This window comes from Psittacula echo (genome assembly GCF_963264785.1).
Source record: "Psittacula echo genome assembly, chromosome: 3".
Taxonomy (NCBI): Eukaryota; Metazoa; Chordata; class Aves; order Psittaciformes; family Psittacidae; genus Psittacula; species Psittacula echo.
In genome coordinates, this window is record NC_137736.1 from 103,302,744 (window position 1) to 104,456,176 (window position 1,153,433).

The 1,153,433-nt window shown below is 39.4% G+C and overlaps 4 protein-coding genes and 1 pseudogene across 9 annotated transcripts in view; 3 read left to right on the forward strand and 2 right to left on the reverse strand.

Annotated features, from left to right (window-relative positions):
- Nucleotides 1–16,562, forward strand: part of DCLK1 (doublecortin like kinase 1) — a gene marked incomplete at its 3' end in the record, with an annotated part of 248,532 nt that extends 231,970 nt beyond the window's left edge. The window contains exons 15-17 of one of the 2 annotated variants that reach the window (XM_080612417.1): nt 1,226–1,339; nt 7,009–7,082; nt 16,398–16,455. In XM_080612417.1, the coding sequence (XP_080468543.1) occupies nt 1,226–1,339; nt 7,009–7,082; nt 16,398–16,455 (246 nt within the window). Of the gene's footprint in view, nt 1–1,225; nt 1,340–7,008; nt 7,083–16,397 lie in introns of both variants that reach the window. The other variant, XM_080612416.1, reaches the window with a different exon arrangement.
- Nucleotides 16,563–89,145: 72,583 nt separating this feature from the next.
- Nucleotides 89,146–615,627, reverse strand: NBEA (neurobeachin; the record flags this gene model as incomplete). 4 transcript variants are annotated; one of them, XM_080613292.1, is made up of 59 exons in its annotated part: nt 89,146–89,236; nt 91,597–91,748; nt 92,433–92,629; nt 95,880–95,981; nt 106,413–106,583; nt 107,476–107,631; nt 109,534–109,605; nt 113,889–114,081; nt 115,549–115,638; nt 115,973–116,035; nt 138,127–138,294; nt 150,126–150,278; nt 161,096–161,215; nt 169,702–169,842; nt 179,225–179,337; nt 188,803–188,918; nt 194,493–194,595; nt 195,394–195,511; nt 260,758–260,894; nt 274,496–274,639; nt 295,237–295,361; nt 337,247–337,413; nt 341,057–341,165; nt 351,852–351,916; nt 365,810–365,871; nt 383,564–383,691; nt 387,174–387,300; nt 391,534–391,688; nt 402,930–403,368; nt 419,448–419,543; nt 420,925–421,093; nt 423,280–423,387; nt 424,709–424,839; nt 426,209–426,389; nt 428,843–428,866; nt 435,482–435,635; nt 436,897–437,114; nt 441,260–442,279; nt 442,545–442,737; nt 443,067–443,190; nt 443,384–443,465; nt 445,251–445,359; nt 448,878–448,970; nt 451,004–451,101; nt 451,209–451,271; nt 452,047–452,126; nt 462,110–462,278; nt 463,090–463,242; nt 465,684–465,792; nt 477,656–477,789; nt 478,200–478,397; nt 485,615–485,761; nt 488,459–488,578; nt 497,961–498,087; nt 506,510–506,631; nt 510,364–510,459; nt 510,697–510,797; nt 517,114–517,345; nt 615,352–615,627. In XM_080613292.1, 59 exons carry the CDS (start codon nt 615,625–615,627, stop codon nt 89,146–89,148), a joined length of 8,904 nt encoding a protein of 2,967 aa, XP_080469418.1. The 4 variants fall into 4 exon arrangements, with proteins under 4 accessions (XP_080469418.1, XP_080469419.1, XP_080469420.1 ...); XM_080613293.1 differs by lacking the exon at nt 115,973–116,035 and adding an exon at nt 272,194–272,232; XM_080613294.1 differs by lacking the exon at nt 428,843–428,866.
- Nucleotides 256,895–258,410, forward strand: MAB21L1 (mab-21 like 1; the record flags this gene model as incomplete). The annotated part of the gene is made up of 1 exon (XM_080613859.1): nt 256,895–258,410. The coding sequence occupies one exon, from the start codon at nt 256,895–256,897 to the stop codon at nt 257,972–257,974; it is 1,080 nt and encodes a 359-aa protein (XP_080469985.1). The 3' UTR covers nt 257,975–258,410.
- Nucleotides 615,628–1,047,033: 431,406 nt separating the features above from the next.
- On the forward strand, nt 1,047,034–1,064,101 carry LOC308218491 (putative tRNA methyltransferase 9B; annotated as a pseudogene). The gene is made up of 2 exons: nt 1,047,034–1,047,504; nt 1,063,093–1,064,101. The product of its transcript is annotated as a putative tRNA methyltransferase 9B (transcript).
- A 10,434-nt stretch (nt 1,064,102–1,074,535) lies between these two features.
- Nucleotides 1,074,536–1,086,146, reverse strand: RFC3 (replication factor C subunit 3). The gene is made up of 9 exons (XM_080613636.1): nt 1,086,035–1,086,146; nt 1,084,857–1,084,994; nt 1,083,481–1,083,548; nt 1,080,534–1,080,631; nt 1,078,258–1,078,439; nt 1,077,890–1,078,026; nt 1,077,661–1,077,759; nt 1,076,516–1,076,585; nt 1,074,536–1,075,003 (listed from the first exon to the last, which is right to left on the reverse strand). The coding sequence occupies exons 1-9, from the start codon at nt 1,086,119–1,086,121 to the stop codon at nt 1,074,812–1,074,814; spliced, it is 1,071 nt and encodes a 356-aa protein (XP_080469762.1). The 5' UTR covers nt 1,086,122–1,086,146; the 3' UTR covers nt 1,074,536–1,074,811.
- Nucleotides 1,086,147–1,153,433: the final 67,287 nt, after the last annotated feature.

Sequence of the window (1,153,433 nt, forward strand, 5' to 3'; positions counted from 1 at the left end):
AGAGATCCTGCATATGGAGATGTCTCTGCTCATTGCAGGGGTTGGACTAGATGACCTTTGAAAGTCCCTTCCAATCCAAACTATCCTATGGCTTCTATACTATGATATTCTGCTAGCAGGGAAGTCTCACCAAGCAGTGGCTTTTTGCACTTTTTTTCAGGCATAAGGCTCTTAGCAGCAATTTCTAAAAAAACCCTTTCTTCTCTTGGGCTTGAATTCAACCCACTGACTTACACAGGATTGCAAACTCCCTTCTTTCTGCTAGGGTTCTGCTTCAGCATTGAGAATGCCTGCATGCCTTGGTGCAGATAGACAGTTTTGCCCTACAACGAGTGGTGTTTCAGCTGGGAGAAGGCACCTTCTGGCCCAGCTGCATGTCTTCGGGGCTGGAGCTCTCTCACAGCCGGCTCGCCTGGCGTGCACAACAGCAGAGCATGTGTCTGCCTCTGGCCATGCAGTTGTGTGCCTACTTTCACCTTAGCTCAAGTTGAGAACATATGTCTTTCAGCAAGGAAGAAGAGGCCACCCACAGCTGGCTCTGGCCCTTCTCTGCATTCCCAGGCAGTCTGTACCTCTGATTGTCCTGTATCTCAGCCGTGGCATGTCTCAGCTTCCCTGGGTTTCATCACCATAGGACTCCCTGAGCTATGGCTGCAATATTCATCAACCATAGAGTCCCGGAGTTTGTAACCTTTTGATGAGACAAGGATCTTATTGGTGTCTCTCTGGCTTTTGGAGATTCTTTCCTGCATCCTACCAAAGCAGGGCCTCTGGTTTCTCTAATCTCTTGGGCGCTTTATACTTTTGAGGTCATTATCTTTAAATTTATGTGATGAGTAACCAGAATCGTAAATATCTCCCAGCTTATCAAAGCTTTCAAGCTTTGAAATATTAATGAACCTAAAAATAACTGGGCAGTGGTAGTTACGATGTGTTAGAAAGAATAATAAAATATTTAACAACTGTTATTAATTAACATTACTTAAAGTTTGAGAGGAAGGTACTGGATAAATTGTTTTAAAAAAGGGAGGCTGGTTCATGCCATTATATGATGTTATAAATACCTTAGATATGAAGACAAAGATTAGAGACAAAGATTAACACATATTTCATTAATAACTTCTTGTAAACTTTTCTATATTGACAGGTACTGTCAGAATCACCTCACAGTTCCTTTATTTCACCTTTTCTCTCTGAAGTTTTATCTTGCTTTACTTCTCTGCAGGATGATGGCCTTCCAGAGAATGAACATCAGCTCTCAGTAGCTGGGAAGATAAAGAAGCATTTCAACACAGGCCCTAAACCGAACAGCACAGCAGCTGGAGTTTCTGTCATAGCAGTAAGCATCTGAAATACACACCCGCAACACTTAAATTTATGTGCTCACAAGGCAGTGTGTGTCTAGGACATGCCACCAAAAGAAACTGGAGAGGGTTAATCTTTAGATAATTCTAATGTGTAATTAATATAAACATAGTTAGACTGGTATTCTGCACAATTTCTTCATTGATTCTCCTTGTGAGTCACATTGTTATTTAACAGCTGCAGGAGATATAGTTCTGTACACACACTTCCACATTTTACCAGATCAGTAGACCTAACTCCAGTGTAGATTCAACAATTTGATCTATGGGATCATGACATTTTACTTGGCAGGAGAATCATCACATGGATTGAGGCCACACACAGGTTGTAAAAGGACAGCAGAATTTTAAAATTATAATTACTTAAAATTTGTAACAGAAAATCTGTATGGCAGCCTAAGTTTCTCTCCTCTGAAGACATCAAAGAGAGCTATGATTCCTCACTGCTACCTTCATAGTTGATATGAGTCTAGCTCTGCAGATTTAGCTCAGCAGCAGCAGCATTTTATTGTACATGCAAAGTGCTTCCCTTTAGGCATCAGAACTTAGTGGGGTAAAGACTTAATGGAGCTCCTTGCTGCCTTCTGTCATGTTGCAATTCCAGTCTAGGCATTCCAGGTTAGAATGTGTCTGAGCTTCTGAAACCAAACTTGACCAGACTTTTGACCAAGCTTTATTGAGGTTTCAATGGCATCCTCAGGGTAGCATGCATCACATACATTTATATTTTTTCATCAAAGATGAACCTGTTCATTAGATATACATGCACACAGAATATATGCAGTGTATTATGAGATTATTCATACTAATGCCATTGAAAAGTAACACGCACATCCTTCACATTTTTGATACATCTGCCTGTGTTTGTAAGCTTTTCTTTATTACTCATGGTAATGTTAACACTCCAAATAGTCACTGAAAATAAGTGACATGTTAAACATAACCATTCCCATATCAGATTACTCAGTGTTCATTCCCAGCTTCCATAAATTGCAGGTGGTGTGACTGCACATGTACTTTCTTGTACTGTTTCCACTTTCATGTTTCTCAGCTCAGCCCCTCCAGTGGTGAGTTAAATCAGCATGAAGTAAACTCAGCTCAGCACGTGCAATCTGGCTCACAGGTGTGAACTGTTTGTGCAGCAAAATGGATATCTCTCAAAGTTACTTGGTTTAAGTACTTAAAATTTCAAGCTGTGCCTCTCTCATATTTTTTCTTTACTCTTTCCAACCCTGAACGTCCTCAACATGGAAGCAAGTTGTTCTTCATGCTTTTCCTAGATTTTCTCAGTCATCAGCTAACATAGCCAGCATTTATTTATTTTCATTTTTAAGCAATAATACTGCAACAGCTCTCCCACAACTAAAACATCACATACCCATTGCTCATCTGAAATGCAGGTATGTTCTGTATAGCCTAGCTGAAACTGTGTACCTTTCGAATGGACTGCCAGCACGCTTGTCCATGAGAATTACTGCTCAGATCCTCCATGCTAATAACTTCAAAGCTTAAAAGCAAGAAATGATGCCTTTTTCCTCATCCATCCCTTGCCTCCTTTATGTTTTTAATTTCTCCACTCTCCTCTTTTTTTTTCCTTTGCCCCAATTGCTCTGCCAAGGAATTGTTTACAGCAGTTTGACACTTGAGTAATGAAAAAGGCACTGTAGTGAATCTTTTGAATGCAAAACATTATACATTAGGGGGAAAAAATGTATATGTTTAATTATATTTTTAATGGCTTTTATTTATTTTTTAGTGTTTGAAAATTTAACAGATTATTTTTAGTGATCATCTCTGTGGGTGAACAGCATACTCTGGCATGATTAATCCTGCAACTTGGCCTATAAAGTAGAAATGATTAGAATATTTTTACAGAATTTAGAAAGCAGTTTGATTAGCTTGTGTCAATTATTTCTTAAAAACTTAGAAGAGATGGGGAAGTATAGACTTCTTTAGTGTTTTGGTAATGATCCACAAAGCTGGATAATTTTGATTTTAAGAATAAATTACCTTTATTTTCTACAAAGCTAATTTAATAAGTAAAATAAAGCCAAAAGGAAAACAACAAAGCTTTTAATTGTTGTTTCTGCATTTGAAAGCATATTTAATATACAGTTGATATGTATGTCATCAGGGTTTTACATATGGGAATCTTCCTTTAACTGTGCAATCTTAAATATCATAGAAGTAAACCCTATTAATGAAGACTGCTCTGCATTTAGAATTTTCACAGTATGTACAGATGCTGTAACATATTGTTCAGCACTAAAGATGTGCACTAATTATATTTTCAATTAAAACACTGTTTTATTGTGCCTGCCTGTATGTTTACTGTAACTTTTTGAGACAGTGCTTGTGTATATAATATATAGAGATGCTTTCTATATATTACATAACACATCTTCTTGTGTGTGTTTGTGGAAATATGTTAATATGTGGATATATTTATATAGTTACTTAATAGTATAAAAGATAAATATTAGTATTATTTTTGAGTTTTATAACTCTATTTATGCATAGAGATAGCTATTCTGTGGTATTTAGTTATTAATTCTTCCTCACACTGATATGATATTATATGCCTGTTTTCTTCAGTGGAAATAAGTAACACACCTCAAAGATCTCAAATGTTATTTATCATATGCACCAATTAAAACTATAACACGAAAACTAAGTTTTTAAAGATGTGTTTGTGGTCACTTTGACCTGGAGGAAGTTTGAAGCCATGTGCGTTTTACATACATCTACTGTGGCTACTGCTTCCTTTAGCAATGCCCAAAACCACTGCATTGACTCCTTCAGTGCAGACTGATGTCTGATTTGTTGATGTGGCAATCTTCAGTAAAAGTTTTCTCTGACCATTCAGGGCAGAGACATCCTAGAAGTTCTTGTGCAAGTGTCCAGACTTCACATTGTCCAGATTTGAAAGGGTTTGTCATTTTGGACAAGCTACCATAATGAACATGTTGTGCATGCCTAGCAAAGTAGTTCCTTTGCTGACGTAGCAGAAGATGAATCCTTAAACAAAACTAACTGTACAGGCAAAAAGACTTTTCTGTTGATACATTAATACATCATTAAAAGTTCTGCCAGCATAACTATGTCAGTTGGGAAAGGAAGTCCCTTAAATCAGCATAGCTTCACCAGCAAAATTTTGATTGGAGAACTAGCTTTCAAAATAGCAAGAGAACTAACAAGTCTCTAAAAAGCACTGCTTGCTGATGGGAGCATATGTAGGAGAAAGATCACTTAACTTGCCCTGTTCTTAAACTCTCATCATAATCATTGACTACTGGTCTCTGTAGGACACAGGGGCTGGGCTAGTGCCCCTTCCATCTGTGTCAGAATGGCCACGTATTTGCAGGATCAGGTTTCTCATACAGCTTTCAAATAGGAACAATACCTTGTAGTTCCGTGATGTTGTTTATAAAACATTACCGCAGTGAAAACTTGAAAACAGACTTTTACTAAATAGTCTTTTTTAAAATTTGGGGATAGATTTTCTTTTCCTTCAATTGTCCAAGGATGTCATCCCTTTTTTTTTTTTTCTTTTTCTTTGGACATAAAAGAATATCCTGTGGCTTTAGTGAATACCCTCTGGCCATTAGTGACAGTGGCTAAAGCAACCAAGAGCCAAAGTCACTTTTTAAGAATGCTTCTGTGATCCAGAGGTGTGCTGTAATTCCTTGTATGAACCAAGCATTGTTTAATTTGTGTCCTTGTCTGAAGTGTTAAAGCTTTGCCTGTATGTTGTCACTTTTGTGCTTGTATTTTTGCCATTGTTAAGGCAGAGGAAAGACTAATAATAATCTTCTGTCAAAGTTATATGAGGTCTCTGTCTTGGCAATGAGAGTGAACTCCAGCTGGAGAACCAGATGAATTGAGTAGGCCAAAAGAGAAAAGCTGCTCAAAAATTTGGTGTAGCTTTGCAGAGTCCTCACTGGGACCACTGCCTGCAGTCCAGCAAGGGAAAGGGAGAGGCTGGATCATTGCCCTGCGATCTGCTGATTTTAAAATAAAATTGCAAATTACAAGTGGCATTTTTAGAGGTGAGATTTCTTTGGTGGTGTGGAAGAGGAGCCGAGCTTAGTCTGTGAGTTTTGCTTGGCTTAAAGATGACCACATGCCTCGTCTATCACTTCCCAGCTATTGTCTATGTTATCCTGGTATTGTTTGTCCACAGTCAGTTTTCTCATGGCAGGATTTCCACACCGACTAAATTGTTTCAGCTCGTGTTAGGAAGCAACTCTCCCTATTTTCTCTATATTACTTTTTAGATATTCGATTTTAGGGCAATATTTTTGATCTGCTTTTCAAGAAAACATCCCTTTTGTGTATTTTATGTGCAACATACAAGGGGGCCAGTAGATGGCAATAGTAGACCAGTGTACTTAAGCCAACAGAAAACTCTAGGTAAGAGGTTCTCATGGTTTTAAACAGGAAACGTCCTTTAAATAATTCTAAATAAGATGAAAGCGTTATTATTTTAACATAATGGAATAAATTATCAAAATCTATACTTGCAGGGGAGTCATCAAGAAAAATTTAAATTTGGAGTTAGCTCCTAGCTACCCTTGAAGTGTTTGGTAACTGAAAATGTGTTGAACTGCTTTTCTGAATTTAGAATTAGAAGCTGTCATCAGTATTGGAAATATATGCCACGCTCTTATTGAAGCACAAAATGGCCTTTTCATAGGGCAAACTATGAAAATCATCACAACTAACAATTTTAAAGCAGGCAGTGTGTCTCCCTCAAGATATTTTCCCCTAAAATTTCATTTAACTTGGCTAAATGATGTCTTCTTCTCTGTTAGTGCAGAACAGAAGGGTTAGAGAAAACAGCATATTTTCTTTGTCCCTATACACATGATTCTGCTAATGATGAATTAAACTTAAAAGATCTGTATTCTTCAAGGAATGGCAGGAGCACACTTTCCTGGACGCAATGTTAAGTTCATTTCCATTTTGACTTTAATTGGTGCAATTTTAAACCAAATAGTTTTGTACTGTTATCTTTTTGAGCATGAGGTGTAAGCTGAAATGATAAACAATGTTATTCATGGCTCTGAGTAGTTCTACTCTCCAAGGTTAACACATTTTTAGAAATGAATTACCATGATTGATGTGGTATCAAAACCTGATTCTTTTCATCTTTACACATTCCATGATTATGAAGCAGTCTAATTTAAGCCTTGTGTAGTCTGTCTTGCCTGCTCCTTGTGATGGTTGCACTGCATTTAAAAAAAAAACAACATTAAACCTCTCAGTTTAATTGCAAAAGATAATTTTCCATTACTGATCTGTGCAACTTAAAAGGGCACTTCCGTCTTTGGAGGTAACAAGATATTTTGTCAGATTTTTAAATGAATGCATAATGCATATTAAGTAACCTATTTCACTAACTCCATTTTAGCTTGAATAAATTGGCTTCTAATTTAGCAAGACTGAATCTAGAGTTAGCATCTTTTTCTTTTATTTCTTTACTTTCTTTTTCGTCTCCAGTACGTAGCTTTAGGATGTTAGATAAGTGCCTTCTGAAAGTGAAAACAGTAAATATGCACTAAATAAGGAACAGCTTGCTCTGGAGTCTGAATTCTTTAGCCTAACGTCGATCCACTGAGTTGCCCCATTTCTCTCTGCTCAGCTGGACCACGGGTTTACCATCAAGAGATCAGGGTCTTTGGACTACTACCAACAACCAGGAATGTATTGGATAAGGTATGAGATGGTGCAGCACCAACAGTCAGTGTTTCCATGGCAACGTGCTGGCAGTCTCCATTAACCAGTTCCTTCAGTGGATAAACATGCTTTTTGATTTGTTATCCGGTCCATATGCTGCTTTATCAGTTTCATTTTAATCTTGATTGAGATGCCACACCCCTTCATTCCCTTTCTTCACCCATCCCTCACACTCACATTGCCAGCTTTCTCCTCATCGCACATGCTCAGTATCAATTTCCCTTATAATTAAAAGGACAGTGTATATAGAAAATGTACTAGATATGCTGAAGTATGCACCCTCCCCCTCCCTATTGCTTGTTAAGGCATCTGTTTCCCCTATGCTCCTGTTTTGAAACACAGGGAGCAGCAACAGGCTCTCAGCATATATTTTCCTCTTTTTCCATGCAAGTGGAGCTATATACTGTCATTTTAAATCCACTGAACACAATCCTTACCTTAGATCGAACAATGCATTTACATAACACGGGTGGTAGAAACTCTCCCAAGTTCAATAAAATACAATGCATTGTATGTGCTGGTAAGCTTGTGTTTCTAACAATGCGTTCTTTCTCTTTTCTTTTTAAACCCCTTCTGATACCTATTTATTTTGATTTTTTTTTTTTTTTTTAATATTGCATGAGTCTTTTGAATATATTTTTCTTCATTGTGTAACTGTGCCAGGGTTGTTGTTAGATGGCTTGACCTGTATGACAAAATGGGACTCTGGGTGGGAGGGGTTTATTCTAGCATGAGGGCAAGGAAGAATCCAGGTCTGATGGCCCACACAAGGCCCACACACCTCAGTGAATCCAGAGCCCTGGAATTTCCATGAAGTGGTTAATTGCTGGCTTTTTTCCTTCTTGTTACTCACAACCCGCATTTTGATAGCTGGGGATATTTTTACAAGTTTCTTGCAAAATCTGCATTTTCTAACACTGCAGTAATTGAAGCCTTTAAAAATTCATCTGTGAGGTGTTTGGAAAAACTCAGCAAATTAACCACATTAGTGAAACTGCAGAGATGGTCACTGCAAGTATTTCCAGTAAATTAAAACTTCCACCCTGGATCCCTTCACCGAGTGCATGGATTGGGCTACAGCATGGTTTCCATAAAACCTAGCACTTCCCTGAGCACACAGTGAGGGTTAAGTAGATTTTGATATGGATGTTCTGGGGAAATAGCTAAAAAAAAAAAAATCCTTATTTTCAAGCAAAAAGTAGAGAAGTGGTTCCCATCCATCAGCTGAACTCTGGCTAGCAGGAATTGAGAAACACTTTCACTCCGAGTGCTCGAGTGTGTAGCAGGACCTGTAATTCTAGCCTATCACACTTGTGTTGGTGGTTATAAACATACCATGGCCTGCAAGATAATAGCAAAACCTGGTCGGTCTAGCTTGTCACTTGGCATCATGCTTCCCAAGTTCCATCCCTGTAATAGAGCTGAGAGCAGCACAATATAAGTGCTTTTCTGGTATGGAGAAGGGGAGAATAGATTCTGAGTGCCCAACTTTAGTTGAGTGTGGATTTGATAGTGTTAGAGCAATTTTTCCTTTCTGCTTACAATAATGGCATTTTGTGTAAAACAGGACTTTGTCAAATAGTTGCAAATTTAATGCCTCCTCTGTAGAATGGGGGAAAGCTCACACGACCTTTATTTATCTTTCTGGAGCTGAATTGCTCTCCATGATCAGCATACACTCCTCCTCTGCTTTATTGTTTTTATTTTACACAAAAAAAAAAAAAAGGAAGAAATCTGTCTTTCCATTTGTTATAAAACTGTGTTTGAATCTTTTAAAATGCCAGCTTCAGGGGAGTAGACCACCAGAAAAAGGAGCCTGTGATAAAAGCGAGGATCCTCTCAGATTGGCCTTGACTCAGTTTAACTGCATAGCCCAGATTTTGAAACAAACCGTATGCATTTTGAGAAGGTGTGTGGGGGGGGAGACTTTAATTGTGAAATTCGATAAATAAATAAACGCTATATATAAAAAAAAAAATAAAGGCTATTTGACTAAAGCACTAGTAATGGCTACCTTCAGCATACAAAATGACACATTCCTGAATAATGGGCTGGAGCAGATGGGCGATAATCTCTCTTATTCATACATAAACTGCTCTGTTTTCCAGCTGGGGGCAGTAACAACAATGTTTATAATTAGTGCTTTCTAAACAGAGCCCCTACTGTGGAAAGGCAAACTGGGAGAGCAGGGCTCCTAGGTGTAGATGCTTAATTAGGAATTACTATAAGAGGGGAGACCTCTGAACAAGCGCTGCCCTATGTTCTGTCCTTATTCATCTCGAAGGAACAAGCAACTGCTGGAGTGACCAACATTTTAGTTTAAATAAAACCATTTTGGTGTAGCAAGTGTTTACTTTTTAGTAGCGCATACAAAAAGGTTCATCAGTTCCTGTCTATAGAACAGTTAATTTATCACGGGCCTATGAAAATTAACCTAAATTCACAAGTACAACCAGGTCCCAAGGAGTATTTAATGCTCCCTTTGTTAGTGTTAAACTGTTCGTTTCTTCTCCACTCCTTTGATCGTTTTCATCCCTAGCAGTCTTCTAAAATATCTTTTTAAATGGCACTGTTTCCTCCTTCAGTCAAACTGAAAAACTTTCCCTTTCACTGCCTAAAAGATTTTCCTATTCAAAGGGTCTCAAAGTCCTAATTTTCTATGCACCTATTCTGCATCCTGATTTATTGCCTTTCAGTAGGATAATATGTGCAAAAGTGAATTTTTTAAGATACTAAGATAAAACAAACATTATGTACAGTGATAGTTGTTGTAGCAGGTAAGAGATATAATGCCTGGAAAATCTTACATTGGTCCTTGAATATGAGGAACAGAAAAAACACAGGGATCAAATCAGTAGAATCATTTGGAACCCAGACTGATACATGTTTTATGATTAGCCCACCTGATGCTGTTGGGACATCAGCCCTGCAATCAATAGTGCTGGAAAGGCCAAGCCAGTGTCAGTAGGGGATGAGACCTGGAGGTCCCAGTTAAACACCAGCAGTCTGCACTCCCCCAGGGTTGGTGAAACATTGTTATTAACAGCCAGGAAAGCCAGCCTTGGTATAGGTAGGTAAAGCCGATGATGCAATCACATCTTCATTCACCCTAAGTTACTAATGTCAACTCAAGTCAAAGACAGCAGGGATCACCCATCTCTAAGCAGAGATACTATGTTTGCGATATTTTTTTTTCTCCAGTCAGCCCATTCTCTGCTAGATCTCTTTGTAAAAAGGTTAAAGCGAATGCATTCATCTTTTATGATTTCTCTCTAGTGAAATTTTGCAGCAGTGACCACAAACAGTCAAAATGGCACCTGCATTGTCCTTCAGAAGTATCATAAATGATAGATTTACTTTCTTATAAGAAACTTTTCTTTAGGATGTACTTAACTGAGGCTTTTAAGAGGGTTTTTTTGGCTTTCTTGTAACTAAGCCAGAATATTAAAAGTATTTCAAGCCTTCCCTTTAGTCCCGAGTGTTGCAGTGTTCAGTCCAGAGCCTTCTTCAGCTGCTTTACCTGTACCTCCTAATGGCAGCACATTCTGAAGGCAAAACTTTGCATAACTTACCAATGTTTTCTTTGACCGTGAATTTCCTTACTCCTTCTGGTTTATATCTAAATCTTAACATTATTTTAATCTGCTACTGACAGAATGTCCTGAATTTTCTGCCTTCTCTGGGCTGATTCTGAACATCAAGGGAGCACCAGAGTGGTTTTATCTAACATAGCAGGAAATATATGTAGTATTTATAATATATGTAATATTAATATATAAGTACACAATGTTAGCATATGTTATATTCTATATATCTACAGATACTATATAAAAGGTAAAGGATCAAAATAAAACCAAGGAAATACATGGGAAAGTCATTAATGATATTATTCATGTAATGACAATAGAAAGGAGATGAGTTACATTGGATGCTTAACATAATCATCAATCCAATCAATTAATAAAATACTGGATTTTTAAAATACAGTTCTCACTATCACAGTTTTAAATGTATCTGAATAGCTCATTTAAAAACCCATAGTTCCATCCTCCATGTTTAGTTCCTAATTCCCACTACTTTGCATCTGTCGAGTTGCTTACCCCTCTCCCCAGTTGATACAAGTAATTTTCAAGTCAAAAGTTACATGGGGCTTGACATGGGACGAGGAAGTTGGGAATCAGTCTTGCTATCTGTAAAGTGCCATTTTGAATACCTTGAAACCCTCTGTAAACTGAGTATTGGTAAAAACAGGCAAACATCTAAATTCATTTAAAATCTTTCTCCTGCTCTTTGACTAAGAAAACCACAACTGATTCACAACCTATAAATAAAATTCACCCATGCAAACAACTTGGCACTAAGTCTCTTGCACATGTAATTGAAACCAGCTGAGGAATTGTGTCTCTAAAAAGGAGGGGATGTCAAACAGTAAACACAAACTTAAATATAGGAATAGGAATTCAGCAGTTATATGTGTAGAATACTTGTCTTTGTATTCACCCACCAATACAGTACAAAACATACATCAAATTTATTTGGTTTTCTTTCTTTTTTATTTTCATTTTAGCTAAGTTTTGTGCCAGAAGTTACATGGTGTGCTAAAGCACTGGCCTTTTGTATTTGGAGGTCTAGGTTCAAATCCACTCGATTAATTTGTCCCCTCGATGTGGTCATTTGCACATCTCCAAATCACCGTGTAACTTGGGTTAGTTATAGCTTGTGCCTGAGGGGCAAAACTAACCTGTGTCTTTCACTCCTGGACTGAGGTGCATTGCTAAGTTCGAAGTACTCTCCAAAAAGCGTCTTGAATCATGACTCGATCATATATATATATATATATATATATACATATATATATATATACATATATACATATCTATGTATATAAAACTTGAGAAACCCATGGAAAATATTAAAAAAGGCTGCCTGGCTCATGCCACAAGCATTGTCTAATGGTCGTTTTTACAGTAAGGAAACCTGCTGATGCATATCTCAAGGTATTGAGGTCACTAGCCAGAAGCTTAAGGAAATAAAAAAAAATTATCTAGGTGTGAACATTTAAATATGTGTGTACACATACATGTATGTAAGAGAATGCACTGAAAGAAAAACATCCGTGTTTCAGTGCATATGCCTGTGTAATTACACACACTAAACAAAGCAGCACAAAAATTGCAAACAAATTGCAAATATGCTGCTGCAGAATGAAAGCGATTGAAGGGATGGTTTTCTGAGATTAATGTGTGAACAGCTGCATCCCCAGTTCAGTCTCCTGGCTGGTATGAATAATGGATGGGCTAAGAGGCAAAATGCACAATAATGTTCTTTTATTAATGAAATGAATGTATATCTATATTTGGTGGCTAGCAGTAAATTAAGACAAATGAAAAGAAAAACAGTCACTTCTCACATTCATAAAATGCAGTTACTTCAATACAATAATTACTGACCTGACAGAAAATACCACCCCACAGCTAGAGTAACGTGCTTCCCACTGCAAATCCAACACGTATATCAAAGCAGTTGTAGGTTTTGAGTGTCTGTTCATAAACACAGGGTTCAATATTTTCCAAGGAAAAAAAAATAATTTGCAAGGCCCTGGAGTCCTGCAGCATCAAGAAGTAGGAATCAAGGTAGAGACTGTCCATATGGCAAAATCCTGGAAAAATGCTAACTACATCTTAGCATAGAGGTGACAGAAACAAGGATTTTAAACTAATGCTACATTACTTCAAATTAAATGCATTTCCAAAAATTGCTTGTTAACCATTTGGTACTGGGTGTCAGGATTACTAAATGTTGATGCAAAATACATTAGCGCTAAATGAAGTGCTTCAGACACATCAGCACCAAACTATTAGAGGCAATCCACTTATCTGCTGCTGGATAAGAAGCTCTACATTTCCTCATATGGATTGTAGGAGGACAGCTGCATATCTTAAATGAGAATGCTATCCTTACATTTTAGTTGCTATTGCTATCATACAGTGCTCAAAGTTCTCACTCTCTCACCTTGAGCCAGGGGAAAAAAATGTCGAAATGTGATAATGAAAATCTGGGATTTGCAGCCCTGTGTAGCGTAAGTGCACTTCAGATCCTCTTATTATTTATTGAAAGAGTAGCTTCAAGCTGAAGTGCCATAGAAATCCATAATGGACTGGTTCATGGACCGGTGAACCACCCAGCTGAATAGTAGATGAAATAATGCATCTCTTAAACCAAGGCAATATGTATAAGAGGCCTGTGCTACAAAACCAGTAAGAATAATGAAAAAGCTGATTTTTGGAACATACTATGTGCACAAGAGGGTACAGTAGATGACAATTGCTTGTACAAAACACATGTGGTCAATACTGAAATATATCTTACCATCTCTGCATTCCAAACCATTAATCTATTATATTTTAAAATTCTTTAGAGGTAAAAAGTAACCATGACCTCATTAAGTGAAAAATAGTACTTGTGCGGAATGTACAGTGGCAATACCACCCAGCAGTGCATTAGACACTGGAAGTGCAAAACATCATCAACTGGGTAGAATAAGCCAAATCTTGCAAGTTCTGTAAGTGCTCTGTCTGTTGCCAGAGGTGACCTGTTCTGTGGTTCTGGCATGTTAAATGCTAAAAGTTAGAATACAACCTGTGTATTTTTGGTTTCTCTAGATACATACTTCCTTCTTTGGCTCTCTGTAACTTTATACATTTTTATTCTATAAGCTCTTTGGGTGAGAAAGACTGCGAATGTCTCAGCTCAGGAGAATAACCACGGCAATGCCCCTGAGTCTACAAGCGTGTCTTTGCAAAGACCAACTAAATGAAATTTGGTGGAGATTTTGGATGAAAATGTAACAAAACTCATTGTCTCTAAGTATCTCAGGAAGTTTCTGAAGTGTTAGGAAGCCAGAAATAAGGTGCTGGATCAGGTGAGATCATCAGGATATTTTTGCTTAATATTTTTCATTATTAAGTCAGGAAGTGCCTTTACATTTATCTAAACAAATGCATTTAAACAAAAGCCCCCAAAGCTTCCCCAACAATACTAGCAAACTAGTATCTTGGGGTCTGTTTTCTTAAAGACACCGTTAAAAATGTGTCCTTATACTTAAGTATGTAAGTACTTTTGCTATTTTAGAATTTTGTCCTTTAAAAAAAAATCAATGTCCTAGGCTAAATTTCAAAATGAATCTTTTATTCAAAGTATTCTATTCTGTGTAACTTATCTGATTTTAAATACCTTCAGATTTTGCATACACATTTACCATTCTCATGTAGCAGGTTTTAAAAATAAATTTTGAATTTAATGCAAGTATTTTTATTTATTCAACCAGAAATGTTTAACTTTCTCAGAGGAGAGTATCTGTTACTGTGATATGGTTTAAACTTTAAATAAATGCTTATTTCCTGTAAGCATAAAAAATCTTCTAAATAGAAATCTGTATTTTATAGAGTGGTAATATATGCCATTCTTTTCAATTTTCACACAGAATTACATGCTGTATGCTATATTCACTTTGTCTAAAAGATCTAGGTATTTTTCTGTTTCACATTAAAAATAATCAAAAACTGAATTGGTTCAAGGCTAAGAAACATAGAAGGCATTGAAAATGCTAATTAGAGCTCTTAACCGAAAGATGAGCAGTAAACAAAGAAATTCTCAGCAGATGAAAAGTGTTGCATTCTGTAGCAATTATTATTTAAAATATGGGGAAGAACTTATCAAAGCTAATTATTTTAGCCCTTTAAAGTAGTGCTATGTAGGTTCTAGACACAAAAATAATAGTTCAGCCATTTAGCCTAACTAAATCCGTTTGCTATAGTAGCTCTGTACTCTTGTCCATCTTTCCGTCTCTGATACATCATTATTGAATGCTGATTGCATTATTTTTGAGCATGGATTGCTATAATGCTATTCTGCACCAGTATGATGGATTTAGTTTTCATTTTGTTCTCAAAAATATGTTGCCTATAAATACATCTCTGCTCTCCTATGAGGCTCACACTATAACTGGTAAATTTGCTAGAGAAATCAGTCATGTATGTCTCAAGAGGACACAATAAATCCTTTGAAGCAGAATAACCTTTTGGCTGCATTCTTTTAAAAGGAGATTTTCATACTAGGGGTGAATTTTACAAGCCTTACCAGTTAAACCTATTCAGTGCTCAAAGTTATATTTGCCTCCAGTAGCACGATCACATAATTGTTTGTTTTTTGTATGTCATCTTAGTAGCCTCTTTCTGTTTTGCTTTTTTGAAAACAATCAGGAGCCATGTTTTAAGAAGGCAGCCCTGCTCCAGAAGACAGTTAACTATGTGTCAAAGTGCTCTTGCTGAATCAAGGCCATCCTGCTGAACTTGTAATTTTACAATGATTTTAGGGACTGCAGTCTAATAAGCCATACTCAAGAAAACCAGTCCCATACTTGAAATCATTAGTCAGACATTGGCTGCCCTTATGTGGGTTGCAGTTTCACCATGTAAATGTTCCAGAAAAGCAGAAGAAGGGATGTGGCTGGAAGTTACAACCATCTTATCGAGACTTGCATTCTCAGTAGTTGCAGCATGAGCAAAAAATAAAGCCCATGAAGAAAACATCCTTCTTTCCCATTCCTAGAAACTCTAGGTAGACCTAGATAAAATTAGTGGAGTATTTAATGTGATAGACCTTGGTCAACAGGAGGAGACAGGGGATCAGGATAAATGGGTCTTTCTGTCAGAATTAAGCATTCTCCCTAAGAACATCCATAGGGCAGCATGAGAAGGTGTCAGAGAGTTGGGTGGGCTAGCTCCCTTCAGTGTTTGTTTTTCTCTGTTGTCTGACAACTTCATTACAATTCATCTTTCTTAGCTGATTGCACTGACTTGAACATGAGTAAGCGTGGATCAGCCTTCATTAAGTCAATTCAAGAATGAGTATCTCTGCCTTGCCTGTAGAAACAGATATATACGTTGAGAAGGCTGGGGGGAAGGTCATTTGGTATTTGGCTTGAAATTTGAATCTATTAAAGGATGAAATTAATAACATCCAGAAGTAGAACATATGGCATCCATATATATGGTTCTGTATCTGCTTGATGATGTCACGCTACCTCTTCAGGTTTGGGAAATGCACTTGCTAAAGCATTTAGCTATGTTGTGGGCTCAACCTTTCAGACCTGAATGAGACAGAACAGGTTTAATTTGATCTGAACATTTATTATCCCTGGTATTTGCAGGCCACATAAACTCATGGTTTTCATTATCTTTGCATTTCACACACAGCCTAATTTCATTTATTCTTATTTTATGCCCCTGCCAGACCACCGCTCTTGATAAGGAGAGGCAGGTTTTCCGACGAAGACGCAACCAGGATGTGAGGGGACGTTATAAGGAACAGCAAGCTCCACCTGAACTCAACTCCGAATCGGAAGACTATTCACCAAGTTCATCCGAGACTGTTCGCTCACCTAACTCACCCTTTTAATAAAATACTTTTACTCAAAAGTCTTGGCTTTAACCCTTTGAGGCCCTGAAAATCCTTCAGACCTGTATGAAGTGATTACAGCTGATCTGTCCAGCAGTAAACACTGGGATGGTGGAACACAAAAGGGTGCTCACAGAATCTTTGTAAGAATAATTTCCTAATTGATTGAAGTATTTGTTCTGTCCTTAGATTGCAACTTGCTGCTAATATGATCCTCAAAGGGTTAAGGCTATTTTGCTTTTTTATTTAAAGATAGAAGCAGTGAATGTTTTCATCAGTGAAGCTAGGAACTGCAGTATGTAATTTTAGCCCATGTTAGCCCTCTGAGTAAACGATGAACTTAAACCTTGACAACCCACATTAGAGCTTTATTCGGGGTTTTTTTGCTTTTATACACACATATCTTTTGTATACCCAAGAGTTCCTTGCCTGTTCCTGGCCAAATCAACACACTATTGCTTAGGGGTTACAAATATAGGCTTTAAAAATGAAAATAAAATGAAACAAACAGTATATTCTGTAGCAGTTATTTCTAAACCTGCATCATACTTCCACAGGCAGTGACTGTTGTTGGAGGATATTATGCAGGCTAAATGGGAAGTTCAATTTAGGGTGGACTCACAGTTTACAGAGTATGACATGATGATGGCCACAAAAGGTTGCTTCCATATCGTTTGCTGCTAATGGCAATGCAGAGTCTTGGGAAATGGCTTGAGGACACGTTCTGTGTATGTATGTGGGTATGTAATGATCTAGCTGAGAATTTCCTGGTTCCTTTGCCTCACATTCAGAAATGTTCAGGCAACCTCTCAACATGACCTGGTTATCCTGGGAGAGTCATTTTTAGAGATTTACATTGAATAACACTTAAAATAGCTTAAGTACTCCTAAACTGGGGAAAATACAAGTAATTTCATATATATGCAAAGCCTGAAATGAATTAGGAAAAGTTCTGTCTTAGAATGGACCAACTAAAAATGATCACCAGTTATATTTGTAATATTTAATAAAATGTGCATTAACATAGAGTATACACATTTCTGGTTTGTTAAAATCTCAACACAGCATTATAGCATTTTATTTAACCATTGTCCTAAAGTTGGCTTTCACAGAAATATTACACTTTGTAGACTTTTGCTTCAAATGTGATAATTTGAAAGAAAAAAAATATGAAGTTACTCAGAATTTCACTTGAATGAAAAAGGCAACTTCCAAACTCCAATTCTAAAATAAAAAAAAAAAAGTGAAATTTATATTTGTTTTTATTACTCATGTAAAACTGAAATTTTCTGCTCTAAAGTTAAAATTTTCTCACAGTGTTTTTAAAGAGTCACATAGATGTGTTTGCCTCTCTCTCTGTCTCTCTCTCCTTGTTCTTTTTCTTTCTCCCTTTTTCTTTCAAATTATACCACTAGAAATATCAACGTGGTGCCCAAAAAGATAAGCAGACTTTTCTGATCTTGCTAGGAAGTATAAATAAATTTTGGAGGAACAGGGCAAGTTGCCTACAGAGTCACTTCCGTTGAGCTGTATTTCCTCAAGGAACTGTCCCTAAGAGCAGCTGTGGCAGCAAATGTGTACCTGCAGCTTGCTGGAGCTAGTGTAATGCTCTTTTGCATTTCTAGTTGGAAGTATAATTTGAACTGTATTTCAAGAAACATTGAAATTCTTTTGTTTCTCCACCCTTTGAAGTGCATCTTTCATTGCCTCATAATAAAAATTTATATACAAAAAGCTCTAAATTTTTTAAACACAGGAGTTTCATCTTGTGAATCTTCACACAAGTGATGCAAGCATTTCATACAGAATGCTTTTAAATTCACCCAGTGTTAATAATCTAGAAATGAGACATTTAATAGAAACCAAATCTCCAGATTTCCTTGGTGGTACAGAGGTATGAGCATTTCCAGATTTGATTCATCTCACCTATCATGGGCACGCATTTTAGGCAGGACTCATGCTTTGATTCACTTACCGCTCTCCATTGATGGTAGAAGAAACTGCTAGTGGAAGCTTATGTCAGACACCAAACTTCAGATTTTGAGTGTAGTAGAATGAATCTCACCCTAAGTCATTGAAAGACTCTGATCTCTGAACATACATCCATGAGCAGAAGGACTGTGTACAGCCTCTGTTACTGGAACCTGAGTGATAACATATTAACCCAAGTAAAGCAAATAGGTGTCTTGTTGGAGAACTCCACGGAGGCAAAGGTGAAAGGATAAAGGAACTGCTATACAAAAGTTCTCATATTTTAGATTTTGGGAAGGGGCTGTCTGTGGCAGATGTGTGCCCAGCTGACCCTAGAGTCATATCAGAGAGAAGACCCTTGGTAGATAGGGCACAGCCACTGCCACTGTGATGTTATTGGTTGTAGTTTGATAACATTTGGATAGGTCAGGGATTATTTTTCCATAGTGTCAAACCTTCAGCCAAGGTAAAGCCTCCCTTGCCACTTACCTTCATCAATTTACTGTAGGTCGGGATTAGTCACATGTTCTTCCAGCGTTGTTCTTTCCACAATATATCACAGCCTTCCCTTTAGGACAGATACAACTCAGCCATGTAAATGAAATATATTTGGTAATAAAAAAGTATCTGTTAATACCATATGCTGCTTGACTGTTGGGAAAATTTGGCAGTTTTAAAGCAAAGGCCGATGTTCATTCTTCTTAATTAGAGAGGGAAGTAAGGACAAAAACCTCAATATAAAAATATGCTTCACCTTATGCATGCAAAATATTATTTAAAAACCCATCTGGTATCTTCCTATCACCTTTGCTTTGCTTTGGAATACAGAGTTATCATTAAAATAAGATGTTTGGCTCCTTCATCTTACACCATTTTGTACTACTTAAAATGAATGTAAAAATAATCCTAGATCCTGACAACCCTACTCTTCCCCAGCATCTTCCATGTTTCTGAACTTTGGTTCATGTTTTATGAACTTAACTGTAAAAATACATTTTTTCTTGTTATTTTTTAGGTCTGTGAGAAGTGGATTTCAAATTGCTGATAGCCTCTTTTTTGGGCTTTAAGAAAAGGCATCTGAATATTTAAGCTGATGAGAGTTTGCAATGATGTTTTTAAATATATTCGTGTATCCATATATATTTTTAAATATAGCCATATATATGGGTATATGTGTATCGTTTCATGAAAATAATAATGGTTCAGGCTTGTTTGGCAGTGACTGCCCTTTTTCTTGTCTAACCTCTGAATTCCTGGGGGTAAGTGAAGACAGAAAATGTGGCCCTAAAAATATTTGAAACACCAGTGAAAACAAGAAATCAAAGATAATAGATTATTTCTAATGTGATATTCTCTGAGAGCAGAGAGCATATAGCACAATGTGGTCATTTTACTGTAATACATATCAGTCCTGACTTCTTCCTTCATTTCCCTTTTGAATCATTGCATCGTATTGTTGCTAAATATGACAACAATTTTTTTTCCTAATGCTTATTATATATACAAGGCCAACTTCCTCCCACAAAGCCTGTGTAGTTAGCTGAGATGAATGGCGGTCCTGGTAGGGACTGTCTATCACCAGAGAGATGGAGAGGAGCACTTCCAAAAGGTGATTCAGGTCATCTAATATTCGGCCTCTGGAGATGCCTGACAATCCGATCTTAGTATTACCAAAAGTGTAGAACAGGATCACCTCCAGCTTAAATCCTCTCAATTAAATGTAAATGGGGATAATGTGGACTCCAACCTGTGTGCAATATTTTAGTGAGCTTATAGTCAGTGAATAAAATTTGATGTGAAAATGTAGTACTGATAGATGATAGCGCAGGATTAGTTAAATGGCGCCGAGCTCCACATTGTCTCATCTAAATGCATCCACCTAATAGTTAAGCATCAAATCTAGGGCAATCATCTAAACTTCCCTTATAGTTGCTAGAGACTGGCTTCTTCAGTGGATAATTAAAACTTGAGAATAGCTCACTAGATGAGGTGTCTAGCCAAAATATATTTAGATCATGATTCATTAAGTCATGACATATAAATTAATATTTCTGTAGGTTATAGTTTTCATAGCATTAATGTACAAAAAAAAAAAAAATAAATCCAGAAATCCAAAATACTATGGTTTTACTCAGAGGGTTAACAGAAAAGCACTAGGCATGCTGATTACATTGGTGTATCCAAACTGCTTTGCTTTTTTAGCCAGTGTTTGCTGATTTTTTCAGAAAATTCTTGAAAAATTTCAAGTTTGAAATAATTTAAGTGTTGTTGTTTAAGGAATTTCTATAACCAAATCTTATTTTTAGCTTAACTTATCACAGGAATAATATGTATCATTGATGCAGTGTAAGTCTGTAGTTATCAATTTTATTAATTCCACAAGTGACTCCAGAAATTTCTCTTTTTTTTAAGTACTTACTATAGAGCTTACGATGGTGGCATAGGTGACTGAGCCTGTCTTTCTTATAGGTAAACAAACAATATTGTAATTTCAAGAAAGTTCTAAGAATCAGCTTTTCAGTTTGGTAGTGTACTAGTTAGGGGAAAGCTATCTCATGACATGCATTGTGTAAATCATCTTTGTAGATGAAGATTGTTCATATTAATGAACACATTCTTTTTCCTTGACATTGTAGCAGAAACTGTTTACTTGTTAATGAACAACCAATACATTAATTTGCTTCAGACTGTTAGAGGGGAAAGTGAGATTCCAGTCATTGATAATGTTATTGCTTTACAGTAGCCCTCATCTAATCTAAATGTGGTGCATACTACAATAAGCAAAGCCAAACCTGTGAATAAACTCCTGAAAAAACCTGGTGGGTCTTTATTCAGTTGGGTGCTTGCATACAGTAGCATGTGGCAGCAGGAAGGCTTTCAAGAATCGTTGAAATGAAAGCGATATATTCACAAATAAGAGCTAAATTGCAATCCTTTCCCTATGGGGCATATATTTTAAAAGAAAAGGGAAAAAACAAAAAGAAAGGAAAAATTGGCTCAGAGGTTTGCAGTGCCACTGTATTACCACAGGGCAAGTACATTAAATCATTGTTATTTGCTAGCCTGGGATATATGTTAGAAAATGGCATCTTTTTTATTTAGTGTAGATAGTGGGCAGGGAGAGCTTTCTTAATATTACTGCAGTGGCTGCTAGTGCTGCCATGGTTAAGGATGTGTTAGTATTTCTATTGTAAACTCTTAGTCTCAAAGGTTTTTAATTTGATTGTAGAAATTTGCTTCAGGCAGAAACTTGGCATACAATTTTTCAGCTCAGAATGATTCTTTTCTTAAAATATGAGGGAAATCAGCTTGACCTCTTTGACATTTATTTTCTAAGTGTACACAAACTTTGACACACACAGACATAAAGGCAGTTTTTATGCAGCTTATTTCAGATGTGTTACGTTTTCAAGCATATCTCACATGTCTTAACTACAAAGGTGACAGCTCAGAACTTTTGGTCATTTTGAAAACCAGGGAGAAAACTCAGTGATCAAGAGCAAAAATGTTCCACATGTGGGAAAGTTTTATTTTGACGTGACAAGCATTTAAAGTCTGTGCAGCAATGGGTAGGTATATACACCCTGCTGAGTGCTCGTATAATTCCTAAATCCACTAGTTTAAGTCATTCGTTGTAGCAAATGCTAAATGTGAATATGCTGATTTTCCCTGTAAGACTGGGAGAAGAAGCAGTTTCATCTTGTATCTTAGAGTAGCACCATGGACAAAGCTGATGTTACACCAGCCAAAAGGGTCCACAGGAGAAGAATCAAAGGAACATGTTTTCTCTTAAGGGGAAAAAAATTATCTGAATAAGACAGGTTGAAAGCTCACACCAAATAAGGCAGGTATTAAAAGCAGTTTAAAAATCATAAGTATGGAATAATTTGAAGCTATAAAAGTGCAAGGGAGGCATGCAGTGTAATGAATCCATGTGCAGAGCCAATCACCTACTAATCTGGAGCAAATTTACAGCTACAAACAGGCATAATTAATGTACAACTCAAACACACCCAGAGGCAGATGGAATTGAAATCCCAGGTCTTTTAGCAAACATAATGCAGACTTCTTCCTCATATATTCACTAAATGAGACCGTGTGTAGCTTTTTGAAGTAGTGTTACACACAGGCTAGTGGGGAAATTAGGCGTTTAAAATATGACTGCAAATTAATTGTTTTTAATAGGAATTCTGCAGCATGCTTCTATCTTAATGGGTCCTTTTGGGAAACGACAGCTTTCAAAAAGTGATGTCTATGCATTTTATAATTGTTTATATATATATTTGAACAGTCCATGCCAAACAGAATTGAGTTGCTATACTGAGGCTTTGTTTTATCTGCAGTTTTCTGCAGCGGGGCAAAAGGAGGGAAAAGAAGTATCCATGAAATAGAGTTCATGGAATGAACCAACTGTGGTGGAGATGTCTTCCTGATCCTTATTAGTGATTGACTTGAGCGATGAACCACAGTCTTCGGTCGTTTCCAAAAGTTTTCACCCTACCTAAGTTGGGGGGGGAGGGACACTGGCCACAGTTATGCCATATTTTTGGAATCTGCCTGCAGTGCTGCACATCTGTCAAGCCATGAATAAATGTCGGGTTGAGAAAATAACTCTTTATTCTAAATGACAGAGCTAGAAAAAAGCATATAGGTAAAGATTAGCCATAAAAAATGTTGACTGGCATTTGGAAGATGGTTTCTGACCAACTGATCAAACATAATTTCAAGTTTTTTTCCAATGGAACCGTTTGAACCAAGGAACTCCAGTTAATTTTCAGGTGGAACTTGAACCGTTGATGAGAAACTTTCTTCTTGAGGGGATTCTGATATGTCCTCATATCTGTTTCCTATTGTAGAAGACACTGGGCTCAGAAACCCAGAAGATACCTTGTATTTCTGTGTTCGTAACAGATTTTAAAGCTAGTGGTGAGTTATACATACACATTTAATTTTAAGTGCCAGGAGAAAAAGGCAGTTATGAGAAAGAAGCCTAGCTTACTTGTCTAGAGCTACTCTCAAGAGAAGCTGACATTCCTACTATTGCTGTTACTGCTACTGCTGTTACTACTACTACCATCATTAACACCACCACCTCTGCCATTGCTGTTAAGAGATAATTACTTTTTTTGCCTACACATCTCATTAGGTGCCTGGAATGCTTCAAAATCTGCTAATACGACCAGAAGGGTCTTACATGACTAATAGCACCTATAATTTGATTTTCTTTTCCAACAGAATGCCCACAGCATAGAAGCTGGGATGCATAATATGGTAAGAGTTTGAGAACTGGTAAAAGAGGAATTGACAAACTGAGAGAGAGGATTATTTGTAAGGTATAAATGCAATGGATCATATGTCCAAGGGAATTCCTGGTGCTGTATCTTGCAAAGGAGAGCGATTGATATTATTTTTTTCTTCAGCAAATCCAAGCACATAGGAAAAAGGCAAATTAGCCTTTAAGATATGAACTTCTGACAATTTGGCATTCCTCATGAGTCTTAACTACATGTAGTCTTGGTGAGATTACTTCAGTGTAATAGGGAGTTAAAATTTAAGGTTGGTAACATGAGATCTTGACAGCTTTTGTCATTGATAGTTAAGGGGTGGGAGGAATCAAATTGACTGACTGATGCTAAAACCAGAAGTAGTTCATGCCTTCAAAGAGACATTTCCAGAGAGAGTTAATCTGAAAAAAAAGGGAGGAGGAGTACTCCTGTGTAATTCCCAGAGGTCAATTTATCACTTGCTATTTGTGCTGATCTTTGGTGTCTTATCTGAGGGGAAAAAAATTACTCAAAGTGGTCCAAGGTTAAAGACATATCAACTACAACTTATTTTTTATTTTATTAAGGAATTAATAATAACCTTTTATATTCTGCCTGAAAGTGTTAAAGGATTAGTTGAGTGTGAAATTAAATAGCACTTTCCTCATGCATGCTAAAAAGCTATTTAAGGAAATGTTGGCCTTTAAAAAGTCTCTAAATTATTTAATTTAGAAAAAAAAATCATTTCTTTTTGAAAAATAAGAAACTTAGGAATTGCTGTGTGGTTTGAATAGCTTGGATGAATCTTTAATTTTCAAGGTACTAATTAAATGATTTCTAGATGATACATATTGCTGCAAAAATAAAGAAGGAAGCCAAATGGCATTTTTCAAATCCTGCCACTTACACTAATAAATGTAAAGGAACAGGAATGAGATTTGATATTATCACCTTAACTTATAAGCTATTTGTTGCTTAATTTTATGTAAAATATTTGCTCTAAAATGGTAATAAAAGAGTAGAAATGGACAAATCACTTAATACTTGAACTCTAGTCTCAACTTCTAACAAGGTCATGTTTCTTGAGCAAAGGACCATTACAATACATTTCAATTCAGTCATCACAAGCAAGCCACTAAGGGGTTATATCCTGCTGCACGCCTGAGAAGCTGTGCACAGGCTTTACAAATTAGTCATGCAGCCACATCCTAGTTTTCCCACATAAACCTCTGCACCAAAGTGAGTCTTGATGAACATGATTATAAAAAAAAGAAGCAACTATTCAAAAAATCTGCACTTCATGTGTTAATTTCCCAGCACAGGAGGTGAGTTTGGATAAGCGTATGGAAATCAAATATAGTTGTGGACTGACAGCCTTTGTATCTTGTGCCATTCAACAGTATACATACCAATTCTCATGAGAAATGTGAATACTGTTTTACAGTGGAAGCCTGCTAAATCCCACTAATGACTGGAAGTTTCATTGTAAATGGCTGGATTTTGGGAATTAGCAGGTGAATGAAGAAACACAATAGAAGACTAGAGAATAATGCATTGCATAGTGTACTTTTTCATTTGTTCTGACAATTGATTTAGTTTTAATTTCATACTTCATACATTATCAGCAAGTGTGCTGGAGTGTAAAAGCTAACAAATAAGGAGTGTGAGTAATATGAGACCCCATCAGGGCTCTCTGATTATTTTTGCTGAAAGGCAGAAAAAGTGCTATTTTATCTATGTTGATAAAAACGTGTATTTTATACTACTCTCATTTACAAGTTAATAGTTGCTATTTAACAGCTGGTTTATGGAATGATTCTTGATGCATAAGATAGCTGCAAAACTTAGAGTCTGTCAGAAGATGTCTGTCTCAAAGATGATTTTTTGTGTTCACAGAGATTATGAACTGACAATAGGCATATGGTACTTTCCCGTTTGGACTTTGTCTTCCCAAAGACAGTATCCTCCATCTTACTGACAGTAAAAGAACTGGCATGCTAAAATGAAGGCTAGTGATATGTAAAAAGCATAAACTTCCATGAACCTTTGCTGTCTTCCAATAAGACTTCTCTGCTGGAAGAACCTCCACACACCACCAGTCCCTCCAGGCCGCTTGTTTCTTTCTCCTTCCTGCACTCCCTCTTTCTTGGTCAGTATAAGTGTTGTACATCCATGTGGTAAAACAGATAGGAGAAATTGCTCCAAGCAAATACAAAAGTTTTAGCCTGCATTAACTACCTAGTTCTGTTCGTTGCTCTAATACACCAGAATGTAAGGAAAAAGGGCATTAAAATAATGACTGCTGCAGTGGGAAGATGGGACTACTTTCAACAGCAGTGATGGCTTAAATTGTAAATGAAAGTAAGGGGCAAGTATCGTGTCTGTTGGGATATCATTCTAAACTTTTGTTCTTTACATCTGGATCTTTCAAGGCATTTTTTGTTTTGAATAATCTGAAAGAGTGGGGTGATGTGAAAAAAATAACAATAATGAAAGAAGAAAGACTTGGAGGAAATTGCGACACAGTAACTTATGTTTAAACGTTACATATGCTCAGTAAAACTGGGAACACGTGGAGAAGGAGGAATCCTATATTGCCTGCAGATTGCCTACTTGCTTTAGGTTTTTCTGATACTTTCTAAAGGACATTGACGAAAGACACACACAGACTCTATCTTGCAGTCATTTGCCCCAGGGTGATAAATGACACATAGCTTTATTATTTGTTGCCACTTAACCTTCAAGACAGGAAAAGGAAGTTGCTAGAAACCTGAAACCTAGATGCTGCCCTGGTTGTAGCGTTCTGCTCTGCCTCAGAGCTGCGCTGCCTAAGCAGTGTTTTCCAGTCACTGTGGTGTAGGTAGAAAACTAAACCCCAGCCAACTCTATGCCATCAGGCAGGCTTTGCACTTCTGGTTTCTGCCAGAAAACATCAGCATCTGTGAGGTTCCTCTGTGCTGTGCAGTCAGCAACAGCTTATAGAACCATAGAATCATAGAATGGTTTGAGTTAGAAGGGAACTTAGAGCTCATCTAGTTCCATCCCCCTGACATGGGCAGGGACACCTTCCACTAGAGCAGAATGCTCAAAGCCCCATCCAACCTAGCCTTGAACACTCGAACACTTCCAGGGATGGGACATTCACAGCCTCTCTGGGCAACCTGTTTCAGTCCCTCACCACCGTCATAGTGAAGAATACACAGTAAATATATAGAGAAGAATACCTTCTGACAAGGTAAAAAATTGGTGATGCCTTAAATACCTTTAGTCTGGCTAAATGAAGAGCAGTGAAATGTTCCTTTGAAAACGTGTTTGAAACGATGATAATAATGCCAGGTGTTAGGCACTAAACAGGGACCCTGTGGGCAGCTTCCAAGTCAGTAGTAAATGGTCACAGTCTTCCACAGAAAGCAGATGGATTTGGGGTTTGCTTTTGTTCTTTTAAGCAGGAAACTTTTTCAAAACTCAAACTTACTCCTGTTACCTTTTTGCTGTTATTTCAGGGAAATGGGACTTCAGAAACAAAAAAAGAGCAAAAACAATTAACAGCTTTACATCAAAGAACCAACCAAATCTTATCATTATTCTCCAGTTTGGGCAACAGGCAGATGAGAAAGGTAAGACCTAGATTATGTCCAGCTGCTTATTCTGAAGTACAGACATATTGCACTCTAGGCAGATAAATCACCTAAATGGAAACCTTGATAATTCACTATTCATTTCCTTTCATGTAACATGGAGCTTAGTCTTGTTGTTTTATATGCAATTGCCACATAGTCAAATCTATGGTACCATAACGTTCGAGGATATCTCCGAGATTGGTGTCTTTTTATACCAGCTCTTGGTATGCACAGGTAGCAGATTTAATAAATGACATTATAATTCTAAAGTTAAACTTTTAACACTGAGGCAGTTTTCTGTTTTCAGAGATTGCTGGATTTTTTATCAAAACCATGAATTTGCATGTATTTGAGCAGACACTGAACTTTGAAAAATAGGAAGTTTAATTATGCAATGTAGTAAAAAAAAAAAAAAAAAAAAAAAAAAGAACATTCGTGATCCAGAGCTTCTCAAATCACCTGCATAGAAAGAAATCAATTTATTCTTTCCTCTTAGATGCCTGATAAGATAAATCCACTGACCCTGAAAATATCTCTCTCTCTATTCTTGGCCACATCCATAATCCTCCTTTCTTAATAGCTGAGAAGAAATTCATAATTAATATGCCACTAGAGAGTTTTCATTATTTCTTCAGAATTACCTCTTAATTTACTAGATTAGCTTGATTAAGTAATGAATTTGTCAGTTCCAGTTTTTCCATAAGAATAAGAAATATCTCATTTTTGACCAGCTGATGCTGAATTAAACTGCAACAGAGGAAGACATTTTGGCCTAGATTTATTGTGTTAAAAATTCTTTAAAACCATTTTCTTAATACACAACTAACTACTGAAATCTGCAGAGCCCCACAGACCCTCTTTACCTGCAGACTTTGCAGCCACTGAGCTGGAAGCAAAGCACAGTGGCCTGGCAAGCTCTTCCTCTTCAATGACAGCCACGACACAAAGGGAGAAAGGGTGTTGTAGACCACAGTGCTGCTGCTATGGCACAGCAATTTGGTTGTTTACTGAAATGCTGTGTTGAGGTGCCACTAAATATATGCAATCACTCCTGCAGAAGCAGTCCCTTCCATTGGCTGGAGGAGGATAAGATTCTGGGTTTCTTTTTCCCCAGTATAGGTCAAATTTTTTGTGCATCAATAGAGAACACCATCCATCATTCACCAATGTGTAGAAAAAAGTTTTGTTCTGTTTCTGTGTTCATTGGATACGGTTGACTTTCTGGGCTGTGAGTGCACACTACCGGCTCATGTTCATTTTTTCATCGACCAACACCCCCAAGTCCTTCTCTGCAGGGCTGCTCTGAATCTCTTCTCTGCCCAACCTGTAGCTGTGCCTGAGATTGCTCCAACCCAGGTGTAGGACCTTGCACTGGGCATGGTTAAACTTCATAAGGTTGGCATCAGCCCACCTCACAAGCATGTCGAGGTCCCTCTGGATGGCATCCCTTCCCTCCGGCATATCAACCGAACCACACAGCTTGGTGTCATCGGCAAACTTGCTGAGGGCGCACTCAATCCCACTGTCCATGTCACCGACAAAGATGTTGAACAAGACCGGTCTCAACACCAAACCCTGAAGGACACCACTCGTTACTGGTCTCCAGCCGGACATAGAGCCATTCACCACAACTCTTTGCGTGCGGCCATCCAGCCAGCTCTTTATCCACCAAGTGGTCCACCCATCAAATTGATGTCTCTCCAATTTAGAGACAAGGATGTCGTGTGGGACAGTGTCAAACGCTTTGCACAAGTCCAGGTAGATGACAGAAAGCCAACCGTATCCTGGGCTGCATCAAGAGGAGCATGACCAGCAGGTCGAAGGAGGTGATCCTGCCCCTCTACTCTGCTCTCGTGAGACCTCACCTGAAGTATTGTGTGCAGTTCTGGTGTCCTCATCATAAAAAGGACATGGAACTGTTGGAACAAGTCCAGAGGAGGGCCACAAGGATGATCAGGGGACTGGAGCACCTCCCGTATGGAGACAGGCTGAGAAAGTTGGGGCTGTTCAGCCTGGAGAAGAGAAGGCTGCATGGAGACCTCATAGCAGCCTTCCAGTATATGAAGGGGGCCTACAAGGATGCTGGGGATGGACTCTTCATCAGGGCCTGTAGTGACAGGACAAGGGGTAACAGGTTCAAACTTAAACAGGGGAAGTTTAGATTGGATATAAGGAAGAAATTCTTTACTGAGAGGGTGGTGAGGCATTGGAATGGGTTGCCCAGGGAGGTTGTGAATGCTCCATCCTTGGCAGTGTTCAAGGCCAGGTTGGATGAGGCCTTGGGTGACATGGTTTAGTGTGGGGTGTCCCTGCCCATGGCAGGTGGTTGGAAGTAGATGATCTCAAGATCCTTTCCAACCCTAACTATTCTATGATTCTATGATTCTATGATTGTTTGAGAATTGTGGACTTTTCCCTTTGGTGTTTTTGTTGTTGCTAAGAAAACACCTGTGGGTAATTAGTTATAATATTTTCTTCTATTTGTGAGTCTGTGGTGGATCAGAAAGTGTCGTCCTTTTCTCTTTACATGTCAGGAGAAACTTGTCCGTATTCCCTGCAGTCTTTCCCATTTCACCCAAATGGATCGGTTAAGTAGCTAACTCACTGACTGCATGTATTAATGTGCTCAGTAGCCTAATTTGTGTAAAATATATAGTGGTTGCCATTAAAATGTCAACCTTTACCCCTTATAGCAGCTATACTAGGAAGGAAGACTGTAAGATTCCTGCCTGTCACTCAAGGTTGATGGTACCATAATTGCCATAGGTGGAAATTTTCTAGGGCCATTGGAAAGGTTCAATGACTGGCTCTGTGCTCGTATGGGAATGGAGACTGGCAGAAACTGGTACCGCTGGTAAAACCCTGAGAGAGGCTAAGAACTCAGTCTTAGGAGCTGGAGTGCGATGGAGACTGGTATACATATTTATACATATAAACAATGATAGATGGAGAAAGCCAAACCACAAATAACCATGTGGCACTGAAATCCTACAGACCAGCAGTTCACAAATCAAGAGAACATACCCAGTGAAGAGTGATGAACTGAAAAGAAGAGCACAAAAACCTGACACGCTGTGAAACAAGCAAAACTTTCCAGACTCCAGGATTTCAGTGACTCACAGTATAAGGTTTGACGTGCAGGAACCGGTGAGGTCTGGCCAGCTGTTCTGGCTGCAGAGCATTTCACGCTGCACAAGCGTGCAAACCATATAGTGATGGTGAAGTGCAATGCTATAATGGGAGAAGCAGTCCATACGAGAGTGGGGGCAAGAGCTGGTTGCCCCAGCTCCCCTCTTTGAAGGACTAGACTTCATGTTTTCAGCTTGATTCCCAAACCTGTGGATTTTTTTCTGTTAAGCCAAGTGAAGAGGTGACAGCTGCTTTTGTTTTAAACCTCCTGTTTGCAGCTCTGATGTTGTGTTTGCGCTACAGGGTTACGCTCTGCTCAGGGGAGACTTCACAGCAGCTGGTGCAGAGGAAACCCTGAAAGACATCAAATGAATGAAGACTTTTAGAAGTAAAGCTCTAATGGTGAGCATGTGCAACTCTCGGTGCTCAGAAACTTTTCAACTTGCCCAAATCACAGGAGCTCTCTCTGACCCCAGTGAGCATCAGCAGAGTGGCCAATTTTATGTCCTTGCAGCAGAGCACAGAGGTACTAGAGCTCTTCAGATACACAACAGGAAAATGAGTTGTCAGTTTGAACAGCCAAGGCATATGTGATGGCCAACATCTGGTTTATTTGTTAATTTTTAGCTTGAGAGGTGTTCTTCAGAAAGGTGGTGGTCTGTGCTCCGCCGAGCCATGGAGCACACAGAAACAGGGAAACTGCTGAAGACAGCAAGGAACAGTCATGGCTTGATCTCAGCAGTGGTGGAAAGATGAGCTGGAGGAACAAAATATGCTGAGCAGAGCTTGCTACAACCAAAAAGCCCTGGAGTTGGCTGAAGCAGAGGCAGAGTCGAAGGATTTATCTGCAAGGACACAATGGGCAGTGGGAGGTGTGTTGATAAACCCTTTGCATTTCTATTCTGTCTGGCATAATCACTCTGAGCTTAAAGTAAGTTGGCTTGCCCATATCTGGGCAGTTCAAGGGCTCTTCTGGGGCCTTCTTCCTGAAAAGAGTAAGTTTTGGTGGGGCCAGCTCAACAGTGTCTGACTTGGGACAGTGACATTCAGGGAGACCTTGGCCCTCTTTAAAGTTTTGCATGTTTTCAAGCCCTTGCACTCCATCTGTTCTCTGCTATTCTAGAGGCTGGGTGCCGCTGCCAGTTCAGAGAGAGGAGCTCTCAGCTGCCTGCTTTTCGTCTCAAAAAAGCCTTTGAACAGACTCCACAACGATTTTCCAGTCAGTTTTATTATGAAGAAAAGAAAAAGACTGGGGAGGACCCCAAATCCAAACCACTGAGTATTTTGCAGGTCTTTAATATTATTCCTTTAAAGAGATCCACACAGGCTGACTACACAAGTGACACTGTCTTGCAAGCTTATGTGAACAGTTCCTTGGCTAATGCTCATCTATCTGAGGCAGGAAACCAGGCGAAACACTGTGAAAAGCTGACCCTGCTGCTTGTCCCTGTGCCATATGGCAGCAGAAGCTGGCATTGTTCTTTGGCACTCAGACCAGAAAGCTCTTTTGCCCCAGCCTACTGCTGTTTACAGAAATAGTGCTTCAGCCCTGACCAGTAGTGACGTGCATGTGCCAGATGACAATGCTGTAACCTGCAGTAACCTTGTAAACCTGAGGCACAACACAAACACTGGGAGAACAAACACACTGTAGCATTTAAGTCAAAAACTTTAATTTTGATGTGGTTTAATTTACTGGAAATGAGTAGAAGGAATTCTGCTCTATTTCTTATAGGAGAAATTTGGCTTGAAAGAATCACAGCTCTGTCTGGACTGGGCCACTGGCTTTATCAGAGTGAATCCACCCCATGTAGAAATGTTATAAGCCTCCCAGTGTTCTTTAGTTCCATTGTTAAATTCTTTGATAATTGTATCTTAAACTATTTCTCTTGGTAGTCTGATCTTTAACCAAATAACCTTTTGAGTAATCCTTTTTTTCTTGTCATCCAGCTTAAATCTCATCTTTCTTAAATTTTAGTTTATGTCTGCTTCCTTTGTCTGCTTTTCCTGCTGAGCCCTCAGGTTTATAGGCTGAGTCATTCCTACTTGAGGTTTCTTCCCATTCTTTGCTTTGTTCTGCTAACTTAAGCAGTATGTTTCTCTTTCGTTCAAGAGCTTAGAATTTAAGAAACTCTTATTATCCTCGCCATTTATTTTCCCACTTCATCATGTATCTAACCTACCATGTAATTCAACCCCCCTCCAGTGGCCTTATTTGTTCTTTTACAGAAAAACTGTATCTGGGATGTGAATGATCCAGAGTTTGAAAAGCAACCTCTTGAATATTAACGACTGCCTTTTTATCTCCAGGATGATAGACGGTCAATATCCTTCCTGACAGTAGGTTACCATCCACTTCAGCTTGACATTAGTCATACTAATTTGATGACTTTTAGTTTAAATGTTTACTTGTTTGTTTGTATACTGGATCTTTTCCCTCTCTTCCCCTCCATACTTTTTTTTTTTGTTACCTTTTTGATAGTTGGTTGATTAACTAGACAACAAGTGTTCCCCTGACTTTGAGCTTCTTTTCGGAAGTATAATCCAATAGGTATGTAACATAGACTTTGCAGCATTTCAGTCTCTTCAGAGTTGTGTAACTTTGCATGTTTTCTACCTTGGTGCCCCTCTTTTTCTGCCTTCTGTAAAGTGTGATTTAGTCTTCATGCCTAACCTGAAGCAGTGAACCGAAGCTATTTTAGTCCTTAATCCAGTTTGAGCAAAGGATTGCTTTCCCTTACTAATATTCTTTAATAAAAAATAGAGCTGTAATCCCTGGCTTGTGATCTCCTGATGTGCAGCAGGTCAGAGCACCTACTCCTGATTAAATGAGCTTGTCAACAAAATATGTCCTCGTTACAAAGGGAAAGAAAATAACTAAGCTGTCAAACCTTTCTCCTCAAAGGCAAATAACCAATGAAACCAATTCTTCTTTGTTCTGAATCCATGAGCACCTACAAGGCTCAGAGTTGAAGATTCATTCCCCCATTCTCATCGTCCTTTCTCAGATCCATACATGGTATGTGCCTCATCTTTCTCAGTGGAAGTTCAGGACTAGTCACCCAAAACCCATTGCTGCTTCACTGTGACTGATTGCCAACTTCTCTGGGCAAATATTAGTAATGAATTATATATAGTCAGTATGCTATAAGCATGCAGGTTTCTAAGTGTGAAATGATGGAGAAAGCGGGTCAATGAAAGATGTGTTCCTCACCAAGTCACACCAAGAATCTGCCAAAAGGAGGGGGCAAGAAGCTCAGACCCCATTTAGCCACAGTCCTTTAGCTATCAGTTAAGAACAGCAGGTGACTCCTAATGTAGCACTCTTTAAAATATTAGGAACTACTAACACACTATAACTAATCCAATAAACTACTGGTAAAACACAAGAGCAGATTGGAATTTATATAACATTGCTGTAGCTGGGAAGCAACCTTTATTCTGCTCATGAAGGTGAACAGCCGGTCTCCTACTTCAGGCACAAAAAGTAGCATTTAGGGGTGAAAGTTGAAGCAAGTCTATCATTTAGGAGGTTTAAAGGGTCTATTGGCTGTAAAAGTTGAGCTATCCATTAAAAAGGAGGCATGGGCAAAGGCAGAAACTGTCATCTCATTCAGGAGGTAAACAGCAAATCTGATGAATAATGGAAAGAGGGAACTCTCTCTTGTTGCTTTGGTATAAGCAGCTTAAGCATATTTTTGCTTTTATATTTTTCTGCCTACATCTTTTATAAACATTTGTGGCTGTGTTGTCTCTTTTGAATATTATGAATAAATGCATGTTTGTGTCTTTGCTTAGCCTGAAGTTAGGGGATTGCAGCTGGTTTACACTTGTGTCTCAGGTCATCCACCAGCAGCAGCGAAGTGTTGTTCTCCCTGGCCCTCTTTCCTACACCTCGTCCACTGCATCTAAGGGATCCAACAGATCAGGCTCATATGAACCTCATGGGGAGCTAACACAGGGGTCAAGAAAGACAGAAATACCCTCCAGCTCTCCGCTGGAGAAGCAGAGGCTTCCCGCCGTGCTGAAAGGTGTCAAAAGCATCCCTCTGGCTCAGGTATCACCGTGGCAGAGAGTGTTGCATTGGAAACAAAAGAATCAAGTTTTTCTCCACCGTGATAGTGAATTTATTAAATGTCCCAAAACAAAGCCATACTTTGACTCCAGCCTGCATGGGAGTGTAGGTTGCCTGGCTAAGGGAGAAAAAAGATCCACAGGAGGCAGGGTACGACAGCACAGCTTGGTCCAGGCCTGCACCAAGCTGTGGTGTCTCACTGTGGGAAGGTCAGACTTTGGTACAGGCTGAAGAAATACTGACCAGTTGCAACTGCTGGTAGATGCTCCACAGATTTAACAAGAGGCCTCCAGAGGCAGAGGTACATGGTGGTCCCTGGGGAGGCTCTGTGACCTGGCAGTGAGAGAGGTCTGCCTGGTTCTTGGAGCAGGCTCATGGAGAAACACAGATCAGCACCAAGTGGGTGTCTAAGTTGGAACCCATCAGTCCAATCTGCATTTGTAGTCGATGCAGGGAAACAGGCACTTACAAAACATGACTTTTCTCATCTCAAGGTCACATGAAATCTGTCAAATGAATGCTGTATGACTTGCTTGGGTGTAAACATCTATAAGACTGCCCATGGCAGGGGGTTGGAACTAGATGATCTTAAGGTTCTTTCCCACTCTAACCTCTCTATGATTCTATGATTACTTGGGAATAATCCTTTCCAATTTCTCTGCTTTGGTCCACTATGTTGTTTACCTCCCAAACTCCTCCATGATGTTCCCATAATGTTTTCTCAGTGGCAGAATTCCTCTGCATTTCTTGGTGTCAGGTGTTGTCAGCTCAGTGAACAATCAGATGGAGCCTGTTCAAACCACCAATAACCGAAATCTTTATTTCAGTATTGTCCTGGGTTCAGCAGTAGCAGTAATTTTTCTCCTTCTTAGTAGCTGGTGCAGTGCTGTGTTTTTGACTTTCAGCCTGGGAACAGTGCTGATAACACCAATGTTTTTAGTTGCTGCTCAGTAATGTTCACTCTGACCAAGGACTTTCTGAGTCTCACGCTCCGACAGGGAGGAGGGGAAGCCGGAAGGAAGTAGAAACAGGGCACCTGACCCAAACTAACCAAGGAGATATTCCATGCCACAGCACGTCATGCCCAGTATATAAACTGGGGGCAGTTACCCGGAAGGGCTAGATCACTGCTTGGTCAGGCTGGGTATCGGTCGATGAGTGGTGAGCTGTTGTATTCCCTCCCCTTGTTATTTCCCTTATCATTATTATTATTGGTGGTAGCAGTAGTGGTTTGTGTTATGCCTTAGTTACTGGACTGTTCTTATCTCAACTCGTGGGAGTTACATTCTTTCGATTCTCCTCCCCATCCCTCCGGGAGCTGGGGGAGTGAACAAACAGCTGTGTGGTTTCTGGGTTGCGCCTGGGCTTAAACCACGACAGTTCTTTTTGGCACCCAACGTGGGGCACGAAGGGTTGAGATAACAACAGATCTAACCAGAGTGTGTCTAATTGTATTCGTGGTAAGCTTTCATTGTTTCAGATTAATAGTCAGTAGTCACAATGCTGATTTATTGGCTCTCAAAGTTGTTGCTCTTGATCTTGGAGTTTCAGCATGTCGTACCTTACTTACTTAAGCCAGTATTTGCTGTCTTAGTGTTTATTGGCTGGGGGCCTTGGGCTAAGGTTCTTGTTTCATTGTACTTTCATGGTAATGACTTGTAATACAATAGAATCATTGATCGTGAAACTGATCTGGCTTGCGTTCCCAGTGTGGTCACCACCTCTGTACTTTGGGAAGCATACAATAGAAGTGTTCAGCAATTACACATCTTTTTTCCACTCCTCGGATGGTCAATCTGTGAAGGAGACATTCCCTTACCTTCCCAGCTCCCCCACCAGACTGTTTACAGCATCATTTGAGAGTTCTGAAGGTTTTGAATGGCCTTTGAGTACCCTTGATAACTGTCTGCTGATTGTGATGGGGATCACCATGTTGGCACGCATACAGAGTGTGTTTTACCCATGACCATTTTGTCTGATCTCGAAAGTTAAGCAGAGTCAGATTTGGGCCTTGTCTAGGGTTAGGTGATGATATAGGACGACAAAGAGATTTTCCCCGAGGCTGGACAGTCATGAGTGGCAGGGTGTGTGGGATATTATGGGCAAGTATCTAGGCCAGTGGGCTCCTCCAGTGCTTTGGAACTTCATCACTGAACAAGCGTAAAATCCAGAAAAATTAGTAAAACATTTAAATGAGGTGAGTTATCATCCTGGTCATACCAGAGAGGGACAAATCATGGCAATGTGCTGGGGCTTGGCCTATGCTTACAGAGCCCTGTTCAACATCATCCAGCACCTTCAAAGGGAAAAAAACGTCCCTGGATCTGATGGCAAAGCAACCGACAATGCAGCCACTGTAACTCCAAATACAGCAGCTACACCAGCCTCAGCGACAAGTACAGCAACTACTCAAACTCTGACTGCAACAGGCAGTGCAGCTACTCCAGCTCCAAGCACAGCAGCTACACCAGCCCCAGTGACACGTACAGCAGCTACGCAAACCCTGACAACAGATACTGCAGCCACTCCAACCACAGTGATAATCACTGCAGCTAAACCAGAGGACCAATTTGTGCCAATATAGATTGCCCCTGTACGCAAAGGGAAAAGCAAAAAAGAGGCAAGAAAGATGAAGCAAGATGAAAAAATAATGTACTCACCACCAACAGCATGTGACCAGGAGTTATTAGTGCATGAATCAGAGGAAGAAGAGAAAGAAGAGGTGACTTCTCTACCCCAGACTTCAACCGAGCTATGGAATATGCGAAAAGATTTTACCCATCAACCAGGGGAGCACATCATCACCTGGTTGCTCTGATGCTGGGACAATGGGGTCGACAGTCACGAACTAGAAGGTAGAGAAGCCAAGCAGCTGGGATCATTTGCTAGAGAAGGGGGAATTGACAAAGCAATTGCAAAAGAGAAACAGTCCCTCAGCCTTCGGAGGCGACTCTTGGCAGCTGTGAAAGAAAGGTTTCCATAGAAGGACGATGTTACGAGTCGTTCGGCCAAGTGGACTACTCTAGAGAAAGGCATCCAGTTTCTGAGGGAATCAGCCATTGTAGAGATGATCTATCACAAGCAGGATGCTGGGAAATGACCCATAGATCCAGATGAAGTCGAACGTACACGACCCATATGACGGAAATTTACAGTGAATGCACCGTCATCATATGCCCACTCATCGGCAACAATAACCTGGAATGATATAACACCACCAACAGTGGATGAAATGATTCTTCAACTCCGAGAGTTCGAAGACAATCTCACCTCTTCCATCATTTCAGCTGCAGAAAAACTGTCCCAGGATCTCAAACAATTGAGAGATGATCTATCCGATCTATCCAGTTCCCCACGTGTACCAACCCACTTCTCAGCTATTAACAAAAGGCGTCCTACTGCTCGAGAGATAAGATAGAGGAGGTATACGCCATGGGCCATCCCATGGTTTTACCTGCTGGATCATGGAGAAGACATGAGGAAGTGGGATGGAAAACCTACTTCAGCTCTGGAGAAATGGGTGCATGATTTGAAGAGGAGAACAAAGGCCAAGGATGATCATCCCATGAAAGCTGCGGCTTCAGTCTCTGGTGAGCAGGTTCCCAGGTGGAGTGGAAGAGCTGATTTTACTCCAGCTCCTGTGATAACGAAGAATAATCCCTTTCTACAAGACTAAAGTGACCAATGTGATGACTATTAGAGAGGCCCTGTCTCCAGCCAGGTGGAGGTAGGGGACAATTGGATTTCCTGGACTGTGTGGATCAGATGGCCTGGCACATCAGTCCCACAGAAGTATAAGGCTCTAGGAGATACCGGTGCACAGTGTACCCTGATGCCGTCAAGCTGTCAAGGGGTGAAACCCATTTATATTTCTGGAGTGACAGGAGGATCCCAAGAGTTGACTGTACTGGAGGCTGAGATCAGCCTGACTGGAAGGAAATGGCAAAAGCACCCCATTGTGACTGGTCCAGAGGCTCCATGCATCCTCGGCATAGATTACCTCAGGAGAGGGTACTTCAAAGACCCAAAAGGGTACCGATGGGCTTTTGGTATTGCTGCTTTGGAGACTGAGGAAAATGAGCAGCTGTCCACCTTGCCTGGTCTCTCAGAGGATCCTTCTGTTGTGGAGTTGCTGAAAGTCGAAGAACAACAAGTGCCAATCGCGACCACAACAGTGCACCGGCGGCAGTATCACACCCACCGAGACTCCCTGATTCCCATCCATAAACTGATCCGTAGACTGAAGAGTCAAGGAGTGATCAGTAGGACCCACTTACCCTTTAATAGCCCCATATGGCCAGTGCGAAAGTCTAACGGAGAGTGGAGACTAACAGTAGACTATCGTGGCCTGAATGAAGTCACACCACCATTGAGTGCTGCCGTACCGGACATGCTAGACCTTCAGTATGAACTGGAGTCAAAGGCAGCCAAGTGGTATGCCACGATTGATATTGCCAATGCATTCTTCTCAATTCCTTTGGCAGCGGAGTGCAGGCCACAGTTCGCTTTTTCTTGGAGGGGCTTCCAGTCCACTTGGAACTGACTGCTCCAGGGGTAGAAACACAGAACACAGCCCTACCATCTGTCATGGACTGATCCAGAATGCACTGGAACAGCTGAAAGCTCCAGAACACCTGCAATACGTTGATGACATTATTGTGTGGGGTGATACAGCAGAAGAAGTCTTTGAGAAAGAGAGGAAAATAATCCAACTCCTGCTGAAAGCCAGTTTTGCCGTAAAGCAGAGTAAGGTCAAGGGACCTGCACAGGAGATTCAATTTTTGGGAATAAAATGGCAAGATGGATGTCACCAGATCCCCACAGATGTGATCAACAAAATAACAGCAATGTCTCCACCAACTAATAAGAAAGAAACACAAGCTTTCTTGGGTGCTGTGGGGTTCTGGAGAATGCACATCCCAAATTACAGTTCGATTGTAAGCCCTCTCTATCATGTAACCCGGAAGAAGAATGATTTTAAATGGGGCCCTGAGCAACAACAAGCCTTTGAGCAAATTAAACGTGAGATAGTTCATGCAGTAGCCCTTGGACCAGTTCAGACCGGGCCAGATGTAAAAAATGTACTGTACACCGCAGCTGGGGAGAATGGTCCTACCTGGAGCCTCTGGCAGAAAGCTCCAGGGGAGACTCGAGGTCGACCCCTCGGCTTCTGGAGTCCGGGATACAAAGGATCTGAGGCTGGCTATACCCCAACTGAGAAAGAGATACTGGCAGCCTATGAAGGGGTTCGAGCTGCTTCAGAGGTGATTGGCACTGAAGCACAGCTCCTCCTGGCACCCCGGTTGCCCGTGCTGGGCTGGATGTTCAAAGGCAGGGCCTCCTCTACACATCATGCAACCGATGCGACATGGAGTAAATGGGCTGCACTAATTACACAACGAGCTCAAATAGGAAATCCCAGTCTTCCAGGCATTCTAGAAGTCATCATGGACTGGCCAGAGGGCAAAGATTTTGGAATGTCATCAGAGGAGGAGGTGATGCGTGCTGAAGAGGCCCCACCATACAATAAACTGCCAGAAAGTGAAAAGCAGTATGCCTTGTTTACTGATGGGTCCTGCCATATTTTGGGAAAGCATTGGAGATGGAAGGCAGCTGTATGGAGTCCTCAACGACAAGTTGCAGAAACTGCTGAAGGAGAGGGTGAATCGAGTCAGTTTGCCGAGGTGAAAGCCATCCAGCTGGCCTTGAACATTGCTGAACAAGAAAAGTGGCCAGTACTTTATCTCTATACTGACTCATGAATGGTGGCAAATGCCCTGTGAGGGTGGCTGCAGCAATGGAAGCAGAGCAACTGCAATGCAGAGGTAAACCCATATGGGCTGCTGCACTGTGGCAAGATATCGCTGCCCGGGTGCAGAACCTGGTGGTGAAGGTACGCCATGTAGACACCCATGTACCCAAGAGCTGGGCCACTGAGGAACACCAGAACAACCAACAAGTGGATAAAGCTGCTAAGACTGAAGTGGCTCAGATGGACTTAGATTGGCAACATAAGGGTGAATTATTTTTGGCCTGGTGGGCCCATGACACTTCAGGCCATCAGGGCAGAGATGCAACATACAGATGGGCTCGTGATCGAGGGGTGGATTTAACAATGGACACTACTGCCCAGGTTATTCATGAGTGTGAAACGTGCTGCAATTAAGCAAGCTAAACAGTTAAAGCCTCTTTGGTATGGAGGACAATGGCTGAAGTACAAATATGGGGAGGCCTGGCAGATTGATTATATCACACTCCCACCAACCCGCCAAGGCAAGCACCATGTGCTTACCATGGTGGAAGCAACCACCGGATGGCTGGAAACATACGCTGTGCCCCCCGCCACTGCCCGGAACACTATCCTGGGCCTTGAGAACCAGATTTTGTGGTGACACAGCACCCCAGAGAGAATGGAGTCAGACAATGGGACTTATTTCTGGAACAGCCTTATAGACATTTGGGCCAAAGAGCATGGCATTGAGTGGGTATATCACATCCCCTACCATGCACCAGCCTCTGGGAAAATCGAACGGTACAATGGGCTGTTAAAAACTACAATGAGTGCAATGGGTGGTGGGACTTTCAAACATTGGGATACACATTTATCAAAAGCCACCTGGTTGGTCAACACCAGAGGATCTGCCAACAGAGCTGGTTCAGCCCAGTCAGAACTTCTACATACTGTAGAAGGGGATAAAGTTCCTGTGGTGCACATAAAGAATTTGCTGGGGAAGACAGTCTGGGTTATTCCTGCTTCAGGTAAAGGCAAACCCACTTGTGGGATTGCTTTTGCTCAGGGATCTGGGTATAATTGGTAGGTAATGAGGGAAGATGGGGAAGCCTGAAGTGTACCTCAAGGGGATTTGATTTTAAGGGGAAGCAGCCAATGAACTCAATTGTATGCTGTTGCCTGCTATGTAGCACTTTTGTAGCCCACCAACTAGATATCTTCAGGTCACCAGTGACTGGCCCTGGTTTCTCTCCGACCATCATCCCAACAAAGAATGAACTTTGATGAAACCAGACAAGTTCTGTGGTATCATCAGCAGGCAACGATCCAACACTGCACACAGCCTGTCCTGCCCCAAAAGACTGTTACAAGAAATGGAGCCCAACATCATGGACCGGCTGGACTCAGCAGCTTTATAGGGATTGGTCCATGCACTAAGGAATGATATATATCTCTCTCTCTGTCTGTGTGGATGTATATATATATACATATATGAGATAAGAGTGATGGTATATTGAAAATGTGGGTTCTGAGCATGACGTGAACGGTATGGAATAACGGGTGGATACTGTCCTGGGTTCAGCATTAGCAGTCATTTTTCTCCTTCTTAGTAGCTGGTGCAGTGCTGTGTTTTTGACTTTCAGCCTGGGAACAGTGCTGATAACACCAATGTTTTTAGTTGCTGCTTAGTAATGTTTACTCTGACCAAGGACTTTCTGAGTCTCACACTCTGACAGGGAGGAGGGGAAGCCGGAAGGAAGTAGAAACAGGGCACCTGACCCAAACTAACCAAAGAGGTATTCCATACCACAGCACGTCATGCCCAGTATATAAACTGGGGGCAGTTACCTGGAAGGGCTAGATCACTGCTTGGTCGGGCTGGGTATTGGTCAGTGAGTGGTGAGCTGTTGTATTCCCTTCCCTTGTTATTTCCCTTATCATTATTATTATTGGTGGTAGCAGTAGTGGTTTGTGTTATGCCTTAGTTACTGGACTGTTCTTATCTCAACCTGTGGGAGTTACATTCTTTCGATTCTCCTCCCCATTCCTCCGGGAGCTGGGGGAGGAAGGGGGGGGTGTGAGCGAATGGCTGTGTGGTTTCTGGGTTGCGCCTGGGCTTAAACCACAACAGGTATTAAAGTCATTTTGCACCCTCAGATGCAATATCCTTCAGTGATTGCTTCTGATTATTTAGGTACTAACAGGATTCCCTAAGCACTCAGTCAGCCATGGGAAAAAGCTGGTAGTACAATTCCTTTTCCCTCTGTCTCTGAAACAAGGCATGCACAAACCCAGGAGAGGTGCAGCAAGCAGTACAGCTGTTTTGGGATCAGGGGGCAGTACAATGTCCAGGGGACAAACAAGGCAATGAGAAAGATCTGCAGCAATGCTATGTATGACTCTGCTGCCCACAGGTGTGACAGGCATGGACATGATTTGGTTACAAAAGACAAGGGAGACACCTCTTGAGGTCTTAGATCTCCTCCTGAAACCCTTCCTGCAAGCACTTCTGACAGGGCAAAGGTAAGCAGCAAAATCTTTGTGTGCAACCTCTGAAATGAAACGTGCTGAATAAGTCCTGGTAAGTTAACACAATAACCTTGTACCGGTAAAGTACCCAACAGCAGTTTTATCTTTTTTAATTATATTGGATGGGTTGATAAAGAATGCACTCTTCCTATACAAATACTGCAGTAATTCCTGGCTCTCACAGCACTGTTACTGAAAGGTGGAATTATATCTTTAGGACTATTTCAATTAATTTTTAAATTTTTTCTTCTGTGATCTTGTTTCATTCCTAACAGGTTGTGACACATCTTATAACCTGGCCCTGCAAAAAGAAATAATAATACATATCCTCTTCTACTAGTCACTTACGTGGCACTTTTCTCCAATAAAAACAGGACAAGAAATCATTAAATGAGAGCATTTCAAAGACCCTTAGTCCATCTAATCTAAGGTATACTTTAGTGGAACATATATTTTCCTGCTACAAGCATTCAAGAGAAAGGGTATAATCTTACGTCAGCCACAAACCCTACAGTTTTGGGGGCTGGAAAAGCCATTCCAAGGGAAGCACAACACCGCAATAACAGTGCTTCCTCCACACCTTTCTGATCTGGTATCCCACAGTGCTGGGGACCTCAGCCTCAGCCCCAAGCTGCCATTAGCTTTAGGGTTAGTTTTCAGAGAGCCACAAAGTCTATAGCTCCAGGGACAGTGGGGCTGGAAACGACATACCCAGGGGAGCACTGCACTGCACCAACATTTTTGCCTCCACATGTTTCTAATCAGGGCCAGTCGCGTTCCTGGTGACCTCGGCCTCAATCAAATCTACCATTAGGGTTAGGTTAGGGTAAAGGTTCAGAGAGCAAAAAAGCCCACAGATCCAGGTATGCTGGGGTAGGAAAAGGCATGCCAAAGGGAGCACAACACTGCACCAGTGTTGCAGCTTCACAGTCACCCATAGTGCTGGGGACCTCTGCTTCAGCCCCAAGCTGCGATTATCATCAGAGAGCCACAAAGCCTACAGCTCTGTCTTGTTATGTTTTGCAGGGAAATTAGAACTAAATGATCTTAAGGTCCTTTCCAACCATAACCATTCCATGATTCTATGATCTCAGTTGAAGTGTCTGTTTATGGTGAGCGCTGTGTTCTTAGCTCCTCAACTTAAATGTTGGCTTGTTTTTTCAGAAACATCATGTTTAACTATCCATTAAAAAACTTGTGCTTGAGAACCATACTGCAAATTTTAGGGATAGAAAGAGGAAATAACCTTAAGGTACTTGAGAATCTTGGTTATGATTTATCCTCTGTGATATTGTACACTGAACTGCTATGTCAGAGATACGTGAAATCTCAGAGTTCTTTAGGGAAGGAGGGATGTATGTCTCATACCTGTGTAAATGCATCCAAGTTGCTAGTGCTTGTACAGTCAGTTTGCGGAAGCAGCCAGATGGGTGAGTACTGTGAGGTGCTTTATTTGCCTCACAATTTGATGACAGTGGCAAGTTGTGGGTGGTGATTAGTTAGCCAAAGATGCTTTGCCAGACCTTTTTGTTAGTGAATACCTCTGAGAAATTGAAAAGCTTTTGAATGCTGAAGAGCCAAGTTTTGTTTACATCTGGGCTACGGAACTGCCTTCCCAAGCAATAATTCTCCCAGTGATTTGGTCAGACAAACAGAAATAACAAAGACATGTGGGTAACTCTCCCTTTCCTGCTGTGGTCCTCTCTTCACAACCCATTTTCAGTCATCACAGGGACTTTTTTCACTGCTGCCAGTCTACCCAGTGATCTGTGGTCTCTAGGAAAGCTCTTCCCATTATCTTGGAGGTTGGACTCTGTCTATCCATTGCAGCATTTTGTCTTCATGCTTGAAAACAAGCAGACTCACCTACTGGCTGTGACTTCTGTCATGTCAGCTGAAGCCTCAGGATGCTGATCTGTGGTGGTGGCAATTTCTGCTCTCCCTTGGAGTCCCACATGGCTCAGTCTCCTCGCAGGAGAATCAAGGAGTTGTGAACAAGAAAGGAAAAACCACAAACCCCAAGGACTGTCTGTTACCCAAGGTAGCAGCATTTTCATGGTGTAACTTATTTACAGAAAAGTGAAGAAACCATATATTGTAGTCATCTGTTTCATGCTTATTTTTGATTATATCTACTGGGCATTAAGTGCAATGAGTATAAATGATCTAAATTTAAAAGGATTACAAATAGTTTCAGGGAAAGAAAAGACCTCTGCACCTACAGAGTACGAAATTAGCAAGGGAACATTTGTTTCAGCTGATATATTGTTTTGTGACAAGAATTGGGTTATGGGTTGATCTGAATGATAAAGCTGAGATATGAAGCTACTTGCTTCAGTTACTGAAATGTGGTTTTAAGCTTTGAATTGTGCACCTCCTCATGGCTGAGAAACAAACTCAAGTACATGAGTACATGAGCCAACACTGTGCCCTTGTGGCCAAGAAGGCCAATGGCATCCTGGGGTGGTCAGTAGGTCGAGAGAGGTCCTCCTTCCCCTCTACTCTGCCCTGGTGAGACCGCATCTGGAATATTGTGTCCAGTTCTGGGCCCCTCAGTTCAAGAAGGACAGGGACCTGCTGGAGAGAGTCCAGCGCAGGGTGACTAAGATGATTAAGGGAGTGGAGCATCTCCCTTATGAGGAAAGGCTGAGGGAGCTGGGTCTCTATAGTTTGGAGAAGAGGAGACTGCGGGGGGACCTTATTAGTGTATATAAATATATAAAGGGGGAGTGTCATGAGGATGGAGCCAGGCTCTTCTCAATGGCTAACAATGATAGGACAAGGGCTAATGGGTACAAACTGGAACACAAGAGGTTCCACTTAAACTTGAGAAGAAACTTCTTCTCAGTGAGGGTGACAGAACACTGGAACAGGCTGCCCAGGGAGGTTGTGGAGTCTCCTTCTCTGGAGACATTCAAAACCCGCCTGGACACATTCCTGTGTAACCTTATCTAGGTGTTCCTGCTCTGGCAGGGGGATTGGACTAGATGATCTTTTGAGGTCCCTTCCAATCTCTAACATACTGTGATACTGTGATACTGTGATACATATGGTCTAGTATAAGGCTGAGGCTTCCAAATGCATTTTCTTCATGAGAATTTACTTTCCCTTCCCCCTTGCCTTTCCTGTAAAGTAAATTTTCAGATTGGGTTGAATGTATCTCCAAACATAAAGGAGAAAATTGAGTTTTATAAACCCTGCCAGGATTCTAAGAGCTTTGTGAAAATATAGATAAATGTTTCTTGTGATTTTTTAATCTTAGTTCCTTAAAAAAACAAATGAAACAAACAAACAAAAAAAAGGCAAAAAAAAACCCAACCCCAAATCCACAACCAAACCAAAAAATGCACACACCCTTCCATCCTCCCCCTTTCTCTCCCCCCACAAATCCTAGGCAAGCTCCATAAGGAAAACAAAGTTTCAGCAGTTTCTGGTGAATATAGGCTGACTTTTGTGAGTCAGCCATGGCTGATTATTGTTTCATGTGGAAATTGGGCAAAACTCTGTTTTTCATGATGTCATGCTTCACACCTAGATTAACCACAATGGTTTTAGCTGAGTTTAATTTAGTTTCTTGTTTGTTCAGTTCCGAAGCGTTATAAAACCAAAAAACTATAAGGGGCACGACCCCTGTAGAAATGAAAACACAGCAAGGTCTTGCACTAATAGCAGTAAAATACTACTGCTGAGTTCAGTGTTGCTTTAGCAAATTCCCTGAACTTTTCCAGTCCCTCTTTATTAAAAAGTAAGGATAATTCTTCTATTCATTGCACCTGCTGCTCATAATATATATATACTTGTACATGTGTGTATATTTATACACACATATACATGCATGCACACACATATTATTTTTTATGTATATATTATATACATGTATAGTGTGTCTTTCTACTTGAGTAGATTGGCAAAACTCTTTGATTAAAGCTTGAAGACTCGCTTTAGAAGTTCATGTTAGTTATTGATGATCCAGCTTACACAGGACAAATGGCCAGGAGAGGTACCTACTGCGCAGATTTAGGGACTGGAAAAGAAAACAGTTTGTGTGTTTAATTCCTGTGAAGTGCCATGACACTTTAACTGAACTGTGTCTATGTTGGCTAAAAAATCCTCTGAAATAAATCTGAATTGGGAAGCTTTTGCTATTGCCATAAAGCAACTCACAGAAGCACCAACCACAAAGCAGGATCTCGTTGCAGATGATGTTACAAAAGAGAATCAAAGCTCATGACTGTTCTGAAAAAGTTAGAGGTAACAGGAGACAGTACCTAAGAAGGAGCTGAGATTTCAGCTTACTATACAACAGTTTTTCATTATTTCTTTTTTTTACATACCACTTCTTCCACCCACCCTTTTGTTGCCCCATCCTCCTGTTAAATTTGTCAAAATGGGGTTCTAGATTTAGAAGACCTGAACTGGGATTCTTTACCAGTTTTCTTTTTGTTTCAATTTGCCAATGCAGTGCTCTTTAAGGGGTAATAAGACAAGTAATTTTTACATTATTCATTGATTTCATATATGTGCTTAGATATTAAGTGAGATTAGAAAGCTGAGAAGAGCAGAAAATTTCAAGGCATCAGTGCATAAGGACTGGACAATTATAGTTCCTATCTGCATGCAAAGGAGAGGAAAATCACTAGACTGAAAACAAAAAACAAAGGTAATTTATAAGTAGGGGTTGGTGAAATAATTTGTAAAAAGAGAAATTATCAATGTGGTTTTATCTGTGTGCATGTCAAGGTTCTGCATATGCCTCATTGAGATAGTTAGCTAAACCTTCAATTCTGAAACTTGGTTTTGTTCTCAAATTTTCTGAAGGCTTTTTTAATTACAATGGGTACCACATCATTTATTGGGTTAGAGGGATGCTGTAGATTCAAGGACAAGAATAAGGTGGGCCAAATGAAGGTTGCCCCAGTTTTCCTTGGTTTTGCCACTTGACTTTGCAAGCTTACTCAGACTATTTTAATACAGTTTTTGCTTGGGTTTATATGTGTTTGAATCTTTTTAAAGGTATGATAAAACTACAGTGTTATGGAGCCCAGCACATCTCTGTTTTTCATTTCAGTTAGTAAGTTAAACAACAGTTCCTCTCTCTTCTAGCTAATATCAGAAAAGGCAGTGATGTTTTAGGAAACTTGGAGATCAGATGAAGAATTCTGTCTTGCCAAAACACTTGGCTTTGATGGAGTCCCAGAAGTATTATGTAAAGATTTTTCACAGTTGCTTTTCCATCTGATAGGGAATAAGTCCAGTAACTCTAGAGAAAGTGGCTATTTGCCATGCAAGAATTAAGTATTTTAGCTAAATCTAATAAATGCCCATAATGTGATGCTTATTTCCTGATTTCACTAAGCAATGTAGATGTAAAGATTTGTATCGAAGATACTGGGCACTAGTCTTCAAGACACTATCAGAAAATCAATTCACCAGGATGATATTGGTTGTGTTCACCCCAGACATGTGTTCTGTAATGTCAGACAGTTAATTAATATACCCCAGGTCTCCTGTACATCTAATCTCCTCTCCGTCTGTGTCTCATCTCCACTGATGCCGAAGAAATATTTGAGAGTGAATTTCTATTTATAACTTTATGTTCCTTTTCAGTTCCAGAGCCATGTTTTGTTACCTGCAGGGTCTGTAATCTGAGTCTATAAGTAAGAATCAAGTGATTGTATCCAAGACCAGTCTGGCTGTAGATAACCATATTAAATAATCTATTCTCTGGACTTTTCTTGTAAAATCTGCCTCTACAGTTAAAAACCTAACATTAGATTAAGGGCTATGTCTTCTTAATTTATAAATTTTATTTTATTTTTACACAAAGTTATTATCTTATTATTATTGTTTACACAAAGAAAATTATTATCTGTTTCTCATTCTATACACCCAGAAGTCTAAGCTAGAGAAGAATATACTTAAAAAAAACTTAATTGCTTATCAGGTTGCAGGGGCCTGGAGCAGCTGATATATACCAAAGACCATTTTTCTGTATGTTTAAAAAAGTCATAAAGTCATTTATGTAGTAGCCTCAAGAGTATCCGGTTCTAAATGAAGTTTTAATTAGTCATATGCCTTGCTGAATTCTAAATTAACTCAGGAAAGACACCTGGGTACTATTATGGAAATATAATTATGACTTCTACCCAATGTGCAAAACCATTAAAAAAACCAACCTCAGCAATACTTTAGAAAAAAGACAATGATAATTCTGGAGATATTAGAAAGTCACCTACATAAATCAGCGGTTATTTCAGAACAGAAATAGTAATATATAGCATGTTTAGTTCAGGTTATCTCATCAGGAAGGGATATATTCATGACAAGCATTTAGAAAAAGGAGAATAGTTAATTCATATGCTGACATGTTTTGTTTAGGGCAGAAGAGAGAGAAGAGTTATAATAAAATATATGAAGAAATAACTGATAAACACAAGATGAACAGGCACTATTTTTACAACCATTCTCAGAATACAGAGATAACAGTATGCTCAATGTAGTTAGAAGACAGTACATATCAAATGGATGTGAAAAAGCATTTCCTTTTGCTGTACAGTCTGCAGCTATTCTGCAAGATTAGAAATAGCTGAAAAACATGCAACAACTTTTTAAATGGAGTTGTAAAATAATCTCAAATACAGTAGAAACTTTAAAAGCAATTCTCTAGGGAATATTTTTAATAAAAGTTTGAAAGCATAATATTTTTGCATGCTTCAATGCATGATCAAATTTACAAATGGTGGTAGGTAGAAATAAATGTCACCAGTAAGTCAGGCCATGACTGGTTCTCAGAAAGTTTCTTCTATCTTTCTTGACTGGTATGGCAACACCGTTAATATAATCTACAAATTATTTTCCTTATAATCCTTCTAAGCCCCACCTGTCTTGAGAAAAACAATGGAAATTCAGTGAATCAAGGAATCTGGTAAAATCACAGCCACAAAACTAACTCCAGTGTTAGAGAATTTACTGGGATTATAAAAGAATTTACTATAAAGAATGTAAATACTGTTCTTACTGTAGAAGAATTTACTATGTATAAAACCTGAAACAGTAGAAAAGGCATCCTTTAGTTATTAGGTGGTGTATTCATTACATATGTACACTATTTCTTCTTTCTAAACTTCGCAAAAGTACTCTGTGTTTGATTCTTTCCACACTGTCATCAGATGCTAATGACAGTTCAGCATCAACTAGCTCTGAATAGATCTTGGTCAAATCTTTGTTCAGAGGATACACTTCTTCCATTTGTACACTGTTTATTTAACCCTGTTTCATTTACCTAAAAAAGGAAAGATTGCAAACTGATTAAGCCTCTTGGCACATCATAAGTAAATAACAGGGTTCACTGTTGTTGGATCTGCTGTAAAACAGAAGTGCAGAATACAGCTGCCTATTAATTGGAAATCCTTGCAGGAAGTACTCTACACCTGTTCTCTGTAGCATTTCCTGGTTTCCAAATTGTGTTTTGCACTATTATAAGGAATTGTGTTTGATGCTGTAACCGCTTTGGAAACCTACAGTTCTGGTTGTTTTGGGATTTGCTTTTTCTACCTGTCTGATTTTGGTAGAGTTGCAGCTCATTTTGCATGAGAAGTGACTGTCGGTGCGTAGGAGTTTCTGATGAGGATTCTTTGATCTCAGACTTTTATCCCATCTTTTAATCCCATTGTGTCTTAGTTTGTTTACTTTGTGGTTTGACAGCAGAATTTGCATCTCCATATTTTCCTGAGTCAGTGAGATTTAAATATTGTTACTAGCTCTGTTTGAATAAGCAACACCTGCATATGACATTCAAACCAAAACTATTGTCTTAGCCAAAGCTATTCCTTTCTAAGATGCTTACTACACTGGCAGCCCTAGTGATGCATAGTTAGCGTATCACCTTATTGTCCTTTTCAGAATCTCAGACTTGGAGCAGTTTACTAAGAGCATAAGTAAATGATTATTTGATAACTCATTTTGGAGACTGTGAAAAAGGAAGAGATTCATCAGGTTATTGCAAGAGCTAATTCGGGTGAGGAATGTAGAAGCCTCAACTTGCTTCTAATCAATATGAATTCTTCCAGGGAAATATAATGATTGTGAACATAACAAAAAATGGGTAAAAATGAGGAAAATCTTTATTAGAATTCTTAGTCATTCTTTGTCTGAAACATTCTACCTCAATAAAGGGATAACCACTATAAAGAAACTTTGAGACTATAGAGACTTTGTGCCATCTAAGTGCAGGAAACTCTTTCTAAAATATAAAATTATTTCCAAGACAAGAAAGTCACAGGTTCTTGTAAGTGTTTAGAAAAATTCATGAGTGACTATGCACCAATAGGCAATGAGGAATCTGATGGAAAGGAGACTTGGCAAAGAGTGAAATCAAATGAATTCTTTGCATCTGTGTTTTTTGTGGAAGGTGCTATTCAGAGGGTATTTCCTATGGGAAATCAGACATTGGCCTTAAGAGAGATTGCAGTCTCTCAGGAGGAAATTATGAAGCAACTTGAGAAAGACAAATGCAGTGAATTGCCAGAAGCAGATGGTATTAATCTGAGGAGCCTGAAAGAAAGGAACTGTGAAACAGTGGGGATACTGGTATGATCCTTCCATGTACAGTGGTTGTTTGGGGGGGCTTAAAAGTAATTTGATTCAATTAATTTGATTTTTTTTTTTTCCTCAGCAGAGGATTTTTTCCAGGATCTACTGCCTGGGTGGGCTTCCTTGTGGTTTTTATGCTGGGAGGATCAGTAGAGTGCAGGATGTGAGGAAGGGTAATTCAGTTGGCTTAGACCAGTGTGGCTGCTGCAGAGGAAAACCTTCAGTGCTTAGACTTAAAAGCAGGCAAAAGGAATGGGGAAAAACTGATTCCCAAGTTAAGTCATGGGAAAAGATTTTCAATGAATGGCTGTTTGCTAGTGTCAAGATGTCAGTACTGAATAGGGAGTTTAATAAATCTGTAGAAGATATGTGATTGTGGGAACTAAAAATTATAGAGAAATAGGAAATACTCTAAGCAGATTTGCATAAAGTGTATGTGTGCTAAGAAATAAGATGTCGGATAAGGTAAAATCAAATAAGTCAGGGTTAAGGAGTACGTCCAGTATAAATAACATATCTCCTTACAGAGCAATAACTGGTGAATTCAGGAAAGACTCTATGCAGGAAAAATGGAAAGTGTCAGAGAAGGCTGAAAAATACAAAACTTGAATTGCAGCAAATTCTTGTGTGGAACACATTAGCTGAACAACAAAGTGCTATGCAGCAAATGAGAGTGAGAATTGGAAAGGCAAAGGTTTTATTCTGACAGCTCTTCACATAGACATTTCCTGTGAGCAGAAAAGCCATAGAAGTGAAAAGTATCAGAAACTATTTTTCCTGAAACATAATAGTGGGATGATAGTGATAAACATTGTATTTATAAACTACATCAATGTGGATGTTTTCTGTAAATGTTTAGCTGTGACACTGAAAAGAATGTTCCTTGTATAACTGCCATTTTGCTGATCCTGACTTCAGATTATGTATTTTTAATGAGATAACATAAAGAAAATAGGAAATGGAATTAGGTACCTGAAAGACTCTAATAAATTATGTGTGGGATTTTCTTTTCTGCTTTCAGAGCAGGAATTGAGGAAGGGATATGGCTACTGGCACAAAAATTGACTGGATTTTGGGGAAAAAAAAAAAAAGGAACAGAATCTATGAGGCTTGTGTTCTTCTAAAGTGGGTTTTTAATGCTCCAGCAGTAGATGGGACAGTGGATTTCATAGTGAAGAGGGTCTGCACACAAGCAAAGTCCAAACAAAGATATGTGGGAGTCAGACAGCTAGCTAAGGAGAGCATAGGTGGCAAAACATGCTTAAAGGGAGAAGACAGAGTTTGCCTAGTGAAGAGAAATAAAGTTTTGGGTAGTTTTGCTATGCAGAAGAATGACAGGGACAAACAGAAAGAAGATAGGTAACAATGGAAAAAGGGAAACTAGCTACCATGGAAAAAGAAGGCAGAACAGTCTATGTAGTCTGAGACTGGAGTGTAAAGAAGAACATAAGATACTGTTCAGGTAATTGTCACACTGAGAGAAATAATAAGACAGAATGATCTGAGGACAGACAGAAAACCATTAAAGAACATGAAATTTGCTTGAACATAAAGAATTGAGGTTTTTATTAACTCAATGGCAACTCGTTACTGTAAGATGTTAGGCCTGCACTAAATAGCTGTAGAGAAAAAAAGGATGTGCTTTGGATGCACATGAGGCTAGAAAGGATTCTGGAAGAAAATCTAAGGGTCAGCCTTCAACTGAGGGCAGATGGTACTCCCACATTCTCCCTGAAATAGATGAATGATAATTACCTGGGCTGGCAAAGTTACTCAAAGAAACAGAAACTCCATTGACCCTCTGAAGAATTCTCCTGTTTGATAGAAAAGCAGGACCAAAGTTTGACAAAGCTATGAAGACTGTATCCAGGTTTAAATTTTTAGAGAAGCTTTGGGACACTGACAAGTAAGAGGAATTCACACAGGGACAATATTTTACATTTCTGTACATGCCTGTTAAATACCCAAATTTCTGGCTTTAGGGACTTAGGCTAGCACAACTGGTAGGGAGATCTCCAGCCTGGAAACAGAAAAACAAAGTCAACAGACACTTTTAGAGTCCCTGTGCTTAGATTTAATATACACAAATATGAAAATCTAGCAAATGGAAAAAAAATTATAAAGAACTTCTGGTGTCACAAGTGCAAGCAGATTTCAAGGGATAACAGAAACAGAACAGCTACATTGGTCATAGGTCAGCTGCTGAAGAGTGCACACAGTTTAAAAAAACAGAAGTTTTTGTAAATGTGAAGTTAGAAGGGTAGATTGTATATAATGATATGGTAGGTAAAGACAATATAACGAATGGTAGTATGGACAAAGTGTGAACCAAAATTTTGCCAGTCAAAAAGGGGTATTTGTTGGAGTGCTACAAGGGGTTATCCTACAAGTGGTCCTACAGTCTTCACTGCTTTTGATCAAAGCTGACAAAGTCACAAGACCTTTCTGTTTCCCTTGGCTTGCCTTCCCATTCCCCTTTGGCTTAGAGTGCTTTCCCCTAGCTTTACCAAGAAGCTTCTTGCTAGTTACTCCCTTGAGACCACTGGGTATCCTGCTGGCCAAAATAATTTTGCTCTTTGATAGAGTCCCTTGGCTGTGTGCTTGCAAGGTCTGTCTCTTACGTTACTCAGTTTGTGAACTTTTCAAAGCAGTCTTTGTTTGTATGCCACTCATTTCAGCAGTGTGCTGCTTTGTAACTTTAAAATATGAGAATTTCTGGGTTGTTAAGAAGTGCTTGTAACTTGTATAGTCATACACAAAATCCTAAATTGGGAGTTTCTGGACTCCATTCTTGTGTGCAGTTCAATAGCATACCACAACCCTGAGAGGGAAAGTCAAATAAAGTGATGATAGGTACTTCCTTGTGGCTTCAGAGATGACATGCAACCAACAATGTGAACAGCTTAAGTTTGTGAGTTCCTGAAACCTTTATCACAAAGCTAGAGATGGTGAAACATTTGAAATGCTGCATCCTGTTCCTTTTAATAGGACATTCTAAATCATTTTGGGTCATGTCCATGCTATAAAGAGTCTTTCCTTGAAATTCTACAACTGTTCACATTCTTGGTCTGACTGATATATTTGCTTTGTTCTATTACAGCTTAAATTTTCCAAATAAAAACTATAAACCTGCATTTGTATGATGTCAGCATCTTCTGCAAGAGGCTAATAAAATGCATCTGATTTGGTTTTGCTATAAATTTTTGCTTGATTAGTGGGTTTAAAGCATCCTTTGACCCAACAGCTGTGAGGTTAGAGAAAGGAGGAAATAGAATCATACTTCTTTTGCTCCAAGGGGACTGCGGAGATAACTTGCTGAATCAACCAGCAGGATGCTCAGTACTTTAGCTAATCCAACTTGCATATAGTCCCACCCTCAAGATGCACCACTTTTCTCCAGATACATGCTGTATCTGCAGGAAGACAGAGGCCTAATTATCACTAGGAGAAATCTCTGCAATCATGGTATTTTTTCCCCTGTGCGAATACAGCTGCTCTTCCTTTCTGTGTTTGCATTATACCTGTGGGGGAGCACTAGCTTGACAGATCATGGATCATCTCTTACTCCCTTGTATTGCAATGGAGCTTGATTAACCATAAACTATTTCCAGGTTAGTCAAGTAAATTTGCGAACATATTTTGTGGCAAGTTGCTGGTGTTACTTAGGAATGGTAAAATTTTAATTTGATCTATAGTATCTGAAACCTGTACATTTTAGGTTAATCTGTGTGTCTGGCTACCTTATCTGGACATTTTAATCAACTTCAAATGCAGATGTTAGGCTGTCTTTTGCCTGGTTATCATCAAGCATTTAACATAAAATGCAGGGGTCTGTTAAGGATGTGAAATGCATCTCCTTCTGCAATGAATGGGGGCTTTTCCAGGAGGGGCATTTTTTATGTGGGAGATAAAACTGCCTCTTCTACACCCAGCTCAGACAAAAATAATCAGTTTAATGTGAGTGTGCGCTGTCATGTGGTCAAGCTTTAGGTGAGAGCAGATTTACACAGAGAAATCAAAAGGAAATGGCAGGAGCTGTCTCTTGCTGGATTCTGTGACAGTAAGTGGCCACTCGATGGAAAGCTGCCAGCTCTAATCTCTAGTCTTTTCTCCAGTCTCAGAAAGTGCTCTTTCATTTTATAGAATATTAGTTTCAAGGCACCCTTCTGCATCCATTAAATATTGATTATTTTTTCCATTATAACAAGGGGTGTATGTAAACAAAGAATCCATATTCTAAGGAGCTTAAATGCCCCAGAGAATTATATTTAGTACAAAGATTTAGAAAGCCAAGTATCATACATCAGCTGTTAGAAAACAAGGTATTTGGATGCTTAAGATGGATAGACATCTCAAGTCTTCAAATACTTTAAGGTATATATGTATGGAAGAATGGGGAAGTGCACTTTAGGTATATCAAAAGAAGCATAAAGAGGAAAAGAAGAGTGGAAAACACTGAGAAAAAAATGCTGAGGAAAAAAAATATTACAGGGTGTTTGGCTGAGAAGTAATCTCTTCTGGGAAAGGTCCTCTGAACAAAGAAAAGCAGGCCAGAAAAAGGGCTATAAGAAGTCCAAAATTATGTGCTGAGATATAATGGCTGTAATTGTATTGGTTTTCTTGTTTGTTTTTCTTTCTCACAGCTCTTGGAGTGGGTTTTGCAAGGGAGCACAAGCTGATTCTGGTAGGGGCAAAGACCCAACATTGTCATCTACATGTCACTGGCAGCATTACTTACTCAGCAGCACAAAAGGGATTGTGGGCACGGGAGGCCCGTGAGAGGATGGCAATTTTTTCTTCTCACAGCCGAATGGGGCTCCATGCTCCTGGCTGCAAGCAGTGCAGATAAAGAGAAAAAGCATTATTAAGAAGGAACTTGTGGGACTGGAAATATTTACAGGGCCCTACAACTAGCAGCCACCCTCAGGAAGTTCCTCAGCCCTTGCAAGTTGTTTGTCGCAGTTGGCTTTGTGCCTGCCCTCCTTGCCCTGCTTCTGGCCAGCTGAAATGGAAGAGTCATCGAGGAGCGGCAAGGGCAGCTTGAGCAAAAAGAATGGCAAAAACACAACGGAAAAACAGGGCAAGAAGGTGACTGATAGAATTGCAATAGATTCTGGGGCTTGTTGCTTTTTTAATTGCTAGTGAATAAAAATTTTTATGTGTGTGGGGGAAAGAATTGCAGGTCTCTCTACAGAAAGGTCTGTGCATGGGGCTAATGTGGACAAGAGGCTGTTGTCTGCTGTAACAATTATGCACAGTAGGAATGACAATAGGTCATGTCTTCTGAAAAAAGTTTTGGAGAACAAGGTCTAATTTATGCACCTGGGTACCCTGTTACAGTGCTGCTCAGTGTGGTATCTGGGTGCATATCAGACATCTTCAGCTCCTGGGACTGAGACATTCACAAATAAAGTGAGACAAGTGGAAGTTGAGGAGAGTTTGCTAGGGAAGACTTTCCAAAAGTAGATTCTTTCCCTGTTTCACATCTCACCCCACCCCCGTGCATTTTTGTAGGGTTTTCACTCTAAATCCAAACATGCACCAGAGAAAAGAAGCAATGAGATCTCAGGGTCAAAGGGTGAACTCTGCTTGTTGCAACATCTGTTCTTGCTTACACAGGGAAGTTACATGGGTGTAAGGAAGAGAAATCAAAAGAAGTACTTAAAAAATGATCATGAAATGCTGGAGAAAATAATTTCTTGTTCCTGTCAACTCTCCCCTCCCCCCTGCTGGTGCCCTTTTGGAAATCCTTAGTCACATTTTTGACTGAAGAGTAAGAAATGGATTAGAGGAGACTGTGACTAAATGCAAATTGGCAAAGAGAAGGAAAAGGGATTTTAGCAAAAGCAGAAGCGTTCCCATTTTTAATAGAAAAAGGCAAGCTTCCCTGTTCAGAGGATTTCATTGATGCATCCAACTGAGGAAACAGCACATGGTTTACATAATGAGTTGCAGCTTTATTAATACAAAAAGCAAAATAAATGACAGGCTCATTTTTTTGTAGCTCTAGATGGGGTTAGACCTGATACAGCAGTCCTTGATTTTCATGTTCAGCCTATTCCTTGCCACCTAACCCTCTGAACCCTCTGCCCAGGTGCTGGGCTGTCATAACACGCAAACTTTTCATAATAACATCACTGGCTTATCCACTGACTACTGAATTTCAGAGTCCCTTTTAGCCCAAAACATTGAAATATAAAACAAAGGCAGAGCTGGTCTGCTAAACTAGTAAAAAAATCTGTGACCTTGTCTCTGGGAAAGCTAAGATTAATGAAGAGAGCAATTCAGAACAGTAGCCAGTGGTCGTATCGCAAAAGTGAGAGTTATCTGCACTGTGATTGCTGGGAGAATATCCAGCAAATGACTGCCTAACATGACAGTCACTGTCAGGTGTCTTGACATCAAACACTTTACTGCTACAGGACCTGTTAAAGGGCAGGACGCAGCTTCACAATCCTTGTTCCTAGGAAGAGATGTAAAGTAAGACGGCTTTCAGATATTAAAAGCTGTGTTCTTCACCCAGAATTGAATTATTTTACCTACCTGAATTCATACTGCACCTTCACTTGCCATAATAGTTTCAGACTTTGTCATTGACTTCACTTGGCCTAGACTGACCTGTTTAAAGGCTGTAATTTCCCTGGTGCAACATAGTTTTAATAAGATGAATCAACAGACATAGCTAGGAACTAGCAAAACATACACATATGTGCAAACACACACAGCTACAGACACAGACTTCATCCTTAGTGGTGCTTTGCCGCAAGTTCAGGAGAAGTGGCACTGAGGAAGCCCACTTGTTTGTAACACTGTAGTGGAGAAGGTGTGTTGTACTGTGGTGCTCTCTTCAAGGCCTCTGTTCTCAGCACAGCAGCACTCACCTCAGCTGCCAGCTTGTGGGTTTGACTGCTAAAATGCTAAGTGCCTGAACACTCAGTTTTGTGTGCGCTGAAGTGAGGAACTCAATATTTTAATCCTCTTCCTTATACTTATTGGAATGTCCACACCACACGCATTAGTGGGGGGGTGTAAAGCATTTTGTTTTGGGCCATCTTCTCAGTGGCTTTAATATTGGGGATTTTTTGCTTTTATGATTTTTTTTCCTTCTCCACCTTGAGAAACTGTCTATCTACAAGTCATTGTTCTGCTTTCATCTTCTCAGGCCTGCACTGCCAAGGTAAGCTCTATTTTGGAGTAGATCATCAAAAATCTTGTATTTTAAACGTATAGACAAAAGTAGGAAACAGTTGGAGTATCTGAAGCACCAGAGAAATTTATCAGTCTCTTTTTAATTTGGGATAAGAGTAGACAATTTCACAATCCCACTGGACATTCTCTTTGCTTGATCTGGTCATCTCTGTGTCAACTGGTCTATTCCAATCACTTCTGTGAAGGAATTTTGAGATGTGAAGAGAGATAATAAATACATGCCATGGTTCACTGCAGCTTTTTAGATGCTTTCTATAACTTAGATGAAGTAGTGTGGCTGTCTTTTCCCTGTAACCCTCTTTTGTCAAGTCCCCTATGCAGAAGAATGACAAAGTTGAAAAGCTTTATCAGTTATACATCAGCAGGATTTTCAGTATTTTCCAGTTACTTTATAAACCGGTGATGTTCCATCTTGTGTGACCTTTTCCTGTTACTAGCAATCAGAAGCTGATACATAAAATGAAAAGACAAAAATATAATTGATTGTTGTTAGAGCTTGAGACACAGGATAGAAGAGGGATGCTAAGAAAATGTTTAAAGATCAGCTTTTGCATGGGAGCGAAAGAAGGTAGAATCCACGTATCACACCTTGCAGTGGTCACAGAGAAGAGTAAATGCACAGCCTGATCTCTGTGGCTGCCTACAAGCTTTGGAACCAAATCTGACCTGAAGCTGAAGGCTGGCACTGCTGCAGTGGTGGCTGAGTGAATTCCAGCTTGACCTCACGTGACACCTGCACAGTGAGCAGCACTGAGAAATGCAGTGAGACATGTATTTTAATACCATTCTTGTAGACATGGTCAGGCCTAATGCACTGATGTCACAAGAAATATCTGCTGGGTCGACTTCCTGGAGCAGCTGAGGGTTTTGTAGGTAGAAGCCAAGAACCTATTCGGTGCAGTTTGAGGTCTGATTCCCCGTGAGAACCACACGAGGAAACATTGACATGGAACTGCCTCAGCTCAGGCCCTAAGGGAGTGCCATCCTCTGCCAGCCCTGTGTAGTGGCCATTTGCAGATGCTGGTTATAGTTACCATGTTGGCTGACCTGCCAGGTATAGTTTACTATAATTCTGTCAAAGTCTTGCTGCTGTTGCTTGGTTCCCTGCTGAACAAATATGCAGCATTTTGTACTTGTCCTCATTAACAAAAATGACATTGATAGGTTCAGCTGCTGTTTTCCAGCTCACCCTACAGATGGGTGAGTCAAAGGCACAGCATCCTTTGGGGATGACAGTTGCACATGTTGTTCTGATCCATTCCTGATATGTTTTGGGCCTGGTGTTTTGAACTCTTGGATCTCAAATACTGCTGATGATAAAATGTATATGCTGCTTTACTGCTACATTGTTTCATTCAGTGTTGAATGGATTACTCAAGCAGAAGTCACTGGAATTTGAACCAAACTCATGCCTCCTGAAATTTTAGTGGTGGCTTTATTTACGAGTACAATTTCTATTCTTAGCAGCTATCCTTGTTTGAGCAGGGTAGCACATCTCTGGAACCACTTTAGCAATACCTATAATAAATGATTTTGTCCTTCAAATATTAGATCCTCTCTGGCTTAAGAATAAAGGGTAAAGCTTTGTCTTGGAGTGATGCTCCTCCCTCAGTGAGAGGCATAGCTTGTTTCTTTGTCTTGTCATAGCAAAGAGAGATATATATGAGCTAGGAAAGAGGGAAACATTCTCCTTAACAGCACCCAGTTAGAGATAGACCAGAGATACACGTGGTCCTTCAGGAGGAAGGAAATGAAGTCTTAAATCACTTTGTGGCTTCCTGGTTTCAGATTCAGTGAGTGGAAGGTCTTTGTCCTGCCAAACTGTTTACACAATGACAATGTCCCTAGTCCTTGCCCAGCTCAGTCTGTACTACAGTTCCACCTTCTGTGAAAGCTGATGGGCAGGCACATGCACCAGCCCTGCCTGGAGAAGTCAGGCTGGATGGAATTCCTCTTGCCTGACTTCTGGTGTCCACAATGCAGATGTTATTTTTGTCCATTCATTAAATGAATGCTAAAGTAACTGGTCAGCTGAAGCCCACGTGGTCACTCATTTGCACAGTGTGGTGGGATAGGGTCCTTTTGGATGTATATGAAGCTGTTATAATATGTGGAGGGACAGATCCTGTATGTTCTAGATATGTTTAGATATCATGAAGTTTGACGATTACCAAATATCAAGTTACAGAATACAGATTAAAAGCTTGTGTGTAAATATGTTTCTTCAATAGTATACATGTATAATGATGATCTGGAGATTGGTTTTTCGTGTACATAACCCTCTAGTTATGTTACTTTATTTTCTTAAAATAAAACCTAGCATCTCCATGAAGGGTAGATATTTATTGAATACTGATGACATGCAGACCTGACACAGGCCACCTGCTCTTAGTATTTCTCCTCTTGAAGGCAATAAAAACAATAAAAAGTCAAAACAGAAATCCAGGTACAGAATTCATGTTTACTTTTGCTAGACATGGAAAAATTACTTTTATTTTAGGAACCACGGTCCTGTGTTTTGATACACTGATTGAAAGTTTCATGGGAGCTCAGGTAGGTGGCAGAGAGCAAAATAGTGAAGAAAGACCTGATTTTTAAAAGAAATCCAGAAAATGCCCTATGCTGAAGCTTAGTATATCAATGTAACTTCTATGATGTTTTGCATGTAGGATCAATAAACTTGTAACTCACTAATAATATTATATAGAGATATATATCATATCTGTACTGAACAGGGATAGTCATAAGGCAGTCATTGCTCACCCTTTGTTTTAGAATCATAACATCATTTAAGTTGAAAAAGACCTTTAAGATCAGTGAGTCCAACCATTAACCCAGCACTGCCAAGTCCAGCACTAAACAACTTCCCATCCATCCATGCCCCCCCACCCCCTGCCACATCTACATATCTTTTAAATGCCTCCAGGCATGGTGACACAACCACTTCCAGGGAAGCCTCTTCCAGTGTTTGACAACCCTTTTGGTGAAGAAATTTTTCCTAATATTGAACCTAAACCTCTCCTGGTGGAACTTCAGGCAGTTATCTCTTGTCCTGTTGTTTGCTACTTGGGAGAAAAGATGGACACCCACCTCACTACAGTCTCCTTTCAGATAGTTGTAGAGAGTGATAATATTACCCCTGAGGCTTCTTTTCTCTGGGCTAAACAATCTCAGTTCCCTCAGCTGCTCCTCATGAGACTTGTACTCAATGAACATTGTTTGCTTTACTTGTCTGACATCCTTTCTCTTTTGAGAGCTTGCTGGCTCACAGAGCAGCTCCCCTGTGGAGTCAGTAACAAGTTTCCACAGTGACCCTGTCACAAAACACTTCTCATTCCCAGTGAGGTTAGAAACTTCACTTTCACAAATCAGAAGCGGTACAATATTTGCTATGAGAGCTGTGCTGACACTCTTCTAACTGGTCATTTCAGTGGCTTGAGAGTATGAAGTCCCAAATGATCAAATAAGCCAGAGTGTATCCATGTAATGGGAAGGATTCCTGTTTGCTTATTCAAGAAATTTCCCTATGCAGAACAAAATATTTTTAGCAGTATTTTAACTGTATATGTTGGAAATGGTTCACATATATCACTTCTGTCATGTGGTGATTAGATCTGTGGCTGCGTCTATGACCAAATATTGAGATATAATGAACAACGTAATATGGAAAATATGCTTGACCATTAAATAAAAGTGAGAACTGGAACTCACAGTGTAAGTCTGCTCTCTGTGTTTGCCTAAAGCAAACCAGCAGAAAAGGAAAAGCATTCATGTGGAATGTGGATGAAAATAATTCAACAAGTTTTACTGCAAATAATGTAGAAAAGCATTGGTGAAAGCAGATATAATTCTTATTACAGGCAGATCCCAAGGGCTGTAACACCAAGGCAGAATATACAGAGAAAAAACGAAATAGTTTGATTTAATAGCCTTGTGTATATACTATGGAAAGAAGTAAGTCCTTCTACTGTCATAGTACTTTCAACAGTTTTCAGAACAGATAAAGGATCTTTTTTTCACAGTCCTTTTTCAGGGATGGCAAAAAATTATTTGCAAATTAGCCTGTGCAGGTTCTTTCTAGCAGAAAAGTACGTGAGTTATTTTTCAAGATGAGGCACACTTGTGGTTTTTTTCAGGTTTTACAAAGCCATTGTACTGGATTTTAAATATTTTCATATATTTCCTTTTGTATTTCATATGTATAAAAAAATATATATATTTAATAATTCCAGTTATCAAGAGGAAGAACTGCTATTAAGAGAAAAGCCTATTTCATTCTTAAGTTTAACAGAAACTGTATAAAACCTCTTTTGATTACATAGAATTGCCTTTAATTTTCTTTTTTGTGGAAACCATTTAGCCCACTGCAGTACCTTAATTATTTCATTTACACAAAGGAATTGGTTAGAGTCTAATATGTGATTTTGGTAGGCAAATAATAGAATTAACTAGAATTACTAGGCTCCTTCTTTGAAGACTTACAGATGTTGCTTGCTACATAGGACTGGGGGCATTCTTTATTTTTAAGAGAAAGGAAATGTTTTTGACCAGATTACTTCATTATGGAAGCATTGCAGCTGCATTTTGATAGTGTTTTTTGTGTATCTACTCCATGTTATGGCTAACAAACTGGAAATTCATCTAGCTGATACAACATGAAATACTGAATACTTCCAAAAGACACATAAGTGCTATTTTGTAAGGTGCTTTGCTTCACAGGCCACTGCTGTGGGTAAGCCAGCCATATCTGACCACAGCATTTGCTACATGAGAGCAAAATGTGGCAGGTATCAAATTTGTTTGCAATTGTATTTTCTTAATCTTGAAAACTGTGAAGTCTCCTCTGTACACCTTTTCTTCTCTGCTTCCTTTCTTTGTGTTCCTCTACATATAATTTTAAAGTGAAAACATATGACTTACAGCCAAACTCTGTCCATTTACTCAGCTGTACTTACTTAATCAATTTAAATTGGAAGGAGAGTTTACCAACTTTCAAAAATAAATCCAGGACCAGTGCAGAGTATTTTATAAACAAAGGTCTAATTTAATTTTTACTTCTTTTTAGAAAAAGAGTGTCTATGGAGAAAATTCTACAAATGACCTTTCTGCTCAGAAAAAAAAGTAATGGGAACATGGTGGTTCTTTACTTGGATTGTTCCTCTTCTAAGGCCACAACAAAATTAACAAGCCCTGAAACAAAACTGAACATTTAAATTAATGACTTCTGGCAAACTGTCAACAGATATTAACTTTATCATTCACCACAATGACAGTTTGAAAAGCTTAAAGATAGGGCCTTTGAATGTTAGAATCCTGGTTAACAGATTAAATGAATTCCACTTTATCTTCCAGTCCAGTACCATGGGCCAGGACACTTGACTTACTAATCTTCTCTGACTTTTGGGTGAGAATCACTGACTATAGCTTCGACTCAGACCATCATAAAACAGATGAAGATAGCACGGCGGATAGTTTAGTTGCTCCTCTCTAGCAACTATTTTGCAGTTTTTGCCTGCCAGTTTAGATCTCATAAATGCTAATACTGAAATAGGCTCATGACACACAATCCTAATCTATGTTTCATGTGGCCTGAATTTTCCTGGAAGCAGAGGTTTTTAAATATTGATATTACATTAGCTTTTAGTGTCACTAAGCTCCATGGGCCAGTCTTGCTATGTTTTGTAAAAATATTTAGTTCATGTAGCCCTCCTCCTAAGGTGCTGCTGTGCTTCATCAATGGCAGAAAGCAGTATGCTCTCAAGCCGGGGCCAATGACTGGCTTGTGAGTGTATGTTTATTCCCATTGTTAAGTCAGAAATCTTTATAGTTTGCCAGCAAATACCAGCAAGTTTTGTTTATGTTATTGTTAAGCAGGAATGGTTTCATACCTAATGTAACAATGATGTCTGCAGTTTTCCCAGGGATCTACTTTTGTTTAAAAAAATAGCCACTTGCAAATTTAAAAAGTATTTAGGAATTCAGATGCATTTAGAACACAGATGCACAGTTATATTTGAGGCTTTCATAGAGGTGTTTGTATACCTGAATGCAAAAAATAGAAAGATTAATTTCATAATCAATTTTGTCTAGTGCTTGTAACAGGCACATGGAAATAATAACACATGGAAAGGTTAAAACTATTCTGAGGTCCAAACACCTTTGTTTGCAAAACACGGTTCTCACATTTCCTTTATTTTGGAAGATGAATATTTCAAACAGCTTCATTTCTGTAAGGAATTACCATGTCATTGAGACAGGTATCATTGTTTCAGGACAATTGGAAGAGAAAATTAATCTTTGGATGAATCTTGGGGTGGGATTCTTCACATCATGTTAAGCTGTCTCCATTTGAGTTAGTCATACTGAACTTTGTGTATGAAAGAGAGAAACAAACATTTTAAACCAGCAGATTTCTCTTTTAAGTGTTTGCTTTAGAACGTTAGGAATTGTGTTCTTGAAACTTGTTTATCACCTCTGTCGGTATAGGGAACTGAACACCACTAGCTCTGCTGTGGATGTTCATAGTGCATATGGGTTGTACAAACTGAGTTGCATCTGAGCACCTTCCATTTCTTGCACTGTTGCTGTTCCCACGTACAGATAGGTCCCAATACATTCTTCGCATTCACCTTCTGTTCTTTGATTTCTCTGTAGATTAAAATAACAGAATCTTGAAGATGATAGACAGATATTTTCCACTATTCAGGTTTGCCTCTTGCATGTCTGGTAAATGACATCTACATTTTCACCAGTGACAAACTTACTGGGTTTGCTGTTTGCTCTAGAGCTGCTCTTTCAGGAATATGTGCCTGAAATGCTGTTCCTTTTTAAGGTTATTTTTTTTGCTCCCTCTCCAAAGAAGGTAGTATGTGTTGGTGAGGCCATGACAGTTGATTAACTGGTTATCAGGATGCTTTCTTTATTCCTGTTAAGTCTCTTGCAGATGTGCGGTTCCAGTTTATCACATCACTTTGAAAGGAGCATCATTGTGCTCTTTTGACCGTTCGACAATTCTTCATTAAAAATTCATTGTTATGCTTCCCCCAAGAAACGTATATTTCTCCCCAACCATGTTTCAGCCTTGGAAAATACTAAAATGCTTTTAAACCTTTTTTCCCACCCGGAAAAACATTGTGAAACCATGCTTCTGCAGCACCTCCTACCTAAGAAGGCCAGAGTCCTTCACAAGCATGAATACATGAAAGAAAAGGAAATATCATATTCAAAAGATGGACAATGAAGTAAAAGACTTCTTAATTTGCCAAAACTCACACAGCAGTACCATATTGGTATATAGTTCTTTTCACATGATGCTCTGTTTTCTGACATCTCCTGTACCTTAAGCACAGCAACCCATAGAAACACATTCTCCTCTCTTTTCTGAGAACTGATTTATCATTATAAGGACAGTTTATTATACAGCCTCATGCTGTAAATCTTTCCTGCTCTAATGGCTTATAGAATTCTAGCACCGCAGTGAGTTCCTGCTCATTTACTTTCTGGATATCAGGTACGCTGCTGATGTGAGAATGAGCTTCCCGGGAAGTCTCTCTTAATACAGAAATGTGAGAATCAAAGAATTTGATTCTGCTGGGATTTTTCTCATTAATCAGGGTTCTAAATGATTTCACAACCCTTTGTTTCTTTCATCTTCATTTTTTGCATCACAGGTTTTATAAGGAAGCAATAAGGAATCAAAAAACTAGAAAACCACCAAGCAATAACTGTGAACTATTGCCTCAGTAGGACTGTTTGTTCAACACAGTCACACAGAGGCAGTCTGCTTTAAAAATGTGTACAGCTTCAGCTCTGTTAAATATAATTTGTCTTAATGCAGGAAACAATCAGCACTGCATACATCTGTGAGGGAAGAAGGAGGGCTGAGAAGGCAAGGTCTCCTACATATACTTTCAGATTATTTCTGTAGTCTCATGAATTTATTTAGGGGCTTGGAAAGGCTATTTAACTCACTACAGGAATTGCTCGCCAGTGCAAGCAAGGCTTAATTCATAAGCAGTCTGGTGTTGTAGAATGCTTTACAGTCCTCATATTGAAGGTGCCCCTGTAGTGCAAAGTACTGTCAGCATGGAGAAGTGACACAGTAACATGAAGGATGACTCTTGGAGGCTATATCTGGATGAAAGTCATAAATGTAGCTACAGCTCATGTAACCATGCCTGAGATGACTGCAAATAGGCTGTTCTGGGTAAGGCTGGCCCCATGTCCACCCCAGCCTGAAAGCTGACAGGGCACAATGGAATATGGCAATGACTTTTCCCTCTCTATAATTTTACCTGTGTAAAAAACACTGGTTACAGTTAAACTCTAGAAAAAAGGATAAAACTGTTAGGATCTACAGTGTCTCTTCCATAATATCTATATTACAGGGTACTTGGTCTCAGTGGGTTTCTTGTAGGTCCATCCAATACAACTTGTTACAAGACAGAAAAAGTCTTAATATCTGTGTCTGTTTGTGAGTGGCCCAGTGCTAACCAAGCACAAACACCAGGACATGTGCATTTTCATACTTAATCATTGCCATTCAGTCTATTAAGTGGGGAAAGTTTTGCACTTACAAAACTCCCAGAGATCCAGTTACAGTGGGTTGTCCACTGAGTGATGTGTCAATGTGAACAAGACACAGTTTTATGTTTTCAGTCTTTTTTTTTAATTTTCTTCTTCTTTTTTTTTTTTTTTTTTTTAATTTCAGGTTGAGTTTAGAAATGTCTGTCCCGTGTTCGGAGCTGTTCTTTGGGAACAGTTCCCACTGGAAAATTTTTGCCCACAGCAGCTGCCTTTGCTGGGACCAATGTAACTGGCAATGAGCTCAGGGGAGTGTGTGTAAGGCAGCCCCCTTCCCACCACATCCGGGAAGGGACTTTGGAAAAACTCCTGCAAGCCACATTACATTGGACTTAGTCACTCATAAGGAAAATGTGTGGCTCTTGACACTGCAAGCAGAATCCTCTGCTAGTGTCCTGCTTAACCAGGCAAGGTCCATGGTGGGAGGGATTTGCAGTTTGTTGCTATAGTAAAAGTGGCCCCTCTGACATCCATTCATTTCACAGAAGGCTCCTCCTCCACTGGGAGATCTTTTACAGGTGCTGAGTCTCCTGGAGAGGATTTTTTTGCTGAACACTTATCTCAAATAACCTTCTTTTTCCTGCTTCAGCTGAGCTCAGTGTGGTTTCCACTTTGCTCCTGCCTCAGCCCAGATGTATTGAACATCTTGATCACATTAGGTTGCAACATAAAATAGGAGAATGGGAGTGTGTTGGGGGATGGCAGCTCCTAATCAGCTTCTTGGTTAGGAGGAAGATTTTAGGGAGGTAGGCTTCCAAGTGAAAGGCTGCAACCTTGGGAAGGGTCAAGGAACTTCTGGTGCAGAGGGGTTTGAGACTGATTTTCTCACAATGAGGGCTGCAGAAGAAATTGGTGAAGTCCATGTGGGTTTCTCTACACGTACATTGTTTTTTTGTGAATGTCAGTTTGGAAAACAGGAGTAATTATTTCAGGACACTGCTCTAGGGTTCTTTGATCAGGTGGGGTGGGGTATTCACAGGCCGAGATGTCTCTTATCTTCCTTTAAGCATCCCCTTCTGTGTTGTGTCAGACTCACAGCAGCTCTCTGATCTGCTTCCCATCCACAGACCCTGCTATATCTTCCCAAAAGTTGAGTTTTAGCCTCCATTATTCTAGGTTGGAGAAACCTGTAAGATTTCAGTTAGCTTAATCCCTTTCTTATGGTTTACCCTTTCTGCATTGTATTGTAGCTGAAGCAAGTAACTGCAGATTTCACTGAAGGAGCTCTGAAGCAGCTCTGGGTTTCTTCAGACACCACAGCATGTAAGACAGAGTTAAGGAGAAGCAGAGGCTCATCTACATCACCACTTTGGACTGTTCATCAAGGGTTTGATCTGTTTCCATTTAAGATTACTGGTCATTTCCAGATATTTAATTTGTCTTGGTAAGAGCCTCTTTAAGTGTTATGAAGCTTAGCACTACGTGGGGAAAGGCACTACTTGGGGAGAGGCACCTTTTTGTCTGCAAACACCAGGAACTTCATCAGTGAAAACCCAGATGCTAAGACAGAGCCAGTATCTATAGGTTTGAGAATGGCAGTGGTAAGGGTGCACAGCTGTAAATACTTGTGATTTGCCTTAAGTCTAACAGAAGCACTCGAGACTAGACCTATAATTTACTCTGGTTTTGTGCATATATGAAGTATGGCTTATCACATGATAGCTTTTGGATAATACTTCTCCCACTTCTTTCCACTGGAGTCACTGGAGCTCTACTGCCTATGGGGGGGATAACAGCAATGTGCTGTATTTACCCAGTTGTGACCAACAGTTTGTTTTCTGTACAACTTTCCTGAATAACAGGTTTTGGGTTTTGTTAAGAAGGCAAAGGATATTTACATGTTCAAGGTTCTCCCTCTATAGAATCGTAGAATAGTTAGGGTTCGAAAGGACCTTAAGATCATCTGCTTCCAACCCCCTTGCCATGGGCAGAGACACCTCACACTAAACCATGCCACCAAGGCTCTGTCCAACCTGGCCTTGAACACCGCCAGGGATGGAGCATTCACAACTTCTCTGAGCAACCCATTCCAGTGCCTCACCACCCTCTCAGTAAAGAATTTCTTCCTTATATCCAATCTAAACTTCTCCTGTTTAAGTTTAAACCCATTACCCCTTGTCCTGTCACTATAGTCCCTGATGAATAGTCCATCCCCAGCATCCTTGTAGGCCCCCTTCAGATACTGGAAGGCTGCTATGAGGTCTCCACACAGCCTCCTCTTCTCCAGGCTGAACAGCCCCAACTTTCCCAGCCTGTCTTCATACACAAGTATGAAATATATGAAATAACTACTTTCAGGAATCTAAAGGCCACTGACTTTTAGAGAACTCATGTTACTAATAAAAGGAAAAAAAAAAAAAGAGACATTAATTTTGTTCATATTTAAATGCAGATAAGTACAAGTTTGGGCCACGAGGATGATCAGGGGACTGGAGCACCTCAAGAGGCTGCGTGGAGACCTCATAGCAGCCTTCCAGTATCTGAAGGGGGCCTACAAGGATGCTGGGGATGGACTATTCATTAGGGACTGTAGTGGCATCACAAGGGGTAACGGGTTAAAACTTAAACAGGAGAAGTTTAGATTGGATATAAGGAAGAAATTCTTCACTGAGAGGGTGGTGAGGCACTGGAATGGGTTGCCCAGGGAGGTTGTGAATGCTCCATCCTTGGCGGTGTTCAAGGCCAGGTTGGATGAGGCCTTGGGTGGCATGGTTTAGTGTGAGATGGGCCTGCCCATGGCAGGGGGGTTGGAACTAGATGATCTTAAGGTCCTTTCCAGCCCTAACTATTCTATGATTCTATGACTATAGATTACTAGTTTCCCTTCAGGTTTATCTTTGTTTCATGAGCCATTAGGTCAGAACATGAAGGAGGTGATTATTCTGACCCTCTACTCTTCTCTCGTGAGACCCCACTTGGAATACTGTGTACAGTTCTGGTGTCCCCAAGGTAAAAAGGACATGGAACTGTTGGAACAAGTCCAGAGGAGGGCCACGAGGATGATCAGGGGACTGGAGCACCTCCCATATGAAGATAGGCTGAGAAAGTTGGGGCTGTTCAGCCTGGAGAAGAGAAGGCTGCGTGGAGACCTCATAGCAGCCTTCTAATATCTGAAGGGGGCCTACAAGGATGCCAGAGAGGGACTGTTCATCAGGGATTGTAGCGATAGGTAAGGGGTAATGGGTTTAAACTTAAACAGGGGAAATTCAGATTAGATATAAGGAAGAAGTTCTTTACTGTGAGGCTGGTGAGGCATTGGAACAGGTTGCCCAGGGAATTGGTAAGTGCTCCATCCCTGGCGGTGTTCAAGTCCAGGTTGGACAAAGCCTTGGGTGAAATGGTCTAGTGTGAGGTTTAAACTAGATGATCTTAAGGTCCTTTCCAACCAAAGCCATTTTATGATTCTATGTAAGAATGAACAACCAAAATGGAGATTACTTCCTAAAGAAAGCCATGTGTATTTGTGTGATGGTCACTGCATCAAAAGGAGCGTGACCAGCAGGTCAAAGGAGGTGATCCTGCCCCTCTACTCTGCTCTCAGGAGACCTCACTTTGAGTATTGTGTACAGTTCTGGTGTCCTCAACATAAAAAGGACATGGAACTGTTGGAACAAGTGCAGAAGAGGGCCACGAGGATGGTCAGGGGACTGGAGCACCTCCCATATGAAGATAGGCTGAGAAAGTTGGGGCTGTTCAGCCTGGAGAAGAGAAGGCTGAGTGAAGACCTCATAGCAGCCTTCCAGTATCTGAAGGGGGCCTATAGGGATGCTGGGGATGGACTATTCATCAGGGACTGTAGTGACAGGACAAAGGGTAACAGGTTAAAACTTCAACAGGGGAAGTTTAGATTGGATATAAGGAAGAAATTCTTTACTGAGAGGGTGGTGAGGCATTGGAATGGGTTGCCCAGGGAAGTCGTGAATGCTCCATCCCTGGTGATGTTCAAGGCCAGGTTGGACAGAGCCTTGGTGACATGGTTTAGTGTGAGGTGTCCCTGCCCATGGCAAGGGGGTTGGAAGCAGATGATCTTAAGGCCCTTTCCAACCCTAACTATTCTATGATTCTATGATTCTGTGTTCATTTCCAGTATTGTAATTTGCAGGACCCTTATTACCTGACAATGGAGATGATACTTCCTTTAAAGGCATGTTAGTAGTTTATTGCATTTTCTGCATCAGCTTAGATATGCTTGTTGGTCACCATAACTGCTGGAAATCTGCATACTTCCTGATGTTTAGAATTCTATGTACAATGATATGTATAACATGAAAATTATGAATATAAAGAACAAAAGTCAGCAGGGACATGTATAATTTCACCTATTTTTAGTGCTCCATCCAAACATTTGTTCAGTAATGTTTCTGTCTTTTCCCGTGGTATCCCCTCCCTTCTATGTTATATGTGTATGTTGTGCGTGCCCTGCCTGACAGCACTGGAAACTGGTAACTCTTGACAATTTGATGGCAGACAGAGGAGGCATCTGTTGTATGTCGTGGGGTTTTTTGATGCCTGGTGATAACGCTGATACAGATACTTTGATCTTTAAGCAGTTTGACTTCATGGAAGAGATTCTGACTGTATGGACGCCTAAGTAACTTCCATCAGCTCATAAATCCAAATAATTCTCAAACTCTCCTACTGGTTTTATGATGTCCTAAATTATACAGTCTTAAGTATTTTTCAACTGTTCCACATTTCTAACCAAGTTTTTGGAGATGGTGAAAGCTGAGACTTTCATGTTCTGTTTCTATGGCAGGAAGAATGTAGGCAGCATTTGTAGGCCTGGGCAGCTGAAGATGGTTTTCACCTGCTTTGTTCTTGGGCAGATGTTTGTCAGGCTTAGCATCCATTCTACTTCTACGCCTTTATTACAAACTTACCCTCCACACAGCATAAATTTTGCAGCCTAGTTGGGCTCTCATTGATGTTCCAAAGATCTTTCCATGGCAGAATAAGGGAATAAGGGATAAGGGATAAGGGACAGATATTTTAATGTTTTTTGGTAATGACTTCTATGGTTTAGGACAAGTTTATTACCACTGGAATGCAGCAAAGCCTATTTTTGAACACTTTTGATGAAGGGTCAGCTCCTTCCACTCCTGTATGTGTACAGGGGTATGTGAGCATTACCCACCCAGAAGTCAGACTCTGCTCAGTCTTCTTCAAACTGGTCTTGACATTTAAAAACTTCTCTGAGTTAAGGACTCCCTCACATTGCAGATCAGCACCTTACAGACACGACTCCGGGCTTACTTTCTCTGATAAAATCTCTATTTGAAAAGATGTTTCTTCCAGACTTCTCAGATTTCAGAAAAAATGTGTTTTGTAGAAGAAATTCTAGTTTGCCAGTAATGTCATGATTAGGCACAGAAGGAAGAGGAGGAGGAGGACCTCTCTCATTGACCTCTCCCCCTCCTCTGAGCTCTGTGAGGCACTGACTACTGAGTCCTGGTCTCATTCAGACCAAATATGAGTTTTGGCCAAATTTGCTCTGTAGAACGGCTCCAAGTAGAGCTATTTCATTGTATTGTGTATCAGCAGGTTAAAATTGCTTAGGCATCTGTCAGAACACAGTGACGATCACTGCTTTCTTCTTATCCAAATCCTGTGTGGCCAGCAGCGGCACTTTGCAGCCAGAGGGAAACAAAGAGCCATTACTTTCAGTGTGCACTTCTGATCAGGATATATATTGATAGTGCTAGGAAAAAGGGTTTATGAGTGCCTCTGGCAACTGGTGGTGTGAGCTGTGCACCTATAAATTTTAAGTTGGCAATATCAAACAAAAAATATTCTCTGGCTATAGCCTGAGGTGACAGGGAGTGGGAAAAGCCAAGCTGCACTACTAATCCATAACCACAGAAATTACTTCCATTCCAAAACAAACGCTACATAAAATTTTAAAATCTGGCCAGCCTAATATATGTATTAAAGTGTCAGTAGTATAATTCAAACCAGCCTGAGAAATTGTAAAATATTGCATTTAGTCATTTATACACTTCTGTATCAGCATTAGCTAAGAACAAAGGTTGACAGCTATTCAAGAGCTTATTCTACTCAATGAATATTACCACCAAACCATTCTGCTTTCATGGTAATATTTGTTACCATTAAAAAGTAATATGCTAATGGTGATGCTTTAATGGCAATACTTGTTACCAGGATGCACCTACACAAAACCAGAAATATACCAATTTTCAGAATTTAGTTTCATTTCAAATATCATAAACATTTGTGAATTTCAATATAATTATTGTGGATTTCACAGTGTTATAGCTGAGAGATGACTAACCTTAGAGATTTGGCAGCATTTGCATTAGAGAAGTGATAAACCCATTATATGCTCAGTAGATATGCCCCCATCTGTTGACAAAATAAAATTATAGAAAACATTGTACTGAAATCAAATGTTTTTAATAACCAGTTTTCTTCCCCCTCCAACAATAAAATAAATTCAGTATAACAAATAAAATGTAAAATGCACAACAATATAAACAAGACAATTTTTATTGTTTCATAGGAGATTTTGAAATTTCCTCTGTGGAGTTTCTCCAGGTATTTCAGGCAGGTGTTTGTGCTGTTTGCAAGGCTGTGTTTCTGTAGTGAAATTCATTTTGTGGGAACGTACTCAACTCACCCCACTTAGTTAAATTATTTAACAAATTAATTCTGCTTTGTCTCTGTTTGCTGCATCTGAGCTAAGGAACAGAAAAAAGAACAGTGTTGGAGCTGTATATTTCATTAGCCTATTAAGTTTAAAAGGCAGATATAAAATACAGAAAATATATGTTATTTTCTTATTTCTTATTAGGGCCTGACACTGTAAGTTTTGTTTTTGTCCTTCAATATGCTTCCTGCCTTTAGACCAAAGGTTTGTTGGAGCATGTTGAGGCTTCTCTTCTGTTCAGACTGCAAACTCCTACTGAGGATACAGTACTCCCCAGTATGTGAATAAAGACACTCCCTTACATGAACGTTTTGAATCATCAGAAGTTGCACAAGCTAATGACATATCTCTGGACCCAAGCATGCTCCTTAAATACTGCTAGAAATGCTGGAGAAATTTCCTCACTATTACTGGTATCTGGGAGACACTGCTTCACCTGGTCCCCGGATTGTGGTCTGGCTAGTGTGCCTTCTATGGAGGTGTGTTTAGCTCTTCCTTGGAGACTTTCAAGTAGGGTTTTAGTGAGTCTGGCACTTATTTCTGTAACATGAGCTTGTGGTTTAGATTTTCTGTATCCTGTGTAAAGAATTCTTTGTTGTAAGCAGGGTGCATTAAATCATCTTTAATTTAAATCAGGATGCAATAAAATGCAAATCCATTTATTCATTTACAGCATGCTAACAGAAATCACAGTTACATGCACTTAGAAAAAAATAGAGAAGGAAAAAAATCATGCTGAAACTACTGCCACCAGGATCCAACTAGAAAAGTCCTTCTCTTTGTATTTGCCTGACTTGCAGTATATGCTTCCCGGATATATTTCTTTGAGCACAACATGCTCCTCAGGCTTTGCTCCCCAGCGACAATTTGCTCTTGGCAGAGTATGCCAGGTTTTATTGCTTACCCCTCTCCTCGGGTCCTTTGTATTCCTACTCCCACCTCCCACCTCTCTGCACATTATCTCCTTTGACCTTATACCAGAGATACCTGCAACATGGCCCAGAGAAGGGGTGGTTGAACAGTGTGGCTAAACTTTAATCCATCCAGAGAACTGATCCAGCCAAGAATGAAGCCTGAGGGGAATGAAAAGGCAGAGAAGGTCTCTCTTCCCACCCTGATCCACTTCCTTACCCACTTCACCTGGCAGATGGGAGAATAAGCCATATCCGTAGTACAGAGAGTCCAGGTTTGGCTGGATCAGATGGAAGAGAGGGGCTGGATGGCCAACACCAGTTTGAAATGCCTTAACTTTTATCGATATGAGGTATTTACATCTAAGCCAGCCGCCCAGGGTGCATTTGTTACCAGTGAAGAGAAATAAGTATGTAATACCACAGGAAGATTTCTCTCACTAGTTATGCTAGATATCTAAGACAGGCATCTCAAATAGTTCAAATGACTCTCTCTCCACAAGTGCCCATTTGCATCTTTCCATTGACAATAAAAGTATCCTGGGGTGATATGTACTGATTTGGATATCTGATTTTGGCTGAAGCATTGGGTGAAACAAATACTGGGTTTTGTGGATGCATTTCTCAGCTGAGCATGTCCCAACTAATGGACTTGAAACCCACCTGCATATTGCTAAACAGCTAAAATACATGAACATATGTAACAAGTTCCTTACTTGATGTGCCTCAATGGGAATCAGTTCATTTGGGAACATACTAGGCTAGAATTGGTAAGCTTTGAATCTCGGTCTTCAGGAGATGTTTTACAAGATGTTACACTTCAAAAGCTGATAAATCAGATATTCATTCCGGGGATCACCATAGACTTTTGTTAGAAATTCAGGCTTCAACCTAGTTCTCTTTTTCACTGGAAGATACTGAGAAAACTATGATAAAGTGTTAAGCGTGATATACAAATAAATGTTGCCATGAGGTGTGTTTCTCAGGAATTTAACCAAGTTTGTAAGACGTCCTATCACTATAATCTAGATTTAGTAGTGTTGAAGTAAATTTAAAATGTTTGCCTTCTGCATCTAAATACCTGTCAGTCTTCTTTTGCATAAGATCTGTGTGATTAAAATTTTTTGAAACATATGAAACAATTTTAAAATTAAAAAGCAACCCCACAATGTGTCACAACTAGCTTGCAGGCAAGTGTCATTTTCTACTTACTGTAAATAGCACTGAGCACTGATCTCAAGCTTCTAGCGTAGTAAGTGTCTAGAGTCCCTTTAGCCTACGCATTCTCTATTACACATTGATTTCTAGTGTAGTGGATAGATAAGGACAAGTGAGCTTGTTAGTGAAATCAAGGACTACATCTATTCTTTCCTTAATTTACATACAGACTTTCTGAGAACCATTTAGCCTAACATTACCAAGTGTCACTTTCTACTTATCAGCTGGAACTGGTGCAAAAGTGGACTCACCAGCTCCGCTTTGTGGTTACAGTGACTGGTTTTGAAGATAGAGTTCAGTTAGGCAGTTTTATGACAGCTCCACTCTTATTTTCTTCCCTGATTTCACAGTGGTCTCCCCAGATAAGGCTTTGAAAGACAGATCTAATCGGGCGCTTGTCAGCAACATGGCTTTACTTGTTAAGAATCTTGGGGCAATTGTGTTGCTCAGAGGATGGTGGTGCTGCTCCACAGTTTCTTTCATCTGAATAGTCCTACTTCAGGGAACAATATGTTGAACAGTAGTGTTTTGTATGATTTCTGCAGGACAACCTGATTCTTTTGCATTGAAAAGAGGACAATATGGGGCTGCTAGCAAAGCTTTGGAAAGCCATTCAAGGGTGTGAGTTGTCCTTTCTCAGTATCCCATGGGAAAATTGGGTTGCTGAAGCACCTATTTGTGCACTTCCAGTTCCCCGTGTTCGTTTTCTGTCTCATATCATATAGTGCTGATCAGCCCAGGTCCTGTTGGCACATCTATCCTTCTTGGAAAATGCCTTTTTGGAAACAGAGCTGTACAAACTATCTGTTTGCTGCCTGTCAATCTTTGCTGAGTAGTTTATTGATGAAGTTGCTCCTCTTACTTGTCCAGTCCATCACCATTACCAGCAGAAAAGAATTTTTAAAGATTGTACAAAAAACCTTCATGAAACTTGCAGTATTTGATCACCTCTGCACTTCCATAATAAAACCAGTAAAAGTGATAAGTTTTTCTCTAGGCAATGGCCAGTATTTCTAGTAATTGCTGTTTAAACCAATAATAACCTTAGAATATAATGTAACTTCTTTTTTTTTTTTGCTTCATTTTATATATTACATATTATATGCTTATAAATAAGATTGCACAAAAAAATGTGAATAGAAAGAAAGGCAAAATTTAAAATTATTTGAGATTAAAACTTGCTTTACCAAAACCATGGTTTTGAGCTAAAATTGGCTATTAGAGTTAGTTGAACACTGTTGGGAAATACAGAGCAGTGAGGATCCCATGTTTGACATACTTTGCACATTTAGACATAGCTTGTACTTATGGACTTAGGCCTAGAATTCTAGATAGCAGATGAATGGATAAATGGTAAATGGTTAAAAATATTTAATGAACTCTGTATTTTTGCTGTTGTCACTCTAATCCTCCTTTAGCTGTTGCCTGTACATGAATAGTGATATTCTGTAAAATCCTCTTAAAGTTCCATAGAGTCTTCTTAGAAGTGACTTTATATGTAAAAATATTTCTTAAATTTATTTTTTATACTTATGCAATACCCAGTTTATTACAGAAAATAATGCTGATCTCATTATTTGACACTTAGATTATTTCAAAATCCAGGTTTTATATAAAGTCTCTCCCCTCCCAACATCAAAATGCATTGAGATTGATATCAAACTGAAAAAGGAAAGGTGAAGTATTCACAAGTTCATTGAGAAAAAAATGTCAGACAGGAGCAACCATAATGCCCCTTCAACCAGTCTTGCAAATGCGGAGTTTTACTTCAGGCTACAAAGGGATCTTGTGCATTTGCTTATTAGCATGTGTTGCAAGACACGTGTTACTCTGGACAATCCCAGAACATATGCAGAAGATCTCCAGTCAGTATACATCATCACTGGCACTTAGGACACTTATTAAACTGGAAGATATCTTCTTTTTTGGAGTAACAATTCTTCTGTCTAAGATGTTGATAGATACTCATCTGCAGTGACATTTATAAGATTGCCTTTTATATTTTCATGGTTTTCTCCTCAGTCATTCATTTTCCAGTCAACCACTGTACATTCCAGTACATTCCTATCAGTCCTTTATTTTTTTATTATAAAAGATAGCTAGCTAGCTCTTATAAATACTGTAAATCCATGAAAGCAGCTTTTTACTATTTATATTGTTGAAAGGCCAACCTGTACCATAATGTGCATAACTGCTTAGTCCAACAAACAGGTGGGCCAGATCCAAATGAAGAATTAGGTGGACTGTAGGGGTTGTCCCATGCCAACCCTGGCAGTCCCAGGAAGTGTCCAGTGCACTAGAAATTTACCCATCATGTGTTCAAAATTACTGTCCTCTTCCAGCCTTAAGTGGGCATGTGGCTCCCTTGGAGGAAGGGTTTGAAACCCCACTTTCTCTTCAGGGCTGTTTCACACTGCTGGCTTGAAACAGCTATGGGTTTAATAACCAGACGGAAATGAAGGAGCAGAGAGGGTGTCAGTAAAGTAATTTGATTTAGCTCAGGTGTTTTGGCTCCAAACCTTATTGCAGCCACTGTGCGCGAGGGTCACCAGTGCCGCACGTTGGCGGGGAGCAGCTGGTGCCTCTTACACTCCATCAACATAATCGCATAATGAGTTCAGGCAGTGACACCCGCCTGGCCCTGCCACTGCACAGGGATTACACCCCTATCACAGCCAGCCTAATCCAGGGCCTGGGGGACCACAGGTGTAACTGAGTACCTAATTTGGCCCTGAGGCACTGTTATGATTGGAGATGTGGAAGATGGTTCAACCTGACACTTAAAGCGGGGAGCCTGCGAGTGAGTCAGTAACCAGAATCTTCCTTGTTTAGGCCTAGAAATTGAGGGTGTTTGGGACACAAATGTGAAATCAGTCCTAACACGTTTTTCAACATTTTCTGGACTTCCAGCCTGTGATATAAACCTTTGTATCCTCTGATCTGGTATTCGTATATTCGTGCCTTTGGTTTAATAAAACAAGCATTTGGGTCTGCAAGTAATCCTTCCCCAGATTTTTTTAAAAAAGCCTTTTATCACACTGTCATGATGAGGAACATCTCAGAGAGATGGGACATCTTCCGGTTTCCTAGCAGAAGGTAACTGCTCTGGATGTCTCTACGCTGTTTGATTGTTTGACAAGAATTGGTGTAATCAACCACTATCTTTCAGAAGGAGAAGGTGCTTTGGTCTGACTTTAGCAACTCTTGTTTTCCACGTTGCATCAATGAAGCCCATGAAAGCAACACAGGCGGTGTCAGAAGACAGAGAATGCCCTGCATAGCTGCATATTCACCTCAAGATATGGTGTCATTTAGTGTTGTCCTGGCTGCCATTTCTGCCACTTTTTGTAAGAACAGGTTTCTTTCCAACACTGTTTCCCCCCTCCTCATTTCTTTAGTTCAGGAAATGTAGTGAAAGGCTTTAATCGAAATAAGAACTTTTCTATAGGAGTGTGCAGTTTTAGCTGGGGTAGAGTTAATTTTCTTCATTGAAGCTGGTATGGTGCTATATTTTGGATTTGTGCTAAAACAATGTTGATAAAATAGGGATGTTTTAGTTCCTGTTGAGCAGTGCTTACACAGAGCCAAAAGCTTTTCTCACCCCACCCCACCACTGAGCAGGCTGGGGGTGCACAGGAAGTTGGGAGGGGACACAGCCAGGACAGCTGACCCCAACTGCCCAAAGGGATATTCCATACTGTATGGTGTCATGCTAAGCATGTAAGGCTGGGGGAAGAAGAAGGAAGGGAGGAATGCTCAGAATGATGGTGCTTGTCTTCCCAAGTAGCCATTACACATGATGGAGCCCTGCTTTCCTAGAGATGGTTGAACACCCGCCTGCCTATGGGAAGTGGTGAATGAATTCCTTGTTTTGCTTTGCTTGCTCATGTGGTTTTTGATTTGCCTGTTAAACTGTCTTTATCTCAACCCACAAGTTTTCTGACTTCTACCTGTCTGATTGTCTTCCCATCTCAGTGTGGGGGAGTAAGTGAGCAGCTGTGTGGCGCTTAGTTGCCATCTGAGGTTAAACCACAATGGGGAGAAAAGCCTCTCTCAGCTAATATGTAAATTTTATTTTTCTCCAAAGGTCTTGTTTGAAAGTCTCACAATGGTTTCAGGAATCAGTAAAGATAACTCACATCCACTTGCAAATTATCCACACCAGAGAAAAACATTAATACTTCAGCCCCAGGATAAAGTGGGTCTGATATTCCCACTTGCTGGTGGAATTTTGGTTGTCTCGAATGACAAGAGAGCTGAGGACTTCTTGCAGAAATCCCTCTAGCCTGGGATGTTACACAAGGCAACGAAATGACCTGTGGAACTGCAGAGGTGGCACTATATTGTTGTAGCAGTTCTTAATGAAAATACTGTATTGGTTTGAACGCTAAAAGTAGACACTTCTCTCTTAGTAAAAATCATAAATTAAATAATACAGACTACCTAATTTCTACATGCTTGAGGTTCTGCTAATGTAAAATGTCTCAAGCCAGTGTATTCTGTAACTTACCTCAAAGAGTTTAAAGGATCTGGATGTCTTTTGAATTATTGATTTTTGCTTTATATATATATGTATAAAATGATTAAAACACAAAAATCACGATATATTAAAAGGAAAAATGGATCAAATTATGACAGGATCATCCTGGTACAAGCCCATGGAAAATAGTAGTTAATACAGAATTTACAGATGAGTTAAAATAATGAGCTTATTTGTTGTCACAATAATTTGTAAAAAATAGACAGAGTTGGAATAGTTTTGAGGAGATTACAAATGTGTTAAGAGAAATAACAGTGGTTTTATGAAAGGTATTTGACTAATATTGCATAATATTTTGATGAAGAAATAACAATTGCATCCATGTCAGTAGAACATAGTTGTTTCAAACATCCAAAATTTAGCTGCTTTTCTTCTGGAATCCTACAGAAATGTTTTTCATTAGAAAACTCCTGCCAAAGGCTAAAAGCTATGGAAGATGTAGCAAGAGGGCACTCTGATTGTCCCGTATTTGCCCAAGGCAGAATCCCATTTTTCTTATTTTATCTGCTGTCAAAAATAGATTTGTTTCTGAGTTCATAAATTTCTTGTTGATCTGAGATTTTATATATTTTCTTTTGGAAAAGGCTTTCAGTGGGTCTACTTCAGAGTTATGTAAATGTTTGCTCAGGCTCTTAACCTTTTATTCTTTGAAACATGTATAGTCTGCATTTTAATGCCAATTTTTATGGGAAGTCCAGAAATCTTTTAGCTGTGTCGTAGAAAAAAGTATTGTAAGAAGGAGGACTTCTACTGAAAATATGCTTAAAAGAAATTACTGCAGACATTGATGTCTGTAAAGAAAAACAGTCTTCAAGAAGGACTGGAGATTTTATGCATTTATAAGTAGATCCACATTAAACGATTAGAAATGGACATTTCCAGGAGTTGCAGTCCTGATTGTTTACAGGCCAGATATAGAGAGATACTATATTCTTAAAACAAGTGGTGACAATATAAGTGGTTTACCCTTCAAATCCTATTTTTGAATGGCTACATCTGTTAATCTGGAACGGTTAGGGGGCCTACAAGGATGCTGGGGAGGGACTATTCATCAGGGACTGTAGTGACAGGACAAGGGGTAACGGGTTAAAACTTCAACAGGGGAAGTTTAGATTGGATATAAGGAAGAAATTTTTTACTGAGAGGGTGGTGAGGCACTGGAATGGGTTGCCCAGGGAGGTTGTGAATGCTCCATCCTTGGCGGTGTTCAAGGCCAGGTTGGATGAGGCCTTGGGTGACATGGTTTAGTGTGAGGTGTCCCTGCCCATGGCAGGGGGGTTGGAACTAGATGATCTTAAGGTCCTTTCCAGCCCTAACTATTCTATGATTCTATGATTCTATGGTTCCTATTCAAATCCCCAGTTTATTCTAGAATTGTTAGTGGAGATGCCTCATTTCTTTTTGCCTCCAGATATAAGAAATGGACTTGGCCTTGTGCTTCTTGTTTTGCCCCGAGCCGAGATCCTGTTAGATTCCATGACTAGAATTTCCACTGTTCCCTTTATCCTCCTTGATACAATCTAACCTTGAGATTTAATTATTTCTTTGGGTTCTTTTGGCCTGCTTTTTGCTTGAAAATTCATAAGTAGCATAACGAATGATCCATAACTGAGCTGCCTTGCACACCCACATGCTTGCACACATACTTATGCTGTAAGTACCTCTGAAAGGCACAGTGGTCCCTTCCCTCCCCATTGCAAACACACGGTGACAAAAGGGATTCCAGAAACTTCAGAAACAGGGAGAGACTTAGAGGAGAGGGGTTGAGCAGTAGGTTGAAAATGTCCCTGTAGGCAATTTATCTTGAAGAAAAATTGCAGGCAAGCAATCTTTTTTTCAACTTTATGTACATTGAGAACCCATCCTTTCACCCCTCCCTCAATTAAGACTGTACTTTGCAGAAAACCATAACCCTTGAGCTCTCTAGTTCTGTATGTGTTGAGTTGTCACATTCATTATGGACTAACATGGAACTCAGAAGGTACTCCTGACTAGTGTACTGGCCAGATCATCCATCAGTGGAAAAGGATCAGCATGCCTTTGGGACACTAATCCCAGCCTACACGGAATGTGGGGTACATGAGTACACTATCTGTAGCAAGCTCCTGTGCAGGATCCATATTCATTCATTACATGTCTAGAAATTTATGTCCCAGAAGAATGCTTCCCACCTTACATTTGTAAGTAAGTGCTGCAGTAGGTGTCTGGCAAGCAGGCTTATCTCCCACAAGATAGCTCTTACCATTGAGGTACTTTGCAAATTAGGGCATAGGCCTCTGCAATGAGGCTCTGACAATGGAGGAAGCTATAGCAATGATGATGATATCTTTTTATCAATTTTCAAGGTATCCAGTTTCATGGATCTGAAGCTGGTATCAATGAACTTCATGAAGGAATGACCAAGGAGGACCCCTGACCAGCAGAAGGTTTTTCCAGTTGATATAGGTTTCCCATAATGTACAAGTATACATAAGGTAGCACACAACAGGACAGCAAGACTGACAATGCCAAAAGCACTAAGGTCTTAATGAGCTGAGCACCTTTTATGTAAGTTTTTTGCAATAGCTGTAGTCAGTGATCCAAAACCTGTACTCACAGGGTGTAGTGTTTAAACAGGATAGAGTGGTCTTGTGGCTGGTAGCTAATACCAAGTCCCAAGCTCCATCTATCAAGACTGCAGGATATGGTTGATAAGCTGATGGTCATGGAGCTCAGGGGACTCCTTGTAGGTGTCTTGGCTATACCTAGCAACTTGAGCAATTAAAGGTAGAGGCTTGGGAACTGTCCTGTGCTCATCTGCACAGTGTAGCTGGCACGCAATTAATCTATCACCCTATAAACAACACCCTGCAGCATGCCTGGGCTAGGATGTGTTAAGGGCTGGTCCCAGGGAGTCTGGTGGCACCGCTAGAGACTGTCATGCCGCTTGCTTTAGGGTCAGAGAAGGGCTCTGACCTGTGTTAATTACTAGAATAATACTCCCATATGACCACTGGTTCTGCTTGAATAGACAGCTGAAAGATAGGATATCCTTTTAATTTCAGGTTTTTACCTCCTGCAATTCACACTGGGACAGCAACGAGCATGGTAAAGAAATTTGTATGGGTCTCCTGGAGCTTCACATGCTTGTGCTTTAGGCTGAATTTTTTTAGCCCTCTGCAGCAGTTAAGGGGAGAAAGGGCATGTGATGGATACCAAAAGAGACATGATTACTGGAGAGAGAAAACCCAGCTTATAGCCTGCTCTTCACGCCGACTTAAAACAAAGGATCAGAGGGTCTAGTAGAGGAAAGAGAGAGAGGGAAGAAACATTGCAGGAGCAGCGCTGGGACACTGTTCGGGCCTATTTGGCAGAAATGGACCAAGTGTTTTGTTGTAGATGAAATCTGTCCCTCTCTGACTTTTCTCCAGCCTCTGGCCCATTCCCAGAGTCCTGCTGCTTTCCTACTAAAACAGTTTCTTTTTTTCATTATTATTATTTGAAAAGATGTGCATGCAGGGACACTGGCCAACAGGCACCTTTTTATTTCGTGCTTGATAGCTCTGTACAAACTAATGTATCTGAACAGCCTTGGACACTGTATTGGGGGTGGGAACTAGACGATCTCAGGGTCCTTTCCAACCCTAACTATTCTATGATTCTATGATCTGTAGGTATAACTGCACAAGGAGACTGAAACCACTTTCAATCGTGCTTGATGCCGTTTCTAGAAATCACTAGTGCTACACAGTGAGAGAAACTAAGCATATCATTCTTAAATTTGCACAGCTGTCATACTAAGATTAGCTTTGCCACAGGGTTTGGTCATTGCAGCATCCTGCCAAGACTAAGTCTCTTCAAAGTATAAACAGACATGAAACTTTTAAGTCAATTCCATTGGTGCTAATAGCTTTTATCTGTCTGTAATCTTCTGGCACCAGAGGATTTTTTTTTTCTTTTCTCTAGTTTTGTATATAAAAGCATATTCTCTGCTTGACATTAGGAATACTAGGCTGAAAGTAGTTTGGCATTGTGGCACCCTTTGGCACACAGAGCCCTTTAATGATGCCAATCCTTTAATGAATAAAAAGCACTCCAGGCTCCAAAGTTTGCACATAGGTATTCATGTTAGCTACCTGGGTCCTTGTTTCTGCAAATGAGGTGCCACTGACAGAAAATTGCTTCTAAATAATGATACAGAGCAGTAGCGCTGTTTAGGCATGATGTCACCATAGAGGGACCCATAAACCAAGTCAGTTGTTTGGCAGATTTTCCTCTACGCAAATCCCTCTGTAAACTAATCATATGGATACAGCTTATAAATTTTACAAGAAAGCAATCTCCAGGCTTGTTTTCCTTGTTGGTTGCAGATCTCGAAATTTAACTGTAGAATTTGCAAAACTAATCACTGGGCTTAGAGAGTCTATAAACTGTACTGTATTGCATAGACATATATGTTTCCAGTACTTATTTCCTTCTTTAAATATCAGCTTATGTTTTAGTCCATTCATTTTTAGGGTTTGCAAGTAACATACACCCCCCACCCCCCAAAAGCTTAAATAAAACCAGTCCACAACTAAATTCTTGGAAAATGTGAGCATAAACTCCAGCTAGAAGTCTCCAAATGAAATATTTATATGTACTAGACATCTTGTATCTGGATGGGGTTCGCCTGCTGTTATCAAAAGTCAGGCCTTCACTCCCTGTGTTTGCTTCAAATGCTTTTATCACTGGCAGCACTAAGCTTGCTTCAAACATCCTGCTTGCTTGTCAGCAGGGATGATGCACTGTATTGTAACAAGCATTCAGCACAGCTGTTTTTCACAGGCAGCATTTTTAGCTCTACAAGCACAACCCATGAGGTTCTCTATCAACATAATCATTATTTACCTGGCTTTTCCAGGAAATTGAGCCTAACTAGTCTTTTCTCAGGGTAAAATGCAGCAGCCTTTCTTTTATTGTTGCTCTGTAGAGAAAGCAGCATCCTCCTCTATAGTGATAGCATCTGGGCAAGGAACAAGGCTTATTGCTGTTGCCTCATCCTTCTGGTTTGGCATTGGCTTATAGTTCAGTTCTTAGCGTAGGACTAACTGGCAGAAACACAGCCAATAGCTGCACATTATTTTCATTGTAGGTATGTTTTAGTTGCACCATGTATTCTTAATGCTTCATCTTTCTTGGCTGGAAGATTGAGAGTTGAGAAATTGCATTTAAGTGGTTTGGTCAAAGCTGCTTCATCTTCCACAAATAGCTCTCAGAGACTCCCTGGAATCAGTAACTCTCATTTCTATAGAGTAAAAAGGGCAAGTCAGCCCAGCTTTCCTTTGTGGTAGAAATGGGGCAACTGAAGCTTTGGAGTAGTGTTGTGAAACAAACTGCAGATCTCTGCATTTTGGGTTTTTTACATTAAGAGACATCGTAACAGATAGGCATATGCTAATGTAATTAACACAAACTAAAAAACAAACAAACCAACAGAAAAAAAACCCTAAATCTAAACCCCTAAAACAACAAAGAAAATTAAATATTCTGGCACAATTGTAACATTTTTCCCTTAAAAAATTAGAAATTAAATAGAGAGTAAAAGGTAACAGTGGTGTTTCACAACAAAAAACTGTATCAGGCTGGTCTATGTGACTATACCAGCCTGTTAATACATTCTCCTGGTCCTGTGCCTTTGTGGAAACTCCATTTTTTCAACTTAAACCATAATGAAGATGGCATATTATTATTGTTATTGTTGTTACTTGTTTGAGTACCCCTGACTATGAACATCATGCAGTAGGATTTTATTTTTGTAACCCATGGCCAATTTCTCATACAAAAGTTTGCTTGGGCATAAAACCTTCTAATCTGTGACTAAATCATACTTCACATAATGCTGAGAGACTTCATGCAAACAACAGTACTAATTAAGATTACAGTAAGACTATTCTTTTGTTTAACTGCAATGGTGTATTTTTTCAATCGATTTGTTGAATAAAATACGACATTAGGGGTGACAATTGCATAATAATGGAATGGAGGTTACGGCATATCAATCAACCGTTCCACATGCCATTATTAACATCCTCTCATCTCCTTTCTCATCTCTCCTTCAGACCAAAACAATCAAGTTCGGTTATCTATCTACTGAAAAAGCTTTTATAAACAGATATCTGCTAAAATGTATACTGTATTCTAATCAAGGGTTCAAATATTGGCTTTAGTTCATTTTGATAATTGTTTAAAAAACAATCTTTAAGTGGAAAGGCAATGAGTGGGGCAACAAATTTAAGTGTTGGTTGTTATCTTGCTTTTTAGTCAATCTGGGGTTTTCTAATCATAACGAATGCATTTTGCTTACCATTGCTACCTTAAATTAGACATGTGACATTTAGATAACTATCTCTACTTGCTTTAACATTTTTAGGGACCTCAGCATTTCCAGAAGGCAATTTATCTCACCTGTTTTGTTCTGCAATGCAGGGAGTGTGGATACCTAACTTTCAATGCCCCAAGTTGATTCAATTTTTTTAGACATTGAGAGATACCCAAAATGGCTTTCATCAGATCTTTGCTTTCTGAGAGGCCTATTATACAAGGTTATTGCTTGTTCACAAGGATCCACAATATCCCTTAAAGGCTTTGGTTCTTCACTTCTGCTGATCAAAGTATTTTTAGTAGCTTCTCTTCATGTACTGACAATCAAAGGAGTTGCAAAATACACTCTGTAACCTCTGTTTTATTTCCTGAGACCCCAGGAAATACAACTACCCAGGCATGCATAATTCTTGGCATATACATATCATATAAGAGAGGATTTCTTAAAACAATTGTTTGTTTCTAATGGTAATGTGAACATTTTGACAAAAATTTCATTGAAATGAAAAACAATTACTGAATTCTTTGCATATTTTATTTTTCTTTTTGATTTCCAACTCACACACATCTGGCATATTTTACATCTTTGCAATAAAACATGGTTACAATAGCTTAAGGAATTTATATATCCAAAATATTTCACCATGATCTTAAGATGAAATGAACTTGTCTTCCAGATGTTCAATAGTCTCCCAATTCTAAGCTACAAACTCAAGATATTGCTTACAGACGGGTGATGAATAACTTAAATCATTACACTGATCCCCATGATTTCCGAATCTGATAAATACAAACAACAATGAAGAAGGAAATTCAGTGCTAAACTTACTAATACAAGGTGGATAACAAATAAGTAATCACATCAATAAATAATGATATGTTTTGGTGCAAAGTGCCAATACAAAGAATCCATTATCTTTTTAAATAAATGACTGCAAGTGAGTGTAAATTCTGAGAAAATTACATTCCTGTTACATGCCTCATAGCCCTACCGACACAATATGTACATCTATGACAATACAGTCACCAAATATACAAAGAAGAAACATGAATTAAAGTGTATGTACCCCTGGGTGTGTAATTTGATCAGTACAATGTGCAGAAAAAAATATTCCAATAGTTATCATTACGGTATTGTAAAACATGAAGTGCCTTAGTCTGAGTAGCTTCAGGTGAGCTTTCAGAATTACTGAAAAGAATAACCTCGGTCACCTTTACAATCAAGCTAAGGCTGTCAAATAAACCAAGCTGCTCAGAGCAAAGGGAAAAAATCACTGGGAGCTCTCTTGCCCATGATTTTTTAATAATCCAGAAGTATAGTACTTTGCCTGTATTGGGAGTCATCAAGCATTACAAAACGTTAAACTGAACTTCCCTCTTTGCTCCCTTTCTGTCTAGTCTTTGAATTTTAAAGGGAGGAATTTAATTTCTATTGTATAAAGTATAAATATGGCAAATGATGGCTTTTTATCCAAATGCTTCATGAGCAGAACTCCACTTAAGAGGGGTAAAAGTTTAGATTCAAAAAGCAAAAAAAAAACCAAAACTGTTGGTGGAAATGTCAAATTACTGTTTGCGCCCAAATTCAACCCTTTAACACAAGCTGTACCCTTAGGAGATCTCCAGTTCCATTTGTGTGAATGCACTTGTTCCATCAAGACATCAGGTTTAAAGTACATGCAAGTTGTAACTCCACAATAAAATTAAGAAACAGTTTTGTTCTTTATACAAGGTTTTACTTTTACAAAAGTATCCCTTTAAAGTTAAGATGTGCATCTGATGTACAAAGTATCAAACGTATTTTTTTATCTCAGCTTGAAAAGAGGCTGGAGATGGGATGCATGTTAGGTTCAAAGCCTAAACATTGAAGTAACTGGAATCAAGGTTCCCCAGAATTTTCAAAAGTCTCTTGTGGCGCATCCTACTACCTTTTCTCAATAAACAAAGATATATGAAATAATTACCAAAACATCTCCTAATTCATATAATTTACATGATACAAGCTTGCTTTTCAGCAGCTGGTGTTCAGTTGTGAAAAAACACACAAAGTAAAATGGTTGCTGACTACAATGTACAGCTATTGCTAGGTGTAATGGAATGTACAACGGAGATCAATGCAGACGCGGTTTTCCACCAGAGACTACACCTTTCATTGCAGCACTTGTGCTCTCAGCTTTACCTGGGCTTTCGGTTCTTCATTCCGCTTCAGTATCTGTTCTGATGTTCATAATGCCACCGGTTAAAATCTATATTAAAAGCTACGATGCTGCCAGAAGCCATGCCAGTAATCAGAGTTCTGAAAAAGATGGAAACAATGGTCCTGTTAATATTTTTTTACCTTCTCAAGCAATGGCTTAGCATAAACAGTAAAAAAGCTAGAAGAACAAGGCAAAAAGTTGCAGCACTGTTTGAAGATTAAGTTCATGGGTGGGATTCAGTTTGCAGTGTAGACACTGCATTTGGGTGTTGACATATAAGCCAAATTTCTACATTCCCAGTATAGTCAAGGGAGATCACAGAATCACAGAATGGTTGGGGTTGGAAGGGATGTCTGAAGATCATCTAGTCCAACCCCCAGCTAAAGCAGGTTCACCTAGAGCAGGTTATACAAGATCACATCCAGGTCGGTTTTGAGTATCTCCAGAGAATGAGACTCCACAACCTCCGGGCAGCCTGTTCCAGAACTCTGACACCCTCACAAAGTAAAATTTTTATTCATATTGAGATGGGACTTCCTGTGTTTCAGTTTTTGTCCATTGCCCTTTATCTGTTGCTGGGCACCACAGAAAAGAGACTGGCCCCATCCTCTTGACACCCATCCTTAAGATATTTGTATGCATTGAAAAGATACCCTCTCAGTCCTCTCTTCTCCAAGCTAAACAGGCCCAGCTCTCTCAGCTTTTCTTCATGAAAGAGTTGCTCCAGTCCCCTAATCATCTTCATAGCCACCTGCTGACCCTCTTCCGTAGTTCCTTGCCTTTCCCAAACTGAGTAGCCTAGAGCTGGGCACAGTAGTCTAGATGTGGCCTCACCAGGGCAGTGTAGAGGAAGACAATCTTCCTCCACCTGCTGGCCACTCTTCCTAATGCACCCCAAGATACCATTGGCCTTCTTGGCCACAAGGGCACACTGCTCTTGGATCATGGTTAACTTTGTCCACCAGGACCCCCAGGCCCTTTTTTGCAGAACTGCCTTGCAGCAAGCCATCTACTCATACCTGAGTAAATTAGGCACATATCTTATTTATAGGTGATTTTGTTGCTTTACAAAATGGGTACATAGCATAAGAATGCTGAAACATGTAAGAAAAATAAACTGAAATGAATGCTGTATGATGTTTCTAATATCCTGTGAATTCTTTGCATATCACGAGTTTGTATATTAGTAAGAAATACCAGATTGATGCATGATGCAAACAGCAAATCCACTCACCACCCTGCAACATATAGACTTACATTATAATCACATTACAATAAAAGAGTGAGGGACCATTTTCATATATCTTTTATATTTACAGTTTGCATTTTAGTGACATAGCAATGACAGCAAAAATCTAGGCTGCATCCTCCTTGCTCAAGAAGATCAAAGGAAAGGACCACATTCACTCCTGGTGAACGGATACACTGATAATATTGCACATTTACAGTCTAGATGCAACCCCATGAAATCCTCAAGCTCTACATGTATCCTGGGCTGCATCAAAAGGAGCGTGACCAGCAGGTCAAAGGAGGTGATCCTGCCCCTCTACTCTGCTCTCAGAAGACCTCACTTGGAGTATTGTGTACAGTTCTGGTGTCCTCAACATAAAAAGGACATGGAACTGTTGGAACAAATCCAGAGGAGGGCCACGAGGATGATCAGGGGACTGGAGCACCTCCCGTATGAAGACAGGCTTGGAAAGTCAGGGCTGTTCAGCCTGGAGAAGAGAAGGCTGCGTGGAGACCTCATAGCAGCCTTCCAGTATCTGAAGGGGGCCTATAGGGATGCTGGGGATGGACTATTCATCAGGGACTGTAGTGACAGGACAAAGGGTAACGGGTTAAAACTTCAACAGGGGAAGTTTAGATTGGATATAAGGAAGAAATTCTTTACTGAGAGGGTGGTGAGGCACTGGAATGGGTTGCCCAGGGAAGTTATGAATGCTCCATCCCTGGCAGTGTTCAAGGCCAGGTTGGATGAGGCCTCGGGTGGCATGGTTTAGTGTGGAGTGTCCCTGCCCATGGCAGGGGGGCTGGAACTAGATGATGTTAAGGTCCTTTCCAACCCTAACTCCTCTATGATTCTACGTAGCTGAAAATCAAAAATGCACCACAAACTCATGTAATTGATTAAGGCATTGGTTAATAGGCACTTCTGCACTCTAATCCAGTCTGACTATTCCTGTGTTGTTAAGTTAATGCAATTTCACTCGTATTTTGCTAGCTGAGTCTCTGGCTTACTGACTTCAATGATGTAAGACCTCATCTTAATGTTAAGTGTTTGTGCTATGAAACTCAGGGAAAAAATGCAGTCAGAAAAATCAAGAAGATAATAATTAGGGCAATGGTTTTGTACCTGTTAATGACTGCATACCATAAATTTATACCTTCAAGTTTATGTGGATGTATAATTTGTAAAATTTTACCATGTACGTACAAATATTAACAACAAACTCACCTCTGATCATGAGACAGGTCCATAGCTCTTATGCCAGCATCACAGCCAGGGTAAATATAGAGCTGCTTGAAGTCACAGGCCTGCCATACTTCCACTACACCATTGTCTCCCCCTGTCACCAAGTTCTGCCCGTCACTGCTCAGGAGGATGGCCTTCAGGAGAAAGAGGCAAACCCAATCACACAGTTAGCTTTTATGGAAACAGGTCAATATTACAAAAAAAAAATCAACTTATAAGCATCTAGTTTGCTGTGCCCACTTAAAATTTGAAGAAAAAGGCTTCCACTCCTCTTTCTCCCCAATCAGAAAGTGAAACAATTGTGTCATTATAAACATGATATATAACCAAAAGGTCTTTAACTGAATCTGCCAAGACTTGAGTTCAGCACATAACATTTCAATGTTTGCGCTACAATACTCAGTGCCATCACTAACACCTAAAGAGGAACAGTGATCTGCATTGCTAATGCTACTGCAAGTGCTAGTGACAGAGCAGAGCCCTGGAGGCACAAATTCATGTCTTCGCTAATAAATGAAGAATGGACACTTTTCAAAGCATTTTGTTTCAAAGATGTATTTCCCACTGAAATTTAATTGAAAACAAAAATTCCAGGAATCATGTGGGACCATGAACAATTTCTTCTTATTTACTCTGGAAAAGTTCAAGCGTATTTTTGCATTTGGAGATGGAAATGAAAGGATCTGTGTTTGAACAGGACAACAGGAGGTGGTAATTTTGCATATGTGATTTCCTTTAAATCACATGGCACATAAATTCAATTTATTTTAAGAAATAAAGGTGAGACACAACAAGTGCTTGTTTGCATTAAGATTTACCCTGGTTGAATCATTGATCTCCATCTGAGCTAAGAGTTTGCCATTAATGCTGAAATTGCTGAACCGTCCTCGTTCATAGTAGATGATGCAGTGACCTTCACTAGATACTGAAATTAAGCGAGGATACAAGCAGTTTTCTGTTCCTTCCAGAGCTCTCAGCAAATCTCCAGTAATTGTGTGTACCAGACAAGGACCTTCTGTAGATGAAAACATAATATAGTATACATTTCCTGCTTATACGAACTGTATATGCTGTGCACAAAGGCAATGCATAATACACATTTATATCACATGTTTGCTGAAAGAATTTAAAATACGCAACAGAAAAGGAAATGCACGAGCTAGCATATTAAGTAAATAGATACAACATTCCTAAAAGTTGTAATTTATTATTCACTCAAACTGGTAGAAGTTTTCATTAATCTATCTTCTAAAATATTCTTTCCTCTTTCCAAGCATTTAGAAGCCTCCGTCTTACTGTTTTCCTCCAACAACATGAACTCTCTTTAGTCTGCCCATTCACATTAAACAGATGGGGCCCTAACAGTGACTAGTAGGAGCAAATCCCAGAGGGCATATAATCGTATCACTGCATATTTCTCCTATAGCCAATGGCAGTTCCTGTAGGTCCTCTCCCCCAGTGATACACTATATGCACAGATTTCAGTTCTGAATTGTTTTAACAATGGGAGTCATCTGACAGCCAAGATATGATATTTGGACTATAAGAGCTTTTAGGAGATCAAACTATAACTGCACTACTCCAAAGGGATTTTCATATGAGATTTTAACGTCTTTTTATTACTTTTGATGAAAGAAAAAAAACACTATGAAAATTAAAATATACATTTTAAGATGGAAAACTAGGCTATTTCCATTTCAAGATCTATGAAAAAGCTCTTTTGAAAGTGAGATCTGTATTCCTACTAAGAAAAAAGAGTTTCTTCTGTGATAAATGTAGAGTCATGGTAAATACTAAATGTTTGTTTTTATGAATCACAAGATACTCCTGGACAGCACAGTAATCTCTTCCTTATACAACTGGCTCATGACCCTGAAAGTAAATTCATAGTGGCAGATTCAGACACCTCACGTTAAGCCTTTCTGACTTCTCTGAAATTCACACAGCAGCTGGGTTTGCCCAAGTAGAATGAATCACAGCATCAGTAAATTCGTGTGTAAGCCCTTCTGGTTCAGGTTTTTATCTGTGTTTCCATAAAGCCTTATGCAGAGAGACCTCAAGCTTGTCTGGACCCATGGGATATGACTGCAGTGGAATTAATTTATTTTCTCAAAAAGCTGAGTTTCAGCTTTGAAAATACTGAACTGCCAAAATGTTACAAGTGATGCTTCGACCATTAGGATAATTACAATGTTAGATTTCTCAAAATAAAAAAGTAATGCCTTCATAGCTAAGTGGTCATGGACATGAAAAGACACGAAGAAAATACGATTTACTATGCTCTGTGAAGACGTACTGACTGACTGCTCTTTTTTGGGGTTACTGGATAAGAACATGCAAGCATCAACCTGATGCACAGGAGTTTTCTCAGAGGAGTCTTATATGTGTGGTTTCTCTGCCTCTGCAGATTCTCAAGCATGTTATCACAGTGTGCAGCAAGCTTCAGTGAGACAGCCTCCCCGTGAGGGAGCACAGCAGCACTGAGGAAGGACAGCAAAGCAACCAGCAATGCCACGAAATGCAATCTGAGAAACTGGAAAGGGACTGGAAAGGGCAGAAACTGAAGCCTTAAAGCAGGCATCTGCTGGAAACCAGCAATAAAAAAGGGATTTTCTCTCTGTGTTTATATATGCACTAGAATTTCAAAAGGAAGAACATGAGAAGAGTAACTCAGAGGACAGGCAGGGCCTCCATTTCGGTTGATCAATCACAAACATATTATGGATTTGATGTAATTTGGTCCTCCAGCAGCCTTTTCCTCTAAAATTACATAAATTACCAAAACATTACACACTTAATGAAGCAGAAGATAACAGAATACAGATTCCAGCAGTAAGAGTATATAAAGGTGCCTTAAGAGATAAGAGATAGCAGTACTGCAAGAAAAAAAACTTTAGGTTCAGTATCACTGTACATTTTTTTCATTAATTACTTGACTTTGCCTATGGCTGCTATGTAGTATGTCATTACAATTAATGACCCATTAGGATTTCCTGTTAAAAATGCCTTTACTCAATAGTTTCACACTCAGCTTTGAAAATAAACGTTGAGCTCTGAGGCAGTATAAAAGATGATAACCCAGGAGCTCAGGCTGTGAGCAAAACCAGGCAGAACAAGCATCGCATCTGTCTTAGCCTCAGAAGCAGCAAACTGTTCAAAAAGGAGTACAAAGATATACATGGAGATGAATAAAACTGGCATCACTGTAGACAGAGAAAAGCAAGTAGCCAGATGTGGATGTAGGAGTGGAGTGGAAATGAGATAGGAAGATATATAATGAAGAAGAACCTTAAGGGAGGACAAGAGTAATGTAAAGAAAGGAAATGTAAAGAAGGGAGAAGAGATAATGTAGCACAAAAGAAAAGAAGAGAGAAGGAAGAAAAGGGAGAGGCAAATAGAAAGGTGAAAAAAAAAAAAAAAGACACAAAGTTTGCCACATTAAGAAAAAAAACTGAATGAGAGAGGGCAGTGGGGGAAGAAAAGTGCACATGGAATTAAGGAGAAAAGGAGAAAATGGGCACAACAAGCAAAATAGAACAAATGAAGGAGAAACAGAATAAGGAAAGATGAAACAAGCATTCATTGAGGCAGGTGCTTCATTTATGATGATTAACTGCTATACAGAAGAATGCTGCAGGTATGGAAAGGCATTTTGAACATTTGTATTAGCAATTGTTGGATACTCTGGACTCCATTGATAGGTATCAGGGAAAAAGTCTGAATAGATGGTAAGAAAGTTTAATAGAACCTGCAGATTTCTTACTATTTTGAATCCACCACAAAAAAAAAAACTACAGGATGAAGTGCTGTCCACAGATCAAAACCCAAGCAAATTAACCCTGTTTCCCTTGCCAAGGAGACTGAGGTAAGTCCTATAAACTGCCATTCTATTAAGATCAAGGTAGGAATTTGGAGCTGGCATTTCCCTACCTATAGGTCTCTATCAAAAGGGGTTTCTTTCTCCAAATCATTGGATTTTATTATGAATTATTGTATAAAATTTTATTGACTACTTTTCCAGACCTGAGGGGAATAGTAGCACAGGCTGATAGTTGGAAGGAACTTAATTTGTGTCCAAACCTGGTAAGTCCAGGATAGTAAGCAATTAACATTCAAAGTTACTGTAGATTCCCTCAGAAATACAACACATCTTAGCAGAGGAGACTTTGACTGCTTAAAGTATATGTGGCTTGCGGGAATATTGAGAATTACCACAAAAAAGGCTCTAAGAATTTTAAGACTTAAATCATAAAAACATTTCTGACCTTTAGCACCACTGATAACAAGTCCCAGCTCTGCACAGACCGACACGCAGACAACTTCATGGTCATGACCAGTTAAAACAGCGCGAGGAGCTGGGTAATCACCTGTTAAAAAACAAAACAAAACAAAACAGAACAAGAAACACACAAGAAGAAAATAAAAATAGGATACAACAGAGGAATGGCAAACCAGACCTGTTTTATCAACAAAAGAACTTTACCGTAATTTTCCTTAAGGTGCTTCCTTTCAGTAAGCACCAGGGAAGTATGGTATGCTTAAATATCTCATACTTAGGTTTCTGAGCAAAATACATTCAGATAACATAAAGTTTCATAAGCTTCCCAATACATTAAGAGAAATGTTTTGGTTTAGAAATTACATGTTTATAATACCCAAATAACAATACATAGCTGGTTTATGGCCTAAAAATAATGTGTAAATGCATATTTCAGATTAAGAACACAAAGTGTGGTGGTATTAAAAGAAGCTGTAATGTACAGGTCTGCTGTCAAATATATGTCTCCAGACTTCTGCTAGTAATCTAACAAGTAGGATGACTTAAGGATGTGTATTAAGAATCATAATGTGTTTCATGAAATTGGGGGTAGGAAGAGAGGAACAGCACTGTAGTAGAAAGATACTACTGTTGCATAAACATTATTGATTCAGAGACACGTTGAATGCTTACAGATTAAAATTATACCTAAAAATGGTTATGGGTATACATCATTTTATATGTATCACTATGGATACCTATGCCATTTTTATCACATTCAATGTATTAAAAAGTAAGATAAATGACTCCCTAAATATTTATTTTTCATATTCAGGAGTGAAATGTATTTTATTTTAGGTTCAAGCAATTGGGCATTTATGGGGTGTTTATATGACAAATAGCAACATTTCTGTTGTTTCTAATAATAACAGATGCTGACATCTTAAAAGTGGAACTCCTATATGCAGTGAAGGAATTAGTCAGTATTTGATATTGCTTTGCCAGTCAAAGTTAATCAGTAACAAGAATTAGCAACTTGGTAGATATCACAGATTTCATCTGGTTATGATGAAACATAGAAAATTGGGAAATCCCAAAGGACTGGAGCTCCGCCAGTGTAGTTCAAATACTTTAAAAAGATAAAAGAAATTACCTGGGGAACTACAGATGAATTACTGTAACATTAATCCTATGCAAAATAACAAAATGGTTAATTCACAGTTTTGTCAACAAAGAATTGGAAGCAAAAATTTCATTAATATCAGTCACTGCAATGAGAGTCTTCTCAAGCAAGCTCCTTATCTATTTTTGACAGGATGACAAGTAGAGTTGATAAAGATGTCTATGTTAAAATGGCTTCCATGTATTTTTTTCAATGTATTTGTGTTAGCAGAACAATGTTTTGATGTAAACCCATTTGATATGAAATCGACTGTGGACAACAACATGGACAGAAGCTGGTTCAATGACAGATCTTAAAATTTTTTAACCACAGAAAAGTATCTATTATTAGCTGCATATCAGGATATTGGCAAGTAGGATGTCCAGTTAGGAGCTGGGAGTTGATTCTTGATCAAATACTAACAAATAAGATAAATACAGTATAATATAAAATCCTTGCTGATAAGATATGGTTGCATATAAAACTGAAACAAAGATTCATGGGCAATGGTAAAATGAAGAGACAACATTCTTTGCACTGCCTAGCTAAACTAAAAGGTAGAAAAATTTTCTATATTTTGAATACGGCCAGGTGGAAGGTTGATGCTTCTGCCCAAGCACAAGCTCTGCCCACTGGAGAGGACATTCTCTTCAGGAAGACAGTGAGACAGAGAAGGATTTTTGGAGCCAGAAAGGAAAACTTCCTCCACATTAACTTTCAATGCAATACCCTAGAATAGCAAATAGGTGTTGAGAACTATCCTGCCACCGTAGACCAGAAAGATGAAAGTCATGTACCCACATTTATAGAAATTAGTTTAAAGGAAGGTCACACAACTGATACAGACAATAAGACAGAAGGCTGCACAGTGTTCAAAGTGTTTTCTTTCTTCACTACACAGAAAGCAAAGCAGTGACTTGACCAGTGTAGCTGGGAGTCACAAGCGTAAAAGATGTCAAATAACACAGAAATCTATCTTGCAGCTAATGGCACAGTGAGGTCCAATGGGTGAATGGCTGCACACATTTCAACCCTGTGATAAAAATGCAGTTTCCTAACTGGAAAAACAGTTAAACACCAAAACAAACTAAAAAACAAACTACCCGAGCTGCTAAGCAATATTGCATGGTTTTCTGAAAGACATGCATTAGGAAAGGAAGCTTGGATAGACTTCTGTGGGTCTATGAATTTAGTCTTTTTTATTGCAGACACTCGCATCACATAAACTTGTTAATAAATTAATGAAATGTCTATCTGGGTATATAACTTCGAAGGATGTTCCAGACCTTTCCTACTCTAAAGGACAGAAATATTCTAATTTTCAGTATGAATTTAATTCCTGTCTACCTTGTATCTATTTCTTTGTGTGTCAGCATTGTCCTTTAGCATTAGGTCTTCTCCCTCTCTTCTGTTTTCCCCTTCCACTGTACTTACAGAACAAATCAGCCCTCTCGGTCTTTCTTTCTTCCTCTGTTAAACAAACCAAACTCCTTTGAAGTGGCAGGCTTGCCATTTTTTAGTCATTGCAGCAACACATTTCTCTGCCTGTCTTGCTCCAGTTCTGTCTTAAAATTTGGGTAGCCAGAACTGTATGTAACAATAGTTCTTGAAAATTTAGCATGAGTCTACAGTATTTCTTGCCAAACCTTAACATTTTCCCTCATCAAAATTTTAATAAGAATTCCATATATTTTACCATCTTTCTGAACCAGCTGAGAACTATCAACCATGGATTTAAAGATTCCAGTTTTGATGCAATAGTACAGGGTGGCTCAAGCTACCTGGTTTTATTGTTGCATAGCACAGACACACTAACACTTTCCTATCATTTATGAAAATAGCTACCCCAGTAAATCCTAGTTTCCTTATCTTTATCTCAGCCTGCAAGAAAAAAATTGTTCTCGTCTGTAAACTGAAGATGTGAACAGAAAACTGAGCTTTACTGCTGGGGAAGCATTGTAGTTGGAAGAAACAGAAAATGTAACTCATCAAAGATTACCTACATTTTGAGATTTAGATTTTTATAATTTCTCCATCAATGTTGATGTTCAGAATCCCATCTCCTTTTGATTTTTTTTTCTCCAAGTGTATAACAGAGAAGTGAGGGGAAAAAAGAAATTCTATTAAATTCAGAGCTTTCCATCTTTCTTTTTCCTTCTGTATGTCCTCCTGGGAAAAAGAAAATTATGCTTAACAGTCATCTTGGCTTAAGCTCTGATTATAGAGGTATATACAGCAGCATCATCAGACTGCAAGGGTGAGAGACTAAAATTATTAGATGGTTAGAAATTTTTTAAGGGTAAAGAAATAATGCAACTTCCAAAAGGGCATTTTCCTTAGTGTTTCCTAGGAAAACACTTTCATATCATGAAACTGTAAAATGCCTGAATATGAAAAATGAACATATTTAATTGACTTTTTAATTTTTATCAGAAACAACTGCTTATGAGAAACTGCTTTTAAAAAACAACTGCTCTGAATTACAGATCTTTGAGTCCTATTACTCAGTAAATACAAATTAATAATGGCATATCATTAATAGGAGTAACAGTCTAACAGTAATTGAAAATGGGATTTTTCCTCTTAGGGCTCTGTGAAAAAATGATTCAGTGATACTTTCTACAGGAAAAGCATGGGGAACAGAACGTCAGTCATATTATATTTTATTGCTATGGACAGAAGCTGTGAACTCCAGGAATCATTTGAAATCTAGCAAAATATTCTGTCACTGTCACATCACCACTGACAGAAGCAGCCAGAGGTCAAAGGCTGAAGCTCTGAGAATTGCAGGTGAAAATATCCTACCTAAAGACTGAGATACCATCACTGTAAATTCCCTGTAATTTTCCCAAAGGAGCACCTTTGAACTGAATTACTAGAGGGCAGATAGAAAAAATAAAGATCTGCATTGTATTTCAAAACAAATAAGCTTTTCTACGAAGTCTAAACCAAAATACATCTTCCCTTCTCTCTGAAAAATTTAATGCTTAATTCTATTGTAAGGTTCTTCTGGAACAAATGGTACTCTTGCATTGTAATGAAAATAAAAGAAGAAAAGAATGAGAACAGACAGTGTTACCATTTCTCTCATACTGTTCTTTTCCAAGAATTATGTATAGATGGCTATGGACACATATCTAGGAGTTTTCTGTGTAAAGAAACATAAGAGTACAAGGCAAATTTCAGCCTCTATTTCATTTCTGACTTTGACAGAAGAAAGTACATTGCTATAGCTAAATTATGTGTTGAAAATAGTTTAGTTTACTATTTACTTTACTATTAATACTTTTGAGGGGATATTCATCAGAAAAAAAAGGCTTAGAAAACACTATGGCTTTCATGGAAGTGAAGATGTAACAGCCTTGAATTTCTACTCTCAGAAAAAAAAAAAATCCTTTAGTTTGGCGAATATATAAGTCTACGGGCAATAAATAGGAATATTTCAAAGTAGAAAATATCCAATAACAATGTCCACTTCAGAGAGCAATGGTTGTAAAAGAAAGATTTCTGACCAAAATATAGTCATATATTCAAAATATTCCCAGCTTTGGCAGAACTGGTTTATTTGCTGAAGAATGTGAGCAGCATTGCATGTATCTAAAAACAATTCACCCAGGTGAGTGGAATTTCAGGTACCTTGCACCTATCCAGGCCTTAAAAGGAAAAAATACAGTGGAGGAGAGGAGAGTAAGGATTTGCAGCTTCTCTTCCTATTTCTTCCACTAAATTGCTTGGAAGCTTTGGCAAGTTGCTGAACCACCCTGCACTGTACAGCCCCAGCAAAGCATGGAAGCAGATATCTGTTGGTAAAATGTTAGACATAACTGCATTAGTTCAGGTGTATTATTGGCTCATTTATCTTTGCATAGCAGTCTTACGAGAGAGATGTCTTTGGATACCACAGGCAGTGTCAGTAAAAATTACACACTTGTTTTCAAAGAGCTCCTACTCTGGCCGAACAGTACTAAGATACTGCATTTTAAAAAATAATACCTAAATTGTACAAACATAAAAGTACCATAATAACTCTTTAACAGCCAAAGCAGATTGCATGTGTGCCAATGTGCTTTGCACAGGACCTTCAGACAGCCATCCAGTCCATTTAACACAGAACACTTGGGTAGCTATTTTGAAACTGATGCCCTTTCAAAGTCAAATTAGGGCAGATTAAAATGTAGAGGGATATAAAAGAATAAGTGAATATTCTGAGTTCAGAATAACTATTCCTTCAAGATACAAACTCATGAAGCCAATGATGTCCACAATTTAAAATTGTTTAAAAAATATGTTATGCAAAGGGAACACATAATGCTATACTTCATGACAGACTTTTTAAAAAAGTGCAGGTGAAGTGCAGGTTAACTTAACGAAGATCTTTTTTGGTAGCAATTACCCTCCCTTTCAGGTATATACAGAATACACTCACTTGCAGTGGATGAATTATTAGCACCTCTGAGGATTATGTTATAACGCTAAACAAACTCAGCGCAGGGCTGACAGACACAATATTTTCCAATGGTCAGCACAGTTCCCATTAGGAAAAGCAGGGTTAACTCTCACACCTCTTGTGACCATCCTCTTGGAAGCTACAATAGGTAATGAGAAATGTCAAGTCCTAAGATCAACGAAATTTCAGGCTCTAGGGACAAAACAGGAATAGCATTGATCCTTTTAAAGAACACCAGTCAGAGGATGAATGTAATATATTGCACAGAGAGACTCAAGAGGATAAACGGCCAAGTCCAACATACTTACCTGACAAAAAATTCAATCAGCTTTTAGCACAAGCTGCCTAGCCTTCCCTTCTTTCATGCAGGAGTCTGATTCCAATTAAAGTGTGAAAATTAATTTTTATCACTTCCAAATTAGTTTCTGAATTTGTGTCTGTTTCAGATAAAAGCATCTGTCTTTCACTTTTCTGCAATTCTATCATCCACTTTGGTATCTGTTCAAAGACTTGGAGATAAATCTCATTTTCAAAGTCACTTGTTTGAAAGCAACATTCAATAATGTAATCATAAAAATATAAAAATAAAACAACTACAATGATACATGTTGAACTCCAGGGCATATCATGCACTCTCTTTGCTCCTTTTTATGATTACTAATACAGTTGCTATGTAAAACAAATTTGTATACAAATTAGCACTCAGTTAAAACAAATCCCTATATTTTGTAAGAGAAAAAATGTCAAAACACAAATTGTCAAATGCCATCACAATAATTTTTCTACTCAATCTCTTAAAATGGCAAAGATTTACATTTGCCAGATCACTTCAGAGACTTAAAATAAGCAAACTATGTCCTTTGCATGTGCCATGTCTTCTTAAAGGAAAACAGATTCCTTTCACTGTTCTCTCAACTGCAGCAGATTTACATAATGTGGTCATTAACTTAATAAAGTGAAGATTCAGATTACCTATTTTAGATGGGCAATTTTACTTAGAAAGTAGGTATCTGACCATGGCAAGATGACTAAGCTTCATTCAGTTCAGTGTTTTTTCCAGAGGTGATACTTACCTAAGCAAAAATAAAGAAATAAGGGGACTCCCAAATATACATAAAAACCTGCATGCAGCTGCCCTTCAGACTAAAGGAATTTGTACCATATCTCCCACTTTTCAGGAGCATCCCCAGGCACCAGCCTCTAGTCTAGTCTGGAAAAGGACATTTTCTATCACTGCCCTTGGAGGTTAGCCATTGCATAGTCATGAAACCCATTTTTGCTGAACCAGAGAAATTACAAGTAGGGAGATTTGCCCTACATACTGCTGCTGCAGTTCTGGTTCAAACTGCAGTTTTGGTTCCTGATTATCTTGATTCAGCTCTATTTCTATCCAATCATTGTGTCTCATAAGATCCTTAAAGATGAGCAGAGAAAAGAATTTTGCTTTCCACCAAAGCTGAAGATTCACAGCGTGCCCCTCCCACATTAATTTATAACCTAATAGTCAACATATGCTTGTGAATATGGGCATGTGGGTTTGAATTCCCCCAGTCTCTGGAGGCCAAGAACTGGATTATCAACTTCCTGGATGAACATTCTAACCATAAGGCTTTTTACAAGTAATTTTTGAAGTCTACTTCATGGAAAACATTATCTTTAAAATCTGGTAAAACTTGACTCTTCTCACAGTAATTGTAAGAAGTGTCAATAAATTGTGACAAGTACAAACTGAACCAGAAACTCCTTTTTGATATTTGTTGTAAAGTGGTAACGTAATCAATGCATTGATTGGAAAAAATATTTTTAAACTATAAAATGAAGCTCACCATGCTGTGATAGGCAAATTTTCAACTACTCCATTCTCCTCTTTAAACCACAGCTGATTCTGTATTTCTCACAGACAGAGCTGGGGTCACCTTCTGAGCACATGCCCACACAGGTATTTCAGGAGAAGGCTCTGCACAAGTCCAGCAGGTTGGGTTATTGACATACATGTTGTTTAATAAAGATTTTATCTAACCCTTGGGTATGGAATTTTAGCAGAATCAGTAAGGCTTTCATCCTGACAATCTTCTTCCCCAGAGTATTTCACAATAAATGACTGTGATTACTATATTTTCTAATGAAACGGTATCTACGTTTTCTATACAAATGTTAAATTACATAAACTGTTTAGGACAAGGGCTTGCTTCTCTCTCACCCCCTCCCCCCCGCCTTACATTTTCTGAAACAGCTAAGTTCCTTTTGGTAATTGGATGCATTGAAGCTGAAATTGATAATTAACTGTCTTTCAGCTTAAAAGATCATTATAAAGTCAAGCATATGACCCAGATAATTACTATACCTGACATTTTTCTTTGAATTCTTCACCTTCTTACAGCCTGTGGTATAAAATACCTTATCTGTGTCTCCAGATGACAGCTTTTAAAAAACCTAATCCCTCTTTTTTCCCCCTGAAAATATCATCTACATCTTTCTGGAAATTCATTCTAAAGATGTTAAGTAATTGGATTTGACCTACAGTGAACATCTCACTTTCATTTTTTCTACAAGATAAATCATAATCTTCTACCAGCAAGTATATAAGAAGAGTAGATTATGAAATATTTTTTTACTACTTTGGTGGTTGTAACTATGAAAAACTTCAAACATATTTTCACAAAGATTGTTAAGAATGCTTCACTCCTGGAAATAAGCATCCAGGGAAACAGTCATATAACTATCATGCCTGTTCATATTAGGGAATAGAATCTAGTAGGTATTACTTAAGCAGAAAGATTTAGTAATTGTATTAGTTTCAAAAGGCAGAAGGTCCTTCAGGCACACAATCACTCGTGATCTATTCTTACTGATGAATGTTCATGACAGGTCAAAGTAGCTATTAATAAGAATATGTTTACAACACATGAACTTCTGGGTTTAGTACAGTACTAGTACATAATTAGCATATCCATAATAACTTTATTCCAATTATTAGAGATAGCAATAATAGTGATGATATCATTCTTTCTCAGCATGAGTCTTCAACATGTCTGCAACAGGAGTATTAAAAAATTTGCTCAATAGATTGAAGTTACAACAGTGGACTTAATCTGGTATTTAATCTTCCTGAGTTCTGCTACCTATGCCTGCGAGATGTCATTTGCCTGGACATAGCTGCAAACACAGTTTCCCATTACCCTGACATTAAGGTATTTTTCTTCAGAGAACCAGTGTCTTACACATATAAAGGTAGAGACAGACAGCAAATCATACAATTTGGTTTTGTTTCCACTGATTTCTCTCAGCTGATTGATATCCTCTTTTCATAAAATTAAAGATCTCCAAGGCAGACACTTCCACAATTACACAGCTAAGATATTGAAACTGAGACTCCAAAAAGTACCACTTTCTTGCAGTTAGATATGGTCATGATGACAAAAAAGTATTAGAACTAAAATGAACCTATCTGCAAAAGAACTGGTGCAGCCTGTATCAGCCAGTAAGGAAATGCTAATGGCAAGGCTGTCAAAGTCCCATATAATCAAAGGAAGTAAAGGAAAAGTCTTCATTTTCTTTTCTTTAACAAAAGAAGCAAGCTCTTATTTTTTTCTGATTTAGCATAGAAATTATTAATACTTGATACGAATCACAAAGCCATTCAAAGAAGTAAAATGGTGTCAAGAGTGCCCTGACATGAAATTCCTTTTCAGACTGAATTTCTCCCTATCTGAGAATTAAGTGCTAAAAAAAGCCCTGGAATATACATAAAAAATAGATAAATTTGTTACGGGGACATAATTTTGCACACACCCACCCCTCCACCCCCCCACCCCACTTCATTCTCTCTCTGTTATAAAAGCAAATAAAAGTCAGGTGAGAGAGAGGCTTGTATGTGTCTTCTCTTTGCTCTGCTTACGGAAAAATGGAAGAAAATTAAAACACAATAAAAACCCTGCAAAATTAACAAAATATTTACTTTGTAACAAATAAGACACTTTTCTACCAGACATTCAGCTGAAGAAATACTTTCACTTAGATGTCTGTAACTGACAGGTCTACAACTGCCTCCAGTCAGTACTTGAAGCAGAGATCAAAATTGATACTGATGGCTTTTTCCATGTTCATCCAAAGAGGCAATATCCTTGTGCTGAAAATATTCATCAGAATTCAGAAACTGCTTTAAATGAAAGTGATTTAGTGTTGTACAAAACAGCTTTAGTATATGAATAAAAGTGGCTCTTGTCTTTAGCTGTGGTCATATTACTAGCTTGGGTGAAGGGACCTTGTAAATTAGTTGTGAGCTTTAAATGCCCTCTTACATACATTAGTATTATTATTATCATGCCCTCTTCAACCTGCAAAGCAGTGATAGCTAGTTCCCTACAAATTAAATGTAAACTTTTCCTGACATTTTATATTTTTCTATTTTTATTCAGTCACATTGCTTCACCAAAGGTTTGCTTCCTATAGAAAGACCTTTCTCACAGAGACTCATTTAATTCCATGGCATGTGAGATATTCCTTTTTTGAAAAGGCAAGCAGCTGATATAGCATGCTGTAGCACAAAAGAAGCAAGTTAAAATGCCAGAAAGTATTTCTGAGGAAAGGAAAGTCAAAATATAGTGATATACAGCCTGTCACTTAAAGGCCATAACCGTCTTGCTCTAATTTACGATGACATGATGCTGTAAGTGATAAAGGCAATTATGAATTTAAGAATTACTCCCATACAATTATCTGTTACCATGCACAGACTGTTTAAACATTTTTTGGGCTAGTACTCAATGAATTGCTTAGCATGTGGTGCTCTTCTTACACCAACTTTCAACCTGTAAGAGAAGTAATGTATATATTGGGTAATATTTTCTGAAGCTGACAAAAGGAATACTAAGAATGAATAGGTGTGACAGAGGTCCTTTCAGGAAGGTGTGTTTCTACAGGATACTTACTGCTGTTCGGATTGTCACCTATAATATGATGTCGGCCACTCCAGTACCAAAGCAGCAATGTAGCATCACGAGACCCAGACACGATGTAGCAATCACCACCAATGTAAGACTCTGATCTGGCAAGGCATGTCACAACATCCCAGTGGCCAAACACAATTTGAGTTAATTTTCCTGGTGGGAATGCAAAGTGATACAAATTCAGGTTTTTTAAGTACCTGCAGCATTTAGAAATCATTCACTAACTCATTAACAAATATTCAGTTCAAACTTAATTTTTGCAATATTAGTCCCCTAATTAGAGTTCACTACATGCTAGAACAAGATTAGAAAACTTTTTTTCTCTCTTTTATGTTCCTATTGAGGGCTGTGCCCTGTGCCAAACCATAGCCTAACCATCATCTCTGAAAATCAAGACAGTGCTGCCACCACTGACTATTAAGTGGAATTACTGCTCCATCAGTATTTAAGCAATAGTGTTAGAACATTATTTGTGAATTTCATGAATGATATGCATAAGCCAGCACATGAACTTTTCCATAATGGTGCTACATTATTATATTAAAAATATGTATTTGTTCTATGTTAATGTCAAACTAAGTTTTACTTAATTATCTCCTTCTGTCTATTATCACATGCAGTTTTTAGCAATACACTGAATAATATTAGACTCTGCAATCAAACAAAAAAATGAAATATTGTTTCTTGGTAGAAAGCTATGTAACCTACTTTTTTATTACATGAAATAAATAAAGATGGAAATAACACAGCCATAAAAATATTGTAACAAAAATTTTGCTTTATCCTTTTTATCTGATTGATTTCCCGAATATAACTGTTTTTCAAAATTTACCACTAACAAAATTGTATGCCTGTTTTCTTTTACATCCTTTATCTTCCATAAAATAAGCATTTTAAAGCCTTTATGCTCAAACAATAATGAAGGGTATTATAAAATGCCCTTTATCATTTATTGAGGGTGAAGCACAACCATTAGATAAGGCAGTATTAAGACAAACATCCACTTTATGACGCAAGGAGAACAGGTAGTTGTATTTAGGGTCACCTGTTTCTGTAGAATAAACTCGAAAGCTCTTGTCCCAGAAACCACAGATAAGAATATAACGATTATCTGCTGTGACCACGAAGCAATGTGCATTGATCTGGATGCTCTGATCCACAAGGTCTGTGATCTGTCGTTTGTTCACACCCGAGTTATTGGCTGTAATGACATGCAAAACACATTTTACAAGTAAGCCATTCCAACACCTTCCTGTCATCCACTTACAGGAGAAAATGAATACATTTAACTTTCAATGAACTGTGAATTTGTTGTTGAGTAAGCATTTTAAATATGAACACTTAGAGCTGTCTATATGGGTGTCAGAAATACAAAATTATTGCAAGATTTCTGGTTTCCCTCTGCGTAAGACAAAATATTTTACAGGAGATGACAATTTCTTATAAACTGCCTGATGCACTGCATAATAAGTGGTAGTATTTTAGGTGCTCTGCGGAAGTACTCTAAAAACCCAAACTGAACTAGGGGAAAGTGATAGAAGCCCATTTTAAATACCAAGTCAATGCTAACAATACTGCAGAAAGTATATTCTAGATGATTGGCATCTCACCTACAGAAAATCTCCCAGTTTGCATTGTGTGACCTTGATATCCCTTATACCTGCAGACACTCAATCAGATCAAAGAAATAAGGAATCAACCAATGAAACTATTCAAATCTAACATGCTTTTTCAACACTCTCTTATCCCTCAAGCAGAGAGCCAGGCCATGGATGTTAATGTCAGAAGAAGCAATGCCACCTGGAAATGCCCTCAGAAGGAGGGAAAGGGAATGGTTCATGAAGAATCCTACCACTCTGACAGTCAAATTGAGCTGCTAAGAAAGGCTGGGTTAGGTGAAATAAAACTCATTCTGAGAGACATGTTTTGTCCTAACATAACAGGACTTAATGCAGATAATATTCTCAAATTTCTTTTGTCCCTATTTTTGGTTATTCTACTTAAATTGCTAAAACCTGCATGAAATAAAAAACTCAGACAAATAAAACCCTCAACCAATTTTAAATTTGCTTGTAAAAGTTAATATTGTGTATATACACATTCCAAGAACACATATTTAAATTATCAGACCCTCTATGCCCATCTACTGAAAGATAATGAATGAAAAACAAATAACTCAGATTTCCAGAACAGGTGGGCACAATATTTGTGCCCTAGCTTTTGAGAGGAAAATCTGAAGAGAAAAACATTGTCATTATATGAGCAAATGAAGCATACAGAATGCGAAAGCTAACTCTCCTCAGGTACTTGTATATAAATCTTTCGACCGCGAATATTGACACAGACAAAAAAGGAACTTTTCATCTGGAGATGTTTAAAAATGCTTTTTTTTTTTTTTTCTCACCAACGTTGCAAAATTGTCTCTATCCCCAATTTCTGTTTCAAAAATATGCCTACTGCAAAAAAAAACCCAAACAACCCAAAACAAAATAAAAACCCCAAACCACCACAAAGCAAATAGTTGCAAAAGAGAAATAATGACCACTAGGAACACAAGTCCTGCATTGAATAGGTTTAGCAGATGCTGTTTCTCAAAATACTTCACTTTCTCAAATATTTTGGGATTTGAAAAAAACAATCATGCCTTATTTTAAAATCCAGTCTTTCATATATTAATTTAGTAATGCTAACTAAACCAATCAAAATCGTAAACTCAGTGAAAAGAAATAGATCTGCTTCTGCACTGGTATATACTGTACTAGCTGTAAAAAACTGAAAATATGTGAACTCTACCAGATCCTCACATTTTGTTTTGCTAATGTGACCTGCTAAGAGAACAGAATTATAGATATGGGTTGACAATGTAACTGACTTAATTGGTTGTTTCTTAAATACCATCTGCTGATGATGTTAATAATAAATAGCACTCATGTAAATCATTCAGCATCAATAGCTAATGCTCTTAGCTCTCCAGGACTGACAAGAATAAATATTTTCCTATCTACTGTGTTAAATGAAGCATAATATATATATATATAGTTTAATCAATAATTCCTGAAAATGCCGTTTTCAAATATATCGCTACATTCTCATCTTGACATACCAATCAATGGATCCATTTCAATTGGAAGATGATGGGCTTGATCCAAAGAATATCCTGGGGCTCCCCGAAGGCCTACACATGAAAGTAAGAATAAAGCACATAGGAACTTTGTTGTCTAAATTTTTATATGATTTTTCTAGGTTTAAAACTGCATTATTGGATATATAAAAAAGCAACTTCTTACTATTACCACAACTTCGTTCTATGAATCTTTTAAGACTCCTTCCTTTGTGCTACATAAATATGCATTTGTTAATTTTTCAGTAATGTTATAGTAACTATTAATGTATGAGTGCGAACTTCATCATGATTTCTGCAGCCATAAACATTCATTAAACTTCATTAACTCTTTTGAAACTGTGTAACAGAGATTATTTTTTTTTTTTTTACATTTAAGCACTGGGTGAGATCTTATAACACAGAAAGACAAATAATTGGATTAATCATTGTTATGAGTTTTTTACACATGGAAGCGATAGAAACTTGGACCTTTTCACACATTTATCTAGAATTTTTAGCAGGGAACTTGTGGGCTACAGTAAATTTGCCACAATTATTCCTATTATTTGTATCCTGAGCAGTTCTTAAGCTATTCAAACGTGCATCGGGGCTGCATGTTTAGTGCTATCTGCTCTCATGCATGGATGGCATTGCTTTGGCTCTTCTGAGCACTTTCCTTAGCACATAAATCACAATGGTCACTAGTAATAACACATTTTTTATCAGAAACTGCCGTGTTGCACAAGAATATCCTCTATAAGAGGAGATACAGAGTTTTGGAGAATAAATTCCATCTTCTGCTACAGCAATAGTCAACTGGATGAAGTAAAAGAAAACAGGGTCTATAGCTGGCCCTGCCATCTTCTGGAAAACACTGCTATGAGAACTTCCATTCTTTTTCTCCTTTCAAAACCAAAGCAGACTGGGCTTTTATTAGGTTTGCATGGCAAGTTATTGGTAATGGCAGGGGCTACAGTGGTGGCTTCTGTGAGAAGCTGCTAGAAGCTTCTCCCATGTCCGACAAAGCCAATGCCAGACAGCTCCAAGATGGACTCACTGCTGGCCAAGGCTGAGCCCATCAGCAATGGTGGTAGTGCCTCTGGGATAACTTATTTAAGAAGGGCGGGGGGCGGGGGGGAAACTGTGCAACAGAAACTGCAGCCAGAGAGAAGAGTGAGAATATGTGAGAGCAAACAGCTCTGCAGACACCAAGGTCAGTGAAGAAAGAGGTCAGAAAGTGCTCCAGGTGCCAGAGCAGAGATTCCCCTGCAGCCTGTGGTGCAGACCATGGTGAGGCAGGCTGTACCCCTGCAACACATGGAGGTCCACACTGGAGCAGGAGGGTGCCCGAAGGAGGCTGTGACCTGTGGGAAGCCCACACTGGAGCAGGTTTGCTGGCAAGATTTGTGACCCTAATGGGACCCACACTGGAGCAGTCTGTTCCTGAAGTGCTGCGCCCTATGGAAGGGACTCATGCTGCAACAGTTCATGAAGAACTGCAACCCGTGGGAAAGACTCATGCTGGAGAAGTTCATGAAGAATTGTCTCCAACATGACACACGTTAGACCCCACGCTGAAGCAGGCGAAGGGTGTGAGGAATCCTCCCTCTGAGGAGGGAGGAGTGGCACAAACATGAGATGAAATAACCACAATCCCCATTCCCCTGTGCTGCTGCACTGGAAGGAGGTAGAGCATTTGGGAGTAAAGTTAAGCCCAGGAAGAAGGGAGGGATGGAGGAAAGTGTTTTAAAGATTTAGTTTTGATTTCTTATTATCCTACTCTGATTTGACCTGTAATAAATTAAACTAATTTCTCCAAGATGAGTCTGTTTTGCCCATGATGGTAACTGATGAATCTCCCCCTGTCCCTATACCAACCCATGTGCCTTTCGTCATATTTTCTCTCCCCTGTTCAGCTGAGGAGGGAGAGTGATAAAGTGGCTTTGGTGGGCACCTGGCACCCAACCAACAACAGGGACAGATCTTTGCTGATACTAACTTGGATTTGCTTGCTTCTGTTGCAAGATGGCTGTGCAAATCCCTTTTATTGTGTATAAACTCTAAAGTTCTACTTACATCCCACATCAGTAAAAGTGGTCTGTGTATACATTTCTGTAGATGAACCTATCCTTTATACTAGAGCTGTGATTTATTAAAATATATTATGGTAATAGTAGGAAATTGATACCCTGTCCTGGATTAGCCTTTTGCAAAATGAAAGACTTTGCCAGGCAGAATGTAAAAGTTAGGAAAATCATTAGAAAGCGTTTTGATTCTTCAAATCACAGTCTTGTTTTCATGTCTCTTCCTGTTACAATATATCCAGAAAGCATTCTCTTTGAAATTTACAACAGAGGTTTTCAAATGATGTAAAATTTAGTACACGGTTGGTTCATGATGTAAATTCTGCATGTTTGCAACACGACTTACATTTTACAAGAGTATTTAGGTAAAAACAAAGCAAGAGTACATATGAAAAACTAAAACATAACAGTCACAGGCCAACACAACTTATACTAAAATGGATGACTTCAAACAGCAGTTGTTAAGGAAATCCTTTAAATCCAGGATACAGCACTACTGGTAAGGTATTGACTCCTTTCCAGTAAAGTATGGGTAGGAATTTTGGCTTCTGCTTATTTAACACCCTGAATGAGAAAGGGGTACTCAAGTACTAAAAAGCCTCCTCAAATGGAGGAGACGTGAATGATGATGGGTACAGAACACTTGGGTAGCATCCCTGAAAAATCCAGAGAACTAATTAGGAATTAGTCATTCCATGTTAGTCAAAAAAGTATTAAAATAACAGGCGACAGTTTCTGTACCTCTCAGTAATTTATGACATTGGGCTCTTCCTTTGAGGACACTGTCATAAGTATATATATATGTGTGTATATATATATATATATATATATATATATATATAAAATTGTCTTTTTTCCCACCTCTAAATTTTTTGCTTTCATTTTAAAGAAATGGGCAAAACATTTTTATATCTAATGCAGTTGCACCTGATGGAGTATCATAAATGCATGGATTTGTGAAAGGCAATCAAGTATCCTGTTCTGTTCCTGTTGTATTCTCTAAACCACCACACAAATTTTGTTTGTAAACAGAAACAAGTACCTTGCAAATAAATATGAAATTTAATATTCATGGTAACATTATTTAAATGGTCAGAATATAAGTAATACTAAGCCTTATATTATTATTCAAGAATTCAGAATTGTATTAACTTTACTTGCTCTGATAGTTCCTTTAATGTATGCCTATAAGGGAATTCCCGTTCATTTGTCTAATTAGGGTTTGTAACACCAGTCTTTGGCCAGCCTTGTGCATAAGAGGTAGGATCTATTTCACCTGACTTGAATTATTCACTGAGGAGATGTTTACATTTTAGCCATTGAAATCCCTAGGTAATCTAGAATCTGATGGAGGTAGATATCTCACCTAAATATTACAATACTCTCTCCAGGGGTTTCCTTCTGTGTGTAAAGAGTGGAGGATTTTTCTTTTTTTTTGTCTACTCCCTACAAAATTCCTAAGCCGGCTACTGAGTCACACTCTCAAATACCAGGTACTTTCTTGTTTTTCTCAGGTGGCAAGAAACCTTTAAAAAATTCCAGATACTTCATCATAGGGGCTATCACAGCAGGAAGCTGCCTTAGAAAATGAAACCTGTTCATTCCCTCATGTACCTCATAGCCTCACCACCTGTTTAGCAATGCCTGGGACAACCTCAGCACCTGCAGGTCCTAAGGAGACAGGACAGTCCTAGTGGCAACACAGAGAGGTGAACAGAGGATCTGGAAGGGAAATTTGGGATGACCTTGTTAGATGGGCTTTTGGGAAGAAATGAAGAAAAGTTCTCTTCTGTATAGTTTGGTGTCTAGGTGCTTAGACTTCCTTAGGGTTCCACATTACCTAACAGTGATCCAGAAGAAGGCTTATGACAAGTTCCTGGACGGACCTGAAATCCCTCTCAAGCAGCAGATAGTGATGTATGCTCTCTAGCATGCCACTATGTATTCCTGAAACCTGGGACATTTTAATATTGGCTGTGTCAAGAACAGCAGCACTCCCCTGGAAAGCATTATATCAAAAGGCTGATCCTGATGTAACCACAAATCGATTGGCTGCCATGGTGATATGCTGCTGTTAGGGAGAGTGTTTCTAGGAATGACACCAGAGAAAACACAAGCTTTGATTATTTGACATAAGCCAGAAAAAACAATACATTTTTGTGCACAGGCAGGTGAGTGAGATTAACCCATAGCTGGCTAAATTGTACTCAAAATTAAAGCTGTTCTATTAAGGTCTTCAAATTTGAATGAAAGGTGCCAATGAGAACCTACCTACTGTGTTGTGCCAGCGATTGACTGCAAACAGCCTGCTGCAAGTGACGGTCACCACGGCAGGAATGGTCAGGTGTGGCAATGTGTTGGCTGCCACATGTGTGACAGGGGAATTTGATGGGAACTTCAGCACCATGATGACATCCTGCTGCATCTGATCTTTAAACATGAGTGGGCTCTGTGGAAGGAAACACTGTTGAGTAGAAAGGAGAAGAGAGCAGAAGAAAACAGAAGGGATAACACAATTAGTGAGGAGGTCTGAGGGAAAACGAGGTTAAAAGAGAGCAGGCAAGCATGTGCACATACAGGGAAAACAAAGCTACCTGCACATCTACACTAGTGATGGAGGACAGCAAGATCAGAAGCTATTATGGGATCATTACATGAGGGCAAGTAGAGAATAGGTATGGTAAGGGTTATCATTCCAGGTCACAAAATTACTATTAGCATTAATTAATATACAGTAACATGGAAAATTATACAGCAGTTAATAGCCGCACAATAGAGATAAGAGTTAATGCATCATAAATATAAATGCTATAAACTACAGTGGTTGAAAAATACATTTTAAGAGGGACTACAAAACTCACAGAGATTGAACTTTTGCTTATGAATTCTTTATATGAAATACGGCACTTCTAAACATAGTCAAATTAATTCCATGTAAAGCATATACTTATTAGGGTGTCTTTAAATAATTATAAACCAGTTTGATGATTCTACAAGTGACACAGTTTCTTGTACATGGATAATATTACTAAGTGCTGATTTTAATGTTATTATTTTCAACCACTGTTGAAATTATTTCTAGAAGTTCAAATAATCATTTCTACTTGTCTTTAAATTATTATTAAAAATATTATCTGTATCTTAAATATAGAAAATAAGTATTATGTACCTTTGACATCTAGACATTACTTAAAATAACACAGCTAGCACTTTCAGATCAATTCCCACTTTTGCAGTGTACAACTAGATAGAGTGATTTCCTTGTAGATAGATAAAATGATTGAAACTACTGCACATCTTACAGTCAATTTACAAAATTTACAAGATAATATCTAGCTCTAAGCATTTAGTCAAAGGCACTGAGAGGCATAGAGATCTGTCTTGTTCAGTCTGGCTATTTCATGTAATTCTTTGCAAGCAGCACAGATAAGAATGCATTTGGAATGAATTTTGGAGTTCAAATTGAAATTTGAAATATACATTGTATTCTCCTGGAGGAATAGGCAGGAGGATTCCAGCAGGATTTGAACTCCAATAATTTTTCTCAAGCAGACACTGTTTATAAATCAGCCCCTAACAATGCATCCTTTTAAACAAAGCAAAACAACATGCTCACCCTAAGAAAAGCCTGCAGTCATTCCCACTACTTGCAGAAATAAGAATGTAAATATGTATTTTTCAGCTGTATATTTATGAAGATAGGTTCTTTTTATACAGTATTAGACAGGAAAAGCCCCGACTGTAGGAAGCTAAAGCTATTCAAACCTCCACCTTACTCTGTTAGAGCACTGCAAGCCCTTGTTGCCAGGAGAAAGTATGGCTGCATGGGCAATGGAGGGCATTAAAGGTGTTGCTTAATGGGTACTTTATAACCTAAAAAGCATCCTCAGGTTCAAAGGGAATGCATTCCCAGCCATCAGTTACGTCTCACCAGGTGCATGGCAGAGCTCCGAGGTGGATGGGGCTCAATAAGCAACTGCGATGGCGTCTGTCCAAAGTTCTGTATCTGCGCCTCCATGGCCTGCAGGCAAGGGAGAGGGACTGTCATGACCAATACGCATCAAGGAGAGAGGTCAACACACTGTGTGACAATGCAGGCATATCCCAAGTCAACCATGAAAAAAAGTCCAGAAAATTCACCCAGTGCTCTCCTCCCAGGCTGCAGACTCATCCAAGTGTTAGTATTTTGTAGACAAGCTTTGCTTCTCCTTTCAAGCATGCTTCAGTTAACAAACTAACCATTCTCATTTCCAGTAACTGGCGTTATATGTGAAAATGTTAACCTGTGAGGACATGCGGTTCAGCTTTTGAGAGAGAGCTTTTTTTTTTTTTTTCACTAAAAAGAACATATATACCTTAATAAAGTCCTTTGTAAGGAGAAAAGTATGAGGATCTCTAATAAAATAAGCCTCTGGAATCTTAAATGGGAGGAAAAAAAAGCAAACTGAGAAACAAAATTCATGTATAAAATATAAAAAACCCAAAATAATTATTATTTTAACAACAACATTAGTAGGCTAAAACAAAAAAATGCCAGAAACCAATTCTGACAGGCATATTGAGACTAATATATAAATCTTTACAGGTTGAATACATTCACTGAGTATTTCATGCTTAATTTTATTGGTTTTGGTTTTTTTTTTCCATGGGCTTTTAGGCTTCACAGGTTTGAGATTAAAACTTAGCAATTTCAGTATATTCTTCAAGACTTAAATCTACTTGCAGAATAAATCCGGAGTGATTCGATAAGAGTGGAATACAGCCCATATGCAGAGATGCTTCCACTACGGAAATAGTTCATTTAAAAAAGTATATATTTAAGATATTTTCTTTAAAATGCTGGTAAAAAGATTGCAGCTTGTAAAAGAAATACTGTTAAAGAACACGCCTTATTTTTCAGACAGATGTTATTTTATTTGACCTTGTAAAATTGAGAATAAAGCTTTCACAGAAAACTAAACTGGCAGATTTTGAAATGCACTGTGCATTATGTACCTATATATCTACTGTAACCTGCACTACTGACCCTTAATATTTTTCTTGTGAGCTTTATAAATTTTTCATTTGCTACCACATAAAAAATACAAAAAAGCACCAGAAACATCACTCTTGGTAAATGACATTATTTCTTTCAGACATAACATGGTAAGAAGCACAATAAATACTTCATGATAAAGAAGAATTCTTTTAATCTATATATTTTGTAATTCCTACAAGCCAATCTGTGCTTTCCTCCACTTCACAGGATAGATTTAAGAACAGATGTTAGAGAGAGATTTCCTCACAGGTTACTAATGTCTACCACTCTTGATGCCCTGGATTGACAGGTATATAATGGAATACCACAAACATTTGGCAAAAAAAACCTTAAAGCAAAGTCCAGTAAAGCAGCTGAAGGACTTTCAATGGGTTGTAGCCCTAGTGCATTTGATGCCGTAATTATCTCAGTACAGGTGATTTCTTGTTTGCTGACTAATTCAGAGTGAACTTCATACTTCAAGGCAGAGCGTTTCTTGGGAACTGGTAAGCATCTTGGGTTTTATTAACATTATTTAATGATAAATTAATTTTAAATAATAGAATAATTTCATACAAAATCAACACGTGTGTGGGCATATGTGTATACATGCTTACATGTCTATACAGCAGCTATCTATATGTAACATACCAACAATATCTCTTTACACACACTTGTAGACATCTTCATTCATGTAGCCACTTTTTATACAGGAACGTAAAATTCACATCATGTCAAATCGAAAGTAGTATTTTCTATTTCATTCAGTACTTAAGAACTGATCTGCCTGGTAGGGAGAAGGGAAGGGAATGATACCTGTTTGTGAATTTCATTTTCAAAATTACAAAGACTAATACTAACAGTATCAGGCACTGCGTAATATATGCTTCCATGCAGATCTGTCAATAATATTTTCAGAAAAGTAATTTCCATTTTTCTTTTTTCAAATAATTAACAAGGTTAATTTAGCTTTAATTTTTTTAAGAATTCTGTGTTGAAATAAGAGTGTGAATAGTCTTTGGCAGCAATCCTGAACAGAACGCAGATATTCCTTTCCCACCCTTTATAGTGATCTCTTAAATGATACTTCTGTTTTCTCACAGGCACATTGAAATGAATTATTAATTTTTTTTTTTCACTGCAGCCCAATTCTAATTTATACATTTCCTTTCATCTTGTCCAGTATTTTTATTGTCCAGCAAGTTCTAATAGTTTGCCTGTAAATACTGCACACGTAAACTTTGCCTGCTCTGCCTCCCAGTTCAGGTGGATTTATGATAGTAATGAGAGAAAGAGTAAGAGAAGTAGAATACAAAAGCTTAAGATAGAACTGTCAAAAGCTACTGTTACTTTACAGCTGAAAATATTCTGGTAAATACTCACATACTTTACACATCCATCATTTACATTAAACATTTAAAAACATTTAAATTAATGCCAAGTCCTTCTGTATCCAGAACAAATGCACAATCAAGACCTTCATATTCTGGGGAATACTGAATATTTTTGCTGGTTTGCACTTAACAAGACAACCATCTCTCCCCTACTGAATGTATAGTAATATTATCTTTTTCTTTCAAAAGTATCATTTGTAAAACTGATAACTCTTAGAAGCAAATGATGTTTCTTATAAAATACCTGTAAAATTCATCTATGCACTGAGACTATAAACTGCAAACCCCACAGCTGTGCACAGCTACAACTATTATTCCTTTCTGGAGCTCACAACACTTAAGAAGGACAGAAAAACCTTGTCAAAACTTAACACAGAAGACAAACATAAGCATAGGAGATAACGCGACTGGCCCAAGGGTATTCTTAATGCTGCCTCCTATCAGATCACTTAACACAAAATAAAAAGCAGGTACAGAACAGATCTGTGAATAATAATGTAATACATTGATTTGTTTAGAAGAGAACTCTGGCTATATCTGAAATTAATCTGAAAACTGGTAAATATACACCACTTCTTCTTGAATTGTAAATCATCAAAGTCTATTTAATGGTCTTAAAATTTTCATTCCAATTAATCAATTCCTTTTCTCCCATCAGATCTTGTGTATTGTGAGCAAAGTGCTACCCCACTCCCTGAGACACTCATTCTAGTCGATTTTATACAAATTTTAATAAAATAAAGTTTATTTGCATTTCACCTTCAAAGGTCCTTCATGTAGAACCAATATAAGGTTGGAATTCAGCGGCTGCCAGATTTGGCAGATTTTGGAACAGCAAATGACAACTATATTAGTATTTGTTTTCTTAATAAGGTGTTGCAGAAAAGCTATTTAGTGAGGTGATTTGAGATTCCCTACTGCTTTTAATCCACATAAAATGAGATTTGTATTCCAGATACTCAGGGAGTACCTGTTAGGATCTGATAATGTATTGCAGAAAGATAAAATGGGTCTTAGCCTAATAATCATAGGTCAGAACAAGGAAAGAAAACTTGCTGACAATTCAAAGTTTAAAATGAGTTGATCTCATACATCCTAATTTACGCAATCCAGTAAAACACAACTTAATAGCACTTAATATTGGCCATTTAACAATTACATAGATTTTTATTATACGTTTACAGTATCACAGTATCACAGTATGTTAGAGATTGGAAGGGACCTCAAAAGATCATCTAGTCCAATCCCCCTGCCAGAGCAGGAACACCTAAATAAGGTTACATAGGAATGTGTCCAGGCGGGTTTTGAATGTCTCCAGAGAAGGAGACTCCACAACCTCCCTGGGCAGCCTGTTCCAGTGTTCTGTCACCCTCACTGAGAAGAAGTTTCTTCTCAAGTTTAAGTGGAACTTCTTGTGTTCCAGTTTATACCCATTACCCCTTGTCCTATCATTGTTTGCCACTGAGAAGAGCCTGGCTCCATCCTCGTGACACTCCCCCTTTATATATTTATATACACTAATAAGGTCCCCCCGCAGTCTCCTCTTCTCCAAACTATAGAGACCCAGCTCCCTCAGCCTTTCCTCATAAGGGAGATGCTCCACTCCCTTAATCATCTTAGTCGCCCTGCGCTGGACTCTCTCCAGCAGGTCCCTATCCTTCTTGAACTGAGGGGCCCAGAACTGGACACAATATTCCAGATGTGGTCTCACCAGGGCAGAGTAGAGGGGAAGGAGGACCTCTCTCGACCTACTGACCTCCCCCCTCCTAATACACCCTAGGATGCCATTGGCCTTCTTGGCCACAAGGGCACAGTGTTGGCTCATGGTCATCCTGCCATCCACTAGGACCCCCAGGTCCCTCTCCCCTACACTACTCTCTAACAGGTCATTCCCCAACCTATACTGGAACCTGGGGTTGTTCCTGCCCAGATGCAGGACTCTACACTTTCCCTTGTTATATTTCTTCAAGTTTCTCCCTGCCCAACTCTCCAGCCTATCCAGGTCTCGCTGGATGGCAGCACAGCTTTCTGGTGTGTCAGCCACTCCTCCCAGCTTAGTGTCATCAGCAAACTTGCTGATAGTACACTCAATTCCCTCATCTAAATAAATCATTGATGAATATATTAAATAATACTGGTCCCAATACTGACTCTTGAGGCACTCCACTAGATACAGGCCTCCAACTAGACTCCGCCCCATAGACTACAACTCTCTGGCTTCTCTCCTTCAGCCAGTTCATGGTCCACCTCACTACCTGATCATCTTCCTCAATTTAGCTATGAGGATGCTGTGGGAGACTGTGTCAAATGCTTTGCTGAAGTCAAGGTAGACCACATCCACCGCTCTGCCATCATCCATCCACCGTGTTATTTCCTCATAAAAGGCTATGAGGTTGGTCAAGCATGACTTCCCCTTGGTAAAGCCATGTTGACTGCCCCTCATAACCCTCTTATCCTTGACATGCCTTAAGATGGCATCAAGGATAAGGTGTTCCATCACTTTCCCAGGGATGGAGGTGAGGCTGACCGGTCTATAGTTACCCGGGTCCTCCTTCTTGCCCTTTTTGAAGACTGGAGTGACATTTGCTTTCCTCCAGTCCTCAGGCACCTCTCCCGTTTCCCAAGACTTGGTAAAGATGATGGAGAGTGGTCTAGCAATGACTTCCGCCAGTTCCCTCAGCACCCGCGGGTGCATCCCATCCGGACCCATGGATTTATGGATTTCCAGATTGCTCAACTGGTCCCTAACCCATTCCTCGTCAACTAAGGCAAACTGCTCCAGTGACCTGACTTCATCTGAGGTCTCAGGAGTACAGGGCTCTTCAGGACTGCCTCCGGCAGAGTAGACAGAGACAAAGAAGGCATTCAATAACTCTGCCATCTCTGTATCTTCTGTCACCAGGGCACCCATCCCATTCACCAGTGGGCCAACCTTGCCTCTGGTGTTAGTTTTATCAGCTATGTATTTGAAAAAGCTCTTTCTGTTGTCCTTGACCCCTCTCGCCAGATTTAATTCTAAGGAGGCCTTAGCCATCCTAGCTGCCTTCCTACATCCTCTAGCAGCAGCCTTATATTCCTCCCAAGTGGCCAGCCCCTCCTTCCATGACCTGTAAACTCTCCTCTTCCACTTGAACATACCCAGCAGTTCCTTATTTAGCCACGCAGGTCTCCTGGCCCTCTTCCTTGACTTCCTACGTGTCGGGATGCTCTGCTCTTGAGCTCGGAATAAGCAATTCTTGAATGTCAACCAACTATCCTGAGCCCCTTTACCTTCAAGCAGCCTTGCCCATGGGATTTCCCCTAGCAATTGCTTGAAAAGGCCAAAGTTTGCCCTGCTAAAGTCCAGGGTTGCAATTCTACTTGCTATTGTACTGGTCCTACCACACAAGATCCTGAATTCCACCATCTCGTGGTCGCTGCAACCAAGGCAGCCCTCAACCTTTACTGCTTCGACCAGCCTCTCCTTGTTAGTGAGGATGAGATCCAGCAGCGCTCCTCTCCTGGTTGGCTCATCCACCATTTGCATGAGGAAGTTATCATCCATACACTGGAGGAACCTCCTGGACTGTGGCTGGGTTGCTGAGTAGTCCTTCCAGCAAACATCAGGGAAGTTAAAATCCCTCACAACAACCACGTCCTGTGACTGTGAGGCCGCTCTCAGCTGCCTGTAGAAGGCCTCGTCAACTTCCTCACCCTGATCTGGTGGCCTGTAACAGACACCCACAACAGTATCACCCCTGCCAGCCTGCCCCTTAATTCTCACCCACAGACTCTCAACTCGCTCGTCCCCTGTCCCTGGACAGAGCTCAGTACATTGCAGCTGCTCTCGCACATAAAGAGCAACCCCACCACCCCGCCTGGCTGGCCTGTCTTTCCTGAAAAGGACATAGCCCTCCATGAGTATATTCCAGTCATGTGAGCTGTCCCACCACGTCTCTGTAATTGCCACCATATATTACATATATTTAGGTCAAGAAATTAATACATCAAATCATCCAACCTTATGAATGATACTAATCTTACATACAATGAGCTATATCCTCAATGTATTGTGCTCAAAGGAAATAAATTATTGGTTTTCAATTTTTATGTTTAAAAGTAGATGTACATTCACAAGGACGCTGGGATTCTCCTCTGCAACCTGGAGGATCCATCCTTAGTGTCAGCTTCCTGGGGAATGAAGAGTTCAATACATCTGTTTTGCTCATTATGCAGTCTATTGAAGTATTTGGGTTTTATTTCTTAATTCTGGTTGAAAGAAATACAAATCTAACAATAATTAATTCAAGCAATGTTTCTTTAATTCTACAAGCTATTTTTAGTGGTCAAAGGCAATGACTCCAACAGTAAGCAGTGTAACTCACCATAAGTAGAGCTGCAGAGTAAAAGAGTTGGTCCCAGAATAGACTATGATATTTCTTTATAGTTGGAAGAGACCTGAAATGATTCCACTCTGTGACTGCTGACCAAAATTTAAAGCATGTTATAAAGGCGTTTTCCAAATGCCTCCTAAACACTGACAGGCTTGGGGCATCAAACACCTCTTCAGGAAGCCTGTTTAAGTGTCTGAGCACATTCTCAGTAAAGAAATGCTTCCTAATGTACAGTCTAAAACTCCCCTGGCGCAGCATGAAAATCATTCCTATGTGTCCTACCACTGGATACCAGAGAGAAGAGGAAGCCACCTTCCTCTTGAGGAATCCATATTTATACTGCCCACTGCAGGGTTTTCCCACTAGGCTGGCTCCAGGATGGGCTGCAGACCCCAACAGTAGATGAGCTCTGCTAGCTTCACTCCTGGAGCACACTGCTTCTGTGGCTTATAAGCCAGTTCAGACACTCCAAAACTGCTCTGCAGCATGAATGAAAGCATGATCGGCAGATTCATTTCAGAAGCATACACCCAATCTAAATGAAAATGCTAAAGCTGACGCATCTGAAACGTCACAGAAGTGAAGGTTTTGTTTGCTTTTTGACATAGCTTTGCAAAAAGGGTGAGTCATGAACCAGTTTACTTTTAACATACTTTTTCTCTTTAAAAGTTTTTTTTTTTAAATGGAAGTAAATCACCAAGGAAGATATCCACAGTTCATCTCATTTGCAAACTCCTTTTGCTGAGAGGGATACCTGGTGACTACACAAGAAACATAAGAGCCAAGCACTTTTACTTGGAATTACAGAGGCAAGAAAGAAATTCCTAAAAACAGACTGCATTGCTGATAGTAACACAATGGCTTTATTCTTATGTGAAGTGGCCTTGTTTTATTCATCTTCACTGATTTCTACCATAATCAGTTAAACTTTCTAAAATATGTTTGATCTGATTTTCCCTATATTTTTATTACTTTTTTTTAATATATTGAAACTCTATTTATTACTAATTCCCACAATCCTGGTGTATTTTGTTTCTCCTGTAAACCACATTCAGGCTTTTCTACAATCCATTTTCCCCTGTGCACGGGGGCTGTATCCAATGAAGAGTGAAAATCTGGAGGCATTTGAGAAATATGCACCACAGCAACAGTCATCCAGCTCTGCCTTCCTGAAAATTTATTTCATTTTTGCATCCAAGTGAACACAGGAATCCTTTATGTGCTTCCCCACCTATTCTGCCAGCATGCTCAACAGCCCCCAAGCACTGTCTTCTTCATAGCAAGCATGACTGACAGCCCTTTGGTGGGTAGCATAAGCAGCTTGAAATGTTACTATTTTGTACAAGTGGTGTGAGATACTGCTTTTTTATTTGCATCTACAGCTGCTAAGCAGCATCAATATCTTCATGATTTTTGATAAGTTAGGCTAAGAGTATTAATTTCCATTTTATTATTGAATGTTTGGAGTAAAGAAGTGTTGTAGTTTAAACACAAGCAATGACTCAACTAGTCTGAAGGCTTCAATACATTCAGTTATTTAATCAGGATATTCAAGGGACTGGAAGATGGGCACATTTCCCCACAGGTCTCTACTTTATTAATTTAACAATGGAGTAGGGGCAACCTTAAGCTCCTTCCCCTCACAGGAGGTATCTCATTGGATCCTGTGTGCAATTAAATGGCTCCCTAGCAGAAGACTGATAGCTCAGAGCTGAGCTTCAGCCTCCTCCCAGAGTGAGCCCACCCCTGAACTTCTTCTTCATTCCCCTGTGAAAGGAAATAGTACTACGAAAGGAATAAGAATGTGAAAGGCAAGATCTCACGTTCTCTTTAAAGGCATGAATCACATTGGTGACCTTATTTGTCTCAGGAAGCGCTACCTTTTAGCTTTCACATTTACCTCATTCAGCTACTAATTGTGATACCTAATTCTTCCCTTTCAAGAAGCCCTGGCAGTCCAATATGCCTTTCATGATGCAAAACAATTTTAAACACTCTGCCAGCTTAAGCAAGCATTTGGTTAATCACTCCAAATGGAAAATGAATTCAATACATCTCACAAACAGCAACAGAGAAGGTAAAGCAAAAATAACATAACAATGGATATCCTGCAGTCAGGGCAGGCTTAGCTGAGAGTGTTGCTTACTTTTTCAGACATACTCTCATTTGCAAAGATCCTGTGTGTCTGAGCACAAATACTTCTTCTCTAGCAGCCCACTGCCCTGAAAGTCATGGAAAACTTCCTTACACTGAAAAGGGCTGATGTCAAGGAGTGAAATCCTCTCCTTCATTCCCCTCCAGAACAGAATAGAATAGAATAATCTCAGTTGGAAGGGACTTAAAATGATCATCCAGTCCAACAGCCTGACCATTTCAGGGCTGACCAAAAGTTAAAGCATGTTATTAAGGGCATTGCCCAAATGCCTCTTAAACACTGACAAAATTGGTGCATCGGTCACCTATTCCAGTGTTTGATCACCTTCCCAGTAAAGACGTGCTTCCTTATGTCTAGTCTAAACTCCCCTGGCACAGCTTTGAACCATTCCCACATGTCCTACTACTGGATACCAGAGAGAGGAGACAAGACCTCTCTCTCCCCTTCCCCTCTTTAGGAAGTTGTGGAGAGCAATGAGGTCACCTCTCATATAGAAAACATTTTATTATTCTCATTTCATGCCATTATTTTCTTCAGTTGAACTGTTGCATTACTTATATTAGTAATAATTCCTGTCCCACACAGATTAGTAACATTAACTGAAATTCTTATGTGCTCACTGATGTCATGCCAAATGAAGTCATCTCTCTGTCATCATTCACCCATATCTATATTAAGTTTATAAAAGAATATGTTTATTTCTTTGATCAGTAAGTTACTGAATACAACAGTAAAGATTTTACTGCTAAGTTACTTTTGAGAGACGTAATAGCATGATATAATAATTCATCAAATATGTAGCTTCATGCCATGAATGGTTCAGGTTTTGAAAAACCTGAGCAATCAGGTTCTTTTTTGTTTGTAGATGACTGATAGTTTCCTTGTAATAATTTTTGTATTGTTATGTAATGGACAACCTCAGAAACTATTCCTCTCAGACAAGTAGTTTTATTTTTTCTGAAGGCATTCTCTCATTTCTTTTAAAACAAGTATATTTGTTGTTGTTTTTGGATAATAAATATTTAACAGGGCTGACTGAAATAATTTCTCATCACCTAAACTCTACCTATATAATAAAACATTTCCATCGGCTTTTTTTGTAATTTATGCAAAACCACTTATTCTTACATTCAAAAGGCTACATGGACAAAGGCTCTATGTGATTTGTTGGGTGAGAGGCCAGACTAGATGATCTTTCCCATCTGGTGTTAAGGTCTATAGAACAAGCTTGTCTTTGACATCTTGATTCTGCAATGCAAATTACTAAAATGTGCACCTACAACACAAAATTTCCCCTGTTGATACTAGTCCTTCGTATTACTCCCTTACATGATGGTAATCAAAGCATCACAACATGCAGAATTGTAGATGTGTCCTAGGTAGTATTTGCAAAACAAACCAAACCAGTTCCATTGCCTCAATGTGCCTCCTGTTGTATAAATCATGTCATTAAGAGGGAGCACTCACTCTTAGATCTTAGCAAGATCTTGCTCAGAATATCACCTTCTATTCTGGCCAAACCATTACAGTCTTAGGTTTGTCATACCTCTTCTTGATATCCTACTCAGGAGTTTTGCTCTTAAGCTAAGCATTCCTTTCCTCTCCATTATATCATTCTTTAACTAACTTATTTTTCTCTTTTTGCATATAAAATACAAGGCAGGATGCTGAAATCTTAATTTATGCTTCTGAATCTTTGTGATGGAATTTTATTTCTGAAACAGAGCAAACTTATGACACAAATATTCTTTTCTGAAAAGGCTGCTAGGATTCCAAGCACATTATCTCCAATAGTGAAAAGTTATTTCATGGCTTTTCTAAAGCAGAGATAAATCAGTTAATTTCCTTGAGTATGAACTGAAAAAAAAAAATCCTCTGAATTTTTAAATGTAGTTTCTCTTCTGACTGGAATCACTACAGATTTTCAAAGTCTACAAAAAAGGAACTGAAGGAATAAAAACATTATATTAAAACTGTCATTAGCATCCCTTAGTTGGCAGTCACTAAAATTTACAGACATTTAAAAAAAACACTGCTGCTGTCTAGGATGCTAGAATTGTTTCCACATGTGAAAAGCAGTGAGAAACAGACAGAAAGTGTGAAGTTCTAGTTGTGCTAGTCTAAAAATTGCCAGTAGTATTTTTCAAAACACCATCAACTGCATTTAGAAACCTTCTAAATTTTACAAGTCAGAAGTACTTAAAGCCTTTTGTTTTGTTTAGAAATGCCTAACTAGATTATATTATACAGTATCTCATTTAATTCACTAATGAAAAAGGAAGTCTCCAAAGTCAAGACAAAAAAATCCCCAAAAGCCCTGGGAAGGTCACAAACATAATTTCTCTGCAGTAACAACCATATCAAGATCTCTCTCTTCCTACAGTAATTCCTTCACTTCCTCTATAAGGCTCTCAAGGACTGCCTTCCTAACCTTTTCCCTTCCTCCTCTCTGTGTCAAGCTCCAAGGTCCACCTGGCTTCTCATGCTCCTATAGCACCTTGGCCTATCTACCTTCTTCCCTCCCTCAAGAAGACAGTAGTTGTGCAAATGCTCATTGGCCCACGCAATTCCATTTCCCCTCCTTCATGCTTCATTTTTTATTTCAGACATGGTCATCCTGACCTGTTAGGTTAAACACTACAGCATATGCCAGGCTTTATTCTGGGCAAAAATCAAGGTAGTTTTAATTTCCCTATTATTTATAAGGAATTAAAAAAAAAAAATCAAGCTCACACATCACTGATCCATCACCATTTATATTAACCCGAATGTTGAGCTGAAAAGAGAAGCTAGTTATTCTGTGGCAATGAAGACAGTGTTGTTATTATTATGCCTTTATATTCGTACAACAATAAAGCTCCAGGTATTTTGCAGAAGTAAAAATGGTGCAAAACAGAGATGGCCCTTGTGAAATATCCAGTTGCTTTTCCTCTCCACTGAGGCAGAGGAAAGAAGAAACTTCTGTTCCTGAAGATCTCCTTGGGAAAAAGACATGGAGCTACCTCTGGTCTGGACAAAACAGCAAAACTGACCATCCTTTGCTTATTCCATGGCCTGGTCTGGAAAGCATAAGCAGCCTACCTGACCTCCACTCACAGCTTTCAACAGGCCAATGCATCAAGCAGAAAAAGCAGCAGTATTTTTTGAGGAAACTGTGGGAGTGACTATTTATGAAAGACCTGCAACTTTCAAGCTGGGTGACCAATGGCTTGTGAGTTCTGCTAGCTAAGAAAGACCACAGAAGAAGAAAAAGCCTGGCTTTGCTGGTACCCTCACAGCTGCCAGAAGAAAAGGGAAAAATAATCAGGATGAAAACAAAATACAAGTACCCTAGACTTGTGAAGTGCTTTGGGGAGTCATTGGGAATGAAGCCAAGGAAGTAGCATCGGGCTACTTCCCATGGTTTTAAGGGAGGTTGATGTCAACTTAATAGTGCACTACCTCTTACACATAGAGAATTTTTACTCCATGATGTAGAAGGGAGAATTTGTTAGGGACCACATCAGGTTTAGTACTATTTATTAGCTCCCCTGGCCTTTAGTTTTGTTTAAGACACCATATACGTTTTTAATTGCCATTTTTAGGAATACAGAGGCTTCTAAGTGTAGGCATCCTATACATAAAAATGCCACAGTAATATCAGCAGGAGGCTTCACTGAAACTTTGAAACTTCATTCACTCTTTTCTAATTAGTTTTTTTTCTTATAAGTAAGAGCTTTAACAGTGCATGCTTGCAGCTGGTTTTAACTATGCTTTTTATTTTAAAAGCTAAACTGTGAGCTTTACAAATTCACAGTTAAACTTTTTAAAATCAACAATGAATGTATGTGAAGTTTCTGCATGATGAGCTTATTTTGGGAGGGAATCACTTTTAAAGAACAAAAATTCATAAATTTCCCCACTTCATTCCATAAACTGAACTTACATCATTTTTCAGGAAAATGTCTCAAGTTATTTCCTTACTCTTTTTCCACTTCTGTTATACTTCCCTCCTAAATACCATTTTCTTTCTCTCTATCTTAGGTAATGCTCATACATTTGCATTGTATGCTATAAAACTACTACACATTTACACATCTTGTGTAACATTCTGGCAAAATTTTCAATGTAAGAAATTAAAAAGGAAATGTGAATATTTAGGACAGCATTTAATTTCTGTGACTTGGTATAAATTACATGCAACTGAAAAGCTCCAAAGAGTTAAAGTGACTGACAAAATTTCCACCTATACCATAGCAATTTTTTAAAAAAATAATTTCTACATTAAGTATTAATTTGTCAAAAAATAAAAACTTATCAAGGTAATCCCTAATTAAAACAAAAAAGATGCAGTGACTTATGATGGAAATTAATGTAATCATAAGAGGCACATACTAATGCGATTACTGACAACATAGCCGCGTTCATGTTATACTTAGAGCTATCACCGTAACAGAACACAGCAGAATAAAAGATACAGGTGAAAAAGTCCAAATTATTCTATCTTCCCACAGTATACATTCTTCCCAACAATGCACTTTTACTGTGTTTGCCCATTCTAGTTTGAAATGAATCATTTAATAAAGCTTCTACAATTTCTCTTTCAAGACTGTACAGTCAAATTCCAGCCCACAGACCTTAGGAAACTTCTGCCATTAAGCCTGAGCTTTCCTGCCTAAAGTTGATCCTGTAACTGCTAGTTATTCTGGCACCAGACCAAGTAATATCCCTGTATCAGCTGGTATGAGCAACCCTCCATATTCCTGCCTTTCTGCTACATGTCCCCTTTCACTCTGTTATTTTCTGTCAAGCTCTTGAAATCCTCTTCGTAAGACAGTCCTCTCTAGCCTCTCATCACTAGGATGCTCTTTTCTGAACTCTCTCAAATCTTTCTGGTAAACCAGCATAGAGAATAATGCACCATGCTCATGAGGAAGTTCAACCAAAACATGAGAGAAAGGGGGTCCATTAGCGACTGTTCATACCCCATAGCAATTTGGCCAGTAGTTGACAAGAATTCAGGAGATCATAAGCAGGCAGTCTTTTGAACTACTGGGACATTGACATGTTTTGAGGCAGAAGTAAATAAATGAAGGTATAGGATCAAGTCTATAGAATATAATTGTCTTGCAAAATAAACATTATTAATAGCTCAAATAACAAGTAATCTTTACTTCCAGGAGGGTAACTTACACGTTTCAGAAAGCCATTACACAGAACACAGTCAACATACTTATTTCTACTTATTTTACTATTAAGAACTTTCCCTGTAAGAAAACAAAACAAAAAAATAATATGAGGAAAACAGGGAAGCAAACAAGTGAACAGGCCTTCTGACAGCTTGCAGTAATAGAAGAGGAAAGGGTACTTAATCATTAAAGAATGCATTTTAGCTGTGACTTTTTTTCCTCTGGTTTATTATTGAAATAAAACATGGCCACTGAAGGCATTTTTTAATGCTCAGAAAGCAGACCAGACTCAGTAAACTAAAGTATCTAGCATGCATATTTTGTTCTTGATATAAAACTATTCAAAATTGAAAGCGTGACTTCATGTTCTACTGCTGCTTTGTCAAAAAGAAAGCAAAACTCCTAAGTAAAATCATTCTACATTAATGAATAAAAAGGATTAAGTTAAGAATGTGGTAATATAGCATTAGTGGCTCTTTTTTATCTGAATGGAAAGTAAATGCTGGCTTATCTCTTTGCTCTCAGCTTTATCTTTCTATCATAAATCATTTGCCTTGTTCCCACCGTAAGAAGGTGCACTGAGGTTTACCAAGCACATACTCTTGACTACAAATTGTGATTGTGATGAGGCTCCAACCATCTGCAAGCCTTCAATTTATCCACTGCAGGACACAAGAGCTATCTCAGAGAACAGGCAGACCTTCAAAACTAACAGCTGAAAAAAGGACTGACAGGGAAGTAGGTAAAACATACATACTGAAAAGTGTCACGTATAGCATTCATGAAGCTTCAGTATATATTAGAATTTCAGTTTTGGGAACAGGTTATGCTGTTGCATTTAAAATAAATGTGCTCAGTTATTTTCAGGGTTTAGCTTATAAAGAAATAATTCTGTTTGGATTATTTCCCAGAACACATTCTTCAAAACTTCACTTGGTTCTTGACATAAATTGAAAACAATAACACAGATATACTATATATGGCCTTCAAAATGGCATTAAAGAGGCACATTATCAATATGTTTAAAACATTTAGAAAGCTCAGCTTTGCATCTAAGTGAATGACTAGATACTTAGACTGAGTAATATCTGTTCCAATAAACTGCTGTGTGTAAAATGCTTTGAATAATAGTTAATTTATGCTGAGGTAATGACAGCGTAATATAACAAGTCTGTGCTAATAGGAAAAAAGAAGCCCCTTCCAGCTATTTCTGTTACAATCAGCTGCAGTTATTCTCACCCCAGTTCTCTCTCTCTCACATAAAATATTACTTTAAATGTATGTTAAAATCTTTGCTGCTGATTTTAAAAATCAATAATTGGTACCCGTCATCCATATGGAGAAAAACAAAATAACCAGACAATAAAGAAGAAATTCTAACGTACAAGACGTGTATTTTATGTATTTCTGCAATAAAAGAGAGCAATTGTGGTTAATGACGTTCTTTTTATATCAGCAAAACATTAAACTCAGTTTGGGTAAGACTCCAGGATGTTCTGAAAAAAATGCATATGAAACTTCTACTGTAGATGAGAACTGGTGAAACAATTTATTCCAAAGAATACTAAAAGTAGGTTGAGACATTTTTCTGGGCTATGTGTTATTTACAGACTCATCCTAGTACTCTTTTGATGAATTAGTTACCTTAAATAGCTATCAAATAGCATGGTTGAACTCTCATCAGCTAAATAAGTTATGGATAGTCTTCAGTTTGAATGCTCAGTGCATGATTGGTGATGTGCATTGAGTGGCAGTGCTTAGCTCTGTCTGGATGGTGAGCTTTTTAGTCACAAGTACAATGAATAATAAACAAATCCCAAATCTAACATGCATTTTGGAACAAAAATCACCTATATGCCACAATCTGATTTACTTCCAGGAACAGCATATTTTCCTGGCTATGAAAAGATTCTGAAGTCCCATAAACATGTAACGCCATGATCCAGGAATGGTCATGAACTCAGATAAGCACAGATTCACTAAAATACTGATCATCTCCAATACATTCATTAACTGGAATTATCATGATCAATCATTAATGTAAGTGTAAATTGTTTTAAGCAGTGGTAGAAAGATGTTTTTAATCTGGAATCCTATAGGACAGATTATGATTTCTGAATCCTTCTCATAAATGCCCTGCGTTACTTAGGGTAGGTGCTCCCGAGAAGTTACTTTGTGGTAAAATTGTATGAACAGCTCAAATGTTTCAATCACTCTGCAGAAAACAACTTCTGAAAGCCCTTTCCCCTGAACAGTAAAAGAGCTCACAATTGGGCAATTACTGTGGGGTAACCAACCTGATGCAATTTACACTAATTCCTTATTGAATATTCTGATTTAAGGTGTCTCCTCCTGCATTCAGTGTCTTCTGCAGGAATCTTTACCTACAGAAATAAGTATCTTTTACCTCAAAAAAATCCATGTGTTTTTCTCACTGATCTACAGAGAGTTATCATAACAAAATGACAGCAAGTAAAAACTCTTCCTTTCCTATTTACAGAAGAGGATACTGAGCTCCAAAGCTCACGAGAAAGACATAAAAAGTATTATATCTATGGATGCTCCCAGAGTGAAACAGAAAAATATTTTAGTTTTCTGTTGATGATGTCTTAATGCATACCTAACAGACCCATGGGCCAAAAATACTTCAAAATAATCAAAGCGGTTTTCCCTAAACCAATACAAATTTTGGGGAAAAAAAAAAAAAATCCCTATTTTGCATGTCTGGGAAACACAGTATTTGGGAGTGAAGGTGGTCTAGGCTTCTCAACAAAAATCAACAAGAGTTGATGCAAGTACATATTTCTTAGAGAAGAACCGAGGTCTTAGCATATAAGAAAATAATTTCTATTTTGAAATTATTTCAAGCTTTTACTTGAATAACTGTACTTACTATACAGATTCCTTCAATTAACTTTTAAAAAAGTGGATATTGATATGACTTAGAGGTTCCTACTTATTTCACCACTATGTGTATTCATGCCTAAGCAGGACTGCTCCTAGAAAGGAAGCACAAACCAACCCCTTGTATGGAGGCAATTAAGCACAAGTGAACATGTGAGTGGCCAGTGCTGTGGGTACAATTCAATCAAGCAGATCCATAGGGGTGGTTTTGATATCTTGTCACATCAAAGAAATTGCGCCCAGAAGAAAAAGATCTAACAAGTTAAAAATGAAATCAGACTAAATAAGAGTAACTCTTGAGCAAAAGCAAGAACAAGGACATGGTTGCAAGGGCTGGAGTTACCTTGAAAGCATTATATAGTGCTATTAAAATGGTGTAATAGTGTGTTAATTTTTTCCTCATAAATTTGCCAGGTTCAGCCACCAGGGAAAGGCTTGCATTCCAACTCCCTTTGTTAAAGATATATCTATCTTGCTGAGTCTTGACAGCCCTATCATGTCAACCCTCTGTAGTAGCAAAGAGTGTTTCAGCAAGGAGGGGAAAAAAAAGCAAAGGAGAAAAAGAAAGAAGTGAAAACTGATGTGATCTACTCTGCTTCCTGTGGGCATATTTCACTATAGCAGATCCAGAGGGATGCTTTGTTATTCCTGTCAGATCAAAGAAAGAGATAACAGAAGAAAATATAAAAGGAAAAATAACACCCAGAAATGAGGGTAGCTGAAAAGCACTGCAAGACTACTGCATCATTATGACTTCTCGAATTATTTAAATATGCTAAATATCTAGTCATACCAAAGAAATAAATATTGCATAGGCCATATGCTCTGTTAGCTGCCAGCAAAACTGTCCTACTAGGATTAGTTTACGGTCACAGCAACTGCCTGTCGAGCACTAGCAATGTTAATCAATTTTCAATATGCTGTATGAGTTGCAAGTATGCTCAGGTATTTTGACAGGTGGCTGCTGAGAACAAATATGTGAGTCCAGTAGATTCACACTGCTTCGCTTTCCTGTGCGCTTGCAATTCCTTTTGGACTGGGGGGATACAAGCATTTGGTGAAGATGCTGCAATCACTGGAAAGTCACTGTACTGCAGTGCTAAGCTGTATTTGCAACTCATAGAACACGAGGATGACACATTAGACTCAAGTCTAGTGCAAACCAATAGCTATGTAATACTTCACTTGATTTTTTTCAAAACATTTCTAATCACAAACAAGCTGAATATCTGAAACAAAAGAGAAATACAGATCTGGCTATGATTTTAAATAAATAAACAGAACACCCAAAATAGTACTTTTCTTCACACTAGATGTGCTTTCAGTACTACCTGTGATTAATCTATTGTGCATTGACTGCCCACTTATTTTGTGTTTAATCTACAAGGTAGTACTGAAAATAATTTTAACTTTTCTGTTGCATTTTCTAATGATCAGCACAACTGTGCTGCTCCCTTTCAGTCACAGTACTTTGTGTCATACAGAAACAAGTTCCTAACTTGAAAAATCCATAACCCTATTGATTTCTGAGTGTCCAAATTTCCAGGTGGTTGGGAAAAATTAGGCTCCTAAAATCAATAGCCATTCTGAGAGAAAACAGGGGAGGAACTATATTTGCCTAAAGAAGTGAACCAATAACATTGAAGCACCATAACTACAATTCTGATACTGTTCTTTATACATAGCATTTTCAGCATCAAGCCCCTGAAGTCAGCCAGATCTGTCCAGTGGACAGAATTTGGATTATGATGTAAACTAACAGTAAAGACAATTCCAAATAACATTTGATGTCCGATATAACTACTGTTTACATATTAAAAAGAGATACAGGCTTTGTACCAGGGATGTTCTGTCATGTTTCACCACAGGAGAAGACTGTCATGGTAAAGTTCATTATCAATTACTGCTTTACAAGTACAAGATGAGTTAAGCTGTCATAATTTTCTCAGCCAGAAATCCTGTGCTGTCAAAGAATGTCAATTTTTAATCTGACAAAAGGAAGAAAATTATCTGCTATTCTGACCTCTAATTTCTTGACATTTTAATGGTGTAATTGCTGTGGCTTCTGCTGCAACTATGATTTCACCTGTCAAGTAAGAATGTATCAATATCCTTAAGCTGTTCTTCAAGTTTTATCTTTCACCTCATTGCTTTTACTTTAAAACAAGAAAATTTTACAAATAGACTGTAAAAAGTTGCAATAATAAAGAAAAAAAGGAATAATTTGGGGCTTGAAAAAAAAATATTCATCTTGTAATACATTTTTTGCTCCTCCTTATTCCAGCATGAAAAAAGAATTGCAGCGTGCAGAATAAAAGAGACCGTTAGAACTGATAGAACTGAAGAATTTCCCAATTTGTAATCATAAAAGATCCAAAACACAGAATTCAATTTTATACATTCTGTGGAGCATATAAGTCAGGACTTTCACGTTGCCCTCATCACCATTTGAAATAAATTATAATTATCAAGTATTTCTTGTGTTATCAAAAAATTACAAAGTGGTTTGAAATATCAGAATCAGTATGTTTAAATGAAATCAGTATATTTTCAGTGCAGATCTTCAGTTGCCAAAGAGTTATTACAGTGGCAGATGTATGTGATTTCATAGACTCCAGTTATCTAAAACAATGCTACCCCAGCATTCCAGTTTCACACATTTTTCCAGTGTTAAATAGTAGAGTTCTTAGAGGACTTCCCCATGCACGTGAGAAAGGTGTAAGAAATGGCAGGCATGAGTTACCCCGTCACTGTTCATTTTGCTTCAGCAAAAAGGCTACTGTGACTACCATTCTTCATTCAGCTAAGAATATATTCCTCAGTGGTTAAGTGAGGTGCTCAAAAAACAGGTGAAAGGGCCAAGGTATAGCATGAACAGGGCACTGGGATCTGTAATTTTAAATGATGTCTTTCTAACACATCAGACCTAAATGAGAGGGTTTTTTATTTGGAGCCTTATTTCAATGGACAGGTTCTACTGGGACTCAGCTCAATATGAAGTTAGTTATGGCCATAGTTTGAGGAGCCTACTGCCATATCTGAGCCCATTGGCCTGATAATGGCTCCTGCCAATAAGGTAGTATTGATTGGCTTATTTTATAGCCATTTATTGGGAACATTCACCGGTTTCTGTGTGACAGAACAAAAATGTTTATTTAAAAAATACACATCAAGAGCAATTTGGATACTGAGAGATGTATTTTCTTGGATAACTGTAAAGTTCAATTAATTTTAAATTGCAGTGATTCTAATATGCTAGATACCACCACCTGCCACAGTATAACATACAGTGTTTTAAAGTGCTAATATTCCTACCTTTATATTTCTGCATTTCTTCAGAGGCTTTAGAAGATCTTTTTGCTTTTAATTTCTTTTAAAAAGCCAGAATGAAGTTAAAAAAAAAAAAAAAAGCCACACCAAGACCCACCACCTTCCAAAAAATACAACAAAACAATGTACATAGAATATCTTCGTATTTGTAACAGAAACATGGCAGCCAAATACTTGATCTACTAGATCATCAAGATGTGAAATGCTTTATTACTGGCCAGCAAAAGCCTGCTAATTTCAAAAATAGAGCTCAGGGAAACAGAATATGACTCTAAATCTGTCTATATTTACATGAGTATTGTAAGTTCTCATTAAAAATAATAAAAAGTATTTTTTAAGCCTTTTATGGCAAACCACAAATCATCATTGTTTGAGATCTCTTGGAGGCGAAAATGTGCTATTTTTAAATGCATGCATACAAGTTTAGGTATCTATATATAACAAAAATTAGGATGATTTATGTTTTCTAGACATGTTACCTTCTCACTGCTAACAATAAATTTTATTTACCAATGTATCTAAATTGTGGCAATGAAGATGAAGTTGTGCTTTTTATAAGTTTGCATGGTGTAAATAACCTAAGAGGTTTATACCCTATTGACTGACAAGGCATGGGTTAGATGTATAAGTGAGTGAACAAAAACATCTCCATGAATATCCTGAAATTTCTGATGGCAAGTTCTGCATGTAAGTACAGCCATAGGAGAGCTGAAGAGTCTTACCATGTCATAAAATGATAAATAAGGTGCACAGACAGACAGATAGACCTACAGATCCTACAAACAGACAGATCCTAAAAACCTGTGGAAGTAGACTCTTAGTCAAGACATATGGGTCTCCCCATGCAAAGCAGGACCTGAAACCATGCAAATCCCTTGTATTTATGGTGCTTGGCACCTGTTTTATACTTTAAAAAGCATTTGTCCTTCATGTATATCCACTTTTGCACCTTACTGATTCTTCTTGTGCCCAAAGTTTTAAATCCAGAAAGCCATTATGTAGATTTTAACATTAAATATTTGAGGCAATAAGATCAAAGCAATTCTAGCCATTCTTAAAACTAATCAAACACTAACTGTTTACAAAATATAAGCTTTGCAATGCATGGTGCGAAAAACCAGCTCTAGGAAGCTAGGAGTCTAAATGTTGTTTTAGTTCTGCTCCTCAAAAAGCATCACATGTAACAAGACGCAACACACTACTAAAAAACATGCCAAAACCCAATACTTAGCTGCATACGAATGATAATCTAGAATCTACTCCTTTCTGAAATCTGTACATTTCTGTCTCCAAGACCGGAAAACAAACAAACAAACAAAAACCCATTGCCTGGCAATGTATAAATTATTACTGTTTTGCATACAGCAGATGGCAGCTATCTGGGGGAATGGAAGATTGTGTGTACAGCTTTATCACAGCGGTACTCATCTAGCAGCTGTTGCTTCTTCACACTTTTCACCAGATTTCAATTGTTTTAACCAATGAATAGATGATATTAGAAAATGATCATTCAAATTAATAGTCTTACTAAAAACAAATATAGTCACTGGAAGGAAGAATTTATCAAGATAGCTAGTACAATATTTTTTTAATGTACTGATTAAAATGCTTCCTTGTACATAAGCACACATATATACATATATATTTCACAGATACATACATGCACAACATAGCAAACATTTTCTATATTAGTAAGAGTCTGATTATACTTTACGTGATTAACATAAAGCAATCTGAATAATTGCTACTATCACTCTAGCAAATATATTCTTTTTTCAGATACACATTCTCACCAACGTTACGTAACTGAAAAGGTTACATTTTTTTCCCTATGACTATAACGCAGCTTTTTTTTCAGCTTTTCCGTTCTACTAAATGAACTTAATAAAATTATTAAAATCTAAAGAATAGATATTACTGAATATACAATACATAATTTGCCATATCATAAATAACCATTAAATATAGCAGTAATTTCAAGCAAACAAAATACTTTGGGACATGTGTTTTACTGCTAGTTTAGTAATACTTGCCTCTGAAGTCACTTAAGGCCTAAGTTCTGAATCAAATCACACAAAACAATTTTCTTGAGCAGTAAAAGATGGAAACAGTACTATTTCTTGTGAGATGACAGCAGTGTTTAGAATGAAATGGCAGTAAACACCTACCTCCCTGAGGACAGGATCAGTGATACTGTCCAGGTTCACAGAGCCTTCATATGTTAGGTAGTGGAAAACGTTGAGTGCACGCACTGCTTCTGGTCCTCTTTGCTTGTAGCCAAATATAAGATCAATCCACTGATGAAGCTGGCATGATACAAATTCACTTTCCAGGGCCTGTAGGTGAAATTCAGAGTTAGAAAATAAATTCTATCTTGCAATTTCATGATTAAATTATGTCTTACCTTTTCCTATTAACTGAGGAAACATAATGGATATCATTACATTTCCTGTTCAGGCTTATTTGATATATTTTAAATCCTTCAAACATTGAAAAACAGAACTAATTATATTCAGAGAAACACTAAAAATATGTTATTCTTTGCTTCAGCTTTATATATGCTAATTTTCTTCTCAGCTACTGGGTTTCTCCTAGCTGCAAGGGTTTTAATTATTAATTTTTTGGGCTTGTCAAGTAAGTTAGGTAATTTGTCAAGAAAAAGAAAAACAATTTAAAAAAAAAAATCATAAAACAAAAATCTTCCAACTCATTTTCCAGCTATCAGTTATTGGTCTTAAATCTAAAATGGAAAATTGATTATTAAGAAGCTGTACCAGCAAAATAAGATTCTGAACTCCATGTGCAAACTGTGACTGATTTCTCAAAGGCAAAAAGCATTTTTCACACTCATTTTTGACATTTCGTTGGTTCACTGGAGAGAACACAGTCCATGACTACTTAGTTTAAAAATGGATTCAAGGATTACTATTCTTGTGCTCGACATATGGAAAAAGATTATTTCTAGACAAAGGAAATGATGATAGTATTACCATTGAACCTGATCCAACCAATGTGCCTTTATCAGACATGATTGGCATCCTTAGTACATATCATTGCCTGAACTGGAGCTTTTGAAAGCTGAAGTCATTATACACTTTCCTCATACCCATTTACCTGTCGTAGCTTCCCCTGAGCCTGTACCTGGATACACAAATTATTCTCGTATAAAGGTGGCATCCTGGCACACTTGCTCCTTCTTTCCCAATGCTACCTTCAGAGAACTGTGATAAACAGGAACTGGTGTTAAAATAAAGATTTATGGTTCATTGACCAAGTTTTTATACATGTTGTTGATCACATGTCCATCACAGTCTTGATTTTGTATGGTGTCATATACCTAATTCCCTTCCATCAGAACTAGTTCAGTTCAGTTGTCAGATCCTAGGAACTAAGTTTTGCTGTAAAAAGAAAAACCACAGAATCACAGAACAGCTGTTTGGAAGGGACTTCTGTAGATAACCTGGTCCAACACTTCTGCTTAACAAGGGCCATCTAGAGCAGGCTGTCAAGGGCCATACCCAGACAGCTTTTGATTATCTTCAAAGATGGAGGCTCCACAACCTCTCTTGGCAACCTGTGCTAGTGCTTGGTCATCCTCACAGTAAAAAAGTGTTTCCTGATGTCCAGAGGGAGCCTCCTGTGCTACAGATTGTGCCCATTGCCTTGTGTCCTGCTACTCGGCACCTCTGAAATACCAGTGTAAATGCAATTTATCATCTAAACATCTATGTCAAGCTTACTACTACTTACTGCATACAGGCAGAGCTGGCAGCAACCCTCTATATTATCTTTCAATTCTCAAAAATTGTGAACACCCCACCCCCCCCCCCCCGAGAAATCCTAATTTCTCTATTTTTCATACACTATCCAGCACAAACACCTTCCAGCTAGGACAAGGTTTCATGTCTGCTCCAGGAAAATTCATATATTATAAGGGAATAAACTTTGGAAAAAATGTGGTTTCATTTTATTCATTTACATCCAAAGGAGGCTGCCTCAGAAATAACCATTGGACATTGTAGTACCATCCCATGCACTGCCCACTGGCAGCAGTTCCCTGCCCACCACCCCACATGCAGGAATAGCCACAGACAGTGCAAGTCACGTGAGACTGGCTCCATGAGTGATCACGCAGTTGTTCCTCAGACATTCTGTAATGGTCCACATGGAAGAGGAACTCTCTGCACTTTGGTGGAAAACTGGACCCTTTTCTATTGAAGTCAGTGACTCTTATTTCTGACAAAATGGATGAGAAAGCTCAAGCTTAATAGCTGACATGTAGCTCAGTTTTCAAGGGCTTAAGTTCAGCATACCATAAGCAGCTAGAAAGAAATCTTGCAGAGAACCATACGAAAATTTGTTTGCTTTTCAAAATTAGAGGTCATCATATGCAAATTGCAAGTTATATTATTTAAATAGCATTAATAATACTTAATGCTAAAAGAATGTCTCTCAATAAATACTTAAGAAATGCCAGATCCTTAATTATATTGTTTTGTGTGCATGCAAGGTCATCTCGTCAGTAACTACATCATTCCATACAATCTTCATATGACTTTTGTCTCATTTATCATGCAGGATGTTAGCATGCAAGGATAAAATTAGGTATGTCACACCAACCATAAATAAAGTATTTCTTAACTTTTAAATGCTCAATTTTTAATGTTCCTTTCCATGTAACAAAAATTAAAACAGAATTAAATCCTGTTGTCAGCATTCATCTCTGACCAACTTAAAGCAAGCAGCCTGTTTTCTTCCTCCTCCAAATTCTGCAAATTTATAAGTTTTTTCTGCATCTGTATCTATCATTTATTTATTAAAAAGTATATAAAAAAAAAAGTTGAGTATTTTCTTTGGTAAAAGACAGCATTGTTTTTTCTGGAATGCAGGGAGCTTTTCAGGAAAATGGCAAAACTTTTGACTATTTAAAGGTGGCACAGTAATTTTGAAAAAAATTAACACTTGGTTCAAGTGAGTGTATTTCATCCATTATCTCCTCTAACATCCTCACCCTGGTGTTAGAAGCAAAGAATCATAGAACAGTTGGAAGTGACCTTTAAAGGTCATCTAGTCCAACCTTCCTGCAGTGAGCAGGGACATAGAATGACAGAATCATAGAATAGTTCGGGTTGGAAAGGACCTTAAGATCATCTAGTCCGAACCCCCCTGCCATGGGCAGGGACACCCCACACTAAACCATGCCACCCAAGGCCTCATCCAACAACATCTCTGGGCATCTCTCTACCTCCTCTTTGAGCAACCTGTGCCAGTGTTTTGCCATTCTCATCGTAAAAAATTCCTTATTCCTAGTCTAAATCTATCCTCTTTCAGTTTAAAACCATTACTACATTACAAACAAGCCCTGCTGAAAAGCTTGTACCATCTTTATTATAGGCCCCCTTTAAGCAATGTAAGGCCGCAACAAGGTATCCCTGGAGTCTTGTCTTCTCTAGGCTGAACAAGCTCAACTCTTTCAGCCTTTTCTCATAGGAGAGGTGCTCCAGCCCTCTTAGCATTTTCACCGCCTTCCTTAGGACCCACTCCAACAGATCTTGAGGGCTCCAGAGCTGGACACAGTACTCCAGGTGGGGTCTCACAAAAGCAGAGTAGAAGGGTAGAATCACCTCCCTTGACCTGCTCGTCATGCTTCTTTTGACACTTCTTTTGCGGCAGCAAAATATAGGATACAGTTGGTTTGGTGGGCTGTAAGCCCACACTGACAAGTTACGTCCAGCTCTTTATCCAGCAGTACCCCCAAGTCCTTCTCCACAGGACTGCTTTTAATACCTGTATTGAAATACCCCAGCCTGTATTGAAACTGGGGGTTGCCACGATCCAGTGTAGGACCTTGCACTTGGCCTTGTTGAACCTCATAAAATTTGCATAGGCCCACTTCTTAGGCTTGCCCAGGTCCCTCTGGATGGCATCCTGTCCCTCAGGTGTGTCAATCACACCACTCAAGTCGCTGTCATCGGCAAACTTGCTGAGGGTAAACTTGATCCCGCTGTTCATGTCATTGAAGCTACTAAATAGCACTGGTCCCAGTACAGATCCCTGAGTGACACCACCTGTCTCCATCTGGACACTGAGCTATTGACAACTGCTACACTCTGAATGTGACCATCTAGCCAATTCCTCATCCACCCATCAAATCCATATCTCTCCAACTTAGAGAGAAGGATGTTGGGGGAACTGTGCCAAGGCCTTACAGAAGTACAGACAGATGCCATCAGTAGCTCCTCCCTTGTCCACTGACGTAGTCACTCCATCATAGAAGGCCACTAGGTTGGTCAGGCAGGACACGCCCTTGGTGAATACATACCAATTGTATTAAATCACCTCCCTGTCCTCCATGTGCCTTAGTATGGCTCCTAGAAGGATCTGTTCCATGATCAGACAGAGAGATGAGGCTGACAGGTCAGCAGTTCCCAGAGTCCTCCTTTCTATCTTTTTTTAAAAATGACTGCAATGTTTCCTTTTTTCCTGTCACCAGAGACTTTATCTGACTGCCATGACTTTTCAGTTGTCATGGAGAGTGGCTTGGCAACATCAGAAAATTCCTTCAGGACTCGGGGATGCATCTCATTGGGTCCCATAGACTTATATATTCAGGTTCCTCAGGAGGTCACAAACCTGATCTTCTCTACAGTGAGAGGGTCTTTGCTCCCATAGTCCCTGTCTTGCAGTCTATCCACTAGAGAGGTGTGGAAAGACAGGCTGCCAGTGAAGACAGGCAAAAACATTTCTGAGTACTTTCGACTTCTCATCCATTTTCACCAGTTTCCCAGGCTTGCTCATAGGTGGGGGAGTACACTTTCATTGACCTTCAAAATTAGGAGAGTTATGGGAGTTGAATGCCTAGGTTATGTTTCCCTGAGGCCGTTTCTACTTGCATGACCAGCCCTTCCTCAGCAGCTTGTCATTCCAGAGAAGGTCCTACTGATCCTGGCAGGTTTGGAAAACTTCAATTTCACATGCCTCTTTAATAACTTACAAAATAAATGAGCTACTTTTTAACAGCAGTGTGTCATGCCTTTGTCTCCAGTTCTTTAAGCATATTTATTGCCCTACATTTATAGGTCTAATGATTCTTTAAAAAACCTTCAGGTACTCAGTTCCTTGGAGAAGAACGTTAGTTTCTACAGGAAACATCAGTGAAATTTGGAAGGAGTGAATTTAATTATGTTGAACTATAAATTTCAAAACTCCACACAAAATTGGAAGTTGGAAGAGTTGCTGTGAGGATGTTGGTGGCAGCAAGGGGACTAACAGCACTGTACCTGCGAGGCACAGTGTGGTTGAAGACTGGTATGGTGTGGGATTTAGGGCACAGACCAGAGGGGAAGGTGGAGAGAGGAGCCAGCACTGTGAGGAGAGTGATTCTGCATGGGCCTGTAACATTACATAGCCTTCAGCTGCAGGCTGTGATGGCACTGTGTGAAGTTCATGGCCTCCCCATCGGGGTGTCCTGTGGGGTATAGTGCTAGGCAAAAACAATAGGCAAAGTGCACTCAAGAATGGGCCACCAGAAGGCCACAAAGTCCCACCTGGACCTCAATGGGGACAAGGCTCCTGATTTGAGTTTTAGCCAGGAGAAAGCTTCTAATATCACATATGATCTGGTTAGCTGGTGTTCCTCTCAAGTACTTCTGCAACACTACTCATGCGATACTTGCAGAATCTTCCCCCTAATTTGCTCTAATGCACAGGCTGCTTTCCCTCTGTAAGTGTCTCCTGAAAATTTATGAGCTGTTCATTGTTGACAGTACATCATTTGGTTTCTCAAGAATATGCAATGCTCAGTAGGGAATAGGGTGAGGGATTCTTCTGTGTAAAAAATAATTTGTAGATACAGTAGGAACAACATGCAGAAAAAGAAAACAATAATGTCCTTAAATTAGGCTGTTGTTAGCCCTAAAAACCAGTATTTTTCAGTAATATTTTCAATTTTAAACATTGTGGCACTTATTTTTTTGAGTATATTTTTAATGTGACATATAAGGAAACTTTTTTTTTTAGAAAGACAACAATAATTATTACTTCTTCAATCAGATAACATTATTTATGGTTTCTAAAGATTCTTACTGTTAAACGGAAATGAGATAATATCCAGCTTATTTTCTATTATAACTGAAGTATACAGAGAACAGTTTTATTCAGGCATTCTCGAACTTGCTTGAACCACTGGTATTAAGGCTTCACTTTCAAATAGCATTTGAGTCAGTATTTTTTCATGGATTTTGTTGTGAGGAAGGAGCCTTCGCATTACTGTTTTCAATGCAGTGACTTTTACTGCCAACAGGTAAACCACAAGGGTTATTACACATCTAGGGTGTGTATATATATACAAATATATTTTCTGTATATATATATTTTGAAATAAATGTACAGTGCTTTTTGTGTGTTTGCTGGCAAGTGTATGCACACGTGTTCCATAAGCTGAAAATGAGACCTGTAGCAGTTATAAAATATAAACAGGTATTAGTAAACTTATGTTTATGTATAAACTAAATAAAGTTAATATAAGTCAAGTTGCTGCTTGGTGGGATCAATCACTATAACGCTTTTCAGACCTTTGTGCAGTACGAACACTGCACACTTGCCACTCATCCTAATTTGATGTTAAAGTTATTTTTACAGAGATTCCAGTAGGAGGCACTGGGTTTTATTTTTATGCATACTATGTGCTGTGTAAAGTGTCAAGAATTATGGATTAATGAAATATTCTATTCCAACCTCTTTCTAACACAATGTTTTGTGTTACCTGGGTATTTTGTGTATCCGGAGCAGAGGAAAGCTCTGATGCTGCTCCTCATCCAGATCACAGCTGCACCTGCCCGCCCTACTTCTGCAGTTCCTGTCTTGTTTCCTTCCCCTGCATAGCTATATGCTATCTGTCTCTCCAAGAAGTCCTGCCACAGTACCTTGTTATTAACTTTTATTCAGTATGTTTAAAAATATCTTCTTAAAACTACTCTGAGACACTTCAGTTCTGTAGATCTGCCCAATAACATACCATTAGCTGTTTCACTAGCTGTGAGTGGGGTTTTTCTTCTCTCCCTTCACATCCATGCTCCTCTGCAGCAATTGAATACACAGAGTTTCTCTGGCTAGTATTTCTCTGCCTCATTTACCATTTCCTGTACTGTGGAGTAAAATCTTTGACTGTTGTCTTAAAATAAACCAGGCAATACTAATATCTGAAATTACTTATGTTTGTTTAAACAAAGGGATATTTTCATAAAAGTGACAGAAGTGCATTCTACAGATCTGGGTTTTTCAGAGATGTCTGCACAGAAACTGATCCTTTATGTGTGTGTCTTCAAGATGTAAATAAGATTCTTCAGTCAGATACACATAATTAAAAAAAAAATCACTGCCATTTCCAAATTGCATCGAAACCCCTATTAGCTGAATGAGTTTTAATTGCACTGAGGACAAACCTTGGCAATACACAAAATAAAATCAAAGCTACTACTGAAGAAGTAATATCAAATCTTATCTACTGCTTATCTGGTAAAAAGGAATGTCAACTGCTGCTGAATGGTGAGGAGAAAAGACATATCTTCCAGAACCTCATAGCACAGAGATTTCATAATAGATGTTTCTAATGACTATTCAAGAAGCTTTTTAATTATGAAATACTATGCATGCTTCTGAATAGCCAGGGAACTGTACAAAAATGTAATTGGCAGCAGTAGAAGAGTGCAAACAAATCATTTCAAAGACAGAAAGAAAATTCAGTCTTAGTAACAGTTATGTAAATGGAACAAAATATGTATAACAAAAACAGGACACCATTTAGTCTCTCAAAAATATAATTTACAGTGAATGCATTTTACTCAACACTGCAATTTGTAATATAATATGTGCATAAGCCATAATGAAAATATCATTATAATTAACTTTGAATTACACAATCTTGCATCTTTTGTTTCAAAACTAAAGAATGCTTATCATAAAAGCTCTGCTTCAGTGTTTCACAGTGGTGTTCCCTGCCTTGATTGAACATGCTTGACTTACTGACTGAATCTGTTCTATTTCTGGCTCTCAGGACTGCTCTAAGTCTGTGGGGACTGAGAGGCTGAGTAGGACTACAGATGCACATCTGCGAAAGGTTTTATGTGTAGGGTTTTTTTTTCCTGGTAAACTGGGAGATTATGATTGATGAGCCCAGCATTAGGGTAATGTTATCAGGGACACTTTCTGCCTCTGTCCTTTGTGGCATCACCGAGGTCAAACCATAATCATGTTAGCATTGAACGTAGTACTTTATTAATGTTTCATGAGTAACTCTGTAGTAATCAGTCTAGCTTTGTATAGATAAACAAAACTGCTACAAAAACCCCTGATCTATACACTGACTGCTTTAGAAGCTACTGCAAAAAGTCTTAAAAGTAACTTGACTGAATGTCTTTTCCAGCCTTTACAACAAGTCTAATTTCCACAAGTTTGAAAGAATCTATTATGATGGAAAACCATTTCCACTGCAATTTCTGTGTTTAGTTAGAATTGTAAAACACACAGCTGAAAAATCATATAAAACAACACTGAAATCCTGCCTGCCATTTATTAATTTGCACAGAATTTTAGTAAAGCTTGTTAACCAGTTTGTTAAATCACACTGATTTATGCCACTGTGTCTCTGTGATGTTTTCTAGGCCGTCCCCTGTTTGCTTTGGTAAGTCTAAGGATGAATGCTGAAATTCTTTCTGTTATTTAAAGAAAATGTTTACATTCATAGATGTGCAAGTATATAAGGATTTTTATTTACTCCCACATAAAATTAAACACTATATGTGCCTGCAGTAAGCAAACAATATGCATGAACAGAAGGAAATAATGTCAGCTAAAGGAAAACAAGATCCCATTATATGTTCCGCAGTACCACACATGATCCTTTCCACTGAAATTAAACGACGACCACTGATTTCATTAGACAAGGGATCAGGATAATGCCTATTTGAAATATTCCTCTATTTTCTGTGGCTCTCCTGTAAACATGTTCTCTACTTGCTTGGCTAAGTTGCTGTAGAAATTCCAGGCTTGCACAAGCTTGCTGTGTTTTACACGTCAGCACCACACCCAGGCTTTTTTTTCCCTGAAGATAGATTCTTGTATAACAGCCAAAGCTTGGCCTGAGGATGACCTAACAGAGTAATACATCTGCTGGCTGGTTCAAAACATGGAATCAGACATGAGGTAGGGAATGTCAAACTTTCCAATCCCCTTATATTTGTTACTTACTTTGACCAGTACAATGCCAGTGACCAAAAAGAGCATGCACTGGCAGTTTGCTGGATACACTAATAAACCCCTATGTGGGGAAGGTTTCCTGAGAAACTATTATACACTCAAGCCACTACACTTTCAAAATGTAATTCCATTACTTGCTACTACACAGACTATCTGCATTTTCTTGACAGGGATTATCCTGCTTTAGCTACTTGCTATTTTATAATGAGCTTTATTAAAAAAACTATGCATAAATCACACTCTTTAAACATTCCAAAGTTATCCACTTCAATTTCTATCCTCTGAACTACATCCAAATGTGAATACTTCTTCTGTCATCTAGTCTCCCAGAAGTGAATCCAATATTCCAGGTGCAGTCTCAAAAGAACCATAGACAGGTACAACTATTTCCATTCTCTGTGATGCAATGATTTTCCATAGATGGCATAAAAATACACTTATTTCTGGTGAACGGAGAATTAGAGTTTTATCTAATCACATTGTTGCTCTTTGCCACCCTTCCCCTTGCTACTGCTCTAGTTTTGGTACTATTTTTGTTTCCAGACTTTGTTTGATTCCTATTGAGTATCTTTAATTCTTTCCTCTCAAGGTGATTTTCAGTGTATTTTCTGCATCTAAGTCAAATAAATCTATGCCTCTTTCTTCTGCTTTCTAGGCAATTCTCAACTTTATTATCATTTGTGAACATCATCAGACTGCACACTTGAAGATAGCATATATCTGTGTAGAACTGAATTTTAACTACTAATCATGCTTTGCTAAAAGTAGATGCTGGGGTGAATAAAAGCCATGCAGAAACTGCCTCCAAGCAAAACTATGTAATAACGGCATGATGCTCACATCTATGGGGACAGGAGTGAAAGACAGTGTAGGAAGGGTATGATGCAAAAGTGAGGTAATTTCTGATGTTAGAAAGCTGAAAAGTACTCAATTAGTTGAAGACTGTAATTCTAATACTATTCTAATCTTAACATCAGTTTGTCTGTCTCCTGGCAGTCTGAGCATAATTCCACACATATGGAATCAGTCCTTAGTGCTACTACAGCTTAAAATTTAAAACGCATTTCCAGCTTTTAACTATTAGACTTTCTTGAAAGTATAGTCCTGAATGAGCATTAAAGCTACACTCTAAATTCATGCAAGTTGTTTTCTTCAACAGCACAAAACATTTCTGTAGAGAGCTCCTATGTGATTTTCAAAAAAGCAGAAATTTCATGAGAGAGATCAAATAAACTCAAGCTAGCACTTTTCTTCAAGTGATCTCATGTCACAGCGCCTTTTATCCTCCTATTAATCATTCCATCTTTGTGGAAAGATGGAGAAAACACAATTTAGGATACAAGAATGAACACTCTTTATAAAATTTCCCAAAGGGAGTCATTAATATGCGTATCTCATTATATTCCCCAATAGGTGGCAGCTTGTTTATTCTTTTTCACTAAAGTACCACACTTCTGTTCTTACAAATGTCAAAACTAAATCTCTTGGTCAACTTTAGTCTTCTTACTCCTGGGCCCAGTTCAGGTTTAGCCACAACCACAATCTAAAAAAGGGCTAGGTGCAGCAACATGTGCACTCTGGAGACATGTACCTGTGACTGTGCATCCCACACTTGAGAATGTGAATGGAATGCAGTGATCCTTTGAGGCAATCTCCATATTTGCTAGTAAAATTGAATTTATTGCTACCAGCTGCGACAATTACTTGCTTTTAAAAATAATGTTACAGTACATGCACCTATAAGAAAGATCAGCCAAAGAAAAGACGGAAAATGTTGTTCAGGTTCATCGTGCCAACAAAGGGCTACTCCCTGGAACACATTTCTCATACTTTGGGAAGTGCATCTCAAATATCCCAAGTGATGAGGTTGCCATCACTTCCTTAGGAGACTGCTATACAAATATCAAACCATTTACTCTTCTAAATAGAGGACACTTCTAAATTATATACATCTAGGAAGAGATTTGGTTTTATAATACTATTCAGTTCTTTTGAATTTTAAATGGCTACTTTTTCTTTCAAGTCCTAAAGGACAATTTTCTTTAAAGAGACGGTTCTTGAAATTAAATTGCCAAAGTGATTAGAAGAAACACAACACTGCTAGACTTACAATGCTACTACAAAAGCACTATATATGCAGTAACGCATAAGCTGAAAAGTTCTGCAACTGTATGGAAACCCACAGCTTATTCAACATATAGTCCTAACTCTGTAAGCAAGACAAGCAATATGACTTTAAGGAAGATCCATTTCCAGAATATAACCTTAAATTGAACTATTGCTGGCCAAAACATCAGAATATACCTTGTTTTCCTAAAAAATACAAGAAGCATATGTGCATATTACCTCTATCATTAAATAAAATGATTATCAAATTAATCAAAAAACGTACAATATAGGTAAATATTTTTCATGCTTAAATTTTGCAGACTTCATGGTGATTTACATCAGAGCAGTTCTTTTGCAAAATTTATTCAGAGACTGCAGTTATTGGCTTATGTTCATATTTCTACACTTCCAGTTCATCTTCGAATAGGAAGTGCCTAGCTTCGGTCAAGTAAGGAATACAATATATCTTGCAAGATACCAGCATTTACAGTAACCTTTTTTTTTTTTTTTTGATGTAGAAAGTAGTGAGGAGGAACAGACATATTTTTCAGGCTATTCTGTATTGTCCAACTCATGCCCATCTGATGTTTTCTCATGAGAGAACAAATAAGTGAATTTCATTTTCCATGATTTGGGCATAAGGAAGGAAAATCCACTCTAAAATAAAGCATTCTGTCAAGACAGAATGCAAATTCTCCTTCATTTTTTATTTCTATAAATCTAGTTCTAAAGCGATGAAAAATGGCTTTAGTTTAGCTTGTTAAAACAGAGAACTCATTACTTAGGCTAAAGTGCAGCTTACCATCCTGTTGATACGGACAAAGTCTTCAGGCTTCTTGGCCCATGGGGGGAGATCAACATCATTCACAACAACTTCATCTTCCCTGATTCCTAGATTATAGCCATTACTGTTGACAAACATCTCTGGTAGGTAGTAAAACTCTGGAATCAACTCCTAGCATGGAGAAAACACACAATGAGAGTTCACATTTATACAGAGATGTTTAAGAGTGCTGCCAGAATCAGGCTCTGCTATACAAATTAAAGCTTTTCTGGTTTTGCTTATGCACACTTGTTTAAATATTTTATAATCTGTTTTTTGTACTTAGAATCAAATATATTTTTTCATAATGAAATATGCAACCTTCGTTTTGCCCATAACTGTTATTATGAAAAGTACAACTTTTGAAAAGCAGAGCATACCAATAAAGGACACCTTTTCAGGATAACAGGTAGGAGAAATTGTATGCTTAGCCTTCAACATTATAAATAATGTCATATTTTTTAATCACTATTTAACTGAAATACTTAAAGGGGGAGAGGGAAGGGAGGAAGTTCCTAATATAACACTGTCTCAAATTTACTTCCTCTATATTCTTTAATTGTATAAAAGATTATGGCAACTTAATTACCTATATAAGGAGAAAGAATTCATGGTGAAATTATTTTTCTACTGTAAGAAAAAATTAAAAATACATGGAGGAAAAAATGTCAGTACCAAAAAATGTCCTTAAAACAAACACATGATATATAAACTGTGAAAGATCAATAACTAAGTAGCAAAGATCATCTGCACAGCATTAATACATTATAGATAAGTTAGTGTGAAGGTTTCCCAATTTCCAGGATAGCTAAACAAAAATGCATTTTGACATAATAAATACTGCCATTTGTTGCTGTCTATCATTTTAGCAGTAAGTATTGAACTGCAATAACAAAAAGCTTTCAGGCCTCCTACCTCTTTTCTAATATCCAGATATGGAGTAAATTCACTAAATTACATTATTAAAACCATTATTATATTCAGTTGTGTAACATGATCAAAACTGATGACACAGCAGGTGAAACCTGAACCTCTTTGTGGTTCTTTCAAAGGCTGCAGGCATATGAAGCATAAAAAAAATCACTGCAGACACAAAATTATCTAATTAAAGCTGATCTGCAACTCCATAGAGAACAGACCAGTTAAAGCATAGATGGTCTTTTCAAATATGTTGATTTTTTTTAAAAAAAGGTAATATTTATATTACAATTTTAAGTATGTTTAGGAAGGCAATTTACTTGCTTCTTTACATTATTTTTAATATACTGAAACCAGTCTGAACTCAGATTAGACTTCAATGCAATGCAAATCAACACCTTACAAGTGCAAACACTAACCAAGTGAAACATGCCTAAGCATGAATAGCTTATTTTGAAATGAGCTATAATTTCAAAAAACAAAAAAAAAAATATTAAAAAAATATTGCATGCAGTTAATAATAAAACAGCAGCTAGAGCAAAGCCAAACTAAAATCAATCCTGAATATCCTATAAGATAAATGAAAAAATACTATTTTACTGACAATCTTAAGTTTGATTATATACCTCTAATATACTCAGAATATTTCTAAAAATAACCTTTGCCCCTCTCCCCTAGACAGGATTCGCTAACTCTCAGGTTCCTGAGGAAGCCCTTTGGCTTTCTCTAATGGAACCCAAAGAAGAATGAATGGTCCTCGCAGCAGGAGAAAACTGGACATTAATCTTTCCAAAGCTCAACAAAGAACTAGTAACTTGGGCCTAACAGCTGGCCACAACCCAACATGGACTACCATAAAAATCATTGACAAACTAAAAGCATTGCTTTAAAGAAAAGAAATATCTATAAGGACCTCAGAATGATAAAATACTAATAAGTAAAAATTTAATTAAAATTTAATATTTAGATGGAATGGAATTTATTAAAAAAGTAAGCAAAATTAATTTCTATTTTGTACAGAAGACTTGAAAAACATACCACAGTTTTTTAATTATTACCATTTTGCATGCAACTTGGTGGTGTACTAACCTGTAATGTCAAATATCAAGCAGTTTTAGATTCCATCAAAGATACTTTAACTCTAAAATTTCCTTTTTCAGTTTTAAATATTCTAGGATCTAATCGTGAACTTTTACATGTAACAAATCTGAATTCTAGTAAACTTCTGATTTCAGGGGATCTTGAAACAAAGGGATCTAAGTCACTAAGTATTTTTAATGGTATTTCTATTATTTTTAATGGTATTTCTATTTAGTAATTTTATCTTTGCTGCTATTTGCTTTCAGTGTAAGTTAATGTTCCTTTGCCTGGTACAGCACAAAACGTAAATAGAAATAGAATAAATAGAAAGCATGCAATTAACTTTCTTCATAAGATTTATTGTGTTGTATATGTTTAGTTTGACCTGGCTTATTCCTATGCTCTGGAAATTAACCAGTGCCAGACATCTAAATCCTCTTCAAATAACACTCTCTCTAGAACCCTAATCTTTTCAGTTACAAATCTCCTGTTAATTCAATTTTATTTTTTAGTCAAAGTAACAAAACTAAACATAGCATTAAAAGAAAAAAGTAATAAGCCAACTATGTCATAGCCTCAGGATTCTCTTCGGTGTTACTTTTAGTGCAGCCTGCAATTTTTTGTGCTTATTTGAGTACTATTTAGCACAAATTGAACCTTTCCTTGATATACGAACAATTTTCCTTGTGGCCTTTCACAGATACTTACCTATTTCCTGTACTTTGCACTAACCATGTTTTTGATATTGTTTGTGATATTCCTCTTCCAATTTTGCTGTCTCCCCTATTGATTAGACTAAGAAACCACAGCACTTAAAAATAGCTCAGATAAATTCACCCTCTTTTAATTTCTAAAGAATGAATGAATATAAACTAAAACAGAGAACCATTATGAAAACTTGTGGCACCCTGTAAGTATGAATTTGCTAATAGCTGGAAAAATCTTCAAAATGCATGTTTAGCTACTTAGAAGCACAGAAAATACAATTCATCTGGAGAACTGTAATAGAAAGGTTTGGTGTTATGTGTTCACTTTTTATTCTGCTGAGAAAAAAAATTGAAGAGGTTTTCTCTTCTACCTCATGCCAATGGCAGGTGCCACATGAGAATGGAAAGGTGAAGATTCACTTCCCTAGGGCCCCTGAGCACTCTTCTCTAGGAGAAGTACAAGCTGGGAGAGGCAGACAGAGGAAGGATTATCAAGGACAATGCAGGCAGCAAGGATGGAGGCTGGGAGGTTGCTAGGAAAAGGAAGGAGCAGACAGGAGCGAACCTCAGTGGAGACAGTGAGATGACAACCGAAGGCCACAGAGAATTTCTTTAAAAAATAAGCCACTGAAAGTTGCAAGAATGAACACAAGAACGAAGGAAAGGATAACACTAGCAAGGGCTAGAGTTATTTTTGAACCTATTAACATTTTTCTTAGCCAGAGTTTGGCTTTTTTTCTTCGTTTCCTAAGTGGGTTTGTGCCAGTTCATATTCTAACAAAGTTTATGGCTAGAGAGAGACAGCTGTTTTGGTGCTTCAAATATCTGTTTCAGGGTTACATTTGGAGAGGCAACCTTGCTCATTCCTCCATTCCAGAAGACATTCAACTACACAAACTTTCCTGCCAGGTATCTGTCTACCCTGTTGTTCAAGAATTTGAGTGACAGTAGCTCCACAACCCTTCCATCAACTGATTTCAGCACTTTTCACCTGAGGAAGTTTTACCTATCACCTGGCCTGAATCATTCATTATACAATCTAAGCCCATTGTCCCTTGTCCTAGCTATCAATCCATCCCAGATACAGAGACCAAATTACTGTTTTCTATTTGCACAGTCTATTAAATGTTTGGAAAGCATTATCCTACAGCTTTACAGCCTTTCAGTTGCTACAAGTCCAAACGAAGAAAAATTATCTTACCTTCCATATCCCCACATTGCTTAAGTTTTAGTTACAGATATGTAAAATATGATTTTAATCTCCCCAAATATCCAGTAGAATTATTCCTATACAATGCATAACTTAATTTACTCCTATATATACTTTGGCATTATTATATTTTGTCACACGTTCATCACACAGAAGCCAAAATAAATGTTTTTAACAACTTCTGTGGTCTTTAGATCAGAGATTCAGATTGCATGCTTTTCTGACAGCATCTGCTATTTTTCATTCATTTTTATGCACAGTGTAATTCACCATACAACACAGCTTCTCACAAATCACCAACTCCATACTTTAGAAGCGTCATTGTTAAATTCATCCTGAAGGTAGGGAAAAGGAGACTCAGAAACTAGCAGGGGAAAAAAATTTATCTCAAGGATGGTATTTACACCAAGGGATGGGACAAAGAGGACCTTCTGTCTCCCATTCTGCTTTCCACTTGACAGACAGAATAGCTGATAAGTGGACCCTTACAATTCTTAGTACACCTTCAGTGGCACTACTGGTAAAAGGTCGATGCACAGTCAGGTCTATGCAAAGGAATGCTTGTTGGAAGATATCATGATTTTGAGAAGTTTATGTTTCAAGCTACAAATGTTCATGAAAGACAAATCTCAAAATATCTTTTCCTACACTACAAACATTGACTTAGCCAGTGTAAAGACATGAAGAAAAACATCAAAAATAACAACATAAAATATTTCTCAGAAGTTATAGCAGTTTGCAGGCATAAAATAAGGGAGTGCAAAGAAAAGAGACACCAAAGACCAATACCTTTAAAAAGTAAGGTATTTTTTAAAAGGTTACAGACCAATTAAGCATTTTATACATAGTTATTGTAAGTCATTCTGCTGATACATAATTTTGCATTAACTGATGCAATTCAGTAAATGTTATTGATTTCTTTGCTCTTGCCAAAACATATCAAAGGTTCTAAATAAATCTTTCTGACTACATAACCTGTCATGGGTAATTTCTTACCACAAGAAATATCTAGAGTTCAAAGAGTTAATAAAAAGAGGGATTCTAGTGATCTAAATCTATTTGCAGTAATTTCTGTCTAGTTGTCCTTGACATTTCACAAGCTGGTAACCTCCTCTGCTCCCCCTTCATTCACAGTTCTAATAAGACAGGTTAGCTTTCTATCATTTAATAGTCAGCTACCTTTCAAACTGCCTGAGAAGCTTGGCTCTTCTCAGATGAAGAACAATGCAATAAAGCTACTGACGGGAGTTAAAAAAAAGGTAAAATGAATATTATAACAGACATTTCTTGTCTGTAAATGAGATCTCTAGTTTATTTTAATAGCTATACTAAAACCCCAAGGTATAGTTAACAGTATTATATGCCTTGTGTCTTCATATAAGAAAACATCCCCAAATGCATTTTCTAATTTACAAGCCTGTGACAAATCCAAGCTGCTGAGAAATTAAACTTTAAAAGTATGTCTTGGGGTGATAGAGGACCACTATTAACACTATCATAATCGTACACCACTTGCTTCAAATCTGACATTTCTGTTTAATATGTTTTGCTAAGGGTATACCATTTTATGGACTCCCAATGAAATCAAATCCAACCCAGACGTTTTCACTTTTCTACTATAATTCACTTTAAGGTTTTAAAGCTGCCATTTCTTTTTCTTTTTTTTTTTTTTCCTCCAAAAAGGTTGATCCCCTGGCATCCATTAATTCCACAAGAGCCTAGTACTAGGTCAATGAGTCACTCATGAGTACCTCTATTAACTGCGTTAATTCACACTAGGCACCTTAATGACACTTTTGTCAGAGCTACCTTTCTAAATTCTAAACACGCTTTTCAAAAAGTAATATAACAAGTTTGAGAGGCATTAGGAAAGATTAGTGCCTGAACAGGAGGTTCTGGGGAAGTCAATGTTACCAAAAACTGGAGCAGGGGGGAGGTGGAAAGTTAAAAATGTGAAAGCTGACTGGCCAAGTTATGGTCATTTCCGGGTGACTTGCTCAAAGGTCACTCCATGAACATTCATTCTTCCTCCAGCTTGTACTGATTATCTCAAGAGAAGGTCGATGTTGATAAAAGGAGACACAATAAAATAAACTGTTATCCAGGTTCTCCCTTGTGTGTTACAACTCTAACATACTGCATGCCGTATTAATTGTGTTTCATTCACTGTAGGTGAACAGGTTTCTTTGAAAATGAGAGAAAACAGTTGAAATGTCTGTCCCAAAGGAACAAAATCATCTAAGCAGATCTTTAATCATCCATTGAGCAATAATTTATCATATATTATGTTTTTCAAAGATAGAGTACCTTTTGTCACAATTTGAGATGTAGCAATTATGGCTTGTTTATCAGACTCATCAAACTACTGCCATAGCCCTATTTTCATTACCTTAGAGTGAAACAATTTAGTTCCTGAGAAAACTGCACATACACAAAGGGGGAGAAGGAAGGAGAAAGGGGAAAGGGAGAAATAGATAGAATGTCAGAAAGGATATGTGTGTGAAAAAAGGAGACTGACTGACAGAAGTGCAGCTTCCTAAAGAGATATTCATTCTTTTGCAAATGTCAGGTATTTGTTTTTAAAATATTAATGCAGAATTTCTGAAAAGTGGCTTGGATGGTTTTTTAAAACTATATTGAGGCTGCAAAAGAACACTGTTGTGGGAAGTGTCTGCTTCGCTTAAAAATCTGTTTACCAGTTAAAAATGACGTACTTCAGAAATTACTTAAGCACTTAAGAATAAAGCACCTGATAGTCCTTTCTTAACTGATGAAAAAAAATCAGAATACAGATTTTACTTTCCTAAAAAAATTAGTTTTAAGAGGATTTTTTGAATTAGATCTTTTTAATAAAGAATTAAGGCAATCCATATCATTATTTAATATGGTAGTTGAAAGCAAAAATTGTGGCCATCTTATAACACACGGCATTGAAGAATGTCAGATTAATTGATTACACATGCTGTTTTAAAATTATTTCATAACCTGTGCCACAGTAATTAATGAGATTAGTGAGATGAGAAATTAAATGTACTTAAAGCAGCTCAGATGAATTTTAGATATATGAGAAGGAATGCATGAATAATGAACATTTGCTATTCTTAACAGTTTTCAAAGTTTGCTGCTTTGATAGATAGCCCATATTCCACACACTTAGTATTTACTATAAAAACTCAAAAAATCTTTAGGATGGGAAAACAATCTACACTATGCATGTCACATTGGAATCCACAAAGGCCCCCATTTACCACTGTGTGTGCAGTGCAGCCAGAAAAAGCTACACAAATATGCAGAACACCTTGACAAAGTACAAGATTTTGCACTCACATGCAACCTCTATACATCTTCTCTTTTGCATACTATCTACTTTCTTACAGGACTGCTAGATAAATATTAGAAGTTGCCAGATTACTGAATATGAAATTTTGGATGTTTCACACTTCAGAGCTGAAGGTCCTTGTTGTGCAAGACAGTGGTTGCTGCTCTTGGGAGAGTGGGCAAAATAGGTAGAGATTTTGAGGGGGCTCCTAGTGGTTCCCCAATCCTCACTGCTTTTCGAGTCTGTGAAAACTTGACCGAAACGGTCAAAAAGACTGTAAGGCATTCCAAGCAGTGGCACAACTAAACTGAAAAAAGTGGGGTATTTGTAGTATTAATAATAGTTCAGTTTCCCATCCCTTTGCAGAATGAACTCCAAGGCCTCAGGGAAAAGTTGGCCCTGATGTCATGGCATCGAGAAATGCAGTTCATTAAGATCTTGAGCAACAAACAACAGCAACAATTAGCTGCTATACTCATTCTTGATTTATCGCTAAGAAACACAGACTCTGCAAATGGAAAGGGCCTAAAGGGTCAATTAGCACATCCTCTTGCCAATTCATGACTGTCCTCGATGCTTTTCCAGTATTTCACCAGTCTACACTTCTAAGAAACTTGAGACATAAGGCGTTTACTACTTCTCCTTGCAAGGATATTAAAATTCAGAGAATAGCCCATTTCACTTCAACTTTGCATTCTCTGTTGGTTAAGTAAACATTTTTTTAACTCTTATCCCTTTCCTTTGAGGTTTACCTCTTTGTTCCCTGACAAACAGTTCTTCTCCCTTTCATATGTTTGCATATTTCACAGTATTTATGTAACCAAGTCTTCACTTTTAGACATTAATTACTCCACACATACATACATACACACATTTTTCTTCTTGTATCCAACTCCTTAATCTGCTGGTTTTCTTATGGCTCCCTCCAGCTCGGGTATATACTTCCACTAGCTAGTTCTCAGCACTAAGAATTTGCTTTATCCAGCATGAATACATGCTAAAAATTAAAAAAAAAAACAAATCCAACAAACTTGCCTTCTTGAAGAATGTCAGAGCTCTGAAACAAACGAGTAACTAATCAGACTGTTTCAAGTGGAATTTAGATGCCATGAGATATTCTAGTTGTTAGAATGCTACGGATACAACTTTGGTCTCACTATCAGCTTTCTGCCATTCTGCTGATCTTCAAGTTTTCTTGTTAAACTGAACACTAAACAGCAAGACAGTGACATATATTGCTTAAGCTACTGAAATATATTTCAGTAGATTTATTCCAGTAGTGGCTTTGTATTAATATATAATAATTTGATGATGCAATACATTGAATGATGACATTAAATACATTAGAAATTCTTTTCTCCTTTCTACATTTTTTTTTTACTTTTTGTTTTTTATTTAGATAGCTTATGAACTTTTTCTCTTTGCTTAAAAGATTTAGCTTTTCATATTTTCAAATTTACTTTTGTTTATCTATCTTGAGCTGGATCCACTCATAATAAATCAATTCAAGGTCAACTTCTAAACCCACTTTAGCTGTATCTTCATTAATTAACAAAACCATATTTTAAACAGCATCTTTAATCCCGAAAGTATCCCTGAACGCTCAGGTCAGGGAATATCTGGAGAAAATATTTATTGGCTAACATACCTCATCTGTGCCTCCCGTATTAGATTTTCTTTAATGATTTAGCTCCAAGTAGTATTTCTCATTCTAATGGCCTAACAGAAATATATATATATATATCTAAATCTGACTCGGGGGCTTTACGGCACACTACCAAACATATTCCAAAATACATTATTTTACAATCTTTTCCCCAGTGTAACTCTGACCCTTAATTGTTACTATTTCACCCAAGTTATCCCCAACTCCCTTTTTTAAATTTAATGACACTAAAGGATATAGCTACCCCACACCTTCAACTTTTGTGTTCCTTTTCTGAAGGTGAGTATTCAGTTTTGAACATCTTTTTAACACTAATTTTATTTTAGTAACTAACTTGGGAATTTTTAATATAATACATTGTGTAATGCAACCATTATTCCTCCATAATTCCCACATCCTTGCAATAGTTTCCGGCAGCAGTTTATATTACTTCACTTGGTTCACAAGACTTTGTTTCATTCAAACATTTCAGTTCTTTTTTTTACGGACAACTCATCCAGTTGCTATTTTAGGAACAATCCTTCCACTAATTATATACCCTAGTTGAATACCATCCTTCTGAATGTCCACAAATATTACTCTATCTTTTTCAATGCTTCCTGTATTGAACTGACCTCCTCCTGTGTACTAAAGCCAGACAAGAATATTACAGTCACTTCCATCTTATCTTTTGTTTCAGCACCACTACTAGGAAGACATTTTCCCAGATACTCTGGTGAAATTCTAGGAAAATCAGATTTCATTGAAAGGAAAGATCAAAATGCCAGCAGTCTGAATTGGAAGAAATGGCTGCATTTCAAAGACAGCAGATATATACTCAAATTCCTTCCAAGTTCTGAAATTTCCTTTGTTTTAGTACTTAAAATACTATTGAATTACAAATTAGCATAAAAAAACATGAAAAGGCTTTATTTCTCCTCTTTAAAAAGCATTTTCTCCCATATGTTAAGTTGTCCATACAATTTGCAATTCATTATTCTAACTAATAACTGAATAATAACAAGAAGACTTGCCCACATACGCATATACCAGACTGCTGGTTTATTTATGCAAACAGGAGTTCTGGAATAAAAATAAATCAACACATTTACATCTTCTTCTTTTGTCAGGTTAAGTAAAAAATACAATGGTAATGTGATCTTAACTTCAGCATTTCCTCATTTGAGTGGCAGTATCAAAATAGAAGAGAGATATATTCACTTTAAAAAGAAAAATTTCTAAAACAGCAACTAATGGTGTGCTGCAGCATTTGCCTACTTTATTACTAGAAAATGAGAATCAAGAAAGGACCATATTATTCAAAATATTATTAGATTTTGCTTTCTTTCTGGTAAGGTCCCACGTATATGAACAATAACCCTTTGTATTTAACAATAGGTAAGGAGTAACAACAGTAAAATCCCCCTGCTCTCCAGCTGTTTCTGTATATCATGTAGAATTTGTTTTAATCTAATGTGTATTGTTGCATAATATCCCCAGGCACATTCAAGTAAAAGCTAAAGCTGTACAGAAAAGCCAACATTTTAATGGGTCTTGTCATTAATGCTTTATTAATTGCCCCAGGCAATGCAACCCCAGAGCTAGGCAAGCTATAACAATATGACACTTTAAGGTCAAATCCAATTCCTGCTGTGTTTTATGGAGTGGGCCAAATATTGAGTTAACAGCGGGAAAGAACAATTTATTGGGCTTTTCTCCATCTCCTGATTATCTGATCTAAATTAGATCAGTTAGGTTGTTTTTGTATAAAAACAAAACACCTTTTGTCCACTCAACTTCAAAGAATCTTTGATTCTTCCTATTAGGGCAATAATCTTTAGTAACATTTACCTTTTATTTAATGTACTGAATATAAAGATATGAAATATAAACTCTTCTTTATCCCTACAAAAAATAAAGTCCATAAATGAAAATCCTCATTTATCAGTTTATTTAATGTCTATAGAATCACATAATAGTTTGGTTTGGAAGGGACCCTCAAAAGTCATCTAGTCCAAACCCAACGCAATGAGCAGGGACATTTCAACTAGATCAAGCTGAACATGTTACCTTCACATCTGAGGTATCTCTTTGGCTGTTCCTCCAAGACCTGGCTACTGAAGAGAAGGTTCGATCTGGGTGGTCAAACTTGCTATCATTTGCATTTAGAAAGAACGTTGTAAAGGGCTCCTGTAGTTAATGAAATGAAGACAGATTAAGAAAACAGCAGAAGGAATCATGATGCAGATTTCTAATAAAATCCAAATACTTTTGCAAATCAAAATATTTCATGAAGCAGAATTGAAAAGTATGGCACCACATAGTTACAACTATGCATGGGTATCTGTACTGAATGTCTTAGTACATTTATTGGCACTAACCCATTTTGCACACACAAACACCAAGTTCTGGCCAGAAAGGATATTTTAGAATCATAGAGGAGTTAGGGTTGGAAAGGACATTAAGATCATTTAGTTCCAACCCTCCTGCCACGGGCAGGGACACCTCACACTAAACCATGTCACCTAAGGCTCTGTCCAGCCTGGCCTTGAACATCACCAGGGATGGAGCATTCACAACTTCCCTGGGCAACCCATTCCAGTGCCTCACCACCCTTACAGTAAAGATCTTCCTTATACTCAATCTAAGCTTCCCCTGTTTAAGTTTGAACCCATTACCACTTGTCCTGTCACTACAGTCCCTAATAAAGAGTCCCTCCCCAGCATCTTTATGGGCCCCCTTCAGATAATGGAAGACTGCTATGAGGTCTCCACGCAGCCTTCTCTTCTCCAGGCTGAACAGCCCCAACTTTCTCAGCCTATCTCCATACAGCAGGTGCTCCAGCTCCCTGATCACCTTCACGGCCCTCTTCTGGACTTCTTCCAACTGTTCCATGTCCTGTCCATGTTGAGGACAGCAGAACTGCACACAATACTCCAAGTGAGATCTCCTGAGAGCAGAGCAGAGGGGCAGGATCACCTCCTTTGACCTGCTGGTCACGCTCCTCTTGATGCAGCCCAGGATACGGTTGGCTTTCTGGGCTGCGAGCGCACACTGAAGCCGGCTCATGTTCATTTTCTCATCGAACAACACCCCCAAGTCCTTCTCTGCAGGGCTGCTCTGAATCTCTTCTCTGTCCAACCTGTAGCTGTGCCTGAGATTGCTCCGACTCAGGTGTAGGACCTTGCACTTGTCATGGTTAAACTTCATAAGGCTGGCATCAGCCCACCTCACTTTATATATTGACTCTTCCGTAAGACTAATTACTCATCCGTGGCAGACCTATGGAGCTTAGCTCCAGTTCACAATGGCTGCCTACTTCACTGCAACTGTCATAAACACCCTCTGTGTTTTTATTATTACAATGTGTGGGGTTTTTTATTACAACGCTTGTTTACCCCTTGTAAGATGTTATGCCAAAATAAAATCTTGCTTCTCTTCCATTTAACTTAAAAGACCTGAGCCTCACGGTGCACAGAACTTCTCTACAGTCATGATGATGCAGACTATGGTTGCAGGTTATCAAGCTCTATCAATACTTTGGGGCAGAGGTACAGGGAATGAAAGATTTAGTTTTTACTTTTGCTAATTCTGTCTGAAACCACACTCCCAATACTCAGTAAGTGGACACAGCTATTAACTTCTGGGTAAGAAGAGCTCAAATCTTAGACAGTCTGGCGAACCCATTTTTATGTCACTGCATTCCACCACAGGGCAGGGGTTAACAGGGAAAAAACAAATCCTTAATTTGACAGCAGAACCTGAATACTGAAATCATTGCCAACTCCCTGGTTTTCCAACACCATTCCATAAATTCTCAGATTAAACTAATACTTGGCAATATAACCACATAGAAGAAAACCACTTCTTCCTATTTGCCAAATTCTGATAGGAAATGTTAGTAAAAGCATCTCTTTCTTTAAATTCACACACAAATTTATTTCTTTGCATGTCCAGAATATCTGGAAATTTTGTTAAAAGAAACAGTTCATAATTACCATATTGGAATTCTTATTACAGTATTACCCACCTACTATTTTAATTTTATTCTATATACCCTCTATTTCCCTTTATGAAACTTGTGAAGCAGGGAACACCTCCATTAATACAGACATTCCAAGGGAATTATTTCACATTGTAGATATTGCTTTTAAATTACCAAAGAATAAAGAACACTGAAGTAATTAATTTTCTGTAGCATTCAAGAGCAATTAAAATAAACATAAGCAAAGTGTGGACACAAAGGTAGTGAAAGAATCCAAGAAGAGAGGGAAAACAAAAGAGGGAATTCAGACTTTCAGAGACCATTGTTTCTCTAATCTTTACTCTGCATGTTTTCCCAATTAATCTTTCCTATGATGCACAACAGTCAACACAGACTACTTTTTTTCAGTAAAGAGAAAAACTTTAAATTTCACTTTCTAAATGATAAGGAATGGCATATCTTTCTTATTGTCATCATAGTGTGCCAGTACTATTGAAGTAGCTTAAGGGAATTGTTTATATTTGAACAAAGACTTTTTGTTCTTTTCTTTTGAGCCAGAACAGTACCTTCACTTTCAGTGTCTGCTGGTGCAAATATAGGATAATTTTCATTATAATAATGCAAGACATTCTACTGCTAATTGTATAGTGGGTTTTCTTCCCATAGCATTTTGCCACTTAAAACATTGTAGATTCACTTTAAAAGGATAAAAGAATAGGTAACAACCTAAGAAATTTACTTTCATCAGTACATATGTTCCCATCATAGAATCCTATTATGTGTTATTATAATAAAAATAATCAAATTAAATAAAAAAATTGTCACAATATAATTTCTTGTTGGAGGACTCTAACAAACACCCATTGTACAACGACTTTGCTTGCCCTTGTGAATATTGAAAGAGTGTGTGGCAAGTGAGGAAAAGCTTTATAATTTGAACAGAATATTAATATTTAACCATAGCTAAGCTTGGTGAGCAGCATAAAGGCATCACAATGAACTGAAATACTGAAAGAAATTAAGTTTTTATGTATCCAGATTTGACAGTGAGCAGTAAAATATAAACGAAAAAGAATATAATTTAGATGCAGAACTAGCAACGGAAAACAATAAACACAGAAATTGGATTATATTTAATTTATCCTAAAATTCTAGTAATATAATTTTAACAATAAATGTACATAAGTTCTTTTAAAATTAGAATTATTTTGGTTCTAACTAGATTCCTCCCCAATTGCAATAGCAATCTTTGCAAATCATGCTATTTCTCTAGCTTACCCATACTGAAAAACTTTGTATATTGATCTGAGCACAAATAATTCTGCCTTCTACCAACCCCCATCTATCACTTTTTTACTTCATAGGATATATGTAATTTGTTGTGGATATCATTGTAGAGCAGACTGTGGGTCACTGTTGAGGTTCTGAAATCAGCAGCAGTTGATGGATTTTAAAACAGCAGAAACCAGACAAATTATGTAATTACAATACATTATGTAAAAATATTAATCCAAAATTCCATTACAACATTATTTTAAGCATCCGAGACAAACACACAAAAGCAATAAGATTCGTAATCAAGGATTAAACTTTTAGTAGCTGAGCACTACAGGGTGCCCTATTATGTTATCCTGCTATGACCTGTTGTGCCTATCTTTCTGGATTTTTAATCCTTAGAAGAAATTCAGAGCTTTCACTTGCTTTATCTCAAACCTCTCACATAATTCTAAGGTAATTTTTATTCTCTGGAAAGTCAAGTGCTTACATTATAGAAATACAATTCATATCTGTATTCAATACACTCATTTAAATACTGTTATTCTATGACACCGAATACTGTCATTTAATGTAAAAGTTTTGTTACTGTGAAAGCTATAAAGCTGCACAATCTTTTCATTATAACCCCATCTCACTCATTCCTAATATTCTGAATAAAATTCACGCCTTTTTCACTGCCAACAAAAAGAGAAATTCTTGGGGTACTTGGTTATGATGAATACAAGCTTGAGCTGTGGGAACAAGGAATTTTTCCATTCAACAGCACTTCTCTCACATTTTCACAGTGCCTAGTCCCATCTGAATCAATTCTGGTGGGAGTAAGGAAACCAGGAGGAAGGGATTCCTCATTCTAAGACATCTTACATAAAACAAAAATGTCTTTTCAGCCATTGTAAGAGAAAAAGAGAGTATTTTGGGTTTTCTCAGAGTGATCCACAACTTTTGTCTGATAGATCTTCCACTGCCCTGCTCAGACTTATCAAAATGAAGGCTCCGATTCACTTATGTTTAGAAAAGGATTTCAAGTCCTCCTCACCTTTGACCTTCACTTAAAACTGGTTTCAGCTCAATCAGACCTGATGCATAATAAATCCAGATTTTCTTATTGTACAAGTACTTAGTCATTGTAACAGTAACTGGAAACCAATTATTCTCTACAAACTTCTTAATTACTATGTTAGAGAATCATGCACGTTAATACTGCTCTCCATTTCAATGAAGATGTATCTGATTCACACAAACACAACTTCTTCAACAGCAACTACTGAGAGCTTTTTGCACCACAACTCTAGCGTATTTCACCTGAAAATCTGAAAACAATGCCGATATTTAGATTGTACATGATTCAAGCCAGAATTCATTCTTCTGTCTACTTTCCTCTTTTCTTCTCTACTTTTCAGGTTGAAATTCAAGTCACTGGAGTATATGTCATTCTGATGCAGTAGTCTTGGATTAATCTATTATCCCATCTGAAACTTAGATACTTACTAGTCCAGGCAGAAAACATGAGGAAAAAAAATGGCTCTTGAATGAGGTAATAAGGCCACCTAGCCATAAATTACGAATATTTAATTTATTAAAAAATTGGACTATGTCAACAGAACAGAATAGTGAATCCCCTTCCAGCATACCTTTTTGTCACAGTTTAACCTCAGACAGCAGCTAAACCCCACACTACCACTCACTCACTCCCCTCGGCTGGGATGGGGAAGAGAATCAGAAAAGTAAATGTTTGCTGGAGAAAACTGGTGAGTAATCATAGAATAGTTAGGGTTGAAAAGGACCTAAAGTTCCAACCCTCCTGCCATGGGCAGGGACACCTCACACTAAACCATGTCACCCAAGGCTCTGTCCAGCCTGGCCTTGAACACCACCAGGGATGGAGCATTCACAACTTCCCTGGGCAACCCATTCCAGTGCCTCACCACCCTTAAAGATTTTCTTCCTTACATCCAATCTAAACTTCCCCTGTTTAAGCATTAACCCCTTACCCCTTGTCCTGTCACTACAGTCCCTAATAAAGAGTCCCTCCCCAGCATCCTTATGGGCCCCCTTCAGATACTGGAAGGCTGCTATGAGGTCTCCACGCAGCCTTCTCTTCTCCAGGCTGAACAGCCCCAACTTTCTCAGCCTATCTCCATACGGGAGGTGCTCCAGTCCCCTGATCATCCTCGCGGCCCTCCTCTGGACCTGTTCCAACAGTTCCATATCCTTTTTATGTTGAGGACAGCAGAACTGTACAGAATACTCCAAGTGAGGTCTCCTGAGAGCAGAGCAGAGGGCCAGGATCACCTCCTTCGACCTGCTGGTCACGCTCCTTTTGATGCAGCCCAGGATACGGTTGGCTTTCTGGGCTGCAAGCACACACTGCCAGCTCATGTTAAGTTTGGTTCCTATAGGATAAGCAGATGTTTTTTGGCTTAGATGTGCATAGGACACGTGCAAAAATGCTTAACCACGGTTTAATTTCAGTAACACCTCAAAGGACAGGAAGACAATATTATATAAATTATGCTGTTCTCTGTTAGCTTTCATCCTCATTATTAACCTGACTGAACAATACAGTTGACTTTCACATTCTTGATCTCTGTAAAGTAGTTATCTAATTTTTAATCTACTTCTAAATTTAGAAAGAAAGCTGATAAGTTTCAAGAAACAGATGATTTTGGATATAAAGTTCATGTTTCTGGAGATCAGTGGGATTAATTTGTAATTATAGCATTAAATATTCCTAGGTTGAAAAATTTATTAGTGACAAAACTGAAGCAGAGATTGATGATATCAAAATCAATTAAAAAAGACAGAACTGAGGCTGAGGCATAAAGTGCCTTTTATAAATGTAGCCTGGTACATCACATAAAGGAAAGCAACAGAGGGACATATAAAGCAGTAGTGAGCAGATTATCACAGAATTGACTCAGAAATACGATATTACAAGCAATGTTTTGAAGAAAATTGACAGGAACCAGATTGCATCTGTCAAAGCCAAAAACCAAGATTAAAAAAAAAAAAAGGTCTTCTGGAACACTATATATACATACTTCAGAGTGACTGAAACTTTCTCTCCTACTGCAACTACTGTTTTCTCCAATACAAAGGTCTAGGCATATAGATTATATAGTTTCTCCCCCTGGACTCCCATTACTCTACCCTGTTTTGGTCTGCTTCTATCTAGACTATGTCATTCCCAGTATACTTTCTGTTGTAATTTTTTGTTTGTTTATTTGCTTGCTTGTTTTCTCTCAATTTATCTTTTTTTTCTTTCCTTTTCTTTTATTCTTTGGTCTATGCAGCCCCCACCCCCTGATTTCACTTCCACTCCTCTCTTTCACTCTCAATTTGTTACCACTTTCTACCAAAAGCTGTTCTGTAACAAATCTCTTACAATGAATCTTCTCCAATCTCTTGAAATACTGAAAGCATTTTTCTGTCTGAATCTCTGCATTTCTTATTGTCACTTTCTTCTTCTGCAATTTACCTGTTATAAATGTTCTTACACAGTCTTTTTCACAAACTCATACCAAAACAGTAGCTCAAGAAATTCACAAGCAAGAAATCCTATTTTAACTTCCAGAAATCTCACTTAGCCTTATTTATCACCTTCACTGGCATAATCTTCTCTCTTAGGATTTTTCATCTTTTATTTTGTAGCCAAAAATATTGCTCCATGGAATCCTATGACTTTATAATCCCTGTATTTGCAATCTTTTCCTTCTTCATACCAACATATTTTCAAACCTTTATTTTGGGTTTCCATATGCAGCCTTATCTGATCTCATCAAGTTACTTCTTTTTTCCCTTTTGTTGATCTTTAAACTTTCCCCACATTTGTCTCACTTTTTTTGTCTCCTCCCATCAGAGATTTCTGTTCTTAGCTCATCACTCCTATTTAAATAATCTTTAAAATACTTATCTAGGTGTGCCCATGTACTGAAATTCTCCCATTGTTGTTTTCACCTTCTTGCTATCAGCAATCTCTTCCCTGAAAAATACTGTTTTTCCTTTTCTTTTCTGCTTTATATTCTCACATATATTGTTTGCTCTAACGTGCAATTTGTTAGGTCTATATCGCAAGGCCACCAAGGCAGAGACCTTGTTCTCTTGCTCCTTTAGGGCAGAAGGGAAAGAAAGCAAAAACACCTACAGTACTACATAAACATCAGTAGTAAAAATGACACAGCGTTAGCCTAATGCAGGAAATGAATACTCCTTGGTGTGTTGTACATTCAGCCTGTAAGCACTTTCAGACTTTTGCTGACTAGCAAGAGGGGACCTTTCGTTGAATAGCAGCCAAAATTAATAGATAAACATGCAAATAAAACTACTGTTTTTAATATACTTTAAGGCAACAAGGAAGCACATGTGAACCATAAAATGTATTCACAGTACATGAATAATTTAGCAACACTCAAAAGCAGCACAGAGATCACCTCATATAGGAGTGTAATCAACGTTTAGTTTCCCACGGGTTAAGAAGTATATCCTGAACTCATAGACACATGACTTCTTCCCTCTTGAGCTGAAATACAAGCTATGTCTAAGGAAAGCCGAGATGAGTAAAAACTCAGACATCAAGCCTTGTGTAGCTCTGTTTTGCTTGTTCATGTGCAAAACATGTTTAGAATACACCTTATGCAGCAGATTTTCATTGGCAGGGTGCAGTCTGAGCTCAGTAACACCTAGTGACTCATTAGTTACATAGTCACATAGCGACCCAATTTTTCATTCATTCAGGTTTCTCTATGCAACCTTAAGTTTCTTATTCTCTTTTTCTGTAATTCATTGTGTTAACACGTAAACTGAGTTCAGATTCAGTCTATCTTTGATGTTTGGTCCCCTCCCTAGATCCGATTTTGAAGATAGATTTAAGCATGAGATTTCCAGAACTGAAATATAAGTTTGAATCTGTATTTCTGCATTTCTGAAAACTGTATTTTTTAATATAAATATATATTTATAATGTAAATATATATAAATATTATATTCATAATATGAAACTGGTTCTATAATTCCCCTATCAATTTGACATAGTTTAATGGATTTTTTTACAAAAGGTTTTTCTTTAATGTTGTATATATCTGTCGCTAGCGGAAAATAATAAATGGATATCTGAGTACTATCAGCTTTTTGCATGGGCCAGAGACCTTTTTAGATGCATTTTCTTCATTATATGTGTCCTTACACCACAACAATTTTGTGCCTAAATATATTTCAGATTGTTTGGGTAGGAAGGACCCCATATCATTACAAATGAGTATACCCAGTATACCTACAGAATTTCTGAGATTTTAAGGTCTGGAAGAGCAATGAGATTGTGATAGAAGAATATTTTCATGAAAAAGATAAAAATAGTGATGACAGAAGAGATGTGTAACTACAGACATTAGGAAAACCAGGATCCAGAAATACTTACAATACGAACAAGCCAAGCCAATGTCGAAGTAGATGTAGAGTAGTGGGTGTTGTAATGATAAGGTGGAGTCTGGTCATCTTCCCATGTCTCGTATCGTTCTGCATAAAAGACTGCCCTCTTTGGGTTCAAAGCACCAATAGGCTACAAAGGGAAAAGAGGACAAATATATCATCAGCTGAAGGGCAACATGGTTGCTATGCTGTAATTCTGCATTGCCATTCACTACATAGGAGGCTCTGCAACCGAACTATAATAATCCCTTCAGATTGCTATAATCTTAGAATTTCTTTTCAAAGGATTTCTGTACTAAAAGTCATATGACTTTTCTTACTTTAGTTGAAAATATAAGTGATCAACATCCTCAAAATTTCAAGATCTTCTTGAAGTATGAGTTATTCCCCAATTAATTCAGTAACATTGTTCTAGAAATCAACTTCTAAAACTGCATTTAAAATGCACTGAGGCCAAACTAATATTTCTGTTGCTGTCATTCACCATAATCACACAGCTAATGAAAACTGACTTTTACTCACACAGGATACTTTGTAATGCATAGTTCATGATGAAAAGATTTCACGCGGAACTGCTGATGGTGTCTGGTGATCCTAAGCAGGAATACTTAAAAACCAAGCATAGTCCTGCAGGACTGGATGTACTTTCTGACTAAACAAAAGCCATGTTTTACTGAGCAAAACAAACAAGCTTTGTATTTAAAACCAATAGAATTTGAAAATTATTCACAAATTTAAAGTCCATTCCGAGCATACTTAACAGAGAATCTATACAAATTAGGTAAACAATAAAAGAGATGTAAGGCAATAATAGCAACTGTTTGCTTTCAAGTGTCTACTTAGAGGCATATGCTTTTCCATGGTTTTTTCACCCACTTTATCTCAGATTTTTTTTCCAAAATGTATTTGTTCTGGAGTGATACAAAAGTCACTGGGTTGAAAGAATACAACAGAAAGCAACTAAAATGTTGAAATAAATAAATAAGTGATCTTAAATGTGTTTTCCAGATGAGACAGTAATAGTGTATTTACTACTTATCTGCAAAGAATGTTCAGATTTTAGCTTTTGTGGTAAAATTTACCAAACACACACAGTTTAATACTTAGAGAACAGCACACTCCACACCAAATAATTATATAAATTAATAACAATTTTAATAATTACTTGATTTATATTAATAAAAAGTAAGAGTTAGAATTTATATTACTAAGGAAATTACAACTTCAAACCAAACATATTATCAAGGACTTTTCAAGACCCTTTTCAAAATGTTAACAGGTATTCTCACATTCCATTCCATCACACAGTTTTTCTACTGAATTAAAATCCATAGTAATTTGGAATCGAAATACCAGTACACGGTCAAATCAGTGTGTTTCACTACACTATGTAAGTAACTCAACAGTTTTAAAGCTGCAGGTATTTTATTACTTCAGTGCTGCTATATTTTTAAGATGGCTGTTAAAATGCTGACATAGAACATGATATTGTCTAATTTTTCATAGTAGAGCTTGTTTTTAAATAACATTGTTTGATGAACACTTACATTTTAAAATATTACAATTTCAGTATTCTTCACATGAAACACTCTAGATGCTTAATACTTTACTGTGTCATGGAGATGTTAACTTTCTCATAAGTGCAAAATGGATGAGTAATCCCTAAAGATCAGTGTTATCTGGTGCAGACTGCACTCACAAAACATTCTTGAAAAAGAAGTATGAACCATTCCCTAATTCTTTCCAGGCTTATTTCTCAACTATTGGAAAAAGAAAAAATCAATATTTGCATTTTTGTTATGCTTGGTTTTGTTACACATCCTGCCACTTTCAGCAAACGTACTGGCATAATTATAGCCTAAATTTGCAATATATAAAAATGGTTGTTTGACTACTTCCTTGAAAGAGTAACTTATTAAAAGACAGTCTTTACCTATTTGACTGACAAACTGTGCACTCTGCTAAATTAATTTAGGGTTCTGTGTTGCTTTGGGGACTGCATGGGACCTACTGCCCTCATTAAGGTGCATCCACTTCTCTGGCGGAATAACTTCTAGTCCCCAAGAGCACATTTCAAAATTTAAAGCAGTAATTCACACTCTAGTTTGTTAACAGGAAACGTTCACCCCCTCTGAGAAGGAAACCAAAAATTGCAGAGAAACTGGTGAGACTGAATTTTGTAACAGAAAACTACCCTGAGAATCTCTCTTCCTTCCACTGTGAAGGTGCATCTTATCCTACACTGCAGCAAATTTTGAGGCTATGGAAGACAGAGGCACCATCTGTCACAATATTATTGTACATATACAATTGAAGGCAAAGTAGACATGGGATATGGTGATTAATGCAAGAAAATAAGCTTTGTGTTTTCACTCTTCACTGTGAATTGATTACAGTAACTAGAACTGTGAAGCATAACTGCTGCTCAAAAATAATTACAAGGTATTTTATGTTATAGACCAGCAAAATTTTAATGATGGTTTAATCTGTAGCTTTAAAAAACTTCTTTAAATATATATATATACTGTTGTACTTAATGGAAAAATTACTTTCTCTCAAGAAATTGACAATAATTCTCCAAATTCACATAAAATACTAACACAAACACACCATCATGTTTTCTAGGTTCTTCAGGGAGAAGTGCTATTTCAATTTAAAAGATAAAAGATACAATGTTTTAAGATGGTGCATTCCCATTGTCATATAAAAATGTTTGCACAAGTAGCTAAAATAATCTACTTTCAGAAACACATGTTCAATGTATTAAATGATAAACCTAAAAAGCTATATTCTGAAGATTACCTTCATCCTCATCAATATTCTTTTCAGAGTCAGAATCCATTTTTCTTTCAATTACTTTGGGATTCATTTCAAGAAAAATGCTGAAATGCCCAAAATATTTCCTGCAAAAAAATGTACTTTTTAAGTGAAATATCATGAGAGTCATCTCTTCTTGCTTGATATGGAAATTTTTTGTGTGAAAATCTCTGGGAAGAATCTTTTCTGGGAATTACCCTTCCTTGCCACAGGGATAAGGAAAGAAAGAAAGAAGTGAAGGGGTTACGTAGAGCTTGTTTTCAGCTAGAAAGTCTCACCTCAACTTCTTGGGACATATCCTGAATCGGATGAACTAGTGATCTGGACGGTAGCCTGGGATTTGGGTAGCATAGGTTAATTTCTGTCATTCCACAAGACTTACAGTGTTCATGGGTAAACTGCTTAGGTATGACTAGCTTTCAACACAAAAGCGTGCAAGAAATACCTGTGCTAGCTCTAGAGGGGCTGGCGTGCAAACATGGCACCATTTATGCGATATGACAACTGAAATCTCGGAAGCACTGCAGAGGGAGGAGAGCTGGGAGCTGCCCATCCTCAAGCAACTCTGAAGCTTCTGGTTCAGCATCATACCAATTATCTCTGGCCTGTAGTGAAGAAATACAAGCAACTTCTGATCCCCCTTTTCTGTGCAGTAATGGAGACCCCCTATGTGAACCACTTCTCTGCACATTAATGGAAAGGACTTAAATCTCCGCTGATGTAGGAACCTATACAAGTTGAAAATGCTAATGGAAAGTGCTCAAATGTCTTTTTTTGTAGTGTAATTAAAAAACATTAACCACAAATAGATCAGCTTGTGTGTACCAAGAAACCAGGCATTTTCTGAAAGTGAAAACTTCCATCAATAAAAGAGCATGGAGTAAATGCAAAGAGGTCTACCCCCGGCTTTCTTAGTGGTCTTTTTTAATGTCCATTTGGCAAAATGCTGTTACTTAAAGAAATGGTAACAGTTCATCCTTCAGTAAAGACATATTTTCTGTAACTAATTTAAATCTCAGTTGTATAAACTAACCCAGTTTTACTCTGATGAGGCATGTGTCCTGCTAGATAGCAAGTTCTGCAGTAAGTGTAGTCCTTCACATTTCGTGTGAAATGCGTACTGTCTATGGAGTTTTGATCAGTTTTCCATAGAGTTACTGTGCCATTCTCAGTCCAGAAAGTCAACTACTACAGCTTTAATCTGATACCATGGCTATAAACTGGAGGTAAACTTTATTTATGGATCAATCCCTGTATCTTCACGTAATGGAAGAAAATAATTCTATTTCCATTTCAGTGTGATTCTACCGCTGTGTGAGCTTCTTAAAATGACTTGCAGAAAAAATACAAAAGCATAGCTCAATCCATGTATCATGTCTCAAGTCAGTGCCTTTGCCATAAGACTAATAGAGAGACTGAATTAGAGTAAAAAAATTGTTCCGAATATTAAATGTTTTAGAAAGCGTTTTTGTTGGGTTTTTTTTTACATGATTGTCTTTTTCTTTATAATAGTCCTCTGTAAGGACTCATAACAAACAGAATTAACTTTTCATAAAAAGTTATTCTTTTACACCATCCAAGCAAAACAACTCACTACATGACAATGTCTGTTCAGCCACTTTACCTCTGATGTACTAAAAGCTGCTCTTAGAGTTTATTTTATGCTTCTTTTTCCATTTAAAAACAAAGTAATCATTTACTTTAACATTAAAAACACACTGCTATTCATGTCATTCTTTTTTACCTGGCTAATCTCTTCAGACATCTGGCCTTTGAACCAGTGTATTGCCAATACCTCTAGTGTTTATATCCACTGGACATGTTATGTTAGCTCATGTAATATTTACTGTTTTGCCAGCTATCTTCATAGAACTACATTCTCTCATGAGAGCAGAACTGAACGTAGCATCCTATTTATCCAGCCACTGAAATATCCTGTTTATCTTGACTTTAATTCATGCAGCACCTACCTTATCTGTTTATCTCTGGTTTTTTTTGGTAATGTATTGCACAAAAGTGTAGCTGGGTACAAAAGAAATCTTGAGCATGGCTTTACTTGGCTCTGGCTGAGTAAACACTAAGCTTTTCCTCACTGCTTCTTTTTTATTAAAAAAAAAAAAAAAAGCACCAAACAACAACCTTTAGGTAGGACATCTTAGGATGGTAGTTTAAAATTTAAAATAAATTCTAATTTTATCTAAATCTGTAAACAGCTTTTCTTTAGCATACCAATCTCAACATTATCAAATAAGAGTACTGGCAGATTCAAAGTACCACAGTCTCACCCCAAACTTTTTTTTAAGAAAAGAAAATGTTTAATTGTGTGGCTTAAACCAAATGAGAATCGAACTAATTTTAATTCTGATTAGGTAGAGTTGCTTGTGGTAAAGACAGAAGTTTAAGTTACAGAAACTGATTTCATTTTTTCAGTGAGAGTGGCTCTTGATAAGCCTACAAACTCCATTCCACAGCATACACATTTTTGGAAGTATTAAGTGTGGTTTGCCTTGAAATATTCACACTTCAATGCGTTCATTTGCATTATTACATTTAGAAGCCTTGGGGCTTTATCACTTCCTTTTCTTGAAATGGCATAATAATAAGGAAAAGTGGTTATGCTTATCACCACCCATCAGTCAAACACCTTCCATATTAACAAAATATAATTTTTTCCACTCAATGAATGGGCGTGTGATGTTTCATACACATGTCAATATTAGTATTACTTTTCCTGGTGAAGAAATAATTTTATTTAACAGGATGTATCACTGGAAGTAAATGAGGAGGAATTCCCATTTACACTTTAATGAGTAGGGACAATGCAGCATGTCAAAACCATGCATTCAGTATAATTTAGGAGTAAAAGTCATACAATTTTGCACAAAACCCTATACCATGTTGTAAGTATGGTGAAACCCCAAAAACCTCAATGTACAGTAAGGGCTGCATATACTTTTCTTGCACTACTGTTTAATACCAGAGGTATTCTTCCAAATCTCAATAAAGAAGAAAATAAGCAGATCACCTGGTGGTTTGATAGTGAAAAGATAATCTATGTATCTATGACAGCCTCTTTCATTAGCTTTTCATTGTGTCAAACAATAAATGTAACCTTTAACCTCATATATGTAATGAATAAAACTTGAGCCCACACTGTCTAATCAAATAAGAGGTCCAATATATCCTACTGCTATAGTACCTTCCATGCCCATGGGCCCTGGTTTTAATCTCCAACTGTACGCAAAAGAAAAAAAAAAACAAAACTAAAAGCCTTGATATGGGAATTTCCAAACACTTCAAAGAAAAAGAGCAGAGGAATTTTCAGACTAATATTTAAATATAATTGTTCTGAGAAAACAAGCCACATCTGGATGCAACAGCATCACAATAAGGAGCACTACATAAAAACAGAATAGAATGGAATGGAAGGAAAGGACAAGTTACATGTTCAAGATGGCTCTGCAGAAATGTAAATATTTAAGTTTGAGCTAAATGCAAAAGGCATATGTTTTACTCTGTCACTGACATCATAAGCAAGCCAAACACATCTAATTTCATTTCCACAAAACATATGTATTGCATTTGTTGCGTATGTTCACTTAGGAATTGTGATATCACAAACATGGTGTATCATAACATATCTAGAAAGCCTAAGAATCAAAGATTAAAAAATTTCAAAATTATCATAATTGACACTGGAGCTTTGCATGAACTTTGTGCAATAATACACAAATTATTTATTTTTTTAAGTTAGATTTAGCATCTGCTTTTAACTACCAAAACTATTTTAAACCAACAAGACAAAGTATGATAGGTGGTTTCTCTTTTAATTTCATTGATTTTGTGGGCTTTTAGCACATACATAATAATGTTAAAATTCTAAATAATTTCAAAAGATTGCCTGAGGGTTATTAATTGCTCAGTATTAAAGACAGAGGCTTTGTGAAACTTAAGAGGGGCAAACTTGCAGGAAGACAGAAGGTCAGGAACGGACAAAGGAGATTTTATCCATCAACAGCTTAGCTGGAGGTTCTGATCTGCCATCTAATCTGCAGGAACATTTTTCCATTGCAGGGTAAAATCTGACAGAAGGAAATGGCTCCTCATGGAAAGGATACTGTGTGTGCCGGCCCCAGAGGTCTGTCTGAGGCTTGATAGCACACCCCAGTTCAATAATGTGAATAATAAATCACTAACTCCTGCTTTTAAGCACTAGGCTACTCAGGATTTACCTCTCTAACAAGGAAAGAAGGGACTTACTTACATATACAGGACAATATTGAAAATGAAGACAGAATTGCCAAGGAAATACTTCATACACATTCTGATTTCGAAGAGTTTTACTGATAATGCCCAAATTGAAACAGGATGCAAGTAATGTGTAACAGCCCAAGTGCACAAATTAAGGCATTTCATATTAACTGGCCACTGCCTTTTACAAAAAAATCATTAACCTATTTTTTCTTTTAAAACCATTGTGAAACGAAATCTATCAGATGTTATTATAATAAACACTGGGAAAAATTTGCAATTACATCCCGTTTATCCTGAGGGAACCCACAACACTTTACAGATTGCACATGTGTTTTCTCACATATCCATGGGACAAATGCAGCCGAGATATTGCCAGAAAGGAAAGACCATTCTTAACTAGCTCTGCGTAGGCTTTCTTTTAGTGGTCAAAATCCAAGCTTTTCCAGAGGAAATCACTGGTAGCTTTTGAATAAGAGAATGCAGTTATCAAACTGGGTAAGTAAAGGTCCTCAGGCAAAATACTGCTGTGCACATTGCATGTATTCTTGAAGAAATATAAATAACCAGGGACTTGATTTTACATTTCCTGTCAAAGAAGAGCACTCCTAGGAGCGCAGTGATACTTAAAAAGCCATGCAAGCGCTAATTCCATAATGAGTCTTTACTTACTCATGAGGAAAACATATCTATGCAAATATCACACTACTTCCTGTAGCATTTACAAACTTTGATAGGCTGCCATAAAAATTTGGATTCAACCAAAACTAAGTACCTAATGAAGGACTCATGAGACACTATCTGATCCTGCTGCACTTCACCACATGCAGTGCTATTAATATTATAAAGAAGGGAGCTTGAGAGATTTTGGTAAGTGTAAGTATCATAATGAAAGGTTTATCGCTATAAACAATTTTAAACCAGAAATATCTTTACACACGCTAGGCAACAAGCCAGTGAATGATGATCACTGGTCTTTATTTAACTGATGTCTGTGCATTTTCTTTCATTGTTCCTAGCACAAACTACAATGGTCTTACAGAACTGAAAAACACATTTGTGAAACATACCTGTAATATCATGAAAGTTCAGAAGTTCTGCATAACCTAGGTACAATTCTCAACCAATTTGTTTACAGTAGAGGCATGCTGTGAATGCATTTTAATGTCTACTTTTATTATTTGTTTAGCTAAGAAAAAAGGGAGAGGAAACTTTAGTGTGTCCTTCTGCTATTATGCAGTCAAATCCTACTTAAATTATTTTAGAAGTCCCACAAAAGCAGGCTTCCAGGAACTGTTACAATACATCTGGAGGTACTGAACGCACACTCTTTCCAGCAGGGATATGGCACTGTGAGATAAACAGGGTGGGATTCCTCCATTGCTTCCTATGATATGTGCTTGCAGGATGGGGAGGAAACAAAAGCAGACTTAAAGGCAGAAGCCCCAGAAACAATATCCCTGACTAACAGCAGAAGGGAAAGCAGGGGCTGCAGCAAAGGGCTGCAGCACAGGGTTTGTTTAAGGGGTCATTTTCTCGCCTCCAGCCTCATTTGTTAAGTCAGCGAGTGATAGTCTCCTGTGGTTTGAGCCTCACTCAACTTGTATGAGCAACTTCTCCCTCCTGGCTGAGTAACCATTGCAAGGATGCAAGAAAGCTGTCATGCCCAAACAAAAGAAACCTCACGCTGGGGGTATTGTAAGGCTATCCACTTTGACTAGTAACAAAATACAAACTCTTTCTTAGTTGATTTGAAACAGGAAAGATACTTCCCACATCACAGTTTCAAGCCCTGGTTTTCGCCTTTATTGCAGCTAGCCAAAAGTAGAGCCCCTCCATATGCTTCTACTATGCTTGGCCAGGACACACCTTCTCCCCAGTCTGTTGACACAATCAGAATACCAGAGCTGGGTATAGATGGCAGTCTGGTGCTATTAGAGAAACAGATACTAGGAACTGCATCATTACAAAGCACCAAATGCCCAAGTCCAGTGGGAAGACAATACTCACAAATAATGATAGGGACCATATATTTCAGGGTCTAACATACAAAATACTTGTTTACGGAATAATTATTAAACCAAAAGGAGGTGCTACTATTATATTACTTATCCAGTCATTGCAGAAGTCCAAACATTTATTCCCGAAGGATCAGCTTTCATAAACTAAGGGAGACAATTAGTGAGATCAAATGGTCTAACGCACTCATGATCTGTCAAGTCATAAGGTACGGAGGAGTTGCAGATCTGTTGGAACCAGATCAGTCAAGTACGAGGAAGTAGGATAATATAGAGATTCAGTATAAAATGATTCTAAAATAGAAAAGTCTATTTCAGACTTTTCTGACTTTATCTTAAAGACCTAACTTAGCTAGGCTGTAAATATAAAACAAAATCTCTTCCTAAGAGGGCTGTCTGACTGTCTTTAACAGGTTTGAAGCATACCTTTGAAAGATCTCTGAAGTTGCCTGGAAGGGTCAGGTCTAGCTCTTCAGATTCATAGTTTGTTAAAACCCACGGAAATACAGGGTACTGGTTCAGATCATTGTATGTTCGTCCTGTGAAAAAAAGGAAATATTTTAAGAATTAGGAAATAATGTCCACTTCTCCAGATGAAAAGCAATCTAGCAGTTACTTTTGTTGCCTCCGTTCCCACCACTTCACAGAATCAGGTATAAAGCTTCTAGACAAAAGTATCCATTTAGATGCACTTATCTTGAATCAGAAGTCAACACAGAAATCAGCATAAGGAGCACAGTACCTTTCAAGATCAACTAAAATGCACCCTATGCCAATAAACCCTTTCTTTTTTATTTCCATGAACATGTTTTCATAGCCTGAATGTTGAAATTTAAAACCACTAGACTATTATTTTCCTAGCAACTGTATGCAGTATCATTAGCTGGCAAAGATTAAATGAGACTACAAACAGCAAGGGACATCTGAGATTTGCAAATCTAGGTCTGTCCTAGATAGACCATACTAATCCATTATTCCCCACAGCTTTTCTTCACTGAAGAAGTGGTGAGATTTCACTGCAGTAGTGGAATTAAAGTGGAGGAAGTCGTATTTGCTTTAACACTATTTTATAAACACTTTGGAAATTAAAAAACATTTTCAGCCCCGTAGAAGGCAGAGCTGACTGCCCCAGGCCACTCTCACCAAGTATAATGAAAGAAACATTGCTACTATCCCAGCAACTCAAATGTGCAAAAGCCATCTTTATAGTTCCAACAGAACAATCTGCAACTGAAGTGAACTGGAAATTATGAATTCATCACAAGGAAAAGTGTTTGGGAAAGGCAGTTATTTCTGTATCAGCTGGCATTTAGTAGTATCTAACATTTCAGTGACGAGACAAATGAAGTTGCTTAGTACAGAACCATCAACCCTATTGATTTACTGAGAACCACATAATATGCAGCATGACTCTTAAAAACCAAAATCAGGTCATAAAGATATGTGTGTATGTATTTATATAATACAATTAGCAGACTGAAATAACCCAGGTTAACAATTCCCAGTCCTGCGGCAGATTTACAGCCCTGTCTCACTAACTGCTTCCTTCCAGATTCTGGACAGATTCCTGGGGTATAAAACCCAGCACAGGAAAACACAGGCTTCCTTGTTCTTAGTAGTATTTGCAATTCTACACAAATTCAACTCTGCTTTAACGAAATGTGAAATTTTCACTGCTTTACAAACACCTTATTTTTTCAATAGAAGTTGATGAAGAAGCAGCATGTTTCTATTTTGTACATAGCTTCACTGGAAACAGGAAAAGTACATATTGTTAACAACTGTGTGTCCTCATTTTCACTTTATGAACACGTAGATGTTCACAACAATATAAAAAAGTAATTGAGGTGCAAACCCAACTTCATTAAAAAAGCACTACCAGCACTTTTTTTGTGACAGAGATAAAGATGGATAGAAACAAAACCACTTCTTTAATATTGACAATGGACGAGTGCAAAACCACTCCTGGACAGAATGAGAATGTATCAAACAATTAAATCAAGAAATACATCAGAACCCACGTAAGGGAGGAAAACGAAAGGCGCTCTCTGGCAGAATATTAATTGTTTTAGCTTTTTTTGGGGGGAGCTCTATATGTCTTAAGGTAAGACAACTCTGCCTCACTTTCCACATCCATCAAATCGGAATATTATTCTCCTCTTTAGCAAGGGATTAATTACATACGAAATGTAAAATTTCTTGAGATTGTAAAATTTAAGGTTCTATAAAATATGGCCTTTATAAAACTATACCTTTATATAATTAACATTTTTCTTACCATCAGAATCCTCAATTAAGTTAACTGAAGAGTATGTAAAAGCTTGCGCAAAAGAAAGACATTTGCATTTCTGTAGGAAGCGGACTAAAGGAAATTTGAGATTCGGAAAAAGAATGACTGAGATGACTGTAGTCCGTTACAAAGCATAAGTAAAATAATGATTCTTCAGAATCAGAAGTTTCATGGAACACAGTTCACAGTGATAAAGACCTTCAGTTGAAAACAATTTATAGAAATATTTGGAGAGGTGAGAACATCCTCTCACAGAATTTTGAAAGGAAATTTGGGGTTATCCAAGATGACCTTTTACTTCAAAACTGAGATTTTTATTTAATTTTTATATTCCCTTAATTTCAATTTCAATATTCAGTGAACAGGATTTTGACTTTCTGTTCCTGTTCCATTTGGGAACATCATAGCATGAATAGCACAAGAACATCATATTACGTGAATAGCACAAGAAAAAAGCAACCCTGAGCCTCACTGCTGTATGTGAGTTCTTTCTTGCTGTATGGTTTTGTTAGGTAACTTACAGTATTGACACATGAACAACTATCATGTGGAATTAGCTCCATGTCAGGACACTGCCGTAACTCCGTGCATATTTTTACCCCACACTGAAAAATAATTTTATGCAGCTTAGGTAGGGTAAGTCAGAAACAATGGAGCCTTTATGATTACGCATTTGATAAATATAACCATAGTCTTGTGAAAAAATAAACAAAGTATTTACTTCTCTCCCACTTCAATATTTATGGACCATGTTTTACTTATTAAGAGATTCACTACTAAGAATAGCTATTCATTTGTTTGCTAATGAAGTTAGTGATTTTGTTCTCTCAGTTCAACTATTTTCTTAATACCAACAAATAAAAATGACTTGAGAAGATCATTTGTAATTTAAATAGTGAAAGCAGACCAAACCTACATGATAAGACCACACATCTATGCTTATCTGAGTGGAGGACAGCGATCTAGGCCTATAATGGGATTACAATTCCCTAATTCTAAACATGCATAAGTATTAGTGGTTTAACGTTATTAGGAATGCTTTCTCAATCAGTTCTGGCTTCACAATGATTATTTTCAGAGTAAAGTCAGACGATGAATATATTTAGCCATCTTATCAATTGTCTGCTGCTTCCAACAAGAATTATTTGGTTCTTTATTTGGTGAAATAAACATCAAACATAAATCTGCACCACTACTGGTAGTCTCTATACCTTTTCAGAAGCTTCAGATTTCCCTCAAAGTAGGCTTACAGAGATTAATATTAAAGACTGAATATTAAATATCGCAAGCCTGTGACACTAATCTACTTGAACAATAAAACTGAAGCATAGTAAATGAGACCTCAGAAACACTTGGTATGTTTCTTCATTAAAAAAAAAACCAAACAACTTTTTAATTAAACCATCCAATTTAATGTTTTTATATGGCATTTTAGTTTTGAAGGTAAAGTGAGCTAGAGACAGCTGACAAAGAAATTATAACTGCAATTCCTTGGTGAAAATGTTAATGACAGCAAAATATTGTTTAATTAGATGATTGCAGCATCTGGATTAACACTCTTTAAGAGCGATGTTCCTGTGCTTGTCTGCTTCTTCACACTTTACAGACATTTTGTCATCTCTAGGTCATTAGGAAAGAATTTTTAATGATTTTTCTAGAAGCAAGTAGTTCCAGTTACATCTAATTAGATGACAATAATAAGCCCAACACATGCAGTAGCTAAATATATACATAATTAACCAGTGAGGGCTTGTACATCACAGAGTAGAAAAGTGGAAAATGCTAAACAGGATAAAAAAAAAAAGGGAGGGGGAAGAAGTTTGTCTGAATTTATTACCTGACTGAAGATGTAATTTTTTATTTCATTTTTCACAAACCTTTAAAAATAATCCCTTTCTACTAGAAGAAATCAGTTACAAATATCATGTATATAATTTGTCTCCACTTCTTTTAAAAGCTGTGGCAGGTAGGATTTAAAAGCATTAAAATTTCAACAAATACAAACTCAAACATACATTTAATATACTACAATTTGAAAATAATTAAAAAAACCCAACAACAACAAAAAAAAAAACCCCGAAACAAAAACCAGCAGAAATCAGTTACATACTGAGAAATAGACTTCTGAGTAAAATAGTGGGCACTACAACCATATTACAAAACACATTTTTGTTCCCACTCCTCTCGATTCCTTTTGATGTGGTGGGATTACTGTTAAGTACTTCTTTTAATAATCTTGTAACTGAGAATAGTAAAAATTACTTGTTCCCTATATCACCCAGAGGGTTCAGTTGAATTACACACTGTTCATATACAATATGGTGTTTTCTTTTGTGCCTGAAGAAAGGGCAATTAGTATAATCATAGCTGCTTCCAAGCTTTCAAAGGATTCCTAAGAAGGTGGCCAGGAGCGGAAAGGTGGGCAGGAAGGCTTATGTCTACACAACCAGGACAAAAACCAGGGGCAAGGAGAGTATAACACTGAGACTGATTGATAAGCAGCAGAATGCAGTGTTTACCTTTGGGAGAAAAACCCAGAGCTGTAAACATGATGAAATATGCTTGAGTCAGAAAAGAGGGCAAGAAAGAGGTGAAGACCTTGGAAGCAGAATAGGGACGTGAGAAAATAGTTGGCTAGAGGGCCAGAGAAAACAGGTTGAAACAAGACTTTAGAGTTTGAAAATGGAGAGGCACTTTGAATTGAAATTGCAGTAAGTCATCAGGCTAGCACAAGTGATGGTAATCATATATCCCTGGATAGGAAATTATCTAGAAAGAGAGAACTATGACAGCTGAAGTAGACAGTTACTAAGTCATGAGTATGGACCACAACAGAAACAGGTGAAATAAAATGAAGCCGGGTAATGTTTCAGAGGTGGTAACAGGGTGATGTAAAAGTTATTAAAAAAAAAAAAAGTCATAAAAAGATGGATTTTTTTTTCCAAGGGGACACTTCAGTACTTCAAACATCGATTAAGAACTTAATAGCCAGGGGCCACGCTTGTCAGGACAGACATATTGGCAAACCAGGGAGAGATTTAAGAAGAAAATAATGTATTTACTTCAGTGGTTCTGTTCTACAGAGACCAACAGTCTGTGTAATTAAGAGTATTCACAAGCAAGCAAAGGAATTCTTGTGGGAAAGGACCCAGTTGCATGACACAAATGAAAGAAATGAGTTGGTGCCAGCAGTCTCACTTCTGAACATCTCTCTTCCAAGGCTGCTATTTCTTGAATAATTTCAGAAAAGGATCGCAAGAAAACATGAGTGATTTTTGTAAAGGGCTAGATGCTAATTAAGCACCATTGGAATAAGAAAGGAAGCTACAAAGACTTGGCAAGAAGTGTACTCAACCATTTTGTTAGTGGACCTCTATTTGTTAGGAAGAGAAGAAAAAACAATGAAGGGACTTATGTATCACTTAACAGCAGAAAATCCACATTTCTTAAGTGCCAAACCTACACGTTTCTTAAGTGACTAAATTACAGCTCAGATACACTGCATAAGACAGCAGGAGCTAAATGGCAACACAAATAAAAAAATTTTGATGCAAATATTTTTCAATGGCTAACAAAATGATATTGTTAGAAAAGAAGAAGCTGCTTCTTCCTATCTGCAAAGAAGTTGTATCTTTTAAGGAAATATTTCTTATGGGATCTCATTACAAAAGAGTATAATTAAAAATTTACTTGTAAATTGGATTTCCAAGGAAGAAAGAAAATACATGTATCCTCTTTACTTTGCAAATAAGATCATGAATATATTCAATACTCTATCTCTGTATACAAAATAGAGAATCCTGTATTTTCTTCTGACTGCCAAGGATCCTGTCTACAGTGTATATATGAATTTGCTTCTGTTTAATACAGATGTATTTGGACAGTTATCAGTTCAGTGTTATCAAAACAAGGGCAACATGTAGTACAGGCACTCTGCTTCCAGTTCTGCATTTCTGGTAGAGACATTCTTTTTTTAGTGCTTCATTACAAAATGCCTATTTGTTGTAAAGGAAATATTTTGAGAAATATCTTTCAACAGAAAATTTACAGAAATACAGGCACAGCTGTAAAAGCAGTGGTGTCATTCAGGCTGCCTCACATCTTTCTACCCTGCAGTTTCCCAGATCTCAGGCCCTGGCAGTAGAGTGCCATAAAACAGTGGAGCCAGGATACAGCCTGGGGATGTGAGAACTTTCAGGCTTTCTAGCATACATTTATGTTTTGAAGTATTCTCCACTGTCACTGGACTTGTAGCTCACTTGCACTCCATCATGGGGCTGGGGGGAGGTTCTGGCTTTCCAGGAACTTTATTAGTAAATTCATTCCAATACTCACAATTTCTTGAGCCTTTGGAAGTCAGCTTCCTAGCTGAAGTGCAAACTTCATTAGGACTACAAATCCAGGTTGATCTTTCAAAAAATAACTTCGGTGAATTTTTGCTTCTGTCAGGAAGTTGGAAAATTTCAGAATTTGTTCCAAACTAAGATTAAAAATCTGTTGTCATGTGTAGAACTGGCTGTTGGGCCTCGATCAGTTTTAGTTCTCTTATGTTGTTTTCAGTAAAGGTTGCTTGTGTGTCATTGGCAGGGAGTTCAACTATCGAGGATAAATTTTATTTAAATTTGCAAAGAAACATAATGAGTTTATATGAGAGTGCATCAGTGAGTGCAGATATCATAACGACATTAGGGTCATTTTTCTATGTTCATAGAGACTATGAATCTTCAAAAATCTTAAAAGAAGAAGCAGAAATAGAAAGCACATAATACAGCAATGCAATCATGCTTTCTTACAAGCTCTTTGTATTGAAGGCCATTCTAACATGCAATAGTAATAGTTGATGTCAGCAGGACCCTTTATTTCACTAATCCTGACAGAACACTATCAGATGTGACAGCACTCTTGCTGACTGGGAAAGCATCCAAGGATCTCAGCTGCTTTTAGACATTCCTCCAAAATATTTTATGCAATTGTACAGTGATACTGTCTTCCCAGCATAACATGATGACTGATACCCTTCTAGGGAAACAAAACCAGAACAGAAAATAAATAGATTGGTAAGGACCCATTAGCAAAATCCAAGCAATGCAGATGGGTTTAAAATAAAAATCAAAGTATGAGATAATTTTTCTAACAAGGAAAATTACCTCAAATGTTACTCAACACCTTGCTCACACCTTGGCAGAACAGCGTGCATCAGTATTCATTTTTATTTCACCAATACTGCTGTCTTCCAAAACTTTAAAAATCTGCATATTGTCTCCCCTTCAGAAAAAATTTATCCGTTGATCCAAGTGACCCGAAAGCATCATTAAAAAGAATGACTTAAAATAAATCAGTCAATACAAGATGGAGACAAAGAGGCTGAATTTCTTCTGAAGACTCAAATTTACCTTCCTCTCCTTTGGAGAATATGGTATTTACCTAAATTTGAATTTGAATTTGATCACGCACTGCTGAAAGACTTCATAAGATAGTAGGTAATGCTGTGAAAATAGGCAAGTGAGCTTATACAATTAGCAACAATGAGATTACATGAACAAATGAGATTTACCAGTAAGAAATTGATACCAAAAAATCTTCCAGAAATTAAGTGCTTTGAGTCAGAGAAAGACACTACAAAGGTACTGACCAAGTTGCTGGAAGCTTTTCCAAATAAAATACAAGTTCATAGAATCACACACACAAATAAAAATATAGTCAGTAATCCTCCAATACCTCCTTGGGCATAGCAGGTGGTACATGGAATGAAAATGCAAGGCCATCCTGTTGTAAGGCAGGTGGATGACACTATACGACATTAAGAGAAACATGTCTCATGTGACCACCCAGCTGTTTGGATATAAAGCCTGTGCAGCAGTACTAGTATCAAACAACAGCTAAAGAAACATTTTTCTTGAGACCTCTGAGAAGCTGTGAAGGAATTTCTTCAGGCTGAAGCTTGTTTACTGATAAATACTTCAGTGTAAGTGTCACTGCAATTCCTAATTGAATTCAGACATAATGATGTCTTCCAGGTTTGGATGCTTTTGTGATATACCTAAAAATAAATGACCTTGATTTTGATTAAAAATGTAAAGTAATTTATCAAAAATGGCTCAGCTCTTGTCTACTCTTATTTGAAGAGTTTAGACATACTGCTTACAGAAGAAATGAATACATAAAAGGGAAATTACAAGTGAAGGACACTTCTGTCAATAATCTATTGGACAAGGACTGAGGGGGCCTGGGCTAACTTCCCATCTCTTCACTAAACCCTCCAAGTTAGGGTGAGGCAGTCAGGGAGCCTGAGAAACTCTGCCTGCATTTCCTCATCAGCAGAAGGGCAGCGGATGTGCAAGAGACACAGAGCGGCTGGAGGCAAGCCAGTGTCCAGAAGCAGGATAGCAGCATTCTTGTGGCACTGCGCCAGAGGTAATAAATGCTCAGCAAGGCTCCTTCCTTCAGCAGAGATCTGCGGGACTGTGGCTAAAATGCCTGCGAACCAAGCTGGTGAGCCTGCACTGGACTGCACCATATGGACTTTCCAGCCCAGGGTCTCCAGTAGCTTCAGGGACTCTGCTATGTGCTCCACTGCGCAAGGTAAACATGCCCTCAGATTTCCAACTGTTCAGTGGTAGCACTTCTGTATCACACTGGGATAATTTGATGACACATTTATTAACGTCTGTAAGACTGGATGCACAGAGGATGACTACCATATAAAAGCCTAAAACTTCAAACCAAGTGAGTTTGACAGCTCCTGAGTTCTGTCACTGCCCTAATGGGTAGAATGCTGTGACCGTCCTCAGACTGGTCAGCATAACAGGTGTTACCTTTGGGTTTCACACTTACATTTGTCTTATGTCTGGCCTGAGGGTAACCTCAAGCATAAAATTCAAGACGAAGTAAAGATGAGAGTTGTAACACTGGAGTAAAAAGTTATGCCTGGTGGAATTTAATTTGGGTTTCAAATTAAAGCTCACTGGAGTGAAATGTCTGAGGAAGGCTCTCCTCAGGCAGATTCGTAAGCAGCATGTGTGCTACAGGCAGGAATTGTAATAGCAGACAACCTCCTGAAAATCTTTGTATACAACGTAGAAAGCTGCTGCTTTTCACATTTAAAATTACCACACAAGTTAACACATAGGAAACAGAAAGGTGAAAAGAATAATGCCATCATGAATGTTTAATTAATGACAATTGTCAGGAAAGCTCTTCTTTTGCCAATAACAAATGATGTCTATGGCAGTTATCCCTCATTTAAAATACTTAGCTGATATTATATTTCAGCTCAAAGAACTAAACGAGAAAAGATGCTGTAATCTAATCGTACCACAATCCAGGTGACATCTGTACTAGGCAGAATACTGTTGTTATTCTGCTGTCTAGTTGCTGTTGCTGAGAATGATGAAGTAGCGAAATTACATTTTCCCATTATTATTTCCAGACACTCTCTGGCAATGGTTTGTTGACTCTAATAAAGCCTCAGACAAAGCTGTCAGCAGAGGAAATGGCAGAAGGGGAGCAAGGAACAGTCTCCACAACAATATATGAATCTAAAGTCTCAGTGATAGGTAGTGCATTTCCTGATAAAATTTTATGTGTGTTTCAGAATCTATCATAAAGCTGCAGCTGAATTCTAGCGGGATAAATGTATGCTATCAAGTCACGGTGCTTAAGACTTTGACAAACATAAACATATTATGAAGGATTACAGAGTTAGAATCCTTACCTGCTATAGTGTTGAGGAACATCAAGTATTCAAAGTTAGATATCTCCCGTCTCTGCCAGCGCTGAGTCATGTTGGAGGATTTATAAAGCTGTCGGGGAGTGGCCAGAGAGATTCTCCTAGGAAATATATTTAAAGAATGATTTTTTTTTAAAGCCTCATTAAATGTTAAGATGTAGGGCAACGTCATTAGTGTGATTAATTTCAGATTCTGTCAGAGGCTTTTTTATTTCATTTAATGAAGTCAAGAAGACACTATTACCCTTATTTGAGAAATGACTAAAATTAACAGCTCTATTTTATTTTTCCAGTACTACAGCATAGCAGTAATTCAGAATAGTATATTTTGTGTTTTATTTTATTCTGAATCTGATTAAAAGACTGGGAGTAAAAAAATGCAGACCTCCTGGTGCCTGGCTTATCCAGCAGGAATAAAAGAGAAATACCATCTCCCTGTTTCAAAAGTATATGTTGAGATAAGTTCATTAAGGTGAGTGAGTGATAGATTAAAGTGCCATATATTTCCAGCACATGGATTGAAGATATTTATTCCACAATTTGTGCACCTCCTCCATGGTCAGCTACCCATGATCCTTTCCTATATCCCAGTAAGCGTCAAGATTTCTATTTATAGCCTGGTTTCTGAAAGAAATAACTTTTATTCATTTATCCACTCACATGTCCATCTGCATGTCTCTCCATAATAACTTCTGAATTTCATTTCATTCAGATTTGGAAAAGGAGTAGACACTTCTAAGATACTCAATTTCCACACATTTCCTAAAACTTACATGACTGAATTAAGGGAGAAGAAAACAAACCACTGTGCCAAGGAAGAGAAAAGCAGAAAACTTCAGCTCTTCTGTATTCAATTTGATATCATCACAGTAACCAAATACTACGCACCAAATTCTAAATTACCCATAGCATATACTGTCCATGGTTGGTAAAACACAGGGGACTAGATTCAGTCTGGATTAATGCATCAAAGAAAAAAAATCTGCAACAAGCAGAAATAGCCTCACTGCTCACAACTCATTTTTAAGGAAAACAGTCATTCCTGAAAAAAAGACATGGAAAACCTTTGGGAGAAGAAAAATTTCAACTCCTGAGATACTTATTTTTACAGAAACCTAAATTTTACAAATGGATGAAAAGAAAGAAGATGTTTATACCTGCTTAAAAAAAAAAAAAAAAAAAAAGGAAAAAAAAAGAAAGGGGATCCTTTAGTGTGTAGCATGTTCATTAATTTAAAGAATGTATCTAGTATTTATATGGCTTGTAAAGAGTAAAAAGGACCCCCAAAGCTTTGGTTTTCAGTTGTACATTAAACATTAAGCGTACTATTTCTAGACTCTGAATGCTGAGCAGTTTCTTAAAATAAAGTCATAAACAAGGTGTCAAATTTGGCAGCAATTATAAAAATGTGGACCACCTACTTCTATAGATACATGTACATACTCCTATGTACTCACTAAACCCTATTTCTGGAGGAAGTATGAGTGTTGGTTTGTGACTGGGGTGTACAGGTATCAAAATTATATGTCTAATTGTCAATGGCACACAACAGACATTACAAATTTTTTTTAAGTTGTTTCTATTGCACTTCTGAACAATTTACTCGAAGAATTATCTGAATGTAATCACACTTTATATTGCATTTTATAGAATAACAATTACTTATACAGTGGAACTTTCAAAGACATGTTATTCCCAGTAAACTTTGAGTAATGCTACACACAAATTAATAAATACTGAAGACGTCATTAAATTTACAAAGCATTTCTTTCCCAGACTATCTCTTCCTCCCATGACAAAACAACATTTACACATCAGTACAGCTTCGTAGCTCCTTTTAGACTTTACTCACAATCTCCCAGGGAATCTCAAGTCTATAAGCTTTCAAGTTCTGGACTTCACATTTGAATGCCTGATTTGAGCAAAATCTACAGAAACTCAAAATGTATTAAAAAAGCTCCTTATTTACTCTATATCTAAAGTATTTGAAAGGTCTGCAGTTATTTCAGCAGAGACTGGAAAAATAATGCACAATAAATTGGTTCCACATCTGCTTGTTTAAGTTAACATAGGAAGACCCACTGTTTTGTGTTTTGCTAAATGCACACAACTTTGATCAAACCATTTCTCTCCTTCGATATGCCCTCACCAATATGAAGATGCACAAATGAATGTGCTTCCTTTGTTTCTAGAGAACAGTGAAATACCTACTTAAAGTCGAAACTGCAGAAGATTCTCTGATGTACAAGGGGATGAGCCAATTTTTCAAGATTCATTTTTCCCATTTTATTGAGGGAACGGATGTTATATATCCCATGACCCACCCCCTTTCACAATCACTTTTAATTTAGTTAGCTACAAGCCAATCTCATACAAAGAATCTTTTAAGTATCTTAGAAAAAATATAGCACCTGTGTGGGGTTCTGTGGTGTGTTGCTCCTGTTCAGAAACAAAAAAATCTTGGGAAAGTCACTGACTTTTGACAAGAAACTCATCAATATTCACTTTTAATCAAAGCTCTGAAAGGGGTTTCATGCTTTGATGACAACAAATCTTAGTTTTCCTAACCCTCTCCCTTCTCAAAATCCCAAAATCCAGCTTCTGGATCTGGAAATCCATCACCAAGCTACTGATGTGGAATAAATGGCAGAGCTGAGCTGACGTTAAAAATAGTTGATGTACTAGACAAAATACACTTCCATTCAGCAAAAACTACATAATTTTTGTTTCTTAGATTTACTAACTGAAGCCATTGTTTTTGCAATGCATTAATAGCCCACAGAAGTTCAGTGGAAGGTGCTAGCACATGTTTAGTGGAGAAGTATGATACTCTCTCTTTTACCAATTCTTTGATCTCTATATGCTTACAAAACTATCAGGCAGCTCACAGTTTCTAAGCTGTCATGTTACCCTCAGTAAAAGTGTATCAGTAAATTACACCTGAGGTGTTAGAACCTAAAAAGTGGTCTGCTAATAGCATTGTAAAAATGAAGATATTTACCTATGTAAAATCATATGGAGCTGTAGAAATAAGTAAAATATAAGGCACAGTACTGTCTGCCCAGGTGTCTCCTATAACATGTTTCAGGAACATTTAAAATGTGTTTATTAAAGACAGATTAATTTGATTGCTGATCAGACCAAACTTTTCAACATGTGAACAGTAATTTTAAGGACATAATTACTTCTCTGTAACATTATGCACAGGCTTGAATGCTTTGTTGAAGCAAAGCATTAGACAGGTTGTTGGGAAAAGTAGTAAAGAGGCAATCTGGAGACATGCTTAAAACAGCAATCTGTAACAATCTTGGGAAGAGATACTAGCTCATCTGCTTCTAACTCTTTGTGCCATCAGCAGATCATGAATATTGCTTTTTCTTTCTATTTCCTTCCTTCTTTATTAATCGCAGGAATTCCCCATGAAAACAGAAATGCGTTTAAAGTCCAAGTAATGCATTAAAAGTAATATGCTCCTTTAGAACATTTCTATCATGAACATAATTCTTTATGATAATGTATATAACTTTAGATGAAATGTTTATCAGAGTAGTATCAGAGAGGAAGTATTAATTACAAAAATTAACTCAGAACTTAAGCAAAAAAACCCAAAGATCTGTTTTTTGTTAAAATATTTTAAAGCACAGCTGAATCTGGGAAATTGTTCATAAAAAAGATAACGTTTTACTCAGCATAGCAGTTCTTTTTGGTTACTTAGCATAACTTCTCCTAATGTTAGATATACAAATGAACAGAATTTTTAAATTACCATTCCAGAACAAACATATTCATAGGAAAGAAAGCTACAGTCTAGCATTAACAAAATACTAACTACCAAGCAGTTAAGAGCCAGATTTTCCCTCAGTTACTCCACTGCAATCCTACTGAGGACAATAAGGGTATATAGATAGAAAGAAAACCCCAAAAAACATGATTACAGGGTCTTTATTGTGCATAAATCATACCATGATTGGCACAAAAACAACTTCGCTACCATATGCTAGATTTATCCTGAAGGCTACCAAGCCCATTTTTGATTCAAATTGAAATTCAAGCAAAAAGGTATCGAAATAACTGCATATACTATTGAAGATGAATCTTTTCTAAATAATTATACATCCACAAACTTTGTCAGACAATTATTTACTGAATAAGGCACAAAGGGTATGAATTTCAAAAGCAAAAAATGTCACTGTAGATATAAAATTGTGATTGAGGAATTAGCATTTTGTTTGTTGTAGACCATGTGGCCATTTGTATTTCAGAAAAGAGTACTATTACTTTCCATTTAGAGACAGCAGTTCCTTTAATCTGAGTATTTGGAAGAGCAATGCAAATGTTAACAAAATGCACCTTCCAAGGAAATGCCTCAGCTTCCCCTTAATCTCAGTGAAAACTTGAAAAATTTGGCAGTTTGCCTAAGAACTTCAGCACATTCAGGAGATCAAGCCTTAGGCATCATGAGACTCTTGAGATCACGACAGGGAATGATGTTCAGCTGGGACTGAAATAGCTCTCCAATCCTACAAATGCTTTGACGCTTCACACTATTTCCCCATTCTGCACTGGGATAAAACAAGGACAATATGAAGTTTTAGTTTGTAGAAAATGACTTAAAGAAAGAAAAGGCACATCCCAGACACCACACTGATGATTTAGACACTGGCTTTTTGCCAATCATTCTTTTGTCAAATGGAGACCTGAACCCTATGTACCATATTTTGTGAATTTCCTGCTGTTTCCACACTCACTTATGTTTACTTATTCTTCATTTTCTTCATTTTATTATTTCATTTTGACCAGAAATTAATTCTGAACCTAAATATTTTTCACCAAACTTCTGTGGATACACCCTCGAAACCAATTTTAGGTCTGAGCAGACATTTCCAAACAAACACTCAAAAAAAAAAAAAAATTGGAGACAGAAACACACCCCCTCCCAAACTCAGTGAAGTACATACGAAGACCTTATCCATCACTGAAATATGAACACTTTTATAGTACAAGATCTGACAATCCCCAGCCTTTTCCTGACCTGATATGATATTGATGTTGAAACTGCACTTGTCCACAGACATGAAAATCTATAAAACTGAACCTTAGTGATCTTTTCCAAAGTATGTATCCTCCTTAATTTTGGAAGTGGAAAGAATAATGCATTATACTAAAGAATGGAAGAATTTGGAAATTGCAAAACAGCCACTATACTTGATGACCAGTGAAGTAAAACCCACACACATTCATATCAAAGGCAAGTGAGAAGACATATAAAAAATTCTTTTCATTCATCAGCTACAAAATCCAGTCAAGTTTAGTTCCATCTCCTGCATACCAATCACAGCAAGGATGAACATTCTTCATTGCATTTTTAAAACCTGACTGAAAACCATGCTTTGAAAAGATAAGGTATAAGGTGTTTTTTTGGCTCTTCACTAGAAGGTACTTATATTCTGTAATTAAAATAAAAACCTAATTTATAATAGTTTTACTTCTATTCCATAACAGCCCATATAGCAAATAAAGGGTATTGTTTCTTGAATTAAACTTAAGAAACAGAAAATCTAGAATCTCATTCTAGAATATATATTATAAAGAATATTTTAGTATTGATATGTTTAAAAATATCATTTGTATAATGCAGAAAGCACAAAATATACAAACTATTTTAATTACATTACCTGGCTTGTGGCAAACCATAGCTGGTTCCTACTCCAACACGTGGTAAGCTGTACACAACTTTCTTCACTGTTGCTTGGTCAGGAAAATTAAACATAACAGAAGCTAAATGAAGAGAAAATATGGACTAGTAAACCATCTCAAGAAGTCTGTTTCTCCACCTGCATATATTTTTACAATGCTCTTTGATTTTTATTTGGGAAGAGAAGTCAAGTTCTACTTTCCTCCTCCTGGGAATCCAAGTTAGAACAGAAATTCCTGGCATATTTCATGCCTATGTATCATTAGCACTAACATTTGTCACTAACTCTCCCATTTTGCAGAAGACCTGAGCGAGGCATCCTTCAGAGGCACTGAAGCTTACCATTAACCCATATAACCTCTTACCAGGCTGGGAAGCTGTTCAATAGCTGGCACAAAACCACACAGGACCAGAAATTGTCTAATTCCTTCTACAGCTGAAATCAAAACTTACATCAGAGCTCCTCGGGGCAAAAGACTACAGACACACCCCACAACCTCTCAACTCTGATTCAGAATAGTACATACAGAAAAATGAGTGGATCCATTTATTGATCTGGTCCTTTTTACTTCAACTAAGAAAATGGAGCAGACAGGTGAGATCATAGAAAAAGCAAATTTCCTATCAAACATTTGAAGAATTTACCAATTGCAATTACCTGTTTTTATAAACAAATATCTCTACTATGCAGAAAGCAGTGAGATTGACTTATGCGATTGATTTTAATATGAAATGCAATGAACACATGGAAGGGTATGCATTACTGAACAGACATGAGCACTTTATCAAAGGAATCACAGAGTTCAAATTCTAGAATTAACAAGTAACACACAAAATAACTACTAGCATATTTTTATGCAACAAAATAAACAAAAACATACTTCTGTTTGCCATAAACACTTCCAAAGCTGTGTTCTGGAGAAGGTAGCGTCTTGAAAAAACAGCCCGAATCTCACTGAACATCCATTTTCCATGAAGACCTTCTGTATAGGCAAGGACCTTTAAAAAAAGTCAAGGTAAGAGTTATTAGCAGGAGCTTTTCATTAAAGTATTGCATAAGAACATAGTAAATTTCACCCATTAAAGTAGTAAACTTAATTGTATTTCTTTAACACCTAAAAACCATGACTTAAAATGTGAACATAAATGTGTTTTTTTTTAAATACAATGAAGTATAGCTGTTAGAAGAATATCATAAGTACTGTAACATGATACTCCTAAGATCTATTTCTTGTAAGTCACATTAACTTATTTCCTTCAAACTCTACAAGCAAACACAGGGTAATGGACACAGTTGCAATTATGCTTAGCTGTATATTCTTCCAACGCTCTGCATGACACAGTTGTCATGTATCGGATAACAGATTTACTTCTGAGACTACCTTATGCAAAGTACAACCAAAATAATATAACTTCTTATTCACGTTCACTTCAGGGTCATACTCCCTCCATTCCATTAATAAATATAGAAATTAGCTAGAACAGTACATTGACACAATATTTTTTCTAAAGTTAAGTACGACATGCAATATCCCAAACTATGAACAAAATTTAACAATTTGTACTTTTGCATTTAAAAATTAATGTTTAAAATAGTTAACAGTAGCATTTATTTCCAATGTATCAGTTTCTCAGTTGAAGTTATTGTTTTAAGACTAGATAGCAATACCTAAATTATTTTTTTCACTCCTCATTCATTGTTCTGAATGTTCAGGAAAACAGACAAAAAAGACACAATTTAATTAGGTATCAGCTTTATTAACTTTTCTCATCTGTGAATTATCATCCCAGCAGTATCATGCATTGAAGAACTACCCTTTTCCAATCCTTTTCATCAGCTGGAAGGCCGTTTTCAGCCCTCTACCTCTGCTTAGATAGGCTCTGTCCATAGCTGAGACCCTGACTTCATGCTAGGAGGAATCAGTTGTCTGGAACGGTTATCATTCCCTCACTACACCCAGCTGCATTTCTTAGGCTCTGTAGACTGCACCTTCCCCTATGCTGCAGTTACCGAAAATGCTACAGCTTCAGTGGAAAAAAGTAACACAATGAAAACCTTTGCTAAAGGGAAATGTAAAAACAAAGTTTCGGATTGGAAAGACTGAATTTCTCTGTTCTCTGTTAGGTATGTAGAAACTGTTGGTACACCAGCATGCAATGCTTTACTCACTCAGTTGAGGTCTTTACTTTTGTTATCATGACCTCCTCCAGCTTCTGAAAACGGAAATGTTAGGGAAACCATATGTTGCTGCTGTCAACAATCCTTCATGCTTGAGATAATGGAAATTATATTCCCTCATTTTTTTCACTAACATAGCTTCAATTTTGATACATGTCTTCATATATGAAAAAATTGATTTAAGTTTGTGTACTTTATGCTAAAAGAGCTTCACGGATTTTTATTGATTGTTCTCCATAACTTTTTTCTCATAACCAAGATGAGGCAATCTCAGAGCTGAAAGTAACAGCAACAATATAAATGTGCTTCAGCACACTTAAGAGGATTCAAATGTTGCTTCTGTCCTTGATGGAAACCGGACAGAGGAACACACTGAGCCCTGTGTTCTGCGTACACGAGAAGTTGCAGACAAAACTTAGAGCAACACTGTGGTTGACAGCCCTGTTTTATTCAAGTCAGTTCTCCACACTAACTAAACACAGCCTTGAAGAAGGGAAGAGGTTGATTTCTTTGGAGGTCCCCAGACACAAGCAAGAGACTATATGCTCCCTTCATCCAGTCAGCTGTGGAATTACTACCTCATATGCTTAAGTCTTGCAGTGGTTAAAAATCCGCACCTGATTTTTGCTTTGAACCCTGTTGTCTTCAGCTTCTAGCCACTAGATCTCATGACACCTTTGTCTGTGAGATTAGAAAGTTTTCTCGGATCAGATAGGGACAGATTTCCTTGTGTCAGTAATTACAGACTGTGATCTAGTCACTGCTTGGCTTTCTCTTTGATAAGATAAATAAACCAAATTTTCTTTCAATCTTTCATTGAGATGATATGCTAGGATACAGCTGGTATTGTGTATGTGAAATTCAGGTGGCTAAGAACAATGACCGAAGATTTCAGCACCCTCCTTCTTTGAATGCCTTCTGGTGCTCTCTGATAAATAATTTTTGTAAATACACAGGTTCTTAAGATACACAGAGAAATTGGGAAGAAAACACACCAGTTAAAAAAGCTAAAAGATGAAAACAGTCTCCGAGAGAGGAGTTTGAATTTTGTATAGCTGCAACTAAATCTACAGTAGCCAGCAGATTTGCCAAAGAGTTAGTTCCTTGACAAAACACCATGCTTCAGGAATTCACTTTTTGTTTCAAAAGCATTTCTAGTTGTCCTTTTCTAAAGAAAAATGTTTAATACTGACTATATCCTGTGTATTAACATCTTAGATGATTCACAGTAATAGTTTTACAATGTCTTAATGTATACCATGGCTTAGTTGTTATAGATTAACACTAAAAGCCCATTGTATACTGACTATATACTGCTTTTTTCTTCCTTCTCTTTTTACTCAAATATAAACCAAGCGTAACTCCACAGAGGTACATTCATCCTTTTATGACATGAATGACTTAAGACAGCACTCCAGTAAAGCAGATAGATAGGAAATCAGAGGAAAGGAAGGAGTTTCTAATTCAATTACTGTCTGAAATTACACTCTTCTTACCTGTCTATTAGTCCTACAAATATCAGATTATCATGTTGATATCAAATCATCTCAATTATTTATTTCTGTTGTATTGTTTTCCTGTCCAAAATATACTACCCAATTTTGCTATCCTCCATAACATCTGTCTAACACTACTTTCAAGCATTCATTATTAGGTATCTACAGTTTCCAACAGAATTTACTGACATAGCTGCAAGATTCTTTCTTGTTTGTGTTGTAAAAGCCAAACCAAAGTAATTTAAGTTTTCCGAATTTGAATCCTTTAAAACATTTATACTTTTTTCTTCCATGATGATTTTTAGCATTGCACCTTCTCATATTACGTGAATGAATGCCTGCATGTATTGTATATTTCATTATTCAGAAAAACATGGAAATAACCACTTCATTCACCAAAAGACACTGAAATTATGTTACCTAGCTATCTGAAGCCAAAATTACCATGTGCTCTGTCCAATATCTCATTGTTTGTAACTAAAATCAGTGCTCAATATTTTGATAGATTTATGAGTTTTTTTCCTAAAAACAGTCATGAAGACTTTTTGTTCTTAATGGCTAAAATTTTATCACAAAGCATAGAATTCTAAGTGTATCTTAAACAAGCTTGTTTTAATAAAATAAAAACCAAACAAAGTCTATATTTGACTGGGAATTCTTTTAATTTTTAATATCAACTGTGATTGTTTGGTTTAACGTTCACTTCTCCTTACAAAACCCTTTCACTTACTCAGAAATATGGCCACGTTTTAAAGATAGTAATGGGGCCACTGGGCAGACGATAGACCAAGAACAAAAATTTGCTAGGATGCATTGCAGTAAAATGAAGCTGTCAGCCTAACAGGGAAATGAAAACTCTCTAAATCTCAGGATTCTGTAATATGAAAAAACATCTATTGGTGACACTTACTTTGATTAGATTAGTAAAGCATCTTGGGATGTTCAGATGGAAAGATCTACAGAAGAGAAGCAGAACCACTACTTAAGTGCTTTCCTCTTGGCTCAAATGTGAAGGCTCCATTTTAATTTTATTTCTGATATGATCAAGATATCTCCCTGTTGATTTCTTTTTTCAATTAAGAGTCAAGGCATTTATAATCATAAACATACTTCAGTAATCAATAAGTTATTGATAATGTTTTAGTTGTTAACTAACTCCTGGAATTTTGAGATACTGCATTAACAAGAAGACCAGAATTACTAGTTTCCATTTCACTAGAATTGCTGATAGATTATCTCTATAGGAAAAACACTTAGTGGTTCATAACACTTTCTGGTATCTCATAGCACCAGACACAGAATGCAAAAAGATATTCTGGCCCTTTTCTTTTGATTATTTTTTCTGGAATTGAAATAATCACAAAATCAGATGCTACAAAGAAATTGAGGAAAGCAGCCTGTACAAGTCCTATCTATTCTCACATGCAAACTTTATGGTAAGAACGGTCACTTCTCCAGTGTGTTGTAAAAAATTGTTTCTTATTGGGAAATACTTCCGTTTTTTCAATTAGCCCTTTGGGGTGATTCATTAATGCCTATGTATGTGAATTTAATCTACTGTTTTCAATAGGAATTCATCACTTTTTTTTTTTTTTTTTTTGAAACAAGATTTCTGATTCAGGGTATTTTAATTTGTCGTGGTTTAAGCCCAGGCCGTAAATCAGAACCACACAGTCTACTTCCCCCTCACCTTTCTTCCCTCCACTCCAGGAGGGAGGGGGAGGAGAATCGAAAGAATGCAACTCCCATGGGTTGAGATAAGAACAGTTTAATAACTAAGGTATAACACAAACCACTACTGCTACCACCAATAACAATGATAAAGGAAATAACAAGCAAAGAGAATACAACCGCTCACCGACCAGTACCTCACCACTCATAGACTGACACCGATACCTCGCCCCCCACCCAGCAGCGATCCAGCCCTTCCGGGAACTCCTAGCTCTATCCTGGGCATGACGTGCTGTGGTATGGAATACCTCTTTGGCTAGTTTGGGTCAGGTGTCCTGTCCCTGCTTCCTCCCGGCTTCTCCTCCTCCCTGGCAGAGCATGAGACTCACAAAGTCCTTGGTCAGGGTAAACATTCTGACCAGCAACTGAAAACATCGGCTTTATCAGTATTATTTCCAGGCCAAAAGTCAAAACCACAGCGCTGCACCAGCTACTAAGAAGGAGAAAAACTGACTGCTGCTGCTGAACCCAGGACATAATTCTAACCTGATTCATCAAATAATGTATCAACTGATACTTGTAACATCTGTGAATCTGTGTTAGCACAAAATGCATATATCCATTAACATGCAATATAACTGGTCCTGTGGGTTTTTTTATTTTCAAAACACTTATTTCCTGATTTTGTTCATTATTATTTACCTTTTGTACTAATAATGTCAAGCAACAAGAGCAGTAAGGAACATGGTTGCCTTGTACTCATGTATTATATAATTGGGGTTTTTTTTTAATCTGCATTTCCACAGATACATTTTAAAGTTCCTACAGTTTTTTTTTTTTTCAAAGTCTGAAAATGATCCTCAGTCATGCTTTCTGAAAATAAATAAATTTTTAAAATGGCCATTTCCTGAAATTAAATATATCTTTTTCTTTATCAGTAACCAAAAAGCTTCCAAGAATACTGTAATTTTGGTACTGAAGACACTTTTTCATTCTATAAAGACAGTTTTATCCAGTATTTAAGTGCATCTACTATTATCTTTAACTGCTGGACACTGCTATTCTAGTTAGTACATTAAAGAAAAGAACTCTGTCATGTCCTTAGTTTAGACATCAAAATCCCATCTATCTGTTAGACAGCTCTGTTACTCGGCAATGCAGGGTATTGCCTTTGCCATGTGTTACTTACTTCATTTTCTTTTTCCTATAGACATGCAATAAACTTCTATGAATTTATCTTTTTTCCTCTTTCTAAGTTTACTTTTTCTACTTCTTTAACTTTAATCTTTTACATTTCAAGAAGTATTCACTCTGCATTTGAACAGACTTGACTAAGGTCTAGTGGGATGCTGTTGCATCCTGGTAGCTCAACCCAAAGCAACCTTTCATGGGTTTTTTGATTCAAAGGTTTGGAGACATACGCTTAAAGGCACTGTATTGTATATTCACAATCTGTCCCTCCAACAGTCCAATAACCATAACAAATTTTTCAGGTCTCTCTATTTTCCAGTGGTTTAAGTGTTCTGAATTACATGCCCAGTTCTGCAACTTTCACCAAACTCTGCATGTCTTCCTCAACACTAACTACAACTATTTTATTTATGCACTAACTATATGGTTGTCTTTTTGTCTTTTTTTTTTTTTTTTAAACTAAGCTTGCAAAGTTGTGTTTCTTCTAATATAAAATAAGCCCTGTGATCCACATATACAGTGGTACTTTAGTCTGAACAGGATTTTTGTTTGTATTTCATTCTTCATTCCCCATCACCAATTTCAGTTGGAAGACAGATTACCTGTGAGAGCCAAGTATGAGCCTATCTATCTTATGAGTCCCAACCTTGAATGAAAGACAGGAAGACAAAATCTTGATTCATTTCAGTTACGCTGCAGTTCCTACACCTATGTTATCAAAAAGAACAAAAGTAAAATAGCCCTGGTGTTCCAGGTTTCCAGGTCAGGAGCCTGTATATAGTTTCTCACGACAGACTTTTCCGTTAATGCAGTTGGCAAGGAGAGAAGAGAAACTCTCAGAAGCTTCCTCATCCATTCTTGTCAAATGAATATTTAATATTCCCTAAGGTTGAGAAAGTATTTTCTACAATGAAATTCTGGTGTAAACTTAAAAAAGAAGATACATTTTTGTTAGCCTGATACTATCCTCCTGAAAAATAGCCAAACACAGTTGTGATGGACATGAACTATGCAAAAGGGTCTGCTCGGGTCTTCTGCCTCCCTGTTGTCTGGTGGAAACGGTAGCTCTTGCTTTGGGTAGATAATGAGCTAAGAGGTCCATAATGAAAAAGCTAAAATCTATATTTGTGGTCACTTCAGCTTTTTCGTATATGAATAGGCAGGAAAAAAAGAAAAAAAAAAAGCCAAGGAAGTGAAGAAAAAATTAACTATCATTGTGGGAAAAGCTCCCACCCTTTATAGTTATATTTGAAACAGCAGAAAATAGTATGCTTCAGTCACAAAGCAGCAGCTGGTTCATATTAACCATTTCATGGTAATAATAAAATTCATGCAACTTATCTGGTACATAATGTATATGCTTTCAAATGAGATGCTTTCAAATTTGCAACCTCAGATACCCTGCCAATAAAACATAGAGTACTTCATGAAAACGAATCACAGTAAACAGATATTTCATCAGAGAGTTGTCTAGAGCCAGCTACAGAGGAGTGCATATGCACCTGACCCAGACAAACAGCAGGCATTCATAAATTAGTTTAGCATCATGGTACGCTTTTAGAGGTTATAGAATCACAGAATAGTTTAGGCTGGAAGGGACATTCAGAGGTCATCTAGTCCAACCTCCTTGCATTCAGCAGGGACATCTTCAACTAGATTTGGTTGCCCAGAACCACAAGAAACACCTGAAAATGATTACAGAAAATCATTCTCTCCTGACAGAGATTTGGATTTCCCTTTTTCATACGTATTCTAGCATCACCATTTGTTTCAAGGAAAATGTGAAATTCTAAATGCAGATCTTCATAGGTTAAAAAAAAATGGCTCCTGTACGCATACAGCAAACTTTCTTCTCCAGAACCATCTGACAACATGATGCTCACTACAAGCACATAGCAGGTTGCATGATTGTTTCATATATTCTAAATACAGTCTGAAATGACAGACATTAATGGCATGGAACCAGACGCCTAAGAATTTATGAAATACCATATTGAGTAAGCATTATATAATTTTAAAATATCTGATGAAGTACTGAATATGATCAAATTTCAGATTTAGCAGGAAAAATACGCACACACTGTAACATGGGATATATCATGTCAAGATATGTAAATGTATACAGGAAACATTTACTAAGAAATTTCAAAATCAGGTAACTTCAAAGAATGAAACACCTTGTACTTTCCTTTTCTGAAATGGGAAACTCAGAATATAAGTAAGAAGGACAATTCAAATTAATTTAATATCCTAGTGTTTCATTGACTTCTTACTATTCTCTTTTTATATACATTTAAGCCACCTCTCTTCCTCAATTCCCATAGTCACATAAGAATATGCACTTTTAATATCTCAACAAATACCATGTTATAATTTTTTCTTTGAAAGCTTTGGTTTAGTAAAATGTTTTCAATTTCTCCTTATGTTAAGGCCTCCTTTTCCCTTACTTATAAAAAGCTTCTATCTAAAATATTTCTTTATTTGTAAGCCCTAAAAGCTTTCTTCCAAGTACCCTTTGTGATGCTATGTTCTGCAGGATGAGCTGAGTATTATATGCCATTATAATTTCTTCATTCACATCAGTTTTTAAAATCTTTTTTAGAACTTCTTTTCTTTTTTTTTTTTTAAATAAATATTGGCACTCCTGCTTCATTTTTCTCTTCCTCTCAGGGATCTAAAAAATGCAGATATTATTTTTGTGGTTTTGGGCTTTACTTCCTTGCCAAATTTTCTCAGCTTCTACTTTCAATATTTTTTTAAGCTTTCAAGAGGCCCCTTTCTTGAAACATGAGGTTCTGTTCGCCCCAACCTTCTCTAAGTTTTATTTCTCTGATCAGCATAGTGCTTCAGTATCCATTAAAACAATGCCCACTCAGCTAACACTAACTGAAGCTCTTATTCCCACATTCATTTTCAGTAATCCGAAAAATTATTTGAAGTTGGCCCATTTTCAGCCCATTTTCCTCTTTGCATTGGTAAAATGGTTTTGCATGTTATGATTTTGTGTTTCAGGAAAGTAATGGAAACGCTATGGGGATTTCTTGAGAAAGAGCCACAGAAAGGTTAGCAGAGTGAAAAAAAAACACTCCTCAATATGGAAACACTGTTGCTAAATGTTAACCTCCAGATCAAAATAATTCAAAAAGAGTATTTTACTTATTCTAAGTGCACTATTTCTAACTCTGCTTTTGTGAAACACCAATCCATAGTTTTAAACACAAGGATAAGGGCTACTGAGATGGTAAAATACTACCTCTGTGAAAATATAATTCTGAATAATAATTTTTATCATTCATTTAATGGGCATTACACATTTGTGTGCTTTGCATGACTTTCTTTCTATGCAATGTCTAAACAGACTGTCAATTTAGGCAACTCCAGAAATGCCAGCAATAGACTTAAAATCTTGGGAAGAACAGCATCAGGAAGGGATAGCAGATTTAGACATTACGACCTTAGAAAAGGTAGGCAGAGACCTGTTTTAGGGCCTACTTCCAAATTAAATTCCAGCAACTACTGTTTTAATCAGAAGTTTCAGCTGATTTAAGGATTCTAAAAGCAGGAATAAAACTGACGGTGCCAGCTGGGGCATCAGTGGAAGTGGAGAAGCACAAGACAAATATATTTTAGTGCCATAGAAAGCCATATTAGAGTACAGCCCAACCCAAAACACAGAGGTTGAGGAAACACATATTGGGGCAAAATCTGAAGTAGAGAAGCTCAGTTAGTTCTAGTTAGCAACAGGATTGAAGCAGACTGTGCCTGTTACCTCACAAGATTTAACATGATTTTGTGTTGACTTTGGCAACAATAGGATGTCAGACTCAAGTCTAGTAAAAAATCTTAACAGAACTGCTGTTTCTGTTCTCACTCTGCATCTCATCCTTAGAGATTAATCCAAACAGGCAAATGGTAATCTCAGTATTTACACTCAGACCACTCTGAGCAATTCTCCCCCAGCACCACATTCACTGAAATGCAATCAATTTTTTTCAACTAGAACTGCACAAATTACATTTTAAGTAGCATGGATAAGCCAAAAAAGACATAAAATTAATATGATCTGAGCAAAAACAGAGAACTTTGTTCAGGATTAAAAATGGAGAGCTTGTTCTTCTGTCAGCTGCTTCACTCTGGACCTCCTTCGCAATAGTAAAGCAATGGAAAGTAAGGACTTGTAAATTTACAAATACAGGGTGAAGACAGTGTTGATAAATGCTTGTAACCTGAAACCAAAGCTGGAAATTTATTCTTTAAATAGCTATTTGGCAGGATAATGCAGTTTTCTTAAACTTGAAGTATCAGTGGATTTAACAGAATTTGTGAAAGTTTCAGCTGGGAAAACTTAGAGGACTAGATTCAACCACCAGATGAAAACGAGTAAGTTCTCTGTTGCCTAAAGAAAATGCTGTTCTAGGGACTCAGATTCAGTTCCCTTCTATCAAAGCTATGTGAATGCAAATGACACCCCCAACAGCGCTGTCTACTCTACCTCACACCATGCTCTCTGTGAGCAGCTCACAGCTGGATGAGTGCTCCTCGCTGGTCCAGGATGGACAGTGCATGAGTGAGCTACATCAGCTGCCTCAGCTGCATGCTACCCAGGGAAAAGCTAAGCAGCTCCTGGCAACTCCTACACACAAATGACTGAATAAGCAACAGAAGGAGGAAGCTCCCTGACTCCTGTCATGTTTCTGCAAGGATTACAAAGCAAGCACTGATCGCTGGTCATGATTTACCAACACAAGGTAACCTGACTCCCAGGTTTCCAGGTGAGTGTGCTGATCATCCAGTTTTGGAAAGGAATAGAAGAAACTCATGCTCTTCTATGTTCTAAAATTTAAAACTGTGTTGTCTTCTGGTGCTTACTTCATCCTCACATGTATTAGGTTTTCCACTGCACTAAGGATAAGTGACTCAGTCGAGCTTTCAGACTCAGCAAAAGCAAAAAACATAGGAATAGTTTGAATATCCACATATGGTATCCACAACTATGAGACGTGTTCTTTCCCAACTATAAAGAGTAAAGCTGTCATAAAATCCTCAGGGTTTTCTTTTGGTTTGTTGTTTTTTTTTTTTTTTTTTTTTTTTTTTTTTATTGGTTGGTTGGTTGGTTTTCTTTTAGAACTTACATACCAATGTATTTAATCAAAAGTGTGACGCAATAAAAAATGTTCGAAGACTCAGATGTATCCTGATCAATTAACATTATAACTGAAAGGACTGTAATTGGTCTTGAGAAAAGTGTAAACATTGAGTTTGGTTAAACATTACCCATTTCCTATCTAATGACAGGTAGAAAGATAGGTTTATGTCCCTCCTTTTACAGATGTGAACTCAAGGTGCAAGTGTCTTGGATTTTAAGTTTCCCATTTGATTTATTCAGTGCAGAATACATATGATCTAATATCTACAACAGTACTTAGAAGATCCCATTTTTTTCTACTACAGAGCTTATTTGTTTTATGTTTCTGTTCTTAATATCTCTTCCTATAAAGGCTGATCATAAACCAGTAACACTTTTTAACTTCATATACAAAAGCTGTTTCACTAATCCTAAAATTTGGGAATATAATTGGAGTAATCTCTACTGCTGAAATTTTAGCAACAAAGTTAAAATTTATTTTTATGAGCAAAAAGAACTATACGAATAAAGTGATGGATATTATACATCTGCAATATCCCCATCATCCTCAAAATATCTGCATTGATGGCTTGGCTTTGCGAATGAAGATTTGGGAAGGGCATTACCCACACTCACTACAAGCACGATGACTAAGGGCAAGTGTAATAGGCAAAATTGATTGGAGAAAAGCTGCATAGGCAATCAGAAAGATTCCACACGAGACTGTCATCTCCTGGATCAAGCTCGAGCGACCAAAGGCCTGAACTGCCCGGAGGCAAGGTTGGACCTGCAGCTTCCAGTGCACCTTGTCATCTGCCGTTTCGATACTCACCTGTTGCTACAGGGCTTTGCAAGTGTGAGTAAACCCTTCCAGCCTGCGCAATGGATTTTTTAGGTGAGGTGCAGTGTGCGCAGAACTGGCCCCACCCTTTACACCTGAGGTTTATCTGCCATGGCCTAGATAGCTAGGACGGTGACAGCAAAGTCCTCAGGTCATAGGTTTTGTAAGAGTGTCCTTCTCTGAGACGGAAGACCTTTAAAGGCTAGACAAGCTCCATCAGCCCCGGTTTGAAGATAGGAGTTTTCCTTCTCCGATGAGGATGGCATGTCTTCGCTAATGAAGATTTGGAAAGGGTTTTACCCTCGCGTTCTGAACAAGACTGTCATCTCCTGGGTCAACCTCAAGCGACCAATGACGCAATAGCACAACATCAAGCGTCTAGGCGGGATTCTGACTCTAGAAGCGTTCAGTCATAAGCCCGCAAATGGTAGCCTTGCGCCAGTGGCTCCTCAGCCAAGCACACACACCAGGGGTTTGAACCTGCGGTTCCTCTCATACTGAGCAAGATTACTATTGCAACACATCTTCAGTAGGGTAAAACTGACTTAGAGGCGTTCAGACATGTCGTGGTTTAAGCCCAAGCTGTAAATCAGAACCACGCAGTCTACTGCCCCCCCCCCTCCACCTTTCTTCCCTCCGCTTCTGGAGGGACGGGGAGGAGAATCAAAAGAATGCAGCTCCCACGGGTTGAGATAAAGACAGTCCAGTAACTAAGGTATAACACAAATCACTACTGCTGCCACCAATAATAACAACGACAAGAGAAATAACAAGGGAAGAGAATACGATACCGCCCGCCGGAAAAGACAGCCCGACCAAAAAGGGGACGTGCCCTTCCGGGTAGCTCCCAGTTACATCCCCTGGCATGACGTGCTGTGGTATGGAATACCTCCTTGGCCAGTCTGGGTCAGGTGTCCTGTCCCTGCTTCCTCCCGGCCCCTCCTCCTCCCTGGCAGAGCATGAGACTCACAAAGTCCTTGGTCAGTCTAAACATCAGTGTTATCAGTTTTTGTTCCCAGGCCAAAAGTCAAAAACACAGTGCTGCAACAGCTACTAAGAAGGAGAAAAAAAAAACAACTGACTGCTACTGCTGAACCCAGGACAGTATCCACCCCTTGTTCCATACCATTCACGTCATGCTCAGATCCCACATTTTCCATATACCCTCACTCTTATCTCGGTGCACTGTTATCTTAGTGCACGGACCAATTCCTATAAAGCTACTGAGTCCATTCGGTTCATGATGTTGGGCTCCATCTCTTGGAACAGTCTTTCAGGGCAGAAGAAGCTGTATGCAGTGTTGGATCGTTGCCTGCTGATGCTGATCATTCCTTTACTGTAGAACTCACCCGGTTCTATCAAAGTTCATTCTCTGTTGGGATGATGGTAGGAGGGAAGTCAGAGCCAGTCGCTGGTGCCCTGCAGACTTCTAGTTGATGGGCTATAGCAGGCAACAGCGTACAATTGAGTTCATTGTCTGTTTTCCCCTAAAATCAAATCCCCTTGAGGTACGCATCGGACTTCCCCATCTTCCCGCATTACCCACCAAGTATAGCCAGGTCCCTGAGCAAAAGCAATCCCACGAGTGGGTTTGCCTTTACCTGAAGCAGAAATAACCCAGACTGTCTTCCCCAGCAAATTCTTCATGTGCACCACAGGAACTTTGTCCCCCTCTACAATATGTAAAAGTTCTGACTGTGCTGGGCCAGCCCTGTTGGCAGATCCTCTGGTGTTGACCAACCAGGTGGCCTTCGGTAAGTGTGTATCCCAATGCTTGAAAGTTCCCCCACCCATTGCTCTCAGTGTAGTTTTTAACAGCCCATTATACCGTTCGATTTTCCCAGAGGCTGGTGCATGGTAGGGGATGTGATATACCCACTCAATGCCATGCTCTTTGGCCCAAGTGTCTATAAGGTTATTCCGGAAATGAGTCCCATTGTCTGATTCAATTCTTTCTGGGGTGCCATGTTGCCACAAAATCTGGTTCTCAAGGCCCAGGATAGTGTTCCGGGCAGTGGCATGGGGCACAGCGTATGTTTCCAGCCATCCGGTGGTTGCTTCCACCATGGTAAGCACATGGCGCTTGCCTTGGCGGGTTGGTGGGAGTGTGATATAGTCAATCTGCCAGGCCTCCCCATATTTATACTTCAGCCATCGTTCTCCATACCAAAGAGGCTTTAACCATTTGGCTTGTTTAATTGCAGCACATGTTTCACACTCATGAATAACCTGGGCAATAGTGTCCATTGTTAAGTCCACCCCTCGATCACGGGCCCATCTATATGTTGCATCTCTGCCCTGATGACCTGAAGTGTCATGGGCCCACCAGGCCAAAAATAATTCACCTTTATGTTGCCAATCTAAGTCCATCTGAGCCACTTCAATCTTAGCAGCTTTATCCACTTGTTGGTTGTTCTGGTGTTCCTCAGTGGCCCGACTCTTGGGTACATGGGCGTCTATATGGCGTACCTTCACCACCAGGTTCTGCACCCGGGCAGCGATATCTTGCCACAGTGCAGCAGCCCAGATGGGTTTACCTCTGCGTTGCCAGTTGCTCTGCTTCCATTGCTGCAACCACCCCCACAGGGCATTTGCCACCATCCATGAGTCAGTATAGAGATAAAGTACTGGCCACTTTTCTCGTTCAGCAATGTCCAAGGCCAGCTGGATGGCTTTCACCTCGGCAAACTGACTCGATTCACCCTCTCCTTCAGCAGTTTCTGCAACTTGTCGTTGAGGACTCCATACGGCTGCCTTCCATCTCTGATGCTTTCCCACAATATGGCAGGACCCATCAGTAAACAAGGCATATTGCTTTTCACTTTCTGATAGTTTATTATATGGTGGGGCCTCTTCAGCACGCATCACCTCCTCCTCTGGTGACATTCCAAAATCTTTACCCTCTGGCCAGTCCATGATGACTTCCAGAATGCCTGGACGACTGGGATTTCCTATTCGAGCTCGTTGTGTAATTAGTGCAGCCCATTTACTCCATGTCGCATCGGTTGCATGATGTGTAGAGGAGACCTTGCCTTTGAACATCCAGCCCAGAACGGGCAACCTGGGTGCCAGGAGGAGCTGTGCTTCAGTGCCAATCACCTCTGAAGCAGCTCGAACCCCTTCATAGGCTGCCAGTATCTCTTTCTCAGTTGGGGTATAGCCAGTCTCAGATCCTTTGTATCCCCAACTCCAAAAGCCGAGGGGTCGACCTCGAGTCTCCCCTGGAGCTTTCTGCCAGAGGCTCCAGGTAGGACCATTCTCCCCAGCTGCGGTGTACAGTACATTTTTTACATCTGGCCCAGTCCGGACTGGTCCAAGGGCTACTGCATGAACTATCTCACGTTTAATTTGCTCAAAGGCTTGTTGTTGCTCAGGGCCCCATTTAAAATCATTCTTCTTCCGGGGCACATGATAGAGAGGGCTTACAATTGAACTGTAATTTGGGATGTGCATTCTCCAGAATCCCACAGCACCCAAGAAAGCTTGTGTTTCTTTCTTATTAGTTGGTGGAGACATTGCTATTATTTTGTTGATCACATCTGTAGGGATCTGGCGACGTCCATCTTGCCATTTTATTCCCAAAAATTGAATCTCCTGTGCAGGTCCCTTGACCTTACTCCGTTTTATGGCAAAACCAGCTTTCAGCAGGATTTGGATTATTTTCCTCCCTTTCTCAAAGACTTCTTCCGCTGTATCACCCCACACAATAATGTCATCAATGTACTGCAGGTGTTCTGGAGCTTGCCCCTGTTCCAGTGCATTCTGGATCAGTCCATGGCAGATGGTAGGGCTGTGTTTCCACCCCTGGGGCAGTCGGTTCCAAGTGTACTGGACGCCCCTCCAAGTAAAAGCAAACTGTGGCCTGCACTCTGCTGCCAAAGGAATTGAGAAGAATGCATTGGCAATATCAATCGTGGCATACCACTTGGCTGCCTTTGACTCCAGTTCATACTGAAGTTCTAGCATGTCCGGTACGGCAGCACTCAATGGTGGTGTGACTTCATTCAGGCCACGATAGTCTACTGTTAGTCTCCACTCTCCATTAGACTTTCGCACTGGCCATATGGGGCTATTAAAGGGTGAGCGGGTCCTGCTGATCACTCCCTGACTCTCCAGTCTACGGATCAGTTTATGGATGGGAATCAGGGAGTCTCGGTTGGTGCGATATTGCCGCCGGTGCACTGTTGTGGTTGCGATTGGCACTTGTTGTTCTTCGACCTTCAGCAACCCCACAACAGAGGGATCCTCTGAGAGACCAGGCAAGGTGGAGAGCTGTTCATTTTCCTCAGTCTCCAAAGCAGCAATACCAAAAGCCCATCGGTACCCTTTTGGGTCTTTGAAGTACCCTCTCCTGAGGTAATCTATGCCGAGGATGCATGGAGCCTCTGGACCAGTCACAATGGGGTGCTTTTGCCATTTCCTTCCAGTCAGGCTGATCTCAGCCTCCAGTACAGTCAACTCTTGGGATCCTCCTGTCACTCCAGAGATACAGATGGGTTCCACCCCTTGACAGCTTGACGGCATCAGGGTACACTGTGCACCGGTATCTACGAGAGCTTTATACTTCTGTGGGACTGATGTGCCAGGCCATCTGACCCACACAGTCCAGTAAATCCGATTGTCCCCTACCTCCACCTGGCTGGAGGCAGGGTCCCTCTAACAGTCATCACAACATTGGACACCTAAGTCGTGTTGAAAGGGATTATTCTTTGTTATCACAGGAGCTGGAGTAAAATCAGCTCTTCCGCTCCATCTGGGAACCTGCTCACCAGAGACTGAAGCCGCAGCTCTCATGGGATGATTAGTCTTGACCCTTGTTCCTATTTTCAATTCATGCACCCGTTCCTCCAAAGCTGAAGTAGGTTTTTCCATCCCACTTCGTCATGTCTTCTCCATGATCCCACAGGTAAAACCATAGGGTGGCCTGTGGTGTTTGCCTTCTATATCTTCTGTCTTGAACAATAGGACGTCTTTTGTTAACAGCTGAGACGTGTGTTGGTACACGTGAGGAGCTGGATAAATCAGATAGATCGTCCCTCAATTGTTTGACATCCTGGGACAGTTTTTTCCACAGCTGAGATGATGGAAGGGGTGAGATTGTCTTCGAACTCTCGGAGCTTGTGAATCATTTCATCCACTGTTGGTGTTACTATGTCACCCCAGGTTACTGTTGCCAATGAATGGGCATATGATGATGGTGCATTCCGTGTAAGTTTTCGCCACATGGGTCGTGTACATTCGACTTCATCTGGGTCTATGGGTATATCTCCGTTATTCGGTTTGATGTGATAGATCATCTCTACAATGGCTGATTCCCTCAGAGACTGGATGCCTTTGTCTAAAGTAGTCCACTTGGCCGAACGACTCGTAACATCATCCTTGTATGGAAACCTTTCTTTCACAGCTGCCAAGAGCCGCCTCCAAAGACTGAGGGACTTTTTCTCTCTTGCAATTGCTTTGTCAATTCCCCCTTCTCTAGCAAGTGATCCCAGCTGCTTGGCTTCCATACCTCCTAGTTCGTGACCATCGGCCCCATTGTCCCAGCATCGTAGCAACCAGGTGATGATGTGCTCCCCTGGTTGACGGGTAAAATCTTTTCGCATATTCCGTAGCTCGGTTGAGGTCCGAGGTCGAGAAGTCACCTCTTCTTCTTCTTCGTCATGGGATGATGACTCCTGATCAGATGGTGGCCAGGGTGGTGAATACATTGTTTCTTCATCTTGCTTCACCCTTCTTGCCTCTTTTTTGCTTTTTCTCTTGCGTACGGGGGCAATCGATATTGGTACGAATTGGTCCTCTGGTTTAGCTGCAGTCATTATCACTGTGCTTTGAGTAGCAACTGTACTTGTCGCTGGGGGTGGTGTAGCTGCTGTGGTTGGGGCTGGGGTAGCTTCGCTGTCTGTTGCAGTTGAAGTTTGAGTAGCGGCTGTACTTGTCGCTGGGGGTGGTGTAGCTGCTGTGGTTGGGGCTGGGGTAGCTTCGCTGTCTGTTGCAGTTGAAGTTTGAGTAGTGGCTGTACTTGTCACTGGGGTAGCTGCACTGTCTGTTGCAGTCGAAGTTTGAGTAGTGGCTGTACTTGTCGCTAGGGGTGGTGTAGCTGCTGTGCTCGGAGCTGGAGTAGCTGCGCTGTCTGTTGCTTCGCCCTCAGATCCAGGGACATTTCTTTCCTTTTGAAGGTGCTGGATAGTGTTGAACAAGGCCCAGTAAGCATAGGCCAAGCCCCAGCACGTTGACATGATTTGTCCCTCTCTGGTATGACCAGGATGACAACACACCTCATTTAAGTGTTTTACTAATTCTTCTGGATTTTGCACTTGTTCGGTGGTGAAATTCCAAAACACTGGAGGGGCCCACTGACCTAGATACTTGCCCATACTATCCCACACACCCTGCCACTCATGGCTGTCCAGCCTCGGGGAAAATCTCTCGGTCCCCCTATTTTGTCGTCTAACCCCAGACAAGGCCCAAACCCGACTCTGCTTAACTCTTGAGATCAGACGTAATGGTTGTGGACAAAACACACTCTGTATGCGTGCCAACATGGTGACCCCCATCACAATCAGCAAACAGGTCTCAACAATATTAAAAGGCCACTCAAAAACTTCAAAACTCTCAAACGATGCTGTAAACGGTCTGGGAGGGGCACTGGGAGGGTAAAAGAATGTCTCCTTCATAGGTTGACCACCCAGGAAGGAGAAAAAAGATGTATAGTTGCTAAGCATTTGTATTATATACCTCCCAAAGTATAAAGGTGGTGACCACACTGGGAACATAAGCCAGATCAGTTTCATGATCAATTTTTCTATTGTATTACAAGTCATTACCATAAAATACAATGAGACAATAACCTTAGCCCAAGCCCCACACTTGAAAAACACTAACACAGCAAATACCGGCTCTAAGTAACCTACGGCATATTGAGACTGTGAGATCAAAACCAACAACTTTGAGAGCCAATAAATCAGCATTGTGACAAGTGACTATAAATCCAAAACACTGAATGCTTATCACAAATACGATTAGACACACTCTGGTCAGATCTGTCGTTATCTCAACCCTTCGTGCCCCACGTTGGGCGCCAAAAGAGAACTGTCGTGGTTTAAGCCCAAGCTGTAAATCAGAACCACGCAGTCTACTGCCCCCCCCCCTCCACCTTTCTTCCCTCCGCTTCTGGAGGGACGGGGAGGAGAATCAAAAGAATGCAGCTCCCATGGGTTGAGATAAAGACAGTCCAGTAACTAAGGTATAACACAAATCACTACTGCTGCCACCAATAATAACAACGACAAGAGAAATAACAAGGGAAGAGAATACGATACCGCCCGCCGGAAAAGACAGCCCGACCAAAAAGGGGACGTGCCCTTCCGGGTAGCTCCCAGTTACATCCCCTGGCATGACGTGCTGTGGTATGGAATACCTCTTTGGCCAGTCTGGGTCAGGTGTCCTGTCCCTGCTTCCTCCCGGCCCCTCCTCCTCCCTGGCAGAGCATGAGACTCACAAAGTCCTTGGTCAGTCTAAACATCAGTGTTATCAGTTTTTGTTCCCAGGCCAAAAGTCAAAAACACAGTGCTGCAACAGCTACTAAGAAGGAGAAAAAAAAACAAAAAACTGACTGCCACTGCTGAACCCAGGACAAGACATAAGCCCGCAGATGGTAGCCTCGTATCAGTGGCTCCTCAGCCAAGCACACGCACCAGGGGTCTGAGCCTGCGGTTCCTCTTGTACCGAGCAGGATTACTATTGCAACAACACATTATCAGTAGGGTAAAACTAACCTGTCTCACAACGGTCTAATCTCAGCTCACGTTCCCTATTAGTGGGTGAACAATCCAACGCTTGGTGAATTCTGCTTCACAATGATAGGAAGAGCCAACATTGAAGGATCAAAAAGCGAGGTCGCTCAGACAAGCGTAATCCTCCAGAAATTCAAAATTTTACAGCTGCTACACACTCTGCTGTGCCTAGAAGTGCTGGTTCTGGAGCACTGTGACTCCTGGAAGTCAATTTGCTTGGTACTGGAATTCAGAGCAGATTCAGGGCTATTCTATGTTATGTCAGCTTCTAATGTCCCCAAAGAACAATTACACTGCCTGTGAATCATGGTGAACATACATAAAAATTTCATCTTCCTAATATACTGTGATATCAACTGATTCATTATGATAACTTATGATGAGCTTCAGATGAGTTTCTTTCACATTGCTGGAGAAGACAACAAATTATAGCCCTCAGAAAAACTTAAGCCACAGCTCCAATAGCAATCAGAATTCTACTATGTTTTTTCTACTATGTTTTTTATTATTGTGTATGAAACATTATCACATATTACTAAGTGAATGCAAGGAAGAAATAGCAATGTTTCTTCCAAGAATTTTAACTCGGAGTGCTTGCAAACTGTCTGCTACAACTAAAAAATAATTTAATTAGCTTGCATTTCATTACACTTATTTTGCTTTAGTATTACATGAAAAGTACCTATGCATTCTATACATGCTATAAGGAACATTTTTTTTGCAGATACAGTAATTAAGCACTGAAAAATAAATCTGCACAAATTATAAAAAGTGCAGAAATTAACATGTATCAAGTGAAAACTGCATATAGAAACTCCATAAATGATTTTTACATTTATTCCAATAACTGAAGCCACATTTACACAATATTCTTACTACATGCATTCTGTATCTTCTATGTGTACTTTCATATAATTAACTACCAGTTTGTTTAATTTGAATAATGTAAAGGTCAAAGTGATAGATAAGTACAACTTTTTGGGGGGTCTAATCCTGTCAAAACAATGCTCATGAAAATTATTATGAATATTAATAGTCTACTGAGCAGGCTACCAAAAATCAATGCTGGGGCACATATATAGTTCTCTGATGTCTGCAATAGCTAGAGAAAGAAGTGCTATAGCAGATTTGATATACAGTTCCCTCTTCGGATTTCTAGAAAACTGGAATGTAAACTTGCATGTTATAAATTTGGGCATACTCACAGGCTTTCCTGTGGTGAACCCTAGGTTCCCAGTATAATATTACTGGCACACCTGTCAGCGTGTAGAGATACTTTGTGTGAATGTGCCTCTCTTTTTATCCACTACAAGCTGCTCCACAACAGAAGGCATTTAGATTTTATGGACTTCTGGGTACTACATGACTATGAAAAAGTGTGCCAATCCCAGTCAAAGAGGATTCCCTCATATAGACTCAATTAATTTATTCTTAAAATTAATTAAAAAAAATAATAAAATGGAATTTACCTCAAGCTTTACAAAGAGATTTGATATTTCCACTTTTATTTAACAGATTGCAACAGCCAACTATTCAAATTCTCCTATTAATCTAAATTCTACTGTTCTTTTATGTGGGTAAGAGGCTAATTGCTTTAGTAGACAATAAACCCTATTAGCTTGTATAGACAGATTACTGCCAGTACTGTGATTGGTTCCATTTCTGCTGCCAGTAAGCCCAGGTCTGATGCATATCACATTCCTTCTAAAGAATACAAGCATCCCCTAATACTCAATCTCCGATAGACTCAGTTTTGCAAGATGCATCTCTTCTTTGCAGCTGAGTATCTGAACTCTTACTGTTTGGAGCATTTGGAGTTGAAGCGAAGAGTACTGAGCATCCAGACAGAGAGCTCAGCATCTTGCAAATTTGCTTTTCTTTCATTGAAAGACAAGAAAGTCAAATATAAAGAGGGGAAAAAAGGAGGGGGGGAATAAAAAATAAAAGCTAAGGATATTAATCATGTTAAAATGTCTTAGCTCTCTAATACGCAATGCTGTCCAACATATATTGAAAAACTGGAAAATATACAGTGATCCTCAGTTTTACTTTAGTATTATAAAGTTCTTTCACTTTAGAAGTTTTTTGTATGCATACCTATTTGTGAAGGAAAAAGAAAATGTTACAAAAGGATCTTATATTTTAATTAAGTGAAGTGATCATAAGAATTCAACAGTTCAATAGTTTACAATCATGTTCTAAGCTTCTCACTGTGCAAAACCAGAAAGAAGTCTTCTGTTACTGTAATTGTTATATGACTATTTTTGGCTGTTATGCACGAAACAAAAAAAAAATAGCTAGTGGACACATGTTAATAGCAGAGTCTACAATGAAATATTTGCTTTTTTAAATTTATGTGAAAGGGAATTAATGATGAAACCAAGCTAAAATAAGTCGCTACTCAACTTTTTAGCAGAGGGACAATTTACTGTTATAGCAGTCTTAGAGAGAAAATCCAACACAAGCCATTTTGACTGTTCAAAACTAATCCTCACTCTGCTTCTACTGCTTTTTATGAACTGCAATGAAAAGTCCAACAGACATCCTCAGATGCGTCTCAAGTCCAGTACATGCTTTTCAAACTTAATCAAGGGAATATAGAAATGTATATAAAAAGATGAAAGTGTCTTTGCCTTTATATGTGTGGGGAAAAAAAAAAAAAGGCAGCAAAAAGCTGGGGAAAAAAAAAAGTGAGATGTTTCATAGGGGAAGGTTAAGTCTGATGCTAATGCTTATTTAGAATGGTGACAGTCTGGAGTAGTGAAGCCTTGCTGGGCTGCTTTAATTTCTCCCTGGAATAGCTCTCTCCCAACCTTCGGCAGCACATCAAAGTCTCTGGAGCTCAATTAAAATTGGATTATATTGAAATGCTCTATCTATGGAACCGTGTGCTCACTAACACTTTTCTTTCAGTAATACTCAGATGACAGTTGCCCATCCCAATTTAAACAGTTGTCATAGAGACCATGAACTAAAGCAGCAGTAACTAACAATACAAAGGAAAGGTAAGTGGTAGGATTTCTGTGAATGAAGGGCTCTGTTTCCAGTCACAGTACTCACAGTGCAAGCAGCTAAATACAGAACGCATAAAAGGCTGCAATGCTCTCTGCACTCCTATGCAGAAGGGCAAGGTAAGAAAAATAGTAAACATTTTTATTTTTTTTCCAGTGACTAGGGAAGTGTTTTACACACCAGCACATTGTAGCTACCTAAAATGTCTAGAATTGAGCGATACCCCATAAGAAAAACAGCAGGTAACCCTAGAGTCAAACTACAGTCACCAATCCATAAATTAAAAGTCAAAAAATACTTTATCATTGCAATAGAAAAACTAAGGTATTAAGTGGGTTTTCTTTTAAAAAATATTTTATAGGAGATTCTTTAGTTATAGATGATGTACAAATCCTTTGTCTTTATGATAGAAATCTAAAGTGAAGATCTGATACAAATCTGTAAGATATTCAGAGTTTGAACACATTTAGTTAACACTGTGACATTCAATATGCCTAATGGTTTCAAATCGTTTTATTACTGTTTTATATTGTTTTATAACTATTAGATTTTTGATGTGCGGCACCAAAGCTTCACAATATCACCAAAAAACTCTGGCAGCTTCTAAAAAACCCAAAATAACATAAACATCTTACGTTTTTGGCAGCACCAGAGAGCAATATATTTCACAGCACAGATTGCTAGTAATGATACTATTTTCTCATGTAGATGACATGTTTCTGGCACTATAAAACTCTTAACCTTTCTTGTAATTGGCTTATTGAGAGTCCCAAGGTTGTTTTTTGTGCCATTGGGCTGATCACCATGGAAATGAACACTTATTGCTGTTTCACTGTACTGCTCTATTTTTCTTCCAAGCCCTCCACAAGCATCCTCCCTGCTCTCCCGGGAAGGCAGTGTTAGGATTTTGAAGCAGCAACAAGGCAGAGTGCAAAGAGCGCAGGCCAAAGGGGAAGAAAACAAAAATGTGTCAGAAAATCTAAAAACTGCACAGATAAGAATTTGTCAAAACAAGGCCTTGGTTTAAACCAACAAGAGGGCCTCTACAGCTTGGGCTTCGACAAAATGTGGCCTCTTTTTTTTTCTTTTTTTTCTTTTTTTTTTTATTTATTTTTTTTTATTATTATTTTTAGCCCAGCTGTAGAAAACACCATCTAATGAACCTGTCTGGGGCTGCTGTCCCCATCCTGTCAGGCATGTCAGGAGATGACAAGCACTGGGGACAGGCCGCCGCCAGTCACAGACAGGCCTGCCAGCTGGAGAGTTCAGCCCCAATCTAATCACACCACCAGAAAATAACTTCCACGCTTGCAGCCTGACAGGATGGACTCAAGGAAAAAAAAGAGAAGAAAAAAACACAAATAAAAAAATTAGGATCGAGACAATGCTTTTGTTCCAATTACATACGATTTGAGAGGAGGGGGGAAGAAAAACATGTAAAAACTACTAGCAGTTTATGCTGATTTCCACTAGTGAAACTGTTTCTGTCTTTCCTTTAACAAAAAGAAGGCCAGTAAAGACCCTAATGGCAGCAGTTACAGAAGAAGTGAAAATGAGACAGTATTTGTGGTACCTGGATATGGTTTTCCTGTATTTATTGCTATGTATATACACTCTTTTCCAACATTATAGATATAAAAATATCTGTCACCATTGGCAAAGCTATAGTTACAAAAATGTGTGACTAATGGTATGTGTTTTTATTATTTCCAAGCAGCTGGGTTCATTGAATAATGTATCTCTTCATAACCATCACTCAAGGGTTTGTATTATCATTTGGGCAAAAGCTCCCAAATATCTAATGGCGGGGCTGTTTGTGTTCCTAAAATGGAAATGAATATTCATACACTAAGAATAACAATTAAAAAAAAAGTTATTAGAGCCCATGGCCTCAACGTAGGTGGTTCAAAGGGGCTATACTGAAAAGGTAGTAATATACTGGTAGGCATCCTGTCTTTTTCATTCGAAAATTGTCAACACAAACCTTTGCTCCAGAATTATAATAATCAAAAATTGCTAATGTAGATCTCTGCTCCAGAAATCCAATAATCAATATATCCACAGAAAGAAGAGTGAAAATTATTGCTAAAAAAAGTAACAGCATTAAAACAAATTATTAGGTATAGACGTAAACAAAAGTACTTAAAAATAACACATTCAACTAAAATGAATGGGCAAACTGTTAACTAAGCGTATCCTAACTATTCCTAAATGTAAATCAAAGTATATGTATTTTCTACTGTATGTATCTTAATATGTACATCTTAGTAAATAATTTGCATTACTTGGAAGGTAACTGGGATGGAAAATGACTGGTTCATGCAGTACTTAATAAATATTTTAGGAAGAAATTGTGAATGAATATAGGTCCATCTAATCCCTATAAAATAATAAAAAATGAAGATTTGTTACTGCATCCTGCCATTCATTCACTCTCTGCTGACATTACAGATGTCAGAAAGTCTGTTTAAAAACTTGCTATCTCTATTCATCTTTGTTTCTGGCATGAAATACAGACTACAATAATCTTGTCAAGACCACATTTAGACACTAATTTATGACCCTCTGCTACAATATAGAGAAAATTCATACATACATAACTCTTTTAAAGCAAACTATGACCCCAGACGGAAGGGTAATATCTAGATTCAGCTGACAAATATACATTGACTAAAGCCATGGCTACCCTGATGTTTCTGTATGGATGAGATGGTCCAAACCAGTAAAATGCATTAACTTTTTTTTTTAACCTGAAGACCAATCAGGTTTGTTTGGTGTGGGGTTTGGTTGGGTTTTTTTTTTTTAATCCATTTTTGAGATATTAGGTTTTAAGTCAGGCATCATCTTACTTTCCTGGGAAGAGAAAAGGAATTGTTTCTTTGACAATTTAGACTACAGCTAGAGAAAACAGAAGTTGAGACTGGATGCAGCTCCCACTGCCAATGCTATCAAGAAGTGGTGACCCTCAACCTTCCAGCAAAGCCTAAAACTCTCCAATAGGGACCCAGCCTGCAAAACTCGTGTAGGAGGATACATAGCAGAGCTGGCCACTACTCAAAACCTATCCATAGACTTGAGAGGACAAACTCAAACAGAAATGCGTTACTGCTTACATGCAAATGGAAATGTCTGCTGTTAGAAGTCTAGATACAAATGCACTTCTGCAAGGAACCTAGATACAAACATAAATATACCTCAACCTACAATTGCCTAACCATCCGTGAAATCTGAAAAATGGGACAGGAGAAGCAAATGCTGTCACAGAACCTGTTAGTTCTTGGATACATAAGCTACCTAGGCTGCGAAAGTCCTTCAGAGAGCAGGAAATAAGAAATCTGTTTGGGTTTGTTATTGTGCGGGCTTTTTTAGGAACTTTATTTTGATTAATTTGATTTAAAAAATGGAGAAAAATATGCTTTTTATTGGACAAACAAAGGTACGTGACACTGGTCACGACGACAGCAAGCCAGCTGCCGAGCTGTGCCTGTCAAAGGTATAGATTGACATGATGAAGGGCAATGATACTGATATATTTCCTATCTCCTATATTTGGTATTTTTGTATGACTAGTTACAGATTGATGCAATGTCTTATCTTTATTGACATGCACAGGGCTTACTACACACTGACCACAGAAACTCAGTCAACTGTTGATTTAGGATGGGGAAACATACATATCATACACTAATTGGGCTATGAAGTGGTACAGAATTGTATATCCATCTGAAATTCCAGAAATTTCTGCTAGGCAGAATATAATTATTAAAATTGTAATTTTCTCTGAACATCAGCATTACCACGTTTTTAATGATTACAGATTATTAAATTTAAAAGCCTCCAACTGAAAAAGCAAAGCTGTTCTATTTGAAAACAATTGTAATAATAAAATAAAAAAAAAAAACCACTGACTTGAAACAGCATTACTACAGATTTTTTTATCATAGACAGTATTTTTCTCAAAACCACCAAGTACTATTTTATCATTAGCTTATATATTGCTGCTTTATGGTGGTATTATTTAATTTATTTCATTCATGTTGAAGCAGAGAGCTCTGGCCTCTTGACCCCAATTTTCACTTAAAGAAACAAATTTCTTTTTTGCAAACTAACTCAATTTTTCTCCTGTCAACCTTTAGCCTCCCTTTAAAATATTAACCTTTTTCCTATCATGATAAGCATCCAACTTTCTTCTATCCAAATTTAATGTTAATCACCATATCTTATGATAATGTTATATTCACTTTTAGCTACCTCTGTCAAGCACACAAAAGTAATTTAAATCTATACATCCTCTTGGAATGTAGTAGCACTGGGAGTTTATCTGTAGATGTGAAAACCACACAATCCCCTTGAAAAAAACATTCTTTCTTTTGAGTACTTGTTCGGGTTTTTTTCCATTTTGTACTCTAAAATGTTAGCTAAAAGATATGTTTCTCCTTTGAAAGCAGAACAGGAAACTGAGACAAGACTAAGAATACACTTCCAAAACAGAAAGCAATGCAAAATTACCACAATCATTCACCTGCCTTTTCTGTCAAAAATCATTAGGCAAAATGAAAACATAGCAGAATTAGGGAGAGGAAGCCTGAACTGGAAGAAATTTTTTCCTACATTTATTTTGATGCTATCTCACCAAATTAACAGAATGAGCTCCATCAGTGTTGCTGACAGAAGAATCGATTTTATATAAATTACTATAAATAATTTAACACCACAGGAAATAAATAAGAGAATTTTTTACATCATCTCTCTAGAAGCAGTACCTAAATAAGACACTATAAATATTAATGCTGACTTTGAACTTATTCGCAAAAATATTGAGTGCTCTAAACAGCTGTTACACCTGGAAGATTGAAGTAGAAGCCAGAAGTACTTCAGAGAGTCCAAATTCGTTTCACACACAGGTACCTAGTCTCAGGTACCTACAGAGTGACCTTACTTGCTTTTCCCAGGGAGGAGTGTTTCACCCATGTGTAATTGCTGAGAAGAAACACCTGTTTGCTTCATGAGGAGAGCTGGATATGTACTTTCTCCTTCCTGGTATTAACCACTTATCCTTAAAAAAAACATGGTATCATTAATTTAAGAGATTGCAAAACATAAATGAAACAAGGCCATAATAATTTGTTAAATACCTCAGTGAATGAAAACAGTGACCCTCTCTTCTGGCCATTTCAGTCTTTCAGTGCAGCTGCACCATACGAACATGAGTCTCCTGCATCATTATGTTGTAGCATATTTTTCATGGAGAATAAGATAATCAAGCTGTACTTTAAAAATACCTAGAGAGAGGTATTCTTGGAAGAGCTTTTTAAAAATCAGTTGGTTGCTATTGGAACAGATTTCCCTACCAGCAAGAAAACTTTAGGTACTTTTATTATTTATGAAAAAATAGGAATTTTTTACAATGGAAAATGCCAACTAGTTTTATAGAAACCCAAACACTTGTAATACTTTTTGTCATTTTATAGTGGAATGAATCAAAAAATATGACTTTTCAAACTTATTATTAAAACTTAGAATATGAGAAGAGTCAGTCTGGACCTGCTGCGATCTTTATTATGTCATCTTTATTATGCCACTGAACAAAATACTCCTAAAAAGATTTAAATTTTTTGTAAGCTTACACCAAATAACACCAGCAAGTAACATTTTCTTACCTCACCAGAAACTAAAAAGATTCCAACTGAAAAGTTAAACAGCCCAGGACCAATTTTACATGAAAGCATCACTTCATGTAAAGAAGAAAACCTTATGGGTAATGGCTGTCCCAGATGTGTCAAGCTCTGAGAATAAAGAGCTCATTTGTCCACTAGAGGGCAAGGAGGTGGAAAAATTAGATATTGAACTGAAGCATCATAAATTTAAACACATATTTCAAGCAAAACCGCTGATAGCATAAACAATAACATAACAGGAGCACAATTCAAATTAGCTGGAACTTATTAACTATCTCAGTTTTTCTCCACGATGGCCCCATTTGGATGATGATGGCAGTACTTTTATGCCTCTGGAACCCACTAATGTCTAAGGATTTTCATGGACATTTGTCGCGGTTTAAGCCCACGCCGTAAATTAGAACCACGCAGTCTAATTCCCCCCCCACCCTTCAGCATCACCCCAATCTGGGGGGGGTTCAAGGCAGAGAACCCCTGAACCCACACTCAAAACCACAGCACTGCACCAGCTACTAAGAAGGAGAAAAAATGACTGCTACTGCTAAACCAGGACAACATTAAACTGCAAAAGGTTTGATCAGAATTGCAGAGCTGCTTGATTTTAGAAGAACTGAGCCTTATACAAAACCCACTGAAATAATTCCAGGTCTTTCCACCAATTTCAGTAGCTCTGTATTGAAAGGAACTCTAATTGGAGAAATATCATTAAAAAGTAGGAGAAGTAGCATTAAGCACAACGAAAGCAAGAGAGAAGGACAATGAGCATGTTACTATTCAAATTACTAAGTGATAAGAGAAGGGACATTTGATAAACAAAACACAGCCATAATATCCTGCTTTTTTTAAGTGTTTCTTCATTCTGTAATTACAGGCTGAAAGGTGAGGATGCCATACAATGAAGGCATCACTGTTTTGTCAGGACACCCCTCTGCTTCCCTGGGCAGGATTTAGTCTGCAGTTTAGTAAGAACACATCAGTTCAGATACTTGTCCAAAACTTTCTATTGAGCCGGTTTTGCAGTCAGTGTGTTCTGCTCCACTTAGTTCAGGCTATGTATAAACAGTTTGGGTATCAGAGAATGATATTACTTATATAATGATGAGTCAAGCAAACTCACCTGAGAATCCCATTGTCAAGCTGGATTCATTCCTGGTTGCATAAAATCACCAGTAACTGCAAGCCACTTGAAGCATATGCTATGTGTTGACATTGTAAAATTGAGGTGTACAGAATTTTCATTAGAGAAAAAAGTGCAAACTTGGTTTTGTCTGCATTTTACCTGCAAAGCTAAATACATTTCCTAGGCTTAGGTGGCTGTGGTTAAAGACAATGAAAAATTCCACTGTGCTCTTCTGAGCATTGCTAATCGTAGCAAAATAAAATCTCCACAGGCAAAATGCTTTTCTCTCTGCCTCCTTCCCCTTTAAGCTCAAAAAAGTCAAACAAACCACACACTGAGCCATGATGGGACAAGCAGAACACTTTCTCCATGATTCTTGATCAGTTCTGCAGGGCTTTATTGAAAGACATGACACTGCTAAATACTGGAACAGAATAGGCCAACCTAGGGGAAAGGTAGAGACAATGGACCAACAGACTTCTCTCCCTCAGGATGAGAAGTGGGTATTAGGACTAGAATCTTCACATCCTCTCACAAACATTTACCATGTGTACTGCGAAAAGATGATGCTGATGTTACAAAGCCTAACCACTAGCACTGTGACCAAATCACCACAATGTGTCAATATATTTTTTTAATTTAAACTTAAAATAGAAGATACAAGATTGACACGAATCTCTCCAGTCAGGTATCTTGTGAAGTCTGAATTTGCTTTGAACATAAAAAGAAGAATTCACAAAGGTAATCTGATCATTGCCATTATCTATTGATAATTATTTATTGATAATGGCACTGATTTTAGACTTTTAAATATAGCAACTGAACTATATATTATGAATAAGTAAAATCCACAATAAGGAACATGATGTGAACTATCAAGCAGAGAAATGTGTTCTGCCTATAGGATGACCTAGTTTCTAAGTTACATTATTGAAGCAGGCTATTGTGACAGATACTGCGATATATCTTGCATGAGATCCTGTAGATTACTAAGAAAACCCTTGTGATGAACCTGAACAGAGCTCTCTGGTCCTGTGAGGCTCCCCACAGCATCATTCGATTCCTGAACAGAGCAGCATTCACCCTGCTAAAACAACCTTCTCATATTCTTGTGTTAATGTAACAAAGCATAACACTGAACAGAATTGCTATCTACTCTTTCCACACACATATTTATCACTGATTGATAAACCCGCTGCAATAAAGTGCAACCCCCTCACACCTAACCCAACTCCCGACCCTCTTCTGTCCTACAGTACTCCTCTCTGTTTATCTTGCTATTAGGCATGAGGCAGCAGAAAAAATCCTTCTACCCCCATGTCTTGGTTTCAGACTGCAAGTGAGTGAGACTGTTCTGTTGACCTTAGCTGTTCTTTTTGGAATTCTGTATATGCCCCTTACCATATGTGAGCAGTTTAGTTTAAAAAATATACAACTTTATGAAATCAAACCCAGTTTTCACTACTAGAAACAACAATCAATCGAGGCATATTCCCCATTATTTTTTTTTCTTTATCAAACTGCAGGATTTCCTCTGTGTCCCTTACAGTACTAAAGTTCTTAAAAAACCATCTTTTTTTACCCTCAACAGAGAGCAGCTGAGAAATTAATTTCTTTTGGTTTCAAACCTTTGGAGTTATTTTTATCAGTTCAGAAAAAAAAAATAAAAATCCTCTGTTAACTTCATCAAAACCACTCTGAAATAAACACAGACATCAAGGAAGCTGAATACTTTTGAAGATTTTAAATCTTTGAAGGTTTAAAATCCAGAATCCATTCTCTGAATACAAATCAATATATGTTCTTAATTATCTAGGTCCCTGACATTCCTTTTGAAATTATAATGTGCACAGAGAAAACATCATTATCAGGTGAAAACATTGTAAAAGTATAGAATATTTAAATAAATTTTAAAACTGTATTATATACCAAGATGTTTAAAAGCAAATAGGATACTTTTAAAACTACATTCTGCAGTAAAATCAGCTGCTACTTGGAGAACGTATAGAAAATAGGGATGGTAATTGAAATTATTGACCCAGTGATAACTCTGAGTAAGCAAACTTGACTCTGACAGGAATTATACTTAACACTGCAGGATTGGTCTGCACAATTGCCAAATGACTTCCCATTTTTCAATTTTTTATATTAAAACCTAGTAAAACCTTGATATCTTGATATGATTTTATGTTGTCACTAATGTTACAGAACACTTCAGCTTGCCTTTGTGTTCAGAAGGAGCCCTTCTGCTGACATCTATTATGTACAGTCTGCTTCCATTTGCAACTGTGCAATGCAAACAATGAGTAGGGAGCGACCTATTCAGTTCCATATCACCAACAGATAAAACTGCCGAGTTGGGAAGCACAATTAAAAACAGCAACTGTGATAAAAAAAGAACATCCCATCAGTTTACTGTTCTGACCACAGGAAGACTGCAGGAGTAATAGCCATTGTGTGTTTATTGAAGCAGGGAGGTGACTAAAAAGTGCCCTGTCAGTTTTCGGCTCTACATTAAAATGCAGCCCTGAGCAATTTTTTTTTTTTTTTTTTTTGTGTCTGGAATTTCAGGAGCAGAGAGTACAAAAGAGCTGATGAGCAATGAATGCTTCACCCTTCCTCAATTAATCTTGTCTCTCTACCTTTGCTTTTGCTTTCCCTCTACATGAAGGTAATAATGACACCCTCATCCATTATCCTTTTATCCCTGTTATTCTCGTGAAATTGCTTAATAATATGTTACAGATTCGTCTTCACTCACATAATTCTTCCTGTCATTTGCAGTATATCATCCTGCAAACATACAGCCCACTTTCACTGGCCGTTCTTTGAAGATTATTGTCAGTGACATCTTCAGGATGCGTTTGGAATCTGGAGCATCATTTCCGTTGCAATGGGGAATTACACTGACTTATCTGTCATTGCCAAAAGCACAACAAGCAATTCAGTGTTAATGCAAAGGTAACACAGGTTTTTATCATGCCGCCAGAACAAGAGCACTTGTAAATTTATGCTAATATGGCCCTTTTATAGTTTAATAACCTCCTCCCCTACTGGAAAAAGGAGCACATGCACACGCACGAGCACACACATACACATACGTACCCACACACACTGTAGTTTAATAATCTGTGTCACAGTGTGGTAGGTAATTTGTAGCTGATCCTCTTGTAATTATTTACTTTAAATCTTTTTATGAATGCTAATCTGATATAGTACAGTGGACCTCCAGTTTTGTTAGATACATGGAAACTGTAAGAACCAACTGAACAGCTTCTATTTCCAACAGTAGGTATCAGCCATAAATAATTCCCACAATAATAATTCCCTATTTCTCAATAAAATAACAACAGATAAGGTTTCAGCTGGGTTTTTTTTTTTCTTTCTTTCTTTTCTGCAAGGTTATGGCTTCTGATTCCGTTTGCTTTCCTCATCAAGAAATCCACAGTACTACAAACGAGCCCTTCTCCCTGATCCAGGACGGCATTCCAGAGGGACCCTGGAGATCCTGCCAGCATGCCAAATCTGACAACACATGACAAGCTGGTCGGCGTGCAGTAATTTGACTAATTATACCGGATTAGAGCATATTAATGCAAGCTGTTTTCTCCAGAGTTAATGACCTGCTGACTGGGTTCTGTAAGGCCCCACTAGGTCTACAGACAGCTAAAAAACAAAACCCTGCTTTCTAAGCCCTCGTCATTTCACATCAGCAAATGAGTATATCAAACTACTGAGCAGCAAAATTCAAGCGACATTTTGTGTGCTACAAACCCATGCAGTTTTCCCTAACTTTCCACCTCAATGGTTTCTTTGATATAAAATGAAAATCTATTTTTTTTTTCTCATTTATTTCCTTCCTGCAATGCAGAGTCTAGAAACTGAGGAATTTTTTTTCTCTAGATTTTCCCCCATTTTTTTATTAATGAGCACAGGAGTGAGAAAAATAACTTTCAGTGACTATAATGCTGCCATGTGATCTCATTATTATGTTAAGATTTTGCACTTTTCCTCAAATAATTCAGTATTATAAACAACTTTATGAAGTGATGTTCTCAAATTAAATGTGTTTGTCAGGAGATTATACCCCTTGAGATGACTATTTTGGGATTGATTTTTTTGTATACTTTTTTCTAGCTGAATGACTTTTTCACAGAGAGATTGGCTGTTGTTTTAAAATATTTTAAGCCAATGAAAAATATTTTTCAAACTTTAATTGCATAGTTTAAAAATAATTTAATTTTAAACTTTGGCTTGTTTTAAATTCATGTTGTAAGAACACAATGATTTTGACAAATATGAAACAATTGGGCTGAAATTCAAGGTTTTCCTCCCCAAAGAGCCTACATTGCCTTTAGCAACATGACGAGGGCTTTGCATGTACCTGTGTATATGATGTGGGTTCTCATATTCTGAAATACAGAAACAAGTTTTTCATTTATTTATTTTAATGCATACATAACTTACTATTCAAATACTTAAATCATCCATTAAGGATTCAAAAATAAATTCACTTGTGGAGCTCTGCATATGCACAAGCTTGTGTATTCTTATTTAGAGCTTGGAATATTTCAATACTCCATTGAATAGCAAAAATATGCCCATTTAGCAGAAGACAACAGTTACTTCTTTTCCTTCTTTTTCAAATGTCGCATTTTAACACACTTTCTGGAATAACTTTCTGGATTTAAATTCAGATAAAATATACTTTTATTTACTTCAATATAAATATAGTTTACTTCAATATAAATATTTACTTCAATATAAATATAAAATATATTTTATATACTTCAAATAAACTTTCTGGAATAAATTTCTGAATTACTTGCTGGAATAGCTAGAAATATAAAATCAAATTCCTGGTCCATTTTTCTCAAAATACATACAGAAGTGGGCAACTGAATCACAGCTCAGACACACTAAGCACATATTTCCAATATAAATGTATCACTGATGCAAAATATGATAAATAAATTTATTGCAGGGAACAAGCCAGAGCTTCTGTTAGCACTATACTATTTGATCCATTATAATTCTGCATGTACATTTGTTTCTTATGTCTCATAAAGCACCAAGTACATATATCCAGTACATAAGTTATACACAGGGAATCAAGTACCTTGCTTATGCCCACATGTGTATCTAGTGTAACACAAATGGAATTTAAACTTACTTTACTATAGATGAGATCAGAAACATACTAAATGAGCCCGTAAGGTCTCTGAGTCAAATTAAACTTGGTAGAATCCACTACCAAATTAGTTATGCTTTGCATTTTGCAAGCCAGAAGAAAATTGGGCTATTTGTGACTCGTGATTGCAGAAAGCATTCTTTCCTTTCAGTGAGTAAAAGAAGAGGATCTGAGGAACATGAGTAGTGCTGTAAAAAGCCCTAGAGGACTAGCTCAGTCAGGAAATTTGAAATGGGCTAGAGAACTTGACTCTAATTTACAAGGCTATATACAATAATTGAACCAAATCCTGCTCTTGCCTTTAACTATCTTAAGACTTCTGCTTTGCCATAACCCCAAAGAGCCCAGAAGTTATCATCCTCAGGCTGCTGTGCAATAATCTATGGAAAATGAGATACCCACTGCAACCTGAAAGGCAGTTATCAAATGTTCAAAGCAAAAAAAGCTCCGCCACCCTGGCAGTCTTGTTGGCACTCTCAGTAGAGGACTGGAGGAGTGAATAGGTATGAAGGCTACTAAGCTGTCACCCCCAAGGGGGATCCTACAGGTCATGGGTGAAGCATATCAGGAGGGCAGTGTGGGAAAGGCAGAACTGTTGCTGCTCATGCATAAATAAAAGACTTTGCTCTTCAGGCCTGTCAATCCAGCATCTTTCAAGAGAACTAAATTCATTATACACGAAAAGTATAGATAGCCCTTCCAAAAAGGAATAAAGCTGGCATTTGATCCTCCTCTGGATAAGTATGTAATCAATTTTATACTGATGTTACTTTGACAGTAAAACTAGGTTTAGTAAATGGTTTTGTATGTTAGAAGAAGGAAAAACAAAACAAACAAGGTATATGGTGACTTTGTGCAATAAGAATCCAAATAACTTCATATTTCAATATACATTATGTTCTACACCAACACATAAACAGAAGAAAATTTGAATTTTAAAATGAAGGAAACATCTGTGTCACACTAACTGGTAACAAAAATGTACACACCAATACAGGATATCTCAAAGTTTAGATTAGCAGCCTTTAAAGCTTCATAGCTTTTAAGAATTTATGCAGTACAGACATACTGTAATTGAGAAGAAGTATTTGCTTCCTGCCATTACGTAAGTTCTGAATCTGTTTATCTAAAATTCCAACCTTTGTAGTTGATAGAAATTTTCAGGCTTTACTTGAACAGCCTGATTACCATTTATACCTTCAGATCTCTGTGACACTGGCATGAAATGGTGACTGGGTGATTTCCCAGAAACTTACACAGATGCATAAATCTTGCTGTTGTCTTTCCTCTTATGGTTACGTAAATCCTGGTAGTGAGGGCAGAGGGTCTGTGGCACCAAGGTCCACTCTGACAACTTCCCAAGAGCTCAAAGGTTGCATCTAATTTACATAGAAATGTCCACATGTATATTTTTAAAACAAAATCACAGAATCACAAAACTGATGATATTTTTTTTTCTACCATTGTGTTTTCTGGTAGAGAAATAGGAACTAAGGACTGGTAATGTCCACCCATCACAAGCCTACTTTTCCTTCAACCTGTAAATTCTGCCATTGCAGCTGTGAAATCTGTCCTATTTTCTTGCAGACCACCTATATTCTAAAGCAGGTAAAGTGAAAAAAACCCACAAACACAAACATAATAGAAGTATGCAGGAGAAAGGCAAAAGGGGACTTGAACTCAGTAAAGGAAGGTGTTCACTAGTTTTATTCTGAAGGAATAATATAGCACTTTTCAGCCTATCAATCACAAAATATCAGACCATAAAATACGTTTTATGTTACGGGAGTTATTTCATTAGCACTACAATTCTTCACTTGAGTTTGTTACAACTTTATAAAGCGCATCAGGATGCTGAAATTATAAAATTAAATAACTTCCAGGATCAAAAAAACGCAGGACTAGCATGTGATGAATATATACATGTAATGGTCAGTTAGAAAGACAGCATACTACAAATCAGTGATGGAAGCTTTCTTTAACATAAAAATATCTGTTGATATCGTATTTTACCTGGGCATGGCAAACAGTACCTTCTGTGAACGAGTGACTGGGTTCTCTTTAGAATCATAGAATCATTGAACAGTTAGGGTTGGAAAGGACGTTAACATCATCTAGTTCCAACCCCCCTGCCATGGGCAGTGACACCCCACACTAAACCATGCCACCCAAGGCCTCATCCAGCCTGGCCTTGAACACCGCCAAGGATGGAGCATTCACAACCTCCCTGGGCAACCCATTCCAGTGCCTCACCACCCTCTCAGTAAAAAACTTCTTCCTTATATCCAATCTAAACTTCCCCTGTTTAAGTTTGAACCCGTTACCCCTTGTCCTGTCACTACAGTCCCTGATGAATAGTCCATCCCCAGCATCCTTGTAGGCCCCCTTCAGATACTGGAAGGCTGCTATGAGGTCTGCACGCAGCCTTCTCTTCTCCAGGCTCAACAGCCCCAACTTTCTCAGCCTGTCTTTATACGGGAGGTGCTCCAGTTCCCTGATCATCCTCGTGGCCCTCCTCTGGACTTGTTCCAACAGTTCCATGTCTTTTTTATGTTGAGGACACCAGAACTGCACACAATACTCCAACTGAGGTCTCATGAGAGCAGAGTAGAGGGCCAGGATCACCTCCTTCGACCTGCTGGTCATGCTCCTTTTGATGCAGCCCAGGATACGGTTGCCTTTCTGGGTTGTGAGCGCACAGTGAAGCCGGCTCATGTTCATTTTCTCAACGACCAACACCCCCAAGTCCTTCTCTGCAGGGCTGCTCTGAATCTCTTCTCTGCCCAACCTGTAGCCGTGCCTGGGATTGCTCCAACGCAGGTGTAGGACCTTGCACTTGGCATGGTTAAACTTCACAAGGTTGGCATCAGCCCACCTCAAAGCGTGTCGAGGTCCCTCTGGATGGCATTCCTTCCCTCCGGCATATCAACCGAACCACACAGCTTGGTGTCATTGGCAAACTTGCTGAGGGCGCACTCAATCCCACTGTCCATGTCACCCACAAAGATGCTGAACAAGACCGGTCCCAACACCAGTCCCTGAGGGACACCACTCGTTACTGGTCTCCAGAGAAACTAGACTAAGGTTAGACTAAGGTTAGACTAAGGAAACTACATAATAAAGACCAAGATCTATGACATTCCGAATGTCCTATCATTGTGATCCTCTTGGATATATATAGCTCAGAACAGCCTGGATATACACAAATAGGCTTATATCACACAATTTACATTAACTTCATTCATTCATGATACTAATTAATGGAAAAGCCCTAAAAATGCAGTAACTAAGGAAACAAACAAACAAACAAACAAACCAAAACACACTTCCCCACACCATTTGTTATTATTGTAACTCTCTTGTTCCAGTTAGGCAGCAGTTTTGAGGTGAAAAAAAAAAACAAAAAACACCACAGGAGACATACATTATAAAAAGAATTGGACAGTCAGGATTTTTATTTCACCAGTCACTATGCATACCACCATCTGATCAGAAAATACATTTCCATTTTGATAAAGAAGTTGACAGGACAAGTTTTAAATTATTTCTTGTTACTTCCATCAGACACATCATATTAATAATTCACTGAGAGCTGAGCATTTTAAAAATGTAATTATTTCTGGTTGTCCAAAGCCCTAAAGCCAGCTATTCCTGTCTAAATGTAAACAAAGATCTGATTGACTACAAACACAGACTACATTAAACTCAATCATCATTTATTATGCAGGGTTTACTGCTGAAGCTAAATTCTTATCAAATGAGATTCAAGAGATAGGTCAAAACTTTTTTTTTTTTTAATCATGTTTTAAGTGGCATTTCCTAAAATTTAAATTCAATAGAGAATAATTTATGTAGAGTTTTTGATCTGGCTTAAGTATTATCTAATAATGACAGTACTAAATAAAAATCACTACAAAGCTATAGCATCTGCAAGACAACAAAAAGGCTTACAGCAGAGACTCCATGAAACATTTAGCTGGTATTTTCCACACACTGATCCAGTGAAAAAGGGTAAGCTGTAAAAATGTGCTTCTGAGAGTTTCAAACCATATTGTACGGAAGTCACATCAAATTAATACTGAGGACCATTTAGAGCTTTTATTCTGAAAAGCTTTTGAAAAGGGATTAAACTATGAAAACTCACATGATACTAAAGTACCTATTAATGGGTTTAGGGGGAGAGGAACAATGAAAGTGTTATTTTTAGATAAATCATTACTTTGTATGTAGTAGCACAAAGCATTTGCTAAAGAGACACTGCAACAGTTCTCCAGCAATATCCCACACATCTAAACACCGATTAGTAGGAGAATTTTTCTTGTCATTAAGAACAATTTTACATAGAAAAGAGGTTCTTATGGCTTTCTTTTTAATTTTCAACAATTTCTATAAATAATTCATTAGAAAGATGTAGTCATAGTAGAAATCTGCACACGTAAAACCGGCAACGTTTTTAGATCACTTGTTATTGTAGAAAACACAACTGCATGTTTGTAGTCTTCCATAGGCACATCTGACTATCGAAAGCCTGCGAACAAACTACTTGTATAAAAAAAAGTTCACACTGTACAATACTCGTAACACACAAAAAAAATATGTTTTCAAAAAATAACAGGAAACAGCATGAGCAGTGAGAACAAGGAACTGGGTTAGTTGTCATCTCATCAAAAATAATGAATGCTCAAGAGATTTCTAACTTCATCTCTTCCCAGTCATTTGTCCGATAACAATAGGCTACCAGGAGAGAAAAGACTAGGCACAGAGCGTGCTCTTCTTCTTTGGCTCTAGCTAGCACCTGTAACCTCTAAACAACTATGTACCAGCTGAAATCCACACGACGACAGCCCCAAAAGACAACTGGAAATGTTGTTCCTAGCCTGCTGTGCCTCCATTCAGCAACGGGATGCGCCACATGGTGGATGACAGCTTTGTGTCTGCCCCATCTTGCAGCCTCCCCTCCTCCCTCAACACACAGTCGTGCACACACAGAACAGTCTTATGGCTAATGATGCAAACATGAAGTGTAAAGTCTCCTTAATTTGACCCTTGTTAAACTCCTAATTGGATTGAGGCGGTCTCAGAGTGGAAAGCAACCCTGGATTATTCAAGAAAGCTTTTACAAAATGAAGACCAAATTACAAAAGGCTTCCACTCTGGCTGCAGGACACCACAAAGAACAGGCAATGAATTGCAGCTGTCACTTAAGTTAAAAATCTAATCAATTGCCTTTTTTTCAAACAGGTAACTTTTTGAACAGTTTCTTCATCGTGATACTCTTCAGAGTGCGCTTGACCCAAATTTAATAAGCTGCTATTAAAGCAGAAGAGCAGCTGTAGAGCAAACACTGTAGAATGATACCATGCATTCAGGCTCTTAATGATTTTAAAATGACTACAACCATTGCTTCATTCAAGAGGAACAAAGCCCAGGGCTCTTTGCTCAACAATGTCTTAACACAAACTGTCTGAACAGACAGCATTCATTTGTCCTTCATGAACCCAAAAGGTCAGCTGCATTGCTGAGAACATCTGAACAGTTTAATTGTGTTTCTCCTGTAGGAAGACTGAGGGGAGAAACTTGGGGATTCCTTGTATATGAAAACTAGCCTTTCTTTTTTTTTTTTTTTTTTTCTTCCGAGGAAATATACAGCTTAAGTACAGAGACAAGGGGTGCATGATATGCAGACAGGTGTAAAACATGAAGTAATTATAGAAGCTCAAATTAGTTCCTAGGCCTGAGGCAAAAAAGAGAACAGTGCCTTGACAAAAGGGAATAGCAAATAAGGATAGCAAACAAAAAATGGCTTGAATGTGTAAATTAGCAAGAAAAATGAGACAGAAAAGCAGCTTTACTCTACTATTATTCACCACATGAGAACAGAGCAGCTGAACATGATCAAGAGGGCTTTGGAGGAGAGAGGCAGGCATCAACACCGAAACGAAGCCAAAGAGTGGCAGCTCTGCACTTTCTAGTCAGTCACTCATTATGTGGTGAAGTGCTCTTGAGAAGTGCCTCTTATACTTGACCTATCATATTACTTCTTCTGTAAACACATAATCCCTGCTTGTTAGGTGGTGTCAACACTAGCATTCATTCACTGTGGTAGTCTTTTTGTGTATAGACACTTTAGAAGTGCTGCCAAAACCAAAGAATTGACACCATAATAAAACAATTTGAATTTCAACCAGGTAAACAGATCCTATGCGCTTCTGTAAAATGTACTGTGCAGAGCATTACATCCAGGGTTCCTTATCTGGGACAAAGCTGCTTTCTTATCACAGAACTATTTTCTCTGCATGTCTTTTTAGCCAGATTAACAACCACCTAATGATTAACATTAATAAATGAACAAGGTTTAATAACAGGAATTACAATCACTGCAACTTATTTGACTCAAGCATAAAAAAGAATTAAAAAAAGAATAAATAAAGCGTTTGCATATTTTTAATACCAGTCAGCTAAGCAGAAGACCCCAAAGAAAACAAATTGTGGTTGTACAAAACTGACTGCCTCCTCCTACATGCAACTTACCACTACCATGAAGGTCACACAAAAATCATAAAACCAGCCAGCTTTTATGCCAGAACTTCATCCACTCGTAGAGATATTTTATACTCTAATGTCTGTGGGAACTTATGTCTGATTATTATAGCTAGATATGCAGACCTTCCACTCAAAGATTATACTTTGTGTTGTTCAAGGCAAAAAGTCATATTTAAGAACACCTCTTTTAACAAATCCAGAAGTATAAATAATTGATTCTGTGCTTCTGCATTAACAGAGCTATCCTAGACAGGATATCAGCCTAACATTTATGAAGTGCTCTGAACACTTTTGCAGCCTGTATGACTAAAAAGATGAATCATTCTTTCATTCAACTCTCAACAAAATATGAGTGAACTTCCTGATGTATCACCAAGCATCAATGAAACGCAACACTAGAATGCTAGTTATTGGGAAATGGGAGTCCACAAAGATATATAAAAGGAAGACACAAGATATGTAGCGCACCACCTCTCAAAGCCATGTTGGCACTGGGTACATCAAAAGGAGCAAGAAAGTAGCTGATGATGCAGGCCCGATGTTGCAACAAAGTGACATGATCCATTACGTCAGCCATGCCTAAAAAATAACATACTATCATGTAATACCAGTGTCCTCATCCTGCCCATGATTGCCAATATTTTTTTGTTGGGTTTTCTTGGGCAGCAAATTGAGCCTGCATTACTATCCACATGTAAACTTTGCAGCTGAACATTTTGTATTCATGCATTGAACTGTGCATTTTTGGGAAACCTTGACAACTGTAGTGTTTGGCTCAGTTAGCTCACTTAGCAGGCAGTAACATGCAATTTGCCTACCATTCGGTCTTCAACTCATCCACCTGGAAGCAGGAACAGTGAAATACTCCTACCACTAGTACTAGCCACTGCACCTCAGACACCTCTCAGTGAATTCTCAGCACCCTCAACCAACCTCAACAAACATTAAATGGAAGTCTAATTCTCACACCTTCTACTTTTGTCTTTCAAGAGTTGCTTCTCCCAGTCATAACCCTTAGAAAGAACTTCTCTACATCACTGTCCTTTCAGAGATTCCATTTACACTGGCTTTAAGAAAATTAAATACACAAGCTGCCTACATAATATAGTAGCAAGCATTTTTTATTACAACCTTTTTACCTTTTCCACTACTTCTTCTTTTTATTTTTATTTTTTTTTCACAATATCTTGCATTGGCCAAATTAGACTGTAAAATAAGGCCAGAATCACATAATTTTTATTTCTCTAAGGCAACATGGAAATGTGTGTCACTCTATAAATATTAAACAAGACCAGTAACGAATAATGTAGGCTTGTGAACGAAGGCCTCATAAGTCTCATGTTTAATAACATTAATTTAAACAGTTCCATGCAATACGAGCAAGCTCAGCAGTTTGTGCATCCAAAAAGGTCCTGTTCAGTCCTACTCATTAGGACGTAATTTAGAAGGTACAGAAATGACAGCCAAGGTGCCAATAAAATTATCTATATTTTTAAAGATGTGCCATGAACTTCATTACATGTGTTCCCTCTCAGCTTCTGGAAACTCTCTGTTGCCTCCCTCAAACATATCATGCTTCCCATCATTATAGAGTTTTCCTTTAGAGTTTTCCTTTACTGTATAGACTGCATAACCTACAAGTCAGTGGAGGATGCTGCAAAGGCTGCTCTTTTCAATGTCTGGGGCTCTGGAAAGCAGCTCTTGGAGAACTACCCTCTTTGCTTTCACAGAGCAATGACTTCCACCCACAAAAGCAGCAGCTACATTGAGATTGCCTTGTTTCAAGCACAGTCAAGAGTAAGCCAAGAAATGCTCATGCTTTCCAGCATGATTCACATCAGAGACATCACATGGGCCAACTGTGCTTATGTGCACTGAGAGATTCCTTGAAGTTGGGATTTCTGCTTAGTATGGTATTTACCTTTATATGAAGAAAACCGTGCATGTTTGCACTTTATTTCAAACTTCTTTAAGCAAAGAACTACTTCTTCCTTCATAATTTGTCCTCTTATTTCTCCCTTCGGTTCTTTATAATGGTTTTTTAGTCCCCTTCCTTTGATAAACAAATTTTGCCACAATTTTTCAAATTAACTTTTTCCTGAAAAGTTTTGAGGTTTTCCATTTCAAACTCATTCTCTTTGACTTTTTTTCCCCTGATCTTCAGACCATCCTGTCACCTTGTTTTCTAACCCAAGCACATCATATTTTTTGGTTGTCTTCTTGTTTATGATCTATTCCTCCTATTCCACAAAGCTGCATTAACTTAACTAGATTGATATAAAAACTGGGTTTTTAGTTGAATCACTATCATTCTGGCTGCATAAGTGATCATCAGATACAGTACCACAGGGTCAGTGTGCGGTTGGAGTTCAAATTCTTTATGCATTCACGCAACTCCCGCATGCCAGCATTTGCTTTACAAGTAGTCTAGCATGTCCACTGTGTGACTGAGGCACTTATGGAATATGGCAAACACTATTCTGTTAATGCTTTTTCAGAATTTCAAGAAAACATATGGTTCAAAAAGGCAGCCTTGCCCCACAAGTCTGGGAGACTACCAGGGAAAACGGAACGGCACGGCTTCACAGTATCACAGTATCACGGTATGTTAGAGATTGGAAGGGACCTCAAAAGATCATCTAGTCCAATCCCCCTGCCAGAGCAGGAACACCTAGATAAGGTTACACAGGAATGTGTCCAGGCGGGTTTTGAATGTCTCCAGAGAAGGAGACTCCACAACCTCCCTGGGCAGCCTGTTCCAGTGTTCCGTCACCCTCACTGAGAAGAAGTTTCTTCTCAAGTTTAAGTGGAACCTCTTGTGTTCCAGTTTGTACCCATTACCCCTTGTCCTATCATTGTTTGCCACTGAGAAGAGCCTGGCTCCATCCTCGTGACACTCCCCCTTTATATATTTATATACACTAATAAGGTCACCCCTCAGTCTCCTCCAAACTATAGAGACCCAGCTCCCTCAGCCTTTCCTCATAAGGGAGATGCTCCACTCCCTTAATCATCTTAGTTGCCCTGCGCTGGACTCTCTCCAGCAGGTCCCTGTCCTTCTTGAACTGAGGGGCCCAGAACTGGACACAATATTCCAGATGCGGTCTCACCAGGGCAGAGTAGAGGGGAAGGAGGACCTCTCTCGACCTACTGACCACCCCCCTTCTAATACACCCCAGGATGCCATTGGCCTTCTTGGCCACAAGGGCACAGTGTTGGCTCATGGTCATCCTGCCGTCCACTAGGACCCCCAGGTCCCTCTCCCCTACACTGCTCTCTAACAGGTCGTTCCCCAACCTATACTGGAACCTGGGGTTGTTCCTGCCCAGATGCTGACAGTACACTCAATTCCCTCATCTAAATCATTGATGAATATATTAAATAATACTGGTCCCAATACTGACCCTTGAGGCACTCCACTAGATACAGGCCTCCAACTAGACTCCGCCCCATAGACTACAACTCTCTGGCTTCTCTCCTTCAGCCAGTTTGCAGTCCACTTCACTACCTGATCATCCAGACCACACTTTCTCAATTTAGCTATGAGGATGCTGTGGGAGACTGTGTCAAATGCTTTGCTGAAGTCAAGGTAGACCACATCCACCGCTCTGCCATCATCCATCCACCGTGTTATTTCCTCATAAAAGGCTATGAGGTTGGTCAAGCATGACTTCCCCTTGGTAAAGCCATGTTGACTGCCCCTCATAACCCTCTTATGCTTGACATGCCTTAAGATGGCATCAAGGATAAGGTGTTCCATCACTTTCCCAGGGATGGAGGTGAGGCTGACCGGTCTATAGTTACCTGGGTCCTCCTTCTTGCCCTTTTTGAAGACTGGAGTGACATTTGCTTTCCTCCAGTCCTCAGGCACCTCTCTTGTTTCCCAAGACTTGGTAAAGATGATGGAGAGTGGTCTAGCAATGACTTCCACCAGTTCCCTCAGCACCCACTGGTGCATCCCATCTGGACCCACGGATTTATGGATGTCCAGATTGCTCAACTGGTCTCTAACCCATTCCTCATCGACTAAGGCAAACTGCTCCAGTGACCTGACTTCATCTGAGGTCTCAGGAGTACAGGGCTCTTCAGGACTGCCTCCGGCAGAGTAGACAGAGACAAAGAAGGCATTCAGTAACTCTGCCATCTCTGTATCTTCTGTCACCAGGGCACCCATCCCGTTCACCAGTGGGCCTACCTTGCCTCTGGTGTTAGTTTTATCAGCTATGTATTTGAAAAAGCTCTTTCTGCTGTCCTTGACCCCTCTCGCCAGATTTAATTCTAAGGAGGCCTTAGCCATCCTAGCTGCCTTCCTACATCCTCTAGCAGCAGCCTTACATTCCTCCCAACTGGCCAGCCCCTCCTTCCATGACCTGTAAACTCTCCTCTTCCACTTGAGCATACCCAGCAGTTCCTTATTTAGCCACGCAGGTCTCCTGGTCCTCTTCCCTGACTTCCGACGTGTGAGGAACTTCCTATGTGGCTTACCAGGAGAATGTCTGCTGCTAACACCAATGAGCTTAAAAAGTAAGATTTATAGCCCCAAAATTACTCACCTTCTTGGTTCCAATTTCTGCTAAATGGTTATCACTGTAGGTACTAATGAGTACAATTTGCTACTATTTTCTAGATACTCATATGAAAAATTATTTTCACTTACACATAACTGATAAGCATATCATATCATAGAGTAGAATAATTAGGGTTGGAAAGGACCTTAACATCATCTAGTTCCAACCCCCCTGCCATGGGCAGCGACACCCCACACTAAACCATGCCACCCAAGGCCTCATCCAGCCTGGCCTTGAACACCGCCAAGGATGGAGTATTCACAACCTCCCTGGGCAACCCATTCCAGTGCCTCACCACCCTCTCAGTAAAGAATTTCTTCCTTAGATCCAATCTAAACCTCCCCTGTTTAAGTTTTAACCCCTTACCCCTTGTCCTGTCACTACAGTCCCTAATGAAGAGTCCATCCCCAGCATCCTTGTAGGCCCCCTTCAGATACTGGAAGGCTGCTATGAGGTCTCCATGCAGCCTTCTCTTCTCCAGGCTCAACAGCCCCAACTTTCTCAGCCTGTCTTCATACAGGAGGTGGTCCAGTTCCCTGATCATCCTCGTGGCCCTCCTCTGGACTTGTTCCAGCAGTTCCATGTCCTTTTTATGTTGAAGACACCAGAACTGTACACAATACTCCAAGTGAGGTCTCACGAGAGGAGAGTAGAGGGCCAGGATCACCTCCTTCGACCTGCTGGTCATGCTCCTCTTGATGCAGCCCAGGGTACGGTTGCCTTTCTGGGCTGCAAGTGCACTCTGAAGCTGGCTCATGTTCATTTTCTCATCAACCAACACCCCCAAGTCCTTCTCTGCAGGGCTGCTCTGAATCTCTTCTCTGCCCAACCTGTAGCCGTGCCTGGGATTGCTCCAACCCAGGTGTAGGACCTTGCACTTGGCATGGTTAAACTTCACAAGGTTGGCATCAGCCCACCTCAAAGCGTGTCAAGGTCCCTCTGGATGGCATCCCTTCCCTCACAGCGTATCAACCGAACCACACAGCTTGATGTCATCGGCAAACTTTCTGAGGGCACACTCAATCCCACTGTCCATGTCACCCACAAAGATGTTGAACAAGACCAGTCCCAACACCAATCCTTGAGGGACACCACTCATTACCGGTCTGCAGCTGGACATCGAACCATTGACCACAACTCTTTGTGTGCGGCCATCCAGCCAGTTCTTTATCCACCGAGTGGTCCACTCGTCAAATTGATGTCTCTCCAATTTAGAGGCAAGGATGTCATGTGGGAGAATATGCACTTGCCCTATCATAAATAAGTTGCTAGGTTCAAGGTGACTCCAGTAGTCATCTCTGTCACAAAATTCATGTGAAGTAGCAAAGGAATGGAAATGAACAAAATTAATGCAGCTTACAGAAGAAAGGAAAATAGCACAGCGAATGAAACTACCACTGCAATTCCAAGCTTTTGGACGGCCACATTTTGCTCTGACACAAATCTTGCAAAGGCTACCTAAAATAAGACCTAAGTTCATGCAAAGAAAGTTAGTCAGCACAAAAGAATGATATGTAAGCATCACTGACCCAGCTACATCTGATGTAATTAGCATCACTGTTTTAGCTAGTGCTTGATTTGGACCATTAATCTTAAATATTTTATGAAATGTTTAAAATTATAAAGAACAGATGTACTCTGACTAAATATGAGTAGATTACTCAGCAAACAACACTACACCTGGCAACTGCAATATTTTAATAGCACAAAAACATAATTCCAGCTAACTGTTCTTTAAATGTTTGACAATCTTTCTCCAAGGAAAACAACTGCGCATTTTTAGGCATTTTCTAATATACCAGTCACTGTAGCTTGTCACTGTCCTTTGACACAAAACAAACAAAACCCCAGAAAACTTTAAAAAACATGCAAAATACTGGTTTTCATCTGTGATAAGTATCCTACCTAAGGATTTCAATGATAAGTATGCATTCTAAATTCAGCAAACCTGGCATGGTAAGCAGCTAATATGTGTGCTATTCCCGAAGTCAAAAGTATCACAAGTGGATCGTCAGTGAACCCAAACCCAGGTCAGATTTCATATCGCCATAAATCATTGTGTGAAGATTGTCCTCAGAACATGCTTTTATATATGAAAGAAATCAAGAACAAAGAACAAAGCTAAACATCCTTGTTGCCACAGTCCAAAACCAAATTCTGTTTATTTAAAACAACTTAAGCATAACTGCTACATTATGATACAATTGTTCTCAGCAAGTCAGTCAGTGGTATGTTTCTCCACACGCATTACATACACTTACATTCACACCCATTATATGCAAACAGCTTCTCTCCAATGCTCTTACCTTCTGATGGTTATCATCTTGGGTACATAACACTTCAAACTCTTACTAGAAGAACATGTTACACGCAAATTCAGGTGGAAGAATGAAGTCACTGGCAGACCTGTCCACTTTTAAATTCATGGTTGTGAGAATAAAAATCAGTTTGAAATTTTGTTTTGTTTCCTTCCCTTTTCTACTGAAAGTACTGATTTTGAAAAATGCTGTTGGTACTACAAACTTCACTGACGGGACAGGTTAGGGCACCAGCAAACTTCAGGTCTGCTGGTGACTCCATCCTCTTGCTTAACATGCTAGCTGAGGAATGTCATCTTATACAACTCTGAGAACCAGCGATACCTTCTCACCCATCACGCTGCTAATATTGCCCTGAGCATACCCCAGGTTGTTTTCACAAAAACAGATTAAAAGAATGATTCATTCTCAGTAAAACTATTTTTCTGCTCATGCAGCTAGTATGTGAACTATATTTTCTAAGCATTTGTTTTCCAACCTCACAAAATGCTTTTTATGAAGTGTGTAGAATCATAGAATCATAGAATAGTCAGGGTTGGAAAGGACCTTAACATCATCTAGTTCCAACCCCCCTGCCATGGGCAGCGACACCCCACACTAAACCATGCCACCCAAGGCCTCATCCAGCCTGGCCTTGAACACCGCCAAGGATGGAGCATTCACAACCTCCCTGGGCAACCCATTCCAGTGCCTCACCACCCTCTCAGTAAAGAATTTCTTCCTTAGATCCAATCTAAACCTCCCCTGTTTAAGTTTTGACCCCTTACCCCTTGTCCTGTCACTACAGTCCCCAATGAAGAGTCCATCCCCAGCGTCCTTGTAGGCCCCCTTCAGATACTGGAAGGCAGCTATGAGGTCTCCACGCAGCCTTCTCTTCTCCAGGATGAACAGCCCCAACTTTCTCAGCCTGTCTTCATACAGGAGGTGCTCCAGTCCCCTGATCATCCTCATGGCCCTCCTCTGCCAAAATAAGTATTTATATCTCTTCTCCCATTCCCACAAGTCCTATATATTTTAACCCCCCTTTTTTCTGTGAAGGAAAATTGTTTAAGCACTAAAAAACCTATGATGATAAAGTCTTCTAAATCTGGATACAGAGAGAGTGACGAAAGGAGAAGCTGATATAACTTAAGACAGATATAATTGAGGACTATCATTACTGAACACTGATGCTGAGATATTTGTAAAAACATCCAGCCTGCTTGGATATCAGTGAATCTGGTAAATGAAGTGACAAACCCTGCAACTTCCGTGTGCCCACTACTTCATGACTTCAGAGGTACGTTAGCATCTTGGGAAAAAAAAGATTTTTAAAACCATGTTGGCAAACAAATTATGATGCACAATTGTACATCTTGTATATAGGATGAGTCCCACTAATGTCATTGAATTTACTTGCTGAGAAACTGGTAAATCAAGACAAATTAGGGTGAGAATGGTACATCTAAGGTTAAATAAAGGTTGACACCCAGGCATCAGTAATGCTATTTTCATTGTTGCTTTCTGAAACCTGCAAAGCTACAAGTTATTTCCTTCCCAACTTTTAAATCAATCTTTACACAAGATGTTGTCAGAACAAAAATTGCACAATAAAGTCTGTTTTGCTAAAAGGTGTAAGGGGAACCAAACCTTAACTTACAGGGTTCAGAGGGACTCTGAGGCATTTAACAGCAGTACATCTAAGGGGGTTACTGCAAGTCTCAGAGGAGTAAACAAATAAACAAGAGTCATACTAAAGTCAATATCCCTAAAGTTACAGATCCCATTTATAATTTCAGTTCATCCCTATATTTTTAAACAGATGTACCCAGACAATGTATTTGTAATTAGTCCGTGGTACACTGAATAGCAAATTTTCTCAGATGGACTCAATACCACATGCTCCCATACATGTCCAAAGCGGAAGGCACAATATAACCATTTTACAGAACTCTCAGGAATCAGACAGGAGCAGAATAAATCACTCTGTGAACAAGCTGTGTACCAGGCTTCATTAGTTATAATTACCCCCAAAATATGCTCAGCAGAATGCACACGTGTCATCTGGGAGTGACACACAATAGAGTGGGCAACTTATAAACTCCTCCAAGCACAGAAAGAGTCCATAAAACAACTGGCTTGTGCATTTGGATTCATGTGATAAGACCTCCTATTGCATAAGCCACCAGATGACACAGATGGGGCAAATCCAAACAAGGAACATTTCTTTTGTATAGGCACTGGACTTCATTTGATGCCCATTCAACCAACAAGTTGAGAAAGCTGACTATGAAACACTAGATCTTTGTCTTTTTTATTTCCCAGATAGTGCTGCACTTGCTCGAAATAATGAAATATGTATAATTTTAAATACTTAGTAATGACTTAAAGAAAGAAAAACAAAGTGAAACAAAACAAAACAAGATGTTGCATTTAACATACTTATGCACAGGCAAAACCAAACACTCTCTCCCAAACTTTAAAAGGAAACATTTCAAATATAATCTTAACCAGAATCTCCCTTTCATACATCATATTACCAAAAGAGGTAAGTATTGACTGAAGCTCTTTTGGGAACATACGCATCAGCAATCAGACCTATTCTTGTCTGGAGAAAAGAATATTACTTAATATTATATTCATGGATCAGATTACCTTTCCTTCAATGATTATGACAGAACCAGCCATTACAATTATTGCAACATTGATTCACCCCAACTTTGCTCTGTAAACGTGATAATTTTTTTTCTGCTTCCTGCACTTTCTGCCAATCATAATAAATATTTTCTGTCTGGGACATTCCAGTCTCATACCAAACGCACATTTTTTCCTCCTATTTTTGTTACTTACTTCTTTGCATCCATATACCATAGTGTTCCTGGTCTTTTCATTAAATGCCTTTTCACACTTTTTCTGTAGTTTTCTATTACTGATCACTGTAGGGAGGTTTTATCATGTCAAAATATTGGAGGTAAGTACTTGAGTACTTTACTCAGAGGGAAGCATACTGATATAGAGTTCACTGTATAGAGTGTTTTAATGGCAAATATAATGTGCAAGTTAAACATGCTCATATATGCCAGTATCCTACTATAGACACAGAAATATATATTGTTTGGTTGTTACATGCATAGGCTAGTGCATGTGTACATATATTGATATGAATGCCCATGTGTCTACTTACTTCTATATTCAAGTAGATAAATGCATACAAATAGACCCACACAAAAATACATACGCATGTATGTGTACACACTCAAAAAGCACCCTACACCTTTAGGTGGCACATACGGTTGCTTACAGTATGTTATGTTTCTGAGGCAGTGTTAAGGAACTACCGTAATGTCCTCACATCTGTTAGCTACTTCCAAGAATGCCCAGACTCTGACTGAAGAACATATTTAAACTACTAACTCAACATTACTCACATGACACTGAGTTCTATGAAACCACTCATGCCCACAAAATAAATACTCAGTTATTTTTATACAGTGGACAGTAACTGAGGTTCATAGACTTATAAGGTTCATAGACTTATAAGATTCATAGACTGAGGTTTGTAGTGGTAACATGAACTGTCATGAAGAGAGCTGAGTATATCCACAATATGTGAGATCAATTAAGGTCTATTATAAATAGCATCAGTTAACTTGTGATCTGCCAAATCCCTGCATCAGTAACACTGTGTCGATGTAAGCAAGGATAGAATTTGGCCCACTTGGCTCCATTTCTCTGTAGTGCAACCAAGAGGTCAGCGCCAGTATTCATGTATACAGCATCAGCAAATTCCATATAATGCTCGCAGGCGCAGTGGCAGCAATTTCCTATTTTTATACATCAGAGAAGCATGAACAATTTGCAAATACAAGCTGCTGTGGTATTATTTGAAGTCACCACCTTCTTCTTTTCTTTTTTTTTTTCCTTTTTAAAGAAAGAGATATTGAAACTATCCCAGATAATAATCTCATTCTGACACTAGAGTTTAAAAGGTTAAGTTACTATCTGAAGAAAGGTAATCTGACTGCCTTTCATAGCAGCCTGCAAGCTCTGCAATCTGCATAGAGAGGGGCATTTGTCATCATTAGCTGAGCAGTGACAGCTGGCACCTAGGGTGTCCCAGATTCAAGAAGTGGCAAAGGCACTCTTTTACCTTAAGTTGCCACTAAGTATAGCATGCTTCTAAGGAGCAATATTTTCTTTTTGTTACAGAGCATGAAATAACAGCAGTGAATGCATCTTCACCATGAAGAATGGGCTGATACACAATTAGCAGTTGCCTTTAGACAACAAGACACCACATTTATTGTATGAGCAAACATCCAATTCATGTCACTTAAAAATAACTACAATTGGCTCAAAATTAGGGCACTATATTTTCGTTCAAAGATATTTCAGGCTGATTGATTTGTAAATTGTATTTATGGACATGACAAATCGTGAATAAAACACAGTTTTTAACTAGAGGTATCGTACTGCCACTTCAAGCTAGGAAAGCCTAATTGCTTAAAACAGACAGGTTATTAGATACAGGGAAAAAATAGTCCTACACTGGCATGCAAGCTAATGCATTAATGCTTTGAAAGAATACCTGCTGGAGCACTATTTTAATAGCAGCATTAGAAACATAAAGTATATTCTTATAGTGTATTTAAAAGCTAAGTTTGCTGCCAAAACACTTCCATGAGATTTTGTAAATGTATTCATTATATTTAAGAGCATATTTAATAACTGCAATGTGCAAAGGTGTATGAAAGAAGTAGTTTTCATGCTACCATCAATTATTCAATCTATGAAAGACTGAAGAAATGGTTTATGAACATTAAAAGACCCTGATTTGTTTCCTTTTATAGAAACTAAACACAAACCTAAAAACTAATATGCCTTGACGTTAAAAACCAACAACTCAAAAAACAACCAGCAACAAACAAACCTAATTTTTTTAAAAAGGAGAAAAAAAAATTGATTTCTCCAGTCTCTCAAATTTGGGACCATAATCCATAACGCTAGATTTTGCATTATTATGTAAACTAGTTTTTCACAAATAAAACTAATTTTTGTGTTAATGTAAAATCTATGCAAATACATGCAGTCATTTATCAGAGAAGCTGACAAGCATTCCATATTGGAGAGGGAAAATGAAACTGCCTCAAGAATAGAGGCAATTAATTATTTCTGTATTTTCTCTTCCTCTGTCTTGAGGCACAAAAGTTATCCATCCAGTTAAAACAGCAAATGAAATAAAAAGATTTTTTTTTTTTATTTAAACACATATGGCTTTTGCCTGCAATACTGATCACCACAAGGTCTACAGATGCCCGTGGCTAAATTGTACACTGGCAGATGCACACAAGGGAAAACTGTGTTAATGCAGCGTGGTGAACAAAACAAATGAAGAACTGAATTTGGGGGGGTGAGAGAGGACTTCTTTTACCTAGTCGAGATACACAGTTTGCCTACCAAGAGTGGATTAGGTTAGTTATAAATTTAACCTGAAAAGTTTTTTTCACCCCCTATGTCAAAAATCTGAATAGTACAGGCAGAAGAAAACATCCATACAGATCCACACAATTTTAAGGTTCAGATTATAAATAATGGGCTTGCCAAGACAAATGGTTATATTATTTCATCTTTACAGTTAAGGACTAATAATACATAATGAATGTACTCACATAATGCAATGAGAAAACTGTTGTCCAACATACTTGCTGTAATTTTTTACTTCCTTAAAGAAGTAATGCCTTGAAGTATGGCTGAAAATTATAAGCATTACGGAACAACCTAGCATATGCATATACTCTTCTGTTCTTCAGAGGGCTAATAAGAGTTCTGCACTTGTTATTTGTTCCTTGTGATAAGGTTATTTAAAAAAAAAAACTGAAGCCAAAATTAGCCAGTTCATTCCTGAAAATAATTTGCACATTCATTTAAAATAAAACATAATTATGTTCATCACAGTAACCTCTCTCTTAATAGGCCTGTACATACTGCATAACTTTAAAATTACCACTGTGATGACCACATAAAAAGTAGTAAAGAATATATTTACAGTCCATTTTTGACACATATTTTGAGTATGCCACACAACATAAGTAAATCCATGCCATTAAAACCAGCCTTGACAAAAAAAAAGAAAAAAACAATCTTTTTTTTCTGGAAATTCTCCTTTAATTTTACAAAATAATTATTCTGTATCAACTGAAAATGTGTATAAAGAAGGTTCAGAAATGCTAAAAAACAAAGATACCTCCTTTGCCTCATCTAAAACTAAAGAGACTTAAAACATTGTCACTACCGTAACAGATACACCATCTTTTCTTTTTCTTCTTTTCGATGGTACTAAAGTATTACAAACAATAACATAACCGAAAGGCAAGGTCTATTCCTACTATTAAGAAAAATCAATAATAATATTTCTATAAGATAAACAGATATTTCATAAGCAGCTAGTGTTTATTTCAACAATTTGATTTGAGATTTATGAAATTACAGGACTGCATGTCATTTCTCTAGTCTTTCTCATTTCAATGATACTAGCCCTAAGCTGCAAGGGATCTAGTTCTGTATATTCTGTCCTACAGCTAGGCTTAAAAAATGGTAGGGAAAAGTAGGAAGGTCAGTAGGTGATCTAGGTTAAATTTTCAAACCCAAGAGGAGAACTAGAGTAATTTGCTGCTCTTAATAAGAGACTCAATTCTCCCCTAGATAAAATATTACTCTCTACAATGACAATGTTCCACCAGTTCAGAAAAAAAAACTTTCAGAGTAGTGGTAGGAACACCAATACATTTTAAAGGCCAAAAGAATTAAGTATCAAGTTTTACGTGAACAAATCTCTCCCCTTCTTCCTTAAATACTAAGTTTGTTGACACATTTCTACTACAGTTACAGTTAGGGTATTTTTAGAAACAATGAATAAGTGGTTTTAGCATGTAGGTTGCTTATATTTAAGCCTGTTAAAAGATTCTGTACCTTTTGCAAGTTATAGAAATAGTCCTAAATATGCCAAAGTACATGAAAAATACAGTTAAATAGAGATTTTTGAAAACCTAATCTTTCACTCATTTCTCTGAATACCCACCCTCATCCTTTTCGTAAAGCTTTAGAGCAGACTGGGGAAAGCATTTTTGTGGAAGCATCTTGTTAAAATATGGACAAAACAGCACTGTCTCAAGAAGCTAATTTAACACTATTGCTAGAACACAATGAACTTAATGAGGAAGTTCTGCTTGAAAGAAGACTAGATATTTGGGCCAAAAATGTATTTCCTCGACAACACATGTACTTAATGCATTAGGTATTTTAAAGGCTTACTGTATTTCATCCTATTCAAAAGTAAACCTCTGAGTGTTATCCCACTTTGGCCTTGATCCTGCAAATAACTGTCCGTGCACTTAACTGTGAGCCTAAAGAAGCCCATGACCTCACCAAAACCAGCTGAATGTTTCACTAGCCATGTGTGCACTGGAAGGATCAGGGTCTTCATAAGGTTCAATGAAATGTATTAATCACTGGCAACCAACTCACTCAACTCCTTCCTTCACCGTTATTTGGAAAGAAAATATCAGAGAGCTATACACTACATTAAAAATTAGAAGTCTGCATTGAACTATGTTAGCCATGTCTTTTTATAGCTAAATCAAGATAAAGTGAGTTACACAGGTAATTTACCATACCTATGCTACTATAAGGGGAGAGGGCAAGTTTCGGTTTGAGTTAGAGGGATTTAACATGCCCAAAGCTTTGGCAGCATGAAAATAAGCAATAAACACCTAACATGTCAAAATGTATGTGAAAAAATGGTGCTTATTTATAGTTTTATATAAGTTAGTGTTCAAGGATGCTAAGCAACATCTTTTCTGCTTATTTCAATAGCTCTAGCAGCTATCTACAAGATAACGTAGTTTAGTTTGCTAATCGAGATGAAACCAGCTTACATAAAAACACCAGTCACAAAAATAAGTGTCTTCAAGACATACCAACCTCCCATTTCGACTGGGCTAATAAGATGCTGGGTTACTCATAAAACATAGCATGAACAAGCTGAGTGATGTCATAATTTATATAATGATGCATTTCAAATGCTCCCACACTTTGGTTCCGACTATTGCTCTAGTCCTTTCTCAAACAGTCTATTCTAGGGCTACAAGTTGCCAAACGAAAAGGTTAGTCATGAAGCTTGGGAAGTTGCTCATCCAACACTTACAGCTTTATTTTCAAGGTCAACGTTGAATATTTTCAGTCATTTAATCATATACAGCATGTGAGAGTAATGAGAGTTCTGCAGTGTTGGATGACCTACTACAGATGTAGTAGATTAAAAAGGTGCTAATCCCTACTGATTCCACACTCCTCTTGCAGTTCAGCAGAAAAGAGCATTCTCCAAGCAGATCTTAAAAAAAAGAAGAAAAAACAACCAGTGCTGACTGCTTAAATAAAACACTGTACCTTAAGGAATGTCTGGCTTCAGAGAAGCTGATGGAGAAGTGAACCAAATGAATAATTCAAAGCATTTTTTCTCCTGCTTGAATGTTTCTGCAATTCTAGCTAAATTACAGTTGTGAAACCTGCATGCTTACTTTTGAGACATAACGTTTTATAGAAAACAAATCAATTACTGTTTTTTTCCCTTAACAGATTGCAGATTAGAAGAACTTAAATCATTAACAGTTCATTCAAAAGACCTAGGATGACTTAGTCCAACAATACTGCAAACTATTTTCATGTTATATAAAAAATAATAATTTTTATTAGTATTATTTTTAATTGGAAGAGAATACATGCATGTATTAAGTTTAGCACTAATGAATGGTAACTGTGTACTGTAAAAAGTAGCTACATCCCAGTTTTTTAAAAGAATAAAAAACATTTGCAGAATATTGTAGATAATGGAAGAAAAATAACCAGAAATTTATGCACGTTTATTAAAATTGCACTTTTGCAAATACTATAGCAACTTGCATTTAAACTTTTCATGTGCTTCTAAATTTGAATGTGAAGGCAAAAAGGAAACTACAAAATAAGAATACAGAAAACCACAGGTACCATCAACTTCTATCATCAAAAATTGATGCTGCCTATTTTATATAACATGACACTTAAAGCAAACTTGGCACAAATATATGTCTTTAGTTTTCCTACTTGGAAAAAAGTAAATATATTGTTGCTGGCAGGATGATATGGATGAAATAACCAGTATGAATTGAGGAGGGAAGGGGAGAAAGAAGAGCCAAGAAATCAGATACATTCAATGAGCCTTCAAACTCACTTCACCAGTAGGGATAAATAATTTAATCAACTCAGCTTCATTTTTTCCTGGCTCCTTAGTGCAATAGGCAGATATTAAAAAATAAAACTTTAAAATTCATGAGCAGTTGTGTGTGGAATAACCATCACTATATTATAAGAAATATAAAGTGATATCAATGCAAGCACTTTGTGTGTATATGCATCTGCATGTGCATTTTAACTACACTTTTCACCATATGAAATTATTGGTGAAATTTATATATGGCAATTTTCTTCTTTTTTCTTCTCTTTCATTTTCAAATCCCATTTGAGGGGTGTGGGCAAGTACCTGCAGTCAAAGATTTTCAACATCATTTGGCTTTTTGGCTAACATGAGCACTATCTGACAAGGCACTGCAGTTTGAAAGATGGGAACTAACAAGCAGAGTTCCACAACTACTGTTATAGTACCCCTAATTAGGGGTAAGTATCTAGAAAACAGTAATTTAGTAAAAATTACCCATATCATATGGTACCATTATCATGACAAATGATCAATCATAATTTTAATGAGTTGATTTTAATACAAATTTTCCGAAACGATACATATAAAAATAGAACTTAGTGACGAAAAGGTCTACTTTCCTTTTATAATTTATGAAGGACATGTTAACAGAGAAAAACTAACTGCAGTAAGTGGTCAGAAGCTTCGAAAATATTTATATTTTGTGTCATATTTAGTCAAACAGATAATAATTTTCAGAATCTAAACCAAACCACCGACTTCTTGTCATGTTAAACGATCGAGTCACCTAAGCAGTCACATTTCAGTGGTTGACTGGTGTCAGCGATGCCTAAATCCACAAATCTCCAAACTATCAAATGTTTATTGTGTACGTGTAAAATGAAATGACACAGTGACGTTAATACCAACCTTCTCTGCTAAACACCGCCCAGCCAAAACTAAAGCTAGTGTTTCCTATAGCCACCAAGACACAGTAAATACATATAACCTGCATTACTTGATACCGTAGGTTGATCTTAGCATTATACACTGAAAGCTCGTAGGATATGACGTAATTTTAATTTAAAATAAATTTTGCCACATCATGAAAATTAAGCCTTCTGACATCTTAAAGGTACGACCTGTCGCCTTCTGCCTGCAGCAACTGGATTCACCGAGCTAAAACTACAGGGCAAAAACAAAACCTCGCCGAAATGCTGCCACCCCCAGCGTGCAGCGCCGGTGCGGCCGAGGGGCTAGGACGAGACGGGGAGGGATGGGGAGCCGAGGGGATGAGGAAGGGATGGAGAGACGAGGGGATGGAGAGGGATGGGGAACCATGCGGCTGGGGAGGGAATGGGGAGCCGAGGGACTGAGGAACCAAGGGGCTGAGGCCAGGATGGAAAGCCTAGGAGCTGGGGAAGGGCTGGGGAGCCCAGGGGTTGCCCCAAGGACGGGCTGTTCACCCGGCGGAGATGGGCGGGGAGAGCAACCTTTTTTCCGTCAGCTCTAACTTTCGTTTTTACACCGCCGCGTAACCTCGCGGGGAAGGCGCTCTTTCTTATTTAAATAGCAAAGAAGCCGCCCGGACCAGGCACGGCCGGAGATTCGCGATGGCCGGCTCCAGGGCCAAGCTGCCGCCGCCGTGCCGGGGCGGCGACCAGGGCCCTGGCCAGCACCGCCGCCGGCATCCCCCGCCCCACGAGGTCCCCGGGACCCGCCCGCCAGAGTTAGACCCAACTTCGCCGCTCTTCCTTCCTCCGCACATCCCGGCCGTGCCCTGCTCCGACGAACACCGCACCCGCATCTGAAGGCAGGGCGCGACCGGCATCGCCCCAGACCCGAGGGGCGGGCGGGGGAAGGAGGGGTCGTCTGGGCCCCATCGGCGGGGGAAGTGGGGCGGGATGTACGGAGCCGGCTAGGTGCCTCCCCGTCCCCGCCCGCCGACGGGGCCTGCGGCGGTGCCACCGAGCCGGCTGCCGGGAGGGGGGCGATGGCCGGTCCCCAACCCCACCGCGTCCCCCGCCGCCGCGGCAGGTTCCGCGTACTCCCGGGGGCAGCCGCCGGTAAGAACACCGGGGGGACGGCGGCGGCAGCGGGGAGGCGCCCGGCTGTCCCCTCCGACCCAGCCAGGAGCCCCGTAAGTGCCAGCTCGGGGAAGGCGGGGGGAGCCCAGGTTCCGGGCGGCGGCTCGGGAGGCGCCGGGACCGGCGCGGTGTGTCTCCACTGGCGGCGGCTCCGCCGCGGCCAGGGCGAGCCACGTGTGTCGCGCCGCCTGGCTGGGAAACTAGCCGGAGGAGGGAGAAGACCTGGCAGGAAACCAGCTCCTCTTCGCCCGAATAGCCAAAAAGCTGCCGCCTCTCCGCCGTCGGCAAGAGGGGCTGCTGCCGGGGAGAGGAGAAGCTGCTTCGGGACGAGCTGTCACCTGCAGTTCTACAGCGTGGCGCTCCATGACAGCCCCAGCCCGGATTCACGAATGGGCAGAAAATTATTCCCGCATCAGCTTCTTCCTGGGAAGCGGCACGGGGAGCACCCGTATAAACGCCAGACCGAGCGAGCCAAGCACAAAATCAGAAATTCTCCGCTATGTCCAATAAAGTTGGTCTCATTAATACGGTGAATAAGTGCGAAATGTTCTTTGTGGTATGACTTCTTCTTATATATGTCTGTGACAGTGACTTTAAGAATTAGTAATCGAGCAGAGGATTCAAGATTCCAAGCGATTAAAAACTTTGCTCCTGTGTATAACACACACATGCATTTATAATTAAGGATTCTTTTTAAGTGAAGCTCGGTAAATGCTGCAAAGCAGAAGACTTTGCCACTCCAGCTTATTTTCAAATAAAGGTCCCGGTTCCTCACACTTAAAATAAAGAAGGCAAAATTTGCTAATTAGGCATCACACACACGAAACCCCAAACTGTCAGATTAGTAGCATGCCAGCATGTATGCAGTTGCTAGCATGCCTCCCGTGCGCACATTTACTAAACACAGCTTGCTAGCGGAGCTCGTTATACGATAAATCGTCCAGGTTTGAAATTAATAGATAGTTAGAGTGGCGCCTCAAAAAGCAGCTGAGCATCCACTCTTCACAATATATTGGAGTGCTATTCGGAATATAAAAACAAAGCTAAGAACTGGCAGATGAGATTTACCGTTCATATCTGCTACTTCATTTCTGGAGAAATCGTGAAAAAGACCTGACAGATAAGTCTAGCGATTGATTCTCCCTTGCAAGGTACAAACACAAAAAGCCAGGCAGAGACAATGCCGAAATGCATTAAACCTCAAAATCGATTAGAGCCCGTCAGAAGATCTTTTAGAACAATACAAATCGAGGACTTTTGCATGATACTTTATTCCAAAGGACACTAAATTTGCCGTGAATCTGCTGCCTTGTTCACTGGCCGATTCACGAGAGGAAAAAAACCTCACGAACTTCTCTCTTGCAGTTAGAGGCAACTATCGGGAGGAAAGGACAGCGTGATGTGCTGCCGAGTGTGAGTTAATGACCTTACGTCTCTGCTCCCGCAGGAGCGAGCCAGATGTGTGGCTCCCGAGGTGGGGGATGCCCGGAAATACACCTGCACCCGCGCCGCGGCCCGGGGGAGGCACGGCGGGCTCACTGCGGAGCAGCACCCTTCTGTCAAATCCCTTCGAAACGTCAATACCCTGCATGTTACACCCCAAGGAGAGCGATTTCTCCCGGTTTCCGAGTGCACAGATGATCGAGGCGGTTTTTCAACCAGTAACCTTCTACCTCTCTATATGTGCCTGTGTGCGTGTGTGTGTATACATATCTATCTCCTAGAGAGGGATTAATTAGCCGGGTTTGAACTGAAAGAGGCTGCAGTGACGAGCCCAGTGGCGATTGGCCGCCCGCCTGCCTGGCCCTGCCTTTATAATTTCCACACGAGTGCATCTGGGCTCTTATACAAACCAACAGCCAGCTTCTTCTGACATATACACACACACACGGCACTACCCCCCCCCCCCCCCATCTGATTAACCACCCTGCATACACACAGTGATTACTACGGGAAAACATAAATAAATACGAAGAGGTTTTATTATTTTGACTACTGGAAGCCTCACCGTGCCTCAGTGCAACTTTTGTTTTTCTTGCTGCGGGAGAAGGTGCAGCTCTCGATGCTTTCCTCTCACTTACGGACCCTTTAAAAAAAGGGGGAGGAAAAATATCGCCCCCTCCAGTCCCCCGCCCCCCACCCCCCTCTCCCCGCCACACACACTTCAAGACGGCTGATCTAAAAAAGCAGGAAGAGAGCATCTGAGGAGCAGCAGCTCCGGCGCATTTTGAAAAACATTTGTTACATTTCAGAGTGCGGCAGCCTGTTTCTCCTCTGAAGTTGGCTCCAGCCTTAGCAGCCGCATTGGATCCCACAGCCTATTGCGAGACTCCGGTATACAACCCGGATCTCTGCCCCAACATGATCGCGGCCCAGGCCAAGCTGGTGTATCACTTGAATAAATACTACAACGAGAAATGCCAAGCCAGGAAAGCTGCCATCGCCAAAACGATCCGAGAAGTCTGCAAAGTGGTGTCGGACGTGCTGAAGGAGGTGGAGGTGCAGGAGCCTCGCTTCATCAGTTCTTTGAACGAGATGGACAATCGCTACGAGGGGTTGGAAGTTATCTCCCCCACGGAGTTTGAAGTCGTGCTGTACCTGAACCAAATGGGGGTGTTCAACTTCGTGGACGACGGCTCCTTGCCGGGCTGCGCTGTGTTAAAGTTAAGCGACGGGCGAAAGAGGAGTATGTCCCTCTGGGTGGAGTTCATCACGGCGTCTGGCTACCTCTCCGCTCGCAAAATCCGGTCCAGATTTCAGACTCTGGTGGCTCAAGCCGTGGATAAGTGCAGTTACAGAGACGTGGTAAAGATGGTGGCGGACACCAGCGAAGTGAAGCTGAGGATCAGGGATCGGTACGTGGTGCAGATCACTCCGGCGTTCAAGTGCACGGGGATCTGGCCACGGAGCGCTGCCCACTGGCCGCTCCCCCACATCCCCTGGCCGGGACCCAACAGGGTAGCCGAGGTCAAGGCGGAAGGCTTCAACCTCTTGTCCAAGGAGTGCCACTCTCTGGCCGGCAAGCAAAGCTCGGCCGAGAGCGATGCCTGGGTGCTGCAGTTCGCGGAAGCCGAGAACAGACTGCAGATGGGCGGCTGCAGGAAGAAATGCCTCTCTATCCTCAAAACCTTACGGGACCGTCACCTGGAGCTGCCGGGCCAGCCCCTGAATAATTATCACATGAAGACTCTGGTTTCCTACGAGTGCGAAAAGCATCCCCGCGAATCGGACTGGGACGAGTCGTGCCTGGGGGACAGGCTCAACGGGATTTTACTGCAGCTCATCTCCTGCCTCCAGTGCAGGAGGTGCCCGCATTACTTCTTGCCCAACTTAGACCTCTTTCAGGGCAAACCTCACTCGGCCCTGGAAAACGCGGCAAAACAAACGTGGCGACTGGCTAGGGAAATACTTACCAACCCGAAAAGTTTGGAGAAACTTTAGAGGGTAACTATAAAACCAGCCCTAACGACAAATCAGCTTACTTCCCGATGAAGTTTAACCTGCCTGTTCGAAAAGTCAAACGTTTCCATTTGACAATACAAATAATGTTCTCTTTCAAAAAGGAATATAGCTTAGGCTCTTCACAAAGAAAAGCAAATAACAACAGCAAGTATCGTTCCTCTCTTATCTTCGCCACAACTTTGCAGTTCCCCTTGAAAGGAAAACAAAACAAAACAAAAAAAAAAAAAACCAAAAAAAAAAAAAGGAAAAAAAAAAAAAAAGGAAAACAGTAATGATAAAAAAGTATGTTACCTAGAAAAGAAAATTGGCCGTAATTTAACTTGATTGTGACCATTCTGCCTAGAAACGGTACCAACGGATTATAATAAACCCCAGTATTTTTATGTAAACCCTCTGTGAGTAAAAGCTATTTGGATATGCCACCTGAACAAACCCTAATGTACCTTTGATTTGTATCAAATATTGTGATCTCACATTGTCTTTGAAATTGTGGATGTTGGTGTTTTGTGATTTGGTGAACAGAAGTTAAATTGCCATTTTGGATACTTCAAGGACATTTTCTGCTAAAGAGAAGATACCGTTTAAAAAGGTAGATTTTATCATGGTACTTTTGTTAATTGTCTTTGGAAGTGTCTGAACTTAACAAGTTTACATTTTTCGTTTCATATATATTGCTTGTTCTATTTCTAACATTCCATAAATATACTTGAAATGTTATTTAAATATATTCAAAAGAAATTTGGATTCTGCTTATATAATAACGCTTGAATATTGGAGTTATATATTTGAAAATGCACTTGAAATACACTGGAAAATTACCTTTCATGATTTAGATTTTAATTTCTGTTGCTGATTTATTTAATTACAAGCTAATAAATGAAGTAAAATGCATATGGGTAAGCGTTTCAATATCGGATCAAGTTTACTACTTGAAAAACCAGAGGCAGTTACGTTTTGTGAATTTTGCCTTCTTGTGTATAGTTGCTTAAACCCTGTAAAGCTGAAAACTTGAGGGCAGCCGCCTGATTTTTGCATTTTTAATAGTTTTGTAGAACAGGGAAATATTGGTGCTCCAGACACATCAGAATTTAGAAGAATTTAGCTTCACATGACAATCAGCATCTGTCAGACACCGATGTTGTTATTCATGCAGTAACACTTTTCAGCCGTCAGAAAAGAAATCTGTTTTCGAAAGGTTTACTATATGGCACTGATGTGTTTCTGCTCGGTGCTGAGCAAAGCTGAGGAAACACAACGTATCCCTTCAGTAGCCAGTGTACCGAGAAAGCCAAGCAGTGAATCCGATAAAACTCATGTTTCTGCACAAGTAGTAATAAAGAAGAAAATAAAATTTATAGGTGAAAGGTTCAAGCTGGCACCAACAAAGTGAACAACAATATTACTTCTGACCTACAAATACGTTATGAATGTGGTAAGATTGCCAGCTGCACTCTTAGAAATCAAGCCCCTGCGCTTTCAGGGCATTCAGAGATAATAACATGTGTGTGTGGCTACAGAACCGCAAGCGATCCAACGTCGCCTCTCCGTACTGCAGCGCCTGGTCCTTCTTACTGCGCCTTTCTTTAAAACGGCTTTAAAATCAAAACGTAGAATCACAACGCGGAATCGGTTTAGTACCCTGACAGTCAACAAGTGCTGAAAGAGGCCGATCGCCTGTGTAACACCCACTAGCAACTGTTTCCAGTGGGAAATATTTCCCTAACGAAACCGTTATCCCAAATGATTCTGACAGTTGTTTTTCCCCAGCACTGCAAAGAAAGTACCGAGTTTGAGAAATTATTCGCAAAAGAGAAATCGCCATATTATAAACATATTCAGACGAGGTCGCTAGAATTTTCTTGGAAATTATTTATGATATTTCTGCAGGAAAACCAAAACCCAAACAAACCCGAGGCACCTCCCCATTTTTTCTCTTCTAACATTTCCCAGCGCAGTAACAGCGATAGGGCTAAAAAACACCCTGTAACAGACGGCCCCTCCGCACCCCCTGACACCCTCACCAACCCCCCGCGGCAGCCCCTGCTCCGCGCCCGCGGGAGGAAGCTACGGAAAGGTTTCCGCTCCAGTCACGCACCCCTGCTCTGCGGCGGCTGGGCTGGAGACTTCCGCGGAGGGGGGGAGGAGGCGCTGGAGAACTGGTAGTAGTAAATGACTTCAGAAAAAGCCCAGAGCTTTCCCAGGAATCAAGTCTTGGGCACATGCCTATTTCCCTTTCCTTTTTGCTTCTTTCACCCCCCCCTCCCCCCCGAAAATCAGCATGAACTTGCATTTCAGCAGTCAGAGTGTTTACAAAATGCGCCGTATTTTCTTACACGGAAACTAACGTTCTTGAAATAACGGGATTCTACGATATCCTCGGAAGGGCAAAAAACCCTCCGCTCTGCCTAGAAAAGGCTGAGGGCTGGGGCTGGGGCTGGGGCCGCTGCTCTCTCCAGGGATTTCAGAGCAATTGGCTTAACTGCTAAATCTGACCACGTTCACACAAAGGTACCGAGCGAAAGGCTGTTGGAAAACGCGCACGCTGCGTAACAGAGGATTTAACATCATTAATACATAGCGCTTTTTTTTTTTTTTTTTTTTTTTTTCTGTAAATGAAACGCAGCGAGAGGCGGTAGAAGGGAGTTTGGAGCGGGGGGAAGGGCAGCCTCGGGGCACGTGTGCGGGGACCAGGACCGGGGATGGGGATGAAGATGGAGATGAAGATGAGAAGGGGGCCCGAGCCGCCCGCCGGGCGCACTCACCTTGGGGTCGATCTTCTTGAAGGCCGGGTCATCCTCGTCCACCTCGAAATAGATTTCCGTGGTGGTGATGGACAGCGTCCCCTTGGCCACCACCACGGGGGCGATGAGCTGTGCCGGCGTGCTGAGTACCACAGGGCCTGCAAGGCAAAGCGAGGGTCAGGCTGGAGGCGCCCGCCCGGCCCATTCCCGGTGGCCCTTCCCCTCCCCTCCGCCAAGCCAGTGCCCGGCGAGACCCCTCATAAACTCCGTTTGTAAACCTCCGTGTTTATTCCCTTCCTGCCCGCGGTCAGTGCTTTGAACTCCGCGGTCAGGACAGAGGCGAGTTTGCGAGCTCCGTGATTGCGAGATAAATCAGCCAGCAGCGAAATTTAGAGGAGTTAGAGTGAAAAATAGCTGCCTCTTAGAAGTAGGTCCCTTCTCTTTTCATGCCCCTTTGCTCCTCGTTAACACTACCGCTGTTTATGTGCGATAGTGGCAACTCGTTACATCCAGCTTCGACCTGGCAGCGATGGGTTCGGGCCGTGCCGAGCGGGTGGCAGAGCAGTCTCCGGCCGGCAGCCCCTGCCCACCACACCGGTCCTGCGGAGCCTGGGGACATTATTATTAACTCTGGGTCCAGAGTTCAACTCCAAAAGCATGGCGAAAAATTGTGGAGTTTTTACCTACTTCCATGCCAAAGGCACACAAAGGCTAGCATCGCTAAACATATTTACGGCAACATCATTTTTATTTCAGCTTGCTGCCACTTAATCCTCTTAAAATTACGGTAACAATATTTCGCTCAAATATATTCCATATCAAGATGCTTACACGGGCACTGAAAAGATGGGGCTGGGAAAACCTATTATAAAAGGCAGCTTTTTCTGCACAAATTGTTAGGTTTTAATTCAGGGAAAAAACTTCTGCTTTAATACGAAAGATAACGGGATGCTTTTTTTTCACCATCTTATCTTCGATACGAATGCAATCTACTGTTAAAGGTGATGGTGTCAATATATAGCAAGATCACTTGTTCTAATTAATAGATTGAATATAAACCACTTTTCAAGATTTAACCACTGAAGTATGCAGGGTAATTTGTACACACATATATAAACACACACACACACATCTGATGTACAAATGATAAAGCCTCAGTACTGAGAAGCTGGGTACGACATGACTGAAGCACCTTTCAGAAACTGGCAAACTGATTATCCTAGTGAATGCTAAAAAGGATTTGCTTGGCTTATGCAGTTGAATTCTCCTGTGCCCTAAAGAAGACCTTGCTCAGACGGCAGGGTGGGCCTGCAGGCCCGGACACCCCTCTCTCGGGGAATGATGGCTCTCCATGCTCAGGGAGCCCAGAACAGTGGAGGTGAGCCCTGGGGCGCACTTGGCACCCAGACCAAAGGCATGGATGCAACCTTTCCTCCTCTGCCAGTACCCCACATGCTTTACTACCAGATCCTGTAAGCAACACTTCCAATTACTCACTTAAATCAAATTAGTCCTATATCAGCGCATCTAACTGTCATGTTATGTTTTACTTTACTGTAACACCCAATTTGAGCCCGTATTGCACAATGTTTTGTCATTTACTCTGCAAAATAAATAAAGCGGAAGGCACGGGTTACTGTGTATACAAGGGGAAGCTAAAGTGTGTAGTTTCAGTGACAGCTTTCAGCAGCCCAGCGTGGCAGGCTCGATAATATTGATACAAACTCTATTTTCTTTCATTTTATTGTTTTCCATCTCCTAATAAACCAGGGTAGCCTCTTGACCCTAGTCAGCTGATCGGAATCACACGCGCCGGGCTCGCTTTGCTGCTCCCCCTGTCTCGCCTCCATCTTCCCTCCCTCCCTTGGCGGTGAGGAAGGAGCCGAGCCGAGCCGAGCCGAGCTGGGCCGGGCCGGGGAAGCCCGGCTGCAGGCTCCGCAGGGCAGGGTGATCGATCCGAAACGCCGCGTTAAAGCCTCATCAATCTTCATCAAGGCTGCTCGAGTAATTACGCCCGATTCCCTTGTACGATTACAAGTGGATTTGGGTTTCTATTCCCCAGGCCCCCTTTCTTTGTGTTTACAGAAGGGGGGTCTGGGCGGAGTGCGGCCCCCTGTCCTGCAGAAGCACTTGCCTTCTCAAGCACAGCGTCCCAGTCCCCCCTCGACCTTCCTTGAGCGCGGCCGGGAGCCGCCCCCCGGCGCGGCGCACGGTAATGGGCTCCCGGGCCTTTGTGCGGGAAGAAAAGCGCCTTCGGAAGATGGGTCGCGGAAACGACCCGGTATTCTATCATATTAAGGAGGCGTTTGTGGGCCTTGCTTAATCCCAGAAGGAAGACCATCAGTTTAATCCAATAACCGCTTTTCCCTGGTGCTGTGCGGCTAAAATAAAAATAAAGCCACCGCTATTTAGTGATCAAAAGGCCAAACCCTACAACCTGACACCCAGGAGAAGACAGTAGGTGCCTCTAGGCTGGCGGCTGTGCTAGCGACAGGCACTCGCGCACGGAGGAGGGTGCCGAGCTGCAAGGCAGGGGCTGGGTGGGGAGGGAGATGGGACATTCACTTTTGAGCCCACTGCTGAATGCAGGGGAAATAGGGGATTTCTGGCTTCTTCCTCCTCCTCCTCCCGAAAAAAGGCTCCGAGCTCCTAGACCGGTACCTTGACGTCTGCCCCGCGTTCTGCTCAAATGACACCCTACATTTGTTGCAATGTAAACGTGTCAGAGGTGTTAAAACGCAACAAGGGATAAGCGTTATCGTACTTTCCAGATGAGAAAACGTTTGATGCCCCCCCCAGCAAAAAAGAAGTAGTGAGCACAATGAATAGCAGTCAAATTACAGGATTTCGGAGGACGGAGTGTTCCAACTAAGTTAAAAAAGTCTTTGCAGATCTTTTTCCTTTTCCTCCTGAAAGCACGAGAAAAAAAAAAAAAAAAAAAAAAAAAAAAGAAGTCGGCATTAACAGTGTGTCATTTTTACACTTGTCCTTTGGAAATCTCCAATTACAACTTCCAATTCCATAGCATGTTTAAGGAGCACAGAGTCTTTTTGTTGTAGCCTTCAGGGAGCAAGCCAGCCACTGAGAGAATACGAAATTAATCCACTACAGCTATAAAGAGAGAGGATTATGTTTTAATCCCCTTTGGGGCAGTCTCCGGATTTTAAGGATCCGATATTAAAATGTTTACACAGAGCATAATCAAAACAGCGCAGATTTTCCATATGGCACCTCACTATCGGGAAGCTTTGGATCTCCTTCCCAACCTCAATTGATAATTTAATGGAACAAAAGCCGGGCACACCTGAGCCAAGAGCCGCGGGACGGGCTCATTCGCATGCGGGAAAGATAACGAGCTCCGGCTACCAGTCTTGCTCGGCTCCTCGGCGGCGGCGAGATGCGCTTTTTCAGGGGATGTAAATATTCATTACCAGGGCTGCTGCAGGGGCCGCGCAGTGCAGGGGCTGCACACGGGGCCGCTGCCGGGCGCTCCCTGGGCAGGTCAGGAGCCGCCGGCAACAAGGAGGGCATTCCCCTTCCAACTCCGGAGGAAAAAAAGCCAACCTGTGGCTGCTCAGCTTCGCCAGACAGCTTGGGGGTTGTGGAGAGGACTCGTGTCCAGGGCGCCTGTCAGCTGCTGGGACTCTAAGCAAGAGCATCTCTTTTTAAGGATCATTTCGTTGCCTCTTCCCAAGCTCTCTGAAGTGGCCCACAGCAGAAAAGCAGAGACCTAACAAAGAAGTTCTGGCCTTAGAGCAGAAATCACTTCAAATCCACAGGTCTTGTAATCTGTTCAGAGGGAGAATTTTCTGCTTTGCCTGATCCCTGTGGTCGGCACATGTGATTTACATTTCTAAAATAAACGCTACTGCGCATATACTTTTAAAAATAATATTTTCCTTCCAAAAGTAAATGATCGTGAGATTAGAAGGTCCCAGTGAATAAAAGGAGAATGTAAACTCTCTCCTCCCCTCCGTTAATTTTTGTTAAACAGGGAGTTCAGACCTTGTATTCAGTTGTTTTACTTGTATCTTAGCTCTTGTATTTTTCAAGTTGAAGTAAAGAAAATCGATGCCAGTGAAAAGTTCTATCAGGTGAATGAGTTGGCTATCTGTTAAAGTAATATCAGTAAAATTGCACCTCTTATGGAAAACTCAAATAAAGTGCTATTTTGAATTTGTTATGTCAAACGTTTTCCTGAGTAGTCGTTTGTATTTGTAAGAACTGAATATATGTTATATTTATGAGCCCACAAATTACACCAGAGGTATATTTTCTGAGACAATTGAGCATAATTATTCCTAAGTAGGAATAAGATATGTGCTTTTATAGACTGAATTAAAAAACCAAGCAATTTACCTACGGCAGACTTAAAAATCTAACTTTTAAAATAATATTTTGGTGATTACTCACACATTAAAAAATACTAGCTGGGAAAAAATACTTTGAACACATATCTGATCAGATTGACCAATTAAATTTTACAATTTACTGGTTATTCTGAAAAAAAAAAAGTGAATATTGTCATGTGCAATTTTTAGCTGACATTGTTTTAAAACAGAAAACATATCAATCTTTTCTCATATGCTGTTTAACATGGAAAAATATAAAATGGATTAGCTGAAACTAATAAATGCACTATGTAAAATAGTTTGCATAAACTACTATTTGTAATTTGATATGATGCTTAAACAAGAATTTTAAATATTAATATTAATAATTAAAAATCACTCACAAGCTACCTGAAATCAGACAACTGAAATTCCCTTGGCACTTTAAAGCCAAGTGCATTTGACACTGACTTGCACTTAAAATGACTACAAATCCCTGTAGCTGAAACAGGTTATACGTAATGCACACTCATGCACACAAACCCTGCAGTTTCTCGTAATATAAATCACATAGCAATACAAGCAGAAAACAGGTATAGGCACCAGAAGCCTTTGGGAAAACCTCTGTAGTCAGAAAATTATATCAACCAATTAACACCATCGATATAATACATGCACTGCCATGTAAATAACAAGCAAACAATATAAGATTCCTAAAACCCCTATTTACAAGATCAGTCTTTTTTTGTTACTATTGATATCATAAATCTGATCTGAACTGCCTTTAAAAAGACTTCTGCAGTAAATATACTGAACTTACATAAGGATGGTTGCCCCCAATTTGTTCTCCACCATTGCAGATATGGGGAGTAACTCCTTCACTCAAACCTGGGCTTTTATAAGAAGGTACATACCCAGCTCCCTTTACATATCACTTTGAACAGTTTCAATAAAAAGAATAATTTGCACAACTTTTTGATTGCAGAAACCAGAATCTAAGTCTAAACATGACTGTAATCTTGTTTTTCTCCTCCTCCACTGCATAAACCCCCCAATTTCTTTCCCGTATTTAGAGATATCCAAGGTTATTTTGTTAGCTTTTTACTCTTGTACAATCATATGTTTCATATTGTGAGGGAGGGATTGATTTTTATTGTTTGTTTAAATGTCATTGCCAGTGTGGATAGGCCCCTGATATCCAAAATTTTCCCCAGTTTTCCCCCCTTTCCTCCATAAAGTACATAACACTACTACTAACATCAAAGATCAACTTCAATGGTCTTTTTCAACAACAATAACTAAACAATTACAGCAACTCAATTCTCTTAAGTGGTGCCATAACAGCAAACATATGTGCTTGATTAAAATGAAAATGTAAATAAAAAAAATCTTACATATTAAAACTCTGAATAAAATAGTAAGAAATGTATTACATTTTTTAAATGAGAATGTGAAAATAGTGTTACTCAAGAAAAAGGAAGTCATTTTCTCTCAAACATATATATGCCTTCCATATATTTGAACTGACACGTGCACCTCCACAAACAAATCATTATTTTAATTCCATACCTTCCTGCTTACATTGAAAGAAAATATAAAATAGTACTTATTCCTGAGGGAAAACATGTTTCACAATATTCCAAGGAATAAGTATCTCTTTCTATTGTTCAAACTGTGATAGAAAGCAACCACTTAATCGAATGGTTACAGAATATGTAGAGACAAGCTCAATACCATAGCAAAGTCAATCTTATTAGATATCTTCTCACTGAAGGTCCCATGTAACAATTAGCTGTGTGTCTAACAGCCTAAAGCAACTCAGAAAAATCAACTTTTGCCTGCCTTTGCAGGTAAAGTGTGATTTACTCTGTGGCATACATGACAACCTCTGAACTGTGCTCAAGCTCTGAGTGGCTTATGTGGGTTTAGTATTGTTCCAGGATGTGTTCGAGCACCAACCTGCCAGATGATCCGAGTATTAATAATAATTAAGACTCCCCTTAATGGTTTACAGCTGGCCAGAAACTCAAATGTTTGGGACAGAGACCTCACTACTGCGATGCATATATTTGCCATTTAAAATTAGATTCATACAGAGTGCTCTGCCTGAAGCTATACATAGGAAGGATTGAGTAAATTAAGCTGGTTTGTAAATGAAGACCTTGATTGTTAAGCAGTGCATCCAGATGTGAGTATACTACACTAATGCACTATGACCTGTGCTAGCTTCCTCTTCATTTTTAGGTAAAATTTAAGGTACTTTTTTCAACCTAGAAAACCTTAAGTGATGCTGAACACGTCCACATAAGTGATAGGTTTCCTCTCTGAGAAAGCCACTATATCTGTCTATTTAATAAAAATGTAACAGAAAAAAACCAATACCTTAGAAAAGCATATTTAATTTTGGAAGAAAAAGAGAAAGCAAAGAAAGCATCCTGCTATAGCAGTATGCCACCAAAACAGGAACTCGCTGTAATGAGTCAGGAACATGAGGGATCAAATTCCAGCTGTCAGTCTGAGTGAACCAGACTTGACAGGTATCTCATACAGTCCAGCTTGTGTACCTGGGCATGCCAATAGAGCTCAATTGATTAGAAATGGAGGAAAGATGTGAGCCCTCAGCTTTTATTTCTTCCAGTCTCCATTCTGGAAAAGCTCTTCAGGATAAACTGTAAGCTTTACATTTCTTGAGACTGCAGTGAAGGGAATTGTTATGTTCAGTTAGCCTGTGATGTTTCACAGTACACTTATTTTGTTAGCTACTCTTATATGTGTGTGTGGAGAAAGAAATAAGTTGTTTAATCACCATATAATTTGCTAGGTGTATTTTGAAGAATCACCTGAGATGCAATACTTGTAACTTCAAAATTTTCTGAAAATATTAGTATCTCTAAATACCACCAGAACTGACAGAGAATGTTTTCTAGTGGCAATTGTGCCTACTGGTTGATTGCATGTTTTGCTGGTCCACAGTGAGAAACTTCTGAAGACTCTTCCACAAAGATTCTCTGGTACCTAATAAAAGGAGAGCCAATGTGGCAGGCTGTGTCATGCAGGTTTTTCCTTTCCTTAACAACCTGATCTCACTGCAGGAATTTTATTGCTTCTGAAATCCTTACTCCTGTTGAAGTTTGCTCAAACTGGCTTCCAGGTTCAGATGTTGCAAAGGTAGAGGCTGACAGAGGATGCTCACATAAACCTTCTTTGGTTAGAAAGCCAAGCTAAAAGCACTCCTGTGCTAAAAGGTAGCTAAAAGGCTACCATTGAGGACTGTTCAAATGCACTGGATTGGCTGCTTCTTGATTGCCTTTTTTTTTTTTTTTGCTTGCTTCTATAACAGCAGTGAAAAAAAAGACACAAAAAACCCCAAACCAACAAAAGGGCAAAAAAGCAAAAATTCTGTCCTGAAAGTGCTTAGGTTAAACATAGGTTTATACAGTTCTGGATACATTCCTAACACTAATCTATGCAGGTCTGTCCTTGTATGTTCTTACAAACATTACAAACATTCCCATTTATACATGGGAATCAACTGCATAGTGAAGATGAAATAAGGTACAGAACAGTGAAGTCTGTCTCCTTATGCCTAGGCCTTTCTTTCTTTTATATATTACTCTCTCTGCTATTTATGCCAATTTTTCTCTCTCCATATATCAGGTAGCTCATCAGCTTGCCCTTTGATAAACTAACAAGCTCCATCCAGAGTGTAGTACCTCGGGACAAGGGAGAAGCTCCAGACTTACGCATCAGGCAAGTGTGCAGTCTAAGGCTCTACTGTAGTCTAATTTTGTAGCCTTAAATAAAAACAGTTTTGGAAGTTATGGAGGAACAAAATAAGAAATTTAAATAGAGCACATGAAGGACTCTCAGAGCCATTCAGAAATACAAAACAATGAAGTTTGAACAATTTCATTTTAAAGCTCGGAAAGCAGGAAATCTGGTTGCCACTTTAAAAACTGAAGATGCTCAGACTTAGAGTGTGGTGCAGTAAGGCACAAAGAGCTCTTCAAAGCTGTGCTTAGGAGCACTATCATATATGACTGGCAACCACCTTATAAAATATTGAGCTACTTTGGATAGTAGTGTGGAAAAAATTATTAGAATAAACACTGAGAGATGTCTAAAAATAGTATGTTAAGAAACTGTGAGGCTTTTTTTAATTTTTCAATGTGAAAGCCAACTACATATCAAAAGTATAACTGTTTTCAGTCTATGCCTGAATCCATACTCTGAATTAAACTCATACAAATATGTTTTTCTTTTTTATGCATAGACTTGAAGATCAAAATTGAATATATAATAAGCAGAAACTATGATAATCTGACTGAATTAAATTTCCATGTTTGGAAGTATAAGGATTGTGTGGTTACATATCTACCATAAAAAGAGAAAAAGAATCACTCTTCTTCCACATTCCTGTCCCTTCACTGAACAAGCAATCCCCTGCAATGAAATTCCTATCTTGAATACTAATTTGCAAGAAAAATTGAGTTTGAGGGGAGAAAACTACTCAGTAGCGGATATGCTTAATTCAGTGAACAGTTTCCATTGGGAAGCTTGAAAAATGACGAAAAATATTTAAACATTTTTTGGCATTTTCTAATGAAACTTTGCTATTTAACTGACATATCTGTGTGTGCACATGTACATACATTTTTCTTAAAGAAAAAAGCATAAAACATGGAGCTTAAGGTACCTTAGCCACCTCCAGAGAGAAAAAGAGAGTGAGAGAAAGAGAGTGCAAGCCAGGACAGAGAGAGAGAAAATGAGGAAAAAAAAGAAAGAAAGTAACTAGCACCTCTGACTCTGGAAGCCTCAGAGGTACAAGCTGTTGGAGGCTGAGAGAGTATTAGGAAGCATCACTGCATACTTGTTACAGTCCTTCCTGGGCTTCCCCTGTGGTTGCTGCTTTCTGCCCTCAGGACCCTCCAAGATCATCAGAGCTACTGATGTAAGGATGGCAATCGCTGTAGTGGGAGGAGAGGATGTGATGGGTGGCAGGGCTCCCTCAGTCTCTCAGGAGAGAACACACCAGGTAGAGAGGAGAAGGGCTGGAGATGGAAGATGAGACCACTCTCAGAACCACTTTCATGTTTCTCTCTCCAGTAGTTGAGAGGGATGAAGATGATTCTTCTCTCCTCCAAAATCTCCTGGGTAGGCTGGAGATAATGTAATGTGCTATCTGGTCCTTTCTTTCAATTTATTACTGATAATGTATCAAAACTAAAAATATGCCCCTCCATTACTCCTTAAAAACAAGTAAGACAAAGTTGCAAACAGCTTTGCTTACCAGAGATTATCTACACTGCTCAACTCTTGTAGAGAAAATTCAGGGTCAGGCTTTGGCCATACACATATTTGCAACTAAATATGCATATGTCTAAATATTAAATGTGTCAATCATATTTAAGTTTTCCATCCCAAATACTTATTTTATGATCTTTCTGAGGCTTTAGATGCAGTTCCTTCGTGTGTTAGTGTTTTTGTTACTGCATCTAGTCCTATGCAAGGCTTCAGAATAATTTAAGAAATGTAAATGAGTGCTTTGTTAGAACCTGGAATAGAAAATTCCCCTAAGGGCTAAATGATTTACTTCTTCTTTTTTTTTTTTTTTTCCTTAGGTACTCATACACAATCTTAACTGCAACTCTATCTAGTAGAGCTTTGGGCACTATTCCAATTTCTTCCAATGACACTGTCAAATATGTTTTTAATTGGAAAAGGCTGAAATGAGACAAAAGGCTTATTTTGCATAGGCCAAAAAACATGTTGATAATGTTTGGTTACCACCAGTCTTGTCTGGACTTCAAACACATGACCTGGAAGTGAAAGGTCTTATATCTCATTAATAATAATATACCCTGTCAAATCCTCATGACCTGGTGTGTTCCTTAGCACAGGGCAGTAAGTTAGTACTAAGACATCTAGATAGAGCATTTAACATGTTTAGTGCTCAAGCCAGTTGGACTAGCTACCCATTCTGGCTTGGATGGAAGATCAGCTCTTGTTTAGCAGTACTGCCTTCTAGAATTATTTCTATACTGAAGTTGAGTTGCTAAAACTTAGAGCAGTGCTGGGAAGCTGCATCTCACTCAAACCTTCCTGGCACATTTGCGTGGTGGGGGGTTTTCCTTCCAGCTAGAGACAGATGTACAAGGACAAAAGATTCTGTACATTAAGACTAAGATGCATTAAAGGCAGGTAGTGACTTTCCTTGGGTTTATTTGGATGAGTTGGTCAATCTTCTGATATAATGGAGTGCACAACATGTATTTATTCTTGCAAGACTGTCGTGAGATTGTAATTCACCACGGCTTATGAGTAAGTCAGATTCTGAGTTGATTGAGCCCATGAAATAATCAGACAGATGCCTGCCAAAGCCTTCTGTCTTCCCAAAATAACCCAAAGCCTCATATCCTCTTATTTTTATTTCCTTTTTTCTTTCTAGAAGCTACTCTTTAAAGAGTAGCAAAAGACTTCAGGGATGCTTTGTTCGGCTAGGACCTACTTGCTGTTGCCACCAGCCATATGATAAAATAGATGAAATATGCTCCAGTTACAGAACATGTATCTTTCAAAAATGTCATTAAGGCTAAATTCTATTCTCAGATGCACGCAAACAATTCTCAGCAAGTCATCTGCAACTTCACAACAAAGAGAAGAGAATGTATTTTTAAAATTCATGAAACCTGAGTGGTTCAATGATTATTCTTTTTTCTTTCTCTTTCTCTCTCTTTTTTTTTTTTATGATGTATTTTAGTGCAAAATCAGTACTTAAAAAAGTTTGGGGAAAGAATATTATCCATTGAAACATATTTCCTTTTGAGAATGCCAGCTTACCATATTAGAACACATCCACATTTAACTTGGAAAAAAATCATCTATTAAGCAGAAGACAAACGGTTAGAAAATATGCATTCTCAAACTTTTAAGAGAAAAGGTAAGTATTTAAGAGCCCTATTGCAGCATTAGAAAATAGGAAAGGAGAGGAAAAGGAGAAGAGTTAGTAATATCAATTGACTACAACAGATTTGATTGTATTATCTGCAGATTCAAAATGTATCAGAAAACTATTAAAATTGACTGGGCTATCTCAATTATTAGTTCTAACAGAGATGTGACTTGCCTCTTGAAGTGAACAGTCTGGGAAGAAAAGGAGCTAAAACTGAAACAGAAAAATGTAAAATATTTTAATATGTAAATGTTAAAACAAGATCAAAATCTTTTGATAACTCATACTGTAAGACAGCTAAAATACTGCTTTAGTTAAAAATCTTGATGCGAACTTAGAAGTCATAATTCTAAGACTATAATAACATGGAATCTAATTTTTATATTTTATTAAAATGCTATTTAATATAATGAAATCTGCCATTGCAGCATATGGAATACTGAGGTTATATAATAAAAATATTCAGACTATAATTATTTAAAAATTCTCCATCCCATGTGTAATTTATCAAGGTGAACTTTACATTGATTTGTGCCACATGGTTGATGAAAAACTATAGAGTCTCTGAAAGAAAAGGTATGTTCAGATAACTTTGTACGAACAGTCTCAATCTGTTTCAAACTTTCCCTTTTTTAGTTTTAGCTTCACAAATCAAAATATTGTAGTATTTATGTTCTCTTAGTTAAAAAATTTCTAAAAACTAAGGACTCACCTTTTTAAAAGGTGCTCAAGTTTCATGGAATAAACAACATTAAGTTGTTTTAGTTAAATGGGAGCAATCTTAAATCAATTGAAACCTGGTTTATAATGATTTTGTTTAGTTCCTATCCCTTACTGAGACAATCCAAATCATTGTAAACCAGGTTTCAATTGATTTAAGCTTTAAAGTTAAATCAGAGGCATATCTGAGTATAGAAATTCCGATGTGTCATTCCACTCTGAACAGTAACTAGATGTACATGATGCTCTGAGATACCACAACTTGACATATCTCAAAGATTTCCAGATCACATACACTGAATCTATGTAACTCTTTAGAATTAGACACGAATGGGCAGTGTGGTTTTATCAAGACCTGCTCAGAACTGTCAGAGCTACTATACACATGCTTAGTTGGAAGCACTATTCTAAAAACACAGTTCTAAAAAACAGTGCTTCTAAGAATTTAGCCAAAGTAGTACTGACTTTTCCTTTTAAAGGAGAACAGGACATTGATCAAGTTATTCCAGTAATGGTCCTGCTTGATGGACTATTTTATTGACTGAGGACAACAGTGTCTCAGCAATGGTTAGCAGCAGATTGAAAAAGCAAGCAGATTGACATATTAACTGTTATAACCATATACTGAAGGTTGCTCCCAAATAAAAGCATTTATTTGCTCCCTCTGCTCTGCTCTAGTTTCAAAGCATAAGACTAACTTTCATGTAGGCTTTTTTTCTTTTTTAACTTGTTTTTCTATTTTTTGTTTTGCCTTTTTTTTTTTTTTTTTAACCATCCATTTATAATCTTATCTTTGCTACAAATTTTCACTACGGCATCAGAAGAAAGTACAGGAGCAAAAGTGGCTATTTTAGTCATTCAATTATGCAGAAAAAAATCTGAGACATCACAAAACTTCCCCTTAGTGGACCAGTTTAATAAATATATTCCTAAGTAAATTAACCTAAAAAAAATCATACTGCATTTCACAGTTCTCACATTCTTATCTTGTCTGAGAAGAGATTGAGTTTTCAACTTTCAACATGCTTTTCTTTCCAGACTACTTCCCCATGAAAGTATTGCCTCAAGACAAAGCTGTAACAAAACCTGTTAGAAGATGGATAAAACTGAGACCTCACTGTATACTTTCACCCAGGGAGAAAGGACCAGAATGGCTCTCTCAAGTACATATATACTGAGGACTCATTCCCAGCTCATATGCTAATGAAGTTCATGGCTTGGTTACAGTTTTTCTTTCTTAGTCGCACCTTACAACAGGCAACTTCTTCCCTTGCTGTGGCAGATGGGTTGAGATGCCACTTAACCCCTGAGAGAAGTGGGTGCCAGGAGGAGCTCAGGTGTCTCTCCACAAGCTGTGTGGCACTTGGGATGAGGTCATCAAAGCACACAATCGCTCTCTGACTCATAAAACCTGAGTTGTGGAATTAGTCCTCATCTCCATTTTAACCAAAAGAAAAGAGACGTTCCACAGTTGTTTTACAGAATTTTCAAAAAGTCACAGGGAGTAGTAAAAGCATTGAGGTATTGCACTTTCTCGCATCTCTGCTGAAAGACAAGGCAACAGGCACATGCTTTGTAATCAATTCCCCTAGTTCATGGAACTAGGACATCATATTAAATCTAGAACACAATCCGTTCATACTGTAATTATATACTTAGCTGTCAATATTAAGACACTAATCACAAAACTTAAGAAGCAACAAGTTTAAAAGAGCCTTTTGGCTCATACCTCAGTTGTAATGAAAAGCATAATTACCTGCAAGGTTGTCAATCTCCTTCTCTTGGAGCAGGCTAACAGCATCATCATCTCCTTCCAGCATAAGCTCTGTCTCTGCATTTTGATTTACCACAGCTTGACTTCGGAAAGTTTTCTTTGACTTCACTACATCCTCTTCAGTGCCTAAAAAAGTTACAAATGTTGTCAATTTAGCTGAATAATATTTTAAATATAAATCAACCACAGTCAAGTAGTAATAAGATATAAATGATCTTTATTGAAAAAGGAACATTTGCTAAAACTTTTATCAAGGTTTACAAAATATGCAGCTTTATTCTGTCTTTCAAAATATATCTTGAATAAAATACAAACTGTTTCACAAAGACTATCCTGCTTTTAATGATTATTATTTACCCTGCTTTTAATAATTGCTATTTACTTTATGTTCAGTATTGTTCCATTTGTTTTCTGTCTGCAAGAAATTCAGCAGGAGTTTCTTTTGGGTGTCCTGACTCTGCCCTCTGACAACTCAATCCACCTACTCTAAATTAAAGGAGTTGCTTTCAGAAATTCAAAATCTGTCATCATCTTTGTCTTAGAGATAGCACAGACAGGATGGTGAAGCAGGCTTATTTCAATATACAAGGTGTGCTATGCAGAGATTCAGAAAAGACTGAAAAAAGACAAGCACAGTGAGGGAACTTTGGTGTGCATCTGTGTGTGTGTTTCTAAGGAGCACAATAAAAATGTTGGTGTATGGGCATGTGGCAACTACGTCAAAGGACTTCACAGGTAGGTCTCACCCTTCCGTCTTGCTTATAACTGACTTTTTCTGCTAAGACTGACATCTCCTTACAGCAGGAACCTTCTTAGGTTTTGAGAAGTTCCTACTAGCACTTGCCAGAGTTCATTCTCATGATATAAAAAATTAATCATAGTGAATTAATCATAGTGTGGTCAAATGACAGAATCATAAGTAGCTTTCATATCATAAATAACTTTCATGTTCCTGTTGTGACATCAGCGCAGTGTTTCCTTCTTAGCTGGGGAGAGGACATTAGCTTCATTTTCAGTACTACAGACCCATAGCAGCCTTATGCAAGAAAGCTTTCTGTTTTTTAACTAAACAGAAAGCCCTGCATCTTCACCTTGGACCATACAAGGTATGGGCAGAGAAGAGATTCAGAGCAGCCCTGCAGAGAAGGACTTGGGGGTGTTGGTCAATGAAAAAATTAACATGAGCCTGCTTCAGTGTGCGCTCACAGCCCAGAAAGCCAACCGTATCCTGGGCTGCATCAAAAGGAGCATGACCAGCAGGTTGAAGGAGGTGATCCTGCCTCTCTACTCTGCTCTCGTGAGACCTCACTTGGAGTATTGTGTGCAGTTCTGGTGTCCTCAACATAAAAAGGACGTGGAACTGTTGGAACAAGTCCAGAGGAGGGCCTCGAGGATGATCAGGGGACTGGAGCACCTCCCGTATGAAGATAGGCTGAGAAAGTCGGGGCTGTTGAGCCTGGAGAAGAGAAGGCTGCGTGGAGACCTCATAGCAGCCTTCCAGTATCTGAAGGGGGCCTACAAGGATGCTGGGGATGGACTCTTCAACAGGGACTGTAGTGACAGGACAAGGGGTAACGGGTTCAAACTTAAACAGGGGAAGTTTAGATTGGATATAAGGAAGAAATTCTTTACTGTGAGAGTGGTGAGGCACTGGAATGGGTTGCCCAGGGAGGTTGTGAGTGCTCCATCCTTGGCGGTGTTCAAGGCCAGGCTGGATGAGGCCTTGGGTGGCATAGTTTAGTGCGGGGTCCCTGCCCATGGCAGGGGGGTTGGAACTAGATGATCTTAAGGTCCTTTCTAACCCTAACTATCCTATGATTCTATGATCTCCAGTTCTACCAACCAAGAAATAAAACTCAAACATAATCTCTCCTTTCTGTATGACAATTTGGAATTTTTCCTCCTACTAAGTTACAGAATGATGGGTGAAATATGAGGAAAACCAGGCACATGTAGATTTTGCTTGTCTTCTACAAAGCCTGAACTTAAACATGATTGAATACCATTATAGGAGATGTAAAAGGATGAAGTGAAGCCTAGTAAGACTCCTGGTCTTATATTAATACAGGACAAGTAAGAGGAATATAGTAAGTAGATAGATCAGTGGAGATAGATGCATGGATTGGCACTGAAATGTCCGGCAGTTTTGTTATTACAAACAGCGGGGAAGGTGTTATGATTTTGTCTCCTACTCTTAGATGAGTCTTCTAATTAGTTTACTCACAGGAGAGTCACATACAAATAAAAATGCTGGAAGCATATCTTTCTATGAGTGTGTTTACTCTGAAGATCACTATTAGCATGGTGGATATCAGACTATACTACAGGCCAAGCCAACCTCATGTTTTGCAATGTCTAATATTAACCTTTCATATAGTATTGCTATTCTCTCAATTTCCATTTCTGAAACGATAAAGCAGGCAACGATAAATAAGTAAGCAATCCCCCATTTTTTTCTCCAAGCCCAAAATGCAGGACAGAATCTCTCCTGTTTGTTGCTCTCTCCATTAGGACCATACAGATAGTGACAGTAATTAAGACAGTATCAGTATATACTAATATGCTGTGTTTTGCTGTGTCCAGTTATCAGGCTCATTACCGTACTTGCATAGCTTATTACTTAGTACACTAATTATTTACTTAATTTAAAATTGAATCAAGTATTATGTCCAAGGTTTTTTCCTTTTTTTTTTCCTTTTTTTTTCTTCCTTTTTTTTCCCCTCCCAATTCACAAAAAGGATCAAGAATTGCAGGAGTTTGGAAAAAAAGAAAGGAGTAACGTGCTGTAACAGACCTTCAGTTTTGTTATATCAGATTTGTTGTGAGTATAATTGCTAGATCAGGATCTTGTTACACTTGTGTTTACTTCCAGAGAGTTTAGCATTATTTGACACAAGTAATAGACCCTGCTGTGAACATTTGACACTAAAGGAGACCACGCCTTGGATTAACTAGCAAGGGGGAGGAAGGAAGCATGAAAACACTGTTCTCTTCCTTTTTGCTAGTTCTAGTGAATGTTAGGAAAGTTTCAGAGTTTTATAAAATGTGATAATCTTCAAATGAATTACTTCAGAAATACTAATATAAAGTAATCATAGAGTCAACACTTCTGCAGTAACTGATTAGTGACAGTCTTTTAAGATTATTTATGCATGAAAATGTATTTTTAAAATTACAAGGAAAATAAGTTCAAGCCCCAAATGATTACCAACACTTAAAATGCATCAGAAGAACCTGCAATTTAGTATATTTTAAATCCCTCGTGGTGAGGGTTCCAGTTACCAGATTACAGAAATATTGCCAGACTCCGATGTAAGAAATGTGGTAGAGTAGAAGGCATTAAATTAGTTTAGTGAATTTGGAGATTAGCAAAAAGATAAATGTTTCTAAAATCCATTCTGCTTTATAATATTAAACATACATTTATCTAAAAGAAATATAGTAAATGGCATTTCTTTGTCTTGATGGAAAAAAGCTCTGGCTTGGCTGTTGTCTAAATTTATCACTTTGTTGAGTGCACCTCAGTTTTGCTGTACTGTACCCAACATTTATCTAAATGAAAGTGTACGAGACCCGGAGTTGCCCTTCAATCACTATATCCTTTATGAGTTAGAGTTCCATTTATCAAAATTACAGCAAGAAGAGTAAGGTCTCACAGGGCTGTCTCATTACAAGGCTTGTAAACACTGTCCTTACAAAGAAATGGTTTAACACCTAACAAATCAAAAACTGATTGGGAATAGAATTTATTTGAGATCATCTATCTTCAGAAGATGTGCTGTACCGAGTGCACTTCATGGCCTTTCTAGCCATTCATCAAGAAATTAACAAGTAAATACCACAGACCACCAGATCTTTTTGGATCCTGAAATGTGAAATATATTCAAAACAGATCTGTCACAGATGTTCTATTTTTATATTTCAAGATGACTTCAAAAAGGTTTTAAAATAAGAGAACCTCTCCAAATAAGAGAAAAAGAAAAACAACTTGTCTCTTTAAAACCAGACAACAAACTGAATAAAAAATTATATGACATAAAACTATGTCTAGTATTGTTAACAATGATATAAAAAGGAAAGACAAATAAATTAATACTTAATATTTCAGTGTGCTTGGAAAAAAGAAAAAATCAAACCTAAAATTATTTTTTTTCAAAGCTCCAGCAAAATGACTATGAAATTAAATCCATTTCCAGATATTCCATTTAAAACTCTTTTTAGGACACAAGGAGTTTGTATTTTAAAGACACAGTATGGAATTGTACTAATGTCAGTTCCTAAGTCTAATTAGAATATCCATTAAAATAGGAACAAAGTAAAATGAAACTAGATATAATTTCAAGAAAGCAACATTTTGACATTGGTGTATACAGTCTGGAATTTGCAGATGCTATCAGTTCTTGTCCTTATCAAGCTGCTTCTCAAGGGACATTTTTCTAGAACAGGATTTGGAGAGAAGCCTTGAAAAAAGCAGCTAAATATTTCTTAACCTTGCAAATAATTCAATGGAAATAAGTCACTTGGCTCATACTGAAGTCCAAATGAAATTGATGCCTTCTAATTTCTTGAAACTTGAAGGCTCTGTCTCAAAGATGCTTGAAAAGAATGTATGTATAGGATTAGATAAGCTATTAAAAAAAAAACAAACAAAACTGTCTTTTGTTACACCTGTTATCACCTTGATAATTTTTTTTAGATGTGCATGTTAAAAACTGGCTTCCTTCAGTAGCTTCAGAGTAACTGGAAAGAGCCCATCTTTAAAAGAAATTAATCAACCACCACTCCTCTACAAAACCCCTACTTCCATGAGAAGGTATTTTATATTTCTGAAAGATTATATGAGCTGCACAGTAAAATCATACACTATTGCCAAGAATTTACTAATCTCTCTTCCAGTGGCATTACTTTTTCTTAAACAGAAATTGTTAAGCAGACAAAAACCCCCATACCAAACCCCCATAAAAACCTAATAATTTACCAAGAACTGAAGAATCTCATGTTATTTTGCAGCTACAGCCTCTAGAATTATTTAATATGGACAATATCTAAACTATTTGGGGGTGCGTGTTATTGTAACATCTGAATTTTTGCCTATTTTTAATTAAGTCAATAAATTTCCCATGGGGTTTTGTAGGTCGCAACAGGTTCTAGGGATTCAATCTAAATTTTAAAGACACTGTAACTGTCCAGAGGCACAAAAACTATCCCTAAATAAATTTTTAAAATTAGCAGTACAAACATAACGTATTTTTGATTACATTTATGCTTATGTATGCTTATCTTATTAGATCATACACTAATTACTACAATTTGGTTGAGCACAGGGAGTTTCCAGTTCACTATTTACTTCTATCCATTTATTATATATTCAAATATAGTGTTTTAAATCTTTTCTCTCTGTATTTAGTATAAAATGAGGTAAAAAATATGGTTAATTTTAAGGAAAGTTTTCTTGGTAATACTGTAACCAACAAAAGGAGACTACTGCTTCTTATAAAGTTGTTTCCATAGTTTACTTCAACGAATTATCGATAAGGCAATTTATGCAGTGAGCGCTCTTTGATCTTTGAAGAGGGATGGCAGAATGGAAAGTTAACCTCATTTTAATGTTACCTAAATATACTGACAGGAAATTCTAATGTTTCCAAACATCTGGAAATCTGCTTCATGGGATGGCATTCTTCTTTTCTATAAGGAACCTTTTTCATATATTGTCTTTTACAGTTTTATGTGGCTTCTAAAGGAGCATTTTGACATAAGTAAAGTCTGTTCTCTTTACAGTAAAATGCTGCATTTAATTAAAATCTCTCTTTTATAGCAGCTGAAGTACAGTGTTTGTGAAGCTTAGCTCTCCTCAGAAACTTTTAAGGATTAAGTTGCTTTTTCCTCCTTACAGATCACGGGTATGTGCTGCCCTATAAAACACTTCTTTTGTTGCTGGATTTTAATCACATAAGGTAGTTTTTAATATTTTATTAAATAAAGGAATTCAGAATTAGTTCCTCACAAGAGGCTACCTGATAGGTCATGATATGAACCATGAAATTATATTGCAGGTGAAACAGAATTTATCTTAGTTTGAAAGAACTAAGCTTTTCCTTCTGGTGCTTTTTGTTTATCACACAAACAAACTTTTACAGGAATAATTAAGATCATGTGTGCACAGGATTAGAATGCAACACTATTTCCTACTTTTTCATTCATGCAATATTATTAATAGTTGAAAATACTTTGAAAAAAGTTCTGCTAGATAATCTTCCTGCTTTATATATTCTAACAGTTTAAACCCCTGCTTTCATTGCTAATTTTTACTAACTTGATTAGGCACTGGGACCCTTGCAGCAGTCACAGTTATGGAGAGCAGCTGCTTGGGAGTCTGTAAACTGACCTCTACAAAACCCAGCAAGATTAAATCATCGACATGATGACTATTTCACCCCAGCCTAATATCTTTCTGCAGGGCTACAGAGTCAGCCCTCCTAGGACTGCATTTGCTCCATGGGAAACACACACCAGGTATCCCTGAGCCTGCTCAGAAGAAGGCCTTCTGGCTTTGAGTAGCAGACGGGTGCTGGCATATCTTGATGAACTGTCCCCACCTGTGTCTGCTAGAGTTGTTATTTAAATTGCTACGTGTTTCTGGAACTGGCAGCTTTGACTGGCATATAATTAAGCTTCCCTAGAGAATGAGAGAAGTGACTGTTATTAAAGAAAGGTTGGTTTTAATAGATTTAATAAAAGCCAGAGGAATCTAAATAATATTTTTGTTATTAAGGATCTTTGAAGAAATGAGGGAGAAAAAATCTATGAATTCTAGAAAATTCTATGCAAATTGCATAGAAAGTAAAAATTGCACACATTTGTTTTGGAAATCACTCTATGCAAAGTAAAACCAAATCACATTTTAGTTTTCTATAATAAATACCTTAAAATTTAATCATAGACATTCCATAACTTTTTTCCTCCAATTTTGATACCTAATATCTGACCAAATGATCTTCTTTATATGAGTCCTTTGTAAATAAATGCTTTACTGTTGTGTATGTTTTCATATTAAAAATTCTCAGGAGTTCTGCATTGTAAAAATGAGACTGATATAAACTATGCCAATGAGGAGACTGAGAATAAGGGCAAGACCAAAACGAACACAATTCTCAGATGAGGCTGAGGGCTTTTAAAACAATAAGTGCTTGCAGTTAAAGTCAAATTGTTGTATATTTATATAAAATGTCCTACATAAAAATAAAGATGAAGTTACCATGTTGGGCACTTGTTATTTTTTTAGTTTACAGATAGGAGAACAGAGCGGTTACAAAATTAATTTTAGAAGTTGTCACTATTAGCATTATATTTATTTGAGTTTTCAGATATTCCGAGCATATGAGAAAGGACCCTGCACTAATTCAGCACTGACTATAAACAGCCAGCGGGTAACGAAGTCGGATATGCCCAGTCCAGCAAACATTACAAGGCATTTCAGGCTCCTGAAGGGCAGTCTTTATTCTGACTGGAACCAGAAGTAGTCCTTCTAATGGGAATTTAAAACACTCAAATGTTTATATTTGGATTAAGATGTAGCTTGCCATTGTAACTTGTACACACAAGAATGGATTCATATTTCATGACTGTTGACCTTTACAAATCCCTGTCAGTTTGAGATGCAGCCTCTCGGTGCATACTGTAGTTTGATAAATTGCAGAAGGAAACCAAATTCTCTGATACACTGTGGATCACTTAATCAGGCAAAGATGATACACAAGAAAAATAATCAAGAGCAAAAAAAAATTCCTAACTGTATTTCCAGCTATTTTACAGAAGTACAGTAATAGCTGAGAGGAAAATAACTACATCACACCAACAGTTATTGCTCAGTGGAAAGGACATCAAGGACACTTGCAAGAGAATTGGATCAATATTAACGCTATTTTCATTTCATGCTTCCCCAACTCCAGTAAGCTGACAATATACTCTGATTATGTGAACTGCCTCTGAGTAACATAGAAAAGGTTATTAGAGCAAGGGGTGGAAATGGAATGCACTTTTTATATTGACAGGTCTGCTAATAGAGTGTACTGATTTTCAAAGCTGTGCAATGCATTTTCACAATTTGGTTTTGACAGCAAAAAGGAATTTCATTTGTCCTTAATTCAAAATATTCACATATAAGCAAAGGTTTCTTAAGGCAGGCCACGAAAGAGAGTAATAGAACTATTTCAACAGAAAAATGTAATCAATAAGGTAAGAAGCAAAAGGTGATTGAATTTAAATATGCATGGCATGATAATGAAATAATGAAATAAATCTGCTAAACAATGTATTCTATGCTTTTGAAACAGCATCTGATAAAGTGCTTTTAAGATAACACATAAGTGAAGAATACATAATGTCTTAACATTCAGGTCTGTATTATGTCTGGATTGTTTTAGATTAGTTCTGAATTTGAAATACCTAACCCAAGCACGCATTCTCCAGGAAAAGCCATGTTCTGACTTTAGCTGCTGGCGGAGCTTAAAGACAGGATCAAAGTTGTTGGACTTCTAAAGAGGCACACTCCACACCAAGGAATTGTGCCCACATATGCTAGCCTCAATTTTGCTTCCTGCTCACAAAAACATTCTATCTGAAAAGGCTAACAACAATAAAGCCTTGGGAAGAAATTATATGCTCTCTGGAAATACAAATGCTTGGTGCATGCTAGCAGCTCAACAGCAATGCAGTGGCATGTGAGAAATGTGATCTTACCTCCTGTACTGTGGTGTTCTACATTAACACTTTTAACTCTTTACCTAACATTTAAAAATTAGAGCCTCCAACCCATAAGATTGGTCCAAACTCCAATATTTTTTTCAAAAGAAAGATATATGTGTAATACTGTGGTCTGTCTTCTAATTTCTTAGTTCTCCCTCTCTGTGGCCAATGCATGGTCGATTATGTCTTTGCTAGGACAATTTTGCCTCTCACCACTTCAGTTTTTGCTACCAGATCCAAACAAGATCAGCTGTCTGGAAACAGCCATTGTAGAGAGACATAATAGGACAGCTAAAAAATTAATTCTCTAGTGCAGGGAATGAAGGTGTAGGGAGTAAGTTTAAAATTATTTTATAGTAGCTATTGTAATTCCAGTAGTTAGGCAACTGTTTTAATTTCTATAGAGACTATTTATTTACAGAAGAAAGCCTCAACAGCTCATGATCAATGCTTCGAGAGACCCATTTGCCGACATATCTGAAATGATTTCTGCTTTCTAGAATGGTAATCTTTTTAAATGAAGTTCTGCTCTTTTGTGACATAGAGAAGGAACATCTTATGCAGTCTTTACACAGAAAAAATCACCTATACATGACATCATGTCTCCTGTAACTGTTTCTTAAAAGGATTGTCCGCATTATATATAAATAATAAATTTGCCAATATAATACTGTCATTAGAATATCTGGATTTACTTGACAGTACTTTGTCTTTTACTACGCACAAATTTCATTTCACTCTCACACAGATCAGCGCATCTTAGAACTGGCATACATAATTTTCACTTCAGGAGCAAGAGTAACTGGTGGGAGAAACTTTCTATTTTTGTGTAGATCAATGCCTACAGCAACACTAGACAAAGGGCAGCACCCACAGGATATACTCATTTGTGAGGCAGCAGTGTGGACCTAACACTGGGATATTTGTGTTTAACTCTTAGTGCTATTAAGGGACTATGCACTAGTAGTGACAGCACTTCTATTTGGGCCAGGCTTCTGTTAATAGACAAGCTCCTTTGACACAGTAATCTATCTATCAATAGCAATTATGTATAAAAATTATCTATTTAGAGAGCAATTATCTATGTAATTAAAATCAAAGCTATTTACGTGATTTAGGACAGAATTTTACTCTGCTTTTGCTGTTTATTTTTTTAAACTATATCTGCTGTTATAAAACATCTTGTTTCATGCAGATGAAAAGTGAAACAGTAGCAGTACACAAAATGTCATTGAGATAAAGCAGATTCTGAGGGTCTGTTATTGAAACAGCTCAATGAGATAATCGACAAGATTTTTACCTTTTTGCCTCTGAAATAGATAAATGGTAATCACTGCCCCAGGTACAAAGCCTGTGTGAGTATTAAGGAGAGCTAACTCACAGAAATCTTAGCAGCAGTCAGCAGTAAAGAAAAAAAGGAGAGCAGTATTTTATTTCACTTTCCATTAAGCTGCCATGTGAGGCCTGTGATGTCTTTCATTCTGCTTCATAAAGATTGTAAGAGAATGCAAACCTTCCCTCAACTGCAGGGATAACTGTAAAATGTCTATGTCTATGTTAAATCTGCAAGCACTAGCAACACTATTTTCCATTCAGACTGGAACCGAGATGCTATTCAAGCAATATGATCAGCTTTTTTAAGGGCACGGGATTGAATGACTCATGCTGTATGGCAAAAGAGACGCCAATAAAAACACTCTACAAGCATCAAGCATAGTTCTTTCAGCTGGGAAAGTTTACCTGTTGTAGATGATGTTCAGGGCTTTACACAAATACTCTGGCAGATACACTCTTTAGGCATACAACAGGGATAAGAAAAAAGTCATGTAATGATGCATCATACATGATATGGAAAACAAAATTAAATACGTAACTGGAAATGTGTATAATATGCTGGCTGATAAAATTCTTAACAAGGTGTCTCTTCCTTGTCATGGTGGTTAGTGGTATATTTGAGAACTTTTCCATAAAACGTATTTGGGTTTTAATATGGTGCTTTCACTAGATGTTTCTGCTTCCCTACCTGTAACTTGCACAATGTTGAAACTCATAAAACTTTCCAGTTTATTTCACTACACTGGTACTTTTTGTGTGTGTTTCAAAGCAAACAGTATAAAATGAGTAACATAAAATTAGTGGTATTAAAGAACTCACAGTACTTGTAGGGATATGGAATAGCCAGGGCACACATACATAAGTCTTTGTTTCTTGTGTCCAAATCTTACTATTTACATAAAAGCTCTATGATAATTTTAATGTGATATAATAGAAATAGATTTTTTGTGATAAATGTAAAGTAGTGCAATGTAAAAAGATCAGTAAAAATACTTCGGTATATTAAAATATATATTGTCTCTGAAAATGAATTGATTTATTTTTGTAATCTGGACATACCGGTTCCATTTGCTTTGTGAAAGACAAGGAGTCACCTATATCCAAAATTCTTTACCTTGCAAGTAGCCCAGAGGCTCTCAGAACCTGAGCCCATTGCCTGAAAGCCTGTCATGCCTCCTACTGGCTGCCAGAAAGTAAAGTCTTTTAAAATCTATACTATGAAATAATGGCTCTCCATTTCAGACATGTGCTTGGCAGGCTGTCCCAGCCAGGTCTTCATTAAACACCTTCTTCCATACAGGCAGAAATGTATTTTTAGACCCATGTCATCCAGCTTTGGCTTCTTTACTCAGTTATGCGTGTTACTAAATATTTGTTTCACATAACAAAATACACGTATTTTCACTTACTCATATACAAAGTGGAGAACAGAGACCTGCAGCTGAAGAGACATCAAGAATAAGAACAGCGGAGAAAATGTAAAACCAGACTATTTTTGCACTTTTAACTAGCCAAAGATGATTTATAGTGCTGTTACTCCTTAATATGGAGTCTTAAACACAGAAAATAGGAGGTAAGAAAATCACACAGTAAAACCTGAGTCCCAAGAGCTACATTCACCCAGCTGTGAAAGGTGTCCCGAAGGACTATTATTAGACTTTTCACTGAAAGAATGTTCTTCCAAAATGTTTCTGAGATGCACTGAATATACATGGGTCAATAACTTCTTTGTCAATTAGCAATAGAATTGAATTAATAGAACAAATACACCCTTCATGTGGGTTTGAAAACATTTCACATCATAGTAATTTATGGATTTCAGTAAGAACATTAATTTTGCAGAACGGACTGATATTGTGTATTCTTTTCACACGACAATGTAACAGTGGAAGGGAGAAAAGTGCAGGTAGAATTCTAAGACTGGCAATGGCTGCAATATTTAGGTCTTAGGAATGGTTTTGCAGGCCAATTTGATTACTTCAAGAACATTCTGAAGTCATACGCTTTCAGATGAAGAAACAAGAAATAGAAGTAGTTAACTGCTGGTAAAAAGCCAGAAAGTTCTACAGTAAAATCTATTAGCTCAGACCTGTAACAGTAGCTAAAATCCAGGTCATGCCAGCTAACCTGAAAATCTCAGAGGAAAGGCATTTGAAACCATTACAGAGGTTCTGAAGGAAAACAAAAGTTTTCATATCCTATTTGGCTCTGTGAAAAGCCTGAATAAAAGTCAGTATCAATATTCTGACATTCAAGATTTGAGGAAATAATTACAAAAATTCAACTACTTCATGAATCTGTACTTAAAACTTATTATAAAGCTGCTGTAGAAATTCCTGTGCTAGAAATAGCATATAACAGGAAGCAGACATTTAGAGACTGCAAAAGACTGTTGGGATGCAATTGTAACTCATTTCCGTCACCTAGCCAAACAGCAGAAGGTCAGACACTGAGTGCTCGATACAACTTGGCACAGTAGTGTGCAGTACTCTACCTAACCAAATTCCATTACAGTTTACACCTTGAAGGTGTCTTCCATTACATTACAATGGGTTATAAGAATCATCATAACAGTAGATATATTTAATGAGAATATACTTACAATTTGGGGGGGGGGGGGGGCAGGGCTAAGAAGTACTAGAAAGACCAAGTTAAATCTAGTATTTCAGATTTAATTATTCTCACGATTAGGATTTTGTGTTGCAGATCCTGAGTAATACCTGTTGTAGGATCCTATTCCTGGACCTTCTCTAAACAAATTTCATTTTCATCTGTATCTGACAATTACCATGTAAAATATTGAGATGACACAATTATCCTGTCATACTTTCCCTATAACCCTATGAGGATGAAATGTTTGGAAGTTTATTTGGAGAAGCAGTGGATGGCACTGTTGGGCTACAATTATAAGGCTGTAGATGCAAATCTAGAATTGTTATACTTAGAAAACCACACAGTGACTTCTTCAGGCACACAATTTGGACATAAACACATCCAGAATACATTCGAGATTTCACAATCAGTGTGCAAGTTAGCTCATATAGTGAGCTAACTTAAACAGGGAGAATTAGGTTTGATATAAACAAGAAATTCTTTACTGTGAGAGTGGTAAGGCACTGGAACAGGCTGTCCAAGGAAGCTGTGAATGCTCCATCCCTGGCAGTGTTCAAGATGCAGGCATAAGTATATACCGGGGCTACCCAGATGAAAAGCAGCTCTGTAAAAAAGCACCTGGGGGTCCTGGTGGATAGCAAGTGGGACATGAACCAGCAATGTGCTCCTGATGCAAAGGTTAATGGTATCCTGGGCTGCATAAAGCAAAGCATTGACAGCAGGCTGATACAGATGATCTACTGAGCACTGGTGAGGCCACACCCGGAATGCTGTGTCAAGTTCTGGGTTCCTGAATACAAGAGAGATATGGACATACCAGAGAGAGTCCAGCAAAGCACCATGAAGATGATGAAGGACTGAAGCATCTCTCTTATGAGGAAAGGCTGAAGAGAGCTGGGACTATTCAGCCTGGAGAAGAGAAAGCTCAGGGGAGATCTTATCAGTATAGTAAGTACCTCAAGGGAGGGTGCAATGAAAATAGAGCCAGGCTCCTTTCAGTGACAGGACAAGAAGAAATGGGGGAAAACTGAAAAGAGGAGGTTCCCTCTGAACATTAGGAAACACTTTCTGACTCTGATGGTGACCAACCACTGGCATAAGTTGCTCAGGGAGGCTGTGGAGTCTCCACCCTTGGAGGTATTTAAAAGCTTTCTGGAGACAGTCCTAGATAACCTGCTCTAGGTGGTCTTGCTTGACCAGGTCCCTTCCAACCTCAGTAATTCTGTAATGATGTGTAAATCTGCATTTCTCAAAAAAGTTTTATGAAGATTAAAATAACTTGTCATGGATTGCATTTCTAGTATTAATCAAATTTTTCTGCTCTATTTTTAAGCTCATGAGAGATTACGTAAGATCAATCTTGAACATCAAGATACAAATAATCTAGAGTTTTAAAAATACTACTGAAGACAAAGTTCTGGCAATTGTCTACTTTAAGCTCTGGCTCCATTATAAGAATCACAGAATCTCTGAGGCTAGAAAGCACCTCTGGAGATTGTCTAGTTCAATCCTCTGCCCAAAGCAGGGTCAGTTAAAGCAGGCTGACAAGGACCTTGGCAAGCTGGGTTTTCGATATTTCTAATAATTAAGGCTATTCAACTTCTCTGGACAACCTGTTCCATTGTTTGACTGCCATTACAGGAAAAAAAAAAAGTTTTAATTTATGTTTAAATAGAATGTTCTGTATTTCTGTTTGTGCCTGTTGCCTATAGTCCTGTCACTAGGGAGAGAAGTCTGACACCATCTTCTTCATTCTATCCCAACAGATATTTATACACAACTAGATGGCCCCCTTGAGCCTTCCCCCTGAGCTAAACAAGGAATATCTAAATAGTATCTGGATCAGTTTAGAAGTAAAAGAAGGCTACAGAAAGATCTACAAACTCAACTCTGACAGTAAATCTGTTCATATAGATATAGTATAGAAAGCAGTATTACACAGACAGAACTGAAAGCACAATTAGGTCTTTAAACTCTTACATGCTACATCCAGGATGCTCTAACTGCAGACACACCTAGAAAAGTACTAGGTTTTATGCATCTAGTGGGCCTGCTAGCAAAACTCTTACAGGTGATGATTTGGTATCTATCAGTTGTCTTCACTTTGCTTTCAGTTCTGCATTAGTTACTAAAAAATGCAGCTTTCTTAAAGATATATCTGCAATTGGTTTTGTTGAAACAGTTCTGGAAATATGGTAGGCATATTCAGTATGTACAGACAAAAGATAGGGTGAAGATAATGCAGTTAGAGGGCATTATGAAGCTGAGAAGTAAATGAATGTTGTTAGATATATACAATTTATGCAGAGTTTATTTCACAATTTTGAAATTACTGTAAATAATGGTGGCATTTTTACAAACAAAAAAGACCTCTAGGTTGTCAGCAATGCCACTAGTGCCAAGTGCTAATGCCTAATATATCAAAGTGTAGAAACCAAAATGCAGGATGTCTGGAAATGAAGACTAGCTTTTAGGTGGGTATTCAGACTTCCTAAATCAAGGCGTTTGATTTTACAGCAAAGCTTCTGAAGAGAGATGAAATGGATATCTCCAGTCCATGGGACATTTTTATTTCTTAAAATGTCTGCCATCTGAAAATGTCGAGTTTGTTTGTAAAACTGACTTAGCTTTCTGGAACAACATTTGATGCATGCCAAATTAAACCAGCTTCTTACCAGTTTCTCTGGAGTCTCCTACCTCTATCTTGTTCTAACACTGGCTGAAGTAGGCAGGAAGCTCAGCAGTTCAGGAGATGGAAGTCAGGAGTTGCGGGAATCAACTGCTCTGGACTTCTCAGCACTGAAGGTTTGCTTTAGAGTTACAGTTACTGAAAGTCCATCTTGCTACACTTTTCTTTAATACTGAGGACCCTCAAAAATTGAATCTTTCTTTAGGGACACCCCGAGTCCCTGTTCTGAAGACAGTCTCTGACTTGAGAATGGGTTCCCATGGATTTCAGACTTCCAGTTTCATACCAGGGAACCCACGCAAGGTAGTGCTTACCTGAAGCTAAATGGTCTGTGAATATAAGTCCTTCAGCAGCCTGAAGGAATCATGCCTGCAATTCTTTGAAAGTCTATCAAAATCCAGCTGCTTTTATGAAAGCAGATTTCAGATTTGCACATTTCAGATTTCAAAACCTGATGTTTTTTGATTGTTTATATAATGAAACCATATTCCTGATAATGAGCATGCATAACATTTTCTGAAACTCAAAGCACTAACGGCAAGTCCCTGAAGGAGCGATATACAGTCTGCTTCAGCTAGAACCACTCTTGAAATAAGGTTGCTAATTAGATGTCCAAATGCATAATGGAATGAGTAACTTAAAATATGCAAGATCAAAAGCAATTTCCATATTGCACATGTAAGACATATCTACAGCTTTGTTTCAAAACTTGAATGTATTATACATTACATTATGAAGCATTATGAAGGCTTTTTTTCTTTTATAGTTTTGTTTTTTCTGGTTTTTTTTTTTTTTTTTTTTTTTTTTTTCCATGCTAAGCATTCAGGATCTGTCACAATAATTGGCTTAACAGCCCAAATATTCTTGAGTACAGACACTAGAAATATTTGACCAGCTTACATACATATGTTTAGAACATGGGCACTGAGTTACTCATATTCATTTCCTCCAATGCAGACTAGAAAATGTGGCCTTTCTTGGACACCCTCTATGTGCAAACAGTTTGTGAACCACAATCTTCAAAGACTGAAGGACCCAAGCTTAATAAATTAACTATTTTGCTCTTCAGATGACCTCTGTGGAGCAGTATTCTGTCTCACTGGCAGGGTGGTACAGTAGTGTCTCATCTATACTAATCTTCAACAACTGTAAACTGTTAAGGTGATTAACTGGAACAGGCAGTTCTTTCACCACATGTACAGAATCACTGGGTCATATCTGCATATGTCATGCGTTTATTGGTAGCAAAATTTGGGGAAGTAGAGTTTATAATGTTTTATACAATCCTTTTTTCTTTTTTCCTTCTTTCTTTTCAGTCTACAGTTTAATCAATTACATTGAAATGTTATCTAAACTTCAAATAAAAACTGTTTAAAATCCATTGACACTACAGAATTAAAATCCATTGACAATATAAAATTAAAACTCTACTAAGTAAAGTTTCCAGATAGTTCAATATCCCATCATAGTTTGCATTTTGATACTGCAGGAAGTAGTATCCCTTCAGCTTCACAAAAGGAAGAAATGAATCTATATTTCTATTTAAGTAAGAATTTAACTAAAAAGGATGCAGCAGATGATGCAATGCTGAACCAATTATGCACGAATTCTAAATCTAGATATGAAAGTAATTTTAACAGATTACAGACAAATTCAATGCCTAATAGCAAATCTTAGAAATAGAGGAGACTAATCCAAAGGCAAAATTTCTCCAGTACATCTACTGTAGATGCTGCTATGACTTGGATGTACCTACAGTTTCAAAGGACAGCTAAGTACTTAACCATGGGAATAAGCTATAATTTTTTAAACACTTGTATATAGCCATATAAATATGTTATAATTTCTCACTGCAATATTTTTTACTTGTCAGATACTTCAAACACATGTATGTGTATGTGTGTGCCTGTAGATGCACACACGCATACATATATGTATGTATATTATATTTTATCAAAACCAGACATTTGAACATGCATACAACAGCTGACTAACAGACTGTAGTTAAATAGAAGCTTCATTCACTTGCCCTGTAGTAGACATTTTTTGAGAGAATACTGTTTTCCAGTAGTAGATTATACATAATGTTTCCTACAGGAAGTAGTCACTTATCAGCTAAAATTACAACTTTTTTTTTTAAATAATATTTTTAAGGTAGAATTTATCGTTTGCTGTATTTTCTCTAAAACAAACATACAGATCACAGACACAGTTTTCATTTCCAAGACTCTTCTATTCCTTGATGACTGCAAGTATTATACAATTACAGTATCCATACATCCACCATCAACTCTGATTTAATACTAGAATGACTGTAGAACACTTTTTTATTTATCAAGGTCACATTCTGATGGCTGCAAAAGCTTAGACAAATCAGGTGTTAAGCAGGCACATCTCCAAGGTATCTGGAGATTCTCTCATCTGCAGTGCTCAGCACATCTTATTATTTATTGCCAAAGAAATGACTGATTAATTTTGTCATCTTTGCTCTGTGATTTTTGCTCAGCTGAAACCGTCTGCCCTCTTCTGCAATGCCTGATCAGACCTATTTAAGCTGATGCCTTTGATCGTAGACACTGAGGAGATTGCTGACTTAGGCTTTGACTAAACATTCCTCCATTGTGATATTTATGCACAAAGTCCTAAATGATAACTGACAGTCAATGTAGATAACAAAAACTTGTGAGATGTTTCCACTATTTTACTGTTGCTCAAAATAGCTTTACTTGTACTAGAGGTATCGGTCAAGACAAAAAATTGCTACTAATATAACAAAAGCCCAACAAATTTTGCTGAGACGAATAGTTTATTTCTCACAAACAAAATGTCTGAGGTCAGAAAAAAAACCAGCAAAACTGTTACTGGAAAACTACGCAGTATGATTTTTTCAAAATGCTTTAATTTCTTTCTGTAGTGTGATATCATGCTTAGTTTTGGAAGCTAAGGGCATTGTTCAACCAAACTGTTCCAAACAGAATTATCAAAACAAATCTAATAAAAAAAACCCCACAATGAAAGTTAAGCCCTGTGGAAAAAAAATCTGCCTCCAGCTCTTTATTAATCACATCGCAACACCAGAGGCTAAAAGTACATCAAACTGCACCAAATCCTTTTCACATGACAACCTCATAAATTATTCAACTCATTAGTAACACCAAGAGGCATAAAAATAACATCAGTGTTAAGGATGTTTTCTTACAGAGAAAGGTCAGCTAGAAAGTTTCAGTATCAAAATCCAAAGGCTTAAGCCTCTCAAAAGAAAATACATCTAGATAGAATCCACAAATTATAACTTTAATGCATGCTGTTTTAAAATTCCAGATGTTAATTTTAATACATGTCAAAAGTTAGAATGATTTGTTTTAATTCTACATTCAAGACAACTTCAGTCTATTGTGATTTTTATGCAACCACTAAGTTTGATGCACACCACCTCTAAATATACCTGGACTTTAATTTTCCTCTATGCTGAATGCACTAACAGGTGAGTAGCATGAAATTATATGGAAATAATCCAGTATGAAACCACTTCAGTTTTTCTATTTCTTTTTCTTGTAGCTTTGTCTTTTAGACTAGCTGTACTACTAGGCAGCTGTCACCTGCACTAAAAAACTAGAAAACAAAACTACATAAATGGAGGCAATCTCTGCAACATGCTGAAATTGTTTAAGTGCAAGCTGTATGGTAGTTCTTATAAAAAACGCCCCAAACAAAACCCAAACCATTTCCAGCATCCTTTGAGAGCAATCTTATCCCAAAGATACAACACTCCTGCTCTAAAGGCATGAAACAAGTCCATATAAGTAAATGGAAAGCTACCGTTATTTTAAAACCAGGATAATACCAAGGCTTAAAACTTTGTAATAGCATATAAATCAGATTTTTTCCTATTTTAATGTTAGTTTAATATAAAAATCTGAAAATACGTTTAAGTGTTCTTATACCTGTATAACATGTAAAGCCCATGATTTTGATGATTATTTGCTTACAAAAAGCAACATAGCAACTAGCACAGTTTTGTATCTGCCTTTCATAAGATCTGTATTTTGATGTTTTAGAAGAATATGGTGAATATAACCCTTCGTCAAATATGAAATACTATATACTACTGGAAGAAATATCTTCCTTAACCCAACTTACAACAGTTTATGACTGAAGTCCTGCATATGATAGTCTTCATGTTTAAGTAAGTATTAAATTACACTAGCTAGTATAACTGCACACACATATATTCATTTCTACGTCTAACCTTGTTTGAATCCCAGCTATTTGCCTCAACAACCTGCAAAGCTGGTGAAATGTGTAGGTCATACAGAGTTAGCTTTACATCTATCATATTCAGAACTTCTGGCAACATTAGCCTTTGGCTACAGATCAGCTGAAAGGTTCAACTTGCTTTGGGCAGATTACTTCAAGTTTTTACTCTGAAATTCTAAAGAAACACAGTATTTTTTTTCAGTACTACTGACTTGAATAAAAAAAAAAAACCTGATTGAAGAAAAAAGAAGGACAGAAAGCATAATATTCTTTAAAAAATTGCTTTCCTTGATATGTTAGCGAGATACTCCAGCTTACACACGAGAAATATATTTGCTTTAGACTTCTGGAGTACTCAGATTCAGTCTGCTGTACAGAAGTCACTAAACATACGAAACTTTTAGATTATATAAGGGAATTTGTAAGCATGTTCCTCCTTCCTCTTTTATACTTTAGCTACCTCTCCAAGAAAATCAAACATCATCTAATCTTTACGTTTCTAGAGCCTCCTTTGTAGTCAGTTCACTATTCAAAGCATAAGTATCCTTAAAATAATGATTTTAAATAAGTTCTTATGTATGTCATGATTTGCAGGAAAAAAAAAAAAGTACTTTTGACTGGGATTATTCATGCCAGGATAAAACTTCTGATAGTATTTAAAAACACTTAATTCCTCATCCATGAAAAGTCTCGAATGGAACTATTACAACACATAAGTTTGATGGCCTAACTATTTTGTTGTCACTTCAGAGAGACAAGTTCAGTTACTTTTACTGGTGTCTCAAAATCAGTGTCTGGGAATGCTAGAGAGGTATAGTGTGAATCTCTTGGGGATCAGATAATTTTACAGCTGACAAGCTCAAGTTTTCTGGTTCATTAAAGTATAAGAATTGAAAGAATTCCTTTTCTAAGAATATGTTGTCCTAGGAATTCTCAGCACAGTCCTTAGAAAGCAAAGGACACAACTTGATCTTAAGGTCCTTTCCAACCCTAACTATTCTATGATTCTATGATTTTCAAGGATTCATGGATATAAAGAAAACATCATAAGCTATATTTTTAAGCAGGAGTTAGTACTGACCATATTCCACAGCAGCTTTTAGGAGAGCATCAGCATGAGTAGACCCAAAAGCATTGCGAACAAATCGCCTCCGCCGGCGCAAATCGTCTTCCCAGTAATCCAAGCGCCAGAAGTCATGCAGTTGGCTATGAAATAAAGAACACACACATCAGCACCTACCACAGCTTGAACTGTATTTACATACATTATAGTATAATTTCATTGCTGCTTTTCTATTTCAGGAATACAATCTTGTAAAAACACGTATTACTAAAACATACAATATTCTAATGTTTCTTTACACGCATTTATATATTATAAACCTCAGCCCTGCCTGTCTCAAAATGTTCTGCCTGCTGCTAAAAACATTAATCACGCTGAGCCCATTAACAAATGCAGCATCAAATTACAAGTATTAATGGCACAGCTTGCTTTCTTTTACAGTGTTTTTAACAAGACTTGTAAATCATAGAATGAACCTCAGTGCAAATAGTTTGCAATTTAATGATTATGGTCCCTTAGCAGACTGAACTTAGAAGTATAAAATATTGCCCACTTGAATTTTGTGGAACTATGATTAAACTAATGTGCTGAAATATTCATTGAAATAATTCCCTACTGCCCCTAGCAACCTGAGAAAATTGCAGTTTTATTCATTATTAATAACACTGAATTAGAGCAGCAAAAAAATTCCACCATGTGGTAATTGTCTTGGTAAATTATTATGCCAGCACTAACAGAGTACTAGGATGATTTTATAGCTTTCAGCTAATACAAACCATTAACAACCATGGCCATCTTTGCATCACATTGCCTTTTTACATTCAAAAGCCATATTAAAGTTTTGTAGAATGACAGAAGACATAGTTAACCTATACTTGAGTCAAAACATGCATATATATAATCATCAGGTATTCAGCTTTGGTTCTAAAGAAATTACCATCTCCACTTTCAGACAACTTCTTGATCTTATCAACACTAACATCTCCCACATCAATTTTATAAGTATGTTGTGAGGTATTTGGGCTAAGCTGTATTTTAAGCCAACATCATAAAAATTTTTTCGATTACTATCAAATACCCAGAATGTTTGCGGATGCATCTTTAACATCAAACTCTTAAATGAACACAGAACACAGCTAAAATGATTCTGCAGATCACGACCTTTCATACCATAACCAGGGAACAAATGCTTTAAACCACTTTCAGTCTATCTGCAGAATCCTGGAGGTGTGTGGTCAAAAGGAAGATGAAAAAATAAAGGAAAGTTTTCAACTCATAAGTATGGGCTACATCTTTGCTAGATTTTACCATGTGTCACTTCAGCCACTGTTTTCTATATTGCATTCATTTTGAGAAGCTACATGCTTGTAGCCTTTTCCAGAGAAAATGCAGAATTATGCTATAATGTAGAACAGACCTTTTCATTTTTTACAGTCTTAACCCTTTTTTTTTTTTTCATGCTTGCATGAGTTCTTGTCCAATTTTACTAACTGCTGTCATAAAACCTGGATCAGTTCTGGAGCACACAGCACCAAGGGGAGTGGATGTTCCAGCATACATTCTAGTTACAAATTTTAAGAAGCAGCACATCATAATTTTTAGTCAGTGTTGGGCTTTTTTGCATTCTGAATGACATTTTCACTATATACTTATTGAGTCTGTATGAAGATCCTACTTTCACTGCTACCTTGCAGAGCAGGCATTTTACTTATCTACAAGCAGTAAGGAGGCAACTTCAGGAGTTCAGTGGGAGCTGCTTCCTCATCGAGAACAATTCAGAACATCTTGTGTAAAGGTGAGGCAGTGACTTTGAGCTCCCATGGTGGGAAGATGCAGCATTAATAGCCTAGCTTGTGTGCTTTGAGATAGAAATATCTTGCTATCTTGACTGCCAGTTATCTTTTGCTAAGTAAAATAGCCTACTTTGGCTTTGTGGTATGGTACAGTTTCTGCTAGACTTGTCCTGTTAGCCTGAAGTATCAGTTCACCATTTTTCCTCCTACACTGAGCACTGATTAATTTTACTGTGACTTGACCCATATGTGATATGAATGCAAAAATGAGTAGGTAACTGCCCCATGCTTTAAAAGACAAAGCTTAAAGACTCCTTGCACACTCCAAGTATAGATCTTAAACTGATGGTATCAAAGACAATTCAGAAGTTTTTATGACAGTGATTTTTTTAAAGGATTTCCCTTTTTTAATTTTAAAAATGTTTCCTTTTTAATTTCATCTAAGAGTAAGTAAGGATGGAAAGGAAGCAAAGATATTAAAGAAAACACTTTAAGTACGAGAGTTCTCTGAAATGACATTTGTCTCCACAATATTAATAAAAAAAGGCTGTTAGGTTGATAAGAATTAAAAACTTTTAATGAAATTAAGAAATATTCAAAGAATTAAAAAAATCTCATTTTTAACTTTTTCTGTGTTTTAATCTGGTAATCCATTAATTTCATTAATCATAGAATCATAGAATAGTTAGGGTTGGAAAGGACCTTAAGATCATCTAGTTCCAACTCCCTGCCATGGGCAGGGACCTCACACTAAACCATGTCACCCAAGGCTTTGTCCAACCTGGCCTTGAACATCACCAGGAATGGAGCATTCACAACTTCCTTGGGCAACCCATTCCAGTGCCTCACCACCCTCACAGTAAAGAACTTCTTCCTTATATCCAATCTAAACTTCCCCTGTTTAAGTTTTAACCCATTCCCCCTTGTCCTACCACTACAGTCCCTAGTGAAGAGTCCCTCTCCAGCATTCTTATAGGCCCCCTTCAGATACTGGAAGTCTCCAGGCAGCCTTCTCTTCTCCAGGCTGAACATCCCCAACTTTCACAGAATCACAGAACATTAGGAATTGGAAGGGACCTCAAAAGATCATCTAGTCCAATCCCCCCTGCCATAGCAGGAACACCTAGATGAGGTTACACAGGAAGGTGTCCAGGCGAGTTTTGAATGTCTCCAGAGAAGGAGACTCCACACTCAGCCTTTCTTGATAAAGGAGGTGCTCCAGCCCCCTGATCATCCTTGTAGCCCTCTTCTGGACTTGTTCCAACAGTTCCATGTCCTTTCCATGTTGAGGACACCAGAACTGCACACAATACTCCAAGTGAGGTCTCACAAGAGCAGAGCAGAGGGGCAGGATCACCTCCTTCGACCTGCTGGTCACACTCCTCTTGATGCAGCCCAGGATGCGGTTGGCTTTCTGGGCTGTGAGCGCACACTGAAGCCAGCTCCTGTTCATTTTCTTATCGAGCAACACCCCCAAGTCCTTCTCTGCAGGGCTGCTCTGAATCTCTTCTCTGCCCAACCTGTAGCTGTGCATGGGATTGCTCCGACCCAGGTGTAGGACCTTGCACTTGGCATGGTTAAACTTCACAAGGTTGGCATCAGCCCACCTCAAAGCGTGTCAAGGTCCCTCTGGATGGCATCCCTTCCCTCCGGCGTATCAACCGAACCACACAGCTTGGTGTCATCGGCAAACTTGCTGAGGGCACACTCAATCCCACTGTTCATGTCACTGACAAAGATGTTGAACAAGACCGGTCCCAACACCGATCCCTGAGGGACACCACTCGTTACTGGTCTCCAGCCGGACATCGAGCCATTGACCACAACTCCCTGTGTGCTGCCATCCAGCCAGTTCTTTATCCGAGTGGTCCATCTATCAATTTGATGTTTCTCCAATTTAGAGACAAGGATGTCATGCGGGACAGTGTTGAACGCTTGGCACAAGTCCAGGCAGATGTCCCTAGTCTTTTATTTGCAATGTAATGATAGAATCCTTTCCTGTTATCTTTCACATCCCTAGCCAAGTTTAATTCTAACTGGGCCTTAGATCAGTCTGAAGAATAAGGTGTATTCTCAGATGAAAGTAAACCAGCTCACTCTTTTAATGAAGTCATTATTTTTTTAAAGTCACTATTTTAAGTGCTAAGTAAAGAACTGATGAAATTGTCAGAGGACAAAGTCTATTTTAGGGATCCAGAAAAGGGTCAAGTTCATCAGAGATCAAAGCGTGAAATATGTAATGATTGTGCAAAACAAAAATTTAGAGATAACGAACGCAAACCTTACCTCTAATCACAAATTATAAGGCTTTTTAAAACGCAACTGAAGTTCTCCACAGGGTTCTACAGGAGTCTATCCCACAATGTTATTACATACTTCTGGATATTGTAAGATGGTATCTGAACCCTGGAGAAAAGGTTTCTGAATCATCACCAGTTACCGTCTGATTCACCCTTGTCTCTTCAAGCAACATCTTTAATAAAAAGACAAGATACCTTCTCCCACCCTACAGTTAGCAAGAAAGCAGACACCTGAAAATCTGGTGGCTATATTTACAGTTTTGAAAGTTTTGAATGGCTGAGATTCATCACTTGCATTATAGACAAATAAACTAGTGGGATTTTCCTAAAACGTTATATTATTAAGTTTTTTAATTAGATTAAAAAATACTAGTAAGTAGAAGACTGAGGCCACAAGCTGCCACCTAAAACTAAGAATTTAACTTGCTTTAAAAATCCAGAGCTATAGACTGAATCAGTATTAAGTTGTCTAGTCCTAGATTACAGTACTTTAGAAATACTTACATTATAATCCTGTGGATATTATTCAGGCTTTAAGATTATTCAGGAACTTAGGTAACTGAAAGGTAATTCTAAATGATGGCTGTAAATCAAGCAGAACAACAACTTCTAATGCTGTATCAGGCACAAGTCAGTCTAGAAAAGAGCACGTCTGCAAATTGTCCAGATCTGTTTGTGCTACAATCCATTTTTCCTAGAAGCGACTTGTCTAAATCAAGTAATTTTAGTAATTTATCTCTGCAACAAGTACCATACAGGTTTTACTTTCTTAAATAATGTATATTATAGAATCAAAGAATAGTTAGGGTTAGAAAGGACCTTAAGATCATCTAGTTCCAACTATCCATCTAGTTCCATCTATCCAACTAAGGATTATTGATAATCCTTATTTCCACACCAATTGTGTAATTTCTTATTCCCCCATATTTTATACCAGTTAAGTGACATTTTGAATCAGGCTTGTTTTAATGAAAAGGTGCATATTAAGTATACTGTAATGATTTTTTTTTTTAACAACTAAAAGTTCATATCATCATTCATGAGCTACTTCTACATATTTCAAAAAAAAAGAAATATATCTGTATCTGTTTAACTGAACAGTTATTTAAAATGCACCCTAAAACACATAATCCAAAGAAATCTGCACCGTGAGTTTAACTCTCAAGATAATTTCCTTACAAACTGTAATATAATCCAATATAAACCTTTCTCATCCTTATCATAATGGGGACTGGCATGAAACTAGTGATATTACAAAACTTGTTTGGAGTGGTGTGCATGTTGCAAATTTAAACCTGAATTCCAGATTTGCAGTCTTTCATAAAGTTAATACAGACACAAAGTGCAAATGTTTCAATGGAAAAAGCCTTATTTTACTACATTTACTGAAGGACTGAAAATTATGTTTCACTGCCACCATTATCACTGGTGCCCACTTAGCAGTTAGCTATGTACATTCTCCTACTTGGAACAGCATTTTATCTTGTTAAAGACCAGCACAGGATGGAAAGTTGTGTTATGGTATCCAAGGTAGCCAAGGTGGACTTTGATAAGTTAGACCAAACAGCTCTGAAGTCCCCCAAGGTCAGATTGCTCTAAAACTCAGAACTGCCCAGAATTCTGTATAATTCTCTTTGCTCCCGTACCACACACACCTTCCATATATTTGGGGACAGAGATTACTCAGACAGACCAAAGTATTTCAGATAACCAAACCTACTACCACTGTAGACGAAAAATCGTGTAGCGCCCTTCTACCAAAATTATTTAGAAGAATATCAAGCAGGCCTGTGCAGCAAAGTCCTCCCTGCCTTTTCCCAACATTTCTACAGCTTGAACTTTTTCAAGACAACTTTTGGAAGCATTTTTCTGTTAACTCCTATGGCCACAGCTCTGATGAATTGTATGGGAAGGTTTTTGTCTTTTACTTATGAATATCATCTATCCTGAATATCATCTATCCTAAATATCAAGCCTTTGTGCACCCTGTGGGCAGTCAGCATCTGTGACAGCAGCTCCGTGGCTATGAAACACAGTCCCTGTTAACGTATAAATAGGGTTTGCTGGGTGTCACCTAGAGCTACAGCAACTAAAGGCAAATACAAGCAGTGGAGAGTAGCAGTACACATGTTCATAAAAGATCTTTAGACTGCAGGCCAAAGGATGGGCTGCCAGATGGAAGAGATTAAGTTCGAATATGTTAATGAAGAGGAATGAGCCTGCAGGCATGGGGGAAGGGGAAAAAGTTGTTTGGAAAAAGAGGTGGGTCACAGAATTAAAAGGATGTCAGAGAATCCATAGCCTTTGTAATAGTGGGAAACTGCATAGAAAAGGCAAGGAACTGATGACCTATAATTTCAATAATTAGTCCTGGTTGCTTTTATGTAACATATTTTAAAAAGCAAAAAAAAAAAAAAAAAAAAATTCTTTTTACAGGGTGGAATTGTGACTGTGTTTCGAGAAATAAGAAAAAAAAGTATGTTAGAAAAGTATAAAGCATTTCCCTAAGGTAATATGAAGAATAGAAAATCCATATTTTTTTTTAAAGTAAAATAAAACTTGAAAACACAAAAAAAATCCAAGTAATTATTACGCAGTATTAGGGTTTAAAAGTATAAGCCAAAATATAAATCTATTTGCCAGAAAATCTAAGTAATATTGTCTTTTGTATCAATGAAAGAACAAATAACTGTTTCAAGCAGTATAGCAGCAGATACAGTAATTGCATTAGAGTGAAGGCTTTTCGCATTGTGCTTGAAACTGAAACAGTGACTACTGTTTTTATCAAGATGGTGAGACAGGTATGCAGAAATCATATTCTGCATTATAACGGCTAAAACCAAAAAACACCCTATTGCACATATGTATCAGAAGCCTTAATTAGCATAACTAGTATAGTTACTCTACACAAAAAAGACATTTTGTTACAAAAATCACAAAGCTCCATTATGTTTTTCCAAAAAGCATGCTAGAGAATCACAGAAATAAAACTGGAAATACTGAAAACTAACAATAATACTAAACCCAGGAAACACTCACGCATATTAAAATAAAGATTTCAATAACCTGAGGAACATCTAATGCAGAGAAAGTTCAAAAAGATAGTAAAAGATTTATAAATAGGAGTTTAAAAAATCTTTAGGAATTCTTAACAATATTTTTTATCTTAAGTACACATGCAGAAGAATAATAATTGTTAAACATCAGTACATATTTGGCAGAGTTTCAGAGGAGACGGGAAAAAGTGTCAGAAAAAGAGCTTACCATTTAAATAAAAGGATGATAAGTACTCATAGAAATATAGGTCAAATTTAATATTTTAAAAGGTGTTTTTTTATGAATACAGTGTTGAGTGACTCAATTCATAGAATCATAGAATAGTTAGGGTTGGAAAGGACCTTAAGATCATCTAGTTCCAACCCCCCTGCCATGGGCAGGGACACTCCACACTAAACCATGCCACCCAAGCCTTTGTCCAACCTGGTCTTGAACACCACCAAGGATGGAGCATTCACAACGTCCCTGGGCAACCCATTCCAGTGCCTCACCACCCTCACAGCAAAGAATTTCTTCCTTATATCCAATCTAAACTTCCTCTGTTTAAGTTTGAACCTGTTACCCCTTGTCCTGTCACTACAGTCCCTAACGAATACTCCATCCCCAGCATCCTTATGGGCCCCCTTCAGATAATGGAAGGCTGCTATGAGGTCTCCATGCAGCCTTCTCTTCTCCAGGCTGAACAGACCCAACTTTCTCAGCCTTTCTTGATAACGGAGGTGCTCCAGCCCCCTGATCATCCTCGTAGCCCTCTTCTGGACTTGTTCCAACAGTTCCATGTCCTTTCCATGTTGAGGACACCAGAACTGCACACAATACTCCAAGTGAGGTCTCACAAGAGCAGAGTAGAGGGGCAGGATAACCTCCTTCGACCTGCTGGTCATGCTCCTTTTGATGCAGCCCAGGATATGATTGGCTTTCTGGGCTGTGAGCGCACACTGAAGCCAGCTCCTGTTCATTTTCTTATCGAGCAACACCCCCAAGTCCTTCTCTGCAGGGCTGCTCTGAATCTCTTCTCTGCCCAACCTATAGCTGTGCCTGGGATTGCTCTCACCCAGGTGCAGCACCTTGCACTTGGCATGGTTAAACTTCATAAGGTTGGCATCAGCCCACCTCAAAGCGTGTCAAGGTCCCTCTGGATGGCATCCCTTCCCTCCAGTGTATCAACTGAACCACACAGCTTGGTGTCATCGGCAAACTTGCTGAGGGCACACTCAATCCCACTGTCCATGTCACCGACAAAGATGAACAAGACCGGTCCCAACACCAGTCCCTGAGGGACAACACTCGTTACTGGTCTCCAGACGGATATTGAGCCATTGACCACAACTCTTTGCATGTGGCCATCCAGCCAGTTCTTTATCCACCGAGTGGTCCATCTATCAAATATATGCATCTCCAATTTAGAGACAAGGATGTCATGCAGGACAGTGTTGAATGCTTTGCATAAGTCCAGGTAGATGATGTCAACTGCTCTGCCCCTGTCCATCAGTTCCGTAGCCCCATCATAGAAGGCCACCAAATTGGTCAGGCAGGATTTCCCCTTAGTGAAGTCATGCTGGCTGTCACCAACCACCTTGTTGCTTTTCATGTGCCTTAGCACGCCTTCCAGGAGAATCTGCTCCAAGATTGGGTGGCATGGTTTAGTGTGAGGTGTCCCTGCCCATGGTGAGGCGGTTGGAACTAGATGATCTTAAGGTCCTTTCCAACCCTAACTATTCTATGATTCTAAGATTTTGCCAGGCACAGAGGTGACACTGAATGGTCTGTAATTCCCTGAGTCATCCATTTTCCCCTTCTTGAAAATGGGGGTTATATTTCCCTTTTTCCAGTCGTCAGGAACTTCACCTGACTGCCATGATTTTTCAAATATGATGGCCAGTGGCTTAGCAACTTCATTCGCCAGCTCCTTCAGGACCCACGGATGGATTTCAGCAGGTCCCATGGACTTGTGCACGTTCAGGTTTTTAAGATGGTCTCGAACCAGATCCTCTCCTACAGTGGGACTAGGGTCTTCATTCTCACAGTCTCTGCGTCCGCCTTCCAAGACTTGGGTGGTGTGGTCAGAGCTTTTGCCAGTGAAGACCGAGGCAAAGAAGTCATTAAGAATCTCAGCCTTCTCCAAATCCAGGGTAGCCAGTTCTCCTGATATCTTCCGTAGAGGGCCCCTGTTGTCCCTAGTCTGTCTTTTATTCGCTACGTACCTATAGAATCCCTTCCTGTTATTCTTAACATCCCTAGTGAAGTTTAATTCTAACTGGGCTGTAGCTTTCCTAACCTGGTCCCTAGCTTCCCAGACAACATCCCTGTATTCTTCCCAGGCTGCCTGTCCTTGCTTCCACCTTCTATAAGCCTCTTTTTTCCTTTGAATTTTCCTCAGCAGCTCCTTTTCCATCCAAGGAGGTCTCCTGGCCCTCCTGATGCACTTCCTTCTAGTTGGGATGCAACACTCCTGAGCCTGTAGTAGGTGACCCTTGAAAAACAACCAACAGTCTTGGGCCCCCCTGCCCTCTAGGGCTATATCCCATGGAACCTTACTAAGCAGGTTCCTGAAGAGGCCAAAGTCTGCTCTCTTGAAGTCCAGGGCAGTGAGCTTGCTGCACGCTCTTCTCACTGTCCCGAGGATCTCGAATTCGACCATCTCATGATCACTGCATCCAAGGCTGCCCTGAAGCGTCACATTTCCAACCAGCCCTTCCCTGTTGGTGAGCACGAGGCCAAGCATGGCACCTCTCCTTGTCAGCTCCTCTATTACTTGCAGAAGGAAATTGTCTTCCACACAATCAAGGAACCTCCTGGATTGCTTGTGCCGGGCCGTACCTTCACTCCAACAGATGTCAGGGTGGTTGAAGTCCTCCATGAGAACAAGGGCCTGTGAGCGTGAGGCTTTTCCTATCTGTCTATAGAGTGCTTTGTCCGCAGATTCCTCTTGATCAGGTGGTCTGTAACAGATCCCCACAGTAATGTCCCCCATTGCTGTTCTCCCTTTAACCCTGACCCACAAACTCTCTATTGACTGCTCACCTGTCCCCAGACAGAGTTCCATACTCTCCAGCCTATCCCTAACATAAATAGCAATTCCCCTTCCTGGCCTGCCGGGCCTGTCTTTTCTAAAGAGCCTGTAACCTTCCATTACAACACTCCAGTCGGAGGAGCCATCCCACCATGCTTCTGTGATGCCTATTATATCATACCCCCATAGACGTGCACTCATCTCTAATTCCTCTTGTTTGTTCCCCATGCTATGGGCATTTAATCTTCAGTTACATGAGCCATCAGAAAGGACAGTAATATTAGTAAATGTGAGGATGAGGCTGCAGCAATAGAGGTGTTTCTTTTAGCTGTGGTAGTACCTGAAACACAGACTTCTAATGCAGTTAATTCTCAGGTCATATTGTATGGGCCAGTAACTTGCTTCTGATCATCAGGCAAATTTATAAAGAATGCAGACAACAGAGTCTGAAGGAACAAAATGGTAACAAACACACAAAGAAGGACTAACAATTATGCTGAAGTCCAGATTTTTTACAAAGCTCAGATCTCCGGAATGAGATGCTCATTCTAAAATGGCTGCTATATATTAAATAGTAGTAAATTTATACCAAGAAGCAGTAGTTTTAGGGAAAGAAGACTAACCATGCATAAAGCTATCTGGGAAAAAATGTAAGAAAGAGCCAGGTACCTGTTGAAAAAATAGCAGTGAAAATGACAATAAGTCAAATGTCTACAAAGTAAAACTATAGGTAAACACAAATTTTTAATTATTAACTTGATCTAACATAAAACATAAATTTACAGTAATATGAGATATTTTTGGCAAATCAATCAAAAACCTAATGTGCAACAGTAGGACATTACATGTAGTAAAGCTAAATGAAACGATACGATTTCCTAAAGTTTTATACTCCGTTCCTTTCAGTTAATCCAGTGACATTAAATTAACAACTGAGGCATCATAAAAAGTTGATACATTAACTGTCAGCATTTAAGTCACCAGAATCACAATGGGTTTTTTTTAAAACCAAACTATCAATAACAACAGAATGCAAGTGAACCATATTCTAGGAAGAGTAAAATGCATCCCTGGAAACACTAAACTGCAATACATTTTAAGGTTACTAAAATTAAGACATATAGCATGGTGGTTTGTTCTACCCTGGGAAGGTGACTAATTGGTTGCAGTAAAAAACAAATAAACTGGTGTGATGACCACTGGTCTCTTGTAGTTATGCTTTGCCTTTGGTATAGCATCTTATCAGCTGACTCCCTTTCTGCACAAAAGTTAGTAAAAAAAAAGAACAAAACCTAAGTCCCCAGAAACAATCCTTGCCCATCTAACTGTGGTTCGGTTGGGGTTTGGTTTTGTTTTTTAGTATTATATGCTTTGTTCAGGTGTAGCACTGAAAAGGGAAGACAGAATAATTTATTCAAATCTCACATAAATACCCTTCTCCTTTGCCTTCTGCATGAATGCTATCTTTTCTACTTATGTAAATGATAGGATATTTTGCTCCTGAGAGAAATGAACACCACTAGATCTTTTAATTAGCTTTTTCTATCTTTTCTGGTAGGAAAAAGAAAATAAAATCCATTTTCCCTTTGACTTCTGAATACTACTGCATTAAGAAATTCTGATAAGCAAAGCTGGAGGCTGGGGTCCCTCCCTAGGTTGTTGTAAATGTCAGCCCCATACGGTCCACATCAGCACAGCATGGAAGTTCTGAGATTTTGCAGTTTTGATGAAGCAGACACCTTTTACAAGAAAACTAATTTAATCTGTATTTCAAGATTGTTCTCTATCATATCAAATATACGCTGGGTTTTAAAAAAATCTAGGCTTTTGTGACTTAGCTGCAATTCTAGAAGAGTAAAATACCAGATAAAAGTTGGTTCATTTAGGATTACTGTGCTTGAACAAGTGAAAAAACAGTCCCAAGTTTTCAAAGTGGGCATTCAAAGTAAATGAGTTTGCTGAAGCTCTTGAAAAATTAGATGCCTTATTGGCTTGCTTGTGGTGATACACAAAAGGCTCAGACTTGTAAGTAGGGATAACATATGTGACTGCTGATGAGGATGCTGCCCAAACTGTCTGCTCCATTTCAGATGCACAGATTAAGGTGTCTGAATTTCTCATGTAAGAACTACTTAAGAAGCTACTGAGCATATCAATTACAGTCCAGTTTCAAGGCAAACCAGCAATGGCTTGTCAAAAAATCTAGACCTGTACTTTTAACATAAACTGCAGGGTTGCGATTGATAGCTACGACTCATTATCTCATTAGTTACTCGTGTTCATAAGTCACAGCTTGAAGGCTATAGCATCCAGGAATAGAAATTTGGTCTCTCAAAACCTTTAATTAGAAGAAAGAAAAAATATTTCATCTAAATATTTTTAAAGTGTTATTCTAAAATCCCATAATGAATTACTGTTTCAAACCCTTACAAATTATTCAAGCTGCAACTGTTTAAAGACATCTAACCTATAAACCTGGCATTGTGATGAAATAATTTGCTTCTTTAAGGCTTATCAATGAACAGCAACAGCAACCAAAACCTAATAAATAAATAATAAAGTTTTACCTAGGCAATTATTTTAATTTCCATCATGCCCAGCTGTTTATTAAAATGCAAGTCTAATAAATACACTATTTCAACAGAATAATTATTTTTGCAAAACGTTGTTTCAAGCTTGGTTATTGGAAATCTTTGCATTAAAAATTTATAGAAGTCTAAAGTTTTAAACTTTCTGCAAGTTTTTTGGGACAGATTTCTTTTTCTCCTAAGTATCATATGGAAATAAAGTATAAGTTAAGACAAAGCATACATCTAGCTTTAAACCTAATATTGTTCTTAAGGATTGAAACAAAGACATGCTGGTCCTGTTAGTGGATATATATTGACTGGTGTATAAACAGTTATTCCTATCCACAAATGCAACTTGTATTGATGAAATAAACATTTGCCAAGTGGCATAGCCATGAGTGCTACAGAATTTACAGAATTTTTAATAGAGACTATATTTACAATACTATCAAATAAATGCTCAATAATCTTAACTTTGATCTTTTTCATTCCTGGGAATTTTTTGTAAGAGCTAAGAAACCAGCTTTGCAAGTAAATATAAACTGTTCTATTTATATATTATTTTTGAAAGTCAAGAGGTTCTTTAGAAGTATAGAAAAGGTCTTCTATGAAATATCCCAAAATATATCAGCGTGACCTAATGACTTATTTTTAGCTTTGCAAAACTCATGGGAGAACAAGCCTACATGACATGAAAAGAAAAAAAAAAGGAAGAAAACACAGAATTAAAACTTCCTTGTTCTGTGTCTTGAAGAAAAAAAAAATCTATTTCTGTGGGTTTTGAAAAAGAAGCAGCATAGGCTTTACAGAAATTTTGCATACAAAGTATTTGATAACTCATTATTCTGGAAATACTTTTTCATGTTTTCCTGTCTTTTAGCTACTTAATCTGTTAAGCAATTCTGTGTAACAATCATGAGACATAGCTGACTTTTCCCTTGTTTGTAGCACAAACCTGTGACATGACTACATGTATTTTCTGCATTTTCCATGTACTTTCATAGTTCAGTTGATATTGTATAGTATGATTTCCTATACGGAGTTTCTTTACATATATAATATAGAATGTACATTCGGCTGTATCTTACTTAATACCACAGTTAAAGAGAAATCAGTAGCAACAATTTAATAAATTTATACAAAATCCCACCACTTCTCTGTGTAGAATCACCATGAGGAATTACAATCCTCACCCTTGTTCAAGATGATTTCATCTATTACACATTCATTGCAAGGGTTCTTTTTAAGACTTTATTGCTATAGTTTGCATGGAGAATGAGAAACAAGAATTCAAAACCATCTATTATACCAGAAAGAAAGTTTACTGACTGGATCAGTACTAAGGTAGACCATTGATGGAGGAAGGAACCATAATTCAGGGAACAGAAGGATGTGCTGCTCTGCCTTAAAAGGTACCTAAAAAAGGTAGCCAAATTTCCTGACCCAAGAAAGCAAAAATCAAAAACTTCACATGACTGTGAAATAGAAGCTATGTGTTGAGAAGTGACAATATTCTAGGAGTAATTCAAAAGTGGGAAAAAGTGAGACAAAATGGAGCTGGACTCAGCCTGTACCTCTGTTTGAAGCCTATTTGGTGATGGTATTTTTTCTGGCTTACTTTCTCGAAGCTATGAATCTGATCATCCAGAATAGTTTTCTGCCAAAGCTCTTTGGACACAAGTCTGGCAAGAGAGTTGAACATGAAGTGCTGAAAAGTCACATGTGGCTTAAGAGCCATGGAACAGGTTATGCCAGTCTCAGAGTTTCTCCAATTTCTAATGATCAACTTGGAGGAAATTGTCTGGAGATGATGCAAGGTTGACTATCACCTTATTTTTGGAAACTGCTTTTTCTACAGGGACCAAACTGCCTATGACCGCATAAAATTTGTTTTCCTTTCTCGCAATCTGGGAGGCACAGTTCAATTACTGGGAAGTTAATACTAGCAATTAACAGTTGTAATTTACTGGAAGATTAAAGTTGTCAAATTATGCCAAATGATAGCTGTGTTGAGTTCCTTTTATCTAACTTAAGATGTCAACATTATTGACATTTAACTAATCAACCCAAGCCCATTTCATAGGCGATGGAGAAAACTATTTGCACCTTGGGAAAAGTTGGGTGATAGGAATCCTATTGCTCTTGTCTCAAGTAACAAAGGTCTCAACAGCAGAGAAAGTAAAACCTGGAGTTCTCACAAAAGAATCTGGCATCTAAGACTTGTGTGGAATTGTCAAGGGAAGGATCAGGTAAAAAAAATCACATGATTGAGTGAAATCCAAGAGGCAGGATAGAGAAGATGAGATTTATAGGCTATATGGATACTGTTAAATGAGAGAGCTGGAGAAAGTAGCAGATTGACTTGTTCCAGTCTTATATCACTACAAGTTACAAGAAAGCATCTACTCATCACCTGATTGACTTCCTAAAGGGAATCCTGAAATATTAAATAGACAAAAATCACAGAAATAATCTCCTCTGTATAAACAAATAATAAAAAAAATCAAAGTTCCTCTTTTAAAGAACAAGCTTATGACTTTATTGCTGTAGAACAGCAATGGACAACCAGAGGGTCAGCATTCAAAATCCCCAGATTCAGACTGCCAATGCCTTACTGGAAACAAAATTCTTTTGAGCTGACACAAAATAAGGAGCATAAAAATATTTACTCAGGAAAACAAAAACTATATAAATTCAAGCAATGGAAATAAAAGCTGACATGCTCAAAAGATCAGACTATATTATTAAAGCAATCAAGAAAGCCTAAGAGTTAAATACTTAAAACCAGAATATTCTTTATTATGCATAATATGAAGTCAAAAAATAGAAACCATTATTTTGGAGATTCTGAATCTGTGGTGTAGTATATGCATATTTTTAAAGACAAAAAAAAATTAGGCAAAAAAATTAGGCCAAATTCTAAAAGGAAGTATGAGTTTGTTTAATTATACACATATGAAAAATCCTGTTAAAGTCAACAACATTTAAACTGAGACATGTTTCAGGATGTATGTCAGGGGCTGAATTTCACCAAAATTTGAGAAAATGCTTTAAACTACTGGCAGAATAACTATGTATTTTTACACTGCAGATTGAACACTGGTAGAAAAAGATTTATAGTAACTGTTCTTTATTACATACAAATAAGACTTTAGTTGAGGTTATTTTGTTAACTTTTTTCTGCTTTCTAAAACAGCTCTTTGTTAAAGAGGCAAGCAAACAAACCAGAAAGCCAAACTAGTGAAAAGCTTCCAAAATAACTAATAAGAAATTGACTGAATTGACAACAGTGTGAAAAGCTGCTAAATCAGTCTGAAAGATTATTAATGTTTTTATACAGAAAATGAATACAGATTCTATTCTCATATCATGCTTTATAGGACTTTATTAAATAAAGAACTCTAATACATTTCTAGAATAGCTTTTGTTGAGCACCTCACACTTTATTTAAGCAACCAAAGCAACATTGGACTAGGGGGGTGAATATACACATCAGGCCTGCACTCTGTATCGCTCAACAGCTGTGGGTTGTTTTTTTTTTCCCTAATGTTTAACTGAACAAGCATAAGGCTCCTTGTCCTGCCAGCAGAAGACCAAATGCTTCAGTTTTTTCCTCTATATTGTTCTGCAGATAAATATTTATAGATTAAGACCTTTTGTGACAATTTCTTTTCCAAACTACTAGGTTGTTTTGGTCATACTCATATTATCATCAACTTGAAGCATCCTTGTCTTTCTGTAGCTGGTCTATAACCTCTGCAGATAACAATATGGTTCCAAACTGTTCATACAAACAAAAGCACAATATGTAATGGATCTACTATTGTTTTAATAGCCATATCCCCCCACGGAGTAGTAAAGCTGGATTATGGACCAAGAAGAAAGCTGCTATTTCTGGCTTAATATTGAATCTGTAAAAGTTTCTTTTGTGGTTTTTGGAAAAAAAACCCACAACAACAACAACAAACAAACCCCCACAAAAATGTGCTCTTGCTCAGAGCAAAAAAACCCCCTAAAAACATTCTGCTTTAATTTAACCTACCTCTTGAAAAATATTTAGCTTCAGGGTGAGCTTAGGAAAATGATATTGTGCCATGATATCTACATACAATGCCATGAAACTACTCTTGCTTTACTTTCCTCCATACTTACAACATTATGTTAAAAATTAATTCCTGATAACAGCAATATTATCTTCCAAACAGGCAGTACAACTCAACAGATTGATAATGAAAAAACCACAGTTAATGACCGAAGTGATTTGGTGACCAGTGAGAAGGCAGTATGATTCAGAATTTACTCCCTGCCAGTAATTGGACTACTTCCTATAATTTCTGTAATTGATAGAGTCTTGTTGATGCTGTCTGACAAGCCTTTGTTCCCCAGCTGAAATGTCACCTCTTGCACAGTGAAGACCATTTTGCTGCTAACTCACAAATATCTGTGCAGCCTTCAGCATAGCTAACATAGTGGAAAAGAAACACACTAAAAATCTCACACTCATGGAAACACAAAGTTCAGACCTGACTCAGTAATGCACGCTTGTCAGACACTTATCTGCTAGAGTTTTATCAGCCACCAGTTAATAGTCACAAATGGACAGATCCAGTCATTTTGTCCCTTAGGGCCTATTCGGCCATCATGAAAAATGTCTGATGGCACAGAACAGTCTGCCTTTAGAGCAGTTAGGTTCACAAGAAACACGTAACTCAGAGTAGGAGGAAAACACAGAAAACATCACAGAGGATTCTTGGATGAGCTGGCAAAAGTTCATTTTACTTACAATACTTAGTGTTTTCACTGCAATGTTTATAAGAAGTGCTTAGTGAACATCTCCAAAACCTTAATTTGCCTGCAGCAGGCCTTTGAAATAAAGTGGGAAGCAAGCAATCAGGTTAAAGCATTGCTCTTTCTGATATTAAATACTTCTCTAGAGTGAGATACAAATTTTTGGAAAAAACTCTCTGTGTTCTGTTTCACAGGAAAATGTTCGCAGCATACCAGAAGAACAAAATGAAATTAGCATAATACAGTCATAAAGCTTCAATGATCCTAGAGCAGCAGTAGATCCAGCAGTAGGACTGTAGGGAAACATTTACAAAGATGAAGAGGAATCCTTCTCAATTTTGGGAGGTCTCTATCCCCAGGTAACCTTTTCTGCCCTAGAGTCACTACATGTCATTCAGTGCTCAAGGTGTACGCACTAGGGGAAGGATTGTGGTTGCTGTCCCTAATTTTCCAGTTAAATTTGCAAGCAGAATATTTTTAATTTGTACATTGTGTATCAAAAATTAGAGAAACCACTATACACCACTGTGAATTACACATATGCATTAACTTCATCAATATTGAAAGACACCAGGATGCAATTCACTATGCAGCATGAGGCCTGCAATCTTCTAGAGATACTCTGAAAGCCTGAAACAATATTTTTTTTTTTTCAGGCTTTGTCAATGAAGTGTTTCTGTCTCAAACATACACACTAATAATAACTTGTGCCTAGACTGTTACTGCTGATTCTATCTGAAAGCAAATACTATTATACAAGAAAAGCTATGGCAGAGACAACATGCTTCCCCCATGAATCACCAAAGTCTTGTGGAATGGAACACTGTCAGCCTTTTCTGATGATGTTATCTCATTTTGCACTAGTAAAATATTATTTGTAATGGGGAGTGAAAAGACTACAACCATATGGCTCCAGGCCAGGCTCATCTCTTGCCACATTGCTCTAATTCACAATCCAAGTCTTTACTATATTTCCCATTTTGAAAATATTGAGTCAGTGTAGATGTGTGGATTTGGTTGGGGAAGCTTTAGTCATTCCTGGTCTGCTTCCTAATGGCAATAAAGCTACAACCTGGCACATGACGATGGGGGAGGGGGGGTGAACGGGAATGAGACAGATGCAAGCACATGTGTATGTCATTCTCATCTCTCTGCCTATTACACAAAGTAAAATATCTTCATCTGGAATGATTAACAGAGACCTGCTCTAGAATAAGCTACGGCCTGCAAGGGGAGCCTGCAGGGAGGTGGACAAGGCCATTTCAGACCTCCCCAGCTAAAGCGCAGAGCCATAGCTGAAAGGGATATGATAGTGATCTTTAATATGAATGGCACTAAGATGGTGAATTGGCAACAAGGACTCACTGATAAAAAAAGACCTAGGGAGAACATATAGTCATCAAGCAACAAGTTCAAAACAATGAAAGTGCAGTTTGTGTGAATTTCTCACAGAGCATAGTCAAGGTGTGGAACTCAATACTATGCCATATCATGGACAGCAAAATTTTACATGAGTTCTTAAAGAGATTAGACATTTCCTTTCATAGAGGGAAAAATAAAACTACCAAAAGTTATTAAATTCAAGGATATCACCTCAGGCTCAGGAAGTTCCAGAGCTACAATTTGCTGAAAGCTGTGAGGATATGCTGGGGGAGTATCATGATAAAGTCAGCTAGGGAAATACTACTCTCCTCCCTAGGCCTCCTCTGCTGGCAGCCAACAGACACTCGAGTAGCAGACTTGTAACCTGATTCTTGTAGTTTGCTGTTTTACCATTTTCTACTGTTGTTTTGGGGCTGATCCCCCAGTGTCATCAAAATAGCCCCATGTCAACCAAGTTTCAGGCAACTACCTTTCTTACCCAGGTTAGCAGCAGTACTAAGTAACTCATGCCATTGCTCAGATATCGAGCATAGAACAGCATGTTCCCAGCAGGAGGATATAGGCTCTGTAATTAGTCTTTAGAAGAATGTAGATTTGGCCCAAACCTTTGAAGGTGTTCATACAATGCATAAGATGCACACATACTGCGAAATTAATTGGTCTTGAAATATAAACTATTATCTAGTATAAAACCCTCTAAATTTATGAGCTTTTAATTTAAAAAAATGCCATCTAATACTTACATTCATTGCCACGTCACAAATAGTATTCTATTAACAGTTGAATGAGATAACTGATATATAACCTTAACATTTATTTTTTTGGAGTAAGTGCAGTAAACACAACCATACACTGTTAAGTAGGGGAAATTAATATACACACGAAAGAAAATCACCAAGCTTTATCAATACTATGGTACTTTGCTAATATGAAAGAGAAATCACCCTAGCTGTACTTTAACTGATGAAATATGCAATTCACAATTTCTTTTATATGTTATTTTTGATCAACAATACTTTTTCATTGCCATTTTTTAAATGAAGACAATAGTAAAATCATTAAGCTGTGTAAGACAGTACATATTGTATGATATGTATAGTTTAAGATCATTTATGAATGTCTTTAACAACTAAATTTCATAGGGTTAGACTGCAATGAAAATGTTACACATAAAACATCTTCAAAATTGGAAAAAAGTGACTTGTTCAATATGTAACTGCAAACTGTGAAACAAAAAGAAAGTGAAGTTAAACAAAAGAAAAAATCAGTACGCTTAGGGCAGCAGTTGATCCATTTAAAAAAACACCACTTTATCTGTTCTCTTTTCCTTTGCAAAATCCAATAAACTGCCATTGTATTCCTTTTAAATGGTTCCATTACAAGGATTCTGTAACAACAGACTAATCTCTTGATAATTATAATAAATGCCTGTAATCAAAGCAGGAACCATTTAAAATAAGGAGAAAGGCTGTTTTCCATCAAACTCATTGTAGTTCTGTGACCTTTGAAGCATTAAGCTACATCATACGCTGCCACCTCTTACTGCAACATAGCTTTCCTACCAATCTTGCTCAAATAAAAATAAAAAGGATAAGAGATCAATGGCAACACAGATTGACACATGGTAAGAGTTCTTACTTTCCAGCTCTGAGCCATGTAGAACATAAACCCTCAATTCACAAGATTCCAAAGGCTCAAAGCTGGCAGGATTCAGCCAGCAGCTTTTTGACGGGCTTTGATACATAGTGCTTCCCTTCAGGAGGGAACAGGCGAAGGAGCAGACTGGTATTTTAAAAAGTTATGCTATGGCAATGTCAGCTGCATATCACTATTAACGCTTCAAAAAGTATTCCTTTTCAGAAAGACAGGACATTTTATCACAAAATTCGATATTGTATTCACATGAACAAACAATGATTTCCAGAGATCATTTAAGAAACTGAAGGCTGATAAAATTACGGGAAATGACTATATATGATCAGAATGGCTTTCATCTGCATTTTGTTAGACCCAGCATTGATTTCACTTTTCAGCTGTGAACAGCAAGAGGCCAGCTGTGGCCAAGGGAGAGAACAAGCAATGAACCAGGGTCAAAATAGAGGCTGAGTTGTCAGAAAATTTAACACTTTTAATGACTAAACCTCAAAAAAAATCTTCGAGTTACAACCATTTAAAAATTATATCCAGCAGGTCCCAAAAACTGTCAGAGAACAGATTCAATTTATGACAAAGTAAAACCCTTGAACTCTAGTTATGTGAATAAACAGCATAATAAGGGGAAAACAAACAAAGCAAAGAAAATATAAAATACATTGCCTTCAAGGCAGAAACAACTACATTTTACTTTGTATTCCCAGATGTGCTAGAGGGAAATTTATGACAGCATACTGAAAAGCAAGATTCCCATTGTGAAACCCTTCACATTTATTTAACTAAGCACAATCATTGAAAATGACCTTTATCCAAACCCTTCACAGCTGTCTTGAAATGATCTAAAACTATTGCCAGATTTTCTTTAACTAACATTACTTAACAAAAAGTCATTACCCCAGGGCCATATTACACTACTGGCAAGTAAACACAAATCCATTTTCAACAACATGCTACGAAGTTTTAATGAAATACCGATAACAAATTGAAAACTCCCCATTAAAAAGGTGCCAAACAATACAAATCATCATAGTTTTTTGTTCTAGCAGTAAAGACAATTTCCTTATTTCTGATAACATTTGTTAACTATTAGATGTACATGTGAACAGAAGAATGACTACTATTAAAAAAAAATTACATTTAAAACTGTTAAATGTGTCAGAATTATTATAAATGAAACTATTCTAGTAGTATATTGTGAAAAGATACCCTCATCTTTTCTCAAAAGACAGCATATCCAGAGTGCACATTACTCTACAGAACTAAAGGGCTACCAATAATAAGTTCATACATCAGTTTTCACTGCACTACACTAATAATTCACCAGTGCGTTAATAATGTTTGATCCAAGACTTAAATGTGTCAAAACTACAAATACCTTAATCTTTCTCCTTTTTCTATAGAAACACTAAACACAGAGATTAAAAGACTGTTGCAGGAGCTGGCCTGCTGCAGATCAATTGACAGGGGTTAGGGGAAAAAAAGTAATAATACTTGTGGATTCAGAACAGTTTGGTTTTTAAAATAACAGTATAGAGCCACAATTAAAGCATGTGTATACTGTGGGGAGGGAGGAAAGGACTTTATTAAGGGGCTGGTTAGTTCAGTAAATCATGGCTTTCAGATAAAGATGATTATGGTGGCTCCTTGGTGTGAGGGAGAAGAGTACGGGAGGTTCATTTCACCACCAAGTAATTATGCTGACCCATAGTGTTACCATTTATCATGGCTGAAAGATGACACTCACTGTTAGCCAAGGGAAACTGCTAGTCAAATGCTTCCATCCAGATCAATACACACCACATTTTTCTACAGCCAAAAAGTAATTATACAACAGCAAACTTCACAATCAATACCCACTTGAGCTAACTTATATTCTGTGGTACAGACATGAAGGGATGGCACTGCCAACTGTCACTAAAAGCTACTGCATTTGACCCAGATTAAAGGGTTTCCTTCCACCACTATAAAAGATTTTGCTATCTATTTTCTAAGTAAAAGCAAATATATCTTTTTTCCTTTATCATTTAAAACAATAAACAACCATGCAAGTTTGAAGGACATGTTGCAACCTGCAGCTGAAACTGATGTTATCATTTCATAAAGTCTCACTTAACACAAAATAAAAATTGGTCAATTAAAGAAAAATCAATCTTCGTAACCACTGAAAGCTAAAATACTTTCTGGAGCATTAGTTTCTAAAAGCTGCAGTTGAAGACCTGACCTGTGTGAACTCCATGGATCAGAAAAGAGAAAAACATTAGGTATTAAATCAATGCCATTTTCAGTATTAAACATATATTCATGTTTGTTTACACAGAGGTACACACATAGGATTACCAGCAAGGCAGCTAGTGGACAAAATTAAGCTTTAAGAGTTTAGGTTTTGTTTCAAAATATATCTAAATGTCAGTTTTGACAACTGCTTTTGAAAAGGCAGAGCTTAGTCTTATAAACCAATCAAACACATCAAGAAAGGTTAGAGAGCAGAAAAAAATCACTACTTCAGTAAAAAAAAAAAATTGACATCCAATTTTCAAGCTGATTTATCAGTGGAAAGCTAAAATTGATAGTTTGCCATTACTGGCTAGCAGGCTGTCTAAGAAAGCTGTTACAAAGCCTTTCATTTTGATTTAGCTACATGGATCAATACAAACCTATACTGTTTCAATTTTACAATTATTGATTTTCTGATATAACCTCTGTGGGAGAACATTCATCACCTGCCATGCTAAAAAATATTGAAATTTATTTTGTAAATTTTGATTCTCAACAAAATATAGTGTTCAATTGTGTAAAATGAAATCTATTTTTCCAGATAATAGCTAATCACTGCTAAAATGGTATTTTGAGTAACATATTTTTGCCTTTAAGTTTCAGAGTCTGACTTACACTGCTAATCCTTCAACTGATTTCACATCAAGAAAGATCATAAAACTTCTCTTTGTTTTTTGATCAAGTGTCTTGAGATTCTTTTCAGTTTTCATGAACAGGAGGAAAAGCTAGAACTTCAAATTAAAATATTCAGTTACAGTGAATATTAAATTTGTACTCTAAGCTGTTTCCCAAGCCTAGAAGCACCTAATGCTTCAGGAGGATAATTTATTTTTTTTTTTCAGATATAAAAAAAAAAAAAAGGCAAATTTTTTAGTAGAAACAGCTGATTTATCAAACAAATCTTTGTCTTCTACACAATGATACTATTTTCACAACGACACAGGGTTTTACCCACCTTAGGCTCTTCTAATCTGCTTTTCGTGTTATATACGAGCTCTGTTGTTCCTCAGCATTCAAAACATGCTATGTTTTTATGTTACTTTACTCATATATAGCTACTGTTTTTTGTGACAGCTCACTGAAACTAAGTACCGATTCGTTAAAAAAATTGTAAGACAAATTTTAATTGTACAGCTTTTCTTGTTCCGAAGTTTATTGAGTGTGCCCTCAGCAAGTTTGCCGATGACACCAAGCTGTGTGGTTCCGTTGATAACGCCGGAGGGAAGGGATGTCATCCAGAGGGACCTTGACACGCTTTGAGGTGGGCTGATGCCAACCTCATGAAGTTTAACCATGCCAAGTGCAAAGTCCTACACCTGGGTAGGAGCAATCCCAGGCACAGCTACAGGTTGGGCAGAGAAGAGATTCAGAGCAGCCCTGCAGAGAAGGACTTGGGGGTGTTGGTCAATGAAAAAATTAACATGAGCCTGCTTCAGTGTGCGCTCACAGCCCAGAAAGCCAACCATATCCTGGGCTGCATCAAAAGGAGCATGACCAGCAGGTCGAAGGAGGTTATCCTGCCCCTCTACTCTGCTCTCGTGAGACTTCACTTGGAGTATTGTGTGCAGTTTTGGTGTCCTCAACATGGAAAGGACATGGAACTGTTGGAACAAGTCCAGAGGAGGGCCACGAGGATGATCAGGGGACTGGAGCACCTCCCATATGAAGATAGGCTGAGAAAGTTGGGGCTGTTCAGCCTGGAGAAGAGAAGGCTGCGTGGAGACCTCATAGCAGCCTTCCAGTATCTGAAGGGGGCCTACAAGGATGCTGGGGATGGACTCTTCAACAGGGACTGTAGTGACAGGACAAGGGGTAAGGGGTTCAAACTTAAACAGGGGAAGTTTAGATTGGATATAAGGAAGAAATTCTTTACTGTGAGAGTGGTGAGGCACTGGAATGGTTTGCCCAGGGAGGTTGTGAGTGCTCCATCCTTGGTGGTGTTCAAGGCTAGGCTGGATGAGGCCTTGGGTGGCATAGTTTAGTGTGGGGTCCCTGCCCATGGCAGGGGGGTTGGAACTAGATGATCTTAAGGTCCATTCAAACCCGAACTATTCTGATTCTATTCTATGATTCTATAAAGTATTTCAGCAATTCCGAGTATCTTATTCAATTAATAGTAATAAAAAAAAGCTTAAAAAATAATTTATAAGTTTGAACCAATGATTTCCTTTACCCCCCCCTTCTTTTCAATTCCTAGAAAGCCCCTTTTGAGCTGCATAAAGAGGACCACGAACATTTCTGAGTGCTACACTGTTGTTGGTAAGTACAGATACACTATCCAGGCAGGGCATCAGCACAGAAAAGACAGTGAATAGGTTTTAGGATGAAATACGCTCTGTATAAAAGTGTAAGAATTTTCTCAGCAGCATATAAGAAATAAATGAGAAAAATCATAATCCTGTGTTGGAAGGACACAAGGATGAGATTCAAGCAACACCCAAGAGTGTTTAGATTAGTAAGAGCACACTCAGAACATTTGCTGGTAACACAATGCCATTTAGATTAGCGATTACTAAACAGGACTATGAAAATTTCCTAAATTATTAACATAGACACTACATGAGCGAAGTTCCTAAAATAAAAGCAATAATATTAGAAAGATTATAATAAATTCTAAACTTTCCTGTAAATGTAATGTCACAAAACCAGAGTCGAATTTCTTTGAAGACTTAGGGCTAAATATGGCCAATCTGTCTATTTAGAGAATACAGAATGTTATTTCTACAATCTGGATATTAAATTCATCTTCCCATATGTACCTGAAATCAAATAATACCATCAAAATATCTGAATTTAAAAAAAAAAAAAGTATCACAAAAATTCTGTAGGATAGACAGATAGACAGGTGCGAGAGAAAATCAAAGAAAAGAAACAAACCAATTCAACTGAATACAAAAGTAAAGAATTGATAGTCAAATCAGATGTGCCTTTTCATCCTGTTGCAAAAATGCCACAATCAAATTTTAAGTGCAATGACAATGGCTATATGCAGCTAGAAAGGACTCTATACGAGCCATCACACAAACCCATCCTGTTATTATTCAGATGGTGATGCTGATTCAGATGCTGATGATTTTAACCATCAAAATTGAACACAGTGAATATGAGGCACTGCAAAAACTCATTGAAGAGCTACACAAGTAAAGTATGTTTAAAAATAAAGCAAAGCAGCACTAAAGATTTAAAACTGTTCTCTTAAAATAAGATGATAATTAAGGACTATTTTTAGGGCTTTTTTTCCATCACCAGATCTCAAATTACCCTCTTACAGAAGTACCATATTTCACATATTACAGATGGGGAAAACCAGCAGATAGATAGACTGAAATGATTGGCACACCAAGATTCTAACTTAATTATTTAGAACATAGAGTGTCTGCATTCAGAGTTGAAAAAAGAATCTTGCGTTCCCATATGAACTGCATTATGAATTCTGGAGGGGAGAGTGGGTGGAACGCTTGGTATGTCTTGGTCAGAAGTGCCATGAATTGCTGTTCTGAGTTGTTAATGGCACTTATTAAATCCACTAGCCCCATAAAAATGTGTATTTTCAACAAAGATTTAAAAACTACAAAAACTTGAATAACTGCAATTCCAATCTCCATATATTATACAGTTTTTTAAAAAATAAGTATTTTGAAAATATAATTATGTTTATCACATAATAAAAATTGTTCTTGGTGTAAAATTACATCTAATAATTTTTGAAAAATAATTCCTGCCTAACAGGGCTGGGTTGTTTTGGTTTGTTGTTGTTCTTGGTTGGTTGGTTGGCTGGTTTTTTTCTAGGGAAAAAATTAGGTCTCTAATTCTCATGGTCTCTAGTTTGTTTTCCTGGGTTATTTTTGGCTTTATTTTTTAATTAATGAAGAAAGAAAGAAAAAACCAGAATCAAAATATCTTGTTGACACTTGAGCTGCTATTGTATAACCACAGCAGCAAATAGCTAAAAAGAAAGCATTTGTATCAAGTATGTTTAAAGAACCTTTCTTCTATTAAGGCTTTTCTGTACTTAACTGTATTCAGAACAAGAAGAGAATGACCTTCTAAAAAGTAATGGTGGTGATTATCTACATAATGGTTGCAACATGCAAATATACAGCAGCCATGTAAAGGAACAAAAATCAGGCAGCAACTTCACAATGCTTAAGGGCTTCATATTTCACAGTAGCAGCATTAATGGAAAAGTTAATGTAGCATTGAATAACAGTGAGCTGCTCAGCTGCTGCTACTGCTGCAGAACATTTAGATCATGGAAATAACACATCATTTTTTCACTCCTATTGCTTTCTTGACCCATGGAAAAAACAATTGTCACCCACCCACAAAATCACATGCAAAATATTCCTGCATTACCCAGTTGCTTAAGAAATATGTCCAAGCATATAATTTTTAAGACTGAACATATAAATAATTAAACCACAAAACTAAAAATAATTAAGCAACAGTGCTGAAGAAAATATCAAAAACTATACTTTCTGACTTAACTCATGCTGTGGTAGAAATGCATGCATGAGCACAATCACTTAATGCAGTACACAGAAAAAACAGCATTTTACAGTACTTTTACCTCTTAAATCCCAACCTCTACACATGAAATAGGCAGACAAATTATGCATGTTAAATTCCCTTGTTTTCACTATACTATAAACACTACTGAGTCCACTGAATATCATGTAATTTAAAAACTCTTTGATCCAACTCTACAGGAAAGTTTCGGAAGGTAAGCAACACCTATGTACTGAAAATGGAGGCTCATATTTGTCTTTAAATTGAATTGCATTGACAAGTGTGCTTAGGGAGAAATCTGAGGAAGGGGCCACAGACGCTATAAATCTTGTAAACCACGCTCCTCCTTCATCAATGTTTAAAAAAGAAAAGGAAAGGAAGCTGCTATGTAAATACCGAGCAAATATTGGAATATATCAGCAATCTTTTCCTACTTCATAAATTCGGGAAATGACGCTGAGAATTTTGCTCCGTCTTGATGCAAACTGCAAAATGTGAAGACATATCTTCACATATGCCTTAATTTATTTATGAAGACATATGTGAATTTAGAATTCACATTAAGGAAATTAGTCCTTCCTGGAATTCCTGAAAATTATTCCAGCTCATAAAGGACTTCAAAATTTATTGCTTCTTCATTGATGTTGGACTAGTAAAACTTTTCCATTTTGTTGTTGATGGTCTTTTTTACTATCAGGAGAACAAAGTGAAGACTCGTGAGCATGGTTATGGAAAGAAGATTCACCCTTTTTCTGCTCTCAAAATAATAAAAAATGGTGCTACCAATCCAAAATTCAGGTAGCTCCAAAAGTAACACAAATGCTTGACTGATACTTTATAGTTTCACTGTTGATGCTAGATATGAAAATAAAAACCGGAAAGTAAGGACCATTGGCTTTCAGATTCTTCTAAATGTGGTTGTCTGCCAGGTCTAAACTCAAAGCTTTTGTAAAATGACTGTTCAGTCACCCCTACAACAGTTTCTGTCAGACACTATTTGTCAGGTAGTTTGAAGATCTTCCTCTCCCTACTTTAGTTCATTTGTTTTAGGTGTCCAAGTAACATCAATTTTCTGAAACTGACACCATCACTCAGTTGTATTTCATAGAATCATAGAATAGTTAGGGTTGGAAAGGACCTTAAGATCATCTAGTTCGAACCCCCCTGCCATGGGAAGGGACACCTCACACTAAACCATGTCACCCAAGGCTCTGTCCAACCTGGCTTTGAACACCGCGAGGGATGGAGCATTCACAACTTCTTTGGGCAACCCATTCCAGTGCCTCACCAACCTCACAGTAAAGAACTTCCTCCTTATATCTAATCCAAACTTCTCCTATTTAAGTTTGAATCTGTTACCACTTGTCCTACCACTACAGTCCCTGATGAAGAGTCCCTTCCCAGTATCCCTGTGGATGTTAAATTACAAGCAGGTTTTGAGATATTAGTGAATTGGGATTCCTGGCTGCTGGCTTCTTGGGTTCTCCATTGGCTGTAGTACTTAATCCTAATACCAGAGAACAAGAATTTAGAAGTACAAGGAGGTTTTGTTTTGGTGTACACAAATCCCAGTTTTGTTGATTACTTTTAAAGAAGTGGAACCCTCTAAATAAATATTGCATTAAGAGAGCCACCCTTAGTAATCTGTCACTGTGTCACTGAAATAAAGGAGCTATTCTAGTACTTTCAAAATAGGATACTCCTAAGAAAAAGTCTCTGTCTAAAAAACGGTGTCCAAAAGACCATTTAGAACTTTGTGCACAATTGGAAACAACCTTCCACAGCTCAGCTAAAGATTATCAAATGATCCAGATATACAAGGAATACTGTAGCCAGAACCCAACAGATGACCTGTAAATTTAGTTTCTGCAACATAGACATTGGAAAAAGTGATGTACTTGGCCTCAACTTCAACCGGCTGTCCATTCAGAAAGAAACATGTCTGTTTCTTTCCAGGGAAGATAATACATTCATCAATAAACAAGAGCACCAATATATGCAGTATCAGTCAAAAAAATAAGTCAAAAACTAAGCCCAACTATATTTGATAAGCTAAAGAACCATTTGCACTAACAAAAAAACATAGTATGTATATAAAAAGTAATTTCCTTGTTTTGAATGACAATTCATAATATTCCTCTAACACTACTGAATTGTACATAAATTTCAATCTTTCATACTAATTTTAATACTTCAGTTTTATTCCATTAGGCCTCAAACCTTTGTAACACTTTGTTTGTTAAGACAGTACAGCTTTCATTGAGGCCATAATTAGAGAAATTGCTGGCCATTCCCACAAGTTTCCAGTCACTGTTTTTCTACATTTTTAATTCCAAGACTTAAAAATTAAAAGTAATATATACTTGGGGAACAGTTAAAATGTTTGTCTGTCTGGGTCCTCTGAAAGTATGCAGAGATCTTCATTAACAATTTGTGATGATCTCAAATGGGAAGTTTCAAAAGAAACTATTTTATTCTTATTTAACCTTACCTGGCATTTAGCCAAATAATGTGGTGGGTTTTGTTTTGTTTTGTTTTGTTTTTTCTCTTATGCTTCTCAGTGGTACTTAATTGAGATTGAATCAGAAAGAATAGGAGATGCTATTTTGTTCTGGTGAACATATATCACATCCTGCTCCTGCTCCTGGCTGCTCTTCTCTCCTGACAGGTTTCACTCAATTAATTTTCATAGAATTTTAGCTCAACAGTTCAATATGAAACTCTACCACTGAAAACACTGTCTGAATTTCACTACATAAATTTCCTTTACTATTAAGCTGTCATCAACTTTGAAACCATCACTTTCATTCCAGAGGTTGGGGCACTATTTAGTGTAAAAGACTACTGTGTGAGTGAAAATAATGCATTATTAGCTAGCAGAAATTGGAAACTTGAATGCCATTGAAAAAATTAAAAATGAACATTTTTTAAATAGTAACAGGACTTGCACTCACCATGAGGCAAATATATCATGCTTTATTTTTCTCCATGTTTTCACATAGCACAAGATATATTATGCATAAAAATTAAGACTCTCTTATGACAAAGTATCCCAAAGGCTTCAGTAGTATTTCTAAATTAGGCCTAAGAGATGTTGAATTTAGCTTCCTCTTTATGTATGTTTTTATTGCTTCTTACCATTAGTGCAAACATTACTTCTAGTAAATCATCAAAGGAAATTTCTTACACATGAAGATTGTGTGTGTAATAAAGCCAAAAAGCATTCAACCCAGTAAATATAATTTTTTATCAGGAAAGAAGAAAAAAGGACAATGGGAATCTGAAAAATAATTAAATTTGAATTTTAAGAAATTGCTTCATTTTAATTTTAGTCTATTGGCATTGTGTATACACAATATTTTTTAAAACAGTGGTTAGAATTCTTAAATTGAACAGTATGTACATATGTTTGAATCACAGTACATGTGGTTTATGCATTTTTTTGTGGATTTTCTAATAATCTAGGCAATTGGACAGTTCACTACATTACTGGGTTTTAAAATGCTATTTCAATGCTACTGAATGTTTAAGAAATACTTACAGCATAAGGCAGTATATTCCTGAAGCTGAAACAATCATTAGACAGTGACGTTCATCTATTTAATGGGAAGGGAGCTTTATGGGCATACTATCATGTCAAGGTCACAGGATTAAGTGAGCAGTCATGTCATTAAACAAACCTTTTCTGTATATTCTAAGGGGTCTTACTGAGTTACTTAAAATGCCATAAACATAAATAAACTCCTATCTCTACAACACATCCATGACAGATGACTTCAAAATATAACACTTGAGCAATGGAATTTTATAACCTAAACAACAGCTTATATTATTGACAACAGATAACAATTATACTGGGGAGCACAAATATTGGGAGAAGCTTACAATCTGTCACCATCAGATATTTTATGTCTGTAAGTGTACAAGAAATACATATAAATGTTAAACCTTTATGTGAACAGGTATTACTGCTGAAAAATTCCAGAGCTTACAGGTTAAGAAAAAATGTGTTTATATAGAAAAAAGTAAATACTATAATAACAAATGTTCCAAATCTATACATGTAAAAACAGATAATAAAACTAAATCTATATAGTACTTTCAATATACACTTGAATGACTTAATCACTCTTTTTGAGTGCACTGTGAATTACCATATCTATTTTATCAGTGAGGAAAGCAGTATAATCAAGTACAGCAATGTCATTTAAGTCATGGGAAGTCTATGACAGACATGGTGCTGCTGAATCAGTCAAAATAAACCCGTGCAAACTTTTTTTTTCACTCTTTTAAACAAAACAAAAAAAAGCCCAGAAATGATAAATTGAAAGAGAAATGTCTGCTGGGAATATTGTTCAGAAATGAGAAAAGTGATTTGTCTAGAAATGATCTTCATAGCTTAATATCTGTGAACATACAGACTATACTAACAAAACACATACAGCAACACCAAACCCAAGGAACTCTCCTGCTAAGCTATATTGAGGTTGCTGGCCTCTGTGTCCAGAAAACAGGACCTCTTATGTGTCGCTTGGGAGCAGCAGCTGCACATGACCTTGCCTATCACTCCCCTGTAATAACACTGCAAGATATGACTCCAAGCAGATCAGCAATTATTGCAGAGTGAGAGAAGATAAAGTGAAATAGGCAGAAGCACAAAGTATTTTTGTTTGATGGTTAAGATATGGATAGATGAAGGCTGCAGATTATAAGGACGATGGAAAGGAGAGCTTTGATTTACTCAAATACGGGACTATGAACTGAAACAAAAACCTGCTATGCAGAGATATGCAGAGAGAAAAGATTTTCTTTTTAGCATCAGATGACCTGTATGATTTATGCATTGACTTAGGAAAGCTCTAAACTAGTGTGAAGGAGGATGATATTGTACTACAGACAAGCAAAAATGAGGAAAAACTCATCTTGAAGGTTGTTTGCTTGTTGTTTTTTTTTTTGTTTTGTTTTGTTTTTTGTTTGTTTTTGTTTTGTTTTGTTTTTTTGTTTGTTTGGTTTGTTGTTGTTTGTTTTTTTTTCCCTTGGGGGAAGATGAGGAGGTGAAAAAAACAACAGCTGAGGAGACAAGAAAAATGGATCAGCCTATAATGTATCTTCACTGATTACACATTGTAATGGGGGGCACAGAGGGGGGGAATGGGAAATACAGGAACTAAAAAATATTAGTATCCAGAAGACAAAACTTTGGCTAGCATTACAGAGGCTTGCCAAGAGAAATGTTTGTTCCTGTGAAAACCAAGAAAGAAGTACTTTTTCCTTAGCACATAATAGTTTACTTCCTCTGAAGTTCATAAATAGGCATGAAATATTTATTGGAAGTCTGGGTAATGTTAAAAGAAGGAAAAAAAAGGTAGCACTGCACTTAGAGATATAACAGAAAAAAACTCTACCACCACCTCCGAATGAGGATGGAGACATGAGATATTTTAGTTTTTCAAAACAACTCAATGAGAAAAGGCCTAAGTCAGTGGTAAAGGGATCATTTATCAAAACAATCTTAAATAAAAAAGAAGTTACAAAAAGATGCATGTTTTGTGTACAAATATATAGGTTGAAAAAGTAGCTGAAGTTAAGGATGGCATTTTAGATTTGATTCTGACTAGTTCAAAGGAATTTTTAAAAAGAAATATATTTTGAATGAAAACAATCACTGAAACAAAGAATTCCTTTTTCCAAGGAAAAATGTTAAAGCTACAGAACAACTAAGTTTAAATCCCCCAAACTTAGAAAATTTCAGGAAACCGGTGGATAAGCCTCTGCTAAAATAAATTTTCCACAATACCTAAAACTGAAATTACGCACACAACACCAAAAAATTCTGATGTGGAAGGAAGATAAAGTATAATAAAAATACCAATGTGGTTGTAATCAGGCGCTCGTTCATAAACTCACATAATCAAAAAGGAAACGTAAGAAGAAAAAAAGAGGAAGAGGACAGGGCAATCCCTCATCATTTATTTAGCATTTCTCTGAAAATTTATGAAGGATAAGTGTGATTCCAGATGACTGGAAGATACTATTATGCAGTCTTAAAAGGGGAAAAACATACTAAATGCATTATAATCTAATCTTTATCCTTGATGTATGCAAGGATACTAGGAGAATTTATCAATCAGCTGATTAATTTGAAATGAGTAACGTGGGTTTATTAAGAACAAATAATTTCCTGTACACCTTTGCCATTTTATTTATTGGTTTATTCATCCATGGCATAATGAGAATAGTGATCTTTTAATACAACAGAACTTACTGTTTGCATAGACTAAGAAAAATATGTAATAATATGATAAATGAATACATGAACAGTTAAACCCTGGGGTTTTATAGCATATGTCAAAGGTTCATGACCAGATTGGGAACGTTTTTAAGTGGGAGACTATACAGATTGTTTCCTGAATTCTGCTGTATTAAACATTTCATTACTAACTTTGATGAAGAATCAGAGAAAATCCACAAAAAGACCTAACGTAATAACAAAGAATTGTAAGTATAGTGTGGAAGAATAATAATTCAAAATTACTTAAAAAATTCTAACTCTAAGATGAATGAGACAGACACCAATTTTAAAATAATTAGAAGCACAGATATAAAGCAGCGATTGCCAATTAGTAAGAGTAAGAGCCTGCAGAGTGGTTCTAGGAAGTACTGACAGAGCCTACAACCTCATTTTAGGCAGTTAAGATATAGTGTGAAACAACCTTAAGTAGCATTGTGCATTGTTGAGGCGTCACCCGCAATCAAGGGCCCAGATTGGAACACCTCTTTCTAAGGAAGATGTAGGCAAATTGCAGGGAATCTACAGCAAGACACCAACATTATACAAGATACAGACAACTGAACCAGTAAAGGAGCACTGAAAGGACAGTATGAGCTTCCAAAGCCTTTGAGAAAGGCTAGGTTTAAAACCAGGTATAATAAATCTAATTTGTAGCAAAGAAAATGATCCTATAATGCACATGAAAATTCAACATTAAAACTATCAAAGACATAGAACGAGTTTTCCAAGGCATTTGCAGAATTCCACTCTCCTCTCCTCAAAGAAAGAAGGATGCAAAACATGTAATAGGGATGTACCAGACTATGCCTACCTCAGTCAGTGCTTGAGGATGATTTAGTCTTCAGTTCTTTTCCAGACCCTGCTCTGAATATCTCAAATTATTTTACAGACATACAGTTGGACATAAATGCATTTTGAATAAAAAAGTACAAGACACATTAAGGTTTTGAGAGGAGGGGAATCAAAATGGTTCCACTGGGTTTGCACTTCCGGTTAAAGTTTGCATTTCTGATGTTTCTAACAAAAATATCTGAGAAGTCTGTCAAAACATTACAGATGTTCTCCTAGGAAAAAACCCCCAACATTTTCTACATCTTTGCATCCATCGTCTGTAATCTACTCGAAGCATGACATGGGAAAGAATCTTGGAGTGTAATGGTATTACAACAGCACACTGTAAGTTAAAAATATGACGTTTTTCACCTATTTTATGTCACAAAATAAAGAATAAATCAAAGGATTTTAATTTCTGATTAAAAAAAGCCTCCTTAGGAACATAAAATTACTTTTTCAGAATCTTCTACTCTATGGCTTTTGTTAATTTTTTTTTCTTTGCTTTTTATACTTACATATAGAGAAGATGGGAAATCAGTGCTATACTGCACATGTATTGCTAGGTAGACATGGGAGAAAAAAATAAGAATTATCTAAGGGAAGTGTTATCTGCCCAATGAGTTTCTACCTCTACCCAAATAGGAGTCAGTGAAAGAAGGAGTGCAGATGCCTGCCCAATACCAGCAACTGTTAGTCCAGTCTACTGATACACCTTCAGAGGCTGTTTGCACTGCAGGATCTAGGACGAAAACATGAAGAAAGGCAGCTGGATTTTGAAGGCCTACTGAGATGTGGAAAATTTAAAATCAGACTGACTGAAAATGAGATTCCTCTGGAAATCCTGAGTTGAAAATTCAAGGAGTCTGAGTGTCAGATGGACCTATCGTGTCTACTTGTCCTATCTTTCAGTTTCTTGAGATTCACTTACAGCTGAAGACAGGTTAGGGCTAAATGGACTGCTAGTCTTGAACCATTATGGCTGTCCTTGTGACTGGCATCTTGGAAACTGAATGGCTGTTGAACATGATAGCTCTATGGATAGATTTACAAAGGAAGAGAAGTCCCTTTCAGTTTGCTAAGGCTGGCCTTTCTCTCAATTTAGGTATATTTTAAAATTCCCTTGTTATTGCTACAATACAAAAATACATACAGTAAGTTGACTGCAAGCAATTTGGATATGTATTCTGATTGTTGTTCCAGTTAAAGACCCTGCTGACATCTGGAGGTCTGCTGTTTCTAAAGCTTAAAGAAAAATAGTATTGGCAAATCTTTCCTGTTTGTTTTTGCCATGAAGAAAAAGGGGGAAAAAAAAATAGGTGGAAAGAGAGAGCATATTCAAGAGAAGTTAAAAAAAACAAGAAAAAATAATTCTCTTACTGCAGAAGTAATAATGTGAAACAAAATGTAGAAGCCTTCCTTCTTTAATATGAAATACAATGTACTGTACTTCATAGAGATAAACAAGTCTTTTCACTGAGTTGAACAAGTTCTTCCTGAGTACCATGCATTTCCCAACACTGAAAATGTTACCTCTTTCCAAAGAAAATATTTTATTCTGAGGTTTCTTCCAGTTGTGGGAAAAAATCCATAGTGAACAGCAACATGCTTCAAAACAACTGAGTAACCCTGCACAAACACAGAACTGAATAAATCTCATGTAAGCACACTCTACACCCACTTGTAGAGCCCATCCCTGGTTATACAATACTGCTTTCTTGGCAGGTGTCTGTATGCTGCAAATAGCATTCCACACCTAACTTCCTATTATGAGAAAAGGATACAGAATTCTTTTGGCTCCCTTTTTCCACTGTGCTCTTCAAATGCCACAGCACCATTATCAAGAGCTTCTTCAACTGGTTTCTGCCTTCCACCACAGCAGTAAGCAATCAGGGAAGGAGGAAGGAAGAGGGTACACAGTGGTAGGGGATGCACTATAATGAGTGCAGAGCAGCAGGAGCAGTACAAAATTGAAAGCATAACAAGAAAGATAAGAAGGGAATAGAAATAGTAAAATACTACAAAAAAGTTATCAGATTAGGAAAATAGTCCCACATTTATGTTTAAATCCTGCTACAGAAGGATGACTAATACTGGATCTAAAATGTGAATAATAATAATGACACATTTACTGATCTCAAGTAGCTCAGTCAAGTAAAAACGACAGAAGGCAGAAAAGCATTTTCACAATGTCTGGTTGTGATGAAATCATCTCAAACAAAATATTTGGAATTTGTAGTCAAGATAGCTAATGACTGAGCTGAAAAATGCGCAATTCCATCAGATCTATCTGGAAGGATCTACTCTGCAAACAAAAACAGATTCCATTAATTCTAGAAACATACAAAAATTCATAGTTCATATGTAGAGAAATGCAATACCTTAACAGGCCCTGTAACAACAGGCATGTCAAACACACTTCTGGATCCAGCAGACAGGCCCTTTTCCACTGTTCTAAAGCTCATTTTTTAATTTATGTCTAGCAGTTAAAATGAGCCAGAAATGAATGAATAGCTAAACCAGATGAAGCTGATTTGCAGTGGGAGACAGGATAGGTTCCGTCTCTCTGAACTTCCTAAGACAGCAGCTAGTATAGAGATGGAGTCAGAGCATGCCAAGGGCTGGCTGTAAGGGAAAGTCCTTCTTACTAAATTCCTGCATTCTGGTCTCCCTTGCAAACTGGAAACATTTGGTTTAGAAGCACTGTCATCTCAGAATCAACTTATTTAACTGCCAAGCCCCACAGACTCACAAAAGGGGAGTTCCCCTCCTTACACTCTCCCTCCCTGGTCCCCAGCAGATCCCAGCCTCTGCAGAAGCACAGGCTGTAGTGAGAGGCAAAACTAGCTGTCTGGCAAGAAACTTTTTATTTCCAGCCTGTCTCCCCAGACGAATTTGGTCTTCACCACAGAATGAGACTGACAGCTCTGCCCTCCACCATGAATGATTAATTTGTTATGGGTGTCTAGTTTATCCAAAGACGGATTTGAACAGAAAAAGCCCTTGTATACTTGCTATTTGATAAAGCTGCTTTAATGTAGGTGGAACCTCCTTTATCAAATCATGGAGAACCAAGTCTCATTTTTAAATGTCATTTTTCCCATTATGGTAACCCTCCTGTGTATATCAAAACTGTTCATGTGAAAATATCTATGACAAGTATTTAATATTTAGATTTAGAACACAAATTGGAACTCAGAATTCCTTGCATTGCCCTAGATTGCCTTAAACCTATAGTAACTGTAAGACAGAGCTGTTATGTACAGTATTCTTGAATAGAAGTTTTTGAAAAGTTGAGATATCTGATTAAACCAAGCAGCTGAGATAAGAGCTGGTAACAGATTATGGCCCAAAACACAGGCATGCATATGGTTGAGAAGGAATGTGAACTGTGTGTGCAGACAGGTTTTACAAAACTTTTTTTCCCCCAGAAAGATGTGTAAGGGGAGAGAAGCAGATGGGGAGAAGACAAGCACCATATGAAGCTGACAGAAGACTGAAGGAAGCATATGTTGTGACATGAAGACTATAACCCTGAAAAGAGCTAATGGTAAGTGCTGTTTTAAAGCAGCTTTGAACACTACACTATGAAACACCCTGTTTGATTTTTCCTCAGTTCAAGGAAATAGGATGTTGCATATTCATTCTGAATAAGTGGCAATGCATCAAAGAAATATCCAACTCATCAATTTCTCATCTGAATGGGAAAAACCTGCAGGATTCTAGTTTTGGTATAATGCTGAAATTTAAAAACGGGAAAACAGTCTTGTTTAGGATACGCTATTACGAAGATACCTGTAAGTGTCAAATTGCCGAAATGAGGAAAATAGAACTAGTTTGGTTTAAGGGCACAAACAGGCTTTATAACAAACTAACAAGATTTATTTTGAAATCTATTTTTTTTTTTTTTGTCTGAGATATGTAGGAGAAAGTAAGATGATTAATAATTTCCTTTTGCTGTATAGGAGTTGATGCTCACACCCGCAAGACATTGAGGAAAGAACTTTAGTTTTCACTTCGACGTGAAGGGAAAGGATTTGTGAAAGGGGAAAGATGCTAAAAATTACAAAATCACAAGCAATACAAAATAAAAGATTCTTTTCCAAACTTGTTGTTTATCATATTTAAGCAGAAGGAGATAAAAGAATGAAAAGGCTTCCAGACCAACTCTAACTGTCCTGATTAATGTATGGACAGGGATAGGTTGTACAATGTTAATGCGTTTGTATGTGTTTAGTCAACTGGTGGCGCATTGCATATAATTAATTTCTCCTTTAAAAATTAATAGCTAATTAAGGTAATTGAAATGCAAGTCACTTACGATTTTGTTATTTGTTATAATTCAACTATCTCTATGTGACTATAATCTAACTCAGAATTGAAAGTTTCACATGGCATTTTGCTGACTCACACCATTAAACTTCATTCTTGTTTCTTTGGTAATTTTGAGAAGAGTATATAACATGAGCATGTATGTTGAAGAACTTAAAATTGTTCTTTATCTTGAGGAGATACAAACACACACACATATATATCTCAAATGCTACAATCATCAGTAAATTGGTAGCTGCAGATTGTGAATGTGACAGAGAATTGAAGCTTTTAAGAATCACTCTCCTCTCCTCCTCCAGCAGTTTCATACCTGTCTTATCTATTTTGGATGTCAAAAGGCACTGCTACTGTCCAAGTATTTATCACACAGAAGCAGCTGCCTCTTTCTCCCTCTGCTCCTTCTGGGCCTGTGAATGATCTTCCTAATTCACCATTTCAAGATTGGTCTCCAGCTCCAGAGGTGGACAGGAGACCAGCAGTATGCCTTAAGAACTGTGGGAACACTCTTCCCAACAGAAATGATGGAGTCACTACAGAGGTCTAGAGGTCTGGAGTGTCAACATTTTTATTTATTTATTTATTTATTTATTCAGTGTAACTGTATTCCAGACAGGCTGTATCTCGTGGGGCACCACTGAAGCAGCAGTTTTTAAAGAGACTGCTAACACTGTAACTATTTGTCAGGTATCAAAAAGGAGACTTGGGGCCTGCTGTGTCTCCTGCTGGCCAGCACCTGAGGTATGTAAAATCTGAGAACCCATCTCAATTTCCATCATATAAGAAGTACAGGAAGAACTACCTAATTAACAAAAGTTTTTGCCTTCTGTGTCTACATAGCTTAATGAGACCCCCTGTACCTTCTGTGCTTGACGCCTTTTAAATCTGCCCAGCTAGAACCACTGACCTTGCTCCTTAACAAGGCTCAGAGGCTCTCCCACTGGGCATCTCTGCCCACTTGCTGCCATCCTAGGGCTTCCCATTCACAGTCCACTGGTTCTCATGACAGAAGATACACTTGCATGGTGGACTGCACAGCTGCCATGGCACACACAGTAAGACCTGCAGTGCAAGGCCATTTGCTTCCTGATCAGCACCTGCAAATAGGGAACCCCACTTGGAGACATCATGCTGTCACCATTCTCCCCTTCTCCAAGTTAAGCAGTAGCCTGCAGCTAAAATGCAACCAGGCCAGTGGCTGCACCTAACACAGTGAGCACTGAAATAGGAAAGCAGCACTGCAAGTAATTGAGAAGCGGGCACATGGGGTAAGTGGCATGACAGGAATAAAATAAGAGTTCCTTTTGCTTGATGTAGGAATTTTCATAAGTTTGTCACAGAAGTCAACCTGCTTCGTGGCCCATCAAAACCTTTCATGGACTGAAGAGCAAAAAAAACCCTGCAGCAGTGGTCTGTTGCCATTTAGGATGCCTAGCAACCCAGGAGAGGAAGGTTATCTGGCCCAAAGAAAAGAAGGTCTCCTGAAAAAGCTAGTGAGCAGGAGCTGACTTTAGCCTTCAAAGTGTCTCCAGTCATTCACATACTTGAGCAACATTATTTAAAAATTCTAAGATATTAAAAGGGCTGAAAATTGCACTTATTTTCAAAGGTTCAAGTCTCCATATACACAGCTTTAAGCCTGAACTAGAAATAACATGAGCATCCATTATGGACTCAGGCTGTTTTGAATTAACAATATCACCATCTTCTATTTGTCATTTTTGTAATTTCCACCAGAACATCTCTGTTGCTAGACTACAGAGTTTCTGCAAGACCGAATTTCCACACTTCCTACCACCTTAAAGAATGAATACATCTCCATTATAATTCAGGAAATAGTGATTTGTTTAGCAGATATAAGGATGATGAACATTAAAAAATTATTTTTTTTAACACTGTATAATTGCAAAACCCAAACAGAATTACAAAAAGAACAAACAGTATATGTGGTATTTATTAAACCTTTTTACTGACAATGTCCAATTTATTACTTGGCAATATTTCTAATAGGCTTAAGCCCTACATATATATTCAAGCTAAATTCAAATAGATTTTCTGAAAGAAAATTTTTATCTAGAGAAGTTTTTTATTAGTCTGTATTAGTCCATCAGCCTCAACTAGATTTTTACTGAAAAGGTTTTTCAGAGCTAAAAATCTGACTTTCTATTCTGCCTGACTTGGAGCAGACTTAAACAGGATTTATGTAGAAAATCATGCTGTAAGAATTTGGGTATTTGGGAGCAGAACTTCCTTGATTTGTCCTGTTTGAGTTATTCTACTCTGAATAAATAATCAAGTATTTGTGGATAGAATGCATAAACAACAGCATAAACTTGGCAGTCTCTAGTTTTGCAGACACTTACATGGCAGACCCAGGTTGAAGTCCTTGCTCTGGGTGAAGGAAAGGAGGAATTTCAGCTCATGTCTTCCACATGGGGGTCAGCACCTTAGCCAATGGCTATTTTTGTGATTCAGAAGACTTGGTGGTTTTGGTTTTTTTTTTTTTTTCTCTGATTAAAACCTCAAATAGTATAATATCACTTACATACAGTAGAAATTATGTTTGGTTTTTTATTTATTTATTTTTAATAGGCTTACCTGCAGAACTGAGCTGCTCTTTGCTTAAGTTCAGCTTTGTACATGCTACATTTAAGTACAATGTAAATTCTGCTTTAAGCATACATGTCTGGCACTGACTACTGTTTTGTTGTAGTTCACAGTGGATCTTACCAGTTTATTACTTGCATGGAAAAGCGGATAAACAAAAGAAAAGGGTCTAAACAAAAGAAAGCATCAGACAGTGACTCAGTGACTTGGTTCTGCTGGTTGTTCTAATAGTGACTCAGTCTGTAATACAAGTAATTTTGATTCTCTCTTTATTTCATGCTTCCTCTGTTGACATCTATAAAAGAAATCTCTACATGTCTCAATATCTCATTCAGAACATTTCACTCTAATACTGATAAGAGCCTCAAAACCTACTGATATACCAACAGTAAAACTGCATTATAATCAACAAATATGCTAAAATATTATGTTTCCATTCTCTGAGGAAGTTTGATCAATGAATCTTTAGCAAAGAGGACTTCTCAAGAGTCAGCTGAAGAAAAGACAGAGAATACATATTTTAGGGATACTAGCTCCTAATACATTCATATCTGATTTATGCAATGACAGCTTCTCTTAAACTTTGAAATTAACATTTTAAACCCAGATATTTTACATTTGCAGCTTACCTATCAGAAACAGCTCCCCAGGCACCATGCTTATTTGTTAGTATGTTGAGTATCTTCTGTTTCAGCTGATTGGCTGTAACATGATCTCGATGCTTAGCAGCACTGATAAGATGATCACACATCTTCTCCTCCTCTCTTCTGTCAGCAGCATACTGAGCACACTGTGACTAGGAATGAAAGCACATCCACTTCATAAAAGACTAGCTATTTAGAATTGCCTCAAAATGGTGATTTACCAACACTCTTTAAACATGACAAGAATTCATTAAAATACTTTTAAGAGAAATAGGACACACCATTCAATTGAAAGAGTTCTGTTACTATATATTATCCATGAAGAAGCACTCAGAGCATGTAAAAACTGAAATATCAAGGGCTAAGACAACTGAATTGCAGTTAGAAACATTTAGCTAAATGTTTCTGTGTGTATATGTGTGACCACGGATATGTCTTAAAAGAGGATCTTTATTTGTAAAAGTTTCATGTGTTCTCAGGTATAAAATACAGATATAACACACTTAGCATAATATAACGGAAAGAATTATGTACAGTGGTTTTGACTTTTAGATGTCAATAAAACTTACAATTAAAAAGCTAGTTGATAATTTTATTAGTATGGATGCTGAAGATAAACGCCTTTAACTGTGAAATTACTGACTATATTTTCTATTTCATATCATGACATGAAAAATTTTCGTAACATACTACATTTCTAGAAAACGCTAATGCTCAGCTTTTAAACTGAAAAAGAGCTAATGTTCTCATCATGCTTCCTTTACGAGATAACTACCTCTAAAAAAAATGCTGTGGTTACTGACCATGCAGATTTGTTTCCAAAACTGTCAAAATTCTACAACGTATTTTAGCTTTGATAAATCCTTTATGTGTAATAAGCACAATGTAATTTTTCCGTGTTTTTCTCAAAATAATCTGAAGTTCAAATCAATTTCTCCTCCTTGTAAAGATCATTCTAAAATGTCTAAATAAAGCAAATGTAGCCATGCAAATTAAAATAATTAAAATAAATCCATTATACGTATTGTTTTCTAGGTATAAATTACAAAAGCGAGATAATTCCCAAAACTGCTATTTTTAAAATCACCTTTTAAGAGATATTTTTGAATGCAGTTATTGTGCACCATTTTAGAACATCTAGCCAACACTCAATGCTGTAACACAGTGCTGACTAGAATCCTACTTTCTAGTATTCAAAATAACAATTAAAAATAAGTTAACCTCATGCTAAATTGTAGTTTATTGTTCATATTTCTGCACACTACCTTGTTAGTACAAATCACATTACCATTCAGTGAGATTTCAGTAGTGGTCTTTCCACTGTGTTACAGCATTATTTCAAGTAATCTACCAGGAAAAGAGCAATCATTACACTTATTCATAAAGGGTTAATTCATTTTTCAATTTATCTTCTTGTACAGGGAAGCACCAATTAGTACAATGGTATGCCTTAGTAATGAGGTTAATATTTCACCAGCTCATTGGACAGTAAAATTAAATTTTCATTTTTCTTTCTGAATAATTACAAAGGTTAACAAAATGAAAGTTAACTGTGGGAGGAATTTCCCTGGCCCTGACTGCAGCTGGAGTCACAGGATACAACTCAGATGCTTATCCATGGCCTCCCCCCTAGGCAGGAGACACAGTAACTCAGTGCAGCTTGGGCCAAATAAATTCATCCATCATGATTCAATTAAAATTTAAAAGGTAAAAAAAAAATAGCCACTCACTTCTCTGACTGAGAGCAGTGATTAACATGTACTAAACCCCAGAATATATACCAATACACCTTATTAAAACAAAATGACAGATTTACAATTATGCAACAGAAAATTACCAGAAATCTTTTTCCCTACTACTTTCAAGTAGGATGAATAATAAAATGTTGTTATATACCTACAATTATTAAAGACAATATATAAAACATTCTTTCAGACTTTAACCATTACTTTACTTAATCTATCTGAGTTTCATATCTTACACAGGCTACATTTCATAATTTTCTTTTATGACTTGCAGATTTTATCTTACTCATCTAAAATGTGCAGCTAAGGTCCTTCACGTGACGAATATAATGGAAGTTTTCATATATGAAAAATATGTTGGTTTCTTTACCAGACAATAAGACTGACTTAAGGCTATTCCTTTAGGGAATTTAGTTAATATTCTAAATCCTATTTGCTAACAGAAGTTGAAAGTTAATTGAATATTCTCATTTTGTCTAGAGTTCTGACAGATCTTATATCTCAATGTAGTCTTCAAAGAGCAGATAAGTCAATCTTCTATTGTCATCTTAGGTTACTGCATGATGCTCTGATAAATATCAAATGTTACGTATTGTTGAGGCAATACGAAACTTCTCTCTGACACACATTTAATTGTAAATGTGATTTTATCTAAGTTCAAAATATCCAGTATATGCTTGGTAATAAAGTTGTTGCAATCCCATATGACAAGTGTCTGCTGTCTGCTCTGACAAAATGAAGTAAAGGTTATGTGTATTCAAAATGACAACAGATATCTCTGTGTCTCACACTTTTCAGATAGGTCAAGGAGCACAAAAACTAGTACATCAAAGTGCACATTTAAGAGAGCTGTTTCAAGGAGATAAAAACCTAATCAAAACTGAGATTACTGGATCCTATTTCTAGCCACCAGGTGCTTGTTGGCATTCCCTGACAGTTGAATAAACTGATATAGCTATTTGCTATCATCATCAATACTAAGTCAGTCTATCTTAAAAATAATGTTAGGTCATTTGAGCATTAAAACACGTAGAAACGCATGTTTGTGTATATATGCTTACATGTACATAAATACATGCAAGCACAGGCAGGTTTGGAAATAAAAATTAGTGATGCTGAAAGGCTGCATAGGGTAAAAATGCAAAACCATGTTTGATAAAGTCATGTCCAGAATGAAATTTTAACTTTACTCCACAATTTTTTGCATGAAAGTTTTTGAATAGGAACAGAATTAATCATGAGGAAATAATAAAAGCCCTGTTAAACTGAGTGCATTTTAAAAGTCAGGGGGGTTGTATATTGCTATAATTTTCAAGGAGTATAATTTAAATCGTATACTACAACACTCATTGATGAAAAAAACAACTGAATGTTGACTCCTTTTGGGAGTAAGAATTATAGTCATTAAAGAGTTATGGGAGTCAGCTGCTTTGTTATTTCATCCAATACTTAAGAGGAATAGACATTTAAACCACAATCGTACTCTAAATAATTAATGATTCTTGACTAGAAAGATATGTAATATCATATTTCGATATAAAAATTATAGCAAGTGAATGTTCTAAGTGCTCCAAAATGCAAAGTGCTCTAACAAAATTACCTTAAAATACTAATTCTGTTTAACAAAACGTTTCTATTTCTTATTTTTCATGAATTGCCTTCAGTGTATTAATAGTTTTCTTTCTTGCTAAACTCATATATACTGCTGATAAAATCCAACAAAAATAATTGCTAATATGATTTTAATTATTATTCACAATAAAACAAAATAGTTCTTTGTGAACCTAAGGGTCTACCATATCAGTTTAGACATTCTGATTAAGGAATTTCTTCAAGCTGTAAATATTTTCATAAATTTAAGTGAGGAGATGAGAAATTAAACCCATTCCTTGTGTTTGACATTTACCAAAGCTTTTAAAAACTAGTTTTGAAATGCCTTTAATGTAAATTTCTTTCTTGGAAGAAAAAAAATTTTATTGTATGGGGTTACAGTCGAGGTGACAATTGAGTGAAAACAGAGAACCAGAAATGCACCAGCTCTCAGGCTTACCTCAAACTCAGCATGCTTGTGGACATCTTCAGCTCTTTGTCGGTTCAAAATAAATTCAGCTTCATTCGCAACACGCACTATATGGTCTTTCATTGCATGACACAATAATCTAAAACAAGAAAAATAAAAATCAAACTTTATATTTGATATACGTTGAACAACCTATTTCAGAAGACTTAAAATGGAAAACTTAAAATTAATGAAACTTCTGCAATGTAATTGCCAAATTAATTGACATCAAAAATTTTATTCTACCCAAAATCTACTGCATTTGTGAAAATACAAACAAATCATGTTATATGGAAAAAGCTTGCTATTTATTATTGAAGGGAAAAGTTCCTTTTGAAAGTATTAGATTTCATATTTTTTAACAGCAGTCTCAATATGAATATGAATTCTACACTATCGTTAAAAAAATCTAGACTTCTGCTTAAACTCCTATTTCAAAGTCTTAAAAAGCCACATCAATGAGACTGAATCAACTTAAACTGTCTTCGATGTTACCCAAGATGTTACCCAAGAAAGTCTGCAGGTGTTTTCACACCATACCCCTATGTTACATAGATAGCCCCTATGTTACTGCAAACCATCTGAACTAAACAGGCAAAAGAGTAATAATAACTTTAGGTGGAAGAGGAACCATACAGGCTTGAGGGAAGACCTGGACTAAGTGCAGATGAATTAAGACCTGGACTACGTGTGGGATGAATTAAGACATTCTGATCTAGTGTCACCTTAGCTTTGGAAGGAAAGTTACTATAAGGTCAGGGAAGCAATTCCTTACAGAGTTTTTTGCAAAGGAATTTGCTTATGTGTTTGCTGTACTTGCTCAAGGAAACTTGTTACTATTTTGAAATATAAAAATACTACTTAACATTAATTTTTCGTACTCATTTTTATTTCTAAAGGGAAGCTATCCCGCATTCTTAAACTATATTTTTACTACGCAAAAGATGGTGAAAATGTTATTATTGTTGTATCTGGTTTAAATCATAGCCAGCTAACTCTGATTCAACCTCAAATTCATATAGACACAGCACAACTCTCCATACTGTCCTAATGGGGTTACACCTCATGACATGCTTGGCAATGTTCTAATCTTTTGAATACTTACCAATTTATCTAAATCCTTACAAACTCAACCATATGCATAGCATAAGACAAAATTAAAAAAAAAAAAAATGAAGAAAAAACCTTATACTTTTCTTGTACGAGAAAAAGCGCTTACTTTTTTTGGTGCTTACTATATTTTGGATTCTCATAGAAAAAAAACAATAGAAATTGTTCAGAAAGGATCCCAAACCAGGAAAATCTCACACTCAGTAGTATCAAAGGCTAACAATATATCAAAAAAATAGCCGTCTCCCTTCACACACTGCAAATAAGACAAGGGAACAAGAACTTCTAGGACAGCAAATTCATTCCTTCACTGCAACACCCAGCCACGTAATACAAACTCTTTCATAAACTATTTTTATTTTATAAAAGGCATTTTCATGAAATCTAGCTCATGAAATGCGTCTTCAGTTTATGAAAATGTGATCGAGTTGCTTGTCTTAGGCACAGCTTTGGCAGGTCCTCTGAAGGTTAAAACCCTCTTTCCAATCCAAAAGTATTCTTCAGCAGTCTTTACTGTTTCATTTTATTTTGAGATTCGTTTTACTTTCTGATATTACATCTATTCGTAATTTAATAGGCTAAGTAAATCAGGTCTCTGACATTCCTTGTGTGGCAAACAAGTTAGTAAAAGAGATTGCCTTTTGGGGTTTTACTAAGTTCATACACTGATTTTACCTTTTCTGACGTGCACAGCTAAAGCTGTCAGCGGTATTCCAGACAAGTTCCAGTCACCATTTACATAGTAATATTAATGCTGCCTTATTTCAATGGCAATACCTTTGCTGATGCAATTCTAGAATTGTGTTTTCCTTTCTCTTAGCCCTATAGTCTGAGTTTGCACAAGAAAGTTTCAGTGTCAGATTGGTCCTTTACCTCCTCACACATTTCCAAAAGATGAACCAACATTCTCTAGCATATATTCTCAAAGAACATGAACTCCATGTACTGTTATGCTGTAAAATATTTACATATCATATTACATTGTATAATATTTGTATTAATGCAGGTTTGAAACCCACCCATTATATCCTGATTCATATTTCAGTCATCTGCCCAACTAAGTTTCCCATGCACAGAGTTTAACAGAGCACTCCCTTTTGGAGAAAAGTCTATCCTCTGCATCTTTTACAAGCTATCACCCTGTACTACAGTGACCAATCCAAGTAAGAAGGAGCTTGAGGCACAAAATGCTAAAGAGAGGGAATATTTGAAATTTGAGAGCAGTGCCATTTTTATTCTCCTCTGGAAATAAAACATGTTATTTAGTGATATCACCTTTTCACTGACAACTGAACATTTGTTGTGACAGAATTATAACCACTGCTCTCATTCACCCTTGTAAATCCTCATCCTGCCTTAGCAAGCCCCACTCACTAAAGACCTAGTAGATAGATTGATGTTGAGACAGTGTTGAATCAGGCCTTCTGGTCATTCTTATTAATCTTTATAGAAGCAGTCCCCCCAAAGGGCTAAGGAGTCGAATGAAAAGTGTCACCACAGGCTTGGTGTACCTTTTATACTGTTTTCCACGAATTCATGATATACCAAGAGAAAAAATACACTGATCGAGAATAACATTTGGCTTTATCCTATGTGACCATTTCTTCAATTGCACCACTGAAACTCCTACCAGAATGGAAGCCAAGTGTGCTTCTGTGTCCTTCCCTAGCTGCGCTGATCTCAAGCAGGAACTAATGACCAGCAAAAATCATCCTCGTTGAGTGGCAATTCTTACTGCATAAGGTAGTGACTGAACACTGGCTTGTTAGCTTATGGTTTCTCTTTACCAAGACAAGCTTGATTTCTATTAACGCCCACAAATTATGAACCACAGTTAAAGCTCCCTTACTAGGAAACAGGTCTGATTTAGTTGAACTGAATCAAAGAACTGTCAGTAAGGAACCGACCAACAAAGCAGTCTGAAATCACTTGTGACTCAAATCCTGGCACACTTCTAGGGACAAATTAGCTTTCTGAACTTTCCAGCTGAACATAAGTAATATGGAAGCATGACAGGACTTGAGTATCTGTAGGAATAAGAGTAAACAGCAGGCTCTCTGTTACCTAAAAAATGAAGTCTCAGACTTCTGAGTGACAGCAGATGAGGCAAAGTACACATCAGGACGTGCAGATTCATAAATACGAGTTATTTTCAAATGTTGCAAATAAGGAGGTAAGAAACTATTTTAAATCCATCAGGCTTCCTTTCCTGAATTCTTTTTTCAGCAAGGTTGCTTTAGAAGTCTAGAGTGCTTACAGGTTAAACAAAATTGTGAAAAAGTATACGTAATCAATCAGAAGCCCCTGTTTTTCACATACTGAGGTTTAAAAAGGCTGGGTCACGTAATCCAACATTCCAAGAAGTCATTCAGGTAAATAACCAGAGCCTGGGATAATTTTTTTTTGTTTTGTTTAGAGTTTTGGAAATGAAGTTGGTGATAAGACTATATTCAAACTGTCTCTGAAACATGTAAAAAGCATAAAATATTTGCAACACATTTATATGTGGATTGGAATAGACTGCTGGACTGTGACAAACTGTGGTATATGCACACCCATCAGAATTGAAGGATGAAAACTTCTATCTCACTAACTACTCTGAACTGACTTTGCTATCCTTTAGTCAGTTCTTCCAAGTAATAATCTCACACAGAAAGAGGGCTTGTAGCAGTTATGCTGCTAGATAAAACAATTGTGCTTATGTTACCCAATCTTTCTTTTATTTGAGATAAACTAAAAAAGCAGATCATTCCAAAGCAGCAATTTTCAAAACAGATTATAGAATGAACATTTGTTATAATTTAGCTAAGGTCTTGCTTCCTCTACTCATTCCAGAAGTTCTGCCAACTCTCATGTCCAGGGAAGCAGATGTTTCTCTGACTTACTTTCATCAGATGCCCATAGCTTAATTTTTCCAAGAAGCAGCCTGGAAATATGCCACTTTTTCACTAAACACAGTTGTTTTGACAACTATTACTCTTAATCGCATTCATAAGAAAAGAAACCTATTGTTGCACTTTCTATCTATAATAGGATTCAGAAACCGGTTTTACTTGAAGAGTTCGAAATTGCAGTAACTGTAAGATGCAGTACTGCTATAAATACTTTGAAAGTAAACTCCTATAAACTTGGGAAGGTAATGTCTAATACAGGGTTCTGATTTCTAGCAAAAGGATAATGATGAAGAATTTACTAGAGAAAAGTTTGAAATTATAGCATGCAAAGACTGGTCACTGGACTACAATATGAGCATATTAGCAAGATAAACTTCAGGAAAGGTTAACCAATATTTCAGAAATGCCATAGAAGCTATAGCAGACTCAGTGAAAATCAGAGTTGACTACAGAGTGAATTACAGAGTTGTCCACTCCTCTAAGACTGTATTTTGCCTAGCAATTTTATAAATCAAGAGGAATCTGTCTGTATCGGGTTTGCATGGCAAGGTTTTGGTAAGAGTGGGGCTACAGGGGTGGCTTCTGTGAGAAGCTGCAAGAAGTTTCCACTATGCCCAGTAGAGCCAATGACAGCCAGTTCCAAGAGGGACCTGCCGCTGGCCACAGCTGAGCCCATCAGTGATGGTGGCAGCATCTCTAGGATAACATAGCTAAGAAAAGAAAAAAGTTACTGCACAGGAACATTTGCAGCTAGACAGAGAAGTGAGAATATGTGAGAGAAACAACTCCACAGATCTCAAGGTCAGTGAAGAAGGAGGGGAGGAGGCGCTCCAGATGCCAGAGCAGAGATTCCCCTGCAGCCCATAGTGAGGCAGGCTGTCCCCCTGCAGCCCATATAGGTCCATGGTGGAGCAGATATTTACCTGCAGCCCGTGCAGGACCCCACACTGGAGAACATGGATGCCCAAAGGAGTCCGTGACACTGTGGGAAGCCCACGCTAGCGCAGAGCAGGCTTCTGGCAGGACCTGTGGCCTCATGGAAAGAGGAGCCCGCACTGGAGCAGGTTTGCTGCAGGACTTGTGACCCCATGAGGGACCCATGCTGGAACAGTCTGTTCCTGAAGGACTGCACTCACTGAAGGGACCCATACTGGAGCAATGCATGAAGAACTGCAGCCTGTAGGAAGGACTCACACTGCAGAAGTTAATAGAGGACTGTCTCCCGTGGGAGGGACCCCATGCCTGAGCAGGGGAAGAGTGTGAGGAGTCCTCCCCTAAGGAGGAAGGAGCAGCAGAGACAATGTGCGATGAATGACCGAAAACCTCATTCCCCATGCTTTGTCTAACACAGACTATTAGTCTGGAGGGAGGGCAAGGACAACTGTAGTAAAGAGTATGAGATTATAGAAAAACCACATCTAACGGACCTCAAGCTCACACCTCAGCTGGAGCAAAGATACAGACATGCACTGCCCAGTTTTACAGAAGTATCTATGACAGGAATCCTCTACCAGTGAAAGATGACATTTAGGAAGAATTTCTATAAAACAGCCACTCACAGTTGATAACAGGATTCCTCCAATCAAAACTTACACTTGGTGAGGGTGGCAATACAGAAACAGAATCTTGTTACATCTGTTACAAACAGAATAATCAAACATATTTATAATATGTATAAATATAATATTTATATATTGTAATATATAAGTTATATATATTGTAGCTGAGTGCTGCTGTTTCCCCAGTGTTATTTTTCACATGGATTTGCATATACTGGATTTTTCACATCAGACTGGAATCCTTTGCAAGTTGTTCTGCTAGCCCTCAGCAACATACTATCCATGAGGTCTGAAGACTAAGTATCTTGCATTCCTGGATGATTCAGATGAGATCCCTTTCTGACCTCAAGGTTCCTGTGATCAAGATCATTGTCAAGATGGAAACAAGAAACAGCATCCTTTCTCCATCCTTCTTGGACTGAAGCACTAATCAAGTGTTTCAAAGAGTATCCAGGGATCCAACTGTAAATGTGCGTTATAAATCAAATATGGCAAATGGCACCACAGATATACAGGGCCTGAACATTTAAGTATTGCAGACAGTGAATAATGACTGTGAGCTCATTTACCACAAACCAAACATATCAGAACTGCCAAACTGCAACAGAGGACGTCCAAAAGAAAATTTTCTGCAGTTACCAAGAATCCTAGTTGAGGTAACATGGAAAGAATGTAAGTCTTTATTAGCATCCTTTCAGGATTTAATCAGCAATTCATCTAAATTTAAACAAACACGAATATCCAGTCTATCTAAACATTCTGCTACTCTTTCCAGGAAATTAGTGAAACCTCTGAAAAAAACAAGGTTTAAAATAAAAAGGCCTCCTGTGAATTTTAAGTATGCTTGGATGACCGGTTAGGTGGATACGCAAAAGTATATATTTTCACGGCTAAAGGCAGAAAGCAGATTTAGGCACAGAGATGAAATTACAGAAACAAAGTTTACAATTTTAAATCTGAGATGAAAAATACTTTAATGTTTCCTCAAATTTAAATTATGATCAGACAACTCCTGCAATTTAAAATGATGAAATTCTGTAAAAAACATATTAGTTTAAACAAAAGGACAATGCAATCTTTTTAAGAGGTGAGTGTTGTGAAAACATAAAAGGGGAAGGAAATGGAAGATGAGGATAATAATCCAATTCTGAAAGACTAATGGATAATGATCTGTAACATCCATTTCTTAGGGAGGGTAGACCCATGGGATACCCCACCTGAAGAGGGCATCCAGGTAGGGTACAACCAATTAACCACATCCCTCAGAGCCCCATTATGTAGCCAGTTTTCTACATATTTAGTTGTCCATCCATTCAGAATATAGCATTCTAACTGATACATTTGTGGGACACAGTGTGGAAAACTTGCCAATGTGAAAGTTAATGATGTTCATTGCTCTCCTCATGTCCACAAATCTAGTTGTTGCATTATAAAAGGCAAACAGGTTGGTCAGATTTACAAAAGCTAAACCATTCCTATGTTTATTCTCAATTACATTCTCCTTCATGTGGCCAGAAATGTGTTCCTAAATGACTTGCTACATGGTTTTCCAAGGGACAGAAGAAAAGCTGACCAGTTTATAGTTCTCTGGCTTTTGTGGACTAGTTTAAAGATGGGTGCAACATTTGTCTTTCTCCAGGCACCTGTGACTTGCCCCAGTTTCCTTGACCTTTCAGAGATAATAGAGAACAGCCTTGCAAGCACTTTCCCTGCCAACAGATGTAGCCCATCAGTATTATGGATCTCAAGGAATTCTTGACTCAATCTTCATCCACTGCTGGTTGTTCTCCTTGAACTCTTTCACTAAAGAGAGAGGCTTGAGAAACCTTGGTGAAGACTGAGGCAAATAAGGCATTGAGCTTACCTGTCACTAAATTGTCCATCCGGTTTGGCAACAGGCCACTGTCCCTGACAGACATACTGAATTAGTGGTCTGTAAGAAACCCTCACTATGCTGTTACCCTTACTGGACTCTCATCCTGTCTTCTAAGTTATCAACCAGACTGTCATCCATCCCACTGAGGAGCTCCACACAACTGAGCTGATTCTTCACAGAGAATGCAACATAATCACAGAATGGTTGAGGTTGGAAGGGACCACTGGGGATCATCTAGTCCAACCTCCCTGTTCAAGCAGAGTCACTGAGAACACATTACTAAGGAATGTCTCCAGACGGGTCTTGAATACCTCCAGGGGAAAAGACTTCTCTGCCTGTCTTTCCTGAGGAACTTATATCTGACCATTGCAGCACTTCTGTCAGATAGTGCAGGCTGTTGCACAAAATCTCATTCATTCCAGTGATGTCATAGTTTTGTGATAGCATGTGGAATAATTTCTACTGCTAGTTTCATTGCTACAAATGAAATGCATGCTTCAAATGCTGTATGGATTTGTGTACATACTTACTTGACCTGGGTGTTCGTATCTTTATCTGTTGTTCCTGTCACCCTACACCCTTTTCTACTTAAATGTGGGTTATAATCTCCCTCCCACATCATTCCTGGAGAACTCTTCATGTCTCCTTTTACAGCCAACATGGCAGATGCATCCAGCTCTTAAATTAAGAAGTCTACTTACATGTATACCCAAATGTAAATCTGTAATCCTAATTAAGCTTCTATCAGTAAAGCTCTTGACATGTGTGATAACCTCAACATCACATATTCATAGCATGAGTGATTAAAAAGAAGCATAAAGTTCAAGATCATAACCAGGATGTCTCTAAATTTTTCAGGTATATTATAGTGTTATTCTACAATTCCAAATTAAATATCTTCGCATATGTTTCCATTGAAAGTATTTAAATCTAGAGGCAGATATTCTTTTTATACTAAAACCCGTTATAACACTTCCTACTTTTAGAAAGCTGCATCAGAGTGTTTGTATGGTGAATTCTACAAATGTGTCATTCAGACCTTCCTAAGAAAACAACATCTAAAACAAACGAACAAAACCTGGAAATAAGCACAGTTAATAAACTGATTTAAAATTAAAATGCAGTTTATTATGGTGACAGGAATATAGATTTTTTTAAAGTACAATTAAACTGAAATATTTTATTTCAGAACATTTCTAATAAAGTTAAAGATTAGAAAGGCACTTGAATTATTTAAAGGAGAAAAAACAAAAGTTAAGTAATCAGAAAATCACCTTTTAGTGTCCATGTATTAAACTAGATAGACTTCTTCATGAAGATATTAAAAACTCTTTTCCTCTGCATTGCATCTAAACCTTTTCCTCCATACTCAAAAAAAAAAAAACCAAAGCTTTCACAAAACTGTTGATTTATTACCCAGGTCTCTCAAACTCTTAGCCAGAAAGTCCTTCAAAATATTCTTAGTCTTCATTTTGCTTTTAATAATTTAAAATTCATTCATTATTGCACAGCGATTATACGCAATTTTACAACCCATTAACCCTGCTTTGTTTTAATTATAAAGATCCTTTGTTAGATTCCTTTAAACGATTCAGTTTATAATTTCAGGTTATCCTAGGGAGCACTTTAATTCAGCTGCACATTCATCAACTGTTTATGTCCTGTTAATTGTTGACAACTGCACAATTGCATTCTCTAGCTATGATTGATGAATTGCATTCACAAGTTTAGCTATTAAGTAGAATAAATATTTATAACAATTTCCAGTTAAAGGATTATCTTTATACCCAAAAGGGTAAATTAAAAACAAATGGGCTGATTGCAGAGAAAAGCACTCTAGCAATGTGTACACACTTGTTCTAAAACACCTTTCTGATACAAGTATACGAAGGAACATGTGTCTAAGTGCAGTTTGATTAGACATTCCTTTGATCAGATTTAAGCAGCAGTTCTTAAATATTACTTTGTTTGAAAAGTTATTGTTAGAAGAGAGTAGAAAGTCCACTGATATGTTAATATCTGACTGCTAAAGATACGCAGATACAGGATTTGTTCAGAATGAGCATTTTATTAATAGTGAGCATGCAATCATATCTGACTTTACTAGCCTGCCTGAGAAAATAAAAAAGGTCAGAATGGGATTGTATGTTGCTATCTGAGAATAAAAGCTACAAACTTTCTATTATTCTTCACTCTATTGGCAGGTAATATTTATTGTATAATGTGCAGTAAATTACCTACTCAGGTGAGCCCTATTATGGTGTAAAAACTCATACTGCACTGCCACTTTGTAGCAAGAAGAATTTCCAAAGAGGACTACATTTCACATTGCTTCAGTGTGCACAGTGAATCTAATGAGAATGTATAGCAACCAAAAATTGGATAATAAGCTACATGCCCCTGTTCTGCAGATACTCATATTCCTATATTCCTATACTCTGATGTTTTCTAAACTTCATTTTAAATAAATGCATGATTTAACCACTGAAATATCAGCCAGACAAAAAATATCCCATAATAAAGAAAGGATTTTATACTTTGGTGATGATGTACCACTGGTGAAAAAAGGAAATCACATATAAAATGACAACAGCTCTTCAACAGGCTTATAGCTATATATATTTTTCTTTTTTCAGTTGCACATATCAAGACATCTAGATTCAAATGGTTTTAATGCACTAGCCAATATGAGTCACACACATTACACACACAGCTCTGCTTGTCTGTGGCATTCCACTACCAGGAAGCCCAAAGAGTCCCCCCCTGGCCGACCAGCTTGCTGGCTGGGAGTACCAACAAACATTGCACAGAGTAGAAGATAGATACAACATTAAAATTACTTAAGGATTAATAATAAGTATCTTAACAATTTGCAAAGCAAAGCAGCTCTAAATATAATATCCTGTGTGGTTTACAGGACTCAAACTGGACCAGAAATTTTAGATAAAATAATTTTTCATGAAATGATAGAATAAACAAGTGCATTTGTACAATGAACATGCTGCTTCTAAAACAGATGGAGCAGCAGATGGGTTTACAGATTGGGCTCCCTGGACTGTGTGGGTAAAACAACCTTGCTGCTCTGGAAAAATGGTGGTTCAATTCTCAAATAAACCCAAGCCTATATACAGTTCATGGGAGCAGTATTTCCTTCTGCCAATAAACAAAATTTTCTGAATTTACACATTTGCAAATTAAATATTTACTATATAAAGTAACTATACAATAAACCTCTTAACTAAAATGGCTTTTTCACAATCTTTTTGGAACAGATGGTGAGGAAATTTTATCACCCAATGGAATAAATGCAAAATGACTACTTGTTCAAAAGGTTTAAAATTAATTACCTTCCTTCATTGATCAGCTCAATAAATGCAAGTCCTGCATTCTTCTGAATAGAATTTTGCCATTCCTAAGAAGATAAAATATAACATGATCAAAACCCAAGGATTTTAAACAACATTTCTGATGCTGACCCTGATGACTTCCCTAAGGAGCCTGAACTTAGGCTGAACTTCTTAATGTAATGCCTGAAAAACCCCAAACCAAACCAAAACTCTTTTTTTCCTTTTTTTTCCAAAGAAGTATGACCCAATTATTTCCATTCATTTCCAAAAAAATTTTAGATGGTCTTGTTCCCTGTTTTACCTTTAAGCAAGCTTTAGTTTCATTGCCTACAGAATATGAAAACACATCTTGTTACACACAGTAGGCCAATGAACATATTAAGTGTAAGAAAGTACAGCAGTAGCAGTTTCTTCATATTGCTTCACTATTACATTTTGTACATTTTGTCATATACAGCAGGCAATAATCTGTGTACCGACCACCCCCCCTTGAGTTCGATCTTTATTTCTTCCCTATTATAAGTGAAAATAAAACCATTTGCTAATAACAAAACCAGCTGCTAATAACGAAATTATTTTTAAAATTCTTTTACCGTTAACATGGATTTCTAAGATAAGTTTTGAAACTTATTTAAGCCACTTAATAGATATTAAAAGATATCTTTATTTCATATACCATGAAGTTCAAGAGAAAATCCTCAATACATCATAAGCATACAACTCACTGCCTCTATCACACCAACAGGCTTTTGATACCTGAGATGAAAGATTAATAAATCTCTCCAGCAAGTAAAGTTTCCTTTCTTTAGGGATAATTTCTTGAAAAAAATTTTAAGAGTAGTAAATATTTCCTTTTCATCATACACAAATAAATATCAAAATACATTAGCTAGATTACAGTTCAGAGAGAATTTTTCTAGTCTGAGACTTCATTTTATGAACAAGAATAAGTAGAGAAAGTTACAGTTACAGAACTATTCTGCTTTACATTTATTTTTTTCCAGGAATGAAAAATCAGACAGAAAATTCCAATGCTTGTTTCCTAATATGGAAAAAAAAAAAAAAAAGAAAAAAAAAGACAGCTTTGCACAGATAGACAAATTTTCTCAAAGAATAGCTGTGAAAAGTAGTCACTAATCAGCAAGGTGCTTCTTACTGATCCTATGAAAATACACATATCTTATCGAGTCATGCATCTTAACATCCATCCCCCCCCCCCCCCCAATAATCTTGTAGTCATGTCTGGTTTCATAAGAGGCAAGTTACTAAAATACAGATACTAGAATACCCAAATAACAAGCATATTTTTAATCCATTACTAAGCAGGTAAATTTTCCTTAATGAAGATGGAGTATCAGAATTTGAGCCTCTAGCATGTGTGCTAAAAAAACATTGTAACAGGTCCTTTCTTCAGTGCTGTTGATTTTGTTCTTTTCCAAATCCAGTAACTGAAGCAAACCTAATGATCTAATTTTTGAAGCAACTGAATCACCTAGTACAATGTCATAGTACAACGTCACTCTGAGAAACTAAGGTCAGGATTCAATTGCGTATACGTAGATATTGTGGCATTTTAAGAAACAATAGCCTTTGATAGAAATAGTATTTGCTGTGTAGATTTTTTCTTTTTTTTTTTTTTTTATTTTTTTATTTAATCAGAGCCTTTTACAGTACTCTATAAATCCCCCCGCTAACATTTTCTTTTGGGATACTTTTCTACACCACAGCTGCTGTGACTTTGCAATCAGGAAACAGAAGTGGTGTGACTATAATTTAGGAAAAAAGTTGAAAACAGAGAATTAAAAAAAAAAAGCTTCCTAAGACAGCTTGAAGAAAGCATGCTCATTAATTTTTTAAAGAGAGACAGTGGGTCTACGTGTGTCTGCAAAAGACCAAAAGATTCTTGCAAGTCTTTTGTCAGATCTTCCTGCTCAGCACAAATGTCTCAGATAGATACTGCGGGAAATTCAAAATGGCTAACCGGATTTTTAGGTGAGATATCTTAATGTACTTAAAAAGCCATTAGATACCTATGTGGAAGCAAACAAATCTCTTATGTCTCCATAGATGGAAAATCTCATTAATTTATCAAAACTAATTATCCATTATAAAAATGTGTGAAAACTGCCCAACTATCTACCAGAAACTAGTGGGAAACATCATAATGCAGAACCAGAAAGGAACCATTACTCATGGTTCACGCACTGCTTCACTAGAAACTGACTACTACAAAGTTCACTACAAACTCCTAACTCTCCATTAATCCACAAATAACGGGATAATTATTACTACTACAATTTCCTCCAAGTTTAAGGCATAGTTTAGTATAATAGATTCATGATCCTGAGACGTGAACTGTACTTGTGAAGAGGCAAATTTTTTCTTTTTTCCAGTTTCTTTTTAGAAGACCCAAATAATAAATGGAAATGCCTTTAGTTGCCTTTGCAATGGCCATTCAGATTACTGCATATACTTTAAGAAGAAGATTAAGAGGTGGAGTTACATGCTCAAAGACTGTACAGCACTTTTGTTTATATTATCTTAGATTGCACAGAAAATATTTCTCTCTATCAAGATGCAAAAAGCAGAAAGATAAACAACAAACACAATGGATGTAGTGACAGTGGTTGGAAAATTTATGCTATAGGAAAGTAGAATCATAGCACAGACATGTGGTTATTAGCGCTTAAGTGCTTGAATGACTACACCATATTTCAAGTGGTTTGGTGTAGTTCATATCCCGAATCTTCTAGGCCTTAAAACAAGAGCCGGGAGATTTTTCTGCATCCCGAAACGCTGATGCCAATTACATGCTGAAGTAATGGAAGCCTTTGACAAAATTGTGTACCTGTTTGATAGAGCAGGTTGAACAACAATTACAGTGCAGCTCTTAGAACTAGGTAGGGTGTAGAAGACTCAGAAATAGAGGCATATTTAGAGACTAATACAGATGGTATTCAAGAATGATGACACAACTCTTTGTACTAAAACCAGGATGAAGATAGCAAATTTCATTTTAATTTTACTCATGTAGCAACAAATAAAAAAAATTGTCTTTATACACAATAAACAGACATTATAATTTTAGATAGTCAATTACTGTCCAGTATGGTTTTGTTCTAAATACATTATATTATGCAAACTTCTATTAAAGACATCAAAAATGTACTAGATTATTAGGATACTGGCAAATGCCACCTCCTTGTTCCCCCTTAACTTGGCCTCCCTCCTCCTCTATAATTGGTTGAAAAGCATCACTGCAACCAGAAAGCATCTGCACACGTTCCCTGACAGAAGGTTAGACTGAATCCTGTTATGAAAATGTCCATGCAGAAGAGGACAGGAGATGAATAGAAGTGGGATAAGAGTAAAAGGCTAAAAATCCTAAATAATAAATGATAACACAGTAGATTGTAAATTGTTTTTTTTTTTAATTTCAAATCATGATATACATTTTCCTACTCTGCTATTCTTACAATTTTTTACTTTTGAGTCTATTTTCCTAGTCCTATTTCTTTAAAATTCTCCAATCCCTGCTACACTAAAAAAAAAAAAAACAAACCAAAAAACCAACTCAAAGCTTACCAAAAAAAGAAAAAAAAAAAGGGGGGGGGGGCAGAGAGAAATAACGCATTAACAAATCTAACAAGGTGTTAAATTGATACCTGAAAATTTGCACAGGTAGAATATAATAGTGAAAGAGCAAAGAAGGAACAATTAGGCTTGGCATGCTAAAAGCTTTTCTTTATATTATATTTCTTTCCAAGCCAACTTTGGCATACAATACTTTTTTAATTTTTATTCATGATGATCAGAAAATTTCTGTTAAAGTATCTTGCAATAATATTAAAAATTGAATAATAAATTTGACATAAAATGTTTATTAAAAAAAAAAGGAATAGTGATTTTCAGAGTTTTTGTAAGTTCTTACCCTTTCCACTTTCTGCAAGGAAGTCTAAAACTGTCAAATTACTAGCTTCTCAACAAACTGCAGTTACTGAATAGACAGGAAACTATGTCTTAAACTATCCAAGTTATTCTTTTTCCTTTTGTCATACTGAATATTTACCGAATTGTCTAGTCTAAGATATTAATAACTCAGTTGATAACTCAGTCTTCAATCACTCTATTTTAATCATAGCTTCCTGATACAAATGATATTCTATTACACTGACACTCTTCTTTCTAGACTCCTGAATATGTTTTGAGAAAAGTCTTGTACAGAGCTGAACAGGTGCTACCTTTGATCAGGAGAAGGGAGAAGAAATTTATTAAAATGTGTTTGCAATTCACAACATGCACGTAATTTAGCTTGGGTTTGAACTCCATGTTGTGAAGTTACCTTCTAAAATTAACAAGAGCTTGCTTTATTTAAGGGAAAGATTCAAAGGAAATGTTACAAGATTGAAGGAAATATTTTTATGGCAAAAAACTATGTCCAGTAAAAGTAGGTAAAACCAGAAAACTCAACTGATTTCAAGATACAGTCTCATAAATTTTTGAGTAAATCACTCATAAACTTTTGAGATTATACAGCTTTTAAGACTGTCCCTACCATTCCTAGAAGAATTTATCTGAAGATATTGGAGTCTTAAAAGCTCCCATTATTTGTTGGAATGAGAATCAGATCTAAGAATTGAAATTCTACTGCTTTTATCCTGATCTCACTACTCCTGATAGTTGATAAATAAAATTATTTTTGGTCTACTCTTTAAAGGAAATCTGGGATAAATTTTAGGATTTTATGATCAGTCATCCATTTTAATAGTGGCTATCTCCAACAATAAGGAAGCTGCAGAACAACTGACGACATCCTCCTGGAAGGCAAAACTGCAAGCATTCAAATGCACTGGGCTTCTGGCCAAATCACAGAAAGGAAAAGAATGTGAAACTTTCACAATACTATTTATGTGACTATGACTTTAACAATGCAGCAAAGGTAGTGGGAAGTTTTAGATTTCACTTTCACAAGACTAAAGCTTCATTTTTCCTCTAAGTTTTCTGACTTGGAGTAATACATTAATTTTTCCCCTTCTTGGAAACACATATACCCATTGCCCTTGTGATCACCTGTGGTAATTGCCCAATTTATCTTGGAAATGAAGTCAAATGTTCCCAGAGGAACATTTCATTGGTATCTTAGAAAAGAAAATAAATCCACAGTTGCAAAATATTGTATATTATTCAAGCAACACCAGTGAAATGCCCAAATTTTTTTTTAAAATATTAACCTTCATCAACTTGTAGGAATTTTGTGTATCTTCTAATAGAAGATATGTGTTAGAAGGTACACACATCTCCACAACTTCTAGAGCTTACTTCATTACTGGAAAAATATTTCTTCCTTTAAGAGACACTAAAATTATTATTAACGTCATGTGTTGCTACACATGGGTATTAATCCTAAAAGCTAGTCCGCTTGTTACTCAACAACCTATAATTCTGATGTTTTAGGTGGATAACTAATTCAGCATCTTCCAAAATGCACCATTAAAGAGAAGACTTCCTGATGTACAGAAAACTACTCCTCACATTGTCTCCATTACACATATAGTGAACCCCCTCAAAGCTATATTTATTAATAATGATAGCCTCCAATAATGAGCTTTTGCACTGTTTCTCAGCCCTTTAAGAAATAACAATTGACTCCTGACTTTCTAGGTGTTTTCCTCTGATCTAAGATCCTTCTCAATTGTAGGCAACTTAACAGAGCAGTCAGAGGAAGACACCTTGACATATCAGGATATGGAGAAAGTAATTCTTACAGTTTTTTGATCCTGCCTCTTTTGCCATGAATCTAGAAGTCGTACAGGTCAGCATCTCACAGATGTGTAATAACTGCACTTTTTTGACAAAAATACTCTGACAAGGAGAGACAAGAGACTAGAAGTTCCATTATGACTATGGTGTAAGTAAGATATTGAAGAAGAGATCCTGCTTATTACTAAAGGCAAACCATAGAAGTAGGTTTCTGAGTGAACAGGGGTCTGGAAGGATATCTCACAGAAAAATCAATGAAGTAAAATTGTCCAACAAGTAGGAAAGAATACATTGATGGTTTCCATCTGAAAGTTAGATTATCAGAAGCAGATGGCCGAGAGATGAAGACTGAGATTGGCCTGGAAGACATTCCACACATGGACAAGGAATTAATGCAACAAAATGTTCTGACAACCCTTTAGTGTAAAAAAAAAGATAATGCAAAATGATCATCTTCTGGAAAACTTCCAGAATTCTATGAAGCAAGTGGAGACACCAGGCAAAAAAAAAAAACAAACAAAAAAACCAAAAACCCAAAACACATCCACCAACACCTGTAAAAAAAAAAAAAAGAAAAAAAAAATATATAAAAATGAAAAAGTTTTCCACTTCCCCTTGTACTAGAATTCATTTCTGCTTTTTTAAATTACACTAACTGTATGTAACAACCTATTTCGTGTATAGGCCATGTTCTGGATTGTGAAGAGCCCTAAATCACCATCAGAACATAACTACATTTTTGAATTATTTGTGCCATATATGATGATGGATAAGGGCACAGTAGAAATGTTGTTTCTCTCTTGTTGGACCTTTATAAAGTCCAAACAGGATGACAATATTAGAGAAAATACTAACTTCAGCTACAAAGACTTTATTTATTGAAATTAAATTTGAGCCTGTGGTAAAAGGTGAAGGTACCAAACCTCAGTCTGGAGCTACATAACTGATGTTTTCATACACCTTTCTAGCACTTTGTCCAGTGTACGACAATCCATGCATTATTATATAGATATTTTTTTTCTTCTTCTCCATCAAATGCCAAAATTATTTTCTTTTTTCTTGACTGCCACAGAGCCAGCCTTTCTTTCGTACAGACCCAGACATCCTACCTGTCACCTGCTATAAGCTATTGCTTTCATGGCTACTCTAGAAGTGTAATCTATCAAAAATTACTGTTTTATCTAGAGTTACTTCTTTTTTTGATGTGGCTGTTTCCATCATCACATGTATTGGTGAAAGGGAACAAGCAAGAATATGGAGCTGGACATGGAGAAAATATGATACCTCTGCCAGTGTGATCTGGGCCAGAAAGAAGGCCAAGCTGATAATTTGAACTGCATCCTAAGAGTATGATTCCATTAGATGCAGAGATCTGAATTTACAGATTGCTGCCATGAAAATATGAGTGGTGGTTTCTCTCTTCTCCTCTGTGCTCCCAGATTGCAATCCTGAGTTCTTCTCTTTGAGTATCTCTGGTGACTTTTGAACTATGGTCTTGACCAGCTTAACCCACTAAAGCAGGAAACAAATGTCTGAACAGTTTTCAGATGTGCTTGTGAGTTAGTCTTACAAATATCAGCACTGATACAAAAGTTGCAGGACAGCAGCAGTGTAGCAGATCCAGAACTTTGTTAAGCTAAATATTTTCTGGAAAAACAGATTATCAAAACAATGAGTTTCTGTATATTTTCATGTGTGTTTCTATGTGTCCTTCCCTTCTATAAAAATTTGAATTCAGACTTTTGCAGTGATATGATATGCATCTCCTCCTAGTTGCACAGGCACAAATACAGAGACAGTGCATAATCCAACAGGACAAATTGGAAAATACAGCCAAAGGTAAAAACATACAACTTGTTTCAGAGAAAAAAGAAAGATTAAAAATTACACCTCCACAGGAATTTGCATAACCAACCTCAATTTCACCATTGAAGTTACATCAGACTAACTTCCTAAGCAGATTAAGCCCCAGGTTCATTATTTAGATTTAAGAGAAACATCCATTATTTAACTTGTCTTCAGCCTTCCCACACAGTTGGTGTCAAAAAGACAAATAGCAAACACTTTTGTTAGTGTGCTGCTATCAGAGTTACTATGCAAGAGCTATCCTTTACCAAACAAAAGTTTAGGAATATGAGAACTATACAAATACCTCTGGAGGGAAAAAAAAAAGGACTAATAGGCATAATTAAAGTTTAATCTAATACTGGCAACAATAGTAAACAGATACAAAATTATTTCAAATAAATCTATAATGAAAATTAGAAGGTTTCTAATAATGCATAAAATTAAAACGTAAAATAGGCATACAAACAGTGTAGTACAGAAATTGAGCTAACTGTCTTAAGATACTTAAGATCTTTAAGATGTAAGGATTGTGCTTGATAAAAAGGTACTGTACAGCAGATCTGGATTATTATTACTTAAACTTTTCTAGAAAGCCTTGAATACAGTATGTTTAGTATCAAGGAGCAAGATTTTGTTTCTATTATATGAATCCCACATTTCAGGGCTGCTTCTGGTCAGCTGTAGGGACCACAAAAAGATTTCTTTTTCTGCTTGATTTCTGTGTTGGGCAGCTGCCAGTTTCTGAAGCCCAAGAGCTATTCCACACTTCGAGGCAAAATGAACATCTACATGTGCTAGTGCATGCTGAAATCTCTCCAGTGCCTGGTTGATGGGTCTTCCTATATTCTCAGAGTTAAACCTATCACCACATTTCCTCAGTGAGAATTTCATTCAAATTTGCATTGGCAAGGCACGCTGTTTGTCTGTTTGCTTGTTTTCCCGCTTCTCCTTGGAGTGAGGTTAATTTCTTGATACCGTTTCAAATTTTTTTCTTGCTGCTTAGGACAACAGGCAATGCACTCATTTGCCTTTCCTTTTCCTGCCTTCTGCCCCATTTTGCCAATTTACAGTTTTGATTGCTATGGTATATATAGCGGTATACAACTGCTATGTCTTACACATGTCAAACTGCAGGGAAGTGTTTTATGGACTGTGCTGCATGGGCACAGATCCTTCACAGATCTTTTCTGATTAAGTATGTACTGAATGGCTGCTTGCGATATGGAGAGAGAGAGTAGATTCAGCCCAAATAGTTTCTAAGTTTCCAGGTTAACAGATAACACAATATGGACAGACACAGCTCATTTATGAAGCTCACACTGCTAGCTAACATTTGAAAGGCTTAGCTGAAGTGCAGTTTACCCATTAATTACATAATGGCGTTTGTCAAGTTACGGATATACTCTTGGTATAGCTTGCTTTATTTAACATACTTCTAAATTCTACAATTTTTCATAAAAGTAAACAATTTATAGATTCTATTTAGACCTTAATTATAAGAGGGACTCTGTGTTATCATTTATTTGAGAATCTTCTAACAGGTTTAAATTGCCAGTTTCAAGTAGAATATTTTGTGGCTATGTACACCTTTTTCCTCATTCCTCATACAGTTTTTCCAATAAAAGCCTATTTACAAGGGACAGAATCTAAAATAAATCTTTTTCCTCAATACAGTGATTCAGAAGCAGGTTGACAGAAGTGATCCTGCCCCTCTACTCTGTTCTCATGAGACCTCACTTAAGAGTATTCTGTACAGTTCTGGTGTCCTCAAAATAAAAAGGACATGGAACTGTTGGAACAAGTCCAGAGGAGGGCCATGAGGATGATCAGGGGACTGGAGCACCTCCTGTATGGAGACAGGCTGAGAAAGCCTGGAGAAGAGAAGGCTGTATGGAGACCTCCATAGCAGCCTTCCAGTATCTGAAGGAGGCTTATGAGGATGCTGGGGAGGGACTCTTTATTAGGGACTGTAGTGAGAGGACAAGGGGTAATGGGTTAAAACTTACACAGGGAAAGTTTAGATTGGCTATAAGGAGGAAGTTCTTTACTGTTAAGGTGGTGAGACACTGGAATGGGTTGCCCAGGGAAGTTTTGAATGCTCCATCCCTGGCGGTGTTCAAGGCCAGGTTGGACAGAACCTTAGGTGACATGGTTCAGTTTGAGGTGTCCCTGCCCATGGCAGGAGGGCTAAAACTAGATGATCTTAAGGTCCTTTCCAATGCTAACTATTCTATGATTCTATTTTCATTCGATATTTGATATTTCCTTTGGAAGCTCCTGAATTATAATCTTGATCAAACTTCCAACACAGGAGAAGGGAAATCAACAAAATAACTGACGTATTGAAAACTAAAAAATCCTGAAATTTGTCAAATATTCCACATATATTCTACAGCAACAAATGACAAAGTATTATTTTTTCCCCAAACATAACCATTTATCCATTATAATATTTATATTTTTAAAGAGGTCAAGTAATAAAATGTCCTAAATACTAAGACAGTGTTTTCTATTTAAGAAAATAAATTTCCCCTGTTAATATATAAGGTACAGAAAAACACAAGTGGCATGAGATAAACCTCCTTTGGGATAACATCATTCAGTTTCTGCAGAAGCTGTACTCCCAAAGAGAAAAAATTGCAAAAGATCTGGAAGTAATTGGAAACTATTGTATTGTTTTGCACTACAGGAAAAAAAAAAAAAAAAAAAAGCAATTGAAATCTAAATCTGATGTAAGAAGGAACTACACTGCAAAAAATCAATGTTTTTGTGGTTTTTTTTAAATTGCATGGTGTATTGAAGAAATCTGCCACTCCAACAGCGACACAGCTGTGACATGCTCAACTAGGCTGAAGGAACAAAGACCTTGAAATAATCAAGCACAGATCTTGTCAAACAACCCATATTCATCCATTTCATGTTAAAATACACTACACGCCTATTTTACCAAAAGTGAAAATCATTATATATATACTACGAATTATCTAGAAAAAAAAACTTTCAAGTACTTGAATGTATGTTTTTCATTTATGTAAGAAATAAAGAAAATAAAACCTTCAAATTAACCTCAATTTCAATCTAGTTATGTAGGTGATACTAGGAAAAAATAAAATTGGTGAAGCGAAGCAAGTTACAGTACAAAAGAGATTCTGAAAATACAAAGAGTAGAACTTTTTGTTCTTCCCCAAACCCACAAATGATGCACTATCCCTACAGGAGTTCCTTTAAAACTTAAAATGTATTTTTCACAGAAACTCCAAATTCCTTTGGGGGAAAGGCTTGATTGCATATCCCTCAGAGTCTAGAAGGCTGCCATATGAACTGAATTATCCATGACATGTACCTTCAGACATTTGTAATGTGATATTTCATGTAAATTTAGACCATACCTTGGACGTGAGCCGCTGGCAATGTTGATTTTATTCAGGAGCTCAGATAAGAAAAAAATCCTGACATCCTTGCTAATCTGTAGTTGTTAACATGGAATTTCCAACATAAAGAGCATAAAAGCACCTAATTTGCTGTAGCAAATGAAAGGAAAACAAACTTTGCATTTCCCTTTCCTTTTCAATGTCTAAAGTTACTTTGTTCTGTGCAAACAAAATTGTACTTCTCAAAGGTTTTTTAATATTGGCATCTATCTTTTGAGTGACATATTTCAAACTTCCCCACATAACTTGTAAAATGTCATTCAATTTGAATATGAAGGATTTCCCCATGTTAGGAGGAAAAGCCCTAGTTACATTAGGATTACTGAAAAAGCACAGTACTTTATACAGTCTTTAAAGTTCATACTACTCAATTTATCATATGGAAAAGCTCAGGTAGCTATCTCTCTTTTTATAGACATGAGTTATCCTCAATTGCTGCAGATGACATCTCCTAGAACTCCAAATTCCAAATTCTGTTAGCTATAGGGTGGATTACGGTATTTGTCTGTCTGCCATTCTCTTTTAGCCATGTTATGGATCTGTATTTTCATAGTGTTTACCTTCTGTATTCTTTTGACAAACATTTTTAACATGTAAGCAATTTTTTTTTTCTCCTGCAGTTAAATGGAACTACAGACCTGATTGTTTTGCAAACCTATAGGAATAAATGCAATATTCTGTGGAGGTGTAATTTACAGAAGCAATACTTTTGGAGTTAGGAAGGTGAGGGGAGGAGAACGCAATTTGCACTTCTACAGCCCCCTGTTGATGAATTCCTGTAGAAACATTTAACATCAGCGAACACAGCATTAGCTTCTCAAGTACATCAGGATACAAAATCTTCCTTATTTAGAAGACATGAAAACAACCCTGAAGTATCAGATGGGCTATGCAAACTATAAGCTTGCAGTTTCCGTGAGTAATTGGGTAGATAGAAAATAGATCTCCTAAGCAAACGCTGAAGGGAATGAATAAATGTTCAAAACTTTAAAATGATCAGGTTCTTCACAGTATTTCAGGTATAAAATTAATCTTGTTTTTTAAATAGTAAAATATTTTGAAATAATAACTAACATGTATAATAGTAATAAAAATAACAAATCGATTTAGCTGCATTTGTTACACAGCTTTACTGAGATATCTAAAGAAAAAGCATTGCACAGAGCTTAAATTTCTCTCTCTTCCTTTCAATCAATATTTGAGGCAAAGTTTCATCTCTAGGGCCCTTAATGGCAGGAATTCCTGGAGCCAGCAAATGAGTAATGTTAAACCTATGATTAGATGATGAGGCCATCAAAGACACTAGACCTTAATGCTACATTCCACTTTATTCCTGAGAACTGCAGTAAACCCAAAGGCGAGAGAAGACTGTAAGTTATTCCTTTCCTCATGAAAATGTTTCAAAAACTGCTAAAAAAAAAAAAGAAAAAAGAAAGAAAAAAAGAAAAAAAGAAAAGAGAAAGAAAGAAAAAAGTTGCATGACATGAAGATAGAGCTCAAAAGCCTTAATGGACCTTTCGGAATTTTCCTGGAACCCAGGACTTCACCATTAGGTAACAAATTTTTCAAGTACCCTGCTGGAGCAAGTTTGAAGTTTAAAACCCACTGTGGATTCCTGCCAGGGATGTTTTTCTTTTACTTTTCCCTAACCAACATCCACCCTGGCTAAAAGAGAAAGGAAAAAAAAAAAAAGGAAGAGGAAAAAAAAAGGAAAACAAGATTTAATGATTTCCTTATGACACAAGCTTTAAGAAAAGCAACCTATGGACTGGCAAACAGCAGGTAAGTTGGAGCCCCCTCCCCCACAATCAGTTGTAAATGTTAATTATTTTTAGACAGATTTCTCAAAAGTAGATCTTAATTTCAATTACCCCTAGGAATTAATTGTTTTCAGTACATTTTTGGTGCATGTTCTTAATGTGCAGCAGTAAAGACACAAACAAGTACTTTCCCTTGATAATACTAGAACAAGTTAACCTGAGTATTTTTATATACTATCTTGGTTTGAATTTAACTTGTATTATATATCTATGGGGTACTTGGCAAATTAAGCACTGTTAGTAAGTCTTTAGAAAAATATAAAAACTTATGAAGTTATTTGGATGTTTTGGGCCATCGTTTTTTTCTTACATTTTACAAAGCGAGCACAATTCTAAAATGTTTGCTGATAGCACTGGCAGTTTAAAGTAGAAAACTGTATATATATGAAATCAACCAATAACACAATAACACTTCTGTCAAAAAAAATAACATTAAAAATTGAGATATAAACAATCCAAACAATATGATGAAGTATTTTAGTTTTGAATTTTTTGCTTATGAAAGTAATTAAAAATGTTAATTTATTCAGATTTCTGAGAAACCCATTCCTGCTTTGCTAAAAAACCCCCAACAATTAACCACAGTATTTTTAAAATAGAAATACTCCACTTCTGCCTGTTCTTGAGGACAACCTAAACCATATTCTTCTGCCTTTTATATACTGACAGCTACATAAAATATCCAGTAAATTATATCATGTATATCAAAATTAATACTCACCTCAGAGATTTTAAAAAAATACTTATTCAAAGACAGATTTCAACATAAAATTATGACAATAGTATCCTATTTATGTATTCTGAATAAGAACTGGCTTGAAAGAGAGTTCATGGCCAGAAAAAATGCACAATGTACATCCACACACTTTTGTAAAACAAATGCAAATATACACTGTGTACTCTGTGAATACAGAGAAACTATGGAACTTGAAAAAAAAGAAAAAAATCTAGACTTTATATGCTACCAGAAGAGATTAATTGTATCTTCTTATACTGAAATAGAAGAATGAAACAAACAGCATGATACAGTTCTTAGCCTGGCAGCAATCCAGCGATATGCAAAGAAACTAATACAATTAAAAGCCAGAGAATGTCTTACCTGTGAACAAAGTAGCATAACAAGTTCGACCACTGAAGTACTTGACTTCATGCAAACCAGACCTGCAATAAATAGTTAAAAAAAAATTAATATTGGTGATATTAAGTTATCATAACTCCATGGCTTCAGAAATTCCATTAAGTATCTGTAATGTATATTTATTATCACTCAAATTCACTAAAACAAGTTTAAAGCACAATTATCTGAGAATTTGAGAATTCAAATACACTTAAATGTTCAGAAAGCATCAAATTTTCACCAATCTATACCAGCTTCAAGACAGAATGTTTTTTAATCACTGCCTAATAACATTGCCACTATTAGAAGTATTTGTTTGCAGCTTTGGAAATGCAAATTTACCTTCTGAGAGGGGGACAGCATATTCAAGTTTTTAAAAGATGCATTGTAAAGAGACATGGAGAAAATTACGCTTTACAGTTAACTTTATATAGTAGCTTCTGTTATCTAAACTCATATAGAAATTAACATGATGGTTTCGGGCATAGAAATACTTTGGGTGTATTAAGTAAATGAGAAATTCACAAATGTAAAGCTTGCAACTGAGGACTAAATAGGAAGCTGAAAAGCAAACTGAGGTGTTTTAAGTAGGTTTCTACAAACAGCGATTAGAGACAAAAGCACTCCTACACAATAGCACGTATATTTATTGTGGGTAGTGGATAAATACCCTTTTGTGCCCATTTTGCTAACAACCCCATCCTTATTGTATAGTACCACAGAACAAGCTGTAAGAAGCTACTAGGATTCCATTCTATCAGATATATGGGCAGACAGTTAACTAATGAAATAAGAGGCAGATGTGCAAAGCTCATTTAGGGAGACAATTGCTGTAACTGATCAGCTATTCTCAAGCCCTAGAGGAGCAGAAAGATTAATGGGATACTTATCACCTGCAAGCTACCTCCACTGTTAGAAAGCTGACAAAGAAAATCCAAACAGAAGACTCTATAGTTAAACAAATGCAGGTAGCAGAGACATATCAAATATTTTATCATAGGATGTTATCTGGTTTATTTTTAATCCACCTCATATTCTGTAGAACTAAAAAAAATCCTTCATGCCCTCACTTGTCATCTTTCAAAATCATACCTCAGATGTATTAAAATATGACCAAGGCAATATAATGCTCTTACAAACATATTCCCATACTACAGTCTTCTAAATTGGTACATGTTTTCACCTTCTGATTTCACATCAAAAGAACAAATGTATCCAGAACAAGCATCAAACACAGCTACAAAAAATTATCCAAGTAAATTACATAGCTAATATTATGCATAATCAGTAATTTCTTTGTATCTTCATCAGGTTTCCAAATAGAAAACTCGATACAAAATATACATATTAAACTCATGAGTATTTCCTGGCTGAATCTAATAAATTTGAAGTTCTTAACTTTCTGAGACAGTTGTGTAGCTGTTGTCACCTGTGTAGCTTCAAACAATATGAAAAGAAGTTTGGAGCATGGCTCAAACCAAACATGCCTAAATGGCAAAAAAGCTAGGATAAGTACTTACGATTACAGTTCAGATAACAATAATGATCTAGTCTTAATGACACAAAAGCTGTATACGTAATAAAACAGGACTCCCTATATGAAGGATATAATAATTACATTAGTGCAATTACAGTAATAATTTCTATATGCTATATATAACTTTTTAATAGTTGGATAATCCTATAGGCTTGAGTAAAGTGGTTGTCTGTCCTAAAATTATTTTCTCTATTTGTCTAGACATCACTTGATAATTTTTGTATTTCACATTTAATCAATTGCCAGCTTGGATGCAGTTTTCTAGCATTCATAAAGCAAATCAAACTGATTTTGGTGAAATTCAGGAAGAGGAGGATATAGTTATGGTTACAGGACCTAGTTAGCACATCAGCAGGCCAGTTCTGTAATTGCCTGCTGATGAAAACAATCCACTGATAATAGCCATTAACACCTCTCATAACTTCAACACTTGACATTCTAAGAGGCTGGCTTTTATGTAAAAAAGAAACAAATAACTACCTTAGAGACTAGCACTTTTCACATGTGAAAATACAGAGGGAGATAGGAGAGCCTCAGAAGTTCATAGTGTCAGAGATGGATGCAAGGAATAGCTTTTGCAGAGAGCTGTCTACATCAGAAATTAACTGTGCAACATTCCAATTATAAGTAAGCAAAAATAAGGGTAGCCATGACAGAAAATGGGGAATACCATGCAACTTGATGGGTAGGAAGAAGAAAATAGAAACAGAAATATTTTCTATTCAGCTTTAAGTACTCATACCATACATTTCTTGAAGTAAAAGTGAATACAGAAACATAAAGCATTCATAAAAAGAGCCACCTTTTCACACTGTAAGTTTCTTGCTTATCAGTCTCAGTCTCACTTCAGGGACTCCTTCCACTCAAAGCATGAGGAAAAGTGTGTGCCCGCCATTATATGCTCCATTTGCTCCTTCCTAGCTGCCAAAGGCTCTACTGTGCTTCTTTCCTTTTTTGCTTATTCATGATTAAGCAGTTAAGATTTGAATTAAATAAAGATTTGCTTTCTGTTACGCAAACCACAATTAATCATCAGAGTTTACTGTGAGATCTGTTGTGGAGTCAATAGCAGAGAATGACAAAACCAGTTCAGACCTAATGGAGGACAGATCCATTTCTGCCTACTAGGAAAAGCTGTCAGAACACAATCTTTGGTTTATGAAGATTCCACATAATCAAAAGTTGTAGGGGCAAATAATAAATCTCTTCTGCTTAACTTATCCTACACACAACAGAAAAAAAATAATTTTAATACTCTTTTTGTTTTTAAATTTGCACAATCCTCTGTTCTAGGAAGTCAAACTTCTGCAAACTGCCTTACTGCTTTTAGCATGGTACAGACACTGAAATGATTTACTTCATTAGACAGTATATTTTCTAACAGACAAAAATGGAAAAGGAGGAAGAAAAAGTCCTGCTCCCATTTTACAGACAGAAGAGAAGATACAAACTGGTATCTTGACCAAAATCAAAACTAGAATTTGTAACATGAATCAGAATAAAGAAAAATTTCCTAAGCCCCAAACACACTGACAGCGGCATTTGTTCTTTCTCTTTACTGTTTCACAGGATTTGACAGAGACTTTTAGAGTGTGTAAGATTTTATTACTTTTAACATAACGAGAAACAAAAATGGTAAAAAGCTTTGAAAAATAATGGTTTCTCTGATTGAAGAGAGCACACATATCTATTTTCAGTTCTCTTCCCTCCCTCCCCCCACTTCACTCCAGTGAAAAAAGTATTCGCATTTCAAACTAAAACTGTTGCCTGCATTCTTGAGCCACAGATAAATTCTTCCTATGCCATCTGTATCAAATGCCATTAAGGAAGCTAATGTAATTACTAAAATACAAGTGGATATTTCCTGCATACAGGAAGGTTAAAAAGGGCACTCTTTAACTGAATGGAGTACGTGCTCTTTATATTTGCTGGGTTTAGTACTTTTCTTCATGGTCTATTCTCAGCCCTTTAAATATATCCATCAAAATTTAGCAATTTGATGGCAACAATGACCACATATATGGATGCAAAAACTAGGAGCATCAAGTGCATGACCTTAGCTAATCTGGAATAAATGATGTATGTCTGGCAATTATCTTGAAAAGCTCTAGTTTACTTGACTTCTTTTTCAGTGTTCTGTTGGCCCAGATATGCTAATTATTTCTTTTCACTATGACTTATTAATGTCTAAAAAAAGATAAATTTCAACTACACTATTTCAGTCATGCCTGTGGCATTAATGAAGTCATGGGTTCAAAACCTCAAAGTCATCATGCTGAACTGGTCAGTGTGAATTTCTATTGTGAAGAAATATAATGTAGGCTGATAAAATCAATTTAAAAAAAATCCTTGTGAAATAAGATCATGGTTTTGAACTTCTTTTTATTATTATTAATACAATGTGTGTATGAATCTAAGTGAATACCACCACAGTTTCATCTGGTCTTTATCAAGGTTTGCCTGCATTTTCTGTCAATGGTTTTACTTTGTGTCAACCTAAACCTTTATTGGAACTGGAATCAATTGTAATATTAGCAAAACCAAAAGTTAAATAGTTTTATATCTTATGTTCAACTTCAAAAAAAGAATGCAATTAACTATACTTCACAGCCAGGAGAAACCTTTCACTCAGTTATAGCTTATACTTATCTTAAAGTCTCAGGTATGGCTAAACAAAAACTTGAGAAAGTTTAATCCATTTAACCCTGTTCACAGATAAACCTTGGCCTTTATTACTCCTGTATAGCGTGGATCAAAGCTACAAGAGCTTTGACAGAAAAAAAATGCTTATGACAAAATAAAGACATGCTATAATATGCATTATTTTATTAATATATGAAAAGTGCATAAAATATACTTAGAAATGAGCATATGGTCCTAAAAGTAGTTAAAAAAAAAAAAAACCAAACCACAAAAAAACCCAGAAAATACTAGAATTAATCTTTTTAACATATATTTTGGTAAGGTCAGCTATTTCTATTTCCTAGTGATACAGTCTTCATGTACTTCAAACAAAACTGTATTGCTTCAAATTGGTCACTATAATTACTGGTAACTCATACCATGGTATCTCTTCTCAAAGTCCTTACTGACTTATGTGCCCAATGAGAGAGTAGGAAATTTCCACTGGTAACTGTCACTCAGAACTTGCGTCTTCATTTTTGATACACCTACACCCTTATACATTTTTGATACCCTTATACTCTTTTCAACATTTGTTACGAATTTGTTAGGAATGGCACAACAAAGTTTCAAGGACAGTTCATGCTGCTGACAGAAACTAAAGTATGTTTGGCTGTGACAGTGCTAGGAAAAAAGTGATGGTAATATTTTGAATGTAAATGCGAGTTTTCCTTCAAGTTTATTTTTTCTTAAAAAATGTCCGTCTTCTGCCAGCAAAATCTTATGATGAATGTTTTCTTGAAATATTTGCATAAATCCAACTTAGAATCAAAGAAATAAACTTGGGATTTCTTTTTTGAATGTAAATTAAAATTACTTGGATAGGTTAAATTTACATTATTCCCTCTCTGCCACATTTGTCGTTCAGAGAAACCTAGATTCAAGTTGATGTTTTTAATCAATTATCAAGTTACTGGTGAGTTCATTACAGATCTGAGAAGACGGAGGTAAAATGTAAAGATAGTTGAAAAGTTTTAAAGTAAATGCTAAGTATGTAAAACTCTTAACTAAAATGACAGATGTTCTTATTCCAAGCAAAGCAATTATTAGGAAAAAAAAAGGCAAGATGTGTATTAAACAGAATGTAATGTTTTGCAAGATTACTCTCAAAGTTTTTAGAACCATACACATGTCACATATTTTGTAGACATTTAAATTACGCTAATGGTCTTAATTTATGAAAAGCAAAGGCTGGCAAATATTCAGGAATTGCAGAAAGTCTGCAGATGGAAATCACAGACTTGCTGCAAAATAATTACAAGTTCACTTTTACCAGATGAAAGGAAATGCTATTCCAAACAACGTAACTCACTAAAATACCGAAGTCAGGGTTATGGATTTAACAATTCCCTTCTGCAGCCTTGATTGGCAGAACACAACATTACCACGAACCCTAGGGACCATGAAAGATGGCTGTATTAGTACTCCAGACCATACTCTGTATGGATAGATCTACTTTACCGAGCAGAAAAGTGACACAGAAAAACATGATGAATGTGAATTTGACTCAGTGCTTTTGTAGTTGATCAAGACAGTTATACTTCTTTTATGATTTTTTGTTATGGTGAAAAGCACTTCAGAACACATCCAATTTTCTTTATATCCAGTACCTGAAAACCTAGAAATGGTATCATCCAGGCTACCAAATGAAATACCTTTAAAATATTATCAGAAATCTTTAGAATTTATATCTTAATTTAAACACCTCAAATAAAGGCAGACAGATCAACATAAAAACCTGATTTTAATCTCTTCAAACCCAGCTCTAATGGTTTGGCCTTTTAATCAAATTTGTGAAATAAAACAGGTCTTAATACTAGGATAATGTTTAAAAGAATAAGAACGTTATGTAACAGTTTCTTGAATTATTTTATTATAGTAAGACAACCTATACTTCTTCACCACTGCAGTTACTAAAGGGAATCTGAATGGGGACTATAAAACATCCAGATGGAATCACAGAATGGCAAAAACCCTTGAGAACATACCCACAGAGAGGGGATTTATTACAATGTATACATGATTTACTTCATAAAATTCCAGACTTTCATACTGTGATCTCATGTGCTGTAATGATATTGACGAAACTAATGTTGGTGCCCCATGACTCTGAAAAGTCCAGCCTTATACCAACATGTGGAATTTCTGTCAATTTTGCATTAGTTAACGTGATGCACAAATTCTCATTCATTATCTAAGAAGGTGATCACTTAATTGACAAAATGAAATCCACTACCACTGTTCAGTTTCACCTCTCCTTGAAGATTTTAAAAACTGATCTAGTTTTTAACTGTTAGCACCTGTGGTAATTTTTTTCTTGGCCAACTGTCCATTGGGATTTACTCAATATAAGCATTTCTATTTCCCTGTCCTCCTCTTAAAACTGTAACTTTTTGGATAGACCTCTTTTCAAATAATTGTTGAAGCTAACTAATATGCTTATCTAATTGCTATACCAGAACAGATCTAAAATTCAGAAAAAAACTTCGACAGAGTTTCTGGATAATCCAATCTTATTTATCTAGAAAGAATCGCAATGAAAACCATTCCACTTTTTTCTAAACACCCAACAGTCCACTGTCAAAATAAAAATAGAATCCTGACTGTCTTCTGATTTCCCCCTTTATCCTATGATATTACTTAATAAAGTGGCTCAGAGTTGTGGCTAAATTTCTGCCACAGCTGCTGCCCAGGATGCTTTATTTCAATGGATGGAATAAGGCCAAAAAATAATAATAATAAAAAAAACCAAACATAAAGTTAAAATACTTTTCCAAGTTTTGTCTTGATATTTTATCAAAATGCCATTCCTTTCCTGATCAAGGTGCTATTCTTGTGATGAAATTTGTAGAAAAATTACTAAATGAAAACAACCAATACCATAGAAGTTGCCACATATTCAATACATCTGGGAAAAAAAACCCAACTATTTCATGTTCTGCCGATCCCTCACATTTTCCTTATTTAAATGAAGAAACATCTACCCCTCCTTCCTCTTTTTTTCTCAGTCCTTCACCTCCTCTCAAATCTGTGTTAGAGAAAATACATTTTGGAAGAATTACCTCAACAGTGAATTCTTTTCAAAGAAGTACACAACCCAATTTCACTCATTAACACAAGAAAACATTTGTATATTGTACCTTCACTACACCTCTTCACTACACTATGTTTTCCCTTCACCTCAAGAACCTCTTCCAATTCTTTCTAAAGCTGTCAAAAGTGACATCCTGGACAAGATGGATCATAAGTATGATCCCTAATGACAGTCTCTAGAATATCATGCTTTCCTTGAAAGTGCATTACTCACTGTCACTTTTTCTTAAGTTTATAATTTTTTTTTCCTTCTTTCTACTACTACCTTCTAGTTCTTTGTTACATTCTTTCCTACTATAGGGGGAATATTATCATCATGGCATGACACAACTAAAATATGTGTATGGCAAATGATGACAAAAAAAGAAGGCAAGAAAGTAAAACCACTTACTCATTACTAGTCCTCCTTACTTCTTACTTCCTTATATTTCTTCTCCTTGGCAACCTTGGGGCCATACTGAGAGATCAATGAGTAAACTAGAGCAGCTTACAAGTACCATGACAAAGCGTAACGTCACAGAACTCATGCAGCTTCCTAAATTTGTAAGGCCAAGATGACCATCTTTGTATCTAGTTGAGCACACTGTTGGTGAACTAATATTTTGTTTAGATAGTAATTGTTTTCTGAGACTTTGATAACAAGTTAAAAAAAATATTTCAATTTCCACACTGAACTCTGCTGACCTTAATTGGCAGCCATCAGGTCTTGCTCCTATCCTGAAGCCCTACTGACAAATTGTGATCATTCTAACACAGTGCCGCTCAAAACAGAACCACCACAGTCATAGATCTCTTGAAATAACTTGTATTTCTTGTGTTTCAGTTTTCTTTATTTACTTGACAGTAATATTGTTATGGGCTCTCCCTAGACCTGTTTTGACATCACTCTGCCGCCTTAATTTGACAGATCACAACTGTCTTTGCTGTCTGACAAGTTCTTTCACCATGAGGGTTTTCCATCGAAAGAAAATCTCCACATACAACATCACTATCAGTATAAAAAGACTGGCTCATAAAATTCCACGTACCAACAGACAAAATTAAGACATGCTATAAACCAATATATGTTTAGCAGGTTTGGTTTTTTGGGGGGAGAGGTAAATTTTGACATAAAATTACACTGAACACAGTAAAGATATATTCTTTTAGTCCTTGCAAAAATAATCCCAGATCTGTAGAGAGTCTGTTAACATCTAGATAAATCAGGCTTGATGGTTCATTAATGTTTATGTTATCATTAACGTTGTTTTCTATCAAAACCAAAAAGGTCTATAAACAGGCATATTTTTAAGATTCAAGTGTAGTAGTTTCTCAAGATAACTGATTCAAGAGTTCTTGTGGAATATTCTTTCTTTATGCCATGCAAACAAGCACATCCATATCCAATAGAATATGGAACTGTATAAGTGCCTTTAAATTGTTAGGACAAGTAAGGAAGTTTTGTAAACTTGGTCAAGGCTTAAAAGGTTTTAGTCTGGGTCATAAAAGCAGGTGGTAAGTTGAGAGAGAGTTAAGGAACACAGAAGGAGAAACTTTGACCAGCCCTAATGAGATTAGTTTTGTAAAGAATCTGGACATATAGCTCAGGCTAGACAGAAAAGGATTATTAAACTGTGCTTCACGAGAAATACACCTTCCAGGGCAAAATCTGATACAGAGATATTATTTTCACCCTATAGTTTATCAGAGTTAGGTAGTTTGGAAAATACTGCTGAGATAATAAAGTAGATTGATTCCATTTTTAAGCCTTTACAGGCCAAAGGGTGGGGCAAATACCAGCCCAACTGTTTCAGCTCCAAAATCAGGCAGAGTCCCCTGCTGAGTTCTGAATGATGAATTAAGTGGAATAAGAACCAGAGAACCTCTGCCTGTGGGGAGCTTCAGTCACAGCATGAACATCCTGTAGATACTGAATACCTTTCTGGCATACCACCTCGTTTTTCTTTGGACCTGGACAGTAGAGGAGAAAATAAAGGGGGAAAAGGTGGCTGTTCTAAAAAACAAATTGCACAACTTTGTCCAGTGTTACCATGCAGCACTGTTGTATATCTGATATGATGATTCCACCTACAGGCTATGTTACAGTAGCGACTGTACATATTAAGAACTTCCTCAAGAATCTTAAAAAAATTATTTCCTTGAAATAACATTAAATAAATTTCTTGCTACTCTTTTTGTAGTAGGAGACAACCTTACTGAGAAAAAAATGGGAAAAAAGAAGACTGTTTTCCATGAAAGCTGAAAGTTAGTACAAGAAGGGAGACTTCTGACCTGGATGGTATTAGGACAAAGAAGTATGAAGTCCTCAGGGAGGGTGTTCTTCTAGGCAAAAGACCAGTCCTTCCCAGGCCTTATGGCTTGCAACTGGAACACAGGCTACTAGCTTGAAAAAGTAACTTGTGAGAAAGTGCTCAATACTGCTGAAGGTAAGGGGGACCCAAAGGCCACAAACAACTCCTTTTCTTGCTCTTTAAAGGTTCCAGTATTGTGTGTATTTCTTTACATTCTTTTAAAGAACAGCAACTGGTATTGTTTGGTTTCTAATTATGTAATTTTTATAGTAGCACTTTCAACAGTAATTTAGCAACTTCAAACATCTAGTGGCTTTTTATTTTCAAGGATAACTAACAGAGTTTCTTTTCAGCAAACCTGACTACACTGCTACCAGCTTTTGTTATCCTGAGGGCATATATTTTTTTTACTGCTGCACTATCTTAACCCCTTCCATTGAATATATGTAGCTGATTCTAAACTTTACAATTAGTCTCACATTTTTAGTAATTTTTTCTCCATTGGTAAAGCAACAGACCCACCCCAACTTCTGCCTAATGGGAACTCCATACATTTTGGGTTGTAAAGACATCTTGATTATTAACTAATGTAATAACGATAATATAATCAAGGACATATAATCTGAGTGCCAACAACAATTTCAACCCTTAAGTTATGTTGGGACCACACAAGCCAAACACAAAGGAGAAGGCATGAGCAGTTAACCTCTGCTACATAGTCTAATGCATCTTAGTAAGTGTCTAATTCATTAGACAGGGACAGAGTGGCTCATATGTGTAATTAATAATTGGCAAGTTTACTTTCAAAAAGGTGCCAGATGCTATGCAGTTCCTAGTTGCTGTCTGGATCTCTGATCTATAATGTTTCCTGCCATGTTAAACATCTGTTCAGAACATACTTCTGCACACAGGAACTTCAGTAATTCAAGAGTTAAATCTTCAGAATTGAATGAATGTGTCTCCTCTTCACTTTTGGGTGTTTGTAATTATATCCCTTTAAAGACATCATAAAGGAATATTATGTGAAAGAAAAATGTTCTGTAACTGGTGTGAGTGTCATTATAGCTTGTGATAAACACTGTAGATAAACAAGAGAGACTTCTACTGTGGCGCCTGCTCTTTAGTTCTTCTTCTGAATGCCAGTATTGGGATCTGTCTTATCACTAGTAGCATATTTTGAAAAACACAGTGGAAGTTGTAAAGCTTTGAACCCTGGTGCTGCTGGAGTATGTGTAAATAAATAGGCAGATTTGAATATCCATTTAACCTTTCATAATTTCTTTGTTCCTACCCTACAGACTCCTGGAAAACTGGTGTTGTTTTCTGTCTCCATGTGTATCAGACTCATCAATGTTTTTTAGTAAGAAACACTTTCAGTCCTGAAGTGTTTGCAGAAACATGAACAGACTGTGAAGCCTTTCAGTAAGATACTAAGAACTAATCACAGAAAATTTCTTACAACAAAGTTCTTAAAAGCCCACAAGTAGCAGTTTGAAATTAACGATTTTTTTTTTTTTTTCTGTCTATGAAGGGATTACAATATGTGTAGGCAAGATTTCAATTAGCAGCAGCATTTCGAATTATATCCATCGGAGGATTTCAAGGGTTTTCATGTCCTGTTTCAGAATTACCTATTATTTTCTTGGTAAAAACAGAATTACATTATTTTCTTGGTAAAAAACAAATCTTGCAAATTACTTGGGAAAATTCATAAAATAATAAAGGAAAATAATTAAAAATATCCCCCAGTGCAAACCAACACTCAAAGCTTGAAACGATATGAAGTTATTCAATGTCTTCTTAGTGATGATGAATGGTTTTAAACTTACTAAAGCAAAGCATTACCTGCAACTCATTAGTGTTCAAACCTTACTATCTAAATGGGGTTTGTTTTCAGACAGTAATGTGAATTCACTGGGATCCTTTTACAAGTATTTACAGTGTGAGATAAAAAGAAATCTTTGAACAGGAATCCTACTACCAAAAGTTAAGGAAATCTGTCTTCCAGAAGATTGGGTCACGCAATTCACTGGCTTTAACTGCACTATGCTAAGCCTGCAGCATAACATCTGACTAGAGTTAGAAAAAGTGCACCTAGGGCACATGGAAAGAAAGGAGTGGGAGGCGGCATGGCAGAGAAGAAATATGTTATGAACTCCTTAACCTTGAAAACCAATGCAGTGTTCTTGCCCCAGTACAAACCAAACAGTCCGTAAGATTCTTGACCCTGAACTGAACTGAGTGATCATGTAGACTGAGACACACACTGCAAATGACACTAGCCTGACCTCCCTGCAGAAAGAGTTTTCACATTCACCTTGATTTCTAACAGGAATTCTCTCATGTCTAACTATAGCTGGCACTAGCTTTATATGAAGCTTGTCTGAATGCAGAGAAAGGAGAAAATGTTATATACTAAAATGAGCTTCAAGGTAATGATTAAAGAACTCCTTAAAAATAAGAATCACTTTCTATATATATATACACACATACACACAAACACACATAAAAATTCAAAACAAAGGCTTGTTTCATATAGTGACTTCAACACAGACCATCTTTGACGCCTCAAGGGAAGATGATATATTCTTGACTTCATCTGCAGTTGAGAGGCAGTCAACCACAGAAAAAGGGAAAAAACACTTTTTTTACTGTTCTGTGCAGGTGGATAGCTGACTTCGAAGGACATCTGTCTATGACTGTGTGAACAAATGCAGTGACGGCAATGTTAGAGCAAGTTAAGGTTAATGGCACATAGGAAACTGGGATTCACAGGCTCTCAAGCCACAAAGATGCTCCAAAACCATTCAGCAAATACATGACATTCTTCCTCCTGATAAGCTGGATCGAAAACTATATTTAGAAAAAAATGTATAAAATAGTCATAAAGATCACAAGTAAAATCCGTCTCAATACTTGATGGTAAGCCCCAGTAAATTTTCCAATGTTATTTACCCTATCAGGCATTCTGTTGATAGAAAGGCTAAGACATCCTGTACCATCTAACTTCTTTTTATCTCTTCTCTTTGGTACATTGAACCAATCAAACCCCTTACACTGTACTTCATATAGTTTATCTCCCATCCATCAATCACTCTTGTGGCCTGCTCTTCTGTTCCCTCTGCATGTGCGTGCATCCTTCTTGAAGTGCTGGCTATAGAATGGTCTTACCTCCAGATGGTAAGGGTTAGACTGAAGTTATGCACAAAAATGAAATCACCTCCTCAGCTATTCTTCCTAGGCATGCAAGTATTGCACAAGTCCTTGTTGCCTCAGTGCTGAGCTAAGAGAGCCCAGAGTATGCTAATTATTATAACAATCCCTACATTCTTCGTGTGGGTTTGTCCCTCATCTCCTACCCTCCAGATATAGTCTATACTCTTTGATCCTAGAGACTGGATCCAGCATTTGTCTCTGTTGAAATTTGGCTTTTTATTGAGTTTCAGTTATTCCACAAAATAATTCAACATATCTCTCGAGTGGAATGCCTTTGCTTCTCATTTTGTATATCTCTGCCTAAGCAGTTAGCTTTGCCAGGAACAATTCTGCACTGTAATAAAGATAGCTAATAAAAATACCAAAGTAGGATTAAAAAGTGGCTTATAGAAATTTCAGCACTATGAACAGCTTCACATTTTACTTAAGTGTTCTTAATTCCAGTTAATACAAATTTGAAAATCATAATACTATTTTTAAATTCCCTTTCTTTCTTACTTGCTAATATTTATTTTGATCAGAATGTTGGCTACATGCTGTGCTACAGACTGGAAAGCAAATACCCAAAGTCACATTAGTTGAAAGAAGGCATGCCTGCACACACAAACAAAAATATTTTGGAAATGGCAGAGTGAGAGTAAAGAATGAGAGAACAATATGCATGGAAAATTAAGTTCTGCAAGAGGATGCACTCACAGATGCTTTATAGTATCTGTGCTCCTGAGCACAACAATAATACAAGGGTTCTCAGAAGCTTCCAGGAGAAAGCCAAGGGCCATGTTAAGCCCCAAAAAAGTACTTCCTCACCCCCCCCACCCCCCTGAAAGCATATGGGATTTCCAGATTATTACAGTATCTTAGGAAAATGGTTATTGCAGTTTTCCTAATACAAAACTCAGTATTGTTCAAGGAAATCAGGAACTGATTGTGCCAGCGGTAGTAGATGCCACACTTGTGGTCTTTGGGAGCTTTTAGTAGTGTCATTTAGCACCCAAGTTCTATTCAGTTCTAAAGGATTTTTTTTGGCAATTTTTCAGTTGTTTCAAGAAGCCTCCTGTCAAATAGCATACAAAGCTACTCCATCATCACTTCTACTGAATATTTTCACAAGGCTGTGTGGTGTGTTAATGAGAAGAAACAGATTCTGCTCCTATCAGCACACAACCATTTTTTGTTTCATCTGATTTGAATTGTGCATGTATCAGAAACACATCAAATGCACACCAAAGAATTCTTAGAGAGCGCTTTTGGAGAAAGGCTACCTGGCTGACCTTCTATGCAGCTAACGATAAAGGAAAAGAAAAAGCATTTCTAATGTTTGTTTGGTACTTCCTAAAAAAAAAATAAAAATAGGGAAAGTGTTGTATGTGACTATGTTTCAATCTTGGACCTATTGTTACCGTTCAGGACAGTCCAAGGATGGCTGTGGTGAAAATATTTTTGCACATCTGTGTTTGACAAAAAGAAGATACAACTTTTCTTTTGGCTACAGATTAGATTACACTCATCTGTAACATTTTCACCTAAACCCTAGAATGTTGTAATGCACTTTACATGGAGGGAATTTGCAGACCATATGCAAACTAGAATTACTGAAAACATATCTATGCAAGTGTTAAATGGAACTCCACAATGAGTATAGTTAAGCTCAAAAATGTGACCTACACGTATTGCATGTTTGTTTTCAACTGGATTCTATATGGACAATTTTAACCTTTGCAACTTCTGTTCTGTGAGGCATTAAAAGAAACTGAGTTGATGAACCATACTAGGCTGTTTTCAGTACACTCTGTTTGAAGCTATTTGCATTCCATTGCAAATCAATCCTTTTTAACCTGTCATTGAGGAAAAATTCCACTTACATTCTGAGAAGTTGATGAAATATTTGAAATTCAGTCGAGTGCAAGAACTTGCTTTAGAAAAAGGAGCGAAAATGAGTACTATTTCAGTGAAATTGAGAGTTTTACCAATAGATATCTATTCTGCAGTGTCAGATTACTACTTGATAGTGTTCCTTTGCTACAGTTGGGAATTTATATGAACAAAAAACCAAAACAATTTTGATTATGAGTGGCCCTTGTTTTTGGTCTAGACTGACCAGATCATTGCAGCCCTTTTATTTCAACTCCACACAAAAATTAAAAAGCCACTGCTTAGATATTAAGTATTGTTCCCTCAAACAATAAATCAGCCAGTCTTCCATGGGACAGAATGATGACACAAGATAAAGGAAAATGAGGTGGCACGCTATGACTGCAAGATTTTTTGCCAAAAGTTTGAGACAGCTCAGCTACTACAAAAAAGTGAAATCATAACTAAGTTGTGTACACATTTCCAAATATATATTAACAACATCTATCTCAAAGCATCAGCAGGAAAAATTCCATACCATAAAGAAATATTGAAAAACAGCAAGAAGAGGACAGGTATTTTTATATTTCAAGCTTGAATATTCAGAGAAAGAGGACATGCTTCATAGAATGCAAGAAATACTTTTATGGTGATCAATCTGAAAAGCAGATAGCACCTCCAGACTTGATTAAAGGAAGTTTATTTGATGCTTTTTGATTATTGTAACTAAAACTTTTACACATAAAGCAATGAATTAAACTATTTCATAAAAAACTGACAAGCTAATTATTGCTTGCCAGTAAAAACCCAAAATTTAAATTATCAAAATCCCACAGGAATTCTATGTACTCATATATCTTGAATAATGCCACTAAAACCTGTGTTTTGAGGAGTCATGACATGGAGAGCACTTTAAAGCACTTCAGGGACCACCATTGGTGCTTTTAATAAATAATGGCAGGAAATTTCTCAAAGTAAATCAGGTATCAGACTAGGAGAAAATTGAGAATTCTCTTTTAAAGGCAACTTAACCAGGCAAGAATTCAGTTTAATTAAGATCAAGGGTCTCACACAGGCAATGAAAAAAGAAAAGATGAGAAGTACACAGTGACTATAAAAGCAGCTTTCTGAGTTCTCTGCTAAGAAGAAAAAAAGCCCAACTATTCTAGAGGGAGCAAACAGAAATTAGAGTCCTGCAGTGTAAAATCTACAGTGTGCTTGGATTTTTTTCTTTATAGGTTGCTATTTCAATATCTGGGGAAGAAATGACTAGTTTTTAGAAATGAGAGAAATGTGAGTGATTGAAGAAAAGGTTGGACATAACATTAAGGAAAAATGATGGGAATGACAGTCCTTATTTTGGAACTCGGTGTTTGGTCTGTAAGTAATGATTCCCGAGACCCAATTAGGTGGCTGATTCACAGATGGGACAAAATTTGGAACAGCAGTACAAGTGGGTATTAGCAGAATGCTACAATAAAACCATGTCTCTCTCTGGACAGACAATGAGATAAACTCATGCTGCCTCACAGTTGTGAGGTTCCTGTGGTCTCTAGCTTTTCAGTCTTTGTCATATGCTGGGAACTGTTGTAGTCTTGTTCTTGCTATGACTGACCAAAAGGCAAAGTTGGAACAGCATTGATGAAGGATTTTTTTTTAATCTATGAAAGAGCTCAGGCAAAGCCAAGATAATTTTAGTTGTATTGTATAAAAACTATAGTGCAATTAATCAATTGTCAAATGGAGAAGGAAAACACTGCTACATATTTTGCAATCAACTTCATTGAAATAAGAGACTTAAGAATGGAATCTATCAAACATCTTACAGTCATCTCCACGTTCTCGATGACTACCTCAGATCATTAACTTCAGGTGCCATTAAGTAAGAACTGCGCCTTAAGTGAGAACTGCACCCTACTCATAGCTATAAAATAAACTGTATAAAATACCTGAAGCTTCTGAGAATTACCAAGCTGCTATACCATTCGTTTGTATTATTAAACAATAATATTATTAAATAATAATGAGACAGCAGAAAAAGGCTACTTAGAAGTACTTCCAGCATTAAAAGAGGGCCAACATTGTGGAGAGCAATAACTGAGACCATAGAAAGATGTACACTAATATTTAGATAAAACACATGTATAATAGAAGGAGTTTTAGAATTTGAACACAAGGCTGTATTTTTTCTTTGCAGTTCTTCACACATTATAAACTTTGCCTTAATGAGACTTTTTCTTCCCAATAAAGAAGAAGATTTTGGGTTAAAACAATTCTGGAAGGAAAAAGGTTACTTGGCTGTATGTATTCGTCTGGATATATGATGTAGGAGCAATGCATACTCATGCAAATTGAGCAACGCATACTCATGCAAATTACCCCATCACTATTTTACCTGCATTCGCACTGATTCATTACTTTCTGCATGAGCTTGCCGTATTTGCAATTTCTGCAATACCTCCTGCCTTACTTACAAGGCAAATTTTCTAACTATGAAGTAATAAAGTCAACACATAAAACACTACAAAAATCCTTAAAAGTGTCCAAGGGCAACTTTCTTTAAAAAATCATAATTTTTCATTCCCCTCTAGGGACAACTCTTTATTTGCCTGTGTGAATCCAACTGACCTGCATGAGCAAATAGTGTCCCTACCAAATATAGATATACGTATCAATAATATCAGAGCACAGTCTTCAATTTAACTTGTTCTATGGGAATTGATTACACTTTTTAATTGTATTTTTCACTAGTTTTTCAAAGTCAGGCTGAAACACTTACATCAATATTCTGAGGAGGAAAAAGCAAACTATAAAAGAGTTTTTTTCATTCCAAGATGACAGGATGTATCTTTACACAGCATCTCACTTAGGGAAAAAAAGGGGTATAAAAGCTATCACTTTTCATTTCTTTAAATTAAATTAAACGCAAGGAAGTGAAATCAACAACACATTAACAACTGATTCATTTATTTATCAAAAATAGTTATAAAAGGCTAGTGAAAAAGAAAAACTGTTCATATCAAATGACTAATAGCTAAAATATATAACCTGATAACAGAACCGTACCTTCAATCAACAGCTCTTGTCCATGACTGCCCAACAATGTTCGGGATAGGAAAGGGGCAAAATCAACAAAAATTTCTCGCAGGAGAGGGGCCACCTTTTCTAAGGCTCTTTCAAGCTTTGCAGTGATACTGTGGAAGAACAGAGACCGTGATTGAAAGAACACATAACAACAGAAACTAAATTATGTCAGATCATACCTGTTTTTAAAAGTTGCGGTAAGCTTCTTTAGAAAAGAGGATGGTTACCATTTCATTGAACTTCATAGTGTTTAAATGGCTTTAAGGAAATGCAAATGTCATGTCAGTCAGCAGTGCGTCAGCCTTATAAAGCCTACAGCATTTACAGAGCACTCCTGAACAAGTAAAATTTTTATTCTCAGTTTCAAACATTGTAAGCAGAATGCCAGATATTTAAGTGTAGGTCTATTTCACCTATCTCAGCTTATATGCATCTCATAATCCTACATAAATTTGAAAACTTGAAATTTTTTATTTACCCAAAGAAAACACAAGTAACTTGTTTATTTGTTCAAGCTTTCAAATAACATTGTGAAGGCATTCAAATTGCATGGCATTGCAATGCTAGACAAGGGAGTGTATGAGAAAGTGTTCTAGCACAGATATGAAAAAAAACAATATTCTTTTCTCCCACTTTGAGGAAACATGATCCCAGATAAATAAATTTTCTTTGCATTTATACTCCTCTGCATGTTGAGATAATACAGCCTTTGAAGCATGGAACATTTCTACTTGTACAATGAGGTGTTGTGACTTCTGATGCTTCTTAAATTTCAGAAATAATATACCTTTGTTTGAAGATACAAACCTAGCAATAGTATGTGAACATCAGCATTGTGCTAAGGATTGTACCTTTTAAAAGTCCTTCCCTTGAATAATACTTATGCCCTCTGAAACTTTTTTTCCAGGATTAAAAAGCCGATGTGTTATCTTAATGAACTATTACTTAAAAATAGAAAAGAAATTACAGATGCAGTCTCATCTACCAAGAATTTTTGCTGTTCTCTTTCCGACTACTGATTGGGTTTTCTTTGTGCTTGAATTACACCACCAAAATATTATTGTCTTTCAAAAGCACCATTATAGGCAGAAGGTTCATTTTTTGACAGAATCAAAGAGAATGAACATTGATATTTAACTTTTATACTTTATCTACTATCTATAAACACTAAATAAATGTGGATATTTTAATTCAGATCACATGATGATCCCTACATTTAAGAAGGAAGCAGACATTATAAATGGATTGGAAGTTTTCCTTCATTAGCTTAAAAATATTTTACTGAATTCCTATAGCTTGCTTTCTTTCAATGTGCTGCTTTCCCATTTTGAATTCAGATATGAATTTTCTAGTATTTTAAAAGATGGATTCATATCACCAGTCTTTGTTTTAGTGAATTTCATTATGCTAAAGTGTCTATTGACTATACTTGAAATACAGGTGACCAGACTGGAGTTTTTACTTTGCATCATGAATCCACCCCAAGCTTTTGCTGCTAGGGATAAAAAGCCTACTATATTAATTCAGATTTCTCTAAACCTTGTTTTAAATAACGGTTTCACTGTAAACTGGTTTCAAAGGCCTAATTTTTGAGTTCATTTCACTTTCAAAGCTCTACATACAATAGAAAAAAATTCAAGTTCAAAAGTTTTTAAAGTAAGACCAATTTTTATTTAGGAATCAAGTAATATGGGAGGTGTGGATGTGCTATTAATTTACACTTTGGATGAGCTATAAATAAACACCTTGTTATCAAATGGATAGCTGATAAATTTTGTATCTTATGCATCTACTAGTGGGCAATTGGGAATATTGTTTTGTGAAAACATAAGATCAAAGCTTAGCACTGTTTAAAAATGCATATCAAAGAACAGAAATTAATATTTAAGCAGAAAAAAAATATATCTTTTTCCTTCATGTAAACCCCTGTGCTGAAAACTGAGTTCTGGTCCTTCAGTTTCAAAAAGCAGAATTAAAAAAAAAAAACAAACGGACACAGAGATCTCAAAAATGTTCTAGGGAAGCACGTGGCCCATCTACTGACTTTCCTGCATGAACACACACAGAGGAGAGAGACCGATATTATTCTACAGCTGCTTCCATCATCTCTTATACCTTATAATGCATCCTGCAATGATTAGGGTATGCCACCTTCCCAGCCTCATTCCAGGCCAAACCTCTATGTCTCAATCAAGACTACTAAATGTCTAAAAGTCTAAGATCATTCTCCTGCTTGCTTCCCTTTGCTCAGTCTACAGCCATAAGCAGCACTTTTCCTATGCAACTGCTGTATGGGAAAGGCTTAGATAGGTTAATTTTCACTTCATGCTCTCTGCCCCCACAAACAACTCTGACTTTTAATTTCCTAGAAGCTAAAGCACAATGAATTCAAAGTAAGAAAAAAAATAATATAAAAAAAAAGTTGTTTTTTTTTTTTCTTTTTTTGGGGGGGAGGGGAGAATGGGGAGGGGAAAAGCAAAAAAAGCCCAGAAGACATTTCTTGGGTTGATTAGATTTGAGTTATCCGCATTTATGATTTTGTGCTCCTCCTATGGGTTTTTTTAGTCATAATTTCAGTTACTGCTCAGAGTCCAGCTACTTCTGAGTTCAAATGGAATTCAAAATTTGAATTCTAGATTATGCAACTGAAGTTTTTCTTTGACTACAGGACAAAAATGCTTGTGAAAAAACCAAGAACACTGCATTGGTTAAAACAACTGAAAAAGAAACTGATTAACAATACAGTTTAATTTTAACATACTTCATTATCTGAATTTTAAAAAACATTTCACCCTCAGTGAAGCACTGTCCTAACATATTAAGAAGAAGCAAAAGGAGTGGTTTAATTACACCATAACGTTATTAACTTGCTTGTAACACTGTCAAGCAATAAATAACATCATACAGATGGTCATTCTCTCCTTGATTACTCACACCTTTTGGAATGGAGCCAAGAGTACTCACACTTTCAGGCTGGGCCCTCACTCATGTCTGTGATTCCACCTGCAACCCTCACTTGACGCTTGAGATGTGACCAGCAAAAAAGTGCAGAACAACTGTGTGTTAAAACACTGAAGCACCAATACTTTTATTTTACAGATTACCTAGGGCCCTTGATTTAAGTTTATTTTCTTCTTAGTTCAATAAGGAATGAAACTAACTTACTCATGAGCTAGCTTGGTTGCTGTCTCCACTCCAATCTTCTTAAAAACATACCTCGAAGTGGCCAGACAACTAAGGGACACTTGGCAACTTGGCAACTCCTTAGTATAACCTGTGTCACCTTTTTAGGGCAGACAGGTCAAAAATTTGTCTTTGAAGTGTGCTGTGGCACAAGTCAATACCTTTACAAAATAATAACCTATTATACAAAGATATTTAACAGAAATTTCAGAGGGCGTTTTCCTGGCTGCCAGTGTAAGAGGGGTATTAACGATCCCACAGCATGTGTCTCTTGCACACCAAGTCAAATCTGGTGAACCATTTAGTTGGCTGCACAAACACATGTCTGGTTTCATCCTCTCCAGTTTACATACAAGGCTGGTATGGGAAGAGAAATTATAATTAATGTTAAAAGATAGAACTTGTGTACCTCATGTTCTCAGCTGAATCCTCTGGCATTGGAGCAACAGTTTGGACAGCTGGAAGATTTTTGCTGGTAGCACCATTCACAAAGCTGGATGACGAAGAGGAAGAAGAAGATCCTGAGTCTACTGCACCTGTCCCCCAAAAAATACAGGTCTTAATTCAGTCTGAGGAAATATAACTTTGAAAGACTTTTAATAGGGTCCTTGTCTTATTCATCTACTTTAAGGAAATAATGTTACTTATTGTAAAACAATTAAAACCATCGCATACACTATCATATAAATTTATACCTTATTTTTCTAGCATAGTAAGAAGCTTAAACAGTTATCAAAAATCAGGCAAAATAAATCCTTACCTCATTTCCATTATTCCCAAATTATATTCCAAAGATGAAAACATTTTTACATCATCCTGTAAAGCAAGATCTTTCTAAAATAAAGGTATATTTAAGATGACATTGAGTGGAGAATAGAAATTTAACTTTTTTTTTAAATATACATATATACACACACACTTCTTGGCTGCCCAGTTGCAACTACAGGGAGTAAGAAAAAAAAAAAATCAAATACGACAGAGAAGATAGATAGAAAATGTATATTCCTTCAGGAACCAATGGGCGAAAGTAGCATCTGAGGAGTATTAAGATCCTAATTATAGTTTTTCTGTTTCCTTCCTTGAGTCAAGGAGAGTTTTAAGATCTTAGAAGTAGAGAGGGCAGTGGGGGTATCATTGTAATGGCTGTGAACAGCTGCCCAGAAAAAAGATGCAGACAGAGCATACATTTATACTTTAAGTGATCTGGGTCAGAGCTCAGGGCTAAACTTAAGACTCTAAATGCCAATCTATCATGTTTGCTGAAAAAGCACTGTGAGTTCAGCCTCCCTGAGTCAAACCAGCAAAGGCTCAAAGTGACCATGAACTGCATTGAGAGCACTGTGAAAAATGCTGTTCCTGTTCCTTGTCCCTGTTGCACAGTCCTTGTGCAACACGCCACTGCAAGAGAGGTAGCAAGGGGCAGTTTTGTAGTCGGAGTTCAAAGCCTACGGGGCTGCATTGCTACGAGAGACAAGGGCGACCAGCAACAAGATCTATCCAAGTTAGCAGCGAGGGGTGGAGAACCCAGTTTAAAGATCAGTGGCATTATTCTGCCATTTAAAAAAAAAATAACTGGTAACTCCCTGATGCTTGTCAGTTTCAGCAGTTCTTTTGTCACTGTCCTTTGCATTACACAGGTCTGCATTATTTTTCAGTTTTCTGCAAAGCTCTACAAAGCATTTATGGTTTTTTAGCTGCTTAAGCAGCAGCTGACAGTGAAGTAGAGGTCAAATGCTGGTTATGGTGAAAAATTCTCTGGCAGCAGGATGAATTTTTTTTTTTTTTAATTTAATTTGGCTTTTTACTGCTAAAAGAATTACAGTAAAGATCAGAATTTGGACTGGCTCATTTAAGAAAAGTTGTATTCAAAGCAGCATAAAAAAGCAGCAGGATTTGCTGGGCTTGCTGACACTGGAGTAGCTGGTGAGGGTCAGGATTTAGAGTAGGAACTGATTTAGTTTGCCGTTTTAATAGCGAAAATGGGAGGTGGGTTGTGGCTTACACTGCGGGTTCTGACTTGAACTAAATACAAATTGTAAATGTACCCAAACACACTAAGAAAGAAACACAATACATATTGTAGGCTATCTCTCTCAACCTAGGAACTACAGCAACTTAGCTGGGAATAGGGTAGCTTAAAAAGGAATAAAGCTTGCTATATATGTGCATACGCATGTGTGCATGTGAGTATTTATATTATTTATATACTTAAATGTTTTATGTATTTATACTATTTTCATATTTATTTTCATATATACCTAGATAACACATATTTTTACTGCTTCTTTCCTTTCCCTTCCAAATTCAAAGTTTCTTCATAAAGGTTGTTGTCTAAAAATGCACTTGCTAAGTTGTTTAACCAGCTAGGGTCCCAGAAGAGGTCGAACAGACCTAGAACTACTAGATTAACATACAAACAAGAATCAGGATATGAATCACAGAAATTCCAATCTAAATCCCTGTAAACCCAGTTTCTTACATAAAGAGATGAAGGAAGAAAACCTATCATCTCCCAAAGCATACATTCAAAGCACTAAAAGGACTTCAGTAACATACAACTCATTACATTGTGACAGTGACATTGACTACGACAGTGATGGCAGATGGAATGTAAACACCGACTGCAACCCATGAATAACTGAAAAAACACTTCAAGCACAAGTCCAGCACAGAATATACCTCAAGGATAAAACTGTATTTCTAGAGTGTCTGTAACATACTGTAAAAAACCCTGTAAATAGGTTTGGGGGGACATCTAGTGTTTCTAAAAAATTCTTTATCACAGGAAAAAAAAAGAAAAAAAAAGTGCCATTCAATGAAATTCTACATACTATTTTAAAATCATTAATAAATAGATAATTTCACAAACTACAAGTATATAAACCAGAAACTATCTGAATACTTTATGCATATATCTCAATACTGACACAAACGATCACTTTTTTGACTACCGTAAGCTTAGTAATAAAAAATGGCAAACCCAAGCATTTTAATCTAAGGTATATTTACATGTTTTCAATGTGATAATTTTTTTTACTGTCATCAATGTGTTTAGCATTTCTAAAATGTGGATATAAAATTAAAACTTTTTAAAAAAGGAAGGGCTTCTGAAACTACTTCTTAAAAGAATTCATCAATAAAGCTCATTCAGATGAATTCAGACATAAAAGGATTTACTAAAGATCTTATGTAACATATAGTTCTAATTATATCTGATACTTGCTGAAAGTCCATTGGATCAATACTTTAATCAAGCTAATCCATAGTCTAGGAGACAAAACCATTTGCATTAAAAAAAAAAAAAAAAAAAGTATCTCGAAGATCTACCAAAAAAAAAGAAGCATCCTTTAATCCACAGTGACTATACCATGGTATTTGAAATACTGTCCTTGACTAAGAACAGTATTGAGGAAATAACTGATTTTTAAATGCAATTACTTACAAAGAAGAGCTACTACATTCCAGCCAAAACAGTTCAGATCTTTAATCATAGAGAAGATTGAAAAGCTTACACTATCCAGTATAATTTGGAAAAGAAGATTTCAAATGTATGATTTTTTTTTTTGCGTGATATAAGAGTACCTAAAAGGAAAGCCATGCAAGATTAACAGAAGTGGCTACACAAATAGAAGTGATAACATTATTCAGAGCATTCACTCCTCCTGTCTGCCTCAGGATAATTATAAGATTTTTATATATATATATATTTATCCTTAGAAAATCAAAGTTCTATTACCACGCATTAAAGGTAATCTGCAAAAGGAAACAAAAATAATGAGTGTGTATTCATATTATTCCATGAAGCAGAAGGATGCCGAAAGCTTCCCTCTCCATTTTCTGCACACCCAGGGAGATTTTCACTTTCCCAACCCTTGACTGAAGTTGTGATATCCATGAAGAGAGCTCTTCTCTCAAGTGCTTTTGCTTAGTTTAGAAAGAAAACAGACCATAGCCAGACATTTCAAAGGAGTTTAAGTAAACATTAGTTGCTCTCAGTAAGGATTTCTGAATCCAAACCACCGTCTCCATTGTCAATGGGCTTCTTCATGACAGACAATCCCATTATTACTTTTATAAATAATTTAAAAAAGTTCTTGTCCTCCTTCTGTAGGTCACAATAAACAAGTATCGATAATACATGACTACAGTTATGTTAAGTGGGTTCATACTGAAAAAGCTTCAAAAAATATCAGCATAATTTTCGCTGACAAATAGTAATTGCCCAGAATGTTAACTCTACACAATCTATGATATATTTATTAAGTAACTAGTTGTTTAAGGAGCAGTTAATTGGTATGTATGCATCCCTGGCGGTGTTCAAGGCCAGGTTGGATGAAGCCTCAGGTGGCATGGTTTAGTGTGAAGTGTCCCTGCCCATGGCACGGGTGTTGGAACTAGATGACCTTAAGGTCCTTTCCAACCCTAACTATTCTATGATTCTATGACTCTATAAACATCCCCTACTGCAGAGGACTGGAGAAGTTAGCTCATTTCAATTCTAAACTATGCTTATAAAAAAGTATTATGGATATTTATTCACTTATTTAAGGCTGTGCAAATCCACTGTGCACCATCAAAGATTATAAACATACATGAAGAGGAAACACTGGCTCTAATAAAGGCCAAGATTTAATCTTCCTACGTTTTTATTTTAGAAGTACAAAAACAGTAACAAAAAAGATGATTAAAAAACAAAACACCACTTAAAGTAACAAAACAAAAAAAACAAGAAAAAAAATGAGGGTCACAAAAATATTTAAGGACAATACCTGTTGTATTAATCATACTTTTTGGTGTAGCTCCTGTTGCAGCAAATATATTAGGTGTACTACCCGGTGGCAGTCCACTCCCAGCTGTGGCAGCTCCAACTGTGGTAACAGCCAGACTACCGGGAGGGGGTTTCTTTACTGGTACAACAACACTCCTGTGGAAAAAGAAATGGCAAATTACTAAAACTGAACAATGGAACCAGCAAGAGTTGTTGTTTATGATGGGTTTATGCTGAGTTATAACACTGTTGCTGAGGAACACATAATAATGTCAATTTTCTTAACCTTTCTGAAATAGGGTAAGACTATGTTAAAACCATGCTCCTATCCTTTGTCCACAGCTTCATGTGATTCTGAGAAAATTAACTCATCTTTCAGTGCCCACAAAATGGAAAGACAACACCACTGCAGTGATATGTTGTGAACACTGCTATCACCTGTAGTTTAGATTTCCAAAGACAGGGCTGAGTGTTGGAAATGACACCAGCATACTAGCAGCCCATATACATGCAGTCTTAATCTGTATGTTAATTTGTTGATCTTACTGAAGTTATCTAATATGACAATTTTGTTGCCAGTGATCTGAACATTTGAATACAGTAGTTGATTCTTCAGCACCATGTACATACTGGTCTTGCAAATAGAGTTGACTAACAAACATAATCTTGCACTCAGCCTTCTGGAAAACTTTCATAATCGTTAAAATCAACAGCACACTTAAAATACAACACAGTAAATATTTGCTTTCACAATACTGATAACATGCCCATTTAAAAATAAAGTTTGAAAAGCAGTCTTGAGAAATTGAAGCTTTTAAGGAAAGAAAGGGGCTTTCATACAAAAAGTCTGACACAATACATATAGACGACACTGCATTCAAACACACACATTCTCAGATAATCTTCAACCACTCTTTTTTCTTTTTTTCAAATCTCATAACTAAAAGACTTGCTATATGTGCTAAAAGGGAAGAAGAATGAAAATATTCCAGAGACATTTAATTAATATTTTTTCAACTCTGGAGTGCTGTCATAGTGCAGACAACTACATTTACAGGTTTCCATTTAATATTTCTATTTAGCTATAAAAACTGCTCCTAAAAAGTCCATTTCAGTGTAAAAACTGAGGAGAGAAAAACAAAAAAAAATCCCAGAAAAAATTATATCCATAAACATTAAAAAATATTTTTCCATCCTAATACGTAACTTTTCTGGTAAAGCACATAAAAATTAATCATTGTGATCAAAGAACAAAGCAAGAAAATGCAACTAATTAGGGTAATAGGTACACTTCTGTCTAAATATGATGGCACATGATGGATCAAAATGTGCAGAACAAATTTTACAGTAATGTGGTTTGTTCATGTATTTCTAAATCCTCAGTCTCCCTGGATTTTGAAGACCGGTGATGCAAATTGTCTTGATGATGCCATTGTTAGGATTACATACAAGTGCTGTTTTCTGTGATATCCTCTTATATGATGCCAGTGTACAGAACTGCAATTTTTTTCTCCCTCTTTTACAGGGGTAGCAGTGCCAGTTGTCTCCGTATTCTGAGCAACAGCTTTACCACCACCCTGATGCAGGTACTATGAGAAATGTAATTCTAGGCATATCAATGGTCCCCTTCCATTTATATTAGGAGAAGATGAGTTTGCACAATGCAGTAGTTATCGATTAAGATACATGACCCTATAATAATTGCTTGATAATCTCTTACAATTGTTGCTGATATGAAGTGTTTACATAGCAGCAGCTACACCTGAATAAAGACAGGTCTATATGGTTTAATCTGTTCCATAATGCCATGAAATTTCCTAAAATTAGCTCCTATGCACACACAAATATCTTTGCTTCATTAATACTTCAATCAAATACTTGAGTTCTGGTTGTTCAGGAATATCAAGTAAGTACTCAAGAGCAGAGCTCCTGTAGTGCCACAGAAACACAAAAAGAAATTAGGATTTGTATCTTAAGTGGGATCATCTCCTGGTTATATTAATTTAATAAGAAAACTACAATCACTACCTATAGTGTAGAGAACTGCAATAGAAAGGCTAAGATTGGTGTCAGTGAAGAATGAACAGGAATATTTAGGTGATGAGACACAAGAAGGAACGACACAGTAGGAAAAGGTGTCTTAGACCAGCCTACACTGATGGCACACAAATTATCAGGTCATCAAGCCACAGGTATGTGTGTAGCTTCACAAGATAACCAGACCTTGGAGACAAAAACAGTGAACAGTGATAACTCAAAGAGGTGGGGAAAGACAGAGAGACTGTTGGCTTTATTTTTTAAATCCATAAGGATTTACCTGATGGAGCCAACCTATGAAAAATAGTTGCCAGCCTATGATGGACTCAGAAGATGTGAGGAATACTTGACAGCTGGTGTCCCATGCCACCATCTGCAGATCCTGGACCTAACATCTGGACACAAGCATGGGGGGTGCCTGATTGCTGGACTGACTCATTAGACACACCCCCATTCTAATGTTTACAAAAGTGAGGCAGAGTGAGTGAGATCTGGTTTTTTTTGGGTTTTATTTTAAGTAAAATAATTTTTCCCTCCTCTAAGGTCTGGTATTGGTATCTGATAAATTGCTGATACAATTGCTGCAAAAGTGTTTCCTATTTTACCACTACTTTTCCAAAGCAGATGAAGCTAAATTCAGGGTTTGCCTCCTTACCTTCAGACAGCTCAGTGCTCTTTCAGAATATCCAAAAGACAACCTAACTTTCCCCAGAAAAGACCACATATGTCAACTTAACTTCTCAGACGTAACAGAATGATGGAATAGTTTGGGTTGGAACGGACCTTTAAAGGTCATCTAGTCCAACCTCCAAATGCACTGGCCTCCTATAAAGGCAAAAACTCTTTTCTCAAGAGTGTAGTTTAAGACTGAAAATCATCTCCTGTAGCACAAAAGGACAATCCTGCCTAGATCCCACAGGTACTAATGCTTTACATATGGCTGACAGTCTTTTGTAGGTCTAAATCAGGACACTAAGACGGGTCAGGTGTTGTCAAATTACAAGTTACCAAGAAACATCAAGAGAAACCTCTCTACCATAAGGATAGGCAAAAACTGTGATACACTATCATCCCAGACTGAAAGAAAATGCAGTTTTCTGACATGTCATACCTGGTGACCTTGTCAAAATGTGTCATTCCTATTGATAAAACAAAATACAGCAAGTGAATACAGAATGACATCCAGTTGAAGGAGACTGAAAAACTACACAAACAGCACAATAGTGGACAAAAATGTGCAAAACCATCAGGGGAACAGCAGAACAAGAAAGGCGAACGAGGATGACCGACTGCTTTCAAGTAAAAATCCCCTTCTTCTAACAAATCAGACCACTCAAACAGCATATTCAGTGAAAAAAGGCAAATCAAAACAAATTAAATTTATGAAAGAAGTATAGCTATTTACCTGAGCACAGTACAAATGGAGGGAAGAATTTAAAATTATAGATACCTTATATGTATCTGTCAGTCATTCATGATTTTTTTTCATGGAAGGAAAGAAATCTACAGACTAGAAGAAAATGTACACTTCCATCCTTTCATTTTAGGCCTTGTTTTACAGAACCTATTTTAGACTTCCTAAATGTTCCAAACTGGTCCACATTTTTCTGAATCATATCATCATGGATTCAAATGATCCTCAATGACTTAGTCAGCAATTGGCTGTAGCAACTGATTTTATTTCTCTTTTCCGTGGGTGGTTTACAATTCCAAAGAGAATTGTGACTACTAATCACTATTCTGTTACTCTATGAGTATCCTTCTCAAACTATAAACCTAAGTGTAAAATCATCGTTATTCATACCATGCCTAAGATAAGCATTATTGGTTCGACCTGTATACTATTTATGCATTCCTGATTCATTAAATAACCTCAGCAAATGGCTACAGGATTCTTACAGGGTTTAGGAAGTTGCATGAAATAACTGTACAGAAAATAATACTATCAACGTGTTGAAGTGGAAAAAGAGAAGATGGAAATTAAAAAAATATTTTCTCAAATTAACTTTCCTTAAAAATTTAGCTACCCAGTGCTGGTGACAGACAAATCAGGTGACATTGCACTATATTTTCTCTCTCTTTCTCTGTGAGCCACATTCAGTATCTCTTCTACATTTAAAATTCAAAGGCCTTCCAACCTATCACTCTGGTCAATCAAGAGGTCAGAGATAAGCCTCCAATACTGAATGTCTTGTGCTACCTATCTGAGCTGTGGCAATTAAATTAGAATCACTTTATGCTCTTCTGGGATATGTGAAACCTCTTACGGCTGAATTAATATTCTTGTTCCTCCCTCCCTCCCCCACAACAGCAGAACGCAGTTTCTTTCTGACTTCAGCCCCAGACTGTGATTTGAGTCTGTAGCAAGTGATTATTAGTACGTACTGACAACACATCTTGAATCCTACTTTAGACAACCTCCTATTAGGATGACTGCATTAAGATAAGATTCATCTGAAATCAAGGAGGAAAGACATAACTCAGAGTCAAAAGCCATGGAGAAGAAAAGTTGGATTAAAAAATCGTAAAGTATACTGAAGAGATATGGAAGGCTCACAGAAGGATGTAATCTTTGAGACTTATACAAATGAAACATAGTTTCAGCATTAGTGCTGAATGCCCAGTTGTTACAGATTCTGTCAATAATTTGATACCATATATTCATCAAAACATGCAAATCTTAAAGTCCATAAAATGATCCTAACCTACTAAACACAAATTGCTTGTTTCTAAATAGAAGAAAATGAATCATCTCAGGTGTGGTTTTAGAACAACGACATAAAGACCACTGATCTTCCCTCAAGCTGGAGAGTATTTACCCCCAATGAAATTCTCAGTTACTAGTACCCCCTTTGCATTCAGGATAAATTAGCTGAAGCATCTAAAATGATCTAAAATACTGACAAGAAACAAGGAAAAACCTGTAAGAGATGAAAAGAAAGCTAACTATCAAGAAAGACAAATGGTCTTAGCTGAACAGAGAAATTGGAAATACTGGAAATCTAATAAGTCTGAATAATGTGAATGCAGTATAAATGAAAATGTCACACATTAAATGCCACAAACAACACTGAATAAAGAAAAAACATAAAAAAGCATCAATATAGACTACAGAATGAGGATGGGTAATCCTGCATATATGATGCAAACAAATCAAAAAAAGCAGAGCTAAAAACCAGCAGTCCTGTAAAAGTCAATACAGCTTTAATAGTGATTTTACAGATTTGCCTATTTGGGTAAAAAAGCAAGACAAAAATCCAGTACAATTTTCATCTATATATCTATTAAGTAATACTAGAGAGCAGAGATATACTGGTTTCTCCTGATAAAACATAAATAAAACTTCAGTTGAGATCTATCTACAGATCCATGTATATGAATATGAAAAGATGTACATCACATGGGTTATAGGAGGAGTTTTGAAAGAGCTACCTTTGTACAGATTGCTAAATGATGGACAAGGGGAATACAATTACAGCTTGATGAAAATACTGAGGGTTAATACACCCAATTTTAGTTGACTTGAACCTATTCATAAATTTACGATGAATTTGTTCTAAATGAACAGCTAAGGTAGAGGTGCATTTCAACCTTCTCCCCCATTTTATTTAGTGAATTAGTGGCCAAGACACTCTCTAGGAGTACAGACAATGCAAATTCAGCTCCCTTCTCTGTATAACAGGACCTGAAATCATACCTCCCATTCTCTGCAGTGTATTTTAACTGCTCCCTTAGAAAAGACACTCTTGAGAGAGGAACTCTCAAGTCTTTCCTTTGGACCACAACTTCCACTGCACAAAGATGAGTAAAATTATTGAAAGTGAACTGGCACCCCAGATGAGCCACTTAATTCCCACACTACTGATTAGTTTGTTCATTCACATATCCACAAAATACTGTGATACCCAAAGTAATGGGAAATGCAGTGACTAAGTACAGATGGCACCTGTCACTGTCCCTTCTTGATTCATGGGAAAAGTGCTTTGTTTTCTCCAATTATTTTTTATTACAAACTTTAAAAAGCAATCTTTTCTGTTGGGAGAAGAATAAACCATATTTATTTGTATTTCATTTTTATTAAGTTTTCAGAAAATATCAAATCTATTTTTCAGCAATCATCTTTTGAAGAATCTGATGACTGCAAAAGGAATATAACCTCTCAATTTATCTATTTTATTTCAATGACTCTGTGGACCAGAGAATATAAATGATCTCCCTAAAGTTGGCAATAATAAAACAAATAGTGAGCCTTTCTATTTGAACCTTCAGTGCATCTTCCTTCACAGTTCTTGTCTGTTTTATTCCAGCAAAAACACATACATTTTCTGAGTAGTCCTTCTAAATATAGCCTACATATATAAAACATACTAAATATACTTTTTGAAGACCTTCTTTCTCAGTACTAATTGCCATGTACCAGCCCTGTTTGGATTTTGCAAGATGTCCACCTTTTCTAGCATACAGATATTTTTAAAACTGGCCCCAAGGACCTTCTATGGGAAGAAAAAAAACCCAACAAACCCAAAACCCCAAGATTATAATACTTTAGAAGTGTGTCCTCCAAAACATTTCAAAATAAGCTTGGTAAAGACTTCACTAAGCATGTAAACTATGCAAACCCACCGTATTCCAATTTATGAAGTGATAATGGATTAAAAGGGAATCAGGTATTTAATAGCAGCAAAAATAACTGATCTCATTTCCAGGAACTCAAGATTTTCTGCTTATGCAAGCATGCGTCCTATTGAAATAATTCAGCTAAGTACAGAAAATATATGTAAATTACCTCACTTTGAAAAAATAATGAGACAAAAAAACCCACAAGCACTCTCAATTTCAATAACAGCAGCCCTCTAGAAAAAAGGAGAGCAGAGCAAGCGTAAGCTTCAGAATGCAGTACTGGGTAGAACCACAAATAAATTCACAGACGTTAATGGTCTAGGTTGTGTCTAGTGGGACAAATGCAAATTGACAAAAAAACCCCCAGAAACAAGAAATTCACAAACCCTAAAAGTCAATAGTGGGGGCTGATTTTTGTCAGACAAAAGATGAGAAGGCAAAAAGGAATTATAGGTGAGTTATGTTCCATTAGTTGCAAATCTAGGTGAAATAACCCTTTCTGTTTGCTTCTAAAAATGTCAACCTGGATGCTATTTTCAAGGAATTCAGTCTGACATTAAAAGACATGTCATAACTTTGAGGATCCAGGCTCCAGCGTCCCAGAAATCTGTTTATATAGCTCATAATATAATTACAGCTGCCTTAAGACAGATGAGGCAGAAGGCAGGGATATATTGAAAACTAATTGAAAAATGCAGTTGTCCAGAAGCACTTGTGGGGAAGAGGTCTCTGAAAAGCTGCTCAAAGCTTCAGAGTTTGAAGTGAAATTTTTGATGTTGTCACTCTCAATCTATTGAAGAGCTGACAGACAATCAAACCCGTCTGGCTGGCTGGCAGCTCATTTTGCTGGCAGGTGGCAAACAATTAGACACACCAATTTGTGCCTCCTGATGACATTAAAGCATGAAACTAAGTTGTATGCAGGGCCTAGTGATTTGTGTGAAAGCATTTCAAAAATAATACTCTTTGCCGTGGCAACTCATTTCAGACTGCCACCTCCCATTATGGCTTTGAGCGGTGAAGACGACAGACTTGAGTTACGTGTGGTGCAAGGCCGCTTCTGTTCAATCCGTCATCAGCGCCCCCGGAGACCTCAATCCCCTCCTTTCATCAATATCACCTCATCATTTACATTCGATAGTACTTGAACTGCTGCATACATTAACTGCAAACCAAGTCCTACTTGATAAAATATGTTGGCCACATTTTCTACTTTTATGTTTCATTTCTGGCTGCACAAATACTACAGAAATATAAACGGTAGCCTATCACACAATGACTTTTACAAGGATATTAGCAATGTACAATTAAAAGAATACACACAACAAAACAGAGCACATTAAATGATAAAATAAAATTCTTAACTTCAATTCTATTTACAGGAGTTTGTTTTATATGGTATTTACCTACATGTAAGATCAGTGATTACAGTTAGAGAAATATCTTTAAAACAAAGAAGATGATAATATTATCTTTCTATTAATTACCTCAATTCTTCTTCTACAAGGGACTCAGCCATCCAAATGCAAAAATAAAATAAAAGTCTAGCCTCACAAGGACTAAGAATATCATTTGATTAAGGTGAAAAATACACTTCTCCAACCTAGATTTACTTATAAATATGGAATCACTATATATATTTTATGAAAACTGAAACAAACAAAATCTGATGAAACAATACACTCTATTGCTCAAGATTCTCTAGAGAGAATAAACACGATCAATAGCCACATTGCTCAGTGAAGTACCAAAAGCTCCATAGCTCCAGCAACAGAAGATACTACAGAAATATGTTCCACAGGGATAGCGTTAGCCTTTAGAAAATATGCAGTGTATATTATTTATTATTTGATATCAGTAAACACAATTATATTTACATGAACAAGTAAAGAAAAACAATTGTAATTTGCTTTCAGCTTTTCAATGATAATTGGGATACTAGCAGCAATGCAAAATGTTAATAAACCACCACAAGCTAAAATTCATGTTGCTTTCTCAATATTTTAATTAATTCTAAAATTATTTCAAAACACTATTCAAAGTTTTTTTATCCTAACCTTTGTTTCATCCCCTATAAAGAGTTATTGGGTCAGGATCACAATCTGGTCCTCCTTTGTAATTTGAAAAAGCAAAGCAACACCACCACCCCTCTTCTGCCTTGTGGCAAAAAAAAAAAAAGAAAAAAGAAAAAAAAGAAAGTACTTTAAAATATGAGCAAACTGCATAGAGAAATATTTGCCTGAACAATGGTCGCTATTCAGTAATGTTGCCATGAGGTGCGACCAGACAGTTGAGATAATGTGGACTAAGAACATCAGTATTTTTATCACAATGCCCACAGTTTAAATACCATTCATTTAGTTGGAGGAAAGAATTGAACACTTTCGATCTTCTGCCTGAACCTGCCTATTTTCCCTTCCTAATTGTTTGCTATATTAAAAAGCATGATCTACATTACTCTCCAGTAGGATTATATATTTAAGAGAAAATACCACAACAAAATGAATGTAAAGGAGTCTTCTTTTGCCTAAACTTCAACAATTATCACTTGCTTTGCTGAAGAAGTAAACAAAGCCAAGGGATGAAAAGGTACAACATATGCTACTAAGATACAAACACAGGTGTACACTTTGTACAAGAAATCATGGAATCACAACTTGGTCAGCAGGGTAATGGGACAGGAGGGAAAAAGGATCACTAAACCTTGTAGAACCTAAGCTAACTTTTAAGTATAAAATTCTTATCAAAATCTACCAACCATGTAGAATAGTTCTTGTTCATAGACATGAAGCACTTCTCAAGTAATTCCATAATTCTGTATTAGCAAGTACTAATAATGATGTTCAAAATGTACAAGCAGTCACATCATTGCAAGAAGAATCTAGTGGAGGTGCTCACACTAAATACAGATTATGGCCAACTTGCTGCAGCCCTTTAAAGTTTTTAATGCTTTCTTACAAAGCTATAACTTCAAAATGCAGAATAAAACACATCTCTTCAATCACCTTGATGTTAAGTTCTTTCTAACGATGACAAAGGCATCTCATGAGGTGGTATGCTCCATTTTAATTTAGGTGTCTAACATTTTGTGAATTAAAAACAATCCTCTGAAGTATTTTTCTTAATTAACTCAGTTAGAAATTCCAAGGAATAGTTTCAACTACAGTAATCTTTTGGTGGTTGCAGTTAGCTGTATTAAATCTACACACAGCACAAATTTTTGTACTGCTTAATGTACAAGCATGCATTCTGGAATATAATGGTTCCTCATAGAGGAAAAGGAAAAAATCCTAACTATATAGGAAAAAAAGTATTTTTTACTTCACATTGAAATCACTCTAAAATCAAAACATGTACACTGATGAACAAAAACCAGTCTATTAATGAAACAATTGCTAAATGAGCTTTCTCTGGAATGGTCTTAAGACCTAAAGTATTATTAGAAAGGGACATATACATTGCTTCTAATGCATATTTCTCTTTTCCTGTCTTGATCCAGTCTTCTTTTTTACAACAGATGCTATCTGACTGCTTATTTATTTTTTTCAGAAAAGCAGCCTCAGTACTAATATACAGACTAAAAAGCATCAGCTTTTCTATGGAATTTGAAATGAAAAAAGTCTTTTAGTCTGAAATTCTGATGCATCTTCTTGTACTTTAGTGCTTACATTATGCTTAAAGCATTCCTTCCATATTGTTTTTCTTAAGACTTTAATGAAGACATTTCTGATATTTTTGCAGGTTTTCTGTAAGTGCAGATGGATTTTTCTCATAAATCACAACAGCCATTTTCTTTTTTTATTTTTTAATTCCTCCAGAATTTTAATTCTTGTACCTGCATAATTAACTAATGTATTTCTACAAATTTGCTTAAAAATTTGAGACATGTTTTACCATATATTTAAGTTTTTATTCCATTTTTTTACCTTTTAAAAAGATTTTTATGAAGAAACTGCAGGGATCTTGTCATACCGGAAAACGTAACCACAGCATCACTCATAACGTTAGTTCTTTTCACAGGTTAAGACTGAACCCACACTGGATCGGGTTACCCTTTTTCTGGAAGGATGTTATTAATTGCACATTTTACCACAACTTCTATGTTCAGGATAACTTGAGATGGACATTTAAAGAAAAGTATATCCATGAGAAGCTGGGAAGCTACAGACTAAAAAGAGAAACAAAGGACTCTCTGAGGAAATATTTAGCAGTTTATTTTTTAAACACTAACTCTTGAGCGTATTTGCTGTTTAAAGACCTAAAAGAAAACTGGTTTCTACCATGACTGTGCAAACAATTTGTCATGGTCAAAACATTTCAGTACCAGAAAACAGTGCAATGATGGATCCAATTAAGATTTAAGCCTTTGAAAGAATATTTGATTGAATTTCTGCAGTCTGTTCTGTATCAGCAGATATTACCCCTCCTCCTCACTAAAATGCTTTTAACTAAAATGTTTTAGAGGAAAAAAAGATTCTATTGCAAAAATATTTCTTTACAACAGGCTTGTTTTCCAAGTACCTTGTAGAGTTTTATTCACTGTTGATAGAGAAAAACAAGGTGAATTACTTTTCTCTGTACTATATGGTCCACTTTGGTAACACAGTAAAGGAGAAGTAATGCAGCTGTTTTTTAACAATCTAATACAAACCAATAGAATAACCATGTCAAAAAAAAAAAAAAAAAATCTTTCAAACTTCTGAATTACATCAATATAAAATAATGAATCCAGCCATATACCTGTCAAATGAGTGAAACTGCATGGGAAGAATAGCCTGAGCTTCTCTCTTCAGTGCAGGATCTGGGTAAGGGATCGGATCAGGACCACATTCTGCAATTTCAACAGGGGCTGCCACAAGACTTTTCAGTATTTCCTTGACATTGATGCCTTTACTTTGGCTGATACTGGATATCGATGATGCAGGCTTCAACATTTCACTGGGGCTTTCTGTTAAGCTCTCCTGAGATTTCTTCACTTCTGAAGACAAAGTAGACAACAGCTCGCTCATAGCATCAGGGCCTGTGCTGGTCTCCAAGTCTGTTCCATTCAAAATGCTGGGCATCTGTTCATCTCCAATTCCAGAATCGGTATGAGGAATAGAGCTTTCCAACTGAATATCTTCAGCTGGTGTTGGTGTTTCTTTATCTTTGATATTTTCAGGAAATACAGTTGGTGTCTCTGCAGTGAAACAGAGATTATGAACAATAATTATAATTTAGTTTGTTGGTTTTCTTTTTTTTAAAAAAATGTGATCATAAAGTTTTACAAGACAGAAATGTGTTAGAAAGTCCGTAAATCTTAGTAGATTGAACCTTAAAAATTCATTTTACATACAAAACATTTTGCTTTTCACAGCTATTTGGCATATATAAAGGCTTGGAAGAGGAAGCCCAAAGTTGCATTATGCAAGCTCAGTGACATTTAGAAATTACAGCCCACTACTCACACACTAATCAAATAGCAAAATGCCACCAGCAAAAACAACATTAAAAATCATAACCTGTTGACTGCGTATCTGTATGATCTGTGAGACTACAGAAAACTGCAATCACTTATGCTTTAGGATTACTATAAAAATCAGGGGTTTTGTTGCTGCCAGCAATTATTAAGCTTGTATTCAAAAGAAAACTACTAGACCTTTTGTTTGCTTTGTCTTTGTTTAAAAAAAAGTATTATACACATTTTTTTACACATATCTCATTATATTGACTATAAATTTATTTATACATGAATGATAAAAAGAAGTACTCTTGTTGATTCTTTAGACAACACTCCATTCCCCACAAAAGGTAAAATTCTCTAATTCTTTCAGGTAAATGTTAAGAACAAAATAAATACAGCATTATAGAGACAGGCAAGTGAAATCCGTTGAGTTTGGAACATTTCCAGATTGAAATGAACTCTACAACATCTTGTAACCGAGAAGAGTGTACCTCTATCAATTGCTTCGGTGAAACAGACACAAGACTTTCATTAAATAAGAATAATTTGCTATGCTTAGTGAAAAGTTAGAGTTATGAATAACTTCCATATTCATCTTTTTGGCTATATGTTTTTAAAGCAACAGACTGTAGCTAATAGTTGAATATCCAATTAGTGTGTGAATATCAACAAAAAGCTTGCACTCAAGCTGATTTTCAAATTTATTTTCAAACTACCTTACTTTCATTGGATCACCTTTCTTGATTGTAAAATTTAGCTAGCCTGTATATGAAACAGGTACAGTTTTGGGGTTTTTTTTTGGTAGTGCTGTTACAGCAGTTTAGGTATTATAGAAAATATTTTACAACATTCTTAGATGAAGCCCTGCCCTTTTAACTATTAGAAATCTATAACTGATCGTTTAATACAATCAGGTGTAAAATATCTACATATTTACCACATGGACATAAGTGTGTGTATGCATGCACACATAAAAAATTCTATATGAGATTATTTATGTGTTTGAACTAATTGTAGTGTAAACCTCTTTGTGTATAAGTATTAACAAACTAATACTGATAAAACAGAAGAAGCTTTTAAAAACGCAAATAACCAAAAAAAATAACCCATTATAAGGAGTACTGCTTTCTTCTTTTAACAGCCATAAACACTGAAGCCACTTCCTTCTTCTCTTTCTCCTAAGTGCTTTAAATACATCTTATCAAATAGATATGAGCCCTGCTTTGTGAAGCAGGAAGTAGAAACTGGATTTATGAGCTGCATAAAATGCATTTAGCCTCTTCTGGGTCAGGAAGCAAAAAAATCCTTATCTACTTAGTACTGCCTATATTTGGCACAGAGGGACATCTGATCCACAGCATGATCCTAATGATTTTTATGCTTATTTGTCTCTTTAAACTCCATCCATACAAATACAACACTTCTCAGCTGAAGGGAAGAGTAGGACTAGACTGTCAGTCACGCACCCTTTATAATGTACGGTAAGTAAAATAGCATAATGCTCCGCTATTATGTAAATGAGAACAGGGCACTGAAAAAAGAACATGGTCCACTACATGGTGAAGTTAGAGTACACCTACCCTCAATTTTCATTAAGGTCAACAATGCTGAGCAGAAAGCTAAAGACAGAAAAGCTACTAGAACTGCAGTCGTGGAAATCCAAATACCCATTGAAATTAAATGCATTAAAATCATGAGAATGAATGGATTCCAAGCCAACTTTGAAAGAAACAGTCTGTGAAATTACTGGTGCAATAGCAAGCACTTTTGCTGCACAGGTATGTGGAGATAGCAACATACATCTGGAGAAAACCACGCATGGTTTCCCTTTTTAAGAAAGATGAGAAAATGATCTGAACTGCAAACCTTCAACAGTAAGAAAGATACAGGATTTATTTTGGAGTAAAGATAGTAATGGAATGGAACAAGATAGAGTAAAAAATGGCTTTGCTAAAAGAGCCTTTAAAGTATTTATTGCTCAAAGAAAATAAGGGCCAATATACAAAAATGCAGTAAAGCTGGGGTTGTTAGAACAGATAATAATTTAGTCAGGAGAATCTGGAAATTAATAGAATGTGGGAAAAAAAACTGACTAAGAAGGAACCAACAAATAGTTCCAAAAGAAGAAAAACATCAGACAGAGAAACTATCACAGAAATTATCTCATTAAAAATTTTAATAAAAATTTGAGGTTAAAAAGTAAAAACATTCCAGTGAAATTTCCTGATGACAAAGTCACAAGGCACAACTGATAGCCACAGAAGGAAGTTTAGAAGAACGCATTATAACGGAACTGCAAATTACATGTAAGAGTGAAAAGCTATGCATCCAGTGACTAACACAGATATTCCCATCATAACTGGAATTTGTCAACTGGAAATGACTGAAGAGAAAAACCTGGATACATCAGTCACTGGGTAACAATTCAGTTATCAGTACAATACTGACATGGAAAAGGCAAACATGATTTCAAACTTTTCAAAAGAAGTAGTTTCTGCAACACTTAAGTATGAATGGCATTAGAGCAGGCTTTGGTAGAGTTCATTATGGAATACCATGTACGCTGCTATATTTGAGAAAGATGGAAGTTCCATTATGGAGATTCACAGTGATCTACTGTTGCAGAAAAAAAAGGGTTTGGCCAATACAGTCTGGCTAAACTAGTACTGCGAAGGTACGCAACAGCTTTTCCACATGTATTTTCGGGGTGCAAACACACACACACACACACACACAAAAAAAAAAAAAAAAAAAAAAAATTACACTGAATGGAAGAGTTGGACAGCTATGAATATTGAATTCAGATTCTGGAATAGCTTTCCAGTCAGAGTAGCAGGTCCAAACAACAGAACGAATTTCAAGACACTATAAATAGGACTGTACTTAATTACTCAGCAGGTGCCTTGTAATCATTTGTTCCCAAATGAGATAAAATGTCTAGGTGACTGCACCATTTGAAGCCAAAAATGGAAGGAAAATTAAATCCGTAGATATAAATTCTAGATGTGACATACTATACAATGCATAACAGTAACTAAAATTATATGGGGAAAAAATATCAAGACAAGTTATTCTATATGCAGTTAAGTTTATGTATACTTGATTTCCACAGAAGTCAGATTTGTATTTTTACTTTTCTTACTGTGCCTCCAGTACCTAATATGAATACGCTGCACTATGCCAATTAAGTTTAATCTGATTTATGACTATGAACAGTCTCTAAAAACTACCTAAATCCAATGCATTAATTCTCATTTTTAAAATATCAAGCAAGGTAAATGAATATGGATTTAAAAGGTCTGATTTATTTTTTGTAAATCAAAGGAAAATAATATCAGAATAGATAAAACTGCTTAATAACTGTCATTCAAATAAGAATAGTAGCTATTTAGTATTTGTGAAATTAAGATAAATATGTCTGAAAAGATGTATTATGAGACCACCTGCATCAGTATTAGTATTACTTTAGGCAAGTTATAAACTTATCATAGGTCATGAAACCCAGCCAATTTTAGTTATAAACTACACTGCTACATTGCATAGCCACAAGTTTTATTCTATGTTATTTTTTACTGTGTCACAGCACTTCTGTTGCCTTCAGAATTCAGGAATAAAGAATACTGTTTCATAAATTTACTTAGAAAAATCTTAAACTGGTAACACATATGCGTTTATAAAAATCCTAAATACTCAAAACTTAGCAAAATGATAAATATGAACAGAAGCAAAAATGTAACTGACTGCACTTGCCTAAGTTATAACATTGTGACAGTAAGCCTGTAAATTTTCAGCAAACCTCATCAGTTTTCTACAGCACAAGGCCGTGTCAGTAGACAAAGCACAAACATTACTAGATCTAGTGATCTTAACCCTGTCAGAAATAGGCAGTTGGAAGCCAGATGCCTCCTTCTTACTGTTTTTCATTGTAACTAATGAGTTCATCTACTACATTATGGGAAAAATATGGGCTTAAGTTAAGTAAATGACATATTGTATATCTGGTGACCTCATCCGTCATGCTCCTTCCCTAAAATATCTTGTTTGCTTGTGATTTATGAAGTGTGTTGTAATTGCTTTAACCTACCGAGTTACCTAAATAGCTCTTGCACTGCTTCCATATGCCTAAAAAATACAATCCCCCCACGTTTATTAATCTAATAATCTAAAAATGAGATATTTCATATCTGTGGAAACAATATGCAATTTTTGCCATTTTAAAAAATGGCAACACAAAATATTCAGCTCTTAATCTTTATTTACTTTAACAAAGGAAAAACTGTGTGTATATTCCTGTGGACTTTTTTTTTTTTTTTAATTTTTAATTACATGAAATCTCCCCACTAAAAACCAGCTGAAAATTTTCAAAAGTAAAAAAGTATGAACATTATTATTTTTAACTGCTTACAATATGGCTGAAAATTTATTTGAAAGTCATTCTATCCTAAATTAATGTGAAATTTCTGCTGCAAACAATATAGCACCATTTGGCAATGAACGGTTTGGAGCATTCTTGATATAGGAGTTGCTGCCACCTTTCAGTCTGCATGTCATCCATGGAAGTGTTCAGGGTGGTTGGAAGAAGATGATCTTTACAGTCCCTTCCAGTACAAACCAGTCTATGATTCTACATTCACTGGAAAATTTATGAGTTGTTTTCTGTATAGCTGTCTTGAGGCATTGATAATAACCTTACTAGCTGCCTTTTATATACTCCTTTATTGTATTTTACAAACTTTCAAGGACAGGACACTACAAGATGAAAATGCTTTTAATCCATCCAGGCAATGATATTATAGTTTCCTCCACAGGTGGCAGAGTCAACTAATCAATTCCTAAGCCCTAGGCTATAAAGTGAAAAAACTCTTCCTAGCAACATCAATCTACTAGTTATCATATATGAGAAGCAGCACGATTAAAATTGTGATGAGAAACAAAGTATGGTGACAAAATCAAAGAGTAATAACGGTCTGATTTGAAAGTACATTGAAAGGAGTAACCAAGAGTAGAGTTGCAATGGAAATGTCCTCAGAGGCCAAGGCACAACAGTAGGAAGAATCACCGTAAAAGAAACATTAAGATGCCAAGCTGCTCTGTATCCACTCAGGACCTTTTGTCCTCTTGGCATTTCTATTTCTGTGTGAAAGTTATAAAAACACCAGTGGAAAAATTCCCTGCATAGTGATCCTGGCCATGGCTCATCATGTACACTCATTTTGGCAGCCTGGCCAGTATGATTCTTCTTACGATAACTATGCATTAATAGGCAAAGTTGAGCTCCACTGATGGAGTTTATGGGATTCTCTTATTGCTGAGGCAAGGCTATCTGAGCCACACTGACTTTTATTTTGCAGAACTCATTTGGTATTCAAAATTTTTTTAGGCAAGTTTTCTTGTTAATTGAATTGAAAAAAAAAAAAAAACAACCCAAAACAAAACCCAAAAACAAGACCAGAAAAAAACAAGCAACCCAAACAAACAAGCAAAAAGAACCTGGTTTAGGGTTACTATTAGTCATTTTTGCTTTCTTCTAGAAAAACTTTTGATAAATGCACCCTGCATTTAGCCTGCATCTGTTATTCAGCCAGACCATTTATCCAGGTTTCTGAAATTCCTTCCAGACCAAAGGCCATTTTCTTCTGCAAGGGTAGCAATGCAGCAGCATGGATTCAGCTGTTTGTCTAACAGACCGCCAGTAACTGCACACAAGAAGAGGTGGAAGTAGAAAGCATGCCGTGGCAGCATCTGGCTGGGAAGAATAAAAGCCACAAGCAGGTATACCCCGGGGCTCTGACATGAATGGCTAAGGGCCTGAGGAACACAGCTGAAAACTGGGGGACTGGGGAAGGTCAAATATGAAAGACTCTTGGGTGGGCTGGCAATTGGAAGGGAGCAGTCTTGAGAGAGGAGATTTAAGACAGAGGGCTGGGAATTTCCTTTTAATTGGTGTGGATTTGTGAGGAGAAAGGATGTACCTCTAGACCAGGAAAAACAGAGAAATGGGAAAGAAAGGAGCAGGAGAGACATAGGGTGGTGAAATTAAGGTTGGGAAGTGATTGGAGAGATCCCTTTTCACAGCTGGACACCTGTAAGTGCATGTCTTCTCTTTTTGTTCACTATAAATTGTTTCTATTTGCTCAAATTCCTCAAAAGTCTTATGTGTTTCTGTCCCACCAACTACTCCTGAACTCAGGTGGGCACACAGGGCACCTCCTTCTACCTTGACCAAAAAAAGAGTATTAAAAGAGCACTTATGAAAAACATAACACTTGATCTGTTTGGGCAATGTCTTAATTCTTACTTACAAATCAAACCTCCCTCACCCAGTGCTTGACAGATATGTAACATCAGTCTGATTGATTACCTGGTTGGCAAACAAAATGTCAGTAGTCTTAAAAGAAAGCATGAACAAGGCACTAACAACAAAGACATAAAATAAATTTAAGAAAACGGTAAGTTGTATTAAATAAATGTCCATTTTAGAGTATAAAACTAGCCGTTTACATTTGCAAAACCAAACAACAAAAAAGGAACATGTTAGTATTTTTTTCTAGCTGAATTTCCCTAGTTTTTGCCAGTTTCTATTTTTTATTTTTTATTTTTGTCTTGTGTAAATTCAAAAACACATAATGAAAAAATAGATTAGTTAGCAGTTACCTGTGATAATGCCTGTATTTCTGACCCACGCTGAGAAAGCTGATGGTTCTGTGATTAGACATTTCTTGCAAAAGAAATTAAAAAAATTCTGGCACTTAGATTACAGTATCCAGCAAAAGTTAACAGTGAAGCACAGAGTATATTCCACATATATGATGAAACTTATACTAAAAATGTTTTATATTAAGCACTACTTTGAAAAATCAGAAGTTTCAAAACATCTGTAATTTGTACAAATGAAAATAAGTATTGATGTTACATAAAAAAAACCAACCTCACAACCTTTTACAACTGTTCCATGCTTACACCATGACTGATCAATTAAAAATTAAATATATGTGCAAACCTCTCTGCTAATGCCTTAAGTAGTTGATGAAGGGCAATATTAGATCAAGACATATTTATTTCTATCTATCTCATGATCTTCACATGCATGTCCTCTCAGAGGCAGTTGGAATAAGCAGCATATATTTCATCAGGAAAGCAGAAGGCAGAAATTCAGCAGAATTTAAATTTTGATTCTCATGATCATCATCCATGTCCCTTACAACATTTCCCCCAGCTTCTTGAAAACACATGTATAACTAAATTTTGGGGAAGATTAAGCCATAAATTTTGTCAGAACTTTGTGGCGGCAAAGGACATTTTGTCAGGCAACAGAAATTAGTCCTTTAGTCCACTTCGCATAGCTAGACTGCTATCCTTATGCAAAATACTAGTTTAAAAATGGGCTGGAAACCTTTATGCTACTACATTAGGAATACAAACACTAGTGTAGCAATGTACGATATCCAGAGTACTGCATGGCTATGACACCAGGAAAACTTGATGCTTTTCTTGTCTTCAAAGGAAAAGCTGTTTCTGCAACCTTTTAACATAGTTCGTTCTGTGAAGGAAAAAAATCAATAGCTTCCAGTCCATCCGCAGCACATACCTTTAAGAAATCTGTTCATTTACAGTGCTTTTGGAAATATACAGACAGTGATAGCAAGGGAGTTGAAAAGCCAATCCAGTTTTGATTAAATGTTGTGATAAGCTACATACTGATTTTCTTTGCACAATATGTTATCAGGTGAATTGCACTGTTGCAATGCTTTAATTTCCGAAACGCTCCTGAATAATGATGAGCGGAAACATCAATTTTCAATAATGGAAATATCTTTCCATTATTTGGTTAACATCAATTGTGTTCTCAAAAATTAACAGGCTGACAGCTGACTGTAAAAAAAGAGTTTATTCACACTTTTCCACTGCTGAAGATGTGGAAGCACTGTTGAAAGAAACAACAGTTTGACAAACCTTGAAGGTAAGCAAATATAGTTTCAGTAATGACCAGAATTGAGAAAATTCATGTTAGACGATCCAGACCACCACAGTTAAAACTACTTCAAAATTGTGACTGTAATTTGAAGAGGTTACTTGGTTTTACATGATAAAGGCTGATTAGCAGCTATTATAGAATCATAGAATCATAGAATGGTTAGCGTTGGAGAGGACCTTAACATAATCTAGTTCCAACTCCCCTGCCACGGGCAAGGACACCTCACATGAGACCATGTTGTCCAAGGCTCTGTCCAGTCTGGTCTTGAACACTGCCAGGGATGGAGCTTCTACCACTTCTTTGGGCATATCTGTTCCAGTGCCTCACCACCCTCACAGTAAAGAACTTCTTCCTTATATCTAACCTGAACTTCCCCTTGTCCTGTCACTACAGTCCCTAATGAAAAGTCCCTCTCCACCACCCCTGTAGGCCCCCTTCGGTTACTGGAAGGCTGCTATGAGGTCTCCACACAGTCTTTTCTTCTCCAGGCTGAACAGCCCCAACTTTCTCAGCCTATCGTCATATGGGAGGTGCTCCAGCCCCCTGATCATCCTCGTAGCCCTCCTCTGGACTTGCTCCAACAGTTCCACTTCCTTATGTTGAGGACACCAGAACTGCACACAGTACTGCAAGTTGTGTCTCACGAGAGCAGAGAAAAGGGGCAGGATCACCTCCTTCGACCTGCTGGTCACACTCTTTTCGAAGCAGCCGAGGATACGGTTGGCTTTCTGGACTGTGAGCGCACACTGAAGCCGGCTCATGTTAAGTTTCTCATCAACCAACACCCCCAAGTCCTTCTCTGCAGGGCTGCTCTGAATCTCTTCTCTGCCCAACCTGTAGCTGTGCCTGGGATTGCTCTGACCCAGGTGTAGGACCTTGCACTTGTCATGGTTAAACTTCATAAGGTTGGCATTGGCCCACCTCACAAGCGTGTCGAGGTCCCTCTGGATGGCATCCCTTCCCTCCGGCGTATCAACCAAACCACACAGCTTGGTGTCATTGGCAAACTTGCTGAGGGCGCATTCAATCCCACTGTCCATGTCACCAACAAAGATGTTGAACAGGACTGGTCCCAACCCCAATCCCTGAGGTTGGTCTCCACTTGCTACCCGACTTGTTACCAGTCTCCATTTGGACATTGAGCTGTTGACTGCAACTCTCTGGGTGCAGCCATCCAGCCAGGTCTTTATCCACTGAGTGGTCCATCTATCAAATTGATGTCTCTCCAGTTTAGAGACAAGGATATTGTGCGGGACATTGTCAAATTTTGCACAAGTCCAGGTAGATGACATCAACTGCTCTGCCCCTGTCCATCAGTTCTGTAGCCCCATCATAGAAGGCCACCAAATTGGTCAGGCAAGATTCACCCTTAGTGAAGCCATGCTGGCTGTCACCAAGCACCTTGTTGTTTTTCATGTGCCTTAGCATGCCTTCCAGGAGAATCTGCTCCAAGATTTTGCCAGGCACAGAGGTGGGACTGACTGGTCTGTAATACCCCAGGTCATCCATTTTCCCCTTCTTGAAAATGGGGGTTATATTTCCCTTCTTCCAGTCATCGGGAACTTCACCTGACTGCCATGATTTTTCAAATATGATGGCCAGTGGCTTAGCAACTTCATTTGCCAGCTCCTTCAGGACCCACAGATGGATTTCAGCAGGTCCCATGGACTTGTGCACATTCAAGTTCTTAAGATGATCTCAAACCAGATCCTCTCCTACAGTGGGCCTAAGGTCTTCATTCTCACAGTCCTTGAGTCTGCCTTCCAAGACTTGAGCGGTGTGGACAGAGCTTTTGCCAGTGAAGACCGAGGCAAAGAAGCCATTAAGAACCTCAGCCTTCTCCAAATCCAGGGTAGCCAGTTCCCCTGATAGCTTCTGAAGAGTGCCCACATTGTCCCTAGTCTGTCTTTTGTTTGTGATATACCTATAGAAGCCCTTCCTGTTCTTTCACATCCCTGGTCAGAATCAATTCTAACTGGGGCTTAGCTTTCCTGACCCGGTCCCAGCTTCCTGGACAATGTCCCTGTATTCTTCTCAGGCCACCTGTCCTCGCTTCCACCTTCTTTATGCTTCCTTTTTCCTTCTGAGTTTCCTCAGCAACTCCTTATCCATCCATGGAGGTCTCCTGGCCTTCTTACCCTTTTCCTTCTAGTTGGGATGCAACACTCCTGAGCTTGGAGCAAGTGATCCTTGAATAACAACCAGCCTTCTTGGGCCCCCTTGCCCTCTAGGGCTATATCCCATGGGACCTTATTAAGCAGGTTCCTGAAGAGGCCAAAGTCTGCTCTCTCGAAGTTCAGGGCACTGAGCTTGCTGCACACTCTTCTCACTGTCCTGAGGATCGTGAACTCGACCATCTCGTGATCGCTGCATCCAAGGCTGTCCTGGAGCATCACATTCCAAACCAGCCCCTCCCTGTTGGTGAGCACGAGGTCAAGCATGGCACGTCTCCTTGTTGGCTCTTCTATTACTTGCAAGAGGAAGCTGTCTTCCACACAATTGAGGAACCTCCTGGATTGCTTGTGCCGGGCCATACTGTCCCTCCAAAAGGTATCAGGATGGTTGAAATCCCCCACGAGGACAAGGGTCTGCTATTAACAGAAGGTGCCATGTTCCTCCATTTCTTCTGTGACTTATTCCAATAACAAGACAATCAGCTCCCAAAAGATGTACTGATTACCCTCTACCTGGTAAGAGAAAGGGCTACTCTCAGTTTTTCAGTTTCAAACTCCACACCTTTCAGACAAAACAGAGATATTTTCATACCAGATTTGGGAAAACATCCTTATCTTACCACAGAGATCAACCAAAATGAAAACACTACTTTCTAAAGCTTGTCTAATTGCTGCTATTCCAGAAATATGAATTTCAGCATTTTATGCTCAGTTCACAAGGGGGAGTTCCTGCTGACTAGAAGTACACACCACTAACAATGCCTTGACTTACACAATTTCATCTGAAAATGGCTGTTGGAACTGGCTAGTTCCACTGCTCAGAGGCATTTTCAGAATATGCCATTAGGTCAGAAGCCTTGAAAGAGTCTTGATAACTCCTACAAAAAACCTGAACCTCCTGTGACATTAAGAATAATTTCATGTGTTTGCTTACAAAATATAAAATAGAAGCAGCTTCCATGGAAAGTAGCTTTGCTTACAGGGACATGTTCATTCTTCTGAATTTGAAAAGAAGCTTTTCAAAGGACTTGATATCATCTGCCACCACCAGGAGTAGAAATCAAGCTTTAGTACTGCTTCTCTACTAAATACAACAGTTAGGATTTCTTGCACACGATCTTTGTGGAAGACACTACTAAAGATGAAAGCCAAAGATTTTTATAAAGGGGTTTACTAGTGCATCAGACTGCAAGGAATAGTTTACTTTGAGGACCTCAAGCACTCAGCAGGCAAAAAAGGAGACTGAAAAAATTAAAAGACAAAAAAGAACAAAACTGAAAATCTATACAATGAAACAAATCAGTATTCAAAAATACTTTACAATGAAGAAAGGAGATTAGTTGCATTGCACACTGTTAGATAGGTAGAGAAGAAACAGGGGCTATTCTAGGGATAACAATACGCATTACTTAGATTTATTAGATGTCAGGTACAAAGGGAACATGCATGCCAATCATTAAACTGAAGACATTGCATAAGGGTTTAGATGGATATATAGTCCCTACTTTCAAACCATATACATGTAGTAGTCATAAAGAAGAATATATATCTATGAACATAGATGTAACAAATTATAGCTATCTACAGGATGGGGATATTACTAACGCACATAATGTCATTAGACTGGATTAAGTGTCTGAGATCAAAGAATTTCATGTCAGCTTTTGTCATAAAGGAAGTTTTTGGTCTAGAATTCAGTTAAGCCTAGTCAAAGGAGCCAGGATTAATCTGACCAAAGCAGTGATCTACAAAGACATCTACAGCGAATGGAAAAAGATAAGAATTTCTAGTGCCCTATTTATCTCTCATTTAAGCAAATCTCTAAAGCAGACCAGATGAACTGTATCTAACTTCTCCCACCTATTAAAAAGTGAGACTAAGATGACTAGCTCAGACATTGATTCACTACTCATATTTTCCAGAAAGTATAACTCACACATGACTGATGATTTCATGATAAAAACTGAAAATCTAGCACAGAGCTTTTGGTCATGTTGGAGTCACAGAGATGGTGAGAATGATAAAGAATGTTTCCATCATTTTCGACTATTCAAGAGAAGACAGCTCTGCCCTTTTGATAAAGACATTTTTAATGCTATTCCCATAGCTATACCTCCATATTTTAATATAGCTATATTTTAATTACATTGAAGAACTTATCTTCATTGCAGCCAGTTGAAGAAATCAGATGAATGAAAAGGTCTGTAGGCCAGGCAACTTTTTAGATCACTTGACAGGCTCTTGCATCTAAATAATTATTGTCTCCCATTTTTAAATTTTCAGAAATGCAGAGAAACTGAGTCATTGGACATCTCAAAAACCTACCTTATTCTAATTCTTTGGTATTGTGAACATAAAGAAGCAAGCCTGGCAATATTTACTTTTGTAGGACTGTGTTTTTCAGATGTCTGTCAGATGTAAGGGAATAGTTTTGATCTGCTATTTTCCTTGAGAATGTGATAATAAATGGCTCCAATGAGTAATAATGTAATGACCTAAATTTAAAAGAAAAGGAACTTTCATTTCATTTTGCAAGTTCTGACTGAACAAAGACTATTTTAGAAGCTACAGACCCCTTAAAGTTACCAGAAACTAGAAGAAACCCAAGAACTCACAAAAAAAACTTATGACAAGGAGTAAATCTACAGATAGAGACACATCTTTCTCCTCCCCATGGATCTGGCTAGAAAGAAAACTAAATAGAGAAGTATAGAATGTTATAAAAAAATAAACATTTTTATTGTTAAATGGTAGTCATGGACACCATTGGTTTATTTTTTCCTTCCCAGGTGTGTCCCTTCTCCTTTAAGCAGTGTAAGATAACATATAGCTTGTGAACAATCTATAATTAACAGCAAAAGAAACATGAAATCCTTATTTTACCACTTACAAACATCTGTAAGTAAAAGTAGCATAAATTTCTCTGCAAACCATATTTTAAAGTCTTTTTATTTCAATACAATGTTTTATGTGGATACAATATCATCAACAAACTAGGCAAGGGTCAACATTTTATATGATGTTGAAGTGAAAAGTTTTATATTAAGTATAATGTTTAGAATTCTTGTAACCTGCACTTGACATCAGCTGCAGTTACTCATAAGAAGTATACACCAATCACATATTGTAATGTGCCTAACACAAGCAGGATTTCGCACATACTTAAAATATATTTTAATTAGAGATACTGTCCCATGCAAAGAAAAAAAAGGAAGCACCACTAAGAAAATAAGTATCTATCTCACTTACATACTGACAATATACCTACTCCTATCTTACCCAGCAAGTTTCCTGGCCAGATAATTAGATTCCATCTACTAAAAATAGACTGATTTCAAGCAACCAATCCCTCTCCCTTAATTCCTAGAGATCTGTCCCAAAGAAGTCTTTTATAGTTCTAACAATAATGTTACAATTTGCTGTAGTGAATTGGAACAACAAAGGACAAATCCTTTACATCCATTTAATGTCATATGGAATGAAAAAAATGTAGACTCTACTTCCACATAACAACTGAATTTTTATCAATTTTTTAATAAGTAGGATTTTGCTTTAAAATATGTATTTACTAATAATGCTACATTAAACCTCTCAATGACATGTCAAAATAACTTAAAATTTAAAATAATATCCAAATCTTACATGCTCACTACCAACATATGAACGTATGTCAGATCACAAAGAGGAAAGAAATTGGCTTTCTTGAAATGAAAACACAGGTTTTGAATTTTAGCCTTTTCTGACAGTGTTGACAATTTATTTATTTATTTATTTATTTTATTTCACTTCATGCTAATGTTCAAAATGGAGGAACTGGGATCAGAATATAAAAAGCAGAAAATATTTTCTTCTCTTACACATAAAATGGCTAGTTGTAAGAGGCTGAGACCTCATGAAGTTAAAACCTTGAATGATGTGATTTTATCAGCAAATAAATTGCACATAACAAGCAGCTGCACACAGCAATTCCTTTATTGAACAATTTGTTTCTAGAGCCAAAACACTTTTCTTTTGTATCCTGCTAACACTTTTACTATAGCTCTATTGAATTATTTTAAAAACAAACCTGTATTTTACTTTAACTCAAGGTAAAACAAGTATTATCAACAATAGCATAGAAGACACAATTCTTAAAAAATGCTTTATCAGAAATATTCTTCTGAATTTGTATGGCTGCCTCCATTTTTTCTTGAACTTTTTTCTGCTTTCATTAGGTATATTTTAGGCATGTACTGTATGTGGATAAGAAAAACTATTTGGTTTTCCCCGTCTTTTGTCACTTACAACAAATACCAAGATTTGCACAAAAGACAATATAATCTATGTTGTTTAGGTTATTTTTCTTTCATTAAATTTGAAAAAAATAAAATGTCTTTGTGTCTTGAGGCAGTCTAACAACCCCCATTTTCTAGCAAAGTTGGTTAAAAATAAAATATCCTATGCTTTATAAACAGAAACATGCCCCCCTCCCCCCCAAAAAAAAAAAAGAGGGAAAGCAGTATTTAATAAAATTTGAGGGTCTATTCTATTATACCACGTAGCACTGCAGTACTCTTCCGAACTAAGAGCAAATGATTCCTTGTTTTATCAATGACAGATTAAGTCATGTAAATGCAACTACATCACAACAAAGAATATTACATCAGCAAATTGAATGATTTTTTTTTTCATTTAAGAAATTCCAGATTAACATAGTGAAAGTTTAAGTTGGTGTAATGAGTATTTTAACATAATGCTCCAAGAACAGCATATGATAAACATAATGTTTCATTATTACTAAAGTAGGCAGTTAACTATTTCTGTTCTTTTACACAGGATGCAATTTTAAACCTCTTAAACTTCTTATAAACTAGTCTTTTTAGCCACTGAGATTTTTTCAAAATTATACCAAGAACATTTTAATCAGATTAAATTTTTAACCTATCTTACATTTCTGTGTTTGCAGCACAGTGCATGCAAATAAATGGGGCAACGTACATGCAAAGTTGGCTGAAGTTACATCCAGGTAACTCTCTCTTTCAAGGAATGACATTTGAAAAACACGTTCCCTACACTATACAGTATCTATTAAAACAAACAAACAAACAAAACAAATCAGGCCCAAAACATATAATAGTTGCTCTGGTCACAAAAGCAGTTTCCTTCAAGAAAAACACAGCACAGCACATTAACTAACAGGCATAAAATAATTCACAATACATACAATATCAGGGGTTTACATACCATCAAGAAGGCAAGAAAAAAACGAGAAAGGCAAACAGCAGGAAAAGATATAGGGAAAGGGAATACTACGAAACCACTACATGCTTGTGGTACACAATATTTTTAATATAGGCCTGATTTTATTTTTATGGACCTAATATTGTAAAAGAATAACCACAAACCAAAAGCATTTGAAAATTTCTAGATTCATTCTCTCCTCTTGACGGCCTTTTTTTTTTTTTTTCCCACATAACAAAGTTAATAAATGGTAGTAAAAAGTGGGAAAGAGATTTCCTGGACAAATGTAGGCAGGAAGTTAAAGTTTTAAAGGTATCATCAGGTCTGATCTCCATGTAACCTGAGGCGTATATTTATTTAGCAACAATTACATCACAGTTAGTTCTTGAATTACATTACATTAAATAAGAACACCCAAACAGGTTAGGAGATGATGTTAATATTACCTTTGTAAAATGAGTGGGCAAAGCTCTGCTCAGGAATTAACTTGGCAAGGAATCCATGGTTCAAACTTGGGTGAGGGATAGATGGTATGACCACAACTGTGGAGAAAATCATGGAATCAAATGTGAGCCAGCTAGTAGCATTCATGTGTGGCCTGGTCCACTGCGGATCCATGACAGATATCCTATCTCACTGAAACATGCAAATATGGTTTTATCAACAAAAATTTCTAAAGGAAGAAAACAAGTTCTGTATCAAGAGACAGGAAACAGCATACCTATTATTTGGGCACTTCAAGAGCAACATTCATGGGGAAAAAGAGACACAGAGATATATATATATTTATATATATACAGGCACAGAGGCAAGACAGTCATGGCTGATACAGTTCACTGAAACCAGCAGTTTCTGAGTGCAGAACCATAACATATAACCAGGAAGGCACAAAAAATTTATTATTTCTCATAACTGACAATGTTCATGTACATTTAAAATGGAAAGCCTACAAGTACATGGACTTTAAAAATTACGTATAAGTAGTAAATGAAAATATCATGATGAATTAGAAAAAAATGACTAAATATAAATATGACACAAATTAGAAGATAAATTCTATGAAGAATGAAAATTAGCAACCCCATAAATGAAGTAATCAAAGATCAATACAAGAAGAAAAACACACATAAAGAGCTTCATACACAAATCCAATTACTGGCTTCAGCTCCTTAAACACAGAAGGTACAGCTATAATCAGTCCAACCAGACTTGAAAAAAATTACTGAACTGTTTAAAATATTTAAAACAACGCGGGGTAATGTCTGGATTCCTAATTTCTGATGAGTTCTGACAGCTAACAAACTCCCTCTCAGATTGAAGAGCACATGCTAGCAAAAGCCAGTACTACTACTAAAAATCATACACAGCTCAGTCAAAGAAGGCAACAAAAATATTTCCTTTTTATCATATTGTTTCCATAGCCTTTTAAATGCAAGGACCAACACAGCAGGACTCCAAGAAAATACTCAGTCCTTCACCAGTACCCTTTCACAAACCTCCTCACTCAAACAAAAGGAGTTCACATGGGCAAACAGCTGTGTTTGCTGTTTATACATTTCCCGGTATAGAGTTAAAGGTATCTGTTTTTCCTAACAAATAACAGATTAAGGAAGCTGTGCTGATCAACTATCTTGTACTTTACAGCTTTAACTTCATCAGGCACCCTGCTTCTTTTTAATTATTTTCAAATTAAAGAAAAAAAAAGCATTAAAAAGCACTATACACATACAAATTAGTTATAGCCTATAAGCAAATAGAATAACAGGAATCTGCCAATGGATGTTAAAGAACCAAATGATTATAGAGCAAGAAAGTAGCAAATATTTTCTTAGTCGGATCTTAAGCTACTCATTAAAAATACTTTGTAGTAAAATAATTACAGTTCTAATAAAATCAAATAACATTTGAAGAAAACAAAAGTACCTGTACTTGTTGGTGAATTTATTTCTTGTCTGATATTTCTACCTGCCTGGCTCCCAGACCTTGCAGTTTCTCGTTGTGGCTCTAGGATATCACGGTATTTGGAGACCATCAGAACGGAAATAAAGTAGACTACAGCCAAAGCTAAGAACTGAGCCTGCTTGCTGTCATCCTGTGTTGGTGAAAAAGGAACAGATCTATAGTATCAGACATTTCCATAGAATTTTCACACAAAATCATCACAAGACGTAATAAATAATACCTTTCTGAAATGTTATACCTGTTAATATAGTAGCAAATAGATTATGTAGAGGATTTAACAGATTTTCAGTGGAGTACTATGCACATAGAATATATTAAGTACTAAATTTTACAGGTAATTTGGCAACTCAAAAATCTCTGGGACTGTGGAGTCAATGAGCTTTTCAGAACAAAGGTCTGACTCTGCTCTGAGTTCTTTCAAGGCTTCCCAACTGCAAGGGCAACTGATTTTCGCTGCCACAAGGATGAGCCTCTGAAAGCTCCCGCCACAAGAAGTTAAGGGCTACTACTGCTAAGAGAGAAGATAAAGCTCACTGATGCTTTTCTAGCTAACACTGGACGCATAGCAGGCATAACACCTTACGGTAACATGTAAAAGCAGGAAGGATATGACCACTGGTTTTCTTCCAGCAGTAAATCCCAGCTCCTATATTCTGACTTCTCCCTCAACAGGATTGTCCGCAGCAATCCTAGTTTTCCTGGACTCTGATTTAAGTAAATGTCAGGACCAAAACAACTTTGCTGTCTTCTTTTCCTCCCACGCCAGCCTGCTGTACTATGTAAACTATGGCTTAGATATCATCCTGACTGAGCTTAAGTTGCTGCAGTTCAACTGAAAAGTATTTTATTATTATTATGGTGTAAAACCCAACATGGTAGAATTAAGACTTCAGCCTCTCTCTACTCCTATAGCAGTTTCACCTTGTCTCAATTCCACAAGTATGCAATTTCTCTTAGAAATCCAGTGCCTGTTTTCAATGTTTTCTGGGTGTTATTTAATTTGGCTGCATGTCTTTGCAATTATTAAAATAACAAGAAATCCTGTTAGTAACTTCTTTCATAGGAATGTCAGAAACAGTATTTCCTCTATTCTCCTCTAGTTAAGAAAAGAGTAAGTGACAGACGATCTCCAAATTCAACCCTTCCTTTTCAAGGTCATCCTGACAGATGTGGTTTTTTGTGTCATGTACTACCTTTTTCTTTTCGAATTTATTTCTAACTTCAGTTTTTACTTCAATACACTCATACTTAAGTTGGAGAAGTTTAAACATAACATGTATTTGTATATATATAATAACAATTCTTATTGTACTACTTTCAAAATCAAACACATCGTGGTGCAATTTCATGCAAAAAATAGTTGCAGAAAATCTGAAAAACATTTTAAAATACATTTATATATGTACATATGTCCTGGGTTCAGCAGTAGCAGTCAGTTTTTCTCCTTAGTAGCTGTTGCAGCACTGTGTTTTTGACTTTCGGCCTGGGAACAGAGCTGATAACACCGATATTTAGACTGATCAAGGACTTTGTGAGTCTCGTGCTCTGCCAGGGAGGAGGAGAAGCCGGGAGGAAGCAGGGACAGGACACCTGACCCAAACTAGCCAAAGAGGTATTCCATACCACGGCACGTCATGCCGGGCGATGTAACTGGGAGCTACCCGGAAGGGCACGTCCTCTTTTCTGTCGGGCTCTTTTCCGGCGGGTGGTATCGTATTCTCCTCCCTTGTTATTTCTCTTATCATTATTATTATTGGTGGCAGCAGTAGTGATTTGTGTTATACCTTAGTTACTGGACTGTTTTTATCTTAACCCGTGGGAGTTACATTCTTTCGATTCTCCTCCCCATCCCTCTGGGGGGGTGGGAGGGAAGTAGACTGCGTGGTTCTAATTTACAGCTGGGGCTTAAACCACGACAACATGTATGTTTAGCAGAAGTAAAAATTCTTTTTCTAAATCAACTTAATGCACTTCTGTAATACATATAATAATTCTTCCTCCTACCCTCGTTCGACAAATAACTGACACCTTTAGTAGTGTAGTTTTAATCAACACAGGTTATAACTGATTTATTCTGGCTATGATTATTTGACTAGTATAAAGTCTGACTGTTAACTACTAACCTCAAATAGCTTACCAGTATGATTTTGAAGTGCAGAAAGTGGCTGGTAGTTACAAAGCCAAGAGCAGACGGTTTGCAGATAATATAAGAAGTATAACACATGAAGGATATTTTTAATTCTGGGACAATCAAAATCTCTTTCAAAATATAGTGATGATTTTGCAGAAGAAAGGATTATAGCACGTATTACTCACCACATCACGAAAAACAACTGCTCGTAGACGATTAATATCAACATCCTGAAGAAGCCTATCAGGGTCTTTTATAGGAGAAAGATTGCCAGGGACATTTTCAAGGGGAGTCTAAAAATAAAAAGTAGTGAGATTTAGCTCCCTCACAAATATAAAAAAATTTCTGTTAGGACTTTAATTTGACACCTTTTTTAGATATTGCATCAATCTTACATGCTTTTTGCTACCAATATCCTTCCAACATAATACTCAGACAAGAGTTCTAGAAATAAAGCAATATTATTGTCTTAATACTAACTACTTAGATATAAACTGTTACATCTTCTAAGTACCTCAGAACATCTGTATCTCTTCCCAGAGTTTAGATAATAATTTGCACACAAAAGGTTATTTCAGATTACAGTTGTTTCATTGCAGTACAATAAATTGTTTCTAATACATGTGTTAAATTTAGAAACAATTAGCATATTTTAAAAAATCAGTTCATGTTCATTTTACTGAGAATTATTACAGACTACTTACAGAATAACTGCTATTACTATGAAAGCATAGAGCAGTATGCTTCCTTTAAAAAATGACAATGTATTAGAAACAAGGCCTAAATATCTAAAAGTCTCCTTACAGAGATTTGCTTTGCACTAAATGTGATAATGTGGAGAAATGTAATGTTTTTAGTGAGATTTAATGAAATAAGATTGTGAAAAGAGCTGAATTGGTAAATGCTATCTTAAAAAAGTTTTTAGAGAAGAAAAACCACTGAACTTAGTAATGAAAGTATAGTAGCAAAAAAAAAAAACGGAAACCTTTACATCAGGCAAAGTATTGTACTTTAGTCATGGAACGTGTTAAATTCTTTGCGAGTTTAGCTTTAGGACTCTCAAAGTCTTAAAGCAGTACACAAGTTTTGTTTTTCAGTTTGTTTTTGTTTGGTTTTTGTTTTGTTTTGTTTTTTTAAGAAGGAGATTAACAATGAATTAAAGAAGCTGGAAGAACTAAGCTGTACTTGAATATTAGACAAGTTTAATTCATAAAATTGGATAGAAAATACTGATGTCTAATATACACACAAAGGTCTGTTGAAGTTACCGAGACCCAGATGTTTCACCAACAAAGATGTGATTGCAGGATTTCGTCAAGACTGCAAGTGCTCTGACAGGTTAAAAAAGCTATGCAGGTATATATGACAGAGGTGAGTAATGGGACTTACTCTTTGAAGCAGACCATGCAAGACTGAAAAAGCCGTTTAAAATTGTTTCAGTCATACTACTGCAATTAATGTTTTCTTCTTTCAGGCAAACTCCCTCAAATACTTTTATTTTAAACCAGTTGAGCTTTGGCTAAATATTTGAGAAGGCAGTTACAATTATTTTCTGATCCTATAAAGCAGTGGTACAGACTTGTCATTCCTACTGGTAACTGTAGACTGGGTTACCTTGGTTGCTGCTGATGCAGTTACACCCTGAAGGGCATCCTGCGTCTTACTGCTGATTAATGATGTCTTGTTGACTCTCTCTCTCTGCCTTTGCCGGCATTCTAAGCAGTTTCTCACAGCCACACAACAAACTGAAAAGTTATGGAAATGCTACACATTAGAATATTTTCCATTCTTAAATTAGTAACAGTCTGTACATCTAGTTTGATATGTCAATAATCATGTCCAAATAGTAAGTGCAACATAGTTAGAATCATGGAATCATAGAATCATAGAATAGTTAGGTTTGGAAAGGACCTTAAGATCATCTAGTTCCAACCCCCCTGCCATGGGGCTCCTCCCACTAAACCATGCCACCCAAGGCTCTGTCCAGCCTGGCCTTGAACGCTGTCAGGGATGGAGCATTTACAGCTTCCTGGGCAACCCATTCCAGTGCTTCACCACCCTCACAGTAAAGAACTTCTTCCTTATATCCAATCTAAACTTCCTCTGTTTAAGTTTTAACCCATTACCCCTTGTCCTATCACTACAGTCCCTAGTGAAGAGTCCCTCTCCAGCATCCAGTTCTCACATTAGACTGTCAGTACTAAAGAAACCATTATGACGACTTACTTATTCCGTTCTTTATTGGAACAACTGTTTTATATGTGTCATATCACTATATTAAAATCTGAAAATTATTGGTCCTTGAACTGCAGCTCTTGTACGTTACTGATCAGTTATTAACAGTTAAAATCTGAAGTACTTACATACAGCTAGAACAGAAAAAAATAGTAGAATTCGAGGAAAATTGATCACTGAGAATAAACTACATGTTTTATCCTAGAAGCAGTATAATTATCACTGACATAATAACTGGTATGAATAATAATAGGACTGATTACAAAAAATATTCATCATTTCAGAAGTGAAAAAGTATGTGGGATGTAACATTAGGAAAACAACATTATGACAGATGACAGTCAAAATTTAATGTTCACAAGGATAAAGTGATGTAGTTCGCATAGAATAGTTTGAATTATTCATAAATATTTAAGTTTCCTAAATTAATTGTAACAGTGTATAGCAAATAATAAACAGTGAAGAGAGGTGCCAGACTGTTGCAACATATATTAAGGACTACAGAGTCTGCACGTGCATCCTATGCTTTTAGTCTTACATAGACTACAAGTAGTCTTCCAAAACCTTGGAGAAATGAATAAGGAAACCTGAAGCATGAGGGCAGCAAAACAGTTGTAAGGAAAAAAAAACAACCTGTATTTATTTACTTATATTTAATATTTTTACTCCCCCAAAACATAAGAACAATTTGAAACACATCATTTTAACTTCTTCTTCTGCCTAAATTAAGCTTAAAATGTATCAAACAAATAATAAATGAGATTTTTATTTTATCACATCATAGTCAGTACAACTCCTTTCCTACATGTCATTATCTGATCCATCTATAGTGCATTGATCTGTAAGTAATTATTTAATATATACTGTCTGCTGACTTACCAAGCCTTAGGCACTGTCGCATTAGTCCTCCAGAAGACATGTTTTTTTCAGCTTCAATCTCACTAAAATTTAGAGAACTGGCAAATACTAGTACATCCACCATTGCCATCAGACGGCTGAGAAAAGTTACTGCTGTCTCTGCTGACATTCCTTGTGTCACTTCAATATTTTCCAATTCAGTCTTTAAAAGGAGAAAATTGAATTAAACTATTTGAACACAACTGAAATATAAAGATAGCACACACACACACAAATCTAAGTTGTTATGCTTACTGACAAATACATTGAAAAGTTATTTTAAAATCTCCTACTGTTACCATTAACATAAGTGGTGAGTCAAAGTAGGACAGCATGAAGAGTGAGAAAATTATTTACATTTACATGCTTTAATAGATAATTAAAAGTGTAATATATATGAGAAAATTATTAGCAATTACATAAAGACAAAATGTGGCCAGATAGTAAAACAATGCATGGTATATCAGGGTGCAATGTACTCCATAGGCTAAGCAAACTGTCAGGTAACATGAAAGCAATTACTGTTTGTATAGCTTTTACATTCCTTTAGATAAACAAGTAAATGTGAGGAGTGGAGTGGAAAAAATCAGACAGTTTTGCCCTGTTTTTATGAATTAATTCTTCCTGGGAATGCTTATACATACAGGAGCCTGACAGATTCCAATTCTCCTTGAGATCAGAAGAGAATTTACTCCCTTATGACAGCAACGAGGGGAAGTAAAAAGGTGACAAGGTATAGGATGTGCAGCTCATGTTTGCCAGAGAAAGGCCATTTCTTTCCTAATTTAGCGTTGGACTCTCCTTGATGGGAATCCACAGAAAAATGCTGAATGAAGTCCGTATTTCTGAAATCTAAAAAGGGATTATGTTTTTCTTAAAAAATATACTTAGATGCCCTGAGTCATGTTTTCAAATGCATTCAGGTACCGAACAGTGCAGATAAATGAGGAAACAGTAAGTTCAATTAAAAAAATAAATACCTATTTAAACACTTTTACCTCTGGAGGCAGGCAAAATTGACAACAGGATTTAGTACTTGAGTGTGTCCACATTTATATGCCTAAATACTGGTTTTAAAATTGTTTACAGATGGCTGATTCTTATTGACTGTCACAAAATTTCAGATTACAGGGCTTTTCTGAACACAGAGTTCAGCCTCTTTGAAAAGTATTACTTTCATTATGTTTATTTGAATTCATTTGCTTAGAAGTATCTATGAAAAAAACCACATTATATTTCATGCTGTTAAGGCCATTTCCTTCCAAAGAAAATGAAATACAGAAAAAAAAAAGGCTTACTTCCGTACTTTTAAAAAAATTAGTATCCTCACTCATGAGTCACTTTTTAGAATGTTTTCCATATAAAAGTGTGAACTGTGCAAAACACTATTAAGGAAACAACTGTTTTGAAAGATGAAGGATATAATTTGGCATGTGTCACCACCATGATAGATACCACTTCATTTAATTTCTCTTAGGATCTAACAAGTCGGTTACATGAGTGATTTGGGAAGGGCTGTCGTCTGTCTGATTTGCCCAATAATATCAGAAAAATGGTAAGATGACAACGCTCAGAAGAATGATTTCCAGCCTATCTATCTTCTTTAGCCAGGTGTCTGCTGATTACTGAGGACTGTGTTCCTAATTTTTGGAAAAATCAGTTGCTGTTTTTTTATAACATCATTTTTGAAAGCACTCATCCAAAGAAAATAGATTTGAAAAATCTATACCTATAACAGTCTGCTAGAAAAACTCATAGGTGGTTATAGAAACTTTAACTTTGAACTCATGCTAGAAACAACATCAGGCTTGCTAGCAGCCAGCTGACTGCCTGCTGTTGATATTTTTCGAGCTCCCACTGTATTATATCAATCACAGTCTTAAACCTTCTCAAAATACTGACTTTTTTTTTTTAATTTTTGTAAGTTATATAATAAATTCATTTTTTTTATAAAACTTGTGTATTTTACCAAGATTTTTGTAACCTTTGAATTCAAAAAAAAACCCCAACAACAAACCAATCCTCTTTTTTTTTTGACACCCCAAATCTCCCTAGAATTCTGCTGCATGGAATCAAAAAGGAAGACCGGAAGTTTTTTTACAGCAAAACTTACCATCAGTTCTACCTGTTAAATACAGTACGTTGATATTCTAATAACATTTTAAACAAACTCAACTGTTACCAAGCTGCCTTCAGGTATTAGTAGTATTTTAAATAGGTGTAGCTCAAAAACTCTTTAAAAACGGAACCAATCACCATTTCATAACTATTTCATACATAATCACCATTTCATACTTTAAGATCATGCTTAACATGTCTCCTCTATAATAAACATATTCAGGGCCTAAAGAGTTTTTCCATCGACAACCACATTTATAACTTAATTCAACTCACAGACCTGTCTACATTCAGTCTGTAGCTAACAGAAAGCATCATACTTAGCAATGCATTAAGTTACTCAAGGGACACAGGTGAAGAAAAGTTAATGATTACACCCAATATATTCCTATTTAGATCCTACTATATAAGAAAATAATAATAATAATAATTAAAAAGCCAAAATGTTAGATGATCAAAAATAAGGTATTTTTGAAAATCCAAAAAACTGAAACTTACAGCAGCAATACTAACCTTAGAACCCTGGACATGCAACAGACAAAACAGACAACAGATCACAACAATAAAAGAAAAAGAAAATTATTTAAGTTAACAAAAAATACCATGTAAAATTTAAACAAATTAGTATATTGGAACTATACATTTGTTTGATTTATAATTAGAACAGCAAAACATTACAGCTCAGCATGAACATTTGAAAACAAAGACTTCTAAGAGATATCTATGCACAAGGAAAACTATAAATCTTGTATTATTATGGAGTTCCTGTAAACACTGATTCTTCCAAACCAATGTACATATTTTATATCGTACATAGAGCAATTTTACGAAGCAATGTAAACCAAAGTAATGTTTTCACTGATTACATAGAAATAAAATGAGTGTTTTATAACAAGCCACTCAAATGTAATGTAATAAAGTAGTTAATCCTTGTATGAGGACACAAATATGCTTAAAATGCTTTGACAAAAAAAATATAAATCACAAAAAGCAAACTGGTTCTTCATGCATAATGCTCCTTCCTTCAAAGCAACACAAGATAGCTCATTATATATATTATTATATTTGGGAGCAATTTCTTCAATCTAAACCAAGATCATACTGCATATCTGAATGCTTTTGAATCACAGAAATACAATGAAAGATTCACTAAGCCCCGAGATTGAATCAGTCTTCAAGTTCCATTGTTTGCAATTGAACAGGTGTTTTAAATTTTTGTTTTAGTTTTAGGTAGAAGGACTTTCTTATCACAAAGGGCTAGGAACTAATTCTTAAGTTTTCACTAATTATATTTTAAAATGAGAAAGAAACTGAATTTTCAAGAATATGTCAGTAGTTTTGTAATTTAAATAGTGAGAAAATGTAATCTAACAGAAAGAAAAACAAGCTGAAACTAACTGCTTTTTTTTTGGAATGGAAAATACCACATTCAACCAATTTTTAAATGTGTCTTCCTCTTCTGTAGCTGGATACATCTTAAGAATTAACCTGTGGCTATTATCTCTTGATTACTAGCTGAAAGGGCTTACATCAGTGGGCCACTGCTGTTTCTGGGAATTGTTATAGATCACACAGCACCTTTGACATCACATGAGTCAAGAACACGATAATGCTAATAATATATACAGGACATACAGAAATGTATCACATAATGGCTTTTAATCCACATTACTAAAATAAGGCCATTTTAAAATGTTCAATTGAGTTTTACAGACAGCTGTTCATGTAACTCCAGCAGCCCTCACATCACAATTTGAGAGCTGCTGTTTTAAATGCTCCAAGTAAGAATCAGAATTATAGACTTCAAAGAACAAACAGAAAAAAACCCTAAGTGCAAGGAGTCTGGAAATTTACTCTCAATTGTCACATATATGTAACTCCTCAAATTTCTTTTGCCTTAATATCCTCAAGTCCTTGACATATCTGCTATCCTTGTAGTAAGCAATAATTACTTCAAATTCCTAGCTTGTACACAAAGTGCTTTATCTGAAAACCAGCTACTATTAACAGAAAGCATCTTCCACAAACCTTTTTCCTAACAGCTCCCAAATATGTGTTTTTCACACTTGCACACCGTCTTAAAAATATCTTCCTTATAGTTGTAATTAAAAAAACATGCCTCAAAGGCCTCCCCCACCGAAAGCAAAAAAGGAAACCAGGATTTTGCATTTAATGTCCTCTCTATAATATTGGCAGAATTATCTAATATCCCCAATTTAATAATATGACATCAAAATCAACACAGAACACATCCCAGTTTATACTGTAAACCAAAAAAACCTGGTTATATCTTTTTTCTTAATATTTGCTTTAATTTCAAATTGTTTCATATATGTAATTGACAACCCTTTAAAAATGTACAGATCCTGAGACAGGGGTAGTATAGAATTGAAATCAAAGGAAATATTAAAACATAGATCAGTGTGAATCACAGTAAATTTTCCCATGTATTCCATACAAACATATAATCTTCATATAATATCATATAATCTTCATACAATCATATAATCTTCACTGTACTCAAGTCACTCACAGATTTGTGAATGGTTTGTTTTCACAGTTAATACATTTTCCCCTTTCATTTTACTATTCAAATTTAAAGGCTCCTGTCCACAGCATTGTTCAGACCATCCTAGTCTAAATTAAAAAAAGCAAGGCAAAATGCAGATGTTTATTACAAGATTCAAAGTGAGGAAATTCTGTAATTAGGATTGCCTGTTTTACAGCAGACAAGAGATTATGAAGTAATCTTCCACCCAGCCCAGAAGAATGGCCATTTCACTCCAAATCCTAACTATGTAAAGGAAGAAGTCTTTTTGAAATGGGAAATTCCCCTAACATTCATCTTTTTAAAGAAACTGCAACAGTACTGTTTTTTACAGAAAAGGAGGGAACAAAATACAGAATGTGTTGGAAAAATAAAATTAAATAAACAACCCTGCAACTCCTCTGATACTCTGAAAGTTATTTTGCTAAATTCAGTTCTTTTCCGCATATAACCTTAGTTAATTCAAGCATCCAATATTCAGGATCTATTCTACTAATGAAAAATCGGTGAAATGCCTTTAAAAAAATGAAAGGCAATGGGACACATGTAACAGCAACTACCTCTATAGCAGGTTGTTGAGAGTTTTGTAACAAACATTTAGGACTGTTTAAGAACGAGCAGCCCAGGATGAAGCCTTACTTGAACTCAGGACTGAGAAACTGAAGTCAAGGAACTGTGCCTAGGTAAGGCTCTGACATTAATACAAGAACCATGTGTTTCTGTCTGTTACCTTCTCCATTGGAAAACAGATAAGCTAGCTTGCAAAAAAGAGGCTGGATTCAGCTCCAAGTTAACAATCATTGCAGTTGGTGAACACTATAGATATTTGGCTGGCCAGTCACTAGATATCTAGTACATCAGAAACAGCTGAATCATTTGCTTCTATTGAGTAGATCTCCATTGGCTAGAAATCTAGTCCACATGTAAGTAGTCCAAGTGGATATGTAAATTTACCATAATCTCTTCCTGAATTGCATCCCATTCTATCATACTGAAATTAAAGGCTGGAATGACCTTTATTGTCTCTTCTATAGCTTTGCTCTCATATTTCATTATTCCAGACCAAAAAGTAAATTAATTTTTGGAATTAGATGTAAACACCTGTCCTACACCATAAATACACATTAGGAGGAAACAATTAAGAACTACTGCTATAAGATTTCAATATGGGCCCAAAAGGCCTTCAGCAGGGTTTGGAACTAGATGATCTTCAGGTCCTTTCCAACTCCAACCATTCTATGATTCTATCATTTTAGAGTCACCATTCATAAACGTAAAAAAAAGAAGAAATTAAGTAAAATGAGCTCATACTTGGTAAACTAAACATATGTATTCTACAGGACCTATAAAATGTGAGGGTTTCAACACTGCAGAAAAGCTCCACAGAAGAGAGATAATGGAAGATCAGAAGCTTCCAAAGACAGAGACTAAACAAGATTAAGACTCTACAGATTAATACAGGCACATCAGGAGATACGACTCAAGCTTACAGTCATAAATGATATGGAGATGAATGAAGATAAAATTAACCACTCCTTTTATAGCATAAAAGGTAAGGCACATAGTAACTTCATATATTTAAGCAGGCATAAAAAACCAAAGAAGTGTTTCAAAGGTTATATAATTACTTTGTCAGACTCAGTGCCACATGGTATTATGGATGTTAAAAGCATAAGTAACTTCAAAAAAGGTTAGATGAAGTCTATAAGGATAAATTCCCTGGTAGTTATTAAACATGATATCTTGGATACCCTTTCTAGCTGTTAAAACCCTAAATGCTGAGATGAAGTATCACTAGAGCAATCAATATGCTTGCTCAGAGTTTTGTATTATGATGTAAGCTGCAAACAGTCACTGTTGGAGGCAGAATGTTGGAGGCTAAACCAGATGGGCCATTGGGCCGACCCAGCAAGGCAGCTTATGCAAATAGTGAACAGCTGGCTTTTATATGCATAGCACAATACTTGACTGGACTTCTACCAGTACCCAGTTTAGATTACAGAATCACAAAATCATACAGAATCACAGCACAGTTGATGCTGGAAGGGATTTATGAGTTGCAATACCAAATTTGGATTTGTGGAAAGAAACAATTCATGAATGTAATTAATTACAACACAGCAGGTTCTATCTGAAGAACAAGAAACACTTTTTCACTGTAAGGGTGACCAAGCACTGGCACAAATTGCACAGGGAGGTGGTGGAGGCTCTGTCTTTGGAGATACTTAAAAGCCATCTGAACACAGTACTGGGCAACTGGTTGTAGGTGGCCCTTCCTGAGCAGGGGAGGTGGACCAGATGACCTCCAGAAATCCCCTTCCAGCTTCAAACATTCTATGATTCTGTGATTCTTTGAATTAGTAAGGGAGAAAGCATATTAGATCTTTCCTTTCTTGAGAGTTGCTCTGATAGAAAAGTGCCACTAGAAGGCTTGCCATGAATTACGCAGTGAGACATCATATAAATCTCCCAGTTTCAGACCTTTTTTCCAATTAGTAGCTCTGAGAAAGAGAGTGAGATAGTCTTGTAAGTGATTGTAAGCCCTGGACTACTTTGCCCTTTCAAGACTGAGAAGACACATATTCCTAACAGCAGTCCATCCACTTTCTCCATAGCAGTTCAAGGATGCAAAAGTATTAGAAGTCTGAGAATCAGTACAAAGCTTCATTCATCATATGATGGATATTCAGAAGTGGTCTGATGCCCAACAGAGCATCTGATCCCTTCATAACTGCGATTCAGAACAATATTCAGGGACAGCACCCTCTGTAATAAGAACGACATGCTCAGCTCTTTGTGTCTGCAACAACTAATAAACCCACTTTCCTGCTAATGTTTATGGATCGGCAATGATGGAAACAGGAATGGAGCTGAAAGGGAGGGAAGAAGCTCTCTGCTAGGTGGAAATGATTATGAAATCACTATCTAAATGGTAACAGTTATTTCCAGGTGAAGGGAATCTGTGACTTTATCAATTACTTCACCCTATCTGTACATCTGGGACAGAAATAAGCCTTTTTTTTTTTTTTTTTTAATTTCACAGAGTAGGAATAATTCAGTTTGAAGCCAGCTACTGATCTTTTAGTGAATTAGTTTATTTCACAATCTATTTTTATTTTATTATCCTAAACAGATGACAAAATCAAGCATTTAAGTAATACACACAGTCCCCATGTAGTGGAGAAATGCATGCATAATATAAGAATTTGAAAATGTAGTCTTCTGTATCAATGCATGAAAATCATTGCTGTTGTTGCAATGCAGTATTAACACACAACACTTTAACAAGTAGATGTGTAATTTAGAAAGCTGTATCAGCTATCTATCTGCACACACAGACACACATATATATTTATTACCCAGAACAAAATAGAGGGAAATGGTGTGCACTCTCTTATACTTGTCAATATTTACAGTGAAGCACTTGCAAAATCTTTTATTCAGCAACCTTGAAATCATTCTTGTGACTAGAGACAACTAAAGTCATTCCCATGAGTCTTGCGTTCTTGCTTACAGCAAACATTTTCCCACTTAACATAGTGAAAATAGTAGACACATTATTTTACCATTAATTGCCTGACTGAAAGTCGTATCAATGTTTAGCCAACTGCTAGTCCACACATTCATACCTTTCAAATAATACCATGCAAACTTTTTTTTTTTTTTTTTTTTTGCACTAGCTAACTAGAAGTAATAGTAGAGGTAAAGTAATCTTATTTGCTGAATGGCTAGAACAAGGTATTGAGCTTCTACTACCAAGCTACATTTGTAGCTTCCAGTGCCTACTAGCCACATTACTTCAGAGGAGTCTCTCTGTCCCTTCTGGGCCTTCTTTTCTCCCATTTCAAAGATCAATATTAACTGCAGATGCTTATGGGATGCTCAAGATAAAATATGTAGTGTTAAAGAGTTACAGATATTATATGCCCAGACAAGACGTCACATTCAAATAGTATAATTACTATTGACAATAATGCCATATTTACAAAACATTTCTCCTTTTTTCATGAAGCACTCTGTTAGGCTACTCTGTCTACCTGAACTACGTTCACCTAAGAACTTACAACTTACTAAGAACATTGGAGTGGATAAAAATATCAGCCTATTTCAATGCAGGATTTAAAAAAAAAAACCAAACCCATGAAAAAATTTTCAGTATCTACTGAAGGAAGAAGTAAAGAGAGTAGTGAGGGGATGGCTTCCAGTAACATCTGGCATGCAAATAAATGGTGGCCATGCAAAACAGATTTATTAATATCAATATCAATGACTAGCCATCATAAAGCATGTGATTTTGTTAGAGTAGTCATGATTCATGACCATGATCCTAATGTTCTTCTCTTTCAAACAAAATATTAAATTCCTATGAAATATTATTCTTAGTACTACTTCTCTAACAAAATTATAATATTGCAAATGCAAAATATATATCAGAGCGTAACATTTTCAATTACAAATGTAATTTTTTTTGAAGGAATTAGCAGAGAGGCGACACGAGTCCCTAAATAAGAAAAGTCAGCTGCAAATTATGGTTTGTATTATTAACAACAATTTCTAATATGACCACTAGGTGGAAATATTGTACTTACAGTTGGGGATGTGGCTGCTGACAGCAACGGTAAAATTCCTCCACAAGCAATAATAATATTGTCTACCATCTGGGAAATGAGGTGTATTGTGTTGTGTACAAAAATAATATTTTCATTGCTATTGACAAAGTCCATCACAGACTTTGTGGAGTGACTGCAAGAACAGAAGAAAGAACAAATTAAAAAGAGTTAGAATAAAAGTTCAGATAAATTCATTTTTTGAAAGCAGACCCGAATGTTTCTTTGAGATCAAGAAAAAATATGGTCTACAAAACTTTGCACATAAATGGTCTAAAAATATGAACAGGACTAGCTTAATGAACAAATTGACTGCAATATATTTTCACACCAGGATTTGTTTCAGATACCCAGTTGAGAACAACAGCTCATAATCTTTTATTCCCATCAACCAGTACTTCACTTTACAGGCAGTTCTGCTGAAAGCAGTGGTGTTGGTATTTTTCAGTGTGAAAATTATTAATTAGAATTAACAGTTCAGGGTGCCATTTGAAGTACCCTTGGTAACTCCTAATGAGAACATCTCATAGTGTTTTACAGGAGAAACTTGATAATTTGGCGATACCTTGATCTATTATTAACTTTATTAACTAATATTAAATTTAGCATTAGCAATTCCTTTGCAAGCCACAGATGCCAACAAGATTAGATGAAATCTCAGCAACTCCTAATTGGTGAGAAATTGTCCCATGAACCAGTTACTCCCCCCAAAATACAAAACACTGCGTGAAAATATTAAGTAACACTCAGTCTGCAAGTGTATTCTTTTCCCAAAACAACATTGTTGCCAGCCAGTAAACAAAAATTAAAGGCTTTAATTGAAAATAGACAAACTGAATTTTAATCTTCAAGCATTACCTGAACACAAAGTATAAACCCCACATATTTGGCCAAAACCAAATTACAGAATTCTCTATTTCTTAGCAACTATCACAGAACAGTTCACCAAACTGGAAATTAAATGCAATATAAATTGGTCCTTGGATAGAATTATGCTCAAGTTTACTGAAAATGAACTATTCTTTCCTGGAAATCAGATTAGATAGTATCTATTATACCTAAGGGTTCTGATAACAGTAAGTTATTGAGTATCTCTGTTGAAGTGTACAAAAAGAATGCAGAAGTAGCAGATTCTCACGCTAAACAGGCTGAAAGAGTAGTTCATTTTAGTTAGGTATGTATGACTTATACAATCCTTCAAGAAAACAGAAATTGTTACCTGTGAAATACAGCAGTTATAGGCTGAGAACGGGTGAAAAGAGAAAATACAAGATATAGAAGAGCGTTTCACTTAACACCAACTCTTTCCCTTCCCACTCTACACCCTCTCTACGACACATCTTATTTTCCCTTATTAATAGAAACACCAAGGAGTTAAAGAAGAAGCAACCACCTACCTTCTCCAAACATGTACATCTGTTTCTAGTGCAAAAAGCAAGTCTGTCAAGAGTCGCTGGTGCATAGGAGACCATTTAAATTCTGGAATACGAAACATAGTTGTGCGTGGCCCTGGACTAAACTGTCGTCGCTGCTCTTCCGTCATTGGCATTCCTCGAAATCCCAAGTCAACACGTAAATCCCGGTCTTGCTGGGTAACAGATCGACCCTGTACTGCCTACATCAACAAGAAGTTTAAAAACCATGTTAACTTTTTGTAAAGTGTTCTTGAATGGATCATAGAATTTGACAAAGGATGGGCTAGAACTGGAATCAAGCACAAACTAAAGGCGATATTGATATTTCAAAGAAGGAAGTATCCTTCAGTAAAAGAGCTGTTCCAATTAAAGTAAACCAGCACTTAGGGGCTATGGCTGGCCTTCTTTTCAGCTATACATCAGTGTTTTACACTCAGATTTTTCACTGGAAGTATTACAAAAAAGACCAAATGCAGCATGTACAAGGTCAGCAGTTTCAAGACTTTGCTTTCAGGAAATAACTATTCTTTTGTGCTAATAACACACTTTTCTTTGAATATCTGAATCAAAACTACACACTGATGGCTTCAAGGAATGTGTGTACTTTTCAAAAGTTCCTTGTTTTCCAAACCGATTTTTTAATATGGTCTTTTCAGCAGGATCATTAGGGAATCAAATTTAGCCTCCCAAATCTCATTTTGCCAATTTTGTTCCACGTTGCTAACTGGTTAACAGCTTTATGGATTCTCAGGACAATCTTAAGATCCTCTTCACTGATGGTAGATGTGAATTTCATTCCCCTTCAATACTCACATAGTCTTGACTGTTTCCAGTTGGTGATAAAAGACAAAAGTAAAAGACACGCGTATTATGTGTACACACACTGCTATGATGGAGAATAACATGAAGGAAAAAGAAGTAAAGAACAAATGTTTTGACTGAACTTGAAGCAAATATTCATAACAACAAAATTACTTATAATGTGCAACATCTCTGAAAGGAAGAAATATAATGTCTGATCCTTGAAATTATTTTAAGTTACTTTAGATTAGTTTAATACTGGCAAAATAAAAAAAAATATAGCTCACATTTGCTCACATATTCATTTTCTGATCTCAGCATACTGTTTAAAATCTGGACATTTAAAAGCAAAAAGGAAAAGCTTCTTAGATCTTTAGTCTGATTTTGACCTTCTGCAACCAGCATTCTGAGAGCAGAGCAGGTTTCCTTCACTCGATCTGACCTATTGGGATCAAAACTGGTACTGTGGCTTTCATTTTCTGTTTTTCTTTAAAGTTATCTTTAAGTTTTTCTTTTTTTATTTTTCAGACTTGTATAAATATTCTGCATAGTGCCTTCAATTCTATTTTCAGTCTTTCCTAGTTGGGACCATAAGAAAGAGTTGATTTTATAGTCCTAAATATATGGTCTACTAATGATAAAGGCATTAATTCTTCTTAGAAGTAAGTAGGAGCTCCTATCTCTGCTGTGCAATTTGCTGCTTCCTTTCAGTCCTTTTTGACAAAAGACAGCTTACTTCTTACTGATAAGGTGGGGAGCTGATTGTAGATCCGGTATTATAAAATTTGAGGTTAGCAACTCCATTCATATGTCAATTGTTCTTTTTTTGAGTACAACTACAGGTAGCTGTCAAGTCTGCAGCAGTAATAGTACCATAACAGAAGAGTTTTAATTTAGTCAAGAATACTGTATTTGCAAAAATGGGTTTTGATGTGCATTGCATAAACCATCATGAAACCCAACTATCTACACTTGGGTGGCCGGTCTTTAAGTAATTTTCAGTTTTCTCAGTGGTCTCGCGACCTCATGACAAATCTATTGTGGGAGTTCCCACATGCTGCAATCAAAATCCAACCTGTGACTCCACTGTAAACATGTTAAAATTAACATTACTATTCACTCATGAAAACAATAATGTTTTATTTATGTTTTATTTAATAATATTTTAATCTTTTTCTTTCCTTTTTTAATTTTTATAATTCAAGTGTTATGGGTGAAATTCATCAAGAAAAGAGGTTAATGAACAAAAAAGTCCCAAAGTCACACTGACAGAATTTTCTACACTAGCTAGGTACAAAGACAGATTATCTTTTCCACTCAAGATTTATCATACAAATTCACTGCTTATGGGTGCATACATCTACATAGCAAATGAACACTAACATTTCAATTGTCTTCTATTTTTTAAACAAAATTCCACATTTCAGAATAAAAACTGACTGCTCCTTTTTCTTGCTATCCTTCATTCATTTCATTTATCCATTTCCACGGTATTAACAGTCCTAATTTTAAGATGTAAAATAAGATGTTTGGGAACTGAAAGTAATAGATACACTATTCCTATTGAAAGCTTGTTCTTTATTACACATAATACTTCAAATTATAAAGAACCCTACATAATGCTTGATAGTCCATCACTGATGTTAGAAGGATTCTCATAGTTTTGACAGAATACTTATAAGAGAACACCAAACTTTTCTTACACCTTTCCAGCAAATGCAAGAGCTTAATCTCCTTTTCTCTTCAAAAGGAGGTTATTGCTATAGGAGAGAGACTTAGAAGAGAGTGTTCTCTCTGTATGTCAGAACCCACTGGTCTGAGTAACCAGGCTTTTAATTGTTTTGTTGTTTGTTTTTTTTTTTTTTTTTTTTAAAGGGAAAGGATCTGCTTTAGAAACCCTTGTTTAAATAGATTGTCTGTTCAGTGGAGTGTCCTGGGTTCAGCAGCAGCAGTCAGTTTTTCTTCTTCTTAGTAGCTGGTGCTGCGCTGTGGTTTTGACTTTCGGCCTGGGAATAATACTGATAAAGCCGATGTTTTCAGTTGCTGGTCAGAATGTTTACCCTGACCAAGGACTTTGTGAGCCTCATGCTCTGCCAGGGAGGAGGAGAAGCTGGGAGGAAGCAGGGGCAGGACACCTGATCCAAACTAGCCAAAGAGGTATTCCATACCACAGCACGTCACGCCCAGGATGTAGAACTGAGGGTGGGGGCGAGGTACCGGTCAGTGAGCGGTTGTATTCTCTTCCTTGTTATTTCCTTTATCATTATTATTGGTGGTAGCAGTAGTGGTTTGTGTTATACCTTAGTTATTAAACTGTTCTTATCTCAACCCGTGGGAGTTGCATTCTTTTGATTCTCCTCCCCGTCCCTACAGGAGCAGAGGGAAGAAAGGTGGTGGTGGGGGGGAAGTAGACTGCATGGTTCTAATTTACGGCCTGGGCTTAAACCACAACATGGAGTTTTTCTGAAAGTATTATCTCCCTGAAGAACAAAGCAGGCTGAACTGTGTTCTTTCATCAGATGATGTGCTTTTACTTCACATGAGTGTATCTCTGAAATTCTTGAGACAATTTGGTACACACTACACAGTAACGGGCAGAGCAGTTTTTGCAGTTTTTGTTTGGCTCTTCTTCCATAGTTTAAGGAAGTCTGCTTGACTTCAAAATCCTAGAAGATAAATTCTGGGATACCTACGGGACATACAGTCGGCTAGCAAAATCTTGAAGGTAGTCAATTCATTTACCTGATAATACCCTTTAAACAATCTTTGATTATGTGCTATGGTTTCTAAATAATTCCAGTGGGGGAATTAATCCTGTGCTTTGAAAGTTCAAAGTGATCCTGTACCTTGCTGTGCATACAGAGAAAAAATTCATTCAAATACTAGCCTTCTGAATTGGCCTTCCTACTTTATATAATGCTATGGCTCTCACAAAATCTCTAATTTCTCAGATTTTTTCAGAGGGAGACGCAGACAAGAAAGGATCTCCAAAAAGGAAGAGATATTTCTTATATTAATCATCTCTCCTCTGGAAATCAAGTTGCGCTTTTTCTTTCATTATCCCTAAACTATGCCTTTTCTTGTGTTAGAATCAAATACGGAGATTATTTATGCCAGCATTCCTGCAGAAGAAGAAAGATGGTGTACTAAAGTGCTGCAAGACTACACTCTGAAAAAGGTACAGCAAGAGTAAAAAAAGCCACTTCAATGTATATTTCGCAGTAAAATATAGATACTTCTAATCTTAAGACATAGTAACAAGAAAGTCTAAAGCAGAATTCTAGGAGTATCAGTTAATCTGCCCAGTAGAACTAAGGAAAATAGATGGTGAGAGATTCTCTTAGCTGAGTTTTTTTTAAACTAAAGAATCCACAGATGCAATATGTATTTCCTATATAGACATGAAAGACTTGAAAATAGGCTTGGAGGATGGACACCTTTCATATAATTCAAGGAATATACTTCAAACACCTTTCAATTTATCCAGCAGCAACAAACAGTGATTGTATCAGACACATAAACAGCTACAGCCCTTGAAACTTACCTGGGTTGTGGTAGTTGTCTGGATCTTCCGTATCTCCTTTCCTGCTTCCTTACCATCATCAGATCTTTCTGTATCTGATATTATACTTCCTGCATCAACACTAGGTACAGTTTTGCTACCAGAAGATTCTGTCTCAAGAGTTGTGGCAGTCATTTCAGCATATTCTAATCCTTTAGATGATGAAGCCAGCTCCCTCTCACAAATGCTACTCATTCCATCTGAAGTTGTGTGAATCTTAAACTCCTTGTCCTCTATTATACTTGAAGAACACGTTATATCTACACTACCCGTCATATGTGCAAGCAATCCCAAATCATCATTTACACCAAGATGCATCTGTGTCTCTTGCACATTTGGAATAGAAATGTGATTGCTTGAAAGTTCAGGTAGAAGTTTTTCCTCTTGACTAGGTATTTTATCAAAGAGAAATGAGGTACTGTTAGTAGAAGGTTCATCTTTCTCATCAGCCAAAGTTATTAATGGTCCATTATCTTTTTCCTCATTCTTCTTAATGATACCCACACTTCCATGAACATTGTTTTGGAGCTTCTCAACAGCAGCACTATATACATTGTCTAGAAGAGATTCGACTTCTACAAGTGCACCATTTTCTCCAGTTACTAGTGTCTCTGGTGATAAATCCATATCATCAAGTTTTACTTCAGTAGCTTCTACCTTTTCAGCTTTTATATCAACTAAAAGGTCATGAACTTCCACATGAACTCCTCCTCCTGGTCTCTCAGCACTTCCAAGCACATCATCAGATACCTTTGTAGCCATGAGCAAGTCCCTCGTATCTGTACTGACAGGGTAATCTGTTTCACTTTCTGGACTTTGACTTTGTGAAAGGTCTTCTATCTCTCGAATTTCCATTCCACCTTTCGCTCCTGTTGTCTGAGAGGAAAGACCTGAGATGGTGCTCACATTCCCCTTCTTCCCCTTTTTTATGTTTTCTTCCTCTTGTCTTTGATACTCTTCATACATTTTTGCTAGATACTCCTTGTGAGCTTCATATGTGACCTTAAAAAGAAAAGAAAAGATTATGTGGATGAAGAGATGCTACATGAACTTGGACAAAACCTAACAAGAATCTTAACATACATTATAGACAGACTACAAACTGTTTCACAGCAAAGGACCTACAACGATGACAAAAAATGACATCTTGATATGTGTGAAGACAGCCACAAGATGGCACTAAATCACTTTACATCTCTTAGGATATTGCTAGTCCCTTTGCGGGGGCTGCCACAATAAAAAGCAACATCTACGCGCCATTTCTTACCTTGGAATGAGCTATAGAAAGAGTATCCACCCACACTCTCCAGCCTCCCCATTCATATTTTATCGCATGATACAAGAGAATACGGAAAATGTTGTACACCATCTCTGTGATCTTCTGCTCTTCAGAATTCTTAGGGTTAATGTATCCCAGAGAAAACATCCAGTCCTGCCACACTGAACACTGAAGTAAACATCTAAAGTGAAATAATTAGGTCAAAATATATCCACAAAAAGCTTCTTTATTTTAAAATAATGATGGTTAAAATGGGAGGAACATCTCCTCTGAACATCAATCCAATGGTAGGAAGAAACTCAAAAATACTTCAGGATGAATAAAAATTTGAAGCATATTCTAGACAGAAGAACCTAATACTAGTTGCTGAACTGAGAAAAGTTACCATAAACCTATTCCATTTACTTTTCATGTATTCCATTTAATATACAGTATAAAACTTTACACAAGAGTATAACAGAGTGCTATTACCCATAAATTGATGATAAAATACTATTTGTGGTGACATACCTTCTGTTTTCACGGCTATTACTAAAGAGTTTTATCATATCAGATAAGAACAAGCGTCGAACTTCCATCAGCTCTGCACTTGGCGTGGAGTTTTTTAACAGCGTTGCCACCACCTTAAGAATCACTTTGAAAGAATACATTAGTTACGTAACACATTTTAACAACACTAAAAAGTTGCTGACAGCAACTAATGTAAGTAGTAACTGAAACCTGTATGTATTTGAGATACACTAATGAATTATTCTTGGTTCTTGAATCATATTCTTTCAGCCTCTAGGCAATACATTTATCATACAAACATAATATATCGTCCTTACTTGGATTCTGAATTTTCACTGTAGAATCTGGCTCTGGATGTGGTTTATGAACAACTTGAGTGCATACTTGTTCTGTCAAAATCTAAAACAGAATATTAAGTTCCTTTTACCATTTTTATTAAACATTACAGCATTCCTTCGCTTTTTTAAAATTTTTTAAAGAACAATTACTATGGCCACACTGTAACTTCATATAAAACATTTTGGTAAAATATTTTTATTCTTAAAGAATGGAAACAAGCAATTCCTCTATGCAAGGATCAGCATTTTCATGCTTGTACAGTATCTGGTTAACTAGCTTTTTAGTTAGCTAACTAAATATACAATAATTTTTTTTTTAAGATAATTTCATTTCCATTCCTTATAGTGTTATACTTTTGTGGATAAAAAATTCTTTTGTAAGCACTGTACACTAGAAGTCATTTTCATACATTCCATCCATAACCAAACCAAGTAATTCTTGAAAGTGGGTTTGTTTTTCTCCAGCTAGGAAAGAGGATAGTCACAGACAGCATCCCTAAGAATAATCCTGGGGCTTCCCATACTGAGTACGACAGATCATTGTCCTGTTTCACACATTGTACCTGAAAAACTAATTCATCTGTATTGAGGCAATGCCACAGACCTGTCACGCTGGCATACCTGTTACTGGTTCTATGCATGCAACTTTAAGAACAAACTAAAAATGTAATGATATTAATATGGGTTTCTCAGTAAGTACATTCAAGCAAATATATTTCAGAACAGAGTAATTTCACTAGTAATTCTGATTAATTTTAAAGCAGAACTTCAGCTCATTCATTAATCAATAATCAATACTCAAACTAATGCCAGCTGTAAATACAGTATCTTTGAATGGGTCTTTACATAATGGTATTTAAAATAGAAAGCAAGTATGCCATTGCTTTTTATGAGAGAACAGAGAAAATACCTGCATCATTTCCTTAGGAAATCCCTTGTACTTATGGCACTTAACTCGTTTTTTGCCTCTTCTGGCTATTTTTAAAATGTAAATGTCTGTGGATGCTGAACTCCATGAGGATTTTTATTTTGTCACTGACTTATGTGTTTTCTGAGCAATCACAGAAGCTCTCAGAAATATGAATGCAGTGACGTCTAGACTGTGAGACCCAAGTGGTCAAAACATACTGGGTAAGCTTAGATACGTGCAATACAAAATAATTTGATGGCTGAGTAAGTCATTAGCAAACAGATGACATTTGTGTTTTTACAATCATATGAGAACATTTTCTAGGTTATTCAGACTCAGAACTCTAAGGTTTCTACAAGTACCTTACATGAACATTTGAATGCTTCGAGGTCACATTCACTCACCTCAAGCAGTATCTATTACATGAAAGTGGTTGAGTTCAGTTATCATTTTGTAATACAATCAGCATTTGTAGTTAAAAAATTAAAATTGCACTTAAAAAAATTTTGTAAACTTGAAAGGGATGGAAAAAAAGAAAATGGAAAAAAAAAAAAGGCATCTCTAGCTTGAACACTTTCCATTGCAATGGAAAATGTCCTCCAAACAATGGAGGAGAAAGAGCAATTGAAGGTGTACAATAACTTTGTTGTTGTGGAAAGCAATGAACATCTTAAATAGCAGGATCTCTTACATCTATATGCAATGCTATAAGTGGAAAGTTTTATAGAGACTATGTAAAAATTATGACATTTTTAATAAAAATATCCAAAGCATTGCAAAGTACATTCTGAACACAGAAATCCTTTCTTAAAATTTCTATCTAAAATTTTCTCAAAAGTCTTTTGAGAATCATGATATTGCAAAGCACTGCCACAACTAATTAAGTCATATTTTTTTACAATAGAGACTACAATCTCTATGTTTAATAATTTGTACCTCATAAAGTGTGTTATATGTTGTAACGGTCACTGTATTTGTATGTAGCATCAACCTTTCTCCAAGGAGCGTGAAAAGACTGTGGGTATGCATGATTTCAACCTTTCGCCTGGAAGAGAAAACAAAAAACTTTAGGAAAATGCCTTGAATATTTTAGTAAATGCAAGAAAATCCAAAAGCCAACTATTTTGAAGTTGAACTAAATAGGTCTCGAACTTTTTATTCTGTAAACGTTATAAAATAAACATAATTTAAGATCTTTCCCAATATGAACACAATTGCAGTAATACACAAAGGTTCTCAACAAGAAAATGTTGTACGTAGAATGTGCCTTTATATGAAGTATATCACACACTATTCTCACCCTTCATGATTTTCACAGTGGAAAAAGACAAAGGAATCCCTTTCTATCTTAGTCAGGCTGAAAGAGTGCAAGATGTTCACAGGCTGGATAAAATGCGATCACTGCAGAATATATCATTTGTCACTCTTTCACGGATTCAGGATAATCCAACCTCAAGATCTTTCAACATAAATATGAACATATGCGGATATAGCAGTACTGCCATTCTTTTTATATAGCATTCTCTTTTGCAGCCACAATAATTAAATCCTGGAATAACATGCACTACAATGCAAAGAAAATAAAATCCTGAAAAGTTACAAAATTCCAAATGATTAAAGTGCATGGTCATGGGGAAGGTCTAGTGGAAGGTGTTCCTGCTCATAGCAGGGTGGTTGAAACTAGATGATCTTTAAGGTCCCTTCCAACACAAGCCATTCTATGACTCTATAAATTCTACAGATAGGGTCAAAAACTACTTGAATCTTAAAAAGAGGAGAAAACATCTTACACCTGTGAATTTGATCTGTCCCAGAACACTACTTGTTAAAATTGGATATAACATCATTAATAAAGAGTACTTCTTGTAAGCAGAAGCATCATTAAATTTACCTACTATTGTAACAATTATGAAATGAAAAACATTATTCAAAGTAATTAATAATCTATATTAAAGCAGTAGAAAAAGCTGAAATAAATTAAAATACAGTAAAGTTTCTGCAAAAGTTTATGTATTGAAAATCTGAGAAACTCTTTTCATTATTACTGATGATAACAACACGGGTTCAAATTACATATATTCTAAAAATTTTGAAATTAGTAGATTATATTAGAATTTTTGAATAACCACAAAAGAGAATGGCAACAAAGTACAATAGTGTGTACTCTTCTCCTCACAGAAGAGAGTTCATGAGTTGCTTATGATGAAAAACTACAGGTATTCAACCTTGTGAGCTATGATGTATCAAATGGAAGTAAAAATTCTTTGGAAGGTTCAAATGTCTAAGTAAAAAAACAAAAGTAAATAATGGACTATGATTTCAGTGGTGGCACAGAAAGAATCAAAGCTGGCAGAGAAAGAAAGGACAGGATTTTTCCAACTGTTAAGGTTAGACCAAATAGTACATCATCAGAGATCACAAATTGTAATAAGTTATTCAGGCTCTCATCTAACACAAGAATCAATTACCTTCACACTACAGCTTAATCTGTGATGAATATATATGAACTACAGCAATGACAATTTCTTTTGTACCTACACATTTGTTATTAATATTGTATCATATCAAGTTTCACAAATCCCATTATAACATCTCTATGCAGTTCTGCTTTAGTGTATTAAAATACAATGCCTGTTTTCTGTACTGTGAAACAGAACTTAAGTTTTATACTTTTATTTGATTTATAATTTTATAATCACTTAGATTTTCCTGTAGTTGACTACAATTTAATAAAATCATGTTTGCATATATACGTATGTGCACAAATAGGTCCAGCTCGTACACACTACCATGAAAACAGAGGGCATTTTTAATCGCAGAAATCTACATAAAATGTAAACATTTACAGATGTTCAGAAGTCTGAAAATATACCAAAACATTTGAAAGTTACACAGAACATTCAAAGTGGATTTCAGTTACTCCAATTACATGAAAACCAAAGTTAATTTTGTGCCAAGTACCTACTTTCACTCAACAATGGAAACGACACTGATACATCCATAATGACAAGTAGATGCTAAAGGACTGGGAAATAAAATTTTAGCTTCTGAATAATCTCACTTTTCTTTTTCTGTAATGTTCCACTGACAGAGTTTGCTATTTGATTCACTGGATAAGCAGTGAATGCTCTAAACAAATGTACTTATTTGGACACAAGCAGGCTTCTGCACAAGTCCAACATTCATCTGGTGTATATTACTTAATCCAACTCCTATTAATGTGAATGATTTTTAGTAAGTAACGCTTGAAAAGCCCTTGGAGATTCTTGAGTGGACTATCAATTTGCTTTATTAAGTCCCAGAACACTAGTTGGCTTGCTGGATCCTGAAAGAAAAATCCCATTTGGGAGCATATCCTCAGCTAACTGTCTCTCAATTATACAGACATACTTTATTGATCTTACTGAGAAAAGTGTGTCTAGCAATACCGCACTCTGGCTGGACTCCTAGCTCCCTTCGCTTCTAAGGAGGTTTTGCTTGACAAATTCTCTTGTGAAGCACATGGCTAATTTTTATACTGCACAGTCTCCCACTGAAATATCATTTTGGGTTGAACCCAGCAGGAACCTAAACACCGCATATAGAAGGGGAAAAGTACGCAGCAGCAGGTTACAGTTACTGCATGCTTTTTAATTCTTTCTTAACACAAAAATATTTCTCAACACTAAAAGATTAGACTAAGCATGTCTATTTAATGACCTTTTTTTTAATGTGAACATTTCTTGCTTCCACATTTTACACATGAATATTTCTTGCACAGAGGTATGTCCTTACCTCCTTCTTTTATAATCATTTACCTAGTCTGTTTAATTCTTTTTCTGAAACTTTCCCATGTGAACAGCATATTGATTTTCCCATCATTTTAAAGCTATTTTTAAAAGTCCTGTCCTGAAGCTTCTATTTCAATGACAATGAAAATTCCAACAAAAATTTCTTGATGACACTCATATGTTTCCTGTTATCCCTAGCTGAACATGCAAAATATGTTTATAAAATGTTTTTTTGGAAAAATTTTTTCAACTGTTTTAAAACTTGGATTTCAGCATCTAATATATTTGGCAATCACTGTTCCTTTTCAAATGCCACAGTAGCAACAAGTTACAAGAGGTAACAGCCTCATGGTGTGCCAGGGAAGATTAGATTGGATATTAGGAAAAATTTATTTACAGAGACGGTAATCAGGTATTGGAAGAGGCTGTCCAGGGAAATGGTGGAACCACTGTGCATGTTCACTGTGCAGTTCACAAACTATGTGGATGAGGCCCTCAGTGACATGCTTTATGCTTTAGCGCTGGTCTTGGCAGGCCTGGCCTAATGGTTGCACTTGATCTTAAAGGTCTTTTCCAACCTAGTTGATTCTATGATTCTAAGTTAACCGGAAAATCAGTTTTATCCTAATGTATAACGGCAGCAGAGTATGCAAATCATTAATCAGAAAACCTAACAATTTTATTTAAAGTAATTTCTAAAGACTGTCAAAGACTATACATTAATCATGACAAAAAGAGAAGAATTGTGAACTTCAATACACCATTTAAATAAAACAAAATAAAATACACTTACTTATGACCCAAGTGTTTAAGAAAATACCCAAGGACTTTCAAAGCTTGCACCCATATACTCTCACTTTTGGAAGCCAATAACTTATAAATTACTCTAAAAAACAAAAAGAAATTCAACAATTTTTCATTTTATTAGTAAACACCATATATATAGTATTTAACCGAACAGGGATATTTATTAACAGAGAAAAACATAAAAATAGCAATTCACATAAAATGAAAAGATATACTGAAAGCACTGAGCACAGCATAAGAGTTTGATTATGAATTCTTTAAGTTAGAGACACAGTCAGTTTTGGATCAGTTCAAGATTTTGTAACAGAAAGCAACAACCTTATCTTATACTTTTACACGGGAACAATCAAATAAAAGATGGCCTGAGAATTTGTAGCCTAAGACAACAGAAGAAGACCAGAGAACAGAAGGTCACATCCTGGGGATGCCTGGAACAGCTGCATTCTACAGAAAAACTCCTTTCATTCTTAAACCCCCTACTTAATAGCCTTTCTACACAGGAAAGGGTACCTGCACTTAATCACAGGATGTTTATACTAAAATTTCACTTGTCAAAAGTGAAATATGGCAATATGTCATACAAAATCCCATATGCATTTATTAAGCCACATCCTCATTGCATCAAAATTTTAAGGGGAACCCTCCCCCGCACCACCCTCTGTTTTTAAACTTGTGATAAAAAAGACTTGAAAATTTAACTACTTTGATTTATTACTAAGGGCTCAAGGGCAGGCTGGATGGGACATTGAGCCCATGAAAAAGAGGTTGGAACTAGATGATCTTTAAGGTTCCTTCCAACCCAAGTCATTTTATGATTCTCTGATCGGTTTAAGGCACAAATTCCAGTCTTTCAGGCAGGAAATCAGCCTTGATTTGAATGGACTAAGAGACAGACAACATCACCCTTACCCTAGACTGTTCTTCAATAAATTTTTAAATTTATTTTAGTTTCTCATTTTAATTAGCTGAGCTTCAGTTTTTAGCCACTGCCTGTAGTCTTCCACTAAAGGCTGCTTTAGCAGACAGTATCTTGCTCTTTTAAGAGGACTTATGCCACTATCAAATAACCTCTGAGCTTTTGTCCTCTGATAATCTAAGCAGATGAACCCCTAATCCTATGTAAGGCTTTTTTTAATACAAGAATAAACAAATGTTGCAACCCTGTGCATTCTCTCTAAGTTTTTCAACACAGACTTCTAAACACAGAAACTACAACACCAAACAATTTTAATACTGGTGCCACAAATGTTACACAATATGATCATCTAGATCATTCCTACCCTTCTTCAGAAGGTATCAGGAATAGAATTCTAGCTCCATACAGACAACTACAGGCAGAAAACCAAGTCCTAGACCTGAATACAATAAGCCTTCCTTTCAACAAGCATGGTCATGCAGTTTTAAGTCCAAGTATTTGTACAAAGATCTTAGGGTTTTTTGCAAAATGGTAGATTATTTTTTTCTTGTTGTTGTTGGGGTTTTTCTCTGGTTTACTAGCCCTTTGCATTTTCCAAAGCATTTTCAGAATGGCACAGAATAAAATTCTACAGTCAATACTAAATTTTTAACACAAAAATTATTACTCTCTGGGAAAAAAATAAGCATTACCAAGTTAGGCATAAGACAACAACAAAAATACTGCTTCTCTGGGAAATAAGAGTTATGAATTTTACCATCAAACAGATGAACATATCAATTCCACATATAATTTTTTAATCTTTTCAGAAAGAATTTGCGAGATTAGGGCACGATTTCTCATTTTTCTCTTCTCCCCTCCAGATTATGCTAAACCTCTGAAGACAAAACATTCTAAATTACTCTGAGATAGATGCTTGGCTTTGTGATGGATCTTGTTAATTATTTGAGATTGAGAAGCAAGTACAACAGTACATTTACCTTCAAATATCATAATGATAACCTTAAGCAGAATTTTTTTTACTCCAAGCTACAAAACCCACTATATTTTGGAAAAAAAAAAAAAAAAAGCGCCTAAGTTAACAAAACTGTAGTTTGAAACATCAGCAAGTGTGGTATCTATGTGAAAAAGCAATAATCTGGAGAGTGATGATATTGGGACACCTTTTAAGATATTTTCTCACTTCACTGTCTTACCGTATCCCATTTCTCTGATCAAAGGCAGGTATCATGGATGCTGGATGTTCGGACATCAGTGCCACTAGCAGCTGCAGTACATCATGAATATTTTCATCCTGTATGACAAGCATCAATGTTATTCTACAAACTAACCTCAGCAGCAGGCTTCCCATAGAGCTGGTACAACTGGTTACAGTAAAGATAGATAATTACAGAAATATACCTCATGCATTGTTAATAAGTAATTTAATATGCTCTGTAGTTCATCTTCTTTCACTCCTCTGTCCTAAAAAGAAAAAAAAGAGGGGCATTATTCAGAGAAAATACATTCTTTAGATTTAGCTCATGAAAAACTTAGATGAAGTCAAACAATCCTACAGTTTTTTCTACTTAAACTCAAAGGACTAAATTCTCTCTTTCATTACATTGCTTTTCCTTATCACACTGACAATTCGAAACAGTATGAAGTCAGCCCTCAATTCCTAGAAAGACTTCTGACAGTGAGGGCTCTGAGCCACTATAAGCTATTACTGCCACTCCTCCAATCCCTGAGACAGAAAAAAAAGAACACAGAAGGAAAAAGCCAGGCTAGAAAATACTGGATTTCGGTCTAGTCTCAAAAGGCAAAGCATACCTCAAAGACTAGTGTTCAACTGTAACAGAGAGAAAGAGTCCTAAACCATTTCAAACAGTGCTTGAACCAAGAAAAAAGGGTGAAACAGTAACTAACTTAACAACTACCATTACCTTTTTCATTTGATCTATCAAGCAACCATCTACCATCACACAAAAAAAGCACATATACCTGAAAGGTTCCATAGTGTCATACAATTTCTGCATGTACATTTAATAAAACATGTCTGGCATAGTTTGGTGAGGTTAATACAAAATATTGCATGGATTTACTACCTTTATGTTGATTAAAGTATGTGCATGGACATTAAAATTAATCAGAAACAGATACAATACATGACAGGTATTGTCTATTTACTACTGTGAAAGATTCTGTTACATGTAAATAATAGAACTCAAAGTTCTTCATCTGGAACAGACTGTTTTACCTTCAATATAAGTTGTTTCAAAAACAGAAGCATAAATGCCCTTAGTGATATGATTTCTTTCTGTGAGGGCCGAGGACCATCTGGAAGAAGCAAAATATACCACATCTAAATATAAACTAATTCCTTTAATGACTGCAGCTCTTTACAGAAATCACAGTTTCTACAACAGATTTAGCATTCTATTCATCATATAAAAGTTTTTATTTGCAAATAATATCATCTATAACCTTTCAGAATCACACTTTACAACAATATACATAAGTGATATTTCATTTTGGAAAAAAAGAAATCCATGTTTATATATTTAATTTTATTGTACAAAGACACAGGAAAATGAAAGGTAGTAATTATGTCTAGACTCACACAACTAAATAAGGTGTATGTACTGTAGGTGTCTTTATATGAACCAGGAGTTTTAAATCCCAATATAAGCAACTACTGTACTGACTGACTAGACATACTTAACCAACCCAATGTTAGTGCCCAATTCAGGATTAAAATTATGAATCTAAAAAGTAGGTTCTAATGACTACATTGAGTTGAATTCCACTGGAAACAATGGGACTTTAAACACCTACTATGAGCTAACTGTGGACATGTTAACCTAAAAGGGTCTGAACTCAAAGCTGAATCTCACCTAAAAGATGTGAGAACAACTTGTAATAATAAAGCCAGCATGTTAAATAACCATCTGAATGAAAAACAGCAGAGAAAGGATTAATGAAATATTAGTGGTGGCCAACACCTGTGGCAGAAATTGAAGCTATTTAACCAAAGAGAAACTACAATCTGAAGAAAATATTAAACAGTACACCCCCCCATCCTGTAATCCATAATTCCTTTTGTGGTTGAGAAAGTACATTAGGAAAACAGAAGTATCTAAAAAATTGAGTAAGAAACAGAGCCTGAACCATACTCACTTGAAACTTGCTCTATTGCATTTTCAATTCACCCCTTTCATAAATAATTAAGATTGACCTTGAAATTCCTTTGTTAAATTCCTATTTTTCAAAAAATGCATGTCATAGACTTAAATTTTGCATACTGAAAACAAATGCAACCTAATTTATTTTTTTATCAACCATTTCATCTTATGCTGATAAACACATACCAAAGCTTAACAGTCTACATCTCAGTATTATTTCCAATCCAGATTAATGTAACTTTTTAGTGAAAATATTTTTATAGTCTCTGGTGCAACTCTTGAAGTGAAGCCACTTCTGTACACACAGTAATTTAAGTCTGCAACAAGGGCAGACCTGAAGGTAAGTTACACTTGTTTGACTAGCAGGAGAAACAAGAGTGGTTAATCCTCTCAAGTCTTCTTCCATTTAGGAGTGGAGAGAGGAGAACCGGGTATTTTCCAGAAAGAAGCAAATAAATCTCAACCTCTCCCCACCATCATGTGTAAAAGAAATATGAATATTGTTGTAAAAAAACCTGTCATATAGGCTTTAAAGCTATAGGAATCATTTCATATCCATACATTCTAACAGCACCATGAAACATCTAAATCCCATTGTAAAAATAGAAGTAAGTTAGATTTTTTGGTACTAGCTGCAAGTACATTAAATATTGCATGTGTTTTTTATGTCAATGGTGTGCTTCTAGCCAACAGCTATTTTTTTCCCTAATTCAAATGCAGATTCAACTCCTCTAACTGCATCACAGAAATCTGTTTCTTTGCACACCCTCTTCCATAAGAATCTTCCATAAGAATCTTCTTCCAGAATCTTTACTGGGATTCAATATCAGACAATATCTGAAAACCAGGCCTATGAACTAGGGCATTTTGTGCTGTCTGGAACACTGTAATTACTAAAGCAGAAAACAGAACACTAAAGCAATGGGTTCTGCAAAGTATTTCTGTAACAGAAATTTTAAGGAGGTATTAGAAAGAAGATATCCCAAATTAGTCAGGAACTTGTTCCAAGAAGTTTCATACTTCTTATTCCCATACCCACTAGTTTCTCTGGAGATGTGTGAGAACCCTGAAAAGGGCTCTTCAACATGCAAAAGATATCAAAGAAACTGTTGCTTGCAGGTTATATGCCATGCAGGCAAAATGGCACTTTTCCCTTCAGTCCTCAAGTACTACTTATTCCCTATATTTTAGTTGTCTTGAAGTTTCAGTGCATTAGAATCAGAATAAGGGGACAGCCTGTACCCAAAAGACTACATTAGTTAGAAAAATTTAAGATGACTTGTAGAGAAAAAGAAGAAAGGCTGGAGAAACTGGAGGCTACATAACCAGTAGACAGCTGCAAAGAGTGGAAGAATGACTGCAGAAATAGTAATGTAACAGTCATCTGATATGTATCAAATGGAATTAATTAACCTAGGAAGTTGTAAAGCTACATAAAATGCATTTGCTACTATAATTGCTATGTCATCACACTTTCTGATTTCATGACTAAGTGAAGAACTTAATTACAACTTGCAGATTTATTTTTATTCTAAGAAATGCATTATTGACCAAGCAATAGTATAATTTATGCTATAAATAAAAATATACATTATACACACATATACTGAGGTAGAGAGAGACATTGAAAAGTAGTTTTCTTTACTGTCAATCTTTGTGCCCATCACTGGATATAGGCAATTCAGTGCCACCATCACACAGAAACCGATAACAGCACTGCTAAAGACTAAAATCAAACCCAAACCAAATCAAAAACAAAGATAATCCTTTTAAGATCTTGTACAGCAACCATAAGTCCCTAGTAAAAAATAGCAACATTCTTATTAACTGGCAAAAAGAAAGGATGCCTCCCTTTTCCCACACCAGGATGAGTCACTAAATCATTTACTGCTTTTAGATTCTTTATGTATGCATTTATTGCAGATAGCACATGATTTGCATGATATTTTTTTAATATACACTCAAAATGAGAGTTAGCCAGCTTTATCCAGACAAAAACAAATGAGGAAAAAAAACCCCATCTTTGTAGCACAGACCAATTATAGGACATAAACCAGAATTAATTAAGAGGGAATAAGTAAACATATTCACAAAGTAAAGTACAATCAGTGCTGGTGTAAAATAATGACTGGGAGCTTTGAATAACAAAAATAATGATTTATAATCCTGTCTTTGGAAATAAAACGTTCTGCTATCAGTTCTACAAACAACCAAATGCAATATTTTTCCATCTGGCTTTTTCTATATGTAAAAATCATGATTCTAATCCTTAAATTAATAAAACATGACAGAAATAGCAGAATCTGATAGCCATGCATGCATAAATAACATAACGTTATGTGGCTCACAGTACGGCCTACTTTTTCTTACTGCTGCAAAGCTAATGAGAACTGAGTTATACTCTAACCCAGCCCTTGAAATTACTCTGTGAAACATTTTTAAACACACAAAAAGAAAAATTATAGCTACTTTCTCCTTGCAATAATTTCTATAATTCCCACTTTTCTTACTTGTGTTAAAAAAAATTAAACATTACAAATGTTCTTAAAAACTATTTAACATGAGTTAACTTGGGTATTAAGAACCCTCTATCCTGTAGCAGGAGGCAAAATACACATCATAAATGTCTGTTCAGGATAAGAGCTGGGAAGCACACAGGAAACACTAGTAGAGGAAAAGAACTGCTTGGCCAAAAGCTCATGAATGAACTACATTACTCAATAGTCTGGAACCTAGATGCACATTTCTCTCATACAACAAGGGGAGTCTTGAAGCCGCAAGTATTTCATAAGGATGCTCCGTAACAGGGTCCAAAATTAGAATTTTGCACACTACATTTCTAAGAGTTAACACTCAGTATCCTAAGTTAATTTTTCTTAGTAAAAAACCCCACCACAATATTTAGTTTGTTTTTCTGTTATTACCTTCATTTTATACCTTCTCATTATTTCCCCACTGTATTTTCAGAGAATACCATGCAGTTGATAAGTCATTCAGTGAAGATTTTTCAAAGCATAAATATCCTGTTGGGCTCTAATGAGTTCCCTCTTACATTGCAGAAATTGTATATCAAAATAATTCAGCAACATGGAGATTACTTTTTAAAAGTGTATAAATGTTTTATTTTTCCTTAAAAGGTTATCAAAGAAATTAAACTATCCAACAGTTAGTAGACTCCAAAGATTAAGTGTCTTTAAATTTTTCTGTTGCTTTGATATTAAAAATGTCTGGTTTGCTCCTTCTGAAAGACAATCACAGCGTAGCTTTTCTTTAAATATCAGTCTAGTACCTATACTGAAAAGACAAAACATTAAAAAAAGAACAAAGACTGGTGACATAACGTTAAGACTTCTCTGACAGCTTGAAGTATTACCATTGAAGTGCATCATCTACCATTGATGGTGCAAGATAAAGAGCTAAATCTCTCCCCACTTATCTTTTTATTCATTCCCAAAGTCCACAAAAGGCAATGGAGAGAAGTAATAAAATTTTAAATAATTTTTACTCAATTGCCTGCTTCACTGTGTCTTTAGATGCTGCAAGTATTGGGTAACCCTAAGATCTTGTCCCACCTTCATATCTTATTCTGTGTGATTCAACAAAATGTTAAGGCATACATGTGACAAATAAAAAAAGAATAGCTATAATCATAGTCCAAGTGTAAAATTAATTATTAAGTTTAGAGATACTTTCCTGTGGAAACTGGTTTGACTTTTTCTGCTCTTCCTGACATGAGAATTGTTTACAAGTTCACCTTTAATATGGTATTAATAAAAAAGTCACTTTTGTCCTGCCACCTATTTATGACTGGTAATTTAATTTAAAACAAACACAAATACAACACAAAAAAATAAAGTAAACCTCATAATTTTAAAGAGAAAAATTGCCTCCACTATGTGGATCTATATCTATAGCCCACTAAGAATAAATATCAAACTAGCTGATAAGCATAATTCTGAAAAAAGTGTTTCTAATACTTCAGAACGAAGCAAAACAATACAAATTTAATATATTGACTCAAAGAAGAAATACCAGCTTGAAACAGGAAACCGATAATGAAAGAGAAGATACAATCCCAAATTTGAAATACGTATTTTAGCCTTTTAAATAATTTGAAAGATTTACACCTGTTTTGTGAGCTGAATATGAAGAGAAGAATGGGGTAAACTTTCATTTTATAAGAAAACAGCATTAGCTGAATAAGAAGCTTCAATATTGGGCCACCTTGGCTTTGAACAAAGTATACTGAAGTGTCAGCACACAAAATTCACCCGTTTTGTTCTTTATTAAGATAGGTGAAGGCAATAAAACCTTGAAGCAGAGTAATAGTAAATCAAACTACTAATATTAAAAAGTGTTTTGGTGTATCAGCATAAAAAATGATATGCCTAGAAGACAAGAAAGCATCACACTACTAAAATGTCTGCATGAATAAGCTTACTTTCTAATATGACAGTAAATTATTTGAAACCACTACAGCACATACAGTCAAATTTTGGATACTGGCAAGTTTTCCATCAGTCTTCTTCAGACCTGAAAATTCTCATGCCCAGTTAGCTTAGAGCTTCAGTTACCTCTGATAAAGGAACATTTTTATGTTTCTTGCAGTAAATTTACTGTTCATAGAAAATGTATTATGTTCTTCCATTTTGAAATATCAAATGCTACTAATATGAAGCAACGCTAACATTCACACTGTTGTATTTTTACAGTCTTTCTTACTTTTACAAACTTCTTTTTATACGTGGAGACCTCATAGCAGCCTTCCAGTATCTGAAGGGGGCCTACAAGGATGCAGGGGATGGACTATTCATCAGGGACTGTAGTGACAGGACAAGGAGTAACGGGTTCAAACTTACACAGGGGAGGTTTAGATTGGATATAAGGAAGAAATTCTTTACTGAGAGGGTGGTGAGGCACTGGAATGGATTGCCCAGGGAGGTTGTGAATGCTCCATCCTTGGCGGTGTTCAAGGCCAGGTTGGATGAGGCCTTGGGTGACATGGTTTAGTGTGAGGTGTTCCTGCCCATGGCAGGGGGGTTGGAACTAGATGATCTTAAGGTCCTTCCCAACCCTGACTATTCTATGATTCTATGATTCTACAATTATTCGATATTTTAACAAACAGGGCTGGATCACCACTCCTATGAAGACAGGCTGAGAGAACTGGGGTTGTTCAGCCTGAAGAAGAGACATTATAGCAGTCCTTCAGGACGTAAAGGGCGCTACAAGAAATCTGGAGAAGAACTTTCTACAAGGGCATGTAGTAATAGGACAAGCGGGAGAATGGCTTCAAACTGACAGAGGGTAAATTTAGATCAGATATAAGAAATAAATTCTTCATTACGAGGGTTGGGAGGCACCCAGAGAAGTTGTGGCTGCCCCATCCCTGGAAGTGTTCAAGGCCAGGCTGGATGAGTTTTTGTGAAACCTGGTCTAGTGGAAGGTGTCCCTGCCCATGACAGGGGAATGGAAGTAGACGATCTTTAAGATCCCTTCCAACCGATACCACTCTACAGTTCTATGAAATCATGAACTCCCCAGGTACATATGGCAGTAGTGGCTGTATGCCATCTAATAAAAGCCAACATAAAACCAAAATCCTGGAACATTCAACTTTTTAGAATATTAGCACTGGTGAAGTTATAAGTTGCTGAAAATTTTCCACAGAGGTGGAGAAAAGATAATCATTAAGCATATTAACTACAGCTCATTATATTATTCTAAGACAATAAGCCTGAATAAGCCAGACCTGCATATCACATTGGCAGATTGCATTCAATGTTAAAAGAAAGAGCATCTGGTGGAGAAAAGCAATGTAACATCCAGGTGATTAAACATTTTGAAAAGTTTTCAGGAATATTATCTATTGAAAGCAATTAATGTAAATTTGATAAAAAACTAATATGAAATTAAGTTAATATGAAATTAAATTTAGCAACCCACCACTTCAGCAATTATTTTACTTCCACAGTCATTTGCAAATCACCACAGTTATTACAGCTGTATCAGAAGTAGAAGTTATCTGTGAAACAATAGCAAAAAAATTCCTAGGGCTGATTTGCATTGAGAAAATTCCATAGCTATGCTGCACTTGCACATCCATTGCTATGCCACTGATCTTCCTCCCTGATGACTTGACATTCTTCAACTCAATACAAGGAAAACCATTTTTACAGACAGGAGAGTATTATAAAACACTTTATTAGTCGTACCAATTACATGAGACTTTCTGCAGCCTAAGCAACAGGAAGAAAGGAAGAGGATAAGGAATATGGAAGAAAGTTGATACTAACCTTTAAAAACATCAAGTTTATCTATAAATCTAACTAAACAAAAAAGGAGAAAATTCAGATATAGTGGATAATAATATGTATTTTGAAAATGTGCATAGTGTCACAGTTTATCAAATGCCTTCCCAACTACTGTACGAAAGTGTTGGTAATTGTGATTACGAACATGCCATCTAATAAAAGCCAACATAAAACCAAAATCCTGGAACTGTTATTGTTATACTGCTATTCCACACAACCAGCAATCTGCAGTATCTGATTACCTTTCAGCGACCTGCATGGCTGCCTTCCTGAGAAAAACAGAATATTGCCTGGAAGTGACACAAATGTTAACCGAATGTACTATATCCTTAAAATAGGTAAGACTGAAAGAAAAGGTAGGGATGTAAAACAGCCATATGTATGCTAATTTTGAGTTACCTGATTTACTTCTCATTCCTAAATTTGTGTCTTTGTGTACCCCATGCCTTCTGTTCAGGTTTTGATGAGCACATTACATACTTTTTTGCAGCTATTCAACTGGCATTACACATACAAATACTCCAAAAATACAGCTAACTTCAGAGATGCAAATCTGGGCAAGACAAAAACAAGCTACACCTCCTACAGAAAGAAATGTCACACTGTTTCCACAAAGCGCAAGCCTAGCTAAGAGGGTAGTCTATAATACGCAACACATTTTCAATGTGGTGCTAGATACCAGTACCGTAACACAGAGGTACAGGAATTAATTTAATTAAAAAACCAAACCAAACCAAAACCAATAAAAAAATGTCAAGCCAAAATAAGACCCCAAAAGAATTACAGCAATAACAAATAGACAATATTATCAAACTTACAGTCTCAAACTTGTTGAACAATTTTCAGGTCTCTGTCTAGGTGTAAATATGGCTGACATCTGGAAACTTTACCTTCCAACAGATGGTCATTCAAGAGTCACAAATACAGTGGACATAATATAAGCTGATCAGCCAAGTTTTTAACATCCTAATTCCTACTGAGCTCAGATATGATTAACCTTTCCTATAATGAAACTGTCCTATTGTGAAACCTATGCAGCTGTCCTGGGTTCAGCAGTAGCAGTCAGTTTTCTCCTTCTTAGTAGCTGGTGCAGTGCTGTGGTTTTGACTTTCAGCCTGGGAACAGCTCTGATAACACCAATGGTTTTAGTTGCTGCTCAGTAACGTTTAGTCTGACCAAGGACTTTCTGAGTCTCGTGCTCTGCCAGGAAGGAGGAGAAGGCAGGAGGAAGCAGAGACAGGACACCTGACCCAAACTAACCAAAGAGGTATTCCATACCACAGCATATCATGCCCAGTATGTAAACTGGGGGCAGTTACCCGGAAGGGTTAGATCACTGCTTGGGTCGGGCTGGGTATCAGTCGGCAGGTGGTGAGCGGTTGTATTCTCTTCCCTTGTTATTTCCCTTATCATTATTATTACTGGTGGTAGCAGTAGTTGTTTGTGTTATACCTTAGTTACTGGGCTGTTCTTATCTCAACCAGTGGGAGTTACATTCTTTCGATTCTCCTCCCCATCCCTCTGGGAGAGGGGGGGGAGGAAGGGGGGAGAGTGAGAGAGCGGCTGCATGATTCTCAGCTATTGGGCTTAAACCACAACAGCTCTTTTTTAAAAAAATGGAGGACCACGGGCTCCCATGATGCCCATCTCCCCTTTGGCACCTGGAAATCCAGGTATTCCATCCCAGCCAGGTGGTCCAGGTGAACCCTGAGGTCCTGGGAGACCAGGGGGTCCTGGATATCCTGGGGTTCCTCAGTCACCTGGAGGACCAGGATCCCTTTTCTCCCCTGGAACGCCCTGCAACCCTGAGAGCCCAACAGGACCTGGAGGTCCTGGATATCCAGGTGGACCTTGACCACCAATGCCAGGGATGCCTGGCAGGCCTGGAAGTCCTGGTGGTCCACCTGGCCCAGGGTCACCTTTGGGCACTGGAGTTCCATCAAAACCTGCCTGTCCTGGGAGACCAGGGTTTCCTGGGAAGCCAGGATCACCTTTAGGTCCTTGAACTCCTTTTGTGTCTGGTGATCCTGAAGGATCAACAGCATTATCCTGAACAGAGCAGAGCACAAGTAGCCAGTGAGACGTAATGACATTACAGCTCAAGTGTGCAGGATTAGAATGATTTGATGCTTTAGCTAATACACATGTGCTACATACAGTGTTCAGTCCATATGTATTATTATATTTTGTTGTTGCCATCATTCAATGCTTCCTGAGCTAAGCTAAGCACATGACTTTAAAGTTAAACCAATCTCTATTTTGAAAGGGCAGAGAAAAAATATTATTGAACTGGAAATACAGCTTCAAACATCTTGGCAGTGAGAACTATAAGTCTTCATCTGTTTTCAAGGTCATTTAACACTACCAATCACACAAACCACACAAAGTTTTCTTTGCCATATGAAATTTGCTTAATGTTTCCTCTTTGTTACAGAAAAACAGTGATTTTAATGTTTTCTAAGTATGCCCACATAAGTATATGGGATGTGAGCAAAGACCAGAGTTGGAATCTTCTGGGAATACATATAAATATAAGGAATTATCATCAGAGATGTATGATACACTGAAAGTACTTGCATAGTCCTACTGTTGACATCCCAGGAAGTGTTCAAGGCCAGGATGGATGGCCCTTTGTGAAACCTGGTCTAGTGGAAGGTGTCGCTGGCCATGGCAGGCCCAAACCATTCTGTGATTCTGTGATCACTGGGGGTGATTATTGCCATTTACTTACCTCGTCTACAGATCTGAGAAGCTTTCACACATTTACATCATAAATCTTCATATATAAGAATTGCTTATATTTTCTCTCTTATGTTGCACTTACCTAATCCTTTAGGAGTAATACCACTGCTATCTGCAGGATTAACCACCCAGTAGTAGTATTTCAGTGTGTGCATTAACTGCAGTACTGTTCCTACTCTGCGTATAGTGTTATAGATTGTAGCAGTTCCAATGAATTCAGCTGACAAGTAGGTATACAAAGACAGCTGCACCTGAAGAATGAAACAGTTAGTTCTATATTAGTAACCTTAAGTTGCAGGTTTTTTAGGATTTATTTTGGATATGATTTACAAAAAATAAAATATAATTACAACTGTAGCTAGGTCAGGGACTGGACTGACACCTGGAATGACTTCCCAGAGGTTTCTTCCAAAATCGATTTTCTATGATTCTATGATTTAAGTCATGATAAATGTACTGTTCTGTTTGGTTTTCTATTCAGGCCTTTTGTTACAAAAAGTATATGTTTTCAGATTTTAGGACCATGTCACTTTTCACTTAAGTTCACATTCCTAAACACTGATTATTTAGGGACACAACTGATTCATTTCTATCAGAGACAAGTGATAATTTTTTACAGTTTTTATCAATCCAAAATATGTAATTTCAATTAAAATGAAAGCTTATGTGAACGTGTAAGAAAACATTTATCACTTTTTCCTTACAATTAAAAATACGTACTTCTATGCTTAATCTCTAGGAAAGCAACGTGATGCAAGCCTGAAAAAGGGACTGGGTTTTTAGAAACAGTCTTTCAAACAGAATCAGCCAGAACCTTAGGCAAGAATGTAACTGGTTTTAGGGGGTTACAAAAAGACACTGGAGAATACAGTTATGCAGGGTACACACTTCATAATCTAAAAAATCTTTTCTATCACCACATTTTAAAATTAAAATAAAAAAAACCCAAAAAATAAAAACCAACCAAACAAAACCCAAACCCCCAAGTACTATGGTATAAAAAAATACTAGCATTTCATTTCACTGTAGGAGACTTGTAACATCATTCAACTGTACAATTACCTTTGCAGGGGTGTGTATCCAGATAGCAGGATTAAAAAGGATGTGATCACATAATTGCTTCAGTAGAGGTGCTCCATGAGACAATCCATCCAAATATTTTGCAAATGACAAAAATTGTTCCAGAACTGCTCTGGTTATATGAACTCTGGATGACTGGGGAAAAATTGCCAGAAAGAGCAAAGGTAAAGAAAAACCTTGTTCCTCAGTATACTTAGAACAGGCTCATCTTTACTAAACACATGCAACGTTGCAATTTTTTTATGTCATTGAATATGAAAGTGAGAAAAAAAGTTATCAGCTACTTAAATTTTCTAATAATTCACAACCAGCCTAATGGCTACACACAGGTTAAAAATATTTGTCAATAACTGAGATTAAATCCTTTTGGTTAAATCCCCCTTTTTTTTTTTTTTTTTTTTTTTTTTTTTTTTTTTTTTTTTTTTTTGAGGGGGAAGGAGGGAAATGAGTGTTGGTTTTGGTTTATTATAATGCAGTCAGGATTCTATATTTTACAACATAGTGCCTTAAGAAATTAATCTGAAGTCCTTAATTCTTCTTCAGTTAATGATGTGTCTTGTTAAAATTGTCAGAATACGCAAACACACAATAATGGTAGACTTGCTTTTGTTTCTTAAACGTAAGTAGGTATCAGAAGAATGTGGGTTCAAGGTTTCCTCAAATTTCAAGACAGTCCTTCAGTTTCATATCATACGCTATAAAATCACTGTTGAGACTTGCTCCTATGCAGTAACATGGCATGTGGAGTTTGACAAACTTCTTTATATACCAAGTTAACAAAAGGAACTAATAGGAAAACCCACTAAACATCCTTCCCCTGGCCTGCTCTACAAAATGTTCCAATTACTTTTAATGCTGTAAGTGCACATTCTCAGTAATGCTGGGAATATGCAAATATTTGTTATTTTTTAGAAGTGAAGTCCATTTGTCAGTAATACAAGTTCAGCCTGAATGCTGAGATTAATTTGGCTTGTACATCACAATTCACAATAAGTAGTCTGCAACTAATAAGAACAACAATGTTATTTTGAAGTTCAAGTCAGAAAAGAAAGCTTTCTGTCCTCTCTGAAGTATTTGATCACATGCAAATGAACAACAGATAATTTATAAATAATAAAATTGAGCTTGGCTAGGAAACAAAAGGGTATTTTCCTGCCATGTGTGCCAAGTGAATATAAGCATCTACTGGAAATACAAAACACATCTTTTTGAAAATTGTAGCTAGGGAGAATATAGCATAAAATCTCCCAGAAAAAAGCATATGCTGTAAGAATCATGTTGTGACAAAATCAATCAAAATCCTTTAAATATTCACATACTCCGAGTGTAATGATTGTAGCAGGTGCTATTTCACATACAGAATTCTAAATTGATGTATTCAATGTGTGTAAACCATAGTGCTCTATTCTAGTGAAAGGACCCCATGGAGGCTCACTAGCTTGCCTGTATATAACTTACAGAACTGGAGCTAACAGCATTGTAAATTTATTATTTTTAAGTCACAAGAAAACCTACCAGTAAAAAAACCCCAACACTTTAGACTAGTTCTTTGACATTCTAAATGACACTTGCTCAGTACAGAAAACACAGAAGCATAGAAAATAATCTGCTTTTAGATGTTACTTCAGTGAAGCATTTCTGCTACAAGGAAGTACTTCCCTAGCTGAAAATAACACAGGGACCAGAATAAGAGAAATTATTTATCATTCTACAAAATTTAGTACCTTTTTAAAGGTGAAATTATTGTTATTTAATTTCACTACTGGACAACACAAAGCTCTTGTCACAACTTCTCAAATGACTGTTACACTGACTGCATGCTAATGAAAAATACAGTAGCAGACATTAAAGAATGTCAGAGCAATGAGATTCAATCATAGGAGTATTACTGTATTAGTACAGCAAACAGTAGCTTTCAGATTATTAAATCACAGTAACAAGGTTTCATGAGGGCTTTGGGAGGAGGCAGGTTATGAGCCTCACACAAGCATATGAGCTGGACCTCAGTTTTATGATAACTGCTCATCAGGTCTGAAAATGAGCAAGTAAAGGGAATGCCCCTTGCAAATGTTTCTTTCAGAAATGAACTTATTTTACAATTTTTCTTCTTCAAAACACAGAGCAACTATTTCAACAATTCAGCAATTTCAGAATTGAGCCACAGAGGATTAACTTAATTTTTATTAACATATACAAGAATAAAAAAAAAAAAAAGAAAAAGGAAATTTAAATTATGACATGTTGTGATACACTTGTACAAACTGGGAACAAAAGAACTTTCTCAAATGAGAGTCTGGGTTACAGCAAGTGGAGAAACACAAGTGATTACATATACTTGAATGCTTCACAAACAGACCTAAAGAAAATGCATAAATTAGACAAAGGCAAACAGGATCAGCTCCAGAAAACTGATTCTTCCAATATTGGCATATAAGAGGATAACTATAAGTATTATAAATCAAAAATTACTTATGTCACAAATACACTTTATTCCACCAGTCCTTTAAACTGACTGCAAATACCACAATGACAGCTGAAATACTAAGAACAGAGACAAAAAACCCAGCCAAACTTACCTTTTCAAGGAGGTAGCCAATGACTAGAAAGCCTTTTCCACCAAGCATTTGTTCTTGCATGGCTACAGAACTCTTAAGAAGCTCAACCAAGAAAGCCAATAGGGTAGCACTGCATGTAAAGAACAAGCATTCTTTTTTCAGATTACAAATGTAGAAAACTCAATCTATCACATTCTCAATCTTCCCCAGCTATTAAGTGAACAGAAACAGGCTTGAAGTAGTGAACGATTCCTTGAAAGAACACAAATTGCACTTTTCCTGTTGACAAGTTTCTCCAATGATTGCTCACATATTACAATGGTAGAAGTGGGAGTTCATATTCAGACAGAAGTGCAAAATTATTTTGTCAGTTCTCCTGATTTGACCATGACTAACTCAGTTTTAAATATCCAGTCCTGCAGCTTGCAGTTTTAGCTAAATGTTTTGCAATTGGAAGACGCATCATATGATGAGTGTGATCCAGCTGACAGCGCTAGAATGATGCAGGCAGGGGCCGTGTCATCCATTTTACCATCCAGACTAACTATGCTAAACTGCAAAATTTGCAACAACTAGGTATATCATCCTTCCACACTTTCAGCCCCTCGAGTCACTACTATCACAGAAATGAGGCATAAAATGGTTGAACATGCACATGGGCAACAATGCCCACCACAAACCACAGTGGAACAATAGCAGGATGGAGAGATGCCTTCACACTGTCTCCAGACCAAACATGAGAATAATTATCTAGGCCTGACCAAATAAAGATCGAGAATCACTTTCATCCAGCTAGGAAAGCACAGAGAGACTCCATAGGTCTCAAGGAAACCACCCAGAAACCCATCCCAGAAGTATCTGTAAGGGAGGTGTTCAGAAAGCACAGGGAGGGGACAAAAGTGCTCAGAAAAGGTTACAGTTTAGAAACAGAATAGATCTGAAAAGCTTCAGGCAACAGACTCATCAAAGAAGTGAAACTATGTTATGAAATTCAATAGTGGAAATATATCACAAATCACTGCAACATGAACAAAAATTCACAATTGACTCTTGGGTGGTGAGAGGTTAACAACAACACACTCATCTGGTGCTGAAAAACCAGAGGAAAGGGAGAAATTAAAAAACAAAACAAAACAAAACAAAACAAAACAAAACAAAACAAAACAAAAAAAAAAAAAAAAAAAACCACAAACCCACATTTCTGACAGAAAGGAAATATTTAAAATTATTTTTAAACTACCCCTAAAAGGCAGATGAAAGAATGCACTCTAATGCATATACTGGGGGTTGGACCTAGATGATCTTAAGGTCCTTTCCAACCCTAACTATTCTATGATATACAATGCATACATGAAGTCATTACTCTTTTTCTAAAAATAAAATCGGTATATCAATTCCTAGCTGTACAGATAAGTATCTGCAACCAGGAAAGTTCTCACACAGGTGGTGAGCACAGGCAAGGGTGAAAACTGTGGCTTATGCAGCAATGAAAAAGTGAATTAAAGAAAATGTCCAACTTGCATTTTATAAATTTCACCTTTATGTTAAGCATCTAGTCAGCTAAAGGTTTGCTTGCTCACCAAATATAATCTTTTGACTTCAAAATATCTATTGAGATTGGTTAAATTCATTACAGCACCAAAAAAAAACCAATGTGCTGAGGAAAACAATATTTACTCCTTCTGGTGAGCAAGGCTGCCATGCAAAAAGTACACAGTGTAGGTAAAGTACATGCTGTGAACATGAAATAGTGCCTTGTCTTCCTTCATTGTTGAATGGTCTCAATAATCAGTCTAAAATCACATACAGAATGCTCCACAGTGTCAGTAATAAAAGAACACAAATAATATCCATTTACAGTACTCCAAAGCTTTTATCAAAACAGCCTGTCAAGCTGTCACATCAATTTCAAATCAAGTTATATGCATCATTTTTTTCTTACCCTGACTGAAAGTTTCTATTGTACTTGTCATCTAAAATAAGATACTTATCATTTTTAGTATATGATAATCCATAAGAAGCTCATCTAAAGGACTGGAGTCCTATTTTTGAGACTTTTTTGGTTTAAATTTAGTAGGTCAAAGGAAATTCCAAATAGATGGTGCTTACCATCATCCTTTATGAATAACTTGATGACTTAGGAGGATAACTAATTATGCATAAAGTTAAGAAACAGTATACATCCTTGCAGGATTAGGACCTAAATTACAACTATAAATACTATTAATATTATATTAAAAAATCAAAAATATTCTTAAAATGCATTTAAAAGATTGTTGTACCATGAATATGGCACTAGACATAAGTTTAAAATGTACTTCCACACCTGTAAGTGATCTATCAAAAGTCCATTTCTTTGTATTGCAGTTTATTTGTCCATTCTATGAACTTAGATGCAAACTCTTGGGCTGCAGTTATTCTTACCTCATATTAATACAATCCCTACACAACTGTTACACATCCTGACAGAAGTCCAAATACAACTTATAAGACACACTCACACCCTAACAATAAAGGTTAGGGTTCAGGTCTCATTCCTTTTAAGTACACATAAAACACAGCAGTTAACTTAGAAATAATCAGTGGACAGTTAATATTTAGCTGTGCCACAGACAGAAACATACAAACTGGTTCTATGCAAGAAAGACTGAATTAAGGAAGTTTCTTAATTCAGATGCTGACAGAGCCCAAATATCACTTTTTAGACATTGACCATCTTTATGTGGGGTATGGCTGAACTAATTAATCCTGCCTGACTGCATTAGCTCTGCACAGACCTACCTTAGCTGTCACTGCAAAGTGATGCCAATATTTCTATCTAGTTCCAGGAAAATGTGTTAATTCAGCCAATACCTTTGTGAATGAGTTATGTCTTTTCCCAAGTCCAAAATGGCTTTTAACATCTATTGAACCAGACACGTAAAGACACCACAAGCCAGCTCTGCAGCATCAGCTTAGGTGTGCAATTAGTAACTCTTAGCTTCTAATCCTTCTGCATTATCCAAGATTGCCACTATAAAAAAAGAGTTGACTGTGGTATATAGTAATTCAAATCTTGGGATATCACATGTGAATGCATCATTACACTTTACACCTTCAAGCACATAAAAAATTCCAAGTACAGAAAAAGCAGCAGTTAAGGAGAACCACCTGGTAGTCACACAGAGGTACAATGAAGTTTGAGATTAATACTGTATAGTACCACAGTATTGATAAAAATTTGCACTATAATTAAATGTAATTAGCAGTTTGTCTTGCAATTTGCAGGATGTGAAGTAATAAAAAGATTTGCAATATTTTAACTGATAGAAGAACTATAAAGTCAAAATGGAAGTGTTTGTAAATTTTCATTGCTTGTACAGTACTGAAACTATTACTACCTAAAATGATGATCAGAGATAGGCAGAAAACAGATTACATGCTTAGTCTGATTTTTTTTTTTCCAGAAATCTTGCTTACACTTGTTTCAGGTGAAACTTCTTTTTTGGAGGAGGAAAGAAGAAATGAAACTGCACTAAATAACAGCTGTTGCACAAAAGACTGTTTTTACATGTAATGCTCTCTATCTTATTTACTTTATGCCAGAGAGAATTCAATTTGCCTGAAAATACCCAACAGTTAACAATTCTCAGATAAGCCTTCCTAGCCTCTTCAAAGCTTCTCTTTCCCTGCATGTTTAGACTGACCTCAAGCGAACATCTAAATATATGTGTGTGTATATAGAAATCCATACTCACATAATAGATCTTTTCTCCTCAATGTTGCATTCTAAGACTTTAGTCTTCTAGACAACTCACTGCCTAATTTAGAAGATTGTATCCAGAACTTTTAACATATTTCTAAGGATATTCAATTTCTGTAGTCATCTTTGCAGCTGAAAATAAATTAAACCTGAATACTTTAAATATAATAATTTTTATCAGCAGAGCCAGATTGCCAAAATTATGCCTTTAAAATGGTTGCTGTTGACACAGGGGAAATAATATTGATTAGAAGACTGTCTTCTAAGATAAACACATTTTCAAACAGAATTAACAAACTTACCAGTAACTAAAATGCATCAGATTGCTGCAGGGCTCACATTACACTTGCAAAATTCTGTGCACTGCCATACAAAATTTCTCTCCATTCTTGCCTATTTTCAACTCCCCTAGATACAAAGGCAAATATAAAGGATACTTCAGCCCATTCCTACATCTTCTCTATACCACACCCTGCCTAAAACACATCAGTTTGGCTTCAAAATTCCAAAATATGAGAATTTCTACTTGATTTAAAAAAAGAATAATTACACAAATACATATTTCATTTCCACTGCCCATTTATATTAAAGGGATAAATTATTACTATTATTATTATAAATTATTATTATTGTTGTTGTTATTACTCCTACTACTACATCTGCTAGCTGCCCATTACATCTCATTGCTAGCAAGCAGTTTAAAATGAGTTTGGCTGATTCATTAAGAAATTTGTTATTACATTTGTTATTACTAAATATTTCTTAGTATGGACTTAGAAAATCCTCCGGGAAAAGCATTAGCAACATTCTAACAATATATTTAGATGCACAGAACATGTGAGATGATCTCCACTTCCTTACTTCATTCCTTCAGGAAGAAAATCAAATCATAAAGAGTAAGCATGGATTTCAGAAACTGTTTTGACTGCACTGGTAATATAGGTTGGGAATACAAAAAAGGATTTTTATAAATGTGAATTCACTGTTAAAGCATGAAATCAAATATTTGTGCATATTTTAACGCAGTGAATTGCTCTGTTGCTACGTTACTAATTATTCATATTCATTCATTCACATTTATGAAGTTATGGCCACTAAAGCCTGTATGCCACAAAGCCAAGAAGGGTTCCCCTAACCAGGCTGGGTTACGGTAAGGTAAACTCAGGGCAGAAGAGACACGGACAGATGGAGGGGATGGAAAGGAAGTTTCCATGAGCTATAGCTGTGGCAGCTCTCTAAAGTGCTTCCTTAGCTTCCAGCTTAACTGCATTTTCTTTTTGTAAGCTTTTCAGAGAGAAAAGAGAAGCTACTTCTCTCTTCTCCCTTTTCAACTTTTTTTTTCTTGTAACATATGATGAGGACAGTAAGAAAAGAATACTAAACCTGCTTCATCCAAACTGATGCCACTAAAAATGAGTCAGATGAATAGGTGTCATGTGGGAGAACCAGAGTCAAGTCATTACACAACTCTGCTTGCAGGCATCCTATTTTGGGATAAGGACTCCTGTCATAAATTAGCCACCCTTAATAGTCCCTGGATTTTCTGGAGAATGCAGAGGTATCACAGTTTGGGAGTTTACAAAGGATTTCTACCACATGATATAGTAACTGTATTTTCTTTATAAGTTATGGTCCAGGCAGTCTCATTTGGCAAGTCATATTCCTGCTTTCACAGTTTGGGAATATTCTAGTACAGCTGATTTCATCTAAGCACAGGCAGGTTATACTAGAGATGTGAAATTTCAGGTGCAACGTTCAGCCTTTCCTTGAAACGCATGAGAAGAAAGTCACTGGCACCCCATTCTGCAAACTCTACATTGTAGACTGCAGGCAACGATGGACTGAGATCTTGGCTCCCCATCAGAAGCACAAAGGTAAACACAATGACCTCAGAAAGGATGACTTTCATACCTAGTCTCAAGTTTAAATACCTAGGCCAGCTGCGGCAAACAGTAAAATTATTGAAAGCCAGTAGGAGAGGACAGGTAATACCTGGCATTCATCTTATTTACTACCATGACCTTAAAGATAAATTCAATTAAACTAATGACATTATCAAGAATTACTGGAAACTCACAGATTTTTCAAATTAACCTAATAAAAAAATCAAGACATCAAATTTTATCTCCTATCAAGCTGGGTTATTTTCTATCTGTGGAAGCTAACAGAAAAACTATCTATCAAACTATTCATGTATCAAATAGTAGATGCAACAACACTACTGTTTACAGACAAGAACACAGTCATCATCTGAATATTAAAAAAATACTAAATAAAATCAGTAAAATATACTAATTGATTAAAAGAAAATACATTTACAGGAAAAGATGAAGAACATGAGTTGAAATATTATTATTGCCTCCCTCACTAATGCTTCAATTTCACTAACTTATTCACAATAGCTGGGTAATATATTCTGTAACAAGGCCACATATAATAAAGAGTGAAAATAAAGAAAGTAATAAAACTGATTGAAAAGATGCCTATGTTTACTTGCTTATATGTTAGGTGGATGTATATATCACCTTTAAGAAAATTAAGGTGGGCCTTGGCACTGCATTTATTTAGTATGATAAACAATATTTTTAATTTTTATTGCATAGTATACAAGATCTAGCAAGTCCAGTTAGTAACCTCTAGAATAAATACTTAAAAGGATTCTTGGAATGACTTCACCTATTGAAGCAAACAGCTACATCTCCTTCTGCTTTCAAATATCTTCCCAATATGGCATAGTCCAAAGCAACAGTCTCATCTTAAATAACACTTGTTATTTATTCTGTGATGGAATTGGGTCATTGACAAAGACTGTACACCCAGCACCTTGTCAGAATCACTCTATACGTCAGTGTTCAGCAGACCCAAATTCAAAACTGTACATGAGAGACCACAAATGAACGAAGCATGTCCTTCCTATCATATTATGCATATAGGTATAATCAAAGGTAATAACATGAGTATAATAACATTGAAAAAATACTGTATTGGGTTTGTGTGACAAGATTTTGGTGGGGGGGGGGCTACAGGGATTGCTGCTGTGAAAAGATGTGAGAAGCTTCCCCCTTATCTGGCAAAGCCAGTGCTAGCCGGCTCTAAGATGGACCCACTGGTGGCCAAGGCTGAGCCTGTCAGTGACTGTAGTGGCACCTCTGAGGTCATATGTTTAAGGAGGAAAAGTTACTGTGCAGGAGCAATTGTAGACAGAGAGAGTGAGATTATGTGAAAGAGCTCTGCAGACACCAAGGCCAGTGAAAGAGGGGCAAGAGGTGCTTCAGGTGCTGGAGCAGAGATTCCTCTGCAGCCCCAGTGCAAATCATGGTGAAGTAGGCTGTGCCTTACAGCCCACAGACATCCACGGTGGAGCAGATTCCACCTGCAGCCCATGGAGGACCCTACGCTGGAGCAGGGGCTGCCTGAAAGAGGCTGTGACCCTGTGGGAAGCCCGCACTGGAGCAGGCTCCTGGCAGGACCTGTGGCCCCATGGAAAGAGGAGCCCACACTGGAGCAGGTTTGCTGCAGGACTTGTGACCCCATGGGAGACCCACACTGGAGCAGTCTGTTCCTGAAGGACGGCACCCATGAAAGGGACACACGCTGGAGCAGTCTGTTCCTGAAGGAACTGCACCCATGGAAGGGACCTACACTGGAGAAGTTCATGAAGAACTGCAGCCCATGGGAAGGACTCACACTAGAGAAGTTCATGGAGGATGATGTCATGTAGGAGTGACGTGACGCTGGAGCAGAGGAAGAGTGTGAGGAGTCCTCCCCCTAAGGAGGAAGGAGTAGGAGAGACAATGTGTGATGAAAAGACCACAACCACCATTCCCTGTCTCCCTGTACTGCTGGTGGAGAGGAGGTAAAGAATTTGTGGGCAAAGTTGAGCCCAGGAAAACGGGAGGGGTGGGGGAAGGTGTTTTTAAGATTTCATTTTATTTCTCATTATTCTACTCTGATTTGATTGGTAATAAACTAATTTCCCCAAGATGAGTCTGTTTTGCCTATGACAGAAACTGGTGAATGATCTCCCCGTCTTTATCCTGACCTAACAAGCCTTTCTTACGATTTTCTCTCCTCTGTACAGCTAAGAGGAGTGATAGAGCAGCTTTGGTTGGCACCTGGCATACAGCCAGGGTCAACCCATCATCAGCCCTCTGTATTTCTTTTTATAAAATAAACACCATATTGACATAAACAGCTAAACTATCTAATCAGAGTACTGAAAAGCAGGATGAAAAGTAGCAGTCTTGCTATTCAAGTTGAAGGATCACCTCTGAATAGCAGCAGATGAATTACTTAATCTAAGACCACATACTTAAGATATGAACTTAGCTTCTGCTCTTTTAATTTCAGTGTACGAGAGCATAAGAATCTATATTGTGCTCAAAAAGCAAAATTGTAGGTTATTTCAATATTTAGTCTCATGGAAGATGTAGATAAAGCACAGAGAAAGAAAAAATAAAATATTAAAGAAAAAAGAACATTTACAAAGAGTAACATTACAGCACGAAGTTCCTATATGCATATTTCCCTGCTTCATGATTTGAAATTTTGTTCACAATTGATCTATTAATTTAGAAAAGATTAAAACTGTAAGTGGATCAAGATGATTAAAAAGCAAGGTGTTCCCTCATAGTCCTGTTAACAATCCCTTTCTAATGTTAAAAAACATAATTAAACAAGTAATTGTGTACCTTGAAGTTATTAAACAGATTTTGATATGTTTAGGAGAGGATTCAGAAAAGTAGTCTGGAAAGCCTGGACACTTATACTGAGGTACCAAGCTATTTATGCTTCCTACCTCTCAGGAACACAGTAGGACAAGAGGCAGCCCAGCTATGCAAGTGACAACTTCTGAGTTTCCCAAATTGTTCACCAGAAAGAAAGAAATTCTACAGACTTTACATACATAATGGTTTATGGTCATCAAGCATCAGCCGGACTTGTTTCTTTTTTCAAAGCAGCACCAAGATAATATGTTTATAAAAACATACATACTGAAATGTCTGAATGTCAACTACTTTTCAGGAAGAACTGATGCAGACCTCTGTGCTGGTGTAGATACATTTTCATAGATAAAAATGGTATAAACAAGCATCAGACAGAGTTCAACAATCATATTTTGGAAAAGAACAAATAAAGGGAGAAGAGTCAAAAAAAAAACCGAAACCACAACCAAACAGCAAGGGGAAAGAAGGAAAGGACTCATTAAGTATACTTCTTCCCTTATTCCACTCCACAAACGAATCTTAAATGTAGCCCTGTTTTTCATGTTTAGCCCCCATTCTACATTATATCCTTTCTATGTCCCCAGAAATATTTTATTCCTTTATCTGCCTACTTCTTTCTTCATTTAAACTATTATTTTTCTCAGTATCTATACCCTGTTAAATTACATGTAAGAAAATTATGCACACACACCATTCATACACATAAATTACCAAAGCTATGGTAATTCAACAGTCCAGTTAGATCCCATCGAGCAGTCATTTGCTTAAAAATCTTTTGAATATGTTCTTGAGTTAGGATTATAACTTGTATTATGAATTAGTAAAATCATATAGCATAATGAATTGTGTATCTCTTTTCAGAATATAATTATAGAAGAAATGCATTGATTATTACGGAACAATTTTTTTTTTCTACTTACAGTTCAACTAAATCCAGAAATGCTCTGTACATTTTAAACTGAACTTTATGAATGCTCTCACTCACTGGAAAGGCCACAGACTTGGGTACAATTAGTCTTTCTCACTGTCTTATAAAAGTTACATTATATTAGCTCTCCATTTTTACACAGACCTACTTACTGCTTTACCGTTTATTACAGACTATGTGCATTAAAGAATTTAACACATATTTTATTCATATGTATGGGCACATACACACATAATCTTCCTTAAATTGGAATAAAGCATTTTTCCCTCTTGCTGTGCCAGTAAATAAAAACATACTTATTTTTCCAAATTTATTTCAAATCACTTATTTTTTTTTTTATATTCCCTTTACTTGGTCAATGTCTCGATGTCCGGCTGGAGACCGGTAACGAGTGGTGTCCCTCAGGGATCGGTGTTGGGACCGGTCTTGTTCAGCATCTTTGTCAGTGACATGGACAGTGGGATTGAGTGCGCCCTCAGCAAGTTTGCCGATGACACCAAGCTGTGTGGTTCAGTTGATATGCTGGAGGAATGCCATCCAGATGGACCTCGACACACTTGTGAGGTGGGCTGATGCCAACCTGATGAAGTTTAATCATGCCAAGTGCAAGGTCCTGCATCTGTGTCAAGGCAGTCCCAGACAGAGCTACAGGTTGGGCAGAGAAGAGATTCAGAGCAGCCCTACAGAGAAGGACTTGAGGGTGTTGGTCGATGAAAAAATGAACATGAGCCGGCTTCACTGTGCGCTCACAGCCCAGAAAGCCAACCGTATCCTGGGCTGCATCAAAAGGAGCGTGACCAGCAGGTCGAAGGAGGTGATCCTGCCCCTCTACTCTGCTCTCGGGAGACCTCACTTGGAGTATTGTGTGCAGTTCTGGTGTCCTCAACATAAAAAGGACATGGAACTGTTGGAACAAGTCCAGAGGAGGGCCACGAGGATGATCAGGGGACTGGAGCACCTCCCGTATGGAGATAGGCTGAGCAAGTTGGGGCTGCTCAGCCTGGAGAAGAGAAGACTGCGTGGAGACCTCCACAGCAGCCTTCCAGTATCTGAAGGGGGCCTACAAGGATGCTGGGGATGGACTATTAATCAGGGACTGTAGTGACAGGACAAGGGGTAACGGGTTCAAACTTAAACAGGGGGGGTTTAGATTGGATATAAGGCAGAAATTCTTTACTGAGAGGGTGGTGAGGCACTGGAAGGGGTTGCCCAGGGAGGTTGTGAGTGCTCCATCCTTGGCGGTGTTCAAGGCCAGGTTGGATGAGGCCTTGGGTGGCATGGTTTAGTGTGGGGTCCCTGCCCATGGCAGGGGGGTTGGAAGTAGATGATCTTAAGGTCCTTTCCAACTGTAACTATTCTGTGATTCTATCACTGACAAAACTTCACAAAATTGATTAATTCTTGAGTTGGATTGAGATAAGTGATCTTTCATGAGAAATTATACCAATGTAACACTTTCAATTAAATTTTTCAAAATGGCCATTGATTTTAGTATTATTTAATTATTTTTCAGTTAACTAATTTATTACTGAAGTATCTAATGCAATAGAAAATCTCTAGAACAATTACTAGCAGAATGTTCTAAGCAAGAAAATAAGCCATGTACTCTGCATAATGCACCTATTTTATAAATTTATTGAAATAACAGAATCAGTTTATGCTGCCCCTAAACACTGTTTTCTAGCAGGTTTTGGTTACCTACCATCCTATATTGAAACACCGTGCCAGTTCTTCAGCTTTACCTTTGAAGTTTTGCTACCTCCAGAGGTTTAGGCAACACACTTTGCTCTGACAAGTTTAGACATCTTGTGTTGCCACTAGAACAGGCAACTGCCTTGACAAACAGGTGGCAAGGCATCTTGTTTGCAAAAATAACCAGATCTGAGCTAGCTTTGAACAAGTAGACACTTGTCGACTGAGAGACTGGCACTGACAGACTTCTAAGCGGTCATTTGCAGGCTATGCATGGTAGCATTCACCTGGTTTCTGTACAGGCTTTTCAACCTAGGGATTATTTCCATAGTATCAGACACTTCATGTGCCCCTGTTTAAAACTCCCTTGATATGTCTCTGGTCACTGTTGCAACTGTAATATCAAAATAACCAATCATAGCTCTGTGACTTTCTGACTATGTATTAATAGGGACAATATTCTTCATTAATTCTGAATGTTATGAAATACGAATTCAAATTACACAGTCTTTGAGAAAGTAAACAGCATTTCACTGTAAAGTAAAAGCACACTGGTTTCTTTTAGAAGTCGCAGGAACTGCCACAAAACTGTCCTTTAAATACTCTAGAGTGATTTGAATGGCAGGCTGTTGGAATTAGATGATCTCTAAGGTCCCTTTCAATCCAAACCATTGTATGATTCTATCCAATCATTTTAATGCCAGTTCCATCTGGAATCTCATCAGATTAATATAATTTACACATGTCTACAATAAACTGCTTTTAAAAAATAATGTAATTTTCAAAGAAACAAGGGCAAAATGTAAGTCACAGCATTTACAAGAGAAAATAAATCAAACATTCACACAATAAAACCAGAAACATAATTAAATTGATTTAGCATTTATCTTGCAAAAAAGCTTACCAAACTGTTGTTTCCACCTGACTGTCATGCAGCTGTCGATTGTCTAACTGGGCAAAGAGAGGAAAAAGAACTTGAATCCCTCCAATAGAATGAATTGCGCTGTGAATGGAGTGGGTTACGATAGCTTTCACATCCTAAATTAATAAAACAAACAAACAGAAGGAAAAACCTCAGTTATTCTGATTTTTAAAGGAAAAATCAGAGTAACTTGGGAACACTTTAACAGTAAATCAAGTACAAACTAAATCAGACTTGTTTTAACTTACTTTCAATATTTAAGTTTCAATTATAATCATTATAATTAAGGGCAAACATTAAACAGAAAAACTTCAGTATCATGGCAAACTGTGCCTTATGAAGTACGCATTTCTTAATGAAGCAACAATAATTTTCTTCTCTAGAAAGTCAGCAAATAAAGAACAGTTCAAGTGACAGGTATACTAAGAGATAAAATAATACAAAATAGCAACTTCTTTGTACACTAGCACAAAAATCCTTTTATTATCCAAATAAGGTCATATAACATCAATTTAGTAGCACAAACCTGAAGCATAAGAGCATGTGGGGAGTGTACAAAAATTGAAGGATTTTCCTTTGGTGAGGATTCAAGGCATAGCTGAGCATCAGTAGCCTTCGCATTATAGGTAAAAGCAATGCTACTTGCAAGTTTCCCATCATATAGCACTTGTTTATGGTGCTCAGCCAGATGAATGTCACTCTCAGATTTAAATTTGAATGTGCTCTGAAAAAAAGAAAAGTTTTACCAAGCACATATTTTAGACAAAATCCTTGCCACAAAATGTGCAAAAAAGACATTGAACTTGAGAGGGAATATACAAACTGCTAAACTTTGTTTTAATCTTCCAGTGGTTTAATGCTACTGAACACTGAGACTACTTTTTATTTACTCCACTCCACAATAACATCAATATAGTATCTGTATTTTGTGTCATATTATTTCTGTCTCATTTTATCATTAGTGTTAACAAGTCTCAGAAATAACTAAATGAAAGAAATTACATACTAAACAGCTATAAATAGGTTAAAATAAAAACTTGAGCATAGACTGCATTAACGATGAAGAACAAGTTAAATGCCTTCTATTTTAGTTCATGTAAACTCACTAAAATGACAATATCAAATCCTATACCATTCTGATAAAAAGAATAGTTATTTTTAAACAGCATTAAACCCCATGCTTCATTAACAGTCAGAAGTATATATAAACAAGCTACATACCCTAAAAAAAAAAATCCAAAAAAAATTATAAATACCTTTTTTCAAATTGGTGGTCCTCAAAAATCAAAGCTTTTACAAAGGAAGACTGAATATTTCTAGTATTGTTCTTAAACATACCAAAATTCATATCTGATCTAAACCTAGCTTTGCTGGCAACACCGACAAATCAATCAAGCACAAGAAGTTAGATTTCTGCCCTTCTGCAAAGCATTATCAAATTTACTTGGCACAGAACTACTCTGGCATGTAATAATCATTTGACAGTGGCAAAAAGACAACTAGTGGTAATACACATTGCTGTACTGATGCAAGTACAGCAAATTTATTGGAAATGCCCATCATTTAATTAATGCAATGTATAATATGTTGCATTTCTAAAATTTTAAAATAATTTACTGTTGAGATTAAGTATGAATATTTTTGCTTGTTTTCACTACATATAGCCATCCAACTCTCATTATCCCTTTGTAGTTACCAAATCTTTCCTTCTCTCCCCTCTTACATAGTAAGAAATCATGTATCATTAACCTACTGAAAGTACTATCACTAGGGTTTTGGTTCTCAGGTTAGAAGAATTAAAATAGGCTACTTCCAGGCTATCAGTTGCTCTTTCCAAACAAATTACAAGTTCTTACTGATTATGTAAACTCATAAAACCCATTCAGTTTTTCAAAAGCTATCAAGGCTGCTGAAAACCCTGAAAGAATTCTCTTGCTTACAGCCAAATGATGGGAAAGCACATCTGCTCAAGTGACTGACATACAGCAAAATAACATCTTGTGATATGCATCCATTTGCATATGGCTCGTAAGATTGACGCAGAGTGAACAAACCGGGCACCTGACTAGCTGCTGGAGGACCCCTGGAGGAGATATGTTCCATGGTGGGTGATGTCAAGCAGAAGGGAGGTAGCAGTGCCATGCTGAAAATGCATGAGATGCAGGTACCATGAGAGACTGCAAGTAGGAAGGGCAAAAGTAAGTGAATGGGAAGTCAATGGCTCTATCTGCATTTGGCAAAAAAGGATGTTATTTTTAGCTGTATTAGGAGGAGTGTTGCCAGCAGGTAGAGAGAGGTGATCCTTGCCCTCTACTCAGTACTGGGAAGGCCATACCTGGAATTCTGGGCTCCCCAGGACAAGAGGGCCATGGACTTACTGGAGAGGGTACAATGAAGGGTCATTAAAGTCATGAAGTGACTGAAGCATCTCTCTTATGAGGAAAGGCTGAGAGAGCTGGGACTGTTCAGCCTATAAAAAAGAAGCCTCAGAGGATCTCATCAACATGCATAAAGGAAATTGCAAAAGAAGATGGAGTCAGGATCTTTCCAGCAGTGCCCAGTGAAAGGACCAGAGGCAATGAGCACATACTGAAACACAGGAGGTTCCCTCAGAACATCAGAAAACACTTTTTCATTGTGAGGGTGCTCAGCAAGGTGGCAGTCTCCATCTTTGGAGATATTAAAAACCTGTCTGGACTCAGTCCTGGGTAACTGGCTGTAGGTGGCCCTGCCTGAGCAGGGGGTTGGATCAGATGACCTTCAGAGATCCCTTCCAACAACCTGAACCATTCTGTGATTTGCATTTGAGTCTGTTTTGTAGGAAAACTCCCAGTGATCCCCACTTACTGCTCTGTTCATAGTGCAAAGCTCTTCAGAACCAGAGACTTCCTTTTGGCTGAAACTTAATGTCCTCCAACTGGTGGTAGCCATTGAGCCCAAAATATCAGACCACAACCAATCTGAAGTAACCCTCCACAAATATACACACTGTGGGTATTCAGTCCTCAGCACCAAATGCTTTAATCTAGAAATGTGTTGATACCATGCCACACTAAATATTAAAGTAGAAAACCCCAAAGAATGTTATGCTCGGAGCTTGCGAGCTGGCTGTCTGTGGGTATGGCTGGCTACATCTCACTTATTGGGAAGTGATGGCTACAGATTACAGATTTGTCCTGAGGCAGGTGATGATATATTTTCCCCCAGAAGACATTTTTAACTATAAAGATAAATCTCTGTGCACTTTCTGAAGAGACAGAAATAACTGAGTGATTTCACTGATTTCCAAAGATGTCTGTATTCTGTATATACTATATTTTGATGTTTTACCACACAAAAACACTTCTTACCTTGAAAATTTTTCATGCCTCTGAGCTTTGTCAGATTCCAAAGCTCAGAATGTTTTACCTCAATACAGTTTTTCATAACTTTGCTGTCTTAAATATGTCAAACTGTTTCAAAACAGAATTTGTATCATTTCATTACCACGAAATTTCACAACTTACTAAAATGATGAAGTCAAAATAAAATCAGTTTTATAAACAAATTTTGCATTATTCTACCTCTTAATTTTCAGCTTTTACTATGCCTTAAGAATTTATCAGAGATCACTATTTGAAAGTCAGGCACAAATAAGTTAGAAATCAATTTAATGCCACCTCACATTTTTTGGCAAAAAAAAAAAAAAAAAAAAAAAAAAAAGAATTAAAGGGGCATTTTGCCATCAAATCCCAGCAAAAGTGACCATAAATTGGAAATGCTGTTCTCCCACACAAAAGATTATTATAACAGAATTGAAAGACAGGCTACAAATTCTGATACATGATATTTCTTTATTACTAACATATATCTTCAGAAAGAGAAAAGCAGTTCAGTATATGCATACTATACCAGGAACTTGGGAAAATATAACCACAGGAGGATAGCAAAGGCTGTCAAGCATATAAGCTCAAATTGCAAGTGGTTAGTTACTTGTCACTGAAGTAATGCAACTTTAAGATCTGGTAAAAGCAGTGTTAGGGCATAAAGATGGCAAAAAAAAAAAAAAAGTTTAGATTTAAAATACTCTCTCTGTATGGTAAAAATATATACAGGATCCATAAAGAAGGTATAAAGATTAGTTGCTCCTACAGGAATGGGAGAGGGAACAGAGAGAGCTGAGAATGACTCCAGCACTGTTTTCTCTCGTAAAAGAAGGTGTGCTTTATCAGGACCACTACTCAAACACCAGCAGCTCTCTATTTTCCTTTAGCAGCAGGAGAGCTGCTTTCTGATTTATCATTCACCTCATTCACCTACTACAGCTCAGTGATCATACATAAAATATTTTCTTGTACTATATAACTGGCTTAAGCAAATTTGAATTTTCGAGAGTATTTTGTGTGTATTTGAATGTATATGTATGAATGCATCTTTTTCCTCCAACCTTTGTACATGACAAAAAGACTGATACCGCAGCACTGATTAAAGGCAAACTCAGATGCAGCAATATACGAAAGAATCTGATAACTTGTTTTGAAATGTGCATGGGAGGGATAAGAGGAGTGGCACAGACTCAACGGGGCTATTAGGGTTTTTTTGCAACATCCAATTAAAACCAGCACCAAACTCTGCTATTAGATGCATGTGCTCCTCCCACATTGCCTTCTTTTCCCCTCTATTCTGTGTTTATCAGCCCTTCAGGACCCCAACTGAGACATAGTCCTCTCTCTTCTTTGCTGTCTGGGAACAAGGATGGGTAGCAGAAAAAGCACAATGAGAGCAAGAATGCTGCTCTCATTTCCTTTCTTCAACCTCCAGCAACCAAAAGTGTCAACATCGTAGGTAAAAGTCCTGTCAGCAACTGTAAGTCTCAAAATGAGCATGTTTTATGACAAATAAAACCTAGGAATGCAAATATTGAATTCTACTAAGTTTCTACTAAATATAATTATGGATGAATTTGGGAAGAGACAAATAGTTTTACTGCCAGTATATTTTTCTCCCTTCCCCTCTTAGAAGTTTGATTACATGCCATTTTTATGCAATAGTTAGTAAGTGTGGCAGCTTTTCAATATTGCTGCTCACATAATCAATGTAAATTTTTTTGTTAGAAAAAAAGGCCTTTTGCTACACCTGAAAACTTAGAATTTCAGACTAACCTATTTGCTTAATAAATAATTTTTTATTTTAAGGCAAGCTGGTTACAACTACATGCATTCAGAAGGACATGTTGACAAGACCAGCATGGAAGTATTATGAATTGTTTCTAATGTTCTTTAACAAGTATGCAATGTGCAATCAATAATATAAATACTATATATATGAAACTATATATACTGTATGTATGAAACTCTATAAATATTATCTATAAATAAATAAAGCTTCTCTAGTTAATCCTAAAATACGTTGCTTCTACCTGCACCACAGAATAGGGCTGGAACAAAGTGCAACAAATTCACTTTTCTTTGTAGATCAAAATCTGTCTTTTCCTGAACTTTGCTGGAACACTACATACTACATATATTCACATATATGTGCTTACTGCACACACATCTTATTACACATCTGGTATGTTAGTAGAGTAGGCAGATTTCCCTGTATTCAGAGGTCTTAATGGCAGTTGTACACTAGGGACATAATGAATGATCGTGAGGGCAGCAAAATCAGTCTCTTGTCATATGCAAAGCAGGGAGAGCACTAAATAAGAGATGGTTGCTTTCCTGAAAGAATCCAAAACCTGGGCTGGTGCACTAGAGTAAGATTAATAAATCAAAGGAACTAGCACAAGCAGTCACGGGAAAGAAAACACACAATGTATGAAGATGTTGCCTAAGAAATTCTCAGGTATTTTGAATAACCCTCCTTTGGGAGAAAAGCTTTGGCACAACTGGAGTTCACAATAAATCTAGAATAGCTGCTTTTTTGGAAAAGTTGAACAGCTGATTGTCCCAGTTGGCTGACAATACCAACAATAAGAAAGAATAGGACATGTAGTGAACTAAAGAAAAGCTTCTGAAAGGCCAGTTTGTGTCAGCAAGCTAGGTAAGAGCAAGAATGGGGTCTCTAATGTCCAGCAATTTGAGCTACATGCCAATTGAGCCTCCCGTGGACTATGAAATAGCATACTGAAGTGTTCTGAACTGATGGACCTTTGCATCCACATACAATTTGAAAAAAATTAAGAAATAAACTTAACTGACACATGAAAGAGGCAAGCTTTCAGTGAAAGCCACAATCAGTGCACTGAGATAGTGGAATATTTGCTGGAAATAAGGAAGTTAAAGAAAGGAACTGTGTTATTTCCAAGGTCCTGCTCTAGAAACCTGTTGTTTTTAATGGCTATTAGTAAAATGTACTTTCAGATTCTTAGACAAGAGAAGAAACTACTCTAAATACTAAGGGACCATTAACATGCTGGGAACACAACCGAAAACTAAAAACACAACTAAAAACTAAAAATATACCAAAGAAGAATATCCCTAAAGTATTACATCTTGTCTGACATTTAAAAAAAAAAAAAAAAAATCACTGAGAAACTACAGTTGTGAAGAAATGTAATTTAAGAGAAGCCTATGAATCAAGCAAGTTAGTTTGACAACACTGTAATAAGGTTAGTGCAGTAACTACCGGAAATGTCATTTAGCATGAAAGCGCGTATACCTTACGAACCCCTCCAAAGCTCAAAAAATGCTACATAATAATTTTCACTTCTTGAAATAAATGAAAGTGTTATTCTTATATCACTCCAGTATGCTTCCTTTAATCCACGAACCTACTTAATAAAACCATAAAGATTTACTGCATTTATTATTAAGAAGTATAAGGTTACATTATATTGTTTTGTATGACTAAAAAAACATTTGCAGAAATATTTGTTCAAACATACAATACAGTATTAACTTTGGAATAAAGTATTCCTTATTTGCACAGGCATTTGCACTCTTGTCTGACTGAATATTTTTAATTTCAAGGCAGGTTTTAACCATCAACCGTATGCAACAGAATTCCTCTTCTCCAAGTAACCTTGACATATATTTGGCTACTCATACTACATACATACCATGGAAGATATTTTCAACTGTCGCTGTCATTCAGTGTTAGCTGTTTTCAAACAATTTAAAGCAATTCTTTTCAGCTCGCTAAATTAGTATTATTAGAATCTAAATGTTGATTATTACTTGCAATTTCAAAAAGTTTTTATTTTCAAAGTATATGATATGTACTGAAAACCTGACAATCCTGACAGTCGCCTTCAGATGATACTGCAAATTTCACAAATTAGAAAATGAAAATATGGGAATGATTAATGGTAGAAGTTCAATAGTGGGTTAGGTTAATTTTCAGGCCTTCCCTACCAGGCAGTTTCTGCAGACTTCTGCAAAGTATCTGCGCAGTTTTTCTTGATGAAATAAGACTATACACAGTCATTCCAAGATATAAGTGATTGTTCACACTAGAGATCCAATTTTATGCATGCACCATTAATTTGTCCAAACTGTCCCCTAAATGTCACTGGCAAAGCATGAGTAAAAAGCTCAACTTTTACTTCAACAGAACTGTCTGAAACTGTGCATTTGAACAAAATTTGTTTATTATGCCTTGGTGAATGTTAATCTGCCTTAAGTCAGGTTTTAAACACAAACAGTAAAGAAGAAAGTCATTCCCCTGGTGCTCAGTACACCAAATATGAAATTGCCTTAATCTGATTAAGATCCAAAGTCATAAATTTCACATACAAACATGTTTCAGCTATGCTTTAAAGAAACAACTTGCATCTTTCAAAAAGCTGGTGGAAATTAAGGTTAGTTTAGATATTGAAGAAATATTCTTTCACTGAAAACAAGTCACATAGCTCTGCATGATACTAAGGGGAATATCTACATGCATACATTATCTTCCAGGTATACTTATCAATTATTTTCTTTTTTCAGTTTTACATCTTTTAAGATCCATTATTACCTTATATCCAGGTCCTAACTGATGTATTGCAAAAATTTGTGCTGGGTTGAGCGCTTCAGTGAATACATATACTGCTCCAAGCTGGCCACAGAACACTCTATTAGCATCAGCAGTCTCCGAAGAGCCAAGAAAGCATTTATCATAGCTCTGTATCAGAAAGAGGCAATGTTAACAAAGTTTAGTCATATAAACTATACAGTAAAATAAAATTCATGTACAGCTACTAAACCAAAAACTAAAGGGAGACTGTAATTAAGAAAATAAATAAATAATTTATTACTTCAGCACCTGGTTTTCTGCAGTGAACAACTTCATTTGAATATTGTAGCATTAAATGTTTTACAGGTCAGTATTACGATGCTGTTATGACTGGCTGTTAGATTTTGGTTTTTATTAATTATTCAACATGCAACAGAGAAAATTAGGAAAATACATTCCAGCACCAAATAATCTTTCCTATTGCCTATTAATGGGAGGCGAGCAATAACTCCTGAACTTACAGTAATTTTTATTCACTTCTTTTCCAGGTGCCACAAAGGCAATAAACCTGATTTATGTATTTATTTATCTGAAAATCAGCATTCCTAGCTCATTTGGTCTTCCTCTAATTATCTCACATTTGTAGTTTTAAACCTAATGGACACCAACTGATCCAAGTTTGTTTGTCTATTTCTGTATATTCCTGGTAGTATGTCATTAATGACCCCAAGATCAGGTGATGGACATATCTGCTTCATTCAGTGCCTTAATCCAAATCCTCCTATTTTATTTAGATAAAAAAATTAAACTCTCTGGATTTATGGATCTTGTTAATTCATAAATCCTTTTACAGTTTTCTTATTTTACAATGGAAATGTAAAGTTCTATGAAAGACATCACAACATCATCACATTGATCTTCATCCATCTACCTGAATAAAAATCTTTCACCAAATACCAGTATGATCATATGCTGCACCTTGAAGAGAATTCTTATGCTATCTCTCATGTTACTTCTCATAACTGGGGAAAATTCAACAAGAACTCAACCTTTACATGAAACAATAAAGTTCTAATACAATTATTATAAAGGACTACATGATATAATCAGTAACTCAGCCAAGATCCTCTGAGACCTCAGCTAGTTTTTCAATCATCGCATTCTAACCTATCACAAAAATGTTTATATTACCAAAGAAAAAAAAAGCTCTGCAAAAAGTAAAAGGCCTGGCTTTTCTTTCAAGTAGAAATGCTGCCAGGAAAGTAAAGAATGATGATAGAACCTTTGGCAAGCAGAACTCTCCTACTTTAATAAACATTCTCACTTTCAAATCCAACTTTGCTTCTAGAATTTAGCAAGAGCCAGTCCATTTCTCCTTAAGTACAAAAGAGCTTCCTTATACCACACAGGCAGTCAGAAACAACTGAGAATTATATCATAAATAAGAAATGACAAAAGTGTAGCAAGCTGATGAATCAAGCATGTCTGAAAGTCTAGCACAGACTTAGCTGAAGGGAAGCACATGAAAATCATTTTGTCTGCTTTCCCCATCCGAAAATTTTGGGCTAGAAAAGAGTGTCTATTTTCTGCACCATAAGGTGTAGACTCCCAAACCTTCCAAAGCAGAAGGTACAAGAAGGGAGGAAAAAAAAAAAAAAACAAACAAAAAAAAACCCCAAACAGATTTCATTAAGAGAATTTAAATATATTTTTTGTATTCAAAAAACTGATGCATTTCCTGTAAGAATATACTGTTAATTTGAACGCGTTCCAATTAATAGATACAGGTATACATGCAATCTTCTCAAGGTAAAAATTACTGGTTTTCTGCCTGTGGGACAAGCAGATCACCATGTTTTTGCTCTGAGCTGCCTGGTGCTATGGAACTTTACATCTATCAGTATCTTTTAATCAGTTCGGACGGCCAATAAGGGAGAACATCTCTCTGAAGTTTATTACCCAGGAAAACAGCTCAGTATTAAAAGGAATGAAATTTTGTAGCAGTTAAATTGCATTTGCCAGCAATATTAATTAAATATTAATACCCTAAAACTTAGCGCAAGGTTTTTAATATTGGTCAACTGTCTACTTACTAATGTCAAGTCAAACAATTAAAGGCAAAATATGCTTATTACTGGAAGACAGATGCAAGACTTCAGACTTTGCATAATACTATAATACTCCTGACATTTCTCCAGACTTTCTGTCTACTTTGTTAGTTTAAAATTATAAACTCTGCACAGAAGAAAAGATCTCTTACTATACTTGTACAATGCTTAAATCCATATGACTCTGATCATAGTTCAGGTTACTCAGTTCTACTGCAATTTAAAAACTTACCTAAAATTTTATGTTCAGTAACACAAAAAAGCATGGAAATCTTCTAACTCTTAAAAGTATTTCCTATTGTATCCAACACAGAACTTACTGCAGTACAAAAATGAGTACTTTTACATACATTATATGCATTTGGCAGAATGAATCAGTTTATCTTAAAGACATTTCCCAAGCTAAAATGGTAAAATCTGTAATCCTATCACATTTTTCTAATGAAAAATATTAATCCATTGTTATTAGTTGTCCTTTATACAGTATCCCATATTGAAAATACTATCTCTAGCAGTCTCTCCAAACAGAATCTTTGAAAAATTCACAAAAATAGCTACACAAAATACAACCAAAAACTTCTCAATATTCAAAAAATATTGTCATATAAAATCAATGATCTTACATTTTATTAAGAACATACCTAAGGAAGAAAGAAGAAAATTTATAAAGATTTAAAGAAAAAAAATAGTACCTTTTTTATGTTTCAATTTACTTTAAAACAAAAATCTATGAGAAAGTTAAAAAATGAAATCTTACATCATTCGTGTTAACATGCCAGGCCATGTCACCATAGGATACCAGCTGACCGTTCACGTAACATCGTATTTCACTGTTTCTCCATCGATTATAGATGTGTACAATGCTTATCATGTACCACTGGAAAGACATGGAAAATCAGTATACAGCAGCACGTTTCGTGCTATAAAACATAAAGTTAATGAATAGCAGTGACCAGTCTTGTAAAATTTACAAACAGATGAAGCCTTGCAAACTCATAAAATTAAACATCAAGTCAGTGGAACTTCAAGTCTAGCCAGTGGAACCATGCCTTAATGTAATGATGTATCTACCTGAAGCCCTTTATGGGATTAGAGCTAAAAATGCGTACATATAATTAAAAAGTTGAATACACTTCCATTCCTGAAAGTGTAACTTAACCTAAACACTCTACGCTGTTACACAAAACATCACTGAGTTCTGATGGGAAATCTAGTTCTATGTGCACATATCTTAACAAATTTGTACTACATACCTCTGCCATTTTGTCATAGCTCTCTGTCAGAAATTATTAAATAAAAGGAAAAGAAATCACAACATCAAATTTTAAAGGCTGATTTACAGATGTCAGCCTGATTGTTTCATATGATTTTCCTCCTCTATTATCATTTCATTAATTTTTGGACAATTGCCATATCATTAAAAATCCATTATATACTCAAAGAGAGAAAGCATCACAGTAAAACATTTCCAAGTAAAACTATGGTAATCTTTCAAATAACCTGTTCAACAGGAATCATTATGTTCATGATGAGTAAATTCAAGAAGAAAACCTTCACTTTCCTTTAAAACCAAACCTTAAAACTCATCTAAGACTAGGAGTGTAAATTAAATCTCTTAAGATCTGCAAGTCAACTCATACTTAATTATAATGGGTGTCTGTACTATTTCAAAATATATACAAACCAGACAAAAGTGGACATACTGGAAAAGTCCAGAAAGGGCCACAAAGATTATTAAGTAATTGACATATGAGGAGAGGCTGAGATATGGGTCTGTTTACCCTGAAGAAGAGATTTAGGGGAATTGTATCCATGTGTATTACCACTTGATTGGCAGGGCATAAAGATATTGGCAGGGGATAAAGATGTAGCCAGAAACTTTTCACTAGTATCCAGTGACAGGACCAAAGGCAATAGACATGAAGTGAAATACAGGAAACTCTTTTTAAACATATGTAACAAGGGTGGCAGTAAGTAGCAAGGAAAGTCAAATACTAGCACAGGTTGCTCCGGGAAACTGTGGAGTCTCCTTTCTTGGAGATATTCAAAACCTGACTGGACAACATCCAGAGCAACCTGATCTAGGTGTCCCTCCTTGGAACAGGAGATGAGACTTGTCTGTCTCAACACGTTCCTTTCCAACCCTACTGAAAAAGTAAGCTCATCTGCCCTGAAAACATAATTTCATATTTTAATAATTTGGAATAATAATTTACAATTTACTTTTCTTCCCCTTCTTGGTATCTGTTTCAATTATTATCTTTTGATTTCTACATTCAGCTAAGTCTCTTTTCTTCAAAGCAGAGAACGACTGCATCCCTGAGAGCATTATTTTAATAAGTCACTTGATGACTTGCTCCCTGAGCTGTGGTAGGTAGAGACAGAGCCTACTAATATAAAAGTCTGCCTCTCTGTAACAGAAAAATAAAAGCATAAATTTTTCAAGTGTTGATTTTGAAATCAGACAGAGCACAGAATTACAAATAAAAAAAGCATGCAGCAAAATATATTTTTACAAAAATCATTGTGTTGCAGTTCTCAACTTGAGCTATATCCTGTTACATAATACCTATATATATATATATATATATGTTTCTCCACATCTATTTCCAGGTCTTTAAAAATACATTTTTATTTTTCCCTCCTTAAAACCTACAACAGAAGTGGGAAAAACAACACAACAGTACGTAAGAGTATCTCACTTCTTGCACATCCAAATAAACAGATTTACTGGGCAATACTAGATTAAGCATTTACGCAACAGCTTTGGCTTCTTAAGTCACACGTGACCCATCTTTTTTTTTTTTCAAGCAACCATGAAAAAGCTATTTTTGTAGGACACTGCCCCCACTCTCCTCCAAAAAAAATCAAAAACCAAACCCACAACTCAATAAAGCAAATGCTATTCCCCAATTTGTAGGCACATTCTATTTCAGAAAGTAGTCACCACCATAAATTCAACAAAATATTCGTAACTCAATGTCTAGAAGCTTAACTGGCGCCTATGCTAATTGGAAACCAAGTGCAAACCACATGACTAGAACTCTGCTTTCATCAACACTTCTTTTCCAAAGCTTCCAAAACACCTAACGTAAATTTCTTAAAATTTCCCCTGTCCTCTTTCCTTCAAAGGTTAATTTACCAATAATCTCCGCCAAGTGATGACGATTTTAAATACTTTCAATACTGCCCAGCAAACAGGCATTCTTTGCAACAGAATTCAAAGCTGTATCTTTTATAATGATTTATTCTTATTTCCAGTTGACATTTTTCTAGCAGAAACTAGCTGACATCCATAATCCCCTCGTTTTTCCATTTATCTTCTATCTGTGATTTTTCTTTCACAGTGTGAAGATTTCTGACAACATACCAGTTTGTACGACTGTCCCTGTGTGTAAGCTTAAGCTTAACAGATGACTCACCACTTGGAAATAAATAGTTCATTACTTCTGTACATGGCCCACCGAGCCTGTAAGGAACTAGAATGAGCCATGCTATTTTGGGAGAGCTTTGGTGGCCGTGTCAAACTTTAGGCAAATGATATAATCTACTTTTTATAGTCTGTCTTTTTTTTTTTTTTTCCCTCTGTGTTAACTCCCATTCATAGAATCATAGAATTAGAGAATGATTTGGGTTGGAAAGAACCTTAAGATCATCTAGTTCTAACTCCCATGCCATGGGCAGGGAAGCCTCACCCTAGACACCATGTCATTTGCTGAGGTGAGGATGACTTCAGCACCCGAGCATGGGGAAAACTCAAGTGTCCAGAAGCCTGGCTCCTGAGCAGCCAGAACCACCGAGGGAGCCTCAAGCCCTCATCAGAACTTGCCCAGGAGCCACCAGATCCGCTGACGCATGCAGTGACTCACAGGGGGTGGCACCAGAAAGGATGGCACCAGCCCTGAGCAGGTAAAAAACCGCCCTAGGGGACATGAGCAAACAGGAGCACGTGACTGGGGGCAGGCAGTCAGGGTGTGGTGCAGCAGTTGGCGTAGGCAGGTGATTATTCACCTCATGGCCAGGACCCAGGACCGCGTCTGGGAGCTCTGCTCTGGCTGCTCTGGCAGTGGCCAGTGTCTGCACCCAAACAGAACCTATGAGAAGGGATGCTGCAGTACAGACCTCAGAGTGCAGAAAGTGTCTCAACTGGCCTCTTGAGGCAAGGGTGCACAACGGTCAGGGCTGCACTCGGTGAGCCCTGGTGGAGGTCCTCCTGCAGCAGGTGACTGAGCTGCAGGAGACTGTGAACAGATAAAGAGATGTCAGGGAAGCTGGAAGGGAGCTGGACTGCTTGCTCCAAGCCCAAACTGTGCAGGGGCCACAAGCATCCACCAGAGTGCACACAAGAAAGAAGAAGGGCGTTAATCAGGAGGTTGGGAACTTTTAACAAAAAATAATTAATTAAAAATGGGCAAACCAAAAACAAGAAGACAACAATAAAAAAGGAGGAAGAGGACAATTACAAGCAAGGGGCTTTCTCCAAAACCTGATGTCCCAACCAATAACCACTTCACAGCTTTGCAAGGGGCTAACGAGGCAACTCCCACCATACTGGAGGAGCAAGCAGTTGTCACACCAGTAAAGAGGATCACTACTACTGCATGGAGGAAAAAGCAGGGGATCATAACAGGTGACTACTTTGAAAGGCAAAGAGGCACCCACATGTCAGCCTGACCCAGTCTCGTGAGAGGTGTGCTGCCTACTAGGGGCTTGGTTCAGGGATGTTGTGGAGAGGTTGCCTGGCCTACAGTAACTCCTACTGTTACCTACTTCTTGTGGTCCATGTGGGTGCTAGTGATATAGAAAGCAGTAGCCTAGAGAACATTAAAAAGGACTACAGAGCCCTGGGAAAAGTGGTTAGGGGCTCTGGAGCTCAGACAGTTTTTTCATCGATCCTCCTAGTCACAGGGGGACCTTAAAAAGGCCAGGTAGATCTTGCAGGTTAATAAGTGGTTACTATAATAAGTGGTTAGGGGGTGGTGCCATACTCAGGGGTTTGGTTACTTAGACCATTAGACCACAAGACTTGCTTTGGGAATTCAGGTCTACTGGAGGCTGATGAGGCTGGTCTGACAAAGAAGTGGAAGAACTGCTTTGGTGGGAGGCTTGCCAGGCTGGTCAAGAAAGCTTTAAACTAGATGTGTTGGGGGAGGGGGCAGTGATCCATCCCTGCCAGTCAGATGCCAGCACCTGTAAGAAATGCTCAGAGCAATGCAGAGCTACTTCAGCCACTCCAGCTAATGAGTTAGCTTCATTCAGAGCTCGGCTCAGATGCTTCTGTACAAATGACTGTAGTATTCATCCACAGACAGCTTTTTCTAGACCAAATCTCCTTTCTTTCATGCAATTACTTTTTGATCTTTAGCACTGCCATTGTCAGAGCACTACCTATTTCTATTACTCTGGCCCACATGGCAAGCTCTACAAAAAACACTGAGCTTTTTTTCTCTTGAATACTTGTGCATATACACATGCACACAGAGTACCCCAGCTTGTTGTCGTAACTACCCCAGTAAAAAAAAAATTGCTCTTTTGCCAACCTGCACTTGAAATATCTAGATTTACATCTTAAACTTAATTTCTTTTTAGCCAGGGAAGTATTCAGGTATTAAAAAATGGTTTACTCTTTGTGTCATATTTGTCACTAGGATCAATCTAGATAAAATGAGTAACACGGGTTTTCAAAGCTAATTCCTAAAATAGAGGATGACAAGCTCCACTGAATTAAGTCCTTAATGCAGTCTTATTGACAGGAAAATAAAGGTCCTTCTGAGATTCCTGCTTACTCACTTGATTTATATCCTTCCATCCCTATATTTTAACAAATATAAATTCAATTACTGCATGATAGCATAACTTCTTTAGCACTTTCAGAGAAGTATAATGCCTGAAGTTCTTGGGAAATCAACATAGCATGTACCAACTGGCTCACAAACTTCTTCTTACGTATAGTAAGAATCCTTGAAATAATTCAGCAGGTGTAGGAGACAAAGATTTCTAGTGCAATAATGGGTTGCTCTGTCCTCAATATGTTATCTATGTGCTTTCTAATAATTTCTTTCTCTTTTTGTAGCTTCTACTCCATTTTAATGATTAAGATATCAGGCATGATACTATGTAATTCTAATTATCAGAATAGCCTTTTTCTAAAATGTGTATAATTTTCCATGACCCATTTGTTTGACAAAATAGGTTATATATCACAATTAAAAGACTGGTAAACTTCATATTCAAATTTCTTTGGAACTTGGGGTGCTCAGTGTCCTGGAAGTGAATTATTATCTCTCATATTGATTTCTATACCTCTTCTGCCATTTCAATTTCCTCTGACTCATCCCCATTGACTCATCTTGCAGTAAACAATGATGCAATTTATTCACTTATTTTTTTTTGTTATGACATTATATGCTTTGAGGGCTCCTATAAAGCCTTAGTCATCTAATTGCTCCTATGAACTCGAGAAAAGAATTGTCTTATCAATTTACATGCAATTTGCTATAACTTACATTTTTCTAAGTACTCTTAATTTTGATACAATTCTTTTCTGAAGAACTTTTTACTTAAAACAGTTCTGCTATTTACTTATGCACAGGTACATTGTGAGGAGCTTTTAAACTTTCTATTGGATTTTTTTTGACTAATGGGATATTTACTCTTAGATTTTTGTATCTTTGCACATAGCAATTTCTCTAGCACTATCAAACACCTCCATCTTTAACTGCTCCTCTTAATTTTTTTTATCCTTTTTTTAAGACCTAAAGTCAGCTTTTTGCAGTTCCTCCAGAAATAAAAATAGCAAATCCTGCATATCCAAGCATGCTCTGCATTTTTCAAGACAAAATCAAGTCATTGTCTAAATTTCTAAAAGTTTCAAAGCAAAATAAATCCAAATGCTTCTGGTATTTAAAAGTTTGAACTTGTGTTCTAATAAGATTCCACTCAGTATATAGCAAAGTAAAGTAAGCTTCTTTATAGTAGTATGCTTTCTTATCTTTGCTAGTTCATCACAGATCCTGTAACCATCCTTATAACGCAGCTAACAATTTAATATGAGTAGTATGGTTTTCCTACTTAGTTACAGATTTTCTGTACACAGAAACTCTGTTATTTATTGTCACAATGAACTTAATTATCTGATTAGGTTAAGTCTTGAATACAAGGCATCACTCTATTGGCAAGACCTGCCTCAGCTTCACTCGGAAGTACAGTCTGAAATGAGTGTCCACTGATGGTCAAGACAACAAAGTTTCTGATACCTCTATTGTGTCAATAAATTAATTTAAAATAGATATTCCAGATTCTTCTATATTTGTTTTCAGATATCTAGAAACAAGCACATATATATGTCCTATAACTTTCTATTATCTATTTCTCATTTATGTTCTTTGCTGATGTTATACAGGCATTTTGTTGATTTCCCTTCTATTCTGTACCTGTGAACATGGATTTCAGGACTTTACTACTACACAGTGAACCAAACCAAGTTGTATAGTCTCACAAACAATTTTTCTCCAAGTTTTAGTTGAAAACTAGTTTTTGGTTGGTTTTATTTAATTTTTTTTTTAATTTTTTTAATGTTCAAAGTCAGTAATATAGTTTTAAGTTCATCTTACAGTTTCCTTCCCTATAGAATTTTCTCAAAAATGCACCAAGACCATGCCTCTGCTATAACAACAGCTTCCCTAGGTGGTACTCAAAGACACTTTAGATAACAGCCTGTCCATTTTTTATACTGCTGAAATCTTTCAAACTTAATCACCCACTGCTGAGTAAGTCATACTCCTACTCCATACCACAGTACACTAAGACAGATGAGGCATCACACAAGAAGTATTTCCAAAATATGGAACTTATTTCAGTTTATACTGCTATTAGTAAAGGTGTTCAGGACCAGAAACACCAAAAAAACCCTATTTGTTCTTGACTACAGTGCTTTCCTATTCATACATTTATGAGGATTGATACTGAGGCTGGAATTCAAGGAAGTGAATGAAAATTACTGGGGGTTACTAATACACAAAAATGTCACTTTGGAGTCCCAAAAGTACAGACATATTAAACACGACACTGCTAAACATAGTTTAGCTCTGCTGAGAGGTCGGTCTGTTATACTACAGCCACAATTTCTATTTGGGGATATGAGAATCAAATTTCTCCACGCATTTTTATAAATACTTGCCTTTATAATGTTGTAAAAACACACTAATTAAAACCTTAAGGAATTACATGACACATCGTAAAGTTTTAAATCAATACTGTATACATACTATTTTGTGAATGGTATCATATAGTTAACAGTGGAAGATCTTCACATGAACATAGTATCTTTGTGAACTGCCTACATAAAGCTTTTGACCAGGTGGCTTGAATAAATATTTTTATTGTGTTTCAACAAAAAAAAAATCAATAAACTTTATTTTTAAGTTTAATGAAGATGGTGCTTCTGCAAAAGCTATTGCTGAAATGTCTACGCCTATAAGCAAATGGGTAATAAATAGTATATCTGATGACAAAAATCACACTTCTCAAGTTCACATTTGGACAGAGAGCTGCTTTGTAAACAGATACTTTTTTTTTTAATACATACATACACATTCAATGCTTGCACAATGGAACCAATGTAACACCTAAATAACATGAAAAAAAACAATCTACGTGTTAAACAGGGTATGTTTTGACTTGTTATAGCCAAGAATTCTATTTGACAGGTTTTCTTCCCTCCATTATGTGTTATGTACCTTCCTACATATGTGTACATTCAAGTTATTAAGGGAAAAAATATACATCATATCAAACCACTTGCACATATATTCTAGAAAATTTATTTCAAACACTCTGCAAATCTGATATATGACCCAAAGTGTATGAAACATGATCTTTGAGATATAGGAGTTATATTTGGACATACTTCATCAGATCAGCAGATTATGATTCGAAACCGATGCTCATTATAATGAGATATACATATACTAGTATTTAAGAATTAACTATTTTAAGTAGAATAATATGAGCTAAAATTTGCCAGGGATGGCATGAAGAGAACTAGTCAGTCATAATAAAAATTATCAAAATAATATTTTGCTAAAATATGAAAGGCTGCTTCTTCATCAACCAGGAAAGAAATGATCAGCTAGGTCCCAAAAGCTAGTTATCGATAACATAATCCAAAAGGTAACAATTCAGTTTGTTCCTAGGCTGAGTTTACCACTACTACTGATCAGATGTGCTACTTTAAAAGAAAACAGAAATGTAATCAAAACTTTTCTAGCTATAAAATTAAACAAAATTTGCAAAATAGAATTGATTAATTTCAATACTGCCAGCAGATATGTCTTTATAAGGCTTAATACATCCTTGAGTAATATGCTTTGAAAAGGTATTACTATGTTTTAAAACACCACAAATGACCTCAAAGCTACATGACAGAATTAGAATCAGTGATTTTGAATCACAAATACATACCAAGAAAAACAGAACATAAAGCTGATGACAGAACAATGGCATTCCCTCCCTAAGAGATTAGTTTGTCAAAACAAAACAAGCACTGAAATTCAATATACAAATTCTAAGGCCATAAAAAAAGAAATAAGCCTCACAGCAAAATATATACAAGGCTGCTATCAATGACAAACACATAATGCTCACTGTACAGAAAAGTTAGTGCTTCAGTTAACTAACTGAAATATTGAAGTCAGCAGAATCATTGTTCTCCTAGGACTACTAGGCATACAGTAGAAATGAACACTAATATGATGTAGAGAAATAATCAAGATTTACTATGAAAAAAGAGAAATCCCAAAACACCACTGACATAGAAAGTTCAGAGCCTTATGTTCCCCAGCAACAGATAACAAATCTTTAGCATTGCCAGAAAATTGATTCAGACATTGGCACCAAGGCTACAAAGTACAGAATGTTCATAAATAGAATAATGACCTTTTAAATATAAAATAGAGACTTTTAAAAATAAAATAGAATCATTTTTACAAATACCCAGAATTCTTCTGTCTCTGAAGCTAACTAAGCAGTATTTTTAAGAAGTAGTTGAGTTCATAGAAGTGTTACTTACTAAATTACTACACTTTGAATTGATTCTGGGCTGTAACTGACATAAAACTTTGCACGACCATCAGAGAAGCTACTTATAAATAAGAAATTATTAGTAGCACTATGGCACTAAAGGGCTTTTAGCCCTTCTTCCCAGAAGCACTTTGTCACTTTTCAAAGTTAGTCTTTATTGTAAATACCATTTTGCTTACCTTGCGTGGCTGAAAGTCATACTTCACACAGTGCTGGAAACCTTTGCCTTTTGACTTCAATGATGTAACTATTAAGCAGTTGCCAACAAAATGAGCAGAATACCCAACACCTTTGCTAGTGCGGAAACTGAAAAGAAAGAATTATTAATGAAATTGGAAAAAGGGGAATTCTTGTATGATAAAAAGGCCCAATATTCCTTTAGATTGCCATGAGAAAGAAAAGAAATTTGTACCTGGAACAATGAACTTAATTTCCTTTATATCTTCTCTCCACACCATTTCTCTGGAGGGGAACTACAAACCTTCATCATCTACTTGATTCTAGCCTACGCCCTAAAAATCAGTACTTTGGGTCTTTTTTTCCTTTCAAAAATCCAAGATGGTAAGTACTGTATCTATCACGTTTTCCCCTTAGTTTCCTAATTCATCATCATTTAAAGTTGTAAAGAAAAGTTAATCACAGAACAAATGTGAGATGCCTTGTAATTTTATGGGGTTTGGAGAACAGTGTGGCCAGTATGTCATATGAATTTGCATTGAAGGTAATTATTATGCACAAGACTTACTTCTTTTTCAAGACTTATGAGTTACTTAGTCTAATGATCTATGAAGTTTTAATCATCTGATTTTGTGGATTTATTTTCATTTGTCAAATTGATAAAGGACTACAATTTTAACAAAGTAAGTTTAGTAAGGGTTTCCAGCTTTCTTGTGGAAATATCATAAAGACAGATAATGCAGAAAGCTCATATATTTCTCTACTTATATTAGAAAGCAAAAGCATTATAAAGATAAATTCTGGACTTCTTAAAAAAACATTCTCAAAGGTAGCTGGTAAAAACTCATGAATGACATTACACAGAGCACTTTTAACAAGGTAAGTCCATATCTACAGCTATGTCACTTCTTTCTGAAAAGATACAACAAAGAGAAATCTTTGTTGTGGCATTATCCTTAATATGGAGCACACTTTATACAGCTTTTAGTCAGTTTGTTGTTTTGTTTTAAAGTTACAATCAGGTTATAAAAATAAGCAATGGCTGAAGTACAAGATCTAAATAGTGAACTTCATCCATAAGTTCTGAAATGAAGCCTTTCCAAGTATAAGAAAAAATGACAACTAATTTTCAACATTTATATATACACTCCTATGGCCCACTAATTACACTTTCTTTTTAAAATACTTTCATATTATTACAATAAATATTTTTAAAATTATTTCATTGTTGTAACTTTTTCATCAAGTGTTTTTACTAGGTTTTCCATAGTAACATAAGTGGTGAAGGGTATATGCAAACACTAAGTTTATACTTCATCTTGCTCAAATTCTACATCTTTCATCTACCCCACTACACAAACACAATCTTTATCCTAATATGCAGAAAAAATACATAGAGACGTTATTCCATCTTCAGAAACTTACAGTAAAATCTGTCTGTGTATATTACTGAAGGAGAAAGTCAGATTCTCCTCTTTTCTCTCTGTCAAAAATATAGCTGATAAACCACAACTTTCAGAAAAATACAAACACCTTACACGATAGGTGTTGTGACTAGGCCCTGAGGTGGCTTAGATGTCCCCATAAGGGAATCTTTAAACAAGGTCAAAAAGAGAGATTCACATTCTAGTTATAATTAGTTTGAATAGTTCTATTTAAATGTGACAGTGATCAAACTAAACAGAACAGCAGTGATAACATCTACAGATGACTCTTCTCCACACTAATGGGCCCTTGCACAGAGGTCCTTACTTCCAATCTTGATTTCAGTCATCCTACAAATTGCAGCACACTATACTTGATGATGATGATCAGAGATCATCAAGGTGGTTCTGTTGGCCTTGAGACATGCCTTGGTTCACTCTTTCCCTTAAATAACTTGTTAAGGTGCTGCAGAAGCTTTATTTTCCCAAATTCAGGCTGTGGATTCCCCATTTTTCTGTCTGTCTCTATAGGTCATATGCAATTCTCTCTCCTCTCAATCTGCTGCACAGGCAAGGAGCATTATTCCCCGACGCAGCCTGCATAGGTGTTGACAACAAAAGGACACCATTAAGAACCTAAAAAGTCCTCTCTAAATAAACCTAAGATCAACATCTTTGTCGGTGACATGGACAGTGGGATTGACTGCGCCCTCAGCAAGTTTGCCGATGACACCAAGCTGTGTGGTTCGGTTGATACGCCGGAGGGAAAGGATGCCATCCAGAGGGACCTCGACACGCTTGTGAGGTGAGCTGATGCCAACCTTATGAAGTTTAACCATGCCAAGTGCGAGGTCCTACACCTGAGTCGGAGCAATCTCAGGCACAGCTACAGGTTGGGCAGAGAAGAGATTCAGAGCAGCCCTGCAGAGAAGGACTTGGGGGTGTTGGTCGATGAGAAAACGAACATGAGCCGGCAGTGTGCGCTCGCAGCCCAGAAAGCCAACAGTATCCTGGGCTGCATCAAGAGGAGCGTGACCAGCAGGTCGAAGGAGGTGATCCTGCCCCTCTACTCTGCTCTTGGGAGACCTCACTTGGAGTATTGTGTGCAGTTCTGGTGTCCTCTGCTTGAAAAGGAAATGGAAACTGTTGGAACAAGTCCAGAGGAGGGCCACGAGGATGATGAGGGGACTGGAGCACTGTCCTGTATGAAGAGAGGCTGAGAAAGTTGGGGCTGTTCAGCCTGGAGAAGAGAAGGCTGCATGGAGACCTCCACAGCAGCCTTCCAGTATCTGAAGGGCGCCTACAAGGATGCTGGGGAGGGACTCTTCATCAGGGACTGTAGTGACAGGACAAGGGGTAACGGGTTCAAACTTCAACAGGGGAAGTTTAGATTGGATATAAGGAAGAAATTATTTACTGTGAGGGTGGTGAGGCACTGGAAGGGGTTGCCCAGGGAGGTTGTGAATGCTCCATCCCTGGTGGTGTTCAAGGCCAGGTTGGATGAGGCCTTGGGTGTCATGGTTTAGTGTCAGGTGTCCCTGCCCATGGCAGGGGGGTTCGAACTAGATGATCTTAAGGTCCTTTCCAACCCTAACTATTCTATGATTCTATAATTCTATGATTTTAAGATGGATTCTAAGAATGAGGAGAAAAATTACATACTGTACATCACACTGACCTCAACAGCGAAGACAGTTTATAACACTGCCATTCCCCAGCATCTTTTGAAGGCTATTTTTAACATGGATCGTTTCAATGATCTGGCTTCCACAATGACCCCACAAAGCAGCTATACCACACAACAAAAAGAACTGTGAAGAGCCTTATGGGAGAATATTATTCATACATAAATATACATATATATATATAGCTTGCATTACCTAGATACACAAATAATCTGCACAGCCACAGTAGTGAATTTTGTACGATAACATGAAGGTTAAAAATCTTAAAATACAACTCTTACAGTAAGAATAACTGAATGTGTTGTAGGCTAGTTTGAGACTTTGATTTACCTCCTTGGGCTTTATGGCATTCAGAGAACATTTCACCAGGGAGCTTCATCTCTCACAATGCCAAATTTGTTTCTCAGCAATGTAAGTCATCACTACAAGCTAAAATTATTTTGGCTAACAGAATCCTATTCTGAAGGATATTGAAAAAAATACACAGATTCACTATGTTCCCACATATGGTGTAGAAGTATTTGATTAGAGAAGTCAAATAAAGTATTTTTTTTCTTAAATTACCAACAGCCAGTCATTGTAAATACCATCATGGTTTTATCTAAGATTATTAAAATTGTGCAAAATACATCCTACTACTTTGAACAGGAGCTAGTAAGCATTTTGTTATACACTAGAACACTGTTAACAACAACACACACAAAAAAAAAAAGGAAAAAAATAGAAACAAAAATCTGCTCTTGAAGAAATGTCTACGCCGTTAATATTTTTCCCTTTCCTAACTGCCTCCCTCCTTCTCCACCATTACTGGGCTGATTTTTTTACCATTATGGTCAACTACACTGTTCCTGAGATTTTAAACACTGAATTGTCCTTACATATGTAACTTCCTGGAGTTCATCTTAGAAAGACAAGAAAACAATGCAACAATGAAAAAATAGCTCATTTGTTAGCAGGGCTCTTTCTCTTCATCTTGGAATAGAGCAAATGATTTTCTACACAAGAAACTTAGCCAAGATTTTATTTTCTTTTTATTTTTTTTTTCATTCACATGAATTAGCATTCTAATACAACAGTAATTGAGAAAGTGAGAACTCAAATGTTCTCTGTTTACCTCAACATTATAATATATAGGTTATGCTAATCTTATTTTTTGCCAAAGGTAAAGCAGTCTAGGACTAGTCTCTATGATACTGCACAGAAATTCTCTTACCAATTAGCTACACATGCAGAACTTGCCACATCCAAAGATGAAATGCACAGAGACAACATGAGTAGTACTGTTAACACCCATATGGTTTTATGAACCTTTAACTACCTCCCATAGCAGCTGGTATACTGTTTTACTACAGATTGTTCATAAACCCCTTATAGTTATGTTTGGTTTCAGCTGGTTTCTCAAAGCAGCTACTGGATGGTATTACACTTCAATAGCAAGTAAGCATTCTTCCATCTACTGGTGAAACTGTTTAGTGATTCTAGTTTCATTAGCTTAGGATTTTATGCGCAATTTAACATATGATCATGGCACTGAGATTAAGAAGGTAATAATTCATTCTTTTCTATTAACTTTGGAATTCCATTACATGCTTTTGCAACTCTTCCATATCTCTGTAATTATTAGCTCTAGAGAAGAACTGAAAAGTCTAGATAGTCTGCTTTGTTTTGGGTTGGGGTTTTTTTCTTCTATTTTTTTTTCTTTTCCCTAAATCAGTAAAAATAAAATTTAGAACAGTCTTTCAGAAGTTTTAGCCATTCTTCCATTAAATGGTTGTAGAAGCATTTGGATGTTTTAAGGACAAAAAGCAACAATTATGACAACCAAGTCTCAGTTCACCCTCTAATTCTTTTACAGCATCCAATACACAATTTGAAATAATGTATCTCCTAAAAAACAAACAAACAAATTACAGAAACCTCACCAAACAATAACTGGATTGATTTTATCTAATTCCAGGCCTTACTTAGAAGTAATGTCACCCCATGTCGGTTTTTAACAGAAACAAATATGGAGACTTAGAGGATGGAGGCTTGCCAGTTGAGTGCACTTATGGTTAGGGCTAAATTCCTAAAATTGCACTGTCTTTATGACAAAGAATCTATATATCATTTTTGAAGAAGCATTTTCAACTATTATACTCTGGTTATTATGATCATTACTACTATACTGCATCTTATAATTGTGATATTTAAAGTGACCATAGTATTGTGTGTCAGAGTTGGAATTTACCCAGTTCACTTTCTACCTACTGGATCTCAGATTAAACAATCCATCAGCATCAGAATTTTGCATAAATTCTGAAAACAGAAGTTGAGAACATACCTAATTTCGTAATTTTATTTTTCTTGGAAGGTTTCATTATAAAATTTGTTTTCCAGAGCACAGTTCACTCCAGAGTGTTCTTTGAATAGCATCAATTTTTTTCCATGGTCTCTTAAAAGAAGCAGCAATTTTTAATTGTAAATGGTATTCCAGTAATGCTTTCGCCAAGATTGCAGGAAGTGATCACATCACCTTTACTCTCTTCTCTGTTCAGACTACTATTGAAGAGATCACATTAGCTCTTTCAGCTAGAGCAATGAAAAAGCAGTTTATGGTCAGTTGGTTACCTACAAAAAGCCTTAATATCCTTCTTAATTACTGCTTTGTAATAAATAACTGCTAACTCTGTAAGCATAGCACCATTATTCACTGCTAGGTATACATCACTGGCTTGCTTATACTTTGTGCTACAGAATTATGAATCTTACCATTTGAACCTGACTGCTCTACAAAAAAACTTTCTCCTTATTGTCATTTATCATCCATGCAAATGCCAGAGACTCCTAATTTTTCTTGAGGATTGTCACACTCATTTTGTAATTAATAAGAAAGTGACAACATGGTTCCAATACGCAAGTATTAATGGGCTGTCACTTAGCAGCTGCCCAACATCATCCTCTTTTTTTTTTTTGGTGGGTTTTGGTTGGTTTTGTTTTGTTTTGTTTTGTTTTTTTTGAGAAAAACCAAATTGGCTTACAATTCTTGAAGCAGCACTCAGCGTTCAGCTAATTACAGAATAGCAGCAGTTTTCCCTCACATCTGGCAAATGTGAAAACATTTCCTTGCTTCCTTCCTCCATTTTTAAGCATTAGTTTTCACATCATAGGCTGATGTAACAGCTCTCTCTCCTGCCAGAAAGGCCTCTGTCACATCTTTCTGCACTCACTTAAAACCTGGATCATACCTTAGTACATACCTTGGTACAGGTTTTCCAGTGAGGCTGCAATGTGTCAATATTCAAAAACCCGACAAGAATGTCCTGAGGAACCAGTTCTAGCTGATGCTGATTTCAGCACCACTGCTTCAAATCAGTCTTTGAAGTTGTACATACTACTAAGTTTTAGCTTTAAAAATAAAGCTTTAAAAGACAGATGACTTTTAAGAATAAACTGTGAATTTATATGTTAATTTAGATGTTTTTCACCTAAATAGAAAAAGATGCTATATGCCAAAAAAAAAAAAAAAAAGCACATTGAAAGAAAACAAATCTTTGCTTTGGTATCTTCCTCTTGGTAGTGGCTGAGTGTGACTCAGCCTTTCATGTGGCAAAGTCTAAAATCTGTGTAGAGAAGTTCAGATGGATGATTTAGTTTGAATATTTTTTCCTGTTTTTAATTATTAACTATGGTTGGTTTCAGACACTGTATAAAAATGTCAAGAATTAGCACTGTTCTTAATTTCCTTCTGAGGCTGGTATATTCAGTTTCTCTGATTTCTGTAAGAATAACTTCTTTCTGTGGCTCATATGAAGCACTTGCAAAGTTCTACCTTATTAGTCACAGAAGTTTTATTTTCCACTCTTGATAAATACTCTAATTTTACATATATTCCATAACAAGAACATGAGAAATTGAGATACTGAACTGTAAAGATCTGTGTGTGCATGTGTATGTGTGCGAGTCATCCATATATATATATATATCTATTGAGTCATCCATTCAGAATAGGTATGCCTAAAGATTACTTGAAGAGTCTGTGCATAATACCTACGTTTATTAGAAAGGTTATTCTTTATGTACTAGAATTAGAGTTGAAACTCTGTATGTTTTGAGGCTATACTTTTTCGCTTGATTTCCTAGCTGCAACAGCAAAATATAGAAGACATTATTTTGGTATGTTCTGGCTTTTAAAAACAGAAAAAAAACACAACAAAAAAAAGCACACATCGACTATGGGGAAAGGTAAACTCATAGGAAAAAATGTTTTCTTACTCTGCTGGACTCTATTCCAATCAATCTAATAACAGGTATTATATTAAGTTACCTACTAGAGGTAAATTATACTGTCAGTGGACAATTTTAAGCAAACATGGAAATGTTAAGGTTGTAGATAATAAGAAGTATATTAATTAAAAAAACTATTCTTTAGAGTATAATGTTAAGGTAAGACCTAGAATTATTTTGAAGGGAGAAATTCAGGTTTCTTTGATAACTCAAAGGGCAGCTTTATGGAGTTTATTCACTGACATATTCAAAACCAAATAATCTGATAAAGGAAAAATCTGTTTATTAAAGACAGTTGTCTGAGTCTAATTGGCAATTTTCCTAAGCTATATCACTTCTCTGAAGCACTGTGGCTAGCGAAAAGGTCTAAATCAATATACTTATAAATGGAAACAGAAGTAAATTCCCTCTGACAAAGACAATAAGTATCCACAAATATTCAAGGCAGCTTAACACATGGAGTATTTTAAAGTATTTCAGTGCAAAAAGTACATTAAAAAGTATGCTCGAAATCTTAGAATTAAATAAAAATTGTAATCAAATAATAATAAACATCAGAACTATATCATAGCAAAAAAAAAAAAAAAAAACAAAAAAAAAAAAAAAAAGCATATAAAAATAATCAAACATTTCTATTTTCATCACAACAGCAAACCTAAGTAAACCAAAATTATCTCTCCTGCAATCACTTTACTATGAAATACAGTTTCCATTTTTGGGAACAGGTGGTCAGTGAGACATTTTTAAATTCACAGATGACCTTCTATTACCTCTAGCTAATGTGCAAACAGTGCGCTTTGATTATAACAGATTTGTTTTGTACTACTGGCATCAGCCAAGAATCTTAAACACCAACAGAAAATTGACATTCTTAGAGTTTATAACTCTAAAAAATGATGTATTTTGAAATTCCTAAAGAAACCATCACACTAGATTTTATGGTTTATCTGCAAGGCACATATCTTGCATCCATGGATATACAAATTGTAGAGCAAAAAGGACAGATGACTTTGTATGAGTTTCTATACAGTAAGCACCCATCAAAATCTGTACGTATTTGAGGGTCAAAAAGCATGTCAGAAACTAAAAATAATGAGAAAAATTAAATGCAATTAGGAAGCCAGAGGAAAACAAAACAAAACAAAACCTGTAACTGCAGTATTAGAAGTTACTTACCAATAGAGATAGGGTTTATCCTTATCTACATTGATATTGTTTAGCGGATCCATACGAAACCAGGTGTTAAGAGTAAACCCATTTTGATAAGGCCACTTAGCAATAGGAGGCAATGCAATTGCCTGGAAGGAAGGAAAACACCCAACAATGAAATAGCATGTCAAAAATGAATTTTTTGAGAACCATTGTTAAAGGCAATCGCTTTCTAAATTCCTGTCATTCTAGATCTCCAAATCTGCTTAACTTTCAAATGTTAAAGAGGAATATAAAAAAATCCAGGCCTTCAAATAGTGCTTTTGAATAAATGCATTAGTTTTCCATCTATTTTAAAATACTTCAATTTTTAACTACATAAATTCTACCAATAGAGGACATGAAATTAAATTTGTGAATGGGTAATATTAAGAGAAAAAAAAAAGTAGAAAAATTACTTCTCTAGAAATTAAAATATAAATTCAGCTTTCAATAAGTATTCACCTCATCAATAGACTAAAACATCAAGATCAAACTAATTTCAACAGATAGTACAACAGAGATTCACTGTTAAAACTACAGTATTAAAAAAGTAGTTCTCTGAGATTTAAGAGCACTATCAGTTTTTTTTCCTTTCCCATGAACGCTCAGTAAAGTAAGAGACTGAATATTTTACCCCTGTTCTCAGTTAGATAAATTAATCTTAAGGCAAGGCCTAAGAAAAAATTTGATTTTTCAAGATTTCATATTTATGTGCTGATGGAAGAAGAGGTTTCAGAGAACTCTTTATCCCTGGGCAAGGCCCTGAATACCTGATCTAGCTTTGAAGTTAGGTATTTTTTAGGGAGGATATCAGGAAAGATGAACTTCAGAGGTCACTTATAAAATGTTTTCTATGATAACACTAAAAGATGAAAACAATTTTTGACACAGCATAAGAACTATACACTAAATTAAGTGATTTTAAATGAAGTAATTTTAAAAATGTAAGAAATTAAATGTTTGCAATGACTTAAGAGATTACTGTAGTAGCCAATAATTACAATACATTCTTTCTCCATCCATCAGACAAAACATAGAATATTTTATACAAAAACAGTTAAGAAATAATAGCCTTTAATAATACTTCTTGAAATAAGTTGTATATGAATGCAAAGCAGAAGAAAATAATTTTATATATAACAATAGCATGTTATTTCTAAGTGTATTTAATTGATATTTTCCAGTTTCCATAAAATAATTTAAGCTCTTACTACACTTTGAAATAATAATGATTAGATAATTAATCCTTGCACCATTGTTTTCTTATCAAAGCTATCAGTGATACTGACTGAACACTGGCACAGGTTGACTAGTGAGGTTACGTCTCCATCCTTGGAGATGTTCAAAAGCCATCTAGACACAGTCCTGGGCAACCAAATCTAGGTTTCCCTGCTTCAGCGTAGGCGGGGTTGGCCAAGACGACCTCCAGAGATCCCTTCCAACCTCAATCCTTCTATTATTCTGTGTGATACCTGAGTCACAGTTGGAAATACTTTTTCATGATTGCTCAAATGTTGTGCTGTCCCAATTTATACCGAGGACTACAAGGACTTGCAGAAAACTCATTCACTGCTTAAAATGAGAATGGACATGAGTCTCTGGGCAGTAGTCAGAATAATCACATCAGGATTGTATGTCGATGTAGAAGTATGTAAAAAAAAAAGGTACAGAATAGGACTGACTTTTCATCAGCTTTACACGAAAGGCAATTGCAGAAAGGGTTTTAAAAACAGAGACATAGGTAATTAAGAATGATAGGGAACTCAGGGTAAATTTTTAAGTTACATACAGCAACATCCTCAGATTACACTAGTATCTGACAAAAGTAAAACTGATTCTCCTGCTTGCCTGGTATTAACTGCTCTGTACAAAACATTCCAAGGAACTCCTTCGGGACATCACTCCTGCCTCCTTAGAGGGAGTTCCCTGCCTGAAACAGGAAAAGAGCTGCTTCATGACAAACAGGAACAACATCTGGGAATAGGATGGTCACCACAAGATGTCCTGCTAATGGAGTGACTAATGGGCTGCTTATACAGGCTGGCAAACATGTAACACAGTACTCAGAAAAGCCCTTCAGTTGGGATAGTGAAGCAGCTCTCACCAGCAGACAAAAAGCAGGCTCTTCTATACCGTCACTGAACTCTTGATTATACAAGGAGCACGCGTCCAACTTTGAACAGGATCAAGCTGGTATTTACCATGAGAAGTAAACATTATGCTGTTTCTCTGTCTGATGTCATCACCATGCACCACACCTTAAACCCTGAACTCAGTACCAGTAAACTACGGCCTATCTAGTGTCTTTCTTCTAATGAAGTATTTTGATGTTTGGGTCATTTTAAAAGAAATCACCCTAGGCTCACTTCAGAGGATGACTGCTGTCCAAAACTTCATAGTGTAATCCAACATGCACTACTTCAGAAATGTAAATTTGAAATTCACATTTCTTGATTTACAGGGTGCAATTAATCAATGATGAGTGGTACATAAAACAAGATCCTAATCAAGGAAAAAAAAAATGCTCATTTTGCATTTCAATAAAGACGCTTTATACTCCTGTAATTGATGTCCCTCTTTGGACAGAGAAGAATATTTGAAATTATTCTGCAAAACCTTTTTTGAACCTGTGATACAAAATTAAATATAAGATAGACATTTCATAAGGGTTTGCCTCTGAAACCCAGAAATGTCAAAGCAGTATATTTCATTGTAGACATTCATAGTCTGCAACAGCTGTCTTGTTGCTGCATGTACTTTTAGAAGAGCTTAACTGTGGTTTTAATTCAGCAGTAGCAAATGAAACTCTCTTTCAGAACTCGGTAATTAATTCCTTACACAATCCACCCTGTGCATTTTGCTGACGCATCTGTGCAGCTGAATATCAAACAAGACCAAGGAAGTGATCTAGCCAAAAATAACCTAGGTGAAAACCAGTGATTTTCAGCCAGTTTATTCCCTGATGCAATCTGCCACACCAGCAGCAGTATTCACAAAGAACAGGAGGTGGTGGTGGTTTATTCTTGAAGAGTAATCTTAGTGCTATTGAGGAAATACATGCAGAACAGCCCAAGAGAAGCTCCTATCACCCTTCATGCACTGGCATGAAAAGACAGGGATCTCAGGATTATTTCCTCTTAACAGATTCCAAGTTTACCATGAGCATATGCTATTCCATACCAGAATGGAACTGAACCTCAAATCCACATTTCTCAGTTTTAAGCATTCGTATTTACTGCCTTAATAATTATATTCATAAACCTGTATCCAGTACTTGAATTTATTTGTAGATACATGCAGTGAATGAGAGAGAGAATTTCTATTTGAGAAGGTTGCAAAAGGAATACAATTTCATCACCTTAAGTGATCATAAAAAATAAAGCCAAAAGAAGACTGCATTTAACTCTCTGCCTTGAGCAAAAGGAAACAGCTGATGGAATTCAGATAAAAAGACGTAATAAAATTTATCAATAAGTTGTCACTGTAAACAGCTGTCACTGTAAAAGCTCATCCCTAGATTTTCATCAACCCTCTGCTCAGTATAATATCAATTATATTATTCACATAAAATACACCATTCTCTGGAATTTTCAGGTTTCACTTTTATGGTAACTTTCCCAAAGAAACATCTGCTATTTGACACTCCATCCTCATAAGTGCAATTTCGCAACACTACAACTACCTTGCAAACTCACAGAAGGCAAGGTCTACACTGTTCAAGCACGTACTCCTCACCCCTTATTTCCTTTTCAAGAATTTTCAAAACCAAATAAAAGGAAATGCAAATGATGAGCAATTTATTTGTTCCTCAAGCTTTATTATTTTGTTTGAAAACTTACTGCAGCACTACAGCCTGGGAAGTTGAAAAAGGTATCAGGCCCATGTCTCTGTGGCATCTGATTAAGGACTGATAATAGTTTAACTGCATGTCTTGGCTGTGAAAACAAGAAAATGGCACAAAAGTCAATACGACCATTTTTGCACTCTCTAGACGGTTTTCAAACAACACAGCAAATTAACTCTAAAGTAGTTAGCAAAAATACTTCGTAAACATACGTTCAATCAACATTAAAAAAAAAAAAAAGTCAAGTTTATATGTCCCAGGAGACAATTTATGTTAACTTCAGGCTCTAACAGAATGACACTTAATGCTTTATCTGATCACAGCTTACCCAGATTCCATTTTCGCCTCGAAGCATGCTGAACAAAAGCTTCAACTCTTTGACAGTGATGCTGTAGCTGGCAAGAACCCCCAACATATCAACTAGGAGATCTTCAAAGGAAAATAAAGTTATTCTGAACTCTGCATTTCATTGTTTTGACAAAAAAAGCTGAAAAAGTTAATACCTTTAAGAGTAAGTGTTATTCACAAATTTCAAAAATCAAACTTAATTGCCCTAAATATTTTACACAGAATTTCATATTCTCACTGTTCCATTTATTTTAGAAAAAAAACCAACAAACGTGAAGCTTTAGAATTTGCATCACATTTGTAACAAAGTATCTATTAAACTTATGAAAAATTAATTCTTCCCATACAACCACATTCATCATAAATTACAACCTTGCTTGCTTGGCTCCTTTCTGTCACATACTTTTGAGATAAGGCTTTCTTCATTCCTCTGAAGTTAGTATTTTCCAAAAATTTATGACCTAAAAGATTCTTGACATTATTATTTAACTTAAGCACAGCGTTACTGAGAATTTGTAGAGTTCCCACAGTTTTGCCACAGTGGTAATGCTTTCAAGTTTTACCTGAATGAAAGGCCAGGGAAAAACATTCAAACAAAACCAAAACAAACCAAAGCAAACAAACACACACATAAAAAAACCCCAAACCACAAACCCACAAAAACCCCTCACAAAAAAATAAAAATCAATAAAGACTACAATAAAAAGATTAAAAAAAGTGATCAAAATTTATGTAATATGGCTTTCATTGAAACTCCTCAAAACCCATATATTTTTAAACTAATACAATTATATAGCTGGCCTTTCAAAGAATAGCAGGTCTAAAATAACTGCTAGTGCTTGGACCTTTATTTCAAAACACAGAATTTAGTTTTCATAATTTTTTAGGTTGTTGTTGTGGTTTAAGCCCAGCTGAACCCACGACACTTGTGGGATGCTGGACCTCACCTTATACTTTGCACTTTCTTTTGGAATAAAACACACTACTAAGAATTACTACTTCCTCTAGAAGGAGGAACAACTTTTTACTTATCTTCACAGATGTAGCATATGAAACTTAATTCAGAGATAAAGCAGTGAAGTACAGAGATTTAAGCACACACAAAAAAGGGAGGACAGGATAGAATCCGCATTAACAAACTTTCAACGTGGTCAAAAATCAGAAATTTCCCCCATAAAACATGAATAAGCATATATCTTATTTGCAGGACTACATGCTCTCCTTTAGAGAAAGGATGAGTCTTATGGGTGCTGACGAACAGTAGTCTTGAAAAGCATCCATCCTTTTTGAGATTTTGCATTGTTATTTTGTTTTAAAACAAACCTTCTCTCTGCAAATCCCTACATATGTATTTTTGAGTATGACCACCAGTATCTATTTAACTTGTTCCACTGTGAAACCAACCTCTGGTCCTCAGTCCGCAAAAAGCATGTGTGAAGACTGAAATATCATTTAATTTACAGGAGATATATAATAAGCGGTTCTGTGAATAAAACTATGTCAAGAAAAGCAAAAGAAAAACCGTGTAACTTGCAGTCATTTTCATAATAAGATCTGAAGATATTCCTTATGTTCAAGTATAGACTTTTTCCCCTCCCTTTTTTTAAAGAAAGAGTTTATTTAATCTTCCCTTTAAAATTAGTGCCACATCCTATTTGTGACAGAATTTCTTACGGAAAACCAAAATACAGCTAAGAAAACTAAAACCACATGTCATTTATGATGGTGAATTCTATGACTCAGCTCCTCATCAAATACCTACAAGCACCTGCTGCCTTCACTGTACAGTCTCCAGCCTGTAATGTGAAGCTGGCAGTGATTGCATATATTGTATGTGATTAGAAATTGGGAACAGTAACACAATGGAAACTCAAAAAGGAAAATCAGCACAAGTGAATACCAATTTTTGGCTGAGAATTCTCCAATTCTTATTTTGTAGTCTTAGCTTGCTTTTTAAATCAAACTACTTTAAATTTTGTTTCCTTTAGAGAGAAAAACTGTTGTGTAGAAACAAAGTTGTTAGGTGAAAATCAGAACATTATTTAAAAAAAATCTTCTAACGTAGATGACAAAAGTGTAAATTAATGCAGTCAAACACATACATGATTGACAGGTTTTTAAAATTACTGAACATGTGTTGTTTTGTATCATCATTATAGCCCTGTGCTGCCTTGTGGCACAGAAAATTTCTTATTTCTGCTGAAGATGTTGATAATCCGCAGGCATTAGAAATACATATTTATAAATAATGAATAAAACATTGATGGAGAGAAATAAATGTAAGCTCCCTAACAACATAACTCTGGGTAAAACAAAGACCTGAAAAACTGAAGCCCAGTAGGTAATATATAAAGAAAAGAACACATGTAGAAAACAAATCCCTAACTTCTACTTTAAAATATTGCTGTAAACATACCTAAAGAAGGTTTGTTTCTTGTTTCAGTATAACAAGACATAAAAAGAACTGCACTCTATTACATAACTTTATTCATAGTTATTAGAAAACTCATATAAAAGAGTCAGTCCACATCTGGTTTATAATTCCTAATAATCCACTCATCTAAAAACAGAGAAAGGTCACAAAACATACTACAATTGGATTTTTTTACTTTTTTACTTCATTTTTTTATATTAAATATGACCACATACATAACTGATATCTATGATCTCATTTCAGAAACAAGATTTTGGAAAATGATATTACATTCAGAAGGAGAAAACAGGCACCATTTCTCATTTTCAGTGCCTTTCTAAAATGCACTGAATGCAACCAATTTTATGCCTGTTAATGGCAACTTCTGACTACTTTTATACTAAGCGTTTTATATATGATCTATAAATCAACAAGAAACCTTGAAGGAATGCTTAATTCCATCATCTAATATGAAAATACAGTGGTAAAAGAGCCTGTCTGTCTTTCAAGTAACAGTGAGCTTGTAATAAAATGAATGGTATGGCATTAACTTTAGAAGACATATTAAACAGCATTGGAAACACATTAAACAGTTCAGGAAAACTACCTTCATGCCTCCTTAACCTTTTAATAACTGATTGCGATGAAATTGTGAATTTGAATTCTGTCAGTGAATTAATTTCTACAGGTTGGCAAATCGTGATAATGTTGAAGCTTTTCTTACAGAACCAGTTGAAAGAGAAATGCTTGTTAACAAATCATTAATGACACAGCAGCCAAAACCTAGATTTTTACTTAAAAACTAGGAACTGTTTAAGTGCTTAAGAAATCAGTTCCAGCAATTTTAGAACAACTACCTACAGTATCACAATAGAACTGCAGGAAATAAAATGAGACTTAGGGGAGACAGCCACACTGTATGAGTTCTGGCTACTTTCTCATCCATCATTCAGACTTCTCTGAAGGCACTACAGACACAAAGTCCCAAAGGGTCTCTCACAGCAGATGATCTGCTTCACTACTCATCAGCTGGAAACAGAGTACCTCAAAACGTGAATCCCTCAAGGAAGATCCTTAAAATAAAAAAAAAAAAAAAGTGCCAATCGCCTATGCAATTATTTTAGCAACCTTTTCCCTTAACCACTGATAAAATGGCTGACCATCTTCTATCTTAGTGTAACAGATTATCACAGTACAAAGACAACTTCTGACAGGTGATGTTTCTGGAAAGCAAATGGGAATACAAGTAGCAATGATACCACCTGGACTGCAACTGAGACTTTCAAGGTGATTAAGCTTTTATTCTTGACCACAAAATTTGTGAAACCTCAAGAAGTGAGATATATAAAATGCTGAGAAGCCTCACGAATCTGACAGTCATAATCTAAACAGAGAGAAGTTCTTCTTCTCAAAGAAGAGTGGCTTCAGACTTAGTCTGGTCCTGAAAGTGTGCTGTCAGAACATAAAGAAGAGATTATGCCTGTCTTGTCTATTTAAACCTTATCTAGGTCTAATCACAGCATTTCACAAAGGAACAAGTGAGATGACCTAAAAACAAACAACTCCCAAAAAACCCAAATAAAAATCTGTACCCTTTACAGACGATAAAAGTCAATTGCAAAATATAGGGCTGACAGAGTCTGAAGAACTGTTTTACTAAGAAAGTTGTACTAAGTTCCTAGGAGTAAGCCCTAACACAGCTTTTGTTCAAAACATCCCCCCTGTATGTTAAAAATCATTTTACCACCAAAATTCTTACTTTATTCTCTGGGTTTGGAAAGTTCCTAGAAGTGTTCGGGGCAAAGCAGCTCTGTAGTTCTGGTGTCATTATGACTCTACACTGCATAGCAGAGTTAGGGAACACAGATACTGCATTAGTTGTCACCAATTTTGTCATCAAGTGCCTACCACTGAACTAGTTAATATCTGACCATAATTATTACTTATGACTTATTACCAACATTTTTGCCACTTATAAAAGGGAAGTGAAATGCTTGCATAAATCAAGAGACAAAAGCAAAATGATGAATTTGGTTGCTTCCACACCTTTGTCAGAAAAATCCTAAAACCCCCACATTCTCATCTATTTACAATTATCAAAGAAAGACCCTACAAAGCATAATTCTATTAAATCCTTGCTCATGATACATAGAAGAGTATTCAGATAATTTGACACACATTGCAGAACTAAAATGCCAACATAATTCCAATTTTTAGGTTTGATTTTACATTACATGTGCTCTCTTTGCCTGTATAAGTATACAGAAGAGTAAGCTGAGTCATGTTTTCTCTGCAAAAAGTCTGTTCCTGAAGTACTGTGTGATGACTCTCAAAAAAAGATTAATGGGGTAGAGGCTTCATTATTTTTTTTATTAACATACTACCCCTGGCTTATATTAATAGCTGTGAATTCAGAGTCATTTTCCAATTACCAAATGTTCCTGGGAGCCAGATCCTATACTCTTGATTTCTGTTTCTACAATTAGCTACACAGTTTTATAAAATGGGTACATCATTACAGTTGCATATGCCACATACAGAAGTACTATTTAGGGCAGCTCAAACTGGATAAATTTTATTGATAATGATTACTGATGTAAGCATATTATTTCCATGAGTGAAACAAGACAGAAATGTTTGTTTTCATCAACTAATATCTTCTATTTAATATGGAATAAAGCAGTGTCTTCACCCTTATACTATACTGACGAATTTACAAGTCCTGCAAAAAAGCCCCATACTTGGCAAAAACAATTGGTTTGTAAATACATTGATTTATTAGACTTCAGTCTGAACCTTGCAGAACAATATTTAGCATAAGACTTCTGGTTTTTGCATTTACATATACATTTCTAATCAACAAGTTGTTCACTAAGGCTTGCTTTGAAATACAAAATGTAGCTTTTCCAAACACTTTAATATTAAGACACATTTATACTGAAAAAGAAAGATGAGGACAAAACCATTCCTGAACAATACAGCTTTGATAGATTCTTCTCTTGTTTCTGGTCTGAAATCCTTGCTGGTTTACTGCTCCCCAAACCCTACATATGTGTTAGGAATCAGATTATGGACCAAAATCTCAGGATTATGGAAGACAAACCTCTTCAATCTTTTAAAAATGCCTTACAATTTAAGTACATTACTATAAAAAAAATTAAGAAACACTTTCACATTGAGTTGAAAGAAACTGGCTTAAGTTTTTCCCCAAGAAAAATAAGGAGTAGATAAATACTAATCATAGGTAGCTCTAGCCTACCATATTTAAATGTGACAACAAAACCTGTTCCTCCAACCAAGTAATTCAGGATTACAACCTGAACCCTACTACTGAGAGATACAGCACGAAATATAAAATCCTACACTGAAAATGCTGTGCAACAACTTTATCACTTATTTTCAATAAGTGAACAAAGTATGCAACTTTTTTAATGCTGCAAAAAAATTATAGATGTTAAAAATCACAAGTATAAAACCCAAGGAGTTATTATAGGGAGCACAGCTATACACTATGAAACTACTGTTTAATATAATTCAAGTGTCCTGCATTCAAACCTGTGAGTAATTTCTGATATGTTGTCAGATGTAGATTATGTTTAAACTGAATCATAATAACAATTTTAAGATCTGAGTAAACCAAAATTATCAATACACTTAAAAGCTAAAACACTACCTTGTCAGTTGTGAAGTCTGACATGCACTGTTCTTAATTATGTTCAAAATTGCTTTTTTATCACAAAGATGTTATCTCCTCAGATGAATTAAAAGGCAATTATTTTAAACTAAGTATCTACATATATTTTATACTAAGAATATATTTCTGTCATTTTTCTGAAATTGATAAAAAAGTACTTCTGACTCAATAGCAGTACCAACCAAAATATCACTTTAAGTAAAAACCAAGACATCCCAAGCCCTTCCATAATCCCGTAACATTGACAGTTCAAGAATGCAATAATTATTTTATCAGTTGGCAATTTATACCTGCAATCATGTCGTCCACAGTACTCATCTTCAGCAGTACCTGTTCAATTAAGCCAACTTCTGTGCTAGTCTGTAAATTACGGACGCTTTTACGTAGAATTGCTGTGAACATACTCCAGATTTCTGCTTGGCACGTTACATCACAGTGCTCCAAAAGCTCTGACATGCACGTAATGCTCTCTGCATCCTGGATTATAAAGTTCATCTCTAGATCAAATTCACCACCAACCAGCTACAAAAGAAAACAAGAACAACATTACAATGTGAAAAAAATTGCTTAGTGTCTTTCATAATCTTCATTGTGACCAACACTGAATTTTTTTTTGCATTATGAGAGAAGTAATTTAGATATGAGAAACTCACAGCTGATCTGTATACAGCAAATTATAAATCATGCTATGCAAAATATAGCTTGTACAAAATCTATACACTATCATAAAATACTACCTTCGATTTTGTCATAGTGTTGAATACAACACTTCCATAAAATAAATCAAAAGATATTTGAAATATTCCTCCCTGCAAAGTAACTGAAATGGCAGCCTGGCCCAGAGAGATGTAGTGCAGAAGCTGTAGAACTTGGAAAGCTCACAAGCTCTCCTGATACAAGTCAACATTTGCCCTTAGTTACATGTTTGCTGTACCACCCAAACAGTCATGCTCAGAAAAAGTATCAGTGACATGCTCTGGACCAATGCAGACTTGGAAAACTTGTTCAATTATATCACAGATCAGCTTGTCATGTGGCCAAGGAAACCCACTGTCAGCGCAAGGCAGAGACAGCACCAGAAGAACAAGCACTCAGGTGAAAAGTGATTTAACAGCAGTACTGATGAAATTACAGACTGACTCCTATCTACTGAGATACTTGCAAAACGCTATCAGAAGTCCTGAGCTCCCATTAAATAGCACAACTACCAAGCACATTTAAAAATCAATCTTACTCCATCTAATGGCAAAACCATCTTTCATTTCTGAAATAAAGCATGACTCTCATGCATCCTACTTTATCCTAGTAGCCTTGAAGAATTTTGAAAGCATCAATGCTAAATTTCAATAACTGCAAATACCAACTTTAGAAAGGCAAACCAAAAGAATAATTCTAAAATAATTTTAAGACATTATTTTCTATTTGTTGCAGAAAAATATGTAATTAAAATTGCAATAATATATTTTAAATTAAAGATATTCAAAGAATTCATCTGTGTTTAATTTAAAGTAACTTTTAATAGAAGGCTGTTTCATAGTCTAAAAGCAGTTGCCATTGCCTTCAAACTGAACTCCAAACAAGAAGCAAGCTGAAATCCTATGCCAACTTCTTTTTGACTGTTGAACCTATCCAAATAATTCAAAGTCTTCTTTCAGACCCAGTCATCAGGCAAAATTATTAAAACTAAGCAAGGACTAGCTTTGGCTTCTACCGTAATTCATACTTTTCATCCACTTACAAATTACTTTTTCTCTGTCAATTGCTAACAAAAATTTACAATTTTCTAACCTAAAGCCTCTAATATATTAAATATATAAACTGTCTTAGTTCTCCTGAGACATTTAATTACATTTAAATAAAACTATTATCCTAACTGAAAGTGGGTAGATTTAGATTAAACATTAGGAAGAAATTCTTTACTATGAGGGTTGTGAGGTACTGGCACAGGTTGCCCAGAGAAGTTACGGCTGCCCTATCCCTGGCAGTGTTCAAGGCCAGGTTGAATGGCGTTTTGAGCAACCTAGTCTAGTGGTAGGTGTCTCTGCCCATGGAAGGGGGGTTGGAACTAGATGATCTTTTAAGGTCCCTTCCAGCACAAACCACTCTATGATTCTATGACTATGATCAGTATTTTAGTTTAGAAATTGTGACTTCATATCATATATTTGAATGTTGGCTAAACACATAATGTGTACCAACGGCAGGCAATGAAATGGTCAAAATTAGAAGTACAGTTCTTCTACGATTATTCCTTAGAATCATTAAATAGTTTTACAGCGGAAACCACCACACTTTTCAAGAAATCCTGGTGGAGTTTCTGTTTCTGAAAACAGCAGTAACTGCTGCACACTTCAAGAGCAATCTGGGTGTTTTTTTCCAGTATCTCTCCACTTGGATGAGCCTTTCTGAGATTGTTGAAAACACACAGAGGTAAATCAGGCACCTGTAGAAGACATTCAGTTAAACTCTCTCAGATGCCTATTCTAAGATGAAATGAACCCCTTCGGGAAGTGTCTAATTTTTTGATTTCTTTCCATGCAGGAAATACAGGACTAAAAATTGCATTTGTGCAGTCTGAATCCTTGGATACATTCAAAAGCCACCTGGACATAGACCTGGACAATAGGTTCTGGTTGTCCCTGCTTGTGCAGGAAGGTTGGATCTGAAAAGCTCCAGAGATCAATTCCAACCTCAACAATTCTATAATAACATTTAGATATACAACTTTCAGATACCTAATTTAGGAGAGATGAATTTGTTTTTGATAACAGATAGACCTAAAATCAAGGAAAAAACTAGTAATACCTCAGGTGGAATGCAAAGGCTCAATACAGACTGATCTCTCTTTCCTCAAACACTATTCATTGTGAAATTTGTGCTAAACAGATTGATTAACATAGAATGGTTAAAAAAGACTAAAATAAGTCAAACTGTACTTGCTTGCTAATGTAAACCAATATACTAATATGTGACCATTTAAAAGACTGAAATAGACCTCACTATTAGTCTGAAGTGATGGGACATTTCAGTACTATTAAAAACAAGCTGCCTGTATATAAAACATCTCAGAGAATCTGAATCAAAAAATACACTGAATGCTAGTAAAATTGGATTTATGGAGAATCTTCTACTGGGATATGGATTATCCGGTAGGCACTACAATTATATGACTTGTCCAACTGGCAGTAAGAGATTTATAATCTACCAGAACGACTGCTTAGTTCCACAAAGAAAACACTAAAATGTACCTGATTTGCCCTTAACTGCAGTTTAAGCCTATTTCAGCCTCTATCAATGATCACAGTTATGAAAATCAACTTAATAAAATAAACAAATTGACGAACAAATTAATGTTGATGGCAAAAACTTAGGGTGGCAGGGCAGTACTTTTAAAAAGTAGCCATCCTAAAAATCAACATAAATTTAAAATATTAACAGTCATGATAAAACGAAGTTTCAGAAGACTTAAAAAGGAAAATTTTAACAAAAACGGAGCATACAAAAATAATGACATAAATTATGCTCAAGAAGTAATACAAAGCAACCACTTCTGCTTTAAAATGTGAAAAATAAAATATAATTCAGACAAGAAAAGCAGTAGAATATTCACTACAAAGAGAAGCGTTCTCTAAGAATATTTCTGCACTTTCATTTCTCAAGATAAAGTGGTAGGTAAAAAGGAATAATCAGTCAGTCTTCACAACAGAGGGAGGTTATCAGTGGAGAACCACAGCAATACTGAGTTGATGACAAGTATGGATACTAATGAAAGGACAAAGTTTGCTAAAGAGCCAAAAATAATTAAATACAGTTAGAATCCACCAGCTACTGAGGGCTGCAAAGATTTTCTCTGATATCAAGTGGCTGGCCAACTACATGTAAGAGTTCAAAGTTAGTAAATGCAAACTAATACCACATTATTATAGTTTTACCCATATGTACAAAATGTCAGGCTCTCAAATCTGCTATTATCACCCATAAAAGAGATCTTGGTGTCCCTACGGGTTCTACTTTAAGTAACCACAGCACACTAAAAACTGTCAGTAGGCAACTACAAATTCATAATAAATCTGCAACTTTATAACTTGGGTACAATTCTGGATGCAATACCACACAAAAGAAAGTTAAATCATACTGCCATAAAGTAACTTAGTTTTAATATAACATGTAAAGATCTCTGTAGTAAGACAAATTTCATCTACAGTACAATATGAACTCTAAGATAGAAATCCTTACAGGAACCAGTATACCATACCATAAATCAATGTTTTTTCCATATCATAGATCTCAAATACAATCTTTTTTCTAATGTCACTCAGTCTTACTTTGCATTTTTCAAGTGAACATTTAATACTCAGTAAAGACCATGCTTTCACTGTGATTAAGTATCCTGAATAATTGCCTGTACTTTGTCAAGCTCATGTATCACTTTAACTATTCTGCATCTTTCACAGCACAACTGTAAGACATGGAGCAGCAAACTAATGTTCAGCTCATGTTTCCAAGTCAGATGACTATCGCCAACAAGCTTAACTCCTCCTGAAGAAGTACTGACCTGGCAGTTATAAGCAAATTAGGCTTTACTATACTGAGGTTGTTTACAGGTTGATGCTGCTTGCAAATTGTTCCAAGAACTTACCTTATCCCACACTACCACCCTCAAAAGCTCACTACTCAGAATCTTGGTTTTTTTTGAATACTGTGGCCATTCCTCAGTAAGCATCTGCCATTCGCCATGCTACGCAATAGAAGTGTTTGTTCCTGAGTTGCTGCATCTACACAGAACTTAGGCTTGGTTTTTGTGCCCTTTTAATCTAGCATAGAGGTGAAATACTCGCACAAAATAAAGAAACTGTCTACATATGTCTGATTTTATTCAGATCAGTTCTCAAAATGGAGCAAAGTATGTGCTGCTGAACATCTAGAATTAAATGGTTTACTTGTGAAGATTGGAACTCTTCAGAATCAGATTCTTCAAAGCAAGTTCTGAAGAATGGATTGAAATGAAGAGAGAACAGAAAAGAATATTTCAGTTGGAAGGGACCCATAATGATCATCTGGTCCAAATGCCTGACCAATTCAGGCAATTCAGAGTTGTCATGTTATTAAGCATGTTATTAAGGACATTGTCCAAATACCTCTTGAAAACTGACAAGCTTCAGATATTGACCACATCTTTAGGAAGCCTGTTCCAGTGTCTGACCACCCTCCCAGTAAAAAAGGCCTCTTAATGTCCAGTCTTCCTGTCCTTCCCTGGTGCAGCTTTGAATGGTTCCCACATGTCCTGTTACTGGATACAAGGGAGAAGAGATCAGTACATCTCTCCACTTCATCTCCCCAGGAAGCTGGAGAAAGCTATGATGTTGCTCCTCAGTTGCCTTTTCTCCAATAACAGATGGCTTCTCAACTTGATAATTCATCAAATGAACACAGAAGGAAAAGAAAGATAGCAATCAGTCTTGGGAGAAATAAACAAATGGAACATCAGGATGAAAATCCTACTGAATGGCAAAAAATCAAAGACAGCAGAGGTCAGAACTTATTCTAGGAGGATTTTATGAAAAATTCCTGAAGACATGAAGACTTTTCAACACAACTTTGTCTGTGATTAAAAGAAATGAAACAACCACTAAGCATAAGGATTGTAAGAAGTGTGGGAGATGCAAAAGGATATTTGAGAGGCACTTGGCATTTTTTTGGTTAAATGAAAACCATGAGTGCATTCTGCTAAAGTAAGAAAAATACAGTAATGCAAATACACAGAAACACTATAAAATGTGAGAATCTCAGCTACAGGAAGATGTCTAAACACTTTTGGTCAGGCAAAGATAATTTTTCAGTTTTATATTAATGAAGATCTCTTTAAGTAGAAGCGTTTAGAATGCTAAATTAAATAAACCAACTTTTCAGTGAACAATATATGTGCTGACCATATGCACCTGTTAACCTAAATGTATCAAAACAACTACACAAAAACCACAAATAACAAAAACTTAAAGTATTTTCCATAATCTGCATATATTTCTCTTGAAAAAAAAATCAATTTTTAAAAGCTTAATCGTTGAATGAAGTTCTTCAAAGATCTGAATTACAGGTATGTGTATCTGCGGTAATTTTCAAAATTCTCTTTACTTTCAATGGAACCTAAAAGGTGCTTCTGGGAAGTGATTCATCTCACTGGCTTTAGATGCAACTCACCTGGTTTTAGGATGAAATAAGTATTTTCCTGGAAATCTTGTACTTTTCACTGACTGTAAAAGGATAACTAGTTCAGACAAACACATCTAAAGTTTAACCTTACCCAGTGTGTTCACAGTATGGATTATAACTGAATGACAGCAATAAAAGGACTGATTCTCATGTGAATCACTACAACAGCATCTAATTTTCCACATTACCATACCATTGTTAAAGGAGCTTTCCTTTATTTTAGCTTCAAAAACATTTTTATCCTGAATAATGCATAACACGCACACAGCAGTGTGCCACTAACAGAATGCTACCTCAAATTTATTGACAATTTAGAATTATTCCAAGAAAATAAAATAATTTAAACATCTTTTATACCTGCTGAGAATACGTGACTGAAGTAACACATTCTGCTTCACTTCTGGTACTTTCAAACACAAACTTGTTATTATGCAAACTTAAAAATATTTCAGTGAAATATTTACCTTTAATTTCTTAATAGTTTATTTTGGGGAAGGAGGACACTCCAGTAGGTTTATATACTGCCTCTGCCTAAGATGGAGCTAATTTTCTTCATGGCAGCCCATATCATGCTGTGTTTTATGCTTGTGACTAAACCAGTGCTGATATCACACCAATATTTCAGCTAATGCTGAGCAGTGCTGAGACATTGCCAGAGCTGCCTGTTTCTAACTCTGCCCTCTCAATGAGTAGATTGAGGGTCTGTAACTGGTTGGGAGGGGACACAGCCAGGACAGATGACCCCACTTGACCAAAAGGATATTCCACACCGTCATGCTCATCAAGAGCACTGGGGTAGTCTTTCCAAACTAGTGGTTGTACAACGTGTAGCTGGGGATCAGTCTGTTAGTGAGAGGTGATAAGTGATGGCCTTTGCATCACTTGTTCCCCAGACTATTTACTAAACTGCCTTTATCTCAACCCAGGAGTTTTATTCCTTGCTTTTGCTCTTCTGAGTATCTCCCCCAATGTGGTGATGTACAGGGGGGAGCATGTAAGGTAGCAGGTGCTTACTGCTCTCTGGGATGAAGCCATCATGGTTTAAGATTTTTGACTTCTGTCCTCCAATTTACTTTACACAGTTTTGACCACAGAGCATCACTGCTCAACTCAGTAAACTAATGAATCTCACATAAGTGGTCTTAAAAAAAGTGCTGAAGGGAAAAACTGTAAATTACAGTGTCAAAATATATTATGATACAGAAAACTTGCCCAACTAATCTTGAGCATTGCCTGCTGAGTTCTTTGAAAAACATTACTTTTCAATGTTGGTTTCAGAACATCAAACCCCCAAATTTTCTGAATACACTATAAAGCATGTTTCCTGATTTCAAACAAGCACCAGTCCCAGTACCAAGCCCTGAGGAAAACCACTTGTCACCAGTCTCCACTTGAACATCAAGCCATAGATCGCAACTTTGAACCATAGAATCATAGCATGGGTAAGGGTTGGAAAGGACCTTAAGATCATCTAGTTCGAACCCCCCTGCCATGGGCAGGGACACCTCACACTAGACTGCCACCCAAGACTCCCTCCAACCTGGCCTTGAACACCGCCAGGGAGGGAGCATTCACCACTTCTTTGGGCAACCCATTCCAGTGCCTCACCACACTCACAGGAAAGAACTTCCTTTTATGTAACCTCAACTTTCCCTGTTTAAACTTAAGCCCATTACTCCTCATGCTATTGCTACAGTCCCTGATGAAGAGTCCCTCTCCAGCATCCTTGTAGGCCCCCTTCAGATACTGAAAAGGCTGCTATGAGGTCTCCATGCAGCCTTCTCTTCTCCAGGCTGAACAGCCCCAACTTTCTCAGCCTCTCTTCATACAGGACAGTGCTCCAGTCCCCTCATCATCCTCATGGCCCTCCTCTGGACTTGTTCCAACAGTTCCATTTCCTTTTCAAGCAGAGGACACCAGAACTGCACACAATACTCCAAGTGAGGTCTCACGAGAGCAGAGTAGAGGGGCAGGATCACCTCCTTCGACCTGCTGGTCACACTCCTCTTGATGCAGCCCAGGATTTGGCTTTCTGGGCTGCAAGCGCACACTCCTGCCTCATGCTAAGCTTCTCATCAACCAACACCCCCAGATTTTTCTCCACAGGCCTGCTCTGAATCTATTCTCTGCCCAACCTGTAGCTCTGTCTGGGACTGCCTCGACGCAGATGCAGGACCTTGCACTTGGCTTGGTTGAGCTTCACAAGGTTGGCATTGGCCCACCTCACAAGCATGTCAAGGTCCCTCTGGATGAAATCCCTTCCCTCCAGCGTTATCAACTGGACCACATACTTAGTGTTGTCAGCAAACTTGCTGAGGGCTTGCTCAGTCCCACTGTCCATGTCACTGACAAAGATGTTGAACAAGATCGGTCCCAACACCAACCGCTGAGGGTGTAAACTTTCATCTTTGTAGAGTTTTCCAAACAAAAGCAAGCACATCACCTCAAAAAAAAAAAAGCAAACACCTCACCTCCATCCCTGGGAAAGTGATGGAGCACCTTATCCTTGATGCCATCGTAAGGCATGTCAAGGATAAGAGGGTTATGAGGGGCAGTCAACATGGCTTTACCAAGGGGAAGTCATGCTTGACCAACCTCATAGCCTTTTATGAGGAAATAACACGGTGGATGGATGATGGCAGAGCGGTGGATGTGGTCTACCTTGACTTCAGCAAAGCATTCGACAGTCTCCCACAGCATCCTCATAGCTAAACTGAGGAAGTGTGGTCTGAATGATCAGCTGGTGAGGTGGACCACGAACTGGCTGAAGGAGAGAAGCCAGAGACTTGTAGTCTATGGGGCGGAGTCTAGTTGGAGGCCTGTATCTAGTGGAGTGCCTCAAGGGTCAGTACTGGGACCAGTATTATTTAATATATTCATCAATGATTTAGATGAGGGAATTGAGTGTACTATCAGCAAGTTTGCTGATGACACTAAGCTGGGAGGAGTGGCTGACACGCCAGAAGGCTGTGCTGCCATCCAGCGGGACCTGGACAGGCTGGAGAGTTGGGCAGGGAGTAACTTGATGAAATATAACAAGGGAAAATGTAGAGTCCTGCATCTGGGCAGGAACAACCCCAGGTTCCAATATAGGTTGGGGAACGACCTGTTAGAGAGTAGTGTAGGGGAGAGGGACCTGGGAGTCCTAGTGGATGGCAGGATGACCATGAGCCAACACTGTGCCCTTGTGGCCAAGAAGGCCAATGGCATCCTGGGGTGTATTAGAAGGGGGGTGGTCAGTAGGTCGAGAGAGGTCCTCCTTCCCCTCTACTCTGCCCTGGTGAGACCGCATCTGGAATATTGTGTCCACTTCTGGGCCCCTCAGTTCAAGAAGGACAGGGACCTGCTGGAGAGAGTCCAGCGCAGGGCAACTAAGATGATTAAGGGAGTGGAGCATCTCCCTTATGAGGAAAGGCTGAGGGAGCTGGGTCTCTATAGTTTGGAGAAGAGGAGACTGCGGGGGGACCTTATTAGTGTATATAAATATATAAAGGGGGAGTGTCATGAGGATGGAGCCAGGCTCTTCTCAGTGGCAAACAATGATAGGACAAGGGGTAATGGGTACAAACTGGAACACAAGAGGTTCCACTTAAACTTGAGAAGAAACTTCTTCTCAGTGAGGGTGACGGAACACTGGAACAGGCTGCCCAGGGGGATGGTGGAGTCTCCTTCTCTGGAGACATTCAAAACCCGCCTGGAGACATTCCTATGTAACCTTATCTAGGTGTTCCTGCTCTGGCAGGGGGATTGGACTAGATGATCTTTTGAGGTCCCTTCCAATCTCTAACATACTGTGATACCGTGATACATGTTAGAATGTGTAATTATAGATAGTAACAAACACAAGGTATGTCTGTCAAGACCTATTCAGTCCAGTCCTATGATTCCAGTATTTCCCAAGTCCCAGAAGAAATTTTTGCCAATTTGATAAGCCCTGAAAAACAGCAGTTGTCAGTACTTATCTAATGATAATGGTAATGCTTAAATAATGGCAATGGTAACATTAAGTCACTTCAGCAAGCTGTCCCAAAGGAACTGTACCTAAGAAAAATGGTTCCTGTCTATTTAAACTGAGTTACTTTTGTCTTAAGATATTGTTCCAGATTCTCATTGATTCTTACTATCAAATTCATAAGCTGTAGTCTTATAAATACTAAGAGACAATTTTAGCCAACAGAAGTCTACAGTAAATAAAAAGACTTAGTTTCTAATTTTTATTTTAATTTCATTTAGTAGTTGTTATTTGAACATACTTGTCAAAGCAATTTGTTTGTTTGTTAACTCACAGATGCATTCTGTGACTAGAATAAATTTCAACAATACAGTTAATGGAATTTTAGTCTTGGAAAATGGTGGATTTTATTTCAGAATAGGCTGTGGGATGGTTCCCACATATCAAGGACATACAACTTAAAGATCATAGAAGAAAAACATGATAAAGGATGTTAACCATGAGGATTGTGGTCTATGTTGTACCTACTTCCTTTGGCTAAGATATTAAAGTAGTCATATACCATCAGGAGAAAGTATAGTAGCCCCTTTTCTTCTAAATAGCTATCATGTATTAACCCTTGGCCTGTAAATCCAAAATGAATAGCCTGCATATTCTCTTCCCGTCTCTTTCTTTCCCATGAGGTAGTCAGGGATGCAAAGCAGTTGCTCTCTGCTGGCACTACCTGCTTTTTCCTCAATGTTAAGGACCCCTCTTGTGTACCCCCTCCATCAGCACCTCTTCTGCAAGCTCCTTCCTACTGTACATACTGGGCAGACCTCGCCCCACCCAGGCCTCACCTTTCTGCTCTGCATCCCCTGCAAACTTATGTGGTTCAACCTGTCACTCTATCACCATTATGAAGCAGGTCTCCATCCAAAACACTCTAACAGGATCAGGACAGCATTAGGTTCCGTGTTTTTCCTGAGAAACTATAGAGAAAAATATTTCCCTAGTTACCTGTTCCATCATATTAAGTGAAATTTTGTTACCTGAGATATTCAGCAGCTAGCCAAGAAATCACCTATGTTTTATTTTAAAGGATATGACTATTTGAACATAAAGAAAAAGAAGTTTAACCTAAGGAGCTTTCATACTGCAATCAGGTTTCTATAGCATAATCGACAAAAGCAATTCACTTACCTTGCTAAATATTAATTGCCATTAACCCAGCTTACTTTTCTATACCACCGCACTGCTGTTTGGTAAGAAAAGGAAGTATTCACTTTCCTCTCAATAAGATTAAGCTACCTATTACCTATTTTAAATTTAAATAATCCATTTTTAAAGTGTCCCATTCTTGAGGGTCATAGAATCATAGAATAGTTAGGGTTGGAAAGGACATTAAGATCATCTAGTTCCAATCCCTCTGCCATGGGCAGGGACACCTCACACTAAACCATGACACCCAAGGCCTCATCCAACCTGGCCTTGAACACCACCAAGGATAGAGCACTCACAACCTTCCTGGGCAACCCATTCCAGTGCCTCACCACCCTCTCAGTAAAGAATTTCTTCCTTATACCCAATCTAAACTTTCCCTGTTTCAGTTTTAATCCGTTACCCCTTGTCCTGTCACTACAGTCCCTAAGGAAGAGTCCCTCCCCAGCATCCTTGTAGGCCCCTTCAGATACTGGAAGGCTGCTATGAGGTCTCCATGCAGCCTTCTCTTCTCCAGGCTGAACAGCCCCAACTTTCTCAGCCTATCTTCATACGGAAGGTGCTCCATTCCCCTGCTCATCCTCGTGGCCCTCCTCTGGACTTGTTCCAGCAGTTCCATGTCCTTTTTATGTTGAGGACACCAGAACTGCACACAATACTCCAAGTGAGGTCTCACAAGAGCAGAGTAGAGGGGCAGGATCACCTCCTTCAACCTGCTGGTCACGCTCCTCTTGATGAAGCCCAGGATATGGTTGGCTTCCTGTGCTGTGAGCGCACAGTGAAGCAGGCTCATGTTCATTTTCTCATTGACCAACACCCCCAAGTCCTCCTCTGCAGGGCTGCTCTGAATCTCTTCTCTGCCCAACCTGTAGCTGTGCCTGAGATTGCTCCGACTCAGGTGTAGGACTTTGCATTTGGCATGGTTAAACTTCATAAGGTTGGCATCAGCCCACCTCACAAGTGTGTCAAGGTCCCTCTGGATGGCATCTCTTCCCTCCAGCGTATCAACCAAACCACACAGCTTGGTGTCATCGGCAAACTTGTTGAGGGCACACTCAATCCCACTGTCCATGTCACCCACAAAGATGTTGAACAGGACCGGTCCCAACACCAATCCCTGAGGGACACCACTCGTTACCGGTCTCCAGACAGACATCGAGACATTGACCTCAACTCTTTGCATGAGGCCATCCAGCCAGTTCTTTATCCACCGAGTGGTCCACCATCAAATTGATGTCTCTCCAATTTAGAGACAAGGATGTCGTGTGGAACAGTGTCGAACGCTTCGCACAAGTCCAGGTAGATGACGTCAAGTGCTCTACCCCTGCCCATGAGTTCCGTAGCCCCATCATAGAAGGCCACCAAATTGGTCAGGCAGGATTTCCCCTTAGTGAAGCCATGCTGGCTGTCACCAAGCATCTTGTTGTTTTTCATGTGCCTTGGCATGCCTTCCAGGAGAGTGTGCTCCAAGATTTTGCCAGGCACAGAGGTGAGACTGACTGGTCTGTAATTCCCTGGGTCATCCATTTTCCCCTTCTTGAAAATGGGGGTTATATTTCCCTTTTTCCAGTCGTCGGGAACTTCACCTGACTCCCATGATTTTTCAAACATGATGGCCAGTGGCTTAGCAACTTCATTCACCAGCTCCTTCAGGACCCGCAGATGGATTTCGTCAGGTCCCATGGACTTGTGTACATTGAGGTTTTTAAGATGGCCTCGAACCAGGTCCTCTCCTACAGTGGGCCTAGGGTCTTCATTCTCACAGTCCCTCCATCTGCCTTCCAAGGCTTGGGTGGTGCAGTCAGAGCCTTTGCCAGTGAAGACCGAGGCAAAGAAGTCATTAAGAACCTCAGCCTTCTCCAAATCCAGGGTAGCCAGTTCTCCTGAGAGCTTCCGGAGGGGGCCTACGTCGTCCCTAGTCTGTCTTTTATTCGCTACATACCGATAGAATCCCTTCCTGTTCTCCTTCACATCCCTAGCCAAGTTCAATTCTAACTGGGCCTTAGCCTTCCTCACCTGGTCCCTAGCTTCCCGGACAACATCCCTGTATTCTTCCCAGGCCGCCTGTCCTTGCTTCCACCTTCTATAAGCCTCTTTTTTCCTTTGAATTTTCCTGAGCAGCTCCTTATCCATCCAAGGAGGTCTCCTGGCCCTCCTGCTGCACTTCTTTCTAGGTGGGATACAACACTCCTGAGCTTGTCTTTGCTTTTATTCTGAAATGAAACGTTTCCTTCTTGTCAGAAAAGACAAGATATAAAACCCCGACACTCTAAGACTCTGAAAAGCCCGGAAACTATAAATCATGGTTATGCGGTATTTAAAATCAGAAAAACTCAAATGAACTTAGTTATGATAGTGCCATTTTCCAACTGATACATATAGGTGTCAAAAGTATCCTGTTACTGACAGTATCCTAAAAGTATCCTATTACTGACTAATGATAGGGTGAGAGCCCAGGAGAATCACAAAGAAGGGATGGACAATCTCAAACAATACTGCAGTGAGACAACGGTGGTCTTATCCTCTACTTCAAGTTGCTGAAAAGTGGCAAGAACAAGGAAGTGTCCTTAATTCTCGACATCCTGCTGCTTGCTTACATCAATAATTTTGAGATACCTAGTACCATTTTTTGCATCAATACTTTGAAACTTTCTTTTTTATGAAGTCCTTACAAAAAGCTCCTTTTGGTCATAGAGGCAAGTGCTGACACTTAGACTTATAAGATGAAGGGTTTTTTTTAAACCAGATTTGTCAATATTAGGCCTATTTTTCTTCTCTAAATAACTCACAGGGTAGTGTGAGATAATTGTTCTGGTTTATGACTGGTCTTCCATGGGGTTTTAGCTGTCATGAATGATTTAAGACTTTTTGTGCAAGGATAAAACCCAAAAACTCAACCACTAAAGGAGACACCACAGAGACCACAATGACGGTTGTTTTACAAAGCCAGAAGTGCATCCTAATTGCCTTTCCCCCACCCTTTTTAATTTATTATGTGGTTCTTCAACAAATGAAATAATTTCTTTAATCTGTAGAAGATAATACAGTCAAAAACACAGGCCAGAAACATACAGTAAAATAGGAGAGGTCAATAATGCAACTCTAATAATAATGCAACTTTACCACAAAAGATAATATGAAAGGAAGAAACTGGGAGGTTGATAAACAAGCATAAGAAACAATTTATCAGTGCTCAGACACCTTCCCTAATGTAAGAAGCTTGCTGGATCTCTTAATTGTTCAGTTTTCCCACTGAACACCATTTTACGCATAACTGCTGGCATTTTCCACTTTTTTTACATAATCCAGAAGCAAGGGCAATGTAATTAGGGTTAGGTGCAATTATGCACCTACAGCCAAGGTAAGAGTGAAAGTTTTGGTTTATTCTAATACTGTATGTGTGTTCCCTATTTTTGTTACTTAGCATTATGGCTTTAGTTTGTCACACAAAGTATCCTAGCACTTGAAAAATATACACTCATCTTTCTATAGATGAAACCCATGAGGAAATGAAACCAAACAACTGCAGTAGGAAATCTACAGAGAAGGTTATCCCAATATTGCACTAGTTCTCTCACTGTGTTTGCCTGGTGTTACTATTTGAACTACTGTTCAAGAAAACAAAACCAGCAAAAAGATCTATCTAGCCTATCCCTGTGGCAAAATGCCAGATATCTACTAAAAGGTGTAAGAACAGGATAAACATATACTTGATTTCCTCCATTATACAGTCCCATTCTCCCACTGCTTGTGACACAGGAATTTATTGACCCAGAAATAATGTCTTTGTTTCAAAAAGCTGTTGGATTTCCTTCCATTAATTTCTCTGATTAGTTTCTGAACTCTCATCTTTTTGGATCCTCAACATCCTACAGTTATTATGTTTGGAGATGCCTAACATATTACTCAATGCAGTTTCAGAAAATAAATTAGAATACAAAGGCATTTAATACACCTTTATTAAAAAGACAAAAACCCACCATTCTATTCACCTAGTTGATATGAGAAAGTAAAAAAAAAAAAAAATCATATTAGGTCATACAAGGCACCAGTCAAACTCATTAACTGGTCCTGCAGCATCTTACAAGCACTTACACACCCTTCATTTTGATGGAAAAGTAAAAATTACTAAGAAGTAATAAAAACTAAGGAAAGGACTTCTAAACAAAGCCTCCTCAGGTGGCTGGATTCAGTTACCTTGTCTCCCCTTTCAATTTCTTACACAATTTGGAAAGCGAATAAAATATAAGAAGGAACTGTAGATACAGTTCACTCTTTCCACACAGTATTTTTAATATTTATTTAATGCCATAAACCCCGCAGGATCTATGAAAAGAACTTTTCAGATCTCATTTTAAATATCCCAAATCGAATCTTGAATATGTGAAATGTTAAAGAGTCACACAGATACTTTGTGAAAAGCAATCTGAAAATATTATTTTTGCTATTCTGTATTTCTACCTTATGAAATGCACTGTTTTATATTAATGCAGATTTAATATTAAATTATTTATAATTCATTAATAAAGTATAGTAATTTAAATATATATTAAAAAATTTACAAATGTTTTCAGAGACCCATGCCTTAGACCATCAGGATTAACACAGAGAATGGGTTTCCCCTTTTGGCTTGTGTAGAACAAAACTGGTTCTTGATTTAGGTAAAAATGATTAAGTTGTTCTATTTTTGGTAATTTATAATCAATGGATTGCTTTGTTCTGATTCTGAAGGTCTAAGTAATTAACCAAATATTCTACGTTTCTGTATTTTCAGTACATTTCTCATTAAAAAAACCCATAAAAGAAAATATACTTACTCATAACTAGCTAAACAGAATTAAAAAGGACAAAATGTTGCAAAACTAAATTCTGACTGCTTTTAACAACTGAGAGAAAATAAATAGCTCAACTGTAAAGTGGGCATCACTCCCAAAGAAAAAGAGCACAGGCTCTGGAAAACAGATAAATTGCTGGGACAAATGAAGTAATGTCAGTGTCAAAAATGTTTATTACTTGAAAGCACCCAAATCTGTATCAATTTGTCCTTCAAGAAGTGCCAGTGAAAATTCTGTTATCAAACTTAAGCTTCACTTAACCTTAAGCAGCACATATTGCTCCCTCTTTAGTCCAACATGAGACTTCAGGGTTTATTTCCCAATGTTTCTCCTATGGAGTTCTATGTGGAAAGAAATATCAATTGAAACAGTGTCACACAACTTCCACGTCTCCTCTATGCTGAAAAGTAATCTCTAGTACTGTAAATACTACTACTTTCAATACCAGTGACAATACTGATGCAAATTTTATCTGGCTTAGACACTTCCTGCTTCCTCTCTTGATGACTCAGATCAGCATTTTAGTAACACGCTCCAAGTTTGACTGACATGGAGAACTTAGATTTTTCCCTCATTAATAAAGATGTTCTGTTTTACCAGCCTCCCTCCTAATCTGAAGTCAGCCAAAGCTAAGTAGTTACTGCAACACAAGAGCAGCTTAATGCATGCAAAATCCCCCCCACTGAAGTTCCCATACCAATGGCCATGCTGGAGGGGCTTGTGCAAGCTGACAATCCGACTGCAAAGAGAACCACGTGTCCACATGGGGAGAAGCTGGGAGGTGAGAGCGAGGGACGATCACTCCTGGTGTTGTTTCTCTCTGGTTTAAGGGCCATGTCAACCACATTATACCGGCACTACAGGAGGAGGTTTAATTTATTTTAAATTACTAAACACTGCAAAGATTACAAAGGTTGATTAAGATTATATTGCCTCGGATTAAGTATTTTTGGAGGTGGGGTTTTTTTTGGTTGTTTGGAACAGGTGATTAAAGGTCTGAGATTGGAGCATCATGGACTGAATGCTACTAGATCCCTTCTTGCTCCTGGTACAAGAGAGAAGTGAGGAGGGCCACAGATTCCCTAGATTTTACAGACTTGAACCAGAACAAATGGGCCCACGGTGTGCACCGAGCATACTTGACTAAAATTATCCAGTTAAGGCATGAGTACATTTAAAACAGACTCCATACTGACAAACATTCAAGATCCCTTATTATGTGAAATGGTTTTATTAGAACATTTCCTCTAATTTTAAGTTAGAGCTTTAATAAAATTTCTGTGTTTCAAAGCAAAAAAATCACATTAATTACGTTTTTAAGAAGTTATTTCAGAGTTACTCCAATTAAAATAAAAATTTTACCACAAAAAAAGCAGCCTTAGTATAGGTCTAATAGTCTTAAGTGTATAAGAAATGCTAAGTTCACATATGAAAATGCCTCACAGTTTGAAGGAGATAATAAGCAAGACAGCATGCCCCTTCATTAGTTGTAACAGGTAAAAAAATAAATATAAAAATAAATCAGCTATCCAAACCACCTTTAACAATACAGGACAACACAGCAAGCATGCAAAAGCAAACAAAGTGGTTGGAAAGCACCCTATTACAAAAATTGTCATAACCCTTGCTCTCCTACCTCAAGTCATTTTATGTATCTTAGTATCGCTACCAGGTATTTAAGTATCTTAGATGAATAGTACTTTCCACATAGTTCTGTCATCTGATTCATTTTTTGATATGCCAGACCAAATTGCATTTATAACGTAATTTTCAAAAGACATTATATAGTTCCTTTTAGATATTACTTCACTGTTAATTATTTTCAACTTACATAAATTTCTTGAAAACCTTGAACTTAGAGGATTCTTAAAAATGCATCAAAACTTATTAAAGTATTTAGCATGCTCAGTCTTAATAGAAGTGTAAAAACACTGTAATCTTTCATCTAAGCATTTACATCTTTAAAGCACAGGCGTATATGCATTTCATGTATAATTAGATAACCTAAGTAGTATTTAATGTTTAATTCAGATCACTGGTAGGATGGAATTTTAAAAAATCTTCCAAAATGCTACAAGAAATTAATTTTTTTCCACTTTTTATTTTGTTGGTTTAGGATGCCCCTCTTTTTAATTCAACTGTTTTAATATCTGGGACACTACAGTTGTATATAAACACACATATTGAACAATCTATATTTAAAAAATAATAATTAAGCCACTTCAAAGATATTTAACCACCAACACGAAATTTATTTTTCCTAGATAAATAACATTAATTTTATTGCAAACTATGAAAACTAGGAACACAAACAAATGAAGATTGACTGTAAATGCTGAATTAGCTGAATAAGACTTTTTCTAATTCAAAAGGTTTACCATCAACTGGAATACAGGTATTTCATACTTGGTACATTTGCTCAAGGGGGGCCGCTGAGGGGGAAGTGCTGATCTCCTCTGTGTTCAGCAGTGATAGGACACAAGGGAATGGAGTGAAGCTGCATCGATCAGATTGGACATTAGGAAAAGAATCTTCACTGAGAGAGACTGGTCAGTGGAACAGGCTCCCCAGGGAAGTGGTCATGGCACCAAGCATGTCAGAGTTCAGGAGTGTTTGGACAATGCTCTTAGTCACATGGTTTAGCTTTAGGTAGTCCTGCAAGGAGCAGGCAGTTAGACATGATGATCTTTAAAGGTCCCCTCCAACTCAAGACATTCTATGGTTTTATGATAATTTGTATCAAAGAAATTGACTGAAGAAAACATGGTTTGCAGTCTAAATCAAGCTTACATTTTAGTGCATATGGTTTTACAATAATTTGTATCAAAGAAATTGACTGAAGAATAACATGGTTTGCAGTCTAAATCAAGTTTACACTTCCGTGCATTTGAAAAAGGGTAAGAATTCATTACGCATCTTTGTGCTTCAACTCCCAACAACATCACAGGACACAGCCAAATTTCATTGGGAAGACATTGCAGAACATTGAGTCACTCAGTTCTCACAAGACATGGACTCATAAAGTATACGCATATGTAGCAAAGTAGTACATTACTACCTCTGTCATCAAAACTCAGCAACTACCCAATCTCCCTCCAGATCACACACCTTCTACTACTTCTCTAGACAGATCTCTACACATTTTTTCATTTTAAAATTTAAAATGGAATTTTCTATATCAAGCACTTCACTCAACTTCTGGAGGCTTCGTATTAATAAGAGATTTGCTGGAAGCTTCTCTGTCATACACAGTTTAGACACTTAAGCTACTTGCATGTAAAAGAGCTATTTAAGTATTTTCCCAGACTGACAAATGTACTTCAGATTTTAAATGCTATTTATTCTTTCATGCATCATGGTATTTACATATTTACAGTTACAACAGCAACCAGAACCACAAGACAGCAATCATCAACTTGCAATCACATTTAATAAAAATTATTAAAATGGCCCAAGTTGCATGCTATGAAAATAATAAAAATGATAGTTTTTAGAAAAGGCATGTTAACATGTAAGTGGTCATAGCCAAACTAGACTTTAACACTCACAGCATGTGAAAACAAGGAGTTTTGTGACAGAAGACATAGATGACCAAATGCCATATTTATCACATTTTATTAAAAAAGCCACTATGGTCACTATGCTTACACAGGCTATAGGACACTGAAGTGCCACAGATTATTTTTCCTTCTGTTTTAAATTGAAATTCTCAAATCCAGAAAAAAAAAATAGAAAGGAAAGTAATTTCTATCTTTTCAAAGAGTAAAAATCATCAGCAACAACACTTTCAGATTACAGAAAACAGAATATTCCACATAGTTACTAAGTAAAACTATTAAGATGTCCTTACATGAGTACTGTCCAAGTATTAGCTGTCTTGCAACTGGTTGTGAAAGACAAGATCCAATCTGACAAAATTCTGGAAGTACTTGTTCAAAATTGAAAATACTGGCAAATCTTTTGCACTGTTCTGCTAGAAGTAAACACTACATGAACTCTTTAGTAAATAGTGATTTACAACATGCAGAAATAAGCTTAAATGCATATATTAAGCATGCTTCATGTTCTTTTTTCAAATATTTTCAGAAGATGCCCGCAGTTCGTCACATTGGAAATGGGAATACAGTCAACACTGGGTAACTGAAGATGACATATAAAAGAGACATATACCAAGTTCAGGCACAGGAAAAATGCTAGGAAAGCCCCTGATAATGTTCCTTACATACTATCTCCTAGAAGACAGCTGTCTATGAAGTGACCACACACTAGTGCTTCTCCAGTTACTGTAGGGAAGCTCAACTTCTTCCAGTTCTGCTCAGGCTTTTGTAAATATTAATCCTGCATAAAGTGCATGTATCTAAATGTAGGTAAACTAGAAGTAAAAATCAAATTGATACCAACATTTCAATACAGTGAGGTGTTTGCAGAGAGAACAAAAAGCTATGATTCATACTGCAATTAGTCAGGTGAACATTCAGCCAGATAAGAAGATAATTCTGGATGGGGACCACAAGAACAGACTGCAGCAAATCAGCAAGGGATTGTCAAAGAGTGAGCTTCAATCTAGCTGTTACAAACAAAAATTAACTACACAATCTGGAGTATCAGTAAACGTTAGGAATTCAGTTTATGCATGCCCTCATTTAACAACACTTAGTACTCCATGTAATGTTGTGTAATTAACATATCAAATTATTACAGCTTTACAATTTTATTAAAAACAATCTACTCAAAAGACTGCAATAGGCAAGACAGACAAATTTCTGCTTAATGAACTTCAGAACATCTGTTTAACCAAATTTTATAAACCTGTCTGCAGAAAGAGCAATCTTTCCTTGCAGAAGACTTTTTTAAAGCATAACAGATAGACAAAGTAGACATTTCTAATATAGTTATAACTAATGAACAGGAAAACCCCAGTAACAATGAAAAAAAAAAATTATGATAGTATTTCTGTAATTCAAACCAACTAATACAGGAGATAACAGACTGACTGGAAACAAAGGAACACCAGATTGTCCGCATTAAATATTTTACAGTGACATAACTGGGAAAAAAAACCAAGTCGCTTTATGATGGTCAAGATACCTCCCCTGTAAAATTTTTGAAGTCCTTTGAAATAATTGCTTAAACATCTGACATTAAATGTGCATTGATTTTACTCAGCAAGCTCTAAAGGATATGCCTGCAAGCAAGGTAATGAATAACTGTATCGATCCATCTGTTATTTTCTCAGATTTCCTGAAGTTTCCTTTGGTTTTCTTTTTGGTTTTCTTTTTTTTACTGCTATTGTGTTTAATAATCTGATTACCTGTTCCAACATGGTGCATTAAAGCTACGAGTCTAAGATTAAAAGGGAAGAGGAAAATAAATAAATTCCATTTTGTTTTCTTTTGATACTCACTGCTGTGATACAAACTACCCAATTTCCAAAATACAGATGAGAATTTGCTAATAAGGAGTAATGCCTGTGTTAAGGCATTTTCATTACAGAAAATATACACCCTTGGTTGGTGCTGGAAAAAGACTTTTAAGGGGGTGGAGGGGTGGACACAGCAGAGAGTAAGAAACCTATTCCCTAGGAAACAAGAGATCCCATGAGACAAGTAGATACCTTCCCAGTAATTAACAACCGTGAAAAACAAAGACTATAAGATTTGAAGCACCAAACCACTTCTAGTTATTTTTAGGGGGGGGAATACTTTCCCCCTTCCACATGCACTCCCCTCTCCTCCTCTTTTTTTTTTTTTTTTTTTTTTTTTAATCGCTTTGGGAAATAAGCATCCTTTTTAGGGAAGAGTGGCTGGAAAGCTGGCTCACAGAAACTTTGGGGATGTTGGTCGACAGTCAGTTTAATCATCCCAAACTTTAAATAAATACCCCACACATACACAGAGACTCCAATTCCACAACTAGATGAACCCAAAACTTTCCAAAAAGTCCAAGTATGCTTTTCAATGAACAGAGAAATGTACTCCCCCAAACTCAAGCATCCTGGATGTCTGTGCATACCTCCTGTAGGTGAGAGACTGTGGGTGAAGTTGCCAGCGCAGTATTTTTATACACAGAAAGTAGAAAAGTTCCTATTGTGGCTCTGAAGGCTTCAGGGGAGGAGGAGCAGGAGGAGCATTTTGCTAAGTAAAGCTCCAACAACACAAAAATAATACTCTTCTAAATTTTACTTTTGATCAGCTAACATTTTCTGACAAGTTACTTATTTGAAATTGCCTTTGCCAGATCAGGTGGAAAGTTCCCCAAAGTAGCCCTAACATTATGTTCCTAATACCACCACACTGCTTCTGAGCTATTTCCGTGCTAGCTCCATGGAAACAAAGACATAATTGTTCATTCAAAAGGCTGCTGAAATTTCCATTACAAAATACGCTTATAAAAAGCCTTTACTTTGTGTTTTTATTATGAGAAGGAGAAGAGAAACTAGGTTATTTTCTGTTCTTTACTGCAAGCTTTAGAGACTTGTGTACAGATTTAACCAGCACCATTGCTGTAGTAAAAAATTAATTCTGATGAAGCTTAGCAAACTTTGTACAATTAAGAAATCCAGTTATGGCTGATGACTTCATTTAAGTTTCAGGGTTATTTGCTATGTCAATCATCACACTGAGAAAACAGAATAAAAACATGTATGTGACTTTATTTGATCATAAATTTGGCATTAAACTGTTAAACCATAAGTGGGTTTAGAGAATTAGTATAAAGTATTAATATTTATATATTCTTTATGTAATGTTTCTAAGAAAAAGATATTACAGCTTTCCTGCTGCCAAAACTTCATTTATATTTAACTGATGCCCCTCCACATCAAGAACACCTGTAAGAATGCCTTTCATTCCTCAAGTCTTCCACCTTGCAAGATAATATTCTTCTACCCCTTTACTTTGATTTATGCCCTTTGTCTCTCATGAGAAATTTCTGCCTAAAAGGATATATGATTAAAAAGACTATCCATTGTAAAAATGTTTTCCTCTGGTTCCTGCATACAGAAAAGTGAATACCATTACACTGATCATACAAAATTACTCACCATAGTCATCGTTTTATCAGATGGGAGAACACCAAGAAAAAATACCTTATGTCACAATATAGTTCATAAATATCTCCAATCAAAAGTAATGTAAGACCTAAGTTCTACTACTCTACAACAAAGACATTAAGAACAAAAACAGGGACAGTAAGCAAAAGTTCACATCAGCTGCAGAAACCTTACAAAAATAATCAGTGGAATGAGCTCTATTTCCATGTGACAGCTTGATTATAGCCATGTTCAAACCCCTACTTACATGATGGTTACACTGTAACACTCAGAAAATCCCTGTTCCTATGGGGTTCTACGTTAAGGACCTGATGCTGAAATTAATATACCAAATTAATTATACCAAATTAATATACCAAAATTATTTTACCAAATATCTGCTCTGGACTGAAAACCTGTGACAGTGTATTGCCAAAACAGCAATGGGGGGAAAAAAATTGCATCCTTACAGTCACTTCCTGGAAAACCTCTAGTTCGCTTTTTGCTGAAAAGTATCTTAAAACGCAGCAGTTATCAGAATGCATTTTTGCTTTTGTATTGAAATTTAAGCAAATTATAAAGTCCTTCCAAAGAAACGTGTTTGCCTGTTCTTAGATTTGCTAAAGATCATATAAACACATCAAAAATCTTGATTTCAAAATGTGTAATAAGAAGACATGGATACTCTACTACTCCTCCTCCTGGGTAAATTGATAGATATAGTGGCTTTATACTCTATTAAAAACGTACATCTCATTTTTAATTTGCCTGGTCACAGCTTGTGGCCGTTTGTTCTTCTGATGTTTTTTGTCACTAAGTTAATAAGACTTTTAGAAACTCTTACCACAAAGAATTCCCTACACGCTTCAAATGAACTCACACCTCATCTTCTTTGATAAGTTCATTTGACTGAGCTTTATGTCTTTTCTTGCAAGATATTCTCTCACAGACATGAAAAGAAATTACTTTTGAAGGCTGGGGGGGTGGTGGTGGTGGGATTAAAATGAAGAAGCTCTAGGCATACCAGAGAATGAAAGAAAAGGAAAATAAAGAAGTATGATATATGAATTGTTACAGAGAATCTTACATGAGCATACATTTTAAAAGAATTTATGCACAAATACTTGACAAGAGAGAAGTGAAAAGGAAAGAAGAATTGGAAGAAGCTAACCATTTACCTTCACAACTTTGTACTTCCTTCAACAGCAAACAAAAGATAAACAAATGCATAATGAAAAATTTGTTCTCCTAAGTGACACTCAAGTTACCTTACATGAAAATAAACAAGAAAACCCCCTCTCAAATCACACTTTTTACTTTTGTTCTTATGAAAAAAAATGCATCTCAAGAGTTCCTCACTCATTCTAGCCGAGCAAGTGAAAAAACCTTAACGACATTTAATTTTGTCAAAATTGTTAACGGTCTCAAGTATTTTTCTTCCATGCAACCTTAATGAAGATACAAAGAAGGTCATCTCTTCAGTCCCTCCTCCCCTTGCTCCTACTGAAAAATGTCCCTATCTTCTTCCTTCCTAACTCACTGTTCTTTCTTCCTCATATTATTCTCCTACTTCTTGGTAGTTATGCAAGTTCCTTTTCATCCATGAATACAGCCAAATAACAGTATTCAAGATTTGTTTATAAAACCAACATTAACAGTTTAACTTTTAGTTCTATTATGTTCTTAATTAATTCTAAAATAGCTTTCTTTTTGTATTCACTTGTTGAACTGGGAAGAATTTTTCTGAAGATGTACCAGAAGAAGAATCACTGAAATTGCTGTAATTACTGAACACATCTAATTTATGTAACAGAAATACATAAAAATATGCATGGAAACACAAGAAACAGTTTATTTATGTGGATTATATGTTAATGTTTAGTATTACCCGTATATTGGTTTCTAAATGCTCTTTTATTTGCTATTCCCTGTTCACGAATTTACTTTGTTTCCCTATGCATAGGCAACTCCCCAGAGAACAATGGTTATGTCTACACATGTACTGCTTTTGCCTCTTTTTCAAAACCCTGAAGAGAATTTAACAGAATTCCAATGTGGCCCTTTTGGGGCCATTAGGCCGTTCTTTCAGCCATATGTTTTTTAAGTTTCACTTTTATGTAAATAAATTTACATTAATCTAATTCTTGAAATGTCTCTATCAAAACAGTGTAATTCCCAAGATTTACAAGAGGAAAAAATTACTATAATTTTGAGTGAAAATACAATACATGCCTTTCAGTCCATCCCTTAAAGTTATCTAGCCCAGAAATTCAGTACCTAAAGGAAGTGTTGTAGCTTTACAGGACTCTGTTTTTCCTATACATTCACTACAGATTCTCCAAGTTACCTCTGTGGTGAAGATCCGCCACTTCACAAATGGTTAATTTCCTATGTGAACAGGAATCAAAAATATGTACTATTAAGCAGACTTGTCCCCAAGTTACAAAATAAGTGCAACCTTCTTGGGTTTATAGGCTGTTCATGCTTTGCCATTTGAAAATGACGTATACATATATACAATATCTACCTCACCCTGCAGAGCTCTGATATTATTTGGAACATACGAAGAGGATTGTTACCTTGAACAGTAATGTGAATTTTGAACAGATTTTTCATTTTAAAAAGTAAATAGATATGCAAAAATTAAGAATTCCCCAAGGTTCAGTTCAGTTTTCCAGTGGTAAAGGAAAACTTCGTTTAGAAATAGGACTGATTCTTCCCCATACAATTTGTATTTAAATATAATAGTGTTGATGAACTGACCATGTTACAGTCTGAGTATTTTAATAAACATTTAATTAGTAAGCTTAAAATGCATAGTGTTTCCAAAGAAATTTCTGGATTAACACACTTATTATCCAAGCAAGAAGCCAGCACAGCAGCATTTTCACAGCTCTTAGCTTTACACGCCAGCACAGGGTTGGAGCCTGAACCATCACAAAACTGACAACATAAAAAATAGGCACAGACAAACAAAATAAAATGAATAAACCTGTTATACACTCAAATCAGAGACACTGTGAGTCCCAGGGATGCTACTATATTGATGAACATCACTTCTGCTACACTTGCTGTTCTGACATTTTGCACATTCTGCAATAATGCCTAGTTTTCGGGGTTGGTTTATAAAGTACTCCCACATGTAAGGAACATAAATAATTCTACCACCATTACAATGCTAAAATCAGCATTAAACAACGGGACATTTTGACACTAAATATACAGAGGTTGCATTCAGTAAAAGGAAAAAAAAAACCAAAACACAACAAACCCACCAAAAAAAAAAAAAAAAAAAAAAAAAAAAAAAAAAAAAAAGTAAACAAAAAAAACCTCCCACTCTGACTGAAGCCAAAATCCCTCCTCCTTTAACCAGCTATTCTTACCTGGTATTAGCTCCATAGCACGGGACCTCTCTCAGTTATGCCCTTTAGGATGACACAAGCTGCAATAGCTGGAGAAGTAAAGTAGCTTAACCTGGAGAAGGACATCTTCAGTCAAGAACATCCTCTAAGAATTTAACACTTCCCAGAATGAAGAAAGCTTAAGAAGAATTATGGTGGCACCAAAAAGCATTCAATGTAGTGCAGTTGGCACTGGCAATTACGTGGGCTTTAGGCTCAAAAGCAAAGCCATGCAGGCAATGCTGGAGGGAAGCAGCTCTCCAACAGCTCATGAGCAAAAGACTATCAGCACTATACTTGATTTCTTATGATGCAAGTACAGAGCTTTTCTGAAGCCCAGCAAAATGAAAGTGTGCATAAACATGGATTCAAGGTAACAGACAAAATTCTCCAACCTCTGACAGACCCTCCAAGTTAAAGCAACATAACTTACCTGACGAGTTGCTTGATCCACACATTGAAATTTTACTGAATTCACACAGTATTTTTACAGGCCTCATGCTACTCCATTTACTCTTACACCTCCTCCTTTCATCTCATACTTAGCTTCCAAAATAAATGACACAGAAATCCTACAGACAAACGCTGTATATGTACATGGCATAGCTAGGAGGGTTTTGGTATTAGGAAGCTACAGGAGGCCTTGTGTAGGAGTGGCTGTGAACTTCCCTTGGCTGATCACAACCAGTTTCCTGCTGGCTCCAAAACCACTGTGAGTTAACCTGTCACATCCCAAAACAGCACACATACCCTCCTCAAGCAGAATGCTGATCCTCTGCTTGGGTGTCTGTAAGCCAGAGACAGCAGCCGTAGGGACAGGCAACAACATGTACTTGGGGTGATGTAGAGCTCTCTACAGAAGGCATGTGCACCCCCTGAGGGACAGCAGCCATGGGCAACTCACACTGGGGCTGACACCATGAGGGACGGCCATTGAGGGCAATCATGTCAGAGGAAAACCTGAAGCAGCCCTGTGTAGTAGGCGAAAACTATTAATAAGCAAAGAGCCACAGGAAAAAAATGAGCAAGCGAAACACAGCAGAGGAGGTCACTAAGAAGCAAGAATTGATGGACAGAAATCATAATTCATAATCATAATTGCTCAGGTGAGTAGCTCAAGAGAGGACGCCTTCAACACCTGAGCGGGGGAAGCTCAGCGTACAGGAGCCTCAGTTCAGAACGGCAAGAGCCACTGAGAGAGCCTCAGGTCCTGGACAGGACTTGCCCAGGAGCCGGCAGCTCAGCTGACGCGAGCAGCTGACTCACAGGGGGCGGAGTCAGGAGGGACAGCACCAGCCCTGACTGGTTAAAAACCTGCCCCAGGGAGCGCAAGCGACCAGGATGGGTTGAGGCAGTTTGTGCGGGCAGGTGAGCGGGATGGTGAGCACCGGTCGTATGACCAGGGCCCGGTCTGGGAGCTCTGCTCTGGCTGCCCCGGCGGTGGCCAGCGTAGGCACCCAGACAGAGCCGATGAGAGGGGAGGCTGCAGTGCAGAGCTCGGAGTGTAGAGAGTGCCTGCACTGGTCTTGTGAGGGAACGGTGCCAAATGGGCAGGGCTGCACTCGGTGCTCCCTGGTGGACGTCCTCCTGCAGCAGGGGCTGAGCTGTGGGATGCTACTAATAGGCTGCAAGATGTCAGGGAAGCTGAAAGGAAGCAGCACTGCTTGCTCCAGGCCCAAACTGTGCAGGGGCCTCAAGCATCCACTGTAGCTCATGGAGGAAAGAAAGAGGCCGTCAACCCAGGAAGCTGGGAAATAGTAACAAAAAAAAAAAAAACAACAACAAAAAAAGGAGGAAGAGGACAATTAAAAGCAAGGGGCTTCCTCCTAAATCTGTTGTTCCCACCCAAAACAGCTTTGCTGTCCTCCAGGGGGCTAATGAGGAAACACACTCGCACCAGAAACAACCTGCTGATGCACTGGTAAAGAAAATCACTACTGGTGCTGCCAGGAAAAAGTGGTGGGTCGTAGTAGTAGCAGACTCTACATTGAAAGGCACAGAGGCACCCATCTGTCCGCTTGACCCAGTCTCAAGGGAGGTGTGTTGCCTGCCAGGTGCAAGGATCAGAATGTTGCAGAGAGGCCGCCTGCTCTAGTAACTCCAACTATTACGCACTTCTAGTGATCCATGTGGGTGCTAGTGATAAAGACAGTAGTAGCCCAGAGAACATAAAGAAGGACTAATGAGGCCCGGGAGAGGTGGTTAGGGGCTCTGGAGCTCAGATGGTCTTTTCATCAATTCTCCAAGATACAGGGGAGGACCCTAAAAAGGCTAGGAGGATTGGCCAGGTTAATAGAGGGTTAGAAGGGTGGTGCCATAGTCAGGGGTTTGGGTGTCTTAAACACAGGATGCAAGTTAGTAGGCCAGGTCTACTGGGGGCTGATGGAGCTGGTCTGACGAAGAAGGGAAAGTGTGTTTTTTTGGTAGGAGGCTTGCCAGACTGAGCAAGGTTGCTTTAAACTAGATGTGTTGGGGGAGGGGGGCATCATTCCATCCCAACTCTGCCAGTCACTTGCCAGCACCTATAATAAATGCTTGGAACAATGCAGGGATATTCCAGCCACTCCAGGCAATGAGCCGGCTTCATCTGGAGCTCGGCTCAGATGCCTCTATACAAACGCCTGTAGTAGGGGGAATAAACAAGAGGAATTAGAGATGTGTATATCTATGGGGATATGACACCATTGGCATCATGGAAACATGGTGGGATGGCTCCTACGACTGGAGTGTTGGGATGGAAGGTTATAAGCTCTTTAGCAAAGACAGACTGGGCAGAAAGGGAGGGAGTGTAGCTATTTACATCAATGACAAGCTGTAGAGTATGGAACTCTGCCTGGCAATGGGTGATGGGCCAACTGAGAGTCTGTGGACTTAGGGTTAAAGGGAGAACTTTATGATGGGGGACATTACTACGGGTGTCTGCTACAGGGCACCTGATCAGATGGACTCTGGACAAAGTGCTCTACGGACAGATAGGAGCAGCCTCACACTCCTGTATCCTTTTCCTCATGGGGGACTTCAACCACCCTGATACCTGTCGGAGGGACAGTACAGCCTGGCACAAGCAATCCAGGAGGTTCCTCGATTGTGTGGAAGACAAATCCCTCTTGCAAGTGATAGAGAAGCTGACAAGGAGAGGTGCCATGCTTGACCTCGTGCTCACCAACAGGGAAGGGCTGGTTGGGAATGTGACGCTCCAGGGCAGCGTTAGTTGCAGCGATCATAAGATGGTTGAATTCAAGATCCTCAGGACAGTGAGAAGAGCGTGCAGCAAGCTCACTGCCCTGGACTTCAAGAGAGCAGACTTTGGCCTCTTCAGGAACCTGCTTAGTAAGGTTCCATGGGATATAGCCCTAGAGGGCAGGGGTGCCCAAGACTGCTGGTTGATATTCAAGGATCACTCGCTACAAGCTCAGGAGTGTTGCATCCCAACTAGAAGGAAGTGCAGCAGGAGGGCCAGGAGACCTCCTTGGATGGATAAGGAGCTGCTCAGGAAAATTCAAAGGAAAAAAGAGGCTTAAAAAAGGTGGAAGCAAGGACAGGCAGCCTGGGAAGAATAGAGGGATGTTGTTCGGGAAGCTAGGGACCAGGTGAGGAAGGCTAAGGCCCAGTTAGAATTGAACTTGGCTAGGGATGTGAAGGAGAACAGGAAGGGATTCTATAGGTACGTAGAGAATAAAAGACAGACTAGGGACAACGTAGGCCCCCTCCGGAAGCTCTCAGGAGAACTGGCTACCCTGGATTTGAGAAGGCTGAGGTTCTTAATGACTTCCTTGCTTCGGTCTTCACTGGCAAAAGCTCTGACTGCACCACCCAAGCCTTGGAAGGCAGATGGAGGGACTGTGAGAATGAAGACCCTAGGCCCACTGTAGGAGAGGATCAGGTTCGAGACCATATTAAGAACCTGAACATACACAAGTCCATGGGACCTGATGAAATCCGTCCGTGGGACCTGAAGGAGCTGGCGAATGAAGTTGCTAAGCCACTGGCCATCATAGTTGAAAAATCATGGCAGTCAGGTGAAGTTCCCGACAACTGGAAAAAGGGAAATATAACCCCCATTTTCAAGAGGGGAAAATGGATGACCCAGGGAATTACAGACCAGTCAGTCTCACCTCTGTGCCTGGCAAAAACTTGGAGCACACTCTCCTGGAAGGCATGCTAAGGCACATGAAAAACAACAAGGTGCTTGGTCACAGCCAGCATGGCTTCACTAAAGGGAAATCCTGCCTGACCAATTTGGTGGCCTTCTATGATGGGGCTACGGAACTCATGGGCAGGGGTAGAGCACTTGACGTCATCTACCTGGACTTGTGCGAAGCGTTCGACACTGTTCCACACGACATCCTTGTCTCTAAATTGGAGAGACATCAATTTGATGGTGGACCACTCGGTGGATAAAGAACTGGCTGGATGGCAGCACACAAAGAGTTGTGGTCAATGGCTCAATGTCCGTCGGGAGACTGGTAACGAGTGGTGTCCCTCAGGGATCGGTGTTGGGACCGGTCTTGTTCAACATCTTTGTCGGTGACATGGACAGTGGGATTGACTGCGCCCTCAGCAAGTTTGCCGATGACACCAAGCTGTGTGGTTTGGTTGATATGCTGGAGGGAAGAGATGCCATCCAGAGGGACCTTGACACACTTGTGAGGTGGGCTGATGCCAACCTTATGAAGTTTAACCATGCCAAGTGCAAATCCTACACCTGAGTCGGAGCAATCCCAGGAACGGCTACAGGTTGGGCAGAGAAGAGATTCAGAGCAGCACTGCAGAGAAGGACTTGGGGGTGTTGGTCAATGCGAAAATGAACATGAGCCTGCTTCACTGTGCGCTCACAGCACAGGAAGCCAACCATATCCTGGGCTGCATCAAAAGGAGTGTGACCAGCAGGTTGAAGGAGGTGATCCTGCCCCTCTACTCTGCTCTTGTGAGACCTCACTTGGAGTATTGTGTGCAGTTCTGGTGTCCTCAACATAAAAAGGACATGGAACTGCTGGAACAAGTTCAGAGGAGGGCCACAAGGATGAGCAGGGGAATGGAGCACCTTCCGTATGAAGACAGGCTGAGAAAGTTGGGGCTGTTCAGCCTGGAGAAGAGAAGGCTGCATGGAGACCTCCACAGCAGCCTTCCAGTATCCGGAGGGGGCCTATAAGGATGCTGAGGATGGACTATTCATTAGGGACTGTAGTGATAGGACAAGGGGTAACGGATTAAAACTTAAACAGGGGAAGTTTAGATTGGATATAAGGAAGAAATTCTTTACTGAGAGGGTGGTGAGGCACTGGAATGGGTTGCGCAGGGAAGTTTTGAATGCTCAATCTCTGGTGGTGTTGAAGTCCGGGTTGGGCAGAGTCTTGGGTGAGATGGTTTATTGTGAGGTGTCCCTGCCCATGGCAGGGCGGTTGGAACTATCCAACCAATCTTAAGTTTCCAACCCTAACTATTCTGTGATTCTATGATAACACAAAGGACCCCGACTAAGCTGCCCATGGCCTGTTGGAGGGACTGGGATGAACCCAGTGGAATGCACAGGGTCAGGAGGCAAGGTAGGGCTGGGGGATTACAGTTATTTAGATGCCCTCCTGTCTTTGGCAGGTGGAAGAAAGTGTTTATGTAAGAGTTGTATTATTTAGTTCTCCTCAATACCCAAATCCACGATCAAAATTCTTAATAGTCTATAAATTAAGTAAAAAATCCCCAAGACAAGGCCATTTTGCCCTTGACACCTTAACAGATAGGCAGACTACTGCCTTTACTCAGGCTTTTGCTAAGAGATGGAAGCACTAGATCAGAACATGCAACCCACAAGGGCACCTAAGCATTTGACTTTGTAACTATAAGAAAAACTACACTAGTAATGGAGCAATAGTAATCCTTTCAAAAATCCTATCAGTCCATAATCCATTCTTCTACTAACTGTAAGTCTCTATGCAGTAACAGATTTGAAGATGTGGTTGATTAATGACTGGAGGCAATCCCTCTATGCAAGCTGGTTCACCTGACTTCAAACACTTTTATTAACTAGAGATAGAACACTTTGAAGAGAAGGAAAATCAAATAATGGTTCAAACTGAGAACACTATCTGAAGCTAATATACGAAAAAAGAAAAAAAGGTGGGAAAAGTACAATTTGTAGAGACATGTCCCAAGAACCAGACCTCAGAGAAATGGTTACTTTTTGTCTTCATTATCATATTATAGAGAACTTCATAATCCTGCCTAAAACTATTTTCAGTTACGATCACATAACTGTTCTATTTTATTTACAGAAACGTCAGATCAAAGTAATTGATTTATGCATGGAAAGGTATTTTAGATAGCTGATGAAGGAACTGTTGGCAAAGTGACTTAACTATTGAGCCTGGTTTCTTGGTTTTATTTAAGCAATTCATTATTTCATTTTCAGAGATAAGAACCTGTCTATGCAATTATAATAACAAGTGCCTTGTGAGGTGAAGCATTTACTAGGAATTTACATATTACAGTATAGTCAAGTTGCATGCATTCCATACAGAACTACAAAGCATAACTCAACATTGCATACACAAATCCTAGATACTAAGTGACTCAAAAGGCATAAAGATTTGTTTCTTGTTTTAGCTTTGCCTCTATTTCACCATAGTACACTTGAAAATTGTCATGGTAGAACATATAAAGTATAATATTCATGTTCTCAATTTATTCACTGCCTTTTTTACCACTGCAATTCTCAAACCTGTGTTTGTAATTACTTCCAGCATTTCCACCTGCTTCCACTGTCAGCTGCCCTTACATTACGCTTATTAAGCATTAAGAAAAGAGCCTCTAGTATCCCCCAGGCCCTTGTGTCTCACTGTTCTGTGCCTGTTCTAAACGACCTTGCTGTAATGCAACCAGGGATACACAATGGTGTCTTTTGCCCAGGCCCAGCTGGCTTCCGCTTGACTCCTTTCTCTGAGCACACACAATGCTGAAAGAATGAAAATTTTTGTGAAAAAACTTTACAGATTTTCATAGGTAACAAAACTATTTACATAGAAACTGTCACACAAAACTAAACATACAAATATTTCCTTTGTAATATTTTTTTTTAGATCTGGAAAGAGAAACACTTCAAAGATAAAAGAATTTTTCATGTCAAACCATCAATTATTTTAATTCTGCAAAGAAAATATATTATTGTAGCTTTTTATTAGAAATATTATTTACTAAATGTCTGCATTAAAAAGATTGTGGAGTCAACTACACGTATTCCATTTAACTACTTTTTCAAGACTTATCTTTTTCAAAATTGTGAAAAGGTTTTGCTTAGCCTGCCTTTTCAATGACTCAAAACAAGGAACCAAGCATTTATTCAAAGAAATTATTTAAGAAAGAGAAGAACATTCCCTCAAGGAAGAACACACTTCTTCATAACATATTTGAGATTTTGTCCTTCTCTTCTAGACAAACTATCCATCTGGAACATGAAAAGTTTTTGAGCTTATATTCTTATAGTAGCGCCTTAAAAATTTCCTGCATCAATAAAATCATTGCAATGCCACAGAAACCATGGAACAGAGTGTAACTTTCACTATCAGGACTGATTAGTCCGACTCTTTTGAAAAAGTACACAGCAGTGATAAACACTTGGCTTGTCAAATACAAGAGCTTTGAGAAAAACACGGAGATTATATTTAATTTTTTAATATCACAAAACCATTAAGAATAATTAGAAAAGTCAAACAATGTTCTGTATTTCAGCAAATTCTACAGGCAACTCAGGAAGTGTGCAAGACCATCCAACCAAGGTATGGCAATGGTGAGCAGCCCAGGCATTGGTAGCTAACCCATTTAGTTTTCATGTTCTACCATGCATGAGCAGCCCCCTTCTCACATAGGGGCAGGGGCAAAGCAACTGAGGCCTAAAGCAATTTGGCTAGATTTAGTGACAAGTACCTGGAAACTGTGTAAGAGATCAAAAAAACAAAGCAAAGCAAAACAAAACAAAGCACAATGACAGTTTTCCCTTTCTTTTTAATTTTTTCTTCTTTTTACCTTGCCTTCCTTTCTCTTCAGCAATATAAGTAGAAGTTTAATAATATTCAGCAATATCTAATGGAACAAGTTAAAACAAAGACTTGAAAGATTTGGAAGCAATGAGGTTTTCACTGTTCTTTAAGGTAAGTAAATGTGAAATCCCATAGCGTTCTGATGCAACTCCCTTAAGATGTCTGATCTCAGTTAACATTAAAAAAAAAAAACCAAAAAAAAAAAAAAACCATAAGCCAGAACATAGAAAGCAAGTGTCACAGGTTAAAAAAGACTTGAACAATAAAACATGAAACTTATCTCACATCTTTATAAATCAAATCTGTTCATAATCTGTAAGACTGTATTCCAGTAACAAACACCTTTAACATGAATAATAAAATTAAGTAATTCACACAAATTTTACAGTTCTAGTTTATAGATTTTACAAGAGAGGTAAATTAAGTTAGAACACCTAGAAATTCACTGGAAAGTAAAAGAAAATAACTCAGAAAACCTACTGTGTTTCAAGCACTTACACCCATTGTAAGACAGTAAAATAGCAAGAGCTACAGTCCCAGATTCCCTCAGCAACAACAAGGAATTATATCTGAAAATGAAGTGCAGAGAGAGGCAAACCTGGAAATGAGAAGCAGTGATACCAGAGCAGCAGGCCGAAGCTAATCACAAATTACAAAGCACATATCAATTACCATTACTGAAAGTATTACAATAAGAAGCCCTGTAACTAACCCCCCAAAATACTGAAGAGCATCAGTCTTCTGAGTTTGCTTCCCAACACATGCATTGGGGCCACAAGCCACATATCTTTGTCTAAAGGAGCCTGAGTGTATTGCTGTTGAAAATAAGACAAAAAGTAAAACAAACAAAAAAGAACCCCAAACAACAACCAACCAAACAAACAAAAAAACAACCCACACACCAAAAAAACCCAAAGCTTATGCTATTAAAAGTTCCATTAGACTGCTCTTTCTGATAAACTTGTAAAAATATGCAAGTTTCTGTATTATTTCCTATAATGATTATAGCAAGCCATCACCTGAAAGCTAAGGGCTTTACCACAAAATCTCCATGTAAATCAAATATACGCTGAGGTTTTGTTCGGTTTTCACCTTTCTTTCAAATTGCACGAGCACATTGGTTTTTAAACGTAAATTGGTTTTTAATCTTAAAATATAGTTTAGGCTGCAGGACAGATCACAAGGTGCCCTATGAAGTGTTCTGCAAGCTAGAAATCAGCAGTGTACTTTGAAAAGAAGTCAGTACTATTTATACAAGATTGGGAAGAAAACAACATAGTTCTCTAAAAAAGCCAGAAGGGGCCAGGAAGAATAAAAGCTGAGTTGTATCAATGGCAGCATGCCAGTCTGACAGTCACTGAGTAAGTACGTTAGTTCATCATTGACCGATCTGCTATTAAACTGAGGATTTTATATTCAAAAAGAAAAATCAAACTAAACTCACTAAACAGACATAAAATGGTTTAAGATACAGCTGGGATAAATGGAACGCATTTGGACTAAACAGTGAAGTTTGAAGAATGTATTTTAACACAACACAGATGAGGTTACAATGATGTATTGTCACTTTGGTTAAGACAGAAATAGAAACAAAAAGAATGAACATAATTTTAACAATGATAGAGAACAAAAGAGGAAAAGCCTTTAAAATAGAAAAAAGGGAAAAAAGCATAAATTGTCAAACAAGACAGAAGAACAAAAAACAGACAAGTTTTATGCTCTTGACTATGAAAAATATGTACTAAAAGGAAACAAAAAATGTTATGTGCAATAGAAGTGAAAACGAGATCTATGATTCCCCATAAATATTAAAAGAGCAACTTGGAGGAGATAAACACCACACCCTAAAGAAAATATAGGCACACACACAAAAAAAAAAAAAAAAAAAAAAAAAACCACGTTGTTTTAAAATGGGACTCAAGTGAAATCATCTGGAGACTTCTAATCCACTAAGAAACCTGGATGGGCACAGCTTAGACTGGAACCAATACTAGAAAGTACTTTAAGGTCTTGTAGGAATGCCAGGTGGAACTTTGGTACAGTTTAAACATGCTCTTAATTTAAATATCTACACATCAGCTGCCTATGTAAGCACTTATACTTGACAGCTAAAATCTAAGCAATTCAGTCGGCGAATCCAGAGAACTACTGAGCCAGTCACATAGATCTGCATTTTATGATGATGCACATAGATGTCCGAAAAATTGCACAGACAGCAGAAACAGAGTCAGCCAGACAGCTGGTCCTCACTGAAATTCTGCAACTTTTCACTGCCACAAGGATATCACTTCGGGAGTTTAGTGAAAATGTAAATTGTTCTTTTTCAAATCACCAATTCAGGGGTTGTTGAGAAAGCTGGGTTTGTGGGCTGTCCTCATACTTGTTTTAAAGCTGTATCACCCCAGACTAATTCTACTATGAAGACAAAGGTTTAAAATAAAACAGTACCTTAGCAACTTGGTTAAAAGAGATTTAGTCAAGAACCAAGGCAGTCCAATATGAATTTTACTTTTGAGCTGCTAAAAGTAACATGTTTACAAGTTACACCTGTTTTGCTAGTTTATTATTAAAAATTCAAAGGCATATCATAGAATCACAAAATGACTGGAAGATGGGCATCATGTCAACCAGGCCAGGCAACCTCTTCAATCACAGAATAGTTAGGGTTGGAAAGGACCTTAAGAACATCTAGTGCCAACCCCCCTGCCATTGGCAGTGACACCTCACACTAAACCATGTCACCCAAGACTCCATCCAGCCTGGCCTTGAACAATGCCAGGGATGGAGCAATCAAGGCAGATGGCCTCCTCAATCAAAGCCACCTAGAGCCAGTTCCCAGGACCATGTCCAGGCAACCTCTGAATATCCCCAAAGTGAAACACTCCACCACTTCTCTGAGTAAGCTGTACCACTGTTCAGTCACAAAAAAGTGTTTCCTGTTCAGGAGAAACCTCCCATGTTTCAGCTTGTGACCTAAATATTGAATATTCCCTCTCCTTCCAAACATGAACAAACATGCCTGCAGTAATTTTCTCTATCCAGGCATTTAGTCAGTTTTGAGAACTTCAAAGCAGAAGATGATCTTCTGAGATCATCTTGAGTTCCAAGATCGTTGCTCTTGTAGATGCTGCACCCAATTACTCAAAAGTCTGTGTTGTTCTCTCCAGCATATTCCTCAACCCAAGTGATAAGTACATTTCTACGTGGCTGTTAGTGACAGCAATCTTTACAAGAAGTTCCTCTAAGAACAGGCATACTACAATGGAAATTTCGTAGAAAATCTCAGAATGAGGAGTAAAGGAAGATAGACGTAATATGACAGAAAGATGTTCACAATCATTCAAATGAAGTCTTTAACAAAGACAGCCTCATGACCAACTTAAGACAGTCCAAGAAGTCACTCCAATGAAAGAAGCAGTCTTAGGAGCTTTTCTCTAAGCATAAATTCCTATAATCTCTCACGCTGGATGAGTTTTCTAGATTTATATGTTTCACCACATGACAGCAAAACTATTCATGTTGACTGCAAGATCAAAGTCCAAAACACTATTGAACAGCAAGAAAGCATCAGATTGACCTTAACTTACTGTAAAATCTCATAATTTGTTAACATAAATACCAAAAAATTGCCAAGAAAATTCTCCTTGTGATCAACATTCTAGTCTTATTTGGGCTTGGGTTTTGTTACAGTAGGATAAGCTCAAAGTGTATTAACTTCTACCAGATTTGGCTCATTTCTCAGTTTAGGTCAGCTGACTGTAGTTCTACTTTTTCCCGCAATGACTTTCATGCAGACAATTTAGTTATGTTATGACAGGGGTCAGCAGATGGCACTATTACTCATTTTTTAATACTGCGCTTTTTACTGGTAAATATTAACAGAAACCCTTTCTGATTTGCTGTGTGTACATGTGCAAGTGTGCATACAAAAGAGAAGATCAATTTCAGAAGAACAACTCTAACATTGTACTGATGTTCAGGCTGCAGTTTATGAAAAAATCTGCCTATATAAAAATTACCTCTGTCTCAAGGTTACTGCATGTTAAGCACAAATTATGCCTGACACACACCTAAACTCATAGCACATTTTTTCTCTAATAAGAAGCAGACATGAAAGCCACAATAATTACTACTGCAATGAAGTCACATAAATCACACTCCAGCATGGGACTTCCCTTTTCCTCTATAAAGTGGAATATCTAGCAGACTCTAACAGTTGTATTACAGAATACAGACAGAAAGATAAATATTACTTACATTCTCTAGCAGTCATCCAATTCACCCCTTCCTTTCTATAAATTAACAGAGTAATTATCATATCATTGTTTATACAGGGATCATATCAGCTTTCCCCCAAATTAATTTCAAAACACTGACCAAATTTCATTTCACTGACCAAACCCAACAATTTTACCCTATTCATCTAAAACCTTACCTATATATGTAATTCGAAATGTGAATTGACAGCATTTTTCTCTTTAGCCATGTATTTCATCCTTGCTTACTATATGCATTCTGACCTCAAAATTTCTGCCTATTCAACTATTCTGAATGAATTCAGCTCTTCCATATTGCTAGTTTACTGCAAAACACATGCAATCTGGAGAAAACAAATATAATTTCTATTTAAGAAGAAGCCATTAATGGTGTAAACTAGTTTAATACAATGGAAACAGAAATATATGTATACATTTTCTTGCTATTAATGCAGCACCTTTTCCTGTAACAAAGTCATAAATCAGAGGTGTTTGCACAAAGCAGAACACTGTAAATCTTGCCAGACCAGAATTTTCCTCATCCTTGTTCACATAGCCCTCCTCTCCTCCAACTAGCTTCATGCCCGTTCAGTCTTCTGTAATCTCCATGCAATCATCTCTCCCCTACATCTAAGTGACACCGATATTCAAAGGGAATTCAGAGTGGCAAAAGGGATTAAGTTACTGCTTCAGAACTTGCTTCAGTTACAGAAACAGTCAGAGGCCTGTGGTGGCTGGAATGACAATGCTTGAGTAGAGGATAGCACAGATTACAGGATGCTACTGATGCTAAATGGCTAGAACAACACCAGGATGAGGGCGTAATTGCTGATCAGTGAAGACTGTGGAAAATTGCTGGGATGATATAAAGCAACCTTTTTTTCCCTGAACTAACTGTGCTGCTCTACATTCCCTGTCTTCTCAAGCTTTTGTTCCTGTGCAAATCATTGAAGACAAACTTGCAGAAGCAGTTCAGTAACTCAATCACAGGATGCATCTTGCCAGGTTGAGCAATGCAATCTGCTTTCTTCCCTTCACCTTGTTTTGAACTAGAATGAGGAAGAAGTACCTGAAAGTGAATGAAAAGAGCCACCAAGACCATAGAGGTCCTTCTCTGTTCATGCTTCACTTACATGTCATAATCATCAATTAACACTGACTTGTCTGGCAAACAGTCACAGCACACAGTTAAATCATCAACTTATATTTGGATGACTGCATTGAGCTCATTTTAACTGAGCAGACCAGAGACAGAGCTTGGTCAGCCAACTCTGATGGTATTTTGAAGGCCTTCAAATAATCAATACATTCAATAATGCATTAACTTCAAATATAATGACATTCAACATAAATTATGGATTTCAGTTTTCACCTAAGGTAAGAGATAATATTGAGAATTATGATGGTATCAAAATAGTAATCTTGGACTTTTAAACTCCTACTTAACCACCTGTTTTCATTCACAACAGTGTACAATAATTTCCTTCAAAACCTCAGTAACAGAAAGTGATTTATGAAGGACATTATTCAAGTAAGTGTTTATAAGATTTATATAGACAACTTGTTGCATTTTCTAGACTCCAGGAACTAAAAGTAAAATTATCAAATGTATTATGTGGGTTTGGAACCAAAACCATATATTAGAGAATGTACTTCAAGTAAATGTGTTATGTTTCAGTATAGTAAAATAAAATTGTGCATGACATATAATCTATGCATCTCTAATTTAAAAGGCAAATTTTTTAAGTTTGCATTTGAAATTCAAAGCAAAGACATTTCAAACATTTCCCTGAGCAATACATACTTTTCTGATTCTGTATTGGTATCACATCTAAAGATTTCCAAGAGATTAAAATTAGACAGACTACATGTCTTCATCTAATGAAAATTCTGGATGAGACTTTTGAGTAATTAAACATTCATTACTTTTCTCCTCAATTTTATTTTAGTTCCCAACAAATATAGGGACTGTGTTGGCCAGCTCTTCTTTTAGTTACTGGAATTATTTTTTTTCTTAATAGATTAAGGCCTTCAAAAATTTTTCATTAAGTATTTACTTCAATGTTGGAATAATCTAAAGGTATTCTCCTTTGGCAAAAATTAGTACTTTCAGATCCAAATTCCTGAAAAGCACACTTCCAACAAACTCTGTGCCCATTATTTGAATAAGACTCACATTTTTTTTTTTTTTTTTTTAATTTGGAATAAAACACAGAAGTTAAAACTCAGCTATTACAATATACAAAAGTTTACTGAATTTCAGAAGCAAAATAGAAGTGATAAATTTACTTATTTTATATTTTTGGCAGTTTCTCTTCTTGGACTGATTAGTAATTTCATAGTCACTTTTTTTTCCATCTATCTGATCTAAATAACCTAAGATTTCAATTTAAGTCCTTAATCAACCATGATACCTGAACTCTGAAATGAAGCTACAGCAGGGCCAGTGTAGTCTAGAAAAAGGAGTAAAACTCTCAAAGTGAACTGCCTAGACGTCTACTATTGTCAACATGATAAGACACCAACCAGGAATTTTAGGCTCAGTAAGATGCACCTAGAATCAATAATTTGCCACAGAATTTTTTTCATTTAACTTATTTAATTAATCTAAGACTTGAAATTACATCTTTAATCAACTCTGATAGGTGAACTCCAAAATGAAGCTACAGCACTGACAGCATAGTCTAGAAAACATAGTCAACCTGCCAAGTTTAACTTCCTAGCATGTCTACTGTGGTCAATGTCAGAAGACACCAACCATGACTTTCAGGTTCTTTTAAGATGCGTCTAGAATCAGTATTTCATGATAGAGCACTTACAAAACTTTGCATGCTCTTGAAGAATTTGTGACTTGATGAAAACTATAATTTCTAGCTAATAACTATCATTCTAGCTAAATAAAGAACATATTTCAATAGAATCACAGAATCATAGAATAGTTAGGGTTTGAAAGGACCTTAAGATCATTTGGTTCCAATCCCCCCTGCCATGGGCAGGGACACCTCACAATAAACCATCTCACCCAAGACTCTGCCCAACCCGGACTTCAACACCACCAGGGATGGAGCATTCACAACCTCCTCGGCAACCCATTCCAGTGCCTCACCACCCTCTCAGTAAAGAATTTCTTCCTTATATCAAATCTAAACTTCCCCTGTTTAAGTTTTAACCCGCTACCCCTTGTCCTGTCACTACAATCCCGGATAAAGAGTCCATCCCCAGCATCCTTGTAGGCCCCCTTCAGATACTAGAAAGTTACTATGAGGTCTCCATGCAGCCTTCTCTTCTCCAGGCTGAACAGCCCCAACTTTCTCAGCCTATCTTCATACGGAAGGTGCTCCAGTCCCCTCATCATCCTCGTGCCTCTCCTCTGGACTTGTTCCAACAGTACCATGTCCTTTTCAAGCAGAGGACACCAGAACACAATACTCCAAGTGAGGTCTCATGAGAGCAGAGTAGAGGGGCAGGATCACCTCCTTCGACCTGCTGGTCACGCTCCTCTTGATGCAGCCCAGGATATGGTTGGCTTCCTGTGCTGTGAGCGCACACTGAAGGCAGCTCATGTTCATTTTCTCATCGACCAACACCCCCAAGTCCTTCTCCACAGCGTTGCTCTGAATCTCTTCTCTGCCCAACCTGTAGCCGTGCCTGGGATTGCTCCGACTCAGGTGTAGGACCTTGCACTTGGCATGGTTAAACTTCATAAGGTTGGCATCAGCCCACCTCACAAGTGTGTCAAGGTCCCTCTGGATGGCATCCCTTCCCTCCATAGTATCAACTGAACCACACAGCTTGGTGTCATCGGCAAACTTGTTGAGGGTGCACTCAATCCCACTGTCCATGTCACCAACAAAGATGTTGAACAAGACCGGTCCCAATACCAGTCCCTGAAGGACACCACTCGTTACCAGTCTCCCGACGGACATTGAGCCATTGACCTCAACTCTTTGCGTGTGGCCATCCAGCCAGTTCTTTATCCACCGAGTGGTCCATCTGTCAAATGATGTCTTTCCAATTTAGAAACAAGGATGTCATGCTTGACAGTGTCAAATGCTTCGCACAAGTCCAGGTAAATGACATCAACTGCTCTATTCCTGTCCATCAGTTCCGTAGTCCCATCATAGAAGGCCACCAAATTGGTCAGGCAGGATTTCCCCTTAGTGAAGCCATGCTGGCTGTGACCAAGCACCTTGTTATTTTTCATGTGCCTTAGCATGCCTTCCAGGAGAATCTGCTCCAAGAGTTTGCCAGGCACAGAGGTGAGACTGACTGGTCTGTAATTCCCTGGATCATCCATTTTCCCCTTCTTGAAAATGGGGGTTATATTTCCCTTTTTCCAGTCATCGGGAACTTCATATATATTATATATATATTCTAATATATTCAAGAAAGTTGAAAGGAGGGGCAAAATGCCATCTCACAGTACAAAACAGAATAGAAATGTTCTGTTTATTACATATGTTTGGGGTTTTTTTTTTCATTTTATCATGAAATGGATTAAAAAACAGATTTCATACCTTCTCAAGAAATTACGATTTCAAATGCTGCAGTGCTTGCTCTCTAAGCAAACAATATTTGCCAAAGCAGAAGAATTTCAGGACAGGATATGGATACTTTTTTCCCACCCAGTGACAATGGTCAGTGTTTGTACTTCTAAATGCAAAGTCACCAGAAAGGTCCTCCCAGGTTTCCTTCAGTAAGCAGGAGACAGTAAAAAGGCACACTCCTAATTGACCAAGATGTAGTCAGTGAATTTCCCTATATTACTAAGTCAGTTAAAAAAAAAAAAATATTTGAAATATCAAAGCAAAACTAATTGTTGAGTCATTTCTCTGCACTACAGAAATGCTACTTCTAATGTGTCATTTATGGAGATGATTAGCACAATTTACATCTTCCTCCAGAAGGTGCAGATTGTGCTTGATTAAAATCAATGTCCTTTATATACAGTTTTCTGCAGAAACTGATAAACATTGTTGGACTATATTAAAGTTTCTGTCCTTCAGGCCTTGTATAGAGCCTCAGCACCTTGCTAGGTCTTTCTCTCTTCTTGGATACCTACTGTTTGTCCTTGCAGGAAAGACAACAGCAGATAAACCAGCAGCTAAAACTTGCCTGCAATAACACAAGTCTCTTTCTGAGAAGACCTACAGATGCTGTGCCCTGAAGGATCATTATCAAGACTTCCAGCAGAGTAAGATTCCCTGTATATAAAGCAGCACAGTAATTGCCCACGTGACAGACAAAAATCAATCAGCGAAAACAGAATTTTCTGTTGTTCTTCCTCAGTACTTGTAGCAACAAAAGGCTCCTTCCTATTTCTACTGCTACAAATTAACTACTTGTATTTAAGTGCTTAACATTTTGATTTATTAAAAAAGGTGCAGAAGGAACTCAAGCCACCAAAATTGCGGATACACTATTAAAAGTTATTCCTACCTTTAGAGAACATGGCCTAATTTTCAGAAAGAAGACAAAAGAAGAGAATATCACATATCTGTAAGCCATTCTAGATCACACCAACAAATTACCACTTATCTAGGTCAGTTTAATTCCTTGCATTTAGAACTGCCTAAATATTCAAGACTTTTATTTTTTTTAATAGCAAACAATTATTAAAACTCAATTTAGCATTACATTTGAAATTATCACATAAGCTTGGATCTTAAGTAAATACATTTTAGTAATGCTCTAATTAAGTAGCACATCTGAAATTTTAGAGATACATGCCTACAAAAGCCACTGGTTACCTGTCAAAGTCTGCTTGCTGAAGGGCTAAGTCACCCCTTGACACAGAAGTCTTTTGTGAAGAGAAAAACTTTGGAAAGTACCTAATTTTAGTCTGTCTATTATTAAAATTTATTAGTATCTTCATCTACATCATTATCAGTTCATTCAGACTTCTGAAATGGGCTAAGATACACAAAAAGTACACCACTTCCTTTTTTAATCTATGAATGTAAGTGAAGAGGCAGATCTACTAGTTCTAATGTCAAGAACCAGGAACTTAGTCAACTGAGTATCCAACCTCCTGCACTATTTTTGAGGCTGTTTTAAATTCAAAGGCAATTTTGAGGAACTGTAATCAGAACACCTGAAGTTATACATACTTACGAACAAAAGCAGTTCTAAAATACTAGACCTTGATGCTCACTGACAGAAAGGCAGCATCAGGCTCAGTAATGTGGCTTTATTTGAGGATACATTAGAATATCTTAATGTCCTTTATGAAGCATAATTGAAAAAGCACAAAGTAGAAGAAGATACACCGACTGCCTAAACACAATTAGTACAATTTAGATATTCTGAAAATATACATTTATTACTTCCATTTAAAATAAGATTATGACCTAATTTTAGAAAAATAAGTCCTCTTCAGACTCAAAAAAGGCTTTGATATTTGCAGCCTTCCCCCACAAAAGTCTCCAGAAATTAGCATATTCAGCAAAGTATACCAAATCACTAAATTGTTGTATTAAAATTGGCTCTGATTTCTTAAAATTGGCTCTGATTTCTTAATGAGAATCCTGGGGTTTATCTTAAAACCATCAACACTGGGGGTGTGGGGGCAGAGGGATAAAAAGGCAGAACCATTAGAAATCCCTGCAGTTTCTGTCTAGGGTTGCAGTCAGCCTTAGTTCTGACAACTAATTGTAAGCACCGATTTGATTTTTAGATGCAAGAAAATCTGCTCTATGGCTTTTTACAAACATCTTTTGAGAAAAGAAAAGAAAACAAGCTAAAGCTCTAAAAACCAGGCCCTGAAAACAATAATGCATTTTGATGCAAGTCCAACAAAGAGGCTTTACCAGTAGCAGTACTGGAGAATTGTGAAGTTCATTGTACCTCTGTTCGTTACAGTACTTGTACATAAAAGAAACAGAGATCTTTTCTCCACAGACACTAGAAGCCTCTTCTTAGTTCTGTACTCAACATTCTAAAAGGTAAAGACAAACAAGACATTTAAAAATACATTTTAAAATATTTAAAGCCCCAAATTATTCTTTTGTTAGATGTATTTTTCCTGGTTTAGAAAACTGCCATAATGATTGTTCAAACCAACACTTCATTTGACCTAGAAATATTTCCTGTGTTCTTTTAAATGAAAAAGTTAATGTGAGCTCCTCTTACTGACAGCCATTTAGAATTACTATCCTATTATCTGGAAGGAATCTGTAGTAATTTTATGGCATATATTTAGTCAAGAGTGAACACTAACAATTGGGGAAGAAAAAAATAATGAGGCCATTCTGGATACTTGAAGCAAGCAATAATTACGCTTACATTTTTTAGTATGTACATTAAAACTATGACAAACCAAGTACCATCAATTTAATGTCACAAAGAAAAAAGGTATTAAAGCTTATTTCACAGAATTATAGAATCATAGAATAGTTAGGGTTCGAAAGGACCTTATGATCATCTAGTTCCAACCCCCCTGCCATGGGCAGGGACACTTCACACTAAACCATGTCACCCAAGCCTCTGTCCAACTTGGCCTTAAACACCGCCAGGGATGGAGCATTCACAACTTCCCTGGGCAACCCATTTCTTCACTTGTTTTCCTTTTTTCCCCTAATGAAGCTGACTTTCCTGTCTATGGAAAAGGAATATGATCGCTTTCAACAAACATGGACATTCTTGACTCTTCTGGAAAAATTCCAGGTACCTCACAAAACGATCATTCCATATCTGGTTCAACCTGTGTGTACCTTATATCCCATCAGTGCTCTGGGAAAATGGTGGTCAGAAGCCCCTTCTGCTTTTGAGGTCTTTCTGGCAACATCTTTTCAGTATGAGAGAGTTATTCACAAACTGAAGAGCATTCACTTTGCCTTACATAACTCTATGAGCCACTGCAGACATCCTTTATGTAGACTGCTTTTTCCAGAGTACATATAAGCCTGTGGAAAAGAACCTTTGGATACTGTCCTGGGTTCAGCAGTAGCAGTCATTTTTCTCCTTCTTAATAGCCGGTGCAGCACTGTGGTTTTGACTTTCAGCCTGGGAACAGCTCTGATAACACCAATGTTTTTAGTTGCTGCTTAGTAATGTTTAGTCTGACCAAGGACTTTCTGAGTCTCATGCTCCGCCAGGAAGGAGGGGAAGGCGGGAGGAAGCAGAGACAGGACACCTGACTCAAACTAGCCAAAGAGGTATTCCATACCACAGCATGTCATGCCCACTATATAAACTGGGAGCAGTTACCTGGAAGGGCTAGATCACTGCAGTTTTCCCGGAAGGGCTAGTTCACTGCTGGGTGGGGCGAGTTATCGGTCCTTATCATTATTATAATTATGGTAGCAGTAGTGATTTGTGTTATACTTAGTTACTGGACTGTTCTTATCTCAACCCATGGGAGTTACATTCTTTTTGATTCTCCTCCCCATCCTTCCGGGAGCAGGGGGAGGGAAAGAAGGGAGGGAGGGAGAGAGAGACTGCATGGCTGATTTATGGCTGACTGGGTTTAAACCACGAGAGATACACACACATACACATTTCAAAACCAAAATCTAGAGCCACTATTAAGTCAGATCAAAGGTGATTGTACATATTTAAGATAAGGGATCAGAACAGAGCTTTCAAGCATGATTTCCTTCAAATTTCCCTTTCTCTTCCTGCCACGAGTGAAGGACTTTATTTTAACAAATCATATTATCAGTGAAGCAGGCTATTCTTTTTTCATACTTCTCAACAGAACATCCATGACAAAATGAACAACATCCAAAGCATCCTTTCATATTTTGTTTCTTATGAAGGATTTGATTAAGAAAAGATGTATCTTAGCATTCAAGAATTCCAGGCTCAGAGAGACCTAGACGTTATGCAAGATCCTTACAAAAACAGAAATGCTGGAACAACAATGGAACACAGCTCTACTGTAACCAGACAGAAATTTCTATGGAGAAGAAATCTGCTAATAAGTAAGTACTAGTTCCGTACACAAAATAGGGATTAACCTATTTTCCTCTATGTACCATCTGGTTGCTAGGCAAATGTAAGTCTCTTTTCACTTTCTACAAAATTTATACACTTATTCATATTGTGCTGAGATCTGTATTAGAGATGCTGAACTTCATATCCCATTGCATTAAAACTCACAGCTATTCCTGCATGTTTCGTATTCCCAAATACTAACTTGAATTCCCTGCTCTGTTCAACAGGTGAGTGTTACAGGAGTTAAAACCTTATAAAATACAGTAATTGTTTTTATTGCAGAAACAAATACAGAGAGAAAAGAATCAAGAAATGGACTACACTAGTTTACAGCTTTTTTTTATATGTTCAGGTTTTAGTTAACATAAAACTTTTTAAGGAAAATGGCCCAAATCAAGATGCACATTTCAAGAGACTATGAAGTCTTACATCTTTAACAATAATCACCAAAGACTTTTGCTCATTTCATAGAATAATTTATGTTGACCTTTAAATGCCAGCATAGAATTTAAAAAAAGTACTTTCTTTTAGCACAAGTACAGCCACAAAAATAAAGCTGTTCTTTTTGGACTGTTCGATACAGTATTTAGCTTTCACCTCTCCTCCACAGTTGACACACAAACCACTAAATTGCTCTCTTTCAAGCAGAAAAGCTACTAAGGATGAGCTCCACTGTCAATGAAGAAGAGCTGATATCCACAAAAGACATCACACCTACCTCTGCTATAATCTTTGAGGTGCACTAAAAGACCATGTAAGCAATTACATCTTTCATTTTGTATCTGGAATTCAAGAACTTTCCCAGGAGGATTTAGGCTTCATTTACTGTCCATTTTATACAAGAAAAGGAAAAATGCAACTGGCACAGCAAAGTGGAGTCAAACTGCTGGAGGTGATTAGAAAGATCCTCTTTCACAATCCTCTGATCTTTAAATACGTTATTCAGGTGATAAACATCTTGAATGATTTAGCCAATATTTGTACAGAAATTATGTCTTACAGGCAAGAGTATACTACAGTTGACAAGTTTATGAAGAAAGGAGTTGCTATCAGTTAAAGGCTTTCCACCAGATTAAAAATGTTCTAAGTTGTTGTGTTTAGCAGACTGCTGTTGTGTTTATTGCCTATGTTATGACATAGGTAGATCTAGATATGTCTCCTGAGCAGTGCTCATTAAAAGAAATTATGCCCCATCTTCATATATTCATTAACTGAGGTAGTATTACAAGTTAGAAATGATGAAATCCTTCAGTAAGCTAGCCACGTATCCATCAAGGCACTGATAAATGCCCAGCTAAAATGAATCAGGCACATCATCTGGATTAAAGATACGGAAATACCCATGCAGCTCCTGTACAAGCAACTGCAGTTCAACAAGACATAAACATATGTCCACAAGAGTAATTGAGAGGCCTAAACTGGGAAACAAACAAAAACAAAAACCGAACTAACCAAACAAAAAAATCACAAACAAACAGACAAACAAAATACAACTGATCTGATACTTCTTTCTGAGGCTTTCTCTGGAAACAACCAGTAACTGAGAGAGGATAGAAAATGCAGACTTCCTTGACCAGAATCTTACAGAGGACATGTTCTTCAGACAAAAGCAGGCAGAGTCAAAACAGTTTATCCACTGTACAGTGAAGTGACTGCTTATCCCCTCCTTCTCCCATAAAGAGGAAAATCATATTCAACTAGGAAGAAGACTCACATGATAACTTTATTAATCATAGCATTTATCAGCATAGCTTAGGAGTAGCCTGAGAATAGTGCTGGCAAATTAATGGATGCTGTGACAGAAATCATAGAAATCTGATCCCATGTTTCCCCATATTTTTAGTAGATCCCAAAAGAGAAGGGAAGCAAGTAAAAAAATGAGATATTTAACTAAGCAGCAGTATCTATGAAAAAAAAAATGAGGAGGTGGTTCTTAAGAGCAAAATGAGATGACTGTGAGGATACAGAACTTTTTTACAAAGGAGATATAAACCTGATTTTATTTTACTGCATTACTACACTTTTACCAGACAATACCGCATGAACACACACAGTGTCCCTTTCATGAGGTATCCCCTGAGCAAATCTGAACAGCGCTCTTGCACTGCATTCAGCCTGCACAGTGCTGAAAACAGGAACTGTCCTTAAGTAATAAAAAATAGCATGGATCTCTATCTACTGATTCATTCTGAAAGAAAAGACCAGGGCTTAAAAGACTGGAAACACTATATTCGGCAACAATTAACATGAAACCTGGTGGTTGCTACAGGACTGCACCTGGTATTAAGATGCTAGCACTAACAGTTAAGCAAGTAATTAGAACTTATATTTTTATCACATACATTCTACCTAATTCAAACAGAAGAGTCAGAATTTTAACTTCCCTGATGTTTGCTGGAAGGACTACTCAGCAACCCAGCCACAGTCCAGGAGGTTCCTCCAGTGTATGGATGATAACTTCCTCATCCAAATGGTGGATCAGCCAACCAGGAGAGGAGCGCTGCTGGATCTCATCCTCACTAACAAGGAGGGGCTGGTCGAAGCAGTAAAGGTTGAGGGCTGCCTTGGTTGCAGCGACCACGAGATGGTGGAATTCAGGATCTTGTGTGGTAGGACCAGTACAATAGCAAGTAGAATTGCAACCCTGGACTTTAGCAGGGCAAACTTTGGCCTTTTCAAGCAATTGCTAGGGGAAATCCCATGGGCAAGGCTGCTTGAAGGTAAAGGGACCCAAGATAGTTGGCTGGCATTCAAGGATTGCTTATTCCGAGCTCAAAATCAGAGCATCCCGACACGTAGGAAGTCAAGGAAGAGGGCCAGGAGACCTGCGTGGCTAAATAAGGAACTGCTGGGTATGCTCAAGTGGAAGAGGAGAGTTTACAGGTCATGGAAGGAGGGGCTGGCCACTCGGGAGGAATATAAGGCTGCTGCTAGAGGATGTAGGAAGGCAGCTAGGATGGCTAAGGCCTCCTTAGAATTAAATCTGGCAAGAGGGGTCAAGGACAGCAGAAAGAGCTTTTCCAAATACATGGCAGATAAAACTAACACCAGAGGCAAGGTAGGCCCACTGATGAACAGGATAGGTGCCCTGGTGACAGAAGATACAGAGATGGCAGAGTTATTGAATGCCTTCTTTGTCTCTGTCTACTCTGCCGGAGGCAGTCCTGAAGAGCCCTCTATCCCTGTGACCTCAGATGAAGTCAGGTCAGTGGAGCAGTTTGCCTTAGTCGATGAGGAATGGGTTAGAGACCAGTTGAGCAATCTGGACATCCACAAATCCATGGGTCCAGATAGGATGCACCCGTGGGTGCTGAGGGAACTGGCGGGAAGTCATTGCTAGACCACTCTCCATCATCTTTATCAAGTCTTGGGAAACAGGAGAGGTGCCTGAGGACTGGAGGAAAGCAAATGTCACTCCAGTCTTCAAAAAGGGCAAGAAGGAGGACCCGGGTAACTATAGACTGGTCAGCCTCACCTCCATCCCTGGGAAAGTGATGGAACACCTTATCCTTGGTGCCATCTTAAGGCATATCAAGGATAAGAGGGTTATGAGGGGCAGTCAACATGGCTTTACCAAGGGGAAGTCATGCTTGACCAACCTCATAGCCTTTTATGAGGAAATAACACGGTGGATGGATGATGGCAGAGCGGTGGATGTGGTCTACCTTGACTTCAGCAAAGCATTCGACAGTCTCCCACAGCATCCTCATAGCTAAATTGAGGAAGTGTGGTCTGAATGATCAGCTGGTGAGGTGGACTGCAAACTGGCTGAAGGAGAGAAGCCAGAGACTTGTAGTCTATGGGGCGGAGTCTAGTTGGAGGCCTGTATCTAGTGGAGTGCCTCAAGGGTCAGTACTGGGACCAGTATTATTTAATATATTCATCAACGATTTAGATGAGGGAATTGAGTGTACTATCAGCAAGTTTGCTGATGACACTAAGCTGGGAGGAGTGGCTGACACGCCAGAAGGCTGTGCTGCCATCCAGCGGGACCTGGACAGGCTGGAGAGTTGGGCAGGGAGTAACTTGATGAAATATAACAAGGGAAAGTGTAGAGTCCTGCATCTGGGCAGGAACAACCCCAGGTTCCAATATAGGTTGGGGAACGACCTGTTAGAGAGCAGTGTAGGGGAGAGGGACCTGGGGGTCCTAGTGGATGGCAGGATGACCATGAGCCAACACTGTGCCCTTGTGGCCAAGAAGGCCAATGGCATCCTGGGGTGTATTAGGAGGGGGGTGGTCAGTAGGTCGAGAGAGGTCCTCCTTCCCCTCTACTCTGCCCTGGTGAGACCGCATCTGGAATATTGTGTCCACTTCTGGGCCCCTCAGTTCAAGAAGGACAGGGACCTGCTGGAGAGAGTCCAGCGCAGGGCAACTAAGATGATTAAGGGAGTGGAGCATCTCCCTTATGAGGAAAGGCTGAGGGAGCTGGGTCTCTATAGTTTGGAGAAGAGGAGACTGCGGGGGGACCTTATTAGTGTATATAAATATATAAAGGGGGAGTGTCACGAGGATGGAGCCAGGCTCTTCTCAGTGGCAAACAATGATAGGACAAGGGGTAATGGGTACAAACTGGAACACAAGAGGTTCCACTTAAACTTGAGAAGAAACTTCTTCTCAGTGAGGGTGACGGAACACTAGAACAGGCTGCCCAGGGGGGTGGTGGAGTCTCCTTCTCTGGAGACATTCAAAACCCGCCTGGACACATTCCTGTGTAACCTCATCTAGGCATTCCTGCTCTGGCAGGGGGATTGGACTAGATGATCTTTTGAGGTCCCTTCCAATCTCTAGCATACTGTGATACTGTAATAGCTGCAAAAATAGCACATACCTACACTGAACACAACCAAGGTCCTGAACTTGGATATGCGCATATAAATACCTTCATGGACAATTAGTCATGTGCTACATAACATAATAATCATAGAATCATAGAATAGTTAGGGTTGGAATGGACCTTAAGATCATCTAGTTCCAACCCCCCTGCCACGAGCAGAGACACCCCACACTAAACCATGCCACCCAAGGCTCTGTGCAACCTGGCCTTGAAAACCACCAGGGATGAGGCATTCACAACTTCCCTGGGCAGCCCATTCCAGTGCCTCACCACCCTTACGATAAAGAACTTCCTTCTTATATCCAATCTAAACTTCCTCTGTTTAAGTTTTAACCCTTTACCCCTTGTCCTATCACTACAGTCCCTAATGAAGAGTCCCTCCCCAGCATCATCATAGGCCCCCTTCAGATGCTGGAAGGCTGCTATGAGGCCTCCATGCAGCCTTCTCTTCTTCTATGTCATAAATATAATACACAACCACTTAACACTGATGTAATTACATAGTACTATGCTGTGGTATATAATGGAAGCCATGGCTAGTAAACGTTAAATTCCAGCTGCTGAGCAATTAAGATTTACTGATATTATACCATGAGTTACACCACTGCTTGCCAGAATACTCAAATAGCCCCTGGAGTGACTGTTCAGGTATCTATAATTTGACATGTGAACCCTGGGACAGGACTTAATAAAAATATTAGGAGTTAATGCAAATTTTTCATCAGTGGCATTGTTATCTGAACACTGTAAATGAAGTGTATTATCTTACCATTTACTAAATCAGGATGACGATTCTCCTGTGAAGACATCTACAGAAACTAGTATATACACATCTCCTGTCTTTGTATGACCCTACAGAATAATAATAAGATGAAGTAATCCTTTGTTGAAATGTTAGTTTTAGAATTGAATTTAGACTTTTTACTTAAAGGGAGAAAAATGGGAGTGAGGTCAGCCTCATATTACATCCACCAGTGATAAGAATTTCTGAGTTGACTTAACGTTTATGGATGACAAAAGTTCTAATAGAAACAAAAAACCCTTCAACTATTTTGTGACACTGATACATTTAAATCTAATATAATCCAAAATATTCCCAGAGAACAAACAACTTCGTTATTCATAAAATTAATGGGTTTTTAGAACTAAATACTAGACTTGCTTATTTTAAATACACACTACCTGGGGCATATCAGATGGCATTTTAAAATATTATGGTACTAACTCAGCTTTATCTAATATGGTCTTGTCTTTAAGTGAATGACACAACAGGTAAAGAAGTTATACAACAGCAAACAATAAAGGGCTACCATTCACAATTTAACACAGTAAAAAGGTACCAAGATGAAGTGAAACATTAACTAGAACAAATTTCAGGTCTCAGTAGATTCAGTTCATTTTAGATTAACATACTGATTGTCTAGACACAAGGGGTTAAACTGTCTAATTTCATCTGCATGCAAACTGCGTCATTTTTAATTTTTGTTCAATGTGTCCTGGGTTCAGCAGTAGCAGTCATTTTTTCTCCTTCTTAGTAGCTGGTGCAGTGCTGTGGTTTTGACTTTCAGCCTGGGAACAGCTCTGATAACACCAATGTTTTTAGTTGCTGCTCAGTAACGTTTAGTCTGACCAAGGACTTTCTGAGTGTCACACTCTGCCAGGGAGGAGGGGAAGGCAGGAGGAAGCAGAGACAGGACACCTGACCCAAACTAACCAAAGAGATATTCCATACCACAGCACTTCACGCCCAGTATATAAACTGGGGGCAGTTACCCAGAAGGGCTAGATCACTGCTCAGGCTGGGCTGGATATTGGTCAGCGGGTGGTGAGCGGTTGTATTATCTTCCCTTGTTATTTCCCTTATCATTATTACTATTGGTGGTAGCAGTAGTGGTTTGTGTTATACCTTAGTTACTGGACTGTTCTTATCTCAACCCGTGGGAGTTACATTCTTTCGATTTTTCTCCCTATCCCTCTGGATGGGGAGGGAGTGAGAGAGCGAGCAGCTGCGTGGTTCTGGGTTGCCGGCTGGGCTTAAACCATGACAGGGATGGAGAGGGAGTTAATCTTTACAGCAACTTTACTTCACATTTTGTGAAAGCCAGATGTACTGGATTTAGCTATAGCAGAGTTAATTTTCTTCAGAGCATCTGATATAGAGCTGTGTGTTTGGATTTGTGCTGGAAACAGTGCTTATAATTCAGGGATATTTTAGTTATTGCTGAGTAGTGCTTACACAGAGCCAAGGCCTTTTCTGATTCTCACTCCCACCCCACCAGCAAGTGGGCTGGGTGTGCACAAAAACTTGAGAGGGGACACAGCTGGGACAGCTGACCCCAGTTGACCAAAGGCAAATCCCAGACCATATAGCATCACGCTCAGCACTAACAGCTGGCAGAAAGGAGGAAGAAGGGAGATACACGCTCTGAGTTATAGTGTGTCTTCCCAAGTAGTTGTTAGGGATTATAAAGCTCTGGTTCCCTCAAAATGGCTAAACATCTGCCTGCTGATGGGAAGTAGGCAATTAAGTCCTTATTTTGTTTTGCTCTGTGTGGCTTTTTCTTTACCTATTAAACTGTCTTTATCTCAACCCATGAGTTTTTTTCACCTTTACCCTTCTGATTCTCTCCCCCACCCCACTGAGGGGGAGTGAGTGAGCAACAGCAGTAGGGTGCTTAGCTGCCTACCAGGATAAACCCACAACAAGAGATATTCATGTTTTCAAAACCAAATTCCCCAGTGCAGTTTCTCTTCATTGGGAGGTTCTCAGGGCTCACTTTTAACATTTTGCAACAGAAGTGTTACTTCTTTTGTAAACAAAGCATGGTTTAGGTAAACCACACAGTACTTTCCACACAACTAGTCAAAATCTGCAAGTTAGTATAAATGTACAAATATAAAATTAATTTTTAAATAATTGCAGCTTTTTTTGTGTTACAGAACTGATCTCAGAAAGTTCGAATCTTTTATCAATAACCTACTGCACATTTCTTGGATTTGCTTTTGACAAGACCCAGAGTTAGCATAAGAATTTGTCCCCACAGAAGAAAGAAAGGACTGTGAAGGGTTTTCAGCATATGGTGAAGTCCTAACTGGTTGAAAACACAAAACTCCACTCTGTACTTTAGTATTACTCCAGCACCTCTTTGTGACACTAAAAATACATGATTATGCAGTGGTGTCGCAAATCCAGACAATGAAGTGTAATCTAAGCATACAATAACTTGCCCTGTCTAGATGAACAACAGCAGAAGAGCATGTCAGGGCACAGCCTTCAGTGACTAGAAAACAAATTCTATAAGCATATCATATATGACCTCCCACTTCCAATACTGCTTTGTCACAGTATCACAATCACAATGAAAGATTTAGTATTTAACTTAAGGTTGCTCTATGGTTTCTTTTTTTGATGTTTAAAAGACCTCCTACAATTTTGTGTTTAAATTTGCAGCTGACAATTTACTTTGAAGCATAAAAATGAGGTGTCTCCCTTACTCTATACAAATTTCTACAGGAATCAGTTCAATACTGTCCTGGGTTCAGCAGTAGCAGTCATTTTTTCTCCTTCTTAGTAGCTGGTGCAGTGCTGTGTTTTTGACTTTTAGCCTGGGAACAGCGCAAATAACAGCATACTATACCTTAGTTACTGGACTGTTCTTATCTCAACCCGTGGGAGTTACATTCTTTCGATTCTCCTCCCGATCCCTCTGGATGGGGAGGGAGTGAGAGAGTTTTTAGTTACTGCTAAAATGTTTTTAGTTACTGCTCAGTGATGTTTAGTCTGACCAAGGACTTTCTGAGTCTCATGCTCAGCCAGGGAGGAGGGGAAGCTGGGAGGAAGCAGAGACAGGACACTTGACCCAAACTAACCAAAGAGGTACTCCATACCACAGCACGTCATGCCCAGGATGCAAACTGAGAGTTACCCAAAAGTGCTAGTTCACTGCTCGGTTGAGCTGGGTATCGGTGGGTGGTGAGTGGTTGTATTCTCTTCCCTTGTTATTTCCCTTATTGGTGGTAGCAGTAGTGGTTTCTTTTATACCTTAGTTACTGGACTGTTCTTATCTTAACCCATGGGAGTTACATTCTTTCGATTCTCTTTCCCGTCCCTCCGGGAGCCAGGGGGAGAAAGGGGGAGAAGTGAGTGAGCGGGCTTCATGGGTCTGAGTTACTGACTGCACTTAAACCACAACAAATACCAACACGTCATTCGAACCAAGGATCATCAATATCTTCCCAATTTTCACAACAAGGCATGCCTTATGACTTAATATTATTTAACAGAAAAACTGTTCCTTAGCAAGCCCCAAACAATCTTAACATTGCATATGCTGTCTCCTTGGAAAGCTAATGAGCCAGGGCACAGAACAACTTCCTTCTTCAGTTCAGGGGCAGATACAGTTAAGTTCCTCTAGTTCAGTTTCCCATTCAGGTCAGTAATGTTTTAGTCACCAGCTTGGTTATACTGCTCTAATTTGAAACAGTTAGAAGAGAGAAGGGGGAGTAGTATTTATACATAGGCTGGTTTACATAATTAGATAAGCTTCTAAGTAAGTATAACTTCAAACCTGATCTCTTGCTCCACAGCAAAGCTGGAAGCAAACCTGTATTTCCAGGAGGTAACTGTAGCTTCCTTTCAGATTGTTAATTTTCATACAGGGAGCTGAGGAAGAAGCACTAGACATGCTGGCAGTGTACTGCTGCGGCAGGAGAATAGGCTTAGCACGTTAACAGCAATGAAAATAGAACCACTTCACATCTACATATAGCTGTATGACAAAAGGAATATCAGAATGTCCTGGGATCAGCAGTAGCAGTCATTTTTCTCCTTCTTAGTAGCTGGTGCAGTGCTGTGTTTTTTGACTTTCGGCCTGGGAACAGCGCTGATAACACCGATGTTTTTAGTTGTTGCTCAGTAATGTTTACTCTGACCAAGTGGTTTGTGTTATACCTTAGTTACTGGACTGTTCTTATCTCAACCCATGGGTGTTATATTCTTTCGATTCTCCTCCCCATCCCTCTGGGAGCAGGGGGGGAAGAAGGGGGGGAGTGAGCGAGCAGCTATGTGGTTCTGAGTTACTGGCTGGGCTTAAACCACGACACAGAAGTAAGGTCAGACTGCCAGTGTCAACAGGACTAGAGGAGAACCATATATTAATACTACCACTATCAGAAGAGACGCGTCAAAAATACTACTTCTCACCTCCCTCCTACCTCTCCCTCACGAGAGGAATTTAATTAGAGTTCTAATTAGAGCCTGTGGCCAGAAAAAGTTCTCATACTGAGGAAGTTCATAAGAACTGCTGTACTAGGTCAGACAAAAAAAAAAGAAAAAAAAAATCTATCTAGAAAATATCTGTTTATGAACAAGACTTTAAAAGATATGGCAAAAATATAAGGATAGGTCAAGGGATGTATATGCTTACCCTAATTCTACCATGCAGCATTTTCTTCAGACACTTGTATGTGATAGCTTCTGCTGCAAAAGCCCACAGTGAGTTGTCTCAGAACCTAACTCTACATAATGTTGAAAAAGATATTACTTAGTTTTGAATGCTCTCTACTTGTTAGATTAATGACAACTCCTAGTTAGAAGCAACTGCAAATCTGTTCAACTCTCCATATCATTATTTCAGCAGAACTGTACCGTGCTGGTGTGCTGCTCTGATCTTTTCCTTTTAATTGCATTTGTAACGATTCCTAAAACTTTCCTCTCTGTGACTGAGAATTAAGCTAACATTTTCATTAATCTATTTTAATTACAAGGTTTCATTCTCCGAGTAGTAACTATCATCTTAAGCATCACAGGTCTGTATGCAAAATTAGAATTACTCCCTTTCTCCATATACATGCTTATTTACATTGAACTGAAATGCCATTTTATCAGCTGGATTATTTTTACTTATCCTGAATTGCCCTATAGTGTCTGCAAACTTTGACACCTCATTATTCACTCCTCTTCTAAATGATTTAACTGAGCACAGGCCTCAGTTCTGATCCTTATGGGATTCCATTGGTGACCTCCCTTCAGTATGAAAATGGGGCATTTATTTTTGTCCTTTTCACTGAACAGCTTAACCACTTTTTACACATGTAAGAATCTCCCAATGTGCCGCAGCAGCTCAAATACTTTTAAGAGCCTTTGGTGAAAAATCTAGCCAAACACTTCAGATGGTATCAACTGCTCATATATATAGCCTCTTTAGGTCATATCCATAGCTGATACTTGAAACATACTAAAACTTTTCCAGTATTCACCCATACGCAAATTCTATACTTAATTATGATTTCCTCCCGCTTAATAGTACACTTATCAGATGTACTGAACCTATACCTCCCCTGATCCCCTCAGAACCATTTTCGTCACTACAAAGAATCACAGAATATGATTGGCAGGTTAACAAATGGTTAGAGAGGTGGTGCCATATTCAAGGTTTTGGTTACTTAGACCACGGGACTTGCTTTGGGAAGCAAGGTCTACTGGATGCTGATGGGGCCAATCTGACATAAAAGGAAAACAACTGCTTTGGACAGAAACTTGCCAGGCTGGTCAAGGCAGCTTTAAACTAGATTTGCTGGGGGAGAGGACACTGATCCATCCCAACCCTGCCAGTCACTTGCCAGCACCTATAATAAATGCTTGGAACAACGCAGGGATATCCCAGCCACTCCAGGCAATGAGCCGGCTTCATTTGGAGCTCGGCTCAGATGCCTCTATACAAACGCCTGTAGTAGGGGGAATAAACAAGAGGAATTAGAGATGTGTATATCTATGGGGATATGACACCATTGGCATCATGGAAACATGGTGGGATGGCTCCTACGACTGGAGTGTTGGGATGGAAGGTTATAAGCTCTTTAGCAAAGACAGACTGGGCAGAAAGGGAGGGAGTGTAGCTATTTACATCAATGACAAGCTGTAGAGTATGGAACTCTGCCTGGGAATGGGTGATGGGCCAACTGAGAGTCTGTGGACTTAGGGTTAAAGGGAGAACTTTATGATGGGGGACATTACTATGGGTGTCTGCTACAGGGCACCTGATCAGACGGACTCTGGACAAAGTGCTCTACGGACAGATAGGAGCAGCCTCACACTCCTGTATCCTTTTCCTCATGGGGGACTTCAACCACCCTGATACCTGTCGGAGGGACAGTACAGCCTGGCACAAGCAATCCAGGAGGTTCCTCGATTGTGTGGAAGACAAATCCCTCTTGCAAGTGATAGAGAAGCTGACAAGGAGAGGTGCCATGCTTGACCTCGTGCTCACCAACAGGGAAGGGCTGGTTGGGAATGTGACGCTCCAGGGCAGCGTTGGTTGCAGCGATCATAAGATGGTTGAATTCAAGATCCTCAGGACAGTGAGAAGAGCGTGCAGCAAGCTCACTGCCCTGGACTTCAAGAGAGCAGACTTTGGCCTCTTCAGGAACCTGCTTAGTAAGGTTCCATGGGATATAGCCCTAGAGGGCAGGGGTGCCCAAGACTGCTGGTTGATATTCAAGGATCACTCGCTACAAGCTCAGGAGTGTTGCATCCCAGCTAAAAGGAAATGTGCAAAAAGTCCAGGAGGCCTCCATGGATGAACGTCATGGTTTAAGCCCAGCCATAACTCAGAACCACATAGCCACTCTCTCACTCTCCCACCTTTCCCCACCCTGCTCCCGGAGGGATGGGGAGGAGAATCGAAAGAATGTAACTCCCATGGGTTGAGATAAGAACAGCCCAGTAGCTAAGGTATATAACACAAACCATTACTGCTACCACCAGTAATAATAATGATAAGGGAAATAACAAGGGAAGAGAAGACAACCACTCACCACTTGCCAACCAATACCCAGTCCGACCCCGACAGTGATCTAGCCCTTCCAGGTAACTGCTCCCAGTTCATATAGTGGGCATGATGTGCTGTGGTATGGAATACCTCTTTGGTTAGTTTGGGTCAGGTGTCCTGTCTCTGCTTCCTCCTGCCTTCCCCTCCTCCCTGGCACAGCATGAGACTCAAAAAGTCCTTGGTCAGACTAAACATTACTAAGCAGCAACTAAAAACATTGGTGTTATCAGAGCTGTTCCCAGGCTGAAAGTCAAAACCACAGCACTGCACCAGCTACTAAGAAGGAGAAAAATGACTGCTACTGCTGAACCCAGGACAATGGATAAGGAGGTTCTGCGAAAACTCCGAATGAAAAAAGAAGCTTGTAAAAAGTGGAAGCGAGGACAGGTGGTTTGGAAGCAGTTTTGGTGTTCTCAACATAAGGACATGAAACTGCTGGGGCAAGTTCAGAGAGGGCCAAGAGGATGATCGGGGGCTGGAGCACCTCCCATACGAAGACAGGCTGACAAAATTGGGGCTGTTCAGCGTGGAGAAGGCTGCTTGGAGACCTCATAGCAGCCTTCCGGTATCTGAAGAGGGCCTACAAAGATGCCAGAGGGGGACTCTTCATCAGGGACTGTAGAAATAGGACAAGAGGTAATGGGTTTAAACTTAAACAGCGGAAGTTAAGGTTAGATATAAGGAAGAAGTTCTTTCCTGTGAGTGTGGTGAGGCACTGGAACAGGTTATCCAAAGAAGTGGTTAATGCTCCATCCCTGACACTGTTCAAGGCCTAGTCATGGTCTAGTGTGAGGTGTCCCTGCCCACAGCAGGAGGACTGAAATTAGATGATCTTAAGCTCCTTTCCAATATGAATCTGTTCTAATAGTTTGGGTTGGAAGGGGACCTTCACTGGTAATTTAGTCCAACCCCCTTGCAATAAGCAGGGACATCTTTATCTAGATCAGGTTGCCCAGAGCCAAATCCAGCCTGGCCTTGAATGTCTTCAGGGATCGTGCATCCACCACATCTCTGGGCAACCTGTGCCAGGATTTTTCCACCCTTCTTGCAAAGAACTTTTTCCTCACATCCAGCCAGAATCTCTCCTCTTTTAGTTTAAAACCATTACCCCTAATCCTATCACGACAGGCCCTGCTAAAAACTCTTTCCTTATCTTTCTTATAGGCCCATTATTATAATTCCATTTCTTCATACTTAAATTTCTTAGAAATGCTGGGTAAAGATGGCTTGGCTTATTAGCTGCTGCTTCACATGACAAGCACATTTACTGCTAGGGTCAGCAGAGTCAGATCAAGCAGCTCAACAGCAAAATACAGAATCACAGAATATTAGGAATTGGAACGGACCTCAAAAGATCATCTAGTCCAATCACCCTGCCAGAGCAGGAACACCTAGATGAGGTTACATAGGAATGTGTCCAGGTGAGTTTTGAATGTCTCCAGAGAAGGAGACTCCACAACCTCCCTGGGCAGCCTGTTCCAGTTTTCCGTTACCCTCACTGAGAAGAAGTTTCTTCTCAAATTTAAGTGGAACCTCTTGTGTTCCAGTTTGAGCCCACTACCCCTTGTCTAACCATTGGTTGTCACGGAGAAGAGCCTGGCTCCATCCTCGTGACACTCACCCTTTATATATTTATAAACATTAATGAGGTCTGTGCACACATTAGACCCACTGCTATAATAGAATGATAAAAAGTGAATTTGACCCAAATCAAGGAAATACAGCATTTAAACAGAAGTACATAACCTGTTGTAATTGAAAGTTGATACGTGTTAATCTCCTACTTGGTATTTTTGTCTTCTAAAATAGCTTAAAACATGTTTTACAACATTTAGTATATTTCTAATATAGTTGCAGTTAACATACTGGAAATAAATACATATTTCTGCAACATACAGATTACATTTTTATGTGTGGATCTTTATATAACTAAAGATCTTATTTCAAAATTTATTTTTTCTTGTACCCATGTGATTTATGGTAGCTAGATTTAGGAAGACAAAGTAAAACATAGAAGGATTGTCAGGAAGATAGAGTGAAGTAGATAAATAAACCTATTTTGTAATCTGAAGGTGTGGCTTTAATGTGGTTGGAAATTCCGTAATTTGTCTTAATATCAATTTTCTCTCAAAGTTAAACTGGTTTGGCTTGGAAGGGACTTTAAAGGTTGTCTAGTTCCAACCTACCTGCAGGGCAGGGACACCTCATACTAGACCAGGCTGCTCAAAACCCTGTCCAGCCTCTCCTTGCCTTAAACGCTTCCAGGGATGGGGCATCCACAACTTCTTTGGGCAGCCTGTTCCAGTGCCTCACCACCCTTGCAGTAAAGAGCTTCTTCCTTATACCTTATAAAAATCTACCCTCTTTCAGTTTCAAGGTACTCCCCCTTGTCCTATCACTACATGCCATTGTAAAAATTTCCTCTTCACTTTTCTTGTAGGCCCCCTTTAAGTACAGGAAGGCTGCTCTAAGGTCTCTCTGGAGCCTTCTCTCCTCCATGCTGAACTACCATAACTCAGCCTGTCTTCATAGGAGAGGTACTCCAGCTCTCTGATCATCTTGGTGACCTCCTCTGGACTTGCTCCAACAAGTCCACATCCTTCTTACATTGGAGACCCCAGAGCTGAATGCAGTACTTAGGTGAAGTCTCACAAGTGTGGGGTAGAGGAGAGAATCACCTTTCTTAACCTGCTGGTCACGCTTCTTTTGATGCAGCCCAGCATATCGTTGGCTTTCTGGGCTGCATGTGCACATTGATGGGTCATATTGAGCTTCTTGTCAACCAGCACTGCAAATCATTTTTCTTGGGGCTGCTCCATTCTCCTCCCAACATGTGTTTGTGCCTGGGATTTCCCTCACTGACATGCAGAAACTTGTACTTGGCCTTGTTGGCCCACCTCTCGAGCCTGTCAGGTTTCTTCTGGATGGCATCCCTTCCCTCCAGTTGTGTTGACTGCACCACACAGCTTGGTGTCATCAGCAAACTTGCCGAGAGTACATTCAATCCCATTGTCCATGTTGCTGACAGCATTGGTCCCAATACTGACCCCTGAAGAACACCACTCATCACTGTAAATATTGTATGTATAGTCCCTTTACCCACTTAATTACCCATCTAATAATTGGGTTGTAGGAAAAAAAAGTTTTTTGTATTTTGGCTCATTTGCATTGTCTTGAAAAACACTGCTTATGCTTTTAACTGTTAATCTTCTTTCTTTTAATAAGCTTTCCTTATTTAACACCTGCAAACAATGTCCTTTTTGAGATTAGCCATAGCTTACTTCTGCATACCCAGCAAGACCAAAGTAGGGTTTGGACTGGTTGTTTTACAGATAAGTCAGTTAAATGACACACATCTTGTTTATGTAGTGAAATAGTATACCTTCAAAAACCTTGGTCACGTAATTAAAAGACAGATAAATTTGTGAAGGTCGCAAACTTATATAATTCCATGTTTGAACAAGTAAGCCTTGCTCTCCAGGGATTTTATTTCATAGAAGTATGTGTGTGGAAACTCAAACAGTGTTCTTACTTGGTATTTTAGTATAAATGCTTATCTTTTGTTGCAGGCATTTTGGGAATGTATACTTAACACAGATGCTAGTAGCTGTGTGAACTGTAGTCCCATAGAATTTATACAGGTTTAGGTAGGTGCCAATTAGGAAATTGAGGTTGTTGAGCTGGTATTGTGTTTTAAAATTTCCTACTTGTCCATGTCTTTTGGACCATTTTGTAAAGGTTTCTCAAGACTTATGAAAGAATACTTCTCTCAAATGGAGTCTAAGAACCACTTTCAAGAGGGATGAAAACTGGATGTTAGTTCTTCAGGTTTTTTTGTACATTCTCGTTTATATTTAAAGAAGCTTGTGGCATTAACTTCTGGAACTTGTTTGTGAACTGTGTTTTGCAGGTTAAGTTAAAGTACCTCCTCCTAAGACAGAGTTTAGAACGGTGAAAGACTGTCTTTTTGGTTCTAATTTCATGAGATGTAGTAAGCTTGTGTTACTTTTAGAGTTGTGATTGCTTTCTTTTGCTCTGTGATATTTTAATACAGAGGAAGAAAAAGGTTACGTACCACCTGCAGGGTGCATGCCTTATCTCTGCAAAGGTTCACTTACTGGACTAGTAAACAACAATTACTTAAAAGAATTAATCTTAAGAAAACATATGATTTATGTATTAATGAGTGTTGCAATTTAGAGTTGATAAAGTTGTATTAAAGTTTATATATGAAGTTACATACAGTAAGTCATCTGTGTTCAAGCACTCAATACTGTGGCTATTTGAAAGGTGCCTAAAGTAAAAAATGTTTTAGTACACCCATGTTTGCACGTGCATGGTCTAAAGCTTGCTGTCCAAGGAGATTGATATTCAAAGTCCTAAGAAGTATCAGATTTTATTTGATACATTTTTCTTTACTTTAGTGCTAGAATATAGTTAGAATAGTGTTAGTTAGTGAAGTGATTTTTAAATAACACTGCTTCTGGGATGAGATTAACATAAAATCTGAAGGTGTTTGATAGTGACTTTTTAAGGCAGAGATTGGTTAAATAGAGTTTGAAAAGCCTTATGAACCCAATACAGATCCAGCTACTCTGATGCTAGGACTTGGTAGTTCTTCAACAACAGTCTGGTGTTTCAGCATTGCCTGCAGTCTGCTCAATGCAGCATGATGTCACAATCAGATTGGAAGTGTTCCACAAAGCTCCTGTAATGTCCTCCTCTATAGTAACCAGTGACAGATACAATCTGTCTGGTTTTTCCACTTGCTGATAAATGAGTGCAACATCAGTTACTTAATGAGTATCTTAGGGAAAAGGGAGAAAAAGGGAATGTAATAGGGTTTTTTATTTATTTTAACCCATTTTGACCTATATATTAATCTAGTATATTTTTATTAAGAGAATGTGTAGTTTCTTTTGGAGAGATTTGTGTCTGTTCTTGTATTTTGTTAAAATAAGACATACCCTAAAACATGTTATTTACAAAAGAAATTTAACTGTTGGGAAGGAAGTGTGCAAGCATAAAATCATGGACTTGATTCCGTATCTGATTCTGTGTCTGTCATCTGACTTTTGAGGGAGCTGTTTCTTATGTCACTGTTCTCTCTTGCGAGGCAGTGCTTGGTACACAGTGTGTACGTACCTTCCAGCAGTGTGATGGTGTAAGGTGTGTGCATTTTCTCCTAGCAGTGACTAACTGAATCAGAGCAGAAGCGCATTTGAACAATTAATTAAAAATAAACAAAGACATTCATTGACCTTGAACTATTATTTTTCAGTCTTCATTGCTCGCAAATCGGAGATACACCGTACAATTACAATTTCAGACTGATTCCATTTAAGCTGAGTATGAGTTACTGAGTACCTGTCAGCTGTGGGACTGTGTGAACCTGCTGGGATTTGCAGAGCAACCCTTCCTTGCTGCATGAGTCAGCAGTTTGTTCAGCAGCACACAACCTTTCTTTCTTTGGTATTAGAAAGGCTGCAATAGGCAGCTCACATAGGTCTCTGGGAAGAAAGGAAAAAGTGACTCTGGAATTGTGGTGATCATTTGACACAGTGAAGGAAAATACATGGACCACAACCTAATTAGCAGTGTTGCAAAATCAAGGGCTTCCTTAGTTCCTGTTGAAGACTGCGATTCTGGAAGAACTCACGGCACGACTACTTTTGTCATTTATTAGAATCACATCACTGCAAATTGAGGATATTAAGAATGTTAAGACCAAAGCCTTACACCAAACAAACTGTCAAAGATGGTATTTTTTTTTTTCAGTCAAAATCAAAGCATCGTATTTAACTGTTCCTCTCCCATCTATCTGCATCCTTCTTCTTTCCTCCTTTTTCCCCTCCTCCTTCCTCCTCCTTCTCCTCAAATTTCAGGATTATCCCTATTTTTATTACTTGCTGTTCACACCACTTCTAGCATATTTTCCATGTTTCCAAGAATATTCATCTTCCTTTTTTATCAGCTGATGTCTCCTGAATCTTCTGCATTCCAAATACTTTGTTTACACTCTCCGTCAAATGTCCCCTTATTTCTCTTTGCTCTCTCTTCCGCCCCTTACATCCATTTCTACCAAAATAGCTACATATTCTTACCCATCAGTTCCTCATTCTTTAATTCCTACTTTCCACAATGCTTTATTCCCCTCCATAATTTCAATACCAATACTATTAGCATATATTCTTGAATTGGTAGACACATCAGGGTCTTTCAAATATTTATCATATTAGAAGAATTAGGCACGTTATTCTTGATAATCCTTACATTTGTTCAAGGTGAACCTCAGCCCGCTGATAACACAAAGTGCCTTCAAAGGGCAAAGTCTAACAAGCACACACTTTATGCTGCCAATAGATTTTTATGTCAGAAAATTAATCCATCTCACATTACTCATGGCCTTCTCCTTTAACCACAGAAACTGAATATTTAGGTCAGACGTTTCAGCAATCACCTGAAGACCTCACCATCTATCTTTTGCAAAGACTATTCCATGACAAACTCATACACACATGCTAACACAACTCAAAAAACTTGAATGCAAACCCCTCACTTATTGATTCCAATAAATACAAATAAATTAATATACTTTAAAATATGGGGTATCTAAACTTTCTTGTAGAGCAAGTCTGTAAGTATAAATACTGAGACATTCCATGTGACTTCACGCAGAGACACAAACAAAAATACTCTACCTGTAAAAGACAATTTTGGTTATGCTGAAGCAAGTCCATGAAGAAACAGTTATCCTTAAAGAATGTCAGTAACAGAACACTATTTGCCAGCATCTTTGCAAAAATAATTTTTCATCACAGATTAGAACTCAGAAATTAAAAGGCAAGTCCCATGTCAAAGCAAGCAGAAACACAAGTGTTACACACAAGATAAGCATTCTATTTTTAAAGGAGGGAAAGTAGATAATGGCTTACCCTGTTTCACGAAAAGCAGAATCTTTTACCTGAACTAGTTGCAAATAAGAACACAAAAGCTGTACTCCCAAAAGCAAGTTATGAGACATACATATTACAAAAAGAAAATTAAAAAAAAAAAAAAAATCATTAGGAGATGCGGAGCCAGTTTTTCAGAGGTACAGGTATGTCTAAGTTGTTTTGGAACACTGATCTTATTAATTTTTCTACTTCCTGACCAATAATACATTGATAAATACTAAAACGCTGAGCATGTGACTATTGGCATTTCAAAAACTTCATAAAATTAATTAAAAATATTTTAAAAACTTGTTAAAATGCTTTTTCCTATACTTGAATGAAACTGAGTTGCCCTCCAAATTCAGTTTGACATGAATCTCAGTTATCTAACAAAGAAATTTGTATTTTTGGTATGCATTTTGAAAATACACAGAGAATCAATGTTTAAAAACTATTAACTTACACAAAATGGAAGATAAGTTTCTGATTACCAAGCAATGGTAAGCAGGGCTCACTAAAAGTAGACACACCTTGTCTGACATTTTAAAGCTTGACTAAAATTGGGTACTGAAATAATTTCATTACATCATGCATTGCAGGAAACAGCAAAGTAAAGGCCACAGTAGCAGTCAGCTGTAGCAGTCAGCTGACTTTGGCTGACTTCAGCTATTCACTGTAACTTATATGTGAAGAACCTTAAAACAGGACAAGTAGAAAAGTTAGCAGGCATAAATCACTGAATGTGAGAAATTCTCCTACAAGCAGAGAGTGAGTGCTTTCAGCAAACAGTAATGTTGCCCTCCAGTGTTCAACACTATTTCTTTATAGGAATCATTCCTAATTAATACCTCCATCAGTCTCCTTAGACATGCTCAATTATAACATCACTGAAGCAGGGAACAAACTACAAGCCTCAGGGTAGTTATTCAATGAACAGACCAACAAATCAGAGATGAAGATTTTAAACTTATTGTTTTTTGTTTGGGGTTGTTTTTTCTTTTTTTAATTAAAAAAAAAAAAAAAAATATTTAAAACTGCCATAAGGTTACCTTGTTTATCCTGCTTCTTTTGGGGGTTTTGGTACCCAAAAGCTATTTTATAAAGCTTTACAAGTTACAGCTGTGACACGACTTACTGTATGAATTCATTACTCAGATTCTAAAAATCCACTACTGAGATTCACATGTAGCAAATGGCAGTTTTCTAAAAGATGCAAGAACAGATTATTACATTTTTTAAGAGTTTTAGGACTTCTAAGGCTAATGTAATAAATAAAACTGAGTTCCAATTGAAAGTCTTCTGCCTTTAAGTAAAGCTATCGGTGTTAGTAACTCTGGGCTTGAAAACTTATGAAAATAAATGCACAAGTCTGCTCTTTGCCAAAACAAAATGAAGCTTGCAACAAAACCTTTATTATTTAAGCAAAGCTAGAATTACAAAAACGACTGCATCTTGGTCAGAAAATAAATCAAGAATAAAACCACTGTGTTTAGGTAGGCAACTGTCCTGTGACCAAGAAAAAAGTATCCATGAGAGAAATACACAGTGCAAAAATACGAACAGCGCTTGAAAAGAGAAAATAATGAACTTGACATTACAGTGATTTTATTCTAAGCATGGTCTGAAACCATATATATTCATGTCTCCATTAGAAACTTAAAGATACAGGTGAACAGGAGAAGATCCCAACAGCCCGAAAAAGGGAAATATAACCCCCATTTTCAAGAAGGGGAAAATGGATGACCCGGGGAATTACAGACCACTCAGTCTCACCTCTGTGCCTGGCAAAATCTTGGAGCACACTCTCCTGGAAGGCATACTAAAGCACATGAAAAATAACAAGATGGTTGGTGACAGCCAGCATGGCTTCACTAAGGGGAAATCCTGCCTGACCAATTTGGTGGCCTTCTATAATGGGGCTATGGAACTGATGGACAGGGGCAGAGCAGTCGACGTCATCTACCTGGACTTGTGCAAAGCGTTCAACACTGTCCCACATGACATCCTTGTCTCTAAATTGGAGAGACATCAATTTGATAGGTGGATCACTCAGTAGATAAAGAACTGGCTGGATGGCCACACACAAAGAGTTGTGGTCAATGGCTCAGTGTCCAGCTGGAGATCAGTAACGAGTGGTGTCCCTCAGGGACTGGTGTTGGGACCGGTCTTGTTCAACATCTTTGTTGGTGACAGGGTCAGTGGGATTGAGTGAGCCCTCAGCAAGTTTGCCGATGACACCAAGCTGTGTGGTTCAGTTGATATGCTGGAGGGAAGGAATGCCACCCAAGACGGGCCTCAACACGCTTGTGAGGTGGGCTGATGCAAGCCTTATGAAGTTTAACCATGTCAAGTGCAAGGTCCTACACCTGGGTCAGAACAATCCCAGGCACAGCTACAGGTTGGGCAGAGAAGAGATTCAGAGCAGCCCTGCGGAGAAGGACTTGGGGGTGTTGGTCAATGAGAAAATGAACGTGAGCCGGCTTCAGTGTGCGCTCGCAGCCCAGAAAGCCAACTGTATCCTGGGCTGCATCAAGAGGAGCGTGATCAGCAGGTCAAAGGAGGTGATCCCTCCCCTCTGCTCTGCTCTCGTGAGATCTCACTTGGAGTATTGTGTGCAGTTCTGGTGTCCTCAGAAAGGACATGGAACTGTTGGAACAAGTCCAGAGGAGGGCCACGAGGATGATCAGGGGACTGGAGCACCTCGCGTATGAAGACAGGCTGAGAAAGTTCGGGCTGTTCAGCCTGGAGAAGAGAAGGCTGCATGGAGACCTCAATGCAGCCTTCCAGTATCAGAAGGGGGCCTACAAGGATGCTGGGGAGGGACTATTCATCAGGGATTGCAGTGACAGGACAAGGGGTAACAGGTTCAAACTTTAACAGGGGAAGTTTAGATTGGATATAAGGAGGAAGTTCTTTACTGTATGGGTAGTGAAGCACTGGAATGGGCTGCCCAGGGAAGTTGTGAATGCTCCATCCCTGGTGGTGTTCAAGGCTAGGCTGGTCAGAGCCTTGGGTGACATGGTTCAGTATGAGGCGTCCCTGCCCATGGCAGAGGGGTTGGAACTAGATGATCTTAAGGTCCTTTCCAATCCTAACTATTGTATGATTCCATACATTTCAGATCAAGTGTATCAAAACTGCTCTAAGAAAAATCTTTACAGATACCAGGGTAATAACCAATACAATAATTTGCATTGCCAATACAAAAATAGACTACAATAGAAAAGTCTGGGTTAAAAAAACAAACAAAAAAAACCCCAAAACCAATACAAACGCAAAACTGTTATAAAGCTCCAAGAAGAAAGTATCAAAGTTCAAATCCCAGATTTGAATATGTCAGTACCACTAATTATATCACAAGAAGAGAGATGATACTGACTGTACAGTAACAGATCTCAAATTAAGTGAAAATTAATCACTAGGTAATTAGGAAAACATCTGCACTACCAAATTTGAGATCTAATTTGGTTCCTAAACAAAGGATTAATCTCTTGAGACAAGCGACAGGAAAAAAAAAAAAAAAGCTTTTCTAAGGTCAACTGAAAGAGAGATTCTAATTCAGACATTTTCCCATCTCTGTAAACAGAGTCCTTCTCCACCTCCTCCCTTCCTTTAATGGTTATAAAATACACCTACAGAGATGATAGCCTCAAACTTGGTACCTATTACACACTGTAATCACCACCAAATCTCCAACTTCATTTTGTCCTCCAGACATATTCACAGTCACCAGAGTCTCAGAAAACTGACCTGTCAGAAAATCCATGTTGTAGTGCTGGATATGCTTCCAACTACACAGTCTCACAATCTAACAGGTGTTCAGCTCCAGGAAAAGAACAGCTACTCCACAGTGTCTTTAATTATTCATTTCACAGCCCTGAAGCAGAGTGCTTTGGTCAGAGGACAAGAGATACCACTTTCACAGGATGGTAGTGTTGGGATTTACTTGGGTGGGTTTTTGTGGGGTTTTTAAGTTTTGCTGAAATAGAGAAAACTGGTATTTTGCCATTCTACCACGGTGTAAATGCCATCTAAATACATATTAATAATGCCTTTGGTCACATTTTTGTGAGCACAGATCAGTCAGTACCTATGTTAACACACTGGATTCATCTCAAAGGTGTGAAATAACATACTGAATTTCAATACCACACACATAAAAGCAAAAAGTTAGGCTATTACAAACACCTGAACCAAAAAGACTGAAAAAAGTGCCCAAAATTCGGATAAATAAACCAGAGGACTGTACAATAATCTGACCACATCTATATGCAACTAAGGCACTGAAAAATGGTTATAATTTGTCTACATTCAAGACTGAACCATTAAACCCAGACAATTTGTCACACCTAGGCAACAAAAAGCTGTATTTCTGCTTCATCTGTGTGATTTATTTTGCAAAAAACAGATACTAAATTAAGGGAACTGCTATGAGAAATACTAAAGATTTTACAATAGCCAAACAACCTCCTTTTGAATTCTTCTTCCAGGAACCAAGGGAAGATGACGAAATAGCAGCACCTTGAGATGCTGTTTAAAAAGACCAGAAACAACACACTAGTACCTCTGTGCTCCCAAGTGTCTTTGCAATAGAATCATAGAAAAATATAGACAATCTGGCATTTAAAGTATTTAATGCTTAAAGAATATATATTAAAAAAAGCACATTATGAAGCACTAATTAAATATATTGATCCTTATACCCTGTATAAGGCAAGAGAGGAGTTTTATCCTACTTTCTAACAATGACAGTTATATAAACATCAGGAAAATAATCCACTTCAACAAAAACTTCTGATAAATTACCGAAGTTCAGTATATCACCTGATAAACAATGTCATGGTAACAAACTGAGACATGGTAACTAAATTGAGACAAGAACCAAGGCAGCATCACTACATCACTATAGCAAAAATTTCATATACCTGTACGCAACCAATTTAATCCAAATCAGGCTTGAGTGAATTTTCTAATTAAATTTTAACAATGGCTTTCACAAATACTTCCAGTATTCTTTTTCCACTAAAAAAAATCAATGGTCATAAAACTTAGTTCCAGTAAAACAGACTCATTCCTACATCGTTAATGCAATTACTTGTGACAAAAAGATCTAACCAATATCAGCAGGGATGCAAGCCCTAGTAAAACAGGAGCAAGCAAATAAAACAGATAAGGATTTGCTTCATGTATCACACAGTTAAGCAGTGGGGGGAAAGACTCAAACAGTATGTCTTCAAAACGAGGGAATTTAAAACTAAGGGATCATGACTTCAATCTGCTCCAGCAAGCTCATGAACAAGAAACCCAAAACCCAAACAACAGTTAAGACTGAAAGGTGTAATTCTAGAAAACACTTTTCACTCCAGTTAAGAACAGAAATGCTGATTTTAAAGAATTCACCATTTATATTTTTTTCTGTTTAGATATGCAGTATTTTCCTACAAGAAATAAGTAAATTAGGACTCTTCAGCTTGAAGAAGGCATTTGAGGAAAACATATGAGAGCTATAAAATTATGGGTGGTACAGTGAAAAAAAATCAACAGCTCTTGAAATACAAGAACTAAAGGGTATCACATTAAAGTGGGAAAAGGCAGGTTTAAAAATAAATGAAACATAATCACTTTTGCAAATCTTTCCCACAGGAATATATGCTAAACCACATTTTACGTATGTTCAGAGAGAATTCTGATAGAGAAGGAAAAGAAATGCATCGACCAGTGCTCAGTACAAAGGAAGGCACTTAGGAAGTCTCAGAGCCATGTCTTGCTAGTGGCTAGAGCAACATTAGGAAGAGGCTTCATTATACGCTTTCCCAGCTATTCAAATCTCCCCTACGCACCCACTCTTGAAAAACAGTATACTGGGCTAGACAAGTCTTTAGTGCAACTTGGCACAAGCAACATTTTAATGAGAACAACCAAGTTTCTCCCTTGAAAGGATATGCTTGCAGTCCCAAAATAGTAAAATAAAATCTCCAGCTAAAGAGGCATGATGAAAAACTCCACTGGGGAATTAACAGTCATACTGACAGACTCACACTACTTACTTTCCCAGAGCATGAACAGATTTCATTTGTAAAGGCAGCACCAATCTCCTGCCATTTATTTCCTTGTAGTGGACTCTCAGACATGGGTTTGAACGTGTACCAAAGCACACACACACAAAGCAATCTGTTTAACTCAGTTAGCACTTACTGAGGAAGAATGCAGAAGTCCGTGCACTTGAAGTTACATCTAAAAGATTGTGTTGGGTCTGCATCAGATGGAGTTTATTTTCCCCACAGCAGCCCTCATAGTGCTGCATATTTGTAAGTCGAAAGGTGTCAATTAACACAACCAGTGGTTTGGCTATTGCTAAGCAGTGCTCCCATAGCATCAAGGCTGCCTTCAGCACCACTCACACATGTACACCAAGTGCCAGTAGGCTGGGGCAGGCAAGATCTTGGGAGGGGACAGTGCAAGGACAGCTGCCCCAAACTTACCAAAGGGATATTACATACCATGTGACATCTGCTCAGCAACAAAAGCTATGAGAAAGGAAGGGCATTCGCTATTACATTTATCTTCCAGAGAAACTGCTATGTGCATTTAAGCCTTGCTTCCTGGGTAGTAGCTGGACATTGTCTGCTGATGGGAAACAGAATAAATCATTTGTTTCCCTTTGCTTCTGCACGCAAATTTTGCTTTCGCTTTACTAAACTGGCTTTATCTTGACCTTTGAGGTCTTCTCCATCTGATTTTCTACCCTCCAACCTGCTGAGGAGGGGAGTGATAGAGCAGCTTGGCGGGCACCTGGCATCAAGCCAAGGTCAAGCCACCACAAAGGAATATTAGATGGAGAAGGCGGGGGTGGGGGGAATGGTGGGAGAAACAAACAAAATCCCACAATAAAACCCTCCCTAAAACCCCACAACAACAACAACAAAAACCAAAAAACACACCAACAAACCAAAACAAAAAAAAACCAAACACCAAACAACATTCCAAGCCTCTTCCGTCAAAATACAGCATCCACTGAAAACTAAATTTCAACTGAAGAAACCAAATCATAATGGAATTAAGTTGGGGGGAGGGAGCAGACTGCAGCTGCAATAATCAAATTCTCTAGGTCATCAGACATGTTTAAACATGTGCTGTTTCTAGTTTTTTCATTTTGGCCATAAATAAGGAGTTAACACTCTGAAGGTTCTGAAAACTGTATTGCTTTTAAACAGTGAAGACTGTAATGCAAGGTTAACATGATTCTAAACACTACCTTCAGCTCCACCTTCATACTTCGCAAGATTGATTAAATCACTCCTTTATGTTTCCTTGGGTAACAGCAGGATCTCTGCACCAGCAGACAGTGTAACTGTTCACAGATTTCCCATACACAGTTTGAATACCTACAGTAGTTAGATGCAGAACGTTTCATAAATAAATAAATAGCTCAGCATTATGTAGGGAATGAAGTTTATAGTGGAAAAATGCAGATTAAACAAAAAAAATTAGAATAAGAACTAAATAAAGTGGTACTCTTTACTTTTGACTAAGAAAAAGTATGGTCACAGTTTTACATCTTCCTTAACAGTGGAAATGAAGATTGGCAATTAATGCATCTAAATGGAAAAGCAATCTCTAAAAATAAATGAGAAGGGAAAAGTCAGAGTATGTCTGCATTAGCATCACAGTTCACAAGATCTTGTGTGTGCTTTTGAAGCAAACCATCTATATTTCTCCATTTGGAATACGGATGCTTCAGTTTACATCACAGCATGATCTTGGAGTGTACAAATCATATTTCAGATGACTAAATTGAAAGATACACTCCAGAAGTACACCTAAAAATCTACCTGGAGAAACCCAGATCTTCAGAAATAAAGAGTGCTTCAGTTGCTATCAAACAGGATCAGACTAGAATTAGTGTGAAAGATCCTGACATATCCAGCCACGTTCCACTAACACTCCTGCATCACTGGGTTACCAATAAGCTCATCTGCATCAGCCAAAGGACTAAGTTAATTCCTAGGTGACACTGATCTCAGTAAAACACCTTGGCTCTTGTCAGGTTTCACAGAAGGAAAAATGAAGTTCCAAATTTGGCACTCATAGGCTAACTGTAATCATAACTTTTTTGTAATTTTTATTTATTAATTCTTTTATCTGTAAGGCAGAAACACATTGAGTAGTTCCAAGAGAAATAACAATCCTTGTGCAATATCTTGTGAAATCACAAGCTACTGCAACTATTTTTCAGAATCTGTGCAGAAGAGTTACTGCAAAACTGCTCTGCCAAAAAAACACTGTTATTGCATGCTTTTTTATTACATGCAGCTTGATAGAAATAAGTTGTTCCAGGTAGCAACATTTTGATGTCCACTAAGGAGAATTCTCCAACTTTGAACTGAATCTATTTCCGTAGCTTTGTTTAAAGTCTTGGGGCAGAATAATGCAACTCTGGTATCTTCTAGACAAAGATGACAGCATCTTTAAAAACACATGGCAATTTGGTTCGTCTTGTTAAGACAGTCACTTCCCTGGATCCAGGATACAGTGGAATGCCTCTGCCTGAGGGGCAGAGAACAAAACAGAAATAAATTAAGCTCACCTGAGGAGAAATTCAGTATTGACCCTCATTGAGAGTGATCTGATTTTTCAGTCTTACTGAAGAAAAAGACAGCATAACAGTACCCTGCCATTAAAGACAGGAGTTCTTCCAGTGGAGACAGAAGTTTTCTGAAGAGGTGAAACAATAAATGGATTGCAAAGGGCAGAACACATATCAACAACTGTCAAGTTCAGATCCCATGGAGATACAAGCTATCTGGCAAAATTAAGCAACTTACTGTCACTACATGGGAGGAGTGTGGAGAGACAGAACAAAGAGCAGATCTGTGAAGAGCTGATGTTGGATATCTTCAACATATGAGACCTTAATGCAGCTCACAGCCTGAGAAGCATCCTAATCTGACAACAACCATCACTCAAGAGGAAGACTCATACTTCAATCTGGTTCACTTGGTGGATACATGCAGCCCTTACCTGTTTTTAAACAGATTTAAGGAAAAAAACATACCTAGCATACAAAATCCATTTCACAAGTGATACGAGGTTCAGCTAAGATATATCCATTCATCCTCTGACTTACAAGAACACAACTGATTTGCAAATCCCAGCTAACTGGCTTAACTGACTGAAGCAACAATGGCACCTAAGCTTCCACACAGTCACAAGCACTTCACTTCACTCCTCCCCTCTCCCCACTTGGACCTCAACACCTCAGTCACCAAGGAATTAGGAGAAATACAAAACAGAACACAGACTGTAGCCCTTGAGTAGACTGGTTGCACACTCTGAACCCTCAAAGGAAAACTGATCCCACAGAAATGGATCCTCAAGAACATGAAGGGCAGAATATAGCTCTTACTTGTATCATCTAAGCAAACGAAATGCCCATTTCTCATTTGTCAGAATGCTCATAGTACCATAGAATGGTTTGGGTTGGAAGAGACCTTTAAAGATTATGAAGTTCAACCCAGCCTGCCATGGGCAGGGACATTTTCTGCTAAACCAGCTTACTTGAAGCACTGTTGAGCCTGGTCTTGAACACTTTTAATGTCCCCATGATGGCAGAGCCACAGCTCCTCTGGCCAACCTGTGCCAGTGTCTCGCCACTCTCATTGTAAAAAATTTCTTCCTCCTATCCAATCAAAATCTACTCCCTTTCATTTTAAAAACATTGACCCTTGATCTGTCACTTAGAGTCTTCATTTTTTCTATGAGCTTTCTTATAAGTTCAACACTTCCATAAGGGAAACTACTGATAAGTAAACTAATATTTATACGCTACTCACAAAGACCAACCTATTCCATGACACAAACTCGGATTTCTTTTTATGGAAGTAAAGCAGCACAGTCATGTTGTCATTCACATGTACATCATAATCCTGGCCACGAGACAAATGCCTGGCACATGCTCCTTACCAATGTTACACTATGCTGGTGTACAACCTCTTTCTATGGCATTGAAAGGTCCATTTTGCTCTAGCTACATGGATAAGCTTTCCAAATCAGAACATAAAGAAAAACCAACTTCAAGGGAAATATTAATTCAGATGGTCTGATGGTCCTGCCATTGTTTTGTGGAAAAGTACCATCAGCAGAACTGTGCCAGCGGCACTCTGAAGGTAAGTGATTTCAAGGATGTAAGTCTGAAGTTTAGCTGGGCACAAAGGGACCAGAAACAATGCCTGCTACATGTGGCCACACATGTACAAGCTGCATTTTGATCACTGACACAAGCTGACCTCAGGACAGCAAGCAAAGATCAGCAGCATCACAGGGGTCACAGTTGAGTCCCAAGAAACGAAGGCCCTGATCAACACAATGGCAAAGTATGTCCATAGTATCACATTACTACTACATTGATGGTATCTGAGATTTCAGGAGCTTCATACTGATATACTTACTAAATCTCATGAGACCTGACAGGGATGCAAGACTGGCTTCACAGAAGTCTGTTTTCAGAAGCTGAATTTTCCTGTTAAGCCTGACCATTATCTTTTCTTTAGGTGCATATGAGAGAGTGTTTGGGAAGGTACGAAGAATCCCATCCTGAGTGACTTAAAAAGAAAAAAGAAAAAAAAAAAAAAACCCACACCATAAAAATCTTGTTCTAGGTGGCTTATAAAAGCATATTAAAAGAGGGAGTTTTAGAAATGATGCTAAGGAATGACACTAAAACAGAGCTGGTAAAAAGAAACTGGGAAACCACAATCGCACACATATAGAGTAGTTATCGAGAACAACTACAAGAGACGGACGGTTATATCAGACACAGGATTTCTGCCTGTGTTTTAAGAAAAATGACAGTGTATTTTGAAAAACTAAAACCTGACTGACCACCTTTATTTTTTTTTTTCCAAAGATGTAGAGAGAGAGATTAAGGCAACGAAAACACAAAAAAAATAGCTTCCAGCTTCACAATTCTAAAACCTAGCCTATCTTTCTTTTTAAAAGGACTTCCTGAAGTCTCACTAGAAGAGACAGAAGTTTTAGACCATATCTTTCATAGTGACAGCATAATTTAAATTTGGAATGGCATCACTCAGTTACACTTATCCATCAGTAGATCCTCTTTCATCAAAACCTGATCCAAACAGCCGAGCTTCTAAATGGCATCTTCTTCTCTGTTGGGAGCCTGACACACAGTCACAGATTTTTCTCTTTTAAGAACAGCATTACCCATTTCAACACACAATAACAATTATTGCAATTTCATCAGCAGTCAATTACTGAATATACTGTTACCTTCCAGTTGAAAAACTCTGATGCAAGAACCTCACAGTGCTCAGGAGTCAGGGACTGCCATACTATATAGCTATTATTAAAATAAATAAGCTATTAAAAAAAAATAAATTATCACAACAAAAACAAGAACGTACTTCTTTTCTGCCTTCACCAAATCAAGGACATGTAAATTAGTGCGCTGCTGTGGCAACAAATGCCAACAGAATACAGGGTTATGTCAACAAGGGCATCACAAGAAGAGATAAAGATGTCATTATCTCTCTCCACTCAGCAATTGTCAGGCCACATCGAGAATCCTGTGCTCAGTTTTAGCCCTTGCTATGCAAAAGATGACGTGAACAGTCTGGAGAGAGTCCAGAGAAGGGCCACAGAGATGATCAAAGAACTAGGAAGACTGATGTGTTGGAAAGTCTGAAAGAACTGGGTTTGTTCAGCCTTGAGAAAAGGCAGCTCAGAGGAGATTTTATCACCATGTCCCAGTATTTAAAGGGTGGCTACAAAGAAGACGCAGACTCCCTTTTTACAAGGAGTCACATGGAAAAGACAAGAAGTAATGAGTGCAACTTATTCCTGGGAAGATTCTGATTGGACACAAGAGGAAAATTTTCTATAGTGAGAACAATAAGCCACTGGAATAATCTCCCATGTAAAGTGGTGGATTCCCCAGTGTTGGACACTTCTAAGATTCAACTTGGCAGGGTGCTGGGCCATCTTGTCTAGACCAGGCTTTTGTCAAGACGGGTTGAACCAGATGATCCTTGAGGTCCCTTCCAACTTGGTATTCTATGATTCTAAGCAGAAATCCCATGGGCTATGACTGGAAACACTAGATTCAGGCATAAAAATATGCCAAGAATACAATATCAAGTCAGTATTTTTACTTAAATCAATCACTTCTTTAATCAAACCTTTGGGTAATACAGGAACACACTGTCATAGCAATATCCAACTCAGCCAGAAAAGAATATACCAAGTAATTCTGGAACATGGCTGCATAAATACTGAAATTGAGAAACTGCTTTATGTTGAAGAGGTTTTCTCCCCCCCTTCATCTTTTCCTTTCCATAAACAATTTATTCAAGTTAAAAGAGAAGCCTTTATAGCTTCCTTTTAGCACTTATAAAAACATATTTTAACTTGTTGATTAATATAAGTTCCACAAGATTTTAGTACTGTACTTGAATATTTAACACCGATCTGAAATTCAGTTAGTAACCTAAGTGTACAAAATACATGTTGGTACAAGAATTTACCTGTCAGCAGTGGTTCTTTGACTAAGAAAATACTTAAAAGGGCTTAAAGGATGTCTTTTACATTGATAACCAAGAAATCTGGAAGAGATTTTTCAGAACTGAATAAATCCCACTTTGAAAAGTTACTCTGGTTCCTGAATCTGGCCTCCTCAATAAACCTTGATTGCTGAAGAGCTCAAGTAATAGTCCAGGAACCATTTTTTTGAACATCTTCACCACATAATTATTACCTCCACCAATTATTTAGCAAAAGATGACCTACCTAACATTTTTCACACAAGGGAAGGAAGAAGTTTTAAAAACAAAAACAAACAAAACAAATATAAAAAAACCAATTAAAACTTCTGGAAAAATTCATACACATTTATTTTTCCTTTAAAAATAAATGGGGTGTATTTGCATCTATGTTGCTGTATTAAGATGCATATTTATTTGATTTGTATAAATCTGCAAGTAAAATATTTTTCCCCTTTTTATATGAGACATTATTCACATACAATTAAAAATGTTCACTGAAAACATCCCTTTGAGCAAAAATTTTTTCTTTGGGACTTCTTTGTACGGTTTCTCATATGCTTTTAAAACTCAAGCTTTTTTCTTCAACAGTATACAGGCACCCAGTAAAGTACATTTTCGATGTTCAGAAGTCATTAAAAAAAAAAAAAAAATCTACAAAGAATGGTAGAAAGAAAATCCACTATGACAGGGAACAAATGAATTAACTTTTTACTTCTATTGATGCTGCCTAAAATCCAGCATTCTCTTGAAAATGAAAATGGTATTAGTAATATCATTCTAGCCCTTCATAGATGTGTCTATCTCAAATCAATCTGCAAAGAAAACTTTCACAGACCATACCCAGAGCTGAGAGTTCCTAATCCTATTGTGCAAATAACCAGCTTTAACTTTTAGTTCTAATAAAGTTATTTAAAAGGACTGGTATTCTAAGAAGTTTAAAAAAGAATGACTTGATTTTCAGTCAAGTGGGGCTGTTTCAATACGTGTTTGAGATTTGTCTATTTGACATTATTTCTTCCAAAAAAACACCAACACACACACACAAAAAAGAAAACAACCCAAAACAAAACAAAAAACAATAAACAAACCCAACCACAAAATAACACCACAATTCTGACACTGATTTTAAATTGTTCTTTATGAAGAGTAGTTTAGTAAAGGTAATGTAAGAAAATCAAGGATTTTTACGGAAATAAGAATTCTGCCAAAATACTCCAGCCAAAAGAAATATTTCACACGTCAGATACTGTGAATATTATTTGAAAAGTATGTTTGTATTTTAAGGAATGCAGAGCTAGAAATATATGCATATTTTTTCTTTTGAAAATCATAAAAAACCCCAATCAAACAAAAAAACCCAACAAAAACAAAAACAAAACAAAAAAAACCAAACAACAATTAGCCCCAAATCCTGTAAGAATAGGAGCAGCTTTGATGTTCCATGAAAGTTTAAATACAGAAAAATCTAATCTGTTTCCCCAGAATAAGGCTATGGTAGCCTACTTTCATTCCAGAGGTAACGATTCTCACTTTGAAGAATTATTTAAACATTTTGAAAAAGAATTACTACAAGTTTAGCTACAGATAAGCTATAATAGTGAAACTATGGAAGCTGAAGGGAGAACATGCATAAATCTAACTGAATGAGCCTACAAAAAAGAAGAAAAACAACAACAAAAAATACCAGACAGAAAGCCTACAGCAGATACTTGGTTTCTGTTTCCTTCAGTAACAGTATCTACCCAGTACTCCACAACTACAGTCATTGAAATACATCTTCAATACTTGTTCTCTATGACAATTCAATTTTTACTTAATTTTAAAGTAAAGCTATAACTCACAGTTTGACATCACTTACGACAAGGATTACAGTGAACTTTACTATTGTAGATCAAAAGGAGACTTTAAAAATGCAATTGTATTTAAATAGTGAAGATGACAGAATAAAGAGTGAATCTTTAAGTACACTAATTCAAATTTCCATTTTGAAGAAAGTAAAGCCCAACGAACTGAACATTGACAAAGAAATCACTGGGTAATAAATGCCTATGACAACAAATCAAATAAACAGGTATGTCTCTTTTATATCCAGTTTTATCAGCTTGCTTAGAGCAGGCATGTAGTTTTTTAAATTACTTTTTTTACTGTAAACAGCTCTGTAGACCTCTTTCATCTCAAAGAAGCAAATTTTATTCACCCATAAATAAGGTGTCACTAACATAAATAACCAAGAAGAGCCATAAGGCCACACCTTTATTGAGGACAAGGTCCAATAAAGCCATGTTTTTTAAACAAGCAAGCTTTAACATTTTTTAAAGGAAAGTAAAACCAAATCTTTTTATGCATGTTGGAAAAAACCCCACAGTACTTGGAAGGCATCAGATTTTCACATCTGCGTGTGTTCCATTATGTCCTTCCCCCAAAGCCTACACTTGAATAAATGCTTTCTCAGTTGTGCCTACTACCAATAGGAGGACTTCCATTCTAAATTATTCAGTGAGTCATGATTTAACATTCTGTAACTGATCTGGGGGTTTTTTTGGTGGATTTTGTTTGTTTGGTATTTTTTTTACTGATATCAACCAACTTTCAGGGTTCACCTTTAAAGCTTCAGAGTTCTGTGATTCAAAGCTGGATAACAACATCTACACTAATATCTTTTTCATATGCAGAAGTACCTCCAAATGCTCATATTTACATTTATAATTTACTGATGCTTATTAGGCATTCCATTTTCTTTCATTTTTGCCATGAATTTTTAAACAAGAAAAGATGATCCAAGCAAACAATGTGTGTGCAGTTCAATGGAAGTTTGCAATTAAATGTGCCAGACATCTCTGAGAGTCTTAACTGTCCCTGTGCAAGGAAAAGAAGGAATAGTTCTGCAATTTAAAAAGCACACAAACTTAAACAACATTAATCTCACTTACACAAAGAAAATCTTACGCAAACATCCATCATAAACTACCAAATACTGATTAAAAATATTTGAATGTTTCCAGATAGACCACACACACACATACTGATTTCTGGCAGTCAACTAAAACAGAAAATACTATATGATAGTGATAAGAAGGAAGGAGTCCAAACATGGCCCAAATCCTTTCTTCTATGATTAAAAACAACCACAACAACAAAAAACCCAAAAAAAAAAAAAAAAAAAAAAAAACACCAAAAAAACACACAAAAAACTTCCAGCCTTCCAGTTAAAAAAAGAAAACTTGCAGTAACAGTGCCATGGCACTATGATGCTTAACTAAAAACTAGCTGACTGAATTGTGAACACAACTAGAACCAACATAATGAATAGAGACTTACTAAGTTTGTTTGTTACATTTAAATTGTAGCTTACCATTCAGTGGCCATAACAAATAAATTACAGTTTTCTCCTGTACAAGAGTTTTGAATAGCTGTAGCTGTCTGATACGACTTGAAAAAGAAAACTCTTCATTTCCTCTTTAATACACACTTAATTATAACATTCCAAGCCAGGGCAAAACACCTCAATCACTATGTACTCTCCACAGGAACAGTTACTGTCATCTTTCAGTTTAGCCAGAGACATAAAAAGCACAATGTAGCTATGAGATATATACAAATTCTACAAGACCTTTGGTATGAAAGCTAGGCATGCATTTCCAGTGCATGTGTCACATAAGGGGCACTAGATAGTAGGAAATAATCCCTATGTGTATAAGTAAAAGCTACAGAGCATGACACATAAGCACTTTCATCCACATTGCATTGAAGTATAACGTCAGATTAGTGACACAAAAAGTTCAATACATACTGTTCACTGATAACACTGTCCACCAAGAAGTCCCTAAATAGTTTCACAAGAAACATCAGCTATCTACATGAGAGAAGCAGCTGACTCCTCTCTGTCAAACAAGACTCTACAGAGGTGGCAGTGGAGCTGCTAAAGAGCTGCTAGCCACAGCCAGTTCTTTTAAGTAGTCGAAAACGGTAATGCATCCAGGGCAGCCAATATGTATAACTAAACCCAAGTTCATCACTCAAAATTACTAATCACATTTTTTTCATTTTGCATCACCACTGCAAATGTCAGCACAATAAAGAAAGTCCACAAATTTCAAAAGCTGAAAAAACAGCTGGTTCTTAAAATACACAGAAATAGTCATGTACATCGATCGATTTCTGTATTAAACTAATTATGCTTACAACTACAAAAATAGTTAACCCACATGTTCTGTACCTCCTTAAGAATGGCATTTCAAAATGTTTGCATCATTTAAGCAAAACCTATCTCAAACTGGTGGGTTGACCCTGGCTGGACACCAGGTGCCCACCAAGCTGCTCAACCACTCTCCCTCCTCAGCAGGACAGGGGAGAGAAAATAGGACAAAAAGCTCATGGGCTGAGGTAAGGACAGGGAGAGATCACTCAGCAGGTAAAACAGTCTAGACTTGGGGAAACTGATTTAATTTATTACCAATCAAATCAGAGTAGGGTAATGAGAAATAAATCCAAATCTTAAAAACAGCTCTCCCAAAACCTCTCCTTTCTTTCCAGGCTTAACTTCACTCTTGAATTCTCAACCTCCTACTCCCAGTGGAGCAGCAGGATGGGGAATGGGGGTTGTGGTCAGCTCATCACATGTTGTCTCTGCTGCTCCTTCCTCCTCAGGGAAGGACTCTTCACACTCTTGCTCTGTCCAGCGTGGGTCCCTTCCATGGGGTGCAGTCCTTCAGGAACAGGCTGCTCCAGTGTGGATCCCCGACGGGGTCACAAGTCCTGCAGCAAACCTGCTCCAGTGTGGGCTCCTCTCTCCAAGGGGCCACAGGTCTTGCCAGGAGATTGCTCCAGCATGGGCTGCCCATGAGGTCACAGCCCCCTTTGGGCATCCCCCTGCCCCAATGTGGGGTCCTCCATGGGCTGCAGGTAATATCTGCTTCTCCATGGACCTCCATGGGCTGCAGGTAGGTATCTGCTCCACTGAGAACTTCCATGTCCTGCAGGGGCACAGCCTGCCTCACCACGGACTGTACCACAGGCTACAGGAGAATCTCTGCTCTGGCACCTGGAGTACCTCCTGCCCCTCCTTCTGCAGACCTTGGTGTCTGCAGAGCTGTTGCTCTCACATAGTCTCACACCTCTCTCCAGCTGCAATTGCTCCTGTGCAGTTAACTTTCCCCCCTTTTTAAATACGTTATCCCAGAGGCGCTACCACTGTTACCGCTAGGCTCAGCCTTGGCCAGCGGCAGGTCTGTATTGGAGCCAGCTGGAATTGTCTTTGTCAGACATGTGGGAAGCTTCTAGCAGTTTCTTCTGTAGCCACACCTCCTACCAAAACCTTGCCATGCAAACCCAGTACACTCTCTGAGACCAGGACTATATCTCTTCAACTTCCCAAACCCCAACACCTTCAAAACCTGACCATTATCCCAGACACTGTCCCCACAAAGCAGCATAACATAGTTGCTTCTATGACATTTTAATCTCCAAAGATCAGTTTGATTACATAAATTATTTTTCCTTTACAGCTTATTTTGATGCTTACAGCAGTAAAAGACTAGGCAAATCACAATACAAACCTGTTGACACAGACTGTTTACTCTTCATTTACAAATACTTGAGAAGAAATAAAAGTTTAAAAAAAAATTAAAAATATTACTAGGGAAACTGATCACAGATTAAGAAGCAGGAAGCTACTTACCATAAGCAGTTCCAAAATGTATTAACAATTACTGCTAAATGCTACTTTTCTCAATAACTCTCTTGGCTGCATTAATTTTTAATAATGTCTCAGTAGCCTTCCATTATAGTGTTTTAAAGATCTCATTTTGCTACATTAAGTATAGACTATTTAGTTGGATTTCAATTTTCTAAATAAATAGAAATGCCAAAGGGTTTTTTAAGTCGAGATTTGTTTTTAGACCACAAACAACAACTTCCTATCTCCCAGGAAATCTTCAGGATTTCTGAACAGAATTTTTAATCAAAATTGACGTTGGCTGCACTGTCAGCTGCAGCCTGTACCATGCCCGGCTTGTACTATGAAGTATGTGGTCTACTCAACAGCTCACACTCCACAAAATGCATACATACGTTAATTTTTAAACCCAGGATTTTTCAAAAGACTCACACAGCAAAATCATACATAGCCAGTTCAGATGTACTGCAAAGCCAAAACCCCCAACCCTCATCCTCAGAAATGCCCCATACCCTCAGATGCCCTAGTACCTGTAAGGGCTGGGGAAAACACCACTTTAAGAGATGGTAGAATAAAAAGACATAACGGGATCACATAACATAGCTCAGAAAACTGAATCCCTATGTTAGCAGGCTGGCATGAGTTTAGTTCAGGTTGCTTAAACATCTTCCTTTCTGAGGAAGCCATAAAATCTACTGTAACTCCACAAAGAGCATATGAGAGGGGAATTTTAAAATAATAATTTAAACGAGGTGCTCCTAAGATTTCTCTGACCTGCAGAACGGGTTCAGATTGTATCAACGCTTCAAGCTTCTTACGGCTTTTTCTGCACATCTGGATAATATCATGTTTTGGTACAAGGCATATTTAGGACTGATCTCAGCCCAAACAAAAAGATACATTATGCGTGCTGCTCTCTTTTCAGGGTGAAGTAAATTTTGGGTAAAACAGAGCTCGACTGACTTAAAGTAAGCTGAAAAGCAACTACAAAAATCAAAGCCACTGCAGAAGACCTCATTTACAAGTATTGCAGCTATTCTAACTTCAGAGAATAGGCTAGAACCACAAACCAAAGCTGTGACAAACCACCCAAGAGCTTAAATCTGGAGTATTTAAAAAAATAAATAAATAAATACATAAAAGGGGGTGATGGAGGGGGCACTTTCTGTCTACACTCTGAAACCTCGTAACTGCTTTAAATTTAGTTTTAAAGAAGGATTTCTTACTTAAAAAATTAAACACTTAAAGCATTTTGAAGCCCACATGTGGGCTTAGACTCTGGTATTAACAGATGGTGGTAATTCCCTCAGACACCTCAAAAATTAATAAAACATCATATAAACAATCATTTCAAGGTCTCTGTAAAACCAGGCAGACACTGCATCACTGAGAGAAAAGAACCTGTTGTACTCTGTATTTTCCACTCATACTGCTAGAGTTTTTCTAAATGTAAAGCTTTCAATGGTATCATTCCTTAATAGTTAAATTTCACCTCAGCAAGTAATTTTACTGTTTTGGGGTTTTTTTTAGTGCTTATACTTTCAAGAACAGACTCCACCACAGAAGTATCAGCTTTAACAAGTCCAAAAGGTACTCTCTCATATGGCTTAGCATCTTTCAGCTGAAATTTCTGCATTCCCCTTTCCCATCCTCATTTTCATTGTTGCCTATAGTTACATGAAATGTTCTTAAAACACATTTTACAATTATTTGCTTTCAGAAACCAAACAGCTTGAGCTAGTTTTTTGGGGTAGGGTTTTCTTTGGTTTTTTGGGGGGTTTTTTTAGGTTTTTTTTAGTTTTTCCCTTGTTATAAAACTGTTTATAATAGTAATAAGGGAAATTATCATGACTGTGAGAACTGGGAATTACCTGCTTCTGGATTTTAGGAAATACATGCAACTGTCAACTTCTTCATTGAAGAACAATCCATTTTAAAGACTGTATTAACTCCAATAGAGGACTACCTTTAAAATGTCAAATACTGCACTATATTAACTGTTAAAGACTAACTCCCTCTCAGTGACTGTCTACACATTGTTCCAGTCACATTTGTTATTGTATATTATAAGTTACCTTGAATTAATGATTTTCTTTGCATGAAACATGAACTCTAACAGTTTTATTACAGAATCATCTTGCTCAGTATATTACAGTTTAAGTTACAATGTTATAAGCACATAAAGTTCATAAGCACGTAAAGTTCTATAGAACATTTAATCTGTAAACGTTAGACAACATATAAAGTCATGAATCTATTCAACAAACTCAATGCAGAACAACATCTTTGGCTCTACACTGAATATTATGTGGTTTGGGTTTTTTTCTCCTTCTGATATAAAGCATCCGTAACTTTGAAGACTATGTTAACAGCTCTTTTAGCTCAATTTCAATTCATGTTAATTTGTTGCAGAACTTAGTATTTAGTATACATTAAGAGCCACAAAGTTTCATTAATTCAACTTCATACTTTTTCAGCAGAATATCAAATGTAGCTACGTTTAATATTTCTGAAGTCCAAGAAATAAAGCTTACCTACAACCATAACTGTGATCTGCAGAACTGATACACACTCTTCAGGTTTGTGCATTTCAGCCAAGGCTATCTACTAACAAGCAGGCACGACAGATGAAAAGTAAACACTCACTGCTGCGGCTCACAGAGGTATGTTTTCTTTCTTAGCTGCATGTGGTGCAAATTGTCCTTTGCTGGGTTAGGCATAGTAATATCGACTGAATTATTTATGGTAGATATAGCAGCTCATACTGTGAGATGAGAAAAAGGGCTGCTATAATTAAAAGGCTTTCCAGACTCCACCTCCAACTTTTTTTGAAAGGAAGCACTATTATCTGCACAAGGAGAATAAAGATCTAAATGTGTGAATGATTAAGGAATTGGAACATCTGATACATAAAGGCAGGCTGAAGAGAGCTGGGATTGTTTAGCCCTAAGAAGGGGTTTGAAGAGATCTCATAAATGTGTATGTATATTTGCAGGGCGTAGGGTGGGCAGGAAGCAGAGATAAGGGAGCTAGACTTTTCTTAATGGCACCCAGTGACAGGATGAGTAGCAACAGGCCCAAGAAACTCCACTTACACCTGACTAAAAATTTGATAGGGGAGTCTCCATCCTTTGAAATATCCAAAATCCAAATATCCAGACAAGACCCTGAGCAACTTGCTCTAGTTGACCTACTTTGAATATGGATTTTTTACTACAGACCTCCAGAGACCCCTTTCATCCTCAACTGTTCTACAGTTCTTTCATAAACTAGCAGAATCACAGACATTTCAAAGTGTTCTGACAATGATCTTTCAGGAGGATATTGTAGTGTTAGTGCCAAAGAGAAGAATGGAGAGGCGTGATCATTAACATGTTTTTTATATGGGGGGGGGGGGGGGAGGGGGGGGCTGTGCAGGGAGAAATAAATAAAAAATATGTGTTGCCAAGCCCAAGACATTATGCTGAAGTTTCTTTCCAGATGGATGTAACCCACTTCAGTCTTGACTAGCAGGTGCAACTCTAATAGGCTTTTCTTTAAAGTTTTTTTTATTTCTATATTCACATAATGAACTCTTAAGATAGCAGAAGATGCAATGGAGAACACAACATTTCCATGGAATTGGAAAGAATGCATGAGAAAATCTTTCAACTCACCTAAAAGCTGCATAAAAAAACCTGTACAAAAACCAGAAGAGTTCTTCAGGTCATTTGGAGGTATAAATGAAAAGACAGAAGGAAAAGCAAAGATTTTTGGAACTTCAGAAACTAAAATGTGGGGCAAAGGTCCCACAAATCTTCAGGGGGAAAAAAAATTATAATAATGAAATAGCTCCCACCTCCTGAGCATCTTGTTTGGAAGACCTTATTCAGTCCAATGCAGTCTTATACAAATGTTCCTGTAAGTTTCACCCATTCAACGTAAAACTATTAACAGCCAAGTCAGTCACAGATCTGACTCAAAAATACCACACACCTTGCCATTTACCAGAACAGATAATGTATTTCACTGGAGTAACTGAAGGAAATAGATACCAATTTTGATAGCTTTATGTCAGTGAACTTTTTGCTTATGGAGGAACATGCTGAAGAAAACAATTCTACTGGACATGTAAACACTGAGTTTACAGAGATGGCTTTTGCTGGAGCTCTCAATCTCAAAAAAAACAGCAAGTCACCAGCCATGAAAGAATAACATATAACTTCATAAGGTTCTTTACCTCCTTCCTCCTTCCATAGCTTAGCATAGCCACAATGCAGCTTTCAGAGGCCCCTTGATAAGTTTCATTTAAGATAAAAATTACAATTTGAAGAGGGATGAAGCTCTTTCTTCCAACAAAATCAGCCGTTGCTTCTCATTTGAGGCAACAGCCCTTGTCCTGTTCTCTCAAAATTCCAATTCCTGCAATTAAACATCTTTCTGCAAAGATGCCAAATCCCCAAGTCCACTCTCCAGGCCACTGGGAAGCTCATTCTCCCTGCACAACATCCCCAGATATACTACTTCACACTTACTCACATCATGCAGATGCTACGCAACTGGAGCTGGCAAAACTCTGTAGCTGTTCTCGTGTGCATGTACTATTGGAAGGGGCAGACAGCTTTCCCATTCTGCTAGCTATAAAACAAGTTCAATTTAAGCAAGAATGCTTCCCCAAATTCAGAGTAATCTTTTTTTTTTTTTTCTTTCTATTTTTCTTTTTAATTGAAGGTTCTTCAACACAGGAAGTTTTGTAGCTCAATTAAATCTATAAATATTTTTGGGATACAGTGAGCTATACAAAGTGTTGCTGTAGAGCAAGAGCAAACTGATCAGCCAGGCATGAGCAAGCCAAGACAGGACTTCGCTTCAGTTCATTCATTACTACCCTGAATGTGTATTTTATGGTTACTAGTCCATTTTAATGAAAGCTGTTTTCTGTAATTCTGTAGTAGGAAAGAGTCTTTGTTTCAACAGGTTTGTACAATCTCCTTTGTGTATCAAAGGACACATTATTTCCAAGTTCATATTTGTATTTATAAACACTTAAAATATTTTCTTTTTACAAAAGAGCAAAACCTGAAAAAAAAAACCTTTTTAATGGGTTTTAAAGCAGGCAATCAAAAGTTACTAAAGATTATAGAAAATTTTACGTAATTGGGTATTTGACACAAAATATGAAGACTTTAAAGAAAAAAGAAGTAAGATCATGTAAAACTGATTACAATGCCATATTGCTGGTATTGGAGTTGGTTTAGAAGGCTTTAATCAGAAATTATTATTTCCAGCTTTCTACCTACACTTTCTCAGTACTACAAAAGCATCAGGTACCAAAAAACATGATATGAATAACAATTTCACTTGTATCTTGCCCTATCTTACTTTCAGATAACCCCAAACCCCAATACCTATTCCAAATAAAGGCTTCCAACTGTAAACAAAAGGGCAGTGAAAGAAACATAACTGTCCAAATATTAAAGACAAGCATTTGTAAGCTGTTGAACAGCATAAGCAGTACTCACATTCATGACAGCCTTCAGTGAATTGTTATGTTGCAACAATTTACTGATGCAACCCAATTTTAAATTAAAGAAGAGCAGTCACATTATAGGGTTGCACTGATATAACTGAATCAACATTACTGATATAAATTTCAGTAACACTGGAACTACTTAGATTTATTTACTGAACATTATTAGTTTCCATGTACTTCAAAAGTAGAACAAACTCCAAACCACAAAAATTACCAGAATGCTGAGAGTCAGTAGTTGACCAGAAGTTGAAGTGCTGCTCTACTTGAAGTCATAGATAATCTTTCTCTTGGAGATGAATGTCATTAACAATCTTCCTAAATTGGAAGTTATTAAACTCTAGTTCAAATAGCTGCATCCATCATAATCTTCCAGTTGAAACAGGTATTTCTATCAATAAGGAAGCAATATATGATCCCCTACAAATAATCCTTCTTCTTTTTTTAATTGTTCATTATCTTTATGCTGAGCATCACATATTGAATACTGTATCATTCATAGCACATCCAAGCCAAACCATTGCAAGACAGAAGTGGGAAGTAGATTATCAAATTGAAAACTGATGTTTCAAAAGATCTGCTGCCTCTGATTATAAAAGCAAGTTCTAAATTTGGTTCAGACTGAAAGAATGCTTGAGGGTTCTGTCTATGTAAGGATTAACAGATCTCCACAATCCGCTATTGCCAAAAATATGAGTGGTAATTAAGGATCAAATGCCACCATAAGAATCAAATTCCACCACAATAGAAATAAAGAGAACTCCATTATATATGACTACACTGGCCCTTTGGCCACCAGGCACATACAAGATATCAACTAATGACGCCGCTACAATGATACTCTTCTGTATGAAGTACTACAAAATGCTGTAGTAATGGGAGAGTGACACAAGTTGATTTGAAATGACAGATTTATCAAGACAGGCTAAGATGCAAAACCAAAAAAGTGTAGTAACAATAAACAGGTAAGATAGAGAGACTGATTTAAAATAGCTTGGAGGGCTTATTAAATTAGCACAACTGTGTTAATATTGTGCACAGTATTTATCAGGATAGAGAAATCGCAGTTTTGGTACTAACCCAGTCACAGATTTCATTCCACTTTGACTCAATTCAGTATAGCACGAATGGAGAACAAATGCTTCAGTAGGAACTGAAAGATTATTATGCAGGTTTTAGGGTGTTGGTTTTTGTGTTGGGGGGGGGGGTGGGGTGGGTGGGAGTTGTGCATCTGCTTTGGGGTTTTTAAGGACGTAATATAGACAGTGGTTCATACATTTGAAAAGTATAAGTGGAGACACTGAAAAGCATTAACATAAAAGACAGGAGATGCACCACATCCTCCCAGACATAAACCTTGTGAATGTAATGAGCCATCTCCTTGACTTCTACTCTTTGAGAACCCATCTGAGAGCTAAGGGGGGTTGGGGAAGGGAAGGAATAGAGTAACGGAAAATATGGAGAAGAAAAAAAGATTAGTAAATAACTGAGTACACAGCTAAATGCTTAAGTCTTGTAAACACCCAGTTTAAATGGGGAATCAGGTCACAATTTTGTAAAAATAGCATCTTGACAGTGAAAGGTGCTAACCCTTTGCTTGATGCAAAGGGATAAAACAGGTAGGAGTAGGGGGAAAGGCCAAAGATCAGAGGTGTTTTATGAATACGTCTCAGAATTTTATTACTTCAGTATGAGAAAAATAACAACAAAGCCTCTAGTTATTAATTTCCCTTATGATCCATAAGCTGAATCCTCTAAAGACAGGATGTAAAACTAAGGAACACTCAGTGATATGCTCAACACGATAGATTTTTAAATGTTAACACCTATAGAAATGTATCAATCCATCCTCCCAGAACCACAGCAGATTCCAAGCCACCTGCTGAGATACCACTAGTGCTTCATGACTGATGCAAGGATTGAAAAATTTCCCACCCTACTACTATTAAAGGTTAGATAAAAAAAGCCAAAAGCAATCAGCTATGCTAAAAGAAATTAAGTGAACATTCACTCAAAGATTTTCCAAAACGAAACCTAAACTGTCAATGGAAGTACCAGATAACAACAACAGCTACTCTTAAGTAGCTGCCCATGGATTTCTATTACAAGCTCTCACATTGGACACTGCTCTTCTCATACAGCTCTGGTAGTTTCTACAGTGACATCCAGACACAGCTCAGTATGGAGATGACAGAAGCAGGATAAAAAAGGGATCAGCAGGACAGACAGTAACTTGGACAAGGACTGCCACCTCCAATTAAGTATTACCTAAAACAAAATTCACACACACACACACACAAAAAAAAAAACCGAAACCAAAATAAAACAAAAAAAACCACTTCAAAATTCCCCCCTCTGTCAGCAGAGAAATATACCACAAAAATTAGAAAGTTTACTCCAAGAAAACGGAATGATTCTCAAGCCTGCAAAGGTAGTCCCACAAGAAAAACAGAAGTCATATGATGGAAGCTACAGTTCATGTGGCCCATGCTTTCTCAGACTACAACAGCATCCAGTGAACAAAAGTGATTCTTCTTCCCTGCACAAGAGCAGAACTGTGCCCCAGGATGTTGCAGCAACCAAAACTGTAAATAGACTCAAAGAACTCAAATATCAAAAGCCAACTTTGCCTTAAGACAATCCTCAACCAATCTCTGAAGAAAAGTACCACCAAAAGAAATAACCTTTCTCACATATGCCTATCTACATTTTTCCTTATGCCCACTACTACAGAAGCCTGTAGGGCAAGAAGGATCTCTCACCTAATCCAACCCATTTCTCTAAAGCTGCACATGCCACTCCTAAAAGTACACAAAGTGACAGAGCACTAAAAAATGGCTTACCTCTTGTGATGGGTGACTAACACTGAAGTAGGATGGAACAGCCAAGAAAATGAGAAGAGCTAGGCAGAAGCGTGGGCTGAAGTCAACAAGAACAGCAAGAGACTTTTTGAACTATGCCTGGTGTTTGACCTACTTCTTATAAGCACTCTCTAGCCTGACAAAACATATATAAAAGCCTTCCAGACTGCACAAGGAAAACCCTGGTCAGCTACACCTGTATCAGACTGAAATCTGTTCAAAGCTGCATCACATCATCTGTTCAAGATGCATAGGAAAAACAAGCTGCATGTGTTAGCACCAGTCACAATTTTTTAAGTATCAGTCGCTGCCTGTTCACCTTTATGTTGCACTGCTGTAGAATCAGCACTAAAAAACTCAAAATCCAAAATTCTAGGAAATTTAAACTGAAACAGAGAAAGCTCTCTAAAAGCTAAGAAACAATGCAATTCACGTAGTCATGTTTGATGAAAGCTGTCCAGACAAGAGACAGTTCAGAAATATACACTGAAGGAAAAAATCCCCAAACCATTAAATACTGAAAAAGCAGAGAATTAAGGAGGCAAGTCACTAAAACTAATGAAAAGAAAGGCCATTTGAGATATAGTACACAAAAACGAATTAAAGCCATGTGAGGAAATTTTGCACTAAGAAGTAAGTGAAACAAAAATATACTTAACGTAGAACACAGGTGGACAAACGGACCCACTTTCACCTTAGTATCATATTGGCTGGAACACATGGTGCAGAACTCTATTTTAAACATCAGTTTAATACACAAGTACAAGCAGGTATAAAGAAGGGACTACGGAGAATAACCACCAGCAAGCACATCTATCACAACAATAACAACATCCTTGACAGTACCCTAAGAAAACTAATAGAGCTGTTCAAAGGGAAAAGGCCTCCTCATTAATAGAAGCACAGAACTGGTGTCAAAACATCCCCAAAGCAAAATCACTAAGAGCAATTAGAGGATTATGCTGCTTGTGAGGAAAGCCTTTTCTAGTTTGGTGCTTTGCAGTACACAAGGGTCAGTGAACACACATCTCAGGGACAGCATGCTGAACCTGAGAATTCGTATTAACCCCGTGGAACAAAATCAAAACAAGCACCACCACAGAAGAATGCATGATGTACAATTAGGAGTCCCCTCTTCCAGAAACGTAAGAAGAACACAATATGCTAAAAATAATTTTAGAAAAGACTTCAGCTCATAGACTCTTAACATCTTCTGACTATGAATAGTATTAACAGTAGCAGATTTTTTTTTTAAGGATTACTGTAAGTAGTTCATAGATAGGGATTGACATATAAAGGGCTGAAACCTCTCTCCATTGTCTACCACTGTAATACTAAATGAAAAATAACACAAGCAATACTAGAAACTCTACCAAGTGAGACTCCATTAAACAAATTCACCAGTGTAACAGAACTTTGAATACATGGTAAATCTTGATGAAAAGTGTCGCTAAAGAAAGGAAAAGCATCAAGAGAAACAACTTATCTCATAGACAGCATGGGCATGCCCAAGAACAAAATACTGTCTGAGTTGAAAGTCAATTGTTAAAATTTGGCAAAGCAGAAAATCCAACAACGTATTAGACATGGAAAAAGATCTTCAGCACTGGATAAAACACACTTCATCACCTCACAGATACAATAAATCACTGTGTCTGTCAGTATCAGTAGGTATTACATGAAGTAAGTCTGAATTGCAGTAATAGAGACTACAGTGTGGGATCACCAAAAAAAAGCATTCAAAGGTAAAAACTGTCCAAGAGAAACCCTAACAGAATAACTTAACAGGAAATACAAGTGACTATCTCCATGACAAGGGCAAGCCAAACCAAAGTTTTGTCTTGAACATTTGCTGCTTTCACTCCAATGCAGGAAGAATGAATAGACTCGCTTAAGCTTTACATAGAAGACAGCAATAATCCGAGATAAGAAAATTAAAAAAAGAAAAACTATCTCGATTGTTAGCTTCTGATTCTCTCCAATAATAAAAGAAGTCTCAGCTATGCATAATTCCTATACTAAAAAGCTATCAGCAAATGACTTACAGATACTCAATGAATAGGTTATATTTCTCTTAGGAACTTAACATATCAACTCCCATATCAAATTGAGATCAGCTCTTTAAACATTGTGCACTCATTATCACACTTGCATCAGAAGTCATTCAGAAATATTAACGGCTGATGGAAAAAAAAAAAACAAACCCACAAAAAAAAACCCAAGTGAAGTTCTCTCCACCCCCACTGAAACCCCAAAGAATGCTTCTAAAGTATAAAACTGCATTTTATTTAAATTTGCTATTAAAATTCTTAATACAGAATCAGATGTTTTGTAGTTTAGGGATATGCCATCAGCTTTACTTTGCATCAGCCATATTCACTATGCTTGTTTTCCATGCAAGTAAGTTACATTTCAAATATACAAGCATAAGTTTGAGACATTCAGAGACCTGAGAAGAAAAATATCATCAGACACAATATAACCTCTCTCTGCTGTGGGAATACTGACTATTGTGTATTAGAGTCCATCTGTTAAGTAATGACTGATCCAGAATGCACTGCTACTGCAGCAGACTCCCAAGCAGTTTCACATTCATACACGTCTCTCGACACTGAGAGCACTGTCACTCTTGCATTTATTTTTAAATATAAGCATAGTTTTTAGCAATAGAAACTAATTAGTAGGTAGATCTGATACAGAAGCACTGTAACAAGCACTGTATGTCCTCCACACAAATACCAAAACACATTGTAACCTTACTCCCAAAGACAAGCCAATACTAGTTCAGTTCTGATGCATTAGCAGCCAGAATTAAAATAAGCTTAAATATCAGTAAGAAGAATGAAAGAAAGAAAACTGGAAAAGGATTACTTTGTATCTGTCATGATCTATACAAAGCTAGTTAATAAAATAACTGTGTGTCATTGCCCTATTTTGAGTGCTACTTTTAAAGGAATGGGTAATAATCCAATGAAGTTATGATGACTTATACCACACTTGTACAAAAATAATAAAATATATATAAATCATGTTTCAGTTAAGTGTCAAACAGCTTGTAGAGAGTAGTGGGAAATATATCAAATTACTGTTTTGACATGTTCACAAAACTACAGGAGCTTTAACCCTGTGTGTTCAGATAAATTATAAATCTGAAAACGATCTGACCAAATTACGTCTTTCCCAGCATGCTGCAGCTTTTCTATTCAGTCTGTGCTAGGTCAAATGCAAATAACTGTCAAACAGAAGAATACATCAGTTTAAAGTGCCTGAAACAAAATATATTCTTTACATGACTTTGTATAGAAGCATTAAACTCATCTGAAACAAAGGCAGTTTCAATTAATTGCCATTCAGTTTTGAGCAGTCATTTTTCTATCCTATTCTGTATGCAAAAATTGAGGATACTTCATTGACTGAATTGCTTCAAAAGCTTTGCTGCAGCAAATCTTGCATTCAGGAACAGCACCAAATTGCACATAATTGAAAGTGATTCATTTTTAGATCCACTCCTTTGGCTTCTGTAGGTTCCTCAGGCTTTGGTGTAGGTAGCGCAAAAACATTAAGTCATACAGTCCTGCAGTAACTCTTTCACTCCATGAAGTGAGCAGATGACTAAGGAGCTATATTTTAGCATTTTCTCCTTGATCAAAGCTATTTACCAGCATACAACAGTACTTTGCAATGCACAGACCTTAAAAAAAAAAAAAATTAACACCAGCACCTACTTTGCAGACAGGAATGTGTTTTGGAAAGCATGCGAGATTATTAAGACATGAGCAACCCAATTCAATACTGTAATACAACTAACTCTTTATTACAGATATTAAAGCATATTAAATCCTTGCAAAAATCTCCCTCCTCCCCCTTCCTCTACACAAAATACTGAACTAGGTCTGAGCTAACAGCATTGAACCCTTCACATTTCAGCCACTAAGAAAAGATACCAACTCAAGCTGCCTTTTTTTTTTTTTTAATGTTTTTCGATTAAAAACAGATACTACATTCACACCGCTCTTCTTCCAGTGAGGAAGCCACCAGGTTATAGGGCAGCATCCAGCACCCGAAACTGTGAATTACTTAATCTCCTTATTTTTTTTTATATTGGGAATTGCACACACTCCACTTCTGCAGGAGGCGGCCGAGAGAAGGCACTGGGATGGGGAAGAGTGGCCTGCCTATGTTAGGTAGAGTCCTGCATGGAGTTAGGGAGCGCTGAGGGGGCTTCTGTCACACGAAGAGCAGGTCGCAGTATTAACGAGGGGAGAGAGGCACAAGAGGAGTTTGGGAAGGGAAGACGGTTGCAAAAGGGCCGTACGTGTAAGAAGGATGCAGGGGCTGGGAAAATGAATGTCCCTTTCGGGCTGCCCAGGGCTGGGGGGAAGCAGCCCCGGGAGGAGGTGGGCTGCGCGGGCCGGTGGCCGGGGCCCTCTGCCCGCCGGGGCGTCACCGGGGCAGGGTGCCCGGACGCTTACCAGGTTCAGCACCGTCTCCACGATGTCCCGGTTGCTGACCTCCCCGACCTGGATGAGTCCGATGAGAACGGCGAATTTCATCCGGATATTGCGGATCGGCACCGACGGGTTAATCATCCCCGCGGGCAGCACTACGGACCCGGAGCCCGACGCTCTCAGCTCCCCCATCACCGCGACGCTGCTGCCGCCACCTCCACCTCCTCCACCGCCGGCCCCGACGGAGATGAGTCCCGCGGGCTGCGGGTCCGGCCCCGACACCGGCTTTTCGCTCGCCATTTACTTCCCGCCGTTACCGGCACCTGCCGCCGCCTCCCCACCCGGCCGGGCCGAGCCGCACATTCACCGCAGTCGCACTCGGCGGGGCCGCAGGGAGTCGGCCCAAGGCTCAGGCACCGTCCCAAGAGCCGCTCCCCCGCACCGTTATAATGAGGGATTATTATGGGCGCCGATGCCCCGTTATCCGAAGGCTGCCCGGCCGGGGCCGCCTCCCCGCCGCGGGCAGGAGGAGCGAGTGCGGCCGAGCGCAGCGCGGCGCGGCGTAACCCGGCTTAGACGAGCGGCGCGCGGAGCTGGCGGCGGCGCGAGGGATCGCCACTGCCGCTGTTGTTGTGAAGCCGAAAGCGCCGCCGCTCACGCCGCCATGTTGCCGCCCCCTGCCTGCGGTAGCCGCTAGGGCGCCTGCGCCGAGCCTGTCGAGGGGAGTGGCCGGGCCGAGCCCCCCCAGCCGGCAGGGAGACAGGTGAGCAGGTGCGCGGGGGCCGCTTTGCCACCGCCGCGGCGTGAGGGGCAGCGCCAAAGAGAGGAGCCACCGCTTCCCGCCGGGCTGCTGCGGGCCGGCGCCCACTCACCGCGGGGGGGTTACGCAACGCCGCCTGAAGGGGCAGGGGGGTGGTGCCCGCTCTCCCGCTTCAAAGCAGGGCCGATCCCCGGCGTTGCCCCGCGGATCTAGGGCGCCCCCTGCGGCAGGGGCGGGCTGCTGTGCCGGCCCTGGGACTACTCGTCATGGGGAGGTGCCGCTTCCTCGACTCCCTCAGGACCCTGCTGCTGAGGGACTCTGCGGTGTTCCTCACCAGGCTCTGCTAGGCTCCTAAGCTGACTCAGTGCTCTCTGGTTCAGGTTCAGTGCTCTCTGGTATGACTCTCCCCCACTGGTCCCACGCTGTTGAGTGAGAAGTGCCTGGGTTGGAACCTTTTGAGGTGGGTTATTTTAGAAACTCCAGTCCTAGCAAGCGGTCATGTTTGAGTGAGGGTGTCAGGGGTTGTGCAAGGGCTTCTGAGCTGTGGTCCCCTTGGGGAGTTATAGAGGAAACCTGGGAATCTGATAACTGAGAGCTTGTGTGCTGCTCGTTCGAGGAGAGGGATGTTTTTCCAGAGTTCTTGTTAATACCAGCACTCCTCATTTTTGGTGGTGATGGTACATACAGAGGTGTCCAGTCAGCAGCAATTTTACCAAGCCCCTTGGTTTCAGTGATGGCTCATGGCAATAGCGTTTTTCCAAGTCTCTCTAGTATTATATCAGAGAAACAGGTTTTTTGAGGAGGCTCAAATTATTCAAATAGTAATTTGAAGAAAGTTGTGTCTATTTCCTCTACATGTGCTGGAGATAATCTATCCCTGTTCAAAACATGTTCTGTCTTGGCTTTGTAGTGATTATTATTACAAAGTTGAATTTGACGACAAATCTGGTGACCTTATTCTGAGAATACCATTAATCTTGCCTCTTCTGCAGCTCCAGATTTGGGAATTTTCTAGACTGACAGTTCTCCTTGTATCCAGCTAGATAATAAACTGCATGAACATAATCAGCAGGACTCAATCACTCCATCCTCCAGGATTACAGCAGCTGCTCTATGCTTCACCAAGAGAAGAGAAGACCTCAGCTCTGTGCTGAGATGCATTAGCTCTATGAACTTGTAACTACATTTATATTTACTTGTTTTAAAGGTCCATAGGTGCTTGACAGTATGCATAGCCCAGATGCATAGACATAACTAAAACACTGGTTAGCTGGAATTCACAGAAATTACACTATTTCAGAAAGCTGCAAAAAATGGAGAGAAAACCCAAAAGGGCTGGTTATGGGAGATAAGAAAGCACAAAGTTTTCTTGGAAAGAAATTCCTTTACAGTTTTTCGCCATCCACAAGCAACCTTGTATGACTCAGTAAAAGTATACTTTAATTTTGTATACTCACAGGGGGTCCAAAGGTCCTATTCCCACCAGCCCCATACCAGAATGAGTAAAAATGAATACACATGCACTTAACTGCTTTACGACAGTAAGCCCATCTTAGCTTAAGCCCTCAAAGATGGATGTTCCAGTGAGGTAATCAGGCAGACTTTCAACTATAGAGGATGAGAAGCTCTCGTATGTCACAGGGTGAGGTCTGGGCATAATAACTTCCAGGTAGTGGATAATAATAAGCTGATGGAGTAGTGTCTTTTGAATTGCACTTGCTATTTCTATCCTTGGCTGAAGGAAGTCCTGTTCTAGAAGCTTTCAAAACGATTCTTCAGAAGAACCTAGGCAAAAATCCTTAGCTTGGGAACGTCACTGAAGGATTCCATTACTTGTTTTACTTTGACCCATTTACTGTAAAAACAAACAAACAGAAAAAAGCCTCTCCAAAAGGTGAAACTTTTGACTATGTAGGAACGTTAAATTACCATTCCAGTTTACAAACCAACCAATTAAGCAAATGTTAAGTTAGGCTGCCCTAAACTGTTCATCTTGATTTCAGAAAGGTGCGTAGGAGCTGCACTGCTACCGCCACACCGTGAGGGGCAGCGCCAAGGTGCTGTTCTTAATGACTCTTATCTGTCAACCAGGTAACCTCTTAGAGTTTGGAGGTCCTCAAGTCTGGGTAAAAAACAAGTTATTTAATTATACACGTAAATATTTTTGAAATCAAGAATGCATGACTTTTTCTGCAAAACTGAAACCTAAACCTAGAACTCTGTAACACTGATAAAAATTGTAGCACCATTAGGAGCTAACATGCAACAGTTCTCTTTATTATTCTCATATCTGTATCTATATGGGGAGGCATGTTGCTACAAATAATATGGTTGGCTGGAAGCTTCATAGGTTGACCAGTTTTCCTGTTCTTGATTCATCACATGGCTGCTGCCTGTTAAATGGGTAGGGAGTTAAGTTCATAGAATCATAGAATAATAGAATAGTTAGGGTTGGAAAGGACCTTAAGATCATCTAGTTCCAACCCCCCTGCCATGGGCAGGGACACCTCACGCTAAACTATGTACACCAAGGCTCTGTCCAACCTGGCCTTGAACACCGCCAGGACTGGAGCATTCACAGGTTCCTTGGGCAACCCATTCCAGTGCCTCACCACCCTCACAGCAAAGAATTTCTTCCTTACATTCAATCTAAACTTCCCCTGTTTAAGTTTGAACCCGCTACCCCTTGTCCTCTCACTACAGTCCCTAAGGAAGAGTCCCTCCCCAACATCCTTATAGGCCCCCTTCAGGTACTGGAAGGCTGCTATGAGGTCTCCACGCAGCCTTCTCTTCTGCAGGCTGAACAGCCCCAACTTTCTCAGCCTGTCTTCATACGCGAGGTGCTCCAGTCCCCTCATCATCCTTGTGCCTCTCCTCTGGACTTGTTCCAACAGTTCCATGTCCTTTTTAAGCAGAGGACACCAGAACTGCGTACAATACTCCAAGTGAGGTCTCACAAGAGCAGAGCAGAGGGGCAGGATCACCTCCTTCGACCTGCTGGTCACGCTCCTTTTGATGCAGCCCAGGATACGGTTGGCTTTCTGGGCTGCAAGTGCACACTGAAGCCAGCTCATGTTCATTTTCTCATCAACCAACACCTCCAAGTCCTTCTCTGCAGGGGTGCTCTGAATCTCTTCTCTGCCCAACCTGTACCTGCGCTTGGGATTCCTACGACCCAGGTATAGGACCTTCCACTTGACATGGTTAAACTTCATAAGGCTTGCATCAGCCCACCTCACAAGCGTGTTGAGGTCCCTCTGGATGGCATTCCTTCCCTCCAGTGTATCAACCGAACCACACAGCTTGGTGTCATCGGCAAACTTGCTGAGGGCTCACTCAATCCCACTGTCCATGTCACCAACAAAGATGTTGAGCAAGACTTGTCCCAACACCAATCCCTGAGGGACACCACTCGTTACTGGTCTCCAGCTGGACACTGAGCCATTGACCACAACTCTTTGAGTGCATCCATCTAGCCAGTTCTTTATTGTCCTGGGTTCAGCAGCAGCAGTCAGTTTTTCTCCTTCTTAGTAGCTTTTGCAGCACGGTGTTTTTGACTTTCGGCCTGGGAACGGAGCTGATAACACCGATGTTTAGACTGACCAAGGACTTTGTGAGTCTCATGCTCTGCCAGGGAGGAGGGGAAGCCAGGAGGAAGCGGGGACAGGATGCCTGACCCAAACTAGCCAAAGAGGTATTCCATACCACAGCACATCATGCCCAGGGAGGTAACTGGGAGCTACCCGGGAGGGCACGTCCTCTTTTCTGTCGGGCTCATTTCCGGTGGGCGGTATCGTATTCTCTTCCCTTGTTATTTCTCTTATCATTATTATTATTGGTGGTAGCAGTAGTGATTTGTGTTATGCCTTAGTTTCTGGACTGTTCTTATCTCAACCCGTGGGAGTTACATTCTTTCGATTCTCCTCCCCATCCCTCTGGGGGGTGGGGGGGAAGGAGACTGTATGGTTCTAATTTACAGCCGGGGCTTAAACCACGACATTTATCCACCGAGTGGTCCACCCATCAAATTGATGTCTCTAAATTGGAGACAAGGATGTCATGTGGGGGACAGTGTCAAACGCTTTGCACAAGTCCAGGTAGATGACGTCAAGTGCTCTACCCCTGTCCATCAGTTCCATAGCCCCATCATAGAAGGCCACCAAATTGGTCAGGCAGGATTTCCCCTTAGTGAAGCCATGCTGGCTATCACCAGCCGCGTCCTTGTTTTTCATGTGCCTTAGCATGCCTTCCAGGAGAATCTGCTCCAAGATTTTGCCAGGCACAGAGGTGGGACTGACTGGTCTGTAATTCCCCAGGTCATCCATTTTCCCCTTCTTGAAAATGGGGGTTATATTTCCCTTCTTCCAGTTGTCGGGAACTTCACCTGACTGCCATGATTTGTCAAATATAATGGCCAGTGGCTTAGCAACTTCATTCATCAGCTCCTTCAGGACCCGCGGATGGATTTCATCAGGTTCCCATGGACTGGTGCACATTCAGGTTCTTACAATGGTCTTGAACCAGATCCTCTCCTACAGTGGGCCTAAGGTCTTCTTTCTAACAGTCCCTGTGTCTGCCTTCCAAGACTTAGGCGGTGTGGTCAGAGGATTTGCCAATGAAGACTGAGGCAAAGAAGTTATTAAGAACCTCAGCCTTCTCTAAATCCTGGGTAGCCAGTTCTCCTGATAGCTTCCAGAGAGGGCCCCTGTTGTCCCTAGTCTGTCTTTTATTTGCAATGTAACTATAGAATCCCTTCCTGTTATCTTTCACATCCCTAGCCAAGTTTAATTCTAACTGGGCCTTAGCTTTCCTCACCTGCTCCCTAGCTTCCCGGACAACATCCCTCTATTCGTCCCAGGCTGCCTGTCCTTGCTTCCACGTTTTAGAAGCCTCTTTTTTCCTCTGTAGTTTCCTCAGCAAAGTTATAATTGCTTTCCTGTGGGTAGGTATTTTAATTTGTATAGCAACTTACCGACTTTTAAAAATCCAAAAATAACTTTGTAACTTTGAGATCCAGTGTTAAATTTACTTAAATTTTGTCAATGACTTGTTCATCTTTATGATGGAACAGATGGACCAATAGCACAACCACATAAACTTCCTTTCTCTAGAAAAGTAGGATAACAACATATGGTTTGATATGTTTTCTTATCCATTCTATACTTCATACTACTGTTCATAGAAGACTCCATGATTTACATATATACCCACATGCTGGGGTAATTTAGTACATGCATATGGCTGATCTATATACAACTATCAATGCATTCCTCCACACTGAATTTCTGATAATGTTGCAATCAAGAGTTTGTTCAGAAGGTGTATTTGTGAAATCCTTCAGTATATAACTTCCAGTTTAGGACTTGAACTGTCTGACTGTCGTTTCCTCTCCTGAAATTACATAATATGCCATATATTGCACAGGAAAAAACTCTTATTAAAAGAAGGTAAACTCCCAACATTAGGTTTAATAAAAGAGATTTTCTTTAGGGCTTAAACTCATATTTGGTTTTACAAAATCACATTCTCTCTATTTTTATAAGCTGGAATACTGTTAAGAAGTAGCTGTCTTTTCTAATCAAAAGTGTTTGGTTTTGATAAGCAAACTTTCATTGAGGTGAGCTATTCATCAACTCATGTAAATGTTGTTGTAGCTCTGGCATTCTGAAAGAACACTGTTCCAGTGCCTCACCACCCTCACAGTGAAGAACTTCTTCCTAATATTTAATCTAAATCTGCCCTCTTTCAGTTTGATGTTTGTCTTATCTCCTTGATATTGGCATATTCAGTACAAAGACTGAATTTGTCAGAGACAATGTCATTCAATGAAGTGTCTAGTTGCATCCCAGTCCAGCAAAGTGTTCTGCATGTGTTAGAAAATTATGATATTTGCATGATTATAACCATTTTCAGTTCAGCTTGCAAGACCAGTCATTGACACAGGCCCAGACTGGGTGTGTCAGGAGATGCTATGAGTGGAAGGGTGCTATGCACTCCTTTATCCTCCACAAAGACTGATGCCAGGATCTGATCTGTACCTTTCACAACACTTCTGACCCACTGAAATGAAAGCAATGCCTTTGCTCCCAGAGTACACCTTTGCTTCACCTGTGATAGATGACAAGGTTTCTTTTATGGTATTCTTCAAATTTTCTCAGCATCCATTCTCCTTAAATGCCAGAATATCTTCTCAAATATAATTTAAAAAATCAAAAAAAAAAAAAAAGACATGTACCCATGTTCCTATGCTTGTAACAAACAGATGAGGGAGAAGATAAAATCAACAAGTTTTAACTCCATTTTTATTTCAGTTGGAAAATAAATTGCAGCAATACTACTTTATTTTGGGGGTAAAAAGAATTATGTTGTAATTCTGCAGAGAAAGCTTGAAGAAACATGTTTTAGAAGACAGACTCTTGGCTACAAATAAGGTAACTACTTAAGTGAATAGGAACTGCTTTGTACGAGTATATATTTACACTAAATTTAAAAAAAAAAAAAAAAAGGAGTGAAATTATGTAGATCAGGGTGGAGCCATGTTTGAGAGAGACAATTTTCGTTTATCTGCCACTGTGGCATTAAACTACTGCTTGCTTTACCATGTCCATATGAGGACTCCTGTTGTGTTTAATTAGACTATTCCCCTAAGGAAGGATAATGTGATTTGTTCCTGTGCCAGGCTCAGGAAGTGCTGTTAGCCACTTTCTCATGATAACCAGGATTTCTTATAAGTTTAAAAAGCTAGGAAACAGAAACTTAAAGGCCATCACATCATCCAAACTTACCATATTGTGCATATATATTGCACTGAGTAGATCCTTTCATTTTTTTTAAACTTCCACATGACAGGGTGCATGAAAGCAGAAGTCAAAACCATGAAGTTAGATTTTTCTTGCTACTCTAACTGTAAATGATTTTTACCTGCTTTTTCTAGAATGCCTTTTCTCTAGTCTTGAAAGACAAAAATGGGAAAAAAACCTAACAAAGACCAAACCCTTGTATGTATTTCCAGAGGCAAGATTTGTTATACCCTGTGCAATTTCAGAAACACTGTAACATACCTTCCAAGTGAGATTATAAACATTTCACTCACAGTGAATCAGGTGAAGCCAGTAGAACTTCACTACATTATTGTGAATTTTATTGCAAGAAGGCTGAGGTTCTTAACGACTTCTTTGCCTCAGTCTTCACTGGCAAGGGCTCTGACTGCACCACCCAAGTCTTGGAAGGCGGATGCAGGGACTGTGAGAATGAAGACCCTAGGCCCACTGTAGGAGAGGATCTGGTTCAAGACCATCTTAAAAACCTAAACGTACACAAGTCCATGGGACCTGACAACATCCATCCGTGGGTCCTGAAGGAGCTGACGAATGAAGTTGCTAAGCCACTGGCCATCATAGTTGAAAAATCATGGCAGTCAGGTGAAGCTCCCGATGACTGGAAGAAGGGAAATATAACCCCCATTTTTAAGAAGAGGAAAATGGATGACCTGGGGAATTACAGACCAGTCAGTCCCACCTCTGTGCCTGGCAAAATCTTGGAGCAGATTCTCCTGGAAGGCATGCTAAGGCACATGAAAAACAAGGACGCGGCTGGTGATAGCCAGCATGGCTTCACTAAGGGGAAATCCTGCCTCACCAATTTGGTGGCCTTCTGTGATGGGGCTACGAAACTGATGGACAGGGGTAGAGCACTTGACATCATCTACCTGGATTTGTGCAAAGCGTTCGATACTGTCCCACACAACATCCTTGTCTCTAAATTGGAGAGACATCAATTTGATGGGTGGACCACTCGGTGGATAAAGAACTGGCTAGATGGACGCGTGCAAAGAGTTATGGTCAATGGCTCGATGTCTGTCTGGAGACCGGTAACGAGTGTTGTCCCTCAGGGATCTGTGTTGGGACCGGTCCTGTTCATCATCTTTGTGGGTGACATGGACAGTGGGATTGAGTGCGCCCTCAGCAAGTTTGCCGATGACACCAAGCTGTGTGGTTCGGTTGATATGCCGGAGGGAAGGGATGCCATCCAGAGGGACCTTGACACACCTGTGAGGTGGGGTGATGCCAACCTTATGAAGTTTAACCATGCCAAGTGGAAGGTCCTACACCTGGGTTGCAGGAATCCCAAGCACAGCTACAGGTTGGGCAGAGAAGAGATTCAGAGCAGCGCTGTGGAGAAGGACTTGGGGGTGTTGGTCGATGAGAAAATGAACATGAGCTGGCTTCAGTGTGCACTTGCAGCAGAGAAAGCCAACCGTATCCTGGGCTGCATCAAGAGGAGTGTGTCCAGGCAGTCGAAGGAGGTGATCCTGCCCCTCTGCTCTGCTCTTGTGAGACCTCACTTGGAGTATTGTGTACAGTTCTGGTGTCCTCTGCTTAAAAAGGACATGGAAGTGTTGGAACAAGTCCAGAGGAGAGGCACGAGGATGATTAGGGGACTGGAGCACCTCGCGTATGGAGATAGGCTGAGAAAGTTGGGGATGTTCAGCCTGGAGAAGAGAAGGCTGCATGGAGACCTCAATGCAGCCTTCCAGTATCTGAAGGGGCCTACAAGGATGCTGGGGATGGACTCTTCCTTAGGGACTGTAGTGAGAGGACAAGGGGTAGCGGGTTCAAACTTAAACAGGGGAAGTTTAGATTGGGTATAAGGAAGAAATTCTTTACTGAGAGGGCGGTGAGGCACTGGAATGGGTTTCCCAAGGAGGTTGTGAGTGCTCGATCCCTGGCAGTGTTGAAGTCCGGGTTGGACAGAGCCTTGGGTGTCATGGTTTAGTGTGAGGTGTCCCTGCCCGTGACAGGGGGATTGGAACTTGATGATCTTAAGGTCTTTTCCAACCCTAACTATTCTATAATTCTAGGTGTGATTTTAGAAAGATGTTGTTAATACCTGTGTGAAATTTATATTATTCAAACTTAAATTATTTTCTCCTTTTTTGCACTCTGAGCAGTAAAAATAAAGTTGACATTATGTTTGTTCTCATGGTTGTAAATACTACTGGGAAGAATTCAGTAAACATAAACCTTTAGAGTAAAAGGAAGTAATATTCTGAGAAGTTGCTAAACGGTAACCAGATCTACTTAAAATATAACTCTGACATGAAAGTATTCGGTTTGTCTTTTTTTTTTTTTTTTTTTTTTTTAATTTGTTTGTACTTACTTTCATTATGGTATAATCGTAGATGTAAATATCAGGATTCATGAAATTACAGAAAACACACAGAACAATTTGTTATACTAATGTGTAGCTCTTATGTTCTTGGCTTTGAAAGGGTTTATTCTGTGACTGAGTCACAAATCTTGCTTTAAAACCATGAGTTTGAGCTGCTTAATCAGTTCAGCCATTTATTCTCATCTTTTTTATTTTTACAAACTTAAATATGAGAGCCTTTTCAGTGCTGAAATTATTAGTCACTTTAAATATTGAGTTTATTATAACATAAATTATTATGAAGGTTAACGATTAATATTGATCTCTTTGTTGATTCTCTCCTTAAGTTTTTGTTTCATTGTTCCTGATACCTCATCTCCTTGATCTGTAGATGCTTCAGTCTATATTGTTGGCTCTTGCTCAATGCAATAGTGTCCTGGGTTCAGCAGTAGCAGTCATTTTTCTCCTTCTTAGTAGCTGGCGCAGTGCTGTGTTTTTGACTTTTGGCCTGGGAACAGCGCTGATAACACCAATGTTTTTAGTTACTGCTCAGTAATGTTTAGTCTGACCAAGGACTTTCTGAGTCTCGTGCTCTGCCAGGGAGGAGGGGAAGCCGGCAGGAAGTGAAGGCAGGATACCTGGCCCAAACTAGCCAAAGAGGTATTCCATACCACAGCACGTCATGCCCACTATATAAACTGGGGGCAGTTACCCGAAAGGGCTAGATCACGGCTCAGGTCAGGCTGGATATCAATCGTCGGGTGGTGAGTGTTTGTATTCTCTTCCCTTGTTATTTCCCTTATCATTATTATTATTATTATTATTGGTGGTAGCAGTAGTGATTTGTGTTATACCTTAGTTACTGGACTGTTCTTATCTCAACCCATGGGAGTTACATTCTTTCGATTCTCCTTCCCATCCCTCTGGGAGCCGGGGGCAGAGGAAAGGGGGGGAGTGGGTGAGCGGCTATGTGGTTCTGGGTTACTGGCTGGGCTTAAACCATGACAAATGGGAGTTTGGTAACATGAGGACCCATAAAGATCTATTTTCTAGACAGCAGTAAAGATCATAAGAAAAATTATATTAGTCTCTCCTCTCTCTGTATTCCCTACTCTCTGTTCAGTGCTCCATTTACATAGAGTATGCCAAGCTGCCAGCTAACTTTAATTATCCTCTAGCATTCATTTCAGTGTGGCCAATTCACAAAGAAATCACTCCATACTGCCATTGTTAGTCCAAGATGCTTTTCTACAACTAGATCTCCATGTGCTGGTTTAAAAAAAAAAAAAAAATTAATTATAAATTCAAAATTCTAATTAGGGTTATAAGCGTGTAGCTCTTACAGAATTAATTGAGGTGTCTTAAAAATGATACAAGAAACAAGCATTGTTTTAAGTTGCATATGTATGAGTGAAATTATTTTTACTTCTGAGATTTTTCTTGTAACAGGTTTCTAGGCAATAACTTATGATGTACATTAACTTCTGGTGGAAACATTCTCTGCAATAATACAACAAACTAATCATTGTTATTATACATGTCCATGTTTAAGAAAAAGACCTAATTCATTGGCAAATTATGTTTATTTTGTATGCTTCTGCATGTTTATATTTCAACTAGTTGGAACAAAATAAATGCTTAGGCAGAAAGGATGCTGGTCACACACTTTGTCTATGTACCACAGTATGACCTGTAACAGGAGACAAGAAGCATTTGCCCAAAAAGATACCATCAATTTATAACTTTAAGGACTTAATATTTATAGTACACCAAGGAATAGAAATCAGTTGAAGGTTTAAAATTGATAAGCTAGTTTATGTCTACAAAGTATCCTCAACTTAAAAAGGACATGGAACTGCTGGAAAAGTCCAGAGGAGGACCACGAGGATGATCAGGGAACTGGAGTACCGCCTGTGTGAAGATAGGCTGAGAAAATTGGGGATGTTCAGCCTGCAGAAGAGAAGGCTGCGTAGAAACCTCATAGCAGCCTTCCAGTATCTGAAGGGGCCCTATAAGGATGCTGGGGAAGGACTCTTTATTAGGGACTGTAGTGGCAGGACAAGGGGTAACGGATTAAAACTTAAACAAGGGAAGTTTAGACTGGATATAAGGAAGAAATTCTTTACTGAGAGGGTGGTGAGGCACTGGAATGGGTTGCCCAGGGAAGTTGTGAATGCTTCATCCCTGGCGGTGTTCAAGGCCAGGTTGGACAGAGCCTTGGGTGACATGGTTTAGTGTGAGGTGTCCCTGCTCGTGGCAGGGGGTTTGGAACTAGATGATCTTAATGTCCTTTCCAACCCTAACTATTCTATGATTCTAAGTGTGTGTTTGACAGCCTAAATTTATTATCAGGAAACACTCAACAGTTTATTGAAATATCATTGATATTATCAGCGGGAAACTACAGTAACTGAGTATTATTTGATAGTATTTCTGCTCTACTCAGCATTCTTTTTCCTCTTCTACTCAGCACTTGTCAGCCTGCACTCAGAGTACTGTATCCAGTTCTAGTCTCCACAATTCAGGAAAGATGTGAAGAGACTGGAGAGGGTCCAAAGAAGGGCCACAAAGATGATCAAAGGGATGGAGAGCCTGCCCTATGAGGAAATGGTGAAGGAGTTAGGTCTCTTCTCTGTGGAGAAGACTCAGGGCCAAGCTCATCACAGTGTTCCATTACTGAAAGGACAGCTACAAAGAGGATGGAAACTCTCTCTTCAGAAGGAGCCACATGGAGAAGACCAAGGAGCAGGGGTACAAGTTGCACTGGGACAGTCAACATAAGAAATTAATTTTTTAAAGTGAGAACAATCATTTATTAGTACAGCTTCCCCAGGGATATGGCAGAGTCCCCATCTCTGGAGGTTTTCAAGATGTCATTGGGCAGGGTGCTAGATAAATGCATCTACGCTCCCTTTCCCATGAAAGTCAGGACTAGATGATCTTCAAAGGTCCCTTTCAGCCTGGGCTGTTCTATGGTTCAATGATTATCTTCCTAAATTATATATTTAGCTGTTATATCTGTAACATTAGAAATAGTTAAAAAAACCACAACAACCAAACAAAGACCCAATAAATATATTCATTATACTCCTGCAAACCAACTGACTTTAAAGAAATTTAATGAGTGAGGTACAGGATTTCTCCAAAGGGCTTTATGTTGTTGCTTTTTGCTGGCACTAAAATGAAAAGAATGTGTTATTCAGGGTAGTTCTTTGGTTTTCTGACATCACTTCCCCCCTCCCCCCAAAAAAAGAAGTAATTTATCATCAAGAAAGAGCTATGATACACTTCTTCCTCGAGTTCCAAGTATTATTTATTTCTCTTGTTTTGTGATTAACTTTCAGGATATTTTACTGATATTGGCTTAATCACTTCAATCTATGACTGTAGAAAAAGGGTTGTGGCACATGTCAGGGAAAAGGATGTATTTCTGGCTGTTTACAGTTGCCCCAAGTAAGTCAAAATTAACCTGTCATTAGAATTCCAGTAGGGTTTATGTTTACGATCATGACCTTCAGTTAATTGCTCTGTATGTTTCCCGTAGTAGTGCTTAAAACTGGGCTGGCTACTACAGTTGAGACTTTACAGTACTGTGGAATGGGAATATTATTTCTCATGTCTGGCAGACTACACCTTTTAAAGAAAAAAATGCCAGTGTAGTTTGCTTTTATTCCTGCAACATGACATTGTTGACTCTTACTCAGCCTGTGATCCTCTGTTGCCCCTGGATCCTGTTCTGCAGAAGTACAAACAAGCTGAATGAGCCACATCCTGTATTTGTGCAATTTAGTATGCCTTCTGAAAGTAATGCCTCACACTTATGTCTGTTCAATAGCATCCTGTTTTCCTCAGACCATTCCTATGGTTTGTCAGGATCATTTTGAATTCTAATCTTGTCTTCCAGTGTACACACAGTTGCTTCCAGCCTAGAGTTGTTTGCAGATTTAATAAGCACACACTCTATTCCATCTTCCAGATCATTAATGACATTATTATATAGCATCAAACCTTGGTCACCCCTGCAGAAGCACACATGGCACTGTTTTCCATATGAACAGTGAGCCATCTATATCTATCCTTCATTATAAAGAACTGTATATTTACATTCATTATAATCTTATAATAAAAGTTATGTACAATGTTTCCAAGTCTTGCTTTCAAAATATGTTCTAAGACAATCCTAAAAGTTGAGCTGACAGTAGGATGCATGACAAAGTAATTTAGGCTGGTAGGGTTCTTGGAAGGTGACCTGATCTAATTCTCCTTTCTCAGACCCCCAACTCACAACACCGTGAGGGTCAGCTTTGAAGTTAGATCCAATATTGAATTTGGGTTACCTTAGGAACCTTGAGCAGTCAAGGTTTGACTATCTCTAGATATTCATATCTCCAGAGTTGAATATTTTACAGCCTGTCTTGGAATCTTCTTCCAATATTTGTCCTTGCTCATGGTGACTTTTTGCCCTTGTAATTATCAGGAATTTGCTCATCTGCAACTTCTTTTCATTGCCTCTGATATTTTCACTGTGCATATCCAAGAATTCTGGCTCCATGTACTCTATTTCCAACTACTGCATAGTTGAAGACAGCAGTTAGCTGTCATCCAGCCTTCTTTTATTCAAAATGAACAAGCCCAATGCTCTCATTCTCTGACCATCCTGATGGCCTGTGCCAGACTCTGCCAGTTTGTCAATGTCTTTCTTATACTGGAGAGTCCCACACTTGACACAATTCTCCAAATGCAGTCTCATAAGTGCCAGCTAGAAGAGAATAAGCAATTCAGCTAACCCACTGGCTATATTCTTACTAATGCAACCCAATTTGTGTTTAAGCTTGCATTGCTGCAGAAACGCACTGCTTATTGGTGCTTATCTTCTTGTCCTTTAGGCAACCCTAGGTCCTTTTCTGTGGATCTGCTTTCTAAATAGCCTGTGCCATTACAATATTCTGTCCCACATTCAGGATTTTGCATTTGCCTTTGCTGAATTTCATGAGATGCTTTCAGGTTCCTGAGCACATTCTCCCGCTTCTAGTATTTTAGTTGGCTGAGCTAAAGACTGTAGCTGTCTCAGTCCAAGGTCAGCCCCTTCAACTGGTGAAAGCTGTTGCAAAGCAAGATAGAAGTGAGGGCATGCCCCTCCATTCCCTTGGAAACTGCTTTTAAGCTGAGGCTGTACTGCAGGCCCCTGCCTGTGCTACATTGCAGTTGTGTAGCATCTACAGCTGAGACTGATCTTGTGCCTTCTTGATCCTGACCCTGGTCCAGAACCTCTAGTTTGGCTTTGCACCTCATCAATGCAGCACTGGACCTGTCTTGTTACTGTAGACTTTTAAGGCGATCACTGAATCGAAGCTGGAGCTGTTCGTTGTGTCCAGACCTGATCCTGACCCAGATTTAATGACTCAACATTCTGGTTCCTTTTTAATGAGGTCTGCCTCTGCCTGCCTTGCTGCCAGTTAATTTTCTCTGCAAGGGAGACAGCCCCTACTGCTCCCTGGCAGGTTCCTGCCATCCAGTTTCTCTCTCTGTTGAGGTCCCTCCAAATGGCAGCCCAGCCCTCCACCTTATCAACTGTTTCTGTCAGTGGTACTATTCACAAAACTGAGAATGCACTTCATCCTGTTATTATGGTCTTTATTAAAGGCACTGAAAAGTATCTAACCATCTTGATGGCCTGTGCCAGACTCTATCAGTTTGTCTGGCAGACAGCCCTGAGAGCATTCTCTCTCCTGGAGGTCTGGCACCCTGGCTCAGGGCCAATTTGAGGATAGTGCAGCTGAGGACCACTCCCCTTCCTCTGGTGGCCTTGGACAGAGTGGTCCCAGGAAAAGGTCCTCAGCAAAGAATGACTCCTTCCTCTTAGGTGGAGTTGCTTTAAGCTGCAGCTCAACTGTTTGCCCACCACCTGAACTACAGCTCCCAGTGTCCTGCAGCCACACCTGTGCCTGGTCGTGGGCCCTGCTGATCCAGGCTCAGACCCTGACCCTGATTTCCTAGATTGATCTTGGCTGTGCTTTACCACTATGGACTTGCCTTGCGATCACTGGACAATGTCTCACCCTTCCTACCTCAGCCAGACTCCACTCACCTCATTTAGGTACTGTGGGACAGGGTCTTTACCACCAAGGCCCTTGCCCTGCTGCCTGTGTTGTTGCACTCAGCTTCTCACTCCCCATCCCTTGTGGAGCAGGGGACTTCCCTGCTTCCTTATAATCACCCCAAGTATCCACCCTTGAGGATTGATTATTCCACTAATGATCAGCTGCCAGGTGGACTTCGAGCTGCTGACCACTGCCAGCTCTGCACGTACCTTGTAGTCCACCCATCCGGTACCTCTGTCTCCTGTCTAGGAAGATACTATGGACGGTTTTATCTAAAACTTTGCTAAAGCCAAGATAAAGAGCATTCACAGTTCTCCCTTTATCCACAGAAGGCAATCAGGTCAGGCATGTCTTCCTCTGATAAATCCACACTGACTGTTCCTAATCATCTCTTTCATGTGATGGAAAATGATTTCCAGGAGGACTTGCTCCACCATTTTCCTGGGGACTGGTATGAAGATGACTGTCCTGGTGTACAATTCTCTTTCTCAATCTTGAAGATGATTGTGACATTTCTGTTTTTCAAGTCATCAGGAATTTCACCTGATCCCCGTAACCTATTGTGCTGGTTTTGGCTGGGATCAAGTTAATTTCCTTCATAGTAGCTGGTATGGGGCTATGTTTTGGATTTGTGCTTGAAACAGTGTTGATAACACAGGGATATTTTAGTTGTTGCTGAGCAGTGCTTAGATAGAGCCAAGCCCTTTTCTGGTCTTCACACCACCCCACCAGCGAGTGAGCTGGGGATGCACAAGTAGTTGGAGGGGACACAGCCAGGACACCTGACCCCAACTGACAAAAGGGATATCTCAGACCATATGGCATCATGCTCAGCATGTGAAGCAGGAGGGAGAAGAAGGAAGGTGGGAATGTTAGGTGTTTTGTCTTCCCAAGTAGCTGTTATTTGTGGTGGAGCCCTGCTGTCCTGGGGGATGGCTGAACCATGGCCTGCCAATGGGAAGCAGTGAATTAATTCCTTGTTTTGTTTTGCGTGTGTGCAGCTTTTGCTTTACCTGTTGAACTGTTTTTATCTCAACCTACAAGTTTTCTTACTTCTACTCTTTCAATTTTCTCCCACATCTCACCAGGGGGGAAAGTGAGTGAGCAGCTTAGTTGCCATTTGGGGTCAAACCATGACACTTTTCGAAGATGATATTGAGCAGCCCTGTAATATTGGCCAATTCCCTTCTCAGTACTGGATGTATTTGTATGTCCAGCTTGCTTAAATTATCATCAGCTTACTCTTCCTCTACCATGGGTAGCACTTTGCTCCCACAGACTCTGCCTTTAGACCCAGGGAACTGGGAGGGACCAGGGGCTGGGAGCAAATCTTGCCGATAATGACTGAGGCAAAGAAGGCACTGAGTACTTCAGCATTTCTATATCCTTTATCACTAGTCCCTCAACTTCTTCAGCAACAAGTCCACATTTTTCTTACTCTTCCTTTTGTTTTACCTATAAAAGCTCTAGTGACCTTTCAGACCCGTTGCCAATTTGAATCCCAACAGAGCTTTTGCTTTCCCAATTCTTTCCCTGCACATTCGACCAGTGTCTCTGTAATCCTCCTTGATAGCTTGTCCCTACTTCCACCTTCTGTACACTTGCTATTTTGCATTTGAGATCAATCAGAGGTTCCCCATTAAGTCAGACTGACCTTCTGCTATATCTGCTTAAGTTCCAGTACACCAGAATGGAGACATTCTTTCATTTTGAGGAAGATATCCTTGAAGATTAATCAACTTTCCTGTCTCCTTTGCTCTTTAGAGCAGCCTCTGATAGGTTCCTGCCAAGCAAATGCCTGAACAAGCCAAAACCTGGTCTGAGATCAAAGATCTTTATTCTGCTACTTGCCTTCATTAATTCAGTCAGGATCTTAAATTCCTATCGTCACTTGGTCACTGCAGCCAAAACTTCCTTTGATAATTGCATCACGAACTGTTTTTTCCTTACTTGTTAGTAGAAGACTCAGATGACCTTTGTAGTTGATCTCATGTGTCACGTGTGTCAAAAGTCTGTCCTCAGTGGACTCCAGAAAACCCTTGGATTGCTTACAATCCACCATACTACTCTTCCAACAGATATTAAAGTGGTTAATGACCCCCACATGGGAACCTGGGCCTGCAATTTTGATGCCTCTTTCTGTTGTTCAAAGAAAGGTTTGTCTACCTCCTATTTTTGTTGAGGCAGTCTGCAATAGATGCTTTTCACAGCTTTCTATGTTAACTTCCCCTATGATCCTGTTAGATAAGAATTGATTTGTTTGTTACTTTTTCCATACTAGTGCTCTGTGCATTCAAGACTTTTCTCTGTGTCGTATAAAGCACCTCCTCCTTGTCTCACAGCCTGTGGTTCCTAAATAATATGCATCCATCCATAGCATTGCTCCAGCTATATGAGCTATCTCACTACACCTCTATGATTCCAGTGAGGTCATAAGTCTTTGATCATAGCTGTGTGACTGTATATGGACTTCTAATTCCTTTTCATTGCCAGTTCCAAGTTGAAAGGTTTCCCATTCCACTGAATATGCAGTTGTGCTGCTTTCTCGGGAGAAGAGTGAACCTGCCCTGTTATGCTGTCCAACAGGCCCTTCTCTGTCCTCCTTTCTTTGCCTACTCCAAGCTTTGGGCTTTATCCCCTGACAAGTGTAGTCTAAAGCTGTCCTCATGAGTTGAGCCTGTTGACAAAGATGCCACATTTTGACTGATAGATGCTATCTCCCTGTAGCTGTCTTTGTTCCTTGAAGACAGTGCTGTGGTCATAGAAACCAGAACACTGCTTACAAAATCAGCTGATCCATAGTGGATTTCTACTCCTACCCTAGCCTATCTGGGCTCCTGTGCTCTTCCACTTAAGTCACAGAACCCTGTCTCTCTCTTGACAATGTTGGTGCTCACAAGGATGATAGATATTATGGTCTGAGGGCTGGGCAAGACTTGGCAATCTCTTTGCAACATCTTAGATCCAAGCCCCTGCAAACAAACCTCCAAGTATGGCAAGCTTTATCAGCTGCTTGGTGCCTCTGTCACCTGCAGAAAGCAGGTTACCACTGCAGCATCTTAGTGCCTCTTAATCTCAGATTTTTAACGTATGGATCAGTTGGAACCCCTGATGGAACTTGTTCTTTTTACCCTGTTGCAAGTGTCCCTCAGTTGTATGTGCGTAGTAATAGAAGGATCCTTCATTCTGTTGGTGGAAGTGACAAGTGTTTCCAGCCACCACTCACTCAAATGTAGCTTCTGGCTGATCTCTGATAAATCTTCATCAAGAACTTGTAGATTTCCTCCCATTCACTCCCTCCAACACTGTGCCTGTTCGACATTCTTGGCATTTTCACCTGGTGGCTCAATGATTTGAGCAGAGCCTCATATGAATGAATACACCATCACTTCCAGCAGCCTTGGAGAGAAGCAGCAGGCTCCCTCTGCAGCCTGAGACCCGGATGGTTAAGTCCTCTTTTAAGAGCTTCATCTCAGTGAAGACTTCTGTGCAGGAGCAGTCAGTCTGGCTGCTGCTGGGGAGCTGCTGCTGCTGTTGTGACATGCCAACACCGACAGCTGTGCTGACTCTTGCAGTCCTGTGCAGTCTCAGAAAGATACTGTAAGCTCCTTTGTTTTTCCCTCTGGTGTGAACTGCTTAGTTGGCTGTAGAGTTCCTGGTTTTACACCATTTGGGGCATTCCCTGGCACTCCCTAGGAGTTGGTCAAATAAAAAGATCGGTACAACCCTATTTCCCTCCCGCACAAACAAGATTATCTGCTTGGCAGGCAACTTCTAATATTGCTTTTTGGCTGCTGGCCATGATACATTTACTGTGTCAGTTTTTTGTAAATTACTTCTCCATACAGATGAAGGGAAAAAAACTCACAAGTTTTGGGTGTTGTATGTCTGTCCATAAAGCTTGTGCATTAGAGGAAGAAGTTTTGAAAACTTCTTCAGCAGATACCTCCACAGCTGAAGTTCTTGAAAGGATTTCATCAGTATTCTTCAGTCTTTAGTTAGTTTTCCTAGGGTCCTCTCTGTAATAGAGAGGGCAGTTAGACAGAAAAAGGGTTGGTATGGTAAACTGGTCTTCACTAAAAGTATTTACATGTTTTTGTAATGTGACCAATTTATCCTCATTTTCACAGTTATATAAAATTTTCTTGATAAAATTATAGATTTTCACCAATCTTTTTATAAATATACAAATGTTTTGTATGTGAAAGTCCATCAATAAGATTAATTTCCCAAGACCCAGTGGTGTAGAAAAAGTCCCCAGGAAAACCATACTTTCAAAAATGTGTCTTATAAGGGCTGTAAAAGTTATTGCAAGATATTCTAACGTATCATTTGAAAATTAGTAGATGATCAAACAATTACACTGCCATGGCATGTAAGCACAAGGGAGCAGTTATAATTGCACAGCAAAACTTAACTTTGGAATACCTCGGCTGTAGAATTTTGTTTTCTACAGCTTTTTTATTTTTCTTGAGTAAATGGAAGGTAGCTTTTAAGAATACATTAATACAACTTATTCTACATAAAACTTCATCAACTACTGTTTGTTTGTCTGTTTGTTTGTTTGTTTTTCTCACACTGAAATAACTTAAAGCTATTTCTGTTTATACTAATATGGTGCAATATAGCATCAGGCTATTTCCCCTATAGGTTATACAGATCAAGCGAGTAATAACTAAGTTGCAATGTTTGAACAGTGTTAATGTTATATTTGATCAGAACTGTCAGTTTCACTGTGCCTTGTACACATTGCACCTCAAAGGTTTACATGGTTAAAATAAAGGACTTATGGAGACTCACAGCTTTGATCCATTTTCTTGGATAGCTACAGCATTTTTATTAACCTCCCCACAGTTCAGTTACTTGCAGTTCCCAACTTTAGGTAGACACATCAATACTATCTTTAATTTTTTTTATAGATAGCTTACAAGGCATTTGGGTTTGATGTAGGTGTTAAGGAAACAAGACACTCTTTGCTTCAGCTTTTAACTTCAGAGTTGAGCATGAATAAAGGTTAGATAAAAAATTTCTCCTATCACAGAGTTTATCTTCACTGCTTAGCAGAAAAGCCAAACAGATCTTATTATAGTATCATATTTCCAATTAATTTTTAAGCTTTGAAGATTTTTCAAATTTTCCCTGTTCATGACAGCTTTCTTTGCACTTTGCATTATCTGTGAGAGCTGTTATCACTATAAATGAGTTGTCTAACCTGTATCTTTATATTTTCAACTGAGGTAAGCAAAATTAAAGGGTATCTTACCCTCTACTCTGCTCTTGTGAGACCCCACCTGGAGTACTATGTCCAGCTCTGGAGTCCACAGCTTAAGAAGGATCATGTTGAAGTGAGGCCAGAGGAGGCCACAAAGATGAGCAGAGGGATAGAGCACCTTTCCTATGAAGACAGGCTGAGAGAGTTGGGCTGGTTCAGCCTGGATAAAAGAAGGCTCTGGGGATACCTTACAGCAGCCTTCCGGTACCTAAAAGGGGCATACAAGAAATCGGGAGAGGGCCTTTTTACAAGGGCATGTAGGGATAGGACAAGGGGAATGGCTTTAAGCTGAAAGAGGATAGATTTAGATTAGATATAAGGAAGAAGTTCTTTACTGTGTGTGTGGTGAGGCACTGGAACAGGTTGCCCAGAAAAGCTGTGGATGCTCCATCCCTGGAAGTGCTCAAGGCCAGTCTGGAAGGGGCTTTGAGCAACCTGGTTTAGTGTGAGGTGTCCCTGCCCATGGCAGGAGGTTGGAACTAGATGAGCTTTAAGGTGCCTCCCAACCCAAACCAGTCCTATGATCCTATGCCTCTATGCCAATCCTATGATCCTATGCCTCTTTTTAAATCCAGAATTTTGTTACTATTTGTTTTTAAGATGCTTGAAATATTTAGTCTGTTCGCTACTTACTAGAGAGTATTGTGCTTGCTCATATTCTGGGGGGTGCTCATTTGGAGTTATTCTTAGCTTCCTGAAATCGAGTTTTATCAAGCTCCATCTGGGAAAGCTTTATTTTCAAACATAGTTCTGCTTGTGAATGGTTTGCACTATTGATTGAACTTCCATTCTTGCATTTAAAAGCAAAAATAGAGTCATTACCTTATAAGATTCTAGCTAAATGTTTCTTCAGCAAAACTGGTGAAATCCCACTTTAGCTCGCTGGTGATTTAAGATACTCTGATAAACATGTACATTTACTGTCTGTTTGCTCTCCCTTCTGCTCTTAGACCTCCAGAATATAATTTTGTTTCAGCACCCTTTTTAATTCTCAGCCGAAGTCATAATGCATAATGAGACAGGTAGTTTTATATAGCTTTGGGGTTTTTTCCCCCTGTGTATCTGCAGAAATCGTCTGATTGACCAGGTCCACTGACAGATTTTGTGTTGTTCTCTGCCTGCTATTAAGTCTAGTTATTACAGCAGTATGGTTTGGATTATCTGTGGACTCCGTCTCTGTAGAGAAAAGAAATGGCTTAACAAAGCCTGACTTGGAAGATCTAAATGAGGTATTTCTCTTTCTCTGTGTTTTGTTTTGTGGTTTGTTTTTTTTTTGGTTGGTTGTTTGTTTTTTTGAGGCAACTGCCACTGTAGATAACTGCCTCCAGAGCAGCAAGTGTTGTCATGTCCTGTGTGAAGAACAGCCTAGAGCTGATATAAGAAGGTGACTAGAGAGTGTGTTTGAGTAAGAACTTAAATTGGGGCTGCACAGTAAGCATCTCTATTCATCATGAAGTTCTCTTCAGTAGCTCTGGAGCTCTTCCTTCCTTGGGAGCTTCCTTCTCTTTGAACTGGAAAGTCAAACACACTTTTTTTTTTTTTTTTTTTTTCCCCATCCACTGCACTTCTTTCTGTGTGAAGGTCCAGCAGAAAGTATTGTCCCACTACTTTATCATTCTGGCATGGTGGCTGGGGCTGTATCCTTGCAACTGTGAACCAAGGGTTTGAAACCGTTCAGATTAAGAGATTTACATGTAGTGTTAAGTAGATTAGTAGGAGGAAACTGAGTAATGCCAGCACAGCTGTCTGCATAGGATATAAAAAACACTTTCTATTGTATCCTCTTTGGCCTCTGATGTAAAATTAACTCAATCTATTTTGCCTGTTTACGACAGGCTCAGTCTTCAGTGTGCCACCTCATAGATAGTACTCATTCTGGTATTTAGATGGTGTTTACTCTGGTGTTATATAAAGCTATAAGCTTCAATATGAGGTTTAGATGTGCACCAGGTGAAACTGAAACACTGATCTCAGATCCAGAAAATGGTCCCTTGCTCGTTTTATGTAACAGTATGTAAAAAAGATAAACTGGATGTACAGTATACTGTACAGAGTACAAATAACCCATTTCCTAAGAAAATGGCATCACAGTTTAAAGTATTCATCAGTTTTATGGTGAAGGAACTTGATATATGCAAAAGTCCCAGCTCCTGTCAGATAATCCAAACAATGAAGCTATTTTTTTTTTTTTATCATTCTTCATTAAATAATTTGTAAGATGTGATTTTGCAACATTGTCGTGGTTTAAGCCCAGTCAGCAACTCAGCCACACAGCCCTCGCTCACTCCCCCCACTTCCTCCCCCCGGCTCCCGGAGGGATGGGGAGGAGAATCGAAAGCATGTAACTCCCACTGGTTGAGATAAGAACAGTCCAGTAACTAAGGTATAACACAAATCACTACTGCTACCACCAATAATAATAATGATAAGGGAAATAACAAGGGAAGAGGATACAACCGCTCACCACCTGCAGACCAATACCCAGCCCGACCCCGACAGTGATCTAGCCCTTCCAGGTAACTGCTCCCAGTTCCTATAGTGGGCATGATGTGCTGTGGTATGGAATACCTCTTTGGTTAGTTTGAGTCAGGTGTCCTGTCTCTGCTTCCTCCCGGCTTCCCCTCCTCCCTGGCAGAGCATGAGACTCAGAAAGTCCTTGGTCAGACTAAACATTACTAAGCAGCAACTAAAAACATCGGTGTTATCAGAGCTGTTCCCAGGCTGAAAGTCAAAACCACAGCACTGCACCAGCTACTAAGAAGGAGAAAAATGACTGCTACTGCTGAACCCAGGACAGTATCCACCCCTTATTCCATACCATTCACATCGTGCTCAGATCCGACATTTTCAATATACCATCACTCTTATCTCATATATATACATATATATACATCCACAGAGAGAGAGAGAGAGATCATTTCTTAGTGCATGGACCTTAGTGCATATAAAGCTGCTGAGTTCATCTGGTCCATGATGTCGGGTTCCAGTCTTTCAGAGCAGAAGAGAGAGTGTGATGTAGTCAATTTGCCAGGCCTCCCCATATTTGTACTTCAGCCATTGTCCTCCATACCAAAGAGGCTTTAACCGCTTGGCTTGCTTAATTGCAGCACGTTTCACACTCGTGAATAACCTGGGCAACAGTGCCCATTGCTAAGTCCATCCCTCGATCATGAGTCCATCTATATGTTGCATCTCTGCCCTGATGGCCTGAGGTGTCATGGGCCCACCAGGCTCAAAATAATTCACCCTCCCTTTCAGCAGTTTCTGTAACTTGTCACTGGGGACTCCATGCAGCTGCCTTCCATCTTTGATGCTTCCAAAGCACTGGAGGGGCCCAGTGGACTAGGTACTTGCCCATACTGTCCCACACACCCTGCCACTCATGACTGTCCAGCCTCAGGGAAAATCTCTTGGTCATTTTATATTGGGTCCTAGAGAGGACCCAAAACCGACTCCGCTTAACTTCTGAGATCAGACAAAATGGTCATGGATAAAACACGCTCTGTATGTGTGCCAACATGATCCTCATCACAATCAGCAAGCAGGTATCAAGGGTATCCAAAGGCCATTCAAAACCTTCAGAACTCTCAAATGGTGCTGCTGTACTTGTCACTGGGGCTGGTGTAGCTGCTGTGCTTGGAGTTGGAGTAACAGCGTTATCTGTTGTAGTCAGAGTCTGAGTAGCTGCTGTACTTGTCACTAGGGTGTGTGGGAATGTCTCCCTTATAGGCTGACCACCCGAGGAGGGGAAAAACAATGTGTAATTGCTATACACTTCTCTTACATACTTCCCAAAGTATAGAGGTGGTGACCACACTGGGAACACAATCCAGATCAGTTTTCTGATCAATGATTCTATTGTATTAAAAGTCGTTACCAGAAAGTACAATGAAACAAGAACCTTAGCCCAAGGCCCCCAGCCAATAAACACTAACACAGCAAACACCAGCTGTAAGTAAGGTAGGACATGCTGGAACTGTGAGATCAAGAGCAACAACTTTGAGAGCAATAAATCAGCATTGTGACGAGTGACTATTAATCTGAAACAACGAATGCTTATCACAAATGCGATTAGACACACTCCTATTAGATCTGTTGTTATCTCAACCCTTCGAGCCCCATGTTGGGCACCAAAAAAGAGCTGTCATGGTTTAAGCCCTGTCAGCAATTCTGCCACACAGCCCTCGCTCACTCCCCCCACTTCCTCCCCCCCACTCCTGGAGGGATGGGGAGGAGAATCGAAAGAATATAACTCTCACGGGTTGGGATAAGAACAGCCCAGTAACTAAGGTATAACACAAACCACTACTGCTACCACCAATAATAATAATGGTAAGGGAAATAAAAAGGGAAGAGAATACAGCCGCTCACCACCTGCAGACCAATACCCAGCCTGACCGAGCAGTGATCTAGCCCTTACTAAACTAAACTGCTCCCAGTTCATATAGTGGGCATGACGTGCTGTGGTATGGAATATCTCTTTGGCTCGTTTGGGTCAGGTGTCCTGTCTCTGCTTCCTCCCGGCTTCCCCTCCTCCCTGGCAGAGCGTGAGACTCAGAAAGTCCTTGGTCAGACTAAGCATTACTGAGCAGCAACTAAAAACATTGGTGTTATCAGCACTGTTCCCAGGCTGAAAGTCAAAAACACAGCACTGCACCAGCTATTAAGAAGAAAAAAAATGTCTGCTACTGCTGAACCCAGGAGAAACATGAAGTCAGGATTTCCATATTCTCTTTTAATCCTTTGGATTCGTTCTCTGCTGTCCAACGCTCACATCCTTACACTGTAACATAAAAACAATTCATACAGCCTTTGGCGTGAATAATCTATATAGCCAAAGCACTACATTTCATTCAGTAGCTGGTAAAGATCTATTTATCAGGTTGCTTAAAGAACTGGAATCTCTGCTTGTACTTTTTATGCTACACACTGGGTTCCTGGTTTAATAGGGCCTCAGGTTTGTTCATCACATTTCCTTCAAGATTGCTTTTCTTGTGGCTTAGTTACTGGAGAGTAAAGTAATTCCTGAACTCATACTGGCTCCTCCTAGACAGGTTTTCATGAAAGCATTCAGCTTAGATTCTCCAGTGCAGCTGGTTTACCCTCAAGTTAATGTCTCCCTTTCTTAGTTTCTTTTCCTAAACCTTCTCAAGTGTCGCTGGCAATCATGCTTTAAAGCTTATACACGGCCTGGACCTAATGGAAACTGGTCGGTGGTGTTGTGTAAATTGTCACCTAAATATTCTTATTTATTCCTAATGGCGATCCTATAACTCTTTGTATTATAAGAGGCTAACACATCTGTTAGGTTAGTATGAACATGGATGGGTTTTCTTCTTCTGTAATCCATCTTGAAAAAGCAAATAAACTCTGATAAAAATGTCAAAAGGGCATCTCTCTACTCTTACCACTCCGCCAATTTTAATGTCTCTTCCATTAAGAGTTTGATTCTTAATTCATATAAGTCTTGATTTCAATGGGACTCCACTGAAATTAGTGTCATAACATGTATTTCTGGGGGTAAGAAGCCGGTCCAAGAGGTTTTTCTTACAATAGTCAAATAATATAAATGTAATTAGGATCTAAGGAATCTTGAGATGTCTGCAGTATAAACATTAAACATTGATCACCTGCTGATTTAATTTATGAGCACAAATATATTCCTGGGCAGTGTCTTGAACTTATGTAGCACACTGACATAAGAAAGAAAAGTAAGATTGAAAAGTCATTAACATTTCTCTGAGTGACACTAGAGTGGAAATTCTCAGGCAAAATCATTTATAACAGGAAGAAAATTGCATCATCACCTGCAGCACCAGGAGCAAAACAGCAGCCCCTTTTCACCTCTTCACGTCACAAACCCCAGTAATACATATTGCTTCTTATTAAATGTCAATGCTATCATGATAATTTTTAACAAAATAGAAAATCTGTAGGTGACACTGGCTGCTTTCTTTCATCTGGTACTAAACTAAATGAGTAATGAATGCATTTATTTATTGAATCATTAAGCTACTTCAGCGTGTCTAGCAGAGTGTAAATGTTTCAGAGAAAAATGGTAACACTTGGACAGTAAGCTGGGAATTGCTTATACAGAAAATTCAACATACTCAAAGTATTTATTTATGAACACAGACTTTTAAAAATACTGTTTGTTATTTCTTCAACACAAATATTAATTTCCTCAAAACTAAGCTTCCAAAACATCAGATTTAGAGTAGAATTTGCTGAAAGGAGTGATGAATTTCCCTCAATGTGAAAACAGAAAAACAGGGAAATTAATTAAGCTGACATTCACATCCAAAAGATATGAATCTTTAAGTACTAGCCCATAAGTATGTATTTGGTTCATACCTGGAAATGCTCATATCTTTGGTTCCAACTTTGTAAGTCTATATTTGAAAATAACTTGCCATTAGCTATAATAAACCTTTCAGAAGTTTATTATCTACACATAACATAAAAAGGAATAGCAGAAAACATATCTGATTTGTCTCTTTTTTAATGGAGCTTCAAATATTTCATGCATACAGACTTCCAGGGTTACCTTGTGTACACGTAAGGGATGGGATCTGTCTAGTCTGATTGTAGATATCTAAATCTTATTCAGCCAAGGATTCAGTCTGACAAGCATTTATTTGGCTGACAGTGATGGCTGAAATAGGACCTAGCTTCACTGAATGCTATTCCCTCCATACTGTCTACTGAGTTGCACTAAGAAATCTGTCAAGGGGTCAGTTATGACTGCTGTTAAGTTGAAACTATGACTGAAGTCAAGATTCATTAAATGATGCATTTGTGCCCAGGATCAGGATTTAAGGAGGAGAGGAAATAATAGTAGTGGAAAAGAATCAAGTTAGGGTTCACATGAGAAATCTTAACCTATCACAGTACATGGAACAAAACAGGATGCTTCCAAGGATGCAGAGGATGCTAGCTTTATCATGTCTGAATGATCATAGACACTGTGGCAGGGAGATTTCTGATGACTGGAGAAAAGCAAATGTCCTGTCCTCAAAAATCATAGAATTATAGAATAGTTAGATGATGCCAAGATAATGGTTAATTAATACAAGAAATAATAGTTATAAGAAGAAGAAATAATAGATAATGCCAAGAACCACAATCCAAAGAACTTCAGGCTGTCACCTGAGAAAATCATGAAGACATTTCTGGACACATGGATTAAAATGAGGTAATTCAGAATAGTCAGCATGGAGTAGCTGTGGATAAATCCCTGGGCAACTTGCTGTGACTTCAGTGTTGACTCTGATTTGAGCAGGAAGTTGGACCTGAGACTCTTCACTTCAGCCTGAATGATTCTTTGTCTTAATGATAGTAACTGTATTTGAACTGAGGAGGGTGATGAATGGGAATGGTAACTTTCAGCTGGCAAATGATGATACTTCGCACTCTGATCCTATTTGCATGAACAAAATAAGGAAGCACTTTAAAAATTCAAGAGATTTACGGTAATTTTGTGTTAGTTTGATACTTATGAAGATTTAAGTAATGTCAGTTTAGTAAGTGGTTTCCAATACTTTGTTATATTCGTACCTTAGGAAGAGGATACAGCATAAAACTACACTCCATGTTGACTTCTGTGTGTTTTTGTTTGACCGTTTTTAATGTACTTCAAGGCAGTTGCAAAATTTCCACTTACAAACTAAATTAGCTACAGTATTAAAATTTACAAAGAATAAGGCAAAGGTCAAAACTTTTGAAAGACTGTGTTACAATTATGAGGTAGCTTTTGACAACAATTATGTTGTAGTTGCTGTGCTTACAATGTGCAATTTTGTTTTTCTGTGAATTCATTTCCATAAGGACAAAAATAGATCAGATAAGGTATCAGAACAGCTATTTATGAAATAGAAAGTTTTATAATCTTCACAGGCTAGTTCGGACCTTGTTCACAGTCTACTGAACTGGTGAAAATTAAATTTAACAAATGCAGAAGTCATCTTAAGGGCTTGCCTATGCCTATATGTCCAAAAGCAATTAAATGTGTATTTAGATAACTGTGAGTGAAAATCATCAAAATCATCTAACCTAACTTCGTATGTCTAGAAGCTGAACCTGTAAGACCATCTATTCACCATCCTTTTTGTTCATAATCAAGAGAGAGAAACAAGCTTTTGTTGAGGGTGGAATGTGTAAGCTTCTTTAACAGAATCACAGAATGGTTGAGTTTGGAAGGCACCTCTGGAAATAATCTGGTTCAACCCCCTTGTTTAAGCACGGCCACCTAGAGCTAGTTGCCCAGGAACCTGTCCAGGTGGCTTGGTGGCTTTTGAGCACCTCTAAGGAGGGAGACTCCAACAACCTCCCTGAGCAACCTGTGCCAGTGCTCAGTCACTCTCAATGAAAACATATTTCCTCACATTCAGAGGAAACCTCCTGTGTTTCAGTTTGTGCCCACTGCCTCTGGTCTTGTCACTAGGTACCAATAGAGCCTAGCTCTATCTTCTTTACACTCTCCCTTCAGGCATTTATACACATTAATAAGACCGCCCCGAGCCTTCTATTCTCCAAGTTGAACACTCCCAGCTCATTCAGCCTTTCCTTATATGTGAATTGCTTTAGTCCCTTAGACATCTTTGTGGCCCTTTACTGGCCTCTCTCCAGTATGTCCATGTCTCTCTTGCACTGCACTGGAGAGGCCAGAACTGGAAACAGCTGCACAAGCGTGCCCTTACCAGTGCTAAATCAAGGGTAAGGATCACTATCAGCCTGCTGGCAACACTTCCAATGCAGCCCGGGGTACTGCGTTCCACCAGAACCCCCTGGTCTTTTTCTGCAAAGCTGTTTTCCAGATGGGTGGCCTCCAGCATATGCTGGTGTATGGGGTTGTTCCTCCCCAGGTGCAGGACTTTGCACTTCTCACAGTTGAACATCATGTCAGCCCATTTCTTCAGCCTGTCAATGTCTCTCTGGATGGCAACCAAACCCTCTGGTGTACTAGCTGCTCCTCTCAGCTTGGTGTCATCTGAGGTCTTGCTGAGGATACGCTATGCCACATCACACAGATCATTAATGACATTGTCAAGGATCCTTAGATACCCTGGAATGAGTTGTTCTGCCCGCTGCATATTGCTTATTTCTGTCTGCTAGCTATAGAGAACATCTGTGGTTACTAGCTATTATTTAAGCACCTAAATTTCTTAGTCTAGCTTGGTTGCTAAAGCTAGAACAGATGAAGTAAACAATCTGGATTTTAGAGAGTTAGAGCATTCTGACCTCTCAATTGCTGCACGTGTTCAGCAACTTCAAATAAACAGGTTAAGAGATTTATGCCTAATAAGATGAAACTCTTTCCTACGGCACCTATTACATACTTTCTAGTACAATTTGGAATTACAATGAAACATTCATCACCCTTTTTAATGGGCAGGGACACCTCACACTAAACCATGTCACTCAAGGCCTCATCCAACCTGGCCTTGAACACTGCCAAGGATGGAGCATTCACAACCTCCCTGGGCAATCCATTCCAGTGCCTCACCACCCTCTCAGTAAAGAATTTCTTCCTTATATCCAATCTAAACTTCCCCTGTTTAAGTTTGAACCCGTTACCCCTTGTCCTATCACTACAGTCCCTGATGAACAGTCCATCCCCAGCATCCTTGTAGGCCCCCTTCAGATACTGGAAGGCTGCTATGAGGTCTCCATGCAGCTTTCTCTTCCCCAGGCTGAACAGCCCCAACTTTCTCAGCCTATCTTCATACGGAAGGTACTCCAGTCCCCTGATCATCCTCGTGGCTCTCCTCTGGATTTGTTCCAACAGTTCCATGTCCTTTTTAAGCAGAGGACACCAGAACTGTACACAATACTCCAAGTGAGGTCTCATGAGAGCAAAGTAGAGGGGCAGGATCACCTCCTTTGACCACCTGGACACGGTCCTTTTGATGCAGCCCAGGGCACAGTTGGCTTTCTGGGCTGCGAGCTCACACTGCTGGCTCATGTTCATTTTCTCATCGACCAACACCCCCAAGTCCTTCTCCACAGCGCTGCTCTGAATCTCTTCTCTGCCCAACCTGTAGCTGTGCTTGGGATTCCGGCAAGCCAGGTGTAGGACCTCGCACTTGACATGGTTAAACTTCATAAGGTTGGCATCAGCCCACTTCACAAGCGTGTCAAGGTCCCTCTGGATGGCATTCCTTCCCTCCAGCATATCAACCGAGCCACACAGCTTGGTGTCATCGGCAAACTTGCTGAGGGTGCACTCAATCCCACTGTCCGTGTCACCCACAAAGATGTTGAACAGGACCAGTCTCAACACTGATCCCTGAGGGACACCACTCGTTACCGGTCTCCAGCCGGACATCGAGACATTGACCTCAACTCTGTGTGTGGCCATCCAGCCAGTTCTTTATCCACCGAGTGGTCCACCCATCAAATTGATGTCTCTCCAATTTAGAGACAAGGATGTCATGTAGGACAGTGTCGAACGCTTTGCACAAATCCAGGTAGATGATGTCAAGTGCTCTGCCCCTGTCTATCAGTTTCGTAGCCCCATCATAGAAGGCCACCAAATTGGTGAGGCAGTATTTCCCCTTAGTGAAGCCATGCTGGCTGCCACCAAGCACCTCCTTGTTTTTCATGTGCCTTAGCATGCCTTCCAGGAGAATCTGCTCCAAGATTTTGCCAGGCACAGAGGTGAGACTGACTGGTCTATAATTCCCCGGGTCATCCATTTCCCCCTTCTTGAAAATGGGGGTTATATTTCCCTTTTTCCAGTCATCGGGAGCTTCACCTGACTGCCATGATTTTTCAAATATGATGGCCAGTGTCTTAGCAACTTCATTCGCCAGCTCCTTCAGGATCCATGGATGGATGTTGTCAGGTCCCATGGACTTGTGTATGTTTAGGTTTTTAAGATGGTCTTGAACCAGATCCTCTCCTACAGTGGGCTGAAGGTCTTCATTCTCACAGTCCCTGCGTCCGCCTTCCAAGACTTGGGTGGTGCGGTCAGAGACTTTGCCAGTGAAGACTGAGGCAAAGAAGTCGTTAAGAACCTCAGCCTTCTCCAAATCCTGGGATAAATTCATGATTTATTTGTTCTCTCTATTCAGTCGCATTCTTTTTATACAGCTTTCCTGTTTCACCAAGTCAGAATCTTTTGGAAAAACTTCAGCTATTCCCTGTATTTACACTTCTCTGTATTTTCCAAATGCAGATATTTCTAAATTCCAATATTTCCACTTTTTAACTACTTGCAGAAAAAGTCATGTTTCTATCATACCATCTTTCTTAAGAATTTGTTTTTAACTTCTGAAGACTCACAATTTTATTAAAAACTCTGTATTGTTGAGATTAGAATTAATTGTTCTAGATGATATCATGGCAGGCCATATGAAAAGAAAACTCTTCCTTCTTTTTGCACATGATGTCTAAATTCAGTGTCAAGAATCATTGTTAGTACCGAGTTAAGGTTTTCTGGTCATATGTCCTTCCAGAATGTAGCAAAATCAGAATCTTAGATAACCAGAAAAAAAACCCAAAATAACAGAGTTAAGATACAGGAAAATACAAATTTGATTTTTCCTTCCATTCAATGCCATAAAAACTTACAGTACTTGAATTTTGGGGTTTTCCTGCAGGTAGCATAGGAAATTAGGAAACCATAAGACAGAGTGTCCTGGGTTCATCTGTAAGTTATTTTTCTCCTTCTTAGTAGCTGGTGCGGTGCTGTGTTTTCGATTTTAGTCTGAGAACAGTGCTGATAACACACCTATGTTTTTAGTTGCTGCTAAGTAGTGCTTACTCCAATCAAGGATTTTTCAGTATCGTGCTCTGCCAGTTAGGAGGGGCACAAGAAGCCAGGAGGGAGCAGAGACAGGACAGCTGACGCAAACTAGCCAAAGCGGTATTCCATACCACAGCACATCATGCTCAATATATAAACTGGGGGGAGTTGCCTGGAAGGCTCAGATTGCTGCTCAAGTCAGGCTGTGTATGGTTTAGCAGGTGGTGAGCAATTGTATTGTGTATCACTTGTGTTTATTGTTTTCTTATTCTCTTTTTAGTTTTATATTCTCTCCCCTTGTTATTTCCCTTATCATTCTTATTATTGGTGGTAGCAGTAGTGGTTTGTGTTATACGTTAGTTACTGGACTGTTCTTTTCTCAACCTGTGCGATTTACACTCTTGGATTCTCCTCTCCATCCCCCCACGAGTGGGAGGGAAGAAGAGAGGTAGTGAGTGAGTGGCTGTGTGATTCTGAGTTACTGGCTGGGCTTAAACCACAACAAAGAAGACAAATAATACTCTGATTTCAGTTGTCTGCTGCCTGCTTTGCTAACTGTTCTCACTAATACCATTTGGGCTGGAAAACTGCCATGTGCCTCTACTATTGCAAGGTTTAAGACCCAGGCAAGGATCAATTCCACCTAACTTTATAGAGACTTAACTGAGTTACCTAGGCTAGTGTCGTGGTTTAAGCCCAGGCCATAAATCAGAACCACGCAGTCTACTTCCCCCCCCACCTTTCTTCCCTCCGCTCCTGGAGGGACGGGGAGGAGAATCGAAAGAATGCAACTCCCACGGGTTGAGATAAGAACAGTTTAATAACTAAGGTATAACACAAACCACTGCTGCTACCACCAATAATAATGATAAAGGAAATAACAAGGAAGAGAATACAACCACTCACCGACTGGTACCTTGCCCCCACCCCGCAGTGATCCAGCCCTTCCAGGACACGCTCCGTTACATCCTGGGCATGACGTGCTGTGGTATGGAATATCTCTTTGGCTAGTTTGGGTCAGGTGTCCTGTCTCTGCTTCCTCCCGGCTTCCCCTCCTCCCTGGCAGAGCATGAGACTCACAAAGTCCTTGGTCAGGGTAAACATTCTGACCAGCAACTGAAAACATCAGCTTTATCAGTATTATTCCCAGGCCGAAAGTCAAAACCACAGTGCTGCACCAGCTACTAAGAAGGAGAAAAACTGACTGCTACTGCTGAACCCAGGACAGCTAGAAGCTGAGTTTCTGCACATCCTTTATACTCCACACGAAGTTCTGGGTTACCCTTTGCAAGTACCTCTTTTTATTGACTACGAAGGCATTTTAGGGTCATGGTACAGAAACACGCATTTAGAATTCCAGCTAGAAATCCAAAGATGGGTCAGATGAATCTAGGTTTCTATCTGAAAGCATAGAGATAGAATGGATCATATAAAGCAAGAAGGACAAGTGTGTTGGCATTTTCGGCATTGATTTTCCAGGAGAACAATAAAAAGATTTATTTTTTTTAAAGAAATAAGATTAATTAGCTTATATATATTTGCTGTACTATCATGGACAGTTAAATACTCTGTAAAATACTTTTGTAGGCAATTCCTCTATAGTATCTTACAATGAAATAGAAATAAATGTCATGGTATAAAATATATGGAGGGTGGACTTTCTGAGAGGATATGGAAAGAAATTACAGATCCTAATTCTCAAAATATCAACAGTTACATGCTATGTTTGTTAAAGTAACTTTAAATACATAACGGATGATCTTTTACTCACCCTTTCTACGATCTCCAATATTTTGTCATACAGAAGGGCAGGGTGCACCTAGTTCCTATAAAGTAGCAGCATATTCACCTTAACAGATTGTATATGTTCTCTTCACTTATTGATCTGTTATTTTATTTTAAGAAGTTGAATGGGTTTGGTAGGATGCTTTGAGGGGAGATTATGCCCTTCCTGACAAGCAGCTAAGCACCCTCCAGAAGTAAAGATTTGAGACTGCTGAGTGTTACAAGGAGAAGAGGGAAAGAAAAGTCATGGGAAGAAGCTGCCCACTGTAAGTTCAGTGACAAAGAATGATGTGAAGAGCAGAACAAGAGTTACACCTCTTGCCTAATAACATCAGTAACATAGTTTTAAGGCCAACCCCCTGAATCCATGGGTTCCTGTGATAATTGGCTGCAGTCTTTCTTATTGCCTTGCCATGCCTATGACGTTCCACATTTTTGATACACGTTTCTTGTTAGAGCTAAAGAGTTCATCTAGCGAGCTGACCTTTTAAGGATATTTTCCTTTTTACTTTTCTGAATTATAGTTGAGACATAGTTGAAGATAAATGCAGGTATGTAAAATTTATCTGCCTGTCATTTGGGAGTTATTGTGTAATGCATGAAAAAGTTAAGCTTGCCCACTCTTTATTTGCACTAAACAACTGCCAAAGAGGATATAGGTGTCCTAAAATGACAAATCAGTTAGGAATGGTCTTTGTTTACTTGTTCCTGATAATCAAGAAAAACTGGTTTCTGTGAGAGCATAATGCTAAACCAGAAAAACAATTGCAAAATTAATCTTCTTTCATTTTCTTAGCATATACTTTATTGGCATAAGCATAACACAGGGGATATTTGCCCCCCTAAAAAAAGAAAATAATTACAGAAAGCATCAACATACCTTGTATGCTTGTATTTTCTTAAAATATCCAGTAGGGTCTACACATCACAAATTCTGTCAAATGTGCAAACCTGATGAACTGAAGCATGCAATGTATAGGGTTGTCTTTGCTGGGAAGTCCTCAGGAAGGAATATCCTTGAGCAGCTCTGCATTCCATGAAGACCTCAGAGGGGCACACCTTCTTTGTATACCACCAGCCGCTAAAGAGCCTGAAGCACTGAAGAGAATGGATTTAGCTAAAGCAGGCCTCATCTGCATGCCTGATTCCCTCCCTCCCCCGCCCCTTCAAAACAACAAAAGCAGTTTTTTGGAGGGGTTTCTTTGTTTGGTCTGGTTTGGGTTGTTTTTTTTTTTAAGCCGAGGTGAATACAACAATGCCGTCTGAACAAATGTAGGCTCTCAAGTTATGTCTGTTATGTCCTGGGTAGAGGTCATCTGCACATGGCAAGGTAGCCCTCAAAAGAGCTCAAAAATTTTATCTGACAAGAGAAGGGCTGTCCAAGGTTTCCTCTCCACACCAAGAATTCTGAGACCATGTGTATTGTGAGTCCATCCCATAAATAGCAGGATGACAGCAGGGGCTCCTTTTTTAGGAGTGTGACAAAGAGGTGCCTGCACAACAAGCACCAGTAGTAAAAACAACAATCCAAAGCAAAAAAAAACCCCAAACCAACTCGCAATATCCATTCTCCTGTGAGATTTCATTTGTGATGAAAACAGTGTTGATAACACACTGATATTTTAGCTGTTGCTGAGCAGTGGTTATGCAATGTCAAAACCTTTTCTGATCCTCACGCTGCTGTTAGTGAGCAGGCTGGGGGTGCACAAGGAGTTGTGAGAGGACACAGCCAGGACAGCTGACCCCAGGTGACCAAACGAATGTCCCAGACCGTATGGTGTCATGCTTTGCATATAAAGTAGGGGGTAGAAGAAGGAAGGAAGAGACATTTGAAAATGTGCTGCTTCCCTTCCCAAGTAACCGTTACGTGTGATGGAGCCCTGCTCTCGTGAAGGTGGCTGAACACCTGCCTGACCATGGGATGATGAATTAATTCCTTATTTTGCTTTGCTTGCATGTCCAGCTTTTGATTTACTTGTTAAACTGCCTTTATCTCAACCCATGAGTTTTCTCAGTTTTACCTTTCTCATTGTCTCTCTCTTATCCCACTGGGAGGAGTGAGAGAGTGGCTGTGTGGGGCTCAGCTGCTGGATGGGGTTAAACCATGACAAATGCTTAAGAAAGTAAGAGGGTTTTAATTATAGCAGAACTCTCAAACCGTACCAGCCTTGTTGCCTTACAATATCATATTGCAAAATGTATATCCATGGAAGACAGTTGTCCTGGGTTCAGCAGCAGCAGTCAGTTTTTCTCCTTCTTAGTAGCTGGTGCAGTGCTGTGGTTTTGACTTTTGGCCTGGGAAGAATACTGATAAAGCTGATGTTTTCAGTTGCTGGTCAGAATGTTTACCCTGACCAAGGACTTTGTGAGTCTCATGCTCTGCCAGGGAGGAGGAGAAGCCGGGAGGAAGCAGGGACAGGACACCTGACCCAAACTAGCCAAAGAGGTATTCCATACCACAGCATGTCATGCCCGGGGATGTAACTGGGAGTTACCAGGAAGGGCACGTTCTCTTCTCTGTCGGGCTCTTTTCCGGCGGGCGGTATTGTATTCTCTTCCCTTGTTCTTTCTCTTATCATTATTATTATTGGTGGCAGCAGTAGTGATTTATGTTATACCTTAGTTACTGGACTGTTCTTATCTCAACCCGTGGGAGTTACATTCTTTCGATTCTCCTCCCCATCCCTCGGGGGGGGGGGGAGGGAGGGGAGTAGAAACTCCGTGGTTCTAATTTACGGCCGGGGCTTAAACCATGACAGTTCTTTTTGGCGCCCAACGTGGGGCACGAAGGGTTGAGATAACGACAGATCTGACCAGAGTGTGTCTAATCGTATTTGTGATAAGCATTCAGTGTTTTGGATTAAAAGTCACTCGTCACAATGCTGATTTATTGGCTCTCAGAGTTGTTGGTTTTGATCTCACAGTCTCAATATGCCGTAGGTTACTTAGAGCCGGTATTTGCTGTGTTAGTGTTTTTCAAGTGTGGGGCTTGGGCTAAGGTTATTGTCTCATTGTATTTTATGGTAATGACTTGTAATACAATAGAAAAATTGATCATGAAACTGATCTGGCTTATGTTCCCAGTGTGGTCACCACCTTTATACATTGGAAAGTATATAATACAAGTGCTTAGCAATTACACATCCTTTTTCCCCTTCCTGGGTGGTCAACCTATGAAGGAGACATTCTCTTACCATCCCAGTGCCCCTCCCAGACTGTTTACATCATTGTTTGAGAGTTTTGAAGTTTTTGAATGGCCTTTTAATATTGTTGAGACCTGTTTGCTGATTGAGATGGGGATCACCATGTTGGCACGCATACAGAGTGTGTTTTGTCCACAACCATTACGTCTGATCTTAAGAGTTAAGCAGAGTCGGGTTTGGGTCTTGTCTGGGGTTAGATGACAAGATAGGGGGCCGAGAGATTTTCCCCGAGGCTGGACAGCCATGAGTGGCAGGGTGTGTGGGATAGTATGGGCAAGTATCTAGGTCAGTGGGCCCCTCCAGTGTTTTGGAATTTCACCACCGAACAAGTGCAAAATCCAGAAGAATTAGTAAAACACTTAAATGAGGTGTGTTGTCATCCTGGTCATACCAGAGAGGGACAAATCATGTCAACGTGCTGGGGCTTGGCCTATGCTTACCGGGCCTTGTTCAACACTATCCAGCACCTTCAAAAGGAAAAAAATGTCCCTGGATCTGAGGGCGAAGCAACAGACAGCGCAGCTACTCCAGTTCCCAGCACAGCAGCTACACCACCCCCAGTGACAAGTACAGCCACTACTCAAACTTCAACTGCAACAGACAGCGAAGCTACCCCAGCTACAAGCACAGCAGCTACACCACCCCCTGCGACAAGTACTGTTGCTACTCAAACCACAGTGATAATGACTGCAGCTAAACCAGAGGACCAATTCGTACCAATATCTGTTGCCCCTGTACACAAGAGAAAAAGCAAAAAAGAGGCAAGAAGGGTGAAGCAAGATGAAGAAACAATGTATTCACCACCCGGGCCACCATCTGATCAGGAGTCATCATCACATGACGAAGAAGAAGAAGAGGTGACTTCTCGACCTCGGACCTCAACTGAGCTACGAAATATGCAAAAAGACTTTACTCGTCAACCAGGGGAGCACATCATCACCTGGTTGCTCCGACGCTGGGACAATGGGGCCGATGGTCACGAACTAGGAGGTACGGAAGCCAAGCAGCTGGGATCACTTGCTAGAGAAGGGGGAATTGACAAAGCAATTGCAAGAGAGAAGTCCCTCAGTCTTTGGAGGTGGCTCTTGGCAGCTGTGAAAGAAAGATTTCCATACAAGGACGATGTTATGAGTGTGAAAGAAAGGTTTTCATACAAGGACGATGTTATGAGTTGTTTGGCCAAGTGGACTACCTTAGACAAAGGCATCCAGTCTCTGAGGGAATCAGCCATCGTAGAGATGATCTATCACATCAAACTGAATAACGGGGATATACCCATAGACCCAGATGAAGTCGAATGTACACGACCCATGTGGCGAAAACTTACATGGAATGCACCGTCATCATATGCCCATTCATTGGCAACAGTAACCTGGAATGACGTAATACCACTAACAGTGGATGAAATGATTCATAAACTCCGAGAGTTCGAAGACAATCTCACCCCTTCCGTCATCTCAGCTGTGGAAAAACTGTCCCAGGATCTCAAACAACTGAGGGACGATCTATCTGATTTATCCAGCTCCTCACGTGTACCAACACACATCTCAGCTGTTAACAAAAGACGTCCTATTGTTCGAGAGAGAAGATATAGAAGGCATACACCACGGGCCACCCTATGGTTTTACCTGCAGGATCATGGAGAAGACATGACGAAGTGGGATGGAAAACCTACTTCAGCTTTGGAGGAACGGGTGCGTGGATTGAAAATAGGAACAAGGGTCAAGACTGATCATCCCATGAGAGCTGTGGCTTCAGTCTCTGGTGAGCAGGTTCCCAGATGGAGCGGAAGAGCTGATTTTACTCCAGCTCCTGTGATAACGAAGAATAATCCCTTTCAACATGACTTAGGTGTCCAACGTTGTGATGACTGTTAGAGGGGCCCTGCCTCCAGCCAGGTGGAGGTAGGGGACAATCGGATTTCCTGGACTGTGTGGGTCAGATGGCCTGGCACATCAGTCCCACAGAAGTATAAAGCTCTTGTAGATACCCGTGCACAGTGTACCCTGATGCCGTCAAGCTGTCAAGGGGTGGAACCCATCTATATCTCTGGAGTGACAGGAGGATCCCAAGAGTTGACTGTACTGGAGGCTGAGATCAGCCTGACTAGGAGGAAATGGCAAAAGCACCCCATTGTGACTGGTCCAGAGGCTCCATGCATCCTCGGCATAGATTACCTCAGGAGAGGGTACTTTAAAGACCCAAAAGAGTACCGATGGGCTTTTGGTATTGCTGCTTTGGAGACTTAGGAAATTGAACAGCTGTCCACCTTGCCTGGTCTCTCAGAGGATCCCTCTGTTGTGGGGTTGCTGAAGGTCGAAGAACAACAAGTGCCAATCGCAACCACAACAGTGCACCGGCGGCAGTATTGCACCAACCGAGACACCCTGATTCCCATCCATAAACTGATCCGTAGTCTGGAGAGTCAGGGAGTGATCAGCAGGACCCGCTCACCCTTTAATAGCCCCATATGGCCAGTGCGAAAGTCTAACGGAGAGTGGAGACTAACAATAGACTATTGTGGCCTGAATGAAGTCACACCACCATTGAGTGCTGTCATACTGGACATGCTAGACCTTCAGTATGAACTGGAGTCAAAGGCAGCCAAGTGGTATGCCATGACTGATATTGCCAATGCATTCTTCTCAATTCCTTTGGCAGCAGAGTGCAGGCCACAGTTTGCTTTTACTTGGAGGGGCGTCCAGTACACTTGGAACCGACTGCCCCAGGGGTGGAAACACAGCCCTACCATTTGCCATGGACTGATCCAGAATGCACTGGAACAGGGGCAAGCTCCAGAACACCTGCAATACATTGATGACATTATTGTGTGGGCCAATACAGCGGAAGAAGTCTTTAAGAAAGGGAGGAAAATAATCCAAATCCTGCTGAAAGCCGGTTTTGCCATAAAACGGAGTAAGGTCAAGGGACCTGCACAAGAGATTCAATTTTTGGGAATAAAATGGCAAGATGGACGTCACCAGATCCCTACAGATGTGATCAACAAAATAACAGCAATGTCTCCACCAACTAATAAGAAAGAAACACAAGCTTTCTTGGGTGCTGTGGGGTTCTGGAGAATGCACATCCCAAATTACAGTTCGATTGTAAGCCCTCTCTATCATGTAACCCGGAAGAAGAACGATTTTAAATGGGGCCCTGAGCAACAACAAGCCTTTGAGCAAATTAAACGTGAGATAGTTCATGCAGTAGCCCTTGGACCAGTCCAAACTGGGCCAGATGTAAAAAATGGACTGTACACCACAGCTGGGGAATATGGTCCTACCTGGAGCCTCTGGCAGAAAGCTCTAGGGGAGACTTGAGGTCGACCCCTCAGCTTTTGGAGTTGGGGATACAAAGGATCTGAGGCCAGCTATACCCCAACTGAGAAAGAGATACTGGCAGCCTATGAAGGGGTTCGAGCTGCTTCGGAGGTGATTGGCACTGAAGCACAGCTCCTCCTGGCACCCCGGTTGCCCGTTCTGGGCCGGATGTTCAAAGGCAGGGTCTCCTCTACACATCATGCAACCGATGCAACATGGAGTAAATGGGCTGCACTATTTACACAACGAGCTCGAATAGGAAATCCCAGTCATCCAGGCATTCTAGAAGTCATCATGGACCGGCCAGAGGGCAAAGATTTTGGAATGTCACCAGAGGAGGAGGTGATGCGTGCTGAAGAGGCCCCACCATATAATAAACTGTCAGAAAGTGAAAAGCAGTATGCCTTGTTTACTGATGGGTCCTGCCGTATTGTGGGAAAGCATCGAAGATGGAAGGCAGCCATATGGAGTCCTCAACGACAAGTTGCAGAAACTGCTGAAGGAGAGGGTGAATCGAGTCAGTTTGCCGAGGTGAAAGCCATCCAGCTGGCCCTGGACATTGCTGAACGAGAAAAGTGGCCAGTACTTTATACTGACTCATGAATGGTGGCAAATGCCCTGTGGGGGTGGTTGCAGCAATGGAAGCAGAGCAACTGGCAACGCAGAGGTAAACCCATCTGGGCTGCTGCACTGTGGCAAGATATCGCTGCCCAGGTGCAGAACCTGGTGGTGAAGGTACGCCACGTAGACGCCCATGTACCCAAGAGTCAGGCCACTGAGGAACACCAGAACAACCAACAAGTGGATAAAGCTGCTAAGATTGAAGTGGCTCAGATGGACTTAGATTGGCAACATAAAGGTGAATTATTTTTGGCCCGGTGGGCCCATGACACTTCAGGTCATCAGGGCAGAGATGCAACATATAGATGGGCCCGTGATCGAGGGGTAGACTTAACAATGGACACTATTGCCCAGGTTATTCATGAGTGTGAAACATGTGCTGCAATTAAACAAGCCAAACAGTTAAAGCCTCTTTGGTATGGAGGACGATGGCTGAAGTATAAATATGGAGAGGCCTGGCAGATTGATTATATCACACTCCCACCAACCCGCCAAGGCAAGCGCCATGTGCTTACCATGGTGGAAGCAACCACCGGATGGCTGGAAACATGCGCTGTGCCCCACGCCACTGCCCGGAACACTATCCTGGGCCTTGAGAAACAGATTTTGTGGCGACATGGCACCCCAGAAAGAATTGAATCAGACAATGGGACTCATTTCCGGAATAACCTTATAGACACTTGGGCCAAAGAGCATGGCATTGAGTGGGTATATCACATCCCCTACCATGCACCAGCCTCTGGGAAAATCGAACGGTATAATGGGCTGTTAGAAACTACACTGAGAGCAATGGGTGGGGGAACTTTCAAACATTGGGATACACACTTACCAAAGGCCACCTGGTTGGTCAACACCAGAGGATCTGCCAACAGGGCTGGCCCAGCCCAGTCAGAACTTTTACATATTGTAGAGGGGGACAAAGTTCCTGTGGTGCACATGAAGAATTTGCTGGGGAAGACAGTCTGGGTTATTCTTGCTTCAGGTAAAGGCAAACCCACTCGTGGGATTGCTTTTGCTCAGGGACCCGGATATACTTGGTGGGTAATGCAGGAAGATGGGGAAGTCCGATGTGTACCTCAAGGGGATTTGATTTTGGGGGAAAACAGACAATGAACTCAATTGTATGCTGTTGCCTGCTATAGCCATCAACTAGAAGTCTGCAGGGCACCAGTGACTGGCCCTGACTTCCCTCCAACCATCATCCCAACAGAGAATGAACTTTGATAGAACCAGACAAGTTCTACAGTAAAGGAACGATCAGCATCAGCAGGCAACGATCCAACACTGCACACAGCTTCTTCTGCCCTGAAAGACTGTTCCAAGAGATGGAGCCCAACATCATGAACCGAATGGACTCAGTCGCTTTATAGGAATTGGTCCGTGCACTAAGACAACAGTGCACTGAGATGAGAGTGAGGGTATATGGAAAATGTGGGATCTGAGCATGACGTGAATGGTATGGAATAAGGGGTGGATACTGTCCTGGGTTCAGCAGCAGCAGTCAGTTTTTCTCCTTCTTAGTAGCTGGTGCAGTGCTGTGGTTTTGACTTTTGGCCTGGGAAGAATACTGATAAAGCTGATGTTTTCAGTTGCTGGTCAGAATGTTTACCCTGACCAAGGACTTTGTGAGTCTCATGCTCTGCCAGGGAGGAGGAGAAGCCGGGAGGAAGCAGGGACAGGACACCTGACCCAAACTAGCCAAAGAGGTATTCCATACCACAGCATGTCATGCCCGGGGATGTAACTGGGAGTTACCAGGAAGGGCACGTCCTCTTCTCTGTTGGGCTCTTTTCCGGCAGGCGGTATCATATTCTCTTCCCTTGTTATTTTCCTTTATCATTATTATTATTGGTGGCAGCAGTAGTGATTTGTGTTATACCTTAGTTACTGGACTGTTTTTATCTCAACCCGTGGGAGTTACATTCTTTCGATTCTCCTCCCCATCCCTCGGGGGGGGGGGGGGGGAGGGGAGTAGAAACTGTGTGGTTCTAATTTACGGCCGGGGCTTAAACCACGACAACAGTGCAAGGGAATGCTTGGATCTGGGTACTATATGAGTTGCCAGAGACACCAAGTAGAGATATATCCTGTCATAACAGGCAGTGTGCAAATATTATTTCCTAGAATAAACGAGTTTTATCTGCAAGAGAAAAATCTGGTATCCTTTATAGCTGCTCAGCCTTGAACATACATGGGGAAGAACTTAGGCGCATTGAAAATTTTGTGTGACGTCAGAACTGAATTTGGCTCTTGAGATCTGGGAATGTAAAATGAAACTTGGAATTGCCTATGCTTCATTTGAAGCATAAAACACCTTTTAAAATGTAAAACACCTTTTAAAATGTAAAACACCTTTTTAACTATAAAACCACACTGTTCTAATTTTCTGTAGATGAACAGGTACAAAGAGCAGGTTTTTTAATTCTTTACCAACTCCCTTTAGATTTTCTTGCATGTAAAACTGTTATTTGACTTGTTTACTATCAAATCAATATGGGCAAGTAATTTGCAATGTATAACATATCACATTTAACTTGTAAATACCCTGTGCATGCAGATATCACCATCCATTTCTGTAACTTTATTTCGTGGGTGAAATTTTAGAATATTAAACATACTATCTCTGCCTTAATTTGGTCCTTGCAGTTTGCTATGCATGGGATTATTTTTGTTTGTATCTCCCATGAATTCTCTTACAGCACTAGATGTAGAAACATTCTGTGAAATTTCTACTTTTGAGCATTTATCCATTGGTCTCAGAGAGTGATGTCAGGGAGTAGCCTGCATACAAGTTGTAATGTAACGTAATGGAATAGAATAGAATGGAAGAGTAGAAGAATAGAAGAAGGGAAGGGAAGGGAAGGGAAGGGAAGGGAAGGGAAGGGAAGGGAAGGGAAGGGAAGGGAAGGGAAGGGAAGGGAAGGGAAGGGAAAAGAGAAGGGAAAAAGAGAAGGGAAAATAGAAGAGAATAATTCAGTTGAAAGGGACCTACAATGATCATCTAGTCCAACTGCCTGTCAATTCAGGGCTGAATAAAAGTTGAAATATGTTGTTAAAGGCATTGTCCAAATGCTTCTTAGACACTGACAAGTTGGGGCACGGATCACCCCTCCAGGAAGCCTGTTCCAGTGTTTGACCATCCTCTCAGTAAAGAAATGCTTCTTAATGTCCAGTCTAAACCTTCCCTTATGCAACTTTGAACCATTCCCAAGTGTTCTGTCACTGGATACCAGGGAGAAAAGATTAGCACCTCCTTCTCCACTTCCCCTCCTCAGAAAGCTGCTAGAGAGCAATGAAGTCACCCCCCTAAACTTCTTTTCAAATGAGACAAACCCGGAGTCTTTAGCCACAATTCGCAGAACGTTCCTTCCAGCCCATTCACCAGCTTTGTTGCCCTCCTTTGGACACATGAAAGGACCTTAACATTCATCTTAAATTGTGGGGCCCAGAACTGCGCGCAATACTCAAGATATTCTGCAGCACCAATGCTGAATACAGCAGCATAGAATCATAGAATAGTTAGGGTTGGAAAGGACCTTGAGATCATCTAGTTCCAACCCCCTTGCCATGGGCAGGAACACCTCACACTAAACCATGTCACCCAAGGTGTCATCCAACCTGGCTTTGAACACCACCAGGGATGGAGCATTCACAACCTCCCTGGGCAATCCATTCCAGTGCCTCACCACCCTCACAGTAAAGAATTTCTTCCTTATATGCAATCTAAACTTCCCCTGTTTAAGTTTGAACCCGTTACCCCTTGTCCTCTCACTACAGTCCCTGATTAATAGTCCATCCCCAGCATCCTTGTAGGCCCCCTTCAGATACTGGAAGGCTGCTATGAGGTCTCCACGCAGCCTTCTCTTCTGCAGGCTGAACAGCCTCAACTTTCTCAGCCAGTCTTCATACGGGAGGTGCTCCAGTCCCCTGATCATTCTCGTGGCTCTCCTCTGGATTTGTTCCAACAGTTCCATGTCCTTTTTATGTTGAGGACACCAGAACTGCGTACAATACTCCACGTGAGGTCTTCTGAGAGCAAAGTAGAGGGGAAGGATCACCTCCTTTGATCTGCGGTCACGCTCCTTTTAATGCAGCCCCAGATACATTTGGCTTTCTGGGCTGCAAGCGCACACTGAAGCCGGCTCATGTTCATTTTCTCATCAACCAACACCCCCAAGTCCTTTTCCGCAGGGCTGCTCTGAATCTCTTCTTTGCCCAATATCAAATTAGTTAAACAGGACTTTCCCTGTGTGAATCCGTATCAACTACACCTGATGATAGCATTGTTCTTTACATGTCTTTCAACAGCACCCATTATGATCCTATCTATAATTTTTCCAGGAACTGAGGTTAGACTAACAGGTCTGTAGTTCCCTGGATCTTCCGTTGTGCCCTTCTTGTGTATTGGCTACCTTCCAGTCAGCATGGACATACAATTTCAGGAAGCATGAAGAATGTCTTTACATTTATGTGCTAGGTGCCCTAAGTATGAATTTAGAGAATCACCCTTAAAGGTAAACTCTCTAGAATACCAGCTTCAGTGTTGCTCTGCCTGTTGGAAATTACAGTGGAAATAATAAATATTGTAGACTACATCAGAAATTGACTACATTCCACTAAGAAATTAACTGAAACTACAGAATCATTTTCAGACAGCCAGCAGCCAGTTTCCAAACTTTAGATAACAACCCATTTGCTCTTTTAAAAGTGTTGAGCTAACAAACACTACTTACCAGAAAAAAACTTGTATTACTTTTTAACTCCAGAATCACATCTGAGTTGTGCTCTCATTTCTTTATGAACAATATCAGAAACTAGTTAGATAATTCACTTCAGAATATTTTAGGTTAACTGCTATATGTAGCTCCTCTAGAAATCCTTCGATAACCTCTGTGCTTCTTGACTCTGTAGTCACAGCAGTCTAAGCAGAAGAAACTCTGGCCTTGGTCAATAGTTTCTGTACAAACAAAAATAGTGGTGAATATAGCCATTATACATACCAGCATGTTCTTACCTCTATTTTAGAAACAGCTGTATTTAAAGAAGCTTCATTACTTCCTAATTATACTTACTTCCCACCCTTTTTTCCTCATTAAAAACAGAGCAGTCAGCACCTCAGCAATTATATCATCACTAATTTTCTTCCTCTTCATTTATTAATTAGACTTTTTGCTCTCATTTATTTTTTCTCTGCATATAAAAGTCATTCTTATTCCTTTTATTTTTTTTACTAATAATGTTTTTGTTACTAGTTTTTTGTTTAGCATTAATATCACTGCCAAAAATGATAAGGCTGGATTCTGCTTGATTTCATACAACCAGAAATCAGGAAACAAGTTAAAAGACTGAAGCAGGACAATTTAAGCCAAAGTTTCAGCAAAACAAGTTTGCTTTAGTCCTGGATACTGCTAGTACTTTGTCCTGCATGGCCTGTTTGTTTTTTGAGAGACATTTGGAAAACAAAGTGATTCTAGAATACTGGTCATGAAAGACTCAATATTCAGGGGATTATGATAGGTTTACTAAATGTTGTGTCATGTTTATGCGGGAGGCAAAGGACTTCTGTGCCTCTGTTACAATGACTGGAAAGATACCTGTCAGCAGATTTGCTTTGGCTCACATGTAGACCTGGTGGCAGGGTGACCAAAGCACCTTAAGTATATTTTGTAAATCTAAATGAATTAAGTCTTCGTACATGTGTCTGAAATGATCTTACATGCACAAACAAAAGAATATGCCCAAAGCCATGTAATTTCTATGCTATTTATAGTACAGAAGTAATAAAATTACTGTCATATTGGTATAATGCAGTTGTCCTGGGTTCAGCTGTAATATTTTTCTCCTTCTTAGTAGCTAGCACAGTGGTGTGTTTTCAACTTCAGTCTGAGAACAGCACTGATAACACACTGATGTTTTAGTTGTTGCCTAGTAGCGCTTATCCTGATCAAGGACTTTTCAGTCTCATGCTCTGCCCATGAGGAGGGGCACAGGAAGCTGGAAGGAAGCAGAGACAGGATAAGACACCTGACCCAAACTAACCAAAGGGGTCATCAATTCCTTTTTCTGACAAATGCTGCTTTGCATATCTGTCCATATCTCTGAAATATTATCCTAACTCCTCCCTCTGATTACAGCATGCTGTTATGCGGGTCTCCTCCAAACCATTCCTGCTTTTTAAATAAAGTCATTCTTCACTGCACTATGTGCTCCCTTCAAAGAACCAGTCTTCTGCAGCTACCAGTTGATCATGTATTTGCTCTGCTCACTTTCACTGTCATTACACTGGACCCTCTCAGTAATGTTCATCGGTTCGTGGTTTTCCCATGTCTCCCAAGCGCCTTCTAAATAGGAAATGGGTATATGCTTTGAAGTTCATGCGAAGTTCAATCTTGGTATTATCAATAGCAAGCCCACTTTTCTGTCCAAAATCTCCAACAAGCAGTCTTTTTCCCTTTCAGTCTTTTCTTATCCTTTCCTATGTGGACACTCAGAGTGTTCATCACACCAGCTTTTATTACTTCTTTTTTTCCCTGCATTCAGGACTGAAGCTGTTTCACTTGGGATCTTCCTTTGGGCAATATATAGCTCGTTTTTGTTGAACCCATAGCCCTTTCTTGCATCAACAGCTGATCTTGAAAGCCTTCTAGGTAAAAGAAGAAAGACTGCAACAGTCAGCAGCATTTTCTGGGCTTAGATTTATTTTCTAATCTGCCAAAACACATGCGTTTCACGTCTCTAACAGCCCGGCTGGAATGCTAGACATTCATCAGGGCTGCTGACATTACTCAATAGCTCTTCCTTTCCTTTATCATCCTCTTTTCATGTGTTTTTTCTGCCTTGTCTTTCACCAATCTTACAGTCAGCAGCTATGGGGAAGTGCCACACAGACAAAGAGCAATGATAAAGAAGAAGAAAGAACATTGGTGTCTCCAGTATCAGTGCTCTGCTATATAGGCAACCCAACTCTTAAAGACAAATACTACCCAATATCATGTATCCACATATACTCATGCCAAAACCCTACAGCAGCTGCAGATGTCCTATTGCAATTCTTGCTGCTCCGTTATTGCTCAAGCCTGCCTGATACACTCAGTCCTTCTATAAACCAGTCACTATTCTTCTGTCCTATACCACTCTCTGCGGCAACTAACTCAGCTTCCCTCATGCTTCCTTCCCCAATTATTCTTTCAGTCTCCTGCATGATTCAGGCCCATCCTTCTACATTCCTCTTCTTTTATTCAAAGAAATGTTGAAAGTGTGAAGGCCATAGTAGCATTCATTTTTCTGAAATGTGCAGATTTGGTGTGCTTAAATCTCTATTATCATTTGCCCTGGTCACAGGAGCAGGGAATTAGTAATCTTCATTTTTGAGGAAGAGCAGAGTTGGAATTGCAACACTCAGCAATTCTGCATATCCTCCCTTTTAATTAATATTTTCTAATTTTCCTTCCTCCCCCCACTTCCTCCCATATTTCACCCCACAGATTCTGGTAATGTGTACTCTGGGAAGACTTAATACAAAGACATTACTTCTTCTCTGCCTCTATTACTTCTGTGGAAGATGAGTCCCTGTACAAACATTATAAGATTAGCATCCTGTCCTCTCATGGCCTAAACTGTCAAAGTCAATCTAAAAAAAAAAAAAGTCAATCTATGGGGGTCATTACCCAGATTGTGTGAGTCGTGCCAGAAAAAAAACAGTCTCCTGCCAGCTCACTATGTGTCGCAGGTTTATTGCACTGATCCTTTCTCTTGACTGTCATAAATATGACATGTTGCTTTAATAAGTTTTGTAAAGAAAGTGCAGGATAAATAAGATGATGCTAGTGTTCTGTACTACTGCACCTGTATTCTTGTTTGTTTTATTTAAACAAGCTTTATTAAACAAAAAAATAAACAGGAAATATTTCTTCTTAATTCAAATTCAAATGGACAACACTGAGCAACGCTGAGCAACTGAACACTGCATGTTTGTAGACACACTACTGTTATTTACCAAAGCAGACCTTCATTGACAATTCTTATGTCAGCAAATCTGAAAAAATAACCCTTGGCTGGATATAAGCAGGTCTTAGATGGTTTCTTTTTTTTGGAGTTAGAAGGACACCTTATTGCTCATCATAGTAATATATTTTTCTGACATATTGATGATACATTTTGCTGTTAAAATCAATCAGTCTGAATCTCTAGAGGGAAAAATTAAAAGCTAGCTCTGCTAGCTTTTAATTATTTTTAGCAATTTAGAAAGCTGCTCTTACAGTTGGAGGAAAGAAGATGGTATTTTATGGAATTTTGACTTTAATACAATCATTCTTTTCTGGGAACCTAAGTCATTTTTTCCACATTATATTTTCATGAATGTATAGATGTTTCATACTCCCTTATCTCCAAGTATATTCATAAAGCTACACATTTTTTTTCTTTTTTATTTAGGGAAGAGAAACAACTATTACAATCAAATTCAAAATCCTATAAACTTAGACTCTTGCTTGCTGTATTTGTGTAGCAGAACTTTCCTCTATTTTTAGACTACATTTATTTTTGATACAAAGAATTATTGTTGGGTGAGACTAAAACTATTTGCAAGAGGTAATGTCATTAGCACCTCGTGTTTCAGCAACTTATGGAACTGGATATCTAAGACTTTGTCCAAACAACCCTTTCATATATAATATATTTTTCTCCCAGAAGATCTGTTTACATGTACAAAAATAATTTATGCTTTTTTTTGATTACCATCAGTCTACAACTATAAGGTATTTTCCTAGCTCTGAATAATTTGAGTAATTTTTTTTGTTCCTACTGTAATTTTTCTACAGCTTTTAGGGGTGTAAATGCAAGAACTACATGCAATTTCTAGTCCAGTAATGTCATGTAATGAGGGAAAAGATAATCTCTCAACTCTTCTCAAATACTTCTCTGCATTTACATTGAAGAGTGATATTAGGATATCATTCTGAGTTGCTTGTCTGCTGTGATTCTGTCTTTTCTGAGTTGTTGCTTTCTAATATATAGTCTTCATTCTCCAGCTTTTTTGAACGTTTTTCCTTATATGGATATTCTTTATCAAATGGTATTAGTATGGCTTTCCATCACTGTTTACCAATCCTAATTGTAATTTGAAAATTATTTCTCCACTATTATATGATTAATTCCAATTCATTTCTGAAAGCACAGAAATGGCACCTTACCTTTATTAATGGCTGAACTGGTTGAAACCTGTTCTGAGTTCAGTGGAACCTCAGCCTCTCAGTTGAAGGACTTAAGCAGCAATGTTGGCTTAACATTGTTGGCTGCATGCCGAACTGTTTGTTCCCATCCCCATTCAGGAACACAGTGCTCTTTTCATTGCATCAGCTATATCATATAGGGTTAAGATTACTTAATCAATTTTTAAATCTCAGAAGCATGAGTTAGATAGGGAGCAAGAATTTCTTAAGCTGACATTCCTGCCAAACCCACTGTATTATGGATTTGTGGCTGCAGCCAATTCCTACTTCATTTAACGTAGGAATTATTGATATTTCATACTTAAAATAAAGGAGAAAAAAAAGAAAACTAAACCAAAACCCAAAAAACAACAACAACCCAAAAAACCAAAACCTAAAAAACACAAAACAAAAAAAACCCAAACAAAACAAAACCCAAACAACTAGGATGTTATGCATATTTAAATCACTTTCCAGCAGATGTGGTATCATCACACAAACTATACCAGTGGATAACAAATGGCAACACTTTCAAAAGTGCCAGAGAAATCTTTTATGCCTAAAAGGCTTGTTCTAGGTTAGGAGATGTATTAACAAATTAGCTGGCGTAAATTTGGACTGCATTACTGACCATGTGAACATGTAAATGACTTTTAACTTTAAATATAATATCTTTCAGGAGTTCTGGAAAATATTTCCATTCTTCACTATAAAAGCACAGGAAAATACTTATTTTTAAGGGTTAATAGGAAAAAGGGAAGGCTAAATAACAAAATCATGCATTACTATGCTATTTCATGTTCTCTATAATGTATTAATGGTTTCCTAGTAACAAACATAAAGTATTACTAAGTATTTTAAATGGGATAAAATACTGTCTACTGTAATTAGCAGCTATTCAGCTTCGGAGAAAATTGAACCATGAATGCCTACTTCATTTGTCTGTACTTGATTACTGAAGTATATCACATAATTTAGAGCTGCCTTTTATTATATTTGCATCTCAAATCTTATATAAGATATATTAAAAAGATCTGTAAAGCTAAGCTGCTACAGATAACCTCAGTAAATGGAATGGAAGTAGTCTTTCTTCCTTAAACTATCATAAAATTTTTGGTCTAAGGTCTTTTAAGATACAATATATATAAGTAGAATATATATAAGGCATGCTATCAGGTTTAAAGTGTTTTAACCTAGTTAAAATGTCTCAAATGAAATGTGACATACAAGTTAATTCTAAAGAGTTTTCTTTCATTTGAAAGCAAGCTGGGGTCTTGCAAGAAACAGAATCTCATTCCAGGTTTTTATATGTCAATTTAATCTATGATTTGGTAAAGCTACACATTATTGACAGTAGATATTCTACTCTGTTCCCTCTGGTAGAATGACGTGATGTCGTGGTTTAAGCCCAGGCCGTAAATCAGAACCACGAAGTCCACTTCCCCCCCCACCCTTCTTCCCTCCGCTCATTCAAAAGAATGCAACTCCCACGGGTTGAGATAAGAACAGTCCAGTAACTAAGGTATAACACAAATCACTACTGCTACCACTAATAGTAATAATGATAAAGGAAATAACAAGGAAGAGAATACAACCGCTCACCGACCGGTACCTCGCCCCCACCCCGCAGTGATCCAGCCCTTCCGAGAACTCTCCAATTCTACATCCTCGGCATGATATGCTGTGGTATGGAATACCTCTTTGGCTAGTTTGGGTCAGGTGTTCTGTCCCTGCTTCCTCCCGGCTTCTCCTCCTCCCTGGCAGAGCATGAGACTCACAAAGTCCTTGGTCAGTCTAAACATCAGTGTTATCAGCTTTGTTCCCAGGCCAAAAGTCAAAAACACAGTGCTGCAACAGCTACTAAGAAGGAGAAAAACTGACTGGTACTGCTGAACCCAGGACACGTGAATATGAACATTTTATACTTTACAGCATTGTAGTACTTTAGTTTGAGAAAAAAAAAAATTCTAGATGTGAAACAAGGGCACAAGGATAATTCTGCCTTTGGAGTTTTAAGAGTAATGTCCTGTCTTCCCACTGCTGAAAGGTCTTATAGACTGTGATCTCATTCTCTGAACATAGTTTACTACAAAATGCATCTGCATCTTCATAATTTTTGCCTTTGTGTCCATAGCAAACGGACCATGATTTTTTCATACTGTGGATTCTTCTTAATACATCCTGCTGCTGTAACAGGCTTATGGTTACAATGTCACAGACCATTAATTTAGCCTTATCATTAACACTCTAGTGTCCGTATTGTGCACAGCTTTGACACAGTAACTACAATACTGGAAATTCCCAGAATTCAAGACAATATCATATTGTTCTTTACTCCCTTGTATATACGTCTGATTTATTTTCTTGTACTACTGTTTACACAGACTATGCAGCATATTCATTTACATTACCAATATATCTGTAAGGAAGAGATAGAAATTTGTTATTTGGAAGTCCCATAAATTCTCAACACTGGCACTGTATCAAAGGCAAGTCAGTTTGAAAATGCATTTTTGTTCATGATAAAATAGAGGATCAGGGTAGATGATACAGGCGCACTAACATATGACTGACGAGGATATCTGAGACAGCAAAAGGCATTGTCAGCTGTTGCTTTGCTTTCATGCTTTGTCTAGATTCAAAGTCCCATGCAGTAGGCTCAAACAGACTAATACTGACTGCATCTGAATGATAAAACCCCATGACATAATAATTACATTTTTGTGGTATCCATGAGAGGCATTTGCCAATGATGTGCCATATAAGAGAATCTGGGAATCAGGGTTTTCTAAGCCAACTGTTTCATATTTTGCTATGTGACTGCATAAAGAATGACAGACTGTATTACCATGATAAACCTTGTATAAACAGAGAAAATAAAACAGTGAACTATACTTTTTAATGCACTAAATTTTCAGTGAAATGTGAGACTGAAGGGAAAGTAATTATTGTGGAGGAGTTCAATTCAGTTAATGAAACCAAACACCTTAGCCCCATTCTGATTTGCTATCTTATTGTTCAGAAGGGTAAAATTTCCACATCAAATAATTTGATTACTTCACTGCAGAGGTGTTTAGTGGATTTTTTTTTTTTTCATAATAAATGCAGTGCTTTTCTTTATATATGCAGCACAGTCTGCATATACTCATGTGGACTTACTTTTCTGCCTAAAAAGTTCTCTATTAATTTTTCAGTACTATAGCAGAACACTGTGATGGGCAGGTGTCGTGGTTTAAGCCCAGGCCGTAAATCAGAACCACGCAGTCCACTTCCCCCCCCCACCTTTCTTCCCTCCGCTTCTGGAGGGACGGGGAGGAGAATCAAAAGAATGCAACTCCCACGGGTTGAGATAAGAACAGTTTAATAACTAAGGTATAACACAAACCACTGCTGCTACCACTAATAGTAATAATGATAAAGGAAATAACAAGATAGAGAATACAACCGCTCACCAACCGGTACCTCACCCCCACCCTGCCATGATCCAGCCCTTCCGGGAACTCTCAGTTCTACATCCTCGGCATGACGTGCTGTGGTATGGAATACCTCTTTGGTTAGTTTTGGGTCAGGTGTCCTGTCCCTGCTTCCTCCCAGCTTCTCCTCCTCCCTGGCAGAGCATCAGACTCACAAAGTCCTTGGTCAGGGTAAACATTCTGACCAGTAACTGAAAACATCAGCTTTATCAATATTTTTCCCAGGCAGAAAGTCAAAACCACAGCGCTGCACCAGCTACTAAGAAGAAGAAAAACTGACTGCTGCTGCTGAACCCAGGACAGCAGGTTTGACATAGTAAGATGTACTCCATTTTCCTGTATGAACACCATTTTAACTGAAGATTGCAATGACTGAATAATTACATTTTGTCCTCCACCTCTTGACTCCCCAAATTAGCAGCAGTAGGTTAGAGTGTTCTCAAGCATGAAATGATACCAAAAGATTATGTGATCATTAATTTAATTCCAATGACTCGAATGCTCACTCTCTTTGACAAGATATTCCTTAAGTCATGAAAGGAAGTCACGTGAGAGAGGGAGGCAGGAACTTCACTGAAGGAGCATCTCGGCTCGTTAGGTTGAGTAGCAGTATCATTTCAGTTGGATCCACTGAACATCCGAACAGAGACCCTCTCAGAATGCATCATAACTACCACTTGGCTTCCGTACTCCAACTGTGCAATATGCTTCTCAGTCGTACCTGTCAGACTAGTACCCAGTAGAAGACCGACCTAAGCTTGAGAACTTCAGAAATTCCTTTAAGTCCTTCAGTTCAAATGTTGGTTCTGGTGATTTTAGGGAGGTGAGCAATCCTACTTTCTACACAACATCTGTTGCATCACAACTTAAAAAGTGTAGGACAAGGTTGGATTGGAAATCTTGGCAAGGCACTGCTGGGTTCACCTTCTCCTTTGTATACCACAAGGGAAAGAATAACATGAATCTTTCAGGGCACTAGCAGAATAAACACGGAAAAAGGTGGCCATTATTTCACTGAATATAGCCTTCTAAATGTTAGCTATCTTACTGAAAATAATGAAGTACACGTCAATACATTTACTGGAAAGAAACATGAAACAGAGAGGTCAATCAAGCCCATCCTAAGAAAAACGTCAAAGATAGGCATTACATCCCAGAAATGTCTGTCTCTTTTCAGTAAGAGAGAGGGAATCAAGATGACAGGTTTAGTTGGACTAATAAGGAGAGAATAATCTGTTTAGGACTATTTGACCAACAGTTTTGCCCCCTGATCAAAGAAAGTCTATAGGTGTGAAGCATTTGCATCCTTCCTGGAGAAAATAATTTGCTGATTGGAAACCTTCAAGTGCACGGTGCAGTATGAGGGGTTTATTTTCCTACTGAAACAGAAAAGTTTCTGAGTTGACCAGAGAATGCAAGTTGCTAGACAGACCTCCTATGTATACGAAGTTTAAGGGAGGAATCCCTAAAGAAATCTCTGTGATTTTTGAGGGCATCATGATTTCATAAGAATGCAGTCTTACTGGGTGGGATTTACTTAATTTAATGGTGAAAGCAGCCTGTCATTGGGTCAAAGAACTGCAGCATGCTACAGGAAAACATATACTATAATTTCTAAATTATTTTTGCTTTTATTCTTTCATCATTTTCACTTCCTCAGTTTAAAGAATGTTATTGATGCAAACATAGAGGTTTTACTTCTCTGCCTAAATATGAGAACATGAGTCATGACAAGTGAATGTAAACCAGTGCAGCTCCAAAAAGGTGAAGAGCAGGCTAAGAAGCAGAAACAAATCAGAATTAATTTGCAGAGTTAGAAAAGATATTAATTTTATTTGAAAGGTTGGAAACATTTTGGATGATTTCTTAAAGACACTGAGCAGTCTGTTCATGATACTACTATTGAAAAAAGCACCAATACAGAAAGCAGGCATTCTGTGCAGTTTGAACAAGTAATATTTTTGCAGTGCATTTTCTATAAACTGAGCAAGAATGAGGATTAGGACCTAATAAAGTTGCAGTATGCAGCAAATGAGTTCATATTACAACAATGAACTGTTAACTGCACAAGGTTTTGAAAATCGAAACACTATAAAAAATAATTGATGGGTAATATTATTTATTTACATATTTTTAGTGCTTGAGGTTAACAGGTATTTGTCTCCATTCCATCAGCAAATGCATGCTTTTAAAGACAAATCATGCTTAAAAAGCCAGATAGCTCTTACTCAGTAATAAACAAGAAGACACTGAAAGATTTAAATAGCATTCCTATAGATTGCTTCCATTTCTCAGAATGCTCACTGCAGAATTTTTTCTTCCTTTAGGAAATCTCTAATGTAAAAATATGACTAGATAGAGTTCATATCTCCCAAGTGTGTCAGTCCTCTAAAGTACTGAATGGCGTCTATTAATTGAATGATTTTGATTGACTACTCTGAATCATCATCTCCTAAGGGTAAACTTGATATACTGAAATTAAACTTTCCTAGTGATTGTCTGACGAGCAGTAAGGAGTATCTTGAAAAGGTTTACTCTTTGTATTCAGCCAAAGTCTTAGAGTAACCTATTGAAGAAACTATGCTCAGAAGTTCCTTTCAAGGTTTATGTATAGTCTAATGCATGAAAGTACTTGGAAAGAACTCAATACAGCATAGATGTTCACACTATATGAAGATGTCCATGTATTGTGATAACTCAGGGTTGAATCATTTGATGTGTAGAAAAAAATTCTAATGAAGGGAGGTACAAAACATTTTTCGTAATCTGAAATGCTGGAAAATTTCATTGTTCAGTAGCTCATCCTCTTTTAAAAATATCTCAGGGAGATGAGTCTGTAAAGATTTCAAATTATTTTGTTGGAAGAAAAAAATAGCAGGTGTGGAGTAGGGTTTCACTTTGACATCAACAGCGAGTATTTTCAATAATCAGATTGATGGCCCTTTTTGTGTATAAGGTACTAGTAAGGGCTATTAATAGAAACATCCATTTGTATGTCCAAAAGGATTACAGAGTGCTTAAAAAATATAGAGCATATACTAAATATATTAAAAGATATTAAAAAATATATTAAAAGCCAGTTGTGCTTAATGTAATGGAGGCTTGGGAACACAATCTTATGCATCTTCTCCTTTGGGGGAGTCCATTTTAAGCATTTCCCAAATCCATACATTCGAGTCATTCCCCTTTCAAGGCACACAAGGCTCCTGCTTCCTACCTTTTTCCAGGAATGGAAAGCAAGGTGCCACATTCCTCATGGTAGGAGTCAGTTTCTGATTTTTTTTTTTTTTCCCCTTCCCAGTCAGCTTTTTTAACTGCTCCTTAAACTAGCTAGGCTTCACACATGGGGTGCTTCTTCTCAGTGGGTGGTCTTTTTATCCCTTTCTAGTCCTGGTGGGGATCCCATGCAATCACAGCAGGCATTACATGCAATTCTGCTTCTGAAATTTGCAGCAATATGGGGAAACTGTACATAAACATGCACATAATATTTTTTATTTCTGAATTAAAAAAATTTTAAATCCTTACAGGAATTTCTAAAGCTGTATGTGATACTAAAGTTGTTCCTTACTTTATACCTGGTGAGGAGGAGCAAAGATCCTAAAGCTGGGAAAACAAGGTCTGAATGAGATCTCAGGAGTCTTTTTCAACATGGTCTAGCTACACCAAAATCATAAGTTACAGAAACCTTTCAGACTTACAACTTAAAGAGTAAGACTTGCAAACATCAATGTTGGGATGTCTTTTTTTTTTCTTTTTTATTTCCAGATCTGTAATCAAATTAGGATACTAATTTAAACATACCTATACTCAAATTTAGCTAAATTCTCCATCTCTTTCATAAGTGTATTCATCAGGATGGATTAATAAAACAGAAAAACAAAAAAAATCATTCTCTTCCTACTGTATAATATCGACTGTTTGGTGGCCAAAGTTGCTTCTACACAAAGAGAATTGAAATTCAAGTATCACATTGATCCTTTTTGCCACCGTCAACCTATTTCTTAGCACTGAAATGGCGCAATAGGCATAGGTTAGTGTAGCAGCTTCAAAACAGCTGGAGATGATGTGGAAATGTAAAAGATTTTTTTATGACACTGATTATACATTGCATACTCTCCCACAGAAAAAATTTATCACCCATTTCAGTGTACACGTGTTTGCATGTACAATGCATATCTATGTATTAAACTTGTTCCTCTGGTACTTGCTAGATGTAGCTCTGAATATTTTTACTAACAGAAGGGAGAACTGCTAGTGTAAATAATTTTCACTGACAGGTCTTCGGACTGGTAGAGTGACAATGAGTATTCTATATGTAGTCACCTCCGTCAATTGGAAACTTGGTCTAGAAAAGAGAGTATTAAAAAATTTCCTTGTGAAACACGGCTCTAAGAAAGACTGTAAATAATATCAGCTGCAGTATGTTCATAGTTATGAAATCATAAAATTTTAAGACCAAACTGTATTTGTACAGTGAATATGATTTCCTAAACTGATAGCTTTTATTTTTTTAGATGTCTTATTCTTCTTTATAAAACATCCTTAATTTCCCAGAAATAGCTATACCAATATTGTGTTCTTCCCCATGCAATAATATCAGGTAAATTACTGGTTTCAGCATAACAAAAACATGTGTCTGCACTATAATCCAAGTTGGATATCATGTGCCTTTATTACTAATTCCTTCAATCCATCTTCAACACTAGCTTCTGTAAAATGAGTGTGCCTTCACTACTGACACAGTTTAAACAGGTCATCTGCACAAGGATCTGCTTGCTTTCCCTAGGACTGTTTATTTCCCTTGTTTGTCCTAGCTGATACTCCCATAGTTTTCCTTTCCGTTTCAAGAGGATCTCTGGGGTGTGCAAGAATATGCATTTGATATGAAGTATAACAAAAACGTATCTTGTATTTTGCCCTGAAGGTGTCTAGCTCATCCTTGCATGATCATCACAGTGGTAGGATCTGTCATTGGAGAGGCGCAAGCAGGAGATGCACTCCTGTGAACATTAGCTCCTTTTTTTCTATGAGGATAAGAGCAGGAAAAAATTCTCTGAGTTGGGCTGACATCAAGACTTGATATCTGATCTTGATCATGTGTGCTAGCACAGATAGCCAAGTATGCTCTTGTCAGCCAATGTTTGTTAGGAGAGAGGTTTCTGTAGTGCACACCAGTAGCCACCTCTATTTCAGACTTGATGGTTGCATTCCACAGGATAGTATGTTATGACTGTAACAGCTGAACCTAGAGGCCACAAGGCTATATACCTGATACTGCTCATATACTTTTCGTGGCTGTATCTCTGCTCTGCACAAATACTTTAAATATTTACATTTCTGTATGACAGTGTCCCTCTATTACTTCAGTGTCCCACACATTCTAAATACCCACTTCCTTTACTCTTTTTCAAAATAATTTTTTTCCTATCCAAATACCAAGCAAAAATATCATTGCAGGAAAAAGAAAATTTGCCAAAAAAATGGATATTGAATCTTAAAAAATCATATCAAGTGAAGACCCAGCCTAAACTTTTCTGTTAAGGGCTCAAAATCCCATAACTTGAATTCAAGGCAGCTCTGCAGTCACCATCTAAACTTGGATTTCTCTTTTGTGAACATGTAAAAGATATCTGTCATACTAGTTTGTGCCTAGCACAAGCTGACTGCAATATTTAAACAACTCAACTCATTCAATGTTTAGAACAGGAAAATTACATTTTGTTTGTTCCTCTTTGCTGTGAGGCAAAGAGGTGAATTTTTATTGATGCCTTTATTTATACAATTTATTCATCAGGTATTTTATGTCCCTAAATTATCTAACTAAAAACTCAGTGCACAGGTAATTGCAATATGAGAAAATAACATTTTGAAACCCAGTTGTTTCTGTCTTTAAAATGTACACAGTTCACAGTTTTCTTCTTTTTTTTTTTCTTAAATCCTATTTGCTCAATCCATCCTGCTGAATACAGATTATTGCAGTGTAGGGTAGAGAAGTCTTGCTGGATTTAGTAAAGCTGCAGATATATTTGCCTATAAGACTCTCGTATGGTGGATAGTTTTCTTAATTGCTCATTGTGTCTTTGAGCAATAACAAGGATTCATATATATTATTTACCTATAATTGCAGTTTGCATCTATACTAATTGTTAACTACTTTAACACAACCATCATCTCCTAGGCACACATTTCTAGCATTAATCCAAATTTTAGCCTGTTGCAGATAATGGCAATTTTTCTGAAGACCGTCTAGCATTGTTGGAGATACAACCAGATTCTTAGAAATCCCTGTACTAAGTCTTGTAAGTCCTTTAGGGCCTTCTGTAGGGTAGAAATTCTAATAAGCATTAATTCTCTTTTTACTACACAGACCACTAATAGATAATTTCTGATGTTCATTAGCATGTGTTCTTCAGTGTTATATCTAAACCAGCTTTTTTCTGGCTAGAAGGGAAGTTGCCAAAAGCACCATGAAATATGCTTATTATCTGATATGCCCTGACTTACTGAAAGGTGATGCAGGGGAAGATAGTTCACAAATACTACATGAGAGAGTGGCTGAATGCCTTCCTAGTAAATGAAACAGCAAGACCCACACAAACAGTGCAGAAGGGACTGCACTGCTCTCAGTCTGGGATGAGTCTGCATAATTTTCTGCTGGAGGACACCATGTTCATGAAATTCTGTCAGATCTGATGTTGATTATGCAACAGGCTGGTTGACTCAGTATTTGAACAAAAACCAAGAGGATATGAAGACTGTCCATTCACGTTGTTACTGGTGGGCTGTTGCCTTCGCGTAGGCGTAGCGACCTGGTTCAGGAACGACACGGTGACCAACCCCAAGCCGCTCGGGCCATCGGCTCACTGACACCAATGTGGTGGACGGCAAATGGCGTTTTATTGCTTAATGGCACGGCGTTATATAGCTTTGGTTTACAACGTCAGATCCGTCTGCTTACCTCATAAACTAAGTGTTATTGGCTATTAGGAGAGGGGCCCCATCTTTCCGTACAGCGCGATATCTTCCGACCGTCAGACCCTGGCTACCCACATTTCCCCCCTCCCTATTCATAATTATACTACCTAAACAATAAGCTTAAAGAATATTGTATCAGAAAAGGAATCTTATTTGGACTGTACACCTTAAAATAATTCTATGCTATAAAGCACAATCCCGAGTAGAAACAGAAGGCACATTAGGTAGTAGGTAATGAAGAGGTATACTGGAAGAACGAGGTAGGATTAGGGGTAGCTAAAAAAGGGCGTGTTTGATAACAAGTATAACTGAAATTAAGATCTTTGTGAGGTGGCATACTTCAGCTTGAACTTGTATGCTCTGGGAAGACCGTCGATAAACTAGCTCCGAGAGGCATCACTGCTGTGTGAGGTGACAGACTCAATGCTAGTGGGCGTCCCCGCGCAGGCAACGTTGACCTGACTGTGATGAGTTTATGTTCCCTTCACTCAGCATGAGGTTCGGGCGTTCCAACTTTTAAAAGTGCACGCCTGTTACCACGTAGGGGGCCAGTCTACGCGGTAAGAGGAGGTGACAATGTCTAAAAAAGGTCTCCCAGGGGTTTGGATTTGTCCGGACAGCTAAAATCAAGCATAATAACTTGAGGTAGCGCTAACTAGAGACAGTATTAAAGTAATTGTCGGCGTTCTACTAACATAATGTTAACTGTTTCTAGCCGGCTCTTAATAAATGATACAAGCTTATTCAATATACAGGGTCCAAAAATCAGTCAGGACAATCATTATGATCGGTCCCATCAGGGTAGATACTAAGGAAGTCAGCCATGGTGATTGGGTAAACCAGGATGGAAACCAACCTTGGAGTGCCTCTTGTTCCCTTCTTCGTTTTTTTAAACCCTCCCTTAACCTTGCCATGGTGTCTCTTACCACTCCGGTATGGTCCGCATATACACAACACTCTTCTTTCAACGCAGCACACACTCCTCCCTGTTGTAGAAACATCAAATCCAGACCTCTACGGTTCTGTAGCACTACCTCAGATAATGATCTAACTGATTGCTCCAATGCAGTTATCGATTGTTCAATTCTGGCTAAATCTTCATTGACGGCTATTCTTAAGGCGTTAAATTCTGTACTCTGTTGCACTAAGGATGTTACGCCTGTACCTAGTCCTGCACTTCCCACTAGTAGTAGGGTGGCTATCGTTATAGCTGTAAGGGGTTCTCGTTTTGACAGATGGTGCTCTGGGGTAAGATGTGAGCGATAAACAAACTCTTCAGGGTGGTAAATTATCTTGGGAATTATAGACACCTGGACACAGTATTCCGCCGATTTGTTAAAGTTGTCCAAGGATAAACAGGGTGTGACCCCAATAATAGAACAGATCCATTTAGCATTGTTGACTGGTATTAACCATTTTGCTGAGATATTATCCTGTATCTTACTGACACATAACTGCTGTTTGTTGTCTGGGACAGCACCCAGACATACACCGCTTCCTACCACGTGTGCTAGTGTTATGCTTCGTTTTTCCATGTCCCATATACATTGGGGCGGATTTGTACCATTTGCCAGAATAGGTATGTCACTTACTCCTACAGCCTCATAAAAGGGTGGTTTTATTCCATAGCATAGCCAGCAATGCTCTGTAAAGTTCGGATGGGTCTTGTTTAATACTCGATAGCTGGCCTGCATCATTCCCCAGAGAGGATCTTCATAAGGGATTCTATTGGTGTGTGTCCTCACTGTGGTATGTATTATTGTGGGTGCGGTCGTATACTTTGCTATTAGTACATCAGGTTCAGTTAGTTTTCCGGTTATATGATTTTGACCGGGGCTTGGTAGGAGTGTTTTACCAGCAAATGTTAGTTTAGGGCGTACTGGCAATGGATCAGCTGGAATCAATGTTTTTTGAATACGAATGTGGGCGCCTCTATCTTTTCCTGTCTGATAATATCGAACTCCCCACATCTTTCCCAAGAGCCAACTCGGATGTTGGGGATTACTCACATTCAAATAGAGGTGCTTACAATATCCTGTACCATAAGATGTCGGTCCATCGTGGGGGGAGGGAAGTGTGAGTTCTTCACCTCTGTTTATTGGTGGGGGTTCACACCCATAAGGAGCCCAGGATACCTGCAAAAAGGGGTCTTTCCCTGGCTCTGGAATCCACGCATTTGCAATCGTCTCACAGCCCCAATATGCGCAATAATAGTGCCTGGGGTAGTTGCAGTAACCCTTTCCTGGATTGGAGCTAGGGCAAAAATAGTATGCCCCTTGTTCTGAGCAGGACATTGTAGGTATCAGTTGGCACAGGGTGGTCATAAAACTAGGAGCCCCCGACGTTGTTATGGTTTGTATGACTGTATCAGAGTCAAATTGATACAATGTCCAATTGAAAGGTTGATGGGGATAATGAGAATTTGATTCTGCCCTCCCCTCAGTGAGAAGCCCCAAAAACATGATCACACAAAGGTACAGTAGCCCCCCCCTGCGAGGGGCCTTTTGACGATGCTGGTGTTCTGACGACACGGGGTATCCAGTTGCTGCAGGGCTCTTTGGGGTGGGTAAGGAGTTGGCTGGCTCATCGTCCCCTTCTGGTAGTAGGAAGTACCGGTCACGAGGGTGTCCAATGAACCGGTCCTGTAAACAAATACTCACAATTTTCATCAGTTTTGTCCTTCAGGTCTGGTTTGATTGATTTAATCGGGCACCATTTAATTCGGTCATCTTTTTTGACTGCAGCATACCCCCGTCCTGTTAGGACTAATCTCCACCCGTGTTCCCATTCTCCCAATTCATTTCTGACTATGACCAATGGGCCATCATCTAATGCTCGAGTGGACCAATGTTTTTGGGCAGGGCTATTTGCTTCCTCTCCCCTGGGGAACTGATTCAATGCTAAGAGAGCGGTTGCTAGTAGGCGGGCTTGGTCTCCTGTGGGGATGGTGTTGGTAAACCCTTCTGTCTTTGCTAATACCTCTAATTTGGATTTCAAGGTTTGGTTTGCTCGCTCGACTATGGCCTGTCCTGTGCTGTTATATGGAATGCCGTGTGTTAGAGCGATGCCCCATTTTAAAGCAAATGCCTGAACTGATTTAGAGATAAAATTCGGGCCATTGTCTGTTTTGATTTGTTTTGGAATGCCAAGCCATGCCATGACCGTCAACCAGTGTTGAATAGTTGCTTTAGAGCTGCTTTTAAGATGTTGGGTGGCGGCAATTACTCCACTGTATGTGTCCATGGTCACTGCTAGCCACGCTCGAGGTTTCAGTAATTGGCAAAGTGTAAAATCTGTCTGCCATATTTCGGAGGCCTTAAGACCTCTGGGGTTGACTCCGCAGGGCCACAGTGGTGCTTTCTGACAATGAGGGCACGTCGCCACTATGTGTTTTGCGTCAGTGACTGAAAGTCCGCATTTCTTTGCCAACACTTTGGCTCCGATATGGAGGGATTCATGTAATTGACGGGCTTCTCTTAGTGTCCACAGGCCTTTCGCAGCAGCATCTGCTTTGTCATTGCCGATTTGGAAAAATCCCTTAACTGGGTCATGACTATTGACGTGAACAACCAATATGGTGCCTTTTCGGGAGGAAAGCGCTTCTTCCAGCACAAGAGCCGTTGAAGATGTTGACACACCGGGCCCCGACATGGCTAGGCAGAGTTTGGCTACAAACATTGAATCAGTGACTATGTTGAGATGTTCCGTTGGGAACAGTCCACACGCCAGCACTACGGCCGCTGCTTCTAACTGTTGAACCGAAAGCGTGTGGTCGGTCATTTTTATGCAGTGCCATTTCTCCTTTGATTGCCATACCGCCGCTGCGGTTGAAGTCGCTGAGGACGCGTCTGTAAAGACCGTAGGTCCCTGTTGAGGCCGATCCAGGATTTTTTTGTGGAAGGTCGATGTCGATGATCGCCAGCATTTGAGTCCAGGGGGGCTTTGCAGCATATTGGATTTCTCCGCCGAATCCGACGAGGGCTATAGCTAGATGCTCCTACATCACCACCGATTGCATTGGGAGCTGTTTATGGAAGGGTAGGAATATCCTGGCAGGTTCGATGCCTAGGTGTCTTAGGGCGAGTTTTCTACCTTTCATGATAAGGTTACCAAGGCACTCGACTCCGGGGGAAAATGCACGTGACGGTTTTCCGAGGACTACCCACTGTATTGGGTGTACTTTGTCAGGGGGTCCCTGGGCCAGTGCTCCCACTCCCCCTCCCTTGGTGAAATGCACATACAGGTCAAGCGACACATCTGGGTTCCACCTGGCAAGTGTGCTTGACGACGCCTGTTTTTCGATAAAGTCAAGAGCGTCCATTGCTTCTGGTGTTAGTACCTTCTGTTCCCATGGGTGTTTTCCTTTCAGAAGGTCATACAGCAGGGCCATGATATTCGGAGGGATCAAGACAATGTTGCGGAGCCATTGTAGGGACCCCACTAACTGTTGCATATCATGGAGTGTTTTGATGTGTCGGTGAATTTTTACTTGGGGTGGAGTTATATAGGAACTTGTGATTTCTACTCCCAAGAAGCTCACGCATGGTCCCCTTTTAATTTTTGCACTCGCGATTTCGAACCCATTTGTTTTTAAAGTTTCCGAAATTAGTGATATTAGCTGGTCCACCTGCCTTCCCGATGGCGCGGCGATTAAAATATCGTCCATATATTGAATGATGGTCGCAGTTGGGTCGCTGTGCCGGATCGGTGCCAAGGCTCGGTCCACTGTAATCTGGCAGATGGTGGGTGAATTGACCATCCCTTGAGGCAGTACTTTCCACTGGAAACGTAAATTAGGGCGTTGGCTATTTGGGAATACGACAGAAAAAGCAAACCGTTCTTTGTCCTCTTCATGTAGGGGTATTGAGAAAAAACAGTCCTTAATATCAAGAACAGCACAAGGTTGTCCTTTTGGTATCATAGAGTTCATGGGTAACAGCGTTTGAACGGGACCCATCAGCTGGATTGTCTTATTTACCTCACGTAGGTCATGGAGGAGGCGAAATCCCTCGCCCTTTTGTTTAGGTATGACAAAAACTGGTGTGTTCCATGGGCTAGTAGAGGGCTCTATATGTCCTCGTTGTAGTTCACGGTCAAGTAATTCGAGGAGAGCATCCATTCGAGGCTTTGACAAGGGCCACTGCTCGACCCATACTGGATCAGATGACTTCCAATTAATTTAATTGGTGGAAGCGGGTGTATGGCAGTGGCCCTTACGGTAAATTTGTCACCCTGGCATTCAATAGGGTTAGGGTGTCTCTTCCCAGTAGGGGTGGGACTCCTGGCATAACATATGGAGAGAGGGTGATAGTTTTTTCCAGCCCTTTTTCAGTATGGAGTGTGATTGCCATTAATTGAGCGCTCCTTCGAGCTCGAGATAGTCCTCCAACTCCACCCACCATGGGGGCGTTTTCCAGTATCCAATGCGGGGGCCAGTTCGTCTCAGGAATGACTGTAACATCCTCTCCAGTATCGATCAAAAAGGGGACACTAATAGTGGTGTTGTCGTTGGCATTGAGGAGGGAGCAGATTCCCCATATCACTGGTGGATTATCGCACTTTAGTGCCAGGGCCACCCTGGGGTCCCGCTCCCAGAAGGTGGTCCTTGTCCCTGAAATAGAGGCGGGTTCGGCAGGGCTGTCGATTGAATTGTAAAGTTGGTTACGTCTTGAGGGGGTAACGGGTTCGGGAGTACTTCGCCCAACCTGAAGTTGGCATGATGGGGCCGCCTCACGTTCGAAGTGGGAGAGGGCTGTGTGCGGCCCGAGTGCCCCCTCCCCTTCCCGTTTCCCTGTTTAGATCTACAGTCTTTAGCAAAATGTCCTTTCTTTCCACAGGCCCAACACGGTCCCCTGGGCCTGTTCTGGCGCAGGGGGGGCAATGGGCAATTAGTTACAACGTGGCCTGTCTGGCCGCATTTAAAACATACCATCATATTGGTGACTGCGGTGCGAACAGCCGCTTGGATTGGTGTTAAATGCTCTTCCTTTGCGACATGCTTGATCATGTCTGCGATGCTCGACCCCACTGGGAGTGACCGCAGAATCTCTTTGGTTATCGAATTACACTGCTGGCGTAAACATTCTGCCACGACCGGGCCCTTCGCTTCCACAGGCAGGTTCGAAGAGTCGACCGCGGCCTGGAGACGATCCACAAACTGCGTAAAGCTTTCGCTTTCATTTTGCTTTATTGTGGCCCATGGCGATGGCTTAGCAACAACTCTAGAAGCTGTGCGAATGGCTTCTCTAGCTGCGCGAGTGGTTGTCATTACCTCGTGAGCCCGCAGGCCCTGGGCCTGTGCCTGGGGGGTAATCATTGTTGGGTCTGTGCCCATCAGCCGCTGCAGACTGGAGCCGTGCAGCGGATGATCTGCCCCGACTGCTTGGGCTAACTGTCTCGCACAGTTTTCCTCCCATTCCTGTTTAAAAACAATCATCCCCGCTCCATCAAAAATCAATCTACAAGTTTGTTTTATATCAAATGGGAGCATATCGTCTGCCCCAAAGATACCATCTATAAGGGTAGAGACCATGGCAGAGTTAAGGCCTTTATCTGCAATTGCTTTAACAATTGTTTGTATATCCTTAGGGTTTATTGGCGAGTGGACCCTCTGTCCCCCATCTGTCACTCGGACCAGAAACGCCAATGGGATCGATGGGGTCCAGTCGGCACACTCAATCATTATTTTCCTCCAGTCCATGAGAGGAACCTCCTCCCCCCGCAATTCCTTTTTAATGTGGACAGGGATATTTGAGCCCTTAGTTCTGTTTATTTCTGGTTTTGGCCACTCTAAATTTGAACCTGTCGAGAGCCGTTCCTCCCGACTATTGTCTGATCCCCAGCTGGTGTCTGATTCAGAATCGGAACTCGATTGACTGGTTGTATCTGGTGTCCGGTATCTTTTTGTCGGGCTCCGGCCGCGCCCGCTTCCCTTGTGGGCGGGCTGTTCCTTCCGCTTGTGGGCAGGCTGGTCCTTCCCCTTACGGGCGGGCCGGTCCTTCCCCTTGTGCCCGCCCCTCCTTCCTGGTCCGCTCCTCCCTCTTAGTTCGTCCCGCCCACCGATCGGGGGGGTACCGGCCCTACCAGGGTGTTTCTGCAGGCGGCCGCTCTGATTGGCTGCCTACCCTTTGCTCGCGCTCCGCCCTTCGCCTTTGTGCTCGTTCTCCTCCCCCTCCCATTCCTGCTTGCTTGTTAAAGCTGGCTTTTCCTCCCCGTTCCCGCCAAGGATGTCCTCGCCCCGCCCCCCACCTTTGTGCTCGGTGCCATCTTGGGGAGCATAGGGCGGTGGCCCAGCCCAGCCTGCTGTGGCCTCAGCATTCCTTGCAGCATTTCTTGCTTCCTTGGCCAGCCCACCCCAAAAAGATTCTGCAGTTGTCCGTTGGTTAGAAAACATGTCAGGGTTCGAGAGTTGGGGGGGCGTGTCGCCCTCCCAAGATACAACAGGCTCAGGAGAGCCGGGAATGTCAGGGGGTTGTGGAGTCTGCATGGCTGCCCCGACCCCCAGTTTTGGGGTGTCTCGGAGGCAGGATTTTGCAGCCTGCCAGGTTTCCTGCTCGTGTATGGCTTTCTGCAAGGCTTGCATAACTTTCCCAAACGATTTAAGGTTCCTGCCAGAGCCCGAGGATATAGTCTCCTCGGCTAAGGCTTTGGTGCATTTATCCCACACCTCCGGGTGGAGAATATCCACCGGCTGCTCGAAGACCCCGAGTTGTAAAAGCCTCGCTACTGCGAGAGTAAAATCTTTGGGCTTACAATCAATACCCCATTGTCTATGTATTTCGGATACGACCTTCACAATGGATTCCATCCTCCTTGTGGGTCCGGGAGCGTCCTCCCCGCCGGGCTGCTCTCGCTGCTCCAGCCGACGTTCACCCGTCCAGGCGATTCCTGGGTTTCGGCACCACTTGTTGCCTTCGCATAGGCGTAGCGACCTGGTTCAGGAACGACACGGCGACCAACCCCAGGCCGCTCGGGCCATCGGCTCACTGACACCAATGTGGTGGACGGCAAATGGCGTTTTATTGCTTAATGGCACAGCGTTATATAGCTTTGGTTTACAACGTCAGATCCGTCTGCTTACCTCATAAACTAAGTGTTATTGGCTATTAGGAGAGGGGCCCTATCTTTCCATACAGCGCGATATCTTCCGACCGTCAGACCCTGGCTACCCACAGTGGGCTGAGAAGCATTCCAAGGTTGGTTAGTCCTTTGTGTACAGTAGTGGCTACGGTTTGAAAGACTGTCATTCCTTCTAGAAAGCACATAGAGGAAACCATCACTGCTATACTTGGAAGCATGGTCTTGAATGACTGTGGCAGGTCATGCACACATGTACTGGAGGCACATTGTAGGTAGAAACTGAAGAGGCTAAAAACACTGATTGTAAAGCACAGTATTGCCTCCCTTGACAAACAAAGCACTGGCTTCAGCCTTCAGGGTCTTGCACATCTGCTGCCTCTGCATTGTTCCCATGCAAGTCTACGGGGTTGTACTGTTGTGACAGATCTGCCTAGAACAGTCTGCTCAGTAGGTAGATATTCAAACCTACTGTTGATTTGCTATCTGCATCATCCTCTCTTTCAAATGTAATAAACCATCAACAGTCTAGTTTCTTTTTTAATGATTCTTGATATTGTTCACACTTAATTTTCAATAAAATAATTATTTTTGTTTACAGAGGAGGGGGGTGATAAAGCAATGTTAGCCTGGCTAAGGGGAAGCACTGAGTGTTTTATTTTGAGGCAAAAGACACTCGGGTTATACTATAGTTCCAGTTTACTTTCATTTAAATCACAACCTCTTGTTGGTGACTCTGTTTCTGCAGGTGATAATGACAACATTCCTAAGAAAACTCTTGTTGGGAGCGCTAGTAAACAACAATCCATGGGTCAAATCACAACTTTATTGCTGACTGACATGATGCAACTATGAGAGGCAAGGGAATTTAGAAAGAAAACCAAGTGGTTTTCAAATACCTTATCTGAATGCCTTTGTTCTAGGAGAATTGGCCCATGTTGCAGGTGGAAAGAATGTATCGAAACAGACTATTTTTATGAATTTTATTAAAAGGACAATGTAATCCAGAATTAAACATGCACATCACTGATTAAAGCTTCTGTTACTGTCTGAGATTAACTAACAATGGACTGATGCAAGAATTAAATCAAGGTAAAAATTGAAATTGAATCAATAAATCAATGTTATCAAATACCAAGTCACCAAATTAACGCAACTACTTAAGTTTAATCACAAGGTTGGCAGAAGTTAGTAGGGTTTTTTTTAGTTCTGCTGTAGTACTTGAAGGAGAAGTTGTTTCTTTTCATTTTAGTCTTAACTGGGCTACAACTAAAAAATGAGCACTGATCATCTGGTGAACTTTTATGAAGGAAAATTAACCAAGACAGGAGGTGAAATTGTTTTCACCAGTTTTACAGAAGTACAGATATTAAAGGGACTCTTTCACCACTCGCAATTTTACTTCTGCTCTATTTCCTCCATACATAAAAATAGAAAATTTAGGAAACTTAAAATCCAGTGGATGCTTCTGAATGAGTAGCTGCTGGGGTTCTTTTTTCTTTTTTTTTTTTAAGAAGGCAGTCAGCAATGACAGATTCATGATTTGAGCTTTTAGGACTCTGTAGGTACTCTTTTCTGTCCATACTTTTTCACTAGCATGTAAAAGCTCTGTGCACACAAAAAAAGAACAAGATGACACCTTCCCCAAAGTGAGAAAGCAAGTAATTTCTTGATTTTCCTGGGCTCTCTGCTTTGTGTAATTATTTATTGCAACCAATTTTCAGGTAGTGCTGGACTAAATATAGCAAATTAGTGTATCCTTCTTTGGACATCTTGCCAAGATAAGAAAGGAGTACCTCTCAATTGTGTGGTCCTGACAGTTATAGAAAGTATGTTACACATTATCCAAGGTATTTTCTTTGTGACTTTGGAATTAAGTAGGTGGTTCACGAATTTTAGGTATGCTCTGGCCAAAGCCCCACACAGTGAGCAAGCTTTAACCTTTACATCAATTTAAGTTCCACTCAAGAATTACCAGTAACATACAAGATTCATTTTCAGAACATTGTAATAAGATGTGTGACATCTGTGCTAGAAAAATTGATACCAGCCTTCTGTCTGGTCTATGAACCATGGTCCTGCTCTTGGCAGCTGTAGGAATTACTGGTGGTTGTCAAGATCTAGTTGAAAATGACCTAGTTAATTCTTTATATCAGGCAGTAAAATCATGGAAGTTGTTATGTGGCTTCATTGAAGACAAACGTGTAACTTGCTCCAATCACGTACAGCTATGCTTGCATCTCTGTATGGTGGTCTTCCATTTACTGTAGAGCAAATTTTCTTGGGCTATGGTAAAATATGGACTTCTCTGCCTGACGTATCAACACAAACCTGCCAAGCTACTGCCAGCATGCCAGTCCTAAGGTGAACTATATAATAAAGTTTTCTATTGTAATAATGTAAATCAGCAGCAGATGTGGACAGCCTGCAAGTAAAACAAAACAATACAATGATAAAACTTTGTACTAGCATGCAGATTTCCTCAGTTCTCTACTGTCCGTTCTGGTCTCTAGGGCTTAATAGCTGCATAAACCTTGGAAACAGAAAAGAGCCACTGATCTGAACAAAATTCAGGCATGCACTGAGGGGATAAAATTGTATTTCTGCAGGAATTCTTTTGTTGTTGTCACTGAATTGTCTTGATGTGTGCAGAATAAGACTGACCTTTCACAATGTCCACCTTAACTGGCAAAATTCTGCACATTGCACAGTATGAAAATGGTGCAAGGCAGCGCATGCAGATGGGGATGGGCAGCAGGCTTAAGAGTCGTGCAGTTACTCCATTTTTATTTCCACAAACTTGTGTCATAGAATCACAGAATCATAGAATAGTTAGGGTTGGAAAGGACATTAAGATCATCTAGTTCCAACCCGCCTGCTGTCCAGGGACACCTCACACTAAACCATGTCACTCAAGGCTCGATTGAACCTGGCCTTGAACACCGCCAGGGATGGAGCATTCACAACTTCCCTAGGCAACCCATTCCAGTGCCTCACCACCCTCACAGTAAATAACTTCTTCCTTATATCCAATCTAAACTTCCTCTGTATAAGTTTTAACCTGTTACCCTTTGTCCTCTCACTACAGTCCCTAGCGAAGAGTCACTCTCCACCATCCTTATAAAGCCCCCTTCAGATACTGGAAGGCTGCTATGAGGTCTCCACGCAGTCTTCTCTTCTCCAGGCTGAACAGCCCCAACTTTCTCAGCCTATCGTCATACGGGAGGTGCTCCAGTCCCCTGATCATCCTCGTGGCCCTCCTCTGGACTTGTTCCAACACTTCCATGTCCTTTTTATGTTGAGGACACCAGAACTGCACACAATACTCCAAGTGAGGTCTCACGAAAGCAGAGTAGAGGGGCAGGATCACCTCCTTCGACCTGCTGGTCATGCTCCTTTTGATGCAGCCCAGGATACGGCTGGCTTTCTGGGCTGTGAGCGCACACTGCCGACTCATGTTCATTTCCTCGTCAACCAACACCCCCAAGTCCTTCTCTGCAGGGCTGCTCTGAATCTCTTCTTTGCCCAACCTGTAGCTGTGCCTGGGATTGCTCTTCTCCTGTCTGTACATGCCGGGCATGGCCCACTGCCCAAGATCATTTAATAACATAGGCTAGGATATGAACTGCCAACTGCAATGTTTGGCACATGAAAACAGCAATTTTGAGCTTACTGCAAAGGAACTGAAACCATATGTGGTTGCTTTCAGAGATAATATAGAAAGCTTGGATTATAATGTAGCTGACATTCTCCCCATACTGTCCAAATATAGAACCAGATTTTCAAACATTTAATACTGACAGGTATGGAAAAAAGGGTTCTAGATGTGTCTTCAGGACAGAGGGGAAATGCTAAAGAAACAAAGACCATGTAGACATGTAAGTATTTTCATCCTTATATGAAGCCATTCTCATCATTGCAGAATTTAGCATATTATAGTATTCCAGGAACTCTCACAGAATTTTTTTCTGAAGACTGCAAATAACAGTGTTTAATAAACGGATTTACTGTTAAGATACATTTTGTCCCTGAGTTCATAGGTGCAGTGGCCCCAATTCTTATGCTGTGACTGGTTCTGGTTAGGCCTGAGAAATGGAAGGAAATAAGGACTCTACCCAAGAACACAGTAGCTTATTCTGACACACTCATAGACACACACAGATGAGCCAATACAAATACAAAGGCACTTGGAAAAAAAAAATTTCTTTTTTTCATCACATGAAAGTGTGTGGAGGTGTCAAGCAGACAAAAAAGTGAAACATTTAACATTTTTCTTTGGGAAAGTCAGGCCAAAACCAGTTACATAAGTCTAAAATTACCAAACTGTGCACTTCTATTAGAGTTGCTGTTCATTAGTGGAGTACCTTCAATTTTATTGAATTATCTTTCTCTGAGAAATAACTTTAACAACTTTCAAGTTTCTGTGGTTTACTCATTGAAAGCAGTTGTCAATAAATATTGACAAGTAGGAATCTTACACAGCTGACTTATGCTAATGAGATTTCAAATGTTTTTGGCAGAATAGAAGGAGCATGACCAAATAAATATCATATATGTTTTATGCTATATTTGCACCTTAACTACAGTGTGGGTCCTCCACCGTTACTGATTGTAGTGGTTGAAGCGACACTGATCCAGAGCAAAAAACATTTTAAAGGGCTCTTCCCGTTCAATGGGTTTCCTTCTCAGGCTGCCAGTATTTCTTTCATTTTTCTCTAAATGAATGAAGCTGCTGAGAATTTTCTCTCTTTGCTTCGACCTGCTGTATTGACTTTTTATGCTGTCATTTTGAACACTAAATGAAATACACTGCATTTGCCAAATTTCTAATGGTGTCTTTCCTTTCATGAGAAAGTGACATGTTTAAATATTTCTATGGGTGCTTAGAGAATATAGTGAGTTTGACTAAAAGTTCAAAATCAAGCCACAAAACAGGCTATAATGCAATCTGAAAAAAACCCTTAATTTCTCAATTTCGTGTTTTGGTTAGAATTGCAGAATTCAGGCCTTTTCCCTTCATACCAACAAAATCGTAATATTTTGTTTTCACTTAGGATATAATGGTTCACTTCTGATTTGTGTTGCCACTTGCTAGAGTCAACTTTTAAAACACTTTACCCAATGTGTATTTATTTTGTTTTTATAAAGTGCTTCTAGTGAGGACATACTTAAAAAAACCCAAACCCAACAATTTTTAATGTATACAGTTACTTTAATCAGTGCTCAAAAAAATTATTTTAAAGCAAAATTAAGTTGAAATAAAATAGAAAAACTAAGTTCGAATTTAGAAATCAGGACACAGAAAAGAGCAAGTGATTACGTTCTAGATGAAGTAGAAAGACAGCCAAGTGAAAAGGAATACTATAAATTACTTTCATAACTAAAAGGCTCAGTGAGGAAGTTGGTTGTGATTTTGGTTAGATAGACTGGTCTGAGGCTCTGTTCTGCACATGTGGGTATGCAGACTGGAAAAACCCTTATGACAGGTATTTTACAAGAAAGAATAGCTGGGCAGACCCAGGCCCAAATTAATTCATATTAATTAAGCGTTTATTAATCATAGTAACGGGTATAGTGTAGCTATTATTAGTGGTAAATTAATTATAAAAGTGGTAGGAGGCTGGCATTCTTGGAGAAAACCTTGCAGTGAGGACGTCAGGTGGAACAAACAAACTGGGTCCTTTCTCAAAGGGATGCCAGGACCTAGGAGTGCTTTGATGTGCCAAGCACAAGTGCAGGTGGAGTTTGAAGGCAGCCTGAACATGGAATGAAATTAAGCTAATTAAAATAACTGTTTGGACACTTGATCCTGAATTTTGAAGAGAGTATGGAGAAGTATTGGGTCAATTGCTGAGGTGAGTAGTTCGAGGATGCCTTCAACACTGGAGAGGGGGGGAGATCAGCGTCCAGGAGCCCCAACTCAGAGCGGCCAGAGCCACCGAGGGAGCCTCAAGTCCTTCACAGGGCTTCCCCGGGGGACCGGCAGCTCAGCTGACACGAGCAGGGACTCACAGGGGGCAGAGCCAGGAGGAGAGGCACCAGCCCTGACTGGATAAAAACCTGCCCCTGGGAGCGCGGGCGGCTAGGAGTGCGACGAACAGGGCGGGTTGAGTCAGTTCACGCTGGCAGGCGAGCAGGATGGTGAGCATCCGTCGTATGACCAGGGCCCGGTCTGGGAGCTCTGCTCTGGTTGCCCCAGCGGTGGCCAGCGTAGACACCCAGACAGAGCCGATGAGAGAAGGGGCTGCAGTGCAATGCTCAGAGTATAGACAGTTCCTGCACTGGCCTTCTGAGGGAACGGTGCTCAACAGGCAGGGCTACACTCGGTGCCCCCTGATGGAGGTCCTCCTGCAGCAGGTGGCTGAGCTGCAGGGTGCTGTTAATAGGCTGCAAGATGTCAGGGAAGTTGAGAGGAAGCAGGACTGCTTGCTCCAGGCCCAAAATGTGCAGGGGCCTCAAGCGTCCCCTGAAGCTCATGGAGGAGAAAAGGAGGCCGTCAACCCAGGAAGCTGGGAAACAGTAACAAAGAAAACAAACAAAAAAAGGAGGAAGAGGACAATTAAAAGCAAGGGGCTTCCTCCTAAAACTGTTGTCCCCACCCAGAACCGCTTTGTTGTCCTGCAGAGGGCTAAGGAGGAAATGCACTCGCATCATGAACAACCTGCTGATGCACTGCTAAAGAAGATCTCTACTGGTGCTGCCAGGAAAAAGTGTCAGGTTGTAGTAGTAGGGGACTCGACTTCGAAAGGCACAGAAGCACTCATCTGTCGGCCTGACCCAGTCTCAAGGGAGGTGTGTTGCCTAACAGGGGCACAGATCAGGGATGTTGCAGAGAGGCTGCCTGCTCTAGTAACTCCCAGGGACTATTACCCATTTCTAGTGATCCATGTGGGTGCTAGCGATGTAGATTGCAGTAGACTGGAGAACATAAAGAAGGAATACAGAGCCCTGGGGGAGGTGGTTAGGGGCTCTGGAGCTCAGATTATCTTTTTGTCAATTCTCCAGGATACAGGGGAGGACCTTAAAAAAGCTAGGAGGATTGGCCAGGTTAATAAATGATTAAACGGGTGGTGTCATAGTCAGGGGTTTGGATGTCTTGAACACGGGACTCAATGTGGGAGGCCAGGTCTACTGGAGGCTGGTGGAGCTGGTCTGAAAACAAAGGGGAAGAACGGTTTTGGTAGGAGGCTTGCCACACTGGTCAAGGTTGCTTTAAACTAGATGTGTTGGGGGGCATCATTCCATCCAAACACACACAGTCAGTTGCCAGCACCTATAATAAATGCTCGGAGCGATGCAGAGATATTCCAGCCACTGCAGCCAATGAGCCGGTTTCATGTGGAACTCGGCTCAGATGCCTCTATACAAATGCCCATAGCATGGGGAACAAACAAGAGGAATTAGAGATGTGTGCATGACTACGGGAGTATGATATAGTAGGCATCACAGAAACATGGAGAGATGGCACCTACGACTGGAGTGTTGGAATGGAAGGTTACAGGCTCTTTAGAAAAGACAGGCCTGGAAGACAGAGAGGGAGAGTTGCTATTTATGTTAGGGATAGGCTGGAGAGTATGGAACTCTGTCTGGGCATAAGTGAGCAGTCGACAGAGAGTTTGTGAGTCAGGATTAAAGGGAGAAAACCTATGGGGGACATTACTGTGGGGATCTGTTACAGACCACATGATCAAGAGGACTCTGGGGATGAAGCACTGTATAGACAGATAAGAACAGCCTCACGCTCGCAGGCCCTTGTTCTCATGGGAGACTTCAACCACCCTAATATCCGTTGGAGGGATGGTACAGCCCAGCAGAAGCAATTCAGGAGGTTCTTCGATTGTGTGGAAGACAACTTCCTTCTGCAAGTAATAGAGGAGCCGACAAGGAGAGGTGCCATGCTTGACCTCGTGCTCACCAACAGGGAAGGGCTCATTGGTAATGTGACCCTTCAGGACAGCCTTGGTTGTAGTGATCATGAGATGGCTGAGCTCAAGATCCTCAGGACAGTGAGAAGAACGTGCAGCAAGCTCACTGCCCTGGACTTCAAGAGAGCAGACTTTGGCCTCTTCAGGAACCTGCTTAGTAAGGTTCCATGGGATATAGCCCTAGAGGGCAGGGGGGCCCAAGACTGTTGGTTGTTATTCGAGGATCACCTGCTCCAAGTTCAGGAGTATTGCATCCCAACTAGAAGGAAGTGCAGCAGCAGGGCCAGGAGACCTCCTTGGATGGATAAAGAGCTGCTCAGGAAACTTCAAAGGAAAAAAGAAGCCTATAAAAGGTGGAAGCAGGGACAGGTGGCCTGGGAAGAATACAGGGATGTAGTCTGGGAAGCTAGGGACCAGGTTAGAAAAGCTAAGGACCAGTTAGAACTAAACTTGACTAGGGATGTTAAGGATAACAGGAAGGGATTCTATAGGTACGTAGCGAATAAAAGACAGACCAGGGACAACGTAAGCCCCCTACAGAAGCTATCGGGAAAACTGGCTACCCTGGATTTGAGAAGGCTGAGGTTCTTAATGACTTCTTTGCCTCAGTCTTCACTGGAAAATGCTCTGACCGCATCACCCAAGTCTTGGAAGGCAGACGCAGGGACTGTGAGAATGAAGACCCTAGCCCCACTGTAGGAGAGGATCTGGTTCAAGACCATCTTAAAAACCTAAACATACACAAGTCCATGGGACCTGATGAAATCCGTCCGCGGGTCCTGAAGGAGCTGGCAAATGAAGTTGCTAAGACACTGTCCATCATGTTTGACAAATCATGGCAGTCTGGTGCAGTTCCCGACAACTGGAAAAAGGGAAATATAACCCCCATTTTCAGGAAGAGGAAAATGGATGATCCAGGGAATTACAGACCAGTCAGTCTCACCTCTGTGCCTGGCAAACTCTTGGAGCAGATTCTCCTGGAAGGCATGCTAAGGCACATGAAAAACAACAAGGTGCTTGGTGACAGCCAGCATGGCTTCACTAAAGGGAAATTCTGCCTGACCAATTTGGTGGCCTTCTATGATGGGGCTACGGAACTCATGGGCAGGGGTAGAGCACTTGATGTCATCTACCTGGACTTATGCAAAGCATTCGACACTGTTCCACACGACATCCTTGTCTCTAAATTGGAGAGACATCAACTTGATAGGTGAACCACTCGGTGGATAAAGAACTGGCTGGATAGCCACACGCAGAGTTGAGGTCAATGTCTCGATGTCCGGCTGGAGACCGGTAACGAGTGGTGTCCCTCAGGGATCGGTGTTGAGACTGGTCTTGTTCATCATCTTTGTGGGTGACATGGACAGTGGGATTGAGTGCACCCTCAGCAAGTTTGCCGATGACACCAAGCTGTGTGGCTCGGTTGATATGCTGGAGGGTAGGAATGCCATCCAGAGGGACCTTGACACGCTTGTGAGGTGGGCTGATGCCAACCTTATGAAGTTTAACCGTGCCAAGTGCAAGGTCCTACACCTGGGTCGCAGCAATCCCAGGCACGGCTACAGGTTGGGCAGAGAAGAGATTCAGAGCAGCCCTGCAGAGAAGGACTTGGGGTGTTGGTCAATGAGAAAATGAACATGAGCCGGCTTCAGTGTGAGCTCACAGCCCAGGAAGCCAACCGTATCCTGGGCTGCATCAAAAGGAGCGTAACCTTTTAGGTCAAAGGAGGTGATCTTGCCCCTCTACTCTGCTCTTGTGAGACCTCACTTGGAGTATTGTGTGCAGTTCTGGTGTCCTCAACATAAAAAGGACATGGAAGTGTTGGAACAAGTCTAGAGGAAGGCCATGAGGATGATCAGGGGACTGGAGCACCTCGCGTATGGAGATAGGCTGAGAAAGTTGGGGCTGTTCAGCCTGGAGAAGACTGTGTGGAGACCTCATAGGAGCCTTCCAGTATCTGAAGGGGGCTTTATAAGGATGGTGGGGATTCATCAGGGACTGTAGTGAGAGGACAAGGGGTAACGGGTTCAAACTTATACAGGGGAAGTTTAGATTGGATATAAGGAAGAAGTTTTACTGTGAGGGTGGTGAGGCACTGGAATGGGTTGCCCTGGGAGGTTGTGAATGCTCCGTCCCTGGTGGTATTCAAGGGTTGAAGCCTTGAGTGACATGGTTTAGTGTGGGGTGTCCCTTCCCATGGCTGGGTGGTTGGAACTAGAGGATCTTAAGGTCCCTTCCAACTGTAACTATTCTGTGATTATAAGTCAGGCTCTCATGGGATTTGAGTGATGTGATAGAATCCAGCCCTAATATTACATGGCAGGGATTTTTGAGCTGTGTCATGGCTCTGTGTGTTCAGCTTTCTTTTGAATTTCTGTTTCTTTCAAAACCACATACCTTTTTCTGTTTTGGAGTTGCTGCTTTTGTTCACTTATATCTAAAAACCAAAGTCTCAGTCTTAATTATAAACCCTTGGAAGATTATATTCTGCCCCATCTATAATACAAATCCTTAAAATGCCATGAAGTGATAGTGTGTAGTATGCATAGATGAATGCCCAGCTATGAAAGTAGCATTGCTTTTATCAAAGAGTCTTAGCTAATTCCAACAGATTTCTCAAAATTGTTTGCCATAGCAGACTTGCTGAGATTGTTCATCATATACCAATTGCCTACAAAATACTTTTCTTACTTCACTTGTAGAATTACACTAAAATGATGCACACAGTTGTAAATCCATTAAATTTCTAAAAATTATTGAAATTATAAAACTATTAAAAATACTGAAAAGCAAACTCTGTATTCTCAGGCTGCAGTTCCTGCTTGAAGAATCACATCATTAAAAATTAACAGGTTGAGCTGAATGTCTTGGCACATTTGTTCTTGTTCATCTACAGTTTAATGAAGTTGTTTACTGTGAAGAAGAAAATTACCTTATGTAGGAAGAACAGAAATGCAGGCATGGGAGGTCTAACCATTATCTTCTTGCTTTAGCAAATATTCATAGGAGGGGTTCCACTTACACAAAAACAAGACAGAAATTAAAGCAAAACAAATGTGTTCAAAGAAGGAAAATTAAAAAAATTGTAGTATGCAATTACTGGGTACCTCAGAAAGCTATATGTGTGCCAGTTCCTTTGCAATTAAAAAATGAAAAGAAAAATAAAACAATTGAAGACATTCTAACTGGATGACTTGCATCACATCTGGTACATGTTTTATCATCTGTGATGTAGTTGAAGAGTCCCTATTTCTCTGATAAAAGGAATAACACTATTTGATTCAATTAAAGAATTCCATATTGGCATTGTTAAATCATTTGCGAAAGAAGCATGTTCAGCCTCATCACAGACCTTAAGGACTTTGTTTATATGAAGGTGAAAGTCCAATTGGCTGATGATGAAGATGTGAACATTTTCATACTGAAGTTGCAGCAGGTTTGATGCTTTTGTTTTGTTCCTTAATGAGATCTCTAATAGCAGCAGTTCTTACAGGAAGCAATTCTTATAGACGTGGATCTGACTGCACAGTGAAGGAGTAGGACACCTTTTCTTGTGAACCTCGTACAAAGATTACCTTATACAATAGTGCAGCAGTGGCACTTCTGTTTCTTTATCCTATTACGGGTATTAATCAGTCATGCATTTGGAAGAACATGAGGGGCACTAGTTGTCAGTTGATTCCAAGACACATATAAAATGATTACAAGTATTTGGAAAATCCTTGGACAATTTGCACTGTCTTGAATGCAATTTCCCGTAGTGTTTCTGCCTATAAGAATCTAACTAAATTATCTGCAATTCTACAGGAAAGAGATTGTATCTACACTTTGCATCCGAAGTTCAAGCACCAATATTTCAATGAAAAGCTGTGATCAGGGTAAGCAACATATGTAACATACAAAAAAAGCTGATCCCAGAGCCTTGCCTGTGATTCAGGATGCAAGCAACCATGGGATGCTCAGTCTGTTCTGGGTATTAATGCAACACAGTGCACTCTTCCCCTTTCATAGAAATTCTTGAACCTAAGTTAGAGAATAGGTTGAAAAGAAAGTGTGTTTTCACAAGAAACAAGAGAAATGAATCATCCTTTTCTTCAGTATCTAAAAAGTAGAAAATCTGTGCCACTTGGGCTCCTTTTATTATCAGAGGAGAGAAATAAATTATATTGTGATCCTGTGATCAGAGTCCAACAAAGGACACATTAATCCTTATTTGACAGTGCCTATTCTCCTGTCTTGATCATAAAGTATCCTACAGTGATTAGGTCAGGCTTGACATCTCACTTTCAGACATTTTAAGTTAGACAATGCAGTTCCCACTCAACAGGTCCTCTTCTACATGATTTGTAGAATGCGGCTGGTGGAAGGAAAACATAGTTTTATGCTTTAATTACACTGGTAACCATCTCTTGCAGGGTATGTAATTTTACTCTTTTTGATGCTTTTTCTTTCTTAGTTTTATTTTAAAGTTGTGTTATAGATTCATATTTTAAATTTAAGACCTCATATATTAGCATTTATTAGTTTACTGCAAATGAAGTGTACATCATTCTCTATAAACATCAACCATAAATCAGTGAAATAGTAAAAGCAGTCCTATGCTATGACTTCACCCTGAAAAAGCATTAAAGTTCATATTTTATAAAAATTATATATTATGAACACTTTCTTTGAATTTCACACTATCACTATTTAATGATAACATGAGTGTGTCATCCTGAAAGTATCTATCTGGCTTGTGTGCTGAGCAATTCTTCTGGTCAATTACCAAATCCATCTAAGGTAGCAATAGTTCCAGTATTTTGCTAGCTGTTCTGTATGTCTCTAAGAAACTATGGGCATATGTCACATTTTTAGTTACCTATGTAGCCGTAGAAATAATACAGCATCAATCAGTCTTGGAAATTGAGTTAAAGTTGGCAATTTTATTTTTCTGTGCAGTCATTAAATATTTAATATTTCCTCTTGTCCTTCAGGGAATAAATTTAAGAAAAATTACTTCCCCTCTAAATGGTCTCACTTCTACCAAGTGCCCCAAGTAAGCCTTTCCTATGACAGATTATGCTTGGCTCCACACAGCTACTACCAGCTCTGTTTGGAGACCATAATAAGGCTTGTTCAGATGTTTTTGCCTCCTTGTCTGCTAGATAAGGGCTCCTTGTGAGACATTTTAAAATAGCCCACTTGCAGACAAAGTCTAATGTATGTGTCAAAATGCTGAGAATGGTATATTATTTAAAAGAAATATTTAACCTGAAGTATGTGCAATTTTATTTCCTTAAATTGGATTAGACACAAAGGAAAATAAGGAATTGAAAATGAATGAGAAAACCAGAAAAAAATACCTTTAGCGTTATGGAGTGTATTTCACCTGTTAAGATATGTGGGCAATATATATTTCAATATGTATTTAATCTAGAGAAGGGAAAATGACTGTCCTTCACAATATTCTTCCTATATGCATTTTATAATTCATTTATAAGCCTGATTTTGAGTAAGATTAATCAACTTTTACTAAACGCTAGTATTCTGAACATTGAATAAAGAAATAATATTCATTGACATTTCAAACACTTCTGAATATAATTTACTTTTTTATTATTATTATCTATTTCCATTAACTTTTCTGTGACTGGAGAAGCAAATTTGTGCTGTGCTCATATGAAAGCTCACATAAAAAAATCTGTTGTCAAGGTAAACTTAATTACAAATCAGAAAATGTTTTGGGACTGTTCCTTCAGGTAAAAAAATATATCATTCAATAACCTGAATGAATTATTACAGAGAAATATAAAGCTAGAATATTAAATCTCAAAGTCTTATAATTATAGTCCCAGTCTCCATGAGAGAAATTTCTTTTCATAGAAATCAAAACAATTAGAAATGGTAACGGCAACCCCTTCAGCTTGTGGAAACTTGTAGGTGTCCTTTCAACAAATGATGGTGAGCTCTGAGTCAGCTGCCTGTTCAAAGCACGGCCTGAAGAAGACAGGTTTGGTGCCTGAGAATGCACTTCACACCATCTATCAAGATGAAAGTGGTACTGAAATATTTATCTCAGTAGATAACCATCAGAGGGAAGCATTCTTCTGAATTAGGTATCTATACCAGACAAAAAACAGGAGGAAAACTACTCCTCTTTGCACCTTTTCTCCTACTCCTGGTTCAATGCCCTGCCAAGAATGAAGTATGTAGGGCTCAAAAAAGAGACTTCTCTCTGTTCTGTGAAGGCCTTACTGCAGTAATATAAGGCCCAAAGCAATTTAGACACAGGGAATTTAAGGTCCATGGCATTACAAAGCAACTCAGTGGAAATTCAAAGAATTCAGGAGTCTCAGGAGTATCAGATCTGCAGATTTCTCCTGTTGGTTTGCAATCTCAAGATAGGTAGGGCTGCGTCCGTGCCAATATTGCTATTTCCACATATTTATTCTATGGATACCACAGAGAACTCTTCCCAGATAGCCACCAGACATCAGGGACAGAGCCAGTAATGCACAAACAAATGAAGAAGAGAAAGAATGACTAAAGGTTTCATGTGGCTTTTTTTCAGAGCATTAACTTCGAAAATTCCTCACTAAATATGTTCTTTCTGAAAGGTGTTTTTGTACCAAAATAGAATGCATTATACAGTCTCCATGGTAACTTTGTTTCTTATTAAATGGAAGAGGAAAAAAGCCTAATTAACTCATATGACCTTTTATTTGTTGAAGTGTTCTGCTCTACCTTTAGTGACTGTGTGCTGTATATTGAAAGACACCATTTCCCTCTGGCTGTTTTTCTTGTGTAAGAATTACAGGTTTTTCAGATGAAGTTTAAATCATCATGTGCGAATAGCAAATGGTTTATCAAGGGGGAAAATGAAGCCCCTCTGCTTCTTGAAGCTTCTCTTAACTTTCAGACATAAAGCTACTTTACCTTGGCACTGCAGGAATACTTATTATGCACCTTATTCTCCTCATAAAATCCCAAATGATAAAGCTTCCAACAATTATGTGTAGCGCTAGTGAAGTGTGACCCTGTAGACAATTAGTTTAATGCCTTTACCCAGGGAAGTAAACGAAAATAGCTTCATCCAGGCCTTTCAAAAGCATTCCAGAGCAAAAGCAATGGAAAGGAAACATAATATAAAGAAACTTTCAAATGGAAAAAAAGAAAGAAAACCCATGGGCCTGGGTGTAATTCACACTGTGGCCTCTTTATTTTTGTAATAGTTTTAAGAAAGCTATCCATTGTATTTGTACTTTAACACAACACAAGGAAATACTGTGGATGCAAAATACTGGAATCAATATCTAAAAAAACCCCAAACATCCTTCAAAGATCTTCCATTTCTGCAGATTTTAGTGTACAACTGAAAGAAAAAAAATATTTGAGAATGGAACCTTGAGTTTAGTTTTCTGTATTTTCCACAGATAGACTGAATGTTTAGGAGCCTGTACCCAAATCATCCTGATACTCAAGGAAGAAGTGCTTAAAAGTCCAACATTGCAGCAAATAATGTCCGGGGTGGGCAATCCTGACACAGTTAAAATGTTTTACAGAAAGGCTTCAGCAGCAAAGCTTTTGTGTGGCCCTTCGCAATGCTTAGCCCAGTCTTGACTGGGGAAGGCATCGTTATCAGTGAGGAGAAGGAGAAGGAAGAGGAAGACACACAGACTTTCAAATTAAGGGTACCACATTTACTCAAACTACAGGCATATATGTGAATGTCCCCTCTCACCACAGGCATCCAGGAAACTCTTTGCTATTTGCTAGAGACTCAATGAGCAAGGACCCAGGCAGCAGAATGATGTTCAACCAGGGCATGATGCTAAACCTCACCCTGTTGGGATGCAAACCTGGCAGGTAGTTGCAGAAGAGCACTTGTGAATCACCTGGAGTGGGGCTCCCATAGCTCCTCTGTCTTCACCAGAATCCAAGTCACGCCTCCTCTGTGCACTTTGGAGGCATTACACTGGTACTGCTAAGTACCTGGTTCTTGAACACTACAAGAAACTCTTTCTCAGAGAATAGTGTGTTCCTGTACCTCACCTTTCATTAAATAACCTACTGCAGCTGGTTTTTAGTCTGTGAACTTAGTCTGAAGGGGAACCAAGGATTCTTGGTGACTCTAGTAAACAAAGATGTGTGAAATGTCACTACTCTGTGACAGTGCTTGGCCTGCCTCAAGTAAACAATAGGTCTAGGAAAAAATGTTTTAGAGCCATTGATTCTAAGTAATGTATGATGTCCTTAATACAAATGTAAGCCTCTCCTTATGTATTACAGGAGGGGTTTTTTATTAGATATGATGGGTCCAGAAGGCAGCTATTCTTTACATATGCATGTTTTGTACATTAATTTATGCTTCCAGATGGCATAATGCTCTTAAACAAGGGCTGGTTTTTAGGGTTCGCCCTTTTCATTGGTCTGTTTATCTGCAGCCTTAGAGTTTATTTGCAATGAATAATAAAAACAGAGTGAGAAATAGAGTGAGAAGATAGTAGGGTATGGCCCTGGTATCTGGCCACATGGCAGAAGGAGCCATAGAGGAGTGGAAAATGGTTAGAATATGTGTGTGGTTAAAGGTAAACCTTAGGGTATGCAGGTGGAAGGAGAAGCTGCCTGCATTACTTTGCAGTGGGTTCTGGTCGGAGTCTAAGGCAGTGCATATAAATATATCTTCAAATAATGAATGTTTGTTAAGGTGGGGCTGAGAAATTTGCTATGTTTCAATCAGGCTGTTAAGGCATTCTTATGGCAACAGAAAAATGATGGAACATAGAGAAAAATATAGGGGAAGTTCCTTTGAAGTAAGGAGAGGAGAGCTAGTAAACAGGAGAGGCCTCTGGAAGAGGCTAGCAAAAGCTGCCTGGTGCAGGTGTGTCCTGATTTTAACTGTAAGAGGTTTTTTGGGTTTTTTTTGGTTTTGTTTTTTTTTCCCCCCTAGTAGCTGGTGCAGTGCTGTTTTGGCTTTAGTCTGAAAACAATGCTGATAACTCACTGATGTTTTAGTTGTTGCTCAGTAGCACCTACCCTGATCAAGGAATTTTCAGTCCCTGATTCTCTGCCAGAGAGGAGGGACACAAGAAGCCAGGAGGGAGCAGAGACAGGACACCTGACCCAAACTAGCCAAAGGGTATTCCATGCCACAGCACGTCATGCCCAGTATATAAACTGAGGGGATTTGCCTGGAAGGGAGAGATCGCTGCTTAGGTAGGTGTCCTGGGTTCAGCAGTAGCAGTCAGTTTTTCTCCTTCTTAGTAGCTGTTGCAGCACTGTGTTTTTGACTTTTGGCCTGGGAACAGAGCTGATAACAGCGATGTTTAGACTGACCAAGGACTTTGTGAGTCTCATGCTCTGCCAGGGAGGAGGAGGGGCCGGGAGGAAGCAGGGACAGGACACCTGACCCAAACTAGCCAAAGAGGTACTCCATACCACAGCACGTCATGCCCGAGGATGTAACTGGGAGCTACCTGGAAGGGCACGTCCTCTTTTCGGTCGGGCTCTCTTTTCCGGCGAGCGGTATCGTATTCTCTTCCCTTGTTATTTCTCTTATCATTATTATTATTGGTGGCAGCAGTAGTGATTTGTGTTATACCTTAGTTACTGGACTGTTTTTATCTCAACTCCCTCTGGGGAGTGGGGGGGGGCAGTAGACTGTGGGGTTCTAATTTACAGCCGGGGGTTAAACCACGACAGTTCTTTTTGGCGCCCAACGTGGGGCACGAAGGGTTGAGATAACGACAGATCTGACCGGAGTGTGTCTAATCGTATTTGTGATAAGCATTCAGTGTTTTGGATTAATAGTCACTTGTCACAATGCTGATTTATTGGCTCTCAAAGTTGTTGGTTTTGATCTCATAGTCTCAATATGCCGTAGGTTACTTAGAGCCGGTATTTGCTGTGTTAGTGTTTTTCAAGTGTGGGGCTTGGGCTAAGGTTATTGTCTCATTGTATTTTATGGTAATGACTTGTAATACAATAGAAAAATTGATCATGAAACTGATCTGGCTCATGTTCCCAGTGTGGTCACCACCTTTATACTTTGGGAGGTGTATAATATAAATGCTTAGCAACTATACATCTTTTTTCTCCTTCCTGGGTGGTCAACCTTTGAAGGAGACATTCTCTTACCATCCCAGTGCCCCTCCCAGACTGTTTACATCATTGTTTGAGAGTTTTGAAGTTTTTGAATGGCCTTTTAATATTGTTGAGACCTGTTTGCTGATTGAGATGGGGATCACCATGTTGGCACGCATACAGAGTGTGTTTTGTCCACAACCATTACGTCTGATCTTAAGAGTTAAGCAGAGTCGGGTTTGGGTCTTGTCTGGGGTTAGATGACGAGATAGGGGGCCGAGAGATTTTCCCCGAGGCTGGACAGCCATGAGTGGCAGGGTGTGTGGGATAGTATGGGCAAGTATCTAGGTCAGTGGGCCCCTCCAGTGTTTTGGAATTTCACCACCGAACAAGTGCAAAATCCAGAAGAATTAGTAAAACACTTAAATGAGGTGTGTTGTCATCCTGGTCATACCAGAGAGGGACAAATCATGTCAACGTGCTGGGGCTTGGCCTATGCTTACCGGGCCTTGTTCAACACTATCCAGCACCTTCAAAAGGAAAAAAATGTCCCTGGATCTGAGGGCGAAGCAACAGACAGCGCAGCTACTCCAGTTCCCAGCACAGCAGCTACACCACCCCCAGTGACAAGTACAGCCACTACTCAAACTTCAACTGCAACAGACAGCGAAGCTACCCCAGCTACAAGCACAGCAGCTACACCACCCCCTGCGACAAGTACTGTTGCTACTCAAACCACAGTGATAATGACTGCAGCTAAACCAGAGGACCAATTCGTACCAATATCTGTTGCCCCTGTACACAAGAGAAAAAGCAAAAAAGAGGCAAGAAGGGTGAAGCAAGATGAAGAAACAATGTATTCACCACCCGGGCCACCATCTGATCAGGAGTCATCATCACATGACGAAGAAGAAGAAGAGGTGACTTCTCGACCTCGGACCTCAACTGAGCTACGAAATATGCAAAAAGACTTTACTCGTCAACCAGGGGAGCACATCATCACCTGGTTGCTCCGACGCTGGGACAATGGGGCCGATGGTCACGAACTAGGAGGTACGGAAGCCAAGCAGCTGGGATCACTTGCTAGAGAAGGGGGAATTGACAAAGCAATTGCAAGAGAGAAGTCCCTCAGTCTTTGGAGGTGGCTCTTGGCAGCTGTGAAAGAAAGATTTCCATACAAGGACGATGTTATGAGTGTGAAAGAAAGGTTTTCATACAAGGACGATGTTATGAGTTGTTTGGCCAAGTGGACTACCTTAGACAAAGGCATCCAGTCTCTGAGGGAATCAGCCATCGTAGAGATGATCTATCACATCAAACTGAATAACGGGGATATACCCATAGACCCAGATGAAGTCGAATGTACACGACCCATGTGGCGAAAACTTACATGGAATGCACCGTCATCATATGCCCATTCATTGGCAACAGTAACCTGGAATGACGTAATACCACTAACAGTGGATGAAATGATTCATAAACTCCGAGAGTTCGAAGACAATCTCACCCCTTCCGTCATCTCAGCTGTGGAAAAACTGTCCCAGGATCTCAAACAACTGAGGGACGATCTATCTGATTTATCCAGCTCCTCACGTGTACCAACACACATCTCAGCTGTTAACAAAAGACGTCCTATTGTTCGAGAGAGAAGATATAGAAGGCATACACCACGGGCCACCCTATGGTTTTACCTGCAGGATCATGGAGAAGACATGACGAAGTGGGATGGAAAACCTACTTCAGCTTTGGAGGAACGGGTGCGTGGATTGAAAATAGGAACAAGGGTCAAGACTAATCATCCCATGAGAGCTGTGGCTTCAGTCTCTGGTGAGCATGTTCCCAGATGGAGTGGAAGAGCTGATTTTACTCCAGCTCCTGTGATAACGAAGAATAATCCCTTTCAATACGACTTAGGTGTCCAACGTTGTGATGACTGTTAGAGGGACCCTGCCTCCAGCCAGGTGGAGGTAGGGGACAATTGGATTTCCTGGACTGTGTGGGTCAGATGGCCTGGCACATCAGTCCCACAGAAGTATAAAGCTCTTGTAGATACCCGTGCACAGTGTACCCTGATGCCGTCAAGCTGTCAAGGGGTGGAACCCATCTATATCTCTGGAGTGACAGGAGGATCCCAAGAGTTGACTGTACTGGAGGCTGAGATCAGCCTGACTAGGAGGAAATGGCAAAAGCACCCCATTGTGACTGGTCCAGAGGCTCCATGCATCCTCGGCATAGATTACCTCAGGAGAGGGTACTTCGAAGACCCAAAAGGGTACTGATGGGCTTTTGGTATTGCTGCTTTGGAGACTTAGGAAATTGAGCAGCTGTCCACCTTGCCTGGTCTCTCAGAGGATCCTTCTGTTGTGGGGTTGCTGAAGGTCGAAGAACAACAAGTGCCAATCGCGACCATAACAGTGCACCGGCGGCAGTATTGCACCAACCGAGACTCCCTGATTCCCATCCATAAACTGATCCGTAGTCTGGAGAGTCAGGGAGTGATCAGCAGGACCCGCTCACCCTTTAATAGCCCCGTATGGCCAGTGTGAAAGTCTAACGGAGAGTGGAGACTAACAGTAGAATATCGTGGCCTGAATGAAGTCACACCACCATTGAGTGCTGCTGTACCGGACATGCTAGACCTTCAGTATGAACTGGAGCCAAAGGCAGCCAAGTGGTATGCCACGATTGATATTGCCAATGCATTCTTCTCAATTCCTTTGGCAGCAGAGTGCAGGCCACAGTTTGCTTTTACTTGGAGGGGCGTCCAGTACACTTGGAACCGACTGCCCCAGGGGTGGAAACACAGCCCTACCATTTGCCATGGACTGATCCAGAATGCACTGGAACAGGGGCAAGCTCCAGAACACCTGCAATACATTGATGACATTATTGTGTGGGGTGATACAGCGGAAGAAGTCTTTGAGAAAGGGAGGAAAATAATCCAAATCCTGCTGAAAGCTGGTTTTGCCATAAAACGGAGTAAGGTCAAGGGACCTGCACAGGAGATTCAATTTTTGGGAATAAAATGGCAAGATGGACGTCGCCAGATCCCTACAGATGTGATCAACAAAATAACAGCAATGTCTCCACCAACTAATAAGAAAGAAACACAAGCTTTCTTGGGTGCTGTGGGGTTCTGGAGAATGCACATCCCAAATTACAGTTCGATTGTAAGCCCTCTCTATCATGTGACCCGGAAGAAGAACGATTTTAAATGGGGCCCTGAGCAACAACAAGCCTTTGAGCAAATTAAACGTGAGATAGTTCATGCAGTAGCCTTGGACCAGTCCGGAATGGGCCAGATGTAAAAAATGGACTGTACACCGCAGCTGGGGAGAATGGTCCTACCTGGAGCCTCTGGCAGAAAGCTCTAGGGGAGACTCGAGGTTGACCCCTCGGTTTTTGGAGTTCAATTGGCACTGAAGCACAGCTCCTCCTGGCACCCCGGTTGCCCGTTCTGGGCTGGATGTTCAAAGGCAGGGTCTCCTCTACACATCATGCAACCGATGCGACATGGAGTAAATGGGCTGCACTAATTACACAACGAGCTCGAATAGGAAATCCCAGTCATCCAGGCATTCTAGAAGTCATCATGGACTGGCCAGAGGGCAAAGATTTTGGAATGTCACCAGAGGAGGAGGTGATGCGTGCTGAAGAGGCTCCACCATATAATAAACTATCAGAAAGTGAAAAGCAGTATGCCTTGTTTACTGATGGGTCCTGCCGTATTGTGGGAAAGCATCGAAGATGGAAGGCAGCTGTATGGAGTCCTCAACGACAAGTTGCAGAAACTGCTGAAGGAGAGGGTGAATCGAGTCAGTTTGCCGAGGTGAAAGCCATCCAGCTGGCCCTGGACATTGCCGAACGAGAAAAGTGGCCAGTACTTTATCTCTATACTGACTCATGAATGGTGGCAAATGCCCTGTGGGGGTGGTTGCAGCAATGGAAGCAGAGCAACTGCAATGCAGAGGTAAACCCATCTGGGCTGCTGCACTGTGGCAAGATATCGCTGCCCGGGTGCAGAACCTGGTGGTGAAGGTACGCCATGTAGACGCCCATGTACCCAAGAGTCGGGCCACTGAGGAACACCAGAACAACCAACAAGTGGATAAAGCTGCTAAGATTGAAGTGGCTCAGATGGACTTAGATTGGCAACATAAAGGTGAATTATTTTTGGCCCGGTGGGCCCATGACACTTCAGGTCATCAGGGCAGAGATGCAACATATAGATGGGCCCGTGATCGAGGGGTAGACTTAACAATGGACACTATTGCCCAGGTTATTCATGAGTGTGAAACATGTGCTGCAATTAAACAAGCCAAACGGTTAAAGCCTCTTTGGTATGGAGGACGATGGCTGAAGTATAAATATGGGGAGGCCTGGCATATTGATTATATCACACTCCCACCAACCCGCCAAGGCAAGCGCCATGTGCTTACCATGGTGGAAGCAACCACCGGATGGCTGGAAACATACGCTGTGCCCCCTGCCACTGCCCGGAACACTATCCTGGGCCTTGAGAACCAGATTTTGTGGCGACATGGCACCCCAGAAAGAATTGAATCAGACAATGGGACTCATTTCCGGAATAACCTTATAGACACTTGGGCCAAAGATCATGGCATTGAGTGGGTATATCACATCCCCTACCATGCACCAGCCTCTGGGAAAATCGAACGGTACAATGGGCTGTTAAAAACTACACTGAGAGCAATGGATGGGGGAACTTTCAAGCATTGGGATACACACCAAAGGCCACCTGGTTGGTCAACACCAGAGGATCTGCCAACAGGGCTGGCCCAGCACAGTCAGAACTTTTACATATTGTAGAGGGGGACAAAGTTCCTGTGGTGCACATGAAGAATTTGCTGGGGAAGACAGTCTGGGTTATTCCTGCTTCAGGTAAAGGCAAACCCACTCGTGGGATTGCTTTTGCTCAGGGACCTGGATATACTTGGTGGGTAATGCAGGAAGATGGGGAAGTCCGATGCGTACCTCAAGGGGATTTGATTTTAGGGGAAAACAGACAATGAACTCAATTGTATGCTGTTGCCTGCTATAGTCCATCAACTAGAAGTCTGCAGGGCACCAGCGACTGGCCCTGACTTCCCTCCGACCATCATCCCAACAGAGAATGAACTTTGATAGAACCGGACGAGTTCTACAGTAAAGGAATGATCAGCATCAGCAGGCAAGGATCCAACACTGCACACAGCCTCTCCTGCCCTGAAAGACTGTTACAAGAGATGGAGCCCAACATCATGAACCGAATGGACTCAGTAGCTTTATAGGAATTGGTCTGTGCACTAAGATAACAGTGCACTGAGATGAGAGTGAGGGTATATGGAAAATGTGGGATCTGAGCATGACGTGAATGGTATGGAATAAGGGGTGGATACTGTCCTGGGTTCAGCAGTAGCAGTCAGTTTTTCTCCTTCTTAGTAGCTGTTGCAGCACTGTGTTTTTGACTTTTGGCCTGGGAACAAAAGCTGATAACACTGATGTTTAGACTGACCAAGGACTTTGTGAGTCTCATGCTCTGCCAGGGAGGAGGAGGGGCCGGGAGGAAGCAGGGACAGGACACCTGACCCAAACTAGCCAAAGAGGTATTCCATACCACAGCATGTCATGCCCGAGGATGTAACTGGGAGCTACCCAGAAGGGCACGTCCTCTTTTCGGTCGGGTTCTCTTTTCCGGCGAGCAGTATCATATTCTCTTCCCTTGTTATTTTCCTTTATCATTATTATTATTGTTGGCAGCAGTAGTGATTTGTGTTATACCTTAGTTACTGGACTGTTTTTATCTCAACCCGTGGGAGTTACATTCTTTCGATTCTCCTCCCCATCCCTCTGGGGAGTGGGGGGGGGAAGTAGACTGCATGGTTCTAATTTACAGCCGGGGCTTAAACCATGACAGTAGGGCTGGGTATCAGTGGTTAGGCGGTGAGTAATTGTACTATGTATCGCTTGTGTTTATTGTTTTTTCTCTTTTCCCATTTAGTTTTATATTCCCTCCCATTGTTATTTCCCTTATTATTTTTGGTGGTAATAGTAGTAGTATATTATACTTTAGTTATTAAACTGTTCTTATCTCAACCCATCAGTTTACATTCTTTCAATTATCCTCCCCATCCCACCCAGAGAGGATAAGGTAGAGGGGTGAGTGATTGGTTCTGATTTACCAGCTGGGTTTAAATCACAATAAGGGGTAAAATCCTATGGTGGTGTATGAATGCAAATAATGTAGACATGTGCTATGACCACAGAGTTGACATTGTCTTCTCCAGGGTACAATATTTACACCCTCGTATAGGTTGCTTGTATTGTCACAGGGCAATCTGACAATAGTCCCCTCTACATTAAAATGACAGGTTCAATCCTGGTGGAAGGTTCTTGGTCCTCCTGTCATGCTCTGTGGTCATACAACAACTTTTTTTTTTTTTTTGGTGAATTTTCTAGTTTCAAGCAACTGTAATAATTTGAGACCTGCATTTCAGGCTACCATACATAGCTACAGATTTATATAATGAAACTGAGGGTGTGTTGCATGCCCTAGAGCATGGCATGACAACAGGAATACAGGTGTGTGAAGAATTTTGGAGGTGCATCCTGGAGTGGCATGGGGGAGGTAACAAAGATTGTAAAAAAGCCTGAGATTAAAAGACAAAGAGGACTTTGGAGTGGTACTCAGAATTATAGGAGACACATCTGGTGCATTCATGTCATTGCTGCTCTTCGATAGCCATGAGGACCATGCCAAAGTTTTGCTTTAGAGGAAACTAGTCTCAGGAATAAACCAACACATGCACAGTCAGAGGACCAGGACTGGTAGTGAGCTGGTGATTTTCACACTCATGAACCTTCTAGTCTCCCAGATGCAAAAAAAAAATGTGCCAAATTCATTAAGAAAAATGGAGACTAGAAATAAATAGACATTTTATTGGGGAAAAAACCACAATCTGGAGCACAGTAGCACTTGATACCAGTTCAAGCTGATACGGGCTTCACTGATGGCTCACAAGAGGCGTGTGACAGACATATGGCAGGAAGGAGGCTGAGAGAGTATTCCCAGTGTATCTGGGACCATCACAAACTGCACCATCAAAGCCAGGGTAAGTTGAGTGCTCTTCATCACCCACCATGCACTGGTGCTGTGATGTTGAAGCAGATTTGCTATTTCTGTTACTGTAATCTAAATTTGTGAGTCACAGTTTGTGTTAGTGTGCTGCAGAGCATGACCGATGTGGACGCTGAGGCAGAGTGCAAGTCAGTTCCCTTATAGAGGAAGCATGTGAGATTAAAAAAGTATATGAACTGAAGACAAGGTAGGGTATTACCTGGGGTCTAGGCTGCCCTTGCAAAGGTACCACAGGGTCCTGCAGGACAGCATGTATTCCTAAAGATTTCCCACATAACATGCAATGTGAAGATAGCTGGCAAGGCCACAAGGTACTGTATAAGCCTGAAATGCATGTGGAACAGCAGGCTCAGCCTTCCTTACTGCAATGTCCTTTGGGAACAATCTAGTAGAAGGCAGCACAGATACAGGAGCGGAAAGCACTTTCCATAGGTCTCCACAGTCTGCTGTTCATTATCTATGCCAGGGACATATGTGGCCACAAACTCAGCATGAACAAAGAATTATAGTTGCTGACCTTTTAATATGTGTGAAATGCTGTAGCTACATGCAAGACAGAGGTAGCTCAGAGAAATATATGGAGAAACATTGAGACACTGCTTGAGATGTGGGACATTGTTACTGGATGTCGACTGAGCGTAGACCAGCAGCTTAGAGCAAAAATGTGAACAGAGATTTAGAAGTGCAGGGTGGAGAACAAGGCACTGAACCATCTAATTTTTCTTGGAATAGTTTTCCTAACCCTTGCAGAGGGCCTGGATAGGAAGCCACCCTCCCTAAACAGCCATCCTCAGAAAATCCATAACTGCAGCTGCCACAGGACCTGGTCATTTAACTGCTCTGTGAAACCTGCTTGAGCTCCAGCTTTTTGACAGCACTGTGGTTTCGGAGCTCCCTCATTTTAAATGCCATGCAGAGAGGCATGAGGAGAAACAAAATGTCACATCAGACATTGAGAAAGTGAACATAACAAGAGCATTACAAAACTGATTTTCTAGAGCTCACCGCAATTTCTGGTACAGGCAATCTAGCAGAAAAGATGCCTGAAAGAAGAGCATATAGGGAAATATGTACCACCCACAGTGGTGAGAACCACTCTGAGTTTCAGTGCACCAAAGAAGGAACTGGAAGGCTAGCAAGTAACTGAATTAGCATCCCAATTACATATTTTATGACAAAGGCCAAACACAACAGATTTCTGCCTTTGGGAAAAAAGGCTTGTTTTCAGTAAACTCAACCAATATGAGAAACACTTTGAGTATTATGCATTCACTTCCTTCCACAGTGTTGAGTATAGCTCTTGGAATATCTCAGAGAGTCATAGAACCGTTTATACTGAAGGGCACATTTAAGATCGCCCAGTTCCAACCCCCCTGCCAATGGCAGGGACACCTTCCACTAGACCAGGTTTCTCAAAGCCTCATCCAACCTGGCCTTGAACTTTTTCAAAGGGGCACCTACGATTCCTCTGGGCAGCCTGCTCCAGTGCCTCACCACCCTTATACTGAAGTAGGACAGCTCCTTTGCCTTTCTGCCCTAATCCATTCTGTATCCATTTTAAATTATAAATACAGAATATGATTCAGATCAGGCATGGATTTATGGAAGACTGATGTTAAAATAAATGTCCAAATGTCCTGTAATAGTATTTTATGAGGTCATAGTTTTTCTCCTTTGTTTTGTCTTTTAATTTCAGGTTTTTTAATAATCTTTATTACCTCCCCCATGCCACTTCAGGATGCACAAGACTGGAAGGGAACTCCTGAGTTATCAGCTTCAGCAGATCTGTCTCCTGTTACGTATTGATTAACCTTTTTCTAGAACAACAGAGGTTGAAAAAACTGAAAGTGTTCTCTGTCAAGCCTTCAAGCAACCTGTTCAGCACCTCACTGTGCTGTTTGTTGATAGTCTGCCTATTCTGCAGCAAATGTATTCATGGTCCATTCATACCTATGCCAAAGTGGCTCTTCTTTAGTATAAATAGATCTGTATCTCTGCTTGACATATTTATAGACAGCATTGACATCCCCACTCAGATTTCTTCCTGCTTGTGTAAGCAAGCCACACTTCTCGTTCACAGCTAATAAAATGTGATTTCCGTTCTCTAGAACAATCTGGTTAAGATTTCCCAAGTTTAGCTTATCTGAAGTAACCTTCATAAACACAGGTAACCAGAAGTGCATGACCTACCTGATGGGACCTCAGGAGGACTATAATATACATGTTTCTTACTCTCTGTAGGAAGGGATATTCTCTAGATTTAAAGTTTCATTTTTCACAGTCTCCTCACATTGGTGGACTCAATTCCTGTATGTCATACTCTTCACTGAAATTTATCTGAAGTTTCAAAGTATAAACTCCCAGTTTACATGTAAATTCTCAGAGCTGTCTGTCCTACGCGGCACTGCACCTTGTACTATTTACATACTGTTCGTTGGTTCCTCTTTAGTCCTTGTGTCCATTTAGTTTTCCTGCATTATATTCTGATCTTGGTCTATATAGCTAACTTCAAACTTCAGCTCACCAGCAAATAAGTATACCTTGGTTTCTTGGATGGCTATCTTTCTTTTTGTCTTGAAAGCGTTCCTGAGAGCTAACAGTATTTTTTTAGCCTCTACCTTTTCTTTTTATGCAATTATGATCACATTCTCTGTAATTTTTTCACAATGGATGTCACTTTCCTGTGCAAGTATTCTTACCGATTCATCTAAATAATTTGCAGATTAAGATATCACTTAGAGGAATGGATCTGCATTTTACTTAGAATGTATAAAGTACAATGTACATCTAGTTTCCAGACTAAGTAAGAATTTACCAAGTACCTGCAGATTATTGTTTCTGTAGGCACTTCTGTTCATAAATCACTCTTTGATCAGAAAAAATAGATTCTTTTACACAGAAAAAAATAAAGTGGCTGAGATTGAGTTTCCCCACAAGCTAAAGCTTTCAAGAAACATTATTGGAACAAAGCACAACTGCTTTATTTTTTTCTTTTCTTTTCTTCTGGTAGAAAAAAGACAGAGGATGCATATGGTGTGTGTAGCTGTGTTAGAAGCTGATCTGAATTCATTTAACCTGGGGCCTCTAATGATAATGTAGTTGAAATAATTTTAATTATTATCATTCTGATTGGAGGCAGTTGAATATTTTTTTTCATTAAAATTTGTGGCTTGTTAAATGAACTAAGTCAGGCATCTTAAACCAAAATGGTATTCAAAACTAATATGCCATCCATTATAAGGAGATGCAACATAGATTATATTTGCATTTTTTTACATTTTGCTGTAAATCAGGGTCAAATACCCATATACATCACCTGATTGTGTACTTTATGCCTGGCAAGGTTTGCACAGTGTCTTTTGGCTTAGTTGGGAGGAAACCATGTGGCATCATTGGGTACACTCGAAAAGAAAGACTAGTACTTATAATTTTCAGGACAGACAATCCTGTCTTTTGTTTACTTAAAAGACTTTCAGTCAGCTGATCGGAGCTAGCCCAGCTAGAGCCGGAGCCGGCACGCTTCAGAGACCACGAGGGTCAGAAGAGATTAGGAAAAGCAGAGGGGACAGCGCAGAGACATCGCGATTCCCGACATCTCCCGATCCCCGAAGCCCCAGCAGCCCTTGCGAGAGAGCGGCTGACGTGGCAGGGGGCGTTCCCGCGGTAACGGCGACCGCACCCCTGCCCCTTGCCTTGAAAGAGCCTTTGGGAGGGCAGCGACCGGTCGCTGCCCACCAGGCGCAGGGAGGAACAAGCAGGTTGTGTTGTGGACCCTGTTGCTGGTGTCCCAGACTGCTGACCAATATGGTCGCCTCCAGAAGGAGAGCTTGCAGTAAGGAGACTGTAGCAACTCAGACAGAGACCCTGCCCCAAACCGTGGCTGTTCAGGTCTCTGGCTGCAGGGAGTGCCAGAGCCTGCTGCTGCCGAGGAAGGGAGGCCAGCATTCCACCTGTGTGAGGTGTGAGCAGGTAGAAGATCTGCTTAGATTGGTGGCAGAACTTAAGGAGGAGGTCGAGACGCTGAGGACCATCAGGGACCGTGAAAGGGAGATCGACTGGTGGAGTAACTCCCTGGCGTGCCAGCAGGAACGGTTCCAGGGAGATACCCCCCACAAGGGGATGGACCCCCTGTCCTCTCAGACAGAGGGGGATGACCCGAGACAGCCCCTGCTCTGTAGCTGTCGCGCAGAGGTAAGGGACCAAAAAGACGATGAGGGCTGGAAGCGAGTTCCAGTTTGGAACCGTGGGCAACCTTCCTCCCTTCCTGCCCTGCTTCCCCAGGTGCCCCTCAGTAATAGGTTTGAGGCCCTGGATTTTGATGGAGAGGTAGGTGAGGATGTGGTGCAAGGCCAGACTACAAGGTCACATAGGAAAAGGCGGTCGACTTCGCACCTCAAGACTGCCTCTGACAAGAAAGAAAGAAAAATCATTGTTGTAGGCGATTCCCTTCTGAGAGGAACAGAGGGCCCGATGTGCAGAGTTGACCCTCATCATAGGGAAGTGTGTAGTCTGCCTGGAGCCCGGATCAGGGATATCACCAAGGCGCTCCCCAGCCTGGTGCACCCGACAGACTACTACCCGCTGCTGGTCTTCCAGACAGGTGGGGGGGAAGCTGCTTCCCGCAGTCTGAGGGGGATGAAGAAAGACTACAGGGCCTTGGGGCGGATGGTGAAAGAGTCTGGGGCTCAAGTGATCTTCTCCTCGCTTCTTCCATCTTCCGGTGATGATGTGGGACTGAATGGGAAAATTCAGTCTGTAAATAATTGGCTACGAGACTGGTGCTTTAGGCAGGGCTTTGGGTTCTTTGATAACAGCTGGTTTTATAAGGCTCCAGTCCGGATGATGGCACGTGGGAAAGGTTTAACTCACAGAGGCAAAAGGATGCTGGGGCATGAATTATCAGGGCTCATTTGGAGAGCTTTAAACTAGATTCGAAGGGGGATGGGGTTGTAACTGGGCTTTCTCCAGTGGGGCAGCACTCTAGGATTGATGAAGACTGGGAGGCCTCCTATAATCCTAGGGTGAAATTGGTGAGCTCAGCTCCCTCCTTGAAATGCCTATACACCAATGTGTGCAGCATGGGAAATAAGCAGGAGGAGTTGGAGACCTGTGTTAAGTCAGGAGATTATGATCTGGTGGCAATTACAGAGACGTGGTGGGACAGCTCACATGACTGGAATATAGTCATGGAGGGCTATGTCCTTTTCAGGAAAGACAGGCCAGCCAGGCGGGGTGGTGGGGTTGCTCTTTATGTGCGAGAGCAGCTGCAATGTACTGAGTTCTGTCCAGGGACAGGGGACGAGCGAGTTGAGAGTCTGCGGGTGAGAATTAAGGGGCAGGCTGGCGGGGGCGATACTGTTGTGGGTGTCTGTTACAGGCCACCAGATCAGGGTGAGGAAGTTGACGAGGCCTTCTACAGGCAGCTGAGAGCGGCCTCACAGTCACAGGACGTGGTCGTCGTGGGGGATTTTAACTTCCCTGATGTTTGCTGGAAGGACTACTCAGCAACCCAGCCACAGTCCAAGAGGTTCCTCCAGTGTATGGATGATAACTTCCTCATCCAAATGGTGGATCAGCCAACCAGGAGAGGAGCGCTGCTGGATCTCATCCTCACTAACAAGGAGGGGCTGGTCGAAGCAGTAAAGGTTGAGGGCTGCCTTGGTTGCAGCGACCATGAGATGGTGGAATTCAGGATCTTGTGTGGTAGGACCAGTACAATAGCAAGTAGAATTGCAACCCTGGACTTTAGCAGGGCAAACTTTGGCCTTTTCAAGCAATTGCTAGGGGAAATCCCATGGGCAAGGCTGCTTGAAGGTAAAGGGGCCCAAGATAGTTGGTTGACATTCAAGAATTGCTTATTCCAAGCTCAAGAGCAGAGCATCCCAACACGTAGGAAGTCAAGGAAGAGGGCCAGGAGACCTGCGTGGCTAAATAAGGAACTGCTGGGTATGCTCAAGTGGAAGAGGAGAGTTTACAGGTCATGGAAGGAGGGGCTGGCCACTCGGGAGGAATATAAGGCTGCTGCTAGAGGATGTAGGAAGGCAGCTAGGATGGCTAAGGCCTCCTTAGAATTAAATCTGGCCAGAGGGGTCAAGGACAACAGAAAGAGCTTTTTCAAATACATAGCTGATAAAACTAACACCAGAGGCAAGGTTGGCCCACTGGTGAACGGGATGGGTGCCCTGGTGACAGAAGATACAGAGATGGCAGAGTTATTGAATGCCTTCTTTGTCTCTGTCTACTCTGCCGGAGGCAGTCCTGAAGAGCCCTGTACTCCTGAGACCTCAGATGAAGTCAGGTCAAGGGAGCAGTTTGCCTTAGTCGACGAGGAATGGGTTAGGGACCAGTTGAGCAATCTGGACATCCATAAATCCATGGGTCCAGATGGGATGCACCCGCGGGTGCTGAGGGAACTGGCGGAAGTCATTGCTAGACCACTCTCCATCATCTTTACCAAGTCTTGGGAAACGGGAGAGGTGCCTGAGGACTGGAGGAAAGCAAATGTCACTCCAGTCTTCAAAAAGGGCAAGAAGGAGGACCCGGGTAACTATAGACCGGTCAGCCTCACCTCCATCCCTGGGAAAGTGATGGAACACCTTATCCTTGATGCCATCTTAAGGCATGTCAAGGATAAGAGGGTTATGAGGGGCAGTCAACATGGCTTTACCAAGGGGAAGTCATGCTTGACCAACCTCATAGCCTTTTATGAGGAAATAACATTGTGGATGGATGATGGCAGAGCGGTGGACGTGGTCTACCTTGACTTCAGCAAAGCATTTGACACAGTCTCTCACAGCATCCTCATAGCTAAATTGAGGAAGTGTGGCCTGGATGATCAGGTAGTGAGGTGGACTGCGAACTGGCTGAAGGACAGAAGCCAGAGAGTTGTAGTCTATGGGGCGGAGTCTAGTTGGAGGCCTGTATCTAGTGGAGTGCCTCAAGGGTCAGTACTGGGACCAGTATTATTTAATATATTCATCAATGATTTAGATGAGGGAATTGAGTGTACTGTCAGCAAGTTTGCTGATGACACTAAGCTGGGAGGAGTGGCTGACACGCCAGAAGGCTGTGCTGCCATCCAGCGAGACCTGGACAGGCTGGAGAGTTGGGCAGGGAGAAAGTTGATGAAATATAACAAGGGAAAGTGTAGAGTCCTGCATCTGGGCAGGAACAACCCCAGGTTCCAATATAGGTTGGGGAACGACCTGTTAGAGAGTAGTGTAGGGGAGAGGGACCTGGGGGTCCTAGTGGATGGCAGGATGACCATGAGCCAACACTGTGCCCTTGTGGCCAAGAAGGCCAATGGCATCCTAGGGTGTATTAGAAGGGGGGTGGTCAGTAGGTCGAGAGAGGTCCTCCTTCCCCTCTACTCTGCCCTGGTGAGACCGCATCTGGAATATTGTGTCCAGTTCTGGGCCCCTCAGTTCAAGAAGGACAGGGACCTGCTGGAGAGAGTCCAGCGCAGGGCGACAAAGATGATTAAGGGAGTGGAGCATCTCCCTTATGAGGAAAGGCTGAGGGAGCTGGGTCTCTATAGTTTGGAGAAGAGGAGACTGCGGGGGGACCTTATTAGTGTATATAAATATATAAAGGGGGAGTGTCATGAGGATGGAGCCAGGCTCTTCTCAATGGCAAACAATGATAAGACAAGGGGTAATGGGTACAAACTGGAACACAAGAGGTTCCACTTAAACTTGAGAAGAAACTTCTTCTCAGTGAGGGTGACAGAACACTGGAACAGGCTGCCCAGGGAGGTTGTGGAGTCTCCTTCTCTGGAGACGTTCAAAACCCGCCTGGACACATTCCTATGTAACCTTATCTAGGTGTTCCTGCTCTGGCAGGGGGATTGGACTAGATGATCTTTTGAGGTCCCTTCCAATATCTAACATACTGTGATACTGTGATACTGTGTGATACTTTGCTATCAGAGCAATAATTTGTTCTGGCTGGTTTTTTTTGGGGGGGGGGGGGTTTCTTGTGTTTCCTTTCAGATGCTTATTTCCCGTGGTAGTGGTTTTGTTGCCTTTTTACTGGGCTTTCAGCACAGGCTGGCTGCTCCATGGCCGCCAGGAAAAGAAGGCATTCCCGGGGGCAGCAGGGCAGCAGCTCACCACTGCACCTGAATGGAAGAGAACAGTGGTGGCAACCAGGTCAGTCAACTGTCCAGCAAATGCCAGCAAAATTCCTAGCATGAAGCAAGTCTGTGGGTCAGGGTCCAGATGTGGATCAGCGGGTATGTGGCAAGGAGCAGGCATGGCTCTAACACCACTGCAGTGTGGCCCTGGCAGAACCTGGAAGTGCAAGCCTCAGCTAAAATGAGCTCCTGGGCAACAAAGTGGATTCCTTGGTGGGGCATTTTAGCAGACCTGTTGAGGGACGTACACTGAGGCTTTTTAGCAGAGCTTTTGCCAACAGCTCTCTTCAAGGCCAGGCACCTGCGCCATTGTCTAAGTTCACCTTGAGCCCAGGCAGGCAAGAAGCAGGGTGATGTGCTCAGGGGTCTGATATTTGGTATCACTGTATATATTGACTATCATAGAGGAAATTATATTGTTCAGCTTCAAGAAATGCCCCAGATGACAAATAAACAAGTGATACAGCTATATTATTCACTGAAATTGATAGAACGTGATTGCCGTCTGTCATTGAAGCTAAATAGATTAATTGGGTCCTGACCAGAGATGAGCTCAAAGAAATAAAAGCCAATAGGAATGCTGCAATTTAGCTAACAGCTAAATTTAGATGTTCAATTATCTCCCTTAATTTTTTTGAGAAATTTCATAGGTTTGCAATAATATGAGCATCTGGAAGCTAACTTAGGTCTTGTGTTTCCAGGATTTTTCCAAATGTCAGGTAACAGCAAAGGAGGTGAAGGCAGGCTGAGGCGATAAATTGAATAGAATTACTAAAAGCACCAAAGTTCACCACAAATAAATCAAGAAGGAGACCAAGGTACAAGCAGAGATACACTCTTACCTTTTCTCAGTCTTCTGCTATGAAAGGAAGCTATTTATTAAACAGTGGTGAGCTGAGAAGGGGGTTGGAGCTGCAAGCTCTCTGGCTTTTTCATTCCTGCTGCTTTGAGAGGAAAACAACTGAGAGTCCACTGTTTGTAAATAAGCAGGAGAGGATCAAAGGTACCTGGCTCCACCTATTCCTGCTCCTAACAGAAATAAGCTGCAGAACCCTTAATGCAGGGTAAATGATGGGGTCAGCAGGGGCAGCAACTTTAATGCTTCCTGCCTTGGTATCTGCTTGCATTACAGATAACTTTTTCCGTATACTGTACTTGAAAGAAATGTAGCTGTTTTAAGAATGTTTGATCATCCAAATTCACATGCCTCACTGCTGCTTGTATTTAGGCTTGGACTACTTTGTATGACAAAAACCAATTCTTTCAAAACACTGCTCCAGTCTTCTTTAAATATTTGCATTTCTAGGAAGACTGAATGTCTTGGTGAGACCACCTCCTATCAAAAGCATATGTATGAGCTCAAGTACTTTTACAAATTAAGACTCCTCCCAAACTTTCAGGAGGAAGAAATGTCTGTAGGAATACTCAAATGACAGAATCATAAGATTACAAAGTCCAAGAAGATGCCTAAAAGAAAGAACAGTAGGCTTGAGTGCGCCCTCAGCAAGTTTGCCAATGACACCAAGCTGTGTGGTTCAGTTGATACGCTGGAGGGAAGGGATGCCATCCAGAGGGAACTTGACACGCTTGTGAGGTGGGCTGATGCCAACCTTATGAAGTTTAACCATGCCAAGTGCAGGGTGCTACACCTGGGTCGCAGCAATCCCAGGCACAGCCCTGTGGAGAAGGCTGTTGGTCGATGAGAGAAGGAACATGAGCTGGCTTCAGTGTGCGCCCACAGCCCAGAAAGCCAGCCGTACCCTGGCCTGCATCAAAAGGAGCATGACCAGCAGGTCGAAGGAGGTGATCCTGCCCCTCTACTCTGCTCTCATGAGACCTCACTTGGAGTATTGTGTACAGTTCTGATGTCCTCAACATAAAAAGGACATGGAACTGTTGGAACAAGTCCATAAGGCCACGAGGATGATCAAGGGGCTGGAGCACCGCCTGTATGAAGACAGGCTGAGGAAGCTGGGGCTGTTCAGCCTGCAGAAGAGAAGGCTGCATGGAGACCTCATAGCAGCCTTCCAGTATCTGAAGGAAGCCTACAGGAATGCTGGAGAGGGACTCTTCATTAGGGACTGTGGTGATAGGACAAGCGGTAACAGGTTAAAACTTAAACAGGGGAAGTTTAGATTGGATATAAGGAAGGAGTTATTTACTGTGAGGGTGGTGAGGCACTGGAATGGGTTGCCCAGGGAAGTTGTGAGTGCTCCATCCCTGGCGGTGTTCAAGGCCAGGTTGGATCGAGCCTTGGGTGACATGGTTTAGTGTGAGGTGTCCCTGCCCCTAGCAGGTGGTTTGGAACTAGATGATTTTAAGGTCCTTCAAACCTAACTATTCTATGATTCTATGATTCTATGATTCCTATCAAATAGATACTAATATTCTTATTGCTACTCCTAATGACAGGTAGTTAACTTAATTAAATACACTTAATTCCTATGAGAAACGTATTTTAACCATGCCACACTGTTACTATTTGCTTTTGCCTGGTGACATATTATCTAACTTTATATATTTTGAAACTTCAGTAGCTACTCTGAACAAACTGCTAAATTTCCCTTATTAGATGCCTGGAGAGGAGCTAGCATCTCAGGGGAGCATTTCTGCTCACCATCTTTTCTTTCTTACTCTTTGGTCTAATTTGGTTGGCATATGGACTGATTACCTGTGTGGTAATGACCTGGATTTTGAACCAGTAGCTAGACATGAGCTAAGCAAATAAAGTATCAGGAATTATGTTGCTTCTCGCTTACTGGCTGGCTAAATAAATGGCTTTGATGAAGTTTATATATGGTGGGTATTGGGGTATATCTTGCTTTGCATGTGTTTGGTGAGATCTTTTTCTTTACCTTCACTAGCATTAATTTGAAGTACATGCATCAAGAGGAAAATACACGCTTATCTCACTCAAGCTTCAATTTGGCATAATTGAAAAGTACTTCGTCTTTAAATATAAATTTCCTTTTACTGCAGCATTGTTATTCTTGTTTAGAGGAAGAAACACAACGGAACATGTGCTTATTCTATAATTGAACTTCTTTTCTAGCATTTATTTCTCTGAGTGACTTTTGTTTTCCTTGACTTCTTGTTCTGTTCTCAAACACGTATGATAATCTCACTTTCCTCTCCTACTGCTACTGTTTTCAAGTGGCTGCAGTTATAAGTAGCTAGCCTGCTGAGACATAGTTTATTCAGTACCTGAAGCTGTCTTAGGGACCAGACATTCATACAGAATACAAACAATTGTCAATGGGCAAATGGACCTGGAAGAAATAGAGACCTAGCCAAAGACCTTCAGCAAATGAGAAAGAGTGTTGTGGGATTTTTATATACAGCAAAGAGCAATCATCAAAAGTGTGTCCAGGCTTTGCATAAACTTGGTAAATTTTAAAAAAGTCTTCTGCTCAATAGGGTTTTATTAATTAGGTCTTTCATAAAGCAGGTGAATAGACATAAGCAGATCTTGAACATTTATACTCTCTTTGGAATAGGTTTCTTCTTAACATGAGAAGCAAAAAAGAAGAAGAAGGAATAAGCATCCTGTAGTTGAAATATCTGACTTTTCACTTTCATTTGTTTCCCCCGATGTGGGAATATTTGAAAAGTTTTGTTCCCTGTTTGAGATCACCATTCTTGCTCCTTTTAAATGCCAGTACCCGCCCTGTCCTTAGCGTCCTTGTTCATTAGATAGAATCATAGAATCATAGAATAGTTAGGGTTGGAAAGGACCTTGAGATCATCTAGTTCCAACCTGCCTGCTGTCCAGGGACACCCCACACTAAACCATGTCACCCAAGGCCTCATCCAACCTGGCCTTGAACACCACCAAGGATGGAGCATTCACAACCTCCCTGGGCAACCCATTCCAGTGCCTCACCACCCTCTTGGTAAAGAATTTCTTCCTTATATCCAATCTAAACTTCCCTTGTTTAAGTTTTAACCCGTTACCCCTTGTCCTGTCACTACAGTCCCTGATGAATAGCCCTTCCCCAGCATCCTTGTAGGCCCCCTTCAGATACTCTGACAATTGCCTCAACTAAGGAGGGGAGAATTCCAATAGTCTAGCTACCTACCTAGGCCAAATAATATTTCCAAATAAAGTCAAGACAGAAATGTCTGTACATGAGCTCATGCAATTTAAACATGCATTTGTTAATAAGGCATTTTTTTGCAGTGTATGATTCCAGTGAATATTTTGTCCCATTGCACTGTTTAGATCAGAATTTCCTATTTCAACATTTCAAAACCTGTAAATGAAGCTTCAATTATCGTCACATCAATTTAGAAATAATGATGCTTTAAAGATTTTCATTGCTTTTTTTTTTTTTTTTTTTTGTTGCCTGATTGCTAAGCTTTCAAGATAAATTTGAACATGTATCAAAGTTCTCTCCATGTCTACCGAACATAGAAGTGCTCAGTATTTTAAATGAAAGCCTGGATTCCAGACTGTTCAGATAACTTGAGGAGGTATGACTATAAGAAAACCATTACAAAGAAATACAGAGGCACAGACAGCAGTGACCCTCTTCACTTCCACTTCCAGAGACTGTCTGCCCTAGGGATGTCACAAACTGAATAAAAGAAAACAAAAGAAAGTAAAAGAGTAGCTCTTCTTTCTAAATGAGAGAAGGAGGTATACAGGGGAAAAAGCTCCCATCCGTTAACACGTTTAGGCATATTTAATTTGAGAATTTCTACACCATTAAACAAAACACATGCAGTCTTGATCTTAATTATGTTCTTAAAACCTATTGACTTCACTAACACTCCTCAGGAACTTGTATTTATGCCCATAACAGCTTTTATTTGAACTGGAATCTTACCTCTCACATTCAGGTCACTTAACCTTAGGCACCAGACTAAAGTCCTGCCATGGATTCTCTTCATTGCTTAGTAGAAAGGGATAACAGATGTTAGATGTGTCTGCGCAAAATACTTGCAGTTGTGTATGATATGCAGTCTATGGTCACATATGTATTTTGTGATAGTTTGGAGAAGTCATTTCAGAATCTTAACCACAGGACTGTCTTTTTCTGCATTATTTCTAGACACGACCGAGAAGGCAACAGCTTTTTTCTGTACAGAATATGGGAGAGAGACAGTGGTGAAAGGAAAAGCTGATAAAGGGAACCCAACATAAACAGTCTCAGGCAATGCAACCACAAGACTAAACTCATTTTAGGAGGAGGCCCTAGGATGTAATTTAAGGACTCCTTCCAATTTAAGTCAAGTTCTTCATTCTGATTTGAAGTATGTAAGTAAATATGGGGCACTAGCATAGCACAGGAAATACATGTTTCAGAACATCCAGACTGCGTTCAGGAACACCATCTTTGCATCACAGAATGACGACATCTGTCAGACAAAGAAGTAGTGCTCTATTGCTGTAGGTGCATTAAATTACCTGGAAGAGAACTAGTTTAGAAATACACTGAGAATTTTGGGGTGTATCTGAAAGTGCTATCAGGGGCTTATCTTCCAAAGTATACCAATCCCCTATACAGATCTCTCAGATCTGAGTGAGTAGTAGTATCAGAAACTTCAAAAACCCTTCAGTGGTGATCAGTTATCATCTAAATATTTTTTGTTTCATGTTTTTATGATATGTTTCTAACAAGGGAAACAAGGGGGATATCATATACAGTAAGCATGACTTTAAGGTTAAATAAAATACAGTTGTTGCTTCCTGCCATGCTTCAGTTAAATATTTACCCAGAATCTGGCAAAAAAAAAAAAAAAAAAGTCACATGAAATCACAGATATTTATACAAAGTTTTAAAAAATACTCTGTCAGTACTGGGTGGTGCTTCATGACTGGAAAATTACCTATTTCAAAACAGAAAAATATGGAGTTAACATCAGCCACAATGGATTAGATTGATTTCAGTAGTAAGCTAAGCTTCAGAAAACATTTGAAAGAAATATTACTTAATAGAATCATAGAAACAACTAGGTTGGAAAAGGCTGGACTAGGTTCAACACTTTTCCTTGTTGAAGCTCATACCCTTGGCCATAGCCCATTGATCCAGCCTGTCCAGACCCCTCTGCAGAGCCTTCCTACCTTCCAGCAGATCAATACTCCCACCCAACTTGGTGTCATCTGCAGATTTACTGAAGGTGCACTCAATCTCCTCATCCAGATCATCAATAAAGGTATTAAACAACATTGGCCCTAATACTGAGCCCTGAGGGACACTACTAGTGACTGGTCGCCAAACAGATGTGATGCCATTTACCACCACTCTTTGGGCTTTGCCATCTGAGCTCCTTCCGTGACTGGTAAAAGGTGCGTGCCTTATCTTGAGACAGCTGTTGAAAATGAGTGGGATAATTCACATTCTGTAGATACTTGTTCTGGTCTGTCAGCTATTTAGACAGTCTTGATGTTCAAGATGCCTACCTTACAGATGCTAGATGGAATGGAAAGCACATGTTGGGGGTTATTTACAAAGTTTTACTGCAGGTGGGGGAAACTAAACTTTATATGTACCCTCCAAAGTCAAGGCACTAGTTCTTCTGGAGGATGAGTGTGCAAGATCCTACATTTAGTCTCAGTTAGTTGCTCATTTTTAGTGACAATAATCTGTGGCTACTTGACTGTCAGGACTGCATCCTGCCTTGCATGACAGGAGTGGAAAGTGGCAGCTGAAGGAGCCTTGCCAGCCAGGGCCATCCCACAGCCCTCAGCGAGGAGGGTGGCTGAGGGCATCCCCAGCCCAGGGAATCGGGCACCTCCCTGGGAACAAGGATGGCCCAAGGCTGGGCTGGAATGTGACACCGTGGATTGAGGTCTGGATCCATGGGACCCATGGCCATGCAGACAGCTGTTATACAAAGCAATTCTTCTGGGGACGAAGGGCAAGAGTGTCCCAGTAAAGCAACTCTAAGAGCTCCAAGGTTGAGGAGCATAGGCTGGTACAGTGTCTCACAAAACTCTCCTTACCAGCAAGCTGGCCTTGTTGGGGACTTCAGTATGATCTTCAACTCCTTTCGCACAATGAAAAGAACTCTAATTCGAAGTACCTAAAAATTAAAAAAAATGCTTGGTAATTTGGTAAATAGTGTAAGCTTCACTTTAGGGGAGCAGATGGAAGCACTTTTGTACAACTTAGGTATATGTGCACAAGGAAAGAAAGGGAATCATGTTTCTCCAGATGTCAATATGGGATTCTGTTCATGGTCTGATAACAGTATTGACATTAGAGCTTTTACAAAATTAGGAATAGTTTTCATTATTTGTCATGCAGATAGTATTCCTGTTTTTGAGTTCACAAAAGTAATTGGATTATTAAGATTCAAACTTAAAAAAACCCCAAGAAATTACTCTGGAACAGTAAAGCTACCTGAAAAACCTGGTAGATGATAGCTCCTGAAAGTTGTTGATGACTGAAATTAGGCAGTCTGGATGGAAGCTTACACAGCAGCAATCAGGGGTTCCAGTCCCTCTTGTTCTGCAATCGCAACAGTATTCTCCATATTATTCAGCAGTGCACTTACAAATCCTGGGCATACACCTGTATTAGCATATTCTTTTCCTTTCTAATCAATTCACTGTTTTCCTGCTGTGTGCAATGTTTGTTCCCTATCAGAGGTGTCAGGAGACAGCTCCCTTTCCTGGAACATGCTAACTGTTCTGTAGGATGAAATGAAGATGAAGAAGTTCTGCCTGGAAACTGTCCTAGTTTCAAGGAGATCTCAAATAGCTCGCTAAGCTGCTTTCCATATTACAGCTAAATATTTGTCCAAGTGTAATTAACCCCTCTACAAACACCATCCTTTGCATTTTTTATAAAAAGAAACATTACAGGCTTTCTGTACTGTCATAAAGGAGCAGAAATAGCACATTCTCAACGTTTTTCCTTAGCAGATCTCCTTGGAGATTACCACATGCTACCTTAGAGAGGTTTAACTGCATGGAACCCCATAATCTATATTTTCTTATGTGCATTATGGGTTCTTATATTAACTGTAGATTGGGCTTACAGCACTTAGTGCTGAAGAAGAACTATATTTGGGGTAGTGTGTGCTGGACCGGGCTTTTATTTTTTTAAGCTTGCATTAAGATGCTGAGCTGTGGTTTAAATTTTATTTACTCAGGAGGGGCCTCATGAGATAATCGACAAGTAACCGTGTCAAGAGTAGAGCCTTGGCCCCAAGCTTAAGCTGGGGTTCTTGTCTGAAAAATAGTATTGTAGATACAGCTAAGGAGCCTCCTTTGAAGGTTTTCATTCATATCCCACAGTTTCTTAAGCTTTTTAACCTTTGTAGTAGCTCTTGCGCAAAGACTCATCAGTCTTAGTTTTCACCTTTTTTTAGCAATAAAAAGAGATATTTTACCTAAATTAGAATTTGATAAAAACCTTAAGATTTTAGATAAAAGATATTTTCTACATATTGCAATTTGTTATGTGATGTAAGCTGTAAAGCAAGAGAATATTTTCTGTTGTGGTTTAAGCTTTTTCATATCCTGTTTTGAGAGACAGAGGAAATTGAACAGCTGATGAATGAAAATGCATTAGGTTGACTTATGGTTTTTCTTTCTTAATATAGCTATTCAATTAGCACATCCTTCATTTTATTTTTTTTTTTTTACCAACTGCTATTTCATATTTGTGATCTGCTAGAAATTTTTTATTTGTTTTATTAAAGGAAATACACCTCGGCTATCACAGTGATCAGCACCGTTTTTCATTTTCCTTATACAGCTCTTTGGACTTGGATTTTCCTCTTGACAAAGAAATAAGGTTTGGAGTTAAAGGCTTCTGCAAGGCTTCATCATTGATTTAAAGCAATGAATTGGATTTCTAGTTTTGGCTTACCCTGAAGCTAACTCTGTTTTGCAGTGGTTTGCAGGTATCTGGCATTGCCACAGGGATGAGAAAATTGTGATAATTCCAAAGAAGGACCTGGGATTCTCAGTCTGTCACCAGCTCTGAGACCCTCGAAAAAGTGTTGGATAGAGAACAGGAAAACACATTTCCCCTAACCTTTTCCACAGCTGAGTCTCTCTTTGTCTCTTTTATTTCCATTTGTTGACATTTTATTCTGACTCTGTTTTTGCAATGTCATAAATTGAGAAAGTTTTTGATCTTGATAACTTTGCAAGGGTTCCAGGCTCCAGTGGGTGAAAAAATAATAAAGATCTTTTATAAATTGGTCAAAGGGAGTTAAGTTTAAAAGAGTTTAAAAATAATGAAGCCATTTAAGTTTGCAATTGTTAGTTAAGTTTGCAAATGGTTAGTTAGTGAGGTGCAGCTAATGAACATGACATAAAAGCCATACATAATCCGTAGCATTGTGGAAGTGAGAAAATAAATCCAGATTCCTGACCAGAAATTGTTTCAAGCCTTGCTGCTGTTCATTTCAACATGCAGCACTATACTGGAACTAATCCAATAAAAACTCTGAGAGTTCACCTTCATCCTCCTTTTCCCTCAAGGGTTTCTCTTTTGGCAGAATCTACTGTGTTCACACTCTGTTTTGCCACAGTTGTTCCCTTCATTCAGATCCTTTGCTAAACTGGAAAGTGTTTCTCCTCCAGAACTGCAAAAATATTTGTAGTTAAAATTCCACCCAGACCTGCTGTTTGAAAACACCTTATTTCACTGATGTTTACCATGCAGTACTCAACCTTCAGATTTTCACTTACATTAGGGCACTGCTCTGGTTTATTCCACCTTCAAATTGTTTGCAGTTTGGGGAGACCCGCTTTGCAGAAGCCATCTGTCTTGGTAGCACATTCAACACTCTTCATGTATCACAGGAAAGTCCCTCTGCATGCTTGGCACAGGCTTGCATAAAGGACTGCGGAGCTCTTCTCCCCAGAATTATTCTGTGTCATCAAACTTTCATGGTCTAAGGCTATATTAGGTTTTTCTAGTTTTCTCCTGTCACATTAAAGAAAAGCCCTGCTAAGAAAATCCCCTGGGCAAGATGTGGAGTCCTCCAGGGAGACACAGAGTTCTTTCCACAGTGTCTTTAGGGACACTGCAGAGCAATCCCAGCTCCAAGCTAGAAGCTCTTGCAGCATTGAGAAGAAAGGAAAGGGAGAGCCTCACTGCTGAGATTTACAGGATAAACACTAGAGAAGGGAGGAAGTTTCTCGATTCTTCAGGAATTGCGAAAAACTTCTGGAACAGAAGTAGTATTTTTCAGGATAGAAAGGTTCCTTTCAAACCAAATTATGCTATGATTCTATGATTTTACAATTCTATGATTCTAAGGTTTTATGATACATAACTGAATAGCTATATTAAGAATGGGAACCCATGAATTTCCTCGCTCTCAAAACAGGATATGAAAATATTCTTTTGCTTTATAGCTTACACCACATCATGTCAGATTCAGGGAACAGGCCTTGGTCTGTTAGATTTACTAGCACAAATGTGGCCTAGATTGGCTCTGGGAGGTACTGGGCTGCCTGAACTTGACTTGTACAATATAGTCTTGGTACTACAGAAGACTGATAAGATAGCATGCCAAAGAGCTCTTTCTTTCACTGAATTTTCATTATGGAGACATCATACAAAATATTGGTTTACATTTACATTATCCTGATATTTTCCTAGAGGTTTTTAGTGGAAAGGCATGGCAGGGAGGAGGGAAGAGAAGACAAACATCCTAGGACTTCTGTCCTGGTGAAAAATTGAGAAAGAACTCCATGAACTATGTATCTTTCACATAAGATGTATTATTGTCACACAAAAGGGGAAGAAATCATTTCAGCTGTGAGCATATCCTTGTTCTTGCTAAGTTCTTGCTAAGTTTCAGTCCTTGCGGTCGGAATTTACCTAATAAAGAAACTCAGGATGTACTTGCAGGTACCATACATAACTAAATTAAAAGTTGGTATGGGATAGCCACTATGTTTTAAGTTTTCAAGCTATATGCTCAAATATTAAATCAATTTTCTCCAGTTTTTTACTAATGCTAGTTTCTGTGTCACATTTTCCGTCTGGCACCAATTATCCTGTCCCGTTTAGACACTTTGCTTTATCTTTTGAAATTTCAAGAGTAACTCTCACCTAGTGACTATTTCTGAGACTTGGGCAGTGTAGAGAGTATTTTTCTGGAACCATTTTCTAAATTTCCTATGAATTGACATTTTGTTTTATCCCCTCTGCAGCTGCACCTTTAAAATTTTGAAGTAACATTAACTGCATGCAAGCTCATCCATTTTGTAGACTAAGTGTGAAACTGTCATTATGTCGAAAGTGATAAATAAAATATGTTCAGTATTCTTGAAAATAAAATTAATAGTTACTGTGCTGACATTTATAAGTCTTTATATTGATTTAGTTGGAAATATGCAGTAATGGAGTACTTATGTAGATAATGGAAGCACGACTGCTTGCACAAAATAATATAGAAAAGAATTTCATCCTGATGTTCCTGGAGCCATTTTGGAAATACTTTTTTCTATATACTGGTTTAAATACTGCTTCCTACAATACTTAAATAATTGAAACTAGATATAAGAACAATAGTGTGCACTCCACTACAGAAAGATAGTGCAAACACATAGGCTGAACTATGTTCAAAAAGCACATAATATATTTAATCTCAGACGCTATTCTAGAATCTGGAAAAAATTCAATTACTAAAAAAAATACAGTTATCTTGTGAGTACATTAAAACTGGAAGGACTATACTAATGATTTGAGATTTGTCATTGTTATTTTCCAGGTGTCTCATAAATTTATGTTACTATTTCTTCTAACACCAAGCTAATGTTTCACAGTAAGTACACTTGATGATAGTTCATTGAGAAAACCATTCAATAAGGGATGTATTAACTAAGCTCTTAGATTTCTACCTAATGTGCTTTGCTCTTCTTTATTTGACACCCATACTAGAGGACAGTGATTTGCCGTGAGATGCCAGTGGCTATATTCTTCCAGTTGGTGATCCAAAACCATTCCACTGCTGGCCTGCAAAGCCTAAAGTAAATAAAATCACATGATCCCATACAAAAACCTAAGCCTTTCATACGTACTGGCAAGACTTCAATGAAGCAGTAGCTGTGTAACTGGCACTAGACACTGGCTTGCGGTGCTCTAGTACTGTCTGTCCTTTCAGTTGAATGAACATGCACAAATGTCAAAAAGAAAGAAAAATGAGGTCACTTTTAACAGTGATTATGTTGTCTCATACCCTTTGCACTGCACACCATGAAGTACATCTTATCATTTACCTTTCTCAGAAGAATATTCTTTCACATTTAAAATTTGCATTTAAAGAGCACATGGACCTTTGAAACATTCCTCCATGTCTGTTGACTGGAGTTTACATATTCTACACCTAATCCTGATCTCAGCAAAAAAAAAACCTGATCAGTAAAAGACAAAGTAAAACCCTATAACCCTATTCATACTCATGAGATAAGCCAGATAACAGCAGTGATTTTTGCTTCCTGTCACATGCATCTGTGTTAGCCTGCTGATGAAGTCAGGGGACGTAGCAAAGCAAGCTTTTAAATCTTGACTAAAAATGCCAAGTTCTGGTATTTGGTTAGAAGCTTACATGCTTCTGATATCTGCTTGAGCACCTTGTATGCCACAATTCCTTTTATGAAAAGTAAATCAGCTTTTAAAGTTGTGGAGAAAGTCTCTTGTCCAGATAGAGCTGGATCTCCTTAGGATGCCCTGAAAGTGTTCAACACTGCTGAACCTGGATGCCATTGCTCAGTTCAGTTGCAAGTAGTCTTTCCCTACGAACCAACATGACTGAAATACTAGTATATACATCTATACGGAACCCAAATGTAATTTAGTTAGTCTCTATAGCCTATAAGAACACAAGTGATGATTCAAAGTGCCATGTGATCGATGGATACCAAGACTGTGTGTCCAATTATTTTAAAGTGGCTGCTCATGTAATGCAATGCTGATTAGTTTGCATCATACTGAATGCTGCACTGTTAGAAGACATAATTAAACAGTGTATGGCTATTTTGGAATGGCTATTTTGCAGAGAGCTCTATTAAACTTTGATGCTCTGGATAGCCTAATAAACGTACTACAAACCGTCATGGCTCCTCCATGGGAGGTTCTGAGCAGTTTGTCTGGGACTGAAGTCAGTGCTTTATATTCCATTGGCTTTTGGTGTATGCCAGTAACTTTTAGTTTGAGCATCTACTCAGGAGTACAGTTGCTGATCCAGTTTCAACTGAAGTAATTTGAAATCTTTCCATCAACTTCAATAGGAGTTCAGTCAGACAAAAAATGAAGACCGGTAACAGACTATGTCAATATTCCATTCTTGAATTAATATTCTTTAGTTAGATGTGCTATCACTGTCTATATTTCCTCCCACCTGTAGACTGCTACCTTCTACTAGAAGATCCAGGCTCTGATACATAGTTTAATAGATTTGTTGTTTGAGGTAATTTGAAGGTATTTTATAGAAAAACTTTGAGATGTTGCTTAAGCTTTTATTTTTTATTAGTCATGCACTAATTCCTATAACCATCATGAAGTCCTTGTACTTCATATATTTTTCATAATTACAAATATTTCAGAAATTACAGCTATACAAACTAAACAAGCTATTACAATGTCTGCTATTAAAGAATGGCTTTTAAAAAGTGAATAGTGACCTGGTTTTGAAATTTGATTATCTCATTTCTTTAAGATGTTTACTGTAGAATAAAATTAGTTTGCTTCTTGTTCTTTAGACATTTGACAGTACTCAAATGTTGCCTTAGTTGTGCTGTACAAAAGTCAACAAGCTATTTCTGTGTGTATATCATCTCTGTTGTTATCATATATCAGAGTTTTATTATGATTTATGTTATTGCAATAAATAATTACATGAACAACCCCTGGATCTTTGTTTTAATGAATTACTAGAATTTTTGTGAATTGGCACTTCCTAATCTTGGTTCTAAAATACAGTTTTCTATCTAGACCAATATCACATCCCTGTGGTAATAAATCATGTGCAGAATGTATTCCTTTAAGGAGAAATATAATCCTTTTATATCCACCAGGAAATACACTCTCTGGGACAGGATTTGGAGTCTGGCCAAGCTGCACATAGTGCAGAGGGAATTGTTTGTTAGGGATGATAAGACACTCTTCTTAAAGCTTCTTAATGCATACATGTAGGGCACAGTTTAGAATGTCTGGATGTCTTGATGCAAAATTCTGTTTATTCAAATGTTCATCTCAAGAAAATAATTACCTCAAATTTAAATAGCTTTTCCTAAGCCCTAACAATATAACTAAAATCTTCTATTTTATTGGTGTTCACCTTGACACATATGCATATATATTTGCTTAACCTTGTCTTTAACCGACAGCTTTAAAAAGTTTATTTTTCAGCCAGCAAAATACTGAGTTTGGAAATGTCTATAGGGTAATAGAAAATGTATAGTGATAAGGAGCAATTTCACAGTTAACTGATCATGATGTTACAAGATGCAATTCACCCACCTAATCTTTCCTTACTCTTTCCCTTTCTTTTTTTTTTTTTATCAGTCTAATTAGTATTGCCTGGTAGTTTTATACAAACTAATGAACTGAAGAAATGAAAGACATGGCAGTGAAAGTGCCTGGCCCAGATTTCCAGCTGTGGTCAGGTACTCACTATACTCAAGAGAAAAAGAGAATGTACCCTTCTGAACTGAATCTAACACATCTCCAACACCTTATATGTCAGGTCTTGAGATGCAGAGCGATCATCTTCCATACTTGCAGGGAAATGTAAGGTAAAATGTTTTATTTCACTTTTGTGAAATAAAAAAAATTGCCTAGGACTATGCATGCTGACAGTTACCACAGTTCAGCTGATGAGAGGTTACTTGTTACACTACTCTAACATTATGCTTTGCATTCATCTTTATATATCTCAAATCTCAGGAAGAGCTGAACTGAATATTCATACGTCTGGATTCCTTTCCAGTGAAAAAAGCGTGTTTTCATTTCTGAAAGCAAAATGCTCAGTGCTTCGTGAAATTCTGAATGTGCCGGTTTCTTTCTTAACTTTAGGCCAGCAATATGGCATCTTTGAAAGTAAGACTTGGGGAAGGATGCCTCAGGAAAAGCCATGTAAAAGCCATGTAAAAAATTACTCCAATCAATTGAAAGGAGTTTCTCAAAATAATTTTTTAAGCTTTAGATTATGCCCTGATTCAAAAACATGGGTAAACATTACATGACTTTTCTTACAGGGAAAACAAGGCCAAGAAGGCATAGAGCAGGTCAGAACCTATTGACCTTCCTTTCCAGTCTCTGTATAGCTGAACTTTCTAGAAACTGTTCATCAGGTCCTTAATTTTTAAAATCAGCTTTGCATAGACCTTCATATGGTAATGTTATCAGTTCAACACAAAACTGCAACCCCAAACTTCTACCTGATTAGTTTTATAGCATGAAGAGTTCCTTGATAGAGCTGATTCTTGCTATTTTGATTCAAACCCGCAGAATCTTCTGGGTGGGTTTTAGCTGGTTTTATTGCTTTTAATTTCAAAGGTATACCAATCCTTCCACTATCTACTTTAGGAACACAAACTATTTATAAAGATATAATCCCCCCGTGACAAGAACCTTGCATTTTACGCAAAAATGGCCTGATCTTAACTACACACTACCATTAATGTTTTCTCTGTGCTCTGTGCTTATAATATGGCGAATGAAATGGAACTAATTGATTATGGTAAAGTGGATGGGTTTTAAAGCTCAAGAAAAAGTAAGTCAATGATACCAGCACTGTCTCAAAAGAGCTTTGCCTGATCTGTTGTGGTCTTGGGATGGAAAGACCCTTCAGAGCACATCCTGGGTGTAGATCTTCCTCTGATGAGCTCGCTGAAGTGGCTACCAAAATGCTCGTACCTTCCACACATTAAACAAAAAGGATCTGTTTTCAGTCCCCAAAGAGCTTTTTGAAACAATTTTATTCTTTAGTAGATTATTGCAAACTGTTTAATTTCATTCCCACTCAGTAAGAAGCCATGAAACAGCTGGACTGTTCTGCAGTTAACTCTCTGTATTACACTGTGCAGGTTGCATTAGTCAGGAATGTAAGTATTTTTTGAGACTTACTCTGTTCTCACTGATCTTATTTCTATTTGGACCATTGCATGGAAGAGCAGAATCTGCCTAGAACTTGCAAGATAAGGTGCATTTCAAGTTCTGACAGTTAGGTAACCTAGATGTCATTGTTTCTGTTTCATTATCCATGAAGAAGGTTAACTCAAATATGAATGGAGCTCACCTAAGATTTGAGTTGGGATTCATTTGTCCTAAAATAGGCACCTAGAAGTCATACAGGTCTGACCTCTCTACCTTAGGTTTCCATTTCAATCAATGGGAAGAAGCAGGCATCCACTGAGAAAGGCTCATTTTCCCTTAGCTAAGTGTCTAAAGCAGACAGAATGACTGGCCTGCTGGGGCTGCCTATTTGCATTTACTTGTTATGAAGGGTAACTATCTTAGACAACCGACCTGACTATGTGGTGAGCAGTCATGACAACTGAATGTTCATGACTCATGACATTTTAGATGCTGTAGGATAACTGAGGTGTCCATGTGGATATGACTGGTAAGGCACAGCATTTTAGCATATTGACCTTTTTAAGTTCCTTTAGTTTAAAAAGTATACTTTAATATTCCAGTGAGTTTTGAAGAGGGTCTGAAATGAGGTAAGAGCCTAGACTGATAAGCAGGTTTTGGAGGCCTGTTCAGAGTTAACAAGCTAATATGATGGATATGAGGAATCAGCTTGGCTAAATTTGGCTTAAGGAAGTAATCATGACTACAGAGTCACCACTCATTCCCCCTTGTCCTCAAGTTGTTGTCTTCTGTGTGAGTAAAGAAGATTGCTAAATTCATCTTAACGGCATTTGGAACAGAGGGAGATGGAGAATGTGTCAGAATGAAGGAAGCATTAGCATCCTTGATGCTGGTGAACCAGCAAGAGGGAGAATTACATGTAATAAGATTTCTTCTGAAGCTATGAACTCAAACCCATAAAATTTAACGCTGGAAGGTGATACAATATCTGTAAGTGAACAAGAGTAAAAAGAACTGCTGTGCAGTATCTTTCTGAGAAATGTTGCTTTTCCTACTCTTACCATTGTTAGCCATAGCACTTAGTCTGCTCACAGGTTCATGGTTTTATTCATGGACTTCATGTGGCATAGAACTATTCTATTTCCTGGGAAACTAATCCTGACTATCACAAACCAATCTAGTTAAGCAATTGCTGTTATTCAGGGGCAACTGAAATCAGAGTGAGGCTCAATAATCACAGCCTGAGCCTTCATGTTTGGTGTATATCAGATGAGAAATTAGTGCAAAAGGTCATCAAATAGGAATAATATTTTACATTTATGCTGCACAGCTATTAATGCAAACACAAGGTAGACAAACTTTTATTTATTTAGCAAACAGGAACAGACAGTTGGGACCAAATCTAGAAGAGGACTTAGCTGCATGCAGGTTACATAGCACAATGCTTCATGTGATAGAGCTTGTTCCTGGAAGTCAAGTCTGTGCTAGGTGCCTATTTGCCACGAGAGGAGATATTTTTACTTTTGGATGCAAAACCAAAATAACCTCTTGCTGCATATTCTGACATGGAGAAATGTTTGTGTATCAAGCATCAGTACAGTGCATATGTGACATTTAGGAAGTCTAAGTAATCTGAATTGTTCCAGGCAGTTCCAAACTTATTGCACGTTCCCGGAATGAACTGTAAATCTGACACCTCCAAAAAGCATTGGATTTAATGTGTTGTGCACTGTCCCAGAGTGTACTCCAACGTTTTCATCTGCTACACAGGTCCAGCACTCCCCACTGAGCACACACTCTGTCATTGCTGGAGGGCTGTACTGTTCCTGGAGACGAGAAGCAGCACAGCGCTGGACGTGTGGAACAATCAGTTTCTTGAGCCACTCATGGATGAGATTTCTGGGTTGCAAAAGAGGCCATGTCTGAGAAAACATTCATATATATTGTAGCCCTTCTAGAACTAGTTAGGAACTGTTGGGCTACTAAGAGTTCGTTCCAGAAATTCAAGGGTCAGAGAGAAAAGGCAGGAGAAAAGTCTTTTTTTCCTTGTCTAGTAACCAGGACATTTACCCGGGAAGGAAGTGTATGGAACGGGTATGAACTGTTTCAAGACATTCGAAGTAGGATTTTTTTTTCTCTGCCGAGATAGGCGTGCAGTTCCCAGGCAGATAACTGTCCTTTTTCATCTGACTGTATTTGTTCTCTTTCTTGTCTAATTATAGAAATCTTGATTTATTTTTCCCCAGACAATGTGGTAACTTCAACAAGAGGGGAAGAGGATTCCTGCCCTCAATCTAAGCTGTAAATGTCTTCTTAGGGCAGTGGTGGGTGAGACATTAAGGTTTAAAGTCCTCAAGTTGACGAGGGGGCAGAAACAGGCTCCTACTCCCTGTCAAATTTGTTCAGAAGATGCTGGAAGAAACCAGTGGCCAAGATAACAGGTAACACTTGAACACACCTCAAAAAAGGGAGTGCTTGGTAAAGAGCATCTCTCAGAGAAAGTTCCAAAGGCAGGCATGCTGTCATTTTGAACCCCTCACTGAGAAGACCAGAGAGCTGAAGGGCAGGTGGTTGGCTCAAGGCAGTCTCAAGACTGTCTTCCGCTTCTAAGCCCACTTCCATGCTTCCTCTCAGTGTGATCTTATGATCACAAGTCTCAGAGGAAACATTTTGCTTTCCCCTGTGCCCTTTCTCTGGCCTCCTCGACCATTACCCTGTCCAACCACACTCTTTCCTGCTCCCAAACTATGTCATTTACTACTGGTTAGTTAAAGGTGGCTCCTTACTGAAATTTTTTTACATCTTTCCTAAGCTTCCACCTCTGAATCTTTGATAGCAGGCTGGTGTCCAGCTGCTTAAAAGTTAGTCATTGGAACACCTAATTAGCAAGTGGTCAGACAGCTTCGTAGCATCTACTTATGGGTATCTATCGGTAATGAATGATGCGGCTAATGGCTCAGATGGGAATAATTCTACAGAGTACTGTTTGCAGAGCAGGCTGTTAGGAATCAAATAGAAAATATGTCTACAACTGGGTTGAGGTTTAAAGATTGTGAAGATTATGTGTGATCAAAATCCTGGTTTAGACAATTTAGCTCTCCTATGGTTATAGCCCTCAATGAAGGACTTAGTCTTATGGGATACACCCACCATGGACTAAATGTTGATAATGCAAATGCTTATGACTGCATGTAAGATGCTCCCAGCACATAACAGCTGGTTTATTTTCTTTCTATGGGCATTCAGGTACTTTAAAAACTTAGGTTCATTTGATTAAAAATGAATGGAGCTAGAGACAAAAATTAGTAGTGTTACTCTATGAAAAAGTCTTTCTGATCTTTTATACCTTGGAGTTCAATAAAACACCTAAAATAAATCAGCAAATCTGACCAATTTATAATTCATTTATCTATGGGATAGTGGTGCTAACTGCTTCATAGCTGATTTGGTTTCTTCCAAATCGATACATTTATCTCCCAGATAAAGTTTCCCTAGTATTCCCTAGACTCCATTTAAACTCAGTAGAGAGACACAGATACCTTGAAAGGTGATTCATTCCTTTCAAAAATAATTTTCCAAGATTTGTGAAATTAATATCTCTGTGGAGGTGTCATTTGCTCTTCATGACTATGGAGAAAATCTGGATAATTATCACAGGCTACACATTTAGCTTCTAGGTGACCAAAGTTACATGAAACTAAGCTTGCTATATGCCTTATTCCCATTTCCCTTCTTTAATCCTTTCCTTTTTCATTTCACCTCAAATGTTCTCCCTGAGCCTATTCTGCCTTCATCTTATATCTCATTAGATATAATGTATTCCATATGTTTTAAACCTATTTTAAATCAATAAGAAATCAGAAGCTTGCACAGTTAGCTTGAAGTCAATGAAATTGACTGTATGGGCCAATCTAAGCACAATCAACAGTATTTGTCAAGGAAGGGTCCTTACTTATTTGCTCAGCTCAAATTGTTGTTTAAGTTGATCAAGTTGCTCAAGCTAGCAACTGCAAATCAGCATTCTTTTCAGGACTGACTTTATACTTCAAACTGGTAATATTTACATGTCTCATTTGTCTCATGAAAATGCCTTTTTGTAAAAGATTGTCTTTCTCTGTTCCTTGAATGTGGAACAAAACCATGCAAACAAAAAGAAAAGAAAAAAAGAAAAAGTATAAATAAACCCCAGAGGTTGCAGGGTTCAGGCCAAGTGTGTTATCTAACAGACACTACAGTTCTTACATTAATCAGCCTTTTTCTGCATCTACAGCAGAAGGAAATTAAAAAAAGGGCAGAGCAATTTCCTGTATTTAGTCTGTTTGTATCTATAAAAAAGATTGTTCTTCTCGGTGTTAGAAAGATGTTGCTATGATGTTAGACTGTTAGGTCTGCATGTCTTTAAAATGACCTTTTGCTGTTAACGGTTAGCACAGTCATGAGGTTCCCCTCAGTCAGTTCAGTACAGACAGCAACTACCTAGCTCTTTTCTTTATCTTCTACTCACAATATAACATCCAGTCACTGAAGTTGAATACACGTCCTTGCATCTTGCAAGATATCACAGCAGGCTGTTGCTCGTTGCAGCTGTTAAAGACTCTTTTTGTTACATCATATACATGTGGTTCGTCCTTTACTAGTGTGTGGTGTAAGGGAATCTGTTTTGATCTCAGCCTGGCCATTAAACATCCTGACAGAAAATTGACAGTAGTATCTGTTGGATGCCCTGGAGTGGCTGGCTAGCAAAGAAGTGCTGTGGTCTTAGTTTTACTTAGAAGATGCTGTCATTTTTCATGTTCAGCCAAAATGCCATGTCAGTCCTCAAGGTGTGGATGATACAAGATGTTGAGCAAAGAACAGCTGTCTTGGATGGAGCCAGGAAATGCTAAGTAGTACTCAATCTTTGAAGAGGCAATTAATACCTTTCCATTACTATTAGAGTGCCAGTTATTTCCTGGTCACTGAAACTGCTTTGGCTTGTTCCCTAACATGTCTTTAATAAAGAAATATATAGCAAGAAGAAAATGAAAAAGACTCCTTCATGTTTTCCCCAGCCAGAAAAAAGAAGGGCCATACTATCACGGTCATGTAACCCATCCGTTTTTGAGCTACTTCCCCTCATTGTAATAAAGTTCAGACCAACCATGGGTACTGGAGAAACTTCAGATAGTGTTGAGTCTGAAACCTCAGACCCTTTGCTAACAAACAAAAATGTGATGAGAAAAACATTTTTTCATTATTGGATCCTAATTAAACATCAGAATAACACTCAATTTTTTGCATTTCAAAACCCTTGACAGGATGAGGCCAGACAATCTCAGATGATGTTTTCCCATGGTCTCAATTCTTGAAGAGCAGGGAAAAGTATAGGAAGAACCCATCAATAGATGTTTATTAATAAGGTTACCAGATGCCAGAAACAGGCCTTTTCAATTCTGTAATAAATAGGCATAGTGTAAAAAGTTCATAGATGCATAACTATGCTGAAAAAATCTGTTAAACCTAACATTTTTGCAGTATGCGTTTCAATACAAGTAGTTTCATGAAAACGAAAAATAAATACCCCTTTCAGTAGGAATTCATGCTACATTATATAGATCACAATGGAATTTGGTCTCACTTGTCAAAACAGTCAAGGAAGATAGTGAAAAAGGCTTATCAAAAATTAGGGGAACTCTATAAATGTGCAGACAGAGTCCCAGGAAAAGAGAAAAAGAGACACTGCCATAACAGCTGTCATGGGGAAACAGTGATTGATGTTTTATGTAATGGAACACAAACCTCATACTAAGTAATAAGCACTCAGTCATCATCCTACTAATTACTCAAACTTCATTATAAGGAACACCAGGGCCACAATTAAATATTGTATATTACCCCTCATTCTAATTACATAGTCTTTTTATTTGCATTGTAAAAGCAGCTCATTATTTAATTATTTTCATTTAATGTATTTAAAAACAGTATTTAAAACCTCATCCAAGACCCCAGGGATTTTAACAAATCATTAAAACAGCTATTCATGTGTACAGTAGCAGTGCTGTAGCCACAATGAGTTGGCAACCATTTCAACTTCATTTATAAAAATCAAACTTGGAAACCCAGTGGCTTAAAAGGTCCTCACTCTGACTGCCAGAGCTTTAATGGGGTTTCACAGATGTTAGCCAGCCTTAATTATATCCCTAAAATGTAAAAATATATCAGGAGCAAAGCCTGGCCTCTTCTCTCAAGAGTTTTCAGAAAAAGCATCTTCCTTGGAGAGCTCCACCGAGACACTTTGCAAATGCTATTCTGGTTGCTAAGGTTTCCTCTAGGGGAAGGCGGAGTACATGGATCTGAAAGGCCTCATTGGTGCAAATACAGGCCTAAGAATATTGCATTGTCTACCAAATGCAATGGATACTGATGGCACAGACAAGTGAGAGGGAGATGCAGCTGATTTTGCTATTGCTCATTCCTCTAAAGTGCTAGGAAATGCAGTGGTGTTTGTGGTGCCTAAGAGCACACCAAGGGCTTCCCATGCTGCTTATCCCACCCAAGAGAAGTAGATTCATAAAAGAGATCACAGAATCAAAGATAACCTCTATGGACTGAGGGGTCCAAGTGCCTAAAGCTAGAAGACAAAAATGTGATGGCCCATCAGCTTCTTTTTTGTTTCTGATGGAGCTGGAGATTCAGGGAAAACTGCTAATATGAACATGTGTTATTTGAGTGAAAAAGATATAGCAGGACTTCAATTCTGGAGAGCTTTTAGCAAATTTCATTGGAGTTGTAACTTGACAGCCAATGTTTTTTTCAGCTATCCCAAACACTGTGGTCTTCAGATAATGCAAGAAAACTATCTATCTTGACATTTAGTGATGGCAAGGATAAGCTAAAAGAAGTAGACTGTGTATTTAATCAAACAAAGGTTATTTAATGGTGTCATCTTTTTCAGACTACTTGCTTTCATTAGCTGTGACCATATGGAGCTCACAGATGGCAAATAAAACAGTGATGTCCTGTTCAAATAAGAAGGGGGTAAGAACAGTAAATACATTGCTGGCAAAATCAAGATGAATTATGCAATTTATATATATGATATATGCCAGAGAGGACTCAAAATGTCATGTAAAAGTTGAGTCTGAAATGGTTTGATGTGTGAAGATCAGGAGCTGTTAGATTGACATAGGAGAATAACTTTAGAGATTAATTTTTGGGAAGGGAGATGAACATATTCAAGATCCTTGAAATATGTAAGAATGAAGGCTTCTTTCCACTCATCAGCTTTGGTCCTTCCATGCTGAGTTTCCTGTTTTCTTCCTTCCCTGAGGGTACTGTCAGAATCACTTTCTCTGACCTTTCTCTTTCTCCTGTAAGGAAGGATTTTGCTCTGCCTTCGGTATTGCATCCTTGCTAGACAAGGACAATTTTTGTGAGTGGCATGATCCATTGTTTTGATCTAAACCCAGAGGTACATTAAGGAATTAAACACTATCTGTTGCACCAATTCTCCATGAGCTAATCAAAAGGAGTACAATTTGAGGACCATGAAGCCAAAGTACAATTCTTGCTGACTGAACTTGGATGGGTATTCCTCCTTGTCTCCAAAGTTTTACCAAAACCTGCTTATTAAGGTATATTGCTGGATATACTGGATATAAACTGAAGTTGCTGAATATGGTTATGGCAAACAAACACAAAATGTTAGGGTACTCTGGTAAAGTGGTGAAATACCAGAGTCAGTGAACAGTTTCAGCAGGGAACTTCCACCAATTAAAAGGTATTTCTCCTGTTTGCCATCTCCACATTGAGACCACTGATCTTTATTTCTTCCAATGCAAAGTCAATCAGGGGAGCTTGAGACATAATTATTTACAGGCACAGGTGGTTTAAATTCACCCATTTGATCTGGAAAAGAGCAGAGAAAATAGGACTCCATAACACAGGTACCAGATTGCCTGGGGAGGTGGCAGCAAACAGTGCTGCTTCTGCAAGAACCAGCTCCTACTGCCTTTAACCTAAAATGAGTATCTGAAAATCCAAACCATCTGACAATCAGAAGTCTCATTACACCAGCCACTGAGCTGAGTAAGCAATATAAACATCCTCTAAGTCAGGTAAACATCTAGCTGCTATATGGTGATGCTTTATACAAAAGAAAAAAGTTTACACACAGGCCTTATACAAAGAACATGGAATACTGAGGAACTGGTGCTGTTTCAGACCCCTGAGGGGATGCCAGGTATTTTGGGAAGCTGACAGAGATGAAGTTATTCTTGCTCAAAGAAGGTCAGCTGCATCTATTTTCCTCTTATAACTCAAGCATCTCCAGCTTAGCCCATGTGGGTCTAGATAGGAGTGTTGTTTCTTCCTTTAATTTTCACTGATGCTTGGATCGGCTCACTTTGTTTTATATTAAGAATTTTAAAAATTAAAAAGAAAAGCCTTCAAGAATGCTATTCATATCAATTTTACAATTGCATGACAATAATACTTGATCATTGTTCAGATTTTTTCCCAAATTCTGGGGTAAGCATGGAGGACTGAAAATCTTCACTGCAGTAAGGTAAGGATGCTGAGGTCTAACACATTAAAGGATGTACTCAGAAAGACAAACGAAAGGCTAGGGAACAATTCTGCATCTGCAGAAACAAGAAAATAAAAATTAATAACTGGTTTTGTGCTGACTTGTGTGCATTAATTCACTGTAGGATTGTGGGGTTTTTTTCTGTTTTACCTAGATAGCTGTCTTTTTGAAACAGGGATTGTATTCTTGTTTTCATTTCGTGCAGCACGGTGCACTCTAAAAATGCTTGGCTGATATGCCCATGGGCACTCTAACAATACATGCAATAACAGGAATGGTGCTTTCAACTATAGAATTAATTCTGAAAGGAATGTTGGGTGTCAAAATTAGTAAGACTAAGTATGAAAATTGTAGGAATGCAGATGTGCTATACTTAACTAAAGGTTACTAGTAATTTCTGCTTATTTTGTCTGACAAGTGGAAGATTTACATTTTCTAAGAAATGATTGAAAGCAAACAGGGCTTAGCCAAGGGGATCAAAATTGTAAGATGCCAAGAATGTTTCTTTTCAACATATCCCACTAATTCTTTTGAAGCTGGCATTATGCAAGACTTCCTTGGCATTCTTGAAGATATGCAGTGTTCCAATTAATTCTCCATTCGAAAGTGTGAGCATGCACAATGGTGGGGCACATTGACATCGTGCTCTTTGATACTCAAAAACTGTATACTGTCTGTATTAAGAAATATCAGCTAGAGGAAGAATATATGCAAAGATATGTGACATTTAGTGATTACATGCCAAATCCAGTATAGGATTGAGGTTGACTGGAGAAGAGAAGACTGGGTGGAGACCTCATAGCAGCCTTCCAGTATCTGAAGGGGGCCTATAAGGATGCTGAGGAGGGACTCTTCATTAGGGACTGTAGTGACAGGACAAGGGGTAACGGGTTAAAACTTTAACAGGGGAAGTTTAGATTGAATATAAGGAGGAAGTTCTTTACTGTAAGGGTAGTGAGGCACTGGAATGGGTTGCCCAGGGAAGCTGTGAGTGCTCCATTCCTGGTGGTATTCAAGGTCAGGTTGGACAGAGCCTTCAGTGACATGGTTTAGTGTAAGATGTCCCTGCCCATGGCAGGGGGGTTGGAACTAGATGATCTTAAGGTCCTTTCCAACCTTAACTATTCTATGATTCTATGACTGTAGATACAAAGTCTCCGAAGTGCCATTAACTGCTTTACTCTGAAGGTCTCTAAATGCCAGTAACTGTTCACTTCAAATCTGTAAACTGCCGAAGGTGTCCTTTCTTAATGTATGTAAAGATCTACCTGCTCCTAATAGTTAGATTCTTCATTCCTTGTAATCCCTCTTGGGGTCTAGAAGCTTCTCAGAGTCACACAATGTAGGTGTACCAGTGAATATACTGTCAGCCTGCATAGCATCCTGACATAAATATAACAACAGCTAATTTCTTGTAATTTCATGAGTATTCTATTACCCTAGTGGTACTAGAAGCTTCCCCAACACATGTGAAACATCACTTAAATTATCTTTTATGTTGACAAATCCAACCCTGAACTTCTTTCATTTGAAGAATGTGTCTAACCAACCAAGAAAAAGGTTATGTCATGACATCTACTTAACCTCTTACTGTTGTATACTGTTGTGTCAAAGTGCAGGAAAGAATATAGCATACGTGGAGGTAGAGAAACCAAGTGACAAAAAAAGTGTAGCCCAGTGATTACTTGTTTTGGCAGAACCTGTTTGTTCTAAGATGACTTCAGCTGGCATTATTAAAGGTAATAACTATCACATACCATCATGGTCACAATGACTGACACCAGCTTCAAGCTCCACATTGGTATGTTGCAGCCTAGGTCAGATGTTCAGACACTCAATGGCTTTGTAGTAGAAATACAGGATTCTAGCTTTTCCAGAAGTAATGTAAGTGGAAGGAATGCAGCATGGTGAATTTAGAGTTAGGTCACAGGCTTAAGACATCAAATTGGACCAAATTTCATACCAGTTAATACCTGATAATGCAGCCTACTGAAGGCTGCTGCTGATCCCTTCCACATTCCTTTGAGAAATCAAACTAGCTATTCACCAGCACTGGCAAACTTAAGCATCCATTAATTCCCCTTCAATGGTCTGAAATCCACCTGCCCTATGTGGATCAGTGCAGACACCTGAATTCCACCTCCAACCTATTTGCAATATAAATGGTCTCAAATGTGATAGATTAAGGATTTCAAGAAGTTTTATTCTTGAGTTCTTAAAGATTACTTTTGATATGATTTTTTTATTCTTTTTCCTGTTAATCTCATTTACAAGATAACCTCCAGTTTTCAACTTCATGTGCTACTCCACAAGTTGTCAAATGCTGTAAAATGAGGAGTATTTTTCCTACCTGGCTATGCAAAAAACGGTAAGGACTCATGTTTTAATGATAGCTGAAAGGTTTGCTAGCTGCCTTCTCCACTGTTCCCTTTTCTGCCCTTGTTAGCAGTGCACTGACAGTTAAAATTTTCTTGACTATGGATGATTGTTGGTTGTATGTCTAAATTTTGCTTTATGAATGCAGCTTTTGAATGGGCTGTGCAATATGCCCAAGTTACCTCCCAAAGAATGTGGTTGTTCAGTAATATAAACCAGCCATACTTGCAACTTCCATCTCCTGTCTCGTCTAACCTTCCTGTAAATCCATCTAGATTTTAGTCTGTCTGGTCTGCTTCTTAAATGCTGAAGTTTTGCCTCTAACTGCTTTAGAATTTAAATACTCCTTATAAAAAAGAGAATACATTTTTAACCACTGAAGGTCTTGCATCTTGTTGAAGGGGATAGATCTGCAGACCAGATCCTTATATCACAAGAAGTTAATTAATGAAACTAACTCAATATTAAGATTCAGCTCTGTTAAATGGTTTAAGTTAAAGTAATTTTGAAAATTAGACCCAGTCTTTAATCTTATGCTACTTACAGTCATAACTGCCAATGTATAGATGGATCTTGTTTCTAAATGCATGACTTATCATGATTAGCTTCCTAACTACTTTTCAATATTTTTATTATTAGATGTTTGTTAATTTTTTGAAATTATTCTTTATTTGAATTCTGCCTCATCTATTTGACTAAGAAATTTTGTAAGGAAATTAATGCAACAAAACAATAGTTTTGAAAGGCCACAGCGCTTCTTAACCATGAAAACAATCCCAGTTTCTTGTAACACCTGTAAATGTGTTTCACATGCAGACTCTGTAACACCAAAGAGCTATTGGTATTTTCCTTCTTTTCTAATAATACCTCTGTCAATGTAGTTCTGTTCAGATAAATTGTTTTATTGTCCCTTCCAAAACTCTTCAAACATTCCTTAAAATTAACTATTTTCAAGCATTCTTAGAGGAGTTAAGACTTTTGGGGAAATTTAGTGTGATAGTTCTCCTGTGGTAGTCAATTTCACAAGCACTTGTGGAACAAGCAAACAATCAAACAAGCAAACTCCAAAACAAAAAAATGAAAACAAAAAAAACCCAAACAAACCCCAAACAAAAACCCAACAATAAGAACAAGAAAAAAACCAAAACAAAACAAATCCCTTTTGTAATCCTTCAGAGCTCTGCTTTTATCTGTTAGTCTACATTATAGAATCATAGAATAGTTAGGACTGGAAAAGACATTAAGATCATCAAGTTCCAACCCTCCTGCCACAGGCAGGGACACCTCACAATAAACCACGGCACCCAAGGCCTCATCCAACCTGGCCTTGAACACCGCCAAGGATGGAGCATTCACAACTTCCCTAGGCAACCCATTCCAGTGCCTCACCACCCTCTCAGTAAAGAATTTCTTCCTTATATCCAATCTAAACTTCCCCTGTTAAAGTTTGAACCCGTTACCCCTTGTCCTCTCACTACAGTCCCTGATTAATAGTCCATCCCCAGCATCTTTGTAGGCCCCCTTCAGATATTGGAAGGCTGCTATGAGGTCTCCACCCAGTCTTCTCTTCTCCAGGCTGAACAGCCCCAACTTTCTCAGCCTGTCTTCATACGCGAGGTGCTCCAGTCCCCTGATCATCCTCGTGGCCCTCCTCTGGACTTGTTCCAACACTTCCATGTCCTTTTTAAGCAGAGGACACCAGAACTGCACACAATACTCCAAGTGAGGTCTCACGAGAACAGAGTAGAGGGGCAGGATCACCTCCTTCGACCTGCTGGTCACGCTCCTCTTGATGCAGTCCAGGATACAGTTGGCTTTCTGGGCTATGAGCGCACACTGAAGCCAGCTTATGTTCATTTCCTCATCAACCAACACCCCCAAGTCCTTCTCTGCAGGGCTGTTCCGAATCTCTTCTTTGCCCAACCTGTAGCCATGCCTGGATTGCTCTGACCCAGGTGTAGGACCTTGCACTTGGCATGGTTAAACTTCATAAGGTTGGCATCAGCCCACCTCACAAGAGTGTCAAGGTGTCCCTCTGGATGGCATCGCTTCCCTCCAGTGTATCAACCAAACCACACAGCTTGGTGTCATCGGCAAACTTCTGAGGGTGCATTCAATCCCACTGTCCATGTCACCGACAAAGATGTTGAACAAGACCGGTCCCAACACTGATCCCTGAGGGACACCACTCGTTACTGGTCTCCAGCCGGACGTTGAGCCATTGACCACAACTCTTTGCGTGCTGCCATCCAGCCAGTTCTTTATCCACCGAGTGGTCCACCCATCAAATTGATGTCCCTTCAATTTAGAGACAAGGATGTCATGTGGGACAGTGTCGAACGCTTTGCATAAGTCCAGGTAGATGACGTCAACTGCTCTGCCCCTGTCTATCAGTTCCATAGCTCCATCATAGAAGGCCATTATTTATTAATTTAAATGCACTCTCAAATACAAATAATACAACCATTTGGCTATTCTGTGGATGCTTATGTGTACACCTGTTGTAATTCACGGCTAAGTTGACTGACTCAAATAAATGGGTCTTAGGCAGGATTTCTTAGAAAAAAATCTTGACTTCTGCCTCTTTGCAAATTTCCTATCTCAGAAATCTCTCAGGCTGTGTGTTAACTTAGGCTCCTCCTTCTCTTATTTGAACTAGTAATTTACCTCAAAACAACCAGAGTGATCTGGAAACACTTTAATATATGAAAGAATATCCTCTCTGCAGGCTTCATCACCAACCATTGAAGTTGGTGGAGAAAACTCCCATTGATTTGAGTGGGAACTGGTTTGAAACCTTTAACCGGGTGTATACTTTAATCAGAACAAAAAGCTGTTCTGTGAGGTCTCTTGATTGAGCAGATATTATTGTCCTTAAATGGATAACCCTTGGCTAGTTTACTGTAATACTACTTCTTTTTTTCCTTAATTAAGCACAGCACAATGAAATAGAAATCAATCCTGATCAAGAGAGTTCACTGATGTCTGAGTTTTAATGAGACTTTTTTTTGAGTCAAAAGGCCACTGCAACTTTTCTAACAAAAGATTAAAGCCAAAGACTTCTTCCTGGAACTAGTTTTATAAAGATTTACTCTTCTTACTTTTGCATCACTACTACATGACTGCTGCCAATATAGTAATCAGAACTTTGGTTAATAAAGATAATAGGGTGCAATTCAACTTCCTGAAAATATTTCAAATCACCATGGAGGGTGAGGACTAGGTAGAAATCAGGGAACTAAATCAAAAGCAGTAATTGTGTAGAAATATTAAAAAAAACAACAATAATACTTGCACCTTCAAGTGAATCCATTACTACAAACCAGAGGGTGGTTGTAATAGTTCATCTCAGGCTTGAACAAAAATCAATGATTTCAGCTTCTGAATCCTTTCTAGCCTTTAAAATGATCTTTAGTGCATAGATTTTACAATACACCTGGAGAAAAAGTAGAAATAGCTTGTTCGGGGATTGGACTAGATGATCTTTTGAGGTCCCTTCCAATCTCTAACATACTGTGATACTGTGATACTGTGTTCTGCAAAGGTAACCACATTTTATGTTAACTTTGGAAAGATTTTCTGCAGGTGTGCTGCAAGATAGCTTGTGCGCCAGTGCTAACACATGAGGGAGGTGGAGATAATCTCTGTTGGTGGCCATAACTCTTTCTCTTCAGGAAGACGACATGACTCTCAGAGTTCCTGAGTCCAACATCTATCCAATTGTGAAGTAAACAATCTAACATTAAAGCATTGTATAGCACAGTGGGTGTCAGTGACAACACCCTCTCTTTTCATACTCTTTTTTGTGTGTGGTGTAGTTATCTTCACATTTTTTAATGAGGGAGCCAACTGAAAGGAAAAAGCCAGTGCATGAGCTGAGGAGCTTTTGGACAGTCACACATCATGTAAATGTTTAGTTCAGTGCAATGAGAGACACACCAGCTTCCTAGCCTAACATGCCTATCTGTCTCTGAGGTGCAAGGAAGTGCTGGGGTCCAGTTCCCTTAGGATGGGCGAAAAAAGACCAGAGAAGGATGGGTGAGAAAGTGATATACTGACAGGGTAGAAGGTCTGATACTTATGTGTGTCCTGATAGATGCCTTGAGGATGAAAACTTGCCTTTTCATTTCCCAAGGTCTGTAGCCCTAGTTTTCAGAAAGGAATCCTGCTCCTCAGAAATTAGCTAAGGAAAATGTCACTAAGTGTGTTTTATTTTTTCTTTGCAATGGTGCATGGGATTCTTCACAAAGGACTGACTTATTAAAAGAGTCTAAAAACCAGCGAAGCTAAGAAGAGTCACCTGGGGCAGTGTCCTTACACCTGAGGTAGTGTTTGCAAGTAGACAGATCAGCCAGCAGCTGCAGTGAGGAAAGGCCAGGCTGCTTAGGAAAACTTCACCAGAAAACCACTAGATATCATTGCAGCAGAAATCTTACCCTAAAAGGCTGCTCAGTTTGCCTTTCTCATGAGCCCTTAGTGCCTGGAAATATGTCCCTCACTGAATAACCACACCAAGAATACCCATGAACACTGAGGGACTTCTGCTGTCTAATTTTCTACAGGTCTTCATTGCCATACTCATCAAATGAAGTGTTTTAGTGTAAAGCTTCAGATACTCTTAGTTCATATGTACTGGCAGTTGCACTAGAGAAACGCAGTCAGTATGTTATTTTACTATTAGCTACTTATAACAGCACTTCTCCAACTTTATTGTCCAGCTCAATGCTTTAATTGAGGCATTTTAATGATTCCTCAGGTCATATGTATGCATTGTATGTGTGCAGTCCTTTGTGGGTTATGATGTACATAGATCTACTCTGTGAAATGAGGAATAAATTTAAACACCTACAATCCTCTTGCCCCAATTTTTTTTTTTACTGGTCCTGGTTATATCCCAAGAGTTGCACACAGATTTTGCCCAGTATAGATACCAGTAGGTGTTGTGCATTGCACAAACAGTTGCACTTGCACCAAATCTGCAGATGAGACTGCACTGTGCTAAAGCTATACTACTTTTCTCCAGAGTTAGGGAGATGCTGGTGAGCATATATCTGCATGAACATGTCCATGTAAACACAGTGGGAAGTTACCACATTTGAAATAGAAAATGGATTTAATGCCTTGGGTACATTTTGCATTTCCCCATGGGGTTTGTTTGGGCAGCAGGAGTGAGGGTGATGGGGAATATGTAGTTCTTTCCTTCAACTAGAGGCTCCATGGCTTCATCATGTTGGATAGCCTCTGTAAGACAAGTACATGTTTCTTGCTTGAGGCCAGACCCTGGCTTTTACTATGGCTGTTGCTTAGAAGTGGAAGGTGTTATAGTATATGAGTTAATAAGGAAGAAAAAAGGCAAATTAATAATGAAGTAGCTGAATTTTCACAGCACTTCTGCTCTGTTCCTCTCTCAGAGGATTAAAAAGATGGTACTGAGATGGTTTGTTAAAAAAAATCTGTTCAGCTCCTGACCTTCACTGCTGCTGAACAGTTTTCTTCTGCCATAACCATCTTCCTCATTTGCAGAGAGATAAATAAAAAATGTGTGCACTAAGTTATAAAGCAGGGTGAATTGTTTGAAGGAGACACGTGCACTTTGTGATACTTACAGCTGACCTTAGCGCATATGATACAGGACAAATGTAGCTGCAGGGAAGCTTACAGCTAGTCCTGCCTTAGTCACTGTCAGCACGAGTCGTGTTGGAATGCCTTCCAAGGCACTGTTTATCTTGAAATAGCTTCACATTTTACAGCTACTTTGAATTTTCCTTTTTTCATTTTATACTTTGGTTGAATTTCCAAAGCGTAGCACTATATTAAAAGGATTTTCTGCATGCTTTCTTCCCCCCCCTCCATCAGCTATTCTCTTTTCCTGTTGCTGCGGTACAAGTATATACTAGCTTTAAAAAGCTAACAGCTGGCTCAGCCAAGCTCTGATCTTTTCCATTATTGCAATGTTTAAAGTGACTATCAGCCATAGCAGAATGGTAGGGGAGGAGGTTGGTTTATGGGCCTTTTGTGCAGCTCAAGATAATAAATTCAAAACTTGTAGATAGCAGCTCCCATACAGGATTACACAAATAATAAAGCAGCCTGGGAATTCTAAATGAATAGTCAAACAGTTCAAAACATGTATGTGAAGACAAATATCTGATGAAACTTCAGCCTTTGCCACATTTCTTTTCTGTAGAAATAGCATAGAACGGTTAAGGTGGAAAGGACCTTAAAGATCACCTAGTTCTAACCTTCTGCCACAGGCAGGACACTTTCTACTAGACCAGGTTGCTCCAAGCTCCATCCAACCTGGTCTTGAACACTTCCAAGAATGGGGCAGCCATAACTTCTCTGGGCAACCTCTTCTAGTGTCTCACCACCCCCATAATAAAGAGCTTGTTCCTAATCTGCATCTAAATCTACCCTCTTTCAGTTTAATTAATTCCCTCTTGTCCTACATGCCCTTGTAAAAAGTCCCTCTCCAGCTTTCTTGTAGGCCCCTTAAGGTATTGGAAGCTTTCTCTTCTCCAGGCTGAGCAACCCCAATTCTCTCATCCTGGCATTCTCAGTAGAGGTGATCCAGCCCTCTGGTCATCTTTATGGCCCTCCTCTTGACTCATTCAAGAAGGTCTATGTCCCTCTTGTGTTGGGGACCCCAGAACTGGACACAATACTGCAGGTGGGGTCTTATGAGAGTGAAGCAGAGGGGGAGAATCACTCCTTTTGGTGCAGTCCAGAACTCCATTGGCTTTCTGGGATGCAAGTGCACACTGCCAGCTCATGGTGAGCTTCTTGTCAATCAACACACCCAAGTCCTTCTCCTGAGGGCTTTTAATATAAATTTTGTAATCATTTCCAAATCACAATTACCAGGAATAAATGTTCTATTTGACATGAAAAGGGATGTTACACTTATAAAACCACCTACATACACTTTTGCTAAATTTACAATATTTAAACTTTATAAATTGCATCTTTTCCATAGCCTGTTTCCTTCATCTTTCCTAATGTCCTAATTACTTCCTAGTCTATCACTGAAGTCCATCACAGTCATTTTTTTTGTCTGTAGAAATAGTATTTTTTTTCTGAATTAACTATAAAGACAATTACAGAATCACAGAATCCCAAGGGTTGGAAGGGACCTCAAAAGATCATCTAGTTCAACCCCCCTGCAAGAGCAGGGTAACCTAGAGTACATCACACAGGAACTTGTCCAGCCGGGCCTTGAATATCTCCAATGTAGGAGACTCCACAACCCCCCTGGGCAACCTGTTCCAGTGCTCTGTCACTGTCATCGTAAAGAAGTTTTTCCTGATGTTCACATGGAACCTCTTATGCTCCAGTTTACACCCATTACCCCTTGTCCTATCATTGGACATCACTGAGAAAAACCTAGCTCCATCATCCTGACACTCACCCTTTACATATTTGTAAACATTGATGGGGTCACCCCTAAGTCTCCTCTTCTCCAAGCTATAGAGACTCAGCTCCCTCAGCCTCTCTCATAAGGGAGATGCTCCACTCCCTTAATCATCTTAGTTGCCCTGCGCTGGACTCTCTCCAGCAGGTCCCTGTCACAGTATCACAGTATCACAGTATGTTAGATATTGGAAGGGACCTCAAAAGATCATCTAGTCCAATCCCCCTGCCAGAGCAGGAACACCTAAATAAGGTTACATAGGAATGTGTCCAGGCGGGTTTTGAATGTCTCCAGAGAAGGAGACTCCACAACCTCCCTGGGCAGCCTGTTCCAGTGTTCTGTCACCCTCACTGAGAAGAAGTTTCTTCTCAAGTTTAAGTGGAACCTCTTGTGTTCCAGTTTGTACCCATTACCCCTTGTCCTATCATTGTTTGCCACTGAGAAGAGCCTGGCTCCATCCTCATGACACTCCCCCTTTATATATTTATATACACTAATAAGGTCCCCCCGCAGTCTCCTCTTCTCCAAACTATTGAGACCCAGCTCCCTCAGCCTTTCCTCATAAGGGAGATGCTCCACTCCCTTAATCATCTTTGTCGCCCTGCGCTGGACTCTCTCCAGCAGGTCCCTGTCCTTCTTGAACTGAGGGGCCCAGAACTGGACACAATATTCCAGATGCGGTCTCACCAGGGCAGAGTAGAGGGGAAGGAGGACCTCTCTCGACCTACTGACCACCCCCCTTCTAATACACCCTAGGATGCCATTGGCCTTCTTGGCCACAAGGGCACAGTGTTGGCTCATGGTCATCCTGCCATCCACTAGGACCCCCAGGTCCCTCTCCCCTACACTACTCTCTAACAGGTCGTTCCCCAACCTATATTGGAACCTGGGGTTGTTCCTGCCCAGATGCAGGACTCTACACTTTCCCTTGTTATATTTCATCAACTTTCTCCCTGCCCAACTCTCCAGCCTGTCCAGGTCTCGCTGGATGGCAGCACAGCCTTCTGGCGTGTCAGCCACTCCTCCCAGCTTAGTGTCATCAGCAAACTTGCTGACAGTACACTCAATTCCCTCATCTAAATCATTGATGAATATATTAAATAATACTGGTCCCAGTACTGACCCTTGAGGCACTCCACTAGATACAGGCCTCCAACTAGACTCCGCCCCATAGACTACAACTCTCTGGCTTCTGTCCTTCAGCCAGTTCGCAGTCCACCTCACTACCTGATCATCCAGGCCACACTTCCTCAATTTAGCTATGAGGATGCTGTGAGAGACTGTGTCAAATGCTTTGCTGAAGTCAAGGTAGACCACGTCCACCGCTCTGCCATCATCCATCCACAATGTTATTTCCTCATAAAAGGCTATGAGGTTGGTCAAGCATGACTTCCCCTTGGTAAAGCCATGTTGACTGCCCCTCATAACCCTCTTATCCTTGACATGCCTTAAGATGGCATCAAGGATAAGGTGTTCCATCACTTTCCCAGGGATGGAGGTGAGGCTGACCGGTCTATAGTTACCCGGGTCCTCCTTCTTGCCCTTTTTGAAGACTGGAGTGACATTTGCTTTCCTCCAGTCCTCAGGCACCTCTCCCGTTTCCCAAGACTTGGTAAAGATGATGGAGAGTGGTCTAGCAATGACTTCCGCCAGTTCCCTCAGCACCCGCGGGTGCATCCCATCTGGACCCATGGATTTATGGATGTCCAGATTGCTCAACTGGTCCCTAACCCATTCCTCGTCGACTAAGGCAAACTGCTCCCTTGACCTGACTTCATCTGAGGTCTCAGGAGTACAGGGCTCTTCAGGACTGCCTCCGGCAGAGTAGACAGAGACAAAGAAGGCATTCAATAACTCTGCCATCTCTGTATCTTCTGTCACCAGGGCACCCATCCCGTTCACCAGTGGGCCAACCTTGCCTCTGGTGTTAGTTTTATCAGCTATGTATTTGAAAAAGCTCTTTCTGTTGTCCTTGACCCCTCTGGCCAGATTTAATTCTAAGGAGGCCTTAGCCATCCTAGCTGCCTTCCTACATCCTCTAGCAGCAGCCTTATATTCCTCCCGAGTGGCCAGCCCCTCCTTCCATGACCTGTAAACTCTCCTCTTCCACTTGAGCATACCCAGCAGTTCCTTATTTAGCCACGCAGGTCTCCTGGCCCTCTTCCTTGACTTCCTACGTGTTGGGATGCTCTGCTCTTGAGCTTGGAATAAGCAATTCTTGAATGTCAACCAACTATCTTGGGCCCCTTTACCTTCAAGCAGCCTTGCCCATGGGATTTCCCCTAGCAATTGCTTGAAAAGGCCAAAGTTTGCCCTGCTAAAGTCCAGGGTTGCAATTCTACTTGCTATTGTACTGGTCCTACCACACAAGATCCTGAATTCCACCATCTCGTGGTCGCTGCAACCAAGGCAGCCCTCAACCTTTACTGCTTCGACCAGCCCCTCCTTGTTAGTGAGGATGAGATCCAGCAGCGCTCCTCTCCTGGTTGGCTGATCCACCATTTGGATGAGGAAGTTATCATCCATACACTGGAGGAACCTCTTGGACTGTGGCTGGGTTGCTGAGTAGTCCTTCCAGCAAACATCAGGGAAGTTAAAATCCCCCACGACGACCACGTCCTGTGACTGTGAGGCCGCTCTCAGCTGCCTGTAGAAGGCCTCGTCAACTTCCTCACCCTGATCTGGTGGCCTGTAACAGACACCCACAACAGTATCGCCCCCGCCAGCCTGCCCCTTAATTCTCACCCGCAGACTCTCAACTCGCTCGTCCCCTGTCCCTGGACAGAACTCAGTACATTGCAGCTGCTCTCGCACATAAAGAGCAACCCCACCACCCCGCCTGGCTGGCCTGTCTTTCCTGAAAAGGACATAGCCCTCCATGACTATATTCCAGTCATGTGAGCTGTCCCACCACGTCTCTGTAATTGCCACCAGATCATAATCTCCTGACTTAACACAGGTCTCCAACTCCTCCTGCTTATTTCCCATGCTGCACACATTGGTGTATAGGCATTTCAAGGAGGGAGCTGAGCTCACCAATTTCACCCTAGGATTATAGGAGGCCTCCCAGTCTTCATCAATCCTAGAGTGCTGCCCCACTGGAGAAAGCCCAGTTACAACCCCATCCCCCTTCGAATCTAGTTTAAAGCTCTCCAAATGAGCCCTGATAATTCATGCCCCAGCATCCTTTTGCCTCTGTGAGTTAAACCTTTCCCACGTGCCATCATCCGGACTGGAGCCTTATAAAACCAGCTGTTATCAAAGAACCCAAAGCCCTGCCTAAAGCACCAGTCTCGTAGCCAATTATTTACAGACTGAATTTTCCCATTCAGTCCCACATCATCACCGGAAGATGGAAGAAGCGAGGAGAAGATCACTTGAGCCCCAGACTCTTTCACCATCCGCCCCAAGGCCCTGTAGTCTTTCTTCATCCCCCTCAGACTGCGGGAAGCAGCTTCCCCCCCACCTGTCTGGAAGACCAGCAGCGGGTAGTAGTCTGTCGGGTGCACCAGGCTGGGGAGCGCCTTGGTGATATCCCTGATCCGGGCTCCAGGCAGACTACACACTTCCCTATGATGAGGGTCAACTCTGCATATCGGGCCCTCTGTTCCTCTCAGAAGGGAATCGCCTACAACAATGATTTTTCTTTCTTTCTTGTCAGAGGCAGTCTTGAGGTGCGAAGTCGACCGCCTTTTCCTATGTGACCTTGTAGTCTGGCCTTGCACCACATCCTCACCTACCTCTCCATCAAAATCCAGGGCCTCAAACCTATTACTGAGGGGCACCTGGGGAAGCAGGGCAGGAAGGGAGGAAGGTTGCCCACGGTTCCAAACTGGAACTCGCTTCCAGCCCTCATCGTCTTTTTGGTCCCTTACCTCTGCGCGACAGCTACAGAGCAGGGGCTGTCTCGGGTCATCCCCCTCTGTCTGAGAGGACAGGGGGTCCATCCCCTTGTGGGGGGTATCTCCCTGGAACCGTTCCGGCTGGCATGCCAGGGAGTTACTCCACCAGTCGATCTCCCTTTCACGGTCCCTGATGGTCCTCAGCGTCTCGACCTCCTCCTTAAGTTCTGCCACCAATCTAAGCAGATCTTCTACCTGCTCACACCTCACACAGGTGGAATGCTGGCCTCCCTTCCTCGGCAGCAGCAGGCTCTGGCACTCCCTGCAGCCAGAGACCTGAACAGCCACGGTTTGGGGCAGGGTCTCTGTCTGAGTTGCTACAGTCTCCTTACTGCAAGCTCTCCTTCTGGAGGCGACCATATTGGTCAGCAGTCTGGGACACCAGCAACAGGGTCCACAACACAACCTGCTTGTTCCTCCCTGCGCCTGGTGGGCAGCGACCGGTCGCTGCCCTCCCAAAGGCTCTTTCAAGGCAAGGGGCAGGGGTGCGGTCGCCGTTACCGCGGGAACGCCCCCTGCCACGTCAGCCGCTCTCTCGCAAGGGCTGCTGGGGCTTCGGGGATCGGGAGATGTCGGGAATCGCGATGTCTCTGCGCTGTCCCCTCTGCTTTTCCTAATCTCTTCTGTCCTTCTTGAACTGAGGGGCCCAGAACTGGACACAATATTCCAGATGCGGCCTCACCAAGGCAGAGTAGAGGGGTTGGAGAACCTCTCTTGACCTACTGACCCCACCCTTTCTAATGCACCCTAGGATGCCATTGGCCTTCTTGGCCACAAGGGCACAGTGCTGGCTCACGGTCATCCTCCTATTCACCATTTCCCTTCACTACTTTCCAGCAGTGAAATTCACTATAAACAAACTGGTGCTTACATGCTTAATATTACACTTGGACTTCATGTGGACCTGTCTACAAATGGGTTCTCTCAGATATGTGTGGTTATGGTACATAACCACATCTGTACTATATGTATGTATCTGTAACCAACATGAAACTGTGTTTCACAGACATCTGCACAATAGCAATGTGCATTGCACAATAGTAAAGGAAAGATCCCCAAGGCATATGTGTACAAAAAAAGCCATCTTCTTTTCTAGAATGAACTTTATTTGGGATGTTCTCAGTGCTAGCATTTGCTTTATTCAGGTGTAAACCAACTGGAATCTTTCCGAATATCTAGACAATGTTTCAGGGATCACCAAGTCTGTGTTTAATAATGTAAATTTAATTTTAGTGTTTCAAACACCAAATCTGAGATGCTGCCTTGACATCATGCACAGCACTGAATTAATACAAGTTCACTCTGCCGGTTCAAGCTCCTTTTAAAATTTTGAAGGAGTAACTTTATCCCTTCATAAGTTCTGCTGGGTCAGGTATCTGTCTTTATACAGCTGACACAGACCCAGCTGAACACTGTACAGTGTGTTCTGGCTAATAAAAAGGAAATGTAGCTGTGTCCTCACACCTAGATATTGTATTTGTACTGCAAGTTGTTCTAAAGCAAACTGATCTGCTATTAACAGACAAGAAACAAAGGACATGTTTAGAAGCTACATTAAAAATGCAAAATTTTCTCAGAAGCCTGGAGATGGGGCCAAAATGTGGAAGTGTTTTAGAAACTAAGAAGCCTCTTGTTTCACCCTGAGGACTATGTGCCTTACACTGGTGTTTAAGCACTCTGTGGTATAGTGCCCAGCTGTTGCCCCAGGCTGCACTGAAGCCAGCTCTGGCCACAGCTCTGGGAGCACTACAATAGGATGGGGAATCCAAAAAAGTGGGGTACATAAAAGCTTTTTAGTGAATAGAAAAGAAACAGGATAAAACTAAGAATATCCTTCCACAATTAAAAACTAAGGCAAAACGAAGGATTACTTGGGTGAGTGTCAAAATTCAGTTGTATTATTGGGCTGTAAAGAGTTAAATATTTTAGTCTAGACATAAATAGCATAATAAACAAATCTTCTCAAATTGAATACTTTTACCACTTCAGACGTCTTGGAATTAGTTATTTTGTTACCCCTCTAAGCACTTTTCCAGCTAATCCTTCTTACACCAAACTGACTGTGATCTTCTCCATTATCTAAATAAAATGGACACCTGGTTGAATCCTGAAGTGCATCTTTGATGGCTTTTTCATCAGCTCACAAAGATGTATGCTACTTTTCCCTGCTGTGGGGACAGTGACTGGATGATGCCAGTGTGGGAGGATGTTGATATTGACCCATATTTGAGCAGTTGTGCTGCTAGCTAAAGGCTGAATCCAAGCAGTCTCAAAGAGAATCAAATGTACCAGAGTAAATCAGTGAAATTCTCATGTCTGAGGTACATCTGAAATGGAAGTGCATTGATTCATGGTAATGCTAGCACACATTTTAATCAACAGAATGTACAAATGATTTAGATGTGTGTGTGTTTATATGTATACATATAGGAGTTGGACTCAACGATATTTATGGCTCCCTTCCAACTTGAGATATTCTATGTTCCTATATTAAATATTTCTCATTATATGCTCCCCAGTATTATCAACTTCAATGAAACGGGTTGTTTTATTGTATTATGGACTGGGTATGCTCTTCTAGAGTTTTAGGTGAAATTTCTTTTGTACTTAAACAACAGCCTGGTTTCTTAAAATTTTGCCGTGAGTTCAGTTTATGTTACTTAGTTAATACTGTTGCTAGGGAGCACCAGTAACAGTTTTGAAGTATGATTTGCTTAAATATGTTTAAAAGGTTTTGCAGCAAGCTTGGAACAGTTTGAATTACATTCAGGATGTTTCAAGTATGGTAGTTTAATGTACTTGCACTTACAGACTTTTTTGAATAAAATCCAAGAATGCCTTGGAATATTCCCTACTTTTTTTTTTCCCACTGAAAAATCTATAAAACTTAAAAATGGTGGGAGATGTGATCGTGACGATGACATGTCACCATTTCTTGATTCCTCACTATTGTCTGTCTGTCCTTTCAACAGTAAATCATTATTCCTTTTTCAGTCTTTTGCCTCCTTCTGCTTGGCCCAGACTGATTTTACTTCCACATTTAAAGTCCTTCCATTTATATCCGGAGGGAAAAATAATCCCTAAAGGAAACCTTCCCTTCTTTCTGTACAAAACTTAGCTTCACTGGCTTTATACATAGAATTCTTTATATAGAATTTTTTTTTATTATTTTTTATTGTCAGAGTTGCGCATTAAAGGTATTTTAGGAAAAGAAAAAGTCCGTACTATCTATTTCCAAATGGAATTCAGAAGTAAGGTGTCAGAAGCATTTTTGAAGGTTTCTAACATTAGTTTTTCAATAATAGCCTGTATTTCTGTAGATTGTAGGGAGAAAAAAAAAAGAAAAACACAACCCAAAAAAACCCAGCCCCAAACAGTGGCTAATTATCAAAGGTAAAGTTAAAAGTTACTGGGAAAAACAATGTATATAAGCCCTATGACTCATATCTGATACTTTATGCTAGCAAAGCTTGATGCTTTTCCATGAGAAATGAATAATCTGAAGTTTCAGAAGTAACAAGAATCTCCTTGCTCAAAATATCATAATAGAAGTCTTTTACCTTGGAGTTATCTGTGAGACCTAACATGAGGATGTTAGGATCAGGTGAATCTTTTCCCTGTAAGTCTTTCAGTGTAGGTAACAAAACAAAACAAAACAAAACAAACCCAAAAAATCCAAACCCACAGCAAAAAAGCAGTCTTCAATTCTCTTTCAAGACCTTTAAAGGATCTTGAAGTCATCACAGGTGAAAAAATAGCCTGACTGTGGAAAGATCCATTTCATACTGCATTTATGTTGTTTCCCATAAACGAAGTTCTGCAAGCAACACGTTAAATATTTCATGATAGCAGATGCAAGATGTGGTATACAGCCAGTTTTATCCTCTGTAATCTGAGAGGAAAAAGGTCCACTGTGTTTTTACCTAGGGCAGAGAGAGAACATGCAATGATTATAATGCTTACAGAGCTTCCATATCTTGCATTACAATCCAACTTAAATGAAATTGCTCTATGTTTTGTCTACCAAACATAAAATTAATTAAGCTGCATGGGTTTAAAAAAAGTAAGAAACAGCCCCCGGGTTGAGATCTTCTCATGCATTTTGAGGACATTGGGATGGATCTGATTTTACAGAAATAACAACTTTATTGATTGTGAAACTAGGCACTCTTTTGCCTTCAATGTCTTCATCTCTGTATAATAACAAAATTCATTCTACCTGCCAGTGAAGGAGGAAAAATGTATCAAAACCAGCCAAAGTGAAGAAACTTGCTCTTCTTTTTCCTGCTGCTAATGCCTTACAGCTATCTCTTTTAACTGAATGAGGGCTTTAGCTCCATAGCAGTTTCTTTACATTTTTTTGGCATGTATATTATAGTTTTCAGCATTTACCATTTCACTTTGCTTTCTTTTTTTTCATATTCAACGTATTTTGCTGTTGTTATTCTGTAGTTACCTTAATTCCAGATACTGAGACTGATATCCTAGTCCTAATTTCTGAGTAGAGTCTATGTCTTTTTTTTTCATCTTCAGGATCCCTAGAACAATCTCTGTTGTCTATCACTTACTACCCATGGCACCCTCCAAGACTTGTTTCTGTAGTTAGCGGAATGGAGGGGGCTTATTTCCTATAGTGTGTACTATACATTGCTCTAACCATGGTAGTATATCTATAAGGTAATATATATATCTCTAACAAGGCATAATACGTGTGTGATAGGTGGCTGATGAGGCTGTTACTCCATTAAGACTGCCAACAACAAGATAGAAGTTCTACCAGTATAAAGCAATTGGGATATTTCACCTAGCTTGAGCTGCTATAGATTTTTCACTGACATCCAGAAGGTTGGCAGCTTTATTTTGAGAGCTATTTACAGTCCCCAGAGTGTAAAAGAGATTATTTTATTGTATACTTTGATATTGTTTTGTTATTATACACTCCCTGAAATTACTTTTCGGTTATGACATACTGAAGAGTAATAAGAATCTAAGTATCATTTTTATATTGCATTTTTCTCATTATTTTAGTATAACCAATTTGTTCTCATATAAATACCAGATTAATAATAATAAGAATATTATGTTTCACAGTATTATATTCCTCTGTGTATGAAAACACCCTATGCTGTCCCAGTTTGATATAATTCAGGCTCTCTGACCTTTGTTGTCCGATGATTCTCCAGAGCTGTATCAGATAACATCATTTTTTTTTTCCTTAAATCTCTCTCATTATCCACTTTCAGTAATTTTTGCCAGTTGGTGAGGCTTAAGCCCTCTGTGACAGAGGCTACATCCCTCCTGTGCCAGCTGGGCATTCAGCAAGCTGAATGAGGTGGACAGGATGTTCACTGCTTGCTGGGTGTGCTGGGGGCAGGGCAAAAGCCTTCCTTCTCTATGGCATGTGCCTTTACAGTGGCCTGTGCCTGTTTCTATGCCAGGGGGTGACTTTTTCAGCTGCTTTTGTAGGTATTATCAGTATTATTTAATGAGGCATGAATAATGACTTAGCTGCTATGACTAGCAGCACATGCAGAAGAGAAAATACTGAGCACTGTCCTGGAGAAATTGGCTGCTCATGGCCTGGGTAGAAAGATTCTTAGCTGGTTGGAAACTGGCTGGACGGCAGAACCCAAAAGAGTGGTGGTAAATAGCATCACATCCAGATGGTGACCGGTCACTAGTGATGTCCCTCAGAGCTTGGTATTAGAGCCAGTGTTGTTTAATATCTTCATTGACGATTTGGATGAGGAGATTGAGTGCATCCTCAGTGAATTTGAGGACGATACCAAGTTGAGTGGGAGTGTTGATCTGCTGGAGGGTAGGTAGGCTCTGAAAGATCCCTCTGGATCTGGACAGGCTGGATCAGGTGAGCTGTGGTCAATGGTATGAGGCGAAGTGCCGGGTCTTGCACTTGGGCCACAACAACCCCAAGTAACTCTCCAGGTTTGGGGAAGAGTGGCTGGAAAGCTGCTCAGCTGAAAGGTGCCTAGGGGTGCTGGCTGACAGCTGAACATGAGTCAGCTTGTGCCCAAGCAGCAAACAAGGCCAACGGCATCCTGGCCTGTATCAGAAATAGTGTGGCCAGCAGGGCCAGGGAAGTGATTGTCCCCCTGTACGCAGCATTGGTGAGACCACACCTTGAATCCTGTGTTCAGTTCTGGGCCCCTCACTATAACAAAGACATTGAGGTGCTGGATCGGGTGCAGAAAAGGGCAACAAAGCCGGCGAACGGTCTGGAGAGCAAAGTCTTATAAGGAATGGCTGAAGGACCTGGGGTGGTTTAGTCTGGAGAAGAGAAGGCTCAAGGGAAGGGGTCTTATCGTTCTCTACAACTACCTGAAAGAAGATTCTCTCAAGTAACTCTTCTCTCGAGTAACAAGCAACAGCACAAGAGGTAATGGCCTCAAGCTGTGCCAGGGGAGGTTTAGATTGGACATTAGGAAAAATTTATTTATAGAGAGGGTGATCAGGCGTTGGAACAGGCTGCCCAGGGAAGTGGTGGAATCACCTCCCTGGAAGTGTTCAAAAATCTTGTAGATGAGGCCCCCAGTGATATGGTTTAGTGGTGGTCTTGGCAGTCCTGGGTAACGGTTGGACTTGATGATCTTAAAGGTCTTTTCCAACCTAGCTGGTTCTATGATTCTACGAAGATGAAGATACCTTCTATTACATAATGGTGAAAAATACCTTGCCTGGATTTCCTGCCACATCTTACAAAAGACAGTAAAGATGCTTCACACATTCCTTCTTAAGGTCATTTTCAGTTGCTTATTCCTGTGACAATATCTAGCTGTTAAGGCCGATTTACTTATGCACTGTCTTTCACTCAATTCTGAAATGTCAACAAAGGCAGATTAGACTTTGTAGTAAAACTGAAAATCTTGATTTCTCTGTCTTGTTTTCAACCTATTAACTGACAGTTTCATTTGGTGTTGAGTGGTTCTGTTATTGTGAGGAACAGTGAATAATACTACCTTATTCAACATTTCTGCATAATTTAAAAATGCATATTTAAAACTGTTACATTATATTGATAGGTTCATGTTATGTTCCTTTGGCATTTTTGATATTATGTTCTGCCTCAGTCTTCTCTTTTTCACTTTGGATGGTCCTAGTCTATTTTGTTTGACATACACTTCAGTCATGTGGTCATCCAATTTTCCTTTATTTTGAATTTTTCTAGTTCTATTACAATAGGGATTACCACTTGTATATTTATACATATTTTTACATAGATTTATGCAAAATTTCAAAGAGCAATTCTCAAAGACTTCAAGTCATTGGAGTCATTGATGCTAACCAGCATCTGTCAGCCTAAAAATGTCTGAATAGAGCTACTTTTTCCCTGTGTTTGTTACTTTGCACTAATGCCATAGAAGTCAGGACACAAGCGTGGCAGGACAGCAGCTGTGAACCTGGGTAGTGACTCCAGACTTTACCAAATTTGCCTTGAAAGCAGAGGTAATGGTTCAGGGACTGGAAAAATCAGAAACACAGAAGACCACATCTCTTCAGGCATCACATTTCTCTCAGCAGACATCCTAGCAGGGTTGGACCAGGATCATAGGAACACAACCCTGTGAAAAGGCCTGAAAACACTCAGCTAACCTGCATGGTGGCTGACATCCATTGTGTGGCACTGGATAAGGGTTGCTCTCAGAGTAGAAAGATAGGGTGGTCTGCACTCTGCACAGAGACATCCTAATTAAGAAGGACAATTAAAGGACAGGTAAGGACAACTAAAAGGCAGGTACAAAATAGAGGGGTGAGTGGGTTTAGGAGTCCTACAGAGTGGACACGGGAAACCCATGCTTGTTATCTGCAGACAGAAATCCAACCATGTCAGGCAGAATAAGATACATTTTTTACATTAGCCCCTGGGGTCTTCTGGCAACAACTTACGTGGACTTTGGAACATGAGCCAGCTCCAAAGTCATGTGCATGCAGGTTAACTTGTTCATAGGTCCGTAGAAAGTGCTTAAGTGCCTCAGTGGGCTCCAGCTACATAGGCGTGATTGAAAGTGGCACGCTGATTTTGTTGTGGGAACACAAAGTGCTCTCATTCCTGAAAAATACAGATATAGGAAATGTAGCAGGAATGAATGATTGAAATTATTTTATGTCCTTTGAACACAACCTCAAAGGTATGAGCTTGCCTACTCCGTTTCATGTATGCTGCATGGTTTTATATAAACTTTGGACTATGTCTCTATCATAGACTTGATTGCTCTGTCTAATGTTTCTGTGGGAACACCAAGATTCACTGGAAAGATGGGTGATTTCCAACTTGAATAGTCATATGAGCCCATAGGCACAACAAGCTGCACATCTTGGCTGTGGACTCCCCTCTCATACTGGGAAGGCATTATGTCTACAGCCAGCAATGGCATCTGTCATACTGCATCCTATGCTGAGTGTAGATTAAACTGGCTAGGGTTATCTTCATAACAGTGCTGGTAATGGATAGACTTGATCTTCCAAAGTAGTTATCAAAGATTCTTACTTACATCTGTTTCCACTTAATATCCTCCATCCACCCTTCATCTTACTGTGACAGCAACCTCCATTGCCAGGAAGAATAACAATATTTAATATAAAAAAGAAATCAGCTCTTCAGAGCTCATGACAGTGTCTCCATGCACAGAAAGGGTTTTCAGTCATTTGCAGTTAACGTCATGTTTCCAGCCTGATACAATTCTATCACAGTGTGCTTCTAACCTAGAGGTGTTGCAGGGTGCATGCATCCTGCCAGCAGCCCTACAAAAAAACAGTGTTCCAGCTGGATTCTGTGTACTGGGTTCACATGGCAAGGTTTGGGGGATTAGAGCAGAGGGCTACAGGTATGGCTTCTGTGAGAAGCTGCGATAAGCTTCCCCTATAACCAATAAAGCCGATGTCAGCAGTCTCCAAGACAGACTCACCACTGGCCAAGGCCAAGCCCATCAGCAACAGTGGTAGCACCTCTGAGATAACATGTTTAAGAAGTTGGGAGGAAACCCTGTGCAACAGCAATTGCAGCCATAGAGAGGAGTGAGAATATGTGAGCGCAACAACTCTGCAGAGCCCTAGGTGAGTGAAGAAGGAAGGGAAGCAATGCTCCAGGTGCCAGAGCAGAGATTCCCCTGCAGCTAATGATGCAGACTATAGTGAGGCAGGCTGTGCCCCTGCAGCACATGGTGGAGCAGATCTCCACCTGCAGCCCATGGAGGCCCCTACATCAGAGAAGGGGGATGCCCGAAGGAGGCTGTGACCCCAGGGGAAGCCTGCACTGGAGCAGGTTTGCTGCAGGACTTGTGACCCCGCAGGAAACCCACACTAGAGCAGTCTGTTTCTGAAGGACTGCACCCATGGAAGGGACACACACTGGAGCAGTCTATTCCTGGAGGACTGCACCCATTGAAGGGACCCACGCTGGAGCAGTCTGTTCCTGAAGGACTGCACCCATGGAAGGGACCCACACTGGATCAGTCTGTTCCTGATGGGCTGGATCAGTCTGTTCCTGATGGGCTGCACCCACAGAAGGCACCCACGCTGGAGCAGTTCATGAAGAGCTGCAGCCTGTGGGAAGGAGCCAGGCTGGAGAAGTCCATGGAAGACTGTTCTGCTGTGGGAGGGACCCAACACTGGAGGAGGGGAAGAGCGTGAGGAGTCCTTCCATGGGGAGGAAGGAGCAGCAAAGACAATGTGTAATGAAATGACCCCATGTTCCTGAGCCTCTGTGGAGTGAGGACATAGAGAAAATTTGGAGTAAAGTGAAGAAAGGAGGGTTGGGGGGGGAAGGTGTTTTAAGATTTGGGTTGATTTCTCATTATGGTACTTTGATTTGATTAGTAATAAATTAAACTAGTTTTCCGAAGTTGAGTGTGTTTTGCCTATCACAGTAATTGGTGAGTGATCTCTTCCTGTTCTTATCTCAACCCACAAGCCTCTTAGTCCCTATGCATTTCACTCTTTGTTTCTACTGCATTTCATGGTTAGAAAAATATCCACAGGAATACCAAACTCCTTCACTGCTGACAGAGGGCAGCACACTTCACATGGGCAACAGGGAAGACAGTAATTAAGCTGGAGGTTGGATGTGACTGGGTTAGTACCAATGTGCTATTACGGCTGCAGTGTGAACACAACTGGGTTTTTGACCAGCTGGTAAAATCTCAGCACCCACCTACAACAACAATGGTAATGCAGATAGAGTGACTTTCATGGGAACTGAATCAGACTCTTGCTTTGTGTAAGCATAAACTGAAGCTTTTAAAAATAGTAACAGACAACATTTTAAGAACACAACTAATGGAGTGGAACAGTTAACAGAAATACTATAAGTGGTAGGAGAATACATTAAGACACTTAGTTTTGCTTGAAATGAAACCATGTCTTTGCGTATGTGTGTATAATTAAATATGTGTACAAGCTTGCTGAAAGACTGGACACTGACACTGAAATCTATCCATATATTATATTTTCAGGTGCAATTTAGTACAACTGAGCCACAGTGCAGAATTTCATGGACTCCATTAGCCTGTCAGCAAGGGATCAGAAAGTCGTCTGTGTAAATTGCCGTAAGTCAGTGGCGGTCAGGCCTCAAGAATGTAACTGAGATTTAAATACTGTCTGTGATGATAGTGTCCATAGTTTTGTGTAGGCTGTCTGCAGGGGAAGAGAAGTCAGGCTAAAAGGAGATTTTTTGTTATTTTTTTCATGAACAACATAATCATTCTTCAAGCCTCATGTTTACTAGGAGGCAGATCAAAAAGAAGCAAATGGTTAAAAGCACAAAATGTGACTCACTAAGGTTAGAAGGCAATAGAGGCTTACTTTGTTAAAAAGCCCCTGAAAAATAAAAGCAAATTGAAGCACACCTCATTAGGCAATGACTGAGATAATGCTATATAGCATCCTCTCAGCTCTTGCTTTTTGTTCAAGTCTTCTGTGTGCTTCATCCTGAAGGCAGAAGAAGCAGCTTTCATTCACCCGTCCTTCACTGTGTGGGACTGTCAAATGACAGCCCTTGAAAGTAATCATTATCATGACATAACAAAAGAGGTTTTTTTTAAAAAAAAGGAAAGCAGCCATTTATAGTTTATTCAAGTTGATATTTCTGCTGTTTTCATTTAAGTGTTGCCTCCTCTATGGCAAATATAAAAATTCTTGAATTAAGAAGTACTTTATCGTGCAAGCTTTACACTAAGCAATATTGGTTTTGAACTGAACTCTTTCCCCACTTGCTGGAAAACTGAAATCATTTGGTGTAAATGTCTAGGATGAAAAAGCACAGCTTGTATCCATTCAACAATTCTGATTATCTAACAGCCACATTTAATAAATCTACCCTTTATTTTATGGCAGGCTTGATTTTCAAAAAAATGTTTTTAAGTTCAGTTTGAATTCAGGCAATGGAAACTGCCTTGTTCTATTAGAGTAAAAGTTAGGGGGGTTGCTTGGAAGAAGTTTTATATCAAGTTTTTTTAGAAAAGTAAAAACTCTGTACTTTTCGTACTGAGGAATGACAACTGTAGATCTCTGATCCTTTCTAACATTTATTATCTTCTTATATGCAATATTTGCTTTAAGCCTTAAGACTTTAGGTCTTACAAAATGTTTCCTGGAAAATCCTAGTTTGGAGTACAGGTATGTTAGACCATTTGGACAAATTTTTGATACTCACTTGAATTACTCAGTGGGTAGAATAAATTGCTATTTAACGTAAGAAAGAGGATAAGAATTTATCCCCCACTGGAGATTTTTCGACGTATATCCCAATCCACAGTTGGGCTTCCCAAGGTTGTTACTGTAACCAAAGCCTCAGTTTTTCAATTCATATTCAGTAAAGCTCTTGACCATACATTAGGTTTTAAATGCTCGCTTAACAGCTGCTAACACGAACGGAAACTAAATGTACGTTTAAGTACTTTCCTAGAGAGGGTTGTACCTAATCACTTATTTTGAATTTTGCAGGACAAAGACTCAAATCATAGTAACTGGCATAAATTTTACTTATAGTCCTTTCAGCAGCTTAATCTGATTTCAGTTATTTTACCCACTCTAAGTGTAAGTACATGCATGTTGATAATAAAATATTACAGTACATCCAGTGTGGAGAATGATGATACAGCCCTCAAATTCCCATGACCCCAACACCACATGCCCGATTTAGATCCCTTTAAATCACCTGACCTTTTGGCAAAATTTATTTATTTGCATACAAGCCCTTCTAAGCCAGGTGTATGACTTGGCAGGTGCCTTTTATCACACAGAACTCCATCTAACACAGTTCTGCAAGTCCATTTTTCTTGAAGACTGTTCCAGGGCAATGTTGATCATGCCTTCAGAAGGAGATCAGTGCACCAAATACACTCTGTCCTCTTCATGTGCCTAATGCGTGCAGCGGCTGCACCAGCCCCCTTGGGAGATGCCTCACTGATAACCAGGCGGGGCTACTCAGAGCCTCCACTACCTAAAGAAGTACTTTATCTCTCTTGTCTTTGATTAAGCTCAACAGTGGGCAAACTTTTTTGCTTTGGCAAATTTATAAACTTCAGAATCTGAGTTTAACACTTCTCTGTGCCTCCTCTATGTGTTTTTTTTCGCTCGTATATATGGCTGTACTGGACTACTAAAGCTAAGCTTCTGCACAGCTTCTGAAAATCATATTTGTCTATCTGGATGGTTTTCTGAGGAAAATCACAGTCCTTAGAGAATCTAACAAAAGTTATGATCCTGGTATGCTGGTATGATTGCTAACTTAACAATCTTGTTCTTACATTTTACTGCTTAAGGAAAGTTATCATAAGGGACAGATCTTTTATTTCTATACGGAAAATCTCACCTTTGAAGAGAAAATTAAATTTAGATTCACTTTTCTCTTTACCTGCACTGTAAGTACTGGATTAATTTCTAAACACATTTATCTTCCTCTTACTTTGCCATAAAAATATTTCAATTCACATGTAATTCTTTCTTATGATTAATTTCAGCTTTGCTGAAAAATATTATCTTTATCAATAGTGATATTTTTTTTTAAGCAAATTTTTTAATTCTGCACCTGTTGTGGAGGTGGATAAAGATTTAATTCTGGATAGGTGAAGAGGGAGTCATGTTAATTTAATATGTTTAATTTACATGAAGATGACGTAGGACCTCAGATTACCATGTGCTTGACAAAGATCAAAAAGAGTGTCTTCTGCTTCAAATACTTCATAGTTTAAGCTAAGAGTATGTGTGGTCACCTCCTGTCATGCCCAACAGACAACTGGACGCTGGGGCAGTTCTTTAGTTTCCTGTCCCAGGAGAAGAGTATTAGCAGTAAACAGTTTCAAGCTCACCAAGGATTAAAAACAGGGATTAAAAACATTACAGAGTAAATTAAGCCCTCCAGATCTTTATATTTTCCTACCTAATGTTAGTCTTAAATTTGAATTAACAGAATATAATGGAATTTCACACAAACAAGGCATCTGTGTAACAGCATCTATGTTCCTAAGAAACCCCTATGTGTCCTGCTATGTGTTACACGAACTATATCTCTGTGTTAACTTTGTCAAATAGTTCCACAGATTTATTTATTCATTAATTCATTCTTTCCTCTGTTGTCTTTAAAGAGATAATTCCCTGTGTGACAAGTATTGACAGACTGAGAGGCAGAAAGACTGGGGTCTTCCCTTTGCCCCTGTAAGAGGTATGATGCAATGAGTAGATGAGTTTGCACTACTAAGCCTTTGTGCCTCATGTCAGATTATGAAATTAAGTACTCGAGGTGAGAGGGTCTGTTTCCACTTAAGTAGATGTATTTCCATTGATTTCATATCATCAGCCACTCTTGCATTTTGATTCTGAGAACACCAGCACTAACTCTGATTAGATGAGACGTCAGTTGAGATGTGGACAGCAATCTTCAGGAAGCCAACTCAGTATTATTCATTTTATGAAGGCAATTGAACTCAAATAGAGATTTCAAGGCATTTTGAGATAAGCTGAATTTGAACTAGTGAGTAGGAAATCAAAACCAGACTGAAAAGCTCTGCCAAGGACATTATCTGTCAGGGAGAAGTGAGGGTTGATCGCTGAGCAGGGGAAGGGGAGCTGGGAGCTGAGATTCACAGCAAGGCAGCACTGCCTCGTGCTGTCACCATTCAGGGCTGTCCCATGGCACCCAAGCTAGAAGTGTAGAGCAGGCTTGTGACAGCAACCATTATCAGACACAAATTAACATTCATCTAGCAAATCCACAGTGATGAGGCAAGTCCAAGGTGATGCTAGAAAGACAATGCAGAGGTTCACAATCAGAGTCAAGATCAGGAATGCACAATATGGGGCACAGTTATGGCTGCAAAGCAGCTGAAGTGCTGCTGAAGGAGGGACCAAGCACAAGAGCTTCAGCTCCAAAGCATCTCCCAAGAGAAGAAGAGAGAGCCCTCTCTGAGGTTTTTCCAGCCCATGCTGCATAGCACTCATTGGTGACCTGGTCTTGAGCACAGCCTTCTAAACTCTAGAGGAGGAAGAATATGCTCCAGACCCTGAACACTCACGTCATCGTGTGGCCCAGTGCTGCAGGATACCAAACAAATTAACTGGGAGAGGTCCTGAGCTGCTGAATTCAAATTAACATCCTGGCTCAGTACTGGCTCTATGTGGGGCAAGAACTGAACTGGGTGCACTTCAGTCCCTTTTGTTCATACCTGGGCTCTTGAGAAATCGGCATCATCACAATGCTTGCAGGCAAACCTTGGTGCTCTGCTAATGAGATGACTAGATATAAGCCAGGGTTGTTTCTTTTTTTTTTTTTCAGTAAATCTTATATTCCACAAAAAATAAAAGGAGGCAAAAAAAAAAAAAGAAAATAGCAGTGCTGGTACAGCTGCAATCATTTGACAAATTCGCAGTGTATTTGCTAAGTTCTGGTCACAGTGAAAATGGCAATAATGGCTAGGAATGTCAAAACAGTTAATTCTTATGTTTTCTAAAATATCTTTGCATGCACTTCCAAAATCCCTTCATGTCCAACACTAAATAGAAGCCAAGACACAGTATGCTGGCTTGGCAATGTTGTCAAGGTAAAAATTATCTCTTTCTATTCATTGAAAAGGAATTCGGAGAGTCTGATGAGAGCGGATGGAAATCCTTTCTTTTACAATATCCTAGCTACCATGTTTGAAAGTATTCTGAGTTATTCTCAGACATATTGAAATGTGTGCTGAACCAATGACAACGTGCATCCTTGTAATGGAGAGAGTGGCAGAGTGGGATATGTGGATTCTGTGCACATATGGCCAGGGTGTAAGAACAGGCACTTGTGCCATGTTCATCTGCTCACTCTCTGGCTCTGTTTTGTGCTCCAATCAGCTCTCCAGCATATTTTGATATAGTGGGAAATACCATAGGCAGTATGCGTATGGGCTCGCTGGTGCCACTTGGCCTTGTAGTTACACAGTGGTCCATATCCTCCTTTGTTTCTGAGGATGGATGTTGTCAGGAGAAACAGTGAGATGTTCTGACATCTCATCTTTCCCATGTTTCCATACTCATTCTGGCTTTTTGTGTCCCTGCTCACCTCACAAGAGTGCTTTTAGAAGGCTTGCACTGCTTAGCTGTGTGCACTCTTTGGCTGTTCCTCCAAAGAGTGCCTATGGAGGCAGATGTCCTTTCAATTCATTTTATAGCTCCTCCAGGGAATGTATGTTCTCTTATTCTCTCACTAAGGGTGAGTATTTAAACACTCCTAGCCAAGGACAGCATCAGTAGGATGGTTTTCAGACACCCCAAAGCGGAATACACTGAGCAGTCCAGCTGGGAACTGTGATAGGCAAGCAGGCTTATTAACATTAAGAATGAACTACTCAGACACCTTCTCCTTCTCCCCCACTCCCTTTTACTCTAGTCCTTCTGTCTCTTTTTTTCTCCGTCAAACATCTGAGAGTGAATTATTTTACTCTAAATTTCATACTTTTGATTTTCTTGGTTTTACTTTGGTGAGGAGATTTTTTCAATATTTCAGTTTGTCAGTCATATGGGAAATGCAGTTATTCTTATATCCTTAATCCTTATGGCTTTGTTGCACATACAGGATTTGTGAAAGCACGAGGCAGTCAGGAGACAAAAAATGCACAGTGTAAAGTATCCAGTACATTTTACATCTACTGTTCTTTTGGAAGCAAAGTTTGCCAGGCCAGTGGATGAAATTTAGTTCAATTTACTAAACCTGTTTCTCCTTAGATAATGAAATTCCCAGGTCAGAGGGAAGAAGAAACATTCTCAGAACACCGGATCTGAAATAGGAGATTGTAGAAGTAAAGCATTTTGTAGAATATGTACTCGAAGTCTAGAAGGCCAGAAGAAGCCATTAAGATCTCATATTCTGACCTTTCATGTAGTTTGGGCAAAGTTGAATTCAGTGCAGGGTTTAACAGTTAAAAATTTGTAGGTTGTCTGTGAGTCAGAGAATTTTGTCCTTGTTTTCTTCCCTACATAGATTCTCATAAACTGATTATCCATCCTTGAACCTTTCTTTCGTAAGCAAAATTGAATGCATTATAAAGCAGAGATTCCTACCCTTCATAGAATCATAGAATAATTAGGGTTGGAAAGGACCTTAAGATCATCTAGTTCCAACCCCCCTGCCATAGGAAGGGACACCCCACACTAAACCATGCCACCCAAGGCCTCATCCAACCTGGCCTTGAACACCGCCAAGAATGGAGCATTCACAACCTCCCTGGGAAACCCATTCCAGTGCCTCACCACCCTCTCAGTAAAGAATTTCTTCCTTATATCCAATCTAAACTTCCCCTGTTTAAGTTTGAACCCGTTACCCCTTGTCCTGTCACTACGGTCCCTGATGAATAGTCCCTCCCCAGCATCCTTGTAGGCCCCCTTCAGATACTGGAAGGCTGCTATGAGGTCTCCACACAGCCTTCTCTTCTCCAGGCTGAACAGCCCCAACTTTCTCAGCCAGTCTTTGTCATGGTTCGTCCCTGAACTCTAATTTTTCAAAAGCTTCAGGCCATGTAGAATAGGAAGCAGATTCCCACCACATCTGGAAACATAATTTTCTATCCACATATTGGAAATTTCCTTTGCTTATGTATCCTGGGATATTTTTAGTCCTTTGGACAGTGTCAAACTAGGTTTTTTATATTAAGATTGTCCAGTGTGATCCCCAAACTCTTTTCAGACTGCTGTCTATGTTACAGCACCCCCCAACCTGTATGTATAATCTGCATTTTGTATTCTTGAATGAGTTTGTATTTATCCCCCCTGCTTTGTATTTCGCCTGAACACTGCTTAACACCATTCTCTTCATCAGTGACAGAGCCTGTTCACTCTTCCCCGTCCTTAACCCTGTGATCTGCAAATCTTACCTGCATGACGTTATGTTTCTTTCCAGCTCACTGAGAGTAGTGTTAACACACCTCAGAATGAAACCCTGCTGCCTGGAGGGATCCCAAGAAGCACACACACTCAAAAATTATTAATTTATAGTTATCTTTTGAGATCTATCAGCTCACTAGTTTTTAATCCATTTACCATGTGATTTTTTTCTGTTGTTTTAGTTTCTTAATAAAAAAGTATAACATCAAGTCAAATACTTTCTTCTCTGCTGATGTTAGATCAATGCTGTTCTCTTTACTAACCAGCCTTCCCTATTATAAAAAAGATATTAATTTAGCTGAACAAGCTCTAGTTTTCATGAAACCAGTGGTCAGGCATTAATAAAATCAACTTCCCTTAGCAGTGCAGTGAGGACACTCAATAGCAGAGGGAACATCTTAATCTCTCTACCCATTTTCAGCCACTTGAAGAAGTTGACAGAGGGAGAGAGAAAGAACTTACCTCTCTGGCTAGAAGAGAGCAGAGAGTTTGCCCCGTGTTAGTGGAAACAGCTTCCTGCATCCCTGAATCCCTGCTTTCTAATAGGCAATTCCTGAATTGCTGCTTTCCAGTCCTTGGTTTTTCCATGAAAGATAGATAGTAGATCTGTCTGTCTTGTCACAACCTTTCTGACTTATTCCTGCCTTCACTACTTTTAAAGCAGCCAACACCGTGGGAGTCTCTGATATATAGTTAGTGATAAGATAAAGATACAAGCCCTATGCCTAGGCACCTCAGGTTCCTCCTGTCCTCCCTTTCTCATCACAAGCACATGAATGCTGCTAGATCTGCTGATGGCAGCAAAGATGCCTTTGTCAGTGATACGCACTGTCAACCTAAATGCTTGAGGTACAGAATTAAAGGAAGAGGATTAAGCTATTATCAAGAACCCAGAATGTGATCTGTAGAATTAATACATCTGCTTCAGTAGGTAGAATGAAGAACATTTTGCCTGTGTAGAGACTGTGAGATAATCATAATTTAAATATGCAACCCAGGCGCCTTAAGCAGCATGAGTCACAGACTGTGAAGAAGCAGAACTTTTCTTGACCTTGAGGACTGCAAAATTCAGGTCTGGATGGTTAATCAATCTTCATTAAAAGCTTGTTCTTGTATCTTGCTGTGCATCCTGGTTCAAAACCTGAAGTGTGTAAGGACCAGTTTAAATGTGAGCACTTGAATAGTGTCAGTGGTGTCCCTGGGACTTTATCTGTCATCCGTGCATGTGTGGTCTGCTGGAGCAGAGGGAAAATGTTCAGCTTCTTGTAAGATCGAGTGCTATGACAGTGCATGGTTCCCAGTGAATTGTAAGTTTAATTGCTTTGCAAAATATTTCTCTTCCTGTACCAATTTCAGGACAGTTATTGATTTTACATGTTTCAAAAGCTTTTCCTACTGCAATTATGAAGGTACTTTCTTGTTCATCTGAACATAACGTGAAATAGATATCTGCCAGAACAAGCATAAGTAGATATAAGAGATCTTCATTACCTTGTCAATTAATTCCCATGTATTATTATGTGAAAAGTGTATTCTGTTATAAATATCTTACAATACTTGCTAGTATTTGATTGGCCACATAATATTTTTTTGGTTAAAAACTTGATAGTACATGCAGGCACACTGCATTCTCTTTGTCTCTTGTCTACAAGTTCCTTAGAGAACGAACACACTCTGCTCGTGTCTTTTCCCTCGGTAATCTCTTCCTTTTGAGATCTCCAGCACTGTAATCCCTTTCTTTCTACATTCTATGGATTAATTCTTCTTTTCCAGCATGACAGACTTCAAATAACTTAATGACTATATTATAAATAGCTTATATTATAAACTGCCTATATTGTAGGTAATAATATATAGTCCTCAGTGAACACCAAGAATGTAAATCAGAATTACTCTTGCTGTTTATAATATCAGAAAAAAACATAATTGAATTACAGTCTTATGTTCAGCCACGGACCATGAAATTAGTGGGTAATAGCAATGTATTGAAACTCATACTCTTTAAAAAGGATCAGGAATAGAAATTATCAGAAAAGTGTTTTTATAAAACTGCCCTTCACATGCAGCCTGAGTCATTGCTGCATCACGTAGAAGAGAAACAGGTGAAAAGTCAAATCTGCATTTTAACTGGTTATCAGCTAGTGTAAAGACTTTCCATTTGTTTTTCAAACAGTAAATAAAATCACAAAAAAACTAATGGATAATGTCCTATTAAACTTTTTCATTTTTTTATAGTGACTTTTATGTGCATGTTACTGCTATGTCATTTTGACAGAAAGTACCTGCAGAGGGGTGAGAACTAAATCAGATTAGTTCAGAGGGTGTAAAACTCAGATAATGAGTGACCTCCAGGCCTCCAGACTTACATAAGGACAACCTTGCACAGGAACATCTTCCTCATTGAGTCTTGCACCACCCTGAGCCCTTGCAGGGTCAGCCACAGCTCTGCTTCACTGCACAGCAGCCTGACTGCCGGGATGGAGCTGTGAGGTGCCCACCAATGCAAAAGCCGTAAGTCCAGAGGGGTGGGAGGCTAGGGCCAACCCCTAGCCAGCAGTCATGTGTGAGGTGCATGCAGCATATGAGTCAGCACTCACTCATGAAACACTGTGTGCATTTTATATTCCAGTCCTGTCTATTAAAGCAGAAAATCATGAGATCTTGGTCTGAGAGGAGCAGAACTTTGGTCACTGTCCTCCACTTTGATTTCAGCTGCACAGCACCATACTAATGAAGACAGCCCTCCACTGATGGTGGTGAAGAAGTGACTCCTTGCTGGGATTAGGCACCAGCCTGTCAGACACCAGGTTGAGCATCTAAGATGAGGCCACTCTAACTTCAGTTTCAGCCTTGCTTTATTCCTAGAAGTATTCCTTAGTAATGCCCTATTAGTCATATGAATAAGAAGAAACTGACTGGGATCTCTACGCAGCCTGCTTGTCCTTGATTAACAGGTCCCACTAGAATCCAGAAGGGTTTTATTACTCTCCCTCATCCTTTTGAACTTGGTTCATTTTCTTAATTTTGCATTGGCCTAATTTACAGTACCTGAGGCCATTGCCATTCTTTCTGTACACGTAGCAGGCAGTATCTAGTAAGTTGCTATGAAAACCCTTCTTCTTTTTATCTCTGGAACCTCTGTTGGTAACTTTAAACAAGCACTATTCATCCCTAGAGCAGGTCTGATCTCTCTGTTGTATTGGGTTTTTTAGGGTTTTTTCTTTTGTAGGTCACTGTTACTCCAAAGTTTAATTTTGTAGCTATTATTTTTCATAGAATCATAGAATAGTTTAGGTTGAAAAGGATCTTAAGATGATTTGGTTCCAACCCCCCTGCCATGGGCAGGAACACCTCACACTAAACCATGTCACCCAAGGCTCTGTCCAATCTGGCCTTGAACACTGCCAGGGATGGAGCATTCACTTCTTTGAGCAACCTGTTCCAGTGCCTCACCACCCTCACAGTAAAGAACTTCTTCCTTATATCCAATCTAAACTTCCCCTGTTTAAGTTTGAACCCGTTACCCCTTGTCCTGTCACTACAGTCCCTGATGAATAGTCCCTCCCCAGCATCCTTGTAGGCCCCCTTCAGATACTGGAAGGCTGCTATGAGATCTCCACGCAGCCTTCTCTTCTGCAGGCTGAACAGCCCCAACTTTCCCAGCCTGTCTTTATACAGGAGGTGCTCCAGCCCCTTGATCATCCTCGTGGCCTTCTGGACTTGCTCCAACAGTTCCACGTCCTTAGGTTGAGGACACCAGAACTGCACATAGTAGTACTCCAAGTGAGGTCTCACAAGAGCGGAGTAGAGGGGCAGGATCACCTGGTCCATTAATCAGACATTATCATACAGGTATGATTCATGCACTTGGAGTAAAGTGGTATTTTCTCTGTTCTTTCAAAGTACAGATAAATAACAAGAAAAAAAATCTATAGATTTACTAGGGTAAATCAAGGTTTTACGCATAAACTCATAATAACACTGAAGTAAATACCAAAGCAAACTGCCAGTCCTACCACTTTTTCAAGAGAAATGCAGAATAAGTGTGTTTGACATTAACTGCTTCCTTAAAATTAATCTAATTTTTCCAAGACTTGAGAGAGTGTGCATAATTCAGTTTTAGATTAGAATGTGAAAGGGGCGTTTCCAGCCTAATAAAAGCAAACAAGCCTCTTTGTAAGTGTTCCAATTTTATCATTATGATTTGCAATAACTGAAGGAGATTCAAAATGCTATATTCGCCTTATTTTCTTCATGTTATTAAGAGTATTTTTGTTTTAATTATTTCCGTTGCCTGGATATCTTACGAAACCCAATGTAGAGCTAATAGGGGTAACAAAGATCAATCAATCCCCCTCTCCCCCTCAAATTTTATTGAAACAGTAAAATCTATAAATATGGCTAGAGTACTGTTAGGTAGAGATACAAATTTATTTTAACTATTTTTTATTCACTGTTTGAGGCTGACAGTGCTTATACCTGGTTATTATTGTTAGACAGAAATAGTTCTTATTTTAAGACACCTTATGTGAAAACAGCTTCTATTTAAAATACTGCAGCACCTTTTAAACAAATGAAACTCATTATAAAGCATTACCTCATATATTAGGTTAAGGTTCAATGTATAAAAGGGCTTATAAATTATAAAGGTAATAAAAGGTAACTATAAAGGTAATTATAAAGGTAACCTATGCCATTTATGAACAGGACATCAGAATGATCAAGTGATTTTTGGGAATCAGTTAGGAGTTTGTTTCTATAGCTGTATCTGCATACCCCTGTATATGTACACATAATTAAAGGAAATTTTACAAGGACAAAAGGTAAAGCAAGCTAAATAAGCATTCACTTCCTCCGTATGCCCTTTGACTTAGTGAAACAGGCTTTTCTCAGATTTTCAGAATTACCTTTGATATTCACTTCTCTTGCCATTCCAATGTGTCTGATATGTGCATTGTCACATTGACACTGGCTTGGACAGAGGTTTCTGCTGCATTTTTATCCCATGACTTTTACCTCTTCAAAGCAGAATACTCTTCCTAATTCCTAGCATCATTCTTGGTGTTGAGAAGACTTTCCAAATCCTAGTAACTACTGTGACTGCATCCAGAAATGGCAGGAAGTTGGCAAGTCCTCCACATAGTGCATGGCAAAGAATATATGCTAAACAGGAAGAGCCATAAGCATTAGCCTAGGATTTAGGCATAGCAGCAGCTGTAAACTAACACGAAAGAGATGCAGAAAGCAGGGTTGCAGGCTAAGCCCTTCTTGACGCAGTTGATCAGGTGCCTTATGATGCACCTTTGAGAAGGTCTTCCCTTTGCTTGGGAGTTATAGCGATATAGCTCTGTTTGACATGTCAATCTGGTTCTCTTGGGAGCAGTATTTTAAGAAGGTTGATTTGTTTGGTTTCTCTTTAAAGTTGAATTTTTAACTTGAGGACCTAAGTCTTTTTGTAGTGGTAAGATAGGGAGGAGGCCAACATGTTTGGAATAAGAAATACTTTTGCCAGAATTATAACTGACCATAGTAAAGCAATATGTCATACTGTAATTGCATCTTAAGAAGTGGAAGCAACCTTAGAATAGCAAGGGGCAGCATTTTTGTAGTCATGTGATAATGAAAGAAATTACAACAGGGAAGGCGGAAGAACCCATGTAAGCATGCAGCAGATTTTCTTGGTGACTGCATCACACTCCTGTATAATTTGTATTTCTTTGGGGACACATAGTAAGGCAAGTCTGATTCTTCACCCACTTTTGCAAGTTTACTGTTAGTGAAACTCCAGTGACTTTGACTGAAGAAAATGAGAGGATAATTGAGTTCAGGGTCCCTGCTTTGAAGACTTAACAATCTAATTTTGGACTGGGGCAAAAAACCAAAACAAAACCCAATTAGGGAGGAAGGGAAGACAAAGTCCCTCAGGTTATGCTCATGCATTTACTGGATCTGTTACGTGTCTTTAAATAGAAGCTCTAAATCACCACTTTATGAACATCATGAAAGATAGGAAGAAGGAGATTTGCTTTTACTGTATGCCACTAAAGCACAAGTTTTTGCATCAATACCATAGCTAATAGTCTGCTTATGTGTGATAAAATTGTAAAACTGACATTATTTGAGACATCTGAAAAAACATCTGTGGTTGATGCTCCTTTGTTTTTATCAAACTAGAGCTTATTTTTGTGGTTAGGTGACTGTGTATCACTTTCTCTCAGAGCCCAGGTCACTCCTTCAGACCTTACAGAAAGGTACATGTGAGATCTCATGTACCTCATGTCTTAGCAGCTGCCTCTCTGATGATCATATCTCTAATTGCACTGTGGCTTACCGCTATTTGTACTGCTCTACTGAGATGAGGTTGGAAATAGGTAAGGTAAAACCTCTTCATTAATATATATATTTCCTTTAATCTCACTTATGTACTGGCTAAAGTAAAATCTCATGCCTTGCACAGGCAGTATAGAAATTGGAAGAAGAAAATTAATTCAGTTTCTGCTTTTTAGAGCTTGCTCCCTTGCTTGTAATCACAGATGAAATATTTCCTTTTAAGATTCAATTCTACCACTTTAGCTCAAAGCCTTTACAATTCCATTCTTGGGTATGATATTGATATTGAAATTTAATCTTTGAGGGTGTTGAAATATATCCTGCAAAACATTATGGGCATAATGCAGGAAACAGATCCTGAAACAACAGACAGCTGCTGGAGTTTTGTGATTTTGATTGTGTTTGCCTTTAGTGTCAATAGGGTAAGTTTGCTTTGCTTTGCTTGGTTTTGTTTTCTTCTGTTCTTCAATAGCAACATTTCAGCACTTTAAAGTCAATAGATTTCTTACTGTAAATCTTACCATGTATCAGGTTCAAGTAATGGAGGGCCAAGGGTAATAATTATTGTGGCAAAAGACCTTTCCATTCATCCTATGGATCATACTCATTAATGGTGTTTTTTTTCCGCTGAAGCTGTTAGTGTACTAAATCCAGAGCTTTACATGCTCTATGATATTTCTTAAAGTAATGAAAAAGGAATCTGCTGAATCAAGGAAAAAATATTCCTATCTGAAGGTTGGTATTCACTAGCAGATTTCTCAGCCAGCTGAATGCTAGTATTCTGCTGCTGTATACACACTGAAACTCATTTCTATTTGCATCTGATGTTTTTTCCCACATAATAGATTTCGCAGGGTTCATTCTTGCTTGCTTTCTTTCTCTCTCTCCAAACCAGTGGCTTCAAATTTCTGGTAGAGCATGGGCAAAGTGGGGAGTTTAGGGAAGGAAGTAGGGTTAATATTGATTTGAATATTTGTGTTTAAACCTAGATTTTTGTATCTAAATATACTTACAGCTAAAAATTTCCAATATTCAATTATTTATCACTGAGATTAAGACAGCTCTTGATTTGTTCTATGTACCTTCTATAGTATGATGCTGTCAACTTCCAGAGATAGGAATTTATTTATCTCAGGAAACACAGTGGCTTCAGACACCCATTTTTAAGAAGGGGAAAATGAATGACCCGGGGAATTACAGACCAGTCAGTCTCACCTCTGTGCCTGACAAAATCTTGGAGCAGATTCTCCTGGAAGGCATACTAAGGCACATGAAAACCAAGGAGGTGGTTGGTGACAGCCAGCATGGCTTCACTAAGGGGAAATCCTGCCTGACCAATTTGGTGGCCTGTGGAGACATGGTTAGCAAGCAGAGGTCATGTTCCCATGTCTGAGCTTAATTAAGCACAGATTCTGTGAAAGTGAGAAAAAATACCAGTTGTGTACCGTTTGGCCACTTCTTTGTGCATTTAGTGCACAGCAGCTTCAAACCTGTTAATGGTTTCAAGCACTTCATATAGGTATATCATATGCAATGAAAAATGTTACTGTTTTTCAGTTAAATAAGAGATTGCATATAGTTGGGTGAAGAACTATCCAAAAGACATTTAAAATGTAAATGAAGTACTAGCAGAGGGCTTAACTTCAATGTATTCAAATCCTCAAAGAAAAATAAGACCAGTGTGAAAACAAGAAATGACAGCTGTTATTCTCATTTACACCATTCAAGGATTTCAGCTACTTAAAATCGACCTACCAGAGTTTTGGATGAACTGATTAGGTTTGAAATAATCCGAGGTTTCGGAAATGAAGTATCATCAGAAAATTGCAATAATGATATATAAGTATTCCTCCATATCTGGAAAAATCTTCACTAATGATGCTCTGAAGGAGACTGAATCCCTTTGCCTCTTCTTCAGATTTTTAAAGCTGGATACTAATTAATAAAATTAAATCCTGGATAAAGAAAGTGTTTCAAAGAGAAAACTAACAGCACTTTTCAAATTTCCCTTCGAGACCATTGCTGCAATAGTTTCTGTGATTGTTTTTTAAAGAGGGCATTTTCAGGGTCCAGGAAGATCAAGGTGATCTGAAATGGGCGATGGCAATTGTTCAGAAGCATCCATTTCTGAAATCTTTCTAAACGATTCTTCTACAGTGGCACATGTATCATCTAGATTTTGCTTATACCTATATATTTCATTAAAGTCAAATTTCTTCCCTAGCAGAAGATTGAACTGTCTCATGCATCAAAGCAGGCCACAAGAAAAAACAAGCAAAGACTGATGGTCCAGAAATATATGAAAGTAGAAATCAGCATCTTCACACCTGGGCTGCCTTTTTTCCCACAGTCTGTAAGGCTGCACCCTCAGTTACCTGCAGGTCTAAGCCCAACCGCAACTTCAAACTCATCTGTAGTACACTTGGTGTGGTACCCAGGACATGTCAACAGCTGCCAAATGTAGCTGGCTCCTTGTCACGGGCCAGGATCTCCTTTATACAGGGGAGACTTATGTGATCACAGGCTGGGCTGAATCCACTATGGTCCAATAGTCTGGAAGACAGCCACAGCTTTGCTTTATTTGACTGCATTTGTCCGTAGTACACCAGATGCTTCCTTGGAGAGGTTTGAAGCTGAGGCTGTCAGAAGCCCAGCACTGTGTATCCAGTGTCTTTTCCAGTAGCCTGAATTCAGCCCAGTTTGAATTCCACCTACAACCTCCCAGTGCTCTGCAGATGGCTGTGCCAGACCCTTCCAGGAGACAACATGAATCTTTCTTGTCTGCACAGTGTCATTGCAGATGGACAGAAGGGCTTGATGGAGATTACAGGGTGTTGGATGCAGTAAATTGGCTCAGGATTAAACTTTAACCACAGAGCTCACCTGAAATTTTCTCCAGAAATGCCAGTCGGACAATGTCACTACCTGAGGTAAGAACCCTCTGAGAGGTGAGTGGTGTCAGTACATGTCTAAAATATGGCTTTGCGGCCCATACTCAATGCGCTATGGTGCTGAAAAACATGGAGCAGGGTATGCTTAATCCTACTCCAAGGATGCTCCCATTTGTTATGCTTCAAGAGCAGTGTAGTCTGTTTCAGAGTTACTTGGAAAGAAGAATACTGACATTTGCAAGGACCTAAAACCTGTTTCTAGTCTGAAAGCTGCTTTATATCACAAGGTGAATCCTGCCTTCTCTGAAGTTCACTAAAACCTTCTGGGTTTTAACAAAGTTAAAGTTAACCCTTTGCTGGCTGTAAGACTAATGTGCTGTTCAGAATGATCACTGAATGTTATAGTGCCTGAACTTCTGGAGTATGAAAATGAAGTATGACCTGCTCTGCAGCTGTGGCAGTTAGTGCTTGGCAGTTACTCCAGTAAGATCAGGCTTTGGAAGAGGACTGAGTCTTTCTCCTCCAACTTGTCCTGGGTTGTGACTGCTCTGTCACACCCAGGTAGATCTGAACTCACTTTTCCTGTGATAGTCCCAGAGTCAGAGGTACTGGGAAGTGCGGTACAACACCCTGATTTTCTAGTTGTGAAGCAGATAGGTTCAGGGTGTGTCTGGGCTGATCAATTTTCCCAAGAGTCAAAGACTGTCTCAGGCACAATGCTGGGCTAATAATGCACTGTGTGGACTTATTGCAAACATCTCCAGCAGCTTAGCTCTGTGCTATCCTTCATTAAGCAGTAGAGGCATGCTCCAATACAATGACAATTTGTAATAAATCCGCGTCCTTCTGATATACGATCAAGGTCTCCAGTCCACTATTCTGAGATCCAGTTGCATCTTCCATAGAGCTCAGAACTGAAAAACTGCCCTGCAATCTTTTTGTTTGGCTTGTTTTCTCAACACTTAAGTCTCCTCTGTTAGCTCCCTGTGCTACTGTCCACTGTCAGTGCAGAATCCTGATAGAGATTGAGGTCAGAAGAGAGCAGCGGAACAAAAAACAGCTCTGCAAGCAAAATGGAGATTTCAGCTGGTGGTAGACATGTTGAGAACATCCCGGGTTTTAAACGTCATTCACAAGGTGCAGGTAAATACCCCCAGCTTCCTTCCTGGTGAGCTGCTGCAGCTTATCACGCTCAAATCATCACCTGGGACAACAAGGAGCTGCTGGCCAGAGATGCAATGTGCACCTGTTGTAGTGCCCAGCAGTTAGGAGAATGTCTCACCCTTCAAAATCTGTGCTGAAATTCAGCACTAATTTAACAATCTTTAGCTATTTAATTAAATCTGTGATAGCATCCTATAAGCAGCTGAACAGATCTCTGTGCCTCCTCTTTCTCTTATAAGCATCTCTTCTGTTTGTTGGTTTGTTCATCCTAATAACAGAGATTCATCTCAGTGGTAACTTCCTACTCCATCTTCTCATTAACTGCTCCTGCAGAACACCATGGCACCTTAGAGTTCCCTGCTGAACTGCAAATTACTGCCACTCCTCTCTCTCAGCAATTATAGGGGATTTTTAAAAAGCATGAAAACTGGTTACAAGTGCTGTTGAGGGATTTCTACATTGTTTGTAAAGGGCCGTTACACTTTTCCACTTCTAACCATCTCTCGTTCCTGGGACAGGCAGCTCTGCATTTATGTGCCTCAAGTTCTTTGTGTGTGTGTGTGTCAAAAAGACTTCACAGGCTCTGAACCGCTTTTTTAGAGCATGCTTTATGTCAAATTCACATACAGTTTACATTGACAAAAGCACTTGTACTAGTTTTATTATGAAACATAGGGTCTGCCAGGGGAACAAAAACTGTCAGTTTATCTTGCAAGTTAGACACAGCAACGTGTGTGCACTCACACAGTCAGTAGGGCCCTTACCTGCAGTGCAAACGGGCAAGATCTGACCCAGTGGTCTCCATGCCTCCTGACTGTCTTTGCACTGATGCTGTCTGGCTGGCAGTGAACCACGAGTTGTTCCATAGTCAAGGCCTAAAAACATCTGTTGCAATTGGAAATGGGACTAACAGGCATCACGCATTTATAGCGCGTGTTACTTACAGGGGTAGTACTGTTGCAGATAGCCAGATCTTGGGAAAATGAAGAGGGATTCAGGCCACTCCTGAGAGTTGTCTAATTAACACCAGCCAATACATTGTAACATAGATTTAACAAAGGCCTCAGCGAGGAGCAATGAGAGGAAAGAGGAGCTCTGTGCAGGGACATCAGCTGGGAGCAAGTGAGCACACTCCTCCTGCTGCTACCCCAAGGACCAGCTGAAAAGGTCATGACTACACTTTTCCTTACTCCATCCTCCCATGGAACAGGCAGTGTTGACTGACACATAGAGGTGAATGAATGGATGCCAGAGAGGTGTAGTGGTGGGTGTCCCAGGTGGAAGTTGCCAAATTCATTTATCACAGCTCAGATCTTGGCTGTTTTCCTCATTTAAATGTAACCAATCTCTCTTGCATGGTACTTCTATCACTTCTGAAATCCTTATACTCTACTGATAATCACAATATTTTTCTTATATCCATATTTACTTTCATATTTTTTCCTAGCTCTATAGCTATTTTGTCAGTTTCCTGCTTTTGCTGCAGTGTTTTACATATGGTAGACAGCTGGGTTAACTCTAGGGTCCTTTGCATTTGCAACTGAAATGCTGGTATCTTCACTGTATTAGTGGAGCTGAACTGGACTCCAAAGTCTTTGCTTTCAAAGAATTTTGTGTTTGTTTTTTTGTTGTTTCAGTTTTGAAATAGGCTGCCTCCCAGCAAAGGATAGAGCAGTGAAGCTTCAGAAAGCTCTGGGAGAAGTTTGTGCTTAAAACTGAATTTTTGGAAGGGTAGTCTCAAAACCATTGCTAAGAGAAGAGAGATCCTTTTATTTCTTCCAAAATCTGTAAGTTAAAACAAACCACAACTAGACCGCCTGGGTGGAGTCCAATAACCAGACTCTTCTGGAAACTATTTCAAGTCCCTATTTATTACTTACAAACTGTTGTTTCTGTGTTTGTCTCTGCAACAACTAAAACTTGATAAGCAGAAAAGTGCAAATTATATTAAAGATCATCCCAGTGACATAAACATAAACCACTTGAACCTTCCCACGTGGGAATGTCTAGTTTGAATGATACTTTCACACACAAGATACACAGATTTAACAGGATCAGTCAACAGCATTTGTGATAATAAAATAAGCACATACCTACCTCAGCAGCAAGGACCTCTGGCAACATCATGAACAAGGAATGTAGATTCGGTCCTGGCAATGCGGCATAGGCAATATAGCCATACTTCAGGTTGCTATAGAAGAAATCAACTTACTACTGCTAGCCGTTACTCCACGGATACAAGGGAAGATGCCAACTGTGAAGAGTTGTATTTGCTCACTCGTGAGTAAAAGGTATGTGGTGCTGGCTGCTAGACTCATAAATTTGGGAATTCTTACGCTTTTGAACCCAGATCCTAGAGCAGGGCCAGGATCAGGTGGTGGGAGGATGAAGAGAAGTAACACGTTTTTACAAAGTCTTTAGGAAATGTAAGACCATATCAAGCTGGATTTTTCCCTTCATTTTTTCCTTTAGAACATAGAATTTCAGAAACAAAAATCACCATTGCAAGTAAGTAAAGGCCTGATACTTCTCCACTCTTCTGTTGCCTTCACTGTCAGAAGCAAACATAATATCTTTGGCTCAAGAAAACCTTTCAGCTACAGGAGTCAGAGTGTTTGATCAGTGTCACAACATGCTTGCCCTGTTCATGTGCATCAGCATCTGCTATTGGTCACTGCTGGAGGATGGATACTAGGCTATATCCTAGATTGAGCTTATTTAGCCCTCCTAGCATCATTAAAGTTTAATTTCTTTCTTTCTTTTTTTTTTTTATATTGAAATCTCTCATTCATTCATATTTAGTTATTAAAGGAGATAATTAAAATGGATGATTGAAACACATTTAGAAAAATAAGACTGCACTGACTACACAGGAACAGAGGAAAACACATCTGCCAAGGCAGTACAGTTTTAATTTTCTACGTGAACCACTAGTTAAAGGGAACTATCATATGTTTTGCATTAATTGGAACTATAGCTCTTGAAAGCACTGATTATGCCATGTTCCTATACTGCCAAACCCTTGGTTAGCTGGAATGCTAGCAACATCATTCCCTGCAGCAGTACTTTCTTTGCGGTTTTATCTTTTAGAAAGTAGAGTTTCTTGCTTAATTTTACCCATGTTAATAGATATGGATTAATCTTGAGAAATGCAGACTAAGGTAATGAATTAGAAAAACAAAACCTCACCTTATTTTGGAGATACCCTTGAACTTGACACAAATAATTCTGTTAGCATAATCAGCCTTTTTCTAGTCAGCAGTTTTACTCAGCTGAGTACTTGAAGACCAAGACTGGACTCAAGCTTTCCACTTTATTTTTTCTCCTTTCAGACCTACATGTTCTTATACTCCTGGCTGTATGCCCAACTTAAACAGGAAAGAGGAGCATTCCCAAAGTATTAATTACATTTTTCTCCCAGGGTAAAACAGCTCTGGAGTTGGTGTTACCTCCTCCAAATGAAACGTGTAGAAGTCATATGTCTCATTTCTTGAACAAGTTTATTACTCACTAAGCTCTAACGCAGGAAAAACCTGAATAAGGTAGGAATAAAACAGGGCATATGCAGCCCACTCTACATCATGTGGCATGAGACCATGCTCATAGTGTTGAAGGACAGTGAGAAGGGGAAGGCCCAGGGACCCTTCTGCCAAATATGCTCCTGTTTGTGCATGAAATGACCATAACATAGTCACACTCTGATTCACAAAAAAGAAAACTTGAACTCAGGAGGGAGTTCAAAACTGTAAATACCAGGGTGGAATTCATCTGGCGAAACACAGGTGCCTACATCTGGTTTTATCTATTCAGCTGGGTTTTTTTAAGTGATGAGAGAAACAGATGGTACATCATGACTTCTCTTAAAGGTACGTGTATAAAGGAAATCAAGTGATTTGTGCTTGAAATTTCCAAGTTTTCTCTTATTGTAAAAAGCATGAGAATGACAAACCGAGGTGTAGGTTAGGATGGGATGAATCCAGCCTGGTTTCACAGAGGCATTGGTTCTGCTCCCCTGAGGTAGGTGCCACATCCAATGGAGAAGAAAGAGTTACCAGTATAACATTTTCCCTGGCATTTTCTACTGACTGCTTGACATATTCTAATCAATATGTATCCATATTCCACTTTTTTCCACTTGTAAAAAGCCTCATCTATTGGGTATGGATCATGAGAATAATCAACTCCATTAAAACTGTCACAATGATCTCCTTTGTAGTGCATTCAAAGAACGTACAGCGTAAATCCTAGCACTCCCTGGGGCCTGACTTCAGTTCCATGTGCAGTGCAATTGCTTCCAGATAACTTAGCTCATCACCTGGGAGTGTAGTGTAATTTAAATGATGTACATCTTTTACTCTTGTGATGAGCTAACTGTATTGATCTTCCCAAAGGGGACACTTCAGCAGGTATGTATCATGGGTTGTGATCTAACTGATAACTTTTCTAATTGTATAGCCTGAAATAGGTTGATAAAATACTAGATTTATAGACATCGTTGCTTTGTGCCCAGCTCTCACATCCATAATTTTTATCTGGTGTGTAGAAAGGAAATTTGTTTTCCTCTAAATATGTCAGGTGGTGAAGTGTGTGTTGCTTATGATCTTGAACATAGAAGGCACATTTAACATCAGTAAAATGAACAGTGTACCACCACTCCTTCTGTGTGAGAGCAATCTGACCAAAATCTTTTGTTCTACTGAAATCGTTCTGGGTTGACTCTCTGGAGAGAGACTTTTGCATTCAGTTTAGCTAGTTTGCCCTGGTTTGCTCAGTATATTTGCAGTGTCATATTAAGCTTGGCTATCACCACATTAAAAATGCCACATTTAAGTGCTGCAGAATGGGAACTACTGTGGTTTATGTATCAGAAATGAGTCCAGAGTGCAGGACTGGAATTCAGATCTAGTTAAGTTTTAGTATTTTGGCTCTCTTGAGGTCACTGGTGAAACTGGCTGGATTCTGTAGGGCCGGAACTATAGGCAGGGGTTTGCACTGGGTACTTTATTGAGATAACACAGCTGGGAGCAGAAGGAGGATAATAAAGTGCTGCTCTGGGCTCCTAGGATGGTTCAAACCCTCCTAGAGGAGTCCTGCCTTCAAATGGAGAAATGGTGCTTTGAAGACTGTTCTGACTGCAAATCTCATTTTCCCTAGGAGTCAGGAAAGAGTAGTGCCAAATACTTCCCCTCAGAAAAACCCAACAAAATGCTCTCATACATGCCTTGTAGTTATTATTTTGTCATTTACATATTAGAACTACAGAAAAGAGAAATCATTAATTCTTAATATTGTATTTTATATTCACGGGGTTACAGTAGAGCATCCCTAATACAAGAAGAACTATTAAGGGCATATTAGCTAAAATTAGGTACTAGCAATTCACAGAAGAATTGGTAGAAAATACAATCAGACCACACAGAAAGTAAGGAGAAGTAGAGAACACTCAGGTATATTTCTCAGTATCAAGGTAAGTCAAAAGTCCTGATGCCTTTTGTACCTGAGGTAGGGTTATCTCCTTTCTTCCTCACTCTGGGGAGCTGGAATGAGAAGTGAAGGCAATACTCTGCTCTTGCTCCTTCAGGACAGACTTGGATTACATGACACATCCCAGCTTGCCTCATTCAGAACCAAAGGCATTTCATAGCACTTAATTTGCTCTTCATCATCTCTGTTTTGTAAAACTGAACCCTGGGTCAGAGCTGCTCTGAGTGCTGAGACAGTACCTGAGGTTCTGCTGTAGCAAATGTATATTTGGTAAGGCATCCCTGGGATAGGTTTCATCCCCTTCTGATCTCTTTCTCACTTTACTGATGCAGATAGAAATGTACCTCTGCCTTGTAGCTGGGTGACCTGAGCTGGGACATGTCATAGCACAGACATAGATTAACTACAGATTATGGGAAAGTGGCATAAATGTCATCAACATCTGATATTATCAGTGCCAACAAAATGACAGCTCTAGCCTCCTTCTCTATCTGAAATAGGTTGCTAAAGCTACAGGTTGACTCCAGCAAGAGATAAGCTAAAGCTTCCTGTCTGCAGTTGGGAATATGAGGAAGAAAAGACTTTGAGCATATTCCTTGGTTAGTGACTCCAGCAGTGTCATAAGTTGTCACAAGTAATTCAGATGCACCAGATGACTCCATCCTTTGGGTGGCCAGGAGCCATTTGAAGTTATATGCTTCCGATTCTTCCCCATTAGCTTTGCTGGAAGGATCTTCCAGTACTTCACTGAAACAGGAAATAGATTTTTTTTTTCCAATATCCAATTTTAATTTATTCCTTGCACAGTCTTTATCTTTTTGTGCTTGTAATAGTACTTTCTTCAGATTAAGTAACTCTACTTTCTGTCTAGTGTATTTCTAAAAACCAGTTGTGTCACCTTTGTTTTGCTAAACTTTGTTAGCATTAAATTTTCACATGAAATATGCTCTCTGCTCCTCTGATCACCATAATAGCTCTTCTCTGCACCTGCTTCAGGCTTAATTTGTCTTTCTTGAACCTGTCTGGGGGATTTCAAGGGTTAGATCTAAGAAGGGAACTGGGAATCTTTAGGTACTTTATTCCAGGAATGGAATTCAAAGTTCTGAATTTGGCATCAAAACTCTTTTTGTGCTGGAAGAGAGAGTTTGAATGCCTAAAGATGAGCAGAAGGAATAGCTAGATATGTAAGTGTACCAAGAGGAAAAGTAAAAAAGGAAAAGTATGATATTTTATCTACAGTGTAAGATTTAGATGCCTACTTGTAGTCTGAATAAGATTATTATTTTTTTTTTGCCACTTCTTTCCTGGTTTAATAAGAATTAGTGTTAATATTGCTTTGAAGGAATTTGAGGAACAAGTTTGCTTTCACTCAACATCCCAGACCACTGATTGAAAGCTTTAAAGCAATAGCCTGTTGGAGGAGAACCTTGCTGAGTGTAGGCATAATAAAACTTTACACCTCTGGCAGTCGTCTGGATTGTTTTGATTTGCAACAAACAGAAAAGGACACTTTGTGGCACACTTCATCTTCAATAAGACAAAAGTGTCTATATATCTTTGTTAACTGCAGGATACTAACAGAGTTCTTCATTTCAGCAGTCAGAAACTGTGTGAGGTGAAATCCACCCAGCCTAAGTCTTTGGCCATAAGGCCTCTGCAAACGAAAACACTCAGTACTGGTGGAGGAGTCTTCTGGTTTATCAGAAGGAACCTTTGTGTCTGTTATTTAGAAAAATAAACCAAAACCAAACCCCCAAAACCCCATATATGCAAGATGACTGGGATACTAAACTGTATGTTTGATCTTCTCCAGTCCTGTTTCTTAGGAAGTTTGACCCACATGGTTGGCTTTTGTATCCAGGAGCTAGAAATCATCATCTCTTTAGGATTTTTTTGCCAGGCTGTAGAGAAGTCAGTGCCTCCCCCCACTTCTTTCTCCAGATGTCCTAGCAACAAAAAGAAGTGGCATTTAGCTTCAGATGTAGGTAAGGGTGGAAAAGAGAAAGCTCCCAAACTGCTTTACTTCTGTATTGTCCTCACTACTACTTGGCACCTTTGCCCTACTCTCTCCCTCAGGGACCATCTTATGTCTTCAGACCAGGTAGATGAGTGTGGGCTATGGTGGAAAGCTCCCCAGTCTGCTCAGTCATGATCCTGCAAAACTAGCATGGCTCAGTTTAGGCTCCAGTTCTCCAGCTGAGGCAATGGAGAAGAGTACTGATTTCGTTTTTATAGAAAAGGGGTAATAGTTTTAAATAGAAAGAAGGTAGATTGGACATAAGAAAGGAATTCTTTATGATGAGGTTAGTGAGACCCTAGAACAGATGGCCCAGAGAAGTTGTAGGTGCACCATCACTGAAAGTATTTAAGGCCAGGTTGGATGAGGCTTTGAGCAACCTGGTCTAGTGGAAGTGTCCCTGTCCATGGCAGGGGGTTGGACTAGAAGGTGCTCAAAGGTTCCTGCTAACATTCTGCAATTGATTTCTATTTTATTTCAATTTTAAAATTCCAATCCTGAAGTCAAGTAGAGCCATTACATGCACACACTCCTTTCATGATGATGGTGCCAGCCTTTCACACAATGTTGGAGATTTTTACTAAAAAATACTTAGAAAATAAATAGGAAATATAATTTTCACTTTAATCAATTCTTATCCCAGAATATTTGGTATTTTTTATTTTCACTTACAATTTAATAGTTTACAGGCTCAGTACAAATGCAGCTCCATGTTCCTTAGAACAAGTATTTCTGTAAAAGTCTATACTAAGTGAGACCACACTGGAGCTGTACATCCCTATGGATTGGTTTTAGGCCTATTGGAAATTCAACTGTATTTACAGATGTCATTTAAATGTAAAGGGCTACGCACAAAAACCACCTTAGAAAACCCGCCACAGTTCGTCTGCCTCTCTAAAATGTACAAAACGCTCAGTGTTCCAAATAAAGTATGAGAAACTAATTATTTTTTTCTCTCTCCTTTTTCTGAAATAGCAAGCCAAGTCATTATCTGGAGCACTGTCAGCAACAAATGTCATGTGGTAACCAACGTTTCATTTTACTCATCTTAAAGCAACAAGAGCACAGGTCTGCTGCAGGGAAGAGAAAACAAAATCTCCCACCTTTCCAGCACAGGCTTCTTAGTTTGGAGTTCCATATCCAGCATAGACCAAAACTCAGAGGTTATTGCAGACTCAGAGCGTGATTTGCTTTAGAGAACATAAAGGCCTGTTATTCTACAAAAGTGGCAAGTTCTCTTTTTTACTCAAGTTAACTACGTAGTGTCTCCACCTCCCTTCCTACCTCATCTAGAACCACATCATACAGTCTACCTAATGTTCTGTCCCTTCCCTGTTCTTCTTTTGCTTCTTGTTGTAATTATTTGCCTGATATCATTCTGTAATACCATTAGCATTATGCAGGTTAATGCAGTTACAGAGTATTGATGGGGCTCTGAGTAGACCCAGCAATTACTGTGGAAAGGACCAGAAAAGCTATTGTACATTATAAAAGCATTAAATGTGAGAACTATGGATAATGATGGAATTATCCTTACTCACTTCCTGGCACTTTCTGAATGTCACACACAAATTGAGTACTAGACAATCATATTCCTACCTGGTCATTTTCCATCTTTAGTCTCTATAACACGTCAGAAACAACTGTATGCTTTTCCTGAAGCAGCTGTGTGGGCTAGACTAACAAAAGCTTGCATAAAGAATTAAACATATTAATATAGCAGAATGCTTTTCCTGTTTTCTTTTTTTCCTCACTTTTTGATGAACTACATTTTTATTTTAGTTGGTGAATTGGAATTCAGATTTCACCTTAGCATAATCGTTGTTAGACAAAGCTGTCTTTTTTGGATCATTTGTAATGAAGTAGTTGAAGTCAACAGACTATGAATTGCGTAGCACATAGCTGTATTCATGGCAGAGTGAAGATAAGGACATAAGAACATAAGACCAGAATAAATGCCTGCTTCGGTCAGATCAGGGGTCCATCCAGCTCACTGTTTGGTCTCCATCAACAAAAGGAGATGCTGTTCCAGCAGCACACAAGCACCACCATTTTCTGCTGTTCCTTCTGCTTGTACTACCCACCCCCCAGCTGGTATGTCAGGGATGTTAGAAAGTACATGTCTTTCTTCTCCCTTTATTATCAGTTTATGGACCCATTGTGCATGAGATGTCTAATATGTTTTCGAACCTGCAGATATGATCTGCATCCACAAACTCTTATGGCTGTAAATTGCAGAAGTTCACTACCCACTGGAGAGAAGTACTTTCATTTACATGTTTTAAATCAAGCTCCTATTGGTTTAAAACCTGTCTATAATTCAAAGATTATGAATAACAGTTCCACATTATCTTATCTACTGTTTTCATGGCTTTGGTCATACCCATCCAGCTTTCTCCTCTCCAAAAATTAAGAGACTAATAATCTCTTCCTTGCCTTTATAGTCTCTTCTTGTATGTCCTGGCCTTTTTTGTTCTCTTCTCATAATGAAGCTGCTTTATCCTCTTGATCTTTTAATTTCTTCTTCTGTATTTTTATTGAGTTGAACACTAGAAATATACCTACTTCCACATACATCTCAAGATATGGTTATACCAGATTTTTTACATCAGTGAGATGTAGTCTTCTTTTTTTTTTTTGGTTCTCAGTACTCTTGATGTAACCTAGAATTTTGTTGGCCTTCTAGCTGCTGCTGCACACTGAGCTACTTCTTGGATGAAAGCCTGTGCTCAGACAATTATTTAGACATTTTAACAGAGACCCATTCCCAAGAGAAAGGTGATACTCTATCACCTACCTCCAGTGCAGGTGGACAAGTCAAACAATATCCTTCATGTCCACCACATGCTCCCATTGGTACTTGCAGTGCTGATGTTGGCTGATATTGGTTATATGTAATTCATAGGAGCTTTTTTAGATAAGCTCCACCTAAAATCTGCAAAGGCAACTCAGATTGTAAATTTTTTGTGCCCAAGGTGGCATTGCATGTGGTGGACATGTGGATATAAAGCTTTATGTGCCATCCGGGGCATGGAGACAGCTCATGCACTGGACTGAGATCTAGCTCAAACCTAACTTCATAAGTTACACACAGGAAGTAGCCCTTTTTGCAGGAAAGGGTGCTGTCAACCTGAAGTGCAGGTGCAGAGCTATTAAGAAAAAAGTGATGAAGAGCCGTTCAATTGAAAGCAGTGCATGTGTTGCACTACCCTCTTAGATCAAAGCTCAGTAAAACCCAGTGGCATGAGTCAACTGACATCAAGGACATAGCAAAAATAAGAGAGGTATTGGCCAGAGAACTGTAAATCCTGAATTCCCAAAATTAGAAAATGTGTGAACCATCTTTTTATTTTGCAGAAGTGTTACTGCAAGAAATTTTGAAAGCAGAGCAACCCCCTTGCCAATCTGTAGCCTTCAGAAAGGAGAGCAGTTGGGTGAAATCTGCACAGGCGATTACCACGTACTGCAAGAGACGAGCATCAATTGCTTCATTTGGTGCGTTTCTCAACTGTTAGTATTTGCCTTCTCTGCTTGCGTTTCGATAGGCTGTCTGAGCATTTTGGCAGTGATTTATCTTTTCAGGCAGCTGCTTCTTTTGTTTTGAGATTTTTAGGGATGTTTTTCTCCCTGGCTATGGTATTGTGGGTTGGATGCAGACCTGCCAGCCTTGTACTATTCCTACTAACAGAAAAATAGCTGATGGCTTGAGGGAGAAATGGAGGTAATTTCAACAGACCTCAAGCACGTTATTATTTCTGCATTTTATATCTGTTGCAGTTTCCTTTAGTCTACTTGTTATTCCAGCTGCTGCTGATTGCGCTGCCTCTTTATTTTTGTGGATCCCTATCAACTTTCAAGAATAACAGCAACATAGCTTTTTATAATTTTTCACTCCTTAATTATTAATTAATTATTTGCAATGGAGGTCTTTACAATACTACAATCTTTACAGATCTACCTAATCTGTAAATAGGGTAGTACGAGTTGTTGTTTGAGCAGCCTCCTGGGATATATGTTTCCTGATACACATTGTTGAAAATGGGTACATACAGCTATTTATGCATCTCATTCCTCTGGAATAGGTGTGATGGGATGGCTGAAGAGGTCATGACAGCTGAATGCTGCCAGAATCAGATGGTTTGTAATTCTCATTAGTTCCTAATGTGGGTTGTTCTTTCCTACCAGTTACTGCTGGTGTGAACCCTGCTAAAGCACAACAAACTGAGAAGTAATGAGGAAAGACTTGGCCTGAGGATCACTTTTTCTCTACGTGTTGGAAAATTCTGTCCTTGTCTGATAGAAAAAATTTGATTATAATTAGTGCCAAGAATTAAGTAGAGAGAGGGATGTAGTTCGAAAAAATTGAACACATATTTGCCCCTTAGATTTAAGACATTTGCAGCTAAAGTATCCATTGTGACCTTGCATCAACTAGAAATAGGAGAGCAGATCTAAGTGGCAATTAGATGTAGAAGGTGGTCATTTTTTTTTTTTTTGGTAAAGGAGAAAGAAAACCAAGCTAAATATATGTTAGCCAGGAAGTTCTACTAAGAGAATCCCTTCATATTTAAAAAAATAAAAATCACTCTACAGGTGGCTGTTGGCTCAGTATTGCATATCCAGTGTTGGTAGGGTGAGATCACTTCCTACCTCCTTTTCTACTATTAGCAAAGCAAAGTCTTTCATTTGAATGTTTACAGAACACAACTAAACTGCAGTTCTCTAAAACTTTCCTGCCACAATTCAAATGCTCTCAGTTTTCCAACAGAACCTAGCTTTTCCCTCCCCAAAGCTTAAAGATTCAAAAACCATCTGAGTATATGGATGGGATCTGCTCTTTTTCTGGAAGAAGAAATTGTTATTAGAGTCTTTTCACATGGAATTGTAAAAAGCTTGAGATTGTCCAATTCAGACTGAATTCTGCAGGAAATGTTTGTTTTGTCACCCAGAGATGACAGTAATGTTCAGGCAATGGTGCAGTGAGTTCTTATGACAGAAATCTAATCACAAGCCTGAAGTGACTGTTTCATTTGCAAACACTGCAAACCAAACTGCAGCATTCAGTCTGCATAAAAAGGCCCCTGGAATTTGTATAATTTCTAAAGCTAGTATTTTGAGGAAGTGAAAAAAACAAACAAACAAACCCAGAGTGTACAGACTGGATAAAGTCTATGGGAATACTGTTATCTATACAATCTGTAATCTATATGCTGAGATGTGCAATACCCCCATGTGCCCCTGATCCAGTCCTGAAATTCCACATAACCAGGGTTCAGGGCAATTGTAGTTAGATTAGATGTGTCCTCAGTACTAATAAATCCCACTCTCTTAAACTCATATTTACTCTTTTATCACGTAATATCAGGCCATTTTAAAAAAGATCCCAGAAGTATATTGTCCACCAGAAAGCAGCTATGTAACAGGGTTGCAAGGGCAGGTGTTTATCTATAGTTGGGTCAGGAATAGTGTGTCCAGCCAATGAAAGGAACACAGAATCTGATGGTTTGCCACACGATAATACAGATTTCCTCCATGTTCTGTAAGTGTAATATGATTTAGGGCTCAAGAGTATGCTTGAAGCCCAGGTCTTTCACAGAGTATAGATGCATCAAGTATCATATATTCTTTATTAAGCAGTACTAGGTGATGGATGGAAGGACCTATTTTGTGCTATCAAATCTTTAATGGCTTCTAAGTCTATTATCATCAACTGTAGCTGTCAAATCAGTCATTCAAACTCTCATGGTGTCACAAGCATAATAAATATTAACTAGTTTTTCAGAGCAATTTTAATATGTTGTGCTCTTCAGCAAAAGAACCTTTCTTGATATAGTCAATAATGTTTGAGCATTATGGGTAGAAACATTGTGGTACTTGATAAGGATTAATGTATTTGCTTATTATGTTGGAAAATATCTCCTCCTGAGGCACTTTAACACTCTTGTCCTCAAAAATCACTTTCCAAGCCTCATCTGTAAAAATATAAGAGTTAGATCTCTGGATCTGAGCATGTCACCCTAGATTCTGCTTATACAAAGAAACAGGCATTCAAGAGGGTGATCGTTAGGACAGCCTTGTAGGACAGCTTTGCACTGCCTCTGTCACCACTCCAGAGTGAGAACTCCATACCAGGTGTTGCTGACTATCTGATGACCACATTGCTGTCATCATTCCATGAAAACTGCCCTTATTCAGGCTTGGCCAGATCTTCTCTAGCCCTTTTGTAGTGCCCCATAAAATAATGTTTTGTGGAGTGGGATTCAGTTCAAGCTGTCCAAAATAATTATTAGCCTTGTTTCATCATATGTAACCTGGTAAATGCGCTCTGTGCAAAGCAGTACAGTATAGGATGGCTGGGCCACATCAGGGTGCAAGGCCTACTCGGGTGTTGGTATGGGACTTACCGTGCCATACTGCCTGTCTAGTCAGGATAAGCCCGCTGAAAGCACCCAGTGCTCACTTCTAAGGGAGCTGATGGCTGGCCACCTAAAGAAGGCATCTGGCCTGGACAGTCTGGATTTCAGGATCTGGTAGTGAAACAGGAGCTGACAGTGTAGATACCAGTCCTGGATGAGTTGCATCACCCCCAGAGTTACCTATTTCTCCACTGATTAGCATAGGAGAAGTACACAGACTTTGACTTTTGGTTTCCTAAATTAAAGAAGATGAATTTTTCCATACACACCAGAGACACTGTTTGGCTTGTGCCTCTTAGGCTCGTCGTGTAAATAGGAGGGGGTCAAGCAGAGAGGCCTATAGTGTGGACTGGCTCATGTCCATGCTGCTGAGGACAAGCCATTTCACAGCAGATCTCTCATGGAGAGCACTAGCTAAAGCAGTTCAAATCAGAGACAGGAATTAAGCAGGGGGTATGGTCAGTGTTTGATCTCACTCTTTCATATAACCCTCATATATGCAGCAGTGTAGGCCTTCCTATAACAAGTTAATCCAGGTAGCATGTTGGAGCATGCAAGACTGTGATACTTACAAGATACAGTGTTGGAAATTGCTTTCTCTGTAAACCCTTGGGGAGAAGGAGCTGGTACATTCCTCGCAGAAAAGCCAGCTGGCTAGAGCATTCTCATGTATGGGGGAAGATACTTCTACATCTGAAAGGGATCCAAATTCATGTATGCCAGGAGTGTACCCTAACCATCCATCTGTAGACTGGTCACAGGAGAAACTTGTACGGAGGACTTTTCAACCTGCCTTCGTAGGCCAGATCTTTCCTGAGGCAAAATAGGCAAATTAGTTTGGTCTCTCACATACTGTAAAGCTATTTTATAAAAATGTTCTCTCCAGCTGTTGTTGTCCACTGTTAGTAGATGTGCAGTGTTGGTATTGTAATCTTGGTGGCAGCTAGCAGCTGTTTGGAAACTCCAGCTCTGATCTTGTCTTGTATAACATAGCTGTAGGCTCAGTTTAGTGGCAAAGTCATAGCCTGGTTTTCTGTCACCAAGGCATAGCCAAAACAAAAAAATAGTTTGTCCAGCAAGGTGTTAGCACAGTTATGCCCATGACAAAGCTCTATGATGTCTCCATGTCCAAAATCTCAGTTGCATTATTTCTGACTCCCCTTGATACATTGGTCAAAGCATCATTTCAGACTGCTCCTACCTCCCATTCTGGATGTTCATGTTTCACCTTGATTCAACCTCTGTTCAGTGAATACACTTTTTTTGCAGGACCATGCATATTGTTCCACCCTTCCAACTGTCTTAACACAATCTTGAATGGACAACTTGTCTATCAATCACAGCTGTCTCTGAGGACTACTTTGAGTGGTGTTTCAGTGAAGCTGTTAGATGAGTGTGCATACTGATCAGTCCTCCAGCAAGGCCTGCCCATTTTCTCTGCCTGAAGAGTGATCTATATTTCATTTAGAAGAAAGAAAAGGCAGGAATAGGTATTTGCAAGAAAGACTCCTAGGTTATTAAACCCTGGTAGAATAAACCACTTTCTCAGGGTGCTGACTGTGATCCACCAGTTTCTAACTTCTTCCCTCCCCATATCTTAAGCAATTCAGTGTAATTGTTTTGGGGAGTCCCAGTCCAAGTCACTAATTCCTGTCTGTAGTTATAAAAGGAATAAATTTACCTGAAGCAGGGGTTTAGACTTTGCAGTAGAAGCCAGGTACTTAAAAGCTACATATTACAGTGCCCCAGCTGGAACACTAGAATCCTTTCCTTTTGCTCAAGGCATGAGCTGTATTTTTTCTTAGCAATTTCGTTCATATTATGACCAATTTTGAATCCACTGGTGTCAAAAAATAGAAACTTTCTGTGTAAATTACATATGATATAACCAGTTATGAAATACCACTGCTGTCTGTTACCTTTTTACACATGACACACTGGGGTCCTGGCTCTCCAACAACCAGATAATTTGCTTAGTTTGCTCCAGCTTGTCTGATGACTGGAGAAGCAAATACACCACTGTGCATCAGTCTTATCTTGCTATGAAGATAGAAGAGAGGTGGGATGCACATGCAGTCCAAGGAACTGGAAAGCACTTCTGGTGGTAGTAGCATGAGTGAATTGGTATGCAATGTTTCCCTCATATGTTTCAAGTGAACATAAAAATACAATAAATACAGCATGTGAATGCTTTATGGTCTTGAATATTTTAGTCTCTGGAACATCCTGAGGAGCAGAGAATTGTTGTTAAATATAATTGGAACAAGAGCTTTCCTAAGCATTAGTGATTTGCAAGTTCAGAAATACAAAAATATAGTATATTTTAACTTCAGAAATGTAAAAAAGCCCAAGTTAAATAAAAATGGAAATGCCACCAAAGCGTAATTTGGGAAATAGTAAACCCGCTCCAGAGTACCTACTCTTTTATAAGCACAACTTTCGAACAATAAAACAGACAAGTAGTTAAGGACCAGAACTTGTCTGTACTGGTGGATATGTTCACAGCATACAACAAATTCTTCTTAGGTGCATCTAACCATAGCAAATCCATTGTAAAAATGTCATGTTATACTCGGTATAGGTTTGGATTCCATAAGCAAGATCCAGATTTATCCCAGTGTTACTTTCTCCTGTGAGGCAAGTGAATTTTATGGTGCCATACAAAAGCAATTTACCTGAAGGCAGCAGTACATGTATGGTTGCCCTGGCCTGCTTCACTCATTCCTTTTGTCAGCTTCAGGCATACTAATGACTTAAATAAAGGCAGTAGAATATTTGAAGGCAGTTAAAATATTGAGAATAATTTAACCTGTGTAGATTGCGAGTCAAGAATAATTGTCAAGGTAGCTTCCTGTCACTAAAAGTGCTTTATTCTACCATCTTACCAAAGCTGACTGATTGAGGCTGTGGGATCTCTGTTCGGTGTGTGTATACGGGAGGTCTAAGCACCAAGTGGAGAAGGGTGTTTCCCTGGGGAACTTCAATCCTCTGTGTGTGTATATAAGTACACATAACACACATGAACTGCAAGCCAGACCAGCAACAATAAACATTAGAAGCCTGGGGGCCAGCAAAATGTATTTGTGCATGTGTGCCTAAAAGGATATGTTTAGCTTCATTACTGGTTAGATCTGAGGACATGAGTAGATCGCATCTATCAATGTACTGGATTTGGCAATTCTGAACAAAATGCTGGCATTCTCTTCAGATGAATGTGACCTTAACCATCTCCACTCACAAAGTAATCAAACTTTCCATACAAACTGGATCCTGGGAACTCCACTATGTTCTGCTTCCATTCCAACAGACTTACTAAAACCATAGACTTTGACCACGTTAAAACTGAACAGATCTCTGGGCTACCAAGGCATGATTATTCAGGTATTGGTGCAGGTGTGGTTCTCTCCCTACAAAACCTCATTCAGTACCAAAACAAACACTACTGTAAATATTCTTCAGATTTAGAGAGATTCCAGGTTGGTTTAATTTTTTATACAACACTATAGTTGCATTTTCAGTTAAATACACATTTTAAAACACACTGTTAAGACCCAAAATCAGGCAGGGTGGCAGATGACAATACTCTGCATCACAGCAAGACATGATATACTACCCTTTCTAGATTTACCTGCCCTTTCATTTGTCATTCAGCACTTCTGTTGCCATAAAAGTCAAGGGAACTTTTGCCATCTAATTCATCTGTGACATTTGGAAAGTGTTCAACAATGTACTGTCTAGAAACCTTTTTCTTGCTAGGAAGAAGTTCCTTGTTTGAGAACTTTTTTTGATGCTCTTCTCTCAGCATGGACAGAATAGGGTTTCAGAATTTGTGAGGGAGGAAATTATGTCTTTCTTTAAGTAGCTCCTCTTAAGAGGTGTTTTAACCCTTGCAAGAGGACAATCACATCTAATCCAAAATGTTTCAGCATCATCCTACAATTAGCAGTTGAAATGCTATTTCCTGTTTTCTTAAGCTTCAGCTCAAGTCAGTTTATTCAGTGCAATCCTCGCTTTCTCAATCTCTCCCAATGTGTCTGTCCTCAAGATGAACATAACAAGTAAAAGTGCTCACTGAGTTCTATCTTGGGATCTGCTGTAATTAGTGAGTAGGAGGTGACCCTGTAACTTACAAACTTCTCTTCAGGACTGTTCAAATGAGCTTTCAACCATATTCCACTGTCAATAATGAGGCTTACTTTCCTTTTACTTGTACTAATATAAATGGAAACTCATTCCATCATTGTAAAAGTGCAGCAAATCCTATTACATGTTTTTTTTTTTCTTTTTCAGCTGTCCAGATTCAGAAGATCTTGGCTGTCCTGGATCAGAGTTAGGTGAAATGAGAAGAATGATAATTCTTGAATTTTGGTAACAAGGTCTTGATTTCTCTTGAACTTTAATCTTTAACTTAAGTAAGTTCTGCCTTCAGTTTTTTGTTTGTTAGTGCATGATGAGGTAGATGTATGCATGTTTTGACTCATTCCATATTCAATGCAGTGTAGACTATTGTGTAGCAGGCAATTAGTCCTTAGAGGAATACACTGTTCTTAAAAGAGTCCCTGTTGTTTACAAATTATATTCTTTGTAATCATCTATATTCATCTACATCTGGAAAGAGTAAAGGCAGAATGTTCTATTAAAATCTTGCCAAGATGTCCATCAGGACATTTTTACAATTCTGATTAAAAAATACCATTGTCTGTAAGACAGAGATGGCTTTGGAATACATTTTGTACATTCTATGGTATTTTGATGGATTTGTAGATCTGAAATGTCCTAATTATGTATTTGCTACAAGTTTACCAATTGCATTTAGATTGATTAATATAAATCAGCAGTAAAAAAATAATAGAGCCTTGTGTCTATAATGTAACAGCACTAATAACACTTATTTTCTGTTATCTTTATTCAGCTAGTTTGCATTGATTAGAATTGCCTATAGTAATGTGGGGTTTTTCATGTTCATTTAAGTGCTGAAACACTTTCTGATAAGTAAGGAAACCTAAGCTGGTGCAGCTTACTTACTGTACGAAGTCTGTAGGAACACATGGGATGAACACATGAATGTGGACTTCCTTCAATCAAACATGGGGTGGCTTAAGGTGTTAACAGTTAGTTGAAGTCTTAGAGAAGGAGGACCTATATTAATATAGAGGAAAATGTTCATGCTCATCTCTACTAAATATGGTTCCTCATATTTAATAATAACCACAAAGCTTGACATTCATATGGCTGCCTAAGCTACATAGGCAGCCAATGAGGAGAATGGGAACTTTTGTGGCATCATTCACTTGACCTTTTTGCAGACATACACATTGCGCTGGAAATGGCTTTTGCCCTATCTGTGAAAAGGCTTATCTCCCTGAACACAAAGGAACACACATTTACAGTGTGAGGCAGAAGAACCCCAACAATCTAATCAGAGAATATGAAGACCCCTGACCTGGCTCATGCCAAGGCTGTCACAGGGGACCCATTGGCCCAATGGTCCAGAGATGAGATCAATCAGTGAGTCCACAGGAAATGTACTCTCCATCACCTTACAGATGGTAGAGTCTTACTGCCTATGGGTGTCTGGGACTCATTATGGGGCGGAAGGGAAAAACATCTTGGAAATGCACAAAACTTGGTATGGAATGTTTAGAGGAAGGAAAAATGGCAAGGAAAAGGAGGTTTCAAACTGATTGATCTGAAGATACCAGAGAGGAAAAACAGAGAAAGAATAAGGGAATCAAAGTGTAGGTTATGTAAACAGTTGCTAACCAATACGCTTGCCCAGCCACAGGTACCATCTTGTCTGATCACCACTGTCTGTCTTGTTTTCACATTTAATTCCATTTCTAACTATTTCTCTGGGCAAGGGAGCTCTGTGTGCATCTGTGTGTATGGATGTCTGAGTGCCAGCAACAGGAGTGGCACATCAAGTCACGCATGGGGGTCTGCATGCTTGTGGTGTCAGCAATGGGAAGAATGGGGTGCATGCATGTTGTGTGGGAGTGTCTGTGAGTGTGGGCAGTAGAATGTCAAGATAAACTTGCTTGAGAAGAGGTTTGAAAGCCAATCGTAATTGGCTTGTAAAAAGCAAATTGTAAAAAGCAAATTGGCCATAAAAGGCAATCGTAATTATACTTGAGTCAATAGGAGGAAGCAGAGGAGGTCGTGGTTTCTGGAGACAGGTGAGTGTTGGATTAAGGAAACAAGATCAGGCCATTGGTGCTGTTTGTGTTGTGAGGGTTCTATAGTTCCTGTTTCTGCTAGTTTATGTGGCTTCCCATGAATGTAAGCATATGCATTGAACACGTGTGCACACATGCCTATTGAGAATGTGTACTCATCCTCACTTACTGGCAGGACTGGGAACATGGAGCTGCAGCAATCCTGTCTCTGTCAGGCTGCTGGTTTGGCAGCTCCCAACACCCTGGAAGTGCTGGTTGTGTCCGCTGAGAAGAGGGTCTAAGTAGTTCATATTAGGTCATAAATGTAGTAAATGTCTTCACTGGTCAGAGAAGTTCCTTTCTGGGAACCTGTGTGAATGAACAGCAAGAGCACAGTACTGCGTATGTATCTGAGGCAGTGCCCTTTGCTACCTCTCACATAGCCTAAAGGATCAACTGCCTGAACAGTCTAAAAGAATCTCCCAGTGTGCCAGCACACCTCTTCCAGAATCAGCAGCCCACCTGCATCAGCAGAGAGTGGCCTGGGAGAGATTGCTGCATCATAACCTGTGGGCTGGACACAGAGGTTGTGTAATGTGCTGTTATCAATTCCAATGAATTATACTTTTGAATTTAAAGAAAAGTGAAGGCTTACAAAGGCTTCCAGGCTGAAATGCCATTTCTATGTACACAAACAATTCTCACCAAGTGAGATGTATGCGTACTTCTGTATGCAAAGTGCCTTGAAAAATTAACAAGGGCAGAGTATGTGCGCTCCCTGGGATCCCTTCCAGCGTGTGTGCTCTATTATTTCCATAAGCCAAAACACATTACCTTTCTGATCTATGCCTTACTGATTTTGCTCTAGGATGTTAACTCTCAAGTCCCCTGAATATCAGAAAACTCTGGTTATTATATCACACGAATGGAACACATTTATTTCTAAAAGCTCAGGGCTGGAAGCAGAGCTACATCACAGTGAATTTGTAATGGTCCTCTGAAGTTTAAGGGCTGAGTCAGGTTTAAATTCATGTAAGTGGAATTAGAAACTATCACATAGGTTCTTGTTTACAGAATGTGTTATTTTCACATAAGTTTTCTATTTATTCCCTTTTTTCCAGGCATATGATGAACCAATAATCAGAGTATAGAACGATCATGTAAAGGTTACTGATTGACAGCTGATCACCAAGAGACATTCCCATTACAGTCAGCAAGAAAAAAATATTCTACTGTGTAAGTTATAAACAATACCCTTACTTGCAAGGGGAAGTGTTTTGAAATGGAAATTCTTGGAGAACTGCTCTATACTGGAAGTAAACATTTTATAGTGTATCTTTTCCTTCCTGAACACTAAGTATCTGTCATATAATGGAAAACCTTGTGGCAAAATCAACTTGTATCCTGACCTTTTGCTTTTACTTTTTTTCTCTCCAGCTTGACCTACTCACAGCCTCAGGATCACTGTATGAGTATACATAATACTTAAAATCCATTGACATTACAGGCCTGTTCTCTAAATATTTTTTCTTCTGTTTTGCATTAATAACTTGGGGATATATAGGCCAATCTAGACCTTTCCCTTGCAAACCAAAGAACCAATTAAAAACATAAATATGTTAAAAAAAATAAAAAAAGACGGTGGCATTCAAAATGTTATCTAGATACATAATAACCAAGTAAAAGAAATAGAGTTTGGCTGACAAGAATCTTGGCAACTGAGCAGAAAAAGGCAGATGACTAGAACAGGCATTTTATTATAGCACTCTATTGTATGAATTTGAAACAGTGGATATGCAGCAAGTATGTATATTTAAAAAATATCCCTGCCTTGGGTCTTTGTATTGTTCTGTGTCATCATAATCTGCTTTAGCCAAGGCACAGCCATCTTTTTGTCTCACTTAGAAAAAATGGCTCATCCAAATTAGGCATGGTATATTCTTCAAGGCATCAGCAAATGTTGCATATGTGAATAATAACCTATGATCAAATGCTTCATACATTCCTGGGATTATCAGATAGCATACCATATTTGCTTATGTAGAAACTGTACTATTCCCTCTAGATGAATTTCTTCCCTCCACCCTGTTCTGTTTTACTTTCAAACACAAAGGTTGCCCCAAAAGGATATTCTTAAATTGTAGCTAATTTAGGTTTTGTTGCTGGTAGAGGACATGGCAATTTTTTGCATACATCAATATATGCTGCAAATACTATATGTGTTCCTTTTACAGCATCTTCAAGGCAGCAGGAAATGAAGCCCATTTTCTGGTTTTCTGACACTGTGATGCTGTGACTGATAATGCAGGTAAACAAAGAAACAGAAAGCAGCCCTATATATGCAGATATGTAGAATATGCAGATAACTAATGATGTGGCAAATCATATATTGTCCAGATATTTTGACACCTCAGAAGCCTACTACCTAACTTTTTATGGACATAAACAGGCAATTTCTGAAAGCTAATTGGTATACAAATACATGTTGTCCTTATGATTTCATTAAGCTTGTCACAAGTAAATTGAGATAGAAAATATCTGTTTAGGCAAATACATGTCAATTTAAACCTTATTTGCTGATGCCTTTGGGAATTATGAAAGTGAAGGGCAACAAAAACATAATGAAATGCAGGAAGCAATTGGTGGCACCAAAATAAACCTTCTGGAACCTTCAAATTAGTTTCAGATGCATGTCCAGCTCTGCAAGTATTTTGTAACTCATCCTCAAGAGAGAATGTCAAGCTTTGGAGTCAAAGATAAATGAGATGACAGAACATAACCTCTGCATCTGAAATATTCTGCCCCCTCATTAAAAGGAAACTCCTGAAGGTGGAGCAGAGTATAGGAAGAGAGATAAATGGGAGGTGAAGGAAGATGTCATATGAAGAAAGAGAAGAATCAAATTTATTTGAGTTCAGAATGCATCACACTCCATATTTCTGATTAGTCACTGTTCAAGCATTTTACTACTGATGGAAATGTTTTTCTTTTAATAACAAAATTAAAAGCAAAAGAAAGCAAAAGAGTATACATGATCAGCTGGGTAAATGACCTTATTTTCCTGCCTACTCTCTTTTCTTACTCTTCTTTCTAGTTCATTAAAGTTCAAGGACAACAGGAAAAAGAAGTTGGTCAGTAATTGTGGTTCACTTATTTTCTTTCTTGAGCAAGGTGGGATTGGAAGTTAAATTACAGAGATTTCTGTTCCCATCTGCTCTGCAATTGGAGCCTTATCCAGGAAGAAATAGAAGGGAGACAAGTGTCACGCTAAGAATAGTTCAACTGCATATCAACAGAATGCTTGCATCCTATTGTGGTTTCTTCTTATTTAATGCAATGACTTAAATGTCTATCTAAAATGAATATGAATGTTTCCTTTTCTAAATGTACAATACATCACATATCTTTTGAGACATCTGCACCTCTGGAAGTGCAGGGAGATGTGTGGATGTATTTGAACACAGTGGACAGTAATACACTATCAATCAGTAGTCAGGAAAACAAAAGGAAATTAGGAAGGTTGTTGAAGTCTGTATTTAGCTGTAAGGGTCTAATCTCTTAAGACTCCTTCTATAGCCAAGGGAGATGTTTATCCCAGTGACAATTCAGAATGGGACCCTAACTCAAGATGCTCTCAGCAGTCTCCTGTAGCAGCCCCAGGCAGTGACTAAGGAGCAAGCCAGAGATGAGATGCCTCCTGTGGCTAATTATCCTTGTGGGGCTCAGCTCATTCATGTGTAGGCAGGTTCCCATCCCTCTGCTGCATTAAAAGGGACTATCAAAGAGCAAAACTGCCGCATGTTACAATTTTCTCTGTCAGCAGAACTGTAATCTATTTATCATTTCTCAAATATAACTTAATCTGTTAACTTAAAACACAGCCTTTGAACATGATTACATGTTAATTTTACTATATAAACCATGAAGTTTGGATAATTAAATGTACTTTTAAACCTTCCTCTATACCCTGTTTTGAATGATTACTACGATTTAATTCTAATTCTTTTTCTAGGACTAATTCATATTTTGAATTATCAGTACCCTCAAATCTTATTTATACTTGCATGAAAACTAAGTTCAAATTAATACAGTTCTCTTGCCTTTACCGTATGAAACATGAAATTCTCAAATTTCATTTATTAATTTTCCAACTGTTCAGGTCTGTTTTTTCCCCCTGTATTATAATAAATCAGAAAGAAGACTGCATTCAACCATAATACAGACCGCTGTGATGGCAACGGTGAGTGACAGATTATGAGTTGCATTTTGGCTGCATGTCTTATCTTGACAAAGGTATGCCTATTGAACTGTGCTCCTGACAGCTGTCTTGGCCTGGAGAGGTGAGAAACCACCAACTCGGTAATGGGGCACTTCAGATTTGATTAGTTCTGCAGTGTTAGTGTTCAGTTATGCCCATTTCTGGCTAGCTGAGCTAAACAGATCACCACTTCCTTTGCCTCCACTGTCTCAGCTATTTGTTGGTGGCTCTGATTGTCAGCTACTGTTTTCTGAGAGCTGTTCATGAAATCATTCCCATCAAAATGAGGACACTTAGCAAAGATGGAGTATTTGAACTGCCCAACTCATTCAGGCCTCATGTGTGAAATATACCACCGGATGTGAGTGAGAAGCAGTCTCCAAGAGAAAGGTGGCAGTGGGAGCTGCTGATCATTTCTTCAGCCAGCAAAGAGGAAACATGATTCTTGTCTGATCCCATGGCCATGTACAAGCAAGTCCATGCAGGTACCTGCAAGAGCCCCAGAAGAATGTCACTCTTAAAGAAAAGGTGTTTCAGTTTCTAGGTTGACTGTGTTCCACCTATCTTCAAAGGATGATAGGCAAAGGGTTGGAACTTCACCGTGTGCCCTTTGGTCTAGATGTAAAAATTATATTTAGAACCAAATGGCTTGAAAAATGGGATCTAGCAGCTGTATCCACTCACAGCAGCCTGAACAGTAATAAAGCATAAGATGCATGTCTTCTTGTAAGCTGGCTAGAAAATCTAGCACATCTAATAATGCAGGAGGGCCAGGAGACCTCCTTGGATGAATAAGGAGCTGCTGAGGAAAATTCAAAGGAAAAAAGAGGCTTATAAAAGGTGGAAGCAGGGACAAGCGGCCTGGGAAGAATACAGGGATGTTGTCCAGGAAGCTAGGGACCAGGTTAGGAAAGCTAAGGCCCAGTTAGAATTAAACTTGGCTAGGGACGGGAAAGGTAACAGGAAGAGATTCTATAGGTACGTAGCGAAAAAAAGACAGACTAGGAACAATGAAGGCCCCCTCCAGAAGCTATCAGGAGAACTGGCTACCCAGGATTTGGAGAAGGCTGAGGTTCTTAATGACTTCTTTGCCTCAGTCTTCACTGGCAAAGGCTCTGACCGCACCACCCAAGTCTTGGAAAGCAGACACAGGGACTATGAGAATGAAGACCTTCAGGCCACTGTAGGAGAGGATCTGGTTCAAGAGCATCTTAACCTAAACGCGCACAAGTCCATGGGACCTGATGAAATCCATCCGCGGGTCCTGAAGGAGCTGGCAAATGAAGTTGCTAAGCCACTGTCCATTATATTTGACAAATCATGGCAGTCAGGTGATGTTCCCAATAACTGGAAAAAGGGAAATATAACCTCCATTTTCAAGAAGGGGAAAATGGATGACCCAGGGAATTACAGACCAGTCAGTCTCACCTCTGTGCCTGGCAAAATCTTGGAGCAGATTCTCCTGGAAGGCATGCTAAGGCACATGAAAAACAAAGAGGTGGTTGGTGGCAGCCAGCATGGCTTCACTAAGGGGAAATTCTGCCTGACCAATTTGGTGGCCTTCTATGATGGGTCTACGGAGCTGATGGACAGGGGCAGAGCAGTTGACGTCATCTACCTGGACTTATGCAAAGCATTCAACACTGTCCTACACAACATCCTTGTCTCTAATTTGGAGAGACATCAATTTGATGGGTGGACCACTCGGTGGATAAAGAACTGGCTGGATGGCCGCACGCAACGAGTTGTGGTCAATGACTCATTGTCCAGCTGGAGACCGGTAACGAGTGGTGTCCCTCAGGGATCTGTGCTGTGACCGGTCTTGTTCAACTTCTTTGTTGGTGACATGGACAGTGGGATTGAGTGCACCCTCAGCAAGTTTGCCGATGATACCAAGCTGTGTGGTTCGGTTAATACACCGTAGGAAAGGAATGCCATCCAGAGAGATCTTGACACGCTTGTGAGGTGGGCTGATGCCAACTTTATGAAGTTTAACCATGACAAGTGCAAGGTCAGAGCAATCCCAGGCACAGCTACAGGTTGGGCAGAGAAAAGATTGAGAGCAGCGCTGCAGAGAAGGACTTGGGGGTGTTGGTCAATGAGAAAATGAACATGAGCTGGCTTCAGCGTGCAGTAGCAGCCCAGAAAGCCAACTGTATTCTGAGCTGCATCAAGAGGAGCATCACCAGCAGGCCGAAGGAGGTGATCCTGCTCCTCTACTCTGCTCTCATGAGACCTCACTTGGAGTATTGTACGCAGTTCTGGTGTCCTCAACAGAAAAAGGACCTGGAACTGTTGGAACAAATCCAGAGGAGGGCCACGAGGATGATCAGGGGACTGGAGCACCTCCCGTATGAAGACTGGCTGAGAAAGTTGGGGCTGTTCAGCCTGGAGAAGAGAAGGCTGCGTGGAGACCTCATAGCAGTCTTCTAGTATTTGAAGGGGGCCTATAAGGATGTTGGGGAGGGACTCTTCCTTAGGGACTGTAGTGAGAGGACAAAGGGTAACGGGTTCAAACTTAAACAGGGGAAGTTTAGATTGGATATAAGGAAGAAATTCTTTGCTGTGAGGATGGTGAGGCCCTGGAATGGGTTGCCCAGGGAAGTTGTGAACGCTTCATCCCTCGTGGTGTTCAAAGCCAGGTTGGATGAGGCCTTGGGTGGCATGGTTTAGTGTGAGGTGTCCCTGCCCATGGCAGGGGGGATTGGAACCAGATGATCTTGATGTCTTTTCCAGTCCTAACTATTCTATGATTAAGCTGCAGGGGGTGAGTTTTCCTATAAAATATAAGACAATTAGCTCTCTTGCCTGTTGAAAGGAGGTTATCATTTCCAAGCTTATGTATCACAAAAGTCAGAATATCCACATTCTTTATCTCTTGTAACCACTTTGGAGGTCAAGGTTACATTCTCAATGTTAAATTTCAGACTTGATTATCTGCCAGCCACATAATGGGTCAGGGGAGTTTTATAGCTGATGCACAGTAAGAGGCAGAACAGTCAGACTATATGATCTAATTTTTTTTTCCCAAAAAAAGTTATGAAAATAAGTCTCCAGTTGTCACAGCTCTGAAAAACCTACCTATGACTCATTTAAACCAGCCATGACTATGTGAGCTGGTTGAAAGCAAGAAGAATAACTCTGAGATCTGAACTTCCCCTTTTCATCTCAGCAAGGTTTTATTCAGCTGCCTCTTAACCATTTAAATTTTGGTGTGAACAATCAATCCATTCCTCAGGCTAATAAACAAACATTTACAAGCAGAGGGAAGTAAATACTGGGGAGTGGTTCCCGCGGTGGCGGCGGGAGATTTAAAAGCGGCTGCAACTCGATCATAGCAGTCAGTCAGCTGATCGGAGCTAGCCCAGCTAGAGCCGGAGCCGGCACGCTTCAGAGACCACGAGGGTCAGAAGAGATTAGGAAAAGCAGAGGGGACAGCGCAGAGACATCGCGATTCCCGACATCTCCCGATCCCCGAAGCCCCAGCAGCCCTTGCGAGAGAGCGGCTGACGTGGCAGGGGGCGTTCCCGCGGTAACGGCGACCGCACCCCTGCCCCTTGCCTTGAAAGAGCCTTTGGGAGGGCAGCGACCGGTCGCTGCCCACCAGGCGCAGGGAGGAACAAGCAGGTTGTGTTGTGGACCCTGTTGCTGGTGTCCCAGACTGCTGACCAATATGGTCGCCTCCAGAAGGAGAGCTTGCAGTAAGGAGACTGTAGCAACTCAGACAGAGACCCTGCCCCAAACCGTGGCTGTTCAGGTCTCTGGCTGCAGGGAGTGCCAGAGCCTGCTGCTGCCGAGGAAGGGAGGCCAGCATTCCACCTGTGTGAGGTGTGAGCAGGTAGAAGATCTGCTTAGATTGGTGGCAGAACTTAAGGAGGAGGTCGAGACGCTGAGGACCATCAGGGACCGTGAAAGGGAGATCGACTGGTGGAGTAACTCCCTGGCATGCCAGCCGGAACGGTTCCAGGGAGATACCCCCCACAAGGGGATGGACCCCCTGTCCTCTCAGACAGAGGGGGATGACCCGAGACAGCCCCTGCTCTGTAGCTGTCGCGCAGAGGTAAGGGACCAAAAAGACGATGAGGGCTGGAAGCGAGTTCCAGTTTGGAACCGTGGGCAACCTTCCTCCCTTCCTGCCCTGCTTCCCCAGGTGCCCCTCAGTAATAGGTTTGAGGCCCTGGATCTTGATGGAGAGGTAAGTGAGGATGTGGTGCAAGGCCAGACTACAAGGTCACATAGGAAAAGGCGGTCGACTTCGCACCTCAAGACTGCCTCTGACAAGAAAGAAAGAAAAATCATTGTCGTAGGCGATTCCCTTCTGAGAGGAACAGAGGGCCCGATATGCAGAGTTGACCCTCATCATAGGGAAGTGTGTAGTTTGCCTGGAGCCCGGATCAGGGATATCACCAGGGCGCTTCCCAGCCTGGTGCACCCGACAGACTACTACCCGCTGCTGGTCTTCCAGACAGGTGGGGGGGAAGCTGCTTCCCGCAGTCTGAGGGGGATGAAGAAAGACTACAGGGCCTTGGGGCGGATGGTGAAAGAGTCTGGGGCTCAAGTGATCTTCTCCTCAGTTCTTCCATCTTCCGGTGATGATGTGGGACTGAATGGGAAAATTCAGTCCATAAACAATTGGCTACGAGACTGGTGCTTTAGGCAGGGCTTTGGGTTCTTTGATAACAGCTGGTTTTATAAGGCTCCAGTCCAGATGATGGCACGTGGGAAAGGTTTAACTCACAGAGGCAAAAGGATGCTGGGGCATGAATTAGCAGGGCTCATTTGGAGAGCTTTAAACTAGATTCGAAGGGGGATGGGGTTGTAACTGGGCTTGCCCCAGTGGGGCAGCACTCTAGGATTGATGAAGACTGGGAGGCCTCCTATAATCCTAGGGTGAAATTGGTGAGCTCAGCTCCCTCCTTGAAATGCCTGTACACCAATGCGTGCAGCATGGGAAATAAGCAGGAGGAGTTGGAGACCTGTGTTAAGTCAGGAGATTATGATCTGGTGGCAATTACAGAGACGTGGTGGGACAGCTCGCATGACTGGAATATAGTCATGGAGGGCTATGTCCTTTTCAGGAAAGACAGGCCAGCCAGGCGGGGTGGTGGGGTTGCTCTTTATGTGCGAGAGCAGCTGCAATGTACTGAGCTCTGTCCAGGGACAGGGGACGAGCGAGTTGAGAGTCTGTGGGTGAGAATTAAGGGGCAGGCTGGCGGGGGCGATACTGTTGTGGGTGTCTGTTACAGGCCACCAGATCAGGGTGAGGAAGTTGACGAGGCCTTCTACAGGCAGCTGAGAGTGGCCTCAGAGTCACAGGACGTGGTCATCATGGGGGATTTTAACTTCCCTGATGTTTGCTGGAAGGACTACTCAGCAACCCAGCCACAGTCCAGGAGGTTCCTCCAGTGTATGGATGATAACTTCCTCATCCAAATGGTGGATCAGCCAACCAGGAGAGGAGCACTGCTGGATCTCATCCTCACTAACAAGGAGGGGCTGGTCGAAGCAGTAAAGGTTGAGGGCTGCCTTGGTTGCAGCGACCACGAGATGGTGGAATTCAGGATCTTGTGTGGTAGGACCAATACAATAGCAAGTAGAATTGCAACCCTGGACTTTAGCAGGGCAAACTTTGGCCTTTTCAAGCAATTGCTAGGGGAAATCCCATGGGCAAGGCTGCTTGAAGGTAAAGGGGCCCAAGATAGTTGGTTGACATTCAAGAATTGCTTATTCCAAGCTCAAGAGCTGAGCATCCCGACACGTAGGAAGTCAAGGAAGAGGGCCAGGAGACCTGCGTGGCTAAATAAGGAACTGCTGGGTATGCTCAAGTGGAAGAGCAGAGTTTATAGGTCATGGAAGGAGGGGCTGGCCACTCGGGAGGAATATAAGGCTGCTGCTAGAGGATGTAGGAAGGCAGCTAGGATGGCTAAGGCCTCCTTAGAATTAAATCTGGCCAGAGGGGTCAAGGACAACAGAAAGAGCTTTTTCAAATACATAGCTGATAAAACTAACACCAGAGGCAAGGTTGGCCCACTGGTGAATGGGATGGGTGCCCTGGTGACAGAAGATACTGAGATGGCAGAGTTATTGAATGCCGCCTTTGTCTCAGTCTACTCTGCCGGAGGCAGTCCTGAAGAGCACTGTACTCCTGAGACCTCAGATGAAGTCAGGTCACTGGAGCAGTTTGCCTTAGTCCATGAGGAATGGGTTAGGGGCCAGTTGAGCAATCTGGACATCCATAAATCCATGGGTCCAGATGGGATGCACCCGCGGGTGCTGAGGGAACTGGCGGAAGTCATTGCTAGACCACTCTCCATCATCTTTACCAAGTCTTGGGAAACGGGAGAGGTGCCTGAGGACTGGAGGAAAGCAAATGTCACTCCAGTCTTCAAAAAAGGCAAGAAGGAGGACCCGGGTAACTATAGACCGGTCAGCCTCACCTCCATCCCTGGGAAAGTGATGGAACACCTTATCCTTGATGCCATCTTAAGGCATGTCAAGGATAAGAGGGTTATGAGGGGCAGTCAACATGGCTTTACCAAGGGGAAGTCATGCTTGACCAACCTCCTAGCCTTTTATGAGGAAATAACATTGTGGATGGATGATGGCAGAGCGGTGGATGTGGTCTACCTTGACTTCTGCAAAGCATTTGACACAGTCTCCCACAGCATCCTCATAGCTAAATTGAGGAAGTGTGGCCTGGATGATCAGGTAGTGAGATGGACTGCAAACTGGCTGAAGGACAGAAGCCAGAGAGTTGTAGTCTATGGGGCGGAGTCCAGTTGGAGGCCTGTATCTAGTGGAGTGCCTCAAGGGTCAGTACTGGGACCAGTATTATTTAATATATTCATCAATGATTTAGATGAGGGAATTGAGTGTACTGTCAGCAAGTTTGCTGATGACACTAAGCTGGGAGGAGTGGCTGACAAGCCAGAAGGCTGTGCTGCCATCCAGCGGGACCTGGACAGGCTGGAGAGTTGGGCAGGGAGAAACTTGATGAAATATAACAAGGGAAAGTGCAGAGTCCTGCATCTGGGCAGGAACAACCCCAGGTTCCAGTATAGGTTGGGGAACGACCTGTTAGAGAGCAGTGTAGGGGAGAGGGACCTGGGGGTCCTAGTGGATGGCAGGATGACCATGAGCCAACACTGTGCCCTTGTGGCCAAGAAGGCCAATGGCATCCTGGGGTGTATTAGAAGGGGGGTGGTCAGTAGGTCGAGAGAGGTCCTCCTTCCCCTCTACTCTGCCCTGGTGAGACCGCATCTGGAATATTGTGTCCAGTTCTGGGCCCCTCAGTTCAAGAAGGACAGGAACCTGCTGGAGAGAGTCCAGCGCAGGGCGACAAAGATGATTAAGGGAGTGGAGCATCTCCCTTATGAGGAAAGGCTGAGGGAGCTGGGTCTCTATAGTTTGGAGAAGAGGAGACTGCGGGGGGACCTTATTAGTGTATATAAATATATAAAGGGGGAGTGTCATGAGGATGGAGCCAGGCTCTTCTCAATGGCTAACAATGATAAGACAAGGGGTAATGGGTATAAACTGGAACACAAGAGGTTCCACTTAAACTTGAGAAGAAACTTCTTCTCAGTGAGGGTGACAGAACACTGGAACAGGCTGCCCAGGGAGGTTGTGGAGTCTCCTTCTCTGGAGACATTCAAAACCCGCCTGGACACATTCCTGTGTAACCTTATCTAGGTGTTCCTGCTCTGGCAGGGGGATTGGACTAGATGATCTTTTGAGGTCCCTTCCAATCTCTAACATACTGTGATACTGTGATACTGTGAGTGAAGATACTATTCCTTACAGCCAAGACCAAGAGTTCACAGGAACAAAACTTGTCAGAGGTGGGAGAAGTTAGACCTAAGCTCAGTAGATCCAAGGAGTATAATACACCCATAACTTAACAGCTACCCATTTGAATTCTATTTCCATGTTTCTAAGTTGAAACCCACTTGCAATAAGACAGCATTAAGTTCAAAATCTGAAGAAATATGCTGATCCGCAACATCGCTGTCTTAGTAATTTCACATCATTCATTCAATCACTAACGGTCGCATTTTCCTCGACTTGCTGCATGCTCTGATCTTACACAGCAGAAAAGATCAGGATTAATCCTTGACCCTGTCCTGGCCTTCCAGTATTAGATTGGACAAACCACTTATTTTCTCTGTGATTCAATTCCATTTATGAAAAATTTCCCTTACAAAAAATGAAGATAATATTATTTCCATAATTTGCAAGCCATGTTGAAGCTAAATGAAAGAACATAGTAATAGTAAGAATAGTAAGAACAAAGCATATAGTAATAAAGTATGGAAGAAAGTGCTTAGTTTGAGGATATTGTGACTAATATCACTTTTTGATTAAGAAAGAACTTAAAAAAAATACATAATGAAATTTTACCTCTAAGAATTTATTAATTTCTTGCTTCAAACAAGGCTGAATGGATTTCTGTAAGATAAAATATCACTAATCCCAATTAAAACTTTGCAATTGCTACTGATTCTAGGCAAGAACTGTAAAACCTTAGTTGTATAAAACACATTTCTCTCAAAAGCCATTATTTTGCAAGAAAAATCTCAAAGCTGTGTTCTGTTTCTAGCAGAAAAATACATTACTAAAATCTCATTTCGAGTGAACTGCATGCTTAGCATATTAGAAGAGCAGCAATGCTGTAAAGTGCTTTGTGACAAAGCAAACCTCCAGTACATTTCAGTTTTAACAAGTCTACCAGATTTGAATCTTGTGATTAAATCTGGGAGTTTTTTATAATAAACACACATTATACAAGCACATATGTTGAATACCTAAATGTATATTTTAGCCAAAAAGTGTAGTGGTCATGATTTTTTTGTTAGGTCATTCAGATGACTATTAGCCAGCCACCATTTATGAATTATATCTCAAAAGTCAGATTGTCCAGAATGATCAGGTTAGTGCATTAATGAGCACACAGAAATGGAATACCAGGCCATACCAGCTATTCTCCTCATATTTTGTCTCTAGTACTGATCAGGGATTTTATATTAAAATTAAGCAAACAACTAATACCATAGTGTCCTCCCCTAAAAGTTTCTAATATCTCCACTAGTTAACAATAGTGGGATTTCTTGTCCTCTCTCAAATATAGTATGCATTTTTATATCTATATATGTAGAAGAATGCTTTGTTTCAATTGTCATTACTCTTCTAATTTATATTCACTTCTAATCTTTGTTTTCAGTCTTACTAAATATCAAACAGGGTGATATTGTGAAAATAAGCTTCCTATGGAAATGTTAATTATACAACATATTATTCATTTATGTATTTTTATCTTTTGTATCAGAAATAGTGTGGCCAGCAGAACTAGGGAAGTGATTGTCCCGCTGTACTCAGCACTGAGGAGGCTGCACCTCAAATACTGTGTTCAGTTTTGGGCCCCTCACTACAGGAAAGATGTTGAGGTGCTGGAGCATGTCCAAAGAAGGTCAATGGAGCTGGTGAAGGGTCTGGAGCACAGAAGCTGGACAAGCAGCTGAGGGAACTGGGGTTGTTTAGCTTGAAGAAAAGGAGGTTCAGGGCAGACTCTCTTGCTGTCCAACTACCTGAAAGGAGGTTGTAGTGAGGTGGATGTCAGTCTCTTTTCCCAAGTAAAAAGTGGTAGCACAAGAGAAAATGGCCTTGAGTTGCACTAGAAAAGATTTAGACTGGATATTAGGAAAAATTCCTTCACCAAAAGGGTAGTCAAGCATTGGAATAGGCTGCCCAAGGAAGTGGTGGAGTTACCATTCCTGGAGGTATTTAAAAGACGTGTAGACGTGGTGTTTAGGGACATGGTTTAGTGGTGGACTTGTCAGTGCTAACAGGTTAACAGTTAACTCAATGACCTTACGGGTCTTTTTCAATCTAATGAACCTATGATTGTATGATCTTATGAAAATTCAGTTTCTTTTTGCACTAAATTTAGGTAAATCTTACCACTCCACTTATCTTCTTTATCAGGCTTAATTTCTATAAAGTTCTGCCTTATCACTTTTCCAGGTTAGACAGCCTGTGGTTTACTATGTGGTTTTAGATACTTCAACATCCTTATTGAACTTCAGCATTTTGATACTTCAACGTCCAGATTCCAGCTAACACCTCATAAGCTCGTTCTATTTATCTAGGTCATTTGTCATGTACTTCTTTAGACAGAATTGTGTCATAGCATATATCGTTGTCTTAGTCTTCTACAATTTTTAGTATAAATTAATACCTCATTTGCAATAAAAAAAATATATAACATCAGATCACAGAATTTGTTGAAGTTTTAGGCAAATATTCAGATAAAACATTTAGTGTTTGCTCTGCAGTTTAGCATTAGGTTGGCTAAATTTAGAATAACCTGGTGCCCTGGGCTGAGACAAATGAGAGCGAACATTCTTCCTGTATCCAGGGCTAAAACAACCATAAGTCAAAAGAAGCTTCCTACTACTGAACTGTCTTCTGACAGTTCCTAGATTTCACTCAGCCCAAAATCTAAGGAGGAAAGCTTTGCTGAATGCTTATAGTTGTAGTTTTTTCTTTCTTTACTTTTTTCCTTATGATAATTTACAGCAAGAGAATTCAGTCACACTCTCTCCTGCCTGGCTTCTTTTGCAGTCCCAGCGTGTGAGCACCTCTGTTGGGTATTTTGTTTGAGAAGAGTATTAACTCTTTTGCTTCAGGCTGTCACGTAGACTGGGAGGATGGACATCCTGGTGGTTTTGCATAGAGGGGCTGCTTGGGGCCTGCAGTAGTGAGAGTGCTTCCTCTGCGCATAAGTGTGCACACCAAAGCATGGCACTGCAGTCAGATACCTTGCTTTAGCCCTCTCCTAGTTTGGGGAGTACCATAATTCCTCCTGTGCATTTATTTTGTTTGTAGCTCCACCAACAGCAGTACTGTTCTCTATATGTAATGCCTGAGGAGTGAGTTGAAAAGGGTCTGAATTCACTAACAAGACTTTGGAAGCCTTCCCTGCAGACCAGAGCTGTGTTACTTATCATCTCTTTCAAAGCATTTCTGTTTCTATTCAGATGTTTGACACACCAATTTCTGTGTTTAAAACATGTCACCTTGCTCTCATCATAGTCAAGACTAATTTAGGGCTAAATCAGTTGCCTAAACATTTAGCACCATTTGAGATGTCCCTCTAGCTGCCACTCTTCAAGAGTGGGGATGTCCTCTGTAAGTTCACATTTAATTTTTTGGAGAGCTAACTAAGAAAGAATAGGAAGTGGAATTCAGTCCTTTTTGCACTCCATGGGCTTCAGCTATTCCTTTCTTGGATCCCAGGGAGCAGCCTGAAACAGCCCACTGGCTTGCTGCATGTGCTAAGAGCAAATCCTGCTCCCACTCAGGGAGCATCTAGCAATGAAGCAGTCAAGACAAGGTGTCCACATTTGCACCACAGACCTGCTGGTTCTGCCATTAACAAGAATGGCTTCAGTAGTAAATAAGCTTCTGCTAAGAGACAAGTAATCAAATCGCTGAAGCAGAGACCAGAATGCAGTATATCCTGTCCTAACAGGACAATTTACCTGCGTAGGTTCAGTGTTGTTTGCTGTTTCTTGCTTGCTTGCCCACTGTCCTCTGTATGTTATAACATGTCCTTTTCTCACAGTATTCCCACATCTCTTTGTATTTGTTTTTCACATGCATAGTCCCTCTATATACTTCTTTTTGACGGTATAAACATGCTTGGGACTCCTCAGACAATTTAGATCTTTACATGCTCCAGCTAGTTTCATCTGGATTTCATGTAAAATTGTCTGAGGAGACCAGAAACATTTCCTCCCCTTTGGCTCAGTATTGACATTCATATTGTTATTTTTATCTGTTATCAGTGCATAGTGTCCTTAAAATCAGGGCTCTATTGTAGAAAGCATGGTACAAATATAATCAGAAAGCATATAGATCTTTACACTGAGTTATTCAGGGATAAACTATGTAAGAAAGGGAGTTCTCAAATGGACAGTGAAGAAAAGAATGAAACTATTCAGACATCTACAGGTAGTCAGTCAGTCTGTGGGACTTTCAGAAGTGACTCACAAGAAACTTGGAAATATCTGTTTTCTGAATATGACCTACATTTCTGCTGAAAGAGCGATCTCATACCTCTTGTGTATCTCTTGCTTCTCTTCTCTTGAGGGTAAGAAGTTACTGCCTCCCCTCTAGCCTCTGCCTGCAGAAACTGTCTATAGGGCTAGCTCTAAATATTAGTGGATATACAAACGTATGCTCTGGTATGCTAACATTAATTCACTTGACTTCTATTTTTCTGTGTCAACATGGAAGAAAGTGGATACTATTTGCAGGGACTATCAGCACAGGAAAGCAGTAGTGTGACTGTAATAGTACCACAGCTCCTTCATCCAAAAATCTTAAGTTTTGTCAGAAATCCAAATAGAGTTGCCATTCGTTTTGGAGCTAAACCCAGAGCTGTCACATAATTTCTTTAACTTCCTCACTGGAAGACCAACCCCAAATATGGCCTCAACCTTTGCAAAGCATAGCTAGGAGCCAGCTAGCCTTAAATTGTTACCTGGAAAACTACTGGAACAAATTCCTAAACCTCTCAGATCGCAAGAACTTGAAGGATAATACGGTAAAAAATCCAGGTCAAGATGGATTTGTCAAGAGCAGCCACATCACTCAAGTTCCATCTTCCAGTGGGACAACAAAGCCTAGTGAATAGGGTAGAAATAGTAGATATGTACGTCTTGACTTTAGTAAAGTTTGTGGCAGAGCCCCTTATTTTCATATGTAAATTTTGAAAATGTTGTTGAAGTGATTTTATGAAGAATTTGCTTTTAAAATGACAAATTGGGAGGCCCTCTAAAAAGTCTCTCTACATTAATATTTAACATAAACCTTGATTATGATGGTGAAATAGGGGGGTAGTCCCATAAAATTTATATATGACAGAAATATGAGAAATACAACATGCACTTAAGTGGTCAGAAGTAGAATAAAGAATGAACTTGATAAAGTAGAGGACTAGTCTGAAATAAATATAATGAAATTTAATAAGGTCAAGTGAAAAGTTCTCCAGGAATAAAATAAAAATTAAATTCATAAATGCAAAATGAGAAAAAAAGCAGAGAAACTGGTTAGTCGGCAACACCGCAAGCAAGGCTGAGGCGGCTTCACATGAGCTGAATCCTTGTTTGAGATGCTGTCACTAAAGAGACACATTTCATTCTGAAATCTCATTACATACCAAAGTTATTGCTAATTAAATATCAACATGCAAATAATTATTAATGTGCTACGTAATTATTATACTCCTTGGAAAAAATGGTAGATACTCACTGACAACATTATGTCTCATTTTGAAAAACATCATTAAAAAATGTGATAGATTAGATATTACAAAAACTTCTTGTCTGTCAAGATATTTGAACACTGGATTTAGTCATTTCTGGAGGTTTTGGAGTTCCTGGAAGTTTTTGAAGAGCAGATCCAGTTAGAGAAGTAGCCCAGAAACTGTGTTTGACCTTGTTTTGGAGCTAGGGAATGAAGTCAATTACCTTCTGAGGTATCTTGTTTTTTGTTTCAGTGGCTTCCATGATTTCTTCTAGGGCTTAAAGAAGTGCTACTGGATACATAGCTGTTGTTTTATTAGTCAACAAAAACCTTAAAAAAGATCAGATACAGTCAGAAGAAATGTGTAGTGCCCACTTGCCTATATCTATGATCTGTCTCACTAATGTGACTAGTTTTTATTTTGGATCAGTTTGCAGCATTTTCTAACTGCACATCCTGATTCCAAGTCCGTGATGCATAGTCACCTGCATCTTTTAAGGACCACTGGTTCATTGATTCAAGCCTATTCCTATCTGTGCACATTTAACTGGCCACTGCCCTGAATTGTTTTCCTAGTCACACTAATACAATTTATTCAGATATAATTTCAAATTGATGTGGAAGCCATAACTTCTATTTTTAAATCCAATACTCTAGTATAAACATTTATCACTCATTGTCTTTCTAGACAAACATGAACTTAATAACTTTTGAATTCATGTTGAACTGAACTCTCAGTTTTCAGGTGAGCTTGTACTTAGCTGACTACTGCGGACTGAACAATAATTTGTCATTCACCATTGACAATTATTTTTGTAGGTGAGATACATGTGTCTGGGTATTTTGAATAATAATGATGGTGAGCATATTTCCCAAAGTTATTCACTTAAGTAGTGAGTAGCTTCAAGAAATATTTTGAAGAGGAAACAGTGGCAGAGGGTCACTGATGGGAAAACATTGACTGCCTTTATTCGTGGAAGAAGCATTTGTTAAGCTGATGCAAAATGAGCACTGAAGATATTAGGGGGCCTAAAAGGATGATGGGGAGGGACTCTTCATTAGGTACTGTAGTGATAGGATAAGGGGAAATGAGTTCAAATTTAAACAGAGCAAGTTCAGATTACATATAAGGAATAAGTTCTTTACTGTAAGGGTGGTGAGGCATGGGAATGGGTTGCACAGGGAAGTTGTGAATGCTCCACCCCTGGTGGTGTTTGAGGCCAGGTTGAATGGAGTCTTGGGTGACATGGTTTAGTGTGATGTGTCCCTGCCCATGGCAAGCGGGTTGGAACTTGATGATCTTAAGGTCACTTCCAACCCTAACTATTCTATGATTCTATGATTCTATGATTCTATATGTCTTTTGGAAATGGAGCACTAAAGAGAGCCCAGAGGTGAATAACTAGAAAAATCAGGGTGCAATCTGCTGATATGAATAAACGCCTTCTGGCTGTGGAAAATTTAACAAATATGCTGTATCACAAATACAAGGTAATAATAATTTATGTTTTACAGATCACTCCAGAGGGTTAGGTTACATAATCTATCAAAATCTTCATTCACATTTCCTTAAAAATACACTATTTTATAGAATGGGTAAAAGGGTGGTGTCATAGTCAGGGGTTTGGGTGTCTTGAATGTGAGGCCCAAGTTAGTAGGCCAGGTCTACTGGGGGCTGGTGGAGCTGACCTGACAAAGAAGAGGAAGAGTGGTTTTGGTAGGAGGCTTGCCAGAATGGTCAAGGTTTCTTTAAACTAGATGTGTTGAGGGAGGGGGCATTGTTTCTTCCCATCACACCCAGTCAGGTGCCAGCACCTATAATAAATGCTCGGAGCGATGCAGAGATATTCCAGCCACTGCAGCCAGTGAGCCGGCTTCATTTGGAGCTTGACTCAGATGCCTCTATACAAACGCCCATAGCATGGGGAACAAACAAGAGGAATTAGAGATGTGTGCACAACTACGGGAGTATGACATAATAGGCATCACAGAAACATGGTGGGATGGCTCCTGTGACTGGAGTGTTGGAATGGAAGTTTACAGGCTCTTTAGAAAAGACAGGTCTGGCAGGCGGGGAGGGGGAGTTGTTATTTATGTTAGGGATAGGCTGGAGAGTATGGAACTCTGCCTGGGAATGGGTGAGCAGTCGACAGAGAGTTTGTGAGTCAGGGTTAAAGGGAGAACAGCTATGGGAGAAATTACTGTGGGGATCTGTTACAGAAGGTGGAAGCAGGGACAGGCGGCCTGGGAAGAATACAGGGATGTAGTCCGGGAAGCTAGGGACCAGGTTAGGAAAGCTAAGGCCCAGTTAGAATTAAACTTGGCTAGGGATGTGAAGGATAACAGGAAGGGATTCTGTATGTACGTAGCAAATAAAAGACAGACTAGGGACAACGTAGGCCCCCTCCGGAAGATATCGGGAGAACTGACTACCCAGGATTTGGAGAAGGCTGAGGTTCTTAATGACTTCTTTGCCTCAGTCTTCACTGGCAAATGCTCTGACCGCACCACCCAAGTCTTGGAAGGCAGACACAGGGACTGTAAGAACGAAGACCCTAGGCCCACTATAGGAGAGGATCTGATATTTGAAAAGGATATTTGAAAGATCATGGCAGTCAGGTGATGTTCCCAATAACTGGAAAAAGGGAAATATAACCTCCATTTTCAAATGGATGACCTGGGGAATTACAGACCAGTCAGTCTCACCTCTGTGCCTGGCAAACTCTTGGAGCAGTTTCTCCTGGAAAGCATGCTAGGGCACATGAAAAACAAGGAGGTGCTTGGTGACAGCCAGCATGGCTTCACTAAGGGGAAATCCTGCCTGATCAATTTAGTGGCCCTCTATGATGGGGCTACGGAACTGATGGACAGGGGCAGAGCAGTTGACGTCATCTACCTGGACTTGTGCAAAGACTTCGACAATGTCCCACACGACATCCTTGTCTCTAATTTGGAGAGACATCAATTTGATGGGTGGACCACTCGGTGGATAAAGAACTGGCTGGATGGCCACACGCAAAGAGTTGTGGTCAATGGCTTGATGTCTGGCTGGAGACCGGTAACGAGTGGTGTCCCTCAGGGATCAGTGTTGGGACTGGTCTTGTTCAACATCTTTGTTGGTGACATGGACAGTGGGATTGAGTGTGCCCTCAGCAAGTTTGCCGATGACACCAAGCTGTGTGGTTTTGTTGATACGCTGGAGGGAAGGAATGCCATCCAGAGGGACCTTGACACACTTGTGAGGTGGGCAGATGCCAACCTTATGAAGTTTAACTGTGACAAGTGCAAGGCCTTACACCTGGTTTGAAGCAATCCCAGGCACAGCTACAGGTTGGGCAGAGAAGAGATTGAGAGCAGCGCTGTGGAGAAGGACTTGGGGGCATTGGTCGATGAGAAAATGAACATGAGCCGTCTGCAGTGTGCGCTTGCAGCCCAGAAAGCCAGCCGTATCCTGGGCTGCATCAAGAGGAGCGTGACCAGCAGGTTGAAGGAGGTGATCCTGCCCCTCTACTCTGCTCTCAGGAGACCTCACTTGGAGTATTGTGTGCAGTTCTGGTGTCCTCACATTAAAAAGGACATGGAAGTGTTGGAACAAGTCCAGAGGAGGGCCACGAGGATGATCAGGGGACTGAAGCACCTCCCGTATGAAGATAGGCTGAGAAAGTTGGGGCTGTTCAGCCTGGAGAAGAGAAGACTGCGTGGAGACCTCATAGCAGCCTTCCAGTATCTGAAGGGGGCTTATAAGGATGGTGGAGAGTGACTCTTCGCTAGGGACTGTAGTGACAGGACAAAGGGTAACAGGTTAAAACTTATACAGAGGAAGTTTAGATTGGATATAAGGAAGAAGTTATTTACTGTGAGGGTGGTCAGGCACTGGAATGGGTTGCCCAGGGAAGTTGTGAATGCTCCATCCCTGGCAGTGTTCAAGGCCAGGTTCAATCGAGCCTTGGGTGACATGGTTTAGTGTGAGGTGTCCCTGCCCATGGCAGGGGGGTGGAACTAGATGATCTTAATGTCCTTTCCAACCCCAACTATTCTATGATTCTATGATTATTATGTTATAAATATACTGTTCCCCTAAACTCTTACCTCAGGAACCCTTAGATGATTACTGAGATGAATGAATGTATGAAATTTCACTGATACATGAGGAGAGTTATCAATAAACCAGTGTTACTTTTTTAACCCATGCTTCATCTCAGACAGTAAGTAACATTCCCAATGCGCTACAGGGCACTGCACTTCATCCGAAGATGAAGCATGCAGAAAATGCTCTTCTCATTTGCTTTATAATTACAAGGGTAAGATATGCAGCCTTAGGGCTGTTATGCATACCTGCATATTGCAGAGGTATCTTTCTCCTACACCTTTTTGCATTTTCTCTGCAAGGCATCATTTGTATTGTCTTACATCCTGCAGTTAATGACTTGTTTGTTAAAAGTTTGAGAATTCCTGCTTTAAAGAAGATTTGTCTTCATCTGTCTTGGCTAGCAGAAGCTGGGCCAGCCAGGCATCATATCTGATGGGGGCACAAATCTATAATGAAGTGCAATGGAGTGTGTGATTTATATTTAGCTACATGTATTCACAGTTGCTTAAATCCTAGTTTATATAAACTGTGAAAAATATTAAAGAATCATTAAGTAAGAAAGCTGGCCTCATGATTTTTCTGTCATGCAAGTACGTGTTAGCAGATCTAGACAGCTCCCTTATAATGTAAGGAATCAAATTAAACCCGAAAGCAATAATTTATTTTTAACAAGCAAGTAATCATGCACTAATTCAACACAATATTTAAGCATCAGCTTAACTTCCATTGAAAATTAGATAATTTTCATTTGGAAAAGGGGAAATAAATATGTGTACCTACAGACCCAATATAGGAAGTTTATAAATATCTGACAGAACACTGTTTCTCATAACAGGTGCTTATACATAGACTAATTCCTTTAATTTTAGCCATTAAAGTTTCAAAATTTAGTGTGATTGAATCTGAAACTGCTTGTGAAATTTGTGAATGTGAAAATCTTAATACTAAAAAAATACCATAATCAATGCAAGAAAAATGCAAAACAACGTCTGTTAATTTTTATCAGTAAATGAGGGCTAAGATCCTTCGAACTTCTCTCTAAACTTCCCAGTGAGACATCTATAATTCAACATTTGGCTACTTTACAAACACTGAAAAAACCTTCCCATCCTCTTCCCTGGTGTCAACAAGAGAGAAAATTAAAACACCGCCGAAGAAAATGACTAGAAGTCAGGTACATCAAGTTTTTCTGGATGAATAGTAGGGCTGGTTATCCAAGATGAGGGAGCAAACTGAGGTAAACAACACTGAAGACAGCAAGAAATGTTGAGAGTGAACTGGAAGTCTTGTTCTGCTTATGTTATCAGTGTCTGCTCAATTTCACTAACAAAAAGATATTTATTATTCCAGTTGTGTTTGCTGGATAATGATTGGAAAGAAACTTCATCAGGGATAATAGTAATTGATAACCAGAGATTCCAACTGTGGCTGCAGTTCAACAAAAATGCTTCAGTATCTTGTACATCTGAAGTGAAAAACAAGTCCTTTGCTATTGCATATTGCCCATTTATAGCCTTACTGCTGCACCCTTTTGCTCTGAGATTTCAAAACAACCCATTTTGGTAAAATGAGAAAAGCAGACAGACAAACAAAAAAACCAAACACAAAACCCCTTTCCAACTCCAGGGAAAAAAAAAAAAATACTGTGGAGGTAATTCTGAGAATAATGACAGCTTCAAATCATCACCCTGTTTACACATGGCATGTTTTTCCATCTAACCATACCTGTCTGTGATATCTATCCAAATACGTCTTCTCTGCAGCAAAGGCTGCTCATCTCCTTGTATGCTCACCAATATTAGTGCAGTGTTTTGAAAACAAGATATCATCTGCTATTATTAGAAAGGATACCCACTCCAACTAAAATAAGCATTTAAGCCAAGATTTGGGGGAGTTTGTCTTGAGATTTGAGGTTACCCTTGCATAGATTTGCATATAGCTAGAGATCTTACTGGGCCTCTTGCAGGGCAAACATCCTAAAACAGAAAAAGGAGCTTGGGTTTCTGAGACCCTAACAACTGTTAAATTATCCCCTTACTTTACTGACACTCTTTCATGTGCAGAGAAAACATGAAACTATAGGCTGCTCTGAAGGTGAGAGTATTTACACTGAATTAAACACATGCTAAAGACAAACACCCCAGCTACAGCTCCAGGAAAAGCTGTGGTTGGTGGTGGCTGCCCTGGTTAGAGTGGACATCCTTGCCCATGACACAGCCCCCAAGGATATTCTGGTGACTACAGCACTGCATGAAAGGGAACTACCATCATATCCTTCTTCACCTTTTCTCAAATAAATGAAATCCAGGAGTGTATTTGAGGAAGCATGGGCATACCTGCTGTGATCTAAGAGCTCCAGTCACTCTGGCTCCCCAGTATATGGGATGAGACAAGCCCAGCTGGTTTCTGGATCCCAGTTAAGGGCCATCATGTCTGCTGGGAGGAAGGTGTGGGCATGTGCCTGGCATCCAGTAAGTAAGCTGTGAGACCACTACACTGCCCAGGCAGGGGGTCCTGGGTCTTCTTCACGGATTTCAGTGCACCAAATAGAAAGCTATAGAATTTTGGGATCCAGGGAAATACTCTGTCTGGCACCTGCCTGCTGAGCTTCTGCCTTCAGCTGGTATCCTTAAATAGGCCTAATCCAGGTTAGCTGGTCTTTGTTCATACTGTTAAATAACAGAATGCCAAACTGGAATTCTTGGTTTGGCAACGGAAAACAAAAAACCCAACCCGCTTGCATACAACAGATGAAGAATAAAGGCCTGACTTCAAAAAGCATTAATAATGCCAAATGCCCAATGTGATTGACACATGAATTGCACAGATATCAGGCACAGAGAACTTTCCTCGGTATTCAGTAGGTATTTGATAAAATAAATCACAGTATACCAGATTTCCTTATTCTGTTTAACTGAAGTCATAACCTCAGCTAACTGAATTTTCTCTGCTTTCCAAGCCTGACTGTGGAAAAACAAAGTGTGAAAATTGATTAGGTTAGAAAAACTTGCATGAAATAAATAATTGACAGAAATAAACAGAATAAGAAAAGGAACAGTTTAGACACTACTTGTCTTGGGTAGAAAAATGACAAATATTTGGTATCACTTTATAAAAGCAATTATCTTTACAAACATAAAAATATTATTTTCAGAAGAACGAATGACGTAATGCACACATTGCAAACTCGTATAAGAAACTGTGAGATCCATAACTAAAGCAGATGCTGTTTTAGGAAAATCAGAAAGTCTTTTAAAATGTAATTAATAGTTAGCACAAGTACTTATTCCATTGTAATTCTAAATAATTTATTAAGATGCACTTAATAATTTATTAATTATAATTAGTGATGGTGTTTGTTTCTACCAAAACATAATGTATTTTTTTCTTGTTGAAGTGGAAAGACCAATTCACTATTTCAGGATTTTATCTAAGTTAAAATATTATCTCATTAAAATAAAATAATCTGATTAACTAAATGGGAATTAGAGCAGATACGTAGGAGTAGAGGCCCAAATATAAAAAGCTTTGAGGAATCAAGCTGCTAATGAAATCAGATTAAGCGAAGGCTGCATATGAGATTGAAACTGTATAGGTCACTTTGGGGAAGTTAACAAAAAGTCTAAGTTATGCTAACAACCCAGCTGAAGTGCTAACAAAATCAAGCACAAATTTTAAAAAGACATAAAATCAGACTATAACTCATTCAAGTCCTGTCAGCTCCAACTCATTTAATTGGAAAACCTCCCAGACACTAACAGAAATGGTATCTATTCCTAATATAGGTGCTATGGTAAAATGACATTTGGGAACTGCCAAACAAGAAAATTGTTATTCCTGCCATTCAATGTATGAAACCTTGTGTATACAAAGGCTCTTGTTAATCTGTGGGAAACCAGTGCCACTGCTTAACTAATCAGTTACTATTAGCAATCTTGTTTTGCAACGGTAAGGGTTTTTTTTTCAGATAAATTTACTTTTTGGTTACTGTTGTGGAATGGATGCATCTCTTTAAAAACATTTATTCAGAAAAGCAAAACAGTAATTTCCTTCGCTCTTTTAAGGAACCATCTCCAGGGCATTTAAGGTACATGCTGCAGGTGTACTGTTTATCTATTTTTATAGGATTCCAAGTTATAGCAGCCATACAGAGCAGGCAGTTTCAGTCAGTGTGACTGTAATTGTTCCTAGGTCAAACAGATGTAGAAGGTTGCCTTTTAGAAACCTCAGTATCTATCTTGTAGAAAAAGCAAGAAGTGGTGAATTAACACCTGCTAAAGGCAACAGAAGCTTTCTTCACCTTCATGAGAGCAGCAGAGAGGTCAAGGTGTTCTCTACAAGAAGACTTCTGATTTGAAACCAATAAAAATTCCAATTAAGGACTTGCTCTAGTGAATTCATAATTAACGGCAAGAATTTGTTAATACCATGATGATAAGCCATGTCATATGGACAGCATAACTTGCTAATGAAATAGTACCTCTGTGCAACTTTATTACCCTCTGCTAATAACTAATCATTGGAATAGGTTACAAAGCAGCAGACTTTAATATTAATGTAATATTTAGATACTTATCATCCATACTTAAACACCGTGATAAGGTTATGGAACAACTCCCTGATATTAATTTCCACAAAAATATGAGTTATCTCCTCCTTGCGTTTTAGCCATGATTTGCTTTATACCTTTGATTGTGTAGTACTTATGTTTATTGTCATATGATGACAAATTTATCGAGCTGGGAAAATTTTCTGACCAATCACATGTAAAAAATTCTTAACAGTTTGATGTGCAAATACTAGTTTATCTTTCTTAAACTGAAAAAAAATCAAAACCCAAACCTAAACAAACACATAAACATAATGAGGACCTTATTTAGCTAATGAAAAGAGCACAGCTGCAATAGCTGTGATGGACTTTGTTAGGAAGATTGATAAAGTTTAGTGAGGAATAGACACCTTGCAAAAACTCTTGTAGATCTCTTCTGAGGACTGTCTCAGTGAGAACAGTCCAGGGTGGCCTTTTCCAGCTGTCTCCAATTTTCTGGGTCCCACAGGCTCCTTCACTGTAAACCCTTGGACTCGGATGAGCCAGTTGGCAGATTCCTCCACTTTGCCATCCCAAAGTAACCCACACCATGCACACCGTGAGTGCATAAACATGGGAATCTAGTGGTCTTTGCAGACCCCCAAAGTATCTCAACCCTAAATGATCTGGACTCCTACAGGCACACATTTTCCTCTGCTATGTGTCGTATGTGCCATTTCTTTGGGTGACTTGGATGCTTCAGGGCATCTCAAGCAGCACTAGACACATATGTGTAGGCAACTGAGTCATGCCCATGGCCCAGCAAGTAGTATTTCAGAGGATGCTGTCTTGGTCTGGTCATCATGCACCAAACCCCTCTGGAAGGAGGATGGGGAAGGGCATGGAGCCAGACAAAGCTTAGGTATTTACATATCAGACCTGACTGAGCAAATGAACACTGTGCTTACCAAAGGGAAAATCCAAAAATAAATGAGTCATCCTTGTGTTTTTGAGGGCTTGTAGGCCTTGGCCAGTGGATGGCTACAGCAGCAGCTTGGCGTCTCAGGCTTCAGCTTTTCTGATGTTGAATCTGTATGCACTCCAGGACAGTAAAGGGAAAATTTTCTCAGAATTTGTATAGGAAATGGTCATCTCAGACATCCCCAGATGCTGAGAAAAGCTGATGATAGGCAAGGTGGATACAGGACTGCCTGATAAATTAATATTTCTTGTGGCCTTGACATTGGGCCTTCACCAGAAGCATGAGCTCTTATTCCAGCAAAGCAGACCAAGAAGTGATGAATACACTGGTTTCAAGGCAGATCTGGGTTGCTTGCAACCCCCACTGTCAATAGTTAGCCAACAGGGTCAGAAGAGGAGCACAGAACAGGTGAAAGACAAACCACTGGGGGAAGTGCTGCAACCATATGTCCATCAGTACAGCCCCATGCAGGTGTATACCACAGCTCTGGGCTGATGGGTGTCCTTAAAGCTGGAGAAACCCTAGAATGTGCCATGGCTCCTGACTGTGGAAATCCACCTCTGTGCAAGCATGGAGCAACTAATGTGTCACCACACCCTTTCTTTGGGAAGGGCAGTCTGCAGAATCCACCACCACGCAGAAACACGAGATTCCTCCTGGAAATTCCTGCTTCCAGACACTGGAATTTCTTCCAGAAATCCCAAGCACACCCTGCTTGTACTGAGATGCGAGAGCATGGTCAGAAAGTCACTGCTTTCACATGTGTAATGCTTCTCTGCAGCACTCTGTGTGGGTATAATTCAGACATTTCTTCTGGTGCAGGCATACACCCACTGGATCATATGCATTGCCCAAAAGATATGCTAGATGTTCCCAGGGCTTGGTGCTACCAAATTTTCCTACTGCATCAACTGCTGCACTCTCATGGCTCCCAATACCCACAGGCATACTCCTGAGGGAGTTACAAGACAATCCTGAGCAAATTAGGCCTTCTGAGGGTTACACCAGGCACTTTATAATGCGATTGTGACTTCTTTGTCCTGATCATGGTATTCACTTATAAAACTGCTAGAAACATGGAGATGTATAACTAGGCTTTGCACCACCAAACTGAGCTGTTAGGAGATTTGTGAGCCTCTCTTAGGGACACAGGAAACCCTGAGGTGAAGGACAGGACTATTACTGCCACACAGATGGTTTAGCCCACATGTCTGCTACAAAATTGGAGACTTACCATCTCATGTAAAAGTCTGGCACAAGCTCTGTGACCACACAGAAGTAGTACCAGGTACACCAGGCAAAGTGTAAAGAAAACAGTCTTATTTTGTAGCATGGTGGCTGTAGCATTTCTACGAGATGGGAAAAAAGGATCCCTGAATCTCAGTAAGTCTTTCCGTATTTTATTTTCTTTACTTTTAATGTCAGATACACATCTGTTTTTGGTAGAAAAGACAAATAGCAAGCCTCAGCCTAGTGGTCCAACTAGTAGGTAGGTAGACAGCCTAGGTTTTTTGTCACATTCCTACCCAGTGAAATCATATTTGGAATCACATTGCTGAACTGATAAAACATGCATATCTCGGTACTTCAGTCTGGAAATGGAGTTCAGTATATTTCCTAGATAAGAGATCTACAAACTAAGTTATTATATCAAATTTGAGGAAGGAGGAAATGCAATGCCTCTTTCTCGTGCCAGCCTTTAAAAGTAAATTATATAGAAGCTGGTAGGGGAGTTTGATCTTCACAGATTAGTAGGCAGCCTTTGAAAACCCATTATAGCTGTAGGAGAACTGGTGATGTCAGAAATTGCTACAGTAGTCACAGTAGAGAGATGAAGACAAGGAATCTGCAGGGAAGGGATGGCTAGAAGGCAAAGTGGGAAAAAGAAGCTGACAAAAATAAAGATAGGGAAGGGTCATGGGTTTGTGGATAAGTAGTCTGAAGGAAAGAAACTGGAGGACTGAAAATAGTCATGTGGGAAAGCTACTTTTAGGGCATGAAGCCTAGGCAAATAGACTTAGATGAACGCAGAGACTGAGATTGGAGCAGGATACGCAGAAAGCAGGACTGAGACGTGTCTGAATCAAAAGGATCACGTAGGCATGAGAAAGGCAGATGCGCACCCCTTTCTAGTGCTGACAGTGGAGCCAAGGTTCCCGATGTTGGCCACTCCTCCAGTGGTAGCTGGACATTCAGTGGGAAACTATGCCATTCTATATTCAGCTTATCCCCACAAAAATGATCTCCTGCTACTGATATCAGCTGTGCCCTGAGCTTGAGTGGTGAAGCTCTGCAATGATTCCCAAAGCTTTTCCCTGCAGGGTGCTTATTCTCTGAAAAGCATGATTCTGGGCTTGGGAAGTAAAACACAAGCAGTGCTCCTGCTGGTGTTGTTTGTGTGCTGAATACTTGACCATGGAATTTTAATTTTCTTTTTTTCTTTTGGTGTGCAATAAGTATTATATGGATGTAATTACTGTCTACAGAGTTAATAATTGCCTTGCATATCCAAGCTAGTCAATTTGCTCAAGAAAAGGTCAGGAAACAGTCTGTAGTGTTACTTCTGCCTTCTGCCTTTGAATAGAAAAAACTGTAAGATTTCTGTAGATCTCCTTAAACTTCCAAATTCAAATATACATTTTTAAAACAGTGGATTTTTACAGGCAAGGCTGTGAACTTTCTAATTAACCTGCACACAAATACCACAGAGAAGAGGATGGCAATATTTACCAATATCAATGTGGTTACATGCCAATTTGTATTTCTATTATAAAACTATTTCCCTAATCCAGCTGCAAATATCCCTCTGCTGACCAATTTTATCTTCTAAATTCCACATAAAGAAAAACATTTTTTTCTAAGAATAAATAAGAACAGTCTGAAGAGAGTCCTTCTCCACAGGGCTGCTCTGAATCTCTTCTCTGCCTAACCTATAGCTGTACCTAGGATTACTCCGACCCAGGTGTAGGACCTTGCACTTGGCATGGTTAAACTTCATAAGGTTGGCATCAGCCCACCTCACAAGCGTGTCAAGGTCCCTCTGGATGGCATCATTTCCCTCCAGTGTATCAACAAAACCACACAGCTTGGCGTTATTGGCAAACTTGCTGAGGGCGCACTCAATCCCACTGTCCATGTCACCGACAAAGATGTTGAACAAGATCGGTCCCAGCACAGATCCCTGAGGGACACCACTCGTTACCAGTCTCCAGCTGGACAATGAGCCATTGATCACAACTCTTTTGAGTGTGCCCATCCAGCCAGTTCTTTATCCACCGAGTGGTCCACCCATCAAACTGATGTCTCTCCAAATTAGAGACAAGGATGTCGTGTGGGACAGTGTCGAAGGCTTTGCACAAGTCCAGGTAGATGACGTCAACCCCTGTCCGTCAGCTCCGTAGCCCCATCATAGAGGGCCACCAAATTGGTCAGGCAGGATTTCCCCTTAGTGAAGCCATGCTGGCCGCCACCAACCACGTCTTTGTTTTTCATGTGCCTTAGCATGCCTTCCAGGAGAATCTGCTCCAAGATTTTGCCAGGCACAGAGGTGAGACTGACTGGTCTGTAATTCCCCGGGTCATCCATTTTCCCCTTCTTGAAAATGGGGGTTATATTTCCCTTCTTCCAGTCCTCGGGAACTTCACCTGACTCCCATGATTTTTCAAATATGATGGCCAGTGGCTTAGCAACTTCATTTGCCAGCTCCTTCAGGACCCGCGGATGGATTTCATCAGGTCCCATGGACTTGTGTACGTTTAGGTTCTTAAGATGGTCTCAAACCAGATCCTCTCCTACAGTGGGCTGAAGGTCTTCATTCTCACAGTCCCTGCGTCTGCCTTCCAAGACTTGGGTGGTGCGGTCAGAGCCTTTGCCAGTGAAGACTGAGGCAAAGAAGTCATTAAGAACCTCAGCCTTCTCCAAATCCTGGATAGCGAGTTCTCCTGATAGCTTCTGGAGGGGGCCTATGTTGTCCCTAGTCTGTCTTTTATTTGCTACGCATCTATAGAATCCCTTCCTGTTATCCTTAACATCCCTAGCCAAGTTTAATTCTAACTGGGCCTTAGCTTTCCTAACCTGGTCCCTAGCTTCCTGGACAACATCCCTGTATTCTTCCCAGGCTGCCTGTCCCTGCTTCCACCTTCTATAAGCCTCTTTTTTCCTTTGAATTTTCCTCAGCAGCTCCTTATCCATCCAAGGAGATCTCCTGGCCCTCCTGCTTCATTTCTTTCTAGTTGGGATGCAACACTCCTGAGCTTGGAGCAGGCAATCCTTGAATAACAACCAGCAGTCTTGGGCCCCCCTGCCCTCTAGGGCTATATCCCATGGAACCTTACTAAGCAGGTTCCTGAAGAGGCCAAAGTCTGCTCTCTTGAAGTCCAGGGCAGTGAGCTTGCTGCACGCTCTTCTCATTGTCCTGAGGATCTCGAATTCGACCATCTCGTGGTCACTGCAACCAAGGCTGTCCTGAAGCGTCACATTACCAATGAGCCCTTCCCTGTTGGTGAGCACGAGGCCAAGCATGGCACCTCTCCTTGTCGGCTCCTCTATTACTTGCAGAAGGAAGTTGTCTTCCACACAATCGAGGAACCTCCTGGATTGCTTGTGCCGGGCCGTACCTTCACTCCAACTGATGTCAGGGTGGTTGAAGTCCCCCATGAGAACAAGAGCATGTGAGTGTGAGGCTATTCTTATCTGTCTATAGAGCACTTTATCCACAGATTCTTCCTGATCAGGCGATCTGTAACAGATCCCCACAGTAATGTCTCCCATAGCTGTTCTCCCTTTAACCCTGACTCACAAACTCTCTGTCGACTGCTCACCCATTCCCAGGCAGAGTTCCATACTCTCCAGCCTATCCCTAACATAAATAACAACTCCCCCTCCCCGCCTGCCAGACCTGTCTTTTCTAAAGAGCCTGTAAACTTCCATTCCAACACTCCAGTCACAGGAGCCATCCCACCATGTTTCTGTGATGCCTATTATGTCATACTCCCGTAGTTGTGCACACATCTCTAATTCCTCTTGTTTGTTCCCCATGCTATGGGCGTTTGTATAGAGGCATCTGAGTCAAGCTCCAAATGAAGCCGGCTCACTGGCTGCAGTGGCTGGAATATCTCTGCATCGCTCCGAGCATTTATTATAGGTGCTGGCAACTGACTGGGTGTATTTGGAAGGAATGATGCCTCCCTCCCCCAACACATCTAGTTTAAAGAAACCTTGACCATTCTGGCAAGCCTCCTACCAAAACCGTTCTTCCCCTTTGTTTTCAGACCAGCTCCACCAGCCTCCAGTAGACCTGGCCTCCCATATTGAGTCCCGTGTTCAAGACATCCAAACCCCTGACTATGACACCACCCGTTTAATCATTTATTAACCTGGCCAATCCTCCTAGCTTTTTTAAGGTCCTCCCCTGTATCCTGGAGAATTGAGGAAAAGACTTATCTGAGCTCCAGAGCCCCTAACCACCTCTCCCAGGGCTCTGTAGTCCTTCTTTATGTTCTCCAGGCTACTTCTGTCAACATCGCTAGCACCCACATGGATCACTAGAAGTGTGTAATAGTCCGTGGGACTTACTAGAGCAGGCAGACTCTCTACAACGTCCGTGATCCTTGCCCCTGGTAGGCAACACATCTCCCTTGAGACTGGGTCAGGCTGACAGATGAGTGCCTCTGTGCCTTTCAAAGTCGAGTCCCCTACTACTACGACCTGCCCTTTTTCCTGGCAGCACCAGTAGAGATCTTCTTTAGCAGTGCATCAGCAGGTTGTTCATGGTGCGACTGTGTTTCCTAGTTAGCCCCCTGCAGAACTGCAAAGCGGTTCTGGGTGGGGCATCAGATTTAGGAGGAAGCCCCTTGCTTTTAATTGTCCTCTTCCTACCTTTTTTGTTGGGTTTTTTGTTTGTTTTTTTTTTTTTTGTTACTATTTCCCAGCTTCCTGGGTTGACGGCCTCCTTCTTTGCTCCATGAGTTACAATGGACTCTTGAAGCCCCTGCACAATTTGGGCCTGAAGCAAGCAGTTCTGCTTCCTCTCAGCTTCCCTGACATCTTGCAGTCTATTCACAGCATCCTGCAGCTCAGGTCCTGCTGCAGGAGAAGCTGCACCAGGGAGCACCGAGGGCAGCCCTGCCCATTGTGCACCGTTCCCTCACAAGGCCAGTGCAGGCACTGTCTATACTCTGAGCATTGCACTGCAGCCCCTTCTCTCATCGGCTCTGTCTGGGTGTCTACGCTGGCCACCGCCGGGGCAGCCAGAGCAGAGCTCCCAGACTGGGCCCTGGTCATATGGCGAGTGTTCACCATCATGTTCACCTGCCTGCACAAACTGCCTCAACACACCCTGGTTGCTCATTCTCCCTGTGGCAGGTTTTTAACCAGTCAGGGCTGGTGCTGCTTCTCCTGGCTCCGCCCCCTGTGAGTCAGCTGCTCGTGTCAGCTGAGCTGCCGGCTCCTGGGCAAGTCCTGTCAAGGACTTCCCTCGGTGGCTCTTGCCGCTCTGAGTTGAGGCTTCTGGACGCTGAGCTTCCCCCGCTCAGGTACTGAAGGTGTCTTCTCTCGAGCTACTCACCTCAGCAACTGGAGATTCTGCTTTGCTTACTTTGCTTAAGAAGTAAGTTAGATTGATCTTATTTTGACTTCAAAACACTGCTTTATGGTGGAGGTTGAAGGCTGTGGAGCACAAGTCCTGTGAGAAGCAGCTGAGGCAAGTGGGGTTGTTTAGCCTGGAGAAAAGGAAGCTCAGGGGAGAACTTCTTGCTGTCTGTAACCTGAAAGAAGTTTGTAGTGAGGTGGATGTTGGTCTCTTCTCCTTAGTAACAAACAATAGGACAAGAGGAAATGGGTTCAAGTTACACCAGGGGAAGTTTAGATAGGATATTAGGAAAAATTTCTTCACTGAGAAGGTTGTCAAGCATTGGAGCACACTGCCCAGGGAAGTGGTGGAGCCACCATTCCTGGAGGTATTTGAAAGATGTGTAGATGTGGTACCTAGGGGCATGGTTTAGTGCTAGACTTGGCAGTGCTAACAGGTTAACAGTTGGACTCAATAATCTGAAATGTCTTTTCTAACCAAAACAATTTTTTGGTTCTATTTGTTTCTACTCCCTGCCCAACTTCTGCTTTGTTATGTCTTGCACTACCCAAGTGCTCAGAGCCACAAGTCAAGCTGTCAGGCTTCTCATGCATTTTTAAGTGCAGGGATCCACCTAGCTGGGAGCAAAATGCTGAGGAGAGAGGAAGAGAAAGGGACAGCATAAGTGAGGAATATGGTGGAGACAGATGATTGGTAGGGGTCCTCTGCTCATAGTCCTCAACAAAAAACTTTTAATATCAGTCACACATAAAATCACCTGCTTAGACAGCTCAAACCCTGACAACCAAACCACGTGACCCTTCTCTTATGGTCATTGTGATAATACTGCTCTGTTCCTCCTCTGCCAGTTAGGATTGTCAACTTCATCTCCATAGAAAAGGTCAGCTAAGCCTGGAGGGTGCCAACAGGTCCTGGTAGTCAGGCAAAACAAACAAGAACAACTGGACATAGCCAGAGCATGAAGTTGTGAGATGACATCCTGCCCCTTCTCCTTATATCGCAGGGTTGTCACCAGAGAGGAGCAGGCCATGACTAGCCCAGTAGCAGCAGGTTGACCCCAGCTGTGGGACTGCGTTCATCACAGACTTGGCCTTGCTGATCTGCTCTGCTTAACGACACACACCTCTGTGCCTCCTGCCATATTTCCCACAGAGGGCAACACCTGCATTCCACCCTCCCCTGCCCCCAGACAGGTACCATCCATGTTCTTAGCACACGTCATGGGAAATGGGACTTAAAAAGGACAAATGAGGAAGGCTATACAAAACTCTAGATATTTTCCTTTTTGTAGGAAATTTGCATTTTCTTAATAACTTCACTTCTGGGAATCTTCTGGGCCTCAGCTTGACCTTGGTCTCTGAGCAGTTAGTCAGCAGTGAAATAACATTGCTGCTTTAGTCCGCTTTACAGACGCTGAAGGGGGGAAAATTAGCCACCTTCAGGAAGAGCAGAAACTCAGCTGCAGATTTTGAAATGCCAGCATTAGCCTTAGGCACTTAAATAGCTATGGGGATCTGATCCTAAATTGCAGTTATTTCCTCATAATAATAAACACCACTGCAGCTTCACATGTGCAATAGCTGTCACTGCAATGAACACACAAGATCCAACAGAGTTGTGGAATATCAGTGACTTTAAAAAGGTTTCTAATAGCCACATCCCAGTTTTCAAGAACCTAAGTTAAAGGGAACAAGGCATCCATTTCATGGTAGCATATGGTTGTTCATGAAGTTATAGCTCTTCTGTTTGCTTTGAGATATTTGTCATGGAAGTCATAACATGCACTTTTCTTGCAGTAATAGCATACCATGAAATGCAGTTTAGTTTCTTGTGAAGGATCCAGTTAAAGACCTACTATCTGTGGGCTTTAAATTACATTATTATGATGATGTGAAATCTGATAACAAAGTAGCTACAAAATTAAATACCAGGTTTTGCAATTAAAAAAAAAAAAAAAATCAGGATTAATTACATTTCAGCTCCTTAGTATCAGAAAAGCAAAATAATAATGCATTTACATTTTAGCCAAGGGAATTTACATTTCATGTTAAAACAGCAGCTTTATGTCCTCTGATATATCTTGATTCTTCAGAGTTCAAATTACATTACTAGTGAACTTGAATCTAGCTTTGGAGTTTCAATACATATTTTAAGTAAATAAGCTATGTGTTGGTGCAGAAATGACTGTGGAATATTGTATTGTAAAATTAAAAAGCTGTATTTCTTCCTCGAAATGTAACATGGCATGGAAATGGTAACACACTTCAAAGCAGATTCCAAATAGCTTAGAAAATCACACCATATAGGTTCAATTTTGCATATCAACTGAATATTGCTGAATTTAAATGTCCACTCTGATTCCTCTTTGATTGTTCCAGCACTATATACTCTTCATCAAGGTCTAGTTGTAAAATCCACTGTGTATTTATAATTTATCAGAATACTGAGTGAACTAGATTTCCCCATTCAAGGAAATGCAGAGTGCCTTCACTCCGTTGTCTCCATGGGAGTTGTGGGAGTTGAGTACATCAATGTGTCTTGCTCTTAATGCAGTCTATTTGAGTTTTTGTTGCTGTTGTTTGCTTTATAAGAATAAGGCTATAAATTCTTGTTCAAACACGGAAGAATGATATTTTTTGCTAATATCCTTGCTAATAGGGGTGCTGAAACGGCAGAATCTAATGTGAAGTCAGACAGTCACACCTTCATAAATCATTCATATAGTAAGCAGCTGATGGTGCAAAAGTAATAGCACCCTCACTGCTACCCTGCTGATAAAACCCTTTTGTCTTCAATGCTGAATTTCATTCAGCTGTTCATATAGACAGGTAAGATGTCTACTACCGACAGCAAAAAAGGCAAAGAGAAATAGAACCCTGAAATATCTAGTTAAAAAGTCAATAATTAATTTAGCCTTATTCCCTTTATCTTTTATTGCAGTACAAAGCCTGAGTTTCTTCATTAGGTGAAAACGTACAGTAAGAGACAGGGTGGGAGTTCTTACGACCCACATTGTTCATGCAAGCATGATGGCTCTCAAGTAGTAGGTGCTCATTGACTCTTCTGCACCAGTTAGGCTCTATGAAAATCACGTAGCCAATGCATATACACTTTCAGGATGAATGTATGACCCAGTGTGCTCTAGATCCAGCAGCAAGAATTTAAGCATAAATTTCTGTTCCCTATGCTGTTACGGAGCCTGAAGAATGTGTTCAGCAGCTGTGCAGGAAGGCAGGGTTAGGAGTCGATGGTCCTCACTTCTTTCCTTGCTTTCTTCCTGAAGGCAGACTTGGCAAAACTGTGTGATTGCAAAGACAGGGGAGATGGAATGAGCCAGGGGATACAACAGCCAAGAAAAACAATAGATAAGTGTATACACAGAGTACCAGAAATGTTAAAACAGCAAATTATTTGTTACATGGAACAAGATAACTGCAAATCTTTGGTCTTCTACTTTGTTGAGCATCTCTAAAAAGCAATAACAAGACACTGTGACAATCATTTCTTCTTTGTTTGTTTGCATGTCCCTTAATTTCAGTTAAACATAAACGTTTGTCTGGAAAAATATGCTACTCTAAGGATATAGGAGGCCAAGATACAAGAATTGGCCTGCAGGAACTGTATAAGGAAACTTCTGGGGATTATTGAAGCAAATATTGCTGATTCAGATGTCTTTTGCAATTCCTTAGGGACCTGACCCTTTTATGAAAATTAAAGGGCTCTTGTCTGTGTGGAAAACACTGACATGCAGAAAGGAAGTGAATAGATGACCCAAAGCTGTTGTTAACGTTCCTCTTCATTGTGGCAGTGTATCAAATAAAAGCAAAATGCGCACAAACTGATAGTGCTGTGGTCAGCAAAAAATCACTGTAAACTGGCAGGCAACAGTAACAGCCACCCCTCTCCCCCTCTCCCAGGCTGTGCTTTCTTTCTTCCTGCAGTTTCACTTTCAGAAAATGCTGATTAAGAAAGTCCCCCCAAAATCATTACAGGGAGGGAAAAGAACAGACGATACTTATGATTAAGACTCTCAATCACTCTAGCATGAACTATGAACTTAAGATCATTGGCAATAGAAATAGTCGACTTAACAGATGGCAGGCAGCTCCTGACAGCGGAAACCATTTTGAGCATGAGCTCAATTGAATGGTTCAGATCTGTATAAATTAACATACTTTAAAACAGTGCAAATTCTCAGGTGGATTTTCAGAATAATTTTTTAGAAGTTTTCACAGGTCCTTTCAGTGAAATACTTGTTGTCAGAGGTCAATTCCCAATTTTCAGATGGTTATATATAAGAAAAATGAATGTACTGTCCTCTGTCTTAAGAAAGCAAATGCTTGCTAATGCAAGCTGTACTCTGCTTCTGGTGCTCATAATCATGAGTTCCTAGGGGAAAATATCTGCCTATATGAAATTTTATTAGGTAAATAATTTGAATATTCAGTATATGGCTCCACTTGAAGATACTCCAGTAAATATATATGTGTGTATACATATAGCAATGAAATTGCTCTACACTAACCCTTTTCTTAAAATTTGCAGTCTATTGTGGATTGCTGCGTCTATGTGACAGAACATCAGTTCACTCAAAGAAACTGTTATGAACACCCAGACAATTCTTAACACCAGACTGAGGCTGTGCCTCAGCATAATTGCTCATGAAATCTGTAAACAGATGCTGTACATTACACTGACATTTGCAGTAGAAGTGTGAGCACTGAGTTTCCATATATTATGATGCAAGTGGTGTGCTATCACTATGAGATCAGGAGGAGAGAATCCAGTACATGTAGAAGAGCATGAATGGGATTCATTACCCGGAAAACCTAAAGTAGAGAATGGTAAGAGTACTTAATTCATCAAGTTTATAAGAACTCAACAGCATAGGATGGTACAATGATAAGTCCCATTATCCAGTGATTTACGCTGTGCACAAACAATCCCTAGGCCAAAAAATTCCACTGAAAGAAATATAAAATGCAAAAGCAGAGGCAAAAAAAATCTGTCAAAATCACCAAACTTCAGAGTTACATCACTTCAGTACTTCAATATCTCATTTCAGACCAAGTAAATCCACAAAATACATCTTTATTAAGTTTCTGCCCTGCCCTGGCCCTTTGAATATTCAGCTGCTCTGATGTCTTTTTCTGCCACTACTGCATCCCAAACACACAATTTTCTATTATTTTTGCCAAGGTCAAAATATCTTGAGCTAGGTATAACAGAGCAGGAAAACTGGCCCTCTGCCTGTAATCTGACATCAAGCAAAGAACCTTTTTGCTTATGAAAATACTCTCTTATTTCTCAGTAATTCATATTAGTCACAGGCGATGGGCCAAATTCCCCACTGGCCTAAGGCATTCTAGTTCCATCAGCTTCAAGGCACATCCATCATTCATACATTTCTGAAGAAGTTATTGTGAGTAAAGTGAGAGTATTGATTTACAGCAAACGCTTTACTCTGCAGTACCTGCCTCTGTAGCTTGTTTAGCTCTGTAGCTGTCTTATTTCAACCAGATTTTTTTTTACTTTCAAATATGACTTTACATTTCTAAAATCAAATTGTGAACAAATTTCTCAACCAAATTGTAAATTCGTGTGGAGACACTCTCCTCCCAGAGGACTAAATACTTGTTTCATGGGGGTCTTCACTAAAATTATATCTGTACCCAGTTGTAGTGGGGATCCACACATGCCAGCGTGAGAGGAAAGTAGATAGTTGTGACATGACTCCATGTGAGCCAGAGGTGAAATTACCTTGCTTTTTCTTTTGAGCATTCACACTGAAAGACATCTAAAGATAACAATGATTCAAAAGTAAGACTTATCAGAGTGCAGAAACAATAAATGAGACTAAAATATCTCCTTTAATACGTTCAGCATTGCTTGGTAACGTAGATTAAATTAAAAGATTGGAAGATGAATCCCCTCCCCACTGTGCCCTTCCAAGGGGCATCTTCCATTTCGCTTTCCAGTCCAGTAATTTTCAGCATCTTTCTGGGCTATTGTAGCTGTCACACAGTTTCCTCTGCCTCATCAGGAAAGCCAGAGGCATTTATTTTTGTCTCTACCCTGCTGTACAAATTAGTCCTCTGCTTTTCTTGGGAGCCTGCAGGTTGTCCCACTGCAACCATCCCTTGCTGACAGTATCTCTAGCTTGTCTGTTGCCCCACATAGCCTTCTGGGAGCTCCTATCCAAACTTACCTAGCTGCTTGATTCCGTGCTGTAGTCAAGAGAGTGTAAGCAGTCATTCTACCTCACTGTTGCCTAGTTAAACCTCCTCACAAAACATAATATATGGAATATTTACAGTAAACTGTGCCCAAAACCAGTTCTGACATCTGTCACAGTTGTGAATAATGATTTCTTCATATTTCCACAGAGTTATACATTTAAAGATCTTTCCATAATTCCAGATTATAAAAATAGACACCTCCAACATTTCAATGACAGCTATATTAGTCCCCATTAACAGATGGACAAAATAGGGTGTGAAGGTATTAAAGATATTTACTTCACCTAAGAACAGCTATCTGAATATAAGGCACCTTGTCTACTCAGATTGGGTTTGTCTTTAGCCTATAGAAAGAGACAGGGCCACCTCCAGAGGGCTGGTTATCACACGTTTTCTGGTCTTCAGATTTTGGGATGAAGTTGTCTGGAAATGTCTGTCTGTATTTATTGATTGCACAAGATGACTTGATACCAAACCTTCAACCAAATATCCCCCTTTTTTAGGGATGTCTAAAATTAGGTGAGATGATTTCATATGTGACTTGCCATTGCAGAGTGATTAGTGAGCTGAACAGGGGATCCCACTCCAAAAGGCTGGGTCAAAGGGCAAGTGGGACAGCCACAGCACCTCAGCTGGAGAGCACATGTGAATGAGGCAGGTCCCAGCCACCAACACTGAACAGCATGCAAGGATGAAGCAATGTGTATTCTGAGGTGTTTACACTCTTAGAAAAGAAATCTAGTCTTTGGAAACTGATATTTTCTTGGGGAGGAGAAATAAAACTGAAGAGAAAAAAATTAAAGAAATGGAGTTAAAAGGAAACAGAGAGAACTAATAGAAACACATAGGAGGTTTCTGAGAGCACCAAGTGGATGATCATTGAAAGTCACTGAAAGCTTTCTTATCTCTATACCAGATTGGTTTTGCAGAGAGGACAGGTGGTGAGTAGAGCTGTTCAGACCAGTCCTTACACCTGCCTGCTTGGAGAAAAGCACAATCCAGCTGAGCTGGCACAGAGCTAAAACTCAAAAGATTTGGTTTCCAGCTCTGTCAGTGACCTGAAATACCATTGCCACAGGTGGGTCCTTTCTCCTTTATATGCTCCACTTTCCTTATTCATCAAGTGAGGGTAGTTATTCTGAAAGATTCCTTTATAAAATATTTCCAATTGACTAAAAGGAAAATCTCATTTCTTAAGTTAAAGGTTATTAATTACATCTCTTATACCGTCTGTTGTACCCATGTGACAAAATTAAAAGAAAAAAAAGTGATTTTGTTTTTATTTTGAATTTTATGTTTTTAGAAATTGTAGAAACCTGTAAATGTAGAGAAGATGAATGACTAAATATATACATCTATGTAAATATATATATACAGATAGATCTTACTACCACAGGGACACCTGGCTACATGCTAAAGCAGAGTTCAGGCACTGTCCCAGTGAACTGAACAGCAAATTCCCACTGGTCTATCTAGTGCCAGAATTGAGCCAATCGTGAGCTGTGAGGTTTTCTTTCAGGGGTGATGACTGCCAGGGGTAGCAATATTTTATTTTTATATTTTCAGTAGAATTAGAGGAATTTGATGGCTAGGTATCAAGAAAATTTGCTGCATTTGGCCCTGACTTCTCCTACATTCTCCCTTCAACAATGTGCAAACATCCCTTGGCTGCTCTGTGTACAGATTTGTCAAGCAGAGATTGAATGATGGGAGCATACCACTGAGGCGGTTTCATTCATGTAGTGGGTGTGTTTAGGCAGTTGCTATGGCTCTTAATTTGTTTTCCAAGTACATATTTCTCATCCTTCCAAGGAGCCTGTTTCAATAGGAACTTGGCAGCAGCAGCAGCGTCGCTTAGGCATTATAGTGTCTGTCTAAGAACATGTTACTCTTTGGAACAAAATCCTGTCCCCACTGAGATCAGAGAGACATTTGCTGTCAAGGGAATAGTCTTTACCCTTTGTCTTTGATCCTGATTTCATCTAGGTATATTTCTGTCCATGGTATTTTCAGACCTCTTTGCAAACCTGAGGATAAGGGAATAGTTATTTTTTGCGAAGTCCTGTGACAAGTCTTGAAATTGTATCAATACATGATTTATCAGTCGCCATAAGGTAGAGCAAAATATATATGAGTGACTGATTTGCATGTCCCAATTTTGGGGTTATTTTCCAGAAGACTATTGCTGATTTTACCTTTACCTGTTCATGCTGCCCTGGATTAACAAGGAAATAAATAGGAGTTTTATATGGTCAGTTAGATACAAAGTTATAAAAACTGGGCAAAGTATCAGAAAGTTAAAAGTGTATTTTCATGTAGTAAGGGATGCAAAGAATGGGAAGCCACATATTTCATCAATGGTATGTCAAAAACTGACAGATCATCCTTAATGAGGCTATCACTATTTTTGCCATAATCCATTATACTGTCAGTAGGTAACACAGATATAAGAGACTGGAAAATAGTTATCAACATACTTTAATTGAAAATGAACAGTAGAAACTTACAGCTTGTTATGTGCTGAATGAAAAGGCTTTTTTGGAAGCACCTTTTCTCAGCTCCCAGATGTGCGCCCACATCCATGTGTTTGCTACCCATGAATTCCCTGAAACTGTAGGATATATATCCATTAATATGCACAAAAGCTACCAAATTAAGGCAGGCAGAACTGGAATTTCTTAGCATGCATGGGAATTTTCTTCATTTCATCTCTGTCAAGACTGATCATTTTAGTGAGGATAATCAGGAAAATTAGTTACATAGAAATTATTTGCGTTAAGAGACAGTGGAATCTAAAAAGCTATTCAGCTGACCAGATGAAGGTGTCTATCTTGCGGTGAGATCAGTAGTTCTCTAGGCTACAACAGTAGTGTATACATAGCTCATAGTATCCTATGTGATATGAAACAGCTTAGTGCATCCAAGATTCACACAGAGCTGGAGGCTACGGCTGAGAACTTGAAGATGTTTGCCCTCTGGAACTGCAGATAGAGGACAGCTGCTACATTTCAGAGCATCCCAAATGGCCACAGAAGTCTGTGAACAGTCATTGAACCAGATCCTAAGGTTAAGAGTCTGGAGCTGAATCCAGTTCTTAGTGGGTTGCATTTTTATAGGACATCATCACAGACCACCATAAAATTATCAGAGCCAGGACTTCTTCTCAGAGTGTCAGGAAGGATGACATACCTCCCTTGTAAATAAAACAAAAATACAAATTGCACAGACAGTCATTGGATTTTTAAAAACTTTGAAAATCTTCCAAGAACCCACAAAGAGATGGAGGAAGTTGGATCAAATATTTGTTAGAAGCATACTTATTTCTAACTTAATCTAAAAATTATGAAATTGCCCTCATGCTTCAAAACTATCTAAGCCAAGTTTTTATGGCAGTATATGTTGTGCGTATCCATCTCTGTAATGCTGTGGGTAGTCATCTTCTTTGCTTGAGTGAAGCGAAATGCTGACATTATTTGTACTAAGCAGTATATAACTTTTTTTAATGAGGAATCTTTGCAGTTTTTTAACTTTTGGCAAATGACAGCATCAGTACAGATTTAAGATAAAACTTCAGTTGCTGTTAATGCATTTGGAATCTTTAAAAACCATGATGAAATTGCCTTTGAAGCCATGGCATTCTGAGGTTGATAGACTGCTGTGGCAAGAAATTTATTATCCTCTAAGATATTTAACATTAAACTGGAACTAAAATTTGGTCTGAAGCAGAATTTATTTGGTCACTGTTGCCATCAGGACAATTATTGTCTATTGACTCCAGTGCAGAATTCCCAGGAGAACATGGTGGGTTCCTCTTCAGCACTAACCTCCCTCAGTCCCTCTGCACCTGGCACAGAGTCCTCTGGAGGTGGTGGGGAAACAAAGGTAAGGGAAAAACACGCAAGATGGTTTACTTGAGTGTTTGAGGTCTTAGCAGAGATATCCAGAATGAGAGCTTAACTACTTCCCCCTGCTTTGCAAAGGGTGGTCCACACAACACACTTTAGACATCTAGATCATATGGAGGTTTGCAGAGAGAGATACTGCCCTGAAAACTGACACTGAACAGGATACCACACAGGGATAGCCAGAAAACCTGCAGAGATCAGAAACCTTCCCACTCTCTCTGCATCTTCAATTTCTGATCTAGGCTGAAAATATTTTGCCTTTTCACACAGCTATCCAAGTGAGCTGAACGCTTGCATTTTGAAGGCTGCCAGATGGCTGTGCTTGTGACTTTTTATGACAGACCAATGATATTAGAGCACTGGCACAAGAAGGGCACAATCTGGGTTTGAAAAGTCCTTCAGGTGGAGAGGTCTCAGTCCTTCAGATGGAGAGGTCTCAGACCTGCATTCTCAGAGGTTGCGCTGTAGAGCATTTCAGACCCTTGCTGTGGGATTTGGTCGGAGGGCAGGAAGACAGAGTATTTGCCTGGCCACATCTCAGCTTGGTATGCAAGATCCACATGGTTACAAGGAAAACAAGACAAAAGAAAGAGTATAACTGCAAGATTTCTGTTCAAGCAAGACACCCTGTATTTCTGGTCCCTCACCTCTGGAGGACACTTCCAACTGCAAGACTATCATGCATAAGTTGTGTATGAATACCAGCTTCTCTGAGGTTTCAGGTTAGCATGTACAGCCCCTAGCTTCAGTGCCTGGAAAGCTTTTAGTTTAGGCACAAGGTGCCCAATGATTTTGAGCATATAATCATTATGCAATGCTGCACTGCTGTCAAGGTAGAGATGCTAAAATTGCATTTAAATGCAATTGTAGTCAGAATTTTAAAGGTGTGTATCTAATTCTTTGTAATTAAAACTTTGTGTTACAGAAATTTCTGAACACCAGCATTTACTTAAAAGAAACCAAACAAAAGCTATTGCAAAACAGGCCTTGCCAGCTCTAGTGCAGGTAAACCAACAGAAACAAAGAGGCTGTGCAGCTCATTGCCTAGCAGGCAGAGAGCACAGTGCAAACACTGCTTGCAAATATCGAATGAAGTGAAGTACAAAGGAGTATATTAATGAAGTCAAAGCAACATCACTGAACACTGTATTAATCACTCACAGTATTAATTACTCTTATTGAAAAACAGGCAAAACTTTTAAAGAGCTATATAAGGAAACAACCTTCATGTCAAACACCACACTCCCACAGAGCCATTATATACATTAGATAAGGTGATGCAGATATTATCAGTTTCACACAGATGCCACAGTCACACTGATCTATTGATGACTAGCATATGAGGAAAAGCTGACTAAGAGGGGTCTAAGTTATCTTTCACTCAAGTCAGTTATCAACGCAAATCTGCCACAACGTCTGTTTAAAATACACAGTAAGGATGCTACCAGTCTGTTAGAAACTTTCAGGTTTTTAACAAAGCACCAGCAAACCCCACAATGTACAGAAAGTTTGTATTAGATCCCTTAGGAAAAAAAATTGCTATTCTACTGTGCATAGCAGCTGCCTTGCTCCAATGTGGGGAAGTGTTATTATGTTCATCATTGGCTCCATTTCTTTCCCTGTTGTTGGCAGCAACTACATCTGTCTTAGCAACTTGGGATATTATTAGGTAAATTGTAAACACCCTCAGAGGCTGTAGGCACTCAGGGTATCAATATATCTCTCACATTTCAAAATCATCAATTATATGTACAGAACAGACTCTTCTCATCATCACAGCAGGGACCTAGACAGCAGCTGCTCAGTGCTGGCAGCAGAGTTCCCACTGCACGAGTCACCCCAGGTCACCTTCCCAACATGGCAGAGCAGCTCACTCACCTTTCCCAGACACCAGTGTTGCTCCTGCAAACGGCTCTGCCTAACTTCAGCTTCTCTGTAACCCCCTGAGAGGGAAATGTTGCCCAGGGGCTCATGTTTGCACTTACAGACAAAATATAATGGAGGATCTCGTGCGATACAGGTGCAGACAGCTGTGGGCAGGGCTGGGGCCCATCACAGTTCAGAAGCTGCTGGGCATGGGGACAGGTACTTTCAATGCCAAGTTCCTTACCGCTCATTCACAGGCAGCAGCCTCACAAATGCCCCATACATCAGACATGTAAATGCCTAAAGACATTGGCCATAGTGCCTTCAGCACTGAAAGAAACTAAAGCGACAACTTGCAGCCCATCCCTGAGAACCTGGTCAGGGCAGTGCCACACATGCAGCAAGGGTCTTTCTCATCCTGCCCTGCATTTCTGCTGTGGCCACTGCAGGATCCCTGCAGCTCCCCGCAGCTTTGAAGCCTGCCAGCTCCAAGGCCCTGGATCCTGGGGAAGGCAACACAGCCTGCTGAGCCTCAGGCTACAGGAGCTGGGAGCTGTCAGTGAGCTGAGACTCGCATTAGTGGGGATGACTATGCTGAACAAACCATCGCTATGGTCCAACTGTGATGGCAAAGCTCCCTTTCTTTAGAGTCTGCCATTGCAGAAAATGTAATGTGAGAAGTACATTGTCTGCAAAGGCTGGATTGTCTGCTTGTTGTCAGAAGGCTGTTGGAGTCTCTCTGGAGGCAGATACACGATGATAGTGGCAAACAGCTCACGTATTCCCCCTTTAGGCAGTTTGCTTTTCGGTGAAGATTACAGCATTTACTGCTCTTAATAAGCCCAGCAAATTACATCAGTTAAAAAGTTTAGATTTTCAAAGGAGTACTGGGAACCAAAATTATTTTTGTAAACATCTATCATGCAGTTGGTGAAGGAGTGTGCAGTGTTTTCCAAACATGGAGGAGGCTCTGAGTACCCATAGACTTAATAAGAAAATCTTTGTCTTCTTGTCAGCCAGACTCACTCCATAATGCTTATTGGATACTATAGTGAGGACATTACAGGAGAATAAAATGCAGCTTTAATGACTTTATTGGGTTTTGTATATATGCATAATAGCATTCTCTCAAAACCTATTCCAGTTCCTCACACATGACTAGTAGAAGTAGTGTTGCTGAAGATGTTATGACCTTCATTGTTGAATTTGATGATATTAAATAAGCAATAAGGAGAAAAAAACGCATGTAGCAAGGTAAATGGAGGGCTAGCGTTACCCCACTGGTTCTTTTGTATTCATAGAAAACCATGAGTTTGCACTCATAAGCAAACACAGGTAATGAGGTGAAAGCTTCAGTGGTTCTCTGTAGTATAGTAAAGAGGCTATGATGGACAAGAGGAGATTCTCTACATGACTGGACTGTCTGTTATGATGACTGTAGAACCGAAATTTTCTCCTGTATGTTTTTCTCTTTTGTCACTGGACCTCATTCTGTTCTTGGCCATACTGGATTTAACTAGTATTATTGAAGCTATTTCAGCATAAAACTAGCATAAATGAAAAGAATGAGGCCTCTTGCTTGCAAAAAGTACATATTATCGATATGTACTGGAGTTAAGGGAAACAATATACATAAAAAGATAAATTGGAAAGTCAGTTACTTATCTGAAAATTATGGACTATATTCAGAATAAAATCTTGAAAATATTACTCTGTTTCCTGAACTACACTAAGGTGATAAGATATTTCAGCTATCTATGATAACTAGGACACAGAGCCCACTTCTAAAAATTACCTTACTATCTGACACCTTTTGTGTAGCGAGACATTTATATTGTTGAAATACACACAGCAGGCACACATTAATTAGTCTGTTGATAGTTACTAATACTGATAGACTGGTTGCTGAGCTAGATTAGTGCACATTCTTATCAGCGGGAACTACTCTAAAAAAATCATAAAAGAGAAACTGCAAACTGGCACCTGACTAGATTGCATCCAAGCATGCGATGCTTGAAACTAGAGGCATCACAAAAATCTCTGATTATCAGGGTGAGCCGTGAGCAATGTCCTTCAAATTCTTTCCTTGTGCTAATAGTCTTGAAGTCAAACCATATTCATTCTCGTAAGATGTTGTGGCTTTAATGAGTTAATTTTTAAATTAGAACTTACTGGAAGTAACTTTTTGAAATTTAAAGAATCCCACAGAAGATGGACTGAATTGTATAGTCTCCTCATTTGCCTTCCATTTTTAGGTATGTTATTGCCTAGTTTTGTCTCTTAAATTAGTTCAAAGACTTTGCGGAATCCTCTCCTAAGACCTGCATTGGTACAGACGAAGTAAAACTTTTGTTAGGCCAGCATTGTCATGAAATTGTGATCCGTGTCAGCAAAATATTCTCCCTGTATGGACACATGCACGCATTGTCTTAACTGCATTCCCTCACGGCATAGTGGGTTTTGTAATTTCGTTTAGGTACTAATAAGAAGTGCAGAGATTTCACAGGAATAATAGCATATTCTGTCTTGGTTTCCAGAACTGGAGATATAGAATATACTGAAGGTGAGAAGCCAAAATTCACTAAATTATTTGCTATGGGCCTACTTTAATATTCAGAAGCTGATGGAAGCTGACTGCTCAAAATCTGGCTTTTTTGGAGTGAGAATGCCCCAAACTGAAATGTATGATTAAGCATACTGCAGATTACATCCACAAGAAAATAAATCTAAGTAACCCAGTCCTAAAATTATCTGACCTGGATAGTTCTGTGTTTGTTACTTTTGGAAGACAATATTTGTATAAAATCTACCATGTGAATTTACTACAAGGTATGTAAATACAACCTTTCTCAATCTTTTGAACTAAAGTCAACTTTAAACGTTGTAATGTCTCTAGGAAAAGGAATATTATAACTACACTTACATTCCTTATTAACTTGCTTGAGAAAGACCCCACCCAGGGGTGTATGTTATCATTCAAAACCTTCCTGTTTTCAATGACTGCTTACAAACAGCATGAAAGAGTGCTGGTATGATAGTGCATTCAGAAGGGTACACAATTGTAATACACACAGGTAAAAAACTTTTCCTCGCCTCAGCAGATTTTGCAGATGTCCACAGATGTTACTGTATTGAATTATGTTTGACAATACGGTCAGTTTTGCTACTTGGTTGGGTTAATTTGATTAATAGTGATCAGGAGTGTTCCTTGTTCTGCTGCAAAGCATCGTAGAGTACATTACTCTCTTACGCTTACTTTAATGACTTCCTTGCTAGAAGAATCTCTTGTGCTGGGAATGGGTTAACTTCAGTGATTTGTGCAAACATACTAAAACTGTATGTATCAAAACACTGTTATGCACTGTTTCAGAGAATAAAGGAGACATCTGTATTGGTTTTCAATGGCTGTTTTACCTGTCTCAGTTTATGTGCTTCATACTTGTTTTTGTTTGAGTGCAGGAATTTAAATCTGGAGCATCTATGAGGAGGAGCATTCGCTTTAGTCAAATTGAAGTTATTGAACTCACTACAAGGATAAATGGGTGAAATTAAAGGCCCTCTGATACATATAAGATGAGAATAGCTCTTCTAATGGTCCCTTCTGGGCTTAAACTTTATGAATCTATGTTTCATTTCCTGCTTGCTCAGTGATACAGATAAGATGTCTCCAGGGGAAATACCAAGAGTCCTTCAGAGAACAATGGGTAGGCTATCAATCTGAAAGTGCCTACCTGCCTGGTTCAGACTAAGGTTAACAAGCTTGTTGTCCCACATCTATGGCTTGAAATCAAAAGACATCAATTTGTTTAAAAATCTTCCTAGAGAGAAGTGGAGAGGAAAGAAACTTGGGGGAAGGCAATGTGGGAGAACAAAGAAACCAGGGGTGAAGTCATGCAGGGGGACAGTGCAGGAGTTACTGTAGGAGATCATCTCCACCTCAATGTCATGGATGCCTAACCTAAAAGAAATGCAATAAAACCTAGAAAGGAAGCTCAGGTGTTGGTAAACCTCAGTGACAGTGTAAGTGTGTTCCCCACTGTCGTGGTTTAAGCTCAGGCCGTAAATCAGAACCACGCAGTCCACTTTCCCCCCCACCTTTCTTCCCTCTGCTTCTGGAGGGACGGGGAGGAGAATCAAAAGAATGCAACTCCCACGGATTGAGATAAGAACAGTTTAATAACTAAGGTATAACACAAATCACTACTGCTACCACTAATAGTAATAATGATAAAGGAAATAACAAGGAAGAGAATACAACCACTCACCAACCGGTACCTCGCCCCCACCCCGCAGTGTTCCAGCCCTTCCGGGAACTCTCAGTTCTACATCCTGGGCATGACGTGCTGTGGTATGGAATACCTCTTTGGCTAGTTTGGGTCAGGTGTCCTGTCCCCGCTTCCTCCCAGCTTCTCCTCCTCCCTGGCAGAGCATGAGACTCACAAAGTCCTTGGTCAGGGTAAACATTCTGACCAGCAACTGAAAACATCAGCTTTATCAGTATTATTCCCAGGCCAACAGTCAAAACACAACACTGCACCAGTAGAAAAAATGACTGCTACTGCTAAACCAGGACACCCACTCAGTTAAACTCAGAAAAAATTACTAAACTGTCCTTTAAAAGGTTGTTTTAGATCACTATTAGCAGCTGCTGCTGGCAACTTTAAAGGCATAATCACCTCCAGAGACCAAGCCCACATGGATCAGGCAGAAACCAGAAACAAGTGCTACTGAAAAGAGAGTTTAAAACAGTAAGTACAGAAGTGGATGAACTGCAGGGTTTCAGTGAGGACCTATAGAGCAAATGTGACCCAAGGCTTGTTAATCTGTAGTTAAGACACTCAAAAGATGCTAAGACCATATAGACACAGGTTTCAGTAATGCCTTTCCGAGTCACAATCAGTGTCTGACCAATGTGTTCAGAGCCTTCCTAATCTGTTCCCTGACATCATAACTCACAATACTTTGCAACCCACTTGGTCTCACTGCCTTAGCAACATATCTTTTTCTTGTTCTAATAGTTGTGTCCATTTGATATTACTAAGATATTTGCTACCACAGCTAAGACACAAATCTGGAAATCAGGAGGTGAAGTTCATTCTTCATCTTTGCTTGAAGAGTTTCCAAGATGTGGTATGATGTTAACTACCAGACCCCGGTTCCTCCTAAATAGAAAAATATTTGTAATACTCAAGCATTCAAGATACATAGGTTATCCAAGCTATGTAGGCTAAATACCTACCTAGTGTACATGCTAACAATACTTAACTTCAGTAAACATGGCATTTAGCAAAGATTATAAATTTAGCCCTGGACTCTGCATTGATGTAATTGCAGATCAAGTGCACTGTTCTCAGGATATGGGTTAGTTAATTTACAGGTAACTCATGCATGCCTAGATTAGCTACCATCAGCTTTTCCTTAGAACACCAACATACTTTAATAGAAGCCATTCCTTACTCCTGCTTTGATTTCACATGTGGACCTCATAGTCACCCGGGCCATCTTTCCAGGCAATATCCTCTCCACCTGATTTGTCTTTGTTTCTTGTGCATTTGTGCCTTCTCAAAGAACTGCACAGGTCCCATGCTATCTTCTCTAACAACACCAGTGATCAGTCCTGCTATTAGTTTGGTTAAATGTCTCATCATTTCTCTAGCCATTTATTTTACCTGGAGCCATTCCCCATCCCTTCTCCCTTCTCTTGCTCCTTAGGAAACAGCAATGAGATGTAGCCTTAAAAGTCTCAGCAGCCTCCACATGATCACAGCAGTTCCTTGCCTCATAGTATACATGCACACTGCTCCTGTGAAAAGTGTGAGGTAGGGAATAGCTGCACTTTTTAAGCAATAAAAGTTTTTATAGTATTTGCAGGAATGCCTGCCAAGCTGGGTTATACTGATATGTCAGCAGCTCTGTTATGATAGCAGGCTGTGGATATTTCAGTTCAAAGGTCACAATATCCTGCAAAAAAACAAGAGATAAGCTTACATTACATATGGAGTAAAAGAGAATGGAGGCAGAGAAGACACTGGTAAGTACTGCCAAATTATATGAACTTCAATTTAACCCTTGGCAGCACAGTATGAGAGGCAGAGGCTGCCTGGAGGAGCTAGCAAGTCAGACTTGGGCAGCTCCTTGCTTCAGCTTTGCAACATTGCTTCACAGCCCCATCCTTATGGTTCCGGTCATGTCCCTACGTAAGGCTCATGCTAATCCAATGCATAAATGACAACACTAAAAAAAGCATAGCAGACGCTTATTCTGTGTCATACCCCAGTTTAAGTGCTTCCCTTCTGTTGCCTAGGACATAATGATAGCCTGAAGGGTGGCAGTGGGAAGTCAGAAATGCCAGCACCAGGCCCAATATTAGATCTATCAAACCTTTCAGACCCAAAGAAGAAGTATCAAGTTTTGAAAATTTTTGCCAGTGCACTGAGCATTTCCACAGATGATTCATTTGTATGAGCAGTGTGAGCCAAAATTAAGTTCGAATTCTGCACTTATACCAATAAAGAGTGTAGGAGGTTGTGGATTTTTTAGGATCCTGCCTAAGCGATGTCTTACGTAGTTTGAAAAGGATGAATTTATAAGTGTTCCAAGTAGCTCTTATCTCTCTTAGCTACCACCTATCCCTAAGGCACCACACTCCCCTGGGCTGTTCAGCCCTGCACCAGCTTCTTCAACTCCAAATGTCAACAGTTACACTCAGCCAGTGAAGGAAAAGAGACATGTTACTTGTTTAATCAGTTGTCACTTAAATACATTGAATATTGTATTATGCACCTCTCAATAAATCCATAATCTCACATGTGTACACTGATAAAAAGGGATTTGTTGTGGATAATTACAGTATGGAAGGGAATTTTCATTATTTGCAAATAAATAATTAGGAAAGGCTGATTTAAGCCATTAAATTATTCGCTTCCAATTGTCAGCTCAGTTCTAAATGTGGGTACCTTCCAAGCCACCAAGTGACTAAGAAAACAACGCTGCTAGTGCAGGATTAGTCACTATGTTGGGATGTGTTTCTGTACATGCCTTATGGATAGATTTCTGTGGGTTGAGATAAACTGCATATTGCTGACACACTCTTCAGCATGAATATGTGTGAAGTGAGTGAATATATTTGGGTCTTCTTGTGTCTTTGCCCAGAGGGCTTAGAACTAGTCTCTGAAACTGTTTTTGCTATGGTATAATGCCATTATCTACATTGGAATAGCTAGATGTGTGAGCCTTAATTTGCTTATGCCTGTTTTGGCTCATAGCCAATGTCTTTCAGACACCTGGAAGAGGAAGTCCATCTCTGTGGACGTAGCTCTGTAGTTCACAATCTCAGTCACGTCTTTGACCTTACCTGAGGAACCTGATACTGAGGCATTACCTGATCACTCCCAAGAATTAATGCAAGAACCGTCTTTCTGCATGAAAAGAGCATGGCACAGCATTGGTCAGGTTATCCTTTTTCGCAGTAAAATCTGCCGTGGTCTCCTCAGCTTTTCCTTGACTCACTCTTTCAGCAAAGAATGTCCCTATTTGTAATGGTGAAGGGTGTCCACTCTGCCTCCAAAGTCTCCAGCACCTGTACTGTAGCAAGAGGTCCTTACCTTGACTCATGTGCAAGAACTGTGTAGTGTGGCAGTTTTCCAGACAAAATGCTTTCATTGTCAAATATGCCCACTTTCCTTGAACACAGCCTTTCTCCTACATCATGGCTTTTTCGCAATGCTCAGTACATCATTTAAACAGGAGCTGGAGCTCAACAACTCAACAATTACTTGAATAGAGGCAGTTTTGAATGTCTGTTGCACCTTTCTTCTTTGGACATCAAAGCATTTAATAAATAATCCCTATAGAGCTCACCTCACCCAGCTGCAATGCAGGCTTACTGTGAATTCTAAGCCCCACAACAATAGTTCCATATTTTTTCATTTATTCCCAGTACAAATGTGATAGATGACAGTATCAGCTTTGTTTTCCCCAAATGCCATCCTTGCAAATTCAGTCTTGGGTCCCACAATGAGTTTAACTCTTTCCACTTTGTACAGCAAAAGAGTAGTACAAATCCTTTGGGACAGTGCTAGGACCTGAGTTATCGTGCCTGATTTACTGGCTTCACCTAGAATGTCAGGGACTCTTGTTTTTGCAGGACTGATGCGAATGAGAAGAAATGCATTGTGTGACCTGCACTGGCACTTTGTAAGCAAGAACAGACTCCAGCTTACATTCATTTATCTGTGTTTCCTCAGAGGAGTTAACACCAGAAACGTATTTTTCCCTCTAACACAGGCAGATATAATTATGAATACAAGGAACAAACTGATATGCTAAGAAAGACTGGGCTGGTATTATTTTTCAGGGTTGAGTAATCCACTAAGTGATTTACTCAACATCACGTGTAACCTGTGAAAGAGAATCTTGAATTTCTAGAATCCCAGTACGGTATTTTAATCACATGATGCCTCCACTAGGTTAATAAGAGATTATGGCTGCTGTTCTTGTGTTGCTATTTGTTAACAACAAAGCTGTCTTGATATCTCAGTTACATTTGAAATGTCACAGTAACACAAGGGGGAGGGTGTGTTGAAGACTAGATTGATGTGATCAGCTTATTATTTTGTAAAAGAAAGGGTAACTTGAAAAAAATTAATTTCTACTCAGTTATCACATTTTGTAATTTTATATCTGCAAACCATAATCTACTATTTTCTGCTCCTGAAACAAAATATAGGTATGTTTTTTTCTTATAATTTTCACTGTTTCAATGCATGAACAATAAATTTATTTTTTTATTGTTTTAGGAAATCTAATGTCCAATGTTTATTGATTAAATGGATTTAATATGAAAACACCAACACATGGCTCCTCAAGTGCATTCCAAAATCATTTTGGTGGAAACTCTCTCTTGTTTCATCCATTGTAAGACAGTTAAATGTGGAGTAAGAATTTATCTCCCAGACTAAGCCACATAATTGAGCTGAAGAGATTTTGAGTGTTGTGGTTGACAATATAGCCAAAAGTCCTGAGTGAAACTGATGATCTTTACACAGTTCTATAGGCCTTCAGTCTATCATTATGCCTTTACAAAGTACCATGTTCTGTCTCTGTAGAGCTCAAAATGCTTGTTCTTCAGATTGGAGTTAGACCGTAGTGTACCAGAATACAATGCAGTGTTGTCACGAGTGTTATTTCGAAGTCCTGAGGGTGTTATAGCTCATATTTCTTTTTCATTGGACCTGTTAATGTTTTTCAGGCACAAAATAACTATTCTTTCTGCACTCCTTTAGTCTGGATACCATCAGCTCCAAGCTATTCGTAGCGAACTCTGTCATTCCTGCTGGGAGGAAAAATAGAAGCTACTGATATCAAAGGCAGTGCATAGCATTGACTCAGGCCCTGGGTTTTTTATAAGGCAGGTTTGAAAGTTTGCAAGTGGAAGTCTGGACATTTTGGAATGGAGAAGAATCTATGGAAGCTTCCATTGACAAAGTGCAAAGTAAAATATGTGTGTGTACATATAGTTTTGGTTCTAACAAAACTTTTTTTCAGCTGTGCAAACTACACCTTTATGTCACAGACAGACTGCAGAGAGGCAGGCCAACTCATGTACGCTGTACTAGTTTATCTTCGAGGCTGATAAATCTGAGTAAATATGGGGCTAGTGCACTTACAAGATTAAAGATTTCACTTTATTTTTGCTATTGCTGTTGCAAATTAAGATCAAAGCAATACAGCTATCTCGAGAGCAACTAATGAGATAAAAGTTAGTTGCTCGTTAGTGTGCTTATTATTTGTTCTGTGCAAAGTGTCTTGATCAGCCCACCATTCCTCCAGTCCTGCCCTAGGTATTGTTCTCCAGAACCCTCCAACATTCTCAATTTCTGTTACTGTCGGATTATTTTGAATCTTCACTTGGTATAAGAAGACTTTCTTTAGTACATCCAGTCTACTTTTTCAAGTAGATCACAACTGGCCTGAACACTGAAGAAACAAGCAGGAAAGAGGCATGAAAATGCTGAAGGGGAAAAGTCCTGAGAGAATGTGTTTAAAACAGTCTGTTAACCCAGATATTGCTTCCTTCAGATTCTCTAGTGGCTAGCTCGTAGAAATTTCATTTTCTATCATATAAAATCAACTGAAAAGAGCTTCTTAATAGAAAATGAAAGTTTTATATTTGCAAGCTGCCAGAGAATTGCACAATTAAAAATAACTTGACACAGTCTAGATGACGAATTGCCAAATTGCACAACTGAATGGGCTCAAAACTTTTATGAAAAAAAAAAAAAAGACAACCTCAGCCTATCCAAACATGCTGCTATTTACTACCCTAAGTCCTTGAGTGTTTGGCACATGTTTTTCTCTACCAGTTTTCTTGCCTTTCTGCCATTTTTTGTAGCATATTATTCTCCTTCCACATCAGTAAATTATGTTAAAAATGACAATCTTACCATCCCTAAAACCAAAACAGAGTTTCACTGAAGGAGCCAGATGTAATATAGGAACGATTAATTGTGTGAATGCTGGGCTTAGAGGTGAAGTGGGCATATCATTCATGTCAGCAGTAAGGTAGATTTAGAGCTCCAAACTGGAGTATGAGGTGCTTGCTTTAGGTAAAGAGTTGCTCTCAGCGTCCTTTATTAAATCAGTAGCAACAGAAGAGGACATCAAAAGATGGCTCTGCTTCCCTGCTTGCAACCCTCACAAGGGCTAAATTTGTTCTGTTAAATGCATCCATTCAAGCAAATGGTTCATTACACTGATCAAATGGTGGGGAGAGTACAGATGACCTTTACACCATTCAGAGCTAGTCTGATCTAGAGCAGGCTGTCTACATTTATGTTGCACAGCAGATCTTGAGATAAAAGTATTGTCATAGTCCATCAGAATGCAACGTTGCCATGAGTGTCATAGCAACTGGTCTGGATCTAGGATATAATTATTACTACATGTGGTTTTTTTTTCTCAGCTTTAAGTTCATAAATAAGTGCCATGCTGTAGCCCATCCATAAGAAACTGAGGCTTTCGTTGCCTGCATTGAGATGCAAACATATGGGTGTCTGTGAGAATGAAGAGCCTTCTGGGATCCCTAGGAATATGTAGGATGGATAGAGCCTGATCTCGTACAAGCTAATCAATATTGTTTTGGGGGATTGATCCCGGCACTGAAGTTCTGCTACTTGTACCTGAACATTGTTTTTGAGAAGGCTGTTTGGAGTGGTCCAAAACAAAACTGGGAAGCAAATTAACAATTTTCAGGTGTGGACAATTTGTCTGGTCCCTTCATTATTTATCAGAATAGCTGTATCAACATAATCCCTTTATAGAACTGCATTAATTTGACCTGTTACATTGGCTCACATCCCCCAAGAAGTAAAATGATTTAAGAAAGCAGTTACAGGCGTTAGCATTTGGCCTATTCCCTCTCTTGCTTTGATGTAAAAGTGGGAAATAATTTGCTCCTTTACAACATTGGAATAGATGGCATCCTTGTATAAAGTGGCTGTCCCTCCAGAGGCAATGCAGATCTGTACTATCTCAGGCTAACATGAATAGAGAGGAAGGCAGCAATAGTTTAATCATTTTATTGGGAAACCTTCTGTGGAACTGGACTTACCATGAATAAAAAAGAACACAGTGATTCATATTTCTGTTTCTTCATCCAAAAAGCTCTTGAATGCCAGCTAGCTGATGAGATTAAAATAGTCAGTGATGATACAGGCCTGAGATATCTTATTCTTCAAAAGGTAGATGAGACAAACAAATGCCTACAGATACAGCTAATTAAGAAGAAATATGCAACAACTGAGGAAGCAGAAGGAAAGGGAAGATCAGGTTAACACAATGTTTTCAGCTAATGGCTTGCTGAGCTGCTAAGGGGAAAATCTCAGGTCCAAGTGTGAGAATGAGAATTATGACACGTAAAGCATTCACTGTGGTCCACAGCTATGCATATGTGATAACACTTTATTTCTAGTCTAGAAACCACTGTTTTTAACCACTTAATAAAATAATAATAATAATAAAAAAAGACAGAATTATACTAATTACACTTAAAGCTTTTCTTAACTTCCATTGATTTTACCTTTCCCTTCAGCAGTGAAGAGTTTTATGGTGGGGGAACATCAGCCTTTCTTGAGCAGTCTTCTTAACTGTTCTAAGGCAAACATCATTAAATTTGTTTACATACTCTCTGCTTGGAGGATCATGGAAAACAGTTTCCTTATCTTTCACAGGGAAGAAACTGAACCCAGGAAAATATAGTTCTTGTCTCTGTAGTGGACTTCCGGATCTGTGTAACATGATTTTATTGGTTACTTTAATATCCAGAAAGCTTTTGCCAAAGTCACTCCAGCGTTAAAGCAGCAGTTCACAATGTGGCTTGGTATCTACGTGTAGTCACCAAGGACTTTATGAGCAGCTGACACATGAAAACTTATTATTACACAGTTGTATTTTGACTGTGACTGTCAAAACTGTCGCCACTGGGAATTTGGCAACCACAGCAAAAATATGTTTGAGAACTATGAGGATATGTCTAAATGAGTACATGCAGAGAGATTTGAGTTCTCTTTGCCTGTGCTCAGAGCTGGTCCTGAAGTGCCATGCTGTGCCTGAAACTAATACACCTTGCTGAAAAGGCAAGTTATGGTTTAGTAAGCTGGACCAGGGACTTTGCAAGCACATTTTTCAGAATATGCAGGGTGGTACATCCCTGTACAAACTGGGCTGGGGCTGTGTTGTTGACCATGCAGATGTGCCCATGGACGCTGCACCTGGAATTCATAGAATCATAGAATCATAGAATAGTTAGGGTTGGAAAGGACCTTAAGATCGTCTAGTTCCAACCCCCCTGCCATAGGCAGGGACACCTCACACATTCACAACCTCCCTGGGCAACCTATTCCAGTGCCTCACCACCCTCTCAGTAAAGAATTTCTTCCTTATATCCAATCTAAACTTCCCCTGTTTAAGTTTGAACCCGTTGCCCCTTGTCCTGTCACTACAGGCCCTAATGAATAGTCCCTTCCCAGCATCCTTGTAGGCCCCCTTCAGATACTGAAAAGGCTGCTATGAGGTCTCCATGCAGCCTTCTCTTCTCCAGGCTGAACAGCCCCAGCTTTCTCAGCCTGTCTTCATACAGAAGGTGCTCCAGTGCCCTGATCATCCTCGTGGCCCTCCTCTGGACTTGTTCCAACACTTCCAGGTCCTTTTTATGTTGAGGACACCAGAACTGTACACAATACTCCAAGTGAGGTCTCACAAGAGCAGAGTAGAGGGGCAGGACCACCTCCTTCAACCAAGGTCACGCTCCTTTTGATGCAGCCCAGGATACAGTTGGCTTTCTGGGCTGCGAGCACACACTGAAGCCGGCTCATGTTCATTTTCTCATCGACCAACACCCCCACGTCCTTCTCTGCAGGGCTGCTCTGAATCTCTTCTCTGCCCAACCTGTAGCCATGCCTGGGATTGCTCCGACCCAGGTGTAGGACCTTGCACTTGGCATGGCTAAACTTCATAAGGTTGGCATCAGCCCACCTCACAAGTGTGTCAAGGTCCCTCTGGATGGCATCCCTTCCTACGGCGTATCAACCGAATCACACAGCTTGGTGTCATTGGCAAACTTGCTGAGGGCGCACTCAATCCCACTGTCCATGTCACCAACAAAGATGTTGAACAAGACCGGTCCCACCTCCGATCCCTGAGAGACACCACTCGTTACCAGTCTCCAGCTGGACATTGAGCCATTGATCACAACTCTTTTGAGTGTGCCCATCCAGCCAGCTCTTTATCCACCGAGTGGTCCACCCATCAAATTGATGTCTCTCCAATTTAGAGACAAGGATGTCATGTGGGACAGTGTCAAAGGCTTTGCACAAGTCCAGGTAGATGACGTCAACTGCTCTGCCCCTGTCCATCAGTTTTATAGCCCCATCATAGAAGGCCACCAAATTAGTCAGGCAGGATTTCCCCTTAGTGAAGTCATGCTGGCTGTCACCAACCACCTCCTTGTTTTTCATGTGCCTTAGCATGCCTTCCAGGAGAATCTGCTCCAAGATTTTGCCAGGCACAGAGGTGAGACTGACTGGTCTGTAATTCCCTGGGTCATCCATTTTCCCCTTCTTAAAAATGGGGGTTTTATTTCCCTTTTTCCAGTCGTTGGGAACTTCACCTGACTGCCATGATTTTTCAAATATGATGGCCAGTGGCTTAGCAACTTCATTTGCCAGCTTCTTCATTCCACCACACTGGCAAACTGAGATGATGGCTTCTGCGCACGGGAAATCTCCCCTATATTATTCAAGTAGATTTTAGTATGAGCTTATGGATTTCCAGAATTTCAAAACTTTACCTTATTTTTTCCCTCGTTGTAGTATATTTCATGTATTTGTCTCCAAGACAACTTCTAATTATTTTTAGATTCATTACAGCAGTAACTGTTAATCATAATTATTTGTACATGCTGTGATTCTAGTCATGCAAGGATTTGTTATTGGCAATTAATTGCCCCTACTGGACAACAATATGCTAATAATTAGCCCTTGATGAAATATACTTGATATACTTACTATACCTACATTGACATGAAAAGAATTACAGACTTTTCATCCTGTAGCCTCTTATGAAGTCATCCAAGCTGTTTTCATTTTCTGTTTTCACAGTGCACTTATTTAAAACCTTGGACATCTGCTGCCACACAAAGTAAAAGACTTATAAAAAGACTATGAGATTTGTTCTACTATATGTTACATTACAGACTGTGCATAGCGCACATAGGTGCAACTGGAATTGTCTGTAATGAACACAAAGTGGGGTGAGTGGCAATTACCCATGACCGCATTCATCCTTCTAACACTGCCAAAGAATGGCATTCAGCAAAGCTATTGTTCATAGCAAGTGTGATCATCACAGGGTGCTTGCAAGAAAATGGTTTCAGTACAGAATAATCTCTCTGAATATACATTGCCTGAAGTATGTTTTTAAAGCCACTTATTCTTGCCAGAGATTACTGTTGTCACCCTCCTGTGTAGTCTTCTTTTTGCTAAGTGATACTGCCAGCAAAGAAACAGTCATGACAAAAAAGATTTGACATTGTCATTGACATTATCTCTTCTGATATCTGTCAAATTATGCTAGTGTGTATATATATCAATAGCACGGAGTCTTTGCTATGATCACTAAAACATGAGAAAAAGAGAAGAAAAAGACTGGAGGCTCAGACCAGAAGAGTTAGCTGCTAGAAAGTTTTCCATGTGAACAGAAGGTTCTTAATATGTGCAACTAATGATGCCATGCCATCAGCCCAAACAGCAGCAACCTTTGCTTCTAGTTCTGAAGGGACGGTTTTCTGCCCCAGGGCAATTGTGTTGGGAAGAAGAGCTGCTAATAATGGCCTCATAGCCAATGTATTTCTGATGTGGAGTCCCTGGACTAAGAAATTCAAATTCTTCCATTGTATCCTACTCCTCCCATCATAATGTCATATTTCTACAGTTCTATTCCCCACTGTGAATTAGTCAACCTGTGGCAGAAAATTGAAGTTGTTACTGGATTTCAGTAAGGGTGGCGAACTGAAAACTTTCTGAAGTTTAGAAATCTGATTTTTTTTTCTGATGCAGAATGAAACTGAGCCAAAAAAAAATGCACAAACAAACATACAAAACCAACCAACCCAAAACAAACAAAACAAAAAAGCTGACCAAAAAAAAAAAAAAATTATGGGATAGTCTGGGGTCACAGCACTCACCTGAGATGGGAAAGATCCCTTTCTAGTTTCACCTTTTAGAACAGTCCTAGTGATGCTGTCGATTACGGGCTCTTGGCTATGCTCTGAGTAGACCCTGATGCAATTGCCTGCATGAATGACAGTGTAGTCCCTAAGCAGGAAGCAAACAGCACAACAGAGATCATTTCATTGCATTCATCCTCCATAGTTCCCCTTTTGCTTAATATAATTTTCATTGCCCTCCATTACCAAACCATTCTGCACTGAGCAATGCTGCTCTCAGCCTCACAGGACACAAGATGGCAACTCTTCAGAGCTATCTGCTGAAAGTCTTGTAGTACAAAAATTCTTTTGTTGTTAAGCTGCACCAAGCTATTGTACTTCCAACACTTTTGTTCTTTGAAGATCTTTTTATACTCTTACCTTTTTCTTTCTTAACCTGCCTAGATTTGCAGCTTTGTGGGTGCAGATCCCACCCCAGTCCTTCTTGGGTCATGATCTAATTCTTCACTCACCAACAATTTATGTACCATATCCAATCCTGTACTGAATATAGTCATCATTACACTCAAAATCTTGTTATAGACAGAAAGATGCACTACTTTTAAACAAAGACAAGGATTTATTGTTAATGTAATTGGAATTTTAACTGTCTAATCAGAGAGTTATTCTTAATCTTAATCTAAACTAGAGAATGTTGTGCTATTATAAAAGGGATTTCAGTAATGACCCAGTGTTCAAGATCAGGAGTGACTTGGGATGAATGACTCGGCAGCCCCGCTGGCCTCGGTTCTCATCGCCTTTTCAACAGAGAGAGGTGGGTATTGCACTCAGCCTGCCATGGCTGAGCTCCACCACAGGAAAAGTGTATTCTCTCCCTGCCAGGACATGGTGATGAACCAAACCCTGTGAGTTTCATGGTTTACTTCCATCCAAGTACTCAGTTTCTGCTTGGCATCTCCTTAACTTCTGTAGTCCTTCTCATTGGGATAATTTGCTGCTGCTCAGCAGCACTATTAGAAGGCTTACTAGCAAGCTGCCTACCTTGGGATATTACTCTCTGCTTGATTAAAGTCAGCTGGCATCTGAGAATTTTATCCAGAGAATTACTTGACAAATGATAGCCCTGTCTCACTTCAGCAGCAATGCCTTCAAAAACCCACAGGATATGGATGCAGATTTCTAATGAGGACTCTTCGTAATCTCAGTGACGCTGTTCAGGGTTAGCACCAATTTGTGGCTTATTTTTTCCAGCAGCAGTGGACGGAAGAGGGATTAAATAGATTTTACCTTAAAACAGTATTCTGTTTTGCTAGTATATATGCGAAAAATGTATTTCTTTTTTGTTCTAAGTGCACACTTTTCTCTTTTTTTGAAGGAGTACCTGCAACTGGCGTATACTTTTTGCTATAGAAGTAAGATGGTTTTTATTTGTCTCATATTCTTCAATAAGAATATACAAAATCAAATCGAAACAGCAGGCAAAACGGAATATATATGCGCAAACCAACGTGCAGTCATGCCTCTTCCAGGCTGGAGCTGTCGTCAGTTACAATAAAGCCAACATTCAGCCTGTACAAAATATGCCAATAACCCATCTCTCTTTTCAGTTCATACAGAGCTTTGCATGAGGTGTGATCCAAGGGAAGTACTGTTTTTGGGAGGGAGCCAATATCTGGGAATATTTTCCTCTCCATCTGATGTGAAAGAGCCTCAGTATGGTGCTGCAAACACTAAAGGCTCTGGCTGACAGCTAGTCCAGATGTCTGAGGTCACACATACCACCACACCACCAACTGTATCTCAGAGAGACACGTGGAATCTGAAAGCCAGTGCTTCATACACATCAAAAGTCCGTAAAGCTGAAAAAAATATTCTCTGTTTGGCACAAGGTGATTTGGTGCCAAGTAGTTTAAAAGCCTTCCCAAACATATGTGTTTACTTTGCTCTGAGGCACCAAGTCTACTTCGATCACCACAGAAATCAGAGCTATAAAGGCAATTGGTTAGGAGGGATGGAAAAAAATTTCCCTTTTTTATATTTCTTTGAAATGGTTAGTTGTCATCTGGCAGATTATTTTGCCATCATGGAAGCTTGGGGAGCTGCTGAGAAAGACAATGGAGCAGAAGTACTTCAGAGCAGGAAACTGCTAGCAGTGAAGAAATTGGACAATGGCAGCAAAGCTGCTATGGCCATTTCTTCCCAAATTGTCCCACTTACATATATTTGTTGATACTGCTTCCTGTAATTAGAGCTGTGGAAAACAGAATGTGTTTGCCTTAAAACATTTTCAGAATTTATATGGAAAAAAAAGATAACACAGAAGGTTTTACTCTTGAGCTAGTTGCAGATAAGGTGAATGTGTGCTAGCAAATTCCTGTTTACCTTGGTGAGACCCTGTATTTATTGATACCAAAGCAGAGTTCTGTCTGTCAAAAGCAACACTGGTTTTGGTACCTGTTAGACATCTCAAGTCCTTGGGGAATTCAGCACTGATGCTTTGTTGTCCTGTCAGAGTAATTCTGGGGGCAGAAGGACACAGGAAAATCAATCCTGTTTTAGGGAATTAGGATGAAGAGAGGCAGAGAGTGAGGAGTTTTCTCCAGGGACAGGAGCATTGTGTTGTCAGCACCTTTCTTCCCATTGCAAATGAAGATCTATGAGCCTGGGCTGGAGAAGGAAGGGAGAAGAGGTGGAGGAGTTGTCCACTGGGGCATGTAGTTCAATACAACTCCTCAAACATCCCCAGGCAGCAGAAGTGGCTGGGGATCACCTTACATTGGGAAATGTACAGTTTCAAGACCAGGCTTTACTGTATGAGTCTGAGCCCTCCTTAGTGTCCCATGACTGCCTTTCAGAAACATCAAGCCCCCTGTCACCACACAGCTATTTGTAAGGCACTGCTTCCCCACTGCTCTGCTATCATTCCCACCTATGGCCTTCTGCAGCTCCCCAAGCATCACTCAGCTCACATCAGTGCTGGCATACAGCAGGGAATGCTGCCCTGGAGCTCCTGGCTGAGAGTCCCAGTGAGGTTTGCACCTTTTGGCATGCGTGGAGGTCCTTCTCTGGCTACCCATTTGAATTCAGTAGAAAAGCTCTTCAATACTCTGGATCTCTCAGTAACTAAGCCTGCTCCTCATCTCTCACCCACTCATTATACATTTGGCATCGTTAGTTACACTGGTGCTAACCATACTGAGGATCTGGAAGAGCTGGACAGCTGTGAGCACTTGCATAATGCATGATATGCCTCCAGCAGCGCCTTATTCCTTTGCTCTCTCACAGCAATAGAAAGGATGTCTGGGTTTAATTCTTTTCCCCCTCTTTCTCTTTCTTTCCCTGGTCTTGTTATCCTCTCTGGAGGCCATCACTATGAGGTATGCTCCCTTAAAGCACACACACCCACACACCTCACCCGTTGCTGCTTGTCTGTACTGCCAGTGCCTGAGGCTATCCTGAGGAATATTTCTCTGACAGAGTGCTTAATGTAATTCTATGTATTTCATTCTCATTTAAAGAAAAGAAACCCTGCTGTCTACTTCCTTTTTTTCAGGCGTACCATGACCCTTTTCTGCTATTTTCTTATTAAACTGATCCTTTTAAGAGTCTGGCTTTTAAGCAATAAAGAGTGTTTATTTTTAGTATTCTTTTTTTTTTTTTTTTTTTTTTATCACCAGTGGTACTATCTTTGCCTGTGGCCACCTCTAGGGCTGCCCTTTTTCCAAGATTGGGACTTGAGGCAGCCTGCTGCCATGGTCAGTGCAGCTAACTTTAGCTTTCTAAAAGACTACTGTTGCTGCTCTGTGTCGGACTGTGACAGTTTTCTCTGTTGTTACAAGTGTTCAGCCTTTAAAAAGTTATTTTTAGGATGATGACCTTTGAGATGAACCTTTCTATTTAATCTCACTAAGTGTCCCAGGTACATAAATGGCTGTTGGGAATAATCAGGTCTGTGAAAGCTTAAATAAAATGATCTTCATCTCTCATCTTCAGTTCTCTATTTCATCTCTCCTGTACATATGCATATACACAGGAATGCATGTCTGTGCATACAGTTCCATAGATGGGAAGGTATTGATGAGGCAAGAAATACGTCTTTGAACATCTTAAAGTCTACTACTTTATTTTATTAAAACAAGCATATACAAGCAGTTTCCTTAAGACCTGTCAAGCGAAGGAAAATTACTGAAAGCAAATAAATGAAATGAGGAAATAAAGATCAAAATGAGTTAAAAACAAAACTTAAGATGTTCTCACACTGGGATAGCTCTGCTGACTTTGGACACTGTCAAATTATTATTGCTATGAATTAAAAACAGGTGATAAACATAATTAAAATATTAATAAAATTTATTCTATCTTGTGTCATTGGGAGGTATTTTAGAACTTCCTTTGTTGCTCAAAGAGGCAGGCTCTGGTTCTCACTGGTACAGCAGAAGATTTCATTGTACTATCTGACAATATATTTACATTTAAGAAGGGCATAGCATTCCTAACCCGGTACCTCACAATACTTTCAATACTTTCTTGCAGCACAAATGGCTCTCTGAATACCACTGAAAGTTTTAAGCATTCAACAAATACTGTGTGAGATCTGCAAGGTGACCTTGTTCATCAAGTTTTGAAAGTATTACTCCAAATATCAGTTATAATCTATTGTTATCTACTGTATTTTTATTGTCATATGTATCTATTTCTTGTAGTATTTCCATGTAAATACCTGTGATACCCACCATTAAGCACACTTCTGACCTTCTACCTTAGCGGATTTGTACAATGCTAGTTGAGATATCCTTAAAAATTACACAACTATCCATGCCATATTCTGTTTAAAATTTAATTTACCTTTAGAATTGTGTTCCCATGCTTTTTCTTATTTGTCCTTGTGGCCTGCAGCTGCTGAAACTTCATCCCTGGTGTTGCCACTAACTACTTATATTAGCCATTACACATTTCTGCAGAGCACTTTTGCGTAACATAAACAATAAGAACAATGTGAAAAAAATAAGGACAATGGAGAAATAAATGAGCATAAATAAAATAGAATTCATTCTGCTCTGTCATAATGCTGTTAATATACAAATATACACATTTACCTTTTTTACAAAAATATTTGTAAAACCTTAAAAATGTATAAATCTAATATAAAATGCTTTTGTCAATATTGTATACTGCTTACCTCCATCTTCATAAGATTTTTTGATCAATCTGAAAACAAAAATAATATGCAGTAACTCACCTAACTTAGGTATCAAGTGGGGTGAAAGAATAGCAACCAAATCCAGCATAACATTAAGAATCCAAATGTGGAATTTGGACATCTGCATTGCTGCAGCCTATGATTGTTGATGATAAATTAATTCTGAAATAAAGTGTAGTTGCAGAGTTTCAGACCATATTCCCACTCAAGAGGATGTGCATTCCTATGTTCTCCTTTTTATCCAAACCATCAGTCACAAAGCTGCTCAGATACAATGGTAGACCCATGACTGGGTCATCCTTTTTTTTTCAGGAGCAGAATCAAGGAACTGAGCGGAACTGACTGAAACCTGACAGCATGATGTGCTGCAAGAACGATCGAGTATAAGGATGGAGGAAGGCAGGATATCCTGAAGCATAAGCTTCAGTAGTTTTGTATAAGCTAACTGCAAAACCTCACCCTGAATTCAAAGAAATCAGGCCCATATTACAACTTGAGCATCACTGTAATTCATTGCTAAACAATCATTTTGGCATCAAGTGATGTTACATTGTTGATTGCACTCTCTTGTCTTTTTTTCTCAAGTCAGAAGTCTACCCACATCTCTTCTAATTACATAGTGTTTACAAGGCTATCTGTGTCACCCAGCATTGTTCCAGATCTTTTATGTGACAGCAAAACTGGACATGAGCTTATTTAGTATCACTGATTCTTTACTAATTCCTTTCAACCTTCCTCTAAACCCTTTTTTCTCATTTAGATATTCCAGTTCAAGGATCATGCAGCTCTTTTATCCAAATGCCTTATTTGTCTTGGGTATTTTGTTGACAGGAAGTTTAAGCTTCACCATCTCCTCTTACAAAGATTTTGCTAAGCTTTGAAATTGTTAGTCAGTGGAGTGAAATGGTGAATCTGCCGTCACCCATGGTGTTCGGATCACTGACTGGAACATTTTGACTGACATTATTAAAAAGAAATATAGCTTCAATCTCTTTTATTTTCAGTTTCTTTGCCTTCAGTGATGTATGAAATTTCTTTTAGGTTATTACAAATTTTCATCAACTTTTTTCTTCACTTGTCATAGTAACGCAGACCTCTCTATTGTATCGCTATTTTCACTAGTGAAAGAGCATGAAGTTCAAATAGGCAGAAATCTTTGCCTGGATTTGGGAGCAAGATATATTAGGTGCAGTGCAACTTTACCTACTTGGTCATACCAAAGTCAGAGGGGTGGGTTACAGTGGGGATTTAGCTTCTGAGTTCTTCTAGACAACATGCCAGCTGCTGTCATCCAGTTTCTATGGAACTGTTTGCCAGATGTTTTGCCATGTTTTATGACCACATGGACTCTGTTCTTGTTTGGGATGGCAAAGTAGCATGTTAGCCTGAGAAAAATTCTAGAACAGCAGTTCTGAGATGGGTAAGAGAAAAAATTGAATAGGGATTTGTAACTACTTTAGAAAAGAAACAGAAGTGATGTGAGCAGTGTTGAGATGCAGCTCTTCAAGTACACATTCAATTTTTTAATTTGTTACTCAGCCACTTCTACCAAACTCCACATGACTGACATTAGCCCATGGTCCCTGTGCTTTGAATCTCTAGCAAGGTTTCTTCTAAGTTCAAACATTGCACATGGCATGGCCACTAACCAGTAGTCCAGAAGATTACCAATTCCCCAGTGATTACCAAATTACTATGCTGGTATGAAAGGCAAATTTAGTTCATTGCAGAAATCTAAGAAAACTGAGGATGTAGTCAAACACTGGATTTCTTTCTCAGAAAACAATGTACAAATAAATACTATTATCCATTATGGAATTATTTGAATACTCTTTGGTCATTTTTCTTTCCTTTTTATTTTCAGTAGATAAACGTACAACTTAATTTTGTACTGCTGAAGGTCACTTCATAATGTAACCAGGTTCCTTTCCTTCTCTATTCAATCCACTATTTCTTGTCTGTCAAGATTTTTATAAGCTTGCTAATTTTTCCTAAGCATCACACTACATGTTAACTTAAAGATCTGTCGTGGTTTAAGCCCAAGCTGTAAATCAGAACCACGCAGTCTACTGCCCCCCCCCACCTTCCTTCCCTCCGCTTCTGGAGGGACGGGGAGGAGAATCAAAAGAATGCAGCTCCCACGGGTTGAGATAAGAACAGTTTAATAACTAAGGTATAACACAAATCACCACTGCCGCCACCAACAATAACAATGACAAGAGAAATAACAAGGGAAGAGAATACGATACCACCCGCCGGAAAAGACAGCCCGACCGACCAGGGGACGTGCCCTTCCGGGTAGCTCCCAGTTACATCCCCTGGCATGACGTGCTGTGGTATGGAACACCTCCTTGGCCAGTCTGGGTCAGGTGTCCTGTCCCCGCTCCCTCCCGGCCCCTCCTCCTCCCTGGCAGAGCATGAGACTCACAAAGTCCTTGGTCAGTCTAAACATCAGTGTTATCAGTTTTTTGTTCCCAAGCCAAAAGTCAAAAACACAGTACTGCAACAGCTACTAAGAAGGAAAAAAAAAAAAAAAAAAAAAACCTGACTGCCACTGCTGAACCCAGGACAGTATCCACCCCTTGTTCCATACCATTCACGTCATGCTCAGATCCCACATTTTCCATATACCCTCACTCTCATCTCGGTGCACTGTTATCTTAGTGCACGGACCAATTCCTATAAAGCTACTGAGTCCATTCGGTTCATGATGTTGGGCTCCATCTCTTGGAACAGTCTTTCAGGGCAGAAGAAGCTGTATGCAGTGTTGGATCGTTGCCTGCTGATGCTGATCATTCCTTTACTGTAGAACTCGTCCGGTTCTATCAAAGTTCATTCTCTGTTGGGATGATGGTCGGAGGGAAGTCAGAGCCAGTCGCTGGTGCCCTGCAGACTTCTAGTTGATGGCTATAGCAGGCAACAGCGTACAATTGAATTCATTGTCTGTTTTCCCCCAAAATCAAATCCCCTTGAGGTACGCATCGGGCTTCCCCATCTTCCCGCATTACCCACCAAGTATATCCAGGTCCCTGAGCAAAAGCAATCCCACGAGTGGGTTTGCCTTTACCTGAAGCAGGAATAACCCAGACTGTCTTCCCCAGCAAATTCTTCATGTGCACCACAGAAACTTTGTCCCCCTCTACAATATGTAAAAGTTCTGACTGGGCTGGGCCAGCCCTGTTGGCAGATCCTCTGGTGTTGACCAACCAGGTGGCCTTTGGTAAGCGTGTATCCCAATGCTTGAAAGTTCCCCCACCCATTGCTCTCAGTGTAGTTTTTAACAGCCCATTGTACCGTTCGATTTTCCCAGAGGCTGGTGCATGGTAGGGGATGTGATATACCCACTCAATGCCATGCTCTTTGGCCCAAGTGTCTATAAGGTTATTCCGGAAATGAGTCCCATTGTCTGATTCAATTCTTTCTGGGGTGCCATGTCGCCACAAAATCTGGTTCTCAAGGCCCAGGATAGTGTTCCGGGCAGTGGCAGGGGGCACAGCGTATGTTTCCAGCCATCCGGTGGTTGCTTCCACCATGGTAAGCACATGGCGCTTGCCTTGGCGGGTTGGTGGGAGTGTGATATAATCAATCTGCCAGGCCTCCCCATATTTATACTTCAGCCATCGTCCTCCATACCAAAGAGGCTTTAACTGTTTGGCTTGTTTAATTGCAGCACATGTTTCACACTCGTGAATAACCCGGGCAATAGTGTCCATTGTTAAATCCACCCCTCGATCACGGGCCCATCTGTATGTTGCATCTCTGCCCTGATGACCTGAAGTGTCATGGGCCCACCGGGCCAAAAATAATTCACCTTTATGTTGCCAATCTAAGTCCATCTGAGCCACTTCAATCTTAGCAGCTTTGTCCACTTGTTGGTTGTTCTGGTGTTCCTCAGTGGCCTGACTCTTGGGTACATGGGCGTCTACATGGCGTACCTTCACCACCAGGTTCTGCACCCGGGCAGCGATATCTTGCCACAGTGCAGCAGCCCAGATGGGTTTACCTCTGCGTTGCCAGTTGCTCTGCTTCCATTGCTGCAACCACCCCCACAGGGCATTTGCCACCATCCATGAGTCAGTATAGAGATAAAGTACTGGCCACTTTTCTCGTTCAGCAATGTCCAGGGCCAGCTGGATGGCTTTCACCTCGGCAAACTGACTCGATTCACCCTCTCCTTCAGCAGTTTCTGCAACTTGTCGTTGAGGATTCCATACAGCTGCCTTCCATCTCCGATGTTTTCCCACAATACGGCAGGACCCATCAGTAAACAAGGCATACTGCTTTTCACTTTCTGATAGTTTATTATATGGTGGGGCCTCTTCAGCACGCATCACCTCCTCCTCTGGTGACATTCCAAAATCTTTGCCCTCTGGCCAGTCCATGATGACTTCTAGAATGCCTGGACGACTGGGATTTCCTATTCGAGCTCGTTGTGTAATTAGTGCAGCCCATTTACTCCATGTCGCATCGGTTGCATGATGTGTAGAGGAGACCCTGCCTTTGAACATCCAGCCCAGCACGGGCAACCTGGGTGCCAGGAGGAGCTGTGCTTCAGTGCCAATCACCTCCGAAGCAGCTCGAACCCCTTCATAGGCTGCCAGTATCTCTTTCTCAGTTGGGGTATAGCCAGTCTCAGATCCTTTGTATCCCCGACTCCAAAAGCCGAGGGGTCGACCTCGAGTCTCCCCTGGAGCTTTCTGCCAGAGGCTCCAGGTAGGACCATTCTCCCCAGCTGCGGTGTACAGTACATTTTTTACATCTGGCCCAGTTTGGACTGGTCCAAGGGCTACTGCATGAACTATCTCACGTTTAATTTGCTCAAAGGCTTGTTGTTGCTCAGGGCCCCATTTAAAATCGTTCTTCTTCCGGGTTACATGATAGAGAGGGCTTACAATCGAACTGTAATTCGGGATGTGCATTCTCCAGAACCCCACAGCACCCAAGAAAGCTTGTGTTTCTTTCTTATTAGTTGGTGGAGACATTGCTATTATTTTGTTGATCACATCTGTAGGGATCTGGCAACGTCCATCTTGCCATTTTATTCCCAAAAATTGAATCTCCTGTGCAGGTCCCTTGACCTTACTCCGTTTTATGGCAAAACCAGCTTTCAGCAGGATTTGGATTATTTTCCTCCCTTTCTCAAAGACTTCTTCCGCTGTATTGGCCCACACAATAATGTCATCAATGTACTGCAGGTGTTCTGGAGCTTGCCCCTGTTCCAGTGCATTCTGGATCAGTCCATGGCAGATGGTAGGGCTGTGTTTCCACCCCTGCGGCAGTCGGTTCCAAGTGTACTGGACGCCCCTCCAAGTAAAAGCAAACTGTGGCCTGCATTCTGCTGCCAAAGGAATTGAGAAGAATGCATTGGCAATATCAATCGTGGCATACCACTTGGCTGCCTTTGACTCCAGTTCATACTGAAGGTCTAGCATGTCCGGTACGGCAGCACTCAATGGTGGTGTGACTTCATTCAGGCCACGATAGTCTACTGTTAGTCTCCACTCTCCATTAGACTTTCGCACTGGCCATATGGGGCTATTAAAGGGTGAGCGGGTCCTGCTGATCACTCCCTGACTCTCCAGACTACGGATCAGTTTATGGATGGGAATCAGGGAGTCTCGGTTGGTGCGATACTGCCGCCGGTGCACTGTTGTGGTTGTGATTGGCACTTGTTGTTCTTCGACCTTCAGCAACCCCACAACAGAGGGATCCTCTGAGAGACCAGGCAAGGTGGACAGCTGCTCAATTTCCTCAGTCTCCAAAGCAGCAATACCAAAAGCCCATCGGTACTCTTTTGGGTCTTTAAAGTACCCTCTCCTGAGGTAATCTATGCCGAGGATGCATGGAGCCTCTGGACCAGTCACAATGGGGTGCTTTTGCCATTTCCTTCCAGTCAGGCTGATCTCAGCCTCCAGTACAGTCAACTCTTGGGATCCTCCTGTCACTCCAGAGATATAGATGGGTTCCACCCCTTGACAGCTTGACGGCATCAGGGTACACTGTGCACCGGTATCTACGAGAGCTTTATACTTCTGCGGGACTGATGTGCCAGGCCATCTGACCCACACAGTCCAGGAAATCCGATTGTCCCCTACCTCCACCTGGCTGGAGGCAGGGTCCCTCTAACAGTCATCACAACGTTGGACACCTAAGTCGTGTTGAGAGGAATTATTCTTCGTTATCACAGGAGCTGGAGTAAAATCAGCTCTTCCGCTCCATCTGGGAACCTGCTCACCAGAGACTGAAGCCGCAGCTCTCATGGGATGATTAGTCTTGACCCTTGTTCCTATTTTCAATTCATGCACCCGTTCCTCCAAAGCTGAAGTAGGTTTTCCATCCCACTTCGTCATGTCTTCTCCATGATCCCGCAGGTAAAACCATAGGGTGGCCCGTGGTGTTTGCCTTCTGTATCTTCTGTCTTGAACAATAGGACGTCTTTTGTTAACAGCTGAGACGTATGTTGGTACACGTGAGGAGCTGGATAAATCAGATAGATCGTCCCTCAATTGTTTGACATCCTGGGACAGTTTTTCCACAGCTGAGATGATGGAAGGGGTGAGATTGTCTTCGAACTCTCGGAGTTTGTGAATCATTTCATCCACTGTTGGTGTTACTATGTCACCCCAGGTTACCGTTGCCAATGAATGGGCATATGATGACGGTGCATTCCGTGTAAGTTTTCGCCACATGGGTCGTGTACATTCGACTTCATCTGGGTCTATGGGTATATCTCCGTTATTCGGTTTGGTGTGATAGATCATCTCTACGATGGCTGATTCCCTCAGAGACTGGATGCCTTTGTCTAAAGTAGTCCACTTGGCCGAACGACTCGTAACATCATCCTTGTATGGAAACCTTTCTTTCACAGCTGCCAAGAGCCGCCTCCAAAGACTGAGGGACTTTTTCTCTCTTGCAATTGCTTTGTCAATTCCCCCTTCTCTAGCAAGTGATCCCAGCTGCTTGGCTTCCGTACCTCCTAGTTTGTGATCATCGGCCCCATTGTCGCAGCATCGGAGCAACCAGGTGATGATGTGCTCCCCTGGTTGACGGGTAAAATCTTTTCGCATATTCCGTAGCTCGGTTGAGGTCCGAGGTCGAGAAGTCACCTCTTCTTCTTCTTCTTCATCATGGGATGATGACTCCTGATCAGGTGGTGGCCCGGGTGGTGAATACATTGTTTCTTCATCTTGCTTCACCCTTCTTGCCTCTTTTTCGTTTTTTCTCTTGCATATGGGGGCAATCGATATTGGTACGAATTGGTCTTCTGGTTTAGCCGCAGTCATTATCACTGTGCTTTGAGTAGCAACAGTACTTGTCGCTGGGGGTGGTGTCGCTGCTGTGGTTGGGGCTGGGGTAGCTTCGCTATCTGTTGCAGTTGAAGTTTGAGTAGTGGCTGTACTTGTCGCTGGGAGTGGTGTAGCTGCTGTGGTTGGAGCTGGGGTAGCTTCGCTGTCTGTTGCAGTTGAAGTTTGAGTAGTGGCTGTACTTGTCGCTGGGGTAGCTGCACTGTCTGTTGCAGTTGAAGTTTGAGTAGTGGCTGTACTTGTCGCTAGGGGTGGTGTAGCTGCTGTGCTCGGAGCTGGAGTAGCTGCGCTGTCTGTTGCTTCGCCCTCAGATCCAGGGACATTTCTTTCCTTTTGAAGGTGCTGGATAGTGTTGAACAAGGCCCGGTAAGCATAGGCCAAGCCCCAGCACGTTGACATGATTTGTCCCTCTCTGGTATGACCAGGATGACAGCACACCTCATTTAAGTGTTTTACTAATTCTTCTGGATTTTGCACTTGTTCGGTGGTGAAGTTCCAAAACACTGGAGGGGCCCACTGACCCAGATACTTGCCCATACTATCCCACACACCCTGCCACTCATGGCTGTCCAGCCTCGGGGAAAATCTCTCGGTCCCCCTATTTTGTCGTCTAACCCCAGACAAGGCCCAAACCCGACTCTGCTTAACTCTTGAGATCAGACGTAATGGTTGTGGACAAAACACACTCTGTATGCGTGCCAACATGGTGACCCCCATCACAATCAGCAAACAGGTCTCAACAATATTAAAAGGCCACTCAAAAACTTCAAAACTCTCAAACGATGCTGTAAACGGTCTGGAAGGGGCACTGGGAGGGTAAAAGAATGTCTCCTTCAAAGGTTGACCACCCAGGAAGGAGAAAAAAGATGTATAGTTGCTAAGCATTTGTATTATATACCTCCCAAAGTATAAAGGTGGTGACCACACTGGGAACATAAGCCAGATCAGTTTCATGATCAATTTTTCTATTGTATTACAAGTCATTACCATAAAATATAATGAGACAATAACCTTAGCCCAAGCCCCACACTTGAAAAACACTAACACAGCAAATACCGGCTCTAAGTAACCTACGGCATATTGAGACTGTGAGATCAAAAACAACAACTTTGAGAGCCAATAAATCAGCATTGTGACAAGTGACTATCAATCCAAAACACTGAATGCTTATCACAAATACGATTAGACACACTCCGGTCAGATCTGTCGTTATCTCAACCTTTCGAGCCCCACGTTGGGCGCCAAAATAGAACTGTCGTGGTTTAAGCCCAAGCTGTAAATCAGAACCACGCAGTCTACTGCCCCCCCCCACCTTCCTTCCCTCCGCTTCTGGAGGGACGGGGAGGAGAATCAAAAGAATGCAGCTCCCACGGGTTGAGATAAGAACAGTTTAATAACTAAGGTATAACACAAATCACCACTGCCGCCACCAACAATAACAATGACAAGAGAAATAACAAGGGAAGAGAATACGATACCACCCGCCGGAAAAGACAGCCCGCACCAACCAGGGGACGTGCCCTTCCGGGTAGCTCCCAGTTACATCCCCTGGCATGACGTGCTGTGGTATGGAACACCTCCTTGGCCAGTCTGGGTCAGGTGTCCTGTCCCCGCTCCCTCCCGGCCCCTCCTCCTCCCTGGCAGAGCATGAGACTCACAAAGTCCTTGGTCAGTCTAAACATCAGTGTTATCAGTTTTTTGTTCCCAAGCCAAAAGTCAAAAACACAGCGCTGCAACAGCTACTAAGAAGGAAAAAAAAAAAACAAACAAAAAAAAAAAAAAAGAAAAAAAAAAAAAAACAACCAAAAAAAAAAAAAAAAAAACAAAAAAAAAAAAAAACCAAAAAAACTGACTGCCACTGCTGAACCCAGGACAGGATCTAATAAGGACAAAAAATGTATGTCCAAGTTAGCATTTTCAAGCATAACTATGCATTCCAGGTTCAGCAGATACTATGAAAATAGAAAACAGTGCATGTCAGGGGGTTTAGAGCACTTAACATGATCAAAATAAAAAGAATTACAGCTACATCTGTCTATCTCCAAGGAGGAATAATGACAGTGAATGCAGCTGCACTTTGAACTGCACCAAAATAAAAAAACCCCAAAAACCAAATAGAAAAGCCCAAACCAAATCAAAAACCCCCTTAGTGTATGCAGTTAACAGACTGAAAGTGTTTAAAGAAACCTTGTGATCATTTTATATGAATGTATTTTTTTCAGATTCTGCATTATTTTACGTTGTCTTTTTCATAAAGATGTTTATGTTCTAATTCAGAACAAGAAATATTGAAATATCAATATTTCCCAGATATAGATATCTCAGTTGTCACTCAGATTTGTCTTCCATTATTCTGGTCCTCATGTGTGTGGATAAGACCATTCTGACATTTTAGGCATGGCTTATAGTATTAGCTTGACATATATTACAACCTTTGAGATACTGGGATCATTGTGGCTTTTCCCAGACCTACTGGAGAAGACAATTCAATTCAGTTGCCTACAATGAAGTATCCACTGCTGTTTGAGATGCTTTAGAGTGTCTGGAAGACATCCACCACAACATAGGACCTGTAGGAGACTGATGATCATCTGCAACAGTTGCTTGGGGCAAGTTAGGATACATGGAGCCATCTCAAAATAACCAGATGTATGACATTGACATAAAATTACCTCTGGGCAACTAAGTTAATTTTATGTCTGAGTTCATGGGACTTGAACCACCTAGTTTTAGACACCCACCAGACCACTGCTTAGACACTATGCAAGGTCTAAAATTGTGTAAGATCAAGTAGTTCCTTTCTATAGACCTGGCATATTCAAATTCATCTAGAGACTTTACAGGAAAAAAAAAAAAACCACTGAATGGAATCTCGTATTTCATTATCCTAACTGCCAGGAGTGTGCCCTGGAACAGTCTATCTCCTGACCGATAAATGCCCTCAGGAAATATTATTTATTTATGTGGTTTTGCAAAGAAAAACATTTGGAAAGTTTGTGTGTGATAATTCTGAATCCAAGGAAATGCATCAATAAACTTCTAATTAGGACACTGGCATTTCCCCCTCAGGGTGACAGAAATCTATCCACTAGTATTTCAAAACTTGTAATTAGGATCCTTAGGATCCCACATAAAATGGGAAAATGGGTTATTATATGGATGAGAAAACAGAAGCTAGAACACCTTTTATTTTCCTAGTGGTAAAATGCCCTTTTCTATTGCAGCATGGGGCTCCAGAAGAAAAGGGTAAAAAGAAGAGTGGAGAGGCAGACCTGATCTAGGAAATCTTTCTTTTAACTGACATATCACTGCACAAGAAGTCTTGATGATAAAATCCTGCCAGTGTATCTGTAAACAGTCTACAATATATGGAGCATTATAATCATGTAAAGTACAACAGACAGTACAAGAATATCATGAGCAAAAAGTGTTTGCAGTATATCCCTGGGTAGCCAAAGAATATTTGGGCAAAAAGCATCTAGAGACTATCTATGAGTATAGTCAAGGGAGGTTTTAAAAAGGTTGCAAAAGATGTCCCAGATTCAAAATGCTTCTTGTTTCTGATAAGTTACCACCCTCATTTGGGAAGATGCATAAGGTAGAAGACACTTCTACAAGTATTTCAAAAGTGGAGGGTGTGAAAACGATCATGAACGGGTTAAATAAGTGCAAAAGGAAAACAATGGGTTTGAATTGGTTTGAATTGCAATTGGTTTGAATTGCAACCCTCAAGTAGATTGTACTGAAGTAACTTCCATGTTAGAAATTGTCTCCCCCCACCATCTACACTCAATGTATTACAAAGATTGGAAACTAAGACAAAGTGCTAACAAATATTTTCCTGTTACTTAGCATATATCCATTTTAACATTAGTATGAAGACTCCGGTGGATATTACTGCACGTCATGACTATGACATAGGTAGTGACCGTGTCATGTTTTCAAGTGCTGCTTTGTTCTCAGAATGCTCATGAGACAAATGGGACAGTTGTCTCCAGGAGTGCAGCGCAGGCTTCAGAAGATCTCCTCTTTCTTTTGTACACTTAGCTTCTTGAAAATATCAGAGGGGGCATTCTTCCTGCTTGCCAGTTTTTAAAATAGACCCGTAGCTACAATTCATTAGTTGAACTTTATTTTTCCTTTATTTTAAAGCCGATAAGCCTGGAGGTCCATATCACACTGTCCTTTGTCCCCACAAAATGCTTCTTAAGAATTAAAGATTAACATGAATATTCATGGGAGTTTAATAGTTCCTCATCCCTGCTTGAAGGTACACAGTATATTTTGTCTTTCTCAGAGTGGAGTGGCAGAGATAATTACTGTTCTCTGCTTTCTCTTTCAGCCACTACCTCTGTTGTTGACAGCTTCTGCAGTGACTTATGATTTGCTCATTGCTGTGACTCCTTCTGGATAAAGACCTTTTGAGTTCTGACCATATTGTGGCCCACTCATACAGCCTTTTGAAACAAATGCTTCATCTCAGGCATTGATTAGAGTCAGGTTCTTCCTCCTGTCTCTGAGTTTCATTACTCCCCAATAATTCTTGACAGTTTTTGCAGACTTCTTTGCACCATTTTGAACACATCTGTGGTTCCTGAAGCTCAAAGCAATATTTGTCCCAATCATTTCCTACCTTCATGAGGCAACGGAGTCTCGAGAGTTATTCATCTGACCCAATAGAGGTTTCTAGTGAATGATGTCAGGACTCCATTGAATGTGGGGGCTAGATCTTCATTCACTATAATGGGAGCTTAGACATTTCACTGAATCTAGAGTTAAACACCATTCATTGTACAATGCCTCTGAATGCATAAACTAAAATCACACACGTCAATCACTGCTATATTGCACAGCAAGCAGATATCTCATTTGCTATGTGAACAAGGGATGGGAAAGACCCCAGTTGGATGGGATTCAGTTACCTAAACATGGGCATGAAGTACGTCATTCAGTACTGCAGTATGTTCTCTGGCTGCCAGGCCAGTGTGGTGTGTCTTTCCTGTAAGACTATCCATTCAGATATTTATAGACATTAATAAAATCCTGAGTCTTCTCCAGGCTGAACAGTCCCAGCTATCTCAGTCTTTCCTCATGGAGAGGAGAGGGAAGGGAACTTGACCTGCTTGCATTACTTAATGCTGCCCAGTATAACACCTCATTTACTGCAAGGACACATTGTTGGCTCATGTTCAACTTGGTGTCCACCCAAGGGCCTTTTCTGAAAAGCTGCTTGCCAACCAGGTGGCCCCCAGTGAGTACTGGTGCCTTGGATTTTTCCTCCTCAGGTGCAGAACTCTGTATTTCTCCTTGCAGAACTTCATTATGTCCTTGTCAACCCATTTCTCCAGCCTCTCAAAGACCCTCTGGAATGCAGCATGACCCTCTGATGTATCAGCCACTCCTCCTGGTTTTGTGTCATCAACATACTTGGTGGGGGTACACTCTGGCCCACCATCCAGGTCATTAATGAAGATATTTAAAGAGGACTGGATCCAGTGTTGACCTCTGGCATATACTGCTTGCTACTGGTCTCCAAGTAGACCTTCTGCTGCTGATCATCCCACTTAGGTAAGCATTTTAGGATGAGATGAAAAGATGAAACATCCCCTGAAGCGGCCAGTCTCTATCCATAGACCAGGAAGGAGCATAGAGTGACAGGAAAAAAGCCACAATGAAACAGACCTAGGATAACTAGCCTCATTGTAGCTCAGGACAGATGAGCAACTTCCATGTCTTGTGTGTCCACAAGTATGTTACCATGTGAGTGTACATGTCTTCAAGACTATGAGTGTCTGGCTGAATACACTGGTTTAGTACAATGAAGAGCACATTGCTGGAGGACAGCTAATAAATGGATAATAATCAGTCATTCTTAACCTTATTTTACCACTCTTATTTTCCTTTTTTTCTCAGATGGAAATTTCTGTCTTAGGCATTTTCCTCAACTTTCCTGAAGTGGGTCCTACATTCTGAACTCTTCAAGAAATGATTTTTCCATTCACCCAAGTGTGCTGGAGTTCTCGTAATGTATCATCTGTTAGTTTCATTAGTGCTGTTTATCTTCTCTTCCAGCTCTTACCTCACCAAATAATTAGCCATCAAGATACTGTGCCACTTTACATTCCTTTTTCAAATAGTTTTCAGTTAGCTTTCTTTCTACATGATAGCACAATCACATGGATTGTGAGTCCTGAGAGTGAGAATGCATTTTAAAGAATAAAATTTAATGAAATGCAGTAGAAAGCATGCATGACTCAGATTCACATATCTACTGCTTTTCCTTACTTAGATTTTTCAGTTTGTCCAAAAAAACTAAGTCTTCCTGGTAAATGTGCTTATAAATTCATGCCGTGCACTGTAGCATGCTTTGAGGGTCTTATTCACCTCCATGTTAGTGTACATAGGCCAACTGATGCAAAATAATGTGAAATCAGGCCTGCAAGTCCTCAGCAATTTGTTAGGTATCATTTCTATTTCATAGTATCAACTGGGCATTTGGGAGAATGAGAATCTTGCACTCTAGCATCAGGCAATACTTCTGAAGATGCCAGATTTCCTGCAATATCCTTGGCTGTTATAAATTGGGGAGAGTCTATGAAGATGAGGTGATCTGTCTCACATGAAGTTTGGCTTATGAAACACAATTCTGATCTGATAACCAACAGTCATGGTGCCCAAGAGCACACAACATTAGACCTTTCTCCTACAGGTATATCATGTATGCAATAAGCAGTTTCTAAGAAAAACACATTGCTTGCGATATGTTGATTTACAGCCCCTATCAACAGTATTATTGTCATGAAGATGGCAAACTGGATTGTCCCTATGGGTATCTACTGGTATGTCTTGAACATCCTTTATGACTGCCACACATAATCTGTGCTCAACATCTCTGCTCCTGATTTTCTGCAGATGTTGCATTGAGATGTTAAAATCAAATTTATTCTTATTTCTATTAAATTTTTCTGAATATTTTTGAGGTGAGACAGGGAATGTCATCACTTCCTTTAAGAGAAGAGACATTTTAGCTGGTGAAAACATTCAACTTTTCCATTCATCTCCAAAATACAACGTAAAATATTCTTCAAAGCATTATTTCGGTGACTTTTATTGTGACCTTCATCCTTTATTCCATCTGTGTGCTAAGTGGAGACATAAGTAAATTCTTCTGTGGAAAAACAATTTTAACAGATGGGAAATCTCTTTCAAAATTAGGAGTCTGCAGGGCTGGATGCAGCAGCAAGATGTGGCTAAGAAAGGTGGGATTTCTCTTTGAAATTTTCTTGAAGGTACTATAGGCTTAGGATGAAACAAGGCAAAAGGAAGGGACAGGAGTACAGTACAACCCTAGACATCCACACATGGACATATATTTACAGCATAACACAGGTTCACTGTAAACTCATAGCACTAAGCTTGCTCCTTTTTGCCTCATGAAAAAATGTCATTCATCAATCACATGCAAACCATTATGTCTTCATACTTCTGGGTATTGCAGTTTCTCTGGATGGTACAGTCTTGCCCTGATAAAGGGAGGAGAAAACATCGCCACCAAGGATGTCTTTAGATCACTGTTGGTGATCTCACATGAAAAGAGGGGAAGATTTTTATTATCTAGGGAACCGAATATAACAAGTGCAATAAACACTGAGCTAGGCAAGCCACAGCCAGAAATTAGCCCGGAAGTGTGCCTAGGAGGCAGCCAGTGCCACACAGCTCCATAAGAGAGACTAGTCAAGTGGCAAGCAGTGACTTGCAGCTTGACTTGCAGCTTTAGCAGGGGCTGGTGGTGCCCCAGGCTCTTATCGCCTGCGCCAGGCAGCTCTGAATCTCCCCTTGTTCAAGTCTGTGGGTAGCTGTCCTACCAGGACAACTTGTAGTGGGCAATATAAGCTGTTCAGATGAAAGGTTTTGCATTCCCCAAGTCCACTGTCTCAGTGACACTGGCTTTCTCTCCTCATCCCCTTTGCACTAGGATTGTGGCCCCATATTCTTCTTGGGTGGAATATGTTCCCAACCAGCACAAGAAACCTTCACTTTTAATTAATGTTTTAAAATGCAGCTCTATTCTGCAAAGTAGCTATGTAAAAATGTCACCTTCTAATTCATCAGATTTGTCACTTTAATGTGTTTAGAAGCAGATCTGTTCACTTTTAACGACAAAAGCAAGTTTTTACTACTTTCTGCCTGTGTTAACTCTATGAAGCCAATGCAGCTAAAACACTGGGCTAGGTTTTATTTCTTCTGAGCTGTGCAAGAGCCATTTATTAACATTCAGTCATGAAACCAACTGCCAACTCTAATTTGCAATTTCTAATTACAATCTTAGATCCACAGAGCCACTGAAGGCAGTAGATGAACAAATTTCAGGGTAAGATTTATTTACAGATGATGTTCTCAATAAAGTCATGATTTGAACAGTGTGAGTTATGATAAAGCAGTAAAAAGGAGTCTAGCTCTCCAGAATTACTTTGGATCTACAAGGCTGATAACTGTCATAATTTTTTATCAGTAGAACATTGGAAAGACTTTAAGAAATAAGACAGAGCACTATCATAGCACTTCACAATTTTAGTGATTTTCTTTTTAGAAGTATTGAACCAGCTTTTTATTTTTAAGTGGTGACATGCCAAAAAGTGTGAACAGGGAATGTGAACTGGCACTTTCCTCTGGAGTCTAGAGTTGGGACAAACTTTCAGATATCAAAAGCAGGTTGAGTCTTCTCTGTGCAACATGTCTTTTTCAAACCTTTCTTTCTTCCCTGCTGCTTTTGGTGAGCTCGCAAAATACACACCCAGTCATGGAGTAGCTGGAAATCAGTGACATCTCTGGCACTGTTTTTGCTGCTGTGCCCATTGTTCTAGTAAATTTCCTTCAATGAATAATTAGGAAAATCTGAGGGGCTCAGGGTAGGTGAATGCTGACACAAGACTGCAAGACATGAATACAGGGAAGAATCCCTCTAATGGGGCAGGAAGACTGAAAACTAACAGGAGATAGCAAGAATAAAAGGTAAGAGAGGGCTGGCTGAATACAATAAATCTCAGACTCACATAACCTAATCTCCCTTAAATCTCTGTGCCTTTTGCCTATTACCCAGTGGCCAGCTTTGGGCTTTAACAGGCCTTTGGATTATGAAACAAAGCCCACAGAATGCCATGTTTGTACTAGTTCCTGTTAATGCCTGTGAACATTCATATTAAAAAGTCCCTTTCACGGTGTTGAGATAACTTCTTTCCATAAAGATATATATATATACATATATATAACCTGTTTTGGAAGATCAGGATAGTGAGTAGTAAACAAATGCTTTAATTGACAACATTGAGCCCACTAATGCTCTAGTAATGCTGGCATGGTTGTATTTTGTTGTAAAACAGAAGTCTGTCCAAAACTTCTTTTTTTACACTGGGAAGGAATCTTTCTTCTTACTTGCAGTATGGCTTTCCTTTTTCCATTCAGCATTTTTTCTGGCACTAAGCTGTTATCACCCTTTGAATCATATCAGTAGATAAAAATATGAACATTGCAAGGTAACTCAGTGTTATTAAAAAATCCTAGGGTCCAAAAGTCCCATTTATTTTCATCTTATGTTTTTATATTCTATATTATTTTAAGGCCACTTTTATTAAAGTGTCAACCAAGTGATGCTGTAATCAAGTGATTGTCAGGTCCTTTTTTATGATGCTTTCTATTTGTAATTTTAAAAGTAAGAAAGTTATTCTCTGCAAAAAGTCAGTATATGGGAAAGTTTTAATTTTATAGAGTTCATTTACCCTGCTTAGAAAGAGTATTCTGTTCTGAGGTTTTGGAGCTCTAGGCAACACCAAAGATGTCACAATTACAATGATCTTCTGTACTTGTAGAATATAAAAGTGATTTGATTCATAATCCCTTTCACTTTGATGAAACCACTGGGAAGTACTGTTCAGCACGAATCGTAAATCAGGGAGTTAAAGAAAAAGGCAGAGAATGTGGGAGACTGGACTAACACAAAGAGAAGAAGAGCGGGCATAAAAGACTCATACTGAATAAGAAAGGGCCCTTTGCTGCATTTGATTCTCACCGTAACTTGGGGTTAAGAATCTGCTTACTCTTGTGGTGGGATGGCTTGAAGCAGAGCCCAGTAGACCATGGGTATTTTTCCATTGAAATTCTATGGGTGATGGATTACATTCTTATCGAGCAGAGGGTATGATTTATTAGGGACTACAGAATTTTTACAACCCCAGGTTTGTACATTCATTACTTGAACTACATGAGCAAGGAAAATAATGCCATTCTGTTTACAGCTATTACAAAGTAAAAATAGGCAAACCTTGAAAAAGTGTCTCATATTTCCCACTTTGTCCAGCATGTTTCTTCTAGGTTTATAGACAGAACTCTTATTTCCATGTATTATAGCTGAATGTGAAGACTTTCCAGGACATACAAACGAAAGCCTTCATTCCTAAAACCTTTTTGTTGTATTTTTTGTTTTGCTAATTACGCGATTTTGGTGTTAATGGATTCCCTCAGCTAGTAAGTGGCAATAATTTTAAACCAATCTGAGAAACATTTTTGTTTTAAAAAACAAAAGACAAATATCATGCAATTGTTCACAGATGTTGAGAAGGTCAGTAACCACAGAACTCAGGGGGTCCCCTTTTGCTTACAAACACACTTACAACCGGGCTATAAAATCAATTTTCACTTATCTTTTCTTTAGGCCCAGAGCTCTTGCATTTGTGGCTGAGAATGGCTCAGCTTTACCAGCGAAGAGGGCTAGTGCCTCACCCCGTGCTGTCCTGGAGGCGGGATTTCTTTGAGGTGCTTAACTTTCACAGATTGAGGCCTACATATGACCTGTCTTGATTACTTTTCTAGAATTCTCTCAAGTCCATGACTTTGCAATGCAGGCATTCAGAACAACCAAAAGGGACTATGAGCAACAGCAGCAAATAAAAGAAGTGTTCAAGCTCTTGCGCTATTTCTAATCACTGTCCCCTTGGCAGCACAGTCATTTCAGGCAGGATTTTTGACACTGGTATAAGGACTGTGAGAGTGTTCATAGAGACACAAGGGAGCCAGTCTTCAAAACTACTCAACAAAAGTCCAATTAAATTTCTTGACAGCTGTTAAACCAGCTCAGAACAATTTTGAATACACTTATTCATCTGGGAATCAACTAATATAATGATGAAGGAAATGTAACAATGCATTTGTTTTCCAAACCATGTTTTTAACAGCAAATGACACAGACAGACAAGAGTGTTTCTGTTGCATAAATTGATGAGAGTTAGGTGTTTATGGCAGGTGACAAACCAGAAAGTACAAGCTTCATTTCTCACAGACTTGGCTGGGCCTGCAAGGCTAAATATAAAATTGTTTTCATTCAATCAACATCCAGCAGCAGTCAGAAATTGAATTCTACAAAAGATTTCTTGGGTTCCATAAGCTTTAGGTACCCTCAAGTGCCACATTAAGAAGGTAGCCACAGGAAGAAATTCTGCCAAAAATAGAAGGATAAAGCAATTCATCCTTAGGCTGGAGATATTTTTATTTATTGGCTTAATTAGATACATCCTTATTACAGTAATTAGTGTAAAATTATCAAGAAGTTCTAGAACTCTAATGGAATCTTTGCACCTTCAGAATAAAAAGTAAACAAACAAAAAATCCCAGAAAAAAAACCAAAATGAAACCTATTTCTATATACGTAATGCTACATGTTCCCCTTTGGCTACATGTCCCCAGATTTTGGCTAAGTACTTCTCTACTGCCCCCTCTGCCACATCTCTCTTTATTTGCATCAGAGAATTCTGATGATCACATATAAAACAATTCTAATGATCACAACCAAAAGGCCATGGGGTGACAAGCGGATTTGGTAGGTGAGTGTATCGCTTTCATGGCATGAGAAGACCAAAGGAAACTTTTCTATTTCTGGCATGGACCACACCATGAAATATTTGCCTGCATCATCCATTCTAATCCCCCAACAATGGTTTTACTTCTTTATTTAGAAGAGGAAGAAATCTATCCTTAGAACTCTCTTTGCATAAGGCTTTATTGTCTTTCTCATAACCCCCTCTTGCAATTGCTCTACTTGAGTCTAGGAGGCCGGCTGTAACTTCATGTGGGGATGGGGTGTGTAATGATCTGTCTTACCTTTCTATTGCTAATCCAGAAGGCAGGTGCATCCCTGCAGTTTCAGATACAGGAAGACTGCCAAAGTCTGAAATAAGTCCAATAACCAGGCCCCTAGTCACTGACCTGCTGATACACTCTCCTTGTGCAAATCAGCAGCCAGCTGGTGGAGAAATCTGTGACCATTAGTGGGACTCTGGAGGTATCACCTTCTGTGACAGCAGGGAGGTGAATTATGGGGTGGGGATGCAGTTCTTTGCACTGATTTTATCTTGGAAAAGCTCTTGTGCAAGAAAATCATTTGAGAATAACACAGTAAAACAGACGTGATGAACTTATAATGACAGTTTGATTGGAAGGTAAATATTATGTGATATTTTTTTCAATATGAATTTTTGGAGAAGAGTAAAATTTAAAGGCTTGGAAACTGTATTTCTCTTGGTATATTATAAGTAGAGCATATACATAAAAACAGGCCATGAGTATTTTCCAGTCATGCTTCCATCTTATTCTAATACTCCATTTCTGTCCCTGCGAAAGCTCTTCAGGAGTCAAGATCAAGGGAATATTTGCCTGTCTACTCTGATTCTCCATAAAGATACATATTAATGTCAGTAGTGATGATGTTTTCTTCATAGTATAGACACCTGTCCACTAGAAACTGGACTGAAACCTGCAGACAGCCGTCATGATTTCCAGCAGTTCTGAACAGTATTCAAGTCATAGAATCATAGAATCATAGAATAGTTAGGGTTGGAAAGGACCTTGAGATCATCTAGTTCCAACCCCCCTGCAATGGGAAGGGACACCCCACACTAAACCATGCCACCCAAGGCCTCATCCAACCTGGCCTTGAACACCGCCAAGGATGGAGCATTCACAAACTCCCTGGGAAACCCATTCCAGTGCCTCACCACCCTCTCAGTAAAGAATTTCTTCCTTATATCCAATCTAAACTTCCCCTGTTTAAGTTTTAACCCGTTACCCCTTGTCCTCTCACTACAGTCCCGGATGAAGAGTCCCTCCCCAGCATCCTTGTAGGCCCCCTTCAGATACTGGAAGGCTGCTATGAGGTCTCCAAGCAGCCTTCTCTTCTCCAGGCTGAACAGCCCCAACTTTCTCAGCCTGTCTCCATACAGAAGGTGCTCCAGTCCCTGATCATCCTCGTGGCCCTCCTCTGGACTTGTTCCAACAGTTTCATGTCCTTTTTATGATGAGGACACCAGAACTGCACACAATACTCCAAGTGAGGTCTCACGAGAGCAGAGTAGAGGGGCAGGATCACCTCCTTCGACCTGCTGGTCACGCTCCTCTTGATGCAGCCCAGGATACTGTTGGCTTTCTGGGCTGCGAGCACACACTGAAGCCGGCTCATGTTCATTTTCTCATCGACCAACACCCCCACGTCCTTCTCTGCAGGGCTGCTCTGAATCTCTTCTCTGCCCAACCTGTAGCCGTGCCTGGGATTGCTCCAACGCAGGTGTAGGACCTTGCACTTGGCATGGTTAAACTTCATAAGGTTGGCATCAGCCCACCTCACAAGTGTGTCAAGGTCCCTCTGGATGGCATCCCTTCCTACGGCGTATCAACCGAACCACACAGCTTGGTGTCATCGGCAAACTTGCTGAGGGCGCACTCAATCCCACTGTCCATGTCACCGACAAAGATGTTGAACAAGATCGGTCCCAACACCGATCCCTGAGGGACACCACTCGTTACCGGTCTCCAGACAGACATCGAGCCATTGACCACAACTCTTTGTGTGCGGCCATCCAGCCAGTTCTTTATCCACTGAGTGGTCCACCCATCATATTGATGTCTCTCCAATTTAGAGACAAGGATGTCATGTGGGACAGTGTCAAAGGCTTTGCACAAGTCCAGGTAGATGACGTCAACTGCTCTGCCCCTGTCCATCAGTTTCGTAGCCCCATCATAGAAGGCCACGAAATTAGTCAGGCAGGATTTTCCCTTAGCGAAGCCATGCTGGCTGTCACCAACCACCTCCTTGTTTTTCATGTGCCTTAGCATGCCTTCCAGGAGAATCTGCTCCAAGATTTTGCCAGGCACAGAGGTGAGACTGACTGGTCTGTAATTCCCTGGGTCATCCATTTTCCCCTTCTTGAAAATGGGGGTTATATTTCCCTTCTTCCAGTCCTCGGGAACTTCACCTGACTCCCATGATTTTTCAAATATGATGGACAGTGGCTTAGCAACTTCATTCGCCAGCTCCTTCAGGACCCACGGATGGATTTCATCAGGTCCCATGGACTTGTGTACATTTAGGTTTTTAAGATGGTCTCGAACCAGATCCTCTCCTACAGTGGGCCTAGGGTCCTCATTCTCACAGTCCCTGCGTTCGCCTTCCAAGACTTGGGTGGTGCGGTCAGAGACTTTGCCAGTGAAGACCGAGGCAAAGAAGTCATTAAGAACCTCAGCCTTCTCCAAATCCAGGGTAGCCAGTTCTCCTGATATATTCTGAAGGGGCCCTACGTTGTCCCTAGTCTGTCTTTTACTCGCTACATACCTATAGAATCTCTTCCTATTATCCTTAACATCCCTAGCCAAGTTCAATTCTAACTGGGCCTTAGCCTTCCTCACCTGATCCCTAGCTTCCCGGACAACATCCCTGTATTCTTCCCAAGCCACTTGTCCCTGCTTCCACCTTCTATAAGCTTCTTTTTTCCATTGAATTTTCCTCAGCAGCTCCTTATCCATCCAAGGAGGTCTCCTGGCCCTCCTGCTGCACTTCCTTCTAGTTGGGATGCAACACTCCTGAGCTTGGAGCAGGTGATCTTTGAAAAACAACCAGCAGTCTTGGGCTCCCCTGCCCTCTAGGGCTGTGTCCCATGGAACCTTACTAAGCAGGTTCCTGAAGAGGCCAAAGTCTGCTCTCTTGAAGTCCAGGGCAGTGAGCTTGCTGCACGCTCTTCTCACTGTCCCAAGGATCTCGAATTCGACCATCTCGTGGTCAGTGACACAAAATGAAAAGCTCAGTCACCTGTAACCAATCAACCAAAATCACATTATCCCTGAATATGTTGAATTCCTCAACACTAATTTAAATAGCTTCATTAAAAAATGTATTCAAGGGCCCTGGAATTTTAGCCTCTGATGCTTTTCATGTTGGCCAAAGAGTACTTGTTCTACAGCATTGAAGGAGGATTAATCAGCAAATTGGCTGCAACTTCCTTCAGAAACAGAATGCTGATTTTTAACTGCTGTATTTTAATGGTATCTCTGAGCCTGAAACTTGATTTTGTGGCATTCAGCATGTGACTCATGTTCTCTTATAACTTTGAATTATGCATTTCATTTTTTCTTCTGATTCTAGTTTTTACCCAAAAAGAGCTCAGTTGCTCCCAAATAAAACCAACTGACATGTTTCTAAGGCTCATTTGGTTTCATTTCTCATTATTCATCAGGACTTAGAGACCTGAAGTCAAGACGCAGACTGAGTACTTGTGCCTGACTGAGCACTTCTCATAGCCTCACCAACTACCCTGCCAAGTCACACTGTTTCAGATTCTTCCATTTTCTCTCTCCAGTTTTTGCTTCATTTTTGAGACTTCTGAAGCTTTGCTTTCCTCGTAGTAGAGTAGCTGTGTCTTTTGCATGCTTATCCACCAGGAAATCTATCTGCTGATTTACTGTGTTGCCTGTTTGTGCTGTCATACTGGTGCATAAAAAAGCAATCGTGACCCTGGTTAGGAAAGACTTGCTTGCAAATCTTGGGCAGGCAAATTACTCCAATATTTTAGTTGCCTAATGTATTCCCTTTCTTGCTATTTGTAGGATCATTGGATAGTTCAGTTTGCAAGCGATCGTGTTTTTCTAGAACGACCTCCTGCACCTAGCAGGGTCAGCTTCAAGCTCAGCGTAGTCCCACCACACACCACTTTGAAGACTCTGGCCCAATCCTCACTGTAGGTGCTAGGAGGCTGATGCTGGATGCCCCAAAGCTGCATCCTCTCCAGGATGAACAAGTCCAGGTCCCTCCACTTCTTCTAGTAAAAGTGTCCTTCCCTCTCTCATTGTAGTGGCCTTTACTGAACTCTACTGAACTTCTTCCAGTTCATCAGTGTCTCTCTTGAACTGCAGAGCCCAGACTGGATATAGTAGCCTAGATATAGCAGCCTAGATATAGCATAACAAGTGCTGAGCAGGGGGAGTAATCTTTTCCCTTGCTCTGCTGGCTCTGCTTCTATTCGTAAAGGCTAGGATACCATTGTCCCTCGTTGCTGCCAGGCCTGCTGCTGGTTCATGCCCAGCTCACCATCTACCAAACCTAAACAGCATCTACAGCAGAGCTGCCCCACAGCAGAACCAGTCCATCCCCAGCCTGTGCTGGTGACACTGCTTCTCCCTGCTTAGGGGCAGGACTTCGCATTTTTACTTACCAAATTTCATGAGGTTGTTGTTGGCTGTTTCTCCCAGCAGCCCGGGTCCCTCTGAACACAGCCCTGCCCTTGAGCGTGTTGCCTGCACCCATGCTTGGGTGTCAGCTGCAAAACTTCCTCCAGTTTCTTTAGGCAGTCTCTTCTATCTTTTCACCACCTCCTTTCTCTTAGATCCCATTTGTTTTTATCTTAACTGCTTACTAAGCCCAAGGTATATTACACTCTGTTAGGGCTGGCAAGCAGAAGTCTCCCTTTTTTTAATCTAGATGACACTCCTTCTTACACAGTCCTTTCTCGTTCATAACATCCAACCACATGGACCTGGAGAATGTGAGTTTCCTCACTGCTGCAACAAGGTGTTTTTCTAACAGCAGTGTAAAACCTTAATCAAGGCTTACAGGAGCAGTGAATGCAACAGTGCACTTTTGTAATGCATCAGTAAAACCAAATGACGTCTCTTTCAGTGCCAGCTGATCTCATGAGTCTAATCTCATGCAAAACAGCTAGTAAATTGTGCCATGAGAGTATTTCCAAACTGAATTCCTTTCTCTGGTATGTAAATAGTTCTTCAAAACTTCCAAAATGCTATTTTTATTTTAATGAGTATAGGTTTTTTAGTCATAAGCAGGCATTTGTAATTTTCATTAATATTTATTTTAAACATTGATAGTTCTCAGATCAGCATGGATAACTGAGGTTCTAACAATTTTAAAAGGGTTGGTCATCCTATGCTTGCTTTATTTTTCTGGTTTATCATACTAATTAAAGGATCATTAATTTTAAACACACTAATATATGCAAAGCTCCCTGTAAATGCAGAATTCAACGCTCAATTACTGTTCCACATTTTGCTGTTCCCCTGTGGAAAAATAGGGTAAAGGTCACTTTAGGTTTCTCAAAATGCACAGAGAGTGTATTTTGCAGCTCAGATGGATGTCAGCAAGTATTTATGAATCAAAATAAGGTAACACCAAATAGATGATACTAAAAATGTCAGTGAAAACGTTAAAATGGAAATACGCTTCCTATTTGTTTGTCAGCCAAATACTAAACCTGGACTATTGCTTTTCCTTTGCCAACCCTGCCTGTTTTATTCAGGCCTGTGATTAGCATTAAAGAGGAAATCATGTGTTCTATGTGCGTGTAAATATTCACATAACCTATTTCCCCCAGCTGCTGTTTTGTCACCTGACGGAGATATATGGATGTTCACCTGAAAAGAAAATGCCTGACTCATTGCTCATGTCTGAACACCAGCTCCAGAGCAGGAGAAGCCAAGGCTCTTGAAATAAGCAAGTCAGGGAAAGTTTTGACAAGCCTCCAGGAACTGTAACTCTAACAGTGGCCTCTTTATGGCAAGGTGTTCCCTTTCAAAAGGCACCTGCTGAAGGGGGAGATCAGCGTCAGGCCCAAGATCTGTCTATATTGTTTCTCCAGACACCACTTATTAGTTGTATTGGCACTGTCCAAAACAAAACTGAAAAGGTAACAACATCTACCAAAGGATACTAAGGACAGTAGTGGAAGCATTATATCAAAATACATTTCCTATTTATTTGTTAGCTCCATATAGAACCAGGTCCACTGCCTCCTTTTTCTAAGCATCACTCAACATCATACATGTTTGAGATCCCTGGGGCAAGCAAATTGTTGAAGTTCTCTAGGAAGTAAGGAATTGCAGGCTGATGCTTTTTTAGCTGGTACAGCTTATTTAATCATGTTTAACTTCCTAAGCCTTCATTCAACACCTCATATTCTAATAAATTAGGATTATTGGCCCTAAGTGTCAATAGGACTCCCAGACAGTTCCACCAGCTAGAGACAGGTTGGGAAATGGAATGGCAGCAACTATCATCTTTCTCTTGTAACTTTTCCTTTGCTCCAGTTATGCAGTGCTGCATGTTGGCTGCGCCACTTACCTAGCAGATATCTTTGATGTAATAGTCCTCTGTGCTTTACTTTTTTACAGAACAAATGTTGAAATCCATCAAACAGCTTTGTTTCAATATGCAAGGGTCTGTCTCTCTTTGAGCATTGTCTCTCAATTTGTGCATTGCTAAAGCACATATCTAGAGTGGTAAAAACACAGTTTGCGCTGCAAGCAGACACACCTAAATTGAGGTGAAGATCCCCAGATGCTATCCTAATTGATATTACAACAGTATATGTACAAATGTATAGATGTAAATTTTTAAGCTAGGTTTTGTACAGAAACAATGCTACAGAAAGAGAGATCTCAAGCTCCTAGCAGCTCACAACAGAACTATTTCATATGCTTACTGGATTTGCTTTTGCAGTAAGTAGTTAGTTCAATACATATAGCACAATAATGTGATCAGCATAAGGAAACTTACTTTGGATGGAGTAAAACCATACCCGTAAAATCTGAGACAGTCCCATCAACCACAGATACACTGCACCCAAGAACCCTGTTTTTTCAGCTGTCTGGGTTTTTTTCAAATAGAAAACGAACCATATTTATTAGATCCTTTTCCACTTGCAGTATGAGTTGGTCTCCTCAGTTTATGGTCTTCTGTAGAATTTTAATTTTTCCAAAGAAACTCACTGAGAAATCTTTCTTCTTCAAGAGAAAAACAAAGAGAAGATGGAGATAAAAGGACAGGCTGAGCATGCCACAAATCTCTTTGCACTAGAACATTCTCTTACCTTATTGGTTGGAACAAACAATCTAACAAATAATGGCTTTTGTAATCAGAATGCCCAGTGTTGCACTGTAGCCTTGCCTCTCTCTAACAAACTCATGCCCTGTGTGTTAGTTAACCCTTACGTAAAATCGGTGCAACGATATGGATTTTTCAGTCCTCACAGAAAAGCTGTTTGGTGTGATTCGTTTGCCAGATTTTAAACAACATTTACAAGAACATACTTGAGAAATTAATTATCTCTGAATTATCAAAATCATGTTTTCAGTGTAGGGTCATCTGAGATGTGAAACACTTTCAATTATGTAATTTATAATTACACGGTTTAGGATCTTCTGTCTCCAGTACCGGAAAACCTGATCACAAGTAATATTTATTGAAGATAGCTGCAAAAAAGTTTCTGTAATGTAGAAAAGGTATTTTATCTTGGTTTTATAAATGGGAGTCTGTCTTACACACAGACAGACACGAATCTTCTTATTTCACACTGCAGAGGAGAAGGCAGAACTGGGAATGGAAATTTAAAGTGGAAGTGATCTCAGCACTTCAAACATTAAATATCCAGTCTAAAATCATCTCAGAGAGAGCAAGAGAGACATCTTCCAAGCACAGTACTTCACACGTTAAGATAGATGGCTGGGGCATGCTGCTCTCTGGAGGTGTGTCTCCCCACTGGTCCTGACAGGAGCTCAACTAGCCCGATCAGATAGCCTTCTGACAGCTAAAGCCTGAAGTCTTACCATTAGTACTGCTGCTTCCAAAGTGATGATGTGGGTACCTACCCATTGGGCTGCCTCCTTTTGCAACCTAGGTCATTTGTCCAGGGAGTTTATTTCCAAAAAAGGAAGCAGTAGCTGTGGCACAACTGACCATCATGTTCCTTTTTTTAACCAAAACTATTTTGCCGATCAGGATATAATATAGCTTTTCACAGAAGAAGCAAATGTTCTTCAACATAACCAAAATAAGATGTCTCTCCTTGGCAGGAAAGCTAGCAGGTTAGACTGTTGTGCTCTGTGTTCTCCTCTGGGGACACCTACAGCATTCATTCTAGTTATTTTTAGGGGACAGGCTGTGCTAGCCAGAAGAGAATACCAGCACGGAAACTGCAAATCACATACATCACAGATCTCTGTTCCCACTCAGAGAGGACTCTTCAGTAAAGTCAAAATATTGTTGCTTTGGTTGCATCGGCCTTTCTATAGCTCATGCTGTGAGTCCTGAAGGGAGACAAGAAGTCATGCTGTTCTGCTTACTCATGCAGAGGAAACAAAAATCTGTTATGAAATAATAAATGCAGTATGAAAGACCTAATGCCAGTCTAATTTTAAGTGGCAAAAATGCCTGGGCTGCTCAGTGACAAAACCCAATGCTGAAGCCAAGAGGAGATGAGAAATAAAAATGCTTTAATAAACCCTGGTTTCCACTTCTGTTTAAAAATCTGTTTCATGTCTGCATTAGTAAGAAGTGATGTGCAATAGGAGTGAATTTGCAGAGTGGTGCAAAGGATCTGCAGGTTCAGGGATCCGTACTTCAGGTAGTAGTCTCATCCCATAGACTAAATGTCCACAACTGGCTGGAACACAGTAAAGGCTCTCCTGAAGCCCATCATTTTCTTTGGTTCAACCAAGGGAAGGCCAGCTTGCACGCTAAGAGACTTCTCCATGGCCCAGAGCAAGGTTCACAGGGATAAATGGGAGATTTTCTTCAAAACGTCCTCAGTCTGCACAAATGCACTGATCTAGATTCACCAGGCATTGTTTTCAAGGACTTGCTGGCAAACAAAAACTGCATAGCTGGGCCGTTGACTCTCTGTGGCTTAGTCTATAGTACTGAAATTAGTGTCAAAGCCACCTAACAAACATGCAGCTATACTGAAAAGGGAACTATTTCATAGCCAGCATTACACCAGCCTTGCATTTTTTACCGGAATAAAGTGCCTACAAGACTGCATTTTCCACGTTCTGTACTAATATAGCTACTTTAGCAAGAATTTTTCATTTAGGCATTTCATAAACTCTGTGAAGTCTACACCATTCTGAACAGAGAAAAAAAAAATTCCAGGAAGGAATGAAAGTAGCTAAACCTTCCCCTGGTGGACCAGAATGCGTTTCTTAAGCACATTTGATTACAGCAAAACAAATCTGACCTCACACACTGATCACCTGCTCCATGACAGTCTTAGCTGTACTAATCGGATATTTGCATGAACTAGAATCTGCTTCAAGTAATGCTTAAATAATCATGGAAAGAATGTGGCCCAACTGTGAGAAACCTTTAATCCCCTTTCCCCCACCAAATGCAGGTGCACACAATACACTGCGAGAAACTTTAAACACATCTTTCCTTTGACCTTTTGTGCTCTTCAGCTCCTGTTGGTATACAACCAATCCCCTGTCATATGAATTAACTTTATGTTCCTCATAGTGTAAGGTAACCAGAGAAGCAGACATGTCTGTTTTGGTATCTGAGGTCTGGATCCAATAAAACATACGAGTACTAGAAAATAAAGGTCTGCAAGGCCTCTGCCAGGTCTTCTGGCTTGGAGTAAAACCCAGAGCTGAGATTTTGCGGTTAGAAAAGACATGATACCTTCAGTAGTAGTCATATACTTATATTTTACATATAAATACATATGTATTTATATATATATGTATATATACACATATATGTTCATATGCATACATACACATATATATATATGCCTACAATCTGCATCTACAGCACAGTGTCCTGCTCACTGGACAGAAAGCTACAGTTAGTCTTTGCAAGGATGGAGACAGTCCCTTCTTTATAGTAAACAGAGTTGAAAGTGGCAAGGTGGTGATGTAGGAAGTAGGAAAACAAGGCTACTTCCATCTTCAGATTGTATGGTTGCAAACAACACCTTCCAGTAGCTTCGAAGCCTACAAGTAAGAAACCTAATCTGGATGTGGTCAGCATCCATGCCTTTTTTTGACTTGATCACAGTACATAGCAAAGCTCTCCAAATTCTGGGCAAAATTGGAGAGCATACACATTTCAGAAAGTGTGATAGTCAAAGCACTTACCTGCAAAACAGTAGTCAGGTTCTGATATTAATATCCAGGATCCTTTCTGGGGTTGTACCCAAATGAATAAACAGCAGTATAACTGGTGTTACATCTGCTCTGCCCTCCAAAAGGTACCATTATTACAGAGGAAAACTGATACCTGTTCCCATCCTTTTGGCTAATACAGCATGCAATTTTTGTCCCTGCAGGTCTTGGCACAACATTCTTGTCCATCACCTGCAGAGCCAGACAGTGCTCTACTGTAGTTAAGGTAAAGCCAAACTTGCTGAACAGGAATGCTGGTGACCCTGGGCTCCTGAGACACTGCGCCAGCCATCACTGTGCAGAGAGGACCTCCTTCATCAGTTCTATGTTTTAAAATGAACTGTCAAGCTTTCTGGGAGAAATAAACAGCTGGATGCTCTGTTCAAGCTAAGTGGTAACATTTCCAGCCTTGCACTAGAGCATAACTTTGGGCACTTGAGAATATTTTGTCACTAAAACTCAGGTCTTTCAGCTGCTTCAGCAAGCGAGGCACCATGGAGAGGGAAAGGAGAAGTGCCCTCTTGTACCAAATTACATGTAGCCTGCATCCAAAGTTCTTAAATACTGTTTAGTTTCCAAAGTCCTTGAAAATGAAACTGGGCTAAGTGCAGCAGCATGAGGCTTTTGCAATCACAATTCAGGAACTTTTCAGCTGTGCCTTGATCTTGTCTTACATGATGATGTCCTGTTCCAGACAGAGCCCAAATTCTGATGAGACAAATCCCCAGCATGAGAGCCAGAAAAAATTGTTCCCAGGCTGTGAGCATCAACCATCCACTTGCAGAATAGTTGGATGCAGCTCACGCAGACTCCAGGTGTTTCTGATCCAGTGACACATCTGTATATGGGGACACGTCTGGATATGGGGACAACTCTCTAGTTACTACATGAAATTTGATTGACTTGTTACATGGACAGCAAAAAAAGTGTACAGTTGGTAATGCAATAAAAGGCTTTAAATCTGGAGCTGTGTATAGAGCTATAGCAGGTGATTCTCTGCTGATGCCCTACCCTCACCACATTATTTTCTCTAGATGGCTCTAATTTTGGCCGTGAGTCCAGTTCTGCAAGCAAGAAACAAGACCATTACTGTCTTCTGCAAAGCCCTTTGCAAAAATTGTAGAAGAGAGGCAGATAAATATGAAAATATCCTTAAACAACCTTCTGATATGGCAGTGGGAGACAGCCTGATCTCACATAGAGATGCTGTTAAAAACAGTCAGTGAAATGCATTTTAGCAGGTAGCTGGAATAAACTAGTTTTAAGATACCTGATGTTGTTCATTCTACTAACTTCTTATGCAAAATAAAATTATTTTAAAATGAGTTTCTGATGAAAGAATAAAGTTATAAATAAAGCTTATAACCAAATGGTGAATTATAACAAACTAGTGAGTGAAGAAATCTGTTCAGTACCATTTATTCATCAAGCAGATGGAGAAAAGATATTTACTTTGGGTCTGTGAAAGTAAAGTGGTCTTCACCAGAATATTAAAGCTCTTGAAGTAGTTTGTACTGAGAGAAAAAGCAGATGGAAGAGGCACAAGTAAAATCCTCTTTCTCTCTCCCTTTCTTCCCTTTTCCTGGAGAGGAATAACGAGTTATCCAGATTTCCCTAGATGTGACATTGGTCAGTAATATACCTAGAACTTTTAATGAAAACGACAGCACATTTTTGTATGTTTTTTCTCAGAAACACACCTGTCCATCTTGGACAGAGAAAGCATTTGCATTCCCAGAGGACAGAAACTGCACTTTAATATCCTTCTGAGTCTCTGGGAAGACAAACTGATCTCTAATAACTTCAGATGAAATCCAAGCAACAGACACCAGCATCTGACCTAGCTGAGAATTCCTTTGGTACATAGGGAAATAGGTACTTTTAGAGCATAACTTCTCAGCTACGTCAGGATAAGATGAAGAGCACCTTAGAAGCTCTTGTTTATTTCCATTGACCACGAAGAAACTCAAATGTTAAACTCAGATACTCTACACATGTCCACAGCTAGTCAATAAAGCCTGCAGTAGGGGAACCATGTCATGCACCCCTGGCTGAAGCTAAAAAAAATTGTTACTCTTTACACTCTTATGAGCCCAGAAATGGATAAACAACAGTGTTATTAGGGTTCTTCTTCTGCCATTTCCTGCTTTTGTACTTCATGTGGCTGGTTGTAATACTTTCAGTAATACACTGGTTTCAAAGGTAAAAGCGCATCCGTGCATGTTTTACGATGATTAAGGCCTACACTCAAGTTATTTCAATATTGCCATGACAGTTTAATTACAGAAAATGGCCACTGAATCTGCAGTTACTGTTGAAAGGCTAAAATAAGCAAGAAAGATTTTACGTACTTTAAAGGTTTTTTCTTTAGTCTCGATTTACCTTCTCACATGTAATTTCTATCATCTTTCTCAGTAAAGTTAGTCTAAATAACTGTAATACCAGATTAAACCTCTTATATGGACATTGTTATTCAGAAAGTAACAGGGCTAAATTCAATTTCATCTGCTTCACTTCTAAAGTCCAAAGGGAAGTATAATGACTGAAAGTGTCATTTTGTGTAATAGTTTCCACTGGCATGGGAGATTAATGTAACTTCAATAACCAATTTCAAAATCACTATGTTTAATTCAGATCACTTTCCCTCAGCATCAAAATGTGGACAAGCTGTAAATGGTAGTTATTGGATATAGTACATGAGCCCTATATGGATTAAGAATATTTTTGAAAAAATAAAAAAAACAAAGTTAGCTTCAGTTGTCAGAGAACCACAAGATGAAATGCAGCAGTTCTCAATCAACCATTAATGATAGCCAGTGTCATTAGGCATGTCGTGCTTCATTGACAGTCTGCTGACAATATACATTGTCATATGATAACGGGGTGGTGGAAAACATCCTTTTTAAAACAGCATTATTGCACTGTATTTGGACAACCTGATTCTATAAGGCTTGAAAAGGCCAGTTTGCTGAACTCCTCTCCAAACACATCCTATCTCCTAGGTCACAAATTAGACTTTGATACAAGCTTAGGTTTTAGAACACCTTTTGCATTCCAAAAATGTGGTCGCAGACATGGGATTGAACCATTAATTTGGCAGAATGTCATTCTTTTCATTAGCACTGTGACATATGGGGATGGAGGAGGAGGAGAAATGGGAGGGAAAGGTGGTTGTTTTGCATCCTTACTCAGCTCTCTCTCACTCTTTTCACAGTCATCCATTGCACTCCCTCATTGAATAAATCTGGCAGTCGCTAAGGCCAGATGCTAAACTCTGGCTTTGACTATAACTCTCAACACTGGCATCTGGCTGTGCCATTGGCTTATTCATGGACAGTCCATTACTTGTTTTAAAATTATAAAGCTGTTGAGTTATCTTGGTTGTCTCTTTGCATTCAGTTCAATTATTTGCAAAATAGCCATTTTATAGCCACAGAAAATGCCAGGAAGTGGCCAAGAATCTGCAACGCCATCCTTTTTTTTATACTAGAACAGATCAAATATTATATAATTAATTAGCTACTCCTTCATAATCTAAAATCACTGATCCTGTTATTTAATTCAAATATCTCAACCTTTAAGGAAATCACAGAGCTCACCCTAGTCTGCTTTTACATTTGCAAATCTACTGTGGATGCCTGTAAACAGTAAAGAAATGTCACAGTAACTTGTGCATTGATAGGGTCACACTCAGAAATGGGTATATGTCAAAGCTAATTAGAAAAAAAAATAATCTTGGAGCATGTGAAAGCATTTCTCTGAAAAGCCACCCTTTTCAACAGCTACAGATGTGAACCAGAGATTGCCATCTTCTGTGAGGAGTCTCAGTTTTCTTACACAAATTCTTCAGCAAAAACAGGGACAGCTGAGCTGGGCCCATAATAAAAGGATTTGAAGTCAGATTCCTTTTCTGGAAAGAGCAATCTGCTACCTAATATATGTGAGATGTATCTATGGAGCTATATATTGTTGCCCAGTGATGGGGGAGAGATGTGGGAGATGTGTCATTATTTCATGTCTTAGAAAAATTGAATATATTAGTAGAGCAAAAACTGCCATTATTATCAAGAAGGATGAAGATTGCAAGGGGGGAGAAAAAAGCAACTGAAAGAAAATGCATTACAGTATTATTTTAAATATTCATTTCTATGAACTAAAGCTACTGTTCATTTTTATTGACTAAAGGTTCTTCACATTAATATTGGAAACCTCTATATGGAATTTACTACATTTTAATTATTTCTTGCTCTGCCTGGGATATTAATGATGTGACTACCCTTGAAAGAGTTTTACCACTGGTGATTTATGCAAAATTAGATCAGTCCTATGACTCTATCAGTTTGAATTAAAACAAGCAATGGAGGAAATATGCTGCTATCATATAAGCTGCAGATCCTCATTATTCTCAGCAGCTGGTGTGGTCAGTACACTTAAAGCACTACCTTCAGTCAGTGTTCTGGAATCCTTGCTTTCCTTAAGCAGCAAATCACTAAGGGAGAAAAAACTTTGAGATATGGCTCCAAGGTCATGGATTTAGTGCTATAATAATCCCATAAAGTAATGTGCTTCATGTGCTGCACTTTGTTTAGATTCAGCATTTCAGGCCAATGCTTTCATAGTTTAACTGTTAATAGCTGAGCTGGCCAGAAAGTTCAACAGATACAATTTTCTGATTGTGTTAAGTTCCATATGATCCATCTCCTGGCACTCTGTGCTGCTGGATTTAATCATAAAGTATTTGTAACCCCTGAAACTGAGTGTATTGGGTTTGTGTGGCAAGATTTTGGTCGTGGGGGACCTACAGGGATGGATTCTGTGAGAAGCTGCTAGAAGCTACCCCCATGAACTTCCTAGCCAGTTCCAGCCACTCCAAGAGAGACCCACTGCCGGCCAAGGCTGAGCCCATCACTAAAAGGACATGGAACTGTTGGAACAAGTCCAGAGGAGGGCTACGAGGATGATCAGGGGACGGGAGCACTTCCTGTATGAAGATAGGCTGAGAAAGTTGGGGCTGTTCAGCCTGGAAAAGGCTGCGTGGAGACCTCATAGCAGCCTTCCAGTATCTGAAGGGGGCCTACAAGGATGCTGGGGAGGGACTATTCATCAGGGACTGTAGTGACAGGACAAGGGGTAACGGGTTTAAACTTAAACAGGGGAAGTTTAGATTGGATATGAGGAAGAAATTCTTTACTGAGAGGGTGGCGAGGCACTGGAATGGGTTTCCCAGGGAGGTTGTGAATGCTCCATCCTTGGCGGTGTTCAAGGCCAGGTTGGATGAGGCCTTGGGTGGCATGGTTTCGTGGGAGGTGTCCCTGCCCAGGAGGCAGGGGGGTTGGAACTAGATGATCTTAAGGTCCTTTCCAACCCTGACTATTCTATGATTCTATGATTCTATGATCACCTACAGTGGTAGCACCACTAGGATAATGCATTTAAGAAGGGGAAAAGTTACTGCACAGGAGCAATTGCAGACAGAAAGTGAGAATATGTAAGAGAAACAGCACGACAGACTCCAAGGTCAGTGAAGAAGGAGGGGAGGAAGTGCTACAAGTGCTGGAGCAGAGATTCCCCTGCAGCCCATGATGAAGCCCATGGTGAGGCAGGCTGTGCCCCTGCAGTCCATAGAGGTCCACAGTGGAGCAGATCTCCACCTGCAGCCCATGGAAGATCCCATGCAGGAGCACAGGGATGCTGTGACCCCTTGCGAAGCCCATGCTGGAACAGGCTCCTGGCAGGAGCTGTGGTCCCGTGGACACAGGAGCAGGTTTGCTGCAGGACTTGTGATCCCGTGGGTGACCCACATTGGAGCAGTCTGCTCCTGAAGGACTGCACCCATAGAAGGGACCCATACTGGAGCAATTCATGAAGAACTGCAGCCTGTAGGAAGGATCCACACTGGAGAAGTATGTGGAGGACTGTCTCCATGGGAGTGACCCCACTCCGGAGCAGGGGAAGTGTGTGAGGAGACCTCCACTGAGGAGGAAGGAGCAGCAGAGACAATGTGTGATGAACTGACCGCAAGTCCCCTTCCCCAATCCTCTGTGCCGCCGGTGGTGAGGAGGAAAGGAAAAATGTGAGTAAAGTTAAACCCAGGAAGAAGAGGGGTGTGGGGAAGATGTTTTAAGTTTTCATTTTATTTCTCATTATCTTACTCTGATTTGATTGGTAATAAATTAAACTCATTTCCCCAAGTCAAGTCTATTTTGCCCATAACAGTAAGTGGTGGGTGATCGATCCCTGTCCTAATATCAACCCATGAGCCTTTCCTTACTTTTTTTCTCCCCTGTCCAGCTGAGGGGAGTGACAGAGAGGCTTTGGTGGGCACCTGACATCCAGCCAGGGTCAACCAAGCTGAGTTACTGCAGATGCTCAGTAGACTCATTTATCTCAATGACTTAAGATATCTGGAGGTCAGATGGTGTTGCGGTGAATCCAAATGATCTTGTTTCCCTAATTACTAATTTGGCTGTGGTCATTTTAAATCTCCTCTAGAGTTGGCAGCTCTTTCCTCAACCTATTCCAGAGCCTGTCGGAGCTTGCTTTCCTGGTGGGCAAGGGCCATTCTGCTTTCCAAGACAATGACAGGCCAGATTATGACGCCTGATCTGACTGGCAGCTTTGCTTTAGTCTATCTGAAATACCAGTTCCTTCACTGTCTTAAACAGATACCACTGAATCTTTGCTCACAGCAAACTAACTTGTTAGGGAGCCTATAGCTACCACACAGTATTTTCCATTTGACCCCCAGAACTGGAATATTTCTGGGAGAGAGGCAGAGGCTGTGGAGGCAGCAGCTGGTAAAAAGTGAAGCTTTCACATGCTGGACCTGTTGACAGCATTAAGCAGATGTTCGTCATTTGTAAAAAGAACATCTCTCTGTTCTCCTGGCTGCAGTCAGTCCCACTGGAAGCCACATGGAAGCTGTAGTATAAAGGCAACATCAGAGCACTGATGCCAAGGGACAAAGTGAAGAAGTTTATTCTGTTTCTTCTTACTGTGCAATGTAAATAAATAACAGAGATACTGAAATACCCCACAGCAAATCTCCTGCTAGGTTTCCTCTACAGGTAATGTGGTAGGAAAAGGATAATGAGGCCACATTTGTCATCAGTGATGACCCAACCCCTGGGAGATGTGCCTTCGCTCAGTCCTGATTTTATTCCACACTACAGATACTGAGGCATCCAGGTGTGAAAATGCTGATCACAAATGTGAGTTAAAAATGCAGGTTCCTGTTTGATAACTAGTAGAACTCATCAGCTTAAAAAGGAAATCACAGATGTTCAAGGCCAGGTTGGACAGAGCCTTGGGCAACATGATTTAGTGTGAGCTGTCCCTGCCCTTGGCAGGGGGGTTGGAACCAGATGATTTCGAACCCAAACCATTCTATGATCCTATGTTAGTATAGAATAGTATGTGAAAAACATAGTAAGTGAAAGACATCTACTCCAACAATAAATCAATATAGAAACAGAGTGCCTGTAATCTTGTCTTTAAGGTACATACTTGGCGTTTTAACTTAAACTTACTTAAGAATTGGTTTTACAGTCTAAAGTCATTGTGAAAACTGTGCTTTCTCTCTCTCTTAGAATATGGCTGCTGAGTCATATAAGCCATATGACTACTTTGTCATTTAAGACAAGGCAGCATTGTTCATTTCTTACACAGAAATGAATGAAATAGAGCCTCCTTTTGCAAATGAATGGCCTGGGAAGGTTCAAACCCACCATCTCAAGAAAGAACCCAATCCCAGGGATAGCACCACTTTCTGCATCACCTAATAAAACCAGGGAAATAACAAGGAGGAATACAAGATTCATTTGTCCAACCTTCTGCAGCCTTGGGCAGGATGAAGATCTTCTGTTGTGAGATGAGATATAAGAGAGTTCCCTCATGGCAAAGAACAATTAGGTCTCCAGCTCCATGGGTGAGTACCAGTACCTAAGCTGTTGTATAAAAGGCATTGAGTTGCACATCTGTTATCAACTTGAATGAGTTTTGGTTCTTCAGAACAGCACTTACAGTAGTAACATATGTTCAGAAATATGTTTTGCAGCTAGAGGGGAAAAGGTGCTTCCCTGCAAGCCTCGCTTTGGTTTCTGACATCTGGAGATGGAAAAGACTTTTGACCTAGCTCTTTTAGTGTTTCTTGGTGGCTAGCTCTAGATAGTGTCCTGTTCAGTGTGAGGTTTTGAGTCCCCAGACGCCACTGGGGTTATGCACAGGGTGTGCTACATATGCCTTTCAGCTTCCACTCTGGGACCAAAGCATCCACTCCATGCTGCTTCTCTCCTACACCTTCTGTTTTCACTAGAGAAAAGATCAAATGCTTTCTTATATTACACACAGTTTACAAAATCACTTTCTCGTTTCTTGTACTGATGGGAAAAATTGATGAGGTAACCTAGAAAAAACTATCTGAACACACAGTGCAAAAACAAGAGAGGGCTTGAGGAAAATAAGTAAACAGAACACTGAAAGCTACTAGTTTAACCACTATTATCATTATTCAATATGATGTTGGTGAAACACTGAAGAAGCCATCATGATTATCTGGGATAAGAATTATGGAGTCTTTCATGAAAACCCTCACATGCACGTACACCAGTGTGTATAGCGGTCTTTGAGAGCACTTGGATGTGCATTTCCAGTGCTGCATTCAAACAAGTATGTGAAGTCATCTAAAACATTCTGCTTCACTTCCTGATCAGGACTACATAGATTTTTAGTATACAGGCTCCTTGACAGCACTATAAGATATCATCCTCCTCCATGAACAAAACTTAAAGAAGGCAGGAACCACAAGGAACAACTTACCACGTCTTCATTAAGCAGATCTAAACTGATGGACAGGGGCAGAGCAGTTGACGTCATCTACCTGGATTTGTGCAAAACCTTCGACACTGTCCCACATGACATCCTTGTCTCTAAATTGGAGAGACATCAATTTGATGGGTGGACCACGCGGTGGATAAAGAACTGGCTGGATGGCCGCACGCAAAGAGTTGTGGTCAATGGTTCAGTGTCCGGCTGGAGATCGGTAACGAGTGGTGTCCCTCAGGGATCGGTGTTGGGACCGGTCTTGTTCAACATCTTTGTTGGTGACATGGACAGTGGGATTGAGTGCGCCCTCAGCAAGTTTGCCAATGACACCAAACTGTGTGTTTCGGTTGATACACCGGAGGGAAGGAATGCCATCTAGAGGGACCTCGACACGCTTGTGAGGTGGGCTGATGCCAACCTTATGAAGTTTAACCATGCCAAGTGCAAGGTCCTACACCTGGGTCGGAGCAATCCCAGGCATGGCTACAGGTTGGGCAGAGAAGAGATTCAGAGCAGCCCTGCAGAGAAGGACTTGGGGGTGTTGGTCGATGAGAAAATGAACATGAGCTGGCTTCAGTGTGCGCTCGCAGCCCAGAAAGCCAACAGTATCCTGGGCTGCATCAAGAGGAGCGTGACCAGCAGGTCAAAGGAAGTGATCCTGCCCCTCTACTCTGCTCTCGTGAGACCTCACTTGGAGTATTATGTGCAGTTCTGATGTCCTCAACATAAAAAGGTCATGGAACTGTTGGAACAAGTCCAGAGGAGGGCCATGAGGATGATCAGGGACTGGAGCACCTTCTGTATGGAGACAGGCTGAGAAAGTTGGGGCTGTTCAGCCTGGAGAAGAGAAGGCTGCTTGGAGACCTCATAGCAGCCTTCCAGTATCTGAAGGGGGCCTACAAGGATGCTGGGGAGGGACTCTTCATCCGGGACTGTAGTGAGAGGACAAGGGGTAACGGGTTCAAACTTAAACAAGGGAAGTTTAGATTGGATATAAGGAAGAAATTCTTTACTGAGAGGGTGGTGAGACACTGGAATGGGTTTCCCAGGGAGTTTGTGAATGCTCCATCCTTGGCGGTGTTCAAGGCCAGGTTGGATGAGGCCTTGGGTGGCATGGTTTAGTGTGGGGTGTCCCTTCCCATTGCAGGGGGGTTGGAACTAGATGATCTCAAGGTCCTTTCCAACCCTAACTATTCTATGATTCTATGATTCTATGATTATCGTTATCCAGATATTAGCACTGTGACTGGACCCAGAGAGTGTGCTCACACCTCCTGGAGTGTGTAGGTTGGCACCTTCTCCTCATCACTGGAAAGAAACACCAAGATCTTTTTCCATCTACACTGTAGGTGATAGTACCTACCTCCTGCTGGCTGAGATCACACAGTATTTGCCGTAACAACTTGAATAATAGCTTCAGCACCAACTATTGAATGAAGGAAAATATGCACCCTAGAGTGGCTGTCATCAAGATAGGTATCCATCCCAAGTGCTGTCAGAATAGCTGCACTTTGAATCACAGCTTCTGGAAATTTTTTTTGGCACAGCAAGAGAGTTGCTTCTGGTTCATTCTTCTCCAGCCTGGCACCACTGTGGGCAGTATTTAACAAGTGAGGGAACATTCTCAATAAATCATAAAGGCAAGCTGCAATATGCTCTGGAAGCCAAATGGCCAGTCCTTGAATCCTTGAATCCTTCCTCACTGTACACGTAAGACCACCTTTCCACAGACCACAGAATACAAATTTTCTTTATTTAAATGATGTGCCATCCAAAAACCCTAAATTGAATTTTAATTTAATCTACCCTATGACACAGTGTAAAACATATAGCCTTAGGGATGAAACACATCTTCCACCTTCCAACATTTTTGTATTGCAGATGTGTGGCCGGCAATCTAGTTCATCTCCAATATGACCACTAAAAATGTGAATGGGCATATCAGTAAAAATACAGCAGTTTCTTTGCACATAGTGGAGAAAAATTCAGTTGATTCTGACATGAGGTCAGAGTAAGGATCACCAGTTAAGAAAACTGAAATTGCATTTCAAATTACCTTTTCTGTTTTAGACTTGCTCAGTAAAGAGTATTGTTCCCATTTTAAGGCTCTACTTTCAGCACTATACAATAAGCATTTTTACACACTTTGCACTTCATCTTCTTCTTAAGAAAAAAAAAACAAAACAAAGGCTAAAAAAACAAAGGCTGTGATGGAATGAGTAAGAATGGGATTCATTAGCATTCCTAAGAGATTCTTGAAGAATCACAAGACATCCAATGTGTTCAATCTGTGTGCAGTACCTCTTTACATGATAGCTTACTACAATTATGTCAACATGTCAATGAAAAACATGAGGCTATTGCAGGAAGTGTGATTGAAGAATAATCCAAGAAGATGGAAATTATTCCAGGAAGAAGAGGTCTCCTGTGGAGCTTGCTAAAACCTTGAATGAGCATGTTTTTCACTAAGGGTATGTTTTCTAAACGGCACTACAGGAAGAAACCTTTAGGTCTAATCAGCTTCATCGTAGGTCACTGAGACTCAGGCAGTACCAGAGCATCTTTTTACAGTCCGTCAGCAGAAGCACAACACCCTCAATTCTTTAGTACAATGTCCTAAGGAATGTAATGCATTTACATGTCACCTCAAGATTGCAGTCATACAAATACTTCTGTCTTTTTACTTGGGCCTCTGAGTTTCTCAGAAATGCTTGTGCAGCTAGTGGGCTGCTGAGGCAACAGTGTTTTACTGGGCCACACTACCTTTAACAGCTTCACTTCAGTCAGGTCTGATCTTAGTTCAGATCAATTTGGGAATCGAAAGGGTCTTTACCTAAAAATGTCATGTGTCCCAAGAGCCACCTAATAAGAAAACACGAAGTCACGCAAATATAAAACAACCAGTAAGGAAACAAGGATATTATCATAGTCCATAGATATTTAAGAGGCAGAGTGAACAAGATTAAGGCTGAAGGGAGCTAATTTTGTTTGCTGTCTATGGACCCTGAAGACTAAGAACAAAATGGCCAGAATAAAATGAATGGAACCTCTTGGCTGACTCAGGAAATTCTTTTCTGTTGTTCTGCACATTCTGCTGATCTCTTCCCCAGTTACAGATCTCTTTTCTGGGATGTATGCATCTTACTGTCCCTATTCACATCTTCAGGGGCCTCTTCACATCTCATAGAAACTTACCACTCCAGTCAAGTTCCTGAGGCAAACCTTTGCTGGCAGGTGCATATATAAGCAAGATGGCAAACAGAATATGTTTTGTTCCATCATTTGATCAGAGAATGCTTTCCAAAGGTCACCCCATGTTAGAATCCTTGCTTAATTGGACTTCTAGACTGGATCCCTTGAGAAGAAGCACAGTAATGTTTCACACAACTGTCTAAATCCGCAAAAAGTCTAGGAATATATGCCTAGCTCTTCAGATGAATGTGACAGTGGAAGGCCCACAGTTCCCATTCACAGATATTTCCCCATTTTCCCCATATTTTAGCTAGCTCAGTATCTTCTAAATGAGTCATCAGTCCCACTCCCTAGGCCCTGTCTTTTAGAAAGATTCTCCCCCCAGCAATCATCACCAGGTCACCTAAACCAAAAGAAAACCTAAACTCATTTACCAACATGGAAATAAGTAACCAATATCACCATGGGATAATAACTAAAAGGCAATCCACTCCGTAACAGAGCAAACCAGATCTTGGAGAGATTCTTTCCGACAACTGAAATATAAAATGCCCCAAACCTTCTTGCCAGGGCACTTCATCTTTCAAGATTAGCTGCATTTTGACAGCTTTGATGAACCAGTAACTCAAAGATCATTAACCTACTTCTGCAGGAAATTAATAGAAAGGTGTCTTCCAATATCTTACACACGTATGGCTTTTCAATGGCTTAGAAGGGTTTTCTCTACAGCACCTACTAAAATTAGGTTTGACTCCTCAACTGAGACTCTTCTTGCCAGATGATAGCTCAGAATGATATTTTTTTAATGGTTAAATTTGTAGGCATCTCTGAAAACTATGAGTTTAGTGCCAACAACAGATTGACTTTTAATGAGAATAGCATTTACCAATGTCCCAGTAATTCACTTATCACATACTATTATTAATGTACCAGTAATGGCAAATTGCTGCTGCCTACAGAAGCTCTGCTCACAGGGTCCTGTGAAGTCAGAATCTTTGTCTTTCTGTAGACTGTAGCAGCATCTTGCTTGGCTAGTGAATCTAATGTGTCATTTATTTTTGCTGCCTCATTTGTACATTGTTCCCATTTTTTTCAGAGGCTATATTCTGCTTTTCATGACCAGACTAAAAGGTCTAAGGGATAAGAATGCTTTTAAAAACAATGAGTGCCAAATGCTGTACTTTATTGAGGTTGAAATACACAACTGTAATGCTATACTGTATTCTGGAAAAAAAAAAAAATTAAATTGAAGAGCCCTAAAATTTCAACAGAGTTGTTCAGCAGATTAACCATCTCTCTGTATCAGAACCACTGGGATTATTAAAAGTAAATGCATATGGCTTACTCCCCCATGAACAATTAGAAACTCCTTTTCTGAACTGCATTCAAAGTACAACACGCACAAGCTCCCCAGAGTCTCAGGGTAGTACTTAGGTGTTATAATAATTAATCAAAAAACAGAAAGAGGAAAAATTATCACTGCATAGTTCATGAGAAAGACTGTGCAAATACAATTTTGTTGTTTAAAGAATGCCAGGAAAAAGAAGAATGTAAATTCTTCAGTGCAGCCACAGATAAATGTTTTTCCCATGTCTTTGTATTTCATCAATCAGGACTTAAGCCAGATTTTTTTAAGAACTGAAGCTCAAAGCCAAACCTCTGAGAAGAGGAGGAAAATAGATTATTCTTCAGTTTCCATTGATCTTTCTATGCTTGTTATTGATTTTTTCAGAGATTCTTTGCAAAATCAACTCTATTAACTAATTAACAACAATAGTAATACAGAGATGACCCATCACAAGATGAAAATCCTGTAAATATGCCAGTGATAACTGCATAAAATTCTCAGAAAACAACTGATTGCCTTTCTCCTCAAAGAGAAATAATACTGATTGCCTTTCTCCTCAAAGAGGAATAATACAAAATCTAAATAATCACAGTGTGTTTTCATATCTGCTCATAGAAGAGTTGCACCTACAGCCTGAAAGCAAGCAGTAGGTAGAGTTAAATTATCATTCATCTTAGATTAGCCTTACTTGGCCTCAATCTATGTTTAGAGGGCAAAAACTAGAGGAGAAAACAGAACCATTACAGAGGAATTATAGTAATTTGTAAACAGAAAAGTGGGTCAAAACTGCTGCATAAATTATCCAAAATGAATTGTTTGGTCAGATTTATATTGGATAGATTTGAAAACAGACTGAAATTGAGATCAGAATTGCTGTAAAGGTAAAATTACTTTAGCGTATTACCAAGAACAGCTCTAGTATTTTACTTGTGAAATATTGAGTTGACATTTATTCATTAGGGTTACCTGCATTACAGAACAATCCATCCATTGAGGAAACTCTAAACACAAAATGCCACAAAGAAATTGTGTATTGCATTAATGGTTAGCATTTAAGGAGAGTACTAAAAAATCACACTACAGGCTTGAGCCTCCCAGTTGTAGGATGCAGTAATAGTTGGGCAGACACGGAAGCTGAATGCAAGATGCATGTCTTGAGGACTGATTCATTCTTTCTGTTGGCACAGTCTGTTTTCCCCAGCATGCAGACATCTAATCCAGCCCTGTGGGGATGTTTATGCTGATAAGTAAAAAGGGCTCTGGTTCGACCTTGCTAACTAGCTGTCTTCATTCACATCCACTCTAAGCAGTACTAGCCACAGGCATGGTGGACACAAGCATGCTGGAGCTGTCAGGCCTAGATGCATGCTCGTGTTTTATTTAGAGGTATAGTTGTGGAAGAGGTAAAGAGGTCTCCACCAGTTCACCTCTCACTGGCCTGTCCCCACCCCCACAATGGAGGTCTATTGGTGAGGAGACCCAGGCCAAGTCTTTTGGGTACCTGTTCAGAGCAGCCTCTGCAACCCAACCACTTCGGCAAAGGCTGGGCACAAAAGCCCTACAGCATCACCTTGCCGTAGGAACTTGTCCTCCGACAACATCTTTCTGGATCCCAGCTGGGAAGCATATATTTGGATAAGATGTGACTTTTCTGGGAGAGCTGCTTTGTTTTTCCTAATTTATTTTTGGCAACTGCCTCAGTTTAATAGGCACATCATGGGGAATTCTCCTTCTTCTGAGACAAATTTGTCCTTGAAAGAACTTCAATGATTGGAACAGTTATATTAGGGATGAATTTGGCAAGTTATCTTTTCAATCTGGGTAAACATCACTTAGCTGCTTTAGCATCATTTGCTCAGATAATCAATACACACAGCAGACATATGGAAATTAAGGCAAATCCATTGCATCACTGGACACAGCTGAGAATATATGCTGTAACTCTTGTGCAAGATTACAGAAATGCTACAACTTGAAAATGTATAGCATGTCTCTCTCAGCAAAGGACTGTTCCTGGCTTTGATCACATATATGTCCAACAGAACACTTTTCAAATGCTTATGACTTCCACTCTTGTTTTTTCAGTACTATTGGTACAAAAGAGAAGTATCTTTGGCACTTAATAATGTGCAGGATTACACAGCATTAGAAAGATGACCTTTTTATTCTTCTCTGCAAGTTACATAAAGTACTTGTAAAACATGCTGAGTATTGCTCTCTGGGCTGCTGAGTGGCAGAGAAATTATAGCAGGTGAACAGAAAAGGTACAGGTTAGATAGCTATTTTAAGAGAACTTTTTTCAGCCTTATCAAGCAGCAGCTGGCATGTTATTTATTGTACCTTTGGAAAAAGTGGTACATTGAATCCTCCTCACTTCATACATCAGCTGAGGGGAGAGAGAGATTCTGCTTGAGAAACGTGCTCAGTTTTGTAAATATTAAAAACGTGGCGTGAGATTTTTGCATATCATAGAATCATAAAATATTTTGCGTTGGAAGGTACCTTCAAAGGTCATCTAGTCCAAACTCCCTGTCATGGGCAGGGACATCTTCAACTAGATCAGCTTGCCCAGAACCACATCCAGGCTGGCCTTTAATGTCTCCTGGGATGGTGCATCCATCACCTCTCTGGGAAACCTCTTCCATTATTTTACAATATCCTCAAACTGCACTATAGCCACCATCCAGGCTGAACTCTTCTTTTGAAATGCTACCTGTCCTTTTCATACCCTGGCCACACACAGCTCAGGTCAGAATTATTGCCCTCCCTGATCTCAGATGGTATCTGGGCCTCTCCAAAAGGACAGCACTCTCATGCCCAGCTGTCCTGGGATCAGTGCTGAATGTATTCCTCTCTCTCTTCTCTCTCTTGCTGCCACAACCAAGGTAATCTTTTTCAAAACAAACCCACCCCACTCTGTTAGAGTTAAGACCTGCAGAAAGAGATGAGGGTGGATGCAAATTATTCATTGATGTGTACGGAAGGTCCAAACCCATGTAACAAATAGCTAGATCAAAGATACAGGCAAAATAGTAGCTAAAAGGTTTGAAATCACCTCAGAGAAGTCTTAGCTATGATGCCTGTCAAAACAGGGTCTTGCCCTCTAGCAGCTTTCAGGATCTCCTCATGAGGGCTCAGGATTTAGTGTTTCTTGAGACCTCCATCTGGAGATGAGCAGCTTTGTTCTTTTTCTCCTACCACTTTAACTGAAGTTCAACCCATAGGAAAGCAGTTTCTTGGCTGATTTGGTGACACCTTTTCCGAAGTTGTCACGAAGAACAAATCACTGGTTGCTAAGAGCATTTCTTTGCTTAGCCATATGCTTCTCCTTTGAAACTTTGGCCCAGGATGGAGGTAGAAATAAAAGCAGACTTGTCATAAGGCAGACTTACAAACAACTGAATGGTTTTTTACTCATGGGAACAGTCAAGGAAATAGCGTGTTTGCTGTGGATGACAGCAGACATGCACTGAATACTCACAACTAAGTTACCTTCTCAGCAGAAGGAAAATAACATTATCAGCATCTTACCTTCTGCAGGTCCTCATCCTGCAAAGTCGTCCTGGCCTCTCAATTTTGCCTAGTAAAGCTGCTCTGGCCATGCAGAGACTCTGGCTCTGGCATGCCCCCAGGCATTTGTATTGAAGTTCACCATTGTGTCACCAAAGAGTGTTGCATTGAACCTGGGTTTCCTCTTACCTCACAGAGTGTTCCCATCCTTGTGGATGAGAAATAGTTGAGAGGGAAGGTAGCAATATTTCCTCCTGAGATTTCCCCTCCTCCCCCGTCACTTCCCTTCCTGCTTAAAATCTCACGTGTATTTTCCCAAGATAACTGCATTTCTCAAGTAAGATCATCCTTGAGAAAATCAGCTCCTCTTGTTAGAGTCATTCTGGACTAAAATAATGAGCTGACTCCTTGTCAGAAGAGGAACATACTTACACTCTGACCCTAGAGTGACCTTCAGGAATTCCCTCTTCTCCCTATCTTCTCAATGCCTTTTCATTATTTGATCTCCATTATGAATTTCTCCTATTAGAGAGCTGCTTCTCCAGCACTCCAGAGAAGCCAGTATACCAGCAATTTTGACAGAAAAGGTGAAAGGGAAAGGAGAGCAGGGCTTAGGGGAGAGTCAGTGGTACAGATTGCTGGAGCAAGGTGGCCCATGTTACAATTCAAGTACTGCATCAGCATGTGGAGTGCATACTTTGGGCTGACATAAGTGGGACAGTAGGTCATGGGCCCAGTGATGGATGCACCTTTCCACAATTCCTCCTACTATTACTATAATCACTATAATAGCACAGGATGGGATCCTGCATACTGTGTTTCATATTTTTCCTCAGTTTTGGAAAGGTTGTTCCAGCTGTCAGTAGTCTCATAACCCAGTGTCCCAGTTACCATGGCTTTCAAAGTGTGTACATCTACCAGCACTCTTAATTTAGTGCACAGTTCACAGTCTTCCCTGTTACCACAAAACCACAAACGGATACACACTGTTTGTTCAGCTCTGCAAGTTTGCTGCAGTACACTTGCATCACCATAGTACAGATGTGGCAGACGGAAGAGCAGAGCAGGGGAGGCACCAGACCTATCCAGCCCCGGACCTTGTGAAGGAATGGCTTTTTATATCATCACTAAATAGGAAGACATAATGGGGAAAAAAAAAAAATAATAAAAAAACACCCTGAAATCCCTGTTGGCTTTTCAGAGACATCAAAAAATTGACTAAGGATGCTATTTTATTCTTGTCAAATTTACTTGGTACCATAATTTTATTTGCATTTGGTTCACAGATGCAATACAACACTAGACAGAGGCAAGTGTTATGTGACAAGAGTATTAATCTCACGGAACAATCACCTGCATCAAGCGACTTGAGCAAGAAATAAAAGTCTCTTAGCAGCACTTTGGTGTGTCACACACCTATTACAAACTACATCACATCATTCCATACATGGCTGTTGAAATATTTATTTGAATTATAAATCTTTTTTTTTTTTTTTTTTTCCCAAGATAAACACAATCTAAGTTGATGTCAAAGGTTATTCTCTAGTATTTCTCTTTCTGCATTGGGTCCAGCATTCTTATACTAAATCTCAGTCATACAATATTTCATGTGTTAATAATTTTAATTATTACCATTGAATGTGCATTAATTATCTATGAGCTGTATTTGAAACTCAGATGTTGTTCTTATCCAAACTGCAACCTGCTGGTCACAGAAATGTGTGCAAATGTGGTTTGATTTGATTTACTAACCGAGGAAGAAGCCGCAATTTCATTAAGAAGTAGCTGAGGAGAGGAAGCTTTCTTCATTAATAAAAACAATTAATGAGTTTCCCAGCTGTCTTACAAAACAGCCTGCTACTTCAAGGCTGGCACCCCAGCGACTAATTATCCAGTGCTAATCGGTATATACCAGGCAGGACATTCAGCTTTTGGTTCTTATTTATACTGATCTCCACTCACAAACAGCTTTATTTCAAATTTTACTTAAAAATAAAATAAAAACTTGATTTAATCTGAAGCTTGATTTAATCTGAATCTTAATTGTGATATGAATGTTTCTCAGGACTCTGAGGAAGGTTTGCCAAGGAAGCGTGCACCCTCATGCTTCAGGTGGGACTGTTACCCCACATACCACGAGGGGAAGGGGGTTGTAATTCCTACTCCTTCATCCTTGCTTTCCGAACAAATGTGGCAAGAAAATAAAAGTAGTGCTCAGAGCAAGGAACAGACAGTGGAGCTCAGGGATCTGATCCTGCAGTAGCTGTGGAGCCAGACTGCTTGCAGGATCATCAGGAAAGCATTAGGTCTTGCTAAGCATCTGTGCCTCTTTCTTCCCACCTTAATGGTGCATTGCCTACAAATAAGAAAAGTATTGATGCTGAATGCTTTCCCACAGGGTAAAACCCCCTCTCAGTAGCTGCTTCTTGTGTTCCCTGAGTGAGCTTCTTAATTAAAAAAAAAAAAAAAAAAAACAAAACCAAAACAGACCAAAACACATACACACACAAACCCAAGACCAAATCAGAAAGGAAAACAGAAAACCAAGAAGTGAACCACAGGCACATACACAAAATCTAAAGTCCAGGTTATACACTTAGTGCTACTTACTTAGAGTTGCTGTGGCTCTCTAGATGTGTATGTAGCACAGCTGCTTCTTTTTATACCCAGAAAGCTCCTCCACATAAAATCACAGAATAGTGTTGGAAAGGACCTTAACATCAAGTTCCAACTCCCCTGCTATGGGCAGGGATGCCTCCCAGTAAACCATGTCAACCAAGGCTCTGTCCAACCTGGCCTTGAACACCGCCAGGGATGGAGCATTCACTTCCTTAGGCAACCCATTCCAGTGCCTCACCACCTTTACAGTAAAGGACTTCCTCCCTATATCTAATCTAAACTTCTCCTATTTAAGTTTTAACCCGTTACCCCTTGTCTTATCACTACAGTCCCTAACGAAGAGTCCCTCCCCAGCATCCTATAGGCCCCCTTCAGATACTGGAAGGCTGCCCTTGGAAAGCCCCAACTTTCTCAGCCTCTCTTCATGGACAATTTGGATTGGAGTCAGCTGCTACTGTGAGGGAATCGGATTCCCTAGTATCCCATCTTCAAACATAGTGCCCAGATTGGTTCGGTGCCCTCAGCCTAACTCCAGCTACTTGCTCAGGTCTCAATGCTTAGAGGATGCCCAACAGACACCAGCAAAACTTAGGTCATCCCAAAATGCCAACACTTAGCTTGAAACCATTATATGACCTAACTTGAAGCCATCTCATTTATTTGCTTAACTCGAGCTTCCAACCCCATGTGATTAACTAAGCCTTTCATTCATCTTTGGGAAATTAAAGTATGAAGCTTTAGACTGCTAGAAGTTGTTAGAAGGCTGATGGAACAGATGATTCCTAGTCGGGGGTTCAAAAATATGTCCTTTCCTGACTTACCTCCTACCTGTAGAGGCACCTGTATCCTTCTCTGATGCTCCATCCAAACAAACAAGATCACACAGCAAGTCAGGACGAGAGGTGCTACAAGTCAGGGTGTCACTTTGCAGCAGTGCAGACATAGTGCAACTTACTCTAGGTCAATTAACTCAAACTGGGTGTAAGAGAGTAAAAGGAAGCCATTATGTCACCTCTGGCCTAATTTTCCACTTCTGACTCATAAAATTATTGGCCATACTCTGTCAGACACAGCCTGTCCTTTCCTGTGAGACACTCTTTTGCTTGGCAAGTGACCCAGCCCGGGCCAAAAAAAATTACTCAATGCTTAGTAAAATCATATTTGCCAAGCCACACAACTGAGTAAACATCCTGAAGGAAAAGCATTTGTTATAACCAAATGTATCACAATGTAAATATTGTACAAAGAATGTAACTGTCCCTTGAAGGTGTTCCATATATCAAATGATAGCAAAATTAGTATATTTGTTCAGGTACTATATGTATAGTACGGTAGTCATCAATCTGTACAGGTAAAATTCAAGCAAAAAGTAATGTAATCAATCAAATCTGAAGTTTTCCTGTAAATGGAGGGAAAATTGCCTTTTAGATGATATACAGTACAGTGAAACTGCATGACCATTGATTTTTATCAGCTGGGACATAAGCAAAGTCCACCAATCATGGACAATTTCACCTGTTACTGGTGAGACTTTTTAAAAGATTTATTATTTTGCATATGTCTGACCACAGTGTTTCAGTGCATGGTTTCTTTTTGAGATATTTCCTGTTCAATGGCTATAGCTTTACGCAATCTGCCCATGCATCTGTGTAACTGTGCTCAACCCTTGTGAATTGCTTCCAAGGTCATTCTTATCTAGCAAAAATATTTCATTCCTTGTCTTTTTTTATAGAATAAAGTACATTATACCACAGCTGTTGAAATATATAGATTAAAATGCAAATTCTGAAGGGTTATCTCTGATCTTCACAGATTTAGGTCAAATCTAGCCATGAAAGTTAGCAACTTCAGCTCCAAGAAAAAAATGTAGATCTATCAAAGACTGAATTCAGGGTATCAAGGCTTCATATTTCACATTCCTCATATGGCAAATTGGATTACAATCACATAAATACACCTGCAAATAGCAAACACAGTAGGGAAAAAACTAATGTGATCTGGCACAGTGAAGAAGCCCTTATGAGACAGTTGTAATTATGAGGCATCATAATACAGCTTCCTCAATGTAATTACTCAGGCAGAACCTCTGCCTATAATGGAAGACTACTTTTCCTATTAGTCCTCATTGTAGATGCCACAAACCATTACTGGTCTGCACAAACAGTCCTGCTGGGTACGTGACCAGTTGGTTTGTACTGGAAGGCACAAACCTTGCTTTTGGGGCTACAGCTGAGAAAGCTTAATTCCTTCTCCCACTCAAAAGATAGATATGAAGGAGGCACCTGGGACAATGTTCTCTCTGCTCACCCAGCTCAGTTTTTGTGCCCAGGGACATAACTCCTTTGCTCCTCACAAATTATTGGCCTTTGTTATTACTCACTACACAGGCCAAATAGTACCAGTTGATGATCCTTTTTGTCTTCACTCTGCTATGTCAGGTCCATGGACAATATGTCTGGCTGTGCCAGGCAAAGCTTCTCAGAAGGGCTGTTATGGCACAGGGATGTGATACTCTCCTTATTGCCTAACAGAGGAAGCCTTATCCCATGATGACAGCAGCAAGTCGTCTTACCAGATGGTTCTGGGAACACCACATCATTTCCTGGTGCCCAGCACCATACTAAAAGAGACAGCTTAGTGGGCTCAGTGCAGGGAAGGGGGATACAGTTTCCTTATGCTCTAATGGTGATGGGATGCTGGGACCTGGGTGAGGGAGCAGCTCACATTCAGCCTGGAAGTGCCTTCTATGAGTCACCAGGGACACCTCCTAGGGTTAGCTGATAGTGGAGGTATAGCATGGCCCCAAAATGCTGTATTTTCTGCCCACTCTCCCCAGTCATTAGGTAAAGACTCTCTTTACAGTACGGCTGTACCTTGCTGTCCTGGTTTCAGCTAGATTGATGGAGTCCTAATCTCAGCTAGGGGCCCCGAACTCAACCACAGTTCAAATATAATAAATGACTCAACAACAGGCTTTATGGGCTTCTGACAGCTGCTTCTTTGGAAAACAAGCCTGGGAAATGTCGATGCAACTCAGACAGTGACTGGGAAGTTGTATTTCTCTTAGTAAGTAGAAGAAAAGCAAACTCTGTTACACTATTTCATAATCTCTGGAATGTGTAAAGAGCTAGCACACAGGATAGCATAATAACATGCCAGTAAAATTAAAGCACAGATCACAGCTGGAAAAAGCAGGTATTTGTTCATTTTCTGGAAGCATTTCCTACATGCCAGAAAGATGGCAGCTTTATGGTCTTTAACTAATAGGTTAACTAATGCACTTTACCTTGTACTTCAAATAAGTTTAATAGTAAAAGAGAAGAATCATGAGTCTTTACCTATTTTGTAGCTGAAGGGCATCAATCCCATATAATTTTGAAATGTCTTTTTTCTTTTTCAAATGAATTTGAGCTTAAACCACTGCAATAAGAAATTTGCATCATTTCACTGAGGCATTGTTATTATTTTGTTATATAGCAATGTGAGCTACAAAATGAAATGTTAAAATTACACAGACCAGTAGGTAAAGGATTTACTGTAAATCTATCTAGCTAAGAGTGTATGCTTTGTTAAAAAAACTGCCTGAACAGATGTAATAAATGCAAAATGATGTATCTTCAGTTCACCTTCAATGTTCTACTTCAGTTTCATTATTTCTCTTCACCTCCTTATGTAAAACTTTGTGAAAATGGCAGCTTTAGGGGATAAAATTGTCTACCTGCTGTGGTACAGTGGATTGACGAGATTAGGTCTTTGTCTTCTCTATGCTGCCCTGCCACAGTGATTCAGAAAATAGCAAAGCCTCATTCACAGTTCCTTAGTTGGGGAGGAACAAGTGTTCCAGGAACAGGCAGCATAGATTAGCATAGTGCAGCATAGCATAGCACAGCACAGCATAGCATAGATATCATGTAGCACGTAGCATAGATACACAGCATAGAACAGGAGGGGTCAGGAAGCAGAAGACAACGTTAACAATGATTTTTTTCTGCCATGCTGTGTAAACCAGGGCAACCACAGACCTGTCTTTCCTATAAACACCAGCTATCACTTTTGCTAGTACAGCTGATACTAGCTCAGGCTTGCAGGCATCAACACTCAATACTGAGTAATACTGCCAAAATCGAAGATAGTAAGTCTTGGCTTAAGTTCCCTAGCAGCCCCAGCCCTGGTAGCAGTATATTTGCTTGGGCTGATGTCTAGGTGCACACCCCACTCTCCGGTAATAAACACCTTTCTGCACTTTGTTCCCTGATTGAATAATTTGAATAACCTGAAGCTTGACAGGCATAAACAGCAATGCCTGGTGAGGAAGGAGCTGTACGCCAGCTGCTGATTTCCCTTTTATTTTCTTTGTCCTGCCATAGCAGTGAGCAGTGCCAGGTCCAACACTGCACAGGTCTGTCTGCAGGGGGTTTGCAACAGAATGAGACCTATGCCACTTTGAGCTGCCTTAAGCCTTCTCTGGGCAGCTGGCATCCTTACAAGAGGTAGACTAAGCCAGGCTTACCACCATTTGTAACAATAATGTCTATTAGCAGTGCTCTTACTGCTTTTACAATAGACACTACATGATCTAATATTCCCTTCCCAAGCTTTCAAGTTTTACGAATAATCCTTGCCCTTTTACAAATAATCTGCCTTCCTATGCAGCAGATGGGAAAATACGGCAGCTCTATGAAGAAAGAGGCCCAGATCACAGCCTGAGCGACTTCATATTTTTATGATCTTCATTGGAAAAGCACACAGCATTTATCTTGCTTATCTTTGAGGTCTGCCAACCACTTACTTCACTGACACATGCTGCTGGATTTATCAGGGCCGTGGCAAGATGCAATTGAGACGCACTACCCCCACACATGCTAACAGCCTGACTTTCACAGGGAAGAAGAAATAGATAAGTGAGGTGTCCTGGGTTCAGCAGTGGCAGTCAGTTTTTTGTTTTTTTTCCCTTCTTAGTAGCTGTTGCAGTACTGTGTTTTTGACTTTTGGCTTGGGAACAAAAAAAAACTGATAACACCGATGTTTAGACTGACCAAGGATTTTGTGAGTCTCATGCTCTGCCAGGGAGGAGGAGGGGCCGGGAGGAAGCGCGGACAGGACACCTGACCCAGACTGGCCAAGGAGATGTTCCATACCACAGCACGTCATGCCAGGGGATGGAACTGGGAGCTACCCGGAAGGGCACGTCCCCTGGTCGGGCGGGCTGTCTTTTCCGGCGGGCGGTATCGTATTCTCTTCCCTTGTTATTTCTCTTGTCGTTGTTATTGTTGGTGGCGGCAGTGGTGATTTGTGTTATACCTTAGTTATTAAACTGTTCTTATCTCAACCCGTGGGAGCTGCATTCTTTTGATTCTCCTCCCCGTCCCTCCAGAAGCGGAGGGAAGAAAGGGGGGGGGGGGGGGGGGGGGGGCAGTAGACTGCGTGGTTCTGATTTACAGCTTGGGCTTAAACCACGACAGTTCTTTTGGCGCCCAACGTGGGGCACGAAGGGTTGAGATAACGACAGATCTGACCGGAGTGTGTCTAATCGTATTTGTGATAAGCATTCAGTGTTTTGGATTGATAGTCACTTGTCACAATGCTGATTTATTGGCTCTCAAAGTTGTTGTTTTTGATCTCACAGTCTCAATATGCCGTAGGTTACTTAGAGCCGGTATTTGCTGTGTTAGTGTTTTTCAAGTGTGGGGCTTGGGCTAAGGTTATTGTCTCATTATATTTTATGGTAATGACTTGTAATACAATAGAAAAATTGATCATGAAACTGATCTGGCTTATGTTCCCAGTGTGGTCACCACCTTTATACTTTGGGAGGTATATAATACAAATGCTTAGCAACTATACATCTTTTTTCTCCTTCCTGGGTGGTCAACCTATGAAGGAGACATTCTTTTACCCTCCCAGTGCCCCTTCCAGACCGTTTACAGCATCGTTTGAGAGTTTTGAAGTTTTTGAGTGGCCTTTTAATATTGTTGAGACCTGTTTGCTGATTGTGATGGGGGTCACCATGTTGGCACGCATACAGAGTGTGTTTTGTCCACAACCATTACGTCTGATCTCAAGAGTTAAGCAGAGTCGGGTTTGGGCCTTGTCTGGGGTTAGATGACAAAATAGGGGGACCGAGAGATTTTCCCCGAGGCTGGACAGCCATGAGTGGCAGGGTGTGTGGGATAGTATGGGCAAGTATCTAGGTCAGTGGGCCCCTCCAGTGTTTTGGAACTTCACCACCGAACAAGTGCAAAATCCAGAAGAATTAGTAAAACACTTAAATGAGGTGTGCTGTCATCCTGGTCATACCAGAGAGGGACAAATCATGTCAACGTGCTGGGGCTTGGCCTATGCTTACCGGGCCTTGTTCAACACTATCCAGCACCTTCAAAAGGAAGGAAATGTCCTTGGATCTGAGGGCGAAGCAACAGACAGCGCAGCTACTCCAGCTCCGAGCACAGCAGCTACACCACCCCTAGCGACAAGTACAGCCACTACTCAAACTTCGACTGCAACAGACAGTGCAGCTACCCCAGCGACAAGTACAGCCACTACTCAAACTTCAACTGCAACAGACAGCGAAGCTACCCCAGCTCTAAACACAGCCCTACCATCTGCCATGGACTGATCCAGAATGCACTGGAACAGGGGCAAGCTCCAGAACACCTGCAGTACATTGATGACATTATTGTGTGGGGTGATACAGCGGAAGAAGTCTTTGAGAAAGGGAGGAAAATAATCCAAATCCTGCTGAAAGCTGGTTTTGCCATAAAACGGAGTAAGGTCAAGGGACCTGCACAGGAGATTCAATTTTTGGGAATAAAATGGCAAGATGGACGTTGCCAGATCCCTACAGATGTGATCAACAAAATAATAGCAATGTCTCCACCAACTAATAAGAAAGAAACACAAGCTTTCTTGGGTGCTGTGGGGTTCTGGAGAATGCACATCCCAAATTACAGTTCGATTGTAAGCCCTCTCTATCATGTAACCCGGAAGAAGAACGATTTTAAATGGGGCCCTGAGCAACAACAAGCCTTTGAGCAAATTAAACGTGAGATAGTTCATGCAGTAGCCCTTGGACCAGTCTGGAATGGGCCAGATGTAAAAAATGTACTGTACACCACAGCTGGGGAGAATGGTCCTACCTGGAGCCTCTGGCAGAAAGCTCCAGGGGAGACTCGAGGTCGACCCCTCGGCTTTTGGAGTCGGGGATACAAAGGATCTGAGACTGGCTATACCCCAACTGAGAAAGAGATACTGGCAGCCTATGAAGGGGTTCGAGCTGCTTCGGAGGTGATTGGCACTGAAGCACAGCTCCTCCTGGCACCCCGGTTGCCCGTGCTGGGCTGGATGTTCAAAGGCAGGGTCTCCTCTACACATCATGCAACCGATGCGACATGGAGTAAATGGGCTGCACTAATTACACAACGAGCTCGAATAGGAAATCCCAGTCGTCCAGGCATTCTAGAAGTCATCATGGACTGGCCAGAGGGCAAAGATTTTGGAATGTCACCAGAGGAGGAGGTGATGCGTGCTGAAGAGGCCCCACCATATAATAAACTATCAGAAAGTGAAAAGCAGTATGCCTTGTTTACTGATGGGTCCTGCCGTATTGTGGGAAAACATCGGAGATGGAAGGCAGCTGTATGGAATCCTCAACGACAAGTTGCAGAAACTGCTGAAGGAGAGGGTGAATCGAGTCAGTTTGCCGAGGTGAAAGCCATCCAGCTGGCCCTGGACATTGCTGAACGAGAAAAGTGGCCAGTACTTTATCTCTATACTGACTCATGGATGGTGGCAAATGCCCTGTGGGGGTGGTTGCAGCAATGGAAGCAGAGCAACTGGCAACGCAGAGGTAAACCCATCTGGGCTGCTGCACTGTGGCAAGATATCGCTGCCCGGGTGCAGAACCTGGTGGTGAAGGTACGCCATATAGACGCCCATGTACCCAAGAGTCGGGCCACTGAGGAACACCAGAACAACCAACAAGTGGACAAAGCTGCTAAGATTGAAGTGGCTCAGATGGACTTAGATTGGCAACATAAAGGTGAATTATTTTTGGCCCGGTGGGCCCATGACACTTCAGGTCATCAGGGCAGAGATGCAACATATAGATGGGCCCGTGATCGAGGGGTGGACTTAACAATGGACACTATTGCCCGGGTTATTCACGAGTGTGAAACATGTGCTGCAATTAAACAAGCCAAACAGTTAAAGCCTCTTTGGTATGGAGGACGATGGCTGAAGTATAAATATGGGGAGGCCTGGCAAATTGATTATATCACACTCCCACCAACCCGCCAAGGCAAGCGCCATGTGCTTACCATGGTGGAAGCAACCACCGGATGGCTGGAAACATACGCTGTGCCCCATGCCACTGCTCGGAACACTATCCTGGGCCTTGAGAACCAGATTTTGTGGCGACATGGCACCCCAGAAAGAATTGAATCAGACAATGGGACTCATTTCCGGAATAACCTTATAGACACTTGGGCCAAAGAGCATGGCATTGAGTGGGTATATCACATCCCCTACCATGCACCAGCCTCTGGGAAAATCGAACGGTATAATGGGCTGTTAAAAACTACACTGAGAGCAATGGGTGGGGGAACTTTCAAGCATTGGGATACACACTTACCAAAGGCCACCTGGTTGGTCAACACCAGAGGATCTGCCAACAGGGCTGGCCCAGCCCAGTCAGAACTTTTACATATTGTAGAGGGGGACAAAGTTCCTGTGGTGCACATGAAGAATTTGCTGGGGAAGACAGTCTGGGTTATTCCTGCTTCAGGTAAAGGCAAACCCACTCGTGGGATTGCTTTTGCTCAGGGACCTGGATATACTTGGTGGGTAATGCGGGAAGATGAGGAAGTCCGATGCGTACCTCAAGGGGATTTGATTTTAGGGGAAAACAGACAATGAACTCAATTGTACGCTGTTGCCTGCTATAGTCCATCAACTAGAAGTCTGCAGGGCACCAGCGACTGGCTCTGACTTCCCTCCGACCATCATCCCAACAGAGAATGAACTTTGATAGAACCGGGTGAGTTCTACAGTAAAGGAATGATCAGCATCAGCAGGCAACGATCCAACACTGCATACAGCTTCTTCTGCCCTGAAAGACTGTTCCAAGAGATGGAGCCCAACATCATGAACCGAATGGACTCAGTAGCTTTATAGGAATTGGTCCGTGCACTAAGATAACAGTGCACCGAGAGGTACATGGAAAATGTGGGATCTGAGCATGACGTGAATGGTATGGAACAAGGGGTGGATACTGTCCTGGGTTCAGCAGTGGCAGTCAGTTTTTTGTTTTTTTTTCCTTCTTAGTAGCTGTTGCAGTACTGTGTTTTTGACTTTTGGCTTGGGAACAAAAAAAAACTGATAACACCGATGTTTAGACTGACCAAGGATTTTGTGAGTCTCATGCTCTGCCAGGGAGGAGGAGGGGCCGGGAGGAAGCGCGGACAGGACACCTGACCCAGACTGGCCAAGGAGATGTTCCATACCACAGCACGTCATGCCAGGGGATGGAACTGGGAGCTACCCGGAAGGGCACGTCCCCTGGTCGGGCGGGCTGTCTTTTCCGGCGGGCGGTATCGTATTCTCTTCCCTTGTTATTTCTCTTGTCGTTGTTATTTTTGGTGGCGGCAGTGGTGATTTGTGTTATACCTTAGTTATTAAACTGTTCTTATCTCAACCCGTGGGAGCTGCATTCTTTTGATTCTCCTCCCCGTCCCTCCAGAAGCGGAGGGAAGAAAGGTGGGGGGGGGGGGGGGGCAGTAGACTGCGTGGTTCTGATTTACAGCTTGGGCTTAAACCACGACATGAGGACACTTCATCTTCTTGAGAGTTCAAATCTAGACCTAAGAAAGGAGTCTGGGAACACATGCTAGATAACAAGCAGAAGGTCTGACAGGTGCACAGCTTACGAGATGGCTAACATAGGCAGTACAATCGTTATGGAGAAAAATACCAATTAATTTAGGAAATTGCACCAGTTCACACCAAAGGTACATGGAAAATATATGCTTTTAAAAATCCCCCAAGCCAAAGAACACCTCAGGCTGCCTGCAGAGGCATGGTTTGCCTAGCATAGACAAGTTCTTCTTTCTCTCCTCCCTCATAATATTTTTCTTCTTTTCTTTACAGCTTGTTGTGTACAGGAATATCAACCCCTGGTTTAAGAAAGGCCCTGTGTGACACATCTCTGAAGAAGGACCCTGCCTTCTTGCCCTGCTTTTACATTCCCTTCCAGACAGATGCTATAAGCTACTCCTGGACACAAGATGCTGGGATACCCAAACCTTTCACAAGCTGTGATGACCTCAAGATGAATTTTAGCTCATTACAATGCAGGATAACAGCAGTAAAATTTCTGTGCTGCTGCTTGGTCTCTGTATTAGTGGTGCTCCTCTAAACCTTTGCTAGCAGATGTCCAGATCTACCCAAGTGACATCCATTGACACATGACTGACAGTTCCACTGGAGCCAGCCTGTGCCCCTAGGAGCCATGTTCAGCTCAGGCTCAGCAGTGGCACATGGCTGGAGTTGCAACTCCTGCCATCTTGCAGCCCTGCCTGGGCCAGCTGAGGGGCCCAGAATCAGTGTCTTTCCTTAATCTTGTAGAGGCTGCATGATCAAAAATACCTACTTCATTATTATTTATTGCCCCCTTTCCCCCTTGCATGTTAAGATAAAAGAGATAGCAGTGTAAATACAAACTACTGCCTCACATCACTTCAGCATTTCTCAAGCTACTAATCTCTAGCAAAGAAGAATTTAGTACCTTCCAGGAATTTCACTGCTATGATGTATGGTAGACAGTAACATAAAAAGCCCAAGTACCCTTCTCTCACACGTTTAGGAAAGTCTCCCAGAGAACAGGAGAACATTTTCCTCTAAATCTCCACTTTCATAAAGATTTTCCTCCTTCTGTTGATAGTTTGCAAAATATTGTTTTCCATGTTTCTAATAGCAATAAACGTCTAGCAAATGCATAGAGCTACTCTATATAAGACCTTGTCATTCTTTCTGTTTCTTTCTTGAAAATATGAAGTTTATGAAGAATATGAAGTATATGAAGAATAAAAAAGTTTCAAATGTCCAGAAATTACAGGAACATAAACATGCCAGACACGTTTGTCTCATGGATGAGGTTTCATACATACTGGGGATGTTCTGGTTCAAGATGTAAGATATATGGAATATTAAATTGGCTGCACATAAACACGTTTTTTTGATCATGCACTTTATACAACATTAGGGATTCAGCTTGCATTTTCTGTAACTGTTAATTAAGAATAAGCCACAGATGTGTTTTCAGATACGAATTTCTCTGAGATAGGAATGCTGAAATCTAATATGCAAGGTATGGTCTTCTGTCTAACAAAAACATGTTCAGCCAAAATTAGTCGTGTTTGAAAAATCTAAGACTCTAGATCTAAATCCAGCTTTATTGTTATTCATTATTCTGCAATTTAATTCTGCTGATTGTTAGGCCTGTACTTAGTAACACTACTGTGCAATGGCATGCAAATTTTATCCACGCACTTTTGCCTTTTTATTCAGTAAATATATCACTTGCTGGAATTATCACCTAGAAGGAGAAGGGACCTGCATTCCTATGGGCTACTTAGTGTTTGTTGATTCCATAGCCCAAACCACAGATTTTTGAAACCTTGACTGTCTTCAGAGGTGTAAAAGACACTGGGCTACAGGTTGCCTAAAATATGACCAATACTGTTTATGTTTCCAGGGTCAGGTAAAGAGATCTTTTGTAAATAGCAGAAATGCAGAGATACATGTACGTAAGCCACAGTTTGACCCCCATTATTTCCAATCCACTTAGTGACCTGCAGCTGGCAGTGAGATCTGCATCACCAGTGAAACCCAGCCAGGCCCATTTCTGAACAGTGGTACATGTATCAAACACATCTTGGCACTCTGTTGAGGAGCAAGTGGGAAAACACCAATCTGAAAAATGGCAGGGAACTTTCCATGGACATTAAACTCCCAAGGATGTGAGAAGACATTTTTCCTTAGGTTCCTGGGCAGTCTTCTTCTACACGGCTCTGCTGGAAGGACTTGCTGGAATGATGGATTTACAGTCCTGCCTCCTCTGGGCTACATTTGGGTAACATAAAATGACATGACAGCAAAAATAAAAAGAAGATAAGATTAAAGGGGAAAGTGGTAGTCAGAAAAAAACCCAATACATGTATTTACAATGGACATGCTATACAAAGCACAGCTGTATTATCAATATGCAGACAACACTATTTCTTTAAAAGAGTGTGAGAAAACCCTTAAAGACCAAATAGCAGCAAGCTGGAAACACAATACTTGCCAGTAAAACAGGAGCCAGATGTCTCACAATTAAAGAGAGTCCTGTTATCAGTACAGTAGCATTCTAAACAGAAGGGTTTCCATTGATTTTGGTGGGGTTTGCCTCAAATCCTGTTGAGTCAGTTGGAAATAAATCATTGGAAATAAAAAGACCTCTGTTATTCAGAAACAGCTGAAGAAACTATTGTTGATATACTCCACTGAAGGCAATCATCAGGAGAAAAATGTGCCATCCTTTCCTTCCCTCTGGCTGTCTCTGGGGAAAGCAATGACTGTTTCCAACCACTAGTTCTAACATATTTACAGTTTACTTTCCTTATATATACACGAATTAGACCTTTGTGTCACTATCTTGTATTTTTAGTTTACCTAACATTATTATGGTATCTATTTATGTCCTAAAGAATCTCTGATTAATCAAATTGTCCATCTACTTTGATACTAGTGGTAACTGACCCTAGAGGCTGATTAATACATTCTCAAATTATTCAGGAAGGCTCTTGAAAGAGCCTGCAAAATTTACCCTTTTTGCAACCACAAAATGCCTTATGAGGCCCACAGCTGCCTGAGGGTTGAATATAATCAATAATCCATAAAGATAATTGTTCCCACATGATTGGTGAACAACCTCAAGCTAAGTGCATAAGGACTAACACAGTAATTGATGGTTTTGTTGTGTTTCTATACTTAATGCAATTTGCCTTGAACAAGCCAACTCATCCCTTCTCTTGGACGGTAAATATAGATTTAAGATCTCCTTTAGGGTATTTGGCATAAAGGAAAAACATACTTCATGCTCTGATGTCGGTTAAAATCCTGAGTTTAGCAAAATTTATATTTTAATTGCCAAGATATCATAGCTAATAACACTAATACTTTACAGCCATATAGTAACTTCCGTCTCATATGTTTTTCCAAGTGATTAACTTTCCACCATTGCTTCAAGGCAGTTAATTATATTTATGAAAATTTTACAGATGTGGAAATCATTGCAGCTAATGCTATGTGTTCTAAAGCATTGAGTCAGGATTAAAACTCAAGCAAACGTCTTAGAAATGCTAAGACACTAATTTTTAAAATGTTGGTTTTCGAGGTGGTTTTTTAAGCTTTTTGTGTTTTCAGCTTTTAGTGAGCTCGAAAGTCTCAGAACTCTAAGAGGTAAAACTTCCAAGAAAACTTGAACATTTTCCTGGCATCATACAATTGGAAACTTTAATGGAAAGAAAAATTATAATGGGGTTCATTTTGAAAGACTGAGAGGAAAGTCAAAGTCTGGTACCTGTCAGAGTAAACTAGAACACAGAACTCTCAGGAATTATGTCTTTTTTATTCTCAATTTCACTAAAATTATGCCACAAGAGTACAGCTTATCCTCTCTTCTGGACTCCCCCATGCTCTAAAGGTTCAGCAACAATACTTTTGGGTTTAGATTTAAGTTTGCAAGAGTAGCATGCATGGAACACAAGCAGTGCCATCACCGAGTGACTCAGATCTATGTGTCCTCTCCATGTCATGCACTGGCTGTCTCCAGATCTCACAAAGGCTTCACAGTGTGGTTTTTCCACATCCCCAGGGCTGACCCAGGCAGGCTGCACCACAAGCAAGAACACTGTTGCTGGGTTTCTTGATTGGCAAAGCTACCAAGCACCACTGGCAGGTGGGCAGATCAGCAAGGGAAATAAGCACAGTTATTTAGAACAATGATTATATGGCCATTCAAGCTCTCATTGATCTTATTAGACTGCAATACTTCCAAGAATGTTAGCTAAAATGGTGCTTCCTTACGTAACTGCTGCCTGCACTGTATGGAGACACTTCCTGAAGCTATTTTCTTCAGAGGTCCTCAGAGACTCAGAGAGCTGGAGAGGGACACTGAAATTAAGCAGTGGGTGTTTTCTCTTTTTGAAAGGAATGAGGCTCATAAGCAGGCACAGCAAAGGCTGTCATCCCAGGATTCAATTATTACCAATAAACAGGAAGTTTATTACCAATAAACAGGAAGTGTATAAACTATTATAAATGTACCAAACCCTTTAATATATGTTTAAAATCTAAAAAGAAGAAAACAACCTCACAAGAAGCCAACAGATTACTGAAGCTTGGTTGAGTCTTTTGGAAGAATACAAGTCTTTAGCATCTTTCTCATCTTAGACTTTTATATCTTCTTCGGCCTTCTTGAGATCTGCAGACATTAATATTTCACCCAGACAATGTCTCATCATGTTTGATAAAGGAGAAAAAGCCTTCTGCTTAACTTTACAAATCTTAGGTGATACCACAGTCCCAGAGCTTTTCAGAATTTTTTTAATTATTATTATTTTTCTTGACTCCCTATTTTATATAGAGTCCTATTTTATATAGATGGTGGTCACATGGAAATTATTCAATACCCATAATCATTTTTTTTGCGCTTCACAGAACTTTTTTTTAAGTCTAGCATCTCCTTTTGAAGGTGAGGGGACCTGTGATTTATGCAATACTTAAAATGTTAGCAAACCATGAATTCATACTATGGCATTATGACATTTTCTGGTTTGTTTTCTCTTTTCTTCTAATAATCCTTAATATTTGCATCTGCTTCTTTGACCGCTCCTGAGCAATGAGAGTGACATTTTAATGGAATTATTTATTATAACCTCAAGATCTTACTCTTGAGAGGCAATGGTCAGCCAGAAGGCTATAATTTCATATACAAAGTAAGTTTTTTCATCTGTGCATCACTTTCATTTGTCTATACTGAATTTCACTTGCCATTTTATTCTGCAGTCAGTCTCATAAGATCTTTCTGCCAGTCTTCACATTCAGCCCTTGCACTTATTTTTAGTCCTGCTATGAATTATTTTGCATCATCATCAGCCTTTGTCATGCTATTGCTCATCCCTTCCTTCAGTTTGTTTACAAATATGTTGAACAGCCCTCGTGCCCACTCAGGCTTTGACAAGAATCCACCAGTGACCTGCTGCCACCACCCTCACTCTTCCCAGTCGTTTACTCAGACTTTCGGTTTCAAACAGTTCATCAGCAATATGAGGATGGTCTTCTTTATTCTCTGACTCAGTTTCCTTAAACAGTTTTTGTGAGAGGCTCTGTTGAAATTCTTTCAGGACTTCAACTGGGATCTGTCAACCATGCATTCACATTCACATTCCCATTGTCTCCCCTAAGGAAATTCATCAGGTGTCTATAAGGCAAAAGCCTCTCCCTACTGTGGCCACATCAGTGTTTCAGAAGTGAATGGAACTAAATCAAAATTTCCATTAGTTCTGATCCTTGTGTATTTTTCATTAATTTCCCCTGTGCAGAGGTTGGGCATCAGCACTGTTCAAAATTGAGTCAGTCCTAGTGGCTAAGAGTAACTTAGTGATCCTCCATTGCTCCATCCTAATGTTTTATGAATCTGTCCATCAAATGCCAGATTTGACAGGAACATCCCCCTCAACCACCTGGTCTTTTCTTTTCTACTATACAAAGATCATTTGTATATTGGAAATTCCTGTTCCCTAAATCAGTGCTTTTGGACTATGATTTGGAAGTATACATATAACTTAAATATCCCTACTGCTGAATCCAAGATCAGGTTGGGGGTTTTTTTGTCTTGTAAAAAGCTGAATATTGATACATCTCTGTTAGTCAAGCTCAAATACTTTATCTATTAAAATAAATTTAAATTTGGATATTCTTAACAAAACTTGTCATTATTCTGCATATAACTGCTCTACCACGTAATATTTACTAGCAGATGTGACAAAAACCTCCTCGAGCTGGTTTCACAACTTGTTAAAAACAATAGCTAAGGGAGACTTGTTAGTATACCAAGCAGCTGTGTTCTGAAATTGGTCTTAATTTAGGTAATCAACAAGGCATTTACTGTTATAGCATGCACCTGTGTTTGTATAGTTCTGTTCACCTTGGCATACTTTATCCTTAAAGACAAAACAGTGGTTAGCAGGAAGCAGGCATCCAGATGCATGGACAACAGCTCACTGAGAGCACCATCTAGGACCACCACGTGAGAAGGGGATAGATAATGTTATCTAGGTGTTAGGGGTGATTGACAACAGGGCTTATATTCAAACACAGTTCTGTTAACTAGACATTTTTAAATTCTTCCTCAAAATTAAAGGATCATTAGAATCTCACAGAAAATTCAGGCTTCTGGGGAAAAAAAACCCCAAACACAATAGACAATAAATCAAACAATTTGGGACCTCCAAAAACTCTGAGACACATAGGATCCTGTATTAAATTATGTCACTCAGAATTTTTTTTACCTCAAACTTTGAATAATAGTGAAATGAGTATATATGAAATTATGTACAGATACACAAAATGTAATACTAGCGTATTATTGCCACAAAATCAGACAAAAATATCTTTGATGGAAAATGTCTGACTTTTTCCCTTTAAAAGTTTGCAAAAAATCAACACTTTCTTACAAAACATTCTTATATTAGCAGAATGAAATATTTTTTCTTAGCAAGACCATTCTACTAAAAAAAAGTAAATTTATTATTTGATCACTTAACTTGACCATACTCACCTCAGCATCTGAGCATCTCAAAAACATTTCTTTTCTGCTTTATTTTTCCTACCCATGACAAAGCACTTCTCTTCCTAGACTTCAGCTACTGGCATTTTCCATGGAGAAGGATATCTGTATGGGGAATACTTGATTTCCCAACCAGGTAGACCATAAACTTCCTGCAGAAGTCTAGCTGCAGAAAAATTTGGCTACAAAGACAAAAAGTCAGGATTAGTCTAATAGAAGCTAGTCATTTAGATTCATACTTTGGTGGCTGGAGAAAGACAGACATTTACGAGCCAGTTTACATCCCATACAATAATACACATTAGAGCCTACCCATATCCCCTGATTCGAGGAGGAGCCTACACATTTATTCCAGGTGGTGTGCTCTGATGTTAAATACTGAGGGGCTGTAACAAGACAGGACAAATTCCAGATGTACCGGCAAGTACTGATAACCCCATTTATTTATAGAAGAGCTGCAGCTTGCAGCACAACAGAATATAAGGCTTAGTGCTGTCCCTCTACTCTGATAAAGTGTCTGCATATCACTGGTGAAGAAAGGCTCAGCGTCGATATTGCTCCTGAATTAGAAGGCAGCTAGCTCATGGAAAGTGCTGAATCAAACTCAGACTCACAATTTAACCTTTAGGAAAGGAATGACTTCTGTTGTATAGAAAAGAAGCCTTCTGCAAAACAGGGAGGAAACTGAACTGTGAAACTCTAAATTCCCAACTAACATGGTGACCTTTGGGTTCTAATAATTTGAGGAGGTTTTAATATGACATGTGGTATTTTTTAACCTTTAAGGTTTTATACTAATCAAATTCTTGTGCTATGTTAAAGATGCAGGATTTTACAGGTTAAAGGATTTTGCTAGAAAATAATATATTCCAGATTTAGTATTCTCTGAGCACCATAGTACAGAAAACAGAATTACTTTATAATGGTTCAACTACTTAAATTGCTACATCTGGTTTAATAGATTTATTTTTAAGTCTGAAATTTATGATTATCATGCCATTCTTCACACTTTTATAGTCAAAGCTCTATCAGTAGATTTATTTTAAACTGTGTTCTTCAAGACTATATTAGTTTATTTGGTGGTACTGCTATGTCTTAATATGCAACCAAGAAACTCAGCAACTTGAGACTGTCGCATGCATATGGACTTCAAGAGTGGACAGGGAATCCCTCTGGGCTTCCCTCTGCGACTAGTAAGTCTCAGGAGCCATCCCAGAAAGTGGCTGAACCTCCTGACCACCTAGCTGGTCCCAAATGTCACTTTGATGAGCCAGCTCTCATAATGTTGTTGAGTGATCTCTAATTCTTTGGAATAAAGGGAGAAATTTTTATCGTCAAATTAGGAGAAGCAACTCTCCCACTGGTGTGTTCTGCAGCCATGAAGGTACAGAGACAGGGAAAAGTTCAGGCTCCCTGGTACATGCTACTCTGTAGGATGCCAGAGCTCTGGCTTTTCAAAATGTCACAGCTCCTTAAGGAAGATACTAATTTTTTCAGCACCACAACTGGAAAACTTTCTACCTCCTTGCCAGTAAGATATTCACTGGAAATCAGGGGGGAGGGACTGTTCCTGGAAAGTCTTTCAATTTATGTAGCTTAATACGTTTTCTTACAGCTGTCACTTAATAGCTTTCTTAACAAAAAGGTATTTTTTTCCTATACAGCCGTGCAAGGTATTCCTGAGAGAGCACAGGACTGATCTTCAGGAAACTCGAAACGACGCTGTTAATAAATCCAGCTATAAGACAGGCACACTGTGTGGTTTAGTAATCCACTAATGACAGCCCTCCTGGGAGTGGTGAGACGCTGAGCCTGCTGTGCTAGGAAGGTCCTCCAGCACATCGACTGAGAAAAACAGGAGAGGATGCCTTGGTCTGTTTGCTGTCTGTCCTCTCTCTATTCCTCCACCCTCCCTGGGGAAAAACGTATAATTGGGGATGTGCAAAGCCTTGCTCAGCTCACTGCTGTCTCTTCCATCTCCTGCGGCAGGCCTGAGAGCACCTGGCAAAGATGCTAAGTGAGGTTGACTCCACTGATGCTGCCAGGGCAGACAGCCTGGAGCACTCAGAATAAAGCAGCCTCCAGAGCACCTTGTGAATGGGGGAACAGTGGGGGCCAAGTCATTACCCCCACACACAATAAAATATCATTTGAAGCCAGTGTTCAACCATGCAGTCACCTGTGTTTAATTAGAGAAATAATCAAATAGGTACTATACTTAAGATTAGCTCTGGGATATTCTTGCACAGGCAGAAGTTTGGAAGTAAAATGGTTGCATGCAATTAGTACAATTTGTTCTGACCTAGCTGTCTAAACCAGTCAGTCACAATGTATCTAAGCTGCCAAGGAGCAGTGGAAATAGAAACACCAATTGATCAACAGATGGATTTAATAATCACTGAGAGTGAGATTCTCACAGCAAAGATATATTTGGGACTTAGCACATCAGCTGGGCATCAGGTCTCATTTCAAATCCTCCCTTGCCTGTGGCTTTCCGTCTGGCAGAAAGGTGGATTTCAGACCTTCATGTCCCCTGCAGAAGGTCACTCTTGAGAAAGGTGGTGGCAGTGGAAATGTTGAGTGTGCCTCGCAGGCTCCAGCCACTGCACAGGCATCGAGAGCCATCCAGAGATGGACTACATCAAGGGGAAGGGGGCATCCTGGCAGCTTACACTCTCCTTGGCAAACATTCTTGAGCCCTGGTAATGTGGACAGCGCTGTTGCTCTCGTTTTGGGCTTCCATGTTCCCATGTAGAGAAATGCCTGCACATCCAGCAAATGCAAAAACTGGCACTGTACCATAGATTTTGCTACAGTGGAAACACACAAAGCTTAGGGTGAGCATGCCGTTAAGTCTTGTGTAGAGAGTTATATAAATACCACTATAAAAGCATTATAGATGCAACTAGTAAATGTGGACTTTAACAGCCATTCTGTGACCTCTTTAAATTCAGTTATTTTGGGGAATAAAAAACATCCTGTCTCCCCTAAAGATGAAGATACATTTCCCATTGTTTTCAGTTTCTTAGGTCAAAAGTCCTTCCCTTCCCCTGAATGCCACCACCCTTCATGCAAAAAGCAGATTGCCTTTAGTGTATAAGAACTATAATGGCTCAATATATTAAGATACTGCATTCAGTTTCTGATTTCCCCTTTGGAATATGCCCAGGTGCTCTATATCATGCATGTCCCATGGACTACCTAGGACTCCTGCTTCCTGAATATGTATTGATGAAAAGCATCTGCAGCTATCTCCCTTGCACTCTGTTTTCTGGAGTTATTCTGCCCTTTGCCTGCTATAGCCACATACCAGCACCAGCATCACTTTACAATAAATAAAGTGATAGTAATGTGAGAGAGTGAAATTCTCTATGGCTGAACGCCAATATAATTTATGTATGAAAAAAAATGCTTATCCACCCTGTTTATTAAGTCTAATTATTTGTATATTATGTTTAACAGATCTCTGGTTATAGTATATGACGCATACATCACTTATGTGCACAAAATATCTTCTCATTATTGTTTGCATGTATGTTTCCTCTTGATTGAGGAAATCTTAAACAATATTGAATAGAAAAAAATAAGAACATTCGGTTGAGTTGCAGAATGTCATGCAGTTACTGCGTACAGCCAGCAAACACCACAGCATCTGAAAATAAACAGGTGGATTTGTTTTTGCATAAACACTCTTATTCACTGTATAATGCTGATACACAGATGGCAGACAGGAATGTGAAAAGCAAGGACTGAAGATTCAGGAAGCATGAAGAGAAGATCAAATATCACATTGGGCTCCACAGTGTCACAGGTTAACGCCAGCCAGACACTAAGTACCACACAGCTGCTTACTCATTCACCTCCTACACCCAGATCCGGTGGGGAGAAGAACAGGAAAAAGGTAAAACCGTCAGGTTGAGGTAGGAACAGTTTAATAATGGAAATAAAGTTAATAATAACAACAACAACAGGAAAAGGAGAGAGAGAAGAATAAAACTCAAGAAAACCAAGTGATGCACAATACAATTGCTCACCACCCTCTGACCGATACCCAGCTTGACCCAAGTAGCAATCTGGGCCTTTGGGAGGCATGATGTGCTGTGGTATGGAATACCCCTTTGGCTAGTTTGGGTCAAGTGTCCTGTCTCTGGTCCTCACGACTTCCTGTGCCCCTTGTCATTGCCAGAGCATGAGACTGAAAAGTCCTTGATTGGGGTAAGCACTATTGAGCTTATATAATAAATAAATATATACAATAATAAAACATCGGTGTTTTACCAGCATTGTTCTCAGGTTAAATTCAAAACACAGCACTGCACCAGCTACTACTACAGAAAAAAAAAAAAAAAAAAAACAACAAACAAAAACAAAAAAAAACACCTCTATCCCAGCTGAAACAAGGACATATGGAAAAGGAAAACAAAATCAGAGGGTAAATAATTAAAAAGGAGAAAAACTTTTAAGAACAGTGTCTGCTCCTGTGACTACTGCACCTCTTCAAGGGCCAGGGAGCTAAAATGGAAGGAAGAATCACAGCCATGTGAAAAGCAGAACATTTGGAATGGCTGAAGAGCACCATTAAGGAGCAAGAAAATGTAAGATTCTTTTGTACAGCTAAGGGTGACATATGGTATACAAATGTAGTGACATTAATGATCAGCACCTGCATTCAGCCGTCCTTGTTGCACACAGAGTACAGGTACTACAGCTGTCACCTATGTAACTTCAGGAGGCACCCAGGACACTCAGGATGCCCTATTTGTCCCATCTGCCCACTGCTACTGAAAGTTTTTGCTCTGATGAAGAGGAGGCAAAGTCTCTGTGGAGATATTTGTATGTTAGAAAATATGTGGGATCAAACAGAAATAAGTTGAAAATTCAAGACAGAATCAAAGGAAAGTGCAAAGCCCTGTACCTCGGACAAAAAAACCTGAGAGCCTAGCACAGGCTAGCATCTGTGTGGCTATGGAGCACCTTGCTGACAGGGTCCCAGGGTTCAAGGTGGACAAAATCTGCATGTGAGCCAGCAGCGCACAGCTGCAGCAATGAAGGCTATTCTGCATTGCTAGCAGAATAGGGATACTCAGTGCTAGTTGGGCTGCACCCTGAGTACTGTATCCAGTTCTGGTTCCACAGTTCAAGAAAGATGGAGACAGATGGGAGAAGGTGCAAAGCAGTGCCATGAAAATGATCGAAGGGCTGAAGAACCTGTCCTGTAAGGAAGGGTGAAGGAGTTAGATGTTTTCTCTGTGGAGAAGAGGAGGCTTGGTGGGACCTCATTGGAGTATTCTAGTACTGAAAGGGCAGCTATGAAAGGGACAGAAGTTCTCTCTTCACAAGGAGCCAGATGGAGAAGACAAGAGACAATGGGTACAAGTTGCAATGAGACAGATTTCATCCAAACATAATAAAGACATTTTTTACAGTGAGAACAGTCACTGGAATAACCTCCACAGGGATGTAGCAGAGTCCCCATTGCTGGATGTTTCAAGATGTGATTGGACAGGGTGTTAGATAATCTTAGCTAGCCTCTGTTTCCCATGAAAAGTTGAACTAGATGATCATTGGAGGTCACTTTTCAATCCAGGCTGTTCTATGATTCTGTCATATTCTTTAATCCTGGAAATAGCAAATAACGATCCCAGGCCCAAACAGTACTATAGTACCAGGAGTGGAATAAGGGCGGTGGGGGAAGACCTTCCAGTCTTTTTCGAAGTCAGTAAACAACAATAAACCAGAAAAGTGAGTAAAGGCTTTGCAGCAGAATCCTCCAGCAGGGGAAGGGAAAGACAAGCAGGGGAAGTTGGAGGGACTGTGAGGTTCTTTCTCCAACAATACGTAGAGACACCCCCCGATGTAAATTTACTGTTCTAGGGCTGCCCAACTTTGTAAATGTGATAGAACTTTTCTCCCGATAAAAAGTATACAGGTTTGAACATTCTGCAACTGGCATTGCTCTATAGAAAACTCCTGGAATAAATTATGGAAGCCTATTGGCCTGAAGGATCAATCAAATATTTTGAATTCAGTTATCTGAGCAGACAAATGGACCTATAAGTTATTTCAAATAGTAGAAGTCTTCCCAAAAACAAGGACTGTTTGTTGTGTAAGGGTTTATTTTTGTACCCTACAGAAACACGATATTTTAAAATCCACATTGTAAAGCTGATGAAAACCTTGAAGAATCAGTAATGAAAGAACAGAAAGCAGCAGAGTAATTTTATTTTATTACAGTCATTTATAGGCCTCAGTTGAAATCAGAAGCCATTAAACTAGTTACTGCCCCAGTGGGTAGGAAACACTACTTCCCTCGTGAAAAATTTACCATCTGAGATGATAAAATAAGCAAAAGATGGGATTGATCTCATGTAATTTTAGCCATGTAAAAATAAGGATTGAGATCTAAGACAGTTGTCCAGGCTCCTCCAGAGCACAGTGGAAAGAGAGAAACTCTTCCGAAGATAAATAATTTATTTTACCTGCCTCATACATGTCTCTTCAGATGAAGCACTATCCCTTCCTTCTCTTCCCATTTCTCTCAATTGACTACTGAGGTGCCTCTCTCTCAGATTAGATACCCAACTCATGGATGGCCGAGTTAAGTGAGATCCAGAATTACTTGCCTCATGGTTATGTAGCTGGGCAGTCTCAATACCCATATCTGCTGTTGCAGATAGGGAAGCCTGGACACAGAGCACATGGTCATTAACAGGTGAAGCTCATGCCAGAACAAGGACAAGGTGAAACTACAAGCAGAACTTGGAAATCTTTGCAGGATCAGGTGGCTACAGCTACCCAAAGTGTTGTTGGATGGCATCATCAGTGTCAAAGAAGTCAGTACCTTCACCTGATTCGTTAAAGTCTCTGTGCCCTTGGGGAGAAGGCATTCGGATATTTGTTCATTGCTTTTTCTGACACAGTTTGAGCTGTTACATTTTGGCTTGGATCCTTCAGTGTTGGTGTAAATAGCACAATATACAATGATAATGCTAAGATTCAATACTTCTAACCAGAATTTGAAAAATCAAAAGAGGTAAATCAGGAGGTAAAAATATCAAAAAAATACATAAATTTTGGAAGTATGCACAAGTCCACGAAGTCTCCTCAAAAAAAAACTTTTTCAAAATTATTGGAAATCAAAAGCTGAAATGCAGATGAAAGTATGAGTTAGGTTGTCTCCTACCTAATTATAAGCAGCACATGAGATTTCTGTATTATCACATCCAAGACCAAACTAAGAGGTAGTTTACATGGACTTTTCCATACTTACAGTCTGGGGAACAAAGAGTAGGAGAAGAAACAAAACTACTTATGGCTCTAACTCAGGAATTTTCCATTATTATCTCTATTTCCCACTTTTTACTAGTGCAAGAAACTTATGATTCGGAGGAATTTGTTTCACTTAGGTCCTGTATCCTAGGAATGAAGTTGCAGTGGTAGCATTTTTTCTTTTCTTTATGTGAATCTGCCTGCAAGAAACTTTCACCTGGCCTTGCCTTCCACAATCTACTACTATTGTTTCATTCTGAGATGTGATGCTTGCAATATCTGCATCTAAACTGCAGAGAGTAATTCTAAAATCAATACAGAAATAGCAGAACTGTCAAATCAGAAGCTTAATGGCTGCTACCATGCAGTTTCACTGTACACCATTTGGTACATTTCCCCACATCACCTTATTGCTTTTTTTTAAGGCCTGTCCTTGCAATTTATAATCCACAAGACTGCTGAGCTCTGTGGAGACATTAATTTGCAAGCTCTTCAAGGCACAGACTTTATTTCTGTGAGGCAAGCAGAATGGTATCAGCACTACACAAATATCAACTGAGATAACATAATAACAACTTGTCCACAAAAGGTGCATTAGGGTGGATTTAGGGTTCTCCAAATGTCTTCCATTACAGTGGACAAACAAGTAGCACATTAAGCAAACGGTTCTCAGCCTGCACAGGGCCAGCCTGAAGGGATTACCCTGTACCATCACATTTCTCCCTGACACCGAACACTAACAACATCTCCAGCACACACACAATTTTGACTCAACAACGTTATTGTCACTCTCAGTGAACACACCAAATATCTGAAATGGACCAGCTAGTCATCAGTATATAAATGTGCTTTGCAACATCAGCTGGGGTAATGGAATGCCTAATTCTGGCACTGCTTCTAAAGTGATAAAAATCTAAGTAGTAGAAGAGATGTATTGAGTAAAATAAAGCTCATGGTCAAGAAACATCAAGGTTTTTTATGGAATTTATTGAATTAAGTTAATCCTATTGAACTACAAAAAGCAAGGAGCTCATCTAGTTCCATCCATGCCTGGGGCCAAGTAGAAGAAACTCAGACTGAGACCAAATCAATTTATTTTCAGCCAGGTCTAAATTTTTGAGGGACACCTGGACTGCAGTTTCTGTTCTGGGTGTACAGTTACTATCACTAGAATGAATACTATTAATCCAAAGGCTTAGTGCTGCACAAAATGTAAGGAAAACGTCTTTCCCCCAGAAAAAATGTCTTCCAAAAAACTCAAATGTTTGTCTTTTATGCTCACCTTGAGGCCTTCATATGGTGCCTTAATGGTGTAAAATAAGTGAAGAAAAATCAGCATGTCACTATCTACTAGGAAAATACCAGGCAAGGAGCAGTGAGGGTTTTCTTCTTCCTCTTTCCTCTCCCCCAGCCCAGGGGAACCTGACTCCTGTGTGAGCGTGCAGCTCAGGATCACACTGGGAGCTCGTGCCCAGGGATCCTGCTGGAGTATCAGGGGGCAGGCACCTCTCAGGGTACAGACATACAAGAGTGCAGCAACACCCACCCTCTCCCTCTGCACTCATCCACAGCCAGAGCTGCACAGAGACATCCGTTCCTTTTCTTTGTGCTCTGCCCTGCGCACATACATGTGAATCTGAACTAACTCCATTACATCAGCGAAAGGGCAGCAGCATAAAACTGACCGTGAATGAGGTTAGACCAGTACAGCTCTCACCTAATGTGTAAAATAATACACACTTGGTTTCATACCATTGATTTGATCCACCATTCAGCATTACCAATCAATCATTTCTTTTTAGAAGCCTGACATCCAGAACCAATACTTTAAATCAGGAAATAAAATACCATCCGATCACATTAAGGAAACAGAGACCATGAACTAAACTTTAAAATCAAATTACATTATTAATATACCCAGTATACATTCAGATTATAAAAATCTTGATGACTGAAATACAGTTTGCAAGAAAAGAATCCTGGTTTCTGCTTACTTACAGGCTAGGGAACAAGGGTCTTCATGCAGAAAAATATGCCACATAGTATTTGTACTCAAACAATGAACCATGATTCTGCAAAAAATTCAAGACAGGAACTAGGTCCTCCAAAGGTCCAGACAAAAATAGAAAAGAGTTAAATGAAAGATAAAACAAGGGGCAAGAACCAGCTCATCCACTTCTGGTACCCAAACTGTCAACTCCCATACTAAAACTAGGAGTCTAACTCTCATCAGGGGCATCCAGATTAGAACTCCCTTTGCAGGCAGTGGATAGGATGAAACTGAACAGAGAGCATCCATCTGTGTGAGTGCTGGTCCTAAAGGCAGTAAATAGGGAATGGCCATAAAAAAAAACCACCTTTGGGGGGACTTGGGTCCAGTCAGACCAACACAAAATGCCTCTGCTCAGAGCACAAATGTCCCGCCTGGGGAGAGGCATTTATATGCACAGGACTCATTTTAGAAGACAGCCACTGAAAGACCAAAAGGGGGCATCAGTATTTTACATGGTGATCCTGGCAGGCAGAGCATGCACCTGCCAGGGGGCTGAGGCTGAGACCTTGATCCCACACGCTCCTGCCTGGTGGGTTGCAACATGTCGTCGCGCACGGAGGGAACACATGCACAATCAATATGATTGATAAAAGTGATCCGTTTATTGTGCTCAAATAGTGGGTATATGTCAAACTACCATGTCAAAACTGCCATGTCAAACTGCCATGTACACACAGCTTCCCGTAGTGATTGGTTGGCATATACAGCACTGGGTACATTCCAGGTGCATTTCGGTGATTTTCCCCTGCTCATATACACATCCTCCTCTCAAGGTCTCTGCTCCTAGTTCACAGACAATTTTTAGCTACAAGGTTGGCCAGCTGGTCTTCTATCTCTATTGGTTAACTTCCAGGGTTTTTACACTGTTGGCAACTGTACACAACTGGTGTTTTTTCTCACTTTCACAGAATCTGTGCTTAATTAAGCTCAGACATGGGAACATGACCTTTGCTTGCTAACCATGTCTCCACAATTCCCCCTTTTCTTTTTGAGCAAGTTAGACGGACGCTACACTTTTCTTAAGCATTGATATCACACATCACAGCATACAACTTGCTATTAATACGAATAAGACTATTGCACATAATATAGTTGCACCTTGCATAAGCAAATCTTTAAGCCATCCAGAAATTCCCCATCCTTTAAAGAGTTTTGTCAACCAGTCCATCCCATCATCTCTCATTAGTCGCTTGACCCCTTCTCTTAATTGTTGTATACTTTTATAAATTGACTCCAAATGATCTGACAAACTCATACAGCACATCCCTTCAAACTCTGCGCAACCATGTCCTTGTGCCAACAACAAAAAATCGATTGCTGCTCTATTCTGTAACGTGTCATGACGAATACTATCGACATCAGTTAAAAGTCCGCTCATAACAAGTGAAGTAGCATTTGTCTGTCTTGCAAGCCAACAACCTAGTTTATTTAATGTTGCTAAAGCTTGAGCTCTAGCTACTTTGGGAGCTAAAAATGAGGCAGCTATTATTTCACCCAGGTTCCAAAAATTTACTTTGTCATCACAGCTTCAAGAACACAATCCTCTTTTGTATATTACCATAGTGCTATTAGGGATAAACATGCCTAAGATACCTACTGTACATGGGCAATTATATGGGACTTTATACGGGACGGCACCCCCTGCCAGGCCCGATCCTGTGGCAACTAAGGCAGAGACTCCGTTTCTGGCTACAAACAAAATCCCTTATTGAGTGAGCTTACAGGCTTTTATAGTATTCTGCCTAGCGGTTAGCAGTGGTTAGTTCCTTTGGTACTTTTCCATCACGAAACAATCTTATTGATCACGCACTTTCTCAGCTAATCACATTACTGTCCACGCACTTTTGCTTGACCAATTATTTCTAAACATAGTTCTTTGCCATCACTACTCATTATATCGAAACTTTCACTTCCCCTTGACTACACATTCTTTATCATGTCTTAAGCATCCTCCTGTTTCCAAATTTACAGTCCTCAGAAATTATCTTGCTGTTCTCTCTTCGGTTCCACCCGATGTTCTTTCTCCAGTTCTTTCCAACTTGTCCCTTTCACTTCTTTCAAGGTTTGTGGTTGATAAGAGTCCAGATGTTCAGGCTCTCGTCCAGGTCTACTGGTGCAGCTTCTTGTGCAGCATGTTGAAGACGGCTTTCTTCTTTTTTTTTTTTCTTTTTTTTTTTTTTCCACCCTCTACACTACCATTGTATTACAATCTTTCTAGTTTTTGTCTTAGCATTTTCTAGTAGCTGCTGCAAATTTGCATGCTCTAACATCTCTTTTACAAGTAACAAATCCACACAGTACAAGGTATAGTTTCTCATTAGTAACTGGCTAGTAAATACAGGTGGTTTTATACACAAAATCACAGCCTCTAATAATAGCTATGTTACAAGCACACATATTCAAGTTGTTACTTTTCAGTTGCCCCCAGGTGATGTCCTGCAATCATTTATTTTTCTCTTCCTCTATCTCATTCTGCTTGGGGTATTTACTGTCAGCTCCTATAGCTGAGGTATCAGGTTTCTCCACTTGTCTGTCCAGCTTATGGTAAGGGTTAACAAACTCTGCAGGTAGCCACCATGGATCTATAGGTAGGAGGATACAAACATACCCCCTATCAGCTCCTGAGAAGGAGCTGGGTTAGAGTGATTCAAAGACATTCTGATGGGAAAGGAATGTGAAGCTACAGCTGCCTGCCTGCTTAGCAGCAGCCATAAATACCTGCCAGCAACAGCACTTTTGCATTAACCCTTTCTTGTCCAAAATGTTAATCTGCTACCCATTAAAACTTTTACACAAATCCAACAACAAAAAATAACAGAACACTGTCTGTCCTCAACACACACACACACATGCATGGGATCCCACAAGCACACTCCATACAACTACAATATTCAAAACACAAAGCCCAGACAATCATTATTCCCACTACACAGTCCCTCATATGGAACGTGGCGTAAGGACCCTGTGAAGACAATCAAAAATCAGCTCCAAGCAGCATCATCGCAGTGTGAGGTGGCAGGCTCAACTTTAGCAGGCGTCCCCGCAGAGGCTCTGCCTCCCCCACATCGCATGAGCCTTGAGCTTTTACACTGACCAAAATGCACACTCATTCCGATGCAGGTGGCCAGCCTACATTGGAAGAAGTGGTCAGCAATATCCTTAAAAAGTCTCCAAGGGCTAATAGAAACACAAATATACATGGATATATATTTGCCAACTTCTAATACATGTGGATAACAAAGAGACTATCAAATGAGCTGTATATGGGGTTTCAAGTCCACAGCCTGCCACAATACTCATATAACATGTTCAAAAGGCTATAAGGGTACTTCTTTTTTTTTTGTTTGTTTTTCTTTTTTTTTTGTTTTTTTTTGTTTTTTTTCTGTAGGGGCGAATTTGTCGTCAGCAGGGAGGATTCCCCCAGGGTAGGCTTTGAGGGTTGCTGTCACTCGTTGTGGGGAACCCCCCTGTCCCTCGCCCTGTCGCACAAAGGGGAGTGTTACCAGGACTCACAACACTCCGCGTTTTCCTGCGGCTGCCGTTGTTGCTGTTGCCGTTGCCGCGGTTTCTGGCAGTCGCGCTGCAGCTCCAGCGCTGCCCGCTCGGCCGCGCGGCCCGAGAGCTCCGGCCGCGCCTCCCGGGGCACCTTCCTCCACAGCTCCCGCGCAAAGGTCTGCACCCGCGGCTCCTCCACTCGCAGCGCCTCGGTGTCCCGCAGCCGCTCCAGCAGCTCCTCTCCTGGAGATAACTTTCTCGATAGCACCCCACGTCTCCTTCCATAATCAAAGAGGGCAGTAAGCCCTTTTCCTAGATCCCGCTTCTCTAAGAAGCACTTAAATAAATCAAAGGCCGCTTGTCTTTCCATTTTTCACTACTCTCTCTTTTTTAAGTTTTGGTACCAATGCAGCTCAACAGCAAGCAGGCCAACTTAGCGGGCGGCGGAGGCTCCCTCTTCGTCCTCCAGGCTCAGAGGCTCCTATTCTCTTTCAGGATTGACCTCTGTCTCTTCTCCGGGCTTTACCTTAGGACTACTTAGTAGTCCGATTCTTTTTTTTTTTTTTATCATAGGCTCCTCTTCTCTTTCAGGATTGGCCTCTTTTTTCTTCTTTCACTGCCCGTTCTCTGCCCGGCATCTTCGACCAGCAAAACCGAGCATTTTTTCTTCTTTCAGCCCTCCGGATGCTGCTTCTCCGGTGCTTTCCCGCTCCGTGCGCAATTCTCCCAGCCACTACGGGTACCCAGGTTCCTCTGTTGGTCGCTGTTCGGGTGCCAATATGTCGTCACGCACGGAGGGAACACATGCACAATCAATATGATTGATAAAAGTGATCCGTTTATTGTGCTCAAATAGTGGGTATATATAGTGTCAAACTGCCACGTACACACAGCTTCCCGTAGTGATTGGTTGGCATATACAGCATTGGGTACATTCCAGGTGCATTTCGGTGATTTTCCCCTGCTCATATACACATCCTCCTCTCAAGGTCTCTGCTCCTAGTTCACAGACAATTTTTAGCTACAAGGTTGGCCAGCTGGTCTTCTATCTCTATTGGTTAACTTCCAGGGTTTTTACACTGCTGGCAACTGTACACAACTGGTGTTTTTTCTCACTTTCACAGAATCTGTGCTTAATTAAGCTCAGACATGGGAACATGACCTTTGCTTGCTAACCATGTCTCCACAGCAACATAGGTTGTATGTTGCTCAAAGAAGTGGTAAATGCTCCATCTCTGTCAGTGTTCAAGGCCAGGTTGGACAGAGCCTTGGGTGACATAGTTTAGTGTGAGGTGTCCCTGCCCATGGCAGGGGGTTTGGAATTAGATGATCTCAAGGTCCTTTCCAACCCAAACCGTTCTATGATTCTGTGATTCTATGTAAAGGAGTGCACAAAAGTACCAGACATTTGTGGTGTTTGGATATGTGGAATAGGGGAGAGATTCTTGCTGCAGCAGCCATCTTCTGGGCAGCCAAAGAGGAATCTTCACAATCAGAAAGACCTGGAGTAAAGTACTGTGGCCCCAGCCTCAAAGTTAGGGCATTTGGGTGGGAGAAGGGAGTTCTGGTTTCTGGCTGCGGCTTTTATCCAGTAAAGGTCTAATGTACCATGCGTAAGCAGTCCAGGGACTTTTGTTGATCATTGTCTTAATTGACTGAAGTGCAAGGATACTGCTCTAAGTATTGATTTTCTAATCAAATTAGTGCCTGGTATTTACCCTCCATATGTTTATTCCTCTGTTGTGCAAGGCTCTCTGACATCCCATATGGGGTTAGAATCTAGCTTTCAAGTTTATTGTCCTGTGACTTCTCTGAATATGCACAGAATGCATCAGGATCTCTCAACCATTAATAACCAACTGAAGTGGAGAATTACGTTTTTTAATCAACAAAACTGCTGATAGAGAAATAGCCTTCAATTTAGAGGAATGTAATGGATGGGAACCTAGATGAGAGCTGATTCCTACTCATGACTGAGAGACATAACAAAGGCACTGGGGTGCCTGGCCAGTGTTCTCATCACAGACAACAGTGAGATCATGAGAAACTGCACAGCCCCACGAGTAAACAATTACAGATCTGGCATAAAGCTGGTTGTTTTTCTAAGGATATAAAAGCAGGACCCTTTTGTAGCCAAATCTGAAGCCTCACCAATAGGTGGATGCACCATGTAGGAACTTTCCCGTTTACCTGAGACTTCTGGCATTGGCTGAAACAGGGCTTCCCAGCTTGAAGTGTGGGCCTGGATGATGATTCGTTGGTAATTGGTGATGTATTTTTAATTAATCGCTATTCTCTTGATGCAGTAATGATTTGATGCATTGCTAATTTTCCTCTGTGATATACATATATATATAAATTGCTTTATTGTGCTTATTTACTATATACATAAATATATACCTGATTTGTGTTAGTGTGCTTGTTTGCTTCAGTGTGCTTATTCTCTTCAGTGTATGTCATGGTTTAAGCTCAGCTGACAACCCAGAAACATGCAGCCACTTGCTCACTCCACTCCCCTCCTCCCCCGACTCCCAGAAGTATGGGGAGGAGAATCAAAAGAATGTAACTCCCACGGGTTGAGATAAGAGCAGTCCAGTAACTAAGGTATAACACAAAACCACTACTGCTACCACCAATAATAATAATAATGATAATGGAAATAACAAGAGAAGAGAATATAACCGCTCATCACCCACCGACCAATACCCAGCCCTACCAAGCAGTGATCTCCCCCTTCCAGGTAACTGCCCCCAGTTTATATACTGGCCATGACATGCTGTGGTATGGAATACCTCTTTGGCTAGTTCAGGTCAGGTGTCCTGTCTCTGCTTCCTCCCAGCTTCCCCTCCTCTCTGGCAGAGCATGAGACTCACAAAGTCCTTGGTCAGACTAAACATTATTGAGCAGTAACTAAAAACATCAGTGTTATCAGTGTTGTTCCCAGGCTGAAAGTCAAAAAACACAGCACTGCACCAGCTACTAAGAAGAAAAACAACTGCTACTGCTGAACCCAGGACAGTGTGTCTGTTTAACAAACCGTGCATGTTATACAGCTAGTGTGTTGCTTTGTTGAGTACACTACCTGTTAGCAGGTCAGGGAATCAGACCCATTATTGATTACACTGCTTCTGATTTCCTCCTTGACCACATGAAAATGGATAAATCTCTCTCTGCCTCAGTTTCCCACTAAAAAGACTGAGTGTGATGAAGACATCAGAAGATTTAGGCTGGAGACAACAGTGATGAGACCACTGAAGTGTCTCTCCCATGCAGAGCAGGCTGCAGAATGCCTGTCCTTAGAAGCTGTGTTCTGCCCTCCACAACTTGAATGGCTTCTCCACCAGGTACTCCATTTACTCAACCTCAGAAGTTAATCTTGGATTTGGTCCTAATGAACCAGAGGAAGAAAACATCACATACATTTCAGAAGTTTCTCATAATACAAAAGGAAAAAAATCTTGTTACAGTGCACTCCAAACAGCCTATTCAAGTTAATCACATTTATATTTATTAAATGAGACAACATTCACAAAATATCAGCATTGCAGCCAAGTCACAAACAACATTACCCAAGACATAGTCCAGAAGCAACAAAATGGTTTATGACACTTCCTGTTCTTAGAGTCCTCCTTTCTCATTCCTACTGATCTCTAATAAAAGGAGATCGTACACGCACTGTGATCTCAAGACTAGCTGTTTCATATAAATGCCTTTTTCAATCAAGGAAACACCATGCAAAGCAGCATATTAAAGATCAATGCCAAACTTATTTCCCTGTAATTTAGTTAATTATACTCTGAAATAGCATCTCCAGTAGATTTTAAAATATTAATTTTTCTGGTGAAGATATCTTTATGGACAAACTTACAAAATGCAAAATGGACATAAATTTACTTCCTTATCTAATGATTTATTTAGTTAATCAATGGTAAAAGAAAGCAGGTATAAAATAAAGTGGATCTGAGTTAGTTAGAGGTTTTGAAGAAGCAACTGCAGGAATTTCCTTTGTGCAGAAGTGGTGGCGAGCTTTCAGAATAGGAAACAACCTAAACTGAGGGAGTAGTGCAAGGGAGTTTCTCTTACTGCTGGTTTAAGGGATAAGACAAAGGTAGAAAAGAACCTTGCTTATTTTCATTTGAAAACCAGCAAAATCTGGTGCCTGAGAGTACACTGTTCCTTTCATAATTACAGCTGCTATTATTCCAAGATCACTAAACACAAGCAGAAAGTCAACACATGATTTTACCCTCAAAAAAAAGAAATCTCTGTAAAGTACTTGTATGCCTTGTTGTAAGGATGCAATTCTGAACTTCATTCTGTAAAATTATTTGGGGAAAAGTTTTGAAAATGCATCTGAAAATGCTGATATACCAGCATCATGCTTTAATGAATTTGTACGGATATAAGTGAAGAACAATTGATTCAGGATTTTCAGACACATCATTGCTGAAGACAAAACTTACTAAATTTTAAAACAAAAAATATATTTGAAAGCTAGCCTGGCAAAAAAAAAAAAAAATACAAGGAGGAAGTTTACATCCGAAGCTGCAGCTTGTACTACAGCATGTGTTTAACAAAGCCTCTTGAAATTAAAACTGAAACAACAAAGTCAGCTTTGCCTCCATATAGCAACAACGATCAGTGTACAAGGTACAAGAAGGATGAAAATCACTGGGGAAGCAGCATGATGTCACTGATATTAAATTTATAAGCTGTAAAAAAATACCCCCAAAAAAACACAAACAAACAAAAAGCCTCATAATCATAAGACTCTAAAATGATACAGAAACATATAGGGTAACAGATATTTTGGTCAAGATGCCTACATATTTTCTATAGGATTTTACATATCAAAACACTTTTCTTTCTAGGCTTCAAGCACTAATTTGTCTTCTTTTATTTTGAGGTGGCTTCAAGAAGACAAGGCATTGTAGTCAGAGTGCTGTATCAGGTCTGTAATATGCTCTGATGGGCAAAGCATTTCAGCTGTCTTGGTCTCAGAGACATTTATTAATGGATGGGCTGATAATGCTTATTATGTGCCTGAGATAACCTCAAAAGAGCCAGCAAATAAAACTAGAGGCAAACAATGTCTGTTCTTGTGAGGGTTTCCTAGCAATAAATTGGATTTTCAATGCAAAATATATCACATATTTGAAGAAAAAGCAATCAGACCTTTGAGAGCCTACTAGCTGTTGAAAGTGTTTGGGAAATGAGCAAAGGCACATTGCATGTCTTTGAAATCATTTAATTCATCAAAGGGCAAAGAAATCAGCATCGCATTAAAACGCAGCCTTGTGTAGCTTCTAGTTTTGATTCACATGAAGGTAGGGAATACAGGTCTTCTAGTGTTACGTTGTGTGGTAAACAGGATTGACAAAAATACAGTCACATCATTCAGACAATAAAGATGAGGTGACCCCCTTTTATTTCCCTCATTAGTATTTAATCATGTACTTCAAAAGAATTTCTGAAAACAGATTTTCCTAGTAGCATCACACCCTAAAGTCCACAGCTACAGTTCAGGTTGAAGTGTGATTATTTGTATATGTGAACGTATGCTTTTAAATTAAATTAGTTTTGGAAGCTTACTTCTCTGCCAACTTCTATTTGTCCTGCAGAAAAACAGCTTCCCAAAGAAATGCAAATAATTCATGGTTCTTGAGGACTTTGGGACAATTACTATGCCATCTGAGTTCTCAAAATTGTTGTAAATAGACTATACAGCCTTGGTATCATCATCCCATATGGCTGCATCAGAAAAAAGATGCTCAGGTGGGTTGTAAAGTGACATAGTTTGAAAACACGTAATTGTATCTTAAGCTCAGCTACAAGCCCTAGGCCACAACCAGTTCAATAAGGGATCAGACATAGGTCAATTAAATTCTGTGAACATTTTAAGATCTTTAGCTGAGATTAGGCAAATATGGATCTTCACAGATTACAAACACTGCACTGATGCACTGTTACTGAGTTACACAATGAACATCATCTCACATCACAGATAAAACTATGAAGAAAATACTGTAAAAAGGTAATTTCAGAAGACCAGCATTGATTCTGTTCTTTTTACACATGGGAACCATTATAAAGGGCTACCTTTGTAAAGGCTATATGAACAACTAAGAACCAAGGAAACAAAGACAAAACCAGTAGATTTCTAGACATGAAAGTGTAAACTATTTCTGTTTTGTCAGACTGCATTTTCCTCTGGACAAGGTTTTCTCCCAAAACTCCTGCTCAGCTCATGTTAACTGTTCCCACTCTATTTGAGATCACCAAAATAACAGAATTAATGTAAGACAGAGGAGATGTTTTTTATTCTGTGCTATTGCAGTCTTGCCTGAAACTGGACTGACTTGTTCAGTTCTCTACGAGATCTCACAATGCTGTTTGTAAGAAGGCCAGCAGTTACACTAGATTTATCTGCTATTCTTTTTCCGTCACTACATTTCATCTTTTGAACACTTTGTGTTATCCCTACGGGATGGACTACAATGTAAAGTATGAAGTCCCAGATCACAGAATATTTTTGGCTTTTCTGCTTTTACACTTTCCTCTCCTCTCCCTTTTAATAATTTCATAATTCTTAAAGTAATTACTAATTTACTCTTATTTTGAAATACCCTTAATTTGATTATTCTCATTATTCTTGCAATTCTTATGATTTGAGTTCCCCCTTTTAAGTATTTTTAGAAAGGATTTTCAGTGCAAAATAACTATGCAAATGCAAATTTTAACAAAAATTAATGCAAATTAATAAATAATATTAAAAATAGATTGGGAGTTTATTCATTTTTAACAAGCAAGTGTCCTAGCTACTTCACAAAAAACGTTCTTGAATCTTGAACCCTATTCTGAGGCATTTGCAATTCAATCTTGATTTAAGATACCAGAACCATAAATCGCAAAGGAGGCAGGAGGGAAACATATTCTGTTCCCACAAGCAATATCAACTTGACTAAGTAGCACCACTGATGCCATTGATTATGCTAACTACATAAATAGATCACCTTTATTAAGAAACATAGTTCAGACCTGAAAATGAACTGTATTTTCTGAAACACACAATATTTGGTATTTCACATTGTGGTATCTTATCACTCGTACAGCCTTAACAGATATTTCTTCCCAGTTTCCTAAAGAACAGTACTTTGTTTAATCTAAGCTGAGAGCACAATCACATTGAATGACAAGCTACAATATATAAGATTTATAAAATAAAATGAAAGCAGAATTTTTAAAAGATAAACACATTTAATTCATTAAGAAGACCTAGGGAAAGAACATCCTTGAAAGTACATTAAGGATTTTGTCAGTTTAATCATAGACCTGACTCCAACACAGCATTTTAACAGCTGCCATCTGATTTTCTAAGGATATTTTTACAATATTTACTCTACAGGAATTGGGAAGGGTGCATATAGCAATGATAGTGGGTTTTATTTTTTCAGTGAAAAAAAGTAATGTCTGAGATGATTCAAAACCCAGGCCACTTTGGGCCTGTATTTTCCATTTTGAAAAATGTGGTTTCATGTAGGAGGATGCAAACCAGAGTGACCCAGTTTCCAGTAGCACTAAACATCCCAAATAAAACAGGGTTAGCATGTGTTCATACATCTGAAAACCGGACTTTATGCTCTACCCCGAGCTTAGAGATCTACTTTGCATAGCCACTTTGGAAGATTTTACTTAGTTCATGTTTGTTCACAAAATTAATACAAAACATCAAATGGCCAAATAGGTTTTCTAGAATATCTGGTTATCTGATTTCCTAAAAAAAAATTGCAGTTAATGGAAGTAATCAGGAAGGTGGAAAGATTTTTACATGGGAAGTCACTAAAAAAGGGAAAATATCACCACTGGTAATTTCTAATATGTTAACACCTAGAAGTCAGATACTTCTCTTTGCTGGACACCTCTGTGCACATAATGGACAGATATTTTCAGCCCAAATCCTTTTGTAGTCTAAAACGAACAGACGTTTTTTGTTAAAGACAAATGGCAAAGATCTGTAGAACAACAGACAGTGTGAGGAGTTTAGACTATGTGTGCTGTTTAATCTCTTGTCAATATATAAGAGGCAAAGAATGTTCAGTGAAATCAACAAGTATCCAGCTGCTACAAGGATATGCATTTTTTGATGAAACACAATTGACTTTGGAATTCACTGCTGCAAGGTGTCTCTGAGAATCTCTACAACTGCTAAGCAAAAAGAGGACTAGGGAGTTTGCTCCTAAGTATACGAACCTCCAGGCATCCCTGTTGCTTAAACATAATCTTACATCCTTGCTTTCTCAGCAGCTCCAACTTGCTTTCTTACAAAGTGAGTAGTTTCCTGTTCTTGTATGGACAACAGCGCACCAGTTTGTCTCTTTTCACCCTTCAATGAGATTCTCAAAGGATCAGATATTCCCAGATGCACTCCAGGACATTAAATGCATCTCGGTTTAATATTGCTAAATTGCCACTCTCACAGACTCTGAAATATTGTTTACATTATTTCAAACATTTTGAATTGGTAAACAAAAAACAACAAACCAACAAAAAGATATTCTTATGCCCTAGGACCACCATTTGAGCCCCAAGGCAATACTGGGTCAAGCTACCATATGGTAGACACACTCCACTGCAGAGTGGCACTTTGAATGCAAGCCAGTTGATGCTGCCAGTCCTGGGGATGATGATTTCTTGGCCTACCCTCAATGGGAGATGTGCCACATCACTTACCCTTGGGCAGGCAATGGGTCTGCATCTGTTTCATTTAGTAGCATAAACATAATCTGTGAGACCAATAACTTAGGAGCACCAAAAAACTATCTGTTCATTGCCAAGAGAGCATGAGAACCTACATAGCTAAATTAAATATAAAATAAACGTTACCAAAGCTGTGAATTCTCATGTTTCAGGACATCACTTAGTAAAATTTTGGTGATTAGACAGAAATTACCACCCTAGACAAATTTATGTAGTAAATATTTGCCTGCAATGGTTTCCCATCTTCTGTAGTACAAATTTTCATTCACCACTGGTTTGATGCAGTCTGGCAACTTCTGTGAGCCTAATAGTGGCATCCAGTCATGTCACTGTTCAGCTAATATATCCTTCAGCACACAGTGGTCAAATAATTCCTTTGCCACTATTGGTCTTTTTGAAGTTTACAAATTTAAAACATTAACCTATTTCCAGCATGAGGTACTATGTTATCACATTAAATCATGTAAACTGTTTACAAGAGCTTCCTACAGAGTGTGCAGAGTTGTGCTGACAACAAGTGCTTCCTAAATGGAATGAGTGTTCTTATCTCCCCTTAGTGAGAGTAGGAGACGCTCAGCCTTCCGAGATTAGACTTGAGGCCCTCAATCCTTGCCTGATTCCTGGCAAAATCTGTCATCTGGCCTATATACTACAAGTTCTGCTTGCCAACCACTACATGATCCTACTGCAAGTAAAATGCAGAGATTTGTTGGATCAAAGGTAGACATCTAAGAGCATGATCTAATGTGACCTAGTTGCTTACATTCCCTTCATAGCCCATAAAGGGAATAGAAAGCTCTACAGAGTAATTAATTTAAATTTAATGGCTAAAACTGATTTTCCGTCATTTCTGAAGGGCATATACAGAGATTTATCTCAGACATAAACAACCACACTACCGTTAAGTGAGATAAATCCCACCACCACTTAACATGCTTCAATAGCTTCATCAGTTGGACTAGACAGGAGTGTAGAAGGTGCTGCATGGTTCTCACCATGCACAGAGATTTGCAATTTGGTACTTCTATTCCAGGGATGTTTGTGCACACAAAAACATGTCACATTTTTCCAACCCTGCTAGCTGATGATGAATAAAATTAGTTCTGCAAACAAAACTCATTTTGTTGTTGTTCTTGGACCATCACCTGGTATCAAAACTACTGTTAATCCCCCATTCTTTATGGAAGAATTGGTCAGCAGCACAAAGGCCAAGCAATGGCATAAATGAGTTGAGAGTACTGGACTACAGCTGAGATACATAACTAAGAACATGGACCTTCCTCTGCCTACACCCCAAAGCAGGATGAGTGTCTCAGACTGGGACATACCTGTGGACCCAGTGCCCAAGGCACAGTACCTGCTACAACCTTGACCTGGTGTTACATCAGAGTAAGATCCGGGTGCATACACCCTCATACACACATCAGCTGTGAAATAAAAGACCTGGAGTCACTCCTTTGCTTCCTCTCCTCCTCCCAAGATAATTTCCTGAACTACACCAGCTGATATCAGAGATGGAGAAGGAGGGACCACGTTCTGCAGGAGTTCCTCTTCCCTGCAGGCAGGAATGAGGCCAGAAAGGGAGCATGAGAAGGAACTTGGTGAAGTTTCCCTTAAGAAAGGGAATATGAAGGAGAAAAGATAGGACTATATAGCTCCTTAGACATAATGCACAAACTGATTTGGGAACACAATTTTTTCTCCTCATCCTTTGACTCTGTTTGCTCGTCTACTCTTCTAGGACACAGGAGATAAAATGTCTTAAACTACTGATGCTGAGGAAGGAATCAGATCTCCTACTTCATAGGCACCTCCTCTTACTTAACCCAGTATGTCTGAGCACTATATCTTTATCTATGTATTAAAGGAAAATAATTGCATTTGGTGATGAATCAAATCTTTGCAGCATACAATGTATGTTACTGGAGAATGCTGACTGAATAAAGGACCCGAGGGCTTGCAGGCAAGAGGATTCTTAGTTTCTGGACTGTCAGAAAGTGCTCAGACTGCAGAAAATTTTGGCATAAAGGTGAACTTTCAAAGCATAGCTCAGGTACGCCCAGGGGTTAGTGGCGCAGAGATAGGTAGGCTTAGATTGAAACTTTGGACTTTGGGGAATTTCAGGCAAATATTTTTTCCCCTAGTGCAAACTCCCTATGTTTGAAATGGGAACTATACTGCAATTGAAACAAGATAACATTTAAAATTAAAATAGGGAAAAAAATGTGCTAGAAGGACATAGAAGCTGAATGAGGATAGGGTGGGAGAAAAAAGCAAGAAAAAGGGTGTAAGAAGAGAACAGCAGAATTAGGACAGAGTGGGAGAAAATGAGAACAATCAGGATTAAAAATAAACCCCAGCCACTTTTCATGTTGAAAGCTCACACCTAGTAACCTGATTGGCATCTTACAGCTCTACCAGAGTATTACAGAAAGAGCATTTGAAGTTACCATCATGTGTTTTATGTATTTAATAATCACATTTGTTAATTGGAAGATGAGCAATTTTGCATGTAGTGCTGGAGTCCAATTAGTAAATCTTAGAAAGAAAGGAATGCATGTCGATGCTTTGCTCAACAAGCTTGTACATAAAAAGGAACAATATCGTCAGGATTAAATGCCAGATAAAACTGCAGCTTTATTAATTTTCACTTGACACTGATAGAAATATACGAACTATGCAATTATTTCAAAATCCTAGTGGTATTAAACCCTCCCTATCTCATACTTCTTCTTCATCTCACTTTCACCCCCAGCAGCAGAGAGCACTTCCTCCTGCTAACCTGCAATAAACTCTGCTTACATCTGCCTTTGAAGGAGATCTGCTGAAACTTAAAACTAAATGAGACAAGACTAAGATTGATAAAATAGGCAAGGATAATTGTTCATTTTGTTATGACCAAATTCAATCCATTAAGAGGAGAGTATAAGGCTCCCTTCTAGTTAAATTGACTGAAACATTCTGTAACAATGAAGAATAATAAAGCACAATTAAAAGTGAAAGTGACCTGGGGCTTTAAATAACCAAGAATCACGGTAATGGAACAAGAAGGCCATTTAAAGGTCAGCAGCTTATAAACAATATCCTCAGAGCAACTTTTCAAGAGGAAAATCATTTCAGATGGACCTACCATGTAGTTTATAAAAGAGAAGGCTTCACTCATCCTGAAGGAGGCCAAGCAAAATTAAATGCCTACTACAAGGCTCTGGCAGCTATTGTTTCATGTCTCAGGTTCGAAAGGAGTGATTCATATTCCAGCTGGCATTCAGTGGGATAGTCTGGCAAGGTAAATCTCAAAATACCATGCTTATAGAGTCATGCGTTTTTCAAACATTTGTTTCTTTGGACATGATATCTGGGCTGCAGCCCATGGGCTCTGCCTGCACAGCAAGTAGGGCTTACCTGAGCACACTCACCGCTGCAGAGCAAGAGGTAAAAAACACTGAAGCTTGCAGTTCTTTCTGGGCAATAGTGGGGAGCAGTGTCCATCTACCCCTTCTGTTCACTGCCCAGCTCTGCTCCTCTGGCAGAGTTTCTGTGGCCCCTCATAAGCACACACTTTCCAGCACATCCTGGGGACCAGCGCCTGCTGACAACCTGCACAAGTAGCGAGTGTCTTGGCACTTCTAAGGCAGTTTCCAGCTCTTCCTTGTTGAGATCTGTTGTCCAGGATGTGCTGGTCTGTGACTTTGGAAATCTGTCCCCACGAGTGAAAATACAAAAACCATTATAGAAAATTAGTATCATCCCTCATATTTACAGAGATGCTGCAAGCTCAAAAGGAAAACAGTTATCCTTCTCCACATAGACACCTTTTTTCCTTAATTTTTCAGACTTACAGGTAATAACCCATTCCAGCAGGATCTGTACCCCAGAGCTGGAAATACAGATTATGCCCAAAAATATTTAAATAACTGCAGTAAAATAAGGCAACTCACGTGAATGTCCATCAGAAATCTGTCAGAAATATATGGCTAGAAAATTATGCAAGCAGGCATATTGAATACAGTGGTCAGACAGAAACTGTATTGTGTCAGCATCAGCAGCAAAATCTGCAAATCCTAGGAAGGATTTGCAGGATCCAGCAAGTTATTTTGCATCACTTAAATCTGTATCCAGGAGGAAAAAAAAAAAGGGGGGGGGGGGATTTTACATATTAATTTAGCCTGTGTTATATCTCAGTCATCATGGAACACCTCATAACCCAATGTCCAGGAGAAAAACCAACAGGACAGTTGGCACAAGGTATTATCATGTGTAAGGCACGTTTTATGTTTCATGCAGCTGCATCAGACTGACATAAACCAGTTGTTTCAAAAGTCGTCTAATGACAGAGAAGAATTATACTCAGACTTTTGATGAATTCTTTGCAGATGTGTCTTAATTCAAGAGTTAGCCTAATAGTAATGCTGCCTCACACAACACAGGTTTTACTGGCTATTTATGGATATTAATATTTCCATAGTTCTCTTTCTCTATGCCTTTCTTCTGCTATATTAATTCTGTACTTGTTTCTCCAACTGCCTTCTTACTTCCTTTTGCACACTCCAACTTCACTGAATGTTTTACTCCCCATTCCTTTCATGCTCTCTTTTATCCAAGCAATACATCAACCCAGTAAGTTTGATCCCCCTGTGTTCAGATTAGCAAAAAAATTTAGCCAAAAGAACTCAACCATTTGCTGTGGGTGTGTGTTGCCTGTAAAGTACCATGTGTGGTGTTTCTTAATACAACACTGCATAGTATTATTGATATTTCAAGAAAAAGTCTGCTCTACATTTTCTGCTGGTACAGTGCATTTACAGCAGGCTGACCATGTACTTGCTGTGCACAGACAGTGCATGCAGAGTCACAAGAACAGCTGATCAAACACAGAGAAGCTAAATTCAACTCAGTGCATTTTCCATTGCCTGTAAAAGAAATTTGGTTTTTACAGATTTCTTCTGGGTCTTGCTTGTGAGCTAAAAAACTAAAACAGGAAGCTGGACAGATTTTCTTCTCTCAAGACTGTAAATTGCTCAATAAACCTCCTTCTATAATAAAACCCTTAAAAACGTGGTTGAAATCCTGGCTCCACTGGAGTCAATAGTAAAACTCCCATTCATATCAGAAGCAACCGACTTCTGTGCTAATGAAAGCCCTTTAAGTACACCAGGTATGCTACCTAATGACTCAATATAATAACTTATTATGAAATACAGACTTCTCTATATATAGGATTTCACAATTTTTCACTAATATTAGATTTCAAAAAATACTGTTTTCTTCCATCAATAAATGTCAATATACCAATGCCCATTAATACAAAGTAATACCAAGCAGCAATTTATAAAAGCACTCCCGAAGACAACATGGAAATGAAACAGCAGGGGGAATGTTATATAGTCCAGATGAAATGGTCAGGGCTGTTTCATGTCTCTGCTGGAAGCTGGTATCTCTAGGACCAAAGTAAATGTTAAAAGCATTATTGTCCAAGATGGACTCACACTAACATCTGGCAAATTCTTACAATACCAGAAGGAACTAGTAGCCTTCATCTCTGCCTAACATTTTGGTTTAGACTGACCAAAGTGTACATGGTAAGCACCCAGACATAAAAAACTAATTCCCATTTATTGCCTGTAGAATTCCAGCAAAGATGAATTTTGGAAACAGAAATTCACATTGTCAGCTGTCTGTTTACAGTGCAGATATGTCCCTGTGTGTTCTGCAGCATTAGTCATGCTGGCTAACAAAGTCACTGCTGTGCGGGCAGGGGACCAGCAGCAGAGAGCACAGAGGCCATCATGTGTCCGAGCCACCAGCTTTCCTTACCGGCTGCCAGAACCAGCACAGGAAGTGGCTGGAGCACTGTGCTGGCTATCACCTCTCTGTATCCCACCATCGGCTCCTCCAGGGATGGCTGCTGCCCCTGCTCCCTTTATTGGCAGCTGTGGATGGGCTCAGGACCTTCTGCACCACTGGTTCAGCACAGAGGGGAGAGAGGTAGGCATTCACATGGAAGCAGTACCTGTGTCAGTGCTCCTTTGGCTTTGGAGCAGGATGGAATAAGAACAAAGAGGATAAAGCTTTTTCAGACCAGCCTCAGGTCTGAGATGAGCTGCTTCTGAATTCAAGCTTTGGGTTAACAAATGCACACCACTACAGGCGTCAAATGAAAGCTCTTTTTCCACTCACAGAAACATCTTTTAAAGATATGGCTCTACACTTTCTTCTTTTTTTTCTTTTTTTTTTTTTCTCAGTAAATCAGTAATTGAGATTTGAATCTAGAAATATAATCCTCACATAATGAGTTCATCAGTTCATAAAAAGTAACAGGGGAAGAGTATTTCTTCTATTGTCACTGCTTATTAGTATTGTAAATATAGACCCATAGGAATGATCTACCAAGCAATGCCTTAGATTTGCCATCAGTTGTAGTCATTATATCAAGTCTGACATCTTTGAAAAACATATTTTGCTCAGTCACAAGACAAATCTGTGTCATGAGCCTGCATTGTACAGGTGAAGGACTTGATGACAAGATGACAATAGCTCTTGCAGGAATTAAAAGTTATGAATCTTTGAATCTGTTTTGCCCGATTGGCTTTGATTTCTTTTAATTCCGAGATTTTGGGTGATTTCAGCATTCATATTTGTCAGCTTGAAGAGAAACATCAAAAACAAAGCTACAAAGCCCAACCTTTCAAGATGTAAATAGATTAACAGTTCCTAGAGGGAAAGGTACTGTAAGACCTTGGCTGATTCTGGGCCCTTCCAGAAGGCTGCAGTTAGACAAAGGCTTCCCCAAAACCCACTGTTAAGGACATGGGTGGAAGGAGGTGGAAGGAGATATTGGCCAGAAGACAGGCCCTCAAAGCATGCTTCCCTGGATGGTAAAGAGTTCAGAAATGTTTTATAAGGAGCTAAAGCTTCTCAGGAGAACAGCTGTTTTAAAATACAGAATAAAGGCAGGAGGACTGAGGAGGCTGTTTCTTTTAAAGTTTGGAGAGTGCTGATACTGATCAGGAAAGTGTTTCAGCATCGCTGAGCTGGAGCATTCCATGCTGCATGAAACATAACAAAACCTTCACCATCGCTCCGCTGTCCTCCTCCCACTGAGCGCTCCCTGTGCCAAGAAATAGCCATGCCAATTTATCCATCTCAAATTCTAAATTCCAGCCACTGACTGCAAGCAAATATGTTTTTTTTCCTTCTATCTAGTCACCAAGGTCACATTGTCATAAACAGCAAGAGATTCTCCAGAGCTACAGATAAATTATCTCTCTTAACAGCACTTGATCCTGCATAGAGGTAGACATCATGGGTCTATCTGCTGGCACACATCATGCAGGAATGGGACTATAAGACTGGGGGATCTTAAACTTGCAGTGAATTGTGCAGGGGATTCATACCGAAGCCATACAAATCCTGCAAACTGTAACACCGCTCCCAAACAAGGACGTTTTTTCCTTTAATACCTAGCATAGAAGTGCCCCTGAGACAGAGAGCATTGCCAAAGTAGGATTTGGTTAAGCACAGTGAGTAATATGAGGTGATTTGCACGATAAATCAATAACATTTTGTCATGAATTGTTAAGCTTTTTGTCACCTTTTTGGTACTACCAACATGTTAATTAGCAGCCAGTCTCTCATACCATCCCCAAGCCATGCTGGAAAGATACTGGAGCTTCACTGTCAGGGGGCAGGGAGAAGGAAGGTCATTAGTGAAATCTGTGACATGTACAAAGAGCAGCCTCAAATATCAGACTTGTTTACTTATTTCAGACACCTCTGGAGTGCAACAAAGGTCACATAAAACCTAAAGTTTCTACAGTGACAGAGGGAGAAAGAAGGGCAGGAATGAAGCGACAAGAGAGGCGCTGAGGAATCTAATTCCATGGTAATGCAGCGTGGTCAGGGAAAGCAGGAAGAGAAGGGCTCCAGAGGTGTTATGGAAAAAGAGGTTCAAACACTGTGAATGAGGAGACACCATGGGGGACCTTTCATGTTTTGGGACACAAACCCATAAGGAAAGTATCATCTGTGAAAGAGAGTAGGGGAAGCTGGGGAAAAGGAGATAGGCACAAATAAGAAGGAAATAATATTTTTATCTTGGCAGTCAGTGAATCCTTCTCATGCATTTACAGTTTCATATGTAAACAAGCAATGTTTTTGTTTATGTAGTTCTCTAATCCACTAACCAAAAAACATGACAGAGCTGTATCCAAAACTGCTCCCCAGCACACCCTTGCCTGAAAGGATCTTCATGGTAACTTGCAGATAGTTTACATAGTGGGTAGCTCTGTGGCATGGGCCAGTAAGTTGGGAGGGGAACCACACCTCAACCACCCATTGATCTGTGAGACACCGGGGATGATGTTAGTCAGAAGTGCCAGTTTCTGTAGATGTGGATACAGATGTGTGTTTGACATCTAAATGCGTGTGATTGAAGTTGCCCATAGACTTGGCACTTGTCCACCCCCTCACCATATCCTTCAGACTCCTACAATTCCCCATCATCTTGGCTAAATCATCTTGTTTCCTCCTCTGAAGAATATAGCAATATAATTAATCGTAAGTAAGAGCTAACACACAACTGTATGCATTCTCTCATGTTCTCAGCCAAGCAAATCTTTCATTTTGTTGGGTAATTTCTTTTTAATGTGGTGGTTGCTATTATTTTTTGATAGTGATAAAAGACCTGAAGCAAAACTCTTTTCAGAGAGTTCAAGAGCAAGAAAAAATCTTCATTGGCTGAAAGGAACATATTTAATGCATGCAGAAAGTGTTAATTAAAAATCCTTAAAACTGACATTCTAGCTCTAAAAATCAGGAATATTTTGAGTCTTAAACGTCTCAGTTATCGTCACAGAATGTGTCTGCCATGGCACCCATTTCTTTGCCCTAAGGAATCACTATAACATTAAAAATGGGTATTTGGAGATAGTAAGCTTTGATCTAATTGAATTTGTGGTAGCATCAAATCATAATATGCCCATGATTTGCTGATCTCATTCCTCCATTCTGTCAAGGGTTTTTCAAGTGATGCTAATGGACACTTCTAACCTACTAAGAGATTTACTGTAAAGTAAGCTGATTTTTCACTGTGAAAGTTATTGGGGGGAGACCTTAAATAAAAAACAAAAACAAAAACCAGAAAACAACCTACCTGAAATTTGCATACACACTAAATGGCAAAGGAAGTCTCCAAGCTGCTATAATTCAATAGGTATGACATTTACCTCTATGTGTTTTTCTTCAGCTGTCTTAGTGCACAACACTGCTCAAAGCTGAAAATTAATTTTGGAAATAATTTCTTTTTATACACTCTCTTTTGTGGATCCAATTTCTCATCTGTTCAGAGAATTCTTTTGGCATGAGCAGAGGTAAAACTGATGAATATTAAATCTCTGCAATCTATTAAAAAGTAGTGCTTACCTGAGTTTCGATAAAATATAAATGTATATATACATATACCTAGATATATACATTTTATATACATATGAATACATGATTAGTGCATGGGTTTTCTCTGTTTGTAGGTAATGGTTCTAAATAATAAAAAAAAAAAAAATACCCTTTAAGATCTCAGCTAGGAAAAAAATTACTTTCAAATGAGAAGTGGCATCAGTCATCAGTGAAAGGAGTGTATGGAATCTGAAATAGCAAAGCAATTGAACATGAAAAGTTTGGCATGGAAAAGAAGGGTGAGTAATTTAAACCCACTCAGGAACAGGTGTGACTTGTTCATAAACCAGTTAGAAAAAAAATTTGTTCAATTACTCCTCTCTGGTAAATAACAAATTACCATGGCAACTCCATTTTCAAACAACATATGCATATATTCTGTTTCAGAAAAGCTTGAGTCAAAAACTGCATTTACTACTACACCATGCCTTCTTTCCTAACTTCCAGATCCAAATTCTATTAACTTCCAACTCCTTATTTACACACACCACCTTGGCCATGCTTAAAAAATATTCTGTCTATTTGTTGAGACTGTTACATTGACCCAATCCAGCCAGTAGTTTTTGTGATAGGGAGAGTAAATAGCAGTCATTTTGGGAATGGATTCCAAATGATTTGTTAAAATCAGACGGTTTTTATCAGCAATTACCAATAATGTGATGCATATGCACGTATGCAAGTGTGTATTTAAATTTATGATTAAATATGTTGGTGGTGGCTAGGAATTTGTAAGCATTTAGATTTTCAAGACATAGAAGATTATTCAAAGGAGATCTAAACAGAGTTTGAATATAAACATATATTGGATGGCTGTTGAATTTAACTGAATGACCATAGAGAACCCAAATCTTTTTGTAGAGCTATACAGCCCACGCAGAGCAAGAGTCACAAACTCCATGCTCCCCAGGCTTTGTTGTACAGCAACATACACTCATTTCCAAATTCTGGCCCAGCCTTCACAGAAGAAATATTTGCCAGCAACTGTCTATTTGCAGCATTCAAATTTAGCATGATTTGCGATTAAACTTTCTTCAGAAGCAACTTGGAGGCAGCCAGTGTCAGTGCTTCCAGTGTACAAATACATAAGGGTTATAAAGATTTAGTTGGGTAACATCATTTTAAACCCCTGGACATTACTCCTTGAAGAGTATTTTTGTACAGATTCATGTACTGAGGGGTGTCTCACCTTCTCAAGTTAACCTGTCCAGGCTGAAATTAGTCTTCAAGTGGTCTTCAGACTCAGAGAGGTGATTAGAATCTGCTGTCAGTGACAGGTAAACATTTTGCAGGCAGCAACAAATGGGAGTTTACTCAGTGTTCCCATAACCATCTGTTGCCTCCACAATGGAGTCTGGATCCTTCTATCCTATCTATATTTTCATGATTCAGATGTCCAAAAATATCAGAACGGGCAGGAGCTGAACACTGACCCCTTCAATCTGAAAAGTGTCTCAGATGTGTTTCTGATTTTATTAAAATTATGCCAGAAGGTTGGCCCAGTAAAGATGAACCATGTATGCAATTGTAAGCTATGGTACCCTGTCTTCATTTTTCTAAACAATAAGGGACAAAGGTGAAGTAGAAAATATAGGCACTTATTCCTTAGCCAGTCTCATCTCATAGTTCATTGGGCATCATTTTTGCTTGAAGATATTCTCCGAACCACACTACTCAATCATCAATAGATGCAGTGAAACAAATCTCTTCTCATTCCATTAGAAATATGCAAACAGTAATACATCTCTTGCCTGAAGAATTCCCTGTTCATACCAGAGTAATTTATCTCACAGAATTATCTTGCTTTAGTTATTCATTCTAGAAGCTTTTAAAGGAAAGAGAAAAAAATGAAAAAATTAAAAAAAAAAGACACAAAACCCCAAACCACTCATCACCAGCAAACCCTTACAATGGGTTGATCAAGTTCAGCTGTGTCCAGTTACTCTAATTAATTGAATTGAACTTCTTTTTTCAGGCCACGCTTTGTGGGCTGCATCTATAGTAGCATTTTGGTCCGCAGTGGGTGTGCAGTTTTAAAAGAAGTCTCCCAGTTGTCCCCACTTGCAGTGCCTTGATTGACATCACAGAGAGGAGACAAGTTCTTCCCAGTGGAGCCAAACTGGCAGATACATTGCAGGGGAGCACTTAAGGCACTCGTGTATTCAGTCCAAGCAGGAAGGTCAGAGCTATGTGAGTAAGACCTGAAATACAGATAGATGCCAGGTCCACAGCCACAGCTGCTTTGCTTTGCAGATGCATTCCTCTCTGATTGCACTAGTTATTAATACAGATACAGGTTCTGCCACAGAGCTTGGCTTCAGAAGGCTTTCTTGCACAAAGTGATTATGTCAGTGGGATTTATTGACATCTTTGGTTGCATTACCTCCTGCCACCTTTTCACGTTTGTATTCAGGTAAGAAATGCAATTCTGCACAGATATAAAGTTATCATATCCTTGCCATAAACCGACTGACACAAGAACTTGTCAGATAGTTTCACAGTGCTATGCATCAGCTGCAAGGCTGAGAATGAAGCAAATATTCAAAGGGGGTTTTTTATATCTCCCCTCAAGCCACAAGGAGATGTAAGTACTGATATGAAATGACACTAAATCTTGTTTGGAAAAAGTGTGCAGAGTTGCTTTAGTCCAAGATGACAGCTATTATGTAAGCAGCAGCAACATCTCTTTAAGATTTTTCTTTTTTTTTTTTTTCATGTGAACCAAATGTAATTTGAGCTCAGTTAGCTTTCCCCATGGATAATAATAAGAGAGCAAAGTTCTTAAAGCAGCACATGAAACTTTCTGAGTAAGAGACATAGGGACTTGAATTAAAACAGTCCCTCCCAACATTAGACAGGTGTCTGAAGCATGCAGAAGTAGAGTAAAAATACAGTACCAGAAGCTGGAGACGGGACAAAGTTGAAGGTAAAGGAATATCTTGCAGTGTCTTTTTATAGTTTTGAATTTTCAACTTTGCAGTTCTTAACCCTTATGGCAATGGTTGTCACACACTCACAGAGCATCCCTTCTGCCCAGAAGGGTCATCTTTTGGGCCCTGGCTTCCTGCATCTCCCATGGTCTGAGCTGTAGCGATGTAAGACTACATCTTTCCTTGGCCTTGGGGGAACATCTAGACAACATGGGTGTCCCAGCACTACTGCTGATAAAGTTTCAAGATTATCACTAGCCAAGTTTGTCTAAGAGACATGCAGATCAAATTGAAAACATTGACAGACCTGGTTGCTGTTCCTTGCCTCAGCTTTCTGATCATTCGTGAATGCTCCCTCGTCACCACTGTGTAAAGCAATTCCTCAATTTTATTTTAGCCCGTGCTTCATGAAGAACTTTCTTCATGATTCCTTATCGTAGGTAGCAGATGAATTATATTGATCAGGAAGAGAAAAAGCAAAAGACATTTCAAGGTTCATAAATTTTCTTTAAACATGAACGATGAGACACACCAAGGAGAAGTGCTGAATTAGATACTATTTCTTAACTTTTTTTAAGCCAAGGATCACCATGTCTATGAAACATCACGTCACTGCTTTACATTAACAGACAAACAGAAATTAACCTAAGTTTTGAGTAATCATTTATTAATTCTGTTTTTCCACATTGTTTCTTATTTGAATATGTAAGAATGTGTATATTTGGAGATTTTTTTTAATACATTTTTTCTGTGGACCATGTTATGATGTCTCATGGTCCTCTTGCATCCTGGAGACAATGGGCTGTTAAACACTTCTAAGTGCAGCTACAATCCCCTATTGGAGCCTGGGTTTTATTTCACTTAGAGACTATAATTAGTCAGGCTGTTGCACAGGTTTTTTTATTCTCACAATGGCTTTCTTTAACCTTAGCTAGTCCTAAGGACAAGAGAAATCTCCAGTACTACCAAAAAACCTACACTCTCATTCTTCTTTTTGTTCCAAATGTTAGCTGCATTTTTAAACCCTTTCATTACAATAGATGGGTAGCCACTTTGTTGAAGCTTCTGGGGAGATTACACAAGGTCAACTTTCTCAACATTGCTTGGCTTTCCTGATTCAATTTTCCTTAGCTTATCTATGGTCAGAGGCTGGCTTTCACAGTTACAATGTATTTTGTCATGCAGCTTCTTACAGAGTGTGAAATTTCACATGAAGTATCTCGTGGTTGAGCTCCTGTACTTGAAGCACTGTTCAAAAAATAACAGGAATTCTAAGGATAACATATGGATTCTCCCAGTTATACTGGTATACTATTAATTAAAATTTAAATTTTAATTGTTTCTCTTGCCCCAAGAGCTGCAGAACAGCATAACTCTCCTCATCCTTAGCATTGGCAAGAGCATTTCTGGAATTCCATTTCTGTCAGGCACCCTTACAAATATCCAGCCAACCTAAATAACAGCTATCTGGATTTCTTTTAAATTCTGACTTTGCTTCATTGATTCTATTTTGATACTACAATAAAACAGCACTGTGTAATTTTATTCTTTTCTTCATTCATAATTGCCCTTTTGATTTTGAAAATAATGCTTTTTTGCTAACTGCAATGTGAACTGCATTCAGTCTGTTATGTTATCTAAATTTGAGCAAGTATTATAAAGCTTGCTCAGTTCCACTGAGAGACAAAATGTTCTCATTCCTTCAATTACTCACATTTGAATATAATGTTCACAAAGACATTTGCAGTTGTTCTTCTTTCTTATAATTGGAAACCTTAAGATTAACACTGTTGTTTAAAATAAGATACATCCGAGTCAACAAGCCTTTCTAAACTTAATTATCAGCACTGCAGGTTACTTATTTTTTTCTAACTTTCCTTCAGAAGCAAACATATGTATCACACAAATGTACATTTTCAAATGTTCTTGTTGATTGATGCCCAGTTTGTCACAGAGATCCTGCCCTAATTATGCCTGCTCAAGCACTGTAACTATTGAAAACATCATTCAAAGAGACGTGCCTTTTATTGAACTCACTAGAAATCTCCCCATTGCATGCAGGGTCACTGCGCTGGGTCTCAAGCTTATCGCCACCTAAGCATAACCATCCACTTCTGAGGCTTATGCTTGTAGCTCCAACCTCCTGTCTATGCCAAGGCTGGCTATGCTAGAGCTGGGTATGAGGAAGGATACATCATTTCACGGAGCGATGCTGTGCATCGACAAAATGCAAAGCTCTTGGAATGTATCTGGGCCTTTTTCTCCTTGAAACTAAAGAAACGTATCCCCTTGTTTAATAAGAAAACCATAATAAGCATGTTTTTGCATAGAGCTGAGCGGCACCGCCAGGGTCAATGAGCCTGGTTAGCTGATATTGCAAGCAAGAATGTCCTATCAGCCATTCAAGTGATGCACAAAGCTAGATTGCTCACTGTCTCACACCTCGTACAGTTATCCCAGCCTGTACTTACTAAGAGAGGCCTTTGGCCCCCCAGCATCTGCTTTCTGTCTGCCAGCTGGTGGAAAGCAGCCGGCACCATGGATTAAACAGGCTTACCATGTGTCAGCACAGGAGGTTTTGCTGGACCCAACAGGGTTCCAGTGCCAGCCTGAGTGGGTTTCCAGATTTCACCAGCCAATAACCCTCACATATAAAAATATAGCAAAGTTCAGTTCTTGACTGCTATTTTTAACTTACCTTTCATTCTACAATTTGGAAGTAGAAACCCTTGGTTTGGGATAGAAATGGTGATACTTCCCATCTCCAGCAGGACACTGCTGACCAAGTCCACCGCTGCTGGAGAAACTCGACAGCATACAGCACCAGCACCACCCCCCTCCAGGCACACAATGATGTCCCCAGAGGCACACAAGGGACAGAAACACTCCTTCAGGGCTACTGCCTCACAATCTGTTTTACACTGCACTGGATGAACCAAAGCTCCTCTCTTTGATTCCTCTTTTCTTTCCTACTATTCCCCCAGAACCATGCATATGCTTTTATAACAGAGATTAATTATAGAAATGTGGCAGGTTTTGACAGCAGAAGGTAACTGCTGTCTGGAAACAGCATGAATTGTAGACTACTTTCACAAGCACACAATATGAAGAAGGACACTGCCAAATTAATGGCTAGAAACAAAGAAATATAGACATTTTATTTAAGCAGTGTGCTATTTAATGTTACCAGCTGAAAGGAAATCTAACAGAAGAATAAATAAGACACAGAAAGTGGATTAAGGACATACATTTCTGAATACAGCACACACTTAGAAGTAGGAACAACATGTGTCTGTCCGTTTGAATCTCGATGTACACATAAACATTTTAATTTTTTTTCTACTCAAAGGTATAGCTCAGAAATGCTTTTAGTGAATCACTTATAGTAAAATAGTCATGATATAGTAAAATAAGAAATGCGATACTTGAGGCCGACCCTCAAGTAAAGAGTGTTTTAGTCAAAACTTGCAATACTGGTTAGCAGCCATGCCTCGCCTGAACTGGGTCATTCATTTCTTTCTGTTTAATGAATTGGGCTGCCCTGCTCTTCATGCATAGGAAGTACAGCCAGTTTGAGACACATTTAAATAAAACCATTCTGGCAGTTATTTGCCTCACATGAAAGAAAGGCCAGCTTTCAACCTCCTAGTGGGATTTGTGGCTGCATGTCCTTTTTCAGTTCCCCAAAAGTTATGTTCTCATTAAAATGTCACCTTACAATAATTCTCTAATGTTCTGGCTTCTGCCTTCTTTAGCTGTTGAACCAGAGCTAGTAATGGAAAAACAGATTACCTTGAATTTACAATGGGCTAATTCCACTACTTTTAGCAGCAATGATAAATCACCCTTTGTTTACAACTGAAAGACCAGTAATTTTGAGCAGAATGAAGAATTGGTGGAAAAATATAGTTTTAACTGTTGGCAGATTGTTATGGGGCCCTGAAGCAACAACATGGTCAACAATTAAAACGTAAGAACAAGCTTTGGTAAGGCCCAGTGAACTAAAATAAATTGCACTTATTTTAGTCAGTTGAATATCCCACCATTTACCTCTGACAAGAGATTTGACCCATGGGGAATTCTCTGTCACAGATGCAGTATTTTTATAGGAGAGATGAAATCTAAGACTAAAACATAAACCAACTTAGGAGATAGTAGAAATAATTATAATGTCAGTAGTACCTAAATGGTACCAGCCTTTATTCACAAAGAAAACTTACATCACTTTCATTTTAGGCCAGATAACAATTCTATTATTATTATTACTAATGTTGCTGCTATTATTATTACTATTACTATTATTATTACTATTATTACTATTATTATTTTACCCTACTTTAAAAACAGAGATAGAAAAAGGCAATGAATAGGAATGTCATACAGTGCCATTTATTGGCTTAGTATAGTGCAGGAAAAGGTCCCACCTTCGTAGGCATGGAAAGGGAGTAGGGATTCATTATCATTTGTTAGAGAGATGAAAGTGAATCCAAACTTATAACACTAACCAGCTACATTGTATGTGAAAAAATTAAAAATCTGAGAAGCTTTTCCTAACAGCTTTTTGTATCCGTCAAAATACACTGTACTTCTGCAGAAAGTAGATGACACAGACGAAAAAAATCAGTGTTAAAATTATCAGATTCTACTGTAATAGTTTCATCTGCTCTGCAAATTCATTTTTATATGTATATATCCAATAATCTGCCTATATGTTTCCTTTTCTTTTTATTTTCCGGCAACTGTGATTGATCTGTTCTATTTTGACCAACATGTAAAAGCCTGGAACACCAAGTCAAAAAAAGTAAAATAAATAAATAAATAAATAAATGAAAAGGATGCTGTTGGGGACAGCAGTTCCCTAAGGGACAAAATGAAATGAAACATTTTAGCTCATCAGTCAAATACCATGTCAGCCTCCAATAAAGGGCAGTATTTTTATCTGACTGCTTCAAAGAAAGTCATCCTCAGAACCTATACAATTTCCTTTTGCTTCCCAAAGGAAGGAAGGGTGTGGTTAGGGTATAGATTTAACCATTGAGGTAGAAAAATGACTATCCATTTTGTCTGCTCAAAAAGAACCCAGCAACTAATGTTTTTTTCCAATATCTCTCTCTCTGTAGGTTTTGAACTGGACCTCTACATTCTGACATCGATTTATTGGCTTGTACATCAGAAGAGTAAGTGAACACACTGATAAAAGATGTAGCTAATGCAAGATGCAATCTTATTTAAACCACTCACAGAAATTAATTGACTAAAAAAAAAATCTTGCAACCATCTTCCTCTTAACTTCAATAACCTAAGAATCCCATCTTTACTCTGGAGTTGATGGCCAGTGTATTCGTAATTACTACATTCAGAAAGGGATTTCGTTTTGCCCAGAGAAAAAAATTTATCAGAGCGAGAGATATTTGGTTTATGTATGAACTGAAATCTTCCTCCAAACTGCAAAACAACTGATTTCTGTGTTTCATTTTATAAAGTCTGCCTGGGTGAGTCTGTCAGGAATCTACAGCTGAGACGCTGTGAGAATATCTTCCTTTCTTCAACCATTTGGTTGTTTCCCTTATTTAAACCCTAAGTCTTTCAGGGTATTTTGCTCTTCAAAGGTACAATGATGTGTTTCATTGTACATGGCTTAAGGAGGTATCACTGTTGTCAGTTTTGCCATTTTTAATTGACCCATTGATATTCGGTGTTTTTCTTAAAGTTCCTAAACTCCTTGGCTGAAGTAATTAAATAAGAATTTGAGGGAGGCGAGTTCTTAGCACTTGGGCCTAGAGGAAAAAAATTAAAAACTTCAACAGTAAAGCAAGCAGAGAGAACTCAATGCTCGAAATAATAAGATTTAAAATCCTTTCATGACTTCTAAGTACTCAAGGTTAACAAACAGGATGCAATAATACACACATATAATAATAAAAATGTTTGCTAAAAATGATCCTTCATTAGCAAGCAATAGAGCTTCTGATTGAACAATAGAATTTAATAAAAAACTAATAACCCATGTGCCATGAGAGTCTGTCTTATTTCTGTGGCTGCAGTTTTCCTCCCAGTATTATGAGAAGAACGCTTGGTTTTCTTTGCCTTCCTTGTCTTTATGCTGACAGTTGTGAAGATCTGTCTTTATAAATTATTACAACAGCCCCTTTCCATCACTCAGCATACTATTTTCATTTAACAATGCTGATTTATCCTAATACATATTAAATATGCCCTGAAGGTGTTTTCCCATCTTGTCCCCCAGTATATTTGGAAGAAAACCTTTCAACTGTTTTCTGACTTACAAGCCTATTTGGGGATTTGTCCCTTATGTTTGCTTCCCTCAGTGTGTTTACACCACACACTTCAAACTTTCTGTCTAGATCACTCATTTGAAAAGTCATTTTGATAAGGCAGTTCTGGAGTGAAGAGGTTGCTCTCCGGCCAAACGGTCAGTGATTGTTTCACCTAATTGCAGCAGATGGTTGGTCTCTCTGAGGGCTGTGTGGCTGGGTGCTGCTCTGGATAAGCCCAAAACTCCCTTCTCGAGCCCTCTCAAAGAGGCTTTCTTAATGATTTTGAATTTTAATTTCCACAAGCCTATAATAAAGGGGTCTTTAGGAACACCTACAATTGTCAGGCAACCTGGAAATGGTACACATCTGATTTCTAATCGTTTTTTTTCACTGGCAGATTCCTTCTGGAGAATCTTCAGCTGCTTGATTAGGGCAACTTTAAGTTGGACTTGTGCTTGTCAAGCAGTGAGAAACCCATCTGCCATCTTCCAGGATCTAGCCCTGGAGTCCAAGCACCTTTTCCAGTGATAATACAAACATTTTTGTGAAGATTTCAGCTTATGTTGCATCAGGATGCTGCAAATCTGTATGTTAAACCTGCTTCTTACCTAAAGCTTTCACATTAGAACATTGCAGAAATTCCTAAAGAAAAAAGGCAAATAATTAAGAACAGTCTCAAAATAGTGAGTGATACAACACACACAGAAGCAGAAAAAAGGCAAGGACAAGAGCATTTATTAGGATCATGACAATTGGGAAAATCAGAATGAAGACTTAAAAAATGCTAACAAATATTTAAAAAAAAAAAGAAGTCAATTTTCAAAAATACTTGGGAGTTTTGAACTTGGCATTTAAGGAAAGTATTTCTGAACCTCTCCTGAGCTAATCTGTTCCAGCATCCTTACCCTGGTACAAGGGATTCTGCAAGCAAGATAAAAAAACAATTTCAAAGCATAAAGCACTTATTTCATGGCAAACAGAGAGAGGCAGGTAGGTAGCATTTAGCCAGCCATAAGGCTAAGCATAGATGTGCTCCCCACCCTTAAAAGCACCCTGAAAGCTTTTGCTGGCCAAGCAGGCATGAGCAAGGAGGGGCAGGGCTGGCCTCTGCAGCTCTCTGGAGCAGGTCCTCACTGTCACAGGGTTATCTTTGTCCATCTGCTCTTGATGGCACATCTTTTGCCCCAGTGAGCTGATGCTTTGCAACTAGCAGCCCTGACTAGCACAAGCAGCCTCCCTGAAGTTTTTCCTTTATTTTGTCACACCTTTCCACACTGATGTTTTACTTCTTGAATCCTCCAGCTACTTCTGATTCTATCTCAACAATCCTACTTCTGCCTGTGATTTTACCTGTCTTATCTCCATGCAGACTTTCACACAGCTTTTTCTGAGCAGTCTGGGTGGTGGTTATGCAGCTGTGCTGCATCAGAGCTGAGTCATGGGTCCAGATACACAGTCAGAGAAACCCTGGGTGGCACGAGAAATCCTACAGCAGGGGCTAAAGAAAGAAGGGGCTACAAACAAATGTAATAAACTCCTAAATGTATCAATATAAATCTACTGTTTCTACCAGCAGTTAAACAAAACAAAAAAACAAACAAACAAACAAAAAAAAAAGGCAAAAAAAGGACCAAAAAAAAAAAAAAAAAAAGGTTCCTGTGAGTTACAAATAACTTACTCCTGTAAACTAGCTAGTTACAAAGCATTTTACATGGCAAGCAACCTATGCCTAGGACAAGTCACCTGATTTTGATTTTTCATGCTAAGGCAGTATATCAAATGCTCAGGCTGGCATCCCTAGGCACCCATAATTCCTAAGCTACTGAGAGCTTTAGAGACACAACATCTGTAAGACTGGACCTAAAATGACAGAATAGAATTGAAGGTCATGCAGAACAATTTACCTCAGCTTTGGGTATTTGATAGATGAGAAGGCTTTTACTCATTGGAAATGTTAGGAAGCATTACAAGAACAAGTGAGAAACAGAAAGTTTTAGATTCATAAATTTTAATGCCAGAAGAATCATCAAATCCGACCTGCACACCATAGGCCATGAAATTCCACTAAGTAATTGTCACATGAAGTTCATTAATGTGGGGCTAAAGTAGTGCTTATCTCCCCATAGTAACAGTTATCAGAGGCCATCAGGACACTATCTATTTTTAAGAGTGAGAAAAAAAATAATAATAATTTTGCTACTGCAACTACCTGCCCCCTTTCTCTATACATGCTTGGTGGAAGTTTTCAGAAAGCTGTATTGCAGTAGGATTACAGAGAATAAATGAGAAGTACCAATGCAGTCTGCACATGACATTGCACTTCTTGAGTATCTAGCAGCTATAAAATAGAGGGTAATAAATTATCATTATGCAACAAGCAAGAAACGGGGAGTTAAAATAAACACGAAGAAAACTAAAGATGACATAAAGCATTCACACCCAAGAAAAATATACTCCTGGTAAATGGAAAGTAATAAAAAATCTGCAGCATACATTCACCATTGATAGATCTTCACTTTAGAAAATTATGATCATGAGAAAGAAATTATAAAAAGAAGCTAGGATGGATGGAGAGCATCTGAAAGCATGAATGCAGTTCTGGAAAACAACAAAAGTGGGTCCTGTGCAGAGAAGATGCAAAGATTACTGACTGGGTAGGCAGGTAGCTCTCTGTGACCTGTGCCAGAGCAGGAAAAGCAGATGATAAAAATAACGTTAAGTCGAGCATAAAAGAAAGGAAGTTAGCACATGAACAGTGGAGCTAAGGAAATCTTGCTTCACATGGATTTGTCTCACATGTCCCATGCCACACCTATTCACCTCAAGAATGAGAGCTTCTCCATATACCTACAATCACTCCCACCATATTGCATGTAGGTGTCACAAGCATCTCATACTTGCCCCATACAGCTCCCAGTACTGCTTTGTTCCCTGTGCTCCCACACCACAGGACCTCCACTTGCACATGCATCTCTTCTCCATCTACCTCTTGGGACTTACTGGCTGTGCAAGACAACACAAGCAAGAGAGAAGGCTACAGACATACTGACTGCCCATGCTGGCTGTCCAGGTGGCTGCTATTAACTAGAACTGAATCATGATCAACTTCTCTGTTCTTTTCACTCAGAAGGAACATTAACGAAGTCAGTCTTCTCTACTCAGTCCATTATTACAAAATTTGTAAGACTTCGTAATCTTTGAGACCTCTGGCTAAAAACAAAGGGGAAGAAGAGGAAGTGAAAGACAGGTAACATAGTCTTATTATTTCTCATTAAACCAGACTAGAAGAAAAATATGTGTCATTTATTCAGTAGAGGAAAATACAATAAAAACAATGCCATCTTCACAGGACTAAATCCTGATATGCAGGCTTAATATTTTTGCAAACAAAATGCAAAAGCATCTTTTAACTGAGTCATCAGGATACCAATTGCTTAATCAAAATAATTAGGGGATCTCAATATGATTCATTACTTTTTGTTTTAATCATATGTGGGAGGTAGAAAATTGCATCTAAACATTTTGGTCAGATAAAAGGTCTTTGTGGCTCTCTCGTGAAGGAGGAACATATCTCCAGGTGTTTTATGAAGAGAATGATATACAATCACCAGTACAAAGGATGATACAAAATGTTCCCATCTAGTCAGTGAAAGAGTATTTAAAGTAAGGCTTGAAATTAATAAATGTATGAATAGATTAATTAAATAAATGCAACAGCAAAAGCAACTTATATTAGAACTTAATGATTATGAGACAAATATGCATGTCATTTTTATTTAAAGTTCCTTATTTCCTTTAATTATAAATACTACAGAATCTCTTGGCATTTACACTTACATGAATAAGTGTTTAAGTTGATAACACTTCTATAAATATAACAAATGTTTCTATAAATGCAACTGCATCCTGATGAAGAATAATTATTTTTCTATTTTCTCAAGTCTCTCAGCAATAGATACTTGAATAAATCTGAGACAGCATCATTCTAATAAATGACTGTACAACATGCAACCAGGGAGATGGAAAGGAGAACATGAATTATTTATCATTGGCATTGCTCCAGCTGTTTGGAAGAAAATAATTCTTGAATGCCACCTGAGACATGGGACAGATCTGCCCCCATAACTTGCTGGAGTTTGATGCTAATGATAGATGGGCCAGCACCTCTTTCATTGATGGTGATAAAACAGTGATGGGCCTTCCAGTGATTGCGTATCTGGATGTAAAAGGAGGTCCAATCTGCTTATGGCACTGTTTTCAGGTCAGGATTTTATACCTTAAGTTTTCCTTCTAGAACCAGTGGTTGTCCAACTGCTCCTTTCTTCCCAAGAGGATGGTCAATAGGGAATGCCTTCCTTGTCCTATTCTCCCTGGTTTTTAGTGTCCCATCAGCAGTGAAAATTCCCACCCACCTAATGCCAAAGCTGACCTTCAGCCACTTTAGCTTTCATATCTTCCACTGGAGTTGTTCCTCTGTGCTTCTGCTACAGTCAGTGGAGATAAGTGATTTTAGCGGTTAGTTGACCTATTTTAGGCACCAACTTTAAGTTTGAAACCTTAAGTTTAAAATAAAGCATGTTTTTAAGGGTTTGGGGGTTTTGTGTTTATTTTTTCCCTGTGGAGAGCTAGAGGGTGTACTGTTGGCACTTGATTCCTCTAATTTGTTACAGGCATTGACTTTAGGTTGAAATCAGTCTTCCCCAAACAGTAACAGTACGCTCTGAACCTAGTTACATAAACTTTTGATTACACTCGGACATGTCTTGAAGGAAAAGGCACATTTTACAGATTTTTGCTGTCAGTTACATGTGAAACCTGTCCTGGTTCAGGTAGGAGGAAGAGCTGATCCAAGGAAACCCAACACACTAGTGGCTGGAGGTGTGGTATGCATGATTCCAATTGCACCTGACACTGAAGTTGATGCCTTGATGAAATAATTACTGAAGCTTGCAGGAAGCTGCAAAGATTCATACATATGCATCAGGAATCCTACTGAAATATGGGAGAGCGGCAGCTGACTTCAATCCAAGTCACTGGGGGACAATGACAATTTTTTTCTGTCTTCCAATGTATGACAACCAATTATTCTTGTCCATTAATTATTATCTTTAAAATGAATCACCTACATTGTTCTTGTTTTTTATACTATACTCCTAAACCTTCTTTTCATTACACATATGTAGACACATAAGTCTACCACTGAATTATCTGTTGACATTCCCACCAGCTAAAAAGCATTAGGGTCATCACTGATGGAGGGAAAGCAAGCTGCACTGGGACAGAGGCAGCTTGGAAGAACTTTCCATTGTCTTGGGAAGAGATGTGAACCACCTGGAGCAACAGCTCATCTGTGAGCTAAGGGAACACAGCTCAAAGCCAAAATAGTGTGCAAGGCAGTTGTAAAGTCCGCTACTATTTACCCTCCCTGTACTTGTCCTAAATATGGTAAATGATTGCTTAACCTTGCATTTTAGACAGATAAACTTGTATTCCTGTAAGGCAAAAGTTTGCATAGACTGGCAATTTAGAAGGACCTGGCAGGTGGAGTCCCAGGTTTTTTCCCATGAGGGAATATCCACCTTCTCTCTGGGAGTCCCAGTAAGGTGTCAAGGCTCTGCTTCCCTGCACAGTGAGGACAGATGGCAATTTGGAAAGGAATGGAGGGCATCCTCTGGGCAGGGTGGCAGAGCTTCCCTTGGCATACAGGAAGGAGCGTGAGGACAGAAGAGGCTGAGGCCACCATACTAAATTCCCTACCTCCTACAAGTGCAGCCCTCAGGAGTGGAGCAACACTCATTTATGCATATGACCTAGTATTTTCTTGTAGATAATAGTAAGCTATTTGTTAGCTATTGTGTATTTATGAATGCAAAGGTGGACATGGCTGGAAGATCATATACTTACATCAAGCAAATGTGGATGCTGAGGTCAAGAGGAATGTGTTTCGGTGACTGATCATTTCTATTCCTATTTCTGGTTTTGTGCTTACTTTCTGTGTCAAGAGCTGGGTGTGGGTGTAGCAGAGCGATGGATAAATGTGTGTGGTTGCAGTTGGGGAAAGCAAGTGGCTGCCAGATAACAATTCTCTGTTTCCTTAATCGTGTTCAGCAGCCGCATCCCTCTCACAGACCGTTTCTGCAAACGCGCCCTTTATTTCTGTTTTACCACTAGATGGTGGTAGCAGGTAAAGGCTTGCCTTTTTCTTTTTTTTTTCCTTCCCGTCTCCCTCACTCCCATTTCTTTGTTTACCGCGAATAGTTTTAGGACATCGGTTCCAGTAAAAGATTTATTGCTTTCTCTGAATTATCAAACGATTATACAGGTATAGATTTAAAATTCACTGTTTGAAAAATAACTGTTTCCATCCTTTCCTAATCCTCAGACCTCCATCTCCCCACACATCCTTGCTGAATGCAGTGCGGGTGCAGATCACAGACAGCAACCATTACAGGCAGAAACAAGCCTCACTTGTCCACGATTTTCTTACACACTGCAAATTACACCCAGCATTTTTAGCAATTTCTACTTTATGGATACTAAAGGGCCTGGGCAGCTGTTCTGCAGCCTCTGAAGCATCACCCAGCACTCCTTTATTCTCCTCTGCCTTTCTTTCCTCAGCTGCTGGGCTTGATTGGGAAGAGGTATCCCCAACCCTGGAAGCTCTGAAGAGGGACATCTGCCACCCAGCAGCTACATCTCCTAACACTGTCAGCCTTGGAAAGTTGTTAGGAGAGGGGGAATGGGGTATGGTTAACTTCCCCATGACTCCAAAGGTAGACTCATCTGTTTTGATTTTTTGTAGGGACACATTTTTGCTCTGTAGATGCAGCCAACGATTAATGAAATATTGTTTTAAATCAGAGAAAACTGTCCCAAACCCTCACTAACATTTCATCAATGTGCTCTGCGTCACAGCTGTTTTGCACAAGCATTATCATTTAGAAAGGAAACACAGTCAGTGCAGCTGTTGTTTGATAATACCACGTATTAGCCTTGGCTACTGATAAAGTGTCACAAAAACATCATTTAGCAAGTGCTTGATGACCAAAGTATGGATATTAAGACTGCATTTTGTCTATAGATATTTATTATAAATGGACCAGAACAAATTAAGTACTACACGTAATAAGTACTATATACAATCTCCTAGTCCCTTGGGTACATGTTCATATTCAGTTTTCTTCATTTATGTGACCCTAAGGAGGACCCATATGTTAAAGTGCAGGTCAATTTACTTAGAGCTGTATTTGCTTTTTAAATGGATGGCACCAACCTACAGTGATGATAAGTGAAAAGAGCCATCCTTTTATTTAGTGAGGAATAAGCTTTTTGTAATCTTCTCAATAGGTCTATCTCACAATCATGTATTTTTACACCGATAAAAATATCTATTTAGCAGGTTAAATTCTGATGGGCATTTTCATTCTTTCTACATAACTACTGACACAAACCAAAATAATACCCAGCGAAACAAAAACATGTATTCCTGCATCTATTTGGGTTAGTCTGGATTAAAGCTTCTATTTTCCCTATGGCCTTTCTGCTTTTGTAAGGTGCTGAAGAAATATGACTTTTTGCTTTCATACTGACTTCTTCTGCCTCTTGCACCTTTCTGACACAGCACAGTAAGAGGAATACTCAAAAAAATGAAGAAATGAAGTTAAAACTAAGGGGCAGTTCCTCAGGTGCTGAAAACCAATATCACTCCAATGAACTAAATTTATGCAAATTTTTATTAGCTGCAAAATTGGGCCCACTGGATTTTAATTGCACTTACACATCTGATGGTACCTTTTGATAACAAAAGCAGAAGGCAGGCAGTTCTAAACAACCCTTTAATTTTCACTAGAGGAAGAAGGTTTAACATTTAGTGAAGCATTTTTCAGCTAGAATTTCTCCTTTCAGCTCCTAAGTACATACACACTGTTCTGTAACTCCAGTACTTCATGTTCATTTCCAGGCACCTGGTTCAATTATAAAAAGTTCAGAGAAATGACTGCATTAATAAGGCAAACCTCCATCAGAGGAAAAATATGTTCTTACAGTTAAATCATTTGTGCTGCCATTTTTGGACTTTCTCCCTGCTCTTCCCCAGGCTTTCTGTGTGTTCTTGCACAAGCCACCTAAGAAATGGCTTCTGCACCCTCACCATGGGCACTTAGTGAAGTCCCCAGATTAAGAACTTTGTAGCCCTGCACACAGTGTGGTCTGTGCTCACATGAGACTTCTTGCCATGGAAGGCAGAGTTGGGCCCCAACAATGATAGTTCACAAAGACCCTTTGGGTAAGTACCTAAATTTACATATGGCCATAGACTCACAAATATATTAAGCCAACACTGCAGTCTTATTCTTTCTTTGCCCCCTGGCACTCCTTAGTGCCTGCCTGTTCCTCCCCTTCTCATGTCCCTGCAGAAGCAGACGGGCAATTGCTGAATAGGACTAGTGGACAGATTTGGACTAAAACTGGTGCAGCAAAAAAAGATTCCTATCATCCCAGACACACTGTGCATTCTGGCTACCACAGGGGCACAGATTGTGTTACCACCTGATGATGTCTGTGTAAGCAACTGAAATGGATCATGGACAGGACTCAGAGGGCAAAAGGTATGGTGAGGTCTGCTTTTTGCTGGACCCCACATGTATATTTTCTCCCCCAAAACAGGGTGATCTCATCCATACTGCTTTTTAAGGCCAGTGTCCCAAACCATGCCCAGACACAGTGCTAGATGGTGCAGACCAAAACAAATCTGGGGGAGCTTATCCTGAGCTTGTTCAGTTTAGGTAGAGCACTACGAGAGAGAGCAGAGTATCTGCTAATGGTGCAAAAGTGCTGGGTTCATGATATGGAGGCAGGAATACGTGATTTGTCTAAACATACACTGTTTTGTCTGGTTAGGTTTGTACAGCCTCTAACACCATCCAGTCAGTTTGTACAGCCTCTAATACCATCCAGTCACCACTGGTCAAAAAGTGAACAGCCACCTGGCTGCTTTGAGTCAAAATTGCTTTCTCACAAGGAAAACATTCTCCCAAATTTTCTATGGCAAAAAAATTGTTCTGTGGCCCTTCTTTGAGCCAAAATATTTTCACTTGGTTCAGTAGGAACCTGGTTTCTGTAACAATGCTGTATTATATAGTTTGGTTTGTAGTTTTAGCCTACTCTATCTCCTGTAGTTAACTCCTGGATTAGACTGTCTAGAAGGGTACATACAATACACTTACTGCTCTCGCTGGCATCCCTACAGCTGTGATGCAATGCTGGAGACATGGCCTGAACCCGTGGTCTTACTCACCAAGGACGGAATGACACAATAGGCAATTCAACCTCCAAACCCCATTAGGCAGTGTAACATTGCCAAAATATGCAGCTTTTGTGCTCAGCTGGAAAAAAAAGAGATGTTCAATTGTTTCTGAATCCATGCTTTTCAGAACATTTTGTTCCACAGTGTGTGTTGACATTTTGACTTCTTGTCCCAAAGTGGATGGAAATTCCAACTTTTTGTTCAGCCCTTGCTGCAGCCTCTAGCCGCTGCTATAATAAAAGCAAACCAATAACAATAAAAAAAGATAGCTTTTAACACAGGGTTACACAGTTTCAATGATGCCTTGTACGAAAATATTTTAAAATTCAGCTCTATGCTTTACAGAAAACAAAAACTTTCAAGATCTTTATCACAGAAAATGGCTAGTTCCTATTAGCTGTGTCACTGTGTCACATCTTGTCTGTGCTGTATATTTCTTCTTTGTCTGACTTACGACAGGACTTCCAATGTGAAACATACAGAACATTCTGCTCTCAGCTACTCTGGTGCAACCACATTGATTTCAGAGGATATGCTGAGTTTGAATTCTGTTCCCACAATTGCATGTTCATGCACTCTGCAGTCAGACTTGCTCTCTGTTGTACTCCTTTGGAACACAATTTCAAGAATGATTCAAGATGCCTAAAAAGTACAGTAGTGCCTGTTTTTCAATATAGTTTGCTACTGACAACAGTTATAATTAATCAGGGTTTTTCACTCTCTCCAACATTGTGGTTACCTCTGAGTTTTTTTTTTTGTTTTTTTTTTTTTTTTTTTAAGACAGAAAACTATGACAAACAAAGAATATTTTAAAAATAAATTCCAGGAAAGCTTTATTACACCATGTTGTGTTATTGCTCAGAGTGCCTTAAAACTGGCAGCTAGGTTATGTTTTAAGATCAACTGTTTGTTTGCAGAGGGGTAATGATTTTGCAATATAGAAAGCATTTCTTAAAGGATAATGAAGATAATGCATTAATTTGTTCTTAAAAGCAAAACTCTTCTTTCCCATGGCATATGAGAAGCTATACTTCCTAAAAGACTAGGATGGTTATAGCTTTGTAATTCACAAAATTGTTGCAGATATAAACATCTGCCTATATGCTTCATGGTATCACAATTAGATATTTTCTAAAATTCAGCTTTGATAATTTGTTGCTGATGTTAATGTGTGAGTTGGTTGGCATAGTCATAAGTCACCATTTTTCAGGAACACCATTCTTTAACCGCCTAGGACTTTAAGTATCTCATACTCTGAGGCACTCATCGCAGCTGTTTGTTTGAAAGTCAGTGGCTTATCAAAGAGCAGGAGAAATAGTAAGATAGCACTGAAGTACCTCTTATGTCTGAGAACTCAGCTATATCCCCAACAACAATGAAACGGAGGGGAATCTCTTCTAAGCAAGAGTCTTTCCTGATAGAATCTTTTCTCTACCACTTTTACAATATTTCATGAACTTTATAGATCAGAACTCATTTGCAAGTGCAAAGTCTTCTCTTTTTATTTCACACTTGCTAGTCATCATATAGAAGTCAAATTTCTGATGAATAGATCAACTTCCAGCAGACTGAGTTCTCAATGTATTCAGCTTTTTGTCAGTATTGCAATCATCCTTTGCTCATTTAACTGAGAAGTAAGAAAAAGACAACATGTTCAGAGTAAGTTCTGGTATAAGCATGGATTCTGTGTAGAGATATCACAGAGATGACATGTCAGAAAATTTTTCCAACCATTTCTACAGGCTTAAGGCAGGGGAGGATTTACAGAACATATCAAAGGCTTCATCCACAGTATGAGCACCCAGATCCTGCTCAGATGAGACCAGGCTCTGTCCTCAGGTTTATACAGTGCCTTGCTGTAAACACCATCCACTCAAATACCTGTTCCTACACTTATACTCTGTGTATATATACTCAGCACTAGGATTTGTGGGTGCATTTTTCAGATTTCCCACTGTCATAAAATATGATCCTTAAGAACTGATTTGTGCTTTTTTTGGGGACACCTGACCTTTTCTTCACAGTTCCAGCACAGAGGTGATTTGGGCCTGCTTTGCATCATACATCCAAACCTTAGATTGAAACGTCTTGTTTCCAAATGAAGTATGGAACAGACTATTATGGTCTTGGTAAGCCTGAAGGATGGCATATCTGCAGCATACTGAACATGCTTCAGGAAAAATGCAATAGCTGCGCAGTTCTACTGCATCCAGTGGTACATGTCAGCGATAAGAGCAGTTAGAGAATGGGATCATACCATTTTTGACATCAGCTGTGAAAGTAGATCCCTCAGGTGAAGCATCTGACTTTCCTGAAACTGCTAGAGGGACCTTGTCCCAGTTCCAAATGAAGGTGATTATACCAGTGCACAAGTTGAAGGCTGTGCACTGATGGAAGTAGATAAACCAGACTAGCATAGGTAAGTGTATAACCAATTTGGTACTGGCCAGTCAACTGCTGGAGGTTTGCAATGGGATCTTATCAGGCTACACCAAGCAGATGGTTGGATGGGAAAAGTAACATAATTTATAGCCAGTGAAACTGAACTTTTTGATTGTCATGAGTATGGCCAGAATTTGCCCTGAGGAAGAGGAACCAGAAATGTCAAATGCAAAAGATACTTCACCTTGGGTTCCTCAAGGCATGTGGTATTAATTGCAGGTTCTTTAACACCCACGTGGGAAGCAGAGGCAAGATATGTAATGCCAGGATATTGAGGAAGCCTGATATTTATAGGCTGGGACAAATAGAAACTCATTTTCCTCTTAACATTGTTGTTATCAATGAGATGTTAGTGCCAAAAATTATGCTGGGGGACTGACTTTGGCTTTATATGCCTTGGAAGAAGAAGTTTAGGTTAAATACAAAGCAGTTTCAGTAACAGAGTGGAGAGCACTTTTAGTGGGTTAAATGGAGTATACATTTACGTAGCAGACATCAACTAAAAGAACATTTGGATACTACTGTGACAAATACAATACAGACTGTAGCACTCTGCACTACAACTGCAGGGGTAGATTGGAATGTTTTTATACAGAAGAAATCCAGGGAACTCCCAGGTTTTATGCTGGTCCACACACTCGCAAAGCTATAGGCCTCAATGTGAGCCAGGTTCAGAGCTAGCAGAAGAAAGATCGCATCTTCCTCCAATATCTTGACAGTGTGATAACGAGAATTGCTCGGAAGTGTGCGATACTTTCCTGATTAAATGGAATGGGAGCTCAAATACATTCACTGGGTGGGGGAGGGAAGTTATTCTATATGTTCTGTTATATGACATTATATTGCTGGGTTATTTTGTAAATATTTTGTAAAGATATTTGTACTGCATGAATGACAAGAATCCACAAGGAGAGAGCCTTAATTATTTCAGGATGGGTAGGTGGGTAGCGAGGACTGCTGTTACTACTTGAGGATTAAAGTATGGTTTCTGAATTTCAAGTCTGTCGCCTTTTATCTCGATTTTCAGATGTAGAGGAGACTGTAAATCCATTTCATTTAACATCTGTGTCTGAGGGCTGTATGAGGCATCCCATGTGCAGTCTAGATGATTTGTATCTTTTGCAATTTAGTGAAAAACATTCTCATACTCTTCATCATGTTTATTTATTTGATAGTAGCTTCAAAACCATTATTTTGTAAGGAAACACACATAATAGAGAGTGGAGGAGCCCTATAAGTAAGGAAATACAGGAATCTGAAATATATCCATAATGGCCATTATATTCTCTCTCCTATTTGTTAGAGCTTGTGAAAAATTATAGCAGAGAAAGGAAAGGAAGTTTAAAGATACGCAGATGGATCTGTTTGCATTGAGCGCAGTGGTGTGTCCAGAGTTGTTGATAAAGGCAATATTTCAAGAATTGCATTCTGTGATTAGGAGAAAAAAAGACTAATTCTAAATGAGTAACAGAGTTATTAATAGTGGCAGAATGTCCTTTTCACACCTCACCCTTCTCCAGTCTCCCCTGCTTTTCTACTATCATGAGCTACCCTTAGAGGATGCACAATGACTGATGTCTCATTTTCTCTTTCAGTTCTTCACTGTTCCCAGAATATTTACATCTGAGCATGTTAAGCCTAACATTAGTTGAGCAAGAAATTCCAGCCCTCTGGAATCCTTCCTAGGAAGCAGTCAAAATGAGGACAGGCTACAGCTACTGCCTGAAGATTTTGGCACTTATCACCATTGCACATTATACTGGCCAGTGTGTTCTTAAAACCTGGCCAGTGCTTTTATAGCAAAGCCATAAAACCCAGCAATGACTGATGTAATCACTCACTGAAATCAATTATATAAAAACCTACTCAGGCTACGAAAATAACCCCATAATCCTGGTAAAAATCGGGAAAGTCTGCTTATGAAACAGGCAGAGTTATATGTTGAGAGTTTTTTCCCAGCTCTCAGCCTACCATTTTGAACACATGAGATCAGAAGGGTCGAAGCTGGAAGAGACAGAAAATTAATTATGAAAAGTCACTTTATATTCGCTACTCCTAACTGAAACTGAGCACACTCCAGAAGTAAGCTGTTTCCTGTAGCAGTAAATGTATTGGCCAAACCACAGGAAATTACTTCCAGATATATTTAAATTTATATTAGATGTACTTACAGGTAGTAATAAATAGGATAGATGGCTTTAATGGATTGTGGATGTGTTTCAAGCCCGTGCATTCCTCTTCTTAAGTCCTAGTGTCATTCCCAGATTTGTTCCTACATGTCTCCTATTTTTTAAAGTCATCTGCTATAACAGCTTTCCTAGTTAGCTGTTTGAGTCCCACTGGTTGCAGTTGATCCATGTTAGCTCTACTCAGAACCTGGGATTCCTCCTTGAGATCATCGTCTCACCTGTATCAAACTACCCAGCTGAAAAGTGGAAGCAGGGGGAGAAAAGTGCTGTGTGTTGTAGGTGCTGAGTCTGTCATGTTTGTACTCACTTTGCAAAAACAGAAAATGGGAATCATTGTGAGCTTACTCTAGGGTGTTTATATTCCACATGCTTGATCTACATGCGGTGCTGAACTTCAATTCTTGTATACCTTCCCAGGTATATTCTTATCATGCCAGTAGGTTGCTTTTAAAATGTCATAGCAGAGATTACCTGTGGTTCAAGTGGTGAATAGTGTCTCAGAGATAGAAACCTTTCTAAAATCAGAGAATTGGAAAAGCCAATGGATAGAACATAAAAGAAACAAAAAATAAATGCAAGAGGTCTCAGAAATAGCAGCGGTGACCTGTTTGCACTCAAATCCAGGAACATAATAATGACTTGAAGAATGACAACTTGCTGATGATCTTCAGAAGTAACACCTGGCTAAAATAGCTGATTGTGGATGCACCTAGTTGCAATTACGTCCAGAAATAGGAAGAGGGGAAGGGCATCTTTATGAAGCTGAACATAGAGATAGTCCCTTTTGCTGTCATCCAAAAACACTCATCCAGAAACAATACTCAGTAATTATATAGCACTCTTACTGATGGGCCCAATCTTACTTGGAAAGATATCCTCACTAGCTCCAATTATTAAATCTGACCTACCTGATTATCAGTGAACCTTTCTATTTCTCGCATTAAGCTGGTAAGAGAAGGTTTAACGACCATCAAGATTATTTGCAATGCAAGATACAAATATTATCAGGGAAAAGGAGTACAGTTGAGATTAACCGGAAAACAGAAGAAAATTGCAATTGATGAGGTGAAACACTTGAAAGTTCCCGATTTGTTTAGCCAACAAATTATTAAAAGAAAAAAAAAATTAACAAACAAACAAATAAAACCAACAAAAGCTACAGGTAAAAGCTGAAACCCAAGAAGTTAAAAAATGAAGAAATGGGTATTTCCAATGCAAGATAGCCACGGTAGTCAAGGAAAATAAGATATTGTGGTGTAGAAAATGTCCATGGCACAAAAAAACATCACAGAAGACCATGTAGGAGAAGTTTCAGTGCAGGAAAGAATAGAGAGACCACAGTGTAGGGAGGTCAGGCCTGCATACATGAAAGCTGATACATGGTAATTCATTATAATAGTTCAATGTCATGTGTTTGATAAACTGAGAAATGAAGAGAAGCAAGGAGAGGCAGTAAAGTCAAAGATGCATTAGATTTTGGGGCATGTCTGAGACTATCTTTCATTGTCTTTTGATAGTAAAGGACAGTGGATTATGATAGCCTTTAGGAAGGAGGGAGGCCTGAGAACTAAAAATAGAAAATCTTCATGAATTACAAGTACCATGAAGGAAGCAGAGAGAATGGACTTAGAAAAACAGACAAGGTCTTAAATTCTTCATCAGCAGCTCCAGAAGGCGGTAGTCACAATAGTGTTTTAATTTGCTAATATCACACTGAAAGTCTGTAAGACTAAAACCTAGATCTCAATGCTAAAATAGTATCTTAACCACAAAATCATCCATCTTCTGTTATGTTCCATGGTTTCATCACCACAAACTGCCATGAATAATTCAGGAAGCGCTTTGACACCGGTCTCATTAATAAGACATATAATCAAAGAGATGTTTAAATAATGATGTAGAAAAGGCAGAAGAACTCAATAAATATCTAATTTCATAAGAATTCAAAGAAGTACTTCCCAGGCAATCCCTGGTAAAGACGAGGGATATTAAACTGAATGCCTCTGAGGTGTGGACGTTAGAGAACAAATGGATGAGGTTAATTTTTAATATATCTCAGAAATTCAGGAAGACAAAAACAGTGCTAATGTTATGTCAATGATCAGAAAAAGGTTACTGCATGGAGTAACCTTTTAGTATGGAGTTTTAGCATGGAATCAGCTTGAACCCAATAACAGAAAAGCTGGTAAAACCCTGAGTCTATAGCAAGAGATAGGAACAGAATTTCAAGATGATAAATCAGTCTGGTCAAAACAATCTCATTTTTTGCACTACAAATTTGTTTGATAATGGAAGTGTGGCAGAGGTTTGTAAGATATTTGCCTTAGTATCAAATGAAAATCTGATTAAACAAGTAGTTCTGAGAGCTAACAAAACCTGGCTTTCTAGGGAATCATGTCTCTTGGTTAATTGACTGTTCAACAGTCTTAACTTAGATTTTCTGTTTACTCTGCATATATCAACACAGGGTTATTATTTCTTGCTGCAGGGTATTTCAGAATGACAAACATGCTGTCATCTTTAGGTATAGAAACTACCGAATGGATTCAGAAATTATTGAGAGCTATATTTGAACTCCAGTAGTATTTTCCTACAACTCCTTACTTTCATGAAATATATTTGTCTTTAGGATATTTTTCACTTCACAAATTTGTTTGAAGATGACAAACAGCCACAAAAAAAAGGGGCACTGAGGGGGAGGCAAAATTAGGCACCCCACTGCCATGGGAATAAGAGTACCACAAGCACTGTAAAATCCTAACAAACAACAGTTCTTACATGGTTTAGAAACTGTCTGACAGATCTTAGAAAGCAGTGATCAGTAAGAAATAATTAACAGTATTTCTAAAGAAACCTTTCAGATGTTAGTGTTAGAAAACAGCAGATTATTCTACCTGGTGGAAAAATAATAACAAGCATAAGAAAGCCACAGGAGACATCTATAAGGCAGACCGTTAAAAATACATTTTAAGAAAGCCAAGTTCAAGCTCCAGCAGGTAGGAACAAGGAAGCAAGCAGTAGCACAGAACTGAGGGATTTACCGTGAAAAGCATTAACTTCACAAAGGGTTTTAGAGGTCACAGTGAATAACTGATTCAGTATGAGGCAACCATATGATGGCGTGGGGAAGAGGGATTATTTATCCAGGGTATAATACTAGAAGAAAAGTATTTTAGATCTACATAAAGATAAACAGGCTTTTAAACCTGACATAGCTAACAGGCTAACGCAATGTGGGTATGAGCAGGTATGCTTATACTGGGCTACCCAAGTGCTTGCCTTAGGAAGGAGGAAACTTCAGAAGTCAGCAAAGGCCTCTGAAATCCAAGGGTTTGAACCTTCTGCTAGCTACATGATGTAGCTGGTCTGTTCTTTGATTTTGAGACAAACAGGCATGCTCTAGCCATCAAATTAAATCCATACTATTTAGCTCTTTTTGACTCCAAGGCAGGATAACCAACTTGCTTCTTGGGCAAGATCTCTGAGCCAGAAGTTAGCTAAATCCTGAATGCTGAAACAGCACTTGGAACTGCTCCAACAGTTTGATCAAGGGCATTTGGGGCCATGCCTTGGAATTGTGTTTTTTGCAAGTATTAACTCATTGACTCAGAAGTCATCACAGTGTAGTAGAGAGCTCTGTGCAGTAATTTACCCTCCTGGAAATGTTGTACCTACACTGCAAAGAGATGTCACAATTTTTCCCTTGAAAAACCAGCCCAGCCACCGTGAAGCAGGGTTCTCCTACACACCCAACCCTTTGGCAATGCATTTTCTGATGTATCCTGCAGTCCCTGGCTCCCAGGCTGACTGTGTCAAGTCAGTCACTGAAGTGCCTGCATTATCCCCACTACTCCCATCTCTCTCTATGCCCATACAGTTGGCCTTCTACAACAAAAGCCAAAGTGGGGTGAGAAGGACAAAAGAGGTGGAAGGTTTAGCCTAGAGAAGCAACATTTACCTCAAAGTATCCTAATTACTGAGTGCTTTACTGTGAAACGTGGGATTTTTGCCATTTTTGATATCTACTAAAAGTAAGAACAAAGAAAAAAAAAGTCACATGTTGCTATTTCATAGATAATCACAGAATTAATGCACCACACCACCACACTACACACTACATATTCATCACCACGGCAGAAATCTCTGGATATTTCCACATCATGCAAGAAGAAGTATTTTCTGAGGCCCAGACTTCATTTGTACACCCTTTCACAGATCTTATTTTCAATCCTCAAATAAGTATTAAATTCCATCCACCTTTTTGTGCTTGCATCTTCATAGCTAATGGAATCTTGAAACATCACCTAATCAATATTCACTTATTTAATATATTCACAGAAGTAAAGTGCCATAAAAATGGAAGATTTTTGCTTTTATCCATCTAAAATAATTTACTCTCTGTGTATAAAGTATGTTATTAAAGCACTATAATCTTGAATCAGATCTTTCAGCAGACCAGTGAAAGGCATATCTACATTCCAGAAATATGTCTCTGACAAATTTCAATTTTTCAGCAGTTTTCATTGCAGTATGAGAGCTGTTCAGATGAAGATTGAATAAAAGGGCTTTCTCACCTTCTCACACACTTATTTCCATCTAGAAAATAATTTAACAAGCTTTTCCTTAAGAATACTATCTCATATTTGAGAATAAGTATATCAGATTTCAGCTGAAAAAGCAAAACTTCAAAAAAATATGTTCTTAACCATCATCTTTTACACAGCTAAATAAATAATTTTAGCAAAGCATTTTAGCAAATGTTAGCATATGTGTCACCTTTAATTTTTCCTTTTAACATCACCAATCACAGTATCAGCTAATTTTATGGCCCACTAATCTTTTGGCATATAATGTAATGATAGTATCAGTTATTAGGCACATGATAATAAGAACAGATTTGTGGGAATAACTGGGAAATATCTGTTAGAATTGATAGTAAGGAGTAAAATCTTCTGTCTTTCTCATGGGCCACTACTTCTTTGAAATCAAAGAGATAAAATCCTGTCATTTAAGGACCCAGAATTTGCTGTTATTCTGTTTATCATGCATGGTACTATCAATCATTGTGACTTTCCAAAACCCTGAAAATGCTAAAATCACTAGAATACTAAATCACTAACATGTTCTAGATGAATGGGATTTATTGAAATCAAAATACTGTTTTATTACAAACATCAGATTTCCTCTTGTTATTGAAAATACGACATAAGAAAGTCTTACTATCTTATTTACTTGAGAGACAAGGTTCCAAAGTTGTCTGCTAGCTTTTCCCTTCACCTCTTGTATTAGCAGTGATTGGAAAATTCACTAGTAACTTTAGCCTCTTTGCTCATTGCAGAGGCTTTTGGATAAAACCCAGCACAAAGACGTTAACTGGAATACAATGGCGCGTCCATTGTTACTCATTAAATAATGCCTTAAATGATGTAAATGCTAGCAAGCCAAAACAGCATGATACATCCGTGCATATCCCCAGTCTGTAACACAGAATCATGGAATCATAGAACAGTTATGGTTGGAAAGGACCTTAAGTTCATATGTCAAGATATGTTGTGTGAGCCATTTGATTCCAAGCTCAGCATCTCCAGCTACTTTATTTCATTCCTTTTGGCTTCTAGCTTCAACAGTGATAAGAAGTAGGCTCTGTTGTACTACTGATTACACTTTGCAAAAGTAGTACACATCTGTCATTATATTTCATATGATGTTCTGAGTAAAATATCAGAAGCTAATGGGAGTTCCCTGACTGACTGAAATGGGCTTTGTGTTCAGTTCTTAACTGATAAAAATATTATTGCAACCATCTTCCTCAAATTCCTGATTTCTTCCTTTTTCTCCAGTAAAAACGAGTCCCAGATCAGCAAAAAATGTCAGGAAAATATATTTTACTCTTTTATATTTTTTCAGTCACTGCTGTAAGATGCAAATACACTACTGAAAGCAGTTTTTCCAGCTATCCAAGTTGCATACTTGAACTGCATTTTAATTGTGTTCCAGGTTAAAAATATGTTAATAATTAATTCTCTTAATGTCCAATTTATGGTAAATTGGGTGCCTTGCAGAGTAAGGGCAGAAGTGCTCAGCCTGAGGAAGTAAAGGGTCACCACAATTACATACTATACAGTGTTCATAACAAAAAAACAGAAGACTGCATGTCAGTAGAGAAATTACAGGATTCTTTGCTTAATTTCATATTCTAATGCTGTAGGACTTTCCTCTCATAAAACCTTTAAAGTCAAATAATGTATATATAGGAAATGTAATATATTTTCAAAATACGTGATGACACATCCTTAAGTATTTTTTTTACCAAATAATTTTTTAACAGATTATTTTATTTTTTAGTTCCTGGGTTGGCCAGCTGTGTACAGCAAATTTCTGGATGAACTGAAGCCATGGTTTCCACTGAATTTAATAAGCTCTGCTCATGTACCTAATGGATTTTCCCTCACACTTTAAGTGGGGTTGGTGTATAAATGAACACCCACTTTTTGAAGACCTTTGGAGGCTGAACAAAACAAAGTTCTGTTTTTGCAAATCTGCAAGCAAGCTGTGGTGCTGACATAGAAGTTTAATTATTGGCAAGAAGATGAATAAACCACACAGCGGAGGGCAGCAGTGTGATAGTAAACAATTGTCAGCCTTTAAACCAAAGATTTAAAACTTTAAAAGAACCAGGCCAGCTCCAGAAGGAGGTAACTCCTTCTCTTAGCTAACTTAGATGGATTGGGACACCTTTGGAGTCTGTCCAAGGTGCAGTTGACTAGAAAAAGAACGGGGATACTTAGGAGATTGCCACTCCTAAGTGTCAGTCACAGTGGTCTGGTGATGACAAACACTGGCTCCCACTGAGCTCTCCCAAGAGCAAGATCAGTATAATTGCTTACAAACACCAGCAGATCAGGAACAAAAGTCCGGTTCCATCGAAATCTGGCATGTAAGCCTGTCTTTAGTATGCTTGTTTGGTGCTGTAAGGAAGACCAGGATTTCAACCTTTCATACAGACACTATTTGTTAAGACAGTTTCTTTTTTTCATTCAGATACTGTGCTTGCTCTACATTTTCTTTCAGTTAGTTTTGAAGGGTTTTGATGCAAATAGGCTGCCCCTGGACACAGTCTTCCAGTCTTCTTTTTACTTTTATTTCTAAAAAATATTTTTCCTCATGCATTCATGCATAGGTACAATTTACTCCATATACTTCTGCTGGCCTGACAGCGCCTGCAAACCCTAGTAAAAAAGGAGGACCATGGTGCACAAATACAAACCAAAATGATGGACTTTGCCTGGCAGATTTCATGCGTCAAGTAACAAAAAGGCTCATACATACTGTTTTTCCTTCCATGGAAGCTGAAGGACTTCACAGAAAAGCAAAACATATTATCGTTGTTTGGAAGAAAAAAAAAAAAAGTAGAAATGTGATGATTCACAGCAACTTTGTGCAGCAAGTCAGTGGTTAAAAGGTGACTAGAGGCCACATCTGGACAGACCTACATGTGATTCTCCATTTCTTTTAGCTCATGAGATGTTTCAGGTCTGAAGGCTAAGCTTTTTGTCTTACGGAAGTATTCCCTATGCCCCCAGATCCTTTTCTTTTATACCCACCTCAGTGACCTGCATCCTTCTTCATATTGTTCAGAATAATCTGGAGGACTGTGCTGATGTTTCTCCCCCTTTTGAAATACACGGTGTTATGGAAACTCTTTGCCACTGTATTGCACCTGGTTAAATGTCCATGTTTCTAAGAACTGCCTGAGGCAGGGTAGCACTGGAAGAGGCTGGAGGGATCTGTCATCCCCAGGTACAGCAAATTACCTCAGGGTCTCACGCCGCTGCTTGGCCAGCCTGAGGGCTGAGGCCAGCTTCAGCCTGGGACAGGGGACACCTTGATATGGTGGGTTTTTTCCCTCCCATTCATTTATGGGATATGGAGATGGAAGGACGGGCAGATGGGCCATGGAGAGAAGCCATTCTCCAGTAGGCAGGGAGGGAACACGGCTAATGCCCGGGCTGAGCTAGGGAGCTCCCAGGTGCTGGGAAGCAGCAGGGTGAGCAGCCATGCTGCCACCAGAGCAAGGAGGTGCTGGGGCAAGTGTCTGGGTGTCAGCTCAGTGTCCTGCTGGCTGTGCTCTGGGAAGGGGAGTCCCCCCTAGAGCTGGGCTGGGCAATGGCTTCCACTCAGTGACAAGTCCTGAACCCCGCTGGGGTCTCCCCAGGCTGGGTCCCACACCCCCAGCAGCACCATGAGTCCCTGAGCCACCCTGGGGCCTATGGCCCGCCTTTGGGATCCCAGCGTAATCCAGGCACATTAACGGGAGTCCAAAATTTGCTTACAGGGATGCCCCATCCCTGGCAGTGTTCAAGGCCAGTTTGGACAGGGCCTTGAGCAACCTGGTCTAGAGGGAGGTGTCCCTGCCCATAGCAGGGTGGCTGGAACTGGGTGATCTTAAGGTCCCTTCCAACCCAAACCATTCTATGATTCTGTGATTCCTTGGTGTAAAACTGACCATAATGGGCGAGGCAATGTGCTGAGGATCCAGCAGGCAGTTTGTGTCCATTATTCAGTTATGGTTTGCTCTCTCATAAGCCCCTCAGGTAGAGGCCCCTTGGGGTGCCTCAGCTCCAAGTTTCGAAGGCTGCAGTTGTCTGGCCCGGCTCTGCCCTGCCTGGTCCCTTTCCTCAGACTGCTCAAGTACCTGGGCTGTGGTGGCAGTTTTTTGTGCCAGTCCAACACCAGGCTGCCTTCTCTTCACAGGATCTGGATGCCACATGCCTGCCTTTGGTTGTCAGGGTGGCATAAAGAGTGTTTAGGCAACTATGATAATGGCCCTCCCAGTATTTTGCCTATTTAAATGCAACCTTTCTCTGGCACATTATTTCCAGCTGGTGAAGCTGTTTACGGCACAGTTTTAATGGATGCTTCACTGTGTGAAAGGAGGAATAAATCCCTGACCTCATGAAGGTTACAGCCCTGACCTAAAGCATGATAAATGAGCCATAGGTTGGAGAATTCTGTGAGGGTTGTGTATCTGCCCCTTTGAGTACCTTTACAGTAGCTTCATCCTTCTTTCCCAAGGAGTTTGGCTATGAAGCCTGCATGCTTGCAGATTCATCAGCATACCTCTGCTCCCAAGTTCATGTCCCTCCTTTCCCAGACTCTCCCAAGCCCTCTGCAATGTGATTTGGTGGAACAGACCTTCTGCACCACGTACTGCAATATGTCCAAGATCTTCTGTAGCATGATCGACACTGGAGAGTTTTATATTTGCCCTTCAAATGTTTTTTCTTTCTATGAAAACATACTTATTTTACTTTCTTGTATCTATTTGTATTCATCAGTAATTCTTCTTCCAGAAGGAAATCCGTTTAGAATATGCTGTCAGATGTCATTAGGTATCATCAGGAAACTATGTTGTTATGTTTTAAGAATATGCATATTTCAGGGCATACTGTTTGCATATCCATAATGTTTGCATATTTAATACATATTTGCATTTATGAATCTCCATGACTTTTGGAGCATTGCCAGTCATCCAACTGCCTTACTGTGGAGACAAAGTAGGCAGCCAGAAAGAAAATCATGAAGGAAGGCCTAATCATGTATCCTATTTGGTACAATAAAGCTCATTGTTAGCTGGTGTTTCTGAAACTATGATGTTGATACATGCAAAATCAGAGCTCATCCGCCATTGTGTTTAAAATAGTTTATGCTCCCTACCTAGGTGCTACTTAGTTGAACTTAACAGTAAAATAATAGTAATAAGCACTATACCTTGATGCAATTATATTAACACCCGTTGATTCTTCCAAAATTATGGAATTTCACATTAAGAAAAATATTCAAAACACATTGGAAGTGTAGTGTAAATACAGAATGGGTCTCTATTAGTTATTCTAAGGTGTAAAAAACAGTTAATAATTTTGCTACTAAGAATGAAGTCTATGTATGATGCTGAACGACATTCTTCTGTGCACATGCTGATGTTAATTGTCTCTGTTGATCCTATAGTTTAGTAGAGTTTATAAAATTAGTTGGCGGGTTTTTTGACCACAAAAATCAATTTTTGTCAGTGTTAGACACACGTCTTTTTGAAACATAAATTTATATCTGCTTATAATATGTATGTATTCACACATGAAAGAGAGTTAAATATGCAAAGAAAGGTAGCCTTGTAGTTAAAGTACAGGAGTTCAGAGGCAGGAGATCTTTCCTCCTGTCCTGCTTTATTTATTTTCTCTTTGACCTTAGGGGTAAAACTTAAATGTGGCTCAGACTCTTTCCTTATCTGTAAAATAGTGATCTAAATATGGGCTTGTCTTGCAGAAACATTGTTTACGGTAAGTTGTTTCCTCTGGCAGTAAACTGCCTGACGCATACTGATCGATAGTTATTTTGTGTATTACCCCTTAGAGAACTCCGTTGATATGAAATTTAGTCAGTTAAGAGTGTTCTTTCACAATAGGGATTAACTGACCTCCATTTGCACTGTGTGTGATGCCCTTGGAAGGGGCAATTTTACTCCTGCACTGGGGTTTGGAAAATAACCTGGCAAAACTCAAAAACAGAAAAACGCTTTTGGTAGATTGATTTCCCAGTCTTGCTATAATGCTGGCAGAAGGGAGCAGACAGAAACTTGCAGACTGGGGCAAAAGAGAAGGTGAGAACACTCATATTTTTTGTATATGTGGGTTTAGTTTGTATTAAGCTGACCATGAAGCTTCAACAAGGCAAGCACGTTCTGTCAGTTTATATACTGCAAGTATCTATTGAAGACTCCCTGATCCCTCTTCATGAACTTGCAACTATATTGCTGTTTTGTTCTGTCTCCTTTCCCTCTCTGTTTTGGCATACATAAAGACACATGCTGGCACTACCAGTGCAAGTGCTTACATAAAAGAAGTGCTATCTGCAGAAGAGTCAGTTGTATTCGAAAGTATAAAAGGCACGTTGCATTTCAGGCTGGCTGTGAGAGAGTGAAAAATAACAAGATCACTTTGCATTTCATGTCCACTTTAAACAGATGGTGACAATTTAAATACAACAGTAAATCACAACTTATATCTGGATTAACAAAACATATAATAGGCTTTTTAAGAATTAAGATACTGTGTTAGCATGTCTGGCCTATTACAAACATGTTTATTTAGTGCTTATATTCTAGTCTTACCAGTCTGGGGCCCTATGGGGTATGTAATAAATATCCCCTGGGAGTCCACAGGCTCTTGAGTGTATAGCAAGGCTACACAGGCTCAGGAGTGTGGAGCAAAACAGACAAACAAGCAGTTGGTGAAAATGCATGCAAGGTAACAAGTACAGTTACATGTGCACAACTCCTATCCAGTCAGAAACAGTAAGAAAGCAACATGCACACGTACAGTGCCTTCTTTTCAAATGAAATCTGCACAGTGATTCAGCTTCAGTCACATCTGGAGAATTTCATGGAATGTATGAGCACCAGGTGGCCAGTGTGGAGGTTTTGATGGAGTTTAATGTGGCATCATGCCTGGGAGCACTGTCAGTGGGATAGGGTAGTCGACCTCGATTTATACAAATCCTGTGTTGTGAAATTGTTCATCAGGTGTAGGTGGAAGAGAGTGGAAAGCTGCCAACATCTGTGTGTTCTGGGTTTGGGGGGGGGAAGGTTATTAAGATCTTGAGGATTATATATTTCATTTGGATCTGTTAGATTTGTATTTAAGCATTATGTAATGCTGCAATAAGAATACATAGTGAGCTTCAAGCAGGCACTGTGTTTTGCATGCTATAATCCATAGTTCCAACTTGCATGAAATGCCCTCCCAGAGCCATGGAAGTCACTGTTCCCAGGACAGGATCAAAATTAAGGTGAAAAAAGGTGCTTCTGTGATTCCTAGCCCAAGGTCCGGGAGGCTTCTTCTACAAGTCTTTATGGTACCGCTGTTTATCAAAGGTGAACAGCAACAATTTTAACAAATTGTTCCACTCTTCAGAGAGGGTTGCTATGGAAATGTACACGGCTAACATCTCTGAGAACCCTACTAAAGAGCACTATGCGAGGCGGAGAGGATTTGAGAATGTAGAGCATGCAGAGATTAACATCTTTCTTTAGATCTGTGCACTGTTCCTGTGGGCTTCAGAATTTGGCCCACTGGATAGAGAGTGGAGGTTTTTTTCTCAGTCCATTCTACATAAATTTAATGCAAATTGAATTAAACAAGATGCAAGCAAGTGATTTTGAAAGTGGCTTCTGGGAGTAAGCTTGTATATTGAATTATTTTTTGTTAATAATGCCTAGCAGAAAGATGTGATTATAATGGAACTGAAGAGGTTATTGAAGCATAACACTTTACATGGTTTTTTGGGATAGTTACAGCTTGCCCAAAACCTGAAGCAACTGTACTGTTCTGAGCATTTGGATGGAAAAATATTGCTATGGCAACAAATTACTTTTATATTCACATAAAGCAAAAATAGATCTCTCTCCCTTTGTGGGAAGCACATATTTTAAAGTGCATGAAAGATTAAAGGTGATGGGAAGAAACAGCTGCATGAATATATTTTCATTTTTCTTCATTTGGTTTATACATATTTCTGTATAAATCTGAAATCCAGAAATAATTTACAGCTAGAAGGTTTGCAGTGAGAAAGTAGAAACAGCTTAGGAAAGGGGGGAAAGTATAATACAGTGAGAACTTCTTATTCCTACTGCAGTGTGGCCACATTAGACTTTAATTAATTAATTAAAATATCCCCAGTGTCATTCAAAAAGGAGGAAGATAATCCTCTGCCTTCTGTGAGTACGCAGCAAAACTAAAATTGCTTTGTGTCTGCAAGTTAAGAAAGAGACAACAATTTTAATTTTTGATCAGTCAGGCACCTTGTCAAATTCAAGAAGTAGACATAGTGGAAAGATTATTGATCACTTCACTTTAGCTGTGTGGTGGTAGGTTTTTATGTAGAAGGCATGCAGCTTTTACTTTTATGGAGTGAAGAGCTTCTGTTGCATCTATATGCTATGGTGTGTACCATCTGCAAAAGAAGCATAATATGTCTACATTGATATGTAAGGTCTATTCTGAGGTTCCCTCTCAATTATTCTGAGCTGTCTTACACCATCTGTATCTCTCTTTATAATGCACAGCAGAGCAGCCCATATTTTGTGCCTCTTAGCTGCAAAGAACAGGCCTCCTCGGAAGCCATGTGTGAATTTCCTGGCTCTTCTTCCAGTTGGTTTCTTCATATGGACAGCAAACAGACAACTGGGGGTCAGACATGAGCAATATAAGCGAGTTTGTGGGACAGTCGCTTACTGACATCCCATTCTCATACTTTCAGCCTAAGCTGAACTAAATGAAGGAAGAGAGAGATAACGGGTGAATTGGAAGAATGGTAGTTTCAAACTATGTTTGCTCTAGGCAAACAGAGAGGTTTATGGTCTGGACCTGCAGACCTGGATTTGTGGGCCACTTTAACCCAAAGTACCAGACAGTTCAAAGTGCATCACATCCTACCTGTAAATGCCCAGTACACAAGAAGGTCTGTTAGGGGATCTGAAGGGACTACTACACTGAAGTTCATATTGCCCAAGCTATGGAAGTTCCAGAGAGGACATTTTAGGGTGAGGAAGGGAAAGCTCTTGATGTAATGGATGTAAAAATGAGAATAATCAGGTTTTTATTCTGCATCTCTGCAATATCTCATAAACTGTTTCTGTACTGCTTAATAGGAGGGTGGTACACAGCAATTTGGGGGAAACTGGCTCACATCCAGAGCGAACCCAGGGCAAGCTCTTCATCCAGTATGCTGACTTGTCAAGTGAAGCTTGTGAGGCCCAAAACCATAAATATTATGAAATAATGTGATACCTGTGTCACAGGTACAGGCAGCCTTGTTTGCACAGTGTGAAACAAGGTGCATGGCATACCCTCAGATGCAGCAAGACAATACATGCAAGAGTTTGAGGGTCTAAAGCTGGGATTGTTGGAAGCCACCCCTGGTGCAATTATACCTCTGCTGACTGTTGCATACAATCCCTGGTGTGAGTTCTCCCCCAGGCTATCCCTGGGTGTCTTGGACAGACCCAGAAGTAGCCAGACTAAGAGTTAAGCAATGTGAGTAAGCAGAGATCCAATCCTTTAGCTTGGTCTCTGGCTCACTTCAACACTGTGCTGGCACAATTCTGATAGCGTTTTTACTCATACAGAAATCCTGACTGTGGATCAAGAACAGGCACAGGCCAGGGACTTGCTCAGTGAGCAGTATGGGTGCAATCAGCCAGTATGGAGGGGTGAGAGGTTTTTGTATGGCTGTCCTGTCTTGGTTGGCTGTTGTGTCCCAGTTGGCCTCCAAGCCAGCGTGGTCCCAAGTCCATTTAATTTATTGCTGTTGGCTACAATACTGATGCCACTAGACATGGTGTCACAGTACTATGGTCAGAATAACCCAAACAAAGAGTTGTATTATTTTCTTTTTCTCTTTTTGGTTTGGTCTTTTTTTTTTTGTTTTTTTTGGTGGTTTTTTAGTTTTGGTTTGGTTTGTGGTTTTGGGTGCCTTTTTTTTGGGTTTTGGTGGGTTTTTTTTCTTCTTGTTTGTTTGTTTTTAATGTCTGTGGCTAGTTTATCCACACTTTGGAAAAGAAAATGGAGTTGAATGAGTTCTATAATGGGACCCAGTCTGGACCAAATTTCAGTAGTTTATATTTTCTGGCAACACCGTCAGAAAATACACATTGGACTTCATCCACAGCTACAGTGTTTTGAGTACACAAGCTAGATATTTTAAAAGCTGGGTATATTCACACAATCCAAAATTATGCTTTTGAATGCATAATAATAATACCCTCAATTGCACAACAAAGGAACAGAAGTGGGCTAGAGATATTTTTATACAAGCAACCCAGAATGGCACAGAAGAGATGTGTCATGTTACCCTTCCTTAATGTGGTCCTCAGCACTGTAGGACTCTTGGCTTCTGCATATTCCCACTACTTTTTTGTGTGTGTGCAGCTGAATTTTTGCCCTCTGTGCCCCAGGTTTTGTTGTGTGCACAGATGTCAAATGCAAATTTAGTCATGTTACCAGTGTAGAATCAATGGTAAAGGTCTTGCATATCTCACTTTGTCCCATGGCCTTTTTCCAAGAAAGAAGAGAGTAGCACACGTTTCTTTCCAATTTTTGTGTCTTTTTTCTTTCTAGGAAGAAAGAAGATTTAGGAAAGCATGCAACATGATGGAGTGTGCACACATCTGATGTAATTCACTACCTTTGTTAAAGAGAAGTGGGTCAAAATGAGGTATAAATCTATCCTAACCTATCCTAATCTAATCTTAGTTATTCATTGACTTGGCCCTGTCCACTCACTCTCTTTCCACCTTTACTGTGCACTTTTCTAGAGTCTTTCAGGTTCTGCTTGGCACTCTTGTTTTTTAATTACTTAAAAATAAATAGTTCAGTTTGGCTGTTTAACCTATTCTTTCCACATGCACTCCAAATGAAGATGAGCCTAGAGTATTTTGTTAACCAAAGTCCAGTGATTGCTTTATTATTGCAGACCTTGTTATTGCTTGTAACATTAATAATACACCTGTGAATGATAAGCCTTCTGCACTAGACATAAATCAGTCCAGTGGAAAACCAAGGAATTTTGGAAGGGTACTCCTATAGACTGTGACTAGCATATTGATTATTCCTTTGTTGTTGGTATAATCTAACAGAATTGCTGCACAAGTGTTTTTTGTTTAGTTTATTTTAAGCAAGTTCTTGAAGAACAATGAACAAAGGGATTTGGGGGTTTATACATTCCACTATAAATACAGTGGCATTTCCATGACCCTGTTTAGAAGAGTAAAGCTTCTATTTGTCTCCTGCTGATTCTGTCAACATTCACATGGTAAGTTCAGTAGAAATCCCTCAGGTATTCCAGTGTCAGACCACAAAGTCATTTCTGCCTTTTAAAGAAAACACTGTTTCAAGGAACAGGCACTTTGGGGAATATTCCTCTGAAGTGGAGACTTGATGCTGCAATGCAGCTGTAAAGAACTGAAAGGCTGGGCACAGAACTGAAAAACAAGCAAAATAAAAAGACAAAATATATATTTATATTTCTTCTGAGTTTAGTTACTTTGGTTAAAATATGCAGCAACTCCACAACATCTACAGAATTTCCTGCAATAGCTCAGATTAGAATATATTCCTGCCTGAAGAGAAAACGAACTGCAGTAAAGTGAAGAGAAACACTAGCCTGTGTTGGCAGCAGATAGTTGGGGAGGAAAAATAAATGGGATCATGAGTTTTTCCTTCTTTCTTTTCACAAATATTAATCCTTTGGATTAATTCAGACCCACTTACACAAAGTCAGTTATTACAGAATCCAATTGCTTATTTAATTTCCTGGTTTCCAAAGGATACACAGCTCATGCAATCATTTTGCCTTTTCTGCTGGTTACTCTTTTCCATAGTAGTTTCTTAAAATGCTGGCTGATTTTAACCAAAATGGCAGACAGGCACCCACCTCACAGCTACCATGTTCCAGAAAGCATATGAAATTCAGTGGGTGGGTAAAGGAAAGAAATCCACACCCATCAAGAGACAGGTGATTATAGTTAAGCCTTTTACCGTTTTGACAGGCACTAACAATTGGCTCTTTCACATGTGTTTGCTGCCCACCAAGGCATGGGTATAGCTGTGTGTGGTGCGCTGGGACACGTAGGGCATTGAAATGATGCGGTTCATACAAAATGGAACATGGAAACATACTTGTTATAGATAATAGCTGAAGAATAAAAAGAGGGCATAAGGTTATCATGGAACAGTACGGCTGCCTGTGGTACAGTTCAGGCACAGTTCATTGCCCACTGAACTGATCTCAGGGCTTTATAGACATAATGGCACAGAGTAATAGCATAAAAGGTCTGAAGCATGGAAATAACACCTCCTATATCATACAGATTAATTTTATCCTGTTCCCTAGAATTGGTGCTGAATTTGTGGACACAGCAGAGGAGAAGACCATGATTCTATGAACTACATCTCCCTCCTGCTGGGCTGTAGTAGTTCTGCAGATATTACAGCCTGAAAGTGCTGAAACCTGCCCTGTGACCCTAAAGGAAAATTTTCTGAGTCTGGGATTGGGAAAACACAGCACATTCCATCTGTGTTCCTTCCCCACCTTGGTAGACAGCATTTCTTCCCTGAAAGGTCTTTTGGTATTCGTAAAGCACCAATAAAGGTAATCTGCAACAAACAGCACTGCTTCTCAAATTAGAATTTGAATTTGGTTGTGTGGGATAAGTTCTCATTATTCCATGAGGACAGGGCTGGTATTGATACTGTATAGTTTTCATATTATCTGAACAACTTGGAAGTCGTGGCACTCTTGGATTTGCTTTCATGTTATTGAGGACACAGAAACTTTTTCTTTCTCTTTCAAAATACTTTAAAGATTTTTCCTATCTTCAGCTTTTTGCAAAGGTATGTATATTAAATATTTTTCTCTAATTGTCTAATTTCACACTCTTCAGTGATTCTTTTTGTGGCTTTGTAAAAGGGACACAAAATTTTAAATCTTCATGTGAAAAAGCCTATGATGCAATATCCTCTGGAGATGAAAGCATTTGAAGTCCAGATTTCAAATCTCATTGCAACAGAATATTTACTTGTCAGATCTTGCTTGTTGTCTGTGTTGAAATTCATGTAATTTCCTGCAAGAGAGGGTTTTGGTATGTGAGGCTGCAGCAGTAATGAAGGAAATTTTTATGGTGATTGAGCCGATAGTGGGAGTGTGAGAACTCTGCGCTGTAAAGTCAACACAATGCCAGCATTAGTATTCAGATGAAATTTAAGCTTCTGTGAAAAGGCTGTCATGCACTTTGTAAAGATAAAACCTGTTTGTTCATGCACCCTGCAAGCGGCTCTGTGGTACTTCAGAGGTGAAGTGCAAGCACTTTTGGAGCATCAGTACTCCAAAACACACCAATTGGTGTGGGGGCCCTCTTCAGTAACAAGAGAGTTTTTGGTTGTTGGTCCCAGTCTACACAGGCTCTTGCCTGCATATTCCAGAAATAACTGAGCACTGTTTTAACTGAGTTTGGTGAAATGGTATGATTTTAGGGTTTTTTCAATCCTGTTAAAAAAAAGATAAGAACATTGTACAAAATCAGAGCTTAAAATGGATGATACTTTTCCTGCTAGCATTAACAGATGTTGTTGCATAGTTACAGCAGCACTTTTGGGGTGCTTAGGGTACTGGGCCATGGACTAGGTCCCTGTTGTGCAAGGCACTGGTAAGCCATGAAAAGAGATTACAGTTCATCTCTGTAGTCTTTTGCATGCAAACATGAATAGCCATACTCCAGGGACTGTTTTTTCCATGTCATGGTGCTGTGCCCGAAGAAGAAAAACTTTACTAGTTCAGCTAATGCAGTTATTCAATTTCCAGTACAATTGTATTACCATTGTATAACTGCATTTGAAATATTTTATAACAAACATGAGCAGAGAGCAGTGTGCTCACGTCTACCACAAAGGTGGCCTGGGCTGTGATTCAAGAAATAGCACAGGGTTGCTGGCAAGCAGGACAGTAAAGGAAACAGGGAGACAATTATGGGTCACCAGCAGTCTCAGACAGTGGCCAAACCATTGCCTAGTATTTTGTGGTGTTGAGATGGATGCTGTACTTGTTTCCAGCCTTCACTTGGCATACTGCATGTCAGGGGGAAAGGGATAGGGCTGGATGTCGCTTCATACTCTTCGTAATCCCCTGCTGTCTCGTTTTGATTCAGTGCCTTTGTACATCAGCCTGCTCATGCAGATGCGCCCAAAGCAAGCTTCAAAGAGAGGCCGAGATGGAAAAAGATGTCTGCTTAGAGAAAATTCCTTCATAACAATGGCCACGTGGTTTCTTAAGAATTGTACTACTGTATCAAAATGGGAAATTTCCCCCAAGCAGAAAAAAAAAAAGATGCAGGCTGGCAATGACTTTTAACCCAAGTATCTCAGTTGGAGCCCAGGGAGTTCTCATTTGGCCTCCACTACATGGAGGTGTTCTACTAAGTGTAGGAAGGCAGTGAAAAATAACCATCTCTGATCCAAAGGTAAGCTCATCGTGACGTATGCTCTCAGGTCTCCTGCACCATCACCCATGTGTAATCCACAACATATGCTTTCATTCTGTGGAAAGCACAGCTCGAAGACTTTGCTCAGTAGTGGAGGGTGGTAAAATGAAAAGTGGAATACAGCCAACTGCTACAAATCAATTTTCTCTAATGTACTCATGTTCTTTGGAAGTACCTTCAAGCTAGTGTGAAAAGAAAAACAAATGGACAGAATTTATCCTTTTGAAAAAGTCTGATAACAGTTTTTTACAGGAGTTTGTAAGTAAACTTAGAAACCAGAGAGTGATAGGTGATGTCACGGTTTAAAACATGAGCTAATACTGTCTAATTAAACTAATTAGATCACAATTAGATGGGGCACAACCACTCCCTTTCTGCACTGCGTATGAAGGACTCCAAAGCCTTGGGCTTGTGGTTAGAGCTTTAATCACAAGCAGCCATTTTCGTAAACAGAGCTTCACTTTTGCCTAGTGTCCTGGGTTCAGCAGTAGCAGTCATTTTTTTCTCCTTCTTAGTAGCTGGTGCAGTGCTGTGTTTTCGACTTTCAGCCTGGGAACAGCGCTGATAACACCGATGTTTTTAGTTGCTGCTTAGCAATGTTTAGTCTGACTTTGTGAGTCTCATGCTCTGCCAGGGAGGAGAGGAAGGCAGGAGGAAGCAGAGACAGGACACCTGACCCAAACTAGCCAAAGAGGTATTCCATACCACAGCATGTCATGCCCAGGATGTAGAACTGGGGCAGTTACCCAGAAGGGCTAGCTCACTGCTCGGTTGGGCTGGGTATCGGTCAGCGGGTGGTGAGCAGCTGTATTCTCTTCCCTTGTTATTTCCCTTATCATTATTATTATTGGTGGTAGAAGTAGTGGTTTGTGTTATCTCAACTCGTGGGAGCTACATTCTTTCAATTCTCCTCCCCATCCCTCTGGGAGTGGGGAGGGATGGAGGAAGGGGGGGGAGTGAGAGAGCAACTCTGTGGTTCTGAGTTACTGACTGGACTTAAACCACGACAGCTCTTTTTGGCGCCCAATGTGGGGCACAAAGGGTTGACATAACAACAGATCTGACCGGAGTGTGTCTAATTGTATTTGTGATAAGCATTCATTGTTTCAGATTAATAGTCACGTGTCACAATGCTGATTTATTGGTTCTCAAAGTTGTTGCTCTTGATCTCACAGTTTCAGCTGTCGTACCTTACAGCCGGTATTTGCTGTGTTAGTGTTTATTGGCTGGGGGCCTTAAGCTAAGATTCTTGTCTCTTTGTACTTTATGGTAATGACTTGTAATACAATAGAATCATTGATCATGAAACTGATCTGGCTTGCGTTCCCAGTGTGGTCACCACTTTTATACTTTGGGAGGTATATAATGGAAGTATTTAGCAATTATAAATCTTTTTTTCCCTCCTCAGGTGGTCAGCCTATGAGGGAGACATTCCCACACACCCTAGTGACAAGTACAGCAGCTACTCAGACTCTGACTACAACAGATAACACTGTTACTCCAACTCCAAGCACAGCAGCTACACCAGCCCCAGTGACAAGTACAGCATCACCATTTGAGAGTTCTGAAGGTTCTGAATGGCCTTTGGGTACCCTTGATACCTGCCTGCTGATTGTGATGGGGATCACCACATTGGCACACATAGAGAGCGTGTTTTTTCCACAACCATTTCATCTGATCTCGGAAGTTAAGCAGAGTCAGGTTTGGGTCTTGTCTAGGATTAGACAATGATATAAAAGGACCAAGAGATTTTCCCTGAGGCTGGACAGTCATGAGTGGCAGGGGGTGTGGGGCAGTATGGGCAGGTACCTAGTCCACTGGGTCCCTCCAGTGCTTTGGAAGCGTCAGAGATGGAAGGCAGCTGTATGGAGTCCCCAGTGACAAGTTGCAGAAACTGCTGAAGGAGAGGGTGAATCAAGTCAGTTTGCCGAGATGAAAGCCATCCACCTGGCCTTGGACATTGCTGAACAAGAAAAGTGGCCAGTACTTTATCTCTATACTGACTCATGGATGGTGGCAAATGCCCTGTGGGGGTGGTTGCAGCAATGGAAGCAGAGCAACTGGCAACACAGAAGTAAACCCATCTGGACTGCTGCACTGTGGAAAGATATCACTGCCTGGGTGCAGAACCTGGTGGTGAAGGTACGCCACGTAGACGCCCATGTACCCAAGAGTTGGGCCGCTGAGGAACACCAGAACAACCAACAAGTGGATAAAGCTGCTAAGATTGAAGTGGCTCATATGGACTTAGATTGGCAACATAAGGGTGCATTATTTTTGGCCCGGCAGGCCCATGACACGTCAGGCCATCAGGGCAGAGATGCAACATACAGATGGGCTCGTGATTGACTTAGCAGTGGACACTGTTGCCCAGGTTATTCACAAGTGTGAAACGTGCTGCAATTAAGCAAGCCAAGCAGTTAAAGCCTCTTTGGTATGGAGGATGATGGCTGAAGTCCAAATATGGGGAGGCCTGGCAAATTGACTACATCACACTCTCTCTCCTGCTCTGAAAGATTGTTACAAGAGATGGAGCCCGACATCATGGATCAGATGGACTCACCAGCTTGACAGGGATTGGTCCATGCACTAAGGAATGATCTGTCTCTGTGTGAGTGTATGTGTGGATGTATATATATGAGTGATGGTATATTGAAAATGTGGGATCTGAGCATGACATGAATGGTATGGAATAAGGGGTGGATACTGTTCTGGGTTCAGCAGTAGCAGTCATTTTTCTCCTTCTTAGTAGCTGGTGCAGTGCTGTGTTTTCGACTTTCAGCCTGGGAACAGCGCTGATAACACCGATGTTTTTAGTTGCTGCTTAGCAATGTTTAGTCTGACCAAGGACTTGCTGAGTCTTATGCTCTGCCAGGGAGGAGGGGAAGCCAGGAGGAAGCAGAGACAGGACACCTGACCCAAACTAGCCAACGAGGTATTCCATACCACAGCACGTCATGCCCAGGATGTAAAACTGGGGGCAGTTACCCAGAAGGGCTAGATCACTGCTCAGGTCAGGCTGGGTATTGGTCGGTGGGTGATGAGCAGCTGAATTCTCTTCCCTTGTTATTTCCCTTATCATTATTATTATTGGTGGTAGCAGTAGTGGTTTTGTGTTATGCCTTAGTTACTGGACTGTTCTTATCTCAACCTGTGGGAGCTACATTCTTTCAATTCTCCTCCCCATCCCTCTGGAAGCAGGGGTGGGGGGGAGGAAGGGAGGGAGTGACAGAGCGACTACGTGGTTCTGAGTTACTGACTGGACTTAAACCATGACACCTAGCTTTTCAGAGCCAGCAGCACTACGCCAGCAGCCACTGTCCCCATCTTGGCCACACCACTGTAAAGCTCAGGATGTGCATGGTCTGAACTGCCAGGGACAAGACCTGGAATTTGTCATCTTCTGCCGAAAGCCAGAGGATTGCAACAGAAGGAAAGAGAGCAGAGCTGAAACCCACCGATCTGCAGAGACCCGCAGGCATACCCTCCAGACCATGCCAGTCCTAGCCACCCCTTTCTCCAGTCAGGAAGCGCGAGGCAGGACAAATGTATCACCTGGAAATTGCTGCTCAGGAATGCAACAAATGCCTCCAAGCTGTTCCCTGGAGCAGGACAGGGCATGGCAGCACTTTGCCCAGGCTCTGCCACCAGCCTCACCAGCCCCAGCACACACAGCTCTGCCCCTAGTCCCTGCTGCAGGTCTCCTGTGGGGGTTAGAATGCATCGAACCTGTCAGAGACCATGGGAAGGAGGAACTACAGCAGACAATTAGGAGTGACCCGTCCCTGACTGGTACTTGGAAGACGTTGGAAGTGGCAAGGAACAAGGACATTGGAACTGGAAAGAGGGTGTCGATAAGAAAATCAGATAGACCTTTCACCTGACGTAATCACAAGGCAAACACAGATGTGCTTGGCTAATTGCTTGGAAGCATATAAATATCGTGTAACCTTTGCAATAAACGATCCAGCTTGTACTCTACCACTGGGTCCGTGCCTTCCATCCTCACAGTCTCCTGCAGCGCTTCCGGATTGCTGACCCTCAGGTGTCGTGTGGCTAACGCTGGGCAGAGAGTTCAGTCGGACCTGCTGCTGCTCAGTACGCTCCCAGCAGCAGGGCCCCGGCTCTGCCAGTTTGGCTGTCCCCCCTCCCCCCTTCCCTCAGCAGCGTGATCCCAGGGAAGGACAAGGCCCGACGGGAGGTGGCACTGGGCAAGGTGCCACAGAGCCCCGCTGCGAGGGCAGGGGTGGGAGAAGGAGGCACATAGCCCCTGGCTGCACAGGCCCAGCACGGGGCAGATGGGGCTCTTGCGGCCACAGGGCTGATTCTCGCTGCCAGTGCAGCGGCTGGGACTGGGGCCAGGCTGCCAGAGGGACGGACTAACCCCACGGCTGCCTCTCGCACGGTGACTTGAGCACTGTGTAGGTGCGGCAGGCTTTGACGCACGTATTCCTCAGCCCTGCTTCTGTCCTGATTCATCTGGAAAGACCACAAGGGCACGGCGCTGGCACAGACCCTCCCCAGTCATCCGGACCGGTCCCTCGTCCCAGGACCACACCCCCCTTCCACTTCAGGCCATTTCCATCTCCCAGCCAGGAGCCAGAGCAGGGTCTGGAGGTCCTGAGACCCCTCTGTCCCACTGCCAGGAACCAGACAAGGCTCCTTCAACATTCTGAGGCGAGGAGGAGAGAGGAGCCTGGACAAGAGCCCTTGGGAGCTCTGTGTTTGAGGACAGGAAAGGAGGATGCAGCTCCAGCCTGCAGGCTCCGGGCTGGAGCAGGGCAGGCAAGGCACTGCTCCACAGTGGCCACCCCATGTCCAGCCTGGGGCTTGTCCTCACCAAGCACTCCCCATTTCTCCATGTCTCCAGTGCCTGCACATGGTGCTTGAGCCATTTCCATTTCAGCAGCTTCTCAGTGACAAGGCTTCCTGAGAGGACTGCAGAGTTGGACAGGCATGGGGAGGGGGGTGTGTGGGGTGTGGTGTGCAGGCAGGGCTTGGGGCCCAAAGCCCTACCCCCAGCACCTGCAGGGACAGCTGGGAAGCCTCTGGGGACTCTGGTGTTCAGGCCTTGGTGGCCATTAGTTGCTGCTGAGCCCTGCTGGACCGCATAGTTCAGGTGTGGGAAATGTCCCTGCCAGCTTCCCCTACCCTCCGTGATGCCAAGGACACCTCTGTGGGGTCAGCATGCCCTTCCCTGCACCATTGCTCAGGTTTTCAACCTGTACCTCGGTCACACCCTAGGTCTCATCACTCTCCCCAAGAGTGGGACCAGGCTTCTCCGCAACTTCTGCCTCTGCTACTTGTGCTTCCAAACCACCATCTGCATCAAGTCTTTGAAGAGGCAGATGGAGAGCTCTTGAGGCTGGCCAGACTCCTGGTAGGGAGAAGAAAAGGAGGACTTCAGCAACAGCCGCTCCCTGAGCAAGGGCTTCAGCACGGCTGAGGGGAGTGTCTCCCAGAGGCATCAACCACTAAGTCAAAAGCCATGCTGGGCTGCAGAGCCTAGAAGCCATCCTCATGAGAGCGCAGGGGCGTTAGGAGGGGCACATCCCTGCTAAGTGCTGCTGCAGGGCTGTGCTGACAGGAAGTTGTCCTTGCAGTGGGCCCATCAATGGGGCTCAGACAACTCAAAGCAGCCTTAATTCATCAGAGTTGCCAGAGCTTCTCGGCCTGCTGCAGAGGGGCTGGCCTCCTGCTTCTTCATATGACCCATCACATTTCTGAACACAACCAGGGCCTTCATCTTTTGTTCAGTATGGGCATTTGCTAGGGTCTCCATTATGTCCAGCAGCAGGACCAGCATTTTCCTTGCCTGTATGAAGCACAGAATTTCATTTTTGTTAAGTGGTGAAAGACCACCCTGGCAAAAATGTTCTGGCCACTAAGCACCAGCCTTCCATCCCGCTGCCTGGCCGATGGCATAGGAATCCCTACAGCAGACTCCTGGCAGGCAGTGGCCATGGATGCACTGATGCAACCAGGGCGCATGAGGAGACGTTGAAGGCATTTGGAGCTGTCATCCCAGCTCCTGACTTCCAGCCCAGGTCAAGCCACCACATTACCCACTGCCCAGCCCCAGGCTGCCAACACAGCTTCACTTGACTATGCCCTGCTCACTGCATCAGGTCTCTGTGACGGTGTGATAAGGCCTCTGAGCATCAGCAAGAGCAGCACTGGCTTCGCATGCATCAGGACTTTGTACACCCCCACAAACTTCTTTGGTGTCATGTCGCTGGAGGCCAGCAGCTGAAACAAAGACAGCAGTGAGTCTCGCCGAGCCTGCAGGGCTCCCCCTACTGTGCAGCTCCTGGGTCCCACTAGCAGCTCAGGTACCACAGGGTACCAGGGACAGAGAGCCAGTCCTGGAGGACACTCGCATCACACCACATGCTTGTCTGTGCTGGTTCCGTCTGTCCTTTGAGCATTGGCAGCATCTTGCTTGCACACCTCTGAGGAGCAATCGAAGAGCAAGAGCTTGCACAAAGGAAGTGATGATGCCTCCTGTGCCAACCTTGCATCCCACTCAGAGGCCATGGTGGTCTTTGCCCCAGCCCTTGCCCTGCTCCAGGTCTTCAGTCTGCAGAGCAGAGCAAGGGAATGCAGGCAGGGGGCAAGCAGAGCATTGCCTGGGCTTTGTGCACTCACTCTCAAGCAGCATGGCATGGCCCTGCATGGGTGGCACAGAGGAACCTGGTGCTGAGCTGGCCCTAAGGGACTGTGTCCCTATGTCGAGGAGGAGGTGATGGTTTGGGGTAGATGGCAGGGGAGAGGGCCATGGCTATTTTCCTGGAGAGGGAGGCACAGCCCTGAGCATGAGCAAAGACTGGTCTGGTTACTCACAGTCAAGTGCTCAGTGCAGGCCTCCTCTGTGCTGGAGCCCAATGTTCTGCACAGCCACTGGCCCTGAAGCTTGCAGCTCAGCTCCTTCAAGGCCTTTTGAAAGGTGTGGAGCTGGGACGGCATTGAATCCCACATGGCCAGAGCAGCACTACAGGCCCAGAGCGTTCTGTCAGCAAGGCTGCCTCAGCCACCACACAGTGCCTGGGCCAGACCTGCAGCAGCCAGGCTTCCTGCGGCCCTGGCCCTTCCCAACCCCTCCCTTGGAGTGCCCTCGTCCCTGCCTGGGCAGGCAGGAGGGGACTAAGGTAGTGTTCCCCGTGGGGCAGGGAGGAACCTCGTGGCGGTGCTCTGGGCTGGCTTGGCCAGCTTTGGCTACTGCAGACCTGGCTAATCCAGCAGGGCTGGAGAGTGTGGTGGGGTGCAGGGCCCTGCTCCTTGGGGGTGTCCTGCAGTTTTCTGTGGGTCTTCGGGCCCCTCTCCCCACATGGGACAAGAACAGGGGGTCTGTTTGGGTCAGTAACTGTCACATGATAGAGAAAGCTCCAACAGGCTCCTCACCACTTCCCCAGGGGAAGTTCTCATAGATGCAGCTCATGACGGTTGGCACCTGGAGGGCACACAGGTGAGACAGTGCTGCCACCAGACTGCAGCCATTTCCTCAGCTGCCACAAAATGGCCACCTTTCCCATCCTGCTCTGCTGGCCTCAAATGGCTTCAAGGTGCCTGAGGCACCTGGATGAGGAAAGGCAGGATACAGAGAGGAAGAACCCCTGGAAAGGCTCAAGGGCAAGGCATCCACAGGCCACTTATCTCCATCAGCCAGGAGGCAGGTTCTGTCATGGCCACCCAGGATGCTGCTCGCCTTGCTTGTCACAAATGCACAAGTTTCCCATGGCCTCAATGGCCATGAGGATGATGACCATCTTGTTAGGTGGCTGGAGGTATTCCCCAAATGCTTGCAGGAGAAAGGAAGGCAGGGCAGACGTGTGACATCAACTGCCCTGATGGTGCTGCTCAGCTGAGCAGCAAGAGCATCTCTGGCGAGAGCACCCACACAAAAGCTGGCAGCAGGGGCTGCAGTCACTGCAGGGTAGAGGATGAAAAGAGAGGACCTCAGGGTGAGGAAGGAGGGTTGGGGCCATGGGCCCAGTGTGCTGGCCCTACAGAGAACCAGGGCTTGCTGGTGGCCAGGAGAGCTCGAGTTGCTGCTAGGACACTGGAGTGCAGCCCTCTGTAGTCCCTGCTCCAGGACAGCAGCAACCCTCTCAGCAGGGACAGTGAGGCCATGCCAAACCAGATGGATTGGAAGAGGTAATGAAGAGCATCCAAAGTCCCCCAGTGGACCTCCCAGATCTTGCAAGTCCAGCAAACGATGAGATGTACCAGCAGCTGTCCCAGGAAGGGCATGCAGATCTTGCTGTGGTGGGAAGGGCTGTGGTCATTTCCTTCAAGCATGCTCCAGACCTGGGCAAGGGAGGCAGGATCAGGCCTATGAGGAGATGTCTGTGTATGGAGGGACGCAGCCCAGACCTGCAGACGGAGCCTGCAGAAATGTTTATGATCCATTACTGACATAATGTGATTTAAATTAATCTTGTTTTATCTATTCCACTTAATGATACTTTAAAACTAGTAGTCAGTAGAGAATAACTACTTTTTAAGAATTTTCAGTTTTCCAAATGCATAACTTAGAGTTTGTAATTAAAAGAAAGGCACCTTTATTTCTATGAAATAATTTTGGGGGCCTCCCAAGATATGAGTTATACCAAAAGATTGAACATCTTATAATTAACACTAATTTACATGCATACTGGTGCTCTGTACTAGTGGAATCAGATCCATTCATCCATTTGTCTCGGAATTTTTACTGCCAAGATATAATTGAGGGGTTTCTATATAAAGGGAGGGGTGAAAAAGGTACCTTTGTTCCATGCTGACATGGGGTGCTTGCTGTGCAGCAGTGCCTCGCCTGCCCTGTTCCAGGCCAGAGCCTGCAGCCTGGAGCTGCATCCTTCTTCTCCTCCCTCAAGCACAATGCTCCAAAGGGCTCTTCTCCAGGCCCCTCTCACCTCTCTGCCATCTTTCTGACTTACAGTCCTGTGAATGGTCAGTCTCTCTTGGGAATTCATTCTGCAGCAGCTTCATTCAGTGTTGCCTGTGGCGCCATATACAAACTTGACCTCCTTCCTCCATCAAGGGCATTCTTGCCATGGAAGATGACTTGTGCAGTGAGAGACACAAAGACATAGGTAAGTTGCATTTGCCCAAGCCATGAGGGTGGGACTAAACAGCTTACAGAAACCCTTTATGCAACAAGACTAAGCTCTGTTTCCCCCAGAGTCTTTTCAATAGAAATGAGAACCTTTCAGATGCCTCACAGATCTGAGATATCTGTATTCTACTATCACGATTTGTTTTTTCATGTCTTGCTGTAATTCACAAGGCATTTCAACTTCTGAGTGGACTCTGAAAGTTTTATTGACTTCTCAAGCTCTTAGAGGTCACGATATCAAATATATCAATCTTTCATAAACATTTTCAATTGTCCTGATTTCATCTGAGAGCTACTGTAGGAGACAATTCTTCTGAAGAGCATGAATGACTGTTCTAATAGGGGACATACATTTCAGATTCCAGGAAGGTTTAGTATATGTCTGAGCAAAATGGTTTTCCCTTCCCTTAGAAGCTTGGAGTGATGTCATCCTGCATGGAGCAGAAGCTTTGACATTGAGCTTCTCTGATGATTTTGTCATACAAGAAGCTGTAGACCTGTATTGACCAGCTGGTCATTATTCTATAGTCTCTTTTTATTCCAATAAAGAGAAAAAATGTGCAGAAAAAATAACAGATTTTATTTTTCGGATTTTTCCTTTAATTTCAGAATACTAAATTTTTGGCATCCTAAATCCTCGATCATTCCTTAGGCCAAGGACACTGAGTAAGACAGATTGCACAGGCAGGAGAATTACTATTCTTTGTCATCAGTTATAGCCCTGTTGGGGACACTGACGTTTTTCTTTGGCTTCAGAGGAAACCTTCTTTATTTTGACTTTTAAAACTGTATTTATTCCAGAATACATTTCTTGCAGCAGATTGTATTTTTTAAATCTCCTTATATTTACATAAAGTGACTTTGCCATTTGTAGAAAGTTCACTCATGAGAAATACATCACTAATAACTATTTTTTCCCCTTTCCTATTGTGAAGCTTGTTTTTAGTGATTTGTATATCAATACTCTTTTAGAAAGTTCATTTTACTTTAAACCTTAATGCTCAGGATGCTGTAGTGCAAGCTGATTTGTAACTTTCGATCTTCGTACATCAACAAATACGGTTTTTACAGGGGGCGGCGCCAGGAGTGACCCTGGCAGATTCAAACCGGTCATCGTCGGCCACTAACGGTCATTCGCCGAGGTGAGTGGCTCCAGAGAGAACGCCGTCAGCACCGGAGAGAGCGGGAACACTGTGTCCAGGAGTTCAGAGCGGCGAGAGCCAACGAAGCAGCCTCGACCCCTCGCCAGGCCATGCACAAGACCCTGCAGCTCCGCTGACGCGCGCAGTGACACAGGAAGGCACCACCCTGAGCGGGGAAACCCCCCCCCAGGGAGCGCAGGAACAGGGCGGGGCGTGGCAGTTTGCGCGGGCAGAGCGAGCCCGCACCGAGCGCGACTGTGGGGAGTCGCTGCTCGCCTCAGGCCCAAGGCCCGGGGTGGGAGCTCTGCTCTGGTTGCCCCAGCGATGGCAGCGTCGGCACCATACAGACCCGATGAGGGGGGAGGCTGCAGCGCAGAGCTCGGGGTGTAGAAAGTGCCTGCGCTGGTGGCATGGCTGCACTCGGTGCTCCCTGGTGGAGGTCCTCCTGCAGCAGAGGGCTGAGCTGCGGGAGACTCGGCTGAAAGACGTTAGGGGAGCTGGGAGAAAGCTGGACTGCTTGCTCCATGCCCAAACGGTGCAGGGGCCACGAGTGCCCATCATAGCGCATCCAGAAAAGGAGGGCATTAATCCAGGAAGGTGGGAACCAGTAACAAAAAAAAAAAAAAAAAAAAAAAGAGGAAAAGGACAATTAAAAGCAAGGGGCTTCCTCTACAATCTGATGTCCCCATCCAGAACTGGTTCGCAGCTCTGCAAGGGACTAACGAGGAAACTCACACCTCAACAAATGAAAATCCTACTGATGCCTCCAGGAAAAACATTAGGTTATAGTAGTAGGGGACTCTAGTGTGAAAAGCACAGACGCACCCCTCTGTGAGCCTGACCCAGTCTCAAGGGAGATCAGGAATGTTGCCAAGAGGCCGTCTGGTCTAGTGAGTCCCACTATTACCCACTTCTTGTGGTCTGTGTGGGTGCTAGTGATACAGATAGCAGTAGCCTGGAGGACATTAGGGACTACAGAGCCCTGGGAGAGGTGACCAGGGCCTCTGGAGCTCAGATACTTTTTTCATCAATCCTTATGGTTAAAGGAGAGGACCTCAAAAAAGCTAGGTGGATTTGGCAGGTTAGAATGGTTAGAACGGTGGTGCCATAGTCAGGGGTTTGGGTATTTAGAACGTGGGACTCAGTTTGGGAGTCCAGGTTTACTGGAGGCTGGTGAAGCTGGTCTGACAATGAAGGGGAGGAGCTGCTTTGGTGGGAGGCTTGCCAGGCTGGTCAAGGCAGTTTTAAACTAGATTTTTTGGGGTAGGGTGGCATCAGTCCATCCCAACATTCCCTGTCAGTTGCCAGCAGTTGTAATAAATGCTTGGAGTGATGCAGAACTATTTCAGCTGCTCCAGCCATTGAGTTGGCTTCATTCGGAGCTGGGCTCAGATGTACAAATGCCCACTAGTATGGGCAATAAACAAGAGGAATTAGAGATGTGTGCACAGCAACAGGGATATAATATAATTGACATCACAGAAACATGGTGGGATGGCTCCTATGATTGGAGTGTTGGAATAGGAGGTTACAGGCTCTTTAGAAAAGACAGCCCAGGTGGATGGAGAGGGGAAGTAGTTATTTATGTTGGTGATAAGCTGGAAAGTATGGAACTCTGGGGACAGGTGATCAGTCAACAGAGAGTTTGTGGGTCAGGGTCAAAGGGAGAACAGCAATGGGGGACATTACTGTGGGGATCTGTTACTGACTGCCTGATCGAGAGGTTTCTGTAGATGAAGCGCTTCATAGATAGGAGCAGCCGCACACTTGCAGGCGCTTGCCCTCATGGAGGACTTCAACCACCCTGATACCTGTTGGAGGGACAGTACGGCCCGGCACAAGGAATCCAGGAGGTTCCTCAATTGTGTGGAAGGCAACTTTCTCGTGCAAGTAATAGTGGAGCTGACAAGGAGAGGTGCCATGCTTGAGTTGATGCTCACCAGCAGGGTGGGACTGGTTGGGAATATGATGTTCCAGGGCAGCCTTGGTTGTAGCGATCATGAGATGGTCGAGTTCAAGATCCACAGGACAGTGAGAAGAGCGTGCAGCAAGCTCAGTGCCCTGGACCTCAGGAGAGCAGACTTTGGCCTCTTTAGGGACCCGCTTAGTAAGGTTCCATGCTGTGGAGATTAATTGCACGGACTCTGGTATCTTGAGAACCAAAGACCCCTTCATTCAAGGTTACATGGATTATATGTGTTAAGATTATGTCCACCCTCTCAAAGCTACAATGCAGTTGGTTAATTGCTGCTGTCCACACGAACAACACAAGCTTTCAATTGGTTAGCTGGTCTTTTGTCACCTTCCTCTCCTCCTCATTTTATTTTCCAAGTTCCTCCTCCTACATCCTGTTTTTGTTCTTTTCGTTCCGCGTTCCTTGCTCAAGGTCAGTTCACCAAAGAGTCAAGGTCGTTCAGCATGCTCTGATCAAGCTCAAAATCCTCTTCACCTACATCTCCCCCTTTTTGTTTTTCTAAAAACATCACTTGCTTTACCATTTTTTCTAACATAGGCTGCAGACAACTCAATAAACATGAAACAATCATTAAAATACAAATAACAATGAATAACATCATAAGGCTTCCTTTGATCAACAATACAAACCATGCTCCAAGTCCTAGAGTGTTAGGCCGATTTCCTAATCCGAAAAATCCATCATCTACTTCTAATTTTGTTATTCCTTTTTTCAGATCTTGATAGCTTTATGAATAGATTATGAATGATCCGACAAGTTCGTGCAGCACATATCCTCAAAATCTTCACATCCATGGTCTTGTGCTAATAATAAAAAGTCAATGTCGGCCCTGTTTTGTAAAGAGGCATGACGGACAGAGTCAGCGTCTACCAACAAGTTGCTCAAGGCAACCAACGTTGCATTCGTTTGTTTAGCTAGCTAACAGCCTAATTTGTTTAATGTTCCCAATGCTTTCCCCACCTCTACACCCGGGGCAAAACCGGAAGCTGCCCACAGTTCTCCTAAATTCCAAAAATAGACGTTATCATTGCATTCTGAATCGAATGCATGCACACTCTGCCTTCTTCGACTAGGGAGACAATGCTGTAAAATCATAGATGTGTTTGGAGTTAGTAAGCATAGTCTCCCTAAGCTGTATGGGCCACCTTTGATATGTGAAGGAATTGCTGGCCACGCCTGATCCCCACAGATAAAAAACACTCCTTGAGGTAAAGTTAGAGGGACATTGCTAGAATGAGATATATTGGTTGAAGTATAATAGCGTAAAGCGCTACTCTTTCTATATACTGCTAAGCTAGAATTAACGCTCCACACCAAAGACTGATTTGTCCCTGAATAACTGAAAAGCACACAATAGTCCATTTTTACAGATCCTAATAATTCTAATTCTTGAGGCTCCAGTGTGGCCTTAGGCAAGTATGGAGTCCACCCATCCCAATTATCAGCCCTGTCAGTCCCATTCCAGATCGTGGGCTGGCTAGTTGTTGGCCAGTTCTCCAATGGGATTCCTACAAGGCACGTAGAAGAGGGATTCTCCGGCGAGGCAGTTGCAAGGCACGAAGAATCTTGATGTGTTACATTGGCCAGGGTAATCCATATGTTAGTTTTCAGTTGAGGAAGAATCCACATTATTGAATTCAACGTTAGGAGTCAAAGCAGGACGAGCCGTCCTCGCAGTTGTCCATCAAGGACCATGATCTGTAGAGACACAAGCATACCCTCGTCCCCAGGTTATTAAGGGAAAAGGTCCTTCCCATTTAAAAGTAACTGGAGGTTTAACCCATACTTTCGGATAAGACTTGGATAATATACGTTGTGTGCCACCGCCAAGGGAAATAAAGTGGCGAACAATAGCAGGGGTTTGTTGTCCCTCACTTAGGGCTAGATGATTCAGCATATATACTGCTTTCAAAAGTCGTGCTTGGGGGGATTCCCCTTGCATTCCCCTCTTTTGTTTTTCTAAAACCATTTTGAATGTTTGATGTGTGTGTTCAATGATGGCCTGTCCTTGTGATGAATGAGGGATGCCAGTAAGGTGTTTTACGCCCCAAAGATTAAGAAAGTTTTAGACAGAGGAACTAATATAACTGGGACCATTGTCTGTTTTGATTTGTTGTGGTATACCTAAAACAGCAAAGGCTCCACACCAATGTCATATAGTACCTTGTCCTTTTTCTCCTGATTCTGCATTAGCCCAAATAATATGGGAAAAGGTGTCGCTAGAGACATGAACATAGTGTTGACAACCAAATTCAGAGATGTGTGTAACGTCTGATTGCCAAATTTGCAGGGCTTTTAGACCTCATGGGTTCATGCCTGTGTTAGGGGATGTGGCAAAAGGCTGGCAATCAGAGCAGGTCTGGACAATGGCACGGGCTTCTGCACAGGATAGCGCAAATTGTCGTTTCAAAGAATGCGCTCACTGGTGGAAAAATGTATGTGATAGCCTGGCTTGCTCAAAGCGGTTGGGTAGAGTGATTGAAGTACTGCTGTAAGGTGATCGGCTCGAGCGTTGCCTTCTGCTATAAATCCAGGTAAATTAGTGTGACTACGGACGTGTAAGACATAATATGGTTGTCCATTGATTAACATCCAGAGTAAGTTAAGATAGTAGAATAAATTTGAAGTTGTGGCTTCTTTTAACCACGAGCAGTCAAGTCTAGACACAACACCGGCAATATATTGTGAATCAGTGACTAAATTAATTGATCGATGGCACTGTTGAAAAGCAAAAACAACGGCTGCTAATTCTACTATTTGAGCTGATCCCTGAACTATTTGTTCTTCATGGTGCCCCTCCCCATTTTCATGCCAGACTGTGATTGCTCTGCCTGTCTTTCCTGAGCCATCTGTAAAATAAGTTAGACCCAGGACAGGTGTCTTTTGACATAAAATTGGGCATATTAATGCAGTTTCAGAAATGAAGGTAAAAAATTTGTGTGGTTGATGATGAACAGTTAATTCTCCTGAATAATCTGAAAGAGATATTTGCAGCTCCTGGTTATTATTTAAGGCCCATGTTTGTTTTGTTAGGTGGGGATATATCGTATTTGGGTCTTTTCATGTCAATTCAACTGTCCTTAATCGTCCCTTGCATATAAGCTGTGCTGTCTGTTCACAAATTGTGACTATGGTCTTTGAATATCGATAAGATAAAAATAACCATTCCAGAATGTTTAGAGGGTTGGAGTTATTCTCAGGGAGCTACTGTGCTAACAGCCCCTTGAGGTGATGCGGCCTCTGAAGGATATATAAAGTTATGGGGTGTTTAAACTCATGCGATGGGCTGTTCTAGTTGTAATCAAATCAGAAATAATAGGGCTTTCTCGGCCTCTGGGGTGAGTTGTCTTGGTGATGAAAGATTAGCATCTCCTTTCAACAATGCAAACAGTGGAGCCAATGTTTCGTTGTCAATGCCCAATAGTGTGCGCACCCAGTTGATAGATCCAGCTAATTTCTGTGTGTCATTTAATGTCTTGATGTTAACGTTGAGCTGGATTGATTATGGTTGAATTATTTGTTCTAAAATTTTCCAGCCCAAATATCTCTGGGGTCCTTGTCTCTCTAATTTTTCTAGGGCTATTACTAGCCCCCATTTTTCCAAACAGATTTTTGCAAACTGAATCATTGTCTCTAATTGTTGCAGTTCCGGTCCAGCTAGGAGAATATTGTCCATGTAATGATAACAAATTAATCGTGGGAAGCGTTGTCTTACTTCTGACAAGGCTGAGGCCACATACAGTTGGCAAATGGTGGGACTATTTTTTGTGCCTTGTGGAAGGACTGTCTAGTGACATCGTTCAACTGGGGCTTGCTGATTGAGAGATGGCATTGAGAACACAAGTCGAGGAGCGGCTGCTTTGTGCAGAGAGATGGTAAAAAACCAGTCTTTTAGATCTATAATAATGATATCCCAATTCTGGGGTACCATTGTGGGAGACGGCATACCTGGCTGAACTGCTCCCATGTCTTGTATAACGGCATTGATTGCTCGCAAATCATGTAGCAAGTGCCATTTGCCTGATTTTTTTTAATTACAAGCACAGGAGTATTCCATGGGTGTGTGGTAGGAACAACATGATTTAATTGTAACTGTTCCTCTACCAATTCTCTTAATGCTTCAGCCTTTTCATGAGGTACGGGCCACTGATCCACCCACAGCAGTCGTTCCGTTAGCCATATGAGTTTTAGAGGCCGAAGGCAATCAGTGACCCCCCCAGAAAGGTTGGGCATCTGCACTCAGAGTTACTCCCACATACTCAACACATCTCGCCCCCATAAATTAAAAGGACAATTGGCAATATAGGGACGAGTAGTTGCAACCTGCCCCTCTGGATCCATTAGCTGTATCACTTCCGCACTCTGCCGTGATGATGACATGCCTCCAATACCAGTCAGATCTATTTGTGATTGGACAGTGTTCCAAGTGCTTGGCCAAAAATGGGCCCAAACAGCCGTGACATCCACACCTGTATTGATTAACCCTTTAAGTTTGATTTGTGTTGGTTTACCCTTATTTTCATGTAAGGTACACTCTATTGTAGGTCTGTGTTTCTCCAATCTTTGTGCCCAATAAATAGCCAGTTTACCCGTAGACCCGAATCCACCCAACCCACATATCGCATCAAGGTCTGCGTTAATAGTGTAGCCACGAAAAAGGATTAGTTGGCAAATGCGTTCTCCTCCCGGAACATCTACCGGAGGAGTTGGGGTCCAGACCATGGCCTGAATGGCTACAATAATCTGAATCAATAACACCTGGTAATACAAACAACCCTTTGAGTGTCACACTTGACCGTCATAACAATAAGGCTCTAAACCCATCTCCCAAAGGTCTTGTTAATGCAAGAGGTACTTCGGGTACAGATGTGTCGGTTAGCGAGATGTCAGTGGCTGTGGGGACATCCACTCCGACACTGCTGGTGATGAAGGTTCATAAATTGGCCAAGCTTGTCCCTGGCAAATACAACTGTTTGGAACCATTTGTGTTGGGGTGCAGTTCCATCTTGCGCTTCGCTTCCCGTTTCCTGATAACTGTTCTTGTTTGTTACTATATTTAGAATGACATTTATTGGCATAATGTCAACCTTTTTTACATCATGGGCATAGTCCAAGTTTGTTCCCTTCAGCTCCCATTTGCTCTGGGCAATTTCTTTTAAAGTGACTGGGCTTACCACAGCGAAAACACTGCTTTTGATTAGCGTGCAGGGCCGCTGCTAATGCCCCAGCAAAACTTTCATTTTGGTGATCAATGGAGCCTACACGACTACAGGCTTCCAGCATGTCCACAATAGTGGGATTTTTTAAAGTTTGCAAGATTTTTTTTTGCAATTCAGATTCGCATTTTAAATCGCCAATTTAAGCAGTAGCGCCTCCTTAGCCGCTTCATTTTCTACCTGCTTATCTACTGCATGTTGGAGGCGATCCACAAACTGCATATATGGCTCATCCATGCCTTGCTGGATACTTGTAAACACTTTTGACATCTTTCCCGTATCTGGGACCTTTAGCATAGCCTGGAGAGCTAAGTCAGCAGACTGCCGTAGAATTTCTGGAGCCAAATGGGCTTGCAGTTGTGGGGTTGTTATCGGTGCTTCCTCCATAAGCTGTGGAAGGCCTGCTCATCCCAAAGGATCTCCCAGTTGCCTTCCCAAATTTTCAAGGGCGGCGGCATCACAAGCCTCTCGCCAGTGCACCTTGAAGAATACCTTTTGCGTAGGTGTAAAAATTAAATCATCCAGAGCCAATGTATCAAAAGGAGTCATGAGTTCACATTTCATGGCTGTTTGTAATAAGCTTCGTGTAAAAGGTGACACTATGCCATATTGCATTATTGTTTTTCTAAGCTCCTTTACCAGTTCCCAGCGCATTGGCTCCCATGTGTTAGGTGCCTGATTACGAACAACTATAGGGAAAGTTAAATTTCAACAGCTGTCCTTCAGCTGCAGCTTGGCGTTGAAGAAGGCCCCATTGAGCAGCAGGATCATAGTCCCTTGTCTCCTCTATCGTTAACTTTTGCAATGCGGGAAGGACAGAGGCAGCACTGACGGTTCAGGTGTATTCTACAGGCTCCATAGAAGGGTCAGGGTTAGAGTCTTTAGTGGAAGCTGGCACACCCGCAGCAACTGGAGCTGCTGTAGCTCTATTAGGGTCATCGGTATGATGATGCACCCATTTCAACGCCTCATATATTAAATGCCAAGCTGTCATTAATGGCACCACTCTGCTATCCCCTCGAGAAGCAGCATCCCACAGTTTTTCCTTTGTTTGTTCCCAAATGTGTAATTGTAGCAGAATCTGCAGTCAGCCCTTGTCTCTTTAACCAGGATAAAAGGGATCGAACCGCCTTTTCATCATATTTCACCACTTGTTTAGCTAAGAGCTTTAACAACAAGCAGACAATTGCCTTTTCCTCAGTTGAAAGCCGAGATCCCATCGCCCTGACCGCTCACCTCAAAGGCGTTATGTTATATCCCCGGGCGGCAGCTCTCTGGTCCGCTGCTTGCTCATTCGGTCAGCTCTCCACCAGTGCTCTGTCATCTGCATTCATGTCCCACATTGGGCGGCATTTGTGGAGATTAATTGCACGGACTCTGGTATCTTGAGAACCAAAGACCCCTTTGTTCAAGGTTACATGGATTATATATTACAGATTATGTCCACCCGCTCAAAGCTACAGTGCAGTTGGTTAATTGCTGCTGTCCACACGAACAACACAAGCTTTCAATTGGTTAGCTGGTCTTTCGTCACCTTCTTCTCCTCCTCATTTTCTTTTCCAAGTTCCTCCCTCCTAAGTCCTGTTTTTGTTCTTTTCGTTCCGCGTTCCTTGCTCAAGGTCAGTTCACCAGAGAGTCAAGGTCGTTCAGCATGCTCTGATCAAGCTCAAAACCTTCTTCACCTACACCATGCAATAAAGCTCTTGAGGGCAAGGCCCAAAAATGCTGGTTGATATTCAAGGATCACCTGCTCCAAGCTCAGGAGTGTTGCATCCAAACTAGAAGGAAATGTGACAGGAAGGCCAAGAGACCTCCATGGATGGACAGGGAGCTGCTGAGGAAACTTAGAGGGGAAAAAAGAAGTTTATAAAAGGTGGAAGCGAGGACGTGTGGCCTGGGAAGATTACAGGGATGTTGTCTGGGGAGCTAGGAACCAGGTCAGGAAAGCTAAGGCCCAGTTGGAATTAAACTTGGCTAGGGATGGCTAAGGTAACAGAAGGGGATTATGTAGTTACATTGCAAATAAAAAAAAACAGAGTAGGGGCAACGTGAGCCGTCTCTGGAAACTATCAGGAGAACTGGCTACCCTGGTTTTGAAGAAGGCTGAAGTTCTCAATGACTTCTTTGCCTCAGTCTTCACTGGCAAATGCTCTGACCACACCACCCAAGTCTTGGAAGGCAGATGCAGGGACTGTGAGAATGAAGACCTGAGGCCCACTGTAGGAGAGGATCAGGTTCGAGACCATCTTAAGAACCTGAACATACACAAATCCATGGGACCTGGTGAAATCCATTTGTGTGTCCTGAAGGAGCTGGCGAATGAAGTTGCTAAGCCACTGTCCATCATATTTGACAAATCATGGCAGTCAGGTGAAGTTCCCAAGGACTGGAAAAAGGCAAATATAACCCCCATTTTCAAGAAGGGGAAAATGGAAGACCCAGATGACCACAGACCAGTCAGTCTCACCTCTGTGTCTGGCAAAATCTTGGAGCAGATTCTCGTGGAAAGCATGAAGCACAGAATGTGCCAGGCATGAAGTCATGAACCTCGTGTATGGAAAAGCACGTGAAAAACAGCGAAGTGGTTGGTGACAGGCAACATGGCTTCACTAAGGGGAAATCCTGCCTGACCTATTTGGTGGCCTTCTACGATGGGGCTACAGAACTGATGGATGGGGGCAGCACAGTTAACATCATCTACCTGGACTTGTGCAAAGCGTTTTGACACTGCCTCACACGACATCCTTGTGTGTAATTGGAGAGACATCAGTTTGATAGATGGACCACTTGATGAATAAAGAATTGGCTGGATGGCCGCACTAAGAGTTTTGGTTAACAGCTCAATGTCCAGTTGGAGACCAGTAACGAGTGGTGTCCCTCAGGGATCACTGTTGGGATCGGTCTTGTTCAACATCTTTGTCGGTGACATGGACAGTGGGATTGAGTGCGCCCTCAGCAAGTTTGCCGATGACACCAAGCTGTGTAGTTCTGTTGATACGCTGGAGGGAAGGAATGCCATCCAGAGGGACCTAGACACGCTTGTGAGGTGGGCTGTTGCCACCCTCATGTAGTTAAACCAAGCTGAGTGCAGGGTCCTACGCCTGGATCAGGGCAATCCCAGGCACGGCTACAGGTAGGGTTGAGAAGAGATTCAGAGCAGCCCTGCAGAGGACTTGGGGGTGTTGGTCGATGAGAAAATGAACATGAGCCGGCTTCAGTGTGCGCTCACGGCCCAGAAAGCCAACAGTATCCTGGGCTGCATCAAAAGAAGTGTGACCAGCAGGTCGAAGGAGGTGGTCCTGCCCTTCTACTCTACTCTTGTGAGACCTCACTTGGGGTATTGTGTACAGTTCTGGTGTCCTCAACGTAAAAAGGATGCAGAGCTGTTGGAGCAAGTCCAGAGGAGGGCCACGAGAATGATAAACGGGGCTGGATCACCGCCTGTATGAAGGCAGGCTGAGAAAGTTTTGCCTGGAGAAGAGAAGGCTGCTTGGAGACCTCATAGCAGCCTTCCAGTATCTGAAGGGGGCCTACAAGGATGCTGGGAAGGGACTGTTCATTAGGTACTGTAGTGACAGGACAAGGGGTAACAGGTTCAAACTTAAACAGGGGAAGTTTAGATTGGATATAAGGAAGAAATTCTTTACTGAGAGGGTGGTGAGGCACTGGAATGGGTTGCCCAGGGAGGTTATGAATGCTCCATCCTTGGCAGTGTTCAAGGCCAGGTTGGATGAGGCCTTGGGTGACATGCTTTGGTGTGGGGTGTCCCTGCCCATGGCAGGGGGGTTGGAACTAGATGATCTTAAGGTCCTTTCCAGCCCTAACTATTCCATGATTCTATGACTATCACATTTGTATATTTATGAGGACTAATTTGTGAATTTTCTAATAAATAGAAGACCTTCCTTGTGTTTTCATCTAATTTTTGCCATCACCAAGTTGGGTAGAAAAGAAGGAACCACACTTTCTAGGTTTTATGCCAGTGTAAAATTACTTCATATCTCTGCTCATATTATGCCTGAGGGATTTTATCCCTTCTATGTGGCAGAAAGCCACAATAAGAAGATTCAGCATATAGGTATCTTTGTGCATTAGTGAAGGTGTCTTTGTGTTTTAGTGGGGACACACACATACAAGGACAGTGTTTTCTGGCAGAGGAATGTTGTGCCATACCCACTGCAGCCATCTGACCCTCTTTCATCTCTTTCTTCTGAAGGTGTTTGGGGGTTTCAGAGGTAAAAAGTCTTCCGGAATCAGCAGGTGTGAGGTGAAATTGTGTCAGAAAGAAATAAAGATGTTAAAAGAAAAATAGAATGTGAACTCATATTATGACATTAACTATAGCAATAAGTGTGGAAGCAAATAGGTGACATAGGGACCATGAAAATGACAACTGCTACCACCAAAGCGTGTCCATCTTATGGACAAACTGGCCTAGATAGAGAGAGTGAAGAGTTAACAGATGATGGCATGAAGTTTAGCCATTTGAATTTTGGGTGGGAAAAATATGAGATGAAATGAGATGAAGACATTGAACATAGCCAGGGAGTCTGGCTCTTTCTGGGCTGCCTGAAGATTTTGAAAGCTGACTTACCACTAAGAAAGAGGCCAGGTCCCCTTTGCAGCTTTAAAAAATGCAAACAGTAGATTTATTTCTTCCAACTGTGGTGCATAAAACAGAGCTCTGACTTCCCACAGTTCCCTCCTCTCCATTTAATCGTGCACTTCATCCTTCTTGACATCTTGTTTCACCTCCACCCCCCACCACTTTTCCACAATAGCAGCTAGAACTCCTCTACTGCAGAGAGAAAAATTACAAATTTTGCATGGCTTCCAGATCTCTCACACATCAAGGCTTCCATAGACTGGAATACAGTCAGCTTCTTGGCTGACGGACACAGGGCCCTCCCCCTCATCAGGATGGAAGGGACATCCTGAGCCAAGTCCAGGCTTCTGCTGAAAAGTCCCATAAACTCAGTAAGAAAAACATGACTTTTACCTTAGGCTAGCTTTGGTCACGTGTCAGAGGACAGAATTCTGCTGCAATATTCACAGTTCCGTGTCTCAGTCTTTGGTGACCTTGCATTTAATTTTGACTGCTCTCAGTATGTTAACACTTTGGCAAGGAGACAAGAACACTCTGCAAATCCATCTTGTCCTGACATGCACAACACACAGAAGGTCAGATGCACAGCTCATGTCAGTCAGTAACAGTCAGTAGCAAAGTTACTTCAGTTTAAGATTTGGCCTGTAGCATTTTGGCTAATATCTTTTACTCTATCCATATCCCGGAAATAACTATTGCTCACTGAACAGTTTTAAAACGTCTGTAAACCTGAGGAGTGTAGCAACTGCAGTGATGGCTTCAATAAAAATATGTTCAGTGCCAGATTATGAATCCAGTCATGCTGGTATAAAGCCAGAGTATGTTGATGTCATTGGAGTTACATTAGCATTATATTATCAGGACAGAGATGAAACCTTAGTTCGCAAGTGACTCCATATTGCTTTGAAGTTTTTATGGATTCCCTTTTGTCTCACCCATTCTCTTTATATCGTGTTTGTTTGGTTTGGCTTAAGAAAATAATTCAGGGTTTATCCACAGCCTGCCCTTATTTTTTTTATTTTTTTGGGGGGATCTGAAGTCAGTTGTAGAGGGTTTTGTTTTGTTCTGAAAACAAAAAATAGCAAACAAGTTGTCATTCTTTTTTATTTTCTTTCCACTATTTTATGAGCTAGCAGCCAAGAGCTCCCATTCTTTGAATTTCTGAAGGTTTTTTAAAAATTTATCTTTTTTAAGCTGAATGGTATTGCAAAGTGAACATCATTATGTCTGTTTTCATCTCAGCAAGAAGAACCTGGTGGCTGTGCAAGCTCCTATTTGCAGAGAGGTTAAATTCAGGAGGCCTGCAAGACTGGAGCCTTGCAATTCCTGTAGCTGTTAGAAGTAATCCAGCCAGAGACATTGCAGCTTTGTACTCAGCATAATTAAAGCAACCACTTGGAATTCGTTGTATGTAAAGAACAAAACAATAGGCATTGAGACTACTACTGAAAGCAGCTGCAGGAGAGGAAGTCCTGCAGCTAGGGGTTAGTTAGTAAATCGTGCTCAGGACATTTTAGTACTGCAGTTCAAATTCTCATGATCCTTTCTGTGAGGCTGAAAGCTGTTTTGCACTGTCTTTCACCTTTTTTGTCCCATTCTTCCTTCAATTGTTAAATCTGTGAAACCAAACTTTAGAAATATGGGGGGCCCCACTGTGCCCCCAATGTTCAGTGCCATTGTGATCCCACAGCTGTCTGTGGAAATATAACAGGTTGTATACACTGCCCTTGTAAATTTGAGGAGCTGAGCATTATAAAACCAGCTAGGGGAAGCTATGGCTGGAATTAATTGTAGAAGCTCTTGCCAGCTTCGATGAGGTGGAATGTATGTATTTCAGTGGTCCACAGTTGTTTATGATAAAATCCTTTATCCTTAACTAGGGCACTGCTACACCAACCAGATTTTCATGTTGCTTGCTCTGAGATGGGGAGAGTAAAGAGAAGGGGGGAGTGTGTCAGGCAGCTCAAAAGAACTACAAATTTAGTGTCAGCAGTGAGATGTGGATTCCCTTAAAACACCTTCATGGGGCAGGCAATATGTGCTATCTAACTTCAGTGCCTTTTGCCTTTAACTGCACAGCGGACAGTGGAAGGAGTGGACTCCTTCCATGTTAATAACTCCATTGCTTGATATGCCTCTTCAGTGGGCACCTCCATTCTGCTTAAATCCAGTATTAGACTGAGTGGGAAGGATGGGAAGCCAGAAGGAAATATGAGGTGTCTCCATCTCCCTGGGATCCTTACTGCAGAACCTCCTTCTGAGACTTTATAGTAATATAAAATGTCAATTCCCAACTTCAGCAGAGCAGTTACAGCTCTTCTTAGAACACTTCACCTGTGCTTTGGAGTGTTTCCTAATGACAAGGTAACAGGATATCCTGGGTATAAACACCATGCCCTTTGAAATTTTGGCTGTGTCTATACTGCTAATTAAAAGGTGAGGGACTCATCCCTGGCCTCAAGTGCAGCACTGGCTGTTTTGTACCCCCTCTGTTGTGGGCCCCTCTTTATATCAGGTAAGACTTCGTGAAAACAAGTCAGAGTACTGAAACCCAGAGCCAGGGCATGAGATAACAGCTGTACAGTATGGTGTACCTGAAAGTCTTGTCTTTCATAGCGAAGAGGTCAGGTGAGTAGGTCCTGACTGATAGGCCAAGTGGCATGATCTGGCTTGTGTCCATGCTGCTTGTGGCCAAGATTCTTTTGGAGTACGTTGGCCACGTCCACACTACATAGCACATGGCTTTAGCTGTTTTCTGATTCCTGGGTGATGCTTCTGTGACCACACACTCCAGTGATACTACTGTGTGTGTTTTCAATTCAGAGGAGGATCTTATTCATGTGTATACGTACAGGATGGGAGAGTGTAAAGAAGACAGAGACAGACATTTCTCAAAAAATCTGCTCAACAATAAGAAAAATCTTTTACCTGTAAGGGCAATTGAAGGCAGAAGAAGGTTGTCCATAGAGGCTGTGGAATCTCCCATCTCTGGAGATATTCAAAACCTGCCTAGCCATAGTTCTGGGCAACCAGCTCTGGCTGACTCTACTCTGAGCAGTGGGTTGGACTAGACAAACTCCAGAAGTGCCTTCCAGGCTCTACAGTGCTGTGGTTGTGTGGCTATAAGAAAGAGTGCCCACCACCACCTCAGGAGAGTGATTTTTGAGCACCCATAGAATCATAAATCATAGAATTATCTGGGTTGAAAAGGACCTTAATTAGATGATCTAGTTCCAACCCCCCTGCCATGGGTGACTGAGGTACAGAACTTAGAGTGGTTTCCAGCCGAAGAGTGACTCATCTAATGTTTATGTTCAAAATGTTAAGCAGGCCAAGGAAGGAGGCAAGGGTTGGTGTACTGGAACTTATATGGGGTTTATCTGCCTGTATCTCATTTCAGATGTGTCAGCTCCTCATGCTAGACCAGATTATACCACTGCGCTTTCTGCTTAGTTGTATTTGGGCTATTGTTAGAGTACTAACAAATTTGAGCAAAGGTAGCAGAGCTGTAGCCAGAAAGGCTAGGGCCTGCTTGCTAGCCCTGCTTGCAGTGGCAGGTTCTTGTACATCCCGGGACTGGGCTGCTGCACAGCTCTTCCCACACTGCCTTCACTCTCACACCCATATCTTCTTCAGGATTTCTGTAGCATCAAAATTTTAGCACCTTTCTTTTTTTGAGGAGGGCCCTAATCTATTGGACAACTGGTTTTTTCTTCCCATTACACAGATTACCCATCTTTCCTTGAACTTTGTGGATGTTGTTGTATTTATGCATGCAATTTTCCTTTTTTTTGCTCTCTCACTTGCTGCCAGGTAGCCCTTCTGCCACTTCATTTTTTTGGCTGCATTTTCTGAACTGGATTCTCAGCATGCATTGGGTAAGCACACACAGTAGCTCAGAAGAAATAAGAGTAGGGATAGATGCTGCTGGCAGTTCAAAAGATCTCCTCCAAGCTGGGCAGCTGTGTCATTTTAAATGGATGTGATGTTTTAATGACTGCCTGAATTAATGTGAAATCAGATTATTGACTTCTCTTTCAGGACCTGATGATGCTTCCATACCTGCTTTGATGTTTCATTTTCTATGTGCTTTTTTTCAGGCTCTGCAGTTGAAAGAAAGTAGTAATAGAGGTGGGGAAAGAAGAAGTTTGTTAAAATGATCTTTAAAAAGCTAAGAAATTAACTGTTACAATGCCAAAACTGCAGTTGTCAGTAACAAAATTAAGTATACCATTCCATTTGGTTAAAATTGTGCAAATTCATCCAGTTTATTATTCAGATGCTTTGTTTACAATGCTGAAGTTTTAAGGAAAACAAATTTATTTTAGCTCAATCTTTTCTGCTCTTTTGTCTTCAGGAGGGAATATGAGGCAAGGAGCTCCCATTTCCTCTCTCTGGCAAATGTTCCATGGGCTAAGCAGGGAAGGAGTTACAGAGTGGGAGCTTGCCCCTCAGCTGAATTGGCAGGACTCAACATAATCATTTAAGCATGAACAAGACTGGTTTTCTCTCCACTTACATAAATCTGTAATGCTTAAATCCATAGTCTTTCACTGCTGAATTACTGCCAGTGGTTTCAAAATGCAAACTCTTTATTAAATAAACAGGGATCAGATGGCGTGCATTAGGGTGCAGATGCCCAGTGCTACTGTAGATTGCTTCTATCTGAAAAACACAGGTTTGTAATGGGATGCTAGATGCACGCAAGAAAGGATTACCAGGCACAGATGGCAGTGCTTGTTTATAGGAGTAGAGCAGGGATGTAACAGTATTAACAAGTGAAGGGTCTGATTTTGTACATGATGAAAGTGAAACCCACCACATGGCGATGCAGGAGAGAAAGTCACTGATACAAGCAACTGGCAATTTTTTCCTTCCTCCTTCATTGTCAGCTACATTAGTGAAGATGCTTGAGTTATTTGCATGTGAACTAGCATTTTAACCCAGGTTTTGTCACTGCCTTGGGCCCAAGCTGTGATGGAGAAGAAGGAATAAGAGTATAATGTCATGTCAGTAGGGAATCCCACAAGTCCATCTGCATTGCCCACACTACCATAATCATGTGTGCCAGGGTCTACATGAAGGCAAATGTGTTTCATAGAGATTTCTAAGAGCTAGACATGCTCCCAGTCGCATTCTTCCACAGCAACATCTCCTTTACTCCAAAGCAACAGTTGAAAGTATTGAGATGTGATACTTCAGTGATGCCTTTGAAAAAAATTCCCCATGGGAAGATGCACCCATGTAGGATTCCCTATTAAATGAAAACTAAGCAAGCCTATTTATACCATGTAATAAAATCTGTCTTTAATCAGGAACCTTACTCTAACTGTAGGGTCTGTGAGAAAGGAAAAGAGCAGAGTAAGAACTTTCCATGTCTATTAGCCCAAACTGGAAAGTCTGGGGACTAAGGTAGTACAAATACATGTAATTCCAAGCCTATGGTTAGGCACTTTGAACAGACTATCAGACTTTTCAGACTTAAAACGTGTAAGCGATTTATTCTGACTTGCTTATATCAAGATGGTATACCTGATGCTCTGATACAGGAAAATATCTAGTGACTGATTAATTCCAGTGCAAATGTTATAGCTGCATGTTCAGGTGGTTTCATCTCTTTTTTTTTCTTTTTGCATGCTACAAATCATAAATCCTGGTTCTGGTTTTCACTCCGGAAATTATCTGAGTTTTTGCAAAAAGAAGTGTCAAACCCATACTTTTCTCTGAAAATGACATAGATTATTGGTCTTTTTTTAAGGAATTATCATGGCAGCTGAACTGTGGTCAGTGTGTGTTTTCTTGACTATCTAGTTATTTGCCTTTTTCATAGTTTCCTTTTTGGGTTTGTTTTTTTCTTGTTAAACAGAAAGATATATATTGAGAATAATTTCACATGATGTTTGCATCAGTCCCTGAACTGTAAAATGGTGTCTTACTGTTTTGCTCAGCTGACTGCCTGCATCTACATCTATAAAATGATTCAGTCTTCAGTGGCCAGAGGCTCATCTTATTATTTTCTTCACCTTAAATAACTCTAAATAAAACATGGAAAATGAACATGCGGTTCATTGGGTATTGACTTTCCTTTTTTTAGAAACTGTTATCTCTCTGAACATAATTCAGTTCTTCCAGGTTGAAATTCTGAGTGTAAATATTAGCTCGATTAATGGAAATTGTATGCATAAGACCTTAAGCACAGTGCTGGAAATATTTCTTCCTCTTTGTTCCCAGGTACACTCTCTTCTTAGAACCTTAGGCTTGTAGGGGTGGATTTGGCCATAATGCAACTTAGAGATATATTTTTTTCAAGGTCTCTGGAGCAGGGAGTGGGAAGTACTAAGTTACAAGAGCTTCAGTTTAATACTTTTGATTTTATGCTTTCCTTTTGTATAATCACGTCAATGTTATAATGGCATAAAGCAGCACTAAAACATTCAATCCAGCATAATCCAATTACTATTTCACTCTCTCAGGCATATCTTACTCTTCAGATAGCTAAAAATCACCAAGTGTGATTTTTATGGTTTTGCATGTACACATGGAAGTAAGTAAGCTGTGTTGTAATATTTGCCTTTGTTTTCCCATGTAGCTGTTACTGAGAGGCTCTCAGTGCTGTGACATGGAAGGAGGTAATAATTTCAAAAAGTTATTATGAAGGTTTAAAAGGCTATTACTTTATGAAAAGGGTGCACTTGTTACAACCAAGCTTGCCAGTATCTCAAAACAGAGTTTGCAGGGTCCATCTTCTTCTTTGGGGGAATTTTCTTCTGCCCTGACTTAGGGTGATACCCTGTGAGCAACATCAGCATTCTCAGGGGTGCACAAATGTGTCTCCAAAGGAAGTGTTATTACTTAAGCCCTCCTTCCAGTGACAGTTCAATGTCAGGAAGTGTGAGCTGTGATGGTTTATTACTCATAGCTTTTGCCAGTATGTGTAAAAATTCTCCTCAGATGTCAGATGAATTGGGCAAGACATGAATTTTGTGTCACAACTGCAGCTGAGAAGAGTTAAGCTGCAACTGCCACAGCAGCAGAGCTTCTAGAGGTGAAATCTCCACTCTACCAGTAGTTTTTCAAGCACTGTGAAGCTCATTTTTTTGTTCACATTATGGCTAGAAGAAGGCTGCTTTTGTTCTTTTTCAGGCTCCAAATTTCCTTCTTTCCTCCTTTGCTGTGGGACAAACATTGGTCCCTCAATGTACTGTGTTTACTTGGAGACTTGTGAGGGGTTCCTAGGAAAAGTTGTGTTGTAGTGCTACATCTACAAAGGGCTGGGGTCAGCAGACTGTATCGTTGTTGTCTGAGCTAGTGACATGAAGACATCTTCTGTCCATCTGTGAAGGCAATAAGAGCAGGTAAAGGGGAATGTTATGACAGGTTGTGGCTGAGTAGGTCAGGGTAGTGCTGCCATCACAGAAGCAAAACAGAAGCCAAGAAAATAGCACTGATACTTAAGGCAAAGTGGGTTAATATTTATTTTAACACTCAAGTGTCCAGTGTCCCAGATTCCCTAAACAGGTTTTGCCTCCATTACAGAAGTACTGGTGAAATTGTTTTTTATATTGGGACCAAAATTCAAATCTTGAAGTTCACAAAGGGTGTCAATGTGTAGCTCAGGTCTCCAAGGCTCAGCACCTTCTTTATCCTGAAGGACTACAAAGCTATCCTGTTGCATCTGACCCTGCTGGTGCATGTCACTCCAGTCTCAAGGACTATGAATAGTATCCGCATTCCAGCTTCCTATTAGGATACCCAGGAAGCACCACCATCTGTCCTCTGGAGTTAGCTTTACCTTCATTTTCCCTTCAAACTACACTGGGCTTTTCAGGCACGCTTCTCTCCCTTCTCACACCAGCAGCATTAGGAACAGTATTAGTTATTGCAGTTAAAAGGGTTAATTTCCTGGATTAGGTGAGCATGTCCCCATGTTAAGTTTTCCAAAAGTTGTGTCTTTTTCTTAGTGAGCACTCTCTCAGTCTCACTCACTCTTCCCCTCTAGTTTGTCTTTTCTGCTTATCTTCTGCATATAACCATCTCTCTGGCAGCAGCTGCAACATGGGGGGGGATTCAGAAAGGCACATACTGAGCTTACACTGCGGCTGCTGTGGGCTTTAGGAAGGTGGAAAAGATGCAGCTCTGCTGCTTGTCAGCCCTGTAAAAGGGTGAGGATAAGACCAGTAGAATGTGCTCCAGGAACTTGGAGGCTGTGGGAAGGTTTCACTGTGCTGTGGTAATATTAATGCAGCATTATGAGTAATCCCTAAATGGCTGAGTAACTGTCAAATTGTGATGCTGTGCTCGTGCGTGATGGTATCTGGGAAAAATGCAGCAAGGCCAACTAATTAAAATACTAGCCTGGAGTTTTTCTACATGTCACTGCTTTTTTATCCCCTCTTCTTTTCCTCAGTTTTTTTTCTCCTTTTTTTCATTTTCCTCCTTGCCCATCATTTTACCTCTTTATTACTTATAAAATTCCCTTTTATCATTTTCTTCCCATCTAGCTTCTTTCGTTTCCCTTTTTCTCGCAGCCCCTCTGTGCCTCATATTGCATTGTCCCTTATATAAATCAGTGCTTCCCCAGATCCTGACGCCTTATGGGAACCATCATTCAAGGGCTTTAAGGCAAATTTTACAGCTTTTCCTGTCTTGTTCTTCTCTTACCTGCTTTGCAGGGGCTGTTAGTCTGACTGGCAGAGTGCTCCTGTTGTGGCTGCTGCTGCTGGTGCAGATGAAAACTCACTGAAGGTCCCTGAAGGGACCCTACCAAGGTGCAGCTGAATATTTGCAGTGGTTCACACAGGTTAGGCACTTCACTTCTGTGAAAGTTAGGCACCTTCACAGAAGAGCTATTTCAATGCAGTGACAATGTAATGTTTGTGTGTAAGGTGGGAATGATGGTGGTGCAGGGGTGCAGAGAGGGAGAAGAATTAAGCAGGCTTTCAAAATGTATCATCACAAAAATACTCATTTAACTGAGGGGAGGAAAGCACTGCTGTCTCTTTCATAGGTACTAGAAACAGTTGTTCCTGGAGTTTTTTGTTTGAATTTCCAGCTATGATAGGCCAGCTGTTATATCATTTGCTGGCACTAATTACTGCAAGACTTAAACTAATCTTGCTTCTGAAAAAGCCCATTTCAGCTTGGCAGCTCCAGTTTTGTCTCTCCATCCAGCAGCAGGGAAAGCTCAGTGGTGCTGGGATGTGAATCCGGGCCAGCCCCATTCCTTCTGTGCTTCTGCCAGCTCTTCCATGGTATGGCCCATGTGTGAAGGGCTCTGGAGGGGCTGGAGGGGCCTTGACAGAGCTGCTGTTTGCTCACCAGGCTAAGCTTGGTGAGAGCTGCTGCGCAGGCCCGAGCAACCTGGTCCTGCGGCTGCCTCCACAGCTGCAAGGGCTCAGAGGCAGAGGGAAAGAATAGGCCTTTTTTTTTAAGTCAGAAATTACTCATTACAACTGGGAGCTCTCTAATGACATGTCCTTCTAGAAGACTCTCCCTGTCAAAAGCAAACTTATTACCAATTCAATTTATTCTCTTCTATGAGGCTGAACCACAGAGCAGCTGAGTTAATTTGCCACCATTGGGCAGTACCTAAAGAATGAAATTATTTAGAAAGAGTATTCTCTTCCAAAACAATTTATTTTTAAATTCAAAGACAAATTTAAGGCACTCTTAAAACATCAGAAGCCACCATGTCACAGCCAGAGGGTGAGCTCCTCCTCTGGATGCAGGAGCCAGAGCTCCCTCCACCACCTGCCTGTGGGGAGCAATGCTGTGGCATGTCAGGGCTCCCCAAAGCGTTGGGCACAGCCTGCACTGGGCTTGCATCCCACATGAACAGTCAGAGGCTTCACAGTGTTCAGGAAGTTAATCACTTACAAACTCAGAAGTTTTTAATGGCTTTTAAACTCAAATTTAATTTCACTTTCAACCAAGGTCTGTCAAATTTAGCTTAAGATTAGGTGACAGGCAGTCAGGCTAAACTGCTGCTCATCATTTTGCTTTTCTGTCAGCCCTGGATGAATAGATTTACTTTTTTGCTAATTTGCATACAGGTAGGGGTGCTCAAAAAGAAATATCTGCATTCCCCAAAGCCTTTGTTATGAAAGTAAGCACCACCAACGTAAAATGCCATTGTGTGGCATTTGCAGCACTGAATATCCTATTTTGTGTTGGGCAGAAAATGTTTTGTTTGGGTTTTTTTTCCAGATGCAGAGCTTGATTTCTAAGTTATTTTCTGGCTTTCCTTGTGACTGGAGAAAGGATGGTGGAGGTGACAGACAAACTGGAAAGTCTTCAAGGCTCAGATTGACATGTATAAATCATATGTTTGAGCTTGAGTCAATCCCCTAGAAATGATTTTCCCCCAAGCTGGGTTGGTGGGCATCCCTGTTTGCTTTTGTTGTCCTTTTTTGTTTGGTTTTTTTTTTGCTTGCTTCAGCAGTGTGGGTCATAACCAGCTTCCTGGGATTATCTGAACATTTTCACTTAGTAAACTTAGTGCCTGTGCCCTCAAACATCTATCTGCTCTCTTCCTGTGGTGCACTGTATTTTACATAGTTTTCAGTCTGTTATACTAAAAGCATTCAATGGAGTGTTGACAAGCATTTTGTGGTTTATGGCTTGGTAAGTGGAGGAGATGGGCATCCATTGGATTCCTCTAGACAGAAATGTTCATAGCGTGACTACTGGTGGTTGTTAGGGACTGACCTGACTGGTCTCTGCCCCAGCCTCCCCCACAAACGGTTACTTTCTTAGAAGAACCTTATAGAAAAAATATTTTAGTAGTGCCTTGCAGAGTCACACTTTCAAATTTCAGGGAGTCAAGACCATTGCCCCCACTCTTGGAGCTACCATTTTAAAATAAAAGTGTTTTTTAATTCTGGGTAGTGCCCCTGTTACATCTTTTTTGCTCGTGTTCCAGAGGACAGACTGTTTTGCACATATGTCATGATGGTTTTTTTTTTGCCTTGGTTTGAAAGGGTGTCTTACTAGGTGGTTTCTCATGTCAGGTTCTTTTATATGCACCTACTTTCTTTTCCTGGCAATTAAATGTTTCAAGCTGGTAGCAACTTCTAGGCTGTCCCTCTACCTATGTAAGTGAGCTTTCCTGAGTGTAAGCATAGAGTTGAACAGAAACAGCTCTATTCTCTTCAGTCCTGTGATCTTTCATCAGTTTATCAGTTATTATTTCCTCTTGTCAAACGAAGCAATAGCAAAGCTTTGAAATGATGTTTCAGCTTTTCCAAAGAAAAATTTCCCTCTCCTCCTCTAGCCTCCTTCTGCCTTTCCCTGTATATTTGATAGTACATCAGCTTCCTCTTGAAATGATCCCCAGTAGAGCACTTCAGCTATTTCAACCAGGGTTTTTCTGAAGGTATTTTTTACAAACTAGCTGCTGCGGCAAAGTTTAGTTATAATGAAGAACAATAAAAAAAATCCTTGTGCCTTGGAGAGCTAGTCTTGTACACACTAATGCATGTGGTGAACTCTATGCCTGAAATATCCCCACTGGACTCAGTCAGTTGTACTGTTTGCACACACAGAGTTAAGCACCTGTGTAAGTGCTGCCAAGGTAATGGCTTTAAATTTCAGTAGAAGCTAAAAAGATGTGCACTGCAGTGCAAAAGAGACTAAATCAGCTCACATTCATTGTCCTTTTATTTCATTATTATTATCTATGTTTCTAAAGCAGCTGTTATTTAGCAACATATATAATGAAGAGAAAAGCAATGATTTTCCAAAGAATTTCTTCACCTCAGTCCAATACTTGTCATCACTTTGATCTAGGCAGGGTATTCAGGAAACTTGTGGTCTGGGCAATTTTCCAGTGATGCTGAGAATATCTGATATAACAGAAGGCATCAAGGGCTACAGGATTTAATCCTAGCACAGTTTTTCAGATTAATAAATGACAACCAAAATCCCTTCAGAGTTAGTTTCTTGCTGTTACTGCAATATTGAATTTGGGCTTAGTCTGCTCCAATTTTTCTCTTTGATGTAATTGCCTAGAAAATCACAGAACAATAGTCTTATGAGTTGACAGGATTTTACATGTTTATGGGTTTGAAAACAAGGACCAGATAAGGACTGTTTCAGGAGTTGGATTAATGGCCAGCCTGCAGTGCAAAGATCTCGGGTGAGGTGCTGTCATCAATACAGTATCTCAGAGGAGAAGTTATTCTGCACAGAGGTGTTTGCAGCATGTGAGTGGAGCCAGAGCAGCCCGTCTTGGTGGCCCAAATCTTCAATAAATCAATGGAAATCCTGGCATGGCCAGCATATGTTCAGTGAACTTCACAATTTTTACAGCCTTTATGTACAAAGCTTCATGGTGAACTGAACAATGACTTAGGATGCAATAGGCTATTCACAATATCACAGAGTTTTCCTGGGGGCATTGTTAATACCAGTGCACCATGCCAACCCAGAACAGCTAAAAAAAAGGATGCTTGGAAGGCTGGGAGGACATTTGTTCACAGGAACACACAGCATCAATGAATTGTGCAATGGGCAGTCTGTAAGCATGGATCTTTCTGGGTGCTAAATAAAGCGGAGGAGAAACAATTCCTCTCAGAGCTTTTGTTTCAAAGTCAGCATCTTTTGGTTGTCATCATAATTTTCGGTTGCTGCTTTTTAAGATGTGTCTGGAAACAAAGAACTTCTTAAAAACTATGGTTTTCAAGGGTAGAATGAGAAAGGGTGGAAGACTTTATGAAGCACAAGTTAACAGCTTCCAATGTATAACAATATGAGCAAGTTAATAAACACTGAGTGGTAGGTTATAAAATTCCTTTCAGTTATACAAGAAAACAATATATTGTATAAAATCATAGAATAGATAACCTTCCTTTAAAAGCCTCAACAATTTCTTTTTAATGGCAACATAGTATTTGGAAATACTGTTTCCTAAATAAACAATGTCATACCAGTTAACTTAAAGAAATGTACTTTAGTAAGAAGAGTTTCAGCACTTGTTTTTCTCCCTCCCCTTTCTTTAGGACAGTTGCATTAACTTCAGTGAGTTAGCTCAACCTTGGTTGTGATGGAGAAGGAGGAAAGCCAGCTTGGGAGGGACCACATTTCCATATGCGTAATACATCTACCATGGCAGGGAAATGTTGGTTAAAGAGAAAAATCACTGAAGGATGGGCTAATCATGCTGACTTTTTGGGTGTCATTCAAAATTTACCATATACTTTTCCCAGGTTACCACAGTCTAAATGCTGGGAACTATATTCCGACCAGATCTTGGCAGATTTTGCAATGCTTTTAATGTAAACAAATAGAACACATACAAAGAAGCAGCACACTGAATTTGTACCAATATCACAAACTTTGCACTTTGTTAACACTGTAATTTAAGCTCAGGCTTGGCTCCTGGGTTTTAGCCGGCAGAGGCTGCTTGGCATGCTACGTGGTGTCTGTGGCCAGAAATGAGTTTCATGTGAAACGCAGTTGCCAAGAGTGGTGCCACAGTGCTGGAGAGGAGTCTAGCTGCATGGCTCTCCTCTGCCCCTGCATCCCTGGGAAGCAGCCTCTGGTGTCAGATTAGAGGAAATTTATTTAGTAGCTGTTGTTTGGCTTATGCTGGAGCCTTTCCTTCCCAATGTAAAAGCTAGAAAAAGTCCTGGAGTTCTTTTCCTGTCGAAGTTCCAGACATACCAGCAATGCTCTTTCTGCATTGTCTCCTTGGAAAAGAGAGTCTAATATTAGCCAAGTGTCAGCACAGTTTCACAGTACCTCTTCTCAGCTGGTGCTGCATGGGAAGGACTGAGAGCTCCAGCTTTCCTCTGGATGCCTTTCCTTCATTTCTGAGTCATGGCATCAGCAGTTAATATTAGGCAAGCAGTTAGAAGCAGACATCTGTCTGCAGCTCAGCAATGATTCATCTCCCATTCAAATGGCTAACAGATTGATGGGGCCCAGAGGTTCCTCACTGAACATAGGGACCCGCACAGGGTTTCAGAATAGGTGCTACAGAATAGGCTGTAACCTCAATATAGAGACTTAAATATTTGACAGGCTTCAAAATAACTACAATTAAAAAAAAAAAGAGAGAGATAAAATATGGACTCTGACTCAAGCTTAATGTTGGATGTAAGCATAGCCATAAACTGGAATCAACTAAGGTCTGCACAAGGTATGGGATATTATGCTAGCCTGATGCACTTAGCTCCCTGATCTTAATCTGAACTATGGTTCTTATATGCAAGTCAGAAGGCAAGTTTTTAATATTAATAATCTACTTTAAAATACACTTAGTGTTAAGATCCAGATAATTCTGCAAACAAATTATCAAAAAAATAGTTAAGATCCTTTTTACTGCTGTCATTAAAATTGTTCTTTTCTAAGATGCCTGCTTTTATTTCAACACAAGAAGTATTTCAATTTGGGAACATGTAAATTTCCTTGTCACAGGCTCCATTATGAAAAGAAAACTGCACGGAGATACCAGAAAAAGAAACTCCACTGTTGTCATGGTGACAGCAATTAGCAGCAGTTAAAACAGCAAACAATGGATTTAATGGGTTGGTCTAATAGTGACTTAATTACTTAGCAGTCTAGTTTGTCTATCAGCATTTCAATACACAGGAATAATTCAGTGCTGTGCTCCCAGTACACGATGCTTTCACTTAGCATTTTGAGTCTATTACAAGCAGAATTGCAGTAGCATCATTACCATAAATATTTTTGATTCCGATGTGGTGAGAAGGCCAAGGTAAATGCTCTCTAGCAATCCCACTTGAACACCTCCTGTCACACAGCAGAGAGCCTGCTAGACAGAAAGGAGCATTCTGTGCTCATTTTACTGTGATGGTAAAAAAAAAAAAAATAACCTAAATTCCAGTGCAATTGTATCTCCTTTAATGTAGGTGGAGAATTCAAGCTATTAGGCCAGTCAAGGACGTACATCATGGCTTATGTCAAAAGTACATTTTCTTTTGTACAGACACCAAGTGTCTGCCTTTCTTTTTCCTCCTCATTACTTACTTCTTCAGGCTGTGGAAATGGCAAATACTTTTGCATCAGTCCTCAAGTCTACAAATGAGGTTGTTGCTACTGTTCCCTGTTGGTGGAAGCAGCAGAAAATTAATACCATGAAGTAATGCTATGCCACAGGTTGTGTCTGCCTTATCAAAGTGAGTGCTTCAGTGCTGTACTGTCCATGGCTGGCAAATTCTGCAGCTGGCAGTGTCTATAGGCCAGACCTTTAAAAAGTCTAAATCACTTAGGCTGGTATTGCACCCTCTTCTTGGTCTTGGTTTATTCAGTGACCAAAAGAATATTTTTGGGTTGTGTGGACCAGGTAAATATGTATTAGAACAAGAAATGTATATTACTGCAAACTCAGGGGAAAACTGCAGAATGGGTAAGTCAGATGTGAACTAAGTTTTATTCTAGTCCAAGCACAACTAAACTACAATATGCAAAACAGGAGAGGGGAGCCTTGTTTGTGCCTTATCACATGGTGTAAATTTGAAATGTTGGTGCTGTCAGGAAGAAGATATAACAAAAGTTGTTTAGGAATACTGAGTGTATTTGAAGCTCAGTATTAAATCCTTCTGCACCTTTCCAGGCAATCAGATTTCATTTCTTGTAAGATTTTTGCATTTTGCTTAGTTGACCTTTTCAACCTAACTTATGATGGAGGAACTACCTGTCTTTGCCACTTGTAAAGCAGACACTGAATGGTAGCTTTAGCCTTTGCTTTTTTCTCGGTTCTTTTGAGGGTTCTTTTGCTTTGGGAGTCTTGAAATTATCACCTGTTAGAAGTTAGGCATTAAGCTTATACTGATTAAAACTTGGACAACACTGTAAATAAATAAATTAGAGTGCTCAGCAGATTTAATTTTCCTTCTCAATCAAAGGAGTGTGAAGCTCTCTAAGCCTTGTTAAATCAAAGTGAAATGCTAGTACCTCATATATCTTGAAGTTAGTGAGTAGCCTGGCACAGCCTCTCCTCCATGTCTCAGGTGACCTTTCTTTAAGCCCTGAAGGACTTCATTTTGCAAGTCCAGGTCAATTTGACGTTTGATAGAAATTCGAGATTTCATTGTTGTTTGTGTTACATCATTGTACAGGGCTCTGAACCATACTCACATACACTGTCTGAAAATATTTCAGCCATGATTTAAGAAACATGACCAATAGCTAGAAGTCCTTATTATTGGGTTTTCATATCCTCTGCACAGATGGAGTAACAACCATTGTGTGCCAAAGGTGATTTGGCATTCTCTAGAAATCCAGGGTAAGGAAGTGAAGGACAAGCCAGATTTGTTGAAAAGGGTATGTAGCAATGTTCAGAAGTTGACTCAAAAGAGTCTGTGCCCCAGGAGTACTTGTGAACAGTCTACAGAAAAGCAGAGTAGCTAGGCTGAGATTGCTGCTGGCAATGTAGAACTACAGACCTTCCCATCCACAGCAAACTGAAATCTCTGATTGCATGGCTTCTTTGCGAGAAGCTAGAATCAGTGAGGAACCCAGCACACTTGTGCAACAGAACTAGGCCCACTGTAGGAGAGGATCTGGTTCAGGACCATCTTAAAAACCTAAATGTACACAAGTCCATGGGACCTGATGAAATCCATCCGCAGGTCCTGAAGGAGCTGACGAATGAAGTTGCTAAGCCACTGTCCATCATATTTGAAAAATCATGGCAGTCAGGTGAAGTTCCCAACGACTGGAAAAAGGGAAATATAACCCCCATTTTCAAGAAGGGGAAAATGGATGACCCGGGGAATTACAAACCAGTCAGTCTCACTTCTGTGCCTGGCAAACTCTTGGAGCAGATTCTCCTGGAAGGCATGCTAAGGCACATGAAAAACAAGGAGGTGGTTGGTGACAGCCAGCATGGCTTCACTAAGGGGAAATCCTGCCTGACCTATTTGGTGGCCTTCTATGATGGGGCTACGAAACTGATGGACAGGGGCAGAGCAGTTGACGTCATCTACCTGGACTTGTGCAAAGCCTTTGACACTGTCCCACACGACATCCTTGTCTCTAAATTGGAGAGACATCGATTTGATAGATGGACCACTTGATGAATAAAGAATTGGCTGGATGGCCGCACGCAAAGAGTTGTGGTCAATGGCTCGATGTCCGGTTGGAGACCAGTAACGAGTGGTGTCCCTCAGGGACCACTGTTGGGATCGGTCTTGTTCAACATCTTTGTCAGTGACATGGACAGTGGGATTGAGTGCGCCCTCAGCAAGTTTGCCGATGACACCAAGCTGTGTGGTTTTGTTGATACGCTGGAGGGAAGGGATGCCATCCAAAGGGACCTCGACACGCTTGTGAGGTGGGCTGATGCCAACCTTATGAAGTTTAACCCTCAGGTGGTACTCTGCAGAGCTGCTTTCCAGCACATCAGACTTCAGCCTGTACTGGTGCATGGAGTTATTCTCCCAAGGAGCTTGACCCTATACTTGCTATTGTTGAATTTCAGAAGGTTCATCTCTGCCCATCTCTCCAGCCTGTCTAGATCCTTCTGAATGGCTGCACAGCACTCTGGGGTATAGCCACTCCTCCAGTTTTGTATCATCAGCAAACTTTCTGAGGAGGCACTCTGTCCCTTCATCCAAGTCACTGACGAATAAGTTAAACAATACTGGACCCAGTATTGACCCTTGGGGGATACTGATAGTTACAGGTCTCAAATTAGACTCTGTGCCACTGATCATAACTCTCTGAGCTCTGCCATTTAGGCAGTTCTCAATCTACCTCACCATCCACACATCCAGCTCGCACTTCCTGAGCTTTCCTATGAGGATGTCATGGGAGATGAGTGTTGAAAGCCTTGCTGAAGGCCACATAGACAACATTTGCTGCTCTCGCCTCATCAGTCCAGCCACTTGTCCTGTTGTAGAAGCAATCAGGTTGGTTAAGTATGATTTCTCTCTGGTGAATCCATGCTGACTGCTTGTGATCACCTTGTCTTCCATATGCTTAGAGATTGCCTCCAGGATGAGCTTTTCCATCACCTTTCCAGAGATGGAGGTGAGGGTGACTGGCCAATAGTTCCCAGGGTCCTTCTTGCCTTTTTTGAAGGCTGGGGTGACATCTGCTTTTATCCAGTCCTCAGGCACAGTTGCAGTCTTTACCATCACAAACTATGCATGAACCATAGTAATGATCATGTTTCCTTATTATTGCTGAAATCTGAAATCTTAATGCATCTATCTGGTTCAGAGGCATCATAAAACTTCAAATAATATGTTGAATTATTATATATTTAGTATACAGTATAACACTAGTACAGTCCATATATATTATGCTTTGGGGAAGCATAACATCTTAACCTTCAGAAGACTGTCAATGGAGGCAATAAATTTCTGTAGGTGCTCTGGAGCCAGGTCTGTAATAGTAAATACTGGCAGGATTGTGAGGGCTAAGCAGTGATTTTTCCTTGTGCTCAACACCTATTGTGTATGCATATATAATAAAGTATTTTTGCCAGTTTTATGAAAGGAATAACCTATACTGACAAGAAACGAATCTAGTCAAACAAATCTAGAAGCAAATCAGCAAAAGTTTAAAAATGCTTTCACATGCTTCACTTTCTGTTCAAGGAGACAAGTTTGCCCTATGAGTGTGCAATTCATTCCACAATGTTTTTACCACCTTAAGAAAGAAATCATGCTCACTTTCCCAGTGCATTCATAGCATAATTTTGTGGTTTAGTATCACCAAATGACAGAAATCATCCCCTTTACCATATACTGATGGCTTTGTTATTGTTAGCATGATGAAGCTATTCCTGTTTTATTAAAATGAGTCGTATTTCTGCCATTTGCTGTAGTGGTAAGAGAACTGGCACTCGTGTTTCCTCTTTGGCTAAATAATTGTTCTGAATCATAATGCAGGACTGATTTTTTTAGCATGGCTTTTTCTCTGCCAAGGTGGCTTTCTCCTTTATATAGGAAGGTCATGCTCTGTGTTAATAAAATCTTGTCTATGCTGAGCTCTTGGATTCTGAGATGGGCAAGGGATAAGATGAAGCTTTTTCTGTAAATTTAGATAAGTAATTTCTTTGCTGCAAATGCAAAGGTGAAGATATCATATTTTACTCTCCTACTAGGAGTCAGACACTCAAGTCAGTATAATTATTTTATATTACTGAAATATCTGATCAGAGTCTTCATCCCAGTTGGAAAAAAATGGTTCCTGGAGTGAAGAGCATCAAATGGCTTTTCTTGGTGTTAACACCAATATGTGAAAATTAACTTCACTTTAATCTGTGATCTTTTAGTCATACAGTAATTTAACAGAGAAAGTGAGAGGAACCTAAGGGACATAAATGTGTCTAGTCTTCTAATTTACACTGTCTAAGAAAATGGTCTGCGTAATTGCAAATAGTATAATTCTTAAAGTTTACAAGGTAGAAGAGTCTCTCAGGGAAAAAAGAACACCAAATAAAAGGTCCAGGAGACTTTCCTTATTATATAATGTTCTGTCTTTATGGTAGAATTAAATTAGATGCTGAGCAAGAAGTAACAAAATGTTAATATCAGATCCTATCGGTGTAGTTACATTGCACTGCTGTGCCAATTAATATGGGTGCAATATTGTAATGCCATCATGACACAGTTTCTTTACTCCATAAAGAAACCTCATATTTCTGTGCAGCCTTGTTTATTTCTGCATAACACTTAGTATTGTCAGATAGGTATATCATCACTACCTGCCAGTTCTTATAAATTCTATTTTTCCTAAAGGTCAATCAGGATTACATTCTAACATTCTTTTTTTTAATGTTTTCCAACAAAAAGGCACTGTGGTCAGAAAATTACACCCCTTAAAAGAAGCAACATTAAAGGCACAACAAGCAATCTGCCCCAGCGGAATGCGGAGTATAACAAGGTCTGGTATGACAGCATCAGGAAACCTCTAATGCCAGAGAAATTGAAAAGAAATTGTCAGAAAACATGACTATGAATAATTACAGGGAATGGTGTGAAGAACTAAAGTCAGGACGGCTACAGCATAGCATGAATTAGAAATAGGATAAGGTTTAATTAGTATATGCAAAGCAAGAGGAAAACAAAAAGGGAAAAAGACCAAACAGATAATATGAAGTTGCATTTTTCTTTGGGTTTTATTTTAAAGTTAATAGTAGTCATCAAGTTCATAAAGTTTTAACCAGAGGACAAGAGTTTAGACTATCAAAAGGAAGTAATGTCTTAAAGAATATTTAGATAAATTAGGTTACACAAATTGTTAGGAAAACATGAAATTAATCTTAAACTGCTGTGAGCTAGCAGGTTGTCTTTGAGATTTCCAGCAAGTGAAGAAAACCAAACTTGTTTCCAAAACAGAGAGAAAGGGCATGAAAAGAAAGCCAGCCTAACTTAGATTTATGCAAGGATACTAGACTAAATAATTTAAATAATCTAATTTTAATAGAATAAATTATTTAAACCTACAGAATACTAGTGTAATGGGAAACGGCCAACATGTATTTGTCAGGAGCAAGCTTTCTGTCTTTGACAGGGCAATCATCCCAATAGACAGGGTAGCAGGAGAAGACATGATATATCCTGACTCTCATGTCATTGTTACAAGTAAAGTAAATAAATAGAACCAAGAATACAAAAAAAAAAAAATCATTCTCAAAATGGTTCAGTGTTTCACTGTACTTTCAGGACACCTTTCAAAGGGGATGCTCTTGGGACCTGCCCTACATCTCTTTTTATGCAAAATTTTAGCTAAGAACTTTAATGGCAGGCTAGAGAGCATACTGAATAATTTGTGAACAGCTCCTGTGTAAGAAGAGTTGGTATTGTTTTGGAAGATGGGATTTGACATCCAAATTATAGTGATTGTCTGAAATCAAGAACAGATACAGAAACCATCAAAAGGGACGTACCAGGCTCGGAAAGAGAACATTCAATGAGCAGAGTGAGAAATAATGGCCAGGCAAGATGAGCCACAGGCCAAGTACATGTGAATAGTGTGATGCTTTTACAAAACCCAGGCAAATACCTGTCTGGGGTATGGTGACAGAGCAGTTTCAAGGAAGGCAGAAGAATAAGTCAGCCTCCTGCACTTGGTACTTTTGAGCTCCTAGGTCAGTGTGGGGTGTCCCTGCCCATGGCAGGGGGGTTGGAACTAGATGATCTTAAGGTCCTTTCCAACCCTAACTATTCTATGATTCTATGATTCTATGATTTTGGGGACCATGCCTTACAAAGTTTGCAATCAATACAGGGTCATTTTAAATAGCTGGTTTTATAAAGCATGACTTATTAGAGGAAGCTGAAGGAGTTTGGTCTGGATAGTCATGAAAGGAAAAAAATAAAAGACTGGAGGAAACATAACAGTCTTCAAATATGAAAGTATTTTTCAGCGAGCTGTTTTTCATTTGACATGTGAAGAAAAAAAACCCCATCTTATCCTGCTGCAAAGGTTATTTACCTCAGATATTAAAAGACTTTTAAGGACCAATTTGGGCCATCCTCCCTGATGGAAGTCAGAGGTGCAAAATACTAACAGTCTGAATATTGCAAGAGACCTCAGAGACAAGTACCGCCCACAGTGGGATTTTCTGGTTTAGACAAGGTAACCCACAGAGTACCTCTACTTCTTCGGAGATATCTGCAAGCCCTGATTTCGGCTTCCATCTCACTATTGTTAATGGTTTATTTAAAGCAAACAATACTGTTATTTCTAAGCTAGTTATCACAAATTCTTGGAGATGCGGAGAAGCTCCATAGGACAGTCAGGGCCCATGGTTGACACCTGCAGACTTCATCTGTCATTCACATGGTTGCTGTCACTCGGCTTGTCAGCTGAGACTGTTGTCTATCAGTTCAATTCTCACCAACAGCAAGGAGCCTGATTTCTATCTCAATTAAATCAGGACCTTTGTCTTCCTTCCACTGATATTTTCATGCAAGATCCTGATGTGCCAAAAATATCCTAAGTTTATTTCTAGCCCATGATACATAGCTATCTCAGGATGGGGTCTGGGCAGAAAACTTGACTCTTTTTCTTAGAAAAATGTGCATCCCATGAGAACAAGCTCTGCCTGGTATGGTCCCTTTTATTGTTCCAAGTTACTCTAAGGCAGAAGTAGTGCAAATTCCAAATACATCCTTATAGTTTCATTTTCACAGTAGCAGGCATCAGCTACTTTCAGCTGTATTTTTAAATGTAATAATTTAATTTAGACCACAACTGGCTATCTGTTGTTTTATCACTGTTGCCCTGTTGTCAGTATATCTGTTTTAAGTCCCACCTACATGTTCTTAACAACAAGTTAACTGGTTGCAAGGTCTTCACCAGCCATTGGGCGTCATTAAAAGAGGTGGTAGCTTCCCAATGGGGGCAGAGCAATGCGGCCATGGCTTTGGAAGGAGGGATGGCTGAGCAGCTTCCATGTCATGATTTTGGCAGTTCTGTGCTGTCACGTGAGAGCAGGCACCTGAGCACAGGTGTTTCACACTGTATTACCAAAAATTTATTCTCTCACTGAGCAAGACATTGAGATCCAGAATGGATCCAGAACAGCATTCAGGCATCTGAGCTGGGTGCACATTTAAACTTTCTTCACTAATTAAAGTTCCGTAGTGCCAAGGCCTCGTTTGGGGTTGGTGCCTAACAGAGCATTGCAGAGATTTTTCTTTTTTTCTCTTTCCAATACAGCCAAGTTCGCAGGGCATTCAGCCAGAAAGCAGGAGAGCTCTATTCATCTCCCTCCTCAGATGGAGGGGTTTCAAACCCACATTCCCAATACTTGGGGATGTGCCCCAGTCCTCCAACACTTGACTGCGTGGAGTTGAGAAAACCACCACCACCATCCATTGGAACCTGCAGCCAAAGAACCTGAAGGAGGTGGAAAGGGAGCCTAACCCTGTAGCCCAGCATATAGGAGCACATCCAGCAGGGAAGGAAAGACAGCAGCTGCCTGCATTATTTCCTCTGTCTGCAGTGACTAGCTCATATAAAGCTTATAACAAAGATTAAATGGTGCTTGAGAGCTCTTGAGAGCCCACCAGGTGAACCCCAGAGGTACTGCAACCAGTGAGACCAGGGCAGTACTTCAGGCAAAGCCGTGCTGCTCTGGGTGGGAATAAGGGAGGAGTAATTCAGGCTCACAGCAGGTGTCTCAAGGATGGCACAAAGCAAGGGAGGGGAACAGCTTGATAAGAACTGTTCCATCTGACCATATCTTCTAACCCTTTTCTGCTGGTTTCAGCAATAGGTGTCCCCACTCCTATTCTGCTGTGACAAGCATTTCAGAATAATCTATCTTTAATATTAACTCAGAATTAATCCTGCTGAAAACAGTGTAGCTACTCAGTTGCTTAAAATTAACCATATAATTACATTCCTGAATCAAGGCTTTAATAAGTTAATTAAATTTCATAATTATAATGGTTTTTATAAAGACAGCATCCTCATTTGCTAATGCTAACCATAAATGTGCAAAAATAAAAGAAGGAACAATTTTTCCAACCCAAGTAATTATGTTTTTAATAGTTAGAAGTTTTTAATGGAAACACTGTTTAAAGTTTACTCAGTAATTGTTTTAAATAATTCATAGAATCATAGAATCATAGGATCACAGAATGGTTTGGGTTGGAAGGGACCTTAAAGATCATCTAGTTCCAACCCCCCTGCCATGGGTGGATATACCAATTCTTCGGTGTATTAGTATTTTTCCTCCTCTTTTAATTTTGATATGACCATAATGAAGAGAATAAAATCATATTTAACTTAGAGTCGTGCCTTCTATATAGGTTTCAATTGTTCCTATTAGAGCTGACAAAGTGACATCTGAAGTGTATATACAGTCTGTACAAAAGAGTCTCCGAGATAAAAATTCTGTGATCCTTAAATACTTACCAAAAGTCTCTTAAGGGATTTAACTTCAGTAAAGAAATTTAATAGAGAAAAGCAATTTCTGATTACACAGATTTCTTTTTACCATTTAGCAGGGTTTAAATTGAATCTCTGACCTAAAATATTAATTTTGATAATTACTTCTAAAAAAAAAAATTAAGTTATTGATGCTCTCAGTTTTGTTCTCTGAAGACAGCTGAATGACACAAAAATGTATCTTGCATTGTCTGCTTGTTCTAAATAATCCCTTTTAGTAGGATTAGTCACAGTATTAAATTAAGAGAAGGAGCAATTAATTATATTCTTATGCAATGAAGAAAAGAAGAATCTTTGAAATGTTCTCCTTTTCTCCTCACACCCTCCCTTTGAAATCTAAAATTGCATTATGTATTTTTCAGTTATGGAAAATCTTTCAGTCTTCAGTTTAAACAAAAATGGTGGGAATGAGGAGTACATGGCACAAAATTAATTGGGATTAACTTTTAGGTATGCTAGCGAACTGTGTGGCCAAAATGAAAAGGAATGCTTGATTTATAACAACTGTTAATCCATGAAAGTTTTGCTGCCAGGGCTTTTGGGCAAGCACCTCTGCTCACCCCAAACAAATATTTTTGTGCTTGTATTTCTTTTTTACAATGGTTTCTTGGATGTTTAAAAAATTGAATGTGGTCCTGCTTGTCCCCATGCCTGTGGCATGGTGTTGATTAGTATGATAATAATATAATGGTCATTAAAGCCCTTTATGTAGTGATCTTAAGGGTTTTTCTAGCTTTTGTTACACGATTTGCATAACAGCTAAAATGCTGTCCTGGTTTCAGCTGGAATAGATTTATTTTTTTTCCTAGTAGCTGGTACAGTGCTGTGTTTTGGCTTTAATCTCAGAACAATGCTTATAACTTCATTGTTGCTAAGTAGCGCTTACCCTGATCAAAGACTTTTCAGTCTCTCATGCTCTGCCAGTGAGGGGCACAAGAAGCCAGGAGGGAGCACAGCCAGGACAGCTGACCCAAACTAGCAAAGGGATATTCCATGCCACAGCACGTCATGCTCGGGATGTAATCTCATAGCATCCTTCCAGTGTCTGAAGGCACCCTACAGGGGTGTCAGATAGGGACTTTTCTTCAGGGACTGTAGTGATAGGACAAGGGTAATGGGTTTAAACTTAAACAGGAGAGATTTAGATTAGATGCAAGGAAGAAATTCTTCACTGTTAGGGTGGTGAGACACTGGAATAGGCTGCCCAAGGAAGTTGTGAATGCCCCATCCCTGGCGGTGTTCAAGGCCAGGTTGGATAGTGCTTTGAGCAACCTGTTCTAGTGAAAGGTGTCCCTGCCTATGGCAGGAGGGTTCTAACTGGATGATCTTAATGTCCTTTCCAACCCAAACCATTCTATGATTCTGTGATTCTATAAACTGGGAGGAGTTACCCAGAAGGGATGGATTGCTGCTCAGGGATGAGCTGGGCATTTGTCATCGGATGGTGAGTAATTGTATTATGCATCATTTGTGTTTTCTGAATTTTAATTTCCTCTTTTTTATTGTTTCCTACTGTCAGTACTGTTATTGTTAGTATTATTTCCATTAGCATTTTACTTAATTTCAATTATTGAACTGTTCTCATCTCAACCCATGGGTTTTACCTGCTTCTGATTCTCCTCCCCATCCCACTCGGGGTGGGCAGGGAAGGGGGATGCTGAGCAAGTGGCTGCAAGGTGCTGAGTTGCTATCTAGGTTTAAACCACAGCAAAAGCTCTGAATATTATGCTGTGGGAAAAGGCATGAGGAAATACTTCTGGAAGAAATGACAGTAGGTAGGCAGCTACAGAGGAGAGCAGTGTAATAATAAGAAAGCATCACTAACTATCTCATAAACTTGGGGGAAATGACCAGAGATTATTAGAAGAGATTGTGAGTGCTGTGAGGGCAGAAAACACAATATTGAGAAACCATAATTGTCCATATGTAGGTTGTGTAAATGATACACAGGGGCACAAAGCCTCTTGGAAAGATTAATCTGAGAACCCACAAAAGGGAAACAAATCTCATTAGTCTGAAATGGTGCATCAGGCCCACATCAATAAGTAATTGTGCAAGAACCACATTCTCTCACTGAATTTAATGTGGCCATAATCAAACCACCTGATTGATAGGAACAAAAATGCTTTAAAAAAAAAAAATCCACTGCATAAAATTTTACTACCAAAAGGGAAAAAACTCTGAAGGAAAATTGAAAGGGAAAGCCAACAGGGTAAAATGCTAGCAGACAAGTGTGAAAAGTGCTGAAAGACTCAATTTTGAATGCTTAGTGTAGGTGTAGGGCTGTTCAACAGGTTCCTATGTAATTTATAATTGCAAATTAAATGAATAAGCTATTGATAAAGTTTGCTGATGACACAGAGCTATTCCAGGTTACTGACTACAAAGAGTTCCAAAAAAAGTCTAATGTGAAACTAGCAACTTGGTGCAAAATTGCAGAAACGTTCTTGTTGGTAAATGCTAGGTAATGTGAATAGAAAAAATAAGTGTACAGGCACAGTGGTACCTTCTGTTCTTGTTCTGGAAAGAGATACTGAAGTCATTACCAAACTCATTTTCATTGCCCTGAAAAATATTAGCTCAATGTTCAGATCTAGTCAAAAAAGTATTCAAATATTAAGAACAAAAATGAAAATCCAGAAGAATGATAGAAGATATGTACTTGATGCCTCCATATCTTGAGTACTGCGTGAAGTTCAGTTTTTCTGGAAGGATACAGATGACCTAGTAATGATCCTTATAAAGATCCAAAATGCTAACTGTTTATGTATGAAGATAGATTATTGGGTTATGGCTCGTCACCTAAGAAAAGGAGTATTATAAAAGTATCATGAAAGAAGTGTATGCATCAAACTGCTCCTAAGGGAAAGGGAGGTAGAAGCCTGGAATATTCAATTAGTGAATAGGGAGTGAATTTCTGTATTTTCTTACAATGGGAGAACCAAAAGGAAAGACTTAAAACAGAAGAAACTTTTTTTTTTTTTTTTTAATGCATAAATTGCAGATTCCTTTGATATGCGAATTTGTGTAATCAGAAGTACAAGTGAGTCCAAGAAGGTATCCATAGAGGACAGATTATCACTGGCTATTAGATACAAGCTCTGGCCTGCATTTGAGGAAGCTATTAAGCTGCTGTCCTCAGGAAGCAAGGGGAGAGAGCATCACTATCTTTCCTTCTTTCCTGAACATTTGGTGCTGACTGCTGCCACAGTCCCATGCTGGAGGGCTGTTTGCTCTTACCCAGGATGATTTTCCTCTGCCCTGATACTGTTTTTGCCACCTGCAAGCTTCTGTATATACTGTAATTTAGAACAAAACTAATTTTCCTTTAAAATACCATTCATTACAACGAATGCATTTTTAAGCATCTGGGCCTTTGTTTTATAGTGTTTGGATGGTGGGAAATCACCATAAAACATGTTGAGCAGCTGGTGAAAGATTGCTCTAGGGGTGTAGCCTAGAGTCACCCCTCTAGAAGGACTCCAGGGAGACATTATGAGATATTTCAATGCTTAAAGGAGGCTTGTAGGAAAGGTGGAGAGAAGCTTTTTATAAGGGCCTGTAGTGACAGGACAGGGACAATAGTTTAAAGGGGGTAGATTTAGATTATATATAAGGAAGCAGTTCTTCACTATGAGGGTGGTTGGACATTAGTACAAGTTGCCCTGAGAAGCTTAGAATGTCCCATCATTGGAATTGTTCAAAGGCAGGTTGCATGGGGCTTTGACAACATAATCTAGCGGAAGGTGTTCCTGCCAATGGCAGGAAGGTTGGACTACATCTTTGAAGGTCCCTTCCAACCCAAGTCATCCTATAATTCTATAAAATATTGCCCCCATTGCCTTCTACTCATCAGCATGAGAGGAGCTGCACCAGAAGCAGATCTGAACCATTTCCACCAGAGGGGAGGGAAACAGGCTCGTGCTGTTGCTGGGCTGCAGTCAGGCCCTCAGTGAGTGTTTGTGCCTCACTGCAAGCTAATATGAGCCACTCCATCTCTGAAACAGCACCTTTGCTGCTCAGTACAGATTGCTCGGTTTAAACACAGTTTCAACATACAAAGAATTTAATGCCAAGGAAAATAGAGAAATGGAGGTTTTATAAGCCTCCTGCTTTAGGTGGACATGCCAGCATGGTGATCTTGGAGTCTGATAGTTTTGGCTTCTATTAAAAATGATCATGTGCAATAATTCGTGTGATAAACTGTGATTTCAGGATAGTCTAATGTTGCCCCACACAGATGCTCTGTTCCTTGAGTTATGCATTTTTAAATGGAATCCATCACCCATAGTTTTTTTAATTATCTGACAAATTTATCTCAATGACACTAAAGTTTTGCTCAGGGTGAGATTTTATTGATACACCCTAATTACTTAAATGATACTTGATGCCCTTTTAATTAAAAAGGCAGAATGTTTCAATGTCAACCTCTCGACTACGTCTGCGAGACCTGGGCTTTTGGAATTGATTTCTGCTCATCTCAAACAAGTGAAACCTCCAAGCAGAGCAGCTGAATAACTGAATGTTAAAAGACCCTATTTCTTCAAAGCTTGCCTTTTGATCCTCACATTGCCACTGAAGCTCTGAATGCATCATTCATTGCAGGGAGACTGTTTTCCTATCTCAGCAGGATTGCGTGCTGTTATTCTTTTAATTGTAATGTCTCTCTTTTTCTAAGGCAAAATGGATCTGATGGTGAATGGCTGCCCTGACAGGCACAGAGGCTGCACATCCAGAGTGTCTGCTAGCATTTTCTATACTTATGTTTCTATAAAGAATAAAAACCTTGCATCTCCTTTTTTTTTTTTTTTTTTCTTTAATCTTAGAATCACACAATCACAGGCTGGTTTGGGTTGGAAAGGACCTTGAGATCATCCAACCCTCCTGGCATGAGCAGGGACACCTCAGATTAGACCATGCCACCCAAGGCTCTGTCCAACCTGGCCTTGAATGCTGCCAGGGATGGAGCATTCACAACTTTCTTGGGCAGCCCATTCCAGTGCCTCACCACCCTTACAGTAAAGAATTTCTTCCTTATATCTAACCTGAACTTCACCTCTTTAAGTTTAAAGCCATTACCCTTTCCTATTGCTACAGATACAACAGATCTTGAAAGATCTTTTCTTTTTCTGTGGAAACCAGCACCTCAACAGCTTAACCAAAAAATGTTGGTTTTGTAATCTGAAGCGATATGCGTAGATGTAGCTGCCCTAAGTGGCACAGGCATTTTCATTGAGGAAAATACTAGGTTAGATAAATATCACTAATTCAATTGCTTTCAATTTTCAGAATATTTAATATGTGCCCTTTCCAGCACTATTCTAGGATTGTTTCCTATTATTATTTCTAATGTAACATTCATTTGATGTAGCTGAAACTTTACTGAAGTCCCTGCTGTGCACCAAGACCTAATCAACCTTGACATCTGCTGTGAGTTGCTCTAGAGCTGTGCTGTCTGAGAGCAGGAGCCAACCTGCAGAGCTGCTGTTTGGCAAATTCCTGCCAAAGCCTGAGACCAGTTGCCCTTTTGGGGGCAAAAAATTTTACTGAAAAGGGAGTTAAATTTAAACTCAGTTCTGACTCAAACGAAACTCTGCTGCTTGAGTTTCACCATCATAATCATAGAATCATAGAATAGTTAGGGTTGGAAAGGACCTTAAAATCATCTAGTTCCAACCCGCTGACATGAGCAGGGACACCTCACACTAAACCGTGCCACCCAGGGCCTCATCCAACCTGGCCTTGAACACCGCCAAGGATGGAGCATTCACAACCTCCCTGGGCAACCCATTCCAGTGCCTCACCACCCTCTCAGTAAAGAATTTCTTCCTTATATCCAATCTAAACTTCCCCTGTTTAAGTTTGAACCCGTTACCCCTTGTCCTGTCACTACAGTCCCTGATGAATAGTCCATCCCCAGCATCCTTGTAGGCCCCCTTCAGATACTGGAAGGCTGCTATGAGGTCTCCACGCAGCCTTCTCTTCTCCAGGCTGAACAGCCCCAACTTTCTCAGCCTGTCTTTGTAGGGGAGGTGTTCCAGTCCCCTGATCATCCCCGTGGCCCTCCTCTGGCCTTGTTCCAACAGTTCCATGTCCTTTTTATGTTGAGGACACCAGAACTGCACACAATACTCCAAGTGAGGTCTCATAATATATATAATGATGAGGTGTTGTCCTTGTCATGCATGTTTGTGTGGTATGGGGGGTTATCAAGCGAAAGTGGGATTATCTAATTATCTGGTTTTATGATATATGAGTGTTAATGGCAGAAATAGACAAATGCTAGTTGACTAAGTGTCTTTCACCCATATGTTGATGATTTAAATGTATCGTAGGCTGATAGTGACTGTTCACTTTTTCTGCTCTATTACTGACATCTGTCATTAAATGAGGAGAAATAGGCAGGCAGTTTTAACCTAATCCTTTTTTAAACAGATATCATCAGCAGGATCCCTGTTGTGTCTGTTACAAGGACTATGTATGGCCTCAGTCTTTTGGAAGTGTTTCATTCAGGCTGCAGATGAGCATTTGGGGAGGTTAGAAAAGGGCCAGGTTGATTTGCCACAAACAAAGTGGTAGCTTTTCATTGAGAAAACAAGACTGGTGTGTTTTTTATTGCCAATCTGAGAGATATCATTTGTTTCAACGTTTCTAAATTCTGCTGTGTTTTTAAAATAAGTCCCTGTGTTATGAACTCTATAGTTAGAGATAGTACAATGTTAGAGATAGTACAATAACGTGTAGCACAATGGAAGATAAATTATGTGTTCCTGTGGTGTAAACCACCAGCTGCCAGTGTGTCAGAGCCAGTCCCTGCCCTTATACTCTGTATTCATTAGTGCCTCGAGGGATACTTATTCACCTTATCTGTTCTGTTTTAGTAATTCACCATTTTTCAACAGAAGAAAAGCACGTGCAAGCAATAAAAGAGATGGCTCACATCTTGAGAGTAGGAAGCCAGATAATGATGTATGTGTGGGCAATGGAGCAAAAATGGAGAAAATTTGAAACGCAAGATGTCTTTGTTCCTTGGAATACTTCAACTCCATCCTGCTCCTCGGATAAGCCTTGCTCACATGGAGTACAAAAATCAATTCTTTACAAGGACAAAGATCTGGCTTTGAAGCAGCCCCATCCTAAGTTGGATGGGACTTCACACAGGACAGCAAGGAGCTCATCGTGTGGAAGGGAGAAAAAAGCACCATGCACAGTGTTAGAGAAATCTCTGAGATGGTCTCTGTTCTCAAGATCACTTGATTCAGTATTAGATTTGAGCAATCCATCAGTGGCACCAAGAACAACTCATTAGTTACTGCAATTACAGCATTCAGCTGAATGAAGAGAGAAAAAACAAAGTTAAAAAAACCCAGAGTGTTCCTTTCCAAAATGTGCTTCTTACTTTTTTCTACATTGCAAACTTAGTGTTAAAAATACAACAGCTTTTGAAGTGGCTGTTAAACCGGTGCTGCCCATGTCACCACGCTGCTCAAAGGCTTTCAGAAGTTACTATTCAGAATTAGAGCAAGCAACTATACAGCTCCCTATGGCTGCAGTTACTCTTCATGGTTGCAGCAGACAGAGTGTATTTACCTGACCTGATTTCACATCAGAAAGAATTAGCTGTCAGACAACCACTTAAAATAGACCATCATCCCAAACAAGGAGCTTTCTGCCAACTTCAGAACAAAAGCAGAGTGGGTTCTTCTCTGTAGGAAATAGACAGAAAACGGGTCCTGGTGGGGCCTGGATGAGGGAATGCTATGTTTTTAAGAAAGAGAGTTTGTTGAGCTAATAGAGCATCATATTCCTGAGCTATGGATTACACATTCATACTTTGACCACGCCAATTGATGCGTGATCACAGGAAAAATTGAAGTGTGGAAGATCTAGGGGAAATATCCATACTGAAATGCACAGGGAAAACTTAGAGGCTTTCTTCCTTTTGAAGCTCAGCACCTTTGAAAATCTTTCCTGATGCTTTTTATAGCCTTAGGTTTATTTTGAGGAAGAGGGGAGATATACAGGGAGAAGACTGCTTTGAAACTCTCAGGTTCAGTGACTGTTTTCTTTGATTTTGTTCTTAAAATACATCTCTATTGAAATTTTTTTCTGGAGTTATCATTTCAGACTGAGCACGTTTAGCACACTAATCCCTTTTCACAAACAGCTTCTGGCTGTGCTTTGTTGCTTGAAAATAGGTAAAATACATTTGGAAAGTGATTGCTGGATTTCTTTTAATGTGTGCATTTAAAGTCTTTGTCATTCATTTATTACTATATAATAATTCATGCCAGCTTTTTATTTTAAAATTTATTGTACTCTGCCACTTGATGTAACATAATGCATGAAGTAGTTGAATGGTGCACTATTTTATTATAGTCCACTTTGTCAGCCTATATGATACTTCCAGTCGTACGAGACAGTCTTTATCAAGAGAATTACTAGATGTACAGAGCCCTCGTGAAAGAGGCAGTAACTCATAACACTGTCATAGTCTAGAGATCTTTTTCATTGCCTTGTAGCAGTCACAGCCAAGAAAGCCAAGATATTTGCCTCCCTATATGCCACTACCTGACCCCCAAAAAGCATAGTTTTAAGAGTGAGTTTGACATGTATGCTTAGGGATACAGCATATATAAATATGGTAAACGAATTGCTTTCTCCCTGTGAGCAAAACTAGAAGAAGTCTGAAGGATTAAATAACACATTTAAACCTGTACAGTGAATGAGCATAGCACAGAGAACTATTTTAGTGATCACTAGTCAATGAAGAAAATGTTTCTTAGCATCATAATGCAATACTAATGCTTTTAAGTTCAGATTCACCTTTTGCAAAGAAGATCAGATTCATTATCTCATTTTGAGAAAGAACCTAAAGTAATTAACTTTGCTTAAGTTTGCAATGTAGAGTATATATTTAGAAGAAACACAAAGATCCCAAACAACGTGGCTGCTTTGCTGAAGACTTTTCTGTCTGTGGAGGTTCATCCATAATTTTACTTCCTGCCTTTGTTTCTGTGGACTTGTGAATCAGCAAGTCAGAGATCAATCTTGTTTTCTAAGAAATAAGCCCCTGCTTGTTTTTTACATGTCTGTTAGTAGCAGATGTTTCAAACGTAGCATGGGAACATGCAGTAATCTGGGTTTGTTAATTCACCTTTAATTCAATTTGGATATAATATCTGTAATCACATTTCCTTTACTTCCTCCCATGGAGTTCGCATCGGCGGCATCACAGTACATCTTGTATTCTCAGGTGGAAAAGCTAGAGGGGATAATCAGTGTCCTCCATCTGTAACACCTGCCTCCATAGTACTGCTTTTTTCCCCCTAAATGTTAGTATCGTGCAAGTGAATAAAATGATTTTCAGTCACAAAATGTCGCTGCTGTTCAGCTCTGACGACACTATTCCGTTAATTTTGTACACTTGTTCCATTGCCAGGGGAACTTGACAGCATCTCCCTATTTTTCAGTGCAGCTTCAGGTTGTGCTAAGCAATAGCAGCACATTGCATCTCCCCGTCTCCCCATCATGTCTGCTCCTATGATTCAACAGACTGTTAGCCCACACACTGCACTAGAAAAGTGCCTTCAATCATAGCTGACAGTCCTTGCCCTCAAGAACTCCTGGTGTTTAGTTCTTCTGGAAAAAAACACAGGTATTAACTGAACCTGACTGGTCCCATTGGAAGGTTTTAGCCTGCTTCAGCCTTCCCTGAATGAAAAGTGTTCATCATTGCCAGTTCTTCCCTAGAGTGAAATGAGTCACCACTAGATTTCCCCTAGTGCTGATGCCCCCAACTGCCTGCTCTGCATCAGGCAAGATCCATGTCACAGGGACAGTAGTAGCCTAACCAGAAGGAATCCTAACCTCTGGACAGCTGTCAGTGGCTCTAAAAGCAATCCTCCCCTTCAACAAGGAGTTAATGTCCCTGTTTTGAATGAAACAAACTGCAAAGGCCCTCTTCTTGTGTAGCCGAGTGCTGCCTAACACATAGGTTAGACCTGCTTCCACATGAGATGACTTCCACTCATAATGGTTGCCTCTGGAGGGTGCTGAGTGCTTCCTAGGATCAGAGTAACTTCTGCCTCTTGCAAATGAAGCTGCCCCAGAACAGGGCCCTGACTGTGCAAGGGAAGAAAGTAAAATCATGTATTTGTTTGGAAGGATCATGTATTAATACCTCCTCACATTTATGCATGTCAAAAATGTTACAAAGCCGTAAGTTCTACTTGAAATTCTCATTTTGGTCAAGATGCCTGTAGCAAAACCAGGACTGAGATCATTCCTTCATTTCTACATCACAATTTGCATTTATAGTCTTTGGGGTAGGCACTACCTTGCACCAAGGGATATAGCAGGGAAATGCTCCACACTCCTCAGCAGTGCTTGGTCCTAATTTGTTTTTCTCTTGTGCTATTTGCCATTCTGGGCTGGATTTTAGAACAGAAAGGTACAACTTTTCTGCCTTTATTTAGGCATCTGGGCTGTAGATCTGTATATAAGTTTAGCCTTGTGCTCCATATTGCCTTTGGAGTTAAGGGCAAGAAATAGCTCCTTTAGAGGATAAACCGTGAAATACACCTTGAGGAGCTGTTGGAATTAGAGAATTTATGTTCAGCATCTGCTCGTCTCTTTCCATTGCTTGTGGAAGTAGTTTAGGGAGGAGCTCAACCTTAAACAGTGATTCTTTTATGCTTCAGTTAGGAGAGGTGGATGCTACCTAGGAATCTTTTAAGTTCTGAAGATGGAAAAAAGGAGCACAAACAATAGTAAAATCAGACAGATTCATCCCCTACTCCCCCACTTTTGGCCAAGCAGTGCTGCTACATATCCCTATCTTATAAGAGCCATGCAGCAAGCTTCATTGTTAAGCTGGGAAAAAAAAGACAAAAGGCAGCAGCCTATCTCAGCTCTTCTTTACAGTCTGAATTGATGGTCATTTGAGGCCTCACCTTGCAGAGAAGATTCCAGTGTCTGACACTATCTCTGATCTACCGATGACAAGTCACCTTTACAGATACTAATATTAATAAAGCCAGTGTCTTCATTTGCAGGTCCCTAGAAATTCCCCAGTGTCAGAGATTTCTCCATTTTCTCCACAGGCAGTTTCTGTGCTGATCCTAATTTCTTTTGCGGATCCCTGGGAAACCATCCTCAGCCATCCCAGGATCCACGAGCATGGCTTGGGGTCCTTTGTTGTGTGCATGCCACATGGAGGCACTGTGTCATCAAGTCCCATGCAGCCCATGTGAAGTTGACATGGTTGCAGCCACCAGCGCTGCTCCTATCACCAAACCTAAGACACTGTGAGCGCAGCACTGTTTATCCTCCCCTGGTGTGAACAGGTTTGATGAGTGTGAGTTTATCATAGGAGATTTTCACCCACCGGGTAAATGTCTTTGTTCTAATTGTCTGCTAATTGGCAAACAGCTAATCCCACTTATTATCAAAATCCTTCCTCCAGAGAAAACTCAGCCAAGAGTTTCATAAATCCTTTTCCCTCATCTTTTTTAATTTTAAAAGTTGTTCCAAGTATCATTTGGTAGCTATCACCCAGGGAGGTTCTGTTTGAGTTAATCAGCTCTTGCAAGGTTATCTGTGATCTCTTTGAAAGTGCCTTAGCCAGCATCTTGCCTTCTGTCTTAATTAGTAATTACTGGCCTAAAATTGTCACTTACCACAGGCATTTGTACTGACCTCTCAAATTAAGATTGCCCATGAAATTAAAAGTGGAAGGAGCCTATTGGGTCGCTTATTCTATCCTTCAAAGTGCATTTATTATTCACAGTGTGCGGCAAGGAACCCAAGTGTAGGGTATGATTGAGAACACCGCAGTTAACTTATCTTTGAAATGTAAATACAATTAATGAGCATACCTGTCTTCCCCCAGGATCTGTCCTTGTCTGCTTTGTCATTCTGACTTCTTTCTTTCATCTCTTTGATGGAGCTCCTGATTTCTTTTCCTTCCTTCTCACTCAAGACTGAAACCAACATTTTGCAGAAGGATTCCTAGTGGAAAAAGGCACAGAAAATACGCCATGGATTTATCAAAATGTGTGCTTTACTAGCATGCCTTTCAGAGCTCATTGTGACCAGGACTGTGCTAAGTGTCATCTTCATAATTTGGCACAATAAATCATTTGACATGAACATACTATTGCAAGTTTAAAAAAGAACACCAGCTTGCTTGCAGTGAAAGCCCACACTGGCAACATTTAGCTAGAGTGAAACTGTGCCATTCACAAGCTGGCACAAACTTCCAACTAAAAGCATCGCATTTGATACAGCAAAGTAAACTGTCCCAGGCAAAACCAAGAAAAAGTAATTTGGAAAACAGTGGGTCAGCCAAGAGAAGGAGCAGGACAGCAGGTCTCCATCCCTCAATTGCCCCATACCCAATCTCTGCTCTTTGTATGGAGTGGCTTGAAAAGAGTTTAAAAACAATCAAGAAAGGCACGTGAGCAGTAAGCCATGCCAGAGTTGCCACGGAGTCTTTATGGCAACTTGAACAGAAAAGATGCCTTCTACAAAACCAGTCTGGCTAGTAAAAGGCAAGCTTCCTACTCACAAAGCCCAGCAACTTTCCTTTCTTCCACCAGCACTTTCCCTTCACCCCCATATTCAGGTACCTCTGCACAACGCTGGAACTTACAATTGGAAATGTCTTCTACTGCAGCCTGCTGATCTACTTCGTGTTGGAGCACATCCTCTTCCATGCACAAGAACACTCCATTTCACGTGTGGAAAGTTGAGTGGATGTGGCAGAAGGGCAACACAAGCTGAGGGGGATCCTCTGCCTGAGCTCAGATATGTAAAGGAAGGTTCAAATATGTAAAGGAAATTAAAAGGTTGGGAAATTATTTTCCATGTGAGGGCAGTGAAACGGGCTGCCCAGAGGGGTTGTGGATTCTGTGTCCTTACTGACACTGAAACCTTAGCTGGTGAGGGCTGAGCAACCTGGTGTGGCTGGACCAACTTGGAGCAGAGGGCTGGACAGGATGAGCTCCAGCTGTCCCTTCCCTGGACCACAGCAGCGGAGGCAGGAGGCAGACCTTGCCCTTCACAGGAAAGGTTACCAAAGAACTGTTTTCCTGGACAAGGCTTGCCAGCCACAGCCAAACTGGAATGAGAGCAGGTACATGCCAGGGCCTAGGGGTATAAAGGGGCAACTTTAGTGCCAGACTAGAGGTAGAAAAGTTGGTCTGAAGAAGTTTAAGAGTGGGAAGATTTAAAACTGGTTGGAGGATTGCAGATACTGAAGTTGGGGTGTCCTCAACAAAAAGGGAGCTCTGGAACACTATGGAACAGAAGACAGAATCTCTGAGTTGAGAAGCATTGACTGTGCCAGGCAGGAGGACCTGGGCATTGGTGGCTGTAAAGCAGGGTGGTTTGTCAGATACAGCAGCCTGGAGGGAGGAGAAGTGCCAGGGCTTCAGAAAAGCATGAGCCTTGCTCACCTCCTGCAAGGAATATATGTAGATCCCTGCCTAGGCAGATGGTTCCCAAGCACAGAGACATCTCCCCCACAGCTGTCCTTCAAGTGTCTAAAGCCTCCCCTGCCTTATCTTCATGTTTCCTGATAGCTGACCTCCTCTACCTGTCCCCAGCCACTCTCAAACCAGCTCCTGCTGTTTCCAACCACCCTTCCTCTTGGAAATCAATTTCAGGTGTTTCAGCTTCCTTTGCAAACCAGAGAGAAGTGAGTCTTGAAGAGGAGGAGAAATCTCAAGGACTGCACAGACATGGTTCAAAGAGACTCTGGGCAGAGGGCATTCATAATGCCATAATTCACATATGGGGCTAGGAGCCTGCATTCCAGCAGTTATCACTGCATGATTTTACTCTGGGAATAACATTGAGAAGTCTGTACAGGAAAATAATAATATTGATTAACTTCTGTGAGATGGACCCGGAGAAAGAGTTAAAAGTAACTTTAGGACTTCCATGGGACCAAGACCTCATAATTTTGGTTGAGCTGAAAGCCACTACAGGACTATCAGGGACGCATTTGTGATAAAGTACCTCATTGTATCAAAAGCAGAGATTTTGCCTGACACAGCAAAACAGAGCCACTGATATTGACAGAGCACTGTGGTGTGGCAGCGAGGATGCTTCCAGCACCGTGGTACTGCAGGGAAGCAGAGAACAGTAACCTTCACTGTTGCCCAGCACTTCAGATGACATCTCATAGTGTCTGTTCCTAAGATAGGCTCTATAGTGAAAGACCAACACCTACTCCGTGTCTTGGGACACAGCTGAAGATCAGCTCCAAGAAGATGCCAGGACAAAGGTGATGATGGGCACTCCATCTGCTAGGAGAAACAGAGATGGACCAGTGGTATCAGTGGTGAAGTTACGTGCTTCAGACTCCTTCTGCTTGTATTATCTTATGCCTCACTGCTATTTAAGAGATTCCAAACCCATCCCCACTGAAATACCACAGTATTTACTAGCTCCAGGATTGCTAAGACCATACAATTTCTTCCAGAAGTTCAGCACACGCACTGTACACAACTGTAGAAGAAAATCTGCTAAAGGAAGGTTTAACTGCTCATAGGCTCATTTTTCAGACAAGCAAAGCATTCACTGCTTTTAAAAAACCAAATTCTGGGTGAGGCCCCAGTTGTCCTTGTTAATTTGGACAGAAAACTATTTCAGTTTTGATGACAGAGAAAATTCTGAGTCAATTCCCTAATGTACTGAAGTAAATGGAAAACTCTTTTAATCCTGGTCATTTGTGATGTGCAGCTAACTCCCGACATGCAACTTGTATGATGTACTATTGATTAGCCTGCAGGGCACATCCAACAACAGAGGTTAATTCATTTGCATGCTTTTGTGTTTATATGCCTTCCCTCTTTATGAAATACAAAGATGAAGAGAAGTATTTTGGCCTTCAAGAACTAGAAGTGCATTTCACTGTCATGTTAGAACAAGTTTCATTTAGTAGAATGTAACTCCGGGACTTGGTTTGGGTCATTGATTAAAATCCAATGCAACAAATTCATAGAGCATTGTTAGTGCAGGTAAAAAAATGTTAAGCCAGAAGAACTGAAGGCTGCTAAGGCATACCACAGCGCTTCTCAGCAAGACAAATTACAGCTATTATTTTACATCAATGAACTGTAATAATCTTGAATTCCCTGTACTGGAAGGTAAGTTTGTGATAATGAACTCTTACCTACCTTACATTGCACCTTGCAAAAATCAGGGCACTTCACTGGTAGAGAAGGAACAATGCTCATGTCAGCTTTGCTCATAGGGATTTATTTAACAAAATACATTTTACAAAATAAGTCTTCCCATCACACAATATGTTTGTTATGATTAATGCTCAAGCAGAGTTGTTTGCCATGGATGGCTAAAAATAATGTGATTTTAAAAGTGTTTCTCACAGGAGTTAACACTTGGAAATGGGGAATAAAGTCTTGTGTAGCACTTGCCCTTTGCACAGCTGATCTCTGCAGAGCACAGAAAGTTTTAACTGAAGTATTTGCTGCCTTTAGTTTCCTGATATTTTTTTAAACTGGTTTCACCTCTGGCTTTCTGTGCTAGCGTGAAGCTGACTCCTCTGCAACCTCTTGAGACTTGAGCAGTGCTTAAGTCCTGCCTGGGTGGGAGCAGCTTGAAGTTTCATTTGGAACTAGCAGGAGGTAACACTGGATGAAAGCAAGGGTAATCCTCCCTGTGTGCAACTCAGAAGAGATTCTAAGCAGGTCGCAAAAGATGAAATCAGCTGACATAGATCATCTAGAGGTTGCTCCTGTGCTATTCAGTGTTAACAGTCTATCTGCACTGCCTCTCCCACTTGATCTGCGAAGCAGATGCACAGTGCTCCATGTAGGTCGATAGCTGGGCTGTGTGCCCGCCCCTTGCTTACCAGGCTAAGGCGCCGCTTTACCAGTAAAAGGGTTACACACTAGGCGCACATGGGGAAAAAATGGCAGAAAACCCCTTTTTGGTTCTTACAGCCACCTGCTCATACATTCCCATCAGCCCCATTTGTCGGTACACAGCATGATGGAAGGGGTTACTGGACTCTGCTTCCTCCAGCACACCCCAGGAGCTCAGTTCTGACCCACATTGCCTCTATGCACGTGTTACAGCCACCCCAAAGAGCAAAAGCAGCATCCAAGGCAGTTAGCCTGAGATGTCCCCCAAAATCACATAATTTACTGATTGTTATCATAGAATCCCTCAATTTGGAAGGGATCCCCCTAAGGATCAGAGTCCAACACTCTGCTCCTCACAGGACTACCTAAAAGTAAACTACATAACTAAAGCATCATCCAGATACTCTGTGAGCCCTTGACAGGCTTAGTACCGGGACCACTTCCTTGGGGAGCCTGTTTTGGATACTAATGCAAAATCAACTAAAAGATTACTATAGGATGGAAAAACGTGTGCAAAGATTTGAATGTTGTGTCCATGTGTTTAAATTTGTGTGTTCTAGGCCACAGCAGACAAAGAGGCATGAGTAGGATGAGCAGGGGGAAATGCTGGCTTTCAGGAGCAATGATAACCATTTCCTCTGTCAGTGATCCCAGGTCATTATCCCATTTTTCCATCCCTGACTGCTCTTGACTCATCCCAGGTAGAACACGATTAAATATAAAATCTCACGAAGTTTTATAGAACACTCACAGAGATTTATGTTGGGGTTTCAGTCTCCTAAATGAACTTACTGAGATCTTTCAAAACACTAAGCCCTTCCTCTGCCTCCTCCAACTGTCAAACCTATGATCCAGCTCCTGCCTCTGCCCCTTCTGCACCAGTAGTGTCCATGCACATTCCAACTGTATTTCACATTAGTGAAATATTCCTTTTCTCCCACATTAGTTTTTAGGGGTTTTTCTTGGTTGGTTAGTTGGTTTTTGGGGCAGGTAATTTCATCTTTTGAATTCACACTTTTGCTTCATCACACATTCTAGTTGTAGTAGGCAAATGGTTGGTTGTTCAGTATTTAAAGATGGATAGGACCAGGCTCCTGAAAGAGCAGGCAACTTGTACATATGGTAATTATGACCCCACTACCATTATTGGGTTCTTCTTTATAACAATTGTAAGCACTCATTTCCACTACCACTGACTTAATCCAGTGGTTTTCCAGGATCTCTGACAATCAAGACACTCACTCTCTGACAAGCCACTAGCACTGTGGATTTGGGTGACAAAAGCAGATAGAAGAAAAACAATATATCCACCTTTTAGAGTTCTTCAGTTCTAAGGAGACCAGTTGAGCATGAAGCAGACCAGCACAGACAATGAATCTGAAGGCAAGCTGTGCCTCAGCACCAAAGGGGATGACAGACTTAGCAGGAACTATTTAAATTCATCTATTACCAGAAGGAGGGCCCTACCTTCCACACACCTGCTATTATGCAGGAGCTCTGACACAAAAGTCCCCAGATGTTAAACCCTTCCCTGCTAAAAAAAAAAAAAAAACAACTGAAAGGGGTGTGTGTTTATAGGAAACAGTATTTAACTCACTTCATCATTAAATACTATTCAGTAACAGCCTAAGTTAGCACAGTAAAGTAACAAAGGGTATTAATTCCTAGTACACACACGTAACGCATGGAAGACTTGCAGAACAAAGTGGCATAGGTGGTGCTGGTGGGGGGGGTGGTGGTGTGTGTTATTATATTTTTGTTGTTTGGTTTTAAACTTCAGTGGCTCTCTTTAGCCTTACAATGGGGAGGGGGGCTATATCCTACCTTTCTGAAAGAGTCTACATCAAAGCAAACGAATGCACATCCCTAGGTAGTCACAGACAGTGCTGAAACACTAATTCAGCATTCCATTTGTTGTTTGCATTTTTACAATTTCTTTTGCCATTTTAGAAATGTCACGTAACAAATATTCGTTCACTTCCTAAACTGTGTTTAAAAAAAAGGTAAAACCTCACCCTGGTTAAACCACAGGCAAAGGAACAATTGTTACCTGAAAAGTATTACGTATGTTGAGGTGAACCTCAGACAGCAAGGGTGCTTGCTTTACATACTTCTAAACAAAGTGTTCATGTTGTCAAACAATGCAACACAAAAGTATTGCTTATCCACAGTATCAATGCAAGTGGTTATGAGCAAGAGTCAGAAAACATTCCGTGTCAGCACACCTCAGAAAACAGTCTGGCTAAAATAAAAGCCAGGCAGACAACAATATATATAAATCATTAGGCAAAACATACATATCAAACTGGAACATACCAGAACATGGAAAAAACATCTTTTGCTTACAGCGTTGCCCATGAACAATCAAAAAGTATGAGTATAGCATCCATGTTCTCACTTCTTAATGTCAGCTTACAAATACTGCAAAGCAACTATGATCTTATTCATCTCCCAAGGAAACTTGTCTTTCCAAAGGCTAACGTATTTTCTATGGATCTAAAGATGGATTTATGGCTGTCAAACAATCCATCTGGTTTCTAAAAATGAACAAACATTGTTCTTTATTTCACTTCGTTTTCCATTAATATCAAAATAAAATATCTGACTTTGAACTAGACCTACATTCAATCAAGCATGGACAAGTAGACGTTTGCAACATTACTGGCATTGTGTCACAACATTCTGTGTATGACTTTGGCATCAGTTAGAACATCATGTCATCTAGTCCATCCTCCATAAATTTCTTGTAAATTGCCATAAATTTTGCAACAAACGCTTCCAGGTGATAAATGGCTTTGCTGCCCAGTTGCAGGCGGTGTTCGTAGAAGGCCGCCATCTGTGCAACTTCTCCTTTCAGTTGCCCATCACAGTTACTTAGAAGTTCTGTCAGGAGGCCCTAAAAGAGAAAAAAACAGGAGAGTATGTGAAAAATTGTGCATTTTTTGTTAAGAAGATAATCCCATTTCTGTGAAAATAGCCAAGTTATGGCAAACAGTTCACTCATGAACCCAACAAGAAAGACATTCAAGAATCATGACACCACTTGTTTAACAGAACTAGACTCATGGAACCATGTCTCTTCAAGACCTTTCTTTCAAGATGAATTCCTCATATCAAGATGAACACTTACTGTGTTCTTAGAAGGGAAAAACCATATATTGAAACTACTTATGCCTTAATAAAGAAAACAAATTAACCTTATCTCCAAATACTATAACCTCTGCTGCATGCAGGCACATGGCCCTGGGGAGAATTTTTATCAAGATAGCAAAGGTATTAAAATCACTTCCTTCCTGTCTTGACAGTATGAAGCACAAAGAGAAACAACATTAATAAATAACAAGGGCTTATTTAAAATTTAAGTGTATCTGTTTACATTTATGTAAATATATGTATGTGCAGACACACACAAGATACTCTACAGCAATACTTCAGTCATTACAAAGCACAAACCCACATTATTTTAGATCCAAGATAGCAATAAAATCATTGCAAATCTGTACCGATTAAAATGCTCAGGCTTCAGTGGGAAGTATCTCTAAACCATCTCAAATTTCTGAAGAGGGAGCAGGTAGAGAACATCAACCTTTGGTGTGATGACAACAGTCCTCAAACAGGGCAATGCATGATCCACTAAGCTATCTTAAGAAAGGAAGGCTAGAGAAACATTACTAAAACTGTGAGAAAGCAGAAATCAGGTAATGTGAAAATAAATTTGTTCTCTTATAATTATGTCTGATGGCAAAGTCCACCTAGAGTCAGTTGCAAACATTAGCTTTAATCTTTGTTCTGCTCTAGTTGTCTTCAGCACCCTTTCACCCTGCCTAAAATAACAATACACACATCTATTTGCTTTTTGTCTCCCAAAATGACTTCCATCTTTAAAGAGGCCTGCTGGTCTAGCATACTTTATAAACCTCTCCAGTAGGACACAGCAAATACTGAACTCACAACAAAACTTTTACTAAAGAAAACAAACCACATCACCATTAGCCCATAAAATATGGGCTGCTTCAGTAAAGAAACTGGCCTGAGAGGTCTTCAGGGACACAAAGCACATCCTGCTTTGTTTTTATTCAGGCACGAAACTAACTAAACAGTCTGGCATATCAGCTGAGGATCATGGGAATTTAATGCTATGTATCAGTGTTTGCAAGAACAAGGTCTTTAATTACTGCTTCAGCACAATAAACTGGAATATTTTGGTTACTTCTGAGGAAAGAAATACAAGAGAAAATAATCTTTTGGTCACTTATGTCTATTTGTTAAGGTCATGGATTTTCATCAATATTTGGACAATTTGTAAAGTTTTGGTGTATTTTGGGTTTTTTTTTATTTTTTTAACTCAAATTGAGACTGTCATAGCCTTAATATTTGTAACACATGAAGAGCTAGATAGCTGAATTACCTTCATTATAATCTCAGGAGGAATGCAGTGTGTCAGGAGTTCATAAAGCCGTCCACGGACTTCTAAAAGCCTGTTGGAAAGACACCACAAGATAACAGAAGTATGTCCCCAAAGCATACTAATAGCTTTTTACTATTTGTGAAATATGCTACAGGAAATTAAAAAAAAAAAAAAAAAATTAGAAAAGGAAAAGTCAACTGAAGAAAAGTGGCTTTTTCTGGCTTTGTGTGTTATCTTTGTGTGTTATTTTAAACCACAAAGAATTGCACAAGACAGTCGGCTTCAATTCAACTGCTACATATCACCTTTTATTCAAAACAGTAAGATAAGTTACATACGCTGTAGTTACAATAGTCACAGTTAATTGAGAAGCTATAAGGCTATCAAAATTTGTCTCAGGCTTGTCTCCCTTTAATTCCTCTTAATATCTAAATTATTATTCATGCTTAATATTAGTGAGAAGACACCACAAAATTAGAGCCACAAGATTGGTTTACACTGTTTTTCCATCTTCATTGATTACAAGAGGAGGTAAGATGATTAGATGGTAGAAAGTGACACAGTCATCAATTCTCAACTTTTGTTATCAGGAGATCAGGGGCAACAAATATTTAAATTAAATACAAGAATTTAAGTGACATCTTATGTAATGTATGGAACAGACTAAAAGGATCAGGCTGTGTATATGACAACAAAATGGATAGAGGGGGCATCTGCTAAAGTGTTTAAAAAACCAATAATTTCTCATTGCCAATTCTTTTACAAAGCTGCATTATGTAAAGATGGTGAAATAGAAGCCTTAAATAAAATAAAAACCAAAACCAACCCCAACAAAAAACCATCCACCCCCAAAAAAAATTATGACAATGGGCAGCACAACATGCAACTAAGCTTATGCTCACTTCTGATTACAAAGTTTAAGAGAAAACCAATAATTGTTTCAGTTCCCACTCAGCCACCTCTGGTAATTTTAAAGCTCACTTCCTTTGGCTGTGAAGTACTAGCTCCAGTAGAAATGCCAGAAGATTACATATAATTGAAGTAAAAATGTCACATTTTTAAATATAACAAATACAACTTTTTTTGGGGGTCTGAGAGTACACCAAAATCATAATTTATAGCTGCAAGTAAGTGTATTCACCTACCTTTGCGGTGTCTGTTGACTAACAATAGCATTTGCAGTTTCTCTCAAATAAACTTCCCAGTCCATCTCAGGAATGTCCTGATCAGCAGTAAAAGGATACCTATGTAACAATAAGATTTTAAAAGAATTGAAATCAAAGCAAACTGCCCCCCATTCTAATAAGGCCTCAGAAGTAAGTTCATTTGTGCATCTGAGAGTATGATTTACATTAATTTTTAGCAGTGACTTACTGCTGTACTCTGCAGGACTCGCACATAAGTAGTGCTTTCCGAAGATTCCTGCCAGATTTTTCTGCAAGCCTTTGAGCCAGTTCCTGAGGAAGAGTCAGGCCTTCTTTCTTACACACAGTGGACAAGACATGGCAGATCTAGAGACGAAAAACAGATAGCAGGGAGTGCAACACTTCACAAACAGTTTAGCACTTACTCATTCTCCTGTGTGAAACATTTCTGGACCACTCTTTTTTAAGATATGCTTGACAAATCACCCACCACAAAGGAAAGCTAGGTCACTTCATGGAATTAAAATATTTCCCACGTCCACAGCAAGAACTTATCTAGTAAGAAGTTTTAAATAACTTATTTTTGCTTCAACATACATCTTCAATGCTGGGAGCAGGCACTCGTACAGCCAGGCATCTGCTCTGAATAGGTACTATGATTTTTGACATGGAGTTGCAGCACAGGATCAACCTGCAGGTCGCCATGTACTTCTCCATTGTTCTTCGCAAAGCATGCTGAGCATCTTTAGTGAGTTTGTCAACTTCTGTTAACAGCACCACTGAAAAAGGATTAACAATAGTTGGATTTTTTAAAACTCAAATCTTTCCAAGGAAATGAGTACTTAGACATACAAGCAATAATACCAAAATAAATGATACAAGCAGAAAAAGGCAGCATGGTTCCATAGGCAGGAAAATAAAGATTAAGACAACCTGTTTGCCTTTTTCTCTGTATAATCTTCTATTCATTCTCACCCTATATTCATGTCTTGGAATGGCAATTTCTTCAGAATAGGGCCTGCAACACTTCAGTGCCAAGAAATAATACAAGTAGGTATAGAAGCAATTAGTACAGTAACCTTTTAAAGGATTAAGAAATGCAAAAGAATTAATGGCTTAAGGACATATCAAAAAACAAAAACTTCTTGAAGACTCCCCTCAACACATTTTATATTTAAAAGCCAATGTCTTAGCTTAACACAGAAGTAGCAGAAAGCTGCCTTGCTGTTGTAGCTGCAGCACCTTTCCATGGTTTTTTAAAGAAGAAAAGAGAAACATATTTTAAAAATGCTTCAGAACAATCAGAAGACATCAAATCTGAAGTGACTAACCTAACCAGCTACCTTCTGCAGGTTCCTCCATAGGCAATTCATAGATAGCTCATTTCAGCACTCCAAATGGTCCAGCGAGAACAGCCTGGGGGGACATGTCCGCCCATTTCTCTTTTGCTTATATATGCAGCACAAGGGGACTGGCCAGCTTACCAGATACTTTGAGGTACATGGTATGACTGAAGCTGTAAAGACATATACATCAATAACTGATAACCTGTGTCAGAAGCAGTGCTGCCAGAAGGACTAGGGCAATGAACATCCCTTGTACTCGGCACTGGTGAGGCTGCACCTCAACTATCATGTTCAGTTCTGGACCCTTCACTACAAGAGAGACATCAAGGTGCTGGAGCCGGTAAAGAAAAGGGCAACAAAGCTGGTGAAAGGTCTGGAGAACAAGTCTTATAAGGAATGGCTGAGGGAACTGGGGTTGTTTAGCCTGGAGAAGAGAAGGAGGCTCAGGAGGAACCTTATCGCTCTTTACAACTGCCTGAAAGGAGGATAGAGAGAGGCTGATATCGCAAGTAACAAGTGATTGAACAAGAGGACATGGCCTCAAGCTGCGCCATGGGACGTTTAGATTGGATATTAGGAAAACTCACTTCACCAAAAGGGTGATCAGGCATTGGAACAGGCTGCCCAGGGCAGTGGTGGAATCACTGTCCCTGAATGTGTTCAAATCTGTGTAGATGAGGACCTCAGTGACATGTTTCAGTGGTGGCCTTGGCAGTCCTGGGGTAATGGTTGGACTTGATAATCTTAAAGGTCTTTTCCAACCTACTTGATTCTGATCCTACAATTCTATGACTCTATAACTAGTAGAGCCAAGCAGCGTCTAATGGCTTAAGCGAAATACAATATTTCCTGAGAACACTGAGAAAAACAACACAAGTATTAAATCCAAGATAATTTTAAAATAATTTCTGCTCTACTTTGTCAAGATTTCCTCTCTCCTTCAGCCTCTGGTTATAAAGTTCCAATTTTTCTTTTAATTTAGCCATGGGGAAGTAAAACAAGCCAGTTGTAGCAACATGTTTTGGAAAACTCAATGAAACCCTTCATTTTCTTACCCAGTGTTCTGTACATTGTGGATAATAGTCCTCTAAAATTTGTCTAAGATGGTTCATCCCTCAAGACGCTAACACCTAATTTAGACATCACCATTTGCCATAAGGTTATTCTGCTCCTCAACTCAGTATTAAGCCTCAGTAGCTCATAACTATTACTGTAGATCATTAAGCTAAGTTACAATACATTTCAGTGGCAGACTTAGAAAAAAGACAGCAGAGATCCAAGCTCCCTCTGCCTAGTCACAGACATTCAACTAAACCCTGCCCTCCTACGAAACCAACACAAGAGACAATCTCGTACTGAGTATTTAACCAGTCAAGATGCCCTTACAGTGCAAATAAAATGGGAGGTTTTTTTAATTTGGGAAAACTTTCATGTATGCCCTCATGCATACATGGGTACAGACAAAAAAGCTGAAATATCTGAAAAAAGAGCTTAAAAAATACCTTGACTGCTTTTAATTGTTTTTACCTTTAAAATCTCGTTGAGTGCTCGTCTCAAGCTGTTGTGATTGTGCTACTGTCTTCAAGAGTTCCTGAATCACTACACGGTCATTGTTTCCTGCATCACTGTAACAGGAGTTTGAATAAAACTTGTTTTAAGACAACAACTTTATATTGCATATAAAATATATCCTCCTGAACAAGTCTGTGAAGACTGAACAAGAATGCTGAAAGCATTCATTAGTTATTGTGGTTAGAATTAAGCTCAACACACTTACATTGTTGAAAGTCACCTTCCCAATAATAAAAATAATCTAAGCTTACACAGGCACCCCTGGATTAGTAGCACTGTAGTGGGAAGTAGTGAAACCATTGTCAAATGTTTTATTAGCTCATTAAAATAGAACTTATTTTTCTGGTATAAGAAATCTGAACATTTTTACCTACAGTTTGGTCAAAGACACGCAATGTGAACACTTTCATCCATTATGGGAAGAAACTTTAACAATGTAACAGGATGCCTGATTCAAAGGACTGATGTAAATGCATAGGGTTTTTCCCCTGAAAACTAGATGTCACGCTATGAACAATCTATGCACCTATTATAAACTTGAATGACAGACATACTGAAGTTACAAAGAATTACTAGTAGAAGACTGATACTGAGATATTTTGAAGCACAGATGTTTAGCTTTTTTCTGTCTTAGAAGGCAGGAAAACATGAGGAAACACTAAATCACCTCCTGCCTCTTCTCCTCACTGTCCATTACAATAGCACTGCACAGCTTTCTCAGCCCCCAGGCTAGTAGCTCAGCTTGTTTGATTTGGATTTGACAAGCGGGAGGGGGGTGTGGGGGGGTGTGGGGGGGTGTGGGTGTGGGGGGGTGTCTGACTTGCAAGCTAGATTACTGAAAAAGTGAGGGGGGGAGTGGAAAGAAAGCCCTCACACTCTTTAGCATCCCCAGACTATTGCCTTCACAGAGGTAGCAGTAGCTCTGTAATATCTCACTGGCAAGCAAATGAAAAAGCATTTGTCTGCCCTGTTCTAGTCACCACTCAACCAGACCATCCCCATTCTTGCCAAGAAGGCAGCAGAACAGACAGAAGCATTTTAGCTCAAGAGTTCACAATATGCTGGACAGGCTACACCGACTTCGACTGCAGAGATCTGTCATTCAGCAGGGGAGCAGACCTTTGATTACAATACACACACACACACACACAAAAAAAAAAAAAAAAAACCCACACACAAAAAACCAAACAAATGAAGCAAATTCTACTCATGAACAAGGCCAGGTTTTGGAAATGGAAAGTGATTAAAATAGTTTCCTAATATTTAAAGATAAATTATTCTCTGCAGTAACAGAGAATCCAGAGTTACAACTTAATGTGAAAGATTATCTGTGATACTATGTGAACACATCAAACATTCCATGAAAGCAAGGAACAAAGGCAGTTATTACACAAGTGTTTAATTTTTATTGTTCCTTATTCTTTCACTACCCGCTTATCCAGGAGAATCCATTTTAAAGCACCTACCCAAGCTAGTCAAGTGACCAGCAGACAATGCTTTGGAATTCTGACAACATACTCCTTTGGAGAAAGAAGGACAGCTTTATCTAATAAAGTTCCATAATACATTCAATGTCTGCAGAGACCTTCGCAGAAGTTAATTTCCTTTCCCTGTTAGTCATTTATCATGTCCTGTGTTACTCAAGATGTACAACATGATTTCACAGTATTATAACTCAATCAAACTTCACAGACCATAGCATAGCACATGTAGGATTACAGCCTGGTCAGAGATAAACATGACAATTACCTGATCACTTAAAGACTATGAATCAATATATTAATTCTTAACCAAAACTCAGCACTACAGTTACATACAATAACCAATACAGCAGTTCTACACTTTCAGGATTTTTACATTTAAAGTAAAATACAATTACTTTATACTTCAAGCTAAAAGGAGTTTAAGGAGATTAACAGAAGTGTTAGTAGTATTAGGTTATCACATTAGAAGACTGAATGGTCACACATTTTATATCACCAAATGACATACTCAAGTCAATAATTACCAGTAAAAGTCTCAGCTTTAATTATTTAGGTCTGTATGAGAATACGAACAGATATTCACTAATCAGTACACTGAGATTAGCTGCAGAACAAGCTTTTAAGGGAGACATGGTACATGAGAATGGCTTCTAAAACACAGAGCGACATGAGATAATCTTAGCAATATGCACAGAGTGAGAGTTACTTCAGGAAAAACATTATAACTGCAACCCAGACAACAAAGCCAACATAATCAAAGCCTCCCAGTGCACAATGACATTTACGCTCATGTGATTTAAAGCAACATTAAAGGGTTTCAGGCAAATACAAGTATTTACTTTGGGTCAGTGAACTATCACCAGCAATTTCACAAGTGTCAAAGAAGATATAATGTACACCATTATAGCTTCTGTTGTTTAAATCAACATCTGACCTTGCTCATGACAGGATTCCCAGTATTTTGTGGTGCTGTTCTTTCTCGTGCTCTAAGTTCTTTATTTTAAGAGTTACTGGATAAACCTTGCTTACTTTCAAATCACTTCATTTTTGTATTTGTGAGAGAACTAACAATATGGGGGTGTTGGCTCCAATAAAAGTTCTCAATTTCAACTTAAATAGTTAAGTCTATGAATTCAGAATTGTTTCTGTTACCCAGTCCTCAATATCAGCAAGCTTATGCAGCTCATTAAGGAGAACATCATTGTCTTAGTATACAGCAATCCAAATTTCTGTTAGCTTACAGCAGTTCAATTAAAAATCCTCTCCCTGCTCCCATTTGCAACATGAACCCATAATTATTACCTAATTTGCTCAGGCAATAAACTGGGCCATCAGACCCTTATATACCCAGGTTTAAACCACTTGCAATGTGACCAGCAGCTTATATTTGAAGTGGGACATTCTTACTGTACACTTACCTTGGGTTAACTTCAAGGTGATAATTACTTGCAATAGTGCTAATTTCAATTTTCTTTTTAGAAGGTGCCTGTAGAAAGTAAAAATATTAGATTTCAGAAAGAGTATTCTAAAAAATCTGATGCAAAAGTTTATCTTTAGTTTACAAGTGGCCAGGTCACAGCCAAACCAAAAGTCTCAGAGATGAAAGAACTGCTGAGACACTAGACTTGCAAATCTCCCACCCCAAACCCCACCTCCAAAGGAGAAAAGTAGTACTGACACATCATCCAACCTATAAAATAACAACAGTAATGATTATAGTAACATATAGTATGTATTACTGCAAACTCCAGTTACTGAGTTTTGTAACAGGAAATCTTACTGTTGGAATCAGACATTCAAAATGGGCGATACTTTGTCTGTCCAAAGAAAAGTTTTGGAGAGAAAACCTCTGGACAAGTCTGAAGAGGCTGTTTACTTTTCTTGGCAAAGGATTCCAAGTCTATACTTTCCTTAAATAAAACACTAGTATTTATATCGCCACTGAAATTGGGTCTGAACAGCTAAATATATTCTATACTTAGAATCATAGAATCATAGAATAGTTAGGGTTGGAAAGGACCTTAAGATCATCTAGTTCCAAACCCCCTGCCATGGGCAGGGACACCTCACACTAAACCATGCCACTCAAGGCCACATCCAACCTGGCCTTGATCACTTCTATTATCCCATCCAAATTTCATATTTATTCTACTACTGAGAATTATGAAGTAAGCATTAAATAATCTACTTATCAATAAAGCTTCATAATCCATTCCTGGTTAAGCCTTCCATAACAAGGATTTTGAATGGATAATATCACCTTTTAATAATAAACAATTAAATGCTTAAGACCAAAGCAGATAGAATTATTTTTTTGCTAATGCTGAAACTGTCGCTATGAGAATGAGAAAACATATTCAAATTTGCATATATGCCAAAAGCAGTGCTAATAGTTTTTAAAATAAGGGTTACTTCTACAAATGAAATTCTATACATCTAACTGAGAGCTATGCTATCCTAACACATGCTGTTGTCCAAATTGACCTGTAGACTCCCCTTCAAAAAAAAAAAAAAACAAACAAACAAAAAAAAAAACCCAGAGAAAATAATGCTACACAAAGCAGCAAAACCCCCTCCCATCCTCCCAACCACGAAGACCTAAGAAAAAAGAACATTTGGCAAAAGTATTTGTTCATGTAGCCAAAGTAGTCTGATTAATTACATGAAGGAGCTTGAAGATACTGAGTGGAAAAAAAACCCCTATTTTTAAAACTCAGATAAAGTCCTCACAACTAAATACATCAGGGCATCAATATCCACATTACTTAACAGCAGATGGGAGATTCTTTTTTACCGTTATACTTTGATGCTCAATCCTCAGTTTTTCCACTCCTGCACCATACAATTCCCTTAACAAACACATTATTCTTGTCTTTTTTCCAGCTCCTGATGGTCCATACACCAACAGGTGAGGGAAGTCACCACACTGAACCTGAACGCAAAGCAACATGATTAGTAAGATATAACAGTATTTTTCTTATAAGAGAGCATTCATGCTTCCATTCTTACCCAAGTTCACACTCAAATACTTTTCCACCCCAGTCACAACATAGCACCCAGAATCAGAACTGCTGAATTCCTTTCCTGAAGCAGTATTTCCTAGAAAATATATTTTTCTCAAGACCATATGTAAGTCATTTGATGCCAAACACCTCCCCCAAAAAAATTCCAAACCACCAAACAACAAAATAAACCCAAAACCCAACAAAAAAGCACTCCAGGCTTTCCAGCGTTTATAGAGTGACAGCTGCAATAAACACGCAGTTAAAAAGATTAAAACAAAGTTTAAAGCAGATAAACACACACATGAGACATAATTACTTTGATGTTCATTTGCAAGCCTTGAATATTAGCAAACAAGTGACAGGTAGCCTGCATTTAAACGAAGTTAGGAGTTTCCTTTTTGAAAAGCTAGGAAGTGTGAACCGGAGAACATCTAACCAAACCCCACAGTCAGAATTTACTATAACTAAATTTAACAGTGATAAAACCCACTACGATAGTGCATCAATCCAGTGGTCTGGTAAAGACAGCACATCTGGCAGGGGAAGCGGGCCTTTTAACATCTGAGCAACTACATAGCCCTAGCTTTTCCTCCCAGCTGCTCACCTTAAAGCTTTAGCTAACTTTAAGTCAACAAGCTGAGCCCTATTCTCAGAGACACTCAGCTAAACCCAGCAGGAAGCAGAGGTACATATCACTCCCGGAAAACTCAAGCCACTGAACTTCTCGCAGCCTTTTCCTTAGCGTAAAGGCCATGCTCCCGAGGGGGGCGCGATGCCCGCGAACCACCTCCCCTGCGTCGCGGAAGCTCCTCCGGAAGCTAGGGCCTGCACCGAGGGAAAGCGCCCAACCCTGTCCCGGCACACCCGCAGGGGCAGCTTTACAGGCGGCAGGACAGCTACTCTCGGAGGGTCCTGACTGCGGGGAGGACCTGACCGGCGGCGGGCCCGCCTCCGGCTGGAGGCTCACCAGGTTGCGGAGCTGCGCCGCCTGCTCGCGGTGGTAGTCCAGCCTGCCGAGAGACGCGGGACGGTGCTTGTCCACCCACAGGCTCATGGCGGTTCAAAAGCGCGCGGAATCCACCACGCAACCGGCCCTCAGCGGCGGGAAGAGGGGTTGGTACGGCAGCCGCCGACGGACAAGCAGTACCGCCGGCCGCCCAGGGAGCGGAAGCGAGTGGCTGCCCCGCCCCTGTCGCTCTGCGCGTGAGCTCTAGCAGTAGCGCTTCATCCCAGCTTGAGTTTCCGCCGCCTGTTCGGTCCACGCTCTCTTTTGTGTTTCCCCCGCTCCAAATGACCCGCTCCAAAGGGTTCTCCCGGCCTCTGTGTGTGAAGCTGCAAAACTCATGCCCCCGGAGGCGGCCGCTGCCGCCGGGGTTCTTGATGGTTGGCAACCGCAGGGTCTTACGTCCTCAAGTGTGCACAGAGACATCTGTAAAACCCAACCATGGCACCAGGGAGGCACCACGCAGGGACTGGCAACTCCAGGCCCTGCAGTGCTAGTGCCTGCATTGGGGACCACTGCTGCCTGCCTCTCGGCAGTGGGTCTCTGCCTCACTGCGGCAAACTCATTGCTTTTACTAATGGTAGGCAGATACTTTATGCAAGCGATGGTGGTGGGGGAGCGCTGGTGATGGTGCCAACCGACTTCCCGCTGCAGAGCCAGCAGATCAGAGGTGGGATGTGAGGTGGGCTCCATAGGGATGACCCAAGGCCCTGATAGCAGTCCGCAGGCAGGAAAGGAAAGAAGCAGCAAGGGGCTGACAGAGAAGCGCCGTTCTTCAGGCACACATGGCGTGCCAGTCCTGCCTGCAGCCAGGTTCATCAGTGTGCGTTTGGCTTCTTGACCTTTACAGATGGCCAGCAAAAGAGCATGGTTCTCTGTCAGGGGAATGTGTGGTCCTTATGTTCTTCATCTTGGTGTCATCCTGGACTTGCAGCCTCATGATAAATCAATGGGTTGCTTATAATTTATGTATCACGCTGAATTTGCAAGCTCCATGTGTGTGTGTGGCTTTATGTATATACAGAATATGAATGTACAGGATTGCATACAGAAAAAATACAATTAGCTGAAAAGTTGGTATGGCTATTCATATCTCATCAGCCCTGTGTTCTCATTTATTCACACAGTCAGAAAGCCAAAATGCAGGTAATAGCTTCATTAACCTAGACATTCAAGTTACCGCTAAAGATCACATACACCTAGTGGGGGCAGAGAGAGCACCTTATTTAGTACCATGTTACCTGTTTGTGTGAAACAGTTATGTTACTTACTCTCACAGACATTCGCAAATCAGTTTTATTTGCAGATTGCCATGAATTAGCCAATTCACCTTGTACTGCTTTGTCAGCACTGTCCTTGCACTTGACTGAGTCTGTGGAAGCAGCAGCAGCAGTATTCTGCTCAGTGCTTACCTTGGGGTCCTTTGTGATACTTGGCACCACAGTGTCACCTGCTCCTCTGATATTTTCTACATTTACGTTTTGTGGGTCTGCAGTGTTTCTCATGCGTGGCTGTTCTCTTTGCTGAGTAATCTCTGACCATTCATTTCATTGGTATTCTCTTTGCTTAGCTATATTTATGACTAACCTTTTCAAGCTTTTTCAGATCCTTTGCTTATTTGTGTGACTTCAGTAATTTCTGAATGATGTGCTATTCTTCTTGTGTTCACCAATGTCATGCTTAACTTAATTGTAACTTCTGTGATAACTCCTTCAGTTTTTCCAGCCCCCAAAGATACTGTTTTTACTAATGCATGCCAGCTTCCAGCAAGTGCTCTGACAGATATTCTGGGCTTTTAAAGTACCATTGAAAACAAATCTTTTTTGGATGAAGTCAGACTTAAGCAGGTAGGACTCAGTCCAGTAGGCTTTTAGACACTTTCAGCTCCCAAAGATATCAAGGAGCATCTCTGAAGGGGCCCTAAGCTCGTTTTATTATTAGGTTGTTAAATTTCCATAGGATTATTTGTTATGCTGAAGAGAAGATGTTGGGAATTGTGCCCTAACTCAGCAATGCATTTAAGCATGGGCTTATGCTTAAGCGTTATTACTTACCATAAAAAGTAATTAAGCGGATGAACAAATCTTAGCATTTTAAAACCTGGGCCTGCATGGAGCATTGCAGTTGTGGTACTTTATATGGGACTAAAATGCTCTAGAATGCTTCGATTTTCTATTTCGTTACTTTTTTTAATTCACTGTAAATCTAAACAAAAATAAATATCTAAAATAGAATGGTCTGGCCAAGTGTATTACAAATAAATTAATGTGAATAATACAGGAGACTGGCAATTTCAGCTGCTGTAACAGTTCTCTCAATATAAGGACTGTTAAAATACGTCTTCACTCATTTTGTTCAGTCCAGCAGAAAGGTAAAAAGGTAAAATTACTTCTCTGCATGAATAAACTAGACAATGTATCTGAAAATAGAGATTTTAACTACAAATGGCATTTTGGCCTCTTACTACCAGCAGCCATGTTATTGGAAAGTGACACAATGTCAGGCACTATAAAAGAATTTCCATCTTGCACGCTAATTGAAATAAAAACTAGAAGACATGGATCCAGTGGTTTTTTTATATGTATGTGTGTATATATATATGTATATGTGTTGTGGGTTTTTTTTAACCGGTTTTAAACTGATTATCAAAACAGTGTTAGAACAAATTACTGTTATTATACTGAACTCCTAAATGTCTTCACAGCATGATTGTTGCTAGCGATCCAAGTAGCCATTAACAAGTCCAGGTACCATTTTGCTGTACAATGACTTGTGTTTTTCAGACAGAAGACTGTTTGGCATCCTTTGATCCTTCAGGCTGCTTAGCTGAGCGAGATAGATTTTTCTTTTCCATTTCAAATATCTTAGTAGATTATTGCTACTCTGTTGGTTGTCACTCGAGGTTATATCACCCTGTCCCCATCCAGAGCACCTATATTGCTGCAAGTAAATTGCAGCACGTCAAGAAAAAAACATATCACTAATTACAATGGAAAAAAAAAAAAAGACCATAATAAAGTGACAGCTGTTCTATTGGTGACATGTTGATGTCATGCAGATTGAATGTGACAGTGGAAAGAGCAACATTAATAGTGACAGCAAAATAAAAAATCTAAAATAAATGTATCTCATCTAGATTGGCAGCGCTGAAGAAGCTGCTTCTTTACAAGAGATGGAAAACCAAGAAATCGTACTAAAGAGTAATGGTTTATCTTTCAAGCCTTTGTTTAGTCTAGAAAATCAGAATAATAAAAACATCATATAAGTTTTCCATGCAAGAATGAGGGAAGCTAAAAGGTATAAGAAGATCTGTTTTCACAGCCACTGAAAGCATATTCTGGAAAAGGCTACAGAGATAACATATAATTGGAGGATACGTCCTGTCCATCAGTCATTACTGCAAAAGCTTTTGTACACTTGTCCACCTAAAAAGATTAAGCAAAGCCCTTTGCTAAAGAAGAGGAAAGGTGAAAAGAAATAGGTGTATTAAAAAAAAAAAAAAAAAAGGCAAAAGTATCACCTTGTCGTGCATTCAGGACACTTGGCAGTATTATAAAATGTTCTGATTTAATTGGTACTTCTTCATGTTCCGACTCCTGTTGCTAAGGGCCAGACCCTGCTCAGCTTCCCTGGTCTCTAGTGTGCCTGAAGAATGAGAAGAAAAGGAGATGAGATATGTCTTCTCGTTCTTTGGCCTCTGTGGCCTCAATTTTGCACAGCTGTGCAAACTAAAGACCCTTTTTCTCCGAACATTAAGAGTTGTTCAGCCACACATTTAAGCAAGATTTACAGCAGCACAGTTAATCATCATAGAAAAACATGAGGAGACAGTTGAAATTTTTTAAATACTCTGAACATAAATTCAAGCATCCATCTGGGGACACAGGGAGTTACACATCCATTCCTCAAAAGAACCACAGCTATGCTGAATACGTGCCCATTTTCTACTGAAGGTTTTGATAAAAATCACAGGCTATTTTCATTTGTAATTTAGGTCTTTCCCCCTGAGATTTACAAGGTCACTGACTAACAGATACAGCCATGTTCTTCAGTTTCTGTGAGCCTGTAGTTCGCAATAACGGAAGAACTGGAACAAAGGAAGCTCTTGGACATTTAGGATTGGATTGCAGACTTGAATTTAAAGGTATCCAAAACTGGCGTAGTAAGTTAAGAAACATTAAACATTCTTGTCTGGATGTATTCTAAATAAGGCACACAAGTTCCTTATGGAAAGTAATCATGAAGCTCTTTAAAGAATGACATGCTGTCAGATACTTACATGTATGAACAGATATTGGTGCTTGACCTATAATTAGGAATTAATTTTGTGAAGATGTTGACATGACATTTTTTGTCTTTTTCTGGGATAGGAGAGATGTAGCTGACAAAAGACTATGGATTATTTTGAAATGTGGGGTCTTTGTTTCCATTCTCACCAAGACTTAAACTAGAAATTTTTATTCACTTGAGCTACTTTTAAAATGAAAAATTATGGAAAGTAGTGCTTTTTTGCAGAAAGTCAGATGAATGTAGAAGAAAGAAGTTACATCAGAAAAATCCTGCTTAGGTCTGCTTGCAATATTCTAACTAATGTGGCTAAGAGAATAGGTGTTTTCTAGATTTCTGGTAACTTTTTGTTTGGTTGAGTTTTTTAACTTTTCCTCCAGATGATACATAGCACAGGTTCTCTGAATTCCTAGACTATCAATAACTGAAATTCAGACACCTCTGAACACATACATCTTGGTGGATTTCCAAAGATGGCAATAAATGTGCGACATAAAAATCAGATTTCAGTTGCGTTCTTATGAAAAAAGTTTCTAGAACCTGATGTTACAATGGGTAATGCTGTGCCAATAGCAGAAGACATTGTTTGTCCCTCATCATGGTTTTTATACATTTACAGAAACTCAAAGGTTCTATAGCACAAACTATGTTTTATGAACACAGTAATATTTCTGAGTTTGACTACCATAGTTTAATCTATTATAAAATCATCAAATTATGTTTGCAAGATCTCTTTTATTTAGGCCACAGCAGTCTTGCTCATGTCTCTTAACTTGTCTTTTTCCTTGAAATTACATTTTTGTTGAATCAATGGACATACTGAAGCTTTTGAATTTCGTAGTTTCCTCTTCATTTTCAAAAGAGCTTTCATTTGAAGTTCAGTTTCAGTTTCAGTATAGTTTGCTAATCTTTCAAGTCTTGAGGGTTCAGTCATTCAGTAAACGCCTTGGATGTTTACTCACATTTACCAGCTAATCTGAGGCCAGCCCTGTTCATACTTCTACGTAAGTAGGTAGAATCTACTTACTGAGATGGGAGAAGTTCTCTGTTATCTGTATGAAAAGTAATATAGAGTGTATGACCAACCACAATTTGTATTCACACTCACATTTTACTTTTCAGTTAAAAGCACAATGTAAATGTGTTTCTGATATAAACATACCTATAACAACAAAGCACGCCATATCATGCTACACTTCCTGGTTTTATACATTAAAATGTCCAATACACAATGACAAAGGAAATCTGGAATAGAAATCTAGTTTGGAAAATGTTTACCACAGATTCATCTGCCTTTAGTAACAGTAGACTTGTACACATGGCACTGTTACACAGCTGTGGACTTGAAAAATGACCACAGAGCAACACCTACTATGAAAAGCTATTAGTATTGATATGTTTTCATCCAGTTGTATTAGTGCTGATGTGAATTGGAATCAGCCACAGTCCCAGAGCAACTTGTGCTGAAAAGCTTTACCAGCTGAGATTAGATGACTCACTTCCTATTCTCCAGTATGACAACTCTATAGTGACAGAACTGCTGATTTTTTTATTGTCAGACAAAAAGGAAAACTGTGCCATAAGGTCTTCTGATTATTCCTCCGGTTCTTATCTTTCTTAGGCAACGTCATTTTGAAATTTGTCGGTTTGGTTGAAGTAGGTATTCAGTCAAAATGCAGCATTAAATATTAAACACACCTGGAGGAACAGACTGCTATTGAATTTAAGGAAAATAAGACCGTAATAGATTAAGCAAATATTTTGCTTTAGTTTTCTTCATCTCTTTTGTCCTTCCACTTCTTCAGGTATCTGTCTGAGTTTACATTTCCCTACAGTGATGAGAACTCATCTTCAACTGTGTGAGGAGCCTCTTTTTAAACTTCAGTGCAAGTAGCACTGGATTCATATGAATAATTCGCTGTATCCATGGCAAAGCTGTTCTCTTGTTGCATTTTGCCTTAGGTATCTATCATTTGGAAGAATCAGCTTAAACCATCAGGGTATGCAAGCCTTGAAGCACCAGAAAGTTCATCCTTCAGATATGCAGTTATTAAAATTTATGGATTATTTTCTAGCTGCACATGTGGTAGCAGTTGGTGTATTGAGCCAAATAGGCAATAAAAGGAGTATTTTTTTTAACCAGTCTAGATCCCTGGCATTCCTCCTATAGAGTCAGCTGGGTGTAAGCAAGACCTTGCTTGTCCCAGTTTCAATCAGTTTAAAGTCTTGTGGAGCCACATTGTCAGAATGGTATATTAGGGCTATTCTTGCTACCCTGTCCTAAACTTTATTTCATCTTTATATAGAGACGTAAGACCACTTTTGATAGTTTTGTAAGTGGTCTCTATTTCATAGCTTCAGATCTGGTTGATGAGGGACCTCCCTATTTCTTAACAGCTCTTCATTAAGGCAGTTCTTTACAGGGATCCTGGGGCTATGAGTAGCATTCAAAGTACATGTGCACAGACTGTCACTTTTGCTGCCTCCTACAAAACTTTCCTTTCTGGGACCTGTTCTTTTTCTGCTACATTCTCTGCACTTAGGCATCTTTCCTTCTAGCAGCAGTATCTTTGTGTGATGGCTAATTAGAAGTCTGTATCGGAGGTCAGAACTGAGATGAAGTCTTTGTACCTAAAACATAAGCTAACAAGCTTGATAGGAAAGAGGGAAAGAGCAAGATCAGTGTATCTTATCTCTTTGGATGCCAGCACATTTTTTTGCACCTGGCCAATGGGTTCAACTTGAGTGCGCTAGACATACTGCATTGCAGATCATGTCTGGAAGGCTACATAAATTTGCACGGTTCTACTTATGCAAGTGTCCTTTACTTGCTAATCACAACAAACACATGTACTAGTAAATAAAGCCAGAGAGTGACCATTCTTTGTTAATGAGAACAGCTATCACCAAATGCTGTGGAGGAAGACTCCATAATGTTTGTACCCGTCCATGTGGCCTACTGAGAATAGCCCCTGACCTTTGCTACTCCCCAGGCAACACCCAGGCTTCCCTTTAAGTGAGTATTCATTGGCCCATGCCAAAATCATGCCAAGGATCATGTGAACAGTTTAATGATATTGGTCCAAGCCCTGTGTGGTTTGTCTGTACAGATGTAAACTAAGGTTGTTTGTGTGCTGCTGACTCAAACTAGGCTTAGGGACCATTCTCTGGGCCTGAAGCTGAATGATACAGACTTTGGTGTGTCTAGCCTTTATTATTTATATAGTATTATTTAGTTTATATAATATTACTGCTTTAATGCATTTTTTTCTGTTTCTAGTGTCTGATATGTGAGGGCTGAGTTGCATCCCTCCAGAGTGAAGTTTTCATAGCACAATACTGAACATATGTATGACATATCCTGGGGTAGGACATAAGTGCATATGGCATGCATATGTATTGGAGGATGGAGGGCTTGCTAGGGTAGGGCTAGAGGACTTGGTAAGGTGGAGGAAGCAAGATGTGGTGCAGTCTTTTCCATGCTGCCTGTTAGGAGCAGTCCCTAGCGCATGCCATTCTCAAGAGCGTGCTTTGGCCTTGGCTCAGAAAGTATTAGTTAGAATGGGCCAAAATTGTGCCAAGGAACATGCTTAGTCTTAGGTAGCATGGATGATCAGTGGTTCTGACATGCATTGTTTGGCCTTTCTCACTTACTGATATAAAGAAGCATGAGTATTGTATGATTTTGTGGTCCTAGCTCCAGTACTCACTCCCCAGTCATGCTGACTGCCTTCTGCAAAAACCTTCAGCGCAGGAGACTGATTGCTTATGCTGCTTGCGGGAACTAAGGGCATAAATTCAAAGTAGCACTTGACAGGTTGAAAACAAGGAGAAGAATGTGATTCTTCACTCAGGGCATAGTTACGCTGTAGAAGCCCTTGCCACAGGATACTGTGGAGGCTAAAAGTTCACATGAGTTCAGAGAGGAGGCTGCATAAACACACAGAAGAAAAATCTCCAGTGTTTACTAACTTTGTGAAAGCTACATCTGGCTCAGAGAGCCCCTAGAATGCAATTATTGGAGACTGGGAGCATGTCCAGGGAAATTATCATTCCGTATTTTTCCTGCTTTTCTACTTTTCCTGTGCATCTTCTTTGGCTGCTGTGAGAAACAGGATACTGAGCTAGAGTTATCTGGTCCAGCTGCTGTGCTCTCCGTATTTGTCTTCAGTCTCATGTCCATCACTGTGCATGAACTCAGATATACATGTCTGTCTGCAGCTTGGACTGTTCATTTTTTCCCATTGCTTTATGTGGGGATTTAGTTCAGACAGGATCAAGTCGTATGTATTTATAAAGGGCCTACAGACGCAGGCTCTTTTGTCATCATAAGCTTCCTGCTTAGCTTAGTAAGCTCGTTATTAGTGTCTATATATCCTCTCTTATTTTTCCACTGAGCCAGAGCAGACTGTTCTTTCTACGAAGCAGAAATTTGGCTTTTAAGACCATTAGTACCTCTGCTGGTAAATTATCTTGTCTCCAGAAAAAGCTACTGTGATTCTTTAACATTGCAATAAACCCTTCCTTTCTCTTGTACCTTTTCCTGTCAGCACCTTGTTTATCTTTCCCAGAAACTCTGACTTTCTGCTGCTTTGTCAGTAACTGGTGGAAGAAGTCTCGGGTCTATTTGCATTCTGCAGCAGTGTGCAGTGTCTGAGCAGCAGCATAGTGTCTGCACTTAGTATGTCAGATGTGCCATGACTTTTCAGTTTCAGTTCTGTTAGCACTTTTTACCTGCAGGTCCTTCAATCGGCTCATATTCTAGAAAATAGAGCAATAATTTACTATGACATGACTTCCTCTATTAAAAATGAGTACATCTGTTCACTCAGCTATGGCTTCTTCAGCACCCTCCAGCAGCAACATAATTAGAGCTCTGATTGCAACCTGCTAATGATTTCTTCCCCAAATATCTCCCAATCTAATTTTAAATGCGACATAACAAATGGAGCTAATAAACAGCAAGGAGAGAACATGATAAGGGTAAATGACTTATAGCAATATCGCATATGAAAATTTATTTAAGCATTGATACAATTGTAAACTCACAAGCTTCTATAGTCATTGCAGGAGAAGTGTCTTAGAACAAGGTATCTAAAAGATCAAGGAAAGGTTTTCTTGGATGTTTAAGACTGTGGAAGAAGACAAAGACAAAAGATGTAGAGGAACATATGGAACCCTATCACTGGGCCTGTCTTGCATATTGTACCTTAGCTAGACTTGTTAGTACTAAGGATACAAACAGAAAATTTGCTTCTATTTCTAATAGAATTTTTGTCTGTTTCTAGTAGACATCTTAAAGTCTTAATATTGTTCTAGGAGTTACACTATTCTTTCAGAAAACTTGTTTTTATCAAACTTGAAATTATCAAAAAAATTCCAAGACCTTCCACTGATTTCAGAAGGCAGCTGATCAGCTTTGTCTGTTGCTGCTTGGATACATACGAAGCTCATACTATTATCAGTAGTCAAAGAGCCTCTGAGGAAGGTCAGATATGTAAGTGTAAAAGATGACACTATTAAAATTTTTTGTACTATTGAAAGCTTTAATTATTAAATCATTATAGAAATGGATATTTTTATCATGGTGAAGAAAACAGTAATTTTGCTGTTGATTTCTGTAGGTTCAGGATTTTTTCTATAATGTATAACGAAACTTTGATTTAGTAGATTTAAAATTTTATTAACGTCACATTTTATATTCGGTAGTGTAGTGAAATACTCACTCTTGGCCATTTAGATGTTCTGCTAAATGTTACAGAAGCACCCAAAGGTAAAGTGTCATTGTTTTCCTCTCCCCTTTTTCTTTAACTTCTGTTTATCATTGAACACCATATGGTGCATGTCCTTGACATCATTCATCATTCATCAACATTCATCAGTATAATGCTTTCTGTTCCCCTGTTGTACATGCTGATGTCAGTCATCCTCTGATTCAGAATAAAGGTGTTCTCCAAAGTTTGTTTGTTTCCAAATATCAAATACGGTGGATGAATTATTTATGTAAACTTAATTATTTCCTATTAAATTCATGGCTATTTAAATCTTATGCATCAAAGAGTAAGCAGATTGCCAGTAAAGATCAAAAAGAATGTCTTTTTTCACATGCAGTATTGATAAATAGGTGGATGGTTAAGAACAGGGCTTTTTCTTTGTCCTGCAATATCAGGTATTGACCAGAGTATGAAACAGGGTTTGATCTGTTGATCTATTGTCTTTCTTATTTAGTGTCCTATCTTTCTTAAACCCTGGAATTTTGTAGGTAACTAAGAAATACACAGGCATGACAGAGTAAGTTATTCTGCAATTCATCATCTCTGCATGAGGATTGCCAAGAAGGAGGCCAGATGCAATTAGCAAAAATTACACTTTGTCAGCATTGTAAAAATTACTTACAAACTTATATAGAAATATCTTGACGGTAATGAGCAGAATATGAGAGTTAAGGAAATAATAAGGGTTACTTTTCCTATTCAGGAGTAATTTAGATCAGGTCTTGGGCTTTTTATTGTTCTTTTTTAAAGTGTGTTCCATTTAAGTGATGCTTTATTCTTGATCTAGCTGAATGTCATCTTTGATTTTTATGTCATATCAGAAAATCCTGGGGTTTAAAATCTTTGCATTAACAATGTATACCCTTAGAAACCTTTCTGCTGTAGATACACAATATCAGAGAAGTCATATCACTTCTCAGTGAAATATTAACTTGAGGAACCTTTCAATGTTGCTTTCTAAAACTTCTTGAAAATCACACAGAAGAGTGCCTCAGAAAAATTTCTTGAAAAAAATAAAAAATATAGCTTCATTTTTTCAACTTTTATGGTTATATTGCATGCTATGGCTTTCTTCAGATCCTGCTTAGAATCAGTATTATTAATTTGTGTTATGTAATAGTTTATTTGGACTATGATTTTTTAGATATATTTGATAAACTATGTGCAGCTTCACTAGAAAAGGGATTCTTTGTTTTAATAAAAACAAGCATGAAAGTGTACTCTAATGCAAATCTATGTAAATTCAAAGTTTTTTTGTTACAAGCAGTCCATGTATCATTGTAAAGTACAGTAAAATTCCAACTGACTTTGCAGGGAAAAGGAGATGGCTTTGAAAAATTGGGCTTAGACAAGATAGCAAAATCAACATACAGAGATACAGGTGGGAGATTTTTTCCTCCCTTTCTTCCACCAGTTTCCATCCCAGTTCTCTTTCCCCATATCCCAGCATATAATATTGTATTTAATGCTTTCTGCTGCTTTCTCTGTGAGGTGGTAGTGTTATGTTAGCCCCTTGTTGCTTCCCCAGCCTGGCTAGGTTCCATAATTACCAATCTGGGCAACTTGTGAATCCTTAAATCTCAAGGCCCTTTGCCTGAAGCCTGGGGACCACACCAGTTTCAGTGTCTGGGAAAACTTGGTGCAGCAAGAAAACAAGATGAATTTTAGGCCAAATGAAATATCAGTTTCTAATGTAATTTTGAAAAACTGCTGATATGTACAGTCTCAGGACAAATTAAAACCTCAGCAGGAGTAATACCATGCTGTGTGAAAAGATTGCAATTGATGCCTCTATTTTTTACTGTAATTGTCTGACAGCCTCAGGAGAATACCCATCAGACTCTGAAGGAAAGTGTGTTTTTAAGCCCTATGCCATAAACTGATGTTTTGAACAGCACAGAGATGTGAAAAAGAAAAATGACACTGCATGAGGCCCTCAATGAGATAAACAAATTAGCTCCTTTTGCTATAGTTGCTGCTACTCATATACTCACAGGTTTGGTTTTGTTTAAAAATAATCTAAAATGCCTTTTTTATTTTTAGAAATAAACTTGTTTGTAAAAAAATTCAGGAGGTGGATGTTTTAAAACACAGGAATAATATGCAGCATGAGCAGCTTCCTACTGTGGCTTTCAAATTCCTACTGTGGAATTCAAATTATAATAAAAACTCAAGTACTAGTATAAAGGACAGAATAGCAGGAGATTTTATTGCACTGGCCCGAATCATGAGGTCATTTCCCCATAGGTAAAGTGATGCAAATCTGTCTGCAGCCGTGTGTTCCTCTAGTCTCTGCCATTCATTTTGCAAGCCTTGCCTTGCCTCCCCAAGCCAAGCTGAGCAGACCTTCCTTGGAACTGTTGAAGGCAGCATGTTGTGAGCTCTCTGCGTTCCTTTCCTGTATTGCTCTGCTGTTCTCTCTCTGGACTAAGATATCAGACTAGTAAGATTCAGGGAGGGGTTTATGATGTGGATTCTTGTCAACAACCAAGGGAAGGAGTGTATCCAGTTCCTTTTAAAACCACCACAGGGTTACTGAATTTAAGTAATTTTAAGCTTGCCTGTTCCTGGGTCCTACCACCCTGAAAAAATGCAAATAATCTGCCTTGCTATGGTTCTGCTTCTGAGATTAGAATAATCTCATTACAATATGAGTGTAATGATAGTCTTGGTGAATAGTGACTGTATTTTAAAGGGTTCAGTGACACATCATATCTTCTAGAGCAGCCAGTCCTTCCTAAGTGGGAAAGGTAGGAGTCATACAACAGCTCTCAGAATGCAGAAAGCGAAATAAACTGTACTGCGTACTTATTCCATGTATCTGGTGAGCTAGCAGGGTCAGATTATTACCTTATTTAAATCTCGGTGACTACAAATGCAATGTGTAGTGCTTATTAAAAATATAATTGGTACTCCTATGTATAATACATGCTCTGCTGATGGTCCTAGAAGAGAGCTTTCTTCAGGAATGGTTTTTATTTTTCTTCATCACATGGAATCAAATTATATATTTTTGTCAGCTTCTACAGGAGATCTTTGACCTTCCACTTCATCATTTCAGAGACTTCTGTTCTTGCTGCAATTGGTTAATGGTAAACAAGATGCCTGCATCTCTCACTCAGGCTCCTTACTTGTTTTTTTCCCTTCAAAACCATCTCATCAATCATACTATTAAAAGAACATTATAAAAATAAATGTAAGGAACTGTAACGTAAACTCCCTGCAGTTTACAGCAAAATCTGGATTACCTCAGGAATTTGTACAACGGTTTTATTAAAAAACCCAAACAAAACAAACAAACAAACAAACAAACAAAAAAAAAAACACAACCAAACAAAACCCCAAACACTGCTCATTGAGAAAATTCCAAACATTAAGTAGAATAGACTTTCCTGGTTTTATATCATTGTAGAAGTATGGCTAGTTTCTAACCCTTGTCAAGGAAATATGATTGTAGCACATAATTCATCAATAGATGAAGCAGAATCACATTGTCCTTATCTACTGCTATTCTTTAACATTAATCCATTTAACTATCATTAATCCATTTAACTATTGTATGTGCCTTCAATACAAAAAGCAGCTACAATAGCAAAGTCACAGAGAATCTCTGATGCTTCAGAATATTTATTATTTTAAATATATAATCTAGAACCATTATTCCAAGTGTATTGCTTTAAATCTATTGAAAAGCACTGGTTGGGGGTGGGGGGGGAATGTTCCATACTTTTTAACTCTATCATGGTGACTGCCAGCTATTCAGGTAGATTTGTCTATGTGCTTGGTCACAGAAACAAAATTGAGCCAAATCTTTTGTACACATCTCATTTAGCTCCTTGTTTTTGTTAGCAATTTGTCAAGTGCTAGAAATCCAGAGATTTATCTTATAACAAGTAGTTACAATTCCTGAGAGCACGTGATGTTTTAAGTTATCTTTCTTACTTTGGAAATGAGATCTAAGGGATCAAAGCCATATGGATGTATCTGAGAATTTTCTTCCAGCTCACTCTTTTTTTAGTTTTGTCACAGAGAAATAACAATTAATCCAGTTCCTTTAAGAGCTGAGTGTGTTTGTTTAGCCAATAATAGTCAAACTCTGAAATACAAAAAGTCATCCTTGTAAATGGTGACATTTTCACATTCTCCTCTTTTCTTCTGGCTTTTCAGGTCAAATGATTAGATCAAATATTAAAAATGTTTTTATTCCTCCTCTGGTAGATTACATGCAAACTATTGGTGAGATAGCATGGCTAAAATAGCATATATGTGAGGAAGGCAGCTATATTTATGTCACAAGATGACATCACTGGGTGTCTGCCACATTCTACAGCACTGACACTTTCTCCACTGCAAGGCTTAGTAATTTGTTTCAGTGATGGATCACATATTTGTACCTTATCAAGTTCAGGAAGCCAGAGGCGTGAGATAACACTGGAACAGTTGTATAACAACAGGGTCTACCCGCAGTTCTCAAGCAGTCCTGCCCAGCTTGATGCTGCTAGCCAGGACATTCACAATTAGGATCTTGAGTCAAAAAGCAAAAAGCTGTCTATGGACCTTGAGTAGAGCTGTTGAGAGCAACTGAAAAGTATTTGCTGATTTTGCCTTGATTTGTTAGTAGCTTTATTCCTTCCTGAAAAAGCAAGAAATGCCAAAGTGGTACAACATTCCTAAAGGAAATATTCAGTGAGTAACATTCTAAGCCTGAAATCACTAAGCTTATGTTTTCAACTGCTTAATGATTATTTTTGTCAAAGATATTTTGTAGGTTGGGCCAGACTAGTTTTCCAGCTTTTCGTTTGGCAAGGAAAAGTAATTTTTTTGTTTGTAACTCAATTCAGGTTTCTGTTTAGGTCAGCAAATGGAACAAGCAGTGATTTGCATACTTCTGTGAACTACTGTTAGGAAAAAAAGACAAACAGGTACAAAAGAAACCTGTTTGGGTCATGGAGCTGGACTACGAGTGTATCTAAGCATTGCCTGTCAGGGTGTAACTTGTGATGCTTTGGGGTCTGTACAGATTCATTTACCTGTGAGTCAGGGTGCCAGGGTCTGTGGCTGGAGCACAACAGGTGTTCCTGCAGGGATGTGGGACTTGCATGGACGTTTTACCTGGACCTGGGAGCTGGAAACCACTCCCAGATCTGGTAATACAAACACTGAATAGCTGCAGTGTATCTAATGATGGTTTAAAATCTGCTATCTGGAAAAATACTGGAAAAATTAGTTTGAAAAATAAGCCTAGCTGCCCTGATGACATGATTTCTCTACGAGAGCCAAATTTTAAGAATTATGATTCAAACCCCTCATGTTGATGAATTTTTTTATACTATTTATTATATTTTTTTCTTATTTCTCCAGACCTATATCTCCCTATACTTCTCTGTACTCTCCAAGGGGCTGTGTTTCTTTGCCCCCCAGCTCTGGGCTCAGCCCTGTAAGAGAGGAGCAGCCCACGAGGTGGCAGAGCTTGCCTTGGAGAGCAGCGGTTGGTGACAAACCCCTTTATTTGCTAGCAAAGCTCCCTCCCCCGCTGTCTTCGGCTTACTCATTAGTTGCAAATGTAGTTTCCTTTTTACAAATGAATCATAATTTCCTTAGATTAATAACGGAAAAGTATTCAGCCAACTGCAGACATGTAAAAAGAGCATTTTTCATTGCCTTTGATTCAAAGGCTCTTCTTTCAACAAAATAGGGATTTTTGTCAAACTTTGTTTCCGTTAACAGTTTCAAACCAGCTGAACAAGTTGTAATTTGTTTATCCTCGTTATAACTTAACTCAATTTGAATGTTTGAAAACGGCAAAACCAACTGAAAAATTTTGTTCAGCCCTTCAGCTTCTGGAATAGTAAATAAAAAAGAATTGGGATGCTTCAGAAACTATTCTCCAACAAGAAATGTTTGTCACTGTTTAGAACTGATTAAATCTTCATCTGCTCATCACAGAAAAGTGATGTGAGCCTCCTCAATATAACTTGACCAGTAAAAAGTTCCAGAGTGTGACTCCATTTAGTTTTGTTCCTTTCCTCTTTTCAACTTCCAGGCATTAAGAGAGAGCAGATATAATTAATATAATTCTAATTTAGAGTCAGCAATGTTATTGTACGAGTTAGGAAGAGTGTAATATTCATACTAAATGTGCCAATCCCTGTAAGAAAGCTGAACAGGAGAGTTATTTAAAGAGATTAAATGATGCAGAATAAAGCTTCCAAAAGCTGTAATTGAAAGTGACAGAAACATTAGCTTTGAAACAAGTAACATTTAATCACACAGATTATACAGAAACATAATTTTTATATGTTGTTTTCTTCAATAGAATTTAATTTTAATCTGTTGAGACAGCTCATCATTTTCAGCTGCCTACTGCCAGAAGCCTGTCAGAATATGTAAATGTACAGCTACTGTGAGGAGTGGGACCTGTTCTCTCAAACACTGGCCTCAAATTACATATGTCTAAAACTTCAGTTGCTCCTGCCTGCACCTGTGGGTTGCAGGTGTAAGCATTTGTCCCACTTCTTCCTTTTTATATACCATTTGAATGGTAGAACTTCTGAGTCTGGACAAGCAGTGTGGCCCTGGTGAAAGTGTAGTGTTTGTGCAGTCATAAGTAGAAGGTTATTAAGGGGCAAAGGCATGAAGGTAAAAAGTATGAAAAAATCTTTAAAACAGACCCCATTTTATTTCATTTTCTTGCAAGTATACAGGAAATCCAAGTGGGCTACATTTTTATTTTTTTTTTTAATCACTGAAAACTGAAGGCAGAAAAGAATTCATAAGTGAATTGATTAGGACACAGAGAGAGTAAATCTCAGTATAGTAATAGAATAATAATAGTTCATCTGGTGTTGCAGAACATGTACATTTACCAATGTCCCTGCCTTGACTGATATGAAATGGAGCTCTGTATTTGCTGAACGTGTGCTCAGGAGCAAATGTGACCTTCAGGAAGGCTGATATGAAATGCCTTTGCCTCCTGGGGACTCTGGAGAGCAACAGACAGGAGAAACTCACGTTGCCACTAACCTGCTGTTTATTGCAGCCAAGAAGTACATGTGAAAGCATGTCAAAAACTCCAAGCATTTTGGATGGTTACCATCAAATATTTTGAGTTTGTTTGCTCTGTTATGAAACTTGTTTGAAACTGAAGCCAGCTATCTGAAAAACGGTTTGAAATACAAGGTTATAGGGAGGTTTCTTTTCTTTTTCCCTGCCAGTATCTTTCTCTGCTAATATGGAAGTTTAAATAGGTTTCACCTGTGTTTCACTCTAAAGTCCTCACAAAGTCTGAGTTATTTGGAGATGCCTTTTGTTTTAGAGAAGGTCATAACAACAGGTCAGCATGGCCAGATTTTCAGAAAACAAGTACTTTGTACATAGAGTTCATTTTGGCTTATAGTGAGAATATTAAAACAGAAGCAGTTCCAATATGAAATGCAATCTGGGGCAGATCCTGACCTCTTGAATTTGGAAGAGGCCAGGGTGTCATTGGCAAGTCCCAAGCCATTTCTGTCTTGTGATTAGCTTATAGGTGACCAAAGAACTATGCGAACCTATGCAAAACCCTAACAGAGTTGATGCCACCCACTTGTCTTTGACAGGGTGCACCTGAGCACGGGATCAGGAGATAGGAGCCCGAGTTACGGGCTCACTGTGCCTGCAAAGCTTTTGCACTTCAACTCCTGTCATGGATGAAACCACCCTAATGGGTAAGCTAAGGGATGACAGGGAAAAGACACTTCCACCCTTGCTGTTACAGCCAGGGAGGTGTAAGACCCAGAGGCCAAACACAATAGAGTGCAAGGTGGTTGGGAAAGATCTTGGGATATTGCTTCCTTCACTGCTCATACATTTCCTGTTGACATCCCTTCAGATGAGAAAATCAACCCGAGGTGCAAGGCTGGGACCACAGCAATCTGGCCTCTGCCCCACTGGTTGGGCTGCATTTTGGTCTGCTCCCATGGCACAGGTCTGGCACTGCTGGCTATGCACCAGTGGGGCAAAGTTTTAGTAAAGAAACTAGAAGTTCAGAATAAACAATTAATTTTCTGTATCCAAAGTAGATTATATTATCTTCAGGGCAGGGACTGTCTTACCATGTTTGTTTGCAAATGTTTGAGCCATCCACCCTTTGTCAGTAAGAAGTGATAACAGCAAAGAAGGAAACAGACTTCAGAAAAGGCTGCCTGCCTAAAAAGAGCAGCCAGAGAGATTAAACCTGCAGACATAGCTTTAATGGTGATACTGTCACTAACAGAGATGCAAGCTCTCACCAAAGAAGAGTTATTATAATAATCTGTTTATTACAGTGTCAGTACAGGGCATGTAGTCATCCTAGTACAGAGTAACACTTCCTATATTGTACTTAGAATGAGTAATGAATATCATGTGAGTAATGAATGTATCAGAGCTTTTCAAAGCTGTATCTGGGCAGGCAAGGGGGTTGGCTGCTTCAATCAGCAGGAGACTTCAGTCACTTTGTGCTACTTTGGTGGCAGAGAGCTCCTAAGAGGTTTTCTTTGATTTCAGTTCTGTGATTCTTGGCTGGCTGCATAGGGATGCTACTTGCTTAAGGACAAAGCCACTGATGGACAAAAAGCCCAGGATGACTTGTGGGTTCTTTGAGGTGCCACAGAGGTCCCAGTACAATCTTGATTGTCTCCAAGTCAAAATTATGTAGGGGTTTTGAAAAGCTACTGTTTCCCCTTGCACCTCACCTTTTTTCTTGAGGATGGTTGTCTGCATCTACATCTACAGCTTCTGAACAACAAACTAGGCAGTGGGAGCTTTTATAAAAAATAGAGTGTATTTCTATAAAAATCTCTCTGAGGTGGTAAAAGACGAGCTGAGTAGAAAAGCTTAATACTCCACTATATCAGTTTTACAGCAGGGTAAGTGACCATAAATTCAATGGAATTTCACCGGCATTAAACTAGAAGAACACAATGGAAAAAAAGGTTATTCTCAATTCAAAGACCAGTTAAGATCAAGGGTTAGTTTTCTTATTTTGATAATAAAGTAAATACTGTAGAAACATGGAACACTATTAAATGATTAGGTTAGAAAAATCAGCAAGGCTACTTATACAGAAAAATCGATGATAAACTCAATAACTTTTTCAAAGGCTAAGAGAGTGAAAATTTCTACTATCAGTTCTTCATGTTAACAAACACTGTGATATGGAATCTGCTATAAATATTATAAGTACAATAAGGGAAGAACAAATGCTTGGTTGTGAAAGGACTCCTCTGGTTTTGTGAAGTGTCATACCTCTAATGCCTCATAGCTGGCTTTTTGTTTTTAATCTTTCTTGTTTCCTGTTTTAAAATATTGACAAACTTTCCTTTCCACATAAACATCTAAACTTCCATAGCAAAAAAACACCCTAGACAAAAAATAAGCCTTTCCTTTTTTTTTTTTCTGTAAAATCACTTTGTAAACTCTTTCAAAAGCTGACAATCTAGCAGTTACCCCAGATGTCTTGTTATATCTTAGTAATTAAATTGTACTCTCTGAGCTGTCTTTTTCGTAACTAAGTTCACAGGAAATGCATCTTCATCCTTGTCTAGCACAATATAAAAATGTTCTGCTGGGAATACAGTTGTATTTATTGATTCTTCAGAATCTGTAATTCCTTTCAAAAGAAATTTAGCTAGGTCTTTTGAGCTCCCATGAACTGATGAAAGCAGAAAACAACAATAATTTGAAAAGATACTTCTAGGGAGTTTTATGACTGTATAAGATTTGGTACAGGATCTGTAGTAGAAATGTGTTAACCTTGCTACTCACATGTTCTTTACAATATTCATTTACAAATGACATTCCTACATCCTTTACTTTCATAACAAGGTCTCAAAAACTATATGCTGTGTTTAAAGGAATGTATATCCTAATTGCTAATGTGAAGGATAAAGATCTTCCTCATGAAATATATGCAATCCCATATTAAAAAGCCAGAGCAACAGAGAATGTAATCACCAAGATTGATTTCTTGGGTGGGTGAGAGAACCAATCCCAGCAATCTGCTGGGAGATGATGCTTCTAGCCTTTTCATGTCCCTATGTATGGACTGTTAGTGGAAGCTTCCTGACTGACCCTGAGTGTCAGATCGGCACCTAGAGCAAGGTTTGTCCATTTTTGGCCACTACTTTACAGGACCTTAGAGCTGCACATGGCTTTTTGCTTCCCAGCAGATGCCCCTCACCCAAACACAATCTCCAGGTAGGTAGGGCGACTTTCTAGCAAGCCCATGCTATCAAGAGTGTCCCTGCTGCTATACCTGCCAGGTGACTCAGGGTCAAGGCTTTGTCCACAGCGCAGGTCCAAAAGCACCCTCAGTGCCTGGCACAGCAGTGAAAGGGGCAGTGTTGCCCACAGGCCACCCACAAGTCATCACCACTCTCCTCTGTAGGTAAGGCAACCAGTGCCTTGGCTGCCCATTGTGACACACCACCCACCCTTTGCAAGGCTGCTGCCTTGCAAAAACCAGCCTCAAAAGATGGGAATTGCTCATATCACCTCAGCTGGGCTGAATTTACGCAAAGGTTTCAAGGTTTGTTTTCCAAAGAGCTTGACACGTAGCTCACATTGGGTGTGGAAGCCAAGTTAAAGCTTCCCATACTCTGGACTGGTATCCTTGCCAACTGAGTGTGGCAAGAAGGAAGAAGAAAGCAGCCTCCCTCTCCTGATGAATGATTTTGCGTAGAAACATGACTGAGAACCAAGGGTAGCCGATTTCCAGGATGACATCGAACCCACTGGACTGACACCCTCATGTTTCCATGTCTATTTAGATATGTGATATAAAACCAACCACGTCCCACAAGAAAGACTAAAGCAGTTCCCACATAAGGATAATCTAGAGGCTTGTAATTAAGCTAGACTGCTGACAAATTAAAAACTTTGATATAATTTTCTTGGACAACTTACTTAAGTTTGTACTGGGATTTCCCAACAGAGTTTTCTCCCATCTGGAGTACATCATGGTTTCCTATGGTTATGCACCAATCCTCTCTGTTGGAGACGCTCCACTTTTGCATTAAGTGCCTAAATATCAAAATAAATGGAAATCAAGAGCCCCAGTTCTTTTTTACCATACACATGATGGCTTCTTACCCAAATAAAAACACATTTCTGCGGCAGTGACCTCCTGAGTCATCTGGCTGAATGCCCTTAGTTTGCACAGCTGCGTCCATCACAAAATGACTCTTAACCATGCAAAGAAGTTCAGTGTCTGCTTTACATTAAAAAACTACATCCGTAGCAGATATTAAAGTGCTGTAAAATCAGTGTATTGTTCTTCCTTAATGCAGTGATTACAGCAATTGTGCCAGTTTTGCTAGTGAAATCAGGAGGTTAAAATTTGTATCAATATTGACTTGTTTTCATCCATCTATGTTTTTCAATATACATATTCATGCATGTTTCTCTACCATTACTGAGAATCTGACATAGATTACAGCCTGATTTACAACATGATGCCCACTTACTGCTTTTTTCTGTTGCCACAAACCATTTTAAATGATTATGAGATTATTCAGAATATCACAGCTTTTCAAATTTGATTTTCCCCTAAAACACTTCAGTAGTTTTGTTCCATTCTTCCATTGTTTTTCATATGATAACTCGAAGACTTGGAATGAATGATTTAAATATGAGTCAGTGCATTATGAACTACTCAGTGTATTAGGAACACAGATGTTTACTGCCAGAAATTGTTGACATCATTTTGGGATGAACTTTGTTATAACCTTGAAATGAGCAAGCTGGTGGAGTGTATGAATTGGTGTAGAGTTTTTTTCTGTAGCTCTGGAATATCCTTCTCTAAGAAAAGCTGCAGAAGTATTTTAAAAGCTAAACTTTAAGCTCAAAATCATCTGAAGAATAAACCAGAAAATGTTTTCCATCTGTGATAAGAACTAAATCAGGTTCATCTGTTTGGTGTATTTACCAGAAGATAAATATGGTCTGAATAGGCTATTGTTAGCAACAAGCTTTGCTTCAAGTCAATAAATAGTTGAGTTGTTATATCATGTACTTTCAGTTCATGAATTGTACATCTGTTCAAGATTTACCAGACTGAGAGAGCCTGTATAGATACTGCTAACATTTCTTAGCTCGCATTTTCACTTTTTAAAAAAGAAATTAAATGTAGCATCAGTTGCTAAAGGAGAGAAATCCACATGAGAGAATAATTAGGGATATACAACAGTCTAGTTTGCCTCAAAACTGTGAATGGCAATAAATGCTGCAAGAAAAACTCCCCAAACTCAACTCACTCTGTTTTCTTTAACATAGTAATTATCGAAGCTAACACTAATGGCAAAACCAAGCAGATTTCAGGAGATTATCAACACCTTTGATCTCTTGATCCATGAATGCAAAATCCTTTGATGCTGGATGGAAATCCAGCATGAATTAAAGACAGCCTATTTTTCTGAACAACAGAGGCTGAGCTGGAAAAGGTCAGGCAAAGAAAATGGATACATACATAAGCCAGCATCATACTAAAAAAAATCACATCTTTCTTTAACTGGCTAAATGAACTTTCCTGAGGCTATTTTCTGTTTTGTAATGCTTTAATGAAATATAATGCACAAAAAACTGTGGGTGTAGCATTTTACTTCCTGACTTTGACATTTCTGGTGGGTTATTACTAAATATTTGTGTTAGTGTCCTTAAGAGCTCTAGAAACTTCCACTGGGAGGGAGATATTCACAACTATTTTGTAGTAGTATTTGAAGTGCTGATGGAAGCTGCAATTTTTAACTATAATTTTTACCTCTGTTCCTGCACTTAAAGCCATTTTTCAGTAGGACACAGCAGTGCCTAGGCACCACTGAGTGGATCATCTGGGACTGTGGGCTTTGGGAGAGTGTGGAGGAGGCTGCTGCTGGACATCTGCCACTGCAGTGGTTTTGAGTTCCTGTATGCAGGCCTATAGTGGGGAAATAGGCCAAAACAAACAGTGGGAAAAAGTGTGAAGAGGGAACAGGACCATTAAAGTAGATGCCTAAAGAAATAAGGACCTTCATTTTACTGTGTCTCTCTTCTCGCCTTCAAAAGATGAACATTTTCTGTAGGTTATGTTTTGAGGCACAATCCTTCTCCTGTGTCTTCATGCAAAGAAAACATTTGGCCAACTGACATGAGCGTGTTTATTCACAGCATTAAAAACTTGTTTAAATTCTCCATTATGGATATGTTATTTTTAATCACATTTCTGTATATGTCTGTTATGGTTATGCTATTTTTAGTCCCATTTCTGCGTTGTGTTCTTCTAGTAGCTGCTATGTTAATTCTGAAAAGGAAAAAAGCTTCAGCCCTAAGGTGGTCAGATGGCAGATGCAAACTGCCTTTTTTTTTCCTCCATTAGCCACTGATATCACATACTATGGATCTGCAGGGTGGCAAGTCTGCTTGGTCCTTCCCAGCCATAGTGCCAAGATACATACGAAGGTGTGCCACAAGGTTTGTTTTCACTATAGTCCAGGTTGCTGTATTGCCTGTTGCAATGGCAATCTATAAATACAATGTTTCTCATTTACAGAGAATATTGCCGTTCCGTCTAGTGCGTAAAAACATCCTCGCAATGATTTGACACCCATAATGATGTTTTCAGTATAGGAGCGGGAATCCTCAGTAAGACAGCTATGATCTAGGGTGCTTTATTTAAGGTCTTTTATTCTTAAAAGGTGTGTCCTTCAGAAGTTGTTCTTTTTTAAGAAAATAAGATCTCATCGTTTCAGATTACTCCTTTGAGTACAAAATTTCATGCATATTGATGATTTATAAGGCCTCCAAAACTCCAGAGAATGAATGGCAGTACAAAGACAGTCTTGTCTTTACTTAGCGTTGCTGGAATAGTGGCTGCCAGACCCTGGGTTTACGATTACGTACATTAGGATGAAAAGTCATAAAGGCCCAAATGTACAGGGACCCAAGCCTGATGACATCCAGCCTGACTTTCCAGTGGCCAGTTCAGAGGCAGTGATTTGCAGTCCTGATTTACTCACCTAACTATCCTATAGAGCTGAAGGAAGGCTCCTTTTTACAAGAAGTCACATGGAAAAGATGAGGGGTAAGGAGTACAAGTTACTCCTAGGAAGATCCTGGGTACAAGCTAGGCATGCTGTAAACATCCCTGATCTACAAAGGATTTTAGGTATCTGAACAATTAGTTTGAGAATGCCTAAACACACGGTGAAACAAAATATCTGCTGAGACACTGATCTCATCCAAGATAAGAAGGCCTCTGGGAATATGCATTAGAAGTACTTTAGGTGCCTAAATAACTTCACTGATGACAGCTTAGGTGTCTTTCAGGTATGCATGCCACAGGCAGAATTTTTGTGACTCACTAACCTAAATGCAGGTATCTAAATTGTGCTTGAGCTATGCCATAGGTACCTAAAGGCTTTTGGAATCTTTTCCTAAATTATTTTAATTTATAAAAATGTCTTGTTTCAAAAACATGGCAAGGATTCAAATGGTTTCTCATTTTGCTATGTAAATTAGTAGGTGATGTTTTAAAAATTTCTATATTGCTTCATTTTGCTAACATAATTACCTGAGTAGGATTTAAATCCATCCATCACTTCCAAAGCTTGCATTGATTTGAGCTGCATGTCCAACAACATGAAAATTTGAAGCCAGTATCTCAGAATTTCTTTAAGTTTCTTTGCCAACCTATTTCTTTTGCAAACAAGATTCTGAGACCAGATCTCTGTTATCACAGAATATCATCTCAGATAGCACCTAGGCACCGTTTTGCATTTTATTTATGACCTTTATGCCTTATTTGCCAGACAAACACCCTCAGCTCCTATGAACCTTTTTTTTCAATTCCCACCAGCAATGGGAATTTAGCTGTAACATGAAAGGCAGCTCTGAGTGAATGTTCTCATTTAAAAAGCTTGGAAAGTAGCTTTCTTTTTTGTCTTAAGTGAAGTTTTTTCATTAAGACCTGGAACTTTAACTTCGGACTGGCAGTTTAATGGTCCTACTGAAGACAGAGCAAAAAACAAAGTCTGATGAGCTATGCAGAGCAAGACTGACTATCCAGTCTTATACTAGAAAACCCAGAAAAGTAAATCCATTGCCCTAGCCTAAGGTTTTACCTGGTTTACAGCAGTCCAATTTAATAAATCCTGTATGCTGGTTTTTCGTATGGGCATTTGGTTGGTGGCTGCAGCTATAGCCAGGTGATTTATTACTACTAACACCACATCCTTTTGGATGGATGTATAACATTGTACTGGCAGTTGTTCTGCTTCCAGACATGCACACCAGGAGATATTAGTTGTGCTGTATCTTTCACCAGCTCAAATATGAGTGGTACATTATTCCTCATTTTTCTCACTGGTCTTTCCTATTGCTAAGGCAGTAAGCAATTAAAAGGGAGCATATCCAGGTTTGCGTGATGCTGGCTGTCCCAGGGACATAGGACTCTCTCTCAGGGATAGGCAGGAATTAGCTCACTCTGCCACTCCCCTCCTTCATTTGGCATGCTGTGATTCAGGTATCACAAGGTGGTGCTCTTGTACTTACGGCACATTATTCAGTAGCCAACACTTGAGGTGCCTGAGGCTCTCCTGAACCTTGTGCTACATATGACAAGTTGAACTAAACAGCACTGTTGGTGGTTGCACACCTGCTATACCAGAAGAGATGCCTGGTGAGAAAAGCTTCTCCAGGGATAGCTATCCTGTGCCACCTTATGTCAGAAAAGATTAAATGCTGAATGTTAGCAGGATTGGTATGTGTTGCAATACTGGGCAATCTCTCTGGGTCCCTTATCAAAGGACATTTTCTTGAGCAGATGTCATAAAATCTGTCCTAAATGCTTCCTTCATGTTTGTAATTCTTCAGTGAGAAGCAGACCCTGAAGATCTGTTCTCTAGACTAAGGATTTAGATATCTCGTTCCATCGTCTTTTAAAGCTAAGCTCGCCACTGCTCTCCAAAATGAAGTATTTTGGTGTTGTTTTATTCTAGTGAACATTTAAAACTGAGTATTCATCTTTTTTACCCAAGCTGGACTCTGTATTTTACTTTCAGCATTTCCCACTTATCCACTGTCTTTTCTCCAACGCTGCTTGGCTGTAAGAAGGATACATTAAAAAAAATTGTGATATCTTAAAGGTCCTTTGTTATTGTACATACAGTTCTATTAATACCAAGACTCTGCAAATCATACAAAGCTGGTATCTCAGAGAGCAAGAGAGGGATTGTAGATGGAAAGCAGCTCTGGGACTATGTTTAAAGATGATGAAACATCTACTTTTCCTACCAGATCTAGCAAGTGGCTCTTATTAGAATGAGAATGCAGGATGCTATTTCAGGAGACTGGAGAATGCAGAAGTCCTGTAGCTAATAACGGCAACTGGATTAGCAAATAGGCTACTGTGGTTGCTGCTCATTGTGTACCTGAGTAAGAACTGAGCATCTCTTGCTCCACGTTTCTCTGCACATGCCCTCTTTGCATATCCATTTTGCTACAAGTAATAGTCTGTGTCTGATACACGTTACTCTGCACATAAGATGGCACATTACCAAGAGCTCTGAATTGTACTGTAATAAGGTCAATGGTCTGCAGTTTTAAGCTACATACTGGAAAACAGAAAACTTGCTTGTTGCTTGTGGTTCTCTGAAAATTTTCTCTCCATGTTTAGTGATCATATTAGTGTTCTACACTTTCTAAGAAATTCTGCATGCCCAACCATTAGCTATTTCTTGAGTATTTCAGTATCACTTCACTGAAGTAAAGCACATGTTGGAATGATGCTGTTGTCACCATTGCATATGCCAGTAATTCATATGCATGCAAACAAAAATAGTACTAACTTGTACAAGTTTGGAACAAGGACTTGTATGGTACAAAATGACTGCAGAAGCCATTGCTGACAACACTGCTTCAAAGAAATACAGAGAAAGTTTGAGCTTGTGTGGCATTCTGGCAAACAGAAGGAAATACATTAAGAACAAAGCATCTTTTCTTTCTCACTCAATAGCATTGCTTAACAGCAGTGTGACAGCATTCACTGCCATCTCTTGAAATGCTTTCTCTAGCTGAAGGAAAAAAATTGCTTGCATTTTCTGTGATCTTACCCTGTGAGGACACTGGGAAGAGATTTGCACAGTATGTTCCCTACTTGCTAGTAAAGATGATGTTAATGATGATGCCATTCCTATTTTACCATCTACTGGGTTCCATAAATGCCACTATACTGACAAAAGCAGCCAGCAGTAATAATATTGAAAATACAATTGAAACAAAATTTGAGTATATATTGGTTCTTCAATATGACTGTAAAGTTCAAATAATGTATCATGAATTCGAATGCATTCTGGCACATACTTTTGAATTCCAGGTTAAGGTTATAATTCATTAAAAAAAGACAAGAGCATTCAAGCATGTACATGTGTACATGTACTACACTCAAAGGACTTTGACTGTCCCTGAACCTGTAGTTTCAAGGAGTTTCACCTCAGGATCCCTCGTTAGCTTCTCTATGTAATTTCTTCTTTTCATCTTCCTGAATACCAGTCCTTCAAATTCACCAAGGACCCCTACAATCAAGTTTTTCTGTTCTCTTTCCATATCACAGATCAGACCTTGAAGCACCTTCACGAAGCACCTTCACAAAACACCTGAATTTCTGTATTATGTTCTCACCATTAATGTTCAGATTCCTGCATGGATGTCACTGAGGATGTGATCTGAAGATAATGACATTGCACAGTTACAAAAGTATAAAAAAGGCTTTGTAGATGCTCTTAAGAGTCCCTCTTCTACAGTATTGTATGCAGTGAAAGCTAAAGGGGAATAGATATCTTCTGGTTAAATTTTGAGGGTTTCAATTTTCATCTCAGTTTTGTTGGTTTTGTTGGCAGTTTGACATAAGCGTTGAATTTTAGAGGTTTTTAAACCGTTCAAATTATTTTTTTAAACTTTTACTTTCTGGTCATTCATAAGATAATGAAAAGCTGGGTGGTGGATGAAAAGCTGGACATGAGCCGGCAGTGTGTGTTTGCAGCCCAAAAGCCAACCACATCCTTGGGCTGCATTAAAAGAAGTGATTAAAAAGAAGTGATTCCGCCCCTCTACTCCACGCTGGTGAGACCCCACTTGGAGCACTGTGTACAGTTCTGGAGTCCTAAGTACAGGAAAAACATGGACCTGTTGGAGAAGGTCCAGAGGAGGGCAACAGAAATGATCAGAAGGATTGAACGCCTCTGCTATGAGGAAAGGCTGAAAAAGCTAGGGTTGCTCAGCCTGGAGGAGAGAAGGCTCCAGGGAGACTTTATTGCAGCCTTTCAGTACCTATGGGGGCTTACAGGAAAGATGGGAAGAGACTTTTTAGTAGAGCCTGTTGCAATAGGACGAGGGGTAATGGCTTTAAACTAAAAGATGGCAGACTTAGATTGCATATAAGGAAGAAATATTTTACAATGAGAGTAGTGAAATGCTCAAATAGGTTGCCAGAGAGGTTGTAGGTGCCCCATCCCTGTTAAAATTCAAGGTCAGTTTGCACAGGGCTCTGAGCAACCTGACCTGGTTGAAGATGTCCCTACTTACTGCAGTGGGGTTGGACTAGATGAACTTTAAAAGTGCCTTCCAACCCAAACCATTTTATGATTCTATGATAAAGTGGCTTAGGTTTGCACCTTTTACAGAGATACTAACTCTCCACAATTCTAGTTGAAGTCTGCAGTTAGCACTACAGATTCAATACTGAAAAATGGCTCTGAAATGTCTAGCACAAAACTTCACAATATGCTAATTGGAGGTGAAATGAAAAGCAGTTAACACGTTTATATTGGCTCTCCTGCCTGAACTGCCTTTTTCAGAAAAACTGGACATGCCACTAACGTATGATCTCTAGTTTTCAGCCACAGTCATCATGTCCAGTTATCAGTCTCTCTTTTTGGACAAGGGGAATATGGTGGATTTGCTATAGCTTGACTTTAGTGAGCCTTTTGACACCCATGACATTCTCACTCAGAAACTGAGGACATATGTATGGGCTGCACCACTGGATTCATCAGGAGTAATCAGTGGTGACTTGATGTTCAGCACCAGTCTGGCAAATACAGAGTACCTTAAGGGCTGGCATGGGGCCTATTTTATTCAACATGTGCCTAACTACCTCAGTGATGACACCCAAGTGCACCCTTAGCAAATCTGCAAATGAGGGGGAATGGCTGATGCTGACTGGTGTGCTTCAGTGCAAGGTGATCATGAGAAACTTGAGGACAAGGCCAACAGAAATACTATGAACTCTGTACTTCCTGTTCAGCAAGAAGAAGGGCAAAGCTCTGCATGGGCGGCAGAACAACCCCTGCACCAGTATGGGCTGGAAGCCACTGGCTGAGTAGCAAACTGGCCCCAGTGAAAGGAACCTAAGGATCCAGGTGTCAGGTTGAATATGAGCCAACAATGAGCTTTCATCTCAGATGAGGCAGACTGCTTCCTCATCTCCATTGTAAAGACCATGGCCAGCATAGCAAGGGGTGTTATTATCCCCTCTGCTTGGCACTGGCCGATATGGAACAGTGTTAAGTTTTGGGCCTAAAGCACATTACCTGAAGAAGATGCTGAGGTGTCTGGGATTAAGAGGAAGCCAGGAGTTGATCAAACAGCAGCCTACAACTATTTCAAGAGTTATTACGAAGACCACAGAATCAAATATTTCTTGGAACTGGGAGATGTCCAGTTGCAGGACTGGCAACAGCCACTGAGTGTGTCTTGAGAGATTCAGGCTATGGTTTGGGAGACTAATAAAAGTGGTGGTGGAATCTCCATCCTTGGAATGGTTCTGAAAGCTCAACTAGGAAAAGCATGGCTGACCTGACCAAGTGCTGACAGTAGTTCTCCTTTGAGCTGTATGTTGAACCTCAAGAGGTTCCTTTCAACCAACACTTCTGAGTCTATGAGATCTCCCTAAGAATGCTCCTTTGGCAAGAAAATGAAGATTATATTTCCTCCAGTAGTCATGGAGGGTGTTGGGGAAGTGTATTCCCTGTATATTGCAAGCACACACAAGCTTGAATTGTGCCATTGCAAAAATATGTCCACTTGCCAAAAAGAGAATAGCATGACACATTCTTGTGCCAGATCCAAAAAACTGTATGGTCTTGGCAAACATAGTACATGAATCCAGGGCTGGCACACTCCTAAGGCATCACTTTTCCTTTTCCTTGGATCAACGGCAGAGGTAGTTCAGCTCTGCACAGAGCATGGCGTAGACACGTGTTGCTCACAATATGCACACTGGTGATGAGTCTGATCTGGCACATCCAGTGTTTTTAAAATACTCGTAGAACAAGGAGATTTTAATTTTACAGACAGATTTCATATTTCAAGTTTTGTTTGATAGGATGAGAGGTCCATCTCTAAGAATAAAGGTATGTGGTTGGGGCCTTGCTCTTGGGGGAGCACATGAACAGCAACCTGGGGCTCAAGTGGTTAATTTCCAGACTGCAACTCAACTCTTGAAGGAAGGAAGGCCTTGAAGGAAGCTGAGCACCCAGCTTAAAGTCTGTTCCCAGGACGGTCTGGGTTGGCAGGGAGTTGTGAGGGTCAGAGCTGCTCTGTTGTGAGGAAACTGGTATGTGAGGCATGACAGGGAACAGTGAATCCTTTGCTCTAGGACAGAGATCAAGGAGGAAATGAATGGAAACAGAACTTAATAAATCCAAGTGATTCAAGTTATTTTTTAAATAAAATTACTTTCAGGATTGTTTCTGATAGATAAAGAAGCTGGTGCGGTAAGAAGTAGGAACAGTACAGTAAGTGACATAATGAATAATAGTGGATCATAGAAGCCTTCCAGAAGTGGTAGAGAACTGCTGCAGTATGGACCTCACAGAGGTGGCGTCCCTGTTTTGCTAGCGCCCATTCAGTAACTTTATCTCACCTCTGCTTTTAGTTTATCTATTGTGAATAGATGGAAAAGAAACAGCATAACTATCTCTTCTGTATCCTCTCCCACTTTCATTCCTAAGAGCTTTACCCTGTGCAGAACTTGTCTGAGAGCAAAAGGGGTGTCCTTGTTCATAGTTGCATAGTATGACCTCTTAGACCTTATATTCCTTCTTACTGCTATAGCCACCAATCTCAAATAAACCAGAATATATATTGCCAGTTTTGTGGATCAGAAAAACACAACCATCAAGAGAAGTGCAGAAAAGAAGCATCCAAGAATGTTGCTGCCTGACATTTATTAATTAAAGAAAGATCTTATAACCAGCAACAGGGTGTCTGTAACTATGGAGGGAAGTGGCTTTAATTTTGCTTTTTTCCTTTTTTTTTTTTTTTTTTTTTTTCAGGATTCATTGTGCATTTTCTATACTTCAGTATTTATTTTTTAAACATCCAGTTCTGGGAAGCAGTGCCAGTGCCTTGCAAAATTCTTCAAACCTGATAGGGTTACCATCTCCAGGCCAACATTTGTGTTTTGGGGATGTGGAAGGCTTTTAGATCTAAGTCTGTGAAATACCTTGTTCCCTATCAATCTGATCTTCAGAAATGGGATACTGCTATAGCCAGCTGACAGGGTGAAGATAGAGAAACAGGGACATTTAGGAGGTAAAGTTCTCTGCTCTTAGAAGGCAACACTTGCTCTTTGAAGGTCACAATTACCTCTGAGAAAGACTTATGCTCTCCTCTCTCTAGAGCTTTTAAAACTGCCCAGGGAAACCTCTCTGAATGTTTTTCCCAGCATTCACTTGAGAAAGGGCAATACATGTACTTTAGTGGGATTTTGTTTTTACACTATAAATATTTACTCCTGCTTACTTCTTGCAGATCAACTCCCTTGGACCCACACACCTCCAGCTTCCCACATGGTATTTCATAAAATCATAGTATGGTTTGTGTTGACCTTAAAAATCATCTAGTACCAGCCCCCCTGCATGGGCAGGGACACCTTCCACTAGACCAGGTTGCTCAAAGCCCCATCCAACCTGGTCTTGAACACTGCCAGGGATGAAATTTCAGTTACTTTCAGTCCCTCCAGCACTTCCACTGTTCCCTCCCTCCCACTGTGACCCCTGGAATGTAGCCAGTTTAAGTGTGGACTCTATAACTGACTGGAGGCAGCTTCAGTGAAAAGGAGTAGATAATAATTGGTTTGTATCTGAAAAATGAAAACTGAAAACTGTACAGGTAGCAGAGAAAAAGTGTGTTATGGCAAGTACATTTCATTAGACTAATTAATGCATGTTTTAGGCATTCAAACCCTTTCCCACTAAAATGTCCTTACTTTCTTGTATCAGGACAATAAACCTCATCGTAGTTTGTGTTAACTGAGTTTTATAGAAATTGAATTCCAGCTGTGCAGTGATTGCCAATGTAGTGACAATGCCCAAAGCTTCCTTTCATTGTCCTGTAATTTAACCTTGAGTGAGCTGCATCAGGGGACTTCTGTGCCTCCTTGTGTTTGAGAAGAAGTGACCTAATCAGTGTCCAGCCTGAAGGATGGGATAATGGCATGAGCTAGCATTCCTACAGGGTGACGTGCTGTTGTCACCAAGTGGAATCTTAAACTAAACTGCTGAAAGCCAAATATTTCAGGTCACTCCAGCAAACTCAGATGAAAATTTTTTTTTGTATTTTGGGCATGTCAGAACACTTCATTTCAATATAAATTAGTAAGAAACTCAATGTATACAACTTCCCTGAGAATATTAAAAAAATCAGGTTGGTATTTCCCACCATGAAGAATGAAACTTTCAAGTCCTGTAGTTCTGGCTTGCAATGAGAACAAATGGTAAAATGTCAAAGTATCCCACTGGATAAAAATGTTTTCTTTCTCAGCTGTGCTCTTTGGGAATGGGTGGAATGACATGTCTCCATACTCATTTTTTATAATAGCTGTGCGCCCTGAGACTGCTGGAGTAATTTTAAAACAGGCCCTTCTATCCAAAAGTAAAATTGGCACATAGCCTTTTGATTCAGCTACCAGATGGTGTATGGTATTTATGAGAACAGTTGTTAAATGCTTTATAGTGTGACTCACCACAGTGATAGCTGCATATTAATGGAAACTGGACGGTGCTATCGCATTTGCAAGTGCTGTATTGTTAAGGGGAGCTGGTTGAGCTGATTTATGTAAACAGTTGCCCTCAGAAGTTCAGTCTACAATATTTGTATTCTTTTCCAAAGTACTGTTTTTATGAGGCTGAAACCTGCTAACCTTACTGAAAAAAATGAAAATCTTTTAAACCAGAACTGAAACCTTAGTTTCTGATGGAAAAAAATGAAGTTCAACAGTTATTTATGTTTATTTTTTAGAATTAATTTTTGAGATGGGTGATACTTCTATGTATTAACTGAAATTATCTAGGAAAAAATAAAATGTATTTATGATGCTGATATCAGTATATGATCTATTAGCTGTTAATCAGACCAGCCAGAAAGCATTCTTGCCTTTTCTTAGCATGAGTTATGAAGAATTTTAGATAGAAATTTGTTTTGCCAATTTTCGCTGTCTAAAATAGTTCTAGAGCAACATGACTGGAATGGATGCATTTCAGGTATTATTTAAAATCCTTGCTGTGATGTTTTCAATTGAAACACTGTGTCTATCAATTATTTCAAGAGCTGGAAAAACTGCTGAAAGCATGCCACAAATGTGATGAAAATTAAAAGGACCATAAAACAAGCCTAAACCACAAGACCATGAAAATTACTGCAAAGACAACTAGCTATCATCATTAAAACACTTATCTTGTTGCCTTTCTCTTGCGTTTGTTTAGGTTGATTTTGTTTGCCTTTGAATGGTAAAGCAGCCTTAATGGAAACACTGCAGCTGAAGTGAAATCAGCAGCACCACTGCAGTTTACTGTAGTTCATGTGAATAAAAATAATCCCTAATATAACTAGAATAAAATTGCAGACCTTGTTCTCTCCATCCCCTGTGTTGCAGACAGACTGGGGCCCAAAGGGAATAGCCCCTGATGGAGAAAGTCATAGAGAAGGTGCAAAGTTTAACCTTTTTCCCAGGATCTGGAAGGAGCCAAACTTCACAAAGTACCCAAAATACACCAGACTGAGAGCAGCCCTGAACTGCCCTCTGATTCCTCATCATCTCTGCAGGAATTTCACTTATCTAAGGCTGCAGTCTGGATTTAGGGGCATCCAAGCAAAGGGGGTGGTTGAAAAAGAGAAGTCTGGGACAATGCCAGACACTCCCAACAAACCCAAGAGAATTCTACCATTCCCTTGCTGCTCTCATGAATAATCAAACATTATTTAAACTGTCTATTATTTTTTTCTCCTTCAGTTCCCACTAAGCCTTAGTAAGTATAGTGAGATTCCAGTGGGATCCTTAGCAGAGTGAAGTCCTGTATGTACCATAGGCAACCATGGAGTGTCTGGTGGCAAAGGTTGGTGAGACTCATGCAGTATTCACAGAGTGTTGCAATATGGTTCTCTTTGCTCAGATGCCTGTTTGCTCTTTGGCCTTGAGGTAATGTAGTGAAGATAGGCTGCTGCAGGTACCGACCTCCTCAGACGACCACTGACCCAGCAGCCTGCTCCAAAATCACTGCCTGTGACTGGCAGCTATGCAAGGATGAAGCTTCTAGGCGCTGTGTTTCAGCTGCAGAGACCCCATGTCTCCAGCAATGATGCAGGTTGGATTCCTGGGTACCCCTAAAAGTCTCGTCCTGAGACTACAGTAGTACAACTGTTTGATGCACATTTACCAGCATGTCCAGGTGGCTTCATGCAAGTCAATGAATTTGCCCAAGACAGTGAATTGCATACTCGTGTGTTTGACAGAAGGGGACACAGAAGTTTGCAACATCAGGGCTTCAATAAAACTCTAGTCATCCAAAAAAAAAAAAAAAAAAAAAGTGACAAATAAAAGGAAACAAGTATGAATGTTAGAGTTAGCTCAAATACAAACTTGTCTTAAAATGTCCTTAATATGGCTTTATTTTCATCCAGCTATTGCCCTTCTTTCAAAAAGAGAATTAAACTTCCCTCACTGTCTTTGAAAAACAATCAAAATCTGCAAAATCAAAATCAGTAAAAATAGAGGAGTTAGAGGAACTGATTAATGGGGAAAAATTACATAGAGCTTGGCGAAGCAGTGGCTCACAGGCAATGTGATAAGTCTAGAAATATTTGCAGGCTGTAAATACCGAGGACAGGAATTTAGTGTGACACAGGCATAATCAGGACTAAAAGGAGTGGGGAAAAGAAAAAAAAAAAAATATATATATATGTATGTATGTATGCCAGACAGATGTAATAGACCTGGGAATTAATAGATGGCACACAAGGTCTATGGGGAGCCACACTGTGTTGGTAAGTAGATAGGCTGAGAGAGATGACAGGACTGTTCATCTTGAACTGCTGTGGTAAGGTGACTTGTTACATCTCAGCCATAAATGCATATATGCTTAGCTTTCAGGAGTAGGCCTGGCTGCGTATTTAACTCTGGCCGGCCAGCTGAGTTACCAGGCCTGATGCTCACTGGGGCCGGCTGTGCCACCCCTTCCACACCCAGCCAGGAGTGTCTGGCAGGTCTCAGGTGTGCCAATCCAGATTCACATCCCGCTTGTTACTGCCAGGTGGGATGAGGCTGGATGGGGCAGAACTGTCTCTTTTGGAGGTCTGACCTTCTGTGGGATCTAAAAAGGAAACAGATTCAACAGAAACACCCATTTCAAAAGGCTTAACATTTTTTCCTTCACCTCACCTTTCAAAGTGCTGTTGGATCGTGTGTCTCCTTCAGCAGCAAAAAGGGATCAAGGTTTGTCCTGCAGTGCTGCAGGGTGCAGCTCCAGGGAGACCCAGATAGGCCAACCCAGATCCTGCCCCCAAGCTGGGCACTGGGTGCAGGATCGGGATCAGGCAGGAAAACATCAGGCCAGCCTTGCCCTGGCCACTCCCAGCTTGGAAACCTCCGAACAGAATGTTCCCGGTTGGGAACTGGAAACAAGTTCGCTCCTTGTTGCAGATGTGAAAAGGACCTTCCACGCCCCAAAGACGGTCCTTCTCGCTCCTCCCCGCCCCGCCGGCGGCCTATGAAAGAAATCACTTCCACTACGGCTCTTGGCTCTTACTAACGGGGAGTTATTTCCTGCTTGGGGCTTGCTGGCCTCAGCCACTGAAAATGCGAAATTCCACCCTGAAACCAGCGGGAACTTATTCCACTGACTGAAGCCTGTCCCGTCTCAGTGTGTTTCTGCAGGAATTTCTCCTCTGAGAAACCGGTGGGTTCTGGGGGTGGAAATAGAGCTTTGTCAAAGTTTTAACCATCCTGATTATAGCCTCCACAGGAAAAGCATTGTAAAATGAGCCTTTAGTGAACTACTAAGCTACTAAGCTAGAATTTAGAAGCAAAAGTAATTAAACCAGCAAGTTATTCACAGACTAGAGCTGGTAGTTTTTATTACAGCCAATCCACTCTAACCTGCACTCTGTCTGCAAAAGAGAGTCTATTTGATCAAATAAAGCTACTACTCTGAATTAATAAAGGCAGCACTGAGATTATGAGAGGTGCAAAATGGGAAGGCCTTTAGGTCTCCTACTGAAGCAGGAAAAGGCACGGCTTTTGCACTGGTGTGTTTACTGGTTTCCCTTCCCAGCATGTTGTGACTTGTCAGTGCACTTCTAAGAGTGAAAACAAATCTACAGATGTCAGTTCATCACACTCACTGAGGTACGGTCTCATTTTTGCTCCGTGCACTGGGTTACTGCTGCACTTTCAACCTGCATTTTTCAACACGCATTTTTTTTGCTCTTGGTTCTGTGCAAGGTCCTGAGCACACAGCGAGCTGGGAAGTGGCGGGGTTATGTCTCTAAATACAGTTTCTAAGTTATTTGAATTTAAATGTCATCAGGCTAAACAGATGCAAGGAGAAAGTGGCCTCTCTGACTGACAGGCATGGAGCAAAGCTGCATGCAGGGAGCTTGCACAGCAGAGCCAGGCAGCTGTAGTGGAGGCAGAGGAGCAGGGAGCCTGCAGGCAGAAAGCCATGCAGCAAGGGGAGAGTGCCAGCTTTGGGGGAAAGGGAGGAAAAACCAGGAGAAGCTGACCTGTATTGGGTCCAGAGCACAGCCAGCCCCCCAGTTACGAGGGGCTGGCAATGCTCAGGACTTTTCCGCAGGCATGATGTTGCAGGGATGGGGTTTGGAATCAAAAACCATAATAGGCTTAGAACGACAACTAGGAGAAGAAGTTAAGAAGCATTTAATACAGTGGTAAACGAGATTATTTGTATTAAAACAGTATAAAATAAGGCCAAAAGAAGCAAGGCACAGTTCCTGGCCTCAAGCTCTGGTGTCCTTATGGCTGGTTTTGCAGAAGCAGTGGCCCGAGGCTGTCTGCTAAAGGCTTTGCCGTTGCTCCCACGGCCAAGGTCGGGATCCCCCCCCCCCAGCCCTCTGTTCACCTCCCGCAGCCGGGCTTGGGGCAGGCTGGGGCACCCCCCAGAGCTGTTTCACTGACACCAGCGTTCGCCTGGCACCGGGGTCCCACAGAGCATCTGGTGCCCGTGACTGGCGGCAGGCAAGCGAGCGGTTTTCCACATGTGCTCCCAGGGTCTCCCGATTGGTGTGCTCCGCAGAAGGGGCTGGTCCTTGAAGTCAGCTCCTGTGCCTGTGACAGATGATATTTTTATGCAAGAAAACAAAACCAGGGTATCTGATGGACTGCATTATCTTTCCAGACAGCTTGGAGCTACAGCTGCAGAGTAAGAAGTTGTATGCTTAGACTTCAAAACTGTGAGTGGAATTTAAACATCCGTTTTAAACACCTACCTTTTTTTTTTTTTTTTTTTTTTTTACCTTTTTTTTTCGTGTGTGCATGTGCAACTTTGCATGAAGTATATATATATCTGCATGATAACTTTTCATTACCGAGCAAGCTGTTACGAATTCTCCTAAGATGAAATAATTACTGCTTTGGAAAACTTCACAAAGTGTTAGCTGTATTTGCGACTGGACTAACAAATGTGCACTGAGGAGGAGGAGGATGCTCTTTTCAGTGAATGCAATTAGTCTAGCTGAAAATGGTTTCAGATTATTTTTTCCACTAGAAAATGTGTTTGAGCAGGACTGATTGTGCTGAGGGAGAATCTCCTGGGAGTTATCAGCAAATGTCAGGCTTGTCTGTGTGTCTTTGTCATAGGCGTCATTTGATGTTTGCTTGTATAGGGAGAGGAATTAGGTTAAAACCTGTTACCAATATGTGGCACTGTGCTCACGGGATGGAAAATCTGTTGGTACCAGGTGTGAGCCAACTGGCCAATTAATGATGATTGGATGAAATTAGTTTAACAGAATATTGTCCACTATGATGCAGATTTATAGAAACAATTTTAACAGATACATAGCACTTACTAGTGCACAGGGGGATCATTCTTGTAGTTGAAACATTAACCTGCTCTTTCTTGCATGTGTTTGAGTAGGAATAATGAAATGGTTTTCTGTGGGAGACTCCAGGGACTGATATCCAGGTCAGTAGTCTAAAGCCGAGCAGGCAGTTTGGAACTCCAGACTTGTGATATTTTCTCTTCCCTATGGAAACCATCCAGTATGGTCTAGGATGACCCTGTCATCCTAGGATGTTATTTTATATACCTTGAGTGAAAAGAGATACATGTTGGAACTTTTCTTGATTCACTCAGATGTTATAAACCTGAGATGCATCCAAAACCCAAACACCATTCCAAATTTAACATATATTTTCCTTAGAAAGCAAACAACTTCATGTTTCTGTGCCTTGGCAAGTGTATTGCATCAGTTTATACTTTTATATTCTGGTGGACCCAGGTGAAATCCAAAGGTGATATGAAAAGAAAAGTCAATGGCATGTTATTGCTAAATAGATATGGCAGAAATCCCATCCCTGGTGGATCCACCACCGCTTGTTCTCCATCTGGGCATCTCCAGATCACACAGCAACACAAACAACAGCCAGATGAGGTATGGGCATACAAGTGCATTTCTGCTGAGTTAGAGCACACATCATGGGATGTATGCTAACTCTGTACAACTGGCAATGAGGCAGTTCAGTCCATTGCCTGGTTCAAAGTAAATGTCAATATTTCTCTAACAAATAAATTGCTAGAGTAAATCTATACCATTTTGCTACTCTTACATCATTGATTGCAGAATTGTTGTTACAGCACTGGGGTATCTAAAGTCAGATTTACAGTATTATCAAGCTGTGGCATTAGTGAATCTGAGCTTATTGGAAATAATACAATGATGATAAATTTTTTTTACCATCATTCCTTTCTTCTATCTTCTGTTGATCACTACAGCAGGGACATCCTGGATTTGTCCAGCAGAGCAAAACACAGTGTTTTTCCCCAAGCTGAATTTGGCACTGACAGAAAAATGCTCCAACGGAGAAAATTGTGAAACTCAACACATTTCGGCAGAGAGGCCTTCTTAATTCATGTGGAGGAAGGCCTAAATGGAAGATGTCTTAACCCAAACTGCTAACAAACAAATAATGAATTAGTGTTCTGTCTTGAACAAATTGCAGTATTTTTATTTTAATAATGTTAAAACCAATCCATTTTCTTTCCATTTGCTAAAATAGAAAAGGAAGGTTAAAAAAAATAAAAATGAGGGTACATACAGAAATGCTTTTCCGTGGCCTGCCCTTTAAATGCTGATCAAGTCCTTCAACTAAAGGGCCTCTATAATCCTTATAATGTAAAATGTTTCCTTTTCATGTGACATAGTTTGGTTCTTCTTGCTCCCCCAATTTGACAGTTTTCTCTCTATTAGATATTGCTACCTAGATAGAATGGGCCAGATTCTCAGCATGAATAAAGAATAGCTTCATTGAAGTCAGTGACGTGACCCTGGATTTGTTCCAGTGTGACTGGAGGTGGAATGTGGCTCCATAGATGCAGCTGGCATCCCTGCCAGGCTGGGCAAGGAGGTAAATGAAGAGCTACTCCATCTGTGCCTGTTGCTAGCAGAGGGTCCTGCCAGCTTCTGGTTGTTCTTTCACTTGAATCTTCTTCAAAAAGAAAAGATTAAACAGCACAATCTCAATTCTTTTCCACCAACTTCAATTACAGCTTTTCAAACTATGGATGGTTTTGCAGAAAGGTGCTAAATCCAACTACTTGCTGCCTATGCCTTGTCTAACCATTTCACATAAACCTCAAATAATCTGTTTTCCTTCTTCCTGCTCAGAAAGATTGTAGGTTTTCTGTGCTAACTTTTAGGTTTATTCTGTTCTTTACTGGTGATGTTTTAGGAAGCTTGGCTTCTTGCTGTGAAAGTGTTGCTCTCTGTGTTACTCCGGGACCTCCTGGAAGCTCCTTCCCTATTCCTGGAGAAAGTCTGTTTCCGCATCTGTTTTGTGATGATAACCACACTGTTCCCATGGCCACCTAACCAGCAAAATAATTCCCAGGTCTTCGTAGTGGAGAGACTAATGGGATTATTTTGTACTATAGGTGTGGCTTCCTTATGACCAATTTGATTTCCCTGTTCTGTATGCTAGGATAGTCCAGAGCTGCCGCCCTAAAGAGAGGAGAGGTTTTGTGTGGTTGTCTGCAGACTCTGTGCTACCTCCTGAAATTTATCCCAAAGGCATAAGTTGTCCAAGTTTCAGATGAGAGAGCCAGCTCATACTGCTATTGCTGCTATAAATGGCTGGTTTACACTTCTCTTGTTGCAGGTAAAGAACTGAATTCTGTGATATTTTTACCAATGGCAATTCATCCTTGCTAGTTGGAAATGCAGAAACTCCACATAGGGTCTGGTGTGAGGCTGGTTTCTTCATTAGTCTGAATGGGAAGCAAAACCATGGACTGTTCAGATTTTAAGAAGTTCATTACAAGTGCCACCTGGTGCGTGGATTTCCAAGACCACTCAAGTCTCTAAACATTTAGCAAGACCGAGAAAAAAACCACCAGCAAAGCCAACAGGCAGCGGGGTGCCTGCTCTTTAGTGCTTCACAAGTTCCTAGAATGAAGTGGGCTCGTATCTACCACTGAAGTGGGGATTAGATGAAGTTAGGGCTCAGCTGAACTGCAGCTGAAATAGTTTCTTTTGAAGTACTTTCTGTCATTACTTACATATTTTTTGTGCTGTGTGGACATGTTCTCAACAACAGCATTCTGTTAGTCCAAAACAAAGTAGTGTTCTGTTTGAATGGGCAGAAGGCTTACCTGTAACACAGTAAGTCTGTATGATGTATGCAGCCTAACTACAAAACTTTTATAAATATTTATAATATTTTATCAAAACTTTAAAGTTTTATAAAATCTTACCTTTTATAACTATTAGCATTCTGTTGCATCTGGTGCTGATGACAAGAATGTGTCACAGGCTGTTATTTTGGAACAAGTAGTTCCACTAGGGCACTAGAAAAATGTGTCCAATATTTTATTTTTAAATTAATGCTCTTCTTCCATATATCAGTTTGAGAGATGGGGATATTTGTTGTCAATACTTGTTGTCAATAAGGATTATGAAAGGGAATAAGCAGAAGAAGAGAGGCAATAGCTTAGCACATACAAAAGAGTCTGCAAATCCAAGGAGGTTTGCGAACCTGAGAGATAACACCTTGGCTGCAACACTGCTAATATCACTGTTTTTTCAGGCCTGAGAAGTATCACAGTATAATCTCATAAAATCTGTGTGAAATTGGGGCCTTTGAGTCACCTGAGAGAAGCTGTCCAGAAGCAATGTGTGAAAGGAAGGGAGTTATGGGAAAAAGGAAAGCACTGAAAAAACACTCTTGCTAATACTACACAAATGCTTCTTGAAGCTGAAAATGAAAAAAACACTCTTGCTAATACTACACAAATGCTTCTTGAAGCTGAAAATGAGAAAGCATGAAAGGTGGCAAGGGGAAAGATGAGGGTATGAACAAGAGTCATGTACCTCTGATGTTGTTTTTTACCCTTTGTGCTATCTGTTTTGTGCCTTAGGGAGAATGAATAATGCTCTGTTTTGAAGACAAATTAAGCTACCTTAATGCATAATACATTGTTTTGAAGACAAATTAAATTACATTAATTAAATTTCTGGTTGTGGACTCTCAGAAAAAAAGGTGTATCCATGTGTCAAAGGTAGGTGCATCATTTAGGTTCACACACTTTTAAGGGCGATATGCAGGGCAGGAGGGAGGTGCATGGGTGAGCAACCCAGACCACGAGCTCTCCAGCTGTAGCCAGAAAAATTAGAGGGATCCCAAATGCAGTTGAACCCAAAACTTTTACAACCACAACTAGATTTTTCACCATATAAATCCCAGCTGTTTCAGTGTTACTGCATTATGTCCTGAAATTAACTGCACTGTGAATGGTATATCTGCCCATCACAAAAACCACTATCTTTTGCAACAATTTACATATCATATAGAACCAGCAAGTGGTATGGTTTAAGTTATGTCCTAACCCTTTATGAATAAAATACTAACAGCCCTTTCACTGGCATATTATTGTGGTGACACAAATGGAGAAACTAAGTATATTTTAAATATGGGACATTTAAATACCTAAGTTGTGAGCAAACCAATGGTGTTTCAGAGTTTAGCCAAAGAAAAAGTCTGAAAATAATTTGGATATTGTTTGTCATCACCTCAAGCTGAAACTTCAGGAATTCCAATACATATTTTTATTCCTTGATACATATCTTTACACCTTTATATCTTCACACTAACCTTCGTGTCTTCATACCTATCTTTATTAACCAGCAGAATTTAGGCCTACCTCATTCTAATTCTTGGAGACAAATACAGATTCACCCTCTGTGCAAGGCAGGATGCTAGCCTTGACGATAACCAAGAAAATGCATCTCAAAAAAAATCCAGGCAACTGAAAGGGAAAATAACTAAAGGTAACGTAAACATTCATGATTTTTAAGCACTTTGTGGAGTTTTTAATGGGTGGCTGAAGCAGAGTCCAGTTTTGAGTTGAGCAGTGTTGCAAATCCACTAGACCTAATGGGAACAGAAATAATATATAATCAAGGTGCACTCACACACTTCATAAACCCTTCAGAGGACCCTCTCCTGTGTAATTTCTGCCTTTGAAACATTCTGCACTGAAGCACAGCAAGAGTAATCACACACAGCTCAGGCTGGGGAAGAAAGATAAGGGTACTCAGTATCAAGAGAGCAGTATTGGGAAGGACGACTGTGACTATATTTGCTGGAATTTGGCAGGGGCTAAAATTTAAAACATTGCAAAACACCATGAGAGCTGTGATGCCAGTACAGGATGGGGATATCAGTATCAGCACAGTCCGACGTGCCTGAACACAAGCATCAATGTTGAGGTTGCCTGAGCTGTTGGTATTTCATCATTTTAATTGCAATAATACTTAGAGGTTAAGCTCCACAGTGCTAGCTGTGCCTATCCGTGGCAGTACACCTACATAGTATGTCTGTACTCCATGTGTTCTGCCCCACTGGCAAAAAAATACCTGTGACCTTAACTTTGAGGTGATTTAAGCAATCCTGCCTGGCTGCAGGGCAGAGGTAAGTTACCCTGCCCACTCTCAGTGCTGAATCGGGGGCCACACTTGGATGCTGTGTTTCCCAAAGGCCTTTCCACTATATCCCAAGAGGGAAGAGGAAATTTGACTGACAGGACTATGTGAGTGCGAATCCCTGCAAGCTGGGAGTGACAGCACCATGTCCTGCCATGTCCACAGTAAGTGCCCTCACCCCTGAGAGCATTGCGCAGGCTGCAGGAGGCATAGCTGCTGCTCCTTCTCATGTCACCCTTCAATCAGTGAGAGGGATCCCAGGGGATGCGCCAGGACACCTTCCTGAAGCAGCTTCTTGGGCATGGTGGAAGAGTGCTACATTGTCCCTCTGGCACCATTGCACTCAGCTACTTCATTGCCCCTCCAAGAAACTCGAGCACTAAACTTCAACACCTTAAATTACGTTGCTAGGATCAGGAGCTCTGATGCCTCAGGTGGGCATCTAAGACAGGAATGCTAAAACTCACCCAGAATTTCCAAGCAAGTAAGTAAAAATAACATTTTGATTCTTGATAATATCATCCCAACTTGGATTAAACATACAGATGTTAGCTAGCAGAAGGGGATGACAAAAGGGAGGATGTTTTATATAGATAATTTGCATGCACAGTATTGAAGTTGACAGTCTGTAAGTGATATATCTACTCTTCATTGCTGTTCTTGACCGAGGTACAAAAACCCTATGATGTATGCACTCTCCCTTTTCACATTTTGACGTTGATTTCCATTTACTTTTCCCCCAAACCTTAAATTGCCAAATGCTTCTGAGAAACATCTGCATGGAATTGAGATGCTTCTCCACACCCTTTGCAAATGTAAATTAACTAATCTTGCAGGAGTAAATGACAGAAAAGTAATTTCCCTTTATCATGACAAACAGTATTGCAGTATAAGACTAATGACTACAATTTAAGCAGCTATGAATTGTGCATTAGGGAGCTTTAGGCCTGAATATTGCTCACAGTGAAATTTAAATTGCATTTTTTCTACATCTAGCTGTTTATAAATAACACTGCAGTTACAACCACAATAGTAATTTTTGTCACCATTTTCTGTCACTGACAGTAGAAATAAAAGATCTAGCTACATGATGGTCAATGCAATAAATAGAGGTTAAAATACTCTTTATTATGCTCAAACTTCACTAGAAATGGGAACAAGCTGAAATCCTAGACACAACCACAGCATGAAGTGTAAGTGCCTTGAAAACCTAAGCAGACATTTAGCAGACAGGATCTCTTTCAGTGGCGGGTAATAAAAATAAATAAATACATCTAATAAATAAATAAATAAAAAATAATAGTAATCATCAGGATCATCATAAAAAAAAAGAATACAGGGTTCCTTGAACTCTGTTATATAAACTGAGATTTTGACACAAATTTCTGGCTTGGGCACAGCTCTCAGCCTACCTGGCAACCATATTTATATGCAGAAGAATAAGTAGTTTAATATGTATTGTAGTAGCCTCCAAAACCTGCTGGATCCTGCACATTCAAGTACTTGCACAGGTGTGCTGTTAAGCTCCACAGCTTTCAGTCATTTGTAATGCATTCCATGCTTGCACCTGCAGTGCTACAACCCCCTCTAACTGTGCAGGCATCCCACGTGTGTCCTGCTGAAATCTGTTATTTACAGTTAGCTTGTGAGACTGATCTTCCTATGAATAAGGGATAACTAAGGGACAGTCCTGCTCACGGTTTGGATGTGGCTCTTTTTACAACTCCTCAGCATGACAGAGTACACCAGCAACCTTGACGGTGGCACTCATTCTTTACATGTGTTTTTACTACATGTGGACATGAATCTGTGAGGGCATTTCTTAACAGCAGCAGAGCAGGTTAAGCTGCCCACACAGCTGTAGTCACAGCCATATCGATGCTGTGTTTTATATGTGGGGTGAGCATGGGCATCCTGTGGACAGTGATGCTGGAGCCACAGGTGGGAGAGGCAGCCACATCTGCAGTGGGAGGGTGCTGGTCCTCAGCGCTCCTCCTCCAGCCCGGGTACTGTACACATATATGCACAAACTCTCTGCTTCTTGGAAATGCTTTGTCTGAGAAATGCAGAGCTACCCAAATGGTAGAAGAGAATGCAATAACATGTTTTCTTTGTATAGATGCAAAATACCCTTTGTTGCTCTGTAGTTGAGCCATTGCCCTCTTAATTTCTCACTGGTTTTACAGTAGGAATGAGTTCTCAAGACAGGGCTTCACAGAGGAAAAAGTGTGTTTAGCAGGGGGTGGGGTTGGTGAAGCAGACATAAAAGATGACATCAAGAAATGCAAAGCAGATGTAAGCATTAATGTATGATGTGTGTTGGCTCAAGTAAATGGAAATGAGCATCTACTACATTTATATAAACCAGGCAAAAAGTAATTATAGGTAGAGGTAAACCAGCTTCAGTGTAAATACAAGCTCTTCTGCATGCTCCTCTGTGATAATGGGATAATTTACTGATGTAAAGAACTTCTTTGCTGCAGTCTGTGTATTAGCTAGCATAGCTGTGTCTGCAAGGCATAAAAAAAATAAATGGTTTTCTAATGGCCCTCATAGGGAAGTAGTAAAGGTTCTAAAAGAGCAGTGGAAAAAAAGACAGGCTGAAATAGAAATGGAGGCAAATGAATAATTTTGTGCATAGAGGACTCTTTTGTAGGGATTTTTTCGCAAGCATCCTTAACACTGTTTTCTGTTCCTCTGACCCATTCTTACCACTTGTAACTTTAGAGAGGTACAGATACCACAGCTGTCTAATACCTGCGAAGGAAAAAAGGAAATAAACAACTTAAAGATGTAGATCCTTGGGCTGCCAAAAAAACATACAAGATCATGATTAATGGAAGAAATAATTTCATGTGATAGCTGGTGAGAATTTACCTTGAAAAAAGGAATGTTCAATCTGAAAGTATACACCTTGAAACTGGTTGTAATTGAAAGCCACTACAGTAGAATAAATTTGAAACCTTTTACTAGTGGCTAAAATATTTTCTCTTTCAAGCAAGTCCTACATATTAGCTTCAGCCTGAGAATAAATATTTTGAGTAAAGAATTTTTTGATAGAAATCCATAATTACCTTTGCAATATTGGTGGTATCCATCTACTTAGCAAAGACTCTGACTTTATTAGCTATTTAATCATCTGAAATACTCTATTACCAAATGCTCAGGGAGAACAATGTCTCTGTCAGATTCTGCAGCTGTTGGGTTGTGTGTTTAATAACCTGTTATATTTCAGACCCTGTAGAAATTAGTCACTGAAACTCTTCTTCTTTTAATCAACCCCCAGAGTAAAGATACAGCTAAATTAAATCTTTCTTTGAAGCTAGCTTCACAGGGTTTTCATCCTCACCTAAGATTTAGATTACCTCAGGATCTTTGTCAGCAACCTGTGTTCCTCCAGATTAAAAAGGTGTGATTTTAAGGTCATGTCGCTGTGTGTGTGGCAGCTGATGGGGACTTTGCCCCATTCTCAGTGGGAGCAGGGATGGGGAACTCCTGGTGGTGTGCTTCCAGAGCCGTGGCTCCTGGGCATGATCTGGACAGCAATCCTATCTGATGACAAACCTCCCAGCTGCCAAGAAAATGATGGAAATAAGGCCAGTGGGGATGCTGCTCTGATGTAAATGGCAGTGACTGACTCCTCCTTTCTCCCCAGTGAGGCAGCCCCAGGCAACATGGCTGTGAGCTGGGGGATTATTATTCTACATGCTCTGGCCAGCGCCATGTCTTTCCTCCAGGAGACAATGTGGGGGCAGAACAGCAATAGGAAAGTCTCCAGAAGTTTGGTAGGGCTTAGAAAACATACAGCAATGTTAATGAGCAAATGCCTGATTCTCCTGGTAGAGCTGCGCCCATAAGTAACTCCCACATCTCTTCTTTTCTGCACGCAAGGTGTTTCTGGCCAAGTTAGTCAAGGAGGCCAGCCTTTACTAACTATGTTCCTTGGCTAACAGCTCTAGGGCTGAGTAAGCATCAACACCTTGTAAAGCCAAGGCAGCCAGGAAAAGTATTCTGAAGAGGCCAAGCCTCTAGGCCACTGCAGTAAAGAAAAACTGGGATTCAGAACAGGGAGGGAAACTAATGCTATTCTTCATTTAAAATATTGAATTATGCAGTTGAGGAATGGAATAGCCCAGTATCTGTTTTGTTCTTCTACCACTGCCATTCTCTCCATTGCATTCCTCTGACATGAGTTCAGCCTATATCATCTCCTCCCGTTGCTGATCCCATATCAAGCTAGCTGAAAGGCATGGAGTATAAGGGAAAATTCTGCTTTTCACAGATTGCAAACTAAAAGCACTTGGTGGGTTTCCCAAGCATTAGGGCTCCAGGGACAAGAGATTTGGCTTACGGCTGGTTGGAGAAGGTTCTGCAGCTGCCTCGAAGTGTTTTTGTTTTTACATTGTTAATAGAAATCAGGGTGGGTCTCTACAGCTGGGAAGACAAAGGGCAAATGGATGTCAGGGCTATTACACAGATTCAACAGATGTCTCCTAGCCTTCCTGGAGCCAATGGTAATGAGAGCAAATAGTTCCTAGCCCTGCCCATGATGAAGACTTTCTATGATGGGAGGACTTTTCTTCACAGTACAGTGACTGCACTGACAGTCAGTTGGCTTCACAGTCTCACCTTGCCTCAAACTTATCTGCACTGCTGGCTAGGCAGAGGAGACAGCAACAAAAACAACAGGTAGACAAAGAACAAAGTGGAAAGGAGAAGTAGAAACAAAGACCATATTTACCTAACCACTGTCTGATTAGCACGAGCTGCAGGACACCAAACAGAACTAGGTTTCAAGGACAGATTTTGAAGAATTTACTATGTTAGCTATGTTAAAAATTAAAACCATACTTAAAGGTTTTAACTGTATTAATACCTGTGTTTAAGGTTTACTAGGTTAACTTCAAATATGAGGGGAAGGAAAGCAAGAGAGGCAGATGATAGACTGGAAGCTGGATCTGCTGTTCTTAGCTGGACAAACTGAAGAACAGTTAGTCTCGTAAGCTGTAAGATTTGATAGAGAAGGTGAGCTCAAAGTAGGGGCCCATACAGGGAGGACCACAAGTCTGTGTCTGTGGGGAGGATGAGGGAGGATGACAAGTTGATCTTCTGAAACCAGGATGCAAAGAGCTTTTGTTTTTATGGATTTAAAGTGGTAGTTCAGAGGGTGTCTGAATATTGCAATGAGGATGGGATCCTGGCCTAACATTATCAGGATCTGGCCTTATACAGCAAGATATAAGCATAGTCAGCCTAGAGAGAGGACCCTTTTGATGATGCCTTGTGGAGAGGGCACCCTTTTGGTAACGTTTTGTGGGACATTGCATTGTCACAGGAGCAGTGAAATGAAGGACAAAAATGTACAAGCATCATTTTACTGACATTGCATCTGATGTTGAGCCTGTCAGTAGCCCATTCACATCATACTGAATGACAGTCCAAATTATTTTAATTACTTTCTTAGGAAGACTGATGTGCCTTTTGCCTTCAGGTAATGTCCACCCTTACGAAGTCTGGTCTGCACATTCTCAAAACTTATTCTTTCTGTCCAGCCTTCTAGTTGCTTGAGCATGTTTTCTCCTTTTCTTCATCTGGATCTTTTTCTGTGCTGGCCTTTCTCAATGCCTAATGCAGGCATTACCGTACTGACTAAGGCATATTCTCTGAATTCAGATTCTTTTTAAAACACTTTACTACTGGGTAGCTCTCCAGGGAAAACTGCCTCTTGTGCTGCTGTCTGTTTCGTTTATCCCAAAGCTCAGGTTCAAGCACATCTCTTTGACATCTCCTTTATTTGATGTCACTTCTCAGCCCTTCCCACTTCTCTTCTTCCTGCTCCATTGTTTTAATTCTGTGTTCATCTGATTTACCCTGTCAGCTCTGCTGAAGCTATTTGGCCCAATTCTCATCCTAATTATGGAGATGTACTCCATAAAGATGGAGCGGGAGGAGTTATTCTGGTAATTGCTGCTGGTACACCAGGATGTGAATCTGGGAGTGATTTCTTTCCTTCAGTAGACTACATGATTTTGTCAGTATCATTGAATAATAAATAACCTGCTCTCATTTAGAGTACTCAATACCAAATGTAAAATTGTTAGAAGATGAATTCTAAAAGAAAATCCATCTTATTATAATTTTCTGTGTAACAAATAATGTCATCTGGCAAACAGGAGTTGCTGAAGAATCTCCTGACAATATGGTCATAACTGGGAATAAGATGGTATTCCCTCTTGTGTAAGCCATCAAACCGACGTGACAGGCAGACTAGCCTTCAGTGGCTTACAGCAGGGAAGACTTTAAAGACTAAATTTGTTTTGAAACATTTAAAAATATTTTGAAACATCTAATCTCAGGAATAAGGAGGAAACTGGTCATCGTTACCTGGAAGATGTGAATCTACAGGGAGGAATAGCATAAATCCGTCAGTTCTTCAAGAAAGAAAATATTTTCCCATTAAATATAGTTTCAACCTTCCCTAGTGCTTCCTTCTCATCAGATATTCAGCTCACTGAAGCTACATTTTCTCAGAGCATCACACTTTGGCTGAAAACACAGCATGGCTTCTTGCCAGATATAATGATTTAAAGATACTTGTGTGCTTACTTGACTTGCTTTGAATGGACTTAACTGCTGGATTTTGTACCGTCAGCTCCTTACATTCCTGCAACAAACTTTTTCCTGTTACGCGCCTGGTCTCCCAAACTCCTTGCCTCTACAGGTTAGGGACACTGAAAAAATGCATAACTCTAGAGTGTGCTGACAGCATTTGCTAAGCATGTTGTTGAATGGTGCCAATTTGAGCAACTCTGCGTCCATCAGGGAATTCCACCATGTGCCCGGAGGCTTCCTGGGCATGCCTGCTGGGGTAGCAGTTCCCTGGTCAGCAATGCCTTATGTACATCTGAGCTGACTCACAGGCTGGAGGGGCAGTCTCCAGAGCTGCTGAAATCCCCTGCTTGAGATACTCACACAGCTTTCTTCAATGAGACAGAGCGGGGGAAAGAGAAGAGATACAAATAAGGGTCCATAGACTTCCATAAATGACTAAGAAATGCTGTTTCTGAAGCTTGGTTGCCTGCTTGGTTACAGCAGGCTGTACCCTCCTGGCTGCTGTCACCTTCTGCTATATGACTCAATCCTTTTCCCAGCCACATCAGTGCTGTCAGGAGGTTACATCAATAAAGAAAATCAGCTGTGAACTTACACAGGTATAACACTGACAGATATTAAAAACATTTCAAAGCTATTCAGTATCTCGTCTTTTCTGTGTGGATGCACTTCTGGCCCTTCACGGTATCCCTGACCTTGCCATGTGCCTTGAGCTGCTGACACTTCAGCTGTGAATTATGATAGAAGTTATGGATCTGTGCAGTCCTGTTTTTATGATGATGATTTATTGTTTGTATTACAGTCATGCCTAGAGGCAAGATCAGGGCCTCACCGTGCTAGTCACTGTATAAACATGTATTAGGAGATGGTCCTGCTCTGAAAAGATCACAAACAAAAGGTGGGAGGAGGAACAGAAACCCGGAGATGTGAAATGCGTTCCCCAGGGCAATCCAAGGATAAGTACCAGGGCACAGAGTAGCAGCGCTCCCATCCCCTGCCTCCTGCCTGCCCACGTCCGCGTCGGGCTCCACTGTCTGCTGCTCTTCCATGTCCTTGTTGCCAAGGGCTGTACAAGGAATGGCACGTTCCTGCTTCACCATTCCTCTGCCTGTGGCCTGAAATCAGGCACAGTGTGCCAGGAGGCACATCTCTGCCTCCTCTGCATGGGTGCTGCAGGTGCATGACTGCCCATTCAGATCACTGCTGTGCTCCCGGAATTACTGTCTTTCCATTTTTTCTTCACCACTGAGCTGGCGGTCATTGCTACCAGCAGAGGTGTTGGTTGTCACCTCCAAACTGAGACTGGATGGCTTCATTCCTTCTCAGAGCAAAATAAAACAGGTAACTTAAAATGATCGGTATCTTATATATGGATCTAAGATATCTTTGGGGCAATGGCAAGACTGATGATGTACTAAATTGAAAGCACAAAGGCATACTATGGGACAGCTGCATCTTACCTCCACTTATGGGGCTTAGAACTTGCTTCTGGCTATGCCTAAACACTGCCCTTGCTTTGCCTTTGCAGCACTTACTTAGGGGATAATTGGAAAGCACAGTTTTTTCTCCTTTTGTAATTGTTATTGCACTTGGCATTATGACCAGAGCTGTTCTCTCTATATAAAAATGTAGTTTCCAAAGCTTAAACTAAAAGCTGGGGGTATGGACTAGTGTGAGTCCTGTGTTAATATGAATTATACATTGAATATTGCTTTGAAAATATTGAGAGCTGACTCTCCTGAAGTGCAAAACTCTATATAGGAAAGAAAAATGAGATGCAGATTTGGCCTGAAGATTTTCAAAGAGGAAAAAGCCAGATTTAGCTCATGAAAATACTTATGGAAATACAGTCAGGAGTAAGCAGACATGCTGAGATGATATTAGGGTGACACATAGCTAGTAAATTGAGTGGCCCTAGTGGGCTGTGAGGGCTTGCGGAAGACTCTGATGCTGGCTAGCAGGTCTCTTAAGACCTGCTAGAAGCAGAAGATGCTGTTCCCAAAGAACCTGGAAAGTGTGAACTGCATCTAAGGGCAATTGAAACGTTATCATGTTGGCAAGGCCACTGTCAGATCCATGTGGGGAGCAACCTGCCCTCCAGTGAGCTTCTGTAATGAGGAGCTCACCAGAGAATGGACAGCTTTTATCTCCAGGCAGATATTCAGTCTGTCTTGCAACATCTGAGCTGTCTTTTGGTGCTTTCATTACAGAAAGTGCTTACTCCAGTTAAAGCCAATATATCCTCTATCAGCTTAATATTAACACTGCAACTGTGGCCGCTGGGGCCAGGCAGACATTTTCCATCTACTCAGTTAATCTCCAGCATGTTTCAAGAGCACAGCAAAAAGCTGAATCACAAATATGTCCAGGAGTGTTTGCAAGATGCAGGAATTACTCTTTTCCTCTCAGAGACAGGGAGCATCCAGACTTCCCAGCCACACCTGCATCTTTCCCAGGCATGCTTCACCAGCTGCTGTGTGTGTCTAACTCTTCTCTTCATAACACAGTTTGGCCTACTCTGATTATATCTTCATGATACTGTCACAGTATAACACCACAAGGAGTGAGTCTTTCCCCACAAATGTCTTTAAAATGAGATTTTTTAATGACTTGATTCTTTTACATGGATGAAAGTAACATCACCGTAAGTCATCTCTGCATCAAGCCCATTCTCCTGGACACAGCAGTCCACAAATGCCCAGTTCCTCATCCCTAGTAGGACGTTTGATGCTGTTTGATTCATCCCCATCCTTCTTTTTTATTTATGTCTTTTATTCCTTCTGTAAAATGCATTCAAGGGGCGGCACTGGCCTTCTTCACAGTCCAACCACTGCCCTGTGCCTCAGTGCAGATGTCACGTGTTACATACTGCTCTATGCACTGATGGGCAAGCAGCCTCAGCCCAAAATGAATCATCAATCAAGTCTGCTCTCACCAAACAGACATTTTTATGCCCTGTCTGTATTGACAATCTATTGACAGTTATTGACAATCCAATCACTTTGGTTTGGTTTTCCTTTCCCTTTGTCATCTGAGATGTGAGGATGATCTAAGCTTCTTAAGTGTGAGATGCAGAGCTAGTAGGACATGCAATTTTATTGCAAAGCCTACTAGGATTTGTTACTTCCACTTCTCAGGGAGAAAATCTAGTTTTGATGTGGCACATGGTCTGTAAAACAGTTTAGCAGCAGGTCCCTTTGGAAAACCTGGCAGAGCTGAGCTCAGACACCCAGTCTGCCATGAGACCTCCCTCCTGTCAGGGCAGGGACTGGCCCCTCCTTTGAAAATACATGGTAAATGGAACATCACTAGCAGCATAAGGAGGTTTGGGGATCAAATCAGCATCGTTGATTTTTTGTGGAGACATGCTTGTAAACAGCTTGGCTGCTTCACTTCTTGGGGGATGTTGGCATTTATCAAACTAACATTACCGCATTGGCCAGCGACGTCTTGCACACTGGACTACAAGTGTGTTCATTGACTGCAGTGGCACTGTTCATAGGAATAAATATTACACCTGTGAGGTGGAAATGTGTTATTAAAGTCATAAAGATAACAACATTGCTCCTAAGTGGACAGATTTAGTGCAGTGTCTATTACTGTTAAATGGCAAAATTACAGTTGTAACAATATGGAGATGTAAATGTAATTGTGTATAACATTGTGTAATCATTAAAATCCATATAAATTTTGTGCACTCAAACACGAGTGACTACTGCTTGACACTTGAAACATTAGCATAATATTCATGCCATATGGTTGGCATTTTCTGTTTCTTGTATCTGTCACTCTTCATTCTTGTCAGCTGCTCATGAGAACTTGCCAGATAATATCTGCACCATTGCCAAAACCATCTAACAGCTGGTGTAGTACTGGTTAAACACTCTATAATGTTTCAAACTTTAGTGCTCCCATCTATGCATTAGAGAGCTGGTTCTTGGAGCAGATGTTTAGCTTTGTTTTTAAATTAACTTCAGTCTGCTTTTGTGTCAGTGGTGTGCTTTTATGCTCCATCATATGCCTTCTGTGAGATGGATGAGCTCAGCAGCATCCTGTCTTTGACAGCCTTAAAACACAGAAACTGGCATGATAAACTCTGTTAAAAAGGCACTCTGCTGTCTGCTTCAGTACCTGACATGAGCTGACAGGGGCAGGGCTTGAGCTGAAAACTCATAAAGACTAGTTTAGATCATCTGTTAGCTGAGATGGTAATACCTTAAATTTTTCCGTTACCATGTGATCCTCCTTGCAGCACAGAGATGTGAATTTGCTCAATGCCCTTGGTGCCACAGGCCACCAGAGCCCCTCTGTATTCAAAAATTGGCACAGAGGGTCCTAAACGCCCAAATGAGTCTTCTGTGGGACCCAAATCATAATGTGGGCTTAAGCCACAAGCGGTGCATGGGCATGGCTTAGAGCTCTGCCTGCCCAGGTTGGGAAGAGGGCAGAAAGGTCCACACTGGCACCTGCAGTGCAGCCCTGGGCCCTAAACCCACCTTCAGCTTGCAGGTTTGAGACCACTAGTGGAGGACTGGGAGGAGGAGACACATTTTTCTCTGTATATATCCTTTAAAACATTCCTAATGACTAAACCGGGAATTCTCTAACGTCTTCTGTATGGAAATCGGTGTGAACTCTGAATGTGCTGAAATCTGTGTAGTTCAGTGATTTACCTATTAAGATTTATGATGAGCTAGGCACATGACCACCAATGAATTAAACAAACATCCAATTCCATAAACAATCTGATTTTATGGATGGCATATGCAGTTCCCTTGGGGCTGTATGTTTAAAAGGCTGATTTATGCCTTTGGAAAACAGGGCTCCTTGCTTTTTCATTGTGCATTTATTTTCCTGGAGTCAAGGAGCTACCCTGCCTTTTGCTCCTTCAGGTTCACTTCCAAATGAAGTCACTACCCTGTTGAAACACTGGGTTGAATTTTGAGATGTTGTGATGGAGGGCATTTACTGAGAAGCTGCTGAGACATCCTTTAGTCCGCAGTTGACTTTGTAGAGACAAAAATGGGGAGAGGAGGCCTCTGCCCCTCCAGAAGTGGGCAGTTTAATCCTGCTAGGCTGCTTTACCTCATGAAGACAATGACTTAATGTGTCCCTTTTACACAGAGGCATTTTAATTTGTGCTGCCTTTTGGCATAGGATACCCTTTCTGAACCAGGACTCCCCTGTGGCTGCTGTACAGATACACAACAAAAAGGTAACAGCTGCCTGAATAAGCTTTCCATCTAACACGGAGCAAGAAAGAGAGGTATGGACAGGCAGGGAGTGCAAGTAAATAATGGGTTCATGCTATAGGTAGTGGTCTTAGCATGTCATCCCCAGTGGCAGCCTATACACTCATTTTTGCCATGTGGGATGCATAGACATTGGATATTCACATAGTGGCTTGTGCCTCTCATTTTCCTATTTTCTGCACATGCAGACCTACTCAGATGACAGAAGCGTGGGCAGAAGAGTCGTGGGCTGCATATATCAGAAAGTGGATTTGCACAGTTTTTATTCTTTCCAGACGTTCCTGCCTCTGTACCGTATCCCTGGAAATTATCCATTTTGGATAATGAATGAAATTAGATTAGAAACAAGACAAGATGCAATTACTCACTGAGGATGAATTGCATAAAGTAGTAAAATGGGGCCTGCAGCTGGAACTGTTAGAGTCTGGTTTGTGTGCACATGGAGGAGACACAGAGGATTTTATCCTTGGCATTATCTGTAACAAGGTAAACATATTTTCTCTTTATTGCAATACAGCTTTTTACCCACATTAAAAATCACTATTGAGCCATTACCTGTCTCATGACGGCTGGTATTACTTATTTGAGTAAGGTGCTATCCACATGAAGTCCCTAGAGCTGAAAAAACCTGTGATTAAAATGAAAATAAGTTTTATTTTTGATGAAGAATAAAGAAATTACCTTAGGCCAGAGGACTGCAGCAGGATGCTCATGATGCCTTTTCAGTGCGGGGGGGATCCAGGGCAGGAACAAATGTCAGCCTGTTCATTTCTTGGTCCAGGCTCAGCAATTTTCCTGAGGAAGTCTTTAAAGCTTTCCCTCGCCACCAGGATTTGCAAGTTAATTCCTGAAGTGTGCAAGAAAATGGGACAATCTTAATTTGTTTAGGTGCTTGGAACATTCCTTTAAATGAATTCTTTTTTTATTTCTTTAGGCATTTTGACACTGTTGAAAGACAGGCCATCAGATTAGTTTAAGGCCACAGAAGACAGTATGACAGAGCTGAGAACAGAGATGCTGTTGGGAGAGGTATTGCACTGATTTTCCTCTCACACATGTTTACTTGTGAATATGCTCATTGACCCTGTGAGGTTTAGAGTTCAGAGGTAAGGAGGGAAAGTGGGAAACTTCTGCTAATGAATGTTCATGTCTGATTTTTTTTTTTCTTTTTTTTTTGACTGTAGAAACTTAGACCTTTTTTTGGTAAATATTTCATTTTACACACAGTAATTGAAACTGAAGATGGGACACAAATTTACACCTCTAAAACTGAAGATGTTGGTTATCAGACTATGATGTTCTGCTGCAAAAAGACAACTAAAAAGAATGACATAAGTAGATGTTCCTGGAGGCAAAACATGTAGTACAGAGCAGCTCATTACTTAGTAATGTAGCGTACAAATATGTGATTGTAATCCATCATTTTTATCCACCACCCTGAACAGGATTATAGCAACTTGCAGGGTCACACAGGTACCTGTAATCCTAGGCATAAGTTCCTTTTAGCTCAGGCCATCGCAAATCTGTCATTTGTTGTGTTCTATTTATGTTCTTTAGTTTATGAATGTAAAGTGGAAATCATTTCAGTACAAAAGAAACCAGGCAGTGCTTTTGACTGAGTGCCAGCCAGCAGGTCAGGAAATTAGTTTCACACTTCTTGCTGTTGATAGGTTTAGCTATGGTACTTTCTTTTTTTTAATGTCTCTTTTATGTCTCTGCATTGATATATGCTATATTAACATGAAGTTTCCAAACTCAGTCCTTGCCCTGTATATCGTCTGTACATGTACTTAGAACGTTTGAGTTGTCTCATTCACTTCAGCAGGTTAATCAGGTACATAATCAGGTGTGTACAATATTTATAGGGTCAGGGTTTAATTCCTTGCAAGACCACAAAAGAAAGGCAATGCATGGCATTTGTGACACAAAGTTGTTAAACACTTCTTCTAAGTGCTGCTCAGGCCATTAAAGCCATGTGGATAGATGCCACTGCCAGTGGGGACTAAAGGGCTGCCCCATAGATCTGATGTAAGATGCTACTTGATGCTCAGTGTGGGAAAGCACCCTTGTATACATAAATTCAACATAGTTTCTGAAGTGAAGAACAGAGAAATAGAAGTAATAAAATTTTTTTGCTCCTGATTTTATTCCTTTCTACCTCTCTTATGTTGCTAAAGCATGTCAATGCCTTCTGCTGATGTGGAACGTGGTAGAAGTAGCCAGTTCCTTCTTGCACTATAGAGGGGGCACTGCACTCTGCTTTTTGGGATCAACCTTCTTTTCATTGGGAGTATTTCTAGGGCCAGATTTAGAGAGGTTGAAATACTTGTCTGTATTGATCATAATTATTATAATGGGCTTTATCAAAGGTTTTGTAGACTTTAAAATGCTTCATTTCTGAGAACTCCTCTTGAGGCTAGTATACTTCCCCCAGCTTCATAATGTTAGTAGCAAGGACTTAAAAGAAAATCAGTCACAACAATGCAAATCACTCTCTGTTCAAAAAACACCTTTTTTTGGGGAGGCAGAGGTTTGGGTTTTTTTTCCCAATACTTCTCTAAGAAATATTTCGCTGTATTTTAGCACATAAAATACTGTTGTCTATTTAAATTTCTTAAGTAACTTTTAAGGGTTTCACTTGGCTGACACTTCTTGGCCTTGTATTAATCTTGGGATTGTTTCACAAGACATCCAGGGAACACCCACTGATAACAATGTCAAACATTCAATGTATTTACTGAACGTTTCCACTTGCTTGATCATTAAGGCATGCTTTGAGTATGAAGTCACCGATGTTGTGTAAGTGTAGAATTTATGGAGTGATTTGAACTACAGGGGAGTCCTGACATGTTTTTAGCAAATACTGTCAGATACCATGGACTGATGCCACTAAGAATTGTTGCTCTGGGATATAATCAAGTTCTAGCATGAACATTTTGCATTAGAATTCAAACTCTCTGATTACAGAGAAGATGGGAAAAAGGTTATTTAAACAGGCCATACACACAGTGTAGGAATCTCTTAACAGAACATGCTCTCTTGCCTGTTAAAACAGATGATTTAAACATTAAGTCTTTTAACAAACAAAAATGAAAGTGTAGTTTTAGAAAATCAGAAGAGAAAACTTTATATCAATGTAGCATGTGATTGTTGTGCTGTCCTTTTGAATCTTGCTTTTAATGTCAAGGGAACAGAAAAGGACTAATTTAAGGTGGCAGTGAGACCGATTCACCAGTAGTGTGGGCTATAACCAAGCCTGAGCTTCCTACACTGTGCTTCTGAACTTGCCGCTGACTTACTAGGTAACCTTGCAGAGCCTATTCAAGGCCTGTTTAAAACTCGTTTAAATCTTGAACAAACACAAATATCTTCAATTGGATTTTAGCACCTTTTAGATGTAAGTAGTAATGACTTTGGCTGCCTTAATTTGCTACTTCTCCGTTTGTACTGTTGTGAGAATAACCTAAGACTTGGAGTCCTTGAATGAAACCAGACAGGAACAGGATCTGGATCTATGCAATTGCTGGTTTTATCACATACCTGCTGCCTGACTTAGTTTTCTAAGTCTGTTTTTCATCCAGCCTCTTGTTTTGCATGTTTAAATTGCAAGCTCCTTCAGACAAGGTCCATTTCTGACAAGAGATTTGTAGAGTGTGTCTGTCATCTGTGGTCGTGCTGCAAGACAACCAACCATCGATGGCTGCCACTCATGCGGGAAGTTTCAGCAGTTCTCTCCCACTTTGTCTAAAACATGTATATAAAGCCAGTTCTGGTACTGTGCTCATTTTAATCCTTTGCAAAGCCATTAACCCTTTGACATTGGTCCCACTAATTGAACTTTGTTTCATTACCTGAACATTTTCCCTTAAAATTTTAAAAGTCATGTTGGTAGTTGGTTGCCAAGTGCAAGAAACCACAGGTAAATGAACAGCATTTCAGTGTGTGCCCTGGAAGGAAATAGTCTCCTGGTATTAACTTACACTGTATTTCTTCATCCCACCTATAATATAAAGGAAGGAGACAGAAGAAAAACCACAGAAAGTAGAATAGAAAGTAAAAAGAAGCAGTGATTCAAGGAGTTTGAGTATATACTTGTCAGATAAAAACGAAAAAAGACTAGGTGACCCATGGCCAGGGTCTTTTATAAAGGCGGCATGATTGATGTACAGAATATTAGATTTGACACATATTTTATAGGCATCCCTAGCAGAATATATACTGAATATATATTGACGGATTTTAAGAACAGTCCTGTTCTTGGTATATAACATTCATAGAGCTCCACAGTTTTTGCAAATGTTCAGTCTAACCCTAGAGTCCAGCTCTTACAGGAAAGGCCTTTGAATAATATGTTTCCAAACTTCCTGACCCACTCCCTGAAAGATTTTTAGTACTGCTTCTTGAAAATAGTTTTGTTTTGTTAGACTCATTTACATGGAATAAATGGGCAAATACTGCAATCTATTTTCCTACCCTTATTTTTATTTAACATTTCGGGATTAGGACTATCCTATGACCCAGAAAGGACAATCCTATTTTCTGTGGGAAACAAAGTCTTCTGACATACAGCACAAAAAATGCTTTGCTTTTTAGGCAGACATCATTCTCCAGATATCTGAAAGACTTAGAGAAATGTTTGTACTGGTGTAGTGAAGCTGATGTTATCAGGTTTTGTATATGAGAAATGTCATTTATGGGTTGTCAGACAGCTATTAGTAAGAGACTATTTACAAAAACACAGTACATCACAGTGACTGTCACTGCACTTGTTGCAATCACCGAACAACCAGGTATAGTTAAACGGAGCATTTATTTTGCTTTCAGGGCAAATTACACTTACGGATTATTTATGGGATGTATTTGTTGTGTCTCGGTGTCCTCTGTAACTGTTTTACGCTAGCTCTGAAGGCACAGACCTGCAGCACTGTGACCATCATGTGGGACAGGTCACAGTCCAGCCTGTCATAGCTGTCCAAACCAATGGGCAGCAGAGCCCTCTGCACTTCCCAGCATGGTTGGGAGCGAGGACGTGGGGGTCCTGGTGCTCTCGCTCTGGTCCCCTTCTCTCCCCTGCCATTAGTTTTGTAGGACAGGCTCTGGTGGCTTTAAGCAGTCTCCGTGCCCTGGCTCTGGGCAGGATGGTAATCCAGCAGCTTCCATATCTGCTCCTATGTTATTGCCTGCCCCAAGCCTCTGGGTCAGGGACTCTTGCTCTCCTCCTTCCCTGCAGCATCTTATACATGCTCAGATGTCTCCCTCCAGCTACACAGCACTTAGAAAAAATTGTAATTAATCCATTAATCCATGGGCTTCCCCTCAGCCATAACTATTTACACCATGTATTTAATGCACAGACCAGTCAAAGTTAGACCTAGATTTAGGATTTGAACAGACACTTGCCTGAATCCCTACTGTCTTTACATCATGCATTCAGCTTGTTACGCCTTGATCCTCTAACCTCTCTTAAGGGTTGAACTTCCACTGACTTTAACCTGCCCAGCCATATCCTTTAAAGCCAGCCTCCCCCAGTTATTGCACCACGTGCAGCCCCAATGGCCCTTTAAATCTTTCAATAGTTTTGTAATTTGGTGCATTCCCTAAGGAAGGCTTGGAAGGGGTCCAGGGAATAAGGCTGATTTGGAAGACGGGAGAATACATCTTCTGAAGAAATGGCTCCAACACCTTAACATGTTGGGCCGTGAAAAAGGAGCAGGTGAGATAGGATTTAATTACAGTGTACAAGTACCTAAGGGGATGAACACAGAACTAGGTCTGATTCTGTAGCAAAAGGTAAAATGAAAGGTCACAGGCTTAAACTGAAGTGTATTTCTCTAAGCAGAAGGCTATTCTGTACATGTAATAAACTGGCAAAAAAGGTAGTGGAAACCGGTCATAGGTGCAGGAATCTGTTTATTACCATTGCAGTGTGTGATCAGGTTGTGCTACTGATGGTTCTTCTCAGTCACAAATGGCTCTTTTTCTATGTTGTCTGGCGTTTCAATCTACTATGCTATTTTTGGGAGGGTTCTTCTAAGATGAGCTTCTGGGGGCTAAAAATAGAGGCAATATTTAAAGGCTAACAGGAAGAAATATGTAACTATTTTTTTTTTATCAAATGCTTTGAAGGTTTATGTACATAGTATTGTAGGTCTTGCAAAATGGCACGATTGCATCAATGGCCTGCTGCTGCAGAAAAACACAGCAAATACTGTGCAATTATGATGAACTTCTGGCAGGTGAAAAGTAAGATTTCTGTGACAATGAAAACAGTAATATAAATGGTATAAATGGGCATTCCACCTCATGCACCTTTTCATGTTTATGTGGTAGGGGGAAGATAAATCTGAAAGCTGAGAACAGCATGTGAAGCATGAACTTAGGCTCCCTTAAAAAAAAAAAAAAAAAAGGTGTTTCTCCGCTAATTTGCAATGACTTGGGTTACATTTTGATTCAGATTGTGCAGGAGAGGGCCCAGTTTCAGATGGTGCCTCCAACTCTGAAAAATGTCATAGAATCATAGAATCATAGAATAGTTAGGGTTGGAAAGGACCTTAAGATCATCTAGTTCCAACCCCCGTGCCATGGGCAGGAACACCCCACACTAAACCATGTCACCCAAAGCCTCATCCAACCTGGCCTTGAACACCACCAAGGATGGAGCATTCACAACCTCCCTGGGCAACCCATTCCAGTGCCTCACCACCCTCTCAGTAAAGAATTTCTTCCTTATATCCAATCTAAACTTCCCCTGTTTAAGTTTTAACCCGTTACCCCTTGTCCTGTCACTACAGTCCCTGATGAATAGTCCCTCCCCAGCATCCTTGTAGGCCCCCTTCAGATACTGGAAGGCTGCTATGAGGTCTCCATGCAGCCTTCTCTTCTCCAGGCTGAACAGCCCCAACTTTCTTAGCCTGTCTTCATACAGGAGGTGCTCCAGTCCCCTGATCATCCTCGTGGCCCTCCTCTGGACTTGTTCCAACAGTTTCCATGTCCTTTTTATGTTGAGGACACCAGAACTGCACACAATACTCCAAGTGAGGTCTCATGAGATCAGAGTAGAGGGGCAGGATCACCTCCTTCAACCTGCTGGTCACGCTCCTTTTGATGCAGCCCAGGATATGGTTGGCTTTCTGGGCTGCGAGCACACACTGCCAGGACACTTAGAGGCAGCTGGGACATTGGTCTGCCCCTTTGCAAGGTGAGTAGTTTTGTTTTCACCCATTTCCAATCACTTAATCATCTACTAATGAAAAAGCTAGTCAGAGAACAGGTTAGTGTGTGATTTAAACTGGATTTATGGGGCATCAGTAACCAAGTTATTATTTTAGACAGCCTACATTCATGCTGCAGTTTTCCTAAACAATGCAGAGTTGATTTATTTACTCCACCTGAACTGCGAGAAAATAATGAGTAAGGCGGTAGCTCTTTCTGCCAATATCTCTGTATATGCTCTGCAACTTATTTTTTTCTTAAGAGTAAACATCCTATTAACAAGTTTGATAGACTAATCCCAAATCTATAGCATATGTAGATTAATTAGGAATGGGGCATGCCTAGAACTGCTACATCCTTCAAAGTTCCCTGCTAAAGTACTGAGACTTTGATTGCTTCCCATAGCACATCAAAGCACTGTGCTGGTCCCCTGGAGCAATGGAGATGCTCCCAGCTATATCAGATGTCCCCACTAGATCACTTTTGGTCTCTCCTGGTGGAATGTGTGGTTTTGGGCTAGATAGTCTTGGTGAGGTTTATCGGGGCAGCAAAGGTAGCCTATATATAGTGGTCATTCTATGCTCCTTATGCTCTCCCTGGAGACAGACTCTTCTAACATGCAGCTCATTTTGAGGAAAACTTTTGAAAACTGGTCACATGGACTATGCCTAACAGTTCCCAAGCTTGGATTATGGAGCAAGTCTTAGATGGCTGATCAGGCTGCTGAGGTCCTTTCATAAGTTATGACTGCAACTTTACAAAAGATTTATTCAAGCTGCCATAATTGTAGCCATTCAAAATCAACAGTTTTGTCTTCTCCAGGGTTTCTTTGCCATTTCTATCCTAAGGCAGCTTCAGTAATTAAAATTGAGACTGTCTTCTACTAGCTTCAGAATTTTTCATCTTTAGATCCCTATCTGTGACAGGGAAAAAAATTAAAACTAGGTTAATAATCCTTCTGTATCTATTTTGGCAATTTATGTAAATTTTCTGGAGACTATTTTCTCTAGGGTATGGAATGATGCATAGCAGAAATCATAGTTTATACCTTACAAGAAATTTTAGCATTTTAAAATATATTTCACGGCAGTTCAGAATGGATAAAAAAAATGTTCATTTCTTCGAAACAGGGATTCCTGAAAGAATTCATATTAGAAATTATTTTCCATCTTTTCAAATCTTTTAATCTTTTCAAATTTTTCCATCTTTTCTAATTATTTTCTGTTATTGCAGAAAAGGCATTTTATTAATGCTGGTAAAATGCTTCCCTAATTTAATTCAAGAATAAATGAACAGCTACAGTATTTGACCTATTATAATGTCATACTACAGCATGTTAGAGTAGTGGTACCAAACACTACTAATTTTGACACTTCTAGATTTCTCCTACTTCAAAATAGTTAGGTTGTTTGGTTTTGGGTTGTGGGTTTGGGTTGTTGGGTTTTTTTGGCGGGAAATTATTTTGCTCACAGTTTAAAGAAAAAAATAATTTTAAACATAAAATGCCTTTGAGGAGCTTTAGTTTTGCTTCCTTCCTAGCTCCTCATATTTTCCCTCATCTGAGTCTTGTAGCCATACTAAAAAAAACCTAATATTTTTTATTTTACTTTGCAGCTCTGATTAATTCCCTGGGCACCCAATATAGTCAATTTAATAATCAAACCAAAATAAGTCAATAAAATGAATAATGCAGCAATGAGAATTTTTTTAACAGAAGGTTCAGAGTACTGCTGTGGATTCTTTTATTAGATGATATAGCTATATGATCTAGTTATATTAATCAGCTTTAACAAAATAGAACTAGATGGCACAGTCATAAACATGCCAAATCAAGACTGTGTGAGCCTCAGCAGAAGACACACCTCAGCAGCGTGTTTTGCTCTGATTCAGCCATTCATCTGGAGCAAACCACCAACTGGGTTTAATCCTTTGTTGTTGTTGTTGCTGTTGTTGCTCTTTGGTGTGGTATCATCTGAAGAACTGTCTTAAGTAACTACATTAAATAAGAGCAGAGTAACTAATGGAGGCGAATCACATCTCTGCCCAAGAGATTTCTCATGCAAGAAATTGTAGATTCAGTTATTATAGCAAATGGTTCTCTTTGCCCAAATAGATTCTTTCACTCAGGAAATTGCTGTATATTACGGTAACAAAAGAAAATTGTGGAGGACTTATTTTGCCAAAACAAGCTGCATCTCTCTGGGAAGCAGTTTTCCAGGATTATTATTATTTTTTTTTAGACTAAACATGGTGACAAACTGAGAATTAATTCACAAAATGCTCTGAGGGTAAAAATCTATCCTGTTTCTAGTAACACATTACTTAAGATGAAGTGCAAAGTGCACAGGCTTTTGTCTTCATATTTAATGTAAAATTTAATTCCAGAAGTTGCAAGGTACAAAATGTTCTAAAACTCATATACACATCTCTCATCTTGTGTCCTGGTCTTTCCCCCATAATTGTGATAGAGTGTTTATTTTTTTAATACTTTATGGAATCCTAGAAAAGTGGCAGACATGGAAAATGGACTTGAGTAGCTGGAATTACCATCATTTGAATGAATAGGGTTTCATTAATTTCTGGCTTAGAAATGGTTCATTAATCTTCAAAATAGACTGAACATCCACTTAGAACAAAGAATGATACTAAACACACAACAGAAAACTGTGGGGTTGCGCTGACCTATTAACACTTTAAAAACACTTACTTTAGATGATTGAAGTAGTTTGGATGCATAAAACACCTTAAATCTCCCCTAAGTCAAACTTGCATACAGAAAGCACAAGGCCAGCAACTAAGTGGTCTTCCACAAGATCACTGAAAGCATTTGCACCCCTATTTTTTAATTATTCTTTTTTCTTGATTCCAACTGAATTTAGGGTGGCCAAAACCCCTACGACATCCTAATGTCTTTCTAGTACTGAGGCACAACTCACTAATGCTTTTATACTTTTTAAAATGCTTTTAAAAAATGATCCCTGTTATGACTGTAAAATTAGCACTCTGTGATGTATCAGTGTTTCTACAGCCTTCAGCCAGCCTCCTGAGCCCCTAGGGGCTTGCTGGCCAATATTTGTGTTTATATATGCTCATCACCATCTGCCTTCTGTATGGCTGTTTGTGCTTTCCATGGTTATTTGTGTCACGTCATGTTCAGAGTTATAAGCTGTGAGTTCCTTGAGCAGGGGCTCATTCCTGTAAATTTACTTCACTTTGCACAGTAAAGAACTAATTCTTTATATCATGCCCTGGCTCTACCACAATATAAATAACATTTTTTTATATTGGCACAACTCTTTTGAGTAAAGGAAAAGTCACGGAAAGAGGCAGTGAAGAAGCAGAGATTTCATCACTTTAAAATCATGGGGTTTGAAGCATGTCTTTCAGCAATATTTTATCCAGAGAAAGCAAGAGTTGTATCTTGAGAATTCTAGTGATATTTTTTAATCCCCATTAACCTACTCTTAAACACATTCTGGATCTTTTAAAATATTGACATAGCAGCAAAAAAAAAAATCCTGCCTTTGGCCACATTTTCTAAACCACAGATCCAACTGCAGATATGGTGCTTTTAATAAATTGACAGAGGGAGCTATAAGAGTAGTTTAGATGATTCATATTATTCCTCTGGACAGAGTCCCAGCTCAAGAGTTCTCTGAGTCAGTTTTGGTGTTCCCTTATCAGGAGACAGGGCATTGTTAGAAAACACCATTTTGGGGCTAAAGCAACTCTTCTGTTGTAATAGCCCTCTGGCATTGACAAATTTTTAGCTCCCTTTAATAAGAAAGCTCCCAATGTATGCCAGCCAATTCCAAAATGCTGCTTCTGAGTCATCTTTGCATTGTATCTTCCTAATTTCTGAATTTCTGCTTTAAGTGCTTTAACCACTGAACAACTCAGCTTCTACTTGTCCTTTCTACTCTGAGACGTACCAATGATCCTGTATGCTGCTTCCATTCTGGTTTGCATCTAGTAACAGACCTGTTGGCTTGCCTTGCATGGAAACTCAGGCCTGGTTAGCAAAAAGATTTGAGGCCAGCAACAATCAATGCTTTGTCCCACTCACAGTCCTTTATAAGTGTGGGAGCTTGGGGTGTTGCACACCCTCCTGCTCCCATCCCATGGCAAGACCTGCATGGTGACCTATGCTTAGCATCCTAGGCTGTAAAGCAGGACCTTCTTTCCTGAAAACAGATTTTCTAATTTATGGCATTTATGATAGATGGATCCATTAACCCAGAAGACATGATGCTATAATGGCAAATTGATTGCCCAGGAGCTGGAACATTTGCTTTGTAGACCTTCATTCTTCACTGCTTGTACTTTTCAGCAAAGTCCATCAGCCACCAGGCTGAAAAGTAGTCTGGCATGCCACAGTTCTGCCAGCACCAAACACTGCTGAAAGGGAGGTGAGATTTACAGGGGAAAAGCTAGCAAGGAAGATGGTACTGGGGTCTGGCCTGTTGGGAGAGGAACCATCTTGGAAGGGAGAGTCCCAGGCCCTGCTCCCTGCTCCCACTTCTTTATTTTTTGCAGTTTGTGACAACGAGACTTGAAGCCTTTCTAAGCTGGGCTGAGTTATGGCTGCATATGTAACTACAGAGTATGAGCTTACCCGTTCCCCGACCAGTGAAAGTAAGGCATCAGACCACTCAAGTAACATACAGCTCAAAAATATCAACCTTCACTCTAAATCTAAAGCTTTCCAGCTCTCTGGGAAAGCGAGCCTTCATTTCA

Excerpts from the sequence above, each read along its gene's own strand:
- RFC3 (XM_080613636.1), bottom strand. The coding sequence starts at position 1,086,121 with ATGAGCCTGTGGGTGGACAAGCACCGTCCCGCGTCTCTCGGCAGGCTG. Across the intron at positions 1,083,549-1,084,856 it reads TTGAGCATCAAAGTATAACG|GCACCTTCTAAAAAGAAAAT; the intron begins GTAAAAAAGAAT and ends TACTTTCTACAG. Across the intron at positions 1,075,004-1,076,515 it reads CTCCTGAGATTATAATGAAG|GGCCTCCTGACAGAACTTCT; the intron begins GTAATTCAGCTA and ends TTTCTCTTTTAG.